At 38.5% G+C, this 1,153,433-nt stretch overlaps 1 protein-coding gene across 2 annotated transcripts; it reads right to left on the reverse strand.

Annotated features, from left to right (window-relative positions):
* Positions 1-71,831: 71,831 nt before the first annotated feature.
* On the reverse strand, positions 71,832-948,373 carry Stacl (SH3 and cysteine-rich domain-containing protein). Of its 2 annotated transcripts, XM_090388807.1 has the most exons (21): positions 947,984-948,373; positions 773,303-773,411; positions 676,486-676,555; positions 671,530-671,682; positions 613,969-614,133; positions 605,786-605,866; positions 596,581-596,748; positions 588,070-588,230; positions 515,653-515,764; positions 473,374-473,528; positions 431,558-431,703; positions 412,614-412,696; positions 377,352-377,433; positions 316,830-317,102; positions 247,149-247,172; positions 182,472-182,612; positions 159,910-160,040; positions 140,948-141,030; positions 125,565-125,616; positions 88,969-89,106; positions 71,832-72,258 (listed from the first exon to the last, which is right to left on the reverse strand). In XM_090388807.1, the coding sequence occupies exons 1-21, from the start codon at positions 948,078-948,080 to the stop codon at positions 72,154-72,156; spliced, it is 2,529 nt and encodes an 842-aa protein (XP_090244933.1). In that variant the 5' UTR covers positions 948,081-948,373; the 3' UTR covers positions 71,832-72,153. The 2 variants fall into 2 exon arrangements, with proteins under 2 accessions (XP_090244933.1, XP_090244934.1); XM_090388808.1 differs by lacking the exon at positions 247,149-247,172.
* Between the last annotated feature and the right edge of the window lie 205,060 nt (positions 948,374-1,153,433).

Genomic DNA, 1,153,433 nt, shown 5'->3' on the forward strand with positions numbered 1-1,153,433 from the left:
TCACTAAAGATAAGCATAGGAACAGAAGAATCCTTTTTGCGAAATATAAGACAAGGCTGAATTTTAGAAGGGTTGAAATCAATTAATTGTCTTTGCTCCATTGGAGTATTAGCTGAAGATCGGCATTTAAGGAATTGGTAGCAGATTTTCGAGAAGTTGAAGCTGATTGAGCAGCTCAAAATGGAAAGTTGAATGCAATGTGCTATCATCGGCAAAACTATGGATAGGATTTCCAGTCAATGGAAGAAGGTCATTAATATACAAGAGGAAAAGAGTGGGGGAAAGAACTGAACCTTGGGGGACACCGGCATTAGTGGAGAAGTTAGAAGACAGAGTACCATCTACCATCACCCTCAGTGAGTGATCAGAGAGAAAACTGGATAACCAATTACTAAAAACAGTTGGCAAACCATAAGATGGAAGCTCGTTTAGAACACCTTTATGCCAAACACGATCGAAAGCCTTTGAGGTGTCAAGAGCAACTACTTGTGTTTCACCGAACCTTTCCATTGAATTAGTCCATAAATGGGTAACATAAGCCAGAATGTCACCTGTGGATCGACACTGATGGAATCCTTACTGGCGATCGTTGATCAGACAGAAGGTGTCTAGGTAGGTTAAGAGTTGGCAATTAATTGATTTCTTAATTACTTTAGAAAGAGAAGAAGTAATTGCAATGGCACGATAATTGGATGGAGGGATTTGTCACCCTTTTTAGGAACTGGCTGGATATGAGCAAATTTCCCAGCAGAAGGAAAAACACCTCTGGAATAAGAAAGTGAAAAAAGGCGGCAAAGAATAGGCATAAGTTCAGGAGCACAGGTTTTGAGAACAAGTGGAGAAATACCATCGGGACCTTGAGCTTTCTTAGCAACAAGATTCGTCAAAATCATTCTGACATTCTTTTGACGGAAGACCACAGGGGGCATTGAATGGAGCGTGTTGGGAATGGTGGGAGGTGTTTTGCCAAGATCATTAATACATGAGTTGGAAGAAAAATGGGATGCTAGCAGGTCAGCTTTAACCTTGGCTGAAGTGACAGAACCATCTGGTTTGGACAGAGGTGGAAGCAGGGATGGGCAAAAGTTGCAGCCAATAGCTTTGGCAAGAGACCAGAATGCTCGGCTGCCATTAGGGCAAGAAGCAAGTTTTCTACTCTTAGCCTGTTCAAACTCTAGATTGGACTGATTAATTACTGTTTTACAATAGTTGCAAGCTTTGGTGTACGCAGAAAATGAAACTGAAGAATTAGAAACAAGCCAATTACGATATGCAACATTCTTCTCTTGAACAGCCTTAGCACATTTATTGGAAAACCAAGGTTTAGATAAAAGGCGAGATTTTAAAGTAGTGTGGAACAAAGGATTCCATTCTTGCAATAATAATTTCACTGACACGATCTGAGCAAACGTTGACATCAGAAGTTTTGAAACAGTAATCCGACCAACGAAAAGAAGAAAAAAAATCTCGTAGGTCATCCCATTTTGCATTCTTGTAATGCCAAACAACGCGAGGTTGGGAATAGCCATGAGATAAAGGCTCCATTGGAGAAGAGACAATCACCAAGTTGTGAACTGAAGTGCCTAAAGGACCTGTCACTTCATGTACTTAGAAGGGTTGTTTGTGAGAAAAAGATCAAGCGTATTGGCTGTATGATTAGGATTGTCAGGTATTCTTGTAGGTAAATGACAATATGTGCAAGGTCATTAGTAATTGCAAAAGTCAGCATCTCGACCAGCTGGGTCGGTGTGACTAGAAAACGGAAGCTAGCTGTAGTTTTGAACCTTAAAATCACCTCACTGTTAGGAAAGTTGGACTGGAGAAAGTCAAGTTGCAAAGAGAGGAAGTCAAAGAGCCCCAAGTGATTAGTGGAGTTGGGAGAACGGTAGAGACAACAGATGAATTTGACACAATGAGGTAGAGAGATTTTAAGCCAGAGAAGGTCAAAGAGAGGAGGTTCCAAATTGCCAAGTCTCTGACAGGGAATATCAGAAAGGACATATGCACAAGTTTCTTTGAGGCGAAAGGAATCATACAGCGAATAATTTGGCCATCTGAGATGAGCAGTAGTTGAATCAACCGATAACTGAGATTCTGTCAGAAAAAGTACATGGGGTTTGCCAGACTGCAAGTGGAAATGGACATCGTTGAGATTATAATTGCGACCACGTATATTTGTGAAATGAATTAGGAAGTGCTTGGGAGGTTTAGATCTTTTCGAAGATAAGCTTGCTCTATTAGTTTGACAATTCGTGGTGTGTTCAATAGTCAGAAAAAGGGAGTGGGCCATGCTGCTTTTTTTTTTCTTTTTTTTTTTTCTTTTTTTTTTTTTCTTTTTTATATGAAAACCCCAAACACGAAAGGTATCAAAACCTATAGTACTTAGTAGCATGCATGGGTTGAAGGATAAGTATGGGGGGAAGCGGATGCCGGAAACTTTGCTCTAGTGACTAAACATGGGTTTCACCACTTCAAGCCTCCAATAAGCAAAGTGGCGGTATTTCACCGGTTGATGAAAGTCATCTACCACCTTGTATGAAGTAATGAAATTTTGGGATATGGTGTACGCATGGTAAGAATATACCCAGATCCTTGACATAACGTGGCCTCGACAATGCTCCCCGCATACACACTACTCGGACACCCTCCAGTCACTATCTGGCAGAGTAAAGGTAGAAAGATTATACACTAGCTGATCTGGAAGCCTGCTAGAGAGTTACCAATAGGTTCGGTCCGGTGTATTAACTAGCGGCCGGCCTGCGAACACCGTTTTAGAGCTGTACTCTCGAAATGTAAGCAATATTTTATCTCGCCACGATGTTCATCATAACCTCAAAAGTCATCAATCATACTGCATGATGGAAGAGATAAGGAGGGGTTGACCGGAACTTAGCTCTAGAGACTAAACCTGGGTTCCACCACTTCAAGCCTCCATTAAGCAATAAGCCTCCAATTATATTAAAGGTGGCAGCAAAGAAAGTAAGCAAACACTTAGCCATAATTATGAGAGCATCCTTGGACTCAGGGGAGGTCCCCACGGACTGGAGATGTGAAAATGTATCCCCAATTCACAAAGGGGAATCGAAGGGTGACACCAGTAATTAGTTTAACTTCTGTTCCCGGTAAAATAATGGAGTCACTGGTTAAGGATGCATTGTAGGATCATCAAGACAAGACTGCAGCAATAATTTAGACACAGCATGGGTTTGTTAAGGGAAAGTCTTCTGACATAGTTGATTGGATATTATGATGTGTTTACAAAGGAACTGAATGCAAAAAATAATTTTGATATCATATACTTGGATTTCAGGAAATCTTTTGACACTTGCGCATGAAAGACTACTGTACAAATTGGAGCAGAATGGTATTAAGGGTAAGTTGCTACAATGGATAAAAGAATGGTTGAGTAGGAGGAGACAGGGTGGTAATCAATGGGTGCTGCTCTTGGTGGTCTAATGTTATTACTGGAGTCCCACAGGGTTCGGTGTTGGGGCCACTTTTTGTTTTGTGTATTTATCAATGATATTGATGAAGGTATATCAGGTTTAGTGTCAAAGTTTGTAGATGATACAAAGCTTGGCAGGGTTGTTAATGACTGTAATGGCAGTGTGCTACTGCTACAGGATTTAGAAAATTTGGGAAGATGGGTTGAGAAGTGGGAACTGCAGTTTAACATTGCCAAATGCAACGTACTGCATATGGGTAGAAGTAACCCCAGAGAAATGTACCAACTGCGTGGTACTACACTTAAGGCGGAAAAAAATGAAAAAGACCTAGGTGTAATTGTGCAGTAAGATATGAAGTGTTCTGAGCAGGTTTATGATACTTTAGGGGTGTGTTGAAAATCGTAAAACATTTTAAGTTTTAATTCCTTTGCGGAATTTCAAGTGGTATAGTGTAATTTCAAAAAAATCGAGTTCATTGAATCGTATTATTTTGAAGCTCTATGATAAAAATCAATTACAATAATTACAAAAAAAAAAAAAAAAAAGTTTATAATTTTTCATGTGGCTATCTAGAGAAGACTGCTTCAATTATTGGCGCCTCCGTAGCCAGGTGGGAAGGAGCAGCAGTGCGTAGCACACTCTTCTTGATTAGACCGGGGTTCGAGCCCGTCATCACCAAATACGAAGAATGGGGGAAGGTCGGGGAATGACCACCGCATATTCCCGGAGCAATATGGCCTCAGTTGCTAATGCTCCTAAAAACCAAATAACAAACAAGCTTCAATTATTTTGGGGAGAACATACAGAATAAAATAAATCAATTTTACTAACACATTTCAACTAGTCAAGAACATGGGTCACACTATAAATGAATTGCTGCAGTGAAAAGAACCATATTTCTTCTTAAATCTATCAATCCAGCCATTGGAAGGAATGAAATCCACTCCAAGCCTATCTGCAATTTGTAGCAGATATCTGCTTGAATGGATTAACTAATGGATTAACTACTGCAAATGGATTAACTACTAATGAAATCGACTTCATCCTCACTAACAGAAGATATATTGTGAATGATGTTACCGTCCTGAATAAGGTAAATGTTGGAAGTGATCACAGAATGGTAAGATGTACACTTGATATAGATGTAGGAAAGGAAAGGAAAAAACTGACTCGAGTAAATAATACAAAGGTCTTTGAGATAACAGAAGAGGAGAAAAAGCAGTATGTACTGGAACTTAAGAACAAGTATGAGCTTCTGCAGACTGCTGAGGACCAAGATATCGACGAGGAATATTACAACTTTTTGAAAGTGATAAAGCCCAAGAAACCTATAGGGAAAAAGAAATCCAAAGAAGAAAAAATTAGTCAAGAAACACTTGTCATGATGAACCGAAGACGACAAATGAAAAGCAAGAAAAACACTGACAGGGAGAAAATTGAGTATACTGAGTTATACAAAGCCATTAGAAAGAGACTCAGAGAGGGCATAAGAAGATTTAACACAAGAAAAGTAGAACAAGCATTAAGGGAAAACAAAGGATTTAAATCAGCAGCCATGAGCAGTAATACAGAAAGACAAATGATACTGAAACTGAAGAATAGCGATGGTGTACTTATAAACAGCAGAGAAGGCATAATTCAAATAGCAGAAGACTACTATAGAGAATTATACAAGGAGCAGGGGAATGATGCCAGCAGTGGGGAAGATGGATTGCAAAGTAGCAACACATACGACATACCCAATATTCTTCCTGATGAGGTAGAACATGCATTGAAGAAAATGAAGAATCAGAAAGCCCCGGGGGAAGATGAAGTTACTGTAGAGTTGTTAAAATTGGGAGGAAGAGACATAACACAAAAACTGGCAAGGCTCTTCACAAAGTGCATTAGAAAAGGTGTGACGCCTAAGCTGTGGAATAATGCAATAATAGTTTTGCTGCATAAGAAAGGAGATAAATCAGAAATTGGAAATTATAGACCAATTAGCTTGTTATCCCACATCTACAAGTTGTTCACAAGGGTCATTACTAACAGATTAGAAAGAATACTTGATGAGAATCAACCGAAAGAGCAAGCTGGCTTTAGGACAGGATTCTCAACTATGGATCACCTTCACGTAATATCACAGCTAATGGAGAAAGCAAATGAATATAAAACACCATTATGCCTGGCATTTGTGGATTATGAAAAGGCATTTGACTCCATACAGCATAAGGCAATGTTTCGGGCACTGGAAAGACAAGGCATTGATACCCCATATATTATGATTTTGAAGAAAATATACGAGAGTGCTACCTCCTTTATTAGACTAGACAAAGACAGTAGGAAATTTAAAATTGAGAAAGGAGTTCGACAAGGAGACACAATATCTCCGAAGCTGTTTACTGCTGCCCTTGAGGAAGCTTTCAGAAGATTAGACTGGTCGCAGAAAGGAGTCAATGTGAACGGAGAGTACCTAAACCATTTACGATTTGCAGACGACATTGTGGTCATAAGCCATGATCCCAAAGAATTAGAGGAAAATCTTAATCAGTTATGCACAGCTAGTAAGGATTTTGGACTCAAGATGAATATGGCTAAAACAAAAGTAATGATGAACAAGTATGCCACGGAAAGGAAAATAATGATTGAAGGAGCAGTAATTGAAAAGGTGGAGTCATATACTTATCTGGGACAAGTTATTAGCTGTAATAATGATAAATGGCTGGAAGTCAAGAGAAGAATAAATTTTGGATGGATAGCATTCAGGAAATATAGTCACATACTGAAGAGCAATATCCCAGTTTGTCTGAAACGTAAAATAATGAATCAATGTATACTCCCCACCATGACTTATGGAAGTGAAACTTGGGCACTCACCAAAGGAATGGAAGAGAAGCTGAGAACTACACAGCGAAGAATGGAACGAATCATATTGGGAATCAGACTGTTAGATAAGAAGAGAAACACATGGATTAGGCAACAAACTCAAGTAAAGGACATTCTTATCAAAACTAAAGAACTAAAATGGTCTTGGGCAGGACACATAGCTCGAAGACATGATGACAGATGGACTAAGAAAATAACAGAATGGTACCCAAGAGGAGCTAGAAGAAAACCTGGAAGACAAAGGCGGAGATGGATAGATGAAATTCATGAGTTTGTGGGTAGTAAATGGATGTCCAGTGCTCAAAACAGAAGGAACTGGAAAGTTGCTGGAGAGGCCTTCATCCTGCAGTGGATTGAAAATGGCTGATGATGATGATGATGATGATCTGCTTGAAGCAAACCACTAACACCTACTCCATATTTTCCAGTTCATCTCCTTTTAACTTTACACGAAACATTACGGGCATTTGAGTTGAACACTTCTTTTCGCGACATATTTCCAATTAAACTGTAGAAACTGCCATATTAAGTTTTTTTGCCACCTCAACTGGTGTGCAAGAAGGATTTGATTCCACCGTTTTTTATAGATAAAGTGTTTCGTTTAATGCCAAAGCCTTTTTATTAATTTGGAGTTCATCCTTCCAAATTAGAAAATTATAATATAATTTGTATAATTAATAGTTAGTGTTAAAATAAAACTGCCAAGGAGGGACGAATAATTAGAGCCAATACGGTAGATGGACAAAACTACGGTTATTCTCTAAAGAATTGCCAAAAATACTAATGGTAATCTGCAGAAATAAAGCACATACAGTATTACAAGTTCAGCTTTCAACATACCTTAAAAGGTCACAATTACAATAAGACATTGCAACAATCCACTAAGTCAGTGGTTACCAAACTACTTAGATCTACTGATCCCTTCAAAAATGAAAAAAAAGTTTGTGGACCACATATATATGCATATTGAAATTTTGAATCTTTTCATTTATATGAGATTCAAAATTTTGTTTAAAACAACTCACCTTTATTCTTATTTTTACATAAATATATAATAATAACTTTATCATCAATTAGGTACACATAGAATTAATAATTTTACCAGTTCCAGAGGGTCCTCTTCGCGAACCCCAGTTTGGGAAACGCTGCAGTAATTCAGAACCGTAAGAACTTCAACGGAAAACTCTCCCCTGTGCTTCACGTGGTCGTCACAGAAGAAATAAATATGGAAATAACGAATTTCTATATTAAAAAAAAAAAAACGTATTAACTCAGAGGCGTGCCTAGAATATGTGATGCCCGGGTGCAAAATGTGTTAGATGTCTAATGGCACCCAGGGTTTTCCGCAATGGGGCGCAGTGAAGCCTTAATACAGGGGCTGCTCGCCCCCCATACGGCCCGCCCCTGTAGTAAGCGGGAAAACGTCATTATAATAATACACTGTTTATTCTTTATCGCGAACTTTTTATGCGGGAAAACCGAATCGAAATTCGGACTTAAGAAACTAAACCTAGTACAGGGGAAAACTTCTTATCTGGGTTCTACTGTACTTTCCAACTGTTACACCTCTAGCTTTATACGTTGTGATCAGTCCCGGTTCTCTAGTAAGCAATAAAGATTCTTTGTTGCAACCCCAGGGGCTCATATCTGGTGAGTATGGGCTTGGCACACCCAGGGTTCTGAGCTGGATATAATCATTCTTCTTTTTCTTGGCGATTCCCTTCCCTTCTCGTCTCGTTCTCTCTCAGATAAATTCGGATATATATATATATATATATATTTTTTTTTTTTTTTTTGACTGGTGCAGCATAAGCCTCAGGCTTCCTTGCATTATATGTATAATAATAATAATTGTCTAGCTTTACATGGGTCGCAGTTGCTTTATTCCAGGAGTGGCCAACTTAATTTGTGATGCGATCTACTTTTTTCCTTCAAAATGTGCCGTGATCTACCATCTCACAAATTTCATTGCACAAGGTGCACAAATCAAGGGATGACTGTATATTTAAAATTCGTTGTGATTCACATCTGGTGAGTATGGGCTTGGCACACCCAGGGTCCTGAGCTGGATATAATCATTCTTCTCTTTCTTGGTGATTCCCTTCTACTTCTTACTTTTGTTCTCTCTCTCTCTCTCTCTCTCTCTCTCTCTCTCTCTCTCTCACTCAGGATAATTCAGAAAATTTTTTTGGCTGGTGCAGCATAAGCCCCATTCTTCCTTGAACCGTATGGCAAATAATAATAATAATAATAATAAATTAAATCCGCGATCGACTCGTTGGCCAACCCTTCTTTATTGTATTCTTTCTAACAAGCAATAAAGTCTTGTTATTTATTTTGCTGGTTAAAATATGTGTAAAAAGAATCAGCAATAAAGAAGCATAAAAACGTAATTTATTGTATCGTTGTGCAATATTAAGTTTATTACATTTAACTAAAATTTTTATACTTTACAACGTTTCTTTGATAAATGTGTTTACTATTTTGACCGCCGTGAACGCTACTTGCATTTATGCACTAGCGTTTATGCAATGGTTAAACTTTGTGATTAAAACGAAGTTTATGATATAAGAGCTATTTTAGGGATGTGCTGAAAATCGTAAAACTTTAAGTTTAAATTCCCTTGCTGAATTTTAAGATGGTATTGTGTAATTTTTAAAAAAAATCGAATTAATTGGATTGTATTATTTTGAAGCTCTATGCCGATCGTCTGCTTCAAATCAGACTTTTGCTTGTAGGAGCATTATTCCTTAATGGAATGTTTTTGGCGCCACAAAAATCAAATCAATCAACTTTACTGGAATTTTCAGTTCGTTTATTAGTTGAATACGGATATCAACGTAGCTGTCTTCTAAAATTTCTCATACCCTTTAAAATGGATCAGTAGGAATGTGGCCATCATATATTATTTTGCAGCAACTAGAAGAACGCCAGGTAGGAAATTTTATTTCTCTTTTGAGTTCAGGATTTCCTGTTGATCTTTGCTGTCCAAGTTGGAGGTTTAATCAATCCGAAACTGTTACATATTGGTAAATTTAATGCGTGTATTAAATGGACAAATTGAACATTGCTTTCTTGCATCACATGCCACTACTACTATATACTAATGTGATAAGCTGTGCATAAAGTTTGATTATTTACAGAATATGACCTGCTGTGTTACTTGGAGGCGTCTTTCGTTTACATAGACCTTTGTAGAACTGCAAGATTGATTATAAAATTACAAATAACACTTCATATATGTATCCAGACGTTGAATTTTTGTAAATACAGTACGTTTATTAGCAATTTATAAATCAATTAAATAGTTTCATTAATTGTACATTTAGTAAAGCCAAATGATGCAAGTAAGCAGACTTATTTTGTATCAGCGAGAAGAATAAATAAATAAAAGAATAAGAAAACAGAATATTCATATTATTAGCTGTATGGTGCAAGGAAGCCTGAGGCTTATGCGGCATCAGCCAAAATAAAAAAACATAAAAAAAAAATTCTCGCGTTACCCCGAGAGAGAGAAGTACCAGGAAATCACCAAGAGAGAGAAGAATGATTATCCAGCTCAGGAGCTTGGGTTGGCCAAGTCCCTGTGGTAATTTTATGCCCATTGCAACAAAGGAACCATCCAATTTAGCATTGAATTAGATTTATAGTGGTGGACAAAAAAAAAAACTGCATCACTTGTGAATTTTGTAAACGATGTGTTTTGCGCTACATTGTGGGTTGCAGCAATGTTCTAAATGCATTTGTTAGATAGGATATATATCTCTGTGAATGAAATTCAATAAAAGACTCCACCTGATATACCTAACTGCCATAAATATCTTCCCAAAGGATAAAATGCATAATTAATGGCAATATGAGAAATCATGCAAATGGAAATCACGACAACGAAACACATTTTATTGCATTTACGTGTACAAACAGAAATGGCAAGTTAGCGTATTATGTACTATAAATCAGCAAAATAAGTACAATATTTTGTTGGTCCTCCTCGTGCTGCAATTACAGCCTTGCAACGATCGGGGATAGAGTTAATAAATTGGATATACGGTTGCCCAATTTGGTGGTACCACACCCTTACAATGCTTTCCTGCAGCCGAATCTTACTTGTTAGCTTCCTCTCAGCAATTTTAGACGACATTATGTACCAGCAATATTCAATAGGGTTCAACTCTGACTGTTGCTGGCCAAGTCCAACTCTATGTCAGCATTTCTGAGGTATGGCTGCACCTTAAGGGAGAAAAACGAGGGAAACCATTGATGTAAGTATGTTTTAAGCCTTGTGAGACAAGAAAACAAACTTATCCAATCTAAACAGCATAGCATAAAACAGGACTCAGCACAACGTGCTGAGTCCTGTTGAAAAATGCAGTTTTGCACGATTGTCTAATGATACCTAATAACGGGTTTCAGGCACTCCTCCGAGATAGCAGTGTAGGTTTCTGCATTCACCGTTCCGTTAATAAACTTAATTGGCTCCCACCCCTTTGCTTGATATGCATCTCCGGACCATCTGTCCAGCAGGGAATTTTACAGTCAGTGTCATGCAGTCAGGATAGTATGCCTCTGATTTTCGTCTTCTGACAAATTGCTTCCGATCCGAGCCATGCAGGTTGAATTTCGATTCGTCAGTAAAGATGACGGTGTCCCATTGCTCTTTTGTCCAGGAAACATGCATTTTAGCCCAAGCAAGTCGCTTCTTCTTCATTTCTTGGGTCAACAAAGGCTTTTTTTTAGCTGATAGCCATGCATTCCGAAAGCAGTCTTTGAATAAAAAAACTTAAATTATTGTATTAGGGCTACCCGTAATTTCTTACGTATAGCCGCTTATGTAATATGTCAGTAAATTGAGTATTTCTCTGGTCGATTTGCCTGTTTTGCACGACGAAAAAACCCCAGTTTATGGGGGGGAAAACTTGGTATCTACGCCTTAGACCGACTAACTCAGCTACGGAGTGGTAAAACTCCCAGTAAAGTTCCTCGCGTCATCGAAGGTACTCGTACCCGGGCCTATTCCTACCTGATGGGGGGAGGACGGTGACGATACCAATGTGCTACCCACGTAGACCGTCTTTGGATAGTTCGTGCACTTGTTTCAACACCAGAGACCATCTCAAAGTCCCTTTTTATATCAGGAGCACTAGCTTGGCGATTACGAAGACGTAGCCGTTTCAAATATCGATCTTGGGAAGCAGTAGTCACTCTCTTACGGCCTGATCCAAGTCTTCTCTTCACAACACCGGTTTCACGCTTTAAACTCAGCATCCGGGATACTGTTGATTTGGTGGCAGCCTATTTTATCAGCGATAGCACGCGTAGAAAGTCCTTCCTGCAACAGATCAACAGCTACAATTTTTTTTTTCTTGGTGTCATCTGAACATATGGAGCAGTGCTAACAACTCCGTGAAACAGGTAACTAAACCGTGCATACCCTTCCAACATCGTATTTATAGAAACAGCTGATGCAATAGAAGCGTTATCTGACGCAATGCCTTTGTTTTGCGACAAATAAAATAACTAATCAAACTATCTTATACGTTTCACTACAATTGTTACTTTTGTTTTTTTTTTTTTTTTTAAGGTGATGCAGTTTTTTTTTTTTTTTGTTTGCAACTGTAGTTCAGACACAGCATGGGTTTGTGAAAGGGGAAGTCTTGTCTGACCAATTTCGATGGATACTACGAGGTAGTCACAAAGAAACTGGATGCAGAAAATAATTTTTATATCATATACTTTGATTTCAATAAAGATTTTGATACTGTTGCACATGGAAGACTGCTGTACAAATTGGACCAGTGGGCCATTAAGAGCTAGTTGCTACGGGTGGTAATGAATAGAGACTGCTCTACGTGGGCTAATGTTATTAGTGGAGTCCCCCAGGGTTCGGTGTTGGACCCATTGTTCTTTTGTATATTAATCAGTGATATTGATGAAGGTATATCAGGCTTAATGTCCAAGTTTGCCGATGATACAAAGGTGGGCAAGGTTGTTAATAATAGTATGTGACAGCAACAGAATCTGGAAACGTTGGGTGCATATGGAAAGCAGTAACCCCCAGAGAAATGTTCCAACTATGTAGTGATAAACTCGGGGTAGTGGAAAATGAAAGAGACCTGGAGGTAAATTTGCAGGAAAATATGAAGTTTTCTGATCAGTGGAGACAGGCTGCAAGAGTTGCTCATGGTGTCTTGTCAATAATATATAGGAATTTTGAGGCTATTATCCCGTTATACAAGGCAATGGTCAGGACACACCTAGAGTACCGTGTTCAGGTCTGGAAGCCTCAATTTAGGAAGGATGTAGAGTTGCTAGAACGAGTACAGAGAAGGGCAGTAAGATTGGTTAGAGGAACAAAGGGGTGCACTTACGAAGAAAGGCTTAAGTTTTGCAAGTTGCAGAGTCTGGAAACTAGGCACCTGCAAGATGATCTGATTGAGGTGCATAAGACATCAATCAATGCTAATGCTTGTTCTTTGAGCGATGGAGTGATCTGGCTCAATGCTGATGGGATAGTTCCTCATGCTCAGATTAAGAATCAGAGGGGAAGCAAATCGAAATTGAGGAAAGACAGTTGTAGAATAGAGGTGTGGCCTTTAGCCAGCGGGTAGTTGATTGCTGGAACAGACTTCCATCAGTTGATAACTTATATAAATTAAACGCTGAACTAGACGAACATTTGGAGTGACAGGATGGGTGAAATGGGAGGGGTTGTTTTTTTTTTGTGTGATTCTGTTTAAAACTTGCTTTCTTGCATTACCTACCATCAATCAATGCTAATTCTTTGAGCGATCTTGATATGCGTATCCGACGATCCAGTACATCCCAAAGATGCTCGATAGGGTCCAGATCAAAACTCTGCGCTTGCCAATTCATCTTTTCCACACCCATATCCTTAAGCCATTCTGCTACCACCCGAGCAGTGTGACATGGCACATTGTCTTACTGATACAGATTGTTCCCCGAAGTATTGCCATAATGTTGGAAGTGTATAATTCTGGGCTGTACTCATATTGGCTGTACTTAACCTAATTTAACAGAAACATTCAAATGGAAAAATTGAGCTAACCACACTAAGGACCTTTTGCACCAGGGAGAGTTGTCTTTTCTTTACGGGGATAGCATCCCTGTATTTCTGTATTTATAAATGATATTGATGATGGTATATCAAGCTTAATGTCCAAGTTTGCAGACGATACAAAGGTTGGCAGGGTTGTCAAGGACACTACTGACACTATGCTGCTGCAACAGGATCTGGAAAGGTTGAGCAGATCGGCTGAGAGGTGGCAAATGAAGTTTAACATTGACAAATGTAAAGTACTACATATGGGAAACAGCAACCTCAGAGCAACGTATCAACTCTGTGGTACTACACTGACAGTGGTAGAGAATGAAAAGGACCTGGGGGTAATTGTGCAGGCAGATATGAAGTTCTCTGAGCAGTGCAGACCGGGCTGCAAGAGTAGCTCATGGTGTCTTGTCAGTGATATACAGGAATTTTTCTAGCTGGATAAGGTGGTGATTATTCCCTTGTATAAGGCAATGGTCAGGCCACACCTTGAGTACTGTATACAGGTCTGGAAGCCTCATTTCAAGAAGAACGTAGAGCTGTTGGAACGAGTACAGAGAAGGGCAATAAGATTAATGAATGGACAAAGGGTTGCTCTTACGAAGAAAGGCTTAAGTTTTGCAAATTACAGTGTCTGGAGACTAGGCACCGGCGAGGTGATCTGATTGAAGTGTATGAAGCCTTAAATGGTTTGAGCATGCTCAGTGCTGATGGGATAATGCCTCTTGCCTAGAATAATCACCTGAGAGGGCATAAATTCAAATTGAGGAAAAACAGATGTAGGATAGATGTGCGGAAATTTGCCTTTAACCAGCGGGTAGTTGGTTGGTGGAACAGACTTCCATCCCTTGTCATGGAGGTTGATAGCCTAAATAAGTTTAAGGCTCAGCTGGACAGGTATTTCGAACAAACGGAGGGGTGAAGTGGAAGTTTTTTTTTTTTTTTTTTTGGCTGATGCTGCATAAGCTACTTTCTTGCATCATATGCCTCTACTAATGCTAATAAGGGGGAAGCTATCGTTTCATCGTTTCCTCCCTCAGACATATGTAAGTTTTTTGACACTAGTATTATTTCCAATCATACTGATTGCCTGTTCCAAGCTTTCCAACACAGATTAAATATTAAAGTCGGATATGCTGTCCTGAGGAAAGAAACTATGTAACGGTACAGTAAAGGTGGCAGTTTGGTGTAGTGATTACACAGTACGGGATTAGACAAGGAAATATGTCAAACTCATTTATTTTTAGCGCGTATGTGAGACAGAAGGCTAGCTGAAGGTGCACTTGCTATTATCCTACGATGTGCAGGGGAGGAGGATAAATGGGACGCTTTAGGTCAAGGTCACACAGCTTGTTCTGGGACATGTGGGGAGAATTGTCGGAACAATGGACATGGCCAAACACGCTGGTAAAGCAATTATAGCGAAGAGCATGCAGAAGTTTGAACAGTACTTATCTTTTGTCCACTCTTAAAACGAAATAGTCGCATCTGGCATTTGCACGAGTCCTCCTTGAAGTAGTAGCACTGAAAGGTAACTAAATACTGCTTACTTAATAAACAAAACTAAAAATAATACAGAACACAGGTATATACAACCGTACACATTCGTCCCCGTTCCGGCTTCTGATTGCAAGAATGCCAAGACCTTGACCATATATTTCTATACGTGTTGACATAGTGTAAAGTGTGTACCAGGTCTCATGGCACCAAGCGTTCCGCCATCCCCGCTAATGTTGACCAACTAAAGTGAAGTGTAAAGCGTGTTTAGGGTTTGACGGCACTAGGGGTTTCCCCAATCTCCACATAGTATATATTGTCGTGTGTTACAGTACAAAGTGTAAAGTGTTCATTGTCTAACGGCCCAAGGGGTTTCCCCCATCTCCGTGTTGGGTACTCTGTTTGTGAAACACAGAACAATGTGAAGGCCAGAGAATTTTAAAAAGTGTAAGGTACATGTTTATGTTGTGTAGTGTCATGTTGTGTTGTTCCTCTGACCTTTTAGCCGTTGGGCCCCTAGTGGGACCCCCCGTTACCCACACTTAACCCCGAGGAGGCAGGTCAGGTATAGAGGGATCGCATTAGAAGTAATTACTCTGGCAGGCCCTGCCACCTAATTTCCTAAGATTTCAGTGGCAAGGGCCTAAAAAAAAAAAAATAAATAAATAAAATAAAATAACTAATAATAATTAAAAAAAATAATTAAAAAAAAAAAATAAATAAATAAATAATAAAAAAAATAATAATAAATAAAATAAAAAAATATAATAAAAAAAAAATAAATAAATATAATAAAAAATCAATAAATAAATAAAAAAAATAAATAAATAAAAATAATAAATAAAATTTAAAAAAATAATAAATAAAATTTTAAAAAATAATAAATAAAATTAAAAAAAATAATAAATAAATAAATTTAAAAAAAAAATTTTTATAATAAAAATAAAATAGAATAAAATGCATATTTAGTTAGAGTAGGGGTTAAGACTGAGGAAGGGGGGGACAGATAGAAATATGGGGATGATAGGGAAGGCAACCCCAGAAAGGTCAGTGGAGACTGGCCCCACCAGGAGAAAAAAAGGGTGTAGCAGGGAGGGGGAGGAGACAGAAACCCGTCCCCTCCCTCTCCCTACCAGGGGAGGGGTATTAAAGTGAACCAAGTTAGGGTACATGGTTCGGAATGCTAGTTGGCCAAGAAAAGAGTGTGTTACAGTACACTGTAAAGTCCAGAGATTTAAAAGTGTATGGATATTGTTAAGTGTAGTGTCGTACCGTTATTCATCTGGCCATTTAGCTGTTGGGCCCACACTTGTCCTTGTGGAGGCAGACCAGATACACCAGTATTTTAAGTTAGTACTCTGGCAGGTCATACCACCTAGTATCCTGCGATTTCAGTGGCTAGGACCTTAAAAAAAACGCGGTAGGATTGAGCGCTGAAAGGGTTAGAGGCCGAGAGGAATACTTCTACAATGGAATCTGGAAGGGTTAAATTTAGACTGTGGAGTTTACGCTGTGAAAGTGAACAGAGTGGGCGTAGACGGGGGGAGGAAACAGGAAGTAAGGGGTCGATAGACGGTGTGACCCCTATGGTCAGTGGGGCAGATCCATGTAAAAGAGCCTATGGCATTGGCAGCAGAGCTGCAATGAGGTCAAGTCCATGGTAGTTATATTTATAGGTTAGTCAGTTGCAATGGTTCTTGATGGTGGGTCACTCCTGAGACAATTCCGTCCTTGCAGTTCAGGCGATTTAAGTTGTGGCTAGCAGTCTGTCACCAAGTTTTCAGTTGCTCAGTGCTGAGGATCACTTACTGTTGTGTTCCTGTCCAGGGTATGTTGTTGTATGATGGTGGATAGAACAGTAGCCTTTTCCCAGCATGCAATGTATGGATCGCTAGTGGGACAAAGTCCCTTCCAGGCTAGTTCAAATCATTGAGTCTCATCAAGGGTAGTTGTGGTCACAATACATTTGTAAGTAGTGGTAGGTTGTTTTAGTTGCAGTTTTGACGCTTCTAAGGTTGGCAATAGGTCCGTCTCCTGATGAAGAGGGCCTGAGCATATTGTGCGAAAAATTTATAGTCATTCTCCTCCATAAAGATTAGGTGTTCTCGGTTTCTTGGTGAGTATTGGAGCTAGATCACCAGGCGGCCCCCATGATTCGGGTTCACCGCAGAAGTAAAGGGGGATTTTACTGAGCCCAAACCGCGCTGGTTTTTCTCTGCTAGCACCATGCCCAGTCATAAATACGTGACTAGGATCCCTGGTTAAAGCCAGCTTGGATGCTTCGTATACATCATCTGTATGTTGGGTAAGAATTTTTTTGTGATTACCCCCTTTGTTGAGGCTTCCCTTTGTGTCTGCCACGTGTTTTGGAGATGCACGATAAGGCATCTTTTCTCCAGTTTTGGGTCATTTGCAGGATTTGTCGTGAAATCTAGACACTCGGTTCCTGGGCTCTGGAGAGGCAGAAGGTCAGCCCTCGATGGAGAATCGCAAGGTCTAGGGGGCTCCACAGCCAGAACCTGTAGCGCATGGGTGCTCACAGTATTGCAGGCTCTTGAAGATGTTAGAAGCATGTAACGGATTGTTTCAAGCTTTGCTCTATTTAGAACAGTAAATAGAGCAAAGGTGGACCTTTCTGAACCAGACCCACGCTGCATAGGGGATGATAAGTAAGCGGCCTTTTAGAAGAGTTCCAGCGTCCTTTTTTTGAGACACCAGTCCTTGCGGGCAATTCTCACAAATAGCGCAGAGCAGCTCCTGACATTCTTTCGCAGGTAGGCCACGTGTGGTCTCAAAGACAGATTATTGTCTAAAACAAAGCTGAGGTGTTTTAGTTCAGTGGAAAGCTTTATGGTTTTCCTTAAAACGGATCTCTGGCGATCTAATGTCCAGAGTTCCCTTGAGTAGGATGGAGAAAGTTTTGTTCGGGGATATTTATAGGTTATTTTGTTCTGCCCAATTTTGTAGTATGCAATTGCATGGTTTGCTGAGGGCTCCAGCTGTGCTCTTGAATCTTCTCAAGCATCAGGACTGGATCATCGGCGTAAGCTTGTGATACGACATTACCAAGGTGCAGCATGCGAAAGCCGTCGAGGACCACGTTCCAGAGGAGTGGGCCCAGGACAGCGCCTTATGGACAAACTCTATGAATTCAGTGTGAGACTGTTCAGTAAGGAGCCTGGACCAAGACAGATCTGTCAGAGAGGTATGTCTTGATACAGTTAAATAGATTTACAGGTAGGTGAGCCTCCCGGAGTCTGCCAAGGACACTTGGCCACCACAGGGGGTAAAACTCTCCAGCGAATTCATCCACTATGAGAAGGAAATATTTGTGGTTTATGATGTTTTCTAGGGCATCTTGTGTGGAGAGACCTTTCCTAAATCCATACTGATTTTGTGTTTGTAGGCCTGCATGAGGATTGGGTTCCAACCCGATTAAAGACGGTGATCCAGTAATTTACTCAACACTGAGAAGAGTGCAGTACGTCAATAAGACCACCGGAGGTCCTGTTATTTAGTTGGGCTCTTGAGGATGATGCGCAGTTTTGCCTTACTCTACTCTAGCGGGAATAAAACTCTAAGGGTTGGATCAATGGATTTTTTAATTATCTCGGGTTCAAGGTAGTCTGCTCCCAGAGTATTTCTGTTCCTTAATTTACCAGTAACAATGTCCCGTTCAGTTCGAGTGAAAGGGCCCTCAGCAACAGTTGTATTGTAAGCATTGTTTAGTTGGCAGAATACTTCTTGGTCCGGGGAGCGAGATGTCAGAGAAACACGGTGTCGAGAATATTCTTGTAGTTTTCTTGCGTGTGTTCTGGTTGCAGGAGTGACTTCCATCCTAGGGAGTTTGTTAATGATAACCCTGTAGACAAGGTCTCAGGGGTTATCATTTCCAGTTGTGGAGACAAGGTGCTCCCAGGAGCGCTGTTTCCGCTGATGTATCATGGCGGTTGACATAGTGTAAAGTGTTTTAGGGTCAAACGGCACTAGGGGGTTCCCCCCAATCTCCGCATTGTTTTCATTGTTGGTGAACCAGTTCACTGGAAAATGCTAGAGATTTAAAAGTGTATGGATATTGTATATATGTAATGTTGTACCTTCGTTCATCTGGCCATTTAGCTGCTGGACTCCTGCTGACGCCCAACGATGCCTCACTTTTGTCCCGTGGAGGCAGAACACCAGTAGACTAAGATTTACTCTGGCAGGTCCTGCTGAATTTCCCGAGATTTAGGCGGCTAGGACCTTAAAAAAAAAAAAAGTTATTTTTTGGTTAATTCGATGAGGAATAACGCTAAATTTCTGAAAGGTCGAGTGTATGGGCAAAAAACGTAATTTGGAGAAGATTAAATCAATTTCGACGTGTAGGGTATTCGCTTGCTTATGTGCAGGTAGAGTGGGTTGGGAGACTGACGTCTGGGATGGAAAAGACAGAAGTATGGAGTCAAGAGAGAGTTGGGCATGCCCATGCCCCACCAGAAGGGAAAGTAGGAGTGGCAAGGAGGGGAGAAGCCAATAAGACTGTCTCCTTCCCACACTGGAGAACAGGGTATTAAAGATGAAGGAGGCTAGGGCACCCTCTAAGTCGCCAAATGGTGTTTGGCAGCTGTGCTGCGTTAAGTCTCTTTTCTTCAGTGTCGAGTCGATTTCAGTCCGGTCACTCATGGGATAAGCCCCGTCCTCGTGTTTTTCACTTTCTTGTCTCAGGTTTTCTCTCTAGTAACTCCAGTGGATAGTATTTTATGGACTTGTACAGTTTAACTTGTGGCGGTCTTTCGTCAGATACGATTTATGGTAATTAGCAGTTTTCTTCCCCTCAAAGAGGTCCTGCACATATTGAGAAAGTGCTCTATATTCCTCTTCTGTGTCAATAAAGTGGGATTCCAGTCCTTCGGAAGGTAATGTATCTTTGTGATCAAGATACATTAATGTATCTCGACCTCCCCACGTGCAGTTGGAGTCTTCAACAAGGCTGAAAATGAGCAGCTTCTCGTTAAAGGGGCCAAGACCAGTAAGCTAAGCAGCAAAGTCAAGTGGAACCCCGGAAAGTATCAGGCCGGTTGCTTGGGGTATATTTTATTGAGGTCAGGGAGGAATTTGTGTGATTTCGCCTTTCGTTGTATAGGTCCATTTTTATTGCTACTCCCGGCGTAGGTAGGCCCATAATCGGACTTTTTCTGTTTTTATACTACTCGCTGGGTCAATTATGAAATCCTGGAATGTGCCAGCGACTCCCCTAGCGTGCGGGAACAGTAAGCTAGCTTTTATAGCCTCCAAATCGGGGGCGAGCGCTGCAGCAACCACCTACAACGCTGGTGCGCTTACTGTTCTGTATGCTCACGTGGTTGTTAATAAAATGGTCCTTTGTATCATATCCAGAGTTCTATCGACTGCAGGCGTCGTTTTGCTGTACCACACTGCCGTAGCATAAGTTTTGGCAGGGATAAATTGCCCTATAATACATTAGTTTTTTTTTTTTTTTTTACCCAAGTCTTTTTTTCTTTACCCTCTCCACCAGTGCCGTGTAACGTCATATCTTCATCCTTATATATTAAATGTGAGGTTGAAAGGATAGGTTTTTCTCTAGGATAACTCCTAGATATTTCATTCGGTTGGCGTATTTAATGGTCACACCTTCAATTTTAATTTGTGGTGGATGCCGTATTTGCAGAGTTCCTTTTAGTAGGATAGATGTGGTTTTTGTAGGTGAAATTTTTAACTGGTTTCTTGTAGCCTACTGTTGTAGTTTCTGTAGAGCTTGGTTGGTGGTTGTTTCCAGTTGGGCTCTAGAGTCAGCCTCAATGGTAAAAATAAGATCGTCCGCAAAAGCCGCGGCCCCTGACCAGCTACAAATTCAGGATCTTGTCAAGACCATGTTCTAAAGGAATGGCCCCAAAATATACCCCTACAGGCAGCCCCTGTGTACAGATCTTGTGACGTTTTGGTAGTTGGCATTTATTTCTACTTTCCTGCAAGATAGATAGTCCTCCATTACTTTGTATAGGTTGAAGGGACTGCAGCCTCCCTTAGTCTGCCCAGGACACTCAGTCACCGTAGTGAGTTCAACACCCCAGCAAAATCAATTGAAATGACTAGAAGATATATTTTTAATGCATTCCTGTGCCTTCCGAAGCAGGTTTCCAAGTGCATCCACTGTGGAGGAACCCGGATTAAATCCGAACTGATCCTTGCCGCCGGTCTGCCCTCGCATACTGGTTTTAGATTCACTTATGCAGCAGTGTCTCATATAGTTTGCTGACCACTGATTGCAGTGCGATAGGTCTATATGACTCTGGGCAGTCCGGTTTTTTGTTAGGATTTGTAGTATTAACTTGGTGTTCGCCGTTTTCCATGCTGTGGAAAATTTTCCTGTTTCCAGGCGTCTGTTGTATAGAGTAAGTAGTAAGTGCAGTGCAAGTTCTTCAGTTTTCTCGAGATCTCTGGTTCAACCATGTCCAGTCCTGGGCAAATACGATTTCTAATCTTGGTGGCAGCCTCACTGAGCTCCTTAAAGGTGAATGAGGGGTTTGATTGCCGAGGTGATATAGTTTGCGTTGTCCTTGCAAATTTCGTGTTGTTCTTGTATGGTTAGTATTGCTGGTTCCTTGAAGATTTTGTCCAGTATGTTGCCAATGGACTCTTCCCAGGTCGTCGTTAGGTTTCCCTCCGGTGTCCGGGTAGTAATAATGACCTTGCCCCTGGGGAGCAAGGTCATTATTAAAAGCTTATTGGTTATCACCTTGTAGGCTACTTCCCAGGGGTAGGTGTTTCCGGAAGTAGACACTAGGCGCTCCCATGAACGCTTCTTACTTTTTAAAAAAATTTTAAAAACGTTTATCTCTTTTTTGAAAGAGATAAATGTTTTCATATCACGAAATTTTCCATATAACGGCTGCATTACGAGACTTAACTGGGTATGCATCGTTCTCACCCATGGCCTTCAAGCAAGCAATAATGCTGTTGTTAGCCAGAATTAAAAGATAGAGATTACCATCTGCCTACCCGTCCCACATACCGAGAAGTCGAACTGGTCAACTACTTTCTGTGTATCCATAGCCAGTGGGCAGATCAAGGTGTATTAAATAGGCTCTGGTCAACCTTCTATTGTAAACACACTGTTAGAGATTTAGAAGAGAGTGGTTTTCCTTTATCCCGCCAAGCGGTCATCTGTTGTTTCGTGGACGTAGTAGTAGTAGTAGTAGTGGCACATGATGCAAGAAAGCAAGTGTAGGAGCTTATGCAGCATCAGCCAAAAAAAAAAATCATCACGCCATTCCCTCCAAATGCCTGTCCAGTTCCTCCTTAAATTTATTTAACCTATCAACTTCCACAACGACAGATGGAAGTTTGTTCCAGCAATTAACCACCCGCTGGCTAAAGGCAAATTTCCGCACATCTATTCTACATCTGTCCTTTCTTAATTTGAACTTATGTCCCCGTAGGTTCGTAATCTGAACAAGTGGAAGGATCCCATCAGAATTCAGCGTGCTCAACCCATTCAAGGCCTTATAGACCTCATTCAGATCACCGCGCAAGTGCCTAGTCTCCAGCCACTGCAATTTGCAGAACTTAAGCCTCTCTTGGTAAGAGAATCCCTTCATTCCCCTCACCAATCGTGTTGCTCTTCTCTGTACACGCTCAAGCAAATCTACATCCTTCCTAAAATGAGGCCTCCAGACCTGTACGCAGTACTCAAGGCGTGGCCTGACCATTGCCTTATACAGAGGGACAATCACCTCCTTTTCCCTGCTAGCAAAATTCCTATATATCATTGACAAAACCCCATGACCTGCCCTAGCAGCCTGTCTGCATTGCTCAGAAAACTTCATATCTGACTGCACAATTACTCCCAGGTCTTTTTCATTTTCTACCACCTTAAGTGTAGTACCACACAGTTGGTACGTTTCTCTGGGGTTACTTCTACCCATATGCAGTACTTTGCATTTGTCAAGGTTGAACTTCAGTTGCCACTTCTTAGCCCATCTGCCCAAATTATCTAGATCCTGTTGCAGTAGCACACTGCCATTACTGTCATTAACAACCCTGCCAACCTTTGTGTCATCTGCAAACTTCGACATTAAGCCTGATATACCTTCATCAATATCATTGATAAATACACAAAACAACAGTGGACCCAACACCGAACCCTGTGGGACTCCACTAATAACATTAGTCCATGAAGAGCAGCACCCATTGATTACCACCCTCTGTCTTCTCCCACTTAACCATCCTTTTATCCATTGTAGCAACTTACCCTTAATACCATTCTGCTCCAATTTGTACAGTAGTCTTTCATGCGCAACAGTGTCAAAAGCTTTCCTGAAATCCAAGTATATGATATCAAAATTATTTTTCGCATCCAGTTCCTTTGTGACCACATCATAATAACCAATCAAATTTGTCAGACAAGACTTTCCCTTAACAAACCCATGCTGTGTTTGAATTATTGCTGCAGTCTTGTCTAGATGATCCTGCAATGCATCTTTAACCAGTGACTCCATTATTTTACCCGGAACAGAAGTTAAACTAACTGGTCTGTAATTACTCGTGTCACCCTTCGATCCACCTTTGTGAATTGGGGAAACATTTGCACATCTCCAGTCCGTGGGAACCTCCCCTGAGTCCAAGGATGCTCTCATAATTATGGCTAAGGGTTTGCTTAGTTGCTTTGCCGCCTCCTTTAAAATAACTGGATAGATCCCATCCACCCCAGGTGCCTTTCTTATGTTTAACTTCAACAATTTCTCCTCCACTTTGCTCTCAGTTATTACAAAATCATTAAGCACACTGCTACAATTTGATAACCTTCTTCCATTTTCAAACTGTAATAATTCCTCACGTGTGAATGTAGATGCAAAATACTCATTCAGTTTGTTTGCTATCTGAGCAGGATCATCAACAGTCGAACCATCGATGTCAAGTGGACCAATCATATTCATCCCCTTCCTTTTAGAGTTTATATAAGTAAAGAAATCCTTGCTGTTTTTCTTAGCATCCTTTGCCAAAGATTTCTCGTAATCCGCCTTCGCCTGCCGAACCTCCTTTGTGACCTGATTACAGACTAGCTTATATCTGCCACAGGCTTCTGCGTCACCTGATAATTTATATGCATCCCATGCATTTTTCTTCTCTGTCACGAGTCTCATTAGTTCATTTGATAACCATTTAGGCCTAAACCTTGAACGATATTTCTTAATCGGTATATAAAGTCTAGTAGCTTCCACGATTAATTCCTTGAATGCTTCCCACTTAGAATTTACTGTTGGTAACATCGTCAGTTGATCCCACTGTATAGAATTTAAAAACTGTCTGACGTAAAACGGCATCGTTTCAAAGCTATTGGCCTATCATCGAGCACATTATGAAATACAGAGGAAATGATGCCTCCCACACTACTATCGTAGTTTTTTTCTTAAAAATTATATATGTGTATCCACATCGATATTATATAGATATAAAACTCTTACTCTTAACATATTATGCCTTGTTGCATTTAGTTATTTTAAATTATTTCACTTTGTGCTTTTGTTGTTAGTAAATTCGTAGGTGGTAGATGACTTTCATCAACCGGTGAAATACCACCACTTTGCTTATTGGAGGCTTGAAGTGGTGAAACCCATGTTTAGTCTCTAAAGCAAAGTTTCCGGCATTCTCCTCCCCCATACTTCTCCTTGAACCCATGCACGGTACTAAGTACTATAGGTTTTGATACCTTTCGTGTTTGGGGTTTTCATAAAAAAAAAAAAAAAATTCATTCTGAATTTCTGGAGATAAATAATTAGTGTGGGGTTTAATATGCGATTCCAGAACATTTTTCATACCAACGCAAAATTGGCTGACAAATTTTATCGTTTAAAAATACGGCACAATTTTTTTTTCTTAGGTATCGATATTGCTAGCATGTCCACGAAATGCCAAATTATTTTCAGCAGAGAACAATATACATTTCAATATATGACGCCATTTCGAAATTTCTTTTCTAAGTGCTGCTTGTTCAGCGTCGTCAATTAGTCCACCCTTTTCTAATAATTTCCATTTTGTGAAATTGTTTATATGTTGTAATGAATTCTCATGAAAAAGAAAGTTTTGATTTAGGTGTTTCCAATCCTTAAACCTATCTAAGCTCCAAAATGGAACATTATTTGTGCCAGATACAAATAAGACTCACGGAATACAATATATTGCATCTTTGTTTTTGCAATAAAATAACCATTTCGTGTCTTTTTTTTTGTTTCGATATCTCAATTTTTGTATTTCCACGAATTATTGAAACATCGGCTATTAGTGACAGGATATATATAATATAATCCTTATATAATCCCATTATATAAGGCTTATGTGAGACCGCACTTGGAATACTGTGTTCAAGTATGGAGACCGCACCTAAAGAAAGACATCGAGCTTCTTGAAAGGGTGCAAAGAAGGGTAACTCGCCTGGTGAGATCGGCAAAAGAGCGTCCTTATGAAGAAAGACTTCGAATATTTGGGTTGCAGAGTTTGGAAAGTAGACACCTTAGAGGAGATTTGATTGAGGTGTTTAAGGCTCTGAGAGGCATCAGTAAAATGAATGAGGACAAAATTTTCAAGATTATAAATGATGCTAGAACTAGGGGACAAAGTCAAGTTACGGGGGGAAATGTTTAGATTGGACTGCAGGAAGTTTTATTTTAGCCAGCGAGTTATAAATTACTGGAATAAGTTGCCTTCATGGGTGGTAGAGGCCGACAGTTTGGGGAAATTCAAAGGTCATCTGGATAGTACTTTCGGGTAAGGGAAGCGCATAGGATGATAGGTTTAATTTCCTTTTTATTTATAATTTATTTTATTTATATATATATATTTTATTTATTAATTATTATTATTTAGTTATTTAATTAATTTATTTATTTTTTGTTTTTATCATTGTTTTGTTCGGGTTTTTTTTTTTGGCTGGTGCAGCATAAGCCATAGGCTTTCTTGCACCATGCGGCCGTTACTAATACTAATATGTATTTCAGACTATATGTTCGGGACCATAAGAGATCTGTTTTTGTGGGTATTAAAGTTCCATGTGGTTGGATCATTAAAATTCAGACTTATATGTTCCATGTTAATGTTATTGCTGCCATCATTTTCTTCTGCCAACTATTGTTGGTTATTGTCCATACTTTCTAATTCTTTTAAAATAACTTCAACTGTTTGAGCTTTTTCTTGGACTTCCATTTCAGTGGAATCATCACTTGATTCATCTTCATTCGAATCATGTTCGTTTTCTTTGTCACTTTCAGGTTTGGAGTGGTGCATTGTAAGCCAGTTTTGTAAACTAGCGGAATGTTTTTTTCTAATTTCTTCTTTATGCTGTCTTTCTACGCGGTACTGATGCCCACCTTTTTTTCTTTGGTGGTACGTCTAAAATTAATTTGACCTTTATTGTTTTATTTAAATTATAAATCACAATATTCACGATTACCTGTTTATATAGCAATTACAAAAACACTATAACTTAACTTATTCAGTTTGTACACAACGCGTGAATTGCGAACTACTATGCATTCGAGCATGCGCTGATGAAGCGATCGCTTAGTGGTCCCTTGAAGGTTAGGTTCTGGACAGAAAATAGATTTATGATGCTATGCAGTATGCATTCAGATGTAAAGATGCATGCAGGTTTGAATCACCGTGTGAAAATTACTTTTCACCCTCCCTGTGCTGTCATCTTGATTCGACATCATCGAGGGGCACCATTTCGTCAGCCAGCCACGGGTGTCGAAATTGCTTGACACTGTACTGATGTAGTCTGCCAATGGCGCCCTTCTCCTGGCGGCGCCCTTGGCACCTGCCCCTACGCCACTGCACAGGACTGAACTACTTTGCCTCTTAATAACGCTATGATTATCTGATCCTATACTACCAGATTTCAGTATTAAATTCAGAAGGCATGTCATGTGGTGCTATCTATGTACAAACAATAATAAGGTGCTATCTATGTACAAACATAGTTGTTATAGTTGTCAGCGTTTTACAATTCAATATCATATTTACAACATGCATAGCCAACTTTTCCTCTGTACACAAAACCGCTATCAATATCCTGATGGTCTTTAGAAGTCACATCTTGACAGGAACCAATAACACAACCAAGACAACCTCTCTGCTAAATGTACTAAATCCAATTTTATATTTATAACAAATAATCTACAAAACAAAACAACATTACCATCGTGGAACCAACATATTTACCTAAGAAAACTAAGGACTTATTTACAGAAAACATATTTAATGGACAAAAAAGTGTAATAGTTCTTATTCTTGATCACAAACTCTGGATTACTTGCCATTACTCTTTATAGATCAACTCCAATTAGTCTCTTCCTACGTTCAAACAATATATCTGCAAAATTCAAAAAAGCTAGGAAATTTTCTTTATCATTGACAAAACATGGTAGGTCATCTTCATTGTACACTTCTGTAAGAAGCTGTAAATTGTTTCTTAGGTCTGTATACAGATAGCAGTTAAATTTTAAATGCTCCATAGTCTCAGAAGCACCACACTAACATAATGGAGAGGCAGCCAACCCCCACAGGGGACAATTTGAAGTTCAAGCTGCCATGGCCTGTTAGAAGAAAAGATACATTCAGACCTGGGCAAAACCAAGCCGACTGTTGTTTGGTAAATTCTGATATGTTAGGAAAGTAACTCTACCAACTTCTGCATTGGACCAAGTTAATTGCCAACTATTAACAAACTCTTCTAATTCTACAATTATCATCCTTAGTTGGTATGTCTAAATTAATTGAATAATTGCTCACCCTTGTAGGCAGAGCTTTCCAACAATAATATTGTAAGTAGGGGTACATAATTTCATGTTGGAAATGAAGTTTTCCACTTAATACTTGGAGTGGCATTGTCGACACTGTTCCGCGATTCCTCGTGATTGCAAAAAGAAAGAAATGTGCTCGAGTCAAATACTTCAAAACTAAACAATTATTCCCCATGCAACTGCAGCATAACAAATTATTGGTATAAAAATACACTCATAGTATAACTTTAAAGTTGCAGGTTTAATTGCCCAGACATTTTTAGTTATTTTAATGATTTTACCAGTTGAGATTTTTATGATTTCGTTGACACGTTCTTCTAGTTCCCTACAAGACCTTCCAAAAACCAATACGATCAAGTCGTCAGCATATGCCGCCTTGAAAATTTTTTCGTGCTGCACTCCGAGCCACCCATCAAGAACCATATTCCAGTAGACCAGTCCTAGGACTGATCCTTGAGGGCATTCCCGAGTAACTGAACAGACCCCAGAATACACCACAAGACTACGACCGTGGAAATAATCAGAAACTAGACGATAAAGGGGAGCAGACACATCGCCAGGACGCTTTGCCACATAAGGTGTCAAAGGCCTGTTTGAAATCGACAAAGAGGCCAAAGACATACTTGGAATCCACATTTTAGACTGAATCCATTACATACTTTATAGCATCAACGGTTGAACAGCCTTTTGTAAAGCCAAATTGAGTGTTTACCCTTATATTTCATAAATCTAGTTACAATAACCTTTTCTAAAACCTTGCCTAGCACTGGTAGTAATGCAATACTACTGGTGCAAGGAACATTGAGAGGTTTGTTAGGATTTTTAAACAGAATTTTAAGATTGGCTTGCTTCTAGGGAGCTTTTTTTTTTTTCAAATTATTATTTTAGGGTTGCCTGTTATTGAACACATTAACCCATATTTGTGTCTGTAAACTGCATGTGTTCTATGGCTGATTTGCCTCTTTTACTAGACGAAAAAACCCCAGTTTCTGGGGAGAAAAACCTTGCTATCTATGCCTGAGATCGACTAACTCAGCCACGGAGTGAAAAAAAGCCCATTAAAGTTCCTTGTGTCATCGATGGGATTTGAACCCCGGTCTTTTCCATCCAGTGTGGGGAGGACGGTGATGATACCACTGTGCTACTGCAAAGATACTTCCAGGGAGCTGGACCCAAGTCATTACAGCATGGTAATTTTACTGTTATCTTGTATGGGATGTGATTTTGGCTCATTATAGCCCTATTTGCTGATGTGCAATTAAAACCCAAGTGAACAGGGATGCTAAGAAAAACAGCAAGGACTTCTCTACTTAATTCTAAAAGGAAGGAGATGAATCAGATTGGTCCACTTGATATTCATGGTTCAATTGTTGATGCTCCTGCTCAGACAGCTGATAATCTGAATGAGTATTTTGCATCTACATTCACACATGACGAGTTAATAAGGGAGGAAAATTCCAGAAGTTCATCAAACTGTAACAGGGTGCTTAATGATTTTGTAATAATTCAGAGCAAATTGGAGGAAAAATTGTTGAAGATAAACATAAGAAAGGCACCTGGCATGGAAGGGATCTATCCAGTTATATTAGAGACAGCAAAAGAAGTAAGCAAACCCTTAGCCATAATTATGAGTTTCCTTGGACTCAGGGGAGGTATCCAGGGACTGGAGGTGCACAAATGTGACCCACTTCACAAAGGGGATCAAAGGGTGACAAATAATTACAGACCTGTCAGTTTACCTTATATTCCAGGGAAATTAATGGAGGCACTGGTTAAAGAAGCACTGCAGCATCAACTAGACAAGACTTCAGTTATAGCTTGGACACAGCATGGGTTTGTTAAGGTAAAGTCTTGTCTGACCAATTTGATTGAATACTACGATGTGGTCACAAAGGAACTGGATGCAAGGAATAACTTTGATATCATATATTTGGATGCTAAAAAGGCTTGTGATACTGTTGCACATGGAAGACTGCTGCACAAATTGGAGGTGTGTGGCATTGGAGGCAAATTGCTGCTATGGATAAAGGGATGGTTGAGTGGGAGAGGACAGAGAGTGGTAATCAATGGATACTGCTCTTCGTGGACTAACGTTATTAGTGGAGTCCCTCAGGGTTCAGTGTTGGGTCCATTATTGATTTCTGTATTTATTAATGTTTACATTAGACGTATAGTCCAAGTTTGCAGAAGATATGAAGGTCAGCAGGGTTGTTAATGATATTAATTACAGTACGCTGTTGCAATAGGATGTAGAAAAGTTGAGCAGATGGGCAACTGAAGTTTGTTATTTGGTTTTTAGGATCATTACCAACCAAGGCCATATTGCTCCAGGGATATGCAGTGGTCATTCCCTGACCTTTCCGCATACTCCGTATTTAGTTGTCAGTGCTCGAATCCCGGTCTAATCAAGAAGCATGTGCTACGCACTGCTGCTCATGCCCACCTGGCTACGGAGGCGCCTGCAACTGAAGTTTAACATTGACAAATGTAAAGTACTGCATATGGCAAGCAGTAACCCCAGAGTAACGTATCAACTGTGTGGTAATACACCGACAGAGGTAGAGAATAAAAAGGATCTGGGGTAATTGTGCAGGCAAAAATGAAGTTTTATGAGCAGTATAGACAGGCTGCAAGAGCAGTCGTGGTTTGTGGTCAAAGATATACAGGAATTTTCCTAATAAGGAAAATGAGGTGATTATCCCTTTGTATAATGCCTCATTTTAGGAAGGATGTCAGGTCATGCCTTGAGTACTGTGTACAGGTCTGAAGGCCTCATTTTAGGAAGGATGTAGAGTTGCTTGAGCATGTACAGAGAAGGACAACATTGGTGAGAAAATGAAGGGATTCTATTTTAAAAAGAAATCAAATTCCTCCAGTGTCCAGTTGTATTCTAGTCTGGACACTCATTTGAAAAATTCTAGTTGAACCTAGAATTTTTCAAATGAGTGTACAGCGGCTAAAACACTGTCACGATTAGCATTAGTAGAGGCATATGATGCAAGAAAGCAAGCTTAATCAGCATCAGCCAAAAAAAAAAAAACACACCACTCCCATTTCACCCCTCTGTTTGTTTGAAATACCTGTCCAGCTGAGCCTTAAATTTATTTAGGCCATCAACTTCCACAACAAGGGATATAAGTCTGTTCCACCAACCAACTACCTGCTGGCTAAAGACAAATTTCTGCACATCTATCCTACATCTGTCTTTCCTCAATATGAATTTCTGCCCTCACAGGTGATTATTCTGAGCAATCCCATCAGCATTGAGAATACTCATACCATTCAAGGCTTTATACACCTCTATCAGATCACCTTGCTGGTGCCTAGTCTCCAGACACTGTAATTTGCAAAACTTAAGCGTTTCTTCATAAGAGCAACCCTTTGTTCAATTTACTAATCTTGCTGCCCTTCTCTGTACTCGTTCCAGCAGCTCTAAATCCTTCTTGAAATCAGGCCTCCAGACCTGTATACATTACTCAAGGTGTGTCCTGACCATTGCCTTATACAAGGAAATAATCACCTCCTTATCTCTGCTAGAAAAATTCCTGTATATCATTGACAAGACACCATGAGCTACTCTTGCAGCCCACCTGCACTGCTCAGAGAACTTCATATCTGCAAGCACAATTATCCCCAGGTCCTTTTCATTCTCTACCACTGTCAGTGTGGTACCACAGAGTTATTGTGTTGCTCTGGGGTTGCTGTTTCCCCATATGTAGTACTTTACATTTGGGAATGTTAAACTTCATTTGCCACCTCTCAGACCACCTGCTCGAAAATTCCAGATCCTGTTGCAACAACATACTGTCAGTAGTGTCCTTAACAAACCTCTCAATCTTTGTATCGTCTGCAAACTTGGACATTAAGCTTGATATACCATCATCAATATCATTTATAAATACAGAACACAACAATGGACTCAAGATTGAACCCTGAGGACTCCACTAATAACATTAGTCCATGATGAGCATTGTCCATTGATTACCACTCTGTCTTCTCCCCCCTCAACCATCCCTTTATCCATAGCAGCAATATGCCTGCAGTGCCACACTGCTCCAATTTGTGCAGCAGTCTTCCATGTGCAACAGTATCACAAGCCTTTTTAGCATCCAAATATATGATATCAAAGTTATTCCTTGCATCCAATTCCTTTGTGACCACATCGTAGTATTCAATCAAATTGGTCAGGCAATACTTTTCCTTAACAAAACCATACTGTGTCCGAGCTATAACTGAAGTCTTGTCTAGATGATCCTGCAGTGCTTCTTTGACCAGTGCCTCCATTAATTTTCCTGGAACAGAAGTTAAACTCGCAGGTCTATAATTACTTGTGTCATCCTTTGATCCCCCTTTGTGAATTGGGGTCACATTTGCACACATCTCCAGTCTATGGGTACTACCCCTGAGTCCAAAGAAGATCTCTTAATTATGGCTAAGGGTTTGCTTACGTCCTTTGCTGCCTCCTTTAATATAACTGGATAGATCCCATCCACCCCGGGTGCCTTTTTTATGTTTATCCTCAACAATTTCTCCTCCACGTTCCTCTCATTTATTACAAAATCATCTAGCTCACTGCCAGTGTTTACTTCTCCTCTGGCATTCCCCTTCCTGAATAACTCCTCGTGTGAATGTAGATGCAAAATACTCGTTTAGTTTGTTAGCCACCTGATTAGGATCATCAACAGTTGAACGATGAATATCCAGTGGACCAATCCGATTCATCCCTTTCCTTCTAGAGTTTACATAGGTAAAGAAGTCTTTTCTGTTTTTCTTTGCATCCTTTGCCAAGGATTTCCATAATCTGCCTTTACATGCCTAATCTCCTTTGTGACCGACCAACTTATATCTATCATAGGCTTCCATGTCACCCATTAATTTATATGTATCCCATGCATTTTTCTTCTCTGCCATATGTTTCATTAGTTCATCTGACATTCATTTAGGCCTAAACCTTGAACAATATTTCTTAGTTGGTATGTAAAGCCTAGTAGCTTCCATGATTAATTCTTTGAATTCTTCCCATTTTGAATTTGCTGTTGGTAACATCTTCAATTGGTCCCACTGTATAGAATTTAAACACTGTCTCAGACCATCGTAGTCGCCTTTACAAAAGCAAAAACCCTTCCCTTAACCCCTGATGGTAGTTACCTCTTTGAGTAAATCCCACTTCAGCACACTGTGATCACTGCCACCTTATGGTTTCTTTATCTGCAGATTCTTAATGCATGAAGAATCACTACTAATAATCAGATCAAGAGTATTATTCCCTCTTGATGCCTCCCGAACATGCTGATGTAGAAAACAATCATCCAGTAAATCCACAAAAGCCTTGTGTGTGTGTGTGACCAACCCACAAATTCCAGTCAATATCTGGGAAATTAAAATCGCCGATTATAAGACTCTCTGATTTACTGGCTCATTCTATTTCCCTGTACAGTTTCTTATTATACTCATCAGAGTCATTAGGCCTGTAACACACTCCTACTCTCAATTTTGATCTCCCAATGCTTATGTCAGACCAAACTGACTCGACACAGCACTGTCCAGCGATGTCGACTGGCTTCACTTCCTTGGATTTTATGTGTTTCTTAACTCATAGCATGATCCCTCCTCCCTTCCTATATAGTCTATCCTTTCTGTACACATTATACTCCCCAAATTCCAGTTCTGCATTCCTTATATCTGTGTGACACCACGTCTCTGATATCCCAACAATATCTGCCTTTGATGTTTTAAACAATACCTCAAATTCATCAAATTTATTTACCAAACTCCTAGTAATGGTGTACATGCAAGTATACATGCACCTGTTCCTATTCTTAGCTACCCTAACACAACCCATGTGTTTACTTGTACCGCAATGACTCCCAACAGTCTCCGAAATATCCAGCATCTGGTTTTCCAGACTCCTGCTCATTCCAATAGAAGCTGTGCAAGAATCACTTTCACCTCTGCCAGTGGCTACTGTTAATATATTAGTCCCTGTATCCCCCCAAGTTAGCAGTTTTCCGACCCACCTAACACTGCCTCGATAGCATCAGCAAATATTCTTGCACCCTTTCTATTTAAGTGTATCCCATCCCTGTAGAAGCAGTCTCTCCTGTTAACAAGTACCGATGAGGCTAAAAAGAATTCTACCCTTCGAGCCTTGCACAATCTTTCCAGCCCTGGAAAGATTGAGCCTTGCACAATCTTTCCAGGGCTGAATTGATCGATAAGGCTCTCATCATATACTCCCTACTATCGTGTCTGGGCAGAATTGCTGACACTTTCAAATTCAGATTGTTGTATTACTTTTGAAAGTCATGTGAAAATGTTCAAATTACCTAATTCAAAAAGCCCTAATTCACAGCTTTTTTTCAACAGTGACCAGCACTTGTTAGGTAATTCTGTCGGTGTTCTACTCTTAATGTCATTTATGGCAATGTGTACAACAATATCACCTTTTGTGCCCTTAAATGATGATATCCGCTCTACAATGTCATCAACCTTTGCTCCTCCCAGACATATCCTGGTCCTGTTCCACCTATTCTTTTTACATACCATGTTTCCCGTTTCCGTGGTGATAACGGGAAACATGACAATAGAGTCACCAACAGCTACTAGTTCCTGTGGGACTAGCGCATTCTGCCTTGGGGGTTGCCACTGTGTTGCATGATGATCGAGTGCAAGCTCTGGCGTTGATGTGGTCAGCTGAGAGCTTGATGGGCCCCTCAATTTAGATCCTTCAAGGGCATCCACCGTGTCCTTCAAGCTCTCATATAGGCCGATAACAACACTGAGTTGTCGCCTGATTTCCTTACATCGCACACTTTTAAAAATTATACTTTTAAAATGCACTGCTTGCTTGATGTCCCGTACCCGATTGCTCCACAAACATCAAGCAAGCAGTGCATTTTAAAAGGCTGTGATTCAGAGGGCAACTGCCCCCCTCAGTTCACCCCTCAGCCACAGCACTCCCATTAGTTTGAGCCTTTTGCTTTGCTGCTCTGGTGTGAGTCATGATTTCGATTTAATTTCAATAAAATTTCAGTTTCATTACAAAATTATAACCCTAAACTTGTATCCCAACACACTTATAACACTATATATCTATATATATTTTTCAGTATCGAGTATTATTTACAGGTTCCGTTTATATAACTTCCGTATCAAGTTATGTATTAATTAATTATGTTACGTTTGTAAAATCTAAGTCGTTATATGTATTTAGTTAAAAAGTACAATTTAATTGACAATGAAGTTTAACAAGATTAATAGACAATATTATATAATATACTATACTAAGCTAATGCTATCTAGTTCGGGATATAACATATCGCATAACAATGGCGGCAAGTTACGAACGGTAAATCTACGGACACTTAAATATTAATTAACTTCCAAAATCTCACTGTCTCAATTCAGAATAAACCAAGGATCTTGACTAGGTCTATAAGCTACTTATAGAAAATAATTTAAAATAACAATTGGTCAATAAAGCGGCTAAATATGGCTAAAAAACTTCTCATTCAACGGAGCTGCAAAACTTGTAGCACGTGGATTGGATACCCTTACCGATACTGTACCGATAATTTAAAAAGATTATAATTATGTAGTAAAATGTTTCTTACTAAATACATGTTTGCTTATTCGTATTTATTATATTTTAACCATTAAACTCTATAGCCATTTTTTAAAATTCAAACAGGCTTAGCTCCATAACCATTCCAATTCAGACTTGTTTATTATGAACATGAACTTTTTTCATTGTTTTTCAAGTCCTGAATCAATCTTGAAAGTACAGCCCACATAAAGCACCCAGTATATACAAATATATATATAAGGCATGTCATAACATGTAGGCTATACTTTCACTCCCTTTAAGTGAAGGCATATATAGAGTAAGTCAAAAGCAGCTTTACATATTTGGTGCTTTATTACTTTTTATTAATATGTTTACATTAGAAGAAATATTGCACTGGGGTAAAATTAGTACGAATCCAAAGTTGCAAGTGGAAGTAGCAATTTGAACATTTTGACATGACTTTCAAAAGTAATACAACAGCATACATCCTAGCAATCATCAACCTCTTTCCAGCATGCTGCAACATGGCTGACATAACTGTGTTGATCACTGCAGTAATCCTTTTCTTTGAGTCATTCACATCAGTTGGCAAGGGAGACTAGTAAATCTGTCTTTAAAATATCCTCACAATAAAAGAAGTCCAGTGCTACGTTTTATTGTCCAGTAATTTTTTGTGAGCTCCAGTGAGTAAGCTGGCCACAGAATTGGACTTGAATTCCCCATCTATTGACTTGGAAGGTAGAGATCCAAACAGCCTTGAACATCCTAGGGGTGAAGGAGCATGCCCTCTTGTTGGAACAGAACATTGTTGCCATGATCATCCTGAGCAATTTCCAGGATCAGATAATTCTCCCATAGGTCTTGATACTGGAAAATTATCTTTCTACATAGTGCTTCTTCTATAATTGCTCTTTTTTGCAAAGAACAGCTATATACCTTTCACAGCACAAAATGTGTTAAATTTTTGTACTGTCTCAAATGTGTTCCAACGCCATACTGGGTTTCTCATCTCCCCCCCACCCTCCATTTTTTTTGTGACATGGAATGTGCACTTGTGATTAAACACAGAATGGTCTAAGCAGCTATTCATCTTCTGCCATCTTAGTAAAACCCCAGGGGCTCACAACTGTTGACTATAGGCTTGGCACACCCAGGGTCTCGAGCTGGATATCATCATTCTTCTCTTTTTTGGTGATTCCCTCCTACTTCTCTCTCTCTCTCTGGGTACTGAATTTAAGCCTCAGGCTTCCTTGCACCATATGGCTAATAATAATAAATATGTATACATAGAACGTCTGATATCTTGTCTTGTTGTTAACCATACCATCTTGAAAGTGTACAGTAACCACTTATGCAAATCTCCACACCATCCTTTGTGGTACACCAAATTCTATGCTGGTATGAAGCATTGATTTTTATGGTCTGTCAATGAAACTTCTCACTTCTTCAATGGTTTCTTCATGGTGGGCTTGCCATGGTGCACAAAACACCAAGAAAGAGAAGAATGATGATATCCAATCCAGGGTCCTGAGCTGGATATCATCATTCTTCTCTTTCTTGGTGATTCCTTTCTACCTCTCTCTCTCTCTCTCTCTCTCTCTCTCTGGTAACTGAAATTTTTCTTTTTTTTTTTTGGCTAATACAGAATAAGCCTCAGGCTTCCTTGTACCATATGGCTAATAATAATTAAAAATAGCATCATAATAAATGCTAGAAAGTTATGTTTATAGAGTGATGAACCATGTAGACTATTTTACAGTCTGATGGCGAAGTTTGAGTCTGGCTGTTTCAGGATGCCTGCAGAACAATATTTACCAAGTACAGAACTGCCAACTTATGACTTTCAAAAGCTGGAGATTGGGTAACTATAAGGAGAAGGAAAACAGATTTTTGGCAAAAAAAAAAAAAAATGTTTTGGTCAAAAGAGGCAAAGAAACAGGAGTTCTCAGAAATCAGGATGAAAATGCTAGATTTTTCAGAAAGATGTTTTCAGCAGAAGTCCACAATATACTACAAATTAAATTTTATTAACTACATACACATTTTATATTAAAATACAGCTATAAGATTGTTTAACAGTACAATAGATATATTGAGGTATAACTTCTGTCACTTTCAATGTGAGAACCTAACAGGTGCTGTTACAAAAGAAGAAAGAAATGAAGTACAGTGATCCTTGGTTGAGGACTGACAAGTGCCCAAAGAAACTTTAAATATAATAAATTAACTTCAGATGATTAGTTCATCATCCATCAACTGTTTTGACATTCATGAGGTACTGTCTCTGTACTCATCTCTCAGTGGTCTCTTATAATTTTAATTGACAAGGAAGGTGCCATTTAATTTATCCACAAAAGGGTGGTGTTTTGATTCATATTTCTAGACTTTATTGGCAATGCAAGTTAAAGGAATTGCGATCCAACACATTTGTTTCTTTAAAATAAATCTGCAATGATATTAGTTTTTATAAACTTTAGGGGATTTTTTTTTTATTTTTTTATTAATGTTTATTACTTTCTAAACTGAGAGAGAGAGAGGGAGAGGGATTCATTCCTAAGTCTTATCATATCATTACATGGAAAATGAAACACATACAGAATAAAGTTGATTTTTTTTTATGGCTAACTGAACAATTACAGTATTCTCAAGTATAATATGGCTGTATTTGTTAATGGCGGAAAAAAAAAAAAAAATCTGATTTTAACATAGTCTTAGGTTTTCTGCAAAAAGAAAAAGATGGCGAAAAACTTTCTGCGAAATGACAGAGTAAAATACTGTCATTAACAGGGGCTGCTCATTAGTAGGCACTGAGGAACTGCAGCCACCCCAGCTTTTTAAATCTAAATATACAGTCAATGGAGTTACCGAAATTCTGTGAAGTCAAAGGAACTGCTGAATGATCAGTGCTGATTTGAACAGTGCACCAAACTTCAATGAAAAAGTTATTGATTTATTTTAAACAAATAAAAAGCAAAGAAAGGATTTCATTTTTAAATAAAATTTCAAGATTACTCAAGTCTGTTAATGTTTTGTAGTATTTTTAACCTGCTTATTATTATTACCACCATCTATGTTTACATGTCTTATAACCAAGGCAATTTAATTTAACTTTAAGAAGCAGCACCCCCGTACATCAGAGTTATGAGCCGCCACTGGTCACTAAGTATGTTAATACAGTGAGGTGGAAAGAGATCAAATTGAGTCAAAAATACAGATTCTGTGTTATAAACCTGGAGAGTTGGCAGCCATGAAAGTACATCATTCCAACAGTTAAATTTGACAGAAGTGCTTTCACACAGAGGTTGTTTCTTATGGTTTAGGCTTGGACCACAGGTCTAGAACAGCGAATACCATGCTCATTGACATTTTGGATTTATTTCAGAATTCAGTGCTTCTTACACTTGACAGTAGTATGGGGAGCAGCCCTTTCTGTTTCAGCATGCCAGCACATTATCATATTGCATAGACTGTAGTGATGATTTTGTTTGAAGACATGGGCATGCAAAAAGCTTTGTTTGCATGCTCATTAATTGCCAGCCTGAACGTTAAACCCAGGGGCTCACATCTGGCGAGTATGGGCTTGGTAAACCCAGGGTCCCGAGCTGGCTGGATATCATCATTCTTCTCTTTCTTGATGATTCCTTTCTGCTTTTCTCTCTCTCTCTCTCTCTCTCTCTCAGGGTAACTCGGGAAGTTTTTTTTTTTTTGTCTGGTGCAGCATAAGCCTCAGGCTTCCTTGCACCATATGGCTAATAATAAAAAAAAAATTTTGTTCTTAAATGCTGGTATATTCTTAGGCTGTTTTTCAGGATATAATTTAATTATATACAACTAGAAGGAAACTGTCATAACTTTGAAAAGTATGTTCGTCCCAATATGTGTAGCAAACTCCTTGATGTACATCTGACTGGTTGTACCTGATTAATTGACAGCCTATAGTTCAAGTTGTACATCTTTAAAACTTGGAAACACCTTTAGTTTTCATTATTACTATTAATACCTTTATTTAGCATATAATGTTGTGTGACTATTTTTTACAATCTCACAACAAAGAAGTTTCAGAACTTGGACTATTACTTTGAGCCATCAGAGTTGTATAGTATGCTCTCTAGCATCAGAGTTGTATAACACACACACACACACACACACACACACACACACACACACACACACACACACACACACACACACTCTCTCTAGCTTTAAAATTTTACAGGTACCCTAAACAGGGTGCCTGAAAAGGGCACATAAGCTGTGAGAGTTAGATTGCTTGATGTAGAAGGGACCGTGACGTGCAAGCAGTAATTTTAACTAACCCTATCTCCTTACATCCACCACCTGCCTGGGATTTGTGAAGCATTTTGTCAGGTTACTGTTTGGAAAAACATATGATTTTATCAACAACAAAGAAAAGAGGGGAACAAAGGGTTACAGAGAAAGGCTTACGTTCTGCAAATTGCAGTGTCCAGAGACTAGGCACCTGCATGGTGATCTGTTAAATGGTTTGAGTAAGCTCAATGCTGATGGGATTCTTCCTCTTGCTCAGATTACACACTTCAGGGAGCATAAATTCAAATTGAGGAAAAATATTTGTAGAATAGATATGCGGAAATTTGCCTTAAGCGGGTGGTTGATTGTTGAAACAAACTTCCATTGGTCGTTGTGGAAGTTGATAGCTTAAATAAATTCAAGGAAATACTGGACAGACTTTTGGAGTGAATTGGATGGGTGAAATGGGAATTTTTTATATATTTTTTGGCTGATGTTGTATAAGTTTGTTTTCTTGCAATATATGCCTCTACTAATGCAATTCATATTAATTTGTTATGGTTTTATCAGTCAAGGTGTGGGTGTTTTTGGTAGAGATAAAGTTCTTAATAATGGTGGTGAACAGTTAAGACCAGAATTTGCTACAAAGTTTCCCAGCAGTGATATTCTACTTCACAACTGTGCAAAACCACGTTCAACAGCTTCAGGTCGTAATGGCACAAGGTTTGTTTGTTATTTGGTTTTTAGGAGCATTAGGAACTAAGGCCATATTGCTCCGGGGATATGCGGTGGTCATTCCCTGACCTTTGCGCATCCCCCATATTTGGTGGACACGTGCTCGAACTCCGGTCTAATAAGAAGCGTGTGCTACGCACTACTGCTGCTCCTGCCCACCTGGCTACGGAGGCACCAATGGCACAAGGACTGACAAAATAAGTCTTGATCAGAGAAAAAAAAACTTAACGAGGTTTCAGGTGGCATATTAAGGAGCTCTTGCTATCATTCTAGTGGTTATATCCGCAGGTGTTTCATGTACCACTACATACAAAGAAACGGAGAAAATGTCTACTTTTAGAGGTGTACTGATATGCATACTTCTTGTTTTGCATACTTTATTTTTACCAATAAACATGATATTTTAGATGTTGCTTTTTTTTTGCAGTGAAGAAATGTGGTTCTATTTATCCGGTTGTGTTCTATTTAGCCACAATACCTGCACATGTTAAGAAGAAAATCCACAGTAGTCTAAAAATTGGTAAGCGGTGGGCCATGTTGCACAGGTGGATAATTCATATCTATTTTTTCAAGAGACAATAAATGCAGAAATATACTGTGTGCCTTCATGGGATTATTGAATGAATGCGAAATTAGTGTATTTCCAACAAGATAGTACCACACTGTCTATTTCTGATGTCTTCATGCAACCACTCTAAGTGTTTGTAGACAGATTCACGTCAAAGAACATCTGACTCGCATGTTCCTTGATCGCACAACTCTGAACCTATTTCTCTAGAGAAAGCAGTAAAAAACTCACTGTTTACAGAGATCCTCAACTGTCAAGAGGAGGAGGAAACATTATGAAGATAATTACCAGTATAAGTGAGACGAACTTATATTGGTAATTAAGTTTGTCTTTGCAAGCATGCAAAGATGTGTGGATGCCCGTTTTTGTGCATATGAAAAGATGTGTGGATGCCCGTTTTTGTGCATATGAAAAGATGTGTGGATGCCCGTTTTTGTGCATATGAAAAGATGTGTGGATGCCCGTTTTTGTGAATATGAAAAGATGTGCGATGCCTATTTTCATGCATATGAAACAATGTGTGGATGCTTGTTTGCATGCACAATTTTAAACATATTTTGTAACAGTCAATGTTTCTCATTTTTTTCTTCTCCTGTATTACATTTGAAATAAAAATTTTATAGGGATATCTGTTATTTACAAAGAAGCATGCTCAATGATTTTACAGACACTGTATTATGTACTGTTTGATTAACAGCACTGTTAGCCAGGATTATTAGAAGCACTAAGAGATACCACAGAAATTGTTTTTGAGAAACTTGTTTATGGTAGAGTTTCCAGTGGTTGTATTTATATGCTTGGGTAGGTTCAGGAAAATGTATGTATGACTCAGCAACTTCACTTTTTGCTATGTACTCACTGGAGAGAGTCACTTTTGATCTATGCCCTCCTGTCTGTCAAAAGACTGCTGGGAGTCATTGTGGTACAAGTAAACATGGGTTATGTTAGGGTAGCTAAGAATAGGAACAGGTGGATGTATACTTGCATGTACACCAGTGCTAGGAGTTTGGTTAACAAATTTGATGAATTTGAGGTATTGCTCAGAACATCAAAGGCAGATATTGTTGGGATATCAGAGACGTGGTGTCACACATATATAAGGAATGCAGAACTGGAATTTGGGGAGTACAATGTGTACAGAAAGGATAGACAGGATACGAAGGGAGGAGGGATCATGCTATTAGTTAAGAAACACATAAAATCCAAGGAAGTGAAGCCAGTCGACATCGCTGGACAGTGTTGTGTCGAGTCAGTTTGGTTTGACATAAGCATTGGGAGAGCAAAATTGAGAGTAGGAGTGTGTTACAGGCCTAATGACTCTGATGAGTATAATAAAGATCTGTACAGAGAAATAGAGTGGGCCACTAAATCAGAGAGTCTTATAATGGGCAATTTTAATTTCCCAGATAGTGACTGGAATTTGTGGGTTGGTCACTCACACGCTAGCAAGGCTTTTTTGGATTTATTGGATGATTGTTTTCTACATCAGCATGTTCGGGAGGCATCAAGAGGGAATAATACTCTTGATCTGATTATTAGTAGTGATTCTTCATGCATTAAGAATCTGCAGATAAAGAAACCACTAGGTGGCAGTGATCACAGTGTGCCAAAGTGGGATTTACTCAAAAAGGTAACTACCATCAGGGGTAAAGGGAAGGGTTTTTGCTTTCGTAAAGGCGACTACGGTGGTCTGAGACAGTATTTAAATTCTATACAGTGGGACCAACTGATGATGTAACCAACAGCAAATTCAAAATGGGAAGCATTCAAAGAATTAATCTTGGAAGCTACTAGACTTTACATACAAACTAAGCAATACTGTTCAAGGTTTAGACCTAAATGGATGTCAGATGAAGTAACGAGACATATGGCAGAGAAGAAAAATGCATGGGATACATATAAATAAATTAATTGGTGACATGGAAGCTTATGATAGGTATAAGTTGGTCTGTAACCAAGTCATAGGGGAATTTAGGCAGGCAAAGGCAGATTATGAGAAATCATTGGCAAAGGATGCAAAGAAAAAAAGCGAACGGTAAACTCTAGAAGGAAAGGGATGAATCAGATTGATCCACTGGATATTGAGGGTTCAACAGTTTAGCATTAGTAGAGGTATATGATGCAAGAAAGCAAGCTTATGCAGCATCAGCCAAAAAAAAAAAAAAAAAAAAAAAATCATTTCCATTTCACCCCTCCATTCGTTCGAAATACCTGTCCAGCTGAGCCTTAAATTTATTTAGGCTATCAACTTCCACAAGGGATGGAAGTCTGTTCCACCAACCAACTACTTGCTGGCTAAAGGCAAATTTTCGCACATCTATTCTATATCTGTCTTTCCTCTATTTGAATTTATGCCCTCATGTGATTATTCTGAGCAGGAGGAAGAATCCCATCAGCATTGAGCATGCTCAAACCATTCAAGGCTTTATACACCTCTATCAGATCATCTCACCGGCACCTAGTCTCCAGACACTGTAATTTGCAAAACTTAAGCCTTTCTTCGTAAGAGCAACCCTTTGTTCAATTTACTGATCTTGTTGCCCTTCTCTGTACTCGTTCCAGCAGCTCTATATTCTTCTTGAAATGAGGCCTCCAGACCTGTATACAGTACTCAAAGTGTGGCCTCACCATTGCCTTATACAAGGAAATAATCACCTCCTTATCTCTGCTAGAAAAATTCCTGTATATCATTGACAAGACACCATGAGCTACTCTTGCAGCCCACCTGCACTGTTCAGAGAACTTCATATCTGCAAGCACAATTATCCCCAGGTCCTTTTCATTCTCTTACCACTGTCAGTGTAGTACCACAGAGTTGATATATTGCTCTGGGGTTGCTGTTTCCCATATATAGTACTTTACATTTGTCAATGTTAAACTTCATTTGCCACCTCTCGGCCTTTGTATCGTCTACAAACTTGGACATTAAACTTGATATACCATCATCAATATCATTTATAAATACATAAAACAATAATGGACCCAACACTAAACCCTGAGGGACTACACTAATAATATTAGTCCACGATGAGCAGTGTCCATTGATAACAACTCTTTCTTCTACCCCTCAACCATCCCTTTATCCATAGCAGCAATTTGCCTCCATTGCCACACTGCTCCAATTTGTGCAGCAGTCTTCCATGTGCAACAGTATCGTAAGCCTTCCTAAGATCCAAATATATAATATCAAAGTTATTCCCTGCATTCAGTTCTTTTGTGACTGCATCATAGTATCCAATCAGATTGGTCAGGCAAGACTTTCCGTTAACAAAACAAGGCTGTGTCCGAACTATAACTGAAGTCTTGTCTAGATTATCCAGCATTGCTTCTTTAACCAGTGCCTCCATTAATTTTCCTCGAACAGAAGTTAATCTCACAGGTCTATAATTACTTGTATCAGCTTTTGATCCTCCTTTGTGAATTGGGGTCACATTTGCACATCTCCAGTCTATGGGTACCTCCTCTGAGTCCAAAGAAGCTCTCATAATTATGGCTAAGGGTTTGCTTGCTTACTTTGCTGCCTCCTTTAATATATCTGGATAGATCCCATCCACCCCGGGTGCCTTTTTTATGTTTATCCTCAACAATTTCTCCTCAACTTTCCTCTCAGTTATTACAAAATCATCTGGCTCACTGCCAGAGTTTACTTCTCCTATGGCATTCGCCTTCCTGAATAACTCCTCAAGTGTGAATGTAGATGCAAAATACTCATTTAGTTTGTTAGCTACCTGAGCAGGATTATCAACAGTTGAACCATCGATATCAAGTGGACCAATCTGATTCATCCCTTTACCTTTTTGAGTTTACATAAGTAAAGAACTCTTTGCTGTTTTTCATTGCATCCTTTGCCAAAGATTTCTCGTAATCTGCCTTCGCCTGCCTAACCTCCTGTGTAACTTGGTTACAGATCAGGTTATATCTATCATAGGCTTCTGTGTCACATGTTAATTAATATGTATCCCATTCTTTTTTCTTCTCTGCCATATGTCTCATTAGTTCATCTGACATCCATTTAGGCCTAAACCTTGAACAATATTTCTTAGTTGGTATGTAAAGCTTAGTAGCTTCCAAGATAAGTTCTTTGAATGCTTCCCATTTTGAATTTGCTGTTGATATCATCATCAGTTGGTCCCACTGTATAGAATTTAAATACTGTCTCAGACCATCGTGGTCACCTTTATGAAAGCAAAAACCTTTCCCTTTACCCCTGATGGTAGTTACTTCTTTGAGTAAATCCCACTTCAGCACACTGTGATCACTGCCACCTAGTGGTTCCTTTATCTGCAGATTCTTAATGCATGAAGAATCACTACTGATAATCAGATGAAGAGTATTACCTCTAGTTGCCTCCCGAACATGCTGATGAAGAAAACAATCAATCATCCAATAAATCCACAAAAGCCTTGCTAGTGTGTGAGTGACCAGCCTACAAATTCCAGTCAATATCTGGGAAATTAAAATCCCCCATTATACGACTGTTTGATTTACTGGCTCACTCTATTTCCCTGTACAGTTTCTTATTATACTCATCAGAGTCATTAGGCCTATAGCACACTCCTACTCCCAATTTTGATCTCCCAATGCTTATGCCACACCAAACTGACTCGACACTACACTGTCCAGCGATGTCGACTAGTTTCACTTTCTTGGATTTTATGTGTTTCTTAACTAATAGCATGACCCCTCCTCCCTTACTATCCTGTCTGTACGCATTGTACTCCCCAAATTCCAGTTCTGCATTCCTTATATCTGTGTGACACCACGTTTCTGATATCCCAATAATATCTGCCTTTGATGTTGTGAGCAATACCTCAAATTCATTAAATTTATTTACGAAACTGCTAGCATTGGTGTACACGCAAGTATACATGCACCTGTTCCTATTCTTAGCCACCCTAACACAATCCATGTGTTTACTTGTACTGCAATGACTCGAAACAGTCTCCGAAATATCCAGCATCTTGTTTTCCAGGCTCCTGCTCATTCCAATAGAAGCAGTGCAAGAATCACTTTCACCTCTGCCAGTGGCTACTGTTAATCTATTAGTCCTTGTATCCCCCCAAGCTAGCAGTTTTCCGGCCCACGTAACACTGCCTCTATAGCATCAGCAAATATTCTTGGACCTTTTCTATTTAAATGTATTCCATCCCTGTTCTCCTGTTAACAAGTACAGACCAGGCTGAAAAAATTCTACCCCTTGAGCCTTGCATAATCTTTCCAGGGCCGAATTGATCGACAAGGCTCTCATGATCCTGCTCAGGTGGCTAACAAACTAAACGAGTATTTTGCATCTATATTTACACATGAGAATGCCAGCGGTGAGATAAACATAAAAAAGGCACAATGGGTGGATGGGATCTATCCAGTTATATTAAAGGAGGCAGTAAAGGAAGTAACCAAACGCCATAATTATGAGAGCTTCTTTGGACTCAAGGGAGGTACCTATGGACTGGAGATGTGCAAATGTGACCCCAATTCACAAAGGAGGATCAAAGGGCAACACAAGTAATTATAGACCTATTATTTAACTCTTGTTCCAGGAAAATTAATGGAGGCACTGGTTAAAGGTTTTATGAGTATTAGCAACTAAGGCCATATTGCTCCGGGATATGCGGTGGTCATTCCCTGACCTTTCCACATCCTTCGTATTTGGTGGTGACGGGCTCGAACCCCGGTCTAATCAAGAAGCGTGTGCTACGCACTGCTGCTCCTTCCCACCTGGCTACGGAGGCGCCACACTGGTTAAAGAAGCACTGCAGGATCATCTAGACAGAACTTCAGTTATAGCTCGGACACAGCATGGTTTTGTGAAGGGAAAGTCTTGCCTGACTAATTTGATTGGATACTATGATGTGGTCACAAAGGAACTGGATGCAGGGAATAACTTTGATATCATATATTTGAATCTTAGAAAGTCTTTTGATACTGTTGTACATGGAAGACTGCTGAACAAATTGGAGCAGTGGCACTGGAGGCAAATTGCTGCTGTGGATAAAGGATGGTTGAGTGGGAGAAGACAGAGAGTGGTTATCAATGGACTTTGCTCATCGTGAACTAATGTTATTAGTGGAGTCCCTCTGGGTTGAGTGTTGGGTCCATTGTTATTTTCTGTATTTATAAATGATATTGATGATGGTATATCAAGCTTAATGTCCAAGTTTGCAGACAATACGTAGGTTGGCAGGGTTGTTAAGGACACTCATGACAGTACGCTGCCGCAACAGGATCTAGAAAATTTCAGCAGATGGGCTGAGAGGTGGTAAATGAAGTTTTACATTGACAAATGTAAAGTACTATATATGGGAAGCAGTAACCCCAGAGTAATGTATCAAATCTCTTGAACTACACTGACAGTGGTACAGAACGAAAAGGATCTGGGGGTAATTATGCAGGCAGATATGAAGTTTTCTGAGCAGTGCAGATGGTCTGCAAGAGTAGCTCATAGTGTTTTGTCAATGATATACAGGAATTTTTCTAGCAGGGATAAGGAGGTGATTATCCCCTTGTATAAAGCAATGGTCAGGCCACACCTTGAGTACTGTATACAGGTCTGGAGGCCTAATTTTTAGAAAGATGTAGAGCTGTTGGAACGAGTACAGAGAAGGCCAACAAGATTAGTGAATGGAACAAAGGGTTGCTCCTACGAAGAAAGGCTTAAATTTTGCAAATTGCAGTGTCTGGAGACTAGGCACCTGCGAGGTGGTCTGATTGAGGTGTATAAAGCCGTGAATGGTTTGAGCTTGCTCAATGCTGATGGGATTCTTCCTCTTGCTCAGATCACCTGAGTGGGCATAAATTTAAATTGAGGAAAGACAGATGTAGGATAGATGTGGGGAAGTTTTCCCTTTGCCAGCGGGTAGTTGGTTGGTGGAACAGACTTCCATTCTTTGTTGTGGAAATTGATAGCCTAAATAAATTTAAGGCTGAGCTGGACAAGTATTTGGAACAAATGGAGGGGTGAAATGGGAGTGTTTTTTTTTTTTTTTGTGACTGATGCTGTATAAGCTTGCTTTCTTGCATCATATGCCTCTACTAATATTAAGGCTAATGCTAAAATCACAGTTGATTGACGAGTAATCAGTTTTTCAGGTAACTTTATTGATTGGTATGCTTATTTGATCTATGAACTTTCTTTTTTATTTTCCAAAGGCATTAATACATTTTCATAACACATAAATTACTGAAACAAACTGGATTTTATTTGACCTAAGAGCTCATTCTTCTGCTGCTTGTTATGTTTACGTACAGGAAGAAAACCAGAGTTCCTCCTGCATATGTTATGGCTGCGTTTCATGCAATGAGCACCAGTGATGTACTAAATAGCATATTTTTACAGGGCAATGCAAAGAAATCCACTGAACACAATTAGATTTTAACCATTAGTATAAGAGAATACTTAACTTTTTTAACTTTCCTTCCTCTATGATATGTGACTTCCTCAGTTCGATTGGAGCTATCTTAACTTGCAAAAATTCAGCACACTTGACAATGGACAATGTAAATTGAAATTGTCACCACGGAGTAAGGAAGATACCTAGCTTTTAACTTCTGTTTCTCTGTGCAGTTCCCTTGGGTATGGCAATTTCCGTTCCCTTGGATATGATTAAGTCACCTGGGCTTTCATGTGAACAGAAATGACTGTTTTGTCATGGTGGTGAATTTCTTTACATGATTAACTATTATTCCTATTATAAAATGCAGCCTGCTATGCAAACAACATGAATGAATTCAGAAAATTTCCTTACCTTATGCTAAAAGTGAAAATTGATATTTGTAAAAAAGAAGATAAAATAAAATACAATAACACTTGGTTACCTTACATCTGATGATACATACATTCTATACTGATACCATTTGTATGATATATGTACAAACATCTGAAGTTACATAGTAGTTACATTTGGTGTGCTATCGCATTATCGGTATAAGCAACTACCATTGTACATTCCTCAATCATCCTTGAGTGTAAACAGAAAATGTATTTCTTTATGAGATTATAAGCTAATCTAACCTGTGCTTTAAATCCAAAAGCTGAAAGGCTGCCGTAGTTGAGTAATCGGGTGTGAAGGTACACAAGTATATGGGCCTTGAGTGACCAGAGTGAAAGTCTGCATGACTACTAAATACAGTGCTGTTTCTAGTATTCTTTGTCTTCTGAATTCCTCTGACCAAATGTGTGGTTGTCTTGGAGTATAAAGAGAAAATTTGTTATTATTTTTAATTAAAACAAAGGTTTTGGCTCACTTTCAATATCATTTCAGCAGTCTCAAGTGTTGTGTTCTGTTCTCAAGTGTTACAGTACACATTGCTGTTGTTGTTACATTTCAGTTTTCATAGTTTGTGAGTTTATAAGAGAAATTAAAGCCACCTTTAGTGTATCATATTGAGAATTCAGGGGCTTTCAAAAATGTTTCAAAGGTCATTGCAATTATTTTCTCATACTAATTTCTACACTGTTTTAAACAAGTGTAAAAATATTTGTTAGAAAAGAATATATGTCACATAAGGCAACCCGGCTTGATAATCCTTGTGATAATGTGGATTCTCATATCGAGGCACTGTTAGGTGGGTCGGAAAACTGCTAGTTTTGGGGGGATACACAGACTAAAAGGTTAACAGTGGCTGCAGGCTTAGGCAAAAGTGATTCTTGCACTGCTTCTATTAGAATGAGCAGCAGCCTGGAAAGCAAGGCAATGGAGATTTCGAGGACTGCTGGTAGTCATAGTGGAACAAATAAATACATGGGCTCTGTTAGTATAACTAAGAGTAGAAACACATATTGCCTGTACACCAATGCTAGGAGTAAAGTTAATAAATTTGTTAACCTTAAAGTGAAGACAGATATTGTTAGGATATCAGAGACATGGTGTCACACAGACATAAGCAGCACAGAATTGGAATTTGGGGAGTACAATGTGTACAGAAAGGATAGACAGGACAGGAAGGGAGGAGGGGTTATGCTGTTAGTTAAGAAACACAAAATCTAAGGAAGTGCATCCAATTGATGTTGATGGACAATACAATGTTGAGTCTGTTTGGTGTGACATAAGCACTGGGAAAGGAAAAATGAGAGGTGTACATTATAGGCCTAATGAATCTGATGAGTATAATGGGAATTTGTGCAGAGAAATAGAGTGAGTGGGCCAGTAAATCATAATGCCTTATAATGGGGGATTTTAACTTGGTAGATATTGACTGGAACTTGTGGATTGGTCACTTGCACACTAGCAAGACTTTTGTGGATTTATTGGATGACTGTTTTCTACAGCAACATGTTCAAGAGGGAGTAATACTCTTGATCTGATTACCAGCAGTGATTATTCATGCATTAAGAATTTGTAGATAAAGCAACCACTGGGTGACAGTGATCATACTGTTGTGGGAATTACTTAAGGATGTAACTACCATCAAGGCTAAAGGGAAGGGCTTTTGCTTTCATAAAAGTGACTACAGTAGCCTCAGATAGTTTTTAAATTCTGTATCAACTGTTGATATTACCAACATTGAATTCTAAATGTGAAGCCTTCAGGGACTTAATTTTGGAGGCTACTAAGCTTTCCAACTAAGAAACACTGTTCATGGTTTAGGTCTAAATGGGCATCAGATGTACTAATGGCTTGTGGCAGAGAAGAAAAATGTATGGAATGCATTTAAAGTATCAGGTGACACAGAAGCCTATGGCAGATATAAACTAGTCTGTAATCAAGTCACAGTTAGGCAGGGGAAGGCAGATTACAAGAAATCCTTGGCAAAGGTTGTAAAGAAAAACAGCAAAAAGTTCTTTACTTATGTAAACTCTAGAAGGAAAGGGATGAATGAGATTGTATCACTTAACATAGATGGGTTGACTATTGATGACCATGCTCTGGTAGCTGATAAACTGAATGAGTATTTTGCATATACATTCACACTTGAGGAGTTATTCAATGAGGGGAGTGCCAGAAGTTTCTCAAACTCTAAGAGGGAGCTAAGTGATTTTGTAATAACTGAGAGCAAAGTGGAGGAGAAATTTTTGAAGTTAAACATAAAAAAGGCACCTGGGGTGGATGGGATCTATCCAGTGATATTAAAGGAGGCAGCAAAGAAAGGAAGCAAATGCTTAGACATAATTATGAGAGCTTCCTTGGACTCTGGGGGAGGTCTGCATGAACTGGAGGTGTGCAAACGTATCACCAATTCACAAAGGGGGTTCAAAAGGTGACACAGTTAACTATAGATCTGTTAGTTTAAGTTGTGTTCTGGGAAAAATAATGAAATCACTGGTTAAAGAAGCATTGCAGGATCATCTAGTCAAGACTGCAGTAATAGTTAAGACACAGCATGGGTTTGTTAAAGGGCGGTCTTGTCTGACCAATTTGATTGGATACTCTGATGTGGTCACAAAGGAACTGAATGCCAAAAATAATTTTGATATCATATACTTGGATTTCTAAGGAGAATGGCCTCCATAGCCGAGTGGTCAGGAACGGGAGTGCATTAGCACATTGCTCTTTGAGTAGTGAACACCTCTGAATAGAGAAGTATACATTGATTTGCTTTCTGCACAATGCAATGCCAACTTTGTAGTGATTCTGTTATAAGTGATTTTATTATTAATTATAAGTGAATTTATTATCCCAGTTTTCATAAGTTTACATTATGGACATTCACAAATTACGAAGGGTCCATGATGTCGGCGATTGTCAAATGTTCGCCTCATTTTAGGAAGGATGTAGATTTGCTTGAGCATATTCAGAGAAGGGCAACAAGATTGGTAAGGGGAATGAAGGGATCCTCTTACCAAGAGAGGCTTAAGTTCTGCAAATTGCAGTGGTTGGAGACTAGGCACCTGCACGGTGATCTGATTGAGGTTTATAGGGCCTTTAATGGGTTGAGCACGCTAAATTCGGATGGGATCCTTCCACTTGTTCAGATTACGAACCTAAGGGGGCATAAATTCAAATTAAGAAAAGACATATAGAATAGATGTGGGGAAATTTGCCTTTAGCCAGCGAGTGGTTAATTGCTGGAACAAACTTCCATCCATTGTTGTGGAAGTTGATAGGTTAAATAAATTTAAGGAGGAACTGGACAAGCATTTGGAGGGAATGGTGTGTTTTTTTTTTTTTCTTTTGGCTGATGCTGCATAAGCTCATACACTTGCTTTCTTGCATCACATGCCACTACTACTACGTTGTATAGTTTGTAATAATAATACATGTACTCATTGCTATAGATTTATTTTTTTTATTTATTTATTTTTAATACTATTCTTTGTCTGAGCAGGTAACATACTGGTATTGCCATCATCCTTTCCCTACACTGGGTGGAAAAGGCCCGAGTTCGAATCCCGTCGATGGGGCGAGGAACTTTAATGGGCTTTTTTCACTCTGTGGCTGAGTTAGTCGGTCTCAGGCATAGATAGAAGGTTTTTTTCCCATAAACAGGAGTTTTTCTTCCAGCAACAACAGGCAAATCGACCAGAGAACACATGCAATTTACAGACAAAAAACACATGGGTAGATGTAATCAATTACGGGAGATCCTAATAAAATATTTTTTTTTGGGAGCCCCTGTAAGAATGACTGCCCTGTTAGCTCATGCCTTAATCTAACACTGATCGGAAAAAAAAGGTCCCTGCAATTACACGTCTCCAACGGAACGTTCCCCAATACGCCAGTCGGTGTCTATGAACAGCTCATAAAATTAATCAATTTAAAAAGAGCAGTACTGGAGAAAATTTGTACAATGTGCTGAAACAGGAATTCAAAATACTGTGTTAGGATTAGACATAACTAATATCCAACAAAGGTTATGACAATGGAGCTAATATGAAAGGAAAAGTTTCAGGTGTTCAGGCAGGACTTTTACACGAAAATTCAAGGATATTTTTTACACCATGTGCTTGTCACAGTTACAATCTAGTTCTAGGTGATATGGCCAAAATCTGTCCTGAATGACCTTTTTTGGGACACGTCAACATCCGTACATGCTGTTTTCAGCATCAACAAAGAAATGGTCATTTTCCAAAAATATGTGATGAAGGGTCTTTGTGTAATGCTTCTCTGTGAAACAAGGTGGGAATGTCGAACGCAGTGTGAAGGCTTTAAGGTATCAAGTTGGTGATTTTGATGATGCACTTTTGGAAATAGCATCAGAAGATGCCCAAGCAAGAAGTGAAGCTAAATCACTAGCTAACCAGATCAAGGAATAAGTTTCTTGTTTCATAGAATTTTTGCATGATTTTTTGTTTCACATAAATAAAGAACTGCAATGTTTTTTAAGAGACTGGCTTTAAACAGATCTTAGTTGGTTTGTGCCACAACAACAAAAAAAAAATTATTATTCCCTATAATTGATTATATAAACCTGTATTTGTGTCTGTAAATTGCATGTTCTCTGGTTGATTTGCCTGTTTTACCGGATGAAAAAGCCCCAGTTACTGGAAAAAAAAAAAAACCTTTCTATCTACGTGTGAGACCGACTAACTCAGCGATGGAGTGAAAAAAGCCTATTAAATTCCCTCACATTATTGACTAGTTGATGCCACAGAACTTGCAACAGAATTGGAAGTATCTCCAGAATTTTGTACAAGATTACAAAAAAGAAAGAGGCACTTCAATTACCAGCCTCCTGATGAACCTATAACAAATCCTAAGGAAGCTTACAAGGTAAACTGCTTTAATAAAATAAAATCGTACACAACTTTAATAAAATCTTTAGCATTAGCAGAGGCATATGATGCAAGAAAGCAAGCTTATTCAGCATCAGCCAAAAAAAAAAACAAAAAAAAAAAAACACACCACTCCCATTTCACCCCTCCGTTCGCTCGAAATACCTGTCCAGTTGAGCCTTAAATTTGTTTAGGCTATCAACTTCAACAACAAGTGATGGAAGTCGGTTCCACCAACCAACCACCCGCTGGCCAAAGGCAAATTTCCACACATCTATCCGACATCCGTCCTTCCTCAATTTGAATTTATGCCCTCTGAGCTGATTATTCTGAGCAAGATGAAGAATCCCATTGGCATTGAGCATGCTCAAACCATTCAAAGCCCTATACACCTCTATCAGATCACCTCGCTGGTGCCTAGTCTCCAGACTCTGTAATTTGCAAAACTTAAGCCTTTCTTCGTAAGAGCAACCCTTTGTTCCATTCACTAATCTTGTTGCCCTTCTCTGTACCCGTTCCAGCAGCTCTACATCCTTCTTGAAATGAGGCCTCCAGACCTGTATACAGTACTCAAGATGTGGCCTAACCATTGCCTTATACAAGGGAATAATCACCTCCTTATCCCTGCTAGAAAAATTCCTGTATATCATTGACAAAGACACCATGAGCTACTCTTGCAGCTCGTCTGCACTGCTCAGAGAACTTCATATCTGCCTGCACAATTACCCCCAGGTCCTTTTCATTCTCCACCACTGTCAGTGTAGTACCACAGAGTTGATACGTTGCTCTGGGGTTACTGTTTCCCATATGTAGTACTTTACATTTGTCAATGTTAAACTTCATTTGCCACCTCTCAGCCCATCTGTTCAACCTTTCCAGATCCTGGTGCAGCAGCATAGCGTCAGTGGTGTCCTTAACAACCCTGCCAACCTTTGTATCATCTGCAAACTTGGACATTAAACTTGATATCCCATCATCAATATCATTCATAAACACCGAAAACAACAACGGACCCAACACTGAACCCTGAGGAACTCCACTAATAACATTAGTCCACGTTGAGCAGTGTCCATTGATTAGCACTCTGTCTTCTGCCACTTAACCATCCCCTTATCCATAGCAGCAATTTGCCTCCAATGCCACACTGCCCCAATTTGTGCAGCAGTCTTCCATGTGCAACAGTATCAAAAGCCTTTCTAAGATCCAAATATATAATATCAAAGTTATTCTCTGCATCCAGTTCTTTTGTGACTACATCATAGTATCCAATCAAATTGGTCAGGCAAGACCTGCCCTTAACAAAACCATGCTGTGTCTGAGCTATAACTGAATTCTTGTCTAGATGATCCTGCAGTGCTTCTTTAACCAAATCTTTGCAGTCTCTAGAGCCATGTTTCTAGCAGTTAATAAAACAATCTTTTTGGTTTCTTGGGTGAATTTCTTAGGAAAGAATTCCAAAGGATGAGTTAAGAAAACACGCTGCAGATTTAGAAATATGCACTTTCAGATGCTAAAATCATTGAGGGCAAAGAATTGGTCAAGTCTGTGAAGGTAGCAGATATTGATGGCCATATGGAAGCACTGAAGCCAATTCTTCCAGAATCGTGCTTTGATAATCCTTTAAATACTTAATTTCTCGCAACTAATGAAAGAGCCACTGGATTTCCGAATTTATTGATGAGAATATTTTTAACGATTCCAGTGACTGTAGCATCTGGGAAAGAAGCTTTTCACGATTTTTTTTTTTTGTTAGTCATTGGCTTCTGTGGCCATAATGCACCTCCCAAGGTTTTTGCACTACTCTGATCCAAGCCTGAGGCGGGATTCGAACCTGCGACCTTTGGGTTGCCGGGCAGGCACTTTACCCACACGGCTAGCCTGGTTGGCTTTTTCCGATTAAAGATAACTAAAACATAATTAATTAAATAATAAGTATTTAAATTATAAATTATACAAATACTATAAAGTGTTTAGGCTAAATCAAATAATTTGTATAATTTGAGGCTTATGCCCTAAACACTTTATAGTATTTGTGTAATTTATAATTTAAATACTTATTATTTAATTAATTATGTTTAGCTATCTTTAATCGGGAAAAGCCGACCGGGCTAGCCGGGTGTGTAAAGTGCCTGCCCGGCAACCCAAAGGTCGTGGGTTCAAATCCCGCCTCGGGCTTGGATCAGATCCATTGAAAGAGGCAAAGCAAGGAATTTTGAGAAAGTCTTCAAAGATTTTGCCGATAAATGGGCAAAAAAAATTTCCTTCTGGTTAGTTTTGTTTGTATTATCAATGTCTGGTCAATTATTAACAAATTGTAAGGATATAAAAATAATAAACAATTATTAATAGTTTAGGATTTTTCATTATTTCAAAATATTGAGGCATTAATTATTGAATTTTTCAAGGGGCCACACCGGCATGCTCCAATTGGGCGCCGCATTTGCTAAGGCCGGCATTGTTGAGTACTGCGTACAGGCCTCATTTTAGGAAGGATGTACAGTTGCCAGAACAAGTACAGAGAAGAGAAACAAGATTGGTGAGAGGAACAAAGGGGTGTTCTTTACCATGAGGCTTGAAATGGTGGAACCCATGTTTAGTCTCCAGAGATAAGTTCAGGTCAACCCTTCCCCATCACTTCCAATCATGCAGTATGACGGATGTGTCTTGAAGTTATGATAACCACCATGGCGAGATCCAAACTTCCTTACAATCCTAGGATACAGCTCTAAAACAGTGTTCCCAGGCCGACTGCTAGTTAGTACACCAGACAGAACCTACTGGTAACTCTCTAGGAGGCTTCCGGAACAGTTTATAATCTTGCTACCTTTACTCCGCTAGATAGTGACTGGAAGGAGTGTGTATGTGGGAGGCATTGTGCAGGCCATGTTATGTCAAGGATCTGGGTATATTCCTACCATGTGTATGCCATATCCAAAAATTTCATTACTTCATACAGCATGTCCTCCCCACATTTTCTTACACCATGAATTGTCAAACTAAAAGAACAAGCTTATCTGCGAAAAGATATAAACCTCCCAAACACTTTCTAGTTCATTTCACAAATATATGTGGTCTCAGTTCTAATCTCAGTGATGTCCATTTCCATTTACAGTCTGCCAAACCCTGTGTACTCTTTCTGACAGAATCTCAGTTATTGGTTGATTCAAGCACTGCTCATCTCAGTTGCCCAAATTATTCACTGTATGATTCCTTTCACCCCAAAGGTGGTACTTGTTCCTATGTCTGTTTTGATATTCTCTGTCAGAGACTTGGTAATTTGGAATTTCCCTATTTTTGATCTTCTCCGGCTTAAAATCTCTCTACCTCATTCTATCAAATTCATCTGTTGTCTCTACTGTTCTCCCAATTCCACTAATCACTTGGAACTCTTCGACTTCCACTCTTTGCAACTTGACTTTCTCCAGTCCAACTTTCCTAACAGTGAGATAATTTTCCTTGGTGATTTTAATGCTCCCAACTGCAGCTGGCTTCCGTTTTCTAGTCACACAGATGCAGCTGGTCGAGATGCTGAGGCTTTTGCAATTACTAATGACCTCGCACAGATTGTTCATTTTACTGCCAGAATACCGGACACTCCTAACCATACAGCCAACATGCTTGATCTTTTTCTCACAAACAGCCCTTCTAAGTACTCGGTCAAAGTGAGTGGTCCTTTAGCACCACTAAAGGCAATCACAACTTGGTGATTGCCTCTTCTTCAATGGAGCCTTTATCTTATGGCTATTCCCAACCTCATCTTGTTTAGCATTACAAGAATGCAGAATGAGATGGCCTGCGAGATTTATTTTCTTCTTTTCCTTGGTCGAATTACTGTTACAAAACTTCTGATGTCAACATTTACTCAGATCGTGTCAGTGTCATTATTATTGCAAGAATGGAATCCTTTGTTCCACACTCCACTTTAAAATCTCGTCCTTTATGTAAACCTTGGTTTTCCAATAAATGTGCTAAGTATGTTCAAGAGAAGAATGTTGCATATCATAATTGGCTTTTTCCAATTCTTCAGGTTCATTTTCTGTAAAGCAGTTATTAATCAGTCCAAACTAGATTTTGAACAGACTAAGAGTAGAAAACTTGCTTCTTGCCTTAATGGTAGCTGAGCAAACTGGTCTCTTGCCAAAAATATTGGGTGAAACTTTTGCCCATCTCTGCCCCCACCTCTGTCAAAACCAGATGGTTTTATTGTCACTTCAGTCAAGGATAAAGCTGACCTGCTAGCATCCCATTTTTATTCCAACTCATGTATTAATGATCTTGGTAAAACACCTCCCACCATTCCAAACACTTTCATTCAATTCTTCCTGTGGTCTTCCATCAAAAGGATTTTGATGAATCTTGATGTTAAGAAAGCTTCAGGCCCTGATGGTATTTCTCACTTGTTTTCAAAACCTGTGTTCCTGAGCTTACTCCTATTCTTTGCCGCTTTTTTCAGTTTCTTATTCCAAAGCTGTTTTTCCTTCTGCTTGGAAATTTTCTCATATCCAGCCAGTTCCTAAACAGGGTGACAAATCCCTTCCATCCAGTTATTGTCCCATTGCAATTACTTCTACTCTTTCTAAATTAATGGAGAAATTAATTAACTTCCAACTCTTAAACTACCTAGAAACCTTCCATCTGATCAACAATCGCTAGTATGGATTCTGTCGGCGTCCATCCACTGGTGATATTCTGGCTTATGTTACCCATTTATGGACAAATTCAATGGAAACTCTTGACATCTCAAAGGCTTTCGTGTTTGGCATCTCAGAGGATCATGTTTGGCACAAAGGTCTTCTAAACAAACTTTCATCTTATGGTTTCCCATCTGTTTTTTGTAATTGGTTATCCAGTTTTTTCTCTGATCGCTCACTGAGGTAGATAGCTCTCTGTCTTTTAACTTCTCCACTAATGCCGGTGTCCCCCAAGGTTTAGTTGTTTCTCCCACTCTTTTTCGCTTGTATATTAATGACCTTCTTCCATTGACCAGAAATCCTATCCATAGTTTTGCTGATGCTAGCACATTGCATTCCACTTTCCAGTTTGAGAAACCTTGCCCTGCTCAATCAGCTTCAACTTGTCGAATATCTGCTACCAATTCCTTAAATGCCAATCTCCAGGTAATTCTCCAGTGGGGCAAAGACAACTTAGTTGATTTCAGTCCTTCTAAAACTCAGTCCTGTCTTATATCTGGCAAAAAGGATTCTTCTGCTCCTATGCTTATCTTTGGTGACACTCCGATTTCTAGGCAAGATGATATATCTCTTTTGGGGATTACCCTGACTTCTAATCTCTCTTGGCACAAGCACATTACAAATATTGCTTCCCCTGCATCTAAAAAACTTGGTTTTCTCTTTTGCTCTCAGCGTTACTTTTCTTCCAAACAGCTGTTCACTCTGTACAAATCGCAAATCTGCCCTACCATGGAATATCGTTCCCACGTCTGGGGCGATGCCCCCAAAACCTCTCTCAGGCTTCTTGATTCCATTCAGAAGAAAGCAGTTAGGTTAAATAATGATTCAACTCTAACAGAGTCTCTCCACTTTCTGTCTCATAGACGTACAGTTTCTGCTGCATGCCTTTTCTACAGATACTTCCATGGGCACTGTTCTTCAGAATTGGCTTCTATAATTCCCACTCTCTCTCTTTCAAAACAGTCCGAACATGTGGCGCCACCAGCCAACATCCATTTAATGTTCAACTTCAAACTCACAGAACCAACTTTTCATCTTCCTTGTTTATTTATTCAACTGCCATTTTCTGGAACAACCTTCCTTCATACATATTTCCTGAAAATTACAGTCTACAGAAGTTCAAGTCTAATGTCAACAGATATCTTCTTTTATCTTCTCAACCTCCAACCCATGCATGGTACTAAGTACCACAGGTTATAATACCTCTCTTGTTTGGGGTTTTCATAAAGAAAAAGAGAGGCTTAAGTTCTGCAAGTTGTACCATCGCATCTGGAGAGTAGGCACCTGCAAGATGATCTGATTGAGGTGTATAAGGCCTTGAATGGCTTGAGCAGGCTCATTGTTGATGGGATACTTCCTCTTGCACAGATTAAGAACTTGAATGGGGCATAGATTCAAATTGAGGAAAGACAGTTGTAGAATAGATGTGCGGAAGTTTGCCTTTAGCTGCATTCTCTTTTATCTTGGGGATTCTCTGTTTCCTCATTGTACTCATTCTACATTTTTATTGTAGAGAAGCATTTATTATCTAATTACAGGAACTCCCCGACTTACTTAAGGGTTGTGTTCCGCGGAACTCTGCGTAAGTCGGGGAATTTCCCCCATGCTTGTGCAGCATTTGCTGAATTCATTGAATCAAAAAAGAAATGTTCAACGGACATGTAAATAGAATTATTTATTGTATTTATTCAATTTTTTATCTTATGCGCAAGAAAAATTACAAAAGCATGCAATTTAAAAAATTTCAAAATTATAAAATTACAAAAAAAGAGAGGAGATGAGCATAATGTCAGTAAGTTTTACCTCTTGAGCATGCCAGAATAGACATCTTCAGCTGATAAATATGCCGCTGCAGAGGTGAGGGCTGTGGAGATTTAGAAGGGGTCGGCTGCTTAACCTTATGAAAGAGCATATTAATGGATGACAGGAAGGTGGCTTTTTTCTTTCATTGTAGATTTCTTTGTAGCAAGCAAGCATATCATTCACCCCTCTCTTAACTTTCAAGAATCGTTCGCTGCCAGGATCCATCTCCTCAAACCTTGCCATTGCCATCCCTCTGCCGATGAAGTGTGTCGGCTGCTCATTCGGTTCATCTTGAGCTTCGTCAGCATTTTCTTTTTTCACTATTGCTGCCTGCTGTTGTTGCTGTTATTTGGTTTTTAGGAGCATTAGCAACTAAGGCCATATTGCTCCGGGATATGCTGTGGTCATTCCCTGACCTTTCCGCGTCCTCCGTATTTGGTGGTGACGGGCTCGAAGCCCGGTCTAATCAAGAAGCGTGTGCTACGCACTGCTGCTCCTTCCCACCTGGCTATGGAGGCGCCAAAATTGCTGCCTGCAAGTCAATATGTTATTCATTAGATAATTCCTTCTCTTCTCCCTCTATTAACTCCTCCACATCTTTGGCATCAACCTCCAACTAAAGTAGCTCTGCAACCTTTACAATCTTATCTGTAACCTCTTCATATGATTCGTCTTTTTCAAATCATTCGTAGCCTTTTACTTGCAATGGCCATATTTTCTTCCATGTGCCATTTAAATAACTCTTAGTAATTTCTGCCCAGGCTTTCTTAATGTTTAAGATGGCATGGTAAATATTATAAGATTTCCAAAAATCTCTCAATGTAAAATTTTTCTCATTGTCTACTGCAGACCATGCCTGAGAAAATTTTGTGCGTAAATAGTATGCTTTTAAATGCGAAATAACACCGATCCATAGGTTCGATAAGTCAAGTCGTGTTTGGTGGTAAAAATATGACTCTCACATTCAAATCATCTAGATGCGTAGGATGTCCAGGAGCATTATCTGATAGAAGCAAAATCGTGAAAGGAACGATGTTGTCTTTACAATATTTTTCAACCTCGGGAATGAAGCATTTAAACCAATCCTCAAAAAGAGATATTGTTATCCATGCTCTTTGGTTCAATCAAAAATGCACGGGTAGGGTTGCTTTATTGATGCCCTTAAATGCACGAGGATTTCCAGAATGTCACACAAGCAGTGGTTTTAATCTGTAATCTCCCGCTGCATTAGCCCCAATCAAGAGCGTGGCCCTATCTTTTTATGCCTTGAAACCTGGCATTGTCTTTTCCTCTTTGGCAATGTATTGTTTGATCTGGCATTTTTTCCAATACAGAACAGGCTTGTCAATGTTGAAAATTTGCTGCGTTGAATAGTTCAATCAATAATTTTTTCCAGCACATCACAAAATTTCTCTGCAGCTGCAGAATTGGCACTGGTGACTTAAGCGCATACTTGAACATTGTGGAAACCAGCACGATGATTGAACCTATTAAACCACCCATTGCTTGCCACAAACTTGGGTTGGGGTTTGCATACTTATCCTTAATATCTTTATAAATACTTGTTGCTTTTGCTTGAATGGTCATTAGACTCAGTAGCACTCACTTCTGAATCTGATTTTCCATCCATTTTATTAACAGCTGTTCCAACTTCAATATAGCACCTGAACGCTGTTTTGTGATCACTGTTGAACTTAAGTTCATTGGTCCTTTGACGTGTTCTTTTATACGTGCACTGTCCTATAAAATAGTATTCACTGTTGAAGCAACATTGTAATAAGTAAATAGTAATGAAGAGAAGTTTATAAAAATTTGTTTTTTATGATTTAAGATTTCAGTGAAGGAGAACACATTTCGCCATAATAGCATAAAAACCCACAACAATTGCAGTTATCGGTATTATCGCAAATGCAATAAGATCAAGTTTACTACCTGTTTATAATTAGATGCACTAACAGAAGAGCCCAATAAATCCGAAAGTGCAAATTGTTTTTATTGTTTTTTGGTCGTGACCTCTAGAAATGTGCTTTAGAAAAATATTACAAAGGCGTTCAAAAGGGTAGTTCAAATATGACCTTTTAGAGTAATATAGCGAAATTTTCAACTTCCAAGGACTTGGAACGAATTACCAAAAAAAAAAAAAAAAAAAAAAACCACCCAGTGTTAATGGGCTCACATTACGATATTTTCATGATACCTCCATTTATTCCTGTGGGATGCAGAATATGTTTCCACGAAATTTTAAGTTTGCACCGGCCGGCAAAAACTTACGAAAAGTTGAATTTCCGTAAGTCGAGTATTACGTAAGTCGGGGAGTTCCTGTATTTCAATGTATGCAATGAAATAAAAAGCCCACTGCTTTAGTCTAAAGCAGTGAATTAGTAAAGCATTAGGGATCATATTTATATTTAACTGTATTTGCATATTTAACTGGAAATTTTAATTCCACGTACTGCTTGGTTGCCCATTTAGATTCTATACGTTATTCACTGTTTAACATGAAATTGCAGAGTGAGATCACCTGTTCTCTGTTGAGGCCCAGTAAGCCCTGCAATATATTATAGCATTGCTTTTAAGTTTTTAATGAAAAATGGATTTTCTTCTTCTGCTGATGTCATTTAATGAAAAATTATGGTAATCTTAGATGATTTTGTGGATAATGATGTCATTTGTAACATGACCATAAGCAGCTTTAAATAGAAGGAACAGAACATTTCCAAGGTAGTAGAAGAGAAAAAAGAATGCAGAGAAAGCTTTACTATCTAACTAAATAGGATTATTTACACTATGGCATTATTGCCAAAAGTAACCAGAAATCTGCATATTTCAAAGAAATATGCAGTAGTATTTTGTACAGTATATCATAACATACTGGCTGACCTTTGACCTTAACTACTTGCTGTATCCTCACTGATACTCTGAATTGATTTTTGATAAGAGAAAAGAGGCATTTTGGATGATTATTGCATCACAGCAGTAAATTCAGGTGCATTGGCCTGACCTGAAGCTGATGTCCAGTCCATTGCAAAGATTATTATTATTAGCCATATGGTGCAAGGAAGCCTGAGGCTTAAGCTGCACCAGCCAAAAAAAAAAAAAAAAAAAAACTCCCGAGTTACCTTGAGAGAGAGAGAGAGAGAAGCAGAAAGGAATCATCAAGAAAGAGAAGAATGATGATATCCAGCTCGGGACACTGGGTTTGCCAAGCCCATACTTGCTAGATGTGAGCCCCTGGGTTTAATGTTCAGGTTGGGAATTAATGAGCATGCAAACAAAGCTTTTTGCATGCCCATGTCTTCAAACAAAATCATCACTGCAGTCTATGCAATACGATAATGTGCTGGCATGCTGAATCAGAAAGGGCTGCTCCCCATACTGCTGTCAAGTGTAAGAAGCACTGAATTCTGAAATAAATCCAAAATGTCAAATGAGCATGGTATTCGCTGTTCTAGACCTGTGGTCCAAGCCTAAACCATAAGAAACAACCTCTGTGTGAAAGCACCTCTGTCAAGCTTAACTGTTGGAATGATGTATCTTCATGGTTGCCAACTCTCCAGGTTTATAACAGAGAATCTGTATTTTTGACTCAATTTGATCTCTTTCCACCTCGCTGTATTAACATACTTAGTGACCAGTGGCGGCTCGTAACTCTGATGTACGGTGGTGCTGCTTCTTAAAGTTAAATTAAATTGCCTTGGTTATAAGACATGTAAACATAGATGGTGGTAATACTAATAAGCAGGTTAAAAATACTACAAAACATTAACAGACTTGGGTAATCTTGAAATTTCACTGTTCAAATCAGCACTGATCGTTCAGCAGTTCCTTTGACTTCACAGAATTTCAGTAACCCCGTTGACTGTATATTTAGATTTAAAAAGCTGGGGGGCTGCAGTTCTGCAGTGCCTACTAACGAGCTGCCCCTGTTAGTGACAGTTTTTTCCTCTGTCATTTTGCAGTAAGTTTTTTGCCATCTTTTTTCTTTTTGCAGAAAACCTAAGACTATGTTAAAATCAGTTTTTTTTTTTTTTTTTTTTCCCCATTAACAAATACAGCCATATTATACTTGAGAATACTGTAATTGTTCAGTTAGCCATAAAAAAAAATCAACTTTATTCTGTATGTGTTTCATTTTCCATGTAATGATATGATAAGACTTAGGAATGAATCCCTCTCCCTCTCTCAGTTTAGAAAGTAATAAACATTAATAAAAAAATAAAAAAAAATCCCCTAAAGTTTATAAAAACTAATATCATTGCAGATTTATTTTAAAGAAACAAATGTGTTGGATGGCAATTCCTTTAACTTGCATTGCCAATAAAGTCTAGAAATATGAATCAAAACACCACCCTTTTGTGGATAAATTAAATGGCACCTTCCTTGTCAATTAAAATTATAAGAGACCACTGAGAGATGAGTACAGAGACAGTACCTCATGAATGTCAAAACAGTTGATGGATGATGAACTAATCATCTGAAGTTAATTTATTATATTTAAAGTTTCTTTGGGCACTTGTCAGTCCTCAACCAAGGATCACTGTACTTCATTTCTTTCTTCTTTTGTAACAGCACCTGTTAGGTTCTCACATTGAAAGTGACAGAAGTTATACCTCAATATATCTATTGTACTGTTAAACAATCTTATAGCTGTATTTTAATATAAAATGTGTATGTAGTTAATAAAATTTAATTTGTAGTATATTGTGGACTTCTGCTGAAAACATCTTTCTGAAAAATCTAGCATTTTCATCCTGATTTCTGAGAACTCCTGTTTCTTTGCCTCTTTTGACCAAAACATTTTTTTTTTTTTTGCCAAAAATCTGTTTTCCTTCTCCTTATAGTTACCCAATCTCCAGCTTTTGAAAGTCATAAGTTGGCAGTTCTGTACTTGGTAAATATTGTTCTGCAGGCATCCTGAAACAGCCAGACTCAAACTTCGCCATCAGACTGTAAAATAGTCTACATGGTTCATCACTCTATAAACATAACTTTCTAGCATTTATTATGATGCTATTTTTAATTATTATTAGCCATATGGTACAAGGAAGCCTGAGGCTTATTCTGTATTAGCCAAAAAGAAAAGAAAAATTTCAGTTACCAGAGAGAGAGAGAGAGGTAGAAAGGAATCACCAAGAAAGAGAAGAATGATGATATCCAGCTCAGGACCCTGGATTGGATATCATCATTCTTCTCTTTCTTGGTGTTTTGTGCACCATGAACAAACCATTGAAGAAGTGAGAAGTTTCATTGACAGACCACAAAAATCAATGTTTCACACCAGTATAGAACTTGGTGTACCACAAAGGATGGTGTGGAGATTTGCATAAGTGGTTACTGTACACTTTCAAGATAGTATGGTTGACAACAAGACAAGATATCAGACATTCTATGTATACATATTTATTATTATTAGCCATATGGTGCAAGGAAGCCTGAGGCTTAAATTGAGTACCCAGTGAGAGAGAGAGAGAAGTAGGAGGGAATCACCAATAAAGAGAAGAATGATATCCAGCTCGAGACCCTGGGTGTGCCAAGTCACCAGTTGTGAGCCTCTGGGGTTTTACTAAGATGGCAGATGATGAATAGCTGCTTAGACCATTCTGTGTTTAATCACAAGTGCACATTCCATGTCACAGGCAAGAAGATACAAAAAAAATGGAGGGGGGGGGGAGATGAGAAACCCAGTATGGCGTTGGAACACATTTGAGACAGTACAAAAATGTAACACATTTTGTGCTGTGAAAGGTGTATAGCTGTTCTTTGAAAAAAAGAGCAATTATAGAAGAAGCACTATGTAGAAAGATAATTTCTACATAGTGCTTTTTCTATCTAGCTGTTCTTTGCAAAAAAGAGCAATTATAGAAGAAGCACTATGTAGAAAGATAATTTTCCAGTATCAAGACCTATGGGAGAATTATCTGATCTTGGAAATTGCTCAGGATGATCATTGCAACAATGTTCTGTTCCAACAAGTTGGCATGCTCCTTCAACCCCTAGGATGTTCAAGGCTGTTTGGATCTCTACCTTCCAGGTCAATAGATGGGGAATTCAAGTCCAATTCTGTGGCCAGCTTACTCACTGGAGCTCACAAAAAAATTACTGGACAATAAAACGTAGCACTGGACTTTTTTTTTGTGAGGATATTTTAAAGACAGATTTACTAGTCTCCCTTGCCAACTGATGTGAATGACTCAAAGAAAAGGATTACTGCAGTGATCAACACAGTTATGTCAGCCATGTTGCAGCATGCTGGAAAGAGGTTGATGATTGCTAGGATGTATGCTGTTGTATTACTTTTGAAAGTCATGTCAAAATGTTCAAATTGCTACTTCCACTTGCAACTTTGGATTCATACTAATTTTACCCCAGTGCAATATTTCTTCTAATGTAAACATATTAATAAAAAGTAATAAGGCACCAAATATGTGAAGCTGCTTTTGACTTACTCTATATATGCCTTCACTTAAAGGGAGTGAAAGTATAGCCTACGTGTTATGACATGCCTTATATATATTTGTATATACTGGGTGCTTTATGTGGGCTGTACTTTCAAGATTGATTCAGGACTTGAAAAACAATGAAAAAAGTTCATGTTCATAATAAACAAGTCTGAATTAGTATTAGTAACGGCCGCATGGTGCAAGAAAGCCTATGGCTTATGCTGCACCAGCCAAAAAAAAAAAAAAACCAATCCAAACAAAACAATGATAAAAACAAAAAAATAAATAAATAAATAAAATAAATAACTAAATAATAATAATTAATAAATAAAATAAAAAATAAATAAAAAGGAAATTAAACCTATCATCCTATGCGTTTCCCTTACCCGAAAGTACTATCCAGATGACCTTTGAATTTCCCCAAACTGTCGGCCTCTACCACCCATGAAGGCAACTTATTCCAGTAATTTATAACTCGCTGGCTAAAATAAAACTTCCTGCAGTCCAATCTAAACATTTCCCCCCGTAACTTGAATTTATGTCCCCTAGTTCTAGCATCATTTATAATCTTGAAAATTTTGTCCTCATTCATTTTACTGATGCCTCTCAGAGCCTTAAACACCTCAATCAAATCTCCTCTAAGGTGTCTAGTTTCCAAACTCTGCAAACCACATATTCGAAGTCTATCTTCATAAGGACGCCCTTTTGCCGATCTCACCAGGCGAGTTACCCTGCTTTGCACCCTTTCAAGAAGCTCGATGTCTTTCTTTAGGTGTGGTCTCCATACTTGAACACAGTATTCCAAGTGTGGTCTAACATAAGCCTTATATAATGGGATTATCACGTCCCTATCTCTACTTGCAAAAGTTCGATAGATCATCGATAGGACACCATGGGCCTTCCTTGCAACCTGTTTACAATGCTCAGAGAATTTCATGTCTGACCGTATCGTAACAATCAAGTCCCTTTCCTCCAGTACTGGGTTTAGTTGAACTCCACCAAGTGAATAAGTTATTTTGGGATTACTGTTTCCCAGGTTTAACCTTACACTTTGTTGGATTAAAGCACAGCTGCCATTTTTCTGACCATTCCTGAAGTCTATCTAGGTCTCTCTGAAGAAGCTCAGCTTGACAGTGATCATTAACTACTCTACCAATTTTAACATCATCTGCAAATTTAGACATCATGCCCTCTATCCCTTCATCAATGTCGTTTATGAAAATTAAAAACAACAGTGGTCCTAATACTGATCCTTGGGGAACCCCACTTCTTACATCAACCCAATCTGAGGAATAGCCATTTATCACAACCCTCTGCCTCCTGCCATGAAGCCATCTAAGGATTTTCCCAGTGATTCCAACTTGTTCCAGCTTATAAAGCAACCGCTCATGTGGGACTGAGTCAAAAGCTTTGCTGAAATCTAAATAAACAATTTCGAAATTACTCCCTAAATCCAGCTCGTGAGTGACCCTTTCGAAATAGCGAACCAGATTTGTTAAACATGATTTTCCCTTTACAAAACCATGCCGAGTATCCTTGAGAATTTCAATTCGATCCAAATGATCCTGAATTCCACCCTTGATCATTGCCTCCATGATTTTCCCTACTACTGAAGTTAGACTGACAGGTCGATAATTTCCAACTTCACTTTTAGAGCCACCCTTATGTATTTTCATTTTATGTTTTTTCATTTTATGTTTTTACATTTTATGTTTTTTCATTAAATAATCTTGCGAAATTTCAATATCATTAATTACATATTTTTTAATTTCGCTCCCACAATTTCCCATTGCCACAAAAGGCTTTTCATTTGTAAATATCGATGCAAAATAACTGTTGAGTTCATTTGCAACGGCAGCTGGTGTATTTATTACTATCCCCTTTCCCTTACGTAAAGGTCCGATCTGGTTTGTCCTGCACTCAGAAGTAGAATGGAATCACCAAGAAAGAGAAGAATGATGATATCCAGCTCAGGACCCTAGGTGTGCCAAGCCCATACTCACCAGATGTGAGCCCCAGCTGGTCTGTAACCAAGTCACAAAGGAGATTAGGCAGGCAAAGGGAGATTATGAGAAATCCTTGGCAAAGGATGCAAAGAAAAACAGAAAAGAGTTCTTTACCTATGTAAACTCTAGAAGGAAAGGGATGAATCAGATTGGTCCACTGGATATCGATGGTTCAACTGTTGATGATCCTGATCAGGTGGCTAACAAACTAAACGAGTATTCTGCATCTACATTCACACGAGGAGTTATTCAGGAAGGGGTATGCCAGAGGAGAAGTAAACTCTGGCAGTGAGCTAGATGATTTTGTAATAACTGAGAGGAAAGTGGAGGAGAAATTGTTGAGGATAAACATAAAAAAGGCACCCGGGGTGGATGGGATCTATCCAGTTATATTAAAGGAGGCAGCAAAGGAAGTAAGCAAACCCTTAGCCACAATTATGAGAGCTTCTTTGGACTCAGGGGAGGTACCCATAGACTGGAGATGTGTGCAAATGTGACCCCAATTCACAAAGGAGGATCAAAGGCTGACACACAAGTAATTATAGACCTGTGAGTTTAACTTCTGTTCCATGAAAATTAATGGAGGCACTGGTTAAAGAAGCACTGCAAGATCATCTAGACAAGAATTCAGTTATAGCTCGGACACAGCATGGTTTTGTTAAGGGGAAGTCTTGCCTGACCAATTTGATTGGATACTATGATGCAGTCACAAAACATCTGGATGCAGGGAATAACTTTGATATTATATATTTGGATCTTAGAAAGGCTTTTGATACTATTGGACATGGAAGACTGCTGCACAAATTGGAGCAGTGTGGCACTGCCGGCAAATTGCTGCTATGGATAAAGGGATGGTTGAGGGGAAGAAGACAGAGTGGTAATCAATGGACACTGCTCATCATGGACTAATGTTATTAGTGGAGTCCTCAGGGTTCAGTCTTGAGTCCATTGTTGTTTTCTGTATTTATAAATGATATTGATGATGGTATATTAAGTTTAATGTCCAAGTTTGCAGACGATACAAAGGTTGGGAGGTTTGTTAAGGACACTACTGACAGTATGCTGTTGCAACAGGATCTGGAAAGGTCGAGCACGTGGGCTGAGAGGTGGCAAATGAAGTTTAACATTGACAAATGTAAAGTACTACATATGAGAAACAGTAACCCCAGAGTCAAGTATCAACTCTGTGGTACTACACTGACGGTGGTAGAGAATGAAAAGGACCTGGGGGTAATTGTGCAGGCAGATATGAAGTTTTTTGAGCAGTGCAGATGGGCTGCAAGAGTAGCTCATGGTGTCTTGTCAATGATATACAGGATTTCTCTAGCAGGGATAAGGAGGTGATTATTTCCTTGTATAAGAAAATGGTGAGGCCACACCTTGAGTACTGTATACAGGTCTGGAGGCCTGATTTCAAGAAGGATGTAGAGCTGCTGGAACGAGAAGGTTAACAAGATTAGTGAATGGAACAAAGGGTTGCTCTTACGAAGAAAGGCTTAAGTTTTGCAAATTACAGTGTCTGGAGACTAGGCACCAGCGAGGTGATCTGATAGAGGTGTATAAAGCCTTGAATGGTTTGAGCATGCTCAATGCTGATGGGATTGCTCAGAATAATCACCTGAGAGGGCATAAATTCAAATTGAGGAAAGACAGATGTAGGATAGATGTGCAGAAATTTGCCTTTAGCCAGCAGGTAGTTGGTTGGTTTGTGGAACAGACGTTTATCCCTTGTTGTGGAAGTTGATAGCCTAAATAAATTTAAGGCTCAGCTGGACAGGTATTTCGAACAAACGGAGGGGTGAAATGGGAGTAGTGTGTTTTTTTTTTTTTTTTTTTGGCTGATGCTGATTAAGCTTGCTTTCTTGCATTATGCCTCTACTAATGCTAATTGTGACAGTATAGTGTTTTAGCCACTGGACACTCATTTGGAAAATTCTAGGTTCAACTAGAATTTTCCAAATGGAAAATACAACTGGACTGGAGGAATTTGATTTCTTTTTTACTCAAGGTTGAGTTAGCTGTTACAAGTGGAGGTGTGTATGTTTTCCTTGTGAGTTGTTCTGAAATTTTTTCCCCTTCCCTATAAACAGGTACATCAGCCTTTAACACATGAAAGTCAGTGCACGTAGCCTGTAAATAACTTCAGAGTTATGGACCTACCTTAATACAGAATACATATCATTACTTATATATAGATTATTATTTAATTATGTAGAAGTAAGTATTATAGAAATCCAAGTTCAAAAGTTTTTATTGAATATTTTGAAACACACAAATGCACATTGGTTCAATGATGATGCTCATTTAATCACATAAAAGGAATATATTAATATGAATACACAACAAAGTCAACTTACAGGAATTTTTCTGGCATTGAAGAAGCAAAAAAAAAAAAAAATTATCTGTGGTTGGGAGCCAATAAACTAAAGCATAATAAAAGTAAACTTCAAAATTATCTTTATTCATATGACACTTCTATATAATTTTATATAGAGAGGGAAAACAAGAACGTAGTGTACTGCCAGCAGTTTCAGTTTTTTCAGTTAATAGTGATATTAAAACAAGCCAAACCTGTTCAATATGATTTTTCTCTCACCAATAGCTACCATACTATTAATAAGAGAAATCTGTATCACAAAAACTGAAAAATATAAAACCCACCATCTTATACACAGTAGAAGAATAGCAAGTAAGTAAATATATACATTTACATATACACACACACATTATAAAATTGTGTAAGGGACAACAAAATAGTGTTCATATCATATTTTCAAGATCAAAATGTTAAAAGCTCTTTATTACTACAAATTAGTATAAGGGTATTTAGTTTGATGTTCAGTGAATATCATACAGATGAATTTATGTATACAATGAATTGATTGTAGTTACTAATTTTCAGATTTAGTCTTCTCAAGTCAAAACTGCATTTTAAAAGCTCTTAGCAAATCCTGAGATTTTATAATGCAAATATGTCTGCCAGACCAAAACAAATAAGCATACACACACACATTAAGTTTCTTGCACATTGTTTTGAATGATAAGCTATTTATTTTCCATGCAAACTCTATTAAATTTGTTGAAGCTGATGTTATATTTCTGATATGAAGAAAGATTTGAATTATTTGCTTAATTCAGGTGACACTGACAATTTTTATCAGTTTGTTAGAGTTTATTAGTGAAAGCCACTTAACTGATAATATTGTAAGGAGAAATTTAGAATACATACGTAAAAAAAAAAAATTCTGGTAAGTGGCTGTTTAGTATACAGATAAAAAAATCAATAAGAATTTAGTAATAGAAAACGTTTAAAAGAATCTGAAGCTTAGATTTTGTGTGTGTTTATGCAAACTATACAGCTTTGTTTTAAACTTAACATAAAAGAAATATCAAAAAATATAACTGATATTACTTTAACTAACCCACATTGGAAGTACCTGTTTACAGAGGCAGATGAAGGAAACTTACTTGGTCTTCTTAGGTGTTAAAAAGGCAAGTGTTAAAATTTTCATTGATTATGGCAGGTTTCCAAAACATCACAATAAATATGGGATTATTTGTGCATTGAAGTAGTATTTATGTTGTGCCCTCAGAATATTTTTCATTTACATAGCACAGCAGTGAAAGGCCTGGCTATTAATACATGCCATTTATAAATGACAGTGCCACCCAGAAGACTACAGTCTCACAAAAGAGACTATAGTATACCACATATATATCAAACATCTTGACTATAGCATTGCACTTTTCAAACTTCTTTAAGGTACTTTAATGGACAAGGATAAGTTTTATCATTTGTACCAGTTCTAATTGTAACAACACCATCCACTTCTTCTCCTACTTGTATTACAATCTGAAAAATATGAAACAGTTTTACATTCACTTAACATAAGTATTTTTTTTTTTTTTTTATTATTTTTTTTTTAATTAGTTTTTTTCAAGTTATCAAGAGATGTCTGATTTATCCCTCTCCCTTTGGCCCAAAGTAGAGCTAGGGCACAGTGACAACCTGTTTAGAAATAACTGCACTGAGTTGAAAAAAAAAAAAAAAAAAAAAAATACTCTCCTTAAAGAAGCATCAGTAGACAATTGCATGAAGTAAATAGATAATTATGAAATATCAAAATAGCTTATAGTTAAATATTTTCATCTAATCAAGAAGCAATAATACAGTAAAAGAGTTCGTTTACTATTACACCATTAGAATTTTTTAATTATTTAATAATCGATTATTTCATGTCAAATGAAAACAAGAAAATTATATTTTTAATATTAATTGGATGAAAATTTTAAAAAATATCACTTCTTAATTAAGGGAAAAGCAAAAATCGAAACTACTGAAGGAAGTAGTTTCGGAAAAAAACTGACTTAGAATTTTAAATATTTTCCTTGATGCAGATTTTGTATTTGTAATAACTGGGGAGTGTACTAATTGTGGTCCCAAAAGACCAAAAGCAGAAGTTTCAAACTTTTTTTTTTTAGTTTGAAACCAATAAACTAATCTTATGTGGAAGTTGACGGGTACTTACAAGTAACAAGCAAAATAAATAGTTACTACTAATTATTCATTTTTTATAATACTTTAAAATTTTAAAGTATTAATTAATTAATAAAATCCAATTATTATATGATACTAATAATATTCTCATTACATGGCTCTAATAATATTGAGGAAGATATAAGGATGTAATGTAATAGTGATACAGAAAAATAGATATTACTAAAAGCAGATACAGGTCGACCATCACTAATCCGGCCACCGGTAATCCGGTTCCACCGCTAATTCGGATATAACCCAGGGTCCTGAGCTGGATATCATCATTCTTATCTTTCTTGGTGATTCCTTTTGACTCTCTCTCTCTCTCTCTCTCTCTCAGGGTAACTCGGGAATTTTTTTGGCTGGTGCAGCATAGCTTTAGGCTTCCTAGCACCATATGGCTAATAATAATTTCTGCGAACGTAATTTCAAATTTCCCGGGTCGGTGCACCCGGTAAATTTGAAATTACGCTACTATTTTGGTGGCGTTGGTTGCAGTATCAGCTGTTGGCGCGAACTCGTAAACACTGGCAAGCCATTCCCACTTGTTTTTCTGCATTTATTATTATAACCTGCTCACATTTAGCCCCAGCCGTGGTTTCAATGCATAAAGGAAGTGCCTCTGGTGGTGTAAAGCGCAAACACCGTACATTGTCCCAGATAAAGTTGAACTTCTGAAAAAAACTCGACAGCGGTGTGTCTGTGAGAAGTTTCTCTCAGTTCCTCTTATCTTAGTTATTTTCTTTTAGCCATTCCTTTTTAGATTTTTTTTTTTTTTTTACGATACACTTATACAAACTTGCGGAAAAACACAACACACTACGATGGATAATACTGCGCGCTAACGAACGTTAATTATCCATCCGTTCGGGTTGATCTTGTTTTCACAAAATCTCTAACAATAAAAACAAACTTATTGCGATGTTTGAGAGTTTATTTTATAGTAATTAGTTTTATTGCAGCGCTCGCCGCGCGTGCAATAAACTAATCGCAAACGACCTTGATATGTATGCCGTAATAGTGTCACACGTATGTGGCCGACATGGCTTCTCAAGAAATAAAGTAACCAACATATGTGGCCACGTTGGCCACATATATGCGACATAAAAAAAAAAACTGTTTTTTTTTCATATACATTTTAAGCGAAAAAACGACAACACAGATATTACAATATTTATTTTAGAATTTCTAATCCAATTATTTCCTAAATATTTTTTGACCCCTGGGGAATTTTTTTTTGCGAATTCCTTGGCAGTCAATGTGTTAAAGGTAGAAGGAGGTGGTTGGCTGTTGGATAAAATGTATGTGCTAAAATAACCACCGGTGATCCGGCACCTCACAGGTCCCAGCGCTGCCAGATTAGTGATGGTCGAATTGTATTTTCAAAACTCAGTGTAAAATTATATTTTTGGCATACTAGTTTTAAGCTCAAAGCAGCAGGAACAGAGCATAACACTTAGAGCTGCTTATGTGGCCATGGTTACAGAATATAAACCCATGGTTTGCATATTCTGTAACCACGGCCACATAACAATGTCTGACCTAAAGCAACGAATATGTTGAAGTCAAAAAATTTAGAGACCTGTTCAATATGATTTGCCAAAGACAGCTGTATACGTTTAATTTTTTTAAATTGGAAAAGTATGTAAAGAAACTCACATAACATAATGGAAAATAATGCAAAGGAAACAAAGCTTACACACCATAACAACAAAATAAAAAACCCACAATTTCTCTCTCTCTCCCTCACTATTTATTCAGATTACCCAGTTCCACAATGTCAGATAGAAGTTGTTCTAACAATCAATTACATTCAAAACTTTTGAATGTATATAGGGCACGAAAGGTGATGTTGTTGTACACATTGGCACTAATGATATTAAGAGTAGGAGACTGGTGGAATTACTTAACAAGTACAGGTCGCCATTGAAAAAAAAAAAAAAAAAAAAACGTGGATTAGTGTTGAATTTGAAAGTATCTGCAATTCTGCCCAGACACAATAGGAGGGAGTATATGATGAGAGTCTTGTCGATCAATTCGGCCCTGCAGAGATTGTGCAAGGCTCAAGGGTAGAATTTTTTTCAGCCTGGTCTGTACTTGTTAACAGGAGAGACTGCTTCTACAGGGATGGGATACACTTAAATAGAAAGGGTGAAAGAATATTTGCTGATATCGATGCAGTGTTAGGTGGATCAGAAAACTGTTAGCTTGGGGACTAATACAAAAACTAATAGATTAACAGTAGCCACTGGCAGAGGTGAAAGTGATTCTTGCACTGCTATTGGAATGAGCAGCAGCCTGGAAAACAAGATGTGGGTATTTCAGAGACTGCTGGAAGTCAATCCGGTACAAGTAAACACATGGGTTGTGTTACGGTAGCTAAGAATAGGAACAGGTGCATGTATACTTGTGTGTACACCAATGCTAGGAGTTTGGTTAATAAATTTGATGAATTTGAGGTATTGCTCAAAATATCAAAGGGAGATATTGTTGGGATATCAGAGATATGGTGTCACACAGATATAAGGAATGCAGAACTGGAATTTGGGGAGTACAATGTGTACAGGAAGGATAGACAGGATAGGAAGGGAGGAGGGGTTATGCTATTAGTTAAGAAACACAAAATCCAAGGAAGTGAAGCCAGTTGACATTGCTGGACAGTGCAGTGTCGAGTCAGTTTGGTGTGACATAAGCATTGGGAGATCAAAATTGAGAGTAGGAATGTGTTATAGGCCTAATGACTCTGATCAGTATAATAAGAAACTGTACAGAAAAATAGAGTGGGCCAGTAAATCAGAGTCTTATAATGGGGGATTTTAATTTCCCAGATATTGACTGGAATTTGTGGGTTGGTCACTCACACGTTAGCAAGGATTTATTGGATGATTGTTTTCTATATCAGCATGTTCGGGAGGCAACTAGAGAGAGTAATACTCTTGATCTGATTATCAGTAGTGATTCTTCATGCATTAAGAATCTGCAGATAAAGGAACCACTAGGTGGCAGTGATCACAGTGTGCTGAAGTGGGATTTACTCAAAGAGGAAACTACCATCAGGGGTAAAGGGAAGGGCCTTTGCTTTCGTAAAGACGACTACAGTGGTCTGAGACAGTATTTAAATTCTATACGGTGGGACCAACTGATGATGTTACCAACAGCAAATTGAAAATGGGAAACATTCAAAGAATTAATCTTGGAAGCTACTAGGCTTTACATACCAACTAAGAAATATTGTTCAAGGTTTAGGCCTAAATGGATGTCAGATGAACTAATGGGACATATGGCAGAGAAGAAAAAGGCATGGCATACATATAAATTAATGCTTGACAGGGAAGCCTATAATAGATATAAGTTAGTCTGTAACCAAGTCAAAAAGGAGATTAGGCAGGCAAAGGCAGATTATGAGAAATCTTTGGCAAAGGAAGCAAACAAACACAGCAAAGAGTTCTTTACTTATGTAAATTCTAGAAGGAAAGAGATGAATCAGATTGGTCCACTGGATATTGATGATCCTGCTCAGGTGGCTAACAAACTCAATGAGTATTTCGCATCTACATTCACACGAGGAGTTATTCAGGAAGAGGAATGCCAGAGGTGAATTAAAATCTGGCAGTGAGCTAAATGATTTTGTAATAACTGAGAGTAGTAGTAGCAGCATGTGATGCAAGAAAGCAAGTGTATGAGCTTATGCAGCATCAACCAAAAAAAAAAAAAAAAAAAAAAATCACACCATTCCCTCCAAATGCCTGACCAGTTCCACCTTAAATTTATTCAACCTATCAACTTCCACAACAACAGATGGAAGTTTGTTCCATCAATTAACCACCAGCTGGCTAAAGGCAAATTTCTACATCTGTCTTTTCTTAATTTGAATTTATGCCCCCTAAGGTTCGTAATCTGATCAAGTGGAAGGATCCCATCAGAATTCAACGTGCTCAACCCATTCAAGGCCTTATACACCTCACTCAGATCACCGCGCAGGTGCCTAGTCTCCAGCCACTGCAATTTGCAGAACTTAAGCCTTTCTTGGTAAGAGGATCCCTTCATTCCCCCACCAATCTTGTTGCCCTTTTCTGTACACGCTCAAAGAAATCTACATCCTTCCTAAAATGAGGCCTCCATACCTGTACGCAGTACTCAAGGCGTGGCCTGACCATTGCCTTATACAGAGGGACATTCACCTTCTTCTCCCTGCTAACAAAATTCCTATATATCATTGACAAAACCCCATGACCTGCCCTGGCACCTGTCTGCATTGCTCAGAAAACTTCATGTCTGACTGCACAATTACTCCCAGGTCTTTTTCATTTTCTACCACCTTAAGCATAGTACCACACAGTTGGTACGTTTCTCTGGGGTTACTTCTACCCATATGCAGTACTTTGCATTTGTCAAGGTTAAACTTTAGTTGCCACTTCTTAGCCCATCTGCCCAAATTATCTAGATCCTGTTGCAGTAGCACACTGCCATTACTGTCATTAACATCCCTGCCAACTTTGTATCATCTGCAAACTTCGACATTAAGCCTAATATACCTTCATCAATATCATTGATAAATATACAAAACAACAGTGGACCTAACACCAAACCCTGTGGGACTCCACAGGGTTCGGTCTTAACATAAGTCCACGAAGAGCAGCACCCATTGATTAACACCCTCTGTCTTCTCCCACGTAACCATCCTTTTATCTATTGTAGCAACTGTAGAAATTGTTGAAAATAAAATAAAAAAAAGGCACCCAGGGTGGATGGGATCTATCCAGTTATATTAAAGGAGGCAGCAAAGGATGTAAGCAAACCCTTAGCCATAATTATGAGAGCTTCTTTGGAATTAGGGGAGGTACCCATGAACTGGAGATGTGTGCAAATGTGACCCCAATTCACAAGGAGGATCAAAGGGCAACACAAGTAATTATGACCTGTTAGTTTAACTTCTGTGCCAGGAAAATTAATAGAGGCACTGCTTAAAGAAGCACTGCAGGATCATCTAGACAACACTTCAGTTATAGCTTGGACACAGCACGGTTTTGTTAAGGGAAAGTCTTGCCTGAATAATTTGATTAGATACTATGATGTGCTCACAAAGGAAGTGGATGCATGGAACAACTTTGATATCATATATTTGGATCTTAGAAAAGCTTTTGATACTGTTGCACATGGAAGACTGCTGCACAAATTGGAGCAATGTGGCATTGGAGGCAAATTGCTGCTATGGATAAAGAGATGGTTGAGTGGGAGAAGACAGATAATGGTAATCAGTGGACAGTGGTAATCAATGGACACTGCTCATCGTGGACTAATGTTATTAGTGGAGTCCATCAGGGTTCAGTGTTGGGTCCATTGTTGTTTTCTGTATTTATAAATGATATCGATGATGGTATATCAAGCTTAATGTCCAAGTTTGCAGACAATACGAAGGTTGGCAAGGTTCTTAAGAATACTAATGAAGTATTGTAATTAACGACAGTACTAATGACTTTTCTAGATCCTGCAACGGGATCTAGAAAAATCGAGCAGATGGGTTGAATGGTAGCAAATAAAGTTTAACGTGGACAAATGTAAAGTACTACATATGGGAAGCAGTAACCCCAGAGTAATGTATCAAATCTCTGGAACTACACTGACAGTGGTAGAGAACGAAAAGGACCTGGCGGTAGTTGTGCAGGCAGATATGAAGTTTTCTGAGCAGTGTAGACGTTCTGCAAGAGTAGCTCATGGTGTTTTGTCAATGATATACAGGAATTTTTCTAGTAGGGATAAGGGATTATTCCCTTGTATAAGGCAATGGTGAGGCCACACCTTGAGTACTGCATACAGGTCTGGAGGCCTCATTTTAAGAAGAATGTAGAGCTGTTGGAACGAGTACAGAGAAGGCAACAAGATTAGTGAATGGAACAAAGGGTTGCTCTTATGAAGAAAGGCTTAAATTTTGGAAATTACAGTGTCTGGAGACTAGGCACCTGCGAGGTGATCTGATTGAGGTGTATAAAGCCTTAAATGATTTGAACATTCTTAATGCTGATGGGATTCTTCCTCTTGCTCAGAATAATCACCTGAGAGGACAAAAATTCAAATTAATAAAAGACAGATGTAGTATAGATGTGCAGAAGTTTTCCTTTAGCCAGCAGGTAGTTGGTTGGTGGAAGAGACTTCCATCCTTTGTTGTGGAAGTTGATAGCCTAAATAAATTTAAGGCTGAGCAGGACAGGTATTTGGGACGAATTTAGGGATGAAATAGGAGTGGTTTTTTTTTTTTTTGGCTGATGCTGCACAAGCTTGCCTTCTTGCATCACTTGCCTCCACTAATGCTAATATCTATTTTTCTGTACCACTATCACACATTACATTCTTATATCTTCTTCAATATTTAACAATATTATTAGAACCATCTAATGAGAATATCTGTATCATATGATAGTTGGATTTTATTATTTACTTAAAGACGAAACAACCATCAATGCTAAAGGGAAGGGCTATTGCTTTCGTAAAGGTGACTACAGGGGTCTCAGACAGTTTTTAAATTCTGTACAGTGGGATCCACCGATGATGTTACCAATGTTGAATTCTAAATGGGAAGCCTTCAGGGATTTAATTTTGGAGGCTACTAGGCTTTTTATTCCAACTAAGAAATACTGTTCAAGGTTTAGGCCTAAATGGATGTCAGATGAACTAATGAGGCTAGTGGCAGAGAATAAAAATGTATGGGATACATATAAAGTGTCAGATGACACAGAAGCCTATGGCAGATATAAACTAGCCTGTAATCAAGTCACAAAGGAGATTAGGTAGGCGAAGGCAGATTACGAGAAATCCCTGGCAAAGTATGCAAAGAAAAACAGCAAAGAGTTCTTTACTTATATAAACTCTAGAAGGAAAGGGATGAATCAGATTGGACCACTTAACATAGATTGGTTCACTATTGATGATCATGCTGAGGTAGCTGATAAACTGAATAAGTATTTTGCATCTACATTCACACATGAGGAGTTATTCAATGAGGGGAGTGCGAGAAGTTTATCAAACTGTAACATGGTGCTTAATGATTTTGTAATAACTGAGAGCAAAGTGGAGGAGAAATTGTTGAAGTTAAACATAAAAAAGGCACTTGGGCTGGATGCGATCTATCCAGTTATATTAAAGGAGGCAAAGGAAATAAGCAAACCCTTAGCCATAATTAGGAGAGCTTCCTTGTACTCGGGTGAGGTCCCCATGGACTGGAAGTGTGCAAATGTATCATCAATTCACAAAGGGGGTTCAAAAGATGACACAAGTAACTATAGATTTGGTAGTTTAACTTATGTTCCGGAGAAAATAATGGAATCACTGGTTAAAGAAGCATTGCAGGAGCATATAGACAAGACTGCAATAATAGTTTAGCCGCAGCAAGGGAGGTCTTGTCCGACCAATTTGATTGGATACTATGATGTGGTCACAAAGAACTGAATGCCAAAAATAATTTTGATATCAATTTATTCTTGGATGTCAGAAAGCTTTTGATAATGTTGTACATGGAAAACTGCTGTACAAATTGGAGAGATATGTCATTAAGGGTAAGTTGCTACAATGGATAAAGGGATGGTTGAGTGGGAGAAGACAGAGAGTGGTAACAATGGACACTGCTCTTCGTGGACATATGTTATTAGTGGAGTTCCCCAGTGTTCGGTCCATTGTTGTTTTGTATCAATGATATTGATGATGATATAACAGGTTTAATGTCCAAGTTTGCAGATGATACAAAGGTTGGCAGGGTTGTTAATGACAGCATGCTACTTCAAATGGATCTAGATAAGTTGGGCAAATGGGCCAAGAAGTGGCAACTGAAGTTTAACATTGACAAATGCAAAGTACTGCATATGGGTGTACCAGCTGTGTGGTACTACACTCAGGGAAGTAGAAAGTGAAAAAGACCTGGGAGTAACTGTGCAGTCGAATATGTAATTTGCTAAGCAGTACAGATGGGCTGCCAGGGCAGGTCATGGTGTCTTGTCAATGATATATAGGAATTTTACTAGCAGGGACAGGGAGGGGATTATCCCCTTATACAAGGCAATAGTGAGGCCACACCTAGAGTACTGTATACAGGTCTTGAGGCCTCAGTTTAGTAAGGATGTAGAGTTGCTAGAATGAGTACAAAGAAGGGCAACAAGATTGGTGAGGGGAACAAAGGGGTACTCTTACCAAGAAAGGGTTAAGTTCTGTAAATTGCAGCGCCTGGAGAGTAGGCACCAGCGAGATGATCTGATTGAGGTTTATAAGGCCTTGAATAGGTTGAGCAAGCTGAATGCTGATGGGATTCTTCCTCTTGCTCAGATTAAGAACCTGAATGGACACAGATTCAAATTGAGAAAAGACAGTTGTAGAATAGATGGGTGAAAATTCGCCTTTAGCCAGCGGGGATTTGTTTGGTGGAACAGACTTCCATCTTTTGTTGATGATGACCTAAATAAATTTAAGGCTGAGCTGGACAGGCATTTGGAATGAATGGGGGGGGTGAAATGGGAGGGTTTTTTTTTTGGCTGATGCTGCATAAGCTTGCTTTCTTGCATCGTATGACTCTAGTAATGCTAATCTCTGCGTAGTATACATTGTCGTGTGATACAGTACACTATAAAGGCCAGAAATTTAAAAGTCTATGGATATTGTGATGTCTAATGTTCTAATGTTTTGTTCCTTTGTTCTTTTGGGCTTTTAGTTGTTCGGCCCCTAATGGGACCCACCGTTACTTGGAGGCAGACCAGGTACATCCGGTATACTTATACTTACTCTGGCAGGTCCTGCCACCTAATTTCCTGAGATTTCAGTGGCTAGGACCTAAAAAAAAAAAAAAAGTTACTATAATTTACTTTGGAAGGCCGAATGGTTATAGGGTTGTTGCATGGTTGATTTAAGTTTTTTGAGTATGGGTTTGGAATAATTTTGGTTTCATTAGATGCGGTCGCAAAGTTAGAGAGAGGGTGGGGAGACTGAAAATTGGGGAGGTAAGACAGAGGTGGGATGAATAGAGAGGGAGACCCGAGATGGTCAGTGAGGTATGCCCATTCCCCACTAGGTGGAAAAAATGGGGTGGCGAGGAGATAATAGATTTCTCCTCCCCCCACCCAGGAAGTAGGAAGAAAGTACTGTGCAAGAGTACACTGGTATGTGGAGGCCAATGGCCTTGGCAGCAGGCTACAGCAATAGTCATGTTCCGTGAGTTTGTCTCAAAGGTCATATCTGCTGGTGTCAGGTTCAGGAGAAGTGTAGAGTCAAGTCTGAGCTCGGCACACCCAGGGTCCCGAGCTGGATATCATCATTCTTCTCTTTCTTGGTGAATCCCTTCTACTTTTGACTCTCTCTCTCTCTCTTTTTCTCTCTCTCTCAGGGTAACTCAGGAATTGTTTTTTTTTCCTGGTGCAGCATAAGCCTCAGGCTTCCTTGCACCATATCGCTATTAATAATAATAATGATCACTGGTGTCTTCCGCTGCAGAGGGATCTCGAGACAGGTGAGCATTGGACTGCGTCAATTCCGTGTCCGGTCCTGGTCCTGTTGAAAAAGGTCCTTAGTGTGGTTAGCTCAATCTTTCTGTTTGAATGTTTCTGTTCAATTAGGTTCAGTTGTTTCATTCAGTTACTGGCTTTAGTTGTGATGAATAGCAATAATTGTCCTCTCCCTCGAAAACACCTCTTGCGCAAACTTCGTGAAGGCTAGGAACTCTTCCCTCAAGTCTAGAAGGTGTTGCTCTAGTCCTGCTGGTAGATATGTGAGTTCCGTCATAAGTCAACAGCGGAAGTCCTCATAATGGTCGCAGCTGTGCTTAATGTGGGACCATGTTTCTGTCTCTCCACATGTGCAGAGGGGGTATTCCGTTATTCGAAATAAGTTAATGTGCCATTGAAGACACCATGGCCTGTCAGGAGAAACATTGTAAATAGACCTGGGTGAAACCAAGAGGGAGCTCTAGGATACATATATCTGACTGTAGGCAGGAACTTCCTGGTAATTTCCCTTTTGCTGAAGCAGACCATCTTTCCTGCCATGCCTGCTGCACATGATTCTCAAGTCTGGTCCTTTCTTCTCTTCTATTCCCCCAGAGTGTAGAGTAATCCTTTGGTCAGGTGGTACGTCATTCTGCAGCATATAACTTCTAGGTCGAGGGGCAGGACCCCTGCCAGGACTTGGATGGCATGCGCACTAACAGTACGGCAGGCATGGGTGATGACCAGGAGAATTGAGTGTTGTATGGTGTCCAAGATCGTTTTGATAACCATTAGCGTGCATTTTTTGAGCCCCCAGTCCTTTCTTGTTATTCTGGCTATTAATCGGGCATATCTTCTTATTTTTCTCTCAAGTATTTGAGATGAGGGTAGAAAGACAAGTTGGTGTGTAGAATGATACCTAGATGCTTCAGTTTGTTGACTAGTTTGATTGTCTGGCTATGGATTTTAATTTGTGGTGATCTTCTTAAGTTTAGGCTGCCTTTCAATAGTATAGATTTAGTTTTTGTAGTTGATCTTTTTAAGAAGTGGACAGTGGCCCAGCCTTGAAGGAGTTTAAGTGCTTGGTTTGCTTGTCTTCCATTTGTGCTTGGCTTTCAGCAGTGGGACTGTCAGTATTAGATAATCTGCAAAGGTCTGGGAGTTTACTTCCCCCGGGTCCAGGGCTTTGTCTAGGATCATATTCCAGAGCAGTGGCCCTAGAACTGAACCCTGGGGGCAGCCCCTGTAGAGCGATCTGGTCAACTTTTTATATGGTGCTATTACCTGAATTTCTCTGTTGGCTAACTAGGATTCCATATCTTCGTACAAATTCATAGGTGTGTTTGCCCTTCTTAGTCTAGCTAGGATGCTTGGCCACCAAATGGCAGTGAAATCAACTGAGATGGCAAGGAAATATTTTTTTGTCACACCCCACTGCCGCCCTCAATAGGCCACTCAGGGCTTTGATGGTCGAAGTTCCTTGCTTGAATCTATATTGTGTTGGCCTGGTTAGTCCAGCTGTTTCATAGTGGTGACTTATTCTTTTATCTATCACCCTTTCGAATAGCTTACTTGCCACTTTTTTAAATTCTGTACAGTGGGATAAACTCAGGGGAAAAATGGGAAGCCTTCAGGGACATAATCTCGGAGGCTACTTGGCTTTTCATTCCAACTAAGAAATACTGTTCAAGGTTTAGGCCTAAATGGAAACCTGATAATTTATATGCATCCCATACATTTATCTTCTCTGCCACGAGCCTCATTAATTCATCTGATATAAGCTTGACTGTAATCAAGCGACAAGGGAGGTTAGGCAGGCAAAGGCAGATTACGAGAAATCGTTGGCAAAGGATGCAAAGAAAAATAGCAGAGAGTTCTTTACTTATGTGAACTCTAGAAAGAAAGGGATGAATTAGATTGGATCACTTAACATAGATGAGTATTTTGCATCTACATTCATACATGAGGAGTTATTCAATGAGGGGAGTGATTGTAACACGGTGCTTAATGATTTTGTAATAACTGAGAGTAAAGCAGAGGAGAAATTGATGAAGTTAAACATAAAGAAGGCATCTGGGGTAGATGGGATCTATCCAATTGTATTAAAGGAGGCAGCAAAGGAAGTTAGCAAACCCTTAGCCATAATTAGGAAAGCTTCCTTGGACTCAGGGGAGGTCCCCATGGACTGGAAGTACGGGAAAATGTATCACTAATTCACAAAGGGGGTTCAAAAGGTGACACAAATAACTATAGACCTGGTAGTTTAACTTGTGTTCCAGGGAAATTAACGGTGTCATTGGTTAAAGAAGCATTGCAGGATCATCTAGACAAGACTCCAGTAATAGTTAAGACATATCATGGGTTTTTAAAGGGACGTCTTGTCTGACCAACTTGATTGGAAACTATGATGTGGTCATAAAGCAATTGATACTGTTGCACATAGAAGACTGCTGTACAAATTGGAGAGGGTAAGTTGCTAATGTGGATAAAGGGATGGTTGAGTGGGAGACGACAGAGAGTGGCAATCAATGGACACTGCTCTTCGTGGACAAACAGTATGCTATTCCAACTGGATCTAGATAAGTTGGACAAATGGGCAGGAATAACCCAAAAGAAATGTACCAGCTGTGTGGTACTACACTCAAGGAAGTGGAAAGTGAAAAACACCTGGGAGTAACTGTGCAGTCGAATATGTAATTTGCTGAGAAGTGCAGATGGGCTGCTAGGGCAGGTCATGGAGTCTTGTCAATAATATATAGGAATTTTGCTAGCAGGGACAGGGAGGTGATTATCCCGTTGTACAAGGCAATTGTCAGGCCACACCTAGAGTACTGTGTACGGGCACCTCCGTAGCCAGGTGGGAAGGAGCAGCAGTGCGTAGCACACGTTTCTTGATTAGACCGGGGTTCGAGCCCGTCACCACCAAATAGGAAGGATGCTGAAAGGTCAAGGGAATGACCACCGCATATTCCCGGAGCAATATGGCCTTAGTTGCTAATGCTCCTAAAAACCAAATAACAAACAAACAAACAGTTCTGTGTACATGTCTGGAGGGCTCATTTTAGAAAGGATGTAGAGTTGCTAGAATGAGTAGAAAGAAGGGCAACAAGATTGGTGAGGGGAACAAAGGGGGTGCTCTTACCAAGAAAGGCTTAAGTTCTGCAAATTACAGCAATTGGAGAGTAGGCACGTGCGAGGTGATCTTATTGAGTTGTATAATGCCTTGAATGGGTTGAGCAAGCTGAATGCTGATGGGATTCTTCCTCTTGCTCAGATTAAGAAGACAGTTGTAGAATGGATGTGTGGAAGTTTGCCTTTAGCCAGTGGGTGGTTGATTGCTGGAACAGACCTCTATCTTTTGATATGGAAGTTGATAGCCCAAATAAACTTAAGCTGAGCTGGAGAGGCATTTGGAATGAATGGAGAGGTGAAATGGGAGGTTTTTTTGGCTGATGCTGCATAATCTTGCTTTCTTGCATCGTTTGCCTCTACTAATGCTAAAGAAGGCAGCTTGTGGAAGATCTAATTATGTCTTACAAAAAACTGGGGTGCAATATGTCACTGAAGATACATTTCTTGCACTCGCATCTGGATTTCTTCCTGCCAAACTGTGGTGCTGTCAGCGACGAACATGGTGAGTGCTTCTATCAAGACATCGCAGCAATGGAACAAAGATACAAAAGCAAATCAGGTGCCTCCATTTTAGCCGTTGTTGGATGGTGTAAAGGGATGCTCCCAAAGCTGAATACAAGCAAAAGGTGGAAAGGTGCCGTTTTTGATGTTATTTGGTTTTTAGGAACATTAGCAACTAAGGCCATATTGCTTCGGGGATATGCAGTGGTCATTCCCTGACCTTTCCGCATCCTCCATATTTGGTGGGTCACGGGCTCGAATCCCGGTCTAATCAAAAAGCGTGTGCTATACACTGCTGCTCCTGCCCACCTGGCTACAGAGGCATCCCCGTTTTTGATACAGGTTTGTTCGTAGCTACATCTTACCACCATATAAATAAAAAAACCTCATATAAATATAAAAATATACTTTTTTTTTCGAACACAAGAACCAATCTGCCATTTTAAGCACTCCAAAATCTATAAATTAAACTTCTTTTCATGCCCGTAACAAGATATGACCCAAAGTTTGTTGTTTGGTGTAATTTGGCACAACATTATCATAAATTTTTGCATACTATCCATTTTGTCGTTTTTATTTGAATGACCTCAGTATATATTTTTTGAAGACTGAAGTTCAAAGGGATAATTGTCTCCCTTCCTATAGACTTATTTTTTTAATTTGCCTTTGTATACAGGATGAGCTGAAAGGTTTTATTTTATTTGCCTTTGTATACAGGATGAGGTGAAAAGTTTTTTGATTTTCCGTTGTATACAGGATGAGCTGAAAGTTTTTTTGATTTGCCTTTGTATACAGGATGAGCTGATATGGAAAAAAAAAAAAAAAAAAAAAATTCAGAAAGCCAATTTTTTGTTTGTTTCAGAAAGAAGTAAAGTTGTATAAATACAGGAATACCTTGCATAGTGTGGTTATAATTCGTGCCAAAAAAATACCGTGCTAATTGAGGTATTATTAGTATGTATTTTTATGTAATGTGTTCTGACAATTTATATATGCTAAAATATATAGGTGTTTGTTTTCTGTAAATTGAAGCGCCTGAGTAGCCAGGTGGGCAGGAGCAGCAGTGTGTAGCACATGCTTCTTGATTGGACCGGGGTTCGAGCCCGTGACCCACCAAATACGGAAAGGTCAGGGAATGACCACCGCATATCCCTGGAGCAATATGGCCTTAGTTGCTAATGCTCCTAAAAACCAAATAACAACAACTATAAATTGATGCACATGAAGTTCTTGCAAAAAAATAAATTAAAATGATAAAAATGAAAAATACTAGTAAGTACAGTACAAATTATTTTTATTGCAGTATATACATACCAAAAGAATGTAAGTGAAGTATGTATTGTATTTTTATTTTGAAAAATAACTGATCAGCGTAGTGTGCACAGTTCTTTTCTTCTTTTTATCTGAATACATCTCTTTATAACATCGAATGTCATTTTGCAACGCCTGCCTTACTTTCATATCTCGTTCGAATCTAGAAGAACTCTAAGCGCCATTACATTTCTTCTTTCCACTCATATTTGCACATAAAGGTGTAATGTTTTTAAAAAATAATCTTTCATAAAAATAGACAGCGAAAAATATTTGTACAGCTTACGCACAGTGAACAACCTCACCACTTGGAATCTAGACTGTTTACTAATGCATGAATGCTAGCAGAGTCTGAAACTCTGCTAGCATTCTGTCGCAATTCCCAATATATATAATGGGAATTGCGACAACAGTCAGCGTGGCCTTGAATCCATAACACATTGGCCTACGTGCTGGCATTATAATACATACATACATATCAAATGTATTGGTGCATAATGCAGTTAATTTGTAAAGCGCGCTATAGCAAAACCTGCACTATGCGAGGTATTCCTGTAAGTAAGGTTTCATGGCTGAAATAGGCCAGGAATTCTTGTAGTAAAACTATTACAAACATTGAAGTGGAATGATCATCCAAAGAGCATTCTGACTCTCCTTCACTCCAACAGTATGTGCTATCTATCAGCAATTAAACATTTTGAGTAGACAGGAAGTATTGCCAATCTTGCTATAAGCAGAGGACCATGTTCAATTTAAGCTAAATGCTAACAAGTGAATCAAGCTCTGGACTGAACCTCCCCTGCTGCAAGAAGTATTTTAAAAGAATCAGGATATAAGGGTTATATTCCAAAATTGTGTCATGCATTAATTAAAGATGATCAAGCCAGGAGAGCAAAATTTTCAGAAAAGTTTCTCTGTATGTTCAAATATAATGAAAATTTGTCCAATGGTTTTGATGATAATTTTCCAGATCAAATGAACATATTAACTGTTACCCTTGTGTTTATTTGATCACTGAGAACCCCAGTAACCAAACTGAAAAGGAATAAGCCCTTCAGGTAAAAACACCTGGAATTGGTTCTAAGAGTGATTTTTTTTTTTTTTTTTTAATGGAAATGTTATTTCAAGCTTTTTCTTTATTAATTTTACAATATTTTTACTTTTCTGAAAATGAAGGGAGACTATTTTTATGCAGAATGATGTTCCAGCTCATTATTCCCATGAAGTTAGAAAATTGCTGAATGAAAAATTACCAAAACAAGTGGATTGGACATGATGGCCCCATTCAGTTGCCAGCAGATTTAATCCCCCTGTAGATGTTTTACTGAGAAGCCATTTAAAAGCCTCTCAATTCCAGTAAGCCTCTTCCCACAGAGAGCTGTGACAAAAAAGGCTGCTTCATGCAATTTAATGCTCAAGTATTAAAAAGTATTTTAAAGTTTAGCATATCTTTCTATATGAGTTAATTTTTTATGGTTGTTATATAATAAAAGTTTAGTTTCTATACTTTTCCAGTGAATTCACAAGTGTACTTTGATTTGTGGGTCATCCTTTATTATATATAAAAAAAAAAATTAAAATGAAAAATCTTTCAAAAACTTGAAGTATAAGGTGTGCAACAAACCTGATCATGCAATAATTTTACTCCATTTTGACCATCACTAACTTGAATTGTGTGGGTTACTTGAAGAGGATGTTCCCCAGAATGAAGCTTTGCTACATATTTAGATGGGAAGTATCCAACCTTGCCAAGGCACTTTCCCTAAAATATAGGAAATGAAAACTTTCTCAGAAATATTTTGTTGGGTACTTGCATGCATTTCATATCTACATGAAATGGGTTTTAAAGCATATTATTTTTATAAAAGTATTTTACTAGTTTATAAAACTGATCATCAGTTAAGAAAGATTTAAAGTAAGACATTTTCATTTGTGTTTTAATTAGTTTATTGGTATGCAAAGGACAGTTGGCATAATTAGACCCCAAACAATGAAAACAACTAAAGAAATTGTTGGGATTGTTTGCTCTTTCATCTTGTTCAGATTATGCACTTGAGGGGGCATAAATTCAAATTATGGAAAGACAATTGTGGGATAGATGTTTGGAAATTTCCCTTTAGCCAGCAAGTGAGTGGTTGATTGCTGGAACAAACTTCCATCTGACATGAAAGTTGATAGCTTAAATAGATTTAAGGAAGAACTGGACAAACTTTTAGAGAAAATGGATAGGTGAAATGGGAAGCATGTTTTTTTTTTTTTGTTGGCCGATGCTGTATAAGCTTATTTTCTTGCATCATATACTACTGCCAATGCTAATTTGCTAACATCAAAATCCATCTCTAGGCCTAAGTTTTTGGGGTTTGGAGGAGTTGTAAAACTTGACCATGGGAAACCACCTGTCCCAGTGGTACAGTTTGGTCTGTCCAATAGTATTTTTAGGTCTTTCATGGTCAAGTATTAGAACTCCTCTCACATCTAAAAAAACTTGGCCTGTATTTTAATAAATTTTCTGTTTATACTCCGGAACGACAACCAAGTCAATAGAGTTTACAATAAATCGTCAATACAAATATTCATCATATTTAGTCATCACTGGCTTGACCCCCAGTCCACTCAAGGAATGCATGCTATGCACTCTGGCTCCTGACCACTGGGCTACGTCAGGCAACCCAAGTGTAGTCAGCCTATTTGGTTGTTGGGATTCTTTTGGATCTTAATTCAACAACTATTTTCAGCTTGGTTTGGTTAGGTGTATGATTTTATTGGCACATTAGCACCAATGGCTATTATTGCACCAAGACAAGGTTATAGCTTTAAAAATAGGTTACCTGGTCAAAAGGTTATGTAAGTATATGTTTAAAAGATGATATATATTCTAAAAGCATATGCTTTTTTTTAAATATGTATATATATTAATAAGTTTTAAAAATGTAAAACAAATGGTGTGTTATTGTTGTCGGATAAACTCTTGAGTGTATAAAGGCTCAGTCAAGTGGTAAAACATACATCAATAAAATCTGTGCACTTGATTAAAATATGTCTCAGAGATAAAACTGTGTCACAGGATTCACATATAAGAAGGTCATCAGTTCTCAGCAAATGTGAATGTGTCAGATGGTCGTGTACTATGCAGGTCTGAGCAAGAACTTCCTCTTACAATTCTTGCGTTGGCTGGACTGCCATGGTTCAGTTACAGGCTTTATATGATGTAAAATCATTTAGCATTAGCATTATTTGAGGCAAGAAAGCAAGCTTATGCAGCATCAGCAAAAAAAAAAAAAAAAACCTCCCATTTTACCCCAAATTACTGTCCAGCTCAGCCTTAAATTTATTTAAACTATCAACTTCCACAACAAGAGATGGAAGTCTGTTCAGCAATAAACTACCCCATCTTCAATGTTGAAGATTCATCCAGCACAAATAGAAATTGGATTACATTAATAGTATTCACATTTAAGTACAATCCCTTTTTTATCTTCAGTATGTCACCATATAAGCTATCACTGGTCATATAACCACCTGTTCAGCAAACAGGATTAAAAACCAAATCTGTAATTGTTTCTAGAAGTTAAGTTCTAAATTTTTAACTTTACTGTAGATAAAAATGCTGGAGGAGAAGCAGGTTAAATCCTCAATGCCACAAAGGTAACCCAAACTCAAGGAAAGGGAACAATTATCCATTTACCTTGTATCTACCATTTGGGATCTTAGTTCAAGTCTCTTGAGAAATACTTTTATTCGCAAAATCCTGAAAGGCTTCGAAACAACCACCCACAAGCAGGGTGAACATTACTGTCTAACAATTCAGGAATTTTTCTCATCAGTATCTGTCTTGCATCAGAATGGAGACCACAGTGAAACAAAACATGAAGCAAAGTTTCTGCTTCTCCCCATGTATACTAGGGATCTGGCTCGTGCCTCCTCTCAAACAGTTTTGACCTGAGTGAGCCATGTCCTGTCAATAAATACAAAGTATTCATACCGGGAGAAAACTATAGCATCACAGTTTTCATATCCACATATTCAACCTTCGGAATGAATTTTCTTGTTACCTCTCCATACTCACTACTATTCCAGCGTTGTTGTCAAACTTCTACCAAGCAAGTCCAAATCCTTGTTTTCTCATTTTGAGATTTGGTCTGAAGTAATGTCTAGTTGGGTTAAAAAACAAGCTCTTTTTTAATTTACTTATCATGCCCAAATAAATAATATGTAGATCTAAAGGAAATGTGCCAGCAAGCATTTGCAGGGCATTATTAGAGACTGTATGCGGCATGTAGTAGTAGTATGCAGCATAGTAGTGACATGTGATGCAAGAAAGCAAGTGTACCAGCTTATGCAGCATCAGCTAAAAAAAAAAAAAAAAAAAATCACACCATTCCCTCCAAATACCTGTCCAGTTCCTCCTTACATTTATTTAACCTATCAACTTCCACAATGACACATGGAAGTTTGTTCTAGCAATTAACCACCTGCTGGCTAAAGGCAAATTTCTGCACATCTATTCTACATCTGTCTTTTCTTAATTTGAATTTATGCCTCCTTAGGTTCGTAATCTAATCAAGTGGAAGGATCCCATCAGAATTCAGCGTGCTCAACCCATTCAAGGCCTTATACACTTCAATCATATCACCACGCAGGTGCCTAGTCTCTAGCCACTGCAATTTGCAGAACTTAAGCCACTCTTGGTAAAAGGATCCCTTCATTCCCCTCACCAATCTTGTTGCCCTTCTCTGTACACTCAAGCAAATCTACATCCTTCCTAAAATGAGGTCTCCAGACTTGTACGCAGTACTCAAGGCGTGCCTGACCATTGCCTTATACAGAGGGACAATCACCTCCTTTTCCCTGCTAGAAAAATTTCTATATTTCATTGATAAAACCCCATGACCTGCCCTGGCAGCATTGCTCAGAAAACTTCATATCTGACTGCACAATTACTTCCTCTTTTCTACCACCTTAAGTGTAGTACCACACAGTTGGTATGTTTCTCTGTGGTTACTTCTACCCATACGCAGTATTTTGCATTTGTCAAGGTAAACTTCAGTGGTAAACTTCAGTTGCCACTTCTTAGACCATCTGCCCAAATTTTATAGATCCTGTTCCAGCAGCATTACTGCCATTAACAACCCTGCCAACCTTTGTATCATCTGCAAACTTTGACACTAATCCTGATATACTTTCATCAATATCATTGATAAATATACAAAACAACAGAGGACCCAACGCCGAACCCTGTGGGACTCCACTAATAACATTAGTCCACGAAGAGCAGCACACATTGATTACCACCCTCTGTCTTCTCCCACTCAACCATCCTTTTATCCATTGTATCAACTTACCCTTAGTACCATCCTGCTCCAATTTGTACAATAGTCTTGGATGCACAACAGTGTCAAACGCTTTCCTGAAATCCAAATATATGATATCAAAATAATTTTTTGCATCCAGTTCCTTTGTAACCACATCATAATATCCCATCAAATTTGTCAGACAAAACTTTCCCTTAACAAACCCATGCTGTATCTGAATTATTGCTGCAGCCTTGTCTAGATGACAAGACTGCAATGCATCTTTATCCAGTGACTCCATTATTTTACCCGGAACAGAAGTTAAACTAATTGGTCTGTAATTACTCGTGTCACTCTTCAATCCCCCTTTATGAATTGGGGATATATTTGCACATCTCCAGTCCGTGTGGACCTCCCTTGAGTCCAAGGATGCTCTCATAATTATGGCTAAGGGTTTGCTTAGTTGCTTTGCCACCTCCTTTAATATAACTGGATATATCCCATCCACCCCAGGTGCCTTTCTTATGAATCAACAATTTCGCCTCCACTTTGCTCTCAGTTATTACAAAATCATTAAGCACCGTGCTACAATTCGATAACCTTCTGCCATTTTCAAACCTTAACTCCTTGTGCCTCCGTAGCCAGGTGGGCAGGAGCAGCAGTGCGTAGCACACGTTTCTTGATTAGTAATCTGAGCAGGATCATCAACGGTCGAACCATTGATATCAAGCGGGCCAATCAGATTCATCCCCTTCCTTTTAGAGTTTATATAAGTAAAGAAATCCTTGCTGTTTTCTTTAGCATCCTTTGCCAAAGATTTCTCAAAAAACTGCCTTTGCCTGCCTAACCTCCTTTGTGACCTGATAACAGACTAGCTTATATCTGCCTTAGGCTTCTGAGTTGCTTGATAATTTACATGCATCCCATGCATTTTTCTTCTCTGTCACACGTCTCATTAGTTCATTTGATAACCATTTAGGACTAAACCTTGAACAATATTTCTTAATAGCTATGAAACCTTTAGTAGCTTCTACGATTATTTCCTTGAATGCTTTCCACTTAGAATTTACTGTTGATAACATCGTCAGTTGATCCCACTATACAGAATTTAAAAACTTTACGGAAGCAAAAACTCTTTCCTTTACTCCTGATGGTAATTATATCTTAAAGTAAATCCCACATCAGTACACTGTGATCACTGCCACCTAGTGGTTCCTTTATCTGCAAATTCTTAATAAACGAATGATCACTGCTGATAACCAGATCAAGAGTATTACCCTCTCTGGTTGTCTCTCGAACATGCTGCTGCAGAAAACAATCATCCAATAAATCCACAAAAGTCTTACTAGTGTGTGAGTGATCAACCCACAAGTTCCAGTCAATATCTGGGAAGTTAAAATCCCCCATTATAAGACATTCTGATTTACTAGCCCACTCTGTACAATTGTTCATTGTACTCATTAGGCCCATAACACACTCCTACTCTTATTTTTGCTTTCGCAGTGCTTATGTCACACCAAACTGACTCAACAGTGAACTGTTCATCTATATCAACTGGATGCACTTCTTTTGATTTTGTTTTTCTTAATTAACAGCATGACACCTCTTCCCTTTCTATCCTGTCTATCCTTTCTGTACACGTTGTAGTCCCCAAATTCCAATTCTGCATTCCTAATATTAGTGTGACACCATGTCTCTGATATCCCAACAATATTCGTCTTTGATGTCTTGACCAACACTTCAAATTCATTAAATTTATTTATTATACTTCTAGCATTGGTATACATGCAAGCATGCATGCACCTATTTCTAGATACCCTGACACATCCCATATACCACCTGTTTCACAATGACTACCCTGAAACCCCTAGCTCCAGGTCGCTACTTTTAACCTTTTAGTCTGTGAATCCCCCCCTCCCCCCAAGCTAGCAGTTTTCCGACCCACCTAACACTTCCTCGATAGCATCAGCAAATATTCTTGCACCCTTTCTATTTAAGTGTATCCCATCCCTGTAGAAGCAGTCTCGCCTGTTAACAAGCACAGACCACTCTGAAAAAAATTCTACCCCTTGAGCCTTGCACATTCCCTCCAGGGCTGAATTGATTGACAAGGCTCTCATCATGTACTCCCTCTTATTGTGTCTGGGCAGAATTGCAGACACTTTCAAATTTAACCCTAACTCACGACTTTTTTGCAACATTGACCTGTACTTGTTAAGTAAATCTGCAGATCTCTTACTCAATGTCATGTTGTACACATTGGTGCCAACGTGTACAACATGATATGCATGATAGAAAGAAGCATTGTTCTTTGTGTCAAAATTATAATTTGTTTTTACTTAGTTTTAGTAGCTGCAATATGCCAAATCCTAGAAGCACAAGATACAATAGTAATAAATATCATTTTATAATATAAAAATAAGACCTTTTTGGATAATCCTCATTCCTTTCTAGAGAGAGAGATGAGAATTACAGATGCAGCAAAATTATTTTTTCCGAAATTTTATTAACATGTACCTGAAATGTAAGTTTATCATAAAGAGTCAATCCAAGATATTTAACTCTGGAAACAAAACTAATTTGTTTTCTGTCTCATAAAACTCTGGGAGATAGGTTTAATTTTGTTTTAAATACTATAAAATTGGTCTTATTTGGCTAAATTTAATTTATTCAGCTTCGCCCAATGAGATAGGTCATCAAGGATCAGTTGAATTTTTTCCTCAATATTTCTCCTGGACCGATCTGAGACACCCAACACCACGTCATCTGCATAAGCAACCTTTATACAATCCATATTATCTCTTACCAACCATTGATCTAGAACCCTATTCCAGAGGAGAGGCCCCAGTACAGAACTCTGAGGGCATCCTCTGGAAACACAAGACTCATAGGTTAAATACTTAGCACATACTTTTAACTTCCTATCTTGAAAATAAGATCTTAAGAGTTTCAAAGATGTATTTATCACAGTGCACAAAATGCAAAGACTTGAGGGCACTTTCCCACCAAAGTGAGCCAAAAGTACCCTCAAAGTTTATAAAAACCATTAGAACATATTTACTGATGAAGTCTGGATGTAATTTAAAACTGTTTGTATAGCATCCTCAGTCAAGTGCCCTTTTTTTAAACCCATGCTGACATTCTGAGCTAAGATGGTAATCCTCAAACATTTTGGTTAATCTCGGGGCAAGCAACCTCTCAAAGACTTAGCCCAAATTTGCCAAGAGTGAGATAGGTCGGTAGGCATGGGGATTTGTCCTGAGCTTTCCTGGTTCATGAAGTATTTTTAGAAGGGCCATCTTCCATGGAATCGGAAAGCTGACCTCCAAAAGACATTTGTTGAACAAGTTGAGCAGTACAGCTGGGAAAAATTCATGAAATTTGATTATTATTTGATTTTCAATAAGGTCAAGACCTGGGCATCTTTTTTGGATTTAATTTAGAGATGGCAATTCCAAGTTCAGTTACAGTGAAAAGTTTTATATCTGTTGAACTGGGATATTCAATATTTTCTTTATGTATCTGTGTCTGTTCAAAAGTGTCATCCTGAATTATGTCCGAGGGTAATAACTGTTTAACTATGGTGTCAACCGTGATTCCAGAGTGTTGCTAATACCTGTGTTGTAGATGTCTCCACAGATAAGTTTATTTCTCACTATTTTGTATATTAGGCCCCAAGGCTTTGAGTTCCCAATTTGCCTAACCTGGTCTTGCCAACACTTCAGTTTACTTTCAGCAACAGCCTTATGGAAATTCTTTCTCTTATCTTTCAGGTCATTTTTAAGAATTAAAACATCTTGTTCAGACAGATGTCTGCTATGTTTAAACGCCCTTCTTGCTCGTTGAACTTGCAACCTCAGATCTGCCAAAGAAGAGTCCCACCATGGAACAGAGACAGTGACATCAATATTCGACTCCCCATTCACGGCAGAAAATGTGAACAGTTTGTCTGGAAGATTATGTATACCTAAGTTGTGATCAGAATCAACTCTTCAAATAAATTCCCTCTAACATCAGTGTAACCACTGTGCCACAACAGATACTTCGCATAAGGTTGGCAGCAATTAGGCACACCCAAGGTCCTGGGCTGGATATCATCATCATTCTTCTCTCTCTCTCTCTCGGTAATTCAGAAATTTTATTTTGGCTCATGCAGCATAAGCCACAGGCTTCCTTGCATTGTATGGCTAATAATAATAATAATAATAATAATAAAGAAGTTATTCACATTTTTCGAAGGAGGGCAGTATACAGAAACTAGGTAAAGTGATATTGAGTCAGTAGAAACCAAAATGCAAGCAACTTTTGCAGAACATTCTTGAGTAATAACAGTTACGACTAGATCATTATTGTTGTTGAGATCAGTATTAGTAATGGCCAAATGGTGCAAGGAAGCCTATGGCTTATGCTACACCAGCCAAAAAAAAAAATATAATAATAAATAAAATAAAATAATAAGAATAAAAACAAATTAATAATAATAAGAAGGAAATTAAAAAAAATAAAAATAAAATAATAAAAATTAATAAGAGAAAAGGAAATGGACACCCCATGCATTTCCCTCCTCCCTTAGGTAATTATCCAGCTGACCTCTGAATTTCCCCAGACTGTCAGCCTCTAACACCAATGTAGGTAACTTAGTCCAGTAATTTATAACTCACTGGCTAAAATAAAACTTCCTGCAATCCAATTTAAACAACTCCCCCATAACTTGAAATTATGGCCCCCATACCAGAACATGGAAATCCTCTATAGACAATATCTTGGACCATGTCTTCCTTCCTGCAACCGAGCCTCAAACCCAGGAACAAAGAAAACTATGTGAGAACAATAACACATACACAACCACAGCTGTTGAACCTGCCTTCTCACCAATGGAACTCAGCATAGCAGCAGCGAGAATGAAAAATAGAATGACCCCTGGTATAGAACAAATTGAGCCCGAGACGCCCAAGGTGGTGGTCGATACTATACCGAACACAATATTGGGACTCCTCAACCGATGTCTCTCTGTGGGAATTTGGGGAGTACAACGTCTACAGAAAGGATAGATTGGATAGGAAGGGAGGAGGGGTTATGCTATTAGTTAAGAAATACATAAAATCCAAGGAAGTGAAGCCAGTGGACATCGCTGGGAAATGCAGTGTCGAGTCAGTTTGGTGTCACATAAGCATTGGGAGATCAAAATTGAGTAGGAGTGTGCTTTAGGCCTAATGACTCTGATGAGTATAATAAGAAACTGTACAGGGAAATAGAGTGGGCCAGTAAATCAGAGAGTCTTATAATGGGAGATTTTAATTTCCCAGATATTGACTGGAATTTGGGGGCTGGTCACTCACACACTAGCAAGGCTTTTGTGGATTTATTGGATGATTGTTTTCTACATCAGCATGTGAGGCAACTAGAGGGAGGAATACTCTTGATTTGATTATCAGCAGTGATTCTTCATGCATTAAGAATCTGCAGATAAATGAACCACTAGGTGACAGTGATCACAGTGTGCTGAAGTTGGATTTACTCAAAGAGGTAACTACCGTTAGGGGTAAAGGGAAGGGTTATTTCTTTCGTAAAGGCGATTATGATGGACTGAGACAGTATTTAAATTCTATACAGTGGGACCAACTGATGATGTTACCAACAGCAAATGCAAAATGGGAAGCATTCAAAGAACTTATCTTGGAAGCTACTAGGCTTTACATCCCAACCAAGAAATATTGTTCAAGGTTTAGGCCTAAACGGATGTCAGATGAACTGATGAGGCATATGGCAGAGAAGAAACATGCATGGGATACATACAAATTAACACATGACACAGAAGCCTATGATAGATACAAGTTGATCTGTAACCAAGTTACAAAGGAGGTTAGGCAGGCGAAGGCAGATTACGAGAAATCTTTGGCAAGGGATGCAAAGAAAAACAGCAAAGAGTTCTTTACTTATGTAAACTCTAGAAGGAAGGGGATGAATCAGATTGGACCACTTGATATCAATGGGTCAACTGTTGATGATCCTGCTCAGGTAGCTAACAAACTAAATGAATATTTTGCAACTACATTCACACATGAGGAGTTATTTAGCGGGGGGAAAGCCAGAGGTGTATTCAACTCTAGCAGTAAGCTAGAGAATCTTGTAATAACTGAGAGTAAAGTGGAGGAAAAATTGTTGAAGCTAAACACAAGAAAGGCACCCGGGGGTGGATGGGATCTATCCAGTTATATTAAAGGAGGCAGCAGAGGAAGTAAGCAAACCCTTAGCCATAATTATGAGAGCTTCCTTGGACTCAGGGGAGGTACCCACAGACTGGAGATGTGCAAATGTGACCCCAATTCACAAAGGAAGATGAAAGGCTGACAAAAGTAATTATAGACCTGTGAGTTTAACTTCTGTTCCAGGAAAATTAATGGAGGCACTAGTTAAAGAAGCACTGCAGTATCATTTAGACAAGACTTCAGTTATAGCTCAGACACAGCATGGTTTTGTTAAGGGGAAGTCTTGTCTGACCAATTTGATTGGATACTATGATGCAGTCACAAAGGAACTGGATGCAGGGAATAACTATGATATTATATACTTGGATCTTAGAAAGGCTTTTGATACTGTTGCACATGGAAGACTGCTGCACAAATTGGAGCAGTGTGACATTGGAGGCAAATTGCTGCTGTGGATAAAGGTGTGGCTGAGGGGGAGAAGACAGAGTGGTAATCAATGGACATTGCTCGTCGTGGACTAATGTTATTAGTGGAGTCCCTCAGGGCTCAGTGTTGGGTCCATTATTGTTTTCTGTATTCATAAATGATATTGATGATGGTATATCAAGCTTAATGTCGAAGTTTGCAGACGATACAAAGGTAGGCTGGGTTGACATTACTGACACTATGCTGCTGCAACAAGATCTGGAAAGGTTGAGCAGATGGACTGAGAGGTGGCAAATGAAGTTTAACATTGACAAATGTAAAGTACTACACATGGGAAACAGCAACCCCAGAGCAACGTATCAACTCTGTGGTACTACACTGACAGTGGTAGAGAATGAAAGGGACCTGGAGGTGGTTGTGCAGGCAGATATGAAGTTCTCTGAGCAGTGCAGACGGGCTGCAAGAGTAACTCATGGTGTATTGTCAATGATATATAGGAATTTTTCTAGCAGGGATAAGGAGGTGATTATTCCCTTGTATAAGGCAATGGTCAGGCAGTCTGGAGGCCTCATTTCAAGAAGGATGTAGAGCTGCTGGAACGAGTACAGAGAAGAGCAACAAGGTTAGTGAATGGAACAAAGGGGTGCTCTTATGAAGAAAGGCTTAAGTTTTGCAAATTACAGTGTCTGGAGACTAGGCACCAGTGAGGTGATCTGATAGAGGTGTATAAAACCTTGAATGGTTTGAGCATGCTCAACGCTGATGGGATTCTTCCTCTCGCTCAGAATAATCACCTGAGAGGGCATAAATTCAAATTGAGGAAAGACAGATGTAGGACAGACGTGCAGAAATTTGCCTTTAGCCAGCGGGTGGTTGGTTGGTGGAACAGACTTCCATCCCTTGTCGTGGAAGTTGATAGCTTAAATAAGTTTAAGGCTCAGCTGGACAGGTATTTTGAACGAACAGAGGGGTGAAGTGGAAGTGGTTTCTTTTTTTTTTTTGGCTGATGCTGCATAAGCTTGCTTTCTTGCATCAAATGCCTCTACTAATGCTAATGCTAAACCACAAGGAATGTCAGGATCACATAGGCCAATCGCCTTGCTGTCAATCTTCAGCAAGCTCTTCGAGCGCCTTCTCTACTAATGAATCGAGAACCACTTCCAAGAATCAAACCTCATGTCGCCTAATCAATATGGCTTTAGGAAGGGGCGCTCGGCTGTAGAGGCTCTGGAAAATATTATTGAAACAGCTAAAAACTGCAACACAAAATACTTCCTCCTAATATCGATTGACTTCGCAGGAGCCTTTGATTCTCTCTGGTGGCCTGCTGTTCTGGCCAGGCTCCGGAAGGCTCATATCACAGGAGACTTATATTGATGCCTCAAATCCTATCTTGAAAACAGGCGAATCACTGTTACCACTCTATACGCCTCTGTTTCTAGGCCGTCCACAGGGGCTACCCTCAGGGTTCTGTCCTGGGGCCGCTCTTGTGGAACCTGGTCCTAGACGAGTTCCTTAATTTGGATATTCCAAATGTTAAAACCCAGGCATATGCGGATGACCTGGTTTTGATGCTGCAGGCTGACAGCCGGGCATGACTGGAGACCATAGCAAACCGGGCCACTAGCGACTTGCAAAATTGGGCTAGTACAAATCTCCTTACTATCTCCTCAGAAAAAACAAGTTCAATACTTCTCAAAGGATTCCTTGACCCTAGAAGACCACCGCAGATAAAGATAAACGAGAAAACCATAAAGTTGCTAACAGAAATAAAATATTTCAGAGTGATACTTGACAGAAACCTTAGCTTCACACCACATCTCTGCTACCTGAGAACAAAAATTAGAAGATATGCGAGCCTACTGGCCAGAGTCACTAGGAAAGATTGGGGCCTGAAGAAGAGGGCCTTTGGTGTCCTCTATAAGGCATTCTTTATCCCAGCACTAGCCTATGCAGCTGGGACCTGGTACACAAAGACTAGCACAGCTGTCAACAAGAAAAAACTAGAGATGACACACCGATCGATATTACTCATAATGACAAGAGCTTGCTGCATTGTGAGCACCCACGCGCTCCAGGTCCTGGCAGGATGCCTTCCTCTGGACTTGGAGATTGTGTGCTGGGGGTTGCTGTACCAACATTCCAAAGGAAAAATAGTCTCTCATATAGGATTCACCACAGACCCAACAAACTCCAAAACCGTGGAGAACAGACGGATTTTGCAACATGTGAAATCACTATGGCAAAATCGCTGGAACCTCACTAACAAAGGCTCCATTACTAAGAAGTTTATACTGGATGTAGGACAAGTTTGTCCACTCTCCGCAGCCTGGTTTTCGCCCGGACTCAAAACTACCTACCTATTGACCGGACATGGCTCATTTAGAAAGAGGCTATATGACTTTGGAATCTCAGCTACTCCACGGTGCTCCTGTGGACAGGAGGAGGAGGAGTCCTGGGAGCACCTGGTATACGAGTGTGACCAATACGAGGACCTCAGATGTCAACTATACACCAAGGTGCACTCGCTTCTTCGAAACCAGGAGGACATCGTTCTACAAGAGGAAGAGACCTACAAAGCATTCACACTTTTTGCGCAAAATCTGTTCACAAGACAACGGACTCTACCCTCCCCTTGAGTGGAGGTATTCCAAAAGTTCACAAATCAATAAATAGGACAATATCAATCACGAGACAACAGCCATCCCTCAATGGCCCAGAGTAATGGAAACACAACTAAGACTCTGACTCAACTTGTTCAAAGACACCATAGAAGACCAGAAGAATCCCATTTTGCCCTGTTGGGCACCTGGACTAAAGGACATCCAAGGTTGTCATATGACTCAACATACACTGTTTCTCTCTTGAACAGTGCTCTCTTTCCCCTCCCTTGGGGAGAGGGGGTTTTGCCCCCACTCCTTCCCTTCCCCAAATCTCTTCCCTCTGGTGGAGCACGAGCCTGCTCCACTGCAATCGCAGGGCCATCCTCTCTATCGTCCCCTTACTTCCTTTTCTTCCCTCCAGTCTTCACACCCCCCTTTACTGTTGACTTTCACAGCGTTTTCAGCCCTACGCGTCCAAATTTAACTACATCAAAATTTCCTGCCCGACCCATTTAGGCATATAGAAAATATTATTTCAGCGTATAGCCCCTCGCAAACTTCTAAATTATTCTAACAAATGCTACTAACTAACTGCGAACAGCACTTTTTTTTTTTTTTTTTTAAGGTACTAGCCATTGAAATCCCAGGAAAGTAGGTGGCAGGACCTGCCAGAGTACTATATAGGTAACACCCGGCCGGCCTTCCAGTGGCGAGGTATGGTAACGTCGGGTCCCATTAGGGGCCCGGCAGCTAACAGGCCGGATGAACAAGGGCACAACATGCTAAATACCACATGAGCCATATACTTTTAAATCCCTGGCTTGTCCGATACAGTGTACATATGTGGAGATGGGAGAAATCCCAAGAGCCGTTAGACCCAAATATACCTATACCTTTGGCTTGCCAGGCAGGCACATTACCTACCTGGCTAGCCCGGTCGGCTTGTCTTTCTTTAGGTGCGGTCTCCATACTTGAACACAGTATTCCAAGTGTGGTCTAACAATAGTCTTATATAATGGGATTATGACGTCCTTATCTCTACTAGCAATTGTTTGATAAATCATCGATAGGACACCATGAGCCCTCATTGCAACAAGTCTACAATGCTCAGAGAACTTCATATCTGACCGTATCGTAATACCCAAGTCCCTTTCCTCCACTACCAGCTGTAGTTCAGCTCTGCCAAGTGTATAAGTTAATTTGGGTTACTGTACCCAAGATGCAATAGCTTACACTTTGCTGGATTAAAGCATATCTGCCATTTTTCTGACTATCTCTGAAGTCTACTGAGGTCATTCTGAAGATGCTCTATTTGGCGGCAATCATTAACTACTCTACCAATCTTTACATCATCTGCAAATTTAGACATCATGCCCTCTATCCCTTCATCGATTCCATTTATGAAAATCAAAAACAACAATGGTCCTAATATTGATCCTTGGGGAACCCCACTTCTTACATCAACCCAAACTCACGAAACCATTTATCACAACCCTCTGCCTCCTGTCCTGAACCACCCTGCTATCCATCTAAGGATTTTCCCTGTGATTCCAACCTGTTCCAGCTTATAAAGTAACTGCTCACTTGGGACTGAGTCAAATGCTTTGCTGAAATCCAAATAAACAATGTTGAAATTATTCCCCAAGTCTAGCTTTTGAGTGACCCTGTCAAAATAGCTAAGCAGATTAGTTAAACATGATTTTCCCTTTACAAAACCATGTTGAGTATCCTTCAGAATTCCATTTCTATCTAAGTGATCCTGAATTCCACCCCTGATCATAGTCTCCATGATTTTCCCTACTACTGAAGTTAGTCTAACTGGCTGGTAAATTCTCACTTCACTCTTAGAACTGCCCTTATGTATTGGAAATACATCGGCACTTTTCCAATCCAATAGAATCACTCCTGAGTCCAGTGATGCTCTCATAATTAGCCTCAATGCACTCACTTTCCACTTCCCTTAAGATTATAGGGTAAATGCTATCAACCCCAGGAGCCTTATTGGCCTGTAGGCTCGAAAGTTTTTTCATTAAATAAACGTGTGAAATCTCAACATCATTAATTAAACTTTTTTCAACTTCACTCCCAGAATTTCTCAATGAACTGAAGGGTTTTTCTTCTGTAAATATCGATACAAAGTAACTGTTGAGTCAGCTGCAACTTCAGCTGGGGTATCTAATACTATCTCACGTCCATACATAAGGGTCTGATCTGGTTTATCGTTCTCTTTGCATTTAAAAATGTGAAGAATTCCTAATTCTCCCTATTTTCTCTCTTTGTCAACGATTTCTCATAATCTGCCTTTGCCAGCCTAAACTTTTCAGTGGCATTATTACAGATCAATTTGTAGCTGTTATAGGCTTCAGTACTTTTTATTGCTCTAACTTTTCCATGCCACCTTTCTCTGCTCAAGTAATTTGGCAACTTCATTATTCATCCAACTTGGAATCCTCCTCATGGAGTATTTTTTTAATGTTATATAAGCATTCAAGGCTTCTGTGATTAATGTTTTAAAGGTATACCATAATTCAATTGTATTTGCTCTCTGTGAGATATCTACCCAGTTAATAGAGGCCATGTAGCACATTAAGGCATTGTAATTTCCTTTCCTGAAATTACAACCCATTTCTTTGGCTTTAACTACTGCTACCTCTCTCTCTCTCTCTCTCTCTCTCTCTCTCTCTCTCTTCATCATCCACCGCAGAACTCCGTGATCACTTCCTGCCACTGGTTCCTGTACTTTCAGCCCTATTATATCATCTGGTTCATGGCAGATTACTCCCGCTCTCATTATACCTTTGCTTCCAACTATTTCACACCATACAGATTGTATACTAGCATGCGAAACATCTGAATCCGGGAAAGCTTTCATCGCACTCAGGCTAATTTTGATAAGAAGCATGACCCCACCACCCCTTCTATCTTCCATCTTTCCTAAATATATTATACATACCATACTGAAGCTCGTCATCCCTTATCTCTGAGTGGCACCACGTTTCTGTAAGCTCTATTATGTCAGTGTCACTTGTCCTAAACCAGCAGTTCGAATTCACTCATTTTACTGATGACACTTCTGACATTACTGTATAAACAATTAAGATTTACTGTTCTTGTATAGTTAACTACCCTGACACACCCTTTAAAGTTATTTAACCTTGCTTCCCTGGCATTTGCTACCCGCTCATTTGAAATGCTTTTGCCCTCAGAACATCTTGATACTATGTTCTGTATTGGTACCAAACAAATAATCTTGAGGTATGTGCAAGAGTTAATTTCACCAATACTATCAGATAAATGGGTATCTATATTACTCTTGTGCCCCCCAAACTAGCAGTTTCCCTGAACCTTTAAGGTATCCTCAATAATACCGGCAAAAACTTTTACACCATCTTTGTTTAAATGTATCCCATCTCTTCAAAACAAATTCTTTCTACCTACAAGTGTAGGCCAAGCTGATAGAAATCCCCCCCCCCCAAAAGCCTTGCAGAATCCTTCAAGTCTTGAGTTAATCCACAAATTGGAAAGCCCATCACCAGCAGCTCCCCCAACCTGAGAGGAGAAAAACAGCTCCTGTATACACATAAGATCAAAATCATTTTCAACAGCTGCAATTCTGATTTCGTCACATGCCACTACAGAGTCCTGGCTATTAATTTGTAGTACTTTTATTTCTTGAGTTGTTGAATTAAAACTGTAACTTGGAGTGATGATATTTGGCCTATCCATTAAAGATTCTTCTGTTAGCTTGCTTTACAGCTTTGATATATACCTGTGACAATTACTGTCTCTCACCGAGTGGTCATGATCTTTGTTTTTCAGTTTGCAGTTCACACAATGCAGTGGCTGGTCTTACACTCCACGTATATGTGTCTCCCAATGGCACAATGGCCACAAAACAGTCTTTGCATACAGTTATTAGAGGAATGTCCATATGCCAAGCATCGGAAACATTTATTAACCATGGTAAATTTGGGAAACCTGTGCAATGTAAAACCAAGATACTCTGTTGTTTTGTGTTAAATATTGTAAGAATATTGAGCTAAAACCAATCACCCAGTTTACCACTGTGACAGCTGATACAGAATTGAATCTAAAGGTCATTTGTTACCTTGTCCTGTGAGAAGCCACATTCTTTGAAGTTCTTTAAATAAAGATCCTCAAGTATATCATCTTTTGTGTAGTCCTTGGGAATCCTGTACATAAGGACCGTAGGATTTGTCATTTTGGTTTTATCAATCGACAATCCAGCTCCAGAAGAGAGCTTGCTTTACTAATCTTTTCAGCATCTGCTGAATTTGTCTTAATCAACACCACTTTATTCTCAAGAGTCTAATGTTCTTTATCTTGATGTCTCTATAGTCCTGTTTTATTGTGTTAGTAACTGTATTTTTAATATCCTGGCTTGAATTAAGTAATCAAGGACTGCGAGATCCCAATATTATTGGGATCTCGCAGTCCTTGAGAACTAGATACTGATGAAGGGCCCACAACAGGCTGAACTCATTAACATCCATGTTTAGTTGTTTAGAAATTGTTTTACCATGACCTGGCTTATGTGCAAGCATTTGTTTGGGTACTCCCTCTCTGACAGCATCAGCAAATGATCTTGTTGAAGCAGGTTGATTTTTGATGAATTTGTTGAAAAGCTCTGCCCTGATTTGGAGCTCGATGGACTTCGCCTTAAGCCTCTCATTATCAATTATAAGTGCTGTGGTCAGTGTCGACCACAGACTACGAATATAACTAGAAATGATCTTAGTGATTTTGCTTGTATCAGCTGATAAATAGTCACCTAAGGCCTTTTTGATCTTAATTACAGTACTATGCACAGTTGATGCATCCAGTGGCTCAATCAGGTCTAATCCTTCTGTGAAAGATCTATTATTTACATTGTCTGTTTGAGGAAGACTTACCTCTTCATTTGTGTTTACTGAATAATGCACCTCAGAAACTGGGGGAGAATTAACTGAAGTGCATTTTTCATTCAGCAGTAAATCTTTATCACACTTCGTGAGAATAACCTTGGGGCACTTCTTGTCCAATTGTTTGGTCGACTTTTCATTACTAGTAGAAGGGATCCCAACTCTAACCTTCTGAGTTGAGTTGCTGTCTTTGGTATTATCCATGTTATAAAGGTAATGCAGTGAAATGAGATAGAAAAGTAGACAACATACAATGCTAATTTAAATAGTTCAATCCTCTACTGCATGGAAAATTACTTTATTTACAGTTTATATTTTACTTCAATAATCCACTTCTTCTTTAGTTTCAAAATGTCAACATTAATCACTTACTTGCCCACAGATATCTGTAAACAGATAATTAAACAAAGTTCACACTTGTGGCCCACTTAACCAGTTAGAGAAGTAGTGAATGGCATTTGAGAAATCATGAAATTTGAGTTTCTGCATCTTCACAATTTCCTGCCAAACACAGCCACAAAAATTCTGAAAATGAAGTAATTTTGTAAGGGTGGCTCACACCAAGTACAAAGACTATTGGGCCAATAGGAGTGGAGATACAAGGTATCCAAAATCCAGGCTCAAAAATAGTCCAAAATCAGTTTCTACTATAATAAGCTATATTATCTACTACTCTGTTACCATTAAGGGTAATGCTTATATTTATAATTATTTATCAATTCCAAGGTCAAGTCTAATATAGGTGGTGCTGTATTCAAAATATCACCTTACAGTGTAATATGTTGATTTCCCTCCAAAACGTTCCAAGATACAGCCATCTTGATTACCTCCATAGAGATAATGTTAGGGCTATATAGCTATACAGTATATGTAAATTGTCCATATAATGTTAATGGCAGTTATAATAAATGTCATCTAAGTAGAAAATCACTAGGCCTATGAAAAAGCAAATTTTCAATCACTTATTCCTTGTCAACCATAATAGCAAAACTTATCAAGCTAATCTCATTTTACTCACCATAAGTTCACGATGATCAGACATATATTATTCCATGGGGGGGGGGTTGGCTTGAGACCGCAGTAATATATCCAATTTAAGAGAGTGCAAACACCAATAACTAAGCAAGAGAATTGGATAAGTGATTTCCTAGTGATAAGGCAGCCTTACCTTTTTAATTACTCTGAAACAAAGCATTAAAAACACTAGTGGAGTATTCAAGTGTGGCCATGATGATGTAGTATTGTTAAGTGGAATCACAATATGCTGGCCCTTGAAAGTGGTTAATAACATAAAATGTGACCAAACTGGCTCATTTATACAACAAGATTCACAGGTGAGTCAGTCTGAGCCAGTTATGGTATATCCATCCTTTATGAGTGTACAAAGGATGCATATGTCAAGATGTTACAGTATTAACTGGTATTATGTTTGTTGCAAAGAGATTAAGCACCAACTTGAAATTTTGATTTTATTATACAAGGACTTCAAGAATAGGGTTGATATTCTTGAAGGATTAAAAGGTGTAAACAAGGTTGCACTGAGATCAGAGTCCCGAGGGGCTCCTTCTTTTTGCAAAAGGACTTGCCGATAGCGAACTTGAAAGGTCCTGTGCTGTAGGAAATTCTGTATGAAATACGGTAAGTAGCCTCTCAGGAAAGATCTCTCAGTATACCAAAATGTCATGTGGTGTCAAAGGCCTTCTCTGTGTTGAGGCATACCATGACGAGATGTTTATTTTAGTTAAATGCATTCCTGATGTTTGTTTCAGCTTTGACTATGTGATCCAGGGATCATAAATTTTTTCTGAATCAAAGAGATTATATTTTGTGAATCCAGATACCATGTCAGTTGGTGGTGCATCATTTTTTCTAGGGCTTTATTCAAGCAGCTGGTAAGAGAAATGGGTCTATAATTATTGGGGATAGTGATCTTTCCCTGGTTTGGGTATTGCCAGTACAAAAGAGTGATGCCAGGAACTGGAGGATGAATGTTCAATGATGATGTGATTGTAGAAGGTCAGCAGCAAAGACAGTGGCTTAGCTGGTCTATTACCCCGGGGGCTCACATCTGGTGAGTATGGGCTTGGCAAACCTAGGGTCCTGAGCTGGATATCATCATTCTTCTCTTTCTTGGTGATGCCTTTCTACTTCTCTCTCTCTCTCTCTCTCTCTCTCTCTCTCTCTCTCTCTCTCTCTCTCTCTCTCTCTCTCTCTCACACACACACACACACACACACAGGGGGTAACTCGGGAATTTTTTTTTTTTGGCTGGTGCAGCATAAGCCTCAGGCTTCCTTGTACCATATGGCTAATAATAATAATAATAATAATAATAATAATAATAATAATAGGTGTTGTAGCATTATGTAGTATATTCCATCAAGGCCAGCAGCACTGTTTTTTGTGGAGGACAGAGGTTCTTGAAGTTCTAACATAGTAGGTGGTTGATTGTTAGGTAAAGATGATGTGGTTCTGAAATTCAATTGGGATTTTTCGGTTAGAGCTTTAATGTTTTGAAATGATGGATCATGTGCAGTTGAGTCAGGAAATACAGTCCCTAGGGCATTGCAATCTCTGCAGGAGTAGACAGCTCTAGCCCATTCCAGCTTAAAAGTGGAGAGGATAATGGAGGATTTTTGCCTTATATTTCTCCATATTATTCTTATGTGTATTTTTAATAATTACTGTTATGAAATGAGCCCAAGTCTCTTTTCACTTTCTTCTTAACATGGCAGGCCTTGGTTCTAAGTTTCTTGTATGCAATGTTTTTTTTCTTTTTTTGCATCCTTACAGTCCTCGTTCCACCAATAATTTATGGTTCTATGGTTGCTTGACTGTGATTGTGGGATGGTAGCAGACGCAACTGCTAGAAGCCATTTTGTAATATGGTTGGCAACTCTGTCAATTGGATGACATTCGATGATCTGATGGTCGAAGGATACATGAGAAGTGTACTTTTACCTAATCTGCCTTGGAAATTTCTGTTTTGTGTGGACTTCTGAAGTTATGCAGTCTGAATTTTACAGATTATTGGGTAGTGGTCACTGCTGAGCAGATCATCCAGAACTATCCAGTCGATACTAAGAAAGAGGATGAGAGAGAGAGAGAGAGGGAGAGAGAGAGAGAGAGAGAGAGAGAGAGAGAGAGAGAGAGAGAGAGAGAGAAGAGAGAGAGAGAGAAAGAGATCTACTGCAGAAACTGTTCCTGTTGTGAGAAGGAAGTAAGTTGGTGAGCCAGTATTTAATATGGTTAGATTTTGTATGTCGATGAGCATTTCAATGAGTTGTTCTCATCTATCTATATTGGGAGAACCCCACAATGGATGATGTCCATTGAAGTTTCCCAATAAACAGAAAAAAAAAAAAAAAAAAAGGTAAAGTGTGGCCATTATCAACCCACTGCAGGATGGAAGCCTCCTCAACAATTCATGCTGAGGGAAATGGACCATAATCTGCCACGCTGGTCCATTACGGGTTGGCAGATCGACCGTATTCAGCAGTCAGGGGCTTGAACCCCGGTCTACTTAAAGAGCGTGTGCTACTGTACTCCCGCTCATGACCACTCGGCTATGGAGGCCTCGGGGGTTGGCAACTACAGAATGATTTCTTCAAGATCTCTAAGGGTACAAGGATGACCGGGCAGCAGGTAGATCCAAACAGGGATAAGAGTAATGCCAATCTCTATTGTGTGGCAACAGCTTTAATAGCATTTCGCACAGGAATGTGTTTGCAAGGGACTTGTGACTATGTGTATTGCTACCCCTCCATGAGCATTAGTGGTAACAGTCTTGCTGAAAGAGAGTATAATTTTTCTAGCGAGGGAGATGTTGTTATTTGGTTTTTTAGGAGCATTAGCAACTGAGGCCATATTGCTCCGGGGGTATGCGGCAGTCATTCCCTGACCTTTCCGCATCCTCCGTATTTGGTGGTTACGGGCTCAAACCCCGGTATAATCAAGAAGTATGTGCTACGTACTGCTGCTGCTCCTGCCCACCTGGCTACGGAGGCACCATCGAGGGAGATACCCGAGGTGTTAAATATGTCTCCTGTAAGCAGATTGCAATTGGATTATGATGTATACTTATCTCGTGGATGTTGTTGTCGATATTGCTGCAAAAGCCTCTACAATTCCATTGGATGACGTTTTTCATTGTTTAGATTTAAATAGAGAAAGTGCATCTGTCTGCTTTTTGTCTGTTTCAGGTGGTCAATTTTCATTTTCTCTCCATTTCAAAATTCAGGTCTCACATCTATTTCATCCTCTGGATGGATATCCAGAATGGTTTCATTTTCTTTTTGACTGCAAGTCTCAAGTCATAAGGAAAGATTCAGCATGCTGTTTGTTAACGGGATCAGTTTTCTGTTTGAATAGGCTTGACAGGATTGCATGGGCTACAGGCGGTATCGTGACTGGTGTGTTACTAGACCTATTTGAAGTCTGTTGCTTGAGAATTGAGGAGAAGAGAAGAAAGTAAAGGTCAAGTCCATTCAGAAATAGAGATGCTTGGCAGAATTGATGTATCAATCTTTACTCATATTGAGAAATATTTGAGTAGCATCAGCATATGTATGTCTTGGCATCTGTTGCTGTAATTGTTTTCTTGCTTTGGAAAATGACTTTCTTTTCTGAAATGTGAATGTCAAAAAAAAAATCCAGAAATACAAAGAAATATTTCTGGATTTTTTTTTTTTTTTTTTTTTCACATTTCCACTAACCAATGTTTTAGAGGAGGCTGGATGATTGCCTTTACAATTAGGGCAAAGTGAGGACTGAGATTTACAATTAGCTCAGGCATGTTCCTTCGATCCACAGTTAGGGCATACTGCATCACCTCAACAGACTGTTTGGGAGTGTCTGAATTTCTGTAATAACACTTTAGTGGGTTTGAAATATGCAGATGAATGTGGCAGTTCAAATACTCATCTTTCACTGATGAAGGCAGGTTTGGTTAACTAAATGTCAGTATGATGCTGCAAGTTGGAATAAGTTTGCCATCTTCAGTATAATTCTCTTTGCTTGTGTGATCTTCTGATCCTGCAATTCATTGACAATTTCCTCCTCTGAGACATTCATTAGGTCCCATTCTGAGATGATACCTTTAGAGGTATTGAGTGTAGCATATAGCGACACCTTAACTAAAATTCCACCAAATATGATGAGTTTGGGAAGAGACTCAGTGTTTGGAGCTCATGGTCTCAACCAGTAGGTCACCAGATTTAAGACTGCACACCATTCTCAGGGAACTTGCTATATTTTGGAGATATTTCTGTATGAGAAATGGTGATAGATTGCCTAGGGCCTGTTTCGTCAAGGAATGCAGGATCAGGAAACTTGGATGTTCTACTCTATAAGTGTCCATCTTCAGTCTCTTTCGGCTGTTGTCTTCATCAGGTTGGTGCAAATCCGTGTGAATTTGGATTTTCTGTCTAAATCAGGGGAAAGTTATTGTAATCCATGTTTTGCTCCTTTTGGCCCTGGGGATTTGCTTTACCACTCAGGTTTCCAGTCTAGCCATGGGGAGGCAGGAGCAGTGCCACAAGGTGACCAAGCGGCTGAGTTAGTAAGTCAGTACTAATAGAAAAAGAAACAGAAAGGTAGTTTTCCGGGCCTCTGTCTACTTCTTGTAGTGTGAAAGGGCTACTTTGATAGACAAATAAAGAAAAACAATTGTTGAAACAAAAAGTAGAATCTATTCACTGAAATTCTCTTGTGAGTAAATGTTTTCATTAGAATTGCTTGGCCACGGTATGCTTAGCACCCGGGGCTGAATGCAAAGAAAAGCAGCAAAAACTTTTTTTTTTTTTTTTTTTTTATGTAAAGAGTAGAAGGAAGGGATTGAATCACATTGGCCCCCTAGATAGGAATGGATTAACTGTTGATCATCCTGCTGACAAACTGAAAGGGTATTTTTCAACTACATTAAGACATGAGGAATGTTTTAGGGATCATGATGCCATAAACATGTCAAATTCTGGCAAGGAGCTGAATGATTTTATGATAACTGAGGGGAAAGTGGAGGAGAAATTGTTAAAGCTAAACAATAAAAAAGGCACCCCCTGGAAATGGAATCTATCCAGTTATACATTGCTCGACAAAATTAACAGAATAATTATAAAACATGGTGTAACTCGTGCAGCCTGCGATGAAGCAGGACAAAATTTGGTATGGTGGTGTACCATAGAATAATGATGAAATAGAGACAGCAAGAAACTTCAGACAGGTATAAGGGACATTTATAGGGGCTGTATAAGAATTACCAAAAAGGTCACATTACAGAGGTAGATATGAGATGCTCAAAAATATGGTCACATGACGTCAGTACAGCATATGATCCTCACGAACGGCTAAATAGGCCTGACAGCAGTAAACCATGCTCGATATAAGTGTGTCTATAAGATTCTGTGGCAACAAATCCCATTCATTCACCAGTGCAGACTTTAGCTCACCAAGTGACCAAGGAGTTGGCTGTCAGCATACAATGAGACAACCAACGACATCCCATACATTTGATTATATTTAAGTCTGGTGATCATGCTGGCCACGGCAGTCATCGGATATCTTTATTTTTAAGATATTCCTCCACTGCTTGAGTTCTATGTACAGTGGTGTTGTCGTGCATGAAAAGAAAATCTGGGCCAACCAGATTTTCTTTGTTTGAGGAACTGTTCTCGGTACCTCTGTGCAGTTATGGTACCCTATCAAAAACATGAAGAGGGGTGTGGCCGTTGATCATTATTCTGCCCCACTCTACTTCCACCGTAAGTGTCCCATTCTCTGATGTTGGAAGGATGGTACTGCATTCCCATCATCTCCAGATGAGTCTCTTTCCATCCTGCTTCCAGTTCCCATACTCCCCCTTCTGCTCCAATTCACCTTTAATCACACTCATTCACCTTTAATCACACTCTCCTGGGACTTTGTGCTAGGTTGGCATAGCATGTCTCAATTATTGGTCATCTCAATCACTACTTATCTGAGTTGTTATTTGTCATAGGAATGAGTTACAATGTTCCTACTCATTTCTACAGCAGGAATATTTTAACTTGTAGCTAGTAAATTGTGGTGCAGTACATTGTAGTAGTCATTTGTAGTATTTGAAATTTTAGTAAATAAATAGTTTTGAGCTCTATTCATGTAGGTTAGCTAATTTTTGTATTCAGCTAAGTATGTAGAAAGTGAGAAGAACGTGGAAGTGAAATTGTTGAAATAAAACGTAATAAAGCACCTGGGACTGATGGAGTCTATTTAAGGAAGCAGCAAAAGAATAAGCAAACTTTTACCATAATTATGAGAGCATCCTTGGATTCAGGAGCAGTCCCTACAGATTGGCAATGTACAGATGTCTCTCCTATTTACATGGGGGGAGGGGAGTAGAAATCAAAGAGCAAAATGAGTAATCAGAGACCTGTACACTTACTTTCTGTTCCAGGGAAAATAATGGATTCAGTGGTAAAGAAGTAATGCAGGGTCATCCTGACAAGAATGCAGTTATATAGCAATCACAGCACAGATTTGTTAAGGGAAGATCTTGTCTGACCAGTTACCATGATGTAGTTGCAAAGGAACTGAATATAAAAAAAAAAAAAAATTATATCACACACTTAAATTTTTACCAACACAATATGGAACCAAATAAACTAAAAATAATAATAGATAATAATAATAAACGATCCTTAGATCATTTTGTCATTGCATAAGATTTGCCTAACATTCGAAATGCAGTGATTCCCTGACCATTATTAGCCTTGTGGTCCTCTGTCGAGATAGGGCATAATGGTCAGTCTATTTTTACTTTTTATTTATTATTTTTAGTTTATTTGGTCCCATATTGTTGGTAGTTTATGCGTCCATCTTTTGTGATATTACACACAATTTGGACCTTGGTGTTATCTGGGGGCCATTAAATTCAAATTAATTGTCTTTCTAATTGTAAATTTTATTAGGACTGTTCCTTCCACAGTACCCTGTTCTTGATTACTTCCCTTCCCCCTTTTTTCTTTTGTATTGTTTCACCAGTTTAGTTTATCATTTCACTCTACTGGCATACATTTTTTAGTCTATTTCATGCAATTTATTTAGTGGAATGTGCATATTTGCTGCCACTGATGTCTGCATTACTAATATTACCATATTTCTTCGAGTCTAAGGTGCCATCGATTGTAAGATGCACCTTAATTTCAGAAAAAAGTTTTGATTCTAAGAAAAATAAATAAATAAAATAAAACACTAAAATAAATATAACAAATATTTTTATTATAATTGAATTCAATTTACTAACAACAATAATAATATCGGTATTTATCAGTAGGTATGTTATTCATCACTTCCTTCTGAATCTTCTGAGCCATCAATATCTGCATTTGAATCAATATTAGAGTCTACTTCACATTCAGGGTCAGATCCTTCTGAGCCATTGTTATTTTCATTATCCCATAATATATCATCTTCTGAGCCATCGGGAGCGTTGGTGATGCAACATTTTTTAAATGAGTGCTTGACTATTCTTTCTGGGATCAGCTTCCAAGCTGTTGATACCCATTCTGCCAATTTTGATTCTGGTGCTTTCTTAATTTTTCCGGAAGGTGTCAGTTATCGGTCAACAGCCAGAATTCATATTCCTTTCTCAAGTAATCTTTAAATGGTTTGTTGACTGAAACGTCGAGTGGCTGCAGTTCATAACCAAGTCACCACGTTTTTGCACGATTTTATTTTTGATCCGTTCGGACAAATTATGTCCACAAAATGCATCAAGTACTAGCATGCTGGGTGGGTTACGAAGACTTCCAAGACGTCTATTCCACACAACATTTAGCCAGTCTTCCATAAGCTCTGCCGACATCCATCCATTTTTTTGTGCATGCACAATAACTTCTTTGGGGAAAATTTCATTCTTCGTTATGGTTTTTCGATTTAAAATTAAATATGGTGGCAACTTTCGACCATCAGCAGTGATGCATAGCATCACAGTGATACGCTGCTTTTCGTAGCCCATGCTTATAATCTCTATTTCTTTAGCACCTTTAGCGTTGATGGTGTAATTTTGAGGCATATTGAAAAAGACCGGGGTTTCATCAGCATTTCCAATTTGACTAAACTCGTAGTTTCTTTTTTTCCTTAATTTCATCACCTGTCACTGAAAGTTAATCAGCTTCCTTCTGTTGAAAGTCTGCAGGAATTTTTTGACAGATGTTCGGTGCCTTAGCAATAATCCACTACGACGTATGAATCTGTCGCACCAGCGGTGGCCGGCGCCTCCGTAGCCAGGTGGGAAGGAGCAGCAATGCGTAGCACATGCTTCTTGATTAGACCGGAGTTCGAGCCCGTCACCAGCAAATACGGAAGATGCGGAAAGGTCAGGGAATGACCACCGCATATCCCGGAGCAATATGGCCTTAGTTGCTAATGCTCCTAAAAACCAAATAACAACAACAACAACCACCAGCGGTGGCTGTCTTTAAAAATTATTTTCTCTATTCCGAGGGACTTGGCAATTTCTCCGGCTTTCAATTGCATGGATTGTATGGTGATGGGTAATCCTTTTGCACGTGTCTCCATTACAAAACGTATCACAGCTTCATCGACTTGTGGAAATCTTCCTTTCTTAGGCCTTGTAAAACACTTGGTTGTTGCTTTGCACGAAAATATGGAATTGCGATCATTTCTCCAACAACGAACATTTACTTCACTAATGTCAAAATGTTGAACCGCAGCTCTATTTCCATGTTCTTTTGCATACACAATAACTTTTCGTTTCAATGCGGCTTTATAGTGCAATCTTTTTGACATTTTAATGTGCAATAAGGGATCAAAATTAACGAAATACGGTAACTCCACTTACGTACTTTCGAAGATACAAACAAAACTTCCTACTTTTCACTGAGTGAGCTCCACTATAATGAAATAACAGTGGCTTCATATTTCGAAAGCACGTGAAATCACCCATGCCACTTTATTCTCCATTGGAATTGGAGAATGCGATAAGGGTCAAACTTGGAGACGGGGTGTCCACATAAAAACAAATGTGTGGTGCTGTGCAAAGTGCAGGAAAATTCGAAAAAAAAACTGCAATTGTAAGACACCATCAATTCTAAGATGCACCTCATTTTTAGAGATATATAGGGGAAAAAAAGTGTCTTAGAATCGAAGAAATACAGTATATTTATTTTTATCTTTATTTTCCTTTTAATTTGTTAAATTTTAGATCATATACATATATATATGGGGGGGTCCCCAAACTTTTTTTGATTTTTGAAAGGGTCCGTAGATCTCAGTAGTTTCGGAATCACTGGTCTAAGTTTCCAATGGCTGTCAGGGTGGTTAACGACCGGAATCAAGGCATGCTACTATAACTAGACCAAGAAATATTGTGCAGGTGGGCCGACAAGGTGGCAATTGAGTTTTAATGTCGATAAATGCTAGGTGCTTCATTTGCATAGTAACCAATTTTTGGCTTTTGAAAAGCTGGTGATTAGGTATTTATATATAAAGGAAAAAAGCAGGAGATTTTTAAAAAAAAAATTATAGTCCACACTGCACTATAAATTAAATTTAACTTAACAAAATACTACCATTTTATATTAAAATACTACCAAAGGATTATTTACCAGTACAGTATGCTTTTTGAACATTAGCCTATCCAACATTTATCTGTGTGTAAGTCTTATTAATTTCTCACTTATTACAAAATAATTATAATATATATTTTCTTTAATATTATTTTGATGATGCATTTATTCAAGCTCGTTATAGTTGTTGTTGTTTGGTTTTTAGGAGCATTAGCAACTAAGGCCATATTGCTCCGGGATATGCGGTGGTCATTCCCTGACCTTTCCACATCCTCCGTATTTGGTGGTGACGGGCTCGCACCCCGGTCTAATCAAGAAGCGTGTGCTACGCACTGCTGCTCCTTCCCACCTGGCTACGGAGGCGCCACTCGTTATAGTGAAGTCCTTTTAATTAGCATTGCTAATCCTTTTTGCTATGATGGTAGCCATTCATATCTGTACAATGTGATTCACGCTGCTTGTGGATCTATCTACAAAATACAGTAATGTAGTTGTATTCTGAATCTTGGAAGCATCTCTGACCCTATGTTGACATTGCAGAGTATAAAAAGAAAAAACTTGTTTTATTCATATAAAGAAATTTTTAAACCACAAGAGAAAGGATGTTACCACTGATGAAACATTAATCTTTCAGCTACCGATGCAATAACATCACAAAATAGAAAGAAAGATAGATTTTATACTGATGTTTTGCTAGAATATGAAAGCTTTTTAATTAAAGCTGATTCACACCAATATGATAATGATAGAAATTGTGATTATGATCTCGATAGTGATTGCAATTAGTCTATTCATACCAGTTCCATTGTGATGACAATAATGCTACTATTTGTCTACCTTTTGGATGGTAGTTTAGTTGCATGAATTTCAAGTGTACTTTAATTTTGCTCTTGTGGAAAAAACTATTATTATTGGCATTATGCAAAAATGAAGCAAAGAGATAAGTTGTTATTTGGTTTTTAGGAGCATTAGCAACTAAGGCCATATTGCTCCGGGGATATGTGGTGGTCTTTCCCTGACCTTTCCGCATCCTCCGTATTTTGTGGTCACTGGCTCGAACCCCGGTCTAATCAAGAAGCGTGTGCCACGCACTGCTGCTCTTGCCCACCTGGCTATGGAGGTGCCAAAAAGATAAGTACATATTTAGATAAGATAAATAGTTTATTTTGTAGTTTTGAACTAGATTTTAAGTAAATGTTTTGTATATAATATATATTTTATAATAAATTGAATTATCTTTATTGATTTTTAGAACAAGAAAAAAAATGGATGAATAATATTAGTATAGATCGTCTAATTAAAGGAGATTTTTACACTTTGTTTTCAAACTTAGAGGATTTATTATTTATTATTAAAAATTGTATACATAACTATAAAAAGTACAAACGTCTGTTTGAACATTTAATTCTTGGATGGAAAATTTTGCACACCAGGTTGCTGCTGTCCTGGTGTACACTTCTCCCTCTTAATGGTTGATTCATATGAACATGTAGAAAATTTGGACTTGCAGAGGTACTGAAATTACCTGAACAAGATTCAACTGAACTGGGAGATATAGGTGTATGTAATGTTCTTTATCCACAATTACAACTGACTGTAGATGATGATAATAATGACTTAGTAGTGACAAATGATGCAAGAAAGCATCATTATTCAAAAAAAACCACTTCACCCATCCATACGCTGCAAGAATTTGTATTCCCAGTCATGCGTAGTCCCAGCAAGAGGAAGAATGCCATCAATATTTAGCTTATTTGGATCGAATTGAAATTCTCAAGGATACTCAGCATGGTTTCGTAAAGGGAAAATCATGTTTAACAAATCTGGTTCGCTATTTCGAAAGGGTCACTCACGAGCTGGATTTAGGGAATAATTTCGACATTGTTTATTTAGATTTCAGCAAAGCTTTTGACTCAGTCCCACATGAGCGGTTGCTTTATAAGCTGGAACAGGTTGGAATCACTGGGAAAATCCTTAGATGGATAGAAGGATGGCTTCAGGGCAGGAGGCAGAGGGTTGTGATAAATGGCTATTCCTCAGATTGGGTTGATGTAAGAAGTGGGGTTCCCCAAGGATCAGTATTAGGACCACTGTTGTTTTTAATTTTCTTAAACGACATTGATGAAGGGATAGAGGGCGTGATGTCTAAATTTGCAGATGATGTTAAAATTGGGAGAGTAGTTAATGATCACTGTCAAGCTGAGCTTCTTCAGAGAGACCTAGATAGACTTCAGGAATGGTCAGAAAAATGGCAGCTGTGCTTTAATCCAACAAAGTGTAAGGTATTACACCTGGGAAACAGTAATCCCAAAAAAACTTATTCACTTGGTGGAGTTCAACTAAAGCCAGTACTGGAGGAAAGGGACTTGGGTGTTACGATACGGTCAGACATGAAATTCTCTGAGCATTGTAAACAGGTTGCAAGGAAGGCCCATGGTGTCCTATCAATGATCTATCGAACTTTTGCAAGTAGAGATAGGGACGTGATAATCCCATTATACAAGGCTTATGTTAGACCACACTTGGAATACTGTGTTCAAGTATGGAGACCGCACCTGAAGAAAGACATCGAGCTTCTTGAAAGGGTGCAAAGAAGGGTAACTCGCCTGGTGAGATCGGCAAAAGGGCGTCCTTATGAAGAAAGACTTCGAATATGTGGGTTGCAGAGTTTGGAAACTAGACACCTTAGAGGAGATTTGATTGAGGTGTTTAAGGCTCTGAGAGGCATCAGTAAAATGAATGAGGACAAAATTTTCAAGATTATAAATGATGCTAGAACTAGGGGACATAAATTCAAGTTACGGGGGGAAATGTTTAGATTGCATTGCAGGAAGTTCTATTTTAGCCAGCGAGTTATAAATTACTGGAATAAGTTGCCTTCATGGGTGGTAGAGGCCGACAGTTTGGGGAAATTCAAAGGTCATCTGGATAGTACTTTCGGGTAAGGGAAGCACATAGGATGATAGGTTTAATTTCCTTTTTATTTATTTTTTATTTTATTAATTATTATTATTTAGTTATTTATTTTTATTTTTTTGTTTTTATCATTGTTTTGTTCGGATTTATTTATTTTTATTTATTTATTTTTTTTGGCTGGTGCAGCATAAGCCATAGGCTTTCTTGCACCGTGCGGCCGTTGCTAATGCTAATACTAATTATTCTGATTTAGGTGTTTAAGGCCAATTGAAGGCCTTACACACAATCAGAGCTCCCTGCAGGTGCCTAGTCTCCAGATCTTGCTGTTTGCAGAACTGAAGGCTTTCTTTGTAAGAGCACCCCTTTTGTTCTCTTTACCAATCTAGTTGCGTTTATCTTCACCTGTTCCAGCAGATTTACATCCTTCCTAAAGTGAGGCCTCCAGACCTGTACAGGTGAACCCTGCTTAACGCTGATAATTCATTCCGGAAAAACAGAGCGCTAAGTGAATCTGCACTAAGCAAGCATTGCTTTCCCATACGGTAACATATGCATTTGTGAGTTGTGGTCAGTGCCATAGGATATTGCCTAATCAATATTGCCTTTTCTTCTTTCAATATGAAACTTCTTTTGGCCGACCGGGCTAGCCAGGTGGGTAAAGTGCCTGCCTGGCAACCCAAAGGTCGCGGGTTGAATCCCACCTCGGGCTTGGATCACAGTATAATGCAAGAAATGTTGGGAGGTGCATTATGGCCACAGAAGCCGATGCACCAACGACTAACAACAACAACAACAACAAAAAAAAAACTTTTTTTAGGCATTCGTTTCCAAAAAAGTCCTGCTTCATCTATGATAAAAACTTGCTGAGAAGTATAACACACAATACCCATCATCAATAATTTTAACAAGTTCTTTTTTGAAAGTTTCGGCTCCTTGATCTGCACTTGCGGCTTCTATTCAATCAGCCCTTACTGGTTTTAAATAGTTCCACATTTTTTTTTTTTTTTTTTTTTTCCTTTTGGGTGAGTTTTCTTCAGATCATCATTTGGCAATCTCTCTCTCTCTCTCTCTCTCTCTCTCTCTCTCTTTTTTTTACAATATTTAACTTAACTGAATTCTGCATTGGTTATTACCTTCAATAAAATTAGTTAAAGTCTCTCCATTTCAATCCTAATAGCCAGCCTAGCTCTAGTTGCTTGCAGTGGAACAGCTGTCTTTCCTGCTGCTAAAATTAATTCTTTATTTTTTACAATTGTTCTTACAGTTAAACCTGCCACTCTTAAATTATGGCACACATCGATTCTGGTCAACTCTTGTCATTGACCAGAATCGATTCACTTCAAAACATATAATTTAATTTTCAAATGCAGTCATTTTCTTACATTTGTAGTCTTTGTACTGCATCCAGACATTGTTGCTTTTTCATTCTTATCTGCCATTATTAACTCTTTGAATATGTAACTGCATTGGTTGCATCACACTGAAGTATGTTACTACTCTGTGGGTTGCATTAATTACGATACAATTTCGTGTAAACTGTCTGTTACGCATGATGTCTAATACTGTACTGAGTGATGACTAGATTTCAGATAAATGCATGTAACGCAAATATTACAGGCAATATACTTGATCATTTGGCGAAGGTAAAAAAAGCCAACATAGAACGATGAGAAACGTCGGATAACTTAAGCGGAAAATTAGTTTCCCGACACCAGACTCTTGCGTTGCTCGCTTGGTAAACAGATGGTAGGTGCTATTGGTCTGGAGCCAAAATCGAGAAGGATGTGTTGATTGACAGGTAGGCATGGCAAATGATGAAATGATTGGTGGTGGGCACGACAGAGGACAAGGTACTATGTAGTAATTGGTTGGCATTATAATGTGTATTTATGAGTAAAGGACAATGCATAACAGTTTAGTAATGAACGGTAAACAGGTAATAGTAGCGATGAATCTTTTAAAGATGGAAGAAATTTGTAGGGAAAATAAAATGTTGGTTGATTTTTTGATTTATTGATTGACAGGTAGGCGTGGCAAACAATGTGCTGATTGGTGCGCGAACACAACGCACAATAACATCGGGTTAGTATCATTTTAGTAGCACTCAGAAGCACTAATTGTAACTTGCCCTAATGAACGCTTTCCATAATGGTGAAAAAAGGTTAGGTTACCTCCACTTGAATCCCATGGGAGTTTGAACCCCTCCCGAAATGGAGGGGGTTACCTAGCCTTTTTTTAGAATCGTGTGGACTAGTGCATAAATTGTTTATTAACAAAATATTTTTTTATTACTATACTTTTATTTTTAAAGACACTCGTGCGGATACTCACGTATCATAACATCAATCAACACCTCAAAAGCTATTCACTACACAGACAGACAGACAGACGATTCCGGTTATTTGGGACGCAGCGGGACTAGTGCATTTTGGCCCGATTAAGTGGCTGCCCCAGTTATGCAAAGTTTTACATAAATAGTTAAAAATACAGTGTTACAATTGATTTTCTGTACGATCAAATCACATTAGGATGGACTCATCATAGTAAAGTACCATTCACTATATGATATGTAGTAAGCACCGGTAATTGTGAATTAAAGTTTAATTCTATTAAATAGCGATTTAATTTTAATAAATAACAGTAAACACCGTTATTTAATTCTATCAAAATAAAAGTAAATATATACTGTATTAAGTACAAATTTACACTTTATTACCAATTAAAAAAATTAAATGATACATGAAGATCATGTATCATTTAGCAAAATAAAATTAAATTTACGCTTACATTCATAGCTTAATTAATACGTATTGTAATATGTACAGTATTTTCGGGGCCAATATACTGACTAGTTAACATTTCTGTTCACTGACATTTGTGAGTGGGGGTTAAAATTTAAAACAGTAAAAAAGATAAGTACACACACAAAGAACACGCACACACAAATCACAAGTTATACCATAAGCACAAGTGCAAACGGAATAAGTTACAAAGCTTAAAAAATAAGAATAAAGAGCAGATTCGGAAAATAAATTTTTTTATATGATTGAAGCACTAACAAAAAAGCGCAATAAACATGGGACTGCTAATTGTTTTATGGTTGTGAACGCCAAAAATCCGATCCAACCACGTGGTATGGTCTGAGACAATTGTAGGGTAATCTCGAGTGCTGCGGTCTCCTGCCCCGATTAAGTGGCATGTTGTCCCAAATAAACGGCTGCCTCGATTAACCAGTGGCCCAAATAACCGGAATTCACTGTGTTTGTGTGTATATATATACATACACACACAGTGTATATATATATATATATATATAGAATCTTTCTTTCTTTTCATATATTATTTCCTAACCTACCAGTTAAAGTCAGGTTACGAAATATAAGGAAAAATAAAGAAACCTTTTCCTTTTTTCATGACCAAACCTAAATCAACAGTATGGTAAAAACACTCATGAACCCCAAAAATCTGCTTTTAATAATGAGAAAAAAACATAATGAAGAACATAAAAATGAACAGAGCGAAACTTTTATTATTTTAGTTTTCATCAAAAAAATCAACAAACGTTTCATTTTCCCTACAAATTTCTTCCATCTTTAAAAGATTCATTGCTACTATTACCTGTTTATCGTTCATTACTAAACTATTATGCATCGTCCTTTACTCATAAATACACATTATAATGCCAACCAATGACTACATAGTAGCTTGTCCTCTGTCGTGCCCACCACCAATCATTTCATCATTTGCCATGCCTACCTGTCAATCAACACATCCTTCTCGATTTCGGCTCCAGACCAATAACACCTACCATCTGTTTACCAAGCGAGCAGCGCAAGAGTCCAGTGTTGGGAAACTAATTTTCCACGTAAGTTATCTGATGTTTCTCGTCGTTCTCGTGTTGGCTTTCTTTACCTTAGCCAATCATTTTTTTAAAATGTCGATCTCAGAACTACATAACAAGTCACTTTACTGCAATTAAATTAACGTGCGAGAAAATTTCATTGAGGGTGGGAAAATTTCTCAAGTCAGCGTGGGAAACGGTTTTAATGCTGTTTTGCTATTCATTTTCAAGCTATTGACTCCATCAAATGAAACGATTTCGTTAAATATGCCAAAAATGCAATCTGTAAAAGAGCATTACAGTGATTTGTGACAGTGTTATAGTCAGATATGGGTTATAATATAACAGCATTATAGCGAATCAGCATAAAGCGAACACCATTATAACGAGAGCCTGCTGTATACAGTATACTCAAGATGTGGCCTAACCATGGCCTTGTACACATGTACGATCACCTCCTTATTCCTGCTAGTATTTTGAAAGTAAGATATTACTTTATCAACCGAGAGCTGTTTATCTTGTATACTTTATTTTTTGGCCTTTTTTCCCCTCCTGGGAACTCCTTAGACTTTTTATTTTCATCATTTTCATTTAGCTAAATCAATTCAGTGTCCTGTTTGGTTTTCTTCAGTTTCCACATGGTCCAAAATTTCATTTGTGTTATCTAAATTTGAACTTGGTGCATCAATATTGTAACACTGGCACAGGTGTTGCAAATTTCAGAAATGATCTGAATGCCATCATGTATTATAATTTTTAACAATTTGTGCTGCTTGACCCATTCTTGTTTTTAAGGTTTTTAAAATACTTTGCATAGCAGTCTCTCAGATTTTTCCAATTAATTTTAAGACATTACCTAAAAAATTAAAAAGTGTACTAAAAAAATGTAGAGCTTGAAATAAAATATATAATTAAGTAATAATTTAAAATTTTTATAGCATTTTTTTTTTCACAGATTTCTAGCTACTGGTGAGTTATGTAACAATTGGCAACAGTTATAGAGTCAGATTTTCAACTATAAGCATGTTTGTGAAGTTATATGGGAAAAATTGAACCTATATATATGTCTGAATATGAAATTAAAAAGTTTGCTTGTTAACAAAAAGATTAGTTGTGAGACTGATATTAATGTAAATTAATGAAAGTTTGTTTATATGAAATTATATGTTTGAGAGTTTGATAAACTATATAAAATGGAATAATTCTTGATGCTCAATTTCTCTGTAAAATTTTCCATTTTTTACACACACGATTTGGAATTGATTAGAGCAAGTTGCAATTGCACTACTGATTGTAAATTTCTGTTGATAATCGCTGTAAGTGTGAATCACCCAGTTTCTATGTTGCAATTGATCGCAAATGCTAAATTGCTATCGTGTTGGTGTGAATCAGCATTAACATCAACCACAGAGAAACTAATGAAAAATAATTGTTGGGATGGACTTACTTGCCACCAGTCTGGATCACTAGTGTCTATTACAGTGATTGTGTAGCCAGCTCTGAAAAAGAGATAATATTATTTTAATATATTGAACATAATTAAATTTATTAACCTGCTATAACTTTTGAGAGAAGTTGCACAAGATTAGATACAGATTCATAAACTACTGTAATACTATATGTATTACACCAGGAGTTGGTAATTTTTTCCTTGCTACTTTTGTTCATGACAACTACAAAAATCTTCACGTTTCACTTAGACAGATGTATCCAAAATAATTAAAAAAATACTCTATTTTAAGGCTATTTTGGTATTGAAGAACACAGAAATAAGCAAATAACACCAAGAAGCACATCATTAATGTGTGACAAAATGCACACCTGCCACCAAGTGGTACATTTGCATAGGGTTACAAATGCCTCTACTCCATTATACAAAAAAAAAAAACAATTTTACTATGCTCTTTATATTTTATTGATGTTATTTCTCAATATGTGCTGCAATTTAGTTACACTATATTTCATGATAACTTAAAGTGCAGTACAATTTATACTGTAGAAGATTTTTTACAAGTGTTCCATCATGTTATAATTGGTGTTGCACTAAATGTTTTTTGATATTTTTTGTAATTAATGGTGGTGATGCATTTCTACATGCTAGATGCAAGCAGTTCATTGATCAGATGTTGCATATTAATGGGAAAAAACTGAACCTCTGAAATAGATGCCCCACAATAGCGCTATTCAATTGGTGGTGCAGTACACTCCTGGAGATACACGAGATCCTTTCAGGGATATGAAATTAGATTTATTGAAAATCTTAACTTATTAATATCTGTATAAAAATTTATTTGTGCTAATCATGTGTTTGGGTTAATTCACAAAATGTCATGGATATTATAAACAGGTGTTATCTTGAAAATGGATTTATGGGACAAATTTCAAAAAATATAATAGGAGCAAAATATTCTTTGAGAAAATTGTAAAAAGGTACACCAGCCATCCATCATCTGGAGGATGCTGCTGCTGCCTGAAAGACCATGGTACATTGAGAACACTGATTTTAAGCAATGAGCAATAGCTATGCACTATTGCCAGAGGAACATGTTTGGCCAAGTGATGTTCAAATTATTGATAGTGCATGAGATTTCAAGATCTGTTGCTGGTTGAATCTGCTCACATACATAGCACTAGATGCACTTTTAACAGAAATGATGGTATGTAAATACATTCCATCTTTGAATCTGCAGTGCTGTGCAAGTTGGATGAACATCACCCTGTCTTCTCTTCCTCCCTTCTTTCAAGTATTTTGTGAGTTATTGGAGGTTAACCTTGGGATTGTAGGAATTACTCTTTCCTTTCCTTCTCTTCCTCCCTTCTTTACTTTTATTCTCTGTAGACTTCTACATTTTTTTTTTTTTTTTTTTTTTTATGTATTTATACTCACTGCCTTCATGAAAAAGTTACAGTTGATAAAGCCAACATACAGATGATTTTATCAACTGTTATCTCTTTGTTTTATATTTTATTTTATCACAAATTTTTAATTCAGTATATTTTAAATATTTTACAGTAATATTTTGCTGTACATATTAATCAAAGTTATTTAGATTTTATTTATATATTTTGAAATATATATATATATATATATATATATATATATATATATATATTTTGAAATCATGTATATATATATTTTGAAATCTTGTCAGAGCAGTCAAGAATTATTCATGTGTACAGGGAGGATGCTGCCTGAAAGCTCAAGGGTATATTGTGCCCCTAGGCTACATTTCACTGATAGCGTTCCCTTTCCACCGATGCAAAGATTTATTTTTTAGAATGATTAATTTTACCAATTTGCACCAAGGTTTAGGGGGCATTGGCACCCCAAACCTTGGTGCCCCTAGGTCAGTGCCTACTCAGCCTTACCCTAAGCTGGCTCTCTATGTGTACACAACAAAAAGGTTGAATTGTGAAAGTGAAAGAAAGGTTGAATAAATCTCAGGACTGCAGTTTCAGATGTAGTACTATGCCAACTGAGACATTCTCCCAGAGGATCTGGCACCAGGGTTGGATTATTATATATCAACTGACTTGGTTCTGAATAAGGTAATTTTAATGGGGAACCGATTATATGATCAGATCCTTGTTGATTAATTCTACACTTGAGGAACTGAACTGTCCTAGTTGGAATACAGTGACAAAAGCAAGTAGTATAAAAGGCTTGTTAGGAGTTCTGGTGATACTAATTCAGTGGGAGATGCAACTGACTATATTAGTCAGGACCAGTATAGTACCATGGGAAATTGCTTCAGATAACTAATCAAATATTCATTTGGAAAATTTCTGGAGAAAGCACTGCCAAATTCTGTAGCTCACATATTCAAGGTCACTCGCTATATGGGTACCCAGCTAGGGTAAAGAAAGCCTACACGAAAAACATGCAAAAGTTCAATGAAATTTACTGGTAAAAGTACTTTGCTGTAACGGCATTTGTATTGTTGCTCGCTCAGTAAACAGACAGTGGATGTTATTGGTCAGGAGTAGATGTTGAATCCCATGGGAGCTTGAAACCCTCCCGAAGTGGGGGGGTGGGGTTAACCTGACTTTTTTCTTTAGGATCACTAATTGAATTAACTAATTGAATCATGAACAGAGTCATATTGGAAGTTCTGGCATCATAAAAAATGTTTGTAACAGTTTCACCGGTAAACTTTTTCGAAGTTTGCCATGCTTCTCATGTGGGCTCCCTTTGCCTTTTTTTTTTCTTAATAAACAATTTATCCACTAGTCCACCAGTGAAGAGATTGAAACCTTCGGGAAGGGTTCAATCTCCCACGGGATTCAATTTCTACTCATGACTGATAACACCCCCTGTATGTTTCCTGAGCGAGCAACAATACAAATGCCGTTACGGCAAAGTACTTTTACCGGTAAATTTCATCGAACTTTTGCACACTTCTCGTGTGGGCTTTCTTTACCTTTGCCAAGGTTAGGTTACCCCCCTCCACTTCGGGAGGGGTTCAAGCTCCCATGGGATTCAAATGGAGGTAACCTGACCTTTTTTCACCATTAAGGAAAGCGTTCATTAGTGCAAGTTACCATTAGTGCTTCTGAGTGCTACTAAAATGATACTAACCCGATGTTATTGTGTGTTGCGTTCCCGCACCAATCAGCACATCATTTGCCACACCTACCTGTCAATCAATATATTGTTCTCGACTCTGCTCCAGATCGATAACACCTACTGTCTGTTTGCCGAGCGGCGCTAGAGTGCTGTATCAGGAAACTAATTTTTCACATAAGTTATCCGATATTTCTCATCATTCTCGTGTTAGCTTTCTTTACCTTTGCCCTAACCTTTTTTCTTTAGAATCATGCGCATAAATTGTTTATTAACAAAATATTATTTTTTTATTACTGTAGTTTTAATTTTAAAGACACTCGTGTGGATACACATGTATCATAACGTCAATCAACACCTCAACAGCTATTCACTATATATACATAGAATCTTTCTTTCTTTTCTTATATTATTTCCTAACCTAATGTTTAAGGTTAGGTCTCTAAATATAAGAAAACAGTTTCTATTATTTCCTAACCTACCATTTAAGGTCAGGTTACAAAATATAATGAAAAATAAAGAAACCTTTTCCTTTTTTCGTAACCAAACCTAAATCAACAGTATAGTAAAAACACTCACGAAGTCCAAAAATATGCTTTTAACAATGAGAAAAAAACATAATGAAGAACATAAAAATGAACAGAACGAAACTTTTATTAATTTAGTTATCATCAAAAAATCAACCAACGTTTTATTTTCCTTACAAGTTTCTTCCATCTTTAAATGATTCATCGCTACTATTACCTGTTTACTGTTCATTACAAAACTATTATGCACAGTTCTCTACTCATAAATACATATTATAATACCAACCAATGACTACATAGTAGTTTATCCTCAGTCGCGCCCACCACCAATCATTTCATCGTTTGCCATGCCTACCTGTCAATCAATATATCCTTCTCGATTTCGGCTCCAGACTGATAACACCTACCGTCTGTTTACTGAGCGAGCAGTGCTGGAGTCCGGCGTTGGGAAACTAATTTTCTGCGTAAGTTATCTGATGTTTCTCGATGTTCTTGTGTTGGCTTTCTTTATCTTAGCCAAGAAATGGATTATTCAGTTTCTGAGTTTCATAATCCTTACAATGAAGCATTAGACTGCAATAAAGGTTCACTAATGTTTACTATTTATAATGAATGTTTTTAGGACCATTAGACTGTCATTTCTAAAGAGTATTAGCACAGCAGCTTTCATTCACTTGTGTTTAACACAGGCTGTCTAAAAGAAAATTAGGTAGCAGTACAAAGGATTCTATTCTTTCAAAGTCCATACAAATTTCATTATCATTAGTTATTGTGGAATGGTTGTATTGTCAAAACTGCTCGGTATTGGGCCAATGGTAAAATAGTTGTGTAACTTTTCACTTTTCAATTCTAAAAGATTTTCTAAAAATCTTTTAGAAAGAGGCATAATTTAGAATACCATTTCTATCTAGATGTCCCTGCATTGCATTCTTAACCAATGTCTCCATACATTTTCATACCATTGAAGTCAGGCAGAGCAGTCTGTAGTTACCCATTTAACTTTTTAAAACTACTGATATTGAATGGTACTACATTAGTGCTTCTCAAGTCCAAGGGAAATAGCTCCCTCCCCCAAGTTCAGTAATGTCCTCATAATTAACTTTAATGGTTATTGGCACTCCTCCATAGCTTCCTTCAAAATAAGTATATGCTATCTGCCTCAGGGGTCATTACTTGTTTCTAGGCTGAAAAAGTTTTTCTAGTAAAAAATCCTCATAAATCTTCATATTGTTAATTTTTTAGGGGTCAGTTCATTTTCTCCTTTCTGTGAAGATGCTTTCATCTGTAAAGATTGATTAATGACTTTTTTGCATCCCTTACATTTGAATCTGAGCTGATTTGCTCCTTGTTCCTAGGTAGTGATTTTTCATACTCAGCCTATGCCACTAACCATTTTTGTGGCACTGTTAAAGAGTTCAACTTAACTGATATATACTTCAGAGATTTTCATCACTATAACTGTCCTATGCTTTTTTTTTTTTTTTTTTTTCCTTATTAAACAAACTAGTTTCAAATTTATTCATTTCTTTATCCTCCTTAACATTTTTTTCTTCCTTTCTGTATTAAGCCTACAGTTTATTGTATCCATTCAGTCTTCTAGCCTAATTGCATTCTTCCACCTTAATTTGGATCTTCTTAGGCCTCTCTTGGATTAAAGTCTCAAGTCCCCCCCCCCCTTTTTTATTAATCTTGTGTTTTCCATTCAGTTATGTGTGGATTCTATTTTAATCATCTTTTTGTTTTATCCAGCTGATGGGTTCAATTTCAGATTCAGCTCTTATTGTAGAGCTCCTAACTTTGTATCATAATGCAGCGACTTCTTAATTTATTCAAGGGTTATGTTCCAGATTGTCTTGTGCAATTTAAATTTATGCATAATGAAAACAATCATCAAAAAAATGTGATAATAGGTCTGTGAGAATAACTCTCGCATCTAGATAAGTTACTCCTACTGTACATACCAATTGTTTTTTTTGGTTAGAAGACTGGGCACTCAAGAAAATGATGAGCAACTAAAGAAATTCATTCGTTTTTATTGATTTACTTATTTTTTGGCAGCACCTTCCCAGGTGTTGGCCGCTGTCTGGTGGCCCGAAACAAACAACACAACACACACTAATACTTACATTAAACTTTTTCTCAGGCCCACTTTACAGGACCTGAGAAAGGGATCATCGTGGTCAGATTCTGTACCAATGCAATGGGTTTTTAGCCTGGGAGCCACCCTGACACACACACACACACACACACACACACACACACACACACACACACACACACACACACACACACACACACACACACACACACACAAGTACATACCATTTGTTTGCTATGGTTAGAAGACTGAGCACTCTAAAGAAAATGATGAGCAACCAAAGAGATTCATTCATCTTTATTGATTTAATTTTCTTTGTACAGTAAGAACAAGTAGAGAGAGAGAGAGAGAGAGAGAGAGAGAGAGAGAGAGAGAGAGAGAGAGAGAGAGAGAGAGAGAGAGACTGGAATGGAGCCTTAAACAGATTGAGGAGAGGGATCATCATGGTCAGATTCCATTCCCTCAGATTCAGACCAGATAGGTGTGTTATGCTAATCTGGGAGGTGGAGGGTTCACTTGACTGCTCTCTTGAGTGCTTGAAAAAGGAAACCAGAGTTTCTTTGCACATTGTCTCTTCTCATGCAACAACTAATAATAGCAATCAAGTTTTGTATAACTTCACGATGCACTTTAGAGTTTCGTTTAAGGTTAGGGTCTTCATCTATAAGATTTAATGCTTTTGATATTCCTTTCACTCTCAGGCTCCATTCTTTAATCTCTGGGCTTTTGTCCACTCCTCCTCTTATATGTGATGCTGCTCCAGTGCAAACAGATCTTCAAACAGATCAAACAATTCTTGATGATGCAAATCAATTAAATCATTGACATCAATTACCTCCACTTCGAGGAACCCAATCTTTTTAGTGGGTTTCACGCATTTGTCTTTAGTTTGTGCATAATTTTCATTGTTATCAGAGCCTTTGAAGGAGTTGCTAAGATGAGGACATAACTTATACCACAAACTTTGAATTCTGTTATGTGGAACATCACACCATGCAGCATCAATGAATTTTAAATCATCTTTTATATTGAAGGCTCACCAATATTGCTGCATACTCATCTGTTCTTGGTCAGCAGTGGTTTTCAAATGTGGTGCCACAGTGCCTTAGGGCGCAACAACATTTCAGGGGCGCCACGTAATTTGGGTTTAAGTAACTTATTATTTTTTTTTTTAAATTTATATATTTATTTTATTATAAAAAGGTGTACAGTATCTTTTTAATTTTGCGGTGATTTAGAGTTGATGTTTATTTAGTACCTCTATATAAAGAATACACTTATTATATATATAATTTGTATTATGAATTGTAATTTTATTTATAGGTATATTATTGTAATAACTATCATATAACATTTTTTTAATATTATATATATATAAATAATGTGCCATTTATTCTTTATTTATTTATATATATATATAAATGAATAAAGAATAAATAAAGTGTCTGTTTAAGAGCATTAAACGTACTCTAACTTTTGTTATTTCCCTTTTCCTGCTTATTTTCCTTCTTAACTGTTATATATTCCTACTATATATATATATATATATATATATATATGCACAAAGAGAGAGAGAATTGGATCTAACAAGCAGAAAATTCAGTATAGGTGCCTTTATTAAAAAAATGTCGAAAACCACTGATGATCAGTTTTGTAAATTTAATCAAGCCAGAATGCGCATTAAATACAGAGCCTCAAAAAATTTAATCACATTAGCATTTAGCATTAGTTGAGGCATATGATGCAAGGATGCAAGTTTATACAGCATCAGCCAAAAAAAAACATAAAAACAGCCTTAAATTTATTTAAGCTATCAATTTCCATAACAACAGATAGAAATCTGTTCCAACAATCAACTAGCCACTTGCTAAAGGCAAACTTCTGCACCTCTACTCTACAACTGTGTTTCCTCAATATGAATCTATGCCCCCTCAGGTCCGTAAATCTCAGCATGCAGAAGAATCCCACCAATACTGAGCCTGCATTCTAGCAATCCTACATCCTTCCTAAAATGAGGCTTCCAGACCTATAAGCAAAGGAATAATCACTTCCTTATTCCTGGTAGTAAAATTCCTATATTTCATATGACGAGACTCCATTACCTACTCTGGCAGCTCATCTGCACTGCTCAGAGAACTTCATATCCGACTGCACAATTACCCCCAGTCTTTTTCATTCCACACTTCTCTGAGTGTAGTACCACACAGTACATTTCCTCTTTGGTTACTGCTACCCATATACAGTACTTTGCATTAGTCAATGTTAAGCTTCAGCCACCACTTCTCAGCCCATCTGCCTTAGTTTCTAGATCCTGTTGCAGTAGCATACTATCTTTTCTGTCATTAACAACTCTGCCAACTTTTGTATCATCTGCAAACTTGGATATTATGCCTGACATACCTTCATCGATATCATTAATAAATTCACAAAACAACAATGGGCCCAGCACCGAACTCTGGGGGATTCCACTAATAACATTATTCCATGTAGAGTAGTGTCCATTTATTACCATTCTGTGCCATCTCCCACTCAACCATCCCTTTATCCATTGCAGCAATTTGCCCTTAATTCCATACTGCTCCAATTTGTAAAGCAGTCTTTCATGTGCAACAGTATCAAAAGCGTTCCTGAAATCCAAGTATATGATATCAAAATTATTTTTCATCCAGTTACTTTGTGACAACATTGTAGTATCCAATCAGATTGGTCGGACAATACTTCCCCTTAACAAACCCATGCTGTGTCTGAACTATTACTGCAGTCTCGTCTAGGTGATCCTGCATCACTTCTTTAACCAGTGACTCCATTATTTTTCCCGGAACTAACAGGTCTATAATTATTTGTGTCACCCTTTGAATCCCCCTTTGTGAATTGGGGATACATTTTCACTTCTCCAGTCCATGGGGACCTCCCCTGAATCTAAGGATGCTCTAATAATTATGGCTAAGGATTCGCTGCCTCCTTCAATATAGCGGGATAAATTCCATCTGCCTTTTTTATGTTTAAATTCAACAATTTCTCCTCGAATTTGTTTTCCGTTATTACAGAATCATTTAGCTCCTCGTTAGAGTTTAGTAAACTTCTGTAATCCCCTTCCTTACAGAATTCCTCATGTGTGAATGTTTGTTTGTTATTTGGTTTTTAGGAGCATTAACAACTAAGGCCATATTGCTCCGGGAATATGCAGTGGTCATTCCCTGACCGTTCTCCATCTTCCGTATTTGGTGGTGACGGGCTCGAACCCTGATCTAATCAAGAAGCGTGTGCTATGCTCTGCTGCTCCTTCCCACCTGGCTACGTAGGCGCTCTCATGTGTGAATGTAGATGCAGAATACTATTTCAGTTTGTCAGCTATCTGAGCAAGATCAACGGTCGAACCACCAACATCCAGTGGACCAATCTGATTCATCCCCTTCCTTCGAGTTTACATAAGTAAAGAAGTCTTTGCTGTTTTTCTTTGCATCTTTTGCCAAGGACTTCTCATTATCAGCCTTCACTTGCCTAACCTCTTATATCTGTTGTAGGCTTCTGTGTCTCCTGATAATTTATATGCATCCCATGCATTTTTCTTCTTTGCCACGAGACTCATTAATTCATTTGACATCCATATAGGCCTGAACCTTGAATAATATTTCTTGGTTGGTATGAAAAGCCTAGTAGCCTCCAAGATTAAGTCCCTGAAGGCTTCCCATTTAGAATTTAAAAACTGTCTGGACCTCTGGACCACATTTACAAAAACAAAAACCCTTCCCTTTACCCATGGTCGTAGTTATATCTTTAAGTAAACCCCACATCAATACACTGTGATCACTGTCACCTAGTGGTTCCTTTATCTGCAAATTCCTAATGCATGCATCATCACTGCTGATAATCAGATCAAGGGTATTACTCCTTCTGGTTACCCCTTGAACATATTGCTGTAGAAAACAATTCTCCAATAAATTAGAGGTTGAGCAATAGTTTATCGTTAGTTTTCCATTAGTTTGAGCAAAAGGCTCAAACTAATGGAAGTGCTGTGGCTCAGGGGAGAATTGAGGGGGTGGTTATCCTCTGAATTATTCACAGTCTATTGAAATGCACTGCTTGTTTGATGTTTGTGGAGCAATCAGGAACAGGACATGATATTGTCAAGGGTAATGTCTGTGTGGGTGCGCGATGTAAGGAGTGTGAGGAAACCAGGCGCCAACTCTGCATTGTCATGGGCTTATATGAGAGCTTGAAGGACAGGATGGATTCCCTCGAAGGATTTAAATTGAGGAGCCCATCAAGCTCTCAGCTGCCCAAATCAATGCTAGAGCTTGCACTTGAACATCACGCAACACAGAAGCAACTCCCAAGGCAGAATGCGCTGGTTCCAAAGGAACTAGTTGTTGTAGGTGATTCTATTGTCAGGAAAACGGGAAACATATTGTGCAAAAAAGGATAGATGGAAGAGGACTAGGGTATGTCTGCCAGGGGGAAAAGTTGATGACGTTGTAGAGCAGATATCATCTTTTAAGAGCACAAAGGGTGATATTGTTGTACATGTTGGCACTAATGATATTAAGAGTAAGAGACCGGCAGAATTACTTAACAAGTACAAGTCAATGCTGAAAAAAAGCCGTGAGTTAGGGTTGAATTTGAAAGTGTCTGCAATTCTGCCCAGACACAATAGGAGGGAGTATATGATGAGAGTCTTGTCGATCAATTCGGCCCTGGAGAGATTGTGCAAGGCTCAAGAGGTAAAATTTTTCTCAGCCAGGTCTGTGCTTGTTAACAGGAGAGACTGCTTCTACAGGGATGGGATACACTTAAATAGAAAGGGTGCAAGAATATTTGCTGATGCTATCGAGTCAGTTAGGTGGCTCGGAAAACTGCTAGCTTGGGGGGGATACATGGACTATATGATTAACAGTAGCCACTGGCAGAGGTGAAAGTGGCGCCTCTGTAGCCAGGTGGGCAGGAGCAGCAGTGCATAGCACATGCTTCTTGATTAGACTGGGGTTTGAGCCCATGAGCCACCAAATACAGAGGATGTGGAAAGGTCAATGAATGACCACTGCATATCCCCGGAGCAATATGGCCTTAGTTGCTAATGCTCCTAAAAACCAAATAACAACAACAGAGGTGAAAGTGCTTCTTGCACGGCTTCTATTGATATGCAATTGAGCAGCAGCCTTGAAAGCAAGGCAATGGGGATTTCCAGGACTGCTGGGAGTCATAGTGGAACAAGTAAATACATGGGCTGTGTTAGGGTAACTAAGAATAGAAGCAGGTGCATGTATACTTGCATGTACACCAATGCTAGGAGTATAGTTAATAAATTCGATGAGCTTGAAGTGCTAGTCAAGACATCAAAGGCAAATATTGTTGGGATATCAGAGATGTGGTGTCACACAGATGTAAGCAGTGCAGAATTGGAATTTGGGGAGTACAGTGTGTACAGAAAGGATACACAGGACAGGAAATGCATACAGTTGATGTTGGTGGATAATGCAATGTTGAGTCTGTTTGGTGTGACATAAGCACTGGGAAAGGCAAAATGAGAGTAGGTGTGTGTTTTAGGCCTAATGAATCTGATGAGTATAATGAGCAATTGTGCAGAGAAATAGAGTGGGCCAGTAAATCAGTGTCTTATTATGGGGGATTTTAATTTCCCAGAGATTGACTGGAATTTGTGGGTTGGTCGCTCACACACTAGCAAGGCTTCTGTGGATTTATCGGATGATTGTTTTTTTACAGCAGCATGTTTGGGAGGCAACTAGAGGGAGTACTACTCTTGATCTGATTATCAGTAGTGATTATTCATGCATTAAGAATCTGAAGATAAAGGAACCACTAGGTGGCAGCGATCACAGTGTGCTGAAGTGGAATTTACTCAAAGAGGTAAGTGCTAAAGGGAAAGGGGTAAAGGGAAAGGTCATAAAGGAGATTAGGCAGGCAAAGGCAGATTATGAGAAATCTTTGGCAAAGGATGCAAAGAAAAACAGAAAAGAGTTCTTTACTTATGTAAACTCTAGGAAGAACGGGATGAATCAGATTGGTCCACTTGATATCGGTGGTTCAACTGTTGATGATACTGCTCAGGTAGATGACAAACTAAATGAATATTTTGCATCTACAATCACACATGAGGAGTTATTCAGGGATGGGAATGCCAGAGGTGTATTAAACTCTGGCAGTGAGCTAGATAATCTTGTAATAACTAAGAGAAAAGTGGAGGAGAAAATGTTGAAGTTAAACATAAGAAAGGCACCTGGGGGTGGATGGAATCTATCCAGTTATATTAAAGGAAGCGGCAAAGGAAGTAAGCAAACCCCTAGCCATAATTATGAGAGCTTCCCTGGACTCTGGGGAGGTACCCACGGATGGGAGATGTGCAAATGTGATCCCAATCCACAAAGCTAGACACAGGTTAAAGAAGCATTGCAGGATCATGCAAAGGTTATTCTTTGCATCCAGTTCTTTTGTGACTGCAGTCACAAAAGAACTGGATGCAAAGAATAACTTTGATATCATATATTTGTATCTTAGAAAGGCATTTGATAGTGTTGCACATGGAAAACTGCTGCACAAATTAGAGCAGTGTGGCATTGGAGGAAAATTGATGCTATGGATAAAGGGATGGTTGAGTGGGAGAAGACAGAGTGGTAATCAATGGACACTACTCTTCATGAACTAATGTTGTTAGTGGAGTCCCTCCTGGTTCGGTGTTGGGTCCATTGTTGTTTTCTGTATTTATGAATGATATTGATGATGGTATATCAGGCTTACGAGTTCCCGGGTTTGTGAGTTTTTTTTCCCCCGAAGTATCAACAAAATCGAAAATATGAACATTAATTGCAAAAAATAAATGTTAAACAGTCATAAATACTGCATCCAAACCACATGCAAAACTATACAATAGAGTTAACCCCGCTTTATGATATTAATATCACTGCAGGATCGTTTAGACAAGACTTCAGTTATAGCTCGGACACAGCATGGTTTTGTTAAGGGGAAGTCTTGCCTGACCAATTTGATTGGATATTATGATGCAGTCACAAAAGAACTGGATGCAGGGAATAGCTTTGATATTATATACTTGGATCTTAGAAAGGCTTTTGATACTGTTGCACATGTAAGACTGCTACACAAATTGGAGCAGTGTGACATTGGAGGCAAATTGCTGCTATGGATAAAGGGGTGGTTGAGGGGGAGAAGACAGAGAGTGGTAATCAATGGACACTGCTCATCGTGGACTAATGTTATTAGTGGAGTCCCTCAGGGCTCAGTGTTGGGTCCATTATTGTTTTCTGTATTCATAAATGATAGTTTTCTGTATTCATAAATGTATTCATTAAGCTTGAAATACATAAATGTATTTCAAGCTTAATGTCCAAGTTTGCAGACGATACAAAGGTTGGCAGGGTTGTCAAGGACACTACTGACACTATGCTGCTGCAACAGGATCTGGAAAGGTTGAGCAGATGGGCTGAGAGGTGGCAAATGAAGTTTAACATTGACAAATGTAAAGTACTACACATGGGAAACAGCACCCCAGAGCAACGTATCAACTCTGTGGTACTACACTGACAGTGGTAGAGAATGAAAGGGACTTGGGGGTGGTTGTGCAGGCAGATATGAAGTTCTCTGAGCAGTGCAGACGGGCTGCAAGAGTAGCTCATGGAGTATTGTCAATGATATACAGGAATTTTTCCAGCAGGGATAAGGAGGTGATTATTCCCTTGTATAAGGCAATGGTCAGGCCACACCTAGAGTACTGTATACAGGTCTGGAGGCCTCATTTCAAGAAGGATGTAGAGCTGCTGGAACGAGTACAGAAAAGGGCAACAAGATTAGTGAATGGAACAAAGGGGTCTCTTACGAAGAAAGGCTTAAGTTTTGCAAATTACAGTGTCTGGAGACTAGGCACCAGCGAGGTGATCTGATAGAGGTGTATAAAGCCTTGAATGGTTTGAGCATGCTCAATGCTGATGGGATTCTTCCTGTAGCTCAGAATAATCACCTGAGAGGGCATAAATTCAAATTGAGGAAAGACAGATGTAGGATAGACGTGCGGAAATTTGCCTTTAGCCAGCGGGTGGTTGGTTGGTGGAACAGACCTCCATCCCTTGTAGTGGAGGTTGATAGCCTAAATAAGTTTAAGGCTCAGCTGGACAGGTATTTTGAACGAACAGAGGGGTGAAGTGGAAGTGGGTTTTTTTTTTTTTTTTTTTTGGCTGATGCTGCATAAGCTTGCTTTCTTGCATCAAATGCCTCTACTAATGCTAATCAGTTCCAGACACACCATCGTATCATGAAAATATCGTAATGTGAACCCAATAACACTGTTTTTTGGTAATTCGTTTGAAGACCTCGGAAGTTAATTTTCGCTGTATAACTAAGCTATTTATCTCTCTAAAATGTCACGAGCATGGTTTGTAAATTGTATTAGTTAACAGTTAAAATCAGTAAAATGCACTATCCTTTTATTGTTACATATGTTCCATTATAAGAATCGATTTTGAATGCCTTTGTGATATTTTTCTAAAGCACGTTTCCGGAGGTCACTACCATAAAACAATAAAAACAATTTGCACTTTCCCGTTTATTGGGCTTTTCTCTTAGTGCATCTAATTATAAATGGGTAGTAAACTCGATCTTATTGCATTTGCGATAATATCAATAGCTGGAATTATGTGGTTTTTTTACATTATTATGGTGAAATGTGTTTTCCTTTACTGAAATCTTCAGTTGTATAAAAAACAATTCCAGAATCTTCTCTTCATTCTTTTTTTTTTTTTAAAGCTTCATAAACTTGTTACTCCATGCGAATCGTGTTAGCTGCAATTTGTGTGTGCCGTTAAAAAATGCTTATGCAATCGTGAAATTTATAATTAAAAAAGAAGATTATCTTGTAAATAAATGCCTCTTGAAGCATTTCTGAATAACACGACTCCTTATGCAACAAACCAACGAGTGCCGAGCCAATAATGAGTGATCAACAAGTGTGCATTTAGTCGAGGGTGATTTTTTTTTTTTTTTTTTTGATTTGGTAGTTGTTGGCGCATCGGCTTCTGTGGCCATATTGTATCTCCCAAGGTTTTTGCAGTACTTTGATCCAAGCCCGAGGCGGGAATTGAACCCGCGACCTTTGGGTTGCCGGGCAGGTACTTTACCCACTCGGCTAGCCCGGTCGGCTCGAGGGTGATGATGTTGATGAAGAATAAACATTTTTTAACATTTGTAAGTTATAAATAATTTCTCTGTTATTATAATTTGCTTGATTTTACAGGCTACGTTTTCATTTCTTTGGGGGTACATTTGATAAATCAATCATTGTTTAAACATAAACTAATTAGCTAACTAATTTCATTGTTGATAACATAACCCCCATTTTTAACATTATGTCTATGGGAAATAAATTCTCGCTTTACGAGCGCGAGCTAGGAACAAATTAACTCGTAAAGTCGAGAACTACCTGTATTTTGGACCATATTTCTGGACTATCAGCAATGCAAGTTAAGGATTGAAAACAGAATTTATTTTCTTTGAAATTAGATGTTTAATTATATTAGTTTTTAATAAACTAACTTTTTAATTTGATAAAAACTTTTTTTAACTTTTTATTAAACTAACAAAAATTGTTCAGTTCTAAAAAGAAAAAATATATTACTTACTTGAGGTCAAGTTCATCTTGGTGTCTGCTTCGAAAATTATACAAAACTACATACAGATTTGTTGGAAGAAGACGATGAGGTTTCTGAAAAATGTTAAAAGAAATGTGTATGAAGGTAGAAATAGATTGATCAAAGCTCACACTGACTACTATTTACTTTAGAATTTCCAATTGCCTAGTATGTTTGTTTTTTAAGTTATTAGTTACATTATTAATCGTAACTTATTGCGTAAAATGGCAAGTGTTTGGTACAAAAGAGATGGTATTTGTGTATTTAATTCAGATGAAAAATTGTTAATAGTAGAGAGAGAGAGATGAAATTTGGAATGGACATTATCCATGTGAAGAAATGGAAAGTGCGAAAAATATTAGTCCCAAAACCGACACCAGAGTAAACTGGTACTGTATGCATCAGAATGTAAATATAACTTTGTCACATTACTATTGCTGATGATTCTAAAAGGATTTATAAACAGGGATGGCATGTGCCACAAATGGGTCTTTAAATGGTACTCCAAAAGAAAGAACATGCTTTGTTGGTAAGGCTGTTTTACTAGAACAAAAGCAGCTTCATGGCTGCACATAGAGAATACTGGTGCTTAACATGTTTGCTGCATCTGATTCATATAAATGTTACACAGTGTTGTGCCATAATAAACACAGGTTATCATTCTAAAGCAGTCAATGTATGAGTGGTGTAAAAGTAAAGGCACATTAACTGTTGATTCTATTGGCATACTGATTGATTTCTGGGCTGTTAGCAGCAGTTCTTCATTTTATTTAAAACTTAGTACATGTATTTTTTTTGCTTGTATTTAGGTTAGTTCATTTACATTGAATAAACTTTTGATAAAATTTTGAGTTTTGTTCTGATATACAGCTCAGCCCAAAAGTAAGTGTTAGCTTTTAGCTGAATTTTACTTTTCAGCTATTATGAATTTTTGGAATATTCAGTATTTTGGAATGTAATTTCTCAAACGTTCCAAAAATTATGGCATATCAAATGCACATACACAAATACAGGTAGCAGCAAATGGGTTAAAAAGATTAAAAAGAATGCTACCTCTCCTCAACTAGGCTGTGCAAAATGATGAAAAATTTAAAGAAACAAGTGATTTTAGCATTACCAGAGGCATATGATGGAAGAAAGCAATCTTATACAGCATCAGCCAAAAAAAAAAAAAAAACCCCTTCCCATTTTACCCATCCAGTCACTCCAAATGTCTGTCTAGTTCAGCCTTAAATTTATTTAAGCTATTAACTTCCACAACTGCAGATGTAAATCTGTTCTGGCAATCAACTAACTGCTGGCTAAATGCAAACTTCCACACATCTATTTTACAACTGCCTTTCCTCAATTTGAATCTATGCCTGCTCAGGTTCGTAATCTGAGCAAGCAGAAGAATCATCACATTGAGCCTGCTCAAACCATTCAAGGCTTTATTCACCTCAATCAGATCACCTTGCACGTGCCTAGTCTCCAGACACTAACTTGTAGAACTTAAGCCTTTCTTGGTAAGAGCACTACTTTGTTCCTCTCACCAATCTTGTTAGCCCCCTTTGTACTCATTCCAGCAAATCTAAATCCTTCCTAAAATGACCTGTAAAGAGTAGTCAAGGTGTGGCTTGACCATTGCCTTATACAAAAGGATAATCACCTCCTTGTCTCTGCTAGCAAAATTCCTGTACTGTATATCATTCACAAGACTTCATGATCAGCCAGTCTGCACTGCACATAGAACTTCATATCTGACTGCATAATTATCCCCAGGTCATTTTCATTCTCCACTTCCTTGAGTGCAGTACCACACAGTACATTTCACTTGGGTTACTGCTACCCATATGCAGTACTTTGCATTTGTCAACATTAAACTTTTAAACTTCAGTTGCCATTTCTCAGCCCATCTGCCTAACTTTTCTAGATCCTGTTGCTGTAGCATACTGTCTTTTCTTTATTAAAAACTCTGCCAACTTTGTATCATCTGCAAAGTTGTACATTAAGCCTGATATACCTTCATCGATATCATTGATAAATACACAAAACAACAGTGGGCCCAGAACCGAACCCTGGGGGACACCATTAATAATATTAGTCCACAAAGAGCAGCGTCCACTCATTACCACCTTCTGTCGTCTCCCACTCAACCATCTCTTTATCCATTGTTGCAACTTGCCCTTAATACTATACCACTCCAATTTGTACAGCAGCCTTCCGTGTGCAACAGTATAAAAAGCTTTCCTGAAATCCAAGTATATGATATCAAAATTATTTTTTTCCTCCAATACCTTTGTGACCACATCGTAGTATCCAATCAAACTGGTCAGTCAAGGCCTCCCCTTAACAAACCCATGCTATGTCTCGACTATTGATGCAGTCTTGTCTAGATGATGCTGCAATGCTTCTTAAAACAGTGAACTCATTATTTTCTTTGGAACTAATAGGTCTATAATTATTTGTGTCACTTTGAACCCCCTTTTGAATTGGGGATACATTTGCACATCTCCAGTCAACTGGGACCTCCCCTGAATCTAAGGATGCTGTCATAATTATGGCTAAGGGTTTGCTTACTTCCTTTGTTGCCTCTTTCAATATAAATGGATAGATTCCATCCACCCCAGGTGCCTTTTTAATATTTAACTTCAACAATTTCTCCTCCACTTTGCTCTCAGTTATTACAAAATCATTAAGCACCCTGTTACAGTCTGATAATTTTCCTCCCTTAATAACTCCTCATGTGTGAATGTAGATGCAAAATACTCATTCAGATTATCAACTATCTGAGCAGGATCATCAACAGTCGAACCATCAATATCAAGTGGACTAATCTGATTCATCCCCTTCCTTTTAGAGTTTACATAAGTAAAGAAGTTCTTGCTGTTTTTCTTTGCATCCTTTGCCAAGGATTTCTCGTAATCAGCCTTTGCGACTTGATTACAGTCTAACTTACATCTACTATAGGCTTCTGTGTCACCTGATAATTTATATGCATCCCATGCATTTTTCTTCTCTGCCACAAGCCTCATTAGTTCATCTGACATCCATTTAGGTCTAAATCTTGAACAGTATTTCTTAGTTAGCATGAAAAAGTATGATTAATTCCTTGAATGTTAGTATGATTAATTCCTTGAATATTTCCCATTTAGAATTTGCTGTTGTTAACATCATCAGTTGATCCCAATGTATAGAATTTGAAAACTGTCTGAGACGACTGTAGTCATCTTTATGAAAAGTTGACTACAAAAACCCTTCCCTTTACCCTTGATACTTCTTTAAATAAATCCCACATCAGTACACTGTGATCACTGTCACCTAGTGGTTTCTTTATCTGCATATTCTTAATGCACGAATAATCACTGTTGATAATCAGATCAAGAGTATTACTTCCTCTGCTTGCCCCCTCGAACATGTCGCTGTAGAAAACAATCATCCAATAAATCCACAAAAGTTTTGCTAGTATGCAAGTTAGTCGACTAACCAAAAGGTCCAATCAATATCTGGAAAGTTACAATCCCCATTATAAGACATTCTGATTTACTAGCCGACTTGATTTCTCTGCACATTTTGTTGTACTCATCAGAGTCATTAGGCCTCTAACATACTCCTCTCATTTTCCCTTTCCTAGTGTTTGTAAGGAAGTGCATCCAATGTCAACTGGATGCACTTCCTTAGATTTTATGTGTTTCTTAACTAACAGCATAACCCCTCTTCCCTTCCTATACATATTGCACTCCCAAAATTCCAATTTTGCACTGCTTATATCTGTGTTACCCCAACAATATCTGCCTTTGATGTCTTGACCAAAACTTCAAATTCAACAAATTTATTTACTACACTTCTAGCATTCAGCTACATGCAAGTATACATTCACCTGTTCTTACTCTTAGTTACCCTAACAAAGCCCATGTATTTACTTGTTCCATGGTGACTCCCAGCAGTCTTTGAAATATCCAAGCACCTTTCTGGGCTGCTGTTCATTCTAATAGAAACAGTATCAGAATCGTTTTCGCCTCTGCCTGCAGTTACTGTTAATCTTTAGTCTGTGACCCCCTCTAAGCTACCAGTTTTTTGACCCACCTAACACTGTCTTGATAGCATCAGCAACTATTCTTGCACCCTTCCTATTTAAAGTATCCCATTCTTGTAGAAGCAGTCTCTCCTGTTAGCAAGCACAGACTACGTTAAAAAAAAATTCTACCTCATGAGCCCGGCACAATCTCTCCATGGCAATTGATTGACAAAGCTCTCATTATATATCCTCTCCTATTGTATCTGGGCAGAATTGCAGACACTTTCACATTCAACCCTAACTTGCAACTTTTTTTCAACATTGATCTGTACTTGTTAAGTAAATCTACAGATCTCTTACTCTTAAGATCATTAGTGCAACATGTACAACAATATCATCTTTTTTGCCCTTAAAAGATATCTGCTCTACAATGTCATCAGCTTTTGCCCCTGGCAGACATAGCCTGGTCCTGTTCCACCTATCCTTTTTGCATAATATATTCCCTGTTTCCCTGACAATAGAGTCACTGACATTAACTAGCTCCTGTGGGACCAGCGTATTCTGCCTTGGAGATTGCTGCTATTGTTGCCTGATGCACAGAAAACAGCTCTAGCATTGAGTTGTGCAGCTGAAAGCTTGATAGGACCCTCATATTAATTTTTTTGAGGGCTTCTGCCCTTATTCTCAAACTTTCATATATGGCCATCAGAACGCCGAGTTGGAGTCTAATTTCTTCACACTCTCTGCACCTAGCACATACACACAAAGACATCCTCCTTGGTTAGATACTCCCAACAACTTATCTGTAATTCATGGCAGAGGAAGTTCCCCAGTCACAGTTACTGTGGTTGATGTGCAGTACAAAAATCAACATTTATCCATTAGTGATAGGGCTTTTTGGTTGGGTTTGGTGTTTATTGACACATCAGCAACATAGGCTATAATGCTCCAACAACGGTAAATTAATGAAGAACAGTAATAAAATCAGTAAAAGATAAAAAGGTGATAAAAGATTACAGTGACCCATTAAAATTGGTCACAATTCAAGAAAAGGTTTGTAAGCCATATATAAAAATAGAAAATGATCACAAAATTATAAACAATATATACATACAGTTAAAAGTATACATAATCGAAGAGTATATTTTAAATAAAAGGAAACAAGTTAATTTTAAATAGGATTTAACAGCTGACATGTGGTCATTGTGAGATGGTATCTGACTGAGTATACATTCAGTCAGATGGTTAAAAGCAATAAACGATCTGCTCCTTAGGAGGGTCATACGACCTCAGCAGAAAAGCATGTGTACGGTGATTATTTCCTATGTGGAGGTGAATAAAAACAAATTCCTCTCTATAGCTCTTGTTTTTTTTTTTTTTTTATTTGGTAGTTGGCGCATCGGCTTCTGTGGCCATATTGCACCTCCCAAGGTTTTTGCAGTACTTTGATCCAAGCCCGAGGCGGGAATCGAACCCGCGAACTTTGGGTTGCCTGGCAGGTACTTTACCCACTCGGCTAGCCCGGTATAGCTCTTGTGTAGACTAGACTGACATTTTTTGGATTACAGGCTTAATCTGATACTCTGATACAATGTGTTTGTGGCCTCTCTGTGCCACGAATGTTGCCACTGGGAGTGTAATGCTTTTCTTATTACTAACCAGTAGTCTGTATAGAGGACTACCAGGCTGTGATTCCTTTGGATTGTGCTGATCTGGCTACAGCATCTGCCACATTATCACCCATGATGTGGGTTGGGATCCAGCAGAAGCAGATTTCAAACGTAGATTCAAAAAGAGAATGCAATTTCTGCTCACCCCTGGACAGGACCGGATAAGGATTGTATCTCATCATTGATAGAGCCTGTAATGCACTTAAAGAATCTGTGTATGCCATACAACTTTGATAATTATTAGTTTTTATGTGATCCAAAGCTAGCTCTATAGCATACAACTCTGCTGTGTATATACCACAGTTGTAGGGAATCTTCTCAGATACCATGCAATGTGGGAAGACTGCAGCTGATCCTACAGATGACTCTGACTTTGAATCATCAGTAAAGACAGACAGGAAATCAGAGTAGGAAGATTGATGGGCAGCACAGAGCTGTAGGTAGACAGAAGGTGGCATAACTAACTTTCCCCTGTTAATAAGGAAAAAGTTGCATGATGGAAAGTGGGCATGCTAGGGTCGAAGGGGCTGCCTTAGTGACTGGGCAACATTATCTACTGTGATATTAGGTCTTTGAGCAGTTCTTGGAAACGGATAGCAAAGGGACAGTTGGCAGTCTGACAGCTATTATAGAGATTTTTACATCATGGTTGGAAAATGGATGTCCACACAGGGTTGTCTGGCAGGGACTTGAGTTTAAAAGTATATTTTAGTGATAATTGCTTCCATCAAAACAACAGAGATGGTTCTTTTGCTTCAACATGTAAACTCTGGACTGCACAGGGGATGTTCTAAATGCTCCAGTAGCAGTGCAGATGGCTTGATGGTGAACTTGATCTAACCACCGCAGTACACTGTATCTAGCAGATGAGTACATTTGGGACCAATATAATTTCAATCGGACAAGTGCACGACAGAGGCAAAGTAAAATGCAGCGGTCTGCATCCCAGTTATTAGAGGAGATGGAGTGTAAGAGATTCAGCCCCCTTGTGCACTTTACGAATGCATGTTAAAAAATGTTTGTTTGTTATTCGGTTTTTAGGAGCATTAGCAACTAAGGCCATATTGCTCCAGGATATGCGGTGGTCATTCCCTGACCTTTCCGCATCCTCTGTTAAAAAATGTTAACTAATTATCAAATGTGAGCCCCAAGAACTTTGTCTCCAGTGCTACTGGAATGATGTTTTGTCCAAGCTTGAGTTCTTGTTCAGGGTGAAGGTTCTGTTTGTGACAAAAGTGTACGCAAACGGTCTTCTAAGATGATTACTTGCAACCATTATTCATTAATAAGAAAAACGAAATACAAATTCAAGATAAAATTACAAAAATACAATTATAGTAACAAAATACAGATACAATTCCAGTAACAAAAATTGCAGTATTTTATTTTAGAAATATTTAATGAGAGATTTGATACTGTTTATTTTTTATCAGTGAATCAATATTTGTTGTAGCAATGTACAGAGTATTTTATAAATTTACATCAGAAATTCCATTAATTCAAAAAAAAAAAAATTAAATGGTGAGCTGTTTATTATAAATTTTTTGAAAACGACTGCTGGCCAGATTGTTTGTTTGTTTGGGGATTCATTAGGTGCATCAGCATCTGTGGCCATTACGTGTGGCTAGTGTGTATGCTATTTCTTCTTGGATAGAATTAATTGCAAAACTAGTACCAGTAGATTTATTTTTCACTAGTTAAAGAAGGTGGTATACATTAATCATTTTTAGAAATGTAAAAATGCTTCACACCTATGTTTTATTATCCAAAAGTGAAGTAAGTGTAAGAGGGTCTTCTGTTGTGGCTGGAGTAAAAAGATTCTGGTGCTCTCTTGTATATTTTGTGCATTCGATAAGGATATCTTTTACTGAAAGCAGTGTGTTTAGTATCAAATGGCACCAGGGGTTTCCCCCAGCTCCGCTTGCTTACTGAAAGCGCAGCATTACAGGGATGACACTGAGGGGAGGTATCTTCCCTCTTAAAAGATAACCATGAGTGATATTTGTGTGACCTATTCGCAGGTGAGCCAATATTACCTCCTGTTGTCTGATTGAACTTAAGCTGGAAGGCCATTGCTCAAAGTTTGGCTTGATACTTCGAAGTTTATTGTTAGATTGATTTTCCCATGATAACTGCCACTGGCACATGCATTTTTCCTGGATATAGTCAGGAAATATATATATATTTCGTGGTCTTTATCGGGTACTTTCCACTTGTATAGTCTTTATCGGGTACTTTCCACTTGTTGTCGTGTGGTAGGTTAGCAGGTTTGGCAGGATTATCTGCTAATTCATTTCCAGGAATTGCCATATGTCCTGGAAACCAACAGAAGTATATGTTTCTTTCAAGTTCTGAAAAGGTATGCAAAGAGGTGATTATTTCTTTCATGACTGGGTGGGTAATGTTTTTCAATGCTTGAAGTGCACTTAAAGAATCTAAGAAAATTATGCTGTTTTTAATATCAATATCAGGGGACTCAATTCAGTGCAACCTGAATTGCTATTAGTTTGGCAGAGAGTATACTAAACTCATATGACAACTGATATGCTAATGTGATGTTTGGAAAAACTGCGGCGATTCCAACGTGGGCATCATTCTTTGTCCATCAGTATGTACTATGACAAAGTTGGGAAACTGGTCCACTACTATATGGTATAGTTGCAAGAAATTTTTCCTATGTAAAGTAGATTTATTCTATTCGTGAAGGTGTCACACGTAGGTGATTTTCCAAGAAGCAAGAGGGAATGGGAGGCTATGCATCACATTGTCTAAGGTTAAATTTAGTTCTTCTAAGAGGTGTTTTATTCTCATACCCAAAAGATGGTTAGCAGTAGGATGATTTTGGTATAACCTGCTGTGCTGTGATGTGAAAAGTAACTGCCAATTTGGGTGTTCTGGCATATATCTAATTTTATATGCATAGCATAGTATCATTTGTTGTCTTCTGATTGAGAGAGGCAGTTCATGTGCTTCAGTATATAAACTATGTATTGGAGATGTGCAATATGCTCTGAGGGCAATGTGTATTGCACTACGATGGACAGGGTTCGTTTTTTTGTTATTTGGTTTTTAGGAGCATTAGCAACTAAGGCCATATTACTCTGGGGATATGCGGTGGTCATTCCCTGATCTTTCCGCATCTTCCGTATTTCGTGGTCACGGGCTCGAACCCCAGTCTAATCAAGAAGCGTGTGCTACACACTGCTGCTCCTACCCACCTGGCTATGGAAACGCCCAATGGATAGGGTCAAGCCAGCGAAGGACACTAGGTCTTGCTGAGCTATACACTGGTGTTCCATAGTTAAGCTTCAATCTTATTAAAGCTCTCTATAATCATAGCAAGGTAAGGCAATCAGCTCCCCGCTTAGTTGCTGAAAAAACCTGGATGATATTTAGATTTTGCTGATAGGATGTTCTTAGTTTTTTAATATGCTCTAAAGAGGTAAGTTTATGGTCTAGCGCAATTCCTAAGAACTGTATGGTGGGGTGAATTGCTTTTGGTTGGCCATTCAGTAGTAGTTCCGGATGTGAGTGGAGTTTATGTTGGCAGCAAAAATAGATGCGCAACATTTTTTGGGGACAAAGTTGAAAGCCACTAGTTGTGTCCGTGAACTAACTTATTTATTGTTCCTTGTAACTGCCTCTCAACAGTATTCATGTTTTTCGCATGACACACAAAATGCTAAGATCATCTACAAATAGTGCTGTATCAATAGTTTTTGGAAATTGTTCAGCAATGGTGTTTATTGCAATTATAAAAAGTGTTGTGCTGAGTACAGAGCCTTGGGGAACTCCTTGTACGAATACTTGGGATAAGGAAGTTTTCAATCGAACTTGAAATGTGCATTTGTACAGGAAGTTCTGTATGAAAATCAGTAGATGACCTCGATGTCCATGGTGATGTAATTCGTGGAGAATGCCATACTTCCAAGAGGAATCATAAGCTTTACTGATATCGAAGCAAACCATTACATGATGTTCTGATCTGAGGAATGCATTCCAAATGGAGTTCTCTAGTCTTACTAGTATATCTAGGTACCATATCAGTCGACGGTTTATCACCTTTTCAAGAAGTTTGCAGAGGCAACTAGTCAAAGCAATGGGTCTATAGCAAGCAGGGTTTGTTGGGTCTCTTCTTGGTTTAAGGAATGCAAGGGCTGTAGCATGATGCCATTGTTTAGGAAAGGTACCTTCTGGGTAAAGTCTATTAAACAGATTGAGGAGTGACTGTAATGATTCAGCACTAAGTTCCTGTATCATTGAATAGTGAATATTATCAGGTCCTACCAAGTTGCGTCTAGATGTTGACAGAGCTCTACACAGTTTGTGGATAGTAAATGGTAGGTTATATTGTTAATTCCATTTCGACGAAAGTTTATTTTGTTTTTCTGTAATTTGTTTTAAATCTTCTGAAGGTTGGTGTGTAACTTTCTATTGCTGATTCTTTGGCAAAAGTTTGCCCTAAGATATTGGCAATTTGAACAGGGTCAGAAATGTTCTGTCCCCTCCATTCAATGATAGGCACAGGAGTCCTCTGGTATTTGCCGCTTATTTTTTTGATTCTTTTCAAATTTCATGTGTAGGGGTTTCTTGATTGATGGTTGAAGTAAAGTGGATCCAATTTGTGTCTAACATACCTTGCTCCGAAACATTTATACTGAATAAGATTAGCTGTAGTTGCTGCTGTAACTGCGACAAAAGGTATTCCATACTTTATTTTGCTCTTTTTTAGCCGCACAGCATTCATCACTCCAGATTTTTGGGTGTATCGGCAATTTTGAAGAGAATTTTGGTATGGTTTTTTCTGCTGCATGCTGTTGTTGTTGGTGGTTTAGAGATTTATTAGGCGCATCGGCAACTATGGCCATAGTGCACCTTACATATGGTAAGTATTAATTTTATTTCCTGTCAGATAGAGATAATTGCAAAAAATAGTACCAGCAAATTAGTTTTTAACTAGTTAAAGGAGGTGGTATACATTAATCATTTTTAGAAAGATAAAAATGCTTGAGACATTTGCTTTATTGTCTAAAAGTGAAATAAGTGTAAGAGGGTTTTCTGTTGTGGCTGGAGTAAAATGATTCTGGCGTTCTCTTGTATATTTTAGATATTCACCAAGGATAAATAGGCCGCCGTAGCCTAGTGGTCAGGTGCACGGGTGCCTAAGTACACGTGCCTTGAGTGACTGGGGTTCAAGCCTGTGACTACTGAATACGGTGCTGTTTCTTGTATTCAATCTATCATGCGAACTCCTCTGACCGTTTGGTCGTCCCGGAGTATAAACAGAAAATTTATTATTTATGTTTTACTGAAAGTAATGTGTTGCAGTGATGACACTCGGGGGGGGGTCCTCCCCTCTTAATAGATAACTATGAGTGACCTATTCATAGGCGTACTAATATTACCCCCTGTTGTTGAATTGAGTTGAAGTTTGAAAGCCATTGCTCAAGTTTTGGCTTGATACTCCAAAGTTTATTGCTATATTGATTTTTCCATGATAATTGCCACCAGTACATGGATTTTCTCTGGATTATTGATTTATAGTCTTGATATGGTACTTTCTAATTGTCATTGGGTGGTAAGATGGCCGATTTTGCTGCATGTCAGCTAATTTATTTCCTGGAATTCCCATATGTCCAGGGACCCAGCACAGGTGTATGCTTTTCCCGAGTTCGAATAAAGTATGCAAAGAAGAGGTTACTTCCTTTAAGACTGGGTGGGTGATATTCATGGGGTTTTTCAGGGCTTGAAGTGCACTTAAAGAGTCTGTAAAAATTATACTATTTTCAATATCGGAGGACTCTATATGCTGCAGTGCAATCTGAATAGCCATTAGTTCGGCAGAAAATATACTGAACTCATATGGCAATTCATAGGTAAATGTGATGTTCGGAAAAACTGTGGCAATTCCAATGTGGGCCTCATTCTTTGATCTGTCCGTATGCTGTTGTTGCTTGTTAGATTTATTGTTGTATCAGCAACTTAGGCTATAATGAACTAATTACTGTCTAATATTTTCTTCGTTTTTCTTACAGGAGATAGGGTTTTAGATAAGGTGATATTTATTAATAAATTTTAGAAAAAGAAAAATGTCATCCATGTTCTCTCGATCTCCTAGGACACACTGTAGTGTTAAATGATTGTAATTATGAAAATTAGAGGAAAAAGCTGTTTTCCGTTCTTTTTGATATTGCGGGCATTCTATGATGATATGCTTTACTGTTAATGGGCATAAACAATTACTGCATTGTGGAGGGTCACTGTTTGTTAGTAGATAGCTATGAGTGAGGAAAGTATGACCAATGTGTAATCTGGCTAGAGTTTCTTCCTTTCTGTTTTGTCTCAGGCTGGATTGCCACTGTTTAGGTTCTCTCTTTATTTCAAAAAGTTTATTATTTGTCTGATCTTTCCATAAGTGTGTCCACACTTCTTTATATGTCTGTTTGATAAAGGACTTATGATCATTATAAGGAGTCCTGAAATTAGATGGCATCACATTTTTAGCAATTTTAGTAGCTAAATCTGCCTGCTCGTTTCCTAGGATTCCAATGTGTCCAGGGATCCAGCAAAATATTACGAGCTGTCCATGTCCATGAAGTGCTAATAACTGTGCCAAAATTTTCTGTATCAGAGGATGACTAGGGAAGGATTTACACTGTAGAGCATTAACAGCACTTAACGAGTCCGTATATATGATGGATTTAGCGTACGAAGCTTCTTTTATATTCTCTAGGAGTAGTAGAATACCATATAACTCTGAGGTATAAGTACTGCATTCTGGTGGGAGCTGTCTGGAGATGGTGGCATTTGGTAGTGCTACAGCTGTGGCAACTTTATTACCAGTTTTGGATCCATCTGCGTATAGTTAAATGAAGCTGCTAAACTTGGTGGAGTGAGCCATATGTATTTGTCTAATGTTGATATCGGGGAAGTTATTCTTTCCCCATTGCTGAAAATGTCTATCAATATGTACCGGAGGCAATTGCCATGGCTGGGTTTCCATGCTAGTATCCTGGAGAGTGTTAGAAAACTTCAGGCCCCAGCTTGTGATCAAAGCTTGAAGCCTAATGCCAGATGGTTTGTTGTAATGCCGTTTAGTTTGATAGATTTCTCTCCATTGTGGCATGAAGAGGCATTGCCATATGGGATGATGTGGGAGACTGCTGATTTTGGCTGCATAATTTAGTAGTAGAGTTTCTCAAAGCCTAAAGTGTAATGGTGGTTCATAGGCTTCGGTATAGAGGCTTAAGATTGGTGATGTGCGACTTTTGATAGCACAAAAAGTGACCAACCTGACATTGAAGTCCCGGATAATTTTAAGCATGTCCGGCTGACACCGGTATCCAAAAGGAAATATAGAAAACAGGTAGTTCCCCAATCGGACAGGGAAACCCGCTGCAAAGTGAGCCTCAAAAGTCCCAGGGATCCCAGGGCCCCACACAAGATGACAAAACAGCAAAAGTCGACTAACATCGATCCAACTCTTCCAGAGGGCACCGTCAATGAGCAGGTATTGGCCCTGCGAGTTGAACTAGAAAATAAACTAATAGAGCCTTCCAGCCGCATTACCTCAACCCTTCGGGGCAAGATTGTTCATATCTGGACAAAGCTTGAAAACATTCTACGCAATGTTCACCTTGCTTCTGAGAGGAATGAGGCCAAACTCGAGGCATACCTCGAATGTAGGAGTACACAAATGTTACAGTGCACCCAACTTTTGCTGATGCGCTGAGGAACACAAAGCCAAATATGAGAACGGACCTGCCACCAAAAATAGACATTACTACCAACACCACACCTGGTAGTTCTCAAGCCGGCCACAGCCAATGCACCAAAAACAAGCGAGGAGATTAAGAAGATTGTAATTGCTACCCTTACTGATGACCTGAGAAACACTAAAATAAAATCCGTCTGAAATACGGGCATCGTCATAGAAACTGACTCGAAGAATGACGCTGACATGATATTAACAAATGCTAAGATACCCACGATGGGCCTTCTAGCTGAGCCCCAAGGAAAAAAGCACCCTCAATAGTAATTTTTGACATCGACAAGGACCTGGACACCAACACCACATGAGATGAATTGTACAGGCATAACCTCCAGCACGCACTCCCAAAAGAGGATCCAGCTAACCCGATAAGGCCAAAGTACCAAAAAAAGTCTAGAAGTGGCACTTCCTTCAACTGGGTTGTAGAACTGGCACCAAAAGCCTGGCACATACTGACCCACCACAATCGAGTGTACATAAATTGGAGCTCCCACCGCTACAAGGAACATGTAGCTGTCCCAAAATGTTTCAAATGCTGTTGTTTTGGTCACACGACCCACACGTGCACCCAGACAGAACAGACCTGCTGAAAAAGGCCACAGTTATGAAACCTGCCTGAACATGGCCAACGAACCAATCTGTGCCAACTGTAAAAGCCAGAAACTACCTCATGCCCACTCACTTCGGGATAATAAATGCCCTGTCTACACCAAGGCCAAGAGAATGCTCCAACAACAGATAAATTATGGGAACATTGCATAAACAGTGTAACAGCAACAAGATAAAATTCCTGCAAATATATGCACAGCGGGCAAAGGCCGTTGTGGGACAACTCTGACAGAAGGCAGATGAGGAAAACATAGACATTCTCTTAATACAAGAACCCTACACTCATTCAAACGAAATGAGGGGATACCCCTTGTCCTACAAAATTTTCCAGGTTCCTCTTGTGACACACTGGGTGGCAATCGCTGTGAGGAATCCTCACTTGACTGTGATGCAGATATCCCATCTCTGCTCTCCATGGGCTGTCTGCACCCACATCATCTTCTCTCTGGGCGACTTCTACGCCGTTTCCCTGTACTACAGGCTGGGAGAGGACATCCTACCAGAGTCCAGTACCTACAACATGCCTTAACAGAACTGGCGGGTGCAAAGATTGTCATCTGTGCCGATGTAAATTGCCCTCCACACTGTGGCACAGTGAGACCCCAGGGCATAGAGGTGCTACAAATGGGCAGTGGTTGGAGGAGTTCCTGGCCAATAGCGGTCTGGAAGTCATTAATAGGCCCAACAACCTGCTGATGTTTTCCAGCTCACTTTGGGAAGCCACGATTGACATGACTCTCTCCACCAGGTTCTTTGCTAGGTTTCTGTTGGATTGGACCGTGCGGGAGGGCTGGTCCACCTCAGACAATTGAGCCATAACTTTCAATATGTACAGATCAATGACTCAGTCCACAATTCTCAGACAGAAGCAACACAGATATGCTTTGAACAAAGCTGACTGGAACCTGTTTAAAGAAACACGCATCAATGGGATATTGTGCAAGATCAGCATCCAGACTCCCATCAGCGCAAGGTCATGGACATAATTATGAATGCTGCAAATACAGCAATAAAACAGCAAAACCCCATCCCTGGGGCAGTCCCTTGGAGGTCAGGGGAGCTTCAGGCCCTCAGACACGAAGTAAACCAAAAGAGGTGTGCATTCCAATGGGCCAGGCAATCCTCCCCTCCCCCCCCCAGAAATTGAATACCTCTGGAAGGAGTACAGAGAGACTCGAAACGCCTACAACGCGATAATCAGGGAGCGTAAAAGACTGTCCTGGGACCACTAGGTAACTCTGACCCCTGGGGTGTTGTGTTCAAGGTAAAAACAAATAAACTGCCAAGAGGTGAAGTTATTCACTCCACAAGGCCACATGACCACCACCTGGCAGTATTCAATTTCAAACATACTTGATCACTCTTTCAAACAGCCACCAGATGACAACTCTCCAGAACAACAGCAGCTTTGCCTCGACAATAACAACTATAACTTAACACTCGTGGAAGAGCCTTTCACAGTCAAGGATTTCTCTATGACCGTTAGGAGACTGGGAAATAACAAGTCACCAGGACTGGACATGCTAAAGACCGAAATAATTTAAAAAGTTGCTGAATTCGCTACGGAAACACTGCTAAACCTCTGCAACCATTGCCTGCTAAAGGGATGGTTCCCAACTGATTGGAAAAGTGCGTCCATTCGGCTTATACTCAAAAATTCAATTAAACCATACGACCAACCTGACTCGAATAGACCTATTGCTCTCCTCTCTGTGCCGAGTAAAGTCTTGGAGCAGTTCCTTAGACGGAGACTGGAAAACCACTACAATACTGCACAGCTACCAGCACAAAATCAATTTGGATTCAAGCCGGGCATGTCTACTGTCGATGCACTGGAGACCATTACCAATGCTGCCAGAAACTGCACCCAGAAGTACTTCCTCGTCATCTCGATAGATTTTGCTGGGGCATTTGACACTTAATGGTGGCCAAGCGTCCTCGGATGGCTGAGATGCACTGAGCACCCAGGAAATCTCTACAACTGCATTGCCAGCTATCTCAGTGACAGGAGCATTGTGGTTCAGACTCCCTTCTCCAGTGTGGAACGTTGTGTCCACCGAGGTTGCCCTCAGGGTTCTGTCATGGGGCCCCCCTTTTCTGGAACTCTGTACTTGAAGAGCTTCTCAGTACTGACAGGCGATGTCCAGGCCTTGGCATATGCTGATGATTCTCTCCCTGATCCTGGCAGGGGACTCCAGGGCTCAACTTGAAGTATCTGCCAGTAGAGCTCTTACTACCCTGCAAGAGTGGGTCCGGAAGAACCATCTCAGCATCTCATCCATTAAAACCAATCCATCCTCCTGAAGAGCTGTCTTGATCTGCGGAGGCCACCTCAAATCAAGATACATGGCACAACCATCAAGCTTGTTACCCAGCTGAAACTCCTTGGCATTATCATCGACAGCAAACTAACATTTCTTCCACACCTCAACTATCTACAGAGGAAAATAAGAAACTACACTGCACTGGTTGCCAGGGTGACCCGCCGAGATTGGGGGCTCAAAAAATGCACTCTAGCATTACTCTATAAAGCCATATTCATACCGGCTATCACCTACACTTCTGACTTATGGTTCACCAAAGCCTCCACTGTGGTAGGACGAAGAAAGCTGAACATCATTCAACGGCCAATTCTCCTTACGATAACTAGAGCATGTTGCACCTCCAGCACGCACGCACGCTCTATAGGTCCTTGCTCGTGTACTGCCCCTGAACCTTGAAGTGGCCCATGTGGGGATGCTGTATCAGCTAAGCAGAGGAAAATCTACTACCTTTATTGATTTTACCACTGATCCTGCTAACACCTATTCCAGTGAAAAAAGCAGACTCCTAACCTACTTACCACACCTGAATCCACCAAAGGGGCCATTACCCGCAAATTTATACCGGACATATGCAAAGTATATTCAAAATCACCATCCTGGTTCTTCCCAGGCCTTCTAACCACATACCTCCTAACAGGGCATGGTGCCTTTCACAGCAAACTGAACCTTCTTGGACTTTCTGACAGCTCCCTTTGCACCTGTGGTGCCCAGGAGACCTGGGACCATGTGATGCATGACTGCCTACTATATGATGACCTCAGATCTTCCATCACACAAATCCATTTCATCCTGAGAGACCAGGAGCAACATCTTCTGGAAGACCACCATACCTATACAGCCTTTTCTAACTTTGCTCAGGGCCTCTTCACGAGGTGGAAAACCCTACCACAACCTCAGAATAGACCCAACCAGACAATGAAACGGCCTAATCAGCCTTGTTTCAAGACTACTTGCTTCAGCGTACTGCAATCCCCGTAAGACTTTCAACCTGCACAATAAATATGCCTTTACAATGCAGCCTCAATATAACCTCGATCTACCATGACTGCCCCACCAAGTTGACTTACCACTGAAATTACTGCACTATCTGGACGGGACTTGTCTGTCCCAGGATTGACACTACCCGGATTTGACCCTCTCAGATTGACTCTACCAAATATATCTTCATGCAGCTCACTACTGAAATGACTTCACCACATGGACAGGACCTGTCTGTCCCAGGATTACACTACTCGAATTTGACCTTCTCGGACTGGACTCTGCCAACTATGACTTCACACAGCATTGCTGCCAATGCCACGTGGTGATCCTGAACCCATAATCCCTTGCATGGCCTTGTTTCTCCTGGTGGGGGAAGGTGACGGTTCCCTTGTCTCCTCCTCCCCTGCCACCCCATCTTTCCTTCTGGTGGGCATGGACCTGCCTCACTGATTTTGGGGTCATCTACTCCATCGACCCTATATTTTTGTCTCTCACCCCACCAGCCTTCAGTCTCCCCTCCCCCTCTAGCTGTCCAACTAGTGTGGATCCCATGTCAAAATTATCCTAGCTCTACACCCAAAATTCTTAATTCCACACTGTATAACTTAAAACTCCTTAGGCCTGAACCAACCTCTGGTGCACCTCCCTTTTTTTTTTTTTTTTTCGTCCTAAAGTCCTAGCCACTGTAATCCCAGGAAAGTAGGTGGCAGGACCTGCCAGAGTACTTATTTAAAAATACTGGTGTACCTGGCTTACCTCCACAGGGCTAAGTGTGGGCGATGTTGGGCCTCAGTAGGGATCCAGCGGCTAAATGGCCAGATGAACAACAGTACCCGACACTACACCCAACAATATCCATATACTTTTAAATCTCTGGTCATTATATGTATTTAGTTAAAAGTACAACAAAATTAATAGATTTTGCTGATTAATTGACAATATTATATTATATACTATACTATACTAATGCTATCTAGTTCGGGATATATCGTATCGTATAACAATCGCAGCAAGTTACGAATGGTAAATCTATGGACACTTAAGTATTAATTAACTTCCAAATCTCGCTGTCTCAATTCAGAATAAATTAATGATCCTGACTAGGTCTATAAGCTACTTATAGAAAATAATTTCATTTATCAATTGGTCAATAAAGCGGCTAAATATGGCTTAAAAACTTCTCATTCGGGGGAGCTGCAACTTGTAACGTGGATTTGATACCCTTACCGATACCTGGGTAGTCTGCTGCTGCAGCTTTTTTCTGATTTGAACAGAAATCAGAAACTTCACTTTAAGAGCTTTGGAATACAGATTTTGTTCATCTTGATTCATAACCACAAGCCAGTAGCCAAAAGATATAATGGGGCCAGACTCTTGTTACATTAGAGAGAGAGAGATTTGTCTATACTACCTCTATCCAGATTATACTTCTCTTTAAGATGGTAATGATAAACTAATAATTATTAAACTAATAATAAACTAAAACTTAAAACCTTAAACCAATAATTTTTAATATATGCCAATTCTTCTTTTGGATGCCATGTACACATGTATAATAAGAAAAATTCGATGCCCTGTTAAATAAGAAAAATATTTCTTACTGGTGAAGGACATGGAGAAGTTGATGCACTGCTCAGAGATTTCTCATTTTCATCAGGTAAATCAACGGAACTCATTCTCACTGTTTTAGTACTTAAAAGATGTCTCCTACCATGGACTGGACTTTGTGGTGCTGCAACAAGAAAAATCACTGCTTAATATATCTAAAATGTGCTAAAACATGCTGATGAAAGTGATACATTTAAGGATAAAATGACCCTGCACTGTATTAAAGAAATTTTGTTCTACCCAGTATTGGCCTCCTCCTTTGGGCTGTCTTTAGGCATTAATTTAAGCTATAACTAAAATAGTAAAGCTAAAAAAAAATTTAACAAATGACATAATTGTCAAAAATATATATAAAAAAAAAAAAAAAAACTGGTTGGTACAGAGTTAATTGGGAGCTGTGCTACAATAAGAAATCTGCAGTTCTGAATATTATGCAAGGGCTGTAGGCTCTCCAATTAATTTTTTGGCTTTGTCATCTGTTAGAAGTTTTTAGCTTTATCATGCAATTTAATTAGTTCTTGGTTAATGTCTATTGAAGAGGGTCCCTGAGAAGAGTCAATAAGTGTGGTTTCAACAAAACAGTCTTCATTATACACTAAAGTTTTATTTTATTTTTGATATATCTAAATGTTAAATATGAATAAAATTTTTGAATATCAGTTTTATTTTTAATCTATTTCATTAAATAAAAATTAGGGTGACACAAATGTTTCTTAGTTTAAATACAAAGTAACTTATAAAAAAATTGTGTGTGTGTGTGCACTGAGCACGCATGGTGGAAGTTAAGTGAAACTTCTTTAGAATCTTTTGAAATGTTTACTATTTCAATGTTACAGTGGTTTAATATTTTACAATTGTTTTACAAGTTTATTACAAAGATTTTATAGATTTCTCTCCTTTGTACTCAATGGAGATGGTTTCAGTGGTCACATTGCATGTACATGTGCTTTATACGCTCCCTATTAGTCTCTAGCATGTTGAATTATAAATTTTTTTTACATCAAAATTTTTTTATGAAATATGGTAGAGAATGATAAAAGAAATATTTTGGTTTTTAAATTTTTAAAATCGGACTGCTAGAAGCTGAGATATGGCAATTTAAAATGTAAATTCATGTGAGTTACACTGTGGCCGTGTTGTAGGGATACTGCCATAGTTTTACAAGTTTATTACAAAGTTTTTAAAGATCTCTCCTTTGTACTCAATGGAGGTAGTTTCAGTGGTCACATTGCATGTATACGTGCTCTATATGCCTCACAATGCTCACTATTAGTCTTCAGTATGTTGAATTTTCTCTGTAAAAATTTTTTTATGAAATACGGTGGAAAATGATGAAAGAAATATTTTAGGTTCTAAATTCAGACTGCAGGGATACTGACTGCGTCATTGCATCATGCGGCAGCACATCAGTCGTGCCTGGTACAGTAATGGTGGGGAGCAATGAATCATTTCGTGTCACATTTTCATGGCGATATTTGTCAATCCACGGATGCAAGTCACACCCATGTGAAAACTGCCTGGGGCACGCCTAAAGAAGTTTTGCTTCAACATTGTGGCATTAAAGAAATAGCTGTTTATACAGAATTTAAACCTGATGCTTTGAGCAGTAAAGACAAGGTTAAGATCATGAGTATCAACTTGGTAAAATTATTGCAGATTCAAGACAGCAACAACAGTTGCAGATCAAATGTTAGGAGAGCCAGCTCCATCTTTCAAAAAGTTGCACCTTTCAATGGTTTAACTGTGGGTTTGGGTTTTTGGGTTTTGCAGAACAGTTTTGTTCTGCAAAATTTAAAGATCGATTCACAAATTGCTTTGAATTCAAGTTGGCATCTATTCAAGCATTCCAGTGGAGATGTAGGTGAGAAAGAAAAAAATTGTACAGCCATCCCTCACTTAATGAAGTCCAGTTAACAATGTTTTACTGTGATGAACATTTTTATTTGATGCTACTTTTGAATTATAACGAAGGAAATATAACGAAGGCGAGAATGTTTTTGAATTTTGTATATGACACACATGCATCATCTCTCAATTTTCCTAATCCCTGTAACACATTTTCTTTTGCAGCATTCATTTATTTTTACATGTTGGGTTCATCTCTTGTGAAAAAAGTATTATTATTAATATTGTTCTTTTCATAACCTCAATACAGATATACCATGACATCAAAATGAGAAAGATCAGCATCATTACCTAAATCCTAATAAGAGGAATGTGATAAAAATAGAAATGAGGCCTAGATATTGCCAAAAGTAGAAAGGTGGGGGGGGGGGGGGGAAGGACATTAATTGCCCACATGTGTAATGGCTGAATCAACAGTTGCTACTATGTGTGAAGAATAAAGAAGCTATTAAAACGATAACACTCACTGCCCAAAGGTCAGCAAGTGTTATTTATGCTTGTTGCTTTATTACTATAGAAAGTGAAATGCTATGATGGAACAGATGGAGAAAATTTTAAACATTTAGATTAAAGATTAAAATACACACAATTGTTCTCTCCCTCTCGCCCTCCCCCCTCCCTCCTCTCATTTAAACAAACAAGTCTAATTTGGAGTGATCTTAAAAAGGGGAAAGAGGATAAGCCTTCGATATCGACTCAAGAGGAACAACCAGAAGAAATGTTTACTGCAATCAGCAAGTGACTTGATAAATTTAGAAACCGATATGATTTGCATTCAGTCAAAAATTGGAGAAGCAGTAAGCATTGATAAGGAAGCTGCTGAATGATTTGTAGTGGAACTAAAGAAAATTATGAGGGGGTATCAGCTTCAACAGATTGGGAAAACTATTCAACAATACATACATTTTTCATAATGAAAAGCAGTTACCAGGGTTCTAAAGTCTCTAAAAACCCTCTCACGAATCATTCTGAAAATCTTAGGGCAGTTGCAAATTTAAAATTGAGAAAGGAGTTATTATTATTAAGCCATATGGTGCAAGGAAGCCTGAGGCTTATGCTGCACCAGCCAAAAAAAAAAAAAAAATTCTGTATTACCTTGAGAGAGAGAGAGAGAGAGAGAGAGAGAGAGAGAGAGAGAGAGAGAGAGAGAGGGGGGGGTAGGAAAGAACAAGAGTTAGAAGTTAGAAGTAGAAGGGAATCACCAAGAAAGAGAAGAATAATGATAACCAGCTCAGGACCCTGGGTGTGGAAAGCCCATACTCACCAGATGTGAGCCCCTAGGGTTTGACAAGGAGACAATATCTCTGAAGTTGTTTAATGATGCTCTTGAGGAAGCTTTCAGAAGATTAGACTGGTCGCAGAAAGGAGTCAATGTGAATGGAGATTACCTAAACCATTTACGATTTGCAGATGACATTGTGGTCATAAGCCACGATCCCAAAGAATTAGAGGAAAATCTCAATCAGTTATGCCCAGTTAGTAAGGATTTTGGACTAAAGATGAATATGGCTACAACAAAAGTAATGATGAACAATTAGTAGTAGTACAAAGGGTACTAGGAAAGTTTTGCAATATGACGCAACAATGAATCACAGGAAGCTGCTTGTTGCTGCATGCTGAGACATGTTCATACGTGCATAGTAGCCGCCGCGCCAAGTCGATGGGCTCAGTTATTCATTAGTAGTGAGAGTGTAAAGTGCTTGCGATGGCATCGTGGTCACGAAATGAGATAAGGACAGTTTTGCGGTATAATTTCGTGCATGGTTTAACCATAGACCAGTGCTTAGAAGAAATGACTCTTGCACTAGATGATGATTGTCCACATCGTACAACGATATTCAGGTGGTATAGAGAATTCCAAAGGGGAAATTTCACTCTGGAGGATTCTGAGAAGCCGGGAAGGCCACGAACGTCAGTTACGGAGGAAAACGTTACTGCTGTGAGGAAAATGCTTGACGAAAACAGGCGAGTGACCTACCAACAGATAGAGGATACTTTGGGCCTAAATGCACCAGCAATTCGTTCGATTCTGCAAGATCATTTGCACGTGAAGAAACTTTGTTCTCTCTGGGTGCCGCATCAACTGACTGAAGAGCAGATGACACGACGTGTGACTTGGTGCCGGGAGATGTTAAAAAAGTTTGATAAGGGACAATCTCGGTATGTGAACAACATCGTGACAGGTGACGAGACTTGGCTGTACTATTACGATCTGCCGACCAAGGCTCAAAACAAAGTTTAGGTCTTTGATGATGACGACACACCCGTAATTGTCAGAAAATCCCGATCTGTAAAGAAGAAAATGATAGCTGTATTTTTCAAATCGAGTGGAATTGTGGAACTTGTCGTTTTGGACACGCAGAAGACAGCCACAGCTAAGTGGTATACTGAACAATGCCTGCCTAAAGTCATTGGATCTATGAAGAACCTGCGGCCAAAGTCAAGAATGGACACCTGGTACCTCCATCACGATAATGCTGCAGCTCACCGCGCCAAAGCCTGCACCGAATATTTGACCACGACAGGACTGAAACTTCTCGAGCACCCTCCCTACAGTCCAGACCTTGCTCCCTGCGACTTTGCACTGTTCCCGCATGTGAAAATGAAGCTAAAAGGGAGGCGGTTTTCCAGTGATGAGGACCTTCTACGGGCTTGGGACAATGAGTGTGCTTTACTCCCTAGTGAAACTTGGCAGAACTGGTTTAAAGATTGGTTTCGGAGGATGGAGAGGTGTATTGAATGTAGAGGAAATTACTTTGAAAAAATTAAATAAACAAAGCTGTATTGCAAAACTTTCCTAGTACCCTTTGTAGTAGTGCCATGTGATGCAAGAAAGCAAGTGTATGAGCTTATGCAGCATCAGCCAAAAAAAAAAAAAACACACCATTCCCTCCTTAAATTTATTTAACCTATCAACTTCCACGACAGATGGGAGTTTGTTCCAACAATTAACCACCCACTGCCTAAAGGCAAATTTCTGCACATCTATTCTGCATCTGTCTTTTCTTAATTTGAATTTATGCCCCCTTAGGTTCGTAATTTGAACAAGTGGCAGGCTGAATTCTGATGGGATCATTAGAATTCAGCCTGCTCAATCCATTCAAGGCCTTATACACCTCAATCAGATCACCACGCAGGTGTCTAGTCTCCAGCCACTGCAATTTGCAGAACTTAAGCCTCTCTTGGTAAGAGGATCCCTTCATTCCCCTCACCAATCTTGTTTCCCTTCTCTGTACACACGCTCAAGCAAATCTACATACTTCCTAAAATGAGGCCTTCAGACAATCACTTCCTTTTCCTGCTAGCAAAATTCCTATATACCTATAATTCCTATATTGACAAAACCCCATGACCTGTCCTGGCAGCCTGTCTGCATTGCTCAGAAAACTTCATATCTGCCTGCACAATTACTCCCAGGTCTTTTTCATTTTCTACTACCTTAAGTGTAGTACCACACAGTTGGTACGTTTCTCTGGGGTTACTTCTACCCATATGCAGTACTTTGCATTTGTCAAGGTTAAACTTCAGTTGCCACTTGTTAGCTCATCTGCCCAAATTATCTAGATCCTGTTGTAGTAGCACACTGCCATTACTGTCATTAACAACCCTGCCAACCTTTGTATCATCTGCAAACTTCAACACTAAGCCTGATATACCTTCATCAGTATCACTGATAAATATACAAAACAACAGAGGACCCAACGCTGAACCCTGTGGGACTCTACTAATAACATTAGTCCACGAAGAGCAGCACCCATTGATTACCACCCTCTGTCTTCTCCCACTCAACCATCCTTTTATCCATTCTAGCAACTTACCCTTAGTACCATCCTGCTCCAATTTGTACAATAGTCTTCGATGCGCAACAGTGTCAAAAGCTTTCCTGAAATCCAAATATATGATATCAAAATTATTTTTTGCATCCAGTTTCTTTGTAAGCACATCATAATATCCTATCAGATTTGTCAGAAAAGACTTTCCCTTAACAAACCCATGCTGTGTCTGAATTATTGCTGTCTTGTCTAGATGATCCTGCAATGCATCTTTAACCAGTGACTCCATTATTTTATCTGGAACAGAAGTTAAACTAACTGGTCTGTAATAACTCATGTCACGCTTCGATCCACCCTTTGTGAATTGGGAATACATTTGCACATCTCCAGTCCGTGGGGACCTCCCCTGAGTCCAAGGATGCTCTCATAATTATGGCTAAGGGTTTGCTTAGTTGCTTTGCCGCCTCCTTTAATATAACTGGATAGATCCCATCCACCCCAGGTGTCTTTCTTATGTTTAACTTCAACAATTTCTCCTCCACTTTGCTGTCAGTCATTACAAAATCATTAAGCACCCTACTACAATTTGATAACCTTCTGCCATTTCCAAACCTTAACTCCTCGTGTGAATGTAGATGCAAAATACTCATTCAGTTGCCATAGAAAGGGATATAATGATTGAAGGAGCAGTAATTAAAAAGGTGGAGTCATATACTTATCTGAGACAAGTCATTAGCTGTAATATTAATAAATAGCTGGAAGTCAAGAGAAGAATAAATTTTGGATGGAAAGCATTCAGGAAATATGGTCACATATTGAGGAGCAATATCCCAATTGTCTGAAACGCAAAATAATGAACCAATGTATACTACCCACCATGACTTATGGAAGTGAAACTTGAGCACTCACCAAAAGAATGGAAAAGAAGTGAGAATTACACAGCAAAGAATGGAATGAATTATATTGGGAATCAGACTGTTAGATAAGAAGAGAAACACAGGGATTAGGCAGCAAACTCAAGTAAAGGACATTCTTATCAAAACTAAAGAACTAAAATGGTCAGGCAGGACACATAGCTCGAAGACATGATGACAGATGGACTAAGAAAATAATAGAATGGTACCCAAGAGGAGCTAGAATAAAACCTGGATGACGACAACAGAGATGGACAGATGAAATTAATGAGTTTGTGGGTAGGAAATGGATGGCTATTGCACAAAACAGAAGGAACTGGAAAGTTGCAGGAGATGCCTTTATTCTGCAGTGGATTGAAAATGGCTGATGATGATGAAATGCCTAGTAGCTTCCAAGATTAATTCCTTATTGCTATTCAGAATTTGCTGTTGGTAACATCATCAGCTAGTCCCACTGTATAGAATTTAAAAGCTGTCTGAGACCACCATTGTCACCTTTACAAAAGCAAAACTCTTCACTTTGCTCCTGGTGGTAGTCATGTCTTTAAAAATTCCCTCATCAGTACATTATATAATCATTGCCTCCTAATGATTCTTTCATCTGCATATTCTTAAAATTTAATAATCACTGCTGATAATCAGATGAAGAGTATTGATCTGATTATCAGCGGTGATCAAGAGTCGCCTCTCGAACATGCTTCTGCCATACAAAAAAGTTGTCCAGTCAATCTACAAAAGTCTTCCTAGTGTGAGAGTGACCAATCCACAAGTTCCAGTCAATATTTGCTCAAGTTAAAATTCTCCATTATAAAGACTTCTGATTTACTGGCCCACTCCATTTCTCTGTACAGTTTTCGTTGTACTCATCAGAGTCGTTAGGCTTATAACACACTCCTACTCTCATTTTTGCTTTCCCAATGCTTATGTCATACCAAACGAACTCAACATTGCACTGGCCACCCATGTCAACTGGATGCACTGCCTTAGATTTTGTTTCCTAACTAATAGCATAACCCTTCCAACCTTCCTATCCTGTGTGTCCCTTCTGTCACTCATGAACAAACCAACATCTGCAATGAGAAAGAGGCCTATGTATCTGCAGATATAGAATCCCTCTTCACAATAGTAGAACAACTGCTCTTAAGAGAACCAAGGAAAAGAAATTCTCTGACCACGATTTAGTCAAACTAGATATGATATAAATTCTTGCCAGACAGTCTCAACATCTACTCCAACTATTTAATTAATAACTGTCTAAGCAAAAGTATATTTCCCACCATACCTGGCAAACCTGAGATTAATCTTAAAGAATTCAGAAAACCTCCAAATGATTCTAAATCATAGAGGCCAATTGCCTTGTTACCAATTCTGGGAAAAATATTGGAAAGGCTCATAGTATACATTTAAAAGCACATTATCTGAATGCAAATAGTGCCGGATTAAGGTATGGGCTAGCAGGGCCCTTGCCTGGGACACCATTCTTTAAGGGTGCCAAAAACAGAAGAATAGTGACGCAAAAATATATATATCCTTAGTGAAGGGCACTGAAAAATCATTCTGTCTAGGGTGCGGAAATACCTTGGTCCAGCACCGAATGCAAAACTTCAGTCGGATAATGTTTGGCTTCAAATTTGGATGTTCAACTGAGGATGCAATGAACAAACTAATGAGTGTAGGTCAAACCACCCAGGAAACCTTAAGCTGGATTTTTCAACTGATTTTGCTGGTGCCTTTGATACCTTATGGTGGCCCAGCATCCTCAGGATAATATGGCAAGCTGGTATTCCACAGAACCCATATAACTGTATCAACAATTATCTTAATAATGGGAAAACAGCGGTGCAAACTATATTTCAATCTATACAGAGAAATGTTACCTGTGGTTGCCCTCAGGGTTCAGTGTTTTTGGAACCAGGTGGTGGACGAGTTCCTGGAGGCTGACACTAGCACAAGGTAGTCTTTGCAGATGACCTTGTTCTCCTCATGAAGGGTAATACCAGAAGGGCTCTGGTAGACCACGCAAATCATGCCCTGAACCTTCTACAGAACTGAGGACAAACCCATAAGCTGGTAATTTCTAGTACAAAAGCTAAATCCATCCTATTAAAAGGCAAATTAAGAATATCACCTCTGATAAAGATTTCAGGAAAAACAATAGCCCTAACAACAGAACTAAAAAGAGATGTTGGCAAAAAGTGATAGGTATACTGGCATTTGGTTTGGTTTTATTGGCGCATTAGCTACTAAGGCTATAATGCGCCAAGACCAGGTCATTTATAAAAAATTTACGGTATACTGGCATAATTGCCAGAATAAGTAGAGAAGACTAGGGTTTAAAAAGGAAGACTTTAGTCCTCATTTATAAGGTTCCCAGTAATTATTTATGGAGCTGGCATCTGGTTCCCTAGAATGTTACTAATCAACAATACAGCTAAACTATGATCCATCCTACATATCATCTTACTTACAATTACCAGAGCATGCTGCATGGTCAGCACCCCTACAGGTTCTGGCTGGTGCGCTGCCATTAGATTTGGAAATAATTTGAAGCGACCTCAACTATAGGCTTAGAAGGCAGATATCCCCAGTGACATCACAGGGATCAACATAGAACTAACAGCTGATCCTAAACAGGAAAAGAAAAAAAAAGAAAATACTGACCTGTCTATACCAACAATGGTAAGGTAGATGGTACCAGTCAGATAACAGGGATATCACTAGGAGGTTCATGCCACAGGTAACCCTAGTCTCCCTAAACCTCCATCCTGATAGGCACCAGGCTTATATGCTACATTTCTGTTAACAGGGCATAGCTCCCTGAGTGCAAAACTATGTCAACTTGGCTTCACACAAGACCCAAAATGTACCTGTGGTGCTGATTAGGATTGGTCCCATGTTTTATACAACTGCCCCCAATTAATATCCCCACAGATGTATACTTGTGACAAAAATAGGACCAATAAGATGTGGAAATGAACAACTTATCTCTGATGACACGCATTACATAGCCAACATTCAAATTCATCAAATTTATTTACTATACTCCTAGCATTGGTATACATGCACCTGTTCTTACTCTTAGTTATCTGAATACAGCCCACATATTTACTTGTTCCATAATGACTCCCAGCAGTTCTAGAAATCCCCAGCACCTTGCTTTCCAGGCTGCTGCTCATTCCAATAGAAACAGTGCAAGAATTACTTTCGCTTCTGCCTGCAGCTACTGTTCATCTATTAGTCTGTGAATCCTCCCAAGGTAGCAGTTTTCCAACCCACGTAACAGGTGGGTAGGAGCAACAGTGCGTAGCACACGCTCCTTGATTAGACTGGGGTTCGAGCCCGTGACCACCAAATACGGAAAGGTCAGGGAATGACCACTGCATATCCCCGGAGTAATATGGCCTTAGTTGCTAATGCTCCTAAAAACCAAATAACAACAACAACCCACCTAACACTGCTTTGATAGCATCAGCAGATATTCTTGCATCCTTTCTATTTTTTTATTTTAAAATTAGATATGTGTAAATTTAGTGATGTATTATAAATATAATGTTATACCGAAACATTATATTCTATAACATGAGTTATTTTTTTTAAGGTAATTTTTTTTCATAATATTCCTGTCAGGTCCCCTGCAACCACTGCCTGGAATTAATGTGGTAAACAATTCTGTAGAAACAACAGAAGTCACTTCTTTATAGCATGATATCTTGCTTTTGTAGTTAGCATTAGTAGAGGTACATAATGCAAGAAAGCAAACTTATACAGCATTAGTCAAAAAAAAAAAAAAAAAAAACTTCCCATTTCATCCAGCCATTTACTCCAAAAGTTTGTCCAGTTCTTCCTTGAATTTATTTAAACAATCAACTTCCAAAAAACATATGGAAGTTTGTTCCAGCAATCAACCACTTGCTGACTAAATGTAGACCCACCCCCCGCACACCTAATTTTCAACCATAATTCATCAATTTGAATTTATGCTCCCTCAAGCACAACCTGAGCAAAAGGAAGAATCCCATCAGCACTGAGCTTACTCAAACCATTCAAAGCCTTATACACCTCAATCAGATCACTTCACAGATGCTCTTACCTTTCTTGGTTAGAGCACCCCTTTTCCCCTCAATCTCATTACCATTCTCTGTACTTGTCCCAGCAACTCAATCCTTCCTAAAATGAGGCCTCCAGACCTGTATGCAGTACTCAAAGTTTGGCCTGACCATTGCCTTATACAAAGGGATAATCACCTCCTTATCCCTGCTAGCAAAGTCAAACTGCATCATCTCAGCAGTCCAAATATTTTATTCACTATATAAAAAAAAAAAAAAAAAATTGCTCAATAGCACCATAATAGACATTTTGTTGTTGCATTCCAAAATCAATAAAATTTAAATTCACTAAAAATGTTAATCATCTAAGACAATAAAAGTCAGTGAACACCATGTGAACTACGCCAGTAACATGACTGAGTAGCCCAACCATAGCTTGTTGAAGTTACTGTTATTATCTTATGAGAAATAATAGTGCTAAAGGAAAATAATATTGACTTCAATAAAAGGGGCAAAATTGAAATTAATTCTACTTTCGTATTTTCATAACAGACAGGACTGTTTTTTAAAGCGAGACAGAAATGATGGACTTTAGCAAATTGCAGTGGGGGGCACGAAAATGGTACTAACCCGTAATGAGATGTTCCTTATTTTGAATAACTGAATAATGCAAACTTAAAAAAAAAAAAAAAAGAGTAACTAAAAAGGAAATCGAAATGTAAAATAACAGAAAATGCAAAACATAATGGACAATATCTGGACTTCTAAACACATCTTACAGAGTTCAACCCAATTTTCAGACACAAACAAACGTTACAGTATGAGTATATTAACACATAAATAAAATATATTATTCTGTATTTTGTTGACAAATTTGGCATACTACAAATCATAACCAACAAATAAACACGAGCAGCAAAAGTGAAGGGCAGTTACAGTACATCGTTTAAATGATTCCTCCACAAACATTCCTACAGCTACACTGTATCTTAATTACTATGTATCAATGACTAAAATATTGCTATATTTTAATGATGAGCACCACTGCATACTTTGTGATAAGCACAATCAAATGAGAACTATAGATTTATTTGATTTTAAATTTTCCTTTTTTTTTTTTTTTTCCTGACAATAATCCAATAAATTTCTGCTGGGACTACTGATTTGGGAAAAAATTGATGACAGCCAGTTTTAGAGATCACGGATTGGTGAGAGTGCTGTGACTCGGCGGAGAAACGAAGGGAGATTCTCCAACCAACACATCACAGTCTCAAAAAATGTGCGAAATGTGAAATGTTTGCTGATCGTTCTAAAACAGGACCTGATCTAGCCAAGGAGGATTCTTTGTGTATGCTAGATGCCTAGAGTGTAAAGAAATTAGGCACTAACTCAGCATTCTGATGGGCGTCTACGAGCGCTTGAGGTGTAGGGTAAATGCCCTCAAAGAAATTAATATGAGGGGCCCATCAAACTCTCAGCTGCTCAGCTCAATGGCAGAGCTCACTCATATGCATCAGGCAATCCCCAAAGCAGAATGTGCTGGTCCCAGGAACTAGTTATTGTTGGTGACTATTGTCAGGGAGATGGGGAATATACTACACAAGAAAGATAGGTGGAACATTTATTTGGGTTTTTTTTTTTTAGGAACATTAGCAACTAAGGGGATATGCGGATATGCGGGATATGCATATCTGGGGATATGCTCTGGGGATATGCGGTGGTCATTCCCTGACCTTTCCGCATCCTCCATATTTGGTGGTCACGGGCTCGAACCCCGGTCTAATCAAGAAGCGTGTGCTATGCCCTGCTGCTCTGTCTACCTGGCTACGGAGGTGTCAGGTGGAACAGGACCAGGGTATGTGTGCCAGGGGCAAAAGTTGATGACATTGTAGAGCAGATATCATCTTTTAAGGCCACAAGAGGTGATATTGTTGTACACATTGGAACTAATGACATTAAGAGTAAGAGATGCTTTCTCCTATCATATCTGCCCAGACATGATAGAAGGTAGTATATGATGAGAGCATTGTCGATCAGTTCAGCCCTGGAGAGATTGTGCAAGGCTCAAGGGGTAGAATTTTTTTTTCAGCCTGGTCTGTGCTTGTTGACAGGAGAGACTGCTTCTACAAGGATGGGGGTACACTTAAATAGAAAGGGAGCAAGAATATTTTCTGATGCTATCGAGGCAGTGTTAGGTGGGTCAGAAAACTGCTAGCTTGAGGGGATACACAGACAAAGATTAACAGTGGCCGCAGGCAGAGGCAAAAGTGATTCTTGCACTGCTTCTATTAGAATGAACAGCAGCATGGAAAGCAAGGCAATGGAGACTTCCAGGACTGTTGGGAGTCATAGTAGAACAAATAAATACATGGGCTGTGTTAGGGTAACTAAGAGTAGAAACAGGTGCATGTATACTTGCGCAATGTTGAGTCTGTTTGGTGCGACATAAGCACTCGGAAAGGAAAAATGAGAGTAGGTGTGTGATATAGGCCTAATGAATCTGATGAGTATAATAAGCAATTGTGCAGAGAAATAGAGTGGGCCAGTAAATCAGAATGTCTTATAATGGGGGATTTTAACTTTCCAGATATTGACTGGAACTTGTGGATTGGTCACTCGCACACTAGCAAGGCTTTTTTGGATTTATTGGACAACTGTTTTCTACAGCAGCATGTTCGAGAGGCAACCAGAGAGAGTATTATTAAATTATTAATTTCTTGGTGATGAGCACGTGGAAGTTCAAATGCTTCTGTATATAAGCTATAAACTGGTGATATATGATAGGCACCTAATGAAATTCTTATGTCATTTATGATGGATAGGATCAAGGTATTTGAGGACATTGGCTCTAGATAAAGCATAGGTGTGGGGCATCATGGTCCAGTTTTAATCTAATTAGAGCTCAAAAGAATGCAGAAGGGGGTACCAATCAACTCCTCATGACATGGCAGATACAGCTCTTAGGATATTGATTTTCTTTAGGCAAACTGTACCTATGTACAGTTTTCCAAAGATTAGTTTGTTACGTTTTATGGGGATTCTTTGAGAGTTCCGGGGTTATGTGTGGATTGAGATGCATCTGACATTTTCTACAAAAATGGATTGCAGTAGTCTTTTGAACAGAGATACGATAATCATTATTTTTGAACGATATACAGTATCTATTTTATTTTTTGTTCTCTGTAATTGCTCTCTGTTGTGCATATATCTTGTGAATGATGCAAAATGTCACCAGCATGTGGAGTATAGATCTAGTCACAGAATTTATTCTGATTGCAAAGATGGTACTGCTAAGGACTGAGCCCAGAGGGACTCCCTGTTCTTGAACAAATGTTTCAGACAAGGTATTACAAGTGCAAACTTTAAAAAAGTTCTATTGCTCAAGAAATTTGAATAAATTTGGTAGATGTCTTCACAACCAAAATTCATGTAGTATGCCATATCTCCAAGTTGTATCAAATTCTGTGTCAAAGGAAACCATAAGTAAGTGTTAGTTTCTAATGAAGGCATTAAAAATATTTTTATAATGCTTTTATCATATGTTGCAGACTTAGGAGATTACTGGATTCCAGAAACTAAATCAGTCTGTTATTAACCATTTTATCATGCCTAAGCAGCTGCTAAGTGTAATAGGCCTATAACACTGGTTGGCATCAATTTCCTCCCTGGAACAATTTTGACAGATTTTCATAGGAAATATGTTCAAAAACTCAGATAGGTGCTTAAAAATTTTTTAATCGCCCTCAGTTTTCAAATATTGTAGGTTAATGACCGATAGCCAAGACCCCTGTAGTTGGTTTAATCACCTTTTCCATCTATTTTATCTAATTTTGTTTTTATTCTAGAATAATCGGGAAATTTCTAGAGCATTCAGGAGCTTTCTACATCATTTGAGAATGTTCTAGTACATTCTAGAGAACTCTTACATGTGGGAGAAAGGTCAGTATGCTTCTGGAAGGTTCCAGAACTTTCAACGGAGTTCTCTCTACTGGTATATATATATGAGTGGGTTCCGCAACAAGCAAGCATTTTTGTATTTCAAAAAGTGTATGTGCTTCAGAGAGTGAGTGATGAACAAAGTGAACAGTGTTTAAATTAGAAAAAAAAAATCTATAGTTTCTTAATTGCTTTCTTATGTGTGCATACCTCAACCGCACATGGAATATGTTGCGTTCTTACAGAAATAAGCCAGATAACTTTTGCTACATTTGCAGAGAACTGGTATTAAAATTGCAGCAGAAGCCAACTGTCACAGCTTGTGAGAAAAGCTTATGAACTGTATTTTGGATGCAAGGTCGGAGATCAAGATGAAGTATGGGCTCCAAAGATTTCCTGTAGCTCATGTTCAAGGACATTAACAGGCTGGCTTAGATGTAGTCACAAATTGATGCCTTTTGCTGTTCTGGTGATATGGCAGGAACCTTGTGACCACATAAACGATTGTTATTTTTGCACGACCAATATTTATGGTTTTTCTAGGAAATCCAAGCATAACAGAGTATCCCACCATATCTTCTGTTCTAAGGCCAGTTCCTCATGATAGTAGTAGTAGTAGTAGTGGCACTTGATGCAAGAAAGCAAGTGTAGGAGCTTATGCAGCATCAGCCAAAAAAAAAAAAAAAAAAATCACACCATACCCTCCAATTGCCTGTCCAGTTCCTCCTTAAATTTATTTAACCTATCAACTTCCACAACGACAGATGGAAGTTTGTTCCAGCAATTAACCACCCGCTGGCTAAAGGCAAATTTCCGCACATCTATTCTACATCTATCCTTTCTTAATTTGAACTTATGTCCCCGTAGGTTCGTATTCTGAACAAGTGGGAGGATCCCATCAGAATTCAGCGTGCTCAACCCATTCAAGGCCTTATGGACCTCAATCAGATCACCGCGCAGGTGCCTAGTCTCCAGCCACTGCAATTTGCAGAACTTAAGCCTCTCTTGGTAAGAGGATCCCTTCATTCCCCTCACCAATCGTGTTGCTCTTCTCTGTACACGCTCAAGCAAATCTACATCCTTCCTAAAATGAGGCCTCCAGACCTGTACGCAGTACTCAAGGCGTGGCCTGACCATTGCCTTATACAGAGGGACAATCACCTCCTTTTCCCTGCTAGCAAAATTCCTATATATCATTGACAAAACCCCATGACCTGCCCTAGCAGCCTGTCTACATTGCTCAGAAAACTTCATATCTGACTGCACAATTACTCCCAGGTCTTTTTCATTTTCTACCACCTTAAGTGTAGTACCACACAGTTGGTACGTTTCTCTGGGGTTACTTCTACCCATATGCAGTACTTTGCATTTGTCAAGGTTAAATTTCAGTTGCCACTTCTTAGCCCATCTGCCCAAATTATCTAGATCCTGTTGCAGTAGCACACTGCCATTACTGTCATTAACAACCCTGCCAACCTTCGTGTCATCTGCAAACTTCGACATTAAGCCTGATATACCTTCATCAATATCATTGATAAATATACAAAACAACAGTGGACCCAACACCGAACCCTGTGGGACTCCACTAATAACATTAGTCCACGAAGAGCAGCACCCATTGATTACCACCCTCTGTCTTCTCCCACTTAACCATCCTTTTATCCATTGTAGCAACTTACCCTTAATACCATTCTGCTCCAATTTGTACAGTAGTCTTCCATGCGCAACAGTGTCAAAAGCTTTCCTGAAATCCAAGTATATGATATCAAAATTATTTTTTGCATCCAGTTCCTTTGTGACCACATCATAATAACCAATCAAATTTGTCAGACAAGACTTTCCCTTAACAAACCCATGCTGTGTCTGAATTATTGCTGCAGTCTTGTCTAGATGATCCTGCAATGCATCTTTAACCAGTGACTCCATTATTTTACCCGGAACAGAAGTTAAACTAACTGGTCTGTAATTATTCCTGTCACCCTTCGAACCTCCTTTGTGAATTGGGGATACATTTGCACATCTCCAGTCCGTGGGAACCTCCCCTGAATCCAAGGATGCTCTCATAATTATGGCTAAGGGTTTGCTTAGTTGCTTTGCCGCCTCCTTTAATATAACTGGATAGATCCCATCCGCCCCAGGTGCCTTTCTTATGTTTAACTTCAACAATTTCTCCTCCACTTTGCTCTCAGTTATTACAAAATCATTAAGCACACTGCTACAATTTGATGACCTTCTTCCATTTTCAAACTGTAATGATTCCTCACGTGTGAATGTAGATGCAAAATACTCATTCAGTTTGTTTGCTATCTGAGCAGGATCATCAACAGTCGAACCATCGATGTCAAGTGGACCAATCATATTCAGCCCCTTCCTTTTAGAGTTTATATAAGTAAAGAAATCCTTGCTGTTTTTCTTAGCATCTTCTGCCAAAGATTTCTCGTAATCCGCCTTTGCCTGCCGAACCTCCTTTGTGACCTGATTACAGACTAGCTTATATCTGCTACAGGCTTCTGCGTCGCCTGATAATTTATATGCATCCCATGCATTTTTCTTCTCTGTCACGAGTCTCATTAGTTCATTTGATAACCATTTAGGCCTAAACCTTGAACAATATTTCTTCATCGGTATGAAAAGTCTAGTAGCTTCCACGATTAATTCCTTGAATGCTTCCCACTTAGAATTTACTGTTTGTAACATCGTCAGTCGATCCCACTGTACAGAATTTAAAAACTGTCTGAGACCACTGTACTCCCCTTTACGGAAGCAAAAACCCTTTCCTTTACCCCTGACGGTAGTTACCTCTTTGAGTAAATCCCACTTCAGCACACTGTGATCACTGCCACCTAGTGGTTCCTTTATCTGCAAATTCTTAATACACGAATGATCACTGCTGATAACCAGATCAAGAGTATTACTTTCTCTGGTTGCCTCTCGAACATGCTGCTGCAGAAAACAATCATCCAATAAATCCACAAAAGTCTGACTAGTGTGTGAGTGACCAACCCACAAGTTCCAGTCAATATCTGGGAAGTTAAAATCCCCCATTATAAGACATTCTGATTTACTGGCCCACTCTATTTCTCTGTACAATTGTTCATTGTACTCATTCGAGTCATTAGGCCTATAACACACTCCTACTCTTATTTTTGCTTTTGCAGTGCTTATGTCACACCAAACTGACTCAACAGTGCACTGTCCATCTATATCAACTGGATGCACTTCTTTTGATTTTATGTTTTTCTTAATTAACAGCATAACACCTCCTCCCTTTCTGTCCTGTCTATCCTTTCTGTACACATTGTACTCCCCAAATTCCAGTTCTGCATTCCTTATATCTTTGTGACACCACGTCTCTGCTATCCCAACAATATCCGCCTTTGATGTCCTGACCAACACTTCAAATTCATCAAATTTATTTACTATACTTCTAGCATTGGTATACATGCAAGCATACATGCTCCTATGCCTATTCCTTGTTACCCTAACACATCCCATATACCCAACTATTCCAGGATGACTGCCATCCGTCCCTGAAACCCCCAACACCCCTCGCTCCAGGTCGCTTCTTATTCTAATAGAAGTTGTGCAAGAATCACCTTCACCTCTGCCTGCGGTTACTGTTAAACTATTAGTCTTTGTATCCCCCCAAGCTAGCAGTTTTCCGACCCACCTAACACTGCCTCGATAGCATCAGCAAATATTCTTGCACCCTTTCTATTTAAGTGTATCCCATCCCTGTAGAAGCAATCTCTTCTGATTGTTAACAAGTACAGTCCAGGCTGAAAAAAATTCTACCCCTTGAGCCTTGCACAATCTTTCCAGGGCCGAATTGATCGACAAGGCTCTCATCATATACTCCCTCCTATCGTGTCTGGGCAGAATTGCAGACACTTTCAAATTCAACCCTAATTCTCGGCTTTTTTTCAACAGTGACCTGTACTTGTTGAGTAATTCTGCCGGTCTCCTACTCTTAATATCATTAGTGCCAACGTGTACAACTATATCACCTTTTGTGCCCTTGAAAGATGATATCCGCTCTACAACGTCATCAACCTTTGCCCCTGGCAGACATACCCTGGTCCTGTTCCATGATGACACAAAGCCACCAGAAACTTATGGACTTGACTCTGATTCAGGATCAGAAAAGGAGTCTCCAGAAGGTGCAGATCCAGACTTTTCAACTCTTGATTCTGCAAAGCCCCGATCTAATCACTCAGGCATAATTGAATGATTTGGTCAGAGATTTGGACCTCTCCAAAATCAAGGCTCAATTACTATGGCCATGGCTTCAGTAGTGGAATTTGTGAAAATGGTGTCATGGTGTCTTTTTATAGGAAGAGGCAATCTATCATAATGACCTATTACTCCATGGATGGTGCTGTAGTTTATTGTAAAAATGTCCAGGAATTAGAAAGAGTTACATCTGGAGCATGTCCCCAAGCAGTGGAGCTTTACATTGATTAATAGAAGGTCAGTTTGAAAGCAGTTTTACTCCATTATGGAAATAAGTATCCATCTATACCATTAGTCCATGCAGTTCACATGAAGAAAATGTATGAGAACCTGCAGGTTCTTTTGCAAAAAATATTCTACCAAGAATACAAATGAAATATCTGTGATAACCTAAAAGTGGTAGCTTTGCTGACTGTGTTTAATACTGCTGACAGTGACACTAAATACTGCTGCTTTTTATGTGAGTGGGACAGCCGAGCAAAGCTACAGGGTAAAAAAAAAAAAAAAAAAAATGGCCAAGCTGTTCAGAAACTACAGTAGGTGTGAAAAATGTAGCATATCCTCCTTTGGTGAATAAGTCCAATGTCCATTTACCTTCATTGCATATCAAGTTAGGCTTTATAAAAAAATTTTGAAAGCAATAGACAAAAAAAAGGAGGATTTCCTAATTTGAGACAAAAGTTTCCTTGAATCAGATAAAAGAAGGAATTTTTGTGAGTCCTCAAATCGAACTGCAATTCCACGGTGATGAGCAATTCCACAGTGATTTTATAAGAATTCACTATAAAATTAAATTCTACAGAAATAAGTGCCTGTAATGCATTTGAAAACGTTTGCCAGAACTTTTTAGGAAATGAAAATGTGAAATCACAAAATTATAGTGAAATTGTGGAGCTAATTTTAGTGTACAGAGAGGTGAGATGCAACATGCATTCCCATTTAGAATTTTTTTAAACTAAAAACTTGGGAGCACTCTCTGATGAACACAGTGAAAGATTTCACCAGGATACTTCTCAAATGGAAAGAAGATACCAGGGAAAATGGAGTCAAAATATGTTAGCATTAGTACAGGCATATGATGCAAGAAAGCAAGCTTATATAGCATCAGCAAAAAAAAAAAAAAAAAACCTTCCCATTTCACCCATCTATTCATTCCAAACATTTGTAGACTTCTTCCTTAAATTATTTAGGCTATCAACTTCTTCAATGACTGATGGAAGTTTGTTCCAGCAATCAACCATGAACTGGGGAAAGCAAATTTACTGCCTTTCCTCAATTTGAAATTATGCCTCCTCAGGTGCAAAATCTGAGCAATAGGAAGAATCCCATGAGCACTGAGCTTGTTCAAATCATTCAAGGCTTTATACACCTCAAATAGACCATCGTGTAGATGCCTAGTCTCCAGATGCTGCAATTAGTAGAACTTAAGCCTTTCTTGGTAAGAATAACCCTTTGTTCCCCTCACTAGTCTAATTGCCCTTCTCTGTACTCGTTCCACCAGCTCTACATCCTTCCTAAACTGAGGCCTCTAGACGCGAATAATACAGTACTGAAGGTGTGGCCTGACCACTGCCTTATACAAAGGGTAATCACTTCCTTATTCCTGTATATCATTGATAAGACCTGATGAGCTGCTCTAGCTGCCTGTCTGCACTGCTCAGAAAACTACATTGCACTATTACCCGCAGATCTTTGTCATTCTCCACTACCCTGAGTGTAGTACCACACAGTATGTCATGCTGGGGTTACTGCTATCCATATGCACTATTTTGCATTTATCAATATTAAACTTCAGTTGCCACCTCAACTCATCTGCCCAACTTTTCTAGATCCTGTTGCAGTAGCATACTATCAACAAAAAACCCTGCCAACCTTTGTATTGTCTGCATACTTGAACATTAAGCCTGATATACCTTCATCAATATCATTGATAAATATAAAAAACAACAATGGGCCCAACACCGAACTCTGGGTGTTGGGCCCATTGTTGGGTGTGAGTTCACAAAGAGCAATGTCCAGTGATTAACATTCTCTGTCTTCTCTCACTCAACCTCTACTTATAGCAGCAACTTGCCCTTAATGCCATGCTGCTCCAATTTAAACAGTAGTCTTCCATGTGCAACGGTACCAAAAGCTTTCCTAAAATCCAAGCATATGATATCAAAATTATTTTTTGTATCCAGTTTCTTTGTGATTACATCGTAGTATCGAATCAAATTGGTCAGACAAGACTTCCCCTTAACAAACCCATGCTGTGTCTGAACCATAACTATAGTCTTGTCTAGATGATCTGCAATATTTCTTTAACCAGTGATTCCATTATTTTTTCTGGAACAGAAGTTAAGCTAAGAGATCTATAATTACTCATGTCACATACTGCTTTTTCTCCTCTTCTGTTATCTCAAAGACCTTTGTATTATTTACTCAAGTCAGTTTATTGCTTTCTTTTCTTACATCTATATGAAGTGTGCATCTTACCATTCTGTGATCACTTTCAACATTTACCTTGTTTAGGACGGTAACATCATTCACGATATATCTTCTGTTAGTGAGGATGAAGTCGATTTCATCAGTTGTTAATCCATTTGGACTCTTCCATGTCCACTTCCTCTTCACCCTTTTCTTGAAAAAAGTGTTCATTACTGAAAATCCTTGAGATTCTGCAAATTCCACAAGTCTTTCACCTCTGTCATTTCTTTCACCAATCCCAAAATTTACTATAGTTCTCCTTTCTGCACTGTTTTGTCTTTTTTTTTCTGAGTTACCCAATTTCGGTGTACATTTCTTCAACCTCTTCATCATCATGGCTCGATGTTGGTGCATAAATAATTATAACCTTTAGCTTGTACCTCTTAGAAATCCTGAGTATTAGTCTTGACACTCTTGGTGATGTACTTTTGAATTCTAAAATGTTGTTTTTTATATCTTTATGGACCAGAGAGCGAACTCCACCTTCACTCCTTTCACTGTTTCCAATGGTGTACAGCAGATTTCCACTTGATAAACTTATAAGTGATTCATTTCTTCTTCTTGCTTCAGCCAAATTGATGATATTCTAATTCACATTTTCTAATTCCTTTTCCAGCTCTAATATCCTGTCTTCACTGACGAGCGATCTTATGTTGTAACAGGCCAAGTTCAGTTTCTGTGCATGGCAGCCTGGTCGTACCCAGAGATTCTTAGCACCCTCTGCTTCCACTCCGATCCTCTCACTGCCGTAAGAATGGGTATGAGAGCTGCTGGGGACTGAGAGCCATTTGTTTCGTCATGCTGTCATGTGCTGGAGGGTTTGGTCTTTTCCTCTTCACACTGACCAGGCATCTTGAAGAGAACCACTCTACATGTTCGTTGCCACCTAAGAGATGTAACAGGGCTTACCATGGGGAAGGTGTGCATGAGTGGATTTTAGGGAGGCAGGCCAACCAGACCTCCTAAATCTTCTGTAATAGAAAGATATTGGATCCATCAGTGTTTTAGACTGAGTGTCTGATAAACACAGAATACTGTTCCCCTCTAAGAATCATAATATAATGAATAAAACCAATACTGAAAACACATTTCTTAATTAGAGGAAATCCATGATGTGACAAAACAAAATTTATAGTGTTTCTGAATTCAGTATTGGAGAATTATGGAAACCGATGAATTCAAATAAAAACAATGAAAATTTCTTTTCAGATATGCAGATCAGTATTATTAATAAAACTATACACAAGTTAAGTACATTACTTATGAAATGAGATATTACATTGGCTATGAGAACTGCTATGAGAAGATGGCTGTCCTAAGTGATGGTGCCGCCGGTGAACATGTTCACTGGATTCTGGACTATCTAAGGAAAAGCTTTTCATGCGAAGTGATAATCTTTTACGTTGAGGACTATGAGGAGCTGTAATTGATAAATAAAAATAATATGTAAAATAATAAATTGTTCATTTTAAAGGAAAAAGTATTCATAAAGCAAAACTAATTTTTTCAAATTTATAAATAACACAAATTGATTATGAGAATACGTTTTTCTAAAAACATTAATACTAATAAAGACTAAATTATACAACTGCTTTGTAATTCAAAGTTGTTCAAGACTTTCAGATTAATTTGTGGAATATAATTTTATCTTGCAATGAATTTAACTGCTACTTTGTATATAGTGTTTTTAATATGGATACTATATAAAAAAAGTTGAGATAAGAATATTCAGAACACATAGGAAGAGCTGTAGATTTTATTAATTCAATATGCTCAATGGAAGTTTAGTTTACATTTAAATTTAATTCAATTAATATTTGTAAATTAAATTTTATTTAATTCAATATATGCAATGTTTCTATGTTTGCTGATAAGTGTTTTACTTATTTTATTTTTTATAACAGTGTTTTACTTACAGTTCAAGGTGCTGTAATAAAATGATAGTCACTAAACAGAAAGCAAATACTGAAATTTGTACTAGATAGGATTTTTGCTGCTTAAAGCCACTATTCACTAGGATTGCATTCCCCATTTAAATCTTGAGAAAATTAGTTGCAACTTAAAGGATACAGAATATAATGGAACAATAATAAAGGAAAAATAAAGAAATATAAAAGAAGGGAAATCATGTGCATCATTGGCAAATGCAGATGTAATATGTAATGTAACTGTGCATAAATATAACATGTTTATTGGGCACAGCTTCCATTCCTAGCAGATTACATATTGCACAGACAAAATACAAATCAGAGGTAAATAATTTCTTCAATGCAAGTATACAGGAAAGCAGACCAAACTTAAAATCAAATACAGCAAAACCTCACAAATCTGGCATCCCTGCAGATAACATAGCACATTCTGTAAACTCTACAGAATGAAAGTTGCCAGTATTAAGACAAATTGTCAACCAGTACTGCTGGATTGGTCTGGTGGGTAATTTACTTGCCTACTTAAGATATAAAGGTTTCTGGTTCAAATGCTGTCTAATAATTTGTATAATAATTTTAATATAAAGTATAAATAGTGTGATACAATTTCAGCAATCAAATCACTTTAACAACTAAATTTACTAACTTACTAATGTGATAGAAGGTTTTGAAGAATGATTTTATATGTTGAAAATACATAGTAACAATGACATAGTTAAGAAAATAAAAAAAATAAATAATAAAAAAAACAGAAAAAAATTGATGTTTGAAAATTATTAGTGGAAGATAATTTTGGCAGCTCCTGCTAAGCCCATTTTTCTTCTACCCTTATATAGTCACCTAATATTCAAAAAGTTCAGAATTTCTGAAAATTTCAAATTTTTGAGGGTTAGTTGGTTTTGGATTTTAGTGGCATATCAGCAACTGAAGCTATAATGCCCCAAAACCATGTCTTAAAAAAAAAAAAAAAAAGAGAGAAGAAAGATTTCAGTGACCTATGTAGTGGGTCACTACGCCAAAAGATATTTATAATGTGTAAAGATAAAAATAGAGCACAACAGTATATAAATAAATTTAAAACATTTTTTTAATGAAAATTTGAAGCACAAGAGGTATTAGAATCCATAGTACTTAGTGCCATGCATGGGTCATCTTCTCAAAAGGTTGAGAAAATGACCTGTTGACATTAGACTTCATTTTCTGTAGATTATAAACCTTTTATATTATGAACCTATTATATACCTTTTGCATATTTAATATAAATTAAATAATTTAATTTATAGCTATTTATATTTAATAAAATAAATTAAATATAAATAGGTATAAAAGGCATATGCTAAATGGTAGTAAATAAGTTTCATGATTTTAAATAGTTAAAACAGCTGCCCCATGGTCATTAAAACATAGCTAAAAACAGCAGCCCCAACAAATCTGACTGGGTGTATTGGGAATTAGTCAGATTGCTAAAATCGATAAAAGATAAATCATGTTCATTGGTAAAACAAGGATATTTGTAAAACAAGGAGTAGGAGACCGGTGGAATTACTTAGCACGTACAGGTCACTGTTGAAAAAAAAAGCCATGAATTAGGGTTGAATTTGAAAGTGTCTGCAATTCTGCCCAGACGCGATAGGAGGGAGTATATGATGAGAGCCTTGTCGATCAATTCGGCCTTGGAGGGATTTTGCAAGGCTCAAGGGGTAGAATTTTTTTCAGCCTGGACTGTACTTGTTAACAGGAGAGATTGCTTCTACAGGGATGGGATACACTTAAATAGAAAGGGTGCAAGAATTTTTGCTGATGCTGTCGAGGCAATGTTAGGAGGGTCGGAAAACTGCTAGTTGGGGGGGATACAAGGACTAATAAATTAACAGTAGCCACTGGCAGAGGTGGAAGTGATTCTTGCACTGCTTCTATTGAAATGAGCAGAAGTCTGAAAAACAAGATGCAGGATATTTCAGAGACTGCTGGGAGTCATTGCGGTACAAGTAAACACATGGGTTGTGTTAGGGTAGCTAGGAATAGAAACAGGTGCATGTATACCTGCGTGTACACGCTAGGAGTTTGGTAAATAAATTTGATGAATTTGAGGTATTGCTCAAAACATCAAAGGCAGATATTGTTGGCATATCAGAGACGTGGTGTCACACAGATATAAGGAATGCGGAACTGGAATTTGGGGAATACACTATGTATAGAAAGGATAGACAGGACAGGAGGGGAGGAGGGGTTATGCCATTAGTTAAGAAACACATAAAATCCAAGGAAGTGAAGCCAGTCGACATCGATGGACAGGGCAGTGTCGAGTCAGTTTGGTGTGACATAAGCATAGGGAAATCAAAATTGAGAGTAGGAGTGTGCTATAGGCCTAATGACTCTGATGAGCATAATAAGATATTGTACAGGGAAATAGAGTGGGCCAGTAAATCAGAGAGTCTTATAATGGGGGATTTTAATTTCCCAGATATTGACTGGAATTTGTGGGTTGGTCACTCACACACTAGCAAGGCTTTTGTGGATTTATTGGATGATTGTTTTCTACATCAGCATGTTTGTGCGGCAACAAGAGGGAGCAATACTCTTGATCTGATTATCAGTAGTGATTCTTCATGCATTAAGAATCTGCAGATAAATGAACCACTAGGTGGCAGTGATCACAGTGTGTTGAAGTGGGATTTACTCAAGGAGGTAACTACCATCAGAGGTAAAGGGAAGGGTTTTTGTTTTCGTAAAGGTGACTATGATGGTCTGAGACAGTATTTCAATTCTATACAGTGGGACCAACTGATGATGTTACCAACAGCAAACTCAAAATGGGAAGCATTCAAGGAACTAATCTTGGAAGCTACCAGGCTTTACATACCAACTAAGAAATATTGTTCAAGGTTTAGGCCTAAATGGTTATCAGATGAACTAATGAGACATGTGGCAGAGAAGAAAAAAATGCATGGAATACGTACAAATTAATGGGTGACATGGAAGCCTATGATAGATATAAGTTGGTCTGTAACCAAGTCACAAAGGAGATTAGGCAGGCAAAGGCAGACTACGAAAAATCCTTCGCAAAGAATGCAAAGAAAAACAGAAAAGAGTTCTTTACTTATTCAAACTCAAGAAGGAAAGGGATGAATCAGATTGGTCCACTGGATATTGATGGTTCAACAGTTGAGGATCCTGCTCAGTTGGCTAACAATCTAAACGAGTATTTTGCATCTACATTCACGCATGAGGAGTTATTCAGGAAGGAGAATGACGTAGGTAAAGTAAACATTGAGAGCTTCCTTGGACTCAGGGGAGGTACCCATAGACTGGAAATGTGCAAATGTGACCCCAATTCACAAAGGAGGATCAAAGGCTGACACAAGTAATTATAGACCTATGAGCTTAACTTCTGTTCCAGGAAAATTAATGGAGGCACTGGTTAAAGAAGCACTGCAGGATCATTTAGACAAAACTTCAGTTATAGCTCAGACACAGCATGGTTTTGTTAAGGGGAAGTCTTGCCTGACCAACTTGATTGGATACTATGATGCAGTCACAAAAGAACTGGATGCAGGGAATAACTTTGATATTATATACTTGGATCTTAGAAAGCCTTTTGATACTGTTGCACATGGAAGACTGCTACACAAATTGGAGCAGTGTGACATTGGAGGCAAATTGCTGCTATGGATAAAGGGGTGGTTGAGGGGGAGAAGACAGAGAGTGGTAATCAATGGACACTGCTCATCGTGGACTAATGTTATTAAGTGGTGACCCTCAGGGCTCAGTGTTGGGTCCATTATTGTTTTCTGTATTTATAAATGATACTGATGATGGTATATCAAGCTTAATGTCCAAGTTTGCAGACGATACAAAGGTTGGCAGGGTTGTCAAGGACACTACTGACACTATGCTGCTGCAACAGGATCTGGAAAGGTTGAGCAGATGGGCTGAGAGGTGGCAAATGAAGTTTAACATTGAGAAATGTAAAGTACTACACATGGGAAACAGCAACCCCAGAGCAACGTATCAACTCTGTGGTACTACACTGACAGTGGTAGAGAATGAAAGGGACTTAGGGGTGGTTGTGCAGGCAGATATGAAATTCTCTGAGCAGTGCAGACGGGCTGCAAGAGTAGCTCATTGAGTATTGTCAATGATATACAGGAATTTTTCCAGCAGGGATAAGGAGGTGATTATTCCATTGTATAAGGCAATGGTCAGGCCACACCTAGAGTACTGTATACAGGTCTGCAGGCCTCATTTCAAGAAGGATGTAGAGCTGCTGGAACGAGTACAGAGAAGGGCAACAAGATTAGTGAATGGAACAAAGGGGTGCTCTTACGAAGAAAGGCTTAAGTTTTGCAAATTACAGTGTCTGGAGACTAGGCACCAGCGAGGTGATCTTATAGAGGTGTATAAAGCCTTGAATGGTTTAAGCATGCTCAATGCTGATGGGATTCTTCCTCTAGCTCAGAAAAATCACCTGAGAGGGCATAAATTCAAATTGAGGAAAGACAGATGTAGGATAGACGTGCGGAAATTTGACTTTAGCCAGCGGGTGGTTGGTTGGTGGAACAGACTTCCATCTCTTGTGGTGGAGGTTGATAGCCTAAATAAGTTTAAGGCTCAGCTGGACAGGTATTTTGAACGAACAGAGGGGTGAAGTGGAAGTGGGTTTTTTTTTTTTTTTTTTTTGGCTGATGCTGCATAAGCTTGCTTTCTTGCATCAAATGCCTCTACTAATTCTAATTGGCAGTGAGCTAGATGATTTTGTAATAACTGAGAGGAAAGTGGAGGAGAGATTGTTAAGGATAAACATAAAAAATGGGGTGGATGGGATCTATCCAGTTATATTAAAGGAGGCAGCAAAGGAAGTAAGCAAACCCCTAGCCATAATTATGAGAGCTTCTTTGGACTCAGGGGAGGTACCCATAGACTGGAGATGTGCAAATGTAACCCCAATTCACAAAGGAGGATCAAAGGCTGACACAAGTAATTATAGACCTGTTAGTTTAACATCTGTTCCAGGTAAATTAATGGAGGCACTGGTTAAAGAAGCACAGCAGGATCATCTAGACAAGAATTCAGTTATAGCTCAGATGCAGCATGGTTTTGTTAAGGGCAGGTCTTGCCTGACCAATTTGATTGGATACTATGATGTAGTCACAAAAGAACTGGATGCAGGGAATAACTTTGATATTATATATTTGGATCTTAGAAAGGCTTTTGATACTGTTGCACATGGAAGACTGCTGCACAAATTGGAGCAGTGTGGCATTGGAGGCAAATTGCTGCTATGGATAAGGGGATGGTTGAGTGGCAGAAGACAGAGAGTGGTAATCAATGGACACTGCTCAACGTGGACTAATGTTATTAGTGGAGTTCCTCAGGGTTCAGTGTTGGGTCCGTTGTTGTTTTCGGTGTTTATGAATGATATTGATGATGGTATATCAAGTTTAATGTCCAAGTTTGCAGATGATACAAAGGTTGGCAGGGTTGTTAAGGACACTACTGACGCTATGTTGCTGCAACAGGATCTGGAAAGGTTGAACAGATGGGCTGAGAGGTGGCAAATGAAGTTTAACATTGACAAATGTAAAGTACTACATATGGGAAACAGTAACCACAGAGCAACATATCAACTTTGCGGTTCTACACTGACAGTGGTGGAGAATGAAAAGGATCTGGGGGTAATTGTGCCGGCAGATATGAAGTTCTCTGAGCAGTGCAGACGAGCTGTAAGAGTAGCTCATGGTGTCTTGTCAATGATATACAGGAATTTTTCTAGCAGGGATAAGGAGGTGATTATTCCCTTGTATAAGGCAATGGTTAGGCCACATCTTGAGTACTGTATACAGGTCTGGAGGCCTCATTTCAAGAAGGATGTAGAGCTGCTGGAACGGGTACAGAGAAGGGCAACAAGATTAGTGAATGGAACAAAGGGTTGCTCTTACGAAGAAAGGCTTAAGTTTTGCAAATTACAGAGTCTGGAGACTAGGCACCGGCGAGGTGATCTGATAGAGGTATATAAGGCTTTGAATGGTTTTAGCATGCTCAATGCCAATGGGCTTCTTCATCTTGCTCAGAATAATCACCTCAGAGGGCATAAATTCAAATTGAGGAAGGACGGATGTCGGATGGATGTGCGGAAATTTGCCTTTGGCCAGCGGGTGGTTGGTTGGTGGAACCGACTTCCATCACTTGTTGCTGAAGTTGATAGCCTAAACAAATTTAAGGCTCAAATGGACAGGTATTTTGAACGAACGGAGGGGTGAAATGGGAGTGGTGTGTTTTTTTTTTTTTTTTTTTTGGCTGATGCCGAATAAGCTTGCTTTCTTGCATCATATGCCTCTACTAATGGTAATGCTAATTTTTATAAAATACAACAAATTGTTAAAATGGTGTCAGTTCTCGCACACATAGGAAGGTCAACAGTCCTCTGCAGAAAAGTGTTTAAGATGACTGTGTCCTATGCAGTGGCAAGCAAGAACAACTTTTTTCTCTATGGTTCCTGTGTAGACTAGACTGCCAGTGTTTGATTACTTTAACCTGATATAGCTCACTCATCCACTGCGACATCTGTGCCACTTGAACAGATGTCACAGTGGCAACAATCGACTGTTGCCACTGGGAGGTAATTTATAGTGTATTACCTACCTGTAGTCTATATAGGGGACTAACAGAAAAGGCTGCAAGTGTTCTGGGGGTTGTGCAGAACATCTTCCAGCTCATTAGCCATGATCCCAATGTGGATTGGGATTTAGCAGAAACAGATGAACATTTGGAAGGAGAATGTAGCATCTATTGAACCTGGAACAGAATGGGATGAGGATTATACCTTAAAGTTGATGAGGCCTATAACAGAGTGTGTGCGCACATCATGCATCTTTGGCAATTTTGGGTTTTAATGTGGTCTAAGACTAACTCTATAGCATACAACTATTCTGTGCATATGCTGCATTCAGTGGAAACCTTTTCAGATATCCTACTATCTGGGAAGATTGCAGTATACCCAACAGTTGACTTAATTTTAGCCATCAGTAGAGATAAGTAAATCAGACTATTTGTTTCAATGACTATAACTTTGACTATAATGCACCTGTTATTTTGCTGTATATACTTTTTATAAAACAGTGAAAATTAAACCATTATTCATTTTACTATTCCCCCCCCCTCCCTTTCAGGGCCTTAAAATTCTCAATCAGGTCACCTCTGAGGTGTCTGGTTGCCAATCTGTGTAGCCCACATAATTGGAGTCTTTTCTTGTATGGTCGCCCTTTGCTGATCTCACTACGCAATTTTCCTGTCTTTGAACCCTTTCAAGAAGCTCAATGTCTTTTTTCAGATGAGGTCTCCACACGTGTCCACTTGAGGTCCCCACACTATTCCAAATGTGGCCATACAATTGCCTTATACAGTGGGCTTATGAACTCGCTAACTCTACAGGATAATGTTTGATAAATCACTGAGAGGCAGAGGCGGATTTAACGGTGGGCGCACGGGGCATGCGCGCCCTGCGCCCCGACTTCTTAAGGACCCCTCAAAACCCCAACTTTACACTTTTTTCTAATGACACCAAGTTTGGTTTCATATGTGCAATTTTAATTACGTACAAGTTTATAATCGGCGGTAAAACCTGATAGTATGTTTATATTCGCTTATTTTCATTACTACACTGCATACTATATACATACTATGCTACATAGGCCCTGCGCGGCTGTGCTACCACTCATCGGAGCAATAGAATCGTATTTGTTACTTTGTACTTACAAAGGTTCTCCTGCTGTGCAGACTTACGAAATACGCGTATATCGTATATTGTTGAAATTATATTAAGATAAAATTAATTCCTGTTGTTACATCAGCGCCTGGATTTTCGTAGTTTATGAAAAAATTTTGAATTTAATTAATCATTAATTTATTGCACTGTAACGAAAAATCTCTTCTCTAGTATTCTAATCATTCAGACTATTAAATTTTATATTTTTCTTTTCATTGGTAGGCTACCAATGGTAGCTAGAAAAATGAAATGACATCTGTTGTTGTTTGTTGGATTTATTGGTGCAAGGGCTACTAAGGCCATAATGCACCTATTTCAGTCTTATTTGGTACATGATTGTTATATTAAATAAAAGGATTCAGATCAGGTGATATTTGTTTATCAATTTGAGGAAGGTAAAAACATCATTAATATCTCGTCGGTCTCCAAGAATCTGTTGTAAGGTAAGTTTATTAGAGGAAGATAGATGTGAAGAGAAAGCTGTTTTTCGTTCTCTCAGATATAATGGGCATTCAATGATCAAGTGGTTTACTGTGAGTTGAGTTTGACAGTTGCTGCATAGTGGAGGGTCTTCCTGAGTGATAAATAACTATGAGTTAGGTGAGTATGTCCTATTCGAATTCTAGCAAGTACTACTTCTTCCTTTCTATTGCCCCTTAGGCTTGATAGCCACTTCTTGTGATCCTTTTTGATCTGAAAAAGCTTATTGTTTTTTTCTCCCTGCCAAATGGATAGCCATTTTTTTCTAACGTTGGTATGTATGATGCATTTTAAATCTGTGAAAGGTATCTGCATGTCTGATTTTATGTTACTGGCGTTCTTGGCTGCAAGATCCGCTTGTTCGTTTCCTCTGATTCCAGAGTGCCCAGGTATCCAACAGAAAATTAATTTTTGCCTGTTTGCAAGAAGCTGCATTAACTTGGTTTGAATTTGTTGTAGAAACGGATGACTGGATGGAAATTTACACTGAAGAGCAGATACAGCACTTAAGGAATCGGTGTAGATAATAGTTTGAGGATATAATGACTGTTTTACATTGTCTAGCGCCATCAGGATAGCATACAGTTCTGCGGTGTAAATACTGTACTCCAAAGGAAGCTGCTGGGATATTGTAATGTTTGGTAGAACTGCAGCTGCTCCAACTTTACTATCTGTCTTGGAACCATCAGTGTAAATTTGGGTAAAACTAGAGAACTGAAAAGAGTGAGTTGCATGGATCTGCTGAAGACTGAAATTTGGAAGTGCATTCTTTCCCCATTGTTGGAAGTGTTGGTCAACATTGGCCAAGGGTATTTGCCATGGTGGCATAGCCGTGCTATTATCTAAAGTTATGTCATTCATATTTAGTTCCCAGCACGTAGTTATGCTTTCTAATCTAATGCCACATGGTTTATTCTGCAAAGGTTTATTTTGGTACAAATTATGCCATTTTGGGGTGAATAAATACTGCTTCATTGGATGATGTGGGAAACTTTTGATTTTTGCTGCATAACTTAATAACAGAGCTTGCCGACGAAGAAATAGGGGTGGTTCATGTGCTTCCGTATAGAGACTCTGAACTGGCGATGTACGAAAAGCTCCCAGTGCAATTCGGAGGGCATTGTGATGTACTGGGTCGAGCCATTTTAATACACTTTCTCTAGCTGAGGCATATGCAGGTGACCCATAGTCTAGTTTGGATCTTATGAGCGACCGGTATAAGTGCAGCAGCATGTACCGATCTGCACCCCATGACATAGCGGAAATTGCCCTGAGGAGATTCAGCTTCTTTAGACAGGTTGTACGAATGTGTTTAATATGCTCTAAGAAACTAAGTTTTCTATCCAGAATTAGTCCAAGAAAGCTAATACTCTGTTGAAAAGAAATTGGATGAGAATCAAGATGTAAATCGGGATCTGGATGTAAATTCCGTTTACGGCAAAAATGAATTGCTGTTGTTTTTTGTTTTGAAAGTCTGTATCCATTGTTTTTGGCCCACTGAACAAGCTTGTTAATTGTACCTTGAAGCTGCCTTTCAATGAAACGCATGTTTTGTGACTGGCTTGAGATTGCCAGATCGTCGGCATACAGATAAGTTTCAACTGTGTCGGGAATACATTTGGTAATGGAATTAATCCTGAGAGAAAAGAGCGTGGCACTAAGCACAGAACCTTGAGGGACCCCCTCTTCTTGCAGAAACGTTTGTGAGAGAGCAGAGTGAAAACGTACCTGAAAGGTCCTATTGCTCAAAAAGTTCTGAATAAATTTTGGAAGATGACCACGAATACCGGATTCGTGGAGATCGTGAAGAATTCCATACCGCCAGGTTGTATCAAAAGCTTTTTCGATGTCAAGACATATCATCACTAGGTGTTCGTTCCTGAGAAATGCATTTCGGATATTTCCTTCAGCTTTGACCATAAGGTCAAGTGTTGATCTAGTTCTTCGAAATCCATATTGATTTTGGCTTAGAATGCATTCAGTCTCTAGGAACCATGTCAATCTGGCATTAATTATTTTTTCTAATGCTTTTCCTATACAACTAGTTAACGCTATCGGTCGGTAATTTACTGGATCTGAATGGTCCTTTCCTGGTTTTGGGAAAGCTAGTACGATAGAATGACGCCAACTGGTAGGGTAGTAGTCCTCGCCAAAGATTCTATTATACAGTTTTAGCAGAGCAGAAAGGGATTCTTCACTCAAGTGATATAACATGGCATAGTACACTCCATCAGGGCCAGCAGCACTATTTTTGGATCTTGCAAGTGCGCTACGTAACTCTGCCATGGTAAGGGGTGCATTATATGGATGTTGTCGTGAAGTATTGAAATTGAGATTATGTTTTTCTGCTTGTATTTTATGTGCCTGGAAACTTGGCTCAAATGCGGTTACAGCGGAGATTTTTTCAAAGGTTTCACTTAATGTATTAGAAATATCGGAAGGATTGCAGATTTCTTTGCCTTTTAGATATATTATCGGAGTGGTTATAGGTGGATATTTTCCATTAATTCTTCGAACTTTATTCCAAACAGTTCTGATATTTGTGGTCCTGTTTATAGAGGAGGCATATTTAGACCATGTCTCTTTTTTGCTTATTCGTTGTATGTGACGAGATTTAGCTCTTGCTTTCTTAAACTGTATGAGGTTAGCTGTGGTTGGGTATTTACGAAATAAGTTCCAGTATCTATTCTTTTCTTTTTTCGCATTGGTACAGGCTTCATTCCACCATATTTTTGGGTGGGAGCGAGTTTTCATAGATGATCTGGGTATACTGGTTTCTGCAGCTGCTATCATTTGCTGAGTTATGTATGTTACGGCAGAGTCAATGGTGAGGGTCTCAATAGTCTGAATATCTAGATGTGCCAGCTCTTGATATTTCTTCCAGTTAGCTTTGTCGAATTTCCAAACAGTTTTTATCTCAGTTTGAGGAGGAGAGTTAGCCGATAGTGTGCATATTACTGGGAAGTGGTCACTATTTCGCAGGTTATCAGTGACCGTCCAATCAACCAGAGGAAGGAGGTTTGGCGAGCATATTGAAAGATCAATTGCAGAAGTTGACCTTGAGGAAAGATGCACGTACGTATGAGTCCCATTGTTTAATAATGTCAAGTTGTGCCTTTCAAGAAATTTTTCAATTAACTGACCTCTCTTATCAAGGTGCGAGGAACCCCATAGGGGGTGATGCCCATTCCAGTCACCCAAGATACAGAAAGGTGGTGGCAGCTGAGTAACTAAATCATTCAATTCTGCTAGAGAGTATGAACAGTTTGGCGAAAGGTATATAGAGACAACTGTTACCGCTATCTTAACCATAACTCTAGCAGCAATTGCTTCTAAAGTTGTTTGCAGTGGAACTGGTCTGAAAGGAGTTCTGGAGTTTACTAGCAATGCTACACCTCCATGTGCTGTATTAGAGTCATTCCTATCCTTTCTAAGCATTATATGATGTTTTATGCTCATAGTTATTTTAGGGGTCAAGTTTGTTTCCTGTAGACAAAGAACAGCAGGCTTATATTCGGTAATTAAGTCATAGACATCGTCTATGTTAGCTCTGAGTCCGCGACAATTCCATTGAATGATTTTGTGCATTATTGAGGATTATCGGTTGTGTCTGCTTGCTTACGGGATGTGGTCTGTTTGCGCCTGTCTAGTCTTTTTTCCCTTTTTGGGAAATTTGGTCTAGTGACGTCCATGTCCTCCTCTTCCGCATGAAGTTCAAGAAGTGGTTCATCTCGGTGTGAATTTCTATCTATGTCCATGGTATCAGTATTGGTTTTTTGATTATTTCTTTCAGAGCTTGTTTGATTAACTGGCTGCTGTACAGAATTTTTATCTGGCGGTATTGTCAATGGTGTGTTTACCGAATGAGTTGATTGCTGTTGGGTAGGCTGTTCTTTTGGTGTAGAGAGGACTGACCTGGCCCAATCAGAAATTGAGATGCTTGGCAGAACTGAACAATCTGTTTGTACTGTTATGGATCGCTGCTTTTTTACAACTGAAGAATAAGATGGCAATTTATTTGAAATTAAACAATGTCTTTTTGCTTCTTGGTATGGCACCTTGTGTTCTACTTTATACTTTTGTATATTCTTTTCAGTCTGCCACTGGATTCACTCCTTTGAAAATGCTGAATGATTCCCCTTACAGTTTGGGCAGCTTTGTATTTCATTGGGGCAGTCTGTGTGAACATGCTCTTTTGAACCACAGGAGGCACAGGTGGTTACACCCCTGCAGACTGCTTGTGAGTGTCCAAATTTTTGGCATTTAAAACACCGGACTGGGTTTGGAATATAAGGTCGAATTTTGCACCTTAAATATCCAGCTTTAACAGTTGTTGGTAAAATTGGTGTTTTAAATGTAAGAATGACCGTTCGGGTAGGAGTAAGAACCCCATCTTTCTTAATGACTATCCTTTTGGCATTTATTACATTTTGATCGCCTAATTCCTGAACTATTTCCTCCTCAGATACGTTAAGGAGATCCCACTCGGCTATTACCCCTTTAGAGGAGTTTAAGGTGGCATGCGGGGTAACCTTTGTGGGAATTCCACCAAAAGTCGATATTTTTAATAGTTTTTCCGAGTGTTTATTCTCGTTCATCTCCACTAGAAGGTCTCCGGATTTTAATCTTCTAACCATTTTTGGTGGGCCCGCCACATTCTCAAGACATTTCTGTATTAAGAATGGGGAGAGCTTACTCAAAGGATTGTCAGTCAAAGAATGCAGTATCAAAAAAAGAGGAGCAGGGCTTTCTGTTCCTTCTTTTTTCTGCCGTTTTGCATTTCCTGCATTTAAGTCTTCTCTGTTTGAGAGGTCTGGATCATGAGATCCATAAGTGGCATGTCTATTTATGTCCATCTTTGCTCCTTTTTGCCCCGGGAGAGTGTTTTTCTCCTCCCAGGTTTCCAGCCCCGCCACGTGGAGGCAGGAGCGGTGCCACCAGTGACCAAGCGGTTTAGAGGTTTAGTTAGGTTAGTACGGATTATATATATATATACACAATGAAAGAAAGGTGTATTTCCTTTCTGGATTCTACTTCAAAGCTTTTAAGTAAAGAATCACTTAAGAAAAACAAAAAGAAATGAATAGTGACACTGGAAAATAAATATAACTAATCCGCTGTGAAAGAACGCTATGTATCGCACAGAATATCGCTTGGCACTCGGGGCCGAAATGACATCTATCAGGGGCTCAAAAAAAAAAAAAAAAAAAAAAAGAAATTGAAAAAAAAGATGCGAATATAATATAATACATATATTATATTCAAATTTTATTGGAAATAAAAGATTAATAGTACATAATATTTTTTATTTATTTAAAAAAAATGGTTAACATGAATTTTTATTTTCCCTGTCTCTCTCTTTTTTTTAAGGGGCCCAATATTTTCTTCTGTGCCCAGGGCATCAACCCACCTTAATCTGCTTCTGCTGACAGGGCACCATGGGTTTCCTGGCTGTTTGTTTAAACTGCTCAGAAAACTTCATAGCTGCCTGTATTTCCTTTCTTCCTCTACTGCTTTTAATTCAACCCACACCAAGTGTATAATTGATTTCATGGTTGCTATTTCCCAAGTGTAAGACATTTTGCTGCATTAAAACATAGCTGCTACTTTTCTGACCATTTTTGCAGGCTGCTCAAGTTATCATGAAGGAATGCTGCTTCTCAGTATGAAGGGTCTTTTGTCAGTAAAGACAGATGCAAAGTACCTATTCAATTCATTTGCAACATCAGCTGGGTTATCTAAGGCTTTCCCACACCCGGTGCATAAGGGTCTGATTTGATTTGCTTTCAACTTTGTTGTATTCATATACATGAAAAATTCCTTGGCCCTCTTCTTTACTAGCCAGTGCTTTCTCATATGCAGCCTTGGTCTCCCTAACCTTATTCTTGGTACTATTATAGATCAACTTGTATGTCTTTTAGGCTATAGTACCTTTAATTGCTCTCTGACTAATATTTTCTTAATAGCATGTATTGGCTTCTCTGATTTTTGCTTTAAAAGGTATTTCATAATTCAAATGTATTTGCCCTTACTCTGCAATCTGCCCATTTAATAGATTCCATAAACTGTCAAAGCTCCCTCTTCTGAAATTAAGACCCATGCCTTTAACTACTGTAACGTCTTTCTTCATCTTCTGACAATTGTGCGACCACTACCCGGGAGTGTATTTTAAGCCCCGTGATTTCATCTGATTTGTGAGTAATGATGAGGTCAGGAATATTCTTACATGCTGGTAGAAATAATAATCATCTTGTTTATTTAAAAAATGTTTCCCTCCCACTTATTCCATTCAATCTTGAGTAGATTGAAGTTATCTATAATAAGATATTCATGCTTGCTTACCCATTCCATCTGCACGTAGAGACTCTCGTCATACTCTTCACAATCTTCTGGTCGGTAGATGATTCCCACTGTCATTATAACTTTGTTTCCAACTAACTCACACCACACAGATTCTATGCTGGAAGACATAAACAGATGTAGGAACATAGTGACTTGCACCTTAATATATAGCAGAAATTATCCTGAGGAGATTTAATTTCTATAGACAATCCACGTGGACATTAGCATTAGTAGAGGCATATGATTCAAGAAAGCAAGCTTATACAGCATCAGCAAAAAAAAAAAAAAAAAAAAAAAACATTTACTTCCCATTCCACCCGTCCATTTGCTCCAAACATTTATCTAGTTCTGCCTTGAATTTATTTAAGCTGTCAACTTCCACAACGACAAATGGAAGTTTGTTCCAGCAATCAATACCTGCTGGCTAAAGGCAAATTTCCTCACATCTATTCTACAACTATGCCATAAACTCAGATTATATACCTGTGTATATAATCTCAGATTATATACCTGTGATTATATACCTTATAACCTGTGGGGGCATAAACTCAATTTGAGTTTATGCCCCCACAGGTTTATAATCTGAGCAAGAGGAAGAATCCCATCAGCATTGAGCCTGCCCAAACCATTCATGCCCTTATACACCTCAATCAGATCACCCAGCAGGTGCCTAGTCTCCAGATGCTACAATTTGTGGAACTTAGACCTTACTTTGTAAAAGTATAACTTGATTCCCCTCACCAGCCTTGTTGCCCTTCTCTGTACTTGTACTAGCAAATTCTACATCATTCCTAAAAATGAGGCCTCCAGACCTGTATGCAGTACTCAAGGTGAGGCCTGAATATTACCTTATACAAGGGGATAATCACCTCCTTATCCCTGCTAGCAAAATTCTTGTATATCCTTGACAAGACCCCCATGAGCTGCTCTAGCTGCCTGTCTGCACTGCTGAGAAAACTTCATATCTGGCTGCACAACTGCCCTCATGTCTTATTATTATTATTATTATTATTATTAATAATAGCCATATGGTGTAAGGAAGCCTGAGGCTTATGCTGCACCGGCCAAAAAAAATTTCCCTATTACCCTGAGAGAGAGAGAAGTAGAAAGGAATCACCAAGAAAGAGAAGAATGATGATATCCAGCTCAAGACCCTGGGTGTGCCAAGCCCATACTCACCAGATGTGAGCCCCTGGGGGTAATTTGCCATTCTCCACTACTGTGAATTTAGTATTACACAGTTGGTACATTTCTCTGGGGTTACTTCTACACATATTTAGTACTTTGCATTTGTCAATGCTAAACTCAGTTGCCGCTTCTCAGCCCATCTGCCCAACTTTTCTAGATCCTGTTGCAGTAGCATACTGTCATTGACAACCATGCCAACCTTTGTATCATCTGCAAACTTGGACATTAAGCCCAATATACCTTCATCAATATTAGTATTAGCAATGGCAACATGGTGCAAGGAAGCCTATGGGCTTATGCTGCACCAGCCAAAAATAAAAATAAAATAAAATGAAATAAAAATAAAATAAAATAATAATAAGAAAAAAATTATAAGGGAAAAGGAAAGACAACCTATGCATTTCATTTCTCCTGTATATAATTATCCAGCTGACCTTTGAATTTCCCCAAACTGTCAGCCTCACCACCCATGTAGGTAACTTATTCAGTAATTTATAACTCGCTGGCCTAAATGTCTCCCCCCCCCATAACTTGAAATTATGGCCCACAGTTGCAGAATCGTTTATAACTGTGAAAATTTTGTCCTCATTCACTTTACTAATGCCTTTCAGAGCCTTAAACACCTCAATCAAGTCACCTCTAAGGTGTCAAGTTTCTAAGCTCTGCAGCCCACATATTCGAAGTCTTTCCTCATATGGATGCCCTTTTGCTTATTTCACCAAGCGAGTTAACATTAGCATTAGTAGAGGCATATAATGCAAGAAAGCAAGCTTAGTTATAGAATCGTTTATAACTGTGAAAATTTTGTCCTCATTCATTTTACTAATGCCTTTCAGAGCCTTAAACACCTCAATCAAGTCACCTCTAAGGTGTCAAGTTTCTAAGCTCTGCAGCCCACATATTCGAAGTCTTTCCTCATATGGATGCCCTTTTGCTTATTTCACCAGGCGAGTCAACATTAGCATTAGTAGAGGCATATGATGCAAGAAAGCAAGCTTACGCAGCATCAGCCTATAAAAAAAAAAAAAAACGCTCCCATTTCACCCCTCCGTTCATTCCAAATACCTATCCAGCTCAGCCTTAAATTTATTTAGCCTATCAACTTCCACAAAAAAGGTTGGAAGTCTGTTCCACCGACCAACTACCCGCTGGCTAAAGGCAAACTTCTGCAAATCTATCCTACATCTGTCTTTCCTCAATTTGAATTTATGCCCTCTCAGGTGATTATTCTGAGCAAGAGGAAGAATACCATCAGCATTGAGCATGATCAAACCATTCAAAACTTTATACATTTCAATAAGATCATTTTGCAGGTGCTAGTCTCCAGACACTGTAATTTGCAAAACTTAAGCATTTCTTCGTAAGAGCAACCCTTTGTTTCATTCACTAATCTTGTTGCGCTTCTCTGGACTCGTTCCAACAGCTCTACATCTTTCTTAAAATGAGGCCTCCACACCCGTATACAATACTCAAGGTGTGGCCTGACTATTGCCTTATACAACGGGATAAGCACCTCCTTATCCCTGCTAGAAAAATTCCTGTATATTCATTGACTAGACACTATGAGCTACTCTTGCAGACAGTCTGCACTGCTCAGAAAACTTCATATCTGCCTGCACAATTACCCCCAGGTTCTTTTCGTTCTCTACCACTGTCAGTGTAGTATCGCAGAGTTGATACGTCACTCTGGGGTTACTGCTTCCCATATGGAAGTATTTTACATTTGTCAATGTTAAACTTCATTTGCCACCTGTCAGCCCATCTGCTCAACTTTTCTAGATCCTGTTGTAGCAGCATACTGTCATTAGTGTTCTTAACAATCCTGCCAACCTTAGTATCATCTGCAAACTTATACAAACATTAAGCTTGATATACCATCATCAATATCATTTATAAACACAGAAAACAGTAATGAACCCAACACTGAACCCTGAGGAACTCCACTAATAACATTAGTCTACAAAGAGCATTGTCCATTGATTACCACTCTCTGTCTTCTCCCACTTAACCATCACTTTATCCATAGCAGCAATTTGCCTCTATTGCCACACTGCTCCAATTTGTTCAGCTGTCTTCCATGTGTAAACAGTATCAAAAGCCTTTCTAAGATCCAAATATATGATATCAAAGATATTCCCTGCATCCAGTTCCTTTGTGACCACATCATAGTATGTGGTCACAAACTATGATGTGGGCAAGACTTTCCCTTAAGAAAACCATGCTGTGTCCGAGCTATAACTGAACTCTTGTCTAGATGATCCTGCAGTGCTTCTTTAACCAGTGCCTCCATTAATTTTCCAGGAACAAGTTAAACTAACAGGTCTATAATTACTTGTGTCGCACTTTGATCCTCCTTTGTGAAGTGGGTTCACATTTACACATCTCCGGTCCATGGGGACCTCCCATGAGTCCAAAGAAGCTCTCATAATTATGGCTAGGGTTTGCTTACTTTCTTTGCTGCCTCCTTTAATATAACTGGATAGATCCCATCCACCCTGGGTGCCTTTTTTATGTTTATCTTCAACAATTTCTCCTCCACTTTCCTCTCAGTTATTACAAAATCATCTAGCTCAACGCCAGAGTTTAACTCACCTCTGGCATTCCCCTCCCTGAATAACTCCTCGTGGGTGAATGTTGATGCAAAATACTCATTTAGTTTGTTAGCCACCTGAGCAGGATCATCAACAGTTGAACCATCAATATCCAGTGGACCAATCTGATTCATCCCTTTCCTTTTAGAGTTTATATAGGTAAAGAACTCTGTTGTTTTTCTTTGCATTCTTTGCCAAGGATTTCTTATAATCTGCCTCTGCACACAGGCTTCCATGTCACCCATTAATTTATATGTATCCCATACATTTTTCTTCTCTGCCATATGTCTCATTAGTTCATCTGACATCCATTTAGGCCTAAACCTTGAACAATATTTCTTAGTTGGTATGTAAAACCTAGTAGCTTCCAAGATAAATTCTTTGAATGCCTCCCATTTTGAATTTGCTGTTGGCAACATCATCAGTTGGTCCCACCATAAAAGTAAAGTGCAGCCATTATCAACCCACTGTAGGATGGAAGCCTCCTCAACAATTCATGTTGAGGGAAATGGACCATAATCTGCCACGCGGGTCCAGTGCGGGTTGGCAGATCGACCCTTTTCAGCAGTCAGGGGTTTGAACCCCAGTCTACTCAAAGAGCGTGTGCTACTGCACCCCCTCTCCTGCCCACCATATAGAATTTAAATACTGTGTAAGACCACCATGTCACCTTTACGAAAGCAAAAACCCTTCCCTTTATCCCTGATGGTAGTTACCTCTGAGTAAATCCCACTTCAGCACACTGTGATCACTGCCACCTAGTGGTTCCTTTATCTGCAGATTCTTAATGCATGAAGAATCAATACTGCTAATCAGATCAAGAGTATTCTCCCTCTAGTTGCCTCGCGAACATGCTGATGTAGAAAACAATCATCCAATAAATCCACAAAAGCCATGCTAGTGTGTGTGACCAACCCACAAATTCCAGTCAATATCTGGGAAATTAAAATCCCCCATTATAAGACTGATATACTGGCCCACTCTGTTTCCCTGTACAGTTTCTTATTATACTCATCAGAGTCATTAGGCCTATAACACACTCCTATTCTCAATTTTGATCTCCCAATGCTTATGTCACACCAAACTGACTCGACACTGCACTGTACAGCGATGCTGCTGACTGGCTTCACTCCCTTGGATTTTATGTGTTTCTTAACTAATAGCATGACCCCTCTCTTCCCTTCCTATCCTTTCTGTACCCACTGTACTGCCCAAATTCCAGTTCTGCATTCCTTATATCTGTGTGACACCATATCTCTGATATCCCAACAATAACTGCCTTTGATGTTTTGAGCAATATCTCAAATTCATCAAATTTATTTACCAAACTCCTAGCATTGGTGTAAATGAAGTATAAATGCACCTGTTCCTATTCTTAGCTACCGTAACACAACCCATGTGTTTACTTGTACCGCAATGACTCCCAGTATTTTCTGAAATACTCTGCATCTTGTTTTCCAGGCTGCTGCTCATTCCAATAGAAGCAGTGCAAGAATCACTTGCACCTCTGCCAGAGGTGAAATTCCCCCAAGCAAGCAGTTTTTCAACCCACCTAACACTGCCTCGATAGCATCAGAAAATATTCTTGCACCCTTTCTATTTAAGTGTATCCCATCCCTGTAGAAGCAGTCTCTCCTGTTAACAAGTACAGACCAGGCTGAAAAAAATTCAATCCCTTGAGCCTTACACATTCTTTCCAGGGTCGAATTGATCGACAAAGCTCTCATCTTTGGACCCTTTCAAGAAGCACAATGGCTTTCTTTAGGTGCAGTCTCCATACTTTAGCACAGTATTCCAAGTGTGGTCTAGCTATAGCCTTATATACAATGGAATTATGATGTCCTTATCTCTACTAGCAATTGTTCGATAAATCATCGATAGTAAACCATGGGCCATCCTTGCAATCAGTTCTCCAATTCTCGGAGAACTTCATGACTGACCGTATCGTAACGTTGTTGTTATAGGTTTTAAGGCACAACGGCAGATAAAGACCATTATGTGCCAAACAATGGTAGGAGATTTCAGGTGTTGTTAAACATGAGATGTGTTATGCAGGGTTTAAGCATTATATTCTATCATAGCATTTTATTCTTTTTAGGAAAGTGAAAACTGCATTAATGTCAGATCTGTTGTCTAATATTTGATGCAAATTAGGTGTGATTTGGGCTGCATGGTTATAAGAAGTTGGTTTGCCATACTCCATTATAAAGAGGGCAGTCCAGCACATCCACTTGGTATCAAACCATTGATACCAAGTGGATGGGCTGGACTGTGATTTGCACATGGCTGTTCGGACTGAAAGGTGGATCTGAGGAAGAAAGAAGATAAAAGTGAGTAAGGTGCATATGTCCTATTTGTAGCCTTGCAAGCGTGACTTCTTCCATTTGGTTCGAGCAGAAACTAGATGGCCAAGACTGGAGATTCAGTGTAATCCGAAGGTGTTTGTTTCCTTCTTGGTTTTGCCAGATGGATTGCCAGTGATTCATACTTTGCTTTATTATAAGGCTTTTATAGTAGGTGAAAGGGATTTTGAAAGAACCATCGACTTGTTCCACAGTAGATTTGGCTGCATGGTCAGCACTCAAATTTGCCAGGTATGCCAATATGGCTAGTGACCCAACAAAATTTTACTACTTTCATGTTCTTAGCTAGATCAGTCAGCAAGTTTTGAATATTACCAAGTAGGTAGTTGTGATGCTTTCTTGGTTGCTGTAATGCAAGAAGGGCAATGAGAGAGTAGGTAAAAATAATACTATAGGTACTTGTGCAATTTTAGTTTCTGGGGCTATTTGTATGGCATGTAGTTCAGCAGTAAAGACAGTGCATTCTAAAGGTAACTGACTAGGGATTGTGGATGATGGAAGAATAACAGCAGCACTGACATGGTCAGTTTTGGAGTCATCTGTGTATAAGATTCATATTTTGCAATTAGAGATTTATGAAGCTGATTTATATTCTGTTGGGAAAGTAGTTTTCCCCCAATCTTGAAGGGACAGATCACAGGTAGCAGGACAGCAAGCCCATGGAGGAGTAGTGGAACTTAACAGTGGCTATTTTAGAAAGGTCTAGCTGCCAATTATCAAGTAATGAGCAAAGACACATGCCAGCAGGTCGATTTATTGATGGGTAAATGGCATACAAGTGTTCCCAGTCTGGAGTAAATAGATATTTCCATGCTGGATGCAGCAGTTGGCTCTTGATTTTGACAGCATAATTAAGCAATAAAATTTGTCTTTGTAGAGAGAGTGGAGGTTTGAACTTCATCATACCACACATCTCTGCACAGGAGATGTGCGGTAGGCTCCAAGAGCAACGTGTAGGCCTCCGTGATGAATAGGGTCCAAAAACTTTAAGATGTTGGGTCTAGCAGAGTTGTAAATTGGTGATCCATAGTCTAACCTTGATCTTACTATTGAATGATATAAATGGAGTGTATGACAGTCAGCACCCCATGATGTAGCTGATAATACTCTCAAAATGTTTAATTTCTTAAAACAGGTGGTTCTAAGTTGTTTGATATGGTCAAGAATGGTCAATTTTTTTTTTTTTTTTTTATCTAAAGTTAACCCAAGATATCGGATAGTCTGTATTGTAATACTCAAGTCCCTTTCCTCCACTAACGGCTTTAGTTCAACTACGCCAAGTTATTTTGAGGTTACCTTACACTTTGCTGGATTAAAGCATAGCTGCCATTTGTATATTGTTGATAAATATACAAAACAACAATGGGCCCAACACCGAACCCTGGGGGACTCCATTAATAATATTAGTCCACGAAGGGCGGTGTCCATTGATTACTACTTTCTGTCATCTCCCCTCACCCATCCTTTCATCCTTTGCAGCAAATTGCCCTTAATGCCATACTACTCATTATTGTACAGTAGTATGGCATTACATGTGCAACAGTATCAAAAGCTTTCCTGAAATCCAAGTATATGATATCAAAACTATTTTTTGCATCCAGTTCTTTTGTGATGACATCATAGAATCCAATCAAATTTGTCAGACAAGACTTTCCCTTAACAAACCCATGCTGTGTCTGAATTATTACTGTAGTTTTGTCTAGAGGATCCTGCACTGCTTCTTTAACCAGTGACTATTATTTTCACCGGAACAGAAATTAAACTAACAAATATGTAATTTCTCATATCACCCTTGGATCTCCTTTTTGAATTGGAGACACATTTGCAAAGCAAACCCTAAGCCATAATTATGCTTTCATAATTATGGCTAAGGGTTTGCTTACTTCCTTTGCCACCTCTTTTAATAACTGGATAGATCCCATCTACCCCAGGTGCCTTTCCTGCATTAAGCTTCAACAATTTCCCCTCCACTTTGCTCTCAGTTATTACAAAATCATTTAGCTCCCTGTTAGAGTTTAATAAGCTTCTGTTCTCCACTTCCCTACAGAATTCCTCCTCTGGGAATGTAGATGCAAAGTAGTCATTCAGTTTGTCAGCTATCTGAGCAGATCAACAGTCAAACCATTGATATCAAGTGGACCAATCTGATTCAACCCCTTCCTTTTAGAGTTTATATAAGTAAAGAAGTCCTTGCTGTTTTTCTTAGCATCCTTTGCCAAAGATTTCTCGTAGTCAGCTTTCGCTTGCCTAACCTCCTTTGTGACTTGATTACAGTCTAACATATCTACCATAGGCTTCTGTGTCGCCTGATAATTTATATGCATCCTATACATTTTTCTTCTCTGCCACGAGCCTCATTAATTCATCTGACATCCATTTAGGTCTAAATTTTGAACACTATTTTTTAGTTAGTATGAAAAGCCTAGTAGTTCCATGATTAATTCCTTGAATACTTCTCATTTAGAATTTGCTGTTGTTAACATCATTAGTTTATTCTAATGTATAGAATTTGAAAACTGTCTGAGACCACTGTAGTCACCTTTATGAAAGGCGACTACAAAAACCCTTCCCTTTACCCTTGATGGTAGTTACATCTTTAAGTAAATCTCACATTTATGTTTTTTATATGATTGAAGATTTCATGAAAGGGGAAACATTTCACCATAGTAACGTAAAAACCCACACAATTCCCACACTATGGGTATTATCACAAATGCAATAAGACTGAGTTTACTGCCTGTTTATAATTAGATTGCACCAACAGAAAAGCCCAATAAACCGGTTTGTTTGTTGTTTGGGGATTTATTAGGTGCATCAGCAATTATGGCCATAGTGTGCCACCAATAAACCAGGAAGTGCAAATTGTTTTTATTATAGTGACCTCCAGAAATGTGCTCCTCTACTTACGCCATCACACCTCATGAAATTTCTGTTCGAATAGAAAAATGTGATCTCCTGAAAACACGAGTCGGCCTACAATATCACCTGTTATCTTGTGAATACAGTGAATGATAACGGTGTGTCTCTGACCACTACAATTACAGTTTGTTTGTTATTTGGTTTTAAGGAGCATTAGCAACTAAGGTATATGTGGTGGTCGTTCCCTGACCTTTCCGCATCCTCCGTATTTGGTGGTGATGGGCTCAAACCCTGGTCTAATCAAGACGCGTGTGCTACGCACTGCTGCTCCTTCCCACCTGGCTACGGAGGCACCTACAACTACAGTAAATGTGAAATATAGCTCTGCCACATTTGATGTTTGACATTTTTTAAGCTTCGTAAACTTGTATGTATTGCTGCGCAGGTCGCTACATTCAGCTTGGTGCTTAGTTTTGCTTTTACCTGGTGTTACTTGCAGATGAAATCATGCACGAGCCAACTCGAAAATCACATTGTTCCCTAATGTACCAGTCGAGTTGGAGCAAATTCGTGTTCCTAAAGTGTGTGCTATAGCAGAACTGACTGTACTCCTGCCTTGAGTCCTGGCAGGCATCCTGCCATTAGATCTTGAAGTGATTAGGTGTGGTATGATCTACCTTCATAAGAAAGGTACAGCCAGAACTATCCTTGATATTAGTCTTGATTCCAACAGAGATATCAAGCAAGAAACTGTGCAAAATATGGCAGTTACACTGGGAAGAAAGCACCAAAGGTGCAGTAATGAGGAAAATTTTACTGGAGGTAAAAATGACTAGCCCAAAGGCTTCACCATGGTTTTCTCCAGGCGTTTATGTGACATTCTTCCTTACAGGACATGGATTTTTCAAGTAAAAACTGACCACCCTGGGAATTACTGATGATCCTATATGTAATTGTGGCAAAAGTGAAACGTGAGATCATGTTTTTGTATAATATATGTATGGACTATGAGAATCACAGATGTCGTCTAATTTCTAAAATCCATGACCTGCCAAATGGTCAAGAGCATCTCTTTGTTACACAGGAGCACTACTACAAAATGCTGACTGAGTATGCACAGGTGATGTTCACAACTTGCCGACTGAATATAAATGGGACCCAAAGAGTCCTAGACTCTGCTTGGGCCCCAACTTAAGTCAAAAAATACAGATTTGACCACCGGATATGACACTACCTGATTTGACTGCAAACACCTAATGGTGTAGGATGCTGATGCCGCTACAGCGTGGGATGATCCTGGTGTAGATCTCCTGGATAATGTCAGTGTACCAACAATGCTGACACCCAGTGTGGTGTGGAATGAATTCAGGGCAATTCAGCTGCAAGAGCAACCGTGACTAAACAAAGAACTTCAACTCTAAAGGTATGAATTGCTGACACCATTAGGTGTGGGATGCTTTGATTTGATTTAGTTTGGTTTTTTTTTAGGGCACAAAAACAATAAGGTTATAGTGTGCCATGATAAAGTTAAAATAAAAAGGATGAGGAATTTGGTTGCCTTTAAAAAGTTCATATATTGTACCTTGTAAAAAGTTCATATATTTAGACATATAAATAAATAAAAATCAATATGAGAGTAAAAATAAATCGGATATTTCAAATGAGTGTATATACAGGGTGTCTGAAAAGTCTGGAACCAATGGGATTTCCACTATGTATGCTTACTCTCATTTACAAATGTGTTCAATGTGTCCACCCTCACTCTCCATGCATTTTCTCAGCCTTTGTACCATGTTTGTTTGAATTCTTCTCAGCACACTGGGATCCAGTCTCAGATTCAGTCTCTTTAAATTTCTTCACCAGTTTCCCAACTGTGCTGTACATTACTGAATTCCTTTCAGGATGTCTAGCATTGAACTCGTTTGCCACTTCCCTCTGGGTTCATCCTTTATGACCACTAAGGACTATCCCCACCCTTTCATCCACTGTTAATGCAATTTTTCACCTGTAAAGAAAAACATATTTTTACCATTGGAGACTTTTTGGACAACCTATATCAGTTCATTACCCTTTGATACCAATGTGGCTTGGGATCCAGCGGAAACGGATGTCCAAGAAGGGAGAATGGAGCATCTGCTGTACCCGAGTCAGGTGCGGATGAGGCTAATATCTCATCTCCGATAAAGCCTGTAGTATACTTAATGAGTCAGCATACACCATACGTCTCCATTAATTGTGAATTGCAACATGGTCCAAAGCTAACTCTATAACATACAACTCAGCTGTTTATATGATGCATTTGTGGAGAATCTTCCCAGATATAGTACTACTACCTGGAAAGACAGCAGCAGCAGCAGATCCAACAGATGATTCTGACTTCGAGCCACCAGTAAAGACAGGCAAGAAGTCAGAATATTTGGCTCAGTAGGCAGTACAGAGTTGTTGATAGACAGAAGATGGAGTAACGGCCTTATCCCAATTTTTAATGGAGAAATCGCATGATGGTATGCGAACATGCCAGGGTGGAAGTCGTTGCCTTAGTGACTCAGCAACATTGTCTACCATGATGTTAAGCTCTCTGAACAACTCTTGGACCTGGATACCAAAGGGACAGTTGGCAGTCTGACGTGATATAGAGTTTCCCATAGTGACTCAAAAACGGATGTCCATGTAGGGTTGTCTGGCAGGGATTTCAGTTTAAAAGCATATTTTATCGACAACTGCTTTTATCACAGGGACAATGGTGGTTCACATGCTTCAACGTATAAACTCTGGACGGGGGACGTTCTAAAACTCCAGTAGCAACGTGGATGCCTTGATGGTGAACTGAGTCTAGCCATTGTAGGTGTGGGATGCTGATGCTGTCACAGCGTGGGATAACTGCCTAGATTGCCAAGCACCCAACTAACTGCTGTTGCCTCAGCATTGCAGGACTACAGGGGAAGTCAGATCTAGAGGAACCCTGTATAAATAGTAGAACAAGTACAGAGAAGGGCAACAAGATTGGTGAATGGAACAAAGGGGGTGCTCTTACAAAGAAAGGCTTAAGTTTTGCAAATTACAGTGTCTGGAGACTAGGCACCAGCGAGGTGATCCGATAGAGGTGTATAAAGCCTTGAATGGTTTGAGCATGCTCAATGCTGATGGGATTCTTCCTCTTGCTCAGAATAATCACTTGAGAGGGCATAAATTCAAATTGAGGAAAGACATGAGGAAATTTGCCTTTAGCCAGTGGGTGGTTGGTTGGTGGAACAGACTTCCATCCCTTGTCGTGGAAGTTGATAGCCTAAATAAGTTTAAGGCTCAGCTGGACAGGTATTTCAAACAAACAGAGGGGTGAAGTGGAAGTGGTTTTTTTTTTTTTTTTTTTTTTGGCTGATGCTGCATAAGCTTGCTTTCTTGCATCAAATGCCTCTACTAATGCTAATGCTAAATAAAGGACTAATCAAAGCCATCTATTTCAGGTTCACTGTGTCTCCCACTTAACTAGTGCAAATAGCAAGTACCATTGTTTATATGGGGAAGGAGTAGTGGAGATCAGCTGCTTGCATCAGTCTGGATGTCCAGGGTTCACCCCACCAGAGTCTATTTTTCCTGAGGCTGTGGACTTTATAGCCTCAAGGGTTATGCCAGCACATCCCCATTCTCTTTTATACATCTCTGATGATAGGGGTCCAGCAGTATATTCTGCAACCCATGGTCAAGAGTTTCACTCCCCTGTCAGCCATGCATCTCCATGACCAGGATGTTAGTTTTCCCTTTGTCTGGAATGCTGCTGATATCTTTCATCTTGATGTGGGATCTCAGCATCCATGTGGTGATCTCATGGGCTTTACCCATGACATTTACTCCCCTTCCTCTGGGGGAGAGAGATGGCCTCCCCCCCACTGCTCTTTGGGTGGATGTTTCCCCTGCCCTCCCCTTCACTACTCTAGGGATTTCTTTCTCTAATTTTCCTCTCCTTAGGTGGAAATGCTCCACTTCTCACCTGGTCAACAAATCAATCCCATCTTTTAATGGGATGGGCACCCAGTTTCAGGGGGTCCCAGCTGTCACCCCCTTTCAACTTCAATTTTTATCCTTCCCTCTTTTTTTTTTTCTGTGCCCTCCCTGGAAAGCTCAATCAACCCCAGGGTTCACCCCACCAGAGTCTATTTTTCCTACTGACCCGTTCCACCACTCCGTGGCAAAAGATGGCAACTAGTGGTTTGTGGTCTCCACAGTTCCCTAGGCAAAGTGGTTGGATGAACAACATAACACAATCCTACACTAACACTTCACAAACACTCACTAACTAACTCATCATCTGGCCTCTGCAGAGTTCTGTACACCCCATAGTATCAATTGCAGATCTGGGGGAAACTCCTAGTGCCAATAGTCAAATTACACTATACATTATGTGCAATTAGGATCTTTTCTTGTAAGTTTCATTTTGAAATTAAACACAGATAACCTAGCCGAGTGGTCAGGAGTGGGAGTGCAGTAGCACACGCTCTTTGAGTAGACCGGGGTTCAAGCCTCTGACTGCAAAATACGGTCGATCTGCCAACCCGCACTGGACCACCGTGGTAGATTATGTACCTCAGCATGAATTGTTGAGAAGGCTTCCATCCTGCAGTGGGTTGATAATGGCTGCAGTTTACTTTTTACCTTTATCTAATCAATCAAGTTTTCTTTTAAACAACTTCGTGTATTTATTATTATTTTACTTATTATTTTTTTATATCAACTTATTATTTTACAAGTATATATTTCATATATACTTGTAAAATAATAAGAGGAGTTTACCTCAATATAGTACGTAGAACACTACTGTATGATACTCTCCAGAAATTAAAACGAAAAAAATCGAAAAACTTACATTAGAGTAACAAATAATTAAAAATCAATTTAATGCAATTAAAAATATTAAAAAGAATCTAACGAAAATATTCAAAACGATTTTCCTTCCTTTATTGAGGTAAACTCCTCTTATTATTTTACAAATATTAATATCAACGTAGAATGTAGCAATTGAGCATTACAGCTCTGATTCATATTATCTAATTCATTTTTTAAACTCTTATTGACTATTTCATTCACTTCCTGTCTCTCCAGGTGTAACCTATCGATACACACAATTATGGGGGATTTTTTGAACGACTTGGTGCAAAATTATATTAAATCAACACTAAGATACTCGGCCCACACTAAGATACTGAGGAAGGAAAGTCATTTTGAATATTTTCATTAGATTCTTTTTAATATTTTTAATTGCATTAAATTGATTTTTAATTGTGTTTAACTGATTTGTGTTAAATTGATTTCAATTGTTAAATTGATTTTTAATTATTTGTTACTCTAATGTAAGTTTTTCGATTTTTTCGTTGTTGTTATGTTGTTATTTGGTTTTTAGGAGCATTAGCAACTAAGGCCATATTGCTCCGGGAATATGCGGTGGTCATTCCCTGACCTTTCCGCATGCTCCGTATTTGGTGGTGACGGGCTCGAACCCCGGTCTAATCAAGAAGCGTGTGCTACGCACTGCTGCTCCTTCCCACCTGGCTACGGAGGCGCGATTTTTTCGTTTTAATTTCTGGAGAGTATCATATGGTAGTGTTCTACATACTATATTGAGGTAAATTCCTCTTATTATTTTACAAATATTAATATCAACGTACCTATCGAGCATTACAGCTCTGATTCATACTATCTATTTCATATATACAAAATTCATACTTTTGTGCATCCCCCCCCCCCGTCAGTTGCCCATAATTTCCATCATAATGCAGAACTACTTTCTGCAGGAGATTCAAAAGTTGAGATGAGCTATAGTTTCCAGATATAAAATAAGGCAAGTTTTGAACACACTTTGCAGAAGCTGCATAAGCAGCTGGTCAAATAGTAGTACTAGTGGCAGATGATGCAAGAAAGCATCAGATATAGGACACAATACGATAAGTACATATAAGATGATAATTATTTGTAATTTTTTTGGAAATTATAAGATGGTAATTGTAATTTTTGGATCTTTTCCTAGTTTAGGATTAGTTATGGCAAATGAAGCAAGAATGCCAACTTATACAGCATCAGCCAAAAATTAAAAACTTTTCATTTCACTTGCCCATTCCTTCTCTAATAGTTGTTTATCTAGTTCTTCCCTGAATTTATTCAAACTACCCACTTTTACAATGCTAGATGAAAGTTTCTTTGAACAGTCAACTACTTGCTGGCAAAAGGCAAACCTCCACACATCTATCCTGCAACCATCGTTCAATTTGAATTTATGACCCCTCAGGTGTGTGTAGTCTAAGGAATAGGAAGGATTCCATCAGCATTTAGCATCCTCAATCCATTCAAAGCCTTGAACACTTCGTTCAGATCTCCTTGAAGGTGCCTAGTCTCCAAATGCTGTAATTTGCAGAACTGAAGGCTTTCCTGGTATGATGCATGTTCTGCATTCTACCATGATTTTGAAAATGGTGGTAGATGTTTTAGGAATTGCTATTGCCACTTTTTGGGAAATATGTTCTGTGATGTGCTTAACTGCATCATTAACAATTGACTGACTGTGGTGATATCAAACTTGCCCAATATTTGAAGACATTTCAGTCAACCTGATCTATCTTCCACCACAATAACCTTTATGGGTGACATGGTTTCCCATTACAGAGAGTTGTGTAATTATTGTTGTTTCAGTACTTACCAGTGTAACCAACTTCAGTGGATATAGTACACAAATCTTATGATTATTAACTGATGGATTTTATGTTGTGATATTTTTGATTAAAATTCTGATATTTCCATAGTTTATATTTCCTTCTTTCTTTAAATATGGGATTCTGTTTTATATTAGGTTGTACTAGTTTCTGAAACTTATACAACTATTATAAGTTTCAGAAACTGGAAAACTTCAAATACATCAAGTGGTTGTTGTTTGTGATTTTATGGCACAAGAGCTGCTTCGGCTATATTGCGCCTATTCAAGTTTTGTTATTTCCATCATCAAGTCTGTCTGTTATCACTGTTTGGAATAAAAGAATGTCTAACATTCTTTTATTGCTAAGTTTCATGAAAAGTTTGAACAGTCAAGTAGAAAATATTGGACTGTTAGTTAGTGATATACATAATTGGATGAGTTGCATTCTTAATTTGCTCAGTATTATTAGTAGCCATATGATGCAAGGAACCCTGAAGCTTATGCTGCACCAGCTAAAAAAATATCCTGAGTTACCCTGAGAGAGAGAGAGAGAGAGAGAGAGAGAGAGAGAGAGAAAAATCACCAAAAAAGAGAAGGATGATGATATCCAGCTCAGGACCCTGGGTTTGCCAAGTCCATACTCACCAGATATGAGCCCCTGGGATTATTTGGTCCCATATTGGTGTGTTATTGTTACATTTTCATCAGTAATAATTATCTTATTGGTTTGTTCCTGCCATTTTTGTTGTCATCATTTCATGTTACTATTCCAAATTATGATTTTGTACTGGTTATTCCTCTTGGTGCTCAGTCCGTTAATTTCCATCAGCTCTTATATGTTCTGATACCAGCAGGATTTTATATTTTGTTTCTGTTTTACTAGTTTTGCATGTTTTGAACCTACCATAGAGTTGGGTGAATATTTCTGGCATCATGTCTTAAGTTTGTAGAGTGCTAAGTGAATATGTAAAGATGATACTATTTGGGTGCATTGTTTAGTATATATGATTCATGGGTAGCTATCATTGTTTTGTATTCAGCAGTATAGCTACTGCACTCAGCTGACAGTACTGTTATGCAGTAACAGTATTTGGGAACTTGGCTGCTGTTCCTACAGACTAAAACGGTAAAAGTAGCCGCAGGCAGAGGTGATGGTGATTCTGCTGCTTCTGCCCACTGAAGGTGATTCTTGCACAACTTCTATTAGAATATGTTGTTGTTATTTGGTTTTTAGGAGCATTAGTAACTAAGGCCATATTGCTCCGGGGATATTCACCTGACCTTTCCGCATCCTCCGTATTTGGTGGCTCACGGGCTCAAACCCCGGTCTAATCAAGAAGCATGTGCTACGCACTGCTGCTTCTGCCCACCTGGCTATGGAGGCACCTATTAGAATAAGTAGCGACCTGGAGCGAGGGATGCTGGGGGTTTTGGGGACTGATGGCAGTCATTGTGAAACAGGTGGTATATGGGATGTGTTAGGGTAACTAATAATAACGATAAGTACATGTATACTTGCATGTATACCAATGCTAGAAGTATAGTAAATAAATTTGAAGAATTTGAAGTGTTGGTCAAGACATCAAAGGCGGATATTGTTGGGATAGCAGAGACATGGGGGTCACACAGATATAAGGAATGCAGAACTGGAAATTGGGGAGTACAATGTGTACAGAAAGAATAGACAGGATAGGAAGGGAGGAGGTGTTATGCTGTTAATTAAGAAAAACACAAAATAAAAAGAAGTGCATCCAGTTGATATAGATGAACAGTGCTCTGTTGAGTCAATTTGGTGTGACATAAGCACTGCGAAAGCAAAAATAAGAGTAGGAGTGTGTTATAGGCCTAATGTTATTTATTTGGTTTTTTTTTTTTTTTTTTTTTTAGGAGCATTAGCAACTAAGGCCATATTGCTCCGGGATATGCGGTGGTCATTCCCTGACCTTTCCGCATCCTCCGTATTTGGTGGTGACGGGCTCAAAACCCGGTCTAATCAAGAAGCGTGTGCTACGCACTGCTGCTCCTTCCCACCTGGCTACGGAGGCGCATAGGCCTAATGAGTACAATGAACAATTGTACAGAGAAATAGAGTGGGCTAGTAAATCAGAATGTCTTATAATGGGGGATTTTAACTTCCCAGATATTGACTGGATCTTGTGGGTTAGTCACTTACATACTAGTAAGACTTTTGTGGATTTATTGGATGATTCTTTTCTGCAGCAGCATGTTCGAGAGGCAAGCAGAGAGGGTAATACTCTTGATCTGGTCAGCAGTGATCATTCGTGTATTGTATTAAGAACTTGCAGATAAAGGAACCACTAGATGGCAGTGATCACAGTGTACTGATGTGGGATTTACTTAAAGATATAATCACCATCAGGAAAAGGTTTTTGCTTCCGTAAAGGTGACTGACTACAGTGGTCTCAGACAGTTTTTAAATTCTGTACAGTGGGATCAACTGACAATGTTACCAACAGTAAATTCTAAGTGGGAAGCATTCAAGGAATTAATCGTGGATGCTACTAAAAGTTCATACTTATTAAGAAATATTGTTCAAGGTTTAGGCCTAAATGGTTATCAAATGAACTGATGAGACTCGTGACAGAGAAGAAAAATGCATGGGATGCATATAAATTATCAAGCGACTCAGAAGCATACGGCAGATATAAGCTAGTCTGTAATCAGATCACAAAGGAGGTTAGGGAGATGAAGGCAGATTACGAGAAACTTTGGCAAAAGATGCTAAGAAAAACAGCAAGGATTTCTTTACTTATATAAACTCTAAAAGGAAGGGGATTAATCTGATTGGTCCACTTGATATCGATGGTTCGACTGTTGATCCTGCTCAGATAGCAAACAAACTGAATGAGTATTTTGCATCTACATTCACACATGAGGAGTTATTAAGGTTTGAAAATGGCAGAAGGTTATAAATTGTAGCAGAGTGCTTAATGATTTTGTAATAACTGAGAGCAAAGTTGAGGAGAAATTGTTGAAGTTAAACATAAGAAAGGCACCTGGGGTGGATGGGATCAGTCATATTAAAGGAGGCAGCAAAGCAACTAAGCAAACCCTTAGCCATAATTATGAGAGCATCCTTGGACTCAGGGGAGGTCCCCCACATACTGGAGATATGCAAATGTATCCCCAATTCACAAAGGGGGATTGAAGGGTGACACGAGTTTTTTTTTTTTTTTTTTTTTTTTGATTTGGTAGTTGTTGGCGCATCGGCTTCTGTGGCCATATTGCACCTCCCAAGGTTTTTGCAGTACTTTGATCCAAGCCCGAGGCGGGAATCGAACCCGCGACCTTTGGGTTGCCGGGGAGGTACTTTACCCACTCGGCTAGCCCGGTCGGCAGGGTGACACGAGTAATTACAGACCAGTTAGTTTAACTTCTGTTCTGGGGAATATAATGGAGTCACTGGTTAAAGATGCATTGCAGGATCATCTAGACAAGACTGCAGCAATAATTCAGACACAGCATGGGTTTGTTAAGGGAAAGTCTTGTCTGATAAATTTGATAGGATATTATGATGTGGTTACAAAAGAACTGGATGCAAAAAATAATTTTGATATCATATATTTGGATTTCAGGAAAGCTTTTGACACTGTTGCGCATGGAAGACTATTGTACAAATTGGAGCAGAATGGTATTAAGGGTAAGTTGCTACAATGGATAAAAGGATGGTTGAGTGGGAGAAGACAGAGGGTGGTAATTAATGGGCGCTGCTCTTCGTGGACTAATGTTATTAGTGGAGTCCCACAGGATTCGGTGTTGGGCCCTCTGTTTTGTATATTTATCAATGATATTAATGAAGGTGTATCAGGCTTAGTGTCGAAGTTTGCAGATGATACAAAGGTTGGCAGGGTTGTTAATGACAGTAATGGTAGTGTGCTACGGCAACAGGATCTAGATAATTTGGGCAGATGGGCTAAGAAGTGGCAACTGAAGTTTAATCTTGACAAATGCAAAGTACTGCGTATGGGTAGAAGTAACCCCAGAGAAACGTACCAACTGTGTGGTACAATGCTTAAGGTGGTAGAAAATGAAAAAGACCTGGGAGTAATTGTGCAGTCAGATATGAAGTTTTCTGAGCAATGCAGACAGGCTGCCAGGGCAGGTCATGGGGTTTTCTCAATGATATATAGGAATTTTGCTAGTAGGGAAAAGGAGGTGAATGTCCCTTTGTATAAGGCAATGGTCAGGCCACGCCTTGAGTATTGCGTACAGGTCTGGAGGCCTAATTTTTGGAAGGATGTAGATTTGCTTGAGCATGTACAGAGAAGGGCAACAAGATTGGTGAGGGGAATGAAGGGATCCTCTTACCAAGAGAGGCTTAAGTCTGCAAATTGCAGTGGTTGGAGACTAGGCACCTGTATGGTGATCTGATTGAGGTGTATAAGGCCTTGAATGGATTGAGCATGCTGAATTCTGATGGGATCCTTCCACTTGTTCAGATTACGAACCTAAGGAGGCATAAATTCAAATTAAGAAAATACAGATGTAGAATAGATGTGCGGAAATTTGCCTTTAGCCAGCGGGTGGTTAATTGCTGGAACAAACCTTCATCTGTCGTTGTGGAAGTTGATAGGTTAAATAAATTTAAGGAGGAACTGGACAGGCATTTGGAGGGAATGGTGTGATTTTTTTTTTTTTTTTTTTTTGGCTGATGCTGCATAAGCTTATACACTTGCTTTCTTGCATCACATGCCACTACTACTACTTTGGTTTTCTTCTGAGATCATCTGTGCATATCAGAGTGACATAGCAATATTAGGCTTTATAGGCCACAAGTTACTATTGAAAGAATTGCCTGGGTAAGGAATTCTTGTTTCACTTATACAGGATCACACCCTGCCTGAATATTTGGAAATCAAACTTAAAATGAAGTTGCTATATGAATGAGATTTAAATTATGTCGCAACATCAATTATATGACTTTTGGTTTACTGATATTTGGATGCACTTTCAATCATATAATGTTGTCCATAATGGATGGTTTGGTATTGATCATACTTTAGCATAACATTCATTTTTGAATGTTATGCTATGCTACCAAATATACTAAAATTCAGTCTTTGAAATTACAGGTTTGTGGGCTTCTTCACTTCGCTTTGATGTAAGATATACTTCTAAAGCTATACACAAAACACTGTAATGCACTTAATTTGGCTGAATTGTACTGTGGCATGTGCTCTATAGCCTAGCCAGGATCTTTTAAAGGCTCTGCATAGTTGTATTAATGTTTATTAGTCTGCACCCCATGGTGATGATAACACTAAAGGTTTCTGCAAGGGCAGAAACTTCTATAAAATATCTATATAAAACATCTATATTTGCTGTATCTGCTGTGGTTGATGTGCCCTATCCATTTCAATTGAAAATTGGAGCTGTTGGTGGGTATTTACCATTTAATAGTCTGGATTTTTTTCCATATTAATCCGGTATCTGTATCCTTAGTAATACCTGAAGCAAAGGGTATCCATGAGTAATTTTTTTTTGCCGTTCATATTATTTGTCTTACCTTAGTCTCCAGTCATTTGTAATTAATCAGGTTATCAGTTCTCAGACACGAAAAATGTTCAATACTTTATTCATTTCTTGTTTTGCTTTTTTACATGAATCATTCCATCAATGGGTGGAATGATTCATGTAATATGAGTGAATTTTTGATTAGACAATTGTGGTATTGCCTTGGTAGCTGCTGTTAGTATTTGTTTGGTAATATGCTTGGTGACATTCTCTGTTCCATCTGTATGATGGAATTGTTCAGGAAGATACTAGTGAAGAAAGTTTTCCAGTCTGCTTTGGAGAACTTCCATATTTTCCTTTTTTCTGTATGTGTTGATACTGATGCTTGCAATTTATGAAGGGCACCTCCCTTTGTAAATTGGCAGAAGCAGCAGTGGTTAGCACACGCTTCTTGATTAGACCGGGGGTCGAGGCTGCGCCCACCAAATACGGAGGATGCGGAAAGGTCAGGGAATGACCACTGCATATCCCCGGAGCATATGGCCTTAGTTTCTAATGCTCCTAAAAACCAAATAACAAACAAACACCAATTTACAAATGATTGAAAAGTAATGATTCCGAGCAGGTCATTTAGCATTGTCCACCATGCATGTAGATGAAAGAGGGGAACATATAGGTAGGTCAACAGTCCTGGAAGATCCTGTTGGGAAATGTACAAGATGATACCCGAAATGTATTTATAAAATAAATTTGACTTACCCTGGGTCTTATTCACCACCAGCACCTTTGAAGCAGTCCCCTTCAGAGCGTAAACACCGATCCCAGTACTTCTCCCATGATTTGAATGTGTCCTGAAAGTCCTTTGTCACAGTGTTCAGCATCACCAGCGATTCGGTTTGGATATCCTCCATGCTGTCAAATTTTTGTACCCTTCAGCTTGATTTTCATTCTTGGGAAGAGGAAGAAGTTGCAGGAGCTAAGTCTAGCAAATAAGGTGGGGGGGACGATTGTCATTGTTGGAGGCCAAAAACTGCAAAGCGAGAGACGTGTGGGCCCGCACGTTGTCATGTGATGAAGGACCCAGTTCTTTGTGCACCACTTCTCTGGACATTTCCTCCCAATGGCTTCCCTTAACTGCCTCAGGACGTTGCAGTAGAACTTTGCATTGACGGTCTGGCCAGGAGGAATGAATTCCTTATGGATAATCCCATTAATGTCCAAAAAACTGATCAGCATGGACTTCACATTGCTCCTCACTTGTCAGGTTTCTTCTGTCAGGCCAAAGATGGGCTCTTCCACTGGGATGATTATTGCTTGGCTTCTGGGTCATACCCATATACCCAACTCTTGTCAACGGTGACAACCATAGAAAGGAAGTTTTGATCACTCCTGGCCTGTTCTTGAAGATCTGTACTAACTTCCATGCGATGCTGCTTTTGGTCTTCACTCAGTCATTCCTTCTCATGTTCAACTTTTCTGACAAAATCTGGTGACATGTGCTTACGATAGTCCTACAATGCCACAAATGTTGTGAATGGTCCACCTGCGGCCTTCACGGATCGCCACCTGAACTTTTGCAAAATTTTCTGAAGTGGTGCTCGATGATGAACACCCAGAGTGATCGTCGTCATCAACTGACATGTGACCATTATTAAAATGGTTAAACCAGTAGTAGGTCTGCGTCTGGCTTAAAGAATTGTCACCAAAAGTTTGTTTCAACTTCTTATGGGTTTCTGCTGCTGCTGTATCATTAAGAAGGAAACAGAACTTGATGCAAGCACATTGCCCTCTCACATCAGCCATCACAAACTACGCAAAACACACAGCCAAAGAACTGTGCATAAATATTCAATGTCTCTATCCAGCCCGATGCCATGTGGCACACTGATTCACAAAGGCTGCATGCTGTGCTACCTAGCACCACAAGTCCATACTAGATGTAGTTCTTACACAACAGTTAAATTTTGGGAATGTTTGTGTAGCACCTCGTATATGAATATTTTATCCTATATTTGTGGTACAAGTTCTTCACAATCATTAGTACTACAGACATGATTTGGCAAAAGGTATATTTATAAAATAGCTAGGGTAATTCCAAGGATGATGCAGAGAGTGACCACTACTCAGAAATTTGTACTGGAATGTGTTTTGATAGGATTTTTGTGTAAGCCAGGAGTGCCACTCCTCCATATGCAGAGGAGGTTGAATTTGTGTTTTCAGTTTATTATGCAATTTTTGATCTTGGAAATAAAATCACAGATATTATTAGTATTGCCTTAATCTTTATGCCAAAGATATCATGTGTGAAGCTTTGGAAGATTTGGAGACTGGCATCAAAATTGGAGGACTGAAGATAAACAACCTTCATATGCAGATGATACTGTGCTAATTTGTAATTCTAAGTATCATCTTAAAGAAACTGAGGAGAGTATGTGAAGCAAGTAAGAAAAAAGGATTGTTTCTGAATGTGTGTAAACCTAAAATTACGGTGATTGGTGATTATCTCGTTTCCAGTAAAGTGAAGATTAATGGGAAAGATATCGAAGAAGTTGATGAATTTGATTACTTAGGGTCAAGAATAAATAAAAATAGTGACTGCTCAAACGATGTAAAGAGACGACAGGCAATTGCTAAAATGTTGGTCTCTGATCTGACAAAATTATGGAGAGATCAAGGTCTGCCCCTAAAGATGTAACTGAGAATCATTGATTCGTTAATTTTTCCAGTTGCCACTTACGGATGTGAAGGTTAAAATCTGAAAAGAGTTGACAAGAAGAAAATTGAGGCATTTGAAATGTGGTGTTATGGGAGACTACTGCATATTTCTTACTTGGATTGAAGAACAAATGAGTGGGTATTGAATAAAATTGGCAGGCCTAAAATTCTTCTTCATAGCATCAACAAAAGAAAACTCAAGTTTTTTGGTCATATAGTAAGAAGGGAAAACTTTCTGTTGAAGAATATAATGGAAGGAAAAACTGAGGGGGAAGAGGTGCAGAGGAAGACCTGCAATTAGATGGATGAGATCAATGAACTTCTGGGCATGAAACTTTGTGATGCTGCTCGTATAGCACACGATTGATGCAGTTGGAGGAATTTGTGGGTGGCCACAACAGCTCCTCAGGGAGCTATGTGACTGGAAGAAGATGATGTAAACCTCTACAGTTCCATTGAGTGACATGGTGCATTACTTAGTTTTGGTATTGTCTTTTTTTTTTTTTTTTTTACTAGTTTCTTGCTTGTAACATTCATATTTAGTACTTTCTATTCTAGGGAAAAAAAAAAAAAAAGAGGAGTGTCCAGAATGTCTGTTACATCTGTATTAAGGTGAACAGAACATCCAGTCTCCATATCCTCTTCAGCTGCATATGCAGATCAAGCACTATTCCATCTTCAGTGGCATTGTTGCCTATATCTATCCTACTTGAATGTTGTTTTACTCCAACAATCTCTGAGTATGTTTTTTTGTTTGCTTCAGACTAAGGAAATTTCAGAAGGAACTGTGACTGGAGTATTGTTTGTTTTATCTATTAGATGTGACTTAGATGAATGTTCGTTTAAAAGTACTGATCAAGCCCATTCTGCAATTGATGTGTCTGGTGGGAATGACACCTGTTTGTTGTTGTATTTGAGTTTTTTTGGCACAAGGGCCTCTTGAGCCATATTGTACCTGTTACTTATCACTAATTTCATGTGTTATTTTATTCAGAGACTATTATACAAATTTATGCATTCCAAATTAAACAGTTCCTCGAAATTTGCTTTATTGCCAGGAATATGTGATAAGGTTAGGGTTTGTGCAAGTTCAATAGGGAGCTAAAGTTGGATTTTCGGATAGTTGAACGTTGAGGGACATTCAATGTCAATGAGAATATGCTTTATTGTTAGCTGTGACTGGCAAAAGAAACAGTGAGAACGGTTCCCTACCATAAGCAAATACAGAAGAGTTGGACGCAATGACCGATGCAGAGCCTTGCCTAAATAACTTCTTGTTGCTTACTTCTCTCGAAACTGATGCCCACAGTTGTGGTTTTTTTTTTCTTATCTGCAACAGTTTATTATTTATTTGAGTTTGCCAAAGGTGAGACTATTGTTTCCTACATGTTGTTTTAACAATGGATTTGTAGTTAGTGTAAGGTACTTTCAGTTGACTGGAAGATCCAGAGTTGGGATGTTTAGCAGAGTCATCCGCCCATTCATTACCGAGGATCCTAATAACCAGGGATCCAGCAGAAGGCAACCTTCTGGTTGGCCATTTGATAGTAAAATAATTTAGGTTCTGATCTCTTTATGAATGGGATGAGAGAAAGAGAAAAGGTAGATTGAATGACAGTGATTGACTAAGGAGTCTGTATATATCAGGGATTCTTGATATGGTAGTTGTTTATGTTATCTAGGGCCAGTTTCATTGCATAGAATTAGGTGGTATAGATACTGAATTCAGTAGCAAGAGGCACAGCTACTGAGAAGGTGGAAGAAACTGCTGCAGTACCTACAGCGGCATCTGTTTTGGAGATATCAGTATAGATATGTACTTGCTCTGAGTTTTCCGAGGAATGCACTTTATTGAGCTGTTGAAAGTTGGTGTTTGCCAAGGAGGATTTCCCCCATTTTAAAAAGAAATTGTCACAGAGAAGTGAGAATTCAGTCCAGGGAAGTTCAGGAGTAGCAAGGTCTTGGAATATATTCTAGAAGTTAATGTCTCAACTGAGCATGAGCACATGCAGTCAAAGCCCTGCAGTTTAAATTACAATGTAGGCTTTAGCCCTAAACTATACTGTAATCTAAATTGCTCTGAGTCAGGCATCTCTCATATTGTGGGTTGTCATCATTGCAACACCATGGTACCTGTCCATCCACCGATGAGGAGCCAATAAACTCCAAAACGGTGCCGTATGGGTGATGGTATCCACTGAGAATAAGTAAACAGTAGTCTTCTCCTATGATGAGCATTACTTATTCGAGGTAGCGCAATATCATGGAAACTCGTGAAGGTATTCACAATATGAGATATACTTAAGGATGCCAATTTATAACTACTTAAGTAGTTGGGTACATACAGAAATGATGCAATTGCACTAACTTGTAGACTAGTAAATTGTTAAGCCTTATTGTTATAAGGCTTAATGACACAAGGGCACCTGAGTCTAAATTGCTTACTTAGAAGGAGATGGTATAACTGCTATTTGGGTAAAAGTATTTATGATTAAGGTAAAGAAAGGAGTTATTCTGGCAAGGTTCCACATCTGTCATTGCATCCAACTCATCTGTATTTGTTTATAGGAGGGAACTGTCTTCAGTGTTTCCTTTGCCAGTCATAGCTAATAATAAAGCTAACACAACAAACCAGTCACAGCTAACAATAATCTAATATCCAACGAAATGAGACAGTCTGATAAAATAAAGATAAATTCAGATTTCAGGTTACTGACAAATATCCTGAAAAGTACTTGAACAGATAGTTGAATAATGTGGACAATTAACCAGTTAATGATTCATCTTAAGTTGGGTTCAACAGGTTAAGCAATGCAGAGGATTTTCTCCCAGTAGTAGAAGGAGGTCTGCAAGATGCACATGTCCAGTTCTCAGTCTTACCAAGACAGGTATCCAGGGAGGCCACAGCTTTGGATCATGCTTTATCAGAAACAGTTTGTTGCCGGTATTATTTTTTGACATCTCGGATCAGTCATCATATCAGGCTTTGTGAATGTCATGAATGACTTACAGTCAGAAATTGCTGCTATCGACTTTACAGTGAAGAGATTGCTTTATTTTTTTTTGAGAGCTGCTATGTGATAGCTTTTTATTATTTAAACATTACTGATTTTTTGTTATATTTTTGTTTAAACTTAACAGTGCACTTGTTACATGTGTTTATTTCATTATTTATTTATTAACCAAAAAGCTAAATTATTTAATTTGGCTTTTTGGTTAATTTATTGTTTACTTGGTTTTAAAATTAATTAAAAATGAAAGTTGTAAAAATGAAAATTAATTAAAAAGGTAATTTGAAATAGTTATTGTATCGATATAAGAATAATATAAATGTAGTATCAATTATAGTATTCTTATAGAACAATATAAACAATTTAGTTGCCTTTTATACTATTCTGTAGGATTACAGATGATATAACTGATGAATTATATGTCCATAAACTACAACATATTTAAGGATGCCAATAGGATCTTATAACATACATAACTGTATCACAATATGAAACATAAATTAAAATAGAGTAGTACGTACTGCTGCTGAATAATCTAGATATAGTTTATGTTAAATTTGAATTATACTACATTATATTATACTTGTATCTCTTAGTTTCATGCAGTATTAATAAATTTAAATTAGAATCATGCCTTGGACTAGAGCAGCAAAGTAGGAGGCTCAAAGCAGCAGGAATGCACTGGTTCACAAGAGAACTGAGAGCAGTTCTCTTATGAATCTGGGTTTTGATGTGCTACACTTGCTGTAGCACATCAAAACCCAGATGTGCTACACTTGCTGTCTCTTTGCAAAACTACCTTTAGCCAGATATGACAGACCTGAGGGGGGGATGCTTTTGTGTGTCTCTGTGTGTGATCATTGTTGTTGTTTGTTATTTGGTTTTTAGGAGCATTAGCAACTAAGCCCATATTGCTCCGGGGATATGCAGTGATCATTCCCTGGCCTTTCTGCATCCTCTGTATTTGGTGGTCACGGGCTCGAAACCTGGTCTAATCAAGAAGTGTGTGCTGTACACTGCTGCTCCTGCCCACCTGGCTACGGAGGCACCTATGATCATTGTAAAGATCATGAGGAGGTTAAGTGTGCATTCAGTGTTTTGATGGGCTTATATGAGAGCTTGAAGAAAACTAGCAGATTTCTGGTTCGACAGGAGGTAGCAGTTGTAACTCGCTCTTATCAAGGTAATGGAAAATATTTCATGTAAAAAGGATAGGACACTGTTTCAATGCCGAAAAATCCACGAGTTAGTATTGAAACAGTGTCTGCAATTCTGCACAGACATGATAGGAAGGATACAGGATGAGACCCAGTTCATCCCTGGAGAGACTGTGCAAGGCTGATGGGAAAAGAATTTCTCTCAGCATGGCCAGCGGTTGTTAACAGAAGTGTTTTTACAGGGATGGGTGCAAGAATATTTGCTGATGCTATATTAGGTGAGGCAGAAACTGCTAGCCTACAGTATACAGATTAATTCAGATTAACAGCAACTGCAGGCAGAAGTAAAAGCGATTCACTCCTATTGGGAAATACAGAGGCCTGAAAATGCAAGGTTTTGTTGATTACAAGGCTTGGGTCACCATGCAAAAATTAAATACATGGGTTGTGTTAAGTTTACTAAAAGCAAAAACAGTCCATATTTATTTGTTTGCATGCTGATGCCGAGTACAGTAAACAAATTTGATGAATTTGAAGTATACTGTTTAAGTCAACAAATGCAGATATAGTATGCATGGTGCCAATCAGGAATAAACAAGGTGGAATTTGAATATGGCAAGTACGTGTACAGGAAGGGCATCCAGAACAGAGGGATGAGGAGAAGTAATGCTCTTGGTTAAGAAGAATACCGATCTGCACCCAGATGATGTGGGTGGTCAGTGCAAAGTTTAGTCAATTTGGTGTTTAGTTTAGTCAAGTTTAGTCATAAGCAAGGAAAAAAATTAAAAAACCACTACTCAATGCATCTGAAATGACTGTAATGAGTATAATGTACAATTACACAGGAGATAGGGTTGGGCCTGTAACTCTGAATGTCTTTTGTGTTAGATTGTGTTATACTCACACAGCAGCAGAAATGGTAAATTTTCTGGATTTACTGGTCAACTTTATTTTATTTATTATTATTTTTTTTATAGCAGCATGTTTAGAGGCAATAAGAGAAAGCAATACTCTTGATCTGATTATCAGTAGTGATTCATCATGTATTACAGTGATCATAATATGTGGAACATATTTCAAGATGTAACTACTGTCAAGGGTAAGGGTAAACAGAAGGGATTTTGCATTTGTAAGGGTAACTACAGTGGTCTTTACTACAGTGGCTTCCTTCCAGTGAGACAAACTGATGGTGATATGAACTGCAAATTCTAAATGGGTGGTATTCAAGGTAGTAATCATAAAAGCTACTAAGCTTTCACACCAGCTAAGAGATATAATTCAAGGTTTAATGCTAGGAGTACAGTAAACCCTAAGTGGATGACGGATGAACTGACAAGTAGTTATTTGTTATTTTGGTTTTTTTAGGAGCATTAGCAACTAAGGCCATATTGCTCCGGGATATGCGGTGGTCATTCCCTGACCTTTCCGCATCCTCCGTATTTTGTGGTGACGGGCTCGAACCCCGGTCTAATCAAGAAGCGTGTGCTACGCACTGCTGCTCCTTCCCACCTGGCTATGGAGGCGCCAACAAGTAGTGGCAGAGAAGGAAAATGAATGGGATGATTATAAATTAACATGGAACATGGAGTCTTAAAAATACAAACTTGTCTACAATCAGATTAACAAGGGGTTAGGCAAGCTAAGGCACATTATGAGAAGCAGCAAAGAATTCTTTGCTTGTGTTAACAATAGCAGAAAAGGAATGAACAGCACTGGATGAACCTATTCGCTATAGATGAACATATTCAGGTTTCCCACAAACTAAATAAATATTTTGCACCTACATTCAAATGTCAAGAGGTTTTGAGGGTTAGGAACATCAAAAGTATATCAAGTTATAACTGGAAGCTAAATGATTTTGTGATAACTGAGAAGAGAGTGGAAGGGAAACTGTTGAAGCTAAAAGTAAATAAGGCACTTTGGGCTGTGGGATATATCCACTAATATTCAAAGCAGCAGCAAAAGAAGTAAGCAAACTGTGGCCATAATTATGAGATTATCCTTGGATTAAGGGAAGATTCCTATAGATTGGAGGTGGACAAATGTGTCACCTATTCTCAGAGGGGATCAGAGATCAGCATTGGCAATTATAGCCTTGTAAGCATGAATTTGGTTGGAGGGAAAACGATGGAGCCAATGGTTAAAGAAATATATCAAGGTCATCTTAACAGGAATGCAATTATATGGAAACGAAGCATGGACATTGAAGCATCCCTTAGTAGCCCTTATAAAGACCACATGGCTTACAAAATACATATCAGTTTTTACAGTACAATAACATGCATTTTTTTTATGTAGGTGGTAGATGACTTTCATCAACCGGTGAAATACCACCACTTTGCTTATTGGAGGCTTGAAGTGGTGAAACCCATGTTTAGTCTCTAGAGCAAATTTTCCGCTCCCCCCCCCCCATACTTCTCCTTCAACCCATGCACGGTACTAAGTACTATAGGTTTTGATACTTTTCGTGTTTGAGGTTTTCAGAAAAAAAAAAAGTTTTCTTTTCTTATGTGAAATATGGTTAATTCACTGCTGTCCCCTGATTAAGTTTTTAACTGTTATGGTATATAACTATTTTTCTTCATTCTTCTCAGGATATTATGTGGCTTTGTAATTTTGACATATCAGGGATATAGTAGCAATATTTTATTAGTCATTCCAGAGTTACGTAAAAATCAACTTACATAAGTCCTGGAACGTATCTCTTACATGTCGGGGAGAGACTGTATTTCCCCTACTCTCTTCCACACCAGTTCAAACACATCTTGTAAATAGTCAGCATCCACTCACAATCCAACTCAAAACTCGCAGAATCTATTTTTTTATTCCTCATTTCTACCCTTCTACTTATATTATCTAAAACAGCCTTCCTTTCCATATTTTCTGAAAACTAAAATCTAATAAAAAAAAATCAAAAAAAAAATCCTGCCCACCTCACCTGTCCATCATCTCTATAATTTATCTAATTGTTTCTTAAATTGATTCACAATACCATATGTAAGTTTTTAGCATTACTAGAATGCATATGATGCAAGAAATCAAGCTTATATGACATCAGCAAAAAACAAAACACTTCCCATTTAAGCCATCCATTCACTCCAAATGTTTGTGTAGTTCTGCCTTGAACTTATTTAAGTTGTCAACCTTCACCAAGACATGGAACTTGTTCCAACAATCAACCACCTGCTAGCTAAAGGCAAATTTCCACACAAATATTCTACAATTGTCTTTCCTCAATTTGAATTTATGTCCCCTCAGGTGAGTAACCTGAGCAAAAAGAAGAATCCAATCATCATTGAGCTTACTCAAACCATTCAAGGCTTCATACACCTTAATCAGATCACCTTGAAGGCACCTAAATCTCCAGACACTGCAGAACTTAACTTGTTAACAGCAACCCTTTGTCCTATTTACCAATCTCATTGCCCTTCTCTGTACTTGTTCCAGCAGCTCTACATCCTTCCTAAAATGAGGCCTCCAGACCTGTATGCAGTACTCCCGGTGTGGCCTGACCATTGTCTTATACAAGGGGATGGTCACCTCCTTATCCCTGCTAGCAAAATTCCTGTATATCAAGAGACACTCTTGCAGCCTTTTTCACTGCTTAGAAAACTTCATATCTGACTGCCCAATTACCCCCAGGTCCTTTTCATTTTCTACAACCCTGAATGTAGTACCACCCAGTTGATACGTTACTCGTTTCTTGTGGGGTTACTTATGGGGTGGTTTTGGGGGCACCACCCCAGTGAAAGTAAAACCCAGTTTTTTAGATGCACATGAAGCAATATTTGTAATGTGGTTTTGTCAAGAAAGCTTAGAAGTCAGGTAAATCCCCAAAAGAGATATATGACCTTGCCTAGAAATCAGATTTTTATTGAAGATAAGCACAGGAGCAGACAAATGCTTTTTTTGAGATATAAGACAGGACTGAATTTTAGAAGGATTGAAATCGCACTAAGTTATCTTTGCCCACTGGAAAATTACCTTGAGATCAGCATCTAAGAGATTGGTAGTGGATACTCAAGAAGTTGAAGCTTCGTGCAGGGCAAGGTTTCTCAAACTGGAAGGCAGAATGCAATGTGCTATCATCAGCTAAACTGTGGATAGGATTTCCAGACATTCTATCAGAATCCACAAGAATTCCATTGTATGAATTTGAGTATTATTTAAGTTTGGCTGATCTGTCGATTGGCTTCCATAGTGCTGAGGGCTTACTCTTCTAAGTCTTCAATTTATCTTTTTTTGGGGCTGTATGGGCTCTGTCATGCATACGTTTCTTCCTCACTTCAGTTTTCAGAGGTGTCCCTGTTACCACTGAGTTTTGGTAGAGAGGGTGCAGTAAGAGGTACTGATATAGGAGTGGTCTTCCTGTGTGGGTTTTTTTTACGGCTTAATAAATAGTGTACAATGGGAGAAAATGACCCTAAGTGGAATAGTAATTTTAGTTTGTTGTTGTTGTTGTTGGTATGAAAGTTTCACGACACAAGGGCAACTGTGGCCAATATGTGTCTGTCGGTGTCATTATGTTCATTTTAATGATTTAGGACGGATATATCAGAGTGTATTTATTATTCCTAGATGTTTAATATATATAAAGAGTTCACTTAGGTTTGCTTTGTCACCAAGTACATGAGAGAGGGTTAGAGGAGCTTGCAAGTTTGCTAATGATTGGAAGGATGTGGTTCGAACGGCTGAATAGGATGGACAATCAATCAGGATGTGCCTTACTGTAAGTTGTATCTGACTGATGGTGCAGAGTGGAGGATCTTCTGTTAGAAGTAAATGTTTGTGAGCGAGGAAGGTATGTCCAATGCGCAGTCTTGTTAATATAACTTCCTCCTGCCTATTTGCACATGAGCTAGAACACCACGAACATAGATTTTTTTTATTCTGCAAAGTTTATTGCACAGTTTGTCCATCCAAAGTTGTTTCCAAATGGAAGTATATTTGGTACGAAATACATCCCTATAATCTGTAAATGGTACAAACTGAAAGTTATCTTGTATATTAAGATCTGGATTTTTTGCAGCTTGGTCTGCATGATTATTTCCTGGGATTCCAACATGGCTGGGAATCCAACAGATAGACACTTGTTTTCTTTCTTTATGCAAAACTCAGTTGTTTTTTGAGATGCTGAATCAAGGAATTTGAGGAATATTTGCTGTTCTGTAGAGCTGCTACTGCACTAAGGGAGTCAATATCATCCAGATTAGAGCAGGTAGAAGTTGATGCTCGGTAATATCATCCAGTGCTAGTTTAATGGCATATAATTCTGCTGTGAAAATACTGCAAACATGAGGCAAGGAGGTGGATATAATATATTCCGGTAAAACTACTGCAGCACTTACTGAGTTGTTCGATTTTGAACCATCCGTGTAAATCTGATGACTGTTTCTATTTTCAAAACTGTGCAGTGCATGGAGCTTCTGTATAACGATTGGAGAGATCTCTTTCTTATTCCTCTTTGTAAGATGTGATATGGACAAAGGCACAGTCTGAATCCAAGGAGGTTCTGAGTTTATATCTACTGCAGAAATGTGCTGGAAATGTATTTCCCAAAATTGAGCTAAGTGTCTGAGACGCAGTCCTACTGGTTTATTTTCATTTGGCTTGCAATCATAATTCCTTGTCCATTGTGGATCGTGAATAATGGACCAATTTGGATGTGATGGCTGACTGTATATTTTTGCTGCATACATGCACAGTAAATAATCTCGTTGAAGGTGCAGTGGGGGGTTCCAATGCATCTGCATACAGGCTGTAAATTGGTGAAGTTCTAAATGCTCCTAGAGCTATGCGGAGAGCATTATGGTGAATGGTATCTAGGCGACGTAAGATGCTGCTTCTTGCTGAAGCATATATAGGAGATCCATAATCCAAACGAGATCTAATCAAAGTTTTATATAATAGTAATAATGTGGACCTGTCGGCTGCCCATGCCATTGAAGATACTATGCGCAAGATGTTAAGTTTTAAGAGGCAACTAGTTCGAAGTCTTAGTATTTGTTCATGAAAGTTTATAGTTTTCTATCTAATGTTAAGCCCAAGAAGGAGAAATTTTGAACAACAGGTAGAGCAATTTTATTTAAGTATAAGACCGGTTCAGGATGAAGACCACACATTTTACAGAAGTGTATAACAGCTGATTTTTTCTCAGATATTCTATATCCATTATTTTTAGTCCATACTTTATTTTTTTATGGATAATTGGAGCTGTCGTTCAATTGTGTTCATGCTTTGTGATTGAAATGAAATGGAAAGATCATCTGCACACATAGATTTCCAATAATGGTGGTATAACCTTTGTGATATTGTTCACACGCAGTGCAAACAGGGTTGCACTTAATACTGGGGAACCCCTTCCTGTTGTATATATATTGTAGATAAACAGCCTTTATATCGTACCTGAATGTTCTGTCAGCAAGGAATTTTTCAATAAATTGTGGAAGTTGTCCTCTGTATCCTAATCGAAATAGATCTCGTAGAATTCCAAATCTCCATGTTGTGTCAAAAGCTTTTTCAAGATCTAGATTTACCATCACCATATGCTGCTTTCTTATAAATGAGTTTCTAATATTTGTTTCCACTTTGACATATAGGTCAAGTGTTGATCTATTTTTTCTAAATCCAAATTGGTGGGGCGATAAAACATTCTTTTTCTAGCAACTATGTAAGTCTATTATGCACCATTCGTTCAAGGATTTTCCCTAAGCAGCTGGTCAGTGAAATCGGGCGATAATTATATGTATAGGAAGGATCTTTTCCGGGTTTGGGAAATGCAAGGACAATTGCATGCCACCATATGGATGGATACAAGTTGTTCAGAAAAATTCTATTATATAGAGCTAGTAGGATTTCCAGACAATCAGAGTTCAGGTGTTGGATCATAGTATAATAAATGCCATCGAGACCTGGTGCGCTATTAGGCAATTTTTTAATGGTTGTAAGTAATTCCTCTTTTAGAAATGGTAGATTATAGCAATGAGATGTCTTGGTAGAGAAATTCAACTTACTCCGTTCAGCTTGCTCTTTATATTTTTGAAAGTCAGTGTTGTAGCTTGTAACTGCTGATATGGAAGCGAAAGAGTCAGCAAGAATTTCTGATATCTGGTCTGTTGCAAAAACGTCCTGCCCTTTCCAATGGAAGATTGGAGAATGTGTGCGTGGATATCTTCCACTTAAAATCCAAATTTTTTTCCACACCAAACCATACGAGTTCCTAGTAAGTGTGGAAGCAAACACGATCCAACAATTTTTCTTTGCTCTTTTCTGAATTCTCCTCACTTCAGCTTTTTTATACGCAATCAAATTGAGAGTAGTTGGATATTTTCAGAATCTATTCCATGCACGATTTTGTTTCGTTTTTGCTGTTGCACATTCTGCATTCCACCAAGAGTTGTACCATGCCTGCCTTGCCTTACTTATTTGAGGTATTGTAGCTTTGGAAGCTTTTAGCAGTTGATCATTGATATATAAGACAGCATCATCTATTGGCAGGGATTCTATTAATTGCTTATCCAGTTTGATTAATTGCATATATTTACTCCAATTAGCTTTCTTAAAAGTCCATACTGTTCTGGCTCCTTCTGTAAGAGTTGATTGTGTCTGATGGAACATACTATCGGAAAATGATCACTGTTGTAAGGATCATTCAATACGAACCATCCTATACTAGGATAAACTGATGGAGAACATATTGTTAAGTCTATTGCAGAAGTGATACCTGTACCCAAACTGATATAAGTGTCAGATCCGATATTCAGTAAATTCAGTTGTTGATCATCTATGAAAGTTTCGATTAAGTTACCACTACTGTCTGTGTGAGAAGATCCCCACAAATGATGATGGGCATTCATATCTCCCATAAGGCAATAGGAAGGTTGAAGCTGCATAGTAAGATCGTTTAATTCCGATCTGGAGAGAGGGATATTTGGTGGAAAATAAATGGACGAGATTGTGATAGAAATTCCGATGGCTATTCTCACTGCTACTAAGTTGGTTTTTAATGTTGTTTGCTTAGATGGTATATGAGTATTCACCAAAATTGCCACTCCTCCTTTAATTTTAGTTTGTGTTCGGATGGAACATCTTGAAACCTGAGGGTATGAAGGTTTGTTACTATTTATAGGTGTTAACTCTTTTGTTTCCTAGTATGATACATTTAGCGCTGCCTACAATCTTTTTATTTCTTTTTCCTCTTTCCAGACCATGCCCTTGAGTATGATGATTTTCTTGGCATATTATACATGCAAGAACATAAAATGACATGCCATTTTCAAGTGTCAGTATTTTTGGCACTCAAAGCACTTCAGGGGAGTTAGGAACATGTGGCCTTACTGGACAGTACAAGTTTCCAGCAGTAACTGAATTTGGAGATATCTATGAATTTAAACAAAGAATGAGATTTTACCTGGATTGGGGACTACAATCCTATCGAGTCTGAGGTCGAGGGTTTCCTGTGCGGACGTGCCTTTCTGCCGCTCTTGGAATAGAGAAGTTTTTTCTGATTTATTTTCTGCTTTATTAGTTTAAATTGACATATTAACTTATTTCTAGAGTAGCTTTATATTCCTATTTACGGTACTTAAAGTTAAAATAACTTAGATAGAGATTTTGTAGGTATTACTTAGTATCGGAAAGGGTATCAAATCCACGTGTTTACCGTTCATAAACGGCCGCCATTGTTACGTGAAAATTGATCAGTAAAATCTATTAATCTTGTCGAACTTCATTGGCAATTAAATTGTAATTTTAACTATACATATAACCACCTAGGTTACGGAACATAAATAATTAGTAAAAATAAATAATTAATACATAACTTGATACAGAAGTTATATAAAGGGATTTCGTAGATAACACTCGTTACTGAAGCGCGATACAGCATATCCGGAATTCGATAGCATTAGCTTTGTATAGTATAGTGCATAATATAATATTGTCAATTAATCAGTACATCTATTAATCTTGTTAAACTTCATTGTCAATTAAATTGTACTTTTAACTATATATATATAACGACTTAGAGTACAAACGTAACAAATAATTAATACATACTTGATACGGAAGTTATATAAAGGGAACTCGTAGATAACACTCGATACCGAAAAATAAATATAGCGTTATAACTGTGTTAAGATACAAGTTTAAGGTTTTAATTTTGTTCTGAAATTGTAATTTTATTGACATTTAAATCGAAATCATGACTCTGACCAGAGCAGCAAAGCAAAAGGCTCAAGCTAATGGGAGTGCTGTGACTCAGGGGAGAACTGAGGGGGGCGGTTGCCCCCTGAATCACGGCCTTTTAAGATGCACTGTTTGCTTGATGTTTGCGGAGCAATCGGGTACGGGACATGATACTGCCATGGGGGATGTCTTTGTGTGTGCACGATGCAAGGAAATTAGGCGACAACTCGGCGTTGTTATGGGCCTATATGAGACCTTGAAGGACAGGGTGGATGCCCTCGAAGGAAATAAATTGAGGGGCCCATCAAGCTCTCAGCTGCCCACATCAACACCAGAGCTTGGACTTGGTCATCTTGCAACACAGAGGCGGCCCCCAAGGCAGAATGCGCTGGTCCAACAGGAACTAGTAGTTGTTGGTGACTCAATTGTCAGGGAAACGGGGAACATGCTTTGTAAAAAGGATAGGTGGAACAGGACCAGGGTATGTCTGCCAGGGGCAAAGGTTGATGACGTTGTAGAGCAGATATCATCTTTTAAGGGCACAAAAGGTGATATAGTTGTACACGTTGGCACTAATGATATTAAGAGTAGGAGACCAGCGGAATTACTTAACAAGTACAGGTCACTGTTGAAAAAAAGCCGAGAATTAGGGTTGAATTTGAAAGTGTCTGCAATTCTGCCCAGACACGATAGGAGGGAGTATATGATGAGAGCCTTGTCGATCAATTCGGCCCTGGAAAGATTGTGCAAGGCTCAAGGGGTAGAATTTTTTTCAGCCTGGACTGTACTTGTTAACAGGAGAGATTGCTTCTACAGGGATGGGATACACTTAAATAGAAAGGGTGCAAGAATATTTGCTGATGCTATCTTGGCAGTGTTAGGTGGGTCGGAAAACTGCTAGCTTGGGGGGAGACAAAGACTAATGGATTAACAGTAGCCACTGGCAGAGGTGAAAGAGATTCATGCACTGCTTCTATTGGAATGAGCAGAAGCCTGAAAAACAAGATGCAGGATATTTCAGAGACTGCTGGAAGTCATTGCGGTACAAGTAAACACATGGGTTGTGTTAGGGTAGCTAAGAATAGAAACAGGTGCATGTATACTTGCGTGTACACTAATGCTAGGAGTTTAGTAAATAAATTTGATGAATTTGAGGTATTACTCAAAACATCAAAGGCAGATATTGTTGGGATATCAGAGACGTGGTGTCACACAGATATAAGGAATGCAGAACTGGAATTTGGGGAGTACAACGTCTACAGAAAGGATAGACAGGATAGGAAGGGAGGAGGGGTTATGCTATTAGTTAAAAAACACATAAAATCCAAGGAAGTGAAGCCAGTTGACATCGCTGGACAGTGCAGTGTTGAGTCAGTTTGGTGTGACATAAGCATAGGTAAATCAAAATTGAGAGTAGGAGTGTGCTATAGGCCTAATGACTCTGATGAGTATAATAAGATACTGTACAGGGAAATAAAATGGGCCAGTAAATCAGAGTCTTATAATGGGGGATTTTAATTTCCCAGATATTGACTGGAATTTGTGGGTTGGTCACTCACACACTAGCAAGGCTTTTGTGGATTTATTGGATGATTGTTTTCTACACCAGCATGTTCGGGAGGCAACTAGAGGGAGTAATACTCTTGATCTGATTATCAGTAGTGATTCTTCATGCATTAGGAATCTGCAGATAAATGAACCACTGGGTGGCAGTGATCACAGTGTGCTGAAGTGGGATTTACTCAAGGAGGTAACTACCATCAGAGGTAAAGGGAAGGGTTTTTGCTTTCGTAAAGGCGACTGTGATGGTCTGAGATAGTATTTAAATTCTATACAGTGGGACCAACTGATGATGTTACCAACAGCAAATTCAAAATGGGAAGCATTCAAGGAACTAATCTTGGAAGCTACCAGGCTTTACATACCAACCAAGAAATATTGTTCAAGGTTCAGGCCTAAATGGTTGTCAGATGAACTAATGAGACATATAGCAGAGAAGAAAAATGCATGGGATACATACAAATTAATGGGTGACGTGGAAGCCTATGATAGATATAAGTTGGTCTGTAACCAAGTCACAAAGGAGATTAGGCAGGCAAAGGCAGATTATGAGAAATCCTTGGCAAAGGATGCAAAGAAAAACAGAAAAGAGTTCTTTACCTATTTAAACTCAAGAAGGAAAGGGATGAATCAGATTGGTCCACTGGATGTTGATGGTTCAACAGTTGAGGATCCAGCTCAGGTGGCTAACAATCTAAACGAGTATTTTGCATCTACATTCACACATGAGGAGTTATTCAGGAAGGGGAATGTCGTAGGTGAAGTAAACATTGGCAGTGAGCTAGATGATTTTCTAATAACTGAGAGGAAAGTGGAGGAGAAATTGTTGAGGATAAACATAAAAAAGGCACCCGGGGTGGATGGGATCTATCCAGTTATATTAAAGGAGGCAGCAAAGGAAGTAAGCAAACCCCTAGCCATAATTATGAGAGCTTCTTTGGACTCAGGGGAGGTACCCATGGACTGGAGATGTGCAAATATGACCCCAATTCACAAAGGAGGATCAAAGGCTGACACAAGTAATTATAGACCTGTTAGTTTAACTTCGGTTCCAGGAAAATTAATGGAGGCACTGGTTAAAGAAGCACCGCAGGATCATCTGGACAAGAATTCAGTTATAGCTCAGAGACAGCATGGGTTTGTTAAGGGCAGGTCTTGTCTGACCAATTTGATTGGATACTATGATGTAGTCACAAAAGAACTGGATGCAGGGAATAACTTTGATATTATATATTTGGATCTTAGAAAGGCTTTTGATACTGTTGCGCATGGAAGACTGCTGCACAAATTGGAGAAGTGTGGCATTCGAGGCAAATTGCTGCTATGGATAAAGGGATGGTTGAGTGGCAGAAGACAGAGAATGGTAATCAATGGACACTGCTCAACGTGGACTAATGTTATTAGTGGAGTTCCTCAGGGTTCAGTGTTGGGTCCATTGTTGTTTTCTGTATTTATAAATGATATTGATGATGGTGTATCAGGCTTAATGTCCAAGTTTGCAGACGATACAAAGGTTGGCAGGGTTGTTAAGGACACTACTGATACTATGCTGCTGCAACAGGATCTGGAAAGGTTGAGCAGATGGGCTGAGAGGTGGCAAATGAAGTTTAACATTGACAAATGTAAAGTACTACATATGGGAAACAGTAACCCCAGATCAACGTATCAACTCTGTGGTACTACGCTGACAGTGGTAGAGAATGAAAAGGACCTGGGGGTAATTGTGCAGGCAGATATGAAGTTCTCTGAGCAGTGCAGACGAGCTGCAAGAGTAGCTCATGGTGTCTTGTCAATGATATACAGGAATTTTTCTAGCAGGGACAGGGATGTGATTATTCCCTTGTATAAGGCATTGGTCAGGCCACACCTTGAGTACTGTATACAGGTCTGGAGGCCTCATTTCAAGAAGGATGTAGAGCTGCTGGAACGAGTACAGAGAAGGGTAACAAGATTAGTGAATGGAACAAAGGGTTGCTCTTACGAAGAAAGGCTTAAGTTTTGCAAATTACAGAGCCTGGAGACTAGGCATCGCCGAGGTGATCTGATAGAGGTGTACAAGGCTTTGAATGGCTTGAGCATGCTCAATGCCGATGGGATTCTTCCTCTTGCTCAGAATAATCACCTGAGAGGGCATAAATTCAAATTGAGGAAGGACGGATGTCGGATAGATGTGCGGAAATTCGCCTTTAGCCAGCGGGCAGTTGGTTTGTGGAATAGACTTCCATCGCTTGTTGTGGAAGTTGATAGCCTAAACAAATTTAAGGCTCAGCTGGACAGGTATTTCGAACGAATTGAGGGGTGAAATGGGAGTAGTGGTTGTTTTTTTTTTTTTTTTTTTTTTTGGCTGATGCTGATTAAGCTTGCTTTCTTGCATCATATGCCTCTACTAATGCTAATGCTAATATTTCTTTTGCAGTTGTTATTCTTATGATTTCAGTTCAGAACACATTTCCTCTTCAGACAGTTCAAGATCCCATTCTGAGATCACACCATGGGATGAATTCAGTGTCTCATGTGGTTTTACGGTTATTGGGATTGCCCAATAAAGGTGGCTCAGAGGAGCTGTTCTGAGTGCTTACCACTTTGTCTTGATAAGGATGTAGCCATTTGATAGATTTACAAGAGCTTACTAACCCTTCCAAGCCCTTCTGAATAAAAAAAAAGGATGCTTGCTATGGGCTTTTTGCTCATAGAATGCATGATGTATGTCTTGAGATTTCTTTAAATGAGTCATTACCTTCGCATTAAGAGATATTTTCAATAAGATGTACATAACTACAATTGTAAACCACTATCATTCAATGATGAAATAATTACCTTCATGAGAAGCATCACATTCCAGAATATCTATACTGGTCTCCGGATCTCATGCAGATCTCCGGATCTAACTCTTGATGGTTAGGATGTCCGGGCAAGTAACAGAAGGAAGATAGAAAAGAGCTTTTAACCCTGGATTGGTCAATGAGAGAGATATCTAGTAACCTATCCTGTCCTCTGAAGATCAGTTCTCTTGTATTTATGTATATTTATTTTGAACCCCAAAGTTGGAAAAAAACAGATTATAAATTTATATTCTATTGCCAAGATGATGTATCTGTATCCTTCGCCATAAAATCCCTTCATCCCCCTGATAAATTAAAAATTTTTTACATTAAAAGCATGGAAGCATCCAAAGGTGTGCTGCTATTTAGCTATATATAATTCTGCTATTTAGGATTTCCTGGCATTCCCCTTTTTATATGCTTACAAAAAAAAGTTCCATAACTCTCATTTCAAATAACCTTTCTATCTTGCAAATGTAAATTTTCCTGCAGTTGCATGTGTTTTGCTGAAGATGTCTACTCATACCAAATAATTTCTTGAGCAATGCAATTTCCTCAACTAGATGTAGACATTTACAAACCACCACAAGCAGCTGTTGGAAAATTTATATCAGTGAAACAGGACGGTTATTTCAAATGGGGGCTGAGAAAAAAATTACTCTTTTATCTCCCTTTTGTTGCTTGCCCGAAATCCCAATAATTGACAGAAGTTGTGCATGTGATCAAAGGACTGGTGTAGACATGTAGAAAAGAAGAACACTGGGAAATCTAAAATAGCAGAGCATGCTAACGAATACTCCTATGCTTCAATATAATAAATTTCAAAATTATTTGTACAGTCACTCCCTGACTTCGTAAGGGTTGCGTTCCGCAGAACTCTATGTAAGTCGAAATTTCCCTAAATGCTTATGCAGCACTTGCAAATTTGATTGAAGCAAAAAAAGAAATGTTTGATGAACATGTAAATAGAATTATTTATTCAATTTTTTTTATCTCATGCACAGAAAAAAATTATAAAGCGTACAAAATTACAAAAAGAGAGAGGCATAATGTCAGCAAGTTTTACCTTTTGAGCATCGTTGCCAGAATTAATTCTGCAGCTGATAAGCACATCGCTTGTGGAAGTTGAGGGCTATGGAGATTTAGTAGGGGTTTTTCCCAACACATTACAAAATTTCTCTGTAGCTGCAGAATCGACCCTGGTGACTTCACTGCATACTTTAATGTTTTGGTAACCAGCGCGATGCTTGAACTTATTAAATCACCCCGTTGCTTGCCATGAACTTGGCTTGGGGTTTGCCTTACTTATCCTTAATATCTTCATAAATACTTCTTGCTTTTTGAATGGCCATGGGACTCAGGGGCACTTGATTCTGAATCTGATTTTCCATTTATATTATTAATAGCTTTTCCATCTTCGATATAGCACTTGAATGCTGTTTTGTGATCATTGTTGATCTTAAATGCATTGATCCTTTAATATGTTCTTTTATATGTGCACTGTCCTTTGAAATAGCATTCACTGTTGAAGCATTTAATCTGAGCAATAGATGACAAACATCCTACTTTTAATCATTTTCATCTTCATTTCAAAATCAATTTTTTGTTTCCTAGCACTGCCAGCACTTGCACTTTGCACAAAACCCACAGAATTCCAGTTATCGGTATTATTGCAAATGCAATAAGATCAAGTTTACTACCCACTTATAATAGATTGTGCTAACAGAAAAGCCCAATAAACCAGAAAGTGCAAATTGTTTTTGTTTTATGGTCGTGACCTCCAGAAATGTGTTTTAGAAAAATATCACAAAGGCGTTCAAAATTAATTCTTATAATGGAACATATGACAACGATGAAAGTGTAGTGCAATTTCCATTATAAAAATGACCTTTTAGAGAGATAAATAGCTTAGTTATATAGAGAAAATTTCAACTTCCAAGGTCTTGGAATGAATTACCAAAAAAAAAAAAAAAAAACAACCGTGTTATTGGCTATTGGCTTCACATGATATTTTCACGATACCTCAATTTATTCCTACAGGATGCAAAATACGTTTCCACGATTTTTTTGTTTGCACCGGCCGGCAAAAACTTACGTAAAGTCGTATTTCCGTAAGCAGAGTATTACATAAGCCATCATATGGTGCAAGGAGGCCTAAAGCTTATGTCACACCAGGCAAAAAAAAATAAATAAATAAAATAAATAATAAATAATTATAAGAGAAAAGGAAATAGGCAATCTATGCATTTTCCTCCTCCCGTAGGATTTCCTACGGGATTCAGGTGACTTTTGAATTTCCCTCTATTACCCATGTAGGTAGAGGCTGACAGTTTGACAATTCACAACTTGCTGGCTAAAATAAAACTTCTTGCAATCCAGTCTAAACATCTCTCTGTAAATTGAATTTATGGCCCCTACTTCTAGAATCATTTATAACCTTGAAAATTTCATCCTCATTCACTTTACTATTGCCTCTCTGAGCCTTAAACACCTTTAAGTCACTTTAAAGGTGCCTAGTTTCCAAGCTGTGCAACCCACGTATTCAAAGTCTTTCCTCATAAGGATGTCCTTTTGCTGATCTCATCAGGCGAGTTACCCATCTCTGGACCCTTTCAAGAAGCTCGATGTTTATTTTTAGGTGTGGTCTCCAAAACTGAACACAGTATTCCACGTGTGGTCTAACAATAGCCTTTATGATGGGATTATGACATCCTTATCTTTACTAGCAAACGTTTGATAAATCATCAATAGAACACCATGGGCCTTCCTTGCAACCTGTCTACAATGCTAAAAGAACTTCATGTCTGACTGTATAGTAATTTTTAAGTCCCTTTCTTTCACTACTGATTTTAGTTCAAATCCACAAAGTGTATAAGTTATTTTTGGGTTACTGTTCCTCAGGTGTAAGACCTTGCACTTTGCTGGATTAAAGCTTAGCTGACACTTTTCTGACCATCCTGAAGTCTATCTAGATCACTATGAAGAAGCTCTGCTTGGTGATGATCATTAACCACTCTACTAATCTTTAAATCATCTGTAAATTTAGACATCACGCCCTCTATCCCTTCATTGCAAAAATGACGGTGGTCCAAATACTGATCCTTGGGAAACCCCACTTCTTACATGAATCCAATGTGAGGAATAACCATTTATCACAACCCTCTGCCTCCTGCCCTGAATCTATCCTACTATCCAATTTAGGGGTTTTCCCTGTAATTCCAACCTGTTCCAGATTATAAAGCAACCACTCAGGTGGGACTGAGTCAAAAGCTTTGCTGAAATCCCAATAAACAATGTTTAAATTATTCCCTAAATCCAGCTCACGAGACCATGTCAAAATAGCTAACCAGACTGGTTAAACACGATTTTCCCTTTACAAAACCATGATGCATATCCTTCAGAATTCCATTTCTATTCAAATGATCCTGAATTTCACCTTTCATCATTGCCTCCATAATTTTCCCTACTGCTGAAGTTAGACCGACTGGTTGGTAATTTCCCACTACACTCCTAGAATCACCTTTATGTATTGGCAATACACTGGCACTTTTCCAATCGAACGGAATCTTTCCCGAGTCCAGTGATGCTCTCATAATTAGTCTCAGTGGTTCAATGCACTTACATGCCGCTTCCCTTAAATTGATGTATATAGGGTATATGCCATCAACTCCAGGATGCTTTACTCACCTGTAGGCTTAAAACTTTTTTCATTAAATAATCATGTGAAATTTCAATATCATAAATTAAATATTTTTCAACTTCACTCACAATTTCTCATTGACATAAAGGGTTTTACTTCTGTAAATATCGATGCAAAGTAACTGTTGAGTTCATCTACAACATCAGCTGGGATATCTAATACTATCCCATGTCCATTACACAAGGGTCCTCTCTGATTTCTCTTCTTTGCATTTATATATGTGAATAATTCCTTATTCCCAGTCTTTTCTCTTTTTGCCAGCGATTTCTCATAATCTGTCTTTGCCAGCCTAATCTTTTCTGTGGCACTATTACAGATCAATTTGTAGCTGTTATAGGTTTCAGTACTTTTTTTGCTCTAACTTTTCGATGCAGTCTTTTTCTTCAAGTAATCTGACAACTTCATTATTCATCCAACTTGGAATCCTCCTCATTAAGTATTTTTTTAATGGTATCTACAGATTCAAGGCTTTTGTGATTAATGTTTTAAAGATATACCATAATTCAATTGTATCCTCTTTCTATAGGATATCTATCCAGTTAATAGAGGCCATGTAGCACCTTAAGCCGTTGTAATTTCCTTTCTTGAAATTATAACCCATTCCTTTGCCTTTAACTACTGCTACCTCTCTCTTCATTGTCCACCGTAGAACTCTGATAACTTCTGGCTACTGGTTCCTGTACTGTAACCCTATTATTGAGAGGGGGGTGGCACGGTTTATCAAAAGAAAAGTTAATCATCCATATATAAACTACATATACAAGAAAATTTAAGGATCAGACAATAAATAGAAATACGGGGAATGGGAAGGGATATAGATGCATCTTTTTGGCTGCATAATGTGAGTGGGTGTAAGCATACACAAATATATACTCACTGTATAATGAAACATTTTTAATGAAAAATTCTCTCTCTCTCTCTCTCTCTCACACACACACATTTGAGATTTAAAATTCATGTACGTAAATACAAGAGAACTGATCTTTAGAAGGTAGGATAAGCTATATGGGTAGAAGTAACCCCAGAGAAACGTACCAACTGTGTGGTACTACACTTAAGGTGGTAGAAAATGAAAAAGACCTAGGAGTAATTGTGCAGTCAGATATTAAGTTTTCTGAGCAATGCAGACAGGCTGCCAGGGCAGGTCATGGGGTTTTGTCAATGATATATAGGAATTTTGCTAGCAGGGAGAAGGAGGTGATTGTCCCTCTGTATAAGGCAATGGTCAGGCCACGTCTTGAGTACTGCGTACAGGTCTGGAGGCCTCATTTTAGGAAGGATGTAGATTTACTTGAGCGTGTACAGAAGGGCAACAAGATTGGTGAGGGGAATGAAGGGTTCCTCTTACCAAGAGAGGCTTAAGTTCTGCAAATTGCAGTGGCTGGAGACTAGGCACTTGCACGGTGATCTAATTGAGGTATATAAGCCTTTGAGGTATATAATGGGTTGAGCACGCTGAATTCTGATGGGATCCTTCCACTTGTTCAGATTACGAACCTAAGGGGGCATAAATTCAAATTAAGAAAAGACAGATGTAGAATAGATGTGCGGAAATTTGCCTTTAGCCAGCGGGTGGTTAATTGCTGGAACAAACTTCCATCTGTCGTGGAAGTTGACAGGTTAAATAAAATTTAAGGAGGAACTGGACAGGCGTTTGGAGGGAATGGTGTGATATTTTTTTTTTTTTTTTTTTTTTTGGCTTATGCTGTATAAGCTCATACACTTGCTTTCTTGCATCACATGCCACTATTACTACTATCTCCCTTCTTTTACTTACCTGACATCCTGACCACTGAGAGAAGCTGTGATCAAAGAACTAGTATTAACTACTTCAGGAATGTGTAATTATTGTGGAGTAACAGTGGTACATAATGGCTCCGGAAATGTGCAACTTCAATGTCTTTTAAAATATTTTCTCATTAATTTTTAATATTTTCTACATCTGCAAAATGCCTTCCTTTGCGAAAAGTTTTCAATTTATTTAATATCCAGAAGTCAGCTAGGGCTAGATTGGGAACAGGGTTGGTGGTGTATCATGGCAGTTTCTTTATTTGCTAAAAATGTGATTACACAAATTGAAGCACAAGTGGGTGCATTGTTATGATTAAGATCCAGGAATGATTACTCCACAAATTTTGTTTTCTTTTGATGTTGCTGCCTAAAATTTTTTAAATCTCTACGTAGAATATCTGATTCATAGATGTCTCCTCCAGCATGAATTTCATGTGAATAATGCTACTAAGGAAAAAAAAAATAATAAAAAACAGATCAACTTGGTTTTAATTTTGACTTTGTCATTTGTGGCTTTTCTGTCTGGGCAAGTGCACCATTCTCCACTCCAATGATTGACATTTTGTTTTGGAGTCATATTGGTAGAACCAAGTTTCATTACCAAATTACCCTTTTTGATTCATTCCAAAAAATCCTTGAATGCACTTAGCTGTCTGTCTTGCTTTTTGTTAAGTTGTAGTAACAACTTAGCTGATCTGCTTCTCATGCCGGTATCTTCAATAAAAATTTTTAGAACTGCTTGTTAATCTCAATTTAACAGGTTAGTGTGTGATCAGAACATACCATTTCTGCAATTTTCATCACATTATCACCTCTCCTCTATTGTATATGGGAATACTACACCTTTCGTCATCATGATCGTCTTCCCTTCCTTATAGGGACACCTTTTGTGATACTTAACTTTTAATCAACCTTAACATCTGTAACTTTTCATTTGGGTTTCACCCAGTTTCATGCAGAATTTTATGTTCACTCCTTGTTCAATCGTATGCTGCATTTTAAACCAAAAAAAAAACCAAACATATAAACCACTTCAATAAGCTGCCATTCAGCAAATATTAAATATAGTGTGTTGAAACTTGTCTAGAAAGTTCGGTATTGTGTCGTAGTCAAATGGCAGCTTTGTCACCTCATTCAATATGAAATACAAAAATGAATGGTTGCAAACCTTAATTGCCCAACCTTTTTTAGTAGTTTCTAAAAACTTAAAAATACTTTTGAAAAATAACACAGGTCAACAATATCATTAAGAAGTATATGGACTAGATAGATCTGTGACCTAACTTGATCTGTTTCCTCTAGAATGTCTAGTTTTTGTGATGTGACTGATTAAACTGACATGAAGAAACTGATTATACCACTCGCATATCTATTCAGCCAGACTATGAATATATCTATATTCTTATTTTGTAATTTAATTATAAGCTATTTCAGGTAAGATCTGGTGAAACAGTATTCATTATTTGATTACAAGAGATCAGAAATGAGGAGGGAATATTCAACACATTCCACCCCAGGGGCTCATATCTGGTGAGACTGGCTTAGCACACCCAGGGTCCTGAGCCGGATATCATCATCATTCTCTCTCTCTCTCTCTCTGGGTAACTCAGAGTTTTTTGTCTGGTACAGCATAAGTCTCAGGCTTCCTTGTACTATATGGCTAATAATAATAATAATAATAATAATGCTATAACTCCTATGTGCATAATCACTTTAAATAGACAATTAAGTATGCAGATTGTTTTTTTTAATAAACAAAAAGCGTGATGAAACTGTCCAATGTGCAAAGTCATGCCACAACATCTGTTGTAAACCAGTCTGTCATTTAGGCAAGAAATGTTTTTAATAAACAATGTTTACTAAAGTGTCTGCCGCAACTGTTCTGAAAGTATGCCAATTTGAGCTGCTACATGTACAATAACAAAATGTATTATTTCTTGTAATACATTTTGCTGCTTTTAGTTTTGTATATCACTACTTAATTTTGAGTATATGTCTAGATTTTTCTGATATGCACACACACATATATGTTACTGGTTAAAACACAAACAAATATGGGAAAAATGAAGTCATTAGGTTCATTTAAAGGGGTCTCATTCCTAACAAAATGAAGGTAGTCAATTTTTTAAAATTTTTAAGAAACTAAGCAACAAGAAATACTTTGAAACACTTTTTAAATAATACTTTTAAATTATAGCTCACTTGAATAATCCATGCAATTTTAGAAAAAAAAAAATAGATCTAAGAGCTATCATGCCAAAGGGTGCGAATTAAAAAAAAAAAAAAAAAAAAATGTGCAAATCAAATTAAGGCTGTCTAATATTTTAGGCAACACCTAAAATACCTGAAACAATTCTCCTGTTTCCTCCTTTTTTGCCAGTTATGATGAATAAAGAGAAACCAAGAGATTTTTTTAATAAAACATGTTAATAAACAAATCATTGGCTAAACATATATAGATACAAGCTCAAACTGAATTAGACACCTTTCACACATTTTAAAATGTATTTAATTTATAAGAATTTTCGTATACTAAATAGTATCACATGATAGCATGTTTTAACTAAAACTGCTGTAACTGGTGAATTAATTTACTTTATACTAAGGATTGATGAATTTTCAGTATTGCACAATACATGCCAGAAATGTGGTTAAAATTTCTTTTGACATCTTTGTAACTGTTCATACAAAGCAAGTCAAACGAAACTTGAAGCACAAAATCTAAGGCAATGTATCTAGTGCAGTGTTGTCAGTTTGGTGTGAAATAATTACTGGGAAAGCAAAAATGAGGGTAGGAGTGCAGCCTAATGACTCTGAGTACAAATAACAGCTGCACAGAGAAATACAGTGAGCCAGTAAATCAGAATGTCTTATAATGGGGGATTTTAACTTTTCCAGATATTGACTAGAACTTTCGGATTGGTCACTTGCAACAATTTTGTGGATTTATTGGATGCTGTTTTCTACAGCATCATATTCGCGAGGCAACCAGAGGGAGTAATGCTCTATCTCAGCATTTCCCAAACTGGGGTCAATAGACTAGGTTCAGGGGTTCTGAAAAATGATGGCTGGACACACACACACAATCAACCACTATATATAATGCTCTATCTCAGCGTTTCCCAAACTGGGGTCAATAGACCAGTTTCAGGGGTTCTGCAAAATGATGGCTGGACACACACACAATCAACCACTATATATATATATATATATATAGTGGTTGATTGTGTGTGTATTTTTTAAATTCTATACAGTGGGACCAACTGATGATGTTACTATCAGCAGATTTTAAATGAGAAGCATTCAAGAAATTAATCATAGAAGCTACTAGGCATGCCAACTAGAAATAATCTTCAAGGTATAGGTTTAAACGGATGTCAGATGAATTGACTATACTTGTGGCACAGAAGAAAAATGTATCGGATGCATTTAAATTTTCGGGCAACACAGAGGCCTATAGTAGATATAAACTAGTCTGTAACCAAGTTACAAAGGTGGTTAGGCAAGCGAAGACAAATTACTAGAAATCTTTGATGAAGGACGCAAAGAAAAACAGCAAAGACTCCTTTATTTAACACTAGAAGGAAGGGGGATGAATTAAATTGGTTTGATCAATATCGATGGTTTGACTATTGATGATCCCGCTCAGGTTGCAGACAAACTGAATGAGTATTTTGCATCTACATTCACACACAAGAAATTCTTTAGGGAAGGGGATGTCGGAAGTTTATCAAACTAACAATAAGTTAAATGATTTTGTAAAAACTGACTGGAAAGTGGAACAGGAATTGTTAAGTTAAACATAAAAAGGCACCTAAGGTGGATGGGATCTATCAAATTATTTTAAGGGAGACAGCAAAGGAAGTAAGCAAGCCCTTAGTCATAATTATGAGAGCATCCTCTGATTTCAAGAGAGGTCCATGCACACTACAGATGTGCAAATCTATGCCCCAATTCACAAAGGAGGATCAAAGGGTGATGCAAGTAATTACAGACCAGTTAGTTTAACTTTTGTTCCAAGGAAAATAATGGAGTCACTGGTAAAAGAAGTAATGCAGGATCATTTATGAGGAGTTATTCAGCAAGGGGAATGCCAGAGGTGTATTCAATTCTAGCAGTAAGCTACAGAATCTTGAAATAACTGGGAGTAAAGTGGAGGAGAAACTGTTGAAGATAAACACAAGAAAGGCACCCGGGGTGGATGGGATCTATCCAGTTATAATAAAGGAGGCAGCAAAGGAAGTAAGCAAACCCTTAGCCATAATTATGAGAGCTTCCTTGGACTCAGGGGAGGTACCCATAGACTGGAAATGTGCAAATGTGACCCCAATTCACAAAGGAGGATCAAAGGCTGACACAAGTAATTATAGACCTGTGAGCTTAACTTCTGTTCCAGGAAAATTAATGGAGGCACTGGTTAAAGAAGCACTGCAGGATCATTTAGACAAGACTTCAGTTATAGCTCAGACACAGCATGGTTTTGTTAAGGGGAAGTCTTGCCTGACCAACTTGATTGGATACTATGATGCAGTCACAAAAGAACTGGATGCAGGGAATAACTTTGATATTATATACTTGGATCGTAGAAAGGCTTTTGATACTGTTGCATATGGAAGACTGCTACACAAATTGGAGCAGTGTGACATTGGAGGCAAATTGCTGCTATGGATAAAGGGGTGGTTGAGGGGGAGAAGACAGAGAGTGGTAATCAATGGACACTGCTCATTGTGGACTAATGTTATTAGTGGAGTCCCTCAGGGCTCAGTGTTGGGTCCATTATTGTTTTCTGTATTTATAAATGATATCGATGATGGTATATCAAGCTTAATGTCCAAGTTTGCAGACGATACAAAGGTTGGCAGGGTTGTCAAAGACACTACTGACACTATGCTGCTGCAACAGGATCTGGAAAGGTTGAGCAGATGGGCTGAGAGGTGGCAAATGAAGTTTAACATTGACAAATGTAAAGTACTACACATGGGAAACAGCAACCCCAGAGCAACGTATCAACTCTGTGGTACTACACTGACAGTGGTAGAGAATGAAAGGGATTTGGGGGTGGTTGTGCAGGCAGATATGAAGTTCTCTGAGCAGTGCAGACAGGCTGCAAGAGTAGCTCATGGAGTATTGTCAATGATATACAGGAATTTTTCCAGCAGGGATAAGGAGGTGATTATTCCATTGTATAAGGCAAAGGTGAGGCCACACCTAGAGTACTGTATACAGGTCTGGAGGCCTCATTTCAAGAAGGATGTAGAGCTGCTGGAACGAGTACAGAGAAGGGCAACAAGATTAGTGAATGGAACAAAGGGGTGCTCTTACGAAGAAAGGCTTAAGTTTTGCAAATTACAGTGTCTGGAGACTAGGCACCAGCGTGGCGATCTGATAGAGGTGTATAAAGCCTTGAATGGTTTAAGCATGCTCAATGCTGATGGGATTCTTCCTCTAGCTCAGAAAAATCACCTGAGAGGGCATAAATTCAAATTGAGGAAAGACAGATGTAGGATAGACGTGCGGAAATTTGCCTTTAGCCAGCGGGTGGTTGGTTGGTGGAACAGACTGCCATCCCTTGTGGTGGAGGTTGATAGCCTAAATAAGTTTAAGGCTCAGCTGGACAGGTATTTTGAACGAACAGAGGGTTGAAGTGGAAGTGGTTTTTTTTTTTTTTTTTTTGGCTGATGCTGCATAAGCTTGCTTTCTTGCATCAAATGCCTCTACTAGTGCTAATGCTAATTTAGACATGGCTGCAGTTATACTTCAGACAGAGCATGGGTTTGTTAAAGAGAAATCTTGTCTGAACAATTTGATTGGATACTACAATGTGGTTAGAAAGGAACTGGATGGAAAAAATAATTTTGATATCACGTACCTGGATTTCAGGAAAGCTTCTGATACCATCGAACATAAAAGGCTGTTGTACAAACTGGAGCAGTGAGGCATTAAGGGTAGGTTGCTATGGATAAAGGGTTGGTTGAGTGGGTACTGCATATAGGGAGGCACCCCTGAGTAATGTACCACCTGTGTAGTACTAAACTCACAGAAGTGGAAAATAAAAAAAGACATGGGGTTAATTATGCAGTCGGATATGAAGTTCTCTGAGCAATGCAGATAAGCTACCAAGACTGTCTTTTGGGGTTTTGTCAATGATATGCAGGAATTTTGCTAGGAGGGATAAGGAGGTGATCATCTCATTGTATAAGGCAACGGTCAGGACACATTGTGAGTATTGCATACAGGTCTGGAGGCCTCATTTTAGGAAGGATGTAGAGCTGCTGGAACGAGTACAGAAAAGGGCAATGAGATTGTTGAAGGAGAACAAAGGGGTGCTCTTACCAAGAAAGGCTTCAGTTCTGCAAATTGCAGTCTGGAAAGTATTTTCGTAGTGATCTGACTGAGGTGTTTAAGGTTTTGAATGGATTGAGCAAGCTCAATCCATTCAACACAAGAGGGGGGCCCACACAAGAGGGGGGACAAATTAAAATTGAGGAAGAATGGTTGCAGAATAGATGTGCAGAAGTTTGCCTTTAGCAAGCAGGTGCTGGAACAAACTTCCATCTGTTTATGTGGAAGTTGAATGCTTAAATAAATTCAGGGAACCAGACAAAATATTGGAGAGAATAAATGAATGGGTGAAAGAGGTTTTTTTTTTTTTTGGGGTGATGCCATATAAGCTTACTTTCTTGTGTCATCTGTCTCTGCTAATGCTATCTGGTTATTGAGCAGAGGTGTGTTTTTGTCAGAACACTCCTTAACTGCTTAGGCAAGTAGTCTACATATCTAAAAATTTTTTTAGACCCCATATCCAACCTTTAACCTTTCCAATAAATTTTTCCCTTAAAGCCTTTTGGTGGTTACGGACACTGATGTTGGGCAGCTTCCTGCATAAAATTGTTTTTCCTCCCCAAAACGTGAAGTTTTGGGGAGGAAAGTGCAGGCTACCTAAAGGATGGTTGCACACTTCCTGGGAAGGGACTGCTGGAGGGATGACATTAGAACATTGCATTGTGTGTATTTATATATCATTCTGTTATTAATTGACACCATTGGGTCTTCTGTTTTTTTTTATGGCACATCACATTCAACCTTGGGGTCATTCACAAATTATGTTAACCCTGCAGTAATAGCAATATACCTGTAAGGTCTAACTTGAAAATAATAAGCTTGCATTAACTGTTGGCTAAAAATAAGATTTTCTATATATCTTCCTAAATATTGAGATTTTTAATTGTTATAATTATTTTTTTGCAATCATTTTCCCAGAGTTAGTGTGAGAAGACCTGTGTTTTAATGTTTCTGTTTATTACAATTTATTTGCAATAGCTTATGCATTCTCATTCTGCAATAAATATTAATTGTATTAGCTATTTGTTTTAATTTCCATCTAGCTTGAGAAATATTTAGTCTTGAAGCAATATACAGTATTATTGTTTATTTACTCAAAATAATTTAAACTTGATTTATTCTTTAAGGAGTTGGTTGGGCAAAAGTTTTTATTTTATAATTGTTTGTGTTCCAGAATGTATTGAATGCATTTCATCATGCTTGTTTCTGTGATTTCTATTCAGACAGCTGGATATTTCTCTGTAGTAAATTACATACTGATATAGGGTGAATGTTTTCTTCTCTCCTTTATTATTATTTATTTACCGTATTTCCCCATGTATAAGACGCACCTTAACTTTGGGGCCCGAAATTTGAAAAAAAATGTATTACATAAAGTTATTGAACTCAAGTTTTATTCATCATAAAATTCATACAACTCCTCATCACTGTCAAAACTCCCATCCATTAGCTTGTCCTCATCAGTGTCTGATGACGAATCACTGTCTTCATATATTGTCTCGTCCTCAGTTCCATCTATGGCATTTGAAATGTCACACTTCTTAAATGACTTGACAATGATCTCAATCTTGATATTATCCCAAGATCTTTTCACCCAGATACAAACTTCTCCTATAGTTGGTTCCTTCACTCTTCCTGCTGGTGTCAAATTGTCCCCAGAAGACGTCGTCCATTGGTTCCATTCGTCTCTCATGGCAGCTTTGAAGGGTTTGTTAATGCTGACATCAAGTGGTTGGAGCTGGGATGTCAAGCCTCCAGGTATGACGGCAAGTTTTGTTTTTTGCTCTGCAGCAATCTTCTTTGTGCCTTGAGCTGATCAAGCACCAATAGGGCAGGTTTGCGTAAGAGCCCACCTGGTCTCCTGCTCCAAACTTTCTCAAACCAGATCTTTATCCCATCCTGATCCATCCAACCCTTGTCATGAATGTGGACAATCAGTCCTCGAGGAAATGTCTTCTTTTGGCATTGTTTTGCGTTTGAAAATCAACATAGGAGGCAGCTTGGTTCCGTCGGCACAACAAGCTAGAACAACCGTATAATGGCTCTTTTCATGTCCACTTGTCTTCACAGTTACAGTTTTCACCCCCTTCTTATCAACAGTTCAGTTACTTGGGACATCAAATTGAAGGGGGACTTCGTCCATATTTGCAATCTGTCCCAACTCAAACTGATGTGTCTTCCGACATTGAATGACAAAACAATGAAACTGAAGGACCTTCTGCTCACAGCTTTCAGGCAAGTCTGGTGCGTGTACGCATGCTTAGTCCATTCCGTTTCATGAACCTGAAGCACCAATTGTGTCCTCCTTTGAAATCAGTAACTTCTTTTTCATCAGCAATTTTTCTTGCCTCATGCTGAACCATCTTTGTGGACACAGGAATTCCAATTGCCCTTTGCTCTTCAGTCCATATCTTCAATTCCCTCTCTAAATCAGGCCATTTTGTTGACTTGCCTCTCATGGCCTTCTTCCCGTAGCCAGTCTCAGACTGTTTTCTCAGTTGGAGGAGGACCAAACTTACGTTCAGCAGCACGATTTCCATTCACTTTTGCAAACTGGATCACTTTTAACTTGAATTCAGCACTGTACGAAAATCTTTTCTGAGCCTTTCTGGGCAGAACGTGGCAAAACGTAACCTAATATACCGGTAACAAGTGCAAAACAATGAGCGCAAAAAAGTGGGAAATGCAAGTAAAAAAATCTACAACCACTGTATAAGATGCACCCAGTTTTTAGACGCCAAATTTTTTGAAAAAGGGTGCATCTTATACACGGGGAAATACAGTATTATATCTGATAAAAGATGTATTATTTTTGGATGATCTCTTCAATAATGTTAGACATAATAGTATATATAATATATAATAAATATAAGTTGCTAACTGACAATATATATATATATAAACTATTTTTAAAAATAAAGAGTGATAAAAAATATAATTCACAATACAGTGTCTGCATGCAATGTTTTCATGGACTGTAACTATGAAAAGTGTTTGCACTCTCGGTATTCACCAGGATAGAGTTTAGCTTCACTAAATTTGAAATTTTGAAAAAAAAAAAAAAAATTGAGATTTAAGCAAATGATTATATATAAATTTAAAAAAAATTAATGTTTTTTATAGACAATAAGCAAAAATATGTGCATGTGCACATTTAAAATTTTCTGTATTTATTCAAATTTATTCCCAGAAATTAAAGTTTAGTCAGATTCACTACCATTTTTGTTATTATTAGGGGGCACTCCCACTGTAGGGTTATACATAGAGGGAAGAGAAAGTGTTGCATTGCATTATGGGAGAGAAGGGAAGAGTAGCAGTAATGGTGTTGGTAACTTGAGTTGTATTATTTATTTATAAATAATATTATAGTGGAGTCTCAAATGTAAATTATAAATGAAATCTATAAAAAAGAAAATGTGGCAGTCCAAGAGTTCTAAAAAGCAATTTTAATTTCCAAGCCTGTAAAATAAAATGGTCAATTGCATATGGTCTCCAAGCATGTCAAGAGATCCCACCCACCTGAACACTGTTAGACTGCTTCACTTAATGACCTTATCATAGAGAGCTGTACTTGGTTGTCTCTCTAGCCTATTAATATGCTCACATTTAGCCCAAGTACATACACACATGATTCTAATTAAAGAAGTTTGAATAAATTTGGATGCAAGCAGAGAATTTTGGCCATCACAAACAAATTGATATGTAACAGCCAAATCCTCTGCACCTTCACAATAGTGGGATATGTAAGTGCTGAAATACGGCATATAGCTTACTGGAGGTGACCACCCAGGTGTGAACCAAAGTATGCAGGGATCGAGGTGTGGAGCCCACATCATACGGAGGAATGCCACCCCTCTGTGTTTATCCAGCTCTAAAACAGTTTCGCAGACCAGCCGCTAGATAGTAGACCGGACCGAACCTATTGGTAACTCTCTAGGAGGCTTCCAAATCAGCTAGTGTATAATCTCACTGCCTCTATGGAGGGAGTCTGAGTGCTGCGTGTGTGTGTGGGAGGCAGTGTCAAGGTGCTGGATGGCAAACTAGAGGTTTTGTGTGTTAAAACACCTACCCCTGGATAAGTGACCGAATGAACAACACAACCCCCCCCCCCCCCACACACGAACACTCACTAACCTACATAAATCTGGCCTTTACAGAGTTTTGTATTAATCATATTGCTTGATGAGGAGTTAAGGGGAGGGAACCTTTAGAGCCACATTACAATTAATATACATGATGTGCCTCTACTCTGCCAGATAGTGACCGGAGTGAGTCCAAGTAGGTGTGTGTGCAGGGGGAAGGCATCATCGAATATTCTTGCCATGTGCATGCTATATTCAATAATTTCATTATTTCATACAGCATATCCTCCCCACCTTTTCTTACTACTGAATACATCATGAATTATCATTAGTAAAGGCACATGATGCAAGCTTATATAAATAAATTTTCTGTTTATACTCTGGGACGACCAAACGGTCACAGGAATTCACAAGACAGACAGAATGCAAGAAACAGTATTTAGCAGTCATGGGCTTGAACCCCAGTCATTCAAGCCACGTGTACTTATGCACCCGTGCACATGACCACTTAGCTACGGCAGCCCTTATAAATCATTGATACAAATGTTAATCATATTTAGCAGTCATCAAGAGTTTGAACCCCAGTCCACATACTACTGCACTCACTCTCCTGACCACTTGGCTACAGCTAAAAAAAACAAAAAACCTCTTCTCTTTTCACCCATCCACTCGTTCCAAATGTTTGTCTAGTTCTGCCTTGAATCTATTTAAGCTATCAACTTCTATAACGGCAGATGGAAATTTGTTACAGCAATCAACCAACCATCTGCTGGCTAAAGGCAAACTTGCGCACATCTATCCTACAACTGTCTTTCCTCAATTTGAATTTATGCCCTCTCCGGTGATTATTCTGAGCTAGAGGAAGAATTGATCAGCACTGAGCATTCTCAAACCATTCAAGGCTTTATATACCTCAATCAGATCACCTAGTCTCCAGACACTGTAATTTGCAAAACTTAAGCCTTCCTTCATAAGAGCAACCCTTTGTTCCATTCACTAATCTTGTTGCCTTTCTCTGTACTCGTTCCAGCAGCTCTACATCCTTCTAAAAATGAGGCCTCCAGACCTGTATACAGCACTCAAGGTGTGGCCTGACCATTGCCTTATACAAGGGGATAATCACCACCTTATCCCTGCTAGAAAAATTCCTGTATATCATTGACAAGACACCGTGAGCTACCCTTGCAGACTGTCTGCACTGCTCAGAAAATTTCATATCTGCCTCACAATTACCCCCAAGTCCTTTTTATTCTCTACCACAGTCAGTGTGGTACCACAGAGTTGATAGTTACTCTGGGATTACTGTTTCCCATATTCAGTACTTTGCATTTGTCAATGTTAAACTTCAGTTGTCACCTCTGAGCCCATCTGCTCAACTTTTCTAGATCCTGTTACAACAGCGGCGTACTGTCATTAACAACCCTGCCAACCTTCGTATCGTCTGAAAACTTGGACATTAAGCCTGTTATACGATCATCAGTATCATTAATAAATACAGAAAACAACAATGGACCCGGGGGGGGGGACTCCACTAATAACATTAGTCCAAGAAGAGCAGTGTCCATTGATTTCCACTCTATCTTCTCCCACTCAAACATCCCTTATTCATAGCAGCAATTTTCCCCTTACACCGCTCAAATTTGGAAAGCAGTCTTCCATGCGCAATAGTATCACAAGCCTTTCTAAGATCCAAATATATGATATCAAAATTATTCTTTGCATCCAGTTCCTTTATGACCACATCATAGTATCCAATCAAATTGGTCAGACAAGACTTAACCTTAACAAAAGCATGCTGTGTCCAAGCTATAACTGAAGTCTTGTCTAGATGATCCTGCAGTGCTTCTTTAACCAGTGCCTCCATTAATTTCCCTGGAACAGAAGTTAAACTAACAGGTCTGTAATTACTTGGCGTTTGATCCTCCTTTGTGTGAATTGGGGTCACATTTGCACATCTCCAGTCCACAGGTACCTCCCCTGAGTCCAAGGAAGCTCTCATAATTATGGCTAAGGTTTTGCTGCTTCCTTTAATATAACTGGATAGATCTCATCCACCCCAGGTGTCTTCCTCATCTTCAACGATTTCTCCACTTTGCTCTCAGTTATTACAAAATCATTCAGCTCACTGCCAGAGCTGCTCTGGCAGTGAGCACCTCGCTGTTCACTGCCTTGGTTTTCCAATAAATGTTGTTGCGCTGAGAAACCACCCACCCACCCATCCTACAGTCCAGACTTGTGCTGTGCCTCCTGTACAGAATGCAGCCTAGCATCGTCATGCAACTGCAACTGTCTCCCTTTTATTAAAATTGAGGCCTTACTATCCGAGTCCAAAACTTGTACACAGTACTCCTTATTCACTGCATTTCCTGGTGAAAACGTTCCTTGAGAATTGATTCTCTTGCTACTGAAGAAAGTGATCAGCATCACTTTGGTTTCAGAATTTTGAAAGTAATGTTTGTAATTTGTCTCTGAGAGCATGTTGATCACAAATTATCATTTGTTGTAATTGAATTGAATAAGGTGGGATCATCATCATCAGCTTGAATGACTACTGTGAATCTAAGCAGTTTATTGTTTGTTAGTCAAACAGTGCAGAATGAAGCTAGAACAAATCTTCTATTTTCCCAATCTTCAGTCAGAATTGTGGAACTGTATATTAATGTGAAGTTGTTTTTCTGTCATTTGATAATCAGATCAATCAACGTGTAAACTTTTGGACTGTTGCTGGGGTTTGAAGCACTGTTGGATGTTCACAATATTTATCATGTTTCAGATATCCTCATGACTATTCCAAACTCTTGAAAACCAGGTGAAAAACATGCAAGCAAGATATAAGATGTGATTAACAAGTTCAAGGACTGAATTAATGCTTGGCAAATGGCTTACTGGCTATCCAGATGAATCTTATCTCCGTCCAAAATAGTCTCTTTGACACTGTATACACCTATTACATGCTTCTAAAACTTCTGGAAACACTCTTAATAGGCTTTTAGGATTTCTAATGGTTCCTCTGTTGCATTCTCAATATTTCCTCAGTTAATGTAAATCTGTGATCTTTCAAAGGGAATTTAAGCTTGGAAGTGGGGAAGAAATCACAGGGAGCTAAACACGGCAAGTATCGCTATGAGAACCCACAGTGATGGAGTGCTTCACAAGAAATTCTTGAACTCATGGGACTGATGCATGTGTGTGTGGGGGGGGGGTATGATGCAATCACTGTTGCGAACATACATCATTATATAATAACAGTAGAGCTGTCAAAAAAATACGAGGAGTGATTTTCATATTTGATTGAGATTGTCTTGCTTTTGGGTGGGGGGGGAGGATTTCGTAAAGACAGTTTCCATTGAGAGGACTGGGCCTTTGTTTCTGGGTCTTAGCCCTACATCCACGATTCATTAATATTAACAATGGAAGAAAATTAAGTGTGGGTCAGCCTCACCATGACAAATTCTTAACATGCAACAGAGCCGCTGCTCTCTGCAATCATAAGTGAGAATGCAAGGCACAAACGTGGCCAAAATATGTTGCATCCTGAAATCTTATGTTAAAATTGATTGACACATCCCATAATAGTAATTTTATGATGAAATTCATGGATAGCTTAATATTGATCACTCCTGACAGACCACAAAACTGAACAACTGAATCATTTGAAGTAGAAGGGTGGTCATAGTAGAATCATCTTTGACAGACAAAGGGCAAGCCACTGAAAAGTTTTCCACACAGCATCTTCTCTGAAAGCTATTTTTGACATTTCAAGGATCTTTGTTGTACTTTACTCTAATTTGAAATAAAATTTTCTGAAAATTAACTTCTAATAAAATCACTCATTTAAAAATGTGATGAAACAAGTAAAATAACTTCATTCAATAGATGCTAATTTAGCTTGAGTACAAATAACTGCAATTCAGAATTACTATGTCTGGTGAATAATTATCGAATCTGTTACCAGTTGTAATTCATTATGATGCTGCAATTTCAACATATAGGTTGCAAAACTTTCTGATGTCACTTCACATGTCTTTATTAGCACATGTTTATTTTTAATAATTTATAGGGTCACCTTCCATTACTAAGCACAATGATATATACAAGCCAAACTGCTGTAACACAACTGTGTACTCTGTCCTGGAACTTAACTGTCAAACATTGTATGTGATCTTTCCAGAAGATGGCTTGTTTTTTTTTTTTTTTTTTTTTTGTAGTTGTTGGCGCATAGGCTTCTGTGGCCATAATGCACCTCCCAAGGTTTTTTTTGCAGTACTTTGATCCAAAGCCCGAGGCGGGAATCGAACCCGCAACCTTCGGGTTGCCAGGCAGGCACTTTACCCACCCGGCTAGCCCGGTCGGCAGAGAGAGAGAGATGGCTTGTGTGTGTCAGTTATTGCTAACATCCTTCACAGTGCAAGGGCAGCTAAAGATCATGACGTGCCAAACAAAGGTTTTGAGTAATGGCTCTATGGATTATAGAGCTGTTATTTAAATCTTATCACAAAACAGAATCAATTTCAAGAAGGTAAAACACTGAATCAACATTTTGTACCATTTCTCTCAATAAAAATGTAGTATTTCACACTCTCTCATAAAAAGAACAGTCACTAATGATATTTTGGACTGTAAGCTGAGTACAACAGTGAGGACAGAAAGGCAGTAAGAAGGTAAGCGTGAGTGTGATCAATAAGAATTCTTGCAAGGGTGATCTGTTCTTTTCTATTTGAGTGGAAACTAGATGGTGAGGACCAAAATTCTGGTAAGATTTTGTTGTGATCTTGAGATCACCAGATATCTTTCTAGTATTGCACAGATTGAGTTCTTACAAGCCATTATAATCTGTAAAAGGAAATATGAAAGCCATCTCATTTAGCTCTTGAGTGCAAAATATACACCACTTTTAGTGCTAAATATGACTTGAGAAAAACAAAATTTCAAAACTTGCATTTTCTCAGTAAGATTGATCAGCATGGTCTGAATGTGTCTAAGTAATTTTTTGTTTGTGGTGAATTGGTGAAAAATGATGCTGTGAGAACACTGGGATTGAATCATTTCCAGAGCAAATTATATTTCATGCAGTTCTGCAGTAAAAATGCTGTATTCTGAAGGCAGTTGAGAACAGCAAGTTCTGAACCTGTTAGTCAGTTTTGGAGCCATCAGTATATATCTATGTGCAAGAATTATATTGAGTAGTAAGAGCTTTATGAAGATTTTAATTTTTTTGCTGTGAGAATGTGGCTTTTCCTCGTTATTGAAGGGAATTTATATTGCATTCTGCACAAGAGAAAAAGGCCCATAGAGGGCTGGAAGAGAGATACAGATGGCTAAAATAGAAAGATCAAAGCTGCTGGTTTTTAATTAAGGAGTGAAGACATATGTCAGCTGGTTGATTTATTCACAGTGAGCATCAAAATGTACTTATGAGGATCATAAGTATCAGCATAGACTTTGAGAAGGATATACGAGGTAGGCTCCTACCTAGGGTGATATGTAAGGGACTGTGATGGACTCCAACCACTTAAAGCACTAGATTTTTCAGAGCTATGGCCTGGAAATCCATAATCTAGCTGTGTTTATAATACAGTGAGGACAGAAAGTCACACAATTTTTCAATTAATAATGTATAAACCCTCCTTCAGTACAAATAATTTCACGAATTCTCATTTGCAGGATTCAACTAGATCGTTTAAATAATTTATATCCATAACACTGGTCAACACATAAAATGTTACGAAAACACCCAATTTTGACCAAGTTTATGCTGCTGAACATGAGAATCACATTAAAATTTGTTGATTGGCTCATTTTCAAATTACAGTTGGGGTCTCAATATTAGTGAGTTATTCTACATTATCAATTACAGCTCTCTGCAAAACGCATGGCAACACCAGTTTCAGTACCACCACGCTCTTGTCACATGATTGGCAAATGTCACCTCACTTTGCATCTTCAACTCTGTTGCAGCAATCCTCAAATTTGGCTAGGTACTGGGCGATTTATTCTCAGTTAATGGCTATTCTGTGTGAGATTCCTACTTTTTTTCACAGTATTTGCATCGTGTAAGATTAATATGCCCCATAATTGTATGAATAGTCCAGATGACTTCTGTTACATATGTAGAGAAGTCACATTAGCTTCAAGGAAGCATCTCTTAAACTTGAACCATAAAAAAGGCCTACCCTACTTCTGGTACTTTGGGCGTAAAGAAGGCAACCAGGACAAGAACTGGGCTCCACGCATATGCTGCACTACCTGTTCATCAAAACAAAATGCATGAGTGAATCAAAAGGGAGGTTTTGTCTTTTGTAGTGCCCATGATATGGAGGTAGCCAACAAATCAGACTTTCTGTATGGTGCCTAAATAATACCATCTGCAATTCATCATGTGCCTCACAGTGAAGTAATACCTATTCCTGAACCACCCGACCGTTTTTCTGAACGCTGATGAAGACACTGATCAACAACTTGATATGTACAAAGAAGTACAGCAGCCATCTACGTCAAGGGATCCATCATTTTGTCCAAACATTTATCCTTCTGAACCACATAATATCACAGAGAGTGAGCTTTATGACCTCATCAGGGATCTCGAACTGCTGAAGAATAAGGCAGAGCCTTTGGCCTTGGGGCTAAAACAGTGGAATCTTCTAGATCCTTCTGTGAAAGTGGCATTTCATACTTGAAATAAAGACTATGATAAATTTATCAAATAGAAGGGGAACTCATTGTTTGTAAGGATGTTGATGGTCTAATGGCAGCAGTGAACATGAGGTATGTTCCCGAAGAATGGAGACTATTTATAGACTCTTCTAAGATTAGCCTTAAGGCTTTGTTATTGCACAATGGAAATATGCTGCCTTCAATATCTCTTGCATATGCCGTCCACAAAAAAAGAAACATATGCAAACATGGAGATTTTGTTGTTTGTTATTTGGTTTTTAGGAGCATTAGCAACTAAGGCCATATTTCTCCGGGAATAAGCGGTGGTCATTCCCTGACCTTTTCGCATCCTCCGTATTTGGTGGTGACGGGCTCGAAACCCAGTCTAATCAAGAAGCGTGTGCTACGCTGTTGTTTTGTTTTCGTTTGTTATTTGGTTTTTAGGGGCATTAGCAACTAAGGCCATATTGCTTCGGGAATATGCGGTGGTCATTCCCTTGACCTTTCCGCATCCTCCGTATTTGGTGGTGATGGGCTCGAACCCCGGTCTAATCAAGAAGCGTGTGATATGCACTGCTGCTCCTTCCCACCTGGCTACATACTTCTGATACTGTACTTAGGTGTACAGTATCAGAAGTACGAGTGACAGATATGTGATGATTTACAGGTAATCGGCATTTTATTAGGGTTAAAACAAAAGGGTTACACTAAGTAAGGATATTCATGCCAAGGATATGCCCTACGAGAAGAGGAGTTGGCCTCAATGAAAATCATTAACACTTGGAAGGAAGAATGTAGAATTTTAACTTTTGCTCTTCCGCCACTCCACATCAAACTGGGACTCGCGAAAAATTTCACAAAGGCTTTGGCAGTGAACAGTCCTGCATTCACATACTTGCAAGAGAAATTCCCAAGACTAGGACAGAGAAGATTAAGGTAGGCATTTTCATTGGTTCACAAATAAGGCAACTTTTCAAAGATGAAAAGCTTTTCAGTGTGGAAAGCCTTTTGAAATGTTTCGAATGCTTTTCTAGGAAATGTTAAAGCTGGCAACTACAGGTAGCTTGTGGACGATCTCATTACTTCTTATGAAAAAGTGGGGTGCAACATGTCATTGAAGGTGCATTTCTTGTACTCACACCGGGATTTCTTCCCACCAAACTGTGGTGCGTTCAGCATTGAACATGGTGAGCACTTCCATCAAGACATCGCAGAGATGGAACAAAGATACAAAAGCAAATGGAGTGCCACCATGCTAGCCAATTATTTTTGGATCGTGAAAAGAGATGCTCCCTAAGCTGAATACATGTGAAAGGCAAAAAGGTCCCGTGTTCGATACAGGTACATTTGTAGCAACATCTTACTGCCATATAAATAAAAAATACCTTGTATAAATATAAAAAAACTAGTTTTTTTGAAAACAAGAGCCAATCTGCCATTTTAAGCACTATTTCTGTGTTTACCACTGGTAATGCAAAATGTATAAAGTAAACTTACGTTCATGCCCGTAACACGATGTGACCCAAAATTTGTTATTCAGTGTAATAGGCCATTGTTAAAACAATTTAAGAATGGCCTATTCTTAAATTGTTACATTAATTATACATTCTTTATAGGATTCATCCTGGAATATAGAAGTATTGAAATCATGAGTGTCTCTCAAATATTCAACAAAAGCACATCCTGATTATCCAGAATATTTGCAAGGACAACTTGATTCACCCTAATTGGTATTTCAAGTATGTAGGGGGATTTATAAAGTAGGTCCCCCTAACTACTTGCTTTCTTGCATCACATTCCACTACTACTACTACTTGAAATACCAATTAGGTTAAAACATACCCAAAGCAACATTGATATACCACCAGCTTGTACAACACACTAGATGAGATGCGTCATTGCTTCTCCTGTGAACGCATCATTAGAGTATAAGCAAAATTTTGATTTATCAGACCCGATCACAGCTTTCCAATCATCAATAGTTTTATGCCTTTTAGTCCATATTAGTCATGGTTTTTTTATGCACAGCTGTTAAATGCTGATCTTCTCCAGGGGATTTTTCTCTAGATATCCATGTTATGCAATTCTATTCACAGTGTTCTCTCAGAAATCAGCTCATGAGGTCCTGGGTTAAACAGTTTGCAGCAGTTAGTCTTGTTTAAAATTTTTTTTTGTTTAACAAACATGTTACTTACCACAAATCACAATCACTTAGTACAGACTTCTGCAACTACAATTCTGCAACTGATTTTCAGTTCACTTGACGCTTGCTATTTTTTCTGAAACATCAGAAAACTCAGCTACTTCTTTAACAGGATATCTTTTAGACATGCCAAACGCTCTCATTTCTGTTTGTAACTAATTAACATCTTTTCTGCACCAATTTTTTTGATGCAGAAAAATTGTCTGGGCTGTAGGGGGGGATGTGACAGAGTTTCCCAATGATTACGCACAACCACTCACGAGTGATGTGGGCAGTGTGTGGAGTTGCGTTGTCATGCAACAAAATCACACCGCTTGTCAGGAGTCCTGGTCATTTGCATCGAATGTGGGCTTTCAGTTTTTCCAACGTTGCACAGTAAAGCTTTGCATTGATGGTTCCTCCCTTCGGCAAGAAATCCACCAACAGAATGCCTTGGCGATCCCAGAACACTGTGGCCATAACTTTTCCGACACTGGGAACAGTTTTAAATTTTTTGTGCACAGAAGATTGTGGATGTTTCCAGGTCATGGAGTCTTGTTTGCTCTGTGGGGGTAAAGTGATGAACCCACGTTTTGTCTGCTGTGACTATGCGAGCGAGAAAGTCCTCTCCTTCATTTCTGTATCGCAACAGGTTTTCCAGATACATCCCCATGTGTTTTGCTTTGTCCTCCTCTGACAATTGTCAGGGCACCCAGCAGCAGCACAGGACCTTCGAAAGCCAAGGACAAAGTGAACAATTCTGTGAACAGTCAACTTACTCATATTCACTATTTGTGCAATTTCACGCAATTTTAACCAGTTTTACTTGCCTGTTTTCAAGAACTGTTGTGCAAAATGTTGTCTTCTGTCTTGTTCGATGAAGGTCTGCCCGCTTGATGCTGATCTTCAATGTCAACCCGGCCCGCTTTAAATTCATTCCACCAAAAACACACCTGCTTATTTATCATCATCTTTTCACCATACACAGCAACCAATCCATGGTGAATGTCACTTGGTGAAGGCCTTTTTGCTTGCAAAAAGCAAATAACTTCACAAACACCTGTTTTGGACCACACTCGGACGGTAGTCACCATTTTGCAACTGGAATCTGCTGTGAAGCAACAGTACTGCAATACTGCACTGGTGGTCCTTTTTTGAACATTATTAATGGGTCTGTCTATCCACTGCTTTTCATCTCATTCCCTTTCACCATTATTAAGAAAAAAAATGTGTTACCTTACTTTTCGGAAACTCCTTGTAGTACAGCTTCCAAGATGTTTGCAGCATTATCGGCCTGGAGAGAATGTGAGAACACAACAAAATAGAAACTCTTCCGTGAAGCAAACTGGCTATATCATTAAACACATAATTTTCCTATAAATGACAGTGCTTCCGTGATGTATTAAATTAGCCTCTTGTAAGCAAAAGGTAACTGGATTATACTGGACATGAAGGTCCTAAATGTCATTAAGATTGCTGCTATATCGCCTACAATTTCAGTAATGTCCACTTTCCACTTATGCAAAGTGTGCATTAATTAAATTTAGTATAATCCTCAGTTTGCTAACATTTTATGCAATCAGATTTTAATGATTTTTTTTCAAAACTATCCTTTGTGAAGAGTTCAAGAACCAGTTCTTCTAGGTCAGATTGTTCTTCAATTTCCATACCCCACGAGCCAATTTGTTCAGTGTCTAAGAAAGCAGTGCTGTTGGAGCACTCTGACGAGAATAATTAACTGGTAGAACCACGACTGAGATATAAATACTTCTGACTTTTCAGTTTTATAGAGTAAAGGCATTTTCTAGTAATGATTGAGCCCAGTCTGACATCAATCTATTAGGAGCAAAGGTGACTTCTGTTTGCAGAGGGATGGGAATTAGAGCTGATTTCTGGATAACGTGAGCAAACATAGGCTTGATTTTAGGTTGAGCCTCAATCAATTTTTTGGCTCCCTGATCCTTTGAACTCATTTTGCAGTTTTCCAGAGTGGAGACCCTCTGGAGTAAGCATTATGTAGATCATTACAATTTGGATACTTGTTTCCTGTGATGAAGGGCTGTCAAAATTTTTAAAACTATATATTTTATGGTTATTGATTTTATAAGGTTATGTTCAAGATAAGATGACAGAGTTTTTGATTTTTTTTTTTTTTTTTTTTAAACGAGGTCTATATATATCGATATGTTATTTTGTTGAATATATAAATCAATGTAAAATTCCAATTTAATTGTTAGAGATACTTTTAGTACATATCGGCTTATTGCCATGGTGGCACGTTGAAGGCCGCATATTCAGTATGATAATGATGATGTTAATCATGGTTTGACCATTTACAGAATAAAATAATAAACAAAAATTCCCCCCTCCCCATCTCTTTACAGCCTGTTTGTGTATGTTTATATGAACCACAAGCAGCACATGTAAACTTCTACAGGTATTCGGGGGTGGCCAAATTTTTATAAAACACGTTGAATCAGCTTTGCTAGACATCAATGGTCTGGGCATTTCAAATGTTATGTTCTGTGTGGAAACAAGAGCATTTTCTCATTTAAATATCTATTTAGCATATTATTTCCTGGTCTTTTAGTTCTGTCAACAGTTTCTCTTCCTCTTCTGACAGGTATTGGAGGTCTCACTCAGATATTTGGAATTTGAGTTATTAACAGTACTTATTAATAACTATTATTAATATTATTCAGACAACAATATTTTAGGGCAGAAAGCTTTAAACTATGTAGTAAATTCAAACTATGACATTAGTTTATGCATTTGAATTTACTACATAGTTGCATTTTTTAGACAAACTGAATTTCATCAGTGGCATCATTGTTGTAACATCGCATATTGTCATTAGTTTATGCATTTGAATTTACTACATAGTTGCATTTTTTAGACAAACTGAATTTCATCAGTGGCATCATTGTTGTAACATCGCATATTGTGAAACACTACAATAATTATGCCAATGTATAAACTTTGGTTTGTTTTAAAAAAAAATTGAAACTATGTAGTAATGGTGAAAATGCACTAACTAATGCCATATTACTCAGATATTAGGCCTTGCCACTCTGAGAGCAGCATGGAAGTGGCATTCCTCCATATTATATAATCTCAGAAGATTGTCAGATTGTCTGGCGTTTGAGACTTAAGTTGCTAGATCTTAGATGTTTTATTGATTTAGGGGACCAATTACACCTTCTATTCATTTTTGAAGTTGAAATGGTGAAAGAATTTTCAGAACTTGGTCTTGGACAAAGTGTGATACAAGATCCATTGCACTATGGGTTGTCTTTACCACCCAGATATCAAAGCCAAAACACAGGAAGACAGGAGCAGTGACACTGAGTAGCCAAGTGAAAGGAGTTAGTAAAGATAAGTATGCAATATAAAGACAAATGTAATTTTTTGAATGGGGATGATACATTTGCCTACCCTCACGAGTTACCACGTATTGCACTTTCTTGAATAGGTAACGTTTCACCAATGGAGAAGACTTCTGTTACTCATTCTCGAGGGATACCACAAACCAGATGGCACCGTTTCAAGGCTTGTTGGCCTTTCGTCCGTCGCGGGTAGATACCCCGGTACGATTTGGAATTGTGAAGGTAGTCACAATATACAAAATACAATTAAATTGATGCCGTTTACACTACTTCTTCAGTTTTTAATTACTACAGAAAAATAGGTTATATATCACTGATATTCTTATAGTGAATTACCAATCTGTGGTCTATTACGCCTTGTGTGTTTATTCTTTTTAGTATTTTCTTTTTTTACACATTTTCAGAGTAATAAATATGTGAACCTGTCAGGGGCCACAACATCCTTTTTGCAATTATTGTTAAGTCTAACAAGGGAACTGACAGGTACGAACATTACTACAAAGTTTCAAACTGTTAGGTTAACCAATGGTTTACTTAACACAATTAGTCTTGCACAAGTTATTTTTGAAACATTTTTTATTGCTTTCACATAAAGATGAAAAATAAAACAATATTAACAACATGAACACTACTCTATGGGAACCAAGATAACTGTTTCAAATTTGGTTTGCAGCAAAGCACACCAAATGTGATTAAAAAAAAAAAAAAACACACACACACACTACTATAAAGAGAAGTGAATTATATTCAACATATATATATATTTAAAAATTTTTTTTATAAGTATTTGTCCACAAATTTGGTATGCTTAAAACAGAATTTTGAACTGGATAATGGACTAATTTTAGATTGAGATAACAGAAGAGAAGAAAAAGCAGTATGTACTGGAACCCAAGAAACAAGTTTGATCTTCTGCACACTGCTCAGGACCAACATATCAACAAGGAATATTACAACTTTCTGAAAGTTTTAAAGCCCAAGAAACCTATAGGTAAAAAGAAATCCAAAGAAGAAAAAATTAGTCAAGAAACACTTGCGCAGAATAATCAATTGAGAAACACTTATTCTTGCGCAGAATAATCAACTGAGGGCATAAATTCAAATTGAGGAAAGACAGTTGTACGATAGATGTGCGGAAGTTTGCCTTTGGCCAACATGTGGTTGATTGCTGGAAAAAAACTTCCATCTGTCATTGTAGAAGTTGATAGCTTAAACAGATTCAAGGCAGAACTGTTTTGTTTGTTTTATTTGATTTTTAGGAGCATTAGCAACTAAGGCCATATTGCTCCGGGGATATGCGGTGGTCATTCCCTGACCTTTGCGCATCCTCTGTATTTGGTGATCACGGGCTTGAACCCCAGTCTAATCAGGAAGCATGTGCTATGCACTGCTGCTCCTGCCCACCTGGCTACAGAGGCACCAAGGTAGAACTAGACAAACATTTGAAGTGAGTGGATGGGTGAAATTAGCAGATTTGGTTTTTATTTTTCTGACTGATGCTATATAAACTTGCTTTCTTGCATTATGTGCCTTTACTAATGCTAAGATTAGAATGGTTGCAGAAAGGAATCAATGTGAATGGAGAGTACCTAAACCATTTACAATTTGCAGATGACACTGTGGTCATAAGCCACAAAGAATTAGAGGAAAATCTTAATCAGTTACGCAGAGTTAGTAAGGATTTTGGACTAAAGATGAATATGGCTAAAACAAAAGTAACAATGAACAAGTATGCCACAGAAATGGATATAATGATTGAAGGGGGCAGTAATTTAAAAGGTAGCCAAGTGAAAGGAGTTAGTAAAGATATGGTGGAGTCATGTACTTATCTTGGACAAGACATTAGCTGTAATAATGATAAATGGCTGAAAGTCAAGGGAAGAATAAATTTTGGATGGATAGATTCAGGAAATATAGTCACATACTGGGGAGCAATATCCCAATTTGTCTGAAACGTAAAATAATGAACTAATGTATCTTTCCACCATGACTTATAGAAATGAAACTTGGGCACTCAGAAAAAGAATGGAGGAGAAGCTGAGAACTAGACAGCAAAGAACAGAATGAATTATATTGGGAATAAAACTGTTAGATAATAAGAGAAACATGGATTAGGCAGCAAACTCAAGTAAAGGACATTCTTATCAAAACCGAAGAACTAAAATGGTCTTGGGCAGGACACATAGCTCGAAGACGTGACAGATGGACTAAGAAAATAATGGAATGGTGATGAAGAGGGGCTAGAAGAAAACCTGGAAGACAACGACGGAGATGGACCGATGAAATTAATGAGTTTATGGGTAGTAAATGGATAGCTATTGCACAAAACAGAAGGAACTGGAAGGTTGCTGGAGAGGCCTTCATCCTGCAGTGCATTGAAAATGGCTGATGATGATGGTGATGAATGGACTAATAGACTCATCTATATGGAACAAATAAGGAATGGAACAAAAGGTTGCTTTTACGAAGAAAGGCTTAAGTTTTGCAGATTACAGTGCTTGGAGACTAGGCACTTGCGAGGTGATCTGATTGAGGCGTATAAAGTGTTGAATGATTTGAGCATGCTCAATGCTGATGGGATTCTTCCTCTTGCTCAGAATAATCACCTGAGAGGGCATAAATTAAAATTGAGGAAAGACATTGTAGGAGAGATGTGTGGAAGTCTGCCTTTAGCCAGTGGGTAGTTGATTGGTGGAACAGACTGCCATTTTTGTTGTGGAAGTTGACAGCCTAAATAAATTTAAGGCTGAGCTGGACGGGTATTTGGAACCAACAGAGGGGTGAAATCAGAGCATTTTTTTTTTTTTTTGGCTGATCCTGCATAAGCTTGCTTTCTTGCATCATATGTCTCTACTAATGCTAGATAGGCTATTGTTGTTTTTTTCTGCTACTACCATCAGTAGAGATACCCCAGAGCTCACATCTGGTGAGTATGGGCTTGGCACACCCAGAGTCCTGAGTTGGATATCATCATTCTACTCTTCTCGGGAATTTTTTTTTTGGCTAGTGCAGCATAAGCGTCAGGCTCCCTTGCACCATATATATAATAACAATAATAATATTTAAAATTTTTTTTTTTTTTTTTTTCTTTTAATGAAAACCACAAACACCAGCAGTATTAGAGCCTATAGTACTTAGTACCATGCTTGGGTTGCAGGTTGAGAAGACGAAAGAAGATATTTCTTGACATTAGACTTGAACTTCTGTAGACTGTAATTTTCAGGAAAGACATATGAAGGAAGGTTGTTCCAGAAAATGACAGTTGAAATAATATACGAGGAAGACGAAAATTTGGTTCTGTGAGTTTGAAGTTGGACAGTAAATGGATATTGGCTGGTGGCGGCGTGTATTCGGACTGTTTTGAAAGAGAGAGTGGGAATTATAGAAGCCAATTCAGAAGAGCAGTGCCCATGGAAGTATCTGTAGAAGAGACATGCAGCAGAAACAGTATGTCTATGAGACAGTGAGTGGACCTAACTGCCTTCTTCTGAATGGAATCTAGAAGCCTGAGAGAGGTTTTGGAGGAACTGCCCCAGATGTGGGAACAATATTCCATTGTAGGGCAGATCTGAGATTTGTACAGAGTGAACAGCTGTTTGGAAGAAAAGTAATGCCAAGATCGAAAGAGAAAACCAAGTTTATTAGATGCAGAGGAAGCAATATTTGTAATGTGCTTGTGCCAAGAGAGATATAAGACAAGACTGAGTTTTAGAAGGATTGAAATCAACTAAGTTGTCTTTGCCCCACTGGAGAACCTGGAGATCAGCATTTAAGGAACTGGTAGTGGATATTCAAGAAGTTGAAGCTGATTGAGCAGGCCAAGATTTCTAAAATTGGAAAGTGGAATGCAATGTGCTATTATCGGCAAAACTATGGATAGGATTTCCAGTCAATGGAAGAACGTCATTAATGTACAAGAGGAAAAGAATGGGAGAAAGAACTGAATTCCATTAATTAAAAGAACTGAACTCCATTAATGCTTCTGTCACTTGGGTGACAGAAGCATTAATGGAGAAGTTAGAAGACAGAGAGCCATCTACCATCACCCTCAGTGAGCAAACAGAGAGAAAACTGGACAATCAATTACAAAAAACAGTTGAAAAACCATAAGATGGAAGCTTGTTTAGAAGACCTTTATGCCAAACAAGATCGAAAGCTTTTGAGATGTCAAGAGCAACTGCTTGTGTTTCACTGAACTTTTTCATTGAATTTGTCCATAAATGGGTAACATAAGCCAGAATATCACCAGTGGATCGACATTGACAGAATCCATACTGGCAATCGTTGATCATACGGAAGCTTTCTAGGTAGTTTAAGAGTTGGCGGTTAATTGATTTCTCCATTACTTTAGAAACAGTAGAAGGAATTGCAATGCAAGGATAATTGGATGGGATTTTTAGGAACTGGTTGGATATGAGCAAATTTCCAAGCAGAAGGAAAACACCTTTGGAATAAGAAAGTGAAGAAAAGGCAACAAAGAACAGGAGTAAGTTCAGGAGCACAGGTTGTGATAACAAGTGGATAAATACCATCAGGACCTGGAGCTTTCTTAGCATCAAGATTTGTCAAAATCCTTCTGACGTCCTTTTGACGGAAGACCAAAGGAGGCATTGATTGGAGCATGTTGGGAATGGTGGGAGGCGTTTTACCACAATCATTAATACATGAGTTGGAAGAAAAATGGGATGCTAGCAGGGTATCTTTATTCTTGGCCAAAGTGACAACAGAACCATCTGGTTTTGACAGGGATGGGAGCAGAGATGTGCAAAGGTTGCGGCCAATAGCTTTGGCAAGAGACCAGAATGCTCAGCTACCATTAGGGCAAGAAGCAAGTTTTCTACTCTTAGCCTGTTCAAAATCTAGTTTGGACTGATTAATAACTGCTTTCCAATTATTGCAAGCTTTGGTGTAGGCAGAAAATGAAACTGAGAATTGGAAACAAGCCAGTTATGACATGCAACATTCTTCTCCTGAACGATCTTAGCACATTTATTGGAAAACCAAGGTTTAGATAAAGGACTAAATTTTAAAGTGGAGTGTGGGATAAAGGATTCCATTCCTATGAGAATAATTTCACTGACACAATCTGAGCAAACATTGACATTTTGAAACAGTAGTCTGACCAAGGAAAAGAAGAAAATAAATCTCACAGGTCATCCCATTTTGCATTCTTGTAATGGCAAGCAACACGAGGCTCCATTGGAGAAGAGACAATCATTAAGTTGTGATCTGAGGTGCCTGAAGGACCACTCACTATGACCATGTACTTAGAAGGGTTGTTTGTGAGAAAAAGATCAAGAATGTTGGCTGTATGGTTAGGATTGTCTGGTTATATATAGTGTTCTTTAGGGCTAGTTTCCTAAAAAGTGTTACAACAGGAGCTTGCTGTTTAGTTTAGAATAATGCTTTATATGAAAAATTAAACTAATCAGCATTCCAAAACTTTTTTGGCAGGAGGGAGAAATAGTGAGACAATACACCCAAAATCAAGACAATGCTGGGAAAAATGGGTCAAATGGCCACTCCCCTATATAGCTCTATTCAGAAGTTAAGAAAATGCAATAAAAGTGACCTCAGCAAGTGGGTTCGAGGAATTGATTAATTTTGCATTCAGGCTTAGGCATGTATTATTGCTTTTGGTGAGCGTATCTTAATTTAAGGTTGCTATATTAAAGCTTGCTCACTAAAAAAAGCATTTAACTTAGTTCTATCTTATTTAATGTGTCCAAAAAAAAAAAGCATTTAGAAAGTTTAAATGAGAAATACCATTGGTATTGTGCTTAGCATAAGTAAAGTTTGAATACTAACACTTGATTTGACACTCCAATAGACTAATATTTATAGTTATAAGAATTAAAACGTTCCTGTTTTGATGCTTATAATCATTGTATTTGAAGTGTAAAAGTGAATATTGCATAGCTATAAGAAAAAAAAGAAGCAAGAAAGAGAACAATGTGCTTTAAAAGAAATAATAAAAAATATCTTGTTTATTTGCTTTATTTATTTAAAATAAAAAGTGACATTTTATGAAGGTACATACAGTGGTCACTATTTTGAAATTACAGAAGTTGTGTAGAAGTGAAAGACACTCACAGATTCTGATAGGCATGCATTTTTCTAAGCTGTTCACAAACACACATGCAAATGTATATGCATAGATCTCTGCTACAAAACTGAATACCAAAGATAATGGGAAAGAATGAAAATGGTACTCTATATTCAGTTAATTTTAATCAAAAACAGATTAAAGTTAAAACAATCCTTTATTAGGAACCATACAGTATAATATATAAAAAATACTTATTTTGAACTGAATTAAATTTTTTTTTGTTAAGAGATAAGAAAAAATACTAAATGGATATTTTGCACATGACAGTGAAAGTCTGATCTTCAGAGCTATTTATAGACAGGTTGGTATTCATTTCTCTTTCAGATGACTGTTTAATGTGTGTTTGAAATGATCATTTACACATTAAAAACAATATCTAATTTTGTACAAGAGAAATTTAACTGACTATGATTCTCACTATGATTTTAAGATTTCGCTTAAAAAGTACTCCTAATGCTGATTAAAATACAGGCAGTTCTCGCTTCAGAGTTAGAATCTTATAGTATCAACAAAATCAAAAATATGAACATTAATTGCAAAAAATGAATTTTAATTAAACATTCATAAATACCGCATTTCAAACCACGCATGTAGCTATAGCTATACAATACAGTGTACCCTGCTTCAATATTAATCCTTATTACCATCATAATGCAAAAATATCGTAATGTGAGCCCAATAACACATTGTTTTTTGGTAATTCATTCCACGACCTAAGAAGTCCAAATTTTCGCTATATAACTCCTTAAAAAGGTCATTTTTATAGTGTAAATTGTATTAGTTACCAATTGAACTTCATCGTTATCATATGTTATAAGAAGCAATTTTGAACGGCTTTGTGATATTTTTCTAAAGCATATTTCTGGAAGTCACGGCCATAAAACAATAAGAAACAACTTGCACTTCCGGTTTATACAAATCTGGCTATTATTATTGAAATACATAGCAACTCGTCAAGGTATTCACAATATGAGATATAACTGCTAATATTTTGTTCATTCAGATTTGGCTATGTATTATTGATGCTTTCGCACTATACTTATATATAGTCTAGACTTTTCCATAGCTTGAAACTTACGCCCTAAACACTTTATAGTCTAAATACATCATACACCATCAGGCATCTCTCATATTGTGTGTGGAGTTATACTTCATAACTGTTTTGCCATCATTGCATCATTCGGGTACCTACCTACCCACCGAAGAAGGGCCAAATAGCCCTGATCACTTGGGTACCTACCCACCCATTGAAGAAGAGCCAAATAGCCCTGAAACGGCACCAGGGGGAGCCCAATGATGTCCGGAGTTTCCAAGAATAGGCAACAGACTTCTCCACTGGGGAAGCGTTGCCTATTTGAGGAGTTTGAGTGGTGTGAGTTGAAGGAGTTACTGTCCCTTTCATTCTTCTACACCATTTCTTTTCCTCTTCCACTCCTACTATTACTTTCCCTCTACCTTTTTGCTTTTCTAAGTCTAATAGGGACAACTAGATAGTCGAGTTATCCCACACAAATACAAAATAGCCCTGAAACGGTGCCGTCTGGGTGGTGGTATCCATCTGAGAATAAGTAAAATTAGTCTTCTCCTCAGGTGAAGCGTTACTTATTCGAAGTAGTGCAATATCATAACTCGTGAAAGTATTCACAATATGAGATATAACTTAAAACGATGCCACTTTGCTAATATTCTGTTCATTCAGATTTGGCTATGTATTATTGATGCTTTCGCACTATACTTATACATTTTCAGAATCTTCTCATCATTCTTTTTTTCTAAGCTTCATAAACTTGTTACTCCGCACAAATCGTGTTAGTTGCAATTTGTGTGTTCTGTTAAAAAATGCTTATGCATGCTATTGAAATTTATAAAGAAAAAAAGATTATCTTGGAAATAAATGCCTCTTGAAGCATTTCTGAAGACTACTCTTTGTGCAACAAACCAACAAGTGCTGAGCCAATATGAGTGATCAACGCATGTGCATTTAGGCGATGATGATGGAGAATAAACATTCTTTATCATTTGTAAGTCATAAATAATTTCTCTATTATAATTTGCTTGATTTTACATTCTAGGTTTTCATTTCTTTGGATAAATCAATCATTGTTTAAACAAACTAATTAGCTAACTAATTTCATTGTTGATAATGTAACCCTTATTTTTAACTGTTTTTATTAACTTATTTTTGTCTATTTCCCATAGACATAATGTATATGGGAAATAAATTTCCACTTTACTAGTTTTCGCTTTACGAGTGTGTGTGTGTGTGTGTGCTAGGAACAAATTAACTTGTAAAGTTGAGAACTACCTGTATGAATTTCAGCAGCAAACAGATGTTCTCCACATTCTCACAAAAGTGAGTCCTTCCCACCAATTAGTTCTACTAAATGGCTTACAAGATGCATGTTTATTATTATGCTGAAATAATAAAAAAATAAAAAAAAATAAAGAATTATATATATACACACACTATTCCTCCTGAATATATATATATGTATATTCAGGAGGAATAGTAAATATTTTGTGAGGTTATAGTATAGATTATTCTGAGTAAAAAAGTTCATATAAATGTGTTCAATTCTCAATGGATACGGAGATACAGCTATATCTTCAAACAGGCCTATGGGGCTGGGAAATTCCATACTGCAATAATTAAAGACAAACACCAGCCAAGGAATTAAAAATTTACTATAAAAATAAAATATACAGAAATAAAATATAATGAAAACACTATCGGAAGACTAAAATATTACAATAAATTACGATAAAAACGTTAAAAATACCGAAGCAATGAAGACGTGGTCATTACGGACCGTGCCCATGGATTTTGGGAACAAGTGGCTCGAGAGCTTGCGAATCGGTTCATCCAGTCGTAATACTATTAACAGGGACAGGGGGACACGTTTACACCCCCTGTTTGAGGCAGTTGTCCTCAGACGGGATGACCGGTTCTGTTTGACACGCTCCCGAGCCACTTCCGTTTCTGATACGCGCGTAGGGAATGCTGACCATGTGTCTGATGGACCACGTGCACGAGTGCCGTGGGCCTGCTTCTTAAGGATGTGTCATTGCAGTAATAGTATACTGTTCAAGGAGGAAACAGCAGTCTCCGAAAGCTTCAGGTTTTATCGCTTTTAATCCAGTTTATTTTAAATAATTTTATTGCTTGGGTATTTTTAACGTTTTTATCGTAGTTTATTTTATCGTAATTTATTGTAATATTTTAGTCTTCCGATAGTGTTTTCATTATATTTTATTTCTGTATATTTTATTTTTATAGTAAATTTTTAATTCCCTGGCTTGTGTTTGTCTTTAATTATTGCAGTATGGAGATACAGCTGTTTGAAGCTGGCGCACACATAGCTCCCTGAATCAGACGTGACCAAGAAGCAGTTATAACCTGATGCTGTTTGGTGTTAGAAGTGTTGTTAAGAATTTTGCACATCTTCACACATGCTCAATATGCTGATATGGTGTTTGTCTACAGTTTTTGTGGTGGAAATGCTACTGCTGCTTGTAGAGAATACTGTTGATGGTTTCATAACCATAGAATACTAGATTGAAGAGCGCTTACTAGTGTTTACACCAAATTGCATGACACTGGTACAGTTCCCGGTGCTCATATTTCTTTTGAATGTGAAAATGAACAAAATGTGGATGAAATGGAACACATTCTTCTATTAGCACATGGAGAATTTCTATGCGTATCAGTGTTCCACAAACAAGAGTATGGCAAACATTACGTGAGCACAGCTTGTATCCATTTCACATATAGTGGGTGCAACACCTTCAACCAAGATTCGATGCTCAGCAATTGGAATTCTGTTGGTGGGTAAATGCTAATTGCCAATTAATTCCATTAATACTGTTCGGTGATGTAACCTGTGACGGTATCAACAACAGGCAGTAACTCTCATAGCTGGACAGATGAAAATGAACATGCCACTGTAGAAACCAATTTTCAACATCGCTTCTCTGTAAATGTGAAGTAAAAAAAAAAAAAAAAAGTAAAGTGCAGCCATTATCAACCCACTGCAGGGTGGAAGCCTCCTCAACAATTCATGCTGGGGGAAATGGACCATAATCTGCCACGCTGGTCCAGTGCGGGTTGGCAGATCGACCGTATTCAGCAGTCAGGGGCTTGAACCCCGGTCTACTCAAAGAGCGTGTGCTACTGCACTCCCGCTCCTGCCCACTCGGCTACGGAGGCCGTTTCAAACGTGAAGTATCATTGACAATCAGTTGTTTGGGCCTGTTGTGCTACAAAATCGTCTTGCAGGGCCAATTTACCTAGAATTTCTACAAAACAAACTTTCACTACTATTGGAGGATGTTCTCTTGGCTACAAGGATTGATATGTACTTTCAGCATGAGAGAGCTCCTGCACATTATACCCATCTGGTGATACATCTAAATTGAACATTCCCTGAATGATGGATCGACCGTGGTGGTCCCATTCATTGGCCACCAAGACCTTATTCTGTTAGATTTTTGTTTGTGAGGATGGATGAAAAGCACAGTATACAAAGAAAAGGTGAATACAAGAGACTAATTGCTCACTCACATTTTGGATATTGCTGTCCTCATAAAGGAATGCCAAGACAGCCTCAGAAGAACAACACAACATATTACCACAAGAGTTGCAAAGTGCATTGAGGTTGGCTGTGGAATTTTCAAACATTTATTGTTAACTATAAAAAAAAAAAATGCTAATTATTTGTGTTTTGTATCATTCAAAAAGTCAATAAATACAATAAGTCATTTATCGTTCTTTAATACCTTTCATAATGGTTTTGTGCACGTCAGTTTCAAATAGCTGTATCTCCGTATCCATTGAGAATTGGACACATGTTTATATGAACTTTTTTACTCCGAATAATCAATACTATAACCTCCCAAAATATTTACTATTCCTCCTGAAAACAATGATCCTGATAAGACTATTACTTACAGTTGAATGTTTTATTCATTAATATAATATTAAAACATTGTGCTGAAGCAGCAAAATAGATACATCTGTATTAAACTTAACATTGAATTGTGTAAATCACTCATTCACAGAAACAGTTTCCTATTGATGAAAAAGTTAGCATTATTATTATTATTATTATAATAAACTTTTTCTCCTTTTATTGGGTGTTTTTTCTGTCCCGTGATGGATACTAGTACCAAGTACTTGGGGGTGGGTGGTTGTGTCCGGTTACTATTATTATTACTGTTGGTCAAAGAACCCTTACTATCCTACAGGTGTTCAGGATTGTGGCTTTCCGGAGTTCCATGTAAGTGTTCTCTGGGAGGCCTATTGCTACTAGGTTCTTTTATGGAGTACCATGCCAGTGGTTGACACAGTGATAGGGTTGATCATTAGGTCTGAGCACTTCCTGATCTTTTCCTTGTATGTTTTCTGTAGGTTGCTGGTGTTGGGCACTGCTACGTCAATCAGGTAGGTAGTCATTTCCTTCTTGCCGATGAAGTTTATGTCTGGTCTGTTGTGTGGGATCATCTTGTTCGTTATTATGGCTTGGTCCCAGTATAGTCTGTGAGTAGAGGTCTCTAGCATGGCTTGAGGTTTGTACTTGTAATATCGTAAACTTTTTTTTGATCAGCTGGTACTTTTGTGTTAGCTTCAGCTGCATTATTTTGGCGACCTGATCATGTATGTGAGTACTCCATCTGGGTGATCACCCTGCATCCTACAGTGATGTGCTGGATTGTTTCTGGAGTCAGGTGGCATTGATGATGTGTCATCTGTTACTCTGGGGTCCTTGGTGTTGATTGCTTGATCTTGGATGGCGAGCATTACTCCTTTGGTCTCGGGGAACAGCTTTCCTTTTGTGAGCCAAGCATTAGAAGCATCTTATCTATGTAATCTTGATGGCGGTCATTGTAGTGTCTGCAATGGAGTGTGTTCCTGCAAGTGTGCCTATCTTTCTGTCTTTGTTTCTTCTATGTGAGGGGTAGTCTCCTTGCTGAGGTCAAGTGTCCTTTGTTCATCTTTCTTATGGCTTAGTAGATTGATGCCGTGTTTCCCTGGAAGTAATCCTGCAGCTTCTTAATCACCATCTCTTCTCAGTGAGGTCAGTCAATCCCCTCCCTTTACAGACTATGGTCAGTCTCTCAATGGCTGACTTCGGGTGGTGTTGGTGGCTCTTGGTCATCATTATCCTGGTTGATCTCAATCTCCCCCAGCTCAATCTTGATTATGTTAGTACTGGGGCTACATAAGTGTTCCCACCATTCAGCTTTGATTTTAGCAAGATTCTCAGTCAGGTGGGTTTTGACTTTGTGTACTAATTGGTGGGCCTGCATCACCCCAGATATCTGTGTCTCTCCCTCTGTCATGGTTTCAATCTCTTCACCAGCCTTCAGCTGGTAGTTTTCCATCCAATTAGATGTTCTTGCATTTGTCTAGGCAAAAATGCATCCTGATGTCAGTGCCGAACTCTGTTGATCAGGAGTAGCTGTTATAGTTGATTCTCAGTTGCAGCATAGAGTTTACATCCATGTACATTAGGTGAGAGAGAGAGTGTACAGGTTCTTCCTACCTTCTTTTATTGAGCATGGTGGGCAGTGGGTTGAATGCTAGACAGAAACAAATTGGGCTCAAAGCATCTCCCTGGAAGATTCTGCTTCTGATGGGTATCAGTCTGGTCGTGATGGTCCTTACTTCGATTGTGGGCCTCCATTTTTCAATGGTTGCTTCTAGGAAGTGTGTCAGTGTTGTTTTTTTTTTTTTTTTTTGGTAGTTGTTGGTGCATCGGCTTCTGTGGTCATAATGCACCTCCCAAGGTTTTTGCTGCAGTACTTTGATCCAAGCCCGAGGTGGGATTCGAACCCACGACCTTTGGGTTGCCAGGCAGGCACTTTTACCCACCTGGCTAGCCCGGTTGGCGTCAGTGTTGTGTTGACTTTGTAGATCTTCAATGTCTCTATCAACCAGACATGAGGCACGGAGTCAAAGGCCTTGGCATAGTTGATGTAGGCCACGTACAGGTTGCAGTGCTTCTTGTAGGCTTGTTCCATAATTGCGGTGTTCTTGCATCATTTGCTCATCTGCTCACATTCCTTTTGCTGCTTGGCCATGATGTGACTCTCCAAGTGGTCTGATATCTTCTTAGTTATGCAGGATTTTGTACATTGTTGGGAGTCAGGTGATTCGTTTGTAGTTTTCTGAGTTTCTGGTGTCTTTGTCCTTAGCTTTCAGGTAGGCAATTCCTTGAGTCAGAGACTACGATTGTGTCAGAGTGCCTTATTATTTGCTGAACTGCTCTGCTATGTGCCTTTGTGTGCAGCTGAACTTCTTGTACCAGTAGTTGTGGATGTTATCTATTTCTGGGGTTTGCTAGTTGTGGGACTTCCTGATGGAATGTTATACTTCTGCCTTCCGAATCTCCCATCTCTTGTACATTCTTGGTTTTCCTTTCTTTCTACCTAAGGGACACTGCTATTATGGCTAACCTTACTGCTGCACAGGTTATCCTAGAACCCTGAGTGACTTCGGATTGGGGGGTCTGTTGCCTTCCTTCTTCTCTTGTCTGATTTTCCTATAGAAGGTTCGCTGGTTTTCATCAAATATCCTGTTGTCTATTTTCCTCTGGGCGCTCTCCCTGCAATGGTGAAATCTCTTGCTGAGTGCTAGGAGTTTCTGCTTGAGGGTGTCAAGGTTTACTCTGATTCTCCGGTTATAGGTTATTTGCTGTGGATGTTATGTTTCTTGAGGATGGCCTTCTCTTTTCTGATCAGCTGCTTACTTCTGTTACCCTGTTGGTGCTGGGTCAGTTGGCCTATCTTAATTCTTATCTCTTCTGCTGTAGCCTTCTTTCCCAGCTTGGTGATTCCTAGTCTTTGCAATTTGTGTTATATTGTTCTCTGTTTTCCCTTCCATTCAACCTGATGGCTGCTACAGTAGCACAGTAAATGGCTGTGTAGATGATGTCTAGTGTTACTTAGTTGTTATTGAGATAATCCGGTACTATTTGCCTATTGATGTGGCTGACTTGCCACAGGATTCTGTTGGGTCTCTGCTTTGGTATGATGTGGATCTTTGTGGATCTATTCCCTTGAATTTTGCTATGGCTTTCTTTTATTCTGGATATCACGAGCTTGTCTGTTTCCACTTCAGCTGCTCCAGGTTGTAGTCCTTGTACTTGCCGTTCCTCCTCCAGTTCTGGTTCCATTGTGTCTGTATTCATTGTTGTTTGTAGTTGGTCACTCACATCCTGCTTTATTTTTTCCAAGATTGCATTTTGATCAGCTTCTTACTTCTGTCACGTTTACCTTGATGGTCCATCTCTGGTCTGCTATTTGCTGTTCAGTGACACGAACAGTCAGGAACTGCTCCAACCACTTTGTGTTTAGTTTGGTCCTGTACACTGTCATGTCTGTCTCTAGCTTCGTTACTTCATAGTATGCTCGCATGATGAATGCATTCATTTCGATGCTCCACTTCATATGTTAGCTTCTTTTTCCTTCCTGGATGATCACTAGCGCAGTTGCACAGGAAGCACTTCCAGATGGTTGGATTGGGTGGTCCCTTCAGTTGCGGTAGCCATATGGAAGACAGCACCACTCACTCTACTGTTGTCTATGGGAGACAGTCTCTGCCTCTTTGAATCAAGCCCTCTGCCTAAGGCCTGAACACGAGTTACTTTGTCCTGTGTTACACTATACAGTATTTTCAATATTTCTATTTCTCATTTTCATACAGCTATAGAGGTGGACCTATTTTAGCTTTTGGATCCAGTGGTGGGTGGCAGTTATGGGAGCAACACCAGATGGAGCCACTCTGCCTCAGCTGTCACTTCGACCTTGGGGAAGGAAGGTCTGATGAAATGACTTGTGCAATCCTCCCCCCCTTCAACATTGGGGTTCGAACCCAGGTCCATGATATCGGCGATCCAGTATCGAAACCACTGGACTAATCACTCATTAGCTCAATGAGTATGGTTAATTATTAGAGTAAATAGATTTTAAGCCCCTTTATTATATTATTAATAATAATAATATTATTTTTATTTGTAAAGTGATACAGTTTAATAATATTATTAAACCATATCAGTTTACAGCACAGAATAACATTCTAAGATAGGAAAGTCTCACTAACACCCCAGTCTTTAAAAGCCAGGAGTATCAAACCCAGAAGTTTGTGGGCTGTATTATCAACTTTTGGGAGGGAGCATATGGTAGGCCCAGAATTGTGGCATTTACTGGATTATAATAAATATTTTTGTGTAGTCAAACTAATAGAACAAACCTACAACTCCCAAACACTTCCTTATTCATTTTACAAATATGTGGTCCCAGTTCCAATCTCAATTTTTATTTAGAGTCTGCATGCCCCATTTACTTTTTCTGACAGAATCGCAATTATCGGTTGATTCAACCACTACTCATTTCAGTTGTCCTAATTATTCACTGTATGATTCCTTTTGTTCAAAAGTGGTACTTGTGCATGTGTTGAATCTGATATTCATGTTAGAGACTTAGTAACTTGAAATATCCTCTTTTCGATCTTCTCTAGTTTAAAATCTCTACTCCTTTCTGTCAAATTCATCTACTGCCTCTATCTAACGCCCAATTCTACTAATCGCACAACACTAACTCCTCTCTTTGAAGCTCTAATTCCTCAAGTCCAACTTGCTTAACAAGTGATTTTCCTTGGCAATTTTAAATGTTCATAACTCCAAATGTCCTCAGGTTTTGTAGTCACACAGACCCAGCAGGTCAAGATGATGAGACTTTAGCAAATACAAATGACCCTGCACAGATTGTTCATTTACCAACCAGAATAACAGACAATCCTAACCACACACAGCCAATATTCTTGTTCTTTTTCTCACAAACAGCACTTCCAAGTACACGAGGTGAGTGCAGTTTAGATTAGAACTTTGATGATCTCTTCTCCAGTGGAGCCTTTCTCTTGTGATCATTCTCAGCTTTGTGCTGTCTGACATTACAAGAATGAAAATGGGATGATCCTGCAAGGTTTATATTCTTTTCCTTAGTTGTATTATCATTTTAAATCTTTTGATGTCAATGTTTGCTCAGATTGTGTTCACAACTGAGTTTTAATGGTCTTTTTTTAAGGATAAATCCTTTATACCACACTACCTTAAATTCTCATCCTCTCCCCAAACCTTGGTTTTCAAAGGTTTAGATAGACTATGAGATTTTGCATTCAAATCTCCTGGTTCATTTTCTGCCTACACCAAGTTTTCTACTCTTAAGAAACAAGAGTAGAAAACTTGTTTCTTGTCTAAACAGTAGACAAGCATTCTGATCTCATCTCAAAGGCAATGGCTGCAACTGTTGCCCATCTGTACTCCCACCTCTGTTAAAATCTGACCGTTCTATTGCCACCTCAGTTAAAGATAAATCTGATCTAACAAACATCCTACTTGTTTTTTTCCTAACTGTAGTTAGTGAATCTTGGTAAATCACCTACCTAAATTACCATTCCCAGTAAATACCACTCAGTGTTTCCTGTCAAAAGGATGCGAGGAAGAATTTAACAATCTTGACACCAAGAAACCTCAAGGCCCTGATGGTATTTTTCCACTTGCTCTCAAAATCTGTGCTCCCAAGCTGACTCCTGTTCTGTATCATCTTTTTACACTTTCTTATTCCACTGGCATTTTTCCTGCTGCTTGGAAATTTGCTCATATCCACAGTAAAGTACCAACTGTGTGGTACTACACTCAGGGAAGTTTGTCCAGCAAATTGTTCAGTAATCAAAAATTTGATTACTGAACAATTTGTTGGATATTCTCATCCACCTACCTACATAAAAAATTAAATTTTAGAACTGCATGAGACTTGAAGCTATCAAAATAACTCATTCTATAATTTATTAAGATTTTATATATCCTGTTTTCAGAACTTTTTGACCACCCCTAGTATACTATTAAAACGATTTTTTACTCCTATTTGCCACTAATGTATTTCTAGTTGGCCACCCAACTAGATTGGTGCTTTCATTAATAATCAAAGTAATTCTGAAGTCTTTCACAAATTCTTCTATATCATTAAAAGTCCTTACTATTTCAGGCAATTATTGTTTTGAATGTCCATCATATTTAAGGACATTTTTGATGTAGATAATGTTTTACAAAATCACCTGCTGGGCCACCATATGTCTTTAAACTCCCGCCAGCATAACACATGAAATCATGTATTACATCCTGCCTCCTTTTTTTTTTTCTTTGTATTTCTTCCATTTCAACCAGTATTAGTGATTCATGCAATATTGAGGATCCAAAAATTTGAAGTGGTAATCACAAATTTTCATGCCATGAAAAATGATTTTTTTTTTTTTTTGATTATATCATAGAGCTTTTTAGCTGGTTATACTGAAATATTTAGGTAGCAATATTTACACATTTACTGTATTTCCGCTTCTTTTGCTTTTGTCCCTTTTAACAACTTTGAAGTACGAGTGTTCTGAAGCATATTTTCAACCCAAGGTGATTGCAAAGTGTACCATGTCACAACTGATCTAAAATACAAAAAAATAAACTACCATGCTAATATCTCGCTTTCAAACTGCATTTTGTGTCATCCTTAAATATTTGTTTCAATTTCCTATTTTTAAAAAGACAAAATTAATAGAGAAAACAGGAGAAAAAAAATATGCACAAGGAGCAGAGCACAGAAAAACTTGTGACACAGTAACAAAACTGAAAACATCAACAGTTTTGCTTCCAATCCTTTAGTAAATAACATGAGATAATGGATTACAGCACTCCATGTACAGTAATCAACTGTACATTGTAATGAAGTATAATTTAATGCTTCCACAACCTAGATTAATTATTTAATATTATTTGGCTGATTTAGAGATAAAAATTAGGTAAAACAAAAACATAGTGCCTTATTTTCAGGATGGAAAGAAGAAATTAAATTAATCAGAATCTTATCTTAATAATAATACTATTTTTTCACTTCTTCATTAACTGTATACATACATCACAATATTGATTCTGAAGAACAGAAGCCTAAAGAAATCTTTCAATGATTGGTTGATAGAAAATTTAAATGATAACTAAGGTGATCAGCAGTACAGGATATCATAAATAGATAGGTAGGTAGGTACTTAAAGAATTCTTAGAACATTATTTACACTTAGGAAGTTATTCACATGAATGCAAAATTAAGACAGAAATATTTCAACTCTGATTTACAAATGTCACACGAACTTGTATTACAGAATTTTTTTTTTTTTTTTTTTTTTTTTTTTAGTATTCATTCAGTAGTTACAATCCAGATCAAATTCCATTTGTAAAGTGCCACTTGAAAAGGTAAATCAGTTTAATTTCAAACAGAGGGGATGTAGTTATAAGATCACATGCTGAAATTCTCCAACCTACAGTATCCCATGTTTAGGCAATATGGATTTCCTTGCATAAATACAAACATAGCAAAGTGCAAATCCAAGGCAGGAGATCAGATACTGTATGATGTTATCCTTGTATTTTATTGACCAGAATGCATTTATTGCTTTTGTGCAGACATAATGAACGTGACCCTTGAACAGGGCTGTGCCGAGAGCCATTTTGGTACCCGAGGCAAGAACAAAAAATTGCACCTTACTGTTAATCGTGGCAATGTTGGCAATTATTTAATCTTTCTTTTGGCGCCCCTTTCAGCTTTTAATCTGAGGCAAGAGCCTCATTCGCCTCGCCATCGGCACGGCTCTGCCCTTGAATGACAGGCTGGAATCTAAAATGATGCCAAGGAATTAAAAAATGATTTTGGGCCCAATATGATGTGTGGCATTTTGTTATAAAGGTGCCGATGATGATATTGAAGTTTTAGCAGTTGAAGAGGAAATCACTTAGACTTTTCTGAATAAAATCATAGAATAAAAATTTTGGCATATGTATAGAACACTAAGGTATTTGATGAAACAGCTTGAATCTAAATGCTTTGTGTGTCACTGGAACAATGCATGGAACAGATTACATTGGAATAAACTAACAAATCAGGAAATTTGTTTAGGACAGAAGAAAGGAATCCACATTTTGAAACCAAGGTGGATAATACTTCTGAATCTACCATGGTTTGTATCAATTATGGTATGAATAATTGAGAACAGTAATAGATACAGTCCTCTGTATTTCTAAATTGTTTATATGAAACTACATGAATCTTTTGTAAGCATTTGAGGGAGAAAACAAATATATATGATACTGAGATGCCATAACAGTTTATGGCATCTAAATAGAAGAGTATTAGTAGTGGCAAATGATACAAGAAAGCAAGTTATTATACAGCATTATACCCTTAATGCCATACTGCTCCAATTTGTACAGTAGTCTTTCATGTGCAACAGTATCAAAAGCTTTCCTGAAATCCAAGTATATGATATTAAAATTATTTTTTGCATCCAATTGCTTTGTAACCACACAATATCCAATCTAATTTGTCAGACAAGACTTCCCCTTAACAAATCCATGCTGTGTCTGAACTATAACTGCAGCTTTGTCTGGATGATCCTGCCTGCTTCTTTAACCAGTGACTTTTTTTTTCAGGGAAAATAATGAAGTTAAACTAACAGGTCTGTAATTACTTGTATCACCATTTGATCCCCCCCCCCCTTTGTGAATTGGGGATACATTTGCACATCTCCAGTCAGTGGGGACCTCCTCCCGAGTCCAAGAATGCTCTCATAATTATAGCTAAGGATTTGCTTACTTCTTTTGCCACCTCATTTAATATAACTGGATAAATCCCATCCACCCCAGGTTCCTTTCTTATGTTTAACTTCAACAAATTTCTCCTCCACTTTGCTCTCAGTTATTACAAAATCATTTAGCTCCCGTTTAGAGTTTAACAAGCTGCTGTCCTTCACTTGCCTACAGAATTCCTCATGTGTGAATGTAGACGCAAAATACTCATTCAGTTTGTCAGCTATCTGAGCAGGATCACCAACAGTCAAACCATCGATATCAAGTGAACCAATCTGATTCATCCCCTTCCTTCTTGAGTTTACATAAGTAAAGCCTTTGCTGTTTTTCGTTGCATCCTTTGCCAAAGGTTTCTCGTAATCTGCCTTCACCTGCCTAACCTCCTTTGTGACTTGATTACAAACTAGTTTATATCTACCATAGGCTTCTGTGTCATCTGATATGCATCGCATTTTTAATAACATAGCATTTTTAAATTAAGTTTTTTATTAAAATTCAAAATATTACATACAATGAGTACTGTAATCCATTAATTCCATTAAAAGAAGAAATATCAGTACACTGCAAGCAAAATAAAAAAAAAAATAAAACCTTTTCCGGAAATAAAAAACGAAGACGGGCATATATGTTTCATAACATGTTTGTGACAAACAGGGATACAACTGCTCCTGGGTTAATGTAAAACGAATCTAGACAGCTTGGCAGATTCAAATATGATTTCAGCCTCAACTTTTTTTTTTTTTTTTTTTTTTTGATAAGTGATGGTATATTGACCCTATAATTATATATATAAAAAAAACAAACTGGTGACTCCTATGCAGGACTGGATAACCATTGTACCATAGCCCAGTCTTCTGGGGGGCTCCTTTTGTCTGAAATTTTTGTACAAAATTTAACCCTTCATTCACTATGGAATATTGTGAATGATGTTACCGTCCTGAATAAGGTAAATGTTGGAAGTGATCACAGAATGGTAAGATGTACACTTGATATAGACGTAGGAAAGGAAAAAACTGACTCGAGTAAATAATACAAAGGTCTTTGAGATAACAGAAGAGGAGAAAAAGCAGTATGTACTGGAACTTAAGGACAAGTTTGAGCTTCTGCAGACTGCACAGGACCAAGATATCGACGAGGAATATTACAACTTTCTGAAAGCGATAAAGCCCAAAAAACCTATAGAACTATTATATTGGGAATCAGACTGTTGGATAAGAAGAGAAACACATGGATTAGGCAGCAAACTCAAGTAAAGGACATTCTTATCAAAACTAAAGAACTAAAATGGTCTTGGGCAGGACACATAGCTCGAAGACGTGACAGATGGACTAAGAAAATAACGGAATGGTGCTGAAGAGGAGCTAGAAGAAAACCTGGAAGACAAAGGCGGAGATGGATAGATGAAATTCATGAGTTTGTGGGTAGTAAATGGATGGCCAGTGCTTAAAACAGAAGGAACTGGAAAGGTGCTGGAGAGGCCTTCATCCTGCAGTGGATTGAAAATGGCTGATGATGATCACTATGGAATACAAAGACCCATATACAGTTCTGCATAAAAATTTTTATGAAGCTTAGGAGTAAAGGAGCAATTCTGATCCCAGCAAATTCTGACTGTCTAATCCAGGCACAATATATTTTTATGTAAGAAGAGCTCCGATTCAATGTGCTAGTAAAATTATTGGTTTCTGCTTTTCATGCACTAATGGCAATTGCCAGCTTCAAATTAGGAAATTATTTTTTCAGCACTAGAAGTTATTATGGTGTCTATAATTTATTCACCTGATCATGGAGCTTGATTAAAGTTTTATTATAATAGGTATCTTAAAATGGTTTGCTACAGTTTTCAAAGCAACTCAATGAGTTTTTTCCCATGCTTCGATCCCAGCAAGTATTGTGACAGTATAGCATTAAAATGGCAATGGTGCAGGAGAAAGCAATGTGCATGTTGTGGCTGTGGGATCCTCAATCTCCAGTGACTATAAAGAGATGTTTTCGTGGGAATTCCAGAAAGATCTACTTACGAAACTAATGAGTCAATGGTTGAAACGGTTTCAAGAAACCATCAGTGTGCTTCTCCAGAAAGGAGAAGGTAGGTCTAGTGTATCTGCAGACACACTAAGTTTTTGGAAATTAAGAATTTTTATCTGAAGTCCTACAAAATCTATCTGCCAGCCAAGCCTGCAGCTGCAAATACTGTGAGCAACACTGCAGAGGATAGTTTTGCAAGAGATTGAAATAAGAAGCTTACAAAGATCAAATCATCCAGAAAATTAAGCCTCGCAACAAACTACGAGAGGAATGCACTGTTCACATTCTCAACTGTATAGATGAAGATGAGTGAATCTAGACAGCTTTGCAGATTCAAATATGATTTCAGCTTCAACTATATTGACCCTATAATTATATTAAAACAAACAAACTGGTTGCCCCCAGGCAGGACTGGATAAACACCATGTCATAGTGCAGTCTTCTGGAGGGCTCCTTTTATCTGAAATTTTTTTGTACAAAATTTAATCCTTCATTCACTACAGAATACAAGGACCCATATGCATTTTCCATGATGAACTGATAACCCACTTGTCTGGTTAAGTTAACATATGCAATTGTCACATAATCCTAAGGTAAATGTGTGCACTGTCCTTTAGCCAAGTGATTGGGCCATTTTTCTTCCATGGAAAAACTGTGAACTCCACAAATTACCTACATATTCTCGAATTCTATGCTGCAACTCAGCTGGAAGGTATGCAGTCACATGTTCTATAGGCAAAATGGGGCACCAACACACTGGAGAAAGCATGCACACAATTTCCTCAATAAGAAATCTCATAATCGGTGGATCAGCTGGGATGGTCCCATTCCACAGCCTCCTTGTTCCACGGATATCACATCCATAGATTTTTCTTTGTATAGGGCTACATAAAGACCAAGGGGTATCCAAAAAAGTTCAAGTCAGAGTTAAAAGACCAGATTGAACATGCAGTAACTTCTATTTCTCAAAACATGCTTCAAAACACTTGGAATAAATCAGCTTGTGTCTTGACTTTCCATGTGCTACCAAAGGTGCCCATACGGAGGTTTACTGAAATGCGGTTGTGCAATAAGAAATTTTTTAGATTGCTTTATTAGTAAAACTTCATGATCAGGTGAATAATTTATAGACACCCTGTATTATATATATATATATATATATTTTTTTTTTTTTTTGGTAGTTGTTGGCGCATAGGCTTCTGTGGCCATAATGCACCTCCCAAGGTTTTTGCAGTACTTTGATTTGAGCCTGAGGTGGGAATCGAACCCGCGACCTTTGGGTTGCCAGGTAGGCACTTTACCTGCCCAGCTAGCCCAGTCGGCATATATTTTATCTATTATTTATAAATTAGCTTTGAGTGCTGTGGCATCCCAGGTTTTTTTTTTTTTTTTTTTTTTAATTTCTCCTACTACGAATACCGTTATTTATTCCCTTTGAAACATAGCATTATATATTTTATTTTAATAAATTTTTGTTAATCTCAGACATGGATAAAAAAAATGTTAAAATTGTGTAAAATATCAATCCATTCTTTTCTATTCTAAACTACCATATATTCTTGCATACAAGTCAACCCTTAGTTTTTGTCCTGAAAATTCATCCTTAGTCACAACATCTGATGCGAAAGAACTGCTTGTTAACAGCTACTCTGTTGTCTACTTTTAATTTATTAATCTCTGATTTTTCTAATAAATGTACTGATTATGATATTTTATTACTGCACACTGAACTATAAAGAAAGCAGTAAGTATATGCAGTACTACCTTATGTAAGTAAGTCACGAAACCAAACCTACAGGAACAGGCGATGAGCAACATTGCTCATTGAAGCTGTGTATACATTGGAGGTTTTGATTATGTAATTGAGCCATTGCCTTTTTGGTCCAGTACTGTTAATTGATTTCTCTGTAAACAATGACTCGATACGGAAGCAAATGTGCTATTTATAAATTGACAATTGTGAAAGTTCACTTTTTGAAAACAAAGTATACCAGAAAAATTAAACATCCAACAAATTCCATAAACTTTTTGCCTGATGAGGAAAAACAAATCCCTTGGTTTTAAAAGGCGAGTGGCAATGTACAATCTTGAGTAATATATATATGTAAGATAAATAGCAATTAAAATTAATATCAAAAACAGATATCAGCATTAATAATCTCTAGCCTTACACAAGTACAGTCAGTCCTCATATAGCACAATAGTTGTGTTTCTAGAAACACTCGTGCAATGCAGAAATAACAGGCCCTATGGGAAAAACAGGGTTAGGTGCCGAACACCGAAGATTGAACACATATTTGTAACTAAAACATTATCAAACAAGAGATAATCGTAATAAAATACTTATGTATATTTTATATTTTAAAATACTTATGTATATTTTATTATGTAATAAAATATTGCTAATGCTTTTGCTTCTATCGTAAGCAAACTTGTTCTTTGTTCGATTTTCTATCCAAACAGATGACTCTGTGTCTTGATCTAATGGACTTTATTACATTTTGAGTTGTTCCTGCTATGAAAGTGTTTGTTTTTATTTTCTCTGCATTCTTTCTAATTCTTGGCATTGCCTCATTTAGGCCTGTAGCACGTGCAATATTACCTGTTTTTTCATTTTGCTACATAAGCCTTACCGTGGAAACCCCGGTGGGCCGGAGTGATTTTTGGCCATAAATGCTAGTATGAGGCCACTACAAATTTTCCCTGGTAAGAATTTTTGACCCAGACCACCTCTGTCTATCCATATTGCTTTTCTTTTTCTCTCTGAATCTGTAGTGTCTTCACCAGGATGCTTCCTTTTCACACCTTAAGTATTTTACTCATTTTTAGGCAATAAAGCAAAATTACAAAATGAGGAGCAGGCTTGGTACACATAAACAAAGCTAGCGCATGTAGCAATTGAATAAACAACACCGTAAAGGCAGAGACACACTAGTAACACCTGACTAGCTCACATTTTACTAAAGCACATGTCTAGAGGTCACTACCATAAAACAATAAAAACAATTTCCAGTTGCGTTTCTGCTAGTGGAATCTGTTATAAACTGGTAGTAAACTCTTAACTAATTGCATCTGCAATAATACCAATAGCTGGAATTGTGTTGGTTTTTTATGTTATTATGGTGAAATGTGTTTCCCCTTCACTGATATAAAAAACAGAAATACATTTTCAGAATCTTCTCTTCATTCCTATCACATTCAGTTGGGGGTGATTCCGCATTGTAGTGCCATTTCTTGTAAACGCAAAGACGAATCGTGCATAAGCGAATTTGGTTCATGTTATACACGATATCGTCTCCCTATTTATAAATTGTGTAGTGTAATCGAATTAGTGTAGTGTAAACACGTTATATGAGAACTGACTGTACCTTTAATTCAAATTTAGGATTTTATACTTTACATATAAGATGACCTGAATTTTAGATAACTTTTTAACACTTCAAAGGTCAACTAATATGATAGAAATATATAGTTATTTTTCTGTCATCCTATCCTATCACAGATTCTCGGTCCTTTTTACACATTATTATTATTAATAGCCATATGGTGCAAGAAAGCCTGAGGCTTATGCTCCACCAGGAAAAAAAAGAAAATTCCCAAGTTGCCCTGAGAGAGAGAGAGAGAGAGAGAGAGAGAGAGTCAAAAGTAGAAGGGAATCACCAAGAAAGAGAAGAATGATGATATCCAGCTCAGGACCCTGGGTGTGCCAAGCCCATACTCACCAGACGTGAGCCCCGCGGGGTTAAATGCACCAAGATAACAACTAATCTCTCTACTTTAAATTTCCTTCATTCATTTTGTATATCATTTCATTCATCAGGCATCTCTCATATTGTGGAGTTATACTTCATAACTGTTTTGCCATCATTGCATCACTCGGGTACCTACCCACCCACCGAAGAAGGGCCAAATAGCCCTGAAACAGTGCCGTCTGGGTGGTGGTGGAATCCATCTGAGAATAAGTAACATTATTCTTCTCCTCAGGTGAACCATTACTTATACAAAAGTACTGATAAACATCAAACTTTTGCTGGTGATAGTCCTTGTGATGACGTAATTCTAGATCATGTAAAATTCAATGAAAACATTTCTGCCTCTAACTGATAAACTGGCTGCTGAGCTGAAAAGGTGTAGAAGTGCCTACAATAGAGTCTATGCACATTTCAGTTCTGACAGAGTTTTGGAACACATCTGCAGAACACATCTGCAAGCTGCAGATGTGTTCAAGCAACAACAAAAATAAAAAACTGACCTGGTAATTTTTTTTAGAACTACAGAATTGTGACTTTTCCTTCAAAATACTATGGAAGAAAAGGACAATACAAACACCCAATCAGTGTAAGTTTTATATAAATTCTGTTTGAAAAAAAACTTAATAGTATGTTTCCAAACATTTAAGTTGGTTTTTGCCTTTATTTAGCCTTATGGTGTTAGTCTGCTAGTGGGGTAAGAACATTTCCTAAACAAAAACTTATAAAGAATGAAATATGAACCTCTATGTTGCAAAACTGCTGTAATAGCTCGTCTCTGATTGTATTGAACCCGAATTAGCATTAGTAGAGGCATTTGATGCAAGAAAGCAAGCTTATGCAGCATCAGCCAAAAAAAAAAAAAAAAAAACCCACTTCCACTTCACCCCTCTGTTCGTTCAAAATACCTGTCCAGCTGAGCCTTAAACTTATTTAGGCTATCAATCTCCACTACAAGGGATGGAAGTCTGTTCCACCAACCAACCACCCGCTGGCTAAAGGCAAATTTCCGCACGTCTATCCTACATCTGTCTTTCCTCAATTTGAATTTATGCCTTCTCAGGTGATTATTCTGAGCTAGAGGAAGAATCCCATCAGCATTGAGCATGCTCAAACCATTCAAGGCTTTATACACCTCTATCAGATCACCTCGCTGGTGCCTAGTCTCCAGACACTGTAATTTGCAAAACTTAAGCCTTTCTTCGTAAGAGGACCCCTTTGTTCCATTCACTAATCTTGTTGCCCTTCTCTGTACTCGTTCCAGCAGCTCTACATCCTTCTTGAAATGAGGCCTCCAGACCTGTATACAGTACTCTAGGTGTGGCCTGACCATTGCCTTATACAAGGGAATAATCACCTCCTTATCCCTGCTGGAAAAATTACTGTATATCATTGACAATACTCCATGAGCTACTCTTGCAGCCCATCTGCGCTGCTCAGAGAACTTCATATCTGCCTGCACAACCACCCCCAAGTCCCTTTCATTCTCTACCACTGTCAGTGTAGTACCACAGAGTTGATACGTTGCTCTGGGGTTGCTGTTTCCCATGTGTAGTACTTTACATTTGTCAATGTTAAACTTCATTTGCCACCTCTCAGCCCATCTGCTCAACCTTTCCAGATCCTGTTGCAGCAGCATAGTGTCAGTAGTGTCCTTGACAACCCTGCCAACCTTTGTATCGTCTGCAAACTTGGACATTAAGCTTGATATACCATCATCAATATCATTTATGAATACAGAAAACAATAATGGACCCAACACTGAGCCCTGAGAGACTCCACTAATAACATTAGTCCACAATGAGCAGTGTCCATTGATTACCACTCTCTGTCTTCTCCCCCTCACCACCCCTTTATCCATAGCAGCAATTTGCCTCCAATGTCACACTGCTCCAATTTGTGTAGCAGTCTTCCATGTGCAACAGTATCAAAAGCCTTTCTAAGATCCAAGTATATAATATCAAAGCTATTCCCTGCATCCAGTTCTTTTGTGACTGCATCATAATATCCAATCAAATTGGTCAGGCAAGACTTCCCCTTAACAAAACCATGCTGTGTCCGAGCTATAGCTGAAGTCTTGTCTAAATGATCCTGCAGTGCTTCTTTAACCAGTGCCTCCATTAATTTTCCTGGAACAGAAGTTAAGCTCACAGGTCTATAATTACTTGTGTCAGCCTTTGATCCTCCTTTGTGAATCGGGGTCACATTTGCACATTTCCAGTCTATGGGTACCTCCCCTGAGTCCAAGGAAGCTCTCATAATTATGGCTAAGGGTTTGCTTACTTCCTTCTGCCTCCTTTAATATAACTGGATAGATCCCATCCACCCCGGGTGCCTTTCTTGTGTTTATCTTCAACAGTTTCTCCTCCACTTTACTCCCAGTTATTTCAAGATTCTGTAGCTTACTGCTAGAGTTGAATACACCTCTGGCATTCCCTTCGCTGAATAACTCCTCATGTGTGAATGTCGATGCAAAATATTCATTTAGTTTGTTAGCTACCTGAGCAGGGTCATCAACAGTTGACCCATCAATATCAAGTGGACCAATCTGATTCATCCCCTTCCTTCTAGAGTTTACATAAGTAAAGAACTCTTTGCTGTTTTTCTTTGCACCCCTTGCCAAGGATTTCTCGTAATCTGCCTTCGCCTGCCTAACCTCCTTTGTAACTTGGTTGCATATCAACTTGTATCTATCATAGGCTTCTGTGTCATGTGTTAATTTGTAAGTATCCCATGCATTTTTCTTCTCTGCCATATGCCTCATTAGTTCATCTGACATCCATTTTGGCCTAAACCTTGAACAATATTTCTTAGTTGGTATGTAAAGCCTAGTAGCTTCCAAGATTAATTCTTTGAATGCTTCCCATTTTGAATTTGCTGTTGGTAACATCATCAGTTGGTCCCACTGTATAGAATTTAAATACTGTCTCAGTCCATCGTAGTTGCCTTTACGGAAGCAATAACCCTTCCCTTTATCCTTAATGGCAGTTACCTCTTTGAGTAAATCCCACTTCAGCACACTGTGATCACTGCCACCTAGTGGTTCATTTATCTGCAGATTCTTAATGCATGAAGAATCACTGCTGATAATCAAATCAAGAGTATTACTCCCTCTAGTTGCCTCCCGAACATGCTGATGTAGAAAACAATCATCCAATAAATCCACAAAATCCCTGCTAGTGTGTGAGTGACCAGCCACCAAATTCCAGTCAATATCTTTTTTTTTTTTTTTTTTTTTTTTTTTTTGATTTGGTAGTTGTTGGCGCATCGGCTTCTGTGGCCATATTGCACCTCCCAAGGTTTTTGCAGTACTTTGATCCAAGCCCGAGGCGGGAATCGAACCCGCGACCTTTGGGTTGCCGGGCAGGTATTTTACCCACTCGGCTAGCCCGGTCGGCCCAGTCAATATCTGGGAAATTAAAATCTCCCATAATAAGACTCTGATTTACTGGCCCACTCTATTTCTCTGTACAGTTTCTTATTATACTCATCAGAGTCATTAGGCCTATAACACACTCCTACTCTCAATTTTGATCTCCCAATGCTTATGTCACACCAAACTGACTCAACACTGCACTGTCCAGCGATGTCGACTGGCTTCACTTCCTTGGTTTTTATGTGTTTCTTAACTAATAGCATAACCCCTCCCCCCTTCCTATCCTGTCTATCCTTTCTGTAGACGTTGTACTCCCCAAATTCCAGTTCTGCATCCCTTATATCTGTGTGACACCACGTCTCTGATATCCCAACAATATCTGCCTCTGATGTTTTGAGCAATACCTCAAATTCACCAAATTTGTTTACTAAACTCCTAGCATTGGTGTACACGCAAGTATACCTGCACCTGTTTCTATTCTTAGCTACCCTAACACAACCCATGTGTTTACTTGTACCGCAATGGCTCCCAGCAGTCTCTGAAATATCAAGCATCTTGTTTTTCAGGCTTCTGCTCATTCTAATAGAAGCAGTGCAAGAATCTCTTTCACCTCTGCCAGTGGCTACTGTCAATCTATTGGTTTTTGTCTCCCCCCAAGCTAGCAGTTTTCCGACCCACCTAACACTGCCTCGATAGCATCAGCAAATATTCTTGCACCCTTTCTATTTAAGTGTATTCCATCCCTGTAGAAGCAATCTCTCCTGTTAACAAGTACAGTCCAGGCTGAAAAAAATTCTACCACTTCAGCACACTGTGATCAATGCCACCTAGTGGTTCCTTTATCTGCAGATTCTTAATGCATGAAGAATCACTACTGATAATCAGATCAAGAGTATTACTCCCTCTAGTTGTCTCTCGAACATGCTGATGTAGAAAACAATCATTCAATAAATCCACAAAAGCCTTGCTAGTGTGTCAGTGACCAACGCACAAATCCAGTCAATATGTGGGAAATTAAAATCGCCCATTATAAGACACTGATTTACTGGCCCACTATTTCCCTGTACAGTTTCTTATTATACTCATCAGAGTCATTAGGCCTATAGCACACTGCTACTCCTAATTTTGATCTCCCAATGCTTATGTCACACCAAACTGACTCGACACTGCACTGTCCAGCGATGTCGACTGGCTTCACTTCCTTGGATTTTATGTGTTTCTTAACTAATAGCATAACCCCTCTCCTACCTTCCTATCCTTTCTGTACCCACTGTACTCCCCAAATTCCAGTTCTGCATTCCTTATATCTGTGTGACACCGCGTCTCTGATATCCCAACAATAACTACCTTTGATGTTTTGAGCAATATCTCAAATTCATCAAATTTATTTACCAAACTCCTAGCATTGGTGTACACGCAAGTATACATGCACCTGTTCCTATTCTTAGCTTCCCTAACACAACCCATGTGTTTACTTGTACCATAATGAATCCCAGCAGTCTCCGAAATATCCTGCATCTTATTTTCCAGGCTGCTGCTCATTCCAATAGAATCAGTGCAAGAATCACTTTCACCTTTGCCAGTGGCTACTGTTAATCTATTAGTCCTTGTCTCCCAAGCTAGCAGTTTTCCGACCCACCTAACATTGCCTCGATAGCATCAGCAAATATTCTTGCACCCTTTCTATTTAAGCATATCCCATCCCTGTAGAAGCAGTCTCTCCTGTTAACAAATACAGACCAGGCTGAAAAAAAATTCTACCCGAAGATTGCTCTGGGGGTTCTTAGTATCACACACCTTCTTGCACAAATTGGAGCAGTGTGGCATTGGAGGCAAATTGCTGCTATGGATAAAGGGATGGTTGAGGGGGAGGGGACAGAGAGTGGTAATCAATGGACACTGCTCATCGTGGAGTAATGTTATTAATGGAGTCCCTCAGAGTTCAGTGTTGGGTCCTTTATTGTTTTCTGTATTTATAAATGATATTGGTGATGGTATATCAAGCATAATGTCCAAGTCTGCAGACGATACAAAGGTTGGCAGGGTTGTTAAGGACACTACTGATGCTATGCTGCTGTAACAGGATCTGGAAAGGTTGAGCAGATTGGCTGAGAGGTGTAATGTTAAATGAAGTTTAACATTGTGCAGGCAGATATGAAGTTCTCTGAGCAGTGCAGATGGGCTGCAAGAGTAGCTCACGGTGTCTTGTCAATGATATACAGGAATTTTTCTAGCAGTGATAAGGAGGTGATTATTCCCTTGTATAAGGCAATGGCCAGGCCACACCTTGAGTACTGTATACAAGTCTGGAGGCCTCGTTTCAATAAGGAAGTAGAGCTGCTGGAACAAGTATAGAGAAAGGCAACAAGATGAGTGAATGGAACAAAGGGTTACTCTTACGAAGAAAGGTGGATGATGATGAGAGAGGTAGCAGCAGTAAAAGGCAAAGGAATGGGTTTTAATTTCAGAAAAGGAAATTACGATGCCTTAAGGTGCTACATAGCCTCTATTAAATGGGTAGTATCGCACAGAGAATGAATACATTTGAACTGTGGTATGCTTTTAAAACATTAATCACAGATGCCTTGAATGCGTATTTACCATAAAAAAAAAAAAAAAAAAAAACTCCACGAGGAGGGTTCCAAGTTGGATGAATAGTGAAGTTGCCACATTGCTTGAGCAGAAAAAGGTGGCATGGAAAGGTTACAGAGCAATAAAAAGTACTGAAGCCTATAACAGCTACAAGATGATCTGGAATAGAGCCAGAAAAAAGGTTCGACAGGCAAAGGCAGTTTATGAGAAATCACTAACAAACAGAGCAAAGAGGGGTGGGATAAGGAATTTTTCACATATATAAATGCCAAGAAGAGCAGGACAAACCAGATCGGGCCTTTACGTAAGGGAAAGGGGATGATAGTATTAAATACGCCAGCTGCTGTTGCAGATGAACTCTACAGTTATTTTGCATCAATATTTACAGATGAAAAACCTTTTGTGGTAATGGGAAATTGTGGGAGCGAAGTTGAAAAATATGTAATTAATGATATTGAAATTTCGCAAGATTATTTAATGAAAAAACTTTCGAGCCTACAGGCCAGTAAGGCTCCAGGAGTTGATGGAATGTACCCTATAATCTTAAGGGAGGCGGCAAGTGAGTGCATTGAACCATTGAGGCTAATTATGCGAGCATCACTAGACTCTGGAGAGATTTCCTTGGATTGGAAAAGTGCCAATGTATCTCTCATACATAAGGGTGGCTCTACGAGTGAAGAGGGAAATTATTGACCTGTCAGTCTGACTTCAGTGGTAGGGAAAATCATGAAGGCAATGATCAAGGGTGGAATTCAGGATCATTTGGATTGAATCGAAATTCTCAAGGATACTCAGCACGGTTTTGTAAAGGGAAATCATGTTTAACAAATCTGGTTTGCTATTTTGAAAGGGTCACTCATGAGCTGGATTTAGGGAATAATTTCGAAATTGTTTATTTAGATTTCAGCAAAGCTTTTGACTCAGTCCCACATGAGCTGTTGCTTTATAAGCTGGAAAAGGTTGGAATCACTGGGAAAATCCTTAGATGGATAGCAGGATGGCTTCAGGGCAGGAGGCAGAGGTTTGAGATAAATAGCTATTCCTCAGATTGGGTTGTGTAAGAAGTGGGGTTCCCCAAGAATCAATATTAGGACTGCTGTTGTTTTTAATTTTCATAAATGACATCGATGAAGGGATAGAGGGCGTGATGTCTAAATTTGCAGATGATGTTAAAATTGGTAGAGTAGTTAATGTTCACTGTCAAGTTGAGCTTCTTCAGAGAGACCTAGATAGACTTCAGGAATGGTAAGAAAAATGGCAGCTATGCTTTAATCCAACAAAGTGTGAAACAGTAATCCCAAAATAACTTATTCACTTGGTGGAGTTCAACTAAACTCAGTACTGGAGGAAAGGGACTTGGGTGTTACGATACGGTCAGACATGAAATTCTCTGAGCATTGTAAACAGGTTGCAAGGAAGGCCCATGGTGTCCTATCGATGATCTATCGAACTTTTGCAAGTAGAGATAGGGACGTGATAATCCTATTATATAAGGCTTTTGTTAGACCACACTTGGAATACTGTGTTCAAGTATGGAGACCACATCTAAAGAAAGACATTGAGTTCTTGAAAGGTTGCAAAGACAGGTAACTCGCCTGGTGAGATCGGCAAAAGGGCATCCTTATGAAGAAAGACTTTGAATATGTGGGTTGCAGAGTTTGGAAACTAGACACCTTAGAGGAGATTTGATTGAGGTGTTTAAGGCTCTGAGAGGCATCAGTAAAATGAATGAGGATGAAATTTTCAAGATTATAAATGATGCTAGAACTAGGGGACATAAATTCAAGTTACGGGGGAAATGTTTAGATTGGACTGCAGAAAGTTTTATTTTAGCCAGCGAGTTATAAATTACTGGAATAAGTTGCCTACATGGGTGGTAGAGGTTGACAGTTTGGGGAAATTCAAAGGTCATCTGTGTAGTACCTTCGGGTCAGGGAAGCGCATAGGATGATAGGTTTAATTTCCTTTTCTTTTATTAATATTTATTTTTATTTATTTTATTTATTTATTTATTTATTTTTTTTTTTTTGGCTGGTGCAGCATAAGCTTTCTTGCATCATGCGGCCATTACTAATAGGCTTAAGTTTTGCAAATTACAGTGTCTGGAGACTAGGCACTGGCGAGGTGATCTGATAGAGGTGTATAAAGCCTTGAATGGTTTGAGCATGCTCAATGCCGATGGGATTCTTCCTCTTGCTCAGAATAATCACCTGAGACGGCATAAATTCAGATTGAGGAAAGACAGATGTAGGATAGATGTGCGGAAATTTGCCTTTAGCCAGTGGGCAGTTGGAACAGACTTCCATCCCTTGTTGTGGAAGTTGATAGTCTAAATAAATTTAATGCTTAGCTGGACAAGTATTTTGAACAAACGGAGGGGTGAAATGGGAGCGTTTTTTTTTTTTTTTTTTTTTTTCCAGCTGATGCTGCATAAGCTTGCTTTCTTGCATCATATGCCTCTACTAATGCTAATCTTTAAATGACAAATTCAACTAAAATTAAATGCAACAAGCATCATATCTTTCAGAGTATAATAATCTATATAATACAGTATACACATCATATTTTGTTTTCTATGCCAGGGCTGCCTTAATGCTACAGCCAAACCAGCCATGGCTGTAGGCCTCACCCAAAGAGGGGCCTCATTTTCAGTGTAAATATTTTCTGAAGTAGTGATAAAAAGGACCCCAAAATTAAATATGGCCTGGGTCTTATTTCATCCTTAATCCACCTCTATTCTCGGCTATAAGAAAATCATTTTCTAAATCTGATTCAAAATCTGAAGAGGATAAAGTGTGGCAATTTGGATCTGGATTTACAAGAGGAAATTATTCAAATGAAGATGGACCTAGAAGCTAAATCACTGCACTCGAAAGAAAGTTTCAGGGGATTTTGGAGTAAAAATATTATTGAAAACTACCCCAAACTGTATAAAACTGTCGAGCCTTTATTATTAATCTTTCCAAGTTCATACATGGCAGAAGCCGGATTTACACTAACAGTATTTTAACTAAGCAGAGAAATCGATTAGATCTCAAAAATAATGATCTAAGATCAAAACTAACAAATCACAAACCCAATATTTCCTCTCTTCTAAAAGCACATCAGCCACATCTTTCACATTAGACGTGCATTAAGTGTTAGTGTTCATTAAATTTTTTTTTAATATGCATTGCAAATCATAACTGGATACATTTTCTAAAAAAATTGTTTTTAAAATATATTAACTTGAAGCTTATTGCTCTTGGGGGTCTTTGTTATTACTGAATTTTTACTTAGGTGGTCTCTGACCAAAAAGTTTGGGTACCCCTGTTCTAAATATATGGCATAACCTTTGGGCAATGCCATTTGTTTGAAAGTAGTGCAAACAAGTAAATTCATGAATGGTAGGTAACAGCAACCTACAGATTATAATTACCATTAAATAAATGGAGAAATATTCTAATTAAGTAATAATTATTTTCCAGTAACCATAAATTGAGAAAAAAAAAACCCAATTATATAATTCAATTGTGGGCACATTTTTTTTTTTTTTAAGTAACAAATGTATATACAAATGCTGGAAGTAAATTTGAAATACTGCCTATGTTATTCTCTTTTAAGTGCTAAAATGGGAATAACACAGACATTAATTGTAGATGCCAATTGTAGAATAAAGTTGTTGCAAAAATAATTAAAAGGCTGAACTATAAATGTTTGTCACACCAAATTAAGAGTTTAAACATACTGTATTCAATTATTCCAATAATTTCATTCTAAATCTGTAGTTAACACTTTTGTTTAAAAAAAGTAAAAGAATTACTAACATTTACTAAAAGTTGACCATTTGGAAAATATACTAAAGACGCTGGTTGGTTGTTAAGTGAGTAAAAATCTTTAACCTTAATTTCTATATTATTTTAACACAAAAATTTAAAATTTAAAAAGCAGAAATAATTTATAATTCAACATCTTGATATTTACTATTTGTACAGGAAAAAAAAAAACTTTTAAATACTTAAACCTTTTCTTAAACTACTTAACCTTTTAACTACTTAAACCTTTCGTTCGATCACAACAGATTTTAAATTATATAAAAAATAGATTAGTCAAAATCTAAATGTTATTATTATTATACACCCTGCTGCATATGCTTATTACAAATCCGTTGAACTACTCTTCTTGCCACTACGCTTGTCTAGTGAAAATTCACACAGTTACGTTGTGGAGAGCATAGTCATAGTGTATGCGTCAAATTCTTATTTAGCTTACTTATTAATAACTGGACAGTACTTGTACGTTAATTTAATACCTTTTGATTTACAATAAATACTACGAAAAAGAGTGAAACATATCATTTTCCTCAAGAATGGGAACTAGAATACTTTTTTGTAATGATAAAAGAAAAATATTGTTGTTTGATTTGCAATGCTACCGTGGCCATACCCAAAAAAGGAAATTTAGAAAGGCACTTCAATGCACTCCATGGTGAATACTAATCGAATTTTCTGCCTAATAATGACCTTAGAAAAAATAAATGAAAAGAACTTAAATCCAGATTATTCGCACAACAAAATTTCTTCATTACACCTAATTTACAATCTAAAGCAGTAACTGTAGCATCATTTAAAGTGAGTCATCTTCTTGCAAAAAAATGCAATTCATTTTCTGATGGTCAATTCATCAAAGATGCATTTTTATAAATAACAGATTCTTTTTGAAAATTTTAAGAACAAAAATGAAATTAAAAGTGCTCTTCAAGACCTGAAATTATCTCTAAATACTGTGATGTGAAGAAAAAAATGAGTATAAATGTGAGCAAACAATTGCATGCTCATATTGCTAATTGTGTGCTCTTTTCTTTACAACTGGATGAATCTACAGATGTCAGTGATACAGCTCAATTGCTCGTTTTTATTTGTCTAGGTTTCGATGATTCTGTCACTAGAGGAACTGTTGGGTATGGTTTTGTTAAAAGAAAAAAATACTAGAGGTCTTGATATATTTAATGCATTCAAAAATTTTATTGAAAAAATTAAATTCCCACTATTTAAGCTCGTATCAACAACAACAGATGGAGCTAAAGCAATGATGGGCATCTTAACAGATTCATTGCATTGTGCCAAAGGATGAAGTCTCAGATTGTTTGAGTTACCACTATATTATATTTTGCAGGCTAACATGTGTTAGCCAGCAAAAGATTAAATACCAAAAGTGTTATGGACATTGCTTTCAAAATTCTGAATTCCATCAAAGAACAATCTCTTCAAAGGAGACTTGTCAAAATGAAACTCAATGAAAATGAACCAGATCTGATATTACACATAGATGTGAGGTGGCTGAGTCAGAGTAAGTCTCTATAGAGATTTCGAAATTTGCTGAATAAAATTAAAATATTTGTTGATCAAACTTTTTTTGGGGAGATGATTATCAGCAGCTACAAGATACAGAGTGGTTGTGTGATCTGGTTTTTTTGGCAGATTTTACCAGTAAATTAAGTGATCTGAATTTGAAATTACAAGGAAAAAATAAAAATGTGGGTGACATGATTAGTAGCATTTTTGCATAAAAATTCGATCATTTTGCAAATATGCAAGATCATTTTGCAAAAATATCCTGTTTTTGAATTTAATAGTGAGAAATATGTTTCTGAAATTGAGAAAGTTGTGGATGATTTTAAAACCAGATTCAATGATTTTAAAACAATTGAAGACACTGTTCAATATATTTCTTATCCATTTAATGTCGACTTAGATATGAAAGAAATTTCAGAAAAAATCGTTGAGATTTTTCACATGGAGAAAATATTACTTGAAAATAAAATTATTACATTGCAAAACGATATCTTCCTAAATCCAGATCATCAGAAAAGGACTTGTGGAAATATGTTTTCCGAGAAAAGAACCCGAATGTAAAAAAAATGCAGCGAACTTTTAAATTGCTGTTTTGGTTCCACATATCTATGTGAATCAGCCTTTTTGTATTTGAAATAAAGATGAAGAATTGCTCTACTCTTATGAACTTGCATACAGAAGATTCTTTACTGTTGGCCTTATCACAGTATATCCCCGATTTTGAAAGCTTGGCAGATGACATGAAGACACAAACTTCACAAATTAAAAATTTAAATATGTATGAATTTAAAATAAGAATTCTGAATTGTATTTAATTTTAAAATTTATAAACAACATTTTTTGATATGTGTTGATTAACTTTATTAAACATGTGCAATGAAATTCTTGAGATGGTAGATCGTGGCACATTTTGAAGAAAAAAAAGTAGATGGCATCACAAATTAAGTTGGCCACCCCTGGCCTAAGAGGGATACATGTACATATTTATTTATTATTATTTTTTTTTAATTATTTCAAGCATGTTTCATAAACATGTCTATTTGAATATGAATTATCTATCAATTGGTATTACTGTTTCTCATCTATGTTTCTAAGCAGTTTGAACATACAATTGTACATTTCTACAATTGCAGAAATGTACAATGTACTAAGCAATTGCAGAAATGTACAATTACAGTTCATAGTAGATGGCAGCACAAAAACAGATTTTAAAATAGGAGGAGAAGATTGCTTGTAAAAAAACTATTCTTGTCTGATTTTGGTTTACCAAAAGCCAAAATTCTCTGGAATTCAAGTCCAGAAGTTGATGAAATTGAACCAAGTGATAAATAGATGTAGAAAAAAAAAAAAAAAAAAAAAGTTTTCTTGTTTTTTAAAAATTCTGATTTGATTTTTTAAATAATTTCACTTAATATTGGGCAACCAAGTCAGAATGAGAACAAATTAATATTTAATGGCATTTAGGTACACAGTTTTCATTTTTACAAATTTTCAAAAGTTCAAGAAGCAACTGTTTCTGCAGAACTGGATAGTAGTGGTAAACTCACTGCTAAGGACCCAAATGTTTTAGGGAACTCACATTGGAAAGGGTTAACGTACTGAAATCACTGGGAATGCTATGAAGTGAATATTATAGCTTATATCAGTAAGAATGAGCAGTCTTCTTAAAATAAATTAATGGTACAGGGGTATTCCATTATCATTTAGAATATGACCAACATATTGATTTATATTTTACAGAAATCAAGATTCAATGCATTTTATTCTTTAGAAAATTAAAAACAATTGGTAAAAATAACAACTAAGCAAATAACTATGAAAACTAACTAGCAAAAGTATTCAGATACTCTTACAATGAAGCCCACTTGTATGTGAGGTATAGTTCACCCATACGAGACAGTCCCCTTGCTGAAAATGTGCCAGGAATACTGCATTTGTGTAGGAGGAGTGAAATCATAGCACAAGATATAAACTCATGTTTTTGCATTACTGTATGCATATAGATGCATACAGTAATGTGGGTATAGACAACTGATTGAAATCATAAAAATATATAAATGGATGAACTGCCATCTGTATCACAGAAAAAGAAGAAAATTTGTATATGCAAAGGTAAAAAACAAAAACTGCATTCAACATCATTGAACTTTTTTTAATAAAGAAGCATTAAATGATAAACTGAGTATATCAATCAAGAAAGCAAGCAAAAAAGCATGCTAGTGTAGCAACAGGATTTTCACAACAATTCATGAAAAGGATGTGAAATGAAGCAAAGATAGACACATTCTCCAAGTTACTCTCTGGACTAATTTGATCACAATGTCATAAGGCAAAAAAATCCGGGACTCTGCCTTATGATTAAACAAGTACCAACAATTCCTAAACTAATCTCAAAAATATTAAAAAAAAAAAAAAAAAAATATTAAGGAAAAGAAAAAAAACTTCACAAGGTGCGACTGGAAGAAAAATGTCAAATTTAAGAGAATGAAGTAAAGTAAACTCCCATTATAGTGCTTTTGAGGGGACTGGCCCCTGTGAGCAGGAAAGCATTATAAGTGAGACCCCCCCCCCCAACTCACGGGATTCAATCATGGGAAGAAAAGGGTATTATAATGACAGTTTATTGTATTTACAGAAAATGAAACAAATAAGAAATAAAGATATACCTATTGTTTATATAAAAAAAACTGGATCAGCAATAATTTCACATATAGAAAATGTTGGCAATCTGAATCCAAAGATATTTCAGGAGTCAGGAAATGCATCTAGATGACTTGTTTTATGTGGGGACGTTGGGGGATGTGGTTTATTCCTAATTATAGTTTGCTCTAATGCAAATGTTACTACAGGAGATTATCATGGCCAAATGAATTAATTTATTCTTGAAAAATTGACAACCGAGAAACTTTTACATAACCTGCAAGAAAATGCTATTATAATAATTAACAATGTATCTTATCATTCTATTCGGCTGAACCAACTTCTAAAATCATTGAAGAGAAAACAGGAATAATGAATTAGTTGTCTGGGAACAATATACATGCTATAGCTAATCATTAAAAAAAAAAAAAAAACCCGAACTTTCAGATTTGGTTAAACAAAATACTCATCCAAATAAGGAATGTACATCTGATATAATGGCTGCACAGAAAGGTTTTATGAGCAGTTTTGAGATTAAACCCATATCACTGCAACATCAATGCTATCAAATATGATTGACAGAGTTAAAACAATTTATCCGAATGTTAACATTAGTGGTGATGTTTCCATGGAAATTTCAATTAAGTCAATTTTCCATGGGTACTTTAATAAGTATTGTGCTCATGTGATGATTTTGGAGGAAAAACACTGGAAAAAAGATGGTTTGCTGGAAGAGTCTTGCAAGCCTTTTATTATACTTAAGACAAGAAGAAACAGAGACCCTAGTGCTGAAGCAACAATCAGTTGTTCCAGTGATGATGATGAAAATGATTAAAAATTATTAAAAATGTTTATTATTAATAAAATTAAATGTCTTTGGCAGGTAAGTACTACTAAAGTTCCTATCTTTTGTTTTCATAATTGTGTTCTGTATATTTATATACTTTTAAAATATTATCTAAAATATAAATTAAGATAGTGTTTTATAGCATTTACTACAAGTATATATTACAAAGGTTTATGTTTCATAAAACTCAAAGCAATAGCAGCATGAGCCTCCTTCGTGAAAGGAGGCTTATGGATAAATAGTCCATAAATGTCTTGACTGGGGTGAATACAGTAGACTCAATTTTCCAGGATAGATGGTAAAAAAAAAAAAAACCTGGATAATTGATTTCCCAGTTAATCCAAAAATACAGTAAGTCCCCGACATACATAAGAGATATGTTCCAGGACTTCTTATATAAGAAGAGTTTTATATAACTTGGGAATGACTAATAAAATAGTCCCTACTATATTCCTGATATACCAAATTTACAAAAACGACATAATATCCTCAGAAGAATGAAGAAAAATAGTTATATATTTTTCAATTAATTAGTTACACACACACACACACACACACACACACACACACACACACACACACACACACACACACAGGGTTATTCAAACTGAAGTCCGGGGTTTCAGAATTTTTTTTTTGGGAAAGCGCATGTGTCAATCATTTGTAGCCATCTCAAAAGAATGCATAATATCTCAAGTTTTGTTCCCACACTTGCGATGTTCGGTATGCTGCATGGCTAACCACCAGATGGCGTTGGATGCATACCGCTGTGCAGTCGTTCGTTTGCCTGTGACGCAAGTTCTGCTCTGTTGCGACATGGCTTCGGAATGTAATGAGAAAGCTTTTACTGTGTTGGAGTTTCATGTAAGTAAATCTGTTACTGCTGTGCAACGCCACTTTCAGACAATTTAAGAAAGATCCGCCGACGGACAAGACAATTAAATGATGGTATACGCAGATTAAGGAGACAGGATGTCTGTGAAAGGGAAAAAGTCCCGGTCGCTCGCCTGTATCAGATGCTAATGTGGAACGCATTAAGGAAACTTTTCTAAGGAGCCCAAGGAAATCCACTACGAGGACAAGCAAAGAACTTCACATCCCACAAACTACAGTTTGGCGTGTTTTGAGGAAGCGATTACTAATGAAACCATATCGTCTAACCCTGTTGCAGTCTTTGAAACCAGATGATCTGTGCGCGAGGAGTAACTTCTGCACTGCACTGCAGAGCCACATGGAACAAGATGACACGTTTGCTGACAGTGATTTTTTCTGATGAATCGACCTTCCATTTGTCGGGGAAAGTGAATAAGCAGAATGTGCGATTTTGGGGGACATCAAATCCACATACACATGTGGAACACGACCGGGACTCTCCAAAAGTAAATGTCTTTTGCATCATATCTCAAAGGAAAGTTTACGGTCCATTTTTATTTTGTGAAAAGATTGTAACTGGGGAGATTTATCTGGATTTATTACACTTATGGCTTCTACCCCAACTACAGGACGATAGTGCAAACTTCATCCTACAGCAAGATGGCGCCCCATGTCACTTCCATCACATAGTCCGGAATTTTTTAAACTGCCATTTACCGCAGCGATGGATCGGACGTGGGAGTGCCGCAGATTGAATCCTGGCCACCTCGATCTCCCGACCTAACGCCATGCGATTTCTCCCTGTGGGGTTTCGTAAAGGATAACGTTTTTGTGCTTCTCTTACCTGCGACTATACCAGAACTGAAAGATCGGATCACCAAAACCATTGACAGCATCACTCCTGACTTACTAAGCCGTGTGTGGGAAGAATTCCTTTTCCGAGTTGATGTCTGATGGATCACTAAAGGCTCTCATATTGAACATTTTTGAGGTACGTAAAAAAATTCATTATTATATTTGCATTCTGGAAATATTTCTTTCTTCCTATGTCTGCTCATGTGTGTACAGGAATTTTTTGAAACCCCAGACTTCATTTTGAATAACCCTATATATAGATTTATATTCTATATATATAATTTTTTTTATATATATATAGAAAAATAGTTATATATTTTTAATCAGTTCAATTAAAAACTATCTGGGGACAGCAGTGAAGTAGCCGGAGTGGCACATAAGAAAAGAAAACAAAAAAGGAACAAAAACTGCAAGTTACTGTACTGCAAAAACTGATACTGTATGTATTTCGTAGCCTTGGTTATTACAGTTGACATCACTGGTGCCGATCCCTTCACTGCTTCTCGTATTCTGTCATTCTCCTTTATTATTGTATTCGCCGTTAACACTAACAAATCTGAATTCCACACAATACTTGTGTGGAATTGTTTGACCATTTTCATACGTCATTATTTTAATTTTCTGATCCAACTCGATTGCTTTCCTTTTCTTGGAAGATTTACTACTTTTTTTTTTTTTTTGGTAGTTGTTGGCGCATCGGCTTCTGTGGCCATAATGCACCTCCCAAAGTTTTTGCAGTACTTTGATTGGAAGATTTACTAATACTGCTGTCACTTATTCTCTTAGTAAGCACCATGATAATGGTCAAAATTAAATTTTCTGTAAAGAACTTCAGAGTTAAGGCAAAAACTCACTATTATCACCCCACAAGAGCTCACATTTTACTAAAGCACATTTCTGGAGGTCCCTACCATAAAACAACAAAAACAAATTGCACTTTCCGGTTTATTGGACGTTTCTGTAAGTGCAATTCATTGTAAACTCAATCTTATTGCATTTGTGATAATGATAGTTGGAATTCTGTGGCTTTTTACATTATTATGGTGACATGTGTCCCCTTCATTGACATCTTCGATCATATATAAAAATAAATTAAGAATCTACTCTTCATTCCTGTTTGTAAGCTTGTTACTCCATAGCTCACTTGTACAATTTGTGCCTGCTGTGATCGTCATTATTGATTGCTTATTTATTTTTCTGCTGTTTTAAATTTTACAATCCTAAAAAAAGAAGAAAAAAAAACAGTGAAAAAAAAAAATTAACATAAATCCAAAGTTATGTAAGTCGGGGACTCACTGTATTGAAAAATGTTCAGCAACCTACGTAAAAAGTATGGGGACATATAAAAAACTTATCACGCACGACTTGAAAAAGTCCAATACAATGCTTCCCTTTATTTTTTTACAAAGTCACGTATGGTTTGGTCACCAACATTATAATGGTTCATTAAAGATTTAACGGATGCACCATTTTCAAACTTTTGAATAATTTAAGTTTTTTTGTTTAATTGAAAAACATAATTCTTGCTTTTAGCCATCATTTTCACGATTTCTAAACAAAAAAAAATATTTACTACAAAAAAAGATTTTGATATCCCTGACATAAATAACAAAAAATGCTTTTGGCAGTGCGATGGAACACAACAATCGACATGACACACTAAAACAAACTAAACATTTGTTTTTTTTTTGAGTGGCAGGTGAAAGACAAGCAGGGGTTGCAAGATAGTGGGTACATTAATCTCCCAATGACGACTTATAATGCCACTTCTTGTCACTTATTTATGACTTGCAAAACATGTTTATACCTATTCTAGATATTACTTGAATTTTATGATTTCTGTTTTTTTTTTTGTTTTTTTTTTAAATTTGAAGTCTTAAAGTGTCCCAGTTAATCTGATCCTGGTAAATTAAGAGTCTGCTGTATATCTATTTTATAATTCTCCAAGGTTTTATTTCTTATTTTTAAATTCAAGAACGAGTTTTGCTGCACCATATAAAAAAAAAAACAAAAAAAAAAAAAAAAAAAACAAGTGGAGGGGAAATGATTCACTCTTCCTGTAGACCGATTCAGCCTGAATTTTGAATTTTCCAACCTGTCAGCCTTAACTTATTCCTGTAATTAACAACTCATTAGCTAAAGGAATTAATGAAATATTCCATTTTAGGTAATAGGACAGCTGATTTGGTTACGCACAGAGAGGATGAACGGACTATCTCATGTGGATGAGCTAATAGGCCCAGATATAAATTACTGAGAGAAGCATTACAAATATCATCATATATGGTTGCAAATATAGAACTTATATAAAATTTTAAGGGGATATAACAGGGCACAGTCAAATGCTATATCAGTTTTTGTTGCCATATACAGCTGCAACAGGTTTCAGCTGTGACCTTTTAAGACCAGCAGTAGTGAAAATATGGATGCATTCAAAGTATACTGATGTAATAGATGGGAGTACTAGAGCAGTCAGGAAATGATCCAGCAAGCTGGTAGCTTATGGAGAAGGCTTAAAAATCTCAAAAGGATCATCCAGAATCATCTCTGCAGAGAGCGAGTTGACAAAAGAAACTATAGGGATAATGATTGTTACAAACAGTGAGTTTGGAAGTTCAGATATCAGTAGCAAGTGCAACTTCCAAGCTGAAAAATTAATGAAAAACATCACAACTGTATGGAAAGATAGGCTACACATGGTACTCTTCAGATGACGACATAAAGGGGGAAACTTGGAAAATATCCAAATATTACTTAATGGATTGCACCACCATTCACAATAATGATGTCAGAAGGCATCATTGTGTTGAGCTGCTTCTCATTGTTTGGTTTGGAGTTGTTTGTAACAGTGCCTGGAACTTTATTCTCCATTTCCATTGACATTTTTTTTTTTATTCTGTATTACTCTATACTGTATTAATTCTATGAAAAGAAATGCTATATATATATCAGCTCAATAATGCTCCAAGCCATAAAGCTGAACTAGAGAATAACACTGCAAAACTAGACTAGCACAGACTCCTAATCAGAAATCTTATTAATGGTTGGAATGAGAGATCGGGGCATGGTCAACATGCCACTATGCTGGTTGAAACAGCTTTGAAGAAGTGAACTAAAATATCAGGCCTCTACTTAGGCAGGCATCTGATATTTCCCTCCAAACCTCCTACAAAATGGCTGAGAAAATACTCAGGATTAGAGTTGTCATTACATTTGGATATGTCCATTTTACCTGAATACAATATTCATTTTCATGAATAAAGTAAAAAAAGCAAAGTGCAGCCATTATCAACCCACTGCAGGATGGAAGTCTCCTCAACAATTCATGCTGAGGGAAATGGACCATAATCTGCCACGCTGGTCCAGTGCGGGTTGGCAGATCGACCGTATTCAGCAGTCAGGGGCTTGAACTCCGGTCTACTCCAAGAGCGTGTGCTACTGCAACTCCCACTCCTGCCTGCTCGGCTACAGAGGCCGTATTTCTTGAATATTGGTAACCAAATAATACTGTATAAGAGAATCCAGTGAAATAAACTGTATCCCATTATGAAGCACAAAAACTTCCTCTTAAAAAAAAAAAATAAATAAAAAAATAATAATATACATATATATACAGGTGTCTCAAAAATATTGGTACAAATGTTTAGGGGAGGTAGGTAACATCTAAAGGAATGTGAATCGCATAGGAACCCATAACCGGAAATGTCACCGTAAGTTGGAACACGGCGCTGTTCATCAGTTCACGAGAGGGAAAATTTCTGGTTTACTCATTCAAGCAGTAGTCGCCGCACAAAGAGCATGCATCGATATATGAACTGTGAGCTGGCAGACATGCACCTAGTGTATGGATTAGCAGAGGGCAATGGACGAGCCGCTCAACGAATTTATGGAGAATGGTTCCCAGACAGACATGTACCGGACCACCATTTTTTTGAGTGTGTGCATCAAAATTTGTGAGATTATGGGTCATTTACAGGTAACAGGAGTAGTGTGGGCAGATGCGAACTCCTGCCATGGATGTTGAATGCCGCCCAGAATAATCCTACCAGCACATGTGCCGTTGCCTCTGCCTTAGCAGTGTCTCGTTGCAGTGCACAGCATGTCTGGCACGACGATTCCTTACACCCCCTTTCATCTTCAAAGGGTTCAGTTACTGCTCCCCCAAGATCATCCTGCACATGTGGCTTTTGCGCAGTGGTTTCTCCAACAATGTGTTCAAGACTTGAATTTTCCAGCATATGTTTTGTTCATGGATGAGGCTTATTTCACTCGGGATGACTTATTCAATCAGTACAATGCTCATGTGTGGGCTTGCGACAACCCACACGGTGTGCACCCCTATGCGGCACAACATCGCTTCGCAATAAATGTGTGGGCAGGTATGGTCGGTGACTGCTTAGTTGGCCCATACCTGTTACCATCCCACATGAACTCCGCTAAATATCGGATCTTTTTTGAACAATTTCTACAAAGGTTACTTGACAATGTTCCAGCAAATGTGAGATGCAACATTTGGTTTCAACATGACGGGGTGCCTGCTCATTATGGAAGGTGTTTTTGTGACCATTTGAACAGGCATTTTGGGTGTCGATGGATTGGCCGTGGTGGACCTATTGCCTGGCCCCCACACTCACCTGATTTCTTTCTGTGGGGCCCTCAGATCTATCGTGTATGAATTGCATGTGGAGATGGAAATGGATCTCGTGGCGAGACTCATCTGCGCTGCTGCTACTTTCAAAGAAACTCCAGGTGTGTTCGACCGTGTCCGCCAATCCATGCTGTGTCAGTGTCAAGCATGCATCACGTCTCATGGTGGAACCTTTGAGCATCTGTTGTAACATCATGAAATGCATCCATCTCGTACTCCATTGTTAGTATTGCGTCAAATAAATAAAGGTAAAAAAAAGGTAAAGGCAGCCATTATCAACGCACTGCAGGATGGAAGCCTCCTCAACAATTCATGCTGAGGGAAATGGACCATAATCTGCCACGCTGGTCCAGTGCGGGTTGGCAGATCGACCGTATTCAGCAGTCAGGGGCTTGAACCCCCGTCTACTCAAAGAGAGTGTGCTACTACACTCCCGCTCCTGACCACTTGGCTACGGAGGCAACCGAGAGTCAAATAAATGTTTGCCACTAATTACTGTCTTGTGTCATTTCTGCTTCTTGTGCCTCTGCTACTACTTTTCCGTGATGTTTCCGGTTATGGGTTCCTATGTGATTCACATTCCTTTAGATGTTACCTACCTCCCCTAAACGTTTGTACGAATATTTTTGAGACACCCCATATATATATACACACATATATATATATATATATATATAGAAAGGGAGCTGCAGATGTTCATCATGCACAACCAGGGGATACTGCTTGTTCAAAGCAGATCATTGAGATAAATTTATAGTTAATATGTAAAAGCTAGAAGTGAGAAATTTTGTTTAAGAATAATGTAATAAATTGATATCAGTGTGCTTTTTCCTGTATACAGAAAAGGATTTTTAATCCAGTAATTATTCAAATAAAGCAACACTGCTTTTCCACACAATAAATGAAATTTTTTTTTTTTTATCTATTAGACAAATATATACACTTCTCTCTATATGTTATAGCACTTTTCTGGAATGGATCATCTGTCAATATTTTTCACACCTAAAATAACTTTTTTTATTATTTTTATTTTTTTTTTTATAAAAAACTAATAAAAATGCTACTGTCAATCATTTCATAGTAAAATAATTCAAAAACTTTAAGAATGGCTAACAGTTTTCTTCTGGGTTTATTCAATTGCAATAATTTGAATCAAAAATTCCAACTATGATATTTATCAAATGGATAAATGAACGATGCATTGCCAAAATTAATTCTTAATGTACAGTAGGTTTTTCTGTAATGTGAGGTTTCACTGCTAAAGCCAACTTGCATTTTAACTAGCTATTTCAAATGACAATCCAAATTTCACCACTATATCAAATACAGAAAGTCAACTATAAAAGAACAGTGGAAAAATAATTAATGCAATCTTGAGGGAACAGTTCTCTCTCTCGTTTTATACAAGTTGATAAAATTTACAATAACCATAATTGCATTATTTTGATTAGAAAGCTGATGTAAAATTTAAAGATTAACCAAAATTATTTAGAACATATTGATAAAATACTGGTTTCTTTATATTTAAAAAAAAAAAAAATCATTGTCATAGTTACTAATTATCATCTTATTTTCAATTTCATTTCTTAAATGACAGGTTTGTTAGCTAGATAGTTTTGTTTTCTTTAGCTATACATATAATTTCCTCAACACAACTTTTTTCATATTTATATACTCCTGAAAATTAATATATTTTCAGGAATATATAAAATTACTTAATATGCTATGACATGTCCTCTTAAAATCCTTTAATTGTACTGCTACTTAGTACACTGACAATACCTAAGAAGTTATTTACATGAAAGAACAATTTCAAATTGTATTATTAAAGATGGCAAAAAAGTACATTATTGGCAGCAGCAGCATCACCATCAGAAACTTTATTTGTTCCTCCCCTGTCCCCCCCACCTTTTTTTAATAATCTGCAGCTTAAAGGATATGTAGTGGAAGGTAAAAAAAAAATGTTAGAATACTCAAACTGAGATTGCTAGAAATAATTAATATGGAATGTAAGTGGTAAATTTAAAGTTTGAAGGAAAATTATAATATATTGCAAAAAACTGCACATACTGGACAAATCACATTCATGGGGGGGGGGCAGATTTCAAATAGGCAAGCACATATATACATGCAGAAAGCAAAATCTTTCTCACACTCACACTTAAATATTTATATAATGCTCTATAGGTACAGAAGGTAGTTCATTATAAAAAAAGTATATAAAATATGCTATAAGAAATGAAAGCATAAACAACAGTGGCACAAGCCTCCATGAAAGGAAACTTATGGATAAATACTCTACAAATGTCTTTATTCAGGTGTATAATGTAAACACACACACACACACACACACAAATAAATAGGATCCTGATTTCCTCATTTGGGAATTTCTACTTAATAATGAACAAAATAAAAGCTTTTGTATAACTTAAATTTCATAGATATAGTGATAAAATTCTGTTAAAACAAAACTTTTAAATATTTATATCGATTTCAGATAAATTATAATACAATGCTATAAAATATATGAATTTTTATATCATAAATGCATTTTACTGAATTTAGATTATGAATTTAAAGAAAATGTGAATGAAATATTAATAAAATGCTAAATATTATTGATGAACTAAGTTCTGCACCTATTCACCTGATGTAGAGGCATGATTATGATGGCCAGAGACTGTGAGCAGGTAGGAAGAAGAGGAGGAGGCTGAGGAAGAGGCATTGGAACGGGGCCATCGTGGCTGAAGAGATGTTAAACTGGAACTGTTACTCCCTCCCCCACCCCCTTGGTCCCGAGTTGATGCTGCTGCAGCTATATCTTTTTCTCCTTTTTCTGTTCTGTCACTACGGCGAGGTCCGCCACCTAGGTCTCCAGCTTGCTTTAGAAGTTGGTAAATAGGATCAACATCTTGGGTTCCTGTAAAAAACAAAACTTTCAATGTTTTTTACTGTTATTTTAATATATTTTTTTTACTAATTTTACTATTTATTTATAAATTTAATTTAGTTAAGTTTATGACTGAGTGCAAATTTAAAAATGAGTAAGAGTTGATTTTTTACTGTTATTTTAATGTATATACAGTAGACTCTGGGTTTTCCAGGATAGATGGTAAAAAACAAATCCTGGTTAATCCAAAAATACAGAAGTTTCCAACATACGTAAAAGGTACGATCCAGGACTTCTTACTTCGAGTTTTACATAACTCAGGAGTGCCTAATAACATATTGCTACTATATTATTATTGACAAATCTGAATTCAGCGCGATACTTGTTAATGTTTGATCATTTTCATACATCCTTATTAGTTTAATTTTCTGATCCAAATTGATCGCTTTCCTTTTCTTGGTAGATTTACTACTACCTCTATCACTTATCCTCTTAGTCGGCACCAAGATAACCGTCAAAATGAAATTTTCTGTAAAGCATTTCACAGGGTTTAGGCGAAAACTCACTATTATCACCCTGCGCGAGCTCACATTTTGCTAAAGCACATTTCTGGAGGTCACTACCATAAAACAATAAAAACAATTTGCACTTTCCAGATTACTGGGCTTTTCTGTTAGTGCATCTAATTATAAACGGGTAGTAAACTCTATTGTTTGCATTTGCAAAAATACCGATAGCTGGAATTCTCTGGGCTTTTACGTTATTATGGTGAAATGTGTGTCCCCTTCACTGAAATCTTCAGTCATATAAAAAAAAACCATAAATAAATTGTAAGAATCTTCTCCTTTCTTATTTTTTTGCTTGTTACTCTGTACCTCACTTGTGCAATTTGTGCGTGCCGGGATTGTCGTTATAGATTGCTTATTTTATTTATTTATTTTTTTTGTTTGTTTTAAATTTTACAATACTAAAAAAAAAAAAAAAAAAAAAATTGAGTGAAAAAAGTTTTATGTAAATCCCTAGTTGCATAAGTCAGGGACTTATTGTATCGAAAAATGTTCAGCAACCTACGTAAAAAAATATGGCGATAGATACAAAATGAAAAAAAAATTACCACCCACTCCTCGCATGTCCAATGCAATGCTTCCCTTTATTTTTTGCAATGTCGATTTTAAGTCTATAGCTTTCCTATATTTTTTACGATGTTGCATATGGTTTGGTAACCAACATTATAATGGTTCATTAGAGATTTAATGGATGCACAGTTTTCAAACTTTCGAATAATTTCAAGTTTTTGTTTAACTGAAAGTGCGGAGCCGACCGGGCTAGCCGAGTGGGTAAAGTACCTGCCCGGCAACCCAAAGGTCACGGGTTCAATTCCCGCCTCGGGCTTGGATCAAAGTACTGCAAAAACCTTGGGAGTTGCAATATGGCCACAGAAGCCGATGCGCCAACAACTAACAAATCAAAAAAAAAAAAAAACTGAAAGTGCAACTCCTTTGCGTTTCCCTATCATTTTCGCGATTTCTAAACAAAAAAAAAAAAAAATTACTATAAAAAAATTGACATCCCTGACATAAATAATGAAACAAAATTTGTCTTTTTGCGGTGCAATGGAACACAAGAGACACAACGCACTAAAACAAACTAAACATTTGTTCTCTCTCTCTCTTTTTTTTTTCTTTTTTTTTTGAGCGGCGAGTGTGCAGAGAGCAAGGATTGCAAGGTAATAGGTACACTAATCTTCCAATGATGACTTATAATGCCGCTTGTTGCTTATTTACGACTTGCAAAACATCTGTTTATACCTATTCTATTTATTACTTGAATTTTATGATTTTTGGTTGATTTTTTTTTTTTTTTTTTTTTAATTGGGAATCTTAAAGTGTCCCGTTTAATCGAGAGTCTGCTGTATATATATACAGTGGAACTTCTCTATTACGAACTTCTATTTAACGAATTTTTTCGCAAAACATTGCACCTTGAAACGAAATTACATGTAAAATTAACCCCATATAACGAAATGTTAGTCTCTCTATAACGAATTTTTAAAAAAATTTTTGAAGCATTTTTGAAGATTTTCAAGCATTTACTGCTAAACAGTCGCTCAAATATACTGCCTTCTTCCCTTCGAAATTGCACATTAGCATCTGGAATTAAATAATCATCCTTTTAGTGAACACTTGTGGCCATTGACGCCGGTAGGAGGGTATTTGTTTCATTTTTGTTACAATTATTAAACCAAATGCGTTTTCTTAAAAGTGGTTGTAAACTTTACAATAAATAGGGTAGATTTGTAAATTCATGTTGGCTCAGGGGAAAACGAAGTTTGCTGCGGTAAACCTTTAGCATGCTGTGGCGGCAATACATAGAATACTACCATCATCATCAGCCATTTTCAATCCACTGCAGGATGAAGGCCTCTCCAGCAACTTTCCAGTTCCTTCTGTTTTGAGCACTGGCCATCCATTCACTTCTCAAAAACTCATGAATTTCATCTATCCATCTCTGCCTTTGTCTTCCAGGTTTTCTTCTAGCTCCTCTTGGGTACCATTCTGTTATTTTCTTAGTACATCTATCATCATGTCTTCGAGCTATGTGTCCTGTCCAAGACCATTTTAGTTCTTTAGTTTTGATAAGAATGTCCTTTACTTGAGTTTGCTGCCTAATCCATGTGTTTCTCTTCTTATCTAACAGTCTGATTCCCAATATAATTCGTTCCATTCTTCGCTGTGTAGTTCTTAGCTTCTCTTCCATTCTTTTGGTGAGTGCCCACGTTTCACTTCCATAAGTCATGGTGGGGAGTATACATTGATTCATTATTTTACGTTTCAGACAAACTGGGATATTGCTCTTCAGTATGTGACTATATTTCCTGAATGCTATCCATCCAAAATTTATTCTTCTCTTGACTTCCAGCCATTTATCATTATTACAGCTAATAACTTGTCCCAGATAAGTATATGACTCCACCTTTTTCCGTGGCATACTTGTTCATCATTACTTTTGTTTTAGCCATATTCATCTTTAGTCCAAAATCCTTACTAACTGTGCCATAACTGATTAAGATTTTCCTCTAATTCTTTGGGATCGTGGCTTATGACCACAATGTCATCTGCAAATCGTAAATGGTTTAGGTACTCTCTGTTCACATTGACTCCTTTCTGCGACCAGTCTAATCGTCTGGAAGCTTCCTCAAGGGCAGTAGTAAACAGCTTCGGAGATATTGTGTCTCCTTGTCGAACTCCTTTCTCAATTTTAAATTTCCTACTGTCTTTGTCTAGTCTAATAAAGGATGTAGCACTCTCATATATTTTCTTCAAAATCATAATATATGGAGTATCTATGCCTTGTCTTTCCAGTGCCCGAAACATTGCCTTATGGTGTATGGAGTCAAATGCCTTTTCATAATCCACAAATGCCAGGCAGAATGGTGTTTTATATTCATTTCCTTTCTCCATTAGCTGTGATATTACGTGAAGGTGATCCATAGTTGAGAATCCTGTCCTAAAGCCAGCTTGCTCTTTCGGTTGATTCTCATCAAGTATTCTTTCTAATCTGTTAGTAATGACCCTTGTGAACAACTTGTAGATATGGGATAACAAGCTAATTGGTCTATAATTTCCAATTTCTGATTTATCTCCTTTCTTATGCAGCAAAACTATGATTGCATTATTCCACTGCTTAGGCATCACACCTTTTCTAATGCACTTTGTGAAGAGCCTTGCCAGTTTTTGTGTTATGTTTCTTCCTCCCAATTTTAACAACTCTAAAGTAACTTCATCTTCCCCCGGGGCTTTCCAATTCTTCATTTTCTTCAACGCATGTTCCACCTCATCAGGAAGAATATTGGGTATGTCGTATGTGTTGCTACTTTGCAATCCATGTTCCCCACTGCTGGTATCATTCCCTCGCTCCTTGTATAATTCTCTATAGTAGTCTTCTGCTATTTGAATTATGCCTTCTCTGCTGTTTATGAGTACACCATCGCTATTCTTCAGTTTCAGTATCATTTGTCTTTCTGTATTACTGCTCATGGTTGCTGATTTAAATCCTTTGTTTTCCCTTAATGCTTGTTCTACTTTTCTTGTGTTAAATATTCTTATGTCCTCTCTGAGTCTCTTTCTAATGGCTTTGCATAACTCAGTATACTCAATTTTCTCCCTGTCAGTGTTTTTCTTGCTCTTCATTTGTCGTCTTTGGTTCATCATGACAAGTGTTTCTTGACTAATTTTTTCTTCTTTGGATTTCTGTTTCCCTATAGGTTTCTTGGGCTTTATCACTTTCAGAAAATTGTAATATTCCTCATCGATATCTTGGTCCTGAGCAGTCTGCAGAAGCTCAAACTTGTTCTTAAGTTCCAGTACATACTGCTTTTTCTCCTCCTCTGTTATTTCAAAGACCTTTGTATTATTTACTCGAGTCAGTTTTTTCCTTTCCGACATCTATATCAAGTGTACATCTTACCATTCTGTGATCACTTCCAACATTTACCTTATTCAGGACGGTAACATCATTCACAATATATCTTCTGTTAGTGAGGATGAAGTCGATTTCATTAGTTGTTAATCCATTTGGACTCTTCCATGTCCACTTTCTGTTCACCCTTTTCTTGAAAAAAAGTGTTCATTACTGACAGTCCTTGAGATTCTGCAAATTCCACAACTCTTTCACCTCTTATTTCTTTCACCAATTCCAAAATTTCCTATAGTTCCTCTTTCTGCGCTGTTTTGCCTTTTTCCAACCTTAGCATTGAAGTCCCCCATAATAATAGTGTAGTGGGTTTTCTGCTCATCTAGAAGACTCTCAATTTCAGTGTACATTTCTTCAACCTCTTCATCATCATGGCTCGATGTTGGTGCATAAATCATAATAATCTTAGCATTAGCATTAGTAGAGGCATATGATGCAAGAAAGCAAGCTTATTCAGCATCAGCCAAAAAAAAAAAAAAAAAACCCTCTCCCATTTCACCCCTCCGTTCGTTCGAAATACCTGTCCAGTTGAGCTTTAAATTTGTTTAGGCTATCAACTTCAACAACAAGTGATGGAAGTCGGTTCCACCAACCAACCACCCGCTGGCCAAAGGCAAATTTCCGCACATCTATCCGACATCCGTCCTTCCTCAATTTGAATTTATGCCCTCTGAGGTGATTATTCTGAGAAAGATGAAGAATCCCATTGGCATTGAGCATGCTCAAACCATACAAAGCCTTATACACCTCTATCAGATCACCTCGCCGGTGCCTAGTCTCCAGACTCTGTAATTTGCAAAACTTAAGCCTTTCATCGTAAGAGCAACCCTTTGTTCCATTTACTAATCTTGTTGCCCTTCTCTGTACCCGTTCCAGCAGCTCTACATCCTTCTTGAAATGAGGCCTCCAGACCTGTATACAGTACTCAAGATGTTGCCTAACCATTGCCTTATACAAGGGAATAATCACCTCCTTATCCCTGCTAGAAAAATTCCTGTATATCATTGACAAGACACCATGAGCTACTCTTGCAGCTCGTCTGCACTGCTCAGAGAACTTCATATCTGCCTGCACAATTACCCCCAGGTCCTTTTCATTCTCCACCACTGTCAGTGTAGTACCGCAGAGTTGATACATTGCTCTGGGGTTACTGTTACCCATATGTAGTACTTTACATTTGTCAATGTTAAACTTCATTTGCCACCTCTCAGCCCATCTGTTCGACCTTTCCAGATCCTGTTGCAGCAGCATAGCGTCAGTAGTGTCCTTAACGACCCTGCCAACCTTTGTATCATCTGCAAACTTAGACATTAAACTTGATATCCCATCATCAATATCATTCATAAACACCGAAAACAACAATGGACCCAACACTGAACCTTGAGGAACTCCACTAATAACATTAGTCCACATTGAGCAGTGTCCATTGATTACCACTCTCTGTCTTCTGCCACTCAACCATCCCCTTATCCATAGCAGCAATTTGCCTCCAATGCCACACTGCTCCAATTTGTGCAGCAGTCTTCCATGTGCAACAGTATCAAAAGCCTTTCTAAGATCCAAATATATAATATCAAAGTTATTCCCTGCATCCAGTTCTTTTGTGACTACATCATAGTATACAATCAAATTGGTCAGGCAAGACCTGCCCTTAACAAAACCATGCTGCGTCTGAGCTATAACTGAATTCTTGTCTAGATGATCCTGCAGTGCTTCTTTAACCAGTGCCTCCATTAATTTACCTGGAACAGAAGTTAAACTAACAGGTCTATAATTACTTGTGTCAGCCTTTGATCCTCCTTTGTGAATTGGGGTTACATTTGCACATCTCCAGTCTATGGGTACCTCCCCTGAGTCCAAAGAAGCTCTCATAATTATGGCTAGGGGTTTGCATACTTCCTTTGCTGCCTCCTTTAATATAACTGGATAGATCCCATCCACCCCAGGTGCCTTTTTTATGTTTATCCTCAACAATCTCTCCTCCACTTTCCTCTCAGTTATTACAAAATCATCCAGCTCACTGCCAATGTTTACTTTACCTACATCATTCTCCTTCCTGAATAACTCCTCATGCGTGAATGTAGATGCAAAATACTCGTTTAGATTGTTAGCCATCTGAGCAGGATCCTCAACTGTTGAACCATCAATATCCAGTGGACCAATCTGATTCATCCCTTTCCTTCTCGAGTTCAAGTATGTAAAGAACTCCTTTCTGTTTTTCTTTGCATCCTTTGCCAAGGATTTTTCGTAGTCTGCCTTTGCCTGCCTAATCTCCTTTGTGACTTGGTTACAGACCAACTTATATCTATCATAGGCTTCCATGTCACCCATTAATTTGTATGTATCCCATGCATTTTTCTTCTGTCACATGTCTCATTAGTCCATCTGACAACCATTTAGGCCTAAACCTTGAACAATATTTCTTAGTTGGTATGTAAAGCCTGGTAGCCACCAAGATTAGTTCCTTGAATGCTTCCCATTTTGAGTTTGCTGTTGGTAACATCATCAGTTGGTCCCACTGTATAGAATTTAAATACTGTCTCAGACCATCATAGTCGCCTTTACGAAAACAAAAACCCTTCCCTTTCCCTCTGATGGTAGTTACCTCCTTGAGTAAATCCCACTTCAACACACTGTGATCACTGCCACCTAGTGGTTCATTTATCTGCAGGTTCTTAATGCATGAAGAATCACTACTGATAATCAGATCAAGAGTATTGCTCCCTCTTGTTGCCTCACGAACATGCTGATGTAGAAAACAATCATCCAATAAATCCACAAAAGCCTTGCTAGTGTGCGAGTGACCAACCCACAAATTCCAGTCAATATCTGGGAAATTAAAATCCCCCATTATAAGACTCTCTGATTTACTGGCCCACTCTATTTCCCTGTACAATATATTATTATACTCATCAGAGTCATTAGGCCTATAGCACACTCCTACTCTCAATTTTGATTCCCCTATGCTTATGTCACACCAAACTGACTCGACACTGCCCTGTCCATCGATGTCAACTGGCTTCACTTCCTTTGACTTTATGTGTTTCTTAATTAATAGCATAACCCCTCCTCCCCTCCTGTCCTGTCTATCCTTTCTATATACATTGTATTCCCCAAATTCCAGTTCCGCATTAGTTATATCTGTGTGACACCACGTCTCTGATATCCCAACAATATCTGCCTTTGATGTTTTGAGCAATACCTCAAATTCATCAAATTTATTTACCAAACTCCTAGCATTGGTGTACATGCAGGTATACATGCACCTGTTTCTATTCTTGGCTACCCTAACACAACCCATGAGTTTACTTGTAACGCAATGACTACCAGCAGTCTCTGAAATATCCTGCATCTTGTTTTTCAGACTTCTGCTCATTTGAATAGAAGCAGTGCAAGAATCACTTCCACCTCTGCCAGTGGCTACTGTTAATCTATTAGTCCTTGTATCCCCCCAACTAGCAGTTTTCCGACCCACCTAACACTGCCCCGACAGCATCAGCAAAAATTCTTGCACCCTTTCTATTTAAGTGTATCCCATCCCTGTAGAAGCAATCTCTCCTGTTAACAAGTTCAGTCCAGGCTGAAAAAAATTCTACCCCTTGAGCCTTGCACAATCCCTCCAGGGCCGAATTGATCGACAAGGCTCTCATCATATACTCCCTCCTATCGTGTCTGGGCAGAATTGCAGACACTTTCAAGTTCAACCCTAATTCACGGCTTTTTTTCAACAGTGACCTGTACTTGATAAGTAATTCCGCCGGTCTCCTACTCTTAATATCATTAGTGCCAACGTGTACAACTATATCACCTTTTGTGCCCTTAAAAGATGATATCCGCTCTACAACGTCATCAACCTTTGCCCCTGGCAGACATACCCTGGTATGTCTTTAGCTTTAACTTGTACCTCTTAGAAATCTTGAATATTAGTCTTGACACCCTTGATGATGTACTTTTGAATTCCAAAATGTTGTTTTTAAAATCTTTATGGACAAGAAACCCAACTCCACCTTCACTCCTTTCACTGTTTCCATTAGTGTACAGCAGATTTCCACTTGAAAAACTTGTGATTCATTTCTTCTTCTTGTTTCAGCCAAACTGATGATATTCCAATTCACATTTTCTAATTCCTTTTCCAGCTCTAATATCCTGTCTTCACCGATGAGTGATCGTACGTTATAACAAGCCAAGTTCAGTTTCCGTGCATGGCAGCCTGGTTGTACCCAGAGATTCTTAGCACCCTCTGCTTCCACTGTGATCCTCTCGCTGCCGTAAGAGGGAGAGTGAAAGCTGCTGGAGACTGAGGGCCATTTGTATTGTTGTGCTCTCATTGCTGGAGGGTTTGGTCTTTTCCTCTTCACGCTGACCAGGCGTCTTGAAGAGAACCACTCTACACGTTCGTTGCCACTTAAGTGACGTAACAGGGCTTACCATCGAGAAGGTGTGCATGAGTGGATTTTAGGGAGGCAGGCCAACCGGACTTCTAAATCTTCTGTAATAGAGAGATATTGGAACCATCAGTGTTTTAGGCTGAGTGTCTGATAACACACAGGATACCTGTTCCCCTCTAAGCCCTGGGGCTTAGAGGGGAACAGGTATCCTGTTCTCTAAGCCCTGACTATGGTAGAATACTACCATAGTCGGTTTTTAGTAATGCCTACTGAGTGACATTCACTTCTCACCTCAACTGTACCACGTGACCTTCATGTCAATCATTATATGATATGTCTGTTCTCATCTAACTGGACTCCCAGTAGATGGTTTCATGAATTTTTTTTTTTTTATTTCGTTCGTCATCAATCACATAGGCTATATGCTCTTGTATTTTTTTTTTTTTTTGAAAAGTAACATACACCATACGTTAATCATAAATTTTCTTTCTTGTATATACGAATGAAAGCAAAATAAAAGAAATTCACAGTCGTATATTTCTTCAAAGTGAGTGATACCACTGAATTGGCAAGCAAAAGTCATTGAGTAGGCAGGCAGTACAGTACTAACAATTCAACTATATGGCAGGTGCAGTGAAGTTTGCGGTGTATGTATCGGCAAGAGCTGCAGTCCAGTAATTTTTATAATTGTGAAAACAATATTGAAGAGAAAGTGTTTAAGTATTAATGATAAAGCAAAGATTGTTATGATATTGACCAGGGTTTTAAGAAAAAAGATGTTACGGAGAAATATGGCATATCTGCAAGCAGTTTATCTATGATTTAAAAAAAAATAAAATCGAGAATCAATTTTAAATGCAATTGAAGGAGAAGTAGACAAGAAGCGAATTAAGTTGTGTATATACGAAGATGTTGATAAAACTGTTTTAAATGGGTGCAAATGATACGTGAAAAGAATATCCCAAATATTGGGCCTAATAATTAAGCAACAAGCTCTGAAATTTGCACAGTCCCTTGGACATACAGAATTTAATGCAAGCACTGGGTGGCTAGATAAATTTAAGAAGTGCCACAGAATTGTTGAAAAGGTTATTTGTGGAGAAAGTGTTAATGTAAGCGAGAAAATTGCAACAGTTGGAGGAACAATACCTTAAAGAAGATTTTGGAAGAATATGAACCTAAGGATGTTTTTAATGCTGACGAAATGGGTTTCTTCTTTAAATGTTTACCGAATAAGAACACTTGCTTTTAAGGATGATAAATGTTTTGGCAGAAAACAAAGCAAAGAAAGAATCACTGTGCTAGTTGAAGCAAATATTGACAGGAAGTGAAAAATTAATATTTTTGAAGAATGGATATTAAAACTAGACAAGCGTATAACAAAAGAAAAAAGGAAAATAGCGTTGGTAACTGACAACTGTCTGGCACATTCTGCCAATATTTCTGCCAAACTTAAGTGCGAAGTTGTTTTTACCACCAAACGTAACGTGAAAACTCCAGCAAATGGACCAAGGCATTATTAAAAATTTTAAATTTCATTATCGAAATAGAATAATAATGAAGATTGTCAATGCGTTATCAGAAAATAGAAACTTGGAGCTTACAATTAACCTTAGAGATTGCATCTCTGAACTGGCAAAAGTTGGGACAAACGATGTCACTGAATACACTATTCAAAATTGTTTTTCGAAAGCGGGATTTGCATTGAATACAGAAGTCGAACAACGACTGGACGAACAAGATGAACTGCCCCTTTCACAACTGAAAAACTTTTGGACATTATTAGAATCGTCTGGAAACATCGAAAATGAAATAACACTGGATAGTTATGTTTATGTAGATCACAGCAGAACATCCAAATGATGATGAAATACTGCTGAACAGTGTTAGACGCGACCACGATCACGAAGAAATTAACGATGACGCTGAAGACGCATCAGAACAACCCGTAGAAAAGCCAACTCACGAAGAAACGATTAACGCTCTGAACAAATGTGAGGTTTTCCTTGAGAATCAGACAATTTTTTAATTGTACTGTGCAAACAAAAATTAGAATTTTTTAATTAATTTGTGATACTTACTGGTGAAAATTGTATAAAAGTAATTTAAATAAGTATGTTTTTGAAATAAAATACATTAAAAATAAATGTAGATTCGTTTTCCTTTTCTAATTAGATAACAATTTCTAATAAAAAAGATATTCTCTGTATAACAATTTCTCTATAACGAATTTTTTCAAGTTCGACTGTATATATATATATATATATATATATATTTTTTTTTTTTTTACTAATTATAAATTTAAAATATGTTAACTTAAATTAATAACTAAGTATGAATTTGGAAACTGCACAGAATAAAAGTAAGCTTTATATGGAAAAAAAAAAAAAAAAAAAAAATTATGCAACAATGTATGACCTATTTATAATGAACAATGTATATAAAATGTAAAGAATGTTCCAGTCATTTTGTGTTTTATAGATTATGCAAAAGCATTTGATTGTGTTCAACACGAGAAATGACTAATATGGGTTTCCCAATCCACATAATTCAGCTAATTAAGCTACTGTACAAGGAACAGGAAGGAACTGTGAGAACCAACATCGGAAATAGACTTTTTCACAATACGTAACGGTGTCAGGGAGGGCTGTATTTTGTCACCTCACCTTTTTAATCTTTATGCCGAAGATATCATGTGTGAAGCTTTGGAAGATTTAGAGACTGGCATCAAAATTGGAGGAATGAAGATAAACAACCTTCATTATGCAGATGATACTGTGCTAATTTGTAATTCTAAGGTTCATCTTAAATAAACTCTGAGAAGTATGTGAAGCAAGTAAGAAAAAAGGATTGTTTCTGAATATGTGTAAAACTAAAATTATGGTGATTGGTGATAATCTCAGTTCCAGTAAAGTGAAGGTTAATGGGCAAGATATCGAAGAAGTTGATGAATCTGATTACTTAGGGTCAAGAATAAATAAAAACAGACTGCTCAAACAATGTAAAAAGATGACAGGAAAATGCTAAAACATTGGTCACTGATCTGACAAAATTATGGAGAGATCAAGGTCTGCCCCTAAGGTCGAAACTGAGAATCATTGATTCATTAATTTTTCCAGTTGCCACTTATGGATGTGAAGGATAGAATCTGAAAAGTGTTGACAGGAAGAAAATTTGAGGCATTTGAAATGTGGTGTTATGGGAGAATACTGCATATTTCTTATTTGGATCGAAGAACAAATGAGTGGGTATTGAATAAAATTGGCAAGCCTAAAATTCTTCTTCATAGCATCAACAAAAGAAAACAAGTTTTTTGGTCTTACAGTAAGAAGGGAAAACTTTCTGTTGAAGAATATAATGGAAGGAAAAACTGAGGGGGAAGAGGTGCAGAGGAAGACCTGCAAGTTTTTAATTAGTCAAGTCTAATAAATTTGGCAATAGTGATTATTCCTTGTAATAAGACCATATTGTCTTAAAATCCTTTAACTATACTATTTATTTAGTACACTGACAATACTTAAAGTGATTTAAATGAATTCAAATTGATTTATTAAAGCAGGAAAAAAGTATATTTTTTTTGAAATGTAAGACTGCAGGAATCTTCTGGTGATAAGTGCATAGGCCAAAAGATTAAACAACATTCTAATGGAGTAGCGACATTACTAATATTAACTACTTTGAAAGATTCAAAATCAATAAATAAAAATATTCAAAATAATGAAAAAAAAAAAAAAAAAAAGAGGGGGGAAGCTGAAGGCGAACAATAACAGTCTGAGTTCCTGAACACAATGGTTGCTAAAAAAATTTCCCTGGTTGATTGATTTAATTTTTGTGGTGCAAAAACAACCTGGTAGTTTACTAACAGCAACCCTAAAACAATGTTAAAAATATGTATAGTAGCTGTATATGCCTCATATATGAAAGCACTATTTGAATCCACTGTATGAGTAAGGAATATTAGGAGACTATCAAGAAAACTGTCATAATAGTAAATTTAAATTAAATTAAAACCATCTGAAATGCTGCTGTAGCTTCCAAAAGCAGCATTTCCTGATAAAGAAATGAAATGTATACTATACAATGATTCAGTGGATAATCATACTTCATAAATGTATATCATACTGACTGTTCCTAATCTTAAGGAATATCATATACAAATTTATTATACCAACAGTTTTAAAACTGTCCATATAATAAATTTGCACACAGTTGTTATGTCGTTATTTTGGTTTTTAGGAGCATTAGCAACTAAGGCCATATTGCTCCGGGGATATGCAGTGGTCATTCCTTGACCTTTCCACATCCTCCGTATTTGGCAGTCACGGGCTCAAACCCCAGCCTAATCAAGAAGCGTGTGCTATGCATTGCTGCTCCTGCCACCTGGCTACTGCACACAGCATTCTTGAATATCATATTTTACCATACTTGGATTTCAAGAAAAGCTACTGATAATGTTACACATAAATGATTACTACACAAATTGGAGTAGTGTGGCATTAAGGGAAATTACTGCTATAAATAAAGCAAGAGTTCAGTAGGAGAAGACAGAGCTGTTATCAACAGGCACTGCTCTTCTTGGAGTAACATTATTAGGAAATCCAGGTTCAGTCCTGGCCTATTGCTGTTTTCAGTATTAATTATTAATGATATTGAAGGAGGCATATCAAGCATAACGTCTAAGTTTGCAGATGATATGAAAGTTGGCAAAGTGGTTAATGACAGTATTCAGGGTATGCTACTGCAACAAGCTCTAGATAAATTATGTTGTGCTGAGAAGTGGCAATTGAAATTTAACATTCACGAATGCAAGGAACTTCACATGGATAGCAGAAATTCCAGATTAACCTACCAACCATGTGGTAGTTTAATTTTGGATTAGTGCTACTCATAGGTTAATCTGGGATACGAAGTTCTCTGAGCAGTGCTGATAGGCTGCCAGGGCAGAACACGTTTTGTCTATGATATACAGGAATTTTGCTAGCAGGGATAAGGGGGTGATTATTCCATTGTGTAAGGCCACATCTTAAAAACTGCATACAGGTCTGGAGACCCCATTTTAGGAAGGACGTAGAGCTGCTGGAGCAGGTACAGGGAAGGGCAAAGAGATCAGCAAGGAGAACAAAGAGGTGCTCTTACCAAGAAGTTTCAGTTCTGCAATTTGGAGAACTGAAGACTAGTGTCTGGAGACTAAGCACCTGTAAGGTGATCTGAAAGAGGTGTTTAATGCTTTGAATAGATTTAGCAAGCAGATGCTGATGGGATTCTTCCTCTTTCTCAGGCTATGCGTGTGAGGGAGCATAAATTGAAATTGAGAAAGGATGGTTGCAGAATAGATGTGCAGAAGTTTACCTTTAGCTAATGGGTGGTTGATTGCTGGAACAAACTTCCACATGAGAGCTTATATAGCTCGGGGCTTTTGCTTCAGACTTAACTATGGCTACTTCATTTACTGTGCCAGCTTGCATCTCATGTTTTGAGGATTATTTCTTGTCAGGAGGTTGCTCAATATGCCTACCTGCCCTCTGATGAGACTTCAATCAGAATCAAAATCCAAGTCTGGTTAATGTAATGCATTTTAAATAAAAATGCAAGATAGTTCCTCCCCCCCCCCCCCTGTGAGCAGTGCCTTTTATTTGGAGTAGTGCAATTACAAGGCGATCTTGCCATTGATTCTACTTTCATCAGATCTCATTTTCTGGAAACAGCTAGGTAGAGTTTTCTTTATAGCTTAAATTTTTTCTTGTTAACTTTTGATTAAAATTAGTAGTGTGGTTATTATTTGTGTTTAGTTGATTAGCTTAGTGAATTTGTTATTTACTTGACCTCTGAAGTTGCTTTAAAAAACCCAAAGCTAACTTCTACTGCCATTGTGTTGTATTCATATATGATCATTATAATTCTGTTATTGTTACAGTCTAAATATAGAAATAATAAGTAGTTTTGTGGGAATAAACAATATCAGAAGTGTTTTTATAAGCTCCATGTACTATAAATTCATAGCAATACAAATGGAATTTACAGAAAGCCCATTATGGAAAAACACAATTAATAATAATTGTATGGCTGTCAAATAAGTGGGATGGGTGTAGCATTATTATTTTGTATCTCTTAGTTTTTGTATTTCTATGCAATAAATTTAGGCTAAAATCATGCATCAGACTAGAGCAACAAAGCAAGAATCTCAAAGTAGTGAGAAAACTTTGGTTTGGAGGACAGCTACTGAGGGCAGTTCTCCTATGAAATAGGACTACATTATGTGTGTCTTACCTGTTCTCTTTTTGTGATGCAACCTTCAGGAGGATATGACAGGGTATGCTCTTTGTTTGTTGTTAAGAGCACAAAGGGGTTAAGTGCAAATTCAGTATTTTGATGGGCTTGTATGAGAGCTGAAGAATACAGTTTATGCCATCAAAGGCTTAAAAGAGAGTACAAGCTTCAGCTAATTGCTAGAGCCTATACTCCAGCATCAAATAACATAACATCCTACACAGCAGGGATCCTTGGTCTTACAGGAAGTAGCTGTAGTTAGTGACTCGATTGTCAAGTAAAGAGGAAACAACTTGCAAAAAGGACAGGTGAAATATGCCAGAAAGCAAGCTTATCAGCCCCAAAAAAAAAAAAGACCCCATTTCATCCCTCCATTCATTCTAAATGCCTGTCCATCTTAGCCTTAAATTTATTTAGGCAAATTATTTATTTGCCTAAATAAATTTATAAAATATAAATATTAACTTTATTATATAAATTTAAATTTATTTAACTTCCAACAAAAGATGGAAGTCTGTTCCAGCAATCAATTACCCGTTGGCTAAAAGCAAATTTCTGCACATCTATTCTACAACTGTCTTTCCTCAATTTGAATCTGTGCCCTTTCAGGTTCTTAATCTAAGCAAGAGGAAGAATCCCATCAGCATTCAGCTTGCTCAACCCATTCAAGGCCTTATACATCTCAATCAGGTCACCTTGCAGGTGCCTACTCTCTAGGCACTGCAATTTGCAGAACTTAAGACTACCTTGGTAAGAGCACCCCTTTGTTCCCCTCACCAATCTTGTTGCCTTTCTTTGTACTTGTTCTAGCAACTCTACATCCTTCCTAAAATGAGGCCTCCAGACCTGTACACAGTACTCTAGGTGTGGCCTGACCATTGCCTTGTATAATAACATGCCTGTCCCTGCTAGCAAAATTCTTATATATCATTGACAGACTCCATGACCTGTCCTGACAGCCCGTTAGCACTGCTCAGAGAACTTCATATCTGACTGCACAATTACCCCCAGGTCTTTTTTACTTTCCATTTCCCTGAGTGTAGTACCACAGAGTTGGCACGTTTCTCTTCGGTTATTGCTACCCATATGCAGTACTTTGCATTTGTCAATGTTAAACTTCAGTTGCCACTTCTCAGCATCAATCAATTTGGCCCTAGAAAGCTCATGTGGTAGAAATTTTCTTAGCATAGTCTGTGCTTGTATCTCATCCATGTAAAAACAAGACTGTTTTTACATGGACGAGATACACTTAAATAGGAGGTACAAGTATATTTGCTGATGCTATTGAAGCAGTGTTAGGTGGGTTGGAAAACTGCTAACTAGACAGGATACACACACACAGACTAACAGATTAATAATATCTGCAGGCAGGGGTGCAATTCATGCACTGCTTCTACTGGAACATGCAGCTGCATGTAAAGCAATATGCTGGGGATCCTCATGGAAAAAACCAAATATAGGAGTTGTCTTAGGGTTACTAAGAATAAAAACAGGTTCATATATACTTGCATGTATACTAATTTATTTACTATGCTGGGGGAATGGTAACTAAATATAAGTAATCAAATCCAAGACATCCAAGGCTAACATTGTGAGGATATTGGAGACACGCAGTCACTGAGACATAAGGGATGAAGAATTTGAATATGGGGGATGGACAATGTGTACAGAAATGAGAGGGGGAGGGGTTATGCTTTTAGTTACCAAGCACAAAATCTAAGGTCTCTGTAATAAGAAATCAATGCACTAAGTATGAAACCTAGTTTGCTCATAGCTAGATACAGAAAGAGGCTATGCCTGACATGTACAAGGACTTTTATATAGAGCAGGGGTGGTCTACCAGTCAATCGCGGATTTAATTTCGGTTGATCACAACGAATTTTAAATATACAGTCATCCCTCAATTTGAGCACCTTGTGCAATGTAATTTTTGAGATGGTAGATCGCGGCACATTTTGAAGGTTGTTGTTATTTGGTGTTTTAGGAGCATTAGCAACTAAGGCCATATTGCTCCGGGATATGCGGTGGTCATTCCCTGACCTTTCCGCATCCTCCGTATTTGGTGGTGACTGGCTCGAACCCCGGTCTAATCAAGAAGCGTGTGCTACGCACTGCTGCTCCTTCCCACCTGGCTACGCTATGGAGGCGCCCATTTTGAAGGAAAAAAGTAGATCACGTCACAAATTAAGTAGGCCACTCCTGACATAGAGGAATAATTACTTCCTTATTTATCCCTACTGACAAAATTCCCGTATATCATTGACCCTATGAGTTGTCCTAGCAGCCCACCTGCAAGAACTTCATATCTGACTGCACAATTATTGCAAGGTATTTTATGTTATTCACTACCCCTGAGTGTGTACCAAACCATTGGTATAATAATTCTGGGAATCCTGCTACCCAGATACAGTACCATGATTTCTCAACGTTAAACTTCAATTACTATTTCTCAGTACATTTTCCTAAATCATCCTACCAACCTTTGAATTATCTGTAAACTTAGACATTAAGCATGATTATTCCCGAGAATGCCTGAGTTTATATTTTTCATTATTGGCACTTGTGTTCTCATTAATAAATAAGTCCACTAATATCAGTTTGTCATTAAACATTAGAATAGAATTTCTAAGAAAGTAACACACCAACAAGTTATGAAAACATTTCTAGGAAATCAATAAAAATGCATTTTGAATTTTTCGTAAAGATTTAAATTCTGGATGCACTTTACTAAGCATTGTGGGATCTGAACACAGCCTCATACTAATTCCATAATTGGTATACTGAAATATGCCAATATTAAAATACCAAAACTTAAACTACCAAATTGGGAAACATCTACTAAAAAAAAATTCAAAGCATGACAAAACCCTTTGGCTGGAGTCAATTCTGGTCTATCTTGGTAGGGTTAATACTATCCCTCACAATATATTTATAATAATAATGGCTGTAACAACCAATTATGATAAAAACCAAGACAAAAAAATAAATTTTTATTATGATTATTTATTTTTATTGTAGGCTTTTTATGACTTAATTTACGGTATATAAATATGCTTAAAATTTAATTAAGTAATTTTTTTAAAACTAATTTTGTGTTTCTGTATCCAATGTGCAATTATTGTGCATCCTCAATATAACAAGTACATGGCAATGTTGAAAAAAAAAAAAAAGTCCCAAGTCAGGAGTAAAACTGAAAGTGCACATAATTATCAGGGGATAACTAACACCCACATTACAAGCAAAGTGATTTATGGCTGAAAATAAATAAGGTTTTTTTTCCAATTTTTTTTTTACATGAATACACACTGATTAAAAGATTACCTATTAAGCAAGTGTTTTTATATTGGAAATTTCATTTCAATAAATAACCAGTGTACCATTTCACTAGTAACTGGAATAGTTTTTAAAAAGATATCACTACTTTGCATTATGTTTTTCTGTTGAGACTGTCTGGGAATGATATAGTCACTCCAGTGGATAAGTGCTGCCACTGGAGAGACTGACTCTTTAGAAATGACTGCATTTATCCATGAGTCAACATAAAGTAACTATCTTTTTAATCAAATAAATCTGGTAGGTTAATCCAGTATTCACTGAAAACATAACACAGAAGAGCATTATTATCTTAAATTTAATTTTGCATGTTTTTTTTCTTTTAGTTTTATTATTTTGTCTCAGTGGACAAAGTGTGTTAAATGTTTTAAACAGCAAAAGCACTCTTAAAGGTACTTTTTTTTATAATGTTACTTTAAAAAAGTTAAATAACATTACTTCATATACTTAATAATAATGACAAAATTTAAAAACTGCCAGTTTCACACATAATGATCCCATATTTCCAAATGAAACATGTTTATGGGGAATCAAATATATAGTATAGTACATCAGTAGGAACTCAGCTGATAATCAAGCCACATAATTTAACAGGCAAGGCAAGAGAGTTCCCATATGCAGGGGAACAATAACAAGTTGGGACCAAAAACAAAATAGCCCCTCCCCCCCACACACACACCAAAAGGTATCCCTGATTCAGGTATTCATTGCAATGGCAAAAACCAACATCTAGAAATCAGCATTACGGCTGGATCACATTCTGAATCAGGCTATAGGATTTCCTCTTCTCGAAGGATGTACTCATTTTTACAGTAATATGGTATAATCACAGAGAACACTTAAATGCGGTCAGTATCAGCAACTTATAAAAACAGACAAAACTGTTCCAAATTCATGCACACTTTGGTCCCTGAAGCTAGTCAGACATTCTTCCAGATATGACAGGCTACAGGTTCATAATTTAGAGTCTAAAACACAGATGGAACTGATATTCAATTGCCATTTGTGAGTCAAATGGAACGAATTTTGGTCCCTTTGACTCAAGTGTACATTTGAGTACACTTGATTCTGCACAAGATCATTGTGCAGCAACCATATCTGGTTGCAAATCCATGATGGGACTGTAAATAACGCAGGGTTGGGGTATTACCATTGGCTAAGGCATACAATGCAAGAAAGCAAGCTTATGCAGCATCAGCAAAAAAAACTCATTTCACCCATTCATTCAATCAAAATGCCTGTAGAACTCAGCCTTAAATTTATTTAAGCTATCAACTTCTACAACATATGGAAGTCTGTTCCAGTAATCAACTACCCATTGGCTAAAGGCAAATTTCTGCACATCTATTCTATAACTGTCTTTCCTCACTTTGAATCTATGCCCCTTCAGGTTTTTAATCTGAGCAAGAGGAAGAATCCCATCAGCATCCAGTCTGCTCAACCCATTCAAGGCCTTGGCCTTATACACCTCAATCAGACCACCTCGCATGTGCCTAGTCTACAGGTGCTGCAATTTGCAGAACTTAAGCCTTTCTTGGTAAGAGCACTCCTTTGTTCCCCTCACCAATCTTGTTGCCCTTCTTTGTATTTGTTCTGCAACTCTATATCCTTCCTAATATGAGGCCTCCAGACCTGTACATAGTACTCAAGGTGTGGCCTGACCATTACCTTATACAATGGTCAGGATAATCACCTCCTTGTCCCTGCTAGAAAAATTCTTGTATATCATTGACAAGACACCATGAGCAACCCTTGCAGACTGTCTCCACTGCTCAGAAAACTTCATATCTGACTACACAATTACCCCCAGGTTCTTTTCATTCTCTACCACCCTGAGTGTAGCACCACACAGTTGATACATTACTCTGGAGATACTGCTACCCACATGTAGTACTTTACATTTGGCAATGTTAAACTTCGATTGCCACCTCTCAAGCCCATCTGTACAACTTTTCTACATACTGTTGCAGCAGAATGCTGTCATTAGTGTCATCAACAACCCTGCCACCCTTTGTATCATCTGCAAAATTCGGACATTAAGCCTGATATACCTTCACTGCATGATAAGCAGATCAAGAGTATTACTCTCTCTGGCTACCTCTAATGTGTTGCTATAGAAAACAATCATCCAGTAAATCCACAAAAGCCTTGCTGGTGTGTGAGTGACCAACCCACAAATTCCAGTCAATATCTGGGAAGCTAAAATCCTCCATTATTAGACAATCTAATAGGGGACTTCTACTTATATGCAGTATTTTGCATTTGTCAATGTTAAACTTCAACTGCCACTTCTAAGCCCATTTGTCCAGATTTTCAAGATCCTGTTGCAGTAGCATACTGTCATTAACAACCCTGCCAACTTATGTATCATCTGCAAGACTTGGACATTGAGCCTGATATACCCTCATCAATATCATTGATAAATATAGAAAATAACAATAGGCCGAGCATTGAACCCTTGGGGGACTATACTAAATTAGTCCACAAAGAGTAGTGTCCATTTATTACCACTCTGTCATTTCCCACCCAACCATCCCTTTATCCATTGCAGCAATTTGCCCTTAATGCCATACCGCTCCAATTTGTACAGCAGTCTTGTATTCTGAGAAAAATAATGGAGTCACTGGTTAAAGTAGCATTGCAACAGTATCAAAAGCTTTCCTGAAATCTAAGCACAGCAGAGTACGATTTACCGGGATTGGATTAATCAGGACACTTGAAGACTCCAAAAAAAAAAAAAAAAATCAACCAGAGATCATAAAATTCAAGTAATAACTAGAATAGGCATAAGCAAATATTTTGAAAGTAGTAAATAAGTGACAAGAAATCCCCACGATGCACTAAATCAAACTAAACTAAAATGTTTAGTTTGATTTAGTGGGTCGGCGTCGATTGTTGTGTTCGCTGCACCACAAAAGGGCAAATTTTGTTTCATTATTTATGTCAGAGATGTCGGAATTTTTTTTTTTTATAGTAACTTTTTTTTTTTTTTTTTGTTTAGAAATCACGAAAATGATGGGCAAATGCAAGATTTGTGCTTTCAATTAAACAAAAACTTTAAATTATTCAAAATTTTGAAAACTGTGTATCCATTAAATCTCTAAAGAACCATCATAATGTTGGTTACCAAACCATATGCAACATTGTAAAACATAAATGCATGTCCAATATGCACTACTCGCGTATTGGACACAATAGTGTGTGGTAAGTTTTTTCATTTATTTTCTACCATCATACATTTTACAAAGGTTGCTGAACATTTTTCGATATCGTCTTATATAGATTCGGAAAATTTATTTATGTTTTTTATATGTTTGAAGATTTCAGTGAACGGGACCCCACATTTCACCATAATAACATAAAAACCCACAGAATTCCGGCTATTGGTACCATAGCAAATGCAATAAGATCGATTTTACTACCCATTTATAATTGGTTACAATACAAACAAGCCCAATAATCCAGAAAGTGCAAATTATTTTTGCTTTATGGTAGTGACGTTCAGAAATGTGCTTTAATAAAATGTGAGCTCGCGTGGGGTGATAACCTTGTAAAGTTCTTTTCAGAAAATTTAATTTTGACCGTTATCATGGTGCCGACTAAGAGAAAAAATGACAGCGGTACTAGTCAATTTATCAAGAAAAGGAAAGTGATCGAGTAGGATCAGAAAATTAAAATAATAAGGATATATGAAAATGGCAAAACATTAACAGGTATCACACAGAATTAAGATTTGTTAGTGGCAACGGTGAACACAATAAAGGAGAAAGAGAGAATATGAGAAGCGGTGAAGCGATCGGCACCAATGAAGGTTAACTATAATAAACAAGGCTACGATATACATATCAGTTTTTACAGTACAATAACATGCGTTTTTTTCCTTCCTTTTATATATTTTTTTCTTATGTGCCACTCCAGCTACTTCACTGCTCTCCTCAGATAAAGTTTTTAACTAAACTAATTAAAAATATATAACTATTTTTCTTCTTTCTTCTGCGGACATTATGTGGTTTTGTAATTTTGGCATATTAGGGATATAGCAGCAATATTTTATTAGTCATTCCAGAGTTACGCGAAACTCGACTTATATAAGAAGTCCTGAAACGTATCTGTTACGCATGTCAGGGACTTACTGTATTTTTGAATTAACTGGGAATTTCTTTTTACCATCCATCCCAGAAAATCAGGAGTCTCTGTATATAATATCAAAATTATTTTTGCATTCAGTTCCTTTGTGACCACATCATAGTATACAATCAAATTGGTAAGACAAGACTTCCCTTAACAAACCCATGCTGTGTCTGAATTATTACTGCAGTCTTGTCTAGATGATCCTGCAATGCTTCTTTAACCAGCGACTCCATTACTTTACCCAGAACACACTTTATACTAACAGGCCTGTTAGTTTAAAGCTTGTCATCTTTTGAAACCCCATTATGAATTGGAGATACATTTGCATACTTCTAGTCCTCATGGACTGGAGGTGTGCAAATGAGACCCTGAGACCAAAGTAGCACTCAATAATTATGGCTAAGGGTTTGCTTACATGCTTTGCTGCTTCCTGTAATATAACTGGATAGATCCCATCCACCCTAGGTGCCTTCCTTATGTTTAACCTCAATTTTTCCTGCACTTTCCTCTCAGTTATTACAAAATCACTTAGCTCTCAGTTAGAGTTTGATAAACTTCTGGCATTCCCCTCCTTGAATAACTCCTCATGTGTGAAAGCAGATGCAAAATACTCATTCAGTTTATCAGCTACCTGAGCATGATCATCAATAGTCAAACCATCTATGTTAAGTGGACCAATCTGTTTCATTCCTTTCCTTCTAGAAGTTACATAAGTAAAGAACTCTGCTGTTTTTCTTAGCATCCTTTGCCAAAGATTAAGTAATCTGCCTTTGTTTGCCTAACCTCCTTAGTGACTTGATTACAGACTATTATGTATCTGCCATAGGCTTCTGTGTCACCTGATAATTTTTATGTATCCCGTGCATTTTTCTTCTCTGCCACAAGTCTCATTAGGTCATCTGACATCTATTTAGGCTTAAACTTTGAACAATACAAATACCCCGCATAGTACTGATAACTGGTACCGAAACTGTCCCGTGTTATGTGAAACAGTGCTGATTATATAATGGGTTTTAACTGAATGCGTAGCAGAGAAACAGTCTATAAACAAATTATAATAAATCTATAAACAATTTGCATTTGATAGCCAATTAAAAGGATTTGAAATAAAAAAATATTGCAAAAAATTTTTTTAATGAAAAGGTAACATCATGAGAGATGAGAAAAAAGCTTTAAAAAATGCAGTTGTTTATTTAGGTATTTCAATAATGAAGTCTGGTTAAGTAGTCTTTTCGTTTTCTTGGTGTTCATATCTTTGTAGCATCGAATCCCATCTTGTAAAATTTGCTGTATCTTGATGCTATGTTTAACATTCGGACCTCCATTCATGATCGCCTCGCAGGCCATGTCAACCCCCAAAAAACTTTCTCCAATCTTCTGTTGAAAATACTTTTGGTGCCACCTCAGAATTGTTTTCCTCTTCTTCATATGCAGTTTGCTCCTCAATTTCAAGGAGAGTTGCACCATCTAAGTTGCATGCGAGTCAATGCAGTCACATACATTGACAGTGTCCAAAGTTTAGAATCCAAGTCTTTTCTGATCTTCACAATGTCTTCGGCAGTTGTCTGAATTTGCTATTCAAAACCAGCAAAATCATTTACCAAATGGGGCAAAACATGCTGCCAAAAGAATGCATGTTGTTGGCAATGATTTCTAGCCAAGATGCAGATATATATTCGACCGTATTTAAAGGGATAAAAAAAAAAAAAAAGTGAAATGAAAAGTTGGAAAAGCTGTCACGTAATCACAAAAACAAGATGAAATTAAGAATACTGAACCCTATTGCATGTTGCAGCTGACTACCTGAGGGGAGCTATTGTCACATGCGCATGTGAGACAGAGTTGGTACCACAGCATATTGTACCGTACCTAGGCTACGACAACGCAGCATATATACACAGAGTTCCTGTCTAGGCTATTGAATGAGTTTTAATATGTACAGTAAATTTGACTTAATTGAAAACCGTATTATAGTGAAACCCGTGCTGTTTGAAGCCATGCTAAGCAAGGTATTGTTGTGTTTCTTAATTAGCATGAAAAGCCTAGTAGCTTCCATGATTAGTTCCTTGAATGCTTCCCACTTAGAATTTGCTGTTGGTAATATCAGCAGTTGGTCCCACTGTACAGAATTTAAAAACTGTCTGAGGCCACTGTAGTCACCTCTACGGAAGCAAAAACCTTTTCTTTTATCCTTGATGGTTGTTACATCTTTAAATAAACCCCACATCAGTACACTGTGATTACTGTCACCCAGTGGTTCCTTCATCTGCAAAATTCTTAATGCATGAATAATCATTGCGATTATTAGATCAAGAGTATTACTTCCTCTTGTAACGTGTTGCTGTAGAAAACAAGTCATCCAATAAATCCACAATAGTCTTGCTAACGATCTTTGAGGAACACTGTACACCAGGCTACAACACATACCTCAAGGACAAGAGCACCTGCTAATTTCTGAAGAACAATATTATAAATCATTAACTGAGTACGCACAGAACCTCTTTTTTAGGTGCAGGACTCTACAACCAACTCAAGCCAGGGATAGAAACCTGTAAAGGACTTACTCTAACTTGAAATAAAAAAATCTGTACTTGACTGTTTTACCAGCATCGACTTTCTAACCCTGGAAAATCCAAAGTAGGATTACCTGCTAACTTTCCATATGGTTTGGTAGGCTCCAGTGGTCTTGGCCACACCACCGCAAAATATAAGTCACACTCAGCACTCTCGCTGAGTGGTTTTTTCTACCCTTCTGGAGTTATCCCCTCCCCTTTTCTCCTGGTGGGGCATATGCTCCACTGTCAATTTACGGGATGCCCTTACCTACATCCCCTTACTCTTACTTTCATCCCCCATCTTCGTCCATACACCCTGTATTGCCGCACTCTACCTTATTTTTTATTTATTTTTATTATTTATTTACTTATTTTATTTTTATTTTATTTTATTATTATTTTTTTATTATTAATTTATTATTATTATTATTATTTTTATTTTTTTATTATTTATATATTTTTTATTATTATTATTTTCTATTATTATTATTATCATCAGTTTTTTTTTATTATTTTTTTAAATTTAATTTATTTATTTTTATTTTATTATTATTTTTTTAAAATTTAATTTATTTATTTTTATTTAATTTTTTATTTTATTATTATTTTTTTATTTTATTTATTTATTTTTTATTATTATTATTATTTTTTTTTAATTGGTCTCCGTTCAGAACGCTCAGGTGACCCTGACGGAGACCTGCCAGAGAATAATGGGCAGCCTGGCTGCCTCCTAGTGGTGTGTGCGGGCAACGTGGGGTTCCACCAGGGGCCCTGCGGCCAAATGCCAGGACACACAACAGAACCCAACACAAAACTACACATTCAACACACTACACTTTTTTTCTGGCATTTACAGTGTTCTGTATTTCTTCACAGTGTACATATGGCGCAGATGTGGGAAACCACAGGTGGCGCCCGACCCTAACACTATGCACACTATAGACCAACCCACAAGTTCCAGCCAATATCTGACTAGTTAAAATTCCCCATTATAAGACATTGATTTATTGGTCCACTATTTCTCTGCACAACTGCTCATTATACTCATCAGATTCATTAGGCCTATAACACATCTCATTTTACCTTTCTCAGTGCTTATGTCGCACCACATTGAATCAACATTGCAGTGTCCACCAATGTCAATTGGATGTACTTCCTTAGAATTTACACGTTTCTTAACTAACAGCATATCCCTTCCTATCCTGTCAATCTTTCTGTACACATTGTACTCCCCAAATTTCAATTCTGCCTTCTTTATATCTGTGTCACCATGTCACTGATATGCCAACAATACCTGCCTTTTTTTTGGCCAGCACTTCAAAATTCATCAAATTTATTTACTATACTCCTAGAACATGCAAGTATACGCACCTGTTCTTTCTCTTAGTTACCCTATCATAGCCTGTGTATTTACTTGTTTCATGAAGACCCCCAGCAGTTCATGAAATTTCCAGCAACTTGCTTTACCAATAGAATACCAATCAAAGTTGTGCAAGAATCACTTTCGTCTCTACCTGCAGCCACTTTTAATCTTTTAGTCATTGTATCACCCCAAGCAGTTTTCTGACCCACCTAGCACTGCCTCAATAGCATCAGCAAATATGTTTGCACCCTTTCTATTTAAGTGTACCCCATCCCTGTAGAAGCAGCCTCTCCTGTTAACAAGCACAAGTATTAGTAATTCCCATATGATGCTTGTTGTTGTTGTTTGTTATTTGGTTTTTAGGAGCATTAGCAACTAAGGCCATATTGCTCCGGGGATATGCGGTGGTCATTCCCTGACCTTTCCGCATCCTCCGTATTTGGTGGTCACGGGCTCGAATCCCAGTCCAATCAAGAAGCGTGTGCTACGCACTGCTGCTCCTGCCCACCTGGCTATGGAGGCGCCCCATATGCAAGGAAGCCTAAGGCTTATGCTGCACCAGTCAGAAAAAAGTGTAAAATAATAAAATTAAATTAATAAATAATAAAAGAAAAGAAAACAGACAACCTATGCATTTACCTCCTCCCAAAGGTAAGTATCCAGCTGACCTTTGTATTTCCCTAAACTATCAGGCTCAACCACCCATGTAGGTAACTTCTTCCACTAATTTATTAACTTGCTGGCTAAAATAAAACTTCCTGCAATCCAGTCTAAACATCTCCCCATAAATTGAGTTTATGGCCATTGGTTCACAAATCATTTATAATTGTGAAATTTTTGTCCTCATTCATTTTACTTTTGCCTCTCAGAGCCTTAAACATCTCACTCAAGACTCCTCTAAGGTGCCTAGTTTCCAAGCCGTGCAACCTATAATATTTGAAGTCTTTCCTCATATGGATGCCCAAGCTTGATGTCTTTTTTTTTTTTTTTTAGGTGCAGTCTCCACACTTGAACACACTATTCCAAGTGTGGTCTAAACAATAGCCTTATATAATGGGATTATGACATCCACTAGAAAATATTAGATAAGTCATTGATGAAGATACCATGTGCCTTCCTTGCAACCTGTCTACAATTCTTGGAGAATGTCATGCCTGACCTTACATAATTCCCAAGTCCCTTCCTTGCACTGACTTCAGTTCAACTCCACCAAGTGTATAATTTATTTTTGGTTGCTGTTGTTGTTTTTTTGTAGGCTTTACAGCGCAAGAACAACAAAGGCCATAATGCACCTAATACATAGTTCTGTCTGTATAGATATTATTCAAGTTTATAGTGTTGTACAGTTTTATCTGTTTTGAGGAAATCAAAAATTTTGGTCCCATGTGGCTGTCTGCTAGGAGGTCAGAAATGTTGCAAGAGGTGTTCGTTATGGAAAATGAAGTAAACATAGCTTGTCGCTCAGTATTGTATTTGGGGCAGTCAATAAGCAGATGTTGGACAGAGAGTGGTGTTGCACTTTGTGCACTGTGGGGGATCAGTGGCCACAAGCAGATAAAGATGGGTCAGGTGCGTGTGTCCTATCTGTAATCTGGCTAATATGACTTCAAGTCAGTTCTCCCGTATGCTAGAGCTCCAAGGTTTTAGATCTTTTTTAATACCGAGTAGCTTATTGTTGCCTTGGTTCTGCCAGATGTGTTGCCGTTGTTCAAGATATCGCTTCCGTATAATATACTTGTAGTCAGATGCAGGTGTAGTAAATGCTTGGTCTATAGGATCAGTTTTGGCAGCTAGATCGGCCTGTTCATTTCCAGATATTCCCGAGTGACCAGGGATCCAACAAAAGAGAACTTGTTGCTTCTTCTGGTTTAACTTAGTCAGAGTATTCCAGATCTGTATGAGTAAGGGGGTTATCATGATTTTTATTCTGTTGTATAGCTTGGATGGCACTAATGGAGTCGGTATAAATAACACTGTGCACTACGGCTGTTGAGAGTATGCAATTTAAGGCTATGTGGATAGCACAGAGTTCTGCAGTATAGCTGCTACATTCGGTTGGGAGCTTCTTGGATATGGCAATGTTGGGAAATAATGCTGCTGCTGCACCAACGTGGTTGTCAGTTTTAGACCCATCTGTGTAGACTGGTGTGTACTGTCCATGCTGGGTTCTCAGTGTGGCTTGTATTTGTAGTATGCTTTGTTGGGACATGGTGTTTTCCCCAGGCTGTGAATGAAAAGTCACACAGTGGTATATGATGCATCCATGGTGGGATTGCATGAGAGGCAGTAGGCTGTATTTTACTCAAGGTCAATTTGCAGTCAGTCTGTAGAGCACAAAGACATATACCGGTTGATGGGTTTATAGATGGGTAAGCTCTATAAAGGTTGGCCCATTTAGGAGAGAAAAGTCCATTCCAGGTGGTGATTTGGATGCCCTTTTGAGTTTTGCTGTGTAATTGAATAAAAGCATTTGTCTGCATAGCTGCAAGGGTGTTTCATGCGCTTTGGTGTATAAGCTCTGAACTGGTGATGTGTGGTATGCCCTCATTGCAAGACGAAGAGCACTGTGGTGTATAGGATCAATCCAACATAAGGCACTTGGTCTAGCAGAGCTATAGATTAAAGAACCGTAGTCCAGACGTGACCGTATTAATGCATGGTACAGATGTATTAGTGTGCAACGGTCAGATCCCCATGTTATGCCTGATAGAACTTTTAAGATGTTAAGCTTTTTAAGACAGGAAATCCGAAGCGATTTTATATGTTCAAGGAAGGTGAGTTTTTGGTGAAATATCACACCAAGAAAGCAGACACTGGAGACAAATGGTATGACTTGATTTGCTAGCCGAAGTTCTGGATGTAGGTTATGCTTCCTACAGAAGTGTATTCCAAAGATTTTTTTGGTGCGAGAGACATTGTTTTGGAACCATTTAACTATTTTGTTGATGGCATTGCAACTATCTTTCTATTATTCGCACGTTAGGCGAATGGCAGGCGATACTGAAGTCATCAGCGTACAGGGTAGTAGCTATCATTTGTGGTAGTTCATGTGTTATTGAATTCATTACTATATTAAAGAGAGTGGCACTTAGTACTGACCCTTGTGGTACTCTTCTTCCTGGATAAATTTTGAGGATAATTGATTTTGAACTCTGACTTGAAATGAGCAGTGGTGTAGGAAATTTTTGATAAACTGTGATAGATATCCGTGTAATCCCAGATCGTATAGATTTCGCATTATACCCTATCTCCAAGCAGTGTCAAAGGCTTTTTCAATGTCAAAGAGGACCATGACAAGGTGTTCTTTCTGTATGAAGGCGTCACGGACATTCATTTCTGTCTTAATCAAAAGGTCGAGAGTGGATATACCTTCATGGAAGCCACACTGCACTGGATTTATAAGGTCACTTCGAGCTAGAAACCAGGATAGTTGGTCGTCGACCATTTTCTCCATGACCTTGCACATACAGTTAGTGAGTGTAATTGGTCGATAGTGGTGCGGATTTGTAGGGTCTTTTCCTGGTTTCGGAAATGCCAAAACATAAGTACGCCACCAATTTTTGGGGAAAGTGTTTTCTTTGAATATTCTGTTGTAGAGCAGTAACAGTGTCTTGAGGGCTGGTTCAGTAAGTTTTGCTATCATGATGTAATGTATTCCATCTGGCCCTGCTGCATAAGTTTAGTGGAGGCTGGAGCATGATGCAGTTCTGTGAAGGGGAGATTGTACGCAGTACTGGATGCTGATTCAAAATTGATTGAGTGTTTTTCAGCTTGTGCTTTGCGTGCCTGGAAATGTAGCGAGTATTATGTCACAGTTGAGATTTCCATGAACGATCTACCTAGAGTGTTTGCAATCTCTTCTGGTTTTGTAATATCAGAGCCAGTGAGCATGGGGCAGTTGACGGGCGAGTGTTTGTGTACATATGCTGTATTTTGGCCCATAGTGTTTGGATTTTTGTCATTTTTGTAATTGTGGAAGCGAAACGCCTCCATGCTTCTCTTTTGCTGGTCTGTCTAATTCCTTTTGCCTGTTTAAAGCAGATGAGGTTTTCTGCTGTTGGGAACTTTCTGAAAATGTTCCATGCTCTATTCTTCTCTTTTTTAGCAGCACTACATTCTTCATTCCACCACACTTTAGAGCAGGCCGATATTTTGGTGAATCGTTTTGGAATTGCTTTGTCCACTGCATGCAGTATTTGGTTGGATATATATTCTACTGCCAGGTTTATAGGTGTTTGTTGGACCTGTTTTTCATCTAGCGTAGCTAGCTGCTTGTACACGTCCCATTCGGCAATTCGGTAGGAAAGGTGGGAGACACTTGTTTCAATGCGGCATATCACAGGGTAGTGATCACTGCCCATTGGATTGCTGTGACTAGTCCATCCAAATAGAGGGTATATGGTTGCTGAGCATAGAGAGACATCGATAGCTGAGGTAGACACCCTGTAGGGAGATGCCTATAAGTGTGCATTCCTTTACTGAGAGTTATTAGATTGTGTTAATCAAGTAATTTTTCGATGGTTTGTCCATGCTTATCCAGGTTATGGTTTCCCCATAGCGGATGATGACTGTTGAGGTCTCCAAGGATACAGTACGGTTTTGGTTAGGTAGATTAGTTAGGTACGGTTTTGGTTAGGTAGTTTTGGTTTGGTTAGTTAGATACAGTATATTTTGGTTAGGTAGCAAGTATAATGAGACTATGGTTAAATTGGTAGATACTGTAGTATTCTGCTGTTGAATGGTATCTGGCTGTACTGTGATCGGTTTGACTGATTTTTGTTTGGTGTGTTGGTACTGGGGACAATATTGACCTTGCCCATTCAGCTAGTGAGTTGCTTGGTGGTATAGTTACCTCCGTTTGGGTAGCAGTTGATGTGTGCTTTTTTGATTATTTGAGCATAAGTCGGCTTGTTAGTATTCGGAACTGGTAAAGATTTTTTAGCCTCTTGGTAGGTTACACTGTGTTCAGTCTTGTACCACTGTATGTTTTTTTCATGTTTCCAAAGGGGACACTCCTTCAAATACACTGGATGAGCTTCTTTACAGTTAGGACAGTTTGGTGTTGTGGCTGCGCAGTCTGTACTAGTGTGCTCAGTGGAGTCGCATTTGGCACAGGCAGCTGCTCCTCTGCAGACTGTCTGTGAGTGCCCAAACTTCTGGCACTTTGATTTGATTTCATTTGGTTTTTAATGGCACACTGGCAGCTAAGGCCATAATGCACCAAGTCAAATTTAAAAGGCTACTAAACATTTTGGTAGCCTAGGCTACCACGTCAAGCAATTAACTATTATGTAAAAAAGGTAAAAGTAAAAAAAAGTAAAGTGCAGCCATTATCAACCCACTGCAGGGTGGAAGCCTCCTCAACAATTCATGCTGAAAAAAGGTATAAAGTATAAAACTTAGATATTTGTATACAAATTAATAGATTGTAAAAAGTTAAAAACATCGGACATATTGCCTCTGTCAGCCTATTATCTGACTGAGAATGGTTCAGTCAAATTATTAAAAGCAGTAAAACACAAGTGTCGTGCTTCTATAAAAACAGGACATTCTATAAAAATATGACTGACGGTTAAAATAACATTACATATCTCGCACATAGGTGGATCATCCGCCTTCAGCAAATAGGAATGTGTTACATGACTATGACCTATGCAGAGCCGAGCAAGAACAACTTCCTTTCTTCGAACCCTGCATAGACTGGACTGCCACTGCATAATTACAGGCTTAATGTGATGTAGTTTATTTGTGGCCTGTCTGTGCCAAGAACCTTGCCATTGGGAATATAATTTAGAGCGTATTATTTGCCTGTAGTCTGTATAGGGGACAGGCAATGATTATCCAGGGAAATGGCTGATTTGGCAGCGGTATCAGCTAATTCATTTCCCCGGATCCCAATGTGGCTTGGGATCCAGCAAAAGTGAATATCAAATTCTAATTCCACGAGAGAAAAAAGTATCTGCCAGATCCTGGACAGGATCAGATGAGGGTTATACCTCACCGATACAAGAGCCTCTAACACACTTAATGAATCACAATAAATCATATACCTTTGATAGTCACGATTTTTAATATAATCTAGGGCTGTTTCTATTGCACCCAACTCTGCAGTATAAATATCCTGAAAAAGGCCTCCGAGGTTGGGAAAATTCATGTTAACGAAATAGGCAACTCATACACCAACCATTAAATTCGATTATTACTGTAAACAAATGTTGATACGAAATAAAATAAAATCTGAAAATTATGTTTACAATAAAATAAATAAAACCGATAATAAAATGTGGTAACTGTATTTACAATAAAATAAAATTGACATTTATCATAAAATAATATAAATTAAAACATCGTTACAATAAAATTCCTCAACACTGTTGAGGAAGGAAGACTATGCTTCCGAAAGCTACAGGTTTTATCACTTTTAATTATGCGTATGTTTTATAGTATTTTATTGTAACGATGTTTTAATTTATAGTATTTTATGGTAGATTATGTCAGTTTTATGTTATTGTAAATACAGTTACCACATTTTATTAATCGGTTTTATTTATTTTATTGAAAACAATTTTCAGATTTGATTTTATATCAACATTTGTTTACAGTAATAATTGAACTTAATGGTTGGTGTTTGAGTTGCCTATTTCGTTAATCTGCAGTATAAATGCTAGTTTCTTATGGGATCTTATTGGATAACGTTCTGTGAGGGAACACAACAGCAGATCATTAACATTCTAACTTTGAGCCATCTGTATAGACTGGCAGAAAGTCAGAATACTGCTGTCTATGTGATGCAAAGAGACTTCTGGCACTTATAGCAGCATAATGGATTTGGGATGTAGGATCTGACACGGCAGTTAAGGTAACCCGCTTTTATCATTGTTGGTGGTTTCGGATTATCAAATGTGAGAATTATGTTCCGAGTAGGAACTAATACATCGTCCTTCTTTGTTAGAATCCGCTTTACATTAATCACACCTTCATCTTGCAATTCTTGTTTAAGTTCTTTGTCTGACATGTTCATGAGGTCCCATTCAGTGATGAAACCTCTTGACGTGTTCAAGGACACGTGCAGTGAAACGGTGACAGACATTCCTCTGAAAATTTTTAGTTTCTGTAGTTGCTCAGACTGTCGAGCAGTGGCAACTTCAACCAGTAGGTCTCCTGATCTTAAATGACGAACTGTCTTGGGAGTACCTATTGCACTTTCTAAGCATTTCTGCACTATAAATGGAGATAGTTTCCCAATCTGTTGTTCTTCAGTGGAATGTCTAATTAGAAAAGTTGGAGTTTGGATTCTGTCTACGTTAGTCTTTTGACGTTTTGATCTGACAGAACCAGATGTTAGGGTTCCTCTTGTTGTCTTGTTAGGGTTTCTTCTGTGTACCCAGTGGTTTTCTGGGTTTTGGAAATTGCTTGCTCCATTTCGCCCCAGAGAGGAGACCTTTTCCCCTTCAGGTTACCGGCCGAGCCATGTGGAGACAGGAGCAGTGCCACCTTTGTGACCAAGCGGTAGTGGGTTAGTGATAATATGCAAATAAAAAGGAAAAAAAAAAAAGAGAAGGTTACTTCTCCTCCTGATCAAGTAAAGTGATTTCTTTACTAGTGATTATTTAATCATTTGTTAGCGTAATGCTAAATAAAGATGATGGTTTTATTTATTCAAGGAGAGTGCTAGTTCACTGGCAAAAGACATCTGATCATAAAATCGCTTGGCACCTGGGGCCTCTCCAGTTGCTAAATTAAAGCATAGGTGCCATTTTTCTGACAATCCCTGAAGTCTATCTAGGTCACACTGAAGGTTACATTGACACTTTCAATCCAATGGTTCTACTGAGTAGAGTAATGCTCTCATAATTAGCCTTAATGGCTCAATGCACTCACTCACCACATCCCTTAAAATTATAGGGTATATGCCATCAACCCCAGGAGCTTTACTTGCCCTACTTGGTGGTGATCATTAACTACTCTACCGATCTTTACATCATCTGCAAATTTAGACATCACATGTTCTATCCTTTCATTGATGTCATTTAAGAAAATCAAAAACGACAGTGGTCCCAATACTGATCCTTGGGGAACCCCACTTCTTACAAATCATTTATAACTGTGAAACTCAATATGATGAACCCATTATGAAGAATAACCATTTATTACAACCCTCCGCCTCCTGTCCTCAAGCCATCATGCTACCCATCTTAGGGTTTTCCCTGTGATTCTAACCTGTTCCAGTTTATAAAGCAACTGCTCACATGGGACTGAGTCAAATGCTTTGCTGAAATAAAAATAAACAATGTAGAAATTATTCCGTAACTCCAGCTCGTCAGTTATCCTGTTAAAATAGTTAACCATATTTGTTAAACATGATCCTTGATCATTGCCTCCATGATTTTTCCTACTACTGAAGTAAGACTGACTGGTTGATAATTTCCCACTATACTCTTAGAACCACTGTGTATTGGTGATACATTGGCACTTTTCCAATCCAACAGAATTTCTCCTGAGGCCAGTGATGCTCTCATAATTAGCCTTAATTGTTCAATGCACTCACTCACCACCTCCCTTAAAATTATAGGGTATATGCCATCAATCCCATGTGCCTTACTCGCCTGTAGGGTTGAAAGTTTTCTCATTAAATAATCATGTGAAATTTCAATATCATTAATTACATTTTTTTTCAACCCCACTCAATTTTCCATTGACAAAAAAAGGATTTTTCTTCTGTAAATATCAATGCAAAGTAACTGTTGAGTTCATCGGCAACATCAACTGGGGTATCTAATACTATCATATGTAAATTCTCTTCTCTGCATTTATATATGTGAAGAATTCCTTATCCCCACACTTTGCTCTCTTTGCCAGTGGGACAATTACAGATCAATTTGTAGCTGTTATAGGCTTCAGTACTTTTTGTTGCCCTGTAATTTTCCATGCTATCTTTTGCTGCTCAAGTTATCTGGCTACTTCATTATTTAACCAACTTGGAATCCTCCTCATGGAGTATTTTTTAATGTATATACACATTCAAGGCTTCCGTGATTAATGTTTTAAAGGTATACCATAATTGAATTATATACACTCTGTGAGATATCTACCTAGTTAATAGAAGCCATGTAGCATCTTAAGCTATCACAATTTCCTTTCCTGAAATTATAACCCATTCCTTTGCCTTTAACTATTTCCACCTGTCTCTTCATCGTACCCTTAGAACTCAGTGATCACTTCCTGGTTCCTGTACTGTCAGCTCTATTATGTCATCTCGTTCATGGGTAATGAGGTCTAGAATATTCACTTCTCTAGTATTTTCCTTGACAGGTTAAAGCAAATAACAACCATCTAGTTGATTTAAAAATTGTCTCCCACGTAGAGTTCCCTTCCAATTTGCTCCAATCAATTAGAGGCAATTAAAATCATCAATAATAAGACATTCACGCTTACTTGCCCATTCCATTTGCTCGTAGAGGCCCTCATCATAATCTTCACAATCACTAGGCCTGTAGATTATTCCCACTCTCATTATACCTTTGCTCCCACCATACATATTATATATTGGCATGCGAAAGGTCTGAAAAGCTTTTGTCACACTCAGGCTACTTTTGATAAGAAGCATGACTCCATCATTAGCAAGGGCACATGATGCAAGAAAGCAAGCTTATATAGCATCAGTCAAAAAAAAAAAAAAAAAAAAAACACGCAGACCCTTCTCATTTCACCCATTCCCTCCCTCCAAATGTTTGTCAAGTTCTGACTTGAATCTATTTAAGCTATCAATTTCTACAACGACAGATGCAAATTTGTTCCAGCAATCAACCACCCGCTGGCTAAAGGCATGTTCCGCACATCTATCCTACAACCGTCTTTCCTCAATTTGAATTTATGCCCTCTCAGGTGATTATTCTGAGCAAGAGGAAGAATCCCATCAGCATTGAGAATGCTCAAACCATTCAAGACTTATACACCTCAATCAGATCACCTCACAGGTGCCTAGTCTCCAGACACTGTAATTTGCAAAACTTAATCCTTTCTTCGTAAGAGCAACCCTTTGTTCTGTTCACTAATCTTGTTGTCCTTCTCTGTACTCGTTCCAACAGCTCTACATCCTACTTAAAATGAGGCCTCCAGACATGTATACAGTACTGAAGGTGTGGCCTGACCATTGCCTTATACAAGAGGATAATCACCTCCTTATCCCTGCTAGAAAAATTCCTGTATATCATTGACAAGACACCATGAGCTACTCTTGCAGACTGTCTGCACTGCTCAGAAAACTTCATATCTGCTGGCACAAATACCTCCAGGTCCTTTTCATTCTCTACCACTGTCAGTGTGGTACCGAAGAGGTGGAGCATGCGGTCGCAGAAGTGTACGGACGCATCTGCACGAAGCACCACTTGATGTAAACGGTGGACAACAATTGACAACGATATTGCACGGTCTTCAATTTATTCAAGTATTACAACATGGATTTTCAGGTTTGAAGAGTATCACAGATGAAGGTAAGTAAATTAAGTCAGGCAAGAATAATTTTTGTGATTGTATTTGCCTATTTTTGCTCTTTTGAGACTGTTTTTTCTCAGCGCAATCGCTACAGCACCAGCGAGCCCACTGGCATAGCCACTGATTTGAGTACATCTCAAAAGTCCAAAAATTTTGAATATATTATTACTTCAAACTGCTTGTGATATGGTTATTTTTTATGGAAAATATAATACTACTGACAGAATTAACCTATACTTAGTTTATAAGAGCGTTTTCGTTGTCTACTGGCGTTTCCCGCCAAAACTGGAAAAAATCGCGATTTCTGACTTCTAGTGGGCCTACACTGGAAATAAGTACCTCAAACCCTACTTAAAATGTCAGAAATTGATTTATTGCTAAGTAAGTGAATTTAATTCAGAAATTAAAGGCTGAAAAATCAAATAATGCCAAAATTCTGATCAAATAATGCCAAAGACTCCTCTGAAAATGAAGCTAGAGTGCTCAGGGAGAAAGCTGTTAATGAGGAAAATGGTAATGAACTAGATAGCTTGCCTCCTGGCCTCCTCAGTATTAAGAAGGGTAGGAAAGGGAAAAATCAAGAGACTATAGAAATTCCAGCAATGCAACAAAAGACAAAAGAACTAAAACTAGACTACTTAACAAATTTGACTGACCCTATCAAACAGGGCAAGGAAACCAGAGTGTATCTAGAAGAATGCACAAGCAGACCAACAAGATTACTTCTGCAATTAGGCTGCAGATAGTGAACTGTTGGTCACTGCTTGAGCAATGCCTGATTGAATTAAACACAGAGAACCAAGTGTTAAAATCAAAATTAGAGATTACAACTGAGGAGAAGAACTATAAAACAATGAACACATTAACTGCAACATGACTGCAATCAGCCCAATGTGCAAAGGTTAATGGCAAACATAACTAAAGCAAAACAAATAGCTACTAAGCAACCTAATATAAGCAAGGAAAGCAACATTATTATTCTGAAAGCAAAAAGTGACTCTACCCATAAAACCAGTGAGGCAGTTAAGGACACAGTGGTAACAAAGTTGAGGCCTCATCTGAGAGAAATTAAGATAAACAACATGCGGAAAATCAGGAATAATGGAGTCCTCATCAAGGTAGCAAGTAAAGAAGATCTAAGAAAAATAGAAAACCATCCTGAGGTGGAAAAACTGGGCTTGCTCCCTGAAAAACCAAAAGGGAAAAACCCAAATATTATAATCTTTGATGTACCTGTGTCAGTAATAGAAAAATAATTCATGATGGACATCTACTTCAAAAACTTTAACAATGAAATGACAATAGATGAATTTGCTGCTGAATTCCTGCTGAAAAGAGCAACAAAAAACAAAAGGAATGGACAACTCAACATAACTGCAGAAATTACACGAAAAATTTGGAAGGTATTGCAGGGACAACAAAGAATCTATGCTGGCTGGATCAGTCAGATTTAGGGAACACTTCCCTATCCAAAGTTGCTTTAACTTTGGATAGGGAAGAACTTCCCTATCCATCAGAAAGAACTTGTTTGTGGTCACTGTGCAGTAACTGGCCATGATTACAAAAACTGCAAAAATAAGTCTCAGCAGCCAAAATGTGCTACTTCCATGGTAGCACGACTATACACATAGCACCAGGGATGATAAATGCCCCAGTTATAAAAAAAAAAAAAATGGCAAAACTTATTCAATCTAGGATCAACTATGGGCCAGATTAAAAACATAAATGTGACTAGGGCTTTGAATCTCGTCCAATTGAATGCTCAAAGAGCAAGAGCTGTTGTAGATCAGATCAAAAGCATCCAAATTAGAAGGAAATAATATAGATATCTTGGTACTCCCGAAGCCCTATATACATGGGTGGGGTTCAGGGATACCCAAGAGGCTAAAAATAATAGAATACACCTCAGGTGTCCCTTCTACAGCAACAGTAGTTAAAAATACTGACCTCACAGTCACAAAGGTGGGTCACCTTTGCTCCCCAGTGGGAGTGTGCGCCCATATCACCAGCGCTGTAGGAGAGTTTTACATTATTTCACTATATTCCAGACCAGGTGAAGATATAAATCCAACTATTGAATACCTACAAGTAGTCACAAACTTGCTACCTACTGATATCATAGTGTGTGCTGATGTCAACTGCCGGTTAGCCTTATGGCATAGCTGTACGGAAGAGAGAGCAGGCACACACACAATGGCCAGATACTTTCAGACTATACAACCACCTCAACCTTCCAAGTACTAAACCAACCAAATAACCTCCAAACTTTTAGCAGTACCATGTGGGAGAGTGACATTGATGTTACTCTTTCCACCAATTCAATTGCTTATAAAATCACAGACTGGTGTGTCCAGCCAGCTGGGACTAGTTCAGATCACAGAGCCATTTCCTTCAAACTAAACAGGCAAGTATAAACAACCCAACACTCCCTGTTGGATATTAAAAGGTATAATTTTAAAAAGGCAAATTGGCAGATTTTTGCAGAACATACAGCAGCTGAGCTGCAAAAACAGGAAAATGAGTGGTCTAGATCAGGCAACTGTAGCCCAGATGAGCAAACACTGACTATGACAAACATTTTAACAAAAACAGTAACCCAGTTTGGTGCCCCGAACTGACTATACTCACAAGTAGGGTACACCAGGCGAGGAGACATTTTCAAAGAGCCAGAACATCCTGGCCACAAAAATGAGGTGGATGCACTAAGAGATTCTTATAGAACTTTCAGGAATCAGTATACTGCCCTCACAAGGGACAAGAAAAAGGAATGCTGGAGGCATTTGGTGGGAAATACTGGAAACAATAACCCTTGGGGAGTTGTCTACAGAATAGTGACCAACAAGCTGCCAAGAGAAGATGTCTTAGAAACTACTGTCAAACCAGATGGAACCCCAACCCTGTGTTGGGTGGATTCTGTAAATAACATCCTAGACAGTATCATTCAGACTGAAACTGGGAATCATTCCCCCACCCAGCTAGACATTATAAAAGAAAACACTGAATATGATAATGCCAATATTGAACCTATACAAGACCTTGAACCTATACAAATAGCACTATCTAAACCCAAAAACAATAAATGGCCAGGTTTTGACCTCATAGAGGTTGAGATAATCAAAAAATTAGCGGAAATAGCACCAGATAAATGAATAGCACTATATAATAACTGTATGACAGAAGGTATATTCCCAAAAATATGTAAAAAAGTAGTGTTAAGATCCCAAATCATATAGACCAATAAGCCTTACTCCCTGTACTAGAGAAAATATATGAAAGACTAATATATAGCAGATTAGCTGAATATTACACAGAAGCAGGTTTACACTCCAACAATCAGTGCGGTTTTAAGCAGGGCAATTCTACGGAGGATGCCATGCACCACCTACTGACAACAGTTAAAAACACAGAAAAGAAATATATGCTGGCAATCTCCATTGACTTTGCTGGGACATTTGACTCACTCTGGTGGTCTAGTGTCCTTATGAGACTCCGCCAGGCAAATGCCCCACAAAACCTCTATAAGGTAATAAACAGCTACCTTACAGACAGAACTGTCTCAGTACGCAGAAGGTTCCAGGAATTGACACATCCTGTGAATAAAGGCTGCCCACAGGGTTCAATCCTTGGCCCTCTGGAACATTGTTCTGGATGAAATTTCTGGTCTTGGATCTGGGCCCCGTGGAAAAGCCTGGCCTTTGCAGATGATATGATTTTCCATGTAAAAGGTAACACGCGACTGGTTGTAGAGCAAAGAACAAATGCCACCCTCTTGCAGCTGCAGGAGTGGACACAAATGCACATGCTGAAAATATCGCCTGAAAAAACCAAACAAATTCTTCTAAAAGGCAATTTGGACATAAGAAGACGTCCACAAATCAAAATTAACACAACCACTATAAAAATGGTAACAGAACTAAAATATCTAGGAGTGGTCTTTGATTCAAAATTAACTTTTTACCCCCATTTGATCTACTTAGAAAAGAAAGTGAGAAATTATGCAGGTATGATTGCCAGGATCAGCCAAGCAGACTGAGGACTCAAAAGAAAGACCCCTGGTAATCATATACCGTGCAATGTTCCTACCTGTTATCACCTATGGAGCTGGTGCATGATTCACCCGCTCGGCCATAATTAGAAATATCAATAAATTAGAATCGATACAAAGGACAATACTACTCACTATTACCAGAGCATGTCGCACAGTAAGCACACCTGCACTACAGTTGATGGCCGGGGCTCTCCCACTTTACCTGGAAGTAGCCAAAAGAGGCTAATATTATAGATTTAAAAAGGGCATACCCACAGAATTTCTGGGGATAGCCCTTGATACAACCAACACCTTCAATGAGGAAAAAAAAAAAAAAAAAGAATAGCCACAAAGCTCCATGAGCTATGGCAAACAAAGTGGGAACATGAAACCAGAGGTCTGGTTACCATACGGTTTCTGCCACGGGTGTCAATGATCAGCCCAAAGCCACCTAAGTGGTATGTCCCTGGACTTTTTACAACATTTATATTGACAGCTGATGACTCCCTACCTGTTAAGGCGAAAGTAACCACTTAGGGCTGATTGATGACCCGAACTGCACCTGTGGCAAAAGTGAAGACTGGGTACATGTTCTATATGAATGTATAATATGACATCCCCAAAACAGAACTAATAGTACAGATTGGCCCCCTTCACAGGGGAGAAGAACATCTGTTCATCATAGAAGAGGAAAATTATAAAGCTTTTACATCTTTCACACAGAAAGTATTTGAAATGTGCAGAACAATTCAAAGAATTGTCAATTCAGCCCCCCCCAGCAATTAAACAATAGTTAAAATTGCCCAAGTTTCCCACCACACCCAGACAATGACTTAAAAACTATCAGGATAGCAGTATTCTGCACCCTGACAGAAACCTGACAAGACAAAACTCCCCAGGGCTACCCTGGCATGTGTAGGAACCTGGGGCCCCACACCAAATAAGTGACCATGTAGGGAGGAAATGTACAGGCAGCCAGGAAGGCAGATTAGCTGAAAAATATCAGTAAGCTAGTAGCAAAGGGATGCAATGTAGAATGAAAGAAGAATGAGAATGAAAGATAGAATGAATATGCTGGGCACTGAGTGAACTATGAATTATGGTAAAAGGGAATAAATGGCAGTTTTGGTGAAAGAAAGAGTGACCTACCATGAGGGAAAGATAGTGAATGGAAATAAGTTGAAGAGAAAATGTAATTGGCCGAAAGAATAAAGTTAAAAATAACTTACATTACTTTATATATACTAACAAACATTTAATAACCACATAAACACTATATACTAACAAACATTTACTAACTACATAAACAATATCACTGCATTCTCCCCTGGCCTGCAAAAAAAAAAAAAAAAAAAAAAAAAAAACACTTGTGGCTAGGCCTGCACCAAAACTGAAGAATAACAGTACGTTGAGGTGCTTAGAGAGTGCAGTGCAGAAAGTAAGAGTCGAATAAATGAGATGAGTGCTAGAAAAATGAATAAAAGTGTAAGCGTGTGAGAAAAAGAACACAAACCATAAATGTTACAGTTAAGTACACTAACCTTAGTTTTAATTAGTATATAAATTTACACTACACATCATTGCATTCCCTCCTGGTGTGTGAGAAAAAGATGAATGAGTTGAGTGAAAAAAAAAAAAAAAAAAATATATATATATATATATATATTTTTGATTGCTTAAATGAATTAAATTTGATTGTTTTATTGATTGTTCTATTATTTTATCCCTTGCTACGTTAATGCCATTGCCGTTGGCAATTCGACAATTATACGTGCTTGATATATTTTAGTTTGATTGCTTAGATGAATTAAACTTTAGTGTCTATTTTCCATTGGGTATTAGGGTGTATCCTGAACAGGAGATTTTGTTAGCATTTCAAGTCTAACATATTCCTAGGGGTCTGTGGTGGCGTTTAAATTATATAATAAACAATAATAAAAAGTTAGTTCTAATACTAATTATTTAATTTTAATTAATGTTATTAATCAATACTAAACAATACTAAATAACATTCCCTTAACTGGTCATCTATCCGCTACTTCTTCAGGGGCTTTGAGCGGATCGATAGCCAGTTTTAAAGGAATGTCTCATAATTACCCGTTTCTGTTAACTCGTTTTGTCCTCGGGGATAGCTATTTACATATTTACAGCCTCCTGTAAAGTGAATTTTACCTTGCGAATGGTTACCCATAGATTAATTTTTTATTTTTATTTTTTATTCTGATTTTGAAGGGTGGGTTAATATAGGAAACCGGATTATAGTGCGGTCAGAGGACGAGCCTCCTCTGAGCGTAAGAGATCCGGACCTTAATTTAGGTTTTGGTATTGCTTTGTGATTTAGATATTAGATTTTTGTTATTAATAAGTGTGGCCGCTTTTATGTGGTGTTTGCTGTAATTGTAGGGTATATTGTTTTTTGTGAGTGTTTTTATCAGTTTGTTAATTGCTATTGTTGTGTTTTCTGCATTACTGCATATTTTTATTATTCTGGTCGTTTGGTTCCTAATTGTGTTTCCGTATATGTGTTTTGCAATGTTGCTATCCCAGTGGACAAAACGGGCTGTTATGCCTTAGAAAAGCTATACCGGCCCAGTCCAAAGGGATAGCAAACCAACTTATGTAAATAACAATAAATAACGCTTGTAAATATAATACAAACATATCACATTTTATTCAAATTAATGTTCACCACGGAGTTTAAAAACGGAAACAAAAACCCCCCCACCCAGGCCGCACCCCGGCTGACGTAGGAACCAACCCACTTATCGGAAGACTTGCTAAAATATCACCTTACAACAATATCAAGCAACAATAGACGCGACTGCGCAATAAAAACCAAACCAAGAATGAAAAACAGTGAACAAGAGCTAACCCCTCTTTTACTGAAGGACCACCACCACCACCGGACAGATAAGTATAGCTCCACTCTCTTATTCCGATAATTACCCGTTGGGCTTTGTTTCTCCTATACCAGTTTGCTGAATTCCTAAATTAAGTATTAAAAATATTCAAAAATTTAAAGACAAATTAGCATAAAATATCATTATTTAATAAATTAAATAATCTAAAGGAGATAAAAAAATCTCACTAAAAAGGCAAAACTGATAAGGAGTTAACAGAAACGGGTAATTATGAGACATTCCTTTAAAACTGGCTATCGATCCGCTCAAAGCCCCTGAAGAAGTAGCGGATAGATGACCAGTTAAGGGAATGTTATTTAGTATTGTTCAGTATTGATTAATAACATTAATTAAAATTAAATAATCATATTAGAACTAACTTTTTATTATTGTTTATTTATATAATATCGGTGTTTATATACACCATAGATAACTCTTAATAAACTACAAAGTAGTTGTTGTAGGCATCATTTGCTCTTTCTCATATTGTGCTCTGCCTTCACGACGAGTTGCCATGATATTGCACTACTTCGAATAAGTAACTCTTCACTAATAGAGAAGGCTATTGTTACTTATTCTCAGTTGAGTACCACCACCCAGACAGCACTGTTTCACGGCTATTGGCCGATCATCAGTGGGTGGGCAGGTACCCTGGTAATGCAGACATGACGACCCAGTTGTGAAGTTAATCACACAATATGAGAGATGCCAAGAGGTGTAGATGTCAATATTTAAAATAAATAAATGCACAAGGCATAATACTTTAAGAGTTTGGTATCTATATAATATCGGTGTTTATATACGACGAGTTGCCATGATCATGGCAACTCGTCGTGAAGGCAGAGCACAATATGAGAAAGAGCAAATGATGCCTACAACAACTACTTTGTAGTTTATTAAGAGTTATCTATGGTGTATATAAACACCGATATTATATAGATACCAAACTCTTAAAGTATTATGCCTTGTGCATTTATTTATTTTAAATTATTGTTTATTATATAATTTAAACGCCACCACAGACCCCTAGGAATATGTTAGACTTGAAATGCTAACAAAATCTCCTGTTCAGGATACACCCTAATACCCAATGGAAAATAGACACTAAAGTTTAATTCATCTAAGCAATCAAACTAATATATATATATATATATATATATACACATACACACACAAATATTTTGTTTTGCTTTTAGTAGTTCTTTTAATCCTTTTTTGGTGATATTTCACGTTTTTTGGAACTGGTACCTTCGAGGGGGGGGTACCGCTAAATCATATTATAATTGGCATTATTTTAAATTTGACATCGGTTTTATTAATTTAAAGTGCTAAATTATATAGGGTACAATCGGCTACTGTTTGTCTTATTACCTTTACTTTCCCTTCCCTGTTTGGTTTATTTTATTTTATTTTAATGTTAAATTTTTGCTCTACATTTTTGCCATACTACTGGCTTATGTTTTTATTTTTTGTTTTATTTTGAATTATCGGATATATATATACATACACACATACACAAAAAAAATGATAAACTAAGAAAAAAGTATTAAGAAAAAAAAAAATAATGCAAGTAGAGTGAGAATGCTGATTATGAATGATGTAAATGTGTGTCTCTCCCACCCCCTTCACCTGGTGGGTACCCCACTGCCAGCTAACATATTCCACCCCTGGAACGGGATGAGTAGCTTGACCTTCATACTGGATTCGACACTACATTGACATGATAACCATCACCAACAAAGACATTCTGAGGCTTTGCTATCAACATGCCATTGACAATCTGAACTGGGTACTCTAACCCGGTTCCCTTTAAAACCCCATTCCCGGGCAGGGGAGGGAGGAGACAGGTCTCTGTCTCCTCTCCTCCCTGCCTGCCTGCTTATCCCTCCCCCATACTTTGCCTGTGGAGCTCGTCTCCCCTGACTTCTTTGGGGATGCCTACTCTATCGTCCCTATTCTTCTATCAGTCTTCAGTCTCCTCCCTCTCTCAATAAACCGACCGAGTACATCCCTTAATAATGCCACCAAATTCTAATCAGTCTAAATTCTACTGGTTTCGTGTAAATCTCTAAGACAACTAACACTATTATCTTTCATATAGCATATAGCCTCACACATCTAAATTTAAAAAAAATCAAAATTTTGCACGATCTATTAGGCCTTTATAGCATTCAACCCCAACCAGTGATTTTCTAATAGCAATCCCATTAAGCATTAATGTAAAATGCATACAATTTTTTTATTTATTTATTTATTATTATTTTTTTTTATATAGAGGTCCTAGCCACTGAAATCCTAGGAAAATAGGTGGCAGGACCTGCCAGAGCAACTTGTTGTGATACTGGATACACCCGACTAGCCTGCACGTGGCGAGGTATGGGCAACGTCGGGCCCCACTAGTGGCATGGCAGCCAATAAGCTGGACAAACAATGGGCACAACACATCACACTGCACACACACTTCCAAGTCTCTGGCTTGACAGTGTACTGTCCTCGATACAGCGAACACACGCGGAGATGGGAGAAATCTCAGGTGCTGTCACACGAACATACCTTATACCTTGTCAGTGCGGTACCACAGAGTTGATACGTTACTCTGGGATTACTGCTTCCCATATGTAGTACTTTACATTTGTCAATGTTAAATTTCATTTGCCACCTTTCAGCCCATCTGCTCAACTTTTCTGGATCCTGTTGCAGCAGTGTACTGTCATTAGTGTCATTAACAACCCTGCCAACCTTCGTATTGTCTGCAAATTTGGACATTAAGCTTGATATACCATCATCAGTATCATTTATAAATATAGAAAACAACAATGGACCCCAACACTGAACCCTGAGGGACTCCACTAATAACATTAGTCCACGAAGAGCAGTGTCCATTGATTACCACTCTGTCTTCTCCCACTCAACCATCCCTATATCCACAGCAGCAAATTTCCTCCAATGCCACACTGCTCTAATTTGTGCAGCAGTCTTCCATGTGCAACAGTATCAAAGGCCTTTCTAAGATCCAAATATATGATATCAAAGTTATCCTTTGCATCCAGTTCCTTTGTGACTGCATCATAATATCCAATCAAATTGGTCAGGCAAGACTTCCCCTTAACAAACCCATGCTGTGTCCGAGCTATAACTGAACTCTTGTTTAGATGATCCTGCAATGCTTTTTTAACCAGTGCCTCCATTAATTTCTCTGGAACAGAAATTAAACTAACAGGTCTGTAATTATCTGTGTCTCCCTTTGATCCTGCTTTGTGGATTGGGGTCACATTTGCACACTCCCAGTCCATGGGTACCTCCCGAGTCCAGGGAAGCTCTCATACTTATGGTTAAGGGTTTGCTAACTTCCTTTGCCACCTCCTTTAATGTAACTGGATAGATTCCATCAACCCCAGGTGCATTTCTTATGTTTATTTTCAACAATTTCTCCTCCACTTTACTTTCAGTTATTACAAGATTATCTAGCTTACTGCCAGAGTTGAATATAGCTCTGGCATTCCCCTCCTTGAATAACTCCTCATGTGTAAATGTAGATGAAAAATATTCATTTAGTTTGTTAGCTACCTGAGCAGGATCATCAACAATTGAACCATCGATATCAAGGGGACCAATCTAATTCAACCCCCTTCCTTCTAGAGTTTACACATAAATTATTTCAGTATTACTTGTCCTAACCAGATGTTCAAATTAACTCATTTTATTTACAATTAAGACTAGGTGTTCTTGTATAATTAACTATCCTGGCACATCCCTTGAAGTTATTTTCCATTAAACCTTACACACTCTAGTTTTCTGTTAGACCTTATGCTATCTAGTTCAGTGCACATGTATTGTATAAAAACGGCGGCAAGTTACGAACGGTTAATCTACAGCACTAGGTATTATTTACTTTCCGAATTGCGCTATCTAAATTCCAAATAAACCGCAGACCTTTACTAGGTCTATAAGCTACTTATAGAAAATAATTTAATCTAACAATTAATTCAATAAAGTGGCTAAGTATAATTACTAATTAAAAACCTTGCGTTCGCAGGAGCTGCAAAACCTGTTCAACACATGGATTTGATACTCTTACCAACACTAAGTAATAACCGTCAAAATCTATTCAAATTAAACTAAAGTATTGTTACTAGGAATATAAAGCAACTCCAAAAATTAAATTAATACTGCCAATTTAAGTCAATAAAAAAGCAAAACGTCTATTTGCTGGAGCCAGCAAAAATTTCACACTGTTCACGTGTACTCATCCCTTCTACCTGCCCTATTCTCCTAAATACATTGTACATACCATACCAAAACTCATCATGCCCTATTTTTGGGTGGCAACACGTTTCTATAAGCCCTATTATTTCAGTATTACTTGTCCTAACCAGATGTTCATATTCACTAATTTTATTGTCAATTAAGACTTGGCATTCCTGTATAATTAACTATCCTGACACACCCCTTGAAGTTATTTATACTTGCTTCCCTAGCATTAGCTACCCACTCATTTGAAACGTTTCTGCCTTCAGAACATATTGCTAATATGATCTGTTGCGGTAACAAACAAGAACTCTTGAGGTATATGCAAGAGTTATTTTGACCAATATCATCAGATAAATGTGTATCTATATTACCCTTTTCTCCCAAACTAGCAGTTTCCCTGAACTTGAACCCATAAGGTATCCTGAATAATACTTGAAAAAACCCTTGCACCACCTTAGTTCTGCAGCAGCATGTTCGAGAGGCAACCAGAGAGGGAAATACTCTTGATCTGGTTATTAGCAGTGATCATTCGTGTATTAAGAATTTGCAGATAAAGGAACCACTAGGTGGCAGTGATCACAGTGTACTGATGTGGGATTTACTTAAAGATATAATTACCATCAGGGGTAAAGGAAAGGGTTTTTGCTTCTGTACAGTGGTCTCAGACAGTTTTTAAATTCTGTACAGTGGGATCAACTGATGATGTTACCAACAGCAAATTCTAAGTGGGAAGAATTCAAGGAATTAATCGTGGAAGCTACTAAAAGTTTCATACCTATTAAGAAATGTTGTTCAAGGTTTAGGCCTAAATGGTTGTAAATGAACTAATGAGACTCCTGGCAGAGAAGAAAAATGCATGGGATGCATATAAATTATCAGGTGATACAGAAGCCTATGATATAAATAAGCTAGTCTGTAATCAAGTCACAAATGAGGTTAGGCAGGCGAATACAGATTACGAAAAATCTTTGGCAAAGGATGCTAAGAAAAACAGCAAGGATTTCTTTACTTATATAAACTCTAAGAGGAAGAGGACGAATTAGATTGGTCCACTCGATATCGATGGTTCGACTGTAGATGATCCTGCTCGGATAGCAAACAAACTGAATGAGTATTCTGCATCTACATTGACACAAGGAGTTATTAAGGATTGAAAATGCCAGAAGGTTATCAAATTGCAGCAGGATGCTTAATGATTTTCTAATAACTGAGAGCAAAGTGGAGGAGAAATTGTTGAAGTTAAACATAAGAAAGGCACCTGGGGTGGATAGGATCTATCCAGTTATATTAAAGGAGGCAGCAAAGAAAATAAGCAAACCCTTAGCCATAATTATGAGAGCTTCTTTGGACTCATGGGAGGTCCCCATGGACTGGAGATGTGCAAATGTATCCCCAATTCACAAAGGGGAACACAGGGTGACATGAGTAGTTACAGACAAGTTAGTTTAACTTCTGTTCCAGGTAAAATAATGGAGTCACTGGTTAAAGATGCATTGCAGGATCATTTAGACAAGACTGCAGCAATAATTCAGACACAGCATGGGTTTGTTAAGGGAAAGTCTTGTCCGACAAATTTGATTGGTTATTATGATGTGGTTACAAAGGAACTGGATGCAAAAAATTATTTTGATATCATATACTTGGATTTCAGGAAAGCTTTTGACACTGTTGCACATGGAAGAGTACTGTAAAAATTGGAGCAGAATGGTATTAAGGGTACATTGCTACAATGGATAAAAGGATGGTTGAGTGGGAGAAGACAGAGGGTGGTAATCAATGGGTGCTGCTCTTAGCAGACTAATAGCATTAGTCCACAAAGAGCAGTAATAGAGTCCCACAGGGTTCGATGTTGGGTCCAGTGTTGTTTTGTATATTTATCAAAGATATTGATGAAGGTATACGGGCTTAGTGTCGAAGGTTGCAGATGATACAAAGGTTGGCAGGGTTGTTAATGACAGTAATGGCAGTGTGCTACTGCAACAGGATCTAGATAATTTGGGTAGATGAGCTGAGAAGTGGCAACTGAAGTTTAACCTTGACAAATGCAAAGTACTACATATGGGTAGAAGTAACCCCAAAGAAACGTACCAACTGTGTGGTACTACACTTAAGGTGGTAGAAAATGAAAAAGACCTGAGTGTAATTGTGCAGTCAGATATGAAGTTAATGGAGCAATGAGACAGCTGCTAAGGCAGGTCATAGGGTTTGATCAATGATATACAGGAATTTTGCTAGCAGGGAAAAGGAGATGATTGTCCCTCTGTATAAGGCAATGGTCAGGTCATGCCTCGAGTACTGTGTGCAGGTCTGGAGGCCTCATTTTAGGAAGGATGTTGATTTGCTTGAGCATGTACAGAGAAGGGAAACAAGATTGAAGGGAATGAAGGGATCCTCTTACCAAGAGAGCCTTAATTTCTGCAAATTGCAATGGCTGGAGACTAGGCACTTGCACAGTGATTTGATTGAGGTGTATAAGGCCTTGAATGGGTTGAGCACGCTGCATTCTGATGGGATTCTTCCACTTGTTCAGGGAGCATAAATTCAAATTAAGGAAAGACAGATGTAGAATAGATGTGCGGAAATTTGCCTTTTGCCAGCTGGTAGTTAATTTCAGGAACAAACTTCCATCTGTCGTTGTGGAAGTTGATAGGTTAAATAAATTTAAGGAAGAACTGGACAGGCATTTGGAGGGAATGGTGTGTTTTTTTTTTTTGGCTGATGCTGCATAAGCTTATACTCTTGCTTTCTTGCATCACATGCCACTACTACTATTATATCAGTGTTGGTGTGCAGAGGACTGAGGGATTGTTTCAGAGGCTGCTGCTAGAATGTTTGTGGTAATGTGCTCAGTGACTGTCTATATGTCATGTTTTAATAAATTGATCATCAAAGGAAATTGAGTATTTATCCCAATTTGCCTTTGAGAACTTCCACTTTACTCTGCAATCTGGACAGTGGGATTGTTTTGTTTGAATTTTTCATATAATTGGAAGATGATCGCTGTTGTGTGGATCTTCTAAGATTGAACACTCCATACTGGGGAACAGTATGGGAGAGCAGATGAACAGGTCAATTGCTGAGGGATGGATCCTGTGGGAAGATGAATATAAGTGTGAAAATCAGTATTTAATAAGGTTAACTGCTGTTGGTTCAGTAAGGTCTCAATCAGATGTCTTTTTTGATCCATGTGGGAAGATCCCCACAATGGGTGATGCCGACTGAAATCACTGAAGAGACAGAAGGGCATTGGCACTTGTACTATAAGATATTCTAGTTCTTTTAGTGTGATGGGACTGTTTGCTGGAAGGTATATTGAAATGAGAGTTAGTGTAATTCCAAGAGCCACACGCACAGCAACAACTTCCAAGTCAGTCTGTAGAGAGATAATTAGAGAGGGAATTTTAGAATTAACTAAAATTGCCACCCTTCCGTGTGCAGATTTTGCAGTATTCCTGTCTTTTCTATACATTGTGAAGTTTTTGATTGAGAGAGTTACCCGTCATGTTAAATTGGTTTCTTGTAAACAAACGATCATTGGATTATATCTCTTGATCAGGTCATATAAGTCATTAGCATTAGCATACATGCCCCTACAGCTCCACTGAAGTATGTGCTGCATTACATGGTTTTTGGAGTTGTTTTGACCTGTCTGTATTTTGTAGCATTAAATTTTATATCTATATTTTTTTTTTTTTTTGGGAAAACCAGTTGCTCTGTATCCATGTCTTCTTCTGCATGAAGATGCAATATAGTTTCATCTGTTTCAATCTTGTTGTTTACATCCATATATACAGGGGATTGATTCTTGGTCTGAATATGCTCCGTTGGTGCTGATTTGTCTGCTTTTTTTTTGTAGTTGTAAGTATATTTGGCCTGAAATTGGAGTATTACTTCCTTGTTTTTGTAAATTTTGTTTGTCAGGCTGCTGCTTAGCATTAAGCATAGACCTTGGCCAATTGGTAATTGAAGTGTTTGGAGGGACTGTGATGTCAGTAAAGTGCAAAGTGTGAAGTGTTTTTTTGTTCAAACGGCACCAGGGTTTTCCTCATTCCCACGTAGTATACATTGTGGTGTGATACAGTACACTGTAAAGGCCAGAGATTTAAAAGTGTATGGATATTGTGATGTGTAATGTTTTGTACCATTGTTCATCTGGCCTTTTAGCCATTTTGCCCCTAATGAGTCCCACCGTTGCCCACGTGGAGGCAGACCAGGTACTCCCAGTATAGTTATATTTGTGATGTCAGTCTGAGTTGTTGGTTTGGTTTTTAGGAGCATTAGCAACTGAGGCCATATTGCTCTGGGAATATGCGGTGGTCATTCCCTGACCTTTCTGCATCATCTGTATTTGGTGGTGATGGGCTCGAACCCTGGTCTAATCAAGAAGCGTGTGCTACACACTGCTGCTCCTTCCCACCTGGCTACGGAGGCACCGTCAGTCTGAGTAGCAATAGAAACACTTGAGGGGGTGTGTGTGTGTGTGTGTGTGTGTGTGTGTGTGTGTGTGTGTGTGTGTTATGCGGGTTTAGGGGCGCATAAGCTGCCGGGGCTATAGTGCACCTATTCATAGGAAAAAGCTAAAAACAAAGTTCAGATGTAACTCCATTTTTATTACCAAGATCTTTTAGAATTTATGATAGTCCATTTTTTTTTTAGAAAAGAGAAAAATTCATTGATGTTTGCATTCTCGTCAATAATATGTCATAGTGTCATCGGTTCTCGTAGATTTGTCAAAGAAAATGGAATGGATGTTCTGTCATGTTGATAGTGCAGACATTCAATCAGGATATGTTTCACCGTCAAAAGTGCTGAACAGTGTGGACACTGAGGAGGATCCTCTCCTGTCAGTATATGAAGGTGAGTCAGATGTGTCCTATTTATGCCTGTGCAAGTACCACTTCTCTTCGCACTGTTTTGGTGCTAGAGCCCCAAAGCTTTGGTTCCTGTTTTAATTGGTGGAGTTTATTATTGGTTTGGGTGTGCCATAGCTCTTTCCACTGTACGAGACATGCTGTTTGTATGATGTGATTATAGTCACAGGATGGGACTAGGGTGGAGGTTAAATCAAAAGTTGTTGGAATTTTGTCAGCTAGTTCATCTCCTTTATCCCCGAATATGCAGGGATCCAGGAAAAGGTCACTGATTAGTGACTTTCTTCAATTTTCAATAGCAGACTTCTGATTTGATTTAACACAGGGTGACACTGTTGAGTTGCTTGTGCATATTGGCATAAACTGCATGATGTGCTTTTTGGTTTCCTGGTATGTTACTTTGTTTTCTGTTTTGTATTTTTGCATATTTTCCCCCACTTTCCACAATCTTTTTGAATACACTGGATGATTACCTTTGCAATTGAGACATGTGAAGGCGGTTACAGTACAATCAGCTTGGGTGTGTTCTGTTGAACCACAATTTGGGCATAGTGCCACAGCATGCTACCTAGGAGGTGTCCATATTTCTGGCACTTAACACTTGATGGGATTCGGTATATATGGACGTATATGATATTTTAAACATGCTGCTTTAATTGTTGTCAGTAAATTTGGGGTATTAAAAATCAGTATTATGTTCCGTGTAGGCGTTAATTCCCCATCTTTCTGGATTAATATTCTCTTTGCTCGTATGACTCTTTTATCAGCCAACTCTTGCAAAATTTTTTCTTCTGAGATGTTAATGAGGTCCCACTGTGCTATAATTCCTTTGGAGGTATTCAGAGTGGCATTATTTTCACAGGTATTCCGCCAAAGGTGGTCAGTTTCATTAATGTTTCCGAATGTTTTGGTTTTATCGTTTCTACTAGCAGGTCTCCAGAGTATAGATGTTTCACCATCTTTGGTGATCCTGCATCATTTTCCAAGCATTTCTGAATTAGAAATGGGGGTAATTTGCTCACAGGATAGTCCAACAGTGAATTTATAAGAAGAAAGGCTGGTTGATCTTGTTGACATGGATTTTTTTTTGTCTTTTACTTTCGTAATAGTCATGATCAGGTTGGGCCGTATTGGTAGATGATCTCAATGGATCAAGTGGAGGAAGGGCTTCTCCATTTTATACTCCTTTTGGCCCTGAGGGTTGGTTTTACCACTCAGGTTACTGACCTGGCCACGGGGAGGCAGGAGTAATGTCACGAGTGGCCAAGCAGTTATTAGGTTAGTAACTCGAATAAAAATTAAAGGAAAGGTGTCTTTTCTTTCCTGACTTAACGTACTACTTGTAAGATGAAGTTTACTGTGCTTCTTGAAAGAACTTAAGAGAAACTAACGAGAAACTTAAAGAGAAGATTGATTCCTTTAAAGAAAAATGCTTTAGATCACTTTATAGAGCTCAGAAATCACTTGGCCACAGAAATGCTTGGTACCCCACGGTCTTTTGGACTGGAGTCACTGGAGTTTGGATTGGAGTATACGATGGTCTTAAGTCTCAAGCTGAGAGGCTCTAATGATGGAAATATGTCTATATCCACAGTAGCTTAATAGTAGCTTAATAGGAATCCATTAGAATTCCTTTTACTGGGTGATCTGTTTTCACCAAGGTTACCAACCCCTGCCATTGGTGAGGCAGGAGTAGTGCTTGTGACAAAGTGAAGGTTAGTAAGTGTTAGTAACTATATTAGGATAAAATCAAGAAAGTTAGCTTTCCTTCCCTGATTGCTTCATTTTTTAAAAGATGAATTGCTATCAAATAAGAAAATATAATAAGAACTAGAACTCATATGAAAAACTGCGTAGTCACTCTAAAGAACTGCAATTTATGCACAGAGATGTTGCTTAGTCATAAAATTCTTGGCACCCCGGGCCGACTTTACCCATGGTGCACGCGTTAAAATAGGCAGGAGTTTGTCAATCTGTACTGCTGCTACCTTTAATATCAATGAATAAACCCAGTCTGCTCCTTGTGTACCTCTTTCATGTCAAGCATGACCATTCAATGCATTTTCAGTGAAAAAGGCAACTAGTGAGGGCTTTATTTGATAGTTGCCTAGATTGTTCTGATTTTAACCAAGTTTTGGGAAAGCCAATACTATTGCATGATGTCATGCTTTGGGATATTGGTTTTCTAGAAAAATATGGCTTACAGTTTCAGAATGTTTTCTATTTCTCTTTGCTTTAGATATTTAAGCATGTCATAGTGTATATTGTCTGGTCCAATTGCACCTGGTTTTCCCTTGTGTTATTGCTTCACTTAATTTCATGTAGTGTAATTGGTTGATTATATGGTTAACTTTTTTTATATCAAAATTAATTCTGTTTTTCTCATTTTTCCCTTGCAGGTTAAAAATTCTGTGGTGTATGATTGTTTTCCCACAACTTTGAAACTAAGGTTTCTCCCAAAATATTAGCCATCTCTCATAGGTCAGTAATCCTTTCTCCATTTCCCACTCATTTTTCATATTTTATCCCATGTTATCTGCATGCTTTAAGTCCTGTTTACTGAAGACGTAAACTAGATCTAGGAGGATTTTTCTGACTTCTTTCCAGGTATACCTAGTTTTGCTCATGCTTGTTTATATACTTGACTTTTTTTGCTGATGCTGTATAAGTTTGCTTTCTTGTATCATATACTTCTACTAATGCTAATATCTTTGGAGATGATCTGTTATTGGATATCTGCAAAAGTTATTCAAAGCTTTATTTTGTCTTTTTTTTTTTTTTTTTTTATGTGCAATCTTCATTCCACTAATATTTTGGATTCGTCGAAAATGAGTTGAGGTTGTGGATATTGTTTGTTCAGCTGCTTATATTAAGGTGTCTGTGTAAGTGCTTCACCGATTGGTTTTTCTTGAATGATCCAAGGATTCAATATTGTTAGTTCTCTAAATTTCTTCCAGTTTACTTCAATTTTCTGGCAGGGTGCTCTGTTGGGATAACACAGAGTGTTTCTGGTCAGTATAGTGGTCACTGACTAGAAGTGATTGCTGCTGTAGTGATTTTCAATTACTTGCCAGGTTAATTCGAATAAAAGTGAGGGTGTATATATAATTAGATCTACTGTTGAGGTTGTAAGACTGGGGAAGTGAAAATAGGTATACTTACCATTTATTGAATAGAGAAAGGTTATATTGGTCTATTATTCATCCTATAATGTCCTTGTCTGTTGATGCCAGCATTTCCTCATAGAGGGCTATATCCATTCAGGTGCTGACATTTTCAATGGGTCCATATCTGTCTCCTGTCTTTTTGTCTTGGTGCTCTCTGAATTATCAGTATGTTGATTATATGAAGTGCCTATAGGAGCAGTGATGTTACTTCTCATGTTTGCTCTTTTAGCCCTGGGAGTGTTACTTTCTTCTCGCAGGTCTCCAGCCCTGCTATGTAGAGACAAGAGTGGTGCCTCTTAGTGACTAAGAGGCCATCGGATTAGTTAAATTAGTAATGTTAGAATAAGAAAAAGAAAAAAAAGGAGGAAGATGAATTTTCCACTCTGTGCACTTACTACTTTTAAAGTAAAGAGCTGTTTTGATAAAGTAAAAGACAGTTAAAGATCAAAACTAAATAAACAGGCATATTTATTAAAGCACTGTAAGTTGCTGGGAATTGCTTAGTCACTAATAAATTGTGGCATCTGTGGCCTCAAGAGGAAGCTGGATTTGATAGAGGCTGATAGGTATCATATATTGGAGGGCACTAGAGACGGGAAGAAGTGGGGATGTGAGCAAGTTCTGGCTATCATGGACTCAACATATGGCAGAGAAGTTATGATAATGATGACATTATTAGTAAATTAATAAGAGGAGTTTACCTCAATATAGTACGTGGAACACTTCCGTATGATACACTCCAGAAATTAATGGAAAAAACGAAAAAATCGACAACTTACCGGTACATTAAAGAAAATATAAATAATTAAATAATCAATTTAACACAATTCAAAATCAATTTAAAACAATTAAAATTCAAATTAACGCAATTAAAAGAATCAACGAAAATATTCAAACCGATTTTCCTTCCTGAAGCTGACAATGCTTTTCGACCGACTGTCGTGATCACAGGAATGAAAATTACCGAATCAGGCTAAACCTGCAACTTAAATAGTGATTATATGTCTTCGCGCATGCGCGTAAAGGTCCACGCATCGGAGATCAAATATGGCCGCCAAACATTAACAGAATTCTCGTGTAATTTAATTTCAATGGTTTCTGCAATTAATAGTCGCGTATAATTACGTTGAACATTAAGTATTTTGGCCTCGTTAAATAAAAAAGTATGTTTTTCGTTAATGGCATGAAAGGCTAATTCTGACGCTGCTGAACGAGAAGCACGAACTGAGGCTTCGTGTTGATTTACACGAATATTAAGAGAAAACCGCGTCGAACCTTGGTAAGACGAGTCCCAATCACCGCAAGAAATGTTGTATACTAGATCATTAATTTGTGTTGCGAACGCGGAAAGAACCGAGCGATTGTTCAGTATAGTGTGTAACTTCCGTATAGGCCTAGCTATAATTTTAAATTTGGTATCTTTAAAGAATCTGTTAAGCTGTTTGTGCCACTGCTTTGGACTCAGAAATACAAATATTAACTAGCAGATTCTTGAACAGGGGTTATCCCATTAACACAATAAATCGAATTAGGGTACAAGCTAAGGATAGGATACAAAATACTACACCAATCAACAATAGTAATATCAAAAAATACTTTATTTCTGTCCCATATGTTGAACAGTGGTACAAACAGCTTAACAGATTCTTTAAAGATACCGAATTTAAAATTATAGCTAGGCCTATATGGAAGTTACACACTATACTGAACAATCGCTCGGTTCTTTCCGCGTTCGCAACACAAATTAATGATCTAGTATACATTTCTTGCAGTGATTGCGACTCGTCTTACCAAGGTTTGACGCGGTTTTCTCTTAATATTCGTGTAAATCAACACGAAGCCTCAGTTCGTGCTTCTCGTTCAGCAGCGTCAGAATTAGCCTTTCATGCCATTAACGAAAAACATACTTTTTTATTTAATGAGGCCAAAATACTTAACGTTCAACGTAATTATACGCGACTATTAATTGCAGAAACCGTTGAAATTAAATTACACGAGAATTCTGTTAATGTTCGGCGGCCATATTTGATCTCCGACGCGTGGACCTTTACGCGCATGCGCGAAGACATAATCACTATTTAAGTTGCAGGTTTAGCCTGATTCGGTAATTTTCATTCCTGTGATTACGACAGTCGGTCGAAAAGCATTGTCAGCTTCAGGAAGGAAAATCGTTTTGAATATTTTCGTTGATTCTTTTATTGCGTTAATTTGAATTTTAATTGTTTTAAATTGATTTTGAATTGTGTTAAATTGATTAATTATTTATATTTTCTTTAATGTACCGGGTAAGTTGTCGATTTTTTCGTTTTAATTTCTGGAGGGTATCATACGGAAGTGTTCCACGTACTATACTGAGGTAAACTCCTCTTATTAATTTACTAATATTATTATCAACATAGAACATATTGAGTATTACAGCTCTGATTCATACTATCTAGATAATGATGACAATAATAATACATTTTTATCATGACAGCCAGAATTCAGTCATTCGTCTGAAATCTAATGCCATTTTCAGGTTTATCTTTGTTGGATAAAATTTTAGTTTTGCATTACAATTTCCAGATGAAGGTAAACAGTTTGAATTTAATAAATTTGTTACTGAAATTTTAACTAACAACAAATTATAATAATCTACTGATGTGACTTTTGAAGCTAATATTAATAAGGTTACACAAGGGCAATTTAAAGCTGACCTGGAGTTTTTTTTTTTTTTTTTTTTTACTAATCCAAAAGTGCACCATATCAAATGGCGAGAACATGACCTCCCATTCCCTGACAACTGTACCTCCACACCTGCATTAGAAGAAATACAAAACGCTGTTATACTCTGTTGTTACTCTGGTGTAGAATGGTACCATCGAATTTCTGTTACAAGAGAAAAATGAAACTAGTTGAAATTCTCAGCAGGCTAAGCACACCTATGAGAAACCCTATTGCATGCAAGTGCACATGATGCAACAAGTTTTACAAAGGCCATGAAAAAGGTTCCTACCTACAGCTTACTATATGCAGCCAGGAGCTACCACATGTATGAGCTTTTGTTTAATCAAGCAGGTGATTTTGAAAAGCAGGCCAATTACTGTGCAACATACTTCACTAAAAGTGTGCATACATGTTGAGGCTCAAAGATGCTGATCAGATGGCATAATGTGTTGTTCCCACTGAACATCTGAATTAGTCTGAAAATTGGAGGAAAATGCATTTCCAGCAAACAGCAACTTGTGGTGAGACCAAGGCCTATTACATGCGAGGAACCCTATTACATGCAAGTGCACATGGTGCACATGGCACTACTCCATTCTAGAATCAGTGGTCCAGATGAATTGCTACCACACAGGATCTCTACTGTCCAAAAAAAAAATCAAGACACCCATCAGTTAGCAAGTTCATGGTATTTAATTCTTTTCATGCAACAATTAATGCTCAGTATTAAGGAAACTTGCTTCTTGGCGATGTGCATATGGCAGTTTGCAAGTAAATGCCCAGGAAACTGCTAAAAGGAATAATTCTGCTGCATGGCAAAATACATACATATATATACACATATGGCAAATTTTATTTTGACATTAGCAACTATGGGCTGGGAAATCATGAACAACTCTCTTTACATTGTGGATTACCACTTGTTTGGACCAATGAAGGAGGACCTGCAAGGGGAAAAATTCAAGAAAGGTGACAAAAAAAGTGCAATGTCCTGAAATGTCTCCACAGTGAGACTACTGCTTTCTATGCTTCTTGCATCAGTGCCTTGCCATGGTGATGGAAAAAAAAAAAATGATTCACTGCAGAGGAACAATATCTTGAAAAAGGGTAATAAGTTTCGTGATTCTGTTATATATGTAAAATTTGTGAAAAAATATCTGGGGTTAACCATGGATTACCTTTGTATTAAAGTATAAAAAGGAAGCTACAGTGATGTAGTAAAATTACATAGGATATTATTCAGAAGTTAATCTGCTTTTTAAATTTATTAACAATAAAAATTTATGTAAATTATATATGCAAAGAAATTGAAACAAAAAAAAATGTACATACAGTAGTATGAACCCTACGTACTTTCTTCTTCTGCATCAGGTATAGTAACTTTTGTCTCTATCTCTGATGTAGATTTTTGTCTTCTTAATAAACGTGGCTTAGGCTGCAAAATAAAAATTATGTTTACAAGGAATATCAAAAGATACTCTTTGTGCTTAGAAATTCATAAATCTTGAATTGAGAAAAATAAAATACATATCAAACAGAATTGCTTTGTGCTTCATTTATATTCAGAAATGAAATGTGCATTTGCACACATTCCTGCAAACTAGCAACTCTTTGCAGGTGTCTGGAAGTTGAGGAATACAGCTGATTCTTTTAGCATTAGTAGAGGGCATATGATGCAAAAAAGCAAGCTTATGCAGCATCAGCCAAAAAAAAAAAAAAAAAACCAAGCCCATTTCATCCCTCCATTCATTCCAAATGCCTGTTCAGCTCAGCCTTAAATTTATTTAGGCTTTTAGCTTCCACAACAAAAGATGGAAGCCTGTCCAACCAATCAACTACCCACTGGCTAAAGGCAAATTTCCGCACATCTATTCTACAACTATCTTTCCTCAATTTGAAACTGTGTCCCCTCAGGTTCTTAGTCTGAGCAAGATGAAGAATCCCATCAGCATTCAGCTTGCTCAACCGATTCAAGGCCTTATACACCTCAATCAGATCACCTTGCAGTTGCCTATTCTCCAGGCACTGCAATTTGCAGAATTTAAGCTTTCTTGGTAAGAACACCCCTTTGTTCCACTCACCAATCTTGGTGCCCTTCTTTGTACTTGTTCTAGCAACTCTACATCCTTCCTAAAATGAGGCCTCCAGACCGGTAACACAGTACTCTAGGTGCGGCCGGACCATTGCCTTGTATAACAGGATTATCACCTCCCTGTCCCTGCTAGCAAAATTCCTATATATCACTGACAAGACTCCATGACCTGCCCTGGCAGCCTGTCTGCAATGCTCAGAGAACTTCATATTTGGCTGCACAATTACACCCAGGTCTTTTTCACTTTCCACTTCCCTGAGTGTAGTACCATCCAGTTGGTACGTTTCTCTTCGGTTATTGCTACTCATATGCAGTACAGCAATACCTTGCATAGTGCGGTTAATTTGTGCCAAAAAAATACTATGCTATGCGAAACCACGCTGATCGAGGTATCATTAGTATGTATTTTAATGTAATGCGTTCCGACAATTTGATTATATGGGTCGAGTGGCAAAAATATATAGGTGTTTGTTTACTATAAATTGATGCACACGAAATTCTTGCAAAAAAAAACAAACTAAAATGATAAAAATTAAAAATACTAGTAAATACAGTACAAATGATTTTTATTGCAGTATGTACATACCAAAAGAATATAAGTGAAGTATGTACTGTATTTTTATTTTGAAAAATAACTGATCGGCTTTATTGGCACAGTTTTTTTTCCTTCTTTTTGTCTGCATACATCTCTTTATAACATCGAATGTCATTTTGCAATGCCTGCCTTACTTTCATATTTCGTTTGATGTTTGGATCTAGAAGAACACTCGGCGCCATTACATTTCTTCTTTCCAGTCATATTTGCGTATGAAGGTGTAACGTTTTTAAAAAATAATCTTTAATAAAAATACATAGCGAAAAATATTTGTACATCTTAAGTAAAATCAATGACCTCACCGCTCGGAATCTAGAGTGTTTACTAACCTATCAAAGCCAGCAGAGTCCATATATAATGTGAGTTGTGACAACAGTCAGCGTAGCCTTGAATCCATACTGAAGTGTGGCCTACATGCTGGAATTATAATATATACATACATATCAAATGTACTGGTGCGTAACGCAGTTAATTTTTTTTTTTTTTTTCAATTTGTAAACCGTGCTATAGCGAAACCATGCTATGCGAGGTATTCCTGTACTTTGCATTTGTCAATGTTAAACTCCAGTTACCACTGCTGAGCCCATTTTTCCAACATATCTAGATCCAGTTGGAGTAACATTCTGTCATTACTGTTGTTAACAACCCTGCCAACCTTTGTATCATCTGAAAACTTGGATATTAAACCTGATATACCTTTATCAATATCATTATAAATATACAAATCAACAATAGGCCCAACACCGAACCCTGGGGAACTCCACTAATAACATTTGTCCACGAAGAGCAGTGTCCATTGATTACCACTCTCTGTTGTCTCCCACTCAACCATCCCTTTATCCATTGTAGCAGCTTACCCTTGATGCCATATCTCTCCAATTTGTACAGTAGTGTTTCACGTGCAACAGTTTCAAAAGCTTTCCTGAAATCCAAGTATATGATATCAAAATTATTTTTGGCATTCAGTTCCTTTGTGACCATATCATAGTAAGCAATCAAATTGGTCAGACAAGACCTCGCTTTGACAAACCCATGCTGTGTCTTAACTATTACTGCAGTCTTGTCTAGATGATCCTGCAATGCTTCTTTAACCAGTGATTCCATTATTTTCCCAGGAACACAAGTTAAACCAATAGGTCTGCAGTTACTCGTGTCCCCTTTTGAACCTCCTTTGTGAATTGGCGATACAATTGCACATCTCCAGTCCATGAGGATATCCCCTGAGTCCAAGGAAGCTCTCATAATTATGGCTAAGGGTTTGCTTACTTCCTTTGCTGCCTCCTTTAATATAACTGGATAGATCCTGTCCGTCCCAGGTGCTTTCTTTATGTTTAACTTCAACAATTTCTCCTCCACTTTGCTCTCAGTTATTACAAAATCATTTAGCTCCCTATTAGCGTTTGATAAACTTCTGGACTCCTCTCATTTCAATGAGAGGAGTCCAGAATGTGTGAATATAGATGCAAAATACTCATTCAGTTTATCAGTTACCTGAGCATAATCATTAATAATCAACATATCTATCTTAAGTGGTCCAATCTGATTCATCCCTTTCCTTCTAGAATTTACATAAGTAAAGAACTCCTTGCAGTTTTTCTTTGTATCCAAAGATTTCTCCTAATCTGCCTTCGGCTGCCTAACCTCCTTTGTGACTTGATTACAGACTAGTTTATACCAGCCACAGGATTCTATATCACATGATACTTTATATGCATCCCATACATTCTTCTTCTCTGCCACTAGCCTCATTAATTCATCTGACATCCATTTAGGCCTAAACCTTGAACAGAATTTCTTATTTGGAATGACAAGCCTAGTAGGCTCAAAAATTAAGTCCCTGAAGGCTTCCCATTTAGAATTCACTGTTGGTAACATCATCAGTTGATCCCACTGTACAGAATTTAAAAACTGTCCGAAACCTCTGTAGTCACTTTTACGAAAGCAAAAGCCCTTTCCTTTAGCCTTGATGGTAGTTACATCTTTAAATAATTCCCACATCAATACATTGTGATCACTGTCGCCCAGTGGTTCCTTTATCTGCAGATTCTTAATGCATGAAGAATCACTACTGATAATCAGATCAAGAGTATTACTCCCTCTGGTTGCCTCTCAAACATGTTGCTGTAGAAAACAGACATCCAATAAATCCACAAAAGTCTTGCTAGTGTGCGAGTGACCAACCCACAAGTTACAGTCAATATCATCTGGAACATCTGGAAAGTTAAAATCTCCCATTATAAGACATTTTGATTTACAGGCCCACTATTTCTCTGCACAACTGCTCATTATACTCATCAGAATCATTAGGCCTATAACACACACGTACTCTCATTTTTCCTTTCCCAGTGCTTATTTCACACCAAATGGACTCAACACTGCATTGTCTACCAACATCAATTGGATGCACTTCCTTAGATTTTATGTGTTTCTTAACTAACAGCATAAAGCCCTCCCTTCCTATACACATTGTACTCTCGAAATTCCAACTCTGCACAGCCTGTATCTGTGTGACACCATGTCTTTGATATCCCAACAATATCTGCCTTTGATGTCTTGACTAGCACTTCAAGCTGATCAAAACCATGGCTAACAGAACCGTGGGGTCACCCGGAAATTGGTGATCACGATATTTATAATGTATTTAGGAAAGACAGAAGGGGTGGAGGGGTTATACTTCTTATTAAAAGCAGCCTGAGCGTGAAAAGAGCTTTTGCTGAATCAGAAGTTGTCTGCCAGCATAGAATCTGTGGTGTGAGTTAGTCGGATGCAAGGAACAATGAGAGTGGGAGTAATCTACAGACCAGAAGATTGTGAAGAATATGACGAGAGTCTTTACATGCCAATGGAACGGGCAAGCAAGTGCGAATGTCTTATTATGTGTGACTTTAATCTGCCCCAGATTGATTGGAATAAGTGAAAGGGAAACTCACAATGGGGAAAAACTTAAGATAAACTAGATTATTATTATTTGTGCCAGCACGATAGACAAAGTAATAGGGGTGAGAATATTCTTGACTTCATCATTACTAATGATTCAGATGACATCACAGGGCTTAAGGTACAGGAACCATTGTCAGGAAGTGATCATGCAATGATCAGCTGAAGAAAGATGCATTAGCATTAGTAGAGGCATTTGATGCAAGAAAGCAAGCTTATGCAGCATCAGCCAAAATAAAAACCCACTTCCACTTCACCCCTCTGTTCGTTCCAAATACCTGTCCAGCTGAGCCTTAAACTTATTCAGGCTATCAACCTCCACCACAAGGGATGGAAGTCTGTTCCACCAACCAACCACCCGCTGGCTAAAGGCAAATTTCCTCACGTCTATCCTACATCTGTCTTTCCTCAATTTGAATTTATGCCCTCTCAGGTGATTTTTCTGAGCTAGAGGAAGAATCCCATCAGCACTGATGCATGCTTAAACCATTCAAGGCTTTATACACCTCTATCAGATCACCTCGCTGGTGCCTAGTCTCCAGACACTGTAATTTGCAAAACTTAAGCCTTTCTTCGTAAGAGCACCCCTTTGTTCCATTCACTAATCTTGTTGCCCTTCTCTGTACTTGTTCCAGCAGCTCTACATCCTTCTTGAAATGAGGCCTCCAGACCTGTATACAGTACTCTAGGTGTGGCCTGACCATTGCTTTATACAATGGAATAATCACCTCCTTATCCCTGCTGGAAAAATTCCTGTATATCATTGACAATACTCCATGAGCTACTCTTGCAGCCCGTCTGCACTACTCAGAGAACTTCATATCTGCCTGCACAACCACTCCCAAGTCCCTTTCATTCTCTACCACTGTCAGTGTAGTACCACAGAGTTGATACGTTGCTCTGGGGTTGCTGTTTCCCATGTGTAGTACTTTCCATTTGTCAATGTTAAACTTCATTTGCCACCTCTCAGCCCATCTGCTCAACCTTTCCAGATCCTGTTGCAGCAGCATAGTGTCAGTAGTGTCCTTGACAACCCTGCCAACCTTTGTATCATCTGCAAACTTGGACATTAAGCTTGATATACCATCATCAATATCATTTATAAATACAGAAAACAATAATGGACCCAACACTGAGCCCTGAGGGACTCCACTAATAACATTAGTCCACGATGAGCAGTGTCCATTGATTACCACTCTCTGTCTTCTCCCCCTCAACCACCCCTTTATCCATAGCAGCAATTTGCCTCCAATGTCACACTGCTCCAATTTGTGTAGCAGTCTTCCATGTGCAACAGTATAAAAAGGCTTTCTAAGATCCAAGTATATAATATCAAAGTTATTCCCTGCATCCAGTTCTTTTGTGACTGCATCATAATATCCAATCAAGTTGGTCAGGCAAGACTTCCCCTTAACAAAACCATGCTGTGTCTGAGCTATAACTGAAGTCTTGTCTAAATGATCCTGCAGTGCTTCTTTAACCAGTGCCTCCATTAATTTTCCTGGAACAGAAGTTAAGCTCACAGGTCTATAATTACTTGTGTCAGCCTTTGATCCTCCTTTGTGAATTGGGGTCACATTTGCACATTTCCAGTCTATGGGTACCTCCCCTGAGTCCAAGGAAGCTCTCATAATTATGGCTAAGGGTTTGCTTACTTCCTTTGCTGCCTCCTTTAATATAACCGGATAGATCCCATCCACCCCGGGTGCCTTTCTTGTGTTTAGCTTCAACAGTTTCTCCTCCACTTTACTCCCAGTTATTTCAAGATTCTGTAGCTTACTGCTAGAGTTGAATACACCTCTGGCATTCCCCTTGCTGAATAACTCATGTGTGAATGTCGATGCAAAATATTCATTTAGTTTGTTAGCTACCTGAGCAGGATCATCAACAGTTGACCCATCAATATCAAGTGGACCAATCTGATTCATCCCCTTCCTTCTAGAGTTAACATAAGTAAAGAACTCTTTGCTGTTTTTCTTTGCATCCCTTGCGAAGGATTTCTCGTAATCTGCCTTTGCCTGCCTAACCTCCTTTGTAACTTGGTTGCATATCAACTTGTATCTATCATAGGCTTCTGTGTCATGTGTTAATTTGTAAGTATCCCATGCATTTTTCTGCTCTGCCATATGCCTAATTAGTTCATCTGACATCCGTTTTGGCCTAAACCTTGAATAATATTTCTTAGTTGGTATGTAAAGCCTAGTAGCTTCCAAGATAAGTTCTTTGAATGCTTCCCATTTTGAATTTGCTGTTGGTAACATCATGAGTTGGTCCCACTGTATAGAATTTAAATACTGTCTCAGTCCATCGTAGTCGCCTTTACGGAAGCAATAACCCTTCCCTTTACCCCTAATGCTAGTTACCTCTTTGAGTAAATCCCACTTCAGCACACTGTGATCACTGCCACCTAGTGGTTCGTTTATCTGCAGATTCTTAATGCATGAAGAATCACTGCTGATAATCAAATCAAGAGTATTACTCTCTCTAGTTGCCTCCCGAACATGCTGATGTAGAAAACAATCATCCAATAAATCCACAAAAGCCCTGCTAGTGTGTGAGTAACCAGCCCCCAAATTCCAGTCAATATCTGAGAAATTAAAATCTCCCATTATAAGACTCTCTGATTTACTGGCCCACTCTATTTCCCTGTACAGTTCCTTATTATACTCATCAGAGTCATTAGGCCTATAGCACACTCCTACTCTCAATTTTGATCTCCCAATGCTTATGTCACACCAAACTGACTCAACACTGCATTGTCCGGCGATGTCGACTGGCTTCACTTCCTTGGTTTTTATGTGTTTCTTAACTAATAGCATAACCCCTCCCCCCTTCCTATCCTTTCTGTAGACGTTGTACTCCCCAAATTGCAGTTCTGCATCCCTTATATCTGTGTGACACCACGTCTCTGATATCCCAACAATATCTGCCTTTGATGTTTTGAGCAATACCTCAAATTCATCAAATTTATTTACTAAACTCCTAGCATTGGTGTACACGCAAGTATACCTGCACCTGTTTCTATTCTTAGCTACCCTAACACAACCCATGTGTTTACTTGTACTGCAATGGCTCCCAGCAGTCTCTGAAATACCATGCATCTTGTTTTCCAGGCTTCTGCTCATTCTAATAGAAGCAGTGCAAGAATCTCTTTCACCTCTGCCAGTGGCTACTGTAAATGCAGCATTATTAAAGGTAAAGGCAGGGGATTTTAACTTAAGAAGAGAGGACTTTGACAGTTTAAGGCACTGTGTGACATCTGAACTGGGCAGATGGCAGAGGAGTGGCAAATACATTTGAATTATGGAATACTTTTAAAGCAAAAATCACAGAAGCCATTAATGCACACATACCTTTAAGAAAATATTGCAGGAGGATGCTGAAATGGATGATTGCAGAGTCAACTGGTTAAATAGAGCATAAAAAGATAGTATGGGACAGTTACAGAGTGATGAAAAGTATTGAAGCCTGCAGGTAAAGGATGATCTGTAATAGTATCACAAATAAGGTCAGGGAGGCCAAGGGTATGTATGAGAAAGCACTGGCTAAGAGAGCAAAGAATGGGGACATGGAAATTTTCATGTGTGAATACAAGTAAGAAAAAAGTGAATCAATGAACCCTTGAGAACCAGGTATGGGAGAGTTTAGACAAACCAGCTGATGTGCATATGAATTGAACAGGTACTTTTAATCTGACTTTACTGATGAAAGACACTTATGGTGAGAATAGGCTGTGTGAGCAAGGTTGAGCCATATGAAATTAGTGATGTCATAATTACAGATGATTGTTTATTAGAAAACCTTTTGAGCATAAAGGCAAATAAGGCTCCAGGAGTTGATTTTTTTTTTTCCCCCCGTAGTTGTTGGTGCATCGGCTTTTGTGGCCATAGTGCACCTCCCAAGGTTTTTTGCAGTACTTTGATCCAAGCCCGAGGTGGGATTCGAACCTGCGACCTTTGGGTTGCCAGGCAGGCACTTTACCCACCCGGCTAGCCCAGTCGGCTCCTGGAGTTGATAGCATATACCCAGTAGTTTTCAGGAAGAGTACAGAAACATTGAGGTTAATTATGAAGGCATCTTTGGATTCAGGGGAGATCCCTTAGGATTGGAGAAATGCCAATGTATTGCCAATACATAAGAGTAGTTCTAAGAGTGAAGATGACTTCAGTGGTAGGAAAAATCGTAGAGACAGTGATTAAGAGTGCAATCCAGGGACATTTAGACAGATATGGCATTCTGAAGGGCACGCAACATGGCTTTGTTACGGATAAATCATACTTAAATAACTTGGTAGGCTACTTTGATACAGTTACTCATGAGCTGGTTTTAGGGAATAATTTCGAAATAGTTTATTTGGATTATAGCAAAGCATTCAACTCAGTATCTCATGAGAGGTTGCTGTATAAGCTTGAATAGGTTGGGATTACTGGTAAGATTCTAAGATGGATTGATGGGTGGCTGCAGAGCAGAAGGTTGTGATTAATGGATATTCTTCAGATTGGTGGTGTAACATCGGAAGTGGGGTCCCTGAAGGATCAGTTCTTGGATCACTGTTGCTTCTCATTTTCATAAATGACATCAACGAAGGAATACAAGGCACGGTCGAAGTGAGAGCTCCTTTAGGCACTTCAGATCACAACTTGGTGATTGTCTCTTCTCCAATGGAACCTTTATCTCATGGCTATTCCCAACCTCGTGTTGTTTGGCATTACAAGAATGCAAAATGGGATGACCTGCGAGACTTCTTTTCTTCTTTTCCTTGGTCGGATTACTGTTTCAAAAGTTCTGATGTCAACGTTTGCTCAGATCGTGTCAGTGAAATTATTCTTGCAGGATTGAAATCCTTTATCCCACACTCCACTTCAAAATCTCGTCCTTTATCTAAACCTTGGTTTTCCAATAAATGTGCTAAGGCTGTCCAAGAGAAGAATGTTGCATATCGTAATTGGCTTGTTTCTAATTCTTCAGTTTCATTTTCTGCCTACACCAAAGCTCGCAACAATTGTAAAGCAGTTATTAATCAGTCCAAACTAGAGTTTGAACAGGCTAAGAGTAGAAAACTTGCTTCTTGCCCTAATGGTAGCCGAGCATTCTGGTCTCTTGCCAAAGCTATTGGCCGCAACTTTTGCCCATCTCTGCTCCCACCTCTGTCCAAACCAGATGGTTCTGTTGTCACTTCAGCCAAGGATAAAGCTGACCTGCTAGCATCCCATTTTTCTTCCAGCTCATGTATTAATGATCTTGGTAAAACACTACCCACCATTCCCAACACACTCCATTCAATGCCTCCTGTGGTCTTCCGTCAAAAGGATATCAGTAGGATTTTGATGAATCTCGATGCTAAGAAAGCTCCAGGTCCTGATGGTATTTCTCCACTTGTTCTCAAAACCTGTGCTCCTGAACTTACTCCTATTCTTTGCCGCCTTTTTTCACTTTCTTATTCTAAAGGTGTTTTTCCTTCTGCTTGGAAATTTGCTCATATCCAGCCAGTTCCTAAAAAGGGTGACAAATCCCTCCCATCCAATTATCGCCCCATTGCAATTACTTCTACTCTTTCTAAAGTAATGGAGAAATCAATTAACCGCTAACTCTTAAACTACCTAGAAACCTTCCGTCTGATCAACGATCACCAGTATGGATTCCGTCAGTGTCGATCCACTGGTGATACTCTGGCTTATGTTACACATTTATGGACTAATTCAATGGAAAGGTTCGGTGAAACACAAGTAGTTGCTCTTGACATCTCAAAGGCTTTTGATCGTGTTTGGCATAAAGGTCTTCTAAACAAGCTTCCATCTTATGGTTTGCCAACTGTTTTTAGTAATTGGTTATCCAGTTTTCTCTCTGATCGCTCACTGAGGGTGATGGTTGATGGCTCTCTGTCTTCTAACTTCTCCACTAATGCCGGTGTCCCCCAAGGTTCAGTTCTTTCCCCCACTCTTTTCCTCTTGTATATCAATGACCTTCTTCCATTGACTGGAAATCCTATCCATAGTTTTGCCGATGATAGCACATTGCATTCAACTTTCCAATTTGAGAAACCTTGTCCTGCTCAATCAGCTTCAACTTCTCGAAAATCTGCTACCAATTCCTTAAATGCCAATCTTCAGGTAATTCTCCAGTGGGGCAAAGACAACTTAGTTGATTTCAACCCTTCTAAAACTCAGTCTTGTCTTATATCTCGCAAAAAGGATTCTTCTGCTCCTATGCTTATCTTTAGTGACACTCCAATTTCTAGGCAAAAGGATATATCTCTTTTGGGGATTACACTGACTTCTAATCTCTCTTGGCACAAGCACATTACAAATATTGCTTACTCTGCATCGAAAAAACTTGGTTTTCTCTTTTGCTCTCGGCGTTACTTTTCTTCCAAACAGCTGGTCACTGTGTATAAATCACAAATCCGCCTGCCATGGAATATTGTTCCCACATCTGGGGGTGGTGCCCCCAAAACCTCTCTCAGGCTTCTTGATTCCATTCAGAAGAGGGCAGTTAGGTTAAATAACGATTCAACTCTAACAGAGTCTCTCCACTCACTGTCTCATAGACATACTGTTTCTGCTGCATGCCTCTTCTACAGATACTTCCATGGGCACTGTTCTTCTGAATTGGCTTCTATAATTTCCGCTCTCTCTTTCAAAACAGTCCTAACACGTGCCGCCACCAGCCAACATCCATTTACTGTCCAACTTCAAGCCAACAGAACCAACTTTTCATCTTCCTCATTTATTCATTCAACTGCCGTTTTCTGGAACAACCTTCCTTCATACGTATTTCCTGAAAATTATAATCTACAGAAGTTCAAGTCCAGTGTCAACAAATATCTTCTTTCGTCTTCTCAATCTACAACCCAAGCACGGTACTAAGTACTATAGGTTCTAATACCTCTCGTGTTTGGGGTCCACATAAAAAAAAAAAAAAGGCGTGATGTCAAAATTTGCAGTTGACAAAGATTGACAAAGTTGTTAATGATCACTGCCGAATAGCACTCCTTCAGAATGAACTGAATAGACTTCGAAGATGGTCAGGAAAGCAGCAGCTATGTTTTAATGCTGCGAAATGCTAGGTTCTTAACACTTAAAGAATAGCAACTCCCAAATAAATTATACACTTGGTGGAGTTGAATTAAAAACAGTAAAAGAGAAAAGGAATCAGAGTTACAATACAGGTAGATACGAAGTTTTCTGAACAGTGTAAACAGGCAGCCAAGAAAGCCCATGGTGTCCTATCAATGATTTATCAAATGCTATCCTGTAGAGATAGGGAGGTCATAATCCCACTATATAAGCGAATTGTCAGATGACATTTTAAATGTGCTAAAGTATGGAGACTTCAACTGAAAAAAAAAAAAAAACACTGAGCTTCCTAAAAGGGTCTAAAGATGGGCAACTCGAATGGTGAGATCGGCAGAAGGATGACCGTATGAGGAAAGGCTCTGATTATGTAGGCTTTAGAACTTGGCAACCAGACACCTCAGAGGTGACTTGATTGAGGTTTATAAGGCTGTGAGAGGGATTAGTAAAATGAATGAAGGTGGAATTCTCACTGTTCTAAACAATTGGTGACACTGTGATCAGGGAGAAGAACAGATGTGCCCGCATGAAGCTCTGTTAGATTATAAATGGTGGATAGTGATTGACTGATTTTGAAGATTTTTTGGATCTCTTCCTGTTTTCTACAATTCATTTTGAATATCTCAGCTCACCTACAGATGAAGATTCACTTACAGATAGGGTTCAGTATTGGGTCCATTATTGTTTTCTGTATTTATAAATGATATTGATGATGGTATATCATGCTTAATGTCCAAGTTTGCAGACGACACGAAGGTTGGCAGGGTTGTCAAGGACACTACTGACACTATGCTACTGCAACAGGATCTGGAAAGGTTGAGCAGATGGGCTGGGAGGTGGCAAATGAAGTTTAACATTGACAAATGTAAAGTACTACATATGGGAAACAGCAACCCCAGCGCAACATATCAACTCTGTGGTACTACACTGACAGTGGTAGAGAATGAAAGAGACTTGGGAATGGTTGTGCAGGCAGATATGAAGTTTTCTGAGCAGTGCAGACGGGCTGCAAGAGTAGCTCATGGTGTATTGTCGATGATATATAGGAATTTTTCTAGCGGGGATAAGGAGGTGATTATTCCCTTGTATAAGACAATGGTCAGGCCACACCTAGGGTACTGTATACAGGTCCTGAGGCCTCATTTCAAGAAGGATGTAGAGATGCTGGAACGAGTACAGAGAAGGGCAACAAGATTAGTGAATGGAACAAAGGGGTGCTCTTATGAAGAAAGGCTTAAGTTTTGCAAATTACAGTGTCTGGAGACTAGGCACCAGCGAGGTGATCTAATAGAGGTGTATAAAGCCTTGAATGGTTTGAGGATGCTCAATGCTGATGGGATTCTTCCTCTTGCTCAGAATAATCACCTGAGAGGGCATAAATTCAAATTGAGGAAGGACAGATGTAGGATAGACGTGAGGAAATTTGCCTTTAGCCAGCGGGTGGTTGGTTGGTGGAACAGACTTCCATCCCTTGTCGTGGAAGTTGATAGCCTAAATAAGTTTAAGGCTCAGCTGGACAGGTATTTTGAACGAACAGAGGGGTGAAGTGGAAGTGGTTATTTATTTATTTATTTTTTTGGCTGATGCTGCATAAGCTTGCTTTCTTGCATCAAATGACTCTACTAATGCTAAAGACATCCAGCAAATTTGATCATTCTAGGATAGAATATAGCTGGGTACATGTTATTTTGGACAGGGAACTTGTTATTGACCCCCCCCCCCAACTTAGCATATTATTAGAATTAGTGATACCTTTCTTTGTTAGCAAAGTTTTCCCGCCAAAACGAAAATCATCCCAAAATTGGATTCTAATAGCATAAATGCCACAAAAAAGATATCGCTAAATTCATTGCAGAGTTTATTGCAATAAACTCTGAAATATTGCAAAGAGAAAGTAGTTAAATCAATCTAAATGGAAAAACAAATAATGACCAAAAAATGAATAGGAGGACATCCATGGACTGAAGTAAGAACTTTTAGGGAGAGAATCCCCAACAACGACTATGCAAATGATGATCTAGATCAGTGGTTCTCAACCTGTGTTCTGCGGAGCCCTAAGGGCTCCACGTACACTTCCCAGGGGCTCCGCGGCCGCTCCAGGAAAATAAAATAGCTAAAAATTGAATGAAATTAAAGAAATTGGAAACATAAATTAGAAAACTAGAAATCACATTTTGAATAAAAATATGCCAAGTTGAATTTTGCGCATTTTCTAGCAGACGGCATTCAGTCATTTTGCTGCCATTAGCTTTTAAAATTATTGTAGTACGAGATGGACAGACGACGAGGCAGAGCAGAGCACCGGCATTTTGTGCACTGTGTTTTAATGACCTTTCCTGGAACTGAATATCTGTGTGATTTCAGGAGGACCTTCTTTGCAGACCACTACCAATCAACAAGTCAGGGGGTGAAATATTTAACCTTTTGGATGAATTCTTCACATCAAATGAAATACCATGGGAAAACTGTGTAGATATATGCACTGATGGTGCAAAGGCAATAATTTGTCACAATGCTGGAGCAAAGTAGGACCAAAATTAAAGATAAGGTAAAAAAAAATGAAGCAGCAGCCATTGCGTTCTTCACAGACATGCGCTAGCCTCGAGAAAAATGTCTTCGAACTTATGATAGTGACGAATGATGCCATAAAAATAAATTTTATAAAATCGCAACCTCTTAAAAGCAGGCTCTTCAAACTAATGTGTGAAGACATGGGAAGCCACCATGAGTCTCTCCTGCTGCACACTGAGGTAAGGTGGCTATTTCAAGGAAAATCGTTGATACGTTTGATGAAACAGTGTGCAGAGGTAGCAGCATTTTTAATGGACCATAGCGTTCTATTTGCAACGGTTTTAAATGATAAAGACTGGGTGTGCAAACTGATGTACTAAGCTGACATTTTTAGCAAAATGAACGAAATGAATCTCTCATTACAAGGAAAAACAGCCACAGTTTTTGATGCAAATGCCAAAGTGTCTTCTTTCAAAAGGAAACTTATGTACTGTTTGGAGCGTGTGGAAAAGAAAGATATTGATTGCTTCCTTCTTACAAAAAGCTTCTTGGACGAAAATAATATCAAGATTCAAGAAAAAATATTCAGGCGCATCCCAAAGTATTGAAAGACTCGTTTTAACATTATTTTCCGACAGCTCAAGAGAAGGAGCTTGATGACTTTAATTGGGTATTGAATGTGTTCACCATGAACAAAATACCACCTAGCTTAAACCCAGCAGAATATGAGCTCCACATAGATTTGACATGAAATGTCAAATCTATGAGAAACGTACCAACTGTGTGGTACTACACTTAAGGTGGCAGAAAATGAAAAAGACCTGGGAGTAATTGTTCATTCAGATATGAAGTTTTCTGAGCAATGCAGAGAGGCTGCCAGGGCAGGTCATGGGGTTTTGTCAATGATATATAGGAATTTTGCTAGCAGGGAAAAGGAGGTGATTGTCCCTCTGTATAAGGCAATGATCAGGCCATGCCTTGAGTACTGCGTATAGGTCTGGAGGCCTCATTTTAGGAAGGATGTAGATTTGCTTTGTGCGTACAGAGAAGGGCAACAAGATTGGCGAGGGGAATGAAGATCTCCTCTTACCAAGAGAGGCTTAAGTTCTGTAAACTGCAGTGGCTGGAGACTAGGCACCTGCGCGGTGATCTGATTGAGGTGTATAAGGCCTTTAATGGGTTGAGCACACTGAATTCTGATGGGTTCCTTCCATTTGTTCAGATTATGAACCTAAGGGGGCATAAATTCAAATTAAGAAAAGACAGGTGTAGAATAGATGTGCAGAAATTTGCCTTTAGCCAGCGGGTGGTTAATTGCTGGAACAAACTTCCATCTGTAATTGTGGAAGTTGATAGGTTAAATAAATTTAAGGAGAAACTGGACAGGCATTCGGAGGGAATGGTGTGATAATTATGAGAGCTTACTTAACTCAAGAGAGGTACTCATGGACTGGAGATGTGCAAATGTGACCCCAATTCACAAAGGAGGATCAAAGAGCGACACAAGTAATTAACCTGTTAGTTTAACTTCTGTTCCAGAGAAATTAACGGAGGCACTGGTTAAAGAAGCACTGCAGGATCATCTAGACAACACCTCGGTTATAGCTTGGACACAGCATGGTTTTGTTAAGGGGCAGTCGTCTGACCAATTTGATTGGCTACTATGATGTGGTCACAAAGCAACTGGATGCAGGGAATAACTTTGATATCATATATTTGTATCTTAGAAAGGCTTTTGTTACTGTTGCACATGGAAGACTGCTGCACAAATTGGAGCAGTGCGGCATGGGAGGCAAATTGCTGCTATGGATAAAGGGATGGTTGAGTGGGAGAAGACAGAGTGGTAATCAATGGACACTGCTCTTCGTGCACTAACATTTTTAGTCGAGTCCTTCTGGGTTCAGTGTTGGGTCCATTGTTGTTTTCTGTATTTATAATGATATTGATGATGGTATATCGGGCTTCATGTCCAAAGTTTGCAGATAATATGAAGGTTGGCAGGGTTGTTAATGACACTAATGACAGTACGCTGCTGCAACAGGATCTAGAAAAGTTGAGCAGATGGGCTAAGAGGTGGCAAATACAGTCAGTCCTTGTATAGCACGATAGTTGTGTTCCTAGAAACCCCCATGCAATATAAACAAGCCCTATGGGAAAAATAGGGTTAGGTGCCAACCACCCAAGATTGAACACACATGTGTAACCACAACATTACCAGACACAATAAATTATCGTAATAAAATATTGCTAATGCTTTTGCTTCTATCGTAAGCAAACTTGTTTTTTGTTTGATTTTCTATCCAAACAGATGACAGCCGTTCCATCTCTTCCAATTCTTTGTGTCTTGATCTAATGGATTTTAATTATACTTTGAGTTGTTCCTGCTATGAAAGTTGTTTTTATGCATCTTTCTAATTCTCGGCGTTGCCTCATTTAGGCCTGTAGCACGTGCAATATCACATGGTCTTTCATTTCGCTCAAAGGGTTTCACAATTTCATATTTTTTCTCTATCGACAGAGGTGGACTGGCCATAAGCCTTACTGGTTAAACCCCTGTGGGCCAGAGTCAGTGTGATTTTTGCCATAAACCATAGTATGAGGCCGCTACAAATTTTGCTGGGTAAGAATTTGACCCAGTCCACCTCTGTTTATCGATATGGCTTTTCTTTTTCTCTCTGAATCCTGGTGAAGACACTCATAAATTAGTGTCTTCACCAGGATGCTTCCTTTTCACACCTTTTAAGGGAATAAAGCACAATTACAAAACGAGGAGGCACGCTTGATACACAAACAAAGCTGCGTGTGTGTAGCAACTGAATATACAACACCGTAAAGGCAGAGATACACTATTAACACCTCACATTTTACTAAAGCGCATTTCTGGGGGTTACTAGCATAAAACAATAAGAACAATTTCCAGTTGCGTTTCTGCCAGTGTAATCTGTTATAAACTGGTAATAAAGTCGATCTAATTGCATTTGCAATAATACCTTATTATGGTGAAATGTGTTTCCCCTTCACTGATATAAAAAAACAAATACATTTTCAGAATCTTCTCTTCATTCCTATCGTGTTGCATTCAGTTGGGGTGATTCCGTGTTAGACTACCATTTCTTGTAAACACAAAGGTGAATCGTGCCTAAGCAAATTCGGTTTGTGTTATATACGATGTCGTTCCCCTATTTATAAATCGTGCATGATCGAATTCGTGTAGTGTAAACACGTGTTATACGAGGACGGACTGTACTTCATTTGGGAAGCAGTAACCCCAGAGTAACGTATCAACTCTGGGGTATTACACTGACAGTGGTAGAGAATGAAATGGACCTGAGGGTAATTGTGCAGGCAGATATGAAGTTTTCTGAGCAGTGCAGATGGTCTGCAAGAGTAGCTCATGGTGTCTTGTCAATGATATACAGGAATTTTTCTAGCAGGGATAAGGAGGTGATTATCCCCTATCTAGCAGGGATAAGGAGGTGTGGCCTGACCATAAAGAAATGGTCCGGCCACACTGTGAGCACTGTATACAGGTCTGGAGGCCTCATTTTAAGAAATGAATGTAGAGCTGTTGGAACGAGTACAGAGAAGGGCAAAAAGATTAGTGAATGGAACAAAAGGGTTGCTCTTACAAAGAAAGGCTTAAGTTTTCCAGATTAGTGTTTGGAGACTAGGCACCAACGAGGTCATCTGATTTAAGTGTATGAAGCCTTCAATGGTTTGAGCATGCTCAATGCTGATGGGATTCTTCTGCTTGCTCAGAATAATCACCTGAGAGGGCATAAATTCAAATTGAGGAAAGACAGTTGTAGGATAGATGTTCAGAAATTTGCCTTTAGCCAGCGAACAGACTTCCATCTTTTGTTGTGGAAGTTGATAGCCTAAATAAATTTAAGGCTGAGCTGGACAGGTATTTCGAACGAATGGAGGGGTGAAATCGAAACCTTTTTTTTTTGGCTGATGTTACATAAGCTTGTTTTCTTGCATCGTATGCCTCTACTAATGCTAATGCTAAAAGTGAATATAGAAAACAAAGTTAGAAGTCACTACAGAGGAGAAGGATAGATATCAGCAAATAAACACCATGCACCATGCACAAGTGGCTAAGGATAGTACAAAAAATGAAATGACAAAATCAAATCAAGGTACACTACAAAGAAAAAAAAAAAAAAACACATTATCATATTAAAACCTAAGGAGAATTGAAACCGAAAGACAAGTGAAGCTGTTAGAGAAACAGTTATGACAATTTTAAAGCCTCAACTAAAAGATATAAAAGTGAATAACTTAAGAAAATTAAGGAACAATGGAGTTATACTGGAAGTGGCTACCAAAGAAGATCTAAAAATCACCCTGAAATAGTGAAACTAGGGTTAGAGTCTGTTGTTGTTTGGAGTTTAATGGTGCAAGAGCAGCTCCGGCTATATTGTGCCTGTTCAAGTTTTGTTATTTCCTGTTATGCTGTTACTGATTTGACATATTCGAATTTGTGTAGTGTAAATACGTGTTATACGAGGACTGACTGTAACTTGACGTCAATGAACTCTTTTCATGAAAAGAGTTCACTGATGTTTGATTTTTCTCCCATAATGAGCTCAAGGCTTAATGGCTCATTTAAATGCGATTTGAAAGCAATTTGGTATCACAGACATTCTATGATGATGAGCTTCTCTGTTAGTGTGGTGAGACACTGAGGGCACTGTGGGGGGATTGTCTTTCATTAGGAGTGTGTTAAATGTGTGTGGCCGATGCAAAGCTGAGCGAGGATAACCTCTTCATGTCTGAATGAAAACTTTATTCAGACATGAAGGATTTCTGCTGTTGTTTTATTTGGTATAATTTATTGTTTTTTTGAGATTTCCAATTCAGGGTCCATATATTTTCAGAGGCTTTTCGATTGATGTTTTTAAAATCACTGAGCGGAATTTTATGCAAGTGTGAATTTTCATTTGACAGATGTTTTGCAGCATCATCCACAAGTTCATTGCTGAGTATTCCAGAATGTCCAGGAATCCAAGTGAATCTGACTCTGTTTTTTTTTCCTAAGAGGTGATAAGAAGGAAAGAATTTTTCTTACATACGGATGAAATGGATGACTCATTAAGTGCAATATTGCACTTAATGAGTCTGTGAAAATGATACTTTTTACAAGAGAAGTTTTGGCAATGTTATCTAGGGTGAGACTTATTGCAAACAATTCAGCACTATATAGGTAGGTTTATACTGTTGCTGGCATAACTTCTGTTATAGGGTTGATTTTGATAGCAAAAAGGGTTGCACGGAGGACTGAGCCTTGGGGGAACCCCCTGTTCTTGACTGTATATTAGAGACAGAATATGATGGTAGCGGACTTGAAAAGTTGTTTTAGACATTAATGGGGAAAGAACTTTGGTAGATGGCCTCGAAGTCCTAATTTCGCAATTCATGAAGGATACCATATCTCCAGGTAGTATTGAACGCCTTTTCAATATCAAGGCATATCATTACCGGGTGTTCGTTTCAGAGAAAAGCATTGCATATGTTTGATTAGGCTTTTGTCATTATGTCTATTCTGTTTTTCTGAGAACCGTATTGGCTAGGACTAAGGAGGTTATGGAAGTCAAGAAACCATGTTAACCAATTATTCAACATTTTTTTTTAAGGTTTCCCTAGACAGCTAGTGAGGACAATGTGGCGATAATTATATGGATTTGAGTGGCCCTTCCCAGGTTTTGGAAAGGCCAGTACAAACAATTGTCGCCAAGAGGTTGGATCATCATCAGCCATTTTCAATCCACTGCAGAATGAAGGCCTTTCTAGCAATTTTCCAGTTCCTTCTGTTTTGAGCACTGGCCATCCATTTACTACCCACAACCTCATGAATTTCATCTATCCATCTCTGCCTTTGTCTTCCAGGTTTTCTTCTAGCTCCTCTGTTATTTTCTTAGTCCATCTGTCATCATGTCTTCGAGCTATGTGTCCTGCCCAAGACCATATTAGTTCTTTGGTTTTGATAAGAATGTCCTTTACTTGAGTTTGCTGCCTAATCCATGTGTTTCTCTTCTCATCTAACAGTTTGATTAACAATATAATTTGTTCCATTCTTCACTGTGTAGTTCTCAGCTTCTCTTCCATTATTTTGGTGAGTGCCCAAGTTTCACTTCCATAAGTCATGGTGGGGAGTTATACATTGGTTCATTACTTTACGTTCCAGACAAATTCGGATATTGCTCCTCAGTATGTGACTATATTTCCTGAATGCTATCCATCCAAAATTTATTCTTCTCTTGACTTCCAGCCATTTATCATTATTACAGCTAATAACTTGTCCCAGATAAGTATATATATGACTCCACCTTTTCAATTACTGCTGCTCCTTCAATCATTATTTCCCTTTCCGTGGCATACTTGTTCATCATTACTTTTGCTTTAGCCATATTCATCTTTAGTCCAAAATCCTTACTAACTCTGCATAACTGATTAAGATTTCCCTCTAATTCTTTGGGATCGTGGCTTATGACCGCAATGTCATCTGCAAATCGTAAGTGGTTTAGGTACTCTCCGTTCACACTGACTCCTTTCTGCGACCAATCTAATCTTCCTCAAGGGCAGCAGTAAACAGCTTCGGAGATATTGTCTCCTTGTCGAACTCATTTTTCTCAATTTTAAATAATTTCCTACTGTCTTTGTATAGTCTTATAAAGGAGGTAGCATTCTCATATATTTTCTTCAAAATCATAATATGTGGGGTATCTATGCCTAGTCGTTGCACTGCCCGAAACATTGCCTTCTGTTGTATGGAGTCAAATGCTTTTTCATAATCCACAAATGCCAGGCATAATGGTGTTTGATATTCATTTGCTTTCTCCATTAGCTGTGATATTACGTGAAGGTGATCCGTAGTTGAGAATCCTATCCTAAAGCCAGCTTGCTCTTTCGGTTGATTCTCATCAAGTATTCTTTCTAATCCGTTAGTAATGATCCTTGTGAACAACTTGTAGATGTGGGATAACAAGCTAATTGGTCTATAATTTCCACTTTTCTGCAGCAAAACTATGATTGCATTATTCCACTCCTTAGGTGTCACACCTTTTCTAATGCACTTTTTTGAAGAGCCTTGCCAGTTTTTGTGTTATGTCTCTTCCTCCCAATTTTAACAACTCTACAGTAACTTCATCTTCCCCCGGGGCTTTCTGATTCTTCATTTTCTTCAATGCATGTTCTACCTCATCAGGAAGAATATCGGGTACGCTGTATGTGTTGCTAATTTGCAATCCATCTTCCCCACTGCTTGCATCATTCCCTCGCTCCTTGTATAATTCTCTATAGTAGTCTTCTGCTATTTGAATTATGCCTTCTCTGCTGTTCATAAGTACACCATTGCTATTCTTCAGTTTCAGTATCATTTGTCTTTCTGTATTACTGCTCATGGCTGTTGATTTAAATCCTTTGTTTTCCCTTAATGCTTGTTCTACTTTTCTTGTGTTAAATCTTCTTCTTATGTCTCTTTCTAATGGCTTTGCATAATTCAGTATACTCAATTTTTTCCTTGTCAGTGTTTATCTTGCTCTTAATTTTTCGCTTTCAGTTCATCATAACAAGTATTTCTTGGCTAATTTTTTCTTCTTCTTTGGATTTCTTTTTCCCTATAGGTTTCTTGGGCTTTATCAACTTTCAGAAAGTTGTAATATTCCTCGTCAATAATCTTGGTCCTGAGCAGTCTGTAGAAGCTCAAACTTGTTCTTAAGTTCCAGTACATACTGCTTTTTCTCCTTTTTTCAAGACTTTTCTTCAAAAAAGTTCTGTTATATCAAAGACGTTTGTATTATTTATCGAGTCAGTTTATTGCTTTCCTTTCCTACATCTATATCAAGTGTACATTTTACCATTCTGTGATCACTTCCAACATTTACCTTATTAAGGACGGTAACATCATTGACAATATATCTTCTGTTAGTTAGGATGAAGTCGATTTCATGTCCACTTTCTGTTCACCCTTTTCTTGAAAAAAAAAGGTTCATTACTGACAATCCTTGAGATTCTGCAAATTCCACAAGTCTTTTGCCTCTTTCATTTCTTTCACCAATTCCAAAATTTCCTATAGTTCCCCTTTCTTGGCTGTTTTGTCTTTTTCCAACCTTAGCATTGAAGTCCCCCATAATAATAGTGTAGTGGGTTTTCTGCTCATCTATAAGACTCTCAATTTCGGTGTACATTTCTTCAACCTCTTCATCATCATGGCTCGATGTTGGTGCATAAATCATTATAACCTTTAGCTTGTACCTCTTAGAAATCTTGAGTGTTAGTCTTGACACCCTTGGTGATGTACTTTTGAATTCCAAAATGTTTTTAAATCTTTATGGACCAGAAACCCAACTCCATCTTCAACCCTTTCACTGTTTCCATTGGTGTACAGCAGATTTCCACTTGATAAACTTATAAGTGATTCATTTCTTCTTCTTGTTTCAGCCAAACGAATGATACCACGGACTGGAGATGTGCAAATGTATCCCCAATTCACAAAGAGGGATCGAAGGGTGACACGAGTAATTACAGACCAGTTAGTTTAACTTCTGTTCTGGGTAAAATAATGGAGTCACTGGTTAAAGATACGTTGCAGTATCATCTAGACAGGACTGCAGCAATAATTCAGACACAGCATGGGTTTGTTAAGGGAAAGTCTTGTCTGACAAATTTGATAGGATATAATGATGTGGTTACAAAGGAACTGGATGCAAAAAATAATTTTGATATTTTGATATCATATATTTGGATTTCAGGAAAGCTTCTGACACTGTTGCGCATGGAAGACTATTGTACAAATTGGAGCAGAATGGTATTAAGGGTAAGTTGCTACAATGGATAAAAGGATGGTTAAGTGCGAGAAGACAGAGGGTGGTAATCAATGGGTGCTGCTCTTTTTGGACTAATGTTATTAGTGGAGTCCCACAGGGTTCGGTGTTTGGTCCACTGTTGTTTTGTATATTTATCAATGATATTGATGAAGGTATATCAGGCTTAATGTTGAAGTTTGCAGATGATACAAAGGTTGGCAGGGTTGTTAATGACAGTAATGGCAGTGTTTTACTGCAACAGGATCTAGATAATTTGGGCAGATGGGCTAAGAAGTGGCAACTGAAGTTTAACCTTGACAAATGCAAAGTACTGCATATGGGTAGAAGTAACCCCAAAGAAACGTACCAACTGTGTGGTACTATGCTTAAGGTGGTAGAAAATGAAAAAGACCTGGGAGTGATTGTGCAGGCAGATATGAAGTTTTCTGAGCAATGCAGACAGGCTGCCAGGGCAGGTCATGGGGTTTTGTCAATGATATATAGGAATTTTGCTAGCAGGGAAAAGGAGGTGATTATCCCTCTGTATAAGGCAATGGTCAGGCCACACCTTGAGTACTGCGTACAGGTCTGGAGGCCTCATTTTAGGAAGGATGTAGATTTACTTGAGCGTGTACAGAGAAGGGCAACAAGATTGGTGAGGGGAATGAAGGGATCCTCTTATCAAGAGAGGCTTAAGTTCTGCAAATTGCAGTGGCTGGAGACTAGGCACCTGCGCGGTGATCTGACTGAGGTGTTTAAGGCCTTGAATGGGTTCAGCATGCTGAATTCTGATGGGATCCTTCCACTTGTTCAGATTACGAACTTAAGGAGGCATAAATTCAAATTACGAAAGGACATATGTAGAATAGATGTGCGGAAATTTGCCTTTAGCCAGCGGGTGGTTAATTGCTGGAACAAAGTTCCATCTGTCGTTGTGGAAGTTGATAGGTTGAATAAATTTAAGGAGGAACTGGACAGGCATTTGGAGGGAATGGTGTGATTTTTTTTTTTTTTGGCTGATGCTGCATAAGCTCATACATTTGCTTTCTTGCATGACATGCCACTACTACTACTATATTCCAATTCACATTTTCTAATTCCTTTTCCAGCTCTAATATCCGGTCTTCACCAATGAGTGATCTTATGTTGTAACAGGCCAAGTTCAGTTTCCATGCACGGCAGCCGGGTCATACCCAGAGATTCTTAGCACCCTCTGCTTCCACTCTGATCCTCTCGCTGCCATAAGAGGGGGAGTGAAAGCCGCTGGGGACTGAGGCCCATTTGTTTTGTCGTGCTGTCATATGCTGGAGGGTTTGGTCTTTTCCTCTTCACGCTGACCAGGCGTCTTGAAGAGAACCACTCTACAAGTTCATTGCCACCTAAGTGACGTAACAGGGCTTACCATCGAGAAGGTGTGCATGAGTGGATTTTAGGGAGGCAGGCCAACCAGACTTCTCCTAAATCTTCTGTAATAGAAAGATATTGGATCCATCAGTGTTTTAGACCGAGTGTCTGACAACACAGGATACCTGTTCCCCTCTAAGCCCCTAAGAGGCTGGATATGTATCCTCAAGGTATATCCTATTATATAGCAGTAAGAGCATGCATAAAGAATTTTTAGTGAAGTTAATCATTTGATAGTGGATTCCATCCAGACCTGCTGCATTTTGCTTAGATTTGGCTAGGGTTTTAAGCAATTCATTTATAGTAAAGGGTTGGTTGTATGAAATCTCATGAGCTGCATGGAAATTAATTTTGTATTTTTTGATTTGAGCTTTATACGTTTCAAAGATTGGGCTGTATGATGTTGTTGACAATTCCTCGAATGTTTCTCCTAGTAGATTTGCGATTTTTTTCTGGTTCAGTTATGTCACGACCCTTCCGGCTTATGATCGGTTTAGGACAGTTGTATATTTGCCTAAAATTTGTCTAATTTTATTCCAAATAATTCAGGTGTCCATATGTCTATTAATTTTGCTTGCAAAAGCTATCCAGGACTCTTTATGAGATTTCCGGCATATATAAAACTTGCTTTTGCTCTGGCTTTTTTATATTTTGAGATTAATGGTGTGGGGAACTTTCTGAATTGATTCCAGCCTTATTTTTTTCTTTCTTTGCTTCCAAGTATTCTTCATTCCACCACTGCTTGTAGTGTTTATGGAACTGGTTAGCTGTCTTCGGTATTGCAATATTTGCTGCAGAGATTATTTGATTTGTGACATAAGTAACAGCATTATTGATATCAGAATGTCATAGTTTTCTTATCTAAAGAAGCAGCACATTGGTATTTTTCCCAGTTTGCTTCGCAAAATTTCCATTTTGTATCTCTTACAGATTGCGGTAAGTCATTTGCTAGTAGGTGGCACACAACTGGATAATGATCATTGTTGTAGGGATTACCAGAAACAAACCAGTCAAGAAGAGGAAAGAGAGCTGGGGAACACCATGGCCAAAGGATTGGCCATGGTGAACGGGTCCACCATGGCCAATCCTTTGACGCCCAAAACGCCTGTTCAAATGGTCATGAACACACCTTGCATAATGGGCAGGCGCCCCGTCATGTTGAAATCAAATGTTGCATCTCGCATTTGCTGGAACATCATCAAATAACCCTGCTAGAATTTGTTCAAGAAAGATCCGATATTTAGCGAGGTTCATGCGGGATGGTAACAGGTATGAGCCGACTAAACAGTCACTGACCATACCTGCCCACACATTTATTGCGAAGCGATGTTGTGCCGCATGGGGGCACACACCGTGTGGGTTGGCGTACGCCCACACATGAGCATTGTGCTGATTGAATAAGCCTTCCCAAGTGAAATAAGCCTCATCCTTGACCAAAACATAGGCTGGAAAATTCAGCCTATGTTTTAGAGAAACATAGGCTGAATTTTCTTGGAGAAACCACTGTGCAAAAGCCACACGTGCATGAAGATCTTGGGGGAGCATAGCTAAACCCTTTGGAGATGAAAGGGGTGTAAGGAATCATTGGGCCAGACATGCTGTACACTGCAACGAGACACTCTTAAGGCGGAGGCAACGGCACGTGTGCTGGTAGTAGGATTATTCTGGATGGCATTCAACACACTTTTTTCCATGGTGGGAGTTCGCGTCGAACATGGTCTGCCCGCACTACTCCTGTTACCTCTAAATGATCCATAATCGCACAAATTTTGATGCACACGCACAAACGGTGGTCCGGTAAATTCGTTGAGCGGCTCGTCCATTGTCCTCTGCTAATCCATACACTAGATGCATGTCTGCCAGCCCACAGTTCGTATATCGATGCATGCTCTTCGTGCGGCGAATACTGCTTGAATGAGTAAATCAGAAATTTTCCCTCTCGCGAACTGATGAACAGTGCCATCTACCGACTTATGGTGACATTTCCTATGCGATTCACATTCCTTTAGATGTTACCTACCTCCCCTAAACGTTTGTACCAATATTTTTGAGATACCCTGTGTGTGTGTGTGTGTGTGTGTATATATATATATAAACTCATCTGAAGCGGGATGAGGAGAATCAGTGATGTCCAGAAGAATCCACAAGGCAAAAAATTATGACCATCTATCTAATAACATGTGTCGCCTTTCAGTACAATAAACACTTGCACACTTGGCATGCCATTAACTCCACAAGACTTCCAAAGGCATCTTCAGGTATCCTAAACCCATCTGAATATCAGAACATTTGAGTTCAGCAATAGAGCAAAGCACTGGGGTGTAGGCTGGAGTGCAATCCAGCATCCCAACATTTGTGGGATGCTGAGTTTCACTGCATCTTACAAACGTTCAATGGGATTGATGCTGGGAAATTTGGCAGCCAGGAAAGCACACAAAATGCTCTGACATGATCCTTGAACCATTCCCGTACAATACAGACCTTGTGACGCAGGGCATTATCTTGTTGAAAGAATCCAGTGCCATCTGGATACAAAGTCACTATGTAGAGCAAAACATGGTCCGAAACAATACTCATTCCCTCTTTCCCATTGAAAACAACCCAAGGTAGGGTTGTTTTCAATGGGAATGAGGGGAATCAGTGATGTAAACAAGAATCCCCCAGACCATTATACAATCACTGCCAGTCTGGTTTCATCCAACCATGAAGTCTATTGGGAGATGCTTACCCACTCTCTGCAAAATACACACCCAACTGTTGGCAAGATGCAGCTGGCACCTTGATTCAACTGATCAGCAACTGGAGTGACATTCCTGGACATTGGATAACTGGAAAAGAGTCACCTGGTCTGACAAATAGACGAGGTCTCAATGACTGTGACTAGATAAATGCACACATGAAAAAAGCCCACATGAAAATTCTGCACAGAAAAAACCCACTGCCATAAGTGCTCACAAGAAAAATACCCACACAGAAAATTTCTCACATCATTTTTAGTTTACAAAAAATAAATTATTTCATATTTAAAAATGGAACAAAATGTTGAATTTATATATTTTATTTCTACTTCCATACAATGTATTTTAATATAACTTTTGATTTTAGTATAAAATAGAATATTTGGATGTAAATGTTTGTAAGGGAAATTACAGGAGATAAAATCCTCTGGTTTTATTGCAACTAAAGCACTTTATTTTATTTATAAAAATAAATTATTTTTTTCTCTGTCTTACAAAGTGAACAGTCAACAGTTTTTGTTTTTTTATCAACAAACAACTAATTCAGACATATTTCAGTGATTTATTTGTCAAGGATTTGAATAGAATTTTCATTACTGTAAGTTAGCCAATCTGTGCAAGTATTTCAATTTGCCTTATACCTGCTCATATTCTTGCACAAAAGTGGCAACCAAGTCATGCAGTGCAACATATTTTCTCTTTTACACCTCTAGACAGACCTGCTTGTGCATTAGCCAGTATCAATCTGTGGCAAGTCAGGTCCGTCTTCAGTCCATCAAACAAAAACCATGAGCTGGGATGACTGCAGTGGAATAGGGAATTAAGTGCATTGTGAAATCCCTCACAGCAGTTTGTAGTTTTAGGCAACCATTCAAGAGCTGCATCATGATGATTCCATATTCTTATAGAATCATCATGATGCAGCTCGAATGGTTGCCTGCTACATCTTCAATGTATGTTGAAAAGAAGTACGTGAACACCTCATCATTACAGCTATCTTCGTCTGGAAATGTTGCAGCAAGCTCAAAGATACTCCTCACATCATGGACTAATACAAAGATTAATGCAGCAAGGGACTTTAGTTTGAGTTGTATATCAGTTTCAAATTCAGTCTTCAAGCCAACATTGCTGAGTTTCCTGATGAGACTCTGACAGAAATAGAACCCTTTGACCTCAGTGTGTGGTAAGGCAATCCTCACTGCATTCATGCAAGCCTTCTCAAAATCTACTAAAACCTTTTGAGGCAACATATTTGGAACCAACAGCTTCATGATTTCAAACACTCTATTACAGGTATCCAAGTTATTTTTCTGTAACAAAATGTAAACGCATAGCAGATAGTTACTCACCTTGACATGCCATGTATACAGTTGGTAAAACATGTTTGGAACTTTATCAAAGGTGCCATCTCCATAGATTGCATCTTTGTTCAATTCAACCAAGAGTTCATTATCACCTAAAACCAGAATTCTGTTTGGATCATCCACACCTGAATCAAGTATCAGTTGACAGTACTTCTCAGGAATGTCAAAATTTGTTGTTGGATTAGGCAAATGACCATCTTTTCTGTGATTGAGAAGATTTCATGCAAGGGATGATTATTTGAGCATATGAGCCAGTCCATCGTTACTCAACTCTTACAACATCCAGGGGCTCACATTTGGTGAGTATGGGCTTGGCACACCCAGGGTCCTGAGCTGCATCATTCTTCTCTTTTTTGGTGATTCCCTTCTACTTTTGACACTCACTCACTCACTCTCTCTCTCTCTCTCTCAGGGTAACTTAGGATTTTTTTTTTTTTTTTTTGATAGTGCAGCATAAGTCTCAGGCTTCCTTGTACCATATAGCTAATAATAATAATAACAACAACACATTTTCCATCACATTGAGAGGAGTAGAACTAATTACTCTCCCGCATTGCCTCATTTTGCTTCTGGCAACGTTGGCTTCTGCTTTTTGAGGCAGAAGCCAACGTTGACAATGTTCGGTTGTTGTTGTTGTACTATGCTGCCATCTTGTCTTCATAACTGAATGACAATTGAGGGTGCAGCAGGTAGAGATCCCCAGTTTCCAATAAGAATATGGAATCATCACGATGCAGCTCTTGAACGGTCGCCTAAAACTACAAAACTGCTGTGAGGGATTTCACAATGCACTTAATTCCCTATTCCATTGCAGTCATCCCAGTGTGTGGTTTTTGTTCAATGGACTGAAGTAGGACCTGGCTTGCCACATATTGACACTGGCTAATGCACAGGCAGGTTTGTATAGAGGTGAAAAAGAGAAGATGCGATGACTGCATGACTTGATTGCCACTTTTTTGCAGAAATATGAGCAAGTAGAAGACAAAACTGAAATACTTGCAGAGATCAGCTAACTTGCAATGAAAATTCTATTCAAATCCTTGACAAATAAATAAATCACTGAAATATGTCTGAATTAGTTGTTTGTTGATAAAAAACCAAAAAACTGTTGACTGTTCACTTTGTAAGACACAGAAAAAATTTATTTTTATAAATAAAATAAAAGGTTTTATTTATAAAAATAAATTATTTTTTCTGGTTTTATTGCAAGTTAGTTGCAATAAAACCAGAGCATTTTATTTCCTGTAATTTTCCTTAAAAACATTTAAATATAAATATTCTATTTTATATATTTTATTTCTACTTTTATATGATGTATTTTAATATAATCTTTGATATAAAACTTTTTGATTTTAATATAAAATAGAATATTTATATTCTATTTTATATTAAAATAGAATATAAATATTCTATTTTTATATTTTATTTCAAAATGCAATATTTTGTTACATTTTGAAATATGAAATAATTTGTTTTTTGTAAACTAAAAATAACATGAGCAATTTTCTGTGTGAGCATTTATGACAGAGGGCTTTTTTTCTGTGCAGAATTTGTGTGGGCTTTTTTCAGGTAACCGTCAATGACAGTCAGTCAACATGGACACATTAACAGGTTACCTACTCCATAAGCCTATCCAAAAGAGAATCTGCTGGATGGCATGCTCTGAAGTATTTCTCTATGCACCCTGGTTGTAGTCTGCCATTAATCAAGGGATCATGAGCTGTCATGTGTCCTGGAGAGTACATGCCAACTGTCATTTACCTTGATTCACACAGTGGTGGTGGTGGTCTCTCTGTCCTGGCACACTGAATGGTTGTGTGTCCCTCTCTTTGGACCATTCCCCCCACATCTTCACTATGGCAGCCCTTGAACAGCTTGTGGTTACTGAGATGCTAGTCCTGCCTGAAAAACTGAGAGATGTATCCACTCCTGAAGACAGGTGTAGTTAGTGTTTTGGCTCAAGAGTGTATATAATTGGTATTTATTTTGTGAATGAATCATGAAGGGTTGCGGCTTCTCCTATTTCAGTTTTGCTTTCTTTGTCCAATCTGAGTGTATATTGAAATGTAGTTGGAGGAGTAGACAACAGCAGCAGCAAGCAGCATACAGTTATAAGATAATTTTTTTGGGTAGTTATTTTTTGCCTGTTTTGAATTTAACAATGCACAGTGGTGGAGTAAAAGTAATAGTGTTTGCCATATAGTGCAAAGAAGACACAGGCTTTTGCTCCACTGGCAAAAAAAAAAAAAAAAAATAAACCCACCCCAATTAGATAAGAAAATACAAATTATATGCTTCCTTCTTCACACATAACTATCCAGGTGGCATCTGAAGTGGGTAACCTGGAAGTGTCATCTCCCACCACAGCAGCACACAACACCGATGGCCAAAGCGCTGAATTTAACCAGGTTTTCAGCATTAATGCACGAGAGAAGACTCATCTTCACCGTAAAAATGATTGCCGGGAGAGTCTCAGCACCCAACGTTTGGGACACCGTGTGCTGGCGGATTCCCCAACCGCTCTCTGCTCCACTCCCAAGCTTCTTGCTCTTCCTTCGAGGCTATATTTGAAAGATCGGTTCCTCCCTTATCAGAAGCTCCATCTGGTTCAATCCCTGGATGCTGACTTATTTAAAATCATAGATGATAAAACGTATAGATGGCTCACCCTAGATCTGCACATGGTCTCCAGAACTACCAATTGATCCCAGATGGCTGGGATCAATTGGATCGTTATGGCTGGGAAAGAAACTCTCAGAAAACTGGACTCGAGGAAAATCTTTTGTTATCACAATTTGTATTATTTTTGTTATTTTGTATTAGTTTTCCTTCCAAATCATTGTTATCTGCTATGAGTACTTTTTTTTTTTTTTTAATATGATCTGCCTATAATTAATCTTTATAATTCCGGCGAGGTTATCTCTGCCGCTTGTTAACCCCTGGCATGGTGCCGTGAAAGGTACTGTAGGATCGTGGTACCTGCGTGTACCAGTGAACTGTACAATAAAGATCTTATTTATTTATTTGAATTTATTCAAACTGTCAGCCTCAACTACCTTGCGAGGGCAACTTATTCCAGAATAACGTTCTCAACTGTCAAATTTAAGCTTATTAATATCTAACAATGTGAATAATACTGACCAATTTGTGTGTTCAGGTAAACATCATTTTCAATACATATTGCAACTTCACAGACAGCAGAGGTTCGTGTGCTTCAGCATGTAGGCTTCGTATTTCAGAGATATGTGAAAGCATTCAAATGGAGTGGATCAAGCCAGCAAGCAGTTCTAGACTAAGCTGAATTTTATACTGGTACTGCCATAATTGAGCCTGGACTCAATTACATCTTTGTACAATCAAAGTAAGTACAGTGAAGCAATCTGTTTCCCACTAGGTTACTGAGAGGACTTAAAATGTTTAACTTTTTCTGGAAAGCAGTTTTAAGTTGCTTAATATGTTTGATGAATGCTTCTATGTTACAAAACTCTGTAGAGGTTAAAGATGCTGACAGAAATGGATGAACAGTTTTTTTGGGTTGACAACCTGAATCCATTGACTCATCCTATGAGCTAATGGGCACAAGTCAATGGCTGTCGATAGCACCAGACAACTGTTTCTATCATCTGCATGTTTTGGGAATGGAAAAAGATGTCTAGTAGTTAGTGAACAGTGCTGCGTCAGTAGCATTTAGTTGTATTTGTGACAATAAACAGTAGTATGATCTGAGAGTAAAAAGCTGGTTAAATGAAGGAAAAAAAAAAAAAAAACAGATATCAAACCAAAAATATCTCATAAGAAATGCTTGTCCTACTTCATATTGTTCTTACTATTTGCGACTGCTTACAATCAATAAAGACACTACATGACATGTATTCAGCTATTTTGAGGGACAAGGCAAGGGAGTTTATCATACCATTATGATTATAAGCCATTATATATAATTATTGTGGCAATTCACTTGGATTGTGTAACTTTAGTGGTACAACAAATCATGGAGACTATGAATAAGAATGTGTTATAGAGTCATCTAGATAGAAATAGTATACACAAGGGTTGGTTGTTTTGGTGTTTATTAGCGCATTGACAAAAGATCATAATGCGGCAGTCATTTAGTATATTATTTTTTTTCTGTGTGGGAACAGAATCCACATTTATGAAGTTAATTATTTATTTTGCATATATCATTATTATTTAAATAATATGGTAGATGTTGATTGTCTTCAGGAAGACAAATATTTGATACACGTTTGTTGTCATCTGAGATATTTTTGCAGGTATTGATTTTACTTCTATAATGATGTGAAGGTCCTTTGTTTTTTTTATAAATTTGGCAATCTGTCAATATATTTTTTAACTGTTTTGTTAGTACCGCACGTGTGACATTTTTTTTGTTAGCTGTTGGCACATCGGCTTCTGTGGCCATAATGCACCTCCCAAAGTTTTTGCATTTTTACTCTGATCCAAGCCAGAGGCGGGATTTGAACCCGTGACTTTTGGGTTGCCAGGCAGGCACTTTACCCACCTGGCTAGCCCGGTCGGTATGTGTGACATCATGGAGATTCTTCAGTATGGAATACAAACCATATATGATAAGCATATGTCCTATTTGCAGCCTGACTGGTAAAACTTTTCTTCTCAAAACATAGAAAAGTACAATTTCTGTGGAGTGCAGTTCACTGAAGCGTGTACCTGTTGCCATAAAGGTGGTTGGGGGGGGTAAATTTAAAAATAAAAGCGTAATGGCCTTTGAGATTGTTCTTACTGTCAATTACCATATAGGGACATGTATGTGTACCTAGCTAAGGTTGAGCCAACATATTTTGCCAGGCAGCTCTGCTTCAAATCAATAATGACACCTACATTGTTTAACTTGCTAATATTGTAGAGAGTTTACTGGACATTCTGAACACTAGTCCAGCAGTACAATGAATGAGGTGGGGGGGTGGAACTTGCATCAGTTTTCCATTATGATTATTACTATATTTAATACCACATGAAATTAATACAGTTTATTAAGCTATTTGCCTAAACTACTATACATTAAAGTGACATTTCGGGCATCTTACTGGCAAAAAAAAAAAAAAAAAAAAAAAAAAAAAAAAATGCTTTTGGGGGGGGGGGGGGGGGAAACAGAAATAGCTGTTCTGTGAAAAAAAATTTCGGTTCCCCCTAACAGTATGGCCTGATGATGGGTATTGGTAAGATTCCTGAAACGTCACCTTAATGTATAGTTTAGGCAAATAGCCTAATAAACTATATTATTAATTTCACATGGGTGGTATTAAATTAGGTGGTATTAAATTAGTTGTATATTAATTAATTTTATTAAATTAATCTTAATGGAAAACAACCACATAACGTCCTTCCCTAACTATATTACATCAGCTTTCTTAAATTTTTTGAATTCTGCAAGTTAAAGAGCTGTGGAAGGATAAGGACACGATCATACAGTTTCCCATGTGATAAGGTGGTGGATTGACAGCATGACCTCATTTATTACTGAAGAGGAGCCCCTAGCATGGAAGGATTAGCACAAACAGCAGAGCTCATGTTTGAAGTCCACTTCCAATATCATCATTCTTCTTCTTCTTCTCTCTCTCTCTCTCTCTCTCTCTCTCTCTCTCTCTCTCAGACTCAGTAATTTTTGTCTGGTACAGCATAAGCCTGAGGCTTCCTTGTACCATATGGCTAGGGGTGGGGGTTATTATAGTGTATACACTGATCTGTGTAGATTTTCTGTATAAAGAGATGTGCTTTGATTTCTGATAGTAAGATTGAAAAAAATAATTCCATTATCAGCCTAAACCTCAAGGGTATACCACAGTCTGCTGGGGTTAAATGATTAATATCTATTAGGAAGCACTTGATGATAGGTCTGTGTTCTGTGATAAGAACGTAGTCAGCATACCTGGCAAATAATTTGATCTTGAGTCTGTAAGTGTGGAGTTAACATGTGTTTAGTTAAAAAAACTGAAATTGGGGCCGACACACAGACCCACAGGTAGCCAGAAATATTGTTCATAGGTAGAGGTTCCATGACTAAAGCAATTAGCTAGGTAAAGGAAGTTTAATGACACTGTTAAGAGATTTTGTGCATTGTTTTAACATAAGGTCTCTGTAAAGAGAAATGATATCAATATTGGCACAGAAAGGAAGAGACCACACAAAGAGAAGTCAGAATGTCATCATCATCTAAATTTATGCATTTCAATTTTTGGAAGATGTCATATCTGTTGTTTATCTGAAGGTAGAAATGGGAGAGAATACTTTCTAGAAAAGAGGATGAGACAAAAAAAACTATAAGTAACATGATCTATGTGATTTTTCTTCATTTTTCTTAAGAGCCTAACATCTTAAACCTCTTGATTGAATGCTTTCTCAGATCACATTACTGAAATCCTTTATTCCTCTTTTCACTGTAAACTCTCATCCTTTTCCTAAACCTTATATAATTTGTTTTCAGAATTCAGTGGCATAAGGAACCAGTTTAAATTGTTCACAAAACCAAATTTAAAATTCCTTTGTTCAGAGGGGGGAAGATATACACAAGTTGTTTTTGTAATTAGCTGACATTTATTAGACAGTTATTTCATTATCAGAAAGTTAAATATGACCGTGGTGTTGCGATGTCATCATTAGTTGTCCCATCCCAAGTTGAATGGGGGAAGGAGTGAATCATCAGTAGGAATACTGTTTATTGTGCAGTCACTAGCAGTAAGCTGAGGTAGAGAGTTATATATTTGAATGTTGGGAAAAGTGCTTGTATGGGAGAGTCTCCATGTTAAAAATAGCAGAATAACTCATTGGGGTATTTCCACTCCCTCCTGAAATCAATTAACTAAGGTCTCAATTGAAGGACTTTAGAAATTCCTCCGGTCATTGAGAATTAAACCCAGGCTTCTCCTGAACTGCCAAGGGAACATTCAAATTCAGCTAGTTTACACCACTGATTCATTTTACTGTTACAAATGTACAATAATTTCTGTAAATATCTGTTATCAGCCTATATAAATAGCACACATAGCAGCACTTTGTTTTCTTACTGGGGAGTTGTAGAAGTGCATGATGGGGGGAAAAATCAAAAATCTTACCTGGCATCTACCAACTTTATCCTGGCACTCCACGTGGATGTTCATTTTGCACATTTTGCATTTTAGCCCTTGCCGAGAATGCCCTGATGGAAAAGAAAACATCCTTTATGTTTAATTATATAAATTAAATCTGTACACACAATGCTTTGGTATAAAGTAATGGCATAATTATTTCAGAAATTAAGTCATCAGTACATTTTATATGATAACAATCAAAATATTTGACTAGTACTGAATGATTCTAATTGTATATCTGAAAGATATGGATACCTTTTCCACTAAATATAATTTTATTTTGAACATGTGGGGTTTGTTTGTTATTTGGTTTTTAGGAGCATTAGCAACTAAGGCCATATTGCTCCTGGATATGCGGTGGTCATTCCCCGATCTAATCAAGAACCCCGGTCTAATCAAGAAGCATGTGCTATGCACTGCTGCTCCTTCCCACCTGGCTACGGAGGAGCCGAACATGTGGGGAAAAAGAGTGTTACACTGTTTTCCATTCATATTAGAAAAATCCAGCGACAACAAAGCCTGTTCACTAAGCTAGATTAACACTAAAAACTATGTGGGAGTTAAATGATTTTATGATTACTGAAAGAGATCTAGAAAAGAAATTTTACTTAAAAGTCAAGAAAATTGGCAAATAAAATCCAGTTATATTAAAAGAAAGAAGAGAAGATAGAGAAAAAAGAACAAGAAGAGAAGAGGAGATAAAGAAAAGATGATATTTAAAGCAACAGTAAAAGAGGTAATCAAACTCTTAGCTGTAATAATGAGTGTATCTTTTGAATTCAGAGGAAGTACAATTTAAAGGAGAACCATTTGCATGCCACAATTGATATGTAACACTTCTCTTAAATTGACAGGGGCAGTTCAAAGGGTTACTTGACTCTTGATATTTTAAGGAGTCCTTATGTGCTGTGATGTAATGACTAGATCATAGGTATAGCTTAGCTTAATTTTTCAGCACTCACCTCATAGTAATCCGCTTAGTTGGTGGAAAGTTTTACCACATATATAGTGGTTATGAGATTCTAAAAACTTACGAGGATTATAAATTTAAAAACTAAGTTATGGGCTTTAAAAAATTTTCTAAGAAATGAAAGTGCACCTTCCATGGAAAGTGCCCATTTATATGGTTGTCTAATTAAAAAAATTTTTTTTTTTTTTTTTTTTAATCAGCTGTTGGCGTGAACTCGTAAACACTGGCAAGCCATTCCCACTTGTTTTTCTGCATTTATTATTATAACCTGCTCACATTTAGCCCCAGCCATGGTTCCAATGCATAAGGGAAGTGCCTCTCGTGGTGTAAAGTGCAAACACCGTACATTGTCCATAACAGATAAAAGTTCAACTTCTGAAAAAAACTTGACAGCAGTGTGTCTGTGAGAAGTTTAACTCTGCTTAATTGTAAATTCCAGCAATTTCTCTCAGTAATTTTCTTTTAGCCTTTTTAGATTTTTTTTGCAACACACTTATACAAACTTGCAGAAAACACAACACAATATGATGGATAATACAGCGTGCTAACAAAGCGTGCTTGTTAGCGCACTGTATTATCCATCAATGGCACATTATTCCAATTTATACAAAATGCATTTATGCAGACCCTCAGGTGGTGCCCCCAAGAGTCTTAAAACACTGATATTTGCATTCTACTTGTAAATCAAGTGGGCAAAATTTTGTCAGTTTTTGTTAGAGATTTCACAAAATCTCCAACAATACTGATAAATTTATTGCAACATTTGAGAGTATTTTATAGTAATTAGTTTTATTGCAGTGCTTGCCGCGCGTGCAATAAACTAATCACAAACGACCTTCATATGTATGCCGTAATAGTGTCACAGGATGTGGACGACATGGCTTCTCAAGAAATAAAGTAACCAACATACTTTATTTACAAAAACATGTGCAACATAAAAAAATTTTTTATATATTTTAAGCAAAAAAATGACAACACTGACATTACAATATTTATTTTAGAATTACTAATCAAATTATTTCCTAAATATTTTTTGGCCCTGGGGAATTTTTTTCTTAAACTAGCTTGGCAGTCAACGTATTAAAGGTAGAAGGAGGTGGTTAGCTGTTGGGTAAAATGTATGTGCTAAAATAACCGCTGGTGATCCGGAAAACTCACTAATCCGGCACCCCAGAGGTCCTAACGCTACCGGATTAGTGATGGTCGACCTGTAATACATGCCATTTACTTAAAATTAAGATATTTTTATTAATAATTTTTATATAATAATTTGTTCCATATAATATATATGGATTTCGGCACGGAAGAAATATATATTTCTTCCACGAACCATTTCTCCCTTCCTACACGTCACAACCAGGCCAATCAAATCCCACTATTTATTTTGTCTCATTTCTCCTTGACTTTGTTTAATTATTACATTTATACAAATTTATTTGTCAGCTTCTTGAGCTAAATATCTCTTTACTTCACTACCTTTCTCACTGGAAGCACTTCACAAAGGTTTCAAAAGTCATTCTTTATGATTCGTTCTGGTTAAGGGCACTCCTTTCTCTGGGAAAGACGGAACTAAAATTATATCTATTTAAAGGATTTCATTCTACTTATTTTCCACTATCTAAAGTCTATTCTTAACCTACAATTTGTCCTAATCATTCTGCCTTTTTCATTTCAAAAGCTTGTTTCCAAAATTTCCTATGTAAATCTAAGCAGATGCCATTACATAATTTTTAGTGCGAACTCCCCTGGAACAGTTCCACGAATTGCTGGGGGTTTGCAAACCACCAGTTGAGAACTGCTATTCTAAGACAATGCCAACAAGCACGAGTACAGATTAACAATTTTAGTCATTATCAAAATGATTAATTATAAACTTTATTGACGTGTCGACCATGATGGAGCATAAGCAGCATAATATTTTTTCAAGGGGAGGTCATAGCTGATTAGCTAATATGAGGTTGTCACAAAGGATTGGAAGCAAAAAATAACTGACATCATATATAGTAAATTCCCATTTAACTTCGCTGCTCTTCTAATTTTTATGCTTTTTTTTTTCTGGCCCTATAGTAAATTGTATAAAGTGCCATGCATTTTTTAACATTTATAGTACACCCATTTAAAATGCTTTATCACTTTTTTTTTTTTTTTAAGGATCTAAAGGAGGAATATGATTCTCCACCTTGATAACTGATTTCAGGAAAGGAAAAACAGACATACTAAATTCTATGAATCATTTATGGTGTTGTTTGTTCACTTTACAAGATTAGGATCTAGTGAAGGTGACATTTGCTTATTTCACATTTATTTGAACTTTTGAAAATAGAAAGGCCTCTCTTTACAACTCTCTATCTAGCAATTTATCATTTCATTCACCTATTCTTCTCAAATTTTTTTAATTCAACTTTTTAAAAAAATTTAGCTCAATGTTAAGTAAACGCTACATCTGGTTTCCCTACTGGTGCAGTGTGTGCGTGCACTCACATGTACAATGTGGCATCAATAAATTTCATTAATGGCAGGATATTATTAATACATATTATGCTAATACTAAACTTAAAAGGTTTATACAGCCAAAATTCTATATAATGAACCCCTTGCAGAAAGAGAAAAATGGTCATTATATCGGAAGGATGTTATATTGATTGTTCATAAAATCAACAACAAAACAAGTAAAAGCTTGGTTAATGTAATTCTGCTAATACAATACAGTATAATCTTATTTATAATATTTACTGCAGTGTTAAACAAGAAAATTATGATTGTAAATTTTGCATTGATAGTAACCAGAGCACAGTAAGGTTACAATTAAATTTCACTACATAAGTCTACATACCTAATGAGAGAATTGTTTCATACTTTAAAATAACCTGTCAAAACACAGTTTCACTAGCATGTTTTAAAAGAGAATTATGAAGGTGCACAATAGCAGTTAGGCTGTGCTTGGGGAAAAAAAAAGCCTGACATACAAGTTCAAATCCTTGATGAGCATCTTTCATTGAAATGTCTTGTTCAACCACAGTAAGTTCCTCATCTTCATCACTACAAAATTCAGAACATTTCATTATGCTTGCAATGAGTTCCTATTCATTCATGCATATTCTGAAACATTCAATGTCTGCAATCCTTCTGCATAAACTTAAGCTGAAGTTTTAGGTGATGACGCACATGCTCAAATATTTTTTCCCTATTTCAGACTGTTCTTTCCAATTAGAGGAAGAAGCATGCAAACCTTCACACATTGCATCATTCAAGACAGTAAATCCAGTATGTTTGAAGAAGTTGGCGATCACTTTTTCATCAACTTCATCCCATGGTCTGCAGGATGTTGCATTGCAGAATTTTGAATGCAGAATTGAAATGCCGAATTTTGCATTCATGATGTAGCACAATTTTGTTTAACAGCATTCTTCCACAGTTTTTTCTAAAACACTGGATTACACCTTGATCAAGTGGCTGAAGAAGGGATGTCAATATTTGGTGGTAGGTACTCGACAGTGATTGCATGTAGGTAGTTTACTTGACAATGAAGACGGCAGTTATCCACAAACAGCAAAATTTTTCTATTCTTTTCACTCATCTGCGATCTAAGTCTGATCCATTCTTCATAGAATTGTGATGTCATCCATGCCTTTTGGTTTACTCTTACTCGATACATAGTCGATAATGTCTTCAAGCTTTTAAAGCACTGAGGCTTCTGGGCTTTCCCAATGATTAAAAGAGGAAGCTTCTCTGTGCCAGACATGTTTGCTACTAGAATGGTAATCTGTTGTTTGGCTTTTTTTTTTCTGCCACATAAATGGAAGCTTGTAAATGTTTTTATCCAGTAGCAATTTAAAAAAAAGAAGTTCAATTTCGTCAGCATTGAAGTGTCATTGTGGTCATATGTCAGCAAAACATTTCTTAAAACTATTTTCCTTCCATTCCTTTGTAGCATCAATGTCCACGGCTGCACTTTCCCCACACTTTTTTGAAAGACAGGCCATGGCAAGTTGTAAATTTCTGGAACCATCCATCTGAACTTTTAAATTCTTCAATATCCATTTGATGCAAAAATGATTCAACCTTAGTTTTTAAAAGCTTACTAAATATGGGAATGTTTTTTGCATACATCATCATTAGCCATTCAAAAAGTACCTTTTCAAGACCTGGATACTTTGCCTGTCGTGCTCTAATCCGGATAGCATTAGAGCATGACAGACAGCAGATTTCTCTAAACTTTCAATTTTTTTCTGATCTTTCAGAATAGTGAACTTGCAAAATTCTAATTTTATCTGCGATGGGCAAACTATGCACTTTCTTGGAGCCATACCAATAAACCGTACATTCCAACTAATGAAATTAACTTCTAGCCGATGTTCATTCCATTACTGCACTGCAATATTAACAAATTATTTCTCATGGTCATGCTGCAAGTTCGTCAGTTACTTCAGTATATTTGAAGCATTCTGTTATTCAACTTTAAAAATGACATTTTTAAAAGTGAATATTGTAGTAAAAATTCAGATTAAGAGGTAGAAATTTATGGTAATTATAGAGAAATCCTTTTATTTTCAATGTCATTGTACTGAATGTAAAATAGCATTAGGTTAATGAGAGATTGTCTAAGAATATATAAATTCATACACCGACCATTGAATAAAATTTAAAATTTAATATGACTACAATCTTTACAAAAAAAAAATATTTACAATAAACTATTACGGAATGCTAAAAACTGTAATAAAAAAGATCATTTACAATAAAATTTGCTAAAATATAAAACATTAAAAGCGCTAAAAATCTGAAGCTGATATAACTTCCTGCAACATCTCCTTAAGTAGCAGAAGTATTGTGTAAAAGAAGCTAGACATGCTACTTAAGGAGATGTTGCAGGAAGTTATATCACTGTTGAAGAAGGGAGCTGACGCTCCCGAAAGCTTCAGATTTTTAGCGCTTTTAATGTTTTATATTTTAGCAAATTTTATTGTAAATGATCTTTTTTATTACAGTTTTTACCATTCCGTAATAGTTTATTGTAAATATTTTTTTTTTTTTTTTTTTTTTTTGTAAAGATTGTAGTCATATTAAATTTTATTCAATGGTCGGTGTATGAATTTATATATTCTTAGACATGAGTTTTCCCGACCTCAGAGGCCTCTTTCAGGATATAATGAGAGATTGGCCAGGACTAACCACACAGGACAATGTGTTGGGATGTTAAAAACAGGGCCACTATAAAGAGCTTTGACTGTAACACTCAAGTTATGTCTAGTTTAATTAAATAATATCATCTCAAAATGCATTGCATAAGGTGCGCTTGGATTTCTGAAATATACTAAATTTCATAAACCATTCTTCTTCTGTAGAGCCTGAAACATAGTAGTTTTTGCTATCTAGCATTAGCATTAGTAGAGGCATTTGATGCAAGAAAGCAAGCTTATGCAGCATTAGCTGCATAAGCTTGCTTTCATTACCCATCCATTAGCATTACCCATCCATTTCACCCCTCTGTTTGTTCGAAATACCTGTCGAGCTGAACCTTAAACTTATTTAGGCTATCAACTTCCACAACAAGGGATGGAAGCTTGTTCCACCAACCAACCACCTGCTGGCTAAAGGCAAATTTCCGCATGTCTATCCTACATCTGTCTTTCCTCAATTTGAATTTATGTTCTCTCAGGTGATTATTCTGAGCAAGAGGAAGAATCCCATCAGCATTAAGCATGCTCAAACCATTCAAGGCTTTATACACATCTATCAGATCACCTCGCTGGTGCCTAGTCTCCAGACACTGTAATTTGCAAAACTTAAGCCTTTCTTCGTAAGAGCACCCCTTTGTTCCATTCCCCTTTGTACTCGTTCCAGCAGCTCTACATCCTTCTTAAAATGAGGCCTCCAGACAGTACTCTAGGTGTGGCCTGACCATTGCCTTATACAAGGGAATAATCGCCTCCTTATGCCTGCTAGAAAAATTCCTATATATCATTGACAATACACCATGAGCTACTCTTGCAGCCCATCTGCACTGCTCAGAGAACTTCATATCTTCCTACACAACCACTCCCAGGTCCCTTTCATTCTCTACCACTGTCAGTGTAGTACCACAGAATTGATATGTTGCTCTGGTAGTACCCATGTGTAGTACTTCACATTTGTCAATGTTAAACTTCATTTGCCACCTCTCAGCCCATCTGCTCAACCTTTCCATATCCTGTTGCAGCAGCATAGTGTCAGTAGTGTTCTTGACAACCTGCCAACCTTCGTATCGTCTGCAAACTTGGACATCAAGCTTGATATACCATCATCAATATCATTTATAAATACAGAAAACAATAATGGACCCAACACTGAACCCTGAGGGACTCCACTAATAACATTAGTTCACAATGAGCAGTGTCCATGGATTACCACTCTGTCTTCTCTCCCTCAACCACCCCTTCATCCATAGCAGCAACTTGCCTCCAATGCCACACTGCTTCAATTTGTGCAGCAGTCTTCCATGTGCAACAGTATCAAAAGCATTTCTAAGATCCAAGTATACAATATCAAAGTTATTCCCTGCATCCAGTTCTTTTGTGACTGCATCATAGTATCCAATCAAATCGGTCAGGCAAGACTTCCCCTTAACAAAACCATGCTGTGTCCGAGCTATAACTGAAGTCTTGTCTAGATGATCCTGCAGTGTTTCTTTAACCAGTGCCTCCATTAATTTTCCTGGAACAGAAGTTAAACTCACAGGTCTATAATTACTTGTGTCAGCCTTTGATATTCCTTTGTGAATTCGGGTCACATTTGCACATCTCTAGTCTGTGGGTACCTCCCATGAGTCCAAGAAAGCTCTCATAATTATGGCTAAGGGTTTGCTTACTTCCTTTGCTGCCTCCTTTAATATAACTGGATAGATCCCATCCACCCCAGGTGCCTTTCTTGTGTTTTTTCTTCAACAATTTCTCCTCCACTTTACTCTCAGTTATCACAAGATTCTCTAGCTTACTGCCAGAATTGAATACACATCTGGCATTCCCCTCGCTGAATAACTCCTAATGTGTGAATGTCGATGCAAAATATTCATTTAGTTTGTTAGCTACCTGAGCAGGATCATCAACAGTTGACTCATCGATATCAAGTGGACCAATCTGATTCATCCCCTTCCTTCTTAGAGTTTATATAAGTAAAGAACTCTTTGCTGTTTATCTTTGCATCCCTTGCCAAAGATTTCTCTTAATCTGCCTTTGCCTGCCTAACCTCCTTTGTAACTTGGTTACAGATCAAGTTGTATCTATCATAGGCTTCTGTGTCACGTGTTAATTTGTATGTATCCCATGCATTTTTCTTCTCTGCCATATGTCTCATTAGTTCATCTGACATCCATTTAGGCCTAAACCTTGAACAATATTTCTTAGTTGGTATGTAAAGCCTAGTAGCTTCCAAGATAAGTTCTTTGAATGCTTCCCATTTTGAGTTTACTGTTGGTAACATCATCAGTTGGTCCCACTGTATAGAATTTAAATACTGTCTCAGTCCATCGTAGTCGCCTTTACGAAAGCAATAACCCTTCCCTTTACCCCCAATGGTAGTTACCTCTTTGAGTAAACCCCACTTAAGCACACTGTGATCACTGCCACCTAGTGGTTCATTTACCTGCAGATTCTTAATGCATGAAGAATTACTACTGATAATCAAATCAAGAGTATTAGTCCCTCTAGTTGCCTCCCGAACATGCTGATGTAGAAAACAATCATCCAATAAATCCACAAAAGCCTTGCTAGTGTGTGAGTGACCAGTCCCCAAATTCCAGTCAATATTTGGGAAATTAAAATCCCTCATTATAAGACTCTGATTTACTGGCCCACTATTTCCCCGTACAGTTTCTTATTATACTCATCAGAGTCATTAGGCCTATAGCACACTCCTACTCTCAATTTTGATCTCCCAATGCTTATGTCACACCAAACTGATTCGACACGGCACTGTCCAGCGATGTCGACTGGCTTCACTTCCTTGGATTTTGTGTTTAACTAATAGCATAACCCCTCCTCTCTTCCTATCCTGTCTATCCTTTCTGTAGACGTTGTACTCCCCAAATTACAGTTCTGCATCCCTTATATCTGTGTGACACCACGTCTCTGAAATCCCAGCAATATCTGCCTTTGATGTTTTGAGCAATACCTCAAATTCTTCAAATTTATTTACCAAACTCCTAGCATTGGCATACACGCAAGTATAAATGCACCTGTTTCTATTCTTAGCTACCCTAACACAACCCATGTGTTTACTTGTACCGCAATGACTCCAAGCAGTCTCTGAAATATCCTGCATCTTGTTTTTCAGGCTTCTGCTCATTCCAATAGAAGCAGTGCAAGAATCTCTCACCTCTGCAAGTGGCTACTGTTAATCTATTAGTCTTTGTCTCCCCCCAAGCTAGCAGTTTTCTGACCAATCTAACACTGCCTCGATAGCATCAGCAAATATTCTTGCACCTTTCTATTTAAGTGTATCCCATCCCTGTAGAAGCAGTCTCTCCTGTTAACAAGTACAGTCGAGGCTGAAAAAAATTCTACCCCTTGAGCCTTGCACAATCTTTCCAGGGGCGAATTGATCGACAAGGCTCTCATCATATACTCCCTCCTATCATGTCTGGGCAGAATTGCAGACAATTTCAAATTCAACCCTAATTCACGGCTTTTTTTCAACAGTGACCTGTACTTGTTAAGTAATTCTGCTGGTCTTCTACTCTTGATATCATTAGTGCCAACGTGTATAACTATATCACCTTTTGTGCCCTTAAAAGATGATATGCGCCCGCTCTACAATGTTATCAACCTTTGCCCCTGGCAGACATACCCTGGTACTGTTCCACCTATCCTTTTTACAAAGCATGTTCCCCGTTTCCCTGACAATAAAGTCACCATCTACTAGTTCCTGTGGGACCAGCGCATTCTGCCTTCCGGGTTGCCGCTGTGTTGTGTGATGACCAAGTGCAAGCTCTGGCGTTGATGTGGGCAGCTGAGAGCTTGATGCGCCCCTCAATTTAGTTCTTTCGAGGGCATCCACCCTGTCCTTCAAGCTCTCATATAGGCCCATAACAATGCTGAGTTGTTGCCTGATTTCAATACACTCCTTGCATCGCGCGCGCACACAAAGACATCCCCCATGGCAATATTATGTCCCGTACCTGAATGCTCCACAAACTTCATGCAAGCAGTGCATTTTAAAAGGCTGTGATTCAGAAGGAAACTGCCCCCCTCAGTTCTCCTCTGAGACACAGTACTTCCATTAGCTTGAGCCTTTTGCTTTGCTGCTCTGGTCTGAGACATGATTTCTATTAATTTCAATAAAATTTAAATTTCAGTTCAAAATTATAACCCTCAACTTGTATACCAACACAGTTATAACGGTATATACATTTTTCAGTGTCAAGTATTAATTATCTAAGAGTTACCTTTATATAACTTCCATATCAGTTATGTATTAATTAATTATGTTACGTTTGTAATCTTAGTCATTACATGTATTTAGTTAAAAGTAAATTTAATTGACAACAAAGTTCAACAAGTTTAATAGATTCTACCGACCAACTGACAATATTATAACCTATACTATACTAAGGCTATCTATGACAAAGGCGACAAGTTACGAACGGTAAATCTAAGGACGCTTAAGTATTAATTAACTTTCAAGTCTCGCTGTCTCAATTCAGAATAAACTAACGATCCTTACTAGGTCTATAAGCTACTTACAGAAAATAATTTGATGTAAAAATATTCAATAAAGCAGCTAAATATGGCTAAAAAACTTCTCGTTCAGCGGAGTTGCAACTTGTAACATGCGGATTTGATACCCTTACCGATACTTTTATGCAATTATGAGTAAAGAATAAATAGACCAGATTAATCAGAAAATCACAAAATAATGCTATACTACTAAATTTAAATCAAAAGTTTTAGAAAAACAATTTCAAATCAATAAATAAGAAAAATCCACTTAGTGGCTTTGAACACGTCTGGCTCCTACTAGCCTCGTCAGGATCTAACTCACTCATCAACATTTTAACATATTTCTGATTAAGGTAAGAGACTTGAAATTTGTTAAGGTTATAGGATATTCCTTCCTGGTAATGGGAAAAATTAATAAACCTATGACAAGTTATCTAGGGGCTGCATACATGAAAATAACGAGTTATAGTTTTTAATTAATACAAATGATCCATTTTGCACGTTTAAATAATCTCACATTTCAACAACGGCACTGCAAACCATTACTTGCTTTGCGTGTGACCTTGCTTGTACCTGCCGTTGTTTAAACAGGGATTATTTGTTTGCACAACCGAAGAGAAGAAATAGTATCTGGCTAATTATCGTTATTTGCCAATATAACGTAGTGTGTTAACATGTTGAAAATTAAATAATTCTTCAAAAAGATTTGATACCTCAACAAAAAACAAAAACTTGTAAAAAAAAAGTGAGCCAAGTTCTTTTGCAAGCTTTGCAAAGTCTCCACCATGAAGAAGTTTGAGATCAAACAGTGATGGCAAGTTCATCACAACCTCAGCCATGACAAATATTGATATCAAAAAGCTATGCTATGAAAAGTATTGAGATGAAAAAGTGATGCCAAGTTTGCACTACTGGCTAACCAGATTAAAAGTTTATCATACACTTGGCAGATTCACCACCCTACAAACCCAGAATGAACTGAAATTTAAATAATGTGGTGAATTACCAAGTTTATGACAAACTTGTAATCTGGTTAGCCAATAGTAAACTTGACAACTTTTTCATCTCAATGCTTCCCATGGCAGAGCCTATAATGAACTTGGCACAACTTTTTGTTATCAATACTTTTCATGGCTGAGTTTTCACTGAACTGGGCATCACTATTTGATCTCACACCGTTTCATGGTAGAAGTTTTTGCACAAAGTTTGTGGAAGAACCTGGCTCACTTTTTTTTAATAGCATGAGAGCTGGGAAGTAAAGGGAACCAAAAAAGAAAGTGTGATAAAATAAGTCAGAATTTTTTTTTTTTTTTATCATTAAAACAAAGTCATGTGCCGTGCAATTAATCTTCCTTAATTTGAATTTATGCCCCTTCACATGAGTAGTCTGACCAAGAGGAAGGATTTCATCAGCACTAAACTTACTCAATCCATTCAAGGCTTTACACGAACACCTGTTAGATCGCCAGGTGCTGAAATTTGCAAAATTGAAGCCTTTCCTAATAAAAAATAATATTTTGCTCCCCTCAATCCTGTTGCTCTTCTTTGCATACATTCCAATAGATCCATGTCACTCCTAAATAGGCTTCTATACCTGTATATAGTACTCAAAAAGTTCTAATCATTCAGGATGGTATTTTTTGTTTTAGCTAATAAATTTTATTTCTAGCAAACCATAACTAATTTAGAACTCTACGAATGCAATGGTATAACATAATACACAGTATTGCATTTAGGTATCTATCAATTTAATGAAGTATTCAAGTTAAACTAAATTTAAGCAGAAATCGCACTTCAGACTAGAGCAGCAAAGAAACAGGCTCAAAGTAGTGTGAGAGCTGTGGTCCAGGCAGGGACTGAAGGGGCAGTTCTACAAATTACAGACTTACAAAATGTGCTACCGGTGCAATGTTTGCAGCTATATGGAACAGGACGTAATACGGCCAAGGGGGAATTTCTTGTGTATTCAGTGCAAAGAGTATGAAATTAGGCTTGCACTGAGCATTCTGACGTGTTTGAGAGCTTTAAGAACAGAATGGATGCCCTCAAAGGAATTAAATGGAGTCCATTTAATTCCTGAAAGCTTAATGGGGGTCCATTAAGCTCTCAGCTGCCGAAATCAATGCCAGATCTCTCACTTGTGCATCAGGCTAAACAGTGGCAATTCCCAAGGCAGAATTGTGCTGGTCACACAGGAGGCAGTTATTGTCAGTGACTTTTTATCAGGGAAATAGGAAATATTGTGCAAAAGGGATAGGTTGAATAGGGTAATAGGAATAGGGTAAGTCTGCCAGGGAGCAAGAGTAGATCTTTAAGATCACGAAAGGTGATATTGTTGTACATGTTGGCACTAATGATATTAAGAGTATAAAATCTGACATACTTAAGATGTACAGTGTAATGCTGGGAAAAAGTCATGAGTTAGGATTAAATTTGAAAGTGTCTGCAATCCTGCTCAGACACGATAGGAGAGAGTACATGTTGAGAGCCTTGTCAATTAATTTGGAGATGGACAGACTGTGCAAGGAATGTAAGATACAATTTTTCTCAGTATGGTCTGTGCTTGTTAACAGAAGATACAATTTTTACAGGAATGGATACACCTAAATAGGAGTGCAAAAATATTCACTGATGCTATCGGGGCAGTGCTAGGTAGATAAGAAAACTGATAGCTTGGAGGGAGAGGATACACAGAGTAATACTCTAACTACAGCCACAGGTGACAGTAATTCTTGCACTATTTCTATTGGAACAAGAAGCAGCCTGGAAAGCAAGGTGTCAGGGATTTCAAGCCCTTCTGTGGGTCATCATTGAACAAGTCGGTACACAGCAGGGTAACTAAGAGTAATAATATGCACATGTATACTTGAATATACATTAATGCTAGGCGTGTAGTAAATAAATTTGGTCAATTTGAAGTACTGATTAAGTCATCATGTGTAGACTTTGTGGGGATATCAGAAAAACAGTGTCACTCAAACATAAAGGAATGTCTTTACTGTTCAAGGTTTAGGCCTAAATGGATGTCAGATGAATTAATGAGGCTATTGGCAGAGAAGAATGTATGGGATACATATAAAGTATCAGGCGATACAGAAGCCTATTGCAGGTATAAACTAGTCTGTAATCAAGCCACAAAGGAGGTTAGGCAGGCGAAGGCAGATGAGAAATTTTTGGCAAATTCTTTACTTATGTAAACTCTAGAAGGAAAGGGATGAATCAGATTGGACCACATAACATAGATGGGTTTACTATTGATTGATCATGCTCAGGTAGCTGATAAACTGAATGAGTATTTTGCATCTACATTCACAAATGGAGTTATTCAGTGAGGGGAGTGCCAGAAGTTTAAGTGATTTTGCAATAACTGAGAGCAAAGTGGAGGAGAAATTGTTGAAGTTAAACATAAGGATAGGTATCTATCCAGTTATATTAAAGGAGGCAGCAAAGGAAGTAAGCAAACCCTTAGCCATAATTATGAGAGCTTCCATGGACTCAGGGGGGGTCCCCCATGGACTGGAGGTGTGCAAATATCACCAATTCACAAAGGAGGTTCCAAAGGTAACACAAGTACCTACAGACCTATTAGTTTAACTTGTGTTCTGGGGAATCGCTGGTTAAAGAAGCATTGCAGGATCATCTAGACAAGACTGCAGTAATAGTTAAGACACAGCATAGGTTTGTCAAAGGGAGGTCTTGTCTGACTAATATGATTGCTTACTATGATATGATCACAAAGGAACTGAATGCCAAAAATAATTTTTATATCATATACTTGGATTTCAGGAAAGCTTTTGATACTGTTGCACATGGAAGACTTCTGTACAAACTGGAGAGGTATGGCATCAAGGGTAAGCTGCTACAATGGATAAAGGGGTGGTTGAGTGGGAGACAACAGAGAGTGGTAATCAATGGACACTGCTCTTCGTGGACAAATGTTATTAGTGGAGATCCCCAGGGTTCGGTGTTGGGCCATTGTTGTTTTGTATATTTATCAATGAATATACATGAAGGTATATCATGTTTAATGTCCAAGTTTGCAGATTACAAAGGTTGGCAGGGTTGTTAACGACAGTAATGACAGTATGCTACTCCAACTGGATCTAGATAAGTTGGGAAAATGGGCTGAGAAGTGGCAACTGGAGTTTAACCTTGACAAATGCAAAGTACTGCACATGGGTAGCAATAACCGAAGAGAAACATACCAACTGGTGGTACTACACATGGACGTGGAAAGTGAAAAAGACCTGGGGATAATTGTGCGGTCAAATATGAAGTTCGCTGAGCAGTGCAGACGGGCTGCCAGGGCAGGTCATGGAGTCTTGTCAATGATATATAGGAATTTTGCTAGCAGGGACAAGGTGATAATCCTGTTATACAAGGCAATGGTCAGGCCATACCTAGAGTAGTGTGTACAGGTCTGGAGGCCTCATTTTAGGAAGGATGAGGAGTTGCTAGAAAGAGTACAAAGAAGGGCAACAAGATTGGTGAGCGGAACAAAGGGGTGCTCTTACCAAGAAAGTCTTAAGTTCTGCAAATTGCAGTGCCTGGAGAGTAGGCACCTGCGAGGTGATCTGATTGAGGTGTATAAGGCCTTGAATGGGTTGAGCAAGCTGAATGCTGATGGGATTCTTCGTCTTGCTCAGACTAAGAACCTGAAGTGGCACAGTTTCAAATTGAGGAAAGATAGTTGCAGAATAGATGTGCAGAAATTTGCCTTTAGCCAGCTGGTAGTTGATTGGTGGAACAGGCGTCCATCTTTTGTTGTGGAAGCTAATAGCCTAAATAAATTTAAGGCTGAGCTGGACAGGCATTTGGGACAAATGGAGGGATGAAATGGGAGGTTTTTTTTTTTTTTTTTTTTTGGCTGATGCTGCATAAGCTTGCTTTCTTGCATCGTATGCCTCCACTAATGCTAATAAGGGATGCAAATTTGAATATGGGTAGTAACAATGTGTATATAAAAGACAGACAGGACAGGAACGGTGTTTATGTTTAGTCAGGAAGCATATTAAATGAACAAGAGTCACCAGTACAACAGTGAGTCAGTTTGGCGTGATATAAATACTGGGAAAATGAAAATGAGAGTAAATATTATAGGCCGAGTGACTTGGTTGATAATATCAATCAACTATACAGAGAAATAGAGTAGACATTAAATAAGAATGTCTCATGATGGAGGATTTTAACTTTCCAAATATTCACTGAAACTGACCAAACCACAAGTGAAAATTCACATGTGGGATGGTCAGTCACACACTAACAAGACTTTTGTGGATTTGTTGGATGACTGTTTTCTATAGCAGCATGTTAAAGAGGCAACAAGAGAACAATATTCTTGATTTTATTATCATCAGCGAGTCTTCAAGCCTTCAGATAAAAGAACCACTAGGCGGCAGTGATCACAATGTAATGATGTGAAATTTACTTAAAAATATAACTATCATCACAAACATGAGATGTATTAAAACCTATATTCAAGGCTGAAAGTTGAGAAGATGAAAGAAGATACTTGTTGACATTAACCTTGAATTTCTTTAGATTGTAATTTAGGAAATACATATTAAGGAAGGCTAAGAGATAAGCCATTAATTAATCTTCTTGCTCTCTTTTGAAAGGAATCTAGAAGACTGAGGTTTTGGAACACCACCCAGATGTTGGAACAATATTCCATGGTAGGAGGGAATTTGTGATTTGTACAGAGTGAACAGCTGTTTGGAATAAAAGTAAGACCGAGAGCTAAACAGAAAACCTAGTTTTTCAGATACAGAGGAAGCAATATTTGAAATGAGCTTAGGCCAAGAGAGATTAGAAATCAAGGCAATCCCCAATAGAGATATATGATCTTGCCTAGAAATCAGAGTGTTATCGAAGACACACATAGAAGAAGAATCCTTTTTGCAAGATAAGACAAGTTTGAGCTTCAGATGGATTGAAATCAATTAAATTATCTTTGCCTCACTGGAGAATTACCTGGAGATCAGCATTTAAGAAATTGGTAGTGGATAATCAAGAAGTTGAAGCCATTTGTACAGGGCAAGGTTTCTCAAAGTGGAAGGTGGAATGCAATGTGCTATCGTCAGCAAAACTATGGATAGGATTTCCAGTCAATGGAAGAATGTCATTATATAGTAAAAGAGCAAAAGAATAGGAGAAAGAACTGAACCTTGGAAACCAGCATTAGTGGAGAAGTCTGAAGACAGAGCCATCTTCCATTACCAACAGTGAGAGAGAAAACTGGATACACAATTACATAAAATAGTTGGCAAATGATAAGATGGAATCTTATTTAGAAGACATTTATGCAAAATACAATCAAAAGCCTTTGAAATATTGAGAGCAACTGCTTTGTTTCGCCAAACTTTTCCGATGAATTTGTCCATAGATGGGTAACATAAGTGAGAATATCACCAGTGGATCAACAGTGACAGAATCAATACTGGTGATCATTGGTCAGATGGAAGGTTTCTAGATGATTTAAGAGTTGGCAGTTAATTGATTTCTCCATTACTTTAGAAAGAGTAAAAGTACATGCAATGGGATAATAATTGGATGGGAGGGATTTGTCACCCGTTTTTGATGTGAAAACATCTATGGTGGCACTAAGGTAAAATCGACTGGTAATGAAATTTTCTTGTAACAGAAATGACGCAGTTGACGTCACTTCCTAAATAGCACTAACGATGCTAACTCAGTCACTAATGTTGATTCGGTAGAGCCCCCATCCCACCCCCAAAATAATGTAATTTTAATGAACATATCACATAATTGAAACTAACGCTAATTTACCTTTCACTTTTTTTATAAAATTGTTAATCTACTTTATATTACTGTATTCTAATTGTTAACATAACTAATTAAATTCTTTATTATTATATTTCTAATTGTACGGTGATGACCCATGACTTATTAATACCCTAACCTTGTAGGCTGTAATGGGTATTTATTGTCCACTGTATCTGGTTGCGTGCAATAAAATATTTATTATTTATATAAATATTTTCTGTTGCTCTGTGCCCCAAAGACTATAATTTTGTAAAGACCAAAATGGAGGCCATACTGAACAAATGGAATTTTTTTTTTTTTTTTTATTTATGTAAGTCCCTTCCATTGTGCTAGCATTAATCAAAATATATCTAAAATGGTGTTGTTGTGTACAGTCAAACATGTCCTTACTCATGGGCCCTACTGTACTATTTTGTGAATTGATAATCACCAACAACAATTTTTTAACCATTGTTGGTCACCTACTGTTAGACTCATATTTGATCCACCCCACTTTGAACTGTACTGCTAATTTTTTTTCACCATGGCATATGATAGATCAGATGTACCAGAAGTTGCATCATATCATCATGGATTTAAATGGCTCTGAACCCAACTTCTATACATATCTAGTGAAAGCATGTTTAAATCTGTTCATTTATCTGAGAAAGAAAACACAAGAACAAATGGGTTTTAAAGTAATAATATAATAACATTATGAACCTATAATTTTGCATTTGATTATTAAAATGACCAAATAATCAAACGAGATTGTAATCATAAATTTTATTGTCCTCCTTATTTCTATATGAGGCTATGAACTTTTCAACCCCTCCCCCACCATACTGTACATGTCATTTTAACTCTCCATAATAAACAGAAATACTGTTTATAATATTTTGTATCAGTGTAGAACAAGTTTACTCATTGAAGAATCCCAAAAACTTGCTACTATCACTTTTCGTTACGGATGTTATGATCCAAACTTTTACTTTCCTTAAAGAGAGCATCAGCTTCAGTACTTCAATCAAGGGCACTGTTCTACATTTTTCAAGAGACTTTGGGTTTTTAGAAGTAGGATTTTATTGATATTTTCTTAGGAATAAAGGACAAGCTCTTGTGTGACATACATAAATACTCATTCACGCATGCTAGGTGAGAACAACAGAGTCTGAATGAAAAAAAAAAAAATAATAATAAATAAATAAATAAATAAATAAAATAAATAATTCTCACTGCATGCACCCGGTATGTCATCAAATCATACATAAGATGCAGGGGAATTTTAGTCAACATTTTCTAGGAAGAATTGTTGGTCTCATGGTCCAGAAAGTGTGCTATGTAAAAAGATGAGGCAAATCATAAAATAAGCTCCCTTTGGAAAAGGCTGCTTGATGATTATATCCAAGGCACCCTATTCAAGACTCCTTAATTTATTATCATTTTACCTCATAATCAACAGCTACTAGAATTAGTTTTTCATGAAAGATAACACATACCTCTGAGAATCTCTCTGCAGTAATCACATGCTGTAATCTTTTTATAAGTGTATTCTTGGAATACATGAGCAGCATCCAGGGTTGTCGGGGTTGCTGAAAGAGGTCTGGTTTGGCTTTTGTTGTTCTTTTTTTCACCAGAGTCATTTCTTGAAATATATTAAACAATGTTTTGTAAGATTATCTTAGCATTACATTTTTACATATAATTACATAATCTTAATATTTAAGCAAGCATTATATTAGTATATTAGCAGCAAATGATGCAAGGAAACAAGGTTAAACAGCATCGGGGAAAAAAGAAAAATCCATTTCATCAATCGATCCCCCCCTCCAATAGTTTGTCTAATTGTTCTTCCTTTCAAACTATTCACTTCACAGCAATGGATGAAAGCTTATTCCAACAATCAAACACCCATTGGCTGAAGGTAAACTTCTGCACATCTATTCTGCCACCATCCTTCCTCAACCTGAATTTATACTTCTCATGTGTGTAGTCTCAGCAAGAGGTAAAATGCCATTTACAGCTTACTCAATCCATTCAAGGCCTTAAACACCTCAATATCAGATCACTTCCAAGTGCTTAGTCTCCACATGCTGCAATTTATAAAACTCAAGTCTTTCTTGGTAAGAGCACCCCTTTGTTCCCCTCACCAATCTTACTGCCCTTCTCTGTACCTGGTCCAGCATCTCTACATTCTTCCTAAAATAAGGCCTCCAGATCTATATGCAGTACTCAAGATGTGGCCTGACCATTGCCTTATACAATGGGATAATCCACCTCCTTATCCCTCCTAGCAAAATTCGTACATATCATTGACAAAACCCCATGGGCTGTCTTGGCACAGTTACTAAGGATAACAATTAGAAAAGTTACCATTTTTAATATAATAAAAAGAAAAATACCTTGATCAGTGTTTCAGGAAATGTTGATATGGAAAATGGAAAAAGAAAATTTTGAAAAACATTTTCTTTTCTTTTCTGAGGAAAAGGCTTAGTGCTTATTAAAAGTGATATGCCTACAGTGAATACTGACTGCCAATTGATACCGAGTACTGCTTAGCAGAGACCTCCATAGCTGAGTGGCCAGGAGTGGAGAAGCACATGCTCTTTGAGTAGACGGGGGTCCAAGCTCCTGACTGCTAAATACAGTTGATCTGCCAACTTGTACTGGACCAGCATGGCAGATTATGGTACATTTCCCTCAACATGAATTGTTGAGGAGGCTTCCATCCTGCAGATTTATTTATTTATTTACTGCTTAGCATAAACTAATTGAGTAGGTGAACTGTCAATGGGATAAGTGTGCAAATGAATTAATGGGATCAATGTGCAAATTATTAAAATGAATCAAGTTGAAATTTTATGATGATAGCAGTAACATAGGTGCACAAAAAACTATATCAAGAGCTAAAACTGCAGAGATGTAGTGTCTTCATATCACCAATTTTGGAGGGGAAAAGACAAAAAATAAACTATATTTTTTGTCCCCCCCCACCCAAATTTGCAATTTTAAGGCACCCAATTATATTGTATAATAATTTAGGCTTAACATGGCCTGGTGATCAGGAGAAAGAGTTCAGTAGAACATGCTCTTTGAGTGGACCATGTTTCAGGCTCACATGACTGCTAAATGCAGTTAACAATTATATTCATGATCTATTCTAAACTCTTTTAACTTGGTGGCCATGTCAGAGTACAAAAAGAATTTAAGATGGAAAAAAAAAAAAAAAAAAAACCACCATTAGAAACAATTAATATTAATATTTTCTGAGGGAAATATTATTAACAATACAGTTCATAGGGAAATAATATTTCCCTATGAACTATACAACCAAATCTTGGGGTAGTGAGTGGGTGAAAATAGGAAACAAAAATCCTGAAAGTAGGATTTTTGTTTCCTACTAAACAAACAAACTTACTACTTACAAAAATCCTGTAATGAATTTATTTACCACTAAACGTTTTCAATTAAAAATAATTACCAAAGGATCAAAAATATTATGCTGTAAGAAAGAGAGAAAATTAAATATTTAAATGCATTATGTTACTTTCATGTAACACAAAATTATATTCTCTGAGCAATGCAGACAGGCTGCCAGGAAATCATAAGGGATTTTGTCAATGATATACAGGAATTTTGATAGCAGGGATAAGATTATTATTCCTTTGTATAAAGGAATAGTCAGGCAACACCTTGAGTACTGCATACAAGTCTGGAGGCCTCATTTTAGAAGGATGTAGATCATCTGAAATGGGTGCAGAGAAGAGCAACTAGATTGGTGAAGGCTACAAAAGGGTGCTCATACCCAGAAAGGCTTGAGTTCTGCAAATTGCAGCATCTAGAGACTAGGAACCTGCGAGGTGATCTGATTGAGGTGTTTAAGGCTTTGAATGTGTGAGTAAATGTAATGATGGGATTCATTCTCTTGCTCTGACTATGAACATGATGGCAGGGTATAAATTCAGGTTCAGATGGCAGAATAAATGTGTCGCAGGTTGCCTTCAGCCAACACGTGTTTGATTGCTGGAATAAGCTTCCACCCATTATTATATTTAGCCATATGGTGCAAGGAAGCCTGAGACTTTTGCTGTGGAAATGCAAGTAGACAACTACTGGAGGGGATGGATGGATGGATAGGTGAAATTGATTCCCACACTGATGCTGTATAAGCTTGCTTTCTTGCATAATTTGCCACTACTAATAAGTGAAATGCCATTGATTCAATATATATTCACTTTTTACTTAAGTCAAAGTAAATGCAACAAGGCATCATATGTTTAAGAGTATAATTAATCTATATAATATTGGTGTAAATACACCATAGAAAACTCTTAAATGAAAAAACTACGTTTGTAGTGTAAAACGGCATCATTTTATCTGTATCTCATATTGTACTCATCCTTCACAAGTTGCCATGTATTGCACTACCTCAAATAAGTAAAGCTTCACTAAAAGAGAAGACTATTGTTACTTATTCTCAGTGGGCACCACCACCCAGATGGCATCGTTTCAAGGCTTGTTGGCCTTTCATCAGCGGGTGGGCAGGTACCCCGGTATTGCAGACATGACAATCCAGTTGTGAAGATAATCCCACAATATGAGAGATGCCAAAGGATGAAAGGCCAACAAGCCCTGAAACGATGCCATCTGGGTGGTGGTGCCCACTGAGAATAAGTAACAATAGTCTTCTCTTTTAGTGAAGACTCACTTTTTACTATAAAATAAATCACAAAATTTGTATGATGGAAAGGAAAACCACAATGTGAAAAACTGATAAACTGTTAATTGTGAAACTGTGAATCTGTTAAACTGATAATTGGAAAACAAAATCAGATAACTCTACAAAACAACACTCAAAATTTGAGAATTTTACTCTGCCAGTGTTCACTGTACTGATATCAGTATGATACTAAGGAATTTTAATATTCTTTTATTTAATTCCATGGGTATTATAAGTAATACTACAGATGCTTTTACAAAGTCTATAAATATAACTTATAAATATTATAGTGTAATACATAATGAATTTTATAACATAATACACACATATATAAATACATACAAACAAAATACTATAAAAAAGGGAACAGAAAGAAAAAAAAAAAGAAAGGGAAAAAAGTGGGAAAAAAGGGGAGGGGGAAGTAAAAAAAAAAGGAAAAAAAAAAAGAAAAACATTTATGGACAAGGGCCACTGAAAAGTACCCAATGACCGTAATGAATATAGTGATAAAAAAACAGCTCTTATAAAGAAAGGCTTCAGTTTTGCAAATTAGTGTCTGGAGATTAGGCACTTGCGATGTTTGTTTGTTATTTGGTTTTTAGGAGCATTAGCAACTAAGGCCATATTGCTCCGGGATATGCGGTGGTCATTCCCTGACCTTTCCGCATCCTCAGTATTTCGTGGTGACGGGCTCGAACCCCGGTCTAATCAAGAAGCGTGTGCTACGCGCTGCTGCTCCTTCCCACCTGGCTACGGAGGCGCCATGGCACTTGCGAGGTGATCTGACTGAGGTGTATAAGGCCTTGAATGGTTTGAGCATGCTCAATGCTGATGGGATTCTTCCTCTTGCTCAAAATAATCACCTGAGAGGCATAAATTTAAACTGAGGAGAGACAGTTGTAGGATAGATGTGCGGAAGTTTGCCTTTAGCCAGCGGTTATTGCTGGAATCTATCGTTGTAGAAGTTGATAGCTTAAATAGAGTCAAGGCAGAACTAGGCAACATTTGGAGTGAGTGGATGGATGACATAAGGATTTTTTTTTTGGCTAACGCTATATAAGCCTGCTTTCTTGCATCATATGCCTTTACTAATGCTAATATAAAAAAATTATCAAAATTATACATAAATGTACAAATAAAAATGAAAAAGATAAATATCATGAAATATCACACAACCCCTAATGTCAACCATCAGGATTGCACGAAAATGAGACAATAAACAGCCTCTGTTGGTAATGCAAAGTACATGTCAATGAAATGTACAATTGAAAAAATGAAATGGGAAGAATTTGAAATAAAAACTAAAGGCTGAAAGGATATAATGCTTTATAGAGTTTAATTTACTGTTGATTAAACCTAGAAAATGGATATTACAGTATGCAGAATAATGAGTTTTTAGCCACAACCTGGAGTCAAGGTGGACTGACTTTTTTTTTTCTATTTATTCATTTAATTTTTTTTTAAAAGTGTATAACAGAAAATATATTGAACTAAACAAGCTAATTTTAAATAATTAAAAACAGTCAACAGTGTGGTCATTGTCAAAGAGTATTTGAGTGAGTATACAGGGCTCAGTCAGATGGCTAAAATCTGTAACAGATATACATTGTTCATGTCTAAAAAGGACATTCAGTTAAAATGTTTGATGGTTAAAACAGTGTTGCAGTCCCCACACATAGGAGGGTCATCTGCTCCCAGAAGAAAAGAATGCATAAGACAACTATGTCCTTTGAGGAGGCAAGCTTGAACAACTTCCTCTCTACAGTTCCTGTGCAGACTAGACTGCCATGTTTGGATCATAGGCTTAATCTAATACAATTTGTTTGTGACCTGTCCATGCCATGTTTGTTGACATGGGGAGTGTGATACATTTTTTTTTATTACTTGCCTGTAGTCTGTATAGGTGACCAGCAAGCAGTATTATTTTGGGATTATGTTTATCTAGTTGCAGCATCTGCCAGATCATTACCCTTTATCCCAATGTGGTTTGGAATCCTGCAGAAGCAGATGTTGAACGTCGATTCGTAAAGAGAACATAACTTTTGCTGAACCCTGGACAGGAATGAATGAAGATTATATCTCATCATCGATAAGGCCCTGTAATGTGCTTAAAGAATCTGTAAACCATACACCTTTGGTAATTATTAATTTCAAAGTGGTACAAAGCTAGCCCTACAGCATACAGCTCTGCAGTGTACATACAACTCCCGGAGAATCTTCTCAGATACCATGCTATTTGGAAAAACTGCAACAGATCCACAGATGATACCGATTTCAAGCTATCAGTGAAGACAAAGGAAATCAGAGTAATCAGATCAATGGGCAGCATAGAGTTTTAGGTAGATGGATGGTGAAGTGCTGGCGTTTTCCTGGTTATTAATGGAGAAGTTGCATGGTGGAAAGTGGGCATGGCAGAGTGGAAGAGGTTGCCTACTGGACAACATTGTTTACCATCATGTTAAGCTGTCTGACCAGCTCTTGAACACAAATACCAAAAGGATGGTTGACAACTGATGGGTGTTATAGATTTTCCCATTATGGTTCAAAAATGGATGTCCATGTAGGGTGATCTGACAGGGATTCCAGTTTAAAGGTATATTTAAGCGACAGAGATGGTTCAGTTGTTTCAATGTATAAACTCTGGATAGGGTACATTCTAAATGCAATGTGGATGGCTTGATGGCAAACCATTTCTTGCAGATGCATACACCCAGGACCCACAATCTAATTTATATTGGACAAATGCATAATATAGGTGGAGTAAAATGTAATGGTCTGCTACCCAAATATTGGATGAGATGGCAAGTAAAAGGTTCAGTCCCCTTGTGCACTTTGTCCACAGTTGATGGATATGTTGTATGAATGTCAAGTTATTATCGAATTCTGTCTCAGGTACTACTGGAATGATTTTTTTGTCTGAGCTTTAGTTGTCGTTCACAGTGAAGGTTCCATTTACAACAAAACAGTATGCAGTCTCTTCTGAGATGAGAACTTGAAACCATTAGCCATTGTCCAGGAGGTGAGATGATTGTGGCTTGTTGCAATTGTCATTTAGTGACTCTCATATTATATGACAGAGAAGATACTGAAATCATCAACAAATAGAGCACTTTTCATTATTGTTCAGTAATAGAATTAACTTTGATAGCAAAAAGCATAACACTTAGAACTGACCCTTGAGGAACTACTTCCTCTTGGCAAAAAGGTCAAGAAAGAGAACAGACATCACACAAACTTGGAATGAGCAGTTCAACAAAAAATTTTTAATAAAAAGGGGTAGGCAGTTTTACATGGACACACAAAAAAATTCCAAATTTCCAAGCCGTGCGGCATACACTTTTTCCATATCATAGAAAATTGGCACCAAGTGCTCCCATTTGAAGAAAGGCATCTTAAATAAATGTTTCCCATCTTATTATATTGTTCTTCCAGAAGCCACTGGAAAGGAGGTAATTTGCTTCTAAATGCTACTGAGGTGGGCAATGACCATCCTTTTCAGGATCTTAACACAAGAAGGTTGTCAGAGCAACTGTGGGGTAATTATTCAGAATTTTTGGATCATTTCCTGGCTTGGGGAAGGGAAGCACAATTGCCTTATACCAGAAATCTGGTAAATGGTCATCAAGATCGATTCTGTTGAATAGACAGAGCAGCCAATCCATAGATTCAGATAAAAGATGTTTAAATCATCTCAAAATGGATGTTATCAGGCCTGATGGCACTCACCTAGAGACAGTGACACTTTCATTTCCCATTCTGTGCAAGGCTGATTGTTACTCTCACAGATATTTGAAGACAACTTCAAATGCTGCTTTTCAACTTCTTGTTTGAAGGCTATTAGATTATCTGTGGTGAGATGATGAAATCCCCCCCATGCCTTGTTTTGGGCCTTTCTTGCTCTGCTGAACAGAATAAAGTCCCAAACAGAAAAAAAGACTAATCTCAGATCACTTGCAGTGCCTCTGGAATTCAACCCACAAAGGAGAAATAACAAAGAAATTCTTCCCCCCAGTCAGCTTCACCTTTCCCAAGCCTCCTCTCCCTGGTACTCAAAGAGAGGAGGCTTGGGAAAGGATTGCAAGCAATCCTTTTTATTAACAGGACACTGATCATTCCAGCAAAAACTCAACTCTATGGGTATCGAACCACATCTTTTGTCATTGTGGAGATGAGTCCTGGGCCCACATTAAGTATGAGTGCCCCTCCTATGAAAACTATCAGTTACAACTATTTACAGTAATCCGAGGAACTCTCCGCAATCAGGAGCAAAATCTACTAAATGACAGGGATAAATATATAGCGTTCACTTGATTTGCCCAGGCTGTCTTCACCACAAGGCATGCCAAGCTCACCGCTGCTAGGAGAGTCCAGAATACACCACTCCCTGCTAACTCCTTCGGGAGTAGAATAAATGTAAAATAAATGTAAAAATGTTTCTGTGCTACAGAAACAATACTGCAAACCCTTTATGGGTAGGATTCATGCTGATACCCAATTTAGGGTATAGGGTCACTGCTGGCACTCAACTGGGTGCTAGATCAATTATTCAGAATTTGGGGCACCTGCTCCTGCAACTTTTAATCCCCCTCCCTACCCCAACTTTGCTTAAATCCATGGTGGACTGTTCACTATTAGTCCAACTTTCTTTCACCCCACAGTCTGACCTCCTCCTCTCTTATTCCCTGTGAACTCTTCAACAATTTTTTTTTTTTTTTTTGTGGCCTCTGTCAGGAAGCTCAAGTGACCCTGGCAGAGGCCAGCCAGAGTATGATGGGCAGCCTGGCTCATCTCCCAGTGGTGGTGGCAGGCAACATAGGGTTCCATTAGGGGCCCTGTGAACAAGAAGCGAGAGAAACAACAGAATCCAACACAATACTATACAGTCAAACTAAAAACAGAGCTTAAATATCTAGGTTTGATCTTAGACAAAAACCTTTCCTTCACCCCTCATCTAGACCAACTCAGGATTAAGATCATGAAGTATGATGCCCAATTCTCAAGGGTTGCCCGGAAGGACTAGGGCTTGAAGAAGCGAACGCTCTCCCTCTTCTATAAGGCAGTTTTCATCCTGGTTATCGCCTATGCCTCTGGAGTACAAGAATGCCAATACAGTTGTAAACAGATCGCACCTAGGAACTATCCAGCACTCTCTTCTCCTTCTGTCCTCACGTGCCTGTTGCACTGTAGCATCCATGTGCTCCAGGTCCCCACCGGACCTGGAGATTGTTTATCATGAGTTGCTCTACCAATTAGCCAAAGGAAGAGCAGTTACCTGTGCCGGTTTCACCACTGACCCAGCAAAAAGCATCCCCCTCCCCCATAGTTCTCCTTCAACCCATGCATGGTACTAAGTATTATAGGTTTTGATACCTTTCGTGTTTGGAGTTTTCATAAAAAAATAAAAAAATAAAATAATAGAAATACTGAAGAGACTTAATGAACATCTAACAGACACCTGGCAGACCTTAACTAAAGGCACTGTCACCAAAAGATTTCTCCCAGATGTCAGGGCATCCTATCCCCTCACACCTGGCTGATTTTCACCGGGACTCTATGCTACCTACCTCCTCACTGGACATGGCTCCTTCCAGAAAAAAACTACATGACTTCAGAATTTCAGACTCACCCCGCTGCCACTGTGGAGAGGATCAGACGTGGGAGCACCATGCCCGCAGCTGTGAAACCTAAGAGGACTTTAGGAGGATCCTAATAATGAAACTACGCTTCAACTGCCAAAACCAAGAACACCTCACCCTACAGAATGAAGAAACTCACCGAGCCCCGACTCAATTTGCAATGGACTTATTTACCAAGCAGAAAGCGCTACAACCACCATAGTATCAGAATCAATAGGTCAAAACAACCATGGCTGCCAACTGTTGCTACACACCGTTGAGCCATGGATGCTAACGCCTTGGACCGACTTGCACAAGACTTGACCAACAAACCATCCGGAGTACAGAACCCAACTTGATCCCTCACATCTTGAGTAGTCAACTGGTCTCCCCACTTGGTTGGGACAATACAAGCAGTGCAATCAAAGACAGGGTCCTCACATACCTTGACAAATTCCTCATCATTGACTCCTGGACCAACTTCTCCCCACCAGATGAGACTATCTCATCAAGAAGAGACCTAACATCGGTCCCTGGACTCGACGATCCTATCTTGGACTCACCGTTTTTACCTCCCCACTGTTTGTTTTCACGGACTACTGGACCAGCCTTCAGTCTGGATGCGACATAGACTCACCAAATGGAGTCCCAATGACGACCTGGACTAGACCTTCCCGAACATGACCCATCCCCCATAGCAGCACTCACGCTGCTGGATTTCCACCAAGTTGTGGGCTCCTACTGACTGGCCGTGCTAGCTGTACCTATCCTGCACTTGTGGGGTATCTCTTTTTTTTTTTTTTTTTTTTTTTGGGGGTGGTTTAATCTGGTCAAGTCTACAATGAGCAATGCAATTAAAATATCTGGACATTATGTTTGATGGATTGTTAACTTTCATCTCACAGGTTTCATATCTATCTGAGAAGGTGAGAATTTATTGGGATGATACTTGAATCACTAGAGTCGGCTGGGGAATAAAATGTAAGGTGCTGAACTTATTATGCGAATGTGTATTTATCCCGATGGTAATGTATGGTGCAACAATTTGGTTTAAGCATGCAAGTTGAAAGGTATTTGCTAAGAAGCTCAGTTCAATTCAAAGAATAATGCTACTTAGAATGTGCATGGCATGCAGGACTGTCGACTCCAGCTTTGCAGGTTGTGACTGGCAAATTTCCTATTGATCTGCATTTGGTGTATTGTGCATTAGCTTACTCTGTCTGCCATGGCATTCGCGGTTCTTTTCTGAATACAGAGGTGGACATCTTTGCAGATCCCAAAAAGGAAAAGGCAAGAATCTGGGAAGCTCTGGTAAATGTCTGGCAGGAGAACTGGAGTGTCTGTGATAAATGGCAGATTACAAAAACATTTTTCTCAGATATAAGAAAAACTGCATCGATCAAGTTTAAATGATTTGCACCAAACTTACAAGCTATGTTCTTATTGACTGGTCACGGTTCGATTGCTGCAAAGTTGTATGATTTAGGAATTGCTGAGAGATCTAGTTGCCATTGTGGTGAAAGAGAATCACAGGAACATATTATGTACAACTGTGAGGAGTATAGTGATCTAAGAGTGATATCTCGGTGAGTAATCCCAATCTTACAGCAGAAGGCTGCGAGATGATTCTACTTGGTAAACAGGAGAACTTCTTGGCTTTCCAGGACTTTGCAACTGCTATATTTGTTAGGCAAAAGACACTTCTGCATCTGGAAGCCTTGTATTGGTAATCTGGTAATGCAGTATGGTGTATTGCTGGATTATACAGAATTCTGGGTGAACAGGAGAGGGTATTGAAATGCTGCTAAATTATCTATATGACAGAGGGGTTTCCATAGATTGGCTTTGACTACCTTAATTAATAAATGTAATGTAAATCTGCTAAACATAACCTTCACTAACCTAAATAAATCTGGCTTTTACAGAGATGTAATCATCACGGAGTTGAATGCAGAGTTTGGGGAACCCCATCGTTGCATTACAAATAACGCTGTACATTATACACTATCTGCTGTGCATTCTGCATTCCACCACAGTTTTGGAAATGATGGAAACCGAGTTGTTATCTTCACAATTGCAGTTTCCACTGCCTGGATAATACTTTCTGTGATGTACTTAAGTGCATCAATAATTGGCTCCTTGCTGACTGTTGTGTTATTAAACACTGCTAGATGTTTGAAAGCATTCCAGTCAGCATGACTGACCTTCCACTGTGGTCTCCTCAACATGTGGCATGGCCATCCTTTGCAGACAGTAGATATCACAGAGAAGGGATCACTTTCATAAAGGTTGTCTTCAATCTCCCATGTACACACAGGGGAGAAGAGAAGGGGAGCATAGAGAGGTCAATGGCAGTTAAGTGTATGGGTAGGCATGTGGAAAAGATATCAGAATCCACATTTAGAAGCACCAGGTCATTGTTTCTGAATACATGTTCAGTAGTCCAACCCCATTCATTGATGTCAACAAAAACCCACAGAGTATTATGTTCACTGAAATCCCCTAGTAATAGAAAAGGGGATGGCAATTGCTCAATGAGATCATCAAGGTGTGCCTGGGGATTGTTCCCAGGTAGAAAACAGTTAGAAATCTTACTGTTAGACAAACTGCTACTGCCTCTAAGATGGTGTTAAGTATCCCACACGAATGGATTCCTCTATGGGCAGTACCATCCATGGCTCTGTCTTTGTGAATAATTGAACAGTTACAGAAGTAAGGGGTCTCATTTGCATTTACACCTAATTCTGTTTTTACACGATAGATACGTTCCTGAAAAATACGTTTAAAAAAATTCGTGTAAAAAAAGACATTGTATTTATGGAAGGAAAGACGATTGGTTCCGGATCTAAAAAATCAGTAAAAATAATTAAAAAAAAAAAACACATAAAAATATTCTTTTTAAGCTTATTATTTTATTTCAACAAAATACACATGTAATAATATGTAATGAAAATGTATTAAAGTAAATTTGTATGCATATGAAATGAAAAAAATTCTTCATGAACAAAAAAAATCTGTTTTACACATAACAAGATTTTATTCATTTTCACTTTCTGATAATAAACGGCGTATATGTTTGCGTACGACTAGAATATCACTAGAAATGTTGTGGACATGGTCTTCTTCCTCTATTATGAAATTCTATCTGTGATCTCTTGAGAAAAATCAGCACGAGTCTCCTCTGGTGCTGATGTTTCACCGGTTTTTACGAACGAATTCAGTTATTAATCGTTGTGTTCGTGTTTTGGTTAGGCCGTTATATAATTCTCTGTAAGAGGCTGTCAACAACTTCAGTTCACGTTGAAACTTCCCAGCGCGTTCTTCATTAGGGTCATGTTTGACAAAATGATTACCTAATTTTCTGGCCAGTTCCAGACCTTCTTTTATTAAATCTGCATTTAGAACAGAATCATTTTCTTCATTATCACTACGTTCTGTGGGATAAGGAGTCCCAAGGACAATCTCTAATATTTCATCTTCGCTTAGGGCTTTGTCGGTTAACAATTCATCAATATCTTCAAACGATAGATCATCGAATCCTTCTCCACCAATTTTGTGTGCCATTGTAATGATGTTGGGAAATTCGGTCGTATTAGGGATGATGGGATCTTTGCTTTTTACACATTGTGGCCAAACCGCTTTCCAACACGCATTTAAAGTTGCTGGTTTTAATTCAGTTAGCGCTAATCCAACTTGATTGATACAATCCATAATTGAGAATTTCTTCCACACATTAATGACTGTTAGTGTTTCATCATTCAGTTTGTCCAAAACGTGTTGGAATGTTCGTTTTACGTAGTATGTTTTAATTGTCGCAATTATACCTTAGTCTAGCGGTTGTATCAAAGATGTAGTATTAGGTGGCAGAAATAAAATTTGTATGTTTGAGTGTTCCAAGACAGGATGGCCGGGTGCATTGTCAAGAAATCAGAAGAACTTTAAATTCGAGACCTTTCAAATTCATATAACATCTGACTTCTGGGGTGAAACATTTGTTGAACCATTCTGTAAAGATAGCAGTTGTCACCCAGGCCTTCTTGTTTGACATCCAGTGAACAGGCAGTTTATTGATATCTACACCTTTCATTGAACGTGGGTTTAGGGCTCGATTTACCAGCAGTGGTTTCAACATACGATCTCCTGAAGCGTTGGAGGAAAATAACAAGGTCACACGATCCTTAGCTACCTTAAAACCACCAGCAGTTTTCTGCGATTTGGCTACATACGTTCTGTTCGGCATTCGTTTCCAGAAGAAACCAGTTTCATCTGCATTCCACACTTGATCAGGAGTGTATCCTCCGTCTTCAATAATTTTTGCAAGTTCCTGCGGGAATACTTTAGTGGCCGGTTCATCTGCAGATGCAGTTTCACCTTTAATTTTTATATTAGGAAGAGCATTCCTTTTAAGAAACCCTGTCATCCAACCTGTACTCGCAGAAAATTCATACTTTCTGTTTAACTTTCTGTTTTTTGTTTGAGATGAAGTGCTTGGCTTCTTTTCTTTAATCTGTCTGTAAATTCTTAGTGCTGTTTGCTTGATGGCATTTCCATCTACTGGTACTGTTTTTGTTATGTCTGATCTTCTATCCATATTATCAGAGCCTTTCCATTTTTTCCTTGACAATATCTCTTGTATATGATGATGAATTAACACTTACTTTTGTTCCAGAACATACCAACTTCCTAATTGCAGCTTCATTTTTCTTAATAGTTCTTACGGTAGCTTCATGTACACCAAAATGCTTTCCTACAGATGTAGCCCCTTGTCCAGTTGCAAGACGATCTAAAATTTGAATTTTAAGTTCCAAAGAACTCGCTTTCCTTTTCATTTTGGTAATAGGCGAATTATTCGACATTATATAAGGGCTACCGAAAAATATCTCAGTTATAGTTAATAAAAAAAGTATGAAAAATTTGTAAACTTACAATTTATTGACTATAGGCAAAATTAATAAATTTATATGTGCACAAATTTCACTAAAGATTCTTTCACTTTGAAATAGAGCTTATTACTAAATATCTTTCGAAGATACAATGCACGAATACCGTAGATGTGCACCAAATTCAATAAAAACGTTGATGATTCATAGATACCTAGACGTACACATTGGTAACCAAAAGCACGCATTTCAAAACGCACACACTAGCTAATCCATCACACTAATAAATAGCTGATAATCACACTAATCTATTGGTGCGTGTAATATAGAAATGATACTAATATGCCACAAATAAAAAAAAAATTCTTAGAATTTAGGCAAAAAAAATTCATAGAAATCGTGTTAAATCAAAATGACTCGTGTAAAAAGAGATTGAAATATTTATTTTGAATTCGTGTTAAATCAAATTCGTGTAAAAAAAGTTCGTGCAAAAACAGAATTAGGTGTATATACATCTCCTTTATGCAAGTATAAGTAGGATGGCTTATGCTTACACATGAAGACCTTGATGTCATCACTATTCCAACAGAATCCATGGCAATTATGTGGTAACAATTTAAATGTAGTCATTATTTAGATTTAATGGGTTTGTCTGATGGCTTCTGAAGGGCTGAGGGTTATTTTTACACAGGATGCTGTCTTACGTCCATTTCTTCTTCCTCTGCATAAAAGTTAAACTGAGTCATCTGGTACCTCTTGAATTTTTTTTTTTTTTTTGGCTTCTCTTTCCCACTTGGTTTTGGAAGTGGTCGAGCACTAAGTGTGATTTACTGATATTGGAGTGGCAGCTGATTTTATTTGGATGGGCTTATAAGAGCTTAATAAATAGCATGCAATGGCAGTAAATGACTCTCGCGGTGGAATAGTCATATCAGTTTACATCCCAATTCACTAACCTAAATAAATCTGGCTTTTACAGAGATGTATTCATCACGGAGTTGAATGCAGAGTTTGGGGAACCCCCACAGTTGCACTACAAATAACGCTGTACATTATACGCTATCTGCTGTACATTCTGCATTCCATCCTGCAACTTTCTCAGCATATGTAGGCTTATTACTATTTGTTAGCTTCATTGCTATTCCTTGCCTCCTGATAGGATATGTTTAGCCTTGAGTTGTATCTCTTGTTCTTTCTTCCACCATTAGCATTCTCTTCAGTATGCAGGGAGTTGGCAGTTTATGCATACAGGTTTTGTAACTGAACAGATTTGCGGGTGGTTGGTTGGTGGAACAGACTTCCATCCCTTGTGGTGGAGGTAGATAGCCTAAATAAGTTTAAGGCTCAGCTGTACAGGTATTTTGAACGAACAGAGGGGTGAAGTGGAAGTGGTTTTTTTTTTTTTTTTTGGCTGATGCTGCATAAGCTTGCTTTCTTGCATCAAATGCCTCTACTAATGCTAATGCTAACATCCCATTATTTTGTAGTCCTTTGCACCATATTGAGCACATGGAAGGGGTACTCCACGACAGGCCACTCGTTGAGTGTCTATAATTTCGACACTTGAAGAATCTTAAGGGATTTGGTACATATGGCCTTACTTGGCAGTGCAGGTACCTGCACTGCCAAGTATGGGCAGTACATAAGGCCATACATACGAAAGCTGTGATAGAATTAGGAGATTGGCAAGTTGAAAGTAAGGATGTGGTTTCCAGATTCCCATCCCTACGGACAAATATTCTCTTTACAACAGTCACTCCTTGTGGCTTAAATTCAGAACAGATTTCTTCCTCAGATCCTAGAAGATCACACTAAGAGATCATGCCACAAGATGAATTTAGTGTTTTAGGTGGGGTAACTGTAATTGGTATTCCTCCACAATAGAGGCGGCTTGAATAAGCTGTTCAAATGCTTATAATTTTTTATTTCGATTATGTTCCGGTCACAGACATAACTGCTTTACCAATTTGGTATAGAGTACCAAGCCTTCTGTACAAAGAAGAGTAACATCTTTGCCACAGACTTTGGTAGTGAAGTGGATTATCAAGAAGCATGATGTAGGTTCTGATATCTCCTCTGTTCTGGGTTCTTTTTGCTGCTGTGGCAGCATTATTGTCTACATCATTGTTTTTTGGTAGGGACCATGTTGGGGTCCTAGATGAAAAGTTTACATCATCAGGATTCATGAATGTTTTGGTTCAGTGCCCAGACTCCCCAGCCACCATGGAGCCCAAACATGCTTTGTTTGTTCGTTGTTTGGTTTTTAGGAGTATTAGCAACTAAGGCCATATTGTTCTGGGAATATGCAGTGGTCATTCTCTGATCTTTCCGCATCCTCTGTATTTGGTGGTCATGGGCTCGAACCCCAGTCTAATCAAGAAGCGTGTGTGCTAAGCACTGCTGCTCCTGCTCACCTGGTTATGGAGGCGCCTCCCCCAAACATGAAATAAATATGCTCGGGAGTGGGAATGCAGGGCTAGCCAAACACTATACTCTCACCACTGCTAGCTGAATCATCTCTATGAGGGTAGAGGCATGGCATTGACACAGTTGACCCTTGCAGGAAAATCCACTAGCTGATTGATCCTGGGAAAGCCATTCCAGGACTACCAACCTCGTTGAAGCAAGGTGACCAAAGTGGTGTGTTGAAGCTGAGTCTCTCAACCACAAGGATCACCTATCCAAGTTTCCACAGGTTGCAGTGCATAGCAAACACGCCAGGTTCCTATGATGTTAGGTTGGAACCCAGGCAGTGGGCCTTGGATCCTAGTGATGTTAATCCGGGGGACAAGAACTGGGAGGTTCTTTCACCACGGATATATTTGCACTGCTTCTATTAGAATGAGCAGAAGCCTGAAAAACAAGATGCATGGTATTTCAGAGACTGCTGGAAGCCATTGCGGTACAAGTAAACACATGGGTTTTGTTAGGGTAGCTAAGAATAGAAACAGGTGCAGGTATACTTGCGTGTACACCAATGCTAGGAGTTCAGTAAATAAATTTGATGAATTTGAGGTATTGCTCAAAACATCAAAGGCAGATATTGTTGGGATATCAGAGACGTGGTGTCACAGAGTGATCACAGTGTGCTGAAGTGGGATTTACTCAAAGAGGTAACTACCATTAGGGGTAAAGGGAAGGGTTATTGCTTCCGTAAAGGCGACTACGATGGACTGAGACAGTATTTAAATTCTATACAGTGGGACCAACTGATGATGTTACCAACAGCAAATGCAAAATGGGAAGCATTCAAAGAACTTATCTTGGAAGCTACTAGGCTTTACATCCCAACCAAGAAATATTGTTCAAGGTTTAGGCCTAAACGGATGTCAGATGAACTGATGAGGCATATGGCAGAGAAGAAACATGCATGGGATACATACAAATTAAAACATGACACAGAAGCCTATGATAGATACAAGTTGATCTGTAACCAAGTTACAAAGGAGGTTAGGCAGGCGAAGGCAGATTACGAGAAATCTTTGGCAAGGGATGCAAAGAAAAACAGCAAAGAGTTCTTTACTTATGTAAACTCTAGAAGGAAGGGGATGAATCAGATTGGTCCACTTGATATTGATGGGTCAACTGTTGATGATCCTGCTCAGGTAGCTAACAAACTAAATGAATATTTTGCATCGACATTCACACATGAGTTATTCAGCAAGGGAATGCCAGAGGTGTATTCAACTCTAGCAGTAAGCTACAAAATATTGAAATAACTGGGAGTAAAGAGAAGGAGAAACTGTTGAAGATAAACACAAGAAAGGCACCCGGGGTAGATTGGATCTATCCAGTTATATTAAAGGAGGCAGCAAAGGAAGTAAGCAAACCCTTAGCCATAATTATGAGAGCTTCCTTGGACTCAGGGGAGGTACCCATAGACTGGAAATGTGCAAATGTGACCCCAATTCACAAAGGAGGATCAAAGGCTGACACAAGTAATTATAGACCTGTGAGCTTAACTTCTGTTCAAGGAAAATTAATGGAGGCACTGGTTAAAGAAGCACTGCAGGATCATTTAGACAAGACTTCAGTTATAGCTCAGACACAGCATGGTTTTGTTAAGGGGAAGTCTTGCCTGACCAACTTGATTGGATACTATGATGCAGTCACAAAAGAACTGGATGCAGGGAATAACTTTGATATTATATACTTGGATCTTAGAAAGGCTTTTGATACTGTTGCACATGGAAGACTGCTACACAAATTGGAGCAGTGTGACATTGGAGGCAAATTGCTGCTATGGATAAAGGGGTGGTTGAGGGGGAGAAGACAGAGAGTGGTAATCAATGGACACTGCTCATCGTGGACTAATGTTATTAGTGGAGTCCCTCAGGGCTCAGTGTTGGGTCCATTATTGTTTTCTGTATTTATAAATGATATTGATGATGGTATATCAAGCTTAATGTCCAAGTTTGCAGATGATACAAAGGTTGGCAGGGTTGTCAAGGACACTACTGACACTATGTTTCTGCAACAGGATATGGAAAGGTTGAGCAGATGGGCTGAGAGGTGGCAAATGAAGTTTAACATTGACAAATGTAAAGTACTACATATCGGAAACAGCAACCCCAGAGCAACGTATCAACTCTGTGGTACTACACTGACAGTGGTAGAGAATGAAAGGGACTTGGGGGTGGTTGTGCAGGCAGATATGAAGTTCTCTGAGCAGTGCAGACGGGCTGCAAGAGTAGCTCATGGAGTATTGTCAATGATATACAGGAATTTTTCCAGCAGGGATAAGGAGGTGATTATTCCATTGTATAAGGCGATGGTCAGGCCACACCTAGAGTACTGTATACATTTCAAGAAGGATGTAGAGCTGCTGGAACGAGTACAGAGAAGGGCAACAAGATTAGTGAATGGATCAAAGGGGTGCTCTTAGGAAGAAAGGCTTAAGTTTTGCAAATTACAGTGTCTGGAGACTAGGCACCAGCGAGGTGATCTGATAGAGGTGTATAAAGCCTTGAATGGTTTAAGCATGCTCAATGCTGATGGGATTCTTCCTCTAGCTCAGAAAAACCACCTGAGAGGGCATAAATTCAAATTGAGTTTTTTTTTTTTTTTTGGCTGATGCTGCATAAGCTTGCTTTCTTGCATCAAATGCCTCTACTAATGCTAATGCACCCCTGTCAAGGGGAACTGATAAGAGAAATAAGACAATAGTTATGCAGCAGTAACTGATCTTTCCCTGGTTTAGGTATGGCAACTACACTAACCAAATGTCACCAGGAATATAAGTAATAATTTTCACTGAATATGCAATCATAAAGTGTCATACAGAGGATTAAGCTGTTTCATTTAGTTTTTGTAAATGGGGTAATAAATCTCATTTGGGCCAGAACACTGCTATATGTTTCAGTAGTTCTTTTAGAGATTTTTAAAGTATTAGCATTAGGAGTGGCATATGATGCAAGAAAGCAAGCTTATACAGCATCAACACACACACACACACACACACACACACACACACACACACACACACACACACACACACACACACACACACACACACACACACACCCCATTCTCATCTCCATTTAGTTCAAGAGTTTGTCCAGTTCTTCGGTGAATTTATTTAAGCTATCAAATTCCACAATGAAGGATGGAAGCCTGTTCCAGCAATCAACCACTTTCTGGCTAAAGGCAAATTTCTGCACATCTACTACAATCGTCTTTCCTCAATTTGAATTTATGCCCTTCAAGTGTGTAATCTGAACAACAGGAAGAATCCCATCAGCATTCAGCTTGCTCAAACCATTCAGAGTCTTAAACACCTCATTCAGATCACCTTGCAAGTCTACAGACGATTAGAAGTTAAGCCTTTCTTGGTAAGAGCACCCCTTTTTTTCTCTTCTTTGGCAATTCTCAAATACAGGAATTCCAGCAACCAATCACAGGTGATAACACTGTTCACGTGACTTGTTGTTTCCAGAAGAAGCAATGGCTGACTATTTGCTACTCAATTTATTGCTAACAGGAGACAATACTAAGAACCCCATAGTCTTCTTGGTAGTGAGCAAAAATTAGCATTAGCAAGTGCACATAATGCAAGAAATCAAGTTTATATAGAATCAGGTAAAAAAAAAAAAAAAAACACACACACCCCCTTGTTATTTCACCCATTCACTTGCTCCAAATGTTTGTCCAGTTCTGCCCTGAATCTGTTTAAGCTATCAACTTCTACAACAGATGGAAGTGTGTTCCAGCAATCAACCACCTGCTGGCTAAAGGCAAACTTCCGCACATATATCCTACAACTGTCTTTAGCATTAGCATTAGCATTAGCATTAGTAGAGGCATTTGATGCAAGAAAGCAAGCTTATGCAGCATCAGCCAAAAAAAAAAAAAAAAAAAAAAAAAAAAAAGTAACATAAATAAATAAAAATAACCACTTCCACTTCACCCCTCTGTTCGTTCGAAATACCTGTCCAGCTGAGCCTTAAACTTATTTAGGCTATCAACTTCCACGACAAGGGATGGAAGTCTGTTCCACCCACCAACCACCCGCTGGCTAAAGGCAAATTTCCGCACATCTATCCTACATCTGTCTTTCCTCAATTTGAATTTATGCCCTCTCAGGTGATTTTTCTGAGCTAGAGGAAGAATCCCATCAGCATTGAGCATGCTCAAACCATTCAAGGCTTTGTACACCTCTATCAGATCACCCCGCTGGTGCCTAGTTTCCAGACACTGTAATTTGCAAAACTTAAGCCTTTCTTCGTAAGAGAACCCCTTTGTCCCATTCACCAATCTAGTTGCCCTTCTCTGTACTCGTTCCAGCAGCTCTACATCCTTCCTGAAATGAGGCCTCCAGGCCTGTATACAGTACTCTAGGTGTGGCCTGACCATTGCCTTATACAAGGGAATAATCACCTCCTTATCCCTGCTAGAAAAATTCCTATATATCATTGACAATACACCATGAGCTACTCTTGCAGCTCGTCTGCACTGCTCAGAGAACTTCATATCTGCCTGCACCACCATCCCCAGGTCCCTTTCATTCTCTACCACTGTCAGTGTAGTACCACAGAGTTGATACGTTGCTCTGGGGTTGCTGTTTCCCATATGTAGTACTTTACATTTGTCAATGTTAAACTTCATTTGCCACCTCGAAGCCCATCTGCTCAACCTTTCCAAATCCTGTTGCAGCAGCATAGTGTCAGTAGTCTTTCCTCAATTTGAATTTATGCTCTCTCAAGCAATTATTCTGAGCAAGAGGAAGAATCCCACCAGTATTGAGCATGCTCAAACCATTCAAGGCTTTATACACCTTAATCATATCACCTCACAGGTGCCTAGTCTCCAGATACTAATTTGCAAAACTTAAACATTTCTTCGTAAGAGCACCACTTTGTTCCATTCACTAATTAGCATTAGCATTAGCAGAGGCATTTGATGCAAGAAAGCAAGCTTATGCAGCATCAGCCAAAAAAAAAACCCACTTCCACTTCACCCCTCTGTTCGTTCAAAATACCTGTCCAGCTGAGCCTTAAACTTATTTAGGCTATCAACCTCCACCACACGGGATGGAAGTCTGTTCCACCAACCAACCACCCGCTGGCTAAAGGCAAATTTCCGCACGTCTATCCTACATCTGTCTTTCCTCAATTTGAATTTATGCCCTCTCAGGTGATTTTTCTGAGCTAGAGAAAGAATCCCATCAGCATTGAGCATGCTTAAACCATTCAAGGCTTTATACACCTCTATCAGATCACCTCGCTGGTGCCTAGTCTCCAGACACTAATTTGCAAAACTTAAGCCTTTCTTCGTAAGAGCACCCCTTTGTTCCATTCACTAATCTTGTTGCCCTTCTCTGTACTCGTTCCAGCAGCTCTACATCCTTCCTGAAATGAGGCCTCCAGACCTGTATACAGTACTCTAGGTGTGGCCTGACCATTGCATTATACAATGGAATAATCACCTCCTTATCCCTGCTGGAAAAATTCCTGTATATGATTGACAATACTCCATGAGCTACTCTTGCAGCCCGTCTGCACTGCTCAGAGAACTTCATATCTGCCTGCACAACCACCTGCAAGTCCCTTTCATTCTCTACCACTGTCAGTGTAGTACCACAGAGTTGATATGTAGTACTTTACATTTGTCAATGTTAAACTTCATTTGCCACCTCTCAGCCCATCTGCTCAACTTTTCCAGATCCTGTTGCAGCAGCATAGTGTCAGTAGTGTCCTTGACAACCCTGCCAACCTTTGTATCATCTGCAAACTTGGACATTAAGCTTGATATACCATCATCAATATCATTTATAAATACAGAAAACAATAATGGACCCAACACTGAGCCCTGAGGGACTCCACTAATAACATTAGTCCACGATGAGCAGTGTCCATTGATTACCACTCTGTCTTCTCCCCCTTAACCACCCCTTTATCCATAGCAGCAATTTGCCTCCAATGTCACACTGCTCCAATTTGTGTAGCAGTCTTCTATGTGCAACAGTATCAAAAGCCTTTCTAAGATCTAAGTATATAATATCAAAGTTATTCCCTGCATCCAGTTCTTTTGTGACTGCATCATAGTATCCAATCAAGTTGGTCAGGCAAGACTTCCCCTTAACAAAACCATGCTGTGTCTGAGCTATAACTGAAGTCTTGTCTAAATGATCCTGCAGTGCTTCTTTAACCAGTGCCTCCATTAATTTTCCTGGAACAGAAGTTAAGCTCACAGGTCTATAATTACTTGTGTCAGCCTTTGATCCTCCTTTGTGAATTGGGGTTACATTTGCACATTTCCAGTCTATGGGTACCTCCCCTGAGTCCAAGGAAGCTCTCATAATTATGGCTAAGGATTTGCTTACTTCCTTTGCTGCCTCCTTTAATATAACTGGATAGATCCCATCCACCCCGGGTGCCTTTGTGTTTATCTTCAACAGTTTCTCCTCCACTTTACTCCCAGTTATTTCAAGATTCTGCAGCTTACTACTAGAGTTGAATACACCTCTGGCATTCCCCTTGCTGAATAACTCCTCATGTGTGAATGTCGATGCAAAATATTCATTTAGTTTGTTAGCTACCTGAGCAGGATCATCAACAGTTGACCCATCAATATCAAGTGGACCAATCTGATTCATCCCTTCCTTCTAGAGTTTACATAAGTAAAGAACTCTTTGCTGTTTTTCTTTGCATCCCTTGCCAAGGATTTCTCGTAATCTGCCTTCGCCTGCCTAACCTCCTTTGTAACTTGGTTGCATATCAACTTGTATCTATCATAGGCTTCTGTGTCATGTGTTAATTTGTAAGTATCCCATACATTTTTCTTCTCTGCCATATGCCTCATTAGTTCATCTGACATCCATTTTGGCCTAAACCTTGAACAATATTTCTTAGTTGGTATGTAAAGCCTAGTAGCTTCCAAGATAAGTTCTTTGAATGCTTCTCATTTTGAATTTGCCGTTGGTAACATCATCAGTTGGTCCCACTGTATAGAATTTAAATTCTGTCTCAGTCCATCGTAATCGCCTTTACGGAAGCAATAACCCTTCCCTTTACCCCTAATGGTAGTTACCTCTTTGAGTAAATCCCACTTCAGCACACTGTGATCACTGCCACCTAGTGGTTCATTTATCTGCAGATTCTTAATGCATGAAGAATCACTGCTGATAATCAAATCAAGAGTATTACTCCCTCTAGTTGCCTCCCGAACATGCTGATGTAGAAAACAATCATCCAATAAATCCACAAAAGCCCTGCTAGTGTGTGAGTAACCAACCCCCAAATTCCAGTCAATATCTGGGAAATTAAAATCTCCCATTATAAGACTCTCTGATTTACTGGCCCACTCTATTTCCCTGTACAGTTCCTTATTATACTCATCAGAGTCATTAGGCCTATAGCACACTCCTACTCTCAATTTTGATCTCCCAATGCTTATGTCACACCAAACTGACTCAACACTGCACTGTCCGGCGATGTCGACTGGCTTCACTTCCTTGGTTTTTATGTGTTTCTTAACTAATAGCATAACCCCTCCCCCCTTCCTATCCTGTCTATCCTTTCTGTAGACATTGTACTCCCCAAATTGCAGTTCTGCATCCCTTATATCTGTGTGACACCACGTCTCTGATATCCCAACAATATCTGCCTTTGATGTTTTGAGCAATACCTCAAATTCATCAAATTTATTTACTAAACTCCTAGCATTGGTGTACACGCAAGTATACCTGCACCTGTTTCTATTCTTAGCTACCCTAACACAACCCATGTGTTTACTTGTACTGCAATGGCTCCCAGCAGTCTCTGAAATACCATGCATCTTGTTTTTCAGGCTTCTGCTCATTCGAATGGAAGCAGTGCAAGAATCACTTTCTCCTCTGCCAGTGGCTACTGTTAATCTATTAGTCCTTGTATCCCCCCAATCTAGCAGTTTTCCGACCCACCTCACACTGCCTCGATAGCATCAGCAAATATTCTTGCACCCTTTCTATTTAAGTGTATTCCATCCCTGTAGAAGCAATCTCTCCTGTTAACAAGTACAGTCCAGGCTGAAAAAAAATTCTACCCCTTGAGTCTTGCACGATCTTTCCAGGGCCGAATTGATCGACAAGGCTCTCATCATATACTCCCTCCTATCGTGTCTGGGCAGAATTGCAGACACTTTCAAATTCAATCATAATTCTCGGCTTTTGTTCAACAGTGACCTGTACTTGTTAAGTAATTCTGCCGGTCTCCTACTCTTAATATTATTAGTGCCAACGTGTACAACTATATCACCTTTTGTGCCCTTAAAAGATGATATTCGCTCTACAACGTCATCAACCTTTGCCCCTGGCAGACATACCCTGGTCCTGTTCCACCTATCTTTTTTACAAAGCATGTTCCCCGTTTCCCTGACAATAGAGTCACCAACAACTACTAGTTCCTTCGGGACCAGCGCATTCTGCCTTGGGGGTTGTCTCTGTGTCACGCGATGCCCAAGTGCAAGCTCTGGCATTGATGTGGGCAGCTGAGAGCTTGATGGGCCCCTCAATTTAGTTTCTTCGAGGGCATCCACCCTGTCCTTCAAGCTCTCATATAGGCCCACAAGAACGCCGAGTTGTTGAATGATATCGATACACTCCTTGCATCACGCACACACAAAGACATCCCCCTTGGCAGTATCATGTCCCGTACCCGATTGCTCTGCAAACATCAAGCAAACAGTGCATTTTATAAGGCTGTGAGTCAGAGGACAACTGCCCCCCCTCAGTTCTGCTCTGAGCCACAGCACTTCCTTTTGAGCTTGAGCTTTTTGCTTTGCTGCTCTGGTCTGAGTCATGATTCTATTAATTTATTAATTTTAATTAATTATGTTATGTTATTAATTATGTTAAATATAATTAATTATATTACGTTTGTAATCTAAGTCGTTATATGTATTTATTGAAACGTACAATTTAACTGCTAATGAAGTTCAACTAACGCTATCTAGTACGGTATATATAGCTATCGTATCACAAAGACGGGAAAATTACGAATGGTAGCGGAGTTGAAACACGTGGAAACCTTTACCGATACTTTTATGCAATTACAAGGCCGAGTAAAGAATAAATACACCAAATTAATCAGAAAATCACAAAATAATGTTATACTACTAAATTTAAATCAAAAGTTTTAGAAAAACAATAATTTCAAATCAATAAATAAGAAAAATCCACAGCGGCTTTGAACACGACCGTCTCTAGTGCCTCGTCAGCAGAGGAATCTTATTACCATTTTCTGTATTCATTCCAACAGCTCTACATCCTTCTTAAAATGAAGCCTCCAGACCTGTATACAGTATTCAAGGTGTGGCCTGACCATTGCCTTACACAAGGGGAATCACCACCTTATCCCTGCTAGAAAAATTCCTGTATATCACTGACAAGACACTATGAGCTACCCTTGCAGACTGTCTGCACTGCTCAGAAAACTTCATCCCTGCCTGCACAATTATCCCCAGGTCCTTTTCACTCTCTACCACTGTCAGTGTAGTACGCACACCTACAAGTAAGCACACCTGCTGGTCGGAGCTCTCCCACTTTACCTGGAAGTAGCCAAAAGAGGCTTATATTATAGATTTAAAAAGGGCATACCCACAGAATTTCTGGGGATAGCCCTTGATAAAACCAACACCTTGAATGATGAAAAAAAAAAAAAAAAAAAAAAAAAAAAAAGAATAGCCACAAAGCTCCATGAGCTATGGCAAACAATGTGGGAGCAGGAAACCAGAGGTCTGGTTACCAAATGGTTTCTGCCAAGGGTTTCTGTCAAGGGGTCCCAAAGCCACCTAAGTGGCATGCCCCTGGACTTTTTACAGCATTTATATTGACAGGACACGGCTTCCTAAAGGCGAAACTAACTTCTTTAGGGCTGACTGATGACCCGAACTGCACCTGTGGCGAGAGTGAAGACTGGGCACACTTTCTATATGAATGTATAATATATGACATCCCGAGAACAGAGCTAATAGCAGATATTAGCCCCCTTCCCAGGGGAGAACATCTATTCATCACAGAAGAGGAAAATTATAAAGCCTTTACATCTTTCACACAGAAAGTATTCGAAATGTGCAAAACAATCCCAAGAATGGCAATTCAGCCCCCCAGCAATTAAACAATAATCAATGGTTAAAAATGCCCAAGTTCCCCACCATGCCCAGATGAAGACTTGAAAATTGTCAGGCTAGTAGGATTCTGTGTCCTGACAGAAACCTGACATGACAAAACTCCCCAGGACTACCCTACCATGTGTAGGAACCTGGGGCCCACACCAAATAAGTAACTATGTAGGGTAGGGAGATGTAGAGGCAGCCAGGGAAGCAGTTTAGCTGAAAAATATCAGTAAGCTGGTAGCAATGGGATGCAATATAGAATGAAAGAAGAATGAATGAATGAGAATGAAAGACAGAATGAATAGGTTGGGCACTGAGTAAACTAGGAATTATTTTAAAAGGGAATAAATGGCATTATAAAGCCTTTACATCTTTCACACAGAAAGTATTCGAAATGTGCAAAACAATCCCAAGAATGGCAATTCAGCCCCCCAGCAATTAAACAATAATCAATGGTTAAAAATGCCCAAGTTCCCCACCATGCCCAGATGAAGACTTGAAAATTGTCAGGCTAGTAGGATTCTGTGTCCTGACAGAAACCTGACATGACAAAACTCCCCAGGACTACCCTACCATGTGTAGGAACCTGGGGCCCACACCAAATAAGTAACTATGTAGGGTAGGGAGATGTAGAGGCAGCCAGGGAAGCAGTTTAGCTGAAAAATATCAGTAAGCTGGTAGCAATGGGATGCAATATAGAATGAAAGAAGAATGAATGAATGAGAATGAAAGACAGAATGAATAGGTTGGGCACTGAGTAAACTAGGAATTATTTTAAAAGGGAATAAATGGCAGTTTTGGTGAAATAAAGAGTGAATGGGAATGAGTGGAAGAGCAAACATAAAAGAATACAAAGTTAAAAATAACTTATACCTTCACAAAACTTGCGGCTAGGCCTGCACCTCAACTGAAGAATAACAGTAAGTTGAGGTGCCCAGAGAGTGCAGTGCAGAAAGCAAGAGTCAAATAAATGAAATGAGAGCTAGAAGAATGAATAAAAGTGCAAGTGTGTGAGAAAAAGAAAACAAACCATAAATGCTACAGTTAAGTACACTAACCCTAGTTTTCATTGGTATTTAAATTTACATTACACATCATTACATCACTCCTGGTGTGTGAGAAAAAGTGAATGAGTGCGAGTGAAAACACACACACACACACACACACACACACACACACACACAGTCCATTCTGGTTATTTGGGACAGATCAGGAATAGTGCAATTTGGCCCGATTAAGCGGCTTCCCCAATTATCCGAAGTTTCACGTAAATAGTTAAAAATACAATGTCACCCCCCCTTTACAATTGGTTCACTGTACAATCAAATCATGTTATGATGGAGTCACCATCGTAACGTGATTTGATAGGTAGTATAGAAAAGTACCATTCACTATACAATGTGCTTTGTGATCACATCATTGTGATCACGTTTGTGAATTACAATGTCTAATTATTGTGAATTACAATGTTGAATTTTAATTATATTAAACAGCGATTCTAATTAGCAAAAATAGAAGGAATATTATCCACAGGCTATAAAAGCAAAGATATATTAAGCACAAATTTACCCTTTATTATCTTACAAATTAAAAAATTAAATGATACGTGAAAATCGGAAGAATATACGTGATAATCGGAATAATTAATACATACTGTAATAAGTACGTACGAACTAGTTGACATTTCTGTTCACTGACATTTGTGGGTGGGAGTTAAAATTTAAAACAGTAAAAAGATAAGCAATCAAAGGACACGGCACACACAAATTGCAAGTAACAACGGAGTCACGAGTTACAAAGCTTTAAAAATAGGAATGAAGAGAAGAGCAGAAAATTAATTTTTTTTTATATGATTGAAGATTTCATGGAAGTGTACACACATTTCACCATAATAACCCACAGAATTCCAGCTGTTGGTATTATCACAAATTCAGTAAGATTGAGTTTACTGTCTGTTTATGATGATAGATTTCACTAACAGAAAAGCCCAATAAACAGGTGACTGCCATAATTTCGACCGAACCACGTGGTACCGTCGGAGACAATCGTAGGGTAATCTCGAGTGCTGCGGTCTCCTGCCCCGATTAAACGGCATGCTGTCCCAATTAAGTGAAGTAAGTCCTGGCTATTTTCTCGATTGGTTTCTGTTTTTTAAGATTTGCCCCAAATAAACGGCTGCCCCGATTAACCGGTGGCTCAAATAACTGGAATATACTACTATATATAAAACTTTGGGAGGAAAAAAAATTATAAAATAAGAAAAAAGGAAAAAAAAAAAAAAACTGCAAGTAGAGTGAGAATGCAGATTATGAATGAAGTAAATGTGTCTCTCCCACCCCTTTGCCTGGTGGGTTCCCGCTGTCAGCTAACATATCCCATCCCCAGAGTGGGATGGGCAGCCTTGACCTTCTTAGCGGATTCAATACTACATGGACATGACAACCATCACCGACAAAGACATACTGCAACTTTGCTGCCAACACGCCATTGGCGATCTGAACTGGGTACTCTAACCCAGTTCCCTTTAAAACCCCATCCCAAGGCAGGGGAGGGGGGAACAGGTCTGTCTCCCCCAGGCCCCAGAGGCCTGGCAAGTCCTTCGGGAACAGCGATCAATTTATATAGAGTGGAGTAGCCACAGGTACAGAGAACACGTGGCTATAGTAAAGTGTTTTAGGTGCTGCAAATATGGGCACACGACACACACATGTAATCAAATGGAACCAACCTGCGGCCACTGCTCCGAAAAGGGGCACAACTTCAGTAGCTGCCCAAACAAAGCAAAAGACCCTGTATGCGTCAACTGCAAGCTACTAAGGCTAGATCATACGCATTCCATAAGAGATCCAAAATGTCCGACATATCAAAAGTTCAAGTGTATATATCAACTCAGAACCGATTATGGGTACGCAATGTAAAAAATATAACGATGGAGTGCTAAAAATTCACCAAATAAATGCGCAACGTGCGAAAGCAGTGGTCGCCCAAGTATGCCTAAAAGCAGAAGAAGACAATGCTGATCTCATCCTTATTCAAGAGCCCTACACTCACATGAAGAAGGTTAGGGGATACCCGCTCAGGTTTAAAATAGTACAGAGTGACGAAGATACACCGTGGGCAGCAATTATAGTCCTCAACCCAGAAATAACAGTAACCAAGATCCCACAGTTATGCACGCCATGGGCAGCATGTGCACATATAATCAGCTCTGTCGGCTGCCTATATGCAGTCTCTCTCTACTGCAGACCTGGCGTCGAGATTGACTTCGCCATTACATATCTCCAGGATGTCCAAACTACCCTAGCAGGACAGAGGATCATAATAGGTGCCGACGTCAACTGCCGATCCCCAGTCTGGCACAGCGCCACGCCGGACCGGCAAGGCACCAGAAACGGCCAAAGACTGGAAGAGTTCCTGGCTAACTCAATATTGACGGTTAAAAATCAACCTTTCTGCCTCCCAACCTTCTGTAATACACTTTGGGAGGCGACCATTGACATCACCCTAATCACAAGAAATATCAATTCCCACGTGACCGACTGGACGGTGCAAAATGCTTGGACCACGTCGGATCACCGTACCATCACCTACCGGATACAGAGAACCACAGCAAGAATCACAACAGAAAGGACGATGCTAAACAGATTTGCAATCTCCAAAGCCAATTGGGAACTCTACCGAGAACAGCTTATTAGTAGAGCCCAACATGATAGAATTGGGCAAACCAGACAGTATGGCCAAGAAATAAGAGAGGACCCAGACGAACTGCAACAAATAATAACAAACATCATAACCAAGGCAGCTGAAGTTGCCATAAAAAGAAAAACGCTTTCGAGCAAGACCATGCCCTGGTGGACCCCAGAGCTGCAACGACAAAGGAGATTAGTCCAACAAAAAAGGAAGGAATATCAGAGAGCACGGAGGTCGTGGCCACCCGCTGAGGTCACTTACCTGCGCCGCCAATATACAGTACTGAGAAATACTTATACCGAGAGTATAAAGAAAAGTAAAAAGTCCTCCTGGGAACGACTGGTCTCAACTAAAGGTAATGAGAATCCCTGGGGAGTGGTCTACAAGATCACAACAAATAAACTCCCCAGGGGGGAAATAACCACAGCAACTATAATGCCGCAACGCACCCTCACCACAACATGGGACGACTCGGTGGCCAACATTTTGAACACCATTATAAAAGACCCACCGAATATACTCACGGAAGACCAACAAGCTATCATACAGGCAAACGAGACCTATAACACCCAACAAATGGAGCCGCCAATTACCATGGATGAGCTGCAGGAAGCTGCAACACAAATGCGCAACAAGAAATGCCCTGGCCCTGACCTCTTGGACCCAGAACTCGTTAAGAGGGCGGTAGAGCACATACCGGAACCCCTGCTGCACCTCTTCAACTGCTGCCTCAGAGTGGGCCATTTCCCAACTAGCTGGAAAACAGCACATCTCAAGCTCATCCTGAAAAACCCAACTAAACCACCTGAACAACCAAACTCTTACCGTCCCATAGCGCTGCTATCAACACTAAGTAAACTCCTGGAGAGAATACTACATCGAAGAATACTCAGCCACTACAAAGAAGCTAACCTAGAGTCACCCAGACAATATGGGTTCAAATCCGGACTCTCCACGATTGAAGCAATTCGGAATCTCCTAGAAAGCGCAGCACAATGTAATGAAAAGTACTTCCTGGTAATTGCGGTCGATTTCGCCGGGGCGTTCGACACCCTCTGGTGGCCGAGCGTCCTGGGCAGACTCCGCAAGGCAAAAATCCCCATGAATTTATATAATTGCATTAGATCCTACCTCTCAGATAGAAAAATCAGGGTAATGGCACCATTTCGGAGCCTGACAAGATCGGTCCGCAGGGGCTGCCCGCAGGGATCTGTCCTGGGGCCGCTCCTGTGGAACATTGTTTTTGATGAATTCCTGGCACTCGACTTGGGTAATGTCAACGCACAAGCTTTCGCAGATGATCTCGTCCTAACGGTGGCAGCGAGTTCTAGATCACAGTTAGAAGCCCGTGCAAACCATGCACTGCAAGTGCTCCAGGACTGGGCAAACCTGCATACACTGGAGATTTCCCCGACCAAAACGAACTCAATTCTACTGAGAGGAACACTCGACATCAGACGGCGGCCCCAGATAAAAGTAAGGGGAAGCACAATCAAACTGGCAAACCAGATGAAATACCTAGGCATTATCCTAGATTCCAACCTGTCCTTTAAACAACACCTCTTATATCTGAAGGAGAAGCTGAGAAAATACGCAGCACTAGTAGTCAGAATAACACGCAGAGACTGGGGACTAAACAAAAGAACATTATCCCTCTACTATAAAGCAATTTTCGTCCCAGCAATTACTTATGGAGCCCCAATATGGTACGTCAAAGCAAGAACAGCAGTAAATAAAAGAATCCTCGATACAATACAGCGAAAAATACTCCTCACCATCACCAGGGCGTGTAACACGGTGAGTACCTGTGCGTTGCAGGTCCTGGCGGGAACTCTCCCTCTGGACCTGGAGGTGGCGAGATGTGGGTTGATGTACTACCTGGCAAAGGGAACACCGACCACGTTTGACACTTTTACACTGGACCCTACAAACAACCACCGAATGGAAAAACAGAAAATCATGGAACACCTGAAAGAAACTTGGCAGAGGAGATGGCAAGAGACGACCAAGGGTGAAGTCACACGGAAATTTATACCCTACGTAGACAAGACCTATCCAAAAGCCCCCAAATGGTTCTACCCAGGACTGAACACCACCTTCCTCCTGACGGGCCATGGGCCCTTTAACGCAAAACTGAATTCATTCGGACTGACCGAGGACCCAACTTGCACCTGTGGCAATATGGAGACATGGCAACATATCATGCACAAATGTGAATGCTATGAGGAACAAAGATCAGTACTCATCACCAGTATAAAATTTGTACCAAAAGACAATGAGCATCACCTCCTGGATTCGGAAGACGAGTACACCGCGTTCAGCCGCTACGCCCAGGACATCTTTAACAGAAGGAGAACAGAAATCGCTATCCGCAACAATATGGAAACATCTGAATAGAAGAACTCCATTGAAACTAACCAAGGAGGAGACTACAGCATGAACATACCGCATGACTACAACCGATCAGAAGAAATTACCAACAAAGATAACTCTCCATTCATGACCTGGTGCAAATGGCCAGGACTGATGCTCTCAACGAATATGACTACCTGAATTGACATCAAAGCAGTACTACAAACTGACCAGAGTCATCACTCCTCTTCCTGATCCCATAAGATGAACACGAGACAAGTGAGACTGAACCAAGACTGTGACCTACCTGAAGCGACACTGAACTGAACATCCGAAAACCATGACTGTGACTGCAGCTATGCTGTTGCCTCGCCTTTTGGCGATCTGGGTTGGACACCTAGTCTGGCCCACTTTCTCTCCATATCCTGGCGGTGGGAGGGGCCGGGACCGTCCCCTCCCCCGTCACCCCCGTTTACTTCTCCTGGTGCGGCATGGGCATGCCACACTGATATCTGGGGTCGTCTACCCTATTGGCCTCATATCTGTCTTTCCCCTCCAGTCTTCAGTCTTTCCCCCCACTCTCTCTCTCTCTATACATCACAGTGTACGCCCCACACGACAAAAACTTAAACTTCCAAATTATAACAGCCAAATCGTGCATCAATTCCGAAACTTAACCTCATTAGCGAACCACCCCCTAAAATCGCGTTATTATTATTATTTTTTATTTTATTTTATTTATTATTACTATTTTTTTTTTTTTTTTTTAGGCCCTAGCCACTGAAATCTCAGGAAATTAGGTGGCAGGGCCTGCCAGAGTAAATAATTATGCTGGGTGTACCTGGTCTGCCTCCACGGGGCTGAGTGTGGGCAACGTTGGGCCCCAGCAGGGGTCTAGCGGCTAAATGGCCAGAGGAACAACGATACACAACACAATACTTCCAAATCCCATACACTTTTAAATCTCTGGCCTTAACAGTGATCTGTTACACCCACAAAGAAAACCACGCGGAGATGGGGGAAACCCCTGGTGCCGTTTGACACGAACACACTTTACTTTACACTTTACACTTCAACTGGTGGAGCTCGTCTCCACTGACCTCTTTGGGGATGCCTACTCTATCGTTCCTATTCTTCTGTTTCCCCCCAAGTCTTCAGTGACCCCTCACTAAACCGACAGAGTACACCCCTTAACAATGCTGTCAAATTCTAATCAACGTTTTTGCATAAAACGGAAAAAAATCGAAAATTTTACATTAGAGTAACAAATAATTAAAAATCAATTTAACACAATTAAAAATAAGAAAATTAATTAAAAGAATTTAATGTAAAAATTGCAAACCGATTTTCCTTCCTGAAGCTGAAAATGCTTTGACCATATGACGTGATCACAGGAATGAAAATTACTGAAGATGGGTGAGCATGAAACTTAAATAGGGATTATTTGTCTTCGTGCATGCATGTAAAAAGCCCATGAATCAGAGATCAGGTATGGCCGGTGAACATTAACAGAATTCTTGTGTAATTTAATTTCTACGGTTTCTGCAATTAATAGTCGCGTGTAATTACGTTGGACACAAGTATTTTGGCCTCGTTAAATAGAAAAGTGCTTTTCATTAACGGCATGAAAGGCTAATTCTGATGCTGCTGAACAAGAAGAACGAACTGAGGCCACATGTTGATTAACACAAATATTCAGAGGAAAACACATCGAATCTTGGTAAGACGAGTTACAATCACCACAAGAAATGCATACCAGGTCATTAATTTGTGTTGCGAACGAGGAAAGGACTGAGCGATTGTTCAGTAGTGTGTAATTTCCATAATGGCCTGGCCACAATTTTAAATTCAGTATCTTTAAAGAATCTGTTAGTGCCACTGTTCAACACATGGGACAGAAATAAAGTATTTTTTGATATTACTATTGTTGGTTGGTGTAGTATTTTGTATCCTACTTTGGGCTCAGAAATACAAATATTAACCAGTATATTCTTAAACAGGGGTTATCTCCTTGCTACAATTAACCGAATTAGGGTACAAGCTAAGGATAGGATACAAAATATTACACCAACCAAGAATAGTAATATCAAAAAATACTTTATTTCTGTCCCATATGTTGAACAGTGGCACAAACAGCTTAACAGATTCTTTAAAGATACTGAATTTAAAATTGTGGCCAAGCCATTACAGAAATTACACACTATACTGAACAATCGCTCAGTCCTTTCCTCGTTCGCAACACAAATTAATGACCTGGTATACATTTCTTGCAGTGATTGTGACTGATCTTACCAATATTCAATGCGTTTTCCTCTGAATATTTGTGTTAATCAACATGTGGCCTCAGTTCGTGCTTCTTGTTCAGCAGTGTCAGAATTAGCCTTTCATGCCGTTCACGAAAAACACTTTATTTAACGAGGCCAAAATACTTAAGTGCCCAACGTAATTATAAGCATGAAGACAAATAATCCCTATTTAAAGTTTCATGCTCACCCTTACTTGGTAATTTTCATTCCTGTGTTCACAACATACAGTCAAAAAGCATTGTCATCTTCAGGAAGGAAAATCGTTTTGCAATTTTTTTTGTTAAATTCTTTTAATTATTAATATCGAATTACTGTAGGCACGGAGCGAAACAGAGACAGAATAAATTATGACAAGTTTAGTAATAGGAAAAACACATACACATATTAGATTAGATACATACAAAAAGCTTTCGGTTGTTTTTGTCAACCTTCCTCAATCACACTGACAGTTAAGAGTGGAACATGAGGGCGTGTACTGCCAACCATGTACATGAACCACATGATTAATTGTTGGATGTTGAAGCCTGTGGCTGTGATGCATGTGGATGTTGCCAGCATTTGACATTAGTCAGAATTGTTGTTTCGATGATAGGGTGGACCCGACATCTACTGCTCCTGCTGACCAAGGTACTGGAGCATGTGATGTTCAATGACTCCAACCAGATGCATCGTCGATAGTGGGCGGGACCTATTCACAATCACAACATCGCGGTGTGGGTCAATGTCGTGGTGGGTTGCCCAAACGTGTTCGGCAATAGCTGAGTGTTCTACATCCTCTAAGCGGATTGCTCTTTCGTGTTCCGAAAGACGTTTTCCAAGCAGTCTCCCAGTTTCCCCAGTGTAGCAGCTAGTGCAGTCACAGCAAGAAATGCGATAGACCAGACCACTTTGGTGGGGCCCGGTGTTTTCACTTTAGAGATGAGGGATCATAACTTTCTGCCTGGAAGTTGTACGCATTTTATCCCATGTGATTTTAGGACTCTAGAAACCTGTTGTGATAGGTTTGGGTAGTATGGGATAAGGCGATATCTCCACCGCTCTCAGTCGCTTAACCATTTTTGGTGTTCCAGCAATGGATTCCAAATATCTTTGGATAACGAATGGTGATAACTTGTTTGGTATCTCATTGCACTGCACTTCTCTTTGGAGCCTTTTTGGTTGGTTCAAGTCATCATCATTGGGTTTGTCTGGCTTGAGTTTGAAGGCTCTAGAGGTGGATAATTGTTTCTATCCATGGTTACTCCTTTTAGCCATGGGGGATAACTTTTTCCCAAGGTTACTGACCCCACCATGGGGATGCAGGAGCAGTGCCACTCTGAGCCCAAGTGGTTGAAGAATTAGTTAATTATTAAAAATAGAAATATAGGAAAATGTATAGAAAGGTGTATTTCCTTTCTGTGTTCTAACTTGTGGCTTGACTGTTGAAAGAAATGCAGAAACTTAAAATATAATTTTAATTGCTTATCAAGAGGAGCACTTTATGAATCACAAGAATATCACTTGGCCTTGAAATACACTTGGCATCCAGGGCCCACATCATAGTATGAAATCAAACTGGTCAGGCAAGATTTCCCCTTATCAAACCCATGTCTGAACTATAACTGCAGTCTTGTCTGGATGATCCTGAATTGCTTCTTTAACCAGTAACTCCATTACTTTCCCCAGAACAGAAGTTAAACTAACAAGTCTGAAATTACTCTTGTCGCCCTTTGATTCCTCCTTTGTGAATTAGGAATACATTTGCACTTCTCCAGTCAATGGGGAGCTCCCCCAAGAATCCAAGGATGCTGTCGTTAATATGACAAACTGTTTGCTTTCTTCCTCCTTAATATAACTAACTGGATAGATCTCATCCACCCTAGGTGCCTTTCTTATATTTATCTTCAATAATTTCTCTTCCACTTTCCTTAGCTATTACAAAGTCATTTAGCTCCCTATTACAGTTTGATGAACTTCTGGTCTCCACTTTTCTACAGAATTCTCATGTCTGATGTCAAACTGTGCCAGAAGTTGGAAGGCATTCCAGTCAGTCAGCCTGATCATTCTTCCACCATGATAACCTAACAGGAAAACTCTCACTCTCACTCTCTCTCTCTCTCCCATTAATTAGTGGAGTTATTAGAGGGAAGTGATCGCTTCCATATGGCTTCTCCTCCACCTCCCAAAGTAAGAGAAGGGGAGCAGATAGAAAGATCAACTGCAGGAAATGTACAGGTAGGAGTGTGGAAAAAGGTGTTTGTTCCCACATTTAGAAGGGAGAGGTCATTGTCCATGGGCATATGCTCTAAGGCACATCTCCTTCCATTGATGCTAGTACTACTCCATGGGGTAGTACGTCCATTGAAATCCCTAAGGAGCAGAACAGGGGAAGGCAGCTGCACAATGAGATAATTAAGGTCTCTCTGGGGAAGTCAGCCCCAGGTGGCAAATAAATCAAATAGAGAGTTAATAAAAACTCGACCATAAGGCAAACTGCTATCACTTCCAAGTTAGGGGAAAGTGGTACAGTTTGGGAAGGGGTCTGATTGTCCACAAGAATGGCAACTCCTCCATGGGCAGGTCCATCCTCAGTTCTGTCCTTATGTATGATTGTAATATTAGGAAATGCTGGGTTTTCATTTGCCTTCAAAAATGTTTCTAGCAAGCAAAAGCAAACTGGCTCATGCTTTTGCAGAATGGCCTTGATGTCGTCAGTATTTCGCCATGGCAATTCCACTGTAAGAATTTAGCCATTATTTTGGATTGTTGGTCCATCAGGTGGCTTCCGAGGTGCTGAGAGCTTACTTTTATCAGTCTTCGATTTATCTTTTTTTTTTTTGGGAAGTATGGATGTTGTCTTGTGTCCATTTCTTCCCCCACTAAAAGTTCCAAGAGTGTTTCGTCTGGTACCTCCTTCCTCTATACATCTATTTTTTTTTCTTGAGTACTAGGGGGGGGTGTTTCATGCTTCTTATTCTTTTCTCCACCAGTTTCTTTCGTTAATGGGGGAGCATTAGGAGGTACGGACATAGGAGTGGCAGCTGATTGGTCCTTCTGAGCAGGTATTCTCTTGAACTTAACAGGTAGGGTGCAATGGGAGTGAATGGCTCTTTTGGTGGGATGGTCATTCCAGTCCGAGTTCCAATGGAACATCTCCCTACCTTCTGAGCATAGTTAGGTTTGTTTATAACCATAGGTTTCACCACTTTTCTTGCCTACTGATATGAAATGTTCAGCTCTGCCTAAATTTATTTTTCCTCCTTTCACCTCTGGCATACTCATGAGTAAGTAAGCGTGGTGTTCTCCTTGGCAGTTAACGCAGGTGGGTTTTGTAGCTGAACATGAAGTTCATGGTCCTTTGCAGCACATCAAGCACATGCAGGGACTCCATGACAGGCCATTCATGAGTGTCTATATTTCTGGCACTTAAAGCACCTTAATTGATTTGGGACATATGGACACACAGGACAGTTAATGTAGCCAGCTATAATTTTATTAGGAGACATTGGTGAATGTTAGGATGTTTCTCATGGGAACAAGTTTTCCTTCCCTACACATGAATATTCTTTTCACAGCTGTCACTCCTTGGGATTTAAATTCAGAACAGTTTCCTCTTCAGTCACATCCATGAGATCCCATTCCATGATGACACAACTATAATGGGCATTCCCCCATAGATGTAGCTCAGAGGAGCTGTTCTGAATGCTTGTCACTTTTAGTCTCTACAAGGAGGGGTTGCCTGAGCAAAGCCGTTTGATAGATTTAGGAGACCCTGCCAACCCTTTGGATAAAGAAGGGTGACATTTTTCCTATAGCTTTCTCACTTGTAGAGTGTATTATTAGGTATTGGGGTATTGGACCTAATATTGTCTGTTTTCTGTCTTTTTGCTGAAGTGGCATCAGCGGGGTCAGTGTAGAGGTTTTTAAGTAGGGACAGTGTTATGGCCCCAGAAGAAATACTTCTATCAGGATTCATGGTTTTATTTTTGTTCAGTGCCTGGGCTCCTCACCCACCACTGAGCCCAAAGGGATGCCTACTACCTAGCATGCAATAAATGCACTAGGGAGTGGGATGCCTAGACACTATACTGCACTGCTGCCAGCCTGAATCCTGTCCCTCAGACCATGAGTAGGGGCATGGCATTGGCATGGTTGATCCTTGCAGACTAACCCACTAGCTGATTGATCCTGGCCAAGCCTTCCAGGACTACCTGTTTTGTTGAAGGAGGAGCCAAAGTGGTGTTGAAGCTGGGTCCCTCAACCACCAGGATCCCCCTTTCCGAGTTTCCGTGGGTCGCAGTGCACGGTAAATATGCCAGATTCTATGATGATAGCCTGGTACCTAGGCTGTGGGCATTGGATCCCAGTGCTGCCAAACTGGATGCCAAGCAGCATTACTGGAAGGTCCCCTCAGCACGTACAGGTGCCCACGTTAAGTTGATTGTTTTGACATTTGTTTAGTTTCAGAGTAATGAATTCAAGTTTCATCCATGGTGACTAGCCATGAAAAAACTCCTTTTGCTTTTCCTGCACATCAACTCTTGCTTTTCATGTGCACATTGGGCCCTTTCCTTCTTCTGGCAAGAGTCAGAAGTGTGATAACCCATCTAGTAGACACTCTACTGATATGTAACTGTTGATGGATAATGTTCTCCACAGACCCTATACTAATTTGGAGCTCTACAGCTAGTTCTTTGATGCTAATATGGCAATCTTACAGGATTAATGCCTCAATTTTTGCAACTTTTTTTTTTTTTTTTTTTTTTTTTTGTTGCTGAGCATCCTGATCTTTCTTCATTGTGCACCTGAGGTACTTCCACATTTCAATTGTTTATACCAATTGTGCCCCAAACACTAACCTGAGCAGTCTTCTCCATAAACAGCAACCATTTCTTCACAGATTGTTTTGGACATTTTCCTTTGCAGTAAGAGGAACCGAATAACTGATCTGTATTCCACTTTATCCATTGTGACACTTCATTCAATGCTGCAAAGAAAAAACAAACTATCAGAATAAAATTAATATTTGTGTGGTTGCTATAGTTTTTTCAAGGTATCAAACAAAAAAAAAAAAAAAAAAAAAAATTATCTTTCCAACCAACTACTTCTGGTGAATACAAATCTTTTTGTATCAGTGAACTCCCCCTCGTATTATATGTATGTTGAATGTGCATTCTTGTTCATGGACTAGGTTTTATGTTTTGCAGATAGAAAAATGTATGATAATTCAGAGGGGAAACATAACTCACTGTACCTGGAATATTTGAAGAAACACACTACTTAAAATGATAATTTATATGCTATTGTGTGTGAACTGTAGTTTTGTACAAGACTTAATTGTTATATGAAGAAAGGTTCACCAGTTTTCTGCCAAAGATTGCTGCCAAGGATATAAAGTGATCCTGGGATGAGAAGGAACACTGAGAAAAATATAATTTATTAATGGTGTAAGAAAAACACTTCATTGCATACACGAGATCTAATCAAAAAGTTCTAGAAATGATTTTATATCTTGAAATTGTGGATTACAGCAAGTTTTGACTTGATAAGAAGGTAGTACTGAATGAGCTGCCCATTTATTTGCACAGTGCATGTTGTTGTTGCAAAAATCACACATTTTGAAATTAGTGGTTTTACATTATGTGCAAATTTGCTTTTTTTTTTTTTTTTTTTTTAAGTTGAGGAAACTACAATAGAAATCAACAAAATGTGAAAAGCTACTTTCTGACTGGGTGAATGCTTGTGTGGTAGTGATACAGGAAGAGAATACTGTGGATTGATTTGGTGTGTGTGTGTTTCTGGGGGGGAGAGAGACATGCAATTTAGCCACCATCACAAATCCTCTTTGTAGCTGGTTGCAGAAATCACTGGGCAGCATGATGGTTAGAGAAAACCCCCAGGGGCTCAACAACTGGTGAGTATGGGCTTGGCACACTCAGGGTCCTGGGCTGGATATCATCATTCTTCTCTTTCTTGGTGATTTCTCTCTCTCTCTCTCTCTCTCTCTCTCTCTCTCTCTCTCTCTCTCTCTCTCTCTCTGGGTAATAGGGAAAAAATTTTTTTTGGCTGGTGCAGCATAAGCCTCAGGCTTCCTTGCACCATATGGCTAATAATAATAATGTCTTGTTTTCTCTTCTGATCCTCTAAATCCTCTAAAACCCCCTTCCAATCTTCCTCCTCTTGGTGCATAGGGAGTTAGAAGAAAAGTGGAATGAAATCAGGCATACTGTTGATTAATTTAAAAATATTACTGGACACTATATCATGTATCAAACCTTTAGGAATGAGCAAACTGGACTAAAAACCCAATTCTGATTAGATGAACTTTTGTACACTTTTTTTTGGTAGTTGTTGGCGCATCAGCTTCTGTGGCCATAATGCACCTCCCAAGATTTTTGCAGTACTTTGATCCAAGCCCAAGACCTTTGGGTTGCCAGGCAGGCACGTTACCCAACCAGCTAGCCCGGTTGGCGTTTTGTGCTGTTCCAAGGGAGTTTCTGTGAATTATAAGTGTCATTAAGGTCTCATCCTGAATTCATGATTAGGCTAATGATTCAAGGTTGCAGCAGAATCTGAGCTGTATTTATTTAATTTAAATTTATTTCAAAAAAGAATTTGCAATTGTGAATTGTCTTTCTTGAAAATTCACAATAGTAATAATTATGTACTTTGCCAAATTAAAAAATATCAGGAAAGCATTTCCTATGTTAGAAAGAGCTGGCAACACAACATACATTGCAAAATAATAGTGAATAAATATACTTAAATTATTATTTTTGGACTTGAGAATTTGTGCTCTTTTCTCACAAATAGCTGATGTTGGCCTTGTTGCTAGAGCAACACACAAATGAAGGAAATGTCATAGTTGCAAAACTGTACTGTACTGTACCATTTTGTATATATCTGCAAAATAAAAGTTGGCAGTGTTTTATTCCTATTCATTTTACTTTCAAAAGGAAAAACTGTTTCTAAAGTTTAGCAAAAGTTCCTAAGGTTAAATTTTTGAATTCATAAATTAAAACTAAATCTGGAGTATCAAAAATTCTTATTCATAAGATGAAATGTCCATAAATTGGGAAAATGTCCAAAAATTACTGTACACTGTAGTACATCAAGATTCAAATTACATCAAAATGATTACAGTTTTCATTTTATGAATTATTAACTAAATAAATAACTAACTTTTCAGGAATCTGATTTCCACTTCCAGTCTTAAGACTACGAAATGCTTTGAGCCATTTATTTTTTATACTTCCTGTACTAGCAGTGGAAGCCTTTCTCTCTTTCAAATGGCTTCCATTATCCAAATGATCTGGCCTATTTGTAAATAATTCCATCTGAAAATAAAAAGTAAAATTCAAAGTAATGTCTCCAGATTTTCTAATACTTAGAACTAAAATAACTCAACCTAGTACTTAGAATATCTAAACATAATACTTAAAAAAAGAAACAAAGAAGTTAACATGTTAACTTCAAGCCATGCCTTACTGGATCAATGTGTCTTGAAATCCATCTATCTATTCAGCATACTTGGATTTCAAGGCATGTTGATCCAGCATGTGTCAAATTGATCCCATCAACATGACACATGCTGAATAAACATGCATGTGCCATTGCATATTCCTTTGAGATCTGCAAGGTGGCAGCTGGTTCACAATGTTAATGAGCAAACTGGACTAAAGACCCGATTCTGGTTAGATTAACTTTTGCACACGTTTTCTGCTGCGCCAAGGGAGTTGCATGTGACCATTTCAAGTAGGTAGACTGCACAAGTTACTCCGCATAACTGATATGCCCACATGATGCATTAAGAAGGTAACTACAGGGTAGGTTATGGTATTACCCCGTAGTTAAAAAACAAAAAAGAATGAGCAGTGAAGCAGCCCAATTATCTAATGGATAATTAGCTGCTTTTTTGAGCATTCTTTATGTTTCATTTATTATATTCTAGAGAGAACTATGACATGTTTGAAAAATTCAGAAATGAAAATAATAAAGCATAGTATTTAAAATTAATAAGAAAAACTCAGGGAACAAAGATAATTTGATAATTTAAAAGTTTATAAAAATATTTAAATTCCCAACTAAAGGTTAAAATTATGGCTTTATTCATATAAACTTTCATATGATAATTCATATAAACTTTTGGTCAGGAAAATTGGAAAAATTTTGGAATTTTTTAAAATAAAAATGTGCAATTCAAGTCAAAGTTCTTAAACTTTTGTCCAAATGTTACAATTTTGGATTTATGCTTATCACATAAGCTCACTGGAAAAACACTTCAATCTACATTCATAAGCACAGAATAGTGACTTAGGGAACTCAATATCTAGCAAAACAACAACTAATTGAATGGTTCACCACATGGACCTTTACTACTCGCATCCACGAGTGATTGTTTTGAGGGCTGGAATCTTTCTCGTCTCTGATATGGATGCACCAATTGCTGATTGCCTCAGATTGTCATAAACCACGTGAACAGTGCATAGGACAGAACAGTATGATGCCGATAAATTTTGTCTGACAATTTTAAACTTTCAATTCATAAAAAATTTGCAAAAAAAAAAATTGAAAAATAAATAGATAAAAAAATAAAAAATGGCATTGTGGTTTGTGATCGGCGCTATTGCAAACTTTTACATGGACCTCTACTACTCGCATCCACGAGTGATTGATTTGAGGGCAGGAATCTTTCTCGTCTTTGATATGGATGCACCAATTGCTGATTGCCTCAGACTGTTGTAAATCACGTGAACAGTGCATAGCACAGAACAGTATATTTGCCGATAAATTTTGACTGACAATTTTAAACTTTCAATTCATAAAAAAATTGCAAAAAAAATAAAATTCAAAAATAAATAGATAATTAAATAAAAATAAAAAATGGCAATGTGGTTAGTGATTGGCACTATTGCGAACAGCACAAATCGGACCAGCAGAAAACGAGGGCTACCTATATATATATGGACAAATTTTGCAGTTGAAATATTAGCATTAGTAGAGGCATATGAAGCAAGCTTATGCAGCATCAACCAAAGGGGAGAGAGAAAAAAAAAAAAAACCCTCCTATTTCAACTCTCCATTTGTTCTAAATACCTGTCCAGCTCAGCCTTAAATTTATTTAGACTATCAACTTCCACAACAAAAGATGGAAGTCTGTTCCACCAATCAACCACCTGCTGGCTAAAGGCAAATTTCCGCACATCAATTCTACAACTGTCTTTCCTCATTTGGAATCTATGCCCCCCCAGGTTCTAAATCTGAGCAAGAATCCCATCAGCATTCAGCTTGCTCATCCCATTCCAAGGCCTTATACACCTCAATCAGACTACCTCGCAGGTGCCTACTCTCCAGGCGCTGCAATCGGCAGAACTTCAGCCTTTCTTGGTATGAGCAACCCTTTGTTCCCCTCACAAACCTTGTTAGCCTTCTTTGTAATAGTTTCAGCAACTCTACACCCTTTCTAAAATGAGGCTCCAGACATGTACATAGTACTCCAGGGGTGTCCTGACCATTGCCTTGTACAACGGGATAATCACCTCCCTGTCTCTGCTAGCAAAATTCTTATATATCATTGACAAGACTCCATGACCTGCCCTGACAGCCCATCTCCACAGCTCAGTGAACTTCATATTTGACTGCACACAATTACCCCCAGGTCTTTTTCACTTTCCACTTCCCTGGGTGTAGTACCACACAGTTGGTACGTTTCGCTTGGATTATTGCTACCCATATGTAGTACTTTTCATTTATCAAAGCTAAACTTCAGTTGCCAATTCGCAGCCATTTGCCCAACTTATCTAGATCCAGTTGGAGTAGCATACTGTCTTTAGTGTCGTTAACAACCCTGCCAACCTTTGTATAATCGGCATACTTGGACAGTAACCTTGATATACCTTCATCAATATCATTGATGAATACAAAACAACAATGGGTCCAGCACTGAACCCTGGGGAACTCCGCTAATAACATTTGTCCACGAAGAGCAGTGTCCATTGATTACCACTCTGTCGTCTCACACTCAACCATCCCTTCATCCATTGTAGCAACTTATCCTTAATGCCATCCCTCTCCAACTTGTACAGCAGTCTTCCATGTGCAACAGTATCAAAAGATTTCCTGAAATTCAAGTATATGATATAAATTATTTTTGATATTCAGTTCCTTTGTGACCACATCATAGTATCCAATCAAATTGGTCAGACAAGACCCCCCCCCCCTTTAACAAGCCCATGCTGTGTCTTAACTATTACTGCAGCCTTGTCTAGATGATCCTGCAATGCTTCTTTATGACTCCATTATTTTCATATATAATGGAGTCATAAATAATGACTCCATTATTTTCCCCTGGAACACAAATTAAACTAACAAGTCTATAGTTAGTTGTGTCACCTTTTGAATCTCCTTTGTGAATTGGTGATACATTTGCACACCTCCAGTCCATGGAGACCTCCCCTGAGTCCAAGGAAGCTCCCATAATTATGGCTAAGGGTTTGCTTACTTCCTTTGCTGCCTCCTTTAATATAACTGGATAGATTGCATCCACCCCAGGTGCCTTCCTTATGTTTAACTTCAACAATTTCTCCTCCACTTTGCTCTCTGTTATTACGAAATCACTTAGCTCCCTGTTAGAGTTTGATAAACTTCTGGCATTCCCCTCATTGAATAACTCCACTTGTGTGAATGCAGATGCAAAATACTCATTCAGTTTATCAGCTACCTGAGCATGATCATCAATAGTCAACCCATCTATGTGTATTTCTTATGGAATGAAAAGCCTAGTAGCCGCCAAGAATAAGTCCCGGAAGGCTTCCCATTTAGAATTCATCGTTGGTAACATCAGCTGATCCCACTGTACAGAATTTACAAACTGTTTGATACTCCTGTAGTCACCTTTATGAAAGCAAAAGTCCTTCCCTTTAGCCTCGATGGTAGTTACATATTTGTTTGTTGTTATTTGGTTTTTTAGGAGCATTAGCAACTAGGCCCATATTGCTCCGGGAATATGCGGTGGTCATTCTCTTGACCTATCTGCATCCTCCATATTTGGTGGTGACGGGCTGGAACCCCGGTCTAATCAAGAAGCGTGTGCTCCTTCCCACCTGGCTACGGAGGCGCCTGGTTACATCTTTAAATAATTCTCATATCATATCAGTACATTCTGATCACTGTCATCCAGTGGTTCCTTTATCTGCAAATTCTTAATGGATGAATAATAATTACTGATAATCAGATCAAGAGTATTATACTCCCTATGGTTGTCTCTTGAACATTCTGCTGTAGAAAACAGTCATCCAATAAATCCAAAAAAGTCAGGCTGGTGTCTTAGTGACCAACCCACACGTTACAGTCAATATCTGGAAAGTTAAAATCCCCCATTATAAGACACTAATTTACTGGCCCACTATTTCTCTGCACAATTGCTCATTATACTCCTCAGATTCATTAGGCCTATAACACAGGCCTACTCTCATTTTTCCTTTCCCAGTGCTTATGTCACACCAAACAGACTCAACACTGCATTGTCCACCAACATCAATTGGATGCACTTCCTTAGATTTTATTTCTTAACTAACAGCATAACCCCTCCTCCCTTCCTGACTATCCTTTCTGTACACATTGTACTCCCCAAATTCCAATTCTGCACTGCTTATATCTACGTGACACCATGTCTCTGATATCCCAACAATATCTTCCTTTGATGTCTTGACTAGCACACTTCAAGCTCATCAAATTTATTAACTATACTCCTTGCATTGTGTACATGCAAGTATACATGCACCTGTTTCTACTCTTAGTTACCCTAAACACAGTCCATGTATTTATTCTTTATACCATGACATCCAACCGTCCTGGAAATCTCCATTGCATTGCTTTCCATGCTGCTGCTGCTCATTCTAATAGAAGCAGTGCAAGAATCACTTTTGCCTCTACCTGTGTCCACCTTTCAGTCTGTTTCCCCCAAGCTAGCAGTTTTCTGACCCACCTAACACTGCCTCGATAGCATCAGCAAATATTCTTGCTCCCTTTCTATTTAAGTGTACCCCATCCCTGTAGAAGCAGTCTTGCCTGTCAACAAGCACAGACCAGGCTGAAAAATATTCTACCACTTGAGCCTTGCACAATCTCTCCAGGGCCGAATTGATCGACAAGGCTCTCATCATATACTCCCTCCTATCGTGTCTGGGTAGAATTGCAGAAACTTTCACATTCAACGCTAACTAGACTTTTTTCAACATTGATCAAAATATCCTCCTTTTACTGATTGTGCTAAAGCAGGGAGTTAAATGTAAGAACTGAAGATTATGTAGGAGAGACCACCAAAATAATGAAGAAGAAAGAACACCATCTTTCTTCTTCATTATTTTTCCTACATGTATCATCATGTTTCTTGCATCCAACTCCTGTGTGACCACAATACAATATTTTATCTGGTTGATCATAGATTTTTCCATTACAAAGCAGTGTTGAGATCCATTTAGGTTATTATACTTAAAGATTATCTTGTAATGCAACTTTAAATAAAATAAAATGACTCTGAAAAAAATTAAACACACACACACACACTCTGCAACTTACTCTTTCATTAGTACCTTCTTATACACATTAATTTATGTCAATTGAAAGCATCATTTTCTAATATTACTGTACTACTACACACAATAGCAAAGAACAAAACAATAAGCAGCTCAAGGTTAATCAATATGGCTACCAATTCCACCTCACACCACAAATGACTGGAGAGAGGGAAGCCTAGTGAGTGATCCTGAACTGCCTACTATGAGGGAGTTTCCGAAAAGTAAGGTAACACATTTCTCTCGATGATGTTTAATAATACGAAGTTGAATTTACACACCAAGAAATAAGTGAAGGTGCACTACTTCTCCACAAAGTCTCCAGTTTTACTGATGCACTTGTCCCAACAATGGATCAGTTTATCAATATCAGTACTGAAGAAGTCCATGCCTACATACATAACCAACATCGCAACGCCTGATGAACTTCCTCATCAGTGGTGAAATGCTTTCCTGAGAAGTGTTTTTCAGAGGGCTGAACAAATGGAAGTCTGAAGGCACTAAGTCTGGGTTGAAGGGGAGATCTGACAGAGTTTCCCAATGATTACGGTGCAGCCACTCAGGAGTGTGTGGAGTTGCGTTGTCGTGCAACAAAATCACGCCACTTGTCAGGAGTCCTGGTCGTTTCCGTCGAATGTTGGCTTTTAGTTTTTCCAATGTCACACACTAAAGCTGTGCATTGATTGTTCCTCACTTCTGCTAGAAATCCACCAACAGAACGCCTTGGCAATCCCAGAACACTGTGGCTATAACTTTTCAGACACTGGGAACAGTTTTGAATTTTTTATGCACAGGAGATTGTGGATGTTTCCAGGTCATGGAGTCTTGTTTGCTCTCCGGGGTAAAATGATGATGAGAAGATGAAAGAAGATACTTGTTAACATTAGATTTGAATTTCTGTAGATTGTAATTTTAAAGAAATACATACGAAAGGAGGTTGCTCGAGAAAACAGAAGTTGAGAGAATAAAAGAGGAAGAAAAGTTGGTTGTGTGAGTTTTAAGTTGGACAGTAAAAGGATGTTGACTAACTGAAGCAAGAAATTAGGAATTATAGAAGCCAATTCTTCTGAATTGGCTTCTATAATTCCTATTGAATTATCTGTAGAAAAGGCATGCAGCAGAAACAATGTCTGATACAGAGAGTGCAGAGACTTTGTTAGAGACTGGTCATTAATTAATCTAAGTACCCTCTTCTGAATGAAGTCTAGAAGCCTGAGAGGAGTTTGGGGGGGGGTACCACCCCAGTTGTGAGAATAATATTCCATGTTGGTGCAGATTTGTAATTTGTAAAGAGTGAGCAGCTGTTTGGAAGAAAAGTAATACTGAGAGAAAAAGAGAAAACTCAGTTTTTTAGATGCAGAGGAAGTAATATTTGTGATGTGCTTATGCCAAGATAGATTAGAAGTTTGCTTCAGCCTTGATCATAAGGGCTGAATTGGATTTATTTCATCAAGAGACAAAATGATTGTTGACCCTGGTTACAGTTTCTAGATACATGTATGGTGACCATTTATCATTTATTTCAAAATCCTACCTAAGTGAGACAGGCCTGTAGTTGTGGATTTGACTAATCCTTGCCCTGTTTCAAAATCAGTAAAATGAATGGCACCAGGCACTAGTAAAATAATATTCAGCAAAAATTTGACTGAGGAGTAATAAGTGCAAGCTTTACTAACCAAATGCTTTAAAATAACATGGTACAAAGGCCACTCAAATGAAAACAAACAAAAGTTAAATAAAAGTTATTTTCCACACGCACAGGAACTGTACAAATAAACTTCAGTGTAATTCCCATTATGTTCAACACACTTCCTCCAACACTACACTAATTTGCCTTTAGCCAGCAGGTGGTTGATAGTTGGAACAAACTTCCATCTACCACAGTGAAACTTGAATAAGTTCAAGGCAGAACTAGACAAGCATTTGGAGTGAATGGATGGGTGAAATAGGAAGGTTTTTTTGAAGATTTTTTGTTTTTGGCTGATGCTATATAAGCTTGCTTTCTTACATCATATGCCTCTACTAATGCTAATGTTGAATTTTTGGACAGAAGTTTTGCAAGTGGTGTTGAAGCTATTTGTGCACTGCCATCTTGACTTCCTAATCTGATTACAACTGATATTGTCTTAATAATACCTTAAACTTCACTCTCTTTTATCTGATTTACTGCAGAATGGGCAATGTGCAGATAGGTACTACACCATGCTGCAGGCACAGATACCTGGGGAGAATCACCACAAAGTTTCTTTCAAACTGCTATCTATAAATGGGCTAGCAATATTCAGTCACTAGGGAATATCTGCAGTGTACAAAGGCAACTCCAATGCTGATAAATAAAATGGAATCACGGATGTCACATAATGGCTACCAGTTATTCCCACTGAAGATTACTACTTTGTCATCTTCTGTATTTGTCATATATCACTATTTCTCCTCCGCCTATATAATGTTTCAGATACTTTTTACGATACCAAAATACCCGAGTAACACTTTCCCAGCTGATGCTTGGGCATGGATTTTCTTTAGATGAGATTAGCCTGTACGGCACCAGTCTGAACCTACACGATTGCATTCTGGTGAGAGGAATAGTAAACTCAGAATTAATCTCTAATCACTATGCACTCATAACCATCCAAGAAGCACAGTTCTAGGATTAAACACCAAGGAAACAATCGAGCACATACTTTTCGAAAGTGCAATTCCTCTTAAACAATAGTGTGAATTGAACCAATGCATCTTGCAAACTATACCAATTCCTTCATTAGCAAAGGCACACGATGCAAGAAAGCAAGCTTATACAGCATCAGCCAAAAAAAACCACCTTTATTTCACCCATCCACTCACTCCAAATGTTTGTCAAGTCCTGCCTTGAATCTATTTAAGCTATCAACTTCTATGACAGATGGAAGTTTGTTCCAGCAATCAACCACCCGCTGGCTAAAGGCAAACTTCTGCACATCTATCCTACAACCATCTTTCCTCAATTTGAATTTATGCCCTCTCAGGAGATTATTCTGAGCAAGAGGAAAAGTCCCACCAGCATTGAGCATGCTCAAACCATTTAAGGCTTTATACACTTCAAACAGATCACCTCACAGGTGCCTAGTCTCCAGACACTGTAATTTGCAAAATTTAAGCCTTTCTTCGTAAGAGCAACCCTTTGTGCCATTCACCAATCTTGTTGGCCTTCTCTGTACTCGTTCCAACAGCTCTACATCCTTCTTAAAATGAGGCCTCGAGACCTGCATACAGTTCTCAAGGTGTGGCCTCACCATTGCCTTATACAAGGGGATAATCACCTCTTTATCCCTGCTAGAAATTCCTGTATATCATTGACAAGACACCATGAGCTACTCTTGCAGACTGTCTGCACTGCTCAGAAAACTTCATATCTGCCTGCACAATTACCCCCAGGTCCTTTTCATTCTCTACCACTATCAGTGTGGTACCACAGAGTTGACACGTTACTCTGGGATTACTGCCTTCCACATGTAGTACTTTAAATTTGTCAATGTTAAACTTCATTTGCCACCTCTCAGCCCATCTGCTCAACTTTTCTAGATCCTGTTGCAGCAGTGCACTGTCATTAGTGTCATTAACAACCCTGCCAACTTTTGTATCATCTGCAAACTTGGACATTAAGCCTGATATACCATCATCAATATCATTTATAAATACAGAAAACAATGGACCCAACACTGAACCATGTGAGACTCCACTAATAACATTAGTCCACGAAGAGCAGTGTTCACTGATTACCACTGTGTTCTCCCACTCAACCATCCCTTTATCCATAACAGAAATTGGCCTCCAATGCCACACTGCTCCAATTTGTGCAGCAGTCTTCCATGTCTCCGTAGCCGTGTGGTCAGGAGCGGGAGTGCAGTAGCACACGCTCTTTGAGTAGACCGGGGTTCAAGCCCCTGACTGCTGAATATGGTCGATCTGCCAACCCGCACTGGACCAGTGTGGCAGATTACGGTCCGTTTCCTTCAACATGAATTGTTGAGGAGGCTTCCATCCTGCAGTGGGTTGATAATGGCTGCACTTTACTTTTTTTACTTCCATGTGCAACAGTATCAAAGGCTTTTCTAAGGTCCAAATTTATGATATCAAAGTTATTCTTTGCATCCAGTTCCTTTGTGACTACATCATAGTATCCAATCAAATTAGTCAGACAAGACATCCCCTTAACAAACCCATGCTGTGTTTGAGCTATAACTGAAGTCTTGTCTAGATGATCCTGCAATGCTTCTTTAACCAGTGCCTCCATTAATTTCCTTGGAACAGAAGTTAAACTAACAGGTCTGTAATTACCTGTGTCCCCCTTTGATCCTCCTTTGTGGACTGGGGTCACAGTTGCACATCTCCAGTCCATGGGTACCTCCCCTGAGTCCAGGGAAGCTAAAGAAAAATTACTTGTATGACTTCTACTGCTGCTATGGCTTCTGATTTCACAACATAGTCTGCTTGCTCTGGTCAAGGAGAATGCTCACTTCAAATACCATTTTTAAACTTAAACAGATTTGCTGTTAATTCATTCATGCATTACCATTCTGTGAGAAATTCTAGGTTTTATTTTTTCTGCATTCAGAAATCAGATTACAGATAGCATCTCAATTTGATGCATGATTGCAAGGATGCTGCCATTTTGGAAATTAACTTTTTCCAAATAATGCCAGTAGAGGGTGCATGGAAGATGCTTTAATGCCAAGAGACTGATAAATAATCTGACACAAGATATTGCTGATTTTTACACAATATGCATTTTATGTTGGTTTTGTGCCTTCCTCTGAATGATTTTCATTATATGCCTTCAGGGCAGTACTGCCCAATTTAAATAAGGATTCTGGTAGTTCAGACATTGTTAAAGGTTGGTTGTATAAATAGAGGTAGTTTTGTTCAGATGTTGATTATATATTCATTAGTTAGTTAGTCAGGGGCACGCCGTCCACATGTGCTGCGCACACAGGTGCTAGGAGACCAAAGGTAAAATTCGTTGAATTTTAGAATATTATTTTCTGATGTTTTTAATTAATGAGTGAATGGGTTTTTAATCAGTGGTGAACATGCTGCATGATCATTATTTAACAGACTATCTAAAACCCTCCATCCAATGTCTGGAACAATATAGGAGTGTATCAACAAGTCAATGTCTGAGATTCAGCCTGTAGAAATAGAGACAGGAGCAAGAGAATGTTTCAGCATTGCATGGAGCTGAATTTGTAGAGAATTATTCAATTATACATTTATGGGGGAGGAGATCATCACAGAGGATGATGTCCATTAAAGTCACCCAGTAAGCAGAAAGGAGATGGAATTGTAAAAAGAGTATCTAGTTCAGCTAGTGAGCTTGGCTGATTTGGCGCAATATACAATAAGCACTGGTTATTAGAATCAGCCGCTCAATAGAATCAAATTTCAAAGAACCAATCCAAATCAATAAAATGCATTATACTTCCACTGTTTACTAGAATCACATTTTCGGTTATAAGAATCAATTTTGAACACCTCTGTGATAATTTTCTAAAGCACATTTCTATAGGCCACAACCATAAAACAATAAAAACAATTTGCAGTTTCCGGTTTATTGGGCTTTTCTGTTAGTGCAATAAATGGGTAGTAAACTCGATCTTATTCATTTGCGATAATACTGATAGCTGGAATTCTGTGTTTTCACATTATTATGGTGAAACTTGTTTCCCCTTCGCTGAAATCTGTTTTTCATTTCTATATCTAAACTTTGTCTCACTTGCATGTGTCGTGTGTTAGTTCCAATTTGTGTGTGCCATGTGCTTTGTTATTGAGTGATGCTTATCTTTTTTTACAGTATTTTAAATTTTATTACCAAAAAAAATGTTAGTGAACAGTAACAGAAAGAGTGAAAAAGATAAGTTACAAATTATAGAAATGTACGATAAATTAAATTTAGGCAATATGTCTCAAAGGGAAGCGGCAGTAAAATTAGGAGTGCCTCAGTCATCTTTATCAAAATTGTTAAAATCACGTCACACATTAAACTCTAATGTGATTAGTGAAACCAGAAAAAGGAAGTGTGAGGGGAAATGCCAAACAGTAGATGAAGCTCTGTTCATTTGTTTCAAACAGGCCAGCTCATTTAATGTACCAATCAATAGTACCATTCTTCTTCAAAAAGCTAATGACTGTGCTGAAAAACTACACAAGGAGGTTAAGGCAATGGACGGATGGCTGACAAGATGGAAGGAGAGGCATGATATTGTTTACAAAAAACTTCATGGAGAAAAACAGGATTCTGATAGTTCTGCAGCTGACACCTGGTTGAAAACCTCTTGGCAAACTGTGTAAGCACTTATAATCCTGAAGACATTTTTAATACAGATGAAACAGAGTTGTACTACAGGGCTACCCCAGACCACTGCATGACTTTTAAAAATTCCTCTGTGTCTGCAGGAAAGAAGGTCAAAGACAGGATTACAGTCCTTTTAACATGCAACATGACAGGAACAATCAAGATGATGCCGTTAGTTATCGGCAAGAGTAAATCACCTAGATGTTTTAAAGGAGTATAAAACAGCTGCCAGTTGAATATGCCAATAATACCAATGCTTGGGTGACAGCTTCTTTATTTGAAGATTATCTTCGTAAATGGGATTTGAAATTGGATAAGAAAAAAACAAAAAAAATTGCATTGGTTTTGGACAACTGTCCAGCTCATCCAAAGTTGACTTTCAAAAACACTGAATTAGTTTTTCTACCTTCAAATACCACATCACTGATTCAACCTCTTGACCAGAGAATAATAAAAACCTTTAAGAGGTTTTATAGATCAGATATGAGGCAAAGAATTATCCAGTCTATAGATGAAGGTTTGGGAACATCATCCGATATCGCAAAGCAGATAACTGTTCTAGATGCACTTCATATGACAATGAATGCTTGGAATGAAGTTTCCAAAACCCGCATTAGCAACTGTTTCAAAAAATGTGGATTAATTATTCATGATGGGCAACTAAGTCACGATACTGAACACATTGAAAAGCCTAAAGACATGGGTGAACAGGAGTTTAATGATTGGGTGGACATAGACGGTGATCTACAATTACTACAGCTTTAACGGATGAAGAAATTGCCCAGTCTGTTACTGATAATTTCACCAAGAAGGAAGAAAATGAAGATGGTCCCGAACAAATTCCATTTACAAAATGGCAAATTCATGAAGCCATAGCCGTCCTGAGGAGAGTGTTGGACTGGTGCAAGTGATTGTGAATATAGACTGTTATACATTATCGAAAAATCTATAAATAGACTTGGTAGTGATAATTTAAAGCAATTTAAAATAAGTGACTATTTTAAATTATAATCATATTACAAGGTGTTATGTTTAATTAATATGTATATTAATTAAGCTATGTACGTAAGTATAAATTTATTTTTTATTTTGCTAACCTGTGGATAAATTTATTTTTATTTTGTTCGGAACGTAAAAATCAGAAGAATATTTTGATTTTTACATATCTTTTAATTAGTAACAAACCTTTGGTAATAAAGTGTAAATTTGTGCTTTATATCTTTATTTTTATAGAATCTGGATAACATTTGTTGATTTTGGCTTATTAGAATCAAAATTCAATTTCCAAACATGATCACTATAACTGGCACTTACTGTATATAGATATATTAGTGAGAGTTATCCAAGGGAAAGCATATTGCTTATAAGAAATTATTACTGGTATACATCTGAAGGAGAGACTTGGGAGTCTCCTCCACAGTATGGCTACTAATAATTTCCAGGTGTTTGGCTTTTTGAGCTTACTGTCTGATAAACAAATTATGCAAATCCTGTCTAGTATTTTCTGAGTAAGCTTTATTATCATTTTATATGGTTGTTAGTTTAAATTTAAGTACATTCAGTTTTCACTGTAGTTTTTTCCCTGACTTTTAATACATTTTGCAACTATTATTGTTGTTCAGTATTAGTAAAAGATAAATGATGCAAGGAACCAAGTTTATAAAGCATCAGCCAAAAAAAAAAAATCCTTTCCGCATCATCTGTCCATCCCCTCCAATAATTTGTCTAGTTTTTGCTTGAATTTATTGAAATCACAACACACTATTGCAACAACAGATGGAAGTTTGTTCCAACAGTTAAGGCATATGCTAGCCGAAGGAAAACTTCTGCACATCCCACAACCGTCCTTCCTCAATTTGAATTTATGCCCTCTCATGTGCTATAGTCTGAGCAAGAGGAATAATGCCATCAGTACTGAGCTTACTCAATTCACTCAAAGCCTGAAACACCTCAATCAATCAGATCACTGTGCAGGTGCCAAGTCTCTACATGCTGCAATTTGCAGAACTCAAGCCTTTCTTAGTAAGACCACCCCTTTTGTTCCCTTCACCAATCTTGTTGCCCTGCTCTGCACTCGTTCCAGCACATCTACATCCTTCCTAAAATGAGGCCTAATGACCTGTATGTAGTACATAACTATGTAGCCTAACCACCACCTTGATTCCTACTAGCAAAGTTCTTGTATATCATTGACAAAACCCATGAATTGTCCTGGCAGCCTGTTGGCACTGCTCTGAGAACTTCAGATCTGACTGCACCCTCCCCCCCCTCGTCCCAAGGTCTTTTTCATTTTACACTACCCTGAGTGTAAAACCACACAGTTGGCATGTTATTCTGGGATTACTGCAACCTATATGCAGTACCTTGCATTTGTCAATATTAAATATCCAACTGTCATTTCTCAGCCCATCTGATTAATTTTTCTAGAACTAGGTCTTGTTGCAGCAACTTATCCTGATTAGTGTCATTAACCACCATGCCAACTTTTGTATCATCTATCTACAAGCATACACATTAAGCCTGATATACCTTCATCAGTATTATTATTAAACACTGAAAATAACAATTTCATAAATAACAGAGTTCAGGCCCAGGCCTGAACTCGGGGAAATTCTGCTAATAACATTAGTACATGAACAGCAATGCCCACTGATAACCACCTATCTTCACTCAATCATCCCTTTTCCATAGCTATAACTTGTTCACAGTATCACACTGCTCCAATTTGTACATAAGTCTTTTATGTGGAATAGTATCATTATTTTTTGCATCCAGTTCCTTTACAACTATATCACAATATCTTATCGGATTGGTCAGACAAGATTATCCCTTCACAAATCTGCAACTGCAACTACCATGTAACTACATTCTTGCCTTCATGGTCCTGCATTACTTATTTAACATGTGACTCCAATTATATTCCCAAAAAGAAGTCAAGCTTACAAGTCTGTAGTTACTCACCTCACCCTCTGATCCCCCTTTGTGAATTGAGTATGCATTTGCACATTTACAGTCCCCGGGGACCACCCCATGACTATGTATGCTCTCACAATTATACCTACAGGTTTACTTAGTCTTTTCCACCTCTCTTATTATAACTAGATAAATCCCAGCTGCTCTAGGGCACCTTATTCATGTTTAGCCTCAGCAACCTCTCTTCCATCCTCCTCTTAGTTATCACAAAATCATTTAACTTCTTGTTAGAATTTGATATAATTCTGGCATCCCCATCCCTAAAAAAATTCTTGTGTGAATATAGATGCAAATTATCTACTCTGTTTGCAATCTGCATAGGACCATCAACTGTTATACCATTCATAACTAGTGGACAATGTATTTCATCCCTTTCCTTCTAAAATAAGTAAAGAAATCTTTGCAATTTTTGTTTGCCAGGGACTTCATAAGCTCCTTTAGCTTGCCTAACTCCCATTTGTGACTTGACTGCAGACTAGTTTATATCTACTGTCAAGATTTGTGTCCCTTGAAAATTTCTATAAACGTTCTTGTTAAGTATTGTAGTTCTATTGTTGTTTGCAGTAGTAGTAGTGGATTGTGATGCAAGAAAGCAAGTGTATGAGCTTATGCAGCATCAGCAAAAAAAAAAAAAATTTACAAAACAATTTCCTCTAATTGCTTGTCCAGTTCTTCCTTAAATTTATTTAACCTATCAACTTCCACAATGACAGATGGAAGTTTGTTCCAGCAATTAACCATCCGCTGGCTAAAGGTAAATTTTTGCACATCTATTCTACGTCTGTCTTCCCTCAATTTGAATTTGTGCCCCCTTAGTTTCGTAATCTGAACAAGTGGAAGAATCCCATTAGAATTCAGCATGCCAACCCATTCAAGGCCTTATACACCTCAATCAGATCACCTCGCAGGTGCCTAGTCTCCACCCCCTGAAATTTGCAGAACTTAAGCCTCTCTTGGTAAAAGGATCCCTTCATTCCCCTCACCAATCTTGTCCTTCTCTGTACACGTTCAAGCAAATCTACATCCTTCCTAAATTGAAGCTTCCAGACATGTGTGCAGTACTCAAGGCGTGGCCTGACCATTGCCTTATACAGAGGGACAATCACTTCCTTTTCCCTGCTAGCAAAATTCCTGTATATCATTGACAAAACCCCACAACCTGCCCTAGCAGCCTGTCTGCATTGCTCAGAAAACTTCATATCTGAATGAACAATTACTCCCAAGTCTTTTTAATTTTCTACCACCTTAAGTGTAGTAACTACACAGTTGGTACGTTCCTATGGGGTTACTTCTACTCATATGCACTACTTTGCATTTGTCAATGTTAAATTACAGTTGCTGCTCCTCAGGCCATCTGCCCAAATTTTCTAGATCCTGTTGCAGCAGCAGCACACTGCCATTACTGTCATTTACAACCGTGCCAACCTTTCTATCATCTTCAAACTTCGACACTAAGCCTGATATACCTTCATCAATACCATTGATAAATATACAAAACAATAGTGGACCCAACACCAAACCCTGTGGGACTCCACTAATAACATTGGTCCACAAAGAGCAGCACCCATTGATTACCACCCTCTGTTTTCTCCCACTCAACCATCCTTTTATCCATTGTAGCAACTTACCCTTAATACCATTCTGCTCCAATTTGTACAGTTGTCTTCCATGTGCAACAATGTAAAAAGCTTTCCTGAAATCCAAGTATATCAAAATTATTTCAAAACGATATCAAAATTATTTTTTGCATCCAGTTCCTTTGTAACCACATCATAATACCCAATTAAATTTGTCAGACAAGACATTCCCTTAATGAACCCATGCTGTGTCTGAATTATTGCTGCAGTCTTGTCTAGATGATCCCGCAATGCATCTTTAACCAGCGACTCCATTATTTTACCCGGAACAGAAGTTAAACGAACTAGTCTGTGATTACTCGTGTACCCTTCAATCCCCCTTTGTGAATTGGGGATACATTTGCACATCTCCAGTCCGTTGGGGACCTCCCCTGAATCCAAGGTTGCTTTCATAATTATGGCTAAGGGTTTGCTCACTTCCTTTGCCACCTCCTTTAATATAACTGAATAGATCTCATCCACCCCATGTGCCTTTCTTATGTTTAACTTCAAAAATTTCTCCACTTTGTTCTCAGTTATTACAAAATCATTAAGCACCCTGCTAAAATTTGATAACCTTCTGGCATTTTCAAACCTTAACTCCTCATGTGTGAATGTAGATGCAAAAATACTCATTCAGTTTGTTTGCTATCTGAGCAGCATCATCAACAGTCGAACCATCAATATCAAGTGGACCAATCAGATTCATCCCCTTTGTTTAAAAGGCCAGATGAACAACGGTAACACAACACATTATGCACACACTTTAAAATCTCTGGCTTCAACAGTGTTATGTTTCACACGACAATGAAAGCAACACAGAGATGGGTGAAACCCCTGGTGCCATCTGACAACTAACATACTTTACACTGCATTATACAGTTGTATCTGTTTAAGGAATGAAAAAAAATTTTGGCCATGTGTGGCATGTAGTTCTATTGCGAAATCTTCTTGTGAATGACTGTATTTTGCGGCGTTGTATATTTGGTTATCTGGTTATTAAGGTTTCTTTCTATTATATGGATGGCGAGAATAAAAATGCAAAAACTTCCCTGTGTGTTTTTGTATATCTTTGTTGTGAGTTTGTCACTTTTATTATGGTTAAATGTAAGAAATTTATGCTATTATTTTCTTCTAAAGTGTATGTAAGTATATTGTTTAAAAAGAGTAAGAGGTTATCTCAATTTTTTGCATAGAATGCTTCCAGTCAATGCCCTCCAAATGTAAACGAATAAAATAAATGGATAAAATGATTTTAATGAATTCTTTCACTCATAGAGACATGACCGATCCAATGCCTCACAATGGAATTGAAAGCTGACAGCTTTCAATTCCATTGTGAAAGCTGAGAGCACATTTGGTGAGCATTCTATGCAAAAGACTGAGGCAACCTCTTACTCTTAAATATATTGTTACAACGTAGAAGTTATTGAGCCTTGTAGCTCTGTGTTTTTACTTATCTTAAGTCTATTGTGTATAGAAGGCAAGGAGATTCTCGATAACAGTTTTATTGCCAATTAATAAAATGTTGCCTGCATATCGTATGAATAATTTGATTCCAGAACAGAATCTGATTTTCGATGCTTGCTAGATATTCAGAAAGAAGGGCTGAATGCCCAATCTCATTGGAAGTCCATAAATCTATTCACAAATTTCATCTTTAAACTGAAAGTGTCTTGCCCTGATATTCAGATAGAAGTCAATTCTAAGATACTATTAATTCTAAGAGAGTCAGATTTTTTAGTGTGGTATCCATTGTTAACGGATTGCGTAGTTCCTGTAACATGTAATCAAACATTTACATTAGTATAAAGAGAAATGTAATAGGATGTAATAGGATACATTTCCATAGACTGGAAATGTGCAAATGTGACCCCAATTCACAAAGGAGGATCAAAGGCTGACACAAGTAATTATAGACCTGTGAGCTTAACTTCTGTTCCAGGAAAATTAATGGAGGCACTGGTTAAAGAAGCACTGCAGGATCATTTAGACAAGACTTCAGTTATAGCTCAGACACAGCATGGTTTTGTTAAGGGGAAGTCTTGCCTGACCAACTTGATTGGATACTATGATGCAGTCACAAAAGAACTGGATGCAGGGAATAACTTTGATATTATATACTTGGGTCTTAGAAAGGCTTTTGATACTGTTGCACATGGAAGACTGCTACACAAATTGGAGCAGTGTGACATTGGAGGCAAATTGCTGCTATGGATAAAGGGGTGGTTGAGGGGGAGAAGACAGAGAGTGGTAATCAATGGACACTGCTCATCGTGGACTAATGTTATTAGTGGAGTCCCTCAGGGCTCAGTGTTGGGTCCATTATTGTTTTCTGTATTTCTAAATGATATTGATGATGGTATATCAAGCTTAATGTCCAAGTTTGCAGACGATACAAAGGTTGGCAGGGTTGTCAAGGACACTACTGACACTATGCTGCTGCAACAGGATCTGGAAAGGTTGAGCAGATGGGCTGAGAGGTGGCAAATGAAGTTTAACATTGACAAATGTAAAGTACTACACATGGGAAACAGCAACCCCAGAGCAACGTATCAACTCTGTGGTACTACACTGACAGTGGTAGAGAATGAAAGGGACTTGCGGGTGGTTGTGCAGGCAGATATGAAGTTCTCTGAGCAGTGCAGACGGGCTGCAAGAGTAGCTCATGGAGTAGTGTCAATGATATACAGGAATTTTTCCAGCAGGGATAAGGAGGTGATTATTCCATTGTATAAGGCAATGGTCAGGCCACACCTAGAGTACTGTATACAGGTCTGGAGGCCTCATTTCAAGAAGGATGTAGAGCTGCTGGAATGAGTACAGAGAAGGGCAACAAGATTAGTGAATGGAACAAAGGGGTGCTCTTACGAAGAAAGGCTTAAGTTTTGCAAATTACAGTGTCTGGAGACTAGGCACCAGCGAGGTGATCTGATAGAGGTGTATAAAGCCTTGAATGGTTTAAGCATGCTCAGTGCTGATGGGATTCTTCCTCTAGCTCAGAAAAATCACCTGAGAGGGCATAAATTCAAATTGAGGAAAGACAGATGTAGGATAGACGTGCGGAAATTTCCCTTTAGCCAGCGGGTGGTTGGTTGGCGGAACAGACTTCCATCCCTTGTGGTGGAGGTTGATAGCCTAAATAAGTTTAAGGCTCAGCTGGACAGGTATTTTGAACGAACAGAGGGGTGAAGTGGAAGTGGTTTTTTTTTTTTTTTTTTTTTTTTGGCTGATGCTGCATAACTTGCTTTCTTGCATCAAATGCCTCTACTAATGCTAATGCTAAATGGATGCTAGCATATCATTGTCTGAAATGGTAACATTGTTGATGTGTTCAAATCATCATCATCAGACATTTTCAATCCACTGCAGGATGAAGGCCTCTCCAGCAACTTTCCAGTTCCTTGTTTTGAGCACTAGCCATCCATTTACTACCCACAAACTCATGAATTTCATCTATCCATCTCCGCCTTTGTCTACCAGGATTTCTTCTAGCTCCTCTTGGGTACCATTCTGTTATTTTTTTTAGTCCATCTGTCATCATGTCTTCAAGCTATGTGTCCTGCTGAAGACCATTTTAGTTCTTTAGTTTTGATAAGAATGTCCTTTACTTGAGTTTGTTGCCTAATCCATGTGTTTCTCTTCTTATCTAACAGTCTGATTCCCAATATAATTCATTCCATTCTTCACCGTGTAGTTCTCAGCTTCTCTTCCATTCTTTTGGTGAGTGCCCAAGTTTCACTTCCATAAGTCATGGTGGGGAGTATACATTGGTTCATTATTTTACGTTTCAGACAAACTGGGATATTGCTCTTCAGTATGTGACTATATTTCCTGAATGCTATCCATCCAAAATTTATTCTTCTCTTGCCTTCCAGCCATTTATCATTATTACAGCTAATAACTTGTCCCAGATAAGTATATGACTCCACCTTTTCAATTACTGCTCCTTCAATCATTATTTCCCTTTCTGTGGCATACTTGTTCATCATTACTTTTGTTTTAGCCATATTCATCTTTAGTCGTAAATCCTTGCTAACTGTGCATAACTAAGATTTTCCTCTAATTCTTTGGGATCGTGGCTTATGACCACAATGTCATCTGCAAATTGTAAATGGTTTAGGTACTCTCCGTTCACATTGACTCCTTTCTGCGACCAGTCTAATTTTCTGAAAGCTTCCTCAAGGGCAGCAGAGTAAACAGCTTCAGAGATATTGTCTCCTTGTCGAACTCCTTTCTCGATTTTAAATTTCCTACTGTCTTTGTCTAGTCTAATAAAGGAGGTAGCATTCCCATATATATGGAGTATCTATGCCTTGTCTTTCTAGTGCCCGAAACATTGCCTTATGCTGTATGGAGTCATATGCCTTTTCATAATCCACAAATGCCAGGCATAAAGGTGTTTTATATTCATTTGCTTTCTCCATTAGCTGTGATATTACGTGAAGGCGATCCATAGTTGAGAATCCTGTCCTAAAGCCAGCTTGCTCTTTCAGTTGATTCTCATCAAGTATTCTTTATAATCTGTTAGTAATGACCCTTGTGAACAACTTGTAGATGTGGGATAACAAGCTAATTGGTCTATAATTTCCAATTGATCTCCTTTCTTATGCAGCAAAACTATGATTGCATTATTCCAAAGCTTAGGTGTCACACCTTTTCGAATGCACTTTGTGAAGAGCCTTGCCAGTTTTTGTGTTATGTCTCTTCCTCCCAATTTTAACAACTCTACAGTAACTTCATCTTCCCCCGGGGCTTTCTGATTCTTCATTTTCTTCAATGCATGTTCTACCTCATCAGGAAGAATATCGGGTATGTCGTATGTGTTGCTACTTTTCAATCCATCTTCCCCACTGCTGGCATCATTCCCTTGCTCCTTGTATAATTCTCTATAGTAGTCTTCTGCTATTTGAATTATGCCCCTCTCTGCTGTTTATAAGTACACCATTGCTATTCTTCAGTTTCAGTATCATTTGTCTTTCTGTATTACTGCTCATGGCTACTGATTTAAATCCTTTGTTTTCCCTTAATGCTTGTTCTACTTTTCTTGTGTCCTCTTATCTTCTTATGTCCTCTCTGAGTCTCTTTCTAATGGCTTTGCATAACTAAATATACTCAATTTTCTCCCTGTCAGTGTTTTTCTTGCTCTTCATTTGTCGTCTTCAGTTCATCATGACAAGTGTTTCTTGACTAATTTTTTCTTCTTTGGATTTCTTTCTCTATTTTTGTCAAAAAATAGACCTTTGTATTATTTACTCAAGTCAGTTTTTTCCTTTTCTTTCCTACATCTATATCAAAAGTACATCTTACCATTCTGTGATCACTTCCAACATTTACCTTATTCAGGATGGTAACATCATTGACAATATATCTTCTGTTAGTGAGGATGAAGTCGATTTCATTAGTAGTTAATCCATTTGGACTCTTCCATTTCCACTTTCTGTTCACCCTTTTCTTGAAAAAAAGGGTTCATTACTGACAGTCTTTGAGATTCTGCAAATTCCACAAGTCTTTCACCAATTCCAAAATTTCCCATAGTTCCCCTTTCTGTGCTGTTTTGTCTTTTTCCAACCTTAGCATTGAAGTTTCCCATAATAATAGTGTAGTGGGTTTTCTGCTCATCTAGAAGACTCAATTTTGGTGTACATTTCTTCAACCTCTTCTTCATCATGTCTAGATATTGGTGCATAAATCATTATACTCTTTAGCTTGTATCTCTTAGAAATCTTGAGTATTAGTCTTGACACCCTTGGTGATGTGCTTTTGAATTCCAAAATGTTGTTTTTAAAATCTTTATGGACCAGAAACCCAACTCCACCCTCACACTCCTTTCACTGTTTCCATTGGTGTACAGCAGATTTCCACTTCATAAACTTATAAGTGATTCTTTCCTTCTTCTTGTTTCAGCCAAACCGATGATATTCCAATTCACATTTTCTAATTCCTTTTCCAGCTCTAATATCCTGTCTTCACCGATGAGTGACCTTACATTATAACAGGCCAAGTTCAGTTTCCATGCATGGCAGCCTGGTCGTACCCAGAGATTCTTAGCACCCTCTGCTTCCACTCTGATCATCTCACTGCCATAAGAGGGGGAGTGAAAGCTGCTGGGGACTGAGGGCCATTTGTTTTGTCATGCTGTCATATGCTGGAGGGTTTGGTCTTTTCCTCTTCACGCTGACCAGGTGTCTTGAAGAAAACCACTCTACACGTTCACTGCCACCTAAGTGACGTAACAGGGCTTACCATCAAGAAGGTGTGCATGAGTGGATTTTAGGGAAGTAGGCCAACTGGACTTCTCCTAAATCTTCTGTAATAGAGAGATATTGGATCCATCAGTGTTTTAGGCTGAGTGTCTGATAAAACAGGATACCTATTCCCCTCTAAGTGTTCAAATACTTGAATGGTATTATGTATTCTAAAACCTGAAAATTCCATTAACGGTGAGATTATCTTGACTAGGAATGACAAACAGATTGGCGAAGGCGATTTCATATATGAGACAACAGGTCACAATGGGTAACCAGTTTTGTGAAATTTAACAATGACGAATATATGTGGTAGGATGTCGTTCCTAATTCCTATATTTTGTAAAGTATGTAAATTAATCTCTTTGCTTGTCCTAAGATTCCTAAGGATAATGTTGTAATTGTATTAAAGTTGTAATTCTTTAATCTTGTAATTGTATGTGTATTGTCTATTCTTTATGTTTCATTATCTAAAAGAACCTGTCAAATTTTCTCTATGTACGTGCTCTTATCTAGAATTACAATTGTATCCCCTTTGTCAGCTTTTCGAATGACAATGTCCTGGTTCCTTCAAAGTTTATGTAAATCCTTTAATTGATGTTCACTAACTTTGGGATGTGTTATGATGAGCGAATTAATAATAGCATTTGTTTCCTGTATTAACCAGTTTTTTTTGGGATGGTTCTCTAATTTAATTTGTAATTCAATTATATTATCTCTAATGGGATATTGAGTATCATTAATAGTGAAATTGAAGACATAATCGACCCCGAATAGCTCTGCAGGTTACTCAGTGCGACCTATCATCTCATATATGAAATCACCTTCACCAATCTATCACCACTCCTAGTCAAGATAATCTCACCATTAATGGAATTTTCAGGTTTTAGACTACATAATATCAATTAAGTATTTGAACACATCAACAATGTTACCATTTCAGACAATTATATGCTAGCATCATATGACATTGCTTCTCTTTACACCAATGTAAATGTTGATTACACGTCACAGGAACAACGTAATCTGTTAACAATGGATACCACACTAAAAAAAAAAAAAAAAAAGACTACCCTTAGCATTAATAGTATAATTGACTTTATCCTAATCAGGGGAAGACACTTTCGGTTTAAACATGAAATTTATGAACTTCCAAGGGGATTGGGCATTTCAGCCCTTCTTTCAGAAATCTATCTAGCAAGCATTGAAAATCAGATTCCCTTCTGGAATCAAATTATTCATGTATGCGGACAACATATTAATCGGCAATAAAACTCTTATTGAAAATCTCCTAACCCAGTGTAATTCTATACACAATAGACTTAAATACACTTTAGAATTAGAAGAAAACAATAGCATAAATTTCTTAAATTTAACCATATATATATATATATATATATATATATATATATATATATATAAGGGACAACAAACTCACAACAAAGATATATAGGTGAAAAAACACACAAATTTTTGCATTTCTATTCTCACTCTCCATATAATACAAAGAAATCTTAATAACCAAATATACAATACCGTAAAATATAGTCATTCACAAGAAGATTTAGCAATAGAACTATTAGCACTGGCAAAAAGGCACATGATGCAAGAAAGCAAGCTTACATAGCATCAGCCAAAAAAAAAAAAAAACACATCCTTATTTCGCCCATCCACTTGCACCAAATGTATCTCAAGATCTGCCTTGAATCTATTTAAGCTATCAACTTCTACAACAACAGATGGAAGTTTGTTCCAGCAATCAACCACCTGCTGGCTAAAGGCAAACTTCCGTACATCTATCCTATAACCGTCTTTTCCTCAATTTGAATTTACACCCTCTCATTCTCATTATTCTGAGCAAGAGGAAGAATCCCATCAGCATTGAGCATGCTCAATCCATTCAAGGCTTTATACACCTCAATCAGATTATCTCACAGGTGCCTAGTCTCCAGACACCGTAACTGGCAAAACTTAAGCCTTTTTTCTTAAGAGCAACCCTTTGTTCCATTCACTAATCTTGTTGTCCTTCTCTGTACCCATTCTACATCCTTCTTAAAATGAGGCCTCCAGACCTGTATACAGTACTCAAGGTATGGCCTGACCATTGCCTTATATAAGGGGATAATCACCTCCTTATCTCTGCAAGAAAAATTCCTGTATATCATTGACAAGACACCATGAACTACTCTTGCAGGCAGTCTGCACTGTTCAGAAAACTTTGTATCTGCTTGCACAATTACCCCCAGGTCAATTTCATTCTCTACCACTTTCAGTGTAGTACCACAGTTCATACATTACTCTGGGGTTACTGCTTCCCATATGTAATACTTTACATTTGTCAATGTTAAACTTCATTTGCCACCTCTCAGCCCATCTGCTCAACTTTTCTAGATCCTGTTGCAGCAGCGTACCGCCATTAGTGTCATTAACAACCCTGCCAACCTTTGTATCATCTGCAAACTTGGACATTAAGCCTGATATACCATCATCAATATCATTTATAAATACAAAAAACAACAATGGACCTAACACTGAACCCTGCGGGACTCCACTAATAACATTAGTCCACGAAGAGCAGTGTCCATTGATTACCACTCTGTCTTCTTCCACTCAAACATCCCATTATCCATAACAGCGTGTGTGTGTGCCATGGGTGTTTAATGGTGCACAAGCTGCTGTGGCTATAGTGTGCCTATTCGCAGGAATGTTAAAAAAAAAATAATTATTCTGAAGCCAATTCAATTTCATTTCAGCTCAAACTAATCATATTTGTTCAAAAATTCTAATTTGTTTCAAAAAACAGAAAATTTCATTATATTAGTCTCCTCTCCAATGATGTTTTAACATCATTGAGAACCAATGATGTTAAATCTGGACGTTAGCCAGAGAGTGAAATATTAAAATTCGATGTTGTTGTTGATAATGTGGACAGTCAATCAAAATATGTTTGACCGTTAGATGTTCTGAGCAGTGTAAGTGTAAGTGTTTTCAGTGTCTAACGGCACCAGGGGTTTCCCCCATCTTCGCGTTGCTTTTATTGTGGGTGTACCAGTTCACTGGGAAGGCCAGAGATTTAAAAGTGTATGGATTATGGAAGTGTGGTGTTTTGTACCGTTGTTCCTCTGGCCATTTAGCCGCTGGACCTCTTCTGAGGCCCAACGTTGCCCCACTTACGGCCCCGTGGAGGCAGACCAGGTACCCGATAGTCTTTAGTTCACTCTGGCAGGTCCTGCCACCTAATTTCCTGAGATTTCAGTGGCTAGGATCTTAAAAAAAAAAAATTTTTTTTTTTTTTTTAACACATATGTATAGATATATGTGTGATATCTCTCTATAGCGTAGGGTGATGTCGCTTGAATAAGGATAGACCGAAATATGGGCGTAAGTTAATTTGGATTCATTGAATTTATGTGTGTGGGGGAATTCGCTTGTGTAAAGATAGAGAGGGGGGGAGAATGAAGACTGGGGGGTTAAAGGAGGAAGGATAAGGCCAATAGAGTAGGAGGCCTCAATTTGGTGTCAGCAGGGCATGCCCATGTCCTGCCAGAAGGAAGAATGGGGGTGGCGTGGAGGGGAGGAAACAGTATGACCGTCTCCTTCCCCCTGCCGGGGTGGGATAGAAAGGGCCGGACAAGGGAGCCGGCACAGGTCGCCAATATGGCGTGTGTGCAGCCTGGCTGCAGAGTGGTGGCTAAGCCAGCAGGTTCAGGACAGCATCACAACACTGGCCCCACCAGGAGGTACATCCAGGGACAAGGTCTCTACTGACTTGTTCACAGATTGGTTGAATGCCGGTGTTGGTCATGGGATCAAGGTCTCATCCAGTTTGGTCGTGGTCATGGTCCTTCTATTTCCATTTTGGGTGGTCATTGTTGGTATGTGGTCACTTTCACTGTTTGTTCTGTTATCTGGGTGTCGATGCAGTGTTGTCACTCCTCCATATGGTGATTGTCACATTCTAGGATAGTTCGTTGGGTAAATTACATGCGCTGTCGGTCCAGCTGACAGGGTGTTCGTGTTTGATTGCAATGTTCGTGGAAGCAAAGTCCCGTCCGATATCATGGTACTTTGATCTTTCTGGCACAGTCGACAAAGTAATGGCACTCATGAGAGCAGAGTCCCGTCCGATGAGTTGTAGTTGTAGTCAGGTCCTGCATCAGGCCTGGGGAGGTTGGGTCATTGCCCTTAGCCGGGTAAACAGCTCATGTGCAAAGCACGGGAGGGCCTTGTAGTGCTCCTCCTCATGTAATATAAGGTGCTCCCGTTACTTCGGATTAAAGCGTACCTTTGTGATGAAATGACATCTGATGTCCTCAAAGAGGGTACAATCGTGCATTAGGTGTGACGATGTTTGGTTTTCTCCGCAGTGGCATAATGGGGAATCCCTGATGCCGAAAGTTGACAGCTTGGCATTAAAAGAGCCATGCCCTGTTAGAAGAAAGGTGGTGTAGAGCCCCGGTGAGAACCAGTTTGGCTGTTCGGGATACACTTGGGTAATGTCCAGGATGAACTTCCGGGTTATCTCACCTTTAGTTGAGTCCGCCCATCGGGACTGCCAGGTTTGTTGAAGATATTTGGTTAGTCGTTTCTTTTCTGCGTTGCTGTTGTTGGTCGGGTCTGTGGTGAAGCCAATGCAAGTTACACTGTTCCCTCTTGATAGTTGATATAGCATGCCACAGCGGACAATCTCCAGGTCCAAGGGTAGGAGCCCCACAAGGGCCTGCAGTGCATGTGAGCTGACCGTGCAGCATGCGCTGGAGACGGTGAGTAAGATGCTGCGCTGTATCGTTTCTAGCTTTCTTTTATTGACTGCGGTGGTTGCTTTTTTAAACCAGATCCCTGCTGCATAGCTGATGGCTGGAATGAAGAAAGCCTTGTAAAAGAGGATCAGGGTTCTTTTCCTTAAGCTCCAATCCTTTCGCGAGACTCTTGCTATGAGGGCTGAGTAGTTTTTGATCTTTTTTTGTAGATATACGAGGTGTGGGGTGAATGAAAGATTTTTGTCAAGGATGATTCCTAGGTATTTTAATTCCGTGGTCAGTTTTATGGTTTTCCCTTCTATTTTTATCTGAGGTGGCCTCCTGATATCAAGGGAGCCTTTTAAAAGTATTGAGGATGTCTTATAAGGTGATATTCTTAAGTGATGCTTTTTTGACCATTCTTGGAGGGTATCTATGGCCCTCTTTGCAATAGCCTCAAGTTGTGCACGATTGTCTGCCTCTAGCATCAGGACCAGGTCATCTGTGAAGGCTTGAGCATCTGCTCCGTTTAGATCCTGGTTGAGGAAGCCGTCCAACACCAAGTTCCAGAAGAGAGGCCCCAGGACTGATCCCTGTGGGCATCCCCGGAACACCGGCCAGGTGAGTTGGCTATAGGGTGTAGATACTGAGATCCTTCTGTCCGAAAGATAGGTTTTGATGCATTGGTATAAGTTGCTGGGAATGTTTGCCACCCGGAGTCTGCCGAGGACACTTGGCCACCAAAGTGAGTCAAATGTCCCGGCAAAGTCGATGGAGATAATAAGGAAGTATTTACTATTGCTGTGTGTAGCTGCATTTATTATACATTCCAGGGCATCCATGGTGGAACATCCTCGTCGAAAGCCAAATTGCTTGGGAGAGGGGAGGCCTGCTTCTTGGTAGTAAGCTTGTATCCTGCTGTGTAGTAGGTGTTCATACAATTTACTTAGTACTGGCAGTAGGGCTATGGGTCTGTATGACTCCGGGAGTTCCTGTGGTTTCTTCGGGTTCTTCAGTATTAGTCTAATTCGTGCTGCTCTCCAATCATGGGGAAAATATCCTGCAGATAGGCAGTGGTTACATAAGTTTAATATAGTTGTTGGGATATATTCCACGGTCTTTTTTACAATTTCTGGCTCCAGGTAGTCTTCGCCGGGTGTTCGCTTATTTCTTATTTTTGCTGTTGCCAGATGGAGGTCTTCAAGTGTGAACGGGTCCTCCCGATGTGCTGGGCAATAGTTAGTATTTTCCTCACAGAGCAGAAGTTGCTCAGGAGTGTGGTCTGAGGGCAGTTTCTGGAAGGTGGTATTCAGAATATTGTCTATAGATTGGTGCCAGGATGTGGTATAGTGGCCATCGGGTGTCTTTGTTGAAGATATTACTTCTCCTTTTGGTAATTTATTAGTTGCCACTTTGTATACAACCCCCCAGGGGTCCTTATTCCCTGTTGAGACTAGTGTCTCCGATGAACATTTTTTCCGGGTTCTTATTAGGGCTGTGTATTTGTTTCTGACCTCACGGTATTGTTGTCTGAGGACTTCTACCTCTGCTGCCGGCCAGGATCTTCTTGCTCGCTGGAAGCTTTTACGGCGTGTATTTACTTCATTCCGCAGTCTCTGAAGCTCAGGGCACCACCATGGGACTGAACCTGCAGATGGTTTCTTTCTTTTTATAGCTATGTTTGAAGCCTCTGTGATTAGACTTACTATAGCACGCTCGTGCTGGTCTGGGGGTGAGGTTTGTGCTGTCGAATGCTTCAACAGAGTATGTCAGTGCCTCCCGAAATTGTTCCCAGTTTGCCTTGGCTATAGCAAATCTGTTGAGGATTGTTCTGGGTGTGGGTGGTCTATTGAGGGCACGGTGCATCTGGAAAGTTATTACTCTATGGTCAGAGGTTGTCCAGTCCTCTCTGACCTTCCATGAGGATATGTGTCCTGCTGTGGAGCGAGTGGCTAGGCTTATGTCTATTGTTGCCTCCCAAAGAGTACTTGAGAAGGTCGGTAGATTATTTGGCTGATTCAATATTGTGAAGCTGCTGTTGGTCAGGAATTCTTCCAGGCGCTGTCCATTGGCAGTTCCTCGTCGATCAGGAGTTGTACTGTGCCAGGTTGGTGACCTGCAGTTTGCATCTGCACAGACGATTATTTTAGTATTAGGGAGCTCGTGGAGGACATTTTGTCGGTATTGGGTTGCAGGGAGAATATCTTCGCCGGGTTGGCAGTATAGCGATATGGCATAAAATTCTCCCAATGGAGAGATGATCTGGGCACAGGCAGCCCATTCGTTGCAAAAGTGGGTTATTTTAGTAACCGTGAGAGCAGTGTGGAGGATCATCGCCTGTGAGTAGATGAAAGTGAGTCAGATGAGTATAGCCTATTCTAATCCGTGCAGGTACCACTTCGTCTCGCCGAACTGTGTGAATGCTTGAATGCCAAAATTTTGGGTCTTGCTTCAATTGGAAAAGTTTATTACTTGTTTGGTTATGCCAGAGCTCTGTCCACTGTGCTTGGTATTCTGCTTGAATTATGATATTATAATCAGAGGCTGGAATAAAGACAGTGGTTAAGGTCTAAAGTTGATGGATTTTTAGAATAAATATCAGCCAGTTCATTTCCTTTAATACTCGAATGTGCTGGAATCCAGCAAAAGTTTACTAATTTTTGGCTATCTTCAATTTTCAACAGAAAATTCCTGATATGATTTAAAAGAGGGTGATCCTTATGAGAGGGGTTCTGCATTGCTCTAACTGAGCTGAGAGAGTCGGTATAAACTAAATATTTTACGGATGGGTGAAGAGTTAAATTTTCTAGGGCTAATTGTATTGCATACAGTTCTGCTGAAAAGTTGCTGTACTCAGGTGGAAGAAAAGCTGATATGATGGTAGAGGGAAACACTGCTGCTGCACCAACAGTTGAATGAGATTTGGAACAATCCGTATATATATAGGTAAGAAGTCAATATAAGCTTTGAGTATTGCTAGCATGCAGCTGTTGCACATTCATAGTCTGCAGACGGTTCTTTCCCCATTGGAGACAATAAGTATCACAGGTCGGATGAGGAAAGGTAGTCCATAGTGGGTGAGAATAATTTTTTTTTTTTTTTTTTTTATCTGCTGCCTATTGTGGAGAGGAACATTCCAGTTCTGTGCTATTTCAAGGAGCTGTAGGCCTGCTGGTCGTATTTTACTTGATTTATTTAAACAGAGATTGTGAAATGGTGGGTTAAAGAGGTAAGGCTGAATGGGATGTGGAGAACAACTTTGTATTTTGGCTGCATATTTAAGTAGTAACATTTTTCTGCAGAGGTACAGATGGGGCTCACGTATAGATGAGTTGGAGATGTCCTATATGCACCAAGAGCAATCCGCAGCACATTGTGTTGTACAGGATCAAGCCAGCGTAATACACTCTTTCGGGCAGAATCATAAACTGGGGCACTATAATCCAAACAGGATCTAATCAGTGCTCTATATAAGAGCAGCAAAGTTGTACGATCTGCTCCCCAAGAATGGACAGGTAGAGCTCTGGCATGTTCAGCTTTTTCAGACAGGTAGTACATATTACTTTAATGTGCTCAAAGAAGATTAACTTGCTGTCAAGGATCAATCCCAAGAATCTAATATTGTTGGCAATTGGGATGGTGGAATTTGATATCCGAAGTTCAGGGTCTATATGCAATTCACGCTGATTGCAGAAGTGGATTGCAACTGCTTTCTGATGGGAAAGACGATATCCATTGAGCTCGGCCCACTTATGAACTTTACTGAGAGATATCTGCAATTGCCACTCAATAGATCTCATGTTCTGAGAATGGCAAGAAATAGAGAGATCATCAGCATAAAGATAAGCTTCCACAGTATTTGGAAGTTCTTTTGTAATGGAATCAATTCTAAGGGCAAATAGGGTTGCGCTCAATACAGACCCCTGTGGCACTCCTTCCTGTGAGAATGTAGAAGAAAAGGAATTTTGGTATCGAACGTGGAAAGAGCAGCTCTGGAGGAAGTTCTTAATAAATATAAGCAGGTTGCCTTGTAGACCAAGATTATGTAGGTCACTGAGAATGCCATACTGCCAGGTAGTATCTTGTTATGGAGACCATAACAAGATGTTTGTTTTTCACAAAGGCATTCCGAATTTCAGATTCAACCTTGATCATCAGATCTAAGGAGGACCTGTTTTTGCGAAAGCCATGTTGACAATTACTCAGTAGATGTTGAGTTTCAATGACCCAAGTGAGTCAGCTGTGGATCATTTTTTCAAGAATTTTACCAAGGCAACTTGACAGGGAGATTGGCCTGTAACTATTAGGACTGGAGCGATCTTTCCCATGTTTCAAATTGGAAGTTTCCAATCATTCCTTCCCCAATTCTCGAGACAGTGAAAGCTGTCTAATTTTCTTCCATATTAATCTGGAGTCAGTATTTCTATTGATAGTACATGCAAACAGAGTCTAAGAATCTTTTTTGGCTTGCCTTTAAATGAACTGCGCTTTTGCCTTTAGTTTCTTATAGCTAATTAGATTAGCTGTGGTTGGAGAGCGAGGGAATAAATTTAATGCTTTATTTTTATCCTTTGCTTTCATGCACTCTTCGTTCCACCAGTAGTTGAAGTGACATCGGGTTGGGGGTTTTGATAATGGAATTGAGTATTTAGCTGCATTTAAAAGACGGGATGTGATATAATCAGTTACTTTATCTATAGGCTGTGGTTGGATAGTTTTTTTTGTTCAGAGTGATTGCTGACTGGAATTTCGCCCAATTGGCTTTAGAAAATTTCCATTTCTTGCAAGGTTGGTCTAATGGTGGTTGTGTAATGGGCAGGTCACACACAATTGGAAAATGGTCACTGCGCATGGGATCATCCATAGCGGACCACTGAATGACTGTAAACAGTATCAGGGAACAAATCGAGAGGTCAATTGCAGAAGTCTGTTTCCAGTCATTCAATAGCAAGCATACAGGGGAGGGTAGCTGTTTTAGAAGTTCTTCAAGATCATTATAAGAGTAGGTGGAAGATAGACTGAGACTAGTGTAAATACAATCTGAGTAATCAGACGCACAGCAACGGCTTCAATTTGGGTTTGGAGAATGATTTGGCTAGAAGGGACCTTTGAGTTAATCATAATAGCTACACCACCATGAGTAGAATCAGATGTATTCTGATCTCTTCGATAGATGGAGTAGTTTTTTAGGGATACAGAAATTTGAGTAGTTAAATAGGTTTCTTGCAGACAGAAACCCACTGGACAGCAGCATCTTAATTAAGTACTGAATGTCAATGTTGCCACGAAAGCCTCTACAATTCCACTGTAAAATAAGCGGCATTATTTGAATTTAGAAGAAGCTGTACCTGACGTAGCTGTCTTATGCCGTTCTGGCTTTGGTTTGTGGAAAGGTAGGGTGACTTGTGTCCATATCTTCTTCTACAAACATTTCCAGAAATTGGATCTTCCTGTTTGGATGAATACTCTGCATCCGTCGATGTGTCCTGAATAATCTTTTTTGAAATTGAACTAGGATTATTTGAAGTAGTAGCAATCACTGGAGGAGGAGATTTTACTGGAATCATAAGAGGCGTATTACTTGCTTGGTCTGAGTGCTTCAGGGTATTGGACTTTGCTGAGAGAGGACAGCTCGAGCCCAGTCGGAGACTGATATGTTACATGGAATGGTAACATCAGTTTGGGTGGCTACTGTGTGATATTTTTTTTCAATACTGGAATAGGTACAGTTAGGTATACTGGGTGAAATTAATTTTCTTGCTTCCTGATAGCTAGCCTTGTTTTCAACTTTATATTTTAAAATGTTTTTCTCCATTTGCCACCTCTCACATGTTTTGGAGTAAGCAGGATGGTTCCCTTTGCAGTTGTAAAACATGGCTTTTGCAAAAACAGGTCCTCCTTAGATCTGATGATCAAGGTTGAATCTGAAATTTACAATGTCTTTGTGAAAAACAAAGATCTTGTTATGGTCTCCATCAATATAGAGAAGGCATTTGATACTACCTGGCATTTTGACTGTGATTGGAGGATCCACAATTGGGACAAGCTGGGTTCCCTCTGCATGCTGTTTGAGAGTGGCCACACTTTTGGCATTTATAGCATCTCAACGGATTAGGAATATAATACCAAATGCGACAAAGTAGATATATCCTGCTTTTACTGATGAGGGTAGATTTGGACTGTTAAAAGTGAGAATGATATTTCTGGTGGGTTTAAGTATATTGTCCCTTTTAGTCATAATTCGTTTGACAGCAGTTATGTTTTGTTCCTGAAGCTCTTCTTTAATTTCTTCCTCTGTCACATTAAAAAGGACCCAACTAGATAGCTGTATAAATAAATCTAACACCCTTAGATGTATTTAGGCTTGCATGGGGAGTTACCTTCACTGGAATTTTAGCAAAGTTTGTCATTTGTAAGACTTTTTCAGAATGCCTATGGTTGACAGTTTTCCAAGTCGCCTGATTGCAGTCTCTTAACCATCTTGGGAGACCCTGCAATATTTTACAATTGTTTTTGGATTAGAAAGGGGGATAGCTTATTAAGAGGCTGTTCTGATAACGAGTGCATTATTAGGAATGCAGGAACCTCAGTCGCAGAGGAAATGGTTTTTAATCTCTTTGGTTGAGACACGTCATGCTCATTTTCTGTCTCTGCCCAACAACTTGTGGGTTCTAAAGACGTGAACATATTGAGTTCCACATTGGTTCCTTTTAGCCCTGGCAGATGAACTTTTCTGCCAAGGTTACCGGCCCTGCCACGGGGATGCAGGAGCAGTGCCTGGAGTGACAAAGCGAAATTAGGAGTTAGTCTATTAAATATGAAAAATAAAGAAAGGTAACTTTCCTTTCTTCTCTCTACCAGTACTTTTGATACAAGAGCTACTATTGAACAAAAGGATTTTTTAAGGAGAGGAACATTAAAAAAAAAAAAAAAAAAAAAATTAGATTTCACTTTTCAGAAAGTCGCAGTGAAAGCACAAAGAGAAGTTGCTCAGTCACAATCGCTAAGCACCCAGGGCCTCCATAAAAGCAATTTGACTCCAATGCCACACTGCTCCAATTTGTGCAGCAGTCTTCCATGTGCAACAGTATCAAAAGCATTTCTAAGATCCAAATATATGATATCAAAGTTACTCTTTGTATCCAGTTCCTTTGTGACTATGTCATAGTATCCAATCAAGTTGGTCAGACAAGACTTCCCCTTAACAAAACCATGCTGTGTCTGAGATATAACTGAAGTCTTGTCTAGATGATCCTGCAATGCTGTTTTAACCAGTGCCTCCATTAATTTCCCTGGAACAGAAGTAATTACCTGTGTCTCCCTTTGATCCTCCTTTGTGGATTGGGGTCACATTTGCACATCTCCAGTCCATGGGTACCTCCCTGAGTCCAGGGAAGCTCTCATGATTATGGCTAAGGGTTTGCTTACTTCCTTTGCCACCTCCTTTAATATAACTGGATAGATTCCATCCACACCAGGTGCCTTTCTTATGTTTATCTTCAACAATTTCTCCTCCACTTTACTCTCAGTTATTACAAGATTATCTCGCTTACTGCCAGATTTAATACACCTCTGGCATTCTCCTCCCTGAATAACTCCTCATGTGTGAATGTCGATGCAAAATATTCATTTAGTTTGTTAGTAACCTGAGCAGGATCATCAGCAGTTGAACCATCAATATCAAGTGGACCAATCGGATTCATCCCCTTCCTTCTAGAGTTTTTCCTTTTTTTTTTTCCTTCTTCCTTTAGTTTTTTCTTTCCATCATTTAGTAGCATTAGCATTAGTAGAGGCATTTGATGCAAGAAAGCAAGCTTATGCAGCATCAGCCAAAAAAAAAAAAAACCCACTTCCACTTCACCCCTCTGTTCGTTCAAAATACCTGTCCAGCTGAGCCTTAAACTTATTTAGGCTATCAACCTCCACCACAAGGGATGGAAGTCTGTTCCACCAACCAACCACCCGCTGGCTAAAGGCAAATTTCCGCATGTCTATCCTACATCTGTCTTTCCTCAATTTGAATTTATGCCCTCTCAGGTGATTTTTCTGAGCTAGAGGAAGAATCCCATCAGCATTGAGCATGCTTAAACCATTCAAGGCTTTATACACCTCTATCAGATCACCTCATTGGTGCCTAGTCTCCAGACACTGTAATTTGCAAAACTTAAGCCTTTCTTTGTAAGAGCACCCCTTTGTTCCATTCACTAATCTTGTTGCCCTTCTCTGTACTCGTTCCAGCAGCTCTACATCCTTCTTGAAATGAGGCCTCCAGACCTGTATACAGTACTCTAGGTGTGGCCTGACCATTGCCTTATACAATGGAATAATCACCTCCTTATCCCTGCTGGAAAAATTCCTGTATATCATTGACAATACTCCATGAGCTACTCTTGCAGCCCGTCTGCACTGCTCAGAGAACTTCATATCTGCCTGCACAACCACCCCCAAGTCCCTTTCATTCTCTACCACTGTCAGTGTAGTACCACAGAGTTGATACGTTGCTCTGGGGTTGCTGTTTCCCATGTGTAGTACTTTACATTTGTCAATGTTAAACTTCATTTGCCACCTCTCAGCCCATCTGCTCAACCTTTCCAGATCCTGCTGCAGCAGCATAGTGTCAGTAGTGTCCTTGACAACCCTGCCAACCTTTGTATCGTCTGCAAACTTGGACATTAAGCTTGATATACCATCATCAATATCATTTATAAATACAGAAAACAATAATGGACCTAAAGGTCACGGGTTCGATTCCTGCCTCGGGCTTGGATCAAAGTACTGCAAAAACCTTGGGAGGTGCAATATGGCCACAGAAGCCGATGCGCCAACAACTACCAAATCAAAAAAAAAAAAATAAAAAATAAAAAAAATAATGGACCCAACAGTGAGCCCTGAGGGTCTCCACTAATAACATTAGTCCACGATGAGCAGTGTCCATTGATTGCCACTCTCTGTCTTCTCCCCCTCAACCACCCCTTTATCCATAGCAGCAATTTGCCTCCAATGTCACACTGCTCCAATTTGTGTAGCCGTCTTCCATGTGCAACAGTATCAAAAGCCTTTCTAAGATCCAAGTATATAATATCAAAGTTATTCCCTGCATCCAGTTCTTTTGTGACTGCATCATAGTATCCAATCAAGTTGGTCAGGCAAGACTTCCCCTAATTTGCCAAATTGCCAAAGCTTTCTCGTAATCTGCCTTTGCGTGCCTAAACTCCTTTGTGACTTGGTTACAGACCAGCTTACATCTATCATAGCCTTCTGCAGCACCTATTATTTTATGTATCCTATGCATTTTTCTTCTATGTCACTTGTCTAATTAGTTCATCTGACATCTATTTAGGCCTAAATCTTGAACAATATTTCTTAGTTGGTATGAAAAGCCTAGTAGTTTCCAAGGTTAATTCTCTGAATGCTTCCCATTTTGAATTTGCAGTTGGTAACATTTTCGTTTGGTCCCACCGTAAAGAATTTAAATACTGTCTCAGACCACCACAGTCGCCTTTACGAAAGCAAAACCCTTCCCTTTACCTTTGATGGTAGTTACCTCTGAGTAAATCCCACTTCAACACACTGTGCTCACAACCACCTAGTGGTTCCTTTACCTGCAGATTCTTAATGCATGAAGAATCACTACTGATAATCAGATCAAGAGTATTACTCCCTCAATTGCCTCCCGAACATGCTGATGTAGATTACAATCATCCAATAAATCCACAAAAGCCTTGCTAGTGTATCAGTGACCAACCCACAAATTCCAGTCAATATCTGGGAAATTAAAATCCCCCATTATAAGACTCTCTGATTTACTGGCCCACTTTATTTGTCTGCACAATTGCTCATTATACTCATCAGATTTATTAGGTCTATAACACACACCTACTTTCATTTTTCCTTTCCCAGTACTTATGTCACACCAAACAGACTCAACACTGCATTGTCCATCAACATCAATTGGATGCACTTCCTTTGATTTTGTGTTTAACTAACAACATAACCCCTCCTCCCTTCCTGTCCTGTATATTCTTTCTGTACACCTTGTACTCCCCAAATTCCAATTCTGCACTGCTTATGTTTGTGTGACACCACAATTCTAATATCCCAACAATATCTGCCTTTGATGTCTTGACTATCAATTCAAGCTCATCAAATTTATTTACTCCTAGCATTGGTGTACATGCAAGTATACATGCACCTGTTTTCACTCTTAGTTACCCTAACACAGCCCATATATTTACTTTTTCCACTATGATTCCCAGCAGTCCTGGAAATCCCCATTGCCTTGCTTTCCAGGCTGATGCTCAATTGTATTTCAACAGAAGCAGTGCAAAAATCACTTTCACCTCTACCAGTGGCTACTGTTAATCTATTAGTCCATGTATCCCACCAAGCTAGCAGTTTTCCGACCCACTCAACTCTGCCTCGATAGCATCAGTAAATATTCTTGCACTCTTTCTATTTAAGGGTATCCCATCCCTGCAGAAGCAGTCTCTCCTGTTAACAAGCACAGACCAGGCTGAGAAAAATTCTACCCCTTGCACTATCTCTCCAGAGCCGAACTGATCGACTAGGCCCTCATCATATATTTCCTCCTATCATGTCTGGGCAGAATTGCAGACACTTTCAAATTCAACCCTAATTCACGGCTTTTTTGAGGCACTGACTTGTACTTGTTAAGTAATTCTGCCGGTCTCCTACTCTTAATATCATTAGTCCAACGTGTACAACTATATCACCTTTTGTGCCCTTAAAAGATGATATCTGCTCTACAACGTCATCAACCTTTGCCCATGGCAGACATACCCTGGTCCTGTTCCATCTATCCTTTTTGCACAATATGTTCCCCATTTCCCTGACAATAGAGTCGCCTACAACAACTAGTTTCTTTGGGACCAGCGCATTCTGCATTGGAGTTTGTCACTGTGTTGCTTGATGTTCAAGTGCAAGCTCTGGAATTGTGGGCAACTGAGAGCTTGATGGGCCCCTCAATTTAAATCCTTCGAGGGCATCCACCCTGTCCTTCAAGCCCATAACAATGCTGAGTTGGCGCCCGATTTCCTCACACTCCTTACAATCACACACACAAAGACATTCCCCTTGGCAATATTATGTCCTGTTCCTGATTGCTGCACAAACAAGCAGTGCATTTCAATAGACTGTGATTCAGAGGACAACTGTCCCCCTCAGTTCTCCTCTGAGCCACAGCACTTCCATTAGTTTGAACCTTTTGCTTTGCTGCTCTGGTCTCAGTCGTGATTTCTATTCAAGTTCAATAAAATTCCAATATAAAATATAACTCTAAACTTATATCCCAATGCAGTTATAACACTAGATATATATATATATGTATTTCGGTATTGAATATTATCTCCGAGTTACACTATGTCTTTCTTATCCCCTGTCAACATATATGTATTAATTTATGATGTTACGTTTGTAAGAACTAGGTCACTATATTTATTTAGTTAAATAAAGTACAATTCAACCGACAATTAAATTTAATAAGATTAATAAATTTTACTGATTTATTGATACTACTATACTCACTATCTAGTTTTCCATTACACCTTACGCTATCTAGTTTGGTGCACACGTTGTATTGTATAACAATGGTGGCAAGTTACGAACGGTTAATCTACGGACACAAGGTATTATTTACTTTCTGAATCGTGCTATCTAAATTCAAAATAAATCACGGAGCTTGACTAGGTCTATACGTTACTAATGGAAAATAATTTACTCTAACAATTATGTCAATAAAGCGACTAAATATAATTAAAAACTTTGTGTTCGTGGGAGCTGCAAAAATTGTACAACACATGGATTTGTTATCCTTACCGATACTAAGTAATAACCTACAAAATCTTTAACTAAATTCAAATTAAACTAAAGTATTGTTACTAGGAATATAAAGCAACTCTAAAAAATAAATTAATATGCCAATTTAAGTCAATAAAAAAAAAGCAAAAACTTCTCTATCAAGAGGAGCCGTAAAAACTTCGCCTGTTCACGTGTACTCTCGCACCCAAAATGACAATAAAGAATGTTTATAGCTAGGAAATACCCAAAACAGTTGATTCAAAACACTATATCAACAATAAAAAATATTAATAATCCTCACAGCAACAGTACTAGTAAGGACTATACGATGTTGTTATTTGGTTTTTAGGAGCATTAGCAACTAAGGCCATATTGCTCTGGGGATATGCGGTGATCATTCCCTGAACAGTCCACATCCTACGTATTTGGTGGTCACGGGCTCGAACCCTGGTCTAATCAAGAGGCATGTGCTACGCACTGCCGCTCCTGCTCACCTGGCTACAGAGGCGCCAAAGGACTATACACAGTGCACCAAAGTTTGTTTTGTTTGTTTTGGGATTTATTGGGCGCATCGGCAACTATGACCATAGTGTGCCATACATATGATAATTATGCATGCCATTTCTTCTCAAATAGAGAAAATGGAAAAAAGGAACTAGAAAGTATTTTTTTTTTCTTCTTTCTTTTAGCTAACTAAAGGAGGTGATATACTTTAATCATCTTGAGAAAGTTATATATGCTTGAGACATTTGTTTCATTGTTTAAAAGTGAGGTAAGTGTAGGATGTTTTGTTGTGGCTGAAGTGCAAAGATTGTGGCGTTCTCTTGTATATTTTGTGCATTCAACACCAGAATGTGTTTCACTGACAGCATTGTATTACAGTGATGACATTGAGGGGGTATCTCTTCTCTTAAACCATGAGTGATATTTGTGTGACCTATTCGCAGATGAGCCAATATTACCTCCTGATGTCGGACTGAACTAAAGTTGGAAGGCCATCGCTCAAGGTTTCCAGGCACAGAATTACATTAATTTTTTCTTCTTATAATAAACTGGGAACCTCCCTTAGTAATAGAAAGAGACTTACAAATACAAAATTAGAAGACATCAACAGTATAATATATATCTCATTAAATGTCAACAAGGTTACAATGCCTGTTATATAGGTAACAACACTACCAAATACGGGTCATTAGTTAGTTAGTTATTTTTTTTTTTTTTTAGGAGCATTAGCAACTAAGGCCATATTGCTCCGGGGATTTGCGGTGGTCATTCCCTGACCTTTCCGCATCCTCCGTATTTGGTGGTCACAGGCTCGAACCCCGGTCTAATCAAGAAGCGTGTGCTACGCACTGCTGCTCCTGCCCACCTGGCTACGGAGGTGCCATAATACGGGTCATCTAAAACTGCGAACACAAGAGAATACTACCATTACAATAGTTTTAAAACCAACCAATTCAATCAGGCACTGAACTCACACAACATGCACAGTCATAACCATAACCTGTTAATTAACTCCACTATTACTCTAACTAAATTAAATTCCAATTATAGGATACTTCAATATGAAGCCTTGGCAGTAGAACAGTATCGACACAATAATATGTAACTTGAAATATTAACGAGACTACCAGCAGGATTTCCACCAATACACCTTAAATTTCCACGTGTTTAGCGTGACGCACCACGGGAAATTAAAACTATACAAATCTTGCCTTCACTTATACTACTCAGCCAACTGAAAATGAACATATCTAAAGTCTTCCATTTAGACTCTTGACTTTTAACTCTACAGTTTTAGTTCTTCTCATTTACATACATTTTAGGTTCTTCATGTTTACATAGCGATTTTCTGGATGGCAATAGGGAAAAGGTAGTGCACTTCTTCCCCAGGACATAGGTTAAATTTTTAATGTAGTTAAACTTACACTTTTATCTTTCTTATGAACTTCAGGTTATAAATACAGATTAAGAGAAGAGTAATAGAGAAATTAAGACATTGCTATAAATTAATTATGAGAAAATAGACAGTACTTTCAGTTTAACTATAAAATGCTTCCTCTAAGTACCATTTAACTTTATCTTAAATAAAACAGTATCAGAAGAGCTAATTCTCCATCCAACAACATTAATTTGGAGAAGAAATTTTTTGCTATCTGGATGGGGTAATCAGAACCATAAAAATTAAGTTTTCAGAGCATCCCAATTTTGAAATAGTTAGGTTTCGTACCTTTTAACTGTGCTTGTTTTTTAGGATGTTTGCAAATGAGTAAAGCACTTATTGTCATTACCATATCTATCCATATGTAATAACCTGACTCTCAGTGGATGGAGTTTCATAAAAATCTCATACTGGGTCTTTAGACAGTTATGTTGAGCCATTGCAGATTTCATTAAAATGAAATTTGGATTTATTTCTTCCGTAAAATTCTCTGTACATAAAATGGAAACATGTTTCAGGTGTTTGGGCATTATTCAATAAGGAAAAGTCAGATCAGCATATCAAATTTTAACAAATGCTGCGATTATATCCCTGGATAGGCTTAGGATCAGTTTAGATTCCACACCCCTTTCCCTGTATATATACATATGTAGTTTGTGATTTTCTCCTGTCCCATGCTTGCTATGGGGGCTTTTAAAATTTAATTTGATAAACAGTCAGTTTTGAAGTTTCTCATTTTGTTTATTGTGTCAAATTATTTCATGTTACATATCCCACTGGAAAATTAATTCTTTTTTCATTATTTGTATCTATACAAAGCTCGAGACTTTTCAAGGAGATCAGTTCACATCATATTACAATAAAGAATGCAAACACAAGCATAACTACTTTTCAATTTTCATTTATTTCATATTTTTTTAATTAAAGAAGCTTTTGAAAACAGTATCAATAAACCTTACATGATATCTCACTAAAATAGTAAAAACTTCAGGACTGCTCTTTGGATAAGTTTCCTAAAATAAATAAATAAAATGCACCTCAAATGCAGATTAAATTTTAAATAGGTGTATTAAATTGAAGAAAATATGATACTACATAACAATTTGGCTGGAACCACACAATGAATCTTAAATGATTCATTGTGTGGATGAAGAGGCTAAAATCAGAGTTCTATATATAACACAAATATGCAAGAAATATCACAACTTAAGTTTTATTACCTGAGCCTTGACTGCAGCTAAGTGGATATGTGCAACTTGGAGATCAAATCTCTTAAGACTGATATCTTCCTGAAGTTCATTGGCTTTATTATACAAAAAAGATTCTAAACTCCTAGAATGGCATTAAATTTTTAAAATTAAAATTAAGTCTAGCATATAATTAAAATACAATCTGCTAATGACAACATAATTATAAATAGGGGGGGGGGGAGAAATACAATATTTATTGTAACCATAAGGAAATATATACATGAATGATGTTGCACCCATTGCTACCCCAAGTACAGTAGTCCACATCATGAGAACAGCAATATGACAATATGGATTATAATGTAATGAAATTAATATATATTTAGTTTGCATTATATTTAGGATGAAACATTATCATTATACAAAAAATAAATCTTGTTTTTTTTATTATACATAATAAAAAAATAAATAAGACAAATCACAGCTGATGCTGAAAAAACAACAATTTAGACAGTGTGGTTCGTGAAAATTATCTGAACAACCTCATTGAAACTCCAGGGGTTAAGCATGTTTCTGTTCAGGGTTTTATTTATAGTTTAACTTAGCATTTGTAGTGGCATATGATGCAAGAAAGCAAGCTTATAACAGCATAAGCCACAAAAAAAAAAAAAAAAAGAAAAAGACTTTCCATTTTGCAGGGAAGCTTTGCATGGCTATAGGTTGATAACTACATGAGCAGCAAGGACATGGTGAAAGGTATTAGCAGAGGCAAATTAAGCAAGAGAGAAAGCTTATAATAACAAAAAAAACCCACTTCCCACTTGTCACTGCCTTCTAATACTTTGTATAATCCCCAGAGGCTCACATCTGTGAGTATGGGCTTGGCACACCCAGGGTCCTGAGCTGGATATCAACATTCTTCTCTTTCTTGGTGATTTCTTTCTACTTCTTTCTCTCTCAGGGTAACTTGGGAATTTTTTTTTTTTTTTGGCTGGTGCAGCACAAGACTCAGGCTTCCTTGCACCATATGGCTAATAATAATATGCTACAAGTTATGACCATCCCAATCATCATGTCAACCACAGGTATGGTGCCAAAAACCCTACATAACAACCTAGCAGAAATAGGTCTCCCAACGAACACCTGCAAGGAACTCCAGAAAGTCGCAATCCTGAACACCTGTAGGATAGTCAGAGAGTTCCTAGACCAACAGTAACACCAGACATAATAACAACCACCCTGTGTAATTGGTAGCAATACCCGTCACAAGGTGGAACCCACAATCAGGGAGAAATAATAATAATAATTTTTCCCTAAATTTTTTCAACTATCCTTCATCAATATAAATTTTTTTTCATTATGACTTCCCCCAAACCCTCTCTCTCTCAATATGAAGTTTGTAGGCTAAAGCCCTTCGGGTAGTAGACAGGTTGATAAAGGGAAGAACAAATACTCTAAACAAATTCTGGAAAATGCCATTAACTATATCTACATATAATGTCCACACCTTTTTGAAATGCAGAATACCTCTATGTAATCTGTATTCAAAAACACTGATGGAAAACAGAATTAAAATTAGAGAAAACAAAATTATATCCGGAAACAACAAATAGACCTTTATCTACTGACAAATCTGGAAATAGGGGTGTTGGTTGTTGTTATTTGGTTTTTAGGAGCATTAGCAACTAAGGCCATATTGCTCCAGGATATGCGGTGGTCATTCCCTGACCTTTCTGCATCCCCCGTATTTGGTGGTGACGGGCTCGCACCCCGGTCTAATCATGAAGCGTGTGCTACGCACTGCTGCTCCTTCCCACCTGGCTACGGAGGTGCCATCAGGGGTGTTGGAATTCTTGTCAATTCTATAATAAACTATCTTCTATTCAAAGTATTTCAAACAGAATAATTTCAATTTCGCTAAATTCAAATCCAAAAGCTACGATTACCTGTATATATGCACACCCACAGAAATGGCTGAAGAAATAGATAAAGAAAGATTTTACAAAGACCTATCAAATCATGTGATCAACATCCCTACCCATAATCTTCATCTCATTGGTGGAGACTTCAATGCTTAAATAGGAAAGACTGTTTCTGGCACTACTCAAAATATAGGTCACTATACCTTTCATGAATACACAAATGAAAATGGGCATCTCTTTACCGTCCATATTCCCACACAGACCTGGGAATACCCAAATGAAACAAAAACACAAAATGATCATCTTAATCAATGGTAAATGGACAAGATCAGTACAAAACTGCAGAGCTCATAACAGTGTAGAGATAAACTCAGATCAATAGTCAGTGCTCACATTAAACTTCACCCTAGCGCACCCAAACCTACTAGCAAAAACAATCCTAAATATAATTTGACCAAATTAAACAATCTTAGAAAAGCAAACAAATTCATGAAAACAGAGATGCATCAACAGACAACCTAGACAACATATCTCAATAAAGAAGCATTAACAGACAACCTAGAGAACAATTTTGATATTGTTCTCTACGTTGTCTGATAACATAAATTCCATCCAACAAGCTGCAAGTCAAGCCTTCAACATTACAAACTCCAAGAAGACTAAAAAATAAAAGGGAACGGGTGTCCCAATCCACAATCACCTTGATAGAAAAAAGGAACAATCATTAAATTGCTTAACAATGGCTTATTTTCACAGTACTCATCTCAAAATCCATAATTAATTTTAATTCATAGAAGGCGAAAAGTAAAAAGAATTAAGATTAAACTATTTAAAAACATGCCCTAAGGAGAAAGAAGTGCACAACTTTTTCCCAAGGTTGTTTTCTATAAAAGAAAAATTCAGAATTACCTTACCTTATTAAATATACCTTGGGAAAAAGTTGTGCACTTCTTTCTCCTTAGGGCATGTTTTTAAATAGTTTAATCTTAATTCTTTTTACTGTCCGTCTTATAAGAATTCAAATTTTCAATTACGGATTCTGAGGTGAGTACTGCAACAATAAGCCAGGGCTAAGCAATTTAATGAGAAACTAACAGTACTTTAAGCCCTAGCTAATTAACACAATTGTGCAAGGAACAATCTCATGCAAAGACCTAAGGAAATGTACACTTAAAGATCCTCTGACCAGGTTACGCACATTAAATAATCAAATATGTTCAGCATTTAAGACAGATAAAGAAGCCCAAATTCAGAATTACTGTCAGCAACTTGAAGACTGTCAGAAAACTCATAAAATGAGAAAAATGTACAATATAGCCAGATCATTAAGTAATAAAGAAAGAAAGCCTATTAAACTAAGAATCGGAGGCAGGCATGGAAGAGCCCTCGAAACCAAAGAAAAAGAAATGGAAGAATGGTAAAAACATTTTCAAAACCTATTAAATCCAGCAAAGCCATACAATCACAAAAACCTTACCCAATATAGTAGTCTAAAATGTTCTCCCGATCAATTGTAACAGCCTCACCATACAGGAATTAGAAAAAACATTAAAGCAACAAAAGAAATGGGAAGGCAGCAGGACCCAATGGCATCACAGTCAAGGCCATTAGGTATTGAGGAACCAAACTTAAAGACCAACTCTTAAACATATTCAATACAGCTCTGGCCACTGGGACTATTCCTTCACAATGGAAAGAAGGACTCGTACCAATACTCAATAGAGCCGAAAATAAGAGGAATTACACTTCTATCAATTGCATTGAAAATTTATAACAGGATGTTAAATAAAATAGAACCTCATATTACTCTTCCACTCTGCACAAATCAAGCTAGATTTCTTAAAAACCGCAGTACTATTGAACATATCTGCTGTATTAGAAGATTACTTGAAGCCAAATATAAAAATCTTCCATTGATTTTTAATTTTATAGATTTCTTCAAAGCCTTCGACTTTGGAGAAATTATTTTGCCAGGGTCCTCATTAACAGTAAAAAAAAACCAATAAATTTCCTATCACTACTGGAGTTCTACAGGGAGCCACCTTAGCTCCCTTTCTCTTCATAATAACCCTAGATTATATTTTCAGGCTAACAGAGGATGAATTCGGGATCATCCTAGAAGATTCTACAGGTCAATTTCCCTTAGGTGATATGAGTTGTGCAGATGATATGCTTATTGATGACAACATTGCATCGGCACAAAAACATTGACACACTTTGCCAAATCTAAAAGGTGGTAGATGACTTTCATCAACCGGTGAAATACCACCACTTTGCTTATTGGAGGCTTGAAGTGCTGAAACCCATGTTTAGTCTCTAGAGCAAAGTTTCCGGCATCCCCCTCTCCCCATACTTCTCCTTCAACCCATGCACGGTACTAAGTACTATAGGTTTTTGAGACCTTTTGTGTTTGGGATTTTCATAAAAAAAAAAAGGCAGAAATCTTTGAACTAAAGATCAATGGTAGCAAAACAAAAGTTCTTATAAATCAATTAGAAGGATCTCTTCAATTAAACAGACTATAAAAAGTAAAAGATTTTCTCTACCTAGGTGAATTCATAAATGACTCACTAAATATTGTTAAAAGAAAGCACAAGGCTTTGCATTTCATTCAACTTTAAACAATATATGGAAATCCGATCTAATCACTACAGATACGAAAATAAGATTATATAAAAGCCACTAATTTGTCGTTATTACTTTATGGTGCACAAACCTGGAATGTTTCTACTAAAAAAAACTCCTAATATCATCAATAGTTTTGGCACTTCTTGCCTTAGAATTTTATCAGGGTACTCCTGGGGGTCCTATTACCAATGCAATAATTTTAGAAGAAAGTCTTCAAGAACCTTTGGTAACGACTCTACAGAAAAGCCAATTGATATGGCTAGGACACCAACTCTACTTCCAGCAGCCCACTTCATCTCACTTTCTCTATATAAACCAATAAATGACCATAGGAAACAAGGGAAACCCAAAATTCAATTCTGGCAGTACATCATCAAAATCCTTAATGAATCTGTACAACTAACTCCTACTGTCATTTTCCAAAGAGCAGAAAACAGACTTGGCTCTCACTCATACAACAGACTTTTCTTATATCAGAATTTTTACTCCAGAACTGCTTATTTACTCACAAAAACTTTCTTTTAATCATGTTCATATGTATATTGTTTCCCTATTTACATTGTATTGTAAATAAATTGATGATGTGGGTTGCCTGAGCAGAAGTAAGGATACTATTAACATTTAGCTTACCCCAACCATTCAAAACAACTCAATCAGACTTACCTGCAGGTGGCTAGTTTTCTGATGCTCCAATATGTAGAACTGAAGTCTTACTTGGTAACAGTATCTTTTTGTTCCCCCCACTAATCTCATTGCTCTTCACTGCACGTGAAGATCCACAACTTTTCCAAAATCAGGCTTCAAGAAATGTATGCATTGCATAAGATGTGAAATAACCATTACTTTAAACAGAGAAATAATTAACTCATTACCCCTGCTGGCAAAATCTCTACATATCATTTACAAAACCAAATAAACCCTAGCCTGTCTGTACTGTTCAGAGAACTTCATGCCTGACTGCACAATCACCCCCAGGCAGTAAGCAAGATAATCTTGTAATAACTGAGAGCAAAGTGGAAGAGAAATTGTTGAAGTTAAACATAAGAAAGGCACCTTGGGAGGATGTGATTTATCCAGTTATATTAAAGGAAAAATAAAGTAGTAAGCAAACCCTTAGCCATAATTATGAGAGCATCCTTGGATTCAGGAGAGGTCCCCAGAGACTTTACGCTGAATCCAAGATATTCGTGTCATTGTTGAAGTTTATAGCTTAAATAGATTCAAGGAAGAACTAAACAAACTTTTGGAGTGAATGGATGGGTGAAATGGGAAGGGTTGGGTTTTTTTTTTTTTTTTTTTTTTTTTGGCTGATGCTGTATCATATGCCTCTACTAAAGCTAGTACAAAGAGTGGTTATCAATGGGCACTGCTCTTCATGAACTAATACTATTTGTGGAGTTCCCCAAGGTTCAGTGCTGGGCCCATTGTTTTGTTTTCTATATTTATCAATGATATTGATGAAGGTATATCAGGCTTAATGTTTAAGTTTGGTTAATGACAGTAATCAGGGTGAACTACAAGATCTAGATCAACAAAATGCAATAAGATCTAGGAAAAGTGTGTTGATGGGCTGAGAAATGGCAGTTGAAGTTTAACACGTTGGACAGAACTTGTGTAGGAGACCCACTAATTGCGGGTCTTGACTACACAAATTGTCTGTCTACGATGTCCAATAAAGTTTCGAGACTTCAGGATTTCCATAATTTTTTTTACACTATTGAAGGTTAACATTGAAAAATTCAAGATACTGCATGTGGGTAGCAGTAATCCCAAAGTAACTTATCAAATGTGTGGTACTACAAATCAGGTTAGTGGAAAATGAAAAAAGACCTGGAGAAAACTGTGCAGTCAGATATGAAATTCTCTGAGTAGTACAGACATGTTGCTATAACAGCTCATGGGGTTTTGTCAATGATATAGAGGAACTTTACTAGCAGGGATAAGAAGTTGATTATCCCGTTGTATAACGGCATGTTTAAGCCACATTTTGAGTACTGTATACAGATCTGAAGGACTCACTTTAGAAAGTGATGCAGATCTGAGCAACCAGATTAGTGAAGGGAACAAAAGGATGCTCTTACCTAGAGAAGCTTCAGTTCTGCAAATTGCAGCATCTCAAGACTACACACCAATGTGGAGACCTGACTGAGGTGTTTAAAGTCTTGAATGGATTGAGTAAGCTAAATGTTAATGACATTCTTCCACTTGTTGAGACTAGACACATGAGGGGGATGTTGTTGTTGTTTGGTTTTAGGAGCATTAGCAACTAAAGCCATATTGCTCTGGGGATATGCGATGGTAATTCCCTGACCTTCCCACAACCTCTGTATTTGGTGGTCACGGGCTTGAACCCCAGTCTAATCAAGAAGTGTGTGCTACGCACTGCTGCTCCTGCCCACCTGGCTATGGAGGTGCCACATGAGGGGGCATAAATTCAAACTGAGGAAGGATGGCTGCAGGATAGATGTGTGGAAGCTTTCCTTCAGCCAGCGTGTGGTGGATTGTAGGAACAGATTTCAACCTGTTGTTGTAGAAGTGGATGGGAAAAAAAAAAATTAAAGAAAGAAATAGATAAATTGTTGGAGAGTATGAATGGATGAACTGTGCAGGGTTTTTTTTTTTTTGGATGATGCTATGTAAGCTTGCTTTATTGCATAATTTGCCATTATTACTACTACTACAATCTGTTTATTCATAATAGTAGCTTGCCCCTAAAGCTACACTGCACCAATTTATACAATCACATATGTGGTGTAGTAACGAAGGAAGGCTTTACTGAAATCTAAGTACAAGATGTGAAAAACTTGAATATTTTTTCACATCTTGTACTGAATATCATCATTCTTCCCTTTCTTGGTGATTACTGTTTCTTCTTCTGTTTTAAATTTCGGCCAATGCTGTATAAGCTTGCTTCCTTGCATCATACCTGACAGGAGATACAGATCATTAATAGGTCAAGGCTGAAAAAAAGTCGGGAGTTAGGATTAATTTTCAAATTGTCTGCAATCCTGTCCAGACATTATAGGAGGAGTATATGATGAGAGCCTTATCAATTAATTTGGCCCTGGAGAGATTGTGCAGGGCTCAATGGGTAGAATTTTTCTCAGCAGGGTCTGTGCTTGTTAACAGAAGAGACTGCTTCTACAGGGATGGGATACACTTAAATAGAAGGGGTGCAAGAATATCTGCTGATGCAATCAAGGCAATATTAGGTAGATAGGAAAACTGCTAGCTTAGGGGAATTCACAGACTAACAGAAGCCACAGGCAGAGGTTGAAATGATCCTTGCACTGCTTCTATTGGAATGAGCAGCAGCCCTGAAAGCCAGTTGCTGCAGATTTCCGGAACTGCTGGGGGTCATGAAACAAGTAAATACATGGGCTGTGTTAGAGTAACTAAGAGTAAGAATGAGTGTATGTATACTTGCATGAACACCACTGGTAGGAGTATAGTAAATAAATTTGATGAATTTGAATTGCTGGTTAAGACATCCAAGGCAGATATTGTTGGGATATCAGAGATGTGGTGCCACTCAGATATAAAAGATGCAGAATTAGAATTTGGGGGGTACAATGTGTACAGAAAGGATAGACAGGACAAGAAGGGAGGAGGGTTATGCAGTTTATGAAAGGCAGATTATGAAAAATCTTTGGCAAAGGATGCAAAGAAAAACAGCAAAGACTTCTTTACTTATATAAACTCTAAAAGGAAGCAGATGAATCAGATTGGTCCACTTGATATAAATGGTTCGACTGTAGATGATCATTCTCAGATAGCTGCCGAACTAAATAAGTATTTTGCATCTACATTCACATGTGCAGTTATTCAAGGAAGAGAGGGCCAGATGTTTATCAAACTCAAAAAAGGTGTTACATGATTTTGTAATAACTGAGAGCAAAGTGGAGAAATATTGATGTTAAACATAAGGCACCTGGGGGTAGATGGGATCTATCCAGTTATATTAAAGGAGATGGCAAAGGAAGTAAGCAAACCCTTAGCCATAATTATGAGAGCATCCTTGGACTTGGGGGAAGTCCACACAGACTGGAGATGTGCAAATGTATCTCCAATTCACAAAGGGGGATCATCAAAGGGTGACACGAGTAATTACAGACCTGTTAGTCTGACTTCTGTTCCAGGGAAAATAATAATGGAGTCACTGGTTAAAGAAGCATTGCAGGATTATCTAGACAAGACAGTAGTAATAATTCATACACAGCATGGGTTTGTCAAGGGGAAGTCTTGTCTGACCAATTTCATTGGATATTATCATGTGGTCACAAAGAAACTGGATGAAAAAAATAATTTCGATATCATATACTTGAATTTCGGGAAAGCTTTTGATACTGTTGTACATGCAAGGCTACTATACAAATTGGGGCAGTATCACATTAAGTGCAAGTTGCTATAATGGATAAAAGGATGGTTGAGTAGAGGAAGACAGAATGGTAATCAATGGATACTGCTCTAAGTGGACTAATGTTATTAGTGGTGTCCCTCAGGTTTTGGTGTTGGCCCCACTGTTGTTTTGTATATTTATCAATGATAGGGATGAAAGTATATCAAGCTTAATGTCAAAGTCTGCAGACAATACAAAAGTTAGCTGGGTTGTTAATAACAGTAATGACTTTATGTTGTGCAACAGGATCTGGAAAAGTTGGGTAGATGGGCTGAGAAGTGGCAACTGAAGCTTAACATTGACAAATACAAAGTACTGCTCTAAGTACGGGTAGCAGTAACCGCAGGGAAATGTACCAACTATGTGATGTTACACCCAGGATAGTGGAAAATGAAAGAGACCTGGGGGTAATTGTGCAGTCAGATATGAAGTTTTCTAAGCAGTGCACACAAGCTGCCAGTGTAGGTCATGGGGTCTTGTTAATGATATACAGGAATTTTGCGAGCAGGGATAAGGAGGTTATTATACCCTTGTATAATGCAATGGTCAGCCCACACCTTGAGTACTGCATACAGGTCTGGAAGCCTCATTTTAGGAAGGATGTCGAGTTGCTAGAACAAGTACAGAGAAAGGCAACAAGACTGGTGAAGGGAACAAAGGAGTGCTCTTACCAAGAACGGCTTAAGTTCTGCAAATTGAAGCCTCTGAAGACTAAGCACCTGTGAGGCAATCTGATTGAGGTCTTGAATGGATTGAGCAGGCTCAATGCTGATGGGATTCTTCCTCTTGCTCAGATTACAAATCTGAGGGGGCATAGATTCAAACTGAAGAAAGACAGTTATAGAATAGCCTCTTTGCTTCCAAGAAAATCATCTGGAAGACAGCTTCCAGGTACCACTGCTTGCCTCAAGGGCATGTAAGTATTTCTGACATCATAAGCAGTTCAAGGAATCACCCTACAATTCACTCTTGTTGTGTGTTGCACTATCTTTGCCTATCCAAGTCATGAATGTTCTGTAGGTTTATGGCTTTAGTGTTGTATTATGACTGACCACATAACAAATGCCAGCAAAAGATCACTTGGAAATTCAATGGTTAGTTCCCATCCGTTGCCATTTAGAGGCAGGCCATAAGCCATTCACTGATACTCTATATTAGACTCCAGTGAGAGTATCCCTGAAGAAAAAAAAAAATTTTTTTTTATAAGAATAATAATTATTATTATAATACTTTTTCTCCTTTATGAGGTTTTTTCTGTCCCTCAATGGATACTGGTACCAAGTGCACGGAGTAGTTGATTGCTTCTGGTTACTATTATTACTGTTATTATTAATGTTGGTTAAGGAAATCTCTCACTATTCTACAGGATTATGGCTATTGTAATGGTCATTACTTGTCCAATATGCAACATATCTTGACTTCCTAATCTTTTCCTCATGTTTCCTGGAGGTTGCTGGTGTGGGCACTGCTATGTCAATTATCTTGTTAAAATTAGGAGGAAGAGACAATACTTAAGGAGTGGAATAATAAAGCCATAATTTTGACTAAGAAAGGAGACAGAACAGAAATGGAAATTATAGACCAATTGGCTTGTTGTTACACATCTAAAAGTTGTTCACAAGGGGCATTTGCTAACAGATTAGAAAGAAAACTTGATGAGAATCAACCAAGAGAAAGCTGGCTTTAGGATAGGATTCTCAACTATGGATCACCTTCATATAATATCACAGCTAATGGAGCATATGAATATAAAATGCCATTATTATTATCATCATCATCAGCCATATAGTACAAGGAAGCCTGTTTATACTGCACCAGCCAAAAAAAAAAAAAAAAATTCCTGAGTTAACCTGAGAGAGAGAGAGAAGTAGAAAGGAATCACCAAGAAAGAGAAGAACAATGACATCCAGCTCAGGTCCCTGGTTTTGCCAAGCCCATACTCACCAGATGTGAGCCCTTGGGGTTAATATGCCTGGCATTTGTGGATTATGAAAAGGCATTTCACTCCATAAAGCATAAGACAGTGTTGTGGGAAATGGAAAGGCAAGGCATAGACATCCCATAACATTATCAGTTTTACGAAAATATATGAGAATGCTACCTCCTTTATTAGACTAGACAAAGGCAGTAGCAAATTTAAAACTGAGAAAGGAGTTCAACAAGGAGACAATATCTCCAAACTTGTTTGGAAACAATCTACTCTCTTTGATCTTCTCTAGCTTAAAATCTCCATACCTCACTGTGTAAAATTCATCTCTTGTCTCTACCGTTCTCCCAACTCCACTAATCACTCGGAGCTTTTTGACTTCATCTCTTTGCAACTTTACTTTCCCCAGTCCAACTTTCATAACTGTGAGGTAATTTTCCTTGGTGATTTCAATGTTAACAACCCCAGCTGGTTTCCGTTTTCTAGTCACACCAACCCAGCTGGTCGAGATGCTGAGGCTTTTGCAATTACTAATGACCTTGCACAGATTGTTCATTTACCTACAAGAATACTGGACAATCCAAATCATACAGCCAACACGCTTGATCTTTTTCTCACAAACAATCCTTTTAAGTACACTGTCGAAGTGAGAGGTCCTTTAAGCACTTCAAATCACAACTTGGTGATTGTCTCTTCTCCAATGGAGCTTTATCTCATGGCTATTCCCAACCTCGTGTTGTTTGGCATTCCAAGAATGCAAAATGGGATAACCTGCGAGATTTCTTTTCTTCTTTTCCTTGGTCGGATTACTGTTTCAAAACTTCTGATGTCAACGTTTGCTCAGATCGTCTCAGTCAAATTATTCTTGCAGGAATGGAATCCTTTATCCCACACCCACTTTAAAATCTCGTCCTTTATCTAAACCTTGGTTTTCCAATAAATGTGCTAAGGCTGTTCAAGAGAAGACTGCTGCATATCGTAATTGGCTTGTTTCTAATTCTTCAGTTTCATTTTCTGCCTACACAAAAGCTCGCAACAACAGTCCAAACTACAGTTTAAACAGGCTAAGAATAGAAAACTTGCTTCTTGTCCTAATGGTAGCCAAGGATTCTGGTCCATTGCTAAAGCTATTGGCCGCAACTTTGGACCATCTCTGCTGCCACCTCTGTCCAAACCAGATAGTTCTGTTGTCACTTCAGCCAAGGATAAAGCTGACCTGCTAGCATCCCATTTTTCTTCCAACTCATATATTAATGATCTTGGTCAAACACCTCCCACCAATCCCAAAAACCTCCACTCAATGCCTCCTGTGGTCTTCCATCAAAAGGATGGAAGAAGGATTTTGACGAATCTTGATACTAAGAAAGCTCCAGGTCCTGATGGTGTTTCTCCACTTGTTCTCAAAACCTGTTCTCCTGAACTTACTCCTACTCTTTGCCGCCTTTTTTCAATTTCTTATTCCAAAGGTGTTTTTCCTTCTGCTAGGAAATTTGCCCATATCCACCCAGTTCCTAAAAAGGGTGACAAATCCCTCCCATCCAATTATCATCCCACTGCAATTACTTCTACTCTTTCTAAAGTAATGGAGAATTCAAATAACCGCCAACTCTTAAACTGCCTAGAAACCTTCCGTCTGATCAACGATCGCCAATATGGATTCCGTCAGTGTCGATCCACTGTTGATGTTCTGGCTTATGTTACCCATTAATGGACTAATTCAATGGAAAAGGTTTAGTGAAACATAAGAGCCTGCTCTTGACATCTCAAAGGCTTTCGATCGTGTTTGGAATAAAGGTCTTCTAAACAAGCTTCCATCTTATGGTTTCCCAACTGTTTTTAGTAATTGGTTATCCAGTTTTCTCTCTGATCGCTCACTGAGGGTGATGGTAGATGGCTCTCTGTCTTCTAACTTTCCCACTAATGCCAGTCTCCCCCAAGGTTCAGTTCTTTCCCCCACTCTTTTCCTCTTGTATATTAATGACCTTCTTCCATTGACTGGAAATCCTATCCATAGCTTTGCCGATGAAAGTAAACTGCATTCCACTTTCCATTTTGAGAAAACTTGTCCTGCTCAATCAGCTTCAACTTCTAGAAAATCTGCTACCAATTCCTTAAATGCCGATCTTCAGGTAATTTTCCAGTGGGGCAAAGACAACTTAGTTGATTTCAACCCTTCTGAAACTCAGCCTTGTCTTATATCTCGCAAAAAGTATTCTTCTCCTCCTATGCTTATCTTTAGTGACACTCCGATTTCTAGGCAAAATGATATATCTCTTTTGAGGATTATACTGCTTCCTAATCTCTCTTGGCACAAGCACATTACAAATATTGCTTCCTCTGCATCTAAAAAACTTGGTTTTCTCTTTTGCTCTCGGCATTACTTTTCTTCCAAACAGCTGGTCACTCTGTATAAATCACAAATCCGCCTGCCATGGAATATTGTTCCCACATCTGGGATGGTGCCCCCAAAACCTCTCTCAGGCTTCTTGATTCCATTCAGAAGAGGGCAGTTAGGGTAAATAATGATTCAACTCTAACAGAGTCTCTCCATTCACTGTCTCATAGACATACTGTTTCTGCTGTATGCCTCTTCTACAGATACTTCCATGGGCACTGTTCTTCTGAATTGGCTTCTATAATTCCCGCTCTCTCTTTCAAAACAGTCCGAACACGTGCCGCCACCAGCCAACATCCATTTACTGTCCAACTTCAAGCCAACAGAACTAACTTTTCATCTTCCTCATTTATTCAATCAACTGCCGTTTTCTGGAACCACCTTCCTTCATACGTATTTCCTGAAAATTACAGTCTACAGACGTTCAAGTCCAATGTTAACAAATATCTTCTTCCTTCTTCTCAACCTCCAACCCAAGCACGGTACAAAGTACTATAGGTTCTAATACCTCTTGTGTTTGGGATTTACATAAAAAAAAAAAAAAAAAAATCCAAGGTGGAATCTGTACGAGAAGCAGTAGGCTGTATCATGCCAAGGTCTATTTGCCAGTCACTGAGCAGGGAACGCAGGTTGATGGGTAGGTACTGTAAAGTTTCTCCCATTTGAGCGAGACAGGAGAGAATGCTTCTACAGGAATTTGGAGGAGAGACTGCTTCTACTTGTCAACAGGAGTGACTGCTTCTAGAGGGATGGGATACACTCAAATAGAAAGGGTGCAAGAATATCTGCTGATGCTATCAAGGCAGTGTTAGGTGTGTTGGAAAACTGCTAGCTTGGGGGAAACAAGGACTAATAGATTAACAGTAGCCACTGGCAGAGATGAAAGTGCTTCTTGCACTGCTTCTATTGGAATGAGCAGCAGCCTGAAAAACAAGATTCAGGATATTTCAGAGAGTGCTAGGAGTCATTTCAGTACAAGTAAACACATGGGTTGTGTTAGGGTAGCCAAGAATAGGAACAGGTGCATGTATACTTGTGTATACACCAATACTAGGAGTTTGGTAAATAAATTTGAAGAATTTGAGGTATTGCTCAAAACATCAAAGGCAGAGATTGTTGGGATATCATAGACATGGTGTCACACAGATATAAGGAACGCAGAAACGGAATTTGGGGAGTACAATGTGTACAGGAAGGATGGATAGGATAAGAAGGGAGGAGAGGTTAGGCTATTAATTAAGAAACAAAATCCAAGGAAGTGAAGCCAGTCGACATCGCTGAACAGTGCAGTATCAAGTCAGTTTTGTGTGACAAGCATTGGGAGATCAAAATTGAGAGTAGGAGTGAGTTATAGGCCTAATGACTCTAATGAGTATAATAAGAAACTGTACAGGGAAATAGTGGGCCAGTAAATCAGAGTCTTATAATGGGGGATTTCAATTTCCCAGATACTGACTGGAATTTGTGGGTTGGTCACTCACACACTAGCAAGGCTTTTGTGGATTTATTTGATGATTGTTTTCCACATCAGCATGTTCAGGAGGCAACTAGAGGGAGTAATACTCTTGATCTGATTATCAGTAGTGATTCTTCATGCATTAAGAAGATGCAGATAAAGGAAACACTATGTGGCAATGATCACAGTGTGCCGAAGTGGGATATACTCAAAGAGGTAACTACCATGGTGTAATGGGAAGGGTTTATGCTTTCGTAAAGGCGACTGTGGTGGTCTGAGACCAGTATTTAAATTCTATACAGTGGGACCAATTGATGATGTTACCAACAGTAAATTCAAAATGGGAAACATTCAAAGAACTTATCTTGAAAGCTACTAGGCTTTACATACTAACTAAGAAATATTCTTCAAAGTTTAGGCCTAAATGGATGTCAGATGAACTTATGAGAAAAAAGGGAAGGAAGAAAAATGCATGGGATACATATAAATTAATGGGTGACATGGAAGCCTATGATAGATATGAACTGGTCTGTAACCAAGTCACAAAGGAGATTAGGCAGGCAAAGGCAGATTATGAGAAATCTTTGGCAAAGGATGCAGGAAAGGGATGAATCAGATTTTTCCATTGATATTGATGGTTCCTGCTCAGGTGGCTAACAAACTAAATGAGTATTTTGCATCTACATTCACACACAAGGAATTATTCAGGGAGGGGAACGCCTGATGTGAATTAAACTCTGGCAGTGAGATAGATGATTTTATAATAACTGAGAGGGAAGTGGAGGAGAAATTGTTGAAGATAAACATAAAAAAGGCACCTGGGGTGGATGGGATCTATCCAGTTATATTAAAGTAGGCAGCAAAGGAAGTAAGCAAATCCTTAGCCATAATTATGAGAGCTTCTTTGCACTCAAGGGAGGTACCCATGGAATGGAGATGTGCAAATGTGACCCCAATTCACAAAGGAGGATCAAACAGGGACACCAGTAATTATACACTTGTTAGTTTAACTTCTGTTCCAGGAAAATTAATGGAGGCACTGGTTAAAGAAGCACTGCAGGATCATCTAGACAAGACTTCAGTTACAGCTTGGACACAGTATGGTTTTGTTAAGGGAAAGTCTTGTCTGGCCATTTTGATTTGATACTATGATATAGTCACAAAGGAAATGGATGCAAAGAATATCATTTTGATATCATACATTTGGTTCTTAGAAAGGCTTCTGATACTCTTGCACAGGCAAGACTGCTCAACAAACTGGAGCAGTGTGGCACTGGAGGCAAATTGCTGCTATGGATAAACGGATGGTTGAGTGGGAGAAAACAGTGGTAATTAATGGACACTGCTCATCGTTGACTAATGTTATTAGTGGAGTACCTCAGATTTCAGTGTTGGGTCCATTGTTGTTTTCTGTATTTATAAAAGAACTGATGATGGTATATCAAGCTTAATGTCCAAGTTTGCAGGCGATACGATGGTTGGCAGGGTTGGTAAGGACACTAATGACAGTATGCTGCGATAACAGGATCTAGAAAAGTTGAGCAGATGGGCTGAGAGGTGGCAAATGAAGTTTAACATTGAGAAATGTAAAGTACTACATGTGGAAGGCAGTAAACCCAGAGTAACCTATCAACTCTGTGGTACTACACTGACAGGGGCAGAAAACGAAAAAGACCTGGGGCTAAATGTGCAGGCAGATATGAAGTTTTCTGAGCAGTGCAGACAGCCTGCAAGAGTAGCTCATAGTGTCTTGTCAATGATATACAGAAATTTTTCTAGAAGGGATAAGGAGGTGATTATTCCCTTGTATAAGGCAAGCAATGGTCAGGCCACACCTTGAGTATTGTATACAGGTCTGGAGGCCTCATTTTAAGAAGGATGTAGAGCTGTAGGAACGAGCACAGAGAAGGGCAACAAGATTAGTGCATGGAACAAAGGGTTGATCTTACGAAGAAAGGCTTAAATTTTGCAAATTACAGTGGCTGGAGACTAGGCACCTGCGAGGTGTTCTGATTGAGATGTATAAAGCCTTGAATGGTTTGAGCATGCTCAATGCTGTTGGGATTCTTCCCCTTGCCCAGAATAATCACCTGAGAGGGCATAAATTCAAATTGAGAAAAGACAGATGTAGGATAGATGTGCTGAAGTTTGCCTTCGGCCAGCAGGTAGTTGCTGGTGGAACAGACTTCCATCCTTTGTTGTGGAAGTTGATAGCTTAAATAAATTTAAGGCTGAGCTGCAGCTATTTGGATCAAACGATGGGGTGAAATGGGAGCGGTTTTTTTTTTTTTTTTGGCTGATGCTGCATAAGCTTGCTTTCTTGCATAATATTCCTCTACTAATGCTAAAAGACCATTCCAAATAGGATTTTCCAGTTGCCCTTTGACTTGTACTGTGCATTTGTACTGTGAGGATGTAAAGAAGTTTCAGCTGCTTCAGCATATAAGCTCTGGACTGGTGATGTACAGAATGCCCCTAGTGCAAGACAAAAAGATCTGTGGTGTACGGGATCAAGCCAGATTAATTTCCCAGATATTGACTGGAATTTGGGGGCTGGTCACTCACACAGTAGCAAGGCTTTTGTGGATTTATTGGATGATTCTTTTCTACATCAGCATGTTCGGGAGGCAACTAGAGGGAATAATACCCTTGATCTGATTATCAGTAGTGATTCTTCATGCATTAGGAATCTGCAGATAAATGAACCACTAGGTAGCAGTGGGATTTACTCAAAGAAGTAACTACCATTAGGGGTAAAGGGAAGGGTTATTGCTTTCGTAAAGACGACTACGATGGACTGAGACAGTATTTAAATTCTATACAGTGAGACCAACTGATGATGTTAACAACAGCAAACTCAAAATGGGAAGCATTCAAAGAACTTATCTTGGAAGCCACTAGACTTTACACTAACTAAGAAATATTCTTCAAGGTTTAGGCCTAAATGGATTTCAGATGAACTAATGAGACATATGGCAGAGAAGAAAAATGCATGGGATACATACAAATTAACATGTGACACAGAAGCCTATGATAGATACAAGTTGATATGCAACCAAGTTACAAAGGAGGTTAGGCAGGCGAAGGCAGATTACGAGAAATCTTTGGCAAGGGATGCAAAGAAAAACAGCAAAGAGTTCTTTACTTATGTAAACTCTAGAAGGAAGGGGATGAATCAGATTGGTCCACTTGATATCGATGGGTCAACTGTTGATGATCCTGCTCAGGTAACTAACAAACTAAATGAATATTTTGCATCGACATTCACACATGAGTTCTTCAGCGAGGGGAATGCCAGAGATGTATTCAACTCTTGCAGTAAGCTAGAGAATCTTGTAATAACTGAGAGTAAATTGAGGGAGAAATTGTTGAAGATAAACACAAGAAAGGCACCCGGGGTGGATGGGATCTATCCAGTTATATTAAAGGAGGCAGCAAAGGAAGTAAGCAAACCCTTAGCCATAATTATGAGAGCTTCCTTGGACTCAGGGGAGGTACCCACAGACTGGAGATGTGCAAATGTGACCCCAATTCACAAAGGAGGATCAAAGGCTGACACAATTAATTATACACCTGTGAGTTTAACTTCTGTTCCAGGAAAATTAATGGAGGCACTGGTTAAAGAAGCACTGCAGGATCACCTAGACAAGACTTCAGTTATAGCTTGGACACAGGATGGTTTTGTTAAGGGAAGTCTTGCCTGACCATATTCTGTATTTATGAATGATAATGGTATATAATGCTTAATGTAAAGAAGTTTCAGTTGCTTCAGCATATAAGCTCTGGACTGGTGATGTACAGAATGCCCCTAGTGCAATACAAAAAGATCTGTAGTGTACGGGATCAAGCCAGATTAATTTCCCAGATATTGACAAAACCAGATTAATTTCCCAGATATTGACATAAATATAATGCTTAATGTCCAAGTTTGCAGACAATACGAAGGTTGGAAAGGTTGTCAAGGATACTACTGACACTGTGCTGCTGCAACAGGATCTGAAAAGGTTGAGCAGATGGGCTGAGAGGTGGCAAATAAAGTTTAACATTGACAAATGTAAAGTACTACATATGGGAAACAGCAACCCCAGAGCAACGTATCAACTCTGTGGTACTACACTGACAGTGGTAGAGAATGAAAGAGATCTGGGGGTGGTTGTGCAGGCAGATATGAAGTTCTCTGAGCAGTGCAGATGGGCAGCAAGAGTAGCTCATGGTGTATTGTCAATGATATATAGGAATTTTTCTAGCAGGGATAAGGAGGTGATTATTCCCTTGTATAAGGCAATGGTCAGGCCACACCTAGAGTACTGTATACAGGTCTGGAGGCCTCATTTCAAGAAGGATGTAGAGCTGCTGGAACGAGTACAGAGAAGGGCAACAAGATTAGTGAATGGAACAAAGGGGTGCTCTTAGAAAGAAAGGCTTAAGTTTTGCAAATTACAGTGTCTGGAGACTAGGCACCAGCGTGGCGATCTGATAGAGGTGTATAAAGCCTTGAATGGTTTTAGCATGCTCAATGCTGATGGGATTCTTCCTCTTGCTCAGAATAATCACCTGAGAGGGCATAAATTCAAATTGAGGAAAGACAGATGTAGGATAGACGTGCGGAAATTTGCCTTTAGCCAGCGGGTAGTTGGTTGGTGGAAGAGACTTCCATCCCTTGTCGTGGAAGTTGATAGCCTAAATAAGTTTAAGGCTCGGCCGGACAGGTATTTCGAACGAACAGAGGGGTGAAGTGGTTTTTTTTTTTTTTTTTTGGCTGATGCTGCCAAATGCCTCTACTAATGCTAATGTAAGGCAGTTGGTCTAGCAGAGCTATAGACCACAGAGACATTGTCTAGACATGACTGTATTAAGCATGATTCATATGGAGTAGCATGTAATGGTCAGCTCACCATGTTGTGCTGAATAGCACTCTTATGATATTTAGCTTCCGTACAAGTTAGTGCAATTGCATCATTTCTGTAATTTCTATTCTGTTGCATCATTTCTATTCTGTAATCTAGATGCTTAAATTCTTAAGTGAAGTAATCCGAAGCTCTTTTATACATTAGGGGAAGGTAAGTTTTTGTCAAGAAAAAACTATGAAAGCTGACACTATGAACCAGTGGGATGATTTGATTTTCTAGGTGAAGTTCTGGGTCTGGATGTAGGTTACACTTCCTACAGAAGTGTAATTTCTATTCTGTTGCATCATTTCTATTCTGTAATCTAGATGCTTAGCTTCTTAAGTGAAGAAATCCAAAGTTCTTTTATACATTACAGGAAGGTAAGTTTTTGGTCAAGAAAAAACTATGAAAGCCGACAACTATGAACCAATGGGATGATTTGATTTTGTAGGTGAAGTTCTGGTCTGGATGTAGGTTACACTTCCTACAGAAGTGTAACCGGACAGTCTTTTGTGGTGAGAGGTGAAAACCATTGTTTTGGGACCATTTTACAATTTTGTTGATGGCAACTTGCAACTGTTTTTCTACTATTTGCATATTAGGCAAATGGCAGGAGATACTGAAGTCATCGGTATACAGGGTAGTGGACACTGTTTGTGGTAGAGCCTGTGTTATGGAGTTCATTATTACGTTTAATAAGGTGGCAATTAGTACTGAATCTTTTGGGACCCTTTCCTGGATAAAGCTGGAAGATAACTGGTTGTTGGCTCTTACTTGAAATGAGTAATGATGGAGGAAGTTTCTGATAAACTCTGGCAGGTATCTGTGTAGACCTAGATCACATAGGTTTCACGTTATACTATACCTCCAAGCTGTTTCAAACATTTTTCTGTGTCAAAGAGAACCATTACATGGTGTTCTTTTCATACAACAGCATCACAGATGTTTATTTCTGCCCTGATCAGTAAGTCAAGAGTGGATCTGCCTTCATGGAAACCACATTGTACTGCGTTAAGAAGGTTGTTTTGGACTTGAAACCAGATTAGGCGGGCATGGACCATTTTTTGATTTGATTGACTGACAAAGCTCTCATCATATATTTTCTCCTATCATGTCTAGGCAGAATTGCAGAAACTTTCAAATTCAGCCCTAACTTGCAGCTTTTTTTCAACATTGACCTGTACTTGCTAAGTAATAGTGATAGTGATGATCACTATTACAGTCAGTTCTGCTATAACGCAGTACATGTGTTCATAAAAATCTCTGCATTATGGTATTTCACACATTAAAATCAACAGGGCTTATGGGAAAAATAGGGATAGGGGTAAAGCAATCAAAAAAAAAAAAAAAAAAAAATGTCCAGTCTGGTAAGCAAAATGCTAAAAAAAGTTAGTAACCCTATGAAATTGCTAACACAGGTTTAAACATCTTAAATTTCTAATGAATAAATAAATACTGCACTGTAATATATATATATATACACTATTGATATTTCTGTAAACCAAAAATTTTTTTTTTATTGTAAATTTAAAACAGTAAAAAAGATAAGCAATCAACAAGGAACGAACATGGCATACATAAATTTCACAAGTGAGATACGGAGTAACAAGTTTATGAAGCTTAAAAAATTGGAATGAAGAGAAAATTCTGAAAATTTGTTTTTTTATATGATTGAAGATTTCATGGAAGGGGAAACACATTTCACCATAATAACATAAAAACCCACAAAATTCCAACTGTCGGTATTGCTGCAAATGCAATAATATTGAGTTTACTACCTGTTTTAATTAGATTGCACTAACAGAAAACCCAATAATTTTTATGGTAGTGACCTCCAAAAATGTGCTCCTGCACTCACACTATCTCGATTCACAAAATTTCTGTTGAAACAAAAAAATGTGAGCTCATGAAAATGTTAGTTGGCCTACAATATCACATGTTATCTTGTGAATACAGCAAATGACAATAGTGTCTCTGATCAATACAGCTTCAGTAAATGGGGAAAATACAGCTCTTACACATTTGACATTTTTTAAGCTTTGTAAACTTGTATGTACTGCTGTGCAGGTCACAATGTTCAACTTAGTGCTGGGTTTTGCATTCAGATGGTTACTCTCAGATGAAATCGCATTATACTCGCACTGTTCCCCAATATATCAGTTACAATGGAGCAAATTTGCGTTGCAAAAATGCACATAATAGCAGAACTGACTGTACTTAAGTCATAGTGATTGAAGTATAGTGATGACCACCAAAATAAAATTTATACTGATGATCCAAATGAATTACTCAGAGACATGCCAAAAGATGTCTGAGAAAATGAAGAAATAACGAATAATTAATATTTAGAATTGGTATTAGTAGTGGCAAATAATGCATGCAGGCAAGCTTGTAAAGAATCTGCAACAACAAAAAAAAACCTAAACCGAATTCTTCCAGCAAATAAGTGGAACTGTCAGCTTCCACTCATATGTTATTCTTTTCAATAAAGGCAAAAATCAGAAAAAAATACTTTGTTATACTATGGCTCACTGAATTTTGCTTCAGAAAATAAGGTCGCCATAATTATCAATTATGCAACAGTGGAAGATAAAATATTGTTATTTATAATATACTGAGGCTGAAAGGTCTGTTCCCTCAGTGTAAATTCGAACCAAACAAAAAAAAAAAAATATATATATATATATATATACACACATATACATATATATATATATATATACACACACACATATATTAATAAAATACAGTAAACTCTTAAATCAAGCAATTTCGGGGATTGATAGGTGCCAGATTTAAAAATTTTTAGGAACTTTTAGAGGAGTAAGGACAAATGTTAAAAAGCAATTAACTTTTTATATCTGTGAACATTTATAATAACCATCTTGTCCTTCCATGTGTAGGATTTAAACTACATGGACAACACAAAGGCCTTAATCCCACAGCAAAACAAGCTTGCCTTTGCAATGAGTTGCCTGTTATTGCACTACTTTAAATGGATACCTTAACAGTGTACAACTTTGCAAACTGATCCAATTTAACACGCACACACACAAAAACATTTTTACAACTGTTTTGTTTGCATGTTATCACTAGACATTATCTGGGATCTAGTGGGAGACCACTTAATCTTTGAGCAGTCACAGACACACTATTGTCATTTAAACATATAGCATGGCTGTCATAACATTTAAATTTCGGATGTCTTTGTGTGTGCGCGATGCAAGGAGTGTATCGATATCAGGCAACAACTCGGCGTTCTTTTGGGCCTATATGAGAGCTTGAAGGACAGGGTGGATGCCCTCGAAGAAACTAAATTGAGGGGCCCATCAAGCTCTCAGCTGCCCACATCAACGCCAGAGCTTGCACTTGGGCATCGCGTGACACAGAGACAACCCCCAAGGCAGAATGCGCTGGTCCCGAAGGAACTAGTAGTTGTTGGTGACTCTATTGTCAGGGAAATGGGGAACATGCTTTGTAAAAAAGATAGGTGGAACAGGACCAGGGTATGTCTGCCAGGGGCAAAGGTTGATGACGTTGTAGAGCGAATATCATCTTTTAAGGGCACAAAAGGTGATATAGTTGTACACGTTGGCACTAATAATATTAAGAGTAGGAGACCGGCAGAATTACTTAACAAGTACAGGTCACTGTTGAACAAAAGCCGAGAATTAGGGTTGAATTTGAAAGTGTCTGCAATTCTGCCCAGACACGATAGGAGGGAGTATATGATGAGAGCCTTGTCGATCAATTCGGCCCTGGAAAGATTGTGCAAGGCTCAAGGGGTAGAATTTTTTTCAGCCTGGACTGTACTTGTTAACAGGAGAGATTGCTTCTACAGGGATGGGATACACTTAAATAGAAAGGGTGCAAGAATATTTGCTGATGCTATCGAGGCAGTGTTAGGTGGGTCGGAAAACTGCTAGCTTGGGGGGAGACAAAGACCAATAGATTGACAGTAGCCACTGGCAGAGGTGAAACAGATTCTTGCACTGCTTCTATTAGAATGAGCAGAAGCCTGAAAAACAAGATGCATGGTATTTCAGAGACTGCTGGGAGCCATTGTGGTACAAGTAAACACATGGGTTGTGTTAGGGTAGCTAAGAATAGAAACAGGTGCAGGTATACTTGCGTGTACACCAATGCTAGGAGTTTAGTAAATAAATTTGATGAATTTGAGGTATTGCTCAAAACATCGAAGGCAGATATTGTTGGGATATCAGAGACGTGGTGTCACACTGATATAAGGGATGCGGGATGTTCGAGAGGCAACTAGAGGGAGCAATACTCTTGATTTGATTATCAGCAGTGATTCTTCATGCATTAAGAATCTGCAGATAAATGAACCACTAGGTGGCAGTGATCACAGTGTGCTGAAGTGGGATTTACTCAAAGAGGTAACTACCATTAGGGGTAAAGGGAAGGGTTATTGCTTCCGTAAAGGCGACTACGATGGACTGAGACAGTATTTAAATTCTATACAGTGGGACCAACTGATGATGTTACCAACAGCAAATTCAAAATGGGAAGCATTCAAAGAACTTATCTTGGAAGCTACTAGGCTTTACATACCAACTAAGAAATATTGTTCAAGGTTTAGGCCAAAATGGATGTCAGATGAACTAATGAGGCATATGGCAGAGAAGAAAAATGCATGGGATACTTACAAATTAACACATGACACAGAAGCCTATGATAGATACAAGTTGATATGCAACCAAGTTACAAAGGAGGTTAGGCAGGCGAAGGCAGATTACGAGAAATCCTTGGCAAGGGATGCAAAGAAAAACAGCAAAGAGTTCTTTACTTATGTAAACTCTAGAAGGAGAGGGATGAATCAGATTGGTCCTCTTGATATTGATGGGTCAAGTGTTGATGATCCTGCTCAGGTAGCTAACAAACTAAATGAATATTTTGCATCGACATTCACACATGAGGAGTTATTCAGCGAAGGGAATGCCAGAGGTGTATTCAACTCTAGCAGTAAGCTACAGAATCTTGAAATAACTGGGAGTAAAGTGGAGGAGAAACTGTTGAAGATAAACACAAGAAAGGCACCCGGGGTGGATGGGATCTATCCAGTTATATTAAAGGAGGCAGAAGGAAGTAAGCAAACCCTTAGCCATAATTATGAGAGCTTCCTTGGACTCAGGGGAGGTACCCATAGACTGGAAATGTGCAAATGTGACCCCAATTCACAAAGGAGGATCAAAGGCTGACACAAGTAATTATAGACCTGTGAGCTTAACTTCTGTTCCAGGAAAATTAATGGAGGCACTGGTTAAAGAAGCACTGCAGGATCATTTAGACAAGACTTCAGTTATAGCTCAGACACAGCATGGTTTTGTTAAGGGGAAGTCTTGCCTGACCAACTTGATTGGATACTATGATGCAGTCACAAAAGAACTGGATGCAGGGAATAACTTTGATATTATATACTTGGATCTTAGAAAGGCTTTTGATACTGTTGCACATGGAAGACTGCTACACAAATTGGAGCAGTGTGACATTGGAGGCAAATTACTGCTATGGATAAAGGGGTGGTTGAGGGGGAGAAGACAGAGAGTGGTAATCAATGGACACTGCTCATCGTGGACTGATGTTATTAGTGGAGTCCCTCAGGGCTCAGTGTTGGGTCCATTATTGTTTTCTGTATTTATAAATGATATTGATGATGGTATATCGGGATTAATGTCCAAGTTTGCAGACGATACAAAGGTTGGCAGGGTTGTCAAGGACACTACTGACACTATGCTGCTGCAACAGGATCTGGAAAGGTTGAGCAGATGGGCTGAGAGGTGGCAAATGAAGTTTAACATTGACAAATGTAAAGTACTACACATGGGAAACAGCAACCCCAGAGCAACGTATCAACTCTGTGGTACAACACTGACAGTGGTAGAGAATGAAAGGGACTTGGGGGTGGTTGTGCAGGCAGATATGACGTTCTCTGAGCAGTGCAGACGGGCTGCAAGAGTAGCTCATGGAGTATTGTCAATGATATACAGGAATTTTTCCAGCAGGGATAAGGAGGTGATTATTCCATTGTATAAGGCGATGGTCAGGCCACACCTAGAGTACTGTATACAGGCCTGGAGGCCTCATTTCAAGAAGGATGTAGAGCTGCTGGAACGAGTACAGAGAAGGGCAACAAGATTAGTGAATGGAACAAAGGGGTGCTCTTACGAAGAACGGCTTAAGTTTTGCAAATTACAGTGTCTGGAGACTAGGCACCAGCGAGGTGATCTGATAGAGGTGTATAAAGCCTTGAATGGTTTAAGCATGCTCAATGCTGATGGGATTCTTCCTCTAGCTCAGAATAATCACCTGAGAGGGCATAAATTCAAATTGAGGAAAGAGAGATGTAGGATAGACGTGCGGAAATTTGCCTTTAGCCAGCGGGTGGTTGGTTGGTGGAACAGACTTCCATCCCTTGTGGTGGAGGTTGATAGCCTAAATAAGTTTAAGGCTCAGCTGGACAGGTATTTTGAACGAACGGAGGGGTGAAATGGAAGTGGTTTTTTTTTTTTTTTTTTTTTTTTGGCTGATGCTGCATAAGCTTGCTTTCTTGCATCAAATGCCTCTACTAATGCTAATGCTAAATGCACAACCAATGGAATGAACTTTTGGAGAAGTTGTCTGTTAAAAGTAGTGCAATACCAGGGCAACTGATTCCAAAGGCAAGTTTAATCTGCTGTGAGAATTAAGATCATTTTATTCTCTTAACAGCTGAATGAAACCTTGCTGACTGAAAAAAAAAAAAAAAAAAAAAAAATATATATATATATATATACACACATATATATACATACACATACAGGGTGTCTTATACAGGGTGTCTCAAAAATATTGGTACACATGTTTAGGGGAGGTAGGTAACATCTAAAGGAATGCGTATCGCATAGGAACCCATAACCATAAATGTCACGGGAAAGTAGTAGCAGAGGCACAAGAAGCAGAAATGATACAAGACAGTAATTAGTGGCAAACATTTATTTGACATAATACAGTCTCTCCTCGTATAGCACGATAGTTGTGTTCCTAGAAACCCTCGTGCAATGCAAAATCGTGCAATATAAACAACAGGCCCTATGGGAAAAGTGGGGTTAGGTGCCGACCACCCAAGATTGAACACACATTTGGAACCAAAACATTACCAAACACAATAAATAATCGGGTAATATTATAACGATTAAAATACGTAATAAAAAATAATATTATAATATTTTTTATTTTTATTATAATATAATAAATAATAAAAAATATTTATTTTTTATTTAAATAATAATAATTTATTAATAAAATATTTAAAAAATTATTATATTAAATAAAATAGTCGTAATAAAATACTTACGTATTTTATTATGTAATAGCCGTAATAAAATATTGCTACTGCTTTTGCTTCTATCGTAAGCAAACTTGTTTTTTGTTTGATTTTCTATCCAAACAGATGACAGCCATTCCATCTCTTCCAATTCTTTGTATCTTAATCTAATGGATTTTAATTACACTTTGAGTTGTTCCTGCTATGAAAGTTGTTTTTATTTTCTCTGCATTCTTTCTAATTCTCGGCATTGCCTCATTTAGGTCTGTAGCACGTGCAATATCATATTGTCTTTCATTTCACTCAAAGCGTTTCACAATTTCATATTTTTTCTCTATCGACACAGGCGGACTGGCCATAAGCCTTACCAGGGGAAACCCCGGTGGGCCGGAAGCCGGTGATTTTGGCCATAAACCATGGTATGAGGCCACTAAAGTTTCCCGGGTAAGAATTTTTGACCCAGTCCGCCTCTGTTTATCGATATTGCTTTTTTTTTTTTTCTCTCTCTGAATCTGCAGTGTCTTCGCCAGGACGCTTCCTTTTCACACCTTTTAAGTATTTTACTCATTTTTAGGAATAAAGCACAATTACAAAACGAGGAGGCACGCTTGATACACATAAACAAAGCTGCGCCCGTGTAGCAACTGAATAAACAACACCGTAAAGGCCGAGATACACTATTAACACCTCACATTTTACTAAAGCACATTTCTAGGGATTACTACCATAAAACAATTTCCAGTTGCGTTTCTGCTAGTGGAATCTGCTATAAACTGGTAGTAAACTCCATCTAATTGCATTTGCGATTATATCGATAGCTGGAATTGTGTTGGTTTTTACGTTATTATGGTGAAATGTGTTTCCCCTTCACTGATATAAAAAACATAAATACATTTTCAGAATCTTCTCTTCATTCCTATCGTGTTGCATTCAGTTGGGGTGATTGCCATTTCTTGTAAACACAAAGGCGAATCGTGCATAAGCGAATTCGGTTCGTGTTATATAAGATATCGTTCCCCTATTTATACATCGTGTATGATCGAATTCGTGTAATGTAAACGTGTTATACGAGGACCGACTGTATTAACAATGGAGTACAAGGTGGATGCATTTCATGATGTTACAACAGATGCTCGAAGGTTCCACCATGAGACGTGATGCATGTGTGACACCAACACAGCATGGATTGGTGGATACGGTCAAACACCTGGAGTTTCTTTGACAGTAGCAGCGCAGATGAGTCTCAGCACGAGATCCATTTCCGTCTCCACAGGCGATTCATACTCGATAGATTTGAGAGCTGCCCCCACAGAAAGAAATCAAGGCCTGATAAATCAGGTGAGCATGGGGGACAGGCAACGGGTCCACCACAGCCAATCCATCGACGCCCAAAACCCCTGTTCAAATGGTCACCTTCCATAATGGACAGGCGCCTCGTCACGTTGAACCCAAGTGTTGCGTCTCGTATTTGCTGGAACATTGTCAAGTAACCCTGGTAGAACTTATTCAAGACAGATCCGATATTTAGCAGAGTTCATGCGGGATGGTAACAGGTATGGGCCGACTAAGCAGTCACCGACCATACCTGCCCACACGTTTACTGCAAAGTGATGTTGGGCCACATAGAGGTGCACACCGTGTGGGTTGTGAACCCACACGTGAGCATTGTGCTGATTGAATAAGCCTTCCAGAGTGAAATAAGCCTCATCCGTGAACAAAACATAGGCTGGAAAATTCAAGTCTTGAACACTTTCTTGACACACTTTCTTTCATTGCGGGAGTTCGCGTCGAACATGGTCTGCCCTCACTATCCTGTTACCTCTAAATGACCCATAATCGCACAAATTTTGATGCACACGCGCAAACAAACGGTGGTCTGGTACATTTCTGTCTGGGAAGCGTTGTCCATAAATTCATTGAGCGGCTCGTCCATTGCTCTCTGCTAATCCATACACTAGGTGCATGTCTGCCAGCTCACAGTTTGTATATCGATGCATGCTCTTCTTGCAGAAACTACTGCTTGAATGAGTAAACCAGAAATTTTCCCTCTCGCGAACTGATGAACAGTGCCATCTACTGACTTACAGTGACGTTTCCGGTTATGGGTTCCTATGCGATTCACATTCCTTTAGATGTTACCTACCTCCCCTAAACGTTTGTACCAATATTTTTGAGACACCCTGTTATTATTATTATTATTAGCCATATGGTGCAAGGAAGCCTAAGGCTTATGTTGCACCATTCAAAAAAAAAAAAAAAAAAATTCTGAATTACCCGAGAGAGAGAGAGAGAGAGAGAGAGAGAGAGAGAGAGAGAGAGAGAATCACCAAAAAAGAGAATAATGATGATATCCAGCTCAGGACCCTGGGTGTGCCAAGACCATACTCACCAGATGTAAGCCCCTGAGCTATATATATATATATATATATATATTATTTAAAGGACAAATAGTCCTTTAAACTATTAAATTCTATACAGTAGGATTAGCTGATATTGTTACCATCAGCAAATTCTAAATGGGAAGTGGCTGAAAAACTAAACATGGAAACCAGACTTTTCAATACCAGCTTAATAATACTCTTCAAGGTATTGTGCTAAATGGATGTCAGATGAACTAATGAGACTCGTGGCAGAGAAGAAAATTGCACAGGATGCATATAATTATCAGGAGACACAGAAGCCTGTGGAAGATATAAGCTAGTCTGTAATCAAGTCACAAAGGAGGTTAGGCAAGCAATGGCAGATTACAAGAAATCTTTGGCAAAGGATGCATAGAAAAACTGCAGACTTCTTTACTCATGTAAACTCTAGAAGGAAGGGGACGAATCAGATTGGTCCACTTGATATTGATGGTTCAACTGTTGATGATCCTGCTCAGTTTGTTGAATAACTGAGTATTTTGCATCTATATTCACACAGGAGGAATTCTTAAGGGAAGGGGATGCCAGAAGTTTATCAAGCTCTAGCTGATTTTGTAATAACTGAGAGGAAAGTGAAAGAGAAATTGTTCAAGTTAAACATAAGAAAGGCACCTAAGGTGGATAGGATTTATCCAGTTATATAAAGGGAGGCAGTGAATGAAGTAAGAAAACCCCTGAGCCATATGTATTGGAGCATCTTTGGATTCAGGGGAGTTTGCCATAGACTGGAGAGGTAAAAAAAAAAAAATCCCCAGACATGTTAGTTTAACTTCAGTTTCTGGAAAATTAATGGAGGCATTGGTTAAAGAGGCACTGCAGGATCATCTAGACAAGACTGCAGTTATAGTTCACATGGAATGGGATTGTTAAGGAGAAGTCTTGTCTGACCAATTTGATTGGAGACTATGACGTGGTCACAAAGGAACTGAATGCAAAAAATAATTTTCATATCATATACTGTTGCACATAAAAAATTCTGCTGTGCAATTTCGAGCAGTGGGGCTTCAAGGGTAAGCTGCTGCTATGGATAAAGGGATGTTTGAGTAGGAGAAGACAGAGTGGCATTCAATGGGGATTGTTCTTCATGTTCTAATGTTATTAGTAGAGTCCCCCAGGGTTTGGTGTTGGGCCCATTGTTGTTTACTATATTTATCAATGATATTGATGAAGGCATATAAGTCTTATTGTCCACATTTGCAGATGATGCAAATGTTGTCAAGGTGGTTAATGACGGTATGCTACTGCAAGAGGATCTAGAAAATTTAGGCAGATGGGCTGAGAATGGCAATTGAAGTTTAATATTGATAAATGCAAAGTAATGTACCAACTGTGTTGTACTACACTCAGGGTAGTGGAAAATGAAAAAGACCTGGGATAATTTTGCAGTCAGCTATAAAGTTCTCTGAACAATGCAGACAGGCTGCCAGGGCAGCTCATGGGATTTTGTCAATGATATACAGGAATTTTGTAGCAGGGATAAGGAGGTGATTATCCTATTGTATAATGGCAATGATCAGGGCACATCTTGAGTACTGCATATAGGTCTGCAGAACACATTTTAGGAAGGATGTGAAGCTGCTGTAATAAGTACAGAGACGGGCAATGAGCTTGGTGAGCAAAACAAAGGGGTGCTCCAAGGTATGCTTTAGTTCGAAAATTGCAGTGACTGGAGACTAGGCACATGTGAGTTGATTTGATTGAGGTGTTTAAGGCTTTGAATGGATTGCGCAGACTGAATGCTGATGGGATTCTTCCACTTTCTCACACCACACACAAGGGGGAACAAATTAAAATTGAGGAAGGAGATTGCAGAATAAATGGGCAGAAGTTTGCCTTAATCAATGGGTGGTTGATTGATGGAAGAAACTTCCATGTGTTGTTGTAGAAGTAGTGATAATTTAAATAAATTCAAGGAAGAACTAGATCAACTATTGGAGGCAATGAGAGGTGTATTTGGGGGGGGGGGCTGAAGCTGTATAAACTTGTTTTCTTGCATCATTTGCCATTGCTAATGTTATAGCCCTTGAAGTATCTTATAAAAAGAAATGTCACCATTTTTTGCATGGTTTCTTATAGATCAATGCTATCAAAAGTCATTAGTGCTAGACAGGATTATAAATATATTTCTAAGATTTTAAGAGGATTTTTTTTTGTGTATTTTAAAGAATAAGGATTTTATAGTTTACAATAATAACTAACAGCTGAATAAGTACAGTATGATACAAAGGTATAACTGCAGGGTGGATTCTGGACATATGCACCTCACTCTAAGGCATATGATGCAAGAAAGCAAGCTTATGTAGCATTAGCCAAAAAAAAAAAAAAAAAACACCACTCCCATTTCACCCCTCCGTTCATTCAAAATACCTGTCCAGCTGAGCCTTAAATTTATTTAGGCTATCAACTTCCACAACAGGGGATGGAAGTCTGTTCCACCAACCAACTACCCACTGGCTAAAGGCAAATTTCTACACATCTATCTTTCCTCAATTTGAATTTATGCCATCTCAGGTGATTATTCTGAGCAAGAGAAAGAACCCCCATCAGGATTGAGCATGCTCAAACCATTCAAGGCTTTATACATCTCTATCAGATCACCTCGCCAGTGCCTAGTCTCCAGACACTGTAATTTGCAAAACTAAGCCTTTCTTCATAAAAGCAACCCTTTGTTCCATTCACTATTCTTGTTCCGCTTCTCTGTACTCGTTCCAGCAGCTCTACAACCTTCTTGAAATGAGGCTTCCCAGACCTGTATACAGTACTCAAGGTGTGGCCTGACCATTGCCTTATACAAGGGAATAATCACCTCCTTATCCCTGCTAGAAAAATTCCTGAATATCATTGATAAGACACCATGAGCTACTCTTGCAGACCATCTGCACTGCTCAGAAAATTTCATATCTGCCTGCACAACCACCCCCAAGTCCCTTTCATTCTCTACCACTGTCAGTGTAGTACCACAGAGTTGAAAAGTTGCTCTGGGGTTACTGTTTCCCATATGTAGTACTTTACATTTGTCAATGTTAAACTTCATTTGCCACCTCTCAGCCATCTCTGCTCAACCTTTCCAGATCCTGTTGCAGCAGTATACTGTCAATAGTGTCCTTAACAACCCTGTCAACCTTTGTATCGTCTGTAAACTTGGACATTAAGCTTAATATACCATCATCAATATCATTTATAAATATAAAAAACAACAATGGACCCAACACTGAAACCCGAACGACTCCACTAATAACATTAGTCCACGATGAGCAGTGTCCATTGATTACCACTATGTCTTCTCCCCCTCAACCATCCCTTTATCCATAGCAGCAATTTGCCTACAATGCCACACTGCTCCAATTTGTGCAAAAGTATCAAAAGCCTTTGTAAGATCCAAATATATAATATCAAAGTTATTCCCTGCATCCAGTTCTTTCGTGACTGCATCATAGTATCCAATCAAGTTGGTCAGGCAAGACTTTCCCTTAACAAAACCATGCTGTGTTCGAGCAATAACTGAAGTCTTGTCTAGATGATTCTGCAGTGCTTCTTTAACCAGTGCCTCCATTAATTTTCCTGGAACAAAAGTTAAACTCACAGGTTTATAATTACTTGTGTTAGCCTTTGATCCTCCTTTGTTGTTGTTATGAAAATTTCACGACACAAGGGCAACTGTGGCCAATGTGTCTGTCAGTGTCATTATGTTCATTTTAATGATTTATGGATGGATATATCAGAGTGTATTTATTATTCCTAGATGGTTAATATATATATATATATATATATATAAATAAAGAGTTCACTTAGGTTTGCTTTGTCACCAAGTACATGAGAAAGGGTTGAGGAGCTTGCAAGTTTGCTAATGATTGGAAGGATGTGGTTCGAAAGGCTGAATAGGATGGACAATCAGTCAGGATGTGCCTTACTGTAAGTTGTATCTGACAGACAGAGTAGAGTGGAGGATCTCTTAGAAGTAAATGTTTGTGAGTGAGGAAGGTACGTCCCAATGCGCAGTCTTGTTAATATAACTTCCTCCTGTCTATTTGTACATGAGCTAGAACTCCACGAACATATCTTTTTTTTTTATTCTGGGAAGTTTATTGCACAGTTGGTCTCTCCAAAGTTGTTTCCAAATGGAAGTATATTTGGTGCAAAATACATCCCTATAATCTGTAAATGGTACAAACTGAAAGTTATCTAGTATATTAAGATCTGGATTTTTTGCAGCTTGGTCTGCATGATTATTTCCTGGGAATCCAACAGATAGACACTTGTTTTCTTGCTTTATGCAAAACTCTGTTGTTTTTCGAGATGCTGAATCAAGGAATTTGAGGAATATTTGCTATTCTGTAGAGCTGCTACTGCACTAATGGAGTCAATGTACATTAGAGCAGGTAGAAGTTGATGCTCGGTAATATCATCCAGTGCTAGTTTAATGACATATAATTCTGCTGTGAAAATACTGCGAACATGAGGCAAGGAAATGGATATAATATATTCCGGTAAAACTACTGCGGCACTTACTGAGTTGTTCGATTTTGAACCATCCGTGCAAATCTTATGACTGTTTCTATTTTCAAAACTGTGCAGTGCATGGAGCTTCTGTATAACGATTGGAGAGATCTCTTTTTTATTCCTGTTTGTAAGATGTGATATGGACAAAGGCACAGTCTGAATCCAAGGAGGTTCTGAGTTTATATCTACTGCAGAAATGTATTTCCTAAACTTGAGCTAAGTGTCTGAGACGCAGTCTTACTGGTTTATTTTCATTTGACTTGCAATCATAATTACTCGTCCATGGTGGATCGTGAATAATGGACCAGTTTGGGAGATAATCTCGTCGAAGGTGCAGCGGGGGTTCCGATGCATCTGCATACAGGCTGTAAATTGGTGAAGTTCTAACTAAATGCTCTTAGAGCTATGCGGAGAGCATTATGATGAATGGTATCTAGGCAATGTAAGATGCTCCTTCTTGTTGAAGCATATATAGGAGATCCATATTCAAAACGAGATCTAATCAAAGTTTTATATAATAGTAGTAATGTGTACCTGTCAGCTCCGCAGGCCATTGAAGATACTGTGCACAAGATGTTAAGTTTTAAGAGACAACTAGTTTGAAGTCTACGTATAGGTTCATGAAAGTTTAGTTTTCTATCTAATGTTAAGCTCAAGAAGGAGAAATTTTGAACAACAGGTAGAGCAATTTTATTTAAGTATAAGACCGGTTCAGGATGAAGACCACGCATTTTACAGAAGTGTATAACAGCTGATTTTTCTCAGATATTTTATATCCATTATTTTCAATCCAAACTTCTATTTTGTTTATGGATAATTGGAGCTGCCATTCAATTGTGTTCATACTTTGTGACTGAAATGGAAAGATCATCTGCATACATATATATTTCTAATGATGGTGGTATACCCTTTGTGATATTGTTTACCCACAGTGAAAACAGGGTTGCACTTAATACTGAGCCCTGGGGAACCCCTTCCTGTTGTATATATATTGTAGATAAACAGCCTTTATATCGTACCTGAAATGTTCTGTCAGCAAGGAATTTTTCTATAAATTGTGGAAGTTGTCCTCTGTATCCTAACTGAAATAGATCTTGTAGAATTCCAAAAATCCATGTTGTGTCAAAAGCTTTTTTAAGATCTAGATTTACCATCACCATATGTTGCTTTCTTATAAATGCATAATGGCATAAATAATAATAAATAAAAATAAATGAGTTTCTAATATTTGTTTCCTCTTTGACATGTAGGTCAAATGTTGATCTATTTTTCCTAAATCCAAATTGGTGGGGTGATAAGACATTCTTTTTCCAGCAACCACGTAAGTCTATTATGCACCATTTGTTCAAGGATTTTCCCTAAGCAGCTGGTCAGTGAAATCAGGCAATAATTATATGTATAGGAAGGATCTTTTCCAGGTTTGGGAAATGCAAGAACAATTGCATGCCACCATATGGATGGATACAAGTTGTTCAGAAAAATTCTATTATATAGAGCTAGTAGGATTTCCAGACAATCAGAGTTTAGGTGTTGTATCATAGAATAATAAATGCCATCGGGACCTGGTGCGCTAATAGGCAATTTTGTAATGATTGTAAGTAATTCCTCTTTTAGAAATGGTAGATTATAGGAATGAGATGTCTTGGTAGAGAAATTCAACTTACTCCATTCAGCTTGCTCTTTATATTTTTAAAAGTCAGTGCAGTAGCTGGTAACTGCTAATATGGAAGTGAAAGATTCAGCCAGAATTTCTGATATCTGGTCTGTTGCAAAAACGTCCTGCCATTTCCAATGGAAGATTGGAGATTGTGTGCTTGGATATCTTCCACTTAAAATCCGAATTTTTTTCCACACCAAACCAGGAGTTGAGTTTGGATCATGTTTGCTTCCACCTAGTAAGTGTGGAAGCAAACATGATCCAAGAATTTTTCTTCGCTTTTTTCTGAATTCTCCTCGCTTCAGCTTTGGCTTTTTTATATGCAGTCAAATTGAGGGTAGTTGGATATTTTCAGAATCTATTCCATGCACGATTTTGTTTTTGCTGTTGCACATTCTGCATTCCACCAAGAGTTGTACCTTGCCTTACTTATTTAAGGTATTGTAGCTTTGGAAGCTTCTAGCAGTTGATTGTTGATATATAGGACAGCATCATCTATTGGCAGGGTTTCTATTAATTGTTTATCCAGTTTGATTAATTGCATATATTTACTCCAATTAGCTTTTTTAAAATTCCATACTGTTCTGGTTCCTTCTGTAAGAATCAATTGTGTCTGTATGGAACATACTATCGGAAAATGATCACTGTTGTAAGGATTATTTAATACGAACCATTCTATACTGGGATAAATTGATGGAGTATATATATTGTTAAGTCTATTGCAGAAGTGATACCTGTAGCCAAACTGATATAAGTGTGAGATCTGGTATTCAGTAAATTCAGTTGCTGATCATCTAGGAAAGTTTCGATTAAGTTACCACTACTGTCTGTGTGAGAAGATCCCCACAGATGATGGGCATTCATATCTCCCATAATGCAATAGGGAGGTTGAAGCTGCATAGTAAGATCGTTTAATTCCAATTTGGAGAGAGAAATATATGGTGGAAGATAAAGGGACGAGATTGTGATAGAAATTCCGATGGCTATTCTCATTGATACTGCTTCTAAGTTGGTTTTTAATGTTGTTTGCTTAGCTGGTATATTAGTATAACCAAAATTGCTACTCCTCCTTTGGCAGTTCTGTTATCATTTCTGTCTCTCCGGAAAAGTGTATAATTTTGAAATGCGGGTGAAGACTGAAGTGTTAGATGGGTCTCCTGAAGGCAAATGCAGGCCGATTTATACTGCTGAATAATATCTTTTATTTCATCCAATTTTCCACGGCTCCTCCTTTGTGAATTTGGGTCACATTTGCACATCTCCAGTCTATGGGTACCTCCCCTGAGTCCAAAGAAGCTCTCATAATTATGGCTAAGGGTTTGCTTACTTCCTTTGCTGCCTCCTTTAATATAACTGGATAGATCTCATCCATCCCAGGTGGCTTTTTTATGTTTATCCCAACAATTTCTCCTCCACTTCCCTCTCAGTTACTAGAAAATCATCTAGCTCACTGCCAGAGTTTACTTCACCTCTGGCATTCCCCTTCCTGAATAACTCCTCATGTGTGAATGTAGATGCAAAATACTCATTTAGTTTGTTAGCGACCTGAGCAGTCATCAACAGTTGAACCATCAATATCGAGTGGACCAATCTGATTCATCCCTTTCCTTCTAGAGTTTACATAGGTAAAGAACTCTTTTCTGTTTTTCTTTGCATCCTTTGCCCAGAATTTCTCATCATCTGCCTTTGCCTGCCTAATCTCCTTTTGACTTGGTTACAGACCAGCTTATATCAATCATAGGCTTCCATGTCATTTAAAATTTTTATTTAACATATATCCCATGCATTTTTCTTCTCTCTCATTAGTTCATCTGATATCCATTTAGGCCTATACCTTGACAATATTTCTTAGTTAGTATATAAAGCCTAGTAGCTTCCAAGATAAATTCTTTTGAATTTGCTGTTGGTAACATCATCAGTTGGTCCCACTGTACAGAATTTAAATACTGTCTCAGACCATCGTAGTCGCCTTTATAAAAGCAAAGAGGTAGTTACCTCTTTGAGCAAATCCCACTACAATACATTGTGATCACTGCCACCTAGTGGTTCCTTTATCTGCAAATTATTAATGCATGAAGAATCACTACTGATAATCAGATAAAGAGCATTACTCTCTCTAGTTGCCTCGCGAACATGCTGATGTTCAGGAGGTAACATCAGCATGTTCTTTCTTCGTTCATCCAATAAATCCACAAAAGCCTTACTAGTGTATGAGTGAACAACCCACAAATTCCAGTCAATATCTGGAAAATTAAAATCCCCCATTATAAGACTCTCTCTGATTTACTGGCCCACTATATTTCCCTGTACAGTTTCTTATTATATTCATCAGAGTCATTAGGCAGAAAAGGAAGTAAGGAAACCCTTAGCCATAATTATGAATTTAGATTAGATTTAGATCCTTCAAGGGCATCCACCCTGTCCTTCAAACTCTCATATAGGCCCATAACAACACTGGTTGTCGCCTGATTTCCTTACATCGCACGCGCACACACAAAAACATCCCCCATGGCAACATCATATCCCGTACCCGATTGTTCACAAACATCAAGCAAGCAGTGCATTTTAAAATTCTATAAATTCAGTTATAGAATAATTCTAACCGAATTATTCTATAACTGAATTTATATTTAATTTTACACATAATACAACCTGTATTATCTAAATAAATTATTATAAAACCCTCTTTTTTTTTTGATACAAAAGTACCTTAGCATTAGCAGAGGCATACGATGCAAGAAAGCAAGCTTATGCAGCATCAGTCGGGGGGGACGCTTTAATTTCACCCCTCCATTTGTTCCAAATACCTGTCCAGCTAATCCTTAAATTTATTTATGCTATCAATTTCCACAACAAAAGATGGAAGTTTGTTCCACTTTGTTCCACTAATCAACTACCCGCTGGCTGAAGCCAAACTTCCACACATCTATCCTAAATCTGTACGCCAGATGAGCCCTCTCAGGTGATTATTCTGAGCAAAAGGAAGACTCCCATCAGCACTGAGCATGCTCAAACCATTCAAAGCTTTATACACCTCAATCAAATCACCTCACAGATGCCTTGTCTTCAGACACTGTAATCTGCAAAATTTAAGCCTTTCTTCATAAGAGCAACCCTTTGTTCCATTCACTAATCTTGTTGCCCTTGTCTGTACTCGTTCCAACAGCTCTACATCTTTCTTAAAATGAGGCCTCCGGACCTGTATACAGTACTCAAGGCGTGGCCTGACCATTGCCTTATACAAGGGGATAATCACCTCCTTATCGCTGCTAGAAAAATTCCTGTATATCGTTGACAAGACACCATGAGCTACTCTTGCAGACTTTCTGCACTGCTCAGAAAACTTCATATCTCCCTGTTACCCCCAGGTCCTTTTCATTCTCTATCACTGTAGTACTACAGAGTTGATATATTACTTTGGGGTTACTGCTTCCCATATGCAGTATTTTACATTTGTCAATGTTAAACTTCATTTGTCCCCTCTCAGCCCATCTACTCAATTTTTCTATATCCTGTTACAACAGCGTACTGTCATTAGCATCCTTGATTCTGCCAACCTTTGTATCGTCTGCAAACTTGGATATACAATCATAAATATCATATATAAATACAGAAAATAACAATGGGTCCAACACTGAATCCTGAGGGACTCCACTAATAACATTAGTCCACGTTGAGCAGTGTCCATTGATTACCACTCTGTCTTCTCCCACTCAACCATTCCTTTATCCATAGCAGCAATTTGCCTCCAATGCCACACTGCTTCAATTTGTGCAGCAGCCTTCCATGTGCAACAGCATCAAAAGCCTTTAAGATACAAATATAGGATATCAAAGTTATTCCCTGCATCCAGTTCCTTTGTGACCACATCATAGTATCCAATCAATTTGGTAAGACAAGACCACCTTAAAACCATGCTGTGTCAGAGCTATAATTGAAGTGTTGTCTAGATGATGCTACAGTGCTTCTTTAACCAGTGCCTCCATTAATTTCTCTGGAACGGAAGTTAAACTAACAGGTCTATAATTACTTCTGTCACCCTTTGATCCTCCTTTGTGAATTTTGGTCACATTTGCACATCTCCAGTGCATGGGTACCTCCCCTGAGTCCAAGGAAGATCTCATAATTATGGCTAAGAGTTTGCTTACTTCCTTTGCTGCCTCTAATATAACTGGATAGATCCCATTCACCCAGGTGCCTTTCTTATGTTCATTTTGAACAATTTCACCTCCACTTTCCTCAGTTATTATAAAATCATCTAATTCACTTCTGGCATTCTCCTCCTTGAATAACTCCTCATGTGTGAATGTAGATGCAAAATACCTTCTGATGGATAACTTTTTTTATAATTTAAATAACAAAATTAATATTTAAATATAATTATAATATTTTTATTATTATTATTTCCTTTTGTTTTAAAGCAAAGGTGAATTTCTGATATTTGAGAATTGATGTCAAAATTCCTAGTTATGCTTAATAAGCAAGAGTTGAGTTCAGTTAACATGTTGGAATTCTGATGGGATCCTTCCACTTTTTCAGATTACGAACCTAAGGGGGTTATAAATTCAAATTAAGTAAAGACAGATGTAGAATAGATGTGCGGAAATTTGCCTTTAGCCAGCCGTTGGTTAATTGCTGGAACAAACTTCCATCTGTCGTTGTGGAAGTTGATAGGCTAAATAAATTTAAGGAGGAACTGGACAGGCATTTGAGGGTTAATGGTGTGATTTTTTTTTTTTTTTTGGCTGATGCTGCATAAGCTCATACACTTGCTTTCTTGCATCACATGTCACTACTACTACTAATCCACGGAGCATCAGCCGGGGTGAAATCCAACAATTACCTCAAACAGTCGGTCCTCTTTCCACTGCCGAATGTAAAGTAGCTGAGCATTTTACACATTTTACTATATACACACGGATGGAGCAAAAAAAATAATCCATGCGAACATTATATGAACAGTTCGCCTAAGAAGGTAGGTAATCGGATCACTACTATATTCAGTAGTTCGTAAGCCTGAAAACCGTATTTTTATTTTAATACAGTTTGTATACCGATGTAATGAAATATCAGAAACTTTTATAAGTAGGAGTATAAAATTTCAAACAGCAATTTAACACAACTGAAAAATCCTACTTACTTCAAGCAGACGACATCTTGCAGCTAAAGCTGCGCCGCCAAGATGATAGTGCAGAAATCTTCACAAATATAAGCACTTAATTAGGTATCGCATAAAAATATCGTACTGTACAAATTAATACTGTACTCCAATTACTTCTCAGAAGTAAAACAGAAATTCTTCGGTGAAGATATTACTTTTTAGTTATCTGTTGTAACGATTTAATCTCTAAATATTCTGCAGTTTTTTTTTTTTTTTTCTAACCCATTTCTTTTCAAATACAACCGAAACAATGATTCTATTAATCGGGTACTTCAGCAACTTTGGTTAGATTACATTGTGCGAATTCATAACGTGTACTCGAGCTCATTTGGTGTATCACATATCTATATGCGTGACTTAAGAAATGTGTTCCTTCCGTTTCAGATAAGTTAAAAGAGGATTTTAAGAATTGACTAGCCTCTGAACTTAGACTTTCCCAAATGCGTGCCACGTGGTAAATCTACTATAAACCACAGATGATTATTACTGTCCCTTAATACTGAAGTCACAAGTGGCAAGATGGGATAACATGTTTCAGAATCCAAGGCAGCTATATGGAGGTAGACCGCGAATCAGTGCTTGGGTGCTGAAGTACATAGTTCAGGGTTATGAAGTACATAGGTTCTAAGGCAGTGATGTGGTTGGACAGTGCAATTTTGAATCAGTTGGTGTGACATAAGCACTGGGAAACAACAATTAGCGTAGGAGTATGTTAATGACTCTGATGACTACAACGAACAGCTCTATAGAGAAACAAAGTGGCCAGTAAATTAGAATGTCTTACAATGGGGGATTTTACCTTCCCAGATATTGACTGGAACTTCTGTATTGGTCACTCGCAAACAAACAAGCAGGACTTGTGGATTTACTGGATGATTGTTTTTCTGAAGCAGCATATAGGAGGGGTAACCAAAGAGTAATACTCTTTATCTGATTATTAGCATCGATTATTCGTGCATTGAAAATTTTCAAATAAAGGAACCACTGGGTGGCAGTGACCAAAGTGTACTCATATGGGATTAACTTAAAGATATTACTAGCATCAGCGTAAAGTGAAGGGTTTTGTTTTTGACTGGTTATCAGCAGTGATTATTCGTGTATCAAAAATTTGGGGATAAAGAAATCACTGGGGGGTTCACAGTGTACTGATGTGGGATTTACTTAAAAATATATTATTACTATCAAGGATAAAGTTAAGGGTTTTTGCTTTCGTGAAGGTGACAACAGTGGTCTCAGAAAACTTACTTAAAAATTTATGGTACCAACTGAGAAGCATTACCCCAGAGGCCCACATGTGGTGAGTATAGGCTTGGCACAGGGTCAGGGTCCTCAGCTGGATATAGTCATTCTCTCTCTCTCTCTCTCTCTCTCTCTCTCTCTCTCTCTCTCTCTCTCTCTCTCTCTCAGTAACTTTTTTTTTTTTTTTTTGGCTGATGCAGTATAAGCCTCGGGCTTTCTGGCACCTTATGGCTAATAATAATAATAAATCGTGGAAGCTACTAGGCTATTCATACTGATTAAGAAATACTGATCAAGGTTTGGGCCTAAATCGATGTCAGACGAACTGATTAGACTCGTGGCAGAGAAGAAAAATGCATGGGATGCACATAAATTGTCAGATGACACAGAAGCCTATGGTAGATACAAGATAGTCAGTAATCAAGTCACAAAGGAGGTTAGGCAAGTGAAGGCTGATTATAAAAAAGTCTTTGGCAAAGAATATCAACAAAGATTTCTTTACTTATTTAAACTCTAAAAGGAAGGGGATGAATCAGATTGTTAATGACAGTAATGGCAGTGTGTTACTGCAACAAAATCTAGAAAATTTGGGCACATGGGCTGAGAAGTGGCAACTGAAGTTTAACATTGAAAAATGCAAAGCACTGCATATGGGTAGAAGTAACCCAGAGAAACTTAGTACTTAAGTGTTGTACCAACTGTGTGGTACTACACTTAAGGTGGAAGAAAATGAAAAAGACCTGGAAGTAATTGTGCAGTCAGATATGAAGTTTTCTGAGCAATGCAGACAGGCTGCCAGGGCAGGTCATGGGGTATTGTCAATGATATACAGGAATTTTGCTAGCAGGGAAAAGGAGCTGATTGTCCTTCTGCATAAGGCAATGGTCAGGCCACACCTTGACTACTGTGTGCAGGTCTGGAGGCCTCATTTTAGGAAGGATGTAGATTTGCTTGAGCGTGTACAGAGGTCAACAAGATTGGTGAGGGGAAATGAAGGGATCCTCTTATAAGGAGAGGCTTAAGTTCTGCAAATTGCAGCAGCTGGAGACTAGGCACCTGTGAGGTGATCTGATTGAGGTGTACAAGGCCTTGAATAGGTTGAGCATGCTGAATTCTGATGGGATTCTTCCACTTGTTCAGATTACGAACATAAGGGGGCATAAATTGAAATTGAGGAAGGACAGATGTAGAATAGATGTGCGGAAATTTGCCTTTAGCCAGCGGTGATTAATTGCTGGAACAAATTTCCATCTGTCGTTCTGGAACTTGATAGGTTAAATACATTTAAGGAGGAACTGGACAAATATTTAGAGGGGATTGTTTTGTAATTTTTTTTTTTTTTTTTTTGGCTGATGCTGCATAAGCTAATACACTTGCTTTCTTGTATCACATGCCACTACTGCTATTATTGGTCCACTTGATATCAATGGTTTGACAGTAGATGATCATTCTCAGATAGCTGCCGAACTAAATGAGTACTTTGCATATACATTCACACGAGGAGTTTTTCAAAGAGGAGAGGGCCAGATGTTCAAACTAACAGGGAGTTAACTGATCTTGTAATAACTGAGAGCAAAGTGGAGGAGAAATTGTTGAAGTTAAACATAAGAAGGGGATCTGGGGTGGATGGGATCAATCCAGTTATATTAGAGGAGGCAGCAAAGGAAGTAAGCATATCCTTAGCACTAATTATAAGAGCATACTTGGACGCAGTGGCGTCCCAAGGACTGGAAATGTGTAAATGTATCCCCAAATCACAAAGGCGGATCAAAGGGCGACACAAGTAATTACAGACCAGTTAGTTTAATTTCTGTTCTGGAGAAAATAATGGAGTCATTGGTTAAAGAAGCATTGAAGGATAATGTAGACAAGACTGCTGTAATAATTTAGCCACAGCATGGGCTTGTTAAGGAAAAGTCTTGTCTGACAAATTTGATTGGATACTATGATGCGGTTACAAAGAACTGCATGCAATAAATAATTTTGATATCATATACTTGGATTTCAGGAAAGCTTTTGATACTGTTGTTCACAGAAGACTACTGTACAAATTGGAGCAATATAGTATTATGGGCAAGTTGCTACAATGGATAAAAGGGTGGCTAAGAAAACAGAATAGTAATCAATGGATGTTGCTCTTCGTGAACTAACGCTATTAATGGAGTTCTCTCCCCACGGTTCGGTGTTGGGCCCACTGTTGTTCACTATATTTATGAATGGTATTGATGAAGGTATACCAGGCTTAATATCCAAGTGTTCAGATGATACTAAGGTTGGCAGCCTTGTTAGTGACAGTAATATCAGTGTGCTACTGCAACAGGATCAAGAAAAGTTGAGCAGATCGGCTGAGAAGTGGCAACTGAAGTTTAAAATTGACAAATGCAAAATACTGCATATGGGTGGAAGTAACCCCAGAGAAACAAACCAATTATGCGCTACTGCACTTAGGGTGGTACAAAATGAAAAGACCTGGGAGTAATTGTCCAGTCGGATATGAAGTTCTCAGCAGTCTAGACAGGCTGCCAGAGCAAGTCATGGGGTGTTGTCAATGATATATAGGAATTTTGCTAATGGGGAAAAGGAGGTGATTATCCCTTTGTATATGGCAATGGTCAGGCTACACCTTGAGTGCTGCGTACAGGGTTGGAGGCCTCATTTTAGGAAGGATGTAGAGTTGCTTGAGTGAGTAGAGAGAAGGACTGCAAGATTGACGAGGGGGAACGAATTGGTCCTCTTACGAAGAAAAGTTTAAGTGCTGCAAATTGCAGCTTCTGGAGCTTTTTTTTTTTTTTTTTTGTAGTTGTTGGCGCATCGGCTTCTGTGGCCATAGTGCACCTCCCAAGGTTTTTGCAGTACTTTGATCCAAGCCCGAGGCGGGATTCGAACCCGCGACCTTTGTGTTGCGAGGCAGGCACTTTACCCACCTGGTTAACCCGGTTGGCACTTCTGGAGTATAGGCGCCTGCGAGGTGATCTGATTGAGATGAATAAGGCCTTGAATGGCTTGAGCAGGCTCAATTCTGATGGTATTCTTCCTCTTGCTCAGATTGCGAAACTGATGGGGACATAAATTCAAATTGAGGAAAGACAGTTGTAGAATAGAAGTGAGGAAATTTGCTTTTAGTCAGCGGTAATTGATTATTGTTTCAACTAATTGCCATCTGTTTTTGCTTAAATAACTAATTTGTTAGAAATAATTTCCATCTGACAGCTTAAATAAATTCAAGGAGGAACTGGATAAAACATTTTCTCTCAGGTATGTTTTGTCCAGTGTTTTAAGCTTATGGGAAAACAAGCTTGCTTTCTTGCATCACGTGCCTCTAATACTACTATATTAGCACTGGGAAAATTAAATGAAAATCGCTGTGCTATAGGACAAATAACTGCGATAAGTATAATGGACAACTGCAATGGCAAACAGAGTGCCCATAAATCGGAATGTCTTATAATAGGGAATTGACTTTCCGGATATCGTGTGGAACTCGTGGGTTGGCGACTTGTATAACAGATATTTTCTGGATTTATTGGATTGTTGTTTCTACAGCAGCAGGTTACGAAACAAAACAAAGCAATACAGTACAGTACAAGTGATCTGAATATCAGCACAAGGAGGGAGTGATCATAACAAATTAATGTGGGATATAATTAAAGATAGTAGTGTTGAGGGGAAGGGATTTTGCTTTCCGACTACAGTGCTACAGTAGTGGTCTTAGAAAGTTTTTACATTCGTTTCAGTGCGACCAATTGACGATGTTATATCCTTCAATTTCTATTTGGGTGGCAGTCAGGAAATTAATCATATAAGCCAGTGTTTCCCAAACTACTGAGATCTATAGACCATTCAAAAATAAAAAATGTGTATTTAATATAATACATACATACATACACACACACACACACACAGCAGATTCTCGATTTACCAGGACACTTCGATTCCAAATAAAAAAAAAAAAAAAAAAAAAAAAAAAAAAAAAAAGAAATCATAAAATTCAATTAATAAATAGAATAGGTGTAAACAGATGTTCTGCAAGTCATAAGTAAATAAACGACAAGAAGCGGCGGTATAAGTCGTCATTGGGAGATTAAAAAAAAACAAAACAAAACAACCCTGCTGACGAGGCTACTAGGAGACGGTCGTGTTCAAAGCCCCAAGTGGATTTTTCTTATTTATTGATTTGAAATTGTTTTTCTAAAACTTTCGATTTAAATTTAGTGGTATATAATTATTTTGTGATTTACTGATTAATTTGGTGTATTTATTCTTTACTTGGCCTTGTAATTGCATAAAAGTATCGGTAAAGGTATCCACGTGTTTGCAACTAAGCTGAACGAGAAGTTCTTTAGCCATATTTAGCCGCTTGATTGAATATTTTTTTACATCGAATTATTTCTGTAAGTAGCTTATAGACCTAGTAAGGATCGTTAGTTTGAGACAGCGAGATTTGAAAGTTAATTAGTACTTATTGTAGTCCGCAGATATAAAGTTCGTAAGTGCCTTTGTGATACGATAGTATATACCGTACTAGATAGCGTTAGTTGAACTTCGTTAGCAGTTAAATTGTACTTTTAAATAAATACATATAACGACTTAGATTACAAACGTAACATAATTAATTATATTTAACATAATTAATAAATTCATAGAATCACGACTCAGAACAGAGCAGCAAAGCAAAAGGCTCAAGCTAATGGAAGGGCTGTGGATCAGAGCAGAACTGAGGGGGGCAGTTGTCCTCTGACTCACAGTCTTATAAAATGCACTGTTTGCTTGATGTTTGCAGAGCAATCGGGTACGGGACATGATGCTGCCATGGGGGATGTCTTTGTGTATGCGCGATGCAAGGAGTGTATCGATATCAGGCAACAACTCAGCGTTCTTTTGCCTATATGAGAGCTTGAAGGACAAGGTGGATGCCCTCGAAGAAACTAAATTGAGGGGCCCATCAAGCTCTCAGCTGCCCACATCAACGCCAGAGCTTGCACTTGGGCATCACGTGAGACAGAGGCAATCCCCAAGACAGAATGCGCTGGTCCCGAAGGAACTAGTAGTTGTTGGTGACTATTGTCAGGGAAACGGGGAACATGCTTTGTAAAAAAGATAGGTGGAACAGGACCAGGGTATGTCTGCCAGGGGCAAAGGTTGATGACGTTGTAGAGCGAATATCATCTTTTAAGGACACAAAAGGTGATATAGTTGTACACGTTGGCACTAATAATATTAAGAGTAGGAGACCGGCAGAATTACTTAACAAGTACAGGTCACTGTTGAACAAAAGCCGAGAATTAGGGTTGAATTTGAAAGTGTCTGCAATTCTGCCCAGACACGATAGGAGGGAGTATATGAGGAGAGCCTTGTCGATCAATTCGGCCCTGGAAAGACTGTGCAAGGCTCAAGGGGTAGAATTTTTTTCAGCCTGGACTGTACTTGTTAACAGGAGAGATTGCTTCTACAGGGATGGGATACACTTAAATAGAAAGGGTGCAAGAATATTTGCTGATGCTATCGAGGCAGTGTTAGGTGGGTCGTAAAAACTGCTAGCTTGGGGGGAGACAAAGACCAATAGATTGACAGTAGCCACTGGCAGAGGTGAAAGATTCTTGCACTGCTTCTATTAGAATGAGCAGAAGCCTGGAAAACAAGATGCATGGTATTTCAGAGACTGCTGGGAGCCATTGCGGTACAAGTAAACACATGGGTTGTGTTAGGGTAGCTAAGAATAGAAACAGCTGCAGGTATACTTGCGTGTACACCAATGCTAGGAGTTTAGTAAATAAATTTGATGAATTTGAGGTATTGCTAAAAACATCAAAGGCAGATATTGTTGGGATATCAGAGACGTGGTGTCACACAGATATAAGGGATGCAGAACTGGCATTTTGGGAGTACAACGTCTACAGAAAGGATAGGAAGGGGGGGAGGGGTTATGCTATTAGTTAAGAAACACATAAAAACCAAGGAAATGAAGCCAGTCGACATCGCCGGACAGTGCAGTGTTGAGTCAGTTTGGTGTGACATAAGCATTGGGAGATCAAAATTGAGAGTAGGAGTGTGCTATAGGCCTAATGACTCTGATGAGTATAATAAGGAACTGTACAGGGAAATAGTGGGCCAGTAAATCAGAGAGCCTTATAATGGGAGATTTTAATTTCCCAGATATTGACTGGAATTTGGGGGCTGGTTACTCACACACTAGCAGGGCTTTTGTGGATTTATTGGATGATTGTTTTCTACATCAGCATGTTCGGGAGGCAACTAGAGAGTAATACTCTTGATTTGATTATCAGCAGTGATTCTTCATGCATTAAGAATCTGCAGATAAACGAACCACTAGGTGGCAGTGATTACAGTGTGCTGAAGTGGGATTTACTCAAAGAGGTAACTACCATTAGGGGTAAAGGGAAGGGTTATTGCTTCCGTAAAGGCGACTACGATGGACTGAGACAGTATTTAAATTCTATACAGTGGGACCAACTGATGATATTACCAACAGAAAATTCAAAATGGGAAGCATTCAAAGAACTTATCTTGGAAGCTACTAGGCTTTACATACCAACTAAGAAATATTGTTCAAGGTTTAGGCCAAAATGGATGTCAGATGAACTAATGAGGCATATGGCAGAGAAGAAAAATGCATGGGATACTTACAAATTAACACATGACACAGAAGCCTATGACAGATACAAGTTGATATGCAACCAAGTTACAAAGGAGGTTAGGCAGGCAAAGGCAGATTACGAGAAATCCTTGGCAAGGGATGCAAAGAAAAACAGCAAAGAGTTCTTTACTTATGTTAACTCTAGAAGGAAGGGATGAATCAGATTGGTCCACTTGATATTGATGGGTCAACTGTTGATGATCCTGCTCAGGTAGCTAACAAACTAAATGAATATTTTGCATCGACATTCACACATGAGGAGTTATTCAACAAGGGGAATGCCAGAGGTGTATTCAACTCTAGCAGTAAGCTACAGAATCTTGAAATAACTGGGAGTAAAGTGGAGGAGAAACTGTTGAAGATAAACACAAGAAAGGCACCCGGGGTGGATGGGATCTATCCAGTTATATTAAAGGAGGCAGCAAAGGAAGTAAGCAAACCCTTAGCCATAATTATGAGAGCTTCCTTGGACTCAGGGTAGGTACCCATAGACTGGAAATGTGCAAATGTGACCCCAATTCACAAAGGAGGATCAAAGGCTGACACAAGTAATTATAGACCTGTGAGCTTAACTTCTGTTCCAGGAAAATTAATGGAGGCACTGGTTAAAGAAGCACTGCAGGATCATTTAGACAAGACTTCAGTTATAGCTCAGACACAGCATGGTTTTGTTAAGGGGAAGTCTTGCCTGACCAACTTGATTGGATATTATGATGCAGTCACAAAAGAACTGGATGCAGGGAATAACTTTGATATTATATACTTGGATCTTAGAAAGGCTTTTGATACTGTTGCACATGGAAGACTGCTACACAAATTGAAGCAGTGTGACATTGGAGGCAAATTGCTGCTATGGATAAAGGGGTGGTTGAGGGGGAGAAGACAGACAGTGGTAATCAATGGACACTGCTCATCGTGGACTAATGTTATTAGTGGAGTCCCTCAGGGCTCAGTGTTGGGTCCATTATTGTTTTCTGTATTTATAAATGATATTGATGATGGTATATCAAGCTTAATGTCCAAGTTTGCAGATGATACAAAGGTTGGCAGGGTTGTCAAGGACACTACTGACACTATGCTGCTGCAACAGGATCTGGAAAGGTTGAGCAGATGGGCTGAGAGGTGGCAAATGAAGTTTAACATTGACAAATGTAAAATACTACACATGGGAAACAGTAATCCCAGAACAACGTATCAACTCTGTGGTACTACACTGACAGTGGTAGAGAATGAAAGGGACCTGGGGGTGGTTGTGCAGGCAGATATGAAGTTCTCTGAGCAGTGCAGACGGGCTGCAAGGGTAGCTCATGGAGTATTGTCAATGATATACAGGAATTTTTCCAGCAGGGATAAGGAGGTGATTATTCCATTGTATAAGGCAATGGTCAGGCCACACCTAGAGTACTGTATACAGGTCTGGAGGCCTCATTTCAAGAAGGATGTAGAGCTGCTGGAACGAGTACAGAGAAGGGCAACAAGATTAGTGAATGGAACAAAGGGGTGCTCTTACGAAGAAAGGCTTAAGTTTTGCAAATTATAGTGTCTGGAGACTAGGCACCAGCGAGGTGATCTGATAGAGGTGTATAAAGCCTTGAATGGTTTAAGCATGCTCAATGCTGATGGGATTCTTCCTCTAGCTCAGAAAAATCACCTGAGAGGGCATAAATTCAAATTGAGGAAAGACAGATGTAGGATAGACGTGAGGAAATTTGCCTTTAGCCAGCGGGTGGTTGGTTGGTTGGTGGAACAGACTTCCATCCCTTGTGGTTGATGGTTGATAGCCTAAATAAGTTTAAGGCTCAGCTGGACAGGTATTTGGAACGAACAGAGGGGTGAAGTGGAAGTGGGTTTTTTTTTTTTTTTTTTGGCTGATGCTGCATAAGCTTGCTTTCTTGCATCAAATGCTTCTACTAATGCTAATGCTAACCATTTTGACATCTTACGTTTATGGAACTTCACCACTCGTATACGTTTGTGGCTTCAAGAATAAATCCCTTCAACAATTCCCATGCCAGTTGTTTTTAAGTGGCAATATCGAAAGCGATCTGCTTTCTAAGAATAGAGGCAAAATTGAAGAATTTCTCCTTGCTAATAGCAATATGATCTTCTCACATACTGTTAGTGATTGATGTATTTTCAAAACTCGAAACTGTGATGCAGTAGAATTCTGGTAAATGTGCCGAAAGAATCAAGAAAGTGACGTAATAATTAACTAATATTGGTACAGTATTTGATAATCGACGTACATTAGCTTGTTATACAGCATTTGATAATAGTATGAACCAGGGCTGTGATTCTCAATACGTTCTACGTTGATATCAATATTTGCAAAATAATAAGAGAAGTTTACCTCAATATATTACGTAAAACACTTCTTATGATACCCTCCAGAAATTAAAACGAAAAAATTGAAAAACTTACATTAGAGTAACGAATAGTTTAAAAAATAATTAAAAATAAATTTAACACAATAAAACTCAATTTAACACAGTTAAAAATAAGGAAATTAATTAAAAGAATTTAACGGAAAAAAAATTGCAAAACGATTTTCCTTCCTGAGGCTGACAACGCTTTTCGACCGTATGTCGTGATCACAGGAATGAAAATTACCGAATAGGGGTGGGTATGAAACTTAAATAGGGATTTTGTCTTCGCGCATGCAAGCCCATGAATCTGAGATGAGATATGGCCGACGAACATTAACAGAATTTTCGTGTTGTATTTCTACAATTAATAGGCGCGTATAATTACGTTGGACACTAAGTATTTTGGCCTCGTTAAATAAAAAATGATGTTTTTCGTTAACGGCATGAAAGGCTAATTCTAACGCTGCTGAATGAGAAGCCCGAACTGAAGCCGCATGTTGTTTAACACAAATATTCAAAGGAAATCGCGTCGAACCCTGATAAGACGAGTCACAATCACCGCAAGAAATGTTGTATACCAGGTCATTAATTTGTGTTACGAACGAGGAAAGGACTGAGCGATTGCTCAGTGTAGTGTGTAATTTCCGTATTGGCCTGTTCACAATTTTAAATTCGGTATCTTTAAAGAATCTGTTAAGCTGTTTATGCCACTGTTCAACAAATTGTGGCCTGGCCAATACGGAAATTACACACTATACTGAACAATCGCTTCGTGGGCTTTTACGCGCTTGCACGAAGACAAATAATCCCTATTTAAGTTTCGTAATCACCCATATTCGGTAATTTTCATTCCTGTGATCACGACATACGGTCGAAAAGCGTTGACAGCTTCAGGAAAGAAAATCATTTTGCAATTTTTTTTCTGGCTTGTAATTGTGATAAATTACAAGCCAGTTTTTGAAGAAAGGTAAAATTTATTCAATTTCATAGTACATTTAATTATATGAACTGATTTTTATACAAATACAGAATGGAGTAAATATTATATTTACTAAAATGGTGTGACACTACTTTTAATCACAACTCCACATCCACTTTTTCTCTTAAATACTGGAACTCCGACTTCAATTTTTTGGTGGGGGACAGTATTTCATGTAAAAGTATTTATACAATACTTTAATATGAAAATACTTTTAAGTCTACCGAACTGTTTCATCTCAGGTAACCATGGTAAGAAATAAATTTTTGTAATTAGTCTTATTTCATTTATAAATACAGAATTTTAAAATACCGCCAACTAGGGATATTTTCAGCATAGTGTGTAATTTACAAAAATAAATAAATAAATAAATACTTCTTGGTTTTGAAAAATCAAGGAAACTAGATTAACCAGAAAATATAGGATCCAGATTCTGTTACCGAAAATATGAATCCATTATGTTCTCGTCTTAAGCATTACAAAATGTTGACCGCTAATGTTGATTTCGGCGTACCTTCACCTATTGTTTAGCAAATAATTACAGTATATATATTTAATTATTATTCAATTTATTACATATGCTTCACCCCTAAACAGCCTTCAGCTAGGAGGGTGCCTATATACATTTGTACATTATAACTTAAAGAGCAAACAGAAATCGTAAATAAATTACGCATATATAAACATTATGTTTCTATAAAATAATACAACAAATAACATCTAATGTGAGCAAATAAAGTACATACAAATATATACAGTGACACAAGCAAAAGGTAGAGACATAAACACATACGCATCCTAATATATGCATATACAGTTAATACATATACATACAAACAAATAATAATTTAAAACAAATTAATTCTTCAGCAAAGTAGAGTTCATGGGAGATTCCATCCTGAAGGAGATAATCCGGAAACTTCTGCACTTGTATGTGGTGGAACATGTCCTGTATCTCCTTAGATCTGTACGCTTTCTCATCACAGAACTTGTGGGGATCAATCTTCAAGGAGTTGTACGTTTGGAGGATGTTAGACGGAAAACACCTTCTAAGCATAGTTAAATTCTGTAATAAGCTTCTTAGGGGAATCCATGCACTATTGCAGAGGACGCGAGAAAGCCTAGGGCCTAGAACAAGATTATGGACATTTGGAGCGTCAAAGGATCGGTGAGGAGTTGACAGAGATTACGCAGATTTCCTGTAATGAGCAACTGATTCCAAGAAGTGCAACCGAGGTTAGTTTACATGATTGATCTCGAGATGGTGAAAGAGTGGCCATTAACACGGTTCAACCACCTTAAAATCCAGCACTCGATACCCATGAATTTTTTTATGTTAGTGAGGGAAGCAGAGGACCAGATCGTCGAGGCATATACGGGAATCGGAACAAGGCATGTTTGTATGTAGTGAGTGGCAAGTTTTTGGTTGTTTACTCCAGTAGGTTCCTGTCTCATTCCCCACATTGCTGACAGAGTTTTTGCTTTAGTGTTAGCGAAGTGCTGTTGGGAGGTCAGGCCTTCATCCCAGGTGAGCCCTAGATCAGTGTGATGAGAGACCTTTTGGACCATAATACCATTGATGTAGATGTCCATCTTCTTCTTCTTCAGGTTAGTGAAAGACATTTGTGCTGACTTGGTCGGATTTATGGATAGGCCAATATTCTCAAGATAATGGTCAAGTTCTTCTATTAGGGCAGTGGCATTGGCGTTGATTGCGTCAGATTTGTCATCGCGTTTTGACGAGATGAAGAGTTTTATATCATCTGCGTAAGAGCTGCAGTCAGGATGCGCAGAGAGGAAGAGGTCCAAAGCGGCAGCAAAAAATAGTGCAGAAAGGACGCCACCTTGGGGGACTCCCCTGTAGACGATGTGGTTCGACTGGAAGGTTCTACTCTCAAATGCCTTTGTTTGAAAATGGAAACGACTTTTAATCGACATTTCAGAATACAGACCTCCCTGTATTCTGAAATGCCTTTCAAGTATTGTCATCAAGGAATTGATTGAGACGTTATCGAAAGCAGCTTTAATGTCTAAAAATACTACAATGTGTTCTTTCGCGTTCAGAGTCGTTTGGATCCGAAATAGGATGTCCATTAGATTCATCACAGTTGATTTCTTTGGAATCAGAGTGTAAATATGGTGGTCTTTTATGGAAAAATGCATAACAAGAATTGGCAGCAGAGTCTTCTCGAACAATTTTAATAAATTGCAGTTTATAGAGATGGGACGAAAATAGTTCTTGTCTTTCGGATGTTTGACTTTAAACAAAATAATGTTTCCATATTTCAGGGATAATTCCAGTGTGTAGGGTTTCTCTAAATATGTGCAGCAAGACCTCAATGATGAATGGGCTTACTAACTTTCATGATGAAGAGGGGGAATATATCGGGCCAGAAGTCGATTTATTTGGGAGACTATTTAATGCCTGAATTACATTTTCTTTGGTTATGGTGATTTCTGTTAGTAGAGGTTTGATATCAAGATTGGATCCGGATGGAGTCATGTTATTCATGTAATTTACCAGCCAACTGGTATTGTCTGGTGCGAGAGAGTTATACTTTAAATTAGGATCTGGAGAGATTCTGAAGATACTGTTCGCCCATTCCCTAAATAAGGTTTCGTCCATAGTGAAGTTGGTATTCTTGTTGTTATTGATTCTTTTAGACCATAAGCTTTTTAGAAATTGCAAAGTTGTACTCTTGGCATTTGTGTTTTAAGAAACAGGCTCGTTCTTTTTTGTAAGCGATGTAGTCTTCAGGGATTCTGGTTTTCTGCCAGCCTTTTGTTTTCTTACAAACACTACCCTCATATTGTTGTTAAACCACCAGTTAGACCGATGTGAGATCCGAATCTCCTTAGACGCACCAACACAAACTATTTGAAATAATTCTTCAGCCAGGATGGAAGCGGCTTCAGGCCCTGACTTTTCTATAAGGGTGTTCCATTTATAAGTAGTGAGGCGATGGAGAATTATTTCTTGCTTAATGAACTTGTTTGAAAAGACTCTTCTCGTTTGCAGCGGGCTACATCTTTCAACCGACGTATAAGAGAGGTTGGAGTGGGCATAAAATTCACAATCAATCACAATCTAACGGTTGATGATCTGATTTAAGGAAGGTTGGTTTGATAAGTTCTGCATGAGGTATGTTGTGAAAAATGAGGTCGAGCTGCTGATTTCCCCGAGTTGGGGGAGTTTGAAGAGGATGAAGGTCGAGCATATGTAACATGTTTTCCAGAGAAGACGGAGCCGTTGAGTACCTTGGCAGGGGCACGTTGAAGTCCCCAACGAGAATAGTAGGGACGTTGGGTTGGAGATTGGTAGTAATCCATGCCGCTAGTTGCTTTCTAACCTCTAGGGTGTGTTCTGGAGGGAGGTAGAAAGTGCAATCCTGTATTCTAATTTCATCGAGGTCAAGGATTACAAAGATGGCTTCAAAGTTTTCGGAACTACTTGAGTTGGTCCTATGTCGAGAAAAGGAATTTTTATAGATGATTGCAACTCCATCACCGCGGCGAATGGCCCGTCCATTAGCTTGACCAACATAGTTCAAAGTGAGGCAAAGAGTGTCAATAAATCTATTGTGGTTCAGCCAGGTCTCCATTAAACAAATAATATCGTACTCTGCAGTAAGGAGAATACACTGAAGTGTATGGAGTTTGCAACTTAGCTAGCCTTTCTGTCTTCAAAAGGTTTGATTAGTGTATTTTGTGGCCATGGGTCCAAGCTTATTAGCGGTTGGCAGGCTTTGAGACAATGAAAGAGGCATAAGATGCGCGCTGCGTACGTAGTTGTCTAACATCTACTTTGATAGAGTATTCCTTTCAATACATTTCTGTGATTGCCTGAGTAGTGGTTTTTGGATTTAATTTTGACACAAAGATTTGGTCTCAAGTCAGTACAGCCGTTATGTTGTTATATTGTAGTTGTATGTTGGGCAAGTCTTTTGTTGATTGGGTTTCGGATGATGTCTTATGATACCCTTTTCATTGATGCTTGTTAGAGATGGAGGGAATTACGACCCCGCGCTGGGATTAAGAGGTTGGTTCTATTCATGGGTGCCCGTTTGGTTGTCTCTACCCTAGGGTCGGACGCCAGTTAGGCTGATAGTGGTAACGTCGGCATAAGACTCCCAAAACGATTGTTTTTGTTGTGGCGGGTTTAGGCAGTAGCCGACAACCTCATTGACTGTATCGACTGAATTAGTAAAAGCAAGCGTTACACCCCTTATATTCTGAATATCCTTTTTCAATGTATCCTCTGTTTTTTTTACTGTATGAATTTCAGATGAGGGGTTTTTATGCGTTCAGTTGCAGCTCTGAGAGGAAATGCTGTACTGTTATGCGGATACTTATCGATTTTTTCCTGTTCGAAGGTGACAAAACATTCTTCAGCTTGCGGTATGTGTCCACTTGTTGATGAGGTCATCACTGGGAACCGTTTGCTACACGTGGATACTGGTACTCTTTCTGGCTCTAATGTGACACTGCTATTAGTGACCCGTTGTCGGGTTTCTGTTGAGATCGCGTCTGAATCATGATATTCATTATCTAGTTGTTTGTACTTGTCATATGCTGTACTTTCAGGTCTCGGTGTACGTTCTGATAAATGGAGATTCAAGATGAATTGCTTGAAGGTGAATAGCTCTTGGGAGATTTCTGTATTTTGCGCTCGAAGTATTTGGTTTTCGTCAATCAAAACCACTAGATTCAAAGCTATACTTTCTATTGCTGATAAGAGTTGTTCAGGGGCTTTTCTTGTGTTCTGAAAATCCGTACTTGCCATTAGCAGTGCATGACTACTCTCAGCATTGCTTATACTTTCAGTTTGCGTGCTTTTATTCAGAAAACGCATACTGATTTCCTGATTGTCAGAGCCGGATTGGACTCTAGTTCTTTTGCCTTTAGCCAGCGGGTGGTTGGTTGGTGGAACAGACTTCCATCCTTTGTTGTGGAAGTTGATAGCCTAAATAAATTTAAGGCTAAGCAGGACAGGTATGTGGAACGAACGAAAGGGTGAAATGGGAGCGAGTTTTTTTTTTTTTTTTTTTGGCTGATGCTGCATAAGCTTGCACCATATGCCTCTACTAACGCTAATGCTAATCTTGAGTGCTCAGAGGAAATTGTGTAAAATTATTATTATCATCCAGCGATTCATTTGTTTCTTCATTCATTTTTGAAGCTTTTTCTAACGTGTGGTCACTCTCAGGAGTATCGGCATCGATATCCGTTAGAGGTTCAGGGTATTTATTTTGTGGTTCTTGAATGAGAGCTTCATCTGGCACCTTACAGGAAGTTATTTGTTTCGTAATTTCTTTACACGGATCACAAATAAATAGCCGTCTTTTAGCTTTGGGCAGGTTAGTGAGGTATATCTTGGTACAAGTATCAACCCGAGGCATTTAATGCATTTAATAATCGTTTCTTCATTATTTCCACAAATTTTACATTTTAATTCACCCAGAATGATCTCTTGTTGATCCAGAATGTGGACTTAATATGCAATTCTGTATAGTTCTGAAATTCCTCTGCTACCTTTAACCTTTAGTGCACTTTTAAACTTTCTAGTACTTTAAGCAATTAAGAGATTATTGTGTCACCTGTAGGGTGGTACATTGTTTGACCATTATTGCTGGCGGCATTGTCTTAAGATTATTTGGAGCGCTCGTCTTACTTCTTAGTTGACTACCTACGTGGGCAGCATTTACACATGGTGAATCCCAAGGGGTTTATCCAGACTGCGATATATCCTGAAAGTTCTTGTTGTTGGTAATTAATGTGCTCAGCTCAGAGAACTCCCTGTTTTCATCTTAAAATACAAATAATATATTACCTGTGTAAATCCAATATTTGAGTGATGTATCCTCTTGTTCGGCTCACAATGATGAATCCTACCATACTAAATTATAAGTTAAACTTTACAGAGAAATGAGTAGAAATACCTGAAAACGAAGAGCACTTAAATCAGGCGACTACACTAGCTGGCGCAAACAAACTTCTTCCTTATTGCCATGTAGTCATGTTGCGCTGGCCCTCCGCAAGGGATAATCCTGTTTTTCTTCGATCCTAAATTCTAGAAAAGAAGAGAGACCAAAAGGAGAGGACCCATACAGTTTATGGGATCCGGTAACATTTGAGCGAGACCAAGAGGATCTAATGACTTTTAAAGGTTGATGGTTGTCTCAGACGCCGTGAAACGACATTTAACCCCACCCTCCCTCAAGTGGCCCCATTGATGACAGTTCCCACAATTCCAGATGGTAAAGGAATATGAAATGGGATGGGCTCTGGAGTTTTTCCTGGTGTGTGTGTGGGGGGGGGTGTTACATAAACTGTTGGATGCATTTATTGATAATGCAATTAATGAACCCTAGGGGATAACTGTTGAGGCGGAGAATGTTTGTGATGTTTCCGGTCAAGTTCGGAAGCAAATTCTTAGGAAACAATGAAGTTCAACTTTCCCAATCTTGACACAGTCAGAACACTGAGTATCAATAGTATAAAAAAAAAAATCATTCAGAAAAGTGTTAGTTTGCTTTTAAACCCAAATATAAAATCGAAGTGGTCGGCCGCTAGTTAGTACACTGGACCGAACCTATGGGTAACTCTCTAGGAGGCTTCCATATCAGCTAGTGTATAATCTTGCTGCCTCTACTCTGCTAGATGGCGACTGGAGGGAGTCCGAGTAGTGTGTATGCGGGAAGCATTGTCGAGGCCACGTTATGTCAAGGATCTGGGTATATTCTTACCACGTGTACGGCATATCCAAAATTTCATTACTTCATACAGCATGTCCCACCTACTTTTTCTTACTATTGAATACACCATGAATAGTCAAACTAATAGAGCAAGCATATCTGCGAAAAGACCTAAACCTCCCAAACACTTCCTAATTCATTTCACAAATATACGTGGTCTCAATTCTAATCTCAACGATGTCCATTTCCACTTGCAGTCTGCCAAACCCCATGTACTTTTTCTGACAGAAGCTCAGCTATCGGTTGATTCAACTACTGCTCATCTCAGATTCCCAAATTATTCGCTGTATGATTCCTTTCGCCTCAAAGGTGGTACTTGTGAATATGCCCATTCTGATATTCCCTGTCAGAGACTTGGCAATTTGGAATCTCCTCTCTTTGATCTTCTCTGGCTAAAAATCTCTACTTCATTGTTTCAAATTCGACTGTTGTCTCTACGTTCTCCCAACTCCACTAATCACTTGGAGCTCTTTTACTTCCTCTCTTTGCAACTTAACTTTCTCCAGTCCAACTTTCATAACAGTGAGGTAATTTTCCTTGGTGATTTTAATGTTCAGAACTCTAGCTGGTTTCCGTTTTCTAGTCACACCGACCCAGCAGGTCGAGATGCTGAGGCTTTTGCAATTACTAATGACCTAGCATAGATTGTTCATTTACCTACAAGAATACCAGACAATCCTAATCATACAGCCAATACGCTTGATCTTTTTCTCACAAACAATCCTTCTAAGTACACGGTCGAAGTGAGAGATCCTTTAGGCACTTCAGATCACAACTTGGTGATTGTCTCTTCTCAATGGAACCTTTATCTCATGGCTATTCCCAACCTTATGTTGTTTGGCATTACAAGAATGCAAAATGGGATGACCTGCGAAACTTCTTTTCTTCTTTTCCATGGTCGGATTACTGTTTCAAAACTTCTGATGTCAACATTTGCTCAGATCGTGTCAGTGAAATTATTTTGCAGGCATGGAATTCTTTATCCCACACTCCACTTTAAAATCTCGTCCTTTATCTAAACCTTGGTTTTGCAATAAATGTGTTAAGGCTGTTCAAGATAAGAATGTTGCATATCGTAATTGGCTTATTTCTAAATCTTCAGTTTCATTTTCTGCCTACACCAAAGCTCGCAACAATTGTAAAACAGTTATTAATCAGTCCAAACTAGAGTTTGAACAGGCTAAGAGTAGAAAACTAGCTTCTTGCCCTAACGGTGGCCGAGCATTCTGGTCTCTTGCCAAAGCTATTGGCGGCAACTTTTGCCCATCTGTGCTCCCACCTCTGTCAATACTAGATGATTCTGTTGTCACTTCAGCCAAGGATAAAGCTGACCTGCTAGCATCACATTTTTCTTACAGCTCATGTATTAATGATTTTGGTAAAACACCTCCCACCATTTCCAACACGCTCCATTCAATGCCTCCTGTGGTCTTCCGTCAAAAAGATATCAGAGGAATTTTGATGAATCTTGATGCTAAGAAAGCTCCAAGTCCTGATGGTATTTCTCCACTTGTTCTCAAAACCTGTGCTCCTGAACTTACTCCTATTCTTTGCTGTCTTTTTTCACTTTCTCATTCCAAAAGGTGTTGTTTTTCCTTCTGCTTGGAAATTTGATCATATCCAGCTAGTTCCTAAAAAGGGTGACAAATGCCTCCTAACCAATTATCGTCCCATTGCAATTACTTCTACTCTTTCTAAAGTAATGGAGAAATCAATTAACCGCCAACTCTTAAACTACCCAGAAACCTTCGGCTGATCAACGATCGCCAGTATGGATTCCGTCAGTGTCGATCCACTGGTGATATTCTGGCTTATGTTACCACTTTATGGACTAATTCAATGGAAAGGTTCGGTGAAACACAAGTAGTTGCTATTGACATATCAAAGGATTTCGATCGTGTTTCGCATAAAGTTCTTCTAAACAAGCTTCCATCTTATGGTTTGCAACTGTTTTTAGTAATTGGTTATCCAGTTTTCTCTCTGATCGCTCACTGAGGGTGATGGTAGATAGCTCTCTGTCTTATAACTTCTCCACTAATGCCGGTGTCCCCCACGGTTCAGTTCTTTCCCCTACTCTTTTCCTCTTGTATATTAATGACGTTCTTCCATTGACTGGAAATCTTATCCATAGTTTTGCCGATGATAGCAAACCGCATTCCATTTTCCATTTTGAGAAAACCTGTCCTCAATCAGCTTCAACTTCAAAAAAATCTACTACCAATTCCTTAAATGCCGATCTTCAGGTAATTCTCCAGTGGGGCAAAGACAATTTAGTTGATTTCAACCCTTCTAAAACTCAGTCTTGTCTTATATCTCGCAAAAAGGATTCTTCTGCTCCTATGCTCATCTTTAGTGACACTTCGATTTCTAGGCAAAATGATATATCTCTTTTGGAGATTACCCTGACTTGTAATCTCTCTTGGCACAAGCACATTACAAATACTGCTTCCTCAGCATCTAAAAAACTTGGTTTTTTCTTTCGCTCTCGGCGTTACTTTTCTTCCAAAAAGCTGCTCACTCTGTATAAATCGCAAATCCGACCTGCCATGGAATATTGTTCCCACATCTGGGGTGGTGCCCCCAAAACCTCTCTCAAGCTTCTTGATTCCATTCAGAAGAGGGCAGTTAGGTTAATTAATGATTCATCTCTAACAGAGTCTCTCCACTCGCTTTCTTATAGACGTTCTGTTTCTGCTGCATGCCTCTTCTACAGATACTTCCATGGGCAATGTTCTACTGAATTGGCTTCTATAATTCCCGCGCTCTTTCAAAACAGTCCGAACACGTGCCGCCACCAGCCAATATCCATTTACTGTCCAAATTCAAACCAACAGAACCAACTTTTCAACTTCCTCATTTATTCATTCAACTGCCGTTTTCTGGAACAACCTTCCTTCATACGTATTTCCTGAAAATTACAATCTGCAGAAGTTCAAGTCCAATGTCAACAAATATCTTCTTTCGTCTTCTCAACCTCCGACCCAAGCACGGTACTAAGTACTATAGGTTCTAATACCTCTCGTGTTTGGGATTCACATAAAAAAAGGTTTCCTGTAAACTAATGTGCTAAAAGAGGTGCCGTTTTACGTGATGGGTACACCACGGAAAAGTAAAGCGTTGTGTTGTTCCGGTTCCAAAGTAATATCACAACAGATTTTGTTTATATGGGATAGGAGAATTTGACCAAATTATCCCTACCATGGTTCCTGATTATGAGCAGATCGTTGACAAACTTACTGTAGCTTCGGCGTGTTTGTACAGCTAGAAATAGCTGTTTTCCACATTCCGAGGCCCCTGGTTTGGAGAAAAAAGAAAAACCCTCTCCTCGAAACAGGCCTGGCCCGGGTAACATGCAGTCCCACTAGCGGCCCTGTTGGCTAAGTAGCAAGAAGAACAACACACTATACTACACAAACCACACACATTTTTGGTATTTACAGAGTTCTGTTTACCTCACAAGAATACTGATAGAATAGGTGTGTGAAACCAACAGTAGCGTCTAACCCCCAACACTATGCCCGTTGGTGGTCCAAAGGAAATGAATAACAGATTCCGGAACGTGAAAAAAAATTGTTTAAAAGGGGGTGGGGGTGGGGGGGGGAAGAGTTCTCTTTTCCACATGTTCGATTTTATATTTGAGTTTAAAAGCAAACTAACACTTTTCTAAATGATTTAACCAGAAAACGTTTATCTTTCTTCTTTTTAATCACAAATAGAAAATAAAATTGAAATAAAGTAAAAATATTGAGAATGTATACATTCTCGTTACAAATCAATAAATTCTTTTGAGGTAAGATTTTCGAATTTTCAAGAGCATTAGCAACTAAGGCCATATTGCTCCGGGGATATGCGGTGGTCATTTCCTGACCTTTCCGTATCCTCCGTATTTGGCGGTCACGGGCTCGAACCCCGGTCTAATCAATTAGCGTGTGCTACGCACTACTGCTCCTGCCCACTTAGCACATATCTGCGAAATGAAGGCTTGTGGCAAACACATATATCCTGTCCAATGTTAATATTGTGAAGGTTTGTAGCTATTATTTTAGAGTTACATACTTTAAGATCAAATGGTTTAGCCTATCTAAATGTGATATTAGATATGTAAGGTATTAATAGGTAGCAAGTCGTTACGTAAATTAATAGTTCCATGTATATCCAAATTATCCATCATTTTATTTTGAAAATATAAGCCAATGATAAAGTTTTCCGGTTGAGTGTTAATATTCAAAATATTAATTCTGAATTTAACAATGCCTAGTATAATGTGTATAAGGTGACAATATCCAAAAAGACATAATTATTAGCTTTCCTGCTTAGGGCTTTGAGTGCACTAAGTTTAATACTGAAGAGTGTATTATGTATTTTACCAATGTTTATAGGATCTGTGTCCCAAATTTTAAATAATGCTATGAAATTCTCCAACTGTTCTCGGTCGCTCTTAAATGGTTTAGATTTACTATATTTTCTTTGCAATTCGATTTATGTAATTTAGCAATTCGAAACATATTATAAACACAAATATTTTTCAACTTATTAGTCTACCAGTTGATTCTTGATATATATGACAGCATCATCTATTGGCAGAGTTTCTATTAATTGCTTCTCCAGCTTGATTAATTGTATATATTTACTTCAATTAGCTTTTTTTACATTCCATACTTTCTGGTTTTTTCTGAAAGAGTCTATTGTCTCTGTATGTTGAGGCTAATTATGCGAGCATCACTAGACTCTGGGGGGATTCCCTTGGATTGGAAAAGTGCAAATGTATCTCCCATACATAAGGGTGGCTCTAAAAGTGAAGTTGGAAATTATCGACCTGTCAGTCTGACTTCAGTAGTAGGGAAAATCATGGAGGCAATGATCAAGGGTGGAATTCAGGATCATTTGGATCGAATTGAAATTCTCAAGGATACTCAGCATGGTTTTGTAAAGGGAAAATCATGTTTTACAAATCTGGTTCGCTATTTCCATAGGGTCACTCACGAGCTGGATTTAGGGAATAATTTCGACATTGTTTATTTAGATTTCAGCAAAGCTTTTGACTCAGTCCCACATGGGCTGTTGCTTTATAAGCTGGAACAGGTTGGAATCACTGGGAAAATCCTTAGATGGATAGAAGGATGGCTTCAGGGCAGGAGGCAGAGGGTTGTGATAAATGGCTATTCCTCAGATTGGGTTGATGTAAGAAGTGGGGTTCCCCAAGGATCAGTATTAGGCCCACTGTTGTTTTTAATTTTCATAAACGACATTGATGAAGGGATAGAGGGCGTGATGTCTAAATTTGCAGATGATGTTAAAATTGGTAGAGTAGTTAATGATCACTGTCAAGCTGAGCTTCTTCAGAGAGACCTAGATAGACTTCAGGAATGGTCAGAAAAATGGCAGCTGTGCTTTAATCCAACAAAGTGTAAGGTATTACACCTGGGAAACAGTAATCCCAAAAAAACTTATTCACTTGTTGGAGTTCAATTAAACCCAGTACTGGAGGAAAGGGACTTGGGTGTTACGATACGGTCAGACATGAAATTCTCTGAGCATTGTAAACAGGTTGCAAGGAAGGCCCATGGTGTCCTATCAATGATCTATCGAACTTTTGCAAGTAGAGATAGGGACGTGATAATCCCATTATATAAGGCTTATGTTAGACCACACTTGGAATACTGTGTTCAAGCATGAAGACCGCACTTAAAGAAAGACATCGAGCTTCTTGAAAGGGTGCAAAGAAGGGTAACTCGCCTGGTGAGATCGGCAAAATGGCGTCCTTATGAAGAAAGAATATGTGGGTTGCAGAGTTTGGAAACTAGACACCTTAGAGGAGATTTGATTGGGGTGTTTAAGGCTCTGAGAGGCATCAGTAAAATGAATGAGGGCAAAATTTTCAAGATTATAAATGATGCTAGAACTAGGGGACATAAATTAAAGTTACGGAGGGAAATGTTTAGATTGGACTGCAGGAAGTTTTATTTTAGCCAGCGAGTTATAAATTACTGGAATAAGTTGCCTTCATGGGTGGTAGAGGCCGACAGTTTGGGGAAATTCAAAGGTCATCTGGATAGTACTTTCGGGTAAGGGAAGCGCATAGGATGATAGGTTTAATTTCCTTTTTTTTTTTATTAATTAATTACTATTATTTAGTTATTTATTTATTTTATTTGTTTTTATCATTGCTTTGTTCGGATTTTTTTTTTTTTTTTTTTTTGGTGGTGGCAGCATAAGCCATAGGCTTTCTTGCACCATGCGGCCGTTACTAATACTATGTAACATTCTATTAGAAAATGATCACTGTTTAAGGATCGTTTAATACAAACCAACAATGCAAATATTTCCGAATTTTTCAACATACTAAAGCAAACTGGACTTTTTAATCAATTCTGACTTCATGAAACTTTCTCATTTCATTATATAATAAATGAATAGGCGCATTACAGTAAAAGCAGCTTATGCGCCATCAAACCCCCACAACAATACATACCATTCTATATTTGGATTTGATGAAGAACCCATTAAGTCTATTGCAGAAGTGATACCTGTAGCCAAAGTGATATAAGTGTGAGATTCGGTATTCAGTAATTTCACTTGATTATCTAGAAAAATTTCGATCATCATCTCAGCCATTTTCAATCCATTGCAGGATGAAGGCCTCTCCAGCAACTTTCCAGTTCCTTCTGTTTTGAGCACAGGCCATCCATTTACTACCCACAAACTCATGAATTTCATCTATCCATCTCCACCTTTGTCTTCCAGGTTTTCTTCTAGCTCCTCTTGGGTACCATTCTGTTATTTTCTTAGTCCATCTGTCATCATGTCTCCGAGCTATGTGTCCTGCCCAAGACCATTTTAATTTTTTAGTTTTGATAAGAATGTCCTTTACTTGAGTTTGCTGCCCAATCCATGTGTTTTTTTTATCTAACAGTCTGATTCCCAATATAATTCGTTCCATTCTTCGCTGTGTAGTTCTCACTTCTCTTCCATTCTTTTGGTGAGTGCCCAAATTTCACTTCCATAAGTCATGGTGGGGAGTATACATTGGTTAATTATTTTACGTTTCAGACAAACTGGGATATTGCTCTTCAGTATTGGCGCATCCGTAGCCAGGTGGGAAGGAGCAGCAGTGCGTAGCACACGCTTCTTGATTAGACGGGGGTTCGAACCCGTCACCACCAAATACGGAGGATGCGGAATGGTCAGGGAATGACCATCGCATATCCCGGAGTAATATGGCTTTAGTTGCTAATGCTCCTAAAATCCAAATAACAAACAAACAACATAACAGCTCTTCAGTATGTGACGATATTTCCTCAATGCTATCCATCCAAAATTTATTCTTCTCTTGATTTCCAGCCATTTATCATTATAACAGCTAATAACTTGTCCCAGATAAGTATATGACTCCACCTTTTCAATTACTGCTCCTTCAATCATTATTTCCCTTTCTGTGGCATACTTTTTCTTCATTACTTTTGTTTTAGCCATATTCATCTTTAGTCCAAATTCCTTACTAACTGTGCATAACTGATTAAGATTTTCCTCTAATTCTTTGGGATCGTGGCTTATGACCACAATGTCATTTGCAAATCGTAAATGGTTTAGGTACTCTCCGTTCACATTGACTCCTTTCTACGACCAGTCTAATCTTCTGAAAGCTTCCTCAAGGGCAGCAGCAAACAGCTTCGGAGATGTGTCTCCTTGTCGAAGCCGACGGGGCAAAGTACCTGCCCGGTAACCCAAAGGTCGCGGGTTCGATTCCCGCCTCGGGCTTGGATCAAAGTACTGCAAAAACCTTAGGAGGTGCAATATGGCCACAGAAGCCGATGCGCCAACAACTACCAAATCAAAAAAAAAAAAAAAAAAAATCCTTGTCGAACTCCTTTCTTAATTTTAAATTTCCTACTGTCTTTGTCTAGTCTAATAAAGGAGGTAGCACTCTCACATATTTTCTTCAAAATCATAATATATGGGGTATCTATGCCTTGTCTTTCCAGTGCCCGAAATATTGCCTTATGCTGTATGGAGTCAAATGCCTTTTCATAATCCACAAATGCCAGGCATAAAGGTGTTTTATATTCATTTGCTTTCTCCATTAGCTGTGATATTACGTGAAGGTGATCCATAGTTGAGAATCCTGTCCTAAAGCCAGCTTGCTATTTCGGTCGATTCTCATCAAGTATTCTTTCTAATCTGTTAGTAATGACCCTTGTGAACAACTTGTAGATGTGATGTGGAATAACAAGCTAATTTGGTCTATAATTTCCAATTTCTGATTTATCTCCTTTCTTATGCAGCAAAACTCTATGATTGCATTATTCCACTGCTTAGGTGTCACACCCATTCTAATGCACTTTGTGAAGAGCCTTGCCAGTTTTTGTGTTATGTCTCTTCCTCCCAATTTTAACAACTCTACAGTAACTTCATCTTCCCCCGGGGCTTTCTGATTATTCATTTTCTTCAATGCATGTTCTACCTCATCAGGAAGAATATCGGGTATGTCGTATGTGTTGCTAATTTGCAATCCATCTTCCCCACTGCTGGCATCATTCCCCTGCTCCTTGTATAATTCTCTATAGTAGTCTTCTGCTATTTCAATTATGCCTTCTCTGCTGTTTATAAGTACACCATCGCTATTCTTCAGTTTCAGTATCATTTGTCATTCTGTATTACTGCTCATGGCTGCTGATTTAAATCCTTTGTTTTCCCTTAATTCTTGTTCTACTTTTCTTGTGTTAAATCTTCTTATGTCCTCTCTGAGTCTCTTTCTAATGGCTTTGCATAACTCAGTATACTCAATTTTCTCCCTGTCAGTGTTTTTCTTGCTTTTGATTTGTCGTCTTCGGTTCATCATGACAAGTGTTTCTTGACTAATTTTTTCTTCTTTGGATTTATTTTTCCCTATAGATTTCTTGGGCTTTATCACTTTCAGAAAGTTGTAATATTCCTCGTCGATATCTTGGTCCTGAGCAGTTTGCAGAAGCTCAAACTTGTTCTTAAGTCCCAGTACATACTGCTTTTTATCCTCTTCTGTTATCTCAAAGACCTTTGTATTATTTACTCGAGTCAGTTTTTTCCTTTCCTACATCTACATCAAGAGTATATCTTTCCATTCTGTGATCACTTCCAACATTTACCTTATTCAGGACGGTAACATCATTCACAATATCTTCTGTTAGTGAGGATGAAGTCGATTTCATTAGTTGTTAATCCATTTGGACTCTTCCATGTCCACTTTCTGTTCACCCTTTTCTTGAAAAAAGTGTTCATTACTGACAGTCCTTGAGATTCTGCAAATTCCACAAGTCTTTCACCAATTTCAAAATTTCCTATAGTTCCCCTTTCTGCGCTGTTTTGTCTTTTTCCAACCTTAGCATTGAAGTCCCCCATAATAATAGTGTAGTGGGTTTTCTGCTCATCTAGAAGACTCAATTTCGGTGTACATTTCTTCAAGCTCTTCATCATCATGGCTCGATGTTGGTGCATAAATCATTATAATCTTTAGCTTGTACCTCTTAGAAATCTTGAGTATTAGTCTTGAACCCTTGGTGATGTATTTTTGAATTCCAAAATGTTGTTTTTAAAATCTTTATGGACCAGAAACCCAACTCCACCTTCACTCCTTTCACTGTTTCCATTGGTGTACAGCAGATTTCCACTTGATAAACTTATAAGTGATTAATTTCTTCTTCTTGTTTCAGCGAAGCCGATGATATTCCAATTCCTTTTCCAGCTCCTGTCTTCACCGATGAGTGATCTTACGTTATAACAGGCCAAGTTCAGTTTACGTGCATGGCAGCCTGGTCGTACCCAGAGATTCTTAGCACCCTCTGCTTCCACTCTGATCCTCTCGCTGCCGTAAGATTGAGAGTGAAAGCTGCTGGGGACTGAGGGCCATTTGTTTTGTCGTGCTGTCATATGCTGGAGGGTTTGGTCTTTTCCTCTTCACGCTGACCAGGCGTCTTGAAGAGAACCACTCTACACGTTCGTTGCCACCTAAGTGACGTAACAGGGCTTACCATCGAGAAGGTGTGCATGAGTTGATTTTAGGGAGGCAGGCCAACCGGACTTCTCCTAAATCTTCTGTAAAAGAGAGATTGGATCCATCAGCGTTTTGGGCTGAGTGTCTGATAACACACAGGATATCTGTTCCTCTCTAAGCCCCTTACTGATAATCTAGAAAAATTTCGATCAAGTTACCTCTACTGTCCATGTGAGAAGATCCCCAAAGACGATGATGGGCATTCATATCCCCCATGAGGCAATAGGTAGGTTGATGTAGCATAGTAAGATCGTTTAATCCCGATCTGGAAAAGGGAAGATTTGGTAGAAGATAAAGGGATCAGATTGTTATAGAAATTCCGATGGCTATTCTCACTGCTACTAAGTTGGTTTTTAATGTTATTTGCTTAGCTGGTATATTTTTATTCACCAAAATTGCCACTCTTCCTTTGGCAGTTGTATTATAATTTCTGTCTCTCCGGAATATCGTCTAGTTTTGAAATGTGCGTGAAGATTGAGGTGTTAGATGGGTCTCCTGAAGGCAAATGCAGACTGGTTTATACTGCTGAATAATATCTTTTATTTCATCCAATTTTCCATTGTATAATGATATGCTGCATTAATTAGGTCTCGAGACTATTTGTTGAATCTGACTGCACTTTTGAGTTTTTTCGTTTATCATATTTGGTAAAATACAGTGGTGTGCAAAACCTAAGGACCAACACTATTTCTAAAGGTTATAACCACAAAATCTTTACTTAAGATACATCTTTACTGATGAGTGTAGATTCAGTGTCAGCAGCGATTGTGGACGTCAACTAATCTGGCTAGAGGTTGGCACGCGGTATCACCCCGCAACCATCACTGAAAGGGATCGATATGGCGGTCGAGGTGTTATCTTGGATGGACGTACACAACTCCAGATATTGGAAGGCATACTGTACTGAGGTGCTATTGGCTCGGAGTTCGTGTTTATGGATGATAACGCCACACTCAATCGCACTGCAGCTGTTGATATGCTTTTGGAAAGTGAGGACATCGTTCGTATGAATTGGCTTGCCCGTTCCACTAATCTAAATCCCATCAAACATATATGGGACGCTCTGGGGTGACGCCTAGCGAAACGTCCACACCCACCAGAAAATGTTCACCAGCTGAAGATGGCGCTGACAGAGGAATGGACGATGTTACCGCAAGAACTTATCAACAACATTGTTATAAATATGGACAGGCGGTGCAAAGCCTGCATCGACATTAGGGGTGCCATATCGCCTACTGAGAACCACCTCTTCCCTTTGTTCCATCTTTGGAAGTGAAGCATCTGTATCATGGCAGCCAGTGCTCTGTACCATTTTGTTTCCTTCATCATTTCTGTACCTCACGAGGTTCCTTTGGTATGCCTTTCCCCATATCCAGACCACTCCTATGAGAAGCTACAGGTGAAAACCTGACTGGTCCTTAAATTTTGAACACCAGTGAAGGAGAGGTATAATATCTTCTGCAGGGTGAAGTTCTAGTACTTTCTCTGACTGTTCATCCCTATCTATTTCGTCTATGTTTGTGTGTTCCTGTTTACTAGATGCTGTTTGCTTTGCTTTTGAAGATGTTAATTCTGATTTCTGCTTTCCAGGCACGGAAATATCCTGCTCTTTTGAATTGGATGTTTCATGTGAAGTTTTTTTTCATTAACAGTACTTTACCTCAGTCTATCGTTTTATTTGGAGGTATTGTCACCTCCGTTTGAGTGGCTATAGTTTGCTGTCGTTTCACTGCTGAAGCATAGGAACGTGAAGGTTTGAATGCAAGTATCTGTTTTCTTGCTTCCGTATAGGACACTTTTTTTTGTATTTGTTTTCCTAATATCCACATTTCGCATGTCTTCGAAAAAGCAGGGTTATTTCCGTGACAGTTTCGACAGAAAGGTGCAGTTTGCTTGATTGTGTTCTTTCGATCTACAGAGCGGACAGATGGGATCGTCGACGTATCGCCTGAGAGTGTCCGTATCGTTGCCAGTTGTAACACCATTTTGGATTCGGTATATATGGCCAGATTCTGCAAGTTTAAATATCCTGCTTTATCTGAATGGGGAAGAGAAGGATTGTTAAAGGTGAAAAATTACTGATCGAATTGCAGTGAGAATTCCATCTTTCTTCATCATTATTCTCCTAACATGTATTACTTGTTGATCTGTTAGCTGGCGTAGTAACTCTTCGTCTGAAACAATTAAAAAAGGTCCCATTCAGTAATAACACCTTTTGTTGTATTCAGGGAATTATGTGAAGTAATTTTAACTGGTCGTTGTTTTCTGCAATTTCTCAAATTGATGACTTAGTTTCTACTAAGAGATCACCTGATTGCAATCGTTTTATCATTTTTGGTGATCCAACCATGGACTATAGACTTCTGGACTAAGAATGGGGATAATTTCCCAAAAGGTTGTGTTGATAACGAATCTATCACAAAAAAGAAAGGAACAGTAGGATGAGAGGTGTTGATTTTCATTCTCTTAGCCTGAGACATGTTCAGTTGTGAGTCATCAGATTTATTGGAGTTAACTTTCTCCAATCTTGTGTTGTTAGCTTGGTCCATTTTAAACTCCTTTTAAGTCCTGGGTGACGTCTTTTCACCCAGGTCCAGCCCCGCCACGGGGAGGCAGGAGTAGTGCCACCAAGTGAGTAAAATAGAAGGTTAATAAATAGAATAATTAAGAAAGGTTACTTTCCTTTCTGGAAAGTTCTTCCTTATGCTTTAAGAAAAACAAAATCTCTTATTATTATTATCAATTTATTTCTCTGTTGAAGAGACACCCCTGGGACGACCATTGGCTGTATTATGTATTAGAATAACGGAAGGAAAAACGTTTGAACTCAAAGGGAAAAAACTTCTCTAATGAAATCGCAGCAGAAGTCGCAGGGAAGATCGCTTACAAATAACAAATTACAAATAGAATTACATTTCTATGCATTGTTATTTGTATAAAGTTAAACTAAAGTCGTCTCAAAACAAATGTGCAATTTTGTAGTTAACATTGTCTGACACTAAGCCTTCGATTTGCGAACAGGCATGATCACGTATAAATAAAATAAAAATTTATTTTTGATCGAAACTGACTGATGATCACATTATAATTGTAATTCTTAACTTTTATTTTATTTGTATGTTTTGATTATTTTCTTACCTTATATTGTTAAGCCCCTGGCCTTCGGGCTGTGAAGGGCTTGTACAACAGTAGTGTTCATTTTTGTGGTTGTACAATAAAGAGTATTTATTCATTAAAATTCTGATGCTACTAACTTGTTCAAAAGTGGAGCCAAATATTGCAAAAATTATAAGCTAGAAACAGATTCAATCGCCTATTAAGGCGAACTACTGTATAAAAGGAGAAGTAGATGGAAACGAACAGTTGGAGTGCCTGTATAAGCATGTATGTTATTTTTGTATTAATTTTTGTAAAAATTTTTTTTTTATATATTATTTTAAGAACTGATTTATTAATCTCAGGTTTGTGTTTAGCTAGCGCATGAAATTTATGTAAGGACCAAAAATATATCATGCACTGGGCGAATTACGAATCAGACTCTCCCCTCCTCCTCCTCCAGAGAGATCTATCTTGGGTAGCACACGATATATCCCTAAAGTAATAAGAGTATGTAGCATATCAGAAAAACAGTTGGCCACCCCCTGCTTTATCTCTCTCTGAAGAAAGAGAGTTTATGGATAACTCAAAATTTAATTGAATTACATGCAATTCCCAAATTGGGGTAAAAGCAATAGGTGTAACAGTTTACCTTTGCTGAAGTCTGACAAGGGAATCCACAGCTTCTTGAAGTTGTCTTATCTGAGAATCTAGATTGTTGATATCTTGTCTAAGGCTCTGTGAGCGAGCAGGGACTGACAAGTGTGAAACACGATCACTTATGAGTTCGTCTCGAAGCATCATAGGTGGCTCCTGAAATTGTATTAACCACTTAGCTCTGATATCTACATTAGCTTTTGCTGACTAAATTTATAAATACCTTAATGTATAATATATACTTTTACACATTACGATATGTGACAATAGTAGTATTTTATTTATTTATTTATTTTTTTTTTTTTTACAAAGGCAACTGAAGTTACGATTTTCACATGTGTTCTTCAAGCCAATCTACTTGACTTATTGGAGGAACAGCATAAGTTACTTGAAAAGTATTGCGAATTTGAACTTTTTTTTAAATGTTCCCAAGTTCAGTTAGTTACATGTTCTGTACATGTTCAGCCTAAGTATGTTTTTAGCGTGCTAAAAGTCTTTAAGCATATTTTACGATGGCCGCTGCGGATTTGGTTTGTTATAAGATTTTTCTGGCGCATTAGCAACAACGGCTATTATGCGTCAAGGCATTGGCTGCGGAGAAGCAGTCGCAATAACCAGACGCATCGGGGAATTTGAATTAGAATTCAGGAGGCAACTTAATTTTATAAATTTCTGTAATATTTCGTACTTAATTTAGATATTTTTTTTTACATAAAATTCTATTTTTCTGCAATTTTAAAAAAAAAAAATTAGCTCAAAGATAAGGAAAACACACGTGATATCGTTACACAATAATTTGGACAGGACCACCACGACCTCTGTCGGCATCCCACAAGGGGGAGTTTTTTTTATCATAGTTTATTTGCCACAGCGTTAGTCCTTCCTTGCGAAGCAACCAAACTTCATTTCATACGCAGATGATCTTAAGATGCTAGTCACATCCGATGATCCAGCACAGATAGAGTCAGTCTCCTATGAAAATCAGATAGTACTGTTTGAACTCCAGGATTATTTAGGACGTCTGGGGCTTAAACTGAATCCCCAGAAAGCAGCTCAGACCTTCACAAAAAGGAGGACTATAAATGAAATTATGTTCACAATCAATGGGACCGCCCGTAAAAAGTTTACTCCCACACGGATTTGGGGTTGAAGTGGGATGACGGGCTTACTTTCAAAGACCACCTCAAGATGGGCTAAAAACGGTTGTGGCGCCTGGGAAATCCGGCAGTAGTTGGTAGGTTTTAGGCCCCGAGGATTCCCTTCGGAATACGTTCGAAGAAATTTGATACCCATGCCGCTCTACGCTTCGGTACTCGGTGAGGAGCCTCCTCTACTCAACTGAAGAGATTTCTTGGGGTTGAATATTGGCTCATGAGATGGCTAAACAGGAAGATGGGCTACCCTTTTAGCATCTCTAGGAGCGTGTTCCAAGCAAACCTTGGCGTTAAACACTGGGAAACCGTCATCAAAGAGAGGAATCTGCAACAAGAAACAGTAGTTCCTGTTGTTTGGTTTTAAATTTTTTTTTTATGTAAACCCCAAACACGAGAGGTAGTACTTAGTACCGTGCTTGGGTTGGAGGTTGAGAAGACGAGAGAAGATATTTGTTGACATTAGACGAACTTCCGTAGACTGAAATTTTCAGGAAATACCTATGAAGGAAGGTTGTTCCAGAAAACGACAGTTGAATGAATAAACGAAGAAGATCAAAAATAGATTCTGTGAATTTCAAGAGTAAATGGATTTTGGCGGCATGTGTTCGGACTGTTTTTAAAGAGAGAGCGGGAATTATAGAAGCCAATTCAGAAGAACAGTGCCCATGGAAGTATCTGTAGAAAAGGCATGAAGCAGAAGCAGTATGTTTATGAGACAGCGAGTGGAGAGAGACTGTCAGAGATGAGTCATTAATTAACCTAACTGCCTTCTTCTGAATGGTATCTAGAAGCCTGAGAGAGGTTTTGGGGGCACCGCCCCAGATGTGGGAACAATATTCTATGGTAGGGAGGATTTGCGATTTGTACAGAGCTGTTCTTCCAAGAGCTCTGTTAGAAGAACAGCTGTTCTCCTATCAACTTCCACAACGACAGATGGAAGTTTGTTCCAGCAAATAACCAACCGCTGGGTAAAGGCAAATTTCTCACATCTATTCTACAGTTGTCTTTCCTCAATTTCAATTTATGCCCCCTTCGGTTCGTAATCTGAACAGCTGTTTTCTTCCAAACAGCTTGAACAGCTGTTTGGAAGAAAAGTAACCAAGTTTTTTAGATGCAGAGGAAGAAATATGTGATTTGCTTATGCCAAGAGAGATATCAACTTGCCTAGAAATCGCAGTGTCAACAAAGATGAGCAGAATAATCCTTCTTACGAGATATCAGACAAGACTGAGCTTTATAGTAATAGTATAATGCGATGCAAGAAAGCAAGCGTATGAGCTTATATAGCATCAGCCAAAAAAAAAAAAAAAAGAAAAATTCACCAATTTGCAGAACTTAAGCCTCTCTTAGCAAGAGGCTCCCTTCATTCCCCTCACTAATCTTGTTGCCCTTCTCTGTATACGCTCAAGCAAATCTACATCCGTCCTAAAATGAGGCCTCCACACCTGTACGCAGTATTCAAGGCGTGGCATGACCATTGTCTTATACAGAGGGATAATCATATCCTTTTCCCTGCTCTCGCTCCAGGCCGCTGCTTATTCTAACAGAAGTAGTGCAAGAATCATCTTCACCTCTGTCTGCAGCTACTTTTAAACTTTAATCTGTGAATTCCCCCAAGCTAGCAGTTTTCCGACCCACCTAACACTGCCGCAATACCATCAGCAAATATTCTTGCACCCTTTATATTTAAGTGTAACCCATTCCTGTAGAAGCAATCTCTCTTGTTAACAAGAATCCTCTTTAGATGGATTGAAATCCTCTTCAGATGGATTGAAATCAACTAAGTTGTCTTTTCTCGACTGGAGAATTACCTGGAGATCGGCATTTATGGAATTAGTAGAGGATATTCGAGAAATTGAAGATGATTGAGCAGGGCAAGGTTTCTCAAAAATGGAAGGTGGAATGCAATGTGATATCATCAGCAAAACAATGGATAGGATTTCCAGTCAATGGAAGAAGGTCATTACTATACAAGAGGAAAAGAGTGAAGGAAAGAACTGAATCTTGGGAGACACTAGCATTAGTGGAGAAGTTAGAAGACAGAGCCATCTACCATCACCCTCAGTGAGCAATCAGAGAGAAAACTGGGTAACCATTTACAAAAAACAGTTGGCAAACCATAAGATGACAGCTTATTTAGAAGACCTTTACGCTAAACACGATCGAAAGATTTTGAGATGTCAAGAGCAACTGCTTGTTTTTCACCGAACTTTTCCATTGAATTTGTCCATAAATGGGTAATATAAACTAGAATATCACCAGTGGATCGACACTGACGGAATCCATAGGTTTCTAGGTAGTTTAAGAGTTGGCGGTTAATTGATTTCTCCATTACTTTAGAAAGAGAAGTAATTGCATTAAGACGATAATTGGATGGGGGGGGCGGATTTGTCACCCTTTTTAGGAACTGGCTGGATATGAGCAAATTTGAAAGCAGAAGGAAAAACACCTTTGGAATAAGAAAGTGAAAAAAGGCGGCAAAGAAATGCGTGTGCCGACGATATATTCAGATTCGTATATATTTCCTTAGAAATACATGCAGATTTATTTGCTTTACATTTTTAGATAGATTGTGTAATCTTAACTTTACGAGGGCCCCTATGCCCTAGTTTTTTACTATTAAGTCCAGTCACCAGAAAATATTTTGCCTATGGACCAAATACTCCAAATATAGGACCTGTTTATAATAAACATTTCTTACATGTGTCCCAAAAAAACTTTTGCCTAGCCCACATATCCTCGAGTTAAGCATTGGTGCTACTCGCGTTAAGCAAGTAGCTCCTGCCAAACATAACACTTGCTGTGGTTCGTCAAAGCGTACACTGATAAAAATTTATAAAATAATTTGAAATTTTAAAAATTTAATCTTGCTTTTTGTAAATTTGATTCTTATAAGATATTTTGTATATTTTCTCAGTTTAAATTTCAGAAGTTACCCAATCCTTGTTATCTGATTCATTATTGCAAAATATTGCTAATTTAATTATTATAATTTTTTTAAGTTATGCATCTTCAGCTGATATGCTGAAGATGCCAGTCATGCTGACATCTTCAGCATGGCAGAATTAAAGGGAATGGACAAAATAATGTAACAACTTAGATGCTGAATTCTTAACAGTGAAGATTCGCCTTCATTTTATTAACCCTTCTCAGAGTCTTATAAATTTCAATCAGGTAACCTCTGCGGTATCTGGTTGCCAAATTCTTTAGTCCAGATAAGAGTCTTTCCTCGTATAGTCGCCTTTTTGCTGATATCACGATGCGAGTTGCCCGTTTTGTACCCTTTCAAGAAGATCAGTATCTTTTTTTCAAATGAGGACGCCGTACTTGAACACAGTAATCCAAATGTGGTCTTATAATTGCTGTGTACAGTGGTGACTATGACCTCCCTATTTCTACAGGATAATGTTCGATAAATTATTGATAAAAAACCATGGGCTTTCCTAACTGCCTAATTACACTGCTCAAAAAAAAAAAAAAAAGAAAACTTCAATCTGCCTGTATTATACCTCCCAGATCCCTTTCTTCCGCAACTGTTTTTTTTACTACATTACACGCTTACTAAATTACAACTATAATTTAGTATAATTTGTAAAAAAAAAAAAAAAGTAAAATTTATTTTGGTGTTGCTCTGACCTTGCATTTTTCTGCATTAAAACATAGCTGCCAATTTTCTGACCATTCTTTCAGCCTATTCAAGTCATCCTGAAGGAGGGCTGCTTGGTGCTGACCATTAACTATTTTACCAATCTCTATATAATCGTAAAATTTTGACATCAAGCTTTCTATCCCATCTTCGACGTCATTTATGAAAATCAGAAACAACAGTGGTCCAGAAAACCGATCCTATCCACTCTGATCACATCTGAAGAATATCCATTAATCACAACCCTCTGCTCTGCAGCCACACATTCGTTCGTTTAAAAACGTTCAGAACTAATTTTCCAGTGATCCCAACATGTTCCAGCTTATTCAGTAGCCTCTGAATCAAGAGAGATTAAGTCAAATGCCTAAAATCCAAATAAACTATGTCGAAGTTGTTCCCTGCATCCAGCTCATGAGTCAGTGTCAAAGGCGCCTCCGTAGCTAGGTGGGCAGGAGCAGCAGTGCGTAGCACACGCTTCTAGATTAGACCGGGGTTCGAGCCCGTGACCATCAAATACTGAAAGGTCAAGGAATGACCACTGCATATCTCCGGAGAAATATGGCCTTAGTTGCTAATGCTGCTAAAAACCAAACTGTGTCAAAACAGCCTGCTAAGCTAGTTTAACATGATTTTCCCTTAGTAAAACCATGTCCTGTTATTCAGAATGCCACATCCTCTAAATTTCCATGGACTGCACTCTTAATCATTGCTTCTAAGATTTTCCCTACCATAAAGTGGCCATTACCTTTGTATCGGATCTACGGCAAGGTTGCCGTAGATCCGATACAAAATTTGGGTACTCTTTGGATGATATCTGACCTTCCACCGATATCAAGCAGGGTCCATCGCTTCGTGAAGTTCTCACCGCACTCTGCCTCCCATCAGTACAAACAGTACACTGTGATTCGTCTTACAATATGCCTTTCTTCCTTTGGTCCACTGACCAATCACAATGTTCTCGGCACCACTGCAAACGGATTTTTCTGTTTTTCTCTGAAAAAAGTGGCTTCCGATTTTTTTTATTGTTTTTTTAATATGAAAACCCCAGACACGAGAGGTATTAGAACCTATAGTGCTTAGTACCGTGCATGGGTTAGAGGTTGAGAAGATGAGAGAAGATATTTATTGATATTAGAATTGAACTTCGGCAGATTGTATTTTTCAGGAAATACGTATGAAGGAAGGTTGTTCCAGAAAACGGAAGTTGAATGAATAAATGAGGAAGAAGAAAAGCTGGTTCTGTGAGTTTGAAGTTGGACAGTAAAAGGATGTTGGCGGCACTGTTCTTCTGAATCTTCAATTCAGAAGAACAGTGCCCACGAAAATATCTATATAAAAGCCATGAAGCAGAAACAGAACGGCTATGAACCAGAGTGGAGAGACTCGGTTAGAGACAAGTCATTAATTAACTTAACTGCCCTCTTTTGAATCGAATCTAGAGCCCTGAGAGAGGTTTGAGGGCGCCACCCCAGGTGTGGGAATAATATACCATGGTAGGGCGTATTTTTGCAGAGTGAACAGCTGTTTGGAAGAAAAGTAACAACGAGACCGAAAGAGAAAAGTCAGTTTTTTAGATGCAGAGGAAGCAATATTTGTAATATGCTTATGCAGAGAGAGAGAGAGAGAGAGAGAGAGAGAGAGATTAGAAATCAAGATAATCCCCAACAGAGATATATGATCTTTAAAAATCGGAGTGTCATCGAAGATAAGATTAAATTATAAGAGAATGTATAAAAAAAAATCTTATAGCAGATAATATTAACTTGGAAGAAAATTAATACAATAATAAATAACTAAAATAACATAAATTGCGATAACAAATGGCAGTTTCTTTGATTTCGGTTTTCTGTGAGATTCTTGCCCAGCTATAAGGATTTGAAATCAGTTGGTAGTTGGAGACCGCGTGCAGATCTAGGACGAGCCGTCTATACTTTTTATCATCTATGATTTTAAACAAGTCAGCATCCAGGGATTGAACTAGATGGAGCTTCTGATACGGCAGAAACATCCCCACGTCGCGCACGCGAGCTCATATACTCATTGCCATTTGTTACGTTTAAAACTTGCAGAACTAATTTTCCAGTGATCAAACAAGTTCCAGCTTATTCAGTAGCCTCTCAAGAGAGATTGAGTCAAATGCCTAAAATTCAAATAAACTATGTCGAAAGTGTTTCGACAGTTTCGAATTTTATCGTTATCAACTGCGAGTTTATTTGTTTTTTTTTAAGGCGAGTAATAATTTAAGGATTTAGAATTATGTCACAGTCAGGAAAACGTGTCCACCGCCATGCTACTATGATCGGTAGTGTTGAACGAATGTACCTTGCGGCGAAGAAGATACACGCCTTTAAGTGTTCCTGCAAATGTATTCAGGAATCGGTCTGAAATGGTGAAATCAAAGAAAATTTATGTTTCCTCAGATACAAGAAATGACAAAGGATTCTACGCGGACAAAACGCGTACTACATTTCTTTAGAACAGCCGGAGAAAATTTTAAATTCGCATACTAATGAGGGAACGAAATTTAAAAGAGAAATTCTGATATGCATTAGTTTCAGGTCTGTGGTTGAGAATTTTTTTAGAGAACAATAAAGATCCGGACTACCAGACTGCAGTTGAAAATATGTTGGCGAATTTCAAGAAGTTGGGCCGCAATATGATTGTCAAGGTACATTTTGACACTTCCACATTTATTTGCAAGTGGAAGCGAAGGATGGCATGAGAGATTTAAACAGGACATTAAACACATGGAGATGAGGTACCAGGGGAGTTGAAATGTCAACGTCACGGCTGATATTTGTTGGATACTGAAGAGGTACTGTACAAATGTATTGTAGAAGCATTTGCAAGAAAACGAAACACTAATAACGAAAGTTTGATCGAGTATTTAAAGTGAAAGGCGAGATTTTAGTGTACTTTTTAATATTCTGCCCTTTTCAATAGTATTTTATAGAGATGACAATGAATTTTCCAAAATATTTCGGGAAAATATCAGGCAATAGAAACTGTGCTACCAATTGCGAAATTTTACCAAATGCGCTAAGTAGGCAGCCTTAACGCGTGCAGATTTGATTCCATCCGATTTGACTCTGCTACCATTGCGAAATTTTTGCAATGGTAGCAGAGTTTTTCCTCTAGCTTCCTGAAGAAATGTACAATACTACTGTGCAATAATGTTTTGGTACACATTTAGTACCAAAACATTATTGGTACTAAATGTGTACATTTAGTACCAATAATGTACTAAAAACTGACTTCTCTCTTATGGCCAAGGCTCAGTTTATGTGTAGCATAGAGCAAACTAAATGTACTAACAAGTGATTGAAATGCACTTTAAACTGAAAGCACACTCCAATGGAGTAGTTGCTGCTGTTTATTTAAAATGTGTGCCATAACCCACACTGCCATTCGGCGCCTCATCGGTAGGGTAGTAAGTTCCATGACTGAATGATCTGACAGCGAAATGATGAGAAATATCCAAACTATGTGATATGCTTGATTGTGCAGAAGTTTCAAAAATGCTCAACCAAATTTTGGAAATTGAAGAGCAATATCTAAATTCATTCAGTGCTTTTATAAATTAAATGCATTTTAAATTCTGAAAAATACATTTCATTCAAATTTTATATTAAAATTAAACATATAGGAAATATGGTTAAACACAAGCAACATATTTCTAAGTTTAATATACTACTGAACAGTTTACCATTTGTATGGAATCATCCAATGCAGGCAATGCGAATATGTGCCTGTGTAATGGCTGAGAAAACCGGTCGACATTCAGAGTTCGAATGAAGTTGGAAATATCTGATTTCGGAGTAACTGCTTGAGAGACAGCACTGATATTTTCATAATGTTCTGCTTGTTCTCGTGCCTGAAAATGAAGAAAATTATACATAAGATGATTTTATTGTGAAAATGAGCATGTAATTTTCCTAGAAGTTGAAAATTATTTTTAATTTTGCTTTCTAGATAACAATTCTTCAAATAGGCCTCTGGGGTGGGGAATGTTTTTATTCATGTTCTATTTCAAACTGAGTAAAACTAGATTAAAATAGAACTGTAAATTGTTATCTAGAAATTCATAATAACTGCATTAATACACCAACCGAAACTTTATTAAAATAGGAATAATATAGTACTCGCATAAGACCGGATCAAATTAAAATGATAAAATAAAATATACTGATTGTACAATAAAATAAACCAAAAATAAAATATAAAGAATAGCAATTACACTATACTGGATAAAACAGAATACAAGCGATACAAACAGCCGTAGCTTTCAAAGGCGACTGCCTCCTTTATCAACAGTAAGACTTAAGTTGTCATGGTACATCTTAAATAATTTCAGGACCACTGCTCGCAGCACGTGTTACAGTAGGATCATGGGCAGTAATCCTCCACACTTTCACTGAAACGGCTCCGGAGAGTGCCAGGCGAAACCGTTCATCCCGTCCCAGAATCACGGTTTCGAAGAGGGGATGAATACAGATTCCTCTATCTCTATTAATGGTATTATGCTCAGAAGAGCAAATCCGCATACTCTCGAGCCATTTTCGGTTATACAGTAGGCCGCTCGCAGGGATTTTGGAACCGCAAAGGGTCGAGGGTTTGCCGATTTGTTCTTCTGATCATAATACCATTAATAGAGACAGGGGAATCCGTATTCATCCCCCTCTTTGAAGCAATTCTGAGACCGGATGAACGGTTCCGTCAGGCACGCTCCCGAGCCTATTCCGGTTTCAGTGCACGTGTGGAGGATACTGCCCATGCTCCAACTACTGTTGGAGCCTAACACGTGCTGCGAGCAGTGATCCTGAAATTGTTTAATATGTACCATGACAAGTTAAGTCTTACTGTTGATAAAGGAGGCAGTCGCCTCTGAAAGCTACGGCTGTTTTTATCGCTTTTATTCCGTTTTATCCAGTATAGTGAATTGCTATTCTTTATATTTTATTTTATCTTGTTGCTTTTATTGTATAATCAGTATATTTTATTATATCATTTTAATTTAATCCAGTCTTATACTATATCATTCCTATTTTAATAAAGTCTTAGTTACACGGTTGGTGCATTATCGCAGTAATTATGAATTTCTAGATAACAATTTACATTCTACTTTTACTCAGTTTGAAACCGGTTGAAGCATAAGTTGAATCAGCCTACACTAGGAAAACAGCTGCTAGTAGGTAGCAAGGAGGCGTTTTGTCCGGATTGCTTTTCACACCTACGCTCATACTTTCACCGATCGCATGAAAGATATTTTGGTGTACGCAGATGATAGAGATACTGACCTCCATAAAGCCCAGGGTTGACCCAAGCAAAATTACTAATTTTGTAAACTACAGACCAGCGAGTCATCTTTCTACCTTGAAAGATTGGGCTTATCCTAAACACCAGTAAATCTGAGATCATGATATTCTCTTCAAAGCTGTCAACCAGCCAAAGTTTTACCATCTTTTCGTGGAGTCTAGATCCTAATAGTGATCAACGACAAAGACCTTGAGGTTATTTTTAGTTAAAATTATTTACGGTTAGTCCGCTTTTGCCAAGTCGTTTTCCAAATCATTCTTATAGGAGTTTCTAATTATTGGCTTAAGATCCCAACATATGGAAGAACAAAGGATAGAAATGAACATCCAAATACACATTTTGAAGAAGTAGAGTACCCTAAAAGCTCACAGCCCCTTAGGATTTAACCAATCAAAACGCGCACTGGGTGCGCGTTTTATTGATTAAAGAATCGCCTCAGGACTATCTTCCCAGGTGAAGCCAAAACAGTATTGCTCGAAGGTGATCCCTGCAGAGAACAGACACGCCCTGAAATTATGGAAAGTACAAAAAACTACTTTCCGAACATTACAAATCCAAACTGCAGAACAGAAAACAGAGCATAGACAACTGTTGCTAGCACTGCGTTACCAGCAAACAAACCCTGCATAGATATGAATCACTGCCCCAACACAGAACCATATGCACCGAAACCTACCAACGCACAGATGGTTACTCTCCCGTCAAAATTGGCTTACCTAAATACCACGTGCCTACACTCAAGCATAAGTTGTGACACCAATGAAAAACCCACTTATGCCAATATTGTCTCCCAGCAGCCACTCTTACAACAGTCGCGACCTAAATCCCCTTTGGAAGTGATATTAATGGCCAATGATCCAACTTCTCACCAATATAGCTCTGTAAATAGAACGGTTACCCAGAGGGCTAGTCCCATTCAAGGAACAACCCAGTCTGGCCCAACAACGCCATACCAGACGACCAATCCAACATATTGGAGACAATACACAATATAACATCCATATAAACAAAATCTAAAATCTTCATATCGAGATTCGGGCCTTCACAACAACCGGTGCCAATATATCTAAGTTCTTTGAAGAGCAAATAGGGATCAAGGTCGCTGTGAAATCTTTGAAAACGAGATATCCCTCCTATGCTTCATTCATTATTACTTGTGACAAACATGAACTAAAAGTACTAGATACTAGCACTTAGCCACCGGGAACTCTAAAAATGTACAAAGAACGGACCTCTTCCTCGCCCTACCGTATGAGATAGAATACAACAGAAGGATAGCAACCAACGTCAACCCCATGCCAACTTGTCCCAATACTTCCCCTTAAATGCTTCTACCAAAACGTACGCAGTATCAGCAATAAACTACATCCTCTACAAACAATCATGTTACTATCTGAATATCAGTTCATCTGCTTGACCGAAACCTGGTTATCTCACGGAAGGCACCTGGATGTAATAGGCCAGCCTCTCGATTATCTCAGCCTCCATAACTCCAGGGATAACAGACGCGGCGGAGGTGTTGCACTGCTGTATTCATCTAGTTTTAAACAATTGAGATTTCAGGTGACCAAATCAGATAACTTCGAAGCCCTATGTGCCATATTTAGAAAGGATGCCATACTACTACAAATTTGTCTGGTGTACCTACCCCCCGATCATACAGAAGATTCTCGGAGTGAACTACAAGCATGTACAGCAGCCAACCTAGCCCCCAATACCCCAACCTTCATTATAGGCGATTTTAACATGCCTACGCCTAGACATGAAGCCACTGAAGATCTCAGAACAGTCATTGGTACATTTGGCTTAGTTCATCAAACCACACCTCCTACCAGGGGAAACCAGACACTGGATCAGTTATTCCACAATCTTCCGCACCTTAATCTGACTACTGAACATTACAGCTTCCCTTCTGATCACTCTCCCATCTCGTTTGAGTTCAACGTTACTAACGACTCAAATGCTAGCGAAGCATTTGGGAATGAAGTGCGGACCAAAACAGTATACTCCATCAAATACTTAAACCCAGAGATCAACTTGGCACGTCTGGCAGAAATAAACTGGAAGGACCTACAGCAAGAACCAATGGACATCGCAATATCTAGCTTTGCTAACCAGCTAGTTGAAATTGCCACCCACGGAGCTTCCAAGCAAAAAACAAAATTATCTGACAGATCCAATGCATGGTTCAATGCTGAAGTCAGAGAAGCATTCAAGAGGAAGCTAAGAATAGAAACAGGTGCAGGTATACTTGCGTGTACACCAATGCTAGGAGTTTAGTAAATAAATTTGATGAATTTGAGGTATTGCTCAAAACATCAAAGGCAGATATTGTTGGGATATCAGAGACGTGGTGTCACACAGATATAAGGGATGCAGAACTGCAATTTGGGGAGTACAACGTCTATAGAAAGGATAGACAGGATAGGAAGGGGGGAGGGGTTATGCTATTAGTTAAGAAACACATAAAAAACAAGGAAGTGAAGCCAGTCAACATCGCCGGACAGTGCAGTGTTGAGTCAGTTTGGTGTGACATAAGCATTGGGAGATCAAAATTGAGAGTAGGAGTGTGCTATAGGCCTAATGATTCTGATGAGTATAATAAGGAACTGTACAGGGAAATAGAGTGGGCCAGTAAATCAGAGAGTCTTATAATGGGAGATTTTAATTTCCCAGATATTGACTGGAATTTGGGGGCTGGTTACTCACACACTAGCAGGGCTTTTGTGGATTTATTGGATGATTGTTTTCTACATCAGCATGTTCGAGAGGCAACTAGAGGGAGTAATATTCTTGATTTGATTATCAGCAGTGATTCTTCATGCATTAAGAATCTGCAGATAAACGAACCACTAGGTGGCAGTGATCACAGTGTGCTGAAGTGGGATTTACTCAAAGAGGTAACTACCATTAGGGGTAAAGGGAAGGGTTATTGCTTCCGTAAAGGCGACTACGATGGACTGAGACAGTATTTAAATTCTATACAGTGGGACCAACTGATGATGTTACCAACAGCAAATTCAAAATGGGAAGCATTCAAAGAACTTATCTTGGAAGCTACTAGGCTTTACATACCAACTAAGAAATATTGTTCAAGGTTTAGGCCAAAATGGATGTCAGATGAACTAATGAGGCATATGGCAGAGAAGAAAAATGCATGGGATACTTACAAATTAACACATGACACAGAAGCCTATGATAGATACAAGTTGATATGCAACCAAGTTACAAAGGAGGTTAGGCAGGCAAAGGCAGATTACGAGAAATCCTTGGCAAGGGATGCAAAGAAAAACAGCAAAGAGTTCTTTACTTATGTTAACTCTAGAAGGAAGGGGATGAATCAGATTGGTCCACTTGATATTGATGGGTCAACTGTTGATGATCCTGCTCAGGTAGCTAACAAACTAAATGAATATTTTGCATCGACATTCACACATAAGGAGTTATTCAGCAAGGGGAATGCCAGAGGTGTATTCAACTCTAGCAGTAAGCTACAGAATCTTGAAATAACTGGGAGTAAAGTGGAGGAGAAACTGTTGAAGATAAACACAAGAAAGGCACCCGGGGTGGATGGGATCTATCCGGTTATATTAAAGGAGGCAGCAAAGGAAGTAAGCAAACCCTTAGCCATAATTATGAGAGCTTCCTTGGACTCAGGGGAGGTACCCATAGACTGGAAATGTGCAAATGTGACCCCAATTCACAAAGGAGGATCAAAGGCTGACACAAGTAATTATAGACCTGTGAGCTTAACTTCTGTTCCAGGAAAATTAATGGAGGCACTGGTTAAAGAAGCACTGCAGGATCATTTAGACAAGACTTCAGTTATAGCTCAGACACAGCATGGTTTTGTTAAGGGGAAGTCTTGCCTGACCAACTTGATTGGATATTATGATGCAGTCACAAAAGAACTGGATGCAGGGAATAACTTTGATATTATATACTTGGATCTTAGAAAGGCTTTTGATACTGTTGCACATGGAAGACTGCTACACAAATTGGAGCAGTGTGACATTGGAGGCAAATTGCTGCTATGGATAAAGGGGTGGTTGAGGGGGAGAAGACAGAGAGTGGTAATCAATGGACACTGCTCATCGTGGACTAATGTTAATAGTGGAGTCCCTCAGGGCTCAGTGTTGGGTCCATTATTGTTTTCTGTATTTATAAATGATATTGATGATGGTATATCAAGCTTAATGTCCAAGTTTGCAGATGATACAAAGGTTGGCAGGGTTGTCAAGGACACTGCTGCAACAGGATCTGGAAAGGTTGAGCAGATGGGCTGAGAGGTGGCAAATGAAGTTTAACATTGACAAATGTAAAGTACTACACATGGGAAACAGCAACCCCAGAACAACGTATCAACTCTGTGGTACTACACTGACAGCGGTAGAGAATGAAAGGGACTTGGGGGTGGTTGTGCAGGCAGATATGAAGTTCTCTGAGCAGTGCAGACGGGCTGCAAGGGTAGCTCATGGAGTATTGTCAATGATATACAGGAATTTTTCCAGCAGGGATAAGGAGGTGATTATTCCATTGTATAAGGCAATGGTCAGGCCACACCTAGAGTACTGTATACAGGTCTGGAGGCCTCATTTCAAGAAGGATGTAGAGCTGCTGGAATGAGTACAGAGAAGGGCAACAAGATTAGTGAATGGAACAAAGGGGTGCTCTTACGAAGAAAGGCTTAAATTTTGCAAATTACAGTGTCTGGAGACTAGGCACCAATGAGGTGATCTGATAGAGGTGTATAAAGCCTTGAATGGTTTAAGCATGCTCAATGCTGATGGGATTCTTCCTCTAGCTCAGAAAAATCACCTGAGAGGGCATAAATTCAAATTGAGGAAAGACAGATGTAGGATAGACATGAGGAAATTTGCCTTTAGCCAGCGGGTGGGTGGTTGGTGGAACAGACTTCCATCCCTTGTGGTGGAGGTTGATAGCCTAAATAAGCTTAAGGCTCAGCTGGACAGGTATTTGGAACGAACAGAGGGGTGAAGTGGAAGTGGGTTTTTTTTTTTGGCTGATGCTGCATAAGCTTGCTTTCTTGCATGAAATGCCTCTACTAATGCTAATGGAAACAAGAAACTTTCAGAAAATGGAAAAAGTTTCAATACTCAGCTGACTACCAAATGTACAAGAAAGAGCGGGTAACCTTCCTGAAATACAAAAGGAAAGCAATCCGGCAGCTGGTACTCAACAGAATAAATCACTCCAAACGTATTGCATTTAAATGCAACAAAGTTTTCCATATGGAAGAGAATGTATTCAGGAATGGGTATTTTTGACTTTCAACGAGGTGCCATCAGACCCAAATCCCCAAAACTGGGCGATTTCCTCATACACTCCAGACAGCCGCTTTCAACTATATCTCTAACAAAGCAACACCTTATAAATACCATCAATAGACTTCCTAATAAAACTACAATTGGTCCTGACGGTTTTCCTCTATTCATGGTTAAAGTGTGCAGTGCCTTCATTGTGGAGCTCCTTCTGTCAATCTTTAATCAGATATTAAATTCCGGATCAATCCCGACAATATGGAATCACTACAGGGTACAACCCATACACAAAAGAAGAAACCCTAAGGAATCTAAGGACTTCAGACCGATCTCGGTGGGCTGCACTCTATTAAAAGTGTTTGAGAAAACTATCTTATCACTGATCGAACAATGCTTCTCTCATAGATCCAAACATCTGCATAACTGTGATCCCCAAAATATCTACATATACAAACTTACTAGACACCCTGTTTAAAATTCAAACTGCTCTCAACAGTAAATCTCAGCTGGACGTCATCTTTCTTGATATTTCACCTGCTTATGATAAGCTCTCAATTCCCGCTCTCATCTACATTCTGGAAAATACTTTGGCATTACAGGAAGCCTGCTAAAAGCCATCAACTTCATCCTTACGCGAAGACAACTCATCATCAGCCATAAATCCTTCAAACAGGAGCGTGTTATAAAGCAGGGAGTACCGCAGGGAGGTGTCCTGTTCGGTTTATGGTTCGCCGCGGCCCTTGAACCTTTCCTCGCTTGATTTTTTTTTGATTTGATTTGGTAGTTGTTGGCGCATCGGCTTCTGTGGCCATATTGCACCTCCCAAGGTTTTTGCAGTACTTTGAATCAAGCCCGAGGCGGGAATCGAACCCGCGACCTTTTGGGTTGCCGGGAAGTTACTTTACCCACCTTTCCTCGCAAGGTACACTGATTTCTCATCATATGCAGATGACCTCAAATTATATATAAAATCAAATGACCCTGAACAAACCCACCTGATAAATCAGCGAGCCGCCATCCTGATCAACAGCCTTGTAACATATCTACTGCAGATAGGTCTGGAGCTAAACATATCTAAATCAGCCCAAATCACATTTACAAAAAAGAGAATAAAAAATGACATCATAGCCTATCACAACGGAGTGCAGATAAGGAAAGTGAAGTCTCACACCGACCTCGGCTTGACTTGGGACGAGGGCCTCACTTTTCAAAACCATTTTTCGACCATGAAAACTAAGACTTTTTCGGCGATGTGGGCAATTCGACAGGTTTTTTTTTTATGAAAACCCCAAACACGAAAGGTATCAAAAGCTTTAGTACTTAGTACTGTGCATGGGTTGAAAGAGAAGTATGGGGGGGGGGGGGATGCCGGAAACTTTGCTCTAGAGACTAAACATGGATTTCACCACTTCAAGCCTCCAATAAGCAAAGTAGTGGTATTTCACCGGTTGATGAAAGTCATAGTCGGTGGATATGTCCAGCGGTGCCTACAACCAATCGTACTATATGCATCACCAATCTGGTCTTCTGCACCAAACTCGTACATAAAGAGATTCCTGGCAGTCGAGTACTGGGTAATGCGATTGATGAACAGAGTCACGGGCGGCGCATTCACCATCTCCAGGGCTGTTTTATATGCCAACTTAAATATCACTCGCTGGAGAATTCACATTGCATCCAGGAATATTCTTCTTCTGTCCCAGATGCTAACTGGTGTGATTGACTCCCCCAGTCTTCACGGAGTTATCGCTACTCCACGTGCTGGACGAAGTAATGACAATCCCTACTTACCGTTGCATTCTACACTATCCAACCTGTGCTGTCTGACGAACTTCTTTCCGAAGACCGCAGGTCCCCTTTTCAATACATTGGCACAATAGATCCTGTGAAATACTGTGAAGGCAAGCAGTACAGAGTGGAGAGACTCATTGAAACTTACAGCTTGCTTGAACTATAGAAGTATGAAGAAGAAGCTTGAACTAGGAAAAGCTAGGAACTTTAACTTTATAAATAGGAAGGAATGACCAAAATATAAAATAGCTGTTGGACATCGACTTTTAAATGGTACTGTGAATAATTTTCTCTTCTAAAGTTGTCGATGATTACATTCTGTAAAGAATACTGTAAATATTGTAAACATGATTTGTAAATATTGCATTGTAAAAATTGCCATTCTTGCATTTTTGTACACCCTTCTAGCCGGTCGGCTGTGTAAAAGGGGTGAAAGCAATCACTTGCTATAATAAACGAATTTAATAATAATAATAAGCGAAAATGTAATTTTTAAAAAATTAAAATATGAATAATCTCTACCTTTGTTGAAAGTAGGTTTGCAGCAGATAGGACGGAGCCGGATACAGTATCGCTTAAATCCACGTAGACTTCTTCTAGCTCCTAAAATACAGAATTAAAAATCACTATTTATGATAAATAACTGTATTATAAAACATACATATGTAACATTTCTAAAGCAACCAGCTATCTACAGTCCGTTAATAAAAAAAAAAAAAAAAAAAAAAAAAAAATATATATATATATAGAATCCAAATTTTACAGAGTTAAATTGTAAAAATATATAAAATTATTAAGTGTTACATATAGAACAAACCGATTAATGCCATCAAACGATAGAACATTACATCGGACGTTAGGTATGTCCAAATTAGATAAGTTATAGTGTAATGTAAAGTACCTCCATAGTTTGAAAATCGATGTAACCACTGGCCAACCGTACCTCCAGTATACATGAAAAAATACATGAAAAATATAAAATATTAGGTTAATTAACATAATAAGCCTTACATGGGAACCCATTTTGCAAGAGACTTTGTCGAGGACTAAACCCCTACAAAATGACCAACCCATGTTAGACTGAGCCATCGGTTTCTGTTATCATCTGCCTGTATGCCAAATCCAAATATCCATAATAATGGATAATTCATCTAATTTAAAATTAGGTTATAGTAAAGACTATAAATCAGTATAAATCTAGCCGTCCAAAAAGGGGTATGGTCTAACCATAATTTGTAAGAATACAGGCTGGATGATATTTAGCCCGACCGATCGCTGCAACATTATAAGCACAACTGAGAAATTATTAATATTTGCTGAACAATTTGCAGAAAAATGGCTAAATTAGCTAACTAAAGGCGAACGGAAAGCAGTGTAGTTAAAGCAATAGTACCTCACTCCCCCTCGAATTACTCTAATAGTTCGTGAGATATGAAAAAATAAGGCAAGAGGATAGATAAAAGTGAAACAGAAAAGGAAAAGCAATTTATCGATATTACATCGGATATAACCGGGAGTGTAACTTCCCGACCCTAATAGTAGGGATCCTGGTTAAGTAGTTAGAGCCGGTAAAATATATCAATAGAATGCGAAAAGAAACAGAAAAAAACGGAATGGCTAATTCCTAAGATAATTTACTATAAATCCAACGTCAAAATATCAAGTAGTGGCGAACTTTATGTAAAGCGTTAAAAAACAAAGGAGAGAATGTCTTTCAACAATAAAGGAGAGAATGCCGTAGAACCAGTATGTTCCCGTCAAAGAATCTACATTACATACATTACCGTAGCCCAAGGCAGGAAAAAACTAAACGCCTGCAGCTAACGCTGCACTAACGTTTATAACTGCCGCGTGTACTGCGCCACCTAAGATTTGTCCAATAATAGCCAAGTTTGGGATGTACCAAAAGTATAATAGCGCCCTCTATAGTAGAGAAAACAAAACCAATAATTCTCAGATGTCGAATAGAAATCTTAGTAAAATATAAACGAATTAATTACTACTGTAAAAACACATATAGGTACCACTTTTCTAAGGCGTAAGCTATATATAGCGTGTTTATGCAGCAGTACCTAGTATGTACATGTATATACAAAGGCTAATTAGTAAACAACTCGCTCCATAGATACCGATGTATAAAACCGATAATAATTCCTTTAAAACAGAGAAACTATACCAGATAATAATTCCTTTAAAACAGAGAAACTATACCAGATAATAATTCCTTTAAAACAGAGAAACTATACCCCGTACGTATAATTCAATATACGGTATGCCTAATAGCTTCCATGGTATCCAACTGGTTTAGATCATCGTGGTATATTTTTAGGGCTATGGACAAAGCAGTACTCATATGTTTCATAATGAAATTATGTGGGAAACCGTTATCTAATAAATTATGCTTAAGATCGATCAGTGCGTCTATAACATCACTTTTATTATTAAAGATATATAATCTTCTGATACCTTGTGTCACTATTATGTTTTTAAGGATACGTATTGAGATATTTGTACCCCAACTGGTTAGGTCTATAGTTTTGAAATTGAATTCTTTGCGTTTGTCAAATACCTTGGTAGTTAGGTTATTATTCTTAATATGAATGTCTATATCCAGATATGCAGCTTTACAAGAGTCACTCTTGTTAGCGACCTCTAGAACCAAATCCTGCGGGTAGTGTTTAACTGCTTCTGTATGAAAGTTAGTATAGTTGAACACAATTAAGTCATCTATATATCTGAACATATTGATATCTTTATCGAAGTTGTTTTCAAAATGTTGTAGATATAGATTGGCAATGAGACATGTGCTACTCGCCCCCATAGCTATGCTGTATGAAAATATTGCTACCATTATAAATATAGCTGTTGGAAATACAAAGGTTAAGTAGGTTATCCCAGTAATTACGTTGGCAGGGTAAAATTTCGCTATATTCTGTGAAATAATTATTTAAAACCAATTTTAAACTATCATGCGGGATGCTAGTGAATAAGTTTTTGAAATCATATGTATTTATGTGTTTGATGTTATGCCTATTATTCTTTATAAAGGTTAAAATAGGTCTATTATTACTAATAATTCTAGTGAAATCTATAGTATTGAAGATAATCCTAAGCAGTTCAATTAGCTTACAATGCGGGACCTTTGAGTAGCTATTTCTACATGAAGTTAGAAATCTGAAACTGATAGGCGATTTATGAAACTTGGGTATACCATACAAAAAAGGAAAGTTAGTGTTGTAGTTATTAAGTTTTAACTTTTTTTGTATAGCTAGTAGCTTCTTGGTAATAGTACCAAGGTTACCGTTTGATCTAGCGTATGTAGCACTGCTATGTAGTTCATTGTATAACAGTGAGGCGTAGAATTTTTTGCAGATGAAACTATAATTATTGGCGGCCTTGTCTATAGTAGTTATGATAAATATATCATAAATCGAACATATACGTTGATTAAGTTCGCTGTTGGTAAGTACCAGCCAATTATAGAAGGCCTCTAGTGGTAAATTATACTTGTATGCAAGTTTAAGGCAAAATTGCATAAGGTCAGAGTGTACTTGTTTGGTAATATAGTTGGCATTAGGACTAGTATTAGGTATAGAGGGCGCTATTATACTTTTGGTACATCCCAAACTTGGCTATTATTGGACAAATCTTAGGTGGTGCAATATATGCGGCAGTTATAAACGTCTAGTGCATTAGCTGCAGGCGTTTAGTTTTTTCCCGCCTTGGGCTATGGTAATGTAGATTCTTACATCCAAAAACTTAACATTTATTTGCATAAATAGTACTTCATTTTGGCTGACCCATAACTATAACGTTTTTTTTTTATTTATTTATTTTTTTAAGGTCCTTGCCACGGAAATCTCAGGAAATTAGGTGGCAGGACCTGCCAGAGTAAATAACTATAATACTGGTGTACCTGGTCTGCCTCCACGAGGCAGAGTGTGGACAACGTTGGGTCCCATTAGGGGCCCAGCGGCTAAATGACCAGAGGAACAACGGTACAGGACACTACACATGTACAAAATCCATACACTTTTAAACCTCTGGCATTGACAGTGTTCTGTTTCACACCCACAATGTATAGCCCGCGGAGTTGGGGGAAACCCCTGGTGCCGTTTGACACTAAACACACTACACTCTAATGTAGATTCTTTGATGGGAACATACCGGTTCTACGGCATTCCCTCCTTTGTTGTTTAAAGGCATTCCCTCCTTTGTTTTTTAACGCTTTACATAAAGTTCGCCACTACTTGATATTTTGACGTTGGATTTATAGTAAATTATCTTAGGAATTAGCCATTCCGTTTTTTTCTGTTTCTTTTCGCATTCTATTGATATATTTTACCGGCTCTAACTACTTAACCAGGATCCCTACTATTAGGGTCGGGAAGTTACACTCCCGGTTATATCCGATGTAATATCGATAAATTGCTTTTCCTTTTCTGTTTCACTTTTATCTATCCTCTTGCCTTATTTTTTCATAACCCACGAACTATTAGAGTAATTCGAGGGGGAGTGAGGTACTATTGCTTTAACTACACTGCTTTCCGTTCGCCTTTAGTTAGCTAATTTAGCCATTTTTCTGCAAATTGTTCAGCAAATATTAATAATTTCTCAGTTGTGCTTATAATGTTGCAGCGATCGGTCGGGCTAAATATCATCCAGCCTGTATTCTTACAAATTATGGTTAGACATACCCCTTTTTGGACGGCTAGATTTATACTGATTTATAGTCTTTACTATAACCTAATTTTAAATTAGATGAATTATCCATTATTATGGATATTTGGATTTGGCATACAGGCAGATGATAACAGAAACCGATGGCTCAGTCTAACACGGGTTGGTCATTTTGTTGGGGTTTAGTCCTCGACAAAGTCTCTTGCAAAATGGGTTCCCATGTAAGGCTTATTATGTTAATTAACCTAATATTTTATATTTTTCATGTATTTTTTCATGTATACTGGAGGTACGGTTGGCCAGTGGTTACATCGATTTTCAAACTATGGAGGTACTTACATTACACTATAACTTATCTAATTTGGACATATATATATATATATATATATATATATATATATTAAAGAAATTCTAAGTGTTGGCTTAAAGTAATTAATCGTGAAACAAAACAAAAATGCAATTAACTTTAGTTATTTGAATTTTGTGCAAACGCCGACCCACGAGAACAGTAGATGTAAATACAATTAAAAGAATTTGAGGGCACACTTCACGATTCACCACATAACAAATCATTATATACGCATCTTTTGAAACTGCTGCTGCATCTTTAAAGACATGGTGTATGATCAAATTATATGGTTCCAGGTAGACAGACAACTGTTACTGTAATCTTTGCCCCACTTACAAAGCTTACATGAGATCAAATGGCATTACAGTACGTTGATCCGATTTGGATGAATACATGTGCAACTTAGTGGAGGCAACCCAAAACATTTTTACCGTGCGGGCACACCATTATATCGCTGCTCCCTGATAATAACAACAAAGCGAAAAATTTAGTTTAAAAGAATTGATGTGACTGGCATCTGCCCCTGTAACGCTGCATTTGCATATGGTGCCCAAAGCCTTTAGCTGATCCTGCTCGCAGGTGTAGGGTATTACTGGTTGTGTGACACTAGTTGGTCAATATGGTTCTCTACTTGGGCTGCGTTGCATGAACTGCAGGGAGGTGCTTAAATGAATGTTTAAAATAAAAAGCCTTTTTCCCAGTTGAGAAGAACCTGAGGGATGTCGCGAAAAGACAATGTGATTATCAGTTCTTAAAAGGTAATAAATGGTGTGCGGTGATCCATGTGGGTACTAATGACTCTTCAAAACATAAACGAACTGGTGTCTTGGTCAAGACACTTAAGGTCATGCCGGAAAAATGTCGCAAGAAAAGACATTGTTCTTGTGTTTGCAATCTGCTTAGTCGTTGTTGTTTGGATTTTAGGAGCATTAGCAACTAAGGCCATATTGCTCCGGGATATGCAGTGATCATTCCCTGACCTTTCCGCATCCTCCGTATTTGGTGGTGACGAGCTCGAACCACAGTCTAATCAAGAAGCGTGTCGCACTGCTGCTTCTTTAACCAATTCTGCTTAGACATGATAGGAGAGAATATATGGTGAAAGCCTCGTGGATTATCTCCAAACATGGCGGACTGTGCAAATCATATGGGGTTAAATTTTTCTCAGAATAGCCTGCTATATAATAGAAAAAAAAATTGTTTGTAAAGATGGAATTCATTTGAACAGAGGAGGAAGTGCAAGAGTTTTTGCTGATGTCATTGAGGAAGTCCTAAGGGAAACTGCTAATTCGAGGGATTAGGAGAGTGACTGGAATGACCCATGTTAGTGACATACGCCAAAATCACACTTGCAGTCTCCCTGCGCGTATCTGTGTATGATTTGCGACAATCTTAAGCACAAAAATGAATACTTAATTTTAAGTTCAAAAACAACCAGCAGTTATAAAGTAAAAAGAAAATTGCGCTCACGCAACTATAAGGGATGAATCAAGGTTGTCAAAAGCCAAAAAAACGACGCAAATTATTTTTTTTTTATATAGTAATGCAAGGAGTATTGTACATAAATTAAATGAATTGGGGCTGTTGATTGTCAAACACTGATATAATCTGACTAATAAAGAAATGGAGCCATCCAAAGAAAAGGGATGAAGAATTTTATTTTTGGTGAATACAGCGCGTTCGGGAGGGTCGAAGTTGTGGGGGGGTGCTCCTTTTTATTTTTTTTAATCAAAAACTTTGAGGTGCCTATGGACCTTTCCATTAAGGCAAGTGTACCCCATTTTGTTTAAAACAATTAGCCGACAACTGTCTTCTTGCTATTCAAACTAAATTTACAATCACAGTGGAGAAAAATTCTATAGGAGGTTGAAGGTCAATAATTAGCAACCATCTCCTCTCATTTCGTGGCCTTTTCATTCATATCATTTTTCGTACTGACTGTTTACGCAAGCAGTACGTTTTTTAAACCATATATGCAGAACAGATACGAGTAGCTAGCGAATGACCCTCGACCCGACCACAGAAATTCTTCACTATGACTGCGCTTCATCACTTTCCTTCTCCCCTTCAAGGTACATTTTACGAATCAAATTATATTTTAAATAATTCACTAATTTCCAAAGTTAATACTGGACTTCAGTGTTATATCAGTTTAATTCGCATTCATGCTTTGTTTTAGTATATAAATATCAGCTTTCTAAAGTCTTAAAATGGTTGTCAAAAGAGTTCGGTAAACAGTTAATTCATTACACTATTCTCTCTCTCCACTACCTTTCACTACACTACTCTCTTACGAATTCATTCCACTACTGAGAAACTAGTTAAGAGATTGGTTTCTAGCGTTGACGCGGCATTGTCTTCGATATGCTGAAATGTTTCATTTCAGATTTACCCCTCTGTAAGAAAATTGGTAATTCTCGTGAAAAGCTAGAGATATTTAAAATACTTTGCTGCAAAATTTAGCATCCTTCCTTACTAAGGAAGTTCATCTCGCGTATGCTGACAACTAAGGTTGTCAGCATGAGGTGGAATGGAAGGACCTTATTGAGGGCAGTGATATACATTTTTCAACCAGTGTCCTGCCAAATGTTCCACCAAAAGTGAGCACATATATAATTTGATGCACTTTAAAATAAAAATGAAAATTGGTGCAGTACATATATACTGAAACCATATTCTCATGATGTAATTTGGATATTTTTTTTCTGGTCACGAATACAGAAGTTATTTTCTTTATATACACTGAAAACGGATGTTGTTATTAGCTTTTAGGATGGATCATCAGCGACTTTGACCATATTTCTTCGTTGTGTTGCAGATGTCTGTACAAGTGTACCACGTACAGATCGTATCATGTTTAAGAGCCTATTTGTATGGTATGGGATGGAAAACCTGAAATAACTCACATGGAAAAACATTAAAGTTTTATTTTGTAATCTTTCTTAAAAAGGATTGCAAGACACTGATATCGAAAAGGCAAAGCGTTTTAGGATGTGCATAATGTAATAACGATTAAAATTTTACAGAAATTAATAATTATTGTGAAATGTGCTTTCATTCAATTATTGCCGTTTTCGTTTTCACTTCGAACCTTTACACAGTTATTCCTTTTCTCCTCCATTTTTAATTCTCAAATTCTTTTAAATACCCCCAGACCAATTTTTATTATAACAGTTTAAAAATAAATAATGCAACCATCATTATGTACTCGCTAATAAGTTTATTTTCTCTGCTGTTCTAATTCAAACCTTTTTTTCCCCCCATTCTCATGACTGCTTCTCATCTCTTTTACTTAAATATTTCCAGTCAGCCTCTTGTATATTTGCTCACTCTACCGCGCTTCTGTCTGCTTAATCTCCTTTCGTCTTTCACTGCCTTCGCTACTATCAGTAATCTACTTGTGTTTAGTAATTCATCTCTAAACTCGGTTATTCATTTTGAATTTTTCATAGGATGATCTTTTTTCTTTTCTTTGATTAATTCAATATTTATAAATATACCAATTAGATAAAATGAAGCGCAGGTAATTAAATAAAAAAAACTAGAAAAAAAGGATTTCTTTTCGTACTTGGAAGTAATGGTAACTTACAATAATACAATCAGACGTTCTTCAATTAAAAAACAATTTCTCGAAAAACAAATGTAAATAATTTGCTGAATATGACTGTACCCTTACCTCCAGTAATTTAGGCAAAGTGTCTGCGTAATAAAACTCCATCATTCCATTAGCAGCATGCAACTGTTGTACATAAGCATTATGCATATCGTAGTACTCGGGCAAATGCTCATGGTTTCTGGTTGTTACTAACTTGCGGCATGCCTCACTGTAGTCCTGGTGGCACTGAAAGTTATACAAAAAGAAAATACATAATATATCAGCCGTTAAGGAATGTTTAATACGATAATGTTTTCATCAAGTATTTCGAAAATGTAGTTCTATCAATTTCGTTAATTATAAATGCACGCACAAGCTTTAGTAAGCGGATGTAAAACCAAAACATATTGCCCTACTCCATTCGGATACACTTCTTTTTCGAGTTAACATTTTTATTTTATACCTGTACAGCAGAGTGCCAATAACAAGATAGGCAATAAATAAATGGGCAAGGATTAAAATTAGCACTAAATATACATACTAATTTTCTGTATTGTAATTAACAACTAGAAATATTTTCAACAGAAGTAGTATATTCAATTAGAAGGGAAGATCAAAAACGGAGAAAATAATACACAAAATAACAAGTCTAGAATCATGAATTCAAAATTAGAGATCAATATAGAGAAAACGAATTAAATACTGCTATTTTTAAACCAGGTGGTTTAACCCAGAGATATGGATGAACAAAGTTTCAAAAAAAAATTAAAATAGGAAAATACAGCCGAGATTTCTTTTCATGCTGGAATTCCGATAAATTCCAAAATATGGAACTAATGAATGGTTCACGAAGTTGCCTGTTTGGCAGCAGTGATAAAGCTTGGTGGCTGAGGTATTTTGGTTAATTCCTCCTCCGACGCAGCAGTCAATTCATTTACTGATTTTATTTTATTTATTTATTTTTTACAATACGCGCGTGTTTGCCTACCTCAAAGCCAACTTTCCAGTTCATTCCAAATTGGGAGATCGGAGCTCCGAGGAAATTCTGCACGGCATTTACTGTTCGGTGACGATGGTACAAACCAAACTAAGAGAAAAATAAAGGCGGCGACAGAATCTATGCCAAACTTCACGGTTCAACGTGTCCCGGGAATCTGCTAGACCCAAACACAGCCATCAGATCTGAAAACTGTGTATCAGAACACAACTTTTCAACGTTCCAGAGACAAATTACAATGGGTTGCGCACCAAGAAAATCAAATCTACGCTACGCATTGCATGCCCTGATGTTTGATTTGCTGCATATCTTCTGTAAAATCCAATGCTGTGAATCTCCCTAGGTATCATTATTCTACTAATAATAGTTCTTGTTTCCTCCCTGAACTTTTCCTACACAGATTTTGAAGAGAACCAACAGGATTCTGCGTACTACTGTTCTGAGCTAGCGTAATCACCAAATCCGTCTGTTCATGCAATAATGCGAACGGACTGATTGCTAATGTGGCAGCCTATGACGACTCACAGTTGAAAATCGGGAAGCTCAGCGCTTCACTCGTTGCATTAATCTACTGTGAATGCACTTGCTTTTATACCTGTTCCTAAGCGGATAGCAGGAATGTTTTATATTTCCTAATCCAAATCCTATTCATATGCAGGCGGTTTTGTATCTGTATTTTGACTTAAAAATTATCCAAGTATCATTTTGACTAAAACTTTTAAAATCTAAAACGGATGCTGCATTGAAAGACTCAGTTTTCTGAGTGGAGACATTCAACCCTGTACACACACAGTCCTCGCTCTTAATACAGCTTACAATATTAAAAGCAATCCATTTCCCAATTATCATTCATGACAAATGATAATGCTATTACAAAAAATCCTGTTATTATATTGCCAAATTTCACAGAAATGAAATTCGATGAGGTTTGATTCAATTTTATCAGCACCTCTCTACAAACATTAAAATTTTAGAAACATGATAAACCCTAGCTGTAATGCCATTATGGCAAAAGTACCTAAAAAAACAATGCTTACTTCCAACCTTTCATATAATCGATATTACTGATTCGGGAGCAAGAACAGAATCAACTGAAATTTTATTATACCTGTACATTGCAACTGTATTTTAAACTTCTGTGGCTATATCCATTGCAATTTCGTGTACGATAGAGCACAAAACTTTTCTTCCTATAGATAGAACAAAGAAGGAACTCGTGATTTAGTACGTGTCTCCATCACGTTCGTGACGAGTGAAGTCTTCCTATACCTAGATTAGTTCTGCAGTGAATTATGGTTGGAAGAATGCGGACACGTATTCAGTACTACGCATCGTACTAGCAAGATCTACTAAATTAAACACGTTCAAGTAACGTATCCTGTAAGGACGAAGAGAAACACTGAAAGTAAGATGCACATAAGAAAATAATCACCGCTAAAATAAACACAGGCTTGTTCAATTAAATCTTATATATTGTTTCGAATGCTTTGAAGACATTTCAAATTTTCATGTAAAACCATTTGATAAGACGTTTTTATCGTTTAGAAAAATATTTTACATTTATACTCGATTGAAAGGATTTCTGTTAGTCCCTAGCACGGCCGGAGGTTGAGAGCGTGTAGCCTTGCCCTTCCCCTGGATGAAAGGGCAGGCTATTTGATTAAAAAGATGAGGGCTGCGCACCGCAATAATCTAGTACTCCCGGGGGAGGAGGTTGGTGGAAGAGAGGAGGCAATGACTCCTATAGGGTCCGTGTGGATAAAGGAAGCCAGACAGCAATAGCGGCAAAAAAACTAATGTTCTTCTTAAATTATATTAGATTAAACTAGATGTAATAATTTTATTTTTATGTATTTGCTTGCATTGCAAGTTAAGTTTCTTGTAAATTTTACTTTTGTGTTCATGACAAACTAACGCATTAAAGCCACGAATATGTTTACTGAAATGGTCATGTTGACTAACGATGTTTCTCTTTGTCGAACATAGAGCTACCACGACATCATACAACCATAAGCAGAAAAACCGTTAAGTACCGAAAATAAGTTTGCAAAACTAGCCGGAGAAAATTGTAACATCCAAATATAACTAAGGACACTATCATGAGGTTGTGTAACCCAACTGTTCTCTAGAACAACGAATTCATAGTACTTTTGTCCCTCCCTATAATGCTAGGTCATGTTACATTGTGCATTAGAGAGCCTCTTTTTTGTACGTATGTAAGTACGTGTAGGTGAGAAAACTCGGTTTGTAACTTATATCATCGATCTCATATTCTGGAGATACTTTACACGAGCTGGCGTGGTATTAAACAACAAAATACTGCTCAAATGGACAAGTATATTGCTTTTTCTTTAAAGTATGCTACTACTCGAACCCGGTTTTCGACTTAGATGAAATTAATGTGAAAAAAAAAAAAAAAAAAAAAAACCATTTGGACCAGGTATATAAAATTACATACGTGGACTAGTAAACCTCAAGAGATAATCTTGACCATCAAGTCCAAAGATGAAACACAATGAAAACTCTAATGATAACGAATACCTGAATCCACAATTCCTAAAATCTAATAAGAATTAAAGCCAGGATTTTTTTGATGTGAAAACATCTATGGTGGCACCTATGAATTAAAACCAATCGGTAACGAAATTTTATTACGGAAATGATGCAAATGACGCCAATTCCTATTAGCTGGCTGTTAGATTTTAAGTGACGTAACTTCCTAAATGGCGCTAACGATACTAACTCGGTCATTAACATTGATTCGGTAGAGTAAGTAGCGGGCGTGAGAATAAAACGTTGCATCGTTCATACTAAGAGACGGAAATGATGTCATTTCCTAAATGAGGCTAACTCAGTCACTAACGTAAGAAGCGGGTAGTAATATTATGCAAGAATAAAAGCTTCAAAACCACCGAAGAAGGCCACTCGTGTCAACAAAAGAACAAGTTCCAAAACACAGAGAACGAAAATAAGTGCAGAGTTTAATAAAATCTGCTTCTCAAGATTTTAATCAACATTAACCTTCTAAGTAGCGTAAGTAAGTACAGTAGTTGATATAAGCAAAACACGTTACATAGTTCATAATTTCGGTGGCTGTTAGATATTATTCGCTGTTCGATTAAACCATTTAAAAATTTAAACGGTTTTCATTTAAGAACGCAACAATAAAACAATCACTTTAATAAACAACAATCATTTCTCGCAGTAGTTTTTGGTTATGATGTCATACTAGCCTACAAATGGATTTCGCTAACTATTGAATTGTAAAAATACCAAATCTAATTTCAGTTAACAACCTATAAGAGTATTTCGAATATGGCTAAAAACTCCAGCTGAGCGTTATCGAGAGAATTATGCAAGAAGTTATTGTTGTTTTTTGAAGTGACTACCTTTATTTCTCCTAAAATTTCCAACTGCAGACATTAATGACTATGCAGGCTTCTAATACTTGTCGAGCATCTCTCAAAAATGATGCTATTCCACCTCGATTGGATTTCGTGACCCAGCGGCTCATTTCTCCTCGTATACGATTCATGCAAATTAAAATACTAAGACATGGTTTCTGCCAAGCTGAATTTTGGGCCAAATTATAAATGTTCATATAAATGTTAATTCGATGGTTAATTATCGGAGAATAGATGACGATTATTGCGTTAACGTGTAGGAGCATTCTTCGATGAAGACATGGAACACAATGATGCTCGTGATGAAATGAGTGAAGCTGTACCTATTGAAGAAAGGTTAGTCGCTCAACAACAAATTTTTGTGGAGTTATGACAAATGACGTAGCCGAGTTGTCAGGAGCGCGAGTGCAGTAGCACATGCTCTTTGAGTGGACCGGGGTTAAGCTCGTAACTACTAAATACGATTAACGTTTGTTTTGATTGATTTATTGTAAACTCCATTGATCTGGTGGTCGTGCTTGGGTATAAACAAGGGAAAAAAATATTTGCGAATAGCTCCTGGTGAACGAAATGTTCCACGAAGTTTACTTTTTGACGAACATGCCGAAGAATTGCCCTATCCTAGCATTCGCCTTGGTCCATATTGAGAGTTGACAGGTAATTTAAAAGTTACACCGTTTATGATGGCAACGATTGAACTTCGTTATTCAGAGCGGTGTGGAGTGATGCTTTATCATATTCTTTACATGGCCATGAAAATAATGAGACTAATATCTCGGAATTCGTTAATAGTTGCTTTTAAATAGGACGGAAAAGACGGCTTACCAATGAACAAATACAATCTCGAGAATACGTTAATAACTGCATTGAAATCAATTTAGCGTTTTTGAAATTGATTCCTATTTCAACTTATTACTGGACACAATGTAAAAGAGGTCTGTTTGCGATGATCAGACACTTGGGTAAAGGGACGTTCTTCTTAATTTTGAGCGCTAAGGAAATCGGCTGGCCTAAATTGCTAAAAATTTTATACAAATTAAAAAAAAAACGACGATCCGGATATCCCTGAAGAGCAAGCAGAAGCTCTTCATTTTATGGAAAATGCGACATTAGTTATAATGAAAATGAGGCAACATGTGCGATTCATTTTAATAAACTTGTGGATTGTATTTTAACTTGTACTTCCGTCTAAGCGTTTCAGTCCATTTCGAAAATATTACGTCGTTAACTATTTTAAACGGATAGAATTTATTTCAACGTCGTGGCAGTCCACATACTGACATTCTTTTGTGGCTCAATAATGCTCCTAAAGAACCGGAATGGAAAACAGAATGAAAGCAACAATAGCTATGATAAATCGGCTCGGGTCCGTTTCTGCTGCAAAATCTTCTGGTAATATTAAACTCCAAACTCATAAACATAGTTTTACTTGTTTATGAGTTTGGAAGCCCCATTTAGACCATCACGATCTACAATGATTTTAATTCCCATGCCAAATACAAGAAATTGTGGAAGAATCTAGAAGACAAGAAATACACTAGCATCGATCACTTCTTTAAAGAATATTGCATTCATTCGGAATCATATTATATCGATTTATTTCGACCTGGTATTACTCGGCCAAGAGAGTCTTTCTGAAAGGAGAACATCATCAAAAATGGCATAACCACTTCAATCCTTTTGTATTTAGCGTTTTAAAATGTAACATGGACATTCAATTCATCACGGAAGAATATTCTTGCGCTGCTTATGTTGTCGAATACGTAAATAAGACCAATCGCGGGATTAGCAATTTACAGCATAAGATCCTTGAAATTATGAACGAGTATCCTGATTTTGACATCATTGAAATTACAAGAAAATTAAGCATTGACATGCTCATCTTTGTCGAAATTACCAGTCAAGAGGCTGTTTGGTATTTACTTCGTCATCGATATCCGAGAGTTCAGTTGTTGTAACTTCTGTTACGCCGAGCGACGGCGTAACAGAAGTCGAAAAGAAATGGAACGAGAAAACATGGGTGACGATTCTACGGACGGTTGGAAAGATAATTGGTTTGATAAATACGAGAAAAGGATGATGAGGAACAAGTTCAAAGGGTGCCGGAATTGGTAACGACATCTTTGCCCTTCAACCGGTAATTAGCGGGCTCACGCCCTCTACTCACTACCGAATCAACGTTAGTAACTGAATTGACGTCATTTAATAAGTCACGTAATTGCGTCATTTACGTTTCATATTTTCGTCAAAAATGTTTTCAAATAAAATATATCTTTCGTGCGTACACACACGCGGTTTTTTTTTTTTTTAATAACATTAATTTTAGACGTACTTCCTCTCCAAACAAACCAAACAAGATTTGTGATTCTCTGCACCTTTTGAGAAGCTTGTCAGATCCTAAACGCCATTTCTCCACCTACAAAAACATTTAAATAGAAGCAGAAGCGCTCTGTTTTAATTCCTATAAACAGTTCTTAAAGGCTCCAAATCCCTTTGGAACACTATTCCCGCTATAGGAAACCACCGGAAACTAAAAATTAATGACATTACATTAAGTACATACAAAACTACGTAGGAACATAGCAAATCCTCTGTTTTCATCAACATGAGATCTGAATTGAAGCTAATTTATAATTTGAACTGATTCTTCTAAATAGTGATTATACGGAGCTTATATTGTATTATATAGTTATTATATAACATGATACAACGCATTGAGATAATATGGAAACCGTTCACTGAGTTATTACCAGTTCCGCTGACCAATGCATGAACGTTGAGGGAAGTGAATATGGATTTGCGCTTTCCTCCTCCTCTGTAGGCTGAATCTCTGGACCATAGATCCAAATGAATGTTGGCGGAGTTCAGCGTGCCGATGATGATCTTTGGAAAGTGCTGCTCGAAGGTTGAAAGCTTCTGCAAGTTAGTACAGAGCACAAGATCAAGGTGTGTTTGTTTCAATTGCGGTCTCCAGGGTTTCCTCTATATACTACTGTAGCATCTGAAAAAGTGAAGGCCGGCAAGTGTATGTATGTAGGTGTCTAAGTATGTGTCTAGTTATGTTGAGTGCCGGCACTGGCAACTTTGCAGCCAAGAAGCAGGGGACACCTGGTCCCATGCCCACCAACCTTGGCCATGAGGAGGCGCGCCACGGTTCACTTTCTAGCTTAGACTCTTACTGGGGCAAGCTTGGGAGTCCCAAGGGAAAGGAAGTGGGGATAAGAATTGAAGAATGGTGATTGGAAGGGATGGGGAGGTTGGATAGAAGGTAAGGGGAAGAGATAGACCTCCCATGAAACAGAAGAGAGAAGTTTACAATAGTGTATAGAGTGAAAAAAAATACAAATAAAAAAAATAATAAAATAAAAAAAATAAATAAATAAAAAAAAGAACCTATATGCAATGCTTACTATTAGCTAAGTGAGTACGATCACCACTTCTGGGGAACTTAATCAGAAAACCAAATCTATAAATAACACTTCATTACATTAATTAACACCATTTCAAAAGTATTACTATAGTCCACGGCAACCAGACATACTTGTCCAGTCATTGTACAAGACTCAACCACTTTGCCTCAAATTTTTGTTTTTTTGATGCTATGATTAATCTTGATCACTACCAGATTTCAGCATTAAACACAGAAGGCAAATGGCAAGGCGCTATCCATGTACAAACATATGTAGCACCCTGTCAGCGTTTTACAATTCAATATCATATTTACAACATGCATAGCCAACTGTTCCTCTGTACACAAAATCGCTATTAATATCGTGATAGTCTTTACAAGTCACATTTTGACAGGAACCACACTCTGGTCAAGAACGACTAAACCAACAGACAATCTCTCTGTTAATTCTACTAAATCCAATTTTATATTTATAGCAAATAATCTATAAAACACAACATCATTACCATCGTGGAACCAACATATTTACTTAAAAAAAGTAAACTAAGGACTTATTTACAGAAAACATATTTAATAGACAAAAAAGCATAATAGTTCTTGTCCTTGAACACAAACTCTGGATTACTTGGCATCACCCTTTACAGATCAACTCCAATTAGTCTCTTCCTACGCAATTCATCAAACAATTTTTGCTTCTTATGCAAACAATTTATCTGCAAAATTACAAAAAGCTAGGAATTTCTTTATCATTGACAAAACATGGTAGGTCATCTTTATTGTACACTTCTGTAAGAAGCTGCAGATTATTTCTTAAGTCTGTATAGAGATAGCAGTTAAATATTAAATGCTCCATGGTCTCAGAAGCACCACACTAACATAATGGAGAGGCAGCCAACCCCACAGTGAACAATTTGGAGTTCAAGCTGCCATGCCCTGTTAGAAGAAAAGATACATTCAGACCTGGGCAAAACCAGGCCAACCGTTGCTTGGCAAATTCTAATATGTTAGGAATGTAACTAAAAGTAACTCTACCAACTTCTGCATTGGACCAAGTTAATTGCCAACTGTTAACAAACTCTTCTAATTCTACAATTATCATCCTTAGTTGGCATGCCTAAATTAATTGAATAGTTGCTCACCCTTGCAGGCAGAGCTTTCCGACGATAATATTGTAAGTAGTGGTACATAACTTCATATTGAATAGGAAGTTTTCCACTCAGTACTTGGAGTTCCATTGTCGACGCTGTTCTGCAATTTCTTGTGATTGCAAGAAGAAAGAAATGTTGTGCTTGAGTCAAATACTTCAAGACTAAACAGTTATTAACACGATAACCCCATGCACCTGAAGCATAACCAATTATTGGTATAAAAATACACTCGTAGTATAACTTTAAAGTTGTGGATTTAATTCTCCAGACATTTTAGTTATTCTCTGTCAACAGAAATCTGTAGTTTTTACACTACACCAACCATCAAGGTCTCCCAAGATTTCGTTCGCACGTTCTTCAAGTTCCCTACGAGACTCTCCAAAAACAAATATACGGTCAAGTCGTCTGCATATGCCGCCTTCAAAATTTTGTCGCGCTGTACCCCGAGCCACCCTTCAAGAACCACATTCCAGCAGACCGGTCCTAGGACTGATCCCCGAGAAACAGCACGAGTAAGCGAACAGACATCAGAATACACCACTAGGCTACGACCATGGAAATAATCAGAAACTAGACGATAAAGGGGAGCAGACACCTCGGCCTCCCTGAATCTCGCCAGGACACTTTGCCACCATAAGGTGTCAAAGGCCCCTTTGAAGTCCACAAAGAGGCTGAGAACATACTTGGAATCCGCATTTGAGACCGAATCCATTACATACTTTATAGCATCAACAGTTGAACAGCCTTTTGAGCGTTTACTTGTAAATTTTTAGCCTTATAATATTTCATAAATCTAGTTACAATAACCTTTTCTAAAACCTTGCCTAGCACTGGTAGTAATGCAATAGGATGATAGGTGGAAGGAACATTGAGGGGTTTGTCAGGATTTTTAACCAGAATTTTAAGACTGGTTTGCTTCCAGGGAGTTAGTAAACGCCCATCAGCCAAACAGGAATTAAGAAGATTAACAATTAGTTGTGGTTTGATTGTCCAGATTCTTTTTAATATTGCAACTTCAAGTAAATCTAAGCCTGGACATTTATGTCCAGGCTTAGATTTACTTGAATCAATAGCTGTGCCAATTTCAAGATTAGTAAACGGGTCCTCATCAGTTAATCCAGAATACATCAAGTGCTCCATCCTTAAATTTGTTTGTTCCGTACTCTCTGGTACACAAATGTCTTGGCAAATAATGCCATCCAATATTGCATTCATCGACTCTGTCCAAGAAAGAGTCTCGTGCCCATCAGCCAAGATAGACGAAACGATCTCACCAAGGTGCAATTTCTCCGCTACAGTTTTGTAAGCAAGTCCACATGGTTTATCCTTTAGTGTCAATTTAACCCGTTGTTACCAAGCATTCTTCTTTTCTCTTTAAATTTGATTAAAGTAGGTCCGCCTGGCCAGCTTGTAGAGGTCACCCAGACGGTCCACCTCAACCCTTGCCCTATTATTTCTCTTGGCACGCTGGTAGTTACGCCGAGCAGTTTTCAATTCATTTCTCAGATTTGTGAGATTCTGAGACCACCAGGTTTCTGTTTTCTGATTCTGTTTTCTCTTTTTCTTTGTGAGAGAGGCATCACAGACCAACCTTATTAGATCATTTACGGCTTCCACCTGCTCCATTGCCGGCAGTTGCCCAATTCTCTCGATGTTATCAGCCGTGGCTTCTACGCATAGCCTGCTCTCAAAAGTTTCCCAGTTTGCACCCTGAGTCCTGTACCTTGGAAAATCGTACGAGTTCCTTCTTGCCGTACAGCCTGAATCCATAACAACTTCAAACGTTATAGGGTTATGGTCACTTACTGACCATGCAGTTCTAACTTGCCAGTTTCTTATGTTTTATATCACCGTGATATTTATGGATTGACCAGATGCTGAGACAAAAGTAGGAGGGGAGCCCTACAGTGTTCCAAAGATGTAAATTCTTAGTTAGGATTAACTCCTCTAATAACTCGCCTTTTTGATCTGTAAAGTGACTGTTCTATAATGTAGATGCAGCATTTGCATCCATACACATAATAACTCTTCTACCTGCCAATCTGTGGAGAATATCCTCTACATAATTTAGGTAAGGTTCGATCTATTGTCGTTGAGAGCATTGAAAATACAGTACAATGAAACAAAATACACCTGCCCAAACGTACCCTACAGACAGGCACAGGCAGAATGTGTGGAGCACAGGCTTGTTATCTTTGTGACAATTATGCCTGGATCAACTATAACCAGGGCTGCCCAAACCCTAGCCACAGCGTTCCTGCCACTTCCAGTAGTTTCAGTATTAGATTGTGCAATTTTTGATGATAATGGTAATCCCTTTACAACTCCTTTATATGAATACACTTCCTGAAGGGCTAAGATTTGGATATCGTGGTTAGAGATTTTTCTAGTTTAGTCATTAGAGATCGCGATCGACATTTGACAGTAAAATTGCAAAACTTTAATTGGTTCGCTAGTGTTATGATTTATATTGCGATTAAATGTAATTAGTACGAGACTTGATCATCTCTTGCGCGTGTATATACTCAGGACAGCCGTTGTCACGGTAGGAATAATCTGCCTTCTTCTTGCGCATTTTACAGTTGGAGGACAAGTTGCAGGAGAAGCCTTGTCAGGACAAGACTCAATCTGGTGCCCCTGATTGCCACAGTGCCCACAAGTATATTCAAGGTTGATGGCAATTACGTGCAGAGAGCCCGTAACCGAGGCATTTAAAGCATTGTGATGCTATAATAAAATCCTTCACTCCATGTGATGCCCATCCAATATATACATGATTACCAGTATTTAATAGAATTTTCTTAATGTTGGCAGGAATTTTAATGACCCAGTGAAAGTTACTCTTAGTTTTAGACTTAATTTTAAATCTAACCTTGACATATTTGAGTTCGTCACAAGTTATACTGTAATCGGCAAGGTTTTTATCGTATAAGTCCTCAAGAAGATCATTATCAGTGATCTCTTTATTAACGTCATATATTATAAGAGTGGGATTCAATTTCTTAGGAAGATCCACATTTAAATTGTGATTCTTAAACTTACTACACTTCTTTAGTTTCTCAAGATCATTATTAGAGGCAGCCTCAATTACAATACCTCTAACCTTTTATTGATTTTTATCTTAATTCTCTTCAATTCTGATTTAAACTCCTTTGTCACCATTTGTTTCATCTCGTCACTTGTTTTGAGTTCACTTTTGTCATCAGCATGCACTAATACCGCGTGTCTGGTTTGTGTCCCGGAGGGGATCGCACTCACATTAACCTGTTTGCCTACACCATAAGCAGCTACACCAGCATAGCTAGCTGCTGAAAGTTGAGCAGGCAATGTTTTACATGCAATTTCAGTTTTTAGCTTTCCATTCTCAATGGTTAGTTCATGTAACATGCGTTCCATGAAATTCCATACCTTGCCAACCTCGGCAATCATGGAAGGGGTAACCGTAGTCCCATTCTTAAGAAAGTTAAATAAACTATTCTTCAGAGCAAAAACGTAATCAAGAACAGCAGAGCTATCTAAATGGATGTGTCTCATTATTCTGACCATTATCAGTTACTTTTGTCCTTTCTTGAACCAGTGCAAGTGGGGGAAAATGTTGCCCTAAAATATCAACAATATTGATAGAAGGGTCCTGGGAATCCGCCAGTCCAGCTTCCGCCAGTTGCGGGACAACGGTCAAATCCCCTGGCATGGAAGATGAGCAATTTCCGTCAGACATAGTTACTAAGATGTACAATAATTATACATAAGTTAGACAACTCTTAAAACATCTTCAATAAACAATAATACAGCTCATTCTAATTATATAACATTTAAGGCATTTATGCTATAATTATTATATATTTATGACGCCATCTGTTAGATCACAACAATATTCTATCCAATTGTTATTTGAGATTAGAGTTAGTAATAAAGTGGCTTACTGCATCAAGGCTGGTGTCACCAATCAGAGGCAGTCGTGGTGGTCACGTGATCAATGTGGCAAACAAAAGTCTTTGTTTACTACCACGGGGCGGCAATGGCTGCCTCCATAGGTACATAATTATAGGACAAAATTTACAGCTACAAAAAAACTAGTTTGTGTGAGCCAATCATCTACATAATAACATGAATCACTATTGCTAGTCAAGAATAGTTCACTGCACCACTCAAGTTTTAAAATAAGCAATATCAAGGTGATCCACAACAAAAAATTGCAATGTTAACAACAGCCAAATCTATATAACATTTCAGCACTGTGTTCTTGAAAGCAACGACGCACAGCCCGAAATTAAAATTACTCATATTTTCGAAATGCCTTAGAAGTTGGGCACAAATAAACCATCAACACCTAGAGAACGTGATGGGCACAATTTTATTCAAAGAGAAGACTTTGAACCACTTTGAAGACACAAAATATCAGAGCACCAAGTTCATGCAACTGACCAGTACTTGGTCAGCGCCACCTCCCAGGACACAGGAGGGTTTCTGAGGGCTCTGGATTTTCCAGCCTACGATTTCCCAGATGTTGATGAAGTCGAGAACAGCGCAGCACAGATTAAGCGCCATTGTAAGCTGGGGTGTATCTGAGATTTATGCAGAGTTGAGATTTTGATGTTGTATACAGGGTAGGTGAGCCCAATTGTTGGCCCACTTTATGACCCAGAATTCTAAACCTTAGAGCGTCTTCAGACTGGGTATAGGAGCAGCGGACCAAACTTCAATACCATAACTGATAATATAACTAAAGTAGTAGAGGAGAAATTTTCTGACTGTTTCCTTGTTGTGTGCTCTACAGAGATCGAGTTTCATACCCCAGAAAGCACGTAATGCTCTAGAACGCAGTTGCTGGATTTATTCCTTATACGTTAGGTTTTCGTCCATTACCACCCCAAAGAGTTTTACGGAATGAGTGGCGAACGACGAGAACATGCCCCGCAATGGAGGCCTGTAGAGGCTGCTGGTTGAGGTATGCCTGTGCTCTAGGTGAGAAGATGATACATTTGGATTTTTCAGGGTTTAAGCCCAAAATAGGGGGCGTATTCACAGAAAAAGGATAGATATCAGTTCCGGATAACAGACTTCGATAATTCCTTTGTCTGGTCTGCTTCACCAGAGCTTTAGCAGGGCTTGAGAGGTAACATACATTATCGTCGGCGTAGGCCACAAACGCAGGTATCTCATTCATTAGCGGAATAAATATCGCTGAAAATAGCACTGCCGACAACGATACACCTTGGAGTACATTTTGCTTCTGTAATCAGAAAAATAGTAAAAATCTTTTTCTTCCCCAAGGGACGATCGAATTGTAGGCAGGCAACCTCATTAAGAGTGAATTCTCTTACTCTCAAGAATCTATAAATTCTGCCCAGACTTTCTGCACAAACTGATAGTAATAAAATACTGTTTGACTAAAATGTATTTGATGTCATTTACTAGAATATTCCTTCATCCCATTCTTCCTGAGAAATCGATACGCCAGGGAGAATCGTCGTAAAAAATAACCGTGCATAAATAGTTCCCTAATACTGGTTTTTCTGGATTCTCTAAGAAACAGTTCCCAGCAGAGACGTTATAATCCTTCCCAACAATTTGCCCAAATAGCGAAGCTTTTTATGATAGACTGGCATTGTCGCTACTATATTACGTTCTATGTACGTTACGTGTGTATACAATATATACAGGCGCCTCCGTAGCCAGGTGGGAAGGGGCAGCAGTGCGTAGCACACGCTTCTTGATTAGACCGGGGTTCGAGCCCGTCACTACCAAATACGGAGGATGCGGAAAGGTCAGGGAATGACCACCGCATATCCACGAGCAATATGGCCATAGTTGCTAATGCTCCTAAAAACCAAATAACAAACAAACAATATATACATATATTACACACACACACACACACACACAGAACAAATAAAGTTCACAATGTATGTCTGGCTTATAGATAGTCCACAAGACATCTTATTGTTTTTTTTTTTTTTTTTTTTTTTTTGTCGTTAGTTGTTGGCACATCGGTTTCTGTAGCTATAATGCACCTCCCCAAGTTTCTGCGTTTTACTCTGATCCAAGCCCGAAGCCGGATTCTAACCCGTGACCTGCACGTATACAAAGACATGGTCCGAATCTATAAATAACATCCTTGACGCCATGTTCCATCAACGCACGCCACCAAACACCCCAGAGCAAATACTACTGTGTGAGGAAAACAGCACATACACCACGGCCCAATGGAAGATCGCTTCACCAAGGAAGAACTGGACGCCGCTGCAGCAAAAATAAAAAACAAGAAATCTCCAGGAGAAGATATGCTGGAGCCCGAGATCGTAAAGAAGGCTGTTGAAACCATCCCAAATGAGAACTTAAACCTCTTCAACTGTTGGGAAATGGCCTTGAAGCAGGCCATTTCCTAGCAGTATTGAGATCTGCAAAATTAAGGCTTATTCTCAGGAATCCGACAAAACCACAAGACTTTCCGGAATCATACCGGCCCATATTCCGTACTAAGCAAACTCCTAGAACATCTAAGCAAAACCAATACGGCTTTAGAAGGGGATACTCCACGGTGGAAGCCTTAGAGAATATCGTCAAAGCAGCTACCACCACCAGTCATAAATACTTCCTTGTCATTTCAGTAGATTTTGCCGGGGTGTTTGACTCCCTCTGGTGGCTAAGCGTCCTCGGCAGACTCCGGAAAGAAAACAAAACTACCAGCTAATTTGTACAATTGTATAAAAATCTATCTTGCAAACAGAACAGTAACCGTCAGTGCCCCGTACTGCTTAGTCACACGACCAGTCTATAGAGGATGCCCACAAGGCTCGGTACTTGGCCCACTTCTCTGGAACGTGGTGCTCGACAGCTTTCTAAACCTCGACCTTGGTGATGTGAGGTCACAGGAATACGCGGATGACCTGATCCTGATGCTGGCGGCAGACTCAAGAGCTCAACTAGAGATCTATGCAAACCGTGCTATAAATATCCTACAAGACTGGGCTACCCAAAACCACTTAAGGATATCCCCAACAAAAACTGCTCCATCATACTTAAAGGTTCTCTCAATATCAGAAGGCCTCCCCAGATAAAGATTCAGGAAACAACAATTAAGCTTTCCACCAAAATTAACTATCTTGGTATTCTGCTAGATAAAAATTTGTTTGTCATTCACACCCCATCTTACTTACATCCGAAGCAAATTCAAAAAATACTCAGCACTAATAGCTGGAGTCATTCGTCGCGACTGGGGGCTTAAGAAGGGGACCCTAGCCCTCTTCTATAAGGCAGTGTTCTTACCAGCAATAACATACGCATCAGGAGTCTGGTTCCACAAGGCGGTTAACAGCAGTAAACAAAAGGAAACTAGAGACCATTCAACGTTCAATCCTACTGACAATCTCGAGAGCCTGCTGTACTGTAAGCACCAACGCCCTCCAGGTCCTCTTGGGCGCTCTCCCCCTGGACCTGGAGATCGTCCGCTGTGGGTTGTTTTATCAACTATCCAAAGACAGAGCAATCACCTGCCTAGACTACACAACTGATCCGGCGAACGATCGTAAACTCGAGAAAAAACGCCTTCTTGCCTACCTACAGCAGACCTGGCAAAACCGCTGGACGACTTCAACAAAGGGGGAAGTCACACGAAGATTCATACCGGATAATCAACTAGTGTTTCCCAAAAGCGCCAACTGGTTTTCACCAGGACTGCTGACATCTTACATATTCACAGGACACGGCGCAATAAAAGCAAAACTCTCCAGTTTCAGTTTGAGTGACACCCCTCTCTGCCACTGTGGACAGCCAGAGACGTAGGAGCACCTCATGCACCACTGCCAACTATACGAAGACCTCTGCTGCCTCTTAATAACCAGAATACATTTCTCGCCAATAAACCAAGAACAATATCTCTTGGAGGGCGAAGACAATTATAAAGCCTTAATGCAGTTTCGTAGGATTTTTACTAGAAGGACATTCCCACAACCTTATCATCAATTTTCCTACAAACCAACCACTCGTCATCCAGAATAAAGATCCTTAGATGCGTCAACCAAAAAAAAAAAACCGAACGGCTACAATCTGAAGAACAACTAATCATTAACTTAACCTGGAACTAGCCACTGGCTTAAACGGGAATCATTATCTGGACTTGACCACTCACACGGACGGGACAACATGTACCATGAATGGCATAGGAAGACCCGACAAAAGCATTGTGCAGTTTGCTGCAGAAACGTCATTAGGCGATCCGAACCGGGTACCCTCACTCGGTTCACTTTCCATCCCTTCCCTTGACAAGGGGATGGTTACTCTGCCCCTTCCCCCCCTATCTTCACTATTGACCTAATTTTCCTGTCTTTCACCCCCACAGTCATCAGTCTTCCTTCCCTCTAGCTATCTTGCGACTAGCGTTTGACCCTTGTCACAACTACACAAGTCCCCACACTCAAAAAAAAAAAAAAAAAAAAAATTATTTCCACTCTACCCCGCATAACTTCTCTCTTTCGGCCTGATCCAATTTCTAGCGTTTCGTCCCCCCTCCTTTTTTTTTTCGTTCCTAGCCGCCGAAATCCCTGGAAATTAAGCGGCAGGACTTGCCAGAGTGAATCTACGGCTGCTGGGTTCCTGGTCTGCCTCCACTGGGCGTAAGTGGGGCAACGTTGGGCCTCAATAAGGTCTAACGGCTAAATGACCAGATGAACAACGGTATAGGACACTACCAACTTTTAAATCTCTGGCATTTCCCAGTGAACTGGTTCTCACCACAATGAAAACAACGCGCAGATGGGGGAACCCCTGGTGCCGTATGACAACGACACACACTTACCTTTGTAGGTTGCCAGGCAGGCACTTTACCCACTCGTGGTTCATCTGGAGTTTCTGGACTTGTCTGTAATTTTTCTTTCACGAACGCATTGGAATGGTAATTAAGAAATTGGTGGGTTGTTGTTGTTGTTGTTTTGGTTTTATTGGCGCATCAGCTACTATGGCTATAATGCGCCAAGACCAGGTCATTTATAAAAAATTTTTAAACTTTCAGTGACCTAATTAGTTAGGTCACTATGTCAAAATGTATAACAAATATATAAAAGAAAAATGTAAAAAATTTTATATATGAGTAAAAATATTTATTGATTTTAAAAAGCTAAAAAGAGCAGACACGTTGTCATTGTCAGATAAAATCTGACTGAGTGTATATGGCTCAGTCAGATGGTTAAAAGCGGTAAGACGGATATTGCTAAAATCTGAACATTCGATTAAAATGTGTCTAATTGATAAAACTGTGCCACAAGACTCACACATAGAAGGGTCAAGAAATTGGTGGGACACTATACACAGCATTACAATATTGCTATATTTTCTTCCATTCACTATCAGTACAAAAATCTTTTGTCTTTATGACTAGAAACAAAATAATTAAAAATACACCACGAGGATACACCATGAGTTGACTGAACCATATTCATCACGTACAGCAGTATCTTACAGATATATCTTAGTTCAATTTTTGGAATAGTTATTCCACCATCTTCCCAGGGTAAAAACAAAAATTTCAGAGCTCTCTTGCCGTGTCCTCCGTCATAAAAACTGAAATACTGGAACATCAAATTGTCATATTGTTCATTATAGCTAGAATGTGTCACATTGTAGCTATAATGCTCGTTATGAAAATTGTAAGAATCACGGATATAATGATGGACTGATTTTCAAACGAAAATTGCCACACTTCCCATTCCTTTAAATCAGGGATTCTCAAAGGGAGATGATATCGCCACCAAGGGGGCGAAAGTTGTTTTTTTTGGGGGGGGGGGGAGAAAATATCATAGGTATTACAATGGTTTGTGGCCCTCCAAAGTTCAACTCTAACCGGCGACATCTTATTCCTTAATATTTAATTTCTCTCATTGGGTTTTCTTTTCCCCCTAAGACAACTGATTTTTAACACATATATATATATATTATTACATCAGGAGTGGTCATCGTCCTCCCCACACCGGGTGGAAAAGGCCCGGGTTCAAATCCCGTCGATGTGAGGAATTTTAATAGACTTTGTTCACTCCATGGCCGAGTTAGTCGGTCTCAGGCGTAGATAGCAAAGTTTTTCCTCCCACAAACTGGGGTTTTCCGTCCAGCAAAACAGACAAATCGACCATAGAATACACGCAATTAACAGACATAAGACAGCACGGTAGATGAATTTAATTATTCGGGTGGCCTAAATATAATAGTTTGGTATATCAGGAGTGAGTGAGAAAATTTGATAAAAGGAAGATAGTGGGCGTAATTTAATTCAACCACCTTTGCTTTCCATGGCATTAAATGCCTAAGAACTTTCAGAGGAAATGTATTCACAATTCGTTTACATTTGAACTTTTCCGACAACTGCGACCTTGGCGGTGCGTAGTGGGCATGGTTTATTTATTCTTTTGTTTCATTTGTCAATATGAGGCATGGAGAGGATGAGGAAATGCTTGTCTATTGCCTCTACTTCTCGGAGACCAGCCAGAGAATAATGGGCAGCCTGGCTACCTCCTAGCGGTGTGTGCGGGCAACGTGAGGTCCCACCAGGGGCCCTGCGGCCAAATGCCAGGACACCGAACAGAACCTAACGCAATATGTCATATACAACAGACAACACTTTTCTGGCATTTACAGTAGTTCTGTATTTCTTCACAGCGTACATATGGCGCAGATGTGAGAAATCACAGGTGGTGCCTGACCCCAACACTATGCACACTATGCCTCTACTTTCTATAGACAAACATCTATTGCCTCTACTTTCTGGAGAGAGGGCGCTGTCCAATTACTGGTAAGACGCACAGTTTTGGTGCTCCACTATTTGTCGTGATTTTAGTAGTTTAAAGTGTCACATTTTTTTTTAAAGATCGGCCAAGGTAAACAAAAATTATGGTCACTTTTCTTTAGCACTGATCTTGCTGGGCTACAACGTGACACCTTCCCATTGTATATTAAGTTGAACTTTGTTAAAGCTATCGGTACCGCAAATATCGCTTAAATGATGATAATATCAACTATCGGGAATTGCAAATGAACAACTTTATAGCTACATATGTTTTTGCATGATGAATATCAGATATTTTACTGGTTTTCTGCCTAATTTTAATATGGTGCCTGATAATCAAAGACAGTTGTTCTCAGTGTACACCACGCGGCCGAGCCCTGATTGGTCGGACATTGTCTGAGTGACCGTTATTAGCATTAGTAGAGGCATTTGATGCAAGAAAGCAAGCTTATGCAGCATCAGCCAAAAAAAAAAAAAAAAACCCACTTCCACTTCACCCCTCTGTTCGTTCAAAATACCTGTCCAGCTGAGCCTTAAACTTATTTAGGCTATCAACCTCCACCACAAGGGATGGAAGTCTGTTCCACCAACCAACCAACCAGCCGCTGGCTAAAGGCAAATTTCCGCACGTCTATCCTACATCTGTCTTTCCTCAATTTGAATTTATGCCCTCTCAGGTGATTTTTCTGAGCTAGAGGAAGAATCCCATCAGCATTGAGCATGCTTAAACCATTCAAGGCTTTATACACCTCTATCAGATCACCTCGCTGGTGCCTAGTCTCCAGACACTGTAATTTGCAAAATTTAAGCCTTTCTTCGTAAGAGCACCCCTTTGTTCCATTCACTAATCTTGTTGCCCTTCTCTGTACTCGTTCCAGCAGCTCTACATCCTTCTTGAAATGAGGCCTCCAGACCTGTATACAGTACTCTAGGTGTGGCCTGACCATTGCCTTATACAATGGAATAATCACCTCCTTATCCCTGCTGGAAAAATTCCTGTATATCATTGACAATACTCCATGAGCTACTCTTGCAGCCCGTCTGCACTGCTCAGAGAACTTCATATCTGCCTGCACAACCACCCCCAAGTCCCTTTCATTCTCTACAACTGTCAGTGTAGTACCACAGAGTTGATACGTTGCTCTGGGATTGCTGTTTCCCATGTGTAGTACTTTGACAAATGTAATGTTAAACTGCATTTGCCACCTCTCAGCCCATCTGCTCAACCTTTCCAGATCCTGTTGCAGCAGCATAGTGTCAGTAGTGTCCTTGACAACCCTGCCAACCTTTGTATCGTCTGCAAACTTGGACATTAAGCTTGATATACCATCATCAATATCATTTATAAATACAGAAAACAATAATGAACCCAACACTGAGCCCTGAGGGACTCCACTAATAACATTAGTCCACGATGAGCAGTGTCCATTGATTACCACTCTCTGTCTTCTCCCCCTCAACCACCCCTTTATCCATAGCAGCAATTTGCCTCCAATGTCACACTGCTCCAATTTGTGTAGCAGTCTTCCATGTGCAACAGTATCAAAAGCCTTTCTAAGATCCAAGTATATAATATCAAAGTTATTCCCTGCATCCAGTTCTTTTGTGACTGCATCATAGTATCCAATCAAGTTGGTCAGGCAAGACTTCCCCTTAACAAAACCATGCTGTGTCTGAGCTATAACTAAAGTCTTGTCTAAATGATCCTGCAGTGCTTCTTTAACCAGTGCCTCCATTAATTTTCCTGGAACAGAAGTTAAGCTCACAGGTCTATAATTACTTGTGTCAGCCTCTGATCCTCCTTTGTGAATTGGGGTCACATTTGCACATTTCCAGTCTATGGGTACCTACCCTGAGTCCAAGGAAGCTCTCATAATTATGGCTAAGGGTTTGCTTACTTCCTTTGCTGCCTCCTTTAATATAACTGGATAGATCCCATCCACCCCGGGTGCCTTTCTTGTGTTTATCTTCAACAGTTTCTCCTCCACTTTACTCCCAGTTATTTCAAGATTCTGTAGCTTACTGCTAGAGTTGAATACACCTCTGGCATTCCCCTTGCTGAATAACTCCTCATGTGTGAATGTCGATGCAAAATATTCATTTAGTTTGTTAGCTACCTGAGCAGGATCATCAACAGTTGACCCATCAATATCAAGTGGACCAATCTGATTCATCCCCTTCCTTCTAGAGTTTATATAAGTAAAGAACTCTTTGCTGTTTTTCTTTGCATCCCTTGCCAAGGATTTCTCGTAATCTGCCTTCGCCTGCCTAACCTCCTTTGTAACTTGGTTGCATATCAACTTGTATCTATCATAGGCTTCTGTGTCATGTGTTAATTTGTAAGTATCCCATGCATTTTTCTTCTCTGCCATATGCCTCATTAGTTCATCTGACATCCATTTTGGCCTATACCTTGAACAATATTTCTTAGTTGGTATGTAAAGCCTAGTAGCTTCCAAGATAAGTTCTTTGAATGCTTCCCATTTTGCATTTGCTGTTGGTAACATCATCAGTTGGTTCCACTGTATAGAATTTAAATACTGTCTCAGTCCATCGTAGTCGCCTTTACGGAAGCAATAACCCTTCCCTTCACCCCTAATGGTAGTTACCTCTTTGAGTAAATCCCACTTCAGCACACTGTGATCACTGCCACCTAGTGGTTCATTTATCTGCAGATTCTTAATGCATGAAGAATCACTGCTGATAATCAAATCAAGAGTATTACTCCCTCTAGTTGCCTCCCGAACATGCTGATGTAGAAAACAATCATCCAATAAATCCACAAAAGCCCTGCTAGTGCGTGAGTAACCAGCCCCCAAATTCCAGTCAATATCTGGGAAATTAAAATCTCCCATTATAAGACTCTCTGATTTACTGGCCCACTCTATTTCCCTGTACAGTTCCTTATTATACTCATCAGAGTCATTAGGCCTATAGCACACTCCTACTCTCAATTTTGATCTCCCAATGCTTATGTCACACCAAACTGACTCAACACTGCACTGTCCAGCGATGTCGACTGGCTTCACTTCCTTGGTTTTTATGTGTTTCCTAACTAATAGCATAACCCCTCCCCCCTTCCTATCCTGTCTATCCTTTCTGTAGACGTTGTATTCCCTAAATTGCAGTTCTGCATCCCTTATATCTGTGTGACACCACGTCTCTGATATCCCAACAATATCTGCCTTTGATGTTTTGAGCAATACCTCAAATTCATCAAATTTATTTACCAAACTCCTAGCATTGGTGTACACGCAAGTATACCTGCACCTGTTTCTATTCTTAGCTACCCTAACACAACCCATGTGTTTACTTGTACCGCAATGGCTCCCAGCAGTCTCTGAAATACCATGCATCTTGTTTTTCAGGCTTGTGCTCATTCTAATAGAAGCAGTGCAAGAATCTCTTTCACCTCTGCCTGTGGCTACTGTCAATCCATTGGTCTTTGTCTCCCCCCAAGCTAGCAGTTTTCCGACCCCACCTAACACTGCCTCGATAGCATCAGCAAATATTCTTGCACCCTTTCTATTTAAGTGTATCCCATCCCTGTAGAAGCAATCTCTCCTGTTAACAAGTACAGTCCAGGCTGAAAAAAATTCTACACCTTGAGCCTTGCACAATCTTTCCAGGGCCGAATTGATCGACAAGGCTCTCATCATATACTCCCTCCTATCGTGTCTGGGCAGAATTACAGACACTTTCAAATTCAACCCTAATTCTCGGCTTTTGTTCAGCAGTGACCTGTACTTGTTAAGTAATTCTGCCGGTCTCCTACTCTTAATATTATTAGTGCCAACATGTACAACTATATCACCTTTTGTGCCCTTAAAAGATGATATTCGCTCTACAACGTCATCAACCTTTGCCCCTGGCAGACAAACCCTGGTCCTGTTCCACCTATCTTTTTTTACAAAGCGTGTTCCCCGTTTCCCTGACAATAGAGTCACCAACAACTACTAGTTCCTTCGGAACCAGCGCATTCTGCCTTGGGGGTTGCCTCTGTGTCACGCAATGCCCAAGTGCAAGCTCTGGCGTTGATGTGGGCAGCTGAGAGCTTGATGGGCCCCTCAATTTAGTTTCTTCGAGGGCATCCACCCTGTCCTTCAAGCTCTCATATAGGCCCACAAGAACGCCGAGTTGTTGAATGATATCGATACACTCCTTGCATCGCGCACACACAAAGACATCACCCATGGCAGTATCATGTCCCGTACCCGATTGCTCTGCAAACACAAGCAAACAGTGCATTTTATAAGGCTGTGAGTCAGAGGACAACTGCCCCCCTCAGTTCTGCTCTGAGCCACAGCACTTCCATTAGCTTGAGCCCTTTGCTTTGCTGCTCTGGTCTGAGTCATGATTCTATTAGTTTATTAATTAATTATAATTAATTATGTTATGTTATTAATTATGTTAAATATAATTAATTATATTACGTTTGTAATCTAAGTCGTTATATGTATTTATTTAAAACGTACAATTTAACTGCTAACGAAGTTCAACTAACGCTATCTAGTACGGTACATAACTATCGTATCACAATGGCGGGAAATTTACGAACGGTAGCGGAGTTGAAACACGTGGAAACCCTTACCGATACGTTTATGCAATTACAAGGCCGAGTAAAGAATAAATACACCAAATTAATCAGAAAATCACAAAATAATGTTATACTACTAAATTTAAATCAAAAGTTTTAGAAAAACAATAATTTCAAATCAATAAATAAGAAAAATCCACTTAGCGGCTTTGAACACGACCGTCTCTAGTCGCCTCGTCAGCAGAATCTCCCCAAGTGTTATTAGTGTGAGTTATTTGCCACGTACTTTAAGACATCTATACCATAAACATTTAGGGGTACTAAATATATTTGATCTAATACAAGGTTAATAAAAGTTATTTAATGTCACTACATTTACGATATTTTGAATATATATAACAATACGTTCTCAGTGTCCCACGCGGTCGAGCCCTGATTGGTCGGACCTTGTCTGAGTGACCGTTAGTGCGAGTTACTTGCTACTTCAAGACATCTATATCCAAAACATTTTAGGGGTACTAAATATATTTAACACAGGATTAATAAAAGTCAGGTAATGTCACTATATCATGATATTGAGAATATATATAATAATGTGCACAGTGCTGACCTCCCAGAACGAATAATAAACTAAGCACAACATCCAGGTATTTTGGTGATTAGGGTTGAGAACTCCCCCCCCCCACCTGACAAGCTTAGGTCAACAAGCTTAAACAGAATCTGCACTAAGCATTGCACTCCTGTAGCTAAGCAATTCAGTAGTTGCCGTTCAGAACTCTTCATCCGGGGAAAATATGGAACCGATAAACCGAAACAATCCCGATAATTCGGACCTGGCCGTAAAGTCGAAAAATCCAAGTACGCCTCTGAAAAAGGTTATAAATAACGATGACCCAACATCGAAGATTTTGTAGAGAATAACGAAGATTTGGACAGTACTCTAACAGCATCCACAGCAAAGAGAAAGGGCAAGCAATCCACAGCTCCCAGATCGGAGATGAAAACCCGCTCCAAAAGCGAGAACAAAGACCAAACGGAGAAGACATAAAATGTGAATAAAATGTGACAGAAAAAGGGCAGGAAAAACAAGAAGCCCCACTGGACCCCAGACTGCCTGAAGGCACTGCACTGGAGCAGTCTATTATTCTAAGGACTACCCTAGAAAGCCTATTTAAAGATCAACATAACAGGATTACAACTGCACTCCGGGGGGAAATAGTGGGATTATGGATGAAAATGGAGACAATCCTAGTCCAGACCAACTTGGAAAAAGAGGTTGCCTTAGCCAAACGTCAAGTCTATCAAAACAGTAGAGCAAAGGAAATGCTACAGCGCGTCCCTACCTACTCCCAAGCGCTGAGGACCAACCTAAACAAGCCAAATGAAAGCACCATTACAAATCGAACCACAACAGCACAGAGAAAAACCCTCATACCAAAACAGCACCTAGTTGTACTAAAGCCAGCCTCTGCAGAAACACACAAGACCAGTGAAGAAGTAAAACAAACAATAGTAGAAAAACTGAAGGGTGACTTCAAGCATACTAAGATTAGATCTATTCAGAAAACAAGAAAAGCAGGGTTTTAATTGAAACTGAAACTGTGGAGGACATAAAAGGTATATTCAGCAACCCCAAAATTCCAACGCTGGGACTCCTATCAGAGCCTCCTAGACGGAAAGGGCCAAGCATCATTGTATTTGATATAGACAAAGAAACAACACCAGAAGAATTAACAGAGGAAATATACTGCAAAAACTTGAAGCAGACACTCATGGAGGAAGAATCAGGGCAACACATTATGCCGAAATATAAAACTAAATCCAGAAACGGAAATGCCATAAATTGGATCATAGAGCTCTCAGCAGCGGCCTGGAAATCATTGAGCCAACAAACAAGAATCTATATAAACTGGGGCAGCCATCGTTTTCGTGAGCATGTGGCTGTTCCCAAATGCTACAGGTGCTGCCGCTTTGGTCACACAACCCACACCTGTAAGCAAACACAGCCTACCTGTGGGCATTGTGCAGACATCGGACATGAATTCGCATTTTGCCCCAGGAAAGCAGAACCTGCAATTTGTGTGAATTGTAAAGAAATGAAGCTGCCATTTGATCACTCACTACGGGATAATAAGTGTCCAATCTATATAAAGGCTAAGAGTGTACAACAAAACAGAACCGACTATGGGGAATAACAGGAATCACTATAATCAAACAAAGATTAAATTCGCACAGCACAATGCTCAGAGATCTAAGGCTGTTGCCGCACAAATGGCTAAAAAAGCCACGGAAGAAAATTATGACATACTAATGCTACAGGAGCCTTACACCTACAACAAAGAAGTAAAAGGCTACCCCCCTACATTACAAGATCGTACAAGTTGATGGAGACAACCGGTGAGCTGCCATCGCTGTCCGGAATCCTGACCTCACGGTAACCAAGATCTCAGACCTATGTACAAACTGGACCGTATGTGCCCATATAGCCTCACCGTTAGGGGAATTTTATGTCACCTCTATATATGCCCGTCCGGGAGAAGATATATTGCCCGTAACAAGATATTTGCAAAATATCCAACTACAAATGCAGAATGCCAACCTCATAGTAGGAATGGACGCCAACTGCAGATCCCCTGCTTGGCACAGTGAGAGACCAGACCGTGGGGGTGCCAGAAATGGTCAGCGCCTGGAGGATTACATCTCCAACAGTAATCTAGCAGTTCTGAACAGACCTAATCAACCATCAACTTTCTCCAGCACACTATGGGAGTCAAATATAGATGTAACTCTGGCCACTCGGTCGATTGTTGGGCATCTCTCCCCCTGGGTGGTACAAGAACACTGGACTACCTCAGACCACAGAGTCCTAACCTTTGACCTCCACCACTCCCTCGTAGCACAGTATCCACCTAGATTCCTCTCGCCAAGATACGCCATCCAAAAAGCAGACTGAAACTTATTCCAACAAACATTGATGGAAAAAGCCAGAAATTTCGACCCAAAATATCTCAATCCTGACCAACACCAACAAAAAGTAACGCAGCTTATAACTGAAGCAGCAAACATAGCCATCAGGAAGAAGAAGCCCGTTCCCAAAGTGGTTCACTGGTGGTCACCAGAACTCCAGGCAATAAGACAGCGAGTGAATAATGCCCGAAAAAGGTTCCAAAGGGCACGCAGATCTTGGCCCCAAGCAAAGGTTAACATACTGAGACAGCAATACCGGGAGGTCAGGAACCAATATACGGCTCAAATTAAAACAAGAAAGAGACACTCCTGGGAAGACTTTGTCTCCACAGTGGGAAATGCAGACCCCTGGGGATTGGTATATAAAATCACCACCAGTAAATACCCAGGGGAGAAGTCGTTGCTGCCACCTTAACACCTCAAGGGACATACACTAGATCCTGGCACTCTTCTATTAATAATATATTGGACCATATCCTCCTACCTTCAACAATTCCACACACGCATGAACAGAGAACTCTCTGCGAGGGGAATGATAAATACTCCACCCAGACAGTGGAGCCTCCTTTCACGATAACGGAACTCAACATAGCTGCAGCCAAAATGCAAAACAGGAAAACTCCCGGTGAAGATCAAATAGAGCCGGAAATACTAAAAAAAGGCAGTGGAAATTATACCGGATACTATATTAAACCTAGCAAATCAATGCCTCACAGAGGGTTTCTTTCCAACTTCGTGGAAGACAGCCCGAGTCAGACTTATCCTGAAAAACCCCACTAAACCCCAGGACATGCCAGGCTCATACAGGCCTATCGCTCTGCTGTCGATGCTGAGCAAGCTCGTTGAGCGACTCATCTACCACAGAATTGAAAACCGTTACCAGAATGCTCAATTGATGTCTAGAAACCAATTTGGTTTCAGGAGGAGATGCTCCACCACTGATGCCTTCGAGAGGATCATTGATGCAGTCAGAAACTGTAATAGAAAATATTTCCTCCTCATCTCAATTGACTTCGCTGGAGCCTTTGACTCCCTCTGGTGGCCCAGCCTTCTGGCCAGGCTCCGATAGGCTGAAATCCCATCAAATCTATTTCGCTGCATGAAATCTTACCTGGAAAATCGAAGAATCACTGTCAGCACTCCCTTTACTTCTGTATCCAGACCGGTTTACAGGGGCTGCCCCTAGGGATCCGTCCTGGGGCCGCTCCTCTGGAACCTGGTGCTTGATGAGTTTTTAAACCTGGATGTTCCAAATGTCATTACACAGGCATACGCTGATGATCTGATTATGATGCTTCAAGCAGACAGCAGGGCTCAACTGGAGGCCATAGGCAATCATGCCACACAGATGCTACAGGATTGGGCCAAGAGGAATCTTCTAACAATCTCAACCGAAAAAACAAACTCAATACTCCTCAGGGGTGCCCTTGACCCTGGTAGACCTCCACTAATCAAAATAAATGGAGCGACCATCAAACTCAAACAGGAACTAAAATACTTAGGAATAACACTAGACCGAAACTTGAACTTCACATCTCATCTCTGTTATCTCAGAACGAAAACAAGAAGGCTCTCGGCCCTGATAACCAAAATCACCACGAGGGACTGGGGACTAAAGAAGAGGGCCCTCTCTCTTCTATACAAAGCCCTCTTCATCCCTATCCTTTCCTATGGTGCAGGTGCCTGGTATCAGAAAGCAAACACAGCAGTCAACAAGAAAAAGCTGGAGTCGATCCACCGATCCATACTTTTGACAACTAGAGCCTGCTGCACGGTGAGCACCCATGCGCTCCAGGTCCTGGCGGGCTTCCTTCCCTTGGACCTGGAGATTGTGCGCTGTGGGCTGCTACACCAACATTCGAAAGGAAGAACCAGAACTTATCTAGGTTACACAACAGATCCACAAAAAAGCAAATCCTCAGAAAATAAGAGGTTAACGGAACATCTGCAATCTATCTGGCAAAATAGATGGAATCTTACCACAAAAGGGCAAGTTACCAAAAAATTTATACCCGATGTCAGCAGGGTATATCCTATTTCCCCGTCCTGGTTTTCCCCTGGCTTGCACACCACCTTCCTTCTTACAGGACATGGCTCCTTCAGAGGAAAACTCCACGAGCTGGGAATCTCTGACAACCCGAGCTGTAACTGCGGTCAGGAGGAAACATGGGAACATCTTATCCATGACTGTGACAACTACGAGGACCTCAGATGTCAGCTATATACACGCATCAACTCCTTGCTAAAAAAACCGAGAAGAAATAATATTGCAAGAAGAAGATAATTACCGGGCTTTCACCGTCTTTGCCCGCGAACTCTTTGAAAGACAAAGATCCCTGCCACATATCACTAACATATGAAAGACTGCGAAACTCTGAACTAGTGACCACCTGAGGCAGATACAACACATGAGCGTGACGAACTGGACCTGACTTCTGGACTTGGACCACCACTGAACCAATGCAAAGACGAAGATTGCAACTTGGACTCGGACCTTGAAGATTACATCTTATGATGCCATACAGCCATATAGTGCCCTGGCTCTGTCTAGCCTGCTTTTTACTCCTCTTTCCCTAGCAAGGGGGGAGGGGGACGGCCTGCTGTCTCCTCCCCCTCCTGCCACCCCTCTTTCTCCTCTGGTGGGGCATGGGCATGCCCCACTATTTCAACAGGGGTCATCTTCCCTATAGACCCCTTACTTCCAATTTCCAACCCCCCAGTCTTCCACCTCCCCTCCCATCTCTTTACAACAGCGCTTGCCCCACACGTACAAATTTAAAACACCAAAATTCATGCCCGACCCATTAGGAAATATTATTACCTCCAGCGCTTATCCCGTATAGCCCCTCTAAGTTGCGTATAATGTACCATCTGTGCCCAAAAGAAAAGAAGAATTATTATTTTAATGATTTTTTTTTTTATTATTATTATTATTTTATTTTCTATTCTTTTTTTTTTTTTTTAGGTCCTAGCCACTGAAATCTCAGGAAAATAGGTGGTAGGACCTGCCAGAGCAAACTATAAGGGAACACCTGGCTGGCCTCCACGTGGCGGAGTACGTAAACGACAGGTCCCATCTGGGGCCTGGCGGCTAACAAGCCAGAGGAACAAGGGGCACAACATATTACACAATACACGATCCACACACTTTTAAACCTCTGGCCTTAGCGTACTGTCCTCGATACAAAGAACATACGCGGAGATGGGGTAAATCCCTGGTGCCGTTAGACCCAAAAAATACTCTGTACTCTCTGCCTCTACTGTCTAGGCGACAATTAGTATTGATTTATTGTTTCCTTGTGGAAGTTGTTTATTTTTGATCCACAGTGCTTTTGATCCAAAGAATTAAATAATAAAATATAAACTATTTTTATTTAACTCTTGGTAGTTATTCAACCCATCATCAAATCATGTAAAGTGCTCAAAAGAAAAAAGTGTCAACAGTATCTGGATGAATATCTAGCTTGTGGTTTTACTGAAAGCCCATTCGACTCAAGACAGCCTAGGTGTCTTATGTGTGTCTAGGTGTTCTTTTTCAAAAAAGGCTATGAAACCATCAAGACTTTTAGATCACTTAAGAAGGAAACATCCTGATAAAGTTGGTAAATATATAGAATATTTTAAAAATTAAAACAGAATTTTGAGCAACGTAACACTTACTTCCTTATTTAATAATAATAAAAAAAAAACATACAAACAAATGACGATGGAATGATTGCGTCTTATAAAATTGCAGAAACCATTGCAAAAACTGGTAGTGCTCACACAGTTGCTGAGACTGTTGTACGACCCGCATTAGAGATTGTAATTTCAACAGGAATGCATCAAAATCCTTCCACTATTTTAAAAACATTGCCATTGAAAAACAATTCAATTCGAAGACTAATCGATGAGATGTCAGTTAACATTAAAGAGCAGCTAATTGACAAACTAAAAACGAGAATTTTTTTTATCCAGATTGATGAATCCACAGTTACTGATAATAAGGCCCTTCTAATGGCATATGTTCTTTATTTTGATAATGATTGTAAATTGCAAGAGATGTTTGCAAAATTTATAGAAACTGACTGGAGGATCCATTTTTGCTGCTGTAAAAACACGGTTTGATGAAAAACAAGTACCATTGGAAAATGTAGTATCCTGTGCCACTGATGGTGCTAACTTTGTGGTTGGAAGACATATAGATACATATATAGTAGGAATCAGAGCGGTAATACTCAATACGTTCTACGTTGATATTAATATTTGTAAAATTAGATATTGAGGTAAACTCCTCATTATTTTACAAATAGATACATTATATATATATATATATATATATATATATATATATATATAGACATATATAGACATATATAGACATGTTTTATAGCCCACCTAAAAGAAGTATATCCCGAAGTTCTTGCAATACTCTGCATTGTGCACCGACATCATCTGGTTGCAAAAAAAATTAATCTAGTTCTTTATCAATCTCTCAGTATAGTTATTAAAACCATCAATAAAATAGTCACATAGCAAATACGATAGCCTTTTCAGAAAATTGTGTTGATAATGAAGAACAGTATGTGAGGCTTCTTTTACATACAGAAGTCAAATTGCTTTCTAAAGGAAACTGTCTAAAAAGATTTGTAAACCTTTTTGATACAATAATTAGTTTTTTAGAAAGTGATGGAGACAGATTTAGCAAAGGAGATCAGCAAACACACAAACATACTATATGGCTTCAATTTTTCGAAAACTTAATGAAGTATCACTTCAACTTCAAGGGAAATTAATTACGGTGATAGATGGCAAAATGTGTATTAAAAGCCTTCACTGAAAAACTGGAAATATTTGAAAGCAATTTAATAAGAAAACAATTTCATGGTATGCAAGAGTTAACTGAAATCAATGACTCTCTCAGAGAAAATGAGCTTAAAAATTATTCAGATCATTTGTGTTCTTTAAAAGGTGAAATGAGAAATGGATTTTCAGATTTATTTTCTTTTGAAGTGAAGCCATTAGATCCAAATGGATGCGATGCCGGGTCTGCTGGTGAAGAAATTGAAGAACTCGTTGAATTAAATTATAAAAGAATGCAAATATAAATTCGAAAGGTGGAATGGCTGAGTTGTGGGGACCAAAAACAACTAAACTTCTTTATCCAACAATGTAGTCTAAAATGGCTAAAGACTTTTGTTTTCCAACGTCTTATATGGTTGAAAGTGGTTTTAGTTCAGTAAATAAAATATTAACAAATGAAAGAAACAGAATTGATATATGTTCAAGAGGAGACATTAGAATTAAACTTACTAACATCATACCGAACATTGAACTTTTAGCTAAGAAGTATCAGGATCAGGGATCCCATTGAGTAATAAAGAGTATAAAGTATTTTCTTCTTTAAAAATTTTCATGGGGGAGGCGATTAGGAAAAAAAAGTCTAAAAGCCCTTTAGGGGCGATAATTAAAAAAAAAAGTTGAGAAACACTGCTTTAAATTATCCCTCATTTTAGTTGGCAATGTCTTACCAAAGGACCGCCATAAATTCTCCATTTCATAACTTGTATGGAGAGTACCGGTCACATCGTCTGCGTACACTGTATGTTTACATAGCCGGGTCGGTTTTGGCAGCGGTAACCTACGGATAATTTAAGTGCAATCTATTTTGATTATTATTTTTTATAATAATATTAGTAGTGGCATATGATTCAAGAAAGCAAGCTTAAAAACCAACGGCCAAGTAAAAAAAAAAATAAACTAAACTTATATCACATCACCATGTCAGTCCTCTCAAACAATTTGTCTAGTTCTTTGAATTCACTGAAACCACCCACTTCTAAAACAGATGGAAGTTTGTTCCAGCAATCAACCGCCGCTGGCTGAAGGCAAACCTCTGCACATCTCTCCTGCAACCATCCTTCCTCAATTTGAACTTATGCCCTTCCCTCTCGTGTGTGTAGTCTGAGTAAGGGGGAAGAGTGACATGAGCATTGAGCTTGCGCAATCCATTCAAAGCTTTAAACATCCCAATCAGATGGCCTCATAGGTGCCTAATCACCAGTCGCTTCAAATTAAAAGGCTTTCGTTGAACTTTGTAAGACCACTCTTTCGTTTCCTTCATCACTGCCCTTCTCTGCAACCGTCCAGCAGATCTACATCGTTCTTAAAATGGTGACTCCAGACCTGTATGCAGTACTCAAGATGTGGCCTGTGCGCATTGCCTTGTACAATGGGATAATCACCTCTTTATCCCTGCTAGAAAAGTTCCTGTATAGTATTAACAAAGTCGAATGAGCAGTTCTGATAGCCTGTCTGCACTACTAAGAGAACTTCATATCTGACTGCATAATTATCCCCAGATGTTTTTCATTTTCCACTATCTGAGTGTACTACCACACAGCTAGTACATTAATCTGGGATTATTGCTACAGATACGTGGTAGCTAGCATTTGTCAATGTTGAACTTCAACTACCATTTCTCAACCAATCTGCCTAATTTTGCTGGATCATGTTGCAGTAGAACACCTTAATTATCATTAACCACCCCGCCAACCTTATTATCATTTGAAAACTTAGACATTAAACCTGATATACCTTCATCAATATCATTAACAAATATAGAAAACAACGACGGGCCTAGCACTAAATGCTGAGGGTTCCCTTAAGAACATTAGTCCACGAAGAGAAGTGTCCATTAATAAACATCCTGTTTGCTCCCACTCAACCATCCCTTTATCAAGAGCTGTAATTTGCTCTTAATGCACTGCTCAGATTTGTGCAGCAGTTTTTTTTTTTTTTTTATGTGAAACCGTATAAAAAGCTTTCCTGAAATCAAAATTATTCTTTGCGACCAGTTCCTTTGTTACTGCATCCTACTATACAATATCGCCCCATAACTTCATGCTGTGACTGCAATATAACTGCACTGACACAGATGGTTCTGCATTACTTCTTTAACCAGTGACTCCATTATTTTCTCTGGAACACAAGTTAAACTAACAGGCCTGTAATTACTCCTGTGATCTTTTATTCTCCTTTGTGAATTAGCAATACATTTGCACATCTGCCGTCCATAGGGACCTCCACTGAATCCAATAATTATGGCCAGGGGTTTGCTTACCTCCTTTAATATAACTGGATACATCATTCCATCTTTTTATGTTCATCATCATCATCAGCTGCTTTCAATCTACTGCAGGATGAAGGCCTCTCCAGCAACTTTCCACTTTTTTCTGTTTTGTGTAATGGCCATCCATTTACTACCCACGAACTCGTGAATTTCATCTGTCCATCTCCGCTGTTGTCTTCCAGATTTTCTTTTAGCTCCTATGGAGTACCATTCTGTTATTTTCTTAGTCCATCTGTCATCATGTCTTCCAGCTATGTGTCCTGCCCAAATCCATTTTAGTTCTTTAGTTTTGATAAGAATGTTCTTTACTTGTGTTTGCTGCCTAATCCACTCCACGTGTTTCTCTTCTTATCTAACGGTCTGATTCCCAATATAATTCGTTCCATTCTTCGCTGTGTAGTTTTCAGCTGATCTTCCGTTTTTTTAGTGAGTGCCCAAGTTTCACTTCCATAAGTCATGGTAGGGAGTATTTGGTTCATTATTTTACGTTTCAGACAAATTGAGATATTGCACCTTAGTATGTGATGACTATATTTCCTGAATACTATCCATCCGAAATTTATCTTTCTCTTGACTTCCAGCCATTTATTATTACATCTAATGACATGTCCCAGATTAGGAATCTACCATTTCAATTACTACTCCTTCAATCATTATATCCCTTTCTGTGACATTCTTGTTCATCAATACTTTTATTTTTGCCATATTCATCTTCAGTCCGAAATCCTTACTAACTCTGCATAACTAATTAAGATTTTCCTCTAATTCTTTGGGATCGTGGCTTATGACTACAATGTCATCTGCAAATCGTAAATGGTTTAGATACTCTCAAAATTTATATTGATTCCTTTCTGCGATCAGTCTAATCTTCTGAAAGCTTCCTCAAGGGAAGCAGTAAACAACTTCAGAGATAGTCTCCGCTTGTCGAACTCCTTTCTCAATTTTAAATTTTCTATTGTCTTTGTCTAGTGTAATAAAAGAGATAGCATTATCATATATTTTCTTCAATATCTTAATATATGAGGGGTATCTATGCCTTGTCTTTCCAGTGTCCGGAACATCGCCTTATGCTTAATAATTCACAAATGCCAAGCATAATGGTGTTTTATATTCATTTGCTTTCTCCATTAGCTGCGATATTATGTGAAGGTGATCCATAGTTCAGAATATTACCCTAAAGCTAGCTTGCTCTATTTCTTTCTTTCTAATCTGTATTCTTTCTAATTCGTTGGTAATGACCCTTGTGAACAACTTTTAGATGTGTGACAACAAGTTAATTGGTCTATAATTTCTAATTTATCTCCCTATTTATGCAGAAAAATTATGATTGCATTATTCCACTCCTTAGGCGCCTTTCCTAATATATTTTGTGAAGATTCTGTGACATGTCTCTTTCTCCCAATTTTAATAACTCTACAGTAACTTCATCTTCACCCGGGGCTTTCTGATGCTTCATTTTCTTCAATGCATGTTATACCTCATTAGGAAGGGTATCGGGTATGTCGTATGTCTTGCTAATTTGTGATCCATCTTCACCACTGCTGGCATTATTCCCTCGCTCTTTATATAATTCTTTATAGTAGTCTTCTGCTATTTGAATTATGCCTTCTCTGCTATTTATAAGCACACCATCACTATTCTTCAGTTTAAGTATCATTTGTCTTTCTGTATTACTGCTCATAGCTGCCTATTTAATTCCTTTGTTTTCCCTTAATGCTTGTTCTAATTTCCTTATGTTAAATCTTCTTAGGTCCTCTCTGTCTCTTTCTAATGGCTTTGCATAACTCAGTATACTCAATTTTGTCATTATCTATGTTTATCTTGCTCTTCATTTGTCGTCTTCGGTTCATCATGACAAGTGTTTATTGACTAATTTTTTCTTCTTTGGATTTCCTTTTACCTGTAGATTTCTCTGGCTTTATCACTTTCAGAAAGTTGTTGTATTCCTCGTCGATACCTTGATCCTGAAAGGTCTGCAGAAGCTCAAACTTGTTCTTAAGTTGCAGTATATACTGCTTTTTCTCTTCTGTTATCTCAAACACCTTCGTATTATTTACTCGAGTCAGTGTTTTCCTTTCTTACATCTCTATATGAAGTGTGCATCTTACCATTCTCTGATCACTTCCAACATTTACCTTGTTCAGGACGGTAACATCACTCACATTATATCTTCTGTTTGTGAGGATGAAGTCGATTTCTTATTAGAAATCTTTATTGAAATAATAATACAAATGGATGCATTGCAAAGTCGCCCTTCACTGCCACAAGGCCAGGGGTTAACAGTAACAGCCCAATGTGTAAGAAAAGGAAATTAATAAATTAAACATAAAAAATGCATATGTGGACAAATAAAAGTAAATACAGCTCAACACTCAAAGTTTAATACAATTATAAACATCACAATGTACAAAGAATATATAGGTGGAAAACTGCAAGGTTGGTTGGTTAAGCCATCTTCATGTCATATTGCTGTCGTGCGGCATTAAGGCCAGCTTCAAGGTGAAGGATCTGGGACAGGGAAGTACAATTTAAGGATGTGGCATCTGTACTCCCTATCACAAGAAAACTTAAGGTCAGCATCCAAAGACTGGGCACATGAAAGTAGCTGAAATGGCAGAAACCTATCGGATAGGTGGAGACGGCTGAGATGTGGGCACAGAGTTGGAGTCGCTCTGAGGGAGGGAAGGCTGAGGAATTCTCCAAGAGTACAGTTTCCAGAATGATGGTGCAGAAATCTTGCCAATGATCAATTTTACAGTTGTGGTAAGGCATTTTACCCTAATCAGTGTGGAATTGACAAAAATTCACATGAAGCCTGTGAATTTTTATCAAACTGGCCATTTCAATTGTCCTTAACTGTGGAGGAAGTTTGTTTGTTTATGGCCCATTTTAAGAGCCAAAATTCAGAAGAAAAGAGTAGTCGAATTGTGCTAGGTGCAGCAGATGCCCCTACCTCTACAGCATTTAGAAATGGAGAGTATACTGTGCTTTTTATATACCGTATGGTGGTGGTTATTTCATTAATATAATGCAAATGTTGTTTGGCCATCCATCGGAGTCGAGCTGCATGGGTGAGCAGCTTTTCATAAGTTATTAATCCATTTGGGCTCTTCCACGTCCACTTTCTGTTCACTCTTTTCTTGAAAAAAAGGGTTCATTACTGACAATCCTCGTGATTCTGCAAATTCCACAAATCTTTCACTAATTCCAAAATTTCCCTTTCTGCACTGTTTTGTCTCTTTCCAACCTTAGCATTGAAGGCTCCCATAATAATGGTGTAGTTAGTTTTCTGTTCACCTAGAAGTTTCAATTTCAGTGTAAATTTCTTCGATCTCTTCATCATCACGGCTCTATGTTGGTGCATAAATCTTATGTTGAGTTTATGTTAAGCTTCAATTTATTTTCCACTTTCCTCTCAGTTGTCACAAAATCATTTAGCTCCCTGTTAGATTTTGATGCACTTCTGGCATTCCTCTCCTTAAATATCCAACTTAGTATCCAACTAGTCATGCGTGAATGTAGATGCAAAATACTTTTTCAGTTTGTCAGCAACCTGAGCAGCATCATCAACAGTTAAACCACCATCGACATCAAGTAGACCATAGTGGAATAGTGTTTTGTGGAAGGCGCCACCCGTAGTTTCCCACATCTGTGGCGATGATTCTGTTCAGGTTTCTGAGAAACTGAAAAGGTATTTTGCATCTACATTCACGCATGACTAGTTATTTAGGAAGAGGAATCAAGTGGACCAATGCGATTAAACTCCTTCCTTCTACTGTTGATATAAAGAAGTCTTTGCTGCTTTTCTTGGCATTTCAGTAGAAGTTCCAACGCCAACGTGAATAATGAAGGACTAAGCGGACATCCTTGTCACTCCCCTATTGAGGGGAGTAAGATAAGGAGACAAGAATAGTAACGTTTTGCTAAATTTTTCCATTTATCAAAAGCCTAGTACTAAAAGTGTATATAAATTTCCCAGAACTGCGAACAGCTTATCCTACATTTGTTGCCTCAATTATGGAGAAAAGATATTCATATCGTTTCTAGAAGACGCTTTTTAGGAATCGATTGCCACTAACGCCAAACTTAAATCTGTTTCTGATAATGTAATACATCTTTTAGTATCCAAAGGTTGGATTCTGTCCGCCTCGCTGGTATACCATAACATAGCGTCCTACTCACGACCTGGGTTACATCGCGTTCTAACTTAGTAGTCTAAACTTTGGCAAAAGTTTTTTTAATCACAATCAGCCAACGTTACATGCCTCCAGTTGCCAATTTGTATTAAATCTCTTACCTGATTCGGTATAAAAGTAGTACCTCCTGACCAAGGCCTTAAGGGAAAAACAGGCAGCCCATGCCTCTTACAAGAAGTCGCCTTCACAAGAGTCATACGCCAAATTTTCCAAAGCAAGGATGGATTTCCAGAAGAGTAAACAATTTGCTATTGACAATTTCATGAACGGCCGGCTATCCAGGGGAAAACGTGAGTGGTCCACTAGTCATACTTGCACCCCTCGATCTTTAGATGTTCAGCAATGGTGTGAGCATGTGCTGCGTTTTAAGCGAGAACACCGAAGCATACCCTTGGAACGAACCGTTTAACGTTTCTTCACCTTCTAGTAACACAGAAATTTCCGAATAACAACTAATAAAAATAATAAATTCACTACCTGACAAGTCCACCATAGGAATTGACGCAATACCTCTTTTTAGTCTAAAAATTGCTTCTAATTTCATCAGCAAAGAGCTCACTCAACTCTACAACAAAGTACCCAAACTTGCACAGGTGCCTTCAAGCTGGTTATCATCCAGAATCGTGGCAGTTCCGAAAAAGCCTCGTGCGAAAAGACCGGCTGACTTCAGGCCAATATCAATTGCCTCTCCCTTCTTGAAATGCCTCGAGAAGGGCATCTATAGCACTCGCAATCTTTGCAAATATTGTATCGCAATCTTTGCAAATATTGTAACACTCGCAATCTCTGCGCATAGGCCAGAACATACCCATTATGCCATGCCTAATAGATCTACTGTAACCTGCCTACAGTCATTATCACAGAAAATACTTCAGGCCTGGAATGACAACGAAGATCTTCACACCATTTTTCTCGACATGAAATCTGCTTTCGACTCAGTCCAAATAACACCCCTTCTTGCTTTACTTGAGAGATTCTACGGGATATCCGGAAATATGCTCGAGATCCTCAAGAATTTGCTATCTAGGAGAATGCTTCACTTCAAAGGCGATGGCATTACAGTCACTAAAAGCATCGAAGTAGGGATCCCACAAGGTGGTTCTCTCTTAGCCTTGTTATTTGCAGCAATATTTGTTCCACTAATGGACCAAATTTCAGCTTTCCTATCGTATGCTGATGATATTGTTTGTTACTTACCATGCAAACGCCATGTTGGTGATTCACAAGAAAGACAAACCGCCTCTGAATCTGTAAACAGCTACCTAAATACATTCTTAAAATATGCAAAATTTTTTGGCCTGTCAGTCAATTCAGAGAAGTCAAACTATCTCATCTTTACGCCAAGTCGGATGACTTCTACTGATACTGCATCTTCTCTACTTCCGGAATTGGTAGGAAATGTTCTGACTCCCACAGATAGTGTCAAATTCCTAGGAGTAATCCTTGATGCCAACCTCACCTATAAAAAACAAATCCAAGCTCAGTATTCCAAAGCCCTGAGAGCGTTCTGGGGAATGAAAATTCATCTGTGCAAAATGCACAATAAGCAAATAATCAAGAAATACCTCGCAACTTACTTCTGTAGTGTACTCTCCTATGCCGTGGAAGTTTGGTCGGCGGCACCACCCACTAGCCTCAGGAAACTATGGAGCCTCGAATTCTGGGTGCTGAAGTGGGTCAACTTGTGGTTGCACCAGATCTACACAACATCTAAATCTACTCTCTGCTGCAACCCGCAATATACGCCCATAGTCCACAGAGCCCATATGCTAAAAATAAAATCATTCCTTCATCTGTGCTCAGCTAAGCAGGATCACATCAACATCTGGAACACGGTTGGTTGGCGTTTGCCAGGCAGACATCTCCTTAGTACCCCCTCCTTGTGCTCAAGGCTCTAGCGGTTACAGAATTTCAAGAGACACTTCTCTAATGTGATTCTGGACACTCTCAACTCGATCGACATCGACCTGTGGACTATAGACAAGACATATCGCGATGGCATCTTGTCCTATCTTGCTGTTTGTAAAGGACATTTATGTAAGTGCCGATCTTGGTTAGTTAACCGATGTCATTTCATGTTCTGCTCAACTTGTAGTCCTTTTTCGATGTAATTACTACTTCATTTTTACTATCATCTTTGCTTTGATCTATTAATTATTATTATTATTTTTTTTTTATAAAACAAAATCACTTGTATAAACAACAAATTGTAAGATTCCTCTGGCTTTCTGTGTCTATTGTATAAAATTTATGTTAATAAAGAATCTTATTATTATATACATTTAAAAACCCTTCTAGTACTGACCCTCCTTAAAAAAAAAAAAAAAAAAAAAACACGTTAAAAGAATAGGAGCCAACAAGTGACAAAACGTCTTGTAAAATTCAACCCCAAACCCATCCAGTTCAGGCACACATCGTAATTTGCAAGAGTTTATTACCGTGGTTAGATCGCCCATAGCTATTTTCCAAAAGCTTTCTGTGCTGGTGTAAATTGTTCAATCCAATTTGTCTCCTCGTTTTCTCTGACGCTAAAGTTCTTTTTCATAACAGTTTACAAAACGGCCAAGAATACAGTGTGAATTGGTCGAATTATAGGTTTCCATTATCCTTAATTACCTGCACTGCGCTCCCTCCATATACAGTAGTTACCCAATCTTCGAAACAGCCTTTTCCTTCCCCACGTAGTGTTTGGACTGCACACGTTGATTAATATTATTGTACGTTCCCCATAACTCCAGTCTACAACCACAACTCCGCCTTCTATATCGCTACTCGCGAACAGTAAATTCCCTAAAAACGGAGGAACTACTGTTATATTCACCCCTGCCGAGCGAGTTGTCCCAAAGCGTCAGAATCTTAACAACTGATATCTATTTTAAATTTTGCTAAACATCTGCTGAACTTGCAAAATGTGTTTCTTGCAGAAACCAGATTTTAACCCCAATGTTCTTCATAATTTGCCATAACACTGTTTGTTTGTGTAGCGCTCTCAGACCCTGCACATTCACGTCATTAATGTTATTCCTGACAAAATTTCACTACAACTTCTGCTAAGTTGCCCCTATGTTCGGCATTTAATTTTAACTTATTACTGGTGAGTAACGCAGTAAGATCGATATTCAACTCTTATTCCGAGTATTTGAGATAACGAAATCGTCATACGCAAACTGAACGTTTACTACTTCCCTTTCCTCGTTTTTTAATTGCAAAGAAAGACCGGTTCCCTCGTGTTTTACAGTTTCAAACAAACTTCGTCTGTACTCTCTGTATTTATTGGATGATTGTTTTCTAAATCAGCATGTTCGTGAGGCAACAAGAGGGAGCAATACTCTTGATCTGATTATCAGTAGTGATTCTTCATGCATTAAGAATCTGCAGATAAATGAACCACTAGGTGGCAGTGATCACAGTGTGTTGAAGTGGGATTTACTCAAGGAGGTAACTACCATCAGAGGTAAAGGGAAGGGTTTTTGTTTTCGTAAAGGCGACTATGATGGTCTGAGACAGTATTTAAATTCTATACAGTGGGACCAACTGATGATGTTACCAACAGCAAACTCAAAATGGGAAGCATTCAAGGAACTAATCTTGGAGACTACCAGGCTTTACATACCAACTAAGAAATATTGTTCAAGGTTTAGGCCTAAATGGTTGTCATATGAACTAATGAGACATGTGGCAGAGAAGAAAAATGCATGGGATACATACAAATTAATGGGTGACATGGAAGCCTATGATAGATATAAGTTGGTCTGTAACCAAGTCACAAAGGAGATCAGGCAGGCAAAGGCAGAATACGAAAAATCCTTGGCAAAGGATGCAAAGAAAAACAGAAAAGAGTTCTTTACCTATTTAAACTCGAGAAGGAAAGGGATGAATCAGATTGGTCCACTGGATATTGATGGTTCAACAGTTGAGGATCCTGCTCAGGTGGCTAACAATCTAAACGAGTATTTTGCATCTACATTCACGCATGAGAAGTTATTCAGGAAGGAGAATGTAAGGTAAAGTAAACATTGGCAGTGAGCTGGATGATTTTGTAATAACTGAGAGGAAAGTGGAGGAGAGATTATTGAGGATAAACATAAAAAAGGCACCTGGGGTGGATGGGATCTATCCAGTTATATTAAAGGAGGCAGCAAAGGAAGTAAACAAACCCCTAGCCATAATTAGGAGAGCTTCTTTGGACTCAGGGGAGGTACCCATAGACTGGAGATGTGCAAATGTAACCCCAATTCACAAAGGAGGATCAAAGGCTGACAAGTAATTATAGACCTGTCAGTTTAACTTCTGTTCCAGGTAAATTAATGGAGGCACTGGTTAAAGAAGCACTGCAGGATCATCTAGACAAGAATTCAGTTATAGCTCAGACGCAGCATGGTTTTGTTAAGGGCAGATCTTGCCTGACCAATTTGATTGGATACTATGATGTAGTCACAAAAGAACTGGATGCAGGGAATAACTTTGATATTATATATTTGGCTCTTAGAAAGGCTTTTGATACTGTTGCACATGGAAGACTGCTGCACAAATTGGAGCAGTGTGGCATTGGAGGCAAATTGCTGCTATGGATAAGGGGATGGTTGAGTGGCAGAAGACACAGAGTGGTAATCAATGGACACTGCTCAACGTGGACTAATGTTATTAGTGGAGTTCCTCAGGGTTCAGTGTTGGGTCCGTTGTTGTTTTCGATGTTTATGAATGATATTGATGATGGGATATCAAGTTTAATGTCCAAGTTTGCAGATGATACAAAGGTTGGCAGGGTTGTTAAGTACACCACTGACGCTATGCTGCTGCAACAGGATCTGGGAAAGGTTGAACAGATGGGCTGAGAGGTGGCAAATGAAGTTTAACATTGACAAATGTAAAGTACTACATATGGGAAACAGCAATCCCAGAGCAACGTATCAACTCTGCGGTACTACACTGACAGTGGTGGAGAATGAAAAGGACCTGGGGGTAATTGTGCAGGCAGATATGAAGTTCTCTGAGCAGTGCAGATGAGCTGCAAGAGTAGCTCATGGTGTCTTGTCAATGATATACAGGAATTTTTCTAGCAGCGATAAGGAGGTGATTATTCCCTTGTATAAGGCAATGGTTAGGCCACATCTTGAGTACTGTATACAGGTCTGGAGGCCTCATTTCAAGAAGGATGTAGAGCTGCTGGAACGGGTACAGAGAAGGGCAACAAGATTAGTGAATGGAACAAAGGGTTGCTCTTACGAAGAAAGGCTTAAGTTTTGCAAATTACAGAGTCTGGAGACTAGGCACCGGCGAGGTGATCTGATAGAGGTGTATAAGGCTTTGAATGGTTTGAGCATGCTCAATGCCAATGGGATTCTTCATCTTGCTCAGAATAATCAGCTCAGAGGGCATAAATTCAAATTGAGGAAGGGCGGATGTCGGATAGATGTGCGGAAATTTGCCTTTGGTCAGCGGGTGGTTGGTTGGTGGAACCGACTTCCATCACTTGTTGTTGAAGTTGATAGCCTAAACAAATTTAAGGCTCAACTGGACAGGTATTTCGAGCGAACGGAGGGGTGAAATGGGAGTGGTGTGTTTTTTTTTTTTTTGTTTTTTTTTTTGCTGATGCTGAATAAGCTTGCTTTCTTGCATCATATGCCTCTACTAATGCTAATGCTAATTTCCCCACTACATTTAGCCATTCTGTTTTTTTCATATTCCTTTGTTTGTATACGATCCCGAAAGTGTTCAGCAGGTTTTCTTACCATATGACAGTATCGATGTATATTCTCTTTTTACATCTCCTTCCTTTTAGTTTTCTCTCCGTCCATCCTGGAACCTCCTGTTTATCCTCTTCAACTTTCATTTCGCCTCCCCTTCTCTTCTTTCTGCCCCTGTTTATGTACATTCTGTATCACATTGTGTTCCTCTATGTTCAGGCCAGTTGCGCAACCCGACTGTTACCGACATGTGATAATTTATTGCAAATGTTGAGATATTTTTAATATCCGAGTCTCATCCACATTGTCAGTCTGAAGAACTATTGTATTTTTTTTTTTACATTAACAGTTCACTCACTGCCTACTTCTCCTTAACCCCCCCCCCTCCCACTGGAAACTCTCTCTGCGAATGTGCGTCCAGAATATTGCTTATATTTACGCGTGGTAGCTCCACATTTTTCACAATTCTTGGGCTTTGGTTTGGTTTTTATTGGCGCATTAGCAATTAAGGCTATAAAGCGCCCACAATTCTTGGGCCAACTGGCCGTAATATGACTCGTGTTACTACAATTATAACAATGGGACTTTTGATATTATGCTCCCAAATGGCCTTTGTTTGCCCAGCACCTCAGACAGACTGATTAATTAACAGTAACCTATGGCTAATCAGATTATTTTGGGCACTGGCGTTCTCATATCCATATGTATTTGTTCCGTGTATTTCTGCACCCGACATTTCCCATTCTTTCCTGTGAACTTTAACTACCTTTTCATACTTACTAAAGAACCTTTCACCAGGACCGTTACACATTTCTACAAGAATCCTGTGAATAGTAACTACTTTGCATATGTTTCCAATTCGTGCAGATTTAAGCATCGTATTTCAAACAGAAACTCCGTTTCAAAATTTCATCTAATGCCTGTGCTGTTGTCAGAACCTACTGATACTTCTGCCCAGGTAAAGGAGGTAATACTTTTATCTCCTGAAATGAAACAACCTGATTCAATCCATGCATTACCTCTCTAATGGGGCAGTTTGAAACTCTGATGCTGCTTTCTCTAAAAGGAGTGCGCCATAATTAAATTCCATTCCTTTAGGAAAACAGAATTATAAATACCATGTCCTGTCTGACACCAGAAAAAACAAGAAAAAATTTCAAATATAAGATTGGCATAAATAAACGTCGAATAATAAATTATAATACGAAGCAAAAACTTACTACCACTCCAAATCGTCTAGACAATAAGTTGATCAGCAACTTTCAGACGAACCAAAGAAATACCCCCAGGGGCTCACATCTGGGATTGGCACACCCAGGGTCCTGAGCTGGATATCATCATTCTTCTCTTTCTTGGTGATTCCCTTCTATTTCTGACCCTCTCTCTCTCTCAGGGGTAACTCAAGTATTTTTTTGGGCTGGTGCAGCAAAAGCCTCGGGCTTCCTTGCACCATATGGCTAATTATAATAATAATAAACTGAGTCCGCCCGGTTTCGAACATCGGGGGGGGGGGGCATTGTGAAGACCCGAACAGCTCAGTAACAAGATATATCCACACTATGTTAAATGCGAGATGGTGCAGGAAGTGAAGGAGACATTTAAGTTTAGGGCAAAGCTTCAAGATACAAAAACCATAAAGTCATTGTACATGTTGAGCAATTTTCTTTCCGTATGTATTAAAGTACAGAAACAGGCTATGCCCGAACATAAACAATGACTTGTTATAGCTTTCATAGCTTGAAGTGCTTCCCCTGAAAAGTTGTCATGTTACATTTTATATGGCTTATCATTCGAAAACGATTCAAATATATCAAATATATTATCATTATAGTATGACTTGGTTCATTAAAATACAAAGTACTTAAACTAAGCGGTTGATAAAAATTTTGCAATTCCAACTCAAAATTTTGCACTAGGGTAATGCTCTAATAAGCTCAGCAGAAATGGAAGGCAGAAAATGCACAGAGCTGCATGGTAGCTTACGCACCATGCACCAAAGAAGGCTGGTTCTCAAGAGAAGCATTTGTGTTCTCCGAAGACAAGGTCACTCATGCGGTCTGAAAACGTCAGACCGCATCAGACCTTTTTCCGGACGAAAAAGGCCTGTCGTCCGGAAACCATTAACTGCGATTTCTCCAAGTTATCTTGGAGGCAGTTCTAGATATTTCACCGATTTGGTAGGTGGTGACTATTCGCATTGAGTTGAAACAGCCATTTATATATTTCTGGCAGTAGAAAGTTTTCAGAGGCTCCATGAAAACTCTAGTCAAGGCTGAATTTTGTAGCTGGTATAAGGTGGGAGGAAGATGATGCTGACATTATTCTTCTGCACTAAATTAATGATTTCGAGGTGTCTAGTATATTTTATTAGGATGACGGATCGTCTTTTTATATGTTTAATGAAATGACGAAACCAATGGGTGAAAATCTCGCTTTGTATGTGATCCTTCACTTTAAGGAATGACATGCGTAGGTAGAGTCCAGTGGTGTGGCGTTTATCGGATAGCGTGAAGCCAATGAGCTGGAAGCAGGTTATATAGAATACTAATGCAGCGGTACGCCTACCGATTATTGGGCATCATTCTTTTACAATACGTTTTGAAAAAATTAATATACGTCGTATATTCATTTTTGGGAAGTCACGCGTGCGTGTGTGGCATTTAAATCAAGAACAACTTATAAAACTGCAACTAAGCAACACAAGAAAGGAAAGATAACCAAGAAACGCAGTAAAACGTGACTTACTTGATTATCTTGCGCACCCCACAACATCTCCCTGTCACGTACTTCACGAACACCAAGATGAGCCCATGCGCGTCTTATAATATCCAACATAATGATGATGATAATCATGTGATATCAATGATAACACAGGAAGTAAGCTTTTCGATATCTTTTGGCGTAATTTTATTATTACTGTAGATTGATACTCATGCGGTGAAATAGTTATATTATTATAAAAGCCCGAAATTCGAGTTTTTACCAAAAATCAGAGATAAAAATCAGAAATATCAAAAAAAAAAAAAAAAAAAAGTTGCACATCAATGGTTCCTTCACTTTTCCAATTTTCAAACAAGAGCATGGGGGATATATAAGGTTGTCTGGTCAACATATTCAGAGTATGGCGAATTTGTAGCACAGATGACCTTGCAGGGATAGCAGATATCTCCACATGCCCTTGTTTGAAAATCGGAAAAGCGACAATTGGACGGTGTGTTAAGGCAAGTCTGGAACGTGATGGTTTTTGCTTCTCTAGAGCGAACGTTGTCGCTAATTTCAGCACATGTTAGTGAACTTGATCGTGTTTTTAGTAGATGTATCGACACAAATTATATAAAAATACGACAGCAACATTAAATCTAAGTAGCGGTATACATTCCGAAAGGGTCAGTGTAAAATTACACTATGGAAGAGGACTCTTCAAGAATTACTGAAAGTTATTTCCAGAGTGGCCATTTTTATCTCCGTCTCTGCCACTCGTTTTGAGAGATCAGGGTTCGATTCCACTCGACAGAAGAATTAAAATAAAAAAATGGATTCTGTTTATACTTCGGGACAACCACATAAGCTCATAGGAGTTTGGAAAATAGAGAGAATACAATAATATTATTCCGTATTTAGTATTCAGATGTGCTTGACCCAGGACCATTCAAAGCGCGCGTACTTTTTGTATACTTTGGTTTAACCACTCACCTACAGAATTTCTGAAGTCTTTTTCAGTCGAGGCGATAGTTAGACAATTTCATGCAGAGGGAATGGGAGTTTTTCTCAGAAATAGGAAATTCTCAGAATAATTTTAACTACTTGAATCACAACTCGTGCAGTTTATATAGCTTATTATCAGACTTTTATTCCAAAAAAAAAACTGCCTTTAAATTCACACCACTGAGAAACTGAGAGTATACTGTGCTTTTTATATACCGTCTGGTGGTGGTTACTTCATTAATATAATGAAAATGCTGTTTGGCCATCCATCGGAATCCAGCTGCATGGGTGAGCAGCTTTTCATTAGTTATTAATCCATTTCGGCTCTTCCATGTCCACTTTCTGTTCACCCTTTTCTTGAAAAAAAGGGTTCATTACTGACATTCCTCGAGATTCTGCAAATTCCACAAATCTTTCACTGGTCCCTCAAATATATCTCTTATTTAACATTTGGTATATTTGCTGAAGAATTTGCTTTGCCTGACCAAAGGAGAGGATTTTTTTTTTCTTCAGACAACAAACTGAGAATAGTGGAACAGGCTTAAAAAATGTGACTTCATAAGATATTTGCACACTGGATCGTATAGACCCGAACGGAACAATTTTAAATTTAGATAACAAAAAATATAAATAAAAAACCGCATACACAGTAATTACTTTTATATTTATAAATAACGTCATAAGACTGGACAAATAAAAGGAACTTATACTAAAATTGGAATCGGGTTAAATAGACCAGAACAACTATTGCAGTAATAACCAAGGAACGGCAAATACTGGAACAGTCCGAATATTGAAATTCTTGCGACTGTAGGTGGTTTAATATATTTCATGATGGTTACTGCTTTCAGAGGATTAGTTCCCAGAAAGTTTCATGGTAAATTCTTTTGCTAGTTTTGCGACTACCCCAACCCAATCCATGCGAGCGATTCCCAACCACAGAGGGCCATTTTACAATTTGGAATGAAAAATAAAACTGAAACCATTTATTTTTTTCAAAACTAAATGTAAATAAATAAATAAATATTCATTTATTGCAAATACAGCAAGCCCATCACAGACATGGCTAGGGGCAGGTAAAAATACAACGGGAATGACATAAAATAATCGAGTATATGTATATAGCAGATTTTATATAGATATTAACAATGCCTAGGAATTTTAGTTATGAATTTAAAAATTGAAGAACAGTTATGAATTTAAAGAAATTGCAGAACACGACATTTGGCTTTCAGTTGCAATTACTGGGTTGGATTATTTTTCTTCATTTTATCGGAGATCTGACTCCTGTATGCTTCAGAGTTGATTAACCTGTTGCAATCAATGTTGTGATGATTTATGAGGTGAAGAGATGCATTGGGGAACATTCTGTCCATTTGTTTGAGCCTGGAGAGGTTGGATTTGAATTGCTGGTTTCTTGAATTTTCCCTGTTGGGGATAGCTATTATATTGGCTAAGTATGGTGAATCGCATGCAGAGGTGATTAACTTTGCAAGAAGCATGACTCCAGAGTCGTAGATCATCTGTTGCAGAGGCTTTTTTAGGTTTTTATAAAGCTGTTTTTTTTTTTTTTTTTTTTTATGTGAACCCCAAACACGAGAGGTATTAAAACCTATAGTACTTAGTACCGTGCTTGGGTTGGAGGTTGAGAAGACGAAAAAAGATATTTGTTGACATTGGACTTGAACTTCTGCAGATTGTAATTTTCAGGAAATACGTATGAAGGAAGGTTGTTCCAGAAAACGGCAGTTGAATGAATAAATGAGGAAGTTGAAAAGTTGGTTCTGTGGGTTTGAAGTTGGACAGTAAATGGATGTTGGCTGGTGGCGGCACGTGTTCGGCCTGTTTTGAAAGAGAGAGAAGGAATTATAGAAGCCAATTCAGAAGAACAGTGCCCATGGAAGTATCTGTAGAAGAGGCATGCAGCAGAAACAGTGCGTCTATGAGAAAGCGAGTGGAGAGACTCTGTTAGAGATGAGTCATTAATTAACCTCACTGCCCTCTTCTGAATGGAATCAAGAAGCCTGAGAGAGGTTTTGGGGGCACCACCCCAAATGTGGGAACAATATTCCATGGCAGGGCGGATTTGCGATTTATACAGAGTGAGCAGCTGTTTGGAAGAAAAGTAACGCCGAGAGCGAAAGAGAAAACCAAGTTTTTTAGATGCAGAGGAAGCAATATTTGTAATGTGCTTGTGCCAAGAGAGATTAGAAGTCAGGGTAATCCCCAAAAGAGATATATCCTTTTGCCTAGAAATTGGAGTGTCACTAAAGATAAGCATAGGAGCAGAAGAATCCTTTTTGCGAGATATAAGACAAGACTGAGTTTTAGAAGGGTTGAAATCAACTAAGTTGTCTTTGCCCCACTGGAGAATTACCTGAAGATCGGCATTTAAGGAATTGGTAGCAGATTTTCGAGAAGTTGAAGCTGATTGAGCAGGACAAGGTTTCTCAAAATGGAAAGTTGAATGCAATGTGCTATCATCCGCAAAACTATGGATAGGATTTTCAGTCAATGGAAGAAGGTCATTGATAAACAAGAGGAAAAGAGTGGGGGAAAGAAAGAAAAGAAAGTACCTTGGGGGACACCGGCATTAGTGGAGAAGTTAGAAGACAGAGAGCCAACTACCATCACCCTCAGTGAGCGATCAGAGAGAAAACTGGATAACCAATTACTAAAAACAGTTGGCAAACCATAAGATGGAAGCTTGTTTAGAAGACCTTTATGCCAAACACGAACAAAAGCCTTTGAGATGTCAAGAGCAACTACTTGTGTTTCACCGAACCTTTCCATTGAAGTAGTCCATAAATGGGTAACATAAGCCAGGATATCACCAGTGGATCGACACTGACGGAATCCATACTGGTGATCGTTGATCAGACGGAAGGTTTCTAGGTAGTTTAAGAGTTGGCGGTTAATTGATTTCTCCATTACTTTAGAAAGAGTAGAAGTAATTGCAATGGGACGATAATTGGATGGGAGGGATTTGTCACCCTTTTTAGGAACTGGCTGGATATGAGCAAATTTCCAAGCAGAAGGAAAAACACCTTTGGAATAAGAAAGTGAAAAAAGACGGCAAAGAATAGGAGTAAGTTCAGGAGCACAGATTTTGAGAACAAGTGGAGAAATACCATCAGGACCTGGAGCTTTCTTAGCATCAAGATTCATCAAAATCCTTCTGATATCCTTTTGACGGAAGACCACAGGAGGCATTGAATGGACCGTGTTGGGAATGGTGGGAGGTGTTTTACCAAGTTCATTAATACATGAGGTGGAAGAAAAATGGGATGGCAGGTCAGCTTTATCCTTGGCTGAAGTGACAACAGAACCATCTGGTTTGGACAGAGGTGGAAGCAGAGATGGGCAAAAGTTGCGGCCAATAGCTTTGGCAAGAGACCAGAATGCTCGGCTACCATTAGGGCAAGAAGCAAGTTTTCTACTCTTAGCCTGTTCAAACTCCAGTTTGGACTGATTAATAACTGCTTTACAATTGTTGCGAGCTTTGGTGTAGGCAGAAAATGAAACTGAAGAATTAGAAACAAGCCAATTACGATATGCAACATTCTTCTCTTGAACAGCCTTAGCACATTTATTGGAAAACCAAGGTTTAGATAAAGGACGAGATTTTAAAGTGGAGTGTGGGATAAAGGATTCCATTCCTGCAAGAATAATTTCACTGACACGATCTGAGCAAACGTTGACATCAGGAGTTTTGAAACAGTAATCCGACCAAGGAAAAGAAGAAAAGAAGTCTCGCAGGTCATCCCATTTTGCATTCTTGTAATGCCAAACAACACGAGGTTGGGAATAGCCATGAGATAAAGGTTCCATTGGAGAAGAGACAATCACCAAGTTGTGATCTGAAGTGCCTAAAGGACACTTCAGACAAAGGGTATAAAGCTGTTGCCTGGATATTGTATGGGGAAAACGAAGCTTACTATTGAGCCATCTAAGAACCCAATATTCTAGGGCAAGGAATTTCTTGACGGTTACTTGAGGAGCACCAGATCAGATTTCGGAAGCATAGGACAGAATGGGAAAGATGCATCTTTGAACATGCTTAATGACTGTTTTTCTGTTCTTGAATCGCTGCTGTTTCTTGTTTGATTAACCATTTTGCTTTTTGAATTTTCTGAGCAACATATAAATAGTGGGCATTAAAGGAGAGATTTTTATCAAAAAAAAAACTCCAAGGTCTTTGTGAGCGTAAACATTTGGGATTGGGACATCTGCAATTTTTATTTCTATGTGGTTGGGTTGTTTCTGAAGGGAATACGTAATTTGAGCAGATTTGCTTGCATTTATATTCAGATTGAGATCTTTCAGGTACTCGATGATTTCACAAATCTGTGAATTCGCATCATTGATAACTTTGCGAATATCATCACTGGCTTTGGAGATTATAAATAACTTTAAATCATCGGCATATGCCATTAGATTTGGACTTTCTTGTAGAAATGGTTGAAGAGATGCTGAAAATATAGTACTGGAGAGAACGGCTCCTTGGGGTAGTTGTGAAGCGTCGCATTTTTAGGCATAAAAACATGGCTGAATTATGTTATAAATTTTCTCTAGTCAGATTAGAATTTGTAAAAATTTTCGTACCACTTGAGCTATTTTTATCCAGTTCATCGTTACGTTGTCGCATTTCTCTTTAATTCTTTTATAAGGAACTTCATTACATAACTAAATATATGGAGTGCTCTGAGATGGCAGTCCCCATGGGAAAACGTTCCCCAGACAACTACGCCTATTCATCAATACACATGGCCCGTCATATTCTGGAGATAAAGCATAAGTTTCTGCTACCAATAGTGTAACTTATTAACTTGTAGTTTTAAATGACAGTAGCACATCGTGTTATCGTGTTTCTGCACGTTAACTAATTCTGATAAATGTAATTTAAGAAGAAATATGGTTTTAATACACTCTGACAGGAAATTATTAACCTAACAGTATTAATTCGAGATCAAAAATTGGTAGATAATTGGGGATGACCATATTTGAGGGCCAGTAATATTCATGCTACTTGAGCAAGAAGTACAGCTAATTTAATGAACAAACCTGCGAAGTCAAGGTGAGTTACCAAGAGGTGGAAGCAGAATTATAGTATGATACTAGATGCATTCATCCCACTGACAGCAACTCTAAATATTAATAATGCATTAACTTAGCCAATTACTCTGATCATAAACGCAATACAATTACTGGCTAAATGACACACCGTTAGTTATCACAAAACCCCTTTAATAAACTTATATATTTCATTACATTTTATAGCAATGGCCAACACATTAATGAAAAGAAGATTTCTCAGACCGTTCTATTCGAACTGAAGTTTACTGCAGTATTTATTTATCTCACACGTTTCTCACACACAGACCCTAAATAAGGGTGAGAAACAGTAACAATCAATACAAAACTAGAATTAAAATATACACAATTTACATTAAGAACTAAAACAGAGTAAGGAGCAAATTCTTACAGATAGATGGATTAAGAGTAAAATCAATATTGTATCTCAGTATTCAATACCTGAAGGAAACGAAGCAGAGGACAAGTGATGAATGGAGGGGTGAAATGGGAGCGGTGTTTTTTTTTTTGGCTGATGCTGAATAAGCTTGCTTTCTTGCATCATATGCCTCTACTAATGCTAATGAGTACGAGGAACAGGCAGTGAGAAATTAATTTTATAACGAGAATTCAAACGGGGTCTAGTGAAAGGTATTTGTTCAAGAAGAGATGGAGAATCGATAACAGAGTTTATGATATTGTAGACAAAAAAAAGAGACCCGTGGAGTTGCCGTCTATAGTGAAGAGGAATGATTCTAAAGCGACCACAAAGAGTTCCATAATTTCGACGGTGAAAGGCAATATGAATTCGACAGCATAAGAATTTAATGAATTTAATTTAAATTCTCTCAAGTCTGTGAGAAAGAGATTCCTGTTGTGGGGACCAGATAATATCCCAATAATCAAAAATGGGAAGTATAAGCTGCTTGTAGAGAAGAATTATAACTTTGTCACTCTTGAAAACAGAGGAAGAACGCTTGATTAATCCAAGAAGTTTAGAAGTGTGAGATATTACGTGATCAACGTGGGAAGAGGGATGAAGGAGCAAGCCAACTAATGAAAGACCGAGCTCGGCGAGGAACGGCTTGAAATCTTCGAGCTCTTATTAGTTCAGAAGGCAAATAGGGGCGCTCTACTTCAGTTAGATATCCAGGGGCTCACATCTGGTGAGTATGGGCTTGGCACACCCAGGGTCCTGAGCTGGATATCATCATTCTTCTCTTTGGTGATTCCCTTCTATCCCCCCCCTCTCTCAGGAGAATTCAGAAAGTTTTTTTTTGGCTGGTGCAGCATAAGCCTCAGGCTTCCTTGCACCATGTGACTAATAATAATAATAATAGATGAAGGAGATACCATCTGGTCAGATGATATTATGGACTGTTTATTAGTGGGGCGAAGACTTTTCGCAGGCGCTGAGGACAAGAACTGACCTGTCAAAGCGACGGGCTGAGGTGCTTTTATAGGGCCATTCACTTTATTCGGCATGAGTACTCCAGAAGAGCAAATAGAATCGAGAAACATATTTGAAGGCGTAGTGGAGAACTTGACATTGTCAGACAGAGGACTAGGTAACTGGGCAGCATCAGCATCCAAAGACAGGTGAGAAACTTGATTGGAAGTAGCTTTACCATCCAAATGCAATGATAATGACTTGAGAGGATTCAGCTGATTGATGAGAATCACTGAAGGAAACCTACTTAGGATGTAAGACAGGAGGAACTGGAATAGGTTCATTCCGGATGAACTCTTTCACAATCAGAAGCATCAGCAATGGAAGATTGATAGTATTTGTTGGGCGAGGTTCAGGAACTTCAGTAGTCCCACAGTTGAAGGATGTGAAGAACGAGCTTGGAACGCTACAGTGTACCTCATGAAGTGGAGAAAGGCCTTGGGATTTCCTAGTGGGCACAGTGTTAGACTGTAGCATAGAAGAATCTGAAGGGTGACAGTTTGTGCAGGAAGAGGATGAGACCAAAGCTTGCATAATTTCAGGATTAGTTTCTGGTTCATTACTGGGAGCCCTGGTAAGACGAATTTTGCAGAGATATTTAATTCTGTTAAGCTGGGGTGAGATAGATGAGATTGTAGAGACAGGAGATCCATTAGATCTTGATACAGATTGAATATGAGACGATGATTGATTAGATATTGGTGCTAAATAGGAGACACTCAGAGGGCCAACAGTAGACGGAGAAGTAAAGTAGCACTTAAGGAAATGTGAGATCCAGGGTTCTGGTGTATACGAATATCGTAAGGCAGAAAAATTTGGGGCAACGCTGACATATATACTTTTTAGAGTGGGCACTGGACTGCAGTAAAAACATTTTCGGAACAGCAGACAAACACGAGATGAAATGACAGATGTACAGCCTTCAGTAACAGTAGGACTGGAAATAAGTTGTGGATAAGTCGAAGCATCGTGCATAGAATCTTTACTGGTCATTTGGAATAGGTTTTCTATTTTTTGTACCAAGAGATTACTTGTTACAGCAATTTGCCGTTCGAGAAGGCTAGATAACAAAGAATTACTACGCTGTAAGGATAGCATTTCAGATGACGTTTTTGTTAGTTGATCTTGCAAGCTTAGAAATTGTTTGCTGGATGCAGCATTTATAGCCGCACAGCGTTCTCTGACAGAATTAAGTTCATTAAAGACAAGCTTCAGATCATCAATGCGACTGACTAAACATGTTTTAGAACTATCATTAGAAGTGATATCAGTATTAGATGAACGAAAACTGGAAAACTGGTGGAAGATTTAGAGATGGGAAGGCAGTCCCCACACTTACAACGGTTGCGGGCTTTTCTAGTTAGCTTGCGATTGGAGGGAATGCAACTAAAACAGTAGAAGTGCGAACAGATGCTACAACATCGGTATTCATCGCACATATAGTCACAGATAATACAAATCTGCGGTTCCATTTATACAGAATAATGATATACAAGGAAATGCTCAATAAATACTGAAAGATACGATGCAGCCCAAATCACTTTGTTATAATATAACGAAGTGATTTGACAATTTCTAATAACTACAAATAAAAATCCAGGCATTTAAGTGACATGTAAGGCAACTAGGCCTAATGAATATATATCCGGTGTAATTAAGATAAAAACACTTATCTGATGATCAGTAAAGCATTGATCACGAAGGCTGGGAGAAACAGTTCCTGTAAAAGTAACTGTTGCAGTGCAAAATCGCCTGTAAAAATAATTAAACTTTGATTTATAATTCGCAAAAGTCAAACGCAAACTGATACAGAACACTACCACAGTGCCACTGATGTATAACATTTGTTTTTATGGCGCGGGTTCTGATGCGTAAAACTCGTGTTGCAACAAAAAGCATTTTGTTTATTCAATGGTTACTATCGACCTATAGACTCCTCACTAAAGTTTGATGATGATTAAAGTTAATGATTCCTAGAACACTGCTTCAGTCTTCCCTTTAGAAAATCCTGAGACTGCCCCTAAAAACAGATCTTAGTGAAGATAACCGGGATAAAAAAGTTAAACAATCAGAACTAATTCACGACCTATTGTTGACACAAAACACAGTAAAAGAATGAAAGTAAAGTTGAAGAGGTGTTAGGATTTGTAAATAAGAAGGAAATCATAGCACAAACATTCCAGAAAATCTTAAAAATAGCAAATTTCAGTGATTGTTCAAAACGTTACAATGCATTACACCCAGGATTAAGTTGATTTAAAGCCGAAATTTAAAGTCAATAAAGTTGATTTATTGACGAATAATAAAATGTCGGCATACCTTTCAATTATAACAATTGTGTTAACTTCCAATTTCAGATGAAAATTAATTGGTGCTCTGATATTTATAATTGCCTTTTCATACATTATATACGAGTACATGGGAAAAACTTTTGTGAAAGAATTAAAATATGAATTGATGTCTACTGGGACAGTGCGCATCGCCTAGTTAGAATGTTAAAGTGGACACTACGAAATAGTTTTATACGGTAAACCTCCAAGCAGAGACAAATACAATTTGTCTTTGCCTGGAGGCAGGGACAAATTATATCAATCAATGAATATTTATACTTTTAAGGAATATATAGTATATCGTACAGGCTAACCTAACCAGGAGTATTCCTGGTAAGATTTAAAGCATTGCTTTGTGATAATTTTGGTAACAAATGCTTTTAGAAAGTCGATTTCATTCAAAAATATTTCAGAGTTAGTAATATGATTACACATTTAGAACACTTCTAACACATATTCAAAAGTAGTCATTTTACTTTACCCGGATGTATGCCCAATTCTGCTAGCGAATTGCCTGTAAAACTTTTAACCTTTATAAGCAGCCTTCATGGCATTCTGCGATCTACTTCGATCGCAAAATGCCGTGCTTATTATATCCTGATTTACAATGGCAGTTAATGATTTGTGCAAACGCATCGGTCACTTCAATTATTTGGTATTTAAAAATTAATTCAATTTCATTTATGATTAATATCAAACTCGATTTCTGAGTGAGGCTTTCGAATTATGATTTACCTCTGTGGATGGAAAACTCGAGGCCAACATCGCTCACAAACAATATATTCAGTAACAGTTTTAAAAATGTATCAATTACAAATTTTGTACTCAATTACTTTAATAAAAACCTAACCTACTTTATGTAAAAGCTCTTCCGCTTTGTTCAAAATTGTTTCAAAACTTTCTCTCTGAAGAAAAATCTTCCTGGACTGAATTTTACGGTGGAAAGTTTTCTCTAAAAGCGTGATTCCAACTTGCATTCCAAGACTTCTTGCGATATCTCCATGCATCTAAAGAAAAAGGTCACTTAGTTTCTGGCGATATTTTAAGTTTGCGAAATTTATAGATAAAATGGTTTCGTTAAATTACTGAAAGTAATTACAGTCCACTACAACATTATTTTGTATGTTTTATTAATACATATATTAGTTAATATATTACATTAACTTAAGATATGTAATTTTTTACAGCTGTTTCTTTTATCATTAAAATCGCCAGGGAATAATAAATAGAAACATATGCTATACAAAAAACGAACACTACATGACTTTTATTTTGATTATAAATATGATATTCAATGATTCCAGTTATCCTAAGGTGCAAAATCTTAAGAATTATGGGGACACTTACTTAAATGTTTGCGCCCAAGCACAAATGGTTAAGTAAGGTGGTCCTTAAAATTCAGTAATTATGAATTAGAAAACGCTTTATTTAAGCTTTCACTAAAGTACATATTTTTCGAATTAGAAAACACGAATTATATATAATCCTTTTAACTTACGCATATTTAAACGATTTTACTTAAATAAACCATCTTTATTGTACAGAAATATATATATATATATATATATATATATATATATAAACTATAGAAAATTAATAAATAACTTATGTAAAGTTAACTAAACAAGAACTAATTAATGCCATCTATACATATCTAGATAGAACATTACATCAGTCTTATTATATATTTTTTGTATAGTTTAAGTACAATTAGTAAAATAGGTAAGATATATTTCATATAGGATAAGCTGGTAGCTACTTAACCCTATAATAGCCATAACTGGTCCACGAGGCCAAACCTAGTAAAGGATGATCATTAGTCAAAGCAAAAGTAAAAATAAAACAATTAATAAACATAATAATAATATATATCAAGTCAATTATAGGTAATAGGCCTGTTTAACACGGTCAAAAGACAATTAATGAGATAAATGGATAGGTATAATTAAAGTTAGACAATTTTGTTGTTAACAGGCTGGATGACTTTAGCCCGACCGATAGCTAAGACGGCAAAAGCATATATTAAGGAAGAAGAGAAATAAATGAGAACCAATATCCTTCACAATTAATATCATATTAATAAGTACAAAAGGAGCATAAGCTAAAAAAGGAGAACGGATTCAAGGTTTAAGAATAGCAATAGTCCCTCAGTCCCCCTCGAATTACTCTAATAGTTCATGAGTTAAGAAAAATAGAATATGATAGTAAAAGTTAAAAGTAAAGGGAAAGCTATAATGCAAATGTACGTCGGATTGTACCGGGAGCGTAACTTCCCGCCCCTTATAGAAAGAGATCCTGGTATACCATAAGTATAATGAAACAAAATATGATAATATAATGTATCTTATGGAAAAGTATCGGACTGTGGGAAGGCTAATTCCTACATGCTTAAATCGTGGTAAAAAGTTACGTTAAGAAAACCACGATTTAAGCATGTAGGAATTAGCCTTTCCACAGTCCGATACTTTTCCATAAGATACATTATATTATCATATTTTGTTTCATTATACTTATGGTGTACCAGGATCTCTTTCTATAAGGGGCGGGAAGTTACGCTCCCGGTACAATCCGAATATGATAGTAAAAGTTAAAAGTAAAGGGAAAGCTATAATGCAAACTTTTACTATCATATTCTATTTTTCTTACCTCATGAACTATGAGAGTAATTCGAGGGGGACTGAGGGACTATTGCTATTCTTAAACCTTGAATCCGTTCTCCTTTTTTAGCTTATGCTCCTTTTGTACTTATTAATATGATATTAATTGAAGGATATTGGTTCTCATTTATTTCTCTTCTTCCTTAATGCATGCTTTTTCCATCTTAGCTATCGGTCGGGCTAAAGTTATCCAGCCTGTTAACAACAAAATTGTCTAACTTTAATTATACCTATCCATTTATCTCATTAATTGCCTTTTGACCGTGTTAAACAGGCCTATTACCTATAATTGACTTGATATATATTATTATTGTTTATTAATTGTTTTATTTTTACTTTGACTAATGATCATCCTTTACTAGGTTTGGCCTCGTGGACCAGTTATGGCTATTATAGGGTTAAGCAGCTACCAGCTTATCCTATATGAAATATATCTTGCCTATTTTACTAATTGTACTTAAATTATACAAAAAAAAAAAAAAAAAAAAAAAATATATATATATATATATATATATGTGTGTGTATGTTCCTATCACGGCGAAGGGGTGGTACAGATAAGCTTGGTTAAGAACAGGAACAAGAAACTACGATTTACATCCTGAGGTCTAACCGCTGAGATCGAGCAGACAGGGAACTCAACAGCCGACGTAGTCTCGTCTTATCCTTGGTTCGGTCGGAGGGGGGTTCATCATTGCGTTTCCTTCGTTGCGTTTATAATGGGTAGTATTTCCTCGAATGGAAGTTATCTCCCAATGTTAGCCATTTGTCTATTGTAAAGAGAAGAGTTCATGAGAGCAGGCTTAATCCTGAAAATCGTGCCGTGCGGCCACTATCGGAAGCAGAAAGGCAAAAAAAGCCGATCCTGAATAAGGAATATCACTTTATTGCTCACGTGGAGGTATTGGGACTGGCCCATTTGAGGGAACAAAACTTTGTTACTTTTTCGATGTGATTTGAGGGCATCTTCTTGTAAAAAGTCATACCCAGGTCATAATAAAACACGCCTGCGTGCTCTGGATTCATAATTTATTTATTTTTGTTACACAGAGCATTAAAACTATGATAAATGAATTAGCTTTCGGCTGGGTGGCAGCCTTCATCAGATTAAAATACTTTGAATGACAGTTAGAATAGAGATGCACTGCCAGGATGGTATGTGAGACACGTGGTTAATTGTTTGTTGATGTTTGTGGCTGTGACGTATGGTGGTGACGTGGCCAGCGTTTGTCTATGGACAGAATTACTGTTTCTGTGATGGGGTTAAGTTGACAACCACTGTTCCTGTTCAACGAGGAATCCGAGCATTTTATACTTAACGATTCCAACCAGGTGCGCCTTAGGTAATGGTGGGACTTGTCTACAACCACGACATCGCGGTGTGGGTCGATGTCGTGGTGGGTTGTCCAGACATGCTCGGCAATAGCTGAGTGTTCTACATCCGCCAAACGGATCGCCCTTTTATGTTCTGAGAGGCGTTTCTCGAGACGACGACCAGTCTCTCCAAAGTAGCAGCTCGTGCAGTCACGGCAAGAGATGCGATAGACCACACCACTCTGTAGAAGGGTGGGGACAGGTGTTTTTATGTTGGAAAGGAGAGAACGCAGTTTCCAACATAAAAACACCTGTCCCCACCCTTCTACAGAGTGGTGTGGTCTATCGCATCTCTTGCCGTGACTGCACGAGCTGCTACTTTGGAGAGACTGGTCGTCGTCTCGAGAAACGCCTCTCAGAACATAAAAGGGCGATCCGTTTGGCGGATGTAGAACACTCAGCTATTGCCGAGCATGTCTGGATAACCCACCACGACATCGACCCACACCGCGATGTCGTGGTTGTAGACAAGTCCCACCATTACCTAAGGCGCACCTGGTTGGAATCGTTAAGTATAAAATGCTCGGATACCTCGTTGAACAGGAACAGTGGTTGTCAACTTAACCCCATCACAGAAACAGTAATTCTGTCCATAGACAAACGCTGGCCACGTCACCACCATACGTCACAGCCACAAACATCAACAAACAATTAACCACGTGTCTCACGTACCATCCTGGCAGTGCATCTCTATTCTAACTGCCATTCAAAGTATTTTAATCTGATGAAGGCTGTCACCCAGCCGAAAGCTAATTCATTTATCATAGTTTTAATGCTCTGTGTAACAAAAATAAATTATATCCAGGTCAGAATGATGATCCACGGGAATTATAACTCCATCCATGGAAGGATGGGTGTTCAGTGCAATTTCAATGAGAAGACGATTTATGTAGATTTGGCTGGATTTACATGGTGTCGCTGGATATTGGGAGGCAAGGCATGAACTTACGCATAAAAAGTAATGAAATGAGCAGACTAAATGGGAAAGGTATGAGTATGCTGTACCTAACGTCAAATTACCTGATGCTAATTTTTAACGATTAATTTTTTTTAAATTAAATAGTCGAGACAGTAAATTATCAAATATTCTTCAATACTGAGATTTTCCTCATTTTTGGTAAAGAAATTTGTTAGTAAATATCTCATGCTTCCTTTTGCTCTTCAAGTTAAGTTGTTTGGCTTCATACTGTCAGCAGCAAAAACAGCCTGTATTCTTTTTATAAGAAATCAAAGGAATTTGATAGCATTTTCAATTTTTGTGCACCAGACGCTGTTTAAAAAAAAAAAGTTTCTTTTTCTTCTTATTATCCTGATTTACAGCGCCAGTTAATCGTTTTGAATACTTAATATTTTAAGTCAATGCTTCCTGTTATCCTGTGGATGGTATTTAGGTTCAGAATACAGGTATAGTATTTGAAGGTTTCGTAATTATCCTACGCAGTGACTCCCAACAATATCAAACAATTTATATCAATGGATCCGGCCAACGGAAGTCAGAGCTTCGACTCCATTGCCTCTTTTATATCAGCAGATAAATGGAAATTAGTATTAGATCAGTTTATAATTTTATTCACCCCCGGGCCTAGATAACTAAAACAAACGGCACGTGCTGATTTGTCTCCACTGGTCATTCACCTTCATAGTTGTTCATGTAGCATGATATGCTTATCCAGTCCTTGTGAAGGTCCAAATATCAGTCTACCGTTTACATTACGTTGTTTGAAACTATGTACAGAAAGTGAACACTAACGAAATTTAGTGAAAATTTGATGAGCAACTTACCTGAGAATCGACTTCAACCTCCTGTAAAAGGACTTCCCAACTGGTAAATAAACTACTCTGGTAAGAAGGTCTTCAAAAAAAAAAAAAAAAAAGATTAGTTTTTCTGGCATTTGAATATTTCTTTAATTCAGCTAAATTCAGAAATTTAACACAAAAACTACTGAGAGTTAACAATGAAGTCAAAATTAAATGCTTTTGAAGCCGTTCAGTGATCAAACTTTGTTTGTTGGTTTAGGTAATAAGTAAAGAAAAAGGTTCAACCGACTCAACAATACTGAACGATTATCATGTTTCGAACCTGCATTGGAATTTATTTTCAAGTCTTAGAGGAAAAAGTCCCCCCCCCCCTGAAATCTTTCTGGAGAGCCCACATACTTCATTTGCCCATTCTTTCTAATAACTTGTGTGAATCTAAGTTTATTCAAGATACTCTTACTTCCACAATGCCAGATGGATGTTTATTCCAATAATTAATCACACTTTGGCTGACAGCAAATTCTCATATCCATCCAGTAACCATCCTTTTCCAATTTAAAAATATGTCCTCTTGTGTGTCTCCTGCAAGAAAGAGTAAAGCTGCCTAATTTTCCAATCAATTTGACCATATCCCCTGGTTAATTTTCAAAACATCTATTGTACATTTGTCACGTCCACACTAGATATATACCCGGTCCCAGATATCAATGGATACCATAACCTCTTATTGCCAGGCAATAAACGCTGATAATTTCACCAGTATTGAAGATATCTATTTTCGAAATATAAGCGTTCTGAACTCTCTGGGAAAGAAATGTTCTCCTTATTCATAGTAATATCCTACTTTATTCTTATTAGTAACTAATAATATCTAATTTAAAAATTTGATATACGTTACTCTGATCTTCTCTTTAAACAAATTTTACAAATTGATTACATTACCAATCCGCTCTTTAAACGTTCTTCTGTATTACTTACAAATAGGGTTTGAACATCTGCCTTTCCATTTCTCTTAGATTTAAAGATTCCCAAAGCGGGTTCGGTGTTTATTCTATAATAAACAAAGATATTACAATGTGATCTTCATACAGTGGCGAAACTATCATACCGTCTTAGGAAGTGATTAAGTTTAATAATCCACACCTTGGATAATCGTAGACGAAAAATGTTCGGCCATTTAACGAATAGTTCATTTTACAACTTAAACAGTTCAAAGACCTGAGAAATCATCATAACGTTCTGTGGTTAGCTTGTTTTGAGGGACGGAAACTAGAGTTTCAAGAATAAAAATGGAAACCTCGCCAAGGTCACACCCATTCATACTGAGCAGTATGAACACCTGTGAGCCTTCTAAACTAGCCAAAGATTAAAGCACCCAAGTGGCACTGTATCTTTTGTACATGACAATCACTTCGGTACCTCACAGTCTGGAAAAGGTGTACCTACACAGATAACAGCGTATAACAAAAACGTTACTCAAGTCTTCAGATGTTCCATTATGCAGCTCACACAAAACGATCAGCTCTAAGGCCGCCCGTAACTACTAGACATTTGTACTTGTAACTGTCTTGGACGTACATTCTCCTACCATTTAACGTCATTTTGTTGAACCTTGAGTGTTGTTTTTTTTTTTTTTTATGAAAACCCCAAACACGAAAGGTATCAAAATCTATAGTACTTAGTACCGTGCATGGGTTGAAGGAGAAGTATGGGGGGAGGGGGATGCCGGAAACTTTGCTCTAGAGACTAAACATGGGTTTCACCACTTCAAGCCTCCAAATAAGCAAAGTGGTGGTATTTCACCGGTTGATGAAAGTCATCTACCACCTAGTTGTACGGCAACGCTACCATTCCGTGAATTAAATGCTCAATCTGTTTACGCAAGTCTGAGTACATAATCTGACTCTAATCCGTAATCTGACTGTAGTGAATGAATGCAGATAGCAGTTTCAATATGACAGTACTGTACTATTAAATGCGCGTTTACTTTGGTCGATTTGCCTGTTTGCTTGCGAGTTTCCGGGGAGAAAAACTCATGCATTCACTTAAGGCACCTAACTGAGCGACTAGCTGAGCCACATATTAAAAAAGGCCCAAAAAAAAATTCCCTCCAGTCATCGACGGGTTTCGAACTCTGGTCTTTTCCACCCGGTGTGGGGAGGACAGTGATTCTACTTCTACCAACTATGCTACCCATGAGGGCCTGAAATACTACCCAGAAATTATCACTGCTTGTTTTACGCACTGTCCGATTATCAATTCTCAAAAACTCTTAAAAAGGTTGACTGTTAAATATTCAATTTAAAAACGAGGAAAGTGAATGAAACGTTCAGGCTATAGAAACCATTATTCCTACCTACACTGAACAACAGTGTTGTCATCTGGTCACCTATTAACAAAGACGCATATCTTCATTATGGATCTGTTAATAGGCTTAAAAAGTATCCAAATAATACAGGATGTCTATAAAGTATTCAACTGGATTATAGCTCGATTAAAATTTTATTGTAGTAGGTATCTCAAAATGGTTTGTTGCAGTTATCAAAGCGACTCAATGACATTATTCTCATGCGACACAATAACATTAAAATGGCGACAGTGCAGGAGAAAGCAATGTGCGTGTTACCATATCTCCAGAGACTGTAAAGAGACGTTTTCAACGGGACTTCCAGAAAGATCCACCTAATGAACAATCAATGAGGCGACGGCCGAAATAGTTTCAAGAAACTAGCAGTGTGCTGCACCAGAAAGGAGCAGGTAGGCCTAGTGTATCTGCAGATAACGTTATGGAATTTCAGAAAGTGTTTACCCGAACTCCCACAAAATCTATCCGCCGGGCAAGCCTGCAACTGCAAATACAGCGAGCAACACATTTGCAAAAGATTGAAACATTATGCTTACAAAGTGCAAATCGCTGAGAAAATTAAGCCTTGCGACAAACCATAACGAGAGCAATTCGCTGCACACATCCTCAACCATATAGACGAAGATGAGCACTTTCTGGAAAATGTCGATTTCGGTTGATGAAGCGACATTCCATCTATCTGACAAAGCTAATAGACAATTGTCGCACATGGGGATCTGAAAATCCCCACTCAGTTCATGAACACGAGCCTGATAATCCCAAGGAAAGATAGTCCCAGGTGATCGAGCCATTTTTTTTCCAGCTAAACACTGTAAACTCTGCAAATTAACTAGATACCCAAATTGTACGCTTACCGGGGCACCACCACACTGGAGCCCTGCATGTGCTCGATTTCCTCAATAAAATATTTCCTAACCGATGGATCGGCTGAGATTGTCCTATTCCATGGCCTCCTCTTTCTCTGGATATCACATGTATAGATTTATTTGTATGGGGCTACATAAAGTACAAGGCGTATGCAAAAAAAAAAAAAAAAAAAAAAAGTTAAGAGTTTTAACAGTTAAAAGACCGACTGAGCAGGCACTGTCTTCCATTTCTCAAGGGATGCTTCAAAATACTTGGAATGAAATCGCCTACAGTCTTCACATTCTATGTGCAACCAAAGGTGCCCATGTGGAAGTTTATTGAAGTATAGTTGTGTGATAAGAAATTCTTTAGTTGCTTTATTAAGTGTAGCAAACCAGTTTACAATACCTATTAATATAAAATTTTAATCGAAATCGAGCTTCATAATCAGGTGAATAATTTATAGACACCTTGTAGTTTTTGTTTCTCGCAGACATTTTAATGAACTAATAACAATCAGCGTTCCAGCCTTTCCGATTCCGCCTTTACCTGTTCATTTTAAGCAAATTAAACTTTCACAGAAGTAATGAAAATACACCATTCTTACGTATTTATAATTCTTAACCATGATCACTAACAGTAAGAAAGGTTAAGAATTTCAGGTTAATTTTTTTTTTTTTTTTTACCCTGAAAAAATTCCGTAGAGATCTTCCCGTAAAGAGATGGGTAAACAGAATAATTACCTGTTTGATTAATCTTTCATAATGCGGGCTACTTTAAGTTACCACAGTGTGACAGTCTTAATAATTAAAATTCTCCTGAGAGAAGTATGTTGTTACTTTATTAGTAATGCAATGCCAGTTTACGGCTGTTTTGGTGGTACCTGCCCTCTCACCGATGAAGTAACTTGGGTTCCTTTTTGCGCTTCATCAGCGAGAAGCCAGGCACAAATCAGTGAAACTCCGACAAAACCAGTATATGTATGCCGCTCTCATTGATAAGGAGCGTGTGAAAATGCTTCTCTGGTGTACCCTTAATTCTGCGATAGACAAGAGACTTAGTCCCTAAATTCTCTGTTTTAAAAAAATTAAAACAGAATAAACGCGCAAAATGATTTCCCCCTACTGCATTATAAATTTGCGGAAACGGTTATGATTGGGCAGTGTGGCTAATCCAGTTTCCACAATAGCAGTTTCAAGGTGTAAATGCTACCTCAGAAATTCACATATTACAAATCTGAACATTAGAAAAAAAATGACTTTTTCCCTTTACAATTTGGTGGAAAAGATGATTCATTAAATTTCTTACTAATTCTGCAAATAGGAGTTGTTTTCCTTGTTTATACAAATGCAAAGTGAAAGAAAAGACAAGTCTTTCCAAACACACTACAAATAAGCAGCGTAGTGTAGAAAGAAACTTGTGGTGGTAACCTATTAATCCGAGATCAACAGAAAAGATTTATTTTCCTTTTTCTTTTCTTCAGCGAAGTATAAACACTAAACGTACAGAAATCAGTAATTACTAAATTTGTGTATTTCTTGTGTGTAATATTTGTACTTGAATTTTGACTTCTGGAGGCGAGCCACATATTATAGATAAATAGCATACTTCTCTTATTAGGAATTGGAACAACAGACATACATTGTCTAAGTTTCAATATGAAGAAGTACACAAAATTCTAAATTTTTCACAATGTGCTAATATTCTCTGAATTACTCAGAGTTTGAAACCAGCTAGCTAGTCCAATTCATGAGCATTATCCAATAAGACCCCGATTAAATCAGTACACAAATTCATTGCTTGAACTTGTAGATACCATTTGCTGTCAATAAAATAAAATGGTTCTTTGGCATGACCGCAGAAGTCGGAGGACTTCAACTAATTATTTCAACAAGGATACGGTCGCTATCGTGTTTACTAGTTACATGAGTTCGAACCACGGTTAACTCAACACGTGTGCCACTGCACTCTCGAAATTGACTCGGTTACGTTGCATTATTGTCAAATGTATTTCACAGCGTATTATGGTAAGAGATTAAAAAAAAAAAAAAAAAAAAAAAAAAAAAAACTTTCATACCTTGCGTCCCCCTTAAATTATTTCATAAATAGGTTTGACATGAAATTAGCTATGAGTATACATACTTATATAATTAATAACACTTCAATTTGATCTCAAAGATTGATTAAAAATTGATAAAATGAATGTAACAAACGACGAAATAAAATTAACATACGCTCCAGAGTTTGGGAACTTCAGCAATGAAAAGTTCAGTTGATATGAAAACAGAATTATTAAAAACATTACTGTGAAGAAGAAAAAACCCATACTGCATTGAACAGTAATTATATTATTATTTTCGGTCAATTGTAAGATTACAATTAACCTTCAGTAATGGACTTTACTGCTACTTAAATAGAGCCGCAGCTCATATTCGAATGAAGAGTCCTAAAGGACTTCATTCAAATATGTGCTTGATAAAGAAGGCAAGAATGTCATTTCTGTACAAACTTAGAATCGTATACTGTTTGGTGAGATGATTCTTTTCTCTGATAAAATTATTCGGTGAATTTCATAGGAATCTACAAGAGAAAAAAAAAAAAAAAACTATCATAACTTTTGTACATGAATATTTCCACTTATTAAGGGGGCCATATAAGCGAAACGCTGAAAATAACATTATGAAGTACTTTAACAGAATTAAAAGAGTGCATGGAATTACATACCAAAACGAAAAATTCAATTAAAAAAAGCATTTAAGGAGGAAATGGGAAAGATAGGTAACGATAATGAGCTCATTAAGACATTAGTCTTATCGTAACTCTGTACCAACTCTGTGATCATTTATCTTTTCAGAGAAGGCAACTTAAAGTATGATATTCGTTTAAGATAGTGTATCTAAGAAATATCAGAAAGATAAAATGGTGCAGAAGGGAACGAAGAGGTTGTTTTTCTGGTAAAGATGTAGAAGATAAGATAATTTTTTTTAGGCGTACGCTTTAGCGGCGCGCGCGCACGCACGCGCACACACACACACACACACAAAACAAAAAGGGCACTGTACCTTTATCTTAACATTACTTACGTTAAGATAAAGGTATATTGATAATCGCTAAAGCCATTAAATAATTAAATATTATGTAATCGTTGCGTATTTATTGATATTACTCTATTGCTATTTATCGTAGGTTATCACTCAAATAATTTTAATGGAATAATTGTTTTAATTATATATATATATATATATATATATATATATATATATATATATATAAAGTAGATGCGTGTTAAAGAATAGCTTTGCACAAAGCAGCAGAAAGCTAAAACTTAAAGGAATATAAATGGGTTTTTAATGTAACTGTTTAAAAGAAAAGCTTAAAGAGTCACATAGAAAAGAGGTAAACAGTAGTTAAATGGTTTCGGTGAAAGCAAAATTAATAAATTAGTATGACAGAAGCACCTAAAAGCGCAAAGCAGCATTAAAGGAGATGCAAGAGTATATGTAATTCGTATTAATTTTAAATTAAATTGAGTAAGTATAAATGGATATGAAAGTTACACAAGGTGCCAGTAACAATAAAGGTGAGAAAAGTTTTTTTTTTTTTTTTTTAATGAAACTCCCAAACACGAGAGGTATTAGAACCTATAGTACTGAGTACCGTGCTTGGTTGGAGGTTGAGAAGACGAAAGAGTATATTTGTTGACATTGGACTTGAACTTTTGTAGACTGTAATTTTCAGGAATTACGTACGAAGGTTGTTCCAGAAAACAGCAGTTGAATGAATAAACGAGGAAGATTAAGAGTTGGTTTTGTGGGTTTGAAGTTGGACAGTAAATGGATGTGGGCTGGTGGCGGCACGTGTTCGGACTGTTTTGAGAGGAGGAGAGCGGAAATTATAGAAGCCAGTTCAGAAGAACAGTGCCCATGGGAGTATCTGTAGAAAAGGCATGCAGCAGAAACAGTACGTCTATGATAAAGCGAGTGGAGAGACTCTGTTAGAGAGGAGTCATTAATTAACCTAACTGCCCTCTTCTGAATGGAATCAAGAAGCCTGAGAGAGGTTTTGGGGGCACCACCCCAAATGTGGGAACAATATTCCATGGCAGGGCGGATTTGCGATTTATACAGAGTGAGCAGCTGTTTGGAAGAAAAGTAACGCCGAGAGCGAAAGAGAAAACCAAGTTTTTTAGATGCAGAGGAAGCAATATTTGTAATGTGCTTGCGCCAAGAGAGATTAGAAGTCAGGGTAATCCCCAAAAGAGATAAATCATTTTGCCTAGAAATTGGAGTGTCACCAAAGATAAGCATAAGTGCAGAAGAATCCTCTTTGCGAGATATAAGACAAGACTGAGTTTTAGAAGGATTGAAATCAACTAAGTTGTCTTTGCTCCACTGGAGAATTTCCTGGGGATCGGAATTTAAGGAATTGGTAGCGGATATTCGAGAAGTTGAAGCTGATTGAGCAGGGCAAGATTACCCAAAATGGAAAGTGGAAGGCAATGTGCTATCATCAGCAAAACTATGGATAGGATTTCCAGTCAACGGAAGGTCATTAATATACAAGAGGAAAAGAGTGGGGGAAAGAACTGACCTTGGGGGACACCAGCATTAGTGGAGAAGTTAGAAGATAGAGAGCCATCTACCAACACCCTCAGTGAACGATCAGAGAAAAAAAAAAACTGGAAAACCATAAAATGGAAGCTTGTTTAGAAGACATTTATGCCAAACACGATCTAAATCCTTTGAGATGTCAAGAGCAACTGCTTGTATTTCACCGAACTTTTCCATTGAATTTGTCCATGAATGGGTAATAGAAGTCAGAATATCACCAGTGGATCGACACTGATGGAATCCATACTGGCGATCGTTGATCAGACGGAAGGTAGTTCAAGAGTTGGCGGTTAATTGATTTCTCCATTACTTTAGAAAGAGTAGAAGTAATTACAATGGGACGATTATTGGATGGGAGGGATTTGTCACCCTTTTTAGGAACTGGCTGATATGAGCAAATTTCCAAGCAGAAGGAAAAACACATTTGGAATAAGAAAGTGAAAAAAGGCGGCAAATAACAGGAGTAAGTTCAGTAGGTTTTGAGAACAAGTGGAGTGTAAGGACCCGTCCTTACATTAATTAATAAAATTTGTTAAATATTATGTGAATTTAACTGTGATACGAATAGTGGTTTTCTGATAAAAACAACATGGGTTAAGAAGCTCTGGAATTCAAAAATACCTTCCAGTCACTCCCTGTTTAGTTGTAGTTTGTTTGTATGGAAATTCTTTGACGAGTCAGTAAAAGTAAATAACCGTGACAAATCCCCATTAAGACAGAGGCAGATGCACCATAGTAAGGGCCAAGAGCACTTAAGTTGGCTCTCTTAGAAATTTCACAGTGGAACGCCATTAGAGGTGGGCGACGTCACCAGGTGTGCGCGCGTGAGGTCACGGGAAGAGCTGTGACGTTTCTCAGTTAACCTGAACTTCCGCCTCTCGTTCTAGATGGTTCTCGTATATTCTAGGCCACGGAAGTTGGGAAGAAGACCCGCCCACGGAAGATGAGAGGAGACAAATGAGAGCACAGGTAAAGGGATGCGCAGATCTCCTATTGGCCAGGAAGAAAGTGGAGGGAATTTTGAGAGGGAGATTAGGAAGAAGTTTTCGTGGCATTCAGGGAGAAGCTTTCGTGGCATTCGGAAGAAGTTTCGGGGCATTCGGAAGAAGTTTTCGGAGGAGTCGGAAGAAGTTCTCGGAGCGGTCTGGAGAATGATTTGAATGAGTTGGAGAACGATACAAAGCAGAGCAGTAGTCTACTTTGGGTGATAGCTGCAGCCCTGAGGTAGATGGAAGCAACGATAGAAATTCTGCGTATCCCGACAGCCCGTAGGAATGTTCACCTGTAAGCATGGAAGCCGTAGCAAGGAAGAATCACATCCTGAAAATTATATAGGCAAAGCCAGTCTAATGAGTGGTCGAACCATTGACCTACTAGACAACTCTATCCACGGAAGACGAAATGCTGACCGGTAAAGAATATACGACCCTGATTGATTCCAGCCACGCAGTATCCGTTAGGGAGACACCATAAATCACCGAGATCCCCAAAAGAGCGCCCCCGCATTCCAGTACCTGAATGACCGATATGAAAGGAAGCCGAGCAGAGAGGAAAGTTCCAGGCCAAACATGTAAGTGCTATAGAGTCTACCGAAATAGGTGTACTTAATTTATTAAGGAGAGGACTTTAGGAGAAATATGTATATATAATTAAAGAGGGGGATTTAAGCAATGAATATATGTATAAAAGTGTAATGTATTTAAGACGGACGTAGCCTATAATTTGAAGTGAAGCTCCTCATAATAATGCTTGATGGAAGGAGAGGGTATAATAGATAACTGAGAATTGTTTAAGGTTGGGAAAGTTTCTTTATATTATATATGAAGTTAAAGGTTGAAATTTTGATTTATAATGAGTTGATTTGTGGAGAGTATTTCTGATTTGAGTAGGGGCTACTTAAAAGTGATATATATAAAGGTATAGAGGATTAACGGTCCTGAAGGGTAATGTTAAATTGAATTGATTAATATTTCCTGTTAACCTGATTGCAGTAAAGGTGTCTAATTGAATAAATGAAATTTTCTTACAAATTGAGACACGAACTCTGAAGGTTTTTGTGAGCCAGTTCATTGGCTGGTAGTTGTTGGTGTATTATATAGACTGTTCAGAAGAAGAGTTGGAAGAATCTATGTAAGTGTATGCCACGACCTATCGAAGTCCCTGTGAAGAACATGAAGAGACACCATAGCATAATAAATAATAATGTGTATTAGAATAGGATATCTGATGATGAAACATTTGAGTTTGAACAAGATATTTACACATATAAAGGTTAATGAAATAACAAGTCACTATTATTAGTTTCTGTATGATATGTTAATAAACATTGTTTTATTTTACATTCATGTGTTGGAGTCTGTCATTCCGAAACTCAGCCAATCCTGTGGAGAAATACTTAAAATAATTAAGGTCCCCTACGAGTCAGGTAATCTTCTGAGAACAAACAAGTCAGATGCTAAGTGGGAGGATTGGACTACGGGGATATACATATATAAAGAGGGGATATAAGTAATAAAAAAAATTAAAATATTAATACAAAAGGAAGATATACAAAAAAAATAACCCCATAAGTAATAAACGTTACCCCACCCCCACAATTGGCGAGCGAAAGCCAGGATAATTCTGCACAACGGAAGGCTGAGTTCAGAACGACAGGAAAATAGATATACATGTATATATATGTAATCCAGTTGCTGAAACTGATAGAAAAAATTCAGCTGGCGAGCCAGAAAGCGTAAGTTAGAATTATATATGTATTACTGAGTTGATTATTGTTGAATGAATTTTAGATGGAACAGGTAAATAACGGTGGATTTTAGAGACAAGTATTGATTTAGCGTTGAACTGGAAATTATTATTTATGTACAATTGAATTAATTAGTGAGACCGGACAGGGAAACCTCAAGGATAGATAGGTAAAAATTAATAAGTTTTATAATTATTGGGTGTTGAAATTTTACTAATTGATTATTGATCAAGCAGGTAAATGTTAATGGTAAATTGAATTAGATTATCTAATATAGTTAAAGAATTCTAGAAAGATTAATCGGCAGACATATTAATTAGTTAAGGTTGATAGCTAGAGATTAATAGATATAAAATAAAAATGCCAAGAAAGGGTAGGAAACGCGGCGAGGACTGCGAAAATTTTTGGGGCCACAGTGACGAACATGAAGGCCAAGAAAAACCGGAGGTGAGAATGGTAAGCGGGGTAGCAAAGGGGTCAGGACAAATCAAATACAGCAAGTATTTGAAACCATTTAAGGGGGAATCAAGTGAAAGAGTGGAAAAATTTATTAATAAATTAAAACTAATTAAGGATAAGGAAGAGTTAAGCGATATGGATGTCATAACTATAGGGGAATTTAAACTAGAAGGACAGGCATTAGAAAAATACAGGCAGGCTACAGTGGCAGAAGAAATAGTAACGCTCCACAGATTCACTGAGACATTAAGAAAAATATTTGGGAAAAAGAATGACTTGTTAACAAGCGTAGGAAAGTTGGGAGGATACACGCAAACCACTCGCGAAACAGTAAGCGAATTCCACCAGCGCCTCCTAAATTTAAAACTAAACACAGAAACATCGGAATCGGAGAAACAGGCATTCGAAAAAATACTAACTGGGCAGTTCATCACAGGGCTCAGGCACAATTTTAAAAAGAAGTACTAAGAAAAAATCCAGAAACATTAACAGACGCGTACACCCACTCATTAGAGGAAGAAAGGCTTGAGAACTTTAGCAAAAATACGGGGGCAAAGGAGATAAACGCGATAACCGACAGAAAGCAGCCTGAAACAGGAAAGGAATCGAGGGAGTGGGGGAGCGAAATCGAAGGGTTAGCTAAACATTTAAATAGCATCGAAAGAAAGATGGAGTGGATGATGGAAAGGCTCTCCTTAAGCAATGATGCTAGAGAAATTCAGCAACAAACGGAAGTGAAACAAAGATTGGGTATAGTTTCACGAACAAACGAGGGGGGAGACAAGGACGGCGGTCGTAAATGGTGTTATAAGTGCCAGAACTCAGACCATTGGACCCGCTACTGCAAAGTGAAACAGGGTGCTAAAGAAAGCTGGGAAAGGGAAGAGTATTGGGAACGAGACAGGTACCCACACGTAAAAAACCCCAGAAACATGGACAAGCACAGGGAGGAAAGGCATTGCGCAAAACAAGGGGGGTATCGGAATGAACGAGAGCGCATTAACAATGCCGTAGTCAAGAGACATGGATCTTTTAGACATGCCCGCTGCGGGAGGCCATCATTACACTTAAACACCGCCAAAGGAAAGGCCATATCTTTAGGTGCGGTAAGTGCTAAGGGCAGTAGAAACGACCTGTTATATGTGAGAGGCAGCTTAGGAGGGGTACCAGGTAAGTTTCTGGTGGACACAGGAGCCTCGAGGTCTATTTTAATGTGGGACTACCTCATTAAATACTGCAAAAGGCCGAGTAAGGGAGATATAAGATGTTGCCGCGATTTTCTTGTGGAGGGGGTAGGTGCTGGAGAAATTCACACCGATTACATTGTCAGAGACAAGGTAAGAATACAGGGGTGTGATAACTTGGTGGCCCATTCATATTTTGTGGCAAACAGAATAAACAGTCGTCGACACGACGCAATACTAGGCACGGACCTCCTAAGGAAGTTAAGAGCCAAGATAGATGTGAGAAATGGCCGCATTACCTTCGGCAGTAATACCCAGGCGAGTCCAAAGGTAGACAGGAGGCGAAAGGCAGGCGTCAGAGCCCAGTATGAGCCAGAGAAAGGGGAAACTCCAAAGGAAGCTAGTGGGGAAGAATTAGAAGGGTGTAAGGCAAGCACAGATAATAAAGTTCTGGTTACACAAAACAAATGGAAATTAAATAAGAACACCAAAACAAATAGGAATAATGAGGGAAGGTGCCAAGAGAAGGGGAGGGTGTTACACGTAGGAATTTTGGAAACGAGAGAAAGGGTCGGTTTACATTCGGGAGAGAAAACACATGAAGGGGGAGAGAATGGCTGTGATGAGAAGGATCGCAAATTAAATGGAGCAACAGAAATTAAAGGAATCGAAGGATTAGGAAATTACAGAACTGAAGCTTCCAGTGAGGAGAAGGCACACAAACTGAAGGAAATAAACAGGATGCAGCAAATGTATCTAGGAGCAGTATTCGACGAAAATATGGGATGGGAGTAGTTAATGAAGCTTAATATAAGTTTAAGTAATGTCTGGTATATAAGTGTAATTAGAAAATATAAAAAGGCAATTAGAGGAGATTGGCTGTCGATTAAGTGGATCTGGGATAAAGGAAAATCCGTCTGAGGACAGAAAGAAAGAAAAAAATTTACATATGGAATATAAATTTTTTAGGGGAAGAGGAATGCTATGTAAGGACCCGTCCTTACATTAATTAATAAAATTTGTTAAATATTATGTGAATTTAACTGTGATACGAATAGTGGTTTTCTGATAAAAACAACATGGGTTAAGAAGCTCTGGAATTCAAAAATACCTTCCAGTCACTCCCTGTTTAGTTGTAGTTTGTTTGTATGGAAATTCTTTGACGAGTCAGTAAAAGTAAATAACCGTGACAAATCCCCATTAAGACAGAGGCAGATGCACCATAGTAAGGGCCAAGAGCACTTAAGTTGGCTCTCTTAGAAATTTCACAGTGGAACGCCATTAGAGGTGGGCGACGTCACCAGGTGTGCGCGCGTGAGGTCACGGGAAGAGCTGTGACGTTTCTCAGTTAACCTGAACTTCCGCCTCTCGTTCTAGATGGTTCTCGTATATTCTAGGCCACGGAAGTTGGGAAGAAGACCCGCCCACGGAAGATGAGAGGAGACAAATGAGAGCACAGGTAAAGGGATGCGCAGATCTCCTATTGGCCAGGAAGAAAGTGGAGGGAATTTTGAGAGGGAGATTAGGAAGAAGTTTTCGTGGCATTCAGGGAGAAGCTTTCGTGGCATTCGGAAGAAGTTTCGGGGCATTCGGAAGAAGTTTTCGGAGGAGTCGGAAGAAGTTCTCGGAGCGGTCTGGAGAATGATTTGAATGAGTTGGAGAACGATACAAAGCAGAGCAGTAGTCTACTTTGGGTGATAGCTGCAGCCCTGAGGTAGATGGAAGCAACGATAGAAATTCTGCGTATCCCGACAGCCCGTAGGAATGTTCACCTGTAAGCATGGAAGCCGTAGCAAGGAAGAATCACATCCTGAAAATTATATAGGCAAAGCCAGTCTAATGAGTGGTCGAACCATTGACCTACTAGACAACTCTATCCACGGAAGACGAAATGCTGACCGGTAAAGAATATACGACCCTGATTGATTCCAGCCACGCAGTATCCGTTAGGGAGACACCATAAATCACCGAGATCCCCAAAAGAGCGCCCCCGCATTCCAGTACCTGAATGACCGATATGAAAGGAAGCCGAGCAGAGAGGAAAGTTCCAGGCCAAACATGTAAGTGCTATAGAGTCTACCGAAATAGGTGTACTTAATTTATTAAGGAGAGGACTTTAGGAGAAATATGTATATATAATTAAAGAGGGGGATTTAAGCAATGAATATATGTATAAAAGTGTAATGTATTTAAGACGGACGTAGCCTATAATTTGAAGTGAAGCTCCTCATAATAATGCTTGATGGAAGGAGAGGGTATAATAGATAACTGAGAATTGTTTAAGGTTGGGAAAGTTTCTTTATATTATATATGAAGTTAAAGGTTGAAATTTTGATTTATAATGAGTTGATTTGTGGAGAGTATTTCTGATTTGAGTAGGGGCTACTTAAAAGTGATATATATAAAGGTATAGAGGATTAACGGTCCTGAAGGGTAATGTTAAATTGAATTGATTAATATTTCCTGTTAACCTGATTGCAGTAAAGGTGTCTAATTGAATAAATGAAATTTTCTTACAAATTGAGACACGAACTCTGAAGGTTTTTGTGAGCCAGTTCATTGGCTGGTAGTTGTTGGTGTATTATATAGACTGTTCAGAAGAAGAGTTGGAAGAATCTATGTAAGTGTATGCCACGACCTATCGAAGTCCCTGTGAAGAACATGAAGAGACACCATAGCATAATAAATAATAATGTGTATTAGAATAGGATATCTGATGATGAAACATTTGAGTTTGAACAAGATATTTACACATATAAAGGTTAATGAAATAACAAGTCACTATTATTAGTTTCTGTATGATATGTTAATAAACATTGTTTTATTTTACATTCATGTGTTGGAGTCTGTCATTCCGAAACTCAGCCAATCCTGTGGAGAAATACTTAAAATAATTAAGGTCCCCTACGAGTCAGGTAATCTTCTGAGAACAAACAAGTCAGATGCTAAGTGGGAGGATTGGACTACGGGGATATACATATATAAAGAGGGGATATAAGTAATAAAAAAAATTAAAATATTAATACAAAAGGAAGATATACAAAAAAAATAACCCCATAAGTAATAAACGTTACCCCGCCCCCCACAGGAGAAATACCATCAGGACCTGGAGCTTTCTTAGCATAAAGATTCGTCAATATCCTTCTGACATCCTTTTGACGGGAAAACCACAGGAGATGTGATTATTGAATGGAGTGTTGGGAATGGTGTGAAGTGTTTTACCAAGATCATTAATACAGGAGTTTGAAGGAAAATGGGATGCTAGTAGGTCAGCTTTATCGTTGGCTGAAGTGACAACAGAACCAACTGGTTTTGACAGAGGTGGGAGCAGAGAAGGGAAAAAGCTGCGGCCAATAGCTTTGGCAAGAGACCAGAATGCTCGGCTACCATTTGGGCAGGAAGCAAGTTTTCTACTCTTAGCCTGTTCAAAATCTAGTTTGGACTGATTAATAACTGCTTTACAATTGTTGTGAGCTTTGGTGTAAGCAGAAAATGAAACTGAAGATTTGGAAACAAGCCTATTACGATATGCAACGTTCTTCTCTTGAACAGCCTTAGTACATTTATTGGAAAAATCAAGGTTTAGATAAAGGACGAGATTTTAAAGTGGAGTGTGGGATAAAGGATTCCATTCCTGCAAGAATAATTTCACTGACACGATCTGAGCAAACATTGACACCAGAAGTTTTGAAACAGTAATCGGACCAAGGAAAAGAAAAGAAATCTCGCAGGTCATCCCATTTTGTATTCTTGTAAAGCCAAACAATACGAGGTTGGGAATATCCATGAGATAAAGGCTCCATTGGAGAAGAGACAATCACCAAGTTGTGATATTAGGTGATTAAAGGACCACTCACTTCGACCGTGTACTTAGAATGTTCAGAGTTGGGATCCCCCACTGATTTGTTTGTTTAGGTTATGCTCATTCTCTCCCTTTCCCCTCTCTCAATGCTCTGAGACGTAGCAGGCTTACTGGTACTCGTCAAAGGATAGTCAACATGAAAAGAGGTTACAACAACGAAGAGTATGTAGACATGCACTTCATGTATGGTAAAGCGAACGGCAGTGCACTTCAGGCTGCACGTTTGTACCAAGAAGCATTTCCGCGCCGAATGTAGCCCAGCAGGCGCACATTCATCAGGGTACATCAACGGCTTAGAGAACATGGGCGCTTCGCACATGGACTACGAGCAGGTAGGCACAGAAGCATAGGCCCTGATGTTGAGGAAAGGGTGTTAGAAAGAACATCCTGTAACATCTGTAAAATCCTGTGGTGTTGAAACCAAAAAATTAAAAATGTATTATCTTATGTTTAATAAAACCACCCTTAGCAAAGGATTCACAGCTTTTTTGCTGAACTAGTGCTCCTATAGTCAGTGGCGGATCTTAACAGAAAATGTGCGTTATCTCGAAAACGGTTCATTTTCGGCGCGATGTTCACTGGGACTTTTTTTGCTTATTTTAGTTTGTACTTTTCCCCCGTGTAATTATTGACCATCATTTTTGAAACACCCTGTGTGTGTGTGTGTGTGTGTGTGTGTGTGTGTGTGTGTGTGTGTATATATATATATATATATATATATATATATATATATATATATATATTATATCCTCCCAGTGCAAGGATTTTCATGAAATTTTGTATTTGAGCTTGGTAAAAATATTTGTCGAGCCAAAATAAATTTTATTAAAAACAAGACAAATGTAAACTCGGAAAATGGTTATTTTTTAATTGTTTGCTTTCCATTCAAATTAGTCGGGAAAAAAAAACAAAAAACAGGTTACTTGAGAAAAAAAAAAAAAAAAAAATCTGAGGTAGCGCTCTGATTCTCGTGTTTATTCTGTAACTTGGAAGTAAACAGTTGGACATGTCCATAACCGCTTTTTTGTCTTAGTTTTAAGTTTTGGATTTGTTTTAATATTTAATTCAGGAGTTGTCCACTTCAAGTAAGTTGTGTTTTATGATACTTTACTTAAATACGGAGTTACTTAATAACTGCATTAGCCATTATTAAAAATAAAATAGTCGATTTGAAGACTGGGTTTAACAAGAAAATCAACAATTGAGTCAAGAACAAGTTTACCTCCGTGGGGGGGGGGATGAACATTTAAGTAAAATTTCTTCTTGGAGAAACGAATCAGCTGTGGACTCTGTAATAATAACATAAATGAAATCAGTGTCTCGGATGTAGTGGAATCACGTCATACAGAAAACGACAAAGACAGAAAACCAGTCAAGCTTCCTACACATGTAGCTTACATAAAGCTGATAACAAGGAATACACAATCAACTGAAATACTTCCTGGACCTTCAAAGCATAATGAATATGTTACAATTACCTCTACTGATATTGGAACTTCAGAGGATCATCTGTGGTATTAGATGACCCTCTGAAGCTGGTCTCAACCTACACAATATGATCTTAATTCTACACTGTTTTCTTTATCAGAAACTATTTTTCTCGAATTGCAGGATTACAGATCAACTTAATTTGAGAAAGTTACACAAGAAATTTTCTTTGCTGTCTGACAAGTTTGATGGTGTAATCGATTATCGATCAAAGTTAAATGATTCCTCACAATTAATTTCAAATATAAACTAAAAATCTGATGCTTTATTAAAACGAAATCGGATATTAATTTCAATATTGACTGATTCTCTATAAATGGATCTATTAATGATGTTAATTTGGAGAAAAATAATATCAGAGATAGAGCTAAAAGAATTTACACGTAATGTTGATTCCTCTGATATAGAAACAAATAAGCCACCCATTGAATTAGATGCACATAAATAAAAAGATAAATTAACTAAATTAAATTGAAGTAATCTGATTTAAAAAAAAAAAAAACCTAACTGCAATATATTTTAACCCAGGGGCTCACATCTGGTGAGTATGGGCATGGCACACCCAGGGTCCTGAGCTGGATATCATCATTCTTCTCTTTCTTGGTGATTCTCTCTCTCTCTCTCTCTCTCTCTCTCTCTCTCTCTCTCTCTCTCTCTCTCTCTCTCTCTCTCTCTCTCTCTCTCTCTCTCTCTCTCTCAGGGTGGCTCAGGAATTTTATTTTTTTGGCTGGTGCAGCATAAGCCTCTGGCTTCCTTGCACCATATAGCTAATAATAATAATAGTTAGATGGACTATCTCTCAATCAGACGAACAATTTCTACGATATTAAAGATACTGATATTCTTATAGATATCTTAACACAACTTTATAAATACTATAGAACAAACTGTTCCTAGTAAGACAAAAATGTAATGAATGTTAAATACCCTACTTGATTTAATTATGATATAACCAAATTTTTGAAAAAGAAAAAAAAAATTTAACAAGTTCAAAGAAAGTAACAGTTTAACAGACTACGGTAGATTTTCTTCTTTTTTTAGGAAAAAGGTGAAGTACAGAATAGGAATGCCTCAGTAGAATATTCAGTTATTAAATATAAAAAAGAAAGAGAAAAAAAAAAACTCAAGCATTTTGGAATCACTTGACCAAATATAAGAAGCAATCGAATATGGAAAAAAAATACATTATTACCAACTATGAAAGAATTTATGAAATGCTTTGAAAAAGCATTTCATGAAAAGTATTCATTAAAAATGATAAAGGTAACATAACTTTACTTTGCAGGATATGTTCGGAAATGATTATTATAAGCAATTTTGAAATTAGCCCAGCTATTAGTGGCAACAATTACCAAATTTCCAATGAACTATAATACCAATTTGGATAGTATCCCAATAACTACCGGGAAGAAATTCTACAACAGGGGTGGGCAACTTTTTTCGTCAGCGGGCCGAATGAAATTTTCGCATCATGATGCGGGACGGAATAGATTGAACGATTTAATAAAAAAAAATCAGAACCTAAAAAAAAAAAAAAAATGTTATATTACTTGAATTACCAAATTATTAATGTATTTTAAAAAAAAAAATATCTGAATGTCCAATTATTATTGAAAATGAGGCATTCGGCATCAATTTTTCTTTTTTTTTTTTTAATTGGCTCATTTTATGGGCTATAAATTAGATTAAATTAAAAATTGTAATAATTAGAAAAGGCATAAAACATAAAATATCTCGCACCAATATTATTTTTTTCAATAAGAAGTCAAACCCAAAGGAACTTCGTTCGATCGATGCTACAATAATTAGGAAATAACTCTTTGACGCTGCGTAGAATCACTTGGTTACTGTTGTACTGGCCGCGATTCCCGATTGAACCGAATTAAGCCGAACGTTTACGGCGAGTGTAGTCAGGTATGGATTTTCTATATTTATGCATTTACCGAGGGGGCCGGATTCAACATCGTCGCGGACCGGATGTGGCCCGCGGGCCGGCTGTTGCCCACCCCTGTTCTACAAGGTATTATCTAAACAACTGTTACATTTTTATACATACGATTTTTAAGACAAGTCATTTACCTAATAAACTGAAGTTTACTACTATAAGTTCTTCATACAAGAAAGATGATAAGAGTAATCCTGCTTCTTATAGATCAATCCACAAATCAAGCCACTAACTAAAATTGGGAAATACATAGTATATATGTATTCCACAATTTTTTTTTTTTTTTTTTTTGCCATAATAAAATACATCACGTTCATCACGGTTTTAAAGAGGGTAGGTCGACAGCTAAAATTTATTGACAATGGAGCATGATACTGTATTAGGAAGGCACTTGATAACCACAAACAGATGGATATTATTTACTTAAATCATCAAAAAGCTTTTGATTCAGTTCCCCATAACATTGTGTATTAAGCTTGCTGATATGGGGTAATGGAATTGGCTCTGACCTTGTTTCAAGGTTTTTAAAAATAGGAAAAGTGTTATCTGTTTTAATGATTCTTGTTCGGATTATATGAATATATAGAGGGGTGTTCCGCATGCCTCATCTTTGGATCCTTTACTTTTTTGGTAAATTCTTGAATGGTATAATCATATTTACAGAAAGCAAAGTTCAGTATCATCACTTATGCGGATGATATGAAGTTGTATAGAGAGATTAACCAATTCATTGATTGTGAGGAATTACAAAAAGGCATTCAGTTGATTTTTAATTGGATTAAAATGCATGGCCTATCTGTGAATGCAGAAAAATGCCATGTCATTACCATAGCTGATTCTCACAAACAATTAGTGGTTTGGTATAATTATACAGTGGAAAACCCTGCCTAATAAAAGAATACATGAAATTTTGGATTTAGGACTATTAAGAACCAGAAATTGTTCTTATACCTTTCATAATAATTCTTGGTTAAGTAAAAAGGGCCTGCTTGATTTTATTGGCCCTGACATGCCAAAATTGGCCTATACTTCGTTCGTTCGTCCAATCTGAGTATGCTACACATGTGGGACTGACTCCCTTGGGAAAAAATAAAAATTTTGGAACGTGTACAAAAATCTCTTATCAGGTATTTAACTTAAAAATCATGTTAAGATTTTAATTGTAATAACGATAAGGATTGGTGTAATATTTTTAGTCTCCCCACCTTGCAAGATACAAGAAATACGTTTGATTGTAAATTACTATATTCTATAAATCAAGATAACACTGAAGCTCCAATACATTAAAATAACAATGCATACATATTAAAATTAATATCCCACATTAACTTTAACTGTCCACCTAGGCCTTCAACGGAACAGAATCCATTTAACATCACAGAATTTAGAACAAATCTTAAATTTGAATATTTTAACAGAAACGCCGCATTTCTTAATATAAACATTGATATCTTTTCTAGTAAAACCAGTATTAAATATGAATTTTAACTTGTTTTACAGTTTATGATATTTTTTTATTTTTATGTACTATTTAAACTATTGAAGGATTAATTTATCTAAAAGACAATAAAGTAACTTATGCTTTTTCTAATGTTTTTATTTTAATCCGTCTTATATTATAAAATTAATTATACGATTATATTCTACTATTTATTGCATTTTAAAAATCTTTAAAATACTATATTTACTGACTTTTTTTTTTTTTTTTTCTTTCATTTCTGTAATAAAAAAAATACTAATGTTCACATATTTTTATTATTTTATGTTTAAATATTAGGTATGTGTCACTGTACATAATGTATAAGAATACGTATATGTGATAATTATAAACTAAATTGTAAATCACAAATGTAAGGCGGCTTCGTGCTCTTGTTGGGATAAATAAAAAATTTAAAAGAATCGTATGGAAAAAAGAAATTCAGAGTTTCATGCAGTATTGATAGCTTTAAAGAGTGCAAGATTTGTGTTAGTGTTGTTACAAGTATATAACACTCATGAACATGATGTCGCTTGTGTGTGTGTTCACAAACAACATATTCAAGATGTTTTAGCAATTAAAGTAAAAAATCGAACGCGCCTGAAATATAAACGCATTTCAAAAACTAACTTGTTTTTATTACGGCCTGCTTTTTGTCCCCTAATTTTTTATGAACAGGGTTACTTTTAATTTACTCCAGATTTTGTTAAAAATCAATCTTATCCAACATCGATCACTGGCTCCCTCTCGTGACAATGATTTTCACTAACTGGCCGAATTATTTCCCATTCTTTTTGTTTGATTGATTTAAAAATGGAAATTAGAAGCAAGTTATCGTAATTTAGAGCAGGATTGGTGTATTTGGCTTACCGGAAAGCCGTACCTTTCACAGACCGTTGATAAATTTCCTTTTTTGTTTATTTCAACATTAAGGAATATTTATGAGTATTTTAATCCTATTAAAAGGCTCTTGAATAAACAAAAAAAAAAAAAGTAATATTTTTAATTATGATCATGTTTTCAATAATATAAAATTGTCATTGATAAAAACGCAGTCGGAATTAATTTTACAAAATCAAATCAAACTACCTTAACGTAAGTCTGTTCGTTTTTGTTTTTTTTTTTTTTTTTTTTTTTTATTGAACCCAGAACTCATGGACTCGTAATCTAAACTCTGTAAGAAATTGATTGATAGTTCTTTCTAAAGAAAATCCTATTTGAAATAGACAAGTTAGTTACTAAGATTGAGATATTTTGTTATGCATGTTAATGAAATAACGTAAGGGTGGTTCAGGGGTAATAAAAAGAGAGAAATAGTATAAAAGAATTGATAAAGAAATATAATCATAGGGTAGTAAGTCGAGGATATGTTAACGTGTATCATTAATTTAGACAAGGTGTCGACAAATGATAACTTGACAGATACGGTTAGCAGAGAAGGAAATTTTATTTATTTAGAAACCTCTTGAATGAAGGGAGTAACTAAGGTAGAATGAGTGATCTGTAGTGAATATTACTGACGTAAGAGGATACCAGTTGCAATACATCTCATGTGTTAAAAACTAAGAGATCTAACAAAATAAGAGTTGAATGGGTATTACTGATGTAAGCGATAACAAATAGTAATAGATGGGAATGATTGGATATTCATTGAGCATTCATAATATGTAAGATACAATTGACACAAAGTGGATAATTTGTACCGGAAAAGAAACGACCTCGAGCATTAGTCCTGAGGGAGAGATAGTGTACTGTACGGTTAATATAGTTAATATACAGGGTGATTCACTACAAGTGCGACAAACTTGCAGGAGGTGTAGGGGGCACAAAGGCGAATTGGAATCACATAGCACTGCAGGGTCCGAAATGCCTTCGTCATGCGGTAGAGGACGTTGAACGGGAGGTCGCGTCAACAGCGATCCCGCTGGAAGCAGCATTTGCGAACCGGTTCCCGAGGCAGTAGGATGGACGAGTATTCAAACGTTGAACTGGTCGATATGCACCTCGCGTATGGAGCTGCGGACTAATGGGCGCGCCGCTCTGCGCTTGTACCAGGAACGTTTCCAGACAGGCGTGCTCCTCATCACACGATTTCCGCACGTGTACGTGAGACTGGTTGTTTCACGAGAGGTACCATGAATCGAGAGCGAACGACGAGGACGCCAGACAATGAGGAGAATGTCCTACATCTTGCAGAAGGCAATCCGAGTACGAGTACTCGAGCGATAGGCCAACGATTGGATATTTCCCAATCCACTGTATGGAGGATACTGTCAACAAACCAAATGAGTTCATACCATCTGCAACGCGTCCAATCATTGGAGCCTGAGGCTTATCCACTCCGGAGGACTTTTGCTACTTGGTTTCTTCAACAGAAACGGTTCGCAAATGCTGACTTCCAGCGGGATCGCTGTTCACGCGACCTCCCGTTCAACGTCCTCTACCGCATGACGAAGGCATTTCGGACCCTGCAATGCTATGTGATTCCGATTCGTCTTTGTGTCCCCTACACCTCCTGCAAGTTTGTCGCACTGGTAGTGAATCACCCTGTATAAAGAAATTGATATGCATATATGTAGTCTTTTTTTTTATGTAAATGTATATAATGTTCATTAAAGGTTTGTAATTTTTTTGTAAATAAATGGTTGTTGTCGAATTTAACGACACATACAATATGGACCTGGCAGCCTGTCTTTCTCATGGTAAATATGAAATATCAGTTTCATTAATATTAGTAAATTAATAAGAGGAGTTTACCTCAATATAGTACGTGGAACACTTCCGTATGATACCCTCCAGAAATTAAAACGGAAAAAACGAAAAAATCGACAACTTACCGGTACATTAAAGTAAAATATAAATAATTAAAGTAAAATATAAATAATTAAATAATCAATTTAACACAATTCAAAATCAATTCAAAACAATTAAAATTCAAATTAACGCAATTAAAAGAATCTAACGAAAATATTCAAAACGATTTTCCTTCCTGAAGCTGACAATGCTTTTCGACCGACTGTCGTGATCACAGGAATGAAAATGCTCTGATTTCAGCTATATTTCAGCTCTGATTCATACTATCCAGTTTCATTAATATAACTATATTTTATGATATATTTCTATTCAATTTAGGAAAGTAAACAGTTCTTTATTGGGATCATATCCAAGAATCTGCAATAGATTTATTGATGACTGTGTTTTAGCAATTGATTTAAAGGTGTTTAAGCGGATGTTTTGAAAGTGGGGACAGTCACTAACAAATGGCGAATGGTCAGTTGTACTTGACATGATGTACATTGGGGAGCGCTGTCTTTGGTTAATAGATGCAGGTAAGTGAGGTGCGCATGTCCAATCCTTAGCCTTCCTAAAATTGTTTCTTCTCGTCTGCTTTTCCGGAAGCTGAAGAGCCATATCTTTGATTCTGGTTTTATTCGGTAAAGTTTGTTTCCTGGATAACCTCTCCAGATTACTGACCAACTATTGTAACATACTTTACGGATGATGGGTTTGAAATCGGTATATGGAACTTGACAATTCTGTAAAATAGAAGTATCTGGTTGTTTGGCTGCCAGATCTGTTTTTTCATTTACTGCTATTCCAGAATGCCCTGGGATCCAGCAGAATGTCACAGTTTAGTTTGATTCATTACACACAAGTAATTTAGAATGGATTTGTTTTGTTACAGGGTGAGAGGAGTTGGTATTAGTATTTATGGCTGAGATAGCACTGAGTGAGTCAGTGTATATTAAAGCAGACGGAATTAGATGTTCAATAATGTGACCCAGAGCTCAGCAGTGAAGATACTACATTCTACTGGCAATGAGACAGAAGTGCTGAATGACGGGAAGATTGCTGCAGCACATACTTGGGTCTCAGTTTTTGATCCATCTGTACAGATTTCACATGCATTTGAATTATAAAGTGTGTAAGTTGCATGTAACTGCGCGATATTGGACGGAGACAGGGTGTTCTTTCCCCACTGTTGAAAGACGTCGTCATATATTGCACAGATATTTGTCCAGGGTGGATCTGGTGGTGGTGTCATGTCCTGAAATATATTACCGATTTCTATATTCCATGATTGAGCCAGTTCCTTAAATCTAAGTGGAGCGGGTCGGTTTTCATTAGGTTTACTGTTGTAAAATGACTCGCATTCATTATTGTGCAGACATCTCCAACAAGGGTTAGAGGGAAGACTGCGGATTTTTACGGCATATATCAGAAGTAATGTTTTTCTGCGAAGATGTAAAGGGAGGTTCTTGGGTTTCGATGTAAAGACTCTGAACCGGGGAGGTTCTGAACGCCTCTAGAGCGACTCTCAAAGCACTGTGCTGGATGGTGTTTAATCCTTCTAAAGTATTTTTCCTCGCAGAATCATATATTGGAGAGCCATAGTCCAAGCGAGACGTCTATAAAGATGGATGAGGGTATGACGATCAGAGCCCCATGACATGGATGACACACACATCGGAGAATGTTTAATTTCAAGCAGATGGTTCGAAGATAGGCCACATGTGCTTGAAAGTTCAGTTTCCTGTCTAGTATCAGGCCAAGTAAATGGACAGTGTGAACAAGAGGAATTGGCACGTTATTTATCTTTAGCTCTGGATCAGGATGAAGTGACCGAAGTTTGCAAAAATGAGTGGTAATGGATTTCTGTTCAGCGAGATGATATCCATTGCGTAAGACCCAGGACTGAATTTTCGTTAAAGCAATTTGTAGCTGTCTTTCAGTAGTATTCATGCTTTGCGATTGGCAAGAAATGGTGAGATCGTCAGCATACATGTATACTTCAATCGCTTTTGGAAGTTCTTCGCGTAATAGAAGCCACACCAACCTACTTCTGAGAAAATCAAAATTGAGAAGCACGACTTTCCTAGATCGGATCACATGTGTACACATTTTCCATCGAGGTATTTAATAGGTTATCCACTGACACTCAGAAGCTTGGTTTAGTTTATTTTGGATTTTTATTGGTGCATTAGCAACTATGACTGTAATGCGCCAAAACCAGGTCATGTATAAAAAAAAAAAAAAGCTTTCGGTGATTTAATAACTTAGATCACCATGTTAAGAAATGACATAGGTATAAAAGATATATCAATAAATAAATAACAATAAAAGGTAAATTTTAAATACGCGTAAAAAAGTTACCGATTTAAAATAGCTAGAAATAGCAGACACGTGATCATTGTCGGATAAAAATCTTACTGAGTGTACAAGGCTCAGCCAGATGACTAAAAGCGGTAAAATATAAATCACGTTCGTGCCCAAAACGTGGACACTCGGTTAAAATGTGATGAATGGTTAAAATGTGACGAATAGTTAAAATGGTGCCACAGTTCTCACACATAGGAGAGTCATCTGCCCTCAGCAGAAATGCATGCGTAAGATGACTGTGTCCTATGCGGAGGAGAGCTAGAACAAATTCCTCTCTGCCGTTCCTGAGCAGACTAGACTGCCAGTGTCGGATTACAGGCTTTATCTGATAGAACTTGTTTGTGACTTGCTCATACCAAGATTATTACTATTTGGGAGAGTAATTTAGCGTGCATTAGCTGCCTGTAGTCTGTATATGGGACTAACAGGCAATAACTCTTGTGGGGTTCTGGTGATCTGGTCGCAGCATCTGCCAGTTCATTTCCCCCTGATCCCAATGTCGCTTGGAATCAAGCAGAAACGAATGTCGAATGAACACTCAGGGAGAAGGTAGCGTCTGCTGAATCCGAGTCATGAATCAATGAGGATTATACCTCATCCCCGATAAAGCCTGCAGTGTACACCTTTGATACTTGTGGGTTTTAATGTGGTCCAAGGCTAACTCTATAGCATACAACTCAGCTTTATATATGCTGCATTTTTGAGGAATCTTCCCAGATATAGTATGACCTGGAAAGACAGCAGCAGATCCGACAGACAACTCCGAGCCATCAGCGAATACAGGCAAGTAGTCGATGGGCAGCATAGACACTCAGAAGCGGAGCAAGGATACCTACAGAATTGCCACGTTTGCAGAATACTTACGCCCTCATCAAGCTTTAAGAAATGCATATTAGAAGCCAAACAAGCACCTTACTTCAGACCCTTTTTATAAATATCCCGTGTAAGAAAGTTATTGTTTCACGAAAGGATCTACATCGGTCTACCACTTAGGCCTACGCACTTTTTATGGTAGTAGTAGTAGTAGTGGCATGTGATGCAAGAAAGCAAGTGTATGAGCTTATGCAGCATCAGCCAAAAAAAAAAAAAAAAATAAATAATAAAAAATAAATAAATAAAATAAAAAATAAAAAAAAACACACCATTCCCTTTAATTATTTTTTGCATCCAGTTCCTTTGTAACCACATCAATATCTTATCAAATTTGTCAGACAAGACTTTCCCTTAACAAACCCATGCTGTGTCTGAATTATTGCTGCAGTCTTGTCTAGAATCCTGCAATGCATCTTTAACCAGTGACTCCATTATTTTACCCGGAACAGAAGTTAAACTAACTGGTCTGTAATTACTCGTGTCACCCTTCTATCCCCCTTTGTGAATTGGGGATACATTTGCACATCTCCAGTCCGTGGGGCCCTCCCCTGAGTCCAAGGATTCTCTCATAATTATGGCTAAGGGTTTGCTTAGTTGCTTTTCCGCCTCCTTTATTATAACTGGATAGATCCCATCCACCCCAGTTGCCCTTCTTATGTTTAACTTCAATTTCTCCTCCACTTTTCTCTCAGTTATTACAAAATCATTAAGCACCCTGCTACAATTTAATAACCTTCTGCCATTTTCAAACCTTAATAATTCCTCATGTGTGAATGTAGATGCAAAATACTCATTCAGTTTGTTTGCTATCTGAGCAGGATCATTGACAGTCGAACCATCGATGTCAAGTGTACTGAACTACATTCATACAATTTATAGTTCTGTGTGGATTTAATGCATTTACTGTGAATAAATGCGTAAATATTAAGCATTACTAACCATGTTTTGTAATGATTTTTAATGAGTATTCTTCTCCATAAATTGTATATAAATATTGTTTCACATTGTAATGGAACCTTCCTCCCTAGCTGGACGGTTCTATACTATTTCTACAGAAATAAATGTCTATGAATAATATATCCATTACTCACTTTCCAACAGTTCAACCAACATGAACCTCTGGCTGAAACCAACGCAATCATATCTACTCTTGAACCAAAGGCAGAATTTACTATTGCATGAACTGATCTCGAAACAGCATTTGACAATGTCGGAATTAATGAACTCGTACTCCTTAAGAGATACTAGCACATCAGTTCTGATATACTGTTTTCTACCTCCAAGGTTCGACACTTCAGCTCTTTGACGAAATTCTTATACTCTCGACACGTTAATGCTGATGAGCCCCAAGGATTTGCCGGGCAGAAGACATGTTCTAGTTTATACTTTGGCACGACTACTAGGTCAGTGGAGTTTATAAATAATCATCAGTTCAAACATTAATCGTATTTAGTAGTCACGAGCTTAGACCCCGGTCCACTCAAAGAGCACGTGCTATTGCACTTTCGCTCCTGATCACTCGGCTACATATCAAACTTATTATCCTAATCCTGCCACTTCACAATACTAATGCACCAACCAAGGACATCGACAAGTACCGAGCTTTCGTCAACTCCTTGGGCCAGTTCGGCTTGACAGTGAAATCTACAGTAATTGCCCTCTGAAACCCACGCCTTCAATACAGTGTGGAGCACTATATCACATGAGCATAATACAGTACTCCACAAAAAAAGTACTATATTAGCGATATACAATTGATCAGAAATACCATGTATTGTCACATCTTAAGGAACAATATATTTTCATCCAACACATGGGATTAATTGCAGTGGAGGACACTAAACTCAGTCTTTATCCCACCCCTGCAGTACACCCGCCAACATATTTTGATAATTCTGAAATGCTCCACTCCATCATGTCAGTACTTAATTGTCGAACCTGGTTATTATAGAAAAACACACACACACTTCCGAAACTGACCCTTCCTCTCTCTCTCTCTCTCTCTCTCTCTCTCTCTCTCTCTCTCTCTCTCTCTCTCTCTCTCAGAGACCAAAGTGCTGCGTATGTGAGTCTCACAGAATGATGTTCGTGTCAAGTTCTGTATATTAAACTAAATCAACCATTTTGTTTGTCATAACCGTCAATCTCATTTTGTTATATAGTGAGTACAGTATAATATTATCTCTATATCCGATCTATATCTCCAAGGTGTCTCAAAAATATTGGTACAAACGTTTAGGGGAGGTAGGTAACATCTAAAGGAATGTGAATCGCATAGGAACCCATAACCGGAAACGTCACGTGAAAGTAGTAGCAGAGGCACAAGAAGTAGAAATGACACAAGACAGTGATTAGTGGCAAACATTTATTTGACATAATATTAACAATGAAGTACGAGATGGATGCATTTCATGATGTTACAACAGATGCTCGAAGGTGCCGCCGTGAGACGCGATGCATGCGTGACACCGATGCAGCATGGATTGGCGGACACGGTCGAACACACCTGGAGTTTCTTTGACAGTAGCAGCAGCGCAGACGAGTCTCGGCACGAGATCCATTTCCGTCTCCACATGCGATTCATACACGATAGATTTGAGGGCACACAACAGAAAGAAATCAAGACTCGATAAATCAGGTGAGCGTGGGGGCCAGGCAACGGGTCCACCACGGCCAATCCATCGACGCCCAAAACGCCTGTTCGAATGGTCAAGAACACAACTTCCATAATGGGCAGGCGCCCCGTTATGTTGAAACCAAATATTGCGTCTCACATTTGCTGAAACATCGTCAAGTAACCCTGGTAGAAGTTGTTCAAGAAAGATCCGATATTTAGCGATGTTCATGCGGGATGGTAACAGGCATGGGCCGACTAAGCAGTCACCGACCATACCTGCCCACACATTTATTGCGAAGCGATGTTGTGCCGCATGGGGGCACACGCACGTGTGGGCCTCTGCTAATCCATACACTAGGTGCATGGATGCCAGCTCACAGTTCGTATATCGATGCATGCTCTTCGTTAGGCGACTACTGCTTGAATGAGTAAACCAGAAATTTTCCCTCTTGCGAACTGATGAACAGCGCCGTGTACCAACTTACAGTGACGTTTCCGGTTATGGGTTCTGTGGGGGTGGGTGGATTATTATTATGGGGGGTTGGGGTATTAATGTTTTTTCTTGGTTGCCCTAATTTTCTTTATATTTTAATTATTATAATTTATCCCCTTTTTATATGTATATCCCCGTAGTCCAATCCTCCCACTTAGCATCTGACTTGTTTGTTCTCAGAAGATTACCTGACTCGTAGGGGACCTTAATTATTTTAAGTATTTCTCCACAGGATTGGCTGAGTTTCGGAATGACAGACTCCAACACATGAATGTAAAATAAAACAATGTTTATTAACATATCATACAGAAATTAGCAATAGTATTTGGTCAAACTATATTTGGCTGGTGACTTGTTAATTCATTAACCTTTATATGTGTAAATATCTTGTTCAAACTCAATTGTTTCATCATCTGATATCCTATTCTAATACACATTATTATTCATTATGACATGGTGTCTCTTCATGTTCTTTACAGGGACTTCAATAGGTCGTGTCATACACTTTACATAGATTCTTCCCACTCTTCTTCTGAGCAGTCTGTATAATAAACCAACTACCTGCCAATGAACTGGCTCACAAAAACTTTCAGAGTTCGTGTCTCAATTTGTAAGAAAATTGCATTTATTCAATCAGACACCCTTTCTGCAATCAGGTCAACAGGAAATATTAATCAATTCAATTTAACATTACCCTTCAGAACAGATAATCCTCTATACCGTTATATATCACTTATTAATTAGCCCCTACTCAAATCAGAAATACTCTCCACAAATCAACTCATAATAAATCGAAATTTCAACCTTTAATTTCATACATATTATAAAAACCTTTCCCAACTTTAAACAATTCTCAGTTATCTATTATAATCTCTCCTTCCAGCAAGCATATATATGAGGAGCTTCACTCCAAATTATGGGCTGCGTCCGTCTTAAATACATTACCCCTTTATTCATATATTCATTACTTAAATATACACATTTTTCTCCTAAAGTCCTCTCCTTAATAAATTAAGTACACCTATTTCGGTAAACTCTCTAGCACTTACGTGTTTGGTCTGGAACTTCCCTCTCTGCTCGGCTTCCTTTCATATCGGTCATTCAGGTACTGGAATGCGGGGACGCTCATTTGGGGATCTCGGTGATTTATGGTGTTTCCCTACCGGGTACTGCACGGCTGGAATCAATCAGTGTTGCATACTCTTTACAGGTCAGCATTTCTTCTTCCGTGGATAGAGGGGTTTTCGAGTAGGTCAATGGTTCGACCACTCATTCGACTGGCTTCAGGTCACTGTGGCCTAGGTGTTAGACGTGTGTGATTCAGCTCCTGCTTTATAGTGATTTTAAGTAGTTTTTAAATGGCATCTTTATAAAATCTATGTATTGGCATGTTCCATAGATGACTATCAAGCAACTCAGATGGTTTTTATGAAGTCTTCATCAAGATAAGTACTATTTATTTAAGCTTAAACTTTTAGTCTGCAACGTTAGTATCTGAGCCTTTGTTTAGCATAGCTACAAACAGCAACGTTATTGACTTTTGACCTGAAATTCCTACCTTGACACAAAGCTGTTCGTGACCTTGACAGTGTTCCTGCTTAAAGTCCTGCAGCCCTCTAGCAATTTTGCAGTCCGCCACTCCCACGTCCGAACTGTTTTGTTATTTCTTCAGGCTTAATACTCTTCTCTTCGATCCCCTGCTGTGTCAATAACAGCTCACCTGCTTATTTGTTACATTCTTTTTGCTAATATTTAAAGCCATTCTCAACTCTTCAACATGCCACCCAAAGAAGCGGTTTCATGCAATGTCTGTCAAAAAACAGTACGGAATTGGGTTATCTGCAAGGGAATTTGCAGTATGGTTTTTTGTGATGCATGTTCATTAATAAAGAACTTTTCTAAATCCAGTAATTTAAAAAACAATTTCAGATGCCCTTCATGCAAAAGTACTAACAAGGGGAATGCAAACTTACAGTCTCCTAATCAGCATAAGCTGAATTCCCAAGATACCCCAACAGATGCTGATCTCCTTAGCAACGTTGACCATCCCTCGTCTTCCCCCGTCAAAATAGTACAATCTCCTAAGCCCTCAGACCATACAAGGAAGTCAACTAAAGATGCCTCCGCCCAAACGGATGACGCTTCCTCTCTGTCCCCCCTGCCTTCAACAGCCCCAAACAATGATCGCTCATCTGCCTCTCTGGAACATATGCTGAGGAAACAATTTAGAGAAAATGAAGATATTAAACAACATCTTTTTCGTATTGAAGATCAGCAATGTAAATTCTACCACTTGCTTCTCGAACTAAAGGCTATGGTCGAAAGCCATCCGGTGCCTCACCCTTCTTTTCATCAGACCTCTGCAGTTCCAGCCCTCAGCCCAGATGCTGAAGAATTCGTTCCAGAAAAAACAGCTCCGCGATACCAAAAATCAAGCTCTAGCTCTCTTTCTGTCCGAGAACACAATCGTGTTTCCTCGCAACGTGTTGACACAGGAAGACAACCTATATCCACCTCTATTAGTAATCAACAAAAACCAAGCAATTTGTACGTGCACTATCAAAATTATCGCACTGAGCAATATCCTGAAGTGCCTTCCCATAATGGCTTGCTTACAAACTCCCCAGGTTTTAAGTTTCCTCGCAAAAACAACAGAAATGCAAGCATAATAGGAACAAGAAATGTGCAGTCTTGTATTAAAATTAGAAACAGAAATAGTTCGACGCTTAGAAATAATAACATTTTTATTAGCAGGCTAGACCCGAATACTACTTCCCAGCAGATGGACCAACTACTATTAGAGTTAGAAATTCCAGGTAGAGCGTTCAAAATAAGAACGAAACATCCCACATATTCATCATTTAGAATTGAGCTAAAGGATTGTGACATACAACAATATCTAAATCCTGATATCTGGCCAAATGGTCTACTCATCATGCCATTTTATGGAGCTATTGGAGGATCGGTCAACAACCCTAGTGAAAAGTTACCAACTAATTCTCAATCTGCTGAATTCTCTGCATAGCTAGAGAATAATATTCCTAATTCTCATCTTAATCCATCATTTAACTTGCCATCCAATACATCTGTTTGCAAACATCCTTCTAACACAAATATCCATCTCAGCATTTTTCTTCAAAATGTAAGAAGCATAAAAAATAAACTATCTACGCTTATTTCATTAATGGTTGAAGAATCGCATGACATCATATGTTTAGTTGAAACGTGGATGCAGGAATCTTTACAAGATGTCTTCCTACTGCCGAAGAATCTCAGCTACACGCCATTCATGACATCAAGAATTAATCGTAGAGGTGGTGGGGCAGCAATAATTTTAAAATCCAAATTTAAAGTTTTGAACACATACAACTCTAATACTTTCAACTTTGAAGGAATTTCCCTACTAATTCAAGTTAAGGAATCTCTGCTTCAAATTTATAATATTTATATTCCGCCTGGACCTACTGATGACATCATTAATGAAGTAATAACCTGGATCACCACTGTTCTTAAGCCTCAAACTAACATCATTATAATGGGCGACTTTAACCTTCCCCTGCCCAAATATAATCTACAAATGAAGCTGCTGTCTGACTCATTTTTAGTTCTAGGAGCAAACAAAATCAATGTCCCTGTTACAAGAGGTAATCAAGCGCTTGATCTTGTATACTCTAACTTTCCACTGCATGAAAAACTTAGTACGAACATTACATTTCAATCTGACCACAAAAGTATAGAACTGCAAGCAACAATTTGCTGCAGGAATCCTCGCCCCCTTCTGGAAATCACTAAAAGAATATCATCAATTAAATTCCTTCAGAAAGAAAAGTTTTTGCAGCTCTTAAAATACTACCCATGGGATTCTCTCAAAAATATTCCTATACAGGACGCCACCTTTCTTCTTATAAAATGGCTGAATCAACTGAAAACAGAGTCGGCATCCAAACTTGTTAGAATATCTTCTCACTCCAAACCTTGGTTCCAATCCCACCTGAAACCATACTTTAAAAGTAAGCAAAAATACCACAGGCAGTGGAAGAAATACGGCACTTCATCAGCACACATAAAATATAAAAAGAGCAGAGCTTTGTTTCAACTCAAAAAAATTCAGTCATACAAAAATTATGTTATGTCCACGCTAAAGCACAATAAAAGAGCACTTTCTACAAAAACAACAGCTACCTTACAGCATGATCTAGTTGTTGAATGGATAAGATGCAATATGAAAACAAGCAGATCTGACATTTTCACTGAAGGTATACAAAACAGATTTATAGCATTTAATTCCTATGAACAAGCAGACAAAGTGCAACATGTGTCTCCGGATCAAGCCCTGCTAGTTAGCCAACTTGTGAACAAAAATACAGTTCAGCATGCAGTTAACCAAATACGCCCTGATAGTAGTGAAGGCCCTGACGGCATCCCTGGTTTTATTATTAGATTGTCCAGCGTATACATCATTGATTCGTTAGTGCATATCATTTCCAGGTGCATCTGCCAGCCATTCCTTCCAAGACAGTGGAAAACTTTCAGGATTACGCTGATTCCTAAAAAAGCTTGCAGAAATAACCATTCCGGCCATCGACCAATTGCTGTTTCGTCAATAATCACTAAAATTATTGAAAAAATCATGCTCCCATATCTTCAACATGCAATCTTCGCCAAAGCACCTGTCAATATGCATTTTGGTCCCAGAGGGCGCTCCACAACAACAAGCCTAGCTGACACCATTGTACGCATCCAAACTGCATTTCAAGACAAGGCACAATGCGACGTATTTTATTTTGACATCAAAGGTGCTTTCGACAACATAGATCTCGAAAAAGCTTTTCAAATACTAAAAAATCACTTTCTCGTTGACGCAATGATTATTTCCTATCTTCAATACAGCCTAAATCGCAGACTTCTCCTCTTCCCCACTAATACTGACGATATTCTCGTCACAACCTCAACAGGCATTCCCCAAGGAGCCGTTCTCTCCAGTACAATATTTTCAGCATCTCTTCAACCACTTCTACAAGAAAATCCAAATCTACTGGCATATGCCGATGATTTAAAATTATTTATAACCTCCAAAGCCAGTGATGATATTCGCAAAGTTATCAATGATGCGAACTCACAGATTTGTGAAATCATCAAGTACCTGAAAGATCTCAATCTGAATATAAATGCAAGCAAATCTGCTCAAATTACTTATTCCCTTCAGAAACAACCCAACCACATAGAAATAAAAATTGCAGATGTCCCAATCCCAAATGTTTACGCTCACAAAGACCTTGGAGTTGTTTTTGATAAAAATCTCTCCTTTAATGCCCACTATTTATATGTTGCTCAAAAAATTCAAAAAGCAAAATGGTTAATCAAACAAGAAACAGCAGCGATTCAAGACAGAAAAACAGTCATTAAGCATGTTCAAAGATGCATCTTTCCCATTCTGTCCTATGCTTCCGAAATCTGGTCTGGTGCTCCCCAAGTAACCGTCAAGAAATTCCTTGCCCTGGAATATTGGGTTCTTAGATGGCTCAATAGGAAGCTTCGCTTTCCCCATACAATATCGAGGCAACAGCTTTATAAAAACCTAAAAACAAAGCCTCTGCAACAGATGATCAACGAGTCTGGAGTCATGCTTCTTGCAAAGATAATCACCTCTGCATGCGATTCACCAAATTTAGGCAATATAATAGCTGCCCCCAACAGGGAAAATACAAGAAACCAGCGATTCAAATCCAGCCTCTCCAGGCTCAAACAAATGGACAGAATGTTCCCCAATGCATTTCTTCACCTCATAAATCATCACAACATTGATTGCAACAGGTTAATCAACTCTGCAGCCTACAGGAGTCAGATCTCCGATGAAATGAAGAAAAATAACCCAACCAGTAATGGCAGCTGAAAGCTAAATGCCCTGTTCTGCAATTTTTAAATTCATAACTAAAATTTCTAACCATTGTTAATATCTATATAAAACTTGCTATGTACATATACTTTATATCATTCCTTTGTATTCTTATCTGCCCCTAGCCATGTGCTGTGATGGGCTTGCTGTATTTGCAATAAATGAATATTTATTTATTTATTTATTTATTTATATAATTCTCAGGGTGTGATTCTTCCTCACTATGGCTTCCATGTTTACAGGTGAACATTCCTACGGGCTGTCGGGATGTGCAGAATTTCTATCACTGCTTCCATCTATCTCAGGTCTGCAGCTATCACCCAAACTAGACTGCTGCTCTGCTTTGTATCGTTCTCCAACTCCTTCAAATCATCCTCCAGACCGCTCCGAAAACTTCTTCCGACTCTCACGAAAACTTTTCCAGAATGCCCCCGAAAACCTTTTCAGAATCTCCCTCTCAAAATTCCCTCTATTTTCTTCCTGGCCAATAGGAGATCTGCACATCCTTTTTCCTGTGTTCTCATTTGTCTCCTCTCCTCTTCCGTGGGCGGGTCTTCTTTATTCTTTGTGCCCCAACTTCCGTGGACCTCGAACATACCAGAACAATCCAGAAAGAGAAGCGGAAGTTCAGGTCAACTGGGAAGCGTCACAGCTCCTCCCGTGACCTCACGCGCGCACACCTGGTGACGTCGCCCACCTCTAATAGCGTTTCACCGTGAAATCTTTAAGAGGGCCAGCTTAAGTACTCTTGGCCCTTACTATGGTGCATCTGCCTCTGTTTTAATGGGGGATTTGTCATGGTATATTACTTTCACTGACTCGTCAAAGAACTTCCATACAAACAAGCTACAACTACACAAGGAGTGACTGGAAGGTATTTTTGAATTCCAGTGCTACTTAACTGATGTTGTTTTTACCAGAAAACCACTATTCGTATTACAGTTAAATTCACATAATATTTAACAATTTTTATTAATTAATGTAAGGACGGGTCCTTACAGTTCATATGCGATTCACATTCCTTGAGATATTACCTACCTCGCCTAAACGTTTGTACCAATATTTTTGAGACACCCTGTATATGATGTACATATTAGTATTAGTAAAAGCCATATGATACAAGGAAGCCTAAGCATACTGTACCAGCCAAAAAAAAGAAAGAATAAAATAATATTAATAAAAAAATTAAACAATTAATAAATAATAAACTAAAAGGAAATAGATAACCTATATGTTTCTCTCCTCCCGTAGATAATTATCCAGCTGACCTTTGAATTTCCCCAAACTGTCAGCCATGTAAGTAACTTATTCTAGCAATTTATAACTCGCTGGCTAAAATAAAACTTGCTGCAATCCAGTATACTTCCTCCTCCGTAACTTGAATTTATGGACCCTAGTTCTAGAATTATAACCGTGAAAATTTCGCCATCATTCATTTTACTTATGTCTCTGAGATCCTTAAACACCTCAATCATGTCTCCTCTAAGGTGCCTAGTTTCCAAGCTCTGCAACCCACATATTCGAAGTCTTTCCTCATATAGACGCCCTTTTGCCGCTCTCACCAGGCGAGTTACCCGTCTTTGGACCCTTTCAAGAAGCTCAAATGTCTTTCTTAATTGCGGTCTCCATACTTAAACACAGCATTCCAAATGTGGGCTACCAATAGCCTTATATAATGGGATTATGACGTCCTTATCTCTACTAGCAAATGTTCGTTAAATCATCGATAGGACACCATAGGCCTTCCTTGCAATGCTCGGAGAACTTCATATCTGACCGCATTATAACTCCCAAGTCCCTTTCTTCCACTACCGATTTTAGTTCAACTCCAATTGTATAAGTTATTTTGGGGTTACTGTTCCCCAGGTGTAAGACCTTTCATTTGGTTGGATTAAAAGCTAAGGTGCCACTTTTCTGACCATCCCTGAAGTCTATCTAGGTCACTATGAAGAAGCTCTGCTTGGTGGTGATCATTAACTATTTTATCAATATTTACATCATCTGCATATTTAGACATCACGCCCTCTATCCCTTCATCGATGTCGTTTATGAAAATCTGAAACAACAGTGGTGCCAAGACTGATTCTTGGAGAATCCCCACGTCTTACATTAACCTAATCTGAGGAATAACCATTTATCACAACCCTCTACCTCCTACCCTGAAGCCATCCTCCTATCCAGCTAAGAATTTTCCCTGCGATTTCAACCTGTTCCAGCTTATAAAGTAACCGCTCTTGTGGGACTGAGTCAAATGCTTTGCTGAAATCTAAACAAAATGTCGAAATTATTCCCTAAATACAGCTCACGAGTGACACTGTCAAAATAGTTAAACAGATTTGTTAAACATGATTTTCCCTTTACAAAACCATACTGCTGTTCTTCAGAATTCGATTTCCATCTAAATAATCCAGAATTTCACCCATTGCCTCGATGATTTTCCCTACTACTGAAGTAGACGGACAGGTCGGTAATTTTCCACTTCACTCTTAGAACCACCCTTATGTATTCATTGGCACTTTTCCAAACCATTCCATTTTGTAACCACTTTTCATGTAGCAGTTTCTGTGCATCTGTCCGCACTGCAGCGGCTTACACGTTTTGGAGATTTGTTTATAACATTATCTGCTACATTTTAATTAATCAGTTACATAAATTTTGTCATTATTATTAGTTAAAACATGACAGGATCCGGCCGAATATCTTAAGAGCTGCTAACAGATTATTTTGAAACCATTGGCTAATCAGTAGTCAAGGGTATATATTGCAAACTAAATTTGAATTCATATTACTAATAAATACAGATCAGATGTCATTAATTAAATACAGTCCTCGGCATACTGAATCTCCCAACTAAAGCCTAGTCCAACATCAGTTCTGTAATACAATTTAAAGTGATCAAACTAGGCTTCAAGGATAGCAATTGGAGCCTGTATAAATAGTTTTGGCAATCTACACCCACCTTTCTGTATTCCTTATATTGTGTAAATTTACCATTTTATTGTCCGATTCTACACTAATGGTATTTAATTACCCACCGATGAAGGGACAACGATTCTTGAAACGCGATCTGAGTGGGGATAACTGTGACAAATAAATAGTTTTTTTTTTTTTTTCTTTTTTGACAAAGTATTTACAGACTCAATTCAATTGATTTTATCTATCAATCCTCATTTTCCATCAAGGCCAGTCGAGAAACAAAATTTGCTCTGATTAATATTGAAAACTTCTCTTCTAATTACATGATTCAATTCTAATAAATTAGGATGGGTTTTGTAAACAAGGTTCTTCAAAAATCTCCATAACCAAATGTCACCGAGGTTTAAATCGCAGCTTACGCAGAGACTAAAGCCAGGATTCTGATCAGTGAGATTTATCACTAAATAAATTTGAGAAGACTAGATGCATCTCGCTAAAACAGTTCTCGAAAAGACGTCCGACATTATCCATCCTATTCATGTGACCATTCGGAATTATTAACTGAATAAATTTGATCTCGTATGAATGAGAGTCGTTATTTTTGTTATTTTGGTTTTTTTAGGGGCATTAGCAACTAAGGCCATATTGCTCCGGGGATATGCGGTGGTCATTCCCTGACCTTTCCGCATCCTCCGTATTCGGTGGTCACGGGCTCGAACCCCGGTCTAATCAAGAAGCTTGTAGTACGCACTGCCGCTCCTGCCCACCTGGCTACGGAGGCGCCTGAATGAGAGTCAAAGTCAATGCTTGCCTAATCACTTGTAAACAGTCTTCAGTGGAATTTATTATTGTTGTGTTTTTAGACGCATCAGCAACTCACACCACATTGCGCATGTGTGTATTACGTCTACATAAGAGAGCTCTCGGGCCAATTTAAATGTTGTGTGGGTTGCAAAACTCGGAATAACTTATAGGGAAAACCATACTTCTTCCCTGAGATCGGAGAACTACAGCTCCGATTGAAGAAGCTTTTAGAAATTCCACTAGTCTACGACGAGTCTCAAACCCATACCTCTCCAAAACAGACATTCTGGGCGTCGAGCGTCATCCCTGGCAATGCAAATGCCCTTTCACGCATATTATGAAACAGCTGAGGAAATATCCTACACAGTTCCGGATAATTCCTATGAGACAAAAGGGGTCTTTCCATCCTACAATGAGTGCTTTATTGGAACTTGGACCAGAACTCTTATCTCTAGATCTGTTCTGTAGGCTTTATAACTATAAGACCACCACAACCATTTGATAACAAATAAGGATAAAATGTTATTCAGTTATTAGAGTCGCAGTGATTAAATAGTGTATACAATGTTCATACAATATATCCCCAGATTTCTTTATTTATAGTATCCCTACTTGATCTGCAGATCGTTGTGGGGAGGAGTGGTATTTATTTTTATTGTAAAACTAAGGCATCTCTTGGTGATTTGCCTCTGTAGCAAACCTGATTTGCTTTTTATCTCTTCACAGAAGTTATAATTCAACACTACTTGTACATAATTTATAGCTGAACTAGGAATTCAATGCATTAATACTGAGTAATCTTACATCACTTAGCTTATTTATAGATAATGTCTCGTGTCCTGAATTACAAGAAGAGAACCCAAGCAAAAATGAAATTCAGGCGTAGGCCCATCAGATCGGTTCCTCACTAATATAAAAACAGTTTTAAGTCTACATTATACTATCAGAATCCTTAAAAGAATATATTAAATGATTCTTTAATACAAAAAGGAACTAGAAATTCATATTTTCATCTACATAAAGAGGGATCAAGAGAGAAACATGAATAATTTCTTTCCATAACTCCCATAAACATTAAATACATTTTAATATATTGATTTGTACGTCTTCGTTTACTGGCAATTTAATTATTTAATTATTTTATTGATTTTAATGTTTTATTAAATGCTTCACAGAATGTTTATCACCTCAATTGGTTGATCTGGAAAAAAAAAATGGCGTCCCAAACATGACATCACTAAGTATACGTAATTATTCTATCTCCATATTTGCAATCCACAAATCACAATCTGTTACTAAGTATGCCATTTTTAATCAGCTGCAGTGCATTAAAAAATACATTCGGGTACAAACTATGCATTTTTATCCTGTTTCACTCGAAGTTCAATTTGTAATTATTATTTTTCTATCCTCATGTTTTATTCATTTCTTAAGCATTCTGCATACACAAATATCCAATTAGCAAATAAAAAGCGCTGAATTTTTTTTTTGTTTATGAACGCGTTATTCCGTCCGTGACTATCAACTGCTGTTCCTTCTAAATTCGTTGAACCACTTATCAAGTTAGTGGTCAAAAAAAAAAAAAGTTTTGTTATTCTTCAATGGTTTTCAATTCATCATTAACGGATTCGTAGATAAAATTGTTTTATATTAAAATGTTAATGTAAAAAATACATTTAGGAAAACGTCCTAGTGATCAACAAGATTATAAGAATAAAACTTCGAATTAAGATTTTACTTTGTCTTAAGAAGAGAATTCTTTAGATTCATTCCAAGATTTCTTTTGAATACGAGAAAGCACCATCGCACAGTGAACGCTTTCTTATTAATTATTCAATTAATACAATTAATACTTAGATGTTCTCAAATTAGTATTACTGGTATATTAAAATATTCACGAGCTGAAATGTGAATCATTCTTCCACTCAGTTTTTCTAGTTAAAAAATCTCTTCTGATATTCTCAGATAATCACTATACTATTTCTTCAAGAAATTCAAAGATCATTAAGCCATTTTCCAGTTACAAAATAAATCGACAAATTCCATTATTCAGGTATTAACGCTGCTTTGCTACATCAATATGAGCCAAGTACCTAAATTTTTAAAACAATACAATGAAAACTGCGCAGTTCGGTATGCAAGATATTTATGCCATAGATACTTCCTACCTCTTTCCTTAAGGAAATTGAAGAAAGTTAGACTTAAAAGAGCATCTCGTTTTCGAATGGTCACCACATTTCTCTAAATTTAGCCCGCTAAATCAAGAAGATTTCTTAAGGGTGTTGCCATCAGGCGATAAAGTACTTTTACTATATTGGGTAACGCCTTGAACGGTGAAGCAAAAGAAAAAAAAAAGAAGAAGCAAATACGTTTTTCCTCGTTCCCTCCACATTCAGCTACTCAGTTTCATACATTTTTATTTCATCCTATACCCCAGTGAGATGTTTTCTCTCGCACTACAAGTGAAGCGTTCACTATTTGTTCAACATTGGCTACAGTGACGACAGTTGCCTCCCAGGTGGCAGCTGGCTGAGCCTGTTTTCCCCCGATATGCTACTCTTCCACTATTGAATCATAAAGGAAATAAGCTTCATACGAATCTAATCAGCTATGGAAAATTCTGACACAAAAAGAAAACAATGGACTCATTAATAACAAGCGTTTTAAGCACGTATCAGTTGCCAAAATTAGTTGTTCCTGGCAGAAGTAAATCATCCTCAAAATGAAACAAAGGTGAAAGGACATGTTGTTGATAAAATGTACAAATATACTGTTTCTGCATATTGGAGATAACTCAATTTTCTATAAAACACTGAATTTAAAAGTTTCGGTTACACAAAACAATTCTATTCTCAATTTAGAAACTTTTTCCTCAATTATAGAACTATTATAGATTTAAAACTGATGATAGTGGTTTCAGAAAAAGTAAAGAAAGATCATGTGGCGATCACTAATCCTTAAGAGAGGGAGTAAGAAAAATTGATAAGCACATCACGGTCTTCTTACGATGGAGACACCAGGTTGTGCAATTATTATAAACAATTATTATTATTATAAACAAACGTAGCTTTGTGGATCTAGATTCGTCTGCTACCACAAGACTTGCTGGTCGTATTTGAATAGTTCTAGTTTGGATTTTTCGCATAACAGTGATACCCGCTGCAAAACCGAGGGCAGTCTATTTTCAGTCGGTTTAGTTTAATAATAGCTGGATCGATAAATAATTTATTCCTTTGATGTAGCCTGGTGAGGTGAATTATGAGACGAACGATGTCAGAAGAGTACTACTATCTTAAAAAAAGGCTTTGCTAGTAAAGCAATATTCGCTCCTTTGACACGAAGTTCCGGTGGTTCGGTCTTAAGGTTTTTGAGAATTTTAGTTTTGGAAATGACAAAAGGGAAACCAAGGCAGTTGGCACATTGAAGTATTCAACAGGCTAGTGCAAGGGATTTTTTGATAATTAAATGCGCCCATATATAATTAATCCATACACACTAAAATGGGATATATACAGGGTGTCTCAAAAATACATGGCATAACTTCAGGAATGAGTTCCTCATATGTAGACAATAAAAATACTTTATATGAACATAGTTCCGGAAATTCTTGGTTCCCGAATTATTAAACGGAATGTCTTATCTCCCACAGGTGCTTTTTTTTTTTTTTTTTTTTTTGGTAGTTGCTGGCGCATAGGCTTCTGCGGCCATAATACACCTCCCAAGGTTTTTGCAGTATTTTGACCCAAGCCCGAGGCGGGAATCGAACCCGCGACCTTTGGGTTGCCAGGCAGGCACTTTACCCACCCGGTCGGCTCTCCCACAGGTGACTTCCTTCATCACAAGGTGCTGACAGAATCTGGTGCTTTTCCATTCCGACCATGTACTCAAATCAGGAGCAAGCGGATATGCACTTTATGTACGGTTTGGCGGATGGCAATGTTCTGAAGGCTCGTCGTTTGTACCAGGAAAGGTTCCCATAACGATGTCCAGACAGGAAAACGTTTGAAGGTATCCATCACCGCCTTTGTGAACATGGGACCTTTACACCTCGTGCTGCCGACAGACGACGACCAAGATCTATGACTCCGGAAGTAGAGGAGGAGATTTTGGATGTTGTGCATGCCATTCCTAGAATCAGCACACGCAGAATGGCAATGCAACTGGCTGTTCAACGTTCGACTATTTGGAGAATGTTGCGAGAACACCACTAGCATAGCTACCCTTTTTCGGGCTCGGAGGCCAAGAACATGTTCGGGCCCCTACTTAATTAATGAAAATTGCAAAATCAGGAGACAGCCAAAGACGCCGGACCCGGAGGCAATTGCTTTGCCTGCCTACATGGTAGCTACGCCACTGGAGAACACCAACTGTATCCTTACCATCTTCAACGGGTGCAGGTCTTGCCACCAGCAGATTATCCTGCGCAAGTAATGGTCTGTCAGTGGTTCTTGCAGCAGTGTGGAACAACTCCTCACTTTCCTGCCTTAGTGATATTCACAGATGAAGCACAGTTCACACGAGACGGATGCTAAAACTTCACAATCAGCATGTATGGGCTGAGGAAAACCCAGATGCAATTCTTCCATCACATCACCAACAGCGGTTCAGCCTCAACATCTGGGCGGGTATTTTTGGTAATAAGTTATTCCAAACAAACTCACAGGGTAGGCGTACAGAAACATTCTGGAAAACAACATGTCTGATTTCTTGGACGACACGCCACTGATCATTCATCAACAAGCACATTTCATGCATGATGGCGCTCCCGCACATTTCAGCCACCTAGCCCGCAATTACCTGAATCGAAGGTTTCCTGGTCGGTGGATAGGTAGAGGTGGATCAACTGTCTGGCCTCCAAGCTCATCTGATTTAAACCCACTAGATTTCTTCTTGTGGAGCCATTTAAAGTCATTGGTGTATTCGACTCTGGTAGTTGATGTGGAAACTCTCCGCAATCGAATTGTGGCAGGTTGTGAGACAAAACGAAAAATGCCAGGAATTTGGCATCGTCTTCGCGAGTCCATCAGATGTCGATATGAGGCCTGTATTCAGGCAGAAGGTGAACATTTTGAACAATTACTATAAGGCGATGTGAACAGTTAAGTGTCATAGAAAGACTTTCAAAAGTCGGAAACCAAGCATTTCCGGAACTATGTTGATATAAAATATTTTTATTGTCTGCATATGAGGAATTCATTCCTGAAGTTATGCCGTGTATTTTTGAGACACCTTGTATATATACACACGCGCGCGCGCTTTAGATGTGCTCGATTAGTTTCTTGTTGGATAATGATGGTTTCTTGTATGATTATACAGATAGACTTTTGAATTTCGTGCTTACTGACAGCTGTCGAAATTAAGTCCATGTTACTATAAAGCCAAGGTCCGTATAAAAACATTGCCCTACCATTAATATTCGAGAATATCTACAAATGAGCTTGTTTTTTTAGGAAAAAATAATGTGCTGAAACCTTTAGCCTTTATTACAACCTCTCCTCCCCTTGGAACACTTCTCCAGTTTTGTAAATGTCCTCCGATATTCATTCGGACTTGAAAGCTGCGCGGCAAGTTCAGCTCTGATTTTTGAGCAGCCTCTACTCATACGCACTTGATGATCGAATCAATCATAGAGAATGAATATCTATAGGATTGAGGTCAGGGCTCTGGGCTGGCCACTCCAACTTTCGACGCTTTTATCCTCAAACTAGACTTCCACAACAAGCAATATGACATGGAACGTTTTCTTGCTGATACAAGTATGGGACTTCTCCGACGTGTTGTCACAACACATGTAGCGCATTGTTGTTCAGGACGTCTCTAGGCCTCAGAATTCGTGGTTTTGTCCAATATAATAAATGGCCCCAGACAAAATCATGAAAAACAGACACAGATCATCATGCTGTCTGCACCAAACTTCATTCTCGGGATGGCACAGCCTGGCAGATAGTTTTCTTCAGTCATCCGCCACACTCAGGAACGACCGTCAAGCCCACTCGCCACCCTAAAGCACAGTTTTACAATGATTTAACGGTCCAAAGCGGGCTTACAACAACCTAGGCGAAGTCTTGCATTAGTTGGGTTCAGACCGTGGTAATATATCATGCAGTGTCCTGTGCACTACACTCGTACGGACATGTTACTGGAGGTTTTAAGGCGCAGTGGTAGCTAAAGACCATTAAGCTAAACAATGGTAGCAAATAACAGGTGCCATTAAAAGCCAGATGTGTGCAGTATATAGGATTTAGCATCAAATTCTGTCATAGCATTAAGTACTTTTTTAGGAGAGTGAAAACTGCATCGATATCCGATATGACATCTAAAATTCATTCCAAAATAGGATAAGCCTTGATAAGAACATGGTTTGAGGGAAGTCAACTGTGATATGGATATGTTGGATTGCGAGTTGAGTATGATAGTTTGGACATAATGGTGGATTTGAGGCGGAAATAAGATAAGAGTAACATGTGTATAACATATTCTTAGTCTTGCAAGCGTAATTTCTTTTCAATTCAAGCGGATGCTGAATGGCCAAGCCTGGAGATTAAAACTGAATCTGAAGGAATTTGTCTTCTGGATTTTTACAGTGATTTATACTTCGATTTGTTACAAGATTTTTGTAGTCGGTGGAAAATTTTAAGAGGTGTCAATTGGTTCCATAGTGAATTTGGTTGAGCAGTCAGCACTCTCATTGCCAAGGTATGCCAACATGGCTAGGGAACAATAAATTTTTACTACTTTCATCTCTTTAGCAAGTTCTGAATATGATAAAGTAGATAGCTGGGGTGTTTTCTTGGTTGCTTGCTGTAAAGTGAGCATGGTACTGAGACAGTCAGTGAATATGACATTGAGTAAACTGGTACAATTTTATAGACTGCAATGTCATTTGTACTGCATTCAGTTCAGCAGTAAAGATGCAACAATCTGAAAGGTAACTGACTGGAACGGCAGCACCGAAATGATGAATTGGAGTCATCGGTAGGTGCTGACAAGTGTCCCTCCCAATCGTCTCAGTGAAGGCCTGTGTGTGTGCTGCGACAACGTTGATCTACATTCCGGGGGAACTATTCTTTTCAGAGGTACGACCACGTGCAGCCACCTTCGGAAGTTTTCTGGATTATTTCGTGACATTATTGGTCTATTATAGTAGGACTTCAATATCAACGGTGGGATGTCAGGATATAAATGGTAGAGCATTTTTTTGTTTATCAATGCATATTAGACGTTTCATTAGGGAAATGTTTCGATAGGGATCAATTCCGACAAGGTGATATGGAAATTTTCTCCATTATTTGAAGGTTCAATGTATGTTGCTGGAGTCAGCAATCGGATTACGCTAAAAGTGGCATTTGTGAATGACACAACTGATTCAGAATTGAACAAGGAAACGATAGCCAAACAGACAACCGAGTTCAAAGTATTGAACGCGAAAGTCCTGTTAATTCCATTTCATATCTATTTAGAGTTAATGAAGTAATTTGTACAGGCTTTACACAAGGATGGTAATTATTTTAAGTATCTCTGCAATAATTTGCACAGTTTATTCACCGCGAAACGGATAAGAAACTTTACATCAGACGTGAAATTTGAAGAAATAAAATGACCACGCCAGACACTTTCAGAACATCTGGAGAACAAAAAAGCTGCTAATTATGAAAACAGTTCAAAATATGTTCAATAAGTTGCAAAATGTAGGATGCAAGGTGAGCTTGACGGTCCATTTCTTGTACTTCCACGTAACTTTTTCCGAAAACCTTGGTTCTATCAACGAGCAACAGAACTGGGTTCTATCAACGATTCCACAAATATAGAAAAGAGATGAAAAGAAGATATCTGGAAAGACCAAATATAAGCATGATGGCAGATTGCTGCCGGTTGTCACTGAAAAGAGATGTCCGATGTACTGCATGAAATTAAAACCACAAAAAGTTTAATACAAGAAAGGCAGAATTTATTGTAAGAAATCTGGTCAAACTTCATAAACTTAAGTTTTTTTAATAATATTCTATTTTTTATTCACCCTGGGTTTCATCCATCTTTTTATTTAAAAAGTACGCTTTATTTGGAAAAATCGAATCTTCAGGGTGATCTGGTGCAGCGAGTGGAGACCATTCCCGTTTCGGTAATAAGATCCGGAATTTCAACCCACTGATAGAAGATATTAATCATCTAGTTGGTTCAAAGGTTTTGCTCATCATGGTGAGTTTCCCTCCCAATTGTTCCAATCAAAGAGAATGAGTGAAATTTCAGTAAAAAAGCACTCGCACAATCCTTCTGGGAATAGAGATTATCATCGTATTTCCTAAGCTTTCCAGTGCCTCACACTAAACAGACTCAATGCTGTCATGTACGAGTTGCGAATCTGGAAATGCTACTGTCACACACACACAGGCTGTTTTCTGCAAGCAGAAGTTACCCACTACCCCTTCATTTCTCTCCTTCCTAAATAAAGTATACATGCCGCATTGCAACTAACAGTTCCTTAGGTGACGGTTTCCGTTAGTAGTTCTAACCAGAAGTTTAAACGCCCCTCATTTTATTAGCAACACCATTAGCATTGCTGTAAACACAATTCAGACAGAGTGTACAGTATACACACAGGTACGAATGAGTGAAAATATGGAAGTGAAAAAAGAAAATCAGCACGAGAGAAGGTGTTAATATCTGCCAATTAGGAGAAAAAAAATATTTTTCACAATGCTTTTTGAAATATTAAGTGAATTGTGTAAATAGAGAGACATGATCAGATGTATCTTTTGAAGATTGTTTATGATGAAAAAATAAATTAAAATAATTTTTTACAATAATATTGTTAAAGTTCAACTTGTTTTTGCATTTATTAAAGCTGGAATTCTTTTAGCGCAGTTAAGTGTTTCTCCTCCAAATTCAGTTTCCATGCAAAGGTAATGAAACTACCACATCGCATTTCAATTGAAGAAAGGTAGAAGGTACTGGAGCAGAAGAAATTTTAAGAGCTGCTCACTTTTACATAAAATATTCGTACCTATTTTTCATATTTTCTGGTGCGTAACATTTGAAATAGATTTTTTTACAAGGATGGAAAAAATATGGATTAAATATTGAAGTATATATTAATTTATAGAAGTATGCATATTCATGGGTAAATTTTATTCGGGAAACCATGGATTGGTGCATTATACCTGGTAGAAAGAGACACTGGAAGTATCAAAATAGGAAGAGGTGCGAAACAGGTGTTGCCTGTCCGCAACTATAACAAAAATAAGGAAAAAAAAGTAAAATTTAAGAGAAAAGAGAGCTGTATGGGGAGAACATGGGAGAGGCCGAGTGTTAGATTTTCAGTTTATATGGCATTGGTGGCAGATAGGTCTGCGATGAGACTAAATATTGAGAAGCCAAAGGTGAGTAAGAAGAGAAAGGCGGGAGTTAAATATTGAAACTGGAGGGGAGAATAGAATAGGTGAGCGAGTATAATATTTGGTCTTTACTTCAAGACCAAATACCAAAGCAGAGAAATATGAATAGCGCTGGGAAAGAAAACTTTGAAAAAAAAAAAAGATTATTATGTGAGAGAAGAAGATTATCAGAGTTTAGGAAATTGGTTTAAGAAAAAGACTTGTACGATTTCTGGTATCGAGAGCGCCTCCGTAGCCAGGTGGGAAGGAGCAGCAGTGCGTAGCACACGCTTCTTGATTAGACAGGGGTTCGAGCCCGTCACCACCAAATACGGAGGATGCGGAAAGGTCAGGAATGACCACCGCATATTCACGGAGCAATATGGCCTTAGTTGCTAATGCTCCTAAAAAAAAAAAACCAAACCAAATCTGGTATCGAGTGGCGTAATTTATCAGACAGAGTCATGGACATTGAGAATGGAAGATACTAGAAGACTGGAAAGTTTTTAAATAAAGTGAGAAATGAGCAAGTTTTTAAAACGGTGGGTGAAAAGAGACGTTAAACTGAAAAAATTAGAAGGCGAAAGAAAAATTGAATTGGGTAAGTGTTCCGAGTTGAGGAACTGAAGAAGGATGCGGTGGAGGGAAAAGTTGAGGTGAATAGGCCCGGAGAGAGAGATTGAGGAAACTGATAGATGAATTGGGGGAAATATAAAAAGAAAAGATGAGGATAGAGTGATATGGAGAAGTCGTCGACTGTATCCATAAATCTACCCTTGGACAGCCAGCCAATGAATAAACATTTGAAATTTATTAGTCAACTACCAAAGAGTGATAAGATTCGTTTTATTTTAAGTATTTCAATTCAGTGCAAACCGAATTGAAAATACTTAGCAGAATGCAAGCAGACAGTAAGTCAATATCAAAGAAACAGAAAACGAATGACTAATGTAGGGTCCAATTCCGTCCGGAGATTTTTTTACTTAAAAAAAAAAAAAAAAAAAATATCAGTGGTCAACGTCAGCTTGTAAAAGGAAAATACGGCAAGTATGCGTCAATATATAGTATACGCGACGTATTTTAAATGTAATTTATTATACAAATGTACTGGTACAATATACTTTACAGTCAAGTGACATGAGGTACCAAATATCACTGTGAAGGTTGTATTAATGCTCTACACGTAAGTATTGCAGGAAAGCTATTGCAATCTCATGAAATTTTCACTGTCGTGATTATTTTGACATTGATTTTTTTTTTTTTTTTAATCCAAAGATGAAAATCGGAGGCTGGCATTTCTGAAAATAAGAGTTAGGATCGTTTTTTTTTGGGTAGTTGTTGGCGCATCGGCTTCTATGGCCATATAGTGTATAGTGTATAGTGTGTTTAGGGTCTGACGGCACCAGGTGTTTCCCCCATTTCCGCGTAATATACATTGTGGTGTGATACAGAACACTGTAGAGGCCAGAGGTTTAAAAGTGTGTGGATATTGTGGCGTGTAATGTTTTGTACCGTTGTTCATCTGGTCTTTTAGCCGTTGGATCTCAAATGAGGCCCACCGTTGCCCACACTATACCTCATGGAGGCCATAATGCACTTCCCAAGGTTTTTGCAGTACTTGTGCGGGTGCTGTCCGGGGATATCCGCCTAACTACAAGATCGTCCAGGTGGATGGCGCAACTCTTTGGGCTGCGGTGGTGGTTAGAAATCCGGATATAACGGTCACTAGGATCAGGGCCATGCCGTGCTATGATACAGAGAGGCGGCCGCATCAGGCGGCACCGTAAGGGGGCGGCATAAGCAGAGAAATCAAAATACAATTTGAACCATTCAATAATTAAAAATCTTTACGCAACGCTTTTCTATATTGGTCTATGTTATTCCGATATTGATGTATACGATTTATGATTTATCGCACGCATCTGCCTAAGCGCTTTCGGTACCCTTTGATTTCGGTTTCTGGTGCAGGTGCATCGTCGGCGAGAGCTCGCCGAAAGACTTTTGATCCGACAGCGCGAAGCTATTATTTTTGTTTGTAATATACCACGCGGCCGCTCCTAAAAGCTGTGGCGGCAATTATCACAAAAGACAATTGCACGTGTTGATAGTTCCGCTTTGAGCTTACAATTATTGACAATATTTGATTTTAATGTTAGTTTGTCTCGAGAAGTGGCAAGTGGCTGTGCCGTGTTTAAATCAGTAAATCAGATATATAATATATCTGTATCAGTATAATATTTTTGCATTTATATTAATTCAGTTTTTGTGTTTAATTCAGTTTTAAAAAGTAGATCAGGTAAGAGAATTAGTTTTTTTTTTTTACAGCAATTGTAGTTACTTATTATCATTGAAAATGATTAAGACAATAGGGACTCTAATTAAAAAGTAGCATTTGCATGGACTGGGTATATCTCAGGTGCGGAACATGTGCCCTGTGTGTGTGTGTGTGATAGATAGTTATTTAGGTAATACTGGGCTACTTTTGCGTTCTGTGTGTGATATAGAGAGAGTTGCTTAGGAAATATTTGCAATTGCCTACTTTTGCGTTCGTTATTTATTGCTCTATTTTTACGAAATTCATATACGTTGAAGTGGAGACAATACAATAACAAGTTAAAGATGGCTGCTAGCTGTCAATTTGACAGATATTCGTTATCTATTTATTATGTTCTGTTACCTACAAATCTTACTAGTTTTGCAACTCATTTCTATCGTTATTTTATCTACCCTATTTTAATAGCATGATAAACATCATCATATTTAATCATTTTCAATGACCCCCCCGGTTGCATCTTTGCGAAGGACTGTGAATTTTTATTACAGTATGGAACAGAAAAGGAAAAAAATTGTCTGGAAGTCAATATAAAAAGAAACGCTTAAAGAATGAAGAACAAGGTAGAAAGCTAAGCTTTGTTATGAAGGAATTCTTAGTACAAAAGTCCTGTTTAGATGAGCCGTCCACATCAACAGCGACTGCTTTGGATTTGGCAAATAAAAACTCAGTGCCGCCCCAATCACTTCCAGAAGAAGTTGTTGAAGAGAGCCAAAAAATAACACCATCAGAAGTTCATCAAGAGCCGGGTAGCAGTAGCAGCCAGTAGATATTAAACGAAATTCCTTCTGATCCTGCATTATGGAATGCTTTCTGCATGTCATCTGAAACTCGTCAAATACTGGTTGAGAAGGGTCCACATCAAATTAAAGAATTCGAGTTTCCTATTAATAAAGGAAGGCGTAGATTTGCACTTCCGCATTATTTGAAAGTGTTGAGCAATGATGAAAGTGTTGAGCAATCGTGAAGTCGTTGAGAGAAGCTGGTTGATTTACTCTGTTACAAATGATGCCGTTTTTCGCTTTTGTTGTATGTTATTTGATAATTCGTCTGCTATTAATGACTGGCCCAAAAAAGGCTATTCTGACCGGGGAAATCTTATAAGAGCCCTCACAATGCACGAAAAGTCTGTAAATCACAGAAATGCTTTTAGAGCATGGAAAGAATTGGACATTCGATTAAAGCAGAAAAAAGTTATTGACGCTGAATAATAACGAATTATGGATATGGAAATTCAGCATTGGAGAGGAGTTCTAAAAAGAATTATGTCAATAATTAGACTATTGGCCTCACAATGCTTAGCTTTTCGTGGAACAACTGAACATTTGTTTCAGCCTAATAACGGAAACTTCCTAAAGTTGGTAGAATTGCTTTCTGAGTTTGATCCAGTTAGGGAAGAACATATCAGGAAAGTTCAACGCGAGTCTGATAAATGGTCTGTGACTTATCTAAGCAATAATATACAAGATGAATTGATAAATTTGATGGGAAATATAATTTTAAGCAAAATTGTCGAAATAACAAAAATCGCTAAATATTTTTCGATAATCGTCGATTGTATCCAAGACGTAAGTCATATTGAACAGCTCTCATTAACAATAAAAGTTGTCGCTTTTAACTCCATTCAAAATAAATATGAAATTGAAGAATTCTTTATTGGTTTTTTTTTTTGAAGCTAGTGATTCAACGGGGATGGGTTTGACAGAACTTATTCTGACACATTTGGAAAAGTTAGGTTTTGAGTTAAAGTGGCTTAGAAGACAAGGCTATGACAACGGAGCTAATATGAAAGGAGTAAGAAAGGGTGTACAAAATAGAATACTTGAAAAATATCCAAGGGAGTTTTATGTGCCCTGCGCATGTCATTCTTTAAACCTAGTTGTGAATGATGCAGCGTCTTCTTCTACAGAAACAACAACTTTCTATAGTACAAGAACTTTACATTTTTTTTCTGGTTCTGCAAAGCGTTGGGAAGTGCTAAAAAATATGTTTCATAATTAACTCTAAAACCATTGAGTGCTACTAGGTGGTCAAGCAGAGTAGAAGCGTTAAAACCTTTACGATTTCAACTTTGCGAAATCTATGATGCATTATTCCAAATAATAGAAGACGTCAACAGAGATGCAGAAACTAAAGTTAAAGCAAGAGGGTTAGCAAAAATTACAAGTTTATATGCGGTGTAATTCTTTGGCATGATATTTTATTTGAAATAAATTCAGTCTTGAAGCTATTGAAATCTGTAACTATAAATTTGTCAGATTGGGTAAGGATGTTATTCAAAACCATACAAAAAGTGAAAAGTTATAGACAATCTGGATATGATCAGATGAAAATTGCTGCTAATGAGATTGCAGAGAATCTTGAATGCAGTACAGAATTTTCTGCCGAAACTGAAGTTAAGAGCCAGAAGGAAAAAGCGTCAATTTGACTATGAAGAAGCTGTCGATGAACCCTTAACAGAGGAGAATAAATTTAAAACAAACGTTTTCAATTATATTCTGGACATTACCCTTAATTCTCTGAATGAACGAGTCACGCTTCTGGAAACCCATAGCAAAAAGTTTCAGTTTTCATATGACATTTTAAAACTCAAGGACATAGATGACAAAACGCTAGAAAATTATTCTTTCAGTCTCCAGTCAATACTTTGGGTCGAAACTGAATCAGATATACATGCAAATGATCTTCAAGAAGAATTACGTGATGTATCCCGAATGCTACCATATTCTATGAAACCTTTGGATGTTTTAAATTATTTGTGCCAAAATAACTTAATTACTTTGTATCCGAATACTGTTGTAGCCCTGAGAATTTTTATTAACACTCCCCGTCTCTGTAACTAGTGGGGAATGAAGTTTTCCACATTAAAATTAATAAAACACTACTTAAGAAGTTCAATAAGCGAAACAAAACTTAGAAATCTGTCATTAATTTCTATTGAATCTACATTGGCTGCCACTCTAGACTACACATCCCTAATTAACCAATTTGCTAAAGTTAAAGTTAGAAGGGTAAAACTGTAGTAGACTGTTGTAGTTGATATCATTATTTTAAAGTAGTTTATATATTCAAAATAAAAATAGTATTCGCACATTTTGTGCAGTTTTTTTTTTAAATCACAATCGAAGGTTATTTTAAAGAAAAAACATTTAAGGGGCGGCATTTCGAAGACTTGCATCATACTGAGAAAATCTACCGCACGGCCCTGACTAGGAATCTCGCGCCTGTGCTTCGAGTGGGCCTCCTGTGCACACATCGTCTCCTCCCTAGGGGAATTCTACGCGATTTCACTATACTGCCATCGAGGGGAGGACATCCTTCCAGCAATTCAGTACTTACAAGTCCAAACCGAACTTTCGGGAGCAAAAGTTCTTGTCTCTGCTGACCTCAACTGCCGCTCGCCCCTGTGGCATAGCGAGATGCCGGGGCGTAGACTAGAAACGGCCAGCATATGGAGGAGTTCCTGGCAAACAGCAGCTTTGTTGTTATTAATCGTCCTAACAACCTTCCCATATTCAGCTCAACCCTATGGGAGGCCACTCTCGATGCCACCATGACTACCAGAACCCTTGCCGGCCACTTGACAGATGGATGGTGAAGGAGGACTGGACCAGCTCTGACTATAGGGCCATCACCTTTACCATGCAAAGATCACTCTATCGAGCTCCAATAAACAGCCTCAAACAGAACAGATACGCAGTTAACAAAGCAAACTGGGATGCGTTCAAAGTCGCCATCATGAACAATGCACACAATCTAATAGCCGACAAGCTACAGAACCAAACCCTGGAACAACACCAACGTGCGGTCACAAATGCCATTGTGAGGGCAGCCAATCTAACAACCAAGAAGAGGATTCCGATGCTGTCCGTGGTGGTCACAAAACCTGGACCTGCTCAGAAGAACCATGAATCAGAAGAGACGTAGTAGCAGTAGTGGCGGCGGCGGCATGTGATGCAAGAAAGCATGTGTATGAGCTTATGCAGCATCAGCCAAAAAAAAAAAAAAAAACACACACCATTCCCTCCAAAATGCCTGTCCAGTTCCTCCTTAAATTTATTCAACCTATCAACTTCCACAACGACAGATGGAAGTTTATTCCAGCAATTAACCACCCGCTGGCTAAAGGCAAATTTCCGCACATCTATTCTACATCTGTCTTTTCTTAATTTGAATTTATGCCTCCTTAGGTTCGTAATCTGAACAAGTGGAAGGATCCCATCAGAATTCAGCGTGTTCAACCCATGCAAGGCCTTATATACCTCAATCAGATCACCGCGCAGGTGCCTAGTCTCCAGCCACTGCAATTTGCAGATCTTAAGCCTCTCTTGGTAAGAGGATCCCTTCATTAACCTCACCAATCTTGTGGCCCTTCTCTGTACACGCTCAAGTAAATCTACATCCTTCCTAAAATGAGGCCTCCAGACCTGTACACAGTACTCAAGGCGTGGCCTGACCATTGCCTTGTACAGAGATCACCTCCTTTTCCCTGCTAGCAAAGTTCCTATATATCATTGACAAAACCCCATGACCTGCCCTGGCAGCCTGTCTGCATTGCTCAAAAAACTTCATATCTGCCTGCATTGCTCAAAAAACTTCATATCTGCCTGCACAATTACTTCCAGGCCTTTTTCGTTTTCTACCACCTTAAGTGTAGTACCATACAAGTTGGTATGTTTCTCTGGGGTTACTTCTACCCATATGCAGTACTTTGCATTTGTCAAGGTTAAGCTTCAGTTGCCACTTCTTAGCCCATCTGCCCAAATTATCTAGATCCTGTTGCAGTAGCACACTGCCATTACTGTCCTTAACAACCCTGCCAACCTTTGTGTCATCTGCAAACTTCGACATTAAGCCTGATATACCTTCATCAATACCATTGATAAATATAAATAAATTTTTCATTTATTGCAACTACAGCAAGCCCATCACAGCACTAGGCTAGGGGCATAAATTCAATACAAAGGAGACAAATATATATATACAGTATATAAAAAATACATAGGATATTCTATATGTACATTAACAACGAATATGAATTATAATGATCAAAAATATATATTACTTAACATCACATTTGGCTCTCGGATGCAGTTACTGGGTTGCAGGCAGGCAGTTGTTTCTATTTCTCATAATTTGTTTGGAAATGAGACTCCTGCAGGCTTCACAGTTGAGCAACCTCTTACAATCAATGTTGTGATAATTTATGAGGTGAAGGGATGCATTGGGGAACATCCTATCCATTTGTTTTAGTCTGGAGAGTTTGGATTTGAATTGCTGTTGGTTTCTTGAGTTTTCTCTGTTGGTGTGAGCTATTATGTTGGCTAGGTTTGGTGAACTGGATGCAGAAGTAATTAAATTTGCAAGACGCATGACTCTAGACTAGTTGATCATCTGTTGCAGAGGCTTTGTTTTTAAGTTTTTATAAAGCTGTTGCCTGGATATTGTACGGGGAAAACGAAGTTTATTGTTCAGACATCTAAGAACCCAATACTCTAGCGCAAGGAATTTTTTTACGGTAACTTGAGGAGCACCAGACCAGATTTCGGAGGCATAGGACAGAAAGGGAGAAATGCATCTCTGAACATGGTTTATGACTGTTTTTCTACCTTGAATCGCCGCTGTTTCTTGCTTGATAAGCCATCTTGATTTTTGAATATACAAAACAACAGTGGACCCAACACCGAACCCTGTGGGACTCCGCTAATAAAATTAGTCCACGAAGAGCAGCACCCATTGATTACCCTCTGTCTTCTCGCACTTAACCATCCTTTTATCCATTGTAGCAACTTACCCTTAATACCATTCTGCTCCAATTTGTACAATAGTCTTTCATGCGCAACAGTGTCAAAAGCTTTCCTGAAATCCAAATGATATCAAAATTATTTTTTGCATCCAGTTCCTTTGTAACCACATCATAATATACTATCAAATTTGTCACACAAGACTTTCCCTTAACAAACCCATGCTGTGCAAGAATTATTGCAGCAGTCTTGTCTAGATGATCCTGCAATCCATCTTTTACCAGTGACTCCATTATTTTACCCGGAACAGAAGTTAAACTAACTGGTCTGCAATTACTCGTGTCACTCTTCGATCCCCCTTTGTGAATTAGGGATACATTTGCACATCTCCAGTCCGCGGGAACCTCCCCTGAGTCCAAGGATGCTCTCATAATTATGGCCAAGGGTTTGCTTAGTTGCTTTGCCGCCTCCTTTAATATAACTGGATAGATCCCGTCCACCCCAGGTGCTTTTCTTACGTTTAACTTCAACAATTTCTCCTCCGCTTTGCTCTCAGTTATTACAAAATCATTAAGTATCCTGCTACAATTTGATAACCTTCTGCCATTTCCAAACCTTAAAAACTCCTCTTATGTGAATGTAGATGCAAAATACTCATTCAGTTTGTTTGCTATCTGGGCAGGATCATCGACAGTCGATCCATCGATATCAAGTGGACCAATCACATTCATCCCCTTCCTTTTAGAGTTTATATAAGTAAAGAAATCCTTGCTGTTTTTCTTAGCATCTTTTGCCAAGGATTTCTCGTAATCTGCCTTCGCCTGCCTACATCCTTTGTGACCTGATTACAGACTAGCTTATATCTGCCATAGACCTCTGAGTCGCTTGATAATTTATATGCATCCCATGCATTTTTCTTCTCTGTTACGAGTCTCATTAGTTCATTTGGTAACCATTTAGGCCTAAACCTTGAACAGTATTTCTTAATAGGTATTAAACTTTTAGTAGCTTCCACGATTAATTCCTTGAATGCTTCCCACTTAGAATTTACTGTTGGTAACATCGTCAGTTTATCCCACTGTACAGAATTTAAAAACTTTCTGAGACCACTGTACTCACCTTTACGGAAGCAAAAACCCTTTCCTTTACCCCTGATGGTAATTATATCTTTAAGTAAATCCCACATCAGAACACTGTGATCACTGCCACCTAGTGGTTCCTTTATCTGCAAATTCTTAATACAAGAGTGATCACTGCTGATAACCAGAGCAAGAGTATTACTCTCTCTGGTTGCCCCTCGAACATGCTGCTACAGAAAACAATCATCCAATAAATCCACAAAAGTCTGACTAGTGCGTGAGTGCCCAACCCACAAGTTCCAGTCAATATCTGGGAAGTTAAAATCCCCCATTATAAGACATTCTGATTTACTGGCCCACTCTATTTCTCTGTACAATTGTTCATTGTATTCATTCGAGTCATTAGGCCTATAACACACTCCTACTCTTATTGTTGCTTTCGCAGTGCTTATGTCACAGCAAACTGACTCAACAGTGCACTGTTCATCTATATCAACTGGGTGCACTTCTTTTGATTTTATGTTTTTCTTAATTAACAGCATAACACCAACTCCCTTTCTATCCTGTCTATCCTTTCTGTACACATTGTACTCCCCAAATTCAAGTTCTGCATTCCTTATATCTGTGTGACACAACGTCTCTGCTATCCCAACAATATCTGCCCTTTGATGTCTTGACCAACACTTCAAATTCATCAAATTTATCTACTATACTTCTAGCATTGGTATACATGCAAGCATACATGCTCCTATTCCTAGTTACCCTAACACATCTCATATATCCACCTATTTCAGGATGACTGCCATCCGTCCCTGAAACCCCCAACACCCCCGCTCCAGGTCACGTATTCTAATAGAAATTGTGCAAGAATCACCTCCACTGCCTACGGCTACTGTTAAACTATTAGTCCTCGTATCCCTCCAAGCCAGCAGTTTTCCGATCCACCTAACGCTGCCTCGACAGCATCAGCAAATATTCTTGCACCCTTTCTATTTAAGTGTATCCCATCCCTGTAGAAGCAGTCTCTCCTGTTAACAAGTCCAGTCCAGGCTGAAAAAAATTCTACCCCTTGAGCCTTGCACAATCTTTCCAGGGCCGAATTGATCGACAAGGCTGTCATCATATACTCCCTCCTATCACGTCTGGGCAGAATTGCAGACACTTTCAAATTCAACCCTAATTCTCGGCTTTTGTTCAACAGTGACCTGTACTTGTTAAGTAATTCTGTCGGTCTCCTACTCTTAATATCATTAGTGCCAACGTGTACAACTATATCACCTTTTGTGCCCTTAAAAGATGATATCCGTTCTACAACGTCATCAACCTTTGCCTTTGGCAGACATACCCTGGTCCTTCCAAAGAGCCAGACGAACTTGGCCCAACCCATGAGGTAGAGTTCCTCAGACATCAGTACAGGGAGGCTAGAAACACATACACTGCAATGATCAGGCAGCGAAAATAGCTGTCCTTGGAGCATCTGGTCTCCACTGTGGGCAACTCTGGCCCATGGAGAGCATCATTTACCGAACTACAAATAAGCTGCCCAGGGGAGAGGTGGTACCCTCCACCATCACCTCCCAAGGCGCCATGACCAACAACTGGCAGGACACCATCAATAATATTTTAAATGCCAATTTCAAACCAGTAGAAGGAGACAACACCCAAGAACAACAACAGATATGCCAGGCCAATGACGCCTACCAGGTAGAGGATCCATTTATTCATCTAGAACTCCAAACTGCCATAAACAATAGAACCCCTGGACTCGACATGCTTGAGCCAGAACTGGTCAAGAAGGTGGCCGAATTTACCCCGGACCTGCTCTTGGAACTGTACAATCACTCTCTCCACTCTGGCACGTTTCCCTCGGATTGGAAAGTTGCTAGCCTAAAATTAATCCTCAAAAATCCAACTAAACAGCCACACATACCAGAATCCTACCGACCTATTTCATTCCTCTCTGTGCTGAGTAAAGTGCTAGAATAACTGCTCAAACAGAGAATCAAAATATACTACTCTACAGCAAATCTTCCTGCAAACGGGCAATATGGATTCAAGTCAGGAAAATCCACTCTGGACCCACTGGAGTGCATCCTGAACATGGCAGAAAACTGTCCACAGAAATATCTACTTCTCATCTCTATCTACTTTGCGGGGGCGTTCGATGCCCTTTGGTGGCCATGGGTCCTCGCAAGCCTCATGGCAGCTCATCTGCCGATAAATCTCTACAGCTGCATAAAAAGCTGCCTAAGCGGAAGAAGGGTCTTGGTTCAGGGCCCCCTACTGCAAAGTCGAAAGCCAAGTACACCGGGGATGCCAGCAGGGCTCTGTATTGGGTCCCGTCCTGTGGAACTATGTGTTGGACGAGTTTCTCCCCTCGACCTAGGGGACGTAAAAGCACTGGCGTACGCCGACGACCTTTCCCTGGTCCTAACCGCAGACTCAAGAGCTCAATTGGAAATTCGTGCAAACACAGTGCTAACCAAACTCCGAGAATGGACAGAAAGGCACCGTCTCACAATTTTACCCACCAAAATTCAATCCATCCTACTGAAGGGTTACCTAACCCCAACTAGACCACCACAGATTAGAATCCAAGACAGAACCATCAAGCTATTTAATGAATTGAAATACTTGGGAGTTATCTTGGATCAGAACCGGTCGTTCACTCCACACCTAAAGTACATGCAGAATAAGATTAAAAATTATGCAGCCATGCTCGCTAGAGTTACATGCCGAGACTGGGGGCTGAAAAGGCGCACCCTGGCGATCCTCTAGAAAGCAGCTATCATCCCAGTAATCACATATGCGTCTGGCGCATGGTTCCACAAGGCCTCAACCGTGGTAAATCTCCGACGGCTCGAAATTATACATAGACCCATCTTATTGACCCTCACCCGAGCATGCAAAACAGTGTCGACCCACGCACTGCAAGTGATTACAGGGGCTGCCCCCCCCCCTCGACATTGAGGTCACTCGAACAGGCATGCTGCAGCAGCTTGGACGGGGAAAGGTTACAACATATCTGGACCACACAACAGATCCGGCAAGCAATTGGAAAGCCAAGAAGAACAAGCTTCAAATCTACCTGCGATCAATCTGGCAACAGCGCTGGACAAACTCTGACAATGGGAAAGTCACGCGAAAGTTCCTTCCAAATCTGGAGCAGCAAGTGTACCCTATATTTCCCACATGGTTTTGCCAAGGACTGCATGTCACCTACCTCCTTACAGGACATGGAGCGATCCGTCACAAGCTTCATCTCCTTGGAATCATAGACAACCCTGCATGTGCTTGTGGCTCCCCCGAGACCTGAGATCACCAGATGCATGACTACGAACTGTATGATGATCTACGTGCCCAGCTAATCACACAAGTGCGTTGCAACCCTAAAGACCAGGAGCACCACCTGCTGGAGGATGGGACAACCTACAAAGCCTTAACTGAATTTGCTCAGAGCCTATACGCTAGACGACTAACCCTTACACTGCCTGCAAACCACGAACAACAAGGACAAATTTAGTACTCCACGCACCCCGAACCTGAAAGCTCCATGATCAGGTGGAAACTTATAATTCCATCAATACCAGATTACTGGGGTAGGACCATTAAATATCCCAACTCATCACCAAAATTATAATCAAACGGAACACGTATCACAGGAAGAGTATGGGAGAGAATCTTTCAGTTCTACTTCCGTTGATTACACTGGATATCATGGCAGAACTGGAACTCACCTCAACCATACTCAATTACTTTCCGCCACAAATTGACTCATGGATGGAACATGGCTCCCAAGGGCAACCTCCAAAGGAAAGAGCAAGCCCAGCCTCCGTGCACAATATACAACCCGGACTTGCATTCTGCTTGACAGCTCCAATCTCCCAAACGACAACGGAATCCACCCTAATGGCGAATAAATTGCTGCATTAACTGCACTATATTGACTTGGACTTAATGATCCTACATTTCCAGCATCAAATGGACCTGGACTTGCTTCTAGAATACTCAATCCTGACCTTCAGACGGAGTATGCACCAAAAACGGCAGGCAGTCCTCTATACAATAACCATAACCTATGGACGCTAAAATATGATTTAACTGGACAGGTCTCAATGAGTGACCTCCAAATTGGCGGCAAAACGTAACGCTCACAGACATCAGAGAAGAGGAGTTAAATCCTAGAAGAGACTCAAATCCTACTGGTCTATACCAAATGCCACATGGACATCTCGCAGTCTCTGCACGCAGCGCCGTATTGGCGACCTAGGCCAGCTCTCTTGTCTGGCTCACCTTTTCCACCCCCTCTCCGGCGGGTGGGGGAGTGTGAGGGTTCCACCGTCTCCCCCAAGCGCCACCCCCCAATCTTACTCTCTGGTGGGCATGGGCATGCCCCACTGTAAACTGGAGCTTTGGTGGCCGAGCGTCCTAGGCAGACTGCGCCAATCAAAGCTTCCAGTAAACCTATATAACTCCATCAAAAGCTACCTTTCCAACAGGTCAATCACTGTCAATGCTCCATATATGAAAATCACCAGACAGGTCTACAGAGGATGCCCACAGGGCTCGGTTCTGGGCCCATTCTTGTGGACTCTTGTCCTTGATGAATTCCTTGGCATGGATCTGGGAGAGGTCACCTCTCAAGCCTATGCAGATGATCTCATTATCACCGTTACCGGCGATTCTAGGGCCCGACTAGAGACTTTGGCGAATAATGCACTACAGAAGCTATAGGACTGGGCTAAACACCATAACCTCACCATCTCTGTCGCCAAAACAGATTCTATTCTTCTCAAACAAGTCTCAATGAAGCCAGACCGCCACAGATAAAAATCGACAACAGGACCATAAAATTCTCCACTCAACTCAAGTATCTAGGAGTTATACTTGACAACAAATTGAATTTCCAGCCACATCTTAAATACCTAAGAAGAAAGATACGTAATTACACCGCCCTTGTCACCAGGGTCTCCAGACGGGACTGGGGACTCAATAGGCACACTCTGTCCTTATTCTATAAAGTGATATTTACCCCGATTATAACGTACGCAGCAGGCATCTGGTACCCGAAAGCAAGCACTGTTAGTGGTAAAAGAATCCTTGACTCTCTGCAAAGAAACATCCTGCTCGCTACTACCCGTGCCTGCTGCACTGTCAGTACCCATGCTCTGCAAATCCTGGCAGGCGCCATGCCACTGGACCTGGAGGTGGTCCGCTGTGGACTACTCTTCCACCTCTCCAAAGCAAATTCCAAGACCATTCTCGAATTCACAACAGACCCCGCAAACGACAGAACAGCAGAAAAGAAGCGTCTCCTCACGCATCTACAGCAGGCGTGGCAAGCGAGATGGACTACTTCCAACAAAGGCGAAATCACTAGAAAGTTCTTCCCTTACATTAACAGGGTGTTCCCCAGGCTTCCCCCCTGGTTTTCACCTGGTCTTTATGCTACATACCTGTTAACTGGCCATGGATCATTAAAAGGCAAACTGACGGCCCTGGGAATCATCGATGATCCCACTTGCACCTGTGGTGGTACTGAGAGTTGGTCGCACCTTATGTATGACTGCCCCCTATATGAGGATCTTCGCTGCACCTTTATCACTTCCTTGACCTACATACCCAAAGACTAAGAAATACACCTGCTTGATAGTAGGGAGGAATATACAGCTTTAACGCGTTTCGCACAAGAGCTCTTCAGCCGAAGGAAATCCTTATCTACAGTTCCTGACCTGCACCACAACGGTCCCAAGGAAGACAACAGGCGGTCTGAGACCATGACGGACTTTCATCCAGATTAGACAGTCATGAACTTGACTGCCACACCATCAAACGGACAACTATCTGATGATTGGAGTTTGAAAGGTACCATTGGATTGAATTAAACCCCTGGATTGGACACCAACCGATGTCGATGACAGAGGCGCCAAATGGCGATCCTATCTGTGCTCAATTGTACAGTCACTTTCAACCCCATTCCTTCCCCTTTCTTCGCCTTCACCTGATTGACTGAGTGCACATTGACTGGTTGGGGATGCCTTCGCCTAAAGCCCCTTACTCTTACTTTCATTCCCCCTCTTCTTCTGTACACTGTACTATCTCACTCTATCTAATCGCTGTTGTTTTTTTTAATTAATTTATTTATTTATTATTTATTTATTTATTTATTATTTATTTATTATTTTTTTTTAACTTTGTCTCCGCTCAGGAAGCTGAGGCGACCCTGACGGAGACTAGCCAGAGAACTATGGGCAGCCTGGCTACCTCCTAGTGGTGTGTGCGGGCAACGTGGGGTTTCACCAGGGGCCCTGCGGCCAAATGCCAGGACACACAACAGAACCCAACACAAAACTACACATTCAACACACTACACTTTTTCTGGCATTTACAGTGTTCTGTATTTCTTCACAGTGTACATATGGCACAGATGTGGGAAACCACAGGTGGCGCCCGACTAACACTATGCACACTATGTAAACTGGAGCTGTCTTCTCTATCGACTCCATGTCTGTCTTTCACCTCCAGTCTTCAATCTACTCCCCCCACTCTAATTGTGTGGGGCAAGTGAATGCCGCACACAATCTAAATTAAACTATCTAAATTCACCTACTTTCGGCCTCATTCCTAGCGCCTCCCTTCCACGAGAGCGCATATAGGGTGTGTGTGTATATATATATATATATATATATATATATTATTTATTTTATTTTTTTATTATTATTTATTTATTTTTTTAAGGTCCTAGCCACTGAAACCTCAGGAAATTAGATGGCAGAACCTTCCAGAGTAAATCTTAGTCTACTGGCGTTTCCTGGTCTGCCTCCACGGGGCCAAAGTGGGGAAAAGTTTGGCCTCAGTAGGGGTCCAGCGGCTAAATGACCAGATGAACAACGGTACACGACACTACACATGTACAATATCCATACACTTTTGAATCTCTGGCATTTCCAGTAAACTGGCATACCCATCACAATGCAAGCAACGCGGAGATGGGGGAAACCCCTGGTGCCGCTTGACATTAAACACACTTTACACTTTAACTCAGTAACTAACGTTGATTCGGTAGAATAAGTAGCGTAAAACGTTACATCGTTCATAACTTCGGCTGTAGCTATTCGATTTTAAAAATTTAAACGATTTTGATTTTCGTCAAAGATGTTTCATATGAAATAAACCATTTATCGCGCATACACGGTGCACATGCGATTTTTTAAAAACAGTATCTGTTGTGCGCTATACAAATATAGGTAGTAATTTATGCAAAGTTGAGGAAGGGGTCAAACTTCCAGGACTGGTATCAGAACTTAGTTTTCTTGGATTACCTAACTATAGAGGTCGAATCACTTTCAGGAATGAGAGAGTACTGTGAGACATATTTTCGGAAGGAGTGCACAGAAGCAACTATTTAGCTGGGAGCACAAAAGGCTATTTTTATTAAGCAAGACTGGAATTCCGTAAAGCGCAGTATCTAGAAATTAAGCTACAGCGTGCGGATCTAACCGGAGTGTGAGATCTCCCCACCAATTCTTTTACTTGTTTTCAGACTGCACACATACTTAAGGACATGAATGCGAAGTGAAAAATTAATAGTCAGGAACAGAGATTCAATCCACTTATGTGGAAGTGCAAAAATCTGAATAAATTAAATTGGTTAAATTATTATTTGAGGGGATGAGAAATGAAGTAGATAACTTTGGTATTTTTTTGGCTGATATTGTATAAGCTTATTTCCTTGCATTGTTTTGCCAATACTACCAATAAGGTACCGTCTCTTTCGGAAAAAAGCCAAACACATCATTGCACAACCTGAGAACGCACCATCAGTTTAAGCAGAAAGAAAAAAAAAAAACGGATACCAAATAGTATAATACTAGCCTAAAATAGCTGATATGATACTAAATTTGCTAATCTTTCAGTAGAGTAAGTAGCGGGCGTGAGCGTAAAACGTTAGATCGTTAATAACTTCGGCTCTAACTGTGCATTTTGATTTTCAAGTATGTTTCACATCAAATAAACCATCTGTCGTGCATACAGGGTGCACATGAGGTGTACATACTGCCACAATTTTATGAAAAAAATTGTTTTTACAGTATGTTACAAAATTTGAAAAGTGATAATTATCATTTGACACTGTTTTCTTTCAATTTTATTCTAACAACGTTAGAATTAAATAATTAATCATTTTAGAAGCGCTTAACAACACTTTTATTGTTTTCCTATTTTACTAATCAGTATGGATTAACGAGCTTCTATGAACTACAAACTACACATAAAAGGTATAAAATATACTGTTATACGATATGAGCGATCAGGTTCAGAAACAGTTAAATATAATGCTGTTTATCTGAATCTTAAAATGAGATTTTAAAACTAGTATATTTTGTCATCCTATTGTATTTTACTGTCCTCTTACATTTTTTCTGCCTCTGGATTGAGATATATCAACAAGTGCATCCTTTAAATGCAAGTAAAATATATAACAAAATCACTACTAGTACAAGTAGTCGAGTCAAATATTTAATTTTCAAGAAGGGACTCTAGAGATTGTACAGGTTTCTACTTGAGTACTCCAAACGTTTTCTGTTAAACAAAACAGAAACAAAACATACAATCGAAAAGATCTCAAATTTCCTTTTTTTAAATATTGAGTTGAAGTGGTTGATATAGCCCAATGTACACAAGAAAACTATGGAATCAAACACGAATCGAATAAAATAAGATTAAAAATACTCTTTTTTTGAAAACAGCATGACACGAAGAAGACCATAAAATGTCAATAAAAAAAAGAGCTGGAAGAGGGCTTAACCACAATATGGCCATAAAACTGCTATCTTTCGAAGGATGTATTGGGCAACGCTCTACCAAGTGATATACTTAAAACCATTAGCAAGGAATGTTGCCATTTTCGCTACGAGAAAGTAGCTGTCAGTGGCAGTAGAATATCTGGCCATGACAGGGTCCATCTGTTACAGACAATATTGTGACGGCCACTACATGTACAATCAACCGAAACTGATAAAAAAAAAATTATATGCCCCCCATACACTTCTCTTGTAAAAAAAAAAAAAAAATACGAGAGAAGTGTACGGGGGGGGGGAGAATATAATATACAACCAATTCTGGAAGAACTTTGGGTCTTTGGATATTGACAAGGAATATGTTCCTGATAGAGAACAGAGAAATTCTAAAATAGGGTCATGAACTGAAATATATCATTTTAATGAATTATAAGATTCTGAGGTGTGGAGAACCTGTAATGCAACTCAAAACGATCTTCATTTGAAAATAAAATAATGTAACTAGGACCACTATTGAAATTGCAATTCCTTCCTTAAGTACGGACATTCACCTTCTCATCAGTGTCAGATAATCCGGCAGTCCCGTGGATTTCTGATAATTCAGCATCTAATTTTCCAAAAAAGTCCAGTGTCCGACAATTTGGCATCCACGGAGAGACTACCAGATTTTTTAGTTTTACACCAGCCAAACAAACGCATGCAATTTTCCCATGAACTAAAAACGCAGTAACTTACAATGTTTAAGGTTCTGTAATTACATCTCCATGGCAATTACAAATTTTTCAATTGCCACGGAGAAGTTATGTCATGAAAATCTTTTGCTGTTTGTGAGAAATAACATTACGACTGTATGTGTTGTTATCATTATACATGCATCAGCATCGAAGGACGGACATATTGCACTGTGTATTTTGTCTCTACGGACAAAATTTGCATATTACACAAGCTGAAAAACCTGAAATAACACGGAGATAACTCGGAAATAACCCTACTCCTTCCGCTGAAATCAGCTAACTACAGCCCGTTGAAGATGTCTTTAAGAATTCCTAGTCTGATTCGGGATTCGCATCCAGACCTCACCAAAAGAAGTCCAGGATGGATATGTTTACAGCTAAATTCCTATATATAATAGGAATTCATTTATTGCTATATAGGAAAAAAGAGCAACCCTACGGCGCGATATTTCAGAGGTGTTTACAAAATAGAAGCTATCAAAGTAAAATATCCAAAATATCCAAACACAGATAAGCAGGCCACTAATATGATGATAACAGTTTACTTAAATCCCATCGATCAGAGTTCGAGGAATATTTTCTTGTGAGTTTCTTGAGAATTGCTTTTCTTCTAATATTCTTGGAATGCAGAATGTACTTGAAGATCGTTGCAAACCAGTGATTCTCTGTTCCCTAATGACAGGCAGTTCCAGCAGTATGATTGCCCAATCCTCAGAGCGGAATACGATTTTCAACCGAAACAGATTCCAAAGTCCTGGACCTATGAAATGCTGTCCAGGGTGAATTGCAAAATACAGTATAACAGAGGAATGCTATCACAATAGGGAATGCTAGCGACATATGGCTATTGTGTAAGGAAACTTAATTCAAAGCAAAGGCGTAATATAATTTCTGTAATAGGCCTTTTTATTACTTATATATTTTTTTGCTTATTTCTTCTTTCAAGCGTTTTATTTTTCCACAAGCTTCTGCTAAAACACAAAACTGGAATTCTTGACAAAATGCAAACACTATCTTTTAATAGTGCTGTTCAACGTCTCACGGTGATTATCTCTTGAGAAAAATACTCCATGAGAAACTCAGAAATCTGTTTCCAGTAGAACATGTGTCTTAATGGATACCTGAGCAAAGTCCGCAACAGTAGCGCTGTCAGTATCTTGAATATGTTAATAATGGCGTATAATTTTAAATGAAGTGAAATATATGTATACCCTAGAACGTTCACCTATTACGATTACACATTACTGTATAGTTCTTACCCCTCTAACACATTCAATATGTATTGGAAAAGTAAACTTGTAAAAAGTTAAAACAGAGAACGCATTTTTTTTTCAATTACCATACGCAACCTGATATGATATGGGGTAATGGGACTGGCTCTGACCTGGTTTCAAGATTTTAAAAATAGGAAAAGTGTTATCTGTTTTAATGATTCTTATTCGGATTATACGAATATACAGAGGAGTAAAAGTGTAAAGTGTGTTGAGGGTCTAACGGCACCAGGGGTTTTCCCCCCATCTCCGAGTAGTCTACATTGTGTGTTATAGAAGACTGTAAAGGCCAGAGATTTAAAAGTGCATGGATACTGTTGGGTGTAGTGTCGTGTACCGTTGTTCATCTGGCCCCCTACTAAGGCCCAACGTTGCCCACACTAAGCCCCGTGGAGGCAGGCCAGGTACACCAGTATTTTTAAATAAATACAGAGGGGTAAAGTGTAAAGTGTGTTTAGGGTCAAACGGCACCAGGGGTTTCCCCCATCTCCGCGTTGCTTTCATTGTGAGTGAACCAGTTCGCTGGGAAATGCCAGAGATTTAAAAGTGTATGGATATTGTATATGTGTAATGTCATGTAGCGTTGTTCATCTGGTCGTTTAGCCGCTGGACCCCTACTGAGGCCCAACGTTGCCCCACTTTCGCCCCGAGGAGGCAGACCAGGAAACACCAGTAGACTAAGATTTACTCTGGCAGGTCCTGCCGCTTAATTTCCTGAGATTTCGGCGGCTAGGACCTAAAAAAAAAAAAAAAAAAGAGGAAAAGGAAGTTAAAAAATAAACTAAGATATAAATATATATATATATATATATATATATATATTTAAAAAAAAAATTTTTTGGTAAATGCTATGGGGAATAACGCTAAATTTTTGAAACGCCGAGTGTATGGGCGAAAAACGTAATTTGGAGATGATTAAATCAATTCCGATGTGTAGGGCATTCGCTTGCGTATGTGCAGGTAGAGTGGGTGGGGAGACTGAAGTCTGGGGGGAAAAGACAGAAGTATGGAGTCGAGAGAGGAGGTAACTCCAAGTCACAGTGGGGCATGCCCATGCCCCACCAGAAGGGAAAGTGGGAATGGCGAGAAGGGGATGAGACAGTAAGACCGTCTCTCCCCCCCACCGGGGATATGGGTATTAAAGATGAAGGAGGCTAGGGTGCCCTCTTCAAGTCGCCAAATGGCGTTTGGCAGCTGTGCTGCGTTAAGTCTCTTTTCTTCAATATTGAGTCGACTTCAGTCCAGTCGCTCATGGGGTAAGTTCCGTCCTTGTGTTTTTCACTCACTTGTCTCAAGGTTTTTCTCTGTAGTAACTCTGTTGATAGTATTTTATGGTCTTGTACAGTTTAACTTGTGGTGATCTTTCTTCAGACACGATTTATGGTAATTAGCAGTTTTCTCCTCTCGAAGAGGTCCTGCGCATATTGAGAAAGTGCTCTGTATTCCTCTTCTGTGTCAATGAAGTGGGATTCCAGTCCTTTCGGAAGGTAGTGTATCTTTGTGATCAGGATGCCTCTGAGATTTTCGTATTCTGGGCAGTCGTAGACCAAGTGGTTCCAGTTCTCGATCTCCCCACATGTGCAGTTGGGGTCTTCAACAAGGCAGAACCCAAGCAGCTTCTCCTTAAAGGGACCATGACAAGTAAGGAGCGAAGTCAAATGCTTCCCCGGAAAGTACCAGGCTGGTTGCTTGGGATATATTTTGCTGAGGTTGGGAAGGAATTTTCTTGTGATTTCTCCTTTTGTTGTATCGGTCCATCTTTGTTGCCACTCCCGAAGTAGGTAAGCCTGTAATCGGACTTTTTCTGTTTTTGTACTACTCGCTGGGTCAATTATGAAATCCTGGAAGGTGGCAGCAACCCCCCTGGCATGCAGGAAGAGCAAGCCAGCTTTTACAGTCTCCAAATCGAGGGGGAGCGCTCCAGCAAGCACCTGCAACGCTGGTGTGCTTACTGTTCTGCATGCTCGTGTGGTTGTTAGTAAAATGGTCCTTTGTATCGTATCCAGAGTTCTCCTATTGACTGCAAGCGTCGTTTTGCTGTACCACACTGCAGCAGCATAAGTTATCGCAGGGATGAAGGTTGCCTTATAATACAACATTAGTGCTGTTTTTTTTTAATCCCCAGTCTTTTCTCGTAACCCTCGCCACTAGTGCCGAGTAACGTCTTATCTTCGTCCTTATATATTGTAGGTGAGGTTGAAAGGATAAGTTTTTGTCTAGGATAACTCCTAGATATTTCATTTGGTTGGCAAGTTTAATGGTCACACCTATTTTAATTTGGGGTGGACGCAGTATTTGCAGGGTTCCTTTTAGTAGAATAGATGTGGTTTTCGTCGGTGAAATTTTTAACTGGTTTCTTGTAGCCCAATTTTGTATTTTCTGCAGAGCTTGGTTTGCGGTAGTTTCCAGTTGGGCTCTTGAGTCAGCCTCAATGGTAAGAATAAGGTCGTCTGCAAAGGCCTGGGCTCCGATCAGCCCCAGGTCCAGGTTCAGGAGCTCGTCGAGAACCATATTCCAAAGGAGTGGCCCCAAGACAGACCCCTGCGGGCAGCCCCTGTATACAGATCTTGTGACTTTTTGGTAGTTGGCATTTATTTCTACTTTCCTGCAAGATAGGTAGTCCTCCATTACCTTGTATAGGTTGATAGGGACTGCAGCCACCCTTAGTCTGGCTAGGACGCTCGGCCACCATAGTGAGTCGAATGCCCCAGCAAAATCAACTGAAATGACTAGTAGGTATTTTTTTCTGCATTCCTGTGCCTTCCGAAGCAAGTTTCCAAGTGCATCCACTGTGGAGGAACCCGGCTTAAATCCGAACTGATTCCTAGCCGCCAGGTTTGTCCTCTCATAGTGGGTTTTGATTCGCTTGTGCAACAGTCTCTCATATAGTTTGCTGACCACTGAGAGCAGTGCAATAGGTCTATATGACTCTGGGCAGTCCGGTTTTTTGTTAGGATTTTTAAGTAACAACTTGGTGTTTGCTGTTTTCCATGCTGTGGGGAATTTGCCTGTTTCCAGGCACCTGTTGTAGAGAGTAAGTAGTAAGTGCGGTGCAAATTCTGCAGTTTTCTTCAAGATCTCTGGTTCGATCATGTCCAGTCCTGGGCATTTGCGATTTCTGATCTTGGTGGCAGCCTCACTGAGCTCTTCCAGGGTGAAGGGGGGGTTCAATTGTCGAGGTGTTATAGATTGCGTTGTCCTTGCAAATTTCGTGTTGTTCTTGCATGGTTAATATTGCTGGTTCCTTGAAGATTTTGTCCAGTATGTTGCCCATTGACTGCTCCCAAGTGGTCGTTAGGTTTCCCTCCGGTGTCCTGGTAGTACTAATGACCTCGCCCCTGGGAAGCTTATTGGTTATCACCTTGTAGACTATGCCCCAGGGGTCGGTGTTTCCAGAAGTAGACACTAGGCGCTCCCAAGAACCCTTCTTACTTTTTTTTATGGTGTCTGTGTAACGGTTCCTAGCTTCTCTGTAATGTTGTCTCAGGACCTCCACCTCATCTTCAGGCCAGGTTCTGCGAGCTCTCCGGAAGTCTTTTCTTGTTTTTTGCATTTGTCGTCGTAGTACTGCAATTTCTGGTGTCCACCAGGGTACTGTGCCAGGTTTTGGGTTTTTTTTTTTTATAACTCGATCACTGATGTTTAGTAATAATTTTGTAGTTTCCCTCTGAAGGGCATCCGGGTCGCTCCGGGGGTTTATGTTTTCCAGATTGTGTCTAATTGCCGTGGTGAGCAACTCTCTATACAGTGTCCAGTCTGCATTTGCGACTGCATATCTCATTTGTGGTTGGTTTGTTTGAGTTATTCTTGTTAGTTGTCTTTCAACTGAAAAGGTTATTGCCCGGTGGTCTGAGGTGGTCCATGCTTCCTCCACCCTCCAATTAGTCACATGTCCAGCCATACTCCTGGTGGCCAGGGAGACATCAATTGTGGCCTCCCAGAGGGTGCTCGAAAATGTTGGCAGATGGTGGGGTCGATTTAGTACAGTTAGATAGGATCCTGCAAGGTAGTCTTCTAAGAGTTGTCCATTTCCTCGCCTGTCTGGGGTGAGGCTGTGCCATGCCGGGGAGCGACAGTTGACATCAGCTCCAATGATGACTCTTTGATTTGGTAGGGTGTCCTGTAGGCATCGGAGGTAGTCGATTGCAAAGCCTATATCTTGTCCCGGTCTGCAGTAGAGTGCCACGACATATAGAGATCCTAATGCTGTGCCAAGTTGTGCACAAGCAGCCCATGGAGTACACAGCTGTGTGATTTTAGTTGCGCTGATGTTGGTGTTTCTTACCAGAACGGCAGCCCATGGGGTGTCGTCATCCGTGTGGATCACTTTATAATACAGGGGGTGTTCCACAGGGTTCATCTTTGGGTCCTTTACTTTCTGGTAAATTCTTGAATGATATAATCATGTTAAAATAAAATAAAATCATACGCCAGGATTTATCCACATAGATAGTCAGAGCATGATTGAAAGTCTTGATTGAGTTTACTACATATTACCGAGACGCCATTTTGGAAATATGAAATGTCATAGGCTGCCAGCGTTATTTGCCGGCGAATAAGTCTATAAGGTAACGAAAACTGCATGACTTCTGTCCTGATACGCTAGAACTCATTATATGATCCTAAACATCTAAATGACAACGTGGTTCACGCTGCTTACTGAGAATAATGAGTTAGATGATGCAATAGTTTCGATCACCGCATTGGTTTCTGTTAAACCTGCCTAATAAAACTGAGTTCTTAATACTCCGATGAAAACTTTTGTAAAATACACAGAACGAATTCATTCATGCCAACGTACCTATGTTCTAAAAATAATACATGTATTAAAAGAGCCATTACATCTCAGTTATTTCAACTATGACGTTAATAGAGCCCGATATCGATCTTGCTTTATTATGAGCTACTGATTTAATTCACACGAAACTGTTGATATAAAAACAAGTTCGGTCTTCCGGTTCCCTCGGATGTGCAAGTTACGAAATGCGCACGGCTACTACCTCAGATGCACTAATAGGTAGTATTTTTTCACGAACAAGAAGTTGATCGATAAGGAGGAGGTAAGCTACATGAAGATACCCAGATACTGTCTCGGGTTAACATTTTTTTTATCCAGGCGCCTTCTTTTCCTTTACGGTTCGGATGAGAAATCCTCCGTTACGAATCTGACATTGTGTTTTCTCTGATGAATAATGGTTTTCCTATCTAACATCTCTGAGACAGATAAAATGCATTGCCGTGTTCTGTCTGTCCGGTGGCGTTCGCTTCCATCACCAGTTAATGCACTTGAATCGTCCCTGTATCTAAAACCGCCAATGTGTATCTGAAAGAAAACAGATTCAGCCTTTCAGAATACGTGTAGCTCGCATCCCACCACGACACTGTCTCATCTATCTTACTTTTGTCCGCAAAAATAAATATATACGGTATATATAGTTATTTATCGATCTGCATTGGCAATTAATCGTTTATTTATAAATCTGAAAGTTTTGAAAATAATCATCACAAAGCATTATAATCGCATCGCGATGTCTCCGTTGTGGTTAGAAAGATGCATGAATAAAAATAGATTAATATCTTTATATTAAATTCTACGCTGCATAATGTTGAAACAAATTTCAAGTCTGCTGTTCATATATTTTCTTCCTCGGTCAATACTGGAAAGATTAAAGAGCCATAGAAGAACTTTACATCCAGCCAGCTATCGTAAAGAACTTGGAAGATTTTGTATTTAAGAAATAAATTTCAGAGCCTTCAAGAATATTCGTATAGCCACGTGTAAAAATTTCAACTCTGAATGTACGGATTTTCAGGAAACAATGTTTGGCTCTTACAAAATTTGTGAAAATATTCCAAACTTTATTAAAATCCAATATTTTTGAGGCGAATATCTCGGATTATATTTATTTATTTTTAAGTATATTTATTTTTTAGTATACATGCGTAAAGCGGCCATTTCCTTCACCATGTACGTTCACACGTACAGTATTAACTCGACGCCAAGTGGATGGATTTTTTATAGAATTTTATATTTGGATTTTTTTAGGAAAAATTTCCAACCGGACTGTGTTAAGAAAGCTCAATTCAAGCGGACTCTACGCAAGGAAGCGGATGGTTTGTATCCCATTAACTCCAATTTACCGCAGAACTGGCCATGAACATATGACTTGGAGCCCTGACAAATGGTGTAGTACAGTTCTGTTGAGTCCCGTTTCAGACTACAAACAGATTCTAGACGTTATTTCATCTGGAGACAACAGGAATGCGGTATCATACCTCCAGCATCAGAGAAATGGACACTTACGGTGGAGGCGGTGTTCTCGTGTGGGAAGGAATAATCATCAACGGCCTTCATGTTTTTGATAGTACCGTAACTGCGCAGATATATCGAGAACTGATCTTCGAACCCTCCGTGCGAATTTTTAGGGGTGCTATTGGTGCTGATTTTCTTTTCATGCACGACAACGCCACGGTACACAGAGCTCAAGTGGTGGAAGAATATCTTGAAACTGAAGATATTCAATGACTGCCGTGGCCAGCACTACCAACAGACTTAAATCCAATCGAACATATGTGGCACGCATTGCACGCCGACAACCAATTCCTCGGCCACTTGGTGAGCTAAGGTCTGCGCTGGTGGAAGAATGGGATTTGTTGCCACAGAACGTTATAAACACCCATATATCGAGCATGGTTCACCGTTGTTAGGCCTGTTTAGCCCTTGGAGGGGATCATACGCCGTACTGATATCATGTTACCATATTTTCGAGCATTTTGTATGGACACTGCAATGTGACCTTTTTGGTAATTCTCATACAATCACTATAAATGTCTCTTATATCAGACCAAAGTTTCTCGCTGTCTCCTCATTTCATCGTTATTTTATATAACCATACCAAATTTTGTCCCACTTAATCGCAAGCCACACAAGTTACACGTTTTCTACGTACTCTGTTAATTTTTGTCGAACGGTGTAGTTCAATCGCGGATATTTGTTGCCATGGACTGTTTGGAGGAATGAAGTGAATCGGCAAACGTGGCGGATGCGCAGAAACGAAATGTTCTCGGGTCGCGCATAAAACTCTTTGCCTTTTTGTTCTTTTTTTCCCTTATAAATCATGAATTATTTGCTAACGCGCCTGAAATATAGCGCTAGAGAAGATACACGAAACTTACACAAATCGACATTGTTACGAGTGGTATAGATCCCACCTTTCTCTTTTGATTAAATTAAAACCTTTATTAATTGATAAAGCCAACATTAGCCTGGTTTCCTTTATTGTTGATATCTATATTACTGATCGAGCACCTGTATTTTAATCAATAAGCTTAATTCCGTCACAAGGAGGGAAACCAGTAGAATCAAGCAAACATTATTCAAAATTAGAGTTTAAATATTAAGAACCTTAAGAAAAAGTCCACCCACTCGTAACTAGCATAGAAGAAGCCATGTAGATGTACATACCACATAAGCCTAGGTTTTCATTCACAGTACAGCGGTAGATTTCCGTAGAGTGGGGGAAAATTGTTTCCCCAAGTGTACAGCATATACCTTGAGCTCTCTAAGTGTTTTTGGTGTTAAGTAACATTCTTGCTTGCCCAAAATGGTCAAGATTGTGCAAGTGATGGCAGAGCCACAGTGGTGATCATACCAAAAGAGTCGTGACGTACCCATGGTTCGATGGTGGTGAAAATTTCTGGAGGATGGGGGTGATGATTCCTTATCCAGCACGCGCTGTTCAGACACTTGGGATGTGACCCTGGACTTAGAACATCCAATGAGAAGGAGTAGTTGTCTAAACATAGACAGCTGCTCCTGGTTTAAAAAGAGGGCCTTAGCGGGACCCCGGGAGGAGTGTTGTAAAGAAAGTTGTCGGTAGTTGTGCGAGTGGTTGGTCAGTCTTTTGGTAGTGTGTTTAATGTCGAAGTGAAAACTGCGGTAAAGGGTTAGCTAAGTGTCAGTGTCATTCCAGAGAAGCAAGAAGGAAAGCCCGAGTGGAGAAGCCAGCCCATAGAGTCAAGGAAGAAGATAAAAAGGGGCAAGCAGAAAAGCTTTATTATGTGTAAGATGTGTGTGTGAAAGGCAAACCTTTAAATGGAATAATAACGGAATAACTAAGTATTAAAAGAAGATAATTACTTCCTATGATTTACAATGTTAAGCATGACATGTATTATATGTCGCGGAACCTAATTTTGGAGAGTAGCATGGATATTAAATGGCTAATACAAAGGTTTGATTATCCCATTTACTTAATTATTATACTGAGGGATAAGTTAAGAGTAGGTTTGTTTGTTTGTTATTAGGAGCATTAGTAACTAAGGCCATATTGCTCCGGGATAGGCGGTGGTCATTCTCTGACCTTTCGCAATTTTCGTATTTGGTGGTGACGGGTTCGAACCCGGTCTAATCAAGAAACGTGTGCTACGCACTGCTGCTGCTCCTTCCCACCTGGCTACAGAGGCGCCAGTCCAGATGTTGATACTTAAGAATTGGCGATGGCCATCCATATATATATATATATATATATATATATATATATATGAGTTTACTGTAAATTACTATGTTAATGGTATGATCCCTTTGTAAAAAGGGATATAAAATAACCAAATGAATCATGTAATGTTTTATGTTAACAAACATCATGTTTTGGTAATGAAGTTTTAATCAGGAAGATTTTAAGAGAATATGAGTGATGTGTACATGCTTTTTATATAAATTCAATATATGTTTGTTATGTTGAAATTATGCCTCGTTGCTAAACTCCTCTTCACACCAGTAATCGCCAGATTTGAATAAGATAAAATGATAAAGGGTTATTGCATATTGGCGAACTTAAGTTCCTCAATATTTACACAACGCTAACAGGTCCAAACTGCAGCATTAGGAGAGGTGAGTTTCTCTTCTCTCTCCTATGTTGAGGGTGTACGAAACGAACACATCACGCCGAATATACACTGAAGGTGCAAAATATTGAGAGCATCCCACTTTTCTAAAGTGCGAAGGCGTAATGCAAGTGCCACATCAGAAGGTCCAGGTAACACCTGTGGAGGTGGACCAGTTACCTAGAACGTACATGATGAAAGGTGCCGTAATTAGCCGTAACTATAATTAATTCCCTTTTATTTAGCTTCAGCCTCTCACCCCCAACAATTGGCGGCCGTGACATTATTCTTCCCCCCCCTGACATCTGGCGCCGTGACTTTTCTCTTTCTCCCCCCCACAACATGTTTAATGAAACAATGGAGTGCAGCAAGAGCGTAACAAATCTGATGTTTATTTATAAAAAGAAAGCGAACAGAGGGAAGACATTTGTTTAAAACTAGATGGAGAATCAGTAATAGTTTGACTTTTCAAAAGAAGAGTGTCCTTTGCAGTTGTGTAGAATAAAAAGACGATTCCGAAATTGTCCAAGTGATTCATAGTTTCACAATTGAAATACAAGTTGATTTCTAAACCATAAGAATTTAAATTAATCTGATTTGAATTTTCTCTAGCCAATATGAGATATTAAAAGATATTATAGGAACCATACGATATCATAATAAGCAAAATCTGGAAGTGTTAAGTTGCATGTAGAAAAGGATTATAACTGTCACCTTGAAAGCCGAGGAGGAACGCTTAATTAAACCTTTAAGTTTGTACGTGTGACATGATAAAACCCAGGATCGAAAATTGGTAATTCAATGAGAATTACCAATAGAATAACGTGAAAATAAGAGAGAAATGGCGCTACTTCAATAGAAACGACACAATTTACAGTTCAATGGGTTAAGAAACGTGTAAATTAATACGCTTCAAAATGAAAAAAGAATAGACAAGATTGGGGTCAACCGCTGGCAGCGGGAGAATTTACGACTTTGAAAAGTTGAAGTTCACTACACAAAGTTGCTACTCAATATTACCTGGCTTAAATACGAAGGGTTTAAAAAAGATTTTTATTCACCAAGTAGTTGTGATAGAAAGATGAATTATTTTTTTGTTTACTCCTTAATCTCTACAGCAACCACACAAATATTGGTTTCGATCTAACAATTCATTTTTTTTTATCTTTTCCGTACTGAGTGAAGTGTCACAATGGATAAAGTGGAATTCAGATTAGTGATTCGGTTCCTCTTACTGCAAGAGGAACCCCCAAAAGAATCCACGAGGAAATGGTCGCTGTTTATGAAGAAGACTGCCCAGGTGCATGACGAAGAAATCCCAGGACGCCCACAAATACCATAATAGAGAAAGTGTTGCAAAAATTGAGGCATTAATCTTGCAAGATCGCCGTTTTAGCGTTAAATAATCAGTCAAATCAGTGCCACCTCTACAAATACGATCTGCGGAGTTCCAAATTAGTGTGCGGTCTGTGGAGAACATCATCCATTAACAGTTGCATTTGACCACTTACCAGAAGAAGGAAAAGGGCATAACGTGTACATGAAAATGTTGTCGAGGAGCCAGGAAAAGAAAGAGGAATTTTTTTCATAATTAGTCACTGTGAATGAAACCTGAATCCATCACTATGATCCTGAAACTAAACAATTGTTAAAACAGTGGAAGCATGCACTCCCAAAAGGCAAATGTTCAACAACAAAGTGCGGGCAAGGTGATGCTGTCAGTTTTTTTACAATTTTATGGAAAAATATTTCTTGGGATCTCTAGTGTTTTTCGTTCCAATCGCAGATGCTGATTTATAAATTATCAAAAATCATTAAAATCTTAATAATCGCAACGATTCATCATTCTGAAACAGATGATGATACACTGAACTTGATACAAGTATAAATATTTCAGAAAAAGTAGGCTGATTTTAAAATTAATGAAAATAAAGTAGAATTCACATTTCCACGGATAAATGGCCTATTATATACTTTAGTATATAGTTCACTATTCCGATGGAAATTTGAGAAAGAAAAAAAAAGGTTTAACGCAAATTTCAGATTCTTGAGAAACCGAAAAGAAACAATCTTCGAGCTTATTTTCAACAAAAAATATTTTGTACAGAAAATTATGGAACCAGTATATGGTTAAATTTGGAAAATTGCCTACGGGTTTGCTGTCAGCTGTATTATGATCATGCCAATTATTTCATGGTTATGAATGCTTTTTTATGGGAGAAAAGTAATCCAGTTAATATTTAAACGAAGAATTGGAACAGAAAGTGGAGATGAATAATGTTTTGAAAAAAAGAAAATGGACGTCAATAATTTATGTGCGTGAATACTATTATTTAGAACACTGTAAATAAAATTTGTAAAATTTCCAATTATTTTCAATTCGCGTTAAAACCACAGAAAAAAGGGAAACGTTGGAAAACCACATATATTATGATACAAGGACCTCTTAAAAATCACTGCATGATTCGAATTTAAAATCACTTTGGGAAATTAAGGCAGCGGCTTCTCGAAGAAAAATAAAACAATTCAAATTCCTTAGGAAGAGTTTAAAGTGACAAACCGTAAAGAAAATAAAGACTAATGAAGTTAGTTACACGCCTCTAGATTTTTAAGCCGGCCAGACTTTCACATAAGCACAAAATTTATTTGCTTCTATTTTATATCATGCCTTGTCGATCTGCATTTTCACGAAATCATGACTCTCGTGCTCTTTCATTCCCATAAGTTAAATATGAAATGAGCTTGTTTCTTTTAATTCACCTCAAAAAAGGGCATGTTATTATTTTAGCTATTTTTAATATTTTGTGCTTAGTAAAAATTAGTGAAAAGAACAAACTCTCTGGGTCCGCCTAAAGGCAGATTCAGAAACTTTTCCACTCTGTTGTTGTTAACTTCATGAATAATAAGAGTGATGTTAGCCAAGGGTTGTGAATTCCATATAAGCTCTTGGATTTAATTTTAATTAGTCTCTATTTAATCAACGCTAATCGCCCGTTATTTAGAACGCACCCTGTGGGACTTTGAAGTACAATTAATATTCTAATCCTGAAGGGCTGGAAAGATGATTTCCAATTCACCACCAGAGAAATCTTGCACCATACGACAATTTGGAGCCTTCGGCAAAGGATTTTCATAATTAACGTCCGACGGACTCTGCATTTTCAGCTGGCTACGAAAGGCGGAATCAGTGCCGCCTCTACAAATATCTATTCAGCCGGCGGTTATAAAAAAAAATAAGTTGGGCTAGGGAGTAGCACACCTCGTTGTCAGCGGAGGAGCACGTGACTCCAGATGCTATTATCGAAGCACGGTGCGGAAGAATTGTGGCGTTATCAAAAGGAACGAACAAACTTTTCTGGCATTCCTTATAAAGGTCAAGGTGGCTGGCACTCCAGGGAGTTTTCTCAATTCGCAAATTCTTCAAATGTCAAGTGCAGCTTTCAGTGTTTAAAATGACCACTTCTGCTCAACGTTTTCCTTCCAGCAATTCCAGCTTTGTAGAGCACGGAACACAGAAACCGATGTTCGCAGTATCCTTGAGCTTCTGGTTTGCATTAATGGAAATGTATTTTCATATTTTATTTCTTCTCTTTTTCCAGGGATTTGACTTCTGTAAGAACTTGGGCTAAAGTGAATTGACTAGTTAGAATCGTACCGATAACTGGAATTTTTCCCCTCCAGGGTTTTCAATCTTATCAGGTAGCCTGTCTCAGTTACGTGGTAGAATTTTTACCAGAAAGATCAACTTTCAGAATAGATGTAGTAGATAATTTAATGAATACCACTAAAAGCATTACATGGTTAAAATATCAGTAATAAAAGCTATTTATAAAATAGCTTTTATTACTGATATTTTAAAATACTTTTTTTTTTACAACAGAATAGTGTCGAAGAGAAAAAAAACAAGATAGGTCTTAATGAAATTGAGAAACAATACTGAGTAACGTTTTAAAAATTCGATATTATTACACTTAATTCAAATTATTTATATTTTGAAGCGTTCAGAGAATTAAGTTACATAAAAGGTACGAAGTGGGAATGGATAAAATTTCACAGCCTTTGATAATATATCACATTTATGTATACATACCGAATTAAACATGCCATACGGACAAATGGCGATCCTACTCATCATCCTCCAACATCCCAGCCATCTGATTATCACCCTTGTCTTGCAGAAAGATACAGCATCACCTCAGTTCAAACAAGAGGAAAGCTATTTGTCTCGCGGATTGAACCCAGTATCACACCGAGCGTCATTAAAGAAATGTGCGTAGAGGGGATGGGTATTGACGTGGAAGTGCGACAAGTACGAACAAGACATCCAGCATATTCCTCCTTCACTATCTCATGCCCTATTAATTGTGAAGCACGATTACTAGACAAAACCATTTGGCCCACTGGCACCCTGGTTAAACGCTTCAGGGAACGTGCTTCGAGGCTCTCAACCAGGGTTGCTCAGTAGCAATTAAGGAATTCCTCATCAGACTCGAAAGAAAGTAAAGTCTCTCTTTACCTTCAAAATGTGCGCAGCATAGCCACTTTGCTGCGCACTTTGCAGAACCTTCTATTAAGTTCCGAATATGAATTCATCTGCCTGACAGAAACCTGGCTTCATAATAATAGACAGCTAGATGCTCTGGCTGACAATTTTGGTTTTAAATGCGTTACAAGAGGAAGAGAAAACAAAAGAGGAGGAGGAGTAATGATACTCTATAAGAATAATTTCTCTGTAACTAAAAACCAAGAGTCACACTCGGAAAATTTTGAAGCCGTCTCAGCAACCTTCAGAGAAGGTACAAAGAATGTATAAATTTGTATTATATACCATCCACCCAACCATGACAGCGAAGCCAGAAATGAACTCCTTACTTGGCTCGTTGCAAACTTGAACCCAAATGTAGAATCTATTGTGATGGGAGATTTGAACATGCCTCTTCCTAAGTACAAAGATGCAAAGAGCGAATTGGATGATACTATGGAAACCCTCTCGATGAAACAACTTGAAACGCCCCTCACAAGAGGCACACAGCGCCTTGACCTGGTATACTATAATGCTCTAGACATCACATTAACTGGCAGTACGACTCGCTTCGCTTCGGATCACATCCCTCTCTCAATCCAAGTCAACCTGAGAAGTCAAGCTTGTAGACAAAAAGAGAACTGGAAGAGGGAAAACAACGCTGATGTTATCTTCTCAACCAAGTATATAAAACCAGACGTAATTTTGAAACGGCTCGCGAATTTCAACTGGCAAAATCTCTTCCAACTCCCCGTAGACGATGCCCTAGAAGCACTTTCGGATACGCTTCACTTTATTGCTCTTGAGGGCGCATCAAAACACATAAAAATTTCCCATCGAGCAAATTCCTGGTTTAGTCCACAAGTAAAATATGCTTTTAAAAAGAAGCAAAAAAACTGTTCAGAAAATGGAAAAAACTGAACACCCACCTGATTATATTCGATATAAAGAAGCTAGAGCGCGGTTCATTCGATTGAAACGTCAAGCTCACTATGACATGGTGCGATCACATTTACAGAAAGGAAGCAGGATATATAATAAGAAAAGGCGTACGGATATAATGCCCGAGCACATCTTCTCACAATGGAACCAAGCCACCTTTAGAACTCCTCTAGCAGAAAATCAAGTTGAAAGTGAAATCAACACAGAGAAAATCCGTGAAGCAATTAGCAAACTGAAGACAGAGTTCTATCCTGAACTGTCTCAAATCAGTATCGCTAGAGATGACATTAAAGCCGCTGTGAATAGCCTCAAGAATAAAGCCACAATTGGGCCTGATAAATTCCCACTCTTCATGATTAAGATCAGCAGTGTATACATCATAGATCTGCTCCTTCACATTTTCCACAAAATTTTAAGTGAAAACCACTTTCCGAAGATATGGAATACGTATTTCGTTAAACCTGTTCCCAAAACTAGCAATCCTAAATCCGCCAAAGACTACAGGCCTATTGCAATTGGATGTTCGTTTCAAAAAATATTTGAGAAATCCATTTTAAATACCATCAACCATCACTGCTTCGGGCATAGACCGGAGTACCTTCATTCAGTGATCCCACAAAGATCTACTACCACCAATCTCATGGAGACTATTTCGAATAGAACACGCCCTTAACTTCAGACAGCAATTAGACATTGTCTTCTTAGACGTTGCATCCGCTTTCGACAGTGTATCCATCTGGGCTATTACTATCATCTTGGAGGAATATTTCCATATAACTGGGCACGTATTAGCTATAATAACGAGTTCTTTGAGGGAGAGACACATCACTGCCATAAATGGAACTTCCAAAGAGACCTTCCAAGTCAACAGGGGAGTCCCACAAGGTGGTGTCCTCTCTGCTACTCTCTTCGCAACAGCACTGCATCCCTTCCTGACCCAAAATCAAAAGCAATTTGTCGTATATGCAGACGACTTGAAATATTTCGTCACCTCGAATGACCAAAACACATCTTTACAATGCAACAACGAAGCAAACTCCAAAATCGCCGAGTTGCAAGAATACCTTAATTGCATGGGGCTCCGACTAAATGAACACAAGACAGCCCAAATGGTTTTCACCAACAAGGTATTAAAAAACCACATATCAATACGCGTAAATGGCAGTGTGGTCAAAAAAGTCAGGACACATATTGATCTTGGTCTGAAATGGGACGAAAACCTAAACTTCACACCACATTTCGGACATATAAAGAAGAAAACTTACGCAGCGCTATGGACCTCCAGACAAGAACTAGTAGGTATCAGGAACCCTGACCTTGTTAAACAATATATTTTAAGATGCGTCATCCCCATCCCTCTCTACGCATCTCAGATTTGGTCTTCTGCCCCAGTTGCTACTATCAAGGCTTTCCTGGGTTTAGAGTACTGGATGCTGAGATGGTTAAACAGGATCACTACGAAGCCATTTACAATCTCAAGAACCATTTTATATGCCAACTTGGATGTCACGCCTTGGTCTCACATTATTGTCACCAAGAACATCCTCACGCTTGCAAAACTACTGAACGGAAGAGTCGACTCGCCGAAAACTGACCACCTGCTGACTCGGCCCCACATGACGCAAAGGTGGGCGAATAGAACAACATCCCTTCCAATCAGTAGCGCGCTCACACAGCTGGAAAGCCTTCGGCGATTTTTTCCTTTGAACACTATTAAAATGTTCAACGATCTTCAAGCAGACCCAGAAAGGCTTTGCGCAGAGAAGAGATACGGGACCGAAGTGTTTCAAAAGGCATTACTCCACCTATAAATGTTGAGTGATGCCGACAGAGGGAAACAAAAGAGAATGCAGGAAATGAAGAAAATGAACTGGTCGGGACTGTTTTTGCTCCTGTTATGTTTATATTGGACGTCTTGTCTTTCTGTGAACTCGCTGTAAATAGTGCTGTAGATGTGAACATTCTCTAATTCCTTGTAAAATTGTAAATTATGCTTGTGCTCTCTTTCGATCTGCCTGTCATGTAAAATAAGGCAATGATGTGTATAACATAATTAATTAGACAATGTATGATTTAGAAAATGTATAATTTAGACATTGTATAATTTGTATAATTTATAAAGACTGATTTGTATAAATTATAAATAGATAATTATGTATATAAATTATATTTGTATATATGAATGTGCACCCCCTGGTTAATAGCTGTAAGCGGGTGTCTCTTAGGAGAAAATAAAGATAATAATAATAATAATAAAAACTTTATGAAATTGTTTCTATAATTCCCATATAAAGTTATACGCACAATATCTATAAACAAGTAAAAGCCTACAGAAGACACCTATACAATTTAGGAGAAGCAGAAACGCTAAGTATGGGAAACTTGGCATTATTCCTATTTAACTGAAACTTAAAATGCAAAAAAATAAAGTTGCGCATTGAATATTTCTATATTACATGCAAAAATCTTTTTCAAATTTTGTTCAGTTTGGTAATTTACCTCCAGAATTTCAGTGTAGAAACTTAGAACTGAATAGTAGTCAGATGAAATTTCGACAAACGCATACTTCGTTATCAAAAGTATATGAAAACGAAGAATTACATTTTATGCAAAGTGTTGGTTATTGAAATATTGTAGAGGGCGGTGCGTATAACGAAAGTATAAATGAAGCTGCAGGAGACAGAGGTGTCACTTACAGTTGACATGCTACACTAAAACGGACTCCGCGAATTTCAATGTGGACATACAGTTGGCCACAGCTCAAGGCAAACTGTATGACAGATTCCTGAGTTTCCGAAGATCTCATTTCGGCCAAATGTCATCAACGCAAGCAGAAGACCATGCCAAAGTTAAAAAGCGACCAAGGAGATTGCGCGTATTTTTATAAAAAGAAATATATCTGAATGGTTGATCGCGTTGTCTAGAAAGCACGAGCCCAAAATTTCCCAACAATTGTGGTACGGTGTCAGACCGGCGGTTTTTGACCTGAAACTTGTTTAGGCGCGCTCCATGAAGTTTTCAGATTGGAGTAACTTGCGTTCGTGAATTGACAAAAATCGCAACGAAAATTCGACACAGCAAACTAAGCCATAAGTAAACGCATTACAGGTGCTCTGAACAACCAACTATCTCATTGGTAATTTAAAAACATTTAGAACGAGTGATAATTTGATGCATCCGCTTTCGATTTCCCTGTGTTGTGGTGGTAGCAATGCTCGTAATAGTTTATGGCATATAGCTTTGGGCATAACGCACCGGTTCTCGCCGATCACCGAAGGTAAGCAGCGTTAGGCCCGGTTATTCTTGGGAGGGTAACCACCTGGGAACATAGGATGTAGTTGACTTATTACTATTAATAAAAAAAAAAACTTTACAGATGTCATGTTTTATCTAAAATATTTTTAGAGGGGAATTGCCGCTTCATACCATGTAAACAAACTTTTAATGGGGCAATTATTGCAATGTATAGCTGTAAATAAATTAATTATTAACAGATTGATTGCTGATGCAGCAAAAATGAAGGAACTCTGATATTCGAAAACGAACTTCGCATTATCGTAAATTATGATGCTAATGAAATTTCTTTGGAGAATTGAATGAAGCAGTCAGTATCATATATTAATACCGCTTGTTAAATTAATCTAAGACAGATTTAAATTGCCAAATACAGAGCGAAATAATTACGAAATGTTTAGATCTAGTGAAAATGATACAATTAATGATTGCATTACCATTTATGGCAACGATGGAAAGAGTGAAGTATGTCAAACACACAACCTCCCTGATGGTCGCCAACACATTTTATAAAAAAAACCGTAAATTTGTGTATTCAATCAATCATCAAATTTTTAAGATAATTACTGAATTTGTGCGATTATCCAAAGTTAAAAATAAGTGGTCCTAAAACACATCAGAACAAATATCGTATTAACACCTCATCTAGTTATATTAGATGAGGTGTTAATACGATATGCGAAACTGTTTGCTATTAAACTAAAAATACGTATATAAGTTAATTTCGGATAACTTGTACTGAAATTTGGACTGTAGACAGCGATATTATTCCTAGCGAAAGCCACCTGATTTTTCCCCAAATTTTCTTGTTTTTATATCTTCTCACGATATCTGCAAATGACGTTAATTGGCTTATGGTGGGAAAATTAACGCCACGTTAGATTTATGCTTGTTACAAATAAAAGAAAAGATTACAAAATACCATTTTCTAATTTTGGTATAAAATGCAGTATATAGCTTAGCAATAAACTATTTTACTCCCCCAATACCGTAGACAAGTTAGTCGATCTCTGACGAGGTTGAATTATTCGAAACAGTCGCGACATTCACTTCTCTCTAAAAAAGAGTTCACATCAATTGTAAGTTAACTGCAAACCAGTTTCTTGTTGCTATTTTGTATGCGTGGAAAACAAATGAACAAAAAAAAAATTCCATTCTATGGTTTTATCACCTCTTTCCGTCTGATCATCGATGGTCTCTTGGAAACGTTTTATTCTAGTAGTAGCCATCACTAATAATCTTGGCGCCTCCGTAGCCAGGTGTGCAGGAGCAGCAGTGCGTAGCACACGCTTCTTAATTAAACCGGGGTTCGAGCCCGTGATCACCAAATACGGAGGATGCGGAAAGGTCAGGGAATGACCACCGCATATCCCCGGAGCAATATGGCCTTAGTTGCTTAATGCTCCTAAAAACCAAATAATAACAACAACTAATAATAATCTTAAACCACTCAAATCTTCTCCAGTTCTGTTCTCCATCTTGTTCATATTCCGCAAGGGGGGAAATGGACGTGTACATTACTACAAATAACAATTACTTTAGGTAATTGTTAGTTGTTATAAAACATAAGTCAGCTTTAAGTTTCGAATATATCCATCCATATTGCCTTATCAAATAGTTTTCTGAGTTACCAACTTACATTGAAAGAATGTTATTTACCGAACTTATGAGCATAAAACACCTACGTATAAAATAAAATACCTTAATGAAGATATGTATGTATCTTGGAAACGTTTTATTCTAGTAGCAGCCATCACTAATAATCTTGGCGCCTCCGTAGCCAGGTGTGCCAGATGGGGTGTGGGGGGTTGAAAAGTTCGTAGCCTCATTTAGAAATAATACCAATAAAATCATGAGTATATCTTCTTTGAAATTCGGTCTTTGGTATAAATAAACGCAAAATAAGTTCATAACTTTATTATAGGCGCACTATAGCGATAGCAGTCTGTGCACCATTAAACACCCATACCACACACTGAGAATTCATTGAATTTAGTGTTTTTTCCCTCGAATATTGGACAAATTTGAACATTATTATTATTAAATCTGTTTATTGCTCTGCCAAAGAGCCACCCCCTGGACAGCTAGAAGCTAGGGGGGTGATATTTACACACATAGGTTAAGACAGGGACATGTGCCTGGCGGTTACATGGGGCCCATGTATGCTTAACCCGACAGGTACAGAACTTAGTGTTTATTATTTTACATAATTAATAGAATTAAAGGATATTATTTTCTCAAAATTGCTATAAATTACATAAGCATGAGGGAAACATACAAAATATAAAGAAATGAGGCAGTCCTTCACCGGTTGTTGCACGTGGTATCTCTTCTATTCTTCAATCTTGAACGTAATAGTGCAGCCAGGCGTCTTTGGAGTAGTAGATTCTAAGTAAGAGAGGACCAGTGATGGCTTCACCTATCTTTAACGGGATGCATTGTGGTGGCATTTTCCTTCTGGTGTCGTCTCATAAGTGTATGTTTGCATATGTGTTCTTTAGTTTCTGACGTCTGTATGAATGCTGTTCGCAGAATCTATCCAGGTCGATGGCTAGATTGTTCATCAAATCTACCGTGTTTCCTGGGAACATGCGTCTCAATCCTTTCAGGTTGTTCAAGCTGATTGTGAGTGGGAGCCTTGGGTCCATTTGATTCCTTCCGGCAATGCGTGGAGTTTTTATTAAATCAGTGATGTCAGTGGTGTCGAGTCGTCTGTGATTAGTCTGGCAAGTGTACGAAGGTTTGCTGCCACAATCTGTTGTTTCCATGGGGGTGACTTCCAGATTTATGTAGAACTGAGCCCTAGAAATGGCGTATTGGTTGCCAGTCCGCCAGTTGAGCCATTTCAGGAGCCAGTATTCCAGGCTGAGGAACTTGTTGAAGTGTGTTGTGGGAGCAGAGGACCAAATGGTTGCGGCATAGAGAGGTATAGGACAGACACATCGGACAACATATTTCTTTACCAGGTCGGCGTCATGAATTCCCGTTAGTTCCTGGCGGATCGCCCACATAGCAGAGTACATTTTTGTTTTTGTGTTCAGGAGGTGAGCCTGGAATGTCAGCCCATCATCCCACACTAATCCGAGATCTTTGTGCGTTTTAACTTTCTGAATGGGTGATCCATTGATAGTAAGATTAATGTCACTGCGTGACTTCTTCCAGATGAAGGACATTTGAGCTGTCTTTGTTTGGTTAATCTGTAGTCCGATGGAAGCCAAATATTGTTGAAGGTTATGTATGGTTTTATTTGCCTGCAAGGTAGTGCTACGCACCTGAGTTTGGTCAGAGGATGTAATATAAAGTTTCAGGTCATCGGCGTATGATTGGAAGTCAGTTTGGGATGCAAGGAAGGGCTCCAGCGCTGCGGAAAATTGGGTTGGCGATAGGACTCCCCCTTGCGGGACACCCCTATTAGTAATGCAAGTTGTCTGAAATCTGCGATGTGATATGATGATATGTCTATGCTCCAGGATTGATTTAATGATACGGAGAATCCTTCCAGTGATGTTAAAGTACTGCTGGAGAATGGTGATTAGAGTTGTTATATCTATTTTGTCATAGGCCGCTTTTATGTCAAAGAAAATAACATCAAGCTGTGTCCTGTTGTTGAGGGCTTTCTGGTAAGGGTGTCTAGGAGGTTGCTGTTAGTAGATCTCCCCTTAATCACAGTGTGGAGGTACGGAGGCCTGTGATTGAAACAGTGGTCTGCAATGGTGGGCTGGATTGCTTTTTCAAATATCTTTAGGAACCCACAGCCGATGGCAATCGGCCTGAAATCTTGAGACCGCTTGGGGTCCCTGCATTTAGGGACTGGCCGCACAAAGTATGTGTTCCAAAGTATGTGGGGAATCTCCCCACTTTCTAAGATTTTGTTAAAAATATGGACTAGTGGGTCTATAATATATGTACTGCAGATTTTGATTAGAAACAGAGGAAACCGGTCGGGACCCACAACAGCTTTCAGTGGAAGTTTTTTGATGACCTCCATCAGATGGGTTCGGGTTATGGTTATGAGTGATATTGGAGGTTTGAAGAGAGGGCCAAAAAGTGTAACAGGGGGTGGAACATGTGACTGGTCGGTCTGTTGAAAAGTAAGTTCAGTCCATTCTTTAAATATTTCTTCCTTCATATTGATTTGCTTATGGCTCTGTTTCTGGAGTCTTTTAGATCTTTTCAGCTTATCCAGGGCAAACTGGTTGCAGACAAGTCGTTTTTGTCTTAAGAAGAGAGCCCTTGCCTTTTTATAGGCGCTGAAGTTTTCGGTGTCAACTGATTTTCTCCATCGTCTGTAAGCCTTCTGTTTCTGGAGAAAAGTTTGCTTGAGTGTTTGATTAAACCATACAGAGGTTCTGGAGGTGATGCATATTTCTTTTGCAGCTCCCTCTTTGGCTATTCCATAAAGCTCTTCGGCTAGGTGGCTTAGGGCTACATCAGGAGGGACAGTGAATAGGTGTGTCCAGTTGAATTCTCTGAGACGTCTGAGGATGATTTCTGGTTTCAGGAATTTAGTAGAAAAGGTGAGTTCTCTCTCAGGTTGGTTTTCTTTTCTGGGCAAGTGATGATTGTGATTTTTTTGTAAGGCGATTTCACATGTGATAGGATTGTGGTCAGAGTAGAATTTAAAAGAAGAGGTGATCATAGATATGCTGTCAACATTATGGAATACGAGGTCGAGTGTGCTATTACCTCTGGTTGGGCTGGTAATACATTGTACGAGGCCCAGGGCAACAAATATGGCGTCCAGTTCTTTCTTGGCTTCTTCATGGCGTGTTGTAGGTAAGTTGATGTCACCGGTCACTATGGTTTTGAGGTTTGTTTCTAAGTTTGTAGCTATCCAGTTGTGTAGCTCCACTCTTGAATCTTCAGTATGATCTGGGGGAAAATATATTACACAGACTTGAATCTGGGTATCCTTGAACGATAACACTGTGGAAAGAGATTCAAAGTTAGATGTTTGGCTGGTTTTAGTTTTAGTGGGTTGAAAATGTTCTCTGAACACCAGTGCGACTCCACCTCCTCTTCTGTCGTCTCTGGAATTCTCTAGAGATCTGTACTTTGTTGGCTGCGTGAGGGTATCTAGGTGATTGCTCTTGGGTAACCATGTTTCTGTGATACATACAATTTCATATTCTTCCATGAGGAGCAGGGATTGAAGTGTGTTTAGTTTGTTGGTGAGACTTCTGACATTTTGGATGAAGCAACTGAGCTGAAGGCATTTCGGATTCATATGTTCCTGTTCTGTTGGTTGCTATGTCGAATGGTTGATTTCGTTAGTGGTGAAATTTTCTCTATGAACCCTGTCAATGAATGGTTTAACCCGTGCACGATGTTAAATGGTTTAACATCGTGCTCCCGTAAGATGCTTGCATAATGAGGGTTTAGCGCAGAAAGAAATTCATGATAATATGGTACACACTCTGGGTATATCTGCTGATAATGTCATGGTGGAAAAAGAGGCGGGGGCGGAAGAACTCAAACGAGAGAAAGTCGAAGATAACTCTAAGTTTTACGACCATCAAAAAATTACTGACGCAATACACGATATGGTGACGGCAGACAGCGAATATCAATACACGAAATAGTGCAGGCTAAAGGATGTAGGCACTGGGTTCAAAAGGTTTCTGCAAGACTGATCCCACGTCTTCCAAAACATCGTGGTCGGTGCAAGGCTTCCCAGGAATTGTAGACACATTACGAAGTAACTTCGGAAAAAGTTTTAGGAAGAAGTGTAACCACGGACGAGATGTGGATCCATTAATACCAACCCAAGTCAAAGCAACAGCCGAAACAATGGAAACCTCCTAGTTCAATGACTCGGGAGTTTGCGAAAAATCTTTCCAATGGTTGGAAAGATGAGTGCTGCGATTCCAAAAGAACAGCAATTGCGGATTATGTTCAACAAGTCAAACTGTAAATAGGAGTATATTATGCTAACCTAATATGTCAATTACAAGATGCCATCAAGTCTAAAAGAAGGGAATAGATAAAAAGGTATCTTGTTTCACCAAGAACAATGGCTCACGCTCACAAATAGCAACAGCAGCGACTAAATTGCATCAGTGTGTGTAAGAATTGTTATACGCGTATACTTCAGGCTAGTTTATGAAATTCCCATAAACAAGCAATCTTTCCAGTTACATTTCAGATATGATTCCTCTCTATAGTCTCTATAATAAGACTATAGAGAGGACTATAGATATGATTCCTCTCTATAGTCTTATTATTTTTATTACGTTAAAAGCATCAACAAAAATTAGGAGAAAGAGCTCAGTTTATTTATTATTAATTTTTTTAGGAAAGAATACTGTAAGTACTCTTGTACAAAGCTCACAACATCATTAATGATAATAAAAAGGGGGGGGGGGACGACAGGGATACAGTGAATCTGTAAAAGGTTGAAGTCGTTTAATCAAAGAAGGGATGAAGAAAAGTTAGCTATTTTGTCGATACTAAATAATAATCATCATATCAAAAAAAAATGGCATCATCAAGTTTGTGTCTCTGAATTATAAATAAATATCATCGTATGGCTATTAAGAAAATATTTGCACATAGTGTGAGAGAATTTATGCAAACACGCGCAGCATAAATCAGAGAAATCAAAGCTGTTATGGATTTTTCACAAATAATTTAATTTTAACAGCTAACTAATAGAGTGTAGTTATATGTAAACTCTACTCTTAACTGACAGTAATTATCAGCCAATTTTTCATTCTTCAAAATATTAATGCTCTCACTTATAGACCATCAACCTTTGACAGGAAGTCCCTAATGGGAATTCCTTGTCAAAGCCTACTACCTCTATTTAATGGAATCGAAGTGTGTTATTCAATCCAGATTATTATTTTTCCGCCTCAATCCATTTAGAGAGAATTTTCAGAGACTGATGAGCCTCGGAGGTTAATTTACTAAGTGTTTCTAACATAAATACACTGTCTCTAGTGATTAGTTTTTACTCAGCGTTTAATTATCCAAGAACATTCTGGCTTGCATATTACTGTTTAGATGATAGATGAGTTGAACAAATGCCAATTTATGGTAGAAAATCTTATGCAACTCTACAAAACAGAAATGCTGCAACAAGTTAATCTGCTCTCAGCGTATTTTTTTTTTTTTTTTTCGCTTTTTACACCGAAGAATTGTAACTAGATATTAAATGGCATTCCATACCATAATATTTTTTTTACCTGGGTAAGAATAATTCTAATTTATAAGCCAGTTAATTAGTACACATTAACAGTCCAATTACATCATGAGAATTCAGATTATCTTTCAAATTTAAGAAAATTACTCTTCAAAGGAAACAATTTTTTTTTCCCCATTTCGGCTGGATAACTTATTTTTAAATTTAGGTTCTTCCATATTACTTATGAAATACCACACACACTAATAGATTAACCAGAGCCCCAGGCAGAGGTGAAAGTGGCTTCTATGGCAACATGCAGCAGCCAAGAAAGAAAGGTGTCGGGGATTTCAAGAGCTGATGAGGGTCATCGTATAACAAGCAAATACATGGGCTGGGTTAAGGTAACTATGGATAAGAACACGTGCATGTATATTGCTAGGAGCATTTTAAGTAAATTTGATGAATTTGACTGATTGGGTCATTAAATGCAGACATTGGAGGAACAGCGGAGACAATGTCACTAAGACAAAAGGGATGTAGAATTTGAATATGTGGAGTACAGTGTGTACAGAAAGGAAAGTCAAGGTAGGAAGGTTATGCTTAGGTTTTATGTGCTTAGTTAAGAAGCATATAAAACCTAAGGCAGTACATCCAGTCGACATGGGTAGCCAATACAATGTTGAATCAGTTTGGTGTGATGTAAACAGTGGGAAAAAAACCTGAGAGTAGGTCTGTGCTATAGGCCTAATGACTGCGATGAGCATAACAAAGAACAATACAGAGACACATGGTGGGCCAATAAATCAGAATGGGGGATTCTGATTTATTGGCCCACTGGGGGATTTTTAACTTTTCAGATATTGACTGGAACTTATGGATTGGTCACTCGCACACTGGCAAGTACAACAGTATATTACAGAGGCAACAAGATTTTTGATCTGATTATAATTATCAGCACTAATTCTTCATGCATTAAGAATCTGCATGTAAAAGATCCACTGGGTGAGCATCACAATGTGCTGATGTGGAATTTAAGGATATAGCTTGCTACTGTCAAGAGGGAAGGGATTTTGCCTTCGTAAGGGCGACTGTGGTCTCAGTCAGGTTTTAAATTCTATACAGTGGGACCATCTGATGATGTTACCAACAACAAATTCTAAATGGGAAGCATTCAGAGTTGTTTGTTTGTAGGCTTTACGGTAACAAAGGTCATAATGCGTCTTTCAGAGTTGTAATCGTATTACAACTCAATGTCAGAGTTGTAATACGATTCAGAGTTGTAAAATGTCAGATGAACTGATGAGACTTGTGACATAGAATAAAAATGCATGGGGTGCATATAAATTGAGGTGATACAGAAGCCTATCGTAGATATAAACTATTCTGTAATCAAGTCACAAAGGAGGTCAGGCAAGCGAAGGCAGATTTCTTTAGCAGCAAAGATTTCTTTACTTACATTAACAGCAGAAGAACGGAGTTGAATCATATTGGCCCATTTTACTGAATAAGTAATTTGTATCTATATTTACACGAGGACTTGCTTAGGGAAGGGGATGACGGAAGTTCAAACTCTGACAAAATAATTTTCTCATAACTGAAAGGAAAGTGGAACAGAAATTGTTGAAGCAAATATTAAAACAGCGCCTGAGCCGCATGGATCTATCTAATTATATTAATGCAGCAAATGGGGTAAGCAAATCCTTAGCCATAACTATGAGAACATCTACTGATTCATGGGAGGACCTTATGGACTGGAGATGTGCGAACGTATCTTTACTTCACTAAGAGGGATCAAAGAGTGACATAAGTAATTACAGATCCGCCAGCATAACTTCTATTCCAAAACTTAGCCGAGTGGTCAGGAAGGAGAGTGCAATAGCATATGCTCTTTGAGTAGGCCGTGGCTCAAGCTCGTGACTGTTAAATAAGATTAACGATTGTATTCATGATTTATTGTAAACCCCTTTGAACTGTTGTTCTTGGGGGAGCTTAAACAAGATTTTTTTAATGGAGTCATTAGTTAAAGAAGTAATGCAGGATGTTCTAGGATTGCTTGTTGGAACAAACTTCTTTGTTTGTTGTGAAATGAGTACTCTGAATAAATGCCAGGAAGAACTAGACAAACTATTGGAAGGGATGGACAGGTGATGTGGGGAATGTTTTTCTTTCTTCTTTTCTTTGTTTTCCCCGATGATGTAAAAGCTTGTTTTCATCATTTGCCACTACTAATAATAATCGCCTAAAATAGACTCTGCCAAGTGATTATCCAATGAAATATCCACAATAAAGTTTTAAATCGCCCCTTGATTCAAATTCTATTCACTCAAATTAGTCCAGTCCGACAACTAGAAATGGAGGATTTATGAAATATGAAAGTGATGATGAGACGAATTTTTCCCAACCAAACGTTTTGGAACGTCTAGGCGAATTTCAAATTAAATGGATAAGTCAGTTGCCATTATGTGTATTAGAAAAATAAATTCTCATGCTGAAATTGAAAGATAATTCTTTTTTTTTTTATTGAAAGAGATGGGGAAGGGGTTGCCTGAGCTTTGCTTTGGAGACTAAATATCGCTTTCACCACTTCAAGAATCAAATAACAAAGTGGTGGTATTTTACCGGTTGATGGGAGTCATCTACCTAGTATTGCCCAGTAACACACAAAAGCGCCAATCCTCTGCATGGTGTGGACACAACACCTCGAACCCTGGGTGATGGCCGAAATTATACTTGGTATTTTAGGGTTTTCAATGGGGTTTATACCTACGGTTACTAAAACAATCCCACCATCGTAAAGGCTTTGATCGCAGGCGGCTCTCAGGATTATCTGATAATTCGCGTAACGGGCTATTTTGCAGACAGAAAAAAAAACATATTGCAACCTACTTAAGAATATTTTAATTTATGCATTGTGTTATGATCTTGTTGATTCATACTCCTTCACTATCCGAGCGAAACAGTCTTCGGGCCACTCAATCTAGATGAACATATTTTCGCTTACCTTTCTTTGCGAAGTTCTGAGTTCCTCTTGCGAAATGTTTCCACCAACATTTGGAGCTCTTCAGAGTGTTGTTCATGGATGGAAGATAGCTGCTGAGTGAAGTCAGCCACTGAAAATAAAAATAGAATTAAAAAAAAACTGGTTGAATTATTGTAAAGATTACACTTTAAAAAATTTATCTTTAAGGATTTGTTATAGGGCTGAATGAAAGATAGTTCTGATTATATAGATTGATTCCTAAATTGTTGAGCCAATTCAAAATTTAGTATTTATTTCAAACGAACCTGTTAAAGAACGTAAGCTGTGCATACGAGCAGGTTAAAAAGGCACACAGAGCGACTGGATACACATGTTTGAATATACTGAGTTGTAAGTTGCGACTTTGAAAAACTGTCCTCGTGGGTAGTACGTTGGTAGAATCACTGTCCTCCCCAAGCCGGGGGGAAAAGACCTCAGTTAGAGTTCCGTCGATGAAGTAAGGAATGAATTTTTATGGGCCTTTTTCACAAGGTGGCTGAGTTAGTCGGTCTCAGGCGAGAGTAGTATGGTCTTTCCTTCCGAAAACTCGGTTTTTCGTCCAGCAAACAGAAAATCGAGCACAGAACACACCCAATTTACAAACAGTATATACGGAGCAACATGGCTTTACTCGCCGATGCTCCTAAAACCTTACTACGAAGAACAACCTTGAAAAACTAGTTCGTTCCTGTCGAATTGCCCAGATTGCTGCCAGGCTTTTTTAGTTTGCTTAAATGTTAGGTTTACATGCTGTAAAACAGTTAAATCCTGATGGAATTTAACTGCAGCAGCATGTTCGAGAGGCAACCAGAGAAAGTAATACTCTTGATCTGGTTATCAGCAGTGATCATTCATGTATTAGGAATTTGCAGAAAAAAGAACCACTAGGTGGCAGTGATCACAGTGTACTGACGTGGGATTTACTTAAAGATTTAATTACCATCAGGGGTAAAGGAAAGGGTTTTTGCTTCCGTAAAGGCGAATACAGTAGTCTCCGACAGTTTTTAAATTCTGTACAGTGGGATCAACTGACGATGTTACCAACAGTAAATTCTAAGTGGAAAGCATTCAAGGAATTAATCGTGGAAGCTACTAAACGTTTCATACCTATTAAGAAATATTGTTCAAGGTTTAGGCCTAAATGGTTGTCCAATGAACTAATGAGACTCGTAACAGAGAAGAACAATGCATGGGATGCATATAAATTATCAAGCGACTCAGAAGCCTATGGCAGATATAAGTTAATCTGTAATCAGGTCACAAAGGAGGTTCGGCAGGCGAAGGCAGATTACGAGAAATCCTTGGCAAAAGATGCTAAGAAAAACAGCAAGGATTTCTTTACTTATATAAACTCTAAAAGGAAGGGGTTGAATCTGATTGGTCCACTTGACATCGATGGTTCGACTGTTGATGATCCCGCTCAGATAGCAAACAAATTGAATGAGTATTTTGCATCTACATTCACACGTGAAGAATTATTAAGGTTTGAAAATGGCAGAATGTTATCAAATTGAACCAAGATACTTAATGATTTTGTAATAACTGAGAGCAAAGTGGAAGAGAAATTGTTGAAGTTAAACGTAAGAAAAGCACTTGGGGTGGATGGGATCTATCCAGTTATATTAAAGGAGGCGGCAAAGCAACTAAGCAAACCCTTAGCCATAATTATGAGAGCATCCTTGGACTCAGGGGAGGTTCCCACTGCCTGGAGATGTGCAAATGTATCCCCAATTCACAAAGGGGGATCGAAGGGTGACACGAGTAATTACAGACCAGTTAGTTTAACTTCTGTTCCGGGTAAAATAATGGAGTCGCTGGTTAAAGATGCATTGCAGGATCATCTAGACAAGACTGCAGCAATAATTCAGACACAGCATGGGTTTGTTAAGGGAAAGTCTTGTCTGACAAATTTGATAGTATATTATGATGTGGTTACAAAGGAACTGGATGCAAAAAATAATTTTGATATCATATATTTGGATTTCAGGAAAGCTTTTGACACTGTTGCGCATGGAAGACTATTGTACAAATTGGAGCAGAATGGTATTAAGGGTAAGTTGCTACAATGGATAAAAGGATGGTTAAGTGCGAGAAGACAGAGGGTGGTAATCAATGGGTGCTGCTCTTCTTGGACTAATGTTATTAGTGGAGTCCCACAGGGTTCGGTGTTAGGTCCACTGTTGTTTTGTATATTTATCAATGATATTGCTGAAGGTATATCAGGCTTAATGTCGAAGTTTGCAGATGACACAAAGGTTGGCAGGGTTGTTAATGGCAGTGTGCTACTGCAACAGGATCTAGATAATTTGGGCAGATGGGCTAAGAAGTGGCAACTGGAGTTTAACCTTGACAAATGCAAAGTACTGCATATGGGTAGAAGTAACCCCAGAGAAACGTACCAACTGTGTAGTACTACTCTTAAGGTGGTAGAAAATGAAAAAGACCTGGGAGTAATTGTGCAAGCAGATATGAAGTTCTCTGAGCAATGCAGACAGGCTGCCAGGGCAGGTCATGGGGTTCAATGATATATAGGAATTTTGCTAGCAGGGAAAAGGAAGCGATCATCCCTCTGTACAAGGCAATGGTCAGGCCACGCCTTGAGTACTGCGTACAGGTCTGGAAGGATGTAGATTTGATTTCAACGTGTACAGAGAAGGGCAACAAGATTGGTGAGGGGAATGAAGGGATCCTCTTACCAAGAGAGGCTTAAGTTCTGCAAATTGCAGTGGCTGGAGACTAGGCACCTGCGCGGTGATCTGATTGAGGTATATAAGGCCTTGAATGGGTTGAGCACGATGAATTCTGATGGGATCCTTCCACTTGTTCAGATTACGAACCTAAGGGGGCATAAATTCAAATTAAGAAAAGACAGATGTAGAATAGATGTGCGGAAATTTGCCTTTAGCTAGCGGGTGGTTAATTGCTGGAATAAACTTCCATCTGTCGTTGTGGAAGTTGATAGGTTGAATAAATTTAAGGAGGAACTGGACAGGCATTTGGAGGGAATGGTGTGTTTTTTTTTTTTTGCTGATGCTGCATAAGCTCATACATTTGCTTAATTGCATCACATGCCACTACTACTACTACTAATAATTTGGCTTTTAAATTTGAGCGCTGTAAGTACCCTGGAGTAATATCACATCCGTGTCTTCCTCTTTATATATATATATATATATAAAATATATATATAAGACAATCAGTCTGTTAATTTAAACTCAATTTTTTGCAGGTATTAAAGATGGAAAATGTGTGTAACTGGCTTTTGATGTGATGCACTGGACGATTTCAAGTTTGTTTCATTTAAAGAATAAATTCAGGTCTTCAGCGTAACTGATAAGATTCTAGATTATTTGCAAAATTCCATCGAAAATAAGGAGACAAAGGACTCGCCGCTTGCGGGACACCTTTAAGATGTATAACATTTTTCGTGAGACACACGTATTGGGGAAAGAAGATTTCTGAAAGCTAAATATTTTTCGGCGATAATGGAATGTGGAAGAATTGCGATCTGATCAGAAGCTATTTAATGACCCAATAATGATTTCAGTCCAAAATTAGAAAATATTGCGTATTTGCTAATGATTACACGAAAATTTTGAATGAAGTTAGTTGTTTGGTGTTTAAGATTCATTAAGTTTCTGTAAAACGAAACTTTTGCAGGGTTAAGAAATTCGCGAAACATTTAACCATGGACTTCAAAATCTGTTCCACATAAGAACTTTGCAAATAAATACCAATTCACCGTCAGTAAACTTTATTATCTAACTCTTATTTTCAATGGGTACTTTTATATATCTCGTTATATCCAGTAACCATTAATCCAGGAAAGAAGATACTTTCAGTTTGTGCATTAATTCTAAGTATCCTATACAGTTTTAACAAAAAATAAAAAAAAAACTTGCAGATCTTTAAGATCATCATGAAACCACTGTCACCATATTAAACTACACTGCACTGCGAAAGTAACCGGTCACCTGCATACTTCAAAGAAGCATTTTTGATACACAATATTTGAGTCAGCCCACTTTCCTTCAACTTAATTACTATATTCTCATCGGCTGACTGCAACCAATTTTTCGGACATTCCTCATTCAACACAACGGTCAACTCAGTTACTGATTACTTAGCCAATTTTATTTTTTTAATCATAGAAATTTATAATTATTCTACAGCTATCAATTTTATTTAATATAGGGATGCACCAAATCTAAATTCGAATTTTTAATGCAGTTAGATCAAGTCGATGAGAAATGATGAAAGAATTGAACACTCGAGAAACCTAGTTCGATAAGACGCTTCTTGTAACGGTAAATCAGAGAGAACAAAATATTGCAGGATGTACGAGTACTTTTCTGCGAGGCCAGTTTCGAAGTTGGGTAGAGCTCTTTCCCAGGGCACAAAAATAGTGACAATTTTATAAGATCGAGGCGGGATAGTATAAAACTGTCAGTGAGGCGAAAGCGCATCACTGAAAGTTACCGAAGAGCAGCTGACTAGGTAAGTTCTCTCCCACAATAAATAGCGGTCGTGTTATTAGCCAACTCGATCTTTCTCTCAGATTTGTTGCCAATCCACTTCACTAAATTAATTTCATGGCATGATACACACTGCGATTATCTTCCTAAATCTTATTTCTGACGAGAGTTTAAACAGTAGATATTTCGACCATCACTTTGACCGACTCCAAAAACAGATCGTACAATCCTAAAATCAACTTTACAAAAACGCAAAGACAAAACTTGCCGTGACGTCATCACAACCGGAAGAAGTGCATCAGATCGAAACCCCTAGGTTATTTTCTGAAAGTGAATAACGCATACTTCTCGAGTCAAGCAGCTAAATTGCTTTTCATTTCAAGAAACATCGTCTTGGGCGACACCATAACTCTTACGCAAGGCGCCCTGCGTTATATTTACTCCAAGGTTATCGATACTATCTCAACTTGTTTCCGAATCGGGACGAAATCTACTATGCTCTTCGGGCCACTCAGTTCTGACTCATCTGCGATCTGACCTCAACAGAACTTTATGCCTTAGCGGAGGCTTCCCAATGTTTATTTACTGGAACTATTTCTGGCATGGGGGTTATGTACACGAAAAACTACAATATAAATCTCTATTCACCACTTTAAAATATTTTCTTTATAAATTAAGCACAAATACCTCGAAGACCAAGCTAAATATTTGTAGGCACGCAGTCCCAAGTTCTTATGAAACAAACTCATTAAAACCTCCGCTAAAACTCTAGGATATGAAATTAAGTTCAGCGCCTTATGTAATCTTACCCATAATAGATAAATCCACGTAATTTGCTTGTTTGTCCACAGAAGAGAAAAAAAAAAAAAAAAACCGGCAAGCAAATTTCGCAATTACAAATATTATGTAATGTTTTCTTTTAAGTTGTATATACCTATAGTGAATAAGGGTTCGCTACTGACTTTCATCTAACACACAAAATACTTGAAAGGTAAGTTTAAGATCTGCTTTTATAAGTTAATAAAGATAATGAGATTATACATACACACACATATATATATATATACACAGGGTGATTCACTACCAGTGCGACAAACTTGCAGGAGGTGTAGGGGGCACAAAGACGAATCGGAATCACATAGCATTGCAGGGTCCGAAATGCCTTCGTCATGCGGTAGAGGACGTTGAACGGGAGGTCGCGTGAACAGCGATCCCGCTGGAAGCAGCATTTGCGAACCGGTTCCCGAGGCAGTAGGATGGACGAGTATTCAAACGTTGAACTGGCCGACATGCACCTCGCGTATGGAGCTGCTGACTGTAACGGGCGCGCCGCTCTGCGCTTGTACCAGGAACGTTTCCAGACAGGAGTGCTGCTCCTCATAGGATTTTCGCACGTGTGCACAGAAGGTTACGTGAGACTGGTTGTTTCACGAGAGGTACCATGAATCGAGAGCGAACGACGAGGACGCTAGACAATGAGGAGAATGTCCTACGTCTTGCAGAAGGCGATCCGAGTACGAGTACTCGAGCGATAGGCCAACGATTGGATATTTCCCAATCAACTGTATGGAGGATACTGTCAACAAACCAAATGAGTTCATACCATCTGCAACGCGTCCAATCATTGGAGCCTGCGGATTTTCCACTCCGGAGGACTTTTGCTACTTGGTTTCTTCAACAGAAACGATTCGCAAATGCTGGATCGCTTCCAGCGGGATCGCTGTTCACGCGACCTCCCGTTCAAGGTCCTCTACCGCATGACGAAGGCATTTCGGACCCTGCAATGCTATGTGATTCCGATTCGTCTTTGTGCCCCCTACACCTCCTGCAAGTTTGTCGCACTGGTAGTGAATCACCCTGTAAATGGAACCTCATTGGGTCCGCCCGATAACGATCATCTGCCCTATCAGCAAATTGCGTATGCACTCTTGTCGATTTGCTTGTTTTGCTGGATGAAAACTTGAGCTTCCGGGAGTGGACCATGCCTAAACTAGGCCACAAAGTGTGGGGAAAAAAAAAACCCATAAACCCACGACTTTTTCACCCATTGTGGAAAGGACAGTATAACCACTGTGTTACCGCGTAGACTGAACTGGGTCTAAAGGACAGACCTCAGATAACGATTTATGATTGAGTGTTTTCGATCGGTAGCTTATGAGGTGGGAGGTTAGGGCAAGCGTAACCCATCTTAATTAAAAAGCACTGTTCTGAATATTCTCTTTGCGGTGTCTGGAAGTTAAGCGTATTATATCGTGAAAAAAAAAAAAAAGGTAGAGCAATCTATCTATGGATTTCATTCTTGTACTCGTGTGTGTGTGTGTGTGTATATATATATATATATATACATATACATATATTATGTGAGGTAAAAGTTAGGCGAAAGTGATAAAAATAATAAATAAATATGGCTATGTAGCTATCATTAGAGGCAGCAAATGCACATCCTCCACATGATGCCTAATTATATCTGAAAATTAAAATAAATATGATATTTAAAAATAAAAGTAATGATATTTAAAAATAAAAATAAAGTAAATAAAATAAAAGTAAAGATTCCATGACCATTATTGGCCTCGTGGTCCTCTGTCGATATGGGGCATGATGGTCAGTCTATTATTTTGATATTTTAGTTTTTTTGGTAGTTTCTTTAACCCTTTTTTGGTGATATTTCACGTCTTTTGGAAATGGTACCTTCGAGGGGGTTCCGCTAAATTATGTATAATTGGCATTATTTTAAATTTACATCATGTTTTAATAATTGGGTTTAATGACTTAATTGACTAAATTATATAGGGGATTATCGACTACCTTTTGTCCTACTACCGCTACTTTCCCTTCCCTGTTTGTTTATTTTATATTATTTTACGTTTTGTTTCGCTCTGCATTATTGCCGTACTACTGGCTGATGTTTTTATTTTTAAATATCATATTTATTTTAATTTTCAGATATATATACATATATATATATACACGTTTACAATAGTTCGATTTTCTTAAAAGACAGATTAAGAAACAATAGAATGATAATACAAAAGAATTATAATACAAAAGAATAATATATATATATATAGCGCCATGCGAACCGGTTCCCGGTTCGCATGGCGCAGCCAGGTGGGAAGGAGCAACAGTGGGTAGCACACGCTTCTTGATTAGACCGGGGTTCGAGCCAGTCACCACCAAATACGGAAGGGGCATGGAATGACCACCGCATATTCCCGGAGCAATATGGCCTTAATTGCTAATGCTCCTATAAACCAAACAACAATAAACAGTGCATTTATTGAATATGGTCCTAATTTGCTGAAGTAAGACAAAATTAAAAAAGCTTCAAGTTTGAATTTGGAGAAATTTGGCAAAAGAGACGAAACATTCGGAAGAGTGAAGTATGGCAACTTTGTGTAGATTAGATTGAACAAATTATAAGAAAAACAGACTGGCTGGCTGGCTGAGTATTGCAGCTACTTATTTCTCACGAGTCACGTTCCTTTCTGTGCTAAACTGAAGGAGCTGGGTCTTTCTGACTAACCTTTCTAGTGGAGGTCGATATAGGGCTGCTTATTCCAACAACGTAAGTTTATGGTAATACAAAAAGGACTCCATACTGTAGGAGAAAACAGACTGCAGATTCAAATTATATTCGACGAACATGTTTTTTTTAATTGGAAAATAAGTTAAATAAGTCATTACTGAAAAAAAACAATTAGATTACGATGCACTGAGATAAGAGGCCTACTATCTCGCAATAATGGCGGAAAAAAAGATTTAAGTTAATTTACTTATAGGCTAAAGACAAACTGTTCTAAACTTTGTGCTGATTCATTTTGAATTCTTTGATTAAAATATACTCGTTAACAGAAAGATATATTAGAAATAGCAGGTATGCAATTCACATATCTTAGGAAATGCCATTTTCCAAAGGGGTTCTAAAATTAAGAAACGAATATGAAGTGAACAGAATTCCAAGACAGCTTAGTTCGTACGATACACCCGCACCCCTTCCACTCGTTTGAAGGAATTTCTAAAATTCTTTTCAATCGAGGATGTACTAAGCCTATCTCAGACAGAACAAATAAGGGTATTCCAAGTTTTTCAGCCTTTGAAAATCGGGCCACCGAAATGCACTTCTAAACAATACAGATATGAGCGACAAGTTCTGGTAGTGTTAAATAATTTCAATATCGATAGTGAATAAGGCATTACTGTTATCGATTCTATGTAACTTTAATAGAAATCCGAATATATACGTGTGTGTGTATACATAAATATCTCTTTTTTTTTTTTTCCAAGTAGAGAAACTAATACGCATATAAAAGTTAACATTAAATATCATCCGACACTACATTCAGACTGATATTCTACAATGGATTAAGCAAAGGTTGGCTGCACTTCGTAGCTTATAGCTTAAAACCCAACTGAGTAGGCAGGCAGAATCAAATTAAACTGCGAAATCCTCGCAAATGTTGATGATGAAAAATCGTCAGAAAATTATATTCATGCCCTAGAAAATATGAAAGTTCAAAAGATTTTATCCTAACTGGGTCTTGTTCTCAACTAAGATGAAAACCTTATATTTTCAAGATCACTTCACCCGAAGGGAAGAGCATTCTGGCCAAACTGCTAAGAGTTTAGTAGATGCAAAAGACATCTAACATTCGCCAAGTATATTGAAAGACCTATCATTTTATATGCCACTGGGACATGATCCTACAGCACTCAACATAAAGTTCCTGGGAACTTTATGTTGAGAGCTGTTAGGATTGTAGGTAATCCGTTCACTATGTCTTGATGAATACTACATGCCAAGAAGACCCCACAGAAAACATTCTTTAAAAGAATCTTTTCACCCTTTCTGAATTGCTGACCAATAAAATCAATTTTCTCTAAAGTCAAAAATTACTGAAAACTCAAGAATTTTCTCTAGAGAGCGGTTAACAACACCTCGAGTTAACACTCACCAATCTGCTTTAGAGAATTGTCATAAGTAACATACAACTCGACATTTCAGTACGTCAGAAATTGATCCCAACAAGTTAACTGATGAGCAAAATTGTAGACAGCATGCAACTTGCTACCAGTTCCAATTTACAGTGAAGTTTCGCTAATTAGTCTAAAAGTTGTAAAAATTTGTCCTAATCACCTGTATAATGGCATTGAGGTTGTCACAGACACTCTCAGATATGCCAGATAAGCTGTACTGGCTACCTGGGAGTCTAAAACGCTGATGGAACTGATATTCGGGTGACACTCAAGTTAAGTGGACCCAATTTCGGCGAAGTCCGGACGGTCTGTGACAGCCAAATCCTCTGCTTGCGCCTTCACGATGGTGGCACTGTTAGTAATCCTGGGTATAACCTCCATACACAAGCACGCGGAGGGTGTCCACCCAGGTGTGAACCAACATAAGCAGGGATCGAGTTGTGGCGCCCACACCACATGGAGGAATGCCGCCCCTCTGTGTTACCAGGCAGTACTAGGTGGTAGATGACTCATTAACCGGTGAAATACCACCACTTTGCTTATTGAAGGCTTGAAGTGATGGAACCCATGTTTCTTCTCTAGAGCTAAGTTCCGATCAACCCTTCCCCTTCTCTTCCATCAATGCAGATTGATGACTTTTGAGGTTATGAAGAACATCGTGGCGAGATCCAATCTTCCTTACATTTCGAGGGTACAGCTCTAAAACGGTGTTCGCAGGGCGGCCACTAGTTAGTACACAGGACCGAACCTATTGGTAACTCCAGGAGGCTTTCTGATCAGCTAGTTTATAATCTTGCTACTTCTACTCTGCCAGGTAGTGACTGGAGGGAGTCCGAGTAGTGTGTATGCAGAGGCATTGTCGAGGCCACGTTATGTCAAGGATCTGGTATATTCTTACCATGTGTATGCCATATCCAAAATGTCATTACTTCATACAGCATGACCCCTACTTTTTCTTACTATTGAATACACTATGAATTGTCAAACTAATAGCGTAAGCTTATCAGCGAAAAGATCTAAACCTCGCAAACACTTCCTAATTCATTTCACAAATATACGTGGTCTCAATTATAATCTCAACGATGTCCATTTCCACTTGCAGTATAGGTATGTTGAGGGTCTGACGGCTCCGGGGATTTCTCCCATCTCCGCGTATGTTTTATGTATCGAGTGACGGTACCCTGTCTATGCCAGAGGTTTAAAAATAATGTATGGGTCATGTGGTATGTAGTTTGTTGTGCTCATTGTTCTTCCGGCCTGTTGGCCGCCGGGCCCCAGTGGGACTCTGCGTTACCATACCTAGCGACGGGGACGCCGGCCGGGTGTACGAAGAGACTAATTATACTCTGGCAGGTCCTGCCACTTACTTTCCTGGGATTTCGGTGACTAGGACCTAAAACGGAGAGTACCTAAACAATTTACGATTTGCAGATGGCATTGTGGTCATAAGCCACGATCCCAAAGAATTAGAGGAAAATCTTAATCAGTTATGCACAGTTAGTAAGGATTTTGGACTAAAGTTGAATATGGCTAAAACAAAAGTAATGATGAACAAGTATGCCACGGAAAGGGAAATAATGATTGAAGGAGCAGTAATTGAAAAGGTGGAGTCATATACTTATCTGGGACAAGTTATTAGCTGTAATAATGATAAATGGCTGGAAGTCAAGAGAAGAATAAATTTTGGATGGATAGCATTCAGGAAATATAGTCACATACTGAAGAGCAATATCCCAGTTTGTCTGAAACGTAAAATAATGAATCAATGTATACTCCCCACCATGACTTATGGAAGTGAAACTTGGGCACTCACCAAAAGAATGGAAGAGAAGCTAAGAACTACACAGCGAAGAATGGAACGAATTATATTGGGAATCAGACTGTTAGATAAGAAGAGAAGCACATGGATTAGGCAGCAAACTCAAGTAAAGGACATTCTTATCAAAACTAAAGAACTAAAATGGTCTTGGGCAGGACACATAGCTCGAAGACATGACAGATGGACTAAGAAAATAACAGAATGGTACCGAAGAGGAGCTAGAAGAAAACCTGGAAGACAAAGGCGGAGATGGATAGATGAAATTCATGAGTTTTTGAGTAGTAAATGGATGGCCAGTGCTCAAAACAGAAAGAACTGGAAAGTTGCTGGAGAGGCCTTCATCCTGCAGTGGATTGAAAATGGCTGATGATGATGAGGACCTAAAATAAAGGTTGGAGTTATAGCTGTTGATTTAAGTAAAACTGCGTTTAGAAAGCGCTGCGTGGGGTTTTACGCTGAAAAAAAAAAAAAAAAAAACTATTTCTAGAGAGCCTAAAAGGTCGGGCAAAATTTGATGTGATTTAAATTGGGACACGTGGGGCAATCGCTGTACAAGAGAAAGTAATAGGATCGAGAGTGTAGAGTGGGGATGAAATAGGAAGAAGCTGGGGTCGGATAGGACGGTGGTTCCCCATTTTCAGTGGGGCATGCCCATGCCCCACGACATGGGGAGGCGAGGAAAGGAGACAAAAAAAAAATAATAAATAAATAAAATAATAAAAAAAAAATAGAAAAATCCACTTGCAGTGTAAGTGTGTGTTGTTGTCTTACGGCACCAGGGGTTTCCCCCATCTCCGCGTTGCTTTCATTGTGGTGAACCAGTTCACTGAGAAATGCCAGAGATTTAAAAGTGTGTGGGAATTGTTCATGTGTTGTGTTCTGTACCGTTGTTCATCTGGTCATTTAGCCGTTGGACCCCTATTGAGGCCCAACGTTGTCCCACTTACGCCCCGTGGAGGCAGACCAGGAACCCAGTAGCTGTAGATTCACTCTCGCAGGTCCTGCCGCTTAATTTCCTGGGATTTCGGCGGCTAGGACCTAAAAAAAAAAATAATAATAATGATAATAATAATAATAAATAAAATAAAAGAAAAGAAAAAAAATAAATAAATAAAATAAATAAAATAAATAAAAAAAAATAAAATAAATAAAATATAATAAAAATAATAATAAAAAATAAAAAAATATATATATATAAAAATAAAATAAATAAAGAAAAAATAAATAAATAAAAAATCTGCGCTGTTGTAGGGGTAATGTCGCTTTGGTTTGCTAGGCCGAGTTTTGGGCGTAAGGTAATTTTATCATGTTAAGTTTTTGACGTGTGGGGCTTTCGCTATGATGAAGGTAGAGAGGGGAGGGAGACCGAAGATTGGGGGGGAAAAGACAGAAATATGGGGCCAATAGAGTAGATAGCCCCAGTTTTCAGTGGGGCATGCCCCACCAGAGTAGAAGTTTGGGGGTGGAGGAGAAGGAACAAAAAATGTCCCCTCCCCCCAAGGAAGTGGGAATAATAGGTGAAGAGGGCTAGGGTGTCCTCTTCAGATCGCCATCAAGCTGTTTCCAACTGTGCTGCGTTTTGTCTGTTCTCTACTGTCTGTGCTGCATTCCCCCGTCCTTGCTTTCCTCTTCCGTGTGATCAGCACTCTTCTTGTCCAAGTACTGGTCCTCTGCGGGGTTTCAGTTTTTTGTCACATTTGGCGCCAATTTTTGTCAATCTCTGTGTACGTTGCTGTAGATAGCTATTAGTGTTTTTCTCCTGGTGAATAGGTCTTGCGCATACTGGGAGAGTGCCCTATATTCATCCTCAGTGTCCAGGAAGTGGTGCTCCAGTCCTTTTGGGAAGTATCTTAACCTTGTTATTAGTAGCCCTCTGAGGTCTTCATAGTGTTGACAATCATAGACTATGTGGCTCCAGCTTTCACTTTCCCACATATGCAGTTGGGGTCCTCAACGAGCCGGAAGCCAAACAGCTTCTCCTTGTAGGGTCCGTGTCCGGTTAATAGTGTTGTCATATGGTACCCTGGGAAGTACCACGGTGGCTGCTTTGGGTATATTTTCCGGAGGTCTGGTAGAAATCTTTTTGTTACTTCGCCTTTTGTAGTCTCTGTCCATCTTCTCTGCCAAAGATCTAGGAGGTGGGTCTGTAGCCTATTTTTTTCGTGTTTTAGGTTGCCCGCCGGGTCAGTTGCAGTATGCCAAACCATATGTACTTTTTCTGCCAGAATCTCAGTTATCGGTTGATTCAACCACTGCTCATCTCAGTTGTTTAAATTATTCGCCGTTTGATTCCTTCCGCTTCAAAGGTGGTACTTGTGCATATCTCAGTTCCGATATTCCCTGTCAGAGACTTGGTAATTTGGAATCTCCTCTTTTCGATCTTCTCTGGCTTAAAATCTCTCTATCTCATTGTATCAAATTCATCTGTTGTCTCTGCCGTTCTCCCAACTCCACTAATCACTTGGAGCTCTTTGACTTCCTCCATTTGCAACTTTCTTAACAGTGAAGTAATTTCCCTTGGTGATTTTAAAGTTCACAACTCCAACTGGCTTCCATTTTCTAGTCAAACTGACCCAGCTGGTCGAGATGGTTTTTTCAATTACAGATATTAGCGACAAGGTTTTTGCAATTACTAATGACCTTGCACAGATTGTTCATTTACCTACAAGAATACCAGACAATTATAACCATACAGCCAACACGCTTGATCTTTTTCTCACAAACAACCCTTGTAAGTACACGGTCGAAGTGAGAGTTCCTTTAGGCACCTTAGATCACAACTTAGCGATTGTCTCTTCTCCAATGTAGAAGAGCCACTATCTTATGGCTATTCCCAACCTCGTATTGTTTGGCATTTCAAGAATACAAAATGGGATGACCTGCAAGATTTCTTTTCTTCTTTTCCTTTGTCGGATTACTGTTTCAAAACTTCTGATGTCACCGTTTGCTCAGATCGTCCCATGAAATTGTTATTGCAGGGATGGAATCCTTTATCCCACATTTTCCTTTAAAATCTCGTCTTTTATCTAAACCTTGGTTTTCCAATAAACGTGCTAAGGCTGATCAAGAGAAGAACGTTGAATATCGTAATCGGCTTGTTTCTGTTTCTTCAGTTTCATTTTCTACCTACACCAAAGCTGGCAACAATTGTAAAGCAGTTATTAATCAGTCCAAACTAGAGTTTGAACAGGCTAAGAATAGAAAACTTGTTTCTTGCCTTAATAGTAGCCGAGCATTCTGTTGTCTTGCCAAAGCTATTGGCCGCAACTTTTGCCCATCACTGCTCACACCTCTGTCCAAACCAGATGGTTCTGTTGTCACTTCAGCCAAGGATAAAGCTGACCTGCTAGCATCACATTTTTCTTTCAACTCATGTATTAATGATCTTGGTAAAACACCATGCACCATTCCCAACACGCTCCAGTCAATTTCTCCTGTGGTCTTCCGTCAAAAGGATGTCAGAAGGATTTTGCGAATCTTGATGCTAAGAAAGCTCCAGGTCCAGATGGTATTTCTCCACTTGTTCTCAAAACCTGTGCTCCTGAACTTACTCCTGTTCTTTGACTTTTTTCACTTTCTTGTTCGAAAGGTCGTTGTTGGAAATTTGCTCATATCCAGCTAGTTCCTAAAAAGGGTGACAAATTCCTCCCATCCAACTATCGTCCCATTGCAATTACTTCTACTCTTTCTAAAGTAATGGAGAAATCAATTAACCGCCAACTCTTAAACTACCTAGAAACCTTCCGTCTGATCAACGATCGCCAGTATGGATTCCGTCAGTGTCGATTCACTGGTGATATTCTGGCTTATGTTACCCATTTATGGACCAATTCAATGGAAAAGTTCGGTGAAACACAAACAGTTGCTCTTGACACCTCAAAGGCTTTCGATAGTGTTTGGCATAAAGGTCTTCTGAACAAGCTTCCATCTTATGGTTTTACAACTGTTTTTTTGTAATTGGTTATCCAGTTTTTTCTCTGATCACTCACTGAGGGTGATGGCTCTCTATCTTTTAACTTCTCCACTAATGCCGATGTCCCCCAAAGTTCAATTCTTTCCCCCACTCTTTTCCTCTTGTATATTAATGACCTTCCATTGAGTGGAAATCCTATCCATAGTTCTGCCGATGATAGCACATTGCATTCGACTTTCCATCTTGAGAAACCTTGTCCTGCTCAATCAGCTTCAACTTCTCGAAAATCTGCTACCAATTTCTTAAATGCCGATCGCCAGATAATTCTCCAGTGGGGCAAAGACAACTTAGTTGATTTCAATCCTTCTAAAACTCAGTCTTGTCTTATATCTCGCAAAAAGGATTCTTCTGCTCCTATGCTTATCTATGGTGACACTCTGATTTCTAGGCAAATGATATATCTCTTTTGGGGATTACCGTGACTTCTAATCTCTCTTGGAACAAGCACATTACAAATATTGCTTCCTCTGCATCTAAAAAAAACTTTGTTTTCTCTTTCGCTCTAGGCGTTACTTTTCTTCCAAACAGCTATTCACTCTGTACAAATCTCAAATCCGCCCTACCATGGAATATTGTTCCCACATCTGGGAGGTTGCCACCAAAATGTCCCTCAGGCTTCTTGATTGCGTTCAGAAGAGGGCAGTTAGGTTAATTAATGATTAATCTCTAACAGTCTCTCTCCACTCTCTGTCTCAGACTTTCCGTTTCTGCTGCATGCCTCTTCTACAGATACTTCCATGGGCACTGTTCTTCTGAATTGGCTTCTATAATTCCCGCTCTCTCTTTCAAAACAGTCCGAATACGCGCCGCCACCACCCAACATCCATTTACTGTCCAACTTCAAACTCACAGAACAAACTTTATCTTTCCTTTTATTTATCCTCGTTTATTCATTCAACTGCCCATTTTCTGGGACAACCTTCCTTCATACATATTTCCTGAAAATTATGTCTACAGAAGTTCAAGTCCAATGTCAACAAATATCTTTCGTCTTCTTCACTTGCTCTCAAAACCTGTGCCCCTGAACTTACTCTCCAAACCCAAGCACGGTACAAAGTACTATAGGTTCTAATACTTCTCGTGTTTGGGATTTACATTAAAAAAAAAGTGACTTGAAACAGTAAGCATAATAAATAACATACTACTACATACATGAACAGATGCCAGGTTGTTGTAAACACATGACAGTAATATGAAATATTTTAAACTCATGTTGATCCTTTCTTTTAAGACTAAATTATGAAAAATTTTGTCCGTGGACAATGTTATTTTCTTTTTTTTATACAGTGCGACCTGGATATAACGCGCCTATTCATACCGTGGTTTCGAATATACCTCGGGTATGATCATGTCCCCAAAATAGATTGTGTCCAAAGAACTAGCAATTTCATATAACTGCAGTAGTTCTGACCGTTGGCAACTTTTCCTGTCCTTTGGAAGATAGCATTGTCAAAATTAATTTCAAAACCTGATACTCCTACTTCTAAGGCCTATCCGTCCTATTGAGTTATTGTCCAACTTGGGTAAAACCTTTGAATGACTTATTGCCCGTCTAAATTGTCCTTTCACTGAACGTTCTTTAAAGTCCTCTGATCAGTTTGGTTTCATCCAGGACGTGGAACCGAGGAGGCCTTGGTTGAACTTTCCAGAGTAAACAACTGCACGTTTAAATATACTATGGCTATTTCTCTGGATCCTTCTGACTATTTGGTGGGACAGCTTTTTTTGCTGCTCGTCACAACTCTACAACTTAACCAGCAACTACTTTCTCCACCGTCTGTCCAAGTCATTTCTGGTACTCAGTAAGTAGTCGCTCTGTCTCAGCAAGTTAGTAGCTAGAGATACAATGAAAAAGAGTATATCAGAGGAACGCTAATTACAAACAGCTATCTCTGGAGGGGAACACGGCTACCGTTCGTCAAGTGCTACATTAGTTACAAAGTAAATTTCTGTACATAACAGCACATGGCATCCTTTATTCGATTAAAAGTTACACTTAGAACGGCAAAAACTGCTAAGGGCTAAACTAGACAAAAATATACATGAAGTGACAAGTGATTTACGGAGAAATCACTGGACTTCACTTCGGCAATATAATAAACGGGACAGTTTGGTTTTGATTTAGTTTTCTTAAAAAACACGGTAAATTCTAGGGAAACAGAAATAAATACACGATAAAATTAGCAAATCGTTACAACTGAAGTAATCACCATCCAATTCCATATTGGATGGCGATTACTTCAGTTTGGAATTCCAGAAGGAACGAACAGAGGTTGGGTGAAATAGGATAAAATTTCAGTTCATTCGTAGAATAATGAAATAGGCCTCTAAAGAAAGAAAACTAGACTTAGTGAAAAGTGTGAAGTGTACCAATGCCTATAAGAGTACAAGTGGTTTCTACAGAAACCATTACGCTTCTGTATTGCTGTCTGCAGAAACATAGTAAAGGAGTACCGATAAATGGCGTAATTTTTAAAGCACAGGCACTTAAATTTTATAAGCTACTTAGTGGAGACGACACATTTAAAAGCTTCCGAAGGGTGGCTTTGGTGATTGAAGGCCATGAGATATCCTCGGTAGGCGAATCTGCATTTGGTGACATTACAGCAGCAAAGGAGTTTCCTGAATTTCTGAGTAATGTGATTCAAGATGGTGAATTCACAGATGAACAGTTGAACGATTGTGACGAAAGAGCGCTGTACTATAAACTCCCCCTTCCCCCCGACAAGTCAATGGATGTTAAAAACTCACCCAACAAAGCGGGCATAAAAACTAACAAAGCAAGAATTACTGTGTTATTATGCGCAAACGCTGGAAACCACGAGCTACAGCCATTGTGCATCAATAAAAGACGAAGTCCCTGGTGTTTTAAGCACTCCAACATGAAATCAATTTGAGATTTATAAAAATACCTCCAAAGAGTGATATTTTGGATGACGAATGCTATTTTAGCTTCATGTTTGAAAGTGAGTTTGTACTGTCGGTGAGACTTCACTTCGTTTCCAAAACAATTGGAGAAAAAGAAGGCTCTGTTACTGGATCATTCTCGTTGGATCACGCTCCAACTCATCCTTAAGCTGATGTCCTGAAATCGAAAGATTGCAAGATCAGAATCGCGTTTCAGCCAAGGAACATAACTGCACCAATTCATGGATCAGGGAATTATTCGAGTCTTCAAAGCCTACTTTCATGGTGAGTGGTGCTATGAACTCAAAAAAATTGAAGTTCTAGACTTTCTGAAAACATTAACACTGAAAGACGTTGCATACAATATTAGATTAGCGTGGAAGAAGATAAGCTCAACAGCAACTGAAATCTGTGAAAAGGTGAGATCATTAATAACAACCTTGAATTAGCAGCATTTTCAGAACAAGAAGTTAAGGCTGCTTGTAACATGGTGGCAATCTTGGAGGAAATGACTTGGCTGCTTGGATTGAGGTGGATACGGAAGCACTAGTTTCACATTAACCTGAGCGAGCAAGAAATCGTAGCCTCTGAACAGTGGGAAGATAATCGAAAAACAGAAGGCCAGTGACAGAGTGACTCAGAAGATAATGTGGATTACTCGTCAGAAAAAGCACCAGAAATTTAACAAAATGCTTGAAAATATTAATGAGGTGATGGCATGGTTAGAACGTCAGTATCTTCATTTATTGCATCTGACCATTATTAAGAACTGTATACTGAAAAGGCGCTGTCATCAGTTCCGGCAAACTAAATTACATGACTATTATTGATTATTCAGAAGAAATGCGTGACAAGTCCATAACAGCATTGTGTATTAGTAGAATGTAAAGTGAATGATATAACCTTTAATACTTTGTCTTTTAGTCTGTATACTCAAAGAATTAAAGCATTTAATTCTTTATAAATAAAGTTAAGTTAATAAAAAAAAATTGGGAAAAAATGGTAAAATATTTTCGGATATAACGCGGGTATTATATTTGTCGCCTGACACCCGGTTATATCGAGGTTGCACTGTATTTAATAATTTGAATATATGGAATTAGTTTGCGTAATAATGATTTCAGCCTTTTATGAACGAACTTTTCGCCTGGTTGTAGAGAGATGAAACTTATATCGAAAAACAAAAAATAAGAAATCTATTCTACACTACTTCATTTCCCTAATCTGCATTATTCATTTACTGTGGTAGATTGCTATGCTAGCTCTCTTGAAACTAGCATAGCAATGCATCAGTATGTAGCTATATTTCTACAATGTGCCCCCAAATACAAGAGCTATATCTGTTTAAATAACTCCCTTCCCTTCGTATAGTATTTCATTTGTTTTGGAATTCAGTCATTCTTTTGGCAGTTCTTTCTACATCTGACTGCTTCAAGTAGCCTAGTTGTGGTTCGTTCATGCCTGCCTAATGAAATTCTAGGCTAATTCTTTTCAGTTTTTCATATCAGAAATGAGGATTTAAATTTTTCATACAAAATCTGTACAAATACCGTTAATAAAAATCTTTCCTCAAATTTGTTACGTTCCTCTGCGAAGGCTTCGCACTAACTTGTACTTCTAGTAAATTTCCCGTAGTTAGAGGCTTTCAACCCTAAACTACTTTTTAGTATTAATGTTACTTTAAACAACTGTGGCCCTTATTTTATTTTCCAGCTGTAAATTTGTTTACGATACTGTAGAGTATGTCAAATAAAGATACTGTAAATTTGTTTAAGATAATGCAGAGTGTCAATCCTTTACCGTGTTCGATTTAGACATACAGTATTTGTTTATTCACTACGTGAATTTTTATGTCTATCGATAGTGCATTTTCCGTATATTATTACATATTAGTATCACATCCCTTAGGTAGTGGATAATATTTCTTAAATACTGCATAATATTTCTGATTTTAGTTTACGATATTTGTAGAGTAACCTTATACACAAAAACATGCTATCCACGAAATTTAAAAACAAAGATTATAAAGTTGATAAAAGGAAAAGAACAGATTGGAGAATATGCTCATTACTGGAGTGGGGTTGAAAAATCAGAAATAGCTAAAGCAGGCGTTGGTGTTAAATGGGTAAGAGACTAGAAGGATTTGTTAAGAGCTGTGATCAAATTAATTATAGATGCATTAAAGTTATTTTCAATATACATGGCCAGGAAATGGTTATGTTGGGTGTATATGCACTTGTAGACGATGCATCTGATGCCGAAAAGGATAAGTTCTACAATATGCTTTATGAACAAATGGATTTGGTTAAGAAGAAACAATAAATAGTTTTTACAGAAGATCTAAATGGAAGGGTTGGTTCAAAAAGGAATGACGATGTAATTGGTCGATTTGGAGAAGAGACTGTGATTGACAACGGTGAGAGACATCGGTTTCTGTAAACAGTACCACCTGAAAATTCTTAACACCTTTTTTTTTAAACACAAAAACGTCCATAGATATACATGGGACCGACCATCACTCCAGCAGAAATCAATTATAGACTTTATAATTACTCGCCAGAAGTCGATATGGACAACAAAAGACTGCAGGGTAATGAGAGATGCCAACTACTGGTCGGATAATTACCAGCTGATTGCAGATATATTATTCAAATACAGGAATAAGGGGCAAGTGAGACCTAATACGGTCAGTAAAGACAATAGGGTAGTACAAGAAAATATTGCTTATAAACTAGAACTACTATTTCATGACAGTATTAAAGATATTTACCAGAAAAGACTCCAGAACCGCCCAACTCACATTGGAGAATTAGAAGAGGTGAATATCTTATATAACAGCATTAAAACGGTCATACACAAGGCTGCCAACCTCCGCCTAATTGATCACAAATATAAGCAACAGTATTGGTGGAATGAGAAGGTAGCGAGTTTGGTGAAAGAAAATAAAAGAGCCTATAACAAATGGTTAATGAATAAAAATCAGGAAAATAGAGAAGAATACAAAAAGTGAAATAGAGCAGTTAAAAAGGTAAATTGCTGAATCCAAGAGTGCAGCATGGGAGAAAAGATGCCAAGAAATTGACAGCTCATTAGGAGGAACACAGTCATCCTTCAGAGCACTGAAAACAAATGAATCTCGATCAAATAAGAATTGATCTTTATAGACTTTATAGACGTGTCAATATGGGAAAATCATTATAATAACTTCCTAAATGAAAGACAATCAGAGCATAATTGCCCCTCCACCAGTAGATAATAGGGAGATTGGAATTACAAAACATCAAGTTCTTGACTGTGCAAAATTAATGAAGAACAAATAATCTCCAGACCCCGGGAACATAGCGATGGAACTAATTAAATATGGACCACCAAGTCGTTTCGATCCGATAGCACAGCTGATTAACAGATGTATACAGCTAAGGAAAACTCCAAATGAATAGTAAGTAAGTTTTATTTCATCCATATATAAAAAAGGAAATAAGCTGGATCCGGGGAACTATAGAGGCTTAAGTGTTAATTGCACTATGTCCAGACTACACTCAATTGCTTCAGTTAAAATTACGAGAGGAGGTAACGGATAAGATATGTGAAGAACAAAGTGGACTTAGGTCAGGTCGCTCTTGTGTGGACAATCTGTTTGTCCACATAAGCAAAGAATAAAGATACCTTTTGCCTTCATCGATTTAGAAAATGCTTATGACTCCATTTCAAGAAAGGGATTATGGAAAGCCCTTCAAAATATGTTAGTTGATCCAGAGCTTGTGGAACTGATTAGGGAATTTTAAAATAACAACGTGGCATATATTAAAGTTTAGATAAAATACTTTATCTAACCCAATCTACCAAAGAAGGGGCTGAGACAAGGTGACTCATCCGACCAGCACACCTTACAGTCTTCTAACGTCCAACTTGCATGCTCTTTGCACCAGGCGAGTCTTTTACGCCGATGAACCTTGGTTAGGAGAGTATGCCGTAGGGGTCATCTGCTGCTATAGCCCATACGTGCGACGCATGGTCATGTTCCGGGTTTGCCCATGTTGTACTGGGTAGTCAATTCTTCAACAGTGCTGCGCCTGTTCGCGTCGTCGGACCCGACGCTCACCTCTAACATCGACCTTTCGCTGACCTTTGCAGTTTTGCCGTCGGGTCGTTGTTTGATCATTTTGACGCCAGTCAAAATGGACTGGTACACTAACTATGGCGGCTCTCGAACATCCCACCAGTTCAGCGGTTTGGGAAATCGAGGCACCAGCTCGTCGAGCACCCACAATCTGTCCTTTATCAAAGTCCGATAAATCCTTCCTTTTACCCATCACTCTCGGAATTTTACTACCTACTGAACCACTGACACCTTATCTATGCTACGTAGGTCGACTAACTCCGCAATCTCGTACCTCACGTGGTCAACGAGTCGCGTTCAGTTTTCATAGGGGTAGTCATAATTCAGTGATCACCCAGTATATAAAAAATTGCAATATACGCAATTTACAAAGTACGTAACATATCGATATTTAAAAATCAATTTATTCTAATTATAATAAAATCCAGATGAATTTAACGATTCAGAAAGTGTCTATACCCACACAAATTCACATGGAAATGCACAGAAATGTGAGCTTAAATCCTTCATGGCAGTTACTCAATGAAGTACAAGTACTCAGATTAAACTGCCCAGGATCTTCCCAACTTTGTAAACACCTCATCTGTGAGTTTTCCCTGAGCCAATCAGAAAAAAAGTAGATTAGATACTTCATGGGATAGTCTCAAACAAACTGCCCGCTAAGAAACCTATAAAAAACCATTCAGTCCAATAGAAAACTTTGCAGCTGCTGCAGAGTATAAATATAAAGCTATCAATGCTGCATAGTCGAATCCACAGGATATCACACAAGTACCGTAAATCAAATAAATAATCATTTAATGGCAAAAATACAGGCAAGTCCATCACCGCCTTACGGCTAGGCGCCCGAATTAAAATTTATGAAGCTTTAACAAATTAATTACACGCAGTCCTCAGTTGTATTTGGAGACACGGTTAAGGAATTAATATTCTTGTACTTAGTAAATTCCCTGTGGCCGTACCAGAGTATAAATTCTATTACAAACAGAAAATAAGTTTTATTTGTAATAAAATACGCCTTTTACAGTTCAAAGCACATCTGGATTTTGCATAATTTATAAAGACAGTACTCTTACTTCCACACTTAGATGTAAACTGGCAATAACCAGTCTTAGGTAGCTTTTAATGAGCAAAAACATGTTTCAAAGCTTTACCTTAGGATTAACTCTCCTTAGTTGTACACTATCCCATCGTGTACTGGCAAAATGCCAACATAGGGTTTTGAAATGTTCATCGAAACATGTCACTTCGTGAGATGCCTACAGGATTAGGGCTGTAGTAAAAACCAAGGAGAAAGACTAGAAGAATCTGTTGTGTCAAGTTTAAATCTTGAAATACTGAGATTAAGAATCTCAGTATTTCAAGATAATCAATGTTTGAATTCGCTGATATTCAACAGTGTGCAAAGTATCAAATGCCAAAAACATCCAGGATAAAGATTCTTTCCATTCCCTCTATATGTGCGTAGATCAATACTTCTCGGCAAATGGAACCTCGCTTCTTGGCGATTGAAAATTAATAATTTCACCAGTTAACCATTTCATGAATTCACTGTCCTGTGATCCCATGAAATAAAAATCGGTTGCATAATTATATATACATATAAAAACAGGTAGGTCTTTTCCTGAAATACTGTCATTATCGGCTCGACAATAGCGTATTTGAGTACTCTAAACTGAAATCAAACTCAGCCATCACCATGGCAACCTGAGGTTCCAGTAGTGCATTCAACTGTCCCTATATAAAGAAGATGAGTACAGCGAGCGTTCCCATTACGGTGATTCAAGGAAGTTTCGTGTCTCATCTGTTTGGAAAATGCGAGACAAATGAAACAGTGGAGTGTAGGTAAAAGGTGAGTTCAAGAAAAGCAAGGGCTTACCGTATATTTTTCTATACAGCAACTTAATAGTGTTGGTACATTAGCAAGTATAACACAAGCTATTTTAAATTACAAAAAGAGCACTTTGTGCTTGATAATTTGGTACTGTGGGTGGAGAGAGACGCTCGTGCTCCACAAATTAACTTTCCTGAATGCCTTTTAAACGTGCAAAATGTACAGAGATTTCAGCTAAAAGGAGAAGGTTAAACCAAGGCTTCATGTACTGATTAGAATTTATCATTTTGTTGAATGAGACTGTTCAAGAGCGTGTTCAATGAATTCAGTGTATGCGAGATTCTGTTTGTCATTTGTAAACTACAATTATTTGCTTAATCTACTATAAAGATTTCTAAAATTACCACGATTCCGAAACACAGTTAAAGGGAAAACCTTTGTTATCCGTAGAAATTCTTCAAACAATTAATAATATAGGTATGGATAAAACAGAGGAAGTATCAGTTTTAAGATGCTAAAAATAGATTTACTGGAAGGAAGAGGATTTACGTCTAATATCTGAGTAATACATTTAAATCGAAAAAAACAGAGAAAGGCAAGTTATTACACTGAAGGGTTGCTCAAGCAGAAGGAAAATTCCCCAAACTTTTGTTGTTAAAATCATAATTTGATTTTCCAGACGGCAGAAGTTCAGATATGCTTCTCAACGAGAAGTATTTCAAAATGTTCAGACTTTTTTCCTTTGAAGACAGCGTGACTTGGAGAGTCCAACGATCATGCAGCAAATATGTGCTGGTACCAACCCGTAACGAGCAGATCCTTTAACTCCTATAAGATCCGTGATTGAGACGCCGTAGATCAGAGTTGCTATGCCAACACAAATCACAGATGCTCGATGGGATTGATGTCTGGAGAATTTGGAGGCCAGGGCAGTACCTGGAAGTCTTCCTCATATTCCACGAACCAGTCTCGAACAAAACGGGCGATGTGGCATGGCACATTATCCTGCTGAAAGACGGCACCGCCAGATGGAAAGACCGTTGACATGAAAGGGTGTACCTGATCAGCAATGATGTTTAAGTAGGTGGTAGACGTCAGAGTGCCCTGCACATGGATAACTGGACCCGGGGTATCCCAACAGAACATCGCCCAAAGCACGGCGATGGGTAAACTACGCACACGTCAACGGCCGTCCACATGGTGCAACAGGAAACGTAATTCATCGGAGCAGACGACCTTCCAATGACTCAAGGTTCAGTTTCGTTGCTCGCGTGCCCATTGTAGGCGCTGTCGCCGGTGAACCGTGGATAGCATAGGCACTCGGAGCGGCCTGCGACTACGCAGCCCCATTTTCAGCACGGTTCTATGTACTGTGTTGTGACACATTACTCCCGTCACCAGCATTCCAATTACCGACGAGTTGCACCACAGTTGCCCTTCTGTTACCATTTACCATACAGGACAGCCTTAGCTCACCTCAGCATCGATAAACCGTGATGATCCAACGCCTCGCCGGCGGTTTGTGGGTTTCCCCTCCTCGGACCACTTTCGATAGGTACTAACCACGGCTGACCGTGAGCATCCCACAAGCCATGTCGTTTCGGATATGCTCTGACCATTACAATTTGGCCTTTGTCAAACTCGCTTAAGTCTGCTGCCTTTCCTATCTCAAGAACAAGAGTAACACTGATTAACGGAGCTCAATATGAGGTGTTTTTTATACAGTGTCCCGACAAGCGCACGCGCCATAGTTCACCTGCAGTTGCTACGATTGGCATAAAGACTCGCTGGTCATAATGTTTTGGTCATCGGTGTAAGCAATCAAGTCACAAAGGAGATTAGGCAAGCGAGGGCAGATTACGAGAAATCGTTGGCAAAGGATGCTAAGAAAAACAGCAAGGGTTTCTTTACTGATATAAACTAAAAGAAAGGGGATGAATCACATTGGTCCACTTGATATCGATGGTTCGACTGTTCATGATCCTGCTCAGACAGCAAACAAACTGAATGAGTAATTTGCATCTACATTCACACATGAGGAGTTAAGGTTTGAAAATGCCAGAAGGTTATCAAATTGTAGCAGGGTGCTTAATGATTTTGTAATAACTGAGAGCAAAGTGGAGGAGAAATTGTTGAAGTTAAACATAAGAAAGGCACCTGGGGTGGATGGGATCCAACCAGTTATAGTAAACCCTTAGCCATAATTATGAGAGCATCCTCGGACTCGGGGGGAAGTCCCCACGGACTGGAGATGTGCGAATGTATCCCCAATTCACAAAGGAGGATCGAAGGGTGACACGAGTAATTACAGACCTGTTAGATTAACTTCTGTTCCGGGTAAAATAATGGAGTCACTGGTTAAAGATGCTGATTGATTGATTTGGTAGTTGTTGGCGCATCGGCTTCTGTGGCCATATTGCACCTCCCAAGGTTTTTGCAGTACTTTGATCCAAGCCCGAGGCGGGAATCGAACCCGCGACCTTTGGGTTGCCGGGCAGGTACTTTACCCACTCGGCTAGCCCGGTCGGCAGTTAAAGATGCATTGCAGGATCATCTAGACAAGACTGCAGCAATAATTCAGACACAGCATGGGTTTGTTAAGAGAGTCTTGTCTGACAAATCTGATTTTGGATACTATGATGTGGCTACAAAGGAACTGGATGCAAAAAATAATTTTGATATCTCATACTTGTATTTCAGGAAATCTTTTAACACTTACGCATGGAAGACTACCTTACAAATTGGAGCAGAATGGTATTAAGGGTAAGTTGCTACAATGGATAAAAAGGTTGAGTGGGAGAAGACAGAGGGTGGTAATCAATGGATGCTGCTTTTCGTGGACTAATGTTATTAGTCCACGAAGTCCCACAGGGGTCGGTGTTGGGCCCACTGCTGTTTTTTATATTTATCAATGATATTGGTGAAGGTATATCAGGCTTAGTGTCGACGTTTTTAGGTGATACAAAGGTTGTCAGGTTTGTTAATAACAGTAATGGCAGTGTGCTATTGGTTGTTGTTATTTGGTTTTTAGGAGCATTAGCAACTAAGGCTATATTGCTCCGGGGATATGCGGTGGTCATTTGCTGACCTTTCCGCATCCTCCGTATTTGGTGGTGACGGGCTCGAACCCCGGTCTAATCAAGAAGCGTGTACTACGCACTGCTGCTCCTTCCCACCTGGCTACGGAGGCGCCGTGTGCTACTGCAAGGATCTAGAAAATTTGGGGAGAATGGACTGAGAAGTGGCAACTGAAGTTTAACATTGACAAATGCGAAGTACGGCATATGGATAGAAGTGAACCCAGAGGAACGTACCTACTGTGTGATACTATACTTAAAGTGGTAGAAAATGAAAAAGACCTGGAGTAATTGTGCAGTCAGATTTGAAGTTGTCTGAGCAATGCAGATATGCTGCAAGAGCAAGTTATGGGGTTTTTTGTCGATGAAATACAGGAAAATTGCTAGCAGGGAAAAGGAGGTGATTATCCCTTTGTATAAGGCAATGGTCAAGCCACGCCTTGTGTACTGCGTACTAGTCTGGAGGACTCATTTTAGGAAGGATATAAATTTGCTTGAGCGTGTACATAGAAGGGCAACAAGATTGGTGAGGGGAATGAAGAGATGCTCTTACCAAGAGAAGCTTAAGTTCGCAAATTGCAGCGGCTGGAGACTAGGCACCGGCGAGGTGATCTGATAGAGGTGTATAAGGCCTTGAATGGGTTGAGCACGCTGAATTCTGATGGGAATCTTTCACTTGCTCAGATTACGAACCTAAGGGAGCATAATTTCAAATTGAGGAAAGACAGTTGTAGAATAGATGTGCGGAAATTTGCCTTTATCCATCGGGTGGTTAATTGCTGGAACAAACAAACTTCTATCTGTCGTTGTGGTAGTTGATAGTTTAAATAAATTCAAGGACGAACTGGAAAAACCTTTAGGGGGAATGGTTGTATGATTTTTTTTTTTTTGGCTGATGCTACCTAAGCTCATACGCTTTCTTTCTTGCATCACATGCCTCTATTATCGTTAATTTGATTTTTCATTAACAAATAAATAATAAATATGATTTTCCCTTAACGAAACCATGTTGTGTGTTATTTAGAATACCATATCTATCTAAATGTCCCTGGATTGCACTACACTCTTGATCATTGTTTCTTAGATTGCCCCTACCACTAGAGTCAGACTAACTGGTCTTTAGTTCCCAACTTCGCACTTAGAACCGCCTTTATTTATTAGTTAATACTCTGGCACTCACTTCTCAAATCTAAAGGTGCTCTCATAATTAACTCCAATGGTTAAGTACACTCCCTAAAGGCCTTCCTCATAATTACTGGGTATATGCCATCAATTCCAGGACTAACTTGCCTTTATGCTCGAAAGTTTTTGTAATGAAGTCATCTGTAATTTCAAACTCAGATGAGGCAGAGTCTACTTTAAGTGAGATAGTCTAATTTCATATGACTCATCCTCACTTTCAGGGTCTTTCTTCAGTAAAGACAGATGCAGAGTATCTGGTCAATTCATCCGCAACAACAGCTATGTTATCTAAGCCTTTCCCACACCCAGTGCACATGGGTTAGACCTGATTCACCTTTTTCTTCCTTGCATTCACATAGATGAAAAATACCTTATACCCATTCTTTTCTCTCTTAGTCAGTTCAGTTAGTGGCGCAGAAACTACTGAAGTCATATTGCACCAATCAAAAATCATGCAGGAAGCGCTTCATTTTTGAGATCTGGTAGTCCTAAATGCAGCCACTTAAATATTAATTTAAGAAAAGTGCAGATCGCTCCAAAATCTTGCCTATCCTCTGTGGCATATTATAGAGTTGAAATTACCTTAAGCAAACTGTTCGAAAAAAATAGAAACGTTCTCTCGCCTAAAGGGAAACAACTTCGTTTCTATTCTTATAGGCAAGATGATAATTTCTTAGGAAAAAGATTTATATGGAATAATTTATTATTTACATGTTCTGGCCCAAATTCCTGCTAATTTTTGCATAATGAACAATTTGTAATCTATATATGGCGGTTATGTTACAAGTTTACATTGAAGGGCATATATTTCATTCACCAAATTAGAGTATGCTCCAGAGCTGCTAAGAGAAGAGCACAATTCTACAGTGAAAACAGTGCATTCCAGTAGAATGCAAATATTTCCATGGTGGATTTGTCGAGGACTAAGCTTATGTTCCACTGGGTGGATAACTCCTTCAGGCGAACATCGACGAGTATATTCATTAGTGGTCTATTTCAGTAACTTTTTTCATTTATGTTCGCACGGGAATTCGCACATTGGGAGGCTTATCTTTGCAACATAATTCAATAGAAGGATTTCTCGGTGAAGAGAAAGTGGAGGATCAAAGCTTCTGCACGTTAAGTTTTGAGCAGGTGATATCATCATAGAACTCTAATGCCACTATGATGGATTGTATCATCTGAGAAAACTCGACTTAGATAAAGCATAGCTGGGAACAGTCATTGCCCAGTTGATCTAATTAGAGATCGATATAGGTGCACGGCAAGACAATGCTCTCAGGATAGGTCGGTACTTATTTTTAAACTAAACTGTTCAAAGATGTTTTATACGCTCTAGAAAATTTGTTTTCTAAGGTTACACTCAATAAATTGTGATATGTTCTGTGGGAATCCTTTGAGAGAGTAGGGTGCGGGATTAGAGGGCAGTTGTAAAAAAACAACTGCCCTAATCGTCTTTTGGGCTGGGGTACAATAACCACTGCTTCTGATCCGCAGATCTATTTAATATTTTCTGTAAATATCACTGCATTGTGCAAGTACAGGCAATGATCGCTGAATTATGACCACCTCCATCCGCAAGGGACTATACCACAGAGCTCGCAGTATAAAACGCCGAATGGCTGCTTATGCTGGAGCAGTGGTAATTTGCATCTGTTCGTGCAAGTAAAAGTGATAAAGTAGCAGTTATGGAAAGTGATATCTTTATAGTAAAGCTATGATGGTGTTTCAAAAGGGAATGATTAAGTGTTAGTGTATTCAGGGTCAAGCGGCACTAGGGGTTTCCCCCCATCTCCGCGTAGTTTACGTTGTAGTGTGTTACGCTCTAGAAAATTTGTTTTCTAAGGTTACACTCAAGAAATTGTGATATGTTCTGTGGGAATCCTTTGAGAGATGCCAGAGATTTAAAGATGTGTGGGTCTTGGATCGTTTAGTGTCGTGTGCCGTTGTTCTTCTGGTCGTTTAGCCGCTGGACCCCTGTTGGGGCCCAATGTTGCCCCACTTACGCCCCATGGAGCCAGACCAGGAACCCAGTAGCTTATATACACTCTTGGCAAGTCCTGCCATTTCCTGCGATTTCGGTGGCTAGGACCTAAAAAAAAAAAAAAAAAAAAAAAGTACATATATAAAATATACATGTAGATACACACATATTTTTCATTATATTCCGTGGGGTTTGCGCTAGGGTTTGAAAAGCAGAAAATTGGGCGTAACATATTTTAGAGTATTTAGGTTTCGATGTGTGGGGCTTTCGCTTGTATACAGGCAGAGTGGGGCAGGGAGCGAGAAAGATAGAACTATGGGGCCAATAAAGAAGGCGGCCTCGGTTAAAAGGGAATGATTGTGGGAGTTCGTGCGTCGGGTGTCTCCACATCGGAAGCGGCATATCTTGTCGGTTGTTCACAGCCCACGGGTAAAACTACCTCCCGCCGACAGAATTACGCAAAGTGGATGTTCGTGGGTAGAGAACGGCTTCACCGTTCTCTTCCCACGAACCTGCCATTCAGTGCCGTAGGGACTGAATGGCAGGTCACTGTGCGACAGTTGACATCGAAATACAATATACGGAATGCAAGAACAATATCTCAAATGACGATGCGCCGCACACCCAGACGTAAATACCTGGTGCTACACAAGTCCATGGACCTATCGCACATGGTATCCACTGTCTAGGGAGCTATGGTTGTTTAATATGGGGAATGTTTTGCTGGAAAAAACTAACTACGATCCCTGGTGGTGCGTATGGACTTACGTTTCGCCGGTGAGAGATACATGCAGCTCTTAGGAGAACATGTACACCCTGCCATGTTGTATTTTTTTCCCGGACAGAAATGAGATCTTCCAAGACGATAATGAGACCGTGTCATCGCGCTCGCACTGTGTACAAGTGTTCGAAGAACACAGTGAAGATATCGCCCATCTTGATTAGTCTCCAAATTTAAACCTAAATCCAACTGAATACCTGCGGGTTGTTTTAGAACGGGTAGTGAGGTATGTGGACACGCATCATCATCTATTCACACACTGGATAGATGATGATGCGTGTCCAAAATATGGCTGCATATCCCTACAGACATCTAGTGGAGTCAATTTCTAGGCAAACAGTGGCTGTTATCCGTGCGCACGTTGGCCCATCACAGTATTACGCAGATGGTCATAATTCAGTGATCACTCAGTATATTTTGTAAATGACAGGAAGTGGCAAGAACGTCAACGTAAAAATACATTGGTGTTCAAAGAAAGTGTATCACACCTTGAAATTGTAATTGTCGTCCGAATAACACAAGTATATGGCAATATTTCTTACAGATTGCATCAGATAAGATTGACACGCACAGGTGATTGCATTAACTGCTACTTTTAGCTATATATAGCCTAGATATAAGCACGCCTGCAATAGTTGCAGTCATTCCTTGTTTGTGTCAGGATGGCAAGTTACGTGCAGTTGACGCCACAAAGAAAGAGTGCTATTGTTGCTTTACGTGAGGAAGGATGTTCTTCCCGTCATACTGCTTATGGAGTGTCTTGTAATCAGTAGACAATGAGTATAATTAGACCAGGGTTCGAGCCCGTCACCACCAAATACGGAGGATGCGGAAAGGTCAGGGAATGACCACAGCATATCCCGGAGCAATATGACCTTAGTTGCTAATGCTCCGAAAAAACAAAAAAAACAACGACAACCGTGAGTAGATTTCTTTCCAAACTCAAGAATACGGGTTCTGCTGATAGGAAAAAAAGGAATCGGACGCAAACGAGTTTCTACGCCAAACCAGGACCGCGTTTTGAAGTGCTTATGCCTTCAAAACCCTAAAGCTTCGTCTGAGTTGAACAGAGAATGGGAAGAACATACATGAGTGGTAGCAAGCGCAGTAACAGTCAGAAGACGCCTCTTCAAAAATGGACTTTTAACCAGTCGTCCTAAGAAGAAGCCCCTCCTCACACAAAAAAGGCCCGATTAATTTGGTGTAAGGAGCATGTCAAATGGACCCCCGAACAGTGGAAGTCTTATTTTCCCCGATGAGAAGAAATCCAACCTGCATGGCTCTGATGGGAGACAAACGATTCGCCGTAGACGTAGTAAAGAATACCATCCAGACTGTATGGTGTCTACGGTGAAATTCCCTACCAGCCAAATGATAAAGGGGATGCATTTCGTATCGCGGAGTAGGTCACCTGCAGTTTATAAAAGGTTCCGTTAAGGCCAATGGATACCTGGCTATATTGGAAGGCAAATTGCTGTCAACCATTAGACCATTTCAACCTGCTAAGTAACTGCATCTCTCAGGACAACTCTGCTCTTTGTCATCGGGCGAAAAGTGTAAGTAGGCACTTTTGTAGTTATTTTAGCTTCATTTCTGCATTAGAAGTTCGACAGTAATGTGTTTACATTTGTTACAGGTGAAAAAATGGTTGGAAGAACGGTCCATTACAACTCTTAGCTGGCTAGGAAACAGCCCGGACCTGAATCCTATAGAGAACTGTTGGCATCGTGTGGAATATGCAGTTGCCAGAAAGAAACCCACTTCAGGAAGCCATAATTCTTGTTTGGAACCATGAACTAATCAGTTGATTATCTTCCGAAATTGATCTTGTCAATGCCTCGACGGTGTGCTGCTGTCATCGAGGCCAGATGCGGTTCAACTAAATATTAGTTTGCACCTTGTGAACTTTTCATTTTGTTTTCCATTTAAAACGATAAATTGAAGGCTTCTGATAACATTTCAGCCATAATTGTCGTGTTTACCAAAACTGTTGTATAAAGGTTGCAAATGCTCATTTTGGAATATTTGAGCACCTGTCAAATATTAAGTAGCTTTGCCTTAACTATTAATAAATATCTTTTGTTTATATTTCTATTTGTGATGCGAGTCATTACTGTAACATACCATCGCGAGAAAGGGTTATAAATGTGAAATTCCTAGGTGATGCACTTTCTTTGAACACCAGTGTATATATGAACAGTACTGTATGTAAATCTAGTTACCTAATTAATTCGGACGGAAAATATAAAAAAAAAAAAAAAAAAAAAAACCTCTTTTCTTGGACAATTAGGGAAAAGATTAAGAATGAACACTTGCAGTTTTATTTCTCAAGTAATTGTATAAATCTTTGAATATGGCCTTGCAACCAAAGTCATGTACCTCATGCAGCGTGACATGTCTCCAAGGTATACCAAATGCTTTTTCTATATCGAGGGACACCATAACCAGGTGGCTGTTTCTAAGCAAGGCATTAAGGAACTACTTCTTCGGCTCTTACCATTCAGTCTAGCAGAGACCCCGATTTTTGAAATCCGTATTGATATCAGCGAACTAAAGGCACATGGTTTCCAGGAACCAAGTATTAATATTTATTCCATCTTCTTGGAAATGCAGTTAAGTGAAATAGGCCTAAGAGTACCAGAGTGATCTTTCTCTGGTTTGGGAAACGCAAGAATCAGTATTGGAAAGTCTCCAGCTATTAGAATAATCATCTTCCATGTATATTCTCCTATACAGGGTGTGATATAACTTTAAGAGAGTCTTCAGTGAGATGCTCAGTCATAACAACTAATTCCATCGCGACCTGCTATATGTTATTTTTTTTTTATTTTTAACTATGCAAGGCTATGGCGCAGTTCACCTATAGTTAGCGTCGATTGTATGATTCTTGTGGTAGTGACGTGTCTTATTTTTCGCTTTGTACTTTGTGTATCTGAAAGAAGGCCAACAAAGATGTTGCTGATAGTTTGAAATATTTTCCTAGGTGGTTCTCAACATCATAAGGATCAATGTCCTATTCCAATTTAAAACTGATTTAGTTAGTAGCGTATTACCATTGATTTGTCGGATTTTGTTCTAAATCAATTTAATATCTGTGGCTCTAGCAATACAAAACGGATCCATGTTTCTTTTTTTTAACTTTGCTTCCTTACATAGCTTTTTTTTTTTTTTTTTTTTTAGGAGCATTAGCAACTAAGGCCATATTGCTCCGGGGTTCATTCCCTGACCTTTCCGCATCCTCCGTGTTTGGTGGTGACGGGCTCGAACCCCGGTCTAATTAAGAAGTGTGTGCTACGCACTGCTGCTCCTGCCCACCTGGCTACGGAGGCGCCCTTTACATAGCGGCCTTTGTCCTTGCTTTCTCGTACTGCATTAGACTGCTCGTGATAGGATGTTTAAGGAATAAATTCTAGGCTTTTTTGTCTTTTCTCATTATTGCAGTCTGCATTCCACAGCATTTTTGGACAACTACGCATTGCAGAAGATGATTTCGGTGTAGAAATTAACTGCATTCATTATTAGTCGTGTGACAATGTCACTGCAAATTCTAGTGGAATATGTTTCCGAGATCCAGACGATTTGCGGCTATTCATTTTTGGTTGTCATTTTTTGGAAATTGGCCTTGCTAAGCCTGTCTTGTATGTTTTTTTTACATGTATTTTCAAGTGTCGAGTTATCTGGAAGTATCTGATTATTCCATCTGTCATTCCATATTTTTTTTACCATTATCAGAAAAATTTTTTTCGTTATTCTTAATGATGAATCAGCATTCAGAGGAACTAAGAGTGGGTTTTTTTATGGCCTTGGTCTGATTTTTATTGCATTTAACTCCTCTGATCATTTTGGTCGTCCCGGAGTATAAACAGAAAATTTATTTATTTATTTATTTGTTCTATTGAGTCTTTGAAAGAACAATATGTACTCACTGAGATATGGGGGAAACGGAAACATCTGAATCACTGTTATACAGCGACTTCTGATTGCTGATGAATAGGTTTTGGACGTTATCAGATGGGATGTTTCTTTTCCCACTGATAAGTTACTTGATTCCCAATTTTGTTTTCTCTTTTGCAGCACATTCATTTTAATTGTATGACCCCCATCTGAAGTTAAAGCATTTCTGCGATTGCGAAGAGCAGTCTGTATGAGTGTGTTCCTTAAAACACATAGCAACTCCCTTTACAAACTGCTCTGTGGAATGAGTGAAAATAAACTAGACCTTCTGTGAAATCACAGCACAGAATATTCATGTGGATTAAGTTTTTGGTCTTGGAGCTCGTTCTTTCCCCCCAGATGTAGTAAATCCCATTCGGCCATTACATCTTTAGAGGTATTAAAGATAACACGAGGCGTGACTTTAGTCGAGGTTCCTAACAGAAATAGATATTTTCAAGAGCCGTTCTAAAAGTTGATGTTCTGTGACTTCAAGTACCTGATTCTAACTTGCTTACCGTGGAGGGCTAGAAATATTCTTTAAACATTTTTACATCGAAAGTAATGATAACTTGCTCAAAGGATGATCAGAATCGGAAAAAAAAAGTGCTACTGTTTTCTGTCCTTTTGCATCGTACGTTTTCTCCTTTTAGCACTGATTGATCAACTTTACCTCATAGGTTCCGGTCCTGACACAGGTAGGTAAGGGCCTTGGCACCTAGTGTCTAAGCGGCTGGAAGTTAGTGGATTAGTGGTTAGTCCATGTTAAAGAACGAAGATATTCAAAAAGGTTGTAGTTTTCCTTCTAAACTTTCGAATCCAGATCCTCTTTAAAAACAAAATAAAATACTATAGGGAACTCGTTATATACCGCATCATAACCACTCTGCCACTAGAAATTTCTCTTGGGATCACAATGTGCAATCTAATAGGTTAGAAAATCCACATTCAGACCTGAAAGCCTCGATGAGGCTACCAAATCCTCCTTTGTATTGCAGAGGATATTTTAATTTTTAAGCAGGATCAGAATCCTTCTGGAATACCAAAAGGTAATTTATCAATCAGTTTTGTTTCATTCAAGTATACGGTTGCTTTTTCTAGTGCGTGTTATTGGTATGATTTTTGGTCCTTGTCTTGCGACTTTGTTTAATAAAAAAAGTTGATCCAGTAATGGACTCTCCATCCCGGCCATTAATCAAAAGTGGAATTTTGCTTAATTCTGCTACTCAGGTGCTTTTTCGAGTAGTTCTGCAAAGGTAAATAGTAGTTCGGTAAACGAACTGCAATGGTACTCAATGCCTTCCACATGTGTTACAATATTTTTGTTTCCCCAGTCAATGTTCACTGTTAAATAACGGACAGCTGACAATCTGAATGCCTCCACAATCAGGAGTTATAAGTTAAGTCACGGCCAAAATAAAGCTTGATTTTATTAGGAAATACGCGAATGATCCGTTTATGCAAAGTATTCATAGCAAACCAAAAAGGTTGCTGTGAAGACTGGCGCATGACCTCTTTAACAAACGAATCCGTCAATCGATAATGAAGATCACTTTTCTTAACATCATTCCTTCCTTTCTTCCTTCCTTCATTATTATTCCTTCCTTTCTTTCTTTCTTTCTTTTCACTCGCAAAAATTCAGAAAGTAAGATTTAAAACAAAAACGCGGTCCACAGCTCTCAAGTGCAATAACACGACTCAAATTAGGATTACTGATGTCATTTACTACATCAGAAATTATTCATTCAAATAACAGCGAAAACAGAAAAGGTAAGCGCAAGATTAAGAAAAGGTCAAAGAAAAAGTTGGATTAAGACCTAAGAAAAAGAAATTTCTAACGGTAGTAATGGAGTTATTTAGGAATTTTCCACTGCACCGCTAGAAGGCAAAAAAGAACTGTCGAAATTACGTAAACATCAGGGTACGTTAGCCGAAGAGCATCAAATATTTGCATTACATATGGGATGTCGACTAGAAAATAATGCCCTTTTCTTCTGTACAACGGTATCAAATGGTTGAACGCACTGTTTTATAAGACTACGTTAAAGCACTCTGGAAAAGCAAATCGCAAAATGGAAATTATTCTGAAACGGTAAAAAAAAAAAAAAAAAAAAAAAAAAAAAACTGTCTATGCACTGATTGAGCAAGCTATTTTCTTCGTTCCTTTACTACATCTACGGGAAACCTCTTCCCCCCCCCCCCTTTGGCGCTACAACTCAATACGAAGTTAGGCTCGATATTACAATAAGGAAAAACAGAGAATAAATTTGACCATCTCTAAAAAAGACCCGAAGAGATCGATGCGAATTTTTACATTAAATTTTGTGTGAATGATGTTTCGGAAACCAGAAAATAGTATAAAAGTAAGTATCCAAAAAGTATGATATTGCCGATTCGAAATAAATTCTTCAAATTGGTAAGCATTTATTAAATAAACCTAACTGAAATTTATAAACACCACTGGGTAAAAACCAGTGAAATATGATAGTGTCCAAGCCTAGAATACTCAAGTACGATACACGCACTGGCCAAAAAAATTAGACAGCGTCAACAGATAATTACTGTATGGAAATACGGGTTATAATCTTTATTGTATACTACAGTGATGTATACAATGTACCCTTCACAGCAGCAATGCCAGGGGTTATATATAAGCTGTCACATGGTATGATCACAAGTTCCTTAGCATCAAATAAATACTGTCCGCTTTCCAGGGGATTCTTAATCGAATGGGTTTCAAAATTCGAAAGTGGTGCCATCAACGCCAATACTGCACTGAAGGAGGAAAAAAATGTCTTCTGACGTGTCTCGATTTACTTATTTTGCACCAATGGCTGGGTGAAAGTGCTGTGTAAACCTCATGAAGACATGCATCTAGACTGTCTCGTGTCCGCCACTCAAGCAGCTGCTATGGATTATGTTCTGTTGGTGCGGATGTTTCCCTTTCTTACATTAGAAGGTCCCGTAACCTTCAATGAACATCTGTCAATATCGGACTAATTTCCCCAGCAATCCTTTATTATGACTCGGATTTCGATGGAATCGAATCTTTCAACGTAACTAACCACCATCATTTAAATATAATCTCAATGGTTGAAGGAACATTCCCAAGATTTCCAACATCTACCCTGTCTTGTGAATTCTCTAGACCTGAACCCAATCGAGAATGTGGGATATTCTCGATTGAGTTCAGTTCAGTTCAGTCAACAGATAATTAAAAACAAAACTACGAAGCCGTTCGGCTTCGCAGTTCTCTGCTGACTACCACAGTACGGCAGCTGACAAATATCCTGATGCAAGAATGGTCAATATCTACAGCTGGACTCACTGAGACCAGTTGAATCCGTGCTACGACGGCGTAATTCAGGCAAAAAACGGTCCTACTAGATATTGAATAGAGGTTTCTACTTTCTTGGTGAGTGCAGAATAGCATGCTTTAATGAGCAAAAGGAGACCTCATTAACGAAATGGATTTCTTTCAGTAATTATCGGAGGTAAATTTCATACTTGAAATAAAAGCACCTGTTAAGTTTAGAATATTTATTATTAATAGTCTGTAAATCATACGTTTCGGATGTTTTCTTTTCCACAAAAGAACAAACCAAACATCAAAAAATCAAATCAATTTGATATTTTTATGTTTTTGTGAAGGAAAGAGCAACGTAACCGTCACTCAAGAGGAGGAGGAGGAGAAAACGCCCTCGTGGATAGCAAGTTGGTAGAATCATCGTCTCCTCCTCACACCGGGTGGAAAATACCAGAGTTCGAGTCCCGTCGATAACGTGAGGAATTCTTATGAGACTTTTTCACAACGTGGCTGAGTCAGTCGGTCTCAGGCAAGGGTAGTATGGCTTTTTTTCTCCCGGAAACTGATTTTTCGTGCAGCAAATAGAAAAGAGACCACAGAACACACGCAATTTACAGACAGTATATACTGAGCAATATGGCCTTAGTTCGCTGAAACATTACCACAACAGGAGAAAACAACCGCGAACAGTATGATTTTTAGAATATATTAGTAATGAACAGATTCTTCAACCTTAAAACATTTGTTATTATAACTTGTGTAACTGGCCTGCATTATTCACACCTTGCAGGATGGATTCCTTGTTTTCACCATATATTCGAATTCCAGTTTGACCACAGTTACATAAAAAAGTTATCTTTAAAAGGACCACGACCTGTAATAAAGAAAATCAAATGAAGACTGGACCTAATCCGTGATCTAATCCTTGGCTTTTAAACAGTAAAGCTGTTGGTTCTTAACATGTAAAATTTGTCAATTAACGGTTGGTAAAATCCTATATTACTAGTAAGGGCAGTTAAGAACGAAAATGTGAAGTTCTACTCGCATGTGAAGAAGACGGGCCCTTACAAGATGGAGGCGGAGGATTCGTAAGCCTAAGTAGTAGAGTAAGAGTTGAATAGGTAACTTGCAACGATCTTCAAGACAAAGTGCGTTTGGGTCTGGAAGCGATAGCGAGGTCACCCTAATGTAAAATAAGAGATACAAGAATCTACAATAAGCATTAGTTGGGCTATTGAGACAGAGTGAGTAGAGTCCAGCCTATAGTTGGATGGTATATCTAGTTATTCTGAAAAGTGGCAGTGAATGATCACGTCGTATTGTTATACTGTGATCACCAACAGACTCAGGTCCTGTCAGATGGTGATTCCACAATTATATTCTTGACATAATTGTGGATCATCAACAGACTCTAGCGCTTCTCCTGTATAATATTTAATTTTCTTTTAGGCAGCTTAAGGGCAAATAAAAATGGATGACATTTGCTATGTTTATATTTGACGAGTCATTAATCCTATTCACGAATTGCAATCAGACAATTTCACGACCCACAAATTTTTCGATGTAGTTTGAAACGTGTTAAAACCTTACTTCTTAGGTGAATCTCCACTTTCACTGTCAGAGCTAACCTTGCCGAATGGCCATCTCGAGAACAAATTTTCTGATACTATGGTAATTAGCCTGACAGTCAGTATATACTGACTGTCAGGTGGTCAGAAAATTTTTCCCTAATTTTCATAAACATCGCCAATTTACGGAAAATGGGCGGTGCCGGATCATACCGACGCCGTCCATTTGAAAGGTTCGTCTGCATACTTAGTTTTGTAAACCGTTCGTTTAATATTTTCCTCTTTCTCAAGTGGTACAGACTGGAAATATTTAACTAAGAAGGGATTGTTTCGGAATGGATTTGGGGAATTTCTTTTAATTCGAGTGGTTAACTGTTGGACTAAACTTACGTAGAGTAAGAGCGTTTCTGTACTTGAGTCGCCAGTACAGACTTGTACCCAGAGGTTACAAAGAAAGGCCGAGCTGCTTAAGTCATACGTACGACCAAGTATCAACATGGCTTTTATCGCTTATTTTTTTATTTAATACTTTTTGTCGTTAAACTTCAAAAATCTTTACTCCCTAAGCATTTTCGAGAAATCTTAGTATTAAGCAAATTAAACTGTCCGAAATCATTTTTGAAAGTGGAAACCCCCCTGAACTTATGAATTACACAGCAGTTCCTGAAGTTCGCTTTTAATTAGGAAATTGTTTCAGGCTGTGGAAAAAGGTTCTCCATGCTCCTACGAACTTCCCTACCAAAATGTTCACTTACAGACAGTAATATACGGAGATATGACTTAACTATAGCTCAAACAACTTAGTCCTTTTTGAAATTAGTCTAAATACAGAATAGAACACGCGATACTATGGTAATTAGCCATATTTTAACAACACGAAATACTCGACAGTAATGATTCACGAAAATATTTCAACATTTTTCTAGCTGTTTAATGCGTCAAAACAATGGATCGTTAACGCTGGAAAATTTCAGATCCAGTGCAGAATACTGAGAAAAACTTGGGGTTTCATCATAATGGTATTTTATTAAGCAAGTAGCACTTATGCTTTTAGTTCTCCCCAAAGCCGTAAAGCTTAGGGAGTCAAGCTAAAAGCGTCACAGTAACTAATTTCGATTGCAATAGCGCACCCTTCTGTCTGTGCTGGGCACCACGGAACTCACTATACGAACAGGTGGATTATTTAAGTAAATGTCAAAGTGGTAAACAGATGCAGCATGCCAGTCACGGCTCTTCTGCTAACGTCGTAAGTTTCTACTTCGAAATACTGATGATAATAGGAAATGCACGTCACATATACTCACAGCTCAAGGTGGGCTGCACTTTACCGTTAAAATAATAGAGAAGGATAGCATTCGGTGTCATTTTTGTAATCTGCGCCTTTTCGTGCTCCTATTACAAAGGGGCGATATAGATTAATCTTCCGAACTGTGCGAATCCTGTATTCCGCAGCTTAATTAAAGGATCAAATTTATCTTTTGTGGCAGTTCAATTCCAAACAACCAAGACGAAACTGATGGGGGAAAAAAAATAAAACACCACGTTTTCATTCGGCCTTCAGAGAACCAATGAACAAAAGCGTACCATATAATGTAAAACTTGCTTATTTCGCAAAAAATACTAATAATCTAATAAAAAAAAAAAAAAAAAAACTGAAATTATACATTTTAGTAAGAATGAATTGTAATTTTGGCATATTACCTTGTAAGGTAATATGCCAAATTATGTAATATTTTATTGCCAATTACCTTGGCAATAAAATAAAACCTTAAAATACAAACGATCAAAATAATACACAAAAAATATTACAACCGCTTAAATGCTGAATTAAATCATATAAGTTCGCAAATATTGAAGTAAAAGAACATCAATTTAACAATATACGATACTGGCCTTGAGTTTCATATTTACGAGACAAATCATATATCATTCGAAGTCTAAAACAGGAACCGACTTATGCTATTAACAAGAATTTAATGAGCTAATTTTTAAATTCGAAATTCAGTAATTGAGGCATTTGCGCAATAACTGATGTTGTAAATCATTATGTTACAAGCATAATGATAACAGTTGAACAAATAGTTTTTATTCGGGTACATGTGATCAAATCCGAAAGTAGATGGTTCCCCCTAAATGGTTAAAAACCATAATTAATAAACTGCACCCAAAGGCCACTCATATTATAATGCATAGACTTCAATCTTCCGCTGCCTATCCAACGCCTCAAAAGTTGGCTCAGACTCTTGTGATTGTTTCAATCTGACCACCGACCTAATCATATTTACCGTTCTTCCACCCGTAGAAAACTTCAATATTCCCAAAACCCAAATCTGCGTGAAAGTTAACTTCCCCCACAATTTCTGAATTCAGTGCGCTGAAACTACATTTACTATCTCATTTACTATATCTTGGATGGTGCGAACTGAGCCTCGAAATTAATCTAATGACCAAGTGGATTAATACTGTCGCCCTTCACATCGCTACCAACATCATTACTTTCCTCTCCAGAGCGTGATAGACTGACTCAACCAATGCTTCCACCTCAAATAATCACTGCACGCCACATGGAAATCTTCCGGAAACGTGCAAAATAGCATTGCATTTCCCAGAGCTAGGACAGAATTCAACAGAAACAAAACGACAGCAATTAAGACGCACCTCGAAAGAACCTAAAAAAAAAAAAAAAAGGGAAAGCCATTCTACAAAACAAAGACTAGTTCTTTCTGGAACATCGACCGGAAGAGTGGCTCGATTACGTTGCATTGCCAGATTTTCTTAACCGCCTCTACCTAACCTGCGAATCTTCAGCCACTCGCGTTTCACTGATGGTCTCGCTACAATCCGTATTTCCAAGCAACAACTAATACGGGCGGTGTTAACGTTCTGTAAGGTGTAAAATCTTACAAGTAAATATTTTATACAAAAGTGAGATTAATTTATTAAAGCTTATGATATAGCAATATGGGGCAGAAAACATTACCAGTCACAAATATTACTAAGATAATGGGTCACTCGCAAGGGATTAAATTTAGACAAGGTCACAAGAGAGAGAGGGGTAAACAAAGAAATGACTAGCAGAAGGGGTGCACCTCAGCTCCCAGCACACGGGAAATAACACCATAACAACGGGACACAGGTAGCAGCTAGTCAGTACGTGTGAATAATTATGGCTCCGAAAGAACAATACAGCAAAGGACTGAGTTTGTCGGGACATTCCTTTGATCGGTAACATCTGGAGACGAGACGGGTAGTAAATACTCGACAAATGCTCCGATGAGATTTAAGACTGGCGTCTGGCTGTCGGTGATAGCAAGTTTTGAGATACAGTATTAGGAAGAAAAGGTGTTAAGTGAAACAGAAAGATGGCGGCGAACTTCAAAGCAGCGGACTGCCTGGGAAAAGAATATTAATATTAAAATGGGAGGTTGAATCTAGCGGGGATGGAGATAGCATGGGAAACCCACACTAGCGAATAGTCGGGATGTAAATTTAAATATTGAAGTACAAATGGTTAAATTTCGGAGCGAAGGTGGGCCAACACAAAAGGGCGGTACACAAATTCGGAAAACAAAAAGAGAGCGCATACAGCCAAGAAGGGGCACACAGTTGGTGAAAATGAGAAAAAAGGATACAGTTGAGATTTTTAGTGTTTGGTGAAAATGAGTTAAGTAAGACAAAAATTGAGTTTTGTTGGTGTTTTTAATGTGAGTTAGAAAATATGACAGTTGAGATTTTTGTCAGTGTTTGTGGAAATGGGTTAAAACGGACACAGTTGAGATTTTGTGGGTGTTTATGGAAATGAGTTAAAAGTCACACAGTTGAGATTTTGTCGGTGTTTGTGGAAATGGGTTAGTAAAAACACAGAGTTGAACTTTTGACGGTGTTAGGGAAAGAATGAGTTGAGTCACTGAGTTGAGTTTTGTTGGTATTTTGTGAAGATGAGTTAGGAAAGACGGAGGTGAGTTTTTGACAGTGTTAGTGGGAAAATGAGTAATAAGTTGTGTAGGGTTAGATAAGTCCTGTCCTGTCAGCCAGCTAGGAAAGTTCTGACAAAGTTAAGATGGAGTAGTGAAGGGTTAGATAAGTTTAAGTGCAGTCAGTAAGTTAAAAGTTAGTGGAGTTTCATAATAGAAGAGAACAGTCGAGTAGTCCGTAGTTGGAAGGCAAGGATAGTGACCCGTATGCAAACGAACGCTGTGAAATATTTCTTACTTTAATAAGAAATTTTTAAAAGATGGAGCGAAGGAGCGAGGGTGGCACCCTAGGGGCTTTCTCCTTGTGGATGAGCTGTAAAAAGTGGAGAGGAGGAGTTAGTGAGAGATGCCCCGTGAGTTTTCTTCTTGTGAATAAGTTTTAATAAGGTGGAGAGAGGAGGAGCGAAATCCGCAAAATTACTAGCTCGAGAGAAGGAGCGAAAACGCGGAATTAGTAGCTCGATGAATAGGAAGGTAGAGAAAGTGGCCAGCGTGAAAATAAGTAGTGTCAGGAGAAAAATAACCCTAGTCCATCATCCGAAGGCAGTGATAAAGGCAATGCGCAATAAGTGAGCTGAGAAGGTAAAGTTGTAATCCCGAGTCCGCCAGAATAGCTGAACCATAGGCTAAGTAGCAGTATCGAAGATGAGCCCATAAATTCTTAAGAAACACAGTGATGCCCTATCCAGATGTAGACTACAGCCCATTGAGAAACTAGAAGTCCTGAGATGAATGCCCTTGGCAAACGATCGATGATGCCATTCCCAGACAAGGAGCTGAAGGCCCCAAAACGGAGAAATCCGATTCTTAAATTAAGTGACTAGTTATAAGGTATTCTCACTTACCTATAAAGGACTGTAGGAACTCTAATAGCAGATTAGTAGAAATTTAGAAAGATGTTAAGGGAAGGGGGTACAAAGGTATAAATGAATATACATAAATATAGAGATAAGTCAGATGATAGTTTTGGATTTTGAGTAAAGTATAATTTGAAATAGGTAGAAAGGCAAAAGGGAAAAATTGGATATTTGTTATTAGTTATTGTTTAACATATAGGTATGATATATTTTGGAAGGGAAGGGTAGAGAGATACAGAGAAAGAAATAGCCTTATGAATGTAGCTAACCCTTGGGACCGGCATTAGTCCAGAAATTGAGGTCAAATGTACTATCTCTCTTGATTAGGGAAAGTTTGTGAAATCATATTCCCCAAGACAAAAACAGAATTAATTAAATCAGAAATTAAGAGTGAAATTCCTAAATCAATTTATAAGGTAAGAATAAGACTTACATAAGAGAAAGAGTGTGAACTAAACCTCTTAAGTAATAGTGAAATCATAGTATCCTTATAATACTGTGATAAATGTGACTAAAAATGAATAGCAAATGCTTAGAAAACGGTACTCACCTTGTATAAATCTGCAATAAAATTTTTTGGTAGATGGTGGTTAAATTTAGGTTGAAAGAGGCATTAAATAGAACTAAGGCGGGGAATGGGGTGAAAATATTTTAAACAGATTTTAAAATGAGTGCAAGGAAGTAGAAATGCAGATCTCCAATCCTTGGTTGTCATAAAGAGGTTGAAAGATGTAAATGAAAAAAAGAGAGAAGACAGGTGGTGCCAATAGTCGTTACGATGGACTTTCGTGGGTAAACCGTCATCAGTTGGCAAATGGAAGAGAAGTGAGCGCGTGTTGTATTTAAAGTTAATCTAAACTCCCATGATGCTCTTTTTGACACGTGGGAACTTTAGCCGCGAGAGGTTCCAAGCCGGTGAAAGGTTGAAGGGAAGTTTAGCGTTAATAATGTTGAGATCAGAATGGTGTCGGTACCATTCGATGGTGAGGGCTTCATATTGAAGAATTCTGTACCTCGATCTAAGTTTAATAATAGTGATGGCAGAGTCAACAAGGGGGGTGTGGTTGTGGGTTTGAGCATGGGTTGTTAACTCAGTGCAGGATTGAGTTGTCTTGAAACTGTTGAAGTGGTAGTATGCGCGGGTATTGGAAGTTGTGGAGGAACCGAATTTGGTGGTTGTGCTGCCGATGTAACAGGTGTCGCAGTTCGGTTGGCATTTTATGAGATATATTAAGTTATTGAGATCATTGATGGGATATTTGTGTGTATCTTTGTAAGAATTAAATAGGGAACCTAGTTTATTGTAAGTGGAGAAGGTGAGGGAGATGTCGGTATCTTTGAATGCACGTCGGAATTGTGCTGCGAGTTCACTATGGTAAGGGAGAACTATGCGAGTATTTGTCTTGTGACTGTGTCTGGTGGGGTTATTAATACTGTTTTTTACGGTGGATATTGTGTGTTGGATGAGTTGAGGGGGATAGCTCCTGGCTATGAATTTATCAGTAAGGTATTGAAGTTCATTGTGTAGATCGTTTTGTGAAGAGGTGAATTTGATAGCGTTGTAGATTTTGTTGTGTAGGATGGCTTTTTTGGTACTAAGGGGATGATGTGAAGTGAAATGTAGATATTTACCGGTGTGCGTATTTTTTCTGAAAATCTTGGTATTTAAATTTGTCTGTTGTATAAATAGTGAGGTTAAGAAAATTAATCTGGTTGTCCATTGCGATTTCGAGGGTAAGGTTTAGCCTGTCATGTATTGAATTTTAAAAAAAGATTGTCTATGGTTGTTCTGTTGCCTATTATTAGGATATCATCGGCGTAGCGGATGTATAATTCAATTTCAGAGGGGAAAGGTTGTAAAATTTGGTTTTCAATAGTGGCGAGATAAATTTCAGAAAGGGGGACAGAAATGCCTAAACCCATTGGTAAACCAAATGTTTTTCGATAAATTTTATTGTTGAATCTAAAATATCTAGTGTCTAGTAAAAGAGTGGTAAGTTCAAGGATGTGGTCAACTGAAAGAGAGGCACGTTTCGTTAAAGTGTCATCAGCTGTTAGAAGTACGCGTAATGCTTGCAGGGTGAAGGAAATATGCACATTAGTGTATAGGGATATGACGTCAAAAGAAGCTAATACGTCTCCGTCGGATATGGTGGTGTTGCTGATTTTTTGGAATGCTTGGTTGGTATTATTAATTTTGAATGTAGAGAATCGATTGAGCGGGGATATAATTTTGACAAGGAAGGTGGATAAATTAGCAAAAGCTGATTTACTAAAAGAAACGACAGGTCTTAGTGGGTGGCCAGGTTTGTGTAACTTGGTGATTCCGAACATGTGGGGCAGAATGTTGTTGCGAATACCTATCTGTTGTAATGTAAAGAGGTTGATTTCTTTGTTCTGTCTGAGTTTGAGAATTGTATCAAGCTTATTTTTAAGTTTTGTAACGTTGTGGTTGCTGTCATTTGTATATGTATCTTGGTCGGCTAAAATTAACTCCATTTTTTCTGTGTAGGTGTTCTTGTCCAGGATAACGATTGTGTCTCCTTTGTCAGCTTTTTGGATGATGATATTTGGAGTTTTGCTTAGTCTTTGTAAATCCGAGAGCTGTTGTTTTTTTATGTTAGGGAGAGATGTGAGTTTAGAATTTATTATCCTATTAGACTGGTGTATAAGTCGCCACTTATCGGGATGTTGATCGAGTTTAGACTGGAGTTCGATTATACAATCTTTTATTAGATAGAGTTGTTCTTTAATGGCAAAATTGAAGCCAAATTCTAGGCCGGAGAGTTCGGAAGGGGTAAAGGATTTTGAGGAGAGGTTAACGGTGGAGATTTTGGGGGGGGGGGGGTTAGATGTTAAGTAACCTCTTAAGTAATTATTGTTCCTGTGTGAAGAAAGAAGAAACTAATAGGTTTGTGTAAGGATATTGATTTTGTTGTGTATAAAGAAATAACCCTTCAAGTGTACATAGGCAAATTTGGATAATACTAGTAAGTGCCTGAGTTTGATCATTTTTTTCATGTTGTGTGTGTATATATATATATATATATATATATATATATATATACAGGGTGTTTCAGGTCAACGTTTCAGAACTTCTAAGAGGGGTAGGGTACATCCTGACAACTCGAAATCATATAGCAATGTGGGGTCGGAAATGCTTTCCTGAAGCGGTGTTTTACACAGAAGCACCATAAAAAGAAAAGAGACCGTAAGTTAGAAATCGTTTTAATAATACATGAAAAGAAGCAAAAGGTACATGGATTATCAAGTAGATAGGTCTAACCGGACCTATCTACTTGATCTTTCTGCAGCAAGTATTGCCACAACTTTTGAGAGATGAACAGATTTCTGCATCGACGCAACAGACAATGTGGTTCCAACACGATGGAGCCCCTGCCCATTATAGCGGAGATGTTCGTAACTACCTGGATGTCACATTTGGTCAACAGTGGATCGGACGTGGTGGTCCCGTGCGTTGGCCTGCTCGGTCACCCGACCTATCATGTCTTGATTTTTATTTCTGGGGTCATATGAAATCGCTGGTTTATGACACCCTGTTTACAATGCTGAGGAGCTGGTTGCAAGAATGGCAGTAGCTGCCGAAGAAATTCGAAATTCGCCTGGAGTATTCCAGAATGTTCGGATGTCCATGCGTCAGAGATGTGAGGCGTGCATTGTAGCCTGTGGAAGAAACTTCGAATACTTACTTTAATCCATGTACCTTTTGCTTCTTTGCATGTATTATTAAAACGATTTCTCACTTACGGTCTCTTTTCTTTATGGTGCTTCTGTGTACAACACCGCTTCAGGAAAGCATTTCCGACCCCACATTGCTATATGATTTCGAGTTGTCAGGATGTACCCTACCCCTCTTAGAAGTTCTGAAACGTTTAACTGAAACACCCTGTATATATATATGTGTAAATAAACTATGTTATGTTATAAATTAATGTGTGCTTTTGTCATTCTTGAACATTCAGCCTTTCCGAAGGGTCAATTATACGTAATTGACAAGTTCCCTTGAATCTGGAATTCTCCTGTGAAGTCTAAGTCAGATATGTAAGTGGGGATATAGGAAAAGAGGTCTATATAAATAAAAGGGAACAAAACTAATTAAAGAATATTTAATAACTTAATAACATTATTATTAACAATAATCAACAAAATAAGAAATAAAGTAAAGACCTCTTATTCCCTCCCCCCCCCACAGTTCTCTCTCATCACATCACACAACATACATCTGCCGGTGACGATATCTTGTTTGATTTTTAGGAGCATTAGCAACTAAGGCCATATTGCTCCGGGAATATGCGGTGGTAATTCCCTGACCTTTCAGCATCCTCCGTATTTGGTGATGACGGGATTGAACCCCGGTCTAATCAAGAAGCGTGTGTTACGCACTTGCTGCTCCTTCCCACCTGGCTACGGAGGCGACCTTGTGACGATGGCATCCCCAGTTCATTGCCAAATGATTAAGTGTCTTCATCGATCCGCTTCTCAATTTATATAACAGATGCCTTGAAAATCATTACTTTCCACCAGTGTAAATTTACTCCGTCCGGCCCCTTCCTACACACGATCAACTCTCCCAAGCCTACATAAGCCCATCGCTCGCGTTGTTTGTATTTCCAAAAACACTGAAGAAAGCACTACTATCTTCCATCACCGACCAAATTCTCTGCGAGAGTCCTCAGCAAATACATTGAGAGTTTAGGAAGGTCAACTGTAGTTAATCTTGCAACGACACTGCACATTTCAAAAGCCCTAGAATAGATACAGGAACTGTCAGTTATCTTGACATCCATTCCACATTTAATACCCCAACTCCTACACCTCTTAAAAAGTACATCAATTTCCGATTTCCGTGTGAAATCTGGTTACTGTAATCTCTCTTATCCAAGAGACCCTCGTCTTAAAGGTCGGAAAACGACTTTCATGCGTGATATAACTGCAGGTGTGCCTGCAGTTATATCACGCATGATGCAATTGGATCACATATGCCGAGATGTCAAGCTCCTTTCCACAATAATCCAACTCGCCAGCCGAAACCACTCCACAAATAAACAGGAAACTACAGGACATAGTTGACTACCTTAAAGCATTCAACCTCCACTGAAGGGCAGCCCAACAACGCTGGAGCCTGAGCTCAGTGGCTCCTTAATTCCAAGTGTTCAAACGCACAAAGATATGGGAAGCCGTACTCGACTCCAAGCTGGCGTTCACCGATCAGTTAACCCCATATATTCGAGGCTGACTTCTTTACGTTGGATCGACGAGTAACAGCTGCTCCACGCCAATGACCCACATCTAGTAAAAGATATATCATGTCCATTCTATACCCGGTAGTCCTTATATGCCTCACAGATATGGGCCTCAGCTGCAGAATCCAACCTTAAGGGGATATTTGCAGATGAATTCTGGCTATTAAAATGAGCGCTGTTAACAGATGCCTTTCAAATGTGCCGGTTGCGATGATAAATTCAAGATGGTCACGGGTAAAATCATACAGCCGAATTTCTGGGATTATTGCTCTTGGCACATTCCTTCCCCTTATTTTCGGTCTTCAGCACAGCCATTAGTAAACCCTACCCAGCTAGCACTCGCCGACAGATTCCTGCTTAAGCAAATACTGCCCTCATTCGAATTGATGACTGACCTCCAAGAAGTGGTAGACAACAAGAAATACACAGAGGAAGTCTTCACTACATTAAAAGTTTTAAATGCCACGTTACATCCAACTGTGCTTTTAACTGTCATTATTGACACCCGTGACTACCATATGTGTTGGGCACATCTGCGGGAGATCAGGAGATGCTAAACGCCGCCTGCACTTGCTGTTGTTGTTGTTTGGTTTTTAGGAGCATTAGCAACTAAGGCCATATTGCTCCGGAATATGCGGTGGTCATTCCTTGACCTTTCCGCATCCTCCATATTTGGTGGTGACGGGCTCGAACCCCGGTCTAATCAAGAAGCGTGTGGTACGCACTGCTGCTCCTTCCCACCTGGCTACGGAGACGCCCCTGCACTTGCGACCCTGGTCGGCCACGCTTGTACATCTCTATTTAAACACATATGTATATTTGTGCTACTCTATATTCGCTATTTAATTCAGAAGAGAAAGAACTGAGAAGTGGCAACTTAAGTTTAACATGGACAAATGCAATCATATGGGTAGCAGTAACCCAAGAATAATGTACGAACTTGGTGCCACGGACAAGGTAGTAGACAAAAAAGACCTGCGGGAAATTGTGCAGTCCAATGAAGCCTTTTGAGCGCTTCAGACGAACTGCTAGGAGAGTCCATGGGTTTTTGTCAATGATACACAGGCATATTGCCAGCAGGGATGAGGAGGTGATTATTGAGTTATACACCATTTGAATACTGCATACAGGTCTGGAAACCCCATTTTAGGAAAGATGGGGATCAGTTGGAACGGGTGTAGAGAAGAAAAACGAGGTAAGCGAGGGGAATAAAACGGTGTTTTTTATAAGAAAGGCTTCAATTCTGCGAAGTGCAGCATCTATCCTGCAGTTGTCTGGTTGCAGGATAAGTATGCGGAAATTTGCTTTCAGCCATATAGTGACTGTTGAAATAAACTTCCATCTGGTACTGTGGAAGTGAATAAATTTAAAGATTACTTACGCACATTATTAGAGGAGATGGATAGGTGGTGTGGGAAAGTTTTTTGAGGCTGACGTACAAGTATGTTATTCGGTACATCATTATATAACAAACCAGTATGATATACTCGTACGGTACACACTGTGATCACTGAATTATGACTAACAATACAGTGTTGGGCTAACATTCGCACGGATAACAGCCGCTATTCGCCTAGACATTGACTCCACTACATGTCTAAAAACGTCCGTAGGAAGGAAAGCTATGTTGACTGCAAAGCCTCCCATAGTGTCAGAATAGGTAACGATTGCGTATCCACACGCCTCACTTTCCGTTTCAAAACATCCGACAGGTGTTCAATTGGATTTAGATCATGCAAATTTGGAGGTCAATAAAGATGAGTGATATCTTCAGCGTGTTCCTCGAATCACTTAGGCATAGTGCGGGTCCGATCGGAGTGCCCTGCTTCATCCTACATCTGCAATTTGTTTTTAGACTTATTTATAAAATGTGCAAGCATGCGTTTAATAATGAGCTAAGTGGCAGCAATTTTGGTAATCAGTGAGAGAAGCAATTTATTCCATAACTGGAAGTTAAAATCTACCACCAAGTTGGTCGGAAAGAAGCATGGTCAAGAAGGTGGATTTAGTTGAGTTTTCTGGCGCATGGTCTAGTTTTCTCACTAGTGCACTGGTTCTTTTATTATTGGTTCTTATTTTTTTATAGTGTATTACTTGGAAAAAAAATCGAAATAATTCACCCCGGGGAAAATCCTTGTTTCCTTTGGGATCTGTTAGCTTAAGCCTCAACTGAAGAGGACTTGAAGAATTTAAAAATAACACGTAAGTGTAAACCATGGCAAGGGTCTATGATCAGTTAGGTGCGTAAAGCGCAAAAGAAACCAAAGCAACGGGGCGTTCGTAACTGCGAGTTTTTTGGTCGGCTTGCTGTTTCGCCGGATGGCAAACTCGACTTTCCGGGAATCAATAGCCATGCAACCCTCTGCCGGCTAATATTTGTATCCAGTGAAGAACTTGTAGTAGTCATTTTGGAAATGTCGCATCAGAGATCAAATACCAGAGAACATAGAAATCAAGGGCATATTTTCTTTCGGCAATGGATTTCATCTGCAAGGAAAAATCTGTGTGCATTGTATAAGATCAACTACTGCAGTGATTGTGGTAAAGATGGTCCTGATTATTATTAACTACACTCTAACATTAATAATTGTATACGTGGAGAACAACAAATTCAGAAAGATTGCCAGACAGATAGTATTAAACGCCTTCAGTTTATTCAGAAACTCTTTTGCTTCTTAAGACTGTGTTGGCTGAAAATCCGGGAAAAATCCATTGTTAAGAATAAATTTATTAAATATTAAGCTACTCCATATTTTTATCTCTGAAAAAAATTAAAATATTATGAAAACAGCAGTATATTAGTGATCCAGTGAAATCTCCAATTAACTGACGCCAAGAAATGTTAATTAACAGTGGAAGCAACTTGAGTTCGACTTTCACGTTCTTATCGTTAGTGCTGACATGCCGCTGTAATTGAGTAATGATATGAAGCGGGGGGATCGACAAACTGCAACTCAGTTCCCCTTATCGCCCCATAAATCAGACAACAAGTGCGGTTTCACACACTAATTAAAGCGGAAACGTACTGAAGACCTAATCAAACCTTCAAATATTTCTGTTTATGTAAATTGGAAGCGAAAGACGAAGTTGCAACTTATATTCAAATTACAGAGACATTCGATAAATGATTCAAGACCAGCTGTGTGTGTGCTTATGTGTGTGGAAATAAAAAGCAACAAATCGAAGCAAGAAAGAGTTAAGTCTCTTCTAGATTGCATATCAAGTTTGCAAGATCAAAATTAAAAAAAAATATTCGAAAAGAAAGCGCGTTATGAACTAAGAGTTTGAATGAAACCAGTTACCACTCACTCCGTTTCCTTAATAAAACAATTTCAACAGAATCTGTAAGCAAGCCGATAGAGATTGTTGCCGATTACTCAATAACTATTGGCTACGAAAATGTAACTTCTTTTAATGGCATATAAAGCCCTACTTTTTAGAAATCAAAATTGAGCACAAAAGTTCCTCTATATCCTGTATATCCCCCTGTATATGCGGCAGTTATTTAGATTAATATTTTGCATTTTTCAAATGATAAAGTTCCCTGAAATGTCAGGTTATTGGGAGAAAATAACCATCTTTCAAATCGGGAAGGGCGATTCTGTAAGATAATCGCCATTTTCTCCACATTAAGGGTTCAAGTTACCTGCCTCAAAACCATGTTTAATAGACGAAATAGCCGTGTTATTTTCGCAGAGATGACCACTAATGGAAGCCTGAGTGCAAACTCAATCACAGGAGGAAGTTTTATTATACCTTTAAAAAAATATATGTGTATTAAAGGTTCTGCTTTATGGCATGCCATTGTCCACTTTGGAATTTGCCGAATTCTTTTCCGCGTGGCATGCCAATAGTTAATTGTACTTTTTTTTCTGTATCTTATCTGTTTCACCGTGATGTCTTCTACATAACCAATTGTTCGCATAAAATGTGCGTGTTGTTAGTGTCCCCCATAGTTTTGATAACTGCGTTAACCAGATGGAACTCCGCACAGTTATTCTGACATTGCGAATTTATGATTTAATACTTCTGGAGTAAACGCATGCATTTTTATTTATATACTATTTCGATTGTGTTGTGTGTTAATTTTAAAATAAAATTTTACAAACGTGTTTTATACAAACTGTCGTTGAATTGACCTTTAAAAATGAGAGTATTATGTTATTATTTTTCCATGATTGGGGAGGGGAAAAAAAAAAAAAAAAAAAAAAAACTCTGTACCAGGACCCCGTAAGGATACTGGTACATGGTGTCCGGATATGACTGTTTGTAAAGGAACTCGGATTATCCTACAGGTATTCAGGATTGCGACTTTCTGGGGTTTCCTTATAGGTGTTTTCTGGGAGACCTATTGCAGCTAGGCTCTTGTGTAGGGCATTTGGCACCATGCCAGTGGTGAGACGGTGATCGGGATGGTCGTTACTTGCTCCATATGCCACATCTCTTTGACCTCCTGTCTTAGGTTTGCGTACTTCCTAACCTTTTCATCCTAGGTTTTTGGAGGTTGCCAGTATTGGTAGTAACAATTTAGTTCTAGCTGATATCCATAGAGGGCATTGCAATCAGTAATACAAGTGCAGATAAAATGATTATAAACGACGCAATTCCGATTCGTCTGCATACGAATTATATTTCACCAAAATTTGCCACTTGCCACGATACACTCTTCTCTATCGATAACATAAAATTCGGGGTGGTCTACTTTTGCAATTCTTCTGAATAAAACTTTACACAGATGGTATTGTCAGATGTATCAACTAGCTGATAATTCACAAGTGATGTCTTATAAATATCGTTCAGCACAAAGATTTCCTCTGACCAACTGAGTCGCACCTTTTACAAAAGTAGATTTTTGGCTTGAAATGCGAACATCACCACCTTTGGCAAACAATGAACGGCCAGGAGGTAGGGGTGTGCTATATAAGGCGGCCCCACACCTCTGATTCATTAGAAAAATTGACGTCAGTCGATGGCATGCCCTGTTCTGTGCTTAGTTTTGTTTTAGCCTTCAACGAGAGCATCAAGCATATCGATATAACGATATGTATTTTTGTGAGAAAAATATCTCCACATTTACCCACACACACTGTACGATGAAACCCCTCTACCAGGTTCGCTTTCGTGTCACTATACGAAGAAAACAGATGAACACCTTCCCTTTTCATTAAATCCTGCACATGTTTATTCCAGAACTGTTTTCCCTTATCCGCGCTTAGGTTTTTTGGGAAACTATCCAGGCAAAACGACTTAAGCAATAAATCACAGATAAAAAAGATATTTGAATCCGTCATTGAATTCAAATCGACCAGATTACATTAATACTAGTGTCCGATACTGCTCATAGCCGTTTGAAACGATGTTTCACAGGTTTATATAGTGGATAACAGCTTGTGTATAACCGCGGTTTTATAATAGCAGGTTTTATTCCAGTGGCATTCTGGAAGACAGGTCGGCCCGCAACACTCCCTGGCTTTTCGGGGGGGGGGGGGGGTAATAAGCGCTGTGCAATTGTTCATTCATTACAAACTGACGCTGAAATAGTTTAAACACAGTACATATAATCATAGAAAAATTGGTTGTTGTAAACAATTGCATCCTGAAAGGTAAGCACACCCGCAAAGCTTTGACTTTGCGGGGAAGCATTATTCATTACAAAAATAATTCAGGCATAGAAATGATTAAAAAATTACATTTAGCTTAATCAATAAATGACAGATTACATTTGGCTTAACTTTGGCCTTAAATCAATAAATGTTGGGCCACACGAAATAAAAAACACTGTATACCTGCAACTGGTATGTCGAGTCTTGAACTGTAAGTTCCAGTTCCTCGATCAATGCGAAAGAGCTGCATTTTTTTCATAAAATCACTGAGAACGAAAAGAAAATCCATCTCGTTTAAGGTACGTCAAACGTACCCTATTTTAAAACAAACGTGCTTCAGAGACGATGCTAAAATCTCTGCCATAATTTGAAAACATGTCTGTGTCCACGCAAAACTTCTAGATGGTTGCTAATACTGCTAGCACGAGAAATTAGGGTAGAAATACCGTTGATGTCAACTTCAACAACTATCTTGAAGGGAGAAACGAACAGCATTGTCTCTTGCTACTACTTGGCAAGCCCCACCAAGAATGAAGTCTTGCTTTTCGACCTTCATTTAAGCATCTTTTTAGGGTAGGCAGGCGCGACTTCATAACCGTCCGCAGATAAAGAAATAACAGTATTGCGTGATTCGATGGAGATTTCAGGATCGAATTGACGAAATGTGGAGTCTAACTCCTCTTGACAACGCAATTTTCAAACTTACACAAGACATTGCGAAAACAAACAAGTCAGTATATAAACAATACACTTAGAAAGCATATCGAATGTGTATACCGACTAGAAAAAATATATACACCCTCTTCCCGGAAAGCCACCAATCAAAACACTTTAATATCCCTCCATCTTTTGGGAATAAAATGTAGCTGGACACGCACACCCAATTACAAACCTGTACGGGGTCTATGTAATGGACGAGAAGTTTCCTCATAGCTTTATCGTAAACAACTCATTAAACTAACTTTTTTTAATTGAACATCTGGTGCACAAACATGTCTGGAATCCCATTACGTCACGTAATTGCATTTTTGACTGATAACAGACCACTTTGCATCATTAAGATAAGAATACGCTGAATGAATATAGAGCATTTATGTCGAACATATTCCCTTTGTATCTTTTATATTACCGATATAGATATTCCATTGCTATGTTATGGTTGTGTTTACCCTCGTAGCATTTGATTGTTATCTAGAGGTGAAACGTAACTTTTACTTTACCTGAATTATATAAAATAAAAATATTCTTCAATTGATCAAATCGTTCTACAAGGTCATCCCCACATCCCAGGATTTCCCGTGACCCACATCCTGATATAAGCGGCCTGAACACCTGTACATGTGGTCAACAGGTAACAGAGGAAGAGACGGGGAGGGACCCTGTACATGTAGCTGGCTGTGAACCCTATCTAATGTTGGGTAGTACCTCTATGTCAATCAGATAGGTAGCCTTTTCTCTCTCTTGTCGACAAAGGGTATGTTCAGTCTGTTGTAAAAGATAGTCTTGTCCGTTATGACGCCGCAGTACAGCTTATGGGTCAGGGTTTCTAGTACAGCCTGGGGTTCGTACTTGTCATACAGTACGCTTTCTTTGATCAACTGGCATTTCGTTGCTAACTTCTGATGCATTATTATGTACTACTATATTATTCTGAAATTAGGTAGAAACTTTCCTTTATCTCTTCCTAATTGCTTCTTATATTTTCTTACCAATAGTACTGTAAACACTAATAGAAAATATAATAGTTTACAAATTAGGTTTCTTGCGACCTATAATAAACTACTTTAGCATCACTAATGCCACACTACCTTCCACTTGCACACAGTTGAAGTCATTAATATTTTAACGGCTCCAGAGCTTTCCTCTCACAACCCTGTACTGTGTAAGTATGTCCACAGGCCAACTTGCACTTTGTGTGAGCTGAAAAATCCGGAATAACTCATGGGCGAGGAATCCCTACTCCCATCATCTGAGATCGAAGGACTACGGTCTCGACTGAAGACTTTAGATCACAGTTCTCCAAAAGGGTTGCAGACACGACGTTATTGTGCTGACATTGGCCAAACAGCCAGTCTTCCAATAATAAGAAGAGGATTGTATCAACGGTTGAAGAAGAGTATTCCCACCGAAACAGTACGCATTACTCTTAGCCTTGATGACAACCCCAAACAGGAAAGGAAGAGAATCACTCAAATTATGTACAGGACTTGGCAAGAGACACGGAACACTACCAATAAAGGACTAATAACCAAAACGTTCATTCCCTCTCTGAACCTCATCAGTCCAAAGCCTCCTCCCTGGTACTCACCAGACTTCCATACTACATTTCTATTGACAGGCCATAGACCCTTTAAAGGGAAGCTACCATCCTTAGGCATAGATGATCCACTGTGTCACTGCGGGGCTGAAGAAACGTGAGATCACGTAATGCACGACTGCCATGAACATGACGCGTTCCGGCTAAGGTTTGCCACTAAAATCCAAAATAATTTCCGCCATTGTGTGCACTGATTATAATGGACGAGCAGCGCTACGCCGCCTTTACTGAGTTTGCACAATCTGTCTTCACTGCTAGACGGGTTAGGCATTCAAACAGCACCCATTGAAGATCAAAATAAGAAACTTCTATGACACACTTCTCAGAGAGACTCTTTCCTTGGTTCATCCCAGAAGTTACAGAACCACCAGCCCAGTTCAGCTCAACTGCTGCTATTAGGCCTTCCTAGCCACGCTCCCTTGCGTGGTACTTTGTCTCCACTACACCAGGGAACCCCCTGGTGCCGTTTGACACTAAACACACACTCTCTGTAGCCAAACTGGCAGATGTGGGGGACCATCGGTAGTGAAATAAGATATTTAAAAATATATATAACTCACTCAAAGATACTTTATCGGTACCTAAGAAAAGAAGGAATGGTTACGAAAAAGTAAAAATGTTGATATGTCAATCAAAACGCTCAATATAATTTTGGCACTATTGAAGCTACAGTCTGCGTTTATTCGTACCTCATCTTGTTACATGCGATGTTTTTCTCTGATGCTGTCACTTAGAAAACTGTAAGAACAGGCCTCGCTGGCTGGCCATGGAACTAAGTACCTGAAAGATGGAGAGCTACAAATCACGCACACTTGCGCACTTAGCAGGAACCGCCGTTTGACATTTCCCCATCTCGTTTAAACTATCAAATGCACTTTGTGTTTCTCTCCAACACAGAAAGTCGGTTTATGTTCATGTTTCAGAGTAGTGTCCACGAGGGAATTCTGATGGTCTTTTAGACGTCACTGACTTCTTGATTCTTTAAAAAAGATGTTTCGGAGTGAATTATAATTAGAAATAATCTCTCGTACGAAGGTAAGAATTACGAAGAGAAAAACTGCGTCAAATAAAACCAACCTACGTCAAGGCGCGTGATAGTAAATGACACTCGGAAAATAGGCGGGAAGCAGCCGAAAATGCTCTTAATGATTTACTGTAATTCCTCAGCACTAAATAAACCGAAAACATTTAAAAGACATTCTGCCAACAATAACATCTTTCTCTCAGAACCTGCTTAATTAGAATGGTTAAATTTTCATTCTCTAAGGATTTTTGGTATAATATGGCGTTTTATACAATAAAAGAAACAGTCTACTACATATTGTATTTTGGGATAAATTTTTTAATTTATTTTTATTCCAAAATACAATATACATTTTATTGTAAAAAGATCAGTCGAAAAGAATGGGAAAATTAAATATAATAACGTTTCTGATACCATATCAAGAATCGAGCGATTATTGCATCAGATATACTACATGTAGTCAAAAAAAAAAGTTCCGGGCTGTATTTTTAAAACAGTTATTTGGGTGTAATTCATATTTGAGATGATACAATAAGTCAAGCGATTATTGGAGGCCCTTTCAGAGCCTTATTTAACCTAAGACAATTTTTTTTCTGGATCTGAAATACCATGGAAATATCTACCAGTGCAAAAGTTTAGTTCTGGGAACAAGGAGAAATCAGGGCGAGTTAGAACTACAAAATGCAGGGTATCTCTTGACTTAGGAGGAGCAAATTCGAAAATGAAAATAGACTGACAAGTATATTGAAATGTGTTTTTAACATCGATGGAATCACATCCCATCGATGTCAAAAACACACCAATTTGCTCTTGATGTTCAAGAGGATGTGCTCACACCTAAGTACGTGAGATAATTAGAGGCCAAGAACAAGAAAATTTTACAGGAATACGCCCAAAAAGAGCATTTCTTAACGAAAAGTTTCCCGGTAAATGAATAGGCCACTGCGAGAGTTAGCTCAAATGTTTCCCACCTCTGCATTTTTATTTTTATGTGAAATTATTTGAAAGAAAATATAGAACCGTAAACCTAGATTTTGAGCCATTCAAAATACATTGTGAGGAGTCTTCTAAAATTAATCACGTGCTAACAGACAAACGCATACTCGCATCTGCATAAATCAATGTTTTCATATTGAAGCACAAAAACACCAAGTTGAAAGCTACTACTGGAATCATTTCTTTAATAATTCTGATTTCTGTTCGTTTATTCGTTCAGAGACAAACCATTTTTTTTAAGTGATGGCTTATCACAACCTTGAACCTAGTGTAGCATAATTGAATTATATAATTCCCTCTTTTTCCTGTTTGCTCTTAAAATTTATCAAATAAAATAAACAGTATTCCCTAAGGAAATGCGTGGAATGCTGTTTACTTACTCATATATCTTATTTTAATAAGATATTTTTTGCAAAAGTCGACCAATCACGAAATTAAGATAAATTAACCACTAAAAACGGATGCGGTGCCAATGACAAGTTATTAACGGGGCTGTCATCTGATGGAAGAAGTTTTCATCAGTAGAGATTATCCCGCGTTTTCCTCCAAGAAAAAAAAATGGATGAAAAAAAAAAAGTACAAAGATTTTTTGCTTATGCTCAGTGACTATTCGGATGTAGGTTTCTTTTACAAATATAAAGTTTATTTATCTCAGTCTTTCTTATACATCAAAGAAGACAGTGGTGACTTTAATAGTAATTAAACGGTTGATTACTACATTAAGAGGATTTTGTAAAAGAATCTCAAAGCCGGGAAAATATTTTTCATTGGAAATTTCCCAATTAGTAATTCGCAACTATTTATTAGAGCTCAGGGTTTGTAATTAAAATTGAATAACTATTATGCACAGTACTATTAATAATTAAAATGATATTTTTCAATATCATTTCAACGTCCTGACCTAAACGAAATTATTTCCTACAAATTTTAAAAGTATATTTTGAATAGGGCCTTCAAAGCGTTGTCTTTGGTAATGCTTTGAAGGCGCCCAGCGTAGCTAGCCGACCGATCCATTTATTTCATGCTACGGCTGGTCATACAGATATCGAACCTTTTACATTATTCTTTTCGTACGCATTTCCTGGCTGCAGCTTGACTTTAAAATCACCCAACAAGGATCAGTTATTGGGCAGGAGATATTTTCGTGGTGAGATTTACAAAGTGCTCAACTCAGAAACCATTTGTTGTGGGGGATTTCCATTTTCCGTTTCTTATGTGCCACGAATGGCGAGACACGCAATATAAACACTTCCCAAATGACCACTTTTCCCTTCCTTCGTATCCCTTACCAATAAGGAAGGTGATGAGAAAGAATGCCAGAGTTCCATTATCTAGATTAGTCCAACGTTGAAACACTCATACTAGGGAAATCTTCGAATAGATATTAACATCTCATCAAGACAGAATACTCCCTAGATTACTTCAAATGCCTTATCTCGCTACTGTAAAGATTATATACATTATCTTTACGTCAGCCTTTGAAAGTATTGGTTGTTTTTATTAACTACGCCGAACATAAAGTGGGACCATTTGAAATATTCGAGTATAAAGGATTTATTCATTTCAGTAGAAGTTCTGCATCTTTCTTGCCAGCTTTTACTACCTAATATATATATATATATATATATATTTTTCCCCCCGTTAGAAGTTAGTTTAATTCGATGGAATAAACACCAAACCAAGCAGAAATTAAACATAATTTGTTAAGTTTCTAATATAATATATATAATGTATATAAATATTAGGTTATTACTAAAATATATAAAATTAAATAGTACTCATTTGCTTGTTCTGATTTAAGTGGTCTGTAGCACATTAAATTGTCGGTCTGATTAAAAAAAAAATAAAATGAATTCAGATCAATCCACATAATTATTGTATTAACTTTATGTTAACATTAAAGCAGTTTTCTTGGCATACACAGGTATTTATATTACAGTTTGTCGACCCCACATTACAAGTCTCACCAAGAAATAGCAAGGGAAGTCTATTAAGGCCCTGTGGGGTTGCGAATCTTCGTCCGGTAGTAACCTCTGATTTATATATAGTCTCTCACCCTCCCCATTTAGATTAAAAAGTGAGGAGAACGAGACGAAGTATTCCCCCGCTAATAATCTCGAGGTAGACATATATATATATATACACACCACGAATGTCGCCAAGGTCATTGCTCGGGGCACACTGAAACTACTGTACAGTTTATGACTATATACAGTGTTGCAGATTTACAAATACAAGTTTATATTAGAAAGTTTCATAGGAATAAGACTTGAGTATGGGCTTGAAAGAACGTCGTGTGATCTTCAAAGGATATGCTCAGGGTGACCCTGTAATCCTCCGAAATGTAATCTAGCAATGAGACATGTATGTATATATGTATGGACTTCCAGAAGCGAAGCAGCAGCATCAGCCTTTCGTGAAAAAAGAAAAAAAAATCAACTCCACGCCCGAAAAAGTCACAGGTTCGCTAGAATATCAAAAGCATTTCGATCGTGGTTTATTTTTATTTATTATTATTAGTTTTAAATCGATGGGGTCATGCACCACGAATTTTTCCACATATAGAATCAAAACTTCAAGGCAAAAGAAGAAGAGTTAATGATCCTGTTAAGACCGGAAAAATCGAGTGATTGCAAGAGATAATGAATAGCGATTTCACAAGTGCTTCCAGCAAGGGAAGCATCGCTGGACATTGTGTGTGTTAATAAGGAGACTTACGATTTACTTGAAAAGGATACCATAGAATAGGTGATAAGCAAAAGCATTATGTAATTTTAATTAGAATTCAGGATCATTTTGGTAGCTCCCTGTATACTTGACCCTACTTTTTAAACCTCTTATTTTAAAGATATATACCTCTCTGCTATTTCTTTTGAATGCTACTGGAAAACATAGCATTAGAATTAGCATTTTTCCTTCAAATATTATTTGCATATTTTTTGATGACATTGTTTATTGATTGAGCATTTTATTACCAGAGAAGGAAAAAAAAATCAGTTAATAATATTACATTAGTTATGGTTTAGAATTTATTTCATTATAATAAAAATAATTCACTCAATTTTTCCCCGTTAGAAGTTAGTTTAATCGGATGGAATAAACACCAAACCAAGCAGAAATTAAACATAATTTGTTAAGTTTCTAATAAAACACCGAATTTCTATCGAAGCACGTGTCAAAGGCTCTCGGGTCTAACCATAGAGCTTTTCATATGAAATTCAAATAACTTCAGAAGCAAAAGGAGTTTGATTTACGTCCATAAACAATTGAGAGAAAAAAGGTCATGTAAGATCAAGAAAAATTTCATGAAGCTTGTCTTTGTGCGTGCTACATGAAAAGTATGACAATTTTCGGTTCTTGAGAGAGGAGAAAAAAAAAAAACAAAAAAAAAAAATTTTCTTCATTGTACTCCCGGAAATATAAAAGAATCTAGAGTATCTACGTTTTCCTGAGAAACTTGAAGCGGTCCACAGATGGTTAGGCTTCCACTTTCCCATTACGAATAGCGAAAAAGCCCAGGTAATAAAACGATCGAATGGAAAACCTACAGACTAATGCACACAGTAACAGTACTGCGAGTTATCTCGTCTTATACAACCCAAGGGAGTGGCTTTCTGTCCTGAGCTGATTATGTGTTGTGTCGTATAGATCGACTCTTTCGCAGCCCTCTAAACCCATCTACTTAGCTACCAACCCAGCATCAAGGACGAACTTTTCAATGCAAAATCGCTATTCAAAATGCCAATCTCTATCAGGCAGGTGAAACCAATACCGTATTTGTAAAATTGGTATTTCCACCCAACCACACACACGGTCCCCAACCATGCATTCCTACCCAATAGAAACTTCACTAGTTAATTCACTTGGTTTAAGATTCCGTTCTAAGACTAGATCGCTTCATTTATTTAAAATGAAGATAAAGAAATCGTTACCATGAATGCACAATTTGCTAATTCTTAGCTACCCCCTTGTTACGGACGGTTCAAAGCGGAGAAAAAAAAACACCAATTCCTTAAAACATCTCTATTTAGAGTGAAAGAGATATCACGTCAGACAGATTGTCTGGAAGGAATTTTCCCTCTTACTTAGCAAAACATTTGTCGCTTTCGAAAAACAAATGTTTTATTCATCGTTCGCTAGAATTTGTGGATAGACTGCTCCTTAGGAAATGTTCATCCAACAAATCAATGAAACAGCTAGATCTTTCACAAAATCTTTACAGATATTCAGTGCTGTTAGAAGCGTTACCACAGCAACAATACCGAAACTTGACAGAATATCAGCTTCGAAAACAACTAAGGACGGGGGGGGAGACCTGGGGAAGAAACACCATCGAACTAAACCTACGTGAACTTTACCCAGCAAAATAAGTTTCCCGAACCGTATGTATTGAATACTACTGATTTAAGTTAAAAGATTATGTATTGAGTTCTTTATTTGGTTTTGTAGAGAACTCCGCTATGAACCGTTCTTATCTCAGTCTGATATTAAAAATATTGATTCTAAGATTTACCCAGATGCAAAGGCGAGCATATCCAAAGATATGCTCACCGCTGGATGACAGCTTAAAAGAATCCTTTATATGTTATTCTGAATTTAATATCAGCAGATACACCAAATTCTGTAATATGGCCCGTTTCTGTCTGCCAGTACTGAAATCTGAGTGACATCAGATATGAAATCAAAATATTTAGAAGTCTATTTAAAATTTTAAGCAAAACTTTCACGGGTACAAAATATGACGACTATTTTTTTTAAACAAACCAATGATGTCGTTATTATGAATAATTAAAGTTAAATTAACTAATACAGAACATCTTACCAAAATGTGTAGATTTTGTGACTACTGGGAGAATAGTTAATGACTGGCGCCAGCTAAACAAGTTGTGAGACCCAGTTTTCTTTGTATCGTTCGTATCGAAATTAATGATGCGAAAGAGTACCGAGAGATTTGAAAGCCATTCCTTACCACGAATAAGTATCGTATAACGCATGGTATACCACACGAAATGTGTGCATGTGAACACTTTATACTTATGTTTCCCCGCGGCTTTTCGAATGACTCTGAAGGATAAACTCTTGTAAAGTATTCCTATAAAATACTCCTATTAGTACTCCTAATCCAAAAGGCGCCTCCGTAGCCAGGTAGGCAGGAGCAGCAGTTCTTAGCACACGCTTCTTGATTAGACAGGGGGTTTGAGCCCGTGACCACCAAATACGGAGGATGCGGAAAGATCAGGGAATGACCACCGCATATCCTCGGAGCAATATGTCCTTAGTTGCTAATGCTCCTAAAAAACAAACAAACCAAATAACCTAATCCAAAGTATATTCCTATGTGATAATTTCGATTAGGAGTACTCCTACTCTTTCTCACGTTTCAAAGATTTTACAATGCACTAATAACGAAACTTTCCAATTCCTTTATAGAACCCTGGAATTTCTGTTTATTCCCTAGTATGACCACTAGATCAGAGGAATTTACAATTAATGACTTCAAAAATGAATAACTCATTAACCGTTTTTAACAGTCACTGGCGTGAATCACACTGTACACGCATGGATTCACTTGCAATCTGCATATTGTATGGGGATGAAAAACCAAGAATAATTCACAGGGAAAACCATATTCCCTCCGTATAACTTTGATTTTATGAAAGTCTTTGAAGGGAGTCCAACCGGAACTAAAACAAATCAAGAAACTACTATACTGTAATGGATTACTAATATTGTAGCTTTAAACGTAGAAAAAGTATTAGCATTGGCAAAATGAGGAAAGGATGAAAAAATTCCTTCAACATCAGCCAAAATTAAAATAAATAACAAAATATCTAATTTTATCTACTTCATTTGCACATTCTTTCCAATCTTTTACTAAATTTATTCAAACTACCACTTCCACAACATTACATGAAAGTAGATTCCACGAATCCAATTACGGATGAAGGAAATTTCCACACGTTCAGAAACAATCCTTTTTCAATTTAAAAATGTCCCCCTGCGTCGTCTCATTGACGGTAAACATTCTAAGAGCAATGTTTACATAACCCGTTTAAAGCCACAAGCACTTCAATTAGGTCACTATGTAAATACTGTATCTAGTTCCCTGACACTCTGAATAGAACTTTACGATGTTCCGCGTTCACCGATTTGCACATACTGTATTTGTAAGAGACAATCGAATCATATTTGTGCATGAAACCAAACAATATAATTTAAACCAGTTTAATACTACTGTTCAGTTGAAAAGTACAGGGTGCCCTGAACTATTTGTTTGCAATGAGAATTCGACATAGTTTAGGAGCATCTTAAACCTGATGTTACATTTTCGTAGCTAGGGAAACACTTTTTCTATATCTTCAACTTTTGTACGGGATCTAAGCCGTATTCTTGTAAGAAATATATCATCGACAGAAGCCCTCATTTCCATTTCTAAATGGAAATATTCTGTTTTTGGAAAAAAATAAACAGAAAAATTTCAAACACTATAAAATATTAATTAACAATAAAGAGAAAAATGGAGTTGCCATAACACAGAATTGGATAGCTAGCTTTCAAGAATGGGAATCGTATGAAGGTTCTATTTTATTATTATAATTTTTTGGCTGATAAAAAATTATGAAATCGCAACTGAAAAAAAAATCTAATGAAGATTCCTACTAAATTAGAACGGCAAATTTATTTTATAATAACATTACAGAAAAAAAACAAATCTCTAATGTTGACAAAACACGGATGAGATCTTACAGAAAAAAAAAGAGCTTTGTTTTCAGGGAAAACGCCTTTACATAATTAGAACAAACCAGAGAAGTAAGACATCCTTTGTACTGTTTTCCTTCTTACAGCAAGAAAAAGAAACTGTTTATTTAAAACTGCATGAAGAGAAGCAAAGAATAATCAAGAGAGGTGTGTGTTGGTAAGGTTACAGTTCATATAGGTATGAATCATTTAAGCTTTCTTTTGACAACGGAAGTTAGATGGATACCAACAAAACGGTCATCCTGACTTGTTTGATGAATGACTAACGGAAAATACCAAATTAAATGCTTTCTATCAATCTTTCTCAGGTGTGGTGGCTACACGGCGAGTATTATTTATAACGCGTGGCACTTCCTGGAAGATGTAAATCTAAACAGGCTTACATCTTCCAGGAAGATGTAAGCCTGTTCCATTCGCTCTTCAGTATATCTCAACTTTTCTATGGCTTAAAGTTCCGGCATATATTAAGTGATTTATTGTACTTGCTGCGGGATTTTTCAACCTCATTTTTAAGAGATCTGATTTTGCCAGAAGTAGCTTCAACCACCTATATTCATCTGGATATAGTTGGTAGAAAGACTACCAAGTGAAGATCCCTCCAGTTATATCAAACACAATTACTTGTTACACTGGCCCACGTAGATTCTGTTTTGCCCCATTGTTGGGGGGGGGTTATATATGCAAATGTTCTGTTTATACTCCGGAAATGGCACATAAGGTCAGAGACGTTTACAAGATAGACAGAATAGAAGAACACTGTATTTAGTAATGTGAGCTTGAACCACGGCCTGCTCCCAAAAAAAAAAAAAAATAAAATAAAATAATAAATATTCATTTATTGCAATTAGAGCTTGGCTAGAGGCAGAAATTCAGTATAAAGGAAAAGTATAAAACCCAAATTCATATCTCGGTTGCAATTACTGGGTTGAAGGCAGGCTGCTGTTTTTATTTCTCATTATCTGATTGGATATCTGACTGCTGTAGGCTTCAGAGTTGAGTAACCTTTCGCAATCAATGTTGTGATGATTTATGAGGTGAAGGAATGCACTGGGAAACATTCTGTCCATTTGTTTGAATCTGGAGAGGTTGGATTTGAATTGTTGGTTTCTTGAATTTTCGGTATCGGGGGTAACTATTATGTTGGTTAAGTTTGATGAATTGCTTGCAGAAGTAATTAAATTCGCAAAAAGCATGACTCCAGACTCGTTGATCATCTGTTGCAGAGGCTTTGTGTTCAAGTTTTCATAAAGTTGTTGCCTGGAAATTGTATTGGGAAGACGAAGTTTTTCTATTCAGCCATCTTAAGAACCCAATACTCTAGGGCAAGGAATTTCTTGACGGTTACTTGAGGAGCACCAGACCAGATTTCTGATGTATAAAACAGAATGGGAAAGATCTCTGAACATGATTTATGACTGGTTCCCCCCACCCCCACTAAATTGCTGCTGTTTCTTGTTTGAATAGCCATTTTGCTTTTTGAAGTTTTTGAGCAACGTATAGTGAGAATTAAAGGAAAGATTTTTGTCAAAAACAACTCCTAGGTCTTTGTGAGCATAGATATTTGGAATTGAGACATCTGCAATTTTAATTTCTATATGGTTTGGTTGTTTCTGTAAGAAAGTTATTTGAGAAGATTTGTTTCATTTATATTCAGATTGAGATCCTATGCCTAAATGCTTGCTATATCGTGATGGATATAATAGTGATTAATAATCGATTATGACCAATAATTGATTATTTCAATTATGATTCTATGTCCTACTCGCTGTATCACCAATTTTTATTTTCATTGTCTCGTAACAAGGAAGTCCCTTATTTGATCCCTTTATTTCATGACCATGTTAAATCTTCTGAAAAGGTGCATAAGTGTGTTGTTTTTTTTGAGATATCTATTATTTTCAAAAGTAAAAAAAAAAACTGCAAGTGAATATGTCTAGAAATGAATAAGCGCTTGATAAAATACTGCCACATATTCAATGTTTTATTTTAATAAGATGACGCTGCGGTATGAGCGCAGCATCTAGACAGTTTGCTTTTGCTTCCTCCTAGCAGTCTACGCTATGACATTTCCAGTAACAAAATGTTCCTACTCTGCTTGTCAACTATCACTCTTTTCAGAGTGACATGTTTATGTTAGCTGAATATACGTTTTGCATTTTAATACAATGTTAAATTTATCTGTTATACACAACCATGATGTTAACACTGTTTCAGCTTTACGTATTTAGTAATTGTCTATTAATGAAGGGGTAACCCAATTAAGGTTAGATACAACAAGTTAGTTAATGCACGCGCTATATTTCAGGAGAGTTAAATAGTAATGATTCATTATTTATTACAAAAAAAGGAAAAAAAAACAACCGCGTTTATGAAAAACCGAAAAGATTTATTTTCTGCGCATCCGCAATATTGTCCACTCCATTCTGCGATTGGTAACAAACGTCTTGTACCTTAGCAACAATATACGGTATGTGGGTATCCTATACCGTATATTGGCGCTGGTGGCACCAGCTGTATGCTAGCTAAATTAGTGCGCTCTTAAAAATTAATAAATAAAGAAGGTTTTCGGGAGTGTTACTCAAAAAGAAGTTATATTTTAGATAAAATAAGTGTGGGTGAGTGATAGGTTAAGATTTGAGACCTAAACGTGGTTTTATTTTTCGGACTGAACTTTTTAAAATGGTTATCATTGTTATGTTCGGACATAGGAAATTTCAAGGTCATTAAATTTTTAAGGAACTATAATCAGTCACTGGGAATTCTTAGTAGAATAGTTGTGCTACATGATAGCTTTGATGTAGAAGTTTTCAGGATACCAAATTGTATTTAAAAATACTCACGTTTTGCTGAGTTATACATTATTGGTATTTTCAAGGTCACGGTGATTTTACCGAGTCAGCCATTTGGATGTTCCAGGAGATAAAACTACAGCAGTGCCAACTGCTTGGTCAGTGATGACTAGAAATTCGGCATAAATTGCGTAAAATTATGACATCACGAGGCAGCTTCATCACTGAATAAGAGCTACTCCATTTATATGGCTGCGGCAGGTTTAGTAGTTTAATTTGTTAATTTGTTAAACTACTAAAGCACCGAAAGATATATGCTCCCAGAAGGGCCTTCCATGGCGGAAAGGTTTCAGTGGAGACGTCAGACGAAACCCGTTTCAAAAGGTCCACACACGACCTTTTCAACTAAATTGTGATCCAAGAAAGCAACGGGAAACTACTTGGATTATCCTTCCCTTGAAAACTTCAATGATAGCAAGCAAAATAAACCACGGCCCCGAGTCTCGGCGTCCCTTGAATGGGGCAGGGGTGCTAAGAATCTCCGAGCTTGCGTCGAAGAATTTTCTGAAACTAGCTACATGGAACGTTAGAAGCCTACTACAACCAGGAAAACTAGCCAATGCTTTACAAGAAATGGAACGCATTAACATCAACATACTTGGGTTAAGTGAAACCAAATGGCCTGGAACAAAGAAGTTTATATCAAACGACCACCACGTCTTCTGTTCCGGAGGAGAAGAGAACACCAAGCAGACGTACGGCGTCGCTTTCGTTGTCCACAAACAACTGGCCAACAAAGTCACCAGTTTCACCCCAATATCGGAACGAATCGCACTACTACAGCTAGCAGGCAACAAGATCAACCTGAATGTGCTCCAGGTCTACGCACCAACAGCGGACAAAGACGATCAAGAAATTGAATTGTTCTACGACAAGCTAAGCAACACTTTAAAGTCGCTGAAGAAGCACGACATGACGGTCATCCTCGGTGACTTTAATGCCAAAATCGGTCAAGGAAAGCTACAAAACATAGTCGGAGAACATGGCTTGGGGACACGGAATGAACGAGGCGACAGACTCGTCCAGTTCTGCCAAGAAGAAAAATTTAGCATTGCCAACACTTGGTTCAAACTACCACCTCGACGACTATACACCTGGACCTCACCACAAGACTCTGACAACAATATCGTCAGGAATCAAATTGACTACATCTTAATCAACATCAGATATAAGTCAAGTGTCCTCAATGCAAAAACTTACCCCGGAGCTGACATATCATCAGACCATAACCCAGTAACAGCAACACTACGTCTCAAATTACGAGCAGTCAAACGCACAAGCACAACAAAAAGAATCGACCTGGAGAAACTGAAGAACACCGCCAACAGACGACAAGTACAGCTTCATCTCAACACTACAATCCGATCGATCGAAGCAGTAACAACAGACGTGCAAGCATTCGGGCGTTCACTCAAACAGTGCATCAATGAAACAGCAGAAACCCTGCTAGGACATCAGGCGTCGAAAAAGAAACAACGGTGGATGACCCAGCACATACTAGACCTAATGGATGAACGGAGAATATTCAAAAACAACAACAACCGGGAAAAATACAAAGAAATACAACAAAAGATCAAACAGGAAATCCGGAAGGCGAAGGAAAAATGGATGGAAGATCAGTGTGCAGAAATCGAAGACCTAATCAAGAAAAATGACAACTATAACCTGCACAAGAAGCTTAAAGAGGCTGGAAACATCTACAAACCGGCTCCTATCCCAAGTTTATATACGGACAACAATCAACCTATACTAAGCAAACAAGCCAAACTCGACACCTGGAAGAGCTATATATACAATCTGTTCGGCACCAACAGAAAACCGGCAGAAACGCAACAACAAACACAGGAAGACAATCTCCACATATTAACATCTGAAGTGGAACATGCCATCCGAATAACAAAGCCAGGCAAGGCCTGTGGACCTGATCAGATTCATGTGGAACTGCTGAAACAACTAGACTACAGCAACATCCAACAACTAACGAAATGGTTCAATCAAATCTACAACAACAACGACATTCCATCCGAATGGCTCCAATCCATCTTTGTGGCCCTACCAAAAAAGGCTACCAGCCGGAAATGCGAAGACTTCAGGCTGATCAGTCTAATGAGCCAGGTGCTAAAAGTCTTCCTCAAGGTGATTCAGCAAAGGATAAGATGTAAGTGCGAAAGTGCACTAGGAAACACACAGTTCGGATTCTGCAGGGGACTAGGCACCAGAGAAGCAATTTTCTGTTTACAAATATTGCTACAAAGGTGCTATGAACATCAAAAAGACGTGTATATATGTTTTATTGACTACGAGAAAGCCTTCGATTCAGTAGACCACGACCGCCTAATTGACCGACTGAGAAAACTTGGGCTTGAAAACAATGATATCAACTTTATTACAACTCTCTACTGGAATCAAACAGCCCGGCTTCGCTATGACAACGATCTGACAGACCCAATTCCAATAAAAAAAGGCGTCCGGCAAGGCTGTCCATTATCTCCCATTCTTTTTAACATCTATTCGGAAATGATCTTCGACCAAACACTGGCTGACAAGAACATCGGCATAAAAGTTAACGGACACTACATCAATAACTTAAGATATGCCGATGACACAGCACTAATAGCGGATTCAGAACAAGATTTACAGACCATCTTGAACGAAGTGGACATAGAAAGCCAAGCATGGGGGCTACGAATCAACAAAAAGAAAACAAAGGTGATGAAGGTCAGCAGGACTGCAAGCAAAATCACGATCAAACTAAACAACGAAAAATTAGAGCAAATACACCGCTTCAAGTATCTCGGAGTGCTCATTGATGACCAGCTGAACCATGAGGCCGAAATCAAAAGCAGAATTGAACAAGCCAGGCAGGCATTCACCAAATGGAGAACCCTCCTCACCGACAGAAGCTTGAACATCGTGCTCAAATTACGCACATTGAAATGCTACATCTGGCCAATACTGCTCTACGGTGTAGAAACCTGGACTCTAACATCAGCCACTACAAAAAAGCTCCAGGCCTTCGAAATGTGGCTCTACCGAAGAATGCTGAAAATTCCGTGGACAGCCAAGATAACCAACGCACAGGTCCTGCAGAACATGCACACGGAACGGGACCTGCTCAAAACCATCATCAGCAGGAAATGCAAATACCTAGGTCACATCGCTAGGAACCAACAAAAATATCACCTACTACCACTCATCCTGGAGGGAAAGATCGAAGGCAAGAAACGCCCAGGCAGACCGAAAATGGCATGGCTAGATAACATCAACACCTGGCTTCACATGACAACAGCACAAATTCTACACGCAGCGCTAGACAGAGAACAATATCAAAACGAAGTCGCAAACGTCATTCGGCAGCATTAAAGAAGAAGAAGAAGGGTATCCTATGCACTGTGACATGTATGAAAAAAAAAATAAACTGCCAGATTTCTATCGATCTGATTTTAATGGGAAAAAAATAATAAATAAAATACTGTAATACAGGATTTTTCATTAAAATCAGAAAAATACTGTAATTTCTCAATATACAATAATATATTATGAAACTCAATAAATCGTTTCAAACAAGTCAAATATAAAATTTTACAAAAAAGTCATCCACTCAGTCCAGTTATTACATGCGGACGGATGACATTATAATTATCGGATTTCCTTTAGTCCGATTTTAATGAAATTTGGGAAGGTTCAAGAAATCTATTTAGCAGCAGGCCAAAATATAAACTTTCATGACAATCCATCTACTGAGAGATGAGTTATTACACGCGTATGGGCGGAAAAATAACTAATACTTGCTGGATTTCTATTGGTCCAAATTTAATGAAATTTGGAATGACTAGATAATTTTTTTGAAGACTTCCGGGAGGAAAAACCATGCTATCCTCGCCACAGACCGAATAACTCAGCCACGTTGTGAAAATAAAAATTCCTCGCGCTATTGCCGGGAATCGAACTTGGGTCTTTTCCACCCGACTATACCAACTATGCTCCCAGGATGGTGATGGACAATCGAAGACTAATTTAACCTCGACTTTAAGTCGATAAAGAGTAGTAAAGTAAAGAAAAGTAAAGTGCAGCCATTATCAACCCACTGCAGGATGGAAGCCTCCTCAACAATTCATGCTGAGGGAAATGGACCATAATCTACCACGCTGGTCCAGTGCGGGTTGGCAGATCGACCGTATTCAGCAGTCAGGAGCTTGAAGACCGGGACTACTCAAAGAGCGTGTGCTACTGCACTCCCGCTCCTGCCCACTCGGCTAAAGAGTAGGTTACCTCTTAATTAATGCACTGATATTTAAAATTTATTTAGTATGAATATTTTAAAGCAAGATATAAAAAGTTTATTTTTATCAAGTTTTGTCTGGTCTGCCTGGGGGAAGACTCATTATTTTTTCCACCAGTTTTAAATCGTAGTACGCGATAGAATCAACTAATTGCCTCCTTTTTACGCACGAGTTTTATACCTCCTCCCACTCTAAAAAGTAGGTCTGGATCGACACTGTTAGTGACACTAACTTCACAAACATCCGATACTGCGGTTATTTCAAAGACAGTCGCGTGTTCACGTTCACTATAAATACTCTGTCGCTGTTTCCCTGGTTCCTAAGGTGACAGAGTGGTGTACATCTGTAACAAGACCACTGATTTCTCTGTGTTTGAGCGCCAGCCAACCTTCAGTTCGTGGCTCGTAGACACACGTAACCCCGGTGGGGGTCTACGCTATTTTAGTCTTCTAATATAAGTGTTGCTCACATGTTAGCCCCGAGAGAAATAATAATGACATTTAGTTGCGTTCGGTTAAGTCACATTTCTCTGTTTTGGCTCTCGTAAAACATATGCACTGCCAGCAGACACAATGCGAGACAGCTTTTTTTAAGTCACAGGTTTCAACTGCAGATATAAAGACAACGCTCGTGGAAATCAGATGACAATTTCGCAGCCAAAACTGCTCTGTTGACATAGTTAGTAGATTGTAATCATTAACTTAAATATTCTAAAACACTTTTAGAGTAAACAGCAGCTTTTGAAGAAACACACCGGTATATTTAGGTAAACATCATTTATAAATTATCAAAGCTAACCTCATTTATCAATTCCACAATTTAACTGATTTCGGGGACACTGCAAGATCCTGAACGCACTCCGGCCACATAGTCAAGAATTTCATCAATTTTAGCATGGTTGGCTGGAGATTACTCTGAATATCGCCATTTCCGCTTAATCGATCGTAATTGTTGGCAATTAAAAATAAAACTACATGTATGTTGTATGTATTACATGTATGTAATCCCATTTTCGGGCGTGTTTTTCAAAACAAGCAGGGTCCTGTAAGCGAGATTTTTGCTCCTTACAATGCTGTTATTACTGATTTCCAATTGTAGCATTACTGAGCTACTCTTATCTTAATGATAAGACTGCCTACTTGTTTGTCTATCCCTCATTAATTCTCTGATGCTACTACTTGGGACAAATAATATTAAAAATTAAGTTATTACCCCCCCCCCCCCATTTTGAATATTATTTATGGGAGAGTTGTTTTCGATTTAAGAAATTCGGATTACAGTAAATCATTTTGTAACAATTCTCGTATTTCAGATTTTAATTAAAGTTCCATTATATCAATTTAAATATTTATTATTAAATCGTATAAGTTAAAAAGAACGTTTACTATTTTATTAACTAAGTCTTCTGAGACAAAAAAATAAAAAAAAAAGCATTTGTTGCACATTAAACATTCACGCCAGTCCTTCCCAAGAAAATTGACTAGCCTTGATGATAGAACGAATCAATTTTGTTACCGAAAATGTTTGTTTGATATTATATCAACGTACATTTTAATTATGAATAGAATTAAAAGTTATTAATAAATAATTAGAATTACTCTTTTCGAACTACCTGAAAATGAGATTTGAAGTTTGCTACACCACCACCATTACTCACGCCCATTGACAGTTATCAGTTAATTTTCCAAAAAAATTTCTATATTCTTCCTCGCGCTATCACAGGCGTGAATTGAAACAGGAATTCCCCTAGCAAAAATAAACCACAGTATTAACAATACTATCTTAAGCACGGTAGAGAGATCTCGCAGATGTATTGATCTCAAAAACCAAATCCCAACAAGTAACACACGATTGTTATTTGTAACTAATGCTGTTTCAATTCTAGTATGTTAACTTCCCTTAAGTTTTCTACACATATTTCGAAACTGAAATCAACTTCGTATTTTCACAAGGATTTTCCACAAATTGGGAAAATAGGAAGGAAGGATAATGGAGAGCTGATAAATTCACCAGATTTCTTGGAATACGTTCTAGATCGCTTATACATTAAGCCAAACGTTTCCCATTTCAACGCCCAGCAGTCAACTTTCATCTGGATGGCGTTCCTCCTGATGTCGAGCAGACTGAAAACTCCGACTGGCTCCACCTGAAATCGGTAGGCTCGACTGAAAATCTTCAAGAATTCCTTCCGTTTCCAATGGGATTTTGAGCAGTTGCTTCGATGATCATTATTTGATATAAGTGTAGGTAACACGGACTTCGTGTTCAGCATTCAATACTTTTTGGAGCCAGTAAAAGACCTCTTGACCAATATGTGCATCGGCTTCTATTCCAGTTCGAACCGGACCATTATAAAGGGCCGGTTCGACATCGGAGGAACATAGAGCATTTTTCATCAGGTTATTCGATCTCAGGCAGAAGTATTTTTTTTTTTACACAGTGATTCAATCAAATTTATTTCAAATTAAAATTTATAGTCGTTAATAATAATTTATTTTCTTTCAACAACATTTCAATAGTATTCGTAAATATGTTTATATGTTAAGAGTTGTGAAGAGATCACATTGAACATTTTTACAAATCTAAATGGCGCCTCCGTAGCCAGGTGGGCAGGAGCGGCAGTGCGTAGCACACGCTTCTTGATTACACCGGGGTACGAGCCCGTGACCACCAAATACGGGAGGATGCGGAAAGGTCAGGAAATGACCACCGCATATCCCCGGAGCAATATGGACTTAGTTGCTAATGCTCCTAAAAACCAAATAACAACAACAACAAATCTAATCTATTGTAATATAAAGATCAGTTTACACGATTGAAGAAAAGATAGCGCCAGATTCAGTCGAGGAATATTTATCATCAATATTTGATTATGCGAATAATGACTTCCAATAAGGAAAATCTGAAATGTGAGTCTTGCAGTTACCCAATCCTTCTTCGCTTCCATTTTCCTTGCAGTTATTTATGGCACAAACAACTTCACGTAATTACAGTAGGAAAGAGTGGAAACACGCAAGTCTGGATCTAATATTACCATCACGCTCCCAGATGCATTCATATTGGATTGCAACAGAATATTGAAAAGCACTGTAGTTAATAGACCGAGATAATGAGAGCAGAATGGGCAACATTTGTTGTTTAAGGAATCAATCTTAGAGGAGGCTTACGCGTGGGACGGGAAGATGTCCAAATAAGAACGTAAAATTATTACGAATCAGATTTTGTTACCAAAACTAAATGCACGAGACATGAATTCGATCTGGTGAGAAGAATTCAGAACAATATTCGTTGAATGCAAATATAACCGGAAAAGAACGCGCAATCTAAAGAGAACCTTAAGGAAAAGGCTAAATTTAACATTATTATATTAATATTAAGGATGAAATGTTGAATACAATAAACCTTCAGAATCGTATCAAATTCAGAAAAATATCATCTAATAATGAACGAAAAACTTTAGCAAGGATTAGCCCAATCAATCAGTAAGACACTCAGGTTATACAATTCCTATCAAAAAAATTTAAATAATACAGAATACCAACATTCATTCCACATCTCTCTCTTTCTCCTCTCACTCTCGACGGATAGGTATGGAAGTCATATTTCAGCGTTAGTTCGGGAAATTTGTTATCTTGTTTCAAATGCTGCGCGCGCAAATCCCATGTTAATCCGACATGTTGAAACAGCCTTATGTCACTTTCCCTCCTCTTCGTTACACGATTCCGAACTGAACAAATACGATCAAAGAAAGAAGAGCATAATTAGCAGAATGAATTAAAAATTAACAGCAAATGTAGATCTGAGTACATGTACAGGAGACGCTGCACGCCAACGCGAAATTGAATTACAGCAGTAAATGTTGTTAATAAGCAATTGCGCAGTGTCATGTATTAATTAATATTTTAGTGTTAAAAATTCTCAAGTGATCTAAAAGTTATTAAGTAAAAATATCATATGCTCATTAAGGCTTCTGAAAGCGTTCTCATTAAAATTACACTCACTAATTAGCACTATTTAGATAACAAATATCTCATTTGTCAGCTGCATCAAATGACGTTATGAATACTAAATACGGCCTATGCAGGTATCATTATTAGTAGCAAAATTGCATAAAAATGGTGTGCATGGTTCAAGGAATGATAATGACCTCCTCTCTACTTGAAAAATCATAGATAAACATTTGTTTCCACAAATGTTTATCTATGATTTTCCACAAGTGCAATATCTAAGTTTCCACAAGTGCAATACTTTGCACTTGCTGGCCTTAATCCTTCAAATCTTTTACGCAGCATTAATTACCCTCTAAACATTTAACTTGTCAGAAAAACTTTAAAGATTCCCCCAGTATTCCCTCCATTTCATTTAGAAAGAAAAGAAATAAACAGTGTCCGAAGGGTTCACTTACTTTTCACCCTGAAGAATATCCATTTGAAGAAATATGCCAAACCGGCGAAGAACTATCAAAAGCATTGCTAAAAATCTAGATATAATGTTCAAGTTTCTTGCATCCAACTTCTTTTAACCTCAGAGTAATATATCATATTAGTAAAGAAAGAATTCTTCTTCAAGAAACCATGCTGAGACCGATATAGGATATCATTCTTGTAGAAATGGCCCTGTATTCATCTTTAACCATTTTTATTGAAAACATATTGACAATACGTTTTCAATAGCAAAAATAATTGAAAATTCCCTGTTCAACTCTTCCTCCCATTTCAGCTGAATTGTCATGATACAAAAATTTGGATCTTAACCTTGCAAGTTATCAAATTTACTTTGATTTTTTTTTGCATAGTGCATCTGCTTATAATTATCACATGGAGCAGTGCCATGTTTTTCTTCTGCTCAATTAAGTCTTTCTGCTCTGTCTAATCCATTTTGTCATCTTTGAGTACGTTTGATTAACTATACCAATGGGCTGGTTTGGTATGGTTAACGATCACGTGAGGTCACTCGGAAACTGGCGGGGATGGATAGGATTTACAATTTGGCAGTGAGTACTTCAACTGCACCGAATCTGTTTGTGGCCTACACGATAAATCCTTCAGACATTTCCCATAATGCATTAGTATCAAACAGCATACAGTAATAATTGCAGATGACAGAGCTCAAGAAATAGCCGAGTCCACCATAGTTTCCCCTTCCTTGAATCAGAGTACTGACCTTTGGCTTTGATCACCGAAGTTCTTGGATTCTAGCCATTTTATGACATGATCACTCCCCGCTATCGATATCTAAACTAATATTTTTGATACTGCTTAGATCCTCCGTCAAATTTGGTCAAGGATACTTGCCCCCCCCCCCTCCTCCGTTTTCTTTAACGTGTTGAAATAGCAGTCAACAACAAAAAAAAATAATAATAATAATTAACATACTCGCACTACGTTGTCTACGATATTCAATCTATAAGGAGGAAGTTAAAGTCAGCCATAATTATGCACTCGCTTTTTCTTGTCCACTCAAGTTGCTTAGAGAGAATTTTATCATACTTCTCGGAATCATTTGGGTTATAATACACACTCCATTATCATGCTTCCTCAACCACTACTCATCTCCAAAACCATACGGCTTCAACATTTGCCTGTACTTTATAAGGCTGTGGAACAGTCTTCTAGCTTTCAAGCAACTTTTGATAACCGGCATAAACCACCGCTCTTCGCGCTCACCGTAATGAAATTAGTCATACCCTATATCCAAGATGACGAACTAGGGCAGACCAAGCTAAAGAAAACTTCCCCCATAGGCGTTGCATAGTCTCTCAGATCTCCAATTAATTTACAAGGCTTTTGTCATATCGCTCATCTTATCAATTTGGACAGAATTGCTGTCACAATAACGGTTTGATCAAAGGATAGCACAATAAAAGGCATAATATTAAAGGATAAGGACCGAAGTATTCCCTTAAGAACTGACAACTAGTTAAGATTATCACTCTTGGCACGTGGCGAAGACATACTGGTTCTATCCTACCTGTCTCGATTACAAACATTCTCAGTCTCCCTAATAATTGTATCACCACTAACACTGCCTCACTTCGAACCAGAGTACTCTTCATCTAATGATCCATTCGTGATGTCCGACCCTTTGAGGGAACGTCCCTAGGCTAAGTACATGCTTTAGCAACTGCCGACCCTCCAGATTTGTTACTTTTCGGGAAAGCACTCGCTGTCTCAGAGACAGACTCGTTCATTAATAAGCTGTTTTGACTTATGACCACGCATATCCTTATACCTTGACCACAGAAATTTATCACCGTCTGCTAGCGATAATTCGGCATAGACACGACAGTTTTTGCAAAGAAACAGACTATAACTCTCACGTGAATCACCAACGGAAATTCTTCCAACAGATCAGCTCTGAGACATGTTATTCTTGCTGTTTATAGAAAAAACATCTCAAAAATAAAATTTGAATGAAAATTTGGTGACCAGCCTTCCGGAAAGCGAATGTGAGCGTTAACTTGTTTTTTTTTTTTGACGTGTCTGCCAGACACACATTCAACAACCTTATGAATAATTCAAAACCTAATTTGTATTTGCTCCAGTAAATATGACCTTCTGTATTCCAGAAGGGAAAAAAAAAATGGATTCTTACATGAAATTCAAAAGAAACTGTCATTGAAACGAGGTCAATATGATTTATCCACCAATACTTCCGCAATTTCGTTCGGTAGTAAAAACGTAGTGTCTGGCTTGGATGGGAAACTTTATCCAAATCCTATAAATTGCCTTTAAAGTTATGCACAGTTTCTCACTGCCAATTTCTGAAAATCGCACATAATCTGCAACACGAGCCGATATGTACCGCCATTTTTGGTACATACTTGGACCGATATGTACCGCCATTTTCGCCTTGATTAATCAACGCTTCGATGGATTAATCAAGGCCAATTAAAGTGGAGTTAAAACACATTTAAACGAGTAATACAAGGTGATTTTTAAATTCATCAAACCATTTTAATTTCCTATACTGTATATTTGGAGTTATGGCTGTCTTGTCACTGAAAATTTAAAAACTTGTTGTTATGTACATAATAAAAAGTTAAGTCAGCAAATTTGAAAAATGTGTCATTTCAACTCAGAATACCATGGACGCTTACACTATGCAGCAGTAAGTTTTCACCGTGAAAGTCCAACAGAAATGGAAATTTTGTAGAAAGAAAACTCTGTACAGAGTTTTGTTTGTGCGATGCATTAAAATACTATTTGTCGTTCAGTTTAAAGAAGATTGCCTTTTCACTCAACAGAAAAGGTGTGCTGAGTGATCATCCATGCGAGTCTCTGACATAGTGGAGGAAGCTAGGCAAACATTGAGGAATCCAAAGAAAATCCCGAAACTTCTCTCAGAAAACACAAGTACAGGTCATATTCATGCATAAGCAATAGAAAATTCAAATTTTGTAATAACTTTTCAAGGAGAGGAGTTAAAATTGGCACTACCTTTTACCATTAAGTAAATAGAAGGAACCGAATATACTGTCAAAGGGATGAAAAATCAGAAAATTAACTGCACGGTTTTTTGAAATTTTAAATGGCTTACTGGGTCTTAAAAGGAGAACACTTTGAATCTATTTTCAAACAAGCACATTCAATATATGTACCAAATGATATTATACTAATACCACATTTTGAGACAAACTTTGATTATCCTTCATGACGACAAAACTGAAAGAAGGAAAATAAACTACTTGATAAGGATAAAAAAAAGAAAATAGTGTAAGACAGAAAACCGGATAAATTCAGTTGGCAAAGTTGGAAGAGATTTATGTAATGTATGCACTTAAATGAATTTATTACATTAGTTTCTTATTAGCAATTCAACATAAATCAGAACTTTTATATTTAATAATTTTCTAATATAAGAATAAACATTCACATTATATTTTATCCTACGAAGTAGCATGATATATGAATGCATTAAAGATCCACAAGGAAAATTAATGATATGTACATCATCCTTATGGGCTACTTTCTCGTAGTTTCGCTCTGACAACCGATTCCACTTTTGGGACTAAATTCCCAAAGATGGATCAAAACGTTGACACCAATGCAATATTTAGTACACTACTTAACAAAATTAACAGAACACGTAGAAAACGTGGTATAACTCGTGCAGCTTGCAATGAAATGGGACAAAATTTGGTACGGCTGTGTACTTCTTATTTCATTGTACCATAGAACAATGAAATAAGACATCGAGAAACTTCGGACAGATGTAAGGGGCATGTATAGGGGTTGCATAAGAATTAACAAAAGGTCATATTGTGGAAGTTGATACAAGATGCTCAAATATACGGTCACATGACATCAGTACTGTGTATGGTCGCTTCCAACGGCTAAACTGGACTGACAGTGTGACCCATGTTAGATATAAGGGCGCCTATAATATTCTGTGCAACAAATCCTATTATTCTACCAGCGCAGATCTTATAACTCGCCGAGTAATCGAGCAGTTGGCCGTCGGCGTGCAAACCGACGCGCAAGGGCATCCCACATGTTCTTTCAGATTTAAGTCTGATGATCATTCTGGCCATGGTAGTCGTTGGATTTCTTCAGTTTCAAGATATTCCTTCGCCATTTCAGTTCTATGTGTAGTGGAGTTGTAGTGCATGAAAAGAAAATCTGGTCCAACCGCACCCCTAAAAAGTCGCACATAGGGTTCAAGGATCTGTTTTCGGCATATAGGGGAAACCCTGGAGGGTTCCCTATACGCCGAGGATTAATGGGATACAAATCACCCGCTTCCTTGCGTAGAGATCCGCCTTCTTAACACAGTCCGAATCCAAAAAAAATGCATTAACATTTTAGGGTTGGACACCTGAGAGGTCTTTGAGTGGCTATTTACAGTAATCTTAGATGCAGGTTTGGGAGAGTTATTTTCACTGAAACCTGCATCTTTGCTGTTGAGATGATTAACGGGTTGTTTCATACTTTGACTATCACAATATACTGGTACCGTGTATCCATTTGGTGAACTCCTTTCCCATTTTGAAGGTTGGGTTCTGGTTGAAAATGTTTTCACCTCACCTGTGGCCGCAGCAACCCCAAGAGATAGTTGATGACAGGACATCGCATGGTTCCGTCTTGCTGTTAGAGTCAGATAGCGGTCTGTTCTGGTTGAAGTATCCATCAGGAGACCTTTGCCAGCTCTTCTTATAATGGTTTCTGTCTCCTGAAACTGCTTCCATGGTCGCTGCGTGGCACATGAAGCCAACGTGCCACCTCCGCCTGCCTGCTTAAAGTAATCCAACGGCCCGCCATCTCAAAAGAAAAACATCTAAACAACAATGACTTGCCATCCTGAGTACTGGAGGTGTGCCTATCACACTAAGCAAGAGAAAAAAACGGGAATGGAGTGATCTGGTCACAATCCGTGTTTTTATAGTCATGAAAATTTGCATAATATGCAGCTGTGTAAGGTCGGAATTTGGATGCCTATTATATCAAATATTCGCCTTCGGCTACACTGTTCACAATAAAATATTCATGAAAAACATTTTGTTCTGTTATTGTCGGGCAGTGTATATCTATGGAAAGTGTCTGTTTCGTAGGAAATAGGGTTAAGCTTTTATACTTTTGGGATTACAAAAAACACTTAAAATCGCAAACAAACGTATAGTAGCATCTGATTTCCTCAATTTTGAGAAAGTTGAAACGATTTCGGAAAATAATCGATAATGAAATATATTACCAAAGCAACTTAATACATGAAATGCTGTACATTATTATATTATTTCACATATAACAATATATCAAAATAAAATAAAATATTACCAGAGCTATGCAATGAGATTAACGAAAAGTATGTGATGTGCAGTATGATATTTTAATGAAAAAGAAAAATATTTCAACATCTCATAACTGCTAGAAAACTTTCAGAGATCTTCACATAACGAAGATAATTGAAAAGCCAGTTAAATAAAATCTATTGAATCAATAAACTGCACTTCATCAGGAATAAAAACGCATTAAAGAAAAAAAAAAAAGTATTAAAATAGCATAATGATGTAAAAAAAAAAAAAAAAACTCAATTCTCATCGGCATAAAGTGTTTATCCAATACTTGGAGTTTTTCCTTGCCCACAATCGCGGGAAACTTATTCGAATCTTACAAACATGCTGCTTCATAAACTATTCTTCCCCCAAGATTTCACTGTTCTTGTCTCACTCACCAGTGAGAATATTCCTCCTTCACTCTATGCATTATACACTACAATCAAATCCACCCCTCCATAAGGTGTCTATTTGCTAATCAGAGCAGAAAACAACCAAACATTTCCTCATAGGGGTAGGCTTGGATGAATAAAAGGATAACGAAGCCCTCCTCTCTACTTCCAAAATTGCAATAAAATAACAGATAAACACGATCTACCCTTCTTGACGACTGCTTACATTGCATGTTGAACTCCATTGCCCTTCTTTATCGAAATTTAAGTCTTTCTCATATATGTTTTAATCCCCCCAAGCATAAGCCTCAGGCTTCCTTGCACCATATAGTTAATAATAATATTTATTTCAATCTCCTATTAAAGGCCTAAATCTCCTCCCCTTTTCTCAAATTCCTGGAGAAATGCATGTTAAAGTGGTTGCCAATCAGATCCTTTCCCAGAGACCTCAGCATACACATTACGCGCTTTCACAAAGATCGCCGATAACATGCATAAAGGCCCTGAATTTAAAAACCCTTCAAACCTGGAAGCCTTGCTCCCAGGCTTGAAGGGTTATGCATGCTGTTTTTCTGGATCTGAAAGCGGCCTTTGACTCTGTCCAAGTTAAGCCACTTATGTACCTCCTAGAGAACTACTACGGTTTCACGGGTAATGTTTTGAAGCTCCTCAGAAATTTGCTGACCAAGAGGTGCCTTACCTTCCAGCAAGAGAATAACTGCATCACAAAACAGGTGGAAGTCGGTATACTCCAAAGGTGGATCGTTGTCGGCACTGCTTTTTTTCAGCGATATTTATTCCACTAATGAATGAAATACCTGCGTTCAAATAACAATATTATTTGTTACCTCTCAAGCCCGGCTAACACTTCTCCGACACCTACTTCCTACACTCAAGAAAAAGGTTCTCAAAAGACCCGAAGCATCTGGTTCACTCCCCCCTAAACAATGGGAGGATGAAGAGGAATGGGATGAAATGCCGAATTTATTCAGCAAAGATTTTCCTAACCTGAAAATTATACACAAACTGAGGCGAAGATGGAACACTGCCTCCGTAGCAAAAATAGAAACGTCACCAGGGCCGTATCATTACAAATTTCGCGCTTTTGGGACTCTTTGAAGAAGTTATATGAGGTCATTATAGAAAATGAACAGCTGAAGGCCACCAATGCCCAACTCCAACAAACTAATAAAACTATCTACAGTAACCAAAAATTCAATTATAGCAGCTCTGAATACTGGGCTACCTTCCAACCAAGCTTCTGATGAAGATATTCGGCACCAGTTGTCTTATGCTGCCAAGCTCCAACTACCTCAGATCCCCACCACACAGAACAAGCATATGCTGATTATAAAAGCTAGAGAAGGGTGCGACATCCCAGATAGCGATGAAGTGAAGAACACCGACCTAAAGAAGATAAAATCAAAATTAGACAATCTCCAAATCAAAAGCATTCGCAAAATTCGCGACAAAGGGATAATATTGGAAGCAGCCACTAAGTCAGATCTAGAACAGATCAAGTCCTGCAGCACAGCTGAAGATCTAACTCTTACCTTTGAAACCCCTAAACTCAGGGGACCAAGTTGAATTGTGGTTGATGTAGATGGCTCAATCCAGAAAGTTGACCTACTGGAGGAAGTATATAATAGAATCTCTTTGAATCCATGAGCAAAGAAGAAGCCATTGAGGAGATGAAAATTCAATTTTCCACCAATGCATGGACTCGTGGTCGACTTAATTGGGTTATAGAAGTGTCCCTCAGGATAAGGAGATTCCTACACAGCCAGGATAGAATTTTTCTGGGCTGGTCATCCCACAGATTCAGAGATTTTGTACCAGTTCTGAAATGCTACAAATGTCTTGGTTATGGGCACACCTCTGCTAAGTGTCTTAAAAAACAACCAATATGTGGGCATTGTGCTGAGGAAGGGCATCTCTACAAGGACTGTCCCAACAAAGCCTCGCCTCCTAAATGCTCAAATTGCAAAGCAATTAACAAACCCTACGATCACTCTGTGCGGGATGGAGCGAGCCTTGTATATAGAAGAGCAGCAGATATAGTACTCAATAAGACTAACTATGGAAAATAGGATGCTCAACCCCCCCACCTCTCCCAGACTTCGTATAGCTCAGATCAATGGCCAAAAATCCATCTCAGTGGCAACACAGCTTCATCCTCTAATGGAAGAGTTGAATCTAGATATTCTTCTCCTTCAGGAACCATACTGCGTCCGTGGAAGGGTCTCTGAGTACCCCTGGCTTTCAGGAAAATCCAGACGACAAACCAATTGTGCCTCACCACTATCATCGTCCGCAATCCAGACCTAGTAGCAACATAGATAGAATCACTCTGCACTCGCCACCTAGCGGGGGCTACAATAGAAGGCAGCATCGGCCGTATTGCGGTCCTAACAGCATATTTTCAATTTGGTACAGATATCCACCCGCACATAGCTCGACTGGAACAAGCTCTTGACCTCCTGGAGAACACTGATGTCATTATAGCAACAGATTCGAATGCCCGGTCGATACAATGGTTCAACACCTCAACCGATGGAAGAAGAGACATGTTAGATGAATTCATTGCCTCACGCGGCCTTGAAATCATCAACAGACCAGGACAACCAACCATCTACTCTTCGGGAACTGGACATCACACTGATTACTTCTTGTCTTCGCAATAGACTCCTTCATTGGAAGGTGCATGACACGGCCACTACTAGCGACCATCGCCTCATCACTTACAGTGTCACCGATTCTGCTCTCCCTCGTCAAGTGCCTAAAACAGCGAACTGGGACCAGTTTGACAATGTAATTCAAGATGTTCTTCATGACCCAGCTAGCAACTTCTACCAATCAATGAACAGTGCGCAGAAAACAGACTTTGTGCAGAGTCTGCTCCTCAAAGTTTCAGAGGCTTCCATGAAAAAAAAAAAAAAAAAGTTCCAGGAACCCAAGATCTGTACCATGGTGGTCGCAGGAACTCATTAACCTGCGCAATTCTCTGAAGCGCGCTCGCAAAGAGTATCAACGCAAGAGGACTGAATCTGCTCACATCGTAGAACAGTATAGAGACCGAATCAAAGCAGTACGCCGTGAATATACTAACAAAATTTACCATGCAAAGCAAAGCCCCTGGCGTTCCCTTGTCGAGACTGAGGGGAACCGGAATCCGTGGGGTTTAGTCCACAAACTGGTCAGGAATAAGCTGTGATCCACGGATGTCATACACTCTGTCCGCTCTGATGACTCATCTGAGACTACACACTGGGAAGATACAATCAACCGGATTCTGGATGAACTAATATATCAGGACAACACCAACTCTGACACCGACATCCACAGAAAGATAGCAGTACAAAATTCCAGCTTCCAGCCAGACATTATGGAGGAACCATTCACAGAGGAGGAAGTCGATGCAGCAATTAAAAAAATCAAAAAAGGTAAAGCTCCTGGTCTGGATTTTATTGAAGGCGAGACTGTGCCACGTCTCTGGGCCATAGCTCCAATGATACTGCTTCAGCTCTTCAACACCTGTCTGAATGAGGGTAACTTTCCATCACGTTGGAAGCATGCTAACCTGAGGCTCTTACCTAAGAATCCCACAGGTATCTCCAAGGTATATCGCCCGATTGCGCTGCTTCTCATTCTCGGCAAGGTTTTTGAAAGACTGCTGCTCTCCCGCTTCCAACCCCGATATGAAGCCAATGGTTTGGCATCCTCGCTTCAATTTGGATTCAAACTAGGGGGCTGCACAATTGATGCTCTATCTAAAACCCTCAAAGTTGCAGAACAGTCGGATGCAACTTATGTACTGGCAATCTTCATTGACTTCAAAGGAGCTTTTGACACTGTGGTGGCCGGGCGTTCTTCAGAGGGCCAGAGTCCCTAACTGTACCTGGAATTTCTACCAATGCCTCAAAAGCTACTTCTCTAACCGTAAGGTCAGCATCAAAACAAAATATCACTGCATCACCCAACATCTAACCCGAGGCTGTCCCCAGGGCTCCATCCTGGAGCAAGCTGTCTGGAATATGATACTCGACGACTGGCTCCTGAGGGACTATCCACACACTACTCAGCTTTCTTACACCGACGACATGGTTATCATCATCGAGGGCACTACCCGCGCCGCCATAGAAACCTAGGCTACGGTTGTTCTCTCTGCTCTGTCCGTATGGGCCACGGAAAATAAACTTTCTCCACTGAGAAGAGCAAAACCCTCCTATTAAAAGGCAAACTAGACTTCTCCAGACCTCCGACCATACGTTTTAATAGGCGCCCACTGAAAAACTACCGATCGGTGAAGTACCTAGAAGTAATTTTGGACGACAAGAGAACTTTTATCCCCCATATCCAAGTTATCAAAGAAAAGATAAAAAATTACATCACTATGTTAGCACGCTTTACCCGCAAGGACTGGGGTCTTAAAGGACCAACTCAACGTCTTTTATACTCAGCAGTATTTATACCAATTGTCACATATGGAGCTGCAGTATGGTACCACCGAATGACTTTAGTGCATGCTCAACGTAAAATTCAGCAAATTCAACGACTTATGCTACTACAAATGACCCGCGCATGTAGAACGACATCAACTGCCGCCCTACAGCTACTAACAGGCCACCTCCCCTTGGACCTACACGTCGCTTTTATCGGACCCTCTCATGCCATTAAGAAGAATAAGGAAGTTGAATTCCTTACAATTGAAACCCGTACCGATACCGACATCAAACAGGAACATAAACGTGTGTGGCTAGAATTGATAAACCTAGGGCAAACCCGCTGGAATAAATCCACAACTGGTGCAACTACTAAACTTTTCCTTCCTGAGGTAACCTACATCAACAAACAACGTTCCACTTGGTTCTTCCCTAACGTCTATGCTTCCTTCCTATTAACTGGTCACGGGTCCTTCAAGAGACGTCTTCTAGAGTTCGGCCTAGTCGAGGATGCCCTCTGTACCTGCGGAGAACCTGAAGACTGGGATCACGTGATGCACTCATGAAACGTATACTTAGATCTAAGAATCCAACTACTCCTAGACCTTCAACACTACATCACTTCGGCGAGAAACCAAGTTATTGGAATCTAATGCCTTCCGTGCACTGACTAGTTATGCCAACGAGGTCTTTCGTCATCGCTGGCATCACCTGCAACTCTCGAACACTAGTCCTAGATAACCTCATCTAGACAGCAACTGATACCCAGCACCGGAAACTTCCAGACATGAAACTGCAAATTGCGGCCAGCCCTGTCGACGCCACTTTGTGATTCTCCATTGTGACAATCCTGGACTCTTAATTTGAACTTTACCTATCCTCTTCTTCCTACCAACAGTCCTTCTCCAGGACTCCCACAACTGGACCTAGCACTCTTCCTACTCCTTTTCGCCCGGGCGGGATGCCTACGCTCTCTCATTCCCTGCCATCTTCCCTGTCTTCCACTTTCCTGTCTCTTCTCTGCTCTTTCCTTGGCCCTCCCTACTCTCGCTCCTGCAGGAGTGTGGACGGCCCGTCAGATGTCTTTTACTCCCTGGTCCGGCTCCTCGTGCCAGTGGACGGATGCTGGGAGACTCCTTCCTGGTGATCGCGCCTCGCAGTAACGAAGAGACCAGTCAAACAACACATTACTCACACATAACCCACACTGACTGGCTTTGCTATGTTAACAGAGCATTTAACGCGGATTTGTGGGAAACCACGGGAACCGCATAACAATAATACTATGTCCACCTCTCCGACACCTTTCCGGGCCTGCTTTATCTCCTTTTCCCGGCGGGGGGGGAACCCCTGTCTCCTCCTCTCCCTGCAATACCCACTTTCCCTCTGGTGTGGCATGGGCATGCCCACTGAACATTTGGGGGTAACCTTCTCTATCAGTCCCTTTCTTCTTTTTCTACCCTCCAGCCTTCCTTCTATCCACCCAAATCTGTCTACCTTCACAGCGCACAGCCCCACATGTCAAAATTGTAACTACACCAAAATTGCTTGTCCGACCCTTTTCGGCCAAAAATAAAACTCATCCAGCGTACAATCCATTCTCGCTCTTAAGGCAAATCTCTATGACCAAACAAAGCACCAACAGCGATTAAAGCAATGTCTTTTTTTTTTTTTTATAGGTCCTAGCCATTGAAATCTGAGGAAAGTAGGTGGCAGGACCTGCCAGAGTACTGATTCCTTACTGGTAACACCTCGATAGCCTCCACGTGGCGTGGTATGGGCAACGTCGGGTCCCATCAGGGGCCCGATGGCCAATAAGCCAGATGAACAATGGGCACAACAGACTACACTATACACGATCCACACACTTTAATAAATCTCTGGCTTGACATGGTACTGTCACTCGATACAGAGAACACCGCGGAGATGGGAGAAATCCCAGGAGCCGCAAGACCCTCAACATACCAAATACCTCTCTGGAACCACTTGGTCTACGACTGCCCAGAATACCAAGATCTCAGAGGCATCCTGATCACAAAGATACACTACGTTCCGAAAGGACTGGAATCCCACTTCACTGACACAAGAAGAGGAATACAGAGCACTTTCTCAATATGCGCAGAACCTCTTCGAGACGAGAAAACTGCTAATTACCATAAATCGGGTCTGACGAAAGACCACCACAAGTTAAACTGTACAAGACCATAAATACTATCCAATGGAGTTACTTCAGAGAAAAACCTTGAGACAAGTAAGTGAAAAACACAAGGACGGGGCTTACCCCATGAGCGACTGGACTGAAATCGACTCAACATTGAAAGGAAAGAGACAACGCAGCACAGCTGCCAAACGCCATTTGGCGACTTGAAGAGGGCACCCTAGCCACCTTCATCTTTAATACCCATATCCCCGGTGGAGGGGAGACGGTCTTACTGTCTCCTCCCCTTCTCGCCGTTCCCACTTTCCCTTCTGGTGGGGCATGGGCATGCCCCACTGTGACTTGGGGTTGCTTCCTCTCTCGACTCCATACTTCTGTCTTTTCCCCCAGACTTCAGTCTCCCCATCCACTCTACCTGCACATACGCAAGCGAATGCCCTACACGTCGGAATTGATTTAATCATCTCCAAATTACGTTGTTCGCCCATACACTCGGCCTTTCAAAAATTTAGCGTTATTCCTCGTCGAATTTACCAAAAATAAATATATATACATGTTTTTTTTTTTAGGTTCTAGCCGCCGAAATCTCAGGAAATTCAGCGGCAGGACCTGCCATAGTAAATCTTAGTCTACTGGTGTTTCCTGGTCTGCCTCCACAGGGCGAAAGTGGGGCAACGTTGGGCCTCAGTAGGAGTCCAGCGGCTAAACGACCAGATGAACAACGGTACATGACACTACACATATACAATATCCATACACTTAAATCTCTGGCATTTCCCAGCGAACTGGTTCACCCACAACGAAAGCAACGCAGAGATGGGGGAAACCCCTGGTGCCGTTTGACCCTAAACACACTTTACCTCTCCATTCTAATGGGCTGTATGTGCCCACGTCATCACTACACATATACAATATCCATACACTTAAATCTCTGGCATTTCCCAGCGAACTGGTTCACTCACAACGAAAGCAACGCGGAGATGGGGGAAACCCCTGGTGCCGTTTGACCCTAAACACACTTTACTCTCCATTCTAATGGGCTGTATGTGCCCATGTCATCACTACACTGGGCGAATTTTATGCAGTATCACTTTACTGTCGGCCAGGAGAAGATATCCTCCCAGCCATAACTTACCTGCAAAATGTTCTGGAGGAATTCCCGAACGCTAAAATCGTAGTGGGCGACAATACAAACTGTGTGGTTTAGTGAAACCCCGGAGCAACGCGGTGCAGTAAATTGACAACACCTGGAGGAGTATCTGGCAAACAGTTGCTATATGATCCTTAACAAACAAAACGACCTACCAACATTTTCAAACACGATGTGGGAGGCCAGATTGATCTTACTTTGCAGGCTTCCGACTCAGTGACACTCCTCTCTGCCACTGCGGCCAAACAGAAACATGGGAGCACCTTCACCTGTATGAAGATCTACGCAACCGGCTCATCACTGAAATTCGATTCACACTGCAAAACTAGGATTGTTTGTTTGTTAGGTTTTATTGGCGCATTAGCAAAACTAGGAACACCTCATCCTGGAAGAAGACAGCTTCTTCCAGGATGAGGTGTTCCTAGTTTTGCGACAAACGCTAGAAGACAAAGCGCTAACAAAATTCGCTCATGGCCTCTTCAACAGAAGACGGACCTTCCGCCAGCGGCAACTACCGCAATGAAGAGAATGCAAGTACCCATCAAAGCTGCCCATAATCTGAAAAACAATGACACCACTAAAGAATACCAGAACAAATCAAACCCGCAGGGATCCGACTTCATAGCAGAAGGACCAAAATAAAATCACAAATGTACATCCAAACTGACTGAACTAAATAACCTCGGATGGGACCCTAACCAATGAATGGCTACAAAATAAACTGGACTTTTGGAAACCTCGGACAATATCACAGAAATGACATTCCACCGACTGGAGAAACTGCAGAGCCTCTCTGCACACTAGCCTAATTGGCGATCTGAGCCGGGGCCCTTGCCTGGCCCACTTCTTCCTCCCTTTCCCTGGCGGGGTGGGGAGGTGATGGTGCCTCTGTCTTCTTCCCTCCTTGCCACCCACACTTTCCCTTCTGGTGGAGCATGGGCATGCCCCACCAAATCTTGGAGTCACCTCCCTATCGACTCCATTCTTCTGTCTGTCGTCCCCCCAGCTTTCAGTCTCCCACTCTACCTGCACGCAAGCCCCACATATCCTAACAGAATTACAGCCAAATTATATTCGCCCACAATTTTCGGCCTCACTATTCTAGCGCAACCACCACGCGATCACCTCTCAATTTTTTTATTTATTTATTTTTTTTTATTCTTTATATTTATTTATTATTATTTTTTTTTTAGGTCCTAGCCACTGAAATCTCAGGAAACTAGGTGGTAGGACCTGCCCGAGTACTTATTTAAAATATTGGTGTACCTGGTCTGCCTCCACGGAGCGAAGTGTGGGCAACGTTCGGCCTCAGCATAGGCCTGGCGGCTAAATGGCCAGAAGAACAACGGTACACAACACTACTCATGTACAATATCCATACACTTAAATCTCTGGCCTTTACAGCGTACTGTATCACACGACAATGTAAACTACGCGGAGATGGGGAAAATCCCTGGTGCCGTTTGACCCAAACATACTTTACCTCTCCAGATCAGACAGAGGAATTATCGAATTCTGTCATCCTGAACAAATATCTGTCCTCTTTCTATCAACACGCTACCTATTTTGGGCTTAAAATAAACCTTGAAAAATCAAATACAGTATATCATTTTCTCACCTAGAGCACAAGAAGAACTCAACTCAGCAGCTTCTCTGCAGCCCTCCATTGCGGGGCATGTTCTCGTCGCCACTCATTCCGTAAAATTCCTAGGAGTGGTAACGGACGAAAACCTAACGTACAAGGAACAAATCCAGCAACTGCGTTCAAAAGCATTACGGGATTTCTGGGGTACGAAACTTGATCTCTGTAGAGCGCACAACAAGGAAACAGTCAGAAAATTTCTCCTCTACTATTTTAGTTCTGTCATCAGTTATGGTATTGAAGTTTGGTCAGCTGCTCCTATGTCCAGTCTGAAGATACTCTGGGGTCTGGAATTCTTGGTCCTAAAGTGGGTTCACCTACCCTATACAACATCAAAATCACAGCTCTGCATCAATCTCAGATACACCACGGCCCAGCACCTGTCATATGCGAGGAAGCTCACAACGGCGCTTAATCTGTGCTCCGCTGCTTTCGACTTCGTTAATATCTGGGAAATCGTAGGCTGGAAAATCCCTGGCAGAGCCATCAGAAACCGTCCAGTGCTCTGTTCTAACCTGCAGAAGCTCTCGACCTTCAAGCGGAACTTTCCGAACAGCATCATCGGTCCGCTGAACTCCGAAAACATTGATTTGGATGTGTGGTCCAGAGATTCTGCCTACAGAAGAGAAAAGCACAAATCCATAGTGAAGTGCATTCAGCATTCCTGCAATTGTCAGCGGAATACCTGCCAGTGAAGTTTCCAGACTGTCTCAATGTGTTGCAGCTTGTATATAATAAGTATAAAACCTATATACTGTAATGCAATATAAGCTCTCTATAATGAATAAATCTATTATAATAACTATAAAATTTATTTATTGCAATATTAGCTGTGTATATTGCACTGTCTATGTATTCTGTGTATTTGCTGTGTGCCCACGTAGTTTTTATGTACTAAATGTAATGTGTACAATAAATTGTAAGATTCCTCTGGTTGCTTGTAGCGGGAATCGTGTCCCACATTTCTATGAATAAAGAACTTTATTATTATTATTATATTAACCTATTAGTAATGGTTATTTGTCACATGATAGAATTATGGATTAAAAACTAACTGTCCAAAAGCTGCTGGTTAAAAAACAAAAAAAAATCAGTTAATGCGTATTATGATGACAACCCTCTTAGCGCAAGCGCTGTACAGGAGTTAAAATTGAATAAGTAATAATAACAACCTTTTGTAAACAAGGTCTAGTGGAGCAGAGGGGATGTACTGAAAACTGTATAAGTTAAATTCGTTTTTGTCAATATAAATTACGGGAAGACGAATTTATATTGTATTTTAATAAATGGCAATTTTACCAAACGATGCAGCACCCTTACCGTCCAGGTCTGAAAAAAAAAAAAGAACACAGAATAACTAATGTATTAATAGTAGAAAATTGTAAGCAACACTAAAATCGAACGTCATGGTAGCACGTGCGTGATTCAAAGCCAAACAACACACTTAGGAATTTGGAAGAAGAGCGTCAAGAGTTATTCACACTGATCTAAACTAGTCAGGAATGCTGCACTTTTTTTTCCTTCTTTCTTTCTCTGGATCTTTTCAGCACACCGCTTACAACGGAAGTATTGAGCGACATAAACAACCGCATACAGAAAGTATCACAGAGACTGACTGAGGTTTGCAGATACGCCAATGATATTCAGTTTTTGGCACCAAATTTTCGCTGGTGAAACTAGATTTCGGATATCGCAAATAGTCGCTTTATCATATTGGGTTCTATTTAAGTGTTTTCATTGAGAAACTGTACCGTAGGTGGTTCATAGTTTTAAACTATGATCCACCTAAGGTACAGTGCAAGATACGGAGTAACCTTGTAGTATTACTCGAGAAATATTTTATTCAAACAGCGAACTCGACTACTGTTCTTTAACGCCATCGCATTCTACTTCACTGTCTTAAAATTTCTTGTTTTATAGGCAACAAATACAGGAAAAAATTGAGTTGATGCGGCAATATTTGGTTTTTTTTTTTTTTAATTTACAAACTGGATAAAAAATAAAAAAAAACTGTTATTTCGCCTGACAGCTGTAGGGCACAGATTCCTTTACTGAACGTAACGTACTGATTGAGGAAAACAAAGTACTGAAAACTCCGAACGTCTATGACCTAACCATTTAACCTTATTTGATTAAAACAGTGTTTAATAGCACACTCGACCCAACGGAGGTACTGCGATCAAGGAGAAAGATATTTGAGGGCAGTAACTTAGCATCAATAGCCACTTTTAGCATCATTTAGCCACTTCTAGTAGTACTAGAAGTGGCTAAATGCTCTGTAGGAAAGATAAAGGCCATCTTTTACTGTTGATGAGCGCATTAATGAAAGCCAAGCCACTTAAGTGGCAGTGTCTGATTGGTTCAAAATTTCGTTTCAGGTTAACATTCTGGCGGTCGTGAATCTTATTTTCAGGGATGCAAAGATTGACGGGCTGAAATAGCCACATACGACTTTTATGGCTGAAGACTATTGAGAAATCAATCGCTGATTTGCTCTATACTGTCCATTGACGGAGATCGGGAAATATAAGCTATTACAATATTTGTGAAGATGGAACAATAGTTGATAAAGAGAAGGATCACTTCAACGGATGTGGTGAGGTGGGAGGCAGAGTGCACAAAGATGAAGTGATCAGAGTTATTACAGATGATGGCGAACACTTCGCAGTCAGTCCGATTAGTAGATTGGAGTGCATCCTGCAAGAATGGTACATAACAGTGTTTGCGAAGAATAAAGCAAAGGCACTGTCGATGACTAGGATAGTAGGATCTCTTCTAAGGTGTCCAACGTTTTCCGGATGAATCTGACTTTTTTGTGGCATGCCCAGCGTTCTTTGATCGACAGGATGGTCACCCTTTCTCATCACCGAACAAATTTGTTGTAGGGTTTTAGGCGCATCAGCAACTTGAGGCTATATTGCGACATACACCGATGAGCCAAAACATTATGACCACCTACCTAATATGATGTTGGTCCTCCACGTGCAGCCAAAACAGCTAGTACCCGGCAAGGGCATGGACGCTACAACATTTTTCTAAATGTGCCTTGTGATATCTGGTACCAACACATAACCAGCAGATCACTTAACTCCTGTAAGGTCCTCCGATCCGCCGCAGATCGGAGTTGCTGTTCCAACACAAACCACAGGTGCTCGATGGGATTGATGTCTGCGGAATTTGGAGGCCAGAGCAATATCTGAAAGTCCATGTTCTGCGAGCCAGTCTCGAACAATCCGGGCGGTGTGGCATGGCGCATTATCCTGCTGAAAGACGGCACCGCCAGAGGGGAAGACTGTTGCTATGAAAGGGTGTATCTGGCCAGCAATGATCTTTAGGTAGGTGGTAGACGTCAGAGTGCCCGGCACATGGATGGCTGGACCCAAGATATCCTCCCCAGCAGAACATCGCCCAAAGCATGACACCGCCGCCACCGGCTTGTTTTCGTCCCACGGTGCATCCAGGCGCCATCACTTACCCAGGTAAACTACGTACCCGGTCGAACACATGGTGCAACAGGAAACGTGATTCATTGGAGGACCAGACGACCTTCTTCCAATCACTCAAGGTCCAGTTTCGATGCTCACATGTCTATTGTAGGCGCTGTCGCCTGTGAACCATGGTTAGCATGGGCACTGGGAGCGGCTACGCAGTCCCATTTTCACAACACACAGTTCGATATACTCTGTTGTGACACATTACTCCCGTCACCAGTATTCCAATTACCGGCGAGTTGCGCCACAGTTGCCACGTACCATCCGGGAGAGCCTTTGCTCAACTCGAGCATCGATGAGCTGTGGTCGTCCAACACCTCGTCGGCGGTTCGTGGATTTTCTCTCGTGGGACCACTTTCGGTGGGTACTAACGACGGCTGACCGTGAGCACGCACTATCGTGCCGTTTCGAATATGCTCTGACCCAGTCGTGTGGCCATTACAATTTGGCATTTGGCAAACTCGCTTAAGTCCACTACCTTTTCCATCTGAAGATCAAGAGTAACACTAATTAACGGAGCTCAGTATCAGGTGTTTTTTTATAGTGTCCCGACTAGCGCACGCGCCGTAGTTCACCTGCAGTTGCTTCGATTTGCATAACGACTCGCTAGTCAATGTTTTGGTCATCTGTTTATATATCTGTCGTCGATTTGCTGTTTGCTGGACAAAAAACCCGGTGTGGGGAGGCCGGTGATTCTCCTAACTGCGCTACAGAGACTGTGCCAACCAAGCACACCCTTTAATAATGACAGTATATCCAAATAACTCCGGTGTGCATCAACGAGAAAATGCCCAGGTTGATAACTAGTCACAGGAATATGATAACGAGTTCTCTGTCCTCTCATGACCGCCCAACTTCACTCGATTCCAATCCAAATAAGCATGTTTGGGACCTATTGAAACATGACATTCGATGCTACGATCATCCGCATGACACTGTGGGGGGGCATTACTGGACATTGTGCAACGCATGGTAACCCCTATCAGAGGACATCCTGCAACGCCAAGACGTGAACGGGCTGTATTACAGGCCATAGGCTTCAATTATGCCAAATTCATTGTTTGCCGGAAAGCATACCAAAATATTTGTAGTTTCAAAAAGAAACAGACGCCTCAAGCAAAAATCTTATGAGGAATTAATGCGAAATTTAGCAACGCTTCGACTTGATTAAGGAAGTAAATGTTAGGGTAATGCGATCTACAGTAATTCAAATTATTTAACACTGCATGGCTGTTCCTGGAATTATTGCATCTGAAGGTCTATTACGAAGAATCTCTGAAGTACTGTACTCTTGAAAACTGTCATCCTAAGTCTAGCAAAGGTTTTAAAGGACACGAACCGAGTTCACGAAGTTGCGCAGAGAAAGAGGCTCATTCGGCTAGTTTTAAATATTAAAGGATCACCAGAAAATAGGCCAGTCCTAAATCTTCCACGGGCCAGTATCGGTGCCAGCCAACCCGTGGGTGTACATTTCGACCTCTTTCGACTGAACAAATATTGTTTCTTTAATCTTAAGGCAGTGCCTTGTTCCGTTTTTCGCAAAAGTTACGAGCAGTCGAATTGTGTAGTGTCAAACTATTTCTGCCCTCCCACCTATGACACAACAGTCAACTGTTCAAATAACTGCTAATTTCCGTTCGAGTGAAAACTATTTCCGCTTCTTTCCACTAACCTCTTTCTGTACTTGACGGCCGACAAAGAGGTGACGCAGAAGATGGAGTCGCTGTTATAATGGGAAGGTCACACTGACATTTTGCTAACACAGGAGAACTGTGGATGAATACAAAAACTTGTAGACAGACAATTACACGGGTATACAGGCCTTGAAAAATATCCCCAAAATAATCCAAATTCAGACAATTTGTAATATGAATTCAATTTAGACTGGCGCTTTTCTTTGGCGTAGCCAATTTTAAGTTATTTTCTCATACCTTAAGCATAACAAATGAAGACGAATTCTATATATTTCATTGCATCATTACGTATAAGATTTATTTATGCAATATACACCATAGTGTTTATGAAGATCCCTTGAATATCAACAGTGTTGGTAGTGTTTTTCAAAAGTTCCATACTGACAGCTCTGATCTGTCCAACTTTGGTTGACTGATCAAGATTTCAATGTTAATATTCCAACCGTAGCTCAATTCCATATAACTGGATGATTGCTTTGAATGTGTACGAAAGGTAACTGTTGAACAAAGTTTAATATATTAACGAAGCCAACCATAGAATTCATAATACAACTGGTGCTTTGCTGACGTAATCTATAACCACATTTCATATATGAACTATTTATCAACACATTAAAAAATTTGGAAAACCATATTTAACTATTGAATTGAGAAAATCTTCACTTCCACAGTTGAATCCCGAGTACAGATTTTAGTTCTGAATTAATGAAAGAATTGCTAAGCTCAACTTCTGTTTACACACGAATATGTCTGCTAATCCTCTTGGTTAACAAAGATATGATCGCATGCTTTCACGGCTTCGTAATATCCATATAATGGAAGGAAGCCACAGGCCGTTGTAGCCAAATTGTAGACCTCAAATGGACTCCGTAATCCCTTTTGTTTCTCTATGTTTTTTAATTCAACCCCACCAAGCGGATGCATTATTATGAAGGTCAGAATGTCGCTTCTGCACGCTGAGCATCTGAAACGAAGATGGCAACATGTACTTCCGTTGCTATGAACAGAAATATGGGGCATTCTGTTCTTAATCACTGACTGATGACACGAAACAATGAAGACCAAGGAGCAATAGAACCACATAGGCAAATACTTGAAAAAGATACCGCTATCGTGTTTCCTGTATGGAGCCTTTCTCCATTCGTCGCATTCCTCTTAACAAACGGTCCCGTTTCTCTCTAGCATGTAATTCGAAATAGAGCAAGCATTATTCTCATGTGGCTCTAGGAGGGGAAGGGGAAGAAAAGTTATCAGCGGCACATCTCGATTTGTGATGGGACCAAACGGTTTTTATTGTGCCAATCCCAATTCGTATGGGATTTACGTGGAGGAATAAAATTTTATAATTTAAGAGAACAGAGAGCGATTTTTTTTTCAACTGGAAAGAGAAAAGGTGGTGTGCTTAAGATAACCAAAGATTTCTTGTAACATTCAAGTAATGGTTTCCTCAAGAAAATTAGAAAGGAGGAGCACAAGGACGTATCCTTTTTCAGGCATAGTTAGCATTCTTAATAAAGAAAACAGCAGTAAAACTTCTATATGTAGAAGATATAACGGATAGGAAATGAAAGACAGAAGAAAATATTTGTAAGCAATCTCTTACATATAATCAAAAACAGTCCTTGGAGATATTTCTGTTTCACGATATATATGATCTTAGTATTGATCTACAAAGATGAATCATGTGTCATTCGAGGAGTCTCAACCAGGAATAGAGTTTATGATATTAACCAGAATTTAATGAGTTAATTTTTAAGCATGAAATTAAAAATTGATGCCTTAGCGCAAATGACTAACTGATATTGTAAATCAGGATATTATGAACTGACATTGTTAAGAACAATGTTAATAGTTGAATCCGTGGTGTAATGGATATGAGAAGGGAATGACCACCGCATATCCCCGGAGCAATTATGGCCTTAGTTGCTAATGCTCCTAAAAACCAAATAACAATGGATATGAGGGCGTTTAGCATTAAAACAAAGTGAGAATTCATATCTAAAAAAAAAGAAACGCGAAAGAAGTTCATACTCCAAGAATGAGACCGCAGGAACTAAGTGTCAGAATAGAAGGTCCAATGTGCAGCAAAAGACTGAAAATCTCAATTTAGGAAAAGAAAGACCCACTTCCAACCAAACTATACATCGGAAGTTGACGAATGCGTGATCCGGTAGTCGTGCCTCTACGAAAGCCACTTCTTTCTGTTAAAAATCAAAAGTTTCGACGGGAGTGGTGCAACCAACACAAAGATTGGACTGTAGAATAGTTGAAATAGATAACGTGGAGCGAATCTCCATTTACTTTCTTATACCAAATGATAGTGTGGAACTGTGGCGTGAACCTCACATCATGCAGAGTGCCTCGTGTCCACCATTCAAGTGGCTGAAGATGGCATTATGGTGCGGAGTATATTTTCTTTGTACGGACTTGGTCCTTTCGTACCGTGAAGTCATTTTAGCACCCATGAATAGCTTTCTGTCATATGGGACCAATCCAAATTCAACCTGGAATTCTTAATTTTTACCGAGATTGCGATGGATTCTTTCAAGACGATAACCCAACATCCACCGCGCAAAAATCGTATCTGAATGGCTCGAGGAACATACTCAAGATTTCCATCTACCCCGGCCACCTAATTCTCCAGATCTGAATCCGATTGAGAATGTCTGGCATATGTGCAGATTGTACAAATGAATGGATTTTACTGAAACCGAGGGAGAGTTATTTCTTGATTAAAGTTAAAATTAATGAAGACGAATGGAAATTTGTTCGTACGCTAACATATACACATCGTGTAAACAGACTACACAATAACCAGAGCTTTCTCTGCTCAGATGGATACGAAAACTAACTCAGCCTTTTTACTAGATTACCGATAACCTATGAACACATGACTATCAGGCAGATAATTCGTTAAAATTAATTAGTCTCTAACAATCCCTTAAATATTATCAATAATATTGAATGGATGTGTGTAGAGCGAGAGGCGCGATATTCTTCTTTCATTAAATCTGAGTGCAGCGACAATATAATGGAAGGTGGCAAACAGAAGTTATGTATTTTGTCAGCTGCATTTTCTAGCGATAAGACCCATCGATCTTGCCACAAGTTTTCCATTAAGCACAGCTCTACGCGCAGTCAACATAAAAAAGGTACAGGTTAAGAGTAATTTCACTATTTTGAGAAAAGTAGCCAAATCACGTGTGATTTCAAACGCAGAGCGTTCCCTAGCAGCGAAGGGACTAGTTATTACTATGGATAAGGGGAAATTTAAATGGGCGTAGATCTTCGTGGACTGAAGTTATTAGCGGATTCCCCCACGGTTCAACGCTGGGCCCATTGTTTTCTATATTTATTAATGATATTGATGAAGGCATATCAGGCTTAATGTTTAAGTTTGCAGATGATACGCAGTGTGACAGGGTGGTTAATGACAGTGATAAGGTACTGCTACTGCAGCAAGATGATTTAGATAAGTTACGCAAACAGACGAGAAGTGGGTGAGGTTTAACATCGGTAAATGCATATGGGCAGCCATAAATCCCAGGAAAATATACCAACTATGTTGTACTACACTTAGTTTAGTAGTCAGACTTAATTCTCTGAACAGTGCAGAAAGGCTATCAAGACAGCTCATCGGTTTTGTCAATTATAAACAGGAATTTTCGAGCATGGAAAAGGCGGTTGCTATCGCATTGTACAATGCAATGTGTCAGGCCACATCTTGAGTACTGCATACATGTCTGGAGGCATCAGTTTCGGAGGGGCATCTGTTAGAAAAGATGAAGAGAAGAGTAATGAGATTTAACTCAAGAACTCGTACAACAAAAGACATCGGTTCTTCAAATTGCGACGTTTAGAAACTAAGCACTTGCGAGGAGACCTTATTGAAGTGTTTAAGGCTTTAAATGCATCATCTGCCAGTACTACTATTAATAATATCACACTACTAGGTTCGCCACTACGAGGGGGGAGTAAGAAGAGGGTTGCCGTTCGGATCTCTCGTGAAAGATTTGTTTCGGCTGTGGCATTTCCATTGCAAGGTTGTTTGTTTGTTTGTTATTTGGTTTTTAGGAGCATTAGCAACTAAGGCCATATTGCTCCAGGAATATGCGGTGGTCATTCCCTTGACCTTTCCGCATCCTCCGTATTTAGTGGTGACGGGCTCGAACCCCGGTCTAATCAAGAAGCGTGTGCCACGCACTGCTGCTCCTTCCCACCTGGCTACGGAGGCGCCTCCATTGCAAGGCTCATTTCTCGGCAAATCTTGCATAATAACAAGTTAATTCCGGTTACACTAGAATCATTTAATAAGCAATAGGGAATTTATATAAAGGAAAAAACCCTTCAAATAGAGGGTGAATTATATATCACTAATTTTCTTAATAAAAAATATATATCTTAAACTCATTCGTTAATGTTATTTTCAATTCACGAAATTATTGGCTAATGAAAATGCATTATTTCTCTAAATTATTTGGATAAAACTTTGCTACTCTGTTTAAAGGCTTAACATTATTTAATGCGATCTTATATTACGCTGTAAAGAATTAATGACGATACTCGAATTGAATAAATTGACGCTAGTTTGTCGTATATTCAGAATAAGGATGATAAAAAGTGGCTAATTCTTCTGGAATCGGACCTACTGAGATAGAGTACTTTTATTAAGTAGCTGAATGTGGTAGTCTATGTACAAAATACATAGAAATTAATTCATTCAGCCACCCAATAACAGGCTTTTGTCTCGGTGAAGTGAACCGTAATTGAACGTGCAGGAGACTCAGACCCAATTGGCGCACACGTTTGTCAAGGATTGTAATTCTTCCTATTAGTATAAAAGTGCATGTTTTCAAACACTATATTATTCAAACTCAATTATTAAACCGCTGTAGAAAGACCATTACATTTCCATAATTTAATGGCTATATGTTCCATCAACTCCATCGTATTCAGTACCATTTAAATGTTTACCTCTCTTAAACAATATATTAAGAAACTAAACCTGCTATAACTGGGTAGGTTGGATTTTAAATGAGCTGACATATTTTCTGATACATCGACAGAAAGTCAACTAAGTTACTCTACTACTTTGGAAGTTGAGTATTTCATGACTGTTTATGGATAATGCTCCAGTTCAGTTTAACTGACCTTGATCAGCAAAAGACGGCTGGGAGAACACGATCTTCACATTCCTTCATGACTCAAGTAAGTCATTTGAAGTTGTTTATGTATCATTCTGGTAGACATAACAGTGAAGAGTACAAGAGTTATAGTTGTTTCGCGTCATTGTCATAAGGCATTTGTTTTTCATAATAATAGGGATACCCTAAAGGGAGAAATAAGCTCGAAGGAAAGAAGGCAAAGGTGTTTGCTTTGTAAAGAAGCAAGTTCAATTATTCTGCTCAGTCTTGAATTAAATTATAACATCAGTGAATGGCCCAGCGACGAACTTTCATAACAAACAGGGCTACTTACAATAGTGACCAAACTTAATAAACTAAATTTAACTAAATTAGGTAATTCAATTAACAAAGTTAAATTGATTGATATGAACGTAGCTGCTTTTGTAATTTACCGGCATCACTTGAAGCTCTTCGGGTGGGATTCGCTTGCTTTAAAGATGGACTTTTCAAAGATCGTCCGCTCCTGTGAAGTCCTTCACAAAACTAGAGGAATGCGGACACCACGAGATTTATAACCATTAATTCACTTCACACAGGACCGACTTCTGCCAATAGGCAGATGATTACCTAATATTCTAGTGACAAAACGTTTTATTTTAAACATCACTTCTTACAATGCGAAAGCTCACGCCATATTGTATTCAATCAAAATCGCTTAAGTGATTGTACCTCTACATGTGCTTGACTTGAAATACGGAAGACGTATGAGAAAAAAAATACTGCAGTAATAGTTAAGACATATCATGGATATTATGTAAAGAAGGGTAACAAGATTGGTTAGGGGAACAAAGCGGTGCTCTTAGGAAGAAAGGCTTAAGTTCTGCAAATGGCAGCGCCTGGAGAGGAGGCACCTGCGAGGTGATCTGATTGAGGTGTATAAGGCCTTGAATGGGTTGAGCGAGCAAGCTGAATGCTGATGGAATTCTTCCTCTTGCTCAGATTAAGAACCTGAGGGGGCACAGTTTCAAACTGAGGAAAGACAGTTGAGAATAGATGTGCGGAAATTTGCATTTAACCACCGAGTAGTTGATTGGTGGAACAGACTCCCACCTTTTGTTGTGGAAGTTGATAGCCTAAATAAATTTAAGACTGAGCTGGATAGGCATGCCTCTACTAATGCTAAATCAGGCAGTTGGGCTGAGAAGTAGCAATTGGCATATGAGCAGCAGTAATCTCACAATAAGGTACCATCTAAGTGGTACCACACCCAGGACAATGCAAAATGGTAAAGACTTTGGGATAATTGTGCATGATAATACCTCATTTTAGGAGGTATGTGGATCTATTGGAACAGGGGTGCAGAGAAGAGCAATAAGATTGGAGAGGGGAAGGGAGGGGAGGGGAGCAAAAGGGTGAACTTACCAGGAAAGGCTTCAGTTCTGCAAATTACAGCGTATGGAGACTGGGCACGTGCAAGAAAATCTGATTAAGGTGTTTAAAGCTTTGAGTGGATTGGATAAACTCAATGCTGAAGCGACCCTTCCTCTTGCTCAGACTACACACAAGGAGGCATAAATTCAAATCGAGGAAGGATAGTTGCAAGTCGAATGTACGGAAATTTGCCATCAGCCAGCGGGTGGTTGATTGTTGGAACTAACTTCCATTTAGAGTTGTAGAAATGGGTAGTTTCAATGAATTCAAGAAGAATTCATTCTAGATAAACTGTAAGAAGAGATCGACAGGTGAAATGGGAAGTATAATTTTTTTTTTTAGGATACTACTCTATTAGTTTGCTTTCTTGCATCCTTTGCCTCTATTACTGCTACTAATAATATACCTATCAAGTTTGCATTCCATAATCACTTAATATGGAAGATTGAAATGACACACGTTATTCCGAATATACTTATGGTACAAAGGATTTACATGCAGATATTCATCACAAATGTTCCTGAATCGATCCGCTTTGTTCACTCTCAGAGTGAAAACGTCAAAGATGGCAAGAAGACACGTTTAAACGATTTAACGTAAAGACAATAGGAACGAGATCAATCCCATGATGGCTACATATCGATCATACAGTGAAAATGAGGTTAAGGGATGAAGTAGTTCAAGAAAAGAGACATAGGTCAAAAGTCAAGGCAATTTTAGAATCACTGATATTTGCGCAACTGCAAATCGCCATGTATGCTATACTGCACATCGATTTGGATTGGAACTCTGCTGTCACAAAATTTGATTCGAGGCAGAATCTTTAGGGGGATTCTTAGTGAGAATCGTTAAACTTGATTTGGAAATATTCACAGATTGAACTGTGTGCTGAAATCAGATGAAACAAGACTACCGAGGAAATAATATTAGATGTAATGTGCGAAGCGACTGAGGTGGAAATATCGGTTTTTTTTCTATGCTGTGGATAGGTCCCCATTGATGGTCACAAACTACCACATATCAAACTGGATTGGAATTTACTGCGGACCTAGTTTAAAAAAAAATCGGCTGTTTTTAATAAATAACCCTTGCTTGGTAGATTGTCAACTGAAGAACCTGGAACCACAGCATTCGGTAGGCCTATTCAATGAAGAATAAAAAGTTAAATTGACAAAAGTTATAAAGGAGGACAAACTTTGGGGTAAGATTAGCAGGGACGAGTATCATTGAAATGGACGCCTTCATTCAGAGTTTCAATACAGCTATGTCGTGTGTATGAAGAGTGGACCAACCGTGAAAAAACAACCGGAGATTCCATGCAACCAACAACACGCTGATTAAAGGAGCAACACAACAATACGGAGGCGACACGAATCATTTCAACGTGGTCCACGTGTCGGACATTAGCAGGAAATAACTCCATCGAGACTGGAACTCCTGTGTGGAGTTAGCTCAGGAGAGAGAGTTGCATGTTTTCAGCCTCCTGAAAATTCGTTTTTCCCCTCTCCAATCAGCCAAATATCAAATGAAGGGGCATCTTACATACACGAGGCTTAATAACAAGTCATGTTTCCGAATCTGAGTTGGATGCTAACATACTGTTGTTGCTGAACAAAACAACATTAAGTTAAGTTCGTCCATGTAATGAAATTTTCACATTCCACATCGCTGAGTACAGTTACTCCATGATCAAAGGCGGGATTGAAGGTGTCAGGGTCAAAACTTCCCATGGCATGAGAACAGCCATCATTTAAATATAGTTAGCACTCTAAGGACATGCAAAATGCATTAAGAGAATTAATCACACCTTGATAAGTGCAAAAGTCGGGTCGATAACAGAGTCCAAAACTTAAGTTTCATACAATATTTCAGCGGTGTACATGAAGGTCCTTTAACTGTTTCACGTGGCATGCTACCAACGGCAAAAACAATAAAAAACTGCCATATACTTTTCGGAAAACACGAGAACTACAAGCCAGATTCACAAGGAATTTCTGCTTTGGCCTCCAGCAGTTTATTCGCAGATCGATCCACGTCATTTGTTTACCTCATTATCACCTAATCGTAACTGTCGCACCGCTATCTAATTATCACCACCTCTTTGCACTGATAAACCCACGGTCACAACACATGCATGCGAATGAAAGAATTATCGCTGCTGTCAATATGTTTCTAATTTTACTTTGTTCGTCCCTTCTCTACTCCTTTTAATTATTGGTTTATCCTGTAATGGATTCTTCAGCTAAAGCATAGCTTATAACCCCACCGGGTTGGCCACAAAGTATTCCTATTTAGAGCGCGATCTATTAGAGCAAACGCAACCTAATTTGGCAAGCAAGTTCTTCGTAGTGTAAGGGACAGGTTAGTCGTTACATAATGACTAAGATCAGTTCCAGAAATCACCACCACTACAAGGGTGTGATTTTTGGAACATTGGTCACAATGGTAGCACAATTGCATTTTTTCCATTGAATCGACCTCTCCAGTCAGCTCTAACAAAGGAGGGTTCTTTAATCGTGACCCTAGTACTTCGCCACTTATATATATATATATATATATATATATATATATATATATATATATATATATATCTTCTATTTAGTGTACTGGCAAAATTTTGTGCATCTCCCCACGATGATATAGCACGTTCATATTCTTTAATCTATTCTGCTGGGTGAAACATAAGATCTTTAAGTGGAAACTCTGGAGAGCTTGTAAGTAAGCTCGCATTTCCAATTTCAAGAGAAACTTCAAATGACCGAAACTTTGACTTGTGTCTTTGTCACAAAACCAGGTTTTATTTACATAACGGAAAGGTTTCGATATATATATATATATATATATATATATATATATATATATATATATATTGGGTGATTCACTACCAGTGCGACAAACTTGCAGGAGGTGTAGGGGGCACAAAGACGAATCGGAATCACATAGCATTGCAGGGTCCGAAATGCCTTCGTCATGCGGTACAGGACGTTGAATGGGAGGTCGGGTGAACGGCGATCCCGCTGGAAGTAAGCATTTGCGAACCGGTTCCCGAGGCAGTAGGATGGACGAGTATTCAAACGTTGAACTGGCCGACATGCACCTCGCGTATGGAGCTGCGGACTGTAACGGGCGCGCCGCTCTGCGCTTGTACCAGGAATGTTTCCCGCACAAGCGTGCTCCTCATCATACGATTTTCGCACGTGTGCACAGAAGGTTACGTGAGACTGGTTGTTTCACGAGAGGTACCATGAATCGAGAGCGAACGACGAGGACGCCAGACAATGAGGAGAATGTCCTACGTCTTGCAAAAGGCAATCCGAGTAAGAGTACTCGAGCGATAGGCCAACGATTGGGTATTTCCCAATCCACTGTATGGAGGATACTGTCAACAAACCAAATGAGTTCATACCATCTGCAACGCGTCCAATCGTTGGAGCCTACGGATTATCCACTCCGGAGGACTTTTACTACTTGGTTTCTTCAACTGAGTGCGGCAGGCAGCCCATTTGCTGCGTCTGTATTGTTCGCGGATGAGGCAAGTTTCACAAGAAAGGGAACCCTCAATCAACATAACGTCCATTTGTGGGCTTTGGAGAAACTCCATGGTACGCGAACATGTGCAACTCAACGCAGTTTCTCTGTCAATGTTTGGGCCGGCATTGTTGGAGACCACCTCATTGGGCCGTACCTTCTGCCCCCTCGTCTGGACAGTAGGGCATACTTGATCTTTCTATAGCAAGTTCTGCCCGAACTTGTTGAAGAAGCACATGTTCCTCAGTCGTTGCGCCGCTCAATATGGTTCCAGCATGATGGGGCTCCCCCACATTACACCAATGACGTCCGCCAACACCTAAACGTTACATTTGGACAGCATTGTTATTATTATTTTTAACATATAATATACACAACAGGCATTAGCCCAGTAAAAGTGTATAACAGAGCAAAGGTTGTACAAAACATAATATACTTTGTACAATGAAAGTTAATTCAAACTGGAAAAGTCCAATTCACAAAAATAAAAAAGGATAGGTCGTGGTGGTCAGGTTCATTGGCCTGCTAGATCGCCGGACCTATCATGCCTGGACTTCTTCTGCTGGGGGCAAATGAAGTCATTGGTGTACGAGACCCCCGTTGATTCAGTTGAAGACCCCGTCGCTCGCATCTCGGTAGCTGCCGGGGAGATTCGAGACACGCCAGGAATCTTCCAGAACGTTAGGGATTCCATGCGGCGGCGCTGTGAAGCCTGTATGACTGCTTCTGGTCGAACTTTCGAACACCTTCTGTAGCATGGCTTTTTGCAATGTAAAACTTGTCATTAAAATGATTTCAGTTACACTAACCAGTGGCCGACCGGGCTAGCCGAGTGGGTAAAGTACCTGCCTGGCAACCCAAAGGTCGCGGGTTCGATTCCCGCCTCGGGCTTGGATCAAAGTACTGCAAAAACCTTGGGAGGTGCAATGTGGCCACAGAAGCCGATGCGCCAACAACTACCAAATAAAAAAAAAAAAAAAAAAAAAAAAACACTAACCAGTTGCTGTTTCTGTTCTTTTTCTTTGCTTCTTTGTTCACGTGACCTCCCGCATGACGAAGGCATTTCGGACCCTGCAATGCTATGTGATTCCGATTCGTCTTTGTGCCCCCTACACCTCCTGCAAGTTTGTCGCACTGGTAGTGAATCACCCTGCATATATACACATACATATACACAGAGCGTCTCAAAAATATTGGTACAAACGTTTAAGGGAGAGGTAGGTAACATCTAAAGTAATCTGAATCGCATAGGAACACACAACCGGAAACGTCACCGTAAGTCGGTACACGGCGCTGTTCATCAGTTCGCGAGAGGGAAAATTTCTGGTTTACTCATTCAAGCAGTAGTCGCCGCACGACGAGCATGCATCGATATACGAACTGTGAGCTGGCAGACATGCACCTAGCGTATGGATTAGCAGAGGGCAATGGACGAGCCACTCAACGAATTTATGGAGAACGCTTCCTAGACAGACGTAGCGGACCACCATTTGTTTGCGCGTGTGCATCAAAATTTGTGCGATTATGGGTCATTTAGAGGTAACAGGAATAATGCGAGCAGACCACGTTTGACGCGAACTCCCGCCGTGCAAGAAAGTGTGTTGAATTCCGTCCAGAATAATCCTACTACCAGCACACGTGCCGTTGCCTGTGCCTTAGGAGTCTCGTTGCAGTGTACAGCGTGTCTGGCACGACGATTCCTTACACCCCTTTCATCTTCAAAGGTTTCAGTTACTGCTCCCCAAGATCATCCTGCACGTGTGGTTCTCCAACAATGTGTTCAAGACTTGAATTTTCCAGCCTATGTTTTGTTCACGGATGAGGCTTATTTCACTCGGGAAGGCTTATTCGTTCAGCACAATGCTCATGTGTGGGCTCACGACAACCCACACGGTGTGCACCCCCCCATGCTACACTACATCGCTTCGCAATAAATGTGTGGGCAGGTATGGTCGGTGACTGCTTAGTCGGCCCGTACCTGTTACCATCCCGCATCAACTCCGCTAAATATCGGATCTTTCTTGAACAAGTTCTACCAGGGTTACTTGACGATGTTCCAGCAAAAGCGAGACGCAACATTTGGTTTCAACATGACGGGGCGCCTGCCCATTATGGAAGGTGTGTTCGTGACCATTTGAACATGCGTTTTGGGCATCAATGGATTGGCCGTGATGGACCCGTTGCCTGGCCCCAACGCTCACCTGATTTATCGAGCATTGATTTCTTTCTGTGGGCGGCCCTCAAATCTATAGTGTATGAATCGCCTGTGGAGACGGAAATGGATCTCGTGGCGAGACTCGTCTGCGCTGCTGCTACTGTCAAAGAAACTCCAGGTGTATTCGACCGTGTCCGCCAATCCATGCTGCGTCGGTGTCACATGCATTGTGTCTCATGGTGGAACCTTCGAGCATCTGTTGTAACATCATGAAATGCATCCATCTCGTACTCCATTGTTAATATTATGTCAAATAAATGTTTGCCACTAATTACTGTCTTGTGTCATTTCTGCTTCTTGTGCCCCTGCTACTACTTTCCCGTGACGTTTCCGGCTATGGGTTCCTATGCGATTCACATTCCTTTAGATGTTACCTACCTCCCCTAAACGTTTGTACCAATATTTTTGAGACACCCTGTATATACGAGTATTATGGAAAGAAAGTTAATAAATTGTATCAAGCTGTAACTAATACTTATGGGCCAATGCAGTTGCTAGAACAATTATCCATTACGACCATAATGTGGATAAAATATTTTGTATGATATTGAAGATAATAATATAGAAGTTAAGTCAAGCAAATAATACCAAACTGGATTTAAAGAAACGCAAGGGATAAAAAAAAAAAAAAAAATACATATATATATACATACATATATACACACACACACAACTTATCGTTGTCTACCCACAATCTAGATTACTTCAACTGGGGCCAACCACCCAGACTGAAGGCAAAAAACAAGCTGTTTCTGTAATGATCAATATCTGCTAAGATATATATAAAAATTCAGAGATTAAGTAATTTGAATCTAAACCAATTAAAAGGTAGTTAATTTTTTTAGAATCAAAAGAAAGATAGTATAAATGTAAGCATACATTAAACATAGTTGACCCGACAGAGAACGTAATTTAATAATTAAAATAAGAATAAATGTGAAGTACAGTATAAGGCATATCTACCGTATCCAGGACATAATGTAACAACTAATCGTTACGAAATAATCCCTCTAGTGAGTATATATGTGGTGACCCCTATGTGATAGATTGATACGGTAAAAATAAATAATTAATTAATTAAAGTTAAGTTAACGCAAAGAGAAACATGCAGATAGTAAGAAAAATAAAAACTAATAGAGTAGAAATAATAGAACCTGAACTACATAAAGGCGAAAATATAGTAGTACAAATAAGAAATAGTTTGTCCTAAATCCTCGGATTACACTAATAATTTCGGAGAAATAAGAACAAAGAGTGTAGAACAGCTTAAAGACGATACAAGATATAAGTTGTAGCTCGGGTATGCCCGGGATCGCAAACCCGTTCCTATAGTAGGACACTGAGCTGAATTTGCATGTCACCTTAGCGTGAACTTAAGTATATACAGTGTGATTATAAAATAAAATAAATGATACACTATAATTGCAGGCCGGTGGGTACAAGTTTTCTAAGCCGTAAGACACCAAGAAAGCAAAGTGTATCCTATGTAAATAATATACATGGCTCTATATCCATAATTATGGTAATTATATTGAAGGGTTCAGGAAATAAATTTTTGAAATTTATTATATTTATCGCCTTCCTGAAGTGGTATTTCAGGTAAGCGACAGGGAAATTATTATTTATCAACTTATTGTACAATGCTATTATGTTTGCATTGGGATAAAATGATATAGCATGCACTGATTTCGATATATTAGATCTCCAGTTTGTAAGGCCGACTACATTGAAATTAAATGCATCTCTTTTATTATATACGTTTACATCTATATTATTATGGAATATTTCTATACGAAGATCCAGGTAATTTGCTATAATATCAGAACTGTTAGTTTTTTCCAATACAAGTCCTTCTGGATATAATCTGCTGTAATCCTGAACGAAATGCGGACAATTAAACATACATAGATCATTTACGTATTTGAACATAAGTAGGTTATCTTGGAATGTTCTTTGTGTAGAATATGGATAGAGGTTTGCAATAATGCAGGATGCTGGACTTGCCATAGGGGTGCCATTCACTTGTAAGTATAATAAAGTTCCGTCATATACGTAATTCTTAAAAATACATAAATTTATTAGAGCATCCCAGTAGGTTAAATCAAACTTTATAGCATTTTTTATATTCCAAATATAGCTTTCGGAGAATATCTCTTAAATTATTGAGATTGATACTAATGAATAAACGGTTAAAGTAAGATGTTTGTATTTGCTGAATATTGCTATTTTTTATTGCATTTATAATCGGTAAGTTGTTATTTATTATAATAGTTTTATTTACATTATTTAATATAGTTTTAAGTAACTTTTCTAACGTTTTACCTGGAATTTTAGCATAACTATCTCTGAAAGATCTCAATCTGACTATAAATGCAAGCAAATCTGCTCAAATTACTTATTCCCTTCAGAAACAACCCAACCACATAGAAATAAAAATTGCAGATGTCCCAATCCCAAATGTTAACGCTCACAAAGACCTTGTAGTTGTTTTTGATAAAAATCTCTCCTTTAATGCCCACTATTTATATGTTGCTCAAAAAATTCAAAAAGCAAAATGGTTAATCAAACAAGAAACAGCAGCGATTCAAGACAGAAAACAGTCATTAAGCATGTTCAAAGATGCATCTTTCCCATTCTGTCCTATGCTTCCGAAATCTGGTCTGGTGCTCGTCAAGTAACCGTCAAGAAATTCCTTGCCCTAGAATATTGGGTTCTTAGATGGCTCAATAGTAAGCTTTGTTTTCCCCATACAATATCCAGGCAACAGCTTTATAAAAACCTAAAAACAAAGCCTCTGCAACAGATGATCAACGAGTCTGGAGTCATGCTTCTTGCAAAGTTAATCACCTCTGCATGCGATTCACCAAACTTAGCCAATATAATAGCTATAATAGCAACAGGGAAAATTCAAGAAACCAGCAATTCAAATCCAACCTCTCCAGGCTCAAACAAATGGACAGAATATTCCCCAATGCATCTCTTCACCTCATAAATCATCACAACATTGATTGCAGCAGGTTAATCAACTCTGAAGCCTACAGGAGTCAGATCTCCGATAAAATGAAGAAAAATAATCCAACCCAGTAATTGCAACTGAAAGTCAAATGTCCTGTTCTGCAATTTTTTTAAAATTCATAACTGTTCTGCAATTTTTAAATTCATAACTAAAATTCCTAGGCATTGTTAATATCTATATAAAATCTGCTATGTACATATAGTCGATTATTTTATTCATTCTCTTTGTATTTTTACCTGCCTCTAGCCATGTGCTGTGATGGGCTTGCTGTATTTGCAATAAATGAATATTTATTTATTTATTTACATAATGTTATGAATCTAAATGCAATAGGTGATTTATGAAATTTAGGTATACCATATATAAACGGATATTTTAGTTTAATTTTTTATGCAATGCTATTAGTTTTTTGATTATTACATTAGGAGAAGATGTGCTACGTATTTGTATGTGCTGCTGGACTGCAGTTCATTTTTAATAATTTCTATGCAATATGACTTAGATATAATTGCAAGTAGCTTTGTCAACCGGAGTAATTACAAAATTTTTGTGTATTACTTTGAGCTGCTTATTTATTAATTTTGTAATATTTAGATTATCCGGTATGAATTTCAATTGATTATATTTGTTAAATATGATATTTAGCATTATGAACAGCCACATGTGGTATGCCTCAACAGGTATGTTATATTTGTATGCAGATGTTATGCAGTATTTTAATAAATCTACACCACAAGTTGTTTTAAAACTTAATTTATTACCAGGTAGATTGGGTCGAAACTTAAAATCGAGTGATAAAATATCTCTAAGCTCGGGATATCGAATTATATCTAAATCGCCGGTTATAATGTGGTTATGGTTAGTATCTACGTATCTAAGAAATGAAAGCTTGTGACAAACATATATCCTGTCCAATGTTAATATTGTGAAAGTTTGTAGCTATTATTTTATAGTTATATGCTTTAAGACCAAATGGTTTAGCATATCTAAATCTGATATTAATATGTAAGTTCTTAATAGGTAGCAAGTCGTTACGTAAGTTAATAATTCTATGTATATCCAAATTATCCATAATTTTATTTTGAAAATATAAGACAAGGCCAGAGTTTTCTGGTTGTTTGTTAATATTCAAAATATTAATACTGAATTTAACGATGTCTAGTATAATGTGCATAAGGTGACAAGATCCAAAGACTATTATTAGCGTTCCTGCTTAAGGCTTTGAGTGAGTTTAATGCTGAAGAGTGTATTATGTATTTTAGACAATGTTTATAGAATCGGTGTCTCAAATTTTAAATAAATCTATGAAATCCCCTAGCTGTTCTCGGTCGCTCTTAAAATGTTTTAGATTTACTATATTTTCTTTTGCATTTAGATTTATGAAACATATTATAAACACAAATATCTTTCAAATTATTAGTCATGTATTTTTGATTAAATCTGTTATTCAGCCCATTGGATATAGTGTTTTTTATTGTAACATGCTAATTTCGTCTTGCAGTAATCTTTCATTTGTGTTAATAATTACTTTAAGAATTGAAATGAAAATATTACCAAAAGTATGTATGTTTTTGGAAATGTCTAAATTCAATATCATGTTCAAGATTACCTGTTTTCTTACTAGACTTGTTATTATAAGTATTAATGTCTGAACGATGTAAATTCATTCTGATATGTAAATTGTTACTGGTTTGACCAATATATTTAACATTGCAAGTACAACAAGTGATCATATATACAACATTATTCATTTTGCAAAATATTTGCGTATTTATATTAATTGTAGCATGATTTGGATGCATATAAGGACAAATAAGACAATTTGTTATTACAACGTTGAAATTTAAGAAATGGATCTCGAATATTAGAGCCAGAATCATTATATGCTAGATTGCACTGTGAAGTGTGTGTGTGTGTGTGTGTTATTTGTCTATGTGTATTAACATAGTTAGGAGCACTATCCAGAGCAGAAATAGTCTCCTCGGTCAAATTTAGTCTACTCTGCCGATGTAGCATGTTATTATAAGAATTTCTAAGTTGCATATTTAATAAGAACAAAGTTATATGTCAATTGTTAATATATAAATAACCCAAATGCGTATTCATAAAATCCATGAAAGTATAAATTAATAAATAGAGTATGTTATAGAAAAAGCTATCTTAGGTAGTGCATACTGAACCTGAGCAAAGCTTATGTATATATTTATATGAATAATATGGAAAGAAAGTTAATAAATTGTATCAAGCTGTAACTAATACTTATGGGCTAATGCAGTTGCTAGAACAAGTATGCATTACGACCATAATCTCTTCCTCTTCTATATACAGAAGAAGATTGAATACACAAACACCAATATATACCCAACGCCTCAATCCTCTTCGTTCTATTGATACTGTACACAGCTTTCAGGTCAAAGCCATGAATGTCCTGCGTTGACAGGTGATTATAAAATCATTCAATTCCTTCTCAGAAACTCAGGCATATTCATTCTTTAACCTCTTAATATCTACTACCGGATTACTGAAGAACATTACTTTCCTCCAGCTTGTAATTTTATGCAATCGAACCCCTTCCTAAAACCCTTCAATTTCATCAGCATCTTATCTTCTCAAGCTATTCCAAAAAAACGAGCCCTACTCTGATGGTTATTGAAATCCTTCAGAATCACTCTTCTCAAATCCAACGCTGCTTTTCACTGCAGATCTACTCTCTAATCTGTCATCCAACTTCACAGATCCTCAGTGCTTCTGAAGACCAAACAGATTATCATCAATTACCTCGATCTGCAAGCAGCCTATGACGCCATTCAACTACCTGCCCAGCGAACATCTTCGACGTTATTTCGAAATTGAATGTGAATTTCTGGCTATCACAGCTATCTTACACGAGAGAACCATACATTAAGCATGATCTCTCCATTAGATCGAATCAATGACTGTTCCTTAAAGGAAGTGTTATTCTGCATGCTAGTTAACATGCACGGAGGCGCTAGTGGCCTAAGTAGTACGCGTTGTTTACACTACTATAAGTGCCAGTCTGGTGCAACGAGCACGAAGCATACTTCAGAATATTGAGGTATGCTGCCATGCGCTTTGGTTATTCAGGGTTCTTTTCACTCTCATACAAACACACTCATGGCCACACAGGATACTACGTCACGCAACTGGTGTAACTTTTCTTTCCAACACGGCCTCACAGCAGTGCTGGTTATTCTGTTCGCAACAACCTTCAGCCACGCACAGTTCCATGTTGCGATTGTGCACGATTTTCAAAATAGTCCGTATACTCATTATCGCATACCTCATTGCAAGGTGGTGTTCCCAACATAAATCTCCAATGGTACCGATCTTAGAAGCCCGAGGGAAAAAACTAATAAAGATCCAGAGTAAACAACTTATTCTGAAGTTGAAGTTTAAGAATTCACATTCTTGCACCATCCTTTCAAGTGTTAAAGACACGCACTTCTTGGAGAATTTCAGAATCAAATTCGAAGTGCAGTGCGATTACTTGCATTCTCTCCCAAAAAAAAAAGAAAGTCCACTTTGATGGAATCAAAGAAGCTGCCGATTGTTGAACTTTACCGAGGTAGGAAATGGTAATTTCAAAGATATAGATACTGCTATTTACAATAATTAACTCGTAATTTAAGACTGCAAGAACGTGTGGAAGTAAATTCCTCCTAACACCTAAATATACTTTGCAATATAAATCACAACGCACGATTCAGCAATTATAGTTCGAGCTATTTTTAAATATAATTTATGCTTATGGGAATCCAATACAGACTACAGAAAAATAAGTCAACGTAACTCCCGGCATAATGAAAAAAACAGAACCGTGAAACGTATTGACGTTTATAATATCGGAAGATTCATTAACTGATTTGTTGTAAATTAGGTTTAAATGATGGGGCTAACTTTGCCATTCTGTTCAACTCCTTACTCTATCAGTTCGCTAAGAGACGATATAATATGGATTTTTTTTTTAAACTAAGTGTGTGTTTGTTTATTTCCATATATAGTCATTATTGTAGAATATCGCTAACACATAAGCGATTCAACATTTTCTGGAGAGAGATCAACAGAAAGAAAGAGTACACAAAAGCCGAAATAAGGTTACGACCACTTATTCTGCAGTAGCGTAGCATAACGACCACACTAGAGTGAATGATCGTAAATTTCATTAAGGATTATGTTGCTGCAGGAGCTGCTATTCTTCGGGGTGTTTCAATAAAAGTCAAGATGGGAGTGTACTGGTATCATGATGAGTGCACTAAGTGTTTACGGATTGGCTTGGACCAACAGCAGTTAGAAAACAGATAAAAGGCAACGGCTTGCCCTTATTTGTATATCTTTTACCACTTAAATTATGGCAATTCCTTCTGTCTCGGAAGATATCCAGGAGACACTTCAATCTAACGTAAACTGAATCAGGAAGGACAGAACAAATTAAAATATACATTTTGCAGTTCCAAATCTACCATCGCAATACTCATATCTCTCGTAAAAGATCAATGAATGCAAATTCAGTAAAATATACCAATTAAGAAGATAAAAAAATATATTCTGTTTATACTTTAGCACGATTTGTACAGATTCGGTGAGCCTGTATAAAATATCATAGGGCAGGACTTCACGAACAACAGAAGTTTAGGTTAACATTTCGAAGACCAATAGTCTCGAATGATAAAGGCAAATGAAAGGTAACTGACCATCAAGGTTAAACGTTGACAGAGACCGCATTCGAAGGTTCAGAAGTATCGAGACTGACTCAATTTGAATTGAGATATATATATACGATAAATCGCATGGAGTCAGGGCACTGCTTTGAATGATTCGCGTGATATATAGTGTTCAGGCGTGTTTCTAAACTTTTTCAGCGAAACAACTCCATACTCACCGGATATGACTCCCTGTGACTATTCTATATTCTAAACAGAAAGAAAACCTTGGAATGCAAAACATTTAAAAGGTAAAAACATAGTAAGATGAAGTAGCTTTTGACTTTTCATTCCGTTAAGTGCAACATCTCAGTTTTCACGGATTCAGTCCCGATACCTTTTATTCGTCCCTCGTATTTTGATATCTTCCAGAATTTCTGGAGATTTTTATACGTTCATTATTGTTGAGTTCAGAGAGTGCCATACTACTCTGGCGATGGAGTTTAAGTTTATTCTAGAAGACCGAGAGGCTCTAGTCATATAAGAAATAGTGTTTAGGATACTACCGATTCGTATTAAGCAAACAACTGTATCTAATGAAGGTTTGTTTGTTATTTGGTTTTTAGGAGCATTAGCAACTAAGGCCATATTGCTCCGGGAGATGCGGTGGTCATTTCCTGACCTTTCCGCATCTTCCGTATTTGGTGGTGACGGGCATCTAATGAAGGAATCTTATTTTGAGGCAATTTGGGACCTGCCATCTCATGAATGAATAATCGAGCGAGAATTAACTATTCAAAATTGAGTAGTTATTCCATCACTCTGCTGCTTTATTTAACAAGGAATAAGACAGAAAAACTTGACACTAAGATCGCAACGAAAACTTATATTATTTTGGAAAATAAAATCTACGTGACAAATAAAAGAATATAGCATTAATAGAAGGTTATTTTGAAGAAAACAGTAAATAAATGTTAAGTCAATTCAATCGGTTAAATGTTAAAAATTAATATTTCGCATTCATTAGTTCAGTGTTGCAGTAAATCGACAAATTATTTGTTTTAAAATGTGACTACTAACGCTTTGAGAACATTGTGGTTCCTCCATGTATTTTACTGGTATAGGTATTGTTTTTTCCCTAAACATATCCTGTATATAAAATGCTTTAGCAGTATTGTTAAAAGCAATGTTTATCACATACCAGATTTCTTTTCGTGCTGTTAGTAAAGGCCAGTCAAAATTATCATTCATGAAATGCGAAACTTCTAAAACGTGATGTGAACATGACATTCCGACGAATACAACTTTTCCTCTCCTGGTCACGTCACTCATTTTACTTCATGAATTATGCAAATATATGGATTAGCTTGTGGATTTAGGCCTTGGTGGTTTGAGACATAAAAGAAAACAAAACTTTGCCAATCATCAACTTTTATGGATTTTGTTTAGGAAGTGGATTTTTCTTCTTTTAAACGCGGTATAATGAAGTAGTTTAAATTTTTCACATTCAGAAAATGTAGTCTTGAATATTTTAATCGGCTACAAAGATCTGGAAGCATTCTTAGAACACCACTGAAGAAGGGATAACAGAAGTGTTTCCTTTTCCTATTTTAAAGATAATAAAAAGCTTTAAATTTTAAAAATAAACTTTATATAAAAATTAACCTTGATTATTGTACATGGATTCATGCTTCGATGAAAAATTTGACTAAACTTACTTTTTAATGAGTATTAAAATTTATTTAAATAAGATGTTTTATTTAAATGTTTTTTATTATTATTTAAATAAGGTGACGTTTTCCACTTTACAAGGAATATTTCAAAGACAAAAATCCCCTAAAAATAAAGTAGTAATGCGAATTGCAAAATACATTACTTATTTCGAATGATCCATACTTTCAGAATAGGCACAAGGTCTTCTGGAGTCCCTAAGCAATTTAGATCTAAAGCAAGCTCACTTACTGCACACTTCCCTATTAAGCTTATCGCCTATCTTTGTGATCGTAAGAACTGGTGGCAGCAGCAATACTTCGCGTTTGGTCGTTCTGAAGAGGAAGACATTCCCCAGTTTTCTTTACATCTTTCAAAAAATTTTAAGGCGGTATTTAAATAAATATGGTATAGTTTAATGGTACGCTTTCTCTGATTAAATATTTATTTTATCCTATAACTTTTTATACAATTCTGTGATAAACCCTTGCACAGTTCGGTTGGTTAGTTGGTGTTTTATGGCGCATTGGCAAAGCACAGTTCAGAATAGGTTCATTACTTTCTTTCGACACCAACTAAGCTGTATCTGTATGAATATAAGAACTTGTATGTCAGTTTGTCAAAGGCCCTACCTCAAAAGACAAAATTAAAGAGCTAATAAACGTGTATTAGTTTTATTCAAAAGCATTAATTTTATATTCACTAATTTATCCTTTTATAATCTACTAATTATTAAACCGTCCTTAAGAGGGCGATAATGTCGACTGACAGATATCACGAATTAATATAATATTAATGATATCAATGCTGTAATTAAGAGAGCGTCACCCTCAATTTGCATATTTTCAGATGTATCAAATGTCACACTTGACAAGTAAAGGTAAATAGAAGAAAGTTCAATTGATCTGTTTTAAAAAAATTCAAAATATTAATCAAAGAAGTTACGGGCTATCCAGTTGTTTTTTTTTGTTTACTTTGAATAAAAAAAAAAGTTTAACTTTCGTAACACTTTTGCTTTCTTCAATAGCTCTAGCTGTATCACAAGTAAAGTAGGATAATTAAGGGAAGATTGCCATGGTTGGCCCGACCCCTTAAATGGACCACTAAGTATGGTAGTCCATTGAAGGGGTCGGGTATGTAACTAGTATGGAAAAGACCAAACCGCCTTCATAATTGTAAATTATAACTCTACAGCAGTTTCGTTATTCTAGAGGAGAAAAAAAAAAGATGGGCGAATATTGAAAACCACCTTTATATTTTCTTTTATCCAGAAAGATTATCCGATGCATCTTGTCCAATTAAAATCACGATAATACTTACTATATCAGTGTGAATACTTTATTTTTTACAATTGAAATGAAAATAATTTTAATCTTCAATTATATTTCATTGTTTGTCGTATAAGACGATTTCCCATTTAAAACGAGGCTAGCTTATGTCACAGTGAAGCATAAAATTCACTAAGTAGTCTTTAAGCGCTATCGTAAAATTACTGATTGGTAATTTGGTAATATTTCGGACTGGACACCAGGTAATATTTATCAGCTTATTTATAGTAAAAATTATAGAAAATACGTGTCCTACGATTCGAGTAAGTTCATTTAAAAATGTTTTTGCAATAACTGATGTGTCCACAAATCAAACATGAATTTCATTATCAAAAATCTTTCCATTTAAGGGCAAATTTCATGCTTTGATGATTGTTCCATCGTTTGCCTCATATTCCGTTTCTTTAGCCAATTATCATGGTAGCGGTATATATTTCTAAGAAAAGAAAAAGGCCGAAATTTTCTGTACGGATTGTTTATAGCTATACTTTGGATATACCGAAACTTAAGTGGTGGTCACAGTTCTGACGACAGGGAAGGTAAAATGAGAAGAAAGAAAGTTTGTTTGCTTGTTATTTGGTTTTTAGGAGCATTAGTAACTAAGGCCATATTGCTCAGGGGATATGCGGTGGTCATTCGCTGACCTTTCCGCACCCGCCGTATTTGGTGGTCACGGGCTCAAACCCCGGTCTAATCAAGAAGCGTGTGCTACGCACTGCTGCTCCTTCCCACCTGGCTACGGAGGCGCCGGAAAAAAGCTGCTCAGTGATTTATATAAGGAGTTGGCCGGGGAAGCAAATAATCGGAGTAGTTTAGAATATATATAGCGGGTTGGCAGTGGTGAGGCAGTTATCAAACAGGAGTTATTTTACCTGTTATTGATACATCCTAGCATAAAATTTCTGTAAACAAACTGGAGTACACTGAGAAACGTGTCTTTATGTTGTTTCCTCATAAAGCCAAAATGAAAGAAAACTTCACCGTCTAAGGAAGCAAATGTTCCCAAGTAAAAAGGTGCACCTCCAAGGGAATGGATTTCATTGTAGCATATTTTTGGGTTCTTTCTTCCATTTCATTTTATTAGAGCATTAAACCAAAAGGAACTGGCCGCGAGGTTTATTTAAATATTAGAAACATTGGCTGTTTGAGATATATTAAAACTTAAACTTTCTTCCATCATCTTCCTTTAAAGTTGTAAAGTGGCCTTCCTTTTCGCCAACCACAAACTGTCTCTTGTTACAGTGATGCCCTTATCAACGTAGCTGCAGGGGATGGTTGCAATAAACAAACACAGTTATAGCAAAGCTAGCAGTGGAATTAAATCACCGTGGGGAAAAAATTTGCAAAGCTGCTTTTAATTCAGGCAAAAAGTTACAAGCTAAAACTTTAAACAATGTTAAAACTCTCACTCAAACTCTCCCCACACCCGAAATTGAGTTGTTAGTTCACGTAGTCAATAGCAGTTAAAGTAAAACACTAGCAATTTCAAGATACTATTTGCACTTTGGTAAGAATAATTTTCCGATTGAAAAACTTAGGAAGCAACAAACTTAAAATAAAGCGCTACAGACAGGCTGCCAGAACAGCGCATGGGTTCCATCAATGATGTAGAAGAACTTTGCCAGTAGAAACAAAGAGGCAATTATGACATTCTAAGTAGCAACGGCTATACCACAGTTCGAGTACTGTGAACAGGTCTAGAAATCTCGCAATTGGAAGAATCTGCTGGAAAAGATATGAAGGACACAACAAACCAGAAGTACATCCCGAACAGTTCTATGCTTAAGTGTCTATCACGCATTTTTTTTTTAAAGAAAAATAGCCTGCTAATTACCTGGACAAGGTAAAATAAATGAATCTTATTAGGTAATTGCTATCAGCAGACATGAATTTGGACAACAGGTGATGGAGTATCAATAGTACTTTTTTCGATATGATATCGTCTTGTGCTCTTCCTTAGATGGCATTATACCACTTAAATTAGTGGAGGGGAGAAGAAAAAAAAAACAATCCTGTACAGTAGTTTGTCAGCCGTTGTTTGGCGTCATTAGAGGGGATTCTAGTGGTTGTTGACGTTCAGTGGAATGCAATGAAGTTTCCAAGGTGTCCTCTTGTCATTTATAAAAACTAGGCAAAAGGTTACCTGGAGATACAAATCGTTAAAAAAGGTGCCAAGTCTAGATTGTCGAGGTTACAAAATAAGGGACATCTGTTCTGTGAACAAGAAATAGAAATAACACCCTCGATATAACGCTGGCACGGATACAGAGACTTTCTTGCAGCAGAAGGTACGAGACGCTTTGTAAACTAACGGTGGGGGGAATTTTATTTGTTAAAACCTCTCAACGACAATCGAAAGACGCCAGTCGATGAAGGAATAAGAAAAAAATCGTGAGCGAAGAAAAAAGGTTTATTGAAGACAAAGGGAGGTTTGGAGCACATGGAGTGACGTAATAAGCTTAGAAAGAAAGAGAAAAGGTACTCGCATCATTCTACTCCGACAGCAATGCTAGGGGCTTAACTAATGGGACGGAAATCATCTTTGTTATCTGGACAACGAAGGAAGGAATTCAGCGTTTGGGGAATCAAGGTATGGTTTCGTATTCCGGCTTATCAAGAAAGCCAATTTTTCTTCTTAGAAGGAAAAACAAACATTTTTCCTTTACTTGTAATAAGATGAGGAGCAATGGATGAATTTGAACTGAAAAAAAAATTAAACTAAGAAAAAATACTGATCAGGGCGAGAATAAAGCAAGAGATCAGCTAATGGGTGTGAGTGAATGGTACACTTTGTCCGAGGATTACAATATTTTAAGCCAATCTATCTCTTCTTCATCCTCTGCTAACTTTATCTCTGAAGGAATTTGGCAGAATGAGTTTATGGTATTTCATCCTGAGATTATGCTTTCCCCGGTGATGACATGAACAGCGACTTCCAGATATGAAGAAAGTTGTTCACATTATGTGTGAAATCATGTTCGATAAGGATGTAAACCCCTGAAAATGCTTGATTTTCAACTCTATATCTGAAAGTACCTCGAATGAAAAGTCTTAAATGTGCTACAACCACGTGTCGCCCAATACATTTTCTAATCAGGGAAAAAACAACTGCCAATGAACACTAATTGAAATTACTGCAGGCAAATCGCTCAAGTAAAAAAATGCGAGGTCCCAATAAAAGAGAATAGTATGGGACACCTTCCTGTTTGATCCTCCGGGAATCCTATGGGACACCTTCGATCGCACCTTACAGTCAATTCTGAAGAAATAAATTCGAAATGCAATTAAATATAAGTGGAGGCACACCCCATAAGATAATTTATTATTTAAAATCGTTGGGTACATAGAATCAAAAGCATGGGAAATATCTAAAAATGCAGTCGATACCCAGCCCTCGAGGATGAAATTTAAATGAATAGAATAAGAAAACAGTCGGGTTTGAGCCAGAACATATATGAAACTAATGTGGAATAATGGATAAAAGGTGGTAAAAATAAACTTACGTGAATATTTGTCATCTCACAGAGTACAGACAAAATGGTGTACGACTGCATTTCTTAAACTTCCTGCTGATAATATAACAGAATAAGTTCGTTAAAAATTAATATAAAACTGTCAAAATCAGTAAAAACAGTTAATACACAATGTGTTATACTAAGAAACATTGGTAATTTGGATGACTAAAATCAAATTTTAATATGGTGTAAGCCAATCTTAGGAGTTCTGGAGAGTATTTGATTTAACCGGAAAGTTTACGTAATATACGCTGTTTAAGAAGGCCGTAAGAGCTGACTGGAGATTGAGGAATAAAGCAATGTTTCTGCTTTATAATTGTGTTTTTATCCCCATCATGATGTATGTCGTGGAACACACTGCAGGAAGGTGGGAAATTCCCGCATCAAAAAAGGTACTTCATATCGGCTCTGAAAGTCGTAAATCCCAAATGGCCTTCCCAAAGCATAAGAAAAAAATATATTTTTCTTATTTATACTCTTGGTACCTAGCAGACACTAAACATTAAGAAAGAAGTTTGTAGGAACTCTTCAGAGGACACGCGTGACTCGCCAGTTGGACAGACTAATTCGTCCATTTTACTAAATTAATAAAACCATTCTCTCATCATGCTTATGTATGTTAAGGGCCAAAGCAACTAAGGCTATGAGGCGTCAGTATATCATGTCTAAATCAGGTATATTCCTTTATACGCGATTTACATATTTACTAGACAAAAAACCCCACCTTTCGGGAGATGAAGTCATGCAACCCTTGCCTGAAACCGACCAAGTCAACCATGTTGCCAAGAACGCACCTAAAAATTCATAGTCATTGAAGGGAATTGAACCCATACCTTTTCTACCCGCTGAGCGAAGGGTTGTGATTACATTCCACTGGCTTTAGCCTCAGACTGCGAGAGATTTAGACAGCGTACAAGTTAGTGCTTGTTTGTTATTTTGATTTTTAGGAGCATTAGCAACTAAGGCCATATTGCTCCGGGAATGTGCGGTGGTCATTCCCTGACCTTTTCCGCATCTGGTGGTGACGGGCTCGAACCCCTGTCTAATCAAGAAGCATGTGCTACGCACTGCTGCTCCTTCCCACCTGGCTACGGACGCGCCACAAGTTAGTGCAAACACATCATATTAGGCCTGCCGTAGCCGAGTGGTCAGGAGCGAGAATGCATAGCACGCGTTCCTTGAGTGACCGGGGTTCAAGCCCATGACTACTAAATACGATAAATATTTGTATTGCCGATTTATTGTAAACTCTACTGACTTGGTTGTCGTGCCGGAGTATAAACAGAAAATTTATTTAAAATTTATTTAGTACGCAGCTAAACTCTGAATTAGCACAAATATGCAAAGGCGGCATCGTTTAAGTTATATCTCATTTGTGAATACCTTCACAACGAGTTGCCATGACATTGCACTACTTCGAATAAGTAACGCTTCACCAAAGGACAAGACTGTTACTTATTCTCAGCGGATACCACCACCCAGACAGCACCGTTTCAGGACTATTTTGTATATGTGTGAGATAACTCTACTATCCACTTGTCCCTATTAGACTTAGAAAAGCAAAAAAGTAGAGGGAAAGTAATAGTAAGAGTGGAAGAGGAAAAGAAATGGTGTAGAAGAATGAAAGGGACAGTAACTCTAACTCACACCACTCAAAAACTCAAACTCCTCGAATAGGCAACGCTTCTCCAGTGGGAAAGACTGTTGTTACCTATTTTTGGAAACTCCGGACATCAGGCTCCCCCTGGTGCCATTTCAGGGGTATTTGTCCCTTCTTCGGTGGGTAGGTACCCTAGTGATGCAATGATGACAAAACAGTTATGAAGTTTAACTCCACAATATTAGAGATGCCTGATGGTTTATAATATAAATCAAGACTGTCTTAGTTTATATTATACACCATCAGGCATCTCTAATATTGTGGAGTTAAACTTCATAACTGTTTTGTCATCATTGCATCACTAGGGTACCTACCTATCCACCCACTGAAGAAGGGACAAATAGCCCTGAAACGGTGCCGTCTGGGTGGTGGTATCCGCTGAGAATAAGTAACAACAGTCTTCTCCTTTGGTGGAGCGTTACTTATTCGAAGTAGTGCAATATCATGGCAACTCGTTGTGAAGGTATTCACAATATGAGATATAACAAATAATGCCACCTTTGCATATTTGTACTAATTCAGAGTTTAGCTGCGTACTAATCCACTGTGCTATAACGCGTAACTGGGACTTTCGTCATACCTACATTTTAATTCAGATTGAAACAGCGTATACCATAATTCATCGTAGTAAACTTATGCCCAGTACAAGCAGAACATTAACTTTTGGGACCATAATTTTGTACGCTGCATATCGTCCATGGAACAGTAACCACAATGAAAGTTTCTCCTGTTTGCATTCTTGGACTTCAAGAGATTTTGCTTGACGAAACGTTTGACCGTTTTGAGGCCTCCCTCTGTCAAAATACCAAGTCAGACACTTTGCGATTCCACTTTCACTCCCGTATGACTGTTCTTTAACAGTAGTCCCAAAGAACGTCAGAACCTCTGAAATCCGTGTAACTCGATCTTACAAAGAGGCAAGCTACTTCTCTGGACTCGAATTCGCAGATATAAAATCCATGAAAACAATATATACACTGAATTATAACTTTTGCTCTATACTAAGCATGTTCAACTGTGCAGTACGTATACATGCCATTATCTTCAAAAATATTCTCTAAAGGGGGAACTTCCTTTCGAGAAAATGTATATTATACACATTAATTACATTCTGTTTCGTACCTCAAGCCAACTACAGGATTTACAGATCAATCCACACACGTCCTTCACAGTTGCGTGCATGTTAAAACTCAGGGGTTTTTCTCTCTATTGTTATAGATCAGTCGGTGTTCCGTATGTAAACATAACATCATGATCGAACATTACTCACAAGGCACCATGCCAAGTACCCATCATACCATCTCTACCACGCTGTACTTAATTTTTGGGTGACAGATGGGTGTCAGCTCGGTCTTCCGATTTCATCCCACACCTTGCCATTAATTTTAGTTTTCTGCTACCGTCAAAGTTAACATTTTCTTCTATTTACTAAGTGTACTTCAGATGATCCTGTTATATGTCAAAACTACAATAACTCTGAAATATCTCTTGTGAAATTTTAGACATTTGCTGGTGATGGAAATTTAAAATGTGCAGTGTCACTCGTTGTGACGTCAACTCCCAATATGAGTTCATAAATATCTTTCGGATAAAGTCACCTTCTAAAATAAATTACGATTGTAAGCTTATTATCGAAAATAATTATTATTTCAGCGAAAACCAGTTTTTAAATTAAACTGATAGTCAATAAAAATCCATTTTTAGCATCAACCATACGAGGCAGCCTTATTCTTAGGGAATTGCGCTGGCTGATACAGGTCTCTAGCTATTCTGAAGACAGATCAGCCTTAACAAAAATTTAGTTACAGACACGATATACTAATGCTCCATAGCCCGAGCTGCCTAAAGGGAAATCCGGTAACAACGCTTCTCTGTCCTTTACTTCAGATAATCGCGAATGAACTCTAATCAGATTTTCTCTCTCTCTCTCTCTCTCTCTCTCACAAAACTCCCTCCTGTGTCAGAGGGGTATTGGCATTATTTACATTGTTTTAATCTATTAAAGAAGGTAACAAGTTTGTCCAATACAAAACAAATCTAAAACTCCTAGATATCTCTTGGTTATATATTTACTTTTAAATAAATAAATAACCAAGGGCTCACATCCGGTGAGTATGGGCTTGGCATACCTAGAGTCCTGAGCTGGATCTCTCTCTCACCACATATGTCTAATAATAAGCTCTCATGACGGGGAAAAAAAAAAAAAAAAAAAAACACTGACGGGGGGGGATCTAAAATGATGACTTTGGCGACCATTCTAGCGGTCCGTGATGGCCTCACCAATTTAAGGAGTTTTTCATACCTTGGTTCAGCAAAAGTATAAAGAAACGTGCTAACATATAATAAATGTTTTCCTTGAAGTTATGAATTGGGTAAAAATTATTAAACGAACAAAAAGGTTCAAGAACTCCACCCCCTCATACGACATTCCTTCCAAAATAACACTAAGGGAATTAATTTCTTTCAATTTCAGCACAAGGATTTTTAGATGCCCAAATACGAATTATGGAGATCGATATCCCAATTCACTCTGAAAACTATTATATCAAACGAAACAATTTGGTTAGAAAATTGTTCTTAAAAATCACCCACTGCACAACTTTTATTTAAAATCCACAAGCCTGCCAAAATCATATTCACTTTTACACAAGCTTCGCATAATTTCATTATTTACATCCATTTTTTCCTTACATCCTTTTTTTTTTTCACTATTCGAAGAGAATAATAAAATATACTGCCGGATAAATATGAAAAGACATTAAACATTTTATTAAAATAGTAAGGTAATTTAACTTTTGATCCCTTTGTCAAATATTAATGTGGGTCATATACATGACCCACTCAGTTAAAATCATTATACATGTATAGTGGTCCAATAATTAATAGCCAAAATCCGAATCAAAAGAAGAGCATGGAAAATACAACTTAAGGAATTCTAGAAATCTTTAAATTACGTAATTTTAGAATGAATTGTGATTTGGATACCGCGAAGCAAAATTTACAGAGGGAATAGAACACTGAAAACTAGTGGGCAGTATATGGCATACCACAAACAATAAAAACCGGGAGCGTGAAAGAGAAAAACAGATCAATAAAATGAGAAATGGGCCCTTCCAGTACTCTCGGAAAGTGAAGCAGCGATAAGCTGCCCAAAACCGATATCTGTGCTCGGGGGCATGTGGGATTCTTCTGGTGCACGTGAGAATCCTCTTATTCTTGCTGCAGAGTCGTCCAAGTTTCGGTGCAGATGCGAAGAGAGAGAAAGACAGCAGTTCAGTCAGCCAAATTGTCTAAATTCAGGTTAGGGGGAAAAAAAAAAAAAAAAAAGCCGCGCTGTACGTTCTATGGTTCCGTAGCCAAACTTTTGGCAAGAGCCTCAGTTTCTTTTTTTCTACAAGTTTTTTTGTCCCCTACCCAGGGAACAGCATCTTAACTCTCTGATTCTGTGCAAATATTCTGATAACAGTAGATTATAAAACCTGAGAATTCAAGACTTGGCAAATATTTCTGAATTAAAGAAAACAAAATAGCACTATTTTTCAACTAGAATAGATATCGCAGATTGAAACTTTAAATTCATATAAACTGGGAATGAAAAGCGAGGGGGGGGCTTGGTTTGGACCAGTCAAACTATTGCATATGACACGCACGATGGAGAATATTTTCCGATAATGAGAAATGTAGATGTTGAAAATTCCTGCCGTCAAGTTCCAAACACATTCAACTTGGGGGCACAAGCCAGGAAACGAAGACCTAAAGTCTCACTAGGATGCTTTTGATAAGGAGAGTAATATTATTTTTCAGTTAGCCTTACAGAAAAAAAAATGAGCAAAAGTATCTACAACTGAAATTGAATATAGTTCCATAAGCACGTTCCTTGAGGAGAGACAAATTCTCCATAAGAAACATTGTCGTGTGCACGGATTAAAAAGGCAGAGGTGGTCACGGATCGTGAGATAAATCTCCAAACACAAGGCAATCTAGCTACTGTGATAACACATTGCTGTTGCAACAGCTGTGATCCAGTTGCTCGAGACCAATTACTAACACCTCGTATGCGTTCTGGATTCAAGTTTTCGAAGTGGTAGACTTTGTAGATAAATCTCCTGCGATGAATGTGGAGGTGCCATTATTGCTTTTTCATAAAATGTGGTCGAAAAGTACTTTGGACCAGAAACAATGGTAGCGCAAGGTCATCGCCATCTTGAATTATTGTTTCTTGTTGACAATCAGTTAAAATCACTAAGCTCTCTGTTACTCAAGTTTTAAACTCCATTTCTCTTCTTCACAAGATGTTCATTTTTAAGTCGAATCAATAAATTGAACTGTTTCTTGACTTTTGGATGACTGTATTAAATCCGAATTTTATAAACTAATTTTGATTTTTTTTTTATGCGAGAGAAGGTTCTTTTAATTTAAACAGACTACAATATTAGTTTTCTGACAATTCGTAAATGAAAACAAACTATTTTAAATGAAATTTAAATAAAATTTAAAGCTATTAAACCCTACATTTTTTTTTATGAAGACCATAATTACGATTAGTATTTTGATTTTTGTTGTAACATTAATGATAATAATATAAAAATAACACTGTTAAGCAAAACTGGGCATTTATTTCAGCATTATAAACAGTTTCGTGTTTATCGCGCTCAAAATTAGAGTGGACATAATCAGAACGGATGGCCATGAAGATTCTTGGCAGGTTACTAACACTGTCCTTTCATAACTCACATTTAATGAATGCGTGTGCCTTTTACTACTGCCAGCCCATTCAGTTACTTTTCTTCATCAGATAATAAGTTGGAATTGATCCAGATAATTTCAGCCATACGTCATGTTCGCGTTCCGACTACCTGTATGAAGACCATGTTACTCATTTTTCTTTCTTCCAGCAAGTCACATTGTCGCGCCCACATATTTGCGAATGTACTCAAAATGAAGATGTCAGTGATCAATGCACATAAGAAAGAAATGTTACGTATTATTACACTATGTGATATTTAAGATCGTAACCAATGGAAGCAGACTTTCTATTGGTTAAAAATTCATGTCAAGTAATACTTGTATACAAATGTTTTACTGCCAATACCAACTGAAAGTATTATGGAATAAAATCCCCAAATATAAATTTGTCGGGCGCGCTTTGAAGCTACAATCGTACCAGCTACTGTGGAGAAGAACCCAGTGAAGTTTTTGGGAGTGAAGGTAGTGTTTACATATGGAATCCTTTAACGATTCAGACGGTCAAGCTTATTCACACGAAGACCGCAAGACAAGGAGCAGTCCTTGACAATTTGGACGACAACACATGTGCGACTTGATTGCAATTTTTTTTTCCGACCGTGCTCGTGCTTTGAGTGGAAACCACTCAACGCTGCCTGGAAGGCAAATATGATGGCAATACAGACGTTGATTAATCAGCCATCTGATGAGTGTGCCAATCAGTCAAGTTACGAGGCCTAATCATGATGCCTTGTTAACAAGTGACTTTTTACAGCGATAATGCCTTCCACACTACCATCGTAGTTTAAGAGTTATCTATGGTGTACCTACACCGATAGTATACACACGAAGGGAGCTGTTTGTTTATTTGGTTTTTAGGAGCATTAACAACTAAGGCCATATTGCTCCGGGGATATGCGGTGGTCATTCCCTGACCTTTCCACATCCTCCGTATTTGGTGGGTACGGGCTCGAACCCCGGTCCAATCAAGAAGCGTGTGCTACGTACGCACTGCTGCTCCTGCCTACGGAGGCGCCTCACGAAGGGAGCAACAATATTTGCTGATGATATCAAGGCAACGTTAGGAGGATCGGAAAACTGTTGGTATAGAAGGGGAATTACAAGGCTTGCTGGGGTTCCCATGGGACAACCAAATACGGTCTATGTTAAGGTAACACGCACACATACTAGCAAGTACACAGTATAATTGCTTGTACACTAATGACAGGAGCATAGTAAATAAATTAGATGAATTTGAGACCTGGAAGCGTTATCAAATGTGAACATTGTAAAGATATTAGAAACACGGTGCCACTCAGATATAAGAGATTCGTAATTTGAATATGGGGTATACAATGTGTACAAGAGCAGACAGAACATGACTAGAAGGAAATTATCCTGTTGGTCAAGAAGCACAAATAATCTAAGCAGTCTACCTGGTGAATATGGGTGACCAGCGCAATGCTGAGTCAGTCTGGTGTGACAATAACCATTGGGAAAACAAAAATGAGCAGGAGTGTGTTACAGGCCAAATGACTGTGATGAATATAATGAAGAACTATACAGAGAAACAGTGGGTTAAATCAGAATGTCTTATATTGGAGGACTTTAACTTTCCCTATATATTCAACTCTTAACTTACGGGATGGTCAGTCACACAGTAAGAGTTTCTTGATCTGTTTATCAACAGCCACTCTTTATACATTTAAGAACATTCTTAAAAGAACTTTAAGAACATTCAGAATAAAGGAACCACTATGCCGTACTGATCACAGTTTACCGATGGTTTACCGTAAACCACTAATAACTATTCATAAAAAACTACTATCAATGATTAAATGAAAAAAAAATTGCTTTCTTAAAAGTAATTACAATGGTCTCAATTTTTAAATTTTTTTTCGTGTGACCAACTGATGATGCTATCAACTACAGATTCTTAATCGGAAGGGTAGAAGCCACTAGGCTTCTTATACCAAGAGATATTGTTCAAGATTTAGACCTAAACGGGTATCAGATGAACTGAATGAGATTCGTGGCAGACAAGAAAAATGGATGCATATAAATTACATATTGAGTACTACAAATCTGGAAGCCTCGTTTTATCAAAGATGTAAATCTGTTGGAACGGGTGCAGAGAAGAGCAACAAGGTTAGTGAGGGACACAAACTGGAACTCTTACAAAGGGAAAACTTCAGTTCTGCAAGTAGAAGCACACGGAAACTAGGCACCTGCAAGGAGACGCTACTGAAGAGTTTAAGGCTTTAAAATGGGTTGAGTGAACTAAATGCTGATGGCATGCTTACTTTTACTCGAATAACACACAAACTGAAAAAGGAATGTTGCAGAATAGGTGTGTGGAAAATTTCTTTCAGCCAGAGGCTGACTGTTGGAACAAACTTCCATCTGGTATTGTGGGGTTGGGTAGTTTGAAAAAAATTTAAGGAAAAATAAGATAAATTATTAGAAGAAATGGGCAGATTAATAGATTGTAATGCTGTAAAGCTTGCTTCCCTGAATCATTTGCCACTGCTAATACTAACCAGACTACCCTAGCCACGTCTAAAGAAAAAGCTCTGCAAGATTAGTCATTTAGCGGAGGGGGAGCGTACGTTCTGGCTGAATAACGATGGTTGGAAGCGTTTCAGTTTGTTCAAGATGAAAAAGAACCAGCGCTCTGTACAATCAGAAGGTGAGTTAGTTTCAAATTAAGTACTTTTTTTAGGGGATACTTGCACTTCTTATTGTCAGCCGGCATAGAAGTATTAATTAACAAGTAATATTTGAAGTTGTACACAAAATTTAAGATGAAGTTTAGTTCACAGTTTCCTAGTAAAAAAATAAAAGAATTTTGTACTCTAGTCCTCCTATGAGCAGACTACCTTATCGACTACCAAAAACTAACGGTCAAATGTATTAAAACGTTTCACTTCATTGGAATTTTTCGTAATAAAAGACAGAGAAATCAGCGTTACTGTACTGTAGTTCAGTAACTTCGATTGAGCGCAAGTAAAATAAATTTTAATGAAAATAATCCAGATTTTCCAAATAATTCAGATGAAAATAAGCCAATCCAGAGCGTGTGACAATTTTATATACGTATTACAATTTGATGCAAATCAATTCAGGGTGTATGCGGACATTCATATTATCGATATTTCACTAGTAGAAAGAAAAGGTTGGGTTGGTTGATATGAAAATAAAGTTCGCTGCGTTTTGTCGTTTATTTTTTTAATAGAAAAACGTTGAATACCTATTCCACTAGGAATAATACAGATATTGAACTTGGTCCTATTTAGATTCTGCATCAACGAAGCGTTAGTATATTGTGGGTAAATCGCGAAGTCTGTGGTCAAGCTTTCGACTTTTGGAAAACTGAGTATTTGAGTTTCTGCGAGGGAAACCCAAACAAGCCCGTCGTCCGTGACAGACTAATTCCTCTAGGGTGTGAAGGAACAGCGATCATAACCAGTATGCTGGCCATGAGAAGTGAGAGGCCGTAAGAAATGTACTGACAAAGGTTGCACAGTATAAATTAAGCAAACCAGATTACAGCTTTTTTTTTTTTTTTTTTTTTTTTTAACTCTTAAAGAAGGAAGCCTATACTACTCTGCTATAGGTATGCACTGATCCACACTAAAGAAAAGGTTACCGCTTGTTACTTTTATTATTGCTGGCTGTTTAAGCCTGCATGTCTGTACTAGCAAGGAAGACTTAATTTTGGTTTTAATGTCTTGCTTCCCCTTCCTTCTCAACTAGTGTTAAAAGAAATGGCACCAGTATACTATTATCTTTTATCAGCTTTCCATAAAAGAGTACAATACGGATCGTAAAACGAATATCTGAAAACGTGCGTAAACCAGTTCATTTCTAAATCAGTAACCTAATTTTTCTCTTCATTATAACCTATCGAAATTTAAATCCAGTGTGAAGAACTTTGGTTCCAATCATAAACAGATTTGTGGCACTTTACAGAGATTACCATAAAAGAAAAATTAAATGGATTTTGAGAAGAAAGAAGCCAGCTTGCTCAACAAAGTACAAGGTGTTCCCAGTCGTTTCTTTTAGGAACTTTGTGTCAACGGTTTCAAAATCTGTATGGTAAGATAACTGCCAACCTTCTACGGAGGCACACATCCCATAAAGAGCATCCAGTGAAAACTGTCACTTAGGAATGGACATCCGCAGAATGTATACTTGGTCAACGCTATCTTCGCGAATGGCCCACAAAATCCCCAGGACTCGACACAGCCAATTTGATCAATGACGTTCCCACTTTCAAAGTATTACAAATAGAGAGATCGGCTCGTCTAGAAATGTTGTATTAATGAAGATCTACAAGGTTTAAAAATTCGCATCTTAATAGATAATTGTGAAACATGAAAAGGAAATTGCTTTAAGATATGCTTTCACGTCAGAGACAAGCTATGCAGAAGTTTTATAATTCAGAAATGGTCCATTAAATGGGAGAAGGAAGCTGGAAATCAAAAATTAAATTGAACATAGTGAAAAAAAGTTACATAATTTTACGATTACGATTATAATTGAATAATTAGTTCAAAAATAAAATTCAGATGATTCAAATTATAAAGTAACTTCACTTTCACATAAAGGAGAAACAGAACATTAGTTTCCTTATACAGTACTGTATTTTGTTGTATGTTTTCGCGCCTAAATCTTGCCTAGTTTCATACACTTAATTCTACTCTTCTGGAACTTTTCTCCATTTTTTTTTTATATCACGATTTTCAGTTATGCTACAAATGGCCAAGACACTATGATTTCAATACTAAGAACTTCATAAGTTCTTTACTAGAACAATTAGTTTTAAATTATTCGATTTTAACACACACAATCCATCAAAAGATGCAGCATAACTCCATTTGTTACCTTAAGAAATGTATTCAAATGAAAACTATTAGAACTTACACGTAAGAAATACAGCAAATTCACCTAAGCGGAATGCATTAGTGGAGCTAGAGGTTGCATTAAAAGAAATCACAAATCAAGTGGAAGGTGCGTCATACTCCGCGCGTGACAGAATAGGAATGATCGAAAACGTTCTCTTCCTTGTATTTTCCTTTCCGTTGCTACTTCTTAGCTGCGTGACACATCTCATGGGATCACAGCGTTGTTATTACCGAGGGCTGTTCGCAACCTCCCTTGCGGAAGCCGCTTGGGAATTCACTTCGACGCTCTGAACGCTGGAGATGGACCTCAAAGTCGATTAGGCTACCAGCACAGCTCTTAGAGAATAACTAGACTCGTGCAGAAGGAAATATACTTACTGGGCTATAACACACTTTCGAGGTAATAAAAATTACCTCGAGCGCAAATCCAGCTGTTTCCCCCTCTTAAAATTTATTTTCATCATCAAACAGAATTATTTCCTTAAGTGTTTTCTAGTTATCAGGAAAGAATATGGTCAACAGTGATCCTTTATGCCGAAAAAACAAAAATATGATATTGGATTCATATGGAAATGAAAAGTGGAAAATTTGGCCGTAACTTCTGTGATAGAGCTGGATTCAGTCCCATTAACTTGCCAGTAGTAATATTGCCCCTGCAACATGAGTGGAATCGCCTATTCTGACAGGCCCCAGGTTTTAACTTTAATATTTGAAAAAAGGACGACCAATAGACAGAAATGAACTGCAGCTGTAATTAGGGTTATTCGTATTTCACCTTAATTTTTTTCTTCCTTCTTGCAAATTACGGCGGAAATGTCATTTAGGTATGCAATCCTAAGAACTGTGACCGCTACAGACTCAAATGCAATGGTGGATATCTTGCTTAGTTCAGATATTCATCTATTTCTTCTTATTAGGTGAAGACGTTCTTGGGTTATATACAGAAGACGATTCTTTTTACTTTCGAATTCTGAGAAGAAGTCATTTTGTTTCACGCCACTTTTTGCTCTTCCATACCAGTTATATAAAGTTCACTTTCTGGGAAATGCTTTCTCTATCATCGAAAACGCCCAGTCTGCACATGCGACTTACAGAAGTATCTGCACTGCGATCATGCATTGCATCATCTACATTTTGTATCTACAACTCCAATAACGACCTACAATCAGAAAGTAATTGAAATAAAACGTCTAGTCTTCATTGATATATTGTGGATTTAGTTGTTATTGACAACTAAATCCGCAATATAACTGGAGAAATCATCTGGATTATTCTTAGAAGTTTTCAACAGAAACATTAATTTTATTCAAGTTGTTCGATATTATTGCATTTTAACACCTTAAAAGAGGTAGAATAAAAATTAGTTTAATGGACCACAGAAGGCATTAAGCTCAATTCAGTTTTTAATCTGCTTTCTCCACTATATTGATTTTACAAACTTACGTTATCATGAAGGCGTAAACTGAAGTCTAACGATTACTTTAGTCTAACGAAGTCTAACGATAACTTCCTACCGTAATTAAGATTTATTCTACAAACAATCTTGGTCTGCTACAAGCGAAATAAAGATGAAGTTTCAATGAACTGTTCTAAGGGCCTATCGATTGCATCAAACAATGTAACTCCACGATAAGAAAACCTTTATAAAGCGAAGCGAATCGATTCTGTTTCCGTGCCTGAATAAAAATTAATATAAATGCTAAATATGAAATATTGTTCTTTTTTCAAGTTTAACACCATCTTTATGTTACCGTTAAATCAGGATTTCCTGAGACTTCTTAAACGTAAAGTGCAACTACTTGGAGATCAGATTCAGAAGATCGATTTGGAGATTTGTTCCTTTAAGCTGTAACAGACATTCTCTCAGATATGTAAAGCTGAGCTTGCTACCTGGGAGTCTAAAACGCTGATGGAACTGATATTCAAGTGACACAAGTCAAGTGGACATAATTTCGAGGAATGTTCGGTCGATCTGTGACAGCCAAATCCTCTGCTTGCACCTTTACGATGGTGGGACTATTAGCAACCCTGAGTATAACCTCCATGTGCAAGTCCTGAAATATGGCACCTAGTATACTGGAGGTGACCACTCAGATAGTAAGCAACATAAGCAGAGTTCGAGATGTGGTGCCCAAACAACTAGAAGGAATGCTACCCCCCCCTCTGTGTTACCAGGTAATAATAGGTGGTAGAAGATTCTCATAAACTGGTGCGATACCACCACTTTGCTTATTGGAGGTTTGAAGTGGTGGTATCCATGTTTAGTTTTCAGAGCAAAAGCTCCAGAAACCTCCCCCACTTCCTTCCATCATACAGCATGATTGATGTCTTTTGAGGTTATGATGGACGAGATACAATCTTCCTTATATTTCGAGGACACAGCTCTAAAACGATGTTCGGAGACCGGCGGCAAGATAGTCCCCCGGACAGAACCTATCGGTAACTCTATAGGAGGCTTCCGGATCAGCTAGTGAATAAGCTGTCTGCCTCTGCTCTGCCAAATAGTGATTGGATGGAGTCCGAGTATTGGATATGGGGGACATTGTCGAGGCCACGTCAAGGAGCTATATAAATTCCTGCCATATGTAAGCCAATATCCAAGAATTTCATTACTTCATACAGCATGTCCCCCCACCTTTTCTTACTACTGAATACATCATGAATTCTCACTAACAGATCAAACTTAAATGCGAAAAGATCTAAACCTTCCAAACAATTCTTCGTTTCAAAAATATACGTGGTCTTAGTTACAATCTCAATGATGTACATTTCCACTTACATTCTGCCAAACTCCATATACTCTTTCTGACAGATTCTCAATTATTAGTTGATTCAACTACTACCCGTCTCAGTTATCCAAATTATTCTCCGTATGAATCCTTCCGCTTCAAAGGTGGTACTTGTGCATATGTCTGCTCTGATATTCCCTGTCATACTAATTTGTAATCTCTTCTTTTCGATCTTCTCTGGCTTCAAATCTCTACCACATTCTGTCAAAAAAAATTCATCTGTTGCTCCTATTGTTTTCCCAATTCCACTAATCACTTTTAACTCTGACTTCCTCTCTTTGAAACTTGGCTTCCTCCAGTCCAACTTTCCTAACAATGAAGTAATTTTCCTTGGTGATTTTAATGATCCAAAATCGAGCTAGCTTCCATTTTATTGTCACACGGTCCCAGCTGGTCAAGATGCTCAGACTTTTGCAACTACTAATGACCTTGCACAGATCGTTCATTTACCTACCAGAATACTAGACAATCCTAACCACGCAGCCAACATGCTTTATCTTTTTCTCACATACAACGCAGTCGAAGTGAGTGGTCTCCTAGGTACCTCACAACTTGGTAATGGTCTCTTCTCCAATGGAGCCTTTCTCTCATGGCCATTCTCAACCTAGTGTTGTTTGGCATAACAATTCAAAATGGGATGATCTGCATGATATAATTTCTTCTTTTCCTTGGTCTGATTACTGTTTCAAATCTTCTGATGTCAAAAGTTTGCTTAGATCATGTCAGTGAAATTATTCTTGTAGGGATGAAATCCTTTATTCTACACTCCACCTTAAAATCTCGTCCTTTATCTAAACCTTGGTTTTCCAATAAATGTGTTAAGCTGTTCAACATAAGAATATCGCATATTGTAATTGGCGGGCGTCCACATCTCCAGCTTCATTTTCTGCCTACACCAAAACTCCCAACAATTTAAAAGCCTTTATTAATCAGTCCAAACTACATTTCAAACGGGCTAAGAGCAGAAAACTAGTTTCTTGTCCGAATCGTAGTCAAGCATTCTGGTCTCTTGCTAAAGCATCTCTGCTCCCACCTTTGTCGAGACCTACTGCCACTTCAGCCAAAGATAAAGCTGACAATCTAGCATTCTGCTTTTCTTCCAACTCGTGTATTGATGATCTTTGTAAACCACCTCCAACAGGAGGTACTGAATGGAGTGTACCCCGTTACACTCCATTCAATGCCTCCTGTTGTCTTCCATCAAACGGATGTCAGAAGGAATTTTGAACAATCTCGATGCTAAGAAAGCTCAAGATCCCGATGGTATTTCGTCACTTGTTCTCAAAATTAAATAAATTCAAGGAGTAACTGGACAAACTTTTAGAGGGAATGGATGTATGATTTTTTTTTTTTTTTTGGCTGATACTACACAAGTTCATGAGCATTGCTCTCTTGCATCACATGCCTCTATTACTAAAACCTATGCTCCTGAACTGACTCCTGTTCAGTGTTGCCTTTTTTCAGTGTCTTAATACAAAGGTGTTTTTCCTTCTGCTTTTTTGGAAATTTGCTCATATCCAGGCAGCTACTAAAAGGGACAAATTCCTATCCAATTATCGTCCCATTGCACTTACTTCTACTTTTTCTAATTAATGGAGAACTCAATTATCCGCCAACTCTTGAACTATCTAGAAACCTTCCATCTGATCAATGATCACCAGTAAAGATTCCGTCAGTGTCGATCCATTATATTCTGCCATATGTTACTTCCAAAATGTTACCCATCTATGGACAAATTTAATGGAAAAGTTTGGTTAAAACTCCCGCAGTCGCTCTTGACATTTCAAAGGCTTTTGGTCGTGTTCGGCATAAAGGTTTTCTGACGTGTCTTCCTCTCATACAGGAAATACAACTACAGTAATCAAGGCCATGTTTGGAGCCTTAAATAAACATTTTTTCACATTAATTTTATTTGTGAATAAAACAGATGAAATACACGTTCATCACTTTAACTCAGAAACCAAACAAAAGACAGTTTTGGAAATACATACGCATCATCTTCACTTCCAAAAATATTTTGTAATCATGGAAAACTTTTTCTGGAATGATCAGGGATTTTCTTAATTTCCTCAAGAGAACGGAATACCTACGTGAGACAAACAAGGAAAAATATGCGCTGCTACTTGGAAGTTTGAAATGCTCGATTTTAACACCCGCCTTAGTATACACAGTAAGCGTCAAGTGACTTGCTTTTAAGATCACAATTATCTTGCAAATTAAATAAAAATGTTGCTGAACTTGAGTCAAATTCCTGGAGATTACATTGACGTGTGGAGAGGAAAGACATTTGAATAAAAATTATTAATCCGATCTTTAACAATTTTATTATGTCATATCTTCAATCCTCACCTGGACACAAGTCTTATATTAGACTAGCTTACAGTTTATAGTGTCAAACTGGACGAGCTTTGTGCCGACAAAAATCAACCTTTCTGTATAATCTTACCCCAATGTTTTAATATGTATGGTAAGTTTGGATAGTTTGTTTTGGATAGTTTAGAAAACAGTCTGCCAGAATATTTAAAAAGTTTATTATTTTATTACATCGAACGCGACATCGATCCCGGGACGAGATTTCAGATCATTATATGAATAGCAAATACTGTTCCAAGAGTAATCTCATCATAGTACAACCTTCTGTCGAAGTAAAAATTCGATGTTTCCTACAAAACATCAGGAGTGTCAAAAACAAGCTAGATGGTCTACTTGAGTTGCTTTCCTGCTCAGAGTACGACTTCGTCATTCTGATTGAAACCTGGCTCAGAGATGAAATGGAAATTGCTGCCTTCACCTCAAATCTTGGCTATCACACGCTGGCTGCTAATAGAACTGGGAGACGAGGTGGTGGTGTAGCAATCTGTCAAAGGAGTTCACTACCCCTGATTAAGGCATCCACTTATCCAGGAGGTGATATTGAAGCTGTTCTTGGAATCTACCGAATTGCTGGTTTGTCGATCTCTGTGTGTGCCGTTTATTTACCTCCACCAGTTTCTGAGGATTCTGTCCTTAATCTGACAGCATGGCTGTCATCCACAATCAATCATCGGCAAAAGCTCATCATCCTCGGACACTTTAACCTTCCACTGCCAGCCACAGAGAAGCTCCTAGATACTCTGTCATTGAACATGTCGGAAATGGGCATTGGTCTTATTCATGTTCCTCCCTCACACGGCGATGCCACCCTGCAGCGCATCTTCTCAAACTGTTTAGTAGAGGAAACCCTGACCATAACTGAGAACTTCCTCCCGTCCGATCATGTACCGATTGCTGCGATGATATCTCTGCAGGCACCCAAGGATGAACGTACACAAGTACAAACTACGAACACTGTCAGGAGAGTATACAATCCAAAATACATCAACATTGGAAAAGTTACTACCCTTTTCCAACTTTACCCATGGAACATACTGGCTGAGCTTAACATAAATGAGGCTGCCTACTGGCTTTCGAGATGGATGGAATTCATTGCAAGGTCTGCAATGTCCAAAACTTGCATCCTTAGTCCCCACTCAAAGCCATGGTGGAATGACCTCCTGACCAAGGCCTTTAGGGAAAAACAGGCAGCCCATGCCTCTTACAAGAAGTCGCCTTTACAAGAGTCATACGCCAGATTTTCCAAAGCAAGGATGGATTTCCAGAAGAGGAAACAATTTTCTATTGACAATTTCACGAACGGCCGTCTATCCAGCGGAAAACGTGTGTGGTCCACAAGTCATACTTGCACCCCTCTGTCGTTAGATGTCCAGGAATGGTGTGAGCATGTGCTGCGTTTTAAGCGAGATCACCGTGTGTCCGAAGCATATCCTTAGAACGAAGCGCTTAACATTTCTTCACCTACTAGTAATACAGAAATTTCCGAAGAACAACTAATAAAAATAATAAATTCACTACCTGAAAAGTCCACCATAGGAATTGACGCAATACCTCTGTTTAGTCTAAAAATTTGCTTCTCATTTCATCAGCAAAGAGCTCACTCTATTCTACAACAAAGTACTCAAATTTGCACAGGTGCCTTCAAGCTGGTTATCAGACAGAGTCGTGGCAGTTCCGAAAAAGTCTCATGCGAAAAGACCGGCTGACTTCAGGTCAATATCAATTGCCTCTCCCTTCCTGAAATGCCTCGAGAAGTGCATCTATAATGATATAGCACTCGCAATCTTTGCGCATAGGCCAGAACACACCCATTATGCCATGCCTAATAGATCTACGGTAACCTGCCTACAGTCATTATCACAGAAAATACTTCAGGCCTGGAATGACAACGAAGATCTTCACACCATTTTTCTCGATATGAAATCTGCTTTCGACTCAGTCCAAATAACACCCCTTCTTGCCTTACTTGAGAGATTCTACGGGATATCCGGAAAGATGCTCGAGATCCTCAATAGTTTGCTATCTAGGAGAATGCTTCACTTCGAAAGCGATGGCGTTAAAGTCACTAAAAGCGTCGAAGTACGGATTCCACAAGGTGGTTGTCTCTCAGCCTTGTTATTTGTAGCAATATTCGTTCCACTAATGGATCAAATTCCAGCGTTCCTATCTTATGCTGATGATATTGTTTGCTATTTGCCATGCAAACGCCATGTTGGTCCTTCACAAGAAAGACAAACCGCCTCTGAATCTGTAAACAGTTACCTAAATACATTCTATAAGTATGCTAAATTTTTTGGCCTGTCAGTCAATCCAGAGAAGTCAAACTATCTTATCTTTACGCCAAGTCGGATGACTTCTACTGATACTGCATCTTCTCTACTTCCGGTATTGGCAGGAAATGTCCTGACTCCCACAGACAGTGTAAAATTCCTAGGAGTAATCCTTGATGCCAACCTCACTTATAAAAAACAAATCCAAGCTCAGTATTCCAAAGCCCTGAGAGCGTTCTGGGGAATGAAAATTGATCTGTGCAAAACGCACAATAAGAAAATAATCAAGAAGTAGCTCGCAACTTATTTCTGTAGTGTACTCTCCTATGCCGTGGAAGTTTGGTCGTCGGCACCACCCACCAGCCTCAGGAAATTATGGGGCCTCGAATGCTGGGTGCTTAAGTGGGCCAACTTGTGGTCGCACCAGATCTACACATCTAAATCTACTCTCTGCTGCAACCTGCAATATACGCCCATAGTCCACAGAGCCCATGTGCTAAAAATAAAGTCATTCCTTCATCTGTGCTCAGCTAAGCAGGACCACATCAACATCTGGAACACGGTTGGTTGGCGTTTGCCAGGTAGCCATCTCCGTAGTACACCCTCCTTATGCTCAAGGCTCCAGCGGTTACAGAATTTCAAAAGACACTTCCCTAATATGACTCTGGACACTCAACTCGCTCAACATCGATATCGACCTGTGGACGATAGACAAGGCATATCGAGATGGCATCTTGTCCCATCTTGCTGTTTGTAAAGGACATTTATGTAAGTGCCGATCTTAGTTAGCCGATGTAATTTCATGTTCAGCTCAACTTGTAGTCCTTTTTCGCTGTAATTACTACTTCATTCATTTTTACATTTTGACTATTAGCTTTGCTTTGATCTATTAATTATTATTTAGTTATTATTATTATTATTTTATTTATTATTTTTTATAAATCAAAATCACTTGTATAAAAACTAATTGTAAGATTCCTCTGGCTTTCTGTGTAAGGAATCACTAGTGTATAAAATTTATGGTAATAAAGAATCTTATTATTTACATACGGTAAGGTTACTTTACAATTAACCCTGGCGACGACCCCGCCCAGCTTAGCAACAGGATCAATTCCCAACTTAAGGATCTAGAATTGTACCTGGCAAACTTCAATCTAAAAATCAACCCTCTGAAGTCTGCTCAGGTTATATTCTCCCTTAAATCCATGCCGACAGTACTCAACGTTTCACTCGCAGGGGTACGAATACCAAACGTACCCTCGCACACAGACCTTGGCGTTCTGTTCGACCAAAAGATGTCCTTTGTCCACCAGATCGACAAACTCAGTACCAGATTTTCTCGTCTACGGTGGATCTCAAAGCAGCAGCTGCTACACGTCCGACATCCTGCCACTGTTAAAAGGTTCATCACCTCCACCGTCTACCCTGCCATTCTCTATGGTGCAGAAATATGGGCCTCTGCTGCACATACAAACCTTAAGCGGGTGTACACTGCTGAATACTGGCTACTGAAATGGGCGAATAACAAGCTTCGGCTACCTCCCGCTACCACAACTACCATGATGGCACAAGCACTCGACATCCCGAGGTTGAAGTTCCTGATCGTTGAAAAGAGGCTGGTCTTCACAGCCAAACTCATCTCAGGCCAAATATCATCTCCAAATATTTGGAATGCTTGCTCTTGGAGGATTCCACAGCCAAGCCTAAGGTCGGTACCAGCACTTGTGGCTCACCACAACAGGCGTGTACTCACCGAAAGATTTCTGCCCAAGCAGATGCTCGCTGCCCTCAACCGTGTGGACGCCGACATCGACACCATAATAAGTAAAAAGAAGGACAGACACAAGTTTATCAAAGCTCTTGAAACCTGAATCACTGCCAACTTGTATTTGTTTTTCTTTATTTGTGTTCAGCTCCTTGTTTTTATGATGTATTTGTATTTCTTTTTGCATTTGTAATCTGTATTTTGTAGCCTTTTGTATGTGTTCGCTATATTTTGTAGCCATTTGAATTTGTACTTATGTTATCTATATGTGAACCCCTGGCGCTCGTCGCCGTGATGGGATATTGTGCTGTAAATCTACTTCACAATAAAGATTTATTTATTTATTTACGTTCAGAAAATAACTGAAAAATCTGACAATCACGAAGAATGGCAATGCTTGAATCAATTCGATTTGCGATAGGTTATGCTTCCGGTAGCTTGTAAATGAGAATACTATGAATATTATAATATTCATAGCATTCTCCGTAATTGAGAATGCTATGAATATTATAATACAGTACTAAGCAAATTTTAAGTTTACACAGAATATAAAGATTAGAAGCCTAAAAGAAAAAATCTCAAAACCCATTCCGGCTGCGCTCTTCAAAATGTTAGAGGTGAGAAAATTGAGAAAGTTACACGGTTAGTGAATACGTTGGAATTCAACATTCCATCAACTCCAATTTCGCATCTCCTCTCAGGTGAAGCAGTACTGCGTGTTCACTGATGGAATATCATTCATTCCAAGCAGCAGACTGTTCAAAGCAGACGGAAGGGGGGGGGGAGAATGAATTAATCATCTCTTATTGCCATCGGAGTATTGATTGAACTCCCGCTGTTGTTGTGAAAACATAATGGAGCCCTGAAATGGCTTATACTCCAAATCTTGAACTCTAACAAGCATTAAAGTCTTCGAGTTAAACTACTGAGTTTCGCATAAATAACCAACCACTGCAGAGCAACGCTTGTAGAGATGTTAACATTTAGTTCGGATCCCGTGCAGCTATCTTTACGGTGGTCACAGCCGTTGAATGTCATCTGCCATAGAAATAGCTGCGTTTTCCCACAGGAGGTCGCGCATTAATAAGCATTTTGTCACGTGTCATCGAACGCCGCGTGATTTAGGCAGAGGGAGTGGTAAAACGAAATCCGCGGCCAGCGAACTAAGGTTTATTTTTTGTTTACTATCAAGCGAAGACACAAAACGCGAATATTTAAAGAATGGGCGGCACCCAGCAGTAGGTTGTTGTTAGATTTTTAGGAGCATTAGCAACTAAGGCTATATTGCTCCGGGTGTATGCGGTGGTCATTCCCTGACATTTCCGCATCCTCCGTATTTGGTGGTCACGGGCGGCTCGAACCCCGGTCTAATCAAGAAGCGTGTGCTACGCACTGCTGCTCCTGTCCACGGAGGTGTCCCCAGCAGTAGGAGATACACTAGAAACTCATTGACAAATCACACATTACTGTTAAGAAGATCAAATGCTTATTACCATCGTGGTGACTTCCTAGTGACGCTGCATCTTTAAGGTTAGTGGGCAAATAATTACAGCAGTTCTTTTGTCCTTTACGATAACCATGCAGGCATTAAGCAGACTAGGGAAATATGAATAAAAATGAAATACAAGAGTTCAAGAACGTGCTGGTGTCCAAACGTTTCTTATCTAGGTTACAATACATTCACCTCTACATATTCTTGCAAATTGCATCGGTGAAGTACGTTTTTTTCTTTAAAAAATTTGACCACTAATGCCTTAAACATAGGGTCATTTTTTTGATTCATCATACTATTTTATTCCTCTGAAGAACGAATTGTTTAGAAACAGAAATTAACACGAAATACATTTAGCAGTGACGGGAAATTCGTACTACAACACGGTCAATGTGTCCTTCAAGTTAATGTGTCGCAGTCGGAGGGAGGAAGTTGCGAAGCAGAAAAAAAAAAAAAAAAAAAAACTTATCTTCAATCGCTTTCTTCAGCGAAGGAATGGTCCTTGAAGTCTATATAAAACGTCTTTGAAATGAGATATAAATTACATGGGTTTAAATCATGTGATATTGTAGGCCACGCCATTCCTTTGCCATAACACCTCAGGGTAGCTGTTAGAACCCACCCTTTTAACAAATATTTTATCCAGGAACTCCAGGACAATTACAGAGAGCATTCAATGTTGCCATCCAAATCGCCATTGTTGGTACGAAAAAATTGACTAAGAATAATTTCCTATCTTTAGCCACTTAAATGCTTTTGTGCCAACCACAGAAAGGCCAAATTCAACATAATTTTCTATTATTCTTGATTATTTCAAAGCGTTGAGAAACTGAACTTTTATTCAACTAAACTCGCGTAAGTCAGATAAAAGAAGCTTTTCCAGAAATTCCTCATGATTCTCTTTTGGTGTTCTGTTAAAATATTATCGACCGATAGTTCTTCGTTAACTGTCGGTCCATTAATAATTCATCTTATAAAATGTTCGTTAAATGCACATTTCGAAGGATCGCACATTATTAATGTAACAAGCACGGCTGAAAACTGGTGGCTTAGACTTTGCAAAACAGCAAAATTAAACATTGTATTACCCTTTTCATTAACAATAACGTGCAACATAAATATGCAGCTCACTATCACAAACACGATAGTTTTAGAAGGAAGATTTTTCGCAAGCAGATTCTTCTAGATGCCAAACTACTGTTGTTCTTGCCAAATATACCCAGCGCTGCAATGTTCGTCTTCAGTAGAAACACTGCGACCTTGTCAACTGTTTCGATTTTCGTATTATTTTCTAATCAGATGAGATATCTTACGAAGCTCTATTGAATACAACAAAACCGCCAGCCAACCAAAATTGTAGAGACAAAATTCTAACACGTACGCCAACGATTTATAGATATTTTTAGTGTTATCATAGTTTTAAAATATTTTTAACATTCCAAATTACCTAGACGTCTCTTCAGTTATTGAAGAAAATGTGATTTTCATTCAATTACAAATGTTTAGAAAACTGAACTCCACGAACACCAGTTTCAATCGCTTTAATAATAATATAATTCACAAAAAATGTGAACAATTTGTCACTATTGGTTTTAAGATCATTAGTTTTTACCTATTGAAATATATAAGTTATTGGCATAAGTTAACATGCTAATTTTCGATACTTCCTGGCACGTTGTCAATGTCATTCATAAATATACCAAACATAAGAGGATCACTTCAAGCAGCCCACTATCAGGTTTTACTCCACGGCGTAAAGACTGGCAGTCTTTGGTGTAAAAACTTAACGTAGGCCAGAGTTCTATCCGGAACAGTATACTGTACTGTTAAAACTTAAGAGACAACTGCGAAATTGGCACTGAGTCAAAAAGCCTTGGCCATATCCAAATATATATAATATAGAAAGAAAAATCATCTTGTGAACAAAGAAATAGCATGAATTCTTTGAAAAAAATCCATTGAAAACAGAGTAATATTTTATTAATTACAGACATTTTAATAGCTTATTTGGCGATGTTTACTCCAGCTTCCTCTTAGTCGATTTAAGATTTACTCTCACAATTAGAGTAAATCTTAAGATATCTTAAATTTAATTAAACGATCAGTACCTGCATCCATTACAGGCAGCATATATATGTCAGGTTGTTTGTAATCATTATTACCACAAAATCTCAAGTATTTATAATAGAAACTTGTCAGAGTGTAAACATAGGGCTAAGCTGTTACGTCACGCAATGAAACTTTTGCGGTACATGAAGCACTTGCTTATGGTATGCAGAATTAGTCGATACAATCAGTCTGATAAATATTTTATTGAGGTATAACTCGTCAAAGTCCGGAAACTAAGACCTTCAGATGCACAACGAATGACTATTGAAGAGTAAATGAAATCCTTGGACAAACTAAAGTCAAGCCAGAAGAGCTAACAATGCCAGACGAACTTCGATCCAAAATCAGACTTGGAGTGTAAAAACGAGAAGCAAATACAGGCCAGAAATTCAAATTAAATACAATTGAGCAAAGAAAGGCGAAAGAATAAGTCCAAACTTCTGAATAACATACAGAACACGACTGTGGTACAATAACAACTACTTGTGAGTTTTAGAACTCTAATTTTCATTGTTGGCAGCACTGCAGACAAGTTTCACTTGTCGTTACAGCTCGATGTCACAAGTTTCATCTGTCATTAGAGCTTCTGCTCTACACAAATTATGTTGTTCCCGCAAGTAAACAGGAGATATGAAATTGTCTTTCTTCTGTAGCATAGTTTTGTTTCCTTCTAAATATTAAGAATAATGTTGCCTTTATTAAATCTTAAAAATAAAGGGGAACTAAGCGTTTTTTAACCTCTTCATTTAAAATAATAAAAGGAGCTTATTTTAAACTGCTTCTCTCTCTCTCTCTCTCTCTCTCTCTACGTAGTGCAGTTTTGAAAAAAGATTTTTTTTTTCCCTTAAGAAAAAAAAAAAAAGTTTTCTTCCTTAGTTCCGCTTTTATTTTAAATTATCTTTATATCTGACTGGTGCTCGCATTATACTGAGTGTGATGTGAAAAATGTTTGGAGAAACTGAAAGAAATAAAGTGCTCGGCAAAATTCTCTCAGGCGGTTCGTTGTAATGATATTTGTAGATTAGACAGGCAATAAACTGCAGATGAATTGTACAGCAGGGAAAATTCTCTCCTCGAGTTATTCTTAGAATTTCAATCTGAAAGTGTCCTTTGCTGCAACACCTGTTTACACTCACACGAATTGTACTATTCCATAATCAGGAACGGATCGAAGCAAATTCAACTGTGTTCTGTTGTAGAAAAATACAGTAGATATATTACGTTTTAACTTCACAGAAGAATTATTTTTCAAGAAGGATTCTTCTACCTCTCGAATGTGGCATGCCAAATCAGATTCAATATAGGATCTAGTGTGGCATCAATAAATTTTAAAATCAAACCAAAGGCTATAAAAATAAAAACTAGTATATTTTAACACACCAGGGCTTTCTTCCTCCTTAAATACTCTTGTTTATACAATATACCCTGTGCCTTCCTAGGAAAGCACATGGTATCGTGTGCACGTAATCCAATTTGTTTTTTTTATTCCTGAACCATTAAACTAACTTCTAGTTCCCTTATTTCTGTTCTCAAGCAAAATCTTACATTTAAAAGCATTAAACTTCATTAAATATATACTTCCGCCTAAAAGTTTGGAATCAGAGTATGACAACAATTTTCATTAATTTTTTTTAAATTAGCTATGACAATGCATGCAAAAAAAAAAAAAAAAAAAAAATTGAAATGATTATTATTAACAACTATACTGATTTTTCTGCAAAACATTCTCTACCTTGCACAGACGTGGCATTCTGGCGATTAATTTTATAACCGTGTCTTGACTAACATTATTCTAAGCGATCTGAAAGGTTTCCCATAAATTTTGTGAAGATGGGCAGACTTCTTGGATTTGACAGTTTAGATGATCCCATAAAAGATGATCCCACTCCAGATAAACAGAAGCAATCCGTAGATCAATTATGGAACCCCACGGTGCTTGTCTGTAGGCACTAAATAACGTGGTACCATTTTTTCTTCAGTTCATTGTTATTTAGTTTTTAGGAGCATTAGCAACTAAGGCCATATTGCTCCGTGAATATGCGGTGGTCATTCCTGACCTTTCCGCATCCTCCGTATTTGGTGGTGACTGGCTCGAACCCCGGTCTAATCAAGAAGCGTGTGCTACGCACTGCTACTCCTTCCCACCTGGCTACGAAAGCGCCTCAGTTCATTGTCTTACAAACTACGCTTGGATCCAAAAATTTCCAATTTGGATTCATCCGTCCACATTCCATTCTTCAATTGTCGAACGTTGATGGCTCTTGGCCCAAGCCAACCGTTTCTTTTAATTTTACATTACGAATTCCATCAATATCTATTTTTTAACAAAAAAAAAAAACCCGTAACAGGAGTTGTTAACGAAATCGACAATTAAAATGCAACAGACTGATGTCAGATTAATTTCAACCAATGCATGAATATCGAAAACAATTGAACATTTAAAAAAAAAAAAAAAAACTTTCACCGGAGGAGAATGTTATCTGCTTCGAATCTTTCAATCTCTGTTGAATGAACTTCTGCAAGATGAACAGGAAACAAATCTTAATACACTTGAGTCTTTCACAGTGTTTCCGCCAGAACAAATCTGATAATAAAAGTAATGCTTATATCACTGTGATCTCTTCTAAGCACCAAAACTTCTGCTACGTGCTACTGCACCCGATAATCGCAACTACCACTCACGTTGTAGCCAGACAGATTTTCGCTCTACGTGGAAGAGAAGTAAATCTATTTTATGCTCATTCCTTATTAACAGTGAAAATACACATCTTATTCTAAATCAGCTTAACATTACAGGTCGGATAATCAATGCGAGAATCAAATGTAATTTTCCAAGTTATTTATTAGCTGTCAATTGAACCTTAACAATTTAATATAACATATCTTACTAGATGGGCCGAGAAGTTTTCATCGGATGTACAAATTATATATATCAAAGCAATAGTAGATTTGGTTTACTTTAATGAACTTTATTAAGAAGTATTTATGATTTCTGGCTATGATTTGGTTAAAGGCAAATTTAAGCATATTTTCGTTTACATTTGTTGTTGATATAAGATTTATAGTAGAAACAAGGGCGGATATGAATAATACCTACCAGAACGAACAGAGTTGTTCCAATGATACTAAAAACAAATTAGTTAATGTACGCAGTGCGTTATATTAACAAAGCTCTCCCACATTGGAGTGTTGGAGAGCATTGATCTCGTAAAGTTCCTGTTCTTTGGTCAACTGGATAGATGCCAGAACTTGAGTACGGTTATCAGGGACAAGGATTGAGACAGTGAACCCCAATTACATAATTTAACCATTCATCTTGGTATACGATCTGGGAAAGAGCAGATTCTTAAAAACGATGACCAGAATTTTCCCTCTGTGTAGTATGCCGATATAGCAAGAGAACTGTTTGACTTAAGCGAGTTCAAGAGTTCAAGTAGCCTTCTTAAGTGGATCCTGCTGAACTCTTCCAGCATGGAGGAAAGTTGCTACTTAATCCTGACTGTTTTCTGGTAAAGCATGTTGTTCAGTTTGTTGTTTGTTATTTGGTTTTTAGGAGCATTAGCGACTAAGGCCATATTGCTCCGGGAATATGCGGTGGTCATTTCCTGACCTTTCCGCATCGCCCGTATTTGGTGGTGACGGGCTCGAACCCCGGTCTAACCAAGAAGCGTGTGCTACGCACTGCTGCTCCTTCCCACCTGGCTACGGAGGCGCTCATGTTGTTCAGCTGGAGTTGATAGTCACAGTCAAACTTTTCGCAAGAAAGCGTAATTTTTAGGCCCTAGTAAATATGTACAGCAAGAATTAAGATACTGGTGTTGCCTTAAGTTTGATTTGCATTACTAAGCATAATAAGAAATGAGGAAATCGTGAAAACAAACTCGTCGGAAAATATAATACGGCCCACATTTAAATCAAATCCACCTTACATTAAAATGCTCGCTTAAATTACGTTGAAAATAATTGTATGCTACTAATTCACAAAATAAAAAGGTTTTCCTAGTCAACCAAAGTTTAAAAAAAATTCCCTAGTCAAAAAAAAAAAAAAAAGGGGGGGGGGGGGGGTTCTTAGGTTAAATAAAAAAAATAGCTGTTCTATAAAATCATTTAAGGCACGCACCAACATGTGCTTTATTTTGACTCGCAGAGGGCGCCAGGAACGACAAACGAAACAAATTGACCAAAAATACATGTGCATACATATCCACATAAAAGTGAAACTAATACACATTAAAAAAAGTAGACGATCCTATCAACTGCGTAGTAAGATTATAATTTAATTAGGAAAAAATTATGGACTGAAAACATTTTTAGTATCCAAAATGTGTTGTTCCGTACAGAAGGCAATCTAAAGGAAACACATTTTATCGAAACAATCCATGTTATTTCGAGCAGTGTTTACGATGGAAGTTATTGTCTTCTGTCAAAGAAGGGTCGACAATCTGCAGAGCTATACAAAATTGCTGCAAGGATGTTTATTCATGCACACATCACTGACGAACAGGGTTGACAAGTACGAGAAATACATTTACCAGTGACCACAGTATTCTAGTAAAAACAAAGTCTAAAACGTTTTAATTCGATTGCAGAGCCTCCACTGATATTGTCCACGGCTAAAAGCAGGTGTTTGATCACGGACATACGCATCACTTTCACAGGATCATCTTGAGAACGAACGAACTCGAATTCTTGATTAATCAGAGTGCGAGTTCATTTCCACAAAACAAGCCTTCGTTCCTTTCCTTCATAACACACTTTCCTTAATTATCCCTTTCGCAACGTGCCTAAACAACTCACTTATTCACCCCTAATCTCCTTCCAAGAAACACGTACCGTCAACCCGTCGGGAACAGTCTAAGAAGGGAACTGCAATACCTCCGGAATCTCGTGTTCTGCCAGCACCTCCCCTCACTTCCTTGTTTCCTACCGGCGTTAAGTATCACGTTAAATTTAACTCGTGCATGCTGGCCAGGCTGCGTGCCCTGTTTGCAGAACGGTGTGCACACTCATTTTTTAGCCTCTTCTCTAAACAACGGAAGTGTGTTTCTCTACCCCCCCCTTCCCTTCCTCTCGTGCGTCTAACAGAAAGACAGTGACGGAGAGAAAGCTTAGTTTTAAAGATGTAAAACCTCTATCAGCGAGTTGAATCTCGTGCTACGAGATGTCTAAACCCCCCCCGTCATGTTTGTTTAAGAGTTATTTTCATACGGAATTATAAAAGATCGAAAAGGAAAAAAAAACAAGCTTCACACAACTCTACTAGTCTAATAATTGCTTATGACATTTTCATTTCTGATTATTTTGTTAAATACATGTCAAAGTGTCTGTTCAAATGTATATTGCCAGATTTATTCATATGGAAATTTTTCCAAACTAAATGAGTTTTCCCGTTGGAAAAGAAAATACTTACCGAAGAATAAGCATTTCTTGTTTAAAAAAAAAAAAAAGCACGAGAGGTAATGGAACCTATAGTATTTAGTACTATGCATGGGTTGATGATTGAGAAGATGCTTGTTGACATTAGACTTGAATTTCTGTAGATCGCAATTTTCAGGAAATACGTATGAAGGAAGGCTGTTCCACAAAACGGAAGTTGAAGGAATAAATGAGGAAAAAAGTTGGTTCTGTGTGTTTGAAGTTGAACAGTAAAAGGATGCTGACTGGTTGCGGCATGTGTTCGGGCAGGTTTGGAAGAGATAGAGAACTTCTATAATTCCCATGAAAGAATCTGTGGAAAAGGCATGAAGAAACAGGTCTATGAGAGTGAAGAGACTGTTGGCAATGGATCATTAATTAACCTAAATGCCTTCTTTTGAATGCAGTCTAGAAGACCGAGAAGTATTGGGGCGCCGTCCCAGTCATAGGAACAATATTCCATGGCGGGAGATGGATTTGCGATTTATAAATAGTGATCAGATGTAGCGAAAAAAAGTAAAAGATCATATACTCCTAACAAAGATATATGATCTTGTCTAGGATTAAGATGAGACTAAAATTTCGCTATAAACGGCAATATGTCAGGAGCACATGATTTCCAGATTCATCCAAGTAAAAGAATCGGGAAATCGTGGCTTCGAATCGGGTCGAAGATTTGCGATTTATCTACCTAGTCGAACTCGATTCACCTAAGGAGATGAATCGGGAATTCATTCCCGAATGAATCTAGCTCGATTCGAGCATAGGATTTTCCGATTCATCTTCTTACACAATTCCCTTAGCTATATATTGTACATAATCTTTACACACTATTACAAGTATACAATTTGGGAATAATTTAGTTTAGGTTTACAAGTAGTTATCAGTAAAATTAGTTAAGATTTAGTTATAAGTTGTAGTTCATACTCAGTTTTCACGAGTGGTACAATGTAATTGTAAATTATTATATATTCACCTGTTTTGTTTGTTTGTGGTCTACATTAAGACAGATTTTCTGACTCAGTGAACTGTTTTTCTACATATTTTCTCGTGGCTGAGTTAGACGGTCTCAGGCAAGGTTAGCGTGGTTTTTTCCTCCCGGAAACTCGAGTTTTCCTACAGCAACCAGAAAATCTACCTCAGAATACACGCAATTCACAGACAATATACAAGGAGCAATATGGCCTTAGTTTCCGACGCTCCTAAAACCTACAACAACATATTTTTTGCATTTTGTCTCCGGGATCTTTGATGGTTCATGCCCAGCTTTCTTTGCTGCAAAAACTGAAGCATACAGAAGGTATTATGTCATTGGAAGATACAGTATCAATATCTTTAGATATCATTTTAATTATTATTTTCAATTTTGCAAGACGAGTTTTCTTGTATTATTTTAATTTCAGGTTACGTGTCACTCGAAGTAATGCTGTTGTTTGTGGGGTAGGATTCGTCGCAACAACTAGAGAAAAGAATCTTTTAATAAGTTGTTTCTGTTCCGTAAAGAAAAACTGGTTGAATTATTCTAAATATGTATTCTTTTGCTGTCTTAAGACTAACTGTACAAGAGCCGTTGTCTGACGCTCCATCTTAGTTAAAAGGTTCTTCAAGTAGAAAATTATAAGTGGATTATGATGACAAGCTTTTCAAAGATAATGCCAAGATCTCTGCGATTTCATGAGGAAAAATGATTTCAAGAGACCTTTGAGATCATTTACCTCAAGACGGTTAAAGGCAAAATGATCTCAAATTATGGTGATTTGCTCGTAGAGTGCAAAAAGTTGATCAAACTCAATTCTTGAAGTTGAGTTTTTGTCTGTGTTTACTATAGCTGATCTTCTCTACTATGGATGGTGCTTATAAGTTTAAAGTCATCGGAATAAAAGATTTTTTTTAATGAAGGATGGATAATTGCTGTGAAAAGGAGTCCTGAAAGGACACCAGACTGTGGCATCCAAAATGAAGACTACATGAGTACTCTATTTTCAATAGTAAGAGAATTTTCTTTTTGCAAGCCATCTTGTAATGTAACCAGAGGCATTTTCATTTATATTGTAGCTTAAGAAAGCGAAACATTTACTGAATTAACTGATGGATTATTCAAGTAAGCTGCTATAGTTTCATTATTATTCTTAAAGTTACTTATAATAATTTTGTGGTCTGAAGCAAATTCGTTATGGTTGATCAGATTTCATGGCGTAATAAATCTGTATATGGGAATAATATATATTTCAGATGATTTATTGAGGTAGAAAGGAAAGGATTTTAAGATTTTTCCCTCTGGGCGACACCATTATAGATCTACAGCAGCGAATCTATGAACATGCACATTTTAGAATAAATTGTGGAATTTGTTCGCAATCTACATACTGACAATAATAATTTTCTCTCTTGTGGTATAGATATTTGTGAAGATGCCTTATTAACCTGGACTTGGAGACAGGTACGTTTGATGGTATATGAGGGTTACATCTGCTTACGTAATTCAACCAGTCCATTGAGTTGATATCGTAAAGAAGTTAGTCGAGTCCTTAGTACATGATGCAGTGGACGTTGCTCGGTTGCCTTTGGTGTTATCCGATTAAATATTCTGTTGGCTTTTGATTAGTCAGTAAGGCTACTGTGTCTATAATGAAATAAATCCATCATGTAAGGAGAAAGTTTCCAACTCAAAATCAGATTTTCTTAATGAGTGCCATGGGTAGATTGATATAAAAAGATGCATTTCTGGATGTCTACAGAATATAGGCTAGAAATCGTAATTTTTGAGGCTTTTCATTGTTTGCTTTTTTGATATTAAAAAAAACACAACTGACAGGGTATGGATGAATCATGGAGATGCACACTAGATCCAGGCAGTTATTACCTCTAGTAATTTGTCCAATTGGCACGTCAGACACCCATAACGAAAACGTACTAATGTTTGAATTATTGTAATATTTCAAACGTTGCTAATTCAATGTTTTGGCCCACAGATTAATTCAATTTCCTTTAGCTAACTAGGTTTTGAGAAAGTAAAATTCTCGTCGGTTTTCTTAATTTCTTAACAGATCATATACAGGAATTCAGCCACTTATTACTCCTGAAGCTAATTCATTTATTCACTGCTATATTTTAAAGTCGAAAAATCTAATTAACACACATTCACTAGCCGAAAAGTAAAACGTTGAGCTGAAGTGAATAAATGACCATTAGTAGTGAGAAATGTCAAATCTTATACAGATTATCATGTACCACTTTAATCCTATTGGTAACAGGCCACATAGTGGGACCAATAATTATAATGCATCCCATACTGCTTCGTATTTCCCAACTAATATAAACCACACAGAAATGGAAGTTCAATACGATGTACAAACAAATCGCTTGAGCAGCGCAGGTGAAGGCTTTATGGTATACCGCACGATACATGCTTCGAGAACATTACATGAGAAATGCTTAATTAAATCTGAAGTGTGAATGTTGAGCATGTATAGATGGCGTTCACTGTAGAAATTTACAGCCAGGCGGACAATAGACTATGTAAATAGTAATGAAGCAAGTCCAACTTGCATTTACCGCTCTCTCCATTCTCTTTATTTTTTTGGACGTATTGCCAAAATAAATCTGTTGGAACACTGGATATTGCCAACCGACTATCAGCTGTTTTTAGGGGAAACAAAGGGTTATCTGACGAACCAATGAAAAGCAAAAAAAAAAGCAGAGCATGGAGTTGCAAAATAAGGTCACGCTAAAAAAAAAAAATCAGTGACAGATCAAAGTGTTATATCTGCAATTACGCCTAGAGAAGACAAGAGGAATTTCATGAAAACAGTCGTAGACTAGAGCGACTCTGCAAGCTTATAGGGAGGAATTTTTCTTAGCAGAGCCTGCTGTAGTTAAGACAAGAAATTTGCTTAGTAAAGATTGAATTAATTTGAAAAAAAGGAGATACAAGGTACTTTGCTCATACCACAGAAGAAGCGTTAAGGATTCAGAGAAACTGATAATTTGTAGGGGGATTACAGGAACTTGATTGGTTGTTGGGGTTTAGGCGCATCAGCAACTTAGATCATATTTCGCCGTATATATAATATGTTTATATATTGCATGTGTTCTGTGGTCCATTTGCTTTTTTGCTGGGGGGGAAAAACAAGTTTCCGGGAAAAAATGCTACCCTCGGCTGGGACCGATTAACTCACCCACGCTGTGAAAAAGACCCATAAAACTCCCTCGCGTCATTGACGAGATTCGAAGACAGTTCTTTTCCGCCCGGTGTGGGGAGGACCGTGATTATAGCAATTGTGCTACCCAAGTGAGCTAGGATGAGTGAATGGAATCGACCATGGAAACATTTACACCCTTCTCGAGAGTATGTGTGTAATTCGCACAAAAAGCAATGAAGTCACCAGAAAACAGGCTATAAATCTATTACAGCAACTTGATAAGCCAACAAATGATTGTTTCGCGTTGAGTGACTAATTTATCTGTTAATGACAGAACAGATAAATCAGTCACTACCGGCAATACACTACATGGAATTAGATTTTTTAAAAAAAATGGTTAACTTATTGCAATATGCCAGAGGGAACAAGAGACTCATGTCCCTGACCTGATCCTTACCAAAGATCTGGTCTGTACCAACGATATAGCAATGTAGGAACCGATCCACAATGTTACAAAATGGGTAGTATCCAAAGAAACCTCAGTGGTCTCAAAGAAAAGTGTAGGGGCAAATCAGATAAGTACTTCAAAAGACGGCAGGGGAAAAATAGGCAGTCCACACGATACGGCAGACAAGTTGAACATGTACAATATTCTTTAAAACTATAAGTACGTTTCAACCAAGAAGAAACAAAGAGGTCAATATTTTGTAAAAGTGATATAACCTCTGAAAAACATGTAGGAAAAAGTTATTGAGGATTAGAACAAGACCCAGGGGTAGCTTGTAAACATCCATTTATACTAAAAAAAAAAAGGCGATGATATATATGAGAGTATTGAAGCAGTAATGTTAATGAAGTCACTATTATAGTATGGAAAAGCGCTGATGTTATCCCATCCCATAAGATATTAGCGAATATCGAAGTACGAAATAGTAAGTTTGACTTCCGTGGTGAAAAAGAACATGAGTCTGTGATTAAGGACAGAATATATGAGCACAACACGGTTTTGTGAAACAAAAGTCCTATCTGGTGAGCCATTATGATGAGGATTCCCGATCGGGTTAATGTAAGACAATAAGGTTGCACGTGGAATACTGTATACCAGTCTGGAGGAGGAGGCACCTGATTGAGGTGTATAAGACCCTGAAGTGAATGATTATAATGAATTAATAAGATACATTATCACTGGTAGAAGAGATGAGAACAAATGACAAATATAAAATCTTAGAGAGCAACAGAATGCCAATTTCATGAAGAGTAACTTCGAGCATTGTCTTGTAGATAGCTGCACCCTCCCACCAAGATGGCTGAATCGGATGGTTGGTTTTTAATGACAGAAAAAAAAAAAAAAAAAAAAAACGTATGTTTTTTTTAAATAAATATAAAACATTTCCCTTCCTTACATCATTTGGGTACAAGTTGAGAATACGTTTTCAAAGAAACCATTTTTGTTGGCTGTTCCCCACCCCCACAGAGCTTACTGACTGCTGGATTTCACCGATTCTTCATCTAAAGTCCTAAACGATGTCTATCCACCGAATTATGGTAAGCTGTTCGTGGAAGTTCCTGTTGTGAGTTAAACAAATTGGGATGCTATTGTCTGATTGCACCACAGGGGAAGTTAGAACCCCTCTCTCTCTCTCTCTCTCTCTCTCTCTCTCTCTCTCAGTAAAGGAGAGAAAGGATCTGATAATGATACTCAACACTTTGTAAGCGTATGAAAAGTACAAATACGCAATGCGATTTCATATTAGCACAAAGAATGTTTCATTCCAGGTGAGGAAAGTGCAGCTTATTGACATCTTAGTCCACTTATTTTGTGGATGCTTTTATTAAAGAACATTTTTACTGTACTCTTATAACCAAATAGTTAAAAATATTTATTAGAGAAGATTTCTAATCATGGTGGATATGCACACCATGATTATAAAGCGGAATTATTAATACTATTCGACATGTTTAATGGTTGGTTCCTTATATAATCGCACGTTATGCTATTATTTGATTAATTTCTTCCTCTAGAACCTAAAATAGTAAAACATAAATCCACATCAGAATCGGCATTGATTAGCACATTTAAGATAGAAATTTTGGCAGAAAGAAAACCTAGAGACAGGTAGTAATTCACAGCTGAATAAACATTCGCAACTCTAATATTATATATATCAACTAGAAGGTAAATACAGTAGCACCCTTTACAATGCTAGAATAACATAGGCAAACTCTGCCAACAGGAAATTTGTGCTTTCGCCCAAGGTTGTCCCGCCTGTGTGCGTCTATTCCTGTACAAACGTACATAAATACGTTAACATATCTCCAGACAATACCTAATTCTTTTACATAAATAAAGCGGTTTATAAACATCTAAATCATTTCCTTTTATAAATACAGTTATTCGGAGTGGAAATCGCAAAACGTAAGACAGCCGCAAATTTAAAGAAAAGCTATTAATGTTATATTTGACTGTTGAACATAACACACGAGTTTGAAAAATATGAGGCCGGTTCAAATTTTATCCGGACAAAAGGTCAACCCACGTTAAAGTTTAATTTCATGGAGAAGCAGTGCACTGTTAATGTAGTCTGCTACTGTAATGTGAAAAACGTAAGGTTTTTTTACAAAAAGAAAGTCATCGGAATGGTTTGGTGACTACAGTGTTGCAAAAGATGGCTGGAAGGTACTGCTATCCTTCCTAGCTTGTAATGATGCCACGTGGCTACTGCCGTTCGGTAGCTCTGAAGATTAAAATACTTATTGCTATCTTGGAGATTCTTTGAGACCATCAAGAAGGTTCCAAGTTGCCTGACAGAAGACAAGGATGTTGAATATAAACCATGTGACTATATATTTACAATGTAACTATAAACATAATAAGCAGGGCAAAATTTGAACCAATCTTATTTCACATTCAACGATTAAATCTGCTCCAGCTAACTGATTTTTCCAAAAAGATACGCTTTTCATCCCAAATGTTAATATAGCTCGCGAAAAGAAATGAGACTCCCAACATCCTACTTTACAATCTGTAGTATTATAATATAGTGGATAGTTACCGCTTTCACGGTAACTATCCACTAATGTAACTAATCAACATTTTAATTTTACGATTTCTAAATTTCTTCTAAATCAATCAATTTCTTTTTTTTAGTAAATTTTCGACTAAATTCCTCTGTTTAGGCTAAACTTATCGGTGTACTACTGAAACGAAACAAACCGATTTTATTTTAATAAAACAAACATGTGGAGATGCAATATAACTGCCTAGTGCAGCTAAACACGAATACAGAAGAGCGAACATCGCATAAAACTTGTTCATTTCCCCCTCTTCATATAAAATATGATTTATGTTAGTTTTAGAAGTACACCGATAACGTTTTTAGACTAAACCGAGGAAAACAACTTCCTCGTTCAGAAAAAGTAGTTAATAAAAAAATTTTATAATCATATATACCATTTTATAATCATATTATAAAAAATTTTATAATCATAAAAATTTTATTATCATAATATTGAGGTAAACTCCTCTATTATTTTACTAATCATATATACCAAAACGGTAATACTTGGCTCGATTTAAACAAAAAATTTCAGCCCAAATACGACCAAGGTTCAGATGACAAATACTTAAAATAAACGAAACAGACCGCATTTCCTTTTAATTGAAACTCCCTTTATAAATACATACTCCCTTTTCAGTGATGCACATTCTGAGAAGACAAATGAATTTTAGTGAAGGAAAATGTCATTACAATTTTATTATAGATAACTTTAATTATATTTTAAATATAATTATATCTGCCTTAACGGCGGCGTATTTATTATTTTTTTTTTTTGGTCTCTCACCATGGCAAAAAGATGCTTCATTATTATTATTACGATGGATGCTTTATTATTAATAAAGCATCCATCGTAATTGCTGAATGTTTAAATTAAACGTTAAAATAATTCTGATAATTATTAATGGAATTTTAGAAGAATATAAATCTTTAAAAGAAGCACTAATACATAAAACAATGTAATGTACGTAGTTCGTTATCGGGAGCGTTCAACTTTTATTTCTGAAATTAATTGAATTGTTTTTCTGTGATTAACAAAAGTAGAAATAACTAATTATCTTTTTACCAATTAATTACTAATCGATTAACTAATAATATACAAAATCAATTGTTTTCACCGCGCATATATCAGATCGCAATATTCACTCCGCGTTTTGTACTCTAACAACGCTTTAGTAATACAGTTTACTTCTCTTCCTGAATTTTTTAACTGAAATGTTATTTGCATTTATATAGCAAGAAAATAGTAATAATTCACGATTTATTTATTAAGTAAACTGAAAAAAAAAAAAAAAAAAAAAAAAATTCATAAAACGCCAGCAACTTGCTATGCGACAATCGACTTGCACCATAAGCTTTTATTTGTATCATCGTTCTACCATTTCAGTATTATTTCATCTTTTGAAAATAATCCAACAATTGGTCTTTATTACTTTTATATATCATAAACATGAAATTTCTGAAATTCAAGTATTAACCATAAGCAAAAGGAGACTGCTAAGGCAAATAAAATACTGGAAATAAAGTCTGCATTTTAGTTTATAAATACAAAAAAAAAGCTGTGATTTCACGAATGTTTTTCTTTATCGGGTTTCTTTTATTGCAATTTTTTGCACACTTATTATTCATATATTCTTACAGCGATTAATCAACTTAATAAGATGCAGACGAACCTTTTATAATCAAAATGGTCACAGCTTCAATGTTTCGGATATCCAAAATTTCGCATAATTACCTCGCTTTCCGCTACTGCATATAATTAACTTTTAAATGCTAAAAGTAACATTTCATAAATTAGCTGAAACTCCACTATACAATTAGTTTCAGCTAAATTAATTGTGTTCGAAAAAACCTTGTAACCTGTTTGAAACGTTACGCACGTTTGCATAAAGTATACACTCCAATATGTCCGTCCGTCCGCATGTAACAACTCGATTCGCAGTGGATGAATTTTTGAAATTTTATTTTTGGCCATTTAAGAAAAAATTGACGCATCATTCCAAATTTCATTAAAAGCAAACCAATAAAATCCGCTTTTATTATTATTCGGCAATTATATATATGTTGTTTGATATATAATTATATATATATATATATATATAATTATATATAATTATACAACAGAAAAAGCTAGTAAGAAATTAAATTAAATAAAACTACTATAATTATAAATAAAATACGGCATGAACTATCATATTACAAAAGAATAATATATATATATATATATATATATATATATATATATATATATATATATATATATATATATATATCAAACAACATCCGTAGTTCTGCTTCAGCGAATTTCGTTTATGAACCTGATCACGTAGGGCCAAGAACCTTAAGTTTCTCATTTTAACTCGCAAGATGGTAGTATGTCATAAAAACTGAAGTAGAAGGGAAAAAAAAAAATTCTTCAAATGCAACTTCAAAGTTTCTCTCACCAGCAATGTTTTCAAGGTGACCATTCAAATTCTTAACATTAATACTAACTTCCGTTTCTTAAGTTACTTATTTTTTTTATAAGGCTTCGATTAAGTTAAAGATGTATAAACATATATTTTAACCTTGGATTATCACCAAGGAGAAACGATAACGAAATGGACCTGGCTTAGCAATATGAGCTTGTTTGTCGTATTCTCCGAATGGAAAGAAAGAAACCGATTGAAAGAAACTCAATCTTTAACAAAAATTCAAGGTTTACCACAAAAGGCAAATCACGTTGTATTTTTCTTATCTTATTACAGTCTGGATTTATGCTATTCAAATTACGTGTTCCACTGTTGGGCTTCTGCGTCAAATAATATTTCATCCCTCTTCCGAAGTAGTGTTCCCGCCTTTGTGATCTCCTTTTAAATTATTAATAGTTGCCTAATCCTGGAGTGCGCTCTTCGGCTTTTTCATGACATACGAGTCTCCCAAAAATAAGTGAAATATGAACTACCTGATGACAAAAGGTCAAGAGATTCCACTTTGGCATTTATATAAAACCTGTCATCAATATTTCATCGATCCAGGAAAGCTGTACAGGATTTGTGATATTATTCTTTATTCTCTAAGAAAGAAGAAATCCTACTTTCCTTCACGTAAAATAGTTTATATATATATCCTAGGAAATATTTTCTGTCAGAATGCGCATCTACGTCCCACACAGCAGAATTAACTTATATTTGATTTGCAGCACACAGTAAGGAGAGTTCTCTTTCCTTGATAGCCAGTGAGAGTTTTATCGTACAGGATTTTTATTCCACCAATGTGTGCGCTTTCCAGTTTGAGATCAAATACTGCCTTCTACACAGCAATGTGGAGATAGATTGCTTCCTTTTCACCACCTTGTACACGATAACTAGAAGTTAATGAGAAAGTTGAAATAATGCAGTGCAAGAGTTAACACATTTCATAAGACTACACTTTGTGCGAATTCTTTGAAATTTGTCTCGTGACGAAGCTGCCTACCTCATGCAAGCCAATTAAAAATATTCACCTTATAATGTTTCAGTTTACAATTTTCATAAAAATATTCATATATAATTATAAATTAGACATCAAATATACTTAAAAGTAGCCTGTCAGTTCAGTTAGCCTGGAAAGAGAAAAGAAATGCGATAAATTAATAAATTACGATGTGAATTTAATTGGGGTTCCGTTTGTTTGCAACTTAAGTGCCAAAGTCACACAACAGACAGTTCAAACCAGACTTCGTGAACACTCGGAAGACTACGCTTATGGCTCTTTGCCAAGATTCTGACGTAAAGCACGGAATCTTTCCTTATTAAAAAGAAAGCCTGGGAAAGATAAACTTCGCTGATTCTCTCTGACAAAATGAACTACTGTAACCATTAAAATTAATGAACGAAGCGGAAAGCGTTAAATTCATGTGAACTTAATGAATACAAATAAATCAACGGGCCTGGCGTCAGGTCTACCGTCAGCTGAAGATAGGAGGATCTTATTTAACTAATACGGAGACCCTCAGTTCAGAAAGAAAAGACAAATTAGATGTTGCAGTGAAACCAAGAAAAAAAAAATCCGATCCTTATTAATCTAATCAGAATGGGGGAAAAAAAAAAAATTGTCCACAACGGTTTGATTTCTTTTAAACTAAGATATAGAACAGGCGATTTTTTAAACAACTATTTTTGATGGCATGTCCCTTTCTTAAACTAAGACTATTACATAAAGTTGGCTACATCTTGCGGTCATTAACTAATACTCCCCGAAAAGTAGTATAAATGCTACTACTTAATTTGGCATGTCATTGGCTGTTCCCAGATGCCTCCCACCGATGAGGCATAAAATTCACCGAAACGATTTCTTGGGGAGAAAACACCAAGAGTTTGAGAAATCATTCCTTTGATTTAAATAATACCTATTCCATAAAAAGTGAAGGCTAGTTCTGTTATAGATGTCTACAGAGACTAAGAACTATTAATAGTACAGACTTTTGTATTTATTAAACTTTTAACAAGATTACATTTTACTTGTGATCCAACAGCCAACTCCTTTCTATCTGGGAGACTAACCAAATCAGTAGGCAAGAGATAAGAAGTCCGTATATAAAACAATTCTAAATATCAAGGTGTTAAAGAGAAGGTTGTGGTATTCATAATTAAAAGTACTAAACAAACCAAAGCACAGTGCAAAAGAGTGTTTTACCATTTGACTATTTCATAAAGTAAATGCCTTAACGAAACCGTCAAAAACAGAAATACACTATAATCGCTTATTATAATGCTAATTCCATGAGACTGATTTTTTTTTTTTTTTTTTTGTTGGAAATCCATAAATTTATCAAACTATTCCAGGATAAATGGATGGCACTTTAATTCTTTAAACACCATTGCTGTTTCAAGTTTAAATCTTTTTAGTTAAAAGTCCTGATATCCACGAATTCTAAATAACCAGATAAAACCGCACATAATTTAATGAATTTAGGAAATATAGTAAAAGTTACTTTTCAAGGAAACGATTTTCCTTGATACATGCAAAACCTTTAGAATTTAAGGAGGAAAACTGCCTATTTCTATAAAACACTTCATGTAATTCTCAAGATACTTTTAATATCCCCAATTACTCAAGATATTCTGAGAATTACCATAATAAATTCTGAGAACGGATGATCAGCTACAGATTACGTAGCTGTGAGATTTACCTGTGTATATAATCCACATTGAAATCACTCATAATGATAATGGTCCAAATCAATGACAAGATTGGAAAGGGAGAGCTTCATTTAAACTATAAGTAATTTTGGAATAGAAGAGGAAGCTAGAGGGATAACCAAATATACAGTGAGCCAGATAGCGGCAAGCCAAAACGTCCAATTCTTGCAAATATACGAAGTCTGGCAAATAAACTACATTCACTATAACAGCTTTGTATATGTGAATTTGATTTCGTCGGATTAATTGAATGATGACTAAAGGAAACAAAACAAGTTGATCTTATACTTGCAAGCCTCACTCCACTCCTTCCAACATTTCTCGGTGGTTATTTCAATATGCCCATTCCAAAGTACGCACGATCTAACATTTCTGAACTCAACTGGCCTCCCCCAATCAAGCAAATCGACCAATAAAAGGGCAATCTCTGGACATATTCCATAACCCGCAGAACCTGCCAATAGACAATTCATTTTCTTTTAACTCTAACCATTAACTGCTTCTGTGCGCCATACGACTAATTTAAAAACAAGAGCTGAAACGGCGTTCCTCATCTCCTCCAATGATTAACTTACTGTCTCCATTAAACCACTCGGACCAGATACCATTATGCAACTTATGACTGGGAGAGTATTCGTCACATGGCCATTGAAGATGCAACCAATAACCTATCAAAGCAGCTGCTGATCATTGCTATCCCGTGAACTTCCGAGGAGAGTCGAGTTATCAGAGTGAACCCGTAATGGGTTTAATGAATTTCACCAAAACGGTGGGGCGCCTCTGTAGCCAGGTGGGAAGGAGCAGCAGTGCGTGGCACACGCTTCTTGATTAGACCGGGGTTCGAGCCGTCACCACCAAATACGGAGGATGCGGAAAGGTCAGGGAATGACCACCGCATATCCCAGAGCAATATGGCCTTAGTTGCTAATGCTCCTAAAAAAAAAAAAAAAACCAAAAACCAAACCAAAACGGTGTTTATTCAAAAGCAACAGTCGCACAGAAAATGGCTAAAGTACAAATCGCACACTGGCTACGAAACATAAAAAAACAGAACAGAATTTCTTAAATGGGAAAAGGCCGCATTCATTGCCATCTTCTCTCAAACAATCCCACAAAACGTTTCCGAGGCATGACACCAGTTTAACATGAAAAACAACCGTTTCAAAGATTGCATAAATCTTTCAATCAGAAAGACTGAGTTTCTTTCACCTGACAAAAACAGTGGAGCCTGACGGCTTCCCACACTTTTCAATTAAAATCTATTCAATATAGATCGAATATTGAAAATATGAAATAGTGGAGTCTCCCGGAGTTCGATGCTGGGCCCATTGTTATTTTGTGTATTTATTAATGATATCGATTGAGGTATGTTAGGCTTAATGTCCAAGTTTGCAGATGATACAAAGGTTGTCAGAGTCGTTAATGATAGTAAAGACAGTATGCTACTGCAACAGGATCTAGAAAAGTTAGGCAGATGGGCTGAGAAGTGGCAACTGAAATTTAATATTGACAAATGCAAAGTACTGCATATAAGTAGCAGTAACCCAAGAGAAACGTACCAACTGTGTGGTACTACAGTCAGGGAGGTGGAGAACGAAAAAGACTTGGAGGTAATTGTACAGTCAGATATGAAGTTCTCTGAGCAGTGCAGCAGGCGGGCTGTCAGAGCAGGTCATGGAGTTTTGTCAATGATATATAAAGGAATTTTGCTAGCAGAGACAAGGAGGCGATTATCCCCTTGTACAAGGCAATGGTCAGACCATTGCCTTGTATAAGGATACAGAGTTGCTAGAACGCGTACAGAGAAAGACAACAAGATTGGTGAGAGGGACAAAGGAATTCTCTTACCAGGGAGGCTTAAATTCTGTCAGTTGCAGCACCTGCGATGTGATCTCATTGGGGTGTACAAGGTCTTGAATGGTTTGAGCAGGCTCAATACTGATGGAACACTTCCACTTGCTGAGATTAAGAACCTGAGGAGGCAGAGATTCAAATTGAGTTGTAGAATAGATGTGCGAAGTTTGCTTTAGCCAGCGGGTAGTTGATTGGTGGAACAACTTCCATCTATTGTTGTGGAAGTTGATAGCGTAAATAAATTTAAGGCTGGACTAAACAAACATTTGGAGTAAACAAACTAAACAAACAAATGGGAAGATTTTTTTTTTTTTTTTTTTTGGCTGATGCTGCATAAGCTCACTTTCTTGCATCATATGCCTCAAATAATACCTTTAAAAATACTCGAAACTCAAACCATTCCATTGACTTTGAAAACAGAGTAAAATCCACTTTAAAAAGTTGACTCACTATGAAAGAATCAACAATATTTCACTGATTAGTTTTCTCATCTCCATACAGTTATAGAGAACAGATATACAACTACCAATCCCATGGATGGATACCTTTCAAAATAGAACCGAGCCATAAGCAACGAATTTCAGTTGAAAAATCTTTTATAGTCCTGTCAGTTTCAGCAGTGTTTCAAGAAACGCTATAAAATATTTAAACGAACTTAAAATTTACCCCAAAGTCGTTATTTGTTTTTTAGGAGCATTAGCAACTTAGGCCATATTGCTCCGGGGATATGCGGTGGTCATTCCCTGACCTTTCCGCATCCTCCGTATTTGGTGGCCACGGGCTCGAAGGCCGACTGGACTAACCAGATGGGTAAAGTGCCTGCCTAGTAACCCAAAGGTCGCGGGTTCGAATCCCGCCTCGGGCTTGGATCAAAGTACTGCAAAAACCTTGGGAGGTGCATTATGGCCACAGAAGCCGATGCACCAACAACTACAAAAAAAAAACAAAAAAAACTGGCTCGAATCCCGGTCTAATCAAGAAGCCTGTGCTACGCACTGTTGCTCCTGCCCACCTGGCTACGGAGGCGCCATTACCCCAAAGTAAAGCCTACAGAATGAACCAAATATGAAGTCCCACTTCCTCCCAGGAACCAGTGATATCCAGAAAAGAATTAAGCCAAGTTACTTAAATATTCGCAAGTTTTCATATATGCAGACCAATAATTTCAAAACCGATTATTTCAAAGATTCATTGCGTCAGAGGCGTGTACTGTAATTTGTAAATTTTGATTGAAAAATACTTGGCTGTGAAAAATACTTTTTTCATCCATTCTAAATTGTATTTTCGTGGAATAATCACAAACGGTTCTATCAAAACTAAAAGGTTATTGAATATTACCTCCCTTCCTAATTCCATTAAAAACTACAACTTTATTAGCGATTAGTTGTAAATGCCCAAAATTTCAAAAATCAGATCACTCACGCTGGAAATTCAAGAATTAGCCAAGCCAAGTGAAATACAGAAAATAAATTAAGAAATCTTCCTACTCAACCTATGATACGGACGAATAAATCCGCTCTTAATTGAATCCGATTTAACAAACTTTAAGGAGGAACTAAGCGTATAATCACATCAGATTACTTTTTTTTACTTTTATTTTTGCTCAAGTTCCAGAGCGTTCAGTATGACGACAAAATATTCTGCTCCTGTTAATTAGATTTTTGGACGTTAAGATAAATGAGTCAGCTTTCAGAACTGCTCCAAAAGGGCATAAGCGAGAGCACAGATTACTGCCAAAAGTAACGACTTAAGGCAAACAATTTTCTACAAATACAACCAAGGCCATCCTATCCGTCTACCACTGACTTCTGATGGTTAGTTTGAGGCAAATACGAAAGTTTCTGGTGGATATCCGACCACCTGCTATGCAGCTGTGAAAACTGATTAGAAAAAATAATTTACTATAATCTCCCTCCCTGCTTTGTGCTATTAGAAAAAAATTAACAAATACAACACTGAAGAATTTTTTAAAGCCATGAATAAAGCCGAATTATTATCAAGTCCTTGGACGATCTACATTCAGTCAATTTTGGCTCTTTGAAAAAGGGGAACTCTCGTTTACTTTGTCTGAAATGGAGTAGCGATTTAGGGAAACATCCCATTTCGATTCTTATCCATTGAAGGAATTTTATTGCCTTACACTTGGCGAAATTCATAATAAAATGTTCTGATGGAAAGGATAAGATTACAGCAATCTTTCACATTTGAAAATAAAAATGAATTCGCATTATTAAAGTGTACACATCATAGCCAGCGGCTTATAAACATTGGAGAGCCTCAAGCAGTTTGAAAGTTTTCCTGAAAGAAACTTAACTCAGCAAGGAGATGAAGGGAGGAGAGAACCTTCCTCGGGCTGTTTCTTACCATGGACAAGAAATTCCCACCTTCAGTTTAACGATCAAGTTTCATTTGTTATTTATTCACAGTTTATTAAATCAACCGTAAAGAATGGAGTTGTTTCACGATCAAACTGATAAGCCAGTGCGACCGACAAACCAAATCGAGATGAAATATTTGCATGTTTGCCTGAAGGCTTCTTTCTAACTGCAAATATTCTAGTTACCAAAACATAAACGAAACAGGTTTCGTTTATGTTTTCTAACTCAAGGAAAGGAAAGGAAAGGTAGTCTAGAATGTATTTGAAAGTAGAAACATACCAGATTGTTAATTAAATAGCAATGTCAAGTGAATCGCAAAGGTGTTGCAAACATAACTGACAGGACAGAAATTAGAAGTGTTGTTCTATTGGCACGCGGAGAGAAATTTCATTGGGGATCTTGATATAGGCCAAAGAGAAATAAATACTCGAACATTAGAAAGTTTGGATTTTCAATCAAGTTGGCAATCCGACCATTATCAACTCCGGTTTAATGCACGAGAACATTTGGGAAATATAATTTCATGTGGAAATATGTAGTTTGTGACAGAGTTATCACTATTTTCAAACAATTTTAAAAAGATGGAAGATATTCAAGGATATCGTAGCACGGGGAATTGAAAAAACGTCAACAGAATTCGCCAAAAAGAATGTATACATTCTTTTAACGAACGTTTGTCAATCTTATTTTAATTCTAAATTGCGTAATGACATTTTCATAGTTTTTGTAAACTATTTTATCAATATGACACTAAAATTCCAGTACTGAAAAGAACTGAATTAGTTGTAAATACGTAAGGTTTAAACTTAAGGATTAAATTAATCCGTATAATGTATCAAACATCTTTATTTTAATAATATTATTTTGTAGTAGCAGAAATTAGAAGAGTTTCTCAAATATATAAACATAGACCTTTATCATTTTGTCATCATTAGGAAATAATGTTGAAAAACATGAATATAATTCACGTGAAAGTAAAGTCAACTAGATTCAGTTATAGTCTGTTTTTAATTCAGTCAACATCGATACGTCCATTTCCCTTGTTCAGAACTTTATGGTGTAGTGGGACTTTTTTAAATGAAGGCCACATTCCCGGGCGTACTTTAGGACCTCAACTAATCACAGCAAAAGGTGACAAGGGATTTTAACTGAAGTATTCAAAATCAAGAAAAGGGCAACAGAACCGAATACGAAGCGATAATACAATCTTACTGGACAGGATTTCCTTCACCCCAAAGAAGCCAAAAGTATTTTTTGCTTTAACATATCGAGATCGTTTCGGATCTATGTTTATCTCGTTGTACTGCCACAGTGCACAGTTTTATAGAACTGAAAGGGTACAGAGTTTTGAGAATGCACAAATCGCTAGGCAAGCCAATGTTCTTGGAGATGTATGGAAAAGAAAAACACAAAATACTATACGATTCTCAATTCCAGCTATTCCAGATTATATTCATCTGTTTGCCAGAGAATTGAAATGTCTTTCTCGATGCTGATGTCTTTTCTGAATAAGTCAGTGAAGAAAATTATAGTGGCCTATTAGGATTCCAGATAGGACAAGCTGATTCACAGAAAATATACAATTGAAAATTCAACTTGATAACTCTTAAACAAGGCTTAATTACAGTACACAATGGCCACATTGAAACTAAAATGGCAAAGGAGTTTACCATTTTATACATACTTCAACAGTCTAGGAAAAACATATTTTTGTGACAGAATTTGAAACCAGCTGCTGGCAGGAGAATTTAGTGCTACTTTCTGCAGTACGATGGCCTACCAAATAAAGTTATATACTCTTAGGAAGGTTAATTCAAAGGCAAGTTTCAAATCTAATCAGATGATGATTAACTTGGTTTCTTTATTGACTTAAATATTTTTTACTTTATCAAAGATAGGTTGGGGCAGATGAAGGTAATTCAAATACTGTTTATCACAAAACTTGTACTGGCAGTTGCCATGGCTACCACTGTTTTCACAGCCAGCACGCAGACTATGTTTTGTACGTGGTGACATTCTTAAACGAACCAGTCAGTTTACCCTAACAGAATTCTTACACATTCATTTTCCCCTCTTAACCTGATCTCAAACGTTTCCTTTTCCTTTTATTTAAAAAAGCCAAATGGACTTTTCAGTAAGATTATTTCAGATTAGAGTAAGATCGGAACCTACAAAATTAATGAATAAAACAGGGTGGGGTGATTGGGCAGAAAGAAAAAAGTACTGAAGAATGGTAAACATATCGCATGCTATAGTCTTTTTTCCTTTGCTCAAATCAAGCTCCCGCAAACTATATGAACATGCCGTGGGGATAAAAAGAACTACTGTTCAATGAGTCCCTGAAACAGTCAAAATCAAGTTTTTCCAGTTTTTTTCTAGTAAACGTAAGGTTCGGTCATAAGAGCAGAGGGGAAAGGGTTGTTAGTGGACACGATATATCGTCGTCTGCTACCCGTCTGAAGAGAGCTGGGTTCGAGTTGACCGACCACTGGAAGAATTCCAGAAGTCCACTTAAACTGAGGCTGTGGTTTTCGATAAAAAATAATAAATGTGTTAGTTCATCGTTAGAGGTGATACTTTTTACTGAAACCCCGTATTCTATAATTGTAGTGATAGTTGGAAGGCAATGGGGGGAGGTGAACGCCCTGAACAGGATTAATTGTTATTATATCCCAATAATACAAATTGGTGGCTAAACAAGGTTATATCTTATCACCGAAGCCTGTGTAAAAAAGGTGATAAACAGATCGATAAGGAGAGCGTCTACACAAGTCAGCAAGGTGTACCGTTCGCATTTTGCAAACTACATGAATAAATTGCTGCACATTTGAAAATCTATACAAGTAAGATAATTAAAAAGCAGGTGCAAAGGTATGATGTCCCACAATCAACATTGATTAATGAGTGAGATATATGTCAAGCGAAGTGTGCGTCTGACTCACCTGCAAGTTCTATTCTAACGTATCTGAAATGGCAGGGCTTTAGCCTTTGCTCCAAGAAAGGGCCACGTTATTCGGGTAGAGAAGGTGGCGGGAATAAACTGTTCTTGTCGATACCTAATGAGGAAAACCGAAGTGCTGTTTATAAAATAAACAACGCATATAATTAAGGTCTTTGTGTACAAAAAATAATTAATCTTTCAGAAAACTTTTCACAAATGTACGAACGAAGAATTTGATAACAGAAGGATGGGCAAACAAACGTGGTTTTGTTCCAAGAAAGAACTATTAAATTTATAATACTTCGACCTGGTGTGTTAATTAGTGACGTCATTTAAAGTTCAGAATATTCCAAAAATGCGCACTATACGGCTGCTTTACTTTTTTTAAAAAGAACACATCCTTTTACCTACCAAGTCTGTCTGCTAGCACGCTCGTGGAAAGAGTGTCAGCCCGTAGACACGGGGCGTAACAAGTTGTGTTAAGCACTTACCGGTTTTAATGAGCTTGAAACTGAGGCCATTATGGTCTTGAAGTTGCTGATTGAAGGAGGGTGACACGAGGTCCCGGAAGGAGTGTTCTCCAGCCATAATGCAATGAAAAGGAGGTATGGTGGCAGCTGTTGCTCGTTCTCACGTGTATCACTAGTTCATCGCACACAAAGCGAACAGTAGTGGGCTATACACACGGCACAAGACAACTACAAACCTTCCACGCAGGCTTGCTGGTAATATCTCGCACAGGTACACGTACACTCGCGGACGAAGCACCGACAACTCTGCTACTTGAAAACTCTCCTTTACAACGTACTACCAATGAAATTGGACGCCATAGCACGCGAACGCGTGCTTAAGTGGCGCTGTATGTTGGTTGTGGAAGTATTGGAGGCGGAGTCTGTTCTGTGGGATGGAGACGCGACCCACTCCGTACGAGAGGGGAGAAAATTACGACTGAAGCATTAATGAACTGCACGGATAGTCACGTGGTGATAGGTGCAGCGACGTCAGCGGTAATTTATCACCTAAATACTCATACATTCTCTACTCCGTTTTCACTTTCACAGGATCCCATCCATTCACCGAATACCACCCACTAACGGTCCAGTTGATACTAAGTGGCCGCCGCTTGCTTGAAACAATCCAAAATATTTTAAGTGGGAGACAGAAACACTAACAGATGTGCAACTCTCGCCAACACATTAAATGCCTTCGATAATTCACGTACACTCGGATAGGAGTTTTCATGATAATGCATACAGTCCGTGATGATTTTAATTCATATCGCTACCAATTCGATTTGACTGCACTCAACAAAATAAAAATTTAACAATAAATTTATTATTAAAATATGTTTATTGAGGAGAAATTAGTGACAATCATGGACAGCCGGAGGCTCGCTATGAAGAAGAAGATGCGCTATTTATTATTGAAATAATATTTTAAATTCTTATAGTAGTAACAATTAGTATTAGCCGTATAGTGCAAAGAAGCCACAGGCTTTTACTACGCCGGCCAAAAAAAGTAGATAAGAAAATACAAATTATGCACTTCCATCCTCAAGTTCACCAATTGGCCTTTCAATTTCTTCAAACTGACAGCCTCAACTACCTGCGAAGGTAACTTGTTCCACTAATCAGCTACTAGCTGGCTAAAATAAAACTTCGTACAATCTATTTAAACCTCTTCCTCTGTAATTTGGATTTATGAGCCCTAGTTCTGGAATTCTTTATAACAGTGAAAATCTCGCATTCATTCAATTTACTAACTCGGAGCCTTATAAACTGCAATCAGGTCCCCTCTATGGTGCTTGGTTACGTGGGCTCTACAGCCCACGTAATCGAAGTCCCTCCTCGTATGGTTGCCCTTTTGCCGATCTCACTATGCGAGTTGCCAGTCTTTGGACCATCCTTTCAAGAAGCTCGATATCTTTTTAGATGAGGTCTCCATACTTGGACACAGTATTTCAAACCTGGTCTTACAATTGCCTTATACTGCAGAATTATGACCGCCCTATCTCTATAGGATAAAGTTCGATTAATCACCGATAGAACTCCATGAGCTTTTCTGGCCACCTGTTTACATTGCTCCGAAAACTTCATGTCTGCCCATATCGTAACTCCCAGATCCCTTTCTTCTATTATTTTTATTCAATCCCACTAAATGTATAATTTATTTTGGGGTTGCTGTTCCCCAAGCGCAAAACAAAGCTTGGCACTTTTCTGACCATTCTTGAAGCCTATTCAAGCTATCCTGAAGGAGTGTTGCTTGACACTGGTCATTAACGACTCTCCCAATCTTTTTAAGTCGTCCACAAATTTTAAAATACGCTCTTTCTCCCTTCGTCGATGTCGTTTATGAAAAACAACAGTAGTCTAAAACTTGATCCTTGGAAGACTACACTGCTGACGTTACACCAATCTGAAGAACTTCCATTGATCACAACCCTCTGCCTTCTGCCCTGCAATCCATCTTAGAATGTTTCCAGCAATCACAATATCTTCCAGCTTATTCAGTAACCTCTAATGGTTAAAAGTTTATCTCATGGTTAAGGTTGAAAATTAAGTCTTAGGACCGGAACTAATTTTTTCCCCCGAAACTGAGACCTCACTCTGAGTATTTTGAAAAACAAGAGATTCACACATTGTGCCTAATACTCCTTATTCACAGTCTTACCTGGTGGTTGATATGAGCTGATTGGTAAACACAGTGAGTATCTATTATTTATGCGTGAATAAAAAAAAAGAAAGGGGAAAAAATCCGGTTAGTTCCGCGGGCCATCGAATCTTTCCAAGTGGATGGCAAGTAAAAGTCTATCTTTTAAAAGAATTTATATAATCTGCAAAGGGTTTCATTTTATCTACCTTCTTAAAAACAATGATGAAGCCTGCTTTTCAGTATGAGTCTGAGTAATGAGTAAGGAACGCTACCGTGAACCTCCATTTCGGTGTTCTAACTCGAAATATTTACACTCAGTCATACTTAGATTGTTGCATTGTTAAATGTGTCCTTGAATAGATGATTTTCCACGATGTAATCCCTCGAGTTTTGCATCTTCCAAAACACTTCAGTCTTTAACAAGACACTTCATTCGGAAGGTCTGGCGAGTGGGCTTATAAATGAACTCTTCTTTTGTTACCACAAAGAACAGAAGCAAGCGTATCGCGTCCCTACGGATTATGGCTAAGGATAAAGGACTAAGCCCAGGTCAGACGTTCAGGACTGATCTGGGCTTGTTCTTTATAACCAAGGCATCGTGGTGGATAGCAACGGCCTGTCAATTTCACCTCTATACGATTTATTGACTACATATTGCTGCGTCCATGCCATAGTGGTTGCTCAACTGCAGTACGTGTTAGGTAACGGACGGTCCATTTGGTGTAGCCTCTTAAATCGGGATATATATAAAGATGTCCGCTTCTTAAATGATCGTTGGTGGTGCATTTATGATTACAGTGAGATCAACAAACTCAAGCCGTGCTGTAATGAACTTGCCACAGAGTGCAATATTAGTCTCCTTTATCGAGTTGGGGTTTATTTAGGTCATCTTCCAGATATTATAAAAAATGCTCCATCGTAGCATTAATACACCTGAGATTTCAAATATTCAAGGGCTATACTTCTTTTTTTTTAAATTCTGCATGTGTAGGCCCAAGGTCAAATTTACGCTTCATATGTAAGCATGGGATATATTCATGTTTTTTTGATGAGTTGTTTGCTTTTGGAGTGAGTATCCTGATTGAAAGAAGCCCATTGTACCGAACATCATCAAAAGCACTGGAAATGTCAAGAGTAACTTCTTGAATTTCAAACGTTTCCATGGAAATAATCTAGAGATGGGTAAGGTAAGCCAAGATATCAGCATTGGATGGGCAATGGAACTCTTATTGGAGATCATCGATCAGATGAAAGGTTTTTTTTGTTTTTTATAAGAAATGACAGCTGGATTTCACCATTATTTTGGAAATAGTTGAGGTAAACACAATGTAACGATAATTAGAAGGAAAGGATTTGTCACCCTTTTTAGAAACTGCTGCATACGAGCAAATTTCCATGCAGAAGGAAAAACTCCAGTAGAATAAAAGAGTAAAAAGACCACACAAAACTGGGGTAATCTCCGGAGGAGAGGCTTTGAGAACAAGTGGAAAAATGCCAGAAGGACCTGGACACCCTTTGGCACCGAGAGTATTCACACATTCCATGCAATGCTTCCTTTGGTCTTCTGTTGGAAGGTCCAGGGAAGCATCTGATGGAATATGCTCGGTACGAGGACATTTAAAAAGATTATGGAGGTAAGAATTAGAAAAAAGGTTTAAGTTAGGTATGTGTTAAGCGTCAAAGCAACTAAGGCTATCAGGCGTCAGTATATTGTATCTGTAACTGTGTATCCTTCGGTCGGTTTTCTGGAAGAAAAATCTAAGTTTCTGTAAGGGAAAAAATGCAATCCTCGCCTGAGACCAACTACCAGAGTTATGTTGTGTGGGGAAAAACAGATATATTCATATCTAAATTATTTCGTGAATAACATGAAAGTGAGTGATACTGAAATATTAACTTGACTGGCTTCACCCATTCTTGATTTATTCAATTCGCCTCACATTTATTGTAAATATAATCACTTCATTTGAATGCAGTCCTTCCATGCGCGGTCCCGTTGGTATTATATTCACTGTTCCATACGGTTTCAGGCTTGGAATGTCGGTAATCGATGCTCACAAAGAGCACAGATGAATGGTTGCAAATCAAAGCCTTTCAGATATCACCAGCGACATTTCGGGACTTCTTAAATCTCGCGCTAAGGCGCCAAGCGACGATAGATAGATAGTTGGCTGGAAGAAAAAAACAAGAACACAAGGCTCAGAATGTGTCCGAAACAGTCTTGGCTGTATGCCATTTATGGGAGCTTTTTTCTCCAGCACTAGTGGCCTTGTGTGTCTATTCCGAACTATTTTGGTTGTTGGTGTTTGGGGAGCAGATAGGGATAGAAATACCGTGATAGACTTCAGTATAAATAGAAGTGTGTGCGCGCGCGCAATCCTTACGTCTCTGTACTCATTATTTGATTTAATGATGGTCCAGACAATGTCGGTTATAAAATACATGAAATACACGTAACCTTGTTACATGTATTTTACTTCATAAGACTGACTGACTGCTGGCACATAAGCTACAACATTAAGTCTCGAAGGAAATTGTATGCGATGCTCTTGAAATAAAAAAATCTGACAAATTTATAGAACACTTGTAGCTACATGTAAGTAAACACTGAGTAGCAACTTTATTAGGTACACCTATCCGTTTCGGATCGTTAATCCAATAAGCCAACAGAGGCTGAAAAGACTTATGCAGGGTAAAATTCAGTTCAGTTCAGGCTATAGTCAGTCAAATAATAATCCAGTCAAGAGTGGTAACAAAAGAGGCATTTTAGAACATAACAACGAGTCGTAAATTGTCAGCGATGATGTATCGCAGCCGACGAACCAACCCCATTCCATTCCGATCAGCAAAAAACAAGAAGGTTCGGTTACAGAGGACTCAGGAACACCAACACTCCACAGTACAGGATTGGAAAAAAAGTTTTATGATGATCCTACGTCCTGCTCTTTAAGCCTGATGGTAGAATCAGACTACGGTAACACAGCAATGAGTCCGTGAACCCATCCTACCAGATGTCAACAATGCTCGCAGGCAGTGGAATGGTATGGGAAATGTTTCTGTGGCGCACATTGATCCACTGATACCAGTAAAGCAATATTTGGATGTTTCTCCACTAGTAATCTAGAAATAGTATCCGATCAGGAGCATCCCTTCACAATTTCAGCGTATCCATCTTCAAATGGATCCTTTCCATAGGATAATGCTATGTTACTAAGCAAAAATCATGAGATTGAATTTGGTGCAGTGGCTTCCCCATTCACCAGATCTCAATCTAGTTGAGCCTCTGTGGGATTAGGTAGAAGGAGCTCTACGGGGTAGAGAACCCATCCAATTTGAAACAGCTGTGAGAAGCAATTGAGTCAACGTAGATCGGAATCCTTTCAGTCACGCTTTCTTAACTACGTTGTGTTAGTATTAGGTAAGCGTACCTAATACTAACACAACGTATTAGTCACTCAGTGTATATTAGCAAAGTGGTTACTCAGTGTATATTAGCAAAGCAGTTCAAATGATATTAGCCTCTGTAAAAATGGAATCCTACTCCAAAAAAAAAAAAAAAACAATAACTGGCCATAAGTGTAACGGAGTAACAGCAAAGTTTACCTTAGCATTGATCTACAAAGTTCAACCTACTGCACGTTGGTGTACGAAGAAAAAAAAATAAGATGATTTTCAGATACCAAACTTTAAATAGTTTAAAATTAATTTGCATTAGTTGTGATGCCATATCCTACCACTATTATGTAGTGATAAGAAACAAAACGAGTGGTTTAATCGTGAATATACATCATATACACTCACCCATACATTTCACAGAGGTATACATATGAGGAATCCAAAAGGTCCCAATTTAACCGCCCCACCCTATGAACGATAACACACTCCCCCACAGAACAATGCCTTGCTTCAGAGTGACGAATCTTTCTAAGTTCCAATAAACATTTTGGATTTGAAACTTCCAAAAAGATTTAGTCCATAGTTATTTACAGAACTGGTCGCTCGGAGCAAGAGTGTGGCTGACTCACCGTACGCAATCACCTCCATCGTGGAAATCAGGCTGCTAGTGACCTTATGTGCTAATTGAAATACAATGAACGAATTCGAGGTTTGAGTAGTTCGTTCAAAATGAATTAAAAATCGCAAGTAAGATAAATAAATGTTCAAGGTAACAAAGTAAAATTCCCGAGTAAACAGGGTATGGAAAACAACTTTGGAACAGCAGTTTTCTATTCAGAATTAAGTGGCACAGCGCTCCCTTATTATTTTTCACTAATGCAAATCTAACTGAGATTGATTTACCTCATTATTATTAGCATAAACAAGATGTATGAAATTAATTAACCAACCTAAGGATTTCATATGGATTTTGTACGCTGCCATCCTTATTAGAGAATATAACAGTAAAATAAGTCTTGATTTATCAGAGTCGTATGATTCTTTTCCTTGGAAAATCTCTCTCTTCTCTCTCTCTCTCTCTCTCTCTCTCTCTCTCTCTCTCTCTCTCTCTCTCTCTCTCTCTCTATGTTATTTAAAGTGATTACTGTTCTTTCAATTTGGGCTTTCATCTCTCTCCCCCTCTTGTTGGAAAACTCTCAGTATTTTAGCCATTAATGTTTAAAGCTGTTCAGAGATAAAACTAACTACGTCTGCATTTTCAAAGGAATTTTTTTTTTGTCACTGCCGAATCACACAGATAGACTTGTAACCTAAAAACTCTAATCACTAACGAGCTCTGGGATGATCCTACCTTTGAAGGGTCTGGTACTTACTTATCTAAGAAAAATACACGTAAATGAAAGAGACTGGAAACCGAAAGGCAAATGTCAAGTGAAGCACAGGAAGAACTCTAATAGAGTTACCTAACTAAAGTGGATGTAGCAATTTGGATCGAATCTCAGACAAATGAAGCTAGAAAAAGGCTGAGATAAGCTGAGGGATTGTAAGTCGATTGTTTCTATTCAAATGTTGAATAAAAATTGAAAAGCAAATACTAAATAATCAGTTAGATATATTTATAAACGTACGCTGAAAAACAGAAAAATTTCTTTTTAAGAACCAATTGAATGATCGACCTAAACCGATCTCGTAATTTAAAAGAAAGTTTTTACATGAATTTTGTACACCCAACTTTAGATTTATATTCAAGAAGATATTTCCCTTTAAATGGTTTTAATGGCACTAATGAAGTATTCTCAATTATTAATATATTAAGATATACAAAGTTGAAAGATAATAACAGTAATTAAGATTGAAAATAAAAACGAATTTACAATTTACAGATAGGTGGACCATTTGTGTATTAATGTATGATTAAAATCAATGTAACCTAAAAACTAATCACTAACGAGCATTAAAGAATTTTATACTTAAAAATGTTTTAGAGTCCAAATCTAGCCTTAGAAACAGAAACTCTCCAACCAAGTCTATAGGTATTCCTTATGAAATTTAAATTAAAAGAATCAAGCCAAACCACGTTTGTTTATCACTGATGAGTAGAGACTTTTGAATTATTGAACATAGATTCAAAATATCACGTCTGAGTTTAAACATCCATCAAGGTATTTCTTTGTCATAAATGTTCGTTCTGGATATAAATTATCCTTCCACTGAGGAAGTATAACTGAGGTAAAATTCCTACCCACTTTCTGATTTTTGTCTGAGTATCATATGTAATGATACTCAATCTCACGGTTGAGTATCATTACATATGATACTCAATCGTGAGATTCATTTTAATTAGGTACACTCGAATATACACGTGAATATATGCCACTGCGAATGCGCAGAGAGTTTTGCGTTATACGAGCTGCATATATCCCCGCCTGCAAAATCCACTGCAACAGCCACAGAGCGAAAAGAGCCCATAAAAGTTTCCTGTCGTCTCCAAAAGGAAGTAACCTCGACTTCAGCCGGTGATTCAGAACCGAACCCATGCGGTGCGAGAGAGCGGTAATAGTAGCTACTGAGCCACCCGCTAGGGTTGTGAAATGAATAAACAAAAACAGTAAATTAAAGAGCTCCTCCAGGTCTGAGTGAATGCCACTCAAAGAATAATCCAAAAGAAATCCCTGTAAAGCTGGCTTTCCAGCACGACTCTACTGATAAACAGTGACAGCGAACAAGAGGGGGAAAATGAAAGTCCAAAAAGGGATTTAATTTATGACAAAAGAATCAGTGTCTGTTCTCAGTTGTTGAGTTTGGAGGATTTTATTTTGGAATTCTGTGTTCAGAAATATTTGTCCAATCATTAATTAAATTTAATTTTTGAAATGTATTATTTTGGTTCTTTTTGTAAAGCAAAACTGCTTGGAAATTTAATTCCCTTTAGAGAGTTGTTATCGAGATCTGTATTATCAAAAGGTAAAAAACTTTTTTTTAGAAAATTTAATAATGATGAAATGATAGTACAGGATTTCTTTTCGACAAGATCCTCCGAGATTCTTTCTGACTCTGAAATTAAGCTTAATTACCCCTAAATCGAAATCAATGAACATCTTGTTTCACTGAATTTCTTTTAATTTCCATGATATGGTTTGTAAAACCAAAAATACAGCTAAGAAAATTAACTAGCATTCGCATTTTAAAATTTGCAAGGATTTCTGTAATTGCGTTGTTCTAAGTAAAAGGACGTACGGTCACGCAGTAACATCGATCGTACTGGGCTGTTCACATCTTATTTTCGTTCAGCGCGATGAGCTCAGTGCATGGCAGGGAGGTCAGTGGTAGATACTAAGTACCCAGACATTGTGAGACATGGAGGAAGGCTAAGTACATGCTTCAGGACAAAGTACCACGTTAACATCCATCCACAGCTTTATGACAGTCACAAGTCGTCAGGACAAAAATTGTATTTTAAACTGGGTTCATAATTTATGTTTTATAACTCTATTCACGAAGACGGCTAGCATTTTCTTAGAGCGACGATCACATAACGCTTTAAACCTTTAAGTCAATTACAGCGGAACCCCCTGTTAGCGGAGGCTATATTCCTAAAGACGTACGCGAATGAAGGGCGTAAACTAAAAGGAAACCCAATAGCAAAAGTGAATGTGTAGGGGGGGGAGGTTATCCTCTAAAGATTTTTATATAAAATACATTTTAGTAGTACATACAGTAATACATTAATAGTTAATTATTTAGAAATTTAAACTCCGAAGGTAGAAATATAGAGGTCGCCTAATTTTTTTGAGTCTGTTTGAAGAGTTATGGGGACATATTTTTATTTATATTATTAGTTTTAGCTCTGTGAGATTTTCATGCTACATTTTGCATATTGCTAGACACGCTCATTTTTAAAAGTATCTGATTTTGCGAGTGTTGCAGTAATCAAAAATGTATTTCAAATTAGATTTTTAAGTTTTTAGTAGTAGTTTTGTAAAGGCTGTATGACGTATTTATGAACATGCAGTGATGATTTTTTGTTTGTTTATTTCAAGCAATACTGTGAACGAAATATGATAAAAACTGGTGTTTATTTAGATATGATATAAAACGGTATATGAAAAAAACAGGTCCGACCTGTCTGAATTTCCAAGAGGTCAAATTGTTGGTGCACGATTAGCACGAGGGCATCAGTAACTAAAATTGCTGATGTTTAATGTATCCAGAGCAACCGTATCGGAAGTAATGTCTGCATTCACTAAATAGGAAAAACCAAATTCTGATAGGAAGAGTTATGGCAGCAAATCGAAGCTGACTGAAAGTGAAAAGGATTGTAGCCCAAAAATATAAAATGAATGCTTCAGAATGACTGTAGAACTTAATGTGAGTCTCAGCAATCCAGTTTCTAGAAAAACAGTTCGGCAGCTATCGTCACTGGTAGTAATGCTACAAAGAGAATGCAATAGTGTAATGAGCACAAAAACTTGATGGGAAACATGTTATATGTTCAGACGCATCGTCAATCACATTTTTTCCAAGATTTTTACGTTTGGCATATGTCAAAGGAAGCGCACCATCATGATTGTCTTGTGCCACCCATCAAACACTGAGGAGGAGCGATGGTTTGGGCAGAGATATCTTGTTTTTTAGGTCCCATCACCAACCCTGAACGGGTGAAATACTGCCCCTTAATTACGCTGACATTTTGAGTGACCAGCTTCATCCTATGGTGAAAAATTGTTTCGCACAAGCGATGCCATATTTCAAGCTGATAATGCTCCAATACACAAGCCAGCTGTCAAGTTTGTTTTGAAGAGCATGAAACTGAGGCTCAGCATCTTCCATGGCTGTACAATCACCAGACGTAAAAGTTATTGAGCCACTGTGGACCTATTTGGAGAGGAGAGCGAGAAGCTGATTTCCTCCATCTTCATCACTCAAGGAACTTGAAACGTACCTCCATGAAGGATGTTCTAATATTCCTGTTAAGGCAGTTAATGAATTGGATCTATTCCAGATAAAATATAAGCTGTTTTAAAAGCAAACTGTGGCCCAACACCATATTAGTGCATGCCTGTAATTCTTGTCACTGGTGTTTCCATTTCCGCCTCCTGTATATATCCTTGTTATTTCATAATTTGATCATAAACTGTTTCAGGTAAGACCCGATGAATTAGTAAAAGTGTAAAGATGGTTTGCCTAAAAAGGGTAAAAATTATCTCCCATAAATTTTACTATGCATGATGCATTCTTAACTAAATCATAATGATGAACAATCAGGCCGACTATTCTGAAAATTTACCAGTTGTAATTGTCTAAATGAAGAATTTTATGAAAGCAATAGGAAAAATGAAATAGAGAGGATTTTATTACTTTAAGTGAGAAATTTACGAAAGTTAAGTGAAAGAGGGAATCCTTTTATAATTCTTTCTTAATCCTCAACTCAGGGAGCCTCTGCAGGATGAAAGCTCTGAAAATTCCTCAGCGTTTTAGAATTAAAAGCATGGGAAGCTTTCAAATGAGTTTGTGGACACTTTTTGAGATACATATAAAGAAATGGGATGCCGTACGTTGCTGACGATTCATTTCTTGCATTCGCATTTAGACTTCTTTCCCGAAGACCTTACCACGGTGAGTAAGGACAAGCAGAGAGAACCATTTCATCAAGTCAATGGGAAATTACAACTAAAGTTTCTGAAACGAACTTATGTTGGCAGAATATTGCTGCTGGTTGTTGTACTGAGACATTCCGGACAGTGTACCAAAGAAATCATTTGCATATTTTTAAATTGTACATATCTTTTTTTTACAGTGGTGTACAGTGTTATTTTTAACTATATGTATAAAGCGTATTGGGTTTTGAACTGTAAAAGGGATAAAAATGTAATTTAACCAGTCTCATTTGTTTTGTAACAAAATCATCTTAATTAACCTGTAATGATATTATCAGAGGTCGTATTACGAAAACTATACGTGCCAGAAAAAAAAAAAAAAAAAAAAAAAAAACATGAGTATAATCACAACACGAAAAGGAGATCCCGAAACTTCTAATACTGCAAAATTTACAAGGAAATACATTTATTTAGTTATACATTTTATATAAATGTATAAATAAATACAAGGAAATACATTTTATTTATCTTTTATTATATTTTTTACACACTTTTAGACAAACTTTTAGGGTTGAAAATTTCAGTTTTTTTTTTTTTTTTTTTTTTTTTTTTTTTTAATTCAAAGGAAGAAGCAGAATCGTTCTTTGAATTCAAAATCTGCTTAAATAATAAACATCTATCAAGCTACATTTTAAAGACTGCTCATAATTGCATTTTTTGGCAGTCGGAATCAAAAGCAAATGTTACTCTTCCTTCCAAAACGCTTCTTAAAACAAGACATCCTTATTTATTTTTAAAATAATATAAACTATCTTGCATATTAAAACGAAGGCGTCTTGCTCATTAACTGCGGCTATCAGCAAAAGATAACAGTGCCCTCTTCATAAAGTTCCAACTTAATGGAACGAGGACTTCCTTAAAACTGTCAGTTAATACCATCTCGGAAGTATAATTACAACCATCACGTAACGGTTTTCGCATGACTAAGATACCCCGACAGCTCCCAAGTTTTATAGCTTTATTAAATTTTAGAAACGTTCTTATGCAACTGAAACAAAAAAAAAAAAATAAAATAAAAAAAAAAAATCGAACCAAGCTGTGTACAAATCATGCCTAATAAAAAAATGGCTTTCCTTTGAATGTTTTAGATTTTTTTAAAATCAAATTTCGCTAAATTTTTCATGTTATTTTTCCTTCAGTTTTGGTCATCAGAATAAACAATGCACTTAAATATTTCGAAGAGTTTTGGATAAAGAATAATTCTCAACGTTCCGGCCACAAGTAGGGAGATCAAAGCTTTACATGTGATTTGAAAATACGTGAAAACCGTTATACATGAATTCAGTAAATTAGCGTAATACAATTCTAATAACATAACTGGAAGTCAATTGAAACATATTTAGTAACACAATTACAGGTTAGATGCGATGCACTCACTTTCCTTTTTATTATGGCTGTTCAAGGCTAAGAAATGTTTTGTCTCCTTTCGCGCAGTATGTAATCGAATTATTCTGTTTGGGCTAATATATATTTATCTTTTCTAGCAGTTACACTAATTATGCTGTACCGAATAAGTCAGGAGGTCTTTGTGATGTCACAGACAAAGCTGGTTGCCATGGGATACGAAAACAATTGGGAACTTCAATTCTAACGTGCGCTCTTGATCTCATTCATTATACCTCGGGGCTTTGACCTCGGGAAATGGAAGGATTTACAGGATTAAGATTACGGCCGTTATCAAGATTGTGGTAATAGGCATTGCTGTTCTTAAGTTTTAGATATTCTGCATCATAAGAATAACATTATAAGACTAAGCAATTTTTTTTTCAGTGTACAAAAAGCTAGTTGGCTAACTGCTGTTATTTCCTATAGTTTATTTGAAAGCCAGAATTCAAACCAAAAATAACTGGAAAAAGGAAAGCTCCTTCTTCTGGCGAACAACGTTGCCTTCTTATTAATTTTCTTTTATGTCTGTCTCCATTCGTTCCTCCAGACACTAACTTCCAATTCAAGGTATATCACTTTTTACAAATATGCAGGCATGATTTAAAAATATATTTTTGTAAACTGTAGCTTCCCACCAATGTCAAGTAATAAGAGTGGGAGCTGGACTTCCGACACCACTTCACGTCTTACCAATAGCACAGGGGTTCAAAAATTAAAATTAATCAAACACTTCACACTTATTAGGCCAGCCTAGACATCCTCTATTAATCCCACTGAGCCTCACAGCCGTACGGCCAGACACCATGATGCCAATAGGTCCTTAATTACGCATTTGCGACGCCAAAACAGGACATGTTTTAATGTCTTATAATTCAAAATTAAGAAAACGTGACAACCAGTTAAAGTACAGCAGACTCCTGATTATCCGAAGTTCTTAGAGAAGAAGGATAATTTTATGGCTTTATCTGAATATGCAGATAAGCTGTTTAACAGAAGAAAATCTATAATGAACAGAGATATACACCTTGACGTGACTAAACAATTGTGGTGCATTACTTAATTAGTATGTATTTGGATTCTAAGATTAATAGAAGACAATGACAGGATATTGAGCTGGTTGTTTCATGAATGGAATATTGTACATAGTTGTAAATAATTTTGGACCGAAATTAAGGGACCGTGTTTCTGTCCAGATTAATGATTCTAGAATAAAACTTGGAAAGGGTAATAAATGTATTTATGCGGTATTGCAACACGTTAAACTATAGTCCTAGGAATATTAGGACTGAATCAGACAGATGATTGGTTTAATTGTTTTTGAAAGTGATATGTTATTAAGATTAAGTTTATTGAACTTGGAATGCACTGCTGATACTCAGCTACTCTGTATGAGACTTGGTTTGTACATGGTTGGATTTCTCTCCCATGCAACATTGGTTCACAAGTATTGTGAGAATTGATAATTGGTTTGTTCAATCATCAATGGCAGACGTGGATCATCACCATCAATATCCAATCATCATCAATATGGCAGATGTGGATGAGACTAGATACTTAGGTTTCTGTATCTAGAGTAGTGTGAGTAATAGATGTTTTTTTCTGTTTTGGTCTTGGGTTTATTGTAAGGACCAAACTTAGGACAAGGTTTAATTTTTTTTTGTGTTAATTGTTGATTTGTAGGGCAGTATGGTGAACTTTGGCAGTTTAAGCATGGAAAGGATACGTGCTGTATGTTTATGTTCTCTTTTAGGTGTATGTGTTTGTTAACCTACTTGATAGGGTTAATTAAATTGTATCCTCCAAAATGGATGGAGTTACATGCTAAAACTGATTTCATCATTATTGCTTCGTTGTAGAATGTTAGGGTTTTCTTTACTGTCTTATTATTAGTGTTCTGATTTCTTCGCATCAGTGCAGGAGTGAAAGCACCAGGGTTAAATTAAACACACCTACAAGGGTTAAATTAAATTAATCTCCAAAACTGATTGTAGTTTTGATAACCAAATTTAGTATTTACCTATTGCTGTAACTAGTGATTTGTCTATTCTTCTATAGTTGAGAGAAATGTTAAATTGTTAGCTTTAAAGCGTTTAGGGCATAAGCCTCAAGCTATGGGAGAGTCTGGACTATGTATAAAATATAGTGCAAGCGCATCAGAAATACATAGCTATATCTGAATAAATGAATGGGTGGTGGTATCCATCTGAGAATTTTTTTTTCTGGTTTTTAGGAGCATTAGCAACTAAGGCCATATTGCTCCGGGGATATGCGGTGGTCATTCCCTGACCTTTCTGCATCTTCCGTATTTGGTGGCTCACGGGTTCGAACCCCGGTCTAATCAAGAAGCATGTGCTACGCACTGCTGCTCCTGCCCACCTGGCTATGGAGGCGCCCCATATGAGAATAAGTAACATTAGTCTTCTCCTTAGGTGAAGCGTTACTTATTCGAAGTAGTGCAATAACACGGCAACTCGTTGTGAAGGTATTCACAGTATGAGATATAACTTAAAACGATGCCGTTTTACTAATATTCTGATTTATTCAGATATAGCTATGTATTTCTGATGCCCTTGCACTATATTTATACATTGATGGCTTTGTAAATAATGTATATATTAGTTTTACTTTTGATTTGGTTGTGTGGCCTTACCAAACTGTACGCTTTGTCCACTAGTGTCTTATATTCTTTAATCTCTTGCTTTCTTCCTCTTCTGTGGATGCCTATTCCTTTTATCCCTTGCTTTCCTTCTCTTTCCCATCCATTCCCTTATTCCTACTTCTCACGCTATGTTCCTTCCTTTTCATTTTTCCTCATTTATTCAGATAAGTTTTCTTGTTATCCCACTAAGAGTCTTTACTTGGTGGTCCCTGGCAAGCCTCCACGTGGCATGGAGTAGAAGTCAGGGAGCAGCGAACCAGGTGTTCACTGCATTCTAGCTGCGAAGTTCCAGACCCCGGGACACAACGTTCAACATAATACACACAAACTTTGCACACCAACGCTTATTCACACTTGCCGGCTTTGGCATATTTTCTTTTCAGACGCTACTGCGGTATATAGGGGAAAACCTGGAGATCGCCTCAAAAAAACAAGAATACCTTAAATATTTTGTATCCGAAGTGGATCGGAAATGAGTTTTCCCAAATAATCAAAACCTCAGATAACCCACAAAACGAATGAGAAACTCGTAAACGTGAGAGAAAGAAAAAAAAATAGCTTGTTGCCAATTAATTACTACCCATACCTCACTCAACAGAATACCACTCAACTCAGATTATTACAATAGCATTCAACAGCATTTTATGGAACTTTTAATTTAATAATAAAACAAACAGCAACATGGATTCAAGTCTCTGTTCTGATTATAATAATAAAATAGTATAATTCATTATTTGCACATTTAATAAAGTGGTAAGGAAAAATATTTCCATGTGCACAGTGCATAAACCGAGCAAGTTTTCTTTCTGCGCATCCGCCATATTGCCCACTCATTCCTCCGATCAAGACATGACAACAACCATAATACCCAACGCTTCAGCCACAATATACAATATGCAGATAACTATATGGTATGTATGAAAAATAGAAATAATAATAATAATTGCCGAATTTCTAGTTGTCTGATTATAATGAATTTTGAAATGGCTCATCAGTGATTATTCACCTACAATATATGGTATATGAATAGCCTATGTATTAAAAAAGAGTTGCAAGACTTCTATTGATCCAAATACTTTTAAATATAATTTAGTAAACGCTGGGGGTTCGAATCTGAAAGACTATTTCGTTCAATGACATGAGAAATTTTTTTATGGGCTTTTGTTTTGTTTTTTCTCCACAGAGTGGCTGAGTTAGCCAGTCTCACGTGAGGGTTACATAGTGCTCCCCGAAACGTTTTCGCCCAGAAAACAGAACGTATCAGTGTGCAACCGCTTACGAGAAGAATTAATTCGTCAAATATAGTATCTTTAAAGTATTAGCGACAACCCCTCAAGGGGATAGAAATAATGCCACATTCTACCATTCAAAACCTCGCGAGTACCGCAATGGTAATTGTCTCCTACTATACCGTGTGGAAAACGACTGAGTTCGAATCCTAATAACGACTTGAATCTTTGGTCTTGACCTATAAGAATCATTCGACCGCATCACGAAATCCATAATAACCCTCGCTTAATGTAATTTGCTGTTGTTAGGGTTTAACATTAAAAAATTATGAAATAATTAACACAAGTTTAATGTCAGTGTGTTAAATATTTCATAAATTGTATTCTCAAAAACTATTTCCCATTAATTTCCCAACTTTTTCCCATTATCAATTTTGATTTTTATATAAAATATAAAACAATATCACAAATAGGTTATCAAGTTAAAATACTCCGGTTCTATTTCTATAATGGAAATGACTGTTAAATCTTGATTTGAAATATCCTATATGTAAAAAGTGGTTTAATTTGCCTGGGACAAACCGATTGAAAATAAATTAGAAACTCAAAAGTAAAAATACTCGTGATTAATGAGTATTACAGCCATCATGAATTAAAGTACTACTTAATTCGTCAATATATGAAATTAAAGGGAAAATATGTATAAAATAATAATTCTCCACATACTCTAAAATCTCAGGTAGAACTCACTACACCTGCCATCTATCAGTACACTTTGGAACTATAACAAGATCGAATTATTCTGTTCAAAGAACTGCAAGGCAAAACTACGATTCTCGACAAGTTATTGTACCAATTTGGTAGTAATTTTGTTCTTTGTTATAGTCATGAATAAACTATTTATAGCAACGAGCAACCAGAATCAATTTAGGGCAATGCCATTTAGTATCAAAATTCTCTTAAATATGAACAAACACTCCCTCTCCTGAATATTATATGGTGAGATTCAGTTAATTATTTACGTACATTTCAACATTATTATTACATTATTTAAGTACGCTCCAACATATACTGGGACACTAGATGAATCCCGGTTATACGAAATAAATGTAACTGATATTGAATGCAATCTATCTACATTACAAAAGATAAGCAGAAAAATTTATTCGCATATTTCCTCTTCTTTCATGTATTCATAATTATTTATACACTACACGGCCACTTTTTTAGGTTCACCTACCCTTTTTATGAAATGGAATGCTCCATTGAATGGAAGTTTTTTACCATCCCATATAAAAACGGACATATGCAGCACGTTTGCAAGTCAGTTGTATAGCAAGCGGGATTGAAGATTTTAGGGAGTAGTCGGCCAGAAGCGCAGGTATAAATATCTCGGAAACTGTAACCTTACGAACTTTTACTATAACTAGGTTTCGAGTATTCTAATTAACAAAATAAGATCCAATCAATGGCGATTCTACGTCAGAAACGGTGCCCAAATACACGAGCGTATTTTATATTTTACTAGTTTCAGTCGTCTGAAGAGCCTTATACACTCACATTTTATCCGGAAATGACCAAATCATTAATTTAAGGTCACTGAAATCAATCTTAACTGTTATCTTTTATATGACTTGGTTTTGGCGCATTATAGCCTCATTTTGGCGCCAATAAAACCCAAGCCAACCAATCTCAGTGCTAAAACGGATCAACACGCTAAATAGGTGTACCTAATAAACTGCTTCCAATGGAATCACGGTTCTATAATATCCATGAGATAGTTTTGTTTCTTTGAGCATGTTACATAACAAATGGACCAATTTCTTTGAGAGAAATTAGAAAAAATAAATAAAAAGGGAAATGATTTGTGCTAACTGAAATTTTGGTGAACAGGTTTCAACCAAAACCTATTTTACAGAAACGGAAAACAAAAAAGAAATATTGCCGCCAATAACTGGTACCGTGCATGGCTGAGAACACAGAAGATACTTGTTGACATTAGACTTGGATTTCTGTGAATTGTAATTTCAGCAAATACATGTGAAATAAGGCTGTTCCAGAAAACACAAGTAGAAGGGATAAATGAAGAAAAGAAAGAAGTAGTTCTGGCAGTTTTGAGTTGAACAGTGAACAGACACTGGTTACGTCTAGTGTTCAGACTGGTTAATTAAATAATTGTTGTTGTAATAGGGTGTTATAAGTATCAGCGACTAAGGCCACATCGCTCCGTTTATACTGTATGTAAATCGCGTGTGTTCTATGGTTGATTTTCTGTTTTTCCTGGACGAAAAACCCGAGTTTCCGGGAGAAAAACCATGCTACCCTTGCCTGACCAACTAGCTCAGCGACGTCTAAATTGTCTAAATTGCTTGTGTGTAATGAATCAAACCAATCTGTCACATTCTGCTGGATCCCAGGGCATTCTGGGATAGCATGAAATGAAAAAGCAGATCTTGCAGCCAAATACTTCTATTACTTAAATCTTCTAAACCAGATACTTCTATTTTACAGAACTGTCAAGTTCCATATACCGATTTCAAACCCATCATCCGTAAAGCGTGTTACAATAGCTAGTCAGTAATCTGGAGAGGTTATCCAGGAAACAAACTTTACCGAAAACTTTACAAACTTTATCCAGGAAACAAACTTTACCGAAATCAAACTATACCAAACTTTACCGAAATCAAACTATACCAAACTTTACCAGAATCAAAGCTATGACTCTCCAGCTTCCGGAAAAGAAGACAAGAAGAAACAATTTTAGGAAGGCTAATGATTGGGCATACGCACCTCACTCACTTGCATCTATTAACCAAAGACAACGCTCCCCAATGTACATCATGCCAAGCACAACTGCCATTCGCCATTTGTTAGTGGACTGTCCCCACTTTCAAAACGTCCGCTTAAACACCTTTAAATCAATTGCTAAAACACAGTCATCAATAAATTTATTGCAGATTCTTGGAGATGATCCTAATAAAGAAGAACTGTTTACTTTCCTAAATCGTATAGGAATATATCATAAAATATAGTTATATTAATGAAGCTGATATTTCATATTCACCATCAGAAAGACACAATATGGCCCTGGCCGCCTATGTGTCGTTAAATTCGATAACAATAACACGTTGTGTAAAGAGCCCCTAAAAATTCATCACGTCATCGACAGGACTCGAACTCAGGTCTTTTTCCACCCGGTGTGGGGAGGACAGCGATTCCACCAATTGTGCTACCCAAAGGGCAATTAAGTACCGTAATTAAATCAGTTCTAGAGTCGGTTTGCGTATCTACAGGGGGAAGGGGTTAATCCCAGTTTCTGATCTCAAAAACTCCACATGTAGATTTCAGAACTCGAAATCTCTTGTCCTGTACTTTGGTCTTCCAACTTAATGATTAATTCATGTTTGTCTTTATGTTAATCCTGTGTTAGTTTAGAAAAAAAAATTATGACCCATTTCAAAACATTGGCTACACTTCACAAAAGCTTTGGAGTTCTGTTTGAACTAAGCTAATGGAGATTTAAGTATTCTCTCTCTCTCTCTCTGTGAGAGAGAGAGAGAGAGAGAGAGAGAGAGAGAGCGAGCTTACAAAAAAAGTCAATTTTTAAAGTGCAGGATTGGACACAGCTTTATTTCGGCACACGTGATTACATGAAAATGTATATTCCTGCAGCAAATACCAGATTTTTTACCAAATAAAACTCCAATAAAAAAAAAACTACTTGATGAGAAGTACTTTATGAGCGAGTTTGTTAAGATGTCACCTGCTGCTGCCAGTACAGATGAAGCCTACTAAATCTTTAGGGCGCCTATCCCTAGAATACATGTAGTGCATGCAATTTTCATTAGTAATACGTGGAGAGCGTGTCGGCTCATGCAGAACCCAATAAAAGCGACACCCACACGACACAGTCACTGAAGTGGAAATTCCAGCAGCAGACGAAACTCAGCGGTCCGTAAACTAAATGAATATAAAGGAGGTCAAGCCTAAGAGATCTGGAAAAAACAAACGCATTTTTCTCTTTAACAAGCCTAGTAAAATTATTTGGTCTAAATCTGCATTCAAGACGTCTTAAAAAACAAAAAAGGTAAAGTGCAGCCCACTGCAGGATGGAAGCCTCCTCAACAATTCATGCTGAGGGAAAATGGACCATAATCTGCCACGCTGGTCCGGTGCGGGTTGGCAGATCGACCGTATTCACAGTCAGGGGCTTGAACCCCGGTCTACTCAAAGAGCGGGTGCTACTGCACTCCCGCTCCTGACCTCTCGGCTACCGAGCCAAAGACGTCTTAAATAAGACTTCAATTCATCAACTTTCTTTGCAATTGCCTTTGAAGTGATATTCGGCAGTGGAACACCTGCAGAATAACCCACGCATCAAATTCATCGATAAAAATCATCTTCCAGCGGCTGTTTATATCTTTGTTTGCTGTACAGACGTACAGCAAACAAAATGTTTTATTTACATGTTGTGTGAATCTATTAACAGCGGTGGAATGTTTTAGATACCGCGTCCACTGTAGTACTAGACATGCCATGCACATATGCTCTTCTGAATATTTAAGCCCCCGAATTTTGCTTATGATACTCTTAGTACTTCTAATGGATGAGTAAGTTACGATGGAACTGGCATTTTTATAAAAGTTAAGAAAGTAAGACAAGATGGAGCACTGATGAACTGACTGATTGACGGAGAAACCCGGCTCGCAAGACCTATATTTCGTTTACTTCCGTTAAATTTCCTCAGAAGCTAGTTCTGCAGAAGAAATGGTCTGCCTCCGGCGAAGACGTTATTTATTTTCAATTAAACTTGGGTTTTTCATCCTGCAAATCGATCATAGAATACACGCAATTTACAGACAGATTACAGCAACATCGAGTAACTATCTGCCTCGGCAAACTCTACAGAAAAGGTGGTGGTGGTCACTACACGCTTCTACCTGCTTTATAGTTTACTCCGATAACTGAGAGGTTGATCGATCAGTGTAGAATTCAACACAATTCAAAACAGTCAAGTTTTTTTTAATTAAAATGAATTACAAGCGAACCAAAAGTTGATCCCATATGAAAAGTGCATGTACGCTAGGTGATGTTCTTATTATCCAATGTACTTCGGAATCAAAGTCAAGAATAATGTTTCCTTCTGTTACTGGAGGCAAAAGTACACACTGCAGCGAACAGATTTAGTGTCCTTTTCTTTACCCAACGATAGGCTTTTCTCTTAGCTCAGAATCTCAGAGAGAGAGAGAGAGAGAGAGAGAGAGAGAGAGAGAGAGAGAGAAATAACAAGACGACGTTCCTAATCTTCTTTCGGGTTTTTATTTTTTATTTTTTTAAGTTCCGGCAAGGCTAACAGAAATTTCCAAGACACTGATTTTCTTGGATTTCGTTAAAATCCGACTATGTTCCGTTCCACTTTAAAGCCTCCAAGGAATTATCAAGTGTCCACTGCGAAGATGGATGCAAACATGATTTTCCACTAGCCACGAACTGAAATTCTCTTAGATTTGCTTGCTACAGAGATAAAACAATGCAAGAAAAAGCGATAATAAATTGTTCTTATTTCAACTGTGGACAGAAAGACAAGAGAAACAGCATAAAATCCTATTTTCATCATCATGTTCGAACAGTAAAGAGAAATAGGATTATTTTTACCGTAACACACTACTGCTTCCAAAATAAATGGGAAACAATGTGTGGATTAAACGTACGCATACATAAATACTTGAATATATGAAATGCAGTATGCATTGACCTACCAGGTCAATATTTATGCAGACTTGGAAGTGGTATTCTGGAGCCGATTAGTGGTGAAGAAACATATCACGACACTAGCATAGTTCTTAACTCTCAGGATGGATGCACCTAACTGCAAACAACTGAAGTCATGTGGACATGTGTTTTTGTAAAGGGCGGCACCTAGAACATCTGTTCAACTCCGCCTCGTATCTCTGTGAAGAACAGTATCACTACAATTTGGACAGATGATTCTGGGTACTCGTCCACACCACGGGAAGGTGGGTCAGTCCCAGTAATGCACATACTGTCTCAAAAGAGACTCTGACCCACATGATGTTGCCAGCAGGTAGGTCAGGATCCTCTGGGGACCCATTCCAGAGGGGCAGACAAAAAGAAAGAAAAAGAAAAAAAAAAAAGAAAAGAAAATATATATATATAAAAAAATAAAAATAAATAAAAATAAATAAAATAAAGAAAAATAATAAAAAAAAAAAAAAATATATATATATATATATATATATATAATAAAAGTAAGTGTGGAGTGGCTGACTCCAAACAGAATGCAAGGAGGAGCAGGAGAGGGGAAAAAAAATACCATTGTCTAAGAAGTCAATTAGAAAACAGGCCTTGTGCGTAGGGTTGCATTATATCAAAGTTTCTTGATATCATCATTATATCTTCAAAGTCGGTCGTCGCAAGAAACTTTGATGATAAACTGAAGTCAATTGTTTGATCATGCCGAATTGTAGGTCGGGTTCCAGAGTCCTCAAAAAACAACTGAGAAGCACGATGTACAGTGGAGTTTTTTTTTGTCCGCCACTGTACGATGTACAGTGGCGGACAAAAAAACTGCATCACTTATAAAAAGTAACATTTGTAGTGAAACGTATAAGATATTGTTTGATTAGTCATTTTGTTTGTCGCAAATCCTGCGTCAGATAACGCTTCCATTGCATCAGACAGTAGTTGCAAGGTATTGCGTCAGCCGCTTATATAAATACGGCGTTGGAAGGGTATACACGCTCATTAGTATCCTGTTTTGCGGAGGTGTAAGCAGGACTTCATATATTCAGTTGACACCAAGAAAAAAAAAAAAAAAGTGTAGCTTTTTCTCTGTCCAGGAAAGGCTTTCTACGCGTGCTATCGCTGATAAAATAGGCTGCCACCAAATCAACAGTATCCCGGGTGCTGAAATTAAAGCGTGAAACCGGTGATGTGAAGAGAAGACCTGGATCAGGCCCTAAAAGAGTGACTACGCCTTCCAAAAATCGATATTTGAAACGGCTATGCCTTCGTAATCACCATGCTAGTGCTCCTGATCTAAAACTGAACTTTGAGATGGCCTCTGGTGTTGAAATAAGTGCACGAACTATCCAAAGACGGCTTTCGGGAATGTAGTATGCATGCCTATCGGCCCAAGAAGAGGCCTTTGTTGACCCAACGAAGATAGGTCAACAAAGAAGCGACTTTCTTGGGCTAAAACGCATGTTTCGTGGAAAAAAGAGCAATGGGACACCGTCATCTTTTCCGACGAATCGAAATTCAACCTGCATGACTTGGATGGGAAGCGATATATCAGAAGACAAAAATCGGAGGCATACTATCCTGACTGCATAACACCGTCTGTAAAGTTCCCCGCCGGTCAGATGGTCTAGGGATGCATAACAAGTAAAGGGGTGAGTGGGGCGAATTAAGTTTATTAACGGAACGGTGAATGCAGAAACCTACACTGCTACCTTGGAGGAGTCCCTGAAACCCGTTATTGGTATCACCACACAGACGTCCAAAACTGAATTTTTCAACAGGACTCAGCACCTTGCCACAGAGCGAAATTGGTAAGTTTTATGCTATTTAGATTTAATGATGAGTTTGTCTTCTTGTCTCACAAGGCTTAGAACATAATTACACCAATGTTTTCCCTCGTTTTTCTCCCTTAAAGTGCAATCATACCTCAGAAATGCTGGCATTACAGTGTGGACTGGCCCGGCAACAGTGCAGGTTTGAACCCTATTGAAAATTTCTGGTACATAATGTCGTATAAAATTGCTGAGAAGAAGCCAACAAGTAAGATTCAGCTGCAGGAGAGCATTGTAAGGGTGTGGTGCCACGAAATTGGGCAACCGTAAATCCAGAAGTCGATTAACTCTATGTCAGATCGTCGCAAGGCTGTAATTGCAACTTGAGGAGGAACAACAAAATATTGAGGACTTATTTTGGTGATTTACTTTACATAATACTATTACGTTAACTTGTCATGATTGTCATTTGCATGGTTTCTCATATTGCCATTAATTATGCATTTTACTCTTTGGGAAGATATTCATGGCAATTAGGTATATCAGGTGGAGTCTCTTTATTCGATTTCATTCACAGAGATATATTTCCCATCTAACAAATGCATTTCGAACATTTCTACAACCCACATTGCAGCGCAAAACACATTATTTGCAAAATTCACAAGTGATGCAGTTTTTTTTGTCCGGCACTGTATGTTCTAGGCAAACATACATTGTAGAGATGTTTGTTGTGTTTTGAAATAGAGGGCTCGTATTGCAAAATGCAGCATAGGTGGACTCGATACAAAGTCGCCAATTTGTGGAATATCTATTCTTGCTGTCATCATCAGTAAGTCTTACTATTTACAATATAAAGACGAGCTACAGCAAGTGAAAGGTAAAGTTATTTAGTATACTTTATTTGTTATTATTTTAAACCTACGAAGCAGTTGAAAATCCGTTTAAATCAATGATCCTGAAGAAGAATACCGAGATTACTGAGAACATTGAATAATTAAACACAGTACTTGAAAATAAGGAAATTCATCCGTAAATAATTGCACCTACTAAACTGAACTAAGATCATATGAATAATTTATACAATTAATTATAAAATATTTAAAATAATATTTAAAAAATTTACCTAAAATTTAACTGTAGTGTCACTGAATTAGTGAGTTCTATTATACGCTAGATAGTCAATGAAAGAAGTTACTTTTGATTCAATTACCAGAGGATTTTAGATTAGAACAATATAAGAAGAAGAAGAAGAATTCTTTATTATATACAGAAAGCACATTGCTGTATACAACTCCCTTCACGGCTACAAGCCAGGGGTTTACATAAAAGAAATCATATAATACAATAAACACAAGAAAAAAAAAAAAAAGAGCATTATGACTCCTGAAAAGTTTGTACACTGAGATGATGGATTCAGGGCAGTGATGAATAGGTCTCCGGGAGCAGGGTCTACTGTCCTCTAACGTGGTCCTGGGAAGGAAGTCGACCGAGTACTTTCTGCCTATATTCCTTGTCGACTGCGAATTTGTAGAGGTCGCCGTCCAAGGACTGTATGTCTTGCAGCATTTGCACGGGTAGGAACCGCTCAGTTAGCTTTAACCGGTTTGGAATGGCCTGTAGGATTGGATTAGCCCTAAGGCTTGGGACCGGGATCCTCCATCCACAGTTAGCCCAGAAATCTGGCACTGAAATAATGCCGACCATCATTTTGATGGCAAAGACGAGTCTTCTCTCGTGAATGATGGCAGGAAGACGTCTCATGTTGAGAGCTGCCGCCATCTGGGTGGTCCTTGGTGTAGAGGGAAGCCGAAATTTCCATATGGCCCACTTCAGTAGCCAGAATTCTCCCGCGAAAATCCGTCTAAGATGGGTCGTAGCAGTTGAGGTCCAGACTTCGGCGCCATACAATATTACCGGATAAACACGTCTTAATATATCTGCACCCCACAGCCTGGTCATGGACGTGCATTAGTTGTTGTTTAATCATCCACCGGAGTCGACAGAACTTTATTTGCAAGTTATCTATGTGCGGTACAAAGGAGAGCTTTTGATCAAAAATAACGCCCAGATCTGTATGTTGTTGGACGGCAGAAATCGCGCATCCTCTTAAAATGGGTTGTACTATTGTTGGGCTCCGTTTGAGAGAGAAAGTCAACTGTTTTGATTTCTCAGGATTGATTTGAAGTCCGAAACCGGAGAGGAAGGCCTCAAGGTTCTGGATTTTCTGAAGGATTAAGGTATTGATGTATTCAGCAGTGTCTCCAGGGTTGATAGAAGTAAACAGTTTTATGTCATCGGCAAAGGTGAGGATGTCAGTTTGGCCTATCACAAATGGCACGAGAATAGCTGAGAACAAGATTCCGGACAGGACCCCGCCTTGTGGAACTCCAGCTGTAATAGTCCTGGTATAGCGCAGATTGCCATCGCGAACAATAATGGTCCTGTTCTCGAGCATTTTCTGAATAAACCAGAGCACGTCTCCACCAATGAGGTAATACTCACGTAGTAACCTTGCCAATGCGTGAACGGATACGGAATCAAATGCTGCCTGGACGTCGATACACGTAACGGTGATTTCCGAACGGTGCTCATATCTGTAGATTTCTAAGTTCTGATATTAAAATGTAATCCTAAGTTAAGTATTCCATCTCATGTTTATAGTGCAATCTCTCCCCTGGTGGCGGAAATTCGAACTAATTTTTTTTTCTTCTACATATCGCTTCCAGATACCCTAAATCAGTGGTCTCAAACTCAAATTTCATGCGGGCCGGATGCACGATCTGAAAGCAGCTGACGGGCTGGAATTTTTTTTAAAACAAAATGAGAGTGAATATAAGCACCGTATTTACAACAAATACATAATTGAAATGCATTTGCGGGCCGTGTAAAATTGCTTCGGGAGACCGGATGCGGCCCGCCAGTTTGAGACCACTGCCTTAAATGTTCAAGGATGCATCTTTCCCATTCTGTCCTATGCTTCCGAAATCTGGTCTGGTGCTCCTCAAGTAACCGTCAAGAAATTCCTTGCCCTAGAATATTGGGTTCTTAGATGGCTCAATAGTAAGCTTCGTTTTCCCCATACAATATCCAGGCAACAGCTTTATAAAAACCTAAAAACAAAGCCTCTGCAACAGATGATCAACGAGTCTGGAGTCATGCTTCTTGCAAAGTTAATCACCTCTGCATGCGATTCACCAAACTTAGCCAATATAATCGCTATCCCCAACAGGGAAAATTCAAGAAACCAGCAATTCAAATCCAAACTCTCCAGGCTCAAACAAATGGACAGAATGTTCCCCAATGCATCTCTTCACCTTATAAATCATCACAACATTGATTGCAACAGGTTAATCAACTCTGAAGCCTACAGGAGTCAGATTTCCGATAAAATGAAGAAAAATAATCCAACCCAGTAATTGCAACTGAAAGCCAAAAGTCCTGTTGTGCAATTTTTTTAAAATTCGTAACTGTTCTGCAATTTTTAAATTCATAACTAAAATTCCTAGGCATAATAAAATCTGCTATGTACATATACTTGATTATTTTATTCATTCCCATTGTATTTTTACCTGCTCCTAGCCATGTGCTGTGATGGGCTTGCTGTATTTGCAATAAATGAATATTTATTTATTTATTGAATGACATACCCACCGATGTTTACAGCGCTATCTCTAACCGTTTTGACACTAGGGTCTCCTGAATGGGGAAACTTATTATATAACCACCCGTCATACATCATATTATGATGTATGACAAATATACATTTGTCATACATCATAATATGAATACCGAAATCATTTGCTATAATTTTCTCCAAAAAAAAAAAAAAAAAAAATATATATATATATATATAAATGCACTGTTCTATAGAAGGATACACTGTCTACTCAAAACATTATGACCACCTTCGTGGTTTAGCAATCGGCCCTTCCACCCTGCCTGGTGGCACACATGTGGGGGTGGGAATCGGTAAATGTGTTACTGTAAGTTCGTGGCATGCGGCCCATATGAAGTACTTGATCAACACGGAGAAGGGATGTGATCTGACGAATTTTTAAAAAGGGCTGATTATCGGATACCTGTTGAAGGGTAGCAATATTACGGAAACTACGAATCTTGTTGGCTGTTCGCGGAGTGGACGGATTGTAGAGGGAGCCCTCGATGGTTATTGTGAACGCAGGCTGTCCAGAATTCTGCAAGCCGATAAATGGTGGAACGGCTGACCATGGACTTTTTTTCCTGGAGATCATGCGAAAGCAAAGTGAAAGCACCTTCTCTTACATATAAATCCCTCTACAGCCAAGTACGAGTTAACTATTTTTACTGATTTCCAGGGCGCTTTCGACTTCCTGTGGCGAACTTCTCACGTTTGCTAGCTGCAGTAATCATCACTACAAACTAGTTTGCAACTATTTTCAAGACAGATTGGTATTAATTAAATCTAAAAATCAACATGTTAAAAGAGCAGTTAATAGAGGAATCTATTCTGGGGCTTCTCGTTTGGAGTATGGCTTTGAATTAATTGCTTTGTCGTAATTTTCCAAGCACACACGTTACTGTATACGCTGACCACCTTACTCTTATCGTCAGTGTTTATACTCCGGCAGGACAACCAAGTCAGTAGGATTTACAATAAATCGTCAATACAAATATTTATCGTATTTAGTAGTCACGGGCTCGAACCCCGGTCCACTCAAGGAACGCGTGCTATGTACTCTCGCTCTTGACTACTCGGCTACGTCAGATCAACATCGTCTACAGAACATCGGCTATAGAACTACAAGCAAAAGGTTTTACAATATCTACAGGAATGGGCAAAACAAAATAAGCTTTCAATTAATCCCTTAAAAACTAAGATGGTTTTATTTAAAGGTAAGCTGGATAGGCCTCTACAGATCAAAATAAATAATTTTCAGTTGCAGGTTCGTGCGTGAAACAAAATCTCTTGGAATAACTTTTGATGTTAAATTGAACTTTAATGCACATTTAGATCAACTGTCTATCAAAGTTAAATTTTACAAGAGCTCTTTTTGAGAATTACTCGTCAGGACTAGGGGGGGGGGACAGGTTTAAATCAAGAAAAGCACTGGCCATCTACTATACAACTGTCTTCATACCCATGGTGACTTTCAGCGCAAGAGCTTGGTTTCACCATGTTACTAGTAAAAAAAAAATTGAGTACGCTTATTTCATCAGAAAGATGAATGCTACTTTCAGTAGTTCATTCTTTTCGAACTGTCTGCTCTTCTAAGTCTTAGTTATTCGAAAGAATATTCCAATAGAATTTCTTGGACTAAGGCTCAATTTGAATAATGACGTCAGGAAAGAGAAGAAAAGTATACGGGACAAATTACTTAGCATCTGCTAGACCAGATGGGATACTTCCAATCATGTTGTTCTTTCTGGAAGTAAATTTATTTCTTCACAAACACAGGAAACAATGGTTCTCAATCTGTTTTCATGGATCTTACTTACTGACAGGACATGGGTACATCAATAATAAACATCATTCTTTGGGTGTCCACCACTCTGATTTATGTCTTCGGTCTCAAAGAAGATTAGCAAAACATTATATATTAAACAGAGAATTACAAGGAAAATGTTTCGCTCTGCAGTTGCTAACGTTACTCCTAGTTTTGAAGTCTCATTTCTACACCTACCAAGCCTTTCAAGAATTTGCAACTACGCTATATGTCAGAAGACTTGCTCTACTGACCACATCAAACTCTCCATCGTAGTATTTTCATTTGTATTAATTACCAAGCTGATAACCAAACAATATGAGTATGAATGTTTGACTTGGCTTGTTTGGATTCTAATAACTAACGTTACAGGATGTTCTACTGGACTTTCTGAATTGAAAGTCTGTTGTTGAAGAAGTACGTTCTATCCTTAGTTTTACATTTTCTTTTTTTGGTTGTCTATAGATTGTAATAGGCTAGTTGTTTAAGAAGAATGTATTTAAGATGTATATATTTTGGGTTGTGAGCCACAATTTCTGTCTTTTCACGACTTTTTTGCGTTATTTAGTCCATTAGTTTTTTTTTTTTTTTTTTTTTCTCTCTCTTCTTCTTCGCTATTCTCATCGGGGCAGAATTTTTCCTGGCGACCAGTTTTTTTTTTTTTTTTTTCCTTGGGACGGAATTCTTTTATTGCCCCACCTTTCCTTTGGAGGCAGAATTCTTCTGTTCAGTTGGCTTTGGCCATCAGGCACGGGATTGCACCCATCGATATTGTACTTCCATCGGCAAGTGCTTAATTTTGCCTTTAAAGCAACTCAACAATAATTTAATAGCTTCCAGCCCATATTCGTAGCATATTCAGTGTTAGGGGCCGGCGGCTTGAGTTCCTTGTCATTTCCACCCAGGGGGGGTGGAAATGACAAGGATCTCAACAAGGTTTCCATAACACTACATCCGGCCAACTGCCGCTAGGTGGCGAGATACGTAGCTGCCTGTTAATTTGTGCTCTTAAATTTAACTAAACGTAATCAGTTCTAACGCTGTTTAGTGATATGCTATAGCTCTGAGTGATTACTCAAGTTCATCTTTACCAGCTGAGAGCATTTTCAACGTTGGATCCGAAGATGCAGTTAAGTAATTTTTAATTTACTTTCTATATATAGAAGATATAGCGGTCATCATTGGGCGTTGGTTGTTTTTCGTGGGCGACCACCACTGGTCCTTCGAACAGCTGTACCTGTCGTTCTGAAGGCCGACCACACGCACATGAGACGATGCTATGGGCGATACCGAACTCTGCAGCCACACTCCTCGCATTTCGACCTTCCCAATTATTCGACCCCGAGTAAAGTCAACTAGATGTTGTCTACTGGCCATTTCGTTGTCTGTAGCACTGTATGAAGCCAATCGAACGTCTGTAACAATCGTGCTCACCATTCGGCAATTTGCGCTGAATTGCTGCTTTTAACTATTTATGTGAGCCCCTCTCATCACGATTCAAATTTTTGCATGTGCACCAGCTTTCAACTGAACGGCCACAGTTATGCAAATCGCCACAAGCTGTTTCGTTTGATTTTGTGGTTGTAACATTTAGAAACAGTGTTGGTCCTTAAGTTTTGCACACCAGTGTATATTATACAGCAGTATTCGTACCAATAACAACGTATGCTTTTAGGGAGTCTAGTTCCATATAGCCGTTAAAATGTTAATCTCCGTTCCAAGCTCATCTACATTCGACAGATTATGCTGCTTGCCATGCTCCGGGCCTGTGGGACAATGTCCTCTGCTGCTCTGCAATCCTTGCTGGCGTATCACCACTAGACCTGCATGTCATCTTCAAAGGACTATGGTATCGTCTAAAGCACGGAGTTCCTGGCGAGATTCTCGGCATCTCATGTAACCTAACTGCTAAAGTCAAAGACGAGAAACGGAGAATTTGGAATGAACTTACCAGTGTGACATAGTGTTTTGGTAGATTACTAGCGGTATCCAGGGTTTCCCCTATATCCGCCGTTGTTTAAGCGTTTATCTTTGCCAGCATAAAATTTTTTAACAATTTCTCTAATGATAACGTATACAATTTTGAATTTTGACTAAAAAAAAAAAAAAAAAAGTATATATATATATATATATATACATATATATATATATACACTTAGGTCTAGTTATGCTTATGTTATATATAAAAAAAAAAAAAAAAAAAAAAAAAAAACTTTTATTTTACCCTTTAATTTGTATTTTAGTGTATGTAGTGTGTTGTTCTCGTTGTTTGTGGCTGGCAACTGGCATTTAGCAGCAGGGAGTCGCGGACTTGTAGTGTCCCGACCCCCCGCTCCCATCACTTGCCACGTGGAGGCAGCCAGTTTCTCTTGCACTCTTAATCATTTCCTTATTAAACAATATTTTGGTAGTACCCTGGCTCTCGCAGGGCTCAGTCCTGACCTAGGGCGGGCGTGTTTTTAGTAGCCGGACCCCTGTACACGCAGGGCCCAATCCTGTCCTTGTGGAGAAGCCCGGCATTCTAGGTTATTTTATATCTATTTCAATTCTTTATCATTTACATAGGCATATAGTCAGTCAGTCTTACATAGGCATAAAGGTCAATCAGGCATTCTAGGTTATTTTATATCCATTTCAATTCTTTATCATTTACATAGGCATAAAAGTCAATCAGTCTCTTATAATCACTGTTGTTTTCTTATGTGCTAGGTGAGTTTTTGTGTGTTACGTACAAGTTTGTGTGTTCCCTGACCTTTTCATGTGGTCAGCAGGTATACTGTCTTACTTTTCAAGCCATAGGTCCATGGCAGACTGTGTTTTCCTTGTCCTGCCCTTCTTCCTTTCACTTGGTAATTATTGATAACACAACACGCGTTACCTTCACAATGTAGGGTTGTCACTTACCAGTGTAAAAGTGTAAAGTGTAAAGTGTGTTCGTGTCAAACGGCACCAGGGGTTTCCCCCATCTCCGCGTGGTTTTCTTTGTGGGTGTAACAGATCACTGTTAAGGCCAGAGATTTAAAAGTGTATGGGATTTGGAAGTATTGTGTTGTGTATCGTTGTTCCTCTGGCCATTTAGCCGCTAGACCCCTGCTGGGGCCCAACGTTGCCCACACTCAGCCCCGTGGAGGCAGACCAGGTACACCCAGCATAATTATTTACTCTGGCAGGCCCTGCCACCTAATTTCCTGAGATTTCAGTGGCTAGGGCCTAAAAAAAAAAAAAAAAAAAAAAAAAATAGTAATAATAAATAAAAATAATAATAATAACGCGATTTTAGGGGGTGGTTCGCTAATGAGGTTAAGTTTCGGAATTGATGCACGATTTGGCTGTTATAATTTGGAAGTTTAAGTTTTTGTCGTGTGGGGCGTACACTGTGATGTATAGAGAGAGAGAGTGGGGGAAAGACTGAAGACTGGAGGGGAAAGACAGAAGTATGAGGCCAATAGGGTAGACGACCCCAGATATCAGTGTGGCATGCCCATGCCGCACCAGGAGAAGTAAACGGGGGAGACGGGGGAGGGGACGGTCCCGGCCCCTCCCACCGCCAGGATATGGAGAGAAAGTGGGCCAGACTAGGTGTCCAACCCAGATCGCCAAAAGGCGAGGCAACAGCGTAGCTGCAGTCACAGTCATGGTTTTTGGATGTTCAGTTCAGTGTTGCTTCAGGTGGGTCACAGTCTTGGTTCAGTCTCACTTGTCTCGTGTTCATCTTATGGGATCAGGAAGAGGAGTGATGACTCTGGTCAGTTTGTAGTACTGCTTTGATGTCAATTCAGGTAGTCATATTCGTTGAGAGCATCAGTCCTGGCCATTTGCACCAGGTCATGAATGGAGAGTTATCTTTGTTGGTAATTTCTTCTGATCGGTTGTAGTCATGCGGTATGTTCATGCTGTAGTCTCCTCCTTGGTTAGTTTCAATGGAGTTCTTCTATTCAGATGTTTCCATATTGTTGCGGATAGCGATTTCTGTTCTCCTTCTGTTAAAGATGTCCTGGGCGTAGCGGCTGAACGCGGTGTACTCGTCTTCCGAATCCAGGAGGTGATGCTCATTGTCTTTTGGTACAAATTTTATACTGGTGATGAGTACTGATCTTTGTTCCTCATAGCATTCACATTTGTGCATGATATGTTGCCACGTCTCCATATTGCCACAGGTGCAAGTTGGGTCCTCGGTCAGTCCGAATGAATTCAGTTTTGCGTTAAAGGGCCCATGGCCCGTCAGGAGGAAGGTGGTGTTCAGTCCTGGGTAGAACCATTTGGGGGCTTTTGGATAGGTCTTGTCTACGTAGGGTATAAATTTCCGTGTGACTTCACCCTTGGTCGTCTCTTGCCATCTCCTCTGCCAAGTTTCTTTCAGGTGTTCCATGATTTTCTGTTTTTCCATTCGGTGGTTGTTTGTAGGGTCCAGTGTAAAAGTGTCAAACATGGTCGGTGTTCCCTTTGCCAGGTAGTACATCAACCCACATCTCGCCACCTCCAGGTCCAGAGGGAGAGTTCCCGCCAGGACCTGCAACGCACAGGTACTCACCGTGTTACACGCCCTGGTGATGGTGAGGAGTATTTTTCGCTGTATTGTATCGAGGATTCTTTTATTTACTGCAGTTCTTGCTTTGACGTACCATATTGGGGCTCCATAAGTAATTGCTGGGACGAAAATTGCTTTATAGTAGAGGGATAATGTTCTTTTGTTTAGTCCCCAGTCTCTGCGTGTTACTCTGACTACTAGTGCTGCGTATTTTCTCAGCTTCTCCTTCAGATATAAGAGGTGTTGTTTAAAGGACAGGTTGGAATCTAGGATAATGCCTAGGTATTTCATCTGTTTTGCCAGTTTGATTGTGCTTCCCCTTACTTTTATCTGGGGCGGCCGTCTGATGTTGAGTGTTCCTCTCAGTAGAATTGAGTTCGTTTTGGTCTGGGAAATCTCCAGTGTATGCAGGTTTGCCCAGTCCTGGAGCACTTGCAGTGCATGGTTTGCACGGGCTTCTAACTGTGATCTAGAGCTCGCTGCCACCGTTAGGACGAGATCATCCGCGAAAGCTTGTGCGTTGACATCACCCAAGTCGAGTGCCAGGAATTCATCAAAAACAATGTTCCACAGGAGCGGCCCCAGGACAGATCCCTGCGGGCAGCCCCTGCGGACCGATCTTGTCAGGCTCCGGAACGGTGCCATTACCCTGATTTTTCTATCTGAGAGGTAGGATCTAATGCAATTATATAAATTCATGGGGATTTTTGCCTTGCGGAGTCTGCCCAGGACGCTCGGCCACCAGAGGGTGTCGAACGCCCCAGCGAAGTCGACCGCAATTACCAGGAAGTACTTTTCATTACATTGTGCTGCGCTTTCTAGGAGGTTCCGAATTGCTTCAATCGTGGAGAGTCCGGGTTTGAACCCATATTGTCTGGGTGACTCTAGGTCAGCTTCTTTGTAGTGGCTGAGTATTCTTCGATGTAGTATTCTCTCCAGGAGTTTACTTAGTGTTGATAGCAGCGCTATAGGACGGTAAGAGTTTGGTTGTTCAGGTGGTTTAGTTGGGTTTTTCAGGATGAGCTTGAGATGTGCTGTTTTCCAGCTAGTTGGGAAATGGCCCACTCTGAGGCAGCAGTTGAATAGGTGCAGCAGGGGTTCCGGTATGTGCTCCACCGCCCTCTTAACGAGTTCTGGGTCCAAGAGGTCAGGGCCAGGGCATTTCTTGTTGCGCATTTGTGTTGCAGCTTCCTGCAGCTCATCCATGGTAATTGGCGGCTCCATTTGTTGGGTGTTATAGGTCTCGTTTGCCTGTATGATAGCTTGTTGGTCTTCCGTGAGTATATTCGGTGGGTCTTTTATAATGGTGTTCAAAATGTTGGCCACCGAGTCGTCCCATGTTGTGGTGAGGGTGCGTTGCGGCGTTATAGTTGCTGTGGTTATTTCCCCCCTGGGGAGTTTATTTGTTGTGATCTTGTAGACCACTCCCCAGGGATTCTCATTACCTTTAGTTGAGACCAGTCGTTCCCAGGAGGACTTTTTACTTTTCTTTATACTCTCGGTATAAGTATTTCTCAGTACTGTATATTGGCGGCGCAGGTAAGTGACCTCAGCGGGTGGCCACGACCTCCGTGCTCTCTGATATTCCTTCCTTTTTTGTTGGACTAATCTCCTTTGTCGTTGCAGCTCTGGGGTCCACCAGGGCATGGTCTTGCTCGAAAGCGTTTTTCTTTTTATGGCAACTTCAGCTGCCTTGGTTATGATGTTTGTTATTATTTGTTGCAGTTCGTCTGGGTCCTCTCTTATTTCTTGGCCATACTGTCTGGTTTGCCCAATTCTATCATGTTGGGCTCTACTAATAAGCTGTTCTCGGTAGAGTTCCCAATTGGCTTTGGAGATTGCAAATCTGTTTAGCATCGTCCTTTCTGTTGCGATTCTTGCTGTGGTTCTCTGTATCCGGTAGGTGATGGTACGGTGATCCGACGTGGTCCAAGCATTTTGCACCGTCCAGTCGGTCACGTGGGAATCGATATTTCTTGTGATTAGGGTGATGTCAATGGTCGCCTCCCAAAGTGTATTACAGAAGGTTGGGAGGCAGAAAGGTTGATTTTTAACCGTCAATATTGAGTTAGCCAGGAACTCTTCCAGTCTTTGGCCGTTTCTGGTGCCTTGCCGGTCCGGCGTGGCGCTGTGCCAGACTGGGGATCGGCAGTTGACGTCGGCACCTATTATGATCCTCTGTCCTGCTAGGGTAGTTTGGACATCCTGGAGATATGTAATGGCGAAGTCAATCTCGACGCCAGGTCTGCAGTAGAGAGAGACTGCATATAGGCAGCCGACAGAGCTGATTATATGTGCACATGCTGCCCATGGCGTGCATAACTGTGGGATCTTGGTTACTGTTATTTCTGGGTTGCGGACTATAATTGCTGCCCACGGTGTATCTTCGTCACTCTGTACTATTTTAAACCTGAGCGGGTATCCCCTAACCTTCTTCATGTGAGTGTAGGGCTCTTGAATAAGGATGAGATCAGCATTGTCTTCTTCTGCTTTTAGGCATACTTGGGCGACCACTGCTTTCGCACGTTGCGCATTTATTTGGTGAATTTTTAGCACTCCATCGTTATATTTTTTACGTTGCGTACCCATAATCGGTTCTGAGTTGATATATACACTTGAACTTTTGATATGTCGGACATTTTGGATCTCTTATGGAATGCGTATGATCTAGCCTTAGTAGCTTGCAGTTGACGCATACAGGGTCTTTTGCTTTGTTTGGGCAGCTACTGAAGTTGTGCCCCTTTTCGGAGCAGTGGCCGCAGGTTGGTTCCATTTGATTACATGTGTGTGTCGTGTGCCCATATTTGCAGCACCTAAAACACTTTACTATAGCCACGTGTTCTCTGTACCTGTGGCTACTCCACTCTATATAAATTGATCGCTGTTCCCGAAGGACTTACCAGTGTGTGGTAATCACGAGATTCCAGTACTACTGGTCAAGTCACCCGCACTTTTGTTACTGCAGTTACCTTCCTCTCAACAAAAACGTTCGCCAATGGTTTTTCTCAGCTTAACAACATTATTGTGCCCTCGTGGAAAACTCTAATAGGCTTTTTTCACTCTGTGGCTGAGTTATTCTGTCTCAGGCATAGATAGCAAGGTTTTACCCCTCCAGGTACTGGGTTTTTTTTTCATCCATCAAAACAGGCAAATCGACAGAGAACACGCGCAATTTACAGACATAATATATAAAAGGGTATATGTAAGAAATTACGAGTGGCACTAATATAATGATTTGAATTTGTGCCCTTGTGGAAAACATAGTTGATATGTCCGTGACCAGGCTGTTCTGTGCAGATACATTAAGACATGTGTATATATCCGGTCATAAGGATTTATGCACCAACATCGAGCCATGATGAAGAGGTTGAAGAAATGTACACCGAAATTGAGTCTTTTAGATGAGCAGAAAACCCACTACACTATTATTATGGGGGACTTCAATGCTAAGGTTGGAAAAAGACAAAACAGCGCAGAAAGGGGAATTATAGGAAATTTTGGAATTGGTGAAAGAAATGAAAGACTTGTGGAATTTGCAGAATCTCAAGGACTGTCAGTAATGAACACTTTCTTCAAGAAAAGAGTGAACAGAAAGTCGACATGGAAGAGTCCAAATGGATTAACTACTAATGAAATCACTAACAGAACATATATTGTTAATGATGTTACCGTTCTGAATAAGGTAAATGTTGGAAGTGATCACAGAATGGTAAGATGTACACTTGATATAGATGTAGGAAAGGAAAGGAAAAAACTGACTCGGGTAAATAATACAAAGGTCTTTGAGATAACAGAAGAGGAAAAAAAGCAGTATGTACTGGAACTTAAGAACAAGTTTGAGCTTCTGCAGACTGCTCAGGACCAAGATATCGAAGAGGAATATTACAACTTTCTGAAAGTGATAAAGCCCAAGAAACCTATAGGGAAAAAGAAATCCAAAGAAGAAAAAAATAGTCAAAAAACACTTGTCATGATGAACCGAAAACGACAAATGAAAAGCAAGAAAAACACTGAGAGGGAGAAAATTGACTATACTGAGTTATGCAAAGCCATTAGAAAGAGACTCAGAGAGGACATAAGAAGATTTCACACAAGAAAAGTAGAACAAGCATTAAGGGAAAACAAAAGATTTAAATCAGCAGCCATGAGCAGTAATACAGAAAGACAAATGATACCTAAACTGAAGAATAGCAATGGTGTACTTATAAACAGCAGAGAAGGCATAATTCAAATAGCATAATTCAAATATAGAGAATTATACAAGGAGCAGGGGAATGATGCCAGCAGTGGGGAAGATGGATTGCAAAGTAGCAACACATATGACATACCCGATATTCTTCCTGATGAGGTAGAACATGCATTGAAGAAAATGAAGAATCAGAAAGCCCCGGGGGAATATGAAGTTACTGTAGAGTTGTTAAAACTGGGAGGAAGAGACATAACACAAAAACTGGCAAGGCTCTTCACAAAGTGCATTAGAAAAGGTGTGACGCCTAAGCAGTGGAATAATGCAATCATAGTTTTGCTGCATAAGAAAGGAGATAAATCAGAAATTGGAAATTATAGACCAATTAGCTTGTTATCCCACATCTACAAGTTGTTCACAACGGTCATTACTAACAGATTAGAAAGAATACTTGATGAGAATCAACCGAAAGAGCAAGCTGGCTTTAGGACAGGATTCTCAACTATGGATGACCTTCACGTAATATCACAGCTAATGGAGAAAGCAAATGAATATAAAACACCATTATGCCTGGCATTTGTGGATTATGAAAAGGCATTTGACTCCATACAGCATAAGGCAATGTTTCGGGCACTGCAAAGACAAGTCATAGATACTCCATATATTAGATTTTGAAGAAAATATATGAGAGTGCTACCTCCTTTATTAGACTAGACAAAGACAGTAGGAAATTTAAAATTGAGAAAAGAGTTCGACAAGGAGACAATATCTCCGAAGCTGTTTACTGCTGCCCTTGAGGAAGCTTTCAGAAGATTAGACTGGTCGAAGAAAGGAGTCAATGTGAACGGAGAGTACCTAAACCATTTACGATTTGCAGCTGACATTGTGGTCATTAGCCACGATCCCAAAAATTAGAGAAAAATCTTAATCAGTTATGCACAGTTAGTAAGGATTTTGGACTAAAGTTGAATATGGCTAAAACAAAAGTAATGATGAACAAGTATGCCACAGAAAGGAAAATAATGATTGAAGGAGCAGTAATTGAAAAGGTGGAGTCATATACTTATCTGGGACAAGTTATTAGCTGTAATAATGATAAATGGCTGGAAGTCAAGAGAAGAATAAATTTTGGATGGATAGCATTCAGGAAATATAGTCACATACTGAAGAGCAATATCTCAGTTTGTCTGAAACGTAAAATAATGAACCAATGTATACTCCCCACCATGACTTATGGAAGTGAAACTTGGGCACTCACCAAAAGAATAGAAGAGAAGCTGAGAGCTACACAGCGAAGAATGGATTGAATTATATTGGGAATCAGACTGTTAGATAAGAAGAGAAACACATGGATTAGGCAGCAAACTCAAGTAAAGGACATTCTTATTAAAACTAAAGAACTAAAATGGTCTTGGGCAGGACATATAGCTCGAAGACATGATGACAGATGGACTAAGAAAATAACATAACGGTATCCAAGAGGAGCTAGAAGAAAAGCTGGAAGACAAAAGGCGGAGATGGATAGATGAAATTCATGAATTTGTGTGTAGTAAATGGATGGCCAGTGCTCAAAACAGAAGGAACTGGAAAGTTGCTGGAGAGGCCTTCATCCTGCAGTGGACTGAAAATGGCTGATGATGATATCCAGTCATACTCTATGGCGCAGAAGTCTGGACCTCAACTGCCACAACGCATCTTGTATGAATTTCCGCGGGGAATTACAGCTATTGAAGTGGGTCATATGGAAATTTCAGCTTCCCCCTGCACCAAGAACCAACCAGATGGCGGCAGCTCTCAACATCAAGCGTCTTCCTGCCATCATTCATGAGAGAAGACTCGTCTTTGCTGTAAAAATGATAGTTGGCATAATTTCTGAACCAGACTTCTGGCTAACTGCGGATGGAAGATCCTGGTACCAAGCCTTAGGGCCAATCCAGTCCTTCAGGCATTCCAAACCGGTTAAAGTTATCCGATGGATTCTTACACGTGCAAATGCTGCAGTACATACACTGCTTGGACAGCGAACTCTACAAGTTCACGAGGCGCACTATAGCCAGTGTAGCTTATGCGCCATTAAACATACACAAGTTTGCAGTCGATAAGAAATATCGGCAGAACTTACTCCATCGACTTCCTTCTCAGGACTACGTAACAGGAAATTAGAACCTATGCCGAGGACTTGTCCATCACTCCAAGGTTCAAACCTTTCTGCGCCTGCTCAGACGACTGTCCTGCACTATAAAAGTATTTCTCCCTGGAAATAACATTACTTGCTAACACGCGGTTGTAAATGTATTTTCGTTTGTAAATTTGTCATAATGATATATTTTTTCTCATCTTTGTTATTATGTTGTGTTATTCCTTTTATGTGAATCCCTGGCTTGTAGCCGTGAAGGGTGTTGTGTACAGCAATGTGCATTCTGTTTACAATAAAGAGTTCTTCGTCTTCTTATATAATCACTGTCATTCCCCACAGCAGGTGGAAAGGACCAGATTTCAAATCTTTTCAATCACGCGAGGAATTATGGGCCTTTTTTCAAAAAATGGCTGAGTTAATCGGTCTCAGGCAAGGTAGTATGGTTTTTCCCTGCCGGAAACTCGGGTTTTGCATTGAACAAAGAGCAAATCGACCACAGAACACACCCAATTTATAGATATAATATATACGGTTCAATATTGTCTAAGTCGTTGATACGCCGAAACTTCTACAACAGCCCAAGCAGCGGTGTTTCCAAGAACATGAACCCTGCTCCGTATGGCAGCTCCAGACGCTTGGTCGAGGTACCTATTCTTACAGCCACCCCCGCCAACGACGCCTAAAGTTTGCATTTTTAAAGGCATTATTAAACTATTGACGAATGGAAAAAAAAATTACATTTTCAGATGAATCGCGTCTCCTACTATGCTGCGTGAACGGTGGATGGTGGGGGGAGTTACTGCAACAAACTGCAGAGAGATATCGTTCCAATGTCCTGATCAAACAGAAACAGGCAGGCGACAGCAATTTGAATGCTAATAACTGCCTCTCCATTGTGGCTGATCAGGTACGCCCCTTCATGGTGACTACCTGCCTCGCTGCTGGTGTTATTCAAGTGGTTCGCTGAGCACGAAAGTACTTCCAGGTGCTACCTTGGCCGCCGGGTATGAATGCCACATAACATCTCTGGAATTACGTGGATGGAAAAATACGGCGTTTGGATCCTCCACCACGGAGCAACGAAGCTACGGGACGCTATCCTGACAATCTAGTACAGCATACCTCCAAGAATACTCAGAGGCCTTAGACAGCCAATGTCTCGCCGTGAGCTGTGGTACTGACGGCAAGAGAAGGCCATAACGTTTTGACTGGACAGTGTACGGTGAGAGAGTTCATTAGCTCCTGTTAGTAAGTATATCGGTCATAGATTCGATTTTTGTTGCTCTGTTCTATAAAAGTAGTTCAGGAAATAGCAGTACAAGCTTGATTATTCCGTCCCTCGATTAACTGTCCCTTCCACGTGGGATAGTAGTGTTTAATTTTATAAACCATTATTTGATCACACGTTTTATTTTCATCTTTTAGCATTCTGAAAGTATCAAATTCACTAACTGAAGTTCTCATCATTTCTCTCTCTCTCCAACATAAAGATTTTTTTCATTAGTTGTACGGTATTTGCAACTGATGAAGGACATTAAGTTCGAACCCGGGCATTTTCTTCTCTGTGTGGAGAGTACTACGATTATATCCGCTGTGCTATCCGCGAGGTCATATTTCGGGAGGGAAAATATCAAAATCTTAAAATTTGTCATCCAGTAATCTGTTCATAATATTAATTGTATGCCAAAAGGGATCTGTAGAGTGATGAAACATAATATTCCCAATCGATACAAGGTCATTCGCTTTATCATTCAAACCATAATTAGTTACAAAACTCTTAAACAATTTATTATACAGATAATTCTTACTCTCTGAAGCATCTAATCCTGCTAATTGGATTATATCAGTTCCCAAGTTCAAACAATAACTCGATCAGCAGTTCTGAAATCAAGCTTTATTAAATTTGGGATTTATTTGGGAACTCAACTGTGTTGCTGAATTCTCCTCATAAATATATTCATTTAACGATAACGAAATAGCCCGGTTAGCTGGTTAACAGAACATGTGAATTTCTCACAAATATTTAAATGGGAACAGAGAGTGTTCCTATTTAAAACATAAATTGCTGTTGCTGTAGCAGAGTTTTAGAAGTATCAGCGACTAAGGCTATATTGCTCTCTGTTTATTACGTGGTCGATTTTCCATTTGCTGCAAGAAAAACCCGAGATTCTGGGAGAAAAAAAAACATGTTATCCTCATCTGAGACCGATTAACTCAGCCGTTTGATAAAAGCCCATAAAAATTCCTCACATCATCGACAGGACTCGAACTCAGGATTTTCAACTTGGTTTGGGGATGACGGTGGTTCTACCAACTGTGCTTCCCACGACAGCGTTCCTATTTAGATGTACAAATATCATCCTAAGACCCGTTAACTCCTGTGTAAAACTTTGAACAAAATTATAAAGTAATGCAATTAGAAAATAATGGTTAATACTTCCTCGTAGAGTTCCGAGCTGGATGAACTAAACTATGACACTACGCATGCTTCGTTAAAATTAAGATAAAATGTAACGCCTAAACACTACGCAGAATAGGTTTGGTTGGTGCCACTGTTCCATTAAGTTTATGTATAGGGTTTACGTTATATCAGCAAAAATAAAGGAGTTTTTACAAGAATTGTCGCATGTAGCGTTCTTTAGTCTGTTTCCAAGGCAACGAAAACTGCACATCGATACTAAACGCACTTTACATAAAGGAAAATCGAGGCAGGTGGTAAATTAAAGGACAGAGTGGATACGTTATGGCCAACCTTTATCTTTGGATGTTATCGAGCTGTTGGGGGCTCTGTATAACAGGGCTCTCCAAGTCCACATCTGACAAGCGAAACTTGGCTTCGGAACGATTATTGTCTTAAAAGTTCTTACATATTACGTATTCTTATATTCTCAATGAGAGCGAAACGAAACTCAGCTATGCTCTAATGCCATTTCATATATCAATCACTTATGTAACTTGCGGGAATTACACAAGTGTTATCGAACTTTCTCTGAATCTTTATCAGATGTCCAGCTGCTCATAATTCCAGTGTTACTCGCAGTGAATCGTTACCAGGACAACTCTGAGAATTTTTAAGCTTCAAGGCATTTACAACATCAGATAAGTGGGCGGAGGATTAATTGCAGAAGTCTGCGTGCCCCACACGTGGTCCTAATCAGTTAAAGTGAAGTTGGTTAGAAAAGTTAAAAACCGTAATTTTTTGCTGCATTTTACCATTACTTTCATCGTACGGAAATTGTATTCAGTGAAATTCAGAACAGTGCTTGTTAATACGGAATAATAATGAATTACCACTGATACATGCGTAATCTATAATTCGTAATTATAATTTCAATTTAATATATACTTAAAATAACGCAAATGGAAGAAAAAACACTGATATAATGGTTAGTGAAACCTGTAGTAACAGGAAGTCTGACAGATCAGCTTTACATTAATTTTTTTTCTAGTTATTTGGGGTAGTTAACAAAAAATGAAGCAATTCCTATTTCCAAATCTTTTTCGGTCGAAACCTTCGATGAAGTGGAGACTGCATTTTCAAATGCCATCCTTATATGAATATCTGGTTTGGTTTGTTTTAGAAATTTCCTTCAGTCAATTAAGACCATGAGATGTATCTGTATAGCGTACATAAACTGAGTGCCTGTAATCATGCCCAGATTATATCACTACTGACGGCTCTACTGAAATCTGAAAAGAAACTCCCACTCCACTTCATAAAAGACGAACCATCGGAATCCTAGTTTGCGAGGTGTCCTCGTATATAATATTCCAACTAAGTTTCGCCTCTGGACCAAATTTAATTTCTGTATCAGTCTCATGATATACAGCATATATCATGAGAATCGTATATATAATAATCGTGTATCATGTACGCAACATGATTCTTTCCACTGATGATCTCATCAAGTTGAAACTTTAATAAAGGTATAAATATCTTTCTACTTACAGGTTCGTGCTCGAGTCCACATAATATCACGTGGATTGAGCACGAGGCGTTTAAAAATTTGTACTTACTGATCACACGGCTAGATTTTCTAACGGCTACTGAAAGTACAATTAGCATGTTCTAGGCGACTTAAACTTGAGCATGCCCCACGCAAACGCCTCCTTGCTGTTAATACCAAACTACAAGCAATTTAATCTCCATATGCAAAAAAAATCTCCGTTTCCTAACAAAAATGGAAACGCTCCAATTTTCTGTTATTAGGGGATTGATGTAACACAAAATTCTGTGCTTGTACACAGATATTTAAATCAGGTAAAAAGATAAACGTAAACACACCTGTTTTAACCATCTTGAAGGCCTCTCGGTTGTGATTATTCACGTGTTTTCTCAGTTTGGGGTGTTGAAGATCCCTGAACTGTGGACTGGTAGTCATGGCTTGTTTGCTCGTGCGGCTAAACAACGAACGCAGCTGCTGATATTTCTTTCCCATCAATTCAAATGATAAAGTTCGACACAAATACGCATGTTCGACAGGCAGGGTTCAACTCGGGAATATAGGAGTAACCTTGGAATCTGTAGCGCACGGTATTGACAAGTATCGGAGAAAGGGTAGAACGACTTGTAGTGTAACTATCGTAAGAATGAATATATCGAGACTAGGTTACAAGTGAATCGAAGGGAGCGTGTGGGTGTTAAAAATAAGGGTGGCGTCTACTGCCGTCACAGTGTCTGCAGAATTGCTATTTGAGGAAAAGTTATAGATTGTATGCGTATGCAGGAAGGATGTTCTTCTGACCCCGAAAATACAGTAGTTGAAACGAACTTTAACAGAAAGTGAAGACACTGAACACCACCTTGCACTTATAACTAAACTTGAAACATTACACTCAAATCGGTATTTCAGTCTATTAATATCCTCATATATTCATGAGCCAAAAAATTAGAAACCTCTTGCAATTGGCGTCAACAGATAATTAGACGTGCCATATGCATAAAGTCACATGCTGAAACCCAAATTTCCACATGGAATGATCACAAGTTCTTTGTAATAACTGGATCCAGTCATGAGAAAGAGAGGTGAGCTTTCGATTTTCAGAAGGGTGCTGCCCTCGTGGGGATAATCACCATCCTCCCCACACTGGGTGGAAAAGACCAGTTATAATCCCGTCAATAATGCAACGAATTTTATGGGCCTTTTTCACAATTGGCTTTTGTTAGTTTGTCTCAGGTAAGGGTAGCATTGTTCCCGGAAACTCTGGTTTTTCATCCAGCAAACCGACTACAGAAAACATTCAATTTACGGACATTATTATGCGGCGTAATATGGCCTAAGTTGCTGATGCGCTCTAAACCCTACAACTAGACGTTTGTTATTGTTTGAGCACGTTTAGGGAGCCACAATTGGGAACGAGTCACTGGGGAGGCGAAAGCAACCATTTCAAAGGCATACAATGAGTGGAAGAGACGAAAGGAAAATGCAACTCTCAAAAGAAGAAAGGTGACAGAAACCCGTTACTCCAAGAACGAGACCGGAAGAATTTTATGGAATTGTGCGTCGAAATAGAAGGTCCAGAAACCCATTTCCAACCAAAGTATATGGCAGAGTTGAAGAATGAGATTCGGTATTGGTGTGCCTATACGAAAGCTACTTCTTTCTGTAAAAATTCGAAAGATTTGACTGGAATGGTGCCTCTAAGGCTGGATTTGAGTGGAATGGTGCGACTATTAAAGAGCCAATAAAGATGGTAAGCTCTGACGAAAAGAAAAGAGTGTAAATCGAGAGCGATTTACACTTTTTTTTTTTTTCAGCAATGGTAGTGTGAAATGTGAAAGTGTAGTATGAATCTCATGAAGCTATGCATCGAGACTGTCTGTCCACCACATCAAGGGGCCGGATGTGGTATGGGGGTATGTTCTATTGGTAGGTACGGACTGGGTTCGCTCATACCATTAAAAGGTAGTATTAACACCAATGAATGTCTTTGATTATATTTCTTTCGTATCGGACTAATTTCACCGTGCAACGCTTACATTTTTCACCCGGATTGCGATGGATTCTTTGAAAACAACGAAACTATTCAATGTACAAAAATTTTATTGAATGGTTCGAGGAATATTCCCAACAACTTCCCGTGACGCCTAATTCTCCAGATCTGCATACAACTGAAAATGGCCGGGATATATTTGAAAAGGGCCGTTCGGCTTCGTAGTTCTCTACCGACCACAATACAACAGCTTACAAATATCCTGATGAATCAATGGTTAAATCTTGAGCCAGATTCTCTCAGGCACATATTAGAATTCGTGTTACGAAGTCTACGGGCTGTAATTAAGGCTAAAAGTTAATGTATGTGATGTTTGGCTATTGTAAAATGTTTCTGTTAAACCAGTAATACATTCGCATCAGAAAAGTGTTGAGTTCAGAAAATCTGTAGCAGGTTGATGTATAATCTATCTAAACGAAAAACCAAATCGAACTCCATGAAATTCTTAAAAATAATACGCATAATAAGAAAAGCAAAGTGTGAAATAAGGAAGTAAATAACCGAAATCTTCACAACCACGTAGTTCACAATTTCATCTTCAGAATTTTCGAACACCAAAAGATCCAGCACACCAGAGTAAAACAACTTATCGAATTCCTGGAAACTATTTGTATAGTTTCGGAGCAGTCGATATGTTGAGTACCGGTTTTATCAAATCAAGGAGGGAAAACCCAAAAGGGGGTACACTCTCGTTCCTGAAAGAAGGTTATAAAACGCAACACACATGCGAATTGCCAAATGAAAGTAACGCTAAACACAGATGCAGTTACTCTAGCGAATATCTTATTAACTATAAATCCAAAAAGTATCTGATAATCAAAACTCAAATTTAAAATTTTGAAATCCGATTAAGAAAAATTGGGGTTCAGAAACGGTACATCTAAAATGTTATTCGTCCACTGGCACGAAACTATACCTGTTCCAATTGTAACTCCATGAAGTTTTCGTAATTCAGAATCCATGAAAATTAGCGACAGCGCACCTTTTATCAAACACGGAAATCTTAGTGAACTTCTTAACAAGAATTAATGCTACTAAATTTAACTATGAGTCTTTTTATTAGTTACATTTTGAACAAATCTCCACTCCTTATACTATTTCTTTCATGTAATCCATTAAACGCACACTGTCCAGTCAAAACATTATGACCGTCTACAGACACCATTGTGCGCATCCAAACTCATTTCAGGATAAGGCACAACGCGATGTTTCTTACTTAGACATCAAAGATGCTTTCGACAATGTAGATCTCAAGAAAGCTTTTGAAATACTAAAAAACCATTTTCTCGTTGACGAATTTAGATTTGTGAAATCAACAAGTATCTGAAAGATTTCAATATGACTATAAATGCAAGAAAATCTGCTCAAATTACTTATTCCCTTCAGAAACAACCCAGCCACATAGAAATGAAAATTGCAGATGTCCCAATCCCAAACGTCTATGCTCACAAAGACCTTGGAGTTGTTTTTGATAAAAAAAATATTTCCTTTAATGCCCACTATTTATATGTTGCTCAAAAAATTCAAAAAGCAAAATGGCTAATCAAACAAGAAACAGCAGCTATTCGAGACAAAAAAAAAAAAAAACACAGTCATTAAGCATGTTCAAAGAATGTCCCTAGAACAGTGGATGGTTCAATAGTAAGCTTCGTTTTTCCCCATACAATATCCAGGCTTTATGAAAACTTAAAAACTCTGCAACAGATGATCAACGAGTCTGGAGTCATGCTTCTTGCAAAGTTAATAATATGATTCACCAAACTTAACCAATATAATAGCTGCTCCCAACTGAAAAAAACTCAAGAAACCAACGATTCAAATCCAACCTCTCCACACCCAAATGGACAGAATGTTCCCCAATGTATCCCTTCACCTCATAACATTGATTGCAAAAGGTTACTGAACTCTTGAAGCCTACAAGATCAAATATCCAATAAAATGAACAGAAACAAAAACAGAAGTCTGCCTTCAACCCATTAGCTGCAACTGAAAGCCAAATGTGCATAATTTTTGTTCTGCATAATTTTTTATAAGTATAATTCCTATTCATTGTTAATGTTTATATGAAATCTGCTATGTATTCGATTATTTTATTTCCTTTGTACCGTATTATCTTTCTCTAGCCATGTGCTGTATTTTACATAAATGAATATTTATTTATTTATAGTGGATATAAGCACCTCTTGCTGCCAGCACCACGGCCACATGGCGAGGCACGGACACTTAATAAGGACTGAATGTTGTGGGGGTACGTTGTACCAGATCTCAGGACTGCGTCCCTAGATCTGAAATAGTCCATGGTGGAGGATCCAAATGCCGAATTCGTAAATCCCCTTAATCCCAGACATGTTCTATGCGATTCATATGTGGCGAATTCGGCGTTCGGCGAAATACTCTCGAACAATATCTGCTGGAATACACCTGTACTACCCGAGAGTCTGCGCGGTAGCACAGGAGTATCGTCATCTCCACACCGGCTGGCAAAGGCCCGGGTTCGAATCCCATCGATGACGCGAGGAATTTTAATGGGCTTTTTTTCACTCTGTGGCTGAGTTAGTTGTTATCAAGCATAGATAGCAATGCTTCCCCCCCAGGAACTGGGGTTTTTCGTCCAGAAAAACAGACAAATCGACCATAGAGCACATGAAACAAACAGACATAAGACACACAGCACAGCTGACGAATTTAATTATTCGACTGGCCTAAAAACGATAGTTTGGTTTTTTTTTTTTTTTTTTTTTGTGCTATCCGAGAAGATCATCATGAAGAAGTGAGCCTGATCAGAAACAATGGATTAAAAATAAAAAAAAAAAGAAACCACTGCCATATTAAGACCACCCAAGAGCTAACTCATGACTATGTGTATGATAAATCCATGAATTGGGCGTGTTTTCTGGTCGATTTGCCTGTTTTATTGGGCGAACACCCGAATTACTGGTAGGGAACCTTACCAACAATGCCTGAGGAAGCCTAACTTAGCCACAGAGTGAAGAAAAAAAAAATCCACAATGGATGGGTAGTTTCAAGCATTGAGTGCTGACTAAGGATATGAGGGCTCCAAGAAAACACCAAACCCCATACGAAAACACTGCAGCCACCTGCTTGTATCTCTTAGGTCAGGATTGGAGTACTTCCTCTCCACAGTTTCTCGCCCTACCGACTATCTACATCCACACGGCGCAGCACGATTCATCCGAAAAGGAAACTTTTTTCCAGTAGTCAATGGTCCAATGACGCCGTTCAAATGCAAACTTAAGGGGTCGTTGACAATGGATGACCATAAGCACAGGTACATGATCAAAGTCCATGTATATATGTATGTATTCTATGGTAGGACGGCTTCCTGGAACATTAGATCAACTCTGCTAAGTCATTCTGGATATATACAGGTCACTGTAAAGGCCGGATGGGGTCAGCTGGTCCACCATTTTGTATATCGGCTTGCACTAGGCTAGACAGTCTACGTTCACCACGATCATCGTTGAGCTTGGGCGCCAACCAATGGCCGGGCGACCTACTCTCTCCACTATCAGTCCACTCTTGGAGCGCACCGCGAACACCCCACAAGATCTTAGTTTCCGTAATACTGCCACCCTTCAACCGGTACCCGACAATCACCCCTTTTTATTTTTATCATATAATATACACACCAGGCATGCGCCCATTTAAAGTGTATAACAGAGCAGAAAAAAAAGATAACTGAACAAATATTGTACAAAACATAAAAATAAATAGTATAATAATACACTTTGTACAATGACAGTTCAATAGTATAATAATACACTTTGTACAATGACAGTTTAATAGTATAATAATACACTTTGTACAATGACATCAAACGGTAAAAGTCCACTTCACGGAAATAAAATAAGGCCAGCGCCATGAAAAATCGCAGAGAGCAGATTGCTGCAGGAGACATCATCACATACACACAAATTAATGAGGATATCTTTAGCCCAGAACTCATCCGTCAACCAGTCAACCTACCCCAAATAGTTCTGTGAAACTGTTTCTTGTTCACAGCCATATCCAATGAAACACTTGTTCATGAGTGCCAATGTTCTTTTGGAGAAGGAGTTCCTGGATATCTCTAATCTAGAGTTACCGATGTAGAATTTAGTCTTCTGTCTAGTAGCCACCGCTGGAGCGTGAAGATCGATATGGCATAGAAGATCCGACAGTTAGGTTGAACCAGCGAAGATATGGTACAACAGTTTTAAATCAAGAACAGTTCGCCGAGTTTCCAAAGATTGAAACTTGAAGTAGGAACAAAGGTTCTGGTAGAATATTCTATGGTTACGCCTGGAAAGATGGCGGATAAATTTCATCTGTAGCGATTCTATTTGCTGTATCAAGTATGCGTTCCATATAGGAGAAGCAAACTGCAGTGTAGGGAATACTGTTGTTTTGAAAAGGAGACCGGAGAACTGAGGATCTTGAAATCTGTACGTCTGCCATTTAATGAAGCCAATTTTTTTTTTCGCTTGGTTTAATATATTTCTAACATGTTTATCAAAACAACATGCAGCGGGGTAAAAGTAACTCCCAGATCTTTAACTTCGTCAACTCTGGAAATCAGCATCTCCTTGATGTAATATTGATTAATTAAAGCCTTAGTTTTCCTCGAAGCTGCGAAGGAAAGAGAGCTGCATTTCCTAGGATTAACCTCCAGACCATTCAAAGCAACCCAATCAGCGAAAGAGTTCAGAGCAGCCTGAAGGGTAACTGCATCATCTTGGCTGCTGATACGTGAATATAGTTTCACATCGTCGGCAAACAGGATCTTAATACCACCTCTCTCAACAAATTGCAGTAGATCGTTGATAAAGATGGTGAATAAAAGAGGCCCAAAAGATGATCCCTGTGGTACTCCTCTCGATGGAAAAAATTCCATTGAGACTTCCTGTCCGACGATCACCCTATGTTTTCGATATGAAATATAACTCATCAACCAGGATAGTAAAAGGTCAAGTATTCCACAGTGGCTTAGTTTATTTAGCAAGTTGATTGTGCGGGACACTGTCAAAAGCCTTAAAGGTCTGTGTAGATCACATCAACCTGTCCTCCGCGATCTACGGTGTCTAGAACCTGCTGCCAGATAGTGAGAAGGTTAGTGGTAGTTGATCGGCCTCTATCTTTTCGAAGTCTGTCAAATCATGTCTCTTACTCAAATCAATTAAATACTTTGTATGGACCGCATACCACGAATCTGTAGTATCACATTTACCGGTTCCCAGTGCGACGTATGTGCCACCAAAGGGCAGATTGTAAAAACACGGTGATGGGGATGAATGGGCAATGTATACACTTTGCTATTAGTTTAGACTAATAGAATATGTAATTAACAGCGATTTAAAATGTTAGTACAAGAAATATTGTTTCTTGAATTATTTTTCTTTTTGCTTCTTTTACCGAAATTTATGGATGAAGTTTTTAATTGAGATGGAAAAAAAAACCTTTAAATGAGAAGTCCTCCCTATAAAGCAGTTAATTTAAGAAAAATTCATTGTAACCATAAAATGATAATGGTAATGGACATTCGTTTTATGATGGTTTTCATGCACCAATTTCCGTTGAATTTGGAGCATAAAACTTGAATTGAAATTAAAAACCATTATAAACTGGAATACCCTGTGTAACTGAACTTTGCAAAAGGAAATGTCAAAATTTGTTAAATGGTGACAGAAATTGTCTTTAAATTTCTCCTATATTAAACTAATAAATAGTTTAATTACAGGAAGACATTCTCTAGTAATCAAAGAACAAAAGTAATGCGAAATATTTTAAAAGGAGAGATTAGTCTTTTAGGGTATAAAATAATCAGAAAGTACTATTGCTTTTTATTAAAAATTCGGAAGTTAAAAACGTAAAATTTTTAACGAAAATATTTCACATGGTAGCCCTGAAATTCAGGCGATAAGAAAAATTCGTTAAATCTGAAGCAACTGTACGGTTATTTTTTAAAAACAAACTGTCATTCGAGTGAGTGGGTGAGCGTATTAAATTTATAAAGCAATAGCTTTGCTTCTATCGGATGGAGCTGAAATATTCGTCCTTGATGACCTACATTCGAATATCAAAAATTTTTAGAAATCCAAGACCGAATACTCATTTATGAACCTGTAGTCCTACACTACCTATGCTCAGTATCAAATATTACTTATATAAAATCTGGGAAACTTGAAATAGTTTAATACAAGCCATTATGTAGTAACAAATGTAAAATGAAGTTAGAGTATTTTTAAGTACTACTGAATATCAGCGGTATATCTTCTACATTTCCCAAGGAACAAATAAAGACGAAGGCTGAAGTGCGCACTGTTTATAGAGACAGTGAACATAGAATTGCAACATTTGCTATATATTCTGTATTAATGTTTTATTTATGCCTGGCATGTATATCTATGGAGATCCCAGATTTTTTTATACGTTTTCAAACGAAACACCGCTAAGAATAACCGAGCCAGCAAGCTGCATAACCTAAGGACTTTTGCAGAAATAATATAATAAAGAATCTGTACTGCTTCTCAAGGTGAGTCAAAGACAGTTCTCGACTTGGATAATCTGTTTACTATTTAATCAACATCTCTGTACAAAAGATCGTTAAGTACTGACCATTAAGTCTTAGATACAGTTACAATGAAAAAAAATGAAAAATAAATAACATGTTCTTAAATTAAAGTGTTTTTAAAATGGCCCTTTTTATTTTTAATACTGTATGTAAAATTAGTACACAAAAAACAACTTAGTTTAATAATTATTGTGTAAATTGTCTAAATTAATGCGTAAATATTCCATATTAAATAAGTTTTTAATAATGGTTTTCAAGGGATATCACAGAAGCAAAGTCAATATGGAACAGGAACTAAAAGCATAGATTCTGTAAGAATGTGAACCTGACTTCAGGTAAAGCCATATTAAAAAATGGGAGTGGTGATATCAGGGCGACTACTCAACTGTAGTGTCACGAGGGGCGGTCAAAAAGATCAGACTACTAGGTATACACCACCGATGAGCCAAAACATTATGACCACCTACCTAATATGATGTTGGTCCTCTACGTGCAGCCAAAACAGCTCGTACCCGGCGAGGCATGGACGCTACAAGATTTCTAAATGTGTCTTGTGATATCTGGTACCACCACGTAACCAGCAAATCCTTTAACTCCTGTAAGGTTCGTGGTTGAGACGCCGCAGAGCGGAGTTGCTGTTCCAACACAGATGCTCGATGGGATTGATGTCTGGTGATTTTGGAGGCCAAGACAATACCTGGAAGTCTTCATGTTTCGCGAACCAGTCTCGAACAATCTGGGCAGTGTGGCATGGTGCATTATCCTGCTGAAAGACGGCACCGCCAGAGAGGAAAAACGTTGCCATGAAATGATGTTTAGGTAAGTGCAAAGTGTATTGAGGTCTAACGGCACCAAGGGTTTCTCCAATCTCCTCCACATGCTTCTTGATAAGACCGGAGTTCGAGCCCGTGAGCCAACAAATACGGAGGACCACCGCATATCTCCAGAGCAATATGGCCTTAGTTGCTAATGCTCCTGAATAACAACAACAACCCATCTCCTCATTGCTTTCATTGTAGGTATACCAGTTCACTGGGAACGCCAGAGATTTAAAAGTGTATGGATTTTGTATGTGTAATGTTGTGTATCGTTGACCATTTGGCCGCTGGACCCCTATTGAGGCCCAACGTTGCCCACACTTGGCCCGGTGGAGGCAGACCAGGTACACAGTAGTATGAAGCTTTACTCTGGCAGGCCCTGCCACCTAGTTTCCTGATATTTCAGCGGTTACGGCCTACGTAAAAAAAAAAAAAATAATAAATAAATAAAATAAATTTAAAAAAAATAAAAATAATAATGCAACACGCGGCGATTTTCGGTGTAAGACGCTAAAGAGATTATTAGAGGCCAAAAGGGCATGCGTGACTTGATTTGAACAATTAAAATTTTGGTAGTGTGGGGCATACGCTATGATGTTTAGTCAGAGTGGGAAAGAGACTAAAGGCTGGGGGGAAAAGTCAGAAATATGGTCAATAGAGAAGACGACCCCAGAGAAGGTCAGTGGGGCATGTCCACGCCCCACTAGGAGGAAAAGAGGGGTGGGCAAAGGGGAGAAGAAACAGCAGAGCCGTACCCTCTCTCTCCCCCACCCAGGAAGTGGAATAAAAGCCCTGTTCAAGTGAGCACAGGTGTAGGATCGCCTTATGGCGTCGGCAGCAAAGCTGCGTGTAGTCACAGTAGTTGAAGTGTCCAAGCCATGAAAGTTTGTCATTCCTGAGACAGTCCCTACCTGTCTAGTAGTTAGTTTATCCATTTTTGTGCAGGCGATGCACGAGCGGGTATCCTCACACGCGTCAGTCATATTTCCGCGTCTCTATCAGGTAGGTCATTGTACTAAGAGTCCGCAAAGCCCCTCCTTATTGAAGTTTCTTATATTCACCAGTTGTGTTTTGCGGTGCAGGGGTAAGCAGCTCTTGCAAGAGTTTCTCCTTATTATTGTAGTTCCCTATGAACAGGGAATCGTGAATTTTATGAAAGGTGACAGAGAATTGAGGTGGTCTAATATTCGGTCACCTGAATTTCTGGGGATAACTACGAACACATCGTCCACATAGCAACACCAAAAGGCAATGGGATCTGGTACGTTTGTAAATGCACGACCCTCTAATTCCTCCATTGCGATGTTTGCCGTGACCGAACTAACCGGGGAACCCATGGCTGTGCCGTGTACTTGTTGGTAAATGGAGTCTTTAAACATGATTGCGCTGCCTGTTAAGCACAGTCTAAGGGCGGTGGAGATATCGTCTGGTGTTAGTTTGGTTCTGCTGCCAAGGGTTTCGTCATTATCTAAGAGTTGCTTTGCACATGTGATGGCAAGTTCTACTGGGATGGAGGTAAAAAGTGAAACTACATCAAATGATGCCATAACTTGATCTTGTGAGATGGATATGGTACGGATCCTTTCTATGAACTCACTACTGTTGGAGACGGTGTTGGTGGTCTTGCCTACTAGGGGAGAAAGGAGCTTCGAGACAAACTTAGCTAATTCGTAACTCGGTGAGCCACAACACGATACAATGGGTCTTAGTGGTGTGCCTTCTTTGTGAACTTTCGGTAGTCCGTAAAATTGTGGAATCTGGCAGCCGGAGGCACGGAGATGATTACGTGTTGATTCTGTTATTTTCTTCTGTTTGAGGCAACTGTTGACGAGGATGTTCACTTTCGACTCCCATCGTTCCAAGGCTTTGATGGGTGGAATGGTTAAGGGCTGGTAAACAGAAGTGTCCTGCAAGAGCAGCAAGGCTTCTGTCTCGTAATCTGTGGTTTTATTCTACTCTCCTTCCCCCTGCCGCCCCCCTTCTTCCGCCTGGTGAGGCATGGGCTTGCTTCACTGACTTTCTGGGGTCGCTTTCTCTATCGACCCCATTATTTATTTTTTAATTTACTTCTGTCTTTCCCCCAGCCTTCAGTCTCCCCCCCACTCTGTAACTCGCAGTGTACACCCACACAACTTATCAATTAATAACGTCCAAATTTAAATCGCACTTACATAAACCTCTCTTGGCCTTTTATATTCTAGCGTTAATCCTCTTTTTTCCCACATAGGCCCTTGCCACTGAAATCTTCGGAAACTAGGTGGCAGAGCCTGCCAGATTACAAAAAATCTACTGGGTACGTGACCTGCCTCTCCAGGCCAAGTGCGGTAACGGTGGGCCCAACGGCTAAATGGTCAGAAGAAGAACAATGGTACACATCACTACGCATCCGTCCACTTCCCACACACTTTTTGAATCTCTGACCTTCACAGAGTTCTGTACTACACAAACAGGGTACACAACGCGGAGATGGGGGAACTAACACACTTTGCCATTGCTGAAGAACAAAAATTAGAAAGCAAAAGAATTAAAATGTCCGAAGAGGTACTTAAGATTTTCCATGGAAGGATTTTAATACTATCAGCACTTGGAATGTCCAGAGTTTGTACAAGATGGGTTCCCAAAAACCTACCCATTCATTACAGAGAGTGGAGTCATCAAAAGACAATAATTTGTTCTTGCTAATCCAGATAGATTTTTATGCTGTTTGATGACCGGCGATGAAACTTGCCTATATTTTTATGATCCTGATCACATTTTAATGATCTAAATTAGAAACCTTGCAGTGGAAGCACAATGGATCTCCAACCATGAAAAGTTCGAACCCAACCATCATCTGGAAAAGTGTTGGTCTCAAAAGGGTTGTTATTAATTGATTACCTTGCACCGAAAACTACAATAATAGGGGAATATTACGCCAGCATAACATCAAAGTTAAATGTTGAAAATAGGGAAAAGAGACGAGTTTGTTGTTGTAAGATTTTAGGCGCATTAGCAACTTTATCCTATTGCGATGTATATATATATATAATGCCTATATATTTCATGTATTCTGCAGTCAATTTTCTTGTTTTCTGGAAACACACGAGTTTGACAAGAGAAAAAAAAACCGTGCTGTTCTTCACCTGATACCGATTAACTAAAATACGTTGTAAAAAAGGCTCACAAAAATTCCTCGCATCATTAACGGAATTCCAACTAAGATCTTCCCTATCCAGTATGGAGAGGACGATGATTATATTACTTCTACTACCGCGAGTGTGAAGAAAGTTGGGTCATCGGGATTTTGTTTTTCCATAACAATGAAAAAAGCCCAGGTTCACATTCTAAAATTCATGAATTGGATTTGATTGAGGCTAAGTTTGATGACAATGGTTTGGTTTGGTTTTGATTTTATTGGCGCATTAGCTACTAAGGCTATAATGCGCCAAGACCAGGTCAGTTTTTGATGACAAACCTGAAGATCTGTTTAAGGATTAAACTCTTTACAGATTAAATACAATAAGTGCATTGAACTTCTGGGTGAATACTTTTAAAAAAGAGAGAAAAAACAGAGTATGGTACCAATTGTTTCTTAAAGTCTGATCTTATAACGTACTGCCCATTCCTTCATACGTTTAGAGAAGGCATTTAAAAAAATGGCTTCTTCTAAGTACATGATTCTACAGTAATAATGTAGAACAAACACATTACAGTGAACAGCAATTTCTCTTACAAATAAATGTAACTTGTTTATTTATCACATTTTATGAAATTCAGGAAAAAATGTAAACTGAAAAGGGTAGCTGGTTTTAGTATTAATATTCACAAAAGATACAAGAAAGCAAGCTTATACAGCAACAAAAAAATGAATTTCACCTATCCATACCCTCCAATAGATCTTCCTTGAATTTATTGAAATTATCCACTCCCACAACAACGAATGGAAGCTTGTTCATGCAATCAACCACCCGTTGGCTGAAAATAAATTTCCGCACATCTATTCTGCAACTGTCCTTCATTTTGCATTCATGCCCCCTCTTGAACACAGCCTGAGCAAGAGTCTCATCAGTATTGAGTTTACTCAACCCATTCAAAGTCTTAAACACCTCAATTAGATAACTTCGCAGGTGCCTAGCTCCCAGACTTTGCACTTTCAGAAATTAAGCCTGTTTTTGTAAGAGCATCCCTTTGTTCCCCTCGCCAATTTCGTTGCCCTTCTATTTACCCGTTCCAGCAGCTCTACATCCTTCCTAAAATAAAGCCTCAGTACCGGTATGCAGTACTCAAGACGTAGCCTGACCACTGCATTATACAATGGGACAATCACCTTATCCCTGCTTGCAAAATTCTTGTATATGACTGTCCTGGCAGCTTGTCTGTAATGCTCAGAGAACTTAACATCAGAATGCACGATTACCCCAGGTCCTTTTCATTTTCAACTACCATGAGTGTAGTGCTACATAGTTGATACGTTACTCCCAGATTACTGCTACCAACACGCATTACTTTTAATTTTTAAATGTTAAACTTCAAATGTAAATTCACAGCCAATCTGCCTAATTTTTTAGATCATGCTTACCGTGATTACTGTCATTAATTACCCTGCCAGCTTTGCATCATCTGAAAACTTAAATATTAAGCCAGATATACCTTCATCAATGTCATTAATAAATACAGAAAACAACAATGGGCCCAGCACCGAATCCTGTGAGACTCCACTAATAACATTATTCCACAAAGAGCAGTGTCCACTGCTAACCAATCTGTATTCTTCCTCTCAGCCATTCCCGTATCCATTGCAGTAACTTTCTCTTAATGCCACGCTGCTCCAATTTGTACAGCAGTCTTTTATGTGCAACAGTATCAAAAGCTTTCCTGAAATCCAAGTATATAATATCAAAATTATTTTTTTTGCATCTAGTTCCTTTGTTACCGCACCATAGTATCCAATAAAACTAGTCAGAGAAGACTGCCCCTTAACAAATCCATGCGGTGACTGCAGTATAAATGCACTCCTGTCTAGAAGGTCCTGCATTACTTCTTTAATCACTGATTTCATTATTTTCCCTGGAACAGAAGTTAAGATAACTTGTCGGTAATTACTCATATATTATCTTTTAATCGCCCCCTTCGGGAACTGGGGACATATTCGTACATCTCCAGTCCTCAGGGAACTCCCCTGAATCCAAAAATGCTCTCATACTTATGAGTAAGAAGTTTGCTTACCTCCTTTGCTGCCTCTCTTAATATAATTGGATAGATCCCATTCACCCTAGTTGCCTTTATGTTTAACAAGTTCTCTTCCACGTTCCTCTCACTTATTGCAAAATCATTGAGCTCTCTGTTCCAGTTTAATATATATCAGGCTTCCATCTCCCTAAAGAATTCCTCATTATGTGAATATAGATACAAAATACCTATGCAGTCTGTCAGCAACCTGAAGAGGAACAACAGTTAAACCACCGACATCAGGTTGCTCTTTTTCATCCTTAAAAGATGATATCTGCTCTACAGTTTCATGAAATTTTGCCCCTGACAGGCATACCCTGGTCCTATTCGACCTATCCTTTTTACACAATATATTTCACGTTTCCCTAAAAACAGTCACCGACAATAGCTACTATTTCCTGTGGAACCAGAACATTCTGCCTTGGGGATTGGCGCTGTTTTGTTTGATGCACAAGTGCAAGCTCTGGTGTTGAGGTTGGCAGCAGAGAGCTTTATGGGCTCCAACTTAATTCACCCTATTCTTCAAGCTCCCATAAACGACCATCAGAAAGGTAAGTTGCCGCCTAAATATCCTCACACTCTTTACATCGATCATACACAAATACATTGCCCCTTAGCTATATCATATCCTGTTACAAAGCCATGAAAACCTATGTTGACAAAACAATCAAAATTGGGAAGACGCTGTTTAAGGCAAGACATGATGAATTCCCTCAACAACTTAATCCGATAGAATGGCAAGACTACATCACAAGATTTAAGCCAAAGTAAGCATCAGACTTTAAGAGCATTCACAACAGTTGTTAGCGAGATGGCCTGGGTTCCATCATCATTAAAAAAAAAAAAAAGAGCTCATCCACGCCATCAATGATGTCCCACCAACGTCTTGCACCGGATATGATGGGTCCCACAATTTATTCTTAAGAGTGTTAGTGAGTCATCACTGATGCACTACAAGTTTCCGATCAGCTTGGAACCAACATTGTCCGACAAATCCCCAACCACCAACACCATCCTGGGGGCTCTGCAAGGTAGAGCTGAGATGGCCAATAATGAAAGCATCATGTCTCCTCAAAGTCATGGAGAAGTGCCTTCTTCTCATCTTAACCAACCAGGTTCTGTCATGTGAGTCACCATTTATTCACTATGTCTTGAAACGCAGGTCCACCATTACCAGCCTGGTGGCAACCACCAACACCATCCTGGGGGCTCTGCAAGATAGAACTGAGATGGCAATTGTTTATCTAGATATCGTGTCTGCGTTTGACAGCATAGGCATCCGGCTCCTCCAGCAACTTTGTGAAGAGGGATACCAGATCAAAGGCAATAACACTAGAATTCTTGAAGTATTACTTATGACCAGGGTCCTTTACTTGGCTGTGAATAAAAAATCATTCACAAGGAAAGTCTGTGTAGGTGTTCCCCAGGACGGAGTTCGTTCTGGGCTCTTCTTTACGGCTGCCACCCACCCATTCCTGTGCCAGCAAACGGAATTTTATCAGTTATGCAAACGGTTTGAAGCTGCTCTATCGGATCTACGGGACCACCCGACCTGAATTTGCTTCCGAAACTATCATTGATATCCTTGTGAACTTAAGAATCTTATTACAACCTAGCTCAGTTTTCTCTTTAGATAAATCCAAATAAATCCGCAAAAATGGTGTTTTCACTTAAATCAAACCCAAAGCAACTAAACCTGGAAATCAATGGAACCTTCATCACCACAGTAACCGAGCACAGAGATCTCGGCGTTATCTTCGATCTCAAACTCAGCTTCAAACACAATGTTGCAGATATTCACAACCAGGTCTGCAGATCCAGATGGCTTTGCCAGCCACCTACTTTTTTTCTTTTCTTTTTTTTTTAATTTTTGGCTAGAGTCTTTGGCTCGAACTTTGTTCGGCTCTTGGCGTCCCTCTCTTCTGCTGCTGCTGGCTGGTAGTCCCTGGTCTACCTTCCAGTGGTGGTGCGTTTCCGACCTGCTGATTCCGGGTAGCCAAACAGCCAGTTCATTTCTGGTCATTTCTACAGAATCCTGTATCTTAAAAATGAAACGAGGCGGAGATGAACTAACGTTCCAGGTGCCGGCCTACACAAATACAACACCCTCCTTCATATCATAGAGCCCGAGCACACGCTCCAATACATATACCGGTTTCTGCAGCCAGTCATCACCTACGAATCGGAAATCTGGGCGTCCACAACGAAAACCACGCTAAAAAAGCGGATGAAATCTAAATGCCAAATTTTTGGCAGATGTGTAATTGGAGGATTCCCCAGAAACACTTAAGAGTCCTCCCCTCTCTGCAGTCTATGGCGTGGAGGTTCAGGATAAGTGACATGGAGATGCTCCACAACGTCCAGGAGATGGATGTGAACTAAAAAAAGTTCATGACAAATCCTACAAAAGACGCATCATGAGAGAACAGCTTTCGTCTTCAGCTGAATGACTTCCATCGCTTTTTGATCGCGCTGTGTTCTTTCATTTCCCATATTAATGGGGCAAAATGTTCTTTAAAATGTTCTTTAATTTTCCGCATTAATATATAACATAATATATATATAACTTAACAAGTTTGAGCTTCTGCAGACCTTTCAGGATCAAGATATCGACGAGGAATACAACAACTTTCTGAAAGTGACAAAGCCCGAGAAACCTATAGGTAAAAAGAAATCTGAAGAAGAAAATTAGTCAAGAAACACTTGTCATGATGAACCGAAGACAACAATTAAGAGCAAGATAAACATAGATAAGGACAAAATTGAGTATACCGAGTTATGCAAAGCCATTAGAAAGGGACTGAGAGAGGGCATAAAATTTAACACAAGAAAAGTAGAACAAGCATTAAGGGAAAACAAAAGTCAGCACTCATGAGCAGTACATACGAAAAACAGAAAAACAAATGATACTGAATCTGTAGAATAGTGATAGTGTACTTATAAATAGCAGAGAAGACATAATTCAAATAGCAGAAGATTGCTATAAAGAATTATATAAGGAGCAAGGGAATGATGTCAGCAGTGGGGAAGATAGATCACAAATTAGCAATACATACAACAGTCCCAATATGTTTCCTGATGAGGTCGAGCATACATTGAAGAAAATGAAGGATCAAAAAGCCCCAGCTGAAGACAATGTTACTGTAGAGTTGTTAAAATTAGGAGGAAAAGACATGGCACAGGAACTGGCAAGACTCTTCACAAAATACATTAGAAAGGCGTGACCTCTAAAGAGCGGAATAATGCAATCATAATTTTACTGCATAAGAAAGAAGATAAATCAGAAATTGGAAATTACAGACCAATTAGCTTGTTGTCCCACATCTACAAGTTGTTCACAAGGGTCGTTACTAACAGATTAGAAAGATGAGAATCAACCGAAAGAGCAAGCTGGCTCTAGGACAGGATTCTCAACTATGGATCACTTTCACGTAATATCACAGCTAATGGAGAAAGCAAATGAATATAAAACACCGTTGTGAATTGCGAAACGCATTTGAGTCCATACAATATAAGGCAGCGTTTCGGGCACTGGAAACAAGGCATAGACATCCCATACATTATGATTTTAAAGAAAATATGAAAACCCTACCTCCTTTATTAAACTAGACAAAGACAGTTGCAAATTTAAAACTGAGAAATATCTCCGAAGTTTACTGCTGCCCTTTAAGCATTCAGAAGATTGGACTGGTCACAGAATGGAGTCAGTGTAAATGGAGAGTACCTAAACCATTTACAATTTGTAGATAACATTTTGATCATAAGCCATAATCCCAAAGAATTAGAGGAAAATCTTAATCAGTTATGCACAGTTAGTAAGGATTTCGGACTAAAGATGAATATGGTTAAAACAAAAGTAATGTTCAACAAGTATGCCACAGGAAGGAATATAATTATTGAAGTTGCAGGAATTGAAAAGGTGGATTCGTATACTTATCTTGGACAAGTCATTAACAAATGGCTGGAAGACAAGATAAGAATAAATCTCGGATGGATAGCATTCAGGAAATATAGTCACATACTGAGGTACAATATCCCAATTTGTCTGAAACGTAAAATAATGAACCAATGTATACTCCCCACCATGACTTATGGAAGTGAAACTTGGGCACTCCCCAAAAGAATGGAAGAGAAGCTGAAAACTACACAGCGAAGAATGGAACGCATTATATTACGAATCAGACTGTTATATAAGAAGACAAAAACATGAATTAGGCAACAAATAAAGGACATTCTTATCAAAACTAAAGAACTGAAATGGGCAGGACACAGCTCGAAGACATGGTGACAGATGGACCCTTGGCAGCATGCCGTGATGAGTACATTACGTCATACCTTTACGCACAATAAAGATTAATTGACTAAGAAAACAACAGAATGGTATCCAAGAGAATGGTATCCTGGAAGACAACGGAGATGGACAGATGAAATTCAAGTTCGTCGGCAGTAAATGGATGGCCATTGCACAAAACAGAAGAAACTGGAAAGTTGTGGAGAGGCCTTCATCCTGCAGTGGATTGAAAATGGCTGATGATCATGATGATTACGACATCGAGTTACGTTATATGTATTACGTCATCGAGTTTTCGCTATACTGTTACTCTTGTAAAGTTATAAGTTAATTATAATAGCTAATGAAACTATGTATTTAATACCAATCTACGTGATTCGAACTTTCGAGATACCTACATGAAAGCAAGTACTATGAAGATTTTTTTAATAACTGAAAATCTTCATCGAATACTGAATAATTAATGCTATCAAAACAAAAAAAAACGGCTGCTTTTATTTCACCTGAATACCCTGCAGGAGAAAACAGGAGAGGAGTAGCTGTTTATATTTTGAAGTGCAGCTTAATAACTTCTGAATAGATGGAAGAGGGATTAGCATAAGAAAGATAAATGCATTCGCATGCAACATATCTTGGTATACACTGGCAAAAGCTAGGTAGAGTTTGGGCCTAACGCACTGAAGTTTTCTATTGAATCTGTGAAGAACTATTTAATAGTGGTAAGTCTCAAAGTTAGGCAACAAATAAAGGACATTCTTATCAAAACTAAAGAACTGAAATGGGAACTCTAGAAGTGGCTAATTAAGTACACCACGCGCTAAGAGAGACAATCTCCTTGTCAGGCTTAATTACAACCCGATGAACGACCAGCCTCTAGACTGATTACAGCAAGTAAGTGACAACTGCATTTGTGCGGTGATCCTTCCATTATAGGTGAACTGTGTCCCTAGTGGCTACGACACGAAATCCTGCTACGGAATTATTAAGAATCTCGCTAGAAACGCAATTTAGTGATTACTTAGAGTGTTTACTGAACAAACATCAATGACACAACCACGCACTACATATGAGCTTTATTATTCATTATTTAGGGAGAGACGGAGAAGCTTGAGTAACCAAAATAGCTACAGTCATCAGGTCTTCGGTTAGGGGGTGCTTAGATTAGTTAAAAGGCAACTTACCACGTGTGTTACTGTATTGTCTGTAAACTGTGTTGTGGTGGTCGGTTGTCATTTATGGAGCAAAATAACATTAGGGGAAATGTCTATTCAATCCTTGTAACCTCTAAAAGGAAGAGGCGCTGCGCAGGTCATTTTCCTGGAGACTTTTCCTTGCCATGTTCTGAACGTTCTATTTGGAATACCCTGTAGAAATGCCGCGATATTTATCAAATGAGCTCTGTGGTTTCCGAGGATGCAACCCCCCCCAGGAGTCGTCAAGAAATTACGATACCCAAAAGTTCTGAAGTGGATGAACAGGTGGTCTTACCAACCCTACACCCCAATCTACGACCAATAAAAAAATAAGCCATGATATTGTATGATGACATCTTTATCATGTACAGAATCTATCTTAATACTTCAAAACGCACTAAGGGTCTTGTCTTGTCGTGTTAGGAGAGGACATACTGTTCGAATGAGATTCGTATCAGAGACTACTCACGGGAATATCTGAATACCGTGATATTATCGGCATAGTAGCAGCCGATGTCTTCGGTGAAGGAAAAGAAAAAGCCATATTACGGCCACCCGAGAACGAACTCATCTGCCCATGTGTTCTGTGGTGGAGTTGGCTATTTTTCTGGAAAAAAGAAAGTGTTTCGGGGGGGGGGGGTGGATCTTTCTATCCACGTCTGAGACTAACTAACTCAACCACAGAGTGAAAAAGTCCATAAAAGATCCTCACGCGCCTTGGGATTCGAACCCAGGCCTTTTCCAGCCGATGGGGAGGACACCGATTGTAACTATTGTGCTATCCACGCGGACCCATTCGGGGTGAAGATGACATCTCGATTCGCCAGAATTTGAGAGAATAAAGAATATGGCACATTCATAATGCTAATATTGCTGTTCACGTGCTCCTTGAAAGATATGTAGCACATGATATTGTTAGCATAAACTAGAAACTGGGACGATCCATTAGCGGCAAACGTCGCAGCAAAAAGGACTGAGAGAGACCTGCCTTTTGGGATTCATACTTTAATCGTTTTCCAGATTATATTTTTTTTGACGGCGAGGTTTAGTCTCTTAGATACCAGATTTTTGGGGAGCTCCCGTAAATTCCATATAACTCGTAAAACCTTTCAAGTGTTTACCTCTATATACATCACATTCACTCTTAAAACCTTTCAAGTGTTTACCTCTATATACATCACATTCACTCTTGAAGAGATACAAGAGGCTACAAGCAGAACAAAAAACAAGCGATGTCCAGGTTCAGATCTAATCGAACCAGAAATGATTAAAAAGACAGCAGAATATGTTCCCCAACTCCTTCTGCGACTCTATAACTGCTGCTTGGCACAAGGCCACTTCCCAACTCAATGGAAAACAGCTATACTAAAATTGATACCAAAAAGTCCAACAAAACCACTGGAGTTACCAACATCGTATAGACCGATAGCCCTGTTATCGACAGTTAGCAAGATTTACGAAAGGCCATTGTACAAGAGAATCGAACACTACTACACAGAAGCAAACCTCAGCAGTCCAAAACAATATGGCTTTAAACAGGGTTCTTCAACCACAGATGCAATTCTGGATCTTCTCAACAAAGCCACACAATGCACCAACAAGTATTTTCTAGTGATTGCAGTGGACTTTGCTGGGGCATTCGACACCCTCTGGTGGCCGAGCGTCCTGGCAAGGCTCCGTGCTGCATCTTTGCCACAAAATCTTTATGACAGCCTAAAATCCTATCTCACGAACAGGGAAGTGCAGATCCTCATACCTTATGCTAGCCTCACCCGTCTTGTCCGCAGGGGCTGCCCCCAGGGATCGGTCCTGGGGCCACTCCTGTGGAACATTGTTCTAGATGACTTTCTCTGCAAGGACCTGGGCGATGTGGAGGCACAGGCCTTTGCTGATGATTTGGTCTTATCCACAGCAGCGGACTCACGAGCAAATCTGGAAAAGCAAGCAAACAAAGCACTGCAAACCCTACAGGAGTGGGCCAAAATAAACAATCTAAAAATAGCACCGGAAAAGACCAGCTCCGTTCTTCTTAGAGGAAAGCTTAAATTAAACCGGCCGCCACAAATCAAAATAGAAGGTACCACTGTCAGACTAACCAACCAGATAAAGTATCTAGGGATAATTATAGATAGCAATCTCTCATTTAAACCCCATCTAAATTACCTCAGGAAGAAAATACGCAAATATACAGGACTCATAATAAAAATAACGCGAAAGGACTGGGGACTAAACAAGAGGACCCTCTCCTTATATTATAAAGCCTTATTTATACCAGCAATTATCTACGGCTCACCTATATGGATGACGAAGACTAACACAGTAACAAATAGGAAAATATTAGAAACAATACAAAGGAACATACTACTCACCATCACTAGGGCAAGCAATACAACTAGTACGGCAGCGCTTCAGGTCATTGCTGGTGCACTGCCCCTTGACTTAGAGGTAGTACGAACTGGATTAATGTATTATTACAAAAAGGCAATACCAATCACAACTAACGGCTTAACCCTCAATGTTACCAATGATTGGAAGCAGGAGGAGGTAGTACGAACTGGATTAATGTATTATTACAAAAAGGCAATACCAATCACAACTAACGGCTTAACCCTCAATGTTACCAATGATTGGAAGCAGGAGCAAAAAAGAATTGATGCACACCTAACTCACATTTGGCAGACAAGGTGGAATGAAACCACCAAAGGAGCAATAACCCACAAATTTCTTCCCCTTGTAACAAAAATGTACCCAAAAGCACCAGCATGGATATACCCGGGCCTCAACACTACCTACTTATTAACAGGCCACGGCCCGTTCAGAGATAAACTAAACACAATGGGCATAATAGAAGACAGGAACTGTCCATGTGGAGAACCAGAGACTTGGAGTCACGTCATGCATGACTGCGACCACTATGAAGATATAAGAGCAAGACTTATTGTAAGAATTCAGTATAACCCAATTCACCAAGAGTCTCGACTATTGGACACTCAGGAAGAGTACACAGCACTAACTAACTTCGCAATACAATTATTCACAAGAAGGAAAACAATTATTTCAATGCAACCTGATCCTCGGGAGGACAATAACACCCAATAGATATACCAAAAACCAAATGTCATGGATGAAGTAAAATAAAGGAGAGACACAGAAGAGTCAAAGCAAGAGCAAAAGAATAAAATCTCAGCATGAAGAAATAGACACGCCATTTGAAACTCAAGAGACCTGCGCAGGGCTACTCCTCCTGGGAGAGACCAAAGCAAGAATCCTGCGGCCAACCATCTCTGACTTGATACAAGCGCGCCACAACGAAGTTCCTGAAAATGATGAAAAATGGAATGACATCAGAACTAGAGTGCCATCTGGCTATCAAATCTCGCACCTGTGAGATTTCTTTAAAACCCTAATCCCTGGTGGGGGGAGAGACACACGCTCCCTCCCCCCTCGCCAACCCTATTTCCCTCTGGTGAGGCATGGGCATGCCCACTGAAAAACGGGGGGTCACCTTCCCTATCGACCCCTCTGCTTCCTATTTCACCCCCCAGCCTGTTGTCTCCCCACCCAAATCTGTCATCTCACACAGCGATTAGCCCTACATCAAAATTCTAAGCACACCAAAATTCTTGCCCGACCCAATTAGGCTTTATCAAGACCTTCAGCGTAAAACCCCAAACAGTGCTCCTAAAGCAAAACCCCAAATACGCAATAAAAACATCCTCGCGACTATTTATTTTTCTAATTTTTATTTTATTTATTTTGGTCCTAGCCATTGAAATCCCAGGAAAGTAGGTGGCAGGACCTGCCAGAGTACTGTTTCAATCACTGGTAACACCCGGCTGGCCTCCTCGTGGATGGTATTGGTAACGTCGGGTCCCACTAGGGGCCCGGCGGCTAACAGGCCGGATGAACAATGGGCACAACATACTACATAGTACATATCCCACACACTTTTAAATCTCTGGCTTGACCGATACAGAGAACATACGCGGAGATGGGAGAAATCCCAGGAACCGTTAGACCCTCAACATACCTAATACCTAATATATACATCACAACAGGCAAATTCCCCACAGCATGGAAAACAGCAAACACCAAGTTGTTATTGCACTGCTCTCAGTGGTCAGCAAACTATATGAGAGACTGCTGCACAAGCGAATCAAAAACCACTATGAGAGGACAAACCTGGCGGCTAGGAATCAGTTCGGATTTAAGCCGGGTTCCTCCACAGTGGATGCACTTGGAAACTTGCTTCGGAAGGCACAGGAATGCAGAAAAAAAATACCTACTTTTCATTTCAATTGATTTTGCAGGGGCGTTCGACTCACTATGGTGGCCGAGCGTCCTGGGTAGACTAAGGGTGGCTGCAGTCCCTATCAACCTATACAAGGTAATGGAGGACTACCTATCTTGCAGGAAAGTAGAAATAAATGCCAACTACCAAAAAGTCACAAGATCTGTATACAGGGGCTGCCCGCAGGGGTCTGTCTTCGGGCCACTCCTTTGGAATATGGTTCTCGACGAGCTCCTGAACCTGGACCTGGGGCTGATCGGAGCCCAGGCCTTTGCAGACGACCTTATTCTTACCATTGAGGCTGACTCAAGAGCCCAACTGGAAACTACCGCAAACCAAGCTCTGCAGAAAATACAAACTTGGGCTACAAGAAACCAGTTAAAAATTTCACCGACGAAAACCACATCTATTCTACTAAAAGGAACCCTGCAAATACGGCGTCCACCCCAAATTAAAATAGAAGGTGTGACCATTAAACTTGCCAACCAAATGAAATATCTAGGAGTTATCCTAGACAAAAACTTATCCTTTCAACCCCACCTACAATATATAAGGACGAAGATAAGACGTTACTCGGCACTGGTGGCGAGGGTTACGAGAAAAGACTGGGGATTAAAAAAAACAGCACTAATGTTGTATTATAAGGCAACCTTCATCCCTGCGATAACTTATGCTGCTGCAGTGTGGTACAGCAAACCGACGCTTGCAGTCAATAGGAGAACTCTGGATACGATACAAAGGACCATTTTACTAACAACCACACGAGCATGCAGAACAGTAAGCACACCAGCGTTGCAGGTGCTTGCTGGAGCGCTCCCCCTCGATTTGGAGACTGTAAAAGCTGGCTTGCTCTTCCTGCATGCCAGGGGGGTTGCTGCCACCTTCCAGGATTTCATAATTGACTCAGCGAGTAGTACAAAAACAGAAAAAGTCCGTTTACAGGCTTACCTACTTCGTGAGTGGCAACAAAGATGGACCGATACAACAAAAGGAGAAATCACAAGAAAATTCCTTCCCAACCTAAGCAAAATATATCCCAAGCAACCAGCCTGGTACTTTCCGGGGAAGCATTTGACTTCGCTCCTTACTGGTCATGGTCCCTTTAAGGAGAAGCTGCTTGGGTTCTGCCTTGTTGAGGACCCCAACTGCACATGTGGGGAGATCGAGAACTGGAACCACTTGGTCTACGACTGCCCAGAATACGAAGATCTCAGAGGCATCCTGATCACAAAGATACACTACCTTCCGAAAGGACTGGAATCCCACTTCATTGACACAGAAGAGGAATACAGAGCACTTTCTCAATATGCGCAGGACCTCTTCGAGAGGAGAAAACTGCTAATTACCATAAATCGTGTCTGAAGAAAGATCACCACAAGTTAAACTGTACAAGACCATAAAATACTATCAACAGAGTTACTACAGAGAAAAACCTTGAGACAAGTGAGTGAAAAACACAAGGACGGAGCTTACCCCATGAGCGACTGGACTGAAATCGACTCAATATTGAAGAAAAGAGACAACGCAGCACAGCTGCCAAACGCCATTTGGCGACTTGAAGAGGGCACCCTAGCCTCCTTCATCTTTAATACCCATATCCCCGGTGGGGGGGGGAGAGACGGTCTTACTGTCTCATCCCCTTCTCGCCATTCCCACTTTCCCTTCTGGTGGGGCATGGGCATGCCCCACTGTGACTTGGAGTTGCCTCCTCTCTCGACTCCATACTTCTGTCTTTTCCCCCCAGACTTCAGTCTCCCCACCCACTCTACCTGAACATACGCAAGCGAATGCCCTACACATCGGAATTGATTTAATCATCTCCAAATTACGTTTTTCGCCCATACACTCGGCGTTTCAAAAATTTAGCGTTATTCCCCATAGAATTTACCAAAAAAAAAAAAATAAAAATAAAAAAAAAATATATATATATATTTATATCTTAGTTTATTTTTTAACTTTCTTTTCTTTTTTTTTTTTTTTTTTTTTTTTTTTTTAGGTCCTAGCCGCCGAAATCTCAGGAAATTAAGCGGCAGGACCTGCCAGAGTAAATCTTAGTCTACTGGTGTATCCTGGTCTGCCTCCACGGGGCGAAAGTGGGGCAACGTTGGGCCTCAGTAGGGGTCCAGCGGCTAAACGACCAGATGAACAACGGTACATGACATTACACATATACAATATCCATACACTTTTAAATCTCTGGCATTTCCCAGCGAACTGGTTCACTCACAATGAAAGCAACGCGGAGATGGGAGAAACCCCTGGTGCCGTTTGACCCTAAACACACTTTACACTTCACTTTATATACATCACAACTACTGGAAGAATGACCAACTTGTTTATCCCGAACGTGACTTTTCTGAATAATAAAAAAGGTTCGCAATTGGTTTACACCTAGTTTACAGTCGTCATTTTTGTTAAAAGGGCACGGGTCAATGAATGAGAAATTATATGCATTAGGACTAAGTAAGATGGCCCTTTGTTTTTGCGGGGCCAGGGAAGGCTGGCGGCACATACTATATGATTGTCGAATATATGACAATCGCAGGACAACGATACGTGAAATTCTTGAGAGTATAGCTCCAGGAGAAGAAGCTATATTTTTAAGAGACTGTAGTAAGTTTCAGATGTTCCAGGTATTTGCTAAAGAAGTGTTTGAACTAAGGAAAAGTATGATTCCAGTGATACAAGGTTGATCAAATCCATCTGGCTGGAGGCACCAAAGTGTTTTGATGCTGCCGTTCTTACTGGTTGCACAACTGGAAGATCTACCCTTTTCTTGATCTCTCTCTTCCCTCCCCCCCTTGGTTTTTCTCTTTTCACTTTGATATATAGATGTATGTATGTTTGCGTATATATGCTAAAACCAATATATATATATATATATATATATATATATATATATATATATATATATATATATATATATATACTTAGTATATATATTTATTTTTTATTTAGTTAATTAATTATTATCTTAATTAATTATTTTTATTCTTTTCTTTCTCTTCCTTTCGGGGTTTTTTTTTTTTCCCCCACTGGAGTGGGCAAGGAAATTTTTTTTTTTTTTTTTTGTTGTCTCATACTCAGACCATAGGTGTCCCATCTACTGGAACTGGCCCACCTTCCCGTGGTGTGGACGAGTACCAGAATCATCTTTCCAGGTGACTGATGCTTCTGGGTAGCCAAGCGGTCAGAACATAACAGAACACACACAATACACACAAACCGACGTCATACACATCTGGCCCATTTGTAGTGATACTGTTCTTCACAGAGATACGAGGCGGAGTTGAACTGACGTTCTAGGAGCCGCCACTTACATAAACACATGTCCACAGATATGCATACAAATTTTTAACTCTCCCAAACGTGTGCATATAATCATGTATATTGTCTGTATTCATGTTGTGTGGGCTAAAATATCTGGAATAACTCATGGAGCGGGGGATTACACCCTCCGCTCGAGATCGGCTAACTATAGCCTTGAATGAAGAAAAGTTGAGGAATTCCTGCAGTATTCATTGACGGGAATCAAACCCAAACTTCTCCAAACAAGTCCATTAAATCGACTGCAGTACACCGTGTACCAAGCCAAAAGTGAAAATGCACTTGTACCGCGTAGTGCAAGCGAAAACTGGGTGGCTATTTATACTACACTTTCCGCTCTAGAAAGTGGACGCCCGAAATGAATACTGTAAATTTTTGTGGGTTTTAGGAGACTACTTAGCGAGAATCACTTCAGTGTGAAACAAATTCACCAAAAACTAAGATTTAGGAGAGCTAGAAAAACAGCGAGTGGACAGTTTGAAATGTAAAAGCTCGGGCCTTCTTGATCACTGAAACCGTGAAGTGACAACAACAGTAATCAGTACTACGAAAGTATGATTCCCATTTGTATGTAGTTTCCAATATCTGAAGTAGGTGAAGGGCTATTTTCCTCTTTTGACTAGTTAAATAAAAGACGGGTGGTTAATTGCTGGAACAAACTTCCATCTGTCGTTGTGGAAGTTGATAGGTTGAATAAATTTAAGGAGGAACTGGACAGGCATTTGGAGGGAATGGTGTGATATTTTTTTTTTGGTTGATGCTGCATAAGCTCATACACTTGATTTCTTGCATCACATGCCACTACTACTACGTTTTTAAAAGAACTACAGAACGCTAAATCTTGGCTGAAATCTCCATAATTCACTTCTAACACAAAGATGCACTAGAAACTGATATAATTTTCCCTTCATGAGTTGTAGAGAACTCATCTTCAATCGAAAGGCCTATTTAAGATGAACACTTTTCTTCACTTTTTACAATAAAGTTCGGAGCGGATCACAAATTGCAGACTTTTTCTTGATAACTGCTTTATCTCCTTGATTTATTCTTTATTTTTTTGTTGTTTTTTTATATATTAGTTATCTTAATTTGCATTTATTGGTATTTTACTTTACACTTATTTTTTACCTTTTAAGTCTTATATAGCATTAAGACTTCTTTCTTCATAATTTTAACTTATGGTCCATAGTTTCAGAATCATAAATGTGAATGAAAATTTCGATTTCACTCACTTTAGCTATTCCCTCTCAGAACTTCATACACCACAATCAGCCCTACAAAGTCCCTGGTTGCCAAGCTCTATAGCCCACACATTCGAAATCTTTCCTCATAAGGACGCCATTTCACAGATCATACCAAGACTGTTGCCCGACTCTGTATTCTTTCACGAAGCTCGATGTTTATTATTATTATTATTTATTTTTTTTTTTTTTTAGATGTGGTCTCCGTACTTGGGCACAGTGTTCCAAGTGCGGTCTCACAACTGCCTCATAGTGGGATTATGACCTACTATCTTTACAAGATAATGCTCGATAAATCATCGATAGAATACTATGAGCTTTCTTGGCCGCCTGTTTTCACTGCTCTGAGAACTCTATATCTGGCCGTATGGTAACTCCCAGATCACTTTCTTCCTCTACTGTTCTTATTTTATCACAATAAGTGTATAAGTTATTTTGGAGCAGCTATGTCCCAAGTGTAAGACCTTGCATTTTGTTGCATTAAAACACAGCTGCCACTTTTCTGGCTATTCTTGAAGCCTTGAAGATTGACCTGAACAGTTCAAGTCAATCCTAAACGAGCGCTGGTTTGCACTGATCATTAACCACTCTCCCAGTCTACAAATTTTGATATCACTCCCTCTATCCCTTAGTGGATGCAATTTATGGAAATCAGAAACAAAAAATGGTCCCAGAACTGATCCTTGGGGGAGCAAACTTCTGACAGACCAATCGGAAGAATATCTTCCGATTCTTCAAATTGAAATTGAGGAAAGACAGATGTAGGATAGACGTGCGGAAATTTGCCTTTAGCCAGCGGGTAGTTGGTTGGTGGAACAGACTTCCATCCCTTGTCGTGGAAGTTGATAGCCTAAATAAATTTAAGGCCCAGCTGGACAGGTATTTCGAACGAACGGAGGGGTGAAGTGGAAGTGGTTTTTTTTTTTTTTTTTTTTGGCTGATGCTGCATAAGCTTGCTTTCTTGCATCATATGCCTCTACTAATGCTAATATCCATTAATAATAAATTTTCCGTTTATACTCCGGGACGACCAAACCTCATAGCTTTGCTTCCTACTTCGCAGCCATCCCACAACTCATCTTAAATTCTTACTCCTGATTCCAACATGTTCCGGCTTATACAGTAACCTCCAATAAGAGAATGAGTCAAGTTCTCTGCTATAAGCCAAACAAATAACGTCTAATTTATTTCCTACATCTAGATCATAAGTTACTGTAAAAATAATAATAAAAAATAACCAACTTATGTATCATTCAGGATTCAGTTCGACCTAAATGATCCATTACTACATTCGTGATCACTGCCTCCATGATTTTCCTTACCATTTAAGTAAGACTAACCCGTCCGGGTTATCCACTTTACTCTTAGAACCGCCTTTATGTATTGGAGATACGTCGGCACTTCTGAAATCCAAGGAAATAACTCCTTTGTCTAGCGACCTCATAATTAACCTCAATTGTTCAATGCACTCTGCGACAGGTTTGGCAGATCGGCAGCTTAAATTTATTGCCTAAGTGACACAGCTGATCTTATTGGTGATATCTGTGACACTAACAAGCCTGATGATGACATATATTAAACTAGCCACACTGAATATTATGACAATATCAGGAAAATTGAGGAGTGTGTGGGGGCATCTTTAAAGGACAGAAAAATAAACATTGGATTGAGTGAATCAAAATGGAAAGGAATGGTGTAAAGAGTTACAGGAGGCTGTTACCTATATTGGTCTGGGGTGACGTAGCGAGGAAGGGTGTAGCCATCATTATAGATCACAGGATTAAGGAAAGGCTACTGGAGGTGAACAATATCAGCGACAGACTAATGTGAATTAAACTGCAAATGAATGACAGTGAAACGTTGAAGATAGTATAATGCTACGCACCGCGAACTGGTTGCGAAGAAATGGAGAAGCTGAAGTTTGAAGAAAAGCTCGAAGAGAACATCACAGGTGGAGATATAGTCATCATGGGTGGCTTGAACGCAAAAGTTGGAGTGGAGAGGCTTGTTATTTTTTGTTTGTTATTTGGTTTTTAGGAGCATTAGCAACTAAGGCCATATTGCTCCGGGATATGCGGTGGTCATTCCCTGACCTTTCCGCATCCTCCGTATTTGGTGGTGACGGGCTCGAACCCCGGTCTAATCAAGAAACGTGTACTACGCACTGCTGCTCCTTCCCACCTGGCTACGGAGACGCCTCAGTGGAGAGGCAAGGACCAGAATACAGAGATGGAAAGAAATCCATCGTCGAATGAGAGAGGCTATGAAAACCAAGAATAATGCATTCAGGACCTATTTCCAGAACAGAAATGAGAATAAAGAGAGATATGAACCCAGAAGAGAGGATAGTTAACGAGGAGAGTGGTTGTTGTTGTTATTTGGTTTTTAGGAGCATTAGCAACTAAGGCCATATTGCTCCGGTGCGGTGGTCATTCCCTGACCTTTCCGCATCTTCCGTATTTGGTGGTGACGGGCTCGAACCCCGGTCTAATCAAGAAGCGTGTGCTACGCACTGCTGCTCCTTCCCACCTGGCTACGGAGGCGCCTTAAGAGGAGAGTGGACTGTGGTTGGAAGAATGGAGTGAAACTGTACGACAAGATATCGACAATAATAAAGAGACGCTATATGGTATGGTGAAGAATAGGAGAAGAGATGGTGAATAGAGCAAATACTTGATGGATGAGAATGAGAACCTAAAAATCAAGGATGAAGAGATAAAAGAAACATGGAAGTATTTTGAAAATCTGTTGAACGTGCAGGACAGCCAGCAAAAGGGACAAAGGAAAGTTGGATGAAAGAGAAGATACGGAGAGAGACCAGACAGACTTGACGTGGAATTATGTAGTGCAGGCATGGAAATACATCAACACAGGTAAGGCTGCTGGTATAGATGAGATAAATAAAATAAAATAAATAAATAAATAAATTTTCTGTTTATACTCCGGGACGACCAAACGGTCAGAGGAGTTTACAAGATACACAGAATACAAGAAAGAGCACCGTATTCAGCAGTCACGGGCTTGAACCCCGGTCACTCAAGGCACGTGTACTTATGCACCCGCGCGCCTGACCACTAGAGCTGCTGAAGGCTACCGGCGAGGTAGGGATAGCGTGGACATACAGACTGTTCCACAAAATCTGGGATGAGAGACAGATACCGAAGGACTGGAAAGAAGGTTTGATTATCCCGTTGTTCAAAGAAGGGGAACAGGAAAAAAGTGTTCCAATTATAGAGGCATCTCACTGACACCACATGTGAGTAAGCTCTATGATAGTGTTAGAGCGGAAGATAAGGAGCAATTGAAAACAGGATGGCCGAGGAACAGTATGGCTTTAGGCCTGGAAGATCGACGGTGGATCTAATTTTCTGCATCAGGCAACTGATGGAAAAGCGTTATGAACACAATAAAAAATTATGGATGGCATTTTTAGATATAAAGAAAGGGTTTTATGCCGTTAAGAGAGAGAAAGTGTGGGAGTTTTTGAGAAACTTGGGGATAGAGGAACGTTTTGTGGAAAGAATTGAGAATATGTACAGCAATACAGTGAGCAAAGTAAAAACAGTGATGTGGTTGATGGAGAGCTTCGAAATAACATCAGATTTGAGGCAAGGGGGCGTCCTGTCACCACTAGGGTTCATAGCTGTCATGAATGATGTGCAATGTAGAGTGGTGAAACAACTTGGACAAGACCAGATGAAAGTCATGTTCTTCTCAGATGACCTCTGCATATTGGGAGAGAGCAGGGAACAAGCGCAACGGCAAGTTGATATATGAGCTAGTATGGCCAATGAATTTGGACGGTTTTCAGTCAGAAGAGTGAAGTAATGGCTCTAAAGAGGAATGGCGAGTCCGACAAATACATTACAATGGTAGGAAAAGAGCTAAAAATGGTTAACAACTTCAAGTACCTATGAAGCACCATTACAAAGAGACTGGAGGGTTAGACAACGAAATAAGTAGAAGGATACAAGCGAGCGGGAATTTCTATAGATAGGGCATGGTGGCGAGGCTTCATACGTCGACCCGTGGAATATAGGAACGATGACAAATGATGATGAATGAATATTCAATGCACTCTTTTGCCGCCTCCCCTCAAAATTAATAAACAAATATCCATAATGTCACTATCGCTAATTTAATACCCTCAACCTCAACCCCTCCCTTATGATCAAAATAATATGGATTTTTTAATACTGATGAGTAAAGCGTGAATAATCCCGAAACCATTGAGCTTTTTAGAGGAATTTCAAAAGGTTCAGGGATTTTCTAGGGTGGAGGAAAAAGCCCTACTCATTTTAGAAAATCCATTTCGAAAAATACATTTCCAATTTTTAGAAAATCCATAATCCATCTCGACAAAAATGGTTCCTACCTACCAGGGCGGGCCTCGCTGATAAAACGTTTTCCCCAAATATCTTGCAGAGACCCTGAAGTCAGATCAGATCCTACATTTATCCAACAAATCCTCAATTCGTTTGAGCTTCATATCATTAGTCCCCACCTAAATAATAATACTCTCTTTATCCCCTCTTGACAATCTGTTAGTAATATTATCAGCAAAAATTGTTATCAGTTTACCTGACAATGGACCCTCCCGATAAAATTATTTTTTGAACTACAGCAGTATGCACCTGACTGGTTTGTTCTGAGACCCCCAAACAGGGTGCATCACCTGGCGGATCACTTGATATTCCCTGACGAATCCCCAGTTTTATTTGTGTCTCGGATAATTACCAATGACTCAAATTAATCTAGTAATGAATAATAAAAGGTTGGGTTATAAAAGGTTCCAGTTTAATTATAGGATATTTATTTTTTATTTATATTTGTCATTTCTATTATTTCAATCGATTTTTCTGTCAAAAGAATCATGGAAACATTAGAAAAAGGAAGACTGATGTCTGGATTCGATCACGTATACTTAAAATAACAAAAACATGGAACTTATTCACTACACTACTGGCGTAACTCTTAGGTTGTGCTTATAATATCTAGATTTACAATATCAGTTACTGATCCGCGCCAACACGTCAATTACTTAATTTTTAAATATTAAGTTATTAAACTGTGATTAATATCGTAAACTCGAGGCGAATATCGTGAATAGACATACATTCAAGGACGGTTTTCTTAATGTATAATAGATATATTAATACTATGAGAATAAAAGTTTCGAATTGAACAATCTTCTGTCAATTTTTACTTTTTGAAGAAAATATCGGATAGCAGTTAAAGTCAAAATGATATAATAAACCCTATAGTGCTGTTCTTAAGTAACAGTCTGATCATCACTTTCGTGATCGTAGGCCACTTCCTTTCCGATTTTGAACACGAAAAGGGCCAGCCGATTCCATTCGTTGGATATAAAAAGTCAATACTCATCCGTTAAAAAACAAAACACAGGGTTGCTCTATTTTTTCCAGTCTCCCTGGTTCCATTAGTTTCATGAGAAATAGGTGGCGGAGAGCTGAACATGAAGGACGCCTTCAACAGCAACTTAGAAGTGAATCTAATGGGTGATTAACTTGTTAAGGAAGTGGTGATGACACACCAATTGCTTAATAGATGAGCACTGTCCACGGCATTGCGTGAGGTTACGTATTGAGAGATAACGCTAAGAGAAGCTTGTAATGAAAAATGGCAGACGTCACATGACTCTACCAAGAGCAATAAAATTGCACTCATTTTGCTGGAGTTTTTCGAGGAAATGTTGTCAGTTACCCAGAAGGAGTTCCCGCAAGCATAATCAACCTCAATTCCCACTTGTTAATCCAATTTACTCTGTTTAAAGAATGATTATTTAGTAAAATGTGCCGGGGAGTGGTACAATTACTTTGTTGAATAAATTTTCCTCCTGGAAAATTTATTCAAACAAAAGCACAACAAATACTACCGTCCTATGAAAATATTAGCGAATCTAATATCAAGTTATGCGTTACCCTCCAGTCGAGTCAGAATTTATCCGTTCAGGAAACGGTCATATCATAATATAGAGAGATAAAGCTTGCCTACAAGCAGTCGATTTCCAAGACTATAAAAAATGTTATGTGAGGGCTACCGGAGAACGAACTTATCTGCTCATATGTCCATAAATGTATGTTTTACTGGATGCAAAACCTTGCAATCGGCTCATGAGATACACACTGACTCATTCACTGAGTGAAAAAGCCCATAAAAGTTCCTCGCGTCATTCAGGAGATTCTAAACAGCACCTTTTCCACCCGGTGTGGAGAAGCCGGTGATTATAACCACTGAGCTACCTGCGAGGACCCAAAGACAGTAGCGAATTTAATAAGTTTGGATTAGACAGCTATCATTCGGATAAAATCAGAATTTGAGAAGCTAAGCAAGTGAATGGTTCTACACTGCCAAGAGGATTTAGCGAATGCAAACCACTTGAATCTGAACTGTACTAGCTACGGTTCAGTAATTTTACTTAATCTTTACTGACCTCTTAAATTTCAACCGTTATGTCTAATTTTCATGAACTGGGCTAAAAGAGCACTGTTGTCTCTATGAAACAAGTCTTTGTATAAAGTCAGAAATGAACGCGCATTTAAGATTGCCTTCTTAATGCAGTTATGTAAGCGATTTCTTAATGCAAATGGACTCTTTGTTGGTAGATAAATTCGATGCCCACACAGAAAGTACTGGAGCCCACTTGAAGCGCTGTCACTGTGATAAGCCACAAAAGTATGCTATCTCTGAAAATTTTGTCTGCGTTTCAATTATTAGCCAGTCTCTGAATTGCCACAGAAATTAATTATCTATTGACATTTAAGATCAATATGTTCGACCAAAGAAACTGGAATTCGAACTAGAGAAAATTTGTTTCTGGAGAAGGTTTCTTTTGAAGATCGCTACAATAACACCATGCTGAAAATTACTTCTGTAAACGGCTGCAGCATTGATACTAGATATGAGTGTATTGATCGTCAAAAGACCCTTTGACTTTTCCGTTATTGCGTAAGAGTAGAACAGCTGATTTTGCTGCGAGTAGAACTTTACTGTGGCCGATTTCAGCTCTGGTTTTAAAATTCAAGAATTTCTGTTCAATGCCAAATACTCTCGTCTATTTAATGGGTAGAATTTCAATGGTTTTCTTTTCAGAGTCAGGAAACTTGCGGATAACAGTTTTTCATTTCTTAATTCTAGCAGCTTCTAAGGAGAGATGGTATTCAATAAACTGCACAATCTGCAGATTAAAGTTTGTTTTTTTAATTACTTCTTTTAAGAGACAACCAGGAAATATTTAAGCATTCCGTTACGGTAACTTGGTATTATAATGGCAAATTAATATATGAACCAAACTAATCGAACCTTTAAAAGTGATGATTATATTTTAAATAAGCTATCCCTTATTATTTTTATATATTTAAGTATCTATCTAATCCTACTTTTTATTTAGATAAGCTTTACAATGCCGCAGGATTATGATGAAGCTTAATGCAGTAACAATTTATTTAATTCCTGAAAAATTCAATCAGATCACCCATTTAGCCGACTGGTTTATTGAATTTGCAAATTACAAAACTGTAATCTCTCTTCGTCTTCCCTATAACACGCACTACTCCCATTCATAATTTTCAAGAGGTAAACACACAAATACCTTTATTTACAAGAAATCTAATAACGTGTGCCGAAATCTTCGGCCTTTATGACAGCCTTGGTGTCCTTGGAGAACATTTGTAAATATCCTCCGATATTTTCCGCCATTCGTCTTTCAAAGAGCCGACCAGTGCAGTTATATTTTTGGGCAGTCTCATTACTCGAACCAGATAATCCAAGTTAACACGGAGACCGGAGTTCTGGGCTGGCCAGTTGAACTTTTCACTCTCATATCCTCAAACCAGTCCGTCACACCGCGATCTGCATGATATGGAGCGTGGACCCTTCCCGACCTGCTGTCATAATGCAGGTAACGCATTATTGTCCAAGACGCCTAGACAAACTTCGGAATTCATGGTTTTGCTCAAAATAGCCAATAGTTCCAAGCCAAACCATGAAAAAACAGCCACAGACCATCGCACGTCCTCTGCCCAACTTTTGTCCGGACGATGCAGTCTGGCAAGTAGCTTTCTCCGACACCCACCACACTCAAGAACGACCGGTAGACCATATACCAAGACTCGGACTCATCGCTCCAAAGCACTGCTTTCCATTGATCTACAGTTCAAGAACAGAGGACTTTACACCAACTAGGCTGTATCTGGCATTAGTCGGGGATGATTAGCAGCTTGTGGATGGCTGTGTAGGGGGTGGTTGTTGGGGAATGGATAGTTATTCTGGGGGGATAATACTTTTTTTTATTTTTTTATATTTTTAATAATAAATCACGTTAACCTTCCAGACCCACCTCTTTTAACTTAATTTACCCCCCTCCACGTTAACATCTGACTTGTATACTGCACAGAAGATCACAGATTCTGGGGGAATAATAGTTCGTGTATGTCTCCTCTGGACTGGCTGAGTATTCAGAATGACTCAATACTACACACATGATAAACATATACAAATTTGTTTCTTTCACAGTATATACATTAAAGAATTGTATCATACAACATCAATTGGTATAATGTTAATTACTGGCATTATATGTGTGTTAAGATGTAAAATTAATCGCAACTGATATATTATGTCTCTTCGTGTCTTTCTGCCTTTTCTCCTTCTGGTTTAGGTTACATCTCATAACAGTACTTTACTTTCTAACAGTTAAACTTCCCAACTGGAATTACAGCAGTGAGCTTAACACCTCTATGGATATTGTCCTAGATTTATAAATCCCCGCTATAATCTTTCTTTAATTTATCCCTTCCAAAATAATTCAATCTTAATATCTTGTAACGTTTCATGTACATAGACCACCTTTACATCTTAACTTAGAACATACCAGTCTCGAGTACATGTATCTAAATCTTCCTTGCTTTAACTTATCCTTGAGATGAAGTACATACATCTATATCTTATGAACCCTTTCCTTCCTTTTATGCTAGACAATACCAAATCTACTATCAACTAAATAGACATTTTTCTAAAGTCCTTCCCCTCAAATCTAGCTTAAAATTATTATCTCGTGCATAATAACTTAGGGAATCACCCTTTACACAAACTTTTCTCAGTTCAGGGCGACCATCATCAACAGCATAGGGCATCATCAGGCTCCAACTGGAATTATTCATCGGCAAAGGAACTGCTGCTCATCTACATGGATTCTCCTACGTTCAGGAACTCGCTCTTCTTTCCGGCCCGCTTTTTGGGCGTCTGATCAGTTCGACGAAACTGGGAAGCATAATAGGATTATCAGGACTCTTCTTACTGCTTTATCAGGAAGCCTGGCTATGTAGCTCTTCCTTATCGTTCTATGGTGAGGCTTTTCGATCCTTTTTACTCAGCTCCAGCATAGGTGTTTCCATCTTTCAACGGTTATCTCCTTCCTATTTCAACAACTCTTAAACAGCATCTCCCACAACTCATTACTCTGTCCGCTACTTTCTGGCGATTCTCCCGGCACTTCTCAGGATTTCTTTCCAGCCGCATATCACTCAGGCATCTCCACGGGAACTCTCCAAACTTCCACACTGCCAAAACTCACAACTCTCCCAAAAAAAACTCCTCTCCTTTTCCTGTCTTGCATCTCCTTTTTGTTTCAGCCGCTCATTCTATTTTGATCCAATCGTCGTTCGTTCTCCATCATCTCATTATTCTCATTCGCTCTCTCCCACTTCTTCCGTTTTTCTTGGCCCTTCCCTCTCCTGGGGTAACTTCCTGTTTACGAAATTTCCATCAACTTCGATGAACTACTGGGCGTCTAGAAATTTCTAGATATTTCCTTGTGATCATTCCCGATTCACTTACCGCTATTAGTCCACTCTGTTTTTTCTCTACCGCTCCTTGAAATTAATAAGCGCTCAAGGAGTCGGTCTGTTTCATCTAGCGGCTAGCCATTACCACAGGTGTATGCCACATCCAGGGTCTCCTTCACCCTCTTAGTTCTTAAAATCTTCCTCTCCACAAGGGGGAGTCGGTTCCCTTGTTCTTTTCTTCCAAAGAGCTGCTCACTTTCTGTTTATGCGACCATGAACTGGCCTTATGGTGCTCCCTTTGTACTAGTGTTCCAGTGCTCCCATTGTCTTGTGTACCCCCCGTTGTTACGTTAATCCTCCCCTACTTGACTGTATGGTACAGAGCGATCGCAATCTAAGCTGAAAATCATCCTATGTAAATAATATTATTTAATATATACATATTTTTTTCTTGTTATGTTATAATATTTATAACGTAACATTCGCTAGGATAAATGTAAGAATTTTGTTCTTACAGCTGTACGACTGGTAACCCATACCATGCAACATCCGGCGCACTGTACTGCTGCTAATATGTGTTTCCAAACATTTCAGTTTGGGTTTCTGTGTGTTGCAACAACGCAGACCTGCGTTCCGGAATATTCTTTGCAGAGCTCTTCTGTCACTTCCGAAGTTTTCAGGGTCGTTTCGCAACGGTTTTAGCACTCACGAAACATTCCACTTCCAGTCTGTAGAAAATAAAAACTGTCTTTTAACTTACTTAACCTTGGGTACGCTCGGGAATCTCATTTGCGTAATACTAAGCAATGTATTGGTTAATGTGTTATAATAATGACGAATTTATTCAAACGTGGATAATATTTATATTTTGTCGTGTCTGACAGTCTTTCTTAATTAAAGATTAAAAGTCTTCTGTGGACGCCTTGGCCGTTTATACGCCCGACCGTATTAAATATAACTGGCAGATCACATCAAGAATTGTCAATCTATGGATCTTCATTGCCGTTGAAATGTCACATACAGACCGAATTTTGTGGCACCCTCTTATCATTTGGCACTGGAAGTCTGTTAACTCCGTCTGCCACAGCATTTTGCATTCAAAAAATCTCCTCGATAGCTTACGAGCACATTTATAGTTGAGTTTGCCACGTGGTGCTTGGGTAGGACATCACCAATTTTCAACAGAGGGGTGTCCGGATATTAAAGGTATGACAGTAATTATCAGGGACAGTAAAGGCATTGTAGTGTATTTTGTTTTGTTCCTAGCAGGCATGTAATCTTGCACAAATAAAATGTATTAACAGACTTGGTATTTAAGAGTTAGTCACAAGAGCCAAGGAACACTAGCACCATTCAAACCTACGACAGTCTCGATGCACAGTAGTTAAAATGGTTATGAAGTAGCACAACGTACCAAAGGAATGATCCTCGGGCAAATACATATTTATAGATTGTACTCTTTCTTTGTCTGTTAGCTCGCATCTCTGAAACCAGGTAACGTTAGATTGCTATTCGTAATCTAATTGCATTAGCGTCTCGCCGTATTCGGTCATCAAGAATTGAATTACAACACGTGACGTCAAAATGACCTTTTACTGGGTTCAATTAAAATGATAAATGGATGTCGTTGAGCTGAGAACGGTAGAAAATTGTTTTGAGAGCAATATTGTGAACGTGTCACTGGAAACAGGCAAACCAGATGTCGTTAAATAGTTATTAATCACTCACTTATGACGTGGGAGGTTTAATGTTTGCAGTCAATTACATCACATTCACAAACAATTAGCGTCAGAGAGAATCTCTTAATGGCTGCTAATGGCTACACTAAACTTGGATTTCTTAAGATGAATTTATCGTTTCTCTTTAGGTCTTAGTCGCATTCAGATTATTACAGCAACTTTCAATATTTCATTTCTCTTATTATAAATGTTAATATATTTGGCAGATAATCAATGTTTATCAACCTGTTTTGTTTTGTTTTTTCCAGGTTGTCTTCAGCAAGCTCCTGAAAACCTGCTTTTTTAGCATTGTAAATTTTATGAAGACGCAGGATCCACCATAAAAAGATACAAATACAGGATGATTTTTTATTCATCGTACGATTTCTTTTCTTTGCAGTTTTGGAAGCTTCAGATTTTAACATCATAAATATGTAGAAAAAGTTTTGGAGAATTGGTTGGCAACATAATATACTGCAGGAGTTTTCCTGGAGTTACTGGATGACAAATTTGACATTTTTCTAACCGCTACACTGAGGTGTATGGCAAATGACTGGTGTGGCCTGTGTCACCTAATTTAAACTCCTGTGATTTTTTTTATCTCTTGGATTATCTTAAAGACAGTCTTTCGGAAGAATCCAAGACCATTCCTGCACTGCACAAAGCGAATTTATTCCTTGTGGAGGAAAAACTGAGCATGAATTTTCTAACTCACTAGACAAAAATAGAAACCATTTGAGATTTTTTTTTTTTTTTTATGAAAACCCCAAACACGAAAGGTATCAAAACCTATAGTACTTAGTACCGTGCATGGGTTGAAGGAGAAGTATGGGGGGAGGGGGGATGCCGGAAACTTTGCTCTAGAGACTAAACATGGGTTTCGCCACTTCAAGCCTCCAATAAGCAAAGTGGTGGTTTTGACGTCAACAGATAATTAAACGTACAATATGCAGATATAATTGGTCATATGGTATGATTACAAGTTCCTTGGTATCAGATGAATAATGTACGCTTTCCTGGGATTTCTTAGTCGATCCGGTCATGGACAAATGAAGTGATCTTCCCGATTTTCAAAAGGTATTACTGTTGGAGCACCTTTAGCAGGAGCCAAATTGAGAAACAAAAAAAGAAAAAAAAAATCACTGGTCTGTCGAAAGCAACCATATCGAAATTATACAATGAGTGGAAAAATAGGAAAACGCAGCAACCCAAGAATGACGCCACAGAATTAACGCGAACTGTGCATTAGAATACAAAGTCTAGTGTGCAGCAAAACTAAAAAAATCAATTTAGGCAAAGAAAGACCCATTTCTAATTGAACTGCGCGGAGAGAGATGAAGAATTTGGTAGTCAAGTGCCACTAAAGCCACTTCTTTCTGTAAAAAAAATAAACAAAAGATTCGACTGGATTTGAGTCTCGATTTACACTTTTTGTACATCAATGGCAAGGTAAAAATATAGCGTGAACCTCATGAATGCAGGCTGGTGGTTCGTGTTCCCCATTCAAGCGACTGGAAATGGTACCATTCTAGGGGGTGTGTTTTGTTGGCGGATGGGTGCGCTCATACCGTTAGAAGGTCATTACCTCCAAATGAATATCTTTCTGTAGTATCCGACCAACTTTTCCCTGCAGTGTTTAAGTGTTTCACCAGGATTGCGATGGATTATTTCAAGACAATGCAACTATCTACGTGCAAAAGCTAAATCTGAATGGTTCTAGAAACATTCCACGATTTCCAACATCTCTCCTGGCCTCCTAATTCTCCAAACCTGAATCTGACTGAGCATGTGGTATATTGGATATGCTGCAGAGGGCAGTTCGGGTTCATAGTCCTCTACCAATCACAACACGACAGCTGACAATATCCTTGTAGACGAATGGTCAAATCCGGAGGTACACTCACTGCAGTCCATTCCATTCAAATGTATATTTCTGTTTCTAAACAATATTTCATGTTCTTAAGATGAATATGATGAATAAAAAATGACCCTGTAGTATATGTATTGTTTGTTTTAGTTTATAGATATAGCGTCGAGACAGCGAAAGCATTAGGCAGTCGTGTCCAGCCTGGGGCCAATTCACATTGTGCGCCCGATTACATTTGATAGCCCTAAAAGTCATGCGTCCCCTGTACGAATTGAAATCCAGTGTGTCACAAAATATAATTTCAAAATAACATTTGAAAATATCCGGTTTTATTAATATTCTAATTTTCTGTAATTACTTTCTTTTGAAGTGATACGCATCTTCCTTGGTATTCAAGAATATTATTAAAATCATATTAATATGGATGTCATTGGTGTCATGTCAATCGGTGGATTTTCGTGTTTAATTATTAGATGTAAACAAATAAATGAACATTGATAAGGTTCATATATAAAGTTTTAAGAAATGGAGAGCTAGTTTATAAAATATCTTATTTTTAATAATCAACACATGAATCATGAATGTACAAATACAATATAGAAAATTATTGTACTTTTTTGATCAGGTCAAAAATTAATATAAAAATGCTTTCACTTACTATATACTTGTTAATTTGCTCTGTAAATGTGTAGCATTACAGTCTGTTACTCTATATGATCCACTACGAGCCTAATTGATCCATTCAAAATGAATCCATTGGACTAACTGGTAATGGTTATATGTATTGCCAATCATGGTACATTTTAATCTCATAACTCACCATCCCACGTTACTCAACCTTAGATAATTTAATCTACATCAAAACGCATAGTCTGGCTATTAAATTGATAGCGTTAAATCATTCTTACTATGGAAGCATGGTAGAGGATAAATTAAACCGGCTACTTCCCTCTATATTTTTGTCAGTTGTCGGCACTACACTTCACTAATCGTACAAATAAATCGTTAATTTTTTATTTTATTAACAACATTCAACTTTAAACGAGCAGAAAACGAAGTCCAAAATACATCAGCATGGTAGTAGAAAAAGAACGTTCCAGAGTCGCTTAAGTTGACTTCACTGAATTTATGCAGCCGTTCAGTAAATCCCCGATGTTATGTTAAAATAACACTTCATACTGCTTTAATGCTGTGTGGCATTAGGAGGTGGCTGTTTACCGCACCTAAAGATGCTTCGAGGACGAAATAGTGTCGCCATTACCGTTGAGTATATAAATCAACAGAAGTCGTTAAATTTCCACGCCTGTTCATAATATTGCAATTTCCGGTCACACAGGGACACTACAAAAGCGGGATATTCAGAAAATAAAATTACCAATAGCAAAAAATAACATGTTAGAGAATTCTAACTTAGAATTAAAAACAAACGAATACAAACAATGGAACAGAAACGAATTCCCTAAAACTGGTATCGCTGTGACAATAACCATGTGCTACCTGCGAGAGCAACAGTTTTGAAGACCTGCAATGCGACGATTCAGTACTAGTACTTGCTAGAACATACAGTATCATTCGGATACTTCAGAGAGAAAGAGCTATTAAAACAATTTTGGCGAACTACCTCAGGAGAATAATCTGCCAATTTTTCCATTTATATTTGAAGAAACAAATCTGTTTCAAACTCCTTAACAGAAATTAACTATTGAAAGAAATTGCAACTTCTGCCAGTTATATTTAATACGGTCGGGCGTATAAACAGCCCAGGCGTCCACAGAAGAAATTTAATCTTTAATTAAGACAGACTGTCAGACACGACAAAATATAAATATTATCCACGTTTGAATAAATTCGTCATTATTAGAACACATTAACCAATACATTGCTTAGTATTACGCGAATGAGATTCCCGAGAGTACCCAAGGTAAGTTAAAAGACAGTTTTTATTTTCTACATCACTAAATCATTACATTTGATAGCCCTAAATGTCATGCGTCCCCTGTACGAATTGAAATCCAGTGTGCCACAAGTTTAGTCACAATTATACCATTGCAATAAATGTATAAACACCTCAAAATGAAAAATTTCCTCTTATGTAAAGTTATGATTCCGATGCACATTTGAAAGCTAGGTTAGTTCTATGAGTCCACCCTTAGCTCGAAATAAAATTAATACAGTTTTAACTGTCCTTCAAATACGAAGATGATAATGCTGACGTTGAAAATACGCACAAATATGCATCATTTTGTCTAATTGTTTGTTATTATTGTTGTTGGGGTTTAGATGTAACAGTGACAGACCATATTACGTGTGTTCTGTGGTCGATTTTCTGTTTGCTGCACGAAAAACCATGCTACCCTCGCCTGAGACCGACTAACTCAGCCACATTGTGAAAAAAGCCATTAAAAATTCCTCGCTTCATCGACGGGATTCGAACTCAGGTCTTTTCCACTCGGTGTGGGGAGGACGGCAATTCTACGAGTACCAACTGTGCTACCCGAGGTGTAAAAAAGTTAAGTTCGAATCGCGTCTTGGCATGGACTCCGCAAGGCAATCCATGCTTTGTGCAATGCCCTAATTCCAGCACATCTTAGGATGGATAGTCGTGGCATCGAATGCCCTTTTCCAGTAGATCCCATCATACCATCTCCGCCAGATCATCCAGAGGCATTGTTTTGTAAATTGTACTGTCCATATTATTTCAGGTTCGCAACATCTCGCCATCCTGTTTCAAGTGGCTGTCCGCAGGGTTCTATTTTCGGCCCAGTCGTCAGGAACTTGGTTCTCGACGAGTAGCTCCTTAAGTCCACTCCTTCCGTCCCTAATTGGCCCTTCCATGTACTAATAGGGTGAAACCCTCACCCTATTAGTACATGGAAATTCCCGTTCGTCACTAGAACTCAGCTAATTCTGTTATGACTGCTCTTTGCGCCTGGGCTGCTTGTAATAAATTATCCATCTCCTCGGAGAAAACAAAACTTTTATACCTGCAAGGAAAACTTGACATTAAGTCCTTCTGTCATATTTTTTTTTTTTTTTTTTAACAAATCACTTTCCATGGTCAAGCTTCCATAATTTTTTTTTGGGGGGGATTTCATGTTAGCTCTCAAATTAAAAATTTTCAACAGCATGTTCTCTATATCCATGAAAAAGTTAGGCATACATCTATAAGGCTACAAATCTAAAACATTATTGGAACCTTGATTACAGAACTTTTCGAATTCTTTACAAAGGGGTATTCTTGACTATTTATATATACGGCGCAGGCGCGTGTTTTTGGTTGTTCACTAAGAGTGTCATCCAAAGGAAGGCATGCTACTTGCTCTATATTGCACTCCTGCTTTGCAGGTGGGTAATGGATGTATGCCTCTTGACCTCTGCCATGCTTACAGGGGACTGCTTCTATATTCGTCGAGGAACTTCAATTAGTTATTCTAGCATTACCGTTTATCTACAAAAACAATATTAAGACTGAGAAAAAACGCTGCTATGACCTGTTAATTCAACAATAGCAGACTCGTTGGTCTGTAATATCTAAGATCGTTGTTACCTCCAACTTCATTCCTTATGTTTCTTTTGTTTTATAGCGAAAAAATGGTTTTCACTTAGTCTCTATATTCTTTTTATTCTCACCAGACATGGCTCCTTGAGGATAACCTTCTACCTTCCTGATACTTCACTCTGTCTCTATGAACAACTTGAAGACTGGGGCATGTCCTGTATCACAGTCTCCAATGTCAAACCCTTCGTCATTCCCTGGCTGACTCCTACAGTCCCTTCTCTCCTGGCCATGAATCTGAACTTCTACAATCCAAAGATGTCTTCGATCAATTACAAACTTTTGCTGACAAGGCCTTTCTAGACGACGTGCACTACTAATGGCTTTAAGAACAAATCTGTTGACTCTGTTCCTTCGCGTGGAAGTGGCTCCCCTGTACCGCCCTGACGTCCACTGCATCTTAGAATTACCACTGTTCACATTAAATAGCCAGTATAACATATTCTAACTCTATCCTTTTAATTCTCTTTCTTCATCTTCTGCTTTCTTGTCTTCTTGTCGATATTGACGTGTGCTTCTGGTTTCACATTAGGGTTCATATGGTGTCTGTCTTTTGCATTGGGCTGGCGCTGAGTTAGATCTCGCAGGGCAAAATTTATATTTTTTCTTTACCTTTTTCTTCTTTTACTATCATATCAAGTGATTTTATTATTTTTGTGGCCCAGCTATCAAGTGCTTTTATTATTGTTGCCTGGGTGTTGAGGTCCCTGGGATGCTAGCATCCACTGGTCTTTCACTCCATCAGTGGAGGCAGAAGTTTTTTTTTTTTTTTTTAAAGAAAAACCCCAAACTCGCTTTGGGCATTCTGTACGGGATATTTCGGAGTCCACCACGACTCGCGCATGGTCGGAGTTCACTTCCACGTGGTGTAGACGGGCACTGGGCAGGCTTTCTAGGTGATCGCCTTCCTTGTGGAAAAGTGGCCAAAAACAACTAAATACACTGCCCTAACATTACATAACACACATTTCTGGCCGTTTTACAGAGTCCTGTAACATAACAGTATATTACGGTGGAGTTGAACTAAATTCTGCTTTCACCCTATATAAGCTACTGTACACGTTTACATGTACTCGGCTGAGCACCATGATTTCGATGGCCGAGAGTTATGCTGACGCTATGAAATGGCGTGGGATCTCACTGCTGACATAACTTTCTGACAACAGGCTTGCCTAGTGTAGGATTCGTTGACGGCTAAATGCCAATTTCCAAAGGACATCCTGATCTATGATTTTTACCTTACACCCATGGGGAAGGGGTAGCCACTTCTCCTTGCATCTCTCCTCTATTCCTCTTTTCCTGTTCCCTCTGGTGGATGCTTCTTCCCCTCATCCACCTTTCTTTCTTCACCTGCTCCCCTCCACCTCTACTACTATTCCCCTGCGCTTTACTTCAAAAAATAAAAAAAAAAAAAAAACTCAGAGGATGGCCTAGTAAGAGAACCGCCCCACATGTCTGGCCCAGCTGCCCGTGCCCATGAACGGTAACTAAGGGTCATGCATAGTGTGCATAGTGTGCATAGTTTTGGGGGAAAGGCGCCTCCGGTGGTTTCCCACATCTGCGCCATATATACTCTGTGGAGACAAACAGTATCACTGTGAAAGCCAGAAAAAAATTTTTTGTGTTGTAAATGAAGTATTGTGCTGGGTTCTGTTGGGTGTCCTGGCTTTTGGCCGCAGGGCCCCTGATGGGACCCCACGTTGCCCGCACACACCACTAGGAGGTAGCCAGGCTGCCCATAATTCTCTGGCTAGTCTCCTCCAGGTCACCTGAGCTTCCTGGAAAGAGACCAAGTAAAATAAAAAAAAAAAAAAAAAATATATATATATATATATATATACATATATATATAAAATAAAGTAATAGGGTACAGGGAGTACAGGATGTACTGGAGAGGGTAAAGGAAAGGAGGTATAGACAGAGCGACGGAGGATGTAAGGGAAGGCATCCTCCACAGGTTGGGTGGGAATTCTCTCACCTAAGCGGAAGTGGAAGAAGAGGCCCCTAGAGAGGGTGGGAAGGCAATCACGTATCAAGAGAGACACGGATGAAACAATTCAAGCGACCTGAGTGTCAAGTCCAGTAGCTAGAAGTGGTCACAATCTAGGTGAAGATGCTCAGTATATGAGAAAGAGTGTAACTAAGGGTCAATAGTATTAAACGGACATCTAGGCCAAGTGGTAGGTAGATGAACAACATACCAACATAATAGGATATGCCAGGGTGTTCGCCCCGCCGAAGATATTATAAGTCCCTAATTACCTGGCCCAGATCTCCGAGCCCAGGACGAAAATCAGATTCTGGTGGTGCTCAACGGGTTCTTAAGCTAAGTGGCGCAATTAACAACATAACCCAACATTATACTACTTAAACCACAATATACAGACCTTATCCAGCCTTCACAGAATTTTTATTATGTCACAAAGTTACGATGCGGAATTTGTGGGACCCCAGGTATAGCTAGACGGGAAACAGCACCGGGGAAGAACCCATGTGCTGTTTCCTAAATAACAGCACCGGGGAGGGATCTCGGTGCTATTAGTCAGTATACACTACAGTCCATGTGGATATTGGTCTTGCTCTTCCTACATTGTGCTGGGTAGTTAGCTGGGCCACTGTGATAGGTTGCTGTCTTGTTACAAGGCGAGACACACGACGTTCACCATAGACGTCCACCACACTTGACCTCTGGGCTCTCGTTCTGTGGTGTCACGTGTCTAACGTGACTGGCTCAAAAGGGGTCGAACAACCAGCCAGTCACGTCTTGCCCCCACAATCATTCCCCGTTCGAAGTCGGAAAGATCTCGATGCCGATCTTTCCTCGCAGACACTCAAAAACTAATCGCCACTTGAACTACAATCTCACATCAGCCGGTCCCGAACTTGATCCGTGTATCTGTATAATTTCTGATCTTGTTCCAGGGGAAAAAACAGCTAAAATACAGAACAGAAAATCCAGCCAACCACGCAGGAAGTTTGCATATATGTAACTTAACTAAAAAAACACATTAAAACGTAACTTTAAGAAACAAGTGAATGAATTTAAAGTGTAGCACCATACCAAATACAAGAGTTCATCCTAAATCTCCAAGTTTGCTGCATAAGTTAAGAAGTGCAGTTTTTATTTAGTCATTTTCCACGGTGGAAAAAATAAAAAAAAAAGTGTTTGCTATGTTAAATATTCAGATATTTGGAGAAAAACAATCTTTTTTTCTAGATCAAATAGCTCTGCATAGAAAGAATTCTTGTATACTGTTTCTTCTATTACTCGTGTTGGGTTTCCTTAAGGGACACGCTTCAGACAGCGGCTGTAAATCATTCAGCAGCCAAAACTGTATTTCCACTCATTTTAGGATGATTAGAAAACTCTGTCGGGACTTTTTCGAAAATATCGATCTTCACATAAAGCGGGGGGGGGGGACATAAGAAAGCAGGCATTGCACTGTAGAACACAAAGAGAATATTTCCAGAAAACTATCTAAGGCTGCCAGCAGGAGAGGGAAAAGAGGATTTTTAAAATAAAAAGAAACGTTGTCTGTGTAATAAACGTGCAGCGCATCCTGCTGGAAGCATTCCGCCTTCTTCAGCATTCAGCCACTCTTCTTCAAAATAAACATTTTAGCACGTAAGTGCGAAGCATACATATCAGCACAGCGTAACACACAAAGATATATCGCAGTTCAAATCCTCTTTAAAATGCTTCTTATTTCTTTTCTTACTTCGAATCTACTTCAAATTCTGACTACCATCATTAAGTCCTACTTTTGTTGACAATATAGGAATTGAAGTCAACCTTGAAGTGATAGGAACCATGTCATATCTCTTTTAAGATGACTAACATAGCTTTCGTTTTTTTTTTTTTTTTTTTTTTTTTGTTTGTTCGTTAAGGATAATTATGTAATCTCGTATGCGGAAAATTTGAATTATACAGTTAAACTACAGAAAATTGTTATTCAAATATAAGTCTGAATTGAAACAAATGGAGTTTTATCCTAATTGTTCCTCAACTGAACCGGAACAGACCTCATTTACTGGACGAATTCATTATGCACGATGCCCTGAGTGTCGAATTAAAAATAGCTAAGAAATAAGGAAAATTGGATTTATGTAAGATATCTTCTTGCTGATACAGTAACCAAGATACCTGCGCCTAGTTGATATGGCACTTCTCCGAAAGACGTTAATATCCTGAGCACAGGTGGTTGCGATAATTTTATTTCATTAATTACATCCGGAATACGTAAAAAAAGTTGTGTACTCTGCGTCAAACATTGTAATGGCTCATATCATGGATGACAGCAATATTTGATTAATTCAATCATGCTGACGTCTCATAAAAATATAGAAAATTGCTGTATGAAATAGTCTTTCTTTCGTTTATTGAAATCTAGCGGCTATAATCAGTTTATTGCAAGAGCCAATTTAAACAAATCTATTCTTTCGATATTAGCCTGGAATTTGATTGTAATAGCCATTTCTTAAAAAAAAAAAAAAAAATGATCCAGGTCTCTATGGAAATTACTTCACATCGTGTTCAAATTATTTAGTCTCAGGTGAGAGAGCTGCTTGGTTTTTCCCTTCAATAAAATCCAGTTTTTCATCCCCCAAAACAGGCAATCCAACCATGGAATATATGTAATTTATAAGCAATATATATAACACCTTCTGGCCATTGCCGCGGAGCAAATTCTGAAACAACCCAACTTTCTTCCTATCTGGTGTATTATGCCTTTTTAAATTTAAAAATTTACCCAAATTTAAATAAGGTAAATAGCAGACCCATGCAAACACTACAAGGCTGCACACTGAAATAACGTTCAGCTGTACTGGCACATTTAGAAAACATCTGTACTTGTGGCATTTCAACAAAGTCACAGCGGGAAGGTTTTTGTCAAGGGGATATGAAGGTGTATGCATGTATTGCTATAAATTCATTGCCATCTTCATATTGATTTTTACTGATACAGAATTACCTTTGTGAGTTACAAGAATCTTAAGCACAGTGTTCACTAAAAGCGATGTCAACTACAGCTGCGTTTTTAAAAGTGCAGACAAGTATTTTCGATTTAACTATCTTCAGCAGTAAAAATAAACACTGCATATCTAGGGAATTCAAGGGCTGTTTTTAGATTAAGTTTGCACAACAAACATGTAAGGCAAAAAAAAAAAAAACACCACACACACAAGTTTATTCTTCAAGAAAATCTCTATTCCAGTACCTCTCAGTCATACTGAAAGAAAATTCTGCCATTTTATTTCCAGATAAAACGAACTACTAGACTAAAGAGCGAAAAATAGTTTTTCAATAAATATACAGCGCTGTAAATAGTCGTATGGAATCATCCTTTGCAGACAACGGTATCTGATTTGGAAACTACTCTCGAAAGACTATTTTGTATTCCATTTATTCCCATGAATCCATTATACCAAAATAGATTCGAGAAGTTCTGAAACGTTGTCACATAAAAAATGAAGCTGAATTCAAATCTAGGAAAATAAACTTACATTAACAATATCAAATATCTCTTAGAATTCACCTTATAAGATCGAATAGCATATCATAGAAAAGAAGAAATAACCAAATCCTTGATTGCGTCGTCTTTAAGGATCGTGCCCTCAGAGTTTTTCTCTATTTTTATAAAAAACCTTTTGGTTTACATTTACATACGAAATCTAAATTGTTGAAAAAAGCTGATTGAATGCTACCGCTGAGTCACCCCTATTTTTTCCAGAATTATTCGGCGAGACCTTCATAAAGATGAAATTTATGGCAGAGCCGCTATTGCAAAGCCACAGATGGTAATGCCAAAAAGAGGATGCACTGTAAGGATCACAAAAACCGGATATCTGATCTTCGGAAACATGTCATATTTTGAGACTATGATTTAACACTTTTCCGACATCGGGGAGTGTTTACGTTTGGCGAATGAAAAGGAAGCGCATCACCCTGACTGTCTTGTGCCAACCGTCAAACGTAGGATCAACAATAGTTTGGACAGCAATATCTTAGTATTCTTCAGGTTGTATCATCACCATTACCGGGTATTACTGCCACTGATTATCTTTATATTCTGAATGACCAGGTTCATCTCTCCTGGTGCAAACGTTGTTTCCTACAAACGATGCCATGTTTGAAGATGATAATTCTCCAATACACTTAGTCAGTTGCATCTAACCTTGGTTTGAAGAGCATAAAACTGAAGCTGAGCATCTTCCATGGCCTGTACACAATTTCCAGACTTAAAAGTTATTGAGAAATAGTGGACATATTTGGAAAGGAGAGTGAGAAGCAGATTTGCTTCACCATCATTCAAGAAGCTTGAAAAGTTTCATCCATGAAGAATGGTCCTCTTAAGCCAGTTCTAAATTTGAAAGTATTCCGCGTAAAATACAAGCTGTTTTAAAAGAAAAGGGTGACCCAACACCATAATAGGGCATATCTGTTTTTTTAATTAGGTGTAATTTTATCTTTATATTACTGCCAGTGAATTCTGAACTATTCCACTTTTAAACAGCACGATAAAAAACAAACAATTTCAAAATGGCAGTAATTCAGCACGGAATGAAATACAAGCGACCCTCCAAAAAACAAGAAATGATCGAAAATAAATTTTGATCTTGCTGATAATATAAAATTTATTACTTTAATTATGTGGCGCCGCGCTGGTTGATATTCAAATATCCTTTCCTATTTCCGAAGCCATAGAATCAATTTACATTCTGCTGAACGTTTGATGTGCGAAAAGGAACCTTAAGTTGTTCAAGGAAAATGCCAGTCTCCATGGAAACCTTCAGCCTGACAGAAGCGTTCTTTATTGACTATTTGGTCAATAAAACAGGTGGTGTCCACGGTTTGGAAAAGAAAACTTCAGAAATTATTGATGACATTCGCCTTTCTTCCCAGAAAGGATTTAAAGCAACAACCGAAATTCCGAAGAAAAAAAAAAGCACCCTTCACTTCTACGAAATTGAATGCTTTTCTCAGAAAAGGAGAACAAAAGTACACTAAGTTTAATTATTTACAACTTGCCAGATATAAATGGAATACAAAAGTTGATAAGAAAAGCTCTCGTAGAAAATGTTTAATGGTATCCATGGCCATGGAAGTGAAACAAAAGAATCTGTAATGTATCTACAGAAGAGAAATGTGTTAGAATGGTCATATATAATAATAAAATGAAAGCGATGTACGAGTATTCATTGCTTTCAATTTATATGCACCAAGCAACAATTTAATACGATCGTTACTTGTAGCTGGGGATTTTTGAAGCAACGCTCTATGCTGGGTGCTTATGCTGGGTCTTAAAGTTGTAATCGAAAAACAGATTCCTTAACAAGATTATCAAGATTATATAGTGCATGGTATAGTACAATCAGATACTGTGCTCTGAAAGATCACAAAAGACTACTACACTGAATATCCATTGTATGAAATAAAAAAAAAAGAAAAAGAAACACTGCATTCCATCTCAAAGACAGCCATTAACCAAAACTGATAATTTGAAGGTAGTAAAGGTATTGATATATACTGCAGAAATATTCTGATTGTCGGTTAGTGCTAAGGATATCAAGATTTATATAAAATTCTCTTCGACCTCTTACGAAAAAGTAATCTATCGTATCTTCATTACAGATTAAAGTTATTTAATAAAAATTGAAAACTAAAATAATTAATTTTATCTACACATTACTGATTTCGGTTCAGATCACTCACGGTTCGCGAAAAATCGCTAGCGGTCTACATGCAGACCGCCTGTTGGTTGACCTATAATAAAAAGAACATAGTGTGTGTCAGTGACCACAAAACAGCTGAAACAACATTGCATGCATACTAAGGAAACCCTAGCGGATATGTGCACTCCTGTATTTTTGTTTTTAAATGCACGAAATTCTTTCCACAGGTTATTAAAATTTCTCATTTCTAATTAGTGCCATTAGTGACTGTAGTATTAATTAAAAATAGCATCATGTTATATACAAAGAGGTTGTCATATATATCACTTGACCACCCGGAAAGCTTGAAATTAATTTGCTCGGGAAATTTGCGATATGTCAATAATGGCACCGTAAATTAAATGAAAGTTTTAATTCGACTGATTATTCATATTAGCTACTCGAACAGTTCAGTTCGGCAACTTCCGATTAATATTTCAACTTTGCTGAGGTAAATAAAAGAACTTCACACCAATGTGCTTGGTGTGAAGTTGTTTGGAAAATGACCGCCCCTGCAGTGACATCATTATCGGGAATTGTTGTCCAACTAATATTTTTAAATATTCACACACACATACATAGTCCCGCTCCAATGTTTAGCATCAGGCGTGCCCTAACATCATACTGCTATTTTTCCCAACGACAAACATACTAGGAAATAGACATTGCGTCTGGTAATCAAGGTGTAAATATTTCACTGAAAATCATTAGAAATACAGTAGCAACGCTACGGTAACTGAGAAAAGCAATATTTCTCAATCGCTGCTATTACCAAAGTGCCATCCTGCCACCAAAACCGATGCATGAATACCACAGACAAGGGACGTTTTCAGTTGCCTGGACTGTTCAAAATTATGTTTATTGGTGCTAAAGATGAATGATGCAGTTGGTCAACAACCTAACACAACTTCAATTCTGGATATGCCTCCCTTTAAACTGATGCTGAAATTGGCGCTTCATGTTCATTCGAAATCATCCATTAACCCTGCAGTGGAACACGATTGGTTGCCATTACGATCATGCCACATATCACTGAAAACACCATCATTACTGGTCAGCTGGACATGCAAGTTTACGATATCTTAATTCTACGCATTCTAATTACTCCCTTTGATTTGCCACTTCAAGTTGCTTGGTTGTTGTGTTTAGATTTTTCTGGTGCAAAGGCTACTTAGGCTATATTGCACCTATCATAGTATTTAATACTAGTTTTATTGGCTTCTATGGAAGCAGTTAGAAACGGTTATATAAACCTATTAGTTTCAAAAAGAAGAAAAATTCTGTAAGGTTTGAGTTTTCGCCTATGATATGGCTAAGTGCGCAGATGTGGGAAACCACAGGTGGCGCCTGACCCTAATACTATGCACTATGATATGGCTAAGTGACAATTCCTGTAAGTTTGAGAGAGAAGTGAATGAAATTAGACGGGAATTGTTATACAAGGTGCATTCCAGGAGCATATGTTTTATTGCGAGTGGCCTGTGGCAATCTGAACACTGTGGAGGGTCATTACCCGAAAACAGGAATAGATGGGTCAAATGAGTGTGGCTATTCGGGTTCTGGCCAGGACTACCTCTTCTTGTCTGTTTCTGCGGAAATTGGAAGCCCATAATTGCGGTACAGGTTCATTTAATTTCAAGGAGTTTGTTATGTATATGCGTTTGCCAATGAAGTGTCCATCGTTCCTTACATATATTTTAGAGAAGTCAGGATAACAGTGTATATGTGCAATGTGCAGCTGTTGGATGTTATTATCCGTTAAGGAGTGTTTTTCCCATTGAGGGAAAATAATTGTCACAAGACGGCATGATGACAGACCATGGAGGAACGTGATTTATAAGTTCTTGGTGAACTTTGAGTTGTATATTCCAGTTTTCTGCTAGTTCCATTAACCTAATATCTGCAGGCCTAGTTGCTTATGGTTTGTTTCTATAAAAGGTCGTGAGTTTCGGATCATTAAATATTGACCAATTAGGATGGGTCGACTGGCTTTGGATCTTGGTTGCGTAGTTCAGTAATAACATCTTTCTTCTGATCTTCAGAGGAGCTTCTACATAGACTTTGCACTGGAGATGTTCGGAACGCACCTAGTGCTATTCTAAGAGCTGAATGTTGAATAGGGTTCAGGCAAGATAAAGCATTTTCCCTAGCAGAATCGAAGACAGGCGCGTCATAGTTCAATCGAGATCTGATTATGGATCTATGTAAGTGAAGCAAGGTGTAACGAACTGCTCCCCAGGTTGTTACTGATAAGGCTCTGAGTATGTTCATTTTTTTGACAAGCTGTACGAAGATGTTCAATGTTTTTTTGATAGTTTAACTTGCTATCAAAAATTAAGCCAAGCAGACGAATACTATTTGCTATTGGAATAGGATGGTTATCTAATTGGAGTTCAGGATCAGGATGCATTTTGCGTATAGTACAGAAGTGAATGGTAGTCGATTTCTGGCTGGATAATCTGTGACCGTTTTGTGTCATCCAAATCTGGATCCGATTTATTGATATCTGCAATTGTCTCTCAATATAGTTCATGTTTTGAGAATGGCAGGAGATTGTGAGATCATCGGCATAAAGATATGAGTCCACTGTTTTTGGAATGAGTTCAGTTAAATGATTAATTCTAATTGCGAATAGAGTGGCGCTGAGAACGGACCCTTGAGGGATTCCTTCTTCCTGGACAAAGTTTTTAGACAGAGTTCCCCGATAACGAACTTGAAATGATCTTTGTTGTAAGAAATTCTGGATGAAATATGGCAAATTTCCTCTCAGGCCAAGAGAATGTAGATCCTTTAATATGTCGAAACGCCATGTCGTGTCAAAGGCTTCCTCAACATCCAGACGGGCCATAACGAGACGCTCCTTTTTGATGAATGCTGTTGTCGTTGTTATTTGGTTTTTAGGAGCATTAGCAACTAGGGCCATATTGCTCCGGGATATGCGGTGGTCATACCCTGACCTTTCCGCATCTTCCCTATTTGGTGGGGACGGGCTCGAACCCCGGTCTAATCAAGAAGCGTGTGCTACGCACTGCTGCTCCTTCCCACCTGGCTACAGAGGCGCCTTTGATGAATGCATTTCTGATGTTTGTTTCAGCTTTAATCATAAGGTCCAGTGATAATCGATTTTTTCTGAATCCAAATTGATTGTTATTGATCAAATTTTGGGACTCAAGATAACAAGTCAGACGGCGATGAATCATTTTTTCGAGGGTTTTGCTTAGACAGCTGGTAAGTGAAATTGGTCTATAGTTATGAAGAGCAGAATATTCTTTACCAGGTTTTGGGATAGCCAGTACGTAGGAATGATGCCAAGAGCTTGCGAATATATGTTCAGTGAAGATTCGATTGAAGAAGATGAGCAGTGATGAGTGTAATTTTGGATCTAAATTTTTGAGCATAACATAAAATATCCCATCAGGGCCAGCAGCGCTGTTCCTTGTGTTGGTAAGAGCATGTTGCAGTTCAACCATGGTGAATGGTTGATTATATGTTAATGCACATCTGTCAGTGAAATTTAGTTTGGATTTTTCAGTTAAATCTTTAATTTTTTGAAAAGATGGCAATAGTTCCGCTAGGTGGCGGAGATGACAGCAGTGTAAGATTTGTGCTCCGTCTATTTTTACCTAACTATTAATCAATTATTAGATATGATTAATACTGATAGAAAGCGTATGACACCCTCCATCTGAATATACCAACAGAAGAAGAAATTAATGCTCAGGTAAAGTTTTATTAATGATTTTCTGCATGTTTATGACTTGCTATTTCATCTTCGTTACCCTGAAAGTATCCCTCAAGGTTACGCACCCTGCTGCGCTAATGAATTAGGCATTACCGCCTACGCTAAAGTCAGAAAGAGCTCTCCTACAACAGCCAACCCTTCCCTGGAGGATTAAAGAATTCAGCTGGTTATTACAGGCTCATACAATTTACCCCTCAGCATGGAAAAACAACCATCAGAGTCAAGTGAACAGACGGACAGCGTTTGTAAGACCGCAAATAAACACACGATCAAGTGTTCACGGTGCAGCATCATAATTGGAAGCTGCTGTTCTCAAGTGGATATAGTGCGTTTAAATCAGAAATGACGCAAGAAGTTTTTTTGCACAAGTTGTAGGTCCACAAATGAAAATGACAGAACAGAACAACTGAAGCGCCATTTATCATAGACACTAGTGACTCAGAAAATGAAGACCCCTGCCCACAGCCCGCTAGCAACCACACGGTAACGGAGCGGAAACTAAATTACTCCTTAGCTCAAATTTTAGGCTGTGACAGAAGGCTGCCCAGTAGAATGTGAACACAAGAAAACAAGTGACGACCCCCAGGATACTTGTAACATTTTAGACCACATTGCAGAAGCGAACTGTATTGAATTTCAGAGAAGATAAAAACGAAGCGAATCACAACCAATTAGCCTGCGACATACGGAGGCAGGAAGACTTACTAGAACTCCTTCTCTCCATTTTCAAAAACCTCTCCAGGACATGCAAAAGGAAAATCACGAACTAAGAGAACAAAACATGAAACTAATTGCCAGTCAGAAAGTAATGGATAAGAAACTAGACACCGTCCTAGCACAGCTACAAGATATTAACAAACGACATAATCAGACAGCTGAACACTTACGAGCTGGGCCTGATACCTATCCTAAAGAAGCAAAGAAAGAGCATGATACTCCTCTCAGGACTACCCTCCCAGGCGAAATAAAAACAGTATTGCACGAAGCTGATTCCCGCAGAGAACAGATATGCCCTGAAATTGTGGAAAGTACTAAAAACTACTTCCCGAACAGAAGAAATCCAAACTGCAGAACAGAAAACAGAGCAGAGACAACTGTCGCTAGCACTGCATTACCCGGAAGCCGACCCTGCACAGATATGAATCACTGCTCCAACTTAGAGCAATATGCACCGAAACAACCTACCTACGCACAGATGGTTACTCTCCCATCAAAATCGGCTGACAAAAGTTCAACGAAAAGAGAAAGCCACCCGCTACTTACCAATCAGCAACATGATGCAACGCGATCAAACGCCGATCCTACGCATAAAATTCCTGTTTCCTCACCGTGGTTACCCACAGGATATCGTCCCTGTCTTGCCGAAAGGTACAACATCACTTCGGTTCAAATGAGGGGGAAAATATTTGCGTCGCGAATCAACCCCAATATTACTCCTGGTGTCATCAGGTAAATGTGTGTTGAGGGAATTGGTATCAATGACGAGGTACGTCAAGTACGAACTAGACACCCTGCCTACTCCTCCTTCACTATATCTTGCCCCATCAATTGTGAAGCCCAACTACTGAACATATGACATATGGCCCAGTGGCACCCTCGTTAAACAATACAGAGAACGATCGACAAGGCCCACTACTAGTGCAGTGAACACCCTAACAAAGCAATAGCAATTAACGAACACCTCGCCAGTCTTCAAAGGAGATACAAAAGTCTCCCTTTTTTTTCAAAATTTTCGCAGCACATCCAATAAACTCCACACCTTGCAGAGCCTTCTAATAAATTCAGAACACTCATTTATCTGTCTGACAGAAACGTGGTTCCAAAATAATAAGCAGCTGAACGCTCTGGTAGACAGTTTAGGCTACAAGGTAGAGGGAGAGAGAGCAAAACAGGTGGAGGAGTAATGATGCTATATAAAACTGACTTCCAGATTGTGAAAGAACAAAGCTCTAATTCTGATAACTTTGAAGCTGTTATCGCCAGATTCTCTGGTGAGAACAGAAAGGTACAGCTTTGTCTTATCTACATGCCACCAGAACATACGAGAGAGACCAGAAATGAGTTCTTTGATTTGATAATTTTGATAATTTATTTATCCCTATTTTGTGTTACAATTGTTGGGAGATAACAGCAAGAAGAGAGGGAGAACACATAAGCCAGAGGCTTTTAGGGGGTGTTCCCTTTGAAAAAGATAACAATAAAAACAGATACATCATGAATCGGACATGTTTCTACATTCCATTACAGAGACTACGTAACCAACCACACATGTCGCGTGGTTAACAACAGTACTTATAATTACATTGTGAGTACTTTTACAATAACAAGTATGAAAGAAAAAAATATGAAATAATTGCGTAGAGTGTTACAAGCTTTTTGACTCAACTTGTTTACACAATTTCCAAACTGGTATGCATTGTGGAAAGTTCAGGAGTTGAGTGGAAGGTGATTTAGATCAGACATCCCTGGTGATGTGTTCAGTCAGGAGCTTCTTGAACTTGTTTAGTGAAATGGCATTTTTGATGTTTTCAGGAAGATTATTCCAGGTTTTTGCGCCTCTGTATTTTATATTTTTCTGGCCTATGGCTTTTCTGGAAAGCAGAACCTTCAGGTTCGCTTCATTTCTTAAATTATATATCTTATTCCTTCTTCTTCTATTGTTATAAAAAAGGATCTGAAGAGAGGAGGAAAGTTCGGTGTTTTCAAAGCATTGTAGACAAAGACCGCCTCAGCTTTTGGTATCAGTTGGCTAGCTTTACTTGGCTAGTATCAAATTTAGACGTAAATATTGACACAATCATCTTAGGAGATCTGAATATGCCTTTTCCGAGGAATAAAGATGCAAAAGCAGAGCTAGACGCTACAGGAGAAGCACTCGGAATGAAACAATTAACAACACCTGCGACAAGAGGATTACAGCGCCTGGATTTAAATTTATTATAACGCGCAAGATGTTAACTTAATAAACAATTCCTTAAAATTTTCCTCCGACCACTCTGCGCTTTCAATGGAAGTTGCTCTTCGAAGACAGACTGCCGAACAGAACTGCGGCATACATCAGGGTAATGAATCGAATTTGATATTTTCCACAAAATATATTAAATGCGAGGTCACCTTGCAATGCTTAGCACAATACAACTTTCAAAGTCTATATAAGATGTCCACTGAAGACGCCATAGACGGTTTCGCGGTTACTCTTGCATATTGCCTGTCTAGGAGCAGCGAAAGTATTAAAGATCTCCGACAGAGCGAACTCTTGGTTCACTCCACAAGTTAAAGTTATGTTTAAAAAGAAGCAAAAGCTCTACCGAAAGTGGAAAAAGAACTGGGCACCCGACTAATCTGATATAGAAATGCGAAAGACAAAGTTCATTCGACTGAAAAGACGAGCATACTTTGCGGTTATGAAGGAAAAATTTAAAAAAAGGAAAGAGAATAGTAAGCAAGAAAAACAACAAAACAGAAATGACGGACCAGCTTTTTAGAGAGTGGACAGAAGTCACATTCAGAAAGCCTTCGAATGAAAATCAGAAAAATTGTGAGGAAAACATCCGTGAGATACAGAAAATGATTAAAAAACTAATGGATACCACTGACACTAACCAAACTGGAGCTAGAAACATTACGTGAAATTAATATCAGCAGGAAAAAATTAAAGGAAGCTATTAACTCGCTCCCCAGTAAAGCAACGATCGGGCCGGACCAGTTCCCGCTATTCATGATAAAAATAAAGTGTTTACATAATTGACCCGCTCCACCACCTCTTCCAACGAATACTAAGTGAGGGGGTTATCCCGAAAACATGGAAGAGATATTACGTAAAACCAGTTCCAAAAATAAACAATCCTAAAACCAGTAAAGATTTCAGGCCCATCGCAATCGGATGCTCTCTGAAAAAAATATTTTGCAAAGCAAGCCTAAACACCGTCAATCAGCACTGCTTTGGGGACAGGCCAGAATACTTGCATTCTGTGCTTCCCCGAAAGTCGACTATTAAAATTTTAATTGAGACTTTACTACGGATACAGCTAGCATTAAATAATAAACAACAGTTGGACATCGTTTTCCTGGATGTAGCAGCAGCCTTCGACAACGTCTCAATCCCAGCTATAACAGTAATCCTTCAAGGAGTATTTCCTCATTTCAGGCAGCACTTTAAGCATTCTGACTAACACCCTTCAAGAAAGACAAATTATCGCAATAAACGGGAAATAAACAGCAACTTTTTGTGAACAATACCAGAGTCCAGAGGAGTACCTCAAGCGGGCGTATTGTCCGCCACCTTCTTCGCAATAGCACTAACCCCATTTTAAGCTAAAAACTGTGAACAACTTATTACATATGCTGATGATTTGAAATTTTTGTAATCTCTAAAGAACAAGAAACTGCACCCCATCTATCAGAGGAAGCAAACAAGGCAATCAAGAGGCTAGAAGAATATCTGCACTACACTGGCCTGAAACTTAATGAAAAGAAAACTTCCCAAATGAACTTCACTAACAAAAAGAAGAAAAATGAAATTAATTTTTGTGAACAATATCAGAGTCCAAAAATCCCCGCACATGTCGACCTTGGCTTTAAGTGGGATAAAGGATTAAATTTCATACCTCACTTCGAACACATTAGGAAAAACACATTAGCACTCTGGAGCACTAGACAAGAACTCACCGGTCTCCCAAGCCCTCATCTTATGATTAATACATCCTTAAATGCGTTACACCGATTCCGTTGTACGCATCGACTATCTGGTCATCGGCCCCCGAGAACAACATCAGGGCCTTCTTAGGAGTAGAATACTGGCTCCTGAGATGGCTAAACAAGATCGCCGGGAAACCGTTTACCATTTCAAGAGCGGTCTTGTTTGCCAATCTGGATATCACACCCTGGAAGTATATAATCATAACTAGAAACACATTAATTCTGGCAAAGCTACTAACGGAGAGAATAGATGCGCCAAAAGTGGGAAACGTGATCACTCGCCCTCAGATGATACGACCGAGAATAAACAGGGAAGAGCCAAGTCTCAAGTTCCAATTGACTCAATTGAACTCTCTGGGGAGATTCTTCCCAGCAAATACTGTGAATTATTTTAATAATTTAAATATAGATCCAGAGAAACTATGTCCAAATAAAATGTATACGACTGAAATCTTTGGTAATGTGTACCGGAAGGTACAAATATAATAATAAGACTAACTTAATAATTTATATAATAATATTTTGCATATAAAAATCATTTAGTAATTAATTAAACCAACTTACTAATTAATTCATTAACCACATGCTCTGTTTTTCATCTCCAAATTTTGTAACTAAGTTCACGTAAATATGCTTGTAAATACTGATATAATGTAACCACACCCTCTAGCCACGTGCTGTTTATGGGTGTCTCGAAAGAGAAATAAACAGATAATAATAATAATAATAATAATAATAATCAGTTGAGGAGGACAACTGAGAAAATACAGATCCTAGTGCATTTGCGATTTCTGCAGGGGTAGAAAGTTCCTGACCATTCCAGTTAATTAGTGGAGTAGATGTTGGAGGAAATTTGCCATTTAACAGTTTTATCTTGTTCCAAATCAGTATGTCTGTATTTTTATTGACTGAGGAAGCGAATTTAATCCAAGATTCTTTTTTTTCTTTTCGTCTGATATAACGGGCTCTTGCTCTAAGTCGCTTATAATTAATAAGATTCGAAGTGGTTGGATGTTTGTAGAATTGATTCCATGCTTTGTGTTTCTCTTTTTTTTTGCATTGTTACACTCTTCGTCCCACCAATAATTTAACTTTCGCCTTTTCCTGACTTGGTATTGTGGAATAGCAGCGGTTGCAGCTGTTGGAATTTGGTTTGTAATGTGTTCAGTAACATGGTTGATAGAAGAGCACTGTATGATATGGTTGGCGAACGAGACAAGCCTGCTGTATTTTATTCAGTCAGCCTTTGGAAATTTCCATTTTACTGGATTATCTCTTGGTGATGAACAGGGAGTTTGAACTTTGCAGATTACTGGGAAATGATCACTGTTGTGAGGATCATTAAGAGTTACTCAATCGATACTTGGATAAAGCACTGGAGAACAAATGGAAAGGTCTATTGTGGAGGTTGATCCGGTAGGAAAATGAACATAGGTAGTAGAGCCAGTATTCAACAATGTTAAATCCAGTCTGTCTATCACCATTTCAATAAGCTTACCACGCCTGTCTAAGCTAGGGGAATCCCCCACCCCCATAATGGGTGTTGAGCATTAAAGTCACCTAGTATACAAAAGGGGGGGGGGTAGTTGCAATACAAGATCTTCGATTTCCTGAATAGAATATGGACAATTAGATGAAAGATAAATTGAAACTAATGTAACAGTGATTCCAATCACTACGCGTGCGGCACAGCTTCTAAGGAGGTTTGCAATGGAATGCATCTGGAGGAAACTCTTGAATCCAACAGGATGGCTGCTACTCCTCCATGAGCACTATTAGTGTCGGATCTATCCTGCCTGAAGATAGTGTCATCACTGTTGGGGAAACCTGGGACGTCAAGTTGGTTTCTTGTAGGCACATGGCAACAGGATGGAAGCAGTGAATTAGTTCATTATATCATCGGTATTGCTGTGAAAACCTCTACAATTCCACTGAATGATGTGTTCCATTATTTGTTTTTGTTCGTGGAAGATGTATCTGGTGGCTTTTTATAAGCTGATTTTGTTTATTTTGTTTATGACGATCTGGCTTTGATTTTTCTTTTAGGGGAAAAGTGGGACGTCCTGATTCATTGCTATCGTCCATATACATTCTGCATGTATTTCAAGCAGTTCTTCTTGGCCGATAGTATCATCTGTATCCATGTTTGTTAAGCATGATTCTTTCGCCTCAACAGGATACGATCTTGGCAAATTTTCTGCTACCTGACAATGCGGAGGTCTCTGGGATGAAATTGTAAGTGGCGTATTGTTGCTTTGGTCTACTGAATTTGGTTTATATGGATACTGGACCGAGAGTACCGATCGAGCCCAGTCTGATATTGATATTTTTGGAGAGATGGATACTTCTGTCTGACATGCTACCGATTCCTGTCTGTGAATGGTAGAAGCATAAGTGCGTTTTGATATACTTAAGTGGACCTGTTTTTTCGCTTCTTGGTAAGAGACTTTATTTTAAATTTTATATTTTTGTATTTTTTTCCCTATCTTCCATAGATCAATCTTTGGAGTAAGCTGGATGCTTTGCCACTACAATTAGGACACTGTGGTTTTGGAGCGTTGTATTCTGCTTGCGTGTGATTTTTGCAGCCGCAGTTCGAACATATAGCGTTTCCAAGGCATGATCTGAGAATGGCCGAACTTTTGACATTTATAACATCTAAGCGGATTTGAGATATATGGCCTAATGCGACAATCTAAGTAACCTGCTTTGACAGAACCCGGTAGATTAGAGTACTGAAAAGTTATGATTTCTTGATTGCATGAGACACATTTTGATCTTTTAGCTCCAGGACAATTTCTTCCTCAGAAACGTTTAACAGATCCCATTCGGAGATCACTCCCTTGGAAGAATTCAGTGTGTTGTGTGGGGTAACCTGAATCGGTATTCCACTTAAAAAAGTAAGTTGTAGTATTAACTCAGAATATCTTGAGTGAGATGTCTCTATCAGTAAATCTCCTGATTGGAGACGTTCGACCATTTTTGGTGAACCTGCAGCATTTTCTAGGCATCTCTGGATGATGAAAGGGGAGAGCTTGCTCACAGGTTGGGAAGACAAAAAATGTACTATAAGGAAAGCTGGAGATTCTTGCTTCCTAGTGTCCTTTTTAAGACTCTTTGAAAGAGAGAAGTCATGGTCGGCGTCATTGTCATGTTGAGAGATCTTGGGTTCTAAGCGTGGAAATACATCAGTCTCCATTTCTGCTCCTTTTAGTCCCGAGGGATGGATTTTCCCCCAGGTTACCGGCCCCGCCACGTGAAGGCAAGAGCTGTGCCACCACTAAGCAATATTGAAGTTAGTATTTGATATATAGACTAGGAAAAGAAAGGTGAATTCCTTTTCTGGGTTCTTACTTCTGACTTTGCAAGCAAAGAACCACTTGATGTGAATAAAAGAGGAGAAAATCACACAGGAAAAGAAATAAAACTATACTGTTTTCAAAGAACACTATATATCGCACAGAGAAAACCGCTTGGCACTATCGCTTGATACCCAGGGCCCAAGTTGCTTAGATTCCCTGTTCGCTTACGTTTTACCATGCGCATCAAGGAGTCACAGGAACAAACATTCAAAAGTTCCGGTCTCAACCTGGAAAGCCCATGTTTTTCTGATGGCCGCGTTCGCTACTGACCACTGTACAATTAGTACGAAGCAGAAGCTTTTTCATCTTGGTCCCAGATGACAAAAGAGCCATTCTAGTCTTTTGCTATTTGGGACCAAGACAAAACACCCAGCACTCTCTCCACACTGAAGCTCTACGTTAAAAGAATATTATCCAACACTAATAAAATTTGACATAATAAATAACTTCGTTAGAAGTTAAAGTTTTTTACTCATTTAGATGGTTAACCCCTATACAAAATTTTTCGTAATGAGTAGTTAAGGGTTTACCCTTGTAATTCAGAGCCATATCCCACAAGTAAGGTAATTATAAATAATAAGGTAATAACGTAAGTAAAAATAAGGTAATTACTATAAATCTACTCAAAGGTGTTTGTTGCAACCCAGTTACATTAGTTAGTTATAATATATTTATAAAGTATGTAAGTTTAATAACAATTTATAATAAATATAATATAAATAATGATATATTATATACATTTAACGCTATTTATAATAATAAATTGGGTTTTTCATAATTGTAAATACAACGGAAGCGACATCTAAAAAGATTCGAGAATAATTCCTGATTTACTCTTTTCTTTACATCGGCTGGTTGTCAAGGCTTACGGAAATGATAATGGTGTCAGTAGTTTACATAGAGCGAGAACACCTTTCATTTAATTTGTTTATCTGTTCTCGTGGATATTTCGTTATGTCTAATCGATAGCATCAGAATGTGGGTAAGTTAAGTCTGCGAAGTTTAATACTTCCGCCCCGTTCACCAAATGCAGTGTTATGATATAAATTTCCCCGTCTGCATTCTCCCTCTATACCTCATCTATCTTTCGGTCCTTTTCCTTCTGCGCGTGAAATCTAATCACTAAAGGTCAGAGGATTAATAAAGGCAGAGAGAGATATCAAGAACTATTGATTATGCGGCACATAATTATGGGCAGAATAAAATATAATTAACAGTTTTTAAATATAATTGCTATTTCAAGTGCAAGTTAGCCCTAATTGGCCGAGAAACAAAATAAATGTGAAAGGATTTCGAGTATTGACAATTTATTGTTCGAAGCAGAAATGATTGAATCGGAAACATAAAAATCAAGAAAATATTACAAGGGTATTTAAATATATCACAATCAAACAAAAAAAAAAAAAAACTGCTCGTTAATCTTAACTTCCGAGAAATGCTTAACGACTTTTCTTATGATGCAAGATATGCAGCTTGAATGCTTGGGAATCAATAAGGCAGAAATTCAATAAATCATCCGAAGACGATGTCGTCCAGCACAGAAGTATATCGCTTCACAATAGACGTCAGCACACTGTTCAATAGAGAAAAATAAATCGTTCTCCAGAACTTCTCTGGAAGTTCAGGTGACAGACGTGTGTGACACGATTGGGGAGGGAAGAACTCATTTTTCTGAGTTCCCCGTAACGTGGATATCAGAGTAATGCTTTTATGAGGGAAGCAAGGCAGATCACTACTCACCCTTGTCAGTGTACCAGTTAATATTACAAAACGCCAGTCTTATTTTATGTAATAAACATGCTTCTTGTTTGTTTATATGGTGTTTAGGAGTATTAGCATCTAAGACCATATTGCTCCGGGAATATGCGGTGGTCATCCCCTGATCTTTCCGCATCCTCCGTATTTGGTGGTGACGGGCTCGAACCCCGATCTAATGCTTCTTGTAGCCTACATTGTAAGTGGAATAAAATTGAGCTTTTATCTCAGAATCAATCATACTTTATCGGTCTCTTTTCTTTTATATAAGAGTGTGTAAGAGTAGATCTTACAAATTAAAAATAGAAATAGTTGTTTTGCTAAAATAAATCCATGTAGGGCAATGGAAAGTGAGATTAGCAATAATGCCCGAGAATTAAGTTAAAGATAGTAAGTATTAAGATTGGATATTTAGTTTTAATGTAAATAAGGTTAAAGTTGGAAGAACACTGGATTTAGTAATGGGCAGTTTTAGGCGTGTGAATTGAAATAGCGGCGAAAGGTAAACAAGTAATTTAAATAATACAAGAGAACAAACAGAGACAGCGCAATGACTGAGAAATATGTACCATTTGAGAACAGGCGTGAAAGGGTTGCTGAGGGCAAGGACAATAGTACAGTAAAACGGGATTACGAAGCTTCTCTTTTGATCTAAGCCACCGTTAGGAAGTAAACAGGAAATGAGCGATCTTCCAGTGTTCGCATCAAAAAGAAACGGCGTCAGGATGACTGAATTTTGGATAAGTTGGCTATATTTAGAGAGAAAGTGTGAAAACGAAAATCAGTGTTTTGGAGGTGACCTACAACATAAAGGGCCATACTGCCATGTGAAAAAAAAATAATAATAAATAAGAAATTTCTAGAGAAGGATTGGTTTGTGCAGTAGGCAGACAGCTGGGGCGAGTTGTTTTAGCAAATAGGAAGGAATGAAAAATTAAGCAGAGTGTGGGGATTGGTTGGAGTCCTTGGGAGAGGAGTTCTAAATTTGGGGGAAAGAGTAAAGTTCGGGGCAGTTATTTGAACAAGTGTCCATTCTGTATCTGACTTCTCGGTGGTCTAAAGTAGAGAAAGACTTCTCGGTGGTCTAAAGTTTGAAGTAGAAGTACAGTTTTTTGGTGGTCAGAGTTCACATCTCGTGGTAGCAAAATGAAGAAGAAAAAGAAGAAAAAAACGAGAGTTCTTGAAGATACGTGAGTGAGAGTAGATTCTTTTTTTTTTTTTTTTTTTTGTTTTTTTGAATGCGGTAGACAGAGTCAGATAGGAGAGCTTAGTAATGTAGGCCCTTGTAAAGAATCTGAAGGAAAACTCGCGAAGGAACTGCTCATGGGTTCTAGTTCCGACCGCAGGGAATGAGCCAAGTATGTGTACCTGTGAATATATCATTTACCGCAGAAGGTGCGTCATGTCAAAAGTGTCCCTAATAGTGAACGCATGCCTGTCAGCCTTGAAGGAAAACCGGAGTGCCCAGAAGTTAAGTATGCCTGTCTGCCGCTAAGGAAGAAAAGTGTCCAAGAAAGGGAAAGAAAGACTGTCTGCCACGAAGGAAACCCAAGCGCAAGGGAATTGGAAGTAGCGGCCATTCCGGAACGTAAGTCTGTTCCTGTTTTTTTTTTTTTATCGAATCCTGAACTCAAGGACTCAATAACCTAGCTCTGTAAGGAATTGAGTGATAGTCCTTTACAAAAAAAAAAAAAAAAGAACATTCCTGTTGTATCAAGTAAATTAGTTACTAAGGTTGAGATAATCTGTTATGATTGTCAATGATTTTGAAATAACGTAAGGGTAGTAAAGCGGGATGACTAAGATTGCAACAAGAGAGTAACTAAGGTGGAATGAGTGATTTGTAGTAAATATTACTAATGTAAGAGGATACCAGTTGTAATAAATTTCATGGGTTAAAAGCTAAGAGATATAACAAAATATATAGAAAGAGTAATAATAGTTGAAATGAATTTACTGATGTAAGTGATAAAATTGGTAAAGTAAGAGAATGATTGAGTAATCATCGAGGATTCAAATTAAGTAAGATATAACTGATACAAACTGATGTTAATAATTTGTAAATTGAGAATAGTTGATGAGAGAGAGTGTCGTGTACTGTAGTATGGTTCAAATATATAGAAATTGGTATACTCGTATGTATATTTTTTTATGTAAATACTACATATAATGTTCATTAAATGTTGCATATTTTTTTGTAAATAAATGTGTGTCTTTAATGTTCTGCTAACACCCGCTTTACACACCCTAGAATATAGAATGTTAGAATGTTCAGTGAACTGCAGTCAGATTTGCGTAATGTGGAGTGGGCCTGAGACTTCAGTAGGGTGGACGTTTAAGAAAAACGGAAGCAAAACCCAACCCCCCGCAATTCTGTGAATTGCAGTAAATAACATTATTTTATTTCCCCATCCCTCACAAATGTATATAAAAAACAGAAAAGGGGATATATATATATATATATATATATATATACATATATACACTGGTGTTCAAAGAAAGTGCATCACCTAGGAATTTCACATTTCTAACCCTTTTTCGCGATGGTATGTTACATTAATGACTAGCATCACAAATAGAAATATAAACAAGATATTTATTAATAGTTAAGGCAAAGCTAAGTAATATTTGACAGGTGCTCTCAAAATATTCCAAAATGAGCATTTGCAACCTTTATACAACAGTTTTGGTAAACACGACAATTATGGCTGAAATGTGATCAGGAGCCTTAAATTTGCTTCAGTTTATCATTTTAAATGGAAAACAAAATGAAACGTTCACAAGGTGCAAACTAATATTAGTTGAACCGCATCTGGCCCTGATGACAGCAGCACACCGTCGAGGCATTGACAAGATCAATTTCTGAAGACAATCGACTGATAGTTTGTAGTTCCAGACACAAATTATGGTTTTCTGAAGTTCATGAAGGGTCTTTCGTTTCTTTCTGGCAACGGCAGATTCCAAACGATGCCAACAGTTCTCTATAGGATTCAGGTCCGGGCTGTTTCCTGGCTAGCTAAGAGTTGTAATGGACCGTTCTTCCAACCATTTTTTCACCTGTAACAAACGTAAACACATTACTGTCGAACCTCTAATGGAGAAATGAAGCTAAAGTAACTACAGAAGTGTCCACTTACACTTTTCGCACAATGATAAGGAGCAGAGTCGTCCTGAAAGATGCAGTTACTTGGCAGGTTGAAATGGTCTCTAATGGTTGGCAGCAATTTGCCTTCCAATATAGCCAGGTATCCATTGGCATTTACGGAAACTTTTACACACTGCAGGTGACCTACTCCGCTATACGAAATGCACCCCCATATCATTTGGCTTGTAGGGAATTTCACTGTAGACACCATACAGTCTGGATGGTATTCTTCACCATGTCTACGGCGAATCGTTTGTCTCCCACCAGAGCCATGCAGGTTGAATTTCTTCTAATCCGAGAAAATAACTGACTTCCACTGTTCGGAGGTCCATTTGATAAGCTCCTTACACCAAATTAATCCGGCCTTTTTCATTTTTTTTGTGTGAGGAGGGGACGACGGACTACAACTCCATTTTTGAAGAGGCGTCTTCTGACTGTTACTGCACTTGCTACCACTCCTGTATAAGACGAAGACGAAGCTAAGACGAAGAAGCTTTACGGTTTTTAAGGCATAAGCGCTTCAAAACGCGGTCCTGTTTTGGCGTAGCGACTCGTTCGCGTCCGGTTCCTTTTTTTCCTATCAGCAGAACCAGTATTCTTGAGTGAGGAAAGAAATCTTCTCACTGCCAAATAATTACAAAACACTCTATAAGCAATATGGCGGGAAGAACATCTTTCCTCACGTAAAGTTACAATAGCAATCTTTCTTCGTGGCGTCAACTGCACGTAACTCGCCATCCTGACACAATCAAGGAATGACTGCAACTCTTGTAGAGCGTGCTTATAGAGCTGAAAGTAACAGTTGATGCAATATTACGTCATCAGCTACGCGTGTAAATCTTATCTGATGTAAGAAATATTGCCATATACTTATTGCTAAATATTGCCAAATATTGCAATCTGTAAGAAATATTGCCATATACTTACTTTATTCGGACAACAATTACAATTTTAAGGGGTGATACATTTTCTTTGAACACCAGTGTACATACAGTAGAACCTGGATAAGAAATTCCCGCATAAGAAGTTTCCCCCTGTACTAAGTTGGTTTCTTAAGTCCCAGTTTCAATTCCATATGTTGTAATGTATTATTTTCCCGTATTTAAGAAGTTTCCCGGTTAAGAAGTTTTCCAGCATAAAAGTTCGTGATAAAGAATACACAGCGTATTATTATGACTTTTTTCCACTTAATACGTTTTTTAAATATATAAATTATTTATTTTTAATATTAAAAAATATGAAAATTTGGTAATCGAATAGGATAGTGCCAAGGATCATTTTTGTTCGTAGTAAACCACCGAAGGAGGTGAAATAGCATCGTTTTTGATATACATGCATCTCATATTGTGAATGCCTTCACAACGAGTTGCCCTGATATTGAACAACCTCCAATAAGCAACGCTTCGCCAATGGAGAAGACTAATGTTACTTTTTCTCGGCGGATGCCACCACCCTGGGGTGATGGTATCCACCGAGAATCCACTAGCGAAGTTTGCCTATTCGAGAATCCACTGTAGAAGCTTTGCTTATTCGTAAATATCAGGGACAACTCGTTATGAAGGCATTCATAATATGAGATATAACAGAAATGATGCCATTTCACTTACTTCGGTAGTTTACTACGAACTAAAATGATGCTTGGCACTAACTTGTTCGATTAGTGAATTTTCCTAGTCTGAGGCTTTCAGCACTAAAACCTTTTTAGTATAAACATTTTGATGTAACGGAAGTTACATCAAAATGCAATTGTTTTCATAGATATCCATAATTTCACAAAGAATAATTTTGATATCATATACTTGGATTTTAGGAAAGCTTTTGATACTGTGGCACATGGAAGACTACTGTACAAATTGGGGCAACATGGCATTAAGGGCAAGTTGCTACAATGGATAAAAGGATGATTGAGTGGGAGAAAACAGAGAGTGGTAATCAATGGGCACTGCTCTTAATGTACTAATGTTATTAGCGGAGTCCCCCAGGGTTCGGTGTTGGGCCCATTGTTGTTTTCGGTATTTATCAAATGATATTGATGAAGGTGTATCAGGCTTAATGTCTGTCTAAGTTTACACACGATACGAAGGTTGACAGGGTTGTTAATGACAGTAATGATAGTACGCTACTACAACAGGATCTAGAAAAGTTGAGCAGATGGGCTGGGAGGTGGCAACTGAAGTTTAACATTGACAAATGTAAAGTACTGCATATGGTTAGCAGTAACCTCTGAGTAACGTATCAACTGGGTGGTACTACACAGGGTAGTGGAGAATGAAAAAGACCTGGGGATAATTTTATAGTCAGATAAAGTTTTCTGAGCAGTGCAAAAAGGCTGCAAGAGTAGCTCATGGTGTCTTGTCAATGATATGCAGAAATTTCGCTAGCAGGGATAAGGAGGCGATTGTCCCCTTGTATAAGGCAATGGTCAGGCCACACCTTGGGTACGGTAAACAGGTCTGGAGGCGTCAGTTTAGGAAAGATGTAGAGCTGCTAAAACGAGTACAGAGAAGGGCAACGAGATTGATGAGGGGAACAAAGGATTGGTATTACCAAGAAAGGCTTAAGTTCTGTAAATTGCAACTTCTGGAGACTAGGCACCTCCGAGGTGATCTAATTGAGGTGTATAAGGCCTTGAATGGATTGGGCAAGCTCAATGCTAATAGGATTCTTCCTCTTGCTCAGATTACTCACCTGAAGGGACATAAATTCAAATTGAGGAAAGACAATTGTAGAATAGATGTGCGGAAATTCGCCTTTAGCCAGCGGATGGTTGATAGTTGGAACAAACTTGCATCTGTTGTAGTGGAGGTCAGCAACTTAAATAAGTTCAAGGCAGAACTAGACAAATATTTGGAGAATGGATGGGTGAAATGGGAAGGGTGTTTTTCTTTTGGTTTTTTTTTTTTTTTTTGGCTGATGCTATATAAGCTTGCTTTTTTGCATCATATGCCCTTACTAATGCTAATGCAATCTGTAGATCACGTTAAGCTCTGATGGTTGTGAACAGTTCTGAATTAGTGGATTGTTGTTTTGCTTTATTGTAATTGTGACCTTTCAAGGTATGTTGAAATTCCAAAGGAGCTTATTCTTCCAACTTGGTAATAAGTTTAATGAACTGAATGTTAAGCGATTAGAAATCCTCACTTTAAAAATGTTTCTCATAGGCAGAGTAAAATATTTATAAATTCTGAAATAGTACTTAAAATCATCTTTAACTGTATCTTTTCATTTGTGTAGTTAATATTTCATATCCTTAGGTCATTTTCCCTTCTAAGAAGTTCTAAACCTCCAGTCCCTTGAAAAAACTTCTTATCCGTGCTCTACTATACACACACGTGTCCATAGCATACAGAGCATGTCCGAAACAGAAGCAAGTACATTGCAGTCTTTCTTATAATTTCGGTTGATGATCTCTGACGAAGACAATGAAATTGTGAAAAATACTGCAATGTAGTCTTATTTTGGGCGCTTTTACATATCTTATTTTTTGCCAACTATCTGTCTCTTTTTCTTATCTTACTTGGTCACTTCTTCCTCCCATATATCGCTACATTTCTTATTCATTTCTTCGAGTTCACTTCTCGTGTATACCTTATACTCAATAGTATTAAACGCATAAGCTTCTTCACACTTTCTTCATACCAAAAATATATATATACATTATGCCTGTAGGGTACGTTTTCTTATGCAGTGTCCCTGATCCATAGTTAATGTTATCTTCTTTTTCATTACTATTACTCTCCAGCCTTTACTCCTACTTATTTTCTTAATACTATTATATATTTTTTTTTTATTTTTATTTTTTTGTATAGTTTAAGTACAATTAGTAAAATAGGTAAGATATAGAATAATTATTTCATACTGGATAAGCTGGTAGCTACTTAACCCTATAATAGCCATACCTGGTCCACGAGGCCAAACCTAGTAAAGGATGATCATTAGTCAAAGTAAAACAATTAATAAACATAATAATATATATCAAGCCAATTATAGGTCATGGGACACATTGAAAGGGACTTTTTCTTTGCTAGTTTTTCTATGTGTCTTAGCTATTGGTCGGGCTAAAGTCATCCAGCCTGTTAACAACTAAATTATTTTCTAACTTTAATTATACTTATCCATTTATCTCATAAATTACCTTTTGACCGTGTTAAACAGGCAGATGATATCAGAAACAGAAACTGATAGCTGGGTTAATTGTAGGGGGACATATTGAAGGGGTTAGCCCTTTAAAAAGTCCCTTTCAATGTGTCCCATGACCTATAATTGACTTGATATATATTATTATTATGTTTATTAATTGGTTTTTTTTTACGTTTACTAATGATCATCCTTTACTAGGTTTGGCCTCGTGGACCAGTTATGGCTATTATAGGGTTAAGTAGCTACCAGCTTATCCAGTATGAAATAATTATTCTATATCTTACCTATTTTACTAATTGTACTTAAACTATACAAAAAATATATAATAAGACTGATGTAATGTTCTATCTAGATATGTATAGATGGAATTAATCAGTTCTTGTTTAGTTTACTTTACATAAGATATTTATTAATTTTCTATATTGTATATACACATATATATGCACACACACAGGCCAGAAATTAGAAATCAACAGATATTTAAACGTATGGTATCCAAATGTAAATTGTCACATGGTATAACCACAAGTTCTTCGATAACAGATACATACAGTATTCTACGCTTTCCTGGGACTTCTTAGTCGATGCGGTCATAGGAAAGATAATGTTCTGTATTCCCTATGACCGATTCATAGAGTTCTTAGATTCGCCGTCTACCCAGAGCCCGAATCTCGTCGATGACGTGAGGAATTTTTATGGACCTTTTTCACAACGTGAATGAGTTAGATATCCTCAGACGACAGCAGCACATTTTTTCTCCCGGAAACTCGGACTTTTCTTTCAGCGAACAAGCAAATCGACTACGAAACACGTAATTCACAGACATGATATACGGCGTAGTACGACCTAAGTCGCTGATGCACCTAAAACCCAACAACAGGTGATATTTCCCAATTTGAAAAAAAAGGTGTTATTGTTGGAGCGTCTCTAGCAAGAACCATAATTGAGAATACAAAGGAAATCACTGTTTCGTGGAAAGCAACCGTTTCAAAAGGTCAGCACTTCAAAAACGAGACCTCAGCAATATAAAGCGAATTGTGCGTCAGGATAGAAGGTCCGGTGTGCAGAAAATGACTGAAATTTTCAATTTAGGTAAAGAAAGACCCATTTTCAACAGAACTATGTGGCGGGAGTTGAAGAATCTCGGATTTGTCACGTGCCTAAACGAAAGCGAATTTTTTTCTATAAAAATAGGAAGATTCGACTGGAGTAATGCCGCCAACGCCAAGACTACACTATGAAAAAAGATCAGACGACAGCAGCACATTTTTTCTCCCGGAAACTCGGACTTTTCTTTCAGCGAACAAGCAAATCGACTACGAAACACGTAATTCACAGACATGATATACGGCGTAGTACGACCTAAGTCGCTGATGCACCTAAAACCCAACAACAGGTGATATTTCCCAATTTGAAAAAAAAGGTGTTATTGTTGGAGCGTCTCTAGCAAGAACCATAATTGAGAATACAAAGGAAATCACTGTTTCGTGGAAAGCAACCGTTTCAAAAGGTCAGCACTTCAAAAACGAGACCTCAGCAATATAAAGCGAATTGTGCGTCAGGATAGAAGGTCCGGTGTGCAGAAAATGACTGAAATTTTCAATTTAGGTAAAGAAAGACCCATTTTCAACAGAACTATGTGGCGGGAGTTGAAGAATCTCGGATTTGTCACGTGCCTAAACGAAAGCGAATTTTTTTCTATAAAAATAGGAAGATTCGACTGGAGTAATGCCGCCAACGCCAAGACTACACTATGAAAAAAGATCAGGTTGTTTGACGAGTCTCGATTTATACTTTTTTGCTCCAATAGTAGGGTGAATGTGTGGCTTGAAAGGTTGAAGGTAAGCATCTATATGAGCTAAGGTGTTATCTTTCTCTGTACCGATGCTATAAGCGGAATCACTGTCATTAGCTTAAGGTCAGTGGGCGTAAGTGAAAATGTCCTCTCCGTTACTAACCAAAGAGTAATAATGTCGGCTTGAAAAAAAATGATGCCAGAAAGATATCCCCGTTGTGGAACTCTTAACGTTGAATTTCAGTTGACGCTTCCATTCTCAAGTGCTTTCTTCAAAAAATTTAGCAATTGGCAACAGTGCCGGAATGTGGATACTATAAAAAGTTGATTCAGGGTCAAGGTAAGTAACTCAATTTCGGATTTGTTTTCAAACGCAACGAGGGTATTATTCGTGGTTATGAGTAGATTTGAAATGATGGATGTGATCGTGTCATAGTTGTGAGGAAGCGGTTGCTTTTACCAGAATTTTCATAAGATAGGAATATCCTGAAATTGGAAGCAACAAATCCTACGATTTTTCTTCTGCAGCGGTTAAACATTTAAATCATCCAGTTAAACATTTTTCTTGATTGAGAAAGAATGATAAAGTCTCTCCCTCTAGAATGCTGAATGTTGTTAATGACGTCACCACACATATCAATTCCACTCTCAGTGAACCGGCTACGAATAGTAACTTTTTGCCGGGGGTTACTGATAATTATTCTCAAATGGAATCACAGGCTCAAGTCAGCTGCGCTTTTTGCAGGTGTAACACTGAGAAACTTGAAACTATTGAAGGCATTCTAAGAAAACTGTATTCAGAAAATAGCTCGCTAAGGGAACGTCTGAGCCAGCTTGAAGATTATCAACGAAAGTCCTTGAGCGTACTACAAGGTCTCTTGCCCGTGAACACTAGACTCGTCCTGGCCCACTGGAACGCCCATCTCCCAAACCTGAGTCATCGCTACTACCCGAAACGGATACAGTTACACTCTCTAAAGACAGAGCCTATAGCGCCATGCTAATATCAACGAAACGGAACTCTGACATTGCAGGCATGAATGGAGCACAGCAAAGCCAGATGCCCGGACCTCAACCGACAAGCATCCCCACGCCAACGGTATTCCAGAAACAGCAAAACCACCTTGATTGGCACAAGAGTAGTTAATACTAGCCTCAGAATACGAGATCGCCAAGCCACCAGCAATACTCATGCAAATATCTTCATTAGCAGGCTCGATCCGATGACAAAAGTTGAAGAAATTCAGGTACTATTGATGGAACTAGGCATACCCGGAAAGCCTTTCAAAATCAATACCAAGCATCCGTCTTATGCCTCCTTTAGGATTCAGATTGATGGGCCTAATTACCAACAATACCTCAATGCAGAATACTGGCCCAGAGGTCTGTTGGTAATCCATACTATGGGACACCAAAGAACAAGAACTTATCAAGCCCGAACCCCATTCCACAACAATGTATAACTACACCAGCATAGCTACCTGTCCTCTCTAGCGGAGTCTCCCAAATTATATCCGAGAGCGGGTGCAACTTATGGATGTCTAACGTGGAGATGACGAGCGAACATCGAACCTATCGCATTCCAGTTAGAATATCCAGAATGAGAGCACATCGAACGCGACATCGATCCCGGGACGAGATTTCAGATCATTATGTGAATAGCAAATACTGTTCCAAGAGTAATCTCATCATAGTACAACCTTCTGTCGAAGTAAAAATTCGATGTTTCCTACAAAACATCAGGAGTGTCAAAAACAAGCTAGATGGTCTACTTGAGTTGCTTTCCTGCTCAGAGTACGACTTCGTCATTCTGATTGAAACCTGGCTCAGAGATGAAATGGAAATTGCTGCATTCACCTCAAATCTTGGCTATCACACGCTGGCTGCTAATAGAATTGGGAGACGAGGTGGCGGTGTAGCAATCTGTCAAAGGAGTTCACTACCCCTGATTAAGGCATCCACTTATCCAGGAGGTGATATAGAAGCTGTTCTTGGAATCTACCGAATTGCTGGTTTGTCGATCTCTCTGTGTGTGCCGTTTATTTACCTCCACCAGTTTCTGAGGATTCTGTCCTTAATCTGACAGCATGGCTGTCATCCACAATCAATCATCGGCAAAAGCTCATCATCCTCGGACACTTTAACCTTCCACTGCCAGCCACAAAGAAGCTCCTAGATACTCTGTCATTGAACATGTCGGAAATGGGCATTGGTCTTATTCATGTTCCTCCCTCACACGGCGATGCCACCCTGCAGCGCATGTTCTCAAACTGTTTAGTAGAGGAAACCCTGACCATAACTGAGAACTTCCTCCCGTCCGATCATGTTCCGATTGCTGCGATGATATCTCTGCAGGCACCTAAGGATGAACGTACACAAGTACAAACTACGAACACCGTCAGGAGAGTATACAATCCAAAATACATCAACATTGGAAAAGTTACTACCCTTTTCCAAATTTACCCATGGAACATACTGGCTGAACTTAACATAAATGAGGCTTCCTACTGGCTTTCGAGATGGATGGAATTCATTGCAAGGTCTGCAATGTCCAAAACTTGCATCCTTAGTCCCCACTCAAAGCCATGCAAAGTGCAAAGTGCGTTAAGTGTCTAACGGCACCAGGGGTTCCCCCCATCTCCGCGTTGCTTTCATTGTGAGTGTACCAGTTCACTGGGAAGGCCAGAGATTTAAAAGTGTATGTTTGTTGTTTGTTTTGTTGGTTTTTAGGAGCATTAGCAACTAAGGCCATATTGCTCCGAAAAGTGTATGGATCATGTGAGTGTTATGTACCGTTGTTCTTCTGGCCATTTAGCCGCTGGACCCCAGCTGAGGCCCAACGTTGCCCGCACTTCGCCCCGTGGAGGCAGACCAGGTAACCACTAGTTTAAATTTGCACTCTGGCAGGTCCTGCCACCTAGTTTCCTGGGATTTCAGTGGCTAGGACCTTTATAAAAAAAAAAAAATTTGCATGGGAATATTGCGCTAGAATTAGAAAAGCCAAAGTGGTGGGCGAACAGCGTAATTTAGACACGGTTATTTTTGGCGTGTGGGACATTCGCTTGCATACAGATAGAGTTGGGGAGGGAGAATGAAGACTGGAGGGATAAAGACAGAAGAATGGGGTCAATAGGGGAGACGACCCCAGGTAGAATCAGTGGGGCATGCCCATACCCCACCAGAGGGAAGAGTGGGGTCGGCAAGGAGGGGAGGAGACAGGAAAGCCGTCACCTCCCCCCGCCGGGGTAAGGGAGAAGAAAGGGCCGAACAAGGGAGCCGGCTCAGATCACTAACATGGCGTGTATGTAGCAAAGCTGTGGCTTCGTCAGGTCCATGACAGTGTACAGTCCATTAGTTGGTCAGTGTTGGGATAGGATCTCATCCACTGCTGTTCAAATAATCAGGGTGTCAGTGTGGGAGGGTGTCACTAAGGGGATATAGGTCTCATCCAGTAAAGTCCTAGTCATTGTTGTCCGTTTCAGTTGTCAGAGTTCAGTGTCGAGTTTAGGGAAGTTGTGGTAATGCTCGTAGTCTGCTGAACAGTTCGTGAGCAAATTTCGAGAGGGCTCTATAGTACTCCTCCTCCGACAGTACAAGGTGTTCCCGATCCTTCGGGTTGAAACATATTTTTGTTATAAAGTGACATCTTATATCATCAAAGAGGGGGCATTCATGCATCAGATGTGTCCATGTCTGATTTTCACCGCAGTGGCATAGTGGTGATTCTTTTATTCCGAACGTCGAAAGTTTGGCATTAAAGGAACCATGTCCCGTTAGAAGGAAGGTGGTGTAGAGCCCCGGTGAGAACCAGGCCGGCTGGTGGGGGTAGACTTGGGTAACGTCCGGGATAAATTTCCGGGTTATGGCGCCTTTAGTTGATTCTGCCCATCGGGACTGCCAGGTTTGCCGGAGATGGTTGATAAGACGTTTTTTCTCTATGTTGCTGTTGTTGGCTGGATCGGTAGTGAAGCCGATGCAGGATACACTTTTACCTCTGGACAGTTGAAAGAGCATGCCGCAGCGGACAATTTCCAGGTCCAGGGGGAGTGATCCTGCCAGGGCCTGCAGCGCATGAGAGCTGACAGTGCAGCATGCTCTTGTGATGGTGAGCAAGATGCTACGCTGTATTGATTCTAATTTCCTTTTGTTCACAGCCGTGGTTGCTTTGTTGTACCAAATCCCTGCAGCGTATGAGACGGCAGGGATGAAAAAAGCCTTGTAAAAGAGAGACAGGGTCCGTTTCCGTAGTCCCCAATCTTTTCGTGTGACTCTTGCTATGAGGGCTGAGTAGTTCCTGATCTTTCTCTGGAGATAGATGAGATGTGGGGTAAAGGATAAGTTTTTATCCAATACGATTCCGAGGTATTTTAGTTCTGTAGTTAGTTTAATCGTGGTTCCTTCTATTTTGATTTGTGGTGGCCTTCTCGTGTCGAGAGAACCCTTGAGGAGTATTGAGGATGTCTTGGTTGGTGATATTGTTAGGTGGTTCTGTTTCGCCCACGTTTGCAGGGAGTCAATTGCCCGGTTTGCAGTGGCTTCCAGTTGTGCCCGGCTGTCCTCCTCCAGCATCAGGACGAGGTCGTCTGCAAATGCTTGTGCATCTGCCCCATCGAGATTCTGATTGAGGAAGCCGTCCATCACCAGATTCCAAAGGAGTGGCCCCAGGATTGAACCTTGTGGGCACTCCCGGAAGATAGGCCGAGTAAGTTGAGAGTAGGGAGCACATACTGAGATCCTTCTATCAGATAGGTAGGTTTTGATACAGTGGTACAGGTTATTGGAGATATTTGCCTCCCGGAGTCTTCCGAGAACACTTGGCCACCAGAGTGAGTCAAATGCCCCGGCAAAATCGACAGAGATCATTAGGAAGTATTTGCGGTTACAGTTTTTAGCTGCGGTTATTATGCGTTCCAAGGCGTCTACAATGGAGCAGCCTCTACGAAAGCCAAATTGTTTGGGGGATCGTAGCCCTGCTTCTAGGTAGTGGGTTTCTATTCTGTTGTGGAGTAAGTGTTCAAATAGTTTGCTCAGTACCGGTAATAGTGCTATAGGTCTGTACGACTCCGGAAGTTCCCGTGATTTTGTCGGGTTCTTCAAGATCAGTCGGACTCAAAGCCATGGTGGAATGACCTCCTGACCAAGGCCTTTAGGGAAAAACAGGCAGCCCATGCCTCTTACAAGAAGTCGCCTTCACAAGACTCATACGCCAGATTTTCCAAAGCAAGGATGGATTTCCAGAAGAGAAAACAATTTTCTATTGACAATTTCATGAAAGGCCGTCTATCCAGGGGAAAACGTGTGTGGTCCACAAGTCATACTTGCACCCCTCTGCTTTAGATGTCCAGGAATGGTGTGAGCATGTGCTGCGTTTTAAGCGAGATCACCGTGTGTCCGAAGCATATCCTTGGAACGAAGCGCTTAACATTTCTTCACCTACTAGTAATACAGAAATTTCCGAAGAACAACTAATAAAAATAATAAATTCACTACCTGACAAGTCCACCATAGGAATTGACGCAATACCTCTGTTTAGTCTAAAAATTGCTTCTCATTTCATCAGCAAAGAGCTCATTCAACTCTACAACAAAGTACTGTACTCAAATTTGCACAGGTGCCTTCAAGCTGGTTATCATACAGAGTCGTGGCAGTTCCGAAAAAGTCTCATGCGAAAAGACCGGCTGACTTCAGGCCAATATCAATTGCCTCTCATTTGCTGAAATGCCTCGAGAAGTGCATCTATAATGATGTAGCACTCGCAATCTTTGCGCATAGGCCAAAACACACACATTATGCCATGCCTAATAGATCTACGGTAACCTGCCTACAGTCATTATCACAGAAAATACTTCGCGCGTGGAATGACAACGAAGATCTTCACACCATTTTTCTCGACATGAAATCTGCTTTCGACTCAGTCCAAATAACACCCCTTCTTGCCTTACTTGAGAGATTCTACAGGATATCCGGAAAGATGCTCGAGATCCTCAATAGTTTGCTATCTAGGAGAATGCTTCACTTCAAAGGCGATGGCGTTAAAGTCACTAAAAGCGTCAAAGTAGGGATCCCACAAGGTAGTTGTCTCTCAGCCTTGTTATTTGCAGCAATATTCGTTCCACTAATGGATCAAATTCCAGCGTTCCTATCTTATGCTGATGATATTTTTTGCTATTTGCCATGCAAACGCCATGTTGGTCCTTCACAAGAAAGACAAACCGCCTCTGAATCTGTAAACAGCTACCTAAATACATTCTATAAGTATGCTAAATTTTTTGGCCTGTCAGTCAATCCAGAGAAGTCAAACTATCTTATCTTTACGCCACGTCGGATGACTTCTACTGATACTGCAGCTTCTCTACTTCCGGTATTGGCAGAAAATGTCCTGACTCCCACAGACAGTGTCAAATTCCTAGGAGTAATCCTTGATGCCAACCTCACATATAAAAAACAAATCCAAGCACAGTATTCCAAAGCCCTGAGAGCGTTCTGGGGAATGAAAATTGATCTGTACAAAACGCACAATAAGAAAATAATCAAGAAGTATCTTGCAACTTACTTCTGTAGTGTACTCTCCTATGCCGTGGAAGTTTGGTCGGCGGCACCACCCACCAGCCTCAGGAAACTATGGGGTCTCGAATTCTGGGTGCTTAAGTGGGCCAACTTGTGGTCGCACCAGATCTACACAACATCTAAATCTACTCTCTGCTGCAATCTGCAATATACGCCCATAGTCCACAGAGCCCATGTGCTAAAAATAAAGTCATTCCTTTATCTGTGCTCAGCTAAGCAGGATCACATCAACATCTGGAACACGGTTGGTTGGCGTTTGCCAGGCAGACATCTCCGTAGTACACCCTCCTTATGCTCAAGGCTCCAGCGGTTACAGAATTTCAAAAGACACTTCCCTAATATGACTCTGGACACTCAACATCGACATCGACCTGTGGACGATAGACAAGGCATATCGAGATGGCATCTTGTCCCATCTTGCTGTTTGTAAAGGACATTTATGTAAGTGCCGATCTTAGTTAGCCGATGTAATTTCATGTTCAGCTCAACTTGTAGTCCTTTTTCGCTGTAATTACTAGTTCATTCATTTTTACATTTTGACTATTAGCTTTGCTTTGATCTATTAATTATTATTTAGTTATTATTATTATTTTATTTATTATTTTTTATAAATCAAAATCACTTGTATAAAAACTAATTGTAAGACTCCTCTGGCTTTCTGTGTAAGGAATCACTAGTGTATAAAATTTATGTTAATAAAGAATCTTATTATTATTATATCATCAGTAGACAGTTAAGAAAGGACGGTGCTTTGAGCGTGAACTGGAAGCACAGCATCGGTTCCGATAATACTTTGTGGTCGGCATTTGATTGATCACTGCAATAAGCTCTTTGAAAAAGCGGTCAATCTGTTTCACTAGGTGGTTAACGAAACAGATCGACCGCTAATAGAGCATCACAATTTTCGAATATGGAACATGACATCACTTTGGAAGCTTATAATCATCTTCTGGTGTCAAGTAGCTTAGGAGTTGTAACAGCGGTATACTGCAAATCCCGGAGCCACACTTTCGGGCATTAAGTGGAATCAAATCGTTAGAAGTTCATGGTCGGAATCAAACCCGTTGTCTGGAAAAAACGCCAATTGAGCAGTAGTTGAAGATAAGACGAGGTGAGAGCTAGCTGGTTGTTTCCTCTTGTTGGTGGCCATTTTTCAGTTGCTTTCCCAGAAGAACAAAGCTATTATTGAATACATGTGAGTGATGGATGAAGACTGAAGCCCCACAGATCATATGAAGTATTGTAGGTAGCAGGGTAGGGAATGAACCAGTTTGCGAGATCATCAATAAAATCTGCGCCTGGTGTTGGAACATCAACTACAACCACATCCAGGAGAGTTTACTGAACTTCACAAACGTCAATAAGACATTGAAACTGGGGGAGACACTGAAGATATGATTGAGGTGCAATATACATGAAACTTTAAAAAACAGCGGCCATGTAAGCGGATGTAACACGCCTTTATCCGAGTCGAGCTAGGTTTCAGTCGCACAGAACACATCAAGGCTACAACAACTAATCCAGAGCTTCCCATTAACTGAGGATACTTTCAAGCATTGTTATTTGCCGATTAATTTTCCTTAGCATTCCTCCTCACTCGGCTGTGTTCCATTTTCTTCTGAATTATTTTAGAAAGTTGGATGCTACTTTCCAGCTGGCAGACACTCTTCCACGCCTTCACCAATGGCAGATGGTCAGCTAGAATGCATCTGACTGGCTTGGTGATAGTGAATAACGCTCCCGCGGAGTACTCAATGGTTACACCTTTCAGCGAAGGATCCAAATAAGGGTGCTTGTCGGCCAACGAGTTTATTTAGCACACAATACTGTTGTTAATGAACAGTAGAGACAAAATGCGCAGCTTTTCCGTCATGCGACTTTTCGCATGACGGAAAGTCTTGGATCCTGTATTACTCGCTGTGATATTCGTATTAGATATATTCGCTCTTAGGCATTTATTTCTAAGAGCTCTTTGAAGGGTGTTCTTGTTTTTTTTTTTTTTCGTTTATTTCTATACCCAGTAATGTGTAGTTTTAAATTGAAACACCTAACTACCGAAGCGCATTTCAGAAAAAGAAGCAATTTTTAGTGGTTTTCCGGTTTCCTTAGCTTTTACTTTTTATATATACGTATGATAATTAGATGTGCAGATTTACAGAAGTGAGTTATCTTTAAAAAATAAGTTTCTAATCATATTTCTTATTAGTATATTCGAATGACTGGAAGCCTTCAAAGCTATAAATTTCGATAATAATATATTTTCCGCGTTAAACCAGAAATGAATACATTTGCATTGAAAGCTGATAACGATCACATAACCTCATCTTTCACGGGCAGATGAGGTTGTGATTATACTAGGAGTTATGATTTATAAGAGAACGTCAAATCCGTTAATAAATCACACCCACTAAAATATACATTGGTGGGATAACACTATTATTATTAGTAACTGCATATGGATATTAGTTTACATAAAATGATCGATTCCTGTAAGTTATCAAAATGAACAAAAAACTGGACAACGTTGAAAATTACCAAAAAAATTGGACGAAGCATTTACAGGGTGGCGTATATAAAACCACTTAATACAGTTTGACTGCGGAATTCTTATTAGATCATATTACACTCACAGGCCAAAAAATATAAAACTTTTATTCAATATCTAGCAGGGTCACCTTTTATCCGAATTGCAAATCGTCGCATGGATTCCACTAGTTTTCTGAGGATTCCTGATGAAAGATTGGTCAAATCTGGATTTGACCAATCTTTGTCAACTAAAATAAATAAATAAATAAATTTTCTGTTTATACTCCGGGACGACCAAACGGTCAGAGGAGTTCACAAGATAGACAGAATACAAGAAACAACACCGTATTCAGCAGTCACGGGTTTGAACCCCGGTCACTCAAGGGACGTGTACTTATGCACCCGTGCGCCTGACCACTAGGCTACGGCGGCCTATTCTAAATTGCGATGTTGCCCTTGTCAACATATCCCAAACATTCTCAATTTGATTCAAATCTAGTGAATTAGACGGCCAGGGGAGCGGCTCGAAATTTTGGGAACGTTCGTCGAACCATTAAGCCACAGTATTTGTAAGGTAGAGGAGTTGTTGTCGTCTTGAAATAATTCCTCACAATCAGGATAAAAATGAAGCATTGCAGGGTGAAGTTGTCCAATGCGACAAAGATATTTATTAGAGGGCAACAACTTTCTAACGGCAGATCCAGTCCGTACCAACAGAACATCTCATACCATAATACCTTCTCCAGTCGTTTGAGTGGTAGACACGAGACAGTTGGGATGCATGGCCTTATGAAGCTCATGCCACTCTTTCACCTTGAAACTGTAAATGGAAACTCGGCAGAACACATGATCTTTTTCCACTGTTCCACCGTACAGTCTTGACGTTTCCGATACCACATCAATGGAATCTTTCGATTTTTACAGGGAAAAGTGGCTTTCGTATACGCACATGATATCAAATCTAAGATTCTTCGAATCCCATCACATAGTATCATATCATTGGATTTCAGGAAGCCTTTTGCTACAATCGCACATATAAAACTGCTATATAAACTGGAGCAATGTGACATTAAGGGCAAGTTACTGCTTTGGATAAAGAAATGGTTAAGTGGAAGAAGAAAGTAATTATTAATGGAGTTATCAGTGGTTATTAATATCGCTGTCCTTCGACTTATGTTATCAGTGGAGTCTCCCAGGATTCAGTGCTGGGTCCATTGTTGTTTTCAATATTTATTAACGCTACTGATGATGATGTATCAGGATTAATGTCAAAGTTTGCAGATGATACAAAGGTTGGCAGGGTGGTTAATAGTAGGAATGACTGGATGCTACTGCAAGGATCTAGAAAACTTAGATGGGCTGAGAAATTGGCAATTGAAGTTTAACATTGACAAATTCAAAGTACTGCATATGGATAATAGTAATCTCAGAGTAACTATCCACTATGTAGTACTAAGTATGTAGTACTAAGGGGCTTAAAGGGGAACAGGTATCCTGTGTGTTATCAGACACTCAGCCTAAAACACTGATGGATCCAATATCTCTCTATTACAGAAGATTTAGGAGAAGTCCGGTTGACCTGCCTCCCTAAAATCCACTCATGCACACCTTCTCGATGGTAAGCCCTGTTACGTCACTTAGGTGGCAACGAACGTGTAGAGTGGTTCTCTTCAAGACGCCTGGTCAGCGTGAAGAGGAAAAGACCAAACCCTCCAGCACATGAAGGCACGACGAAACAAATGGCCCTCAGTCCCCAGCAGCTTTCACTCTCCCTCTTACGGCAGCGAGAGGATCAGAGTGGAAGCAGAGGGTGCTAAGAATCTCTGGGTACGACCAGGCTGCCATGCACGGAAAATGAACTTGGCCTGTTATAACGTAAGAACACTCATCGGTGAAGACAGGATATTAGAGCTGGAAAAGGAATTGGAAAATGTGAATTGGAATATCATCGGTTTGGCTGAAACAAGAAGAAGAAATGAATCACTTATAAGTTTACCAAGTGGAAATCTGCTGTACACCAATGGAAACAGTGAAAGAAGTGAAGGTGGAGTTGGGTTTCTGGTCCATAAAGATTTTAAAAACAACATTTTGGAATTCAAAGGTACATCACCAAGAGTGTCAAGACTAATACTCAAGATTTCTAAGAGATACAAGCTAAAGATTATAATGATTTATGCACCAACATCGAGCCATGATGATGAAGAGGTTGAAGAAATGTATACAGAAATGGAGAGTCTTCTAGATGAGCAGAAAACCCACTACACTATTATTATGGGAGACTTCAATGCTAAGGTTGGAAAAAGACAAAACAGCGCAGAAAGGAGAACAATAGGAAATTTTGGAATTGGTGAAAGAAATGAAAGAGGTGAAAGACTTGTGGAATTTGCAGAATCTCAAGGATTGTCAGTAATGAACACTTTTTTCAAGAAAAGGGTGAACAGAAAGTGGACATGGAAGAGTCCAAATGGATTAACTACTAATGAAATCGACTTCATCCTCACTAACAGAAGATATATTGTGAATGATGTTACTGTCCTGAATAAGGTAAATGTTGGAAGTGATCACAGAATGGTAAGATGTACACTTGATATAGATGTAGGAAAGGAAAGGAAAAAACTGACCCGAGTAAATAATACAAAGGTCTTTGAGATAACAGAAGAGGAGAAAAAGCAGTATGTACTGGAACTTAAGAACAAGTATGAGCTTCTGCAGACTGCTGAGGACCAAGATATCGACGAGGAATATTACAACTTTTTGAAAGTGATAAAGCCCAAGAAACCTATAGGGAAAAAGAAATCCAAAGAAGAAAAAATTAGTCAAGAAACACTTGTCATGATGAACCGAAGACGACAAATGAAAAGCAAGAAAAACACTGACAGGGAGAAAATTGAGTATACTGAGTTATGCAAAGCCATTAGAAAGAGACTCAGAGAGGACATAAGATTTAACGCAAGAAAAGTAGAACAAGCATTAAGGGAAAACAAAGGAATTAAATCAGCAGCCATGAGCAGTAATACAGAAAGACAAATGATACTGAAACTGAAGAATAGCAATGGTGTACTTATAAACAGCAGAGAAGGCATAATTCAAATAGCATAATTCAAATATAGAGAATTATACAAGGAGCAGGGGAATGATGCCAGCAGTGGGGAAGATGGATTGCAAAGTAGCAACACATACGACATACCCAATATTCTTCCTGATGAGGTAGAACATGCATTGAAGAAAATGAAGAATCAGAAAGCCCCGGGGGAAGATGAAGTTACTGTAGAGTTGTTAAAATTGGGAGGAAGAGACATAACACAAAAACTGGCAAGGCTCTTCACAAAGTGCATTAGAAAAGGGGTGACACCTAAGCAGTGGAATAATGCAATCATAGTTTTGCTGCATAAGAAAGGAGATAAATCAGAAATTGGAAATTATAGACCAATTAGCTTGCTATCCCACATCTACAAGTTGTTCACAAGGGTCATTACTAACAGATTAGACAGAATACTTGATGAGAATCAACCGAAAGAGCAAGCTGGCTTTAGGACAGGATTCTCAACTATGGATCACCTTCATGTAATATCATAGCTAATGGAGAAAGCAAATGAATATAAAACACCATTATGCCTGGCATTTGTGGATTATGAAAAGGCATTTGACTCCATACAGCATAAGGCAATGTTTCGGGCACTGGAAAGACAAGGCTTTGATACCCCATATATTATGATTTTGAAGAAAATATATGAGAGTGCTACCTCCTTTATTAGACTAGATAAAGACAGTAGGAAATTTAAAATTGAGAAAGGAGTTCGACAAGGAGACACAATATCTCCGAAGCTGTTTACTGCTGCCCTTGAGGAAGCTTTCAGAAGATTAGACTGGTCGCAGAAAGGAGTCAATGTGAACGGAGAGTACCTAAACCATTTACGATTTGCAGATGACATTGTGGTCATTAGCCACGATCCCAACGAATTAGAGGAAAATCTTAATCAGTTATGCACAGCTAGTAAGGATTTTGGACTAAAGATGAATATGGCTAAAACAAAAGTAATGATGAACAAGTATGCCACAGAAAGGGAAATAAAGATTGAAGGAGCAGTAATTGAAAAGGTGGAGTCATATACTTATCTGGGACAAGTTATTAGTTGTAATAATGATAAATGGCTGGAAGTCAAGAGAAGAATAAATTTTGGATGGATAGCATTCAGGAAATATAGTCACATACTGAAGAGCAATATCTCAGTTTGTCTGAAACGTAAAATAATGAACCAATGTATACTCCCCACCATGACTTATGGAAGTGAAACTTGGGCACTCACCAAAAGAATAGAAGAGAAGCTGAGAGCTACACAGCGAAGAATGGATTGAATTATATTGGGAATCAGACTGTTAGATAAGAAGAGAAACACATGGATTAGGCAACAAACTCAAGTAAAGGACATTCTTATCAAAACTAAAGAACTAAAATGGGCCTGGGCAGGACACATAGCTCGAAGACATGATGACAGATGGACTAAGAAAATAACAGAATGGTATCCAAGAGGAGCTAGAAGAAAACCTGGAAGACAAAGGCGGAGATGGATAGATGAAATTCATGAGTTTGTGGGTAGTAAATGGATGGCCAGTGCTCAAAACAGAAGGAACTGGAAAGTGGCTGGAGAGGCCTTCATCCTGCAGTGGATTGAAAATGGCTGATGATGATGATGTAGTACTACAATTATGGTAGTGGAAAATTAAAATTACCTCGTGGTAATTGTGCAGTCAGATATATTTTCTGTACATGCGACGAGAACAGCTCATGGGATAGAGAAACAGGATATACAGAAACTTTACTAGCAGGGATAAGGAGATAATTATCCCCTTGTACAAGGCCATGGTTAGGCTGCATCTTGAGTATTATTTACAGGTGTGGAGGCCTCACTTTTAATAAGGATGTAGATCTGTTGAAACGGGTGCAGAGAAAAGTAACCAGATATTGGTGAGGGGAACAAAAGGGTGTTGTAAGGACCCGTCCTTACATTAATTAATAAAATTTGTTAAATATTATGAGAATTTAACTGTAATACGAATAGTGATTTTCTGGTAAAAACAACATGGGTTAAGAAGCACTGGAATTCAAAAATACCTTCCAGTCACTCCCTGTTTAGTTGTAGCTTGTTTGTATGGAAGTTCTTTGACGAGTCAGTGAAAGTAATATACCATGACAAATCCCCATTAAGACAGAAGCAGATGCACCATAGTAAGGGCCAAGAGTGCTTAAGCTGGCCCTCTTAAAAATTTCACGGTGAAACGCTATTAGAGGTGGGCGACGTCACCAGGTGTGCGCGCGTGAGGTCACGGGAGGAGCTATGACGCTTCTCAGTTGCCTGGAACATCCGCCTCTCTTTCTGGATTGTTCTCGTATGTTCGAGGCCCACGGAAGTTGGGACACAAAGAGTAAAGAAGACCCGCCCACGGAAGAGGAGAGGAGACAAATGAGAACACAAGAAAAAGGATGTGCAGATCTCCTATTGGCCAGGAAGAAAATAGAGGGAGATTCTGAAAAGGTTTTCGTGGCATTCTGGAAAAGTTTTCGTGAGATTCGGAAGAAGTTTTCGGAGGAGTAGGAAGAAGTTCTCGGAGCGGTCTGGAGGATGATTTGAAGGAGTTGGAGAACGATACAAAGCAGAGCAGTAGTTTAATTTGGGTGATAGCTGCAGACCTGAGGTAGATGGAAGCAGTGATAGAAATTCTGCATATCCCGACAGCCAGTAGGAATGTTCACCTGTAAACATGGAAGCCGTAGTGAGGAAGAAGGAAGAATCACACCCTGAGAATTATATAGGCAAAGCCAGTCGAATGAGTGGTCGAACCATTGACCTACTCGAAAACCCCTCTATCCACGGAAGAAGAAATGCTGACCGGTAAGGAGTATGCGACACTGATTGATTCCAGCCGTGCAGTACCCGGTAGGGAAACACCATGATCACCGAGATCCCCAAATGAGCGCCCCCGCATTCCAGTACCTGAATGACCGATATGAAAGGAAGCCGAGCAGGGAGGAAAGTTCCAGGCCAAACACGTAAGTGCTAGAAATAGGTGTACTTAATTTATTAAAGAGAGGACTTTAGGAGAAATATGTATATATAGTTAAGGAGGGAAATTTAAGTAATGAATATATGTATAAAAGTGTAATGTATTTAAGACGAACGTAGCCTATAATTTGAAGTGAAGCCCCTCATATAAATGCTTGCTGGAAGGAGAGGGTATAATAGATAACTGAGAATTGTTTAATGTTGGGAAAGGTTTTTATAATATGTATGAAACTGAAGGTTGAAATTTCAATTTATTATGAGTTGATTTGTGGAGAGAGTTTCTGATTTAAGTAGGGGCTAATTAATAAGTGATATATAAAGGTATAGAGGATTAACTGTTCTGAAGGGTAATGTTAAATTGAATTGATTAATATTTCCTGTTGACCTGATTGCAGAAAGGGAGTCTGATTGAATAAATGCAATTTTCTTACAAATTGAGACACGAATTCTGAAGGTTTTTGTGAGCCAGTTCATTGGCTGGTAGTTGTTGGTTTATTATACAGACTGTTCAGAAGAAGAGTGGGAAGAATCTATGTAAAGTGTATGACACGACCTATTGAAGTCCCTGTAAAGAACATGAAGAGACACCATGTCATAATGAATAATAATGTGTATTAGAATAGGATATCTGATGATGAAACAATTGAGTTTGAACAAGATATTTACACATATAAAGGTTAATGAAATAACAAGTCACCAGCCAAATATAGTTTGACTAAATACTATTGCTAGTTTCTGTATGATATGTTAATAAACATTGTTTTATTTTACATTCACGTGTTGGAGTCTGTCATTCCGAAACTCAGCCAATCCGGTGGAAAAATACCTAAAATAATTGGGGTCCCCTTTGGGTCTGGTAATCTTCTGAGAACAAACAAGTCAGATGCTAAGTGGGAGGATTGGACTACGGGGATATAGATAATATACATATAAAAAAGGGGATAAATTACAATACATATAATATACATATAAAAAAGGGGATAAATTACAATAATTAAAATATAAAGAAAATTAGGGCAACCAAGAAAAACAATAATACCCCCAGCCCCACAATTGGCTAGAACAACCCCCACAGTGTTCTTATCAAGAAAGGCTTCAGTTTTGCAAATTGCAGCTTCTGGAGACTAAACACTTGCGGGATAATCTGATTAAGGTAAACACCTTAAAGGTCTTGAATGATTGGGCTGAATGTGAATGGAATTCTTCCTCTTGCTGTGACTACACACGAGGGGCATGAGAAAGGATGTTGCAGGATAGACGTGCGGAAGTTTGCCTTCAGCCATCGGGTCGTTGATTGTTGGAACATGCTTCCATCTGTTGTTGTGGAAGTGCATGGTTTGAATAAATTCAAGGAAGAATAGACAAATTCTTGGAGGGTATGGATGGGAGAAGTGTGTAGTGTGTGTTGTTTTATATTTATTATTTATTTTTTTGGCTTATGCTATATAAGCTTGCTTTCTTGCATAATTTGCTATTGCCTGTAGTAGTAGTACTTTAGTAGTTCGGTTGGAAAGGGATCTTTCTTTGCTTAAACTGAATTTTTCAGTCATTTGATGCTGACGTTTTACGCTGACGCACAATTCGCTTTAAATTTCTGCAGTCTCGTTCTTGGATTAGCGACTTTTTTTTGCCGCATTGCTTCCTTTCGTTTTCCACTCATTGTATGTTTTTCAGATGTTTGCTTTACTTTACTTTGTTTTCTCAATTTTGGCTCCTGCTAAACGTGCTCCAACAATAACAATTTTCTGAAAATCAGAAAGATCACGTGTTGTCCCCATGCCCGAATAGACTAAGCTCCAGGAAAATGTACAATATTTATCTGATACCAAGGAACTTGTGATCATACCATATAACAACTTACATTTGCATACCGTACATTTGATTACTTGTTGACACCAATTGTAAAAGGTTTCTAATTTTCTGGCCAGTTAGTGCAGGATGCCAGAAACTGTTTGGTGCCAGTGGCTATAAAAGCCATGAAGCTGGCCACTAAGCCTCAATACTGCCAAACCTGTATATTTATGCTTACAATACATAAGCTTTATCTTTGAACTTTGGCTACTTTTGAATTATTGCTACATGTCAAAGAATTAGCTGACAGATAGCTTTTATGAGTAATGTATTAATGTCTTAATGAATGAAAGCGCGAATCGTATGACTGCTTTGGAGACAAGGTTTTGTCGACACTAACTGCGCACAATGGATGCATGTTTTCGATGGAAAATGTATTGTGCTCAGCTGAAGAAATACAGCATATTTGGACAATTTTATAAAAAATTTACGTAACATACTTTGACTTTAGAATAGTGCCAAGACACACAGCTGTCAATAAAAAAGTAAGGTTAGTGCCCTTCTCGATTATGTTACGCCCTGATCTAATTCCCCACACCACGATATAAAGTGGCTACTGATTTCGAAAGCGTTTCTAGTTTCATTGTCGTAATAGGTGGGCAGTTTTTGTTAATTTTCACAATTATCATATAAGTACTCTCAGGTCATCAAAATAGTAATGAAAATACGGACTTTGTCACCCAACTGTACTCAGTCGGGTGACCAAAAGTCCGTAAAGATTTCTACACTCCGTCTATAGATTAGTTATGCAACTGTGGCTGACATTATTCAAAGAGGAAAGACCGTAGGAGATACATCACATTAAAATAAAAAATAGGTCGACCTCAAACTCACTGAATGAGTTCGATGAACCATAAAGTACATCATGGACTTAGGGTACTACTACAAACGAGACTACGTCTGAACCAGCTCTGTAAAAAACATCTAGGAAAAAATCCAAGAGCCCCACATACGAGGGAATTCGTATATTAGGAAAATGCATAGCCTCTGGTTCAATGATGGGGCATCCACGCATAAGTCCAATATCACAACCAACGATTAGAAACTGCGTTTGGAATGTACCATTTCCATACATTCATGGAGTCGAGTGGCAGAAGGTGTTATGTAATGAGGAATCTCGTAATATCATTTTTGCTCCGGTGCTTGAGTTGGAAATTGCCGAGAGAAAGTGTTGCCTATCGGAGTATAAATTGGCAGACAGTCCAAGTATGGGATTGTTTCGGCAGGTTCCAATTTGGTCCGTTGGTAGTAGTGCCTAACCCCACGAAGTCCGTGACGTATTTGAACATTCTGCACTGTTCTTCAACTGTGGGAGTACCAACGGACATCCACATCATACAGTAAACGTCGGTTTGAACAATGACGTTGAAAAGTTGGATTGGGCAATTCAGACCTCACACCTCAACCCCCCTAATTAAATGGTAGCTTTACTATGTTAAGATTTTGAATTAAACACTGAGCAACTACCTGTGTATATCGGTTACTTTGGTCATACATGGTATTATCCAAAGCAGAGGACACCCAACAATTAAGTAACTGAGTATGTACGGGACACATTACATTAAATATAAATGAAATATAAATTAAGCACACTTGTACGGTGTCTAATTTGCGTGAGTTGTATATATTCATTTGACGGGATGAAATATCCGAGTTTCCAGAATGGGGGGAGGATGCAACCATCGCCTGAAACCGACCATCTCAGTCACAATGTCAAAAAAGCCCATGAAAGTTCTTTCCATCTAGATGAAATTCAAACCTATGCCTTTTTTTATCTCAGTACGGGGAGAATGATTATAAGCACTGTACTAGTCGGGAGGACACGCATAGTTTGGGGTAAATAAATAAATAAAAGCGTTTAGTTTATAGTAAGAGTAGTGGCAAATAATGCAAGAAAGCAAGCTTATATAGCATCAGGCAAAAACACACACACTTCACCCACCTTACTCTCCAAGAATTCTCCTTGGATGTATTCAAACTATCCACTTCCGCAACAACAGATAGTAGTAGAGGCATGTTATGCAATAAAGTATGAGCTTATGTAACATCAGCCAAAAAAAAAAAAAAAATTTAAACACATCCATTCCCTCTAAAAGTTTGTCCAGTTCCTGTTTGAATTTATTTAAGCTATCAATTTCCAAGAGACAATTTTCTCACTTGAAATATTGTGACAGATGGAAGTTTGTTCCAGCAATCACCTACCCGCTGGCTAACGGCAAATTTTCGCACATCTACTCTACAACTGCCTTAACTCAATTTGAATTTATGCCCCCTCAGGTTCGTAATATGAGCCAGCAGAAGAATCTCATCAGAATTCAGCGTCCTCAACCCATTCAAAGCCTTATACACCTCAATCAGATCACCTCGCAGGTGCCTAGTCTCCAGCCACTGAAATTTGCACAACTTAAGCCTTTCTTGGTACCTTTCTTGTTGCCTTTCTCTGTACACTCTCAAGCAACTACATCCTTCCTAAAATGAGGCCTCCAGACCTGTACGTACTACTCAACTCGTGGCTTGACTAATGCCTTATACAAAGGGGTAATCACCTTTTCCCTACTATCAAAATTCCTGTGCATCATTGACAACACCCCATGACCTGCTCTGGCAGCCTTGTCTGCATTACTCAGAAAGCTTCATATCGCACTGCACAATTACTTCCAGGTCTTTTTCATTTTCTACCATACGAAGTGTAGTACCTCACAGTTGGTATGTTTCTCTAGGGTTACTTCTACCCGTATGCAGTACTTTGCATTTATCAATGTTAAACTTCAGTTGCCACTTCTCAGCCCATCTGCCCAACTTTTCTAGATACTGTTGCAGTAACAAACTCTCATTACTGTCATTAACAACCCTGCTAAACTTTTTATCATTTGCATACTTGGACATTAAGCCTGATATACCATCATCAATATCATTTATAAATATATAAACCAACAGCAGGCCCAACACCGAACCCCGGGGGACTCCACTAATAACATTAGTCGACGAAGAGCAGTGTCCATTGATTACCACTCTGTCGTCTCCCACTGAACCACCTTTTTATCCATTTTACCAACTTGCCATTAATACCATACTGCTCCAATTTATACAATAGTCTTCCATGCGCAACAGTATCAAAAGCTTTCCTGAAATCCAAGGATATGAAATCAGAATTATTTTTTTTCATCGAGTTCCTTTGTGACCACATCATAGTATCCAATCAAATCTGTCAGACAAGACTTTCCCTTAGGAAACCCATGCTGTGTCTGAATTATTACTGCAGTCTTGTCTAGATGATCCTGCAATGCCTCTTTAACTAGTGACTACATTATTATTTTCCCCAGGAACAGAATTTAAACTAACAGGTCTATACTTACTCATGTCACCTTTTGACCCCCTTTGTGAATTGGGGATACATTTGCACATCTACAGTCAGTGGAGACTTCTGAGTCCAAGGATGGTTTCATAATTAGGGCTAACGATTTGCTTACTTCCTTTTCCGCCTCCTTTGATATAACTGGATAGATCCCATTCACCCCAGGTACCTTTCCTCTGTTTAACTTCAACAATTTCTCCTCCACTTTGCTATCAGTTATTACAAAATCATTAAGCTCTCGGTTATAGTTTAATAAGCTTCTGTCCTTCACTCTCCCTAAAGAATTCCTCATGTGTGAATGTAGATGCAAAATACTCATTCAGTTTGCTGCATTCAGCTATCCGAGGATCGTCATCATCATCCTTACCCTCCAAGAATTTGTCTAGTTCTTCCTTGAATTTATTCAAACCTTCCATTTCCACAATAGATGGAAGCCTATTGTAACAATCAACCTCTCGCTGGCTGAAGGCGAACTTCCACACATCTATCCTGCAACTAATTCGTCCTCAAATTGAATTTATGCCTCCTCACGTGTGTAGTCTCAGCATGAGGAAGAATGCAATTCACATTCAGCTTACTCAATGGTTTATGAGGCTGCAACTCAGCAAGGTATCGCGTTATTTATGTTATAGCAATTGGAAGGTAAAAATAAACCAATTTAAAAATAAAAAAGTGCTTCTGTATTCAAATAACCTAACCTACTGGATAGTTCTGTTTTTCGTTCTTGTTTATCACAAATGGTACGTGACAGACACGTAGCATTTTTAAGGTGCAATTTTCAAGCGAAATCGTTTTTTTGAATAGCATTTAAGTTTCGTTTATTACGTAAATTACTGGTTTCTTTTTGTTCTGTTCTGACATTCTTATAGAGTGGAAAATTGTGTTCTTAGTTAACACATCAAGCGAAATTGAAGAGAGACTTCTATTATGCCAATTCTTTATCCGAAAGAGTTTATTTCTTATGCGAGCTACTTAATGGCAATTCTTTCATTCAAGGGTTAGCTACTTCCGAAAACAACAACGTTTCTCTTATTTTAAAAAATATATAATTTCCTATCTGAATTTAACTCGATAATTAGTTCCTGTCTCTCTCTACAGATTTGTCAAATATTTGAGTCTCGGAGGAAAGTCAGAGCAGCAGATGTCACCAGTAGACAGAGAAGTAATAAGATAATGCTTCTGCTGTTTAATTAGGAAAATTAGTCATTGTCACCAGGATCTTAATTTTTTTCGTTAAGATGCGAAAAATGTAAATGAATATCTATTAACACCTGAATACACATAGGCTAGAGGTCACGTTTTCTTATCGCGTACATGCGCAAATATGCATTTAATTAGAGAATTAAATTACAAAATTCTATAAGAGTACTGAAGACGAAAAGTGGAGAAGGTGAAAGGTGAGATCCTTAAACGGTAAATACTCCTTCCTTCAATGATTCTGATGAACTAATCTGTTCATTTTACTGATGTTTCAAGATAGTTGAATCCTTGGTGAGAAAAATTCAAGTGATTTTTATTCGTTTCGAAGAGTTAATTGATCCAAATTGAAATTCCAAGTTTTCTTTGCATTTGTTTGCTTCCGTTAAAATAAGAGTAAAAAAACGGAGGAGAAGGAAAACAAAGAACAGAGAGAAAATGTTATTTTAATTTAAATGTCATGAAAAAAATAAATACAAAAGATTGTCACGTGGTACGGTCACACACTTCTTTGTGTCAGATAAATACTGTCCACTTTCCTGAGATTCTTGTCGATTCGGTCAAGGGGGAGACAGGTAATCTTCCCAATTTTCAGAAAGGTGTTATTGTTGGAGCACGTTTAGCAGGAGCTACAATTGAGAAAACAAACGAAAGCACTGGTGTGCCTAAATCACAATCATAAAAAGTTTACAATGAGCGAATTGAAAGATACACTCATACCATTAGAAGGCCGTGTTGCCTCCAATGAATATCGTATCGGACCAACTTCACCTGCAATGCTTCATTTTTACCCGAATTGCGAGGGACTGTTTCAAGAAGACAACGCATCCATTCACCGTGCAAAAATTGTATCTCAATGATTCGATTATCACTCCCACGATTTTTAACCCTGGCCACCTAATTATTCAGATCTATATCCAATTAAGAATCTGGGATATGTGCTGTAAGGAATATTTCGGCTGCGTAGTTCTCTACAGACTAGGCTACAATACGGTTGATAAATATCCTGATGAAAGAATGATCAAATCTGGAGCTAGACTCCCTCACACACCTAGTGTAAGCCATACTAGGGCGTATACAGGATGTAATTCAGGTAGCGATATTGAATAAAGGTTTCTAATTTTTTGACCCGTGAATGTACAAAAAATAAATCTGCCGCAATAATTCTAAGATGAACTGTAAAAACAATAAAATTAAACAATTTTTTTGATATTCTTTACAAATTGGCTCTTATCAAATGAAAACGATATTACTTCGGATCATTAATAACTCTCCTTTCCACACCAATTTAAACTACCGACAATTTCTGATTGGAAACAAAGTTTATACCTGATGGAAATGACTTTCCATTGGAATAAGCTCCCATAATTAGATGGTACTTAATATATTCTCAATGTCAAATCTCATACATTTACAAGTCAGATTACGTTGTCAACGGATGGATTCACGAAGCTCAGTACATGATGTTGCCCATATTACTCGCAATACAATTGATATATATTCATTAATTATTAAATTTGTTGCGGAGCTTCACTACAGGGTTACCAGCAGGTTACCTTAAGCGGGTGTAGAGGTAGATCCTGAATTGCATATATTCTCCACATATTACGAAATTCTGAGAAATTACAACACAATTTACGTCTATTCAAAGTCAAATATTTCATGGTCTCGATCTTTAAAATGAACTTCGGAATTCCAGGGTTTCGGACTTTAGGGTTCTTTTGAAAGCTGTTCCGGTGCAGCGAATATTTTATGAGAACAGAACTAAATTTTCTTCATCTACCGTTGTTCTGCGCATATACTACATTTAGCTGTAGTATTAACAAATTGTACATGGGAGCTGTCTGTGCTTAACCCATGACTTGCTTCTATATTTTTCTGTCCTAATATCTGTCATTTGGAAACAAACTTGTCGAGAAAAGCAAGTAATTATACTTGATCAAATACATAAAGGTTGCAAGAAGATAATATTTTATAGTGTGCATCTTAACTTAAAGTATAACCAGAAAGTTTCAGTTCCACTTGAAATTTCTGGTTATGCAATAATTCTTTCAACATGATCTCCAGAACGGTCGAATACTGAAGGCAATTTCTTGAAATATGAATTACGGTCGCATTTTAAATAAATGGCCTTTAAAATAAGCAAGTTATTTAAAATAAAATAAGTATATTAATGTTTCAGAAGTGAGGAGAATTCAAATTAACCCACAAAACGATTTTAGCGTATGAAAGTAATTTCAGTAAACTGTATTTAAAAAGTTATATTATTATTTCATTTCGTTTATACCCATTTCTCTAACCAATATTGGTTAATGTTATGCACACGAACTCTCCTCTTTCCAGTCACTTAATGCGTTTCACTCTAGTCTCTCCAGTTTGAATGCAGTTGTTCCTTCAGTCGACTGCGGCAACACTTTTCCAGTCTTCTGTATTCAATGCTGCGTTCTAAATCTGTTTAGTTCTTATGCCAGTTTCCCTCGAACTGTCTAATTCTTTACTGTTTAAAAATGGGCAACTTGTGATTGAGTCAATCACAAGTATATATACATTTTTGTTTATTCTCCAAGAGGGTAGGTTTATTCTCTAACCATAAGGTCAGAGGTGTTCACACTATAGAAATACAGAATATAAGAACGTCACCGTGTTTAGTAGTCACATAGGTAACCGTGTACTCAAACGCGTGTACCGACACGCCTGACCATTTTGCTATGGCGATATATTCGCTTCCTTCCATCATTAGTAATCGTTACTACTAACACAACTCAAAAACAGTCTACCCCTCACATCGTTCAATAACTATCGAATTTGGTTGGTTGCCATTTCGGCTTTCTATCGTGTTTCCACGGTGTATTTCAGTTCCTGCATTTTCGATTATATCAAGACTACTAGATCGTTGTATACCAGCGGATACAGCAAGTGAATCTCTATAAGTGTGTAAGCTGGTTTCGACTTTTTGAGAGGGGGGAGATTTGTCGTTTGTGATCGTTTTTATACGATCACAAACGACAAACCCCCCCATACATAAAAGGGGGGGCAGACCCATACATAAAAAGCCTATGCTTTTTATGTATGGGTCTGGCTCTAATGGCTGCCAGATGTATAGCATAAGGGAGGCGGCCAAAGTTGTTACAGGCTTGCCGCGATCGTAGCTAAACAGCATTCGACTGGAACAGGGTGGCCTCACCCGTGTATTTTTCAACTCTGAACACGCTCGTCTACTCCAATTTTATGCTAGACTGCGAGTTTACAACCATCACAATTTAGAATCTTTGGCAGTGTATACGTGTTATGTACTTCCACCCATTGCTACTGTATGACATCTGCATTATTCTTGAAGAGGGTTACTGCTAATCGCCTAGAATTTACTGATAAATACTGATACTCCCCCTCGTGTTTTTTATTCGATCAACTAATACTGTCTGTTGATCCCCCACACACAGCAGAATTTAATTTACTACTTTTTGCTTATTACAACTATAATACCTTCATTCCTAGACAAATGGCAGAAGGCAACCTTCATCCCAGAAAATTGCACTACGCTCATGTGACGAGAGTGCCAGTCCTCAGAGGGTGAAAATTCTGAAGGGGATTCCCCCCCCTTCAGTTTCAATGACCAGGAAGAGAACAAGAACGACCAGACAACGAACCCCTACGCTGAATGAAAAAGAAGTCCAGACTATTGGGGATTCACCTGGCGAAGACAAAAATGACTGATGTTGGTCCGGGGAGGTTGAACCCTCAAGTAGGAAGAGAGTAGCTGTCAGGATTAAGTTACTTGAAAAACCTAAAACCAACAGCCCCCCCCCCCACAATTATGCTGAGATAAGAAACTTCCCACTTCTCCGAGCAACGATATACCCAATTTCAAGACTATTCCTATATCGAGGGGAAAAGTTGAGTGTTTCTTAAACAGTTCCAAGATTATGTTATAAGGCTTCCTAGCTCCTTATAACACATTGCTAGGGCTCCCAGGAGAAGATGTTATACAAGTTGATAATAGAAAATCAAAGTCACCAAGGAACAACTCCAATTGAGTAACATCACACTGACTTGTAGTTGCCAATAGTCCTGCTTTTACACCTACGGGCGTCCAAACTGCCATATCTGTGGATCCATCTGAAGAGACCCCCCAACAATTATCACATGCAGCTTCGGCAAAAACGCCCAAAATAACTACTCCTAAAATGACACGCTCATCATTAAAGCTGGAGAGGGCTGCGATATTGCTGACTGCGATGGAGTGAAAAACAAATATCAAGATCAAAAGGTATTCACAAGATCAGGAACAAAGGAATCATTCTTGAAACAGCCACGAAATCTGACTTAGAAAAGATAAAATCCTGCGGGACAAAAGTGGATTCTAGTCTTGTCTTTGAAATCCCAAGCTCCGGGGCACAGCTTGATAGTATTTGATGTAGAAAGCTCCATTTAGAAGAATGACTTAAGTGATGAAATAGATAACAGTAATCTATATGAGATCATGAAGAAAGAGCATGAGTACAATAAAATTAAGATCCAATACTTCACTAAAAACAGGGCACGCAATCCTAAACTGGATCCTAAAAGTATCTCCCAGAATTAGAAGACAACTAATTACTCAAAGCCTTTTTAGGCTCGCCCTCCCATACGATAAGGGATTTTATACCAGTCCTAAAAAGTTAATCGTTTAGGATGCTCGAAGCAAAAACCGGTGTGTGGCCACTATGCAGAGGCCGGCCACCTTTACAAAGAATTGGGCATTCTTTGTAAAGGCAGCCCAAATTTGCCAATTGTAAAGCCACCAACACAACCTAATAATCAGTCTGTGTGAGGGATGAAGCATGCCTTATTTACAAGAAAACGGCTTAAAAAATCCGCAATAACACCAGTTATGAAAAATAGGACAGCGTACTGGCCATACATAACAAATTACTCATCGTTCAAGGTCATTAAGATTGTAAATTTTGTATAAATTCGGATGTATTTCTGTAATTTTACTTTCTTGGACCTGCCAGCCTTGATCATTTCGGGAATATTGTTCATACACTCTATATGAGGACATTCCATATATTCAAGTCCATTTAAAATTCTGCAACAATGTTTTCACTCATGCTTAACTTATACACTACTTGATCATTGTAAAAATTTCTAGACCCTTTTGACGTTCATATCTGAACGTGCGGTAGAAGGGTGGCCTATGGGATCATCTTCAACATTCCCAGCTCCCTTTCTCTCTCAAAAAACGGTCATACCACTCAAAAATACAATAAATCACCATAAGCTTCTTGAAACAAGTTACGGGGTCTCCATGGCACTTTTGCAATGTTTTAAACAAAATTTAACAATAGAGGTCTTTGGGGGAAAACCAAACTGCCACTGGTCAAAGCAAACTGGCCGGAAGACGAAGGGAAAAACCGCGCTATGATAGAAACGAACGTGCAAGAATTTGCAAGGAGTAGTAATTGTGTCTACATAAACTTTAAAGAAATTGCATAAATAGCTTACCCCATTTAAAAAAAAAATCATTCCAGGAGTTTTTGTGACATACCTTGTACAGCACACAAGAATGGCGAAAATACAAATTTGTATGAATAGAAATTGCAGAAAAAAGTCCAAATTTTCACAGATAATTAGTTCAAGCTCGAATTTTTTTTTTTCTAAAATAACAATATAAGAAGGGCAAATTAATTGCCAATTTTAACAGTTCGGTTAGAAACGCACGCGAATTTGTTGAGGATGGTGTATTCAGCAGCGATGTATCCAGCCAGAGTGGTCGGAATGTTCCAGTAATTATCCGACCGCGAACAAATATCTTGCAAGATCTTGTCTATGTGTAATATTACGTCGGTTGCTGAACACGGGGGCACAGAATGTAAGCAGCGCTTAGCTGTCACGTACCAAGTTCCTCATTTACATATATGTTACTATATACCTCCCGCTGATCGCACTGCATGAAGGCACTCTCTCACTGATTCATCACATTATCAAGAATGCTGCTAACACCTTGTACGGTTTTCAATAAAGTCGTTTCAAGTATGTGAGCCGATGTTAATATAGGTTTATACTTTAATGCATTTTAAATTTGTAATTACATTTGTTAATTATTTAAATTGAGTTGAACTTTTGATAAGCTAGAAAATCTTGGACATTTATTCCTAAATTACAGCATGAGTTATGGACTGAAAAATGTGTCTGGTAGAATTATTGCAAAATTGCAAAGATAGAAACAACGTCAGAGTCGAAATTATAAATACATACTAGTGGGCAAAAGTTAAGGTATAAATGATAATAGTGGAACAGTTTGCAAAATAGTTTATACAAGCAAATGATATTTGGTAGGGAATTAAATTATGACGCAAAAATATCTTTTGGGATCTTATCGGAAGAGCACGTCGTTTCTGAAATACAAAAACACGCATGTTCGTCAGTATCCAAGCACAGGAGATTTTAGCAAAGAACGCTAACGCACTTAATGAGAATTCAAGAGCTCTGGTGGTCTTTCAGTCCACCCTTCAGGAATAGCAGTTCATAGCTCATTTAAGAATCTGGGATAAGACCATTTGATTTGTCTTCCAAAGCGTTTACGTGCATGCTCAATAGGATTCATTCATTAAACTGAGGGACTACTGCACCCAAATAAGTCTGATGTATGGTTCAATGATTTCGCCCCTGTAACTCCCAGCTGTCGAGAAAATATTCATTTCTCGCTCGCTCTCTTGGATGACTTCTAAAAAGAAATGTCACCCAAGGTAGAGAGAGAGAGAGAGTGCATCATTCTAATATACTCACATTTACAGAATTTTATTTACTATGAAAACTAATTAAAGTTTCCTATTTACACTCCTAAATGTCTCCATATACGGTCAGAAGAGTTTACAAGAATATTACCGTATTCTGTAGTACGTCAAAAACGCAGCATGACCACTCGGCTACGGTCGCACCTTTGGCTAATAATACTCACTGGCCAAAAAATTAAAAGCCTTTTTCAATGGGCGTCAACAGATAATTAAACGTACAGTATGCAAATATATACAAAACAAAAGTTACTTGGTACGAGATAAACACTTTACTATTCCCTTGGGGATTCTTAATCGATCCGGCCATGAAGAAGACATGTGGCCTTCCCGATTTTTAGAAACGTATTATTGTCAGTAATGACATGTTTAGCAGGAAGGAAAATGAGAAAAATGAAATCACTGGTGTGTCGAAAGTAGCCATCTCAACTTTTAGGGAACGCTTTTGATACTGTTGCACATGGAAGACTGCTGTACAAATTGGAGCGGTATGGCATTAAGGGCAAGTTTTTACAATGGATAAAGGGATGATTGAGTGGGAGACGGCAGAGAGTGGTAACAAATGGACACTACTCTACGTGGACTAATGAGGCACCTCCATAGCCAGGTGGGCAGGAGCAGCAGTGCGTAGCACACGCTTCTTGATTAGACCGCGGTTCGAGCCTGTCACCACCAAATACGGAGGATGCGGAAAGGTCAGGGAATGACCACCGCATATCCCCGGAGCAATAGGGCCTTAGTTGCTAATGCTCCTAAAAAAAACAAAAACCAACCAACCATCCAACGTGGACTAATGTTATTAGTGGAGTCCCACAGGGTTCGATGCTAGGCCCATTGTTGTTTTGTGTATTTATTAATGATCTCGATGAAGAATTGTCAGGCTTAATGTCCAAGTTTGCAGATGATGCAAAGGTTGGCACTGTTGTTAATGACAGTAATGGCAGTGTACTACTGCAACAGTATCTAGAAAACTTAGGCAGATGGGCTGAGAAGTGGCAATTGAGGTTTAACATTGACAAATGCAAATTTCTGCATATCGGTAGCAGTAACTCAAGGAAAATGTATTAACATTCAGGGTAGTGGAAAATGAAAAAGACCTGGGGGTAATTGTGAAGTCAGATATGAAGCTCTCTGAGCAGTGCAGACGGGCTGCCAGAGCAGGTCATGGAGTCTTGTCAATGATATATAGGAATTTTTCCATCAGCAGGAATAAGAATAATTGCCCTTTAAAGCAATGGTCAGGCCACACCTTGAGTACTGCGTAGAGGCATTTGAGGAAGGATGTAGAGTTGCTAGAGCGAGTACAGAGAAGAGTAACAAGATTGGTGAATGGAAGAAAGGGTTAGTGTTGCCCAGAAAGGGCACAAGTACAGTGACTGCCCAGCAAAAGACCAGCTCCCAGTCTGTGCAAACTGGAAAGCAGTGAAAGCTCCTCATCAACACTCAATCAGGGATGGAAACTGTATGGTATACCTGAAAGCCAAAAGCCAATACCAAATGAGAATCAACTATGGATAGAGGCTATCCAACAGTTTAACAGTTTAAGGTCATATTTAACTGGTAGAAAAGTCCAAGTTACCAACAGATTCCAGACAGTGACTAGGTACATCGATCGAGGCTGTCCGCAGGGCTCTGTGCTTGGCCCTTTCCTCTGGTCTATTGTCCTGGATGAGTTCCTGGGCATGGACCTGGGAGGTGTTGAGCCCTTGGCCTTCGCTGATGATCTTGTCCTTTTGGTATGTGCTAACACCAGGACGAACTTAGAGAAAATGGCAAATGGAGCACTGGTAAAACTTCAGAACTGGGCAGCCCTGCACAACCTTACCATTTCAGGAGAGAAAACAAAGTCCATACTCCTTAAAGGCAGACTACAAATCACAAGACCACCTACAATAAAATTAAACTTTATGCCCATACGACTGCACGCTGAAGTCAAGCTCCTAGGTATCTTCTTAGACTCGGGGCTTACCTTCCACCACCACCTAAAGTATCTAGCCAACAAAATTCAAAGGTACAGTGCTATGATAAGGCGGGTCAGCAGGGCAGACTGGGGGCTGAAGCACAAAGCTCTTACTCTGATATACCAAGCGGCATACGTGCCAATTGTGTGTTATGGTGCCTCCATCTGGTACCGAAAAGCCATCCTAGCAAGAAATAAACGTAAGCTGGATTCAATCCAGAGGTTCATGCTCCTTTCAATTTGCAGGGCATGCCGCACCGTCAGCACCCCTGCTCTGCAGGTATTAACTGGATGTCAGCCACTATACTTAGAAGTGGTTAAAAGAGGGCTTTTTTATCACTTAAGGAAGGGAGTTCCAACCCAACTGCTAAATTTTCAACTTGACACCACAAACGGCACCAGGCAGGAAAGACAACGGATAACCAAACATCTACAAGAGATATGGCAACATGACTGGGACACTACAACAAAAGGGGCCATCACAAAACGATTCCTTCCATCCATAAGTTCAACTCACCCAGAACCTCCACCCTGGTTTTCGCCTGGCCTCCATGTGACCTTTATCATCACCGGCCATGGATCCTTCCAACAAAAACTGACCGCCATGGGAATCGAGAATGACCCACGTTGCCACTGCGGCGAAGAGGAGTCCTGGGGGCACCTCATGTATGAGTGCCCCAGCTACGACAACATTAGGCTTAAATTCCTCACCACAATACAGAGAAACCCTCGCAATCAAGAATTCACTCTGCTACTCGAGGAAGATACCTATAAGGCATTAACCACCTACGCACAAGAAACATTTGCACTTAGGCGAGCTAAGATTGCAGAACTCAGAGCCCAACAACTAAACCGGACCGGCGTGGGATAACTCTCCATTCCCCCGGAAAAACGCAGACATAATTATGCAAACCCTAATAGGGTAGGATCCACTGCAGGCACCATCCAAGGTGCAGGATGCTGGCACTCCTCGGAGTGCGGGATTTAAAAGTCATCGCAAACCCGAAATGGGTAGGATATACTGCTGGCACCGATCTAGGTGCGGGATTGCTGGCACTGACCTCAGTGCGGGATCTACAGGCACTATGCCATTGACAATTACACAGGGGCACCTGTCCCCTGTGACTTTTAAACCCACACTCTTTCCTATACTTCGCCTAAATTAGGGTGGATTTATTCTCCCCTGTCAACCCACCCAAATTCATTCTCCCTCAAATCCTCTCTTTTTCTATGCTCCTCTCTCTCTCTTCCCTTTTTTTTTTTTTTTTAATCTGTTACTTTATTTTATTTAATTTTTTAATTAATTTATTATTATTTTTATTTATTTATTTATTTATATTACTTTTTATTTTTATTTATTTTATTTTATATCTATTTATTTATTATTATTTTTTATTTATTTATTTTTTTTTTTTTTTGGCTCCGTCAGGAAGCTCAGGCAACCCTGGCGGAGGCCAGCCAGAGTATAATGGGCAGCCTGGCTCACCTCCCAGTGGTGGTGGCGGGCAACGTGGGGTTCCCTTAGGGGCCTTGCGGCTAAGCAGCCAGAGACAGAACAACAGAACACAGCACAACTCTGTCACTAACCAGACACCACACTTTTTCTGGCTTTTACAGAGATTCTGTAAATTCTTCACAAAGTACCATGGCGCAAATGTGGGAAACCACCGGTGGCGCCTTCCACAAAACACTATGCCACTATGTTACCATGAAAATCTTAAGTTCTGTAAATTGCAGCGTTTGGAGACTAAGCACCTGGGAGGTGATATGATTGAGGTGTACAAGGTCTTGAATGGTTTGAGCAGGCTCAATGCTGATGGGATTCTTCCGCTCGCTCAGATTAAGAACCTGAGGGGGGCGTATAGATTCAACTTGAGAAAAGACAGTTGTAGAACAGATGTGGGGAAGTTTGCCTTTAGCCAGCTGGTAGTTCCATCTGTTGTGAAAGTTGATAGTATAAATTTAAGGCTGAACTAGACAAACATTTGGAGTGCCCATGCTGTATAAGCTTGCTTTCTTGCATTGTATGCCTCAACTAATGCTAATTCTTCAGATCTGTATCCAAATGAGAATGTCTTGGATATGTTGGAGGGGACATTTCGGTTTAGTATTTCTCTAGGTTGCTTTCTCTAGGTTGAAGGTTGCCGTAGCCTAGTGGTCAGGCGCGCCGGTGCATAAGTACACGTTCCTTGAGTGACGACCTGGGTTCAAGCCCGTGACTGCTGAATACGGTGCTGTTTATTGTATTCTGTGTATCTTGTAAATTGCTCTACAACTATATAGGGCAGCGACAAATATCTGATGAAAGAACAGTCAAATCTGGAGTTACTCCTTCAGACACGAGTGGAACTTTGCCATAACGTATACAAGCTGTAATTCGGGAAAAGGTGGACCTACTAGATACTGAATAATTTTTCCTAATTTTTTTTGACCAGTGAGTGTACTTGTATTAGTAGGCGCCTCCGTAGCCAGGTGGGAAGGAGCAGCAGTGCGTAGCACACGCTTCTTGATTAGACCGGGGTTCGAGCCCGTCACCACCAAATATGAAGGATGCGGAAAGGTCACGAAATGACCACCGCATATCCCGGAGCAATATGGCCTTAGTTGCTAATGCTCCTGAAAATCAAATAACAATAACAAACTTGTATTAGTAAAAAAAAAAAAAAAAAAAAAACAGCTAAAATATACAATGGTAAATTTCTATTCCAATGATCTTACACAGATTTCTGTCGTTTCTATCTAACAGATTAAATAAATTAATACTAGTCCACAGGCGCGGAAACATACGTAAGGTATTTAAAGATGCATTCATTTTCATAATTCGTAAAGGCCTTTCATTGCGCAATGATAAAAGGCATAAGAATTTCGCTAAGCGATTAAATAACGTTTAATAACAGAAGGAATACGTACCTCTGTCATTAATTGAACCTAAAACGAGAACAACTGAATCCATTGTAGGGGATGGATTCAGTTAGAGCCAAAGTAATCAGGCCGTGAGATGTGCATTTTAACCTTGAAAGTTTTAATATTTTCAAGGAATACTTCTCATTTTCCTTTCAAATTATTTCGTTCTTTGCATATCACGAAATGCTACATCAAGGGAATTCCCACGAATAACGAGTGGGAATTCCCTTGCTCGTGACACACACAACACACCATTATTGGAATGTTCTAAGAGATATTTTGATACAACTTAAAAAAAAAAGAAGAGACGACCAGCTAGTTAAACAGGGAAACGAAAAATCTAATTGAGCATCCAAGCAACGATCATGTGATTACATGGTGTGTTGCAGGTTGCACTTCATTGCGTGCTGTGATGCTATTAATCTCGATATTTCATTTTACATATTTTGCGAAACTAAACAATGTAAAGTACCTTTTGAAAAAGAATTTTTCGGTTTCTTTTGACATGTTCGGAATTCCCCATTTGGTATAAGACAGTTAAAAAGAAAGTGTTCGGTTGGGAGAAGATTTATTTTGCTATTACATCAAATTAAACCAGGCCAGTAATAGCAACTAGCTTACTAGAAGTTACAGTAATCACATTTCTATAATTTGAAGAGTTGGTTTTCTTCACTAATGGGAAGGAAAATTCCAAGCAACGAGAAAGAAGAATCTTTTCGGAACAATGAAGAAACCTGAAAGAATCCCAAAAACTAATTAGAAAACACTGAAAATCAGTATATAGCAACGACTGCTACCGCACAGCATGTGATATGATAATGATATGGGGAAAATAAAGCAATTAGGCATTGCATACACTCTTTACGACTAAAAGAAAGCATTAGTTGGAAACTTAAACGTTTTGTCAGCAGATAGGCATTTATATGAATAATTTATATAAATAATCAAGTACACTTACTGCGATTTCTTTCGTTTCATACATGGTTTTAAAAATATAAAACCATATACATGGTTTTATATTTTTAAAGATGAATTACAAATTTTACTAAGGACGCCATAAGATTCGTTGTAATATCGCCTGTTTTAAAACTAAAAGTAATAAACATCACAAAAAAAACATAAAAGAGGAAGCAGAGACTGTAAAGTGGGAAACAATTTTCTACACCAATATTCCCCCCTTCCCGCCCAGAGCCTGAGGGGTTTATATTTTCGTTGCAACTTCTATATAGTGGCCATTTTTCAAAGCGTGCCGATTATTTCGTGACGCTCATGTCAATCACATACGTTACTACAACCATCCCTGGACACTAACATATGTTTTGTCATTACAGAAGGCTTTGGCACAACTACATCGACTGACCAGTTTCAGATTAAAAATTTGTTTCCAATTTTCAATCTGAAAGATCGGCGTTCATATTTTTCACCTAGAATTTATACAGAATACTAAAGAGAGATTTATAGTGCACTGAAAAAGTTCTCATATTGAATTTTTCTTGCAACGAACCTCCCTCCAGAAACAACTTAAATTCTCCAGAAAGAGATGTCAAAGTGCCCGTAGGGAAGGGCAGGAAGATATCCTTGGGGAACTCTTCCTGCTTATTTCAGGAAAGGATCCTTGGGGATCCTTTCCTCAAATAAGCTCGGCACGCCAGATATAAATTCAATAAGTGAAGAGGGTTCTTTGGAAACCACAAACTGGTCTGAATGTGGAGAAGAGCCAACTTAAAAATCCCTAACGACCCACATCAAAATTACCCACAGCAGGCCGCACTAATAGCACAAAACGAGCTTTATGCTCCAACTGGTTAGGAGCACGTTTTCTCTGCACAGAAGGCATCGTTGGATTCCAATAATTTGGTTTCTGGCCGAAGTGATGTAGTGAGGAGGTGAGTAATGCCATTCATAAAATCAAACCTTGTAAGCCGCCTGAAACCTCATCGAAGGGGAGGTAGTGAAAAGATCTTGGAACTTTGCTTCCGACTTTCTCGGTGACCTCTTCTACTCCTGCCTCCTTGAAAGTTCCTTCCCGGCCAGTTAGAAACACGGTAACGTGAGGATAATCCCCAAGGATCCTTCTGCTATTCCAGGTTCAGCTGTAATATGCTGTCCCATTGCGCTCCTCCCAAGAAAAGTCTTGGAGAGACTCCTCTCGCTTAGGCTGCTAACTGACTACAGAGCCAAAGAACTCCAGGCAAAAAATTAATACGGCTTCACTGCGGGGAAATCCACTATTTATGCTACTCTCTAAATCGCCAAGATTAATGAAAAGCCAACAGCCAAATAGTGGACACAGTGTTATTGTTATGCGGTTCCCGTGGTTTCCCACAAATACGCGTTAAGTACTCTTAACACTGCAAAGCCAGTCAGTGTGAGTTGCGTGAGTAGTGTGTTGTTTGACTAGCCTCTTCGTTACTGGGAGGCGCGATCACCAGGAAGGAGCCTCCCAGCTTCCGTCCACTGGCACGAGGAGCCGGACCGGGGAGTGAAAAGACATCTGACGGACCGTCCAAACTCCTGCAGGAGCGAGAGTGGGGAGGGCCAAGGAAAGAGCAGAGAAGAGACAAGAAAGTGAAAGACGGGGAAGACAGCGGGGGATGACAGAGCGTAGGCATCCCCCCCACCAGACGAAAAGGAGCAGGAAGAGTGCTAGGTGCAGTTGTGGGAATCCTGGAGAAGGACTGTGGGTATGGAGAAGAGAACCGGTAAAATCAAAAAGTCCGGGATCGTCACAATGGAGAATCACGGAGAATTCCGGTGCTCGGTATTAGTTGCTGTCTAGAGGAGGTTATCCAGGAGTAGTGTTAGGGCGTTGCAGGTGATGCCAGCGACGACGAAAGACCTCGTTGGCATAACTAGTCAGTGCACAGAAGGCATCGTTAGATTCCAATAATTTGGTTTCTGGCCGAAGTGATGTAGTGTGGAGGTATAGGAGTAGTTGCGTTCTTGGGTCTAAGTATACATTGCATGAGTGCATAACGTGGTCCCAGTCTTCAGGTTCTCCGCAAGTACAGAGGGCATCCTCGACTAGGCCGAACTCAAGAAGGCGTCTCTTGAAGGACCCGTGGCCAGTTAATAGGAAGGAAGCATAGACATTAAGGAAGAACCAAATGGGACGTTGTTTGTTGATGTAGGTTACCTCAGGAAGGAAAAGTTTAGTAGTTGCACCAGTTGTGGAGTTATTCCAGCGGGTTTGCCATAGGTTTATCAATTCTAGCCACACACGTTTATGTTCCTGTTTGATATCGGTATGGGTTTGAATAGCGAATAATTCATTATTCTTCTTAATAGCACGAGACAGTCCGATAAAAGCGACGTGGAGATCCAAGGGGAGGCAGCCTGTTAGTAGTTCTTCTGCGCGGGTAATTTGTAGCAGCATAAGTCGTTGAATTTGCTGAATTTGACGTTGTGCATGCACTATAGTCATTCGGTGGTACCATACTGCAACTCCATATGTGACAATTGCTATGAATACTGCTGAATATAGGCGTTGAGTTGGTCCTTTAAGACCATAGTCCTTGCGGGTAAAGATAAAAAATTACATAGTGATGTAATTTTTTATCTTTTCTTTGATTGCTTGGATATGGGGGATGAAAGTTCTCCTGTCGTCCAAAATTACTCCTAGGTACTTTACGGATCGGTGGTTTTTCAGTGGGCGGCTATTAAAACGTATGGTAGGAGGTCTGTAGAAGTCCAGTTTCCCTTTCAATAAGAGGGTTTTGCTCTTCTCAGTGGAGACAGTTTATTTTCCGTCGCGGCCCATACAGACAGAGCAGAGAACAACTGCAGCCTGGGTTTCTATGGTGGCGCAGGTGGGGCCCTCGACGATGATAACCATGTCGTCGGCATAAGAAAGCTGAATAGTGTGCGGGTGGTCCCTCAGGAGCCAGCCAGTAGTCGAGTAACATATTCCATATAGCTGGAATATGTTACTCGACAGCCTGGGGACAGACTCGGGTTAGATGTCGGGTGATGCAGTGATATTTTGTTTTGATGCTGACCTTGCGGTTAGAGAAGTAGCTTTTGAGGTAGTGGTAGAAATTCCAGGTACAGTTAGAGATTCTGGCCCTCTGAAGAACTCCCGGCCACTACACTGTGTCAAAAGCTCATTTGAAGTCAATGAAGATTGCCAATACATAAGTTGTATCCGACTGTTCTGCCACTTTGAGGGTTTTAGGTAGAGCATCAATTATGGAGCACTCTTGTTTGAATTCAAAGTTAAGCGAGGATGCCAAACCATTGGCTTCATATCGGGGTTGGAAGCGGGAGAGGAGCAGTCTCTCAAAAACCTTGCCGAGAATGGGAAGCAGCGCAATCGGGCGGTATGCCTTAGAGGTACCTGTGTACCAACAGCCAAATATATACTAGCTATTTTTATGGATTTCAAGAGTGCGTTTGGCTCGGTCTGGTGGTTTAGCATTATCAGACGAGTCAAGATAGCCGAGCCGAGCCCTCTAAGAAAATCTATCAATCTGCTGCAAATTCCTTAAACAACAGAAAGTTAACGATTAAAACGCCGTACCACCAGAAAACCAAGGCAACTTCCAGAGGCTGTCCCCAGGGCTCCATCCTAGGCCTGGCTATTTGGAATATGGTGCTGGATAAATGGCTAGCCACTTCATTTCAGCACACCACCGTTTCTTACGTCGACGATCTAGTCCTGCTGGTCAGTGGTACCATGAGGGAAGGCCAACACTCTCCTCTCAGCTCCTCAGGAATGGGCTAATCTACACAAGTTCAATGTATCTATAACTAAGATAAAAAGGCTTCTTATTAAAGGTAACCTCAATATCGGCAGACCCCATTCCAAAAGATTCTTATAGGACTGAGGGTATTCCTTTTGTTCAGAGAATAAAAAATGAGGACCAATTCATAGTGTAAATGACGATGTCATTTTTCTATGTATGTACATTGTTTTGTAATTTTTCTATGTACATATATTGTTTTGTAATTTTTCTGTGAATGCATGATGTCTGTATATAATTCTTCCTCTATGTATATATATCTTATGTATTTGCTGATATTTAATCCTATGTTACACTCTAATAAGTGATGTATGTATGCGCCACCCTCCTAGGAAATTTCTGTACAGGGGTGTTTGTTAAATAAACTGATAATAATAATAATAATAAAATAACTGAAAAGTATGGTCTGAAAATTCGCAGCATAAGTAAGCTTAATGCTGCTAAATGCAAAGTACTGCATTTGGTAACATTATGACAGGAGCAGTTTATAGATTACGAGAAGAGGAATTAAAGGATAAGAAAGACGAGGTTCAACGTACAGCGCAAGCAGGAGGCGGCAAGAAAGGAACGCGGTGTTCTATGAGCTACCAGAATTTTGCAAATAGGGAAGATGCTATTATCACTCTAAGACGATGGTGCGATCACATTTGGAATATTTTACCATGTCTGGGGGGACCGCATCTAAAGAAAGATACATAACGTCCAGAGAAGATGCGAAGAAGGATTATCTAGATTATTGAAGAGAGCAAAGAAGGAATGGCTTAAAGATGTGGTCCCCAGAACTAGCAACTAGACACCTTGGGTCAGAGGATTTCATTGGAGAAATCATAATTCTTCCAACTTCGGCATTTAATTAATATTTACTTTAATACTTGTGTTGTGCCAATGGAACACAAAATCATGTACTATTCCTTTATTTAAAAGAAGTTCTACCATATAAGTCCAATACTTAAAAACTACTGCATTGACGAAGATTATAGATGTAGCTATTTACCAGAAATTAACTTTTCAAAGCACCCTCCACGATTACCGCCATAGAGTTATGCATGTCCGATCCAGAATATATATAATTGATTATCTTTGAACATGAATTAAAATAAGTGTCCTAATAATAATCTTCGAATGGATGTTATATTTAATAACTTAAAGGCCTTTGATTCTCTGTCTACTACTATCTTTATTCAGAAACTAAAATTAACGCTACTCCTTCACATTTCTTTTCGATCTATTCTTATAATACTGTGGCCAACATCCTATATCTGGCTTTAAACATGAATGGTTTTCTAGTTTAATCGTTTCCTTTTGAGAAAGATTAGCTGCCCTGCTTCACAACAATAATACGCGTCAATCAATCCCATTTTTCGCTGATATCTTCAGAGTCTACAGCTTTCACTGTATATATAAATTATACTATTTGGCACAACAATAGCTTATACTCTGGTAGAAAAAAAACAAGTTAGATGGTTGGATCACTAAACCTGAATTCTGTTGATGCCAACAAATTAAGTTTTACCGTTTGTTCATTATCCTAGAAAACACACGCACACACGGTGTAACGAACTTTTGCAAATAGAGATAGGGACGTGATAATCCCATTATATAAGGCTTATGTTAGACCACACTTGGAATACTGTGTTCAAGTATGGAGACCGCACCTAAAGAAAGACATCGAGCTTCTTGAAAGGGTGCAAAGACGGGTAACTCGCCTGGTGAGATCGGCAAAAGGGCGTCCTTATGAAGAAAGACTTCGAATATGTGGGTTGCAGAGTTTGGAAACTAGACACCTTAGAGGAGATTTGATTGAGGTTTTTATGGCTCTGAGAGGCATCAGTAAAATGAATGAGGACGAAATTTTCAAGATTATAAATGATGCTAGAACTAGGGGACATAAATTCAAGTTACGGGGGGAAATGCTTAGATTGGACTGCAGGAAGTTTTATTTTAGCCAGCGAGTTATAAATTACTGGAATAAGTTGCCTACATGGGTGGTAGAGGCCGACAGTTTGGGGAAATTAAAGGCCATCTGGATAGTACTTTCGGGTAAGGAAAGCGCATAGGATGATAGGTTTAATTTCCTTTTTTTTTTATTAATTATTAATTTTTTTTTTGTTTTTATCATTGTTTTGTTCGGTTTTTTTTTTTTTTTTTTTTTTTTTGGCTGGTGCAGCATAAGCCATAGGCTTTCTTGCACCATGCGGCCATTACTAATACTAATAATAAATTTCCCAAACTAGTGCTGTTGGGTCATATTCGATGGGTTCAGGGAGAAAAAAATAAACCGGAAGTGGCATGTTGTAGTTCAAACTTGTTCCAACAGATGGTAGTAGAGATTTTCCAATAGTCTGACAGGTTGCAAGCAGAAACCACACCAACGGAAGAACATTAAATTTTGCTTTAACTGGGAAAATCTGCAACAGAAACGTATGAAATATTAAAAACAGTTGGTGATGAAACGTTAATTCGCACCAGTGTGTTTGAATGGTATAAGCGGGTCAAAGAATCACGTGAGGGTGATTGCGAGAATGCAAGAAGTGGGCATCCGTCACCTCTCGAAATGACGACAGAATTGCAAAAGTTGGGGAAATTGTAGCAAGATATCGTTTGAACTCTCAGAACGATGGCTGATGCGTTGGATATGAATAAGGAGACGATTCGTCAAATTCTGCATGAAGATTTAGGAAGAAGGAAGGTTTGTACAAAATCTGTCCGCACTGCCTCACGGATGAGCAGAACCAACGAAGAGTGTCTTCATGCTAATACTTCATTGACTTGTCAAGATAATCTTAATATCCTCGACTATTGTCACTGACGATGAGTGTTGGGTGTTTGACGAAGAGACGAAGCATCAGGGTATGTGGTGAACTTCATCAACATCAAGGCCCAAAAAGGTTCGTTTACAGAAGTCCCGAATCAAAACGATGCTGATCACGTTTTTCAACAACCATATGTTGATTAACAATATATGTTTGTTGTTTATGGCCAGAGAGAATGCTGCTCCCTCAAAGAAAGATTTCAGGATGATGAAGATGCAAAGATAAAAGTAACCGCTAAACTGAACATTTCTTTAGACATCTTCAAAGACTCTTTTCAGAAACTTTTAAATCTGTGTAATAAGTGCAGGCATTCAAACAAGTGATACTACCGTGCTCGGTAGTATCACTTGTATATACTCATTTTATATAAAGGGTTTTCCAATAGTAACGCTCGATATTTGGCAACAGCGCATGACGAAGTCGACAGTCACACAGGTGGTATCTTTGGTAGCCGTATTCAGTTAGTCTCTGCATTTTATTATGGAGCGTTACACGACTGAGCAACGAGTCGAAATTGTAAAAAATCAAAACCAATGTTCTACTCGTCAAACGTTTCGTGCACTAAGTGCAGTTTATGGTGTCGACGAACGTCCTTCAGAATCCACAATTCGCCGTTCAATAAACAAATTCGAAGCAACTGGGTCTGTGGCAAATCTAAAAGTGCCTGTACGTCAGCGAAACGCAAGATCCGTTTAAAATATTGCTGCAGTCCGGGAAAGTGTGCGTGAGAATCCGCAACAGTCCATTCCGCGTCGGGCTCAAGAACTTGGCCTGTCTTCGACGACAACTTGGCGAATCCTGCATAAGGACTTAGGGCTTCACCCTTATAAAGTACAATTAACCCAACAACTAAAGCCCAACGATCATGCGCAGCGGCGTGCATTCGCTGATTGGGCGCTAGAGCAGTTGGAGGTCGATCCTGATTTTGGGCGAAAAATAATGTTTAGTGACGAGGCTCATATCTGGTTAAGTGGCTTTGTTAACAAGCAAAATTGCCGAATTTGGAGCGACGAAAACCCACGGGAGATTCATGAGGTCCCACTACATTCCGAAAAAGTTACATTAGGCGCGTTATTGCTGAAATTGAGCCACTTTTATGCGATAACGCCATCACCAATTGGGTATCCAGGATTAACCAAACCAGACAAAGCCGCGGCGGACATTTATCTGATATAATTTTTAAAACATAATGTTAACACATATACTTCATAATAAAAATAAAAATAGATCACTATCACTCTCACAATTTGTTTTATTGCGTTACAAAAATCGAGCGTTACTACTGGAAAGCCCTGTACAAGTGTGTTGTGATCAGGCAAGGGTACAGCAGTTTAGCTAACAAGAGGCGAAATTGGGAAAGGAATTATGGTGGAAATAGAGACGCCTGCCCCTCGTATAAACTAATACCCCAGAGTGGAAATATATTAGTCGGAGGAAAGTGAAAAGTATATGAATGAAGAATATAAAGTTAGTGCTTGGCTTATCCGTAAGCGCAGTTTCCCGTCCGTGCTAGTAACGGGCCTGGACATTGTAGATATATGGATATCAATAAATGGTTGCATGGGATTCAAACTGGAATCTTTTCCCCATCTCTTGTGAAAGGACAGTGATTATAAAGCTGTGCTACTCGCGATGGGGTAGTAGTAGTAGATGTGAGATATTTATATCTATTAAATTTAGATTTTCTGGCATAATATTTCTGACCCTGATACAAGATGTTAATGTTACTTTAAGAAATTTTATTGGTACTTATATCTATATACATGTAAGTGTATCTGTGTTTAATTTTCCTTGAAGTGATGTTTCAAGTATTGCAGCATATTAAGATATCTTGTAAAGATGCTGTCTGTGGAATATTACAAAATAAAAGCTTATAATGCTATTTAGATATATAAAAAGGAACATTCCAGCAGAACTAACCCTAATGTGATTTGGCTGGTTAAGATTTTTTTGTAAAAAAGGAACTAAAACTGAAAGGGTGCATTATAAATTAAAAATCAACAAGATTTGAATCAATGATCTAAAAATACAATTAATACAAAAAATCCCTAAAATTTATGTATTAAAAAAAGAAAGGACTGCTTATCGTTCAATGCACGTTAGAAAAATCATAATTATAAAAAAAATTTTAAAAAGTCGCTGCAGAAATGTATATTTTTTTTATTCTGTTAAATATTGCTCAGATGAGCTGTAAAAAAAAAAAAAAAGTTGAAATAACGAATGGCTTGTTGTGAATACTGAAAGAAAAGTATTACGACTCAAAAGAAAAATCTCTTCAAGCACTTGGAGTTTTTAGACAGATGCTGCCATCTGGTGGGAATGCGATTAGCGTCCCACCGCTGTCGCCAATATTGAAGCAGTGTCTTCAGTTTTACCAAACATCCCATCGATCGGTTGACAGTCAAGAGGAGAAAAAGAAAAGTTAGTCCAGAAATTTAATAACTTTGGCTTTTACTTCGATAAATGCCGCAATATTTTGTCCCGAATAAAAGATGGTATTCTGACCGATCCCAATAACAAAAATGCCATTTAACCGTAAGCAATTTAATAAGGGTCAATTCCTTCCAAGTGTTAACATTGGAAAGTAAATCGTCCTTTCTCAATACTTTCTTTTTCAGTTGAGGAGAAACTCTTCAGAGAAATATCATTTTGTCCCCCCCCCGAGTTTATTCTAGGAATTCTTTTATTTACTTATTTATTGATTTCCAGAACAGTAATACAGTTGTTTCTGCTACAAATATAGATCATCGAACCACTCGTTGAGATTTGATGATCGCATGCTGTTTTCTTACGAGAACTTTAGTTAAAATGAGATACCTTTGTGACACTTCAAATGAAACAGACGTAAATTGTTTTAAACGAGCTTTATTCGAATTAATAATATACTGAATTGTACAAAATTCTAGTATTTATTTCTGTATATACAATATTTATATAATACCGGATAATCACCAAAATATTTTCCTATTTTTAAAAAGTAATAACTCTAAACCGATCATATCGAAAAAGCGGTTGCATTCTAATCTCATCAAATTGGAATTTTTTTAAACAATAATAAATTTACTCAAAATTCAATCACCAGAGTGCGTGTAAGGTGATTAATTTATAAAAATAACAATGGTAAATTTTAAGCCAATCTCCATCAACGATCAAGTCTTCCCCCCCCCCCGCACCACCACCACTTTCTAATAAGCAATTAAGACGAGGCATTGTTTTTACGCAGCTGTCTTCAACATTTCAATACTCCCTGACGGATTGCGTCCTTCAGTTCTGAAAGAATTGAAGGGAAATGGCAAACACGGTGTTTTAGATATCACCACAATAGTCTTCTGGAGTTAGACTGAGGTGACTTGCAGGTTAAGGATGTGAAAAATGGCTCCTATGAAAACTTCACGCAAGAGCAAAATGCTCTTGCGTGAAATTTTCGTAGGAACCGTTTAACATTTTCGTCAATACGGGGCGTAGCACTATCCTGCACAAAAATTATGCTTCGGTGTAAATGACATTCGTGAATATCAGGGATAATTTTGGTCTGCAATGGGCTAATTTATCGTGTGCCATTAATTGTGAATGTCTCAAAATGTCCTGGTTTCAAACAAAAAGGGACCAAAATAGCGTGTCCAGTAAATTCACATCATACTGTAATGGGTAGGAGATTCCTTACTTAATGTATATATGCGGGCTTTCTCAAGCCCAAATTCGACAATTCGCGCTAATCCATCAAGGAGAAAGTGGGCTACATCGATCCATGGGGGAGGGGGTTAAATAATCATTCTGGATCATGTGTAACCTTGTCAACCATCCACTGCGAGAAATCACGAAAACTTTGTAGTCCTGCGGTTCCAATCGATGCAAGCGTTTGACTTTATAGGGGAAAAGTGTAAAGTGGCAGGCGGGCATTCTACCACTTAACCACCCATGCACTTTATAGGGGAAACGGGTGGTCTACATATAAGGCTTTAAGTACAGTGCTCTAGGAAATACCATCCGAAGGAGATATTAGGTTATGTGTGCATTAAACGACAACGCAACTAAGGCTGTTAGGAGTCAGTATATTGTATACCTAAATACGTGTTCTTTGGTCAGTTTGTTGGAGGAAACACCAAAGTTTAAGGGAGAAAAAACTATGCAACTCTTCTTGAAACTAATTCAGCTCCATTGTGAGAAAAAGCTCATAAAAGTTCCTCATGTAAATTATGGGATTTGAACGCAGGCCTTTTCCACCAGGTGTGGGGAAAAGGTTATAACTACAATGATTATAACTACTTCGCTACCCGCGAGGCCTACAAAAGATGCATTTTTTTTTTTTTTGTTAGTTTTTGGCGCATCGGCTTCTGTGACCATATTGCACCTCCCAAGGTTTTAGAATTTTGTACTCTGATCCAAGCCCGAGGCGGGATTCGAACTCGCGACCTTTGGGTTGCCAGGCAGGCATTTTACCCACCCGGCTAGCCCGGTCGGCAAAAGATGCAATGTGTGGCACTAGATAATCTCAACGAATTTTATCGAGCTCGTTGTTTTTGCAACGCATCAATCCTTTGAATCGCTTCTCGTGATGCAGACGGTTAACCACTTATAGGATTAAGTGGTTATGTAGCCTTCTTCGAAATGCCTTGCTATATTTAATACAGTTCCTCTAGATCAAGGAGACATTTGTCTTTGATACGCTCGAAGGATTGTTTCATAAGATATCGATTATTTGAAGGTGCTGTTTTTCGAGTAAGGCAAAAAGAACGTACAGATATATAACTGCAGAACGGCTAGCTTTTATGCGATTGCTGCAAAAATTGTTAAAGTACAGTATCCATGTCCGATGTTCATTTATGTATTGTTAATTTAATGAGTAGCATTATATCGAAAATATCTATACATTTAAGGATAAATATACAATTTATGCGTGCTCACATAACATCCCCTTTCCCTCTGAAACACGTACACATACAAGAGAAATTTACACTTTGTCAACACGCGTTCATTTTCCCCATCATGCAGCGATTAGTTCCAATAGAGTATCATTAAGTGTCAACTAATGGAAACTATGCTAGTTCTAGATAAAGTCTGATTATCACAATATTCTTTATCAGAACACTTCTTAACTCTATTATCGCTTCTATTTAAAAGTGATAAGAAAGGTTTTAGTAAATTCTGTTTATTGTACCGATGCCAAAATATGAATAGAACGTAATCGACGCCTCGGTGAGCCAGCAATAAAAACATTCTTACCAAATCTGGGCCCTTCAATTAAAACATTAATGAAAATCCTAAAGAAGATTAAGAATTACTACATTTTGTTTAAATGGCGTATTTAAAAAAAAAAAAAAAAAAAAATTTTTTTACAGTTAGTTACACCACTATGGAGACCAAAACAATAACGAAGAGGCTGTCACACAGTGACACATATCCCAACAACATGCCTTTTTCCAAAAATCCTGCATTTAGAATGTCTCCTATTTCTGTCCTTTTAATGTAGTTTCGAAATCAGAGTTGTTAAATTAAAAATAGTTAAATTAAAAAGAACGCTTTTCTTTCATTAACATATAATCATAACCACAGAAACAAGTTCCTATGCATACAAATGATAAAAACTGGAAGTTAATTAATATACAGTGTACTGTCAACTATCCAGATACTCCTGGAATAAATGAACCACACCGCCATCCACGTTTCAGGAATACGAACTGAAACCAGCAACTACTAACTGAGTAATCGAAAGATGCCTTATTAGCAGTTTGTTTGTACAACTACAAAAAACTGGACACCAGAGTTGACGTAATCACCAAATGGAAACTTCACGATGTTACTACATCCGGGAAACGTTCGGACAGGCCTCAAAAATTGACGAAAACGTTTGGCGGGTGCTCAGAGAGTAGGAAGATCCCTCCGTCTTCATGGAATACAGTAAACTATTCAAGGTGACCATTGGAACTGATATTGGTAAAAGGACGATACTCAGGAAGCTAGAATGCATCGGATTTCAGAAGACTGGACCTAAATATCACAGCACACAATGCAACTTACCTGGTATACGACCCATCGTAATTGGTCCCTAGAACAGTGGAAATGCTATGGAATGATGAACGGCCATCAGAAAGGAAGACAACTGACTGGCAGTGTGTAAAGGCCAAAGGCGGGCAGTTAAATGTTATATCAATAAAATGTTTCTGAACCCCAGTAATGGATCTCTTGTGCTGTGAATTAAGACCCCGAACTCCAAAGTGCCTTTGAAAAGACAATTCCAGCGTTGTAAAATGCAAAACTATGAGAGAAGAAATATTATAAGCCATAGTGACCAAACTGTGTTTTGAAAGTCGTACTAAAGTGTAGTTGAGCTCAAATATTAACAACACATCGCTCACAAATTGTTTACAGCTTAAAGCAAAAAAATAAATTTAAATAAAAACATCAATAGAATAGAACAGTTACCGATCAGCAAAAAAAGATACTTTAAATTCGTCTATTTTGCCGAAGGTTTCTTATTTTTATTTTCAACTCTTCCTTTAAAATTTAGGTATGCAAATTTATAGAGGCGAGTTATCTTTAAAAAGACGTCTAAACATATTTCCTATTAGTATTTGGATATCTAGAAGACTTCAGAGCTAATTTTTGATAATACATTAAAAAAAATTAAACAAAATATTGAAACTACGAAATGAAAATAAAATTTATTTAAAAAAGGAACTGCTCAGTTCATAAGTCGAAATTTAGAAGTGGAAAATTATATCCAACGGAACGAACACATGAAATAAAATATCGTATTCGTATAATCATATTTTTCATTAAATAAAATCTTATTTTTAAAAATAAAGTATGGACATAACATTAATGATGCGTGTGACGATCCGGAAAGGAGTTCCAGTGCGCTTCCGTATAATTTCAGCCTTCATTCAGGTGCTTTAAGTACTGAGGACTTTTCCACTCGGTATGGTAGGCCGATGGTTATAACAACTGTGAACTGGAACTTATATCTCAGAAAACTTCAATTTGAAACAGTTGACAGCACTGCACTGGAACTACTTCAATATTTATGAACACTCCAATCATTAGTTTTTAAAGGAATGAAGAAGAGGCATCTTACATTAATGTCTCTGAAATCAAAAATGCTAGCGAACTAGAAAAGGAGTAAACGTCCCAGAAGTAATTAAGGTAGATATAATAATGCATAGAAAGATAGTTGCTAATAGTACAAAAAATATTACCCCCCCAAAAAAAAGATAGCTTTATATTGAATATTTTTACGATTATTTGAGTTTCCAGACATAATACATGGTTTCATAATATTCAAAAGGAACTAATTGTTTCGTGCTCTACAAATAACATTAAAACCGAAATGAAAACTCAGAAATTATCTCTATACGTCTTCCCTCACATTGAAGATAAATTTATTAATTTAAAGAAAAATTAAATTATGTAAACTGTTCAAATAAACAAGAGTCGGGTTTTTGATATTCCTGTAATCATGTTCTTGCCGCCATATCCTCCTGGCCGTATCTTACCCCGTTAACCATGATATACGAGGAAGAATTCAGTTTTTTTTCCCTAAAATACCAAAGGGCAAGAGTCAAAATACCAAAGGGCAAGAGTAGGTTATTCTCGAAGCATACCTGGTAACCTGAATAGAAGTCTTCAGACGAACCCCAAAAGAAGGATAAGACTGTTTACTATCTCATTAAAGATAATCCCCGATGCGATAAATCCAGAGTTAAAAGGTTTGTTTTTCTTTAAAACAGAAATTTTCTTCTCCGCCGAGAATGGAGTTTATAAAGCCAAAATAAGCATAGGATCAAAACAACGTAAATTAACTGGAGAGAGTGAAGATAGTTGCTAGAAATAAAATTCTGATAATGTTAAAACACGGTAATATTGTTTAAAATTATAATTAGTTTAAATGAACTTTACAATAAAGCAAAATTATTTTGTGTCTTACGCCAAAGCTCCACAAATTTAAATTATCCTCAAATTCTATACGAAGCCATTTGGTCCCTTTCCTTTCGATTTTCAGTTAATAGAATATTAACTGAAAATTTTGGTTTGATTGATTTTGTAAATCAAACACGCAAACTGAGATAACATTAAGTTGATGGTAAAGAGAAATCATTGATGAAGCACTATTACGAATCGTGCTTTTAAACAAATTGCTATTAACACTATCAAACCACAACCTCCGCGATCCCCCATCAAGTTTAAACATGATGGTATAGACACTATTTCTCTGTCCGCATGGCTGTAAACATTCAAAAAGTCTCAATTCCGAAGAGTAGCAGGTGGGGAGAAGATTTCAAGGAAGTCTCAAACTTCTTAAAACCCTACCGAGGACTCCGATACACTTTTTCGTAAAGAGACTTTTTCATTCCAATGTACTCCATTGACATCCTTACTATATGACATTCTTAAAAAGTTCTCTGCTTCGAACGATATATATATATATATGCGAGGAGAAGTCAAAAATTTCTGACAACAGGTTATACAAAATGTATTAATTACAGAATTGGTTATTTTGACAGTTTAATTATCTTATAAAATACACAGAAAAAAAAATTGTGTTAATGTGTTATACAGTTTCTGAAATTTATTTATTTTTTGTTTTTATTTTATTTATTTATTTTTATTTTTTTTTGTTGGTAGCGGAGGAATAATGAATATCCTGCAAATCGAGCATCGTTCGGTAATCAAATTTTGATTATTAAAGAGGACAGAAACGCTAAACAAATCCATGAAATTTGTGTCACGACTTTTGGAGACGTATCCCCTAGTTATGCTACTGTCGCAAGATGATCAGCAAAAAGAGAAGGGGAGTCAGTTGACGATGATCCAAGGTGTGGTCGGCTAACTGAAGCAATCAATTCTGACACAATTACCATCACTGAAGGTAAAAAAATAAAAAAACTGAAATGTCTGAACTTGAAGAAGCACTTTACATTTCCCATGGAAGCATTTTAACAATAACACAAACATTTGGAAATGTCCAAAGTTTGTGCAAGACGGGTTTTCAGGAACCTTCCCATTCATGACAAACATCAGAGGGTGGAGCCATCAAAAAAAAGAATTTGAAATTAATTCTTGCTAATCCAGATGGATATTTATCCAGTTTGGTGACTGGTAATGAAACCTGGTTACATTTTTAGAAATCCTGAATCCAAATTCGACAGCATGTAGTGGCAGTACAAGGAATCTCCAATCACAAAAAAATTTTCGAACCCAACCATAAGCTGAGAAGTGTTGGCTTAACTTTACTGGGACATCAACGGATTGTTGCTAATTGATTACCTGCTTAACCATGATTACAGAGGAATATTATGCCAAAGTTAAAAAAATGTAATTCAGGAAAAAAAAAGGATTCATGAACGCGGACTTAAAGATATTAACCCGCCCCCGTACTGTTCAGATCTGGCCCCAAGAGACTATTATTTATTTAGAAACTGCAAGTCTCGTCTTCGTGGAATTCATTTCAAAGATGAAGAGTTAAAAGCAGCAGTAAAAGCTTGGTTTGATTCCCAAGCTAAAGAATTTTTCGAGGGATTTAACATTACAAATTACATACAATAAGTGTACTGAACTTCGGGGTGAATTGTAAAATAAAAACCATAGAACTTGTACCTACGTCTTTTACACTCAGTTCTCGGAAATTTTTAAACAACCCAGTATTATTAAAACTTTTTACCAAACTTTGGGTTAGGCTGAAAGTTTTTGAAACGGTAGAGTTCCATAACCGGACCCACAAGAATTATACTAATTATTTTGACAGTTATCAAATGTTAACGTTATATTTAAAAGAAAGACATATAAGAACGTAGAAATTGTAAAATAAGAATAATATAATAAAAAATATACTAAGCAGACTGTGCGCGATGTAGCAGAGGCAAATATATAATTATAAACAAATTTATATAGAGAGATCCATCTAGAGACCTATCTATATTAAAGATCGATCTTTCCTAGAATCATTATTTCTTTTTATAACATTACTTTTTTTTTTTACTTTGCATATTATTTATTCCTTAGCATATTTGAATTCTATATTGATTTTAAAAAACCTGTCTGGTTATACCTTTGCTTGAATTCTATTATTTTTACTACATTGTTGTGTTACCTAAAACGTAACTATTTTAATGTTCACATCAATTTTTTCATAATGTACTTAAATTTAAATACACATGAAATTAATTTAAAAAGTATTCAATAAGTTTTTTTTAAGTAAAGAACAGTACTCACGAACCTCGCTGAACGGTGCGCCGCAGAACCCTGGGGCTCTGCGTTGCCCCAGGGTTCCCAGAACACTTCAAGAAACGCTATTCTTCTGAATAAAAGGATAAAACGTCCCCCTCCCCAATGCCCTATTATTTCCACGAAATGTCTGTTTTACATTTATAGTTTCTGTTGGCTTTGTGGCAGAGCGAGGGAGCTAAATATTTTTCACACACTCATGCGGAGAGAAAGGGGTCGTGTATATGTAGACAAATCATTTGCAGAGATATTGTAATTTAAATAAATATTTCTTTGAATTAAATAATATATATACACTTTTTTCTTCTGGTAATATGTATTCGAAAGCCCATTGTAAGTGGAAACTTCCAGCAAGTGGACGCCTCCAGTAAGTACGGGACCTCATACGCCGAGTTACAAGTACGACCCTGCCCAGCAGTTAAATTACAATCATAAAATATGAGATAACAAGAAAGAAAAATATTTTTTTGTGTGTGTATATCGTTACAAGACGCGCGATTAAAAAGAAATATGCATTTTTAATCGCAATTATGAGACCACGACTAACAGAAACTAATGTTTAATACGGTATCACCTCTTTCAGCCAAACTCTTCCTCACAATAACTGTCTCATGCTGTTAACCAGGCTGATAATTTCACCTTTAGGTAGCAAACCCCACTGTATCACAAGAGCAGATATTAACGCATCGGGATGGTGGAAGGGGTTAAAGTGTCCCAATTCATATTCTTAAAGCTTATAGTTGCACATATGTGCAAAGACATGTTCATTTTAAAGAAATTTGTTAACCAATTGAATCCTAATGCGGGAGGGCGTCATCTTTCGTTAAAATCAATTCATTGGAAATTTTATATGTTACAACCCAATCGGATTTCAATATACAGAAACGAGAAATACAACAGAATGTCCCAGAAAGAGTTAGGATGCCATCCGCATCCTACCTCTTTCTCGGACAACACGCATAAGTAGACATAAAGTTAAAATGAAAAAGGGTGGTTGCAAGATAGATGTGCAAAAATTTGTTTTCAGCCAGAGAGTAGTTGATTGCTGGAACAAAATTCGTCTAGGTTTCTGAAAGTGGTTAGGTTGAATAAATTTAAGGAACGATTTATACATTACCATAGGGGATGGACAGATGATGGGGTAGGATTTTTTTGGCTGATGCAAAATAAGCTTGCTTCCTTGCATCATTTGCCAATGACTAGTGCCAATGAATAACTTCCCATCAGAACTTTCACGGTCTTTTGTTTTCCTAAACCAACATAACGGGGAAAACCGATCAGAGAATCCACGAAAATTCAATATTTGTATAATATGCTGACTCCTTGTAGCTTATTTGTCTTGACACAATTGCTAAATAGATCCAGTTCGCCGTCCTTATATAGGATTTTATTACTTGAGTCATCAGTATGTATCCTTCTGGTAAAACAGTTCTCGCGTTGAAATCGGCATTCAGCTCTTCGCTGTATTCTGGAGACGTTTTGTTTTGTGGCATTTCTAATGGTATTTTTAAAGCATGATTAGCAGCACTCTTGGTGTCAGTGCAAAGCATAAGAAGAGAGCGGAAACAAGCAATTAAGATAGTGCTGTTTTTGATGGTCTCAAGTTAGTTCCTTCCGTTATTTAAAATAATTTCTTGGCATAGTGAAGATCATTGCACACGAATTTCTTAATCATTACAGCAGCAATAAAATTAAAATTATAACGCATTCATGGAGAGCACCTTTCCAACCAAACGATAAAACATGGCTTAGAAATATCCATCTTCTCCGTCTCTAATGAAGTTCTCCGCCACTGCCTCTGCTGGTAAGTCTTCTGAGATAGTTCCTTTTCACCTCGGTAGATAAGGAAGTGTTGATCACCAGAAACTTCAGCAGGACATCGATTATACGAGCCTATACCATTCGGAACTTCGATAGCCTAAACCAATCAAGAAATTCAGATATTTTCTCCTACATGAGCGATATACATGTCAGTTTATTTTCTTACATCAATTAAAATAAATTCACGATAAAGCAACATCAATTTTTGACCAATGGAAACGCTGGATTCGCTTTTAATTAGAAGTATCAAAGACAGAATCTACCTATTATCCTAAACATTTAAAAGCAGCGCACTTGCTTCCCTATTCATAAAATGAGATCTTAGAAGCTATCAATTAACAACCAGTAACTACATCGAATAGTTGATTAAGATATTGTTATCTTTCGTGGATATATTTATCCACGAAATGCGGACCACTAGGGACAGCTATCTGCCAGGAGGACATGTTATTTATAATCTAAGACACGAGGTACCACATGTACAACGGGTTACATGTTGAATATATGCGGGCTCGACCCGAAAAACTTACTAAGTTCACCTGTATACAAAGGGTACTAGGAAAGTTTTGCAATACAGCTTTGTTTATTTAATTTTTTCAAAGTAATTTCCTCTACATTCAATACACCTCTCCATCCTCCGAAACCAATCTTTAAACCAGTTCTGCCAAGTTTCACTAGGGAGTAAAGCACACTCGTTGTCCCAAGCCCGTAGAAGGTCCTCATCACTGGAAAACCGCCTCCCTTTTAGCTTCATTTTCACATGCGGGAACAGTGCAAAGTCGCAGGGAGCAAGGTCTGGACTGTAGGGAGGGTGCTCGAGAAGTTTCAGTCCTGTCGTGGTCAAATATTCGGTGCAGGCTTTGGTGGGGTGAGCTGGAGCATTTTCGTGATGGAGGTACCAGGTGTCCATTCTTGACTTTGGCCGCAGGTTCTTCATAGATCCAATGACTTTAGGCAGGCATTGTTCAGTATACCACTTAGCTGTGACTGTCTTCTGCGTGTCCAAAACGACACGTTCCACAATTCCACTCGATTTGAAAAATACAGCTATCATTTTCTTCTTTACAGATCGGGATTTTCTGACAATTACGGGTGTGTCGTCATCATCAAAGACCCAAACTTTGTTTTGAGCCTTGGTCGGCAGATCGTAATAGTACAGCCAAGTCTCGTCACCTGTCACGATGTTGTTCACATACCGAGATTGTCCCTTATCAAACTTTTTTAACATCTCCCGGCACCAAGTCACACGTCGTGTCATCTGCTCTTCAGTCAGTTGATGCGGCACCCAGAGAGAACAAAGTTTCTTCACGTGCAAATGATCTTGCAGAATCGAACGAATTGCTGGTGCATTTAGGCCCAAAGTATCCTCTATCTGTTGGTAGGTCACTCGCCTGTTTTCGTCAAGCATTTTCCTCACAGCAGTAACGTTTTCCTCCGTAACTGACGTTCGTGGCCTTCCCGGCCTCTCAGAATCCTCCAGAGTGAAATTTCCCCTTTGGAATTCTCTATACCACCTGAATATCGTTGTACGATGTGGACAATCATCATCTAGTGCAAGAGTCATTTCTTCTAAGCACTGGTCTATGGTTAAACCACGCACGAAATTATACCGCAAAACTGTCCTTATCTCATTTCGTGACCACGATGCCATCGCAAGCACTTTACACTCTCACTACTAATGAATAACTGAGCCCATCGACTTGGCGCGGCGGCTACTATGCACGTATGAACATGTCTCAACATGCAGCAAAAAGCAGCTTCCTGTGATTCATTGTTGCGTCATATTGCAAAAAACTTTCCTAGTACCCTTTGTATAAAAAGGTTTAAATAAAAATTGCACATAATCTGAAGTTATAGAAATTATTTGTAGAAGGGCATTCACTGATCAGGTGAAAGTGTACATCTGATCAGTGAAAGTTCAGATTCATCAGCTGATAACAGTTCTCTAGGGTTTTCTTTCTGTAAAATTAATCTTCGCAGAATTTATCCGGATGGATGCTTAATTTTTTTAGGATTTCTAGGATATTGATGGGAAACATGCCTCTCAGAGAATTAAGATTTGCAAGAGTTAGCCGAAGTGGGAGACAAGAACCAGGATGATCTCTCCTCGCCTTCTTTGGTCCGTAGATTAAAGATTATACAGTTGGGGCGCCTATTCGCCCTTTATGAGCTGTGCTAAAGTGAGGATATTTCTTGCAGCCATCATATATCTCCACGGAGTGGTGCCATATATTTGTTTGGAGGATGGATCTGGAAATAGCAAGAGGGTTATCCGTCACCCCGTTCATCCATCTTAGCATCAATATTCTAATCCGAGGTACTTGTTTAGGTAGGAAACTAAAGATGATATTGGACACCATCATACACCAGAAACTTTCTCATTTTCATCAGCACTAAATGGATTTCGCCCAGGCGAGTTGTCTTTTACAATTATTTGTCCTTTAATATTCAGTATTATTATATGTAAGGTTGCCTCATTAAGGGATCCTAAAACCCCTGTCTTGTGGCCGAAAAGGGTTAAATTGCTAAATATTGTACCTGTTATGCATTGAACATATTTGTATTAGCAATAAATGACTACCAAAGTCCTAATTAACAAATGGATTTAATCCTAAATCCATTTGTTCATTTCCCACACACACACACACACACACATTTCCCACACACGTTAATAAAATAAAGTATACCTGAATTGGGAATTAGAAATCAGTGAATCATAACAGTCATTGCCGTATAAACAAGGGTTAGTTCATTCTTAACTCAACCAATGTGGTTGCCTTGAAGAAATTAAGGGCACTAAAAGTGCGGTTTTCGTTTTATTCACTCGTGAAAAAAAAAAGCCTTCGATATTTCTGAAAAAAGCACGACTCAAAACAATCGAAATTAGAACTCGAACGTTCTGTGAATGTATTCAATTTTCTTCTGTTTCTCTCCAAAAATCGAGGAATTTAGCGCGCGCGCATAACAAACTGATGCCTCATAACCTGAGGTTCCTTGGACAACCCGCACCTAACGGTAGAAGGATTTACGCTCATACTATATTTTGTTGTTAGGAAATCAAGAAATAGTTTCTTACAAGGTAGAAACGATGTTCTTCAGAAAACATTAAAGTAGCTATTGGGCGATGTGACTACAGCAAATGGATGCCAGTCTTCTCGTATTAGCAGTAATCTGGTGTACTCGCGATTAAAGCTGAGTCAGCACTTTCCTTTGACGTCTTAGCAGCCGGAACTTAATGCCAACATATGAGGCACGGACATTACGTTTGACAATGATCCCTACTGCAGAGAGAATTTTGAGAAAACCACAGATATCACATCGATTAATATACACTGTCCTACTAAAAGTCACAGGACACTTGCAGTCAAGAAACAAAATCGTACTTTAAATAGCGCTTGATCCACGCCCACCTTTGGCCAAAATAACTACTTCAATGCATCCTGGGAGATTTTTCAGTAATGTCTGGTAGAAAGCTGATGACATTGTGCTCCACTCCTCTGTTGAAACATTCATAAACCCCTTTCACGAAGAGGGCTTTCTTGGGCTTGTCCTAATTCTGCGTTTATATTTATCCCGGCGATGTTCATTTTGGTTGCATTTGTGTTCTATGCTGCTACTGCAACGTTCCGGTGTTATTCCTTTCACATCAAGCATTCACAAACCTTGATTTATGACATGTAGCATTACCATGTTGGAAAGTTAAGGACCACTTCCATTAAATTTCTATTCCGGCACACAGAATTTTCCAGAATATAAATGTAGAGCAGCATTCGTGGTTTTATGCACTGCGACCTGATTCCAGATAATCAGAAACACCCCCAGATCATGATGCCTATTGCTCCCAACTGCTAAGTTGGGGCAAACACACGCTGGTAGTGTTCTCTAGGTATCGTCCATATCCAACATACGACGAATACACACTCCATGATAAGATTTTAGAAAGTACTTTTAGTATAAACACTCCTGACATATCATTTTTAATCAAATTACTTTTTTATCATAAAAAATTGAACGACAAGGAACTGAAATACTTGTCGATTAAGACACTGAAAACATGTCAGAACTCCAATATAAAAAAACTCCATTTTGAGAAGTTGAGTAATGTACGGTGAATGATTTTGTAACACTTGCCATTTGAGATACTTGGAAGGAGCGCGTATGCTGTTGATTATTCGGCAGTTTTAATGCGGCAAAATTTGTCGCATATATTGTCCCTTGAGATATAGCGGTGAAAGCGCCCTGCTCTTAGCTCTTCAAGTTCGAGGTCTACTTTGTGCAATACACTGTCTTAGAAATCTTATTGACTTCCAGTAGAGGATCTGTTACCATAGCAACACCGCCGATACAATAAGGGATGGATATATTGTTCTCATGCATACAACGCCCAAAGCCACTTAAGTGATTTTTATCAGGTGAGGTGATCAGATACAATTTGCAGCCTTCGAAATTAAAAAAAAAAAGGAGACTTATCTTTGTGCGAAACATTAGCAAGGGAAGGAACACTTAAAACGGCCTGCAATGGACATAATTTATTCAATTCGTGTACTCATTGTTAATATATACATGAAGTCGTAATCTTCTAAGGAACTTCATGATCAACCTCCTTGAAAAGAATCTTGAATCGACAACATTAATCTATTACGCGACTTTAAGTGTTAACATTGGAAACGCATAAGATTAAAATATAATTGGGAAAGGAGGTTACGTGGTTTCTAACCATACTGTAAAATTCGTACTATACATTAATATATATAATAATAAAATAACACTATTATACCACGTGAAATTTCTTAACAAATAGGTTTTATTAAACTCATATATATAATAAAAGCTCAATACTACACTAATTTGTTAGCAAGTGACTTCTCAGGATTTTTGCCGAACCCCAGCTTCAGACTATAAATGCTATGGGGGGGGTATAAGAACATCTCACCATGAAAATTACTATGAAAAATTAATGTTAAGGAATGTATACACTTGCATAAATATAATGTTGAGAATACAGAAGATTTTAACTATAGTCAAGTTAAAACCACACTATGGTTGAACTATACAGTTCTAAATCTTGACTATATATAGAGTTCTACAGTATATTCAAGCACGAGTCTCAGAAGTTGATGTCACGTTCATCCTCCTTAGCAATTCGTGCTTGTTACTGGGAAATGATTTAAACATTTCTAAAAGTTCTAGACAAATGCGTATTGTGTCAGACATTTTACTAGTAATATTTTTTCATTGTAGGCGCATTAATATTTTTTATGAACTTCAAAATACTGATGTTATATTCAACATATCGATTATATTCAATGTTATTTCTTTTACTGTTGAAATAGAAAATTAAAGTTCTAAATTAATACCTTTTAAAATTAGATATCCCAGTCTAGCCAGATGAATGAAGCGAAATGGGATGATGTTCCATTTGGAATTTTATCGAGCCAATCAAGTAAATGGCAGATGCTACAGCCAACCCGTACGCACCGTGCATATATCGATTTATTTTACGTCAGTTAATATACTTTAACAATATAGCAAAATTAATATTCTGCTATGTATGCAGGCAAAACTTCTGATTCAGATTTTGTTTCGTTCAGCAATATTGGGCACTAAAAACCACATGACGTGTTTTTTTATTCACTTTTAAGGCCAATAGCGTCCCTGTTTTTGAAATAGTGTACGATAAGTCGTATTTATTATGTATATTCTTAATGATTTTTACATTAAACAAATTTTCTCATCCATCTGTTCGGTCGGAAGAATTTTAGATTCATATCTTTTCAAATAATTTAAGGCGATGTTTGTATGAATAGGAGTGGGCCGGTGTTCGTCTTATTAAAAATCTTCATCCCATCCTTATAATATATGCTACAGTCATGATTGAAATCTCAGTTGTCGATGCGCTGCTAAATATGTGGTAAGTATAATTATTTTCTGTTCTTTCATATCCTAATATATGCTAGTTGGGCATAACTTTGTATTTTATAAGCCTGCATATAAACAAACAAGGATCATTTCCCCTCAGAATAAATCCCGCTTAAAGATATATTATGTTTACATCGAATTTTAATCATGCTACACTCGTAGTTATCAACCTAAAGCAGCATATGGCAAAGTAAATTACCATGGAAGATTTTTCAGCGTAATGTTATTATTTCGTTTTGTTTGAACTCTATTGTAACGTAGACTTCAGTAATTATTGTATTTGCATTTAGATTAAATGCAAATGCAATAATGATGATAATGTTTTTATTGTCTATAACTCAATTTCAGGACTGTATTTCATTGGGAGTTACACAGTATTTTTCAAAAGCATACAAAATGAGTTCGCTACATATGAGAAGGGTATTCCGTTTTGAAGGTTCCAATATCGATCGTGGCAAAGAAAAGTTTAGCAATATAGCTAATTCAATAGCTTGTGTGATTTATAGTTCCTCTGAAGGTAAATTAACATTTCGCTATGTACTGATTGCGTACATTAAGTCCCTAAGAGAAAGCTACCACCATTTTGCATTTGAATTCTTCCCCTCTTGAAAACTAGATTCCTTTGGTGTTAATAGCATATCTTACTAAAAGACATTTGCTTCACTTCTACTTGGATTTTCTTGTACTTAAATCTTTCTTAACAAGAATAATTAAATATCTTGACTAGTTATGCAGGACAAAAATTCCTAAATCTACTTATCTAAAATCACATATTTTAAGCAGTGAAATAAGATAATGCAGCTGCAGGCACTGAGCATATACGATGTTCCCTATACAAGAGCTGACAACCCTGGAAATTTTGTCGAAGTTCTTTTCATAGTGCCACCGCATTACGCTGAAGCTATGTCGATCTTCTTTTGCAATATTAAAGGATTACGAACTGCTCTTAAGGCATCATTTTATTTTACACAGAGATGCGGTATTTGTTATAATTTCGCATTTTCACATAAATTTTCTATCCATACTTCTGGATGGCTTCATAGGGTCAAAGGAGGAAAACAGAGGATACAAATACGAGATCATATTTTTATCAGTCTCGTTGTTAACCACGGTTAACTCAAACAGGTGTACTATTTACCTTAGTGTCTATGGCGACCGTTATGAGCAGATGCGCTCTGAATTAACAACTGGGAATTAAAATCAAAACTACGTACCTATTCTTGAGAAGGAAAAATTAATTTGTATGTTAAACGAAACGGATTCTCTCCCACTGGGTTTTCTTGGAGAATCTTGCTGCTGCACTAAGAAAGCGACAATGATAAGCAATCACTTAATTCAGGACGACTACAATCCACCAATTCATCTGATGAATTGGTGGACCTATTTGGCGGAAGTTCGTGAATGAAAACAATGCTTTCTCATTTGATTTATTGAACGTATCAATTATTTATTATCCACAACTGCCCGTTAGACTAAGGCATAAACCTGATTCTATTAGAGTTAAGTTTTTAAAACAGTACAGATTTTATCAATAATATAGATTATAACTTTAGGCTAAAAGCACAGAAACGTAATAATTCAAGTTACTGTTTTGTGGGGGGGGGAGAGAAACAACAGCAACAGTGATTCAGATTTGATTCAGGAGCTGCTAAGTGAAGAAGAGGAAAAGAACAACAAAAAACTCAAAGGAACGCCGTTTTATCTTTTTTTTATAGACATATGAAAAACGGAAGCTGATAAAGTATAACAACCAGAAACAACATTACAAAAAGAATTTATGAATCGAAGTAGAAAAGAAGCAAACCAAATGAAACAAAATCATTTCCAAGATACACAATACAACCCATCATTTTCGTATATAAATGAAGAAACCACTTGAAAAGTACAAGTGACAATGCACAGTAGCCCACAAATAAATAATGAAAAGTTTAATAAATAATTTATAATAAATGAACTGGAACATTTTGGAAAATTTATAAATAGTACACACAAAATGCAACCAAAACATATTACAAAAATATTTTTGAATCTAATTTATTTTTTGAACTGTAAAAACGTTATTAGTTAATTTTTTTTCTGATACCAGTAGGTCTCAGTATTGTTTTATTTGTAAATATTTTCAAATTTAACGAATAATTCGACAGGTAAATTTGACTCTAAAACAGTTAAATTATAATCTTAAAATTATTGAAGAGATTTATTTTAGATATAAGAAATAATTTTGAAACTATAGAAAATGAAACAAAATTAAGTAGAAGCCACAAATAGAAAGATGAAATAAAAGAATAAAAAAACAAAAATTATCTATAATGACGCAACGTATAATGAAGTTACTTTTCATGTGAAAGAAATGTTTATTGCTGATACTGTAATTTATGTCAAGCTGTCATTTATAATATTATAAATGACGGTTTGAGATCTACCTTCCCTAACGCGGAAACTATTTTCAAAATATTTTTTGAACGTATAAGAAATGTAGTAATATGCAAATACCGCTTTTTCCTTTATTTTGATTGATGGGCGAAATGATTCAAGCCACATCGGTGGCCACGCATCTATCTAACCACTAAAGTCCATATCAAAAGTTTTCATAATTCGTACTGAAAACCTAAAAATGTTATGAAGTATTTGAAACGAATTGCAGCAGCTCATGCGTCCGATGAGGACAAGCATCAATAAATGGGATTAATAAAACACGAACAGTTTCCAAAATTTTATCATTAACCTTTCGAATGGAATAAAAATTATGGATTCCATGCGTCAGCTGTCATACATTTTATTCAACAGGTTAAATGTTAACGTTGATGGCTAACTTTCATTCAACAATTCGTATTATGCAATCATACTCATACCACTGAAAATATTCTTTAATTTCAAAATGAATAGAATTATGCTTCCTTTCTCCTCTTTCTCTCTCGGAGACGCATGATGACATTCCGTCTGTCAAATGCAAAACAAATCTGTTCCTGTTGTCTCCGTCCTCCAAATGCTGTCGCTGTAACTTGAAACTTTCGAAATTCTGACATTTTAATCAAATGTGTGAAGTAAAGGAATTTATACAGAAATCAAAAACTAAAATAGAGCGATAAGCAAAGTTAACTTGAGAACAAAATATTCAATATCTTTATGCAGTTTTTCTTGAGAGTGGTGCCTTTACATAAACTTAATACATGCACTGATCGATACCAGAGAAAATCGCCCACGCTAATTTCAAATTCTATAGCTCACAGAATTCCAAATCTACATCATGTCCTTAGCTTTATCATAAACACTTTCTTAAAAATAATAGCTGGGTTAATACATTCGTAATACAACTTCTTTCATAAGTAATTTTAGAATCGGTCACCATTTTCTGTTCAGTTTCATATAGCAAATAAGGGTTTCATAATGAACAGGTAACTGGAAGTCCACGTTGTACGAGACAATTTGGTGAATGTTACCGGTATTTATTTTATTTCATTATTATTTTATTTTGAGACAGAGCCTGTGCTGTTCTAGCAGGTTGGAAATTTAGAACAAAAACCAGAAGAAATTTATTAACAGAGAAACTACAGGAAGGCAAAGTTACTGATGTTCACTTTTTTCATTCAAAAAAGGTTTTCTTATAACCCTTGACATCTTTAACCTGTCTGCGGCACCTTTTTTAATAGTATCTCCTAAAAAAAGAATGCGCATTAAAAAACACGAAGGTGTTTTTTAATGCGCAACAGCACGGTATTTTAAAAGTTTGCATTTTCTATCTTGCTTTGCCATACGAATTTTCCCAAAGAATTTGCCGAATAGTTGTACTCACCAGTTATCTTTCACCAAATTGTCACATACAGCGAAATGTCATTCACCGAATTGTCGTATACACAGAACTGTTGTACAAACAATTGTCTCGCAACGGACTCACTTGATCTCGGTATCTGAAATGAAACTTAACATCCTAAAAAGAAACCAAATAATTACATAATCCAATCAGATTGAATTCCTTCAAGTTAACCTAATATTACATGATCGCACAAAATAGCAGAAAGCAAAATAAAAATACACTTAATAAGGATCTTTAAGAAGTAAAAGATGATCAAATTTTGTATCCCTTAGAGAAACAATGATTATGGGATACTTTGTATAAAGAACAAACTGCTAGTTCACAAATCAGAGGATTTTCTGTGTTGCCACTGTGTACTGTTCATAACAGTCCAATGTGAGTTTAGCACCACAATTTTCAACATTGTTTTGAGCTATCAATGACAACATTCAGAGAGACTTTTTTTTTTGTACTTATCTTAATTAGCAACGAAGAATAATGTTTTATGGGTTGTATGCAGTACTCCATAAAAATCAGACTTATGTGGGCTGAAAAGTCCGGAATAACTTACTCGGAAAAGCCCTACTCCCACTACCTGATTGCGGCAAAGTTCAGCCTTGACTGAAAAGAACTTAAAAAATTCCTCCAGTTGTCAAACCAAGATCCCTCTACGAACAAGTTGCTGAAACCTATTCAGCAAAGCCGTCAAGGAGTACAAACTATTGTTGACAGGCATACCACTGTTTTCTTAAAATTCTGAGGCCTTGAAGATTTGAAAGTCTTTTTCGAAACATGCCGATGTGAAGGATTTTTTCCTATGATATTTTTTCACTTTTCTTTTGACTAAAAAACTTCAATTTTCACTTCACCTGGGAAGAAATCTAGCCTTGACAGACAGTTTGGGGCTGCACTACCAAGTATCCTCTCCCCCCCCCCCCAAAAAAAAAACAAACATCCAAAAAAGCAATTGTCTTCATCGTGGAAAAAATTCAGCAAAAAAAAAAAAAAAAAAAATCAGCTATGACACGCAACGACCACTTAGTCACCTCTGAGAATATCGATCTTTGAAAGAAATATAAATCAAACAATACTTCCTTCACAGCGAACATGTCAAGGGCTAAAATTTATTCTATTTATATTCTGAGACAGTTACATAAGTCAAGAGGAGGTTCCAGCTACTGTTACAGGCAATTACAGCCAGGCAAAGACGAGGCTCGGTTAATACAGGACTGCGTATTTTGCAGGCTTGTGTAGATTTCAGTATGCAATTCGCAATACTGAAACGCCATACCTTCCCGATGATATTATCGAGGACGACTATGGTTGGCCATGTTCGTCCACAAAATAAATCTTTATTACAGATTAATTAGTACTGATTATAAATCAAATGAGATTACAATATTTCCTTTCAGGGGATTAACAAAAACAAATGAACTTGTTCATCGGCATCCACCTACCAGTACGGTTCACTGGTACTAACATCCAATGTACAAGAACAAAAAAGTTAATATTACTACTGCCCCTTATGCCACACTACTTACAAATGCTGCGGAAAGTGACACTCGATTTAATTGCATTCCCTAAACAAGATCTCACAACTTTCATCAATAAATTGCCAAACAATTGTTTTGTTGGTCATTTATTATCAAAGCTGCCAGTCCTTAGAAATTCTCTTCTTCAAAATTTTAATAGAATTTTTCGCACAATCTGTAATGCGTAGAAGAGTCTACCAATACATCTTTCTCAAAGAAAAAACTCAAAAACTTGGAATGAATACAGGGTCATCTCCATCGGATATGATCAGTAAATTTTTGAAAGGTTTTTAATTATTAAAGCACATTACAGAACAATGTTTGGTCATTTATTATCAAAGCTGCCAGTCCTTAGAAATTCTCTTCTTCAAAATTTTAATAGAATTTTTCGCACAATCTGTAATGCGTAGAAGAGTCTACCAATACATCTTTCTCAAAGAAAAAACTCAAAAACTTGGAATGAATACAGGGTCATCTCCATCGGATATGATCAGTAAATTTTTGAAAGGTTTTTAATTATTAAAGCACATTACAGAACAATGTTTAGCGTTCGACAAAAATCTACGAACTTGGACACGTTAAACAAGATACAACAGTCCTTAAAAGATCATATACAGTATTTCGGAATTGCTGAATAAAAGTACAATAAAAGCGTCTCTTGAAAGCTACAGTAGATTTCTGCTTAAAAAAAGGAGGATTACTTTAATACTTTTCCGTTGCAGCAGCAACTGAGAAGTATTAGGGTTCAATGTTCAACATCAAACTGAATTTAAATGAACCCGAATTTCCAAATAAGTATAGTAAAGAATACAGAAAATAAGAAAAAAAAAAAAAAAAAAAAAATTCAAAAAAGTTACAACCGCCCAATGAAATATTTAAACACATAAAACCAAAACAATGGGTTAAAAGCCGAGATGAACAAGGAAAGCCACTGAAACTTAAATTATCTTTTTTTGCCTCTAAAAACTGAAGTTTCATTTCAATAAGGAAGAAACTTCAGTTGGTGGAGAAATCAAGTTAATTTCAATGAACTGCCTTGTTCATCTTAGGCCCGTACAATGGGATTGGTTTTATGGGTTAATTTTCGACGAGTAGGTTGTAACCATTGCTAACCTTTTAATTGGTTTATTGTGTAGTACAAGTGTGTTTAAGGACCTATAGCCGGTTGCGCGGTTTCGAAAACCAAGAATAGCTCTTGAATTATTAATTATCTGGATCGTGTCATACAAACGTATACATGTATTAGTAAATAGGCTAAATATACTCCTATTTTAATAATGTCGTATGAGGTCAGACTGAAAAATGTGACCAGTACCTGTTATTCAGAATAAGAGGTATGTATCCTTAGTCTTGAAATTTGCTTTTTTTTTTTTTTTTTTTTTTTCAAAATAGGGGCCTCTGCAAGCTACACCGTTTATAGTGGCTCAACGTTTCAAAGATGTGCTGTGCAGACAATTTTCACAAAAGGTTTTTAATACACTGGCCAAGGCATTTACTCGTACCATATAGATTTTGAATTTTCATTCCCGTAAATGTTTTAAAAGGCCTAGAAATTACAAGAGCAAGGTCTGTGCTATAGAGTGGACGTTGTAAAGGGGTTCCGTCAATGCACAATAGGGCATCTTCCACCACTTGGACGATATAAGATCTTGCATCGTGCTACAAAAGAAACCATTTGTTCCCCTTCAATTCGGGTACTTTGTTGGGCGAACAGCACTATGATAAACTCCATTACTCAGAGTCTTTCCAATGATAAGTGATTTTTATTTATACATATGCAAAGCTTGAAGGTAAAATAGCAAGCAAAGATATGAAAGATGGTTCTGATAACATATTAAACATCATCTACAAGTAATTTTCAAAACTTAAGCAACAATCACAAAATGTAGCATATTGCGGAAATATTCTACAACTTCATAAATAGTTAGGAAATGCATGTCCAAGTATCGACGAAAAAAACGTTCCACAAGCACCTATCTTCAGCCAACATTTGCAATAATAAGTGATACAATCCTACAAATACTACAGAATTGACTAGAAGACCAGAGGCAGTGAATTCTCTCAATAAAATTAACAATTGAATTCTACATCAATATTTCCTAATGAAGTTTGAAGAGCACGAAAACTGTATCCTCAAGTTTAAGAATAGATCACGTGTTATCTAATTATTCATCGAATGTACATAGTGCTGTGTGTAAAAATTTAATTACTAGGCTAATTTTACTAGATACAAGCCGAAATGGCAAAAGCATGTCACTCAATCCTGCTGTTCCGATCCGAAACGAGCAGAATATATTCGGATACTCCACTGTTTAAACAAAACAGAACAAGGAGCAATATTGTAAGGGCGGTAATGTGATTATTGCAAAGAAAGTTTTGTCAAACCACAATCGAAGTGCCCGCAATATTCCCCAGGCTTGGTCGATCACCGGGTTTAACTACCACAAACTTCTGTTTGTATACATCATGAAAACAATGTTTAAAATTTTAATCTGAAAATGCCTTGAGAAAGGAAATATCTAGAAGGTCTGTGAGCGACTCAACCGAGAAATTTCATATAAAATTCATGATTTATTTGGCCTCTCCACGTGTTGTGCATGCATACAAAACAAAATTGCCAAGTGAAATGCTATAATTCCCCAGAATCTATTAAATATTGAATTAGCAACAAATACAAATGCCAAAAAAGTAAACATGTCCAAAGAGAACACAGTTACAGTTCTACTAATGAGACTGAATTTAACCTCAATCATTTGAATTAAATATAAAAGAATCAACCATTAAAACTTACGTGTTCACAGTGTCACAACAGAAAAACCAAGAGAACCGTCAAAAATCTGAAAGTAATTTTTCTTTCCAAGAGCCTCGCTTGGTGGGGGGATAAATGTATATCTTTGAGTAGGAAACTTCAATATAGAACTATATTGAATAATCACTGTACAATTCGATACAATTTATTCTAGTGCCATCACAATGAACGATACGATTAAATGCCACCGGATTCTGCCAGGAACTTTGACATTAACTTATTCTAAGCAAGCTAACGTCCAAGCGGTGCTAGCTAAACGGGCGTATAATATTTTAAGTTCAGCTATCAGTTTTCGCAAACAGCCAACACATGACTCGACTTAATCTTTAAACTAAGTGGGTAGTTTTTCAGCTGTCACTAAGCGCTCATTTATTAATGGTGGCCCGATTGCTAAGCCTGATATCAATCATAATCTGCATATAAGCAATTTGAATTTCCTTTCCTAATTTCATTATCTCGAGTACATCAGAAATCCTTCGAAGAACAACACATGGCTAAGTAAGCGAGTTATTAGATATAAATAAACGTTTGTGAAATGAGCTTTAAATTAGAATAATACAATTACATAATTCTATATTAATGCAATTGTTACATAATTATGCATTGTCTATCAGACACAGTAATCGTGACAACATTGGGGTGGAATTAATTTCAACATTAGTGAATTAATGCAGCAAAAAAATCAATTATAATACACAGTAGTTAGTATAACCGTAGCACATTTTAATGAGTCTCAAACAGCGCAATTTGTTTTGTTTGTTAAAAAAAAAAGTTTTGAAAATTCATATAAATATTGCAAAAGACAAATTCGTGAAGTCAGTGTTTCCAGTAATATTCAATAATGATTATTCATCATTGGAAATGAATACGTGAATGAAAGTTAACCGATCAAATTAATTACCCCAAAACAGCTCCAAATGGGCAGCAAACCTGTTCGGAAAGGTAGTTTGTATTTAAATCGTAATTAAGTAAAAAAAAAAAAAAAAAAAAAGTAACTTAACAATTAAAGGTTTACAAACAGAAAATGTATTTATTTCGCCGGTTTATTTATTAATCTTCTCCTTCGTCAGTTGAAATACGTCACTACTGCCACATTATGTTCACACTTTTAACCCTTCACTTTCAATACTAGAATACTTGAATTTACTTTACATATGAAACTTCACTGTGCCTTTAAATAAATTCCGTTATCAAGTTTCCTTTCAATTTTGTTTTAGGCACTTGCATATATGCAAGTAAGCAGTTTTATTTTAATTTCTTTGAAACTATCCAAGAAACTATACGGAGTTGAACCGATGTCGCTTGTGTAGTGACAATCAACACTACACAATATCCAAAATATTATAATTTTCTAGTTTCCTAGCCATATCGAGGAATTCTTTATTTTGGTAGTGAGCACCAAATACTTTCAGAATCACAAAAATGAAATAGGTAATCATGTCCATTTTCGTTATTAACCTCGTTCAACCAACGTTTCTTCAATTTCCCCAACAACCAAAGCACCTAATCCTTTACTTCCCACCGAGTGTACACAACCAATACATAATCGGAGAATATATATCCTACGTTAATGAGATACTACTATCACTTCGGGCTGAACGGTTTTCCAACAGGAATTGAAATTTGATGTTTTTTTTCAAGACCTACACTGGTCCAATGAGGAGGATCACGTGATCCATAGGTTTCACCGTCTAGTCATCTGATGATTAACTATAAAAGAATAACGCTCTGAATTCACCAACCACTTTTTTTTTTGTTAAGAAAAGTTTTATCTAGCGTTTCCAGCAGAGACCCGTTCCATTGGATAAAAATTCTTTACAGCTGTTTGACTTACAATATTGCTGTCTACACTAATTTTATTTTTGGTATTATCCTCTATAGAAATCATTAATGCTTTTTCCCATAGTCGCCATCTTTATCTCGTGCATAAGAAGATTTTTGAAAACTTGGGAAAGACCCTGCTACTGCTCTGTTCGCCAATATGTTCATTTTTTAATCATCCTGACAGGTGATTCGATCAGGCTAAAATATTTATCAACAGAAGTTCAATCATTTTCAATTCGTTTTCAACCCTTTTTTCTGCAGTTACCTTTGACATAATTGAGCCCACAAAAATGTGACGAACGATGAAAAATTTTGCATAAAAATTTAATCATAAAATAATCAATGATAAATTAATAACTTATAAAAACAACAGTAATAAAATAATTTAAACTTCCATTTAACTTACCTTTGAAGTTCATTAGTAGTTTTCAAATTCATAAAAATCACTACTAACTAAACAAAAACACACGAAGAAAACATAACCAACGAAATAATAGATCATCATACTATATACATAATATGTATAAAAGTTGACATCAACCTCTGCAGAAACAAGTCACAAATATATTGAATCAGCACTTCGTCTTAGTTCAATTTCTTAAAGACGTAATTCACAAGTAGACATTATCATAAATATTTCTCAATAAACCAAATGGAATTTTAATGTAGTAATTGGTGTTGCTGTATCACTCGCAATATCGCATTAATTGATGGAATACAGCAGGAAACTGCAAATGATGCAACATCTAACGAAATTAATTATCGAATTAAGATAATCAAAAATCCTAAGTTCTGCCAATGTACTGAACTGAATTTCTAAGCCCGATAAATGTTTGTTGTTACTGCTCAGTTACCATCTCCATGACCTCTTGAGTTCCTGCATTAGCCCCCTCCCACTAAGCCACAGGTCAATAACGTTCTATTTGCTCTTTCGGTAGCATCTACCTGTTGATATAGTGCGGAGTAATGTACGAATGACCAAATACCTCTAATTTTATACGTTAAGTATCATTGGCAGTTACAAATGCACGCTGGGAAATATCGTTTATCTATGGTCCATCTATGGTCCTTTCAGCGGTTCGGAGCATCAATTCTCCATTCAGCCTTATTTGGGATAAATGGCCAATGAGGTTGTTAGTGGTGTTGCCGAAACCAATGTTTATGATTCACAATGTTATGAACCATTAATAAGAGATATCTGTTCTAACTTGATTCGCGTATTTCAAAGTTCAATCAATTTACAGAAACATAACCCAGATATAACAAAATGAAAGCATATTCGAAGCGCTAAGTGTTTATTGAAAGCAGAGTGGCTGTAAATATTCACGAATGGCACAACGGGTAAGTAATATACGGAAAATTCCTTACCTGTCCTAACTAATTTAAAGCAGATAGAGGAATGAGTCTTAAGACGATCATGTAAACCGGGATGTGTTAATGAACGGAAAGTCGAATTCGTTGGCATTCCTGCAACAGGTCAAATGTCTTTCTTTCTTCTCGAGCACGAGCGGCAATAAAGGACGTGCGCAAACAACTGCTGCTCCTTAACTGACTCGCGCTTTCCTCGAAAGCATTGAAGTGATACGCATGTGCACACTTAAGAGTACCGACGGACGACGTTAGTTTGAATTCCGAGTGTAGGTCTCACCAGACAGCTTAATCAAGTGATGCCTGATTTATAAGGGTAAGGACGTGATGCATTCTCGAACCTAACGATCAATATTTGGGCAACGTCCATCTAAAAACGTCTTCCACGGTGCTAGCAGCAACATGTCGTTCAACAATGGCAAAAATAGCACATCCAGTGCTTCACCAACACACCCTCAACTTGATTAAAGCGTCCACTGAGTATTCCTGTTCACTTCACTCCTCGAAGTCAAACACTGTCGTCAGCAAAATGCCCGGGTAGTAAAATTTGTTGGTGATTTAACCCCCACAAAAACAAACGAGAAGCCTCTTTGCGTCCAAGCACTCATAACATCCTCAGGAAAATATAAGTGCGTGCAAGAACCTGTTAAAAGTAACATAAACTTTGTGAAATATTCATATGACTGGGTATTGTTTGTGTACAACGAGCATTCCACCGAGCAAACATTTCAGTTGAAAGCATGTTATGTTCTTTATTGAATTGCATTTGGAATCGTTAATCCAAAGTTTTCAAAGAAAAAGTGAACTAACAGTACAAGTGTTTTATTGATGGGAACTGTTAAAAAGGGGAACGCAAGACATTTTCTATTTCTGTTTTTTCGAATACGCGCTGCAGGCCTTTTAAAGAAAAAAAAAATTCGATTAGATAGAATACTTATTACATAGTAGTGTACGTATTATAAATTTGATATTTCCGCTCTTAATTCTTGCATTTCAGGTGTCGCTATTTTATAATTATCCAAGATAAGTCTTTAGAAGCCAAAACTACATAGTTTCACATTAACAAATTTTGCATGCTACATTTATTAATCTAAAATATAACTTGAAATTCTCTCAAGTGCTTAAGCCTTTCTATAGAAGAACTGGACAATGTCTGGAGATACAGCAATCATAGAATTTGCATATGAATTAAAAAACAAAATACACATTGTTGTTTTCAAGAAGTAAATAGCTTACCTCTCGAAAAGCACTGCTGTGGCAAGTTGGTGAATCCATAAGTAAATCAGCTGTAGTCCAAGTATTGTTTGTTTCCTTTAGTTGCAGTATTCGTTTTCCCTAAAGTAAATATAAGTTAGGCAATGTTCAGTGTGACATTTTAAAGGCTCATTCGATTTTTTTATTTAAATTTTTATTTTCGGTAATTAATAGAAGAGTAAAGTAGATAACTTAACTTGTTGCCATGAGCTAAGAGGAGAGGCTCTCATTCGCCATTAGCCAAATGACTGTCAATTGATAATTAACAAATAATATATAAAGGTAGTGGTTTCGCTTACTGCACATACTCAATGTAATATTCATTCAATGTTTTATAATATACTTTACTTATTTACTTCTGGATTTTAATAAAAATTGATATGAAACACATATTTCACGCTGTTGTGATTTAATAATAAACATATAGTAACAAGCACCTCAGATCTTAGAATTCTGTCACAATTTTAAAATATACTTTCTTTTTCTTAGATTTTAATAATAATTGAAATATAACATGTATTCCACGTTTCTACCATGATTATTATAATAATTGGGATTTATATATTTAGTAAACTGATAACAAAAAGAGCACCTCAAAAAGCAACGACTTTTATGGGCGAACCGAGATCATTCATCGGTTCGCCGATCACTGCATGCATCCCCTATATTACCATTCATTCCACCAAACTTTGGGATTAATCAACAAATCTTTCTAAAAGAGCAAACTATAAAATTTCAAGAAAATCCGCATACTAGCAGACGATTTTTTACATACGGACGGAAGAAGAAACATGGTGAAGACGTGTAGTAAGGTATAAATAGCAGAAAAATAATAAACAGTTATATTTTCAATAATAAGATATAAATATGTAAAGTATAATAAGATATAAACAATGCAGTAGCGGTTAAAATCTGCACGTGATGTGCAAAAGAGTCAATCCAAAAAGAAGCTGGCAAAGTTCTGCTTGAAGCCGTATGCTATAAAACATGATGATTTTACTAATCGTCAAGAACGACCTTGTTGTACTGTACTCTTAAATTTTCACAGAACTTGATTCGAGGCTAAAAAGACTGTGAACCATACAGGTCATATTTGATATGCTTTTTGTTTAACTACACGTCACACAGGTTTATTTGGTGGGTGAGGGGCTCGACAGGAATAGATATCTGTAAGCAAAAACTCGAGTCACGTAGGTGGTTTTAGTTTTAGGCGCATCAACGAATTACGCACATTGGGCATGTGCGTAATTCTGGATATTATACGCTGAGTGGACAGAAATCATGGGATACCTACCTAGTAACGGGTAGGCCCACCTTTCGCCCGGATAACGGCAGTCACACGACGAGGCATTGAGTCAACTAGTTCACGAAAACATTCCACAGGTATTTCCATCCATGCTTGCTGCACCGCTACCGTCGCATTCCTGGGTGGAGATACCACAGCATCCCAAAGATGCTCCACAGGGTTCGTGTCCGGTGAACAGGGAGACCATTCCATGGAAGTAAAATCTGCGGAATGCTTTTCGAACCATGTTCTAGTCACCACGGCTCCTTGGGGAGGTGCACTGCCCTGTGGGTGCACGATGACCACGAAGGGATGCAGATGATCTCCAAGGATGGACACGTAACCTGAACCGTTCAGAGATGCGTCTAGATGTACTAGAGGTCCCGACGTGTGCCAGCTGAACACGCCATTACCGACCGTCTACCTGCCTCAACAGTTACTTGTTGACATGACGGGTGCATAGCTTCTTGCGGTTTCCGCCAGATACGCGCCCTCCGTTCGCGCTAGAAATAACTGGAATTAACTCGATAAACGGTACTCAGGAATCGCACCAGGAGACCCGTCTCCAATCATCCAAGGTCCAGTGCCGTTGTTCTTTTGCCCAGTTGAGGCCATTCCATCACAGGGTACATACGGCGCAGAAGTGGGTAACCACCGGTGGCGCCTGACCCAAAATACTATGCCAGTATGCCCAGTTGAGGCATAGAGTCCTGTGTTCTGGTGCTAGCAATGGGACTCTGGTGAGCAGGCTGCTCCCATAACCTACTGCAGCTAAGGATCAACTGATGGTCTTAGTGGAGATATTTCTGGCTCTTCCCTCGTTGAAGTCGGCGGTGATTTGTGCCACCGTCGATCTCTAGTTGGTGAAACACTGCGAGACAGACGTTGATGGCTACGTTCATCCACAACCTTTCACTGCCCATTAAAAATGTGGGATTTGTGCCCATGGCACTAAAGGTAATAGTAGACCCAGGCTTGGCTGCTTGTGCCTGGGGGCAGGCAGCGGCTGCCTGGGTGTTGGCTGCTCCCTGGTGGCAAGGTGGACATACACAAGCGATTAAAAGCTTGCTGAGTTTCTGCACCACCACAGACGTGCAAGGTGGAGATGGGTTAAGGCCTAGGAGCCACCCTTGATACAAGTAAAACACACACACACACACACACACACACACACGTGTTCATATATAATATAGTATATATATAGGTATAATGAGAATGATAATGCTAATGTATATAAAATTGTATATATATCTTCTCTGTAAGTTCTTGTATATAAAATGTAAAGAATTGTGTGTACAAATAAATGGAAAAAAAATGGAAAATGCCCATTAAAAATATTCGTCTCCTGAGGAATAAAGGGGTTTTATTAGAAACCACAAACTCAGAAGATGCAACTAGGATAGAGAATGTTTCAGCTTTAAAGAAGGTTGGTATATCGATCGAGAGGCCTAAAATGTCAGATCCAACAGTGCTTGTATACAGGATGCCCAAGGAGTTTACAAAGGACGAAATCCTGGAGGATTTATATTATAAAAATTTTAAAGATTATGAATTTACTCAGGATGAGGTAAAAGATGAAGTAACATTCAGATTTAATACTGGATCTGGAACTAATGCAACTAATTGGGTCATTGGTTTCAGCCCTCGATTATACAAATGCTTGTTTCATAATGAAAGAATTTTCCTTGGATTCGGTTCACACAGGTTTCGGAAATTCACGGTGGTGAACAAGTGTTTTAGATGTCTGGGTTTTGGACATGGTGCACAGTCATGTTCACACAAGACTGTTTCTTGTGGTCACTGTGATAATGGGGGTCATGTTTTCGCTGAGTGCCCTCACAAGGAGGATCCTCCACAATGTATTAATTGTAAGAGAAGAAACAGAGATTGTAATCACTCCGTAAGGGACATTAAGTGTCCTGAGTACATGAGAGCAGTGGAATTAGCAAACATGCGCATCAATCATGGATAATAACTCCTCTGATTTTACCTCTGGAGCTTTGCAAGGACATAGAGATTTAAAAATTTTGCAAATAAATGGTCAGCGCTGTCGGGCAGTTGCTGATGAAATAAGGGTGATTGCCTTGGAGCATTGTATAGATATTGTTTGTATACAAGAGCCATTTTATTCCTCACAAGTGGGAGGGGCAGCCCATAAGATTATGGGTTTTCCTTCTTCTACTAGAACAGTAGCAGCTGTGGATGTTCCTCCAAAATCCGCTATTGTGATTTTTAATCAAGACCCTGTTGTAACGTCAATCACGGGTTTGTGCTCGGCGTGTATGACAAGCATTATTGTGTCTTCACAAGTTTCTTCTTTCTGCCTGGTGTCACTGTATTGTCCTCCATCGGAAAATATTCAGATAGCGCTTCATAATTTGGAAAATATTTGTTTAAGATATGCATCCCATAATCTCATTGTGACTACTGATTTTAATGCAAAATCACATTTTTGGCACAGTGGATATACTGATGTGAGAGGGAACCAATTTGAAGACCTCTTATTATCTCATAATCTTGTTGTTCAAAACCTTCCAAATAAGCTGTTCACCTTTTCAACTGTAAATGAAGAGTCTAATATTGACGTAACTGTGACATCTCTTCGTATGTGCGATTCTATTTTGAATTGGGAAGTCAATTCTGGTTTAGTAAATAGTGATCACCGTGCAATTTCATTTGATCTCTGTTTCGAAGTAAGGGAAAAGAGCTTCGCTACGAGTGATCTGTCTAGATTTTCTATGGACCGTGTTAACTGGAACAATTTTAAAAATTATTTGACTACAGTTTTCGATAGTGATAATTGTGAGATACCTGGAGAGAGTTTAAATGATATGACAGCTTATGAATATGTAAACTATGTACAGTATCATATTTTCCAGGCTTGTGTGCACTCCACGAGGAGAAAAAGGACTAAAAAGTTGTCTGTGCCGTGGTGGACTCCTGCTTTGTCTGCTCTGAGGTCTCAGGTATGCCAGGCTAGGAAAGTATACCAAAGAAATAGACATCTCTCTAGTGTTGATGTGGAATCATTTAAAAATGCCTATAAAGAGAGAAGAAAGGATTTTCATAAGGCTATTGCTGAGAGCAAGAGAACTTGTTGGCAAAATTTGGTTAATGAAGTTGGTAACAGAGATTCCTGGGGTCTCGTGTATAAAATTTCTCGTAATAAGTTGCTTTGTGGAGAAATATACAACACTGTATTGAACAATAATGATGAGACATCGGATTGGTTTTCTACTGTGGAAACGATTGTTAGAAGACTATTTCCTCAGGATCTTCCTCAAGACCTGAACAAACGGAGATACGCCGGATGAACTCTGCGTTTACAGGAGCAGGTGACGCTGAAGCTGAACTCTTCAGTTTGGTGGAGTTGGGTGCAGCAGTAGCTAAACTGAACGTTAAGAAATGTCCAGGTTTGGACTTAATTGAAAATCAAGTAATCATTAAGTTTTATGATTACTTTCCTCAAACTATGTTAAATTTGTTTAACAAATGTTTCACTGAAGGTACTTTTCCAAGACCGTGGAAGATGGCACTGCTAAAGATATTGCATAAGCCTGGTAAGCCCAGGACAGATCCGAGAGCATACAGACCAATTTCTCTCTTGGCGAACATGGGTAAGGTTTATGAAAGGTTACTTGCTCACAGAATTTCTGCGATGTTAGAGGATAAGCATCTGTGTTCTGCTGATCAGCATGGATTTAAGAAGGGGCACTCGACAGAGGACGCCATAACATCTCTTTTAAAGTACATTAAGGATTCTTCTGAGAAATATGTTCTTATGGTCTTTATAGACTTCGAAGGAGCATTTGATTCAGTATGGTGGGAAAGTGCCCTTCGATCTCTAGTGCTTGCAGAGTGTAATAGTTACATATTTAACACTATAAGGTCATACTTTCAGGACAGATTTATTACTGTGCGTGCACGTCATCTGTCATATAGTGCCAGTGTCTCGAGAGGCTGTCCTCAAGGTTCGGTTTTGGGACCTCTCTTTTGGAATGCAGTTTTAGATCAGTGGCTTGTTAAGGAGAGTACAGAGTTTGCTAAGATAGCTTATGCTGATGACCTTGTGATTGGAGTTTCTGGGCGCTCCAGACTTATATTGGAAAGAAAAATACAGTCAGTTTTAGATGATTTAATGCAGTGGGCCAATTTGAACAAATTGAAGATCTCTGCAAGTAAGACCTGTTTTACGGTTTTTAAGAAACAATTTGATTACGGCAGACCTCCAAGAGTTCTTTTAGGTGGAGTTCAAATTCCTTATGTTGCTAAAACTAAGTATTTGGGATTAATCATAGATGACAAACTTTTCCTTTTTCCCACATGTTTCACACCTAAATGTAAAAGTAAGACACTTTACAGGCTCCATTGCTAGGATTTCTCGTGATGAGTGGGGATTGAATAAGAGGGTATTGTCATTGTATTATAAGACTATTTTTCTCCAGATAGTGGCATATGCGGCTGTTGTTTGGTTTTCTGTGGTAACTAAAACTAGGATTCGATCGAAACTTTTATCGCTTCAGCGCTCTATGTTATTACCTTTATTGAAAGTACCTAGAACAGCATCTACAAACGCCCTACAGGTAATTGCTGGTACCATGCCATTGGATTTATTTATTGTCTACAGAAGGTTTTTGTAGAAATTGAAATTGAAAAAGGGTACATCAGTAACGTCTTTGGATATTACAATCGATTTGGAGAATAATATTAAAGAAGAAAAACAACGAATAAGGAACAAATTAATGGAGTTATGGCAGACCAGATAGAAAAGTGGTGATGTTGGAGCTGTGACGAGGAAATATATTCCCCAGGTGAACTATACATTGGCAAAAACCGTAGCATCTCGGTTCACGCCTTCTATGTACACTTCTTATTTGTTAACAGGACACGGCTCACTTAGGGCCAAATTATATGAGAGAGGGTTGGAGACAGATCCTTTCTGTACATGTGGCGAGTAGGAGACTTGGATGCATGTAATTTTTTTATGTCGGGAGTAGGCGGATTTTGATGGCGCATATTCCTGACTTATCATTTGATACAGCACATTTGCTTATTGCAAATCGTGACTGTTTTAATTTATTTCAGGAGTTTTCAGCTGCTGTTTTTGCAACATTCATTTTGGACATTCAGTACGTGACTGTTGAGGTTGGCCATGGTTCTTGGGCAGTTGTGGCCTACCTCCCCGTGGTGTAGACGGACACTGGGCAGGCTTTCCAGGTGATCGCCTGCCTTGTGACAAAACGGCCAGAAACAACTAAACAACACAACAACACACACACTGCACGAACATAACGTTACACACATTTCTGGCCTGTTACAGTGCTCTGTAACCATCACAGTGTACAAAGACGGAGTTGAACTTTCGTTCAGGTGCCGTCCTACATAAGATACTATACATGTCTACATGCTGCTGTTTTTGCAAGAACTGTTCTCAGAGCCTTTCTTGAGAGGCAAACCTAGTGTCTTAATTGTCTTCATGGAGTTTCATTATTTGTTTCTACAGCTGGGGTGCTGGACGTGATTCATGGTGTTGGGTCTGGTGCTCTGGTTAGTTGTCTTTTGTGCTGGGATCATGAATACTCCATTCTGGATTCTGCCGTGCTGGATCAGATTCATTGCGTCGGGTCTGGTGGTCTAAAGGTTCTATTATCCATGGCGTACAGTTGGAGATTGCTGGATAGTACCGTTATTGGTTTTGGAGGTTCCAGTGCATGTGAAACAGCAACTGAGGAAATATTCAGTTGAACTGTGATTTTTGAAGTTTATAGTTGTGCCATCCAGACTATTGAATATTATTGTTGTTTTATTATATATATATATTTATTATTATTTTTTTATTTTTTATTCCCTGCTGGCTTCCTGGTGTAAGTGTGTAAGTGTAAGTGTGTGTTGTTGTCTTACGGCACCAGGGGTTTCCCCCATCTCCGCGTTGCTTTCATTGTGGTGAACCAGTTCACTGGGAAATGCCAGAGATTTAAAAGTGTGTGGGAATTGTTCATGTGTAGTGTTCTGTACCGTTGTTCATCTGGTCATTTAGCCGTTGGACCCCTACTGAGGCCCAACGTTGTCCCACTTACACCCCGTGGAGGCAGACCAGGAACCCAGTAGCTGTAGATTCACTCTGGCAGGTCCTGCCGCTTAATTTCCTGGGATTTCGGCGGCTAGGACCTCTAAAAAAAAAAAAATTTAAAAAAAATTTAAAAAAATAAAAAATAATGATAAATAAAATAAAAGAAAAAGAAAAAAAATAAATAAAATAAAAAAAAGTAAATACATAAATAAATAAAAAATATAATAAAAATAATAATAAAAATAAAAATAAATATATAAAAATAAAATAAATAAATAAAGAAAAAAAAATAAATAAAAAATCTGCGCTGTTGTAGGGGTAATATCGCTTTGGTTTGCTAGGCCGAGTTTTGGGCGTAAGGTAATTTTATCATATTAAGTTTTTGACGTGTGGGGCTTTCGCTATGATGAAGGTAGAGAGGGGAGGGAGACCGAAGATTGGGGGGGAAAAGACAGAAATATGGGGCCAATAGAGTAGATAGCCCCAGTTTTCAGTGGGGCATGCCCATGCCCCACCAGAGTAGAAGTTTGGGGGTGGAGGAGAAGGAACAAAAAATGTCCCCTCGCCCCAAGGAAGTGGGAATAATAGGTGAAGAGGGCTAGGGTGTCCTCTTCAGATCGCCATCAAGCTGTTTCCAACTGTGCTGCGTTTTGTCTGTTCTCTACTGTCTGTGCTGCATTCCCCCGTCCTTGCTTTTCTCTTCCGTGTGATCAGCACTCTTCTTGTCCAAGTACTGGTCCTCTGCGGGGTTTCAGTTTTTTGTCACATTTGGCGCCAATTTTGTCAATCTCTGTGTACGGTGCTGTAGATAGCTATTAGTGTTTTTCTCCTGGTGAATAGGTCTTGCGCATACTGGGAGAGTGCCCTATATTCATCCTCAGTGTCCAGGAAGTGGTGCTCCAGTCCTTTTGGAAAGTATCTTAACCTTGTTATTAGTAGCCCTCTGAGGTCTTCATAGTGTTGACAATCATAGACTATGTGGCTCCAGCTTTCACTTTCCCCACATATGCAGTTGGGGTCCTCAACGAGCCGGAAGCCAAACAGCTTCTCCTTGTAGGGTCCGTGTCCAGTTAATAGTGTTGTCATATGGTACCCTGGGAAGTACCACGGTGGCTGCTTTGGGTATATTTTCTGGAGGTCTGGTAGAAATCTTTTTGTTACTTCGCCTTTTGTAGTCTCTGTCCATCTTCTCTGCCAAAGATCTAGTAGGTGGGTCTGTAGCCTATTTTTTTCGTGTTTTAGGTTGCCCGCCGGGTCAGTCGTGTATCCTTGGTGGGTAGCGGCCACTCCCCTGGCCAGCAAAAACAGTAGCCCCGCCTGAACTGCCTCCAGGTCCAGAGGGAGTGCTCCAGCAAGTACCTGCAATGCTGGGGTACTTACCGTGCTGCAGGCGCGCGTTGTTGATAGCAGTATGGTCCTTTGGGTCATTTCTAGTGTTCTTTTGTTGACTACCAGTGTCGTTTTTGGATACCACACCGCTGCTGCATAGGTGATTGCAGGCAGGAAGGTTGTTTTATAGTAAAGCATCAGTGCTTTTTTCTTGAGTCCCCAATCTTTCCTTGTGATTCTGGTTACCAGTCCAGAGTATCCTCTGATTTTTCTTCTGATGTATTTCAGATGCGGCTGGAACGTCAGGTTTTTATCTAGGATAACGCCCAGATACTTCAGTTGGCTCACAATTTGATTGTTACATTGTTGATTTTAATTTGCGGGGGTCGTCGTAGTTGCAGAGTCCCCTTTAGCAGGATCGATGAGGTCTTGTCTGACGATATTTTCAGCTGGTTCTTTGATGCCCATTGCTGCAGCCGCTGCAGTGCCTGATTTGCCAGCGTCTCCAATTGGGCCCTGGAGTCCGCCTCTACCATCAATGTCAAGTCGTCCGCGAAGGCGTGTGCTGCCACAGAACCCAGGTCCGTAGTCAGGAATTCATCGAGGACCACTGTCCACAAGAGCGGCCCGAGCACCGACCCCTGCGGACATCCTCTGTGCACCTCTCTTGTTATTTTTTGATAGTGCACATTGATTTCCACTCTTCTTTGCGTTAAATAGCTTTCAATTACTTTGTAGAGGTTAAGAGGCACCTCAGCCTCCCTCAACCTTGCCAGGACGCTTGGCCACCAAAGTGAATCAAACGCCCCAGCAAAGTCAACAGAGATGAGCAGCAGATACTTTCGTCTACAATCCTGGAATATCCTTAACAAGTTTCCCAGTGCGTCCACAGTTGAGGATCCTGGTCTGAAGCCATACTGATTTCTGGCATGTAGGCCTGCCGCTTCATAGTGTTTTATAACCCTCACATGGAGTAATCTTTCAAACAATTTGCTTGCCACTGGGAGCAGTGCGATGGGTCGATATGAATCCGGAAATTCTGGATTTTTGGTAGGATTTTTCAGTATTAGTTTTAAATTTGCTGTTTTTCATGCAGTTGGGAAATGTCCTGTTTCCAAGCATCGATTGTACAGTGTGAGGAGTAGGTGCGGCTTGTATTCGACGGTTTTCTTGAGTATTTCAGGCTCAATAAGATCGAGGCCCGGGCATTTTCTATTTCTGACCCTACTAGTGGCCACGCTGAGTTCATCCAGGGTGAAGGGAGGCTCAATCGCCTGGTTTCTGTAGTTATCGTTTCTCTCGCATGTCTGTTTTTGACCTGGCATAGTTAACATATTTGGTTTTTGATATATTGTGTCAAGTATGTTATTCATCGACTGCTCCCAGGTTGTGGTGAGATCTCCCTGCCGAGTCCTAGTGGTAGAAATCACCTCCCCCCTAGGCAGTCTATTGGTTGTTACTTTGTAGACAATGCCCCAGGGGTCATTGTTCCCTGCTGTGGAGACCAAGGACTCCCAAGAGCGTCTTTTACTTGTCTTTATGGCGTCAGTGTACCGGTTTCTTATTTGTCTATATATTTGCCTCAGGGCTTCAACCTCATTTGCTGGCCATGTTCTTCGGGCCCTCTGGAAGTCCTTCCTACTCTTGTTCATTTGTCGCCGGAGCATGGCAATGTCCCGGGTCCACCAGGGGACTGCGCCCAGCCGGGGGTGTTTCTTCCTGATAGTTTGGTTGCTGATATCTATCATCAATTTAGTAATTGCCTTCTGCAGTTCGTTCGGATTATTCTGTGGATCTAGGGACGGAGGTTTGTTGTTAACCGCTGTAGTTAGTAGCTCTTTGTATTGCGGCCAATCTGCCTTGGCAACTGCGTATCTGTGGGGTGTTTGTATATTTGCTGTTGTTCTTGGCAGCGTTCTTGTTACTTTGCAGGTGATGACCCGATGGTCCGAGGTGGTCCAAGCGTCTTCCACCCTCCAGTCTGCCACGTGGTTCGCCAGGTTCCTAGTTGCTAGGGTGATATCGATGGTGGCCTCCCAGAGGGTGTTGCAGAATGTTGGCAGCTGGTGCGGTACCTGGTGCTTCCTGGTATGGGAAACCTGGTGCTTCCTGGTATGGGCAACCCGGGGCGTGGGATTGCTGGCACTCACTGGTATTGCACTAACTCCAGTGGGTGCGGGATTTCAAATGCGAATAGCGCTACAGTAAAATCAGACTCAGGTAATTTAACATACTTTTTAAGGACTGTTTTGTAAAGACTATCCCAAGTTCTCAAGGTAGATTTGGGCTTATGCCTGGGAGCTACCCTGAATAAGAACACACTTGCACACACACACGAGAGTTTAATGTTTGTCAGAGCATATAATTATATGTAAATATATCTTGTATATAAATCATGTATATACTTTTATGTACATAATGTTGAGACTATATTGTGTGTAATTAATAAATGAATGAACGAAAATGAAATGCCCAAACTGGAGGCTCAAATTTTTTTACTGAAATCCAGGATAACCGTCGTAACCATGAAACATACCTGCTTCAGAATGAAACAACATACAAAGCTTTAACGAGTTACGCACAAGCTATCTTTACCATCAGACGGGCAAAGTTTGCTGAACTTAGAGCTGCTCAGAACAACGACCTTCAAGTGCAAACACAAACTGGGGTCGGATAGCATTTTCCCAACTGATAAAAGTGTAAGACTGAAGATTAAAATACTACGCTGGCATTATGGTTGGCACTCCTTGAAAAGGTGACTCCCAGAGAGTGCTTGGCCTTTGGCACTCGCACAGTGGCACCTGCCCCTGTGACTTTTGATCCCTCTACCCATCCCCTATTTCTCCTTACTCGGGTGGACTGCCTTCTCTATCTGTCCACTTTAGCCTGTTCCTCACATTCAGACCCCCTTCCTCTTGTTCCCCAGGCCTTCTCTTCTCTTTTTTTTTTTTTTTTTTTTTTTTAATTTGGTCTTCGTCCAGGACGCTCAGGCGACCCTGGCGGAGACCAGCCAGAGAATAAAGGGCAGCCTGGCTACCTCCTAGCGGTGTGTGCGGGCAACGTGAGGTCCCACCAGGGACCCCGCGGCCAAATGCCAGGACACCCAACAGAACCTAACGCAATATGTCATATACAACAGACAACACTTTTCTGGTATTTACAGTAGTTCTGTATTTCTTCACAGCGTACATATGGCGCAGATATGAAAAATCACAGGTGGCGCCTGACCCTAACACTATGCACACTATGCACACCATGCCCAAACTGGATCCGAAATCCAGTTTGGGCAGTGAAAGGTTAAAATGGAGAGAAAATCGGACAGAACTACCGTCGCTGGGGAACAAGATCAAAATAATGCTTCGATATTGATAGAAATCCAAGAAGAAGCGGAGAACCCCCGCTCAGGAGCCCCCCCTCCCCGACCAAAGGAAAAAATTGGAAATTGACTGCTCCGAAATCAGAAAGGAAAACACGCTCACAATCCGAGCAAAAGGAGACAAATGAAGTAGCTGCCGCACAGAATGACATTACAGAGGATAAACGGGATGCCAATGATGCACCAAAAAATGCGGAATCCCCCCCCATGGACCCTACGCTGCCCGAAGGTTCTGTTCTGGACCAGATGCTGGTCCTCCGGGTGCAGCTCGAAAACAAGTTGAAGGAATCCTCTAGCAGAATAACCACTGCCCTCAGAGGAGAAGTTGTGACCATCTGGACCAAGCTGGAAACGGTTCTACAGAAGGTCCACGTAGAAGCAATAACAAATAAGGCCAAATTGGAGGCCTACATGGAATGTGGGGCAAAACAAATGCCACAGCGGGCACCCACTTACGCAGAAACGCTGAGGAAACCTAAAAATGTACAGACCAAAAATCAATCGGTCAAAAGAAAAACCTTTCTGCCCACACCCAACATAGTGGTTGTACGACCAGTAGGGAATGAAAAATCCACCAGTGAGGAAATAAAGAAGAAAGTCACAGAGAACTTGAAAGAGGACTTCGGTGCTACTAGAATCAAAGCTATCCGAAAAACCAGGAACCCCGGAATAGTTATTGAAACAGCAACCAAAGAAGAAGCACAGCAGATAATAACAAACCCCAAGATCTTCACCCTAGGCCTTACCGCGGAGGCCCCCAAAAGAAAAAGGGCCATCTGTAATCAATTTTGATATTTACCAGGATATGACATCTGAAAGTGTAAGGGAAGAGATATATAGGAAAAACCTCCTAAACGAATTACCTGACAAGGATGAAAAACAGCTGATTATTCCCAAGTACAGAACAAAATCTAGAAATAGTGGAAACTGCAACTGGGTGGTAGAGCTGGCCCCCGAAGCATGGCAGATCCTACGAATGCAAAACACCATATACATAGAGTGGAGCAGTCATAGATTTAGAGAACGTGTGGATGTACCAAGGTGCTTCCGATGCTGCAAGTACGGCCACACAACACACACCTGCGCCCAAAAAGAAGCAACATGTGGCCACTGCTCTGAAATGGGCCACAATTACAGCAGCTGCCCAAAGAAAGAAAAAGATCCCATCTGCACCAATTGCAAATCCCTGAGGTTAGATCATGCCCATTCCACACGCGACACAAATTGCCCAACCTATTAGAAAGCTAAGAGTTCTTACCAGTCACGAATCAATTATGGGGATACACCATAAGAAATTTAATAACAGAATCCTTGTAATGCACCAAATAAACGCGCAGCGGGCCAGAGCAGTGGCCGACCAAGTACGGCAAAGCGCTGATGAGGCTAACGCAGATGTTATCCTGATACAGGAACCCTACACTCACAGAGGGCAAGTCAGGGGCTATCTGCTCCGATATAAAATTGTACAATGCAGCGAAGACACTCCGAGGGCGGCGGTGGTAGTACGGAACCCGGAGATAACCACAACAAAA

The sequence above is a fragment of the Mastigoproctus giganteus genome, chromosome 14, assembly GCF_048544385.1.
Source record: "Mastigoproctus giganteus isolate SK-2022 chromosome 14, ASM4854438v1, whole genome shotgun sequence".
Classification (NCBI taxonomy): Eukaryota; Metazoa; Arthropoda; class Arachnida; order Uropygi; family Thelyphonidae; genus Mastigoproctus; species Mastigoproctus giganteus.

Excerpts from the sequence above, each read along its gene's own strand:
- Stacl (XM_090388807.1), bottom strand. The coding sequence starts at position 948,080 with ATGGCTGGAGAACACTCCTTCCGGGACCTCGTGTCACCCTCCTTCAAT. Across the intron at positions 676,556-773,302 it reads TCAGAACTTCGCAAAGAAAG|ACCTTCTTACCAGAGTAGTT; the intron begins GTAAGCGAAAAT and ends TTTTTTTTGAAG. Across the intron at positions 89,107-125,564 it reads GTGATCCAGACTGGTGGCAA|GGAAAGTGCCTTGGCAAGGT; the intron begins GTAAGTCCATCC and ends CCTATATTTTAG.